Raw genomic sequence first — 1153433 nt, 5'->3', positions numbered from 1 at the left:
TATGCAGTGAAGCCCTCGCAAAACCCACAAGAAGAGTTTGCTTGCTGCCTGCTCTGCTTTGCCTGCCCTGCTCGGCGGGTCATGCTTCTTGGTCGGAGACAGAACTTCCTTGCTTGGGGAGCCAGAATGCCTCCACGTGCCGCTGAGCCAGGCCCCAAGCTCCAGGAGGACAGAAGCTCGTTTATTTGGGGCCATGGCCTATGTCTCTCTTCATCTGACTGTTAACTTGTACCCTTGACTAACTGGTGAACCTAAGTGTTTTTCTGAGTCTGTGAGCCGCTGCAGCAAATTAACCAAACCTAAGGGGGAGGTCGTGGGAACCTGCAATCTGTAGCGTGTAGGTCAGAAGCACAGGGAACTGCCTGGGGCTTCCAACCTGCCTCTGAATGAGGGGTGGGGCGCAGTCTTGTAGCATGGAGCCCTTAACCTGAGAATCTGGTGCTGTCTCCAGGCAGATAGCGTCAGAATTGAGTTGAATTCTCCAACACCCTGCTAGTGTTCAAGAATTGTTTGGTGTATGTGTGGGAAGATCCCCTCCTACATACTTACACACATTGGAATCAGGACCGGATATCTGAATGAAGCTATACTACTATTGCTGTTGTGTATAATATTGTTACATATATGTTATAGATATGTTATATATGTACAATGTTATGCATATATGTAGGGGGAAAAGAGACCATTGCATTTGGTGTTGGAGGGGAGGGAATAACAAAACCCCACTGCATATGCAGGTAACATCTGGTTCTTACCGTGTCCTCCCTCGGGGACTGGGAATTGGAGAACTGGTGCTAAGATGCTGCTCTGGCCACTTTTGTATGAGTAATCAGCTGTTTTTCTGGTCCAGAAAACATCTCTCGCCAATTTGTGTGTGTGTATATGTGTATGTGTGTATAAACTGTGGCCGGCTTACTTGGTAGCTTACCAGTAGTGTAACATCTCAGATCCTTTGAAGTTTCCAACTTAACCCCAGGTAACAAATATGAGTCCCAGGGGCACCAGTTGAACCTATTCCTTATAAAAGCTGTCTTGGAACCTTTCTTGGCTTATCTTTGCCTTATATCTCATTGGCCAGAACTTGGTGACTAGGTCACCCCTAAAGGCAAAGAAGTTTGAGGGTACATGTGAGTTTTCTACAGTAGGCCTCGTCACGTCAGAGGAATAAGGTGAGAATGGACATTGGTCAAGCATCTAACGGTGGTCTGTCTCAGGATGTTTGTAATCCTGCTCTTACACTGACGTCTTTCCCAGATTTTCACAACCTCTTATCAATGGCAAAATATTTTCCAAGTTCCAACCAATTTACAGCTAAGGCTGGATGGAAAGAAAATTGGATATGGAATTGGGAGACCTGGGTTCAAATCCCAGCTGAACTGTTTTTGAATGGTGAGCCCTTGGGAAGGTCTCCATCTTGCTGACTCTCAGCTGAAAGCTAAAAATGCCATGGTGACTTAGAAGCATCAATGTGCTAATAAACATGGGGAGTCTTAGTAAATACAAGTCCTGGCTGAGAGAGTGGAAGAGTAAAGGGCAGGTCCAGCATTTGTCATGCAATGGGGCCAGGGCACCTTCCAGGACAAAGCAAAAGCCTGCTTCCATCACATGATGTCTCCAAGTCCACACAAGGTTGGCACAAGACCTCAGGTCCAGACACCCAGCAACACCCATGACTGCTGAACGACACCAGCAATCTAGTTATTACCATTCCTAGGGAAGATGCAGTACACACAGGGAAGATGCAGTACCACATTGTCAGTCTGGATAATGGTCTCTAGATAATGGAACATGAATCCAGACTTTCACTGATTCTGCCTCAGTGCAGATAACTGGGTAACTGGGTAGGCATGTTGTCCTATTTGGATGAATAAAAGTACCTTTGATTGGCATAGATGCTTTCATGCACACAGAGCCATGCTGAGAACAGACCAGAGGAAGGAAAAACATATGACTGAGAAATCAGCATTCGGTCCTTACAACAAACATCTCTTACAAATGTACACATCCAGTTAGATGGTAAAGGGCAGCACTCATTGCAATAACTACTAAGCTATCTGTGCCCTTCTAGATGTATTCAGCAGAAGTATTTCTCAGAAGTAAATAAAACCAGATTTCCGAGTGTTAGAAGGCATCTCTGATCTATATTAATCATGCACCATTCAGCAGTGGAAGAATTCATCTGGAACTGTAGGAGAGAGTGCGTAATTAATACATATAAGAAATTCCAGCAATGAAAGAAGCTTCATTGTTTTCTGGGTGATTTCTAAAGTTGCTTACTGATGAATTAGGGCATGTCTGAATCAAAACTATTTTCTGATTGTTTTGTACTCCCAGTGGGGGCAGCATGCCTCCTCCCAGGACTCAGTTTGTTCTTTTAGGCCTTCAAAACTTTCCTGTCTGGGCAGCTGCTTTGGATAATGTGCCCTGACTCCTAGCCAATCCGTTTTTACATTTTTAAATTTTTTATTATGACATAATTCACATACTATAAAACCCACCATTTAAATTGTACAAATATTTTTAGACTATTACCAATTTGGGCAAACATCATCACCATCTAATTCCAGAACACTTCAATTATCCCCAAAGAAATTCCGTTTTCATTAGCAGTCACTTCTTATTTCCCTCTTACCCAGTGCCTTGCAACCACTAATCTGCTTTCTGACGCTATAGATTTGCCTATTCTGGACCTTTCATTTAAATAGAATCATATAATATGTGAGCTTTTGTGTCTGGCTTCTTTCACTTAGCCTAATGTTTTCAAGGTTCACCCATGTCATAGCAGGTTCATCCATGCTATAACATTCCTTTTATGGCTGGATAATATTTCATGGTATGGATACAGCCACATTTGGTTTATCAGTTGATGGACATGTGGGTTGTTTCCATTGTTTGGCCATTATGAATAATGTTGCTATACACATTTGTGTTCAAGATTTTATACGAGGATGTGTTTTCAGTTCTCTTGTGCATGCCACTAGAAATGGAATTACTGAGTCATCTGGTAACTCTGTTTAGTATTTTGAGGAACTGCCAATTGTTTTTCAAAGTGGCTGCACCAGTTTACATTCCCATCAGTGACGGGTTCTGGTGCGTGTATGAGGATTCCAAATACCCTGCATCCTCACCAACACAATCTTTTTATTCTAGCCATCCTAGTAGGTGTGAAGTGGTATCTCATTATGGTTTTGATGTGCATTTCCCGAAGGACTCACGATGCTGGGCATCTTATGTGTCTGTCTGAGAATATCTATTTAAATACTCTGTCCATTTTTAAATTAGGTTGCCTTTTTATTATTGAGTTGTAAGAGCTCTCAGTATATTCTGGATACTTGGCTCTTACCGGATATATGATTTGCAAATCTTTTCTCCCATTCTGCAGGTTGTCTTTTCACTTTCTTAATAGTGTCCTCTGATGCACAAAGGTATTTAATTTTTATGAAGTCCATTTTTTCCTTTTGTTGTATGTAATTTTGGTGTCATATCTAAGAAATCATTGCCTAATACAAGGTCATGAAGATTTATACCAATGTTTTCTTCTGCGAGTTTATAGTTTTAGTTGTTACATTTAGATCTTTGATCCATTTTGAGCTAAATTTTGCATATGGTGTGAGGTAGGGGATCTAAATTCACTCATTTGCCTGTGGATGTCTGGTTGCCCCATTATTTGTTTAAGGACTATTCTTTCCTCATTGAAAGGTCTTGGCAACTTTGTTAAATATCAATTAACCATAGGTATACGAGTTTTTTCTGGACTCTCCTATTCCATTGATTTCTATATCTATCTTTATGCTGGTATAACACTGTCTTGACTACTTTTGTACTTGTCTTGATAAGTATTTGTATTTGTACTGTCCTGATAGATTTGTACTAGATTTTAAGATCAGGAAATGTAAATCCTCCAACTTTGTTCTTTTTTGAGATTGTTTCGATTATTCTGAGTCTCTTGCACTTCCATATACATTTTAGGATCGATTTGTCCATTTTTGTGAAAAAGGCAGTTGGAACTTTGCCAGTTAGTTTTTGCTTGATAATTTGAGACTATTTATTTGGACCTCTTAGTTACAAAGTTAGGAACTCAGAGTAATCTGAGGGTGATTCAGAGTCCTTGAGCTGAAATGTTACCCCTATCTCCTCAAACAATCTCCATGCACTTCAAGTATAATGATGGATCTTCAGTTTAGAAGGTCAAAAATGCTTAGAGAGACCAGGTATGTCCTGACTCTGAATGTCATCTTCTCTCCACTCTGCCTTGCTGTTCCTGCTCAGATTGGGCTCTAGAAAAAGCCTGAGTGTTCGCCTGTGCCCTGCACAATGGCTGGAGGGCTTCTGGCAGGTCACCTTCTCCTCCAGCAGTCCAGGCCGGATGTGCTCTCTAATCCTCAGAGAGGGCTCTGACTCCCAACTCCCACATCCCAGTGCATGGAGGCCACAGTGAATTCTCTTGAGTGTACAGTCTTATAGAAGCCTCCTGTAAGAGGGCTTTGCAGGGACACCCAGGCAAAAGCATTGCAAGGGTCCTCCTTTGAAGAACATCAGTTTTAAAGAAACAGACAGCTAAGTGTTCTAGTTTATAAGGTCAGAAAGCAAGATATATAAAAAAAGCAGTTTTTAATCTTATAAAAACTAAATGTTAATCCAGTGTAGAAGTCTCAGAGAACTCCACATTCCTGCTGTTTCTCCATGCATTCAGAATTCTTCCTCATAGGCCATGGATAAGTGTTCATTTTCTGTAGCTGCACTGTTCTGAATGTCCCAGGCAGCAATTACTAATGAATTAAACCTCTTGTTTCCTGAGCCTTTTGCTCCACTCCTTTCTGAGGGAGTCAGACTGTAATTCACAGAAGAGCATCTACCTTCCCCTCCTGTTACAGAATTGGGAAGAAGTCATGCAGGCCTCTGTGAGTCACACAAGGGGCCTGGCAGGGGAACTCTGTGGAAGGCACTCTCCTCCTCGTGATGGTTGTGAGACTTCATCCTGATTGGTTGTGAGACTCCATCCTGAATGGTTGTGAGCACTGTAACTACACTGCTGCATCTTACGGCATTTCTGCCACAAGTTGGTTTCCCTGGCCTTTGAGTGATTAAGTACACCTGATATAGGGGGTAGAAAGTCTTTGGGGCTCCCTTCCTGGCCTATATCCCTCTCTGGGAATGCCTCCCTTGGCCTCTGTGTGAACTCCATGCTGAGCGGTGACCAGTCAGACTGTCTCTGGAATGTGCGGCCCACCCAGGCTGGAGTCATTCAGTGGCAGATGCATGGACTAGTGTAGATGTCAAATGGGCACCTCATGTGGACCGAAGTTTGGAGAGCTGGTGCTTTGAGTAAGCAGAGACCAAAGGTTTGGGAGAACGTCATCAAGAGAAGGCAGAAAGAACAGGCAGCACCCGAGGGCAGCCACCCACATCCTCCAGCCCCACGAGGTCCCCAAGTCCAAAGGCCCAGACTGCACCTTAGCCAGCCCCTGGCACGTCCAGCTCCTCAAACTTTGCCACCTGAGTGGGTGGAGACCCAGGGCATGAATGTAAATCTTTGTTATGTCTGGAGGACAATTTTTCAAGTGTGTTGCTTTCTTTCTTTAAAATAAACTGAGGATGCATTTTATCCTAGAATAAATCTATGTTTGCTAAAAAGTGTTTTCCCACAAAGAACTCTGGAGCTAAAACAATGTCTGGTATCCCTGAGGATTCTGAAACCCACTTTGAGAAACCAGGAGTTTGTCCAGCTGTCTGATTTTGCCCGCGAAGAGGCGTGAAGCCCAAAGAAGATGAGGGCTTTTCTTCTTTCCGTCTTGTCCTGGGTTTTCTAACCGGAAAAATTAGGTTATGTGGTTCTCCCAGGGCTGCAGCGCAGGATAAGAGACTGCACGTGAGTAGACGGCTAAGCCAATGCCCTGAGCACAAGCCGAGGAACGCAGTCTCCTCTCTCACTGCATCCCTGCGCTCCCGCCTCCCGCTCTTCCCGCGCCCTTCCTTCCGCCCCGGGCCTCCCCCGGGCCCGCCTCGGCCTCCAACCGGAAGCCTGAGCGCCGAGGGCCTCGAGCAGCGCGCACCCCGGGCCGGCCGCCCGCCGCGCTCCCTCCGCCTCCCGACCGGGTAACTGCCCCCGGTCCGAGCGGCCCGTCCGACCCCGGGGCGGGGGCTGGCCTTCCGCGGCTCGCGGTCCCGGGCCCATCCCCGCGTGCCCCGCCGGCGATCGCGGCGTCCTCTCCGGGGAACCGTAGCGCCGCGTCTGGCTCTTGAGCTTCTCGCGCTTTCGTTCAAGCCCGACTTCAGGGAAGCTGCGTCCGCCTCCGCGCCGCGTTCTGTAGCCTCTAGTTGGGCGCCCAGACTTGGGGGAAGCTGGGAGGGATGAGGGTTTCCAATGCTCTCCAACTTGTGAGAGTTCCTGCAGTTCCAGGAGAGCCCCGAGAAGGATGTCTGCGGTGTTTTTAGAGGCGGGGGGTGGAACCTTATCCTGCAGACCTTACCAAAACCCGTCCTCAGCCCCAGGCTTGGCTAGCCGTACTGCTGCTGGGTGACTTTACAGAGGCAGGGGCCTGCGTGCAGCGTGCTGGCGCTTCAGCGCTGGGGGCCAGTCCGCGGTCACTGGCCAGGGACTTGGCCGCTGGGCTCCAAGTCTCCGCCCTGCCCCACCCCTTCTCAGAAGATTTCTTGACTTACTAGAGTGTTTCCCTGCGTTAGGCAGTCAGTCTCCTTCCTCTTGTTATTTATTCAGGTTAATGGTCAGTTTTTCTACGCTGTCTCCACTCTGGAGCAGGGTTCAGAGGAATCACAAGGGTCAATTATTGTCACATAACAACAATTGAACAGAGTAAAATTTAAAATAACATTTGGCTCTCTTTGAACAATTTGTGAATCCTGCAGCATCCCAACCAGTAAGTAGAGAGGAACTCCAGTGGGCCACCGAAAGATGTTTCTAAAGGCAGACAAGTCACAAAAAAAGGATTATTTCTGGCAAGGTCACCTTTGTCCCCCAAAGGGTATTTATTTAGGTGCTGCTCAGGAAATTCTCTTCTAGGATTACTCTCCTGAGGAAGGTTGAAACTGCAGTTCCATTGGGTGTTAAGCCCCAGTTTGGTGATGTGAGCCTGACACAAGAGAATCCGTTTTAGGCCTTTGGCTTTCTTTTTAACATAAAATCTTAAACCCCAGAAGTCACTTAGCCCAGGCTCCATCTGATGCCTGGAGCCCCTGCAGCAGTGCAACAAAAGTGCCTGATTTGCTTTTCAGTTTTATCACCTCCTGTGGCAGCTGCTGCTACTTCTGGGCCTTTCTTTTCGTTTACCTCACGCTGAACCCAGTGGTGTGTGTGCTCTGTAGCTTCGCCCTGTTGTCTTGAGAAGGCTGCTCCCTGGGATTGTTGGACAGAGCAGGGACAGTCCTTCCCTGGTGAAGATTGCCTGTGCACTGCTCAGTCTGGTTCCCTGCACTGACATGTGCAGAGCCAGGTGTCAGGCCCTCTCCTTTGTCCTGGGTCAGTTTGTCCATGTCCCCCTTAAAGCGGGGAGCTCAGAACAACCCAGTGCTGCAGGTGTGATGCAGTCCAGCTCATCCAGGGAAGGGTGTGCTGCAGATGACTTTCTTCACTGCTGCCTGCAGCGCCTGCCCTTGCCCTCAGGCCTGCGGCTGCTGCTTTGGCAGCTCAGTTATCTCCTCCCCTTTGGTCCAGTCCAGTGATGTGGCCAGGCAGGATCTCCCTCTTGTCAGTTCAGGGTCTTGGGCAGTTTGTGTTGGCTCTAACCCTTGCACAGAGTTACAGAAACTCTTCCCTTTATTGAAGGCACTGTTAGACTCTGGCCTCCCTAACCCGGTTCTGTTTTGTGAAACTCTGAGCCATTTGCTTACCCACTCCAGGTAGCTTTTGGAGTTACTCTGATTTCATTTCTTTTGAGATGTCCTTTACAAGGGTGACCATATGACCCAATTTGCTTGAGACAGTTCTAGCTCACACTCATTGTCCCAGCATAATTATTAATAGTATCCACTTTCACTTTCAAAAGATTCATGATTTAGATGATTAAACTTGGCTCTAAGTTGGATGCCCTTGTGTGTGTAGGCACGAGAATGGCACACAGGGCTCAGAGGTGTCAGAGCTACACTTGAGAACTAGCATTCCTCCAGATCAATGCTTGCTCATGTCTGGGTCCACTTCCGCTCAAAAAAATGACCACCTCAATGGTCATTTAACACTGTTGCCTGTAACCTAGTGGTCCACCACTCTGGTAGTTTGTGGGAGGTGGGGAGCTTCAGGTGTCTGTGCCCCAGAGCGCAGGGGTTCCCTCTGACCCTGGCACAGGTGAATCCAAGCTGATACTGAGAACTGTGTCTAGTTAAATTCATCCCCTGAGGTGCTGTGGGCGTTAAAACCAGAGCCCTGAATTCACTGACCCTTCCAGAGAAAGGCATTCAGAGCTCAGGCCTGGCTCAGCCCAGCCCCTTGACATGTCCCCTGACTCCTGGGAACCTGCCTGTTGTGGAGATGTATCGAAGTTAGGCCTGGGTGCCCCTGGACACTCCCTCTCCCCGACCCCAATCAGAGTACTGAGTCCACAGAGGGCCAACTAGCTGTGGCTGGGCAGTATTAAGGGTATTGTGTTGGTACTTCTAATTGTTCTTCTAGGATTAGGCCCTAATTTTCAACAGAATGACCCACTGCCCTAATTTCCTAGGACTGAGGGGTTTTCTGGGACATGGGACTTTCAGTTTTAAAACTAGGAAAGTCCTGGACAGACTGGAATGAGTTGGTTCCCTGTGATTAACCCTAGGTGCACATTAGAATAATGCAAAGAGCCTCTCATGTACAACTTGTAGTTTAATTGATCCAGGGAGGGTCCCAGGTAGGAGTATTTTTTTTAAAGCTCCCATGTTGATTTTGACAAATTACCAGAGTGGTGAAATGCTATGTTATAGGCAACATTGCTAGCTAACCATTTAAGTGGTTATTTTTTCAGCAGATGTGGACCCAGACATCTCTCAAAAGGGTGTATAACCAAGCGTGGCAGTCTTCTCAAGTAATATATCAAAATGACAATTGCTTTATTATTAGTGTTACCTTTACCCCAAGGCCTTCTTCTCACCTTCCCGGCATGCTCCTGTGCCCCCCTGACAAGGCAGTAGGATTGCCACTGATGTGGGATTGCCTCATTTTGATTGGAGAGATCACATTTGCACAGTCCCAAGTGGGGCTGGCATGAGACTGTAGGGCTCTAGTCTCCCGGTCCCGGGCTGGGACACCTACCGCAGTAAGTGGTGGTCTGGGGCAAGCTGGGGGCTGGCAGTGTTTCACTTTCACCCTGTGGGGTACTGAGCTTGATCAGGTACCTCTGGGACTGTTCCCTCTGCAGGCCTCCAGGATCATGTGGTACGTCAGCACTAGGGGGATGGCCCCCCGGGTCGACTTTGAGGGGGCCCTCTTCTCTGGCTATGCTCCTGATGGGGGCCTCTTCATGCCTGAGGAGCTCCCACAGCTGAGCAGAGAGACCCTGCATGAGTGGAGCACGCTGTCCTACCCCAGCCTGGTGAAGGAGTTGTGCGTCCTCTTCATTGGCTCTGAGCTCATTCCCAGGGATGACTTAAATTGTAAGCACCCCCACCTCCCTGCTCTCCCACTCACTCCCCTGCCAGCCCAGTCCCCCGCAGAGTTGCAAATCCATCACTTAACCCTTGGGAGGTCTCTGGTCACATTTTTCAAACTTGGGAGTTCTTTCCAGACTCTGGACTCCCAGGATTGGAAATATCCCTAAAGAGTTCATCCGTTCCAGCTCCCACTTATTGTGAGATGAATGCTGACATGATCTACAGAGAATTTTTTCCCTTTAGTTTCTTTAAAAAAAAAAAAAAAGCTTTTCAAGAGGGGGATTTTGCCATCATCCTAAGATGCTTGAATGTTGGGATATTTCCTCCCTGCATATAAAGCACCCAGGCCTTCAGATTGCTGTTTTATTTCCTTGAATGGTAGTTCTAGAAGGGACTTTGAGAGTCCTAGGACCAGCTCAAAGTGTAATGTGTAATGTGCCCATCGATTCTTCTTGGGGATCTCGTTAACATTCAGTAGGTCTGGTGTGGGCCTGAGTTTCTACATTCCTATTAAATGTCCAGATGATGCCAGTGCTACTGGTTCACAGGCCAAATATATGATCTAATCCATAAGGTAATGGTGGAGTTTGAAGGTGGAAAGAGGAAGACTATTCAAAATGTGGTCCCATGACCAGCACAGACGCCATTGCCCAGGGACTTATTAGATCCCTCAGGCCCGATGAACCAGAATCTGTATTTTAAGATCTCAAGTGCTAATTTAAGTTTGAGGAACACAGCTTTAGAGGACCTGACTTAGGTAGGATTATGTATAAGCCATCTCAAGGTTCTGGCATCAGGGCTGTGAGATTTAGTAGTGCACAAACAGCTTTCTGCCCTTAGGAAGGAATATTAGAAGAGGTGAGACATCAATTTGTTCATTGCCTAATTGTTTAATTGAACCTGTATTGAAATACGTACTCAGGAGAGATTCAAACAATGAAGCTTATAAAGTAAAAAATTAAAGTCTTACAGCACCTGCTGCTCTAGGGGAATTGCTACGAGGTATCTATGAACGGTTTGGTTCATGTCTTTTCAGACTCTATTTAGAATTATACAATTATAGTCATACACAGTGTCATTTAGGATAAAAATTTGTGGTCTTTTTATCCAGTAGCAGGAGATAGAAACTTCAAATGCAAAAGCCCATCTACAGAGGCTGAGAGAACTTGTTAGACAAGGTAACATCCTTATTCACTGTGCAACCCCCTCTCTCCTGGCAGGTCTGATAGACCAAGCCTTCAGCAGATTCCGCCACAGAGAGGTGGTCCATCTGTCCAGGTTGAAGGATGGGCTGAACGTGTTGGAGCTGTGGCATGGGGTCACGTATGCATTTAAGGACCTGGCCCTGAGCTGCACAGCACAATTCCTGCAGTACTTCCTGCAGAGGAGGAAGCAGCATGTCACCGTGGTTGTAGGTGCGCATTGCGGGTGTGAGCACTGGAGTCCTTGGTGCCCCGACTTGCTGGTCTCCACCCACAGATGGCCTCCAGTGACATCTCTCAGGGAGTGGCTTACTGGGTCTTCTGGAGCAGGGTTCTTGACCTTGTGCCATGGACCCCTTTGACAGTCTGGTGGAGGCTATGGCACCTTTTCAGAATCGTATTTTTAAACACGTAAGATTACATGGTACCAAGTTCACAGATGCCCTGATTTCTATCCACAGATCTCTTGGAGGTTCATGGTCCCCCCAGGAAGCACTAGGTTCCCACCCTCCAAGCCTTTGAAAGTAGATATTGCCTTATTTGGCCACAGTGCTTTAGAGGCCATTTCTTTTCCTTTTCTGTCCCTTTGTCCTAAAGGGGAGGGTTTTTCTTCCCTTCCAGGAACTTCTGGGGACACAGGGAGTGCTGCCATTGAGAGTGTTCAAGGGACAGAGAATGTGGGCATCATTGTTCTGCTGCCCAAGGGTCTCTGCACTAAGATTCAGGAGCTGCAGATGACGACAGTGCTGAAGGAGAACGTCCGTGTGTTTGGAGGTATGTTTGGCTCAGAGGCCCCAGGGACAGCATGGCTCTACTTTGAGTGCGTCTGTTTTGGGAGATGGGCTGGAACAAATCTGATCAATTGACTAGCTGACCATCCTTCCTCCTCCTCCTTCTCCCTCCCTGCTTCCCTTCATCAGTCATATTTTGAGTTTGATATATGTCCTGGGCTTACCTCTGGGCAGGCTCTTGGCTACACAGTCTCATAAGTTATTGGAGGTCACAGGTGCAGAAATCAGTACTGATTGTATAGCCTAGGAGGTGCAGGTTTATAAAATCATACCCCAAAGAATGCTACCTCCATGCATGGTCCACCTGCTGGTGCCATATGTACAAGCAGCTGCCCAGAACCAATAGCCTGATCCAGGGGACTAGAGTTTTGTCCCATGGCACTGAAGTTTAGAAGGTACGAAATGTTAAGTACTTATTTTAGGAGAATGTGTCATTGCAACGTAGAAATGATTAAGCTGTGCTCTGCATAGTGGGTCCAAGGATATAAAATAAGAAGCCACTCCTGGTACCCATGACTAGTGACACACCTGCCTGAGCCACATCAAGAATTGTAGCATTTTATGCTTACAGAAAGGCCAAAATCCATCTCATTTAATGTCAGGCCATCTATTCCAAGTGGATTTAATCATGGTGAAGACCAAGAGTAGAGAAAGGGGGGTGAGTTTGAGTGGAGCCATACATTTTTATTTCCACCTCTCATACCCCACTAGACCCCAGGTAGCCCCAAAGTAGGGGTAGGAATATGAGAGTAGATGTCCTAGAGGTTTTGTACATGATTGCCTTGGACAAGCTGTCCAGGTGGCCTGGCTTGGTTTGGTCACTCAGCCGGTGAGTGTAATCCTGGTATAATCCCTTAGAGGACTTTTTTATATATCACCCGTTTTGTCAAGGAGCAAAAGCACGGAGAAAACAAACCTGACCCATGGGAGTAGCATGCATGTCCTTTCTCCTTTGTTCAAGAGCAAGTAAGAAGCCCCTTCTGCTCTTTTCTTTAGCAAGCACATATATATTCCAGTGATGGGTTCATGGTTTAGCTAATGCAGGTGTTGGCAAAATCTTACACATTAGCCTTGGTAATTGTCCATATTTGTGTTTTTTTGCAGTTACTGCATGATTTTAATGCATGAGATTTCAGGCTCCTGAGGTCCTTACTATACACTAAGCACCAGAATTGCTAGTTATGGATCTAGCATTGCCTGTGCCTAGAATCAAAGGAGAGAATAGCTTTCTATGCCTCTGTGCTACCGTCTACTCTCTTCTTGCCTTTACACAGATATTGGAAGGCATCTATTTAAGGGCATATATGGAAGCTCCATTCTTGACCATGCTCCTTGACAAAATGGTAAAACTATGGTTGTAAAACCATAGCAGAGATGTAGATGACAAATGTGGTATGTCATAAATGTGTTATTGCTGGAGCTGAAGGGGCATTTCTGTATTGCACATGTTCTGAGCTTCAAGAAAACAAGGCAGCAAACTTTAAGGAAGTTAGTTTTTGTTTCTAAACAGCACTGTTCAAGTTCTTCGTTTCCTTTCTGGAACCTTCTGATTTGGTTTCCAGGAGGATATATGTTAGTTCAGGAGCTGACCGTGGAAGTATATTTTCCCGAAACTGGTAAGCTCAGGAAATGGGATGATGGGCCACCTGGATGGCTGTGTGTTGGACACTGATGTTTTATAAAGTCATTGATTTCCATATACATTGTATACTTGGTTCTTTTTAAGCACAGAATTATCAGCAGGTGCTAGTTATATGTTATTTGGGATGTTTTGGACTGGAAGTAACAGAACATCTAACTCAGATAAGCTTGAACAGGAGTTATTTTCCAGCTAGTATAACTGGAAGTCTAGAGGTAGGATGGGCTCCTGATTGGTTCATTCAGTGGCTCAGCAGTGTCTTTGGGGACCAAGGTTCTTTGGATTGTCTTTTCACCTTCTCCAATGCCAAGGCTCATTCCTCTTGGGGCAGATGATGGTTACTTAAGGTAACGAGGTCTCTCTTCCTGTGGCTCTGTCTTACAAGCAATGAATATTTTCCTAGCACCCCAGCACACATCCCCCTTGTGTGTGGCTCTAGAGTCAGCACCCTGGCCTCATTGCTGCTACACCGTGGTGGAGGGTGGAAGGAATTACCACCTCAGTGCCTACTTGACATTTCTCCCAATAAATCTCAACCTTCTCTCCTCCAAGTTTGGAGGCAATGGAGAAATAGACCCAGGTTTCAGATAAGAGATCAATATTGGCTTGATTGCTGGTTGGGCTGGATTGAGGAATGCAACTTGGATTTATAACCACTTCACCCACAAATTTACACAATAATTCATCCATAACTAAACTGTGTAGACACCTGGTTCAGGGAGGAGAAGCCCTCCCCATGCCAGCAGAGAGCAGAGCACCCACCCTTGTGATCTCAATAATGGAAGGAGCGTAGACATGAAACGGCCACTGTTTCTCCCCAGCCCTGGACAGAGGACCGCAGAGTAAAGGATCAGCCCCTTGCCATCTCACAACCGGATAAACCATTCCTCCTTGTCCCCAGGGAGTGGCGGTGGCAAGGAATACAAAGAGGAATTCTTTTCCCAATATCCCAGAAGGTTGACATTTTATATCTAATATTATATAATGGTAGAAACATTGGAAATATGACCATGAAAATATGTGACATGGTTTCTACCCTTGAGGAACTTAATTCTAAGTCTAGAAAACCAGACCGAGACCTGTGAGAGTTAAAGAAACCAAGGCTGAGGGAAGGTCCTGGCAGGATGGGCCCAGCCTGGGGGGTCCTGGTTGTAGGTGAGTGCTGACTGCCTGGGGGTCCTTTGTGCTTCTGACAGCCCCCCTCCCCTCTCTCCCTGGCAGTGGAGGGCAACAGCGATGAGCTTGACAAACCCATCAAGGCTGTGTTTGCCGACGTGGCTTTTGTCAAGAAGTACAATCTGATGAGTCTGAATTCAATCAACTGGGCCCGGATCCTTGTGCAAATGGCCCACCACTTCTTCGCTTATTTCCAGTGTGCGCCATCCTTAGAGATGCATTCCCTGCCCCCTGTGGAGGTAGTTGTGCCAACTGGGGCTGCGGGTAACCTTGCAGGTAAGGGGACCTCTGAACGGACGTGGGCTTTCCAGAAAAATGCTTGTGGCGCTTATTCCTCCCCGCTGCCCTTTGGCTGCAGCTTTAAGGAGAAAAATTGAGAAATAGCTCTGAAAATAACAAGAACTACAGAGAACAAGCTCCTAGAAAACTTTCCCCTAACTACCAGGGGGGACCTCCAGGCCTCTTGCTGCAGGTGGTGCATGGTGGGTTGACTCCACTCAGCAGAGTGTGGAGAGATGGAGTCAAAGTTCAGCTGCATGTCTGACTGGCAGTGCCCTCTTGCTGAAATACAGACTTTACTCCCCATCTCTGCCAGCTGCTGCTGGGAGGGCAGGCAGCTCAAATGGCACATATTCCCCCTCCTAGACACACTATCCAGAGGCCACGTGTGGTGGCAAGGGTTTTGGACTTAGTGTTCTGGCCCCAGTTCTGTCCTTTACTAGCTGAACAGCTGTGGGGAAGTCCCTTAGACTCAGCTGATAAGCTATAAAAAGGAGATTGGATCACATCGCTTATCATCTCAGGACTGCTGTGAGGTGCAAATGAGATTATGTGTGTAAATGAACTTTGTGAGAGTACAGTGCTGTATGGCTGCGTGGCATTAAAATCATTTTCTATAATAATAACATTTAAAAAGCACTTACTATGCAGCAGTTATTGCTTATGTGCTTTCCAATTATTAAGTCATTTAATCCTCACATGCACCTGTGATGGGGACCATTTGTATATCTTCTTTGAGGAATATTTACTCAAGTCCTCTGCCCACTTTTTAGTTGAGTTATTTGTATTTTATTGTTGAGTTGTAAGAGTTCTTGATATGTTCTGGATACAGGTCCCTTATCAGATACATGATTTGCAACTCTGTCTTATTGTGTTGGCTACCTTCTCATTTTACTGATACTGTCCTTGGAAGCATACAAGCTTGAAAAACCACAAAAGTTTCTTAATTTTGATGAAATCCAGTTTATCAGTTTTCCCTCTTTGTTGCTTGTGCTTTTGATGTCATGTCTCAAAAACCATTGTGCTTCTCCTCTCTTGTCTTGAGCTGGGTGCATTGCTCAGAGGATGGGCCTGCCCGTCTACCTGGTCATGGCAGTGAACAGCAATGACATCCTCCACAGGACCATCCAATGGGGAGACTTCTCTCTGTCCGAGGCTGTCAAAACAACCTGGGCCTCAGCTATGGACATTCAGGTGGGATCTGGGGGTGGGGGGTGCAAGTCTGGCCCCAGGTGTTGGTTGGGGGTGGGGTGGTATATGAGGGCTGAGATCAGTGCACCCCCGGGATGCTGCCTGCCTGCCCAGGTGCCCTACAACATGGAGAGGATCTTCTGGCTGCTCTCCGGCTCCAATAGCCAGGTGACGAGAGCCCTCATGGAGCAGTTTGAAAGGACTCAAAGCCTGAGCCTACCCACGGAGCTGCACAGGAAGGTCGGTCACGATGCACACACCATGGAGAAAGGAAAGGGCATAGCCACGGAGCTGGACTTCCAGTTTTAAAATCTGTTCGAGGGGAGAGAATACCAGTTTCTTGAGTCCCTGCTGTGAGCCTTGCACCTTTGCAGCCCCTCTTTGGATCAGTTTATTGAGGGAGGAGGGGCAGCGGGAGCACTGATTTAGTCAGACGGGGCTCAACTCCAAGCCAGCTTTAAAACCTTGGGCCAGGTGCTTAAGCTCTGTGCCTCGATTTTCTCCTCTGTTCAGTGGGGGTAATGCGAATGCCTACCTCACAGTGTTGTGGAAGACTGAAGTCAAATAATGCCCATGAAACTCTTTGTACACTACCTGGCAATGGTGTGCTTGATACACTATTATTTTTATGTATTGTTGACTTCCAGTAATAGCTACTTTGCTTATCCAGAATTTGCAGAGACCAGTGTGAAAAGGAGAAATTTTATGTCTTCAGAGTGGAGGGAATCTAGTTGGGAAGGATTGCTTTTATTTTAATGCAATCTGTTGGTGGTCACTTAATATAAAAACAAATGGATTTCATATGCTGAAGTTGTCTTTCACTTTCTCCACTAATTCTCACTAAGTGGTCATCCAGACTGTGGCTGTCTCCAGTGATCAGGACCGCGCTGCGTCACACCAACTCTAATCATTAGAAGGTTCTTTCTGTTGAGCTAGATTCTTTCTCCTGCTTGTAGTTCATGCACTGCTGAGCCATCTGACTCCCATATTTGAAGAGAATCTTCCGTTACCCACTGAGTCTTCCTGGTTTCTTCAGCTGTCCTTTACATGTCCTAACACTGCCTGGTCGGGGCCCATCTTAAAGGGGTCTTCCCAGAACTGGTTACAGTTCCCTGGGCTCAGCCACCCATACAGACTGGAGTAGAATTTCTGTCCTTTAGAACCCATGCATTTGATGCAACCAGTCTTAGTCGGTTAGGGCTGCTGTAACAAAGTGCCACAGACCAGGTAGCTTAGAAACAAGAGAAATTCATTGCTTGCAGTTTTGGACACTGGAAGTCTGAGATCAAGGTGCCAGCACGGTTGGGTTCTGGTGAAGGCAACTTCCAGAGAAGTTTCAGACTGCCGCCTTCTCATTGTGTCCTTACATGGTGGAAAGAGATTTGGCTAGCTCTCTGGCCTCTTCTTATAAAGGTTGTACATACAGAAGACTCCATCTTCATTTATTCATTCATTTTACATATCTGCTATGAGCCAGGACCTGTGCATAGATAAAATACACTTGCTGTCTTCTGTGAACCCTAATGGGACAGTAGCTATGTAAATGATTTATAATACCCCGTGCTCTCTGTTGCAGTCACGTTTGCGCAGGGTGTTTGGCACATGAGAAGCATGCAATACATTTTCAGGATGAAGAGATAAGAGGTCCGCCCTGAGGGGCACTGTTCCCCTGAGGTAGGGGGTTTCCTGGAGGAGGTGTAGAAAGTTGCATGGGAACTGACAGGAAGGTGTTCTCCAGCCCACAGGAAGGGGCACACCAACAAGAGGCACCAGGAAGGTGTGCATGCCTGAACCCTCATTTGTCAGGTCATTGAACAAGACTATATACTCATGTGCTGATTCATGAGCCAAATCCTAAGTTTATTCTTTATTGACCTGAAACTCAAATGTATCCTTTCCTTGAGTGAATCAGCCAAAAACCGGGGAATGTGGGAGTCCAGATTTTCTCTTGAGCTGAGTGCCATCTATTCCAAACGTTTCGTGTGTCCCTGCTGTTTCTCGCTGTGTTACACAGTGGCATTTTGGTCATCTTTTTCCTGTTTCCCCCCAACCTCGATTCTCACCCCCTGATCCTGGGACCTGTCAGCTTTCAGGGGCAGTGGCGTCTGTGTCCGTCTCGGATGAGACCATCACCCAGACCATGGCCCGCTGCTGGGCAGAGAATCGGTACTTGCTGTGCCCTCACTCGGCCGTGGCTGTGAGTTACCATTACCAGCAGACAGACAGACAGCAGCCCAGGTATGGCCACCAGCACCTGGGCCACTGGGAGGCCCTTTGGCTTTGAGGGGCCCCCCTCTTCCCCAAGCAGGGGAGACAGGAGAGTGTGAACTCACAGCTCTGATGAGCGTGATGGTTGCTGTGTGGAGCTGTGCCCTGAGAACTGTGGTCCCTAAAGAGCATGTGTGATAGATATCCAGGGCCAGCCACTGGGAGAGATGGTGGTCGAGCTAGGCCTCCAAGGAGGAGGCAGTTGCCCGCAGATCATTGCAGAAATAAGTTCAGGGCACTAAACGTTTGCCTCTCTCTCCCCTTTGTGCCCACCGCCTCCCACCCCGAACCCTGCCCTGTTCCTTCTTGTCCCTCCCACCTTCTCCTTTCTGTACCTGTCTGTCTGTGCTCTTGTTCCCACCTGCTCCACCCCCACAGCCCTCCCCGATGCTGTCTGGCCCCTGCTTCTGCAGCCAAGTTCCCAGAAGCTGTCCTGGCTGCCGGGCTGACCCCAGAGACTCCTGCAGAGATCCTGGCTCTGGAGCACAAAGAGACCCGCTGTACCCCGATGCGGAAGGGTGACGACTGGACATGGATGCTTCGGGACGCGATCCAAGACCTAAGCCAGCAGTGGAGGGGTCACTTCCCTAAAGCCCTGGCATAGCCAGGTTGGAAGGGCTTCCTTTAGGCTGCGGGCCCCAGGGAGCTGCCCTGTGCACCTTCTCCCTGCTTTGAGTTGGTGCAGGAGGTTCTCAGGAGGCTGTGCAGTGGGGTCCAGAGCCAGCTGGCTTTACTCTGTCCCATGGCTGCTCTGTGTTCTCACCATGGTGGTGGTGTGCCTGGTCCTCAGGGAGGCTGGGGTGAACCCCCACTGCCGGTACAGGAGCACCACTGCTACAGTGGAAGTGTCAGGGTCTGCAGATGAAGAGGCTGGGCACAGAGTTGACCTCAGTTCCGCAGGTTAGGACCCCCGAACCCTGTGCAGTGGGGGCTGCTTACTCCATCAGCACATGTCTGGGACTCATGATCTCCAAGCATTAGTTTGTCTGATCCCCAAACCAGATCCAGAGATCTTGGCCTTCACTGTGAGAGGCTTCCACCCTGTTGAAAGGTTTGGAATTCCTGGAATAAAAGTGCATGTTCAGTGTGATGACTCTGTGTGGTTTGTGGGCACAGAGTAGTGGCTGCCAACTAGTGATGGTGGTGCCTAGGTATGTGCCACATCTACCTGCCTCCAGGTCATGGCTTACAAAATTAACTGATTTAATCCTGACAGCAACCTGTGGCACATGTGTTACTATTACCTGCACTTTATGGATGGGGAAACGGAGATGCTGAGAGGTGAGTAACTTTCCACTGTGGTATTACTACGGAGCAGAGGATGGGATGTGAACCCAGGCATTGTGGCTTCAAGTTCCATGTGTAGTTTCCATCACACTCTGTCCCATGTAGCTGGTCACATTCAGCTGTGGTCTCCCACTCTCCATCCTTCCCAAGGCCAGGGCTCCGCTTCTGGGCCCTGCTCCTCCCTCCCTCTCACGGGTGAGTTCGGGAGCATCGCTGTGCTTCTCCTGAAGGCCCCCTAGGGGCTGCTGCAGCCTGCTCTCCAGGTCTCTGTAACCCTCACTGGCCCTGGCACTCCAGCCCTGCTGCCTGCTTTCCTGCACAGACGGGTCCCTCTCCAGGCTGCCGTGTTTCTCATGGCCTCAGGGCAGAGTTGGGGTCACCTGGGTCACAAAAATCCCCATCCTCTGGATGGTTTGGACACCTCTCCAGCTCTGAGAGGCCAGCAGATCTATGAGAAAGGACCCAGAACAGTCAGCGGACACAGCACAGATAGATGTGAAACGTGAACTACAGGCTATTCTGGCCCCAATGGAATCATGGGGATGAAGGGAGGAGGCTAAGAGATGAAGTCTGAAGAAGCACCCACCTTGTAAACACACACATACACACACAGATACACAGACACATATACATGCACACATCACACCTACTGGACAAAGCAAGGATCCTGGTCCCAAATGACATTAGAATCAGGTTGAAAGTGTCCTTTGAGTCACCCACCCACAGGTGAGCCATTTCATCTTCATGAACCTCAGTTACCTCATGTAGTAATTACAATAGTCATGTGGCTGGTTTGTGTTGAGGATTATGTGAATTATGTGAGGTAATGTATTTCCAAGTGCTAGGTAAATGCTAAAATGCAGTACAAATGGTTCTTAGGTTGACCCAATTATAGTCTGCACGAAACAATTTGGTACTTTTAAGCTATCCTGTATTTTTTAACTAATTGCTTCATTTGTTTGTCTTACCTTTTCTGTGAGACTGCCTCTTCCTGGAGGACAAAGTTCTTTGGTGTCCATTGTGCTGGCACGGCTCTGGGCAAGGGGCTGGAGTCACCCTCGTTCCCAGGGACAGGCTCTGTGGGGGGTGTTTGGGGCTGAATGTCACAGATTAGTCAGGTGAGGCTCTGCTGGCCGGTTAACAAGCCTTGTTCATTTACATTGAAGATGGTGGTCGATTCCTTCTCTTGGGCACTGGTGATAGGCTAAGCCCTCGTAAAGCTCTTTTCAGACACTGACTTCTTTAATCCTCACCAGGGCTGTATGAGAAAGTGCTGCTAGGCCCTCCATTTTAGAGATGAGGCAGTGACGCTCTGCGGGGTTAGGTAACTTGCCTTAGGCGACCCAGCCAGTGTGTGGTGGAGGTGGGATGTGAGGCTGGGTGTTAGGGTCTGTGAATTCACGGTCATGTTAGACTGGGAGAGGCGCTTTGGGCCAGATGGCTGGCAAGTTCTGTTCAAATCAGAGTCAGCACTCATCTGAAGATGAGACAGGGAGTGAGGATGTCAGGGTGGAGGAGAAGAGGAGAGGGTCTATCATTAGGAGAAGGGCCAGATGCCGTGGGCAGGGAGCCGAGAGCCAGGGCTGCTGTGGGGAGCTCTTCTCTGGCTCAGGCCCCCTCTTGGAGCTGGGACCCTTCCCAGGATGGCTGGGGGCAGCTGTCTGCTGAATGGGGTGGGCAATATCATGGGAGGAGTACAAAGTGAGTATGTGTGAGACAGTTGGCTCCTGGCAGGGAGGCCCAACCTGGTAGGCCCCACTGGAAAGACTCAAATGGACGAAGTCAGGGAGGCTTTACTGAGTTTTCTGTGTCCCAGCTAAACAAAGGGTGAGCCCCAAGGGAGGGCTGGGCCGCTAGCCTCTGTCCTGTTCACTGCGTTTGCCCAAGAAAGCCTCTTTCCAGACCCACCTTTTCAGGCCTCCACCCATCAAGTCATCCATTCATCCATTCCACACCCTGGGTGTCTCCAGGGGCTAATCTAACGCTGAGGGCCAGTGTGGTGACTTCTAGCCAAGTGTAGGGCACTGTGTTGGGCACCGAAGCAGAGAGAACAGGTAGGGAAAGATGAGGCTGGGGTTGACTTGTGCAGAAGGATGAAAGCCTGTGACAACATCCAGGGACTGCCCCAAGACGCAGGGACTACCCCAAGACTGAGCAACTGGCCCTGGAACTCAGGGCCCAGGCAGCCTTCCTGCGGCCCCCTTTGTCCACCCCACTGTGGCACTGACCCATAGTGTTATGGTAGTCGGCTTAGGGGTTGCTCCCACATTACCTAAACACTCCTTAAATACCCCATAAGCCAGGACCTAATCTGCAAGCCTAGCTTTTGCTGAGGATGGCCTGAGTGAGTGGTTGATTGGAACAGAACTGGTGGGAGTTGCTGCAGGGCCCATGAGAGGAAAGGTGACTGGGCAGGAGAGGGTGGGGGTGGGGGTGAAGAAAGCAGGGTCCCCAAGGGTCTGCCCAATAAGGGGATCCTGCTAGGTTCAGGGCTGTTTCCTCCTCCTGGATGTTTGGTCATCACACGATCTTTCAGAAGAAGGCCGAGGGACGGCCTATGGTAGCAGGAAAAAAGGTGTGTGCATGGGGGAGGGGCCGCCTCCCTCAGAATGAATGCTCAGGAGCTAAGGTACCTGTAACAGGTCCAAAGCCAAGTACTGAGGCAGGGCTCTGGGACCTTCGGCCAGAGGAAAGCCCTGGAGCCCCCTCGGTTTGGCCGCTAGAGGGAGCCACAGAGCGCCCCCTTCACCTCCCAAGGGGCTTGTAGCATTGTCTTCCCCTCTCCCTTACCTGGCTTCATGCCTAAGCAGGGACAGCGCCTGCTTGTGAAACACTCAGTCTAGGTCTTGAGGTTTCAGAAGGGTCTGGGCGAGCTCTGTGCAGCGTTCCTGCAAATAAAGGTCATTTCAAGCTGCATTAGCCCCCTGCCCCCAATCTCTGGGCAAAAGCATCCTCCACATTAATCCTGGGCCCGGGATGAGCCAGCCCATGTTTCCCACGGCCAGCAGAGGGCAGCAGAACACACCCCTAAATCCCCCTCCCTCCAAAGGTGCCCAACCCCTAACCCCACCCTCACGCCCCCGTAGGCCCGCAGGTCTGAATTTGTTTTTGAGGAATTACAGCCTCATAGGGATTTTTTTAGTTAATTGTTTCTCGAATTTAATATTGGATGCTCCCTCCTTTAAAGGTAAAAAAAAAGTCCCACAGATGCTTCCAATGTCATCTTAAATTAAGTTTCTGCTTTGTAAGAACGCTAATCAAACGTGCAAACGTAAAAATACCTATGAGCTCCTTAGAATGGTGGCTCTCAAAGATAAGCAGAAATAAAATTTTAAATTAAATGATAACAAATCTACAAAATCAATAAAATCCAAAGTAAGCTCATAAATATGTGTGACACGTCACACGCTGCGCTCAAATCCCAGGTACCAGGTGACTGTGGCACTGCCCTCTAAGACGTGGTTTGGACTGTCGCTTGTTTACCGTGTTTATCTTCCATTTGTGGAGGAATACCTTTGTTCTTTCATCACTTTTTGTATTCTGACTACAGGGGGGCATCCAGGACCAGCCCAGTGTGACATCATAGAGCCTGCACTTGGCACCAGCTCCTCCTGTTTGTCACATCATCTGCCTCTCCTTGTTTTGTGACAGTTGAGAGTACTGTTACTTGCAATGGTAAATACAAATGCAAATGCAGACACTGAAATTATGCAAATAAGGCTTAACTTTGTGACCCGATGGATGATCCAGAAAATGTCTTTAAAACATATATATATATATATATTTTTTTTTTATTGAATAATACCCAATCAGTGGTGTTTTGTGTCAAACACACCCCATCTCCCCCAGCCCTTGCTTTTTACAGATGGACAAATAGGCTCTGGGAGCCTATCGGTGGGCTTAGCCCAAGTCACACAGCTCATCAGGAGCAACAGCTTCTGAACTCCAGGACTCTCTGCACAGCAACACCTCCCATCAACACAGTGTATCTCCCATCAACATGTGTGGACAGCCTGTTACAGGCGTGGCCCTAGGGAAGGAGTTCTGGGGAGTCCCTTAAGGATTAGCCACTGCAGTTTAGGTAGTTCCCTGCAGATTTCAAAAACTTGGAACATTAAAAGAAATTGGATATACACAGCCACTGCTGCAGATGGAAGAATTTGTCTAAAGTCCTTCCAGACTCCAGGCTCTGAAAAGAAGTCCCAGTCTGCACCTTTGTATATGTTCTCATTTTCTGGTGTTTATACATAAGCTTTTTAAAACCTCTAGGTATTGGGGCCTTATTGGATATTTGTTTTAGGGCTTGAGGGAGATGGGTCAATACACCATATCTGTCCTTGCTTCAGGAGAAGGCTTTAAATTTGAGACCTATTAAATCCCAAGGGTCCATAGATAGAATTTGGGGGTGGGGGATTTGACAACCTGAATGGGAAAAAAAATGCATCTTTATTTTTCCTAGCCTGTTACCAAAACTCAGCACTTCCTTAAAATATAAATGTTGTAAACAAACCAATTTAACACTAGCAGCCCTGGGACTCCGTTGGAGAGAGAAATCACATTTTCCTGTGACATTATAGCAGTTGTAGGTATCTTAAAGTATCATTAACACTCATCACTATTTAGAAATATTAGATCTGATACTATGTTTTAATTATCAATAAAGAACATACATGGCATTTCTACATTATAAACACTTTTTAAAATTTGGTAACTGTCTTTCGATATAATTGGTTGCCTTTCTTATCCCATGATGGGATGTTTTATTTTGTGCATTTGAAAATATTATTTGAGGCTGTCAAAGGAGTTCACCCACATAAATAATATGCTTCATCTGGGGGGAACAAATCTGTAAAGAGCTACCATTTTTTTGTGCATCCACTGTCAACTGGGCATACCCTAGGTTCTGTATGTATGTTGTCACTACATCTTGCAACATTGAAGTGAATGTTGTTATCTGCCTTTTATACACAAGCAAACTGAGGTTTAGAGAGCCTAATATCACCTACTCTATAAATTATAATAAGTATGTTCAGTATTAAGAAACAGGGACAAAAGGAGAGTAGCACAGTGTCTGTTTTTGTTCACTGTTGTATCCCCCCTGTCTGGCACCTCTTGGATGCTCAGTAGATGTTCCTTGAATGATTAGATGAGGAGAAATCAAGTACACCTGCCAGGCGTGGGATAGGAAATACTTCAAGGGGAAAGCGAGGGTTGAGATGAGCCCTAGGATTTGGGGAAATGCTGACTGGTGTAATCCAATGGTGGTACTCCATGCCAATTTCAGAAAGGGCACGTCACCGGGTTTTGGCCCAAAAGATGCAAAGGAAAGTGAGAGGCAGGGAGCCACTGCAGCCACCTTGTCTCCACAAAGATGGCAGAGCTGAGAGGGGACAGGACCCTTGGTGCTGAGTGATACTGTGAACCTCTGAGCAGAGCAGCCCTGCAGTTTCTCATCTCTGGAACTTCTAGTTAGAGAAGATAACAAGGCTAGTTATATTTGAGTCCATTTTAGGTGACTTTTCTGTACATTGCAGCTAAAGCCATCCTAGTGATAGAGTGTATATGAAGAGGAAAGCAGGGCCCATATCAGCAAAGACTTCCATACTATTCTAAGGAGCTTGTGGTTTATCCCTGGAGGTGATGGTGTGGGTGGGGGATTAGATGATTTGAAGGTGGGACTGAAATGGTGTGATTTATGCTTTAGGAAAAATATTTTGCACATAGTATAGAGCATGAGATAGTACAAAATGGTTAATAAATAAAATGGTAAAAGAGCGCAAATAAGGAAATAAACAAGCTGGGGTGGGGCCTTATTTTGTCCTGAGCTTTATGAGAAGAGACATGGAACAAGAAAACATGTTAAAATTGGAAGTTTATCAACTTGCAGGGGACACCTTTAAGTGGGTCCCATCTCACAGACCTCATAGGGGACAGGCTGCTGGGGATGGTGCTCAGTATGGTCAAGGCCCTGCCAGCACCAGCAGGGCCCTCAGTATTATCAAAGAAAGAATCAATCTGCATGGTGCCAATTCAGCTCTGGGAATCACCCTTCCAGTGCATACAACCCTTTGAAAATTGAGGATCTTTCTGATTTGAGTGGTTACTCTCAATGAACCAGAATACTCCCCCTTTTTTTTCCTACAGAAAAGAAAGCTTGTTCTTGGGTGTGGAGGTCTGTGCTATTATCAGCTTGAGGGTTTGGGCAGAATGGCTTTAGGCATGGAGGTCGGTCCTGAGCACAGAGTGGGTGCTTGAGGTAGACAGAGGAGTGGCCTGGGACTCAGGAGACCCCTTTCTGCTCCTGCTTCTGCCCACATCTGGCTGGGTACCCTCAGACATACCTCAGCCCTCTCAGCACTGCAACACCTCCTCAGGGAGCTGTGGGGTTGGCCCCACATTCTCTTGTGTTCCTTCCTGGTCCCTACAGTCCTGGACTCTGGCAGCCTTCCACTGGGCCACGCCTTTTACTTACATGGATTCTTCAGAGAGAGGGGATGGGATTTCCCAGAATAAAACATGTTCTCAGTCTCAGGTTTGTTGTTGGTGGTCAGTTGAACATTCTGTATTTATAAAGCCCTACTATGTACTCAGCACTATGTTCGGCTCAAGGAGGCTTCCAGAAGAGCAAGGTACCCCCCACTCTCCAGTAGTTGCCAGAAGACCAGTGTACACACACACACAGAGGTGGTGGGAGCACTGGGTAATATCCTGTGGGGTGGCTCTGAGAAGTGGAGAAGGAGTCCCTGGTAGAGTGTTGGCAGTTAGGAAAAGCTTCCTAGAGGAAGTGTGTAAGTCTAGGGAGAGGAAATCCCCGGGTAAAGTAACTCTAAAAACTGAAATCAGTCAAAGGGGGAAATAAAGTTTCAGACCCATTTATTGCTTACAAACTGCAGTCCAGCACCGTCTCTCTCCCCTGCTCTGGAAGAAATAAGCAAGCAAGCAAGCAAGCAAGCCCCTCCCCTCAACCTCTCAGGTTCAGACAAGCCCTCAGTTGCCCAGGTAATTACCCATTGACATGGAGATGAACTTCTCTCCACCCCTGAGGATATGCAAATGCACCAAAGCCAGGTGAGGTATTCTGGAAATATTACAATTTTACCCACAGAGTGAGTCAAGTATATTGCCAAAAGGTGGTAGGTTTTGGCTAAGGGAGTATTTATCAGCTGTTATGGACTGAATTGTATTCCCTCAAATATTGGTATGTTGAACTCCAAACCCCAGTGCCTGAAAACATAACTGTATTTGGAGATAGGATCTTTAAAGATGCACTTAAATTATAATGAAGTTGTAAGTAATGATCCTATAGCATCTTACTATGCTGATGGTCAGTGACTGTAATGGAGTATGTAAGGGTGACTTGATAATATGGGGAGTCTAGTAACCATAATGTTCAAGTAATTGTACATTAACTATATCAAAATAAAAATTTAAAAAAAATTACAATGAGGTCTTTAGGGTGGGCCCTCATCCAACATGATTAGTGTCTTCCTAAGGGGAGATTAGGACACAGACACACCCAGAGGGAAGAGCATGTGAGGACAGAGGGAGAAGGTGATGGTGTGCATGTGGTCTTGTAGGCCAGCTAGGCTTTCCATGCAGGGATGTTGTGGTAAAATTGTAACAGTTCCAGAATATCTCACCTGGATTTAGTACATTTGCATATCCTCAGGGGTGGAGAGAAGTTCATCTCCATGTCAATGAGTACTTACCTGGGCAACAGAGGGTGTGTCTGAACCTGAGAGGTTAAGGGAGGGGCTTGCTTGCTTGCTTGTTTCTTCCGGGGCAGGGGAGAGAGACGGTGCTGGACTGCAGTTTGTAAGTAATAAACGGGTTTTAAACTTTATTGCTCCTTTTGACTGATTTCAGTTTTTAGAGGTATTTTGCCCCAGGATTTCCTCTCCTTGGACTTACAGATGTAACAGAAAGTCCCTGTTCCCTTGGAGCTTTCATTCTGGGGAAGGCAGTGAGCATGAAATAGAGAAATAAATACTTTATGCAGACTGTGATAAGGCTGTGAAGGAAAACAGAGGCAAAGACGTGATGGAGACAGGAGGGCAGGGCCAGCTTTGGGTGGATGATCAGAGAGGGTCTCTGAGGAGCTGCCATCCCAAGGATGAGGACCAGATGACTAGCCTCAAGAGCATTCCAGGGGGTAGTCACAAGCTCGAGCAGGGGCTCAGGGGTGCAGCATATTTGGGTGTTTGAAGATCCCCATGGAGGTAAGTGCAGTTGCGGCAGGGTGTGCAAGGGGACAGTGGGATGGGATGAGTTCCCTGAGCCTGCCAGGGACCCCATCATGCAGACACCTGTGTAGGGCCCAAGAGAGCCTTGGAACAAAGTGGTTTAATTTGGATGTTTAAAAGATTGTTCTGTACCAGTAAGCCCAGTGCTGGGTATATACCCTCAAAGAATTGACAGCAGACATTTGAACAGATACATGTATACCCACATTCATGGTAACATGATTTACAACAGGCAAAAGGTAGAAGTGACCCAACTGTCCATCAGCAGAAGAATGGATAAACAAAATGCAGTATTACCTACACAATGGAATATTATCCTCCCTCAAAAAGGAAGGAAATGTTGACACGTGCAAAGATATGGACGAACCTTGAAGACATGCTGAGTGAAAGGACAAATCATGATTCTACTTCCATAAAGCACCTAGAATAGGCAAATTCATAGAAACAGAGAATGGTGGCTGCCAGGGACTTGGGGGAAGGGAGAATGGGAGGTCAGCATTTAATGGGTACAGGGTTTCAGTTTGGGTGGATGGAAACATTCTGGATTGTGATGGTTGCTCAACAGGGTGAATGCAATTAATGCCACTGAACTGAATGATTAGAAATGGTTAAAATGGTAAATTTTATATTGAGACAGGCACCATAGGCTTAGACAGAGTAGGGTGAGGCCTCCAGAAAAAACAAAGCAAGATAATCCATTGTGAGATTTGTTTTGCTTTGGCTGTTTGGGGGCCCAGCTTATTTTTCTGACTTTACCCAGGTGCCGCTTTTCTTCCTCCAGCCCTAAACAAATGATTTGCAACCTGGGCAATGTAGCAAGCAAGCCTAAAACAATGTAGAAACAGGAAGGATTCCATCTTGAAGATTGCATCTTAAAACCCAATTAGTTAAAAAGTAAGTTTCTTAACAAACAGAGGATAACTCAGCCCACCCTGGGAGCAAAGCAGGAAGCCTTGAGTGATATGCTCCCAGACCAGGAAGCTGCTATCCTGGGAGGAAATCAGAGCCATACAATTCTTGTAAATAACCAGGAAGACTAATAAGAAACTTAATGTTCCTTCAAAGGTAAACATTGTGGGACCACTTAGCAGTTGTACATCCCTAGCCCTTTGTCTCTCTCAACCGTCTATAAACCCCTAAACAACACACCACCCAGGGCTCCCTTGTCCCCTCCTGGCTGAGCCAGGAGCTCAGTCCTCTTGCTTTCTCTGTAAAAAGCCTCACACTTGCTCTCCTGCCTTGAGTGTTTGCGAAGTTCATTCTTTGACTCTGTGAACAAGTACCAGGGCATCAATATTATGTGTATTTTACAATTAAACAAAAATAAAGATCAGTCTGGTGGCAGCTCAGGTGGGGAGACAGGAACAGATTCCAGACTGGGAAAAAGCGGGCAGGGCAGGCTCCATGCCTTATCAGGCTGGCTCCAGGATTTCCATCCAAGAGCTTTCCTGAGTCCCAGAGCCATGGACGCTGAGCCTGCAGCCGAAGCCAGGACTTCTGACCCTTGGCCTAAGGTGCGGTCGCACCTCCCCTGCTGGAGCACCCGCATCACAGCAGACTGCTCCTGCCACTCCTTCCTGCGCGGTCCCTGGCGCTGCCTGAGCAGGCCCGCGGGGGAATCACCCTGCCCTGAAAAAAAAGGCCAGGGAGGGAGAAAAGCAGCACAATTAAAATCTTAGTATATGAATAATTACATTTAAAAAATCCCCACATTTTTTTTACATCAAAAGGAATTCTGTAATCAGAGGTTTAATTTGCAGATTTAGTGGCATTTGGCAGGTTAAAAGTAGGTGCTGTAAAGTGAGTAGGCGTGGGATTTGGGGCTGGAAGCAAAGAATGGGGGAATCTGCTCAGAAAGAAACCCGGCTTTGAGCTGCCCCTGAGCTCTGCGGCCTCACTTCCTCTGCCCCCAGCCACCCAGACTGGAGAGAAGAGAGAGCTGGAGAGCCAAACTTTCCCGCCCTGCGCGCTCACTTCCCCCTCCTTTGTCTTTAAAATGGTTTTATTTGTTCATTTGTTTTTTTCCGATTATTCACTCATTAAAAAAAAGAATCCTTAGAATACAGAAAAGCGAAAAAAAAACCACCTAAAATCACCTGCAGTTTCCCTGCCTGCGGGTGGGAGGCACCTTCCCTCTGCTCTGACAATGTGATGCAATCCCTTTGCCAGCTGGCTAGGGTCTTACAAATGTGCAGGGTTACTGTTCTCGCCCCTCAATTTTGCCTCTCCTCTCTCTCTTTCCTTTCCCGAGGAAACCGAATCAAACAGGGGCTTTGACACAGGAAGGTCCCGGAGGGGAGATTTTGGCCCAAGGACCAAAGATGCTGCAGAGCAGCCTCCAGGGAGGGGCTCAGGGCAGGGCCGTCCGGGCTGCGGCTGGGAGGCGGGGGTGACCGGCGGGTAATTCCAGGAGGACCTTTTAAGTGGAAGGGAAAGCAGAGGGACTGGGCCGAGTTTATCTTGCATCCCAACCAGCCACTGGATGCGGGCTAGCCCCAGGACCATAGATGTAGTCAGAATAAAGTGAAGGCCACCGGAGGAGGCAGGGCAGGATATTTGCAGTCAGAGCAATGTAACTACATGCAAGGAAACCCCCCTACTAAAACTCTGTGTTAAACATTGAGCTCTAGAATCATTCCTCAGTGAGATCAGTTAATGTTCCCCAGATAAAGAAGAGTAGCACATGTTTTATTATGCTGATCATTTGTAACCATGTGTAAGACTCACTTTAGCATACTAAAAGGCCCAGGCCTATGTGCTGTCTTTCCTCCTTCAGATCTGACACGGTGATTCTGCAAACTGAGCAACTCACTTAGCATGCAGACCCAGCTGCAGATGGCATGGTGAAAGGCAGGAAGAACTCCATCTTAAAGATAAGATTGCATTTTAACACCCAGGAAGTTCAAGAGGCAAGATTCTTTAGCAAGTAGACAATACCTCAGCCCACCTTGGGGTCTGGGCAGGCAGCCTTTTGATATGCTCCCAGACCAAGGCTCCAGTGTCCCAGAGAGAAATCAAGGCAGGAAATTCCTTACAGTTAAGTTAATTTTTAATATTCAGGGACCACTTAACAAGTCCCCACCCCTAAGTATTTTCATGTTCTTGAAAAATCCTCAACTGCCTATAAAACCCCCTAGACAACGCACCAATGATGGACTCTCTTGTCCCCTCCTGGCGAGAGCCGGGAGCTCTGTCCTTTCACTATATCTCTAAATAAAAGCCTGTACCTTGCTCTCCTACCTTGACTGTTTGTGAAGCTCATTCTTCGGCTCCGCAAACAAGAACCCGGGCATCACCAGGACAGGGCCGCCTCAGGGAGGTGACTCCCCAGCTGTGGCAGTTTCCACATTGGGCTGGGGCTCAGCGCTGTCTGCGGGGCAACTCCCAACAGCTGGGGGTGCAGTGTATGCCCTTCAGTGCTGAAGTGTGTGTGTGCATGTGAAAGAGAGATCAGCAGAGATGAAGAGACAGAGAGCTTCCTGGAGCTCCCCGAGGCACAAACGTAACACCAGCACAAGGCAGCAGCTCCTGGAGAAACTTTGCCAGCCGCGCGGAAGCAATGACTTTGTGAAGACGAGTGTAGGAGGAGACAATAGCTGGGCTGGTGTGCAGCTCACTAAGACAGGACAGAGCCATGGGACAATCTGGCTGTTTACGGAAACAGGACAGACACTTTCAGAGACATGAAGGCAAAATCCAAGAGTGACTGAAGCAGGACTTTCCCAGGAAGCCCGTGAAGGAACCCCACCCATAAGATGGCGAACTCCCCCCCTAATCCCAGCACCTAGCCAATAGCCACCAGCCCCGTAGAAGTGACACCTCAGTCAGCTCATACCCCTTCCTATATAACCCAGTACCTTTCCCTAATAAAGCGGAATTCTCCGGTGAATTGCTGCTGTGTGTCGCTCCTTTCCTTTCATTGGTGCCAAAACCCGGGAGACGGGACACCCCAACTGGGCCCCGTCTTCCCCCGACACCAGCAGCAGCTTGCCCTCGTCCTCTTTTTCCGGCACTGGCTCCTCACACTCACCACTCCTCTTTGGCCGTTGGGTAAGTTTTTCCCCAGAGCGGGTTGCTCTTCCCCGAGCTATTGCAGTGCCATTGACCGTGATCGTCTGGCAAGGCCCTGATGCTCGGGGACGAGGAGAGAACTCTCCCCGCCTTAGGCCTTCACGGCTGCGGCGGACCCTCAGGCCCCTCCTCCAACAGCCATAAACGAGGTGACTCCTTTGCGGATGAGAACACTCCCTTTCTTCCCCCTTCCTCCTTCCGTTCCATCCGCTGAAAATTCCTAGTACTAGGTACCTCGTGACTCCGGCACTCTGCCTTCTTAGAGAAGTCTGGGTGATGACCCACACTTCCGAAGAAATTCTGACTTGTATACGAGTTTCCGCAGACCACCAAGAATCATCGGGGACACCCTTTGTTTCCTTGCGGTCTGCTCCCAGTCTGAGGATCTCCGTTCGTCTTCCCCTGTTTGTCTCCTTCTCTGTCCTTTAGCCATGGGAGCCTCCTCATCCCTCTCTGAAAGTTCACCTCCTGAATGCCTGCTCAAGTATCTAGCCACCCTTTCCCTGACACCTGAGATAAAACCAAAACTTCTCCGTAAATACTGCTACCAAGATTGGCCGACATACCCCCTAGACAATAACAACCAATGGCCCACAGGGGGAAACTCTTGATCCTAACATCACTCACGATCTCTTTAACTACTGCCAGCGCCTGAAAAAATGGAAGGAGATTCCCTATATCGAAGCTTTCCGCCTCCTCCTCCCACCTCCCTCGCCGCTGCCTCCCCCCTTCCCCCCCCTCTCCCCAAGTTCTCCTAGCCTGCAAGCTGTCTCCCCCGTAAAAGCCTCCCGCTCACCTCCTTCCCCCTCCTCTCCTACAACAGCCCCTCTCCCTTCCTCCACCACCACCACCGCCGCCGTGGCCGCTGCCTCCACCCCCGCAGAAGCCTCCCGTTCACTCCCTTCCCCTTCTTCTCCTACAACAGCCCTTCTCCCTTCCTCCCCCACCATCTCCTCCCCCATCTCACCTCCTCCGCCTTTGTCCCCCTCACCTGCCTCTCCCCCACAGATTGAGCCTGAGCCTTTCAGCCTTCCTTTAACTAAGTCCCGGGGGCCTCCTCCATCTTTGCCCTCATCACCTGTTTCTCCCCCACAGACTGAGCCGGAACCCTTCAGTCCCCCTCAGACTCAGTCCCGAGAGCATCCCAAAATTATCGCCCCCCTCCAGGAGGTAGCAGAATCCAAATGCATCATGCGTGTTCACATCCCTTTCTCCTTAGGAGATTTAGCCCAATTTGAGAAACGCATACGTTCCTTTTCCACTGATCCCACGACATATATCAGGGAGTTTCAATTGACCCTCCAGTCATACAGCCTCACACATCATGACATTTTCATGCTCCTGGCCAATACCCTCCTTCCTGAAGAGCGTAGACCAGTTTGGGACTTCGCCCAAACGCATGCTACTGAAACCCACAGGACTGACCTCACCTACGCCCCTGGCCCCACCGCTGTCCCCAAACAAGACCCACGCTGGGATTATAACACCGCCGTGCATCTCCACTCTCGACATATTTTCGCCTCCTGCCTAATAGCAGGTCTCAAAAAGGCAGCTCGTAAAGTAGTCAATTTTCAAAAGCTCCAAGACATAATTCAAAGGAGGGAGGAAACTCCCTCCGAGTTCTTAGACAGACTCACTCAAGCCCTATTACAGTATACCAGCCTGGACACAGAAACCCTGAAGGAAGACATGTCCTTATGACATACTTCCTAGCTCAAAGCTACCCCGACATTAAAGCTAAACTCAAAAAGTTAGAACAGGGCTCCACTACCTCACAGACTGAGATCCTAACAGTGGCCTTTAAAGTCTTCCATAACTGGGAGGAGGAGAAAGAACGCCATAAACAAAAGGCTGATCAGGCCAATTTCCAAATGTTGGCCCAACTGACAAAACCACAACCTGGGCACCCTTCTACAAACAAGCCCCCCTCCCCCCAGGAGCTTGTTTCAAGTGCAGACAAGAATGACATTGGTCAAGGGTGTGCGCTTCCCCCAGATCTCCTACCACCCCATACCCCAGATGCCACAAAAAGGGCCACTGGGGGTCTGATTGCCCAGCCACCCGAAGGGGAGGCTGGACAAACAACCCCCATCTTAAGCCCGCCGTAGTGGGGCTGGCAGAAGAAGATTGACGGGGCCCGGGGGCTTCTTGCCTGACCATTTCCATCACCAAACAGGAGCCCAGGGTTACTTTAATAGTAGACGGTCGCCCCATCTCCTTCTTCCTAGATACAGGAGCCACCTTCTCAGTCTTGCGAGAATACCAGGGCCCTACCACGCCTGCCATTACTCCTATAGTCGGGGTAGGAGGAAAACAGATCTTCCCATTGAAAACCCCTCCCCTTTTATGCATAATCCAGGACAATCCCATACCTTTCTCCCACTCCTTCCTGGTTATGCCCCAGTGTCCCATCTGTTTACTAGGATGGGACATCCTTTCTCTCCTCCACGTTTCCGTAACTATATCCACTCCCACGGCCCCCAGTACTCACTCCCTTTCTGATGGCCCTCATAGCTGACGAACCCCCTCTACCCAATGAAAGCTCCGGTTCTGCCCTCATACACCCTGTAAATCCAAAAGTTTGGGACATTACCAGCCCCTCCTTGGCCCTATGTCCTCCTGCCTCTATCAAATTACGTGACCCCTCTCAGTATATCTGTCAGGCCCAATACCCCCTAACCACTTCAGCCCTCATAGGCCTCCAACCCATCATTCAAGATCTCTTAAACAAAAATTACCTCAGACCCACTCACTCCCCGTTTAATACCCCCATATTAGCTGTTAAAAAAAACCAACGGATCTTTCCACCTTGTCCAAGACCTTCGCCTCATCAACGTGGCCGTTGTCCCTATCCATCCCTTAGTTCCAAATCCATACAACCTTTAATCGCAGATCCCTGCCTCAGCATCCCACTTCTCAGTCCTAGATCTCAAAGACCATTTTTTCTATACCTCTGGACCCCTCCTCCCAAGATTTTTTCGCCTTCACCTGGACAGACCCATACACAAGACATTCTGAACAACTCACTTGGACAGTTTTGCCACAAGGCTTCCGAGATAGTCCCCATATTTTTAGACAGGTCCTAGCTCAGGACCTCAAACAGTTTCATCATGATCACTCCGAGTCCACCTTATTACAATATGTGGATGATCTTCTACTCTGCAGTCCTTTGTGGGAACAGTCTCAACTTGACACTGCCTCCCTACTTAACCTTCTAGCTTCCAGAGGTTACCGGGTATCCCCCGTCAAAGCTCAAATCTCTTCCCCTTCTGTCACTTACCTCAGATTCCTTCTATCTCAACAAAGAAAGTCCATTACCTTAGACAGAAAACAGCTCCTCTCTGACCTGCCCGTTCCCAAAACCAAGACAGAAATCCTTTCCTTTCTAGGCCTGGCTGGGTATTTTAGAGTGTGGATCCCTAAATTCTCCCTGTTGGCAAGACCCCTATACGACCTCAGCAAGGGCCCCCCTGAAGAACCATTATCCTCCTCACCCCGACACTCCTTCATTAAGCTCCGTCGAGCCCTTGTGGAAGTGCCAGCTCTCCATCTTCCTGATTTGTCGAAGCCCTTCTCATTATACATTCATGAGAGGTCCAGTCAAGCTCTAGGAGTCCTAGGCCAATATTATGGCCCAGCCTTTGCCCCAGTAGCTCATCTCTCCAAGCAATTAGACCCACAATTTGGGGATGGGCCCCCTGCCTACGGGCATTAGCCGCTGGACAGCTCTTGCAGAAGGAAGCTCATAAACTGACATTCGGGGCACCCCTTACCATTCTGTCCCCACATCACCTAAAAGATCTCTTAACCTACAAAAGTTTACAGACTCTCCCTCCCTCCAGACTCCTGACCTTACTGTCCTCTTTCCTCCAAAATCCCATTCACCCCCTTTGCCATCCATACCCAAATCATGACTTTTTCCTCCTTTACTGCTCTCTCGCTCTTTTTCCTCATTCCTATTGTCTTCCCTGCCACCCCAGCCTCCTTTGTAGGGCGATTCAAAGTCAGACAGACTAACACACAGCATCAAACAAAAGTTACTGCCCTCATTGCCACACCAGACTGCCCTCCGAAAGGCTGCTCTGAGCCTTTATACCTCCACTTTCCTCCCTCCACCGAAGTGTTCACTAGCAGCTACCTTTATTCTCCCTACCTCTGCTTCCTCTATGACCAAAAACAAGCCTATTGCAGGCAATGGCCAGACACCTATGGGGGATGTCCCTACTGGTCTTGCACCATTCACTACATGGGTAACTCCCGGTACCCACAGTATTACTCCTCCAACCGTTTCATAAAATATCCCAACAGCTCATTCTCCTTATCGATCCCAGATCCCTGGGACTCTCGATGGGCCGCTGGGGTCACAGCCTCAGTTTACTATGGGGGATCCTTGACCCCCCACGGTACCCTTCATATCTCTCGAGAGTATGTTCCCTCTCACTCCCAGATCTCTCAAGTTGCACCCGATATGGGACATTCCGAAAAAGTCATTATCCAAACTCTTGACGGCGCCTCTTCATCTTCTTATTCCTCCTACTCTTGGTTACAGCTCATTCAAGACACCACCATCTTTCTCAACCACACCCTCAACACTACCAATTGTTTCTTGTGCGCATCATTACAGCGCCCACTGCTGGCCGCCGTGCCCCTTAATATATCCAACTACTCCTTCCATGCAGAAGGACAACCCCTCCACCCCCTGGCAGACATACCCCTATGGGAACCAGAATACGCAAATAATCTCACCATCCACCACTGTGTAGGTCCAACTCCACCCACCTCCAGCGCACTTCACTGCCTCTCTATCTACACCCCTACCTCCGGCTCTAAGACTTTTACGCAACCGGGACACTTCTTTTAGTGTAATGGCAGTCTTTTCAACTCACTGCCTCCCAACTCCAATATACCCTGCATTCTCATCACCCTAATCCCACAGTTTACACTTTACAGCATGGCAGAATTTCTTGAGCTCCAACCTCCCTTGCCCTCGCGCACAAAAAGGGCTGCTTTCCTTCCCATCATGGTTGGTATCTCTTTGACCACCTCAGCCATTGGGGCAGGGTTTTTGGGAGGGGCCTTGGGTCACTCTCTATGGGCAGTTAGAGATCTCAACGCCAAACTTGAGGGAGCCCTAACATCCACTGCCGATTCCCTAGCCTCTCTCCAAAGACAGGTCACTTCGCTAGCTAAGGTCACCCTTCAAAACCGGCGGGCCTTAGATCTGCTTACAGCCGAGAAGGGCGGCACCTGCGTCTTCCTTTGGGAAGAGTGCTGCTATTACATCAACGAATCCGGCATTGTAGAAACTGACATTACCAAACTCACCAACCTTACCTCCAGCCTCCACTCTGCTTCCAATTCCAACCCATTCTCTTCAATACTAACAAACCCCCTCCTTACCTGGCTCTGGCCCATTGCAGGCCCCATAATAATCATTCTTCTCGCCTGTCTCTTCTTACCCTGTATAGTAAAGTTCGTCAAAATCCCAAGTCGGAAAAATCTCTAATCAAACTTTCAACCAGCTTTTACTCAGGAACTACCAGCTTTTAACCACAGAAGATCCCTCACCCTCACGTGACCTCCTCACCACATGCTGAGATGGACCCCTCTCTCCACTGGAAACTGTTCCTGGAAACAATGGCCGCAGATGCCTGGCTTCTGGCACCCATATCCTCTTGGCACCATTAGAATCAACAAGTCCTCGACCTATGGTTACAGGGAACCTTCATTGATCTCCAACCTGAAGAAGTCCACATCTACTCATCCTTACTGTGGGGAATCCTATCAACTCTTTCCTCCCAGTCCTCAAACCCTCACTCCCTTCTACGCCCCTGTTCAGCAGGAAGCAGTCAGAGAGAATGCAATGTCCACAACCCCATAGAGGAGAAAGGGGGGAATGAAGGAACCCCACCCATAAGATGGCAAACTCACCCCTCACCCCCCCTAATCCCAGCACCTAGCCAATAGCCACCAGCCCCGTAGAAGTGACACCTCAATCAGCTCATGCCCCTTCCTATATAACCCAGCACCTTTCCCTAATAAAGTGGAATTCTCCGGTGAATTGCTGGTCTGTGTCGCTCCTTTCCTTTCAGCCCGACCCCACGGCACTTGCTTCGGCGCTCCTGGATGGGGTCTTTATTCTCCCAAACTCTGCAGATATCTGGTAAATAGCACCGGCTGCTATTAATTTAGCGTGACTGTCTCATCCCCCAAGAAACTGCAGCTCTGCCCTTGAATTAAAGCTAGAAAATGTAGACTAAGAGAGGTGGAGGAACTTGCCTCAGCCTCATAGGCAGGAAGTGGCAGAAAAGGGGTTCATCCCTAAGTATCTGACTCCAAATCCCTGCACATATCCACCAGTTCTTGTGACTGTATTTCTCTAACTTAGGTTATCATGGGGTGAAGGGATAGCAAGATGATTAAAAGGTGCTTGGACCAGACAGAAGAATATAGTCTCACAGATTAACAAATTGTAGCAAGAAATTATTAAAAGGAGATTTATGTTTTTAATTTAGAATAGTTGCCAAATTCTATACATAAACCAACTAAATTTTGTTAAGTTGGTCAAGATTTTAAATATATATATATATATATATATATATATAAAACTCTCCCCCCAATTTTTTGATTGAAACAAATCTTTCTGGATTATTTTAAAATGACCTTTTCACTTAATATTAGGTAGAGGGGTGAAACAGAAATCTTTCATAAATTGAAAGTCATATATTGGGAATTGGGCTTAAGCAGGTGTGGGGGGCACTAGTAAGCCACACAAATGGATGCCCAGACAACCTGATGACTCAGCACTATTGCCCTAACACCCCTCCCTCAGCCCACACCTATGGTCATATGCAGGGGGCAGGGTGCTCCCTAGGACCAGCTGACAGAGCAGGAAAAGACTGTATGGTTCTCAGAAGGGTCAACTCAGTAGCATGAGTGAGCCCATAGTGGACTTCTGGTACACTACAGCCTCCCTTGGGGGTGACCCTGAAAGGTCGCAGTAAGGAGACCTACATCAACGGACACTTGGTCATCTTTGTGTAGACAGAGAAGTTGTCTGAGAAGAGAGTCAATAGACTCCCAGGCTGTGGTGAAAGGCTTGGCTCATTTGTGAGGGGCCTGGAAGGAGCAAAATTGGAAGATCAAGGACAAGAAAGTTTGGACAAGAGGCACTAAGTGTGAGGATATTTGTATTGACTGATTAATGCCCATCAGAGAGCATCCACTGCAGAACAGAATAAACCACTGCGTGGCTAAGACTGTGCAGCCAGTAGCTGTCAGCCCATTTCTGTCCTCAGCCCCGCAGGGTTTACACTCTGGCTCATGAGCAGAGTAACCCTGGAGCAGAGATGGAGGTTGTGAATGGACCAAGGAGCATGGACTCCATCATGCCAGGGCTGTTACCTACTTTCTATAAGTAGGTATGACCTTTAGGTGTGACCTAAATCCAAATACTAGTTGACAGGGAATGTAGAGAAGGGAGGAAAGAAGAACACATTAAATGACCAGAGAGATGCAATCAGTGAAACCCAAACTATGGGGAACTCCATGGGACAAATGCTTGAAGTTCTTCCACAAATAAATTGCAAGATAAGCAAGCATAGATTAAAAGATGATTTTAAAATTTAACAGATTGAGAAGTGTAATCCTTACTTGGATTGTGATTTGTTGTTTATTTATTTATTTATTTATTATAGAAATACAGTGGTATTCAATATTATATTCAAGTATACAACACACTGATTACACAGTTACACACATTAAATCCTTACCCCATCTAGTGCAGTTACTATCTGTCAGCATAGAAAGATGTTACAGAACCACTGACTATATTCTCCATGCTGTACTTGCATTCCCATGCCCAATTTACATCATGATTGAGATTTCTGTGCCCATTTATCCCCCTCACCCTCCCCACTCACCCGCTCCAACCCCTCCTACACAGTAACCACTAGTCACTTCTCAGTATCTGTGAGTCTGCTGCTGTTTTGTTCACTTTGTTTTGTTTTTGGATTCTACATGTAAATGAAATCATATGACATTTGTCTTTCTCCACCTGGCTTATTTCACTTAACATGAGGAGCCTCTAAGTCCATCCATGTTGCTGTTAATGGCAGGATTTCTTTATTTTTATGGTGAAATGTGTGTATGTACCACCTCTTCTTTATCCATTCATCTACTGATGGACACTTTAGGTTGCTTCCATATCTTGGCTATTGCAAACAGTGCAGCGATAAACATAGGGGAGCATATGTCTTTTTGAATCAGAGATTTTGTTTTCTTTGGGTAAATACCTAGAAGTGGAGTTACTGGCTCTGTGATTTTTTTTTTAATGGAAATAATTCTGACATTTAGCAAACAATAGGAAATGTGAATGATTTAATACAGATATTTGATGATATTGAAGAATTATGATTAACTTTTTGATGTGATAATAGCATTGTAGTATATTTTAACAAGAGAGAGAAAAATCCAACCTTTTAAAGATGTATACTGAAATATCTATGGATGAAATGATATGATGGCTGGAATTTATTTCAAATAAAACCAGAAGGAGGACATGGACGAGGTATAGATAAGGTGGGACTGGCCGGGGATCGATGGTCACTGGGTCTGGATAATGGATACTTGTGGTTCATCATATACCCTTTTGTCCTCTTTTTATATATTAAAAATTCCCCACATGTGATATAGACCTGTTTCCCTACCTATAAAATAAGAATAAGAAAGACACCCTTCAACCTCCTTCAGGGAATGTTGGGAGAGTAAACTAAGATAATAGATATGGTATATAATAGATAGATATAATATATAATTGGTAGATATAATAAGTAGATAATAGATACTTTCAAAAAATTGAAAAGTTAAAGTTAGCAAGCAAATTTAAATTAAATAATGTCACAGAAGACACTCTGCATAGGGCTTAGCTTGAGCCAGTGTGTGAGGATGGGAAGAATTTCTAACCCCAGGACGAAAAGGCATCCCTAGGATTTTCAGACTGGGCTCTGGGACCCCCTAGCGGCCCTCAGAGTCCCTGCAGAGCCCTCAGCGGGAGGCTTGTGGCAGGGAGACTCCTGTCTCTCTGCGTTGATCTGTTATAATGGGCTCAAGACCAGATTAAGGTATTAAAGGCCCCCAATACTGAGAAGACTGTCATGCTCCCATCCCTACAGGCAACTTGTTTTTAATTACTGACATTAAAATGGCTCATTTCTAGTTTTGCTGATGGAAAAATTCCAGCTGTGTTTATTCAAATAGAACTTTTCTCTCCCTCTTCCTACTTTACTGGGGTTCTAAGCATATGCTTAGTATGCCTTTTGGGTCATGGCTGCATTGACTGGGGTTTCCTAGAGCATTTCATGTAAAAAGGAGGTTTCATTGTTAAAACTTTTGATCGATCTAATGTCTATTTATATCCTCTCTCCAATAGCTCATCAAGCACTTCGCCAACTCTGGTTTAGGCACCTCCCATACAAGGGATTTATTACCCACTGAATGATGCTGGCAGATTATTACTAGAAAGTCTTATATTGAGGCCAAGCATGTCACCATCTAGTTTCCACCCCTGTCCCTCCTCTGCCCCCAGGGCTGCGCTGAACAAGTTTCATCGCCTCCGCTGTCTGCCTGGGCTCGGCCAGGCGCTTGGGCGGAGTTCGAGGAGTCAGCCTGTCTCCTCTCTTTCCGATCCTGACTCCTCAAATAGTCTCCCCAGATAGTAATAATAAGGATAGCCACAATTAACTGAACTCACCATGTGCCAGGTGCCCAAGTCACACAGCTGGAGGATTTTATAGCCAAACATCTATGTTTTTAGTCTCTACATTATGATTTTTACCTCCCATTGAGCATGAAATAATCTCAAAGTGCTATCTCCTCACAACATTCAAGAACAATTGGATAGGAAAAATTTTCAAGTAGCCTCCAGCCTTTGACAGTGGACGGTTTTCTGGAGCCTGAAATATTGAATCATGGATTCTTCACTTGTCAGTCAAAGGCCCTGCCCCTGAGTTGGATCACCAGGGTGCATCTTCTCCTGCAGGGAGGCGTCTCTTAGGTGTGGGGCAGGGCTGTAGTTCGTTACGACCTTTTGGCAACAGGGAAGAGTCTTGGGTTTGCTGAATGCTGTCTGGATCACCACTATACCCGCAGCCGTCTCCTGTCCAGCTGGGTGATACTGGCCCTGGGGCAGTGTCAGGGCTGAGGTGTGGCATGTTATCGGTGGCACCTCGTTAAAGCCAAGGGAGTTAGGGGCATCTGGTTGGTTAGCTTTGGCCCCATGACAGTGCTCTGGCTGTAAGGGAACCTGAGTAAGCAATTTCATAGGTTTCTGCTTCCTTATGTGAGGTGGCTTCTCTTCTCACCAAGATTTATAAGGTGGGGAATTCTTTCAACATAGGAAGAGAGATCAAATACAACGAGCCTAAAAGTGCCCCCATCTGCATAGTTATGAAATTCCCCAGGTCCTTTCATTTAATGAATCAAAACGTATTTATCAAGTCCAAAGTCCCTGGAAGGCACAGTGAATGTGAAGGTCACTATCACAATTAGTGGAGACCTTAGATCTCCAAAGAACTCAGGGTCCATCAATTACTGTATGCACCAAGGCTTAACTGGGCTCTTGATTTATAAGACTAGAGGCCACACTGGGGGGTAAGGGAGAATTAAAGTGACTTGCCCTATCCTCCCAGATTTAGAACAACCAGCTAAAATTCCCAAACTCTCATCCTACTGCCAGGGCTTACACAGGGCTGTCAAAGTAATATTCCTAAAACATTAATAAAATTGTGTCACCTCTACAACTCAGAAATCATTGATTAGTCTTCATCACTCAGAGACTACCCCATTCATTCATTCACTCACTCAAAGCGTTTCAGTGCCTACTATATACAAGATATAGTGCTAGATGCTTGGGATATAAAGATGAAAGCCATGGGCTCAGCCTCCAAGGAGCTCAGGGGATAGCCAAGGAGGTGGACCTGAACATGGTTACATCCGGAGAGATGGGAGCAATGCCCCAGTGTGTCTTTGGTGCTCTCTGCCAAATACCCTCTGCAGCATGGCAACCTCCACCCCAGTCCTCAGTCCCATACCTGTGTCCTAAAAAATCTGTGTTCCTTCAGATTGAATGTAGCCTCCTTCCTGCGAGATCTGTTTCTCTGTGTGCTCTGAATGCTGGAATCTCCTGGAGAGCTATATGTGCAGGGGGAGGAGGGGCTCAGGGCATTTTTACTTCGTTCTTCTTGCAGAACACGCTCTTAGCATCTAACAGGCTAACCCTCTGATTGCTCTTTCCAAATACTCAGGAAGAGTTTCGGCAATGCCTTTCAGGAAGATGAAAGCCACACTTTCATTTTTCAGTGCCTGAAAGTGGTGGCGTTGCTCTGCAAAGGCATTCACATGTGCCCTGCCACTGGTAGGCACTCAGTGACCATCTGCCCGGTTTGTTCAGAGGCTCAGATATCTCCCATTCCAGTCAGGCATGCTCAGGGCAGGGCTCCCCAGGCGGGGGGCTTCCTAAGGCAGCTTGGGGCTTAGGAAGAGCTTTTCTGCCTGGGGGATGCTCCTCCTCCCTCAACTCGAACTGAGGAATCTGGGCCCAGACGATAAAATGGTTTTCTGCCTGATGGAACTTGCCACTTCTCAGATTGGCCAGCAAGGTTTGGTTTCCGGCCAAGTCCACAGTGGGCTTCCCTGCTTTGATGTGGTCTTGCAAGGAAAACATCCTCAAATAGGCAACAGCCAACCATCTCTTTTCTCTTAGTCCACCTAGTGTTTGCTAAAAGCAGTGCTAATTATCCCCTTGGAATTGGTTGGGTTTGGGAGGCCACGTCCCTCTAGAGGAGAGAATGGGTATTCTGATTCTGAATATTAGCCTAAATTTAGATTTCCAAAGGATGTAAAATTTCCAAACAGCTACTCAAACATTTGTTACTGGTGAAAAAGAAGAGAAGAAATTTGGAATTTGGAGATCTGAGTCCTGAATCAATCATGGTTTACCTTTTTGTAAAAGTGTGTAAATTTTATATCTGAGCCTTGGTTTTCTCATCCATAAAGTCAGATACTAATGAAAGCACCCCCTCAATTCTAAGTCTCTAATGAAATGATGCTTGTGAAAGCCCTGTGCAATCTATGAAGCACTACCCATGCCAGGTATTAATCAGGGAGAAATACCAAGCCCAAATATAAGACAAAAGAATTCTTCACTGATATCAGAGGCAAAGCATACTGATCAATTATTTTTTTAAAAAGCTGAATTAGATGTATTTTATATCTCAATGGCAATAACAATAGAGCCTATAGAAATAGATTTTGACTTTTTTTTGGGTGGGCAGAACATTTTCTTAATTTGTCATTTTGAAACAATTGTAGATTTATAGGAGGTCACAAAAGTGTGTCAAGGACGTGCATGCAGCCTCCCCCAATGTGCATGTCTTGCCTAACTGTAGTATGATATCAAACCCAGGAAATTGACATTAGCCTAACTCACAGCTCAGATTTCACCAGTTTTACAAGCACTCATTTGTGGGTGCGTTTATGTTGTTTTATGAAATCTTATCACACATGTAGCTTTGTGTAACCACCTTTTCGGTCAAGACCCAGAACTGCTCTATCATTAGGAGGGCTCTCTTACGCGACGCCTTACAGACTCACGCCCTCTCCCCCACTGAGATCCCCAACCTCTGGCAAACACTGATCTGTTCTCCATCACTACAGTTCTGCTATTTCAAGAATGTCATATAAGTGGAATCAGGCAGTATGTAACTTTTTGAAATTGGCCTTTTTCACTTAGCCTAATTCCCTTTAGGCCCCATGCCAGTTGTTGCATGTATCAATAGTTTGTACCTTTTCTTTGCTGAGTAGGATTGATGGTGTGGATATACTATAGTTTAATCACTCATCCATGGAAGGACATTTGGGTTGCAATTGTTTTTTTTTAAACAAAAGAGAAGTATTTATTAGTTTGTTCAATAAATATTTATAGAGTTGCCCGTGTGCCAGATTCTCAGTCAATATTGGTGATGTAGCAGTAGATGAGAGGAAGACGATAAATCACATACAGAGAGAACAATTGCAGGGGGTGGTACAAGATAGAAGGAACAAACAGACTGACAGAGTGACTCCTTCAGTGTTCAGAGATGGGTGGAGGCCTTTCCAGGGAGGCAACATTTAAATGAAGACCTGAATGAGGTAGAATCCACCCTTAAAAAGCCCTGGAAACAGCATCCTGGGCAGAGGGAAGAGTAGGGGTAAACACCCTGAGTTGGGCATGTACCTGGTGGTTAGAGGGACAAAGAGGAAGCCAGGGAGGTTGCAGTATGTGAAAGGCAGGGGTGGGAAAGGTGGGAGAAGCGGGTGGGGCCTGTAAACTGCAGGGAGGAGTTTGGATTTTATTCTAAGGATTTCAAGCAGGGGGAGGCATGATGCCATGAATGTTTTAAAAGATTACTCTAGAGACAAACTCTATTTTAAACCTCAGGGTGTAATTTATTGAGTAACTGCTCATTTATTATTCACAAACCCTAGAACAAGAATTGAATGCTAACATCCTCCATGACTACTAGCCATGTGGGACTGACCCTCTCAGTCAAAGAGGAGACCTTGGAGGAGAGACAGGGACAAACATTTTCTGCAACTCCAAAGCCAGCAGTTCAGCAAATACAGATTTGCATGGAAGAGTCTGCAAATACTTTCTTTATAGGTACCCATTGGACTTCACTTGGACTCCATGAGAACTTGCCCCCTACCCCATCCCACTGTGCACCGGGTCCCTACTCCCACTCCCCAGTCAGTGGCAGAGAGAGCAGGAGGAGGAAATGAGCAGATGGCAGAGCGGGAGACACTCTGCTAGGTCTCAGGGAGCTCTGGTTCTGCTTAAGAGAGAGAGAGTGAGGACAAGAAACCAGCAGTGTGGGCTAACATGGGAGACAGGAGGGCGATGGACTGGGAGGCGGGACACTGAGCACCCAATCCCAGCCTAGGATGTGGGTGCAGGCACTTTGCCCCTCTGGACATGGGTGCCCTCATCAGTGGCCTGTACATTCTGGTCAGAGGGTGCTTTCCTGCTGCAGGACAAGCCAGTTTAGGACATACATGCATTTCTCCATGGCTGCCCTGCCAGAGTGAAAATGAGCAGGCAACGGAGGTCCAGCAAACACAGAATATCTCCCTTCATCAACATCGAGTTCAGGATAGAGTCTTAAAACTGGACAATCTTTAAAATGCAACATCAGAACCTGAACACATGCAGAGAGGCTGCCCCTGACTCTGGAGTAACTCACTCAAGAAGCTTGATGGGGAAAATTTAATTTTTCTACCTCCTAAATTAGGGCCAGGGTTGGCAAGCCATGGTCCACAGGCCAAATCTGGCCAGCTGCCTTCTATTGTATGGTCCACAAGCTAAAAGTGGGCTTTACATTTTGAAATAGTTGGGGGAAAAGATGGGAAGATGAATTGTATTTGTGACCTGTAAAAATTACATGAAACTTAAATTTCAGTGTCCATAAATAAAATTCTATCAGAACACGCTCATTTGTTTATGTACTTTGTATGGCTGATTTTGCACTACACGGGCAGAGATGAGAAGTTGTGACAGAAACTGACTGGCAAGCCTAAAATGTGTCCTCTTTAGCCTTTTACAGTTTGCTGACCCCTGTGGTGGACAGACTCCAAACAGCCCCATGATTCCTGCTTCCTGGTATTCATGCCGTTGTGGAATCCCTCCCCTTGGGTGTGGGTGGGACATGTGACTTCTAACCAGTAGAATATGGCAAAGGATGCCATGCCCATGATTTTTTATACAGGATAGTAGCTTCCATCTTGCTAGCAGGTGTCTCTGCAGCTTTAGTGAAGTCAGCCGCTGGGTTATGAGCTGCCCTATGGAGAGACCCACGTGACCAGAAACTGCAGGTGGGGTCTGGACAACAGCTGGCAAGAAACTGAAGCCCTCAGTCTGACAAGCTGCAAGGAGTGAAATCCAGCCAATGGCCACATGAGCTTGGAAATGAACTCTGCTCTGGTGGAAAGCAAAGCCTGGACTTTGCTTACAGCCTTGTGAGAGACCCTGAAGCAGAAGGCCCGCTGAGCCATCTGTGCCCAAACTCCTGACCAACAGAAACTGTCAGATAATAAATGTGTGCTGTTTTAAGTTGCTAAGTTTGTGGTTACGGTTCACAACAATAGATAACTAGGCAACTGGAATTCAGATTTCCTCAAATACGGAGAGTTCAGTGGCCTTCCCTTCACATATACAGGAGTCTGCATAGCTGCTCAGGAGCAGAGCAGATTGGTGAAGTGACGTTAGGGTGGCATCGGGTGTTGCTGGAGGACCAGGTAGATGAGGATTCTTCCGAAGACCACATTCATCAGACCCTACGATAGCCAGAGATTCCCAAAGACGTCCCCATTTAAAAGAATCATGGAAAAGCAGTTATTAAGGGTTTTACCAAGTGGGCAGGACTGGAACAGTATGAATCCCCTAGATGTGCTTAGGGTCTGGGGTTCTGTGGCCCAGATTCAAATGGTGCTTGGCTCTGAACTGCTACAAGGTCATGGCCCTGGTGGGCTGGGCAGGCTGCTAAGATCTGTGGACCTGCTGCAGCCCATTACTCCACACCTTAGCCTGGAGTCAGGGTTTTGTAGTCTACACCCTGGCTCCTCTCATCTGTTCCCCAGGGGCCATCACCATGATCCCCCCTCCGCACCTCCTCCCCAAACAGACAGTTCTTCCTCTTCAGAATCATCTATGGCAAGTAACTGGGGCCCAGAGAAACTGCAGAGGGCAAGAAGTGAGGAGCTCTGGCTTCTACTTAGGAGCTAAAGAATGTCACTCGAAATTCTGGATACAAAGAATGATTTGATTGTGAAATTTAGGACAATGAAATTAAAGAGGCAGTAGATATTTTTAAAGGTAAAGTTAAAAACCTTCATTGATCCCCCAGTTTAGTAAACATCACAGTGGGATTTCAGAAGAGAGTCGTCATGGGCCCAGTCTGTGCAGGGTGTCAGGTGGGTGGCTAGGCTCACCATTCAGCAGTGACTGCAAATGGGCTCCCCCTTCCAGACTGGCTTCCAGGCCCTGCCATCCATCTTCCTGCCTTGGCAGAGAGGGGGACCCTGTCCTTTGGGAGCAGAATCAGAAGCACTGACTTGCCAGAGTTTGGCAACCAGAAGAAATCGTGTACTTTAATTTTTGGAAAACTAATTGTCATTTTGTTTTAAAACTCCTGAGGCAGCCATCTTTATGGTAAATGTAAGTTGGAATCTAAGTAGAGTTTTGATTCATTCTTTCAACAGATATTTACCAAAATGTTCACTGAGCATAAACTGTACTCCAGGTACTGTCTTAAATGCTGGAAATACAAAAGTAGACAAGATGGGCTTGCTTCCTGCACTAACAGGGAAAGCTTGAAGGAGTTTCAAATTACACATTGGCAGTAATAATAGCTTTTGATATTATTCCTGTCACTGTTATATCTAATAGCATAGGTCCTCAATAACTGTCTTTTCTGTCCTCACTGTTAAAATTCAAATACCTGTTAGAAAGAGTCCACCATGAGCCCCATTAACTATTGAGCTCCACGATCTCCCACCTGTCATGTCACAAGATTGTCCATTAGTATAAGAGAGTCTCCTCTGCCACCTGTAAAGTATTGTCCCTGAGGATGAGACAGCGATAGATACTTCAGTGAAGACCAAATTAGCATACAGTTGACTGGAACTCTGACATTTCATACTTTGACATCAAATAAAACCATTGTCTGGCAATGCTTTGGGGTATATATGTGTTTTCAAATAAAATCGTATCTTTATTATAAAAATCTATAATGTAAAGAGTGAAAGACCCCTGTAATCTTTTTAAAACTTTCTGCATCATTGTTTAAAAAAATGAAAAAGTAGAGAAGTGTAGAGAGTAAACCTAGCCTTTACTCAATTGACTCCCTCATCTCCCCCGCTCCCCGCCACACAAATAAAAGATAACCACTGTTGATAGCTGGTGTGGGGCCATCCGAACTTTAATGCACATCTAAACAGATTTCTGAAATAAAAATGAGATATTAAACCCGCTTAAAAAATGCATTTCTCCCCACTAGCCAAACAGCGTACACCTGCAAACATACACACAGTCACCTGCTCTGTTTTGAAGGCCGTGTGGAATCCCATTATTGCTGTTCCACAATTTTTAACCAGTCCTCCACAGATGGACACCCAGACTGCAAATAAGCATTTGCCAGTAATGTGGTGATCACCCTGTACACAGATGGGTGCGTTTTTTAATGGATGCTCCTGTCAGATAAATTCGGAGTAGTAGACATACATATTTTTTTTTGTCATAGTATTTTTTTTTTTATACTGCAGGAATTAGAAGGGTTTTTTTTCTTTCTTTTTTTTTTTTATTGAAGGGTAGTTGACACACAGTATTACATTAGTTTCAGGTGTACAACACAGTGATTCAACATTTATATACATGATAATTCTAGCTACCAGCTATCACCATACAAAGTTGTTACAATATTTTGACTATATTCCTTATGCTATACATTACATCCCGGTTACTTATTTATTTTACAATTGGGAGTCTGTACTTTTTTTTTTTGAGAGGGCATCTCTCATATTTATTGATCAAATGGTTGTTAACAACAATAAAATTCTGTATAGGGGAGTCAGTGCTCAATGCACAATCATTAATCCACCCCAAGCCTAATTTTCGTCAGTCTCCAATCTTCTGAAGCATAACAAACAAGTTCTTAGATGGAGAACAAATTCTTGCATAATGAATAAGTTACATGGTGAACAGTACAAGGGCAGTCATCACAGAAACTTTCGGTTTTGATCATGTCATAGTATTTTAAGACAAAATAAAAACTAATATACATTAGGAAAATTTTTAAGAAAACATTTCAAGTTAACCAGAAAATTTAATATACTGGAACACTATTATGAAGGAAAGGGTTTTTATTATGTCAAATAGAGTATGCATTATGAATTCAATGCTTTCTAAAAGTTTTCTACTTATGTTCACATGAGTAGCCATACCATAATACTTTTGAAACAAAAATTTTTTATTAAGGTATCATTGATGTACACTCTTATGAAGGTTTCACATTAAAAAACAATGTGGTCACTACATTTACCCATATTATCAAGTCCCCACCCCACCCCAATGCAGTCACTGTCCATCAGTGCAGCAAGATGCCACAGATCCACTATGTCCCTTCTCTGTGCTACACTGTTCTCCCTGTGATCCCCCACACCATGTGTGCTAAACATAATACCCCTCAGTCCCCTTCTCCCTTCCTCCTCCCCCACCTTCCCCCACCCCTCCTCTTTGGTAACCACTAGTCCCTTCTTGAAATTTGTGAGTCTGCTGCTGTTTTGTTCCTTCAGTTTTGTTTCATTGTTATACTCCTCAAATCAGGGAAATTGTTTGGTATTAGACATACATCTTTTTAACCTGGTGTTAGTGCTGACGAGCTATAGTAGAAAGCAGCACCATGGATTCTGGGCCCCCCGGAGTGACAAGTCCCAGCACTCGCTCGGACAAGTCACTCGATGTCTCTGAACCTATTTCCTCAACTGCGAAGTGAGGACACTAATTCCCCATTGGCCTAGTTTGTGGGGTGCTACAGACAACTGAAATAACAAACGCAGTGTGCTTCAAAGGAAATAAAGCTCTAGCAGATGGGGGATGGGTGGTGGTGGTGTTACTAATATCTCTTAGGTGTGTAAGCATGGGAGGAGTCAGAAGTTCCCTCCCTGCATTTAATTAACTTTAATTTTTAAAGTATGCCAGAATATTCTGGGAGGAAGGCAGGGGTAGTTACAGCAGTCAGGGTTGTGGACTCAAAACAGACATGGGACTTTGTGGGGAGACTCCGGAGCTTGTCTGTGAATATGTGGAGGGCTCTTGCCCTGTCCTTACTCTAGGGCTTCAGAGGCTGGAGTCTGACCAGAGCCTGGAGGCTGGGAAGGCTGGCTCTGACGCGCTGTACAGAAGAGTTTAACAACAATCAGAGCCATCCAACCTGCAAGTTTACCCTGAGAAGGGAGCTCCTGTCACTGGGAGCATTCAAGGAGGGAGAGGGAGATCAACCCCTGTAGGGAACTCACCTAGAGGTTCCCTGCAGGAAAACTTGCCACCCAGAGTGCTTGGATAGACCCTCCTCTTCTCTGAGACACCATCCATCTCCATCTCAAGGCTGAGGGGTCTGCTGGGCTCCTGGGCACCAGCACGGTCCCCAGCCGGCCCACCTGCCTGTCATTTGGAGTCATTTTGTTATTTATCCCCCACTCTGTGGGCTCCATTTCTCAAAGATTTTTTCCTACCACCAAATAAACTACTTTTATTATGAAACAATGAAGCCCCATTCATTTTTATTTATCAAATCAGGGCCATCAGAGCTTCTCCCTATAAAATAACCAAGGTTGCCACTCTTGACTTCTATGGTTATGCCCTGGAACAACCACACTTAATTCGGAGGTGACAGACTTGTCAAAGGACATGTAGTGGGCAAGTTTTGGAGCCAAGGCTGAACCCTGAGTGCTCCGAGCTTGCATCTGCCTCCTGAAGCAGAGAGTGGACCCCTCTTGGAGGCCTCTTGTGATAGCCCCACAACTCCAGCTTCATAGGTCCTCCCCCCTTAGGAGCTCCAGTTCTAAAGTAAAGTCCACTGCACTTGTAGTTAGAAGATGGGGTTCAAATCCCAACCCTGCTGATTTCTAGCTGTGCAAGCTTCTGGAAAATGGGAGTAATGGCACTGTGCTCAGAGCAGCTTTAGGAAGCACGCAAGGCTGCAACCACTCTGTAACTACATAAAGGGGAGGTTTTTATTCTCTGACTGACTCTGAAGGGAGATGGCATGTGAGGGGGTAGAAACCTGCAAAACATTCAGCATTAGCATGACTGCCTTTTCCTGGAAGCTGGGAACCATTCGCTGTGAGGAGCGGCTTTTGGAGGCAGAAGACCAGCTTCCCTGCCTGGAGCAGGATCTGTCCGGAGGAAGTGCTTAGCAGCTGGTTACTTCCTGCTGCCTCTTCAGGGAGCCTCAGGAGCAAAACTGGCTGTGTTGGGAGAGCCAGGTGGTCTGGGCCAAGGACACTGTGCTTCCTCAATGGGGAACTCACATTTTAATGTCTGTGAAATGTTTCACTTGATGAGGTATTTGGTGTAGCCTCTCTCAGTGTTGTACTGTCCACAGAATGATCTGATTCCAGCAAGGTTTGGACAGCTCTCCCACCTGTCTCCATACAGAGCCCAGGGAGTCTTCAAATCAAGTGGATGAACTCTGAGCATGTCTCACCCCTTGTCTTTACAGGAAACTAAGGCCCAGAGAAGGTCAATGGCAAGTTGCCTGGTGCTAGAGTGGGCACGGGCAGGCCTCAGAGTCCTGTGCTCTCTGAAGTTCCTGGGGTGCTGCACCCTACTCGCTGTGAGCAGAGAGAGGGCTGCAGGACACCACTGAGGAGGCCTGCTTGGCCTTTGGAGCCTCTGCATTCAGCCTGACCAAGCACAGCGGTAACACCTCCCAGCTGGCTCGGGTGCCTGCTAGGTGCCTGGCGGGGCACTGAGCTCATGGCCTTCAGACCTTGGAGGTGAAGGCACAGGCCTCTCATTGTATAGCTAAGGAGCGTGAGGCTCAGACCATGATGTCACTTGGCCAAGGTCACACAGGAAGTGGTGGGGTAAGGATTTGAATCTCCTGCTTGTCAAAAAATGTCACCAGAAGAAAGAGTGCAACAATATGCATCATCTTTGTGGTTGGTCTGAGGGTGAAATCGCTGAGGTGTGGAGAGGTGCTCTGTGTGTTAGAGGCCATACCTCCCAGGTGAGTGTCCTGCTCTTGGGCCTATGCTGTGCCCTTCCAACCTGGGAGGCCCCACAGGCTCAGCTAGGGCACCCGCAGACCAGGCCTAGAGAGCCACAGCCCTTTAGACCCGTGGTTCTCCAACCTGAGCCAGCCTCAGAACCACCTGCAGGACTCATTAACACAGGAATGTCTGGGTCCCTCTCCCAGAGCTTCTGATTCGGGAAGTCTGCAGCAGGTCTGAGAACCTGCACTTCTAACAGGGTCCCATGGGCTGCTGAAGCTGCCCGCTGGACCACACTTTGAGAACCAGGGCACTATGTCATGCTTCACCCCAAACCCACCCCATCTGGGCTAAGAGGGGGAGATTTAAACAAGCCGCAGTCAGAAGCAGTGAGATGAGAAAGGATTTCGATATCAGACAAACTGAGTTCTGATTTTTCTGTTGGCTTTTTAGTTTTGTGGGACCTTCACTAAGTCACCTAACTCTCTGAGCCTCAGAGAATGCTCTAGAAAATGGAGATGCTACACCTACTTCACTGAGTTGCTGAGATGATAACTATAAACCCACCTGGTACATACCAGGAGCTCAATTAATAACAGCTATCCTGTGTCTGGCACACAGTAAGTAGTTTCTCTTTGATTTCTGCTTCTACACGATGTTCAAAACCCCAGGGACTAACGTGTTCTTTAAGAATTAATCCTAAATGCAGCATCAGCCTGATTAAGGGGCCTGCACTGCAGGGACTGACCAAGTCCCAGAGCCATCAGTAGACAGCACAGCCTGGAGGGCAGGGAGACAGAAGAGAAAAAGCAAGAGAAGATGGGCTCTGGTTTAGGGAGAGGGAAAGAGCCTGTAGTTTAACCCTTAGTGACCCAGCACAGAGCACCTAATCCCTGACAGCTGCAAGCTTCCAGCTTTGTCTTGTGGGAGGAAGCAGTTGGCTCCGGGACCCTACCTGCGGCATCAGGGCCAGGCCTCCTGGCACTCAGGTGCTGGGGCTGTGGGGTTTGATATTGGACAGGGTCTGGCAGCTTGCAGGTGGGGCCACCAGCATCTGCTCTGCGGATTGGGTGCATGCCTGGCCCTGTCTGCTCCTCTCACCTCTGCCTATGTTCGCTCTCTCCTGGGGGTTGCTGGAGGGTCCTCAGGGTAGCAGGCCAGCTCTCTCCTGCCCCAGCTCAGAGAGAGACGCATGGGCATGTTGCCAACATGATCACATCCTTGGCCAGTGCATGTCCTTTAACGCAGCTCAGGGTTGCAGACCTACAAGGGCTGCCCCATAGATTTGTGCCAGAACCTGACCTCCTCTGTCCATCAGGCTTCAGTCAGAGAAGCAGTGCCCTGAGGATTTGTTACAAGGCTTGACCATATGCAATTATGGGAGCTGGCTCAGAGGTCTTTGGGGAGACTCATCTTCTCTGGTGCTGGAATTTGAGGTCTGCAGGGCAGAGAGTTGGAAGGAAGATGGATGTGAAGTGGGGAATATCAAGGGCAGTCTGCATGCCACATGCAGGAGCTGGAACCCATTTCAGGCGCTACATAGTTTGCTATTGCTGCCCTAACAAAACACCACAGGCTGAGTGGTGTAAACAACAGAAATTTCTTTTCTCACAGCTCTGGAGGCTGGCAGTCTGAGGTCAAGGTGTTGGAGGTTTCTTTTCCTCTGAGGCCTTGCTCCTGGGTTTGCAGGTGGCACTGCTTTCTGGTTATGTCCTCACATGGCCTTTCCCCTGCCACATCCCTGGCACCTCTTCCTCCTCTTTTAAGCGCACCAGTCATTTGGGATTAGGGCCCACCCCTGTGACTTTATTTAACCTAACTACCTCTTTAAAGGCCTTACCTCTAAACACAGTCACACTGGAAAGCAGGGCTTCAACATATGAATACAGCTTAGTCCCTAACGGGCCCTCACCGCCTCCCACCTCCATGATGGGGATGACCTGCAGGAGAAGCTGCTGTCCTTTACCGTGAAGCTGAACATGAGCCACTCCGGAGCTGGAGAAGTCAAAGGAGGATGGAGGGCATGTGGAACAGCTGCTGGCCTGGCTGTGGGCTCACGCCAACAACGGGAGCCAGCGGATAAGTGACAACATGTGAGTCGCAACAATTCCTGGCATCCGCACAGCTCCTGCACATCGTGGCTGCTGCTCCACGCTGGCCCTCCAAGCCTCATGCACAGCCTTTCCTGCAGCACCCCCAGTGAGAAATACAGGAAAGGGCGTTGTGGGAAACATAGTTCATCGTTGCCAAGCTGGCACATTACGAAGCCTCTGTAGTCCACCTCTTGTCAACTCAGCACTCATACATACCTTTTGAAACCACACTTAGCAAATAAACAATATAACAAAGCCAGACTTCCATCTGTCATGATACAACTATTCCATACACAACTTATAACATGCTGAGGTCTTTCTCCAAAGGAGGATACAGAGCCCCTTTCCTTTCCCCATCTTAGGGTGAAGTTCATTCTTCCAGCTCATTTCCACTTCCCCTTTGATATCCTATAACTTAAATGCTGAGATATGAGGTTGAAGATGTTAATATATCTCATGTTAGATGGTAGGGGAATGGGAGGGCGTAAAAAACTAGTTAATATACCCACAAACACATTTATATCAAAAAAGAGGAAGAAATACAAATATTACAGTCCTTGTTTCTGCAATTAGCTTTGTGGTAACTGGTCTTCATAATTTTCTTCTTCCACTGTCCATATTCCATCTGCCCTCAGCCTGCTCCTTGGCTGGTCCGGGTTCCTTGCCTGGTGGGGTGACCCAAACCTTTCTCCCTGAAGGGCCTGGCCTCAGCAGACCGGCCTGAGTTGGGCTGTTGTGGTTTCCCACTGAGTTTTGTCCTATGGGAGTCCTAAGAGGCACCCCGGGAAACCCTGCATTCCTGACATGTCCCCCTTGACCTCCATTGTGTGGTTGCAGCTTGGTTTTCTCTTGAGAGTCAGGATGAGTCACCCCAAACAGTACAGTGACCCCTTGGCCTGCTGATTCTCTGGAGTGAGGGGCCAACGTGGCCAGATGGCAGCCCCACCTTCCACTTCCTGCTGTGTCCTGTGGAAGCGTCCCCCTTGGGGACTAAGACCCCTCGATCAGCAGGGCCCAACATTGTGGAGGCAGGAAGCAAAATGCTGGCTCTGGGTGACCAGGGGTAACAGTAAGAGGAGCTGCTGCCATTTCTGCTCCCCAATACCTGGCCTGTGATCTGTGGCAGTGCAGGGGACTCAGGAAAATGCACACACCCCAGGACGTTGCCATAGATACAGGGTTTGAGACCCAGCCCTTTCATCTCAGGGCTGTCTGGAAGAGGGATCTCTGGCTGCCTGTCTCTCTCTGTCTCTGAATGGATATCTTAGTCAGATATGGGCTAGCCTCCAGGCGCCCAGTGGCATCCTCATGCCTGGACACCACCACTGGCCTCAGTGCCCCTGCACAGATTCCTACAAGGGAGGAAGGGAAGGAAACTCATCCCCTTTGGCTTGTTTTTGTTTAATTTGTTTTGTAAACACAAGAGTAATCAACAGCAAGTTCACTGGTGCACCTGAGCTCACCTAGTCAGCTGGGGGCAATCTCGCCCCCAGGCTTCTGAACCCTAACTGGGTAGTGATTTTCAGTGGGTTCCAGAACCTTCACTGCCAATAACAACAATAATATTCTCTGAGGACCATCTGTGTGCTGGACCCTGTCACATGGCTTTGTACTAATAGACATTTTCTTGAGCTGCCCTCAGCCCAGTGAATCTACGGCTTGGATATTCTTCTGGGCCCAGACCTCAGTGTGGTGGGAAAAGTGTGGGGTTGGGAGCAGGAGCCCCCTACCCTGAACCCCAGGCTGACCCTAGCATACCATGGCAGACCATTTGGGAAACGCTTTGACTCTGAGACTAGATTTTTGTCTATAAAAAATGGTGGAGTTAGTGCTTTCTTCATTAAAGGGATCTGGGAAAAATGAAGGGATATTTTGTATGTGAAAGGGTTTTGTAAAATTCTAACTTGGTTGTTATCAATATGACTATTTATCAGCAGCAGTAAATACTTGTGTTGCAGGGACTGAACCCTCTGCCCCAGGCTGCCCATGTGGGTTGCAGATGGGAGTCACCCTGCTTGGCAGCCTCCCAGAGGGGAGCCTCGTTGGTGGGGCAACGGGCAAATTGCTTGGGGCCAGTGGGCTCTGAGTTCACCTGAGCTGCTAGCAGTGAGAGGAAAGGGGCAGGAGAAGCATTTATGGGACACCTACAGTGTACCAGGCCCTTCCCGAACTTTCTAATAGTTTTCTCCTAACATCCCCCCATTCAGATGTGTCTTCAACAATACATGGTTTTGTTGGGTACCTGCTCCAGGCGGGGGTCAGTGCCAGTGCAAATCACAGATTCTGGGAACAAAATGACAAGCACCAGAGACACCACAGTAAATCCCAGGTAGTATATCCTTTAATGAGGAAGACAAACATCACAAACCAAAGCATGGCTGAGTCGGTCTTTTATCTGGGTCTCAGACTTTCTTGCTGCCTTCCTGAGGCCTTTGAAGGCCTCCCATTGTAGGGGTACCTCAAGCCCGTGCCTCTCCCCTCCATTCTCTAGGCCCAGTCCTTCTGTTGCCCACTCCTTCCTCCATAGACTTGTCATTATCTGAAATGACTGTGTTTATTTGTTTAATGTGTTCAGAGGTTCTTGGCTGTCTACCCTGCCCCACTGGAATGCAAGCGCTCTGAGGGCAGGGTTATTGTCTGTCTTGGTTAGTGACATATCCTTTGGACCTAGAACAATGCTTGGTAAGTAACAGGTGTTTAAAAACTAGTTTTGGAATGAAATGAATGAATGAATGAATGAATGAATGGAAGAAGAAAGGAAGAGATGTTTCCTGCTGTCATGGAACCTCCACTGTGTCCCTTTGGGAGACCCCCCTGACTCGTGGAGGAGACAGGCGAGTGAGTGCTGAGCAGGCATGCCCAGCTGCTGTGGGGACCTGAGGAGCAGCGCAGAGCAGGCAAGGGCACCTGGGGGAGTTGCGTGCCCTGCTGTGAAGGAAGAGGTGGATTTATGTCCTAGGGCTGCTGTAACCAAGTACCACAAACTGGGTGGTTTGAGGGCCGTGGTCCCTCAGACACTCTGGGTACAGGCCTTCCTCTGCCTAGCTCCTGGCAGCAAGAATCTTTGATTGTGACAAGTAGCTACAATCTTGGCTTGTAACACCTCACTACAACCTCTGCTTCTGTTGTTACATGGCTTTCTCCCTGTATGTCTGTCTTTATGGCATTTTCCTCTTTCTATGAAGGTACCATTGATAAAGGATTAGGGCCCATAGTGATGAGCTCAGCTTGATCTCCTCTGCCAAGACTCTATTTCCAAATAAGGTCACATTCACAGATACTGGGGGTTACGAGTTCAACATATCTTTTTGGGGGGACACTAACCCATAATAGGATGTGAGCTTAGCTAGTAGAGGTTGCAGAAGTGCAGTCCAAGGCTAGCCAAGAGCCAGGGAGACCTGTTAGAAAGCCATTGCAGAAACCAGATAGGAAGCAAAGATTTTGCCTTAAATTAAGCCCTGAGGGTGGGGAGAGGGAGGCAGGTGTGTGGTTCTGTTGAATTACAGGTGAGGAAACCGAATCACAGTGAAGTTCTGTTACTTTGTCTGAGGTCCCATTGTGCATAGATGTGAGCCTGGATTTGTGATTCTCTGCTCGCTCGTATCACATGGTCACTTCACCAAAGCTAGCCTGAGCACCTCTGTCCCTGTGGATGCTGAATGCCCACTTGACTGGTCTCACCAGTTGAAAGGAGGTGGAGGCAGACCTAAAAGTGCCTCTTGGTCTAGTGCCCTGCAACTCCTGGGGAGTCTCATGTCTGCCCAAAGTGGGATTAGGGGCCCCCTCCCTTTCCACCACCCATGCTTCTAACTTAATGCAGGCCAGTTCTCCAGGCCTAGCCCAGCTCTTACTTGGGCCAGCCCATGTGCTTGGCTTATGGTGGTCCCTGGCCAGCTGAGGAATGTGACGAGGCCTTGCTGCCCCAAACCCCTCCATCAAGGCCTGCCCTGGGCTCACTCTCACAGCCGATGCACTGAGCCTGGTGGGTGGCCGATTCGAGAAACCTTTCTGGATGTTGACTGCCTGGAAGTCAGGGGGTTCATTCTTGCTGGAGCAGGGCCACAGCAACAGCTTATCCCTTGCCTCGCCCAAGCCTGAGAATGCAGCTGAAAGCGGCGGAGCAAACTAGGTTGGAGGACGACACCCTCAGCATCTACCTGGGCTGTGGTCCTGAGCTTTCCAGAACTTGAGGATCTTTATGTGAACATGTGGGTCCCATTGCCTGCTTCCCGTGGTCACAGATTAGACAGTTAGGAGCCTGAGCTAGTGGAAAGTAACTCAGTAAATTCCAGATGCCTCCTCTTATACCCCTCTTACCCACTCAAGCCTGTGCTTCAGGGTCAGATCTGTGTTTTCACTTGTGCTCTGCAGGCGGTGAGCAGTGTGTGACTATGGGCCAACGACTTGACTCTTGGGCCTCAGTTGTGTTCTTCCAGGAAGCAATGGTAGAAAGGTGGCTAGAAACAAATGATTGAGAGCCAGAGGGCCTGGGTTCGGATCCTGATTCCTCTGCCCACTGTCTGTGTGACTGGGAACAGTCCATAGATTTCTGTGCCTTGGCTTCCCTATCTGTAATGTGGGGATAATAATAGTCCCTACTTCATAGGATATTTTGAAGTTAAAGGAGGTAAAGAATGTGAAACACTTAGCACAGTGCCTGACGTGATAAGCATTCAAAAAATGTTAGTGATTTGCAAGCTATATAACACTAGTCTACTACGGAAACTATCACAGCCTACCATTAAAAAAAAAACTATACATGTATATATTTTTTTTAATTGTTGCTGTAGGTACTCATATACATATGTAACATCACAGTCTACTAGTGTTAACATTCTATCACTTTGTGTGAAATGTACAAATCTTATTTCCATTTAGGTCTCCCACATTTGTGATTGTCTCAAGTATTTACCATACATACTCTGAGAAACACATCATATGATGTTATAATTTTGCTCAACCATTAAACATAATTTAGAAAACTCAAGAGGAAAAAGGAAGTCTATTGTATTTACTCACATTTTACTTTTTCCATATTCTTTCTTCTTTCTTGATGTTCTAAGAGTCATTTAATAATTTCCTTTCTGTTTACAGAACTTCCTTTAGTCATGCTCATAGGGCAGGTCAGCTGGGAACAAATTCTCTCACTTTTCCTTCATCTGAGAATGTCTTCCTTTCATCCCTGCAGGATACTTTTGTGGACATAGAATTCTGGGTTGACAGTTTCTTTCAGCACTTGAAAAATGTGCCACTCCTTCTGGATTCCATGGTTTTGGATGAGAATTCTGCTGTCTTTCCATTTCCTTCCTTATAGGTAAGGGATCCTTTCTCTCCTTACTTTCAAGATTTTTCTTTGTCTTTAGATTTCAGCAGTTTGACTATGATGTGTCTTGGCATAGATTTCTTTGAGTTGATCCTGTTTGGGTTCAATCAGTTTTAATCAGTTCAATCAGTTGAATCTGTTTGTTTATGTCTTTTGCCAAATCTGGGGCAATTTCACCCATTACTTCAAGAATATTTTTCAGCCCCATACTTTTCCTTCTCTTTGTGGGAGTCTAGTGACATAAATGTTGGATCTATTCTTATTGTCCCACAGACTCCCGAGATTCTCTTCTATTTTAGGTGATTTTCTATCTGTTGTTTGGGTTGGATATTTTATTTTGATTTATCTTCAAGTGTACTGATTCTTTCCTCTGTAACCACCATTACGCTATTGAGTCTCTCTGATGAGTTTCTTTTTTTCAATTACTCTATTTTCAGTTCTAAAATTTCCATTTGATTCTTTGATTCTACCTTCGATCTTCTAATTCTTTGCTGAGACTTTCTACTTTTTCATTTGCTTCAAGTGTGCTTAGAATTGTTTGTTTAGAGCACTTTTAAGAGAGCTGCTTTAAAATCCTTGTCAGATTATTCCAACATCTGTGTCACATCTATGTTGGTGACTTTTGATTTTTTTTTTCATTCAAGCTGAGATATAACTGATTCTGCTAAGATGTGTTTTTCTAATGTATCCTAGACATGTTGGGCATTATGTTATGATACTCTGGATATTATTTAAATATTCTATTAGAGTAGGCCTCTACTGACCCTGAATTAATGGGGGGGTGCCACCTCATTACTGCTAAGTAGTGCAGAAGCCTAGGCTTCCCACTCAGTCTCTGCTGACACTGCAGGTGGAGATGGGGGAGAGACAGAAGAAGAACATTATTATGACCGGGTGTGGATGAAGTCTTGGTTCCTACTTGACTTCAGCTGGTGACGGATGCCTTATTTCCCCCATGAGGTTCGGCTCAAGCACAGTGGGTATTTTCAAAAAGTTTTGTGAGTTGCTAGGCCACCCCTTTTCTGATCCTTTGGCTAGAGATTTTTCTTGGAGGTTTTTCCCCCATACCTTTTGGTATTTCCAGACTGAGGAAAGCCATAATAAATATAAGAAGAAGGAATAAATAAATCTGGGAACTTATCACCATGTCAGTCTTCAAATCCAAAGAGTCCTATCCAGTTCTTTTCTCCATCTGTCAGAGTCTTCTTAAATTTGTCTTATGTATTATGTCCAGGGTTTTTGGTTGTGCTTGGAGAAAGAGGGAGAAATGTGCCTATGCCATCTTGTCTGGAACCAAGAATCTCTATTGGATAATATTAAAGAATTATAGTCTTCCCCCAAGTTTTATTGAGATATAATTGACATGTGTTATTTTTTTCTTAAGTACAGTAATGAGACTATGTTTTTTAAAATAATCCCTTTAGAGGTACTCACTGAAATATTTACATATGAAATAATATGACATATGGAATTTATTGCAAAATAATTCAGTGGGGGTGGAGGTTGGTAGGGGTAGAGATGAAAGAAGAATGCTCAGAAGTTGGTAACTGTTGAAGCTGAGTGATTCATCCAAAGTGGGGATTCAGTATTTCATATCAGCTTGATTCAATAAAAATTTAATGTGAGCCATTTACAGATTTAAAATTTTCTAGCCACATTAAAAAAGGAATGAAAGGTGCTATTAATTGTAATTATATAGTTTGTTTACCCCACCATACCCAAACTAATTAATGTAAAATCACTAATGAGATATTTTACATCCTTTTTTATACTAAGTCTTTGAAATTGGTGGGTCTTTTACACTTAAAGTACATCTCCATTTGGACTAGTCATATTTCAAGTGCTCAATAACCATGTGTGGCTGATGGCTACTGAATTAGACAACACAGTTTTATATTCTCTTCTTTTGCTAATATTTGGAAATTTTCATAATAAAAAGTATTTTAAAAAATTAGGTCTGAACTTAAACCCCATGCTCTTAACTCTTGCCTTCTCCCATTCTGGCAGCCTTGCCCTGTGATCTGGGACTGTCTTAGACACTACCCAGGAAAGGATGACCCACGTCTCTCTCAGAAGAGGCATCAGCCTCACCATTCTCTAGTTTGTCTGCTCTGGCCCCTTGCCTGTCCGTCATCCAGCTCTATCTTCTCTTGTGTTTCTGAAGGTAAGAGAGGGCAGAGTCCAGGTGCTGGTTCTTCCTGAACACTGAATACAGTACTCAGTAAGTGGCTCATGTTTCATATATTGCCAAGTAAATGAATGTTAAAAAGGAGATAAGAGCTACCTATTGTCAAGTAGATGGCAGAAGGAAATTGAACCCTTGGAATGGGTTAGGCATTTCCACATGTGATGCCTCATTGAACCTTTGTTAAAAATATGTGCTTTACATATTATCCTCACTACCCTACAGATGAGGACACAACTCAGAGTGTCTAAGTCACCAGTCTTTAATGTTAAAGCCAAGCTTCTGATCGAGATCTGCCTGACACCAAAGCTACAGCATACCATCTCTCAGAAATCTTCCCAACAGCTAGAATGAAATGTAGGGACTGACCAATTTTCCATAATGACTGGCCTTCACATGCCATCCTCTCTTTTGTCCAAGTTGGCTTCTGTGGACAGAATAATAATGGGCTCCAAAGGTGTCTATGTGCTGTGAATATGTTAGGTTAGACAGCAAAGCAGAATTAAGGTTGCAGATGGAATTAGGGTTGCTCATTAGTTGACCTTAAAATAGAGAGGTACCCCTGGATTATCCTAGCAGGCCCAATATAATTATAAGCGTCCTTAAAAAAGGAACAGGGAATTAGAAGAGAGAACCAGAACAATGGCAGTGAGGGAAGGACTCCGCCTGGCATTGCTGAAGGCGTCCACAGAATGTGGGCAGCTTCTAGAAGCAGGAAAAGGCAAGGAATGGATCTCCCTTAAGCCTCCAAAAGGAACACAGCCCTGTTGACACTTGATTTTGGTTTACTGAGACTCCTTTTGGATTTCTGATCTCCAGAACTGTAAGATAATATATTTTTATTGTTTAAGCCACTAAATTTGTGATAACTTGTTATAGCAGCAGTAGGGAAATGATACATACATAGTCCTTGCTCTGGCCCCACCTCAATGTTCAGAATCAGTAAATGTTCCCATTTACTGCCCTGCTACTCTTGAACCCTGGTAGACCAACTGGGCATTGGGTCAGGAGCCATGGAGCTCTTAGTATCTCTGAGGTCTCAGCTCCAGCCTTTTCTTGGCCTCTACTACCCAAAGCTCTTGGGGTTTCTGGGGTGTCATTGGCCTCCTTTAGGTCAGTGATATCCTGGTGTGGTGAAATTTTACCTAGTGCCTCAACTTCCTGGGGTCTGCTTGGCATTTTGTTCTCATTTGCCCTATGCTTCCTAATGGATGGGTCCCATTCTGGCCTGCACTTGGCAGCATTCAGGTGGAATTCTGGCAGTGACCTGGCATGTAATTCCTGCAATCACACTTGGCATGGCACAGAGCCGAGCTGACTATCTCCTCCTGGCACAGACTCATTTTTCCCCTTGCAGAAAGGATCTTGCAGAAAGGATTTTTCCCCTTGCAGAGAGTTAAGCCCTTGGAGAAAGGATCTGACACCTGGTGTCAGAAGGCCTGGGCCTATGTGCTGGATTAACATGGCCACCTATCCACTCTGCTTTCTCATGGGTCAAATGGGGATCTCATTTCACAAGATTCAAAGTTCAATTTAACTCACAAATATTTAGAAATAATATAATAATGACTAATCATTACTGAGTGCTTTAGGCTCCAGATACCATGCTAAGAATTTGATGTATTGTTTAATTTAATCCTCAGAACAAGTATGTTTTACAGTTAAGGAAACCGGATAGTTGGAATTTTTTAGCCTCCCATATTGAAGATAAAGTGTTCTAAGCTTACTGTGCACATGTATCCTCTGCCTTTGCCGTCTGATGCTCCTTGCTTCAGTTAAAAAATGCAAAGAATCAATCTTTGTACAATTAATTTACAGTGACAATTACTGGTAGAATTTACCTGCAGAATAATAATGAAGAAAGAAATCTGATATCAACTGAAATAGTGCACAGTGAAACCTGACAGTTGAAAAATCACATTGAAAGGATAAATGCTTCTGTTTTTCTCTACTTACAACACTCTACTCACAGAATACTCCACTTCTGGTCACCAAAAGTGTGGGTTTTCCACACCAAGCAATTCTGCAACTTCAGCTGGGTATCCTACAACTCTCTTCTGATACTATGTGGAATTAGTGCAGACCCCACAGGTTAAGGGCTCAGTCTTCCAAGACTGCCCCCACCCTCCAAACTTGCAATTGCAAGTGGTGGGTCCCCATCGTACCTACAACTTATCCAACTTGGCTATAAATTGGAGGTTTCCAGGACCCCTTCCCTGGGTTTGATCCTTTGCTAGAATGGCTCACAGAACTCAGGAAAGCAGTTTTCTTAACTAGAGTACCAGTTTATCACAAAGGATATTAAAGTATAAGAATGAACAGCCAGATGAAGAGACACACGGGATGAGATCCGGAAGGATCCTGAGCCGAGGAGCATCTGTCCCTGTGGAGTCCAGGGCCACCACGCTCCTGGCATGTAGATGTGTTCTTGTTCACCAGCCCAGAAGCTTTCCAAACTCAATCCTTTCAGATTTTTATGGAGGCCCCATTAGATAGGCATGTTTAATTAAATCATTGGCCATTGGTGACTAGTTCAACTTCTAGTTTTTTTCCCTCCCTGAAGATGTGGGGAGGAGGCTGAAGGTTCCAACCCTGATCAGGTGCCTGGTTCCCCTGGCAACAGCCCCCATGCTGTGGTTATCTAGGGGTTTTCTAAAAATCACTTCATTAACAAACTCAGGTGTGGTTGAAAGGAGTTTGTTATGAAAAGTAAAAGACATACGTTTACCTTTATCTCTCTGAAGCTATTTCAGAATAAAAGGGATAAAGGATCACAAAAACTTCAATCATGATATGAGTTGGTCATGGGGTTGGAAGTGCAGCATGGAGAATATAACCAGTGGTTCTGTAACATCTTTCTATATGGACAGATAGTAACTGCCCTAGAGGGGGTGAGGATTTAATAATGTGGGTAACTGTGGAACCACTGTATTGTATACTTGAAACCAATGTAAGATTGTATATCAATGATACTTCAATTAAATAAATACATATATTTTTAATCACAATGTCACACACATCTTGTGGGTAACATCAACACTGGAACATTTGATCCAAGAAACATAGGCCTGTGTAAAAATATCCAATATATAATTAAACTGTTAAAAGCTAAAGTTACATCTGGTAAAATTTGTTATGGATTAAAAATAATAGAAGAATTAAAGTTTCTAGGTAAAATTGAAAATTTTAGACTTTCATTAGGAATTTTAGATTTGGCAGTAATAAAATCACAAAACAAAATCACAATGTTAGAAGATATGGTTGTTATTTTTTATTTTGACAAAAATAAAGCCTTGATTGAAAGCGAATCACCTTTCATTATTAAGTTTTACAGCAAAAAGAGAAAACACATGACCCTGATTAAAATTTTTCAGTAAAATAGAATGGAAATAAGAGGGAAAACTGTAAAACTGTAAAACAGTAAACTGAGTCATTGGTGCTTGCCAGACTATTCCTGATTGACTGAGACTGCATTTCTGGGGGATGTCAAAACTGCAATTAGGATAGGAATTAAGCCCTGGTTTGGTGACCTGGCCCAGCACCTGCTCTTGGGCCTGAAGCTTTCCTTTTTAACAATGAAGAACAGGCTTATTGTGGGGAAAGAGGTGACTAGAGGTAAGGAGTAAAATCAGGGACCATCACTAGATTTTGGTCAGGCTGCTTCTGCAAACTGTGATCCAGAGGTCAGAGAACTGCAGAAACTGGCTTCTGCTAGCACAGAAGATAGGGAGAGGATGGGGAATCAAGCAGCTGCTGCTGGATTCACATCCACGGGAACTGATGCTCCAGTCCCCAGGGCCTCCTGACTTGCTTCCAAATCTCTTGTCAGTTGGTCCATTGGCAGAACTTCAACTATATCCTTGCTAGCAAGGAAGTCTGGAAAATGTAGCTACTGGCTTTCTAGCCTCTGTAATACAGTGGGGAGGATAGAAAAGGAAGGGAATGAGAACTGATTGCCTTTAAACAATATCCAGCACAGAGGGGTTCTGATAATTTTATATCAGCTTGTCTGAGCACCTGGTACCCAGATAATCAATCAAACATTATTCTGGGTGTTTTTGTGAGGGCGTTTTTGCATGAGCTTAACATTTGGATGGGTAGACAGAGTAAAGCAAGTTGCCCTTTCTAATGTGGGTGGGTCTCATCTAGTCAGATGAAGGACTGACTAGAACAAAAAGCTGACTACCAAGTAAGAGGAAATTTTCCTGCCCGACAGTCTTCCAAATGAGACATTGGAAATCCTGATCCTTCAGCAGCTTCCAGCCTTCAGACTTGAACAGGGACGTCAGCTCTTCCGGTGAGTCTGCAGCCTCCATTTTCATGTGAGCCAGTCTGTATAATAAATCTTTATATGTATATATTTATGTGTATATATAGACAAACTATTAAATATTTTATATTTTATGTATTATTTAATATATCTGAACTATAAAATTTGTTTAATGTAAAAATCTATATATAATATTTCACGTATTTAATGTATAACATAAAATCTCTTTGTATATATATATATATATATTGTATTGTTAACCTGACCAAGGTCACTGTGTGTCGCTGGAGATACAGAGCTGGGAGGGGTCATCAGCGCCTACACTCTTAGTGCCTACAGTGGTTGGAGGGAGACAGGTACAGACACAGTCTCTCATAAAAGCATGGCCACATTTGCAGAGAGTTAAGCTCACAGTGAAGGACAGGGGAAGGAGAAATTCACACTGCCTGGAAACAGGTGGAGTCAGGAAAAGGTTTGAAAAGTCAGCAGTCTTTATTTAGATGTTGAAGGGTGGCTGTATTCATGTGGTGGGGAGAACTAGGGCTTACCAAGAAGAGCTAACAGCCTGCATACGGCCTGGCAGTACCCCTGCATGCGGATGTGCCACCTGGCTCTGAGTCGTTAAGGCCTCAGGCACCCAGTTGGTGAGTGGCTGGAAAAGGAGCCAGTATGGTCAGTAGGCCTGGTTGTGATGGATGTGTGTCCCTGTCGGCCACAGCAGGGGATGGGAGCAGGGGAGTAGCACCTGGCAACTTCTTTGAACTAACCGACATGGGTGCGTGGTGCTGGGCTGAGTAACCAGGCTGGAGAGAACATTCTGGGCCAGTTTCTCCAGGGGCACAACTTTGCAGGGCTGACTCCAATCCCTTCCTCCCCAGCACAAATTAGGTCTTTTATTGTTGTCAGTCTACCTCTCAATAGTGCTTTCTGCTTTTTGGCTCTAATTTCCTAAACTTCCAGCAAGTAAAGGCTTTTTATAATCTAGATTTTCCAAATCTATCAGCCAAATTAGCAGCTCCTGGGGGAGCTGGTCCAGCTGGTGCAGCTCTGAGAAATGGGTTGGAGTTTTTCAGGCATAATTAGATTTTTATAGCTATCTGAATGGACCCCAGGGGTGATGAGCTCTGTCCCTGGCCTAAGGCCCCCACTGATTCCATATGACCAGACGTTTTACATTCTTGGAAAAACTAGCTGAATTGTAACTGAAAAATAAAGGTAAAACAGATCATAAAAGGTGGGGCTGCAGGGAACAGAGCCTCGTAAGGCCATTTACCCAAGGCAACCCTGTGAAGTGAATAATTATGCCCATTTTACAAATGAGATAACTGAGTCCTATCTAGGCAGAAGTAGTACAGGTGAGACTTCAACTAAGTTCTCTGCTTGGAGGTTGAATGCTCTTCCCACTAAGCCACAGGGTTAAACCCTTATTTGGTGGCCCTTGTCTCCTGCCTTCTTTGACGCTCATCCTTGGAAGAATATTTAATGTCCAAATGGGGACACTTTTGATGGTGACAAATGGTAAACTGGATGGGGTGTCAGGACAACAGATATAAATCCTGCTTTCCTAGGCAAACTAGACTGGGTAAAATAGGGTGAATAGAGTCACCCTGTTTACAGTGGGCAGTTTTTGATCCGCAAGGGGAAAAAAGATACATATATATCATTACATAAGGCGGGCAGATTTGTCCTAGGAACAACCTAGGGACAGAGTACAGGATATGCACGGTTCTAGGCATCCCAGGGAAGGGCCTGCTGCATCCCATCCTGCTTCTACTCAAGTGCTTCCAGTTTATCTGTGGAAGGCCCTGACCTGGGTGCTAAGCTTGCAGGTCAGGCAGCTCCTTCCCTTACCCACATTTATTTGTCTCCTTGCTGCCATCTCCATTACAGTTCTGGTCTAAACTGCACCCTGTCCAGAGGCAGCAGGAAGCTCTGCCAGGATTAGCCAGGCAGTGTGATTCTCAGGGGACAGAAGGCATCCAAGTATTGCAGGTGTGGGCTACGTCCTCAGTCAGGAGGTTTCCAGAGATACATACATTCTCTTTCTCTCACACACACTCAAATGTAAAATATTCTCTTTAAGTTTGAAAAGTCAGTTGCACAAGAACATGATGCAGAATATCAAATGTCTCTGAAAAATGCTTGGAGTTTCCTGCCTCATTTCGTGTATAACCTGAGCTGGCTGGGTGACATGCTTGCTAAAAACACTGTGGAAGGAGCCGTCCTAAGTCCTGGCACCCTAAGAGCTGGTGAGGTGCTGCCTTTGATGCTTTGAGCTGTGGGGAGCCTGAGGAAGTCAGCTCATTCCTCTGAGATTCAGTTTCACATCATCTGTAAAATAAGAATATTTAGTTCATTGGATTGTTGATAGATCCACAGGCCATGTACAAGACAATGTGATAAATCCTAGGATTAATTCAAACATATGATGTGATGGTGATGATGGCAGAGACAACATGAAAACAGATGATGTTGAGAAAGACCATGTTGGTGAGGCCGCTGCTGCTAATGATGGCAGAGGAGGTACACTCAGAGCTGTGGGACCATTTGGGAGTTGCCTTCAGGTAGTGGAAGAGCTGACAGAGGTACAAAGAGTAGGTATCATCTTTTTAGCCCCAGATTAACTCAAGGGAGGGCCAACCCACATTTCTTGAGCACCTACCCACCTGCCATGTTGCAGGACTGCCAAGGGCTTTTACAGCCTTACCTGGCTTCACCCTCGCAGTGACTCTGCAGCCTCCACGTGAGCCTCAACAGCACAGAGCGAACTGCCCAAAGCTGTATGGGCTGAAAAATGGTGGCAGGGGCCAAACTGAGGCATTTCTGTTTTTATAAGTACCACCTTTGTATTTGTCATTTCCTCATATAAGGAAGACTGTTTCCATGCCAACAGAATAAGCATCCTCAATGGGAGTGAGGAAAACACTGGACTGTCCAACAGCTATGCAAACATCTGCTTATGAGGGTCATCCTCTGGCAGGTTGAACCCGGTGACCTCCTGACATCGTCAGTGCTATGATTTCAGGATGTACATATATACATATGTGCCCTACTGACACTGTTCTCCCTGGAATAACTACTTGGTTTCATCTCCTTCAGCAGTGGAAAATGGTGCTTAAAATCAGAGATTGAGGAGCCACCCAGACTGGTTGCAAGTCCCAGCTCCACATTTTATAGGCATGGGAAGCTCAGAGAGGGTAAGGGGACATGCCCAGGAATGCACAGTGAGTCAGGCCACAGCACCAGGTGCAGAGCCCATGTGTCATGATTCATCTTGTCCCCAAGCCCTCATTCCTGAATGCCAGTATGTGCTGCCTGCACGGCCTCTCAAGTGGCACATGTATCCACGATGTACCCAACTCCTCCCTATGTATCCAATCAGTGGGCTGGCTGTCCCATGGTGCCTGGAGGCTGTTACTGATTTCATCTGTGTCAGATAGCTCAGTGTGGCCTGGCTCCTTCTTCCAAACCAACCAGAATCTGACAAGGGTGCTCTTCGGAAGGCAGACAGTGGTGTGTGTTGCCATGACTGTGATGGCAACTGGCCTGCCAGGCGATCTTACTGACACCACAGCCACAGCCTGGTGATGCAGGTGGGGCGGGTAATTATCCCTTGTTGACAGATGAAGTAACTGAGGTTCACTGGGGTTACCAGCCAGTCACTCCTCTCTGTGGGCCTCAGTCCCTTCAGCTGGCACAAGGTATTTTTCAGTTCTAATAGTCAACACCTTAATTTGTACAGGTTCAAAGCCTAGTCAAAATGAGGATAAGAGTCTCGGGGGCTCTTACAGCAATGATCTTTTGAATGTTAGTTGGACTTGTTTCCTGGGCCGCTGTGACAAAGTCACAAACTGGACTGCTTGAAACCAGAGAAATCTGTTGTCTCACAGCTCTGGAGACTGGAAGTTTGAAATCAAGGGGTCAGCAGGGCCACACTCCCTCTGCCGCCTTTAGGGGAAGCTCTCTTCTTCAATCCAGTCTCAGTCTCCATCCCTACACAGCCGGCCTCCCTCTGTGTCTTTGCAGGCTCTTCTCCTCTCTGTACATCTGTGTCCCGATTTCCCCCCTCTTAAAAGGATGCCATTCATAAGGGTCAGGGCCTACCTTCCGGCAGTGTCTCAGCTTGATTCCATCTGCAAAGACCCTGTGTCCCCAAAAGGCCCCATTCACGGGTACTGGGGGGTAGGGCTTCTGCATGCCTTTTAGGGGGCATGAATTCAACCCCTAACAGGAAGAATAATACCTAACCTTCAAAAAAAGGCTCTCCTTTTTGGTAGCCGGTTTTACATGGGTTATCTTATTTAACACATGAAAGAAATGTTATTCTCTCTCCTTTACATGTGAGGAGACCTTGCAGAGAAGCCGAAGGACTTGCTCATCGTCAAACAGGTCCAAAGGGGCTGAGCTGGGGCCCACCCTGCCTTAGCCAGTTAGGGGGGGCTGCACTCTCAGCCACTGGGCAGCACTGCCGCTTGTTGCTCAGGGCCCTGTGGTCTCTGGGTTTGTGGTTCCTCACGGGGGTGGCTGGGAAGTAGGCTGTGTCTGTGTGGTAAGGAGGACCAAATGCGGCCAGTAATTTTGTTTTCTCAGCTGGAACTCCAACACATAGTGAGTCGATATTGAGTCTGGCGTCTTCCCCATGATTCCCTGAGTGGCTGCGGTTTCCCAGAGCAGCCATGGCCCAGAGTGAAGTCACCCACAGTGAGTGGGCACAGTGTGAGTCCTGGGAAGCCAGGATCACTGGGAACCTCACCTCGATGTGGGCCGGGTGCTAGAGGCAGTGCAAAATGTGTGCACAGCTGAGCAGCCCAAGGGAAGCCCAGCACAGGCTGTCTGGGGCATAAGGTATATCCGGGCCTTGGCCCAGAGCCCAGCACGTGGAAAGTGCAGGAAATGCCCACATGTGGTGGCTGGTATGGTGGATTTGGGGTATGCCAGGAAGACAGAAAGAAAATGGAATATTGACCCCTTCAAGGAATACACAGGCAAGAGTCACACAATAAAGTAGCCTAAGTGTATTTAAAGCAAATTCAGATTAAATTAAACCTAAGACTTGGAGGTCACAAGAGCAAATGGAGAGATTCCACAGAGAAATGGAATTCTGAGGAGGGTTTTCTTTTTTTAAGGTAGGCAGAAGGGAAGACTGGAACAGGTGAGGCATACAGGGCCCTACAGTCTTGAGGGCAATGGTGATTCTCCTCTGGGGACCTTGTCCCAGACATCTCCCGAGATAGCCACTCTCCTCCTTTCCTTTCTTCCTTCACACAAGTCACAAAGTGCACCACCTCCAACACACACACACACACATACACACACACACACACACACACACACACACACACACCACTTTTCCACGTTGCTTTTTGTCTGAAGAACCACCGAGCTTGGGTTTTCCCTGGGAAGGGCCTGTCAGTCAAGAAGTGTGTTACCCAGAGCTAATGAGTAACTCAAGAGATCAAAAGATAGAAGTGATGTTTTTTATTAAGCTTGCAGATTTATTATAAGTGAGTCGGCAGGACCACACAGGTCTCCAGTCCCAGTGCAGGAAAACCGAGTGTGTGTGTGGTCTGCAGCAGTCGCAAGGCAGCGAGGTGGGGTGCAGGAGCCTAAGAAAGGCTATAATTGGTACCTGTTTTCCTGCAAAACCAAGCTACCACCTTCTGCCGTTGCCAGGCTCTGTCCTCGTGGTGTAAATGGGGAGCTCAGCCCAGGGGAGGAGCCCGGGGGTGGGCAGGGGAGGCTTCTGCTGGAGGGCTGTGGCAGTGAGGGGTGAGCACTTTTTCTCAAGACCATCCAGTGGGCCCATCAGGAGGTGTGGTTTCAAGGACCCCCAGGCTGCACGCCTCTCTCTCAAGACAGAGGACAGGGAAGATGAGACATTTCCATAAACTGGTGTCTGGTTCATTATTAGTATTAATATTTGTTATAATAAATATGGCCAATAATTGTTGCAGTAGCAACACAATTAAAAAAAAACTCTTAACAGTTGGCTTCAACTCCCTCAACTCCCAAATTTCAAAAGAAAGACAACATGTAAGTCTGTGTATGGGGGACCCTCTCTGCCCTGTGGTGATGGGCAGGCAGCCAGCATTGCCTTAGGATTTTTATGAGATGAGCTTATTACTTTCTGGATATCTATTTCTACTTTGGCCAAAATGGGACACTGGACTTCCCTTCCCTGCAGGACCACTAGAGAGCCGGCCACAGAAAAATGAGGCTCTTCCTTCACAAAATGTGCATGTCCCTGGGCTAGTCCAGACATAGCTTGGTCTTAGTTTTGTCATCTCTACAATGAGAGGGTATAGCCACCTGGCTGAGGCCTTTTCTAGTTCTGACATTCTGACTTTGGGCCTGGCAGCAAGGCCCACCAGTAACTCAAGCACATTTCCCATCTGCAGTGGCCCTTTACTCCCCAGCACAAGTCCAGCCCATATTTGCCACTGTCGTTCCAGCCCTTCCCTGTAGCCCTGACTCCCTCCCAGGCTCCTGCCTTGCTTCCAGCCATTTCCCCATCTGAATGGCACCCCCACACATGAGACCCTGGCTAATTCTGCTTTTGCAAACCCACAAACCTGACAATTCCCCCTGACATTCCTTGGCAGACTCCTCTTCTCCTCAGCAGAGACTCCAGAGCCAAGAGCAGCCATGAGCTCATATTCTGCTCTGGCTTTATTACTTGTAGAAAGTTGGCTTTATTTACTGATGGGTGATTCACTATTGCTGCAAGTGATTGAGTCTAAGTTGAATGTTCTGTGACAGCTGAAAAGAAATACCTTCAGTTTAGGGGTTTTACTTTGAATGCTTTTATTACTTGTCTGCCTTAAGATTTTACTCTTATAGTTAGATAGTTGTTGCTGATATTAAACAATGGTGCTCAAAAATACATTTTGTTAGATTGAGCGGGGATTGGGAAAGACTCCAGGGAGGGAAGGGACAAAGAACAGTAATGTAAACTAGGCTCTTTGTATTTGTTAGCTCACTGAAGCTGGATATCTATTTCTACTTTGGCCAAAATGGGACACTGGACTTCCCTTCCCTGCAGGACCCCTAGAGAGCCAGCCACAGAAAAATGAGGTTCTTCCTTCACAAAATGTGCATATCCCTGGGCAAGTCCAGACATAGCTTGGTCTCAGTTTTGTCATCTCTACAATGAGAGGGTATAGCCCTTTATTATGCCCAGCAATTGCCCTTTATTATGTCCAGCTTACAATTGAAGGCACTGAAACTTCAAGAAGGTAAGTCCTACTAATAGCAGCAGAACTGGATTTGAAGCCAGGCTGGTCTCACTCCAAACACCATGCTCTCCTGTCATGTCCATGACCTTCATTCACTCAAGCTAAAGATTCCACAAGTATAATTTCAAGGATACCAGCCCACAAAAAGTGCATGTAGTTAAGTCCTTTGCCTTAATGCAAGTTATAGTACCTGATCATTTGTTTTATCCAAAAGTAGGGACTACTGAATATTTTTAGACCTCAGAGAAAAATCACGCAACATTTTGAATAGGTAAGAAGGATTTAACATAAAATACAAGCATTATAGTCAATGAGAAATGACTTTTTCTTCATAATATAGCAATAGAGAAAAAAGATTGGGTGGGTCTATACTTTGTAGAGCTGAATTTTAAAAGTCACTTTCTTCCCTAAAGGGAAAGAGGTAGGGGTCTTTCCATTTTCACCTACCCTCTTTCTTAAGAACATAACTTAGGTTACCTTAAGAAGTAACAAAATGCATTGTCTTACATAAGCAGCCTAACCATAAGGCTAAGCATAAGCAGCCTTGAGAACTGACTTAATTCAGTGACTGTGTTAGTTAACAATTGCTACATAACAAATCACCCCAAACTCAGTAGCTGAAAACAACATTTATTACACCTCAGTTTCCCTGGGTCAAGAAACTAAGAACATCTTAGTTGGGTACCTCTGGCTCAAGATCTCTCATGGGGGTGCTGCCAAGCCGCACCCAGGGCTCTGGCCCCCACAAAGACTTGCCTGTAGCTGAGGGCTCTGCTTCCAGGATCAGTCGAGTACTCATTAGCAGGTTCAATTCCCTGTGCGGTTAGACTGAGAATTTCAGTTCCTCACCATGTGGGCCTCTCCACAGGGCTGCACACAGTGGGGAATCTTCCTTCCCCCAGTGCAAGTGAGCTGAGAGAGAGACAGATAGACGCACACAGAAAGAAAAAGAATGAGCATGCCAGCCCAAGGTGGAAACTGCAGTTCTTTCATAATCTAATCTCAGAAATGATATGTCATCACATCTGCCCTATTTGTGCATCATTAGAAGAGAGCCCCTAGGTCCTGCCCACACCCAGTGGAAGGAGACTGCACAATGGCATGACTGCCAGGAGGCAGGGGCCATATGGGGGTCACTCCAGAGACTGCCAACCACAGGCTCCATATATGCTACTCAGATTTCTCTTGGCTCTGCCCCTCCTCTGTGCATCGCTATATACAAAGCTGGAAACAAGATAGCTACAGGATTTAACAGCTTTACTCCATGCAAGATGATATCCTAAGGAGGAGAACAAGATCACTTCTAGGTTCTCTCCTAGGAAAATAACAGAAGAACTTTACCAGAAGTCTCCCCAAAGATCATTCCATGTCCCATTGGCCTACTTGATGAATCATGATTGGTGGTTTAAGTCAATCAGGGTAATACTTTTACCCTTTGCCATATTTTCACTTTCCCAGGCTCTTCTGTAATTAGAAGGGGCCATGTGACACAGCACTGCCTATGAGATATGAAAGGAAGTCAGCTGGGAGGCTTCTGGGAAATATTCCTTTTGTTTATAAAGGGGACTACTTGAGGCACTTGAGACAATGCCCCTTAACCACTTACCAGTTTCCCCAGGATTCCTGCTTTTAAATGTAGTTGTGATACCTGGCACTGCAGCAGCTGTTCTGTGCTCATGAGGTGGCAGACATGAGGCCAACAGTCAACATGCTAAAATGTTGGAGTGGAAGTACATGGGCCTTTGACAACATTGTGGAGCAGCCATGCTAAACATGTAACATATATGAAATGATTAAGGTCTTTATTGCTTAAGCCACTGTGAGTTAGGTAACCTGTTGCTTGTATTGCAAGACAAACTAGCTGACAACATTTCTCATAGGAGACAGGAAGAAGATAATGACTGCTGCTAAGCAATGGAGACTATCCTTTAGAGGCCATATTAAGAATTTGGGTCTTTATTCTAAGAACAGTCAAATTTGTAGTTTTAAAAGATTTCTCTGGCTTCAGTATGGAGAACAGATTGCAGAAGGGCAAAAGTATACATACAGAAAAAGGGTAGGTGGTGATTCCAGCATCCAGGAGACAGATAATGTACAGTGACTTATCTAGGGCTGGGGTGGTAGAAGCCAAGAACTGAGAGGTAGAAAAGCCAAGGGAGGTAAACAACTGGGGTTCAGAGCCGTGGGAGAGGTGAAGCGATGACAGCAGTGGACAATGACATGGGAACTATTCCGGAAAGTGTCCTTAACCTTGTTACAATGATTCAAGGTCCATTTCTCTTTCCAGAAAATGTTTGATGTGGATGGAACCACATATGTTCTATAACCTTCCGCTTTTGAGAAGTTCTGCTTAGAGGCCTCAACTACTTTGTCTCGTTTAGTTTCTGGCAAACTATGTCAGTGTCTTCAAGTGGTTTCCCCATGGATGTCTGAGTGAATGAATTGAAAAGATGAATTCTTTCTTGTCATTTGATTTGTACCAATGTTGTCATATGTATGTAAATTATCACTTAAAATATAAAATGTTTAAAGAGATACTTTTGACTTTAAAAGTCCTTGTATGGTATTAGGTCCTTCTAAATGGGATCATTTATATCTCAATCTTTGAATTATCTCCAGAAGCTCGAACTCTTGCAGAATTGCTTGGACTTAGAGAAAAGCAGTTAAACTGTAGAGGACTCAGACTGTCAGATTTGCCTTCTATAAAACAGCACTGAAAGTACTGAGTCTGCTTGCCTGGTTAATTAGGGAAGGATAAGAAGAAGCAGGATGGGTCAGTGATCCAGGTGGGGTTTTGGTGTTCGCCAGTCCTGTTTCCTATCCTTACTCTAGTTACTAGTTGTATGACTTTGAATATATCACTTAATGTTGCTGAATCTCAGAAACTTCCTCACTAATATTAGTGGTAGCAGTGTGTATGTCTCAGGGTGGGCGGTCCTTACAGATATTTTGGGGAGAAGAGTGCATGGCAAGGTGCCTGGAGCCCAGTGCTGATATGATACCAGGCGTTCAATAAATGGTGTCTGATTACTATTAAAGTTTCTACTAAAATCACCATGGGAACACACCCTTATTAAATCTCATTTGCTCTAGGCTAGATGTGTTAAACATTTCATGTGGATAATTCAAAGAACCCATCGTGTTTATACTAGGTTTTCTTTGACTTCAGAGCAGAAATGAGTTTGGCAGTTCTCTCCTCTCCTGGGGAGACTCCTTGCCCTTGGGCACACAGGTAGGGGTCTGTGGGCACAGGGCTGGTAGGGCTCCCCTGGCTTAGAGGAGAAGACCAGGGTGTATCTGGGGTTTTACCATCAGCCTCAATGCCTGGCTCAGCCCCCAATGCTGCCCAGGGGTCCAGCAGCCCTTGGCCGGGCCTCCGACAAGCCTAGAGCTAGGGAAAGCTGGTCAGAAGCTGGGGCTCAGGGCTTCTGATGGCAGAGACCCACGCAGAAGCCCTCTATCCCACCCCCAACATCTTTCTTTACTCCTGTAACCCCCTCGCCAGCCAGTTCCAAACCTCACCCCGTCCTTCCCTTCCCTTTCTGCCACCTTTGCTTCTGATAGGTTTTCTCTCCCCATGTTTTTCTGCAGAACAGACGGCACAGCCTCTACATTCTCTACGGTCCTTAAAGGACCGTCCATGCACAATGCCCCAAAGCAAAATCCCAGGCCTTTGAGAGTTTCTAAGGCTTGTTGTAGCCACTTACAAAGACGATGCTTAGAGGGTGAAAAACCTCAGCTCTATATATTCTCTCCCTCCCTCCCTCCCTCCCTCTCAGCTTCTCTCTCTCCACCTCACCTCTGCAAGGAAAGGCAGATATGAATCTTGGCTGTGATGATAAAGTAAAGATCCTCTCGAGGGAGAACCAATATGATGCATCTCCCAAGATCCTTAGGCCAGGAGATGGGAAGGGACCTTACAAGTGAGAACAAGGACAAGTCTCCCCAAAGGTGGGAAATGAGAAGGGGTGTGGATGCTATCAGTGAGGCCCCCTCAGCAGTGAAGTGAACATGGAAGAAGGTGGGAGAATGACCCCAAAGACTCCCTTCCCTCCTCTCTCCCTTCCAGTCACCTGGAGACCATGGGGGACCAGCCCAGCAGTGACAGCCTGAGAGAAGAGGGAAGAGGTTGTCTCCACTGCTGTGGGGTCTGCAGTTATGAGCTGGAAGGGAGGGAAATGCCCACACTCCGGAGGCAGCAGGAGAGGAGGGTAGAGTTGCCAGCCAGCTGGGTGGACAGTCCCGTGGTGCAGGGCACACCCATACTGTGGATGTCAGGGGCCGATCCTTCCCAAGCAGCCTTCTGTGGATATGCATGCACACATGTGGAGATGTGTACACTGTCTATACACAAAATGGATGGGTGCGTTTAGATGTGGGCAACTGCAGGCTACAGCCAGCAACAAATAACATCAATCCCACAATAACCTTATTAAACATCATCTTTTCAAAGAGTTCTTCCCCGACAAACGTCCTTAAAATGGCACCTCCCCACTCTCTGCTCCCTGTCCGCCTTCCCTCTTTGTTCTCCCATGGCCCTTAGCAGTATATACATTGCTTCATTTTCTCTCTCTCTCCCAGCTGGAACTCAAGCTCCTGAGGTGAGGGACCTTGTTTTATTCACAGCTACATGCCCAGCTCTAAAAATATGACAGAGGGAGGGAAAGAGGGAGAGAAGAGGAAGGTGGGCAGAGAAGGTAGGAGGGAGGGAGGGAAATAAAGAATCTGGGCCAAACCTAGTAGTTGTCTGACTAGCCCCTGACTATCCTTTCTGAACCCCAGTCCAGAATCCTCTGTTGAGGACAGCTCAGATCAGCCCCCAAAGAGAGGCATGAAGGAGCCTTGGGAACCAGGCTTAGAATTACAAGGCTCCCTAAAGGTGCCCTTGGAAGTGGGCTCTTTTCTAATGCTGCCTAATGAAGCCTCCTCGGCGGCCTGAGAGGAGAACTCACCAGCCCCTTCTGTGGGCTAGTTGTTAGCACTGAAGGTGTCCTTTGTGAAAGGTGGCGTGTGCATTATTTAATTTAAGCCTCAGAGCATTGCTATGAGAAGTGTACTATTAATATTCCTGTGTTACAGAAAATTAAGGTAAATAGAGGTCAGGTGACTTATTTGCCCAAAGCCACAGAGATTGTCTGTATGACTGTGAGCCTTGACTCAGATTTGACAGAGCCCAGGGCTTCCCTCTTCCTGCTCCGCACAGCCCTGCTCCGCGGGTCCCCTAACCTGGCCTCCTGCAAATTAGCCCATCCTGTGAACTGTGCCCCTTTCAAATTTAAAATGCCCTGTCCTCTCATTCCTGATAAGTTGACTCACATGATGGTGCCAGTTGCTGATAATGGCTGAGTTGCTAACTGCAGAGAACTGAATGATACAGTCTTGTGACCCTATAGCTGACCTGCTCGCAGTGTAAAGTAGACAGGAGCCAGTGGTCACAGTACTGCACCTCACATGTAGAAGGACCAGTAACTTCTTTTGTACTGTTTCTGAGATATGCAGGAAACCAGGACTCTATTTTCTTCACCTCTTCTCTTTTCCCAGTGTTCTCATTGCAACCTGACTTGGAACAGTTTGTCACAGCTGAGTAAATTCTCACACACAACATGTCTGTTGGGTTTTGGGACAACATGGCTCAAACGTCCCATTTTTCAGGTGAACAGATGGACTCTGAGGCCAATGCTGTTTCTACCATTCATCCCAGCCCCTCTTTGTCTCTCTTCTCCTTAGTCCTCCATCCAACAAGAGTCACCAAACACCTGATGGGCTCCAGAGAGGAGAAACGGTGATGTCTGTCCCTGTCCTTGCTGTTTTCCTCTGTGATTATGGGGTGCTGGGTGTGGTGTCCAGGTCAAGCACGGCAAGAACTGCATTGTTTGTGCAAAAGAACTGCATTGTTTGTGCAAAACAGGAGAATCTCAGCCAAGCCAGCCTGGCAAACTTCTAGCTTGCACTCTGAAGTCACTGGAAGAGGTGATGGTTCACCAGCACTGTGTTCGAGGGCTTGGCTTGAGGTCCCATTTCTTCCAGGTGAGGGGTTAGCAAGGGAGCCAGGGCCAGAGGCATGTGTTAGCATGACTTGGGGCCTTACTACTGATTTCTGTATTGTTTGAGCTTTGACATACTTTTAATTTTGTGACATGATTGGTCAAGGATTGCATTGCACATCTGTTATCATAGAGTGGTTCATGGACTGACGAGTAGATGCTTTATGCAATTATTCAGTTACTATGCATGGTAACTGAAAGGTGAACGGGGTGTGGGGGACTGGTCGTGGTAACCACATGACAACTGAAATCCGTGTGCATGGAGCCACTCAAAGCAGTTGGCCTGTATTCCATTGACTGCTAGCAACTCTACTGAGAAGCCCAGTAAGGACTTAAAACTTGTCATCTCTCCCTTGAAAGCTTCTCTCCTTTCTGATTCCCCATGTATGTACGTGTAGGCACCCAGGGAAGGAACCTGGAAATCCTTTCCACCTCCTGACACTGCTCACTCTACCTCCCAGCAGTCACCAACCCTTGTAATTCTACCTCCTGAGTATTTCACAAAGCCATCCTAATGTCTCTCTATCACCCTTTGGTCCCCATCTTACTTGTGGGCACACAATGATCTTCTGGTCTCACACCTCGGCGGGACTGTCATCCATCAGTCCTTCACACACCTGCCATTAACTCAGACACAGAGTTGATGCTATGATGTCCTTGTTCAGAGTTGTCCAGGGCCACCCCCTTGCCTAGAGAATAAACTCCAACCCATATCCATGGTAAACAAAGCCTTCCATACCCTGGCCCCTGTAGACATCTGTTCTATTCCCTGTCAATATCGATGCTTTAGAGCCACCGAACTGAGCTGTAGTGGGTCTCCATTCTCCTGTTCCAGTACCTTTTACCAGAAATGCCTCCCTCCCCACCACTGTCTTCACCCAGCTACCTCCAACACATCATTTAAAACTCAGCTCCAGTGTCTCCTCCTCCTCCCCACCCCTGGACAGGGTTAGGTCCCCCTGCCTCACTCCTCCCGTGGTTCACTTATCTGGCTCTGTCGTGGCTTTCACCCCACAGCTTTATAATCACCTGCTTCTGTGTGTCTCTCCTCTATCAGATGGCAGGAGATCTTACTTGCTTTGTATTTTAAATGTGTGGCACATAGTAGGTGCTCAATAAATATTCCATAAGTAACTGAATAAAAAGTTTGGAGTTGTCCAAGCACTCTGTACTGGACCAGTTTGCATGGAATGTTACAGCATACAAAATGCTTTCATGAATTACCTCCATTTTATCATTGCAAGGACAGCAGACGAGCAGGCCAGACCACATGCCCAGTTTACAGATGAGAAAAGTGAGGTTTGGGAAACCTAAGTGGCTTACCCAGTGTCACGTGTCTTTTACATGGCAGACCTGGCTCACAAACCTGGCCTCTCTCCCTGACAGACATCAGCACTGGCTCTTGTCTGTTGGCTCAGTTTTGGGGGTAAGTGTTGGCTAAATGTCATGGAGAGCAAGCAGGCTGTGCATTTTGTCCACTGTTCTTCCCAGTGCCTGGAACTCAGGGTGGGTAGTCCAGGCATAGTTGTTGAATTAACTCATGAGTTAGCGAATGTTGGTATGAAGTCAAATTTTGTTGGTTGGGGTGGAGAAACCAGGCATTTGGGAATTCCATAAGGGTGGCATAAAAAAGGTATCAAAATATCCCCCAGTTTGAGGGGCAGCAGGAGAAACAGCATCACCTTCTCTCCTAAACCCAGATTAGGATGTCTGCAGGGTCTTCAGGGCCAAAGCCATCGACACCAGTCTCTCTGAACAGGGGACAGGAAGCATCAGCGAGCAGGAGGCTCCTACCACCCTGGGAGTGGGGCTCTCGGAAAGGTATCACCACCCCCAGCTGTCAGGCCGGGACTGGAGCACATCGCCTTCCAAGAATGTGACAGATGGCAAATTTGAGTTCAAAAGAAGATTGGGTTTCAAGGCAACTGGAAGCGATTCAGTCAAAGCCGAGTTTTACAGGGAGTGTTTCCTCCTGCCCCCTCTCCTCAGGGCCTGTTGTGACTTGAAAGAGAACTGACAGTGGAGAACTGTTTCCTTCACTTAGAAAAGGAGAGATGGAAAACCAGGCTCTGTTCATGAGCCCAGGGAGGATCCAAGAAATGCACGTCCTTGGACATCCTGGTGAGATGGCTGCTCGGGGTGAGCCCCATGCAGTGGCCAGGGGCTGCCTGGGCTGGGCCTGAGCACCGAGGTCCTGTGCTCAGCATCCTCCCTCAGGAATGGAGGCCTTTCCCATGCTCACTGTTGACTGTAATGAAAAAAGAAGGAGCCACTAATAACAAACTGAAATCTTATGTTTGTACTGAGCTTTCCAGTTACTATCCCAGCAACACGGTGGGGCAGCGAGCTGTCCAGGTGCCACCAGCTCTGCAGTAAAGAAACCTGGGGCCAAGAGATGTTAAAGCATTCAATCCTGGTCACACAGCCAGCAGATGGTGATGCAGCCTTAGGACCAGGCCCTTGATGCATGACAGGCACCGATGACTGAGTGCTTCCCCTGGGCCTGGCACACCTCTAAGCACTATCATGTATTAAGCATCTAATCCTAACAGCAACCCTATGAAGTAGATGCTATTTTTATTCCCAATTTATAAGTGAGGAAACAGAAGCTTAAAACATTAAGTAAATTGCTTAAGACCATATAGCCATTAACAGTGGAGTCAGAATTTGTGTTCTGAGCACAGGAAATCTGCCTCCCGTGTCAGTTATGTAACCACTACTTGGTTATAAATTTCTAAGCTCAGAAGATCTCATCCACTGTCTTTGAAGGGTCCCACTTTTGAACGCTGAAGATGTGGTAACAGCCACCACCTTTTTGATCCTCATCAAATCCTCACCGAGACAGCCGTCACACTCGGCCACGGCAGGTGGAGGGTCCTGGGGGAGGACCCCAACCAGAAGGGAGTGAGCACACAAACGGAAGAGCCAGCCCACCAATGGTCAGAAGGCAGGCTGACAAATGGAAATCAAAGAAACAGCATGACAGGCAGGTAAGGATGGATGTACAAAGCCCATGTGGCTGGTCAACTACCAGGATGTCTGAATGAGGAAGAAAGGACAAAAGAAAGGAGCTGTCTAAGGGAAGCAATACTCCAGCACCCTGCTGATTTCAGACGAACTTTATTGAGTATTTATTTTGTGCAGTAGACTGTCATGCAATCTTATTTAAACCTTACACCAACACTATGAAGAAACTGGGTTCTGAGAGGCTGAGTTATCACCCACTAGTCCTATGATATCAAAGTCTTCCTAGATATCAACATAAAATAATCTCAGTTATAAACCATCATAACTTCCCAAGGTTCCCATCATTCACAGCTCTCATGGATCCAGTCAATGAAGAATCAAGACTCTTTGGAAACATAGCATATGCACTGTCCTTGTCTGCCAGGTGCTGGCAAATTCATTAGCGAAATACACCTCTCAAGTTCATCTTTACATCTAGCTATCAACAGTGGGTGAACGGGCATTTTGTTTGAAAAGCAAAATAGAATGTTCGGCATGGAAAACTCTTTATATAAAGCACTCAAAACAAAACAAAACACAACAAACAAGTGGAAACAACTTTTCACTCCCTCATTAGTACTAACTTTAAAACATCTATTAATAGTAATAAAACAAGTTTATTTAAAATATACTCCTCATTATGAAATAAGGGAAAACCTATGCTGTTCAAAAGCCTAGTGCCGAGGAGCGGTGACAGGCCTTTGCATACAAGTGATATAATCCTCTAACCACTTAGTTAATTAAACTTAATTTTATTTTTGGATTCTCCTGGCCTTTCCCTTGTTTGGGTTCTCTTCCTGTCTATTCATCCAGTTCTATACAACCCACGTGCTGGTCAGTTTTTCTCCTTTCTTGCATCTCCTTTGGGTCTTCTGGAGAAAACTTCCCTTTTTCTCAAGTCCAGCACAAGGGGAAACTAAATAATCAAGCAAACAAAACCCATCTTGCTTTGCAAATACACACTTGAGGAGATGGAACAAGAATTCAGTAGTAAATGCTATTTGTCAAATATATGTTCTAGACTTGAGGCTCCAGAACTTTCTCTAATGCGGAACCCTTAGTGTTTCAGGAATTTTTTCATGGTGCCCCTAGGCCAGCAGAAATAGCCAACAGTTCCATTTATTAAGTAATTAAGTAATTAGGTCTGAACAACTTGAAAAGTATGTATGGTTTAACAACTTAGTGGCCACTTGAAAAATTAATACTCAAAAGATTGAAAGATTATTTGTATTTCATTATTAAATAATTATAATGACTTATTTATGGGCACTGTACAACTTTTCCAACCTTGGAATCAGGTCAGACATGACACCAGCAACCTCATTTCCTGCTCTACATTGGTTTTCACTGGGAAATTTTCTTTTAAATCACAGCAACTGCAAAAATATATCATCAAAAGGCAAGTGGCACAATCTGCTGTGAAAACTGTGTGCTACCTGGGGGCAGTGGTTTGCCTGGCGTCTGACAGATGTTTCTTTGAGAAAATCTGTAGTATTCCACAGCACACTGTGAACTCACAGCAGTGGCCTGGGCACCTCAGCACACAGTTTGGGAACCGTAGCTCCAAACAATAAATGCGATGGGAGTTTCCAGAAGGATCCAATGAAACCCTTCCCAGAAATGGTTCACAGAATAATGGAGGGGGAGAAATTGGAGCTGGGTTTGCTGGCTGGGCTAGGTGAAGAGGAAGGGATGGGAGCAGGCTGGAAATAGAAAGGGGTGTCTGTAGAAGAAGGTCGCATGCATAGTACAAGGGAAGCTAGCAGATGTCTGCGTAAGTGGCTTCCCTGCAAGATCTCCTGGATTTGCTGGAAGGAACTGACAGGCGGCATATAATTGAGCGTCCCAGCTGACAGCCTGAGGGCTGAGCCTGGCTCTACCACCCTGTGAGCCACCTTTCATCCCCTTCCACTTGCTGAATTTTTATCAGTTTATGTCCTCAATTAGACTGTTGGCTTTGAAGACAGGGACTGTCTCGACATCTTTGTATCTTGGGTATACAGTAGCACAGAGCTTTATGCTGGGCGCTCTTTCAATAAGTGGTGACCATATGGACACACCCCTGTGCTGGAATACTGCTGTATTATGCCTTTGCAGCCTAAGGTACAACTGAAGCTGTAAAGAGAATGGCAAGGATTTCAGCATGGGGTCAGGTTGCAGGGCAAGGTCTGATTCCGGCTACACATACCCACGTGGCTATCCTAGGGGAAATAACAGGCGAGGAAGCTCACCCCAGGTTGTTTTCAAGAACAGTCTCTGGAAAGCACCAAGGATGCTCACTTCCAGATGTCTTATTTGCTGCATCTCTGAAGTCTAACCAGGAAGGCATATCTCAGGGAAACACTCTTGCTGCCCGCCAAGCCTCCCTAACATGCCTCTGTTCCCACAAGGCAGCCCAGATGGGACAGCAGCTCCGCGGACACCTGTTTGTGTCTTTCTTATTTACAGTGTAAACAGCATTTAGGCTGCAGCTTTGGAAGACCTTGTCTATTTGTTGGGGTAAATCCATGGCCCTGGATGTGGTTTCCATGCATGATCTCCGGCCATTAAAGCACAGGTTTTGTGCAGTGGCTTCTGGATTGTTCCTCTTTGCCGGCCACTGACGAAAGGAGACACCCTCTGGTTTTCATTGCTTTTGCATCTATTCTGTTTATTTACATTGTTCTTAGTAGGAAAAGATGGGGCTTGCTCTTTTGTACCACTGTCCCTTCTTTCTCACACACAGCATTGCATTGAATAACAAATCTTTTGGCAATATACCCTAATACAAAGTTCACTGGATGCAAAGCAAAGTCAAGAATAACAGATGCAATCATGAGCAAGGCCTGTAGAGTGGCCTGCACCTGCAGCTATGCAGCCCCAACAGCTCGGTTATTGATAAATAGATGTGTTTCCAGGATTTACTGGCTTCAGTAGAAATATCAGTACATTTGCAACTGGTGGTATCTTTTACTTTGGGGAAAAGGGAAGAGCTGAATTGTAGCAAATCTAACGCAAACTGGCCCCTGTTTCAAGAGAAGCCTATTATTTCCCTGTTCATTCCCTTCATAATTGCTGGTTTACGAACCAGCAATCAAGAGCCATTTCAATTCCTCCTGGGTATTTTGTCCTCAATTAGAGTAAATTACCACCAGTTGGACATAATGCTTTATGATTCAACCACCCAAGCTTCTCAAGGGGTCTTTGCTCTAGAGAAAAATTCACATACTTTTCCTTTTAAATGTATCTTTAAAAGTAAGAATTATGTCATTGGTCATGACCACTAAGCAACAGTGGATAACAAGAAGATAACTAAGAAGATAACAAGACAAGTAAGGCTAGACAAAATTCAGAACTTTTCTCCAAAATCTTGTTGTTATTAACCAATGCTTAAGAGAATTTTAAGTTTAGTCTTCCTCCAGGGTGGAATAAGGGTCACCCTTGATGTTAACACTTCTCAAGTCAAAGCCTTTCCTGGGGCTGCTGGTGGTGATTTAAATCTTCATCTGAGCTGGGTATTAAAAGCAAAAACAAACAAACCGAACTCTGGCTTTTGTTCTGCTCTCTAATTACCTGCTCTCAATGAACTGCGGCCCCATAGAAGGAAAGAACGAACAGAACTCCGGAGAAGGCAGAGATTTTGCTGGGGTTACTCTCTGTGGATTTCGGTACCTTAGAGGGGGGTGTGGCACACAGTCTGAGCTCAGTAAATATTTTCTGGGGAGAGGAATGGATGAAATAACCAATGAGAGCAGGACTCAAATCAATGTTGTTTTCTTTCCCTCTCTTCTCTGGCAGCCTCTTAAATGTCTAAAGATCAATTCTATTTCCCTGTTCTGCTCACCCCACCACTGCTTAACTATGACAGTGACTGAATTAGTGTCCTTGGTCCTGCTGTAGCTGTTGCCCAGGGGAGTCAGATGTAACCTCATAAATGCTCAGATTTTCATATGTTTCAGTTGCCAAGAACATCACTGGTGCAAATTAACTTGGTTGTCTGGTGAACCCTGATTTTACATGAACGCTGCTAAGCTGGATCTCCCCAACTGCATTAATGTCCTTGTTCATTAGGTAAAACAGAGGTTATCTTATTCCCAACTCATCTAATGTAGAGAACATTTGGGGCCTCGACCTCATCATCTGTCATGTTATCTAAGATATCAGTCAGTATATTGAACACAAGGGAGCTGAGGACAGAGGGGAAGGTAAGTAGAATTCTATTACTTTGGAGCATTCACTTAACGAATATTTATGGTGCTTTCACACTAAGTCACATGTTACAGTGGGCATTTTGAGGGACTCCAGCTTTATAGTTGAGAGTACATGACATTATAGAAAGCTCCAGAGCTACCAATGAATGTTTTTTAGATATACTTGGAGCACTCATCTAAAAGCACATGTATTTATATTAATCATAAAGTCTCAAAAAAAAACCTTGCCTAATGCCTCACTTGACATTCATGTCAAGATACATTAACACCTACCAATTTGCCAACTCAATAGCCAAACTTATCAGAAAGAGGCTTTTACCTGGTAGGGCATATTTTCAGTGAACTTGTATCCGTTCCTGGTGATCACCATTGAAAGACTGGTTTAAAATGTTGGTGTTGACAGAGAGCAAGTTTATCAGTCTGTAGTTAATAGACTAAAACTTTAAAAAATGAAAAGATGTTTACTTACATCCTGTCAACTAGTAATTCTTTAACTTTCCAGGAATTCTCGAAGATTATGGACAGTGGCTCTTCCTATAAGGAATTAACTCATTTTGTGAGAAATAGAAGTTTTGTGTTCAGTGAATCCTCATGAGGGGATGTGTGTGTGTGTGAACTTGCTTTTCTCTAATTAATTCTCACATCGGCCCTGTCAGGTAAGAACTGCTCTTCAGTGCACTTTGCAGATGAGGAAAACAGTTGAAGCAAAGCTGGGTGACAAGAAATACCCTTTCATGAAAACTGGACATTTTCAAGGAAGCTCTCTTTTTATGATGATGAGGTTTCTGGTACCAGAGAAAGTCCCTTCATCTGGATAAGGCCACCCACACCCACAGGTTTCAGCAGTGCTGCCTTTGTGATGTGTGTAGATGGTTGCATCTCGATGGGGATGAGACACAGATGCAGGAAAATCTCACTGTCGAAGATCATAAATGTTTACATCAGGACACCATGCCAGCTACATTCCTATCAGCCCATGTCTCAATCTTGAAACGATTCCTGGTTAGCCCTCTGAAATAGGAACTAAAAATGCTCCTAAACTAATCCAGGTCAATGGTTCATATTAAAATTATCAGAGAGAACTTTAAACAACTCTCAGAGGGTATCTAAGCCCTCCTCCAGACCAATTAAAAAAGAGTCACCAGAGAATCCACATTTTTAAAAAGCTTCCCAGGTGATTCTAATGTGTAGCCAGGGTTTTGAACCATTGATCAGAGAATCCCATTAAAGTGGTGGGATCAGTCTCTGAAACTTAACTGTGCATAAAAATTACCCAGGAGCTTGTTAAAAATGCGCAGTCGGTGCCACTAGAGATAGGATTCCGACTCAGTAGTCTAGAGTGGGTCCAAGAATCTACGTTGTAACAGCATTTCAGGTGCTTTTAATGCATATAGCACTTGACAACATTTTAAGAAATAATAGGCAATATGCTTGCTTTTGGCCCAACTTGGACTAAAATTATTTCTCTGTGTCTTCTGTGTTTTCCTTGTAATGTGAAGATCATCCTTATTTCTAAAAATATTTAAGTAGAGTTGGAGTTATATTAGGTTAGGTTCTGCTGCATTAACAAACAAATTCCCCACGTCTCAAGGGTTTTATACAAAGCTTATTTCCAGTTACACCACTTTGGGGCTTTCACATTGGGAGTTCTGCTCCTATGGTACTTGGAGACCCAAGCTGATAGAGACGTCACTGTCTCATAACACTGCCATTCTCAACAGTGGCAGAGGATAGAGAAGAATGTGGAAAACTCACCATGGATGGGAAGTGATGCTGGCACTTCTACTCACAGTCTGTTGGCCATTGCTGGTCACGTGAACCCAAGAGGGAGGTGAGAGAATAAAGTAGAGCTTGGACAACACTTGGTAAGTACAACAGTCTCTTCTTTGGGATTGGAAAAGTTGTGCCTTACCTCGGGCTTCTTTTATCTATTGATATTGTATTATCTTTCTCAATCAACTTTGTGATCAGTACTGTGCCAGAAAATAATGTAAGACAGGTTCCAAAAGAAATAAAAGATAGGCCTTGTAGTTGTTGAGATTCTTCAGGGAGATTGCTCTCACAGATAAGAAGGAGTTAGTGAACAATAGACAGTATTGCACAATCGCTGGCCAAATTATGTGGGTGGCTCTGCCTGCAACTGATTGTCAGAAAGAGTGTGGTCAAGAGGACTGAGATGGTCCAGAAAGATTTGATCAGGGACTTGGAAGCTGGACTAGGACTTGAAGGAGGTCTAGGTAACAGCTTAGAGAGAAGATGTAGGAAGAACTAAGTATATATCTTCAGAGAAGGTAAAGGTGTTAAATGTTCAGGGAACCCTGAGTGGTACATTTGTTACTTCCAAGTTTAGTTTGGTTTCTATTAAAGTAACTGAATTAATTAACTGAATTAATTAACCCATAATTAACTGTCAGGCTGTCAGTGAAGGTCAATTGTTGGCAAAGTACAAACTCCAAACAGTGGCTTGTATGTGGACTAACTTTTACCTTTACCCTACTTAAGGTTTGTCCCTAAGGCCACAGGTAGCGTGTTCTCCAAGGGGGAACTGAGTGCTTCGAGTTCATGCTGTCGCAGGTGACATGGGGTCATCTCTTAAGGCTCAAAGCCCTCCTGTTCTGCCCGGCTGCGGTGGCTGTCCCTACCGCCCTCTTTCCAGTTCCAAGAACAGCGCTATCAGTGAGCTCCCAAGCCTTACTCACCAAAGGCAGGGCTCTGCCAGCCTAATAAATCAGCAGGAAAATAATAAATAGATGCTCTCACTGCCCCTCCAGAGGAGGCTTGTGCAATTCTCCCCCCACCCCATGCTACTGTCACCACTTCTGCCTGGGACCAGAGAAATTTGGGAGGGTGTGGGGTGCCTCTGTCCCTGCAGACAATGAGCCAAGTCTCTGAGAGGAGTAAGCATGGTGCTGGGGGCAGCGCCTGCAGATGGGGCGCGCCGGGAAGATTGGGATCTGCTCAGCTGTGTTGAAACTGAGTCTCGTGCTGCGCCCGGAGGAACAAAGCCGTCTGCAGATAAGCAGGCTGGAAGTCTGGGTCAGGATGGGACTCACCCTGAGAACAGCCTGCTTGGCACTGCTGTGAGAACCAAGGTTTGGACATGCCTACTTGCTTGTGGCTTTGGCCCCCACAGCAAGGCGGGGGGTTGGCAGTGGGAGTGGGTGATGGGGCGGGGGAAGTGTTGAAATGTCAACAGGGAGGCAGAGGCAGTTCTCATGGGTGGTGTGTCAGGGTGGCAGCCAGGGTGGGAAGGGAGGGCTTGGACTTGGGGTGTGGGAGGGGCTGCTTCTTAGGGCCTGCTAAGGAGGTGGTCCTTGTATCACCACTGGAGATCCTAAATCCTAGGTTAGAGCACCTCCTCCAAATCCTATGCCTTTTAAGGTGGCACAATGAGGCCCAGAGAGAGAAGCTGACTGATGCAAGGTCACACAGCTAAGGGGGCAGAGTCAGAACTGCTCAGTTCTCCTAGCTCATAGTCCAAACCACTTTCTGCCTTGCTGCCTGTCAGGGCAAAGTATGTACCTACATCCACGTCTGTGCATACAGACATGGAAAACCAGAGAGCCAAGCACAGACTGGACTTGGGGTGAGAAAGCTTTCCATGGTAGGAAGAGGGCCGCAAGGAATCCCCCACACAACTTCCTCAGCACCTACCGTTCCCCCTGAGGTTGCACAACCAACAGATGGATGAGAACCTTCCTCCGGCAATAGGGCCTTCATCTCATATCACAGATGAACTGCTGGTTTCTGTTAAGGTTCTATTTGGTTAATCAAGATGTAACCCATTGGCATAGCTTTGAAGTGACCCCAAAAATCTCTGACATTTAAACTACCTGTGGGACCCCTTGGCTCTGGAGCAGAGTCTTCCCGGAATTATTTTTGGGGAGTGGATGGAAGATCCTGCTCACTGAGTAGGCCTCATCCCAAACCTTGTCATTTTATGACTCGAAATAAATTGTATGTAGAGCATCGCTCCCTACAAGGAATTGAGAAGCTGCTGGAGGGCCGCCTGAGGTGGGGAGGAGAGGCTCAGTGCCCACACCAGTCAGCGCACAGAGATGGGCACCCACATGGCATCAGAGGGGCCTCCCCTGTGCAGGCTGCTCCCAGAAAACTCCATGTGCTCCCTGACCCTACACTGGGCCTTCACCAGTCCCCTGCTTGCCTCGCTGCACAGTTGTCCTACCTGCTCTTCAGGTACTGAATGGCGGGCATGTGCCTCGTGGCTGGAAGCCCCAACTCCAGAACCAACTGCTCAGTGGGATTCTCAGCTCCACTGTGCAGCTGTGCGATCTTGAGCAAGTTCCTTGACCTTTATGCCTCAGTCTCCTCCCACGTAAAATGAGAATAATAGTACCTACATTGCAGAGTAGTTACTGGGGATTACAGCAATTATGTAAAGTACTTAAAATAATAAAGCATGAAGTGTTAATTATAATCAGTGGCCCTTCTTCTAGACATAAAACTAATTTTCTCTGTTTTGTGAAATGGGGTCAGCATGACAAAGCATATGTGTTAAATTTTTTAAATGTGTTAAAATTAAAAATTGAAATAAAAGCTTCCCAGCCCCATTCATTTGTTCATTCATTCATTCATTCATTTCTCTCATCATTCATTCAGCAGGTATACTGGCTATGCTTTTTCTTTTCTTTTGAAGTAAAAAAGTCAGAGATAAGACACGATTATTCAAATATAGCTTCAGGCACAGCTTAACTTCCACTTGTTCCTCCTAGATCTCCAGTTGTTCTCCACAAACCTGTAATTGTCCCAGCTGCTCTCTGAAAACATCGGCCCAGCGCCTCTCCCAGGTGAGTGAATGGCAGCAGCCTGGCACGCCTGGGTCCCACCTGGGCACCCAACAGGAATATTTGCATATTTCCTAGGCTCTTCTTTTGAAATTCCACACCAATAATTAAGGATTTCTAGTTCTCTAGTAATTGAGTACCATTTGGGACTGATTAAGCAGATGCTATCTAAATAATTATCTATTACAGCACAGCTTTCCTTTGTGTGGGCTATGAATGGCTTGTCAAAAGTGAACATAAAATATTCCTCCCACCTGGCTCTCTCCTTATGTCTGACACATTCTCTCTCCCCTTTCCCTTATGACTTCTCCCTCTTCCTACCCTTTCTCTGCTCTTGTTTCTCTTTCTCTCCCCTTCTTTTGCTGTTCTTTGCCACACTGCCATACGACCCAATCATTTTGGTAATTTGGTGTTAAAATCAACCTCTAGTGTTTGCTCTACGGAATTTCAAACCAAATAACTAGTAGGACTGATTTTAATTTTAAATGGCAGAATCGACTGGGTGGCTAGGTGACCCTCTTTATATCATGTCTAGGAGTTAGGGGCTTTGCTAACTAAGGCAGTTTAATATGTTATATCTAATTTAATTAGTCCATCGCAATAATCCAGCAGAGTAGGTATAACTATATTTTCCCACTAAGAAATAGAAACATAAAGGTTAATAACTTGCCCATGTCTAATACATGTGTATCGCATTAACATGTATGAGAATGTACAGAAAAATGGACCTCTTTTAATTCCAAGTCACTCCTGGAGTGCGGTGGGCCACAGCGACACCTCCCCTCCCCCAGGCCTGAAGGTCACATACATTAAGGTGCTTAAAAGTGCTGGAGATACCAGTAGAAACTAACAGATGGCAGTGCTAGTGCAGGTTTTTAAAGAAAAATAAAGGACACCCAGCTTCTCCATCCCACTGTCCACCTATCTACCCAGTCAGTACAGATTGTTGCTAGTGGTGTCAGAGTTTCTGCAAACTACACATTGTTAATTAAATGCTTGCCACACATTTAGAGACTTCAAGAATTCCTAGGCTGTGGCCAGCTTGATTTGGGCTGACTACTCATCAGTTGAATTCTAGTTGTTAAACCCATCCCTGGAGCAGGGTGCTTAATGTTGAATTCCAGTTGTTAAACCCATCCCTGGAGCAGGCTGGAAATGTACCAAATATCTTTCGAGATCAGATCTAGCATGGAATTGTATCCTTTGTCCCTATAAATACAAGACATCTTATGTGCATATTCCGGAGGCCAGATTTCCTTCAAGGTCTCTCTGCATCTTGGTGGGGTTACTTCATCTCTTGGAGCTTTTTTCTTTTTTCCACCTAGAAAATGAGGGTTTTTCTCTGAGGTATTACCCACAAACCTAACTGACTAAGATTCTATGGCAGTGAGGTTTACAAGAATGAGTTGAGAGAACATTGATATTGTGATGAGCCAGAGATTTGATGATGTAGGAGCCAGAACAATGCTAGCAGGGAGAGCTGTGGGGATCCAGTTCTGAGCTGGGAAGAATAAGCAAGATATGAGTGGAATACATAGACCAGGGTGGAAGTGACTAGAAGAAATTCAGAATAACAAGGTAGGTGGTCAGCACTGGGGGCTGGGTGTGTGCAGTGAGAAGGTGGTTAAGCCCTTAAGAGGAAGGAACTATTTCTGAGAGCGGGCAGGGGCTCCAGGTAGCACCTGTGGTCCTCAATCCTGAATGCCCATAAGAACAACCTGGGGAGCATATTAAAAATATAGATACCCCTGGCCCCACCCTGGAGATTCAAGTCTAGCAGATGTGGAGTTGACTCATAAAATTGTTCTTAAATATAGGCCCCACATGTTCTTGTGCAGCAGCCTGACTTTTATGTCTGGTATGAAAGCTAAAGGGCTGAGAAGGCTTCCATGGGTCTGGGGGTGAGAGGAGTGGGGAATGGTGGTGGTGGTGGTGGTGGTGGTGGGGTCCAGGTATTCTGGGAATAATGGAATCTACTTGTCTAGGAGCAAAGCACAGCTTATGCTTTGGACCGAAAAGCTGGATCCTGTTACTGGCATCTGTAATTTGTCAGTTTGTATAAAATATGTCCTCCCAGGCTCGTCGGGCTCTAGTTGACATTCATGCATTTGAGCACAAGGACTTGGGAGTGGCACTGAGGAGCCACATCATTCCAAGGAGGGGCTTCCTTGTAGCAGAGAACAGAGCATACCAAATCACCTTCCTCTTTGAAGAGGCAGCAATAGAGGCATGTAGAATAGAGAGTCTGGAGCCAGAAAGCCTAAACTTCTATCTCAGCTAGGGTTGCTGATTTAGCCAATAAAAATAATAAAAAAAAAAAATGATAGCACATGCTATCAAAACTGAACTTCAGTGCTGTATTTTATCTGGCAACCCTACATCGAGCTCCAGCACTTCCTAGCCACGTGCCAGTGTGGGCACTGCTGACTTCTCTGTGCCTCAGATTCTTTCTCTGTAAAACAGGCTAATGGCAGTATCCACCTTCAGCATTGCTGTAAGGGTTAAATAGGTTAAAACCTAAGCATTTACTCAGGACAATGCCTTCAGATGCTGGCTGCCAGATAAATGTTAGCTTTTACTGTTCTTTGATGGTGCCCCTCTAATGTTTTCATCCCAACACCAGGCCAGGGGCAGATTGTTAGACATCTTGCAACAATGTAACCCAATGTTCTCTTCCTTTATGGCCAAAAGGATTCACAGAACAGGAATGTTGATGACCAAAAGCTGCAGCTCTAATTCTAACTGGATGGCTCTCTAGCAGCTGCTCTTGGCCACAAGGTAAATTTATTACCAAGAGCGGACTGCACACCCCACCTCACTGGCAGAGATTAGCCATCCCCAGGGAATGGCTCACAGATAGGAGTAGTGACTGCTCATGTATCAGAAACTAACAAGACAGCATTCAAGTGCTCAAAGGGCTCCAGCATTATCTAAGGCAGCCACAAGCAGTACTGCATGATAGAACTGCCTGCAGTAATAGTGATGTTCTACATCTGTACCACCCAATATGACAGCCACTAGCCAAATGTGGCTATTGAGCATAGGAAATGCAGCTAGTGTGGGTGAGAAGCTGAATTTTTAATTTAGCTTAATGTGGTGAGCAGCTACTCTATTGAACAGCACAGGAGAGGAAGCAGATGGAACCCAGAAAGGTAAAATTAATTTCCTCAGGCCCCTCAGTCAATTATTGATAAGGCTAGGGTTAGCACCCAGGTCTCCTCACTCCTCCAGGGCCCTTAAGGACAAGTGCTGTGTGGTAGGGAGATAGTTCCTCTGCCTAGAAAGCCTTGTAACATTAAACTAGATTAAGAGGCATTCTTACCTCTAATGCTCTGAGAACACTCTGTCAGGAGCAAGGAGCATAAGACGCAGAAATGCAGCCTGCAGAGGTACAGACACTTCTTAAGACTCTAAATTCTCAAATAAACAGCTCTGCTCTTTCATCTTCTCTGGATGACACCTCCTTTGTTAAAGCTGTCAAACTCCATGACACCTTAAGCCTGACTGGCTACATTAGCAGTCATGTTGCAGAGGGGCTGAGCTGGTTGGGTCACAGCTCCACGTGTGCTGAGCCTGCTGGCTCCTTCAGCACAGGCCCTTTGTGTCCTGCTGAGTGGCCATATTCCTAGGGACCCCATTCCAGTGGGACAGGATGAGGCCTATCACTGAGAGCAGGAGAGGCACTAAAGTGTGGTAGGCTTTGGAGGCAGTCGGGCTGTCTGGGTTCAAATCCCAGCTCTGCCACTTACTGCATGCAAGCTGGGTGACTGTGGGCAAGTCACTTAACTTCTTTGACCCTCTGTTTCCTCATCTGTAAAATGGGAGACAGTAACCATATGCATTTCACAGAGCTGATGTAGGATTAGGAGAGTCAGTACACTTAATGCACTTCCAGTGTCTGGCATGTAGGAAAAACACTCCATAAACACTAGGTATTTTTGAGAGCAGGCCTGGGCAAGGAACTTGCATTTGGGCCGATGGCACTATGCAGGCTGGAGCTGGAAGATGACCTTGAGCACCTTGCTTAATGTTTCTGTGGCTCAGCATTTTTTAGGTCTAAATTATAATGTGAACAATGTGGCTCCCTGATTAAGCAGGATGGGAGTTAGGGAACAACAATGTTTTTGTGTGACCACGAGGTGTTCAAAAACTTCCCAAATAACATTTTCTTAGAAGTTCAGAGAGCCCTACTTTTCTATTCCAGGGCAGCAGCCACATTTTATATCAGTCTCACAGATAATTTCAGAATAAAGTGAGATCCTGGAGTGTAAAGAATATAAACGGGGCCACCCAGGGCAACTCCAGGCTGTAGATATGTTTTGCGTAGCAGTGAAGACCTGCAGTGAAGACCCAAACAATGGTTTTAAAATGTTTAATTAGTTGCCAACAATTGAAAAACTGGAGATTTCACATCCAGCTTCCTTTGCAAAACCAGATGGCAACACGGGTCCCACATTCACGCCAGGCAACAACTGGCTGGCAGAGGGAGTAGGCTGTTTGGGGTGTGACATTATCTATTTGGCCCACTTCACTGTGTGACCTGCCTGGCTCCACCCACCAGCAGCCCCCTCACACCCCACACATCTAGTCCAACCCTCCCTTTTACTGACAGGACAACCCGGGGACCTAGTTTCCCAGCTCCAGGGCCAGTGCCCTTCATTTGGACCAGTTGTTCTAGAACTTAAGCCCGCGTCTTGGAGGACCCATGGAAACACTGATTGCTGGGTGGGGGTTTCTGACCCAGCAGGTTTGCATTTCTAACAAGTTCCCAGGTGACGCTAATGCTGCTGGTCCCGGGACGCACTTTGAGAACCACTGTTTTACCAGCTAACCACTTTCTACTTGAGAACTTACCATCCTGGCACTGCCCTAGCCCTGGGCTCTTCCCCGTAAATTCAGTCCCACTTTACTATCGTCCTTCTTTTCCCTTTGTGTTTTCTCATCTTTTTTCTTCTTAGCTATTCTTTTACTCCTCTGCTGCCACCGCCACCCACTCCGGTCTTCACTTTTCTCAGTTAACCCATTTTCTGGGGGCCGGCTGCGGAAGCGTAAGAGTCCCCTCGCCTTATCTGCCTCAGCGCTCCGGAACTCCCCCTGGTCCGAGCTCAGCCTCCCCAGACCCCGCAGGGTGAAGGGCGAACCCCGCGAGCGCACAGCCCTGCCGGGGAGCCCAGCTGCGCCCCCGTCCGCCGAGGTCTGTCCGGCCTCGGAACTTGGGTCTGGGGGTTGACAGCCTCAACCCTCCTCCTCGGAGCCCCAAGACTCCTGCTGCCATCGCGGTTTGCACCGCTGCGATCCCAGCCACCACGCCGCCGCCGTCGTTGTTTCCCTCGTTCAGCTCTCTGTCGTTGGGGGAGCTTTGCGCAACTCGTGGGGTGGCGCAGCGCCTGCCGGGCGTCCGGCAGCCTCCTCTAGGCAGCAGAGAACGCGAGGGCCGCAGCTCTCCAGGGGCGGGGAAGCCATCACGGTCCCAGCAGAGGAATTTTCTCATCTCCAGAGGGAACCAGGAATTTGCGGGCCAGCCTGACTTTGGCCCCTCCGTCCCTGCCTGGTGAGCTCTGCTCTCCTGCCGCCCGGGCCTTTGATGTCGACCCCCAGCCGCGTGCTGCCAGCAGCCATCGCCAAGTTTCCACGGGTTTGGCTGCTCGTGGCCCTGCTTGCCAATCAGCAGCACAGCCTGCCCCCGGCTGCCCACCTGCAGTAGGCCCCAGGAGGCTTTGGTGGGCCTTTCTGCCCCAGGCAGTTCAAGAGTGGTTGAGGCATCTGCGTTAGTGGGAAGCCCAGGTAAATTCTAATAGGGAACCAGGCAGGTGAGAACTTTCTCCGGTGGAGGGAACAGGGGTAGGGTATGGGATGAGTGTTGTTCCCGGGACATGACACCTTCTCACATGGCTCTGGGGACCACGATCCATAGAAGCAAATCCATCATGAGTCTCACCATGTACCAAGTCCATTGAACGCTGTACATTCATTCCCCCCTTACCGCAGAAGGGAGGCTCCCATTGCATCTGGTGTTTTCATTTTGCCACCTGCCCACCAGCCAAGTATGAAAAGGGAGGCTGTCTGGGTCAGAAGGTCCAGGGCCCCTGGTTACTACTGGTCTTTTCAGGTTGCCCAAGCAGCTCTTCCTCTCTGCCTGCTGTTCAGTACACAAGACCAAAGGCACACTTACCTGCAGGGTACCAAGGAATGGTGAAGCTTTTGAAAAGGGAGAAGAGGTGGCAGACAGGAGTGGCCTCCTGCCATAGGATTTCTCTTATCCATGGGGATTCAGTAAACTAACAATTGCTGGTGTCTGCTGAGCACTCACTATTCCCTAGACACTACCCCCTAGTCGGGTAGGGGCATGAGTTGCTTTCTCTCATTTAACTCTAACAGCCCTATAAAAGAGGTACCCACTGTACTGAGGAGGAAACTAAGGCTTAGAAAGGGTTAAGTATTTGCCCATAGCTGCACAGGGAAGTAGTGGGAGGAAATTTAAAGTCAAGTTGGCTGACTCTGAAGTTTGGACTTGAACTCCTTATCTGGCTCTCCAAAGAGTGACAGCCTCTGTGGGCAGGTGGGATCTGGACGGCAAGGTTTCTGGGAAGTGGGAGGCCACATGAGCTTCATTGGCCTTGAATAAAATAACACGGTTTCTCTTCTTTTTTCTTTTCTAAGGAATAGAATAAGGGCATACTTAATAGCTGTATATTTCAAAATATTGAGGCCCATCCTCATTTCCAAAAGTTTGTCCTGGTATGTTCATTAATCATGAAAATGTCTTGAACAAATGATCTGGGACCCAAATTGCCCCTCAGACTTCTTACATCTGGAAGGAACATGAAACTCACCATTTGATCTGTGAGTCCCACCTTCCAACATAGGACAGTTTCCTGAAGCCTAAGAGCTCTCCCTCTGCCACCAGAAGGAGCTGGAGGAAGGATGGCTCCCATTTTCATGTCACTCAGACAAAACTTTTTTTATGAGGATATATTGAGGTTTCCTAAAAGCCAGCAACTTTTATTTGCTTGTTCTTGGTGGTCCCTATGTCCCTAAAAAGATTTGTAGAAACACCTTGTGAATGAAAAGACACTTTACAGATTATATCATCCAACTTTTCATTTTACAGGTCAATTCAATGAGGTCAAGGGAATTACGGACCCAAGGCAGCACAGTTAGGCACTGGTCAAGGTGGGGCTAGAGCAGGAGTTGGAGCATCTCAGTTTGGGGTATTTGCACTCCACTGAAAGGCCCTTGTGCTTGTTTCATGTGGCGAGGGTGTGATGGGGTGGGAGTGTCAATCTAAGGAATCCTACCAAGTAGGATTTCTGGGCTGTGGCCAGAAATAGGAAATCCTAGGAGAAGGGAGCAAAGGGGTTGGGGCCCAGCAGACACCAGAAGCCCTGTGCATCCCAGGCAGGCGGAGGCGATCACTGAGGGTTCTCAGAAGAACAGTCTCTCCTTGTTCAGGTAGCTTAGCTCAGGTATAAAACATAGAGCAAACCCTTCCAGTCACTCCCTGTCATCCCTCCCCTTTAGTCTGAAGATCCCTCCCTTCTCAAAACTCTCCCCCTGAGGTTATGTCCTGGTTTGTCAGTCCTTTCATCCCCCTGTTTCAATGATGGAGCTGCCTGCAGCCTCCCCTCTGGACTCTGGATAAGAGAAATACATTTTTATTGGAGCCCTGGACAGAACCCTTCTGGCTTCTACCATCAAGTTTTTCCTGTCTGTAGTGATGCTATGGGTCCCATAGAGCCATGATCCTTCACAGGGGCTGGAGGGTGGGTATGAGAATCTGGGGCAAAGGAAGGCACTGATACAAAGAAGAGAATAAGGTGATATTAAAAGTAACTCACTGTGTTCTGTTCTTCACCTAAAAGAAAACAGCTTGCCCTGATACATCACAAAACAACAACAATAAAATGCCTCTTTCAAGATCAAAATAAAACTTTCTTCAGAATTGACCATGGTTTCAATTTGCTCTTAGTAAAGAACAGACAATTTACATTTTAAACATTATGAATGATGTGAGTTTTTAAAAATACATGAAAAAGGAACATAGTAGGTTTCAAAAGGCTAAGAAAAGCTGATTTAGCTACTCTGATCTTCTAGGGTTACTGAATCTGGCTTTGCTGTGGCCTTCTTTTCCCTCCAGCCAGTTCCTGACACTCATTTGGATCTTAGAATGTATATCAGTTAGGATTGCCAGGATTATTAGGATTCCCAATTAGGGATTCCCAAATTGCAGGAGCTTAAAAGAGGTACTGCAAACTTTTCTAAAAGGGCTAAATACTAAATATTTTAGGCTTAGAGGCCACAATGTCTCTGTAACAACTATTCAGTTCTGCCTTTGTAGTGTGCAAACAGCCATTACATGAATAAATGGATATGGCTGTGTTTCAATAAAACTTTTATTTATACTGCCAGCCCTCAGGCATAGTTTACCAATCCCTAGTATAACATAGCAAAGGCTTATTTCATGCTTGTGTTTCATGTCTATCATGGGTAGGTGGGGGCTATATTACCATCATTCTTCATCCAGGACTCAGCTTGATGGAGGAGCCTATAAATGGAACATTGCCAAACACGTCAGCAGAGGGAAAGAAATTGGAAAAGTGTGCCTTGGTTCTGAAAGCTTCTGCCCACATGTGCCACATCTATTCTCTCACATTTTATTGTCCAAAGTCGGTCCCACCTGAATTCAGTGGGCAGAGAGCATAATCCTATTATGTGCTCAAAGAAGAGAGAACCAAACCTTTGTGAATAGCTCTAGTGGTTACCAGAGAACCATAGTTGTAGGTTAAAGAAAATGTCCATCTTGCCTCAGAGTTTAGTACATTCTGCACACATTCATTGAATGCTTATAGTTTGTCAAGGACTAAAGATTCTGAGATATTTTACAGTATCTGTGAAACCCTACTATAAGAGATAAACAGTTTTAAGAACAGATAGAAAAAAAGAAGCCCATGAAGAAAAATGGCTAGAAGAAACAGGAAGAAAATAAGAAATGCCAGTGGTGATACAAAATAAGGGAGATGGTATGACTGCTAGATTGATAGATAGGTAGATATAGATATAAAGACTGGAAGGATGTTCACCAAAATGTTTCCAGTGGCTAGCTCCAGAGAGATGGGATTACTTCATTTTGTACTTTATGTTTTTCAGTATCCTCCAACATTTCTTCAATGGTTACTTTTTAATTTTATAATCAGATTCTCTTTTATAAAATGAAGATAAGGAGTAGCTCCAGCTCCCATTTTGATAGAATATCTTATGTATCAGCCTATCTCTCCCAGGGACTATAATTATAAACTCTGGGCAAATTACATATATAATTTGAAGGCATGAGAAAATGGCCAAAAGCAAGCAGAAACTGGAAGAGATTTGACTAATGAAAAAAGAGAAGCATATTGTGCAAGATTGATACTATGTAAGTTTTCCCTAAGAGAAACCCCTCTGTGGCTCAGGGTAGCTATAATTTAATAGAAAGCCTTGTATCTTACTGGCTTGAAGAATTAGGGGTTAGTGTTCAAAGATGCCAGAGTATCTGGAAACTGAAAAAGAAAACTGCATAAGAAAGGGAACCAACAACAGATAGGAGTCCCCACATCTGCGTATAAATCCCTTCAAATCCTTGCCTGACCTGCACGAGAAGTATTTAAGGGAGACTCCAACAAATCTAGTGCAGAGGAAAGGCTGAAAGACTGAAAGAACTGAGCAGAGATTTGAATTGGTACCCACCATGGAGGAGAGTTTGGAGTCTGAATCCATCAAATAAGAGAGGCTTTGTAAACATATTGGGCTTCCCACTGACACTAAATAAGTGTAAAAATCAAGACTCCACAATTTAAGTTGATTATCTAGTAACTTAACAGCCTGTTAGAGCAAATATCAACATACTTCAGAGGAAGACAGCAGAATCCAGAGTCTCTACAATGTCTCAGCCACAATGTCTAGCATACAATGGCTACTAGACATGTAAAGAAACAGGAATATGTGATCAACAGGAATATGTAATTAAAAAACCCACTCATCCAATAGAAACAGACCATGAGATGATAGAGGTATTAGAATTACCAGACAAGGACTTTAAAACAAGTATTTTTTTTAAAAAGTGTTCAAAGACTTAAAGGAAAAGTTGATCATAGTGAGTGAACAGATAAAGAAGCTCAGAAGAGAAGTGGAAATCATAACTAAGAACCCAGGTAGACACTGTAGAACTGAAAATTGCAATATCTGAAATTTAAGAATTTTTTTGATTGGTTGGTTACATTCAACAGCAGATTAATACTGAAGGAAGAAAAGTAAAGTGAAAGATGAATCAGCAGAAATCCTATCTGAAGAAAAGAGGCAAGATTTTTTAAAAATTGACCTTGGGATAATATCAAGTGACCCTGGGACAATATCAAGCAGCCAACACATGTGTGATTAGAATCCCAGAAGAAGAAACAACAGGGGATGCGACAGAAGAAAGATCTGAATGAATGATGGCCAAAAATCTCCCAAACTTGGTCAAGTAAATGAATAAACTTACAGACACAGGAAGATCATCAAACTCCATGCAAGATTTAAAAATGAACAAATATAAGGCACATTATAGTAAAATTTCTGAAAGTCAAAAATTGGGAGGACATCTTTAAACCAGCTACACAGGGAAGCACATTGAGCAATGACATAATTGATGACTGACATCTCATTAAAAAAAAAAAGACAGAAAGAAAGAGAGGCTAGATAGAAATAGAATGATATCCTTAAAGTGCAAGGGGAAAAAATAAGACTGTAAATCCCAGATTCTGTATCAATGAAAAGACTCTTAAAATGAAGATGAAGTAATGACATTTTCAAATAAATGAAGAAAAAGCAAAAGAATTTGTCACCATTAGAACTGAATTAAGAAAAATACTAAAGGAAGTTGTTTTAACTGAAAGGAAATGACACCAGATTAATTTCAGATATACAGGTAGGAAAGAAGAACATAGAAATGCTAAATATGTGGGTAGACACAAAGACTCTCTTTTCCATCTCTTGGTTATTTAAAATGAATGTTTCATGTAAACATTATATCATTATATCATGAAAGTTAAAACATGGAAATGTAAACTATATGGTAGTAATTGAATAAAGGATAAGGGGAGATAGAGAAAATTTTATCTTTACAAATTTTAACATTTTTTGTGACAGTACAGTATGTAATATGATATTAAGCATCAGTAGACTGTGTTAAGGATGCAATTATAATCCCTAGATCAACTACTAAAAACAATCCCAGAAGGTAACTAAAAAACCAACAGAATTCAAATGAAATGCAAAAAAAAAAAATGTTATTAACCAAAAAGAAGATAGGAAAGGAGGAAAAACAAAAAACTGAAGAAATTAATAGAAAACAATTAGCAAAATGATAGGCTTAAACCTAACAATATTCATAACTATATTAAATGTAAATAAACTAAACATACCAGAGATCATCAAAATGGATAAAAAGGCAGAGCCAACTATATATGGTCCATAAGTGATACACTTAAAATGTAAAACACAGATAGGTTGAGAGTAAAAGAATGAAGTTATATCATATCATCAATAAGCATATAAAAACTGGTATGGTTACATTAATATCAGAAAAATAGGCTTCAAGATAAGACTTTAATATTAGCATAAATGAAGGACATTTAATATTGATGAAAGTGTTAATTTGTTAGGAAGACATAACAATCTAAATGTGTGTGCCTCTAATAACTCAGCTAATAATGAAGTAAAAATGGATAGAACAAAGGGGAGAAATACACAAATCCATAATTGTAGTTCAAGATTTAACACCCCCTCTCAGCAATTAATATAGGTAGTAAATTAGTAAAGTTTTAGAAGATGTGAGCAGCAGTATCAACTAACTTTCCCTGACTCACAGAACACTCTCTCCGCCGACAGCAGAATACACATTCCTTTCAGGCGCTCACAGAACATTCACCAACGTAGAACATACACGAGGCCGTAAAATAAGTTTCCTAAAATATGTACCGAATGAACAGAGAGCTTAGGAAAAGGGAACACCAACTAAATAGAAGTACCTAGTGTGAATAATCAATAAGAGAATATAGTTTACAACTTTTAAGTGCTCCATTGTGAAATAATGGAGCCAGTAGGTGGTCATATTTAATAAATACTTCACAACTACTATTAGTTATTAATTATACTATTGGTAGTTTTAGTGAAGGTATTTTTTTGTGTGCGTATGTTACAAAAATTGTTAAGTGCTATGCTCTTCTCTAGTATGTAGAAGTGAAGGTCTTACTGTTTAATGTTTAATGAAGAATTTCCATTTTGTGTATTACTCCATAACAGTTAGCCTTCTGCCTTAAGCAACTAGAAATCTGGACAAAATTAAAGAAACAACTGCTTTCAGACACTGGACACACATAGCATAGGACTGTGATCCCAGAGAGAAGAGAAACAAATGACTTATGCTATGATCAAGTCTGATTTCTGCTAGGGGAAATGTTCTGGACCAGACAGCAGACACAGCCCCTAAGCAGAGCATTGCAGCTTGGCTGAGTTGGAAGAACAGAGATCAGAGAACAGGGTGGCTGACGTGGCTGTAAACAGTGAGGCAGAGCTCCAGAACAGAGAGAGTTACACATAAGAAGAGCTCTGGAAATCCGCTAAGGGGCCGCTTTGAAAGGTTAAGAACTACAAAGCACTGAGTCTGTAAGGCTGTGAATATCCTCAGTGACTACAAAGACATGTGAAACCGCATTAGTTTGGATGAAGAATGACAGGACAGCTGTGAGCTGGAGAGTTCCCAGAGCTCACCGGGGGCTGAGAGTGGCTTATATTCCATTCAGCTGTTTTAAGAGTCCCCACTGGTCACCCGGAACACTCAGTAGAGACAGAAAGGCTTTATTACTGCAGCTAAACTATCCATAAAGAAAGGGAAGCTAAGACGGTGTGGTATGAACATGAGGATGACATGTACATCAAGGGAATAGAACTAGAGAGCCCAGCAATAGATCCACACATACATGGTCAACTGATTTTTGATAAAGAAGCTGAAGTAATTCAATGTGGAAAGTATAGTCTTCAATAAATACTATTAAAACTGGAAATAAACATTGTGAAAAATAAACACTGATTCTATTTCACACCCGTTTCACATGGATGAATCAGAAAACATTACTCTTGAGGAAAGTTATCAGATACAAAAAGGTACGTACTATTTGTACCAAAATAAAATTAAAAAAAAAAGTACATACTATTTGGTTCTATTTATAGGAAACCCAAGAAAAGAGAAATCTCCTCTTTAGAGATGGCAAGCAAGGTAAGTGGTGAGTGGGGACTGACTAGGTGTGGGGAAAATCTGTGGTGTAGTTGAATTATTTATTCTGTATCTTGGTTATGTTGTCAAAAGTTATAGAAGTGAATGCTGAAAATGGGTGTATATTATTGTATATAAAATATACTTCAATAAAAGTTGGTTTTCAAGAATCATAAGTGACTAGAAAATGTCTAAAGTTCTTTTCAGTTAGCCAAGTCTAATGGGAGCCTGACTGGATGATCCTTAAGAGCTGTGCTGTGGTCCAGTGACTAGCCCTTATCACCTCTCCTAATGTCATATGAAAGGTCTGGAATCCAACTGTAAACTTCCCACCCTCCCCTCCATGTCTTGAGATGCTCTAATGCCTCCCAACACTGGCTTATGTGTTTTATACTCTTAGAATCAGCAATTTCACTTTTAGGAATTTGTCCTATGGAAATGACCAGGAGTGTGAGCACAGCTTTCTGCAAAGATGCTTACTGCCCACTGTTTTTAGTAGCACAAAATAAAACTGGAAATATTAATATGGGATCAAATAATAATTCATGGTTCATCCATAGGATGGAATACCATGCGGCCATGAAAAAAAGTGGGGTTGATAGATACTTAATGGTACTGAGAAATGGTCACCCTCTGTTTTTAAGTGTGAATCAATGGATTATAAAGCAGTATGTGATTCTTGATCACAATCATGGAAAAAGACACACATACATTTACAAAAGATTAGAAGCACATAGACTGTTGTTAACAATGATATACTTTGCATGGTGAGTTTATGTGATTTTTAGTTTGGGGAAGATTGTATATATTTTCTAGATTTTTACAATTAACCTGTATTACGTATTGTTAAAAACACAATAATGTATTGTTAAAAACAAGTTTTGATATTAAGCTGCTAGTGCACGATGCTTAGAATAACATGTATATTCCCCCAAATTTGTGTACATTTTTTGTAAGTCAAATTTTATTTTCGTTGCCACACAATATACTACTATCTAAAGTCTCACTCTAAGGCACGTTTGTGATATGAGTAATATTTTATCACCTATCCATGGTTTGTCTAATTTGAAATTTAAGATATTTATAACCATTTCCTAAAATGGAGCCCTTCGATAGTCTGTGTGTTCTTTCTGGTTCTATTGTGCCTTCAATCCAATTGTCTGAGCCAGGATTTTGGTGTCTGTGTCAGTGAATGGTCTTCTGGTCAGAGACGGAATCAAAGAACCGGGAATCCTGTGGGCAGAAGCTCATTCAAACCAGCCGGGAAGTCAGGCACGCCAACTCTTTAGCCATGTGACTTGTATTTCTTATTACCAAGGCTTTAAAGTCCTGGAGACCCAGCCTTCTCCTGAACACCTTACACTGGGACATTATAATTTCATTGGGGTAAGGGGGCAACTTGGGAAAACATGTCTACAAAAGGGTCTTTAGCAGGGTGATAATGGATAACAAAAAAACATTAAACAATCAAAAGGTTGAGATGCATTGCTTTAAGGGTTGATGAAGAAATTTAGAAAACTATTGGCTGAAGAGATTAGGGATGTCTTGATGGAAGAGGTAAATTTTGAAGAGAAGCCTGACCCTGAAGAAGATTTTGACTGTTGGAGATTAGGGGAGGAGAGCTTTTGAGATAGAGGAATGGGTAGATGGATTATGGAGGCAGGAAGGGAGCTATCCTCCAGCTAAAGCGGCAAATAGTGGAAGAGAGGCTGGAAGCAGGTAATCCTGGGATCTTCCATGGAAAGTACAAACCGTTTCACATGCACATAGAAGTATCTTCCTAATTACATAGTGACCTCTTCTAGATCTCTGCCTTCTTGATAGCCTCAACACCTCAGAATGTAGCCAACATGTGACTGATTGGATTAGGAAAGTTTTGTCTTTGGGCTCACCTTTTTAATCAGCACTTCGTCCCCTTCTGACCTTAGTTGTACTCACCTCCGCCTGACTGCTCAAGGTCTGTGAAGGAACAGCCCATCCTGACCATCGTATTGTTTCTATCGGACGTGTGTCATTGTTACTTGTACGTGGGACTGTTGCTACATATGCTTCTCCACAGGAAAGGAAGACAGGAAGCGTAACATTGTCACTCATAAGTGAGACTTTTGCTAGCCACACTTCTCCAGAGAAAAGGGAGACACCACCTGGAGAGGAGATGGGAGCCGGGCTGAGGCAGGTTTGAGCATTCATCAGGATCTGGCTGTTCTCAATAATCTCTGCTATGCAAATGAGCCAAAAAACGAACTGTCTTGTCTAGACCAGAAACCAGAACGCAGTGGGAGGTCGCTAAAGGGTGTGGTGCAGCTGGAAACAGAAAAGTTCGTTTCATCTGGCCTTAAACAGAACAGGATATTCATCAGACTAGCCCCCGGGACGCAGGTAACCAACCACACATAGCCCAGAGGCCCCATGGATGAAAAACCAAAAAGGTGCCAAGAGAGCATCCCAGACCGAGTGGTCCTGGCCTCTGGCAGGCGTCGTGGGCTGGGAATCAGATGGCTAGCAGCAGGAAACATGCACTTTGCAAATTTACTTTTATTATGATTTCTACTTCATTTATTTCCCTTTGGAAATAATTGAAACTTAGGGGTTTTGAATGCTACCTGGTAATCAGGCTGCTTTCCTAGTGCATCCAGTTTCTGGCTCTCCAGGAGGGCAATTCTCCATCTTCTCTCTCTGCAAAGCCCCTAGCCCTGCCCCCATCTCTCCCTCACCTGGGAAACACGAACACATAGACCCCACCACCACCACAGCCACCAGCTGCCAGCAACCGCCCCCATGTACTCTGCAATCCCGCCAGGTGCCATTCTCCTTCCAGAAAAGCTGGTTCTAAGTGTGCACAAAACCCTGCCCCACAGCTCAAGGACAGACCCCCCCATCCAGTCTCCCCACCTTCTTCATTTCTGATTTTCTCCGTATCACTCCCATCAGCTTACACATATACTGTTATTTCTCCCATTTTAAACAATGAGGATAACAAACATCTCTTACCTGTTATCCCATTTCTTTGTTCCCTTTTGCAGAAAACTCCACAGAATTATCCATGGCATTCCCAAGTCCACGGTGGGAATCTCTGTCCTCATCCTATTTGACCTGTCAGCAGCATGTGGCCCAGTCTCCTGCTTTCTTGCTGGATGCCACATTCTCTTGCTTTCCTCTTGTCCCGCTGGCTGCTTCTCGGTCCCCTCAGCTGCTCCCTCCTCCCCTCCACCTCTTCTCATGCTCCTATAACAGATCGCTGCAAACTTGATGACTTCAATAATACAAATTTGTTTTCTTAGAAGTACAAAATCCAAAATGGGTCTCAGTGGGCCCAAATCAAGGCATTAGCAGAGCTGTTGTCCTTCCTGGAGGCCCATTTCCTCGGACTTTCCAGCTCCCAGAGGACGCCCTCATTGCTTGGCTGTCAGCAATGGCACATTGATTTCCATCATCACAGAGTCTGCTGATCATACCCAAGAAAGATTATCCATTTTTAAGGATCTGTGTGAGTAGACTGGGCCCATCTGGCTAATCTAGGACAATCCACATAGAGGCCCTTAACTTTAATCACATTAGTAAAGTCCCTTTTGCCACGGAAGCTAACACATCCATAGGCTCTGAGGTTTGGACATCTTTGGGGGCCACCCCTCTGCCCACCACACAGGACTACAGGTACAGTCTTCTTTTTTCCCTCTACACTCACTTCCTGATGATATTATCCAGGCCTGTGGATAAGATGTCAGTAACTCCCCAATTTACTTCTCCAGGCTTACTTTTTCCCAAACTCTGTATACATTTACTTTAATGACCCCTTGATATCTCCCCTCAGCTTCCTACTAAGTCACTAACTCACCCTGTCCAAAATCTCACACTCAATAGTGGTCACTCTCCTTTCCCCCTCTCTCCAGTCCCTGCCAGTCACTAACCTGTTTTCTGCCCCTATGGGCTTTGTCTATTCCAGACATTTCATATAATTGGAATTACACAATATGCAGCCTTTAATAAATGGCCTCTTTCACTTAGCATAATGTTTTCAAGGGTCATCCATGTCATAGCATGGGTCAGAACTTCATTCCTTTTCATGGCCAAATAATATTCCCTTGCATGAATATACCACTTTTGTGTTTATCCATTCGTGAACTGAGGAACATTTCAGTTGCTTCCTCTTTGGACTATTTGAGTAATACTGCTACAAACATTTGTGTGCAAGAGTTTGTGTGGACATGTATTTTTGATAGTTGGCAATTATTTAGGAGTGGAATTGCTAAGTCATAAGGTTTAGCATTTTGAGGAAACACCAGATATTTTCCAAAGAAGCTGCACTATTTTACAATTCACCAGCAATGTATGAGGATTCCAATTTCTTCACATTCTTGTCAACATTGATTCTCATTCATTTGTTGGATTATAGCCATCCTAGGGGGTTATCTTACTGTGATTTGCATTCCCCTAGTGACTAATGATGTCCAGCATCTTTTCATGTGTGCATTGGCCATTTGATGATCATCTTTGGATAAATATCTGTTCAAATCCTTTGTCCACTTAAATAATTGGGTTATTTGTCTCTTCACTTCATTTTGGAGGCCCATTTTAGTCTCCTTCTCTATATCACTGACTCTTCATTGTCACTTAGCTCTTGACTATGAAATCTCTCTCAATACTAGTGTCACCAGAAATTTAAAGATTAGACTGATTATTCCCTCTACCAGCTTTAGCATCCAAAATTCCCACTGGTAGGACTTTTTCTTCTCCCCCCTTCCTCTGTCAACCAGGGAAGGGAACTAGAATACCTATGCAGCTTTCTGGAAACACTACAAGGAGGGGCACTGATTCACCATAAAGGGTAACATTTTCCCAGCTGTGTTCCCACAGAATCCTGGCATCCTCATACCAGACCAGGTCTTCTGAAGCTCAAGTAGTATAAGGGCAGTCACTTTGTAGTCTTCAGGAGGAAAAACATTAATGAATGAAGTTTCTAATTTTAGTTTTTTCTCCTGGAATTTTTACTCCAGTCCAAAGTACCTATTATAATTTGCTTATGCTAGAAATTAATATAAAACAGAGCTTGATACATTGCAAACTATATATTTCACTTTCACAGTACAAATATTAAAATTTCATTGTGTTCTGCAGGAAACACAAGGCCCTCTAGATGCTGAACAACTGTGAGTATCATGGATGCAAGAAAGAGAAAGGACACACAAGATGTTCTCTCACAAAGACGGGCCTCACTGAACCCCCGGCACTCTGGCTAAAGACGTTAGTTTAACCCTTCTAACTCATCCAACCCATCATCACCTCCTAAATCATTCTTAATGCCATCTCATTCTTTTCATCTTGCTTACCACTGCCCAGGTCCAGGCCCTCTAAATCCTACCCCACCTCCCCAGGCTTTTATAACAAGCCCTAATCAGTGTGCTTGCTTCCAGCCTCTACACTGTACTGGAGTATGTATCACATTTGCAATTGATTAATTTGATAATCCATAGCTTCAGTGTCTACTGTTCCTAGAATAATTTCATCAAGGAAAGGACTGCACCCATGTTTTTCAACACAGTGTCTGTAGTTCACGGGACAATGACTGGCACGACATTTGACAGATAGTTGGTCAATGAAAGAATGAATAAAGAACAAATAAAAGAATGATTTTAAAGTACAAAATCACATATCTTACAACTCTCTGGTGGCTACCCTCTCTCATGCCCACTGTAGGCAAGATGAAGTCATACATCCTAGTCAGGCAAACAAGGCCCTGCTTGACCTGATTCTGTCTAGACTGCTAGCTTATTTCAGCTACCATCTTCCTTGAACTTTATGAATCCACCATATCTTGGAAAACTCCATATTACTTATGTCCTTCATGTTTATGCTCATTTTTTTTGTGCCTGGAATGTCCTTATCAGATACTTCCATTCTCAATCTCCTTTTCACCAGAAAAACTCTTCTGTCCCTTTAAAAATTATAGAGAATAATGCCCACCATATTCTACCATATAGATTTTACTGAAGTTAAACATTTTGCCATATTTCATCAAATTTTCTTTAAGAAATAAAGCATTACAAGTAACAATTGAACCTCCTTGTGTATCTTCTTTGATCTCACTTCTCTCCAGAAGTATCTGCTATCTTGATTTTGGTACTTACCATTCACATATATATTTCACAATTTTTATTGGTACTTTAAAAGCTTTCCTTCCTCTTAGAGGATCTAATGCTTTAATCTAGAGAAGACTCCAAAGTCCTGAGAGGTCAGGACTTGACCAAGATCACACAGCAAGATGGGGTCAAAATAGGAAAAGAGTCCATGATTCCTGTCTTTTAGTTCAGTGTCTTCCCAATATACCATCATGTATCTTCCAAAAATGTCTATAAATGAAATATATGCCATCTACTATATATCCCAGAGACAGTGTTAGACTTTTAAAAAAAATACATTCATCTAAACTTCACTCTACAGATGAGGAAACTGAGACTCAGAGAAATGAGGTCACTTCTCCATTGTTACCCAGCTAGTAGGCAGCAGAGGTAAAATTGGCCCCCAGGGTTGCCTGCCTTCTAGTGGGGACAGTATAGGAAAGACACAGGTTTTGAAAGTAGAAATCCCTATACAGTATTGTGTTCTGGTTTACCTGCTGACCAAGTGAACCTGGATAGGATATATCAGTTTAAACTACCACTTTGGGTTACTGAATGAAATTGTATAGATCACCTTAGTTAACAACCCTCAAAATTAGATATTATTCAATCTCCATTTTCCAGAGAGAAAAACTGAGAGTACAGAAGGTCATACCATTAACAAGGAGCAAAGCCAGAAGCAGAGTTCAGGATTATCAGCTCCAGAAGCTATGCCTTCTCCTCTCAACGTTTTTTCCCTTCCTTTCATGGCTTAGATTTTTTTAAATTTTATGTTTTAAATTATCACATAGTTTGTTTATTACATATCAGACAAAAGACTCGTATCTTGTAACTTTTAAAACATAATAAGAAAATGAACACCCCAATTAAAATGAGCAAGAGATCTGAATAGACATTGCATTAAAGAAGATATGCAGATAGAAAAAAAAGCTATCACTTTTTTTGGATAAGATATAAGAAAATATATCAACATCATGTGTCATTAGGGAAATGCAAGTTGAAGCAACAATGAGATACCACTACACACCTATTTGAATATCTAAAATTCATAAATTTGATAATATCAATTTCTGGCAAGGATGCAGAGACACAGAACTCTCATTCTTTCCTGGTGGGATTTCAAAATGCTGTAACTACTTTGAAAAACATTTTGGCAGTTCCTCAAAATGTTAAACATAGAGTTTCTATTACCATATGACCAGCAATTTCACTCCTAGGTAGAATATCCAAAAGAATTGAAAATATATGTCCACACAAAAGCCTGTACACAAATGTTCACAGCAGCATTATTCATAACAGCCAAAAAATGGAAAAAACTCAAATGTTCATCAACTGATGAATGGATAGATACAATGTGGCATATCTATACAATGGAATATTATTCAGTCATAAAAAGAAGTGAAGTGCTGATATGCTACAACATTGATGAACTTTGAAAATATTATGCTAAGTGAAAGAAGCCAGACACAAAGGCCACATCCTGTTTGCTTCCATTTATATGAAATGTATAGAACAGACAAAACCACAGGGGCACAGAAAAAAACCTGTGGCTGCCAGGGGCTAGAGGGAGGGGAGAGCAGAGTGACTGCTAGTGGGTGTGGGGTTCTTTTTGGAGGTGATTAATATGTTATGGAATGAAATAGTGGTGTTGTACAACCTTGAAAATATACTAAAATCCATTGAATTGTACTCCAAAGGGATGAATTTTATCTTACATTAATTATGTCAATTAATATAAAGTTATTGAAAAGATAAAGCTGTAAAAAATGAAATGAGAGGAGACAGGATGGCAGCGTGAGTAGAGCAGTGGAAATCTCCTCCCAAAAACACATAGAGCTATGAAAATATAACAAAGAAAACTCTTCCTAAAATAGAGACCAGAGGACACAGGACAACATCCAGACCACATCCACACCTGCAAGAACCCAGTGCCTTGCGAAAGGGGTAAGATACAAGCCCCAGCCCGGAGGGGCCCGAGTGCCCCTCCCCCTGGCTCCCGGCGGGTGGAAAGAAACCGGAGCGGTTTTTTTTCTGGCAAGTGCTTTTTGGAAGCCTTAAAGAGACAGGGATCCCGTTGCTAGGGAGGCAGGGCGGCGGGACTGGTGAGCTGATGCCTGGAACCGGCAACTGAGGACAAAGATTATCGGGCGTTTTTCCCTACAGAACTGGTGGGCGGGTGCCTGAGACTGGCGCCTGAGGACGGAGGAAATCCCGCGTTTTTCCCCTTTTTTTTTCTCTTTTTGGCGAATGCTTTTTGGAAGCCTTAAAGGGACAGGGACCCTGTTGCTAGGGAGGCAGGGCGGCGGGACCAGTGAGTGGGTGCCTGGGACTGGCGCCTGAGGACAAAGATTATCGCGCATTTTTCCCTGTGGGACCTGTGGGCGGGTGCCTGAGACTGGCGCCTGAGGACGGAGGAAATCGTGCGTTTTTCCCCTTTTTTTTTTCTCTTTTGGCGAGTGCTTTTTGGAAGCCTTAAAGGGACAGGGACCCCAGTGCTAGCGAGGCAGAGCAGCAGGACCAGTGAGCAGGTGCCTGGGACCGGCGCCTGAAGACAAGGAATATCGTGCGTTTTTACCGGCAGGACCGGTGGGCGGGTGCTTTTTGGAAGCCTTGAAGGGACAGGGACCCCAGTGCTAGGGAGGCAGGGCAGCAGGACCAGTGAGCGGGTGCCTGGGACCGGAGCCTGAGGAAAAAAAAAAAATCACGTGTTTTTTCCTTTTTTTTTTCTTTTTTTTTTCTGTTCCCTCTCTCATTGTTGCTGTTGTTGTTTTGGTTTGGAGAGTGCTTTTTGGAAGTCTTAAAGGGGCAGGACAGGACACTTAGACCAGAGGCAGGGAATCTGGGGATCTCTGGGCACTCTAACCCCCTGGGCAACAGGGAGCACAGAAGCCCCTTACGGAGATAAATAGCCTCCCGGCCGCTCCCCCTCCAACAGGGCTCCACCACTTTGGAGGAGCAGGCCCAGCCAGGCCACGCCCACAGCAACAGCAGAGATAAACTCCATAGCAAACGGGCAGGTAGCAGAAGCCCTGCCTGCGCACAGCTGACAAGCATAAGCCACTAGAGGTCGCTATTCTCCCAGGAGAGGAAGGCCACAAACCAACAAGAAGGGAAGCTCTGCAAACTATCTCTATCACCATGAAAAGGCAAAACTACAGGCAGACAAAGATCACAGAGACAACACCTGAGAAGGAGACAGACCTAACCTCCTGAAAAAGAATTCAAAATAAAAATCATGAACATGCTGACAGAGATGCAGAGAAAAATGCAAGAGCAATGGGATGAGATGCAGAGAAAAATGCAAGAGCAATGGGATGAAGTCGGGAGGGAGATCACAGATGTCAGGAAGGAGATCACAGAAGTGAAACAATCCCTGGAAGGATTTATAAGCAGAATGGATAAGATGCAAGAGGCCATTGAAGGAATAGAAGCCAGAGAACAGGAACGTCTAGAAGCTGACATAGAGAGAGATAAAAGGATCTCCAGGAATGAAACAACACTAAGAGAACGATGTGACCAAGCCAAAAGGAATAATATTCATATTATAAGGGTACCAGAAGAAGAAGAAAGAGGAAAAGGGATAGAAAGTCTCTTTGAAGAAATAATTGCTGAAAACTTCCCCAAACTGGGGGAGGAAATAATCGAACAGACCATGGAATTACACAGAACCCCCAACAGAAAGGATCCAAGGAGGACAACACCAAGACACATAATAATTAAAATGGCAAGGATCAAGGACAAGGAAAGAGTTTTAAAGGCAGCTAGAGAGAAAAAGGTCACCTATAAAGGAAAACCCATCAGGCTAACATCAGACTTCTTGACAGAAACCCTACAGGCCAGAAGAGAATGGCATGATATACTTAAAGCAATGAAACAGAAGGGCCTTGAAACAAGGATACTGTATCCAGCACAACTATCATTTAAATATGATAGCGGGATTAAACAATTCCCAGACAAGCAAAAGCTGAGGGATTTTGCTTCCCACAAACCACCTCTACAGGGCATCCTACAGGGACTGCTCCTAGATGGGAGCACTCCTAAAAAGAACACAGAACAAAACACACAACATATGAAGAAGGGAGGAGGAGGAATAAGAAGGGAGAGAAGAAAAGAATCTCCAGACAGTGTATATAACAGCTCAATAAGCAAGCTAAGTTAGGCAGTAAGATACTAAAGAAGCTAACCTTGAACCTTTGGTAACCACGAATCTAAAGCCTGCAATGGCAATAAGTACATATCTCTCAATAGTCACCCTAAATGTAAATGGACTTTATGCACCAATCAAAAGACACAGAGTAATAGAATGGATAAAAAAGCAAGACCCATCTATATGCTGCTTACAAGAAACTCACCTCAAACCCAAAGACATGCACAGACTAAAAGTCAAGGGATGGAGAAATATACTTCAGGCAAACAAGAGAGAGAAGAAAGCAGGGGTTGCAGTACTAGTATCAGACAAAATATTTAAAACAAAGAAAGTAACAAGAGATAAAGAAGGACATTACATAATGATTAAGGGCTCAGTCCAACAAGAGGATATAACCATTCTAAATATATATGCAGCCAACACAGGAGCACCAGCATATGTGAAACAAATACTAACAGAACTAAAGGGGGAAATAGAACGCAATGCATTCATTTTAGGAGACTTCAACACGCCACTCACCACAAAGGATAGATCCACCGGGCAGAAAATAAGTAAGGACACGGAGGCACTGAACAACACACTAGAACAGATGGACCTAATAGACATGGATAGAATTCTACATCGAAAAGCAACAGGATATACATTCTTCTCAGGTGCACATGGAACATTCTCCAGAATAGACCACATACTAGGCCACAAAAAGAGCCTCAGTAAATTCCAAAATATTGAAATCCTACCAACAAACTTTTCAGATCACAAAGGTAAAAAACTAGAAATAAATTCTACAAAGAAAACAAAAAGGCTCACAAACACATGGGGGCTTAACAACATGCTCCTAAATAATCAATGGATCAACAAACAAATTAAAATAGAGAGCAAGGAATATATGGAAACAAATGACAACAACAACACAAAGCCCCAACTTTTGTGGGACGCAGCGAAAGCAGTCTTAAGAGGAAAGTATATAGCGATCCAGGCACACTTGAAGAAGGAAGAACAATCCCAAATGAATAGTCTAACATCACAATTATCGAAACTGGAAAAAGAAGAACAAATGAGGCCTAAAGTCAGCAGAAGGAGGGACATAATAAAGATCAGAGAAGAAATAAACAAAATTGAGAAGAATAAAACAATAGAAAAAATCAACGAAACCAAGAGCTGGTTCTTTGAGAAAATAAACAAAATAGATAAGCCTTTAGCCAAACTTATTAAGAGAAAAAGAGAATCAACACAAATCAACATAATCAGAAATGAGAATGGAAAAATCACGACAGACTCCACAGAAATACAAAGAATTATTAAAGACTACTATGAAAACCTATATGCCAACAAGCTGGAAAACCTAGGAGAAATGGACAACTTCCTAGAAAAATACAACCTCCCAAGACTGACCAAGGAAGAAACACAGTTAAACAAACCAATTACGAGCAAAGAAATTGAAATGGTAATCAAAAAACTACCCAAGAACAAAACCCCGGGGCCGGACGGATTTACCTCGGAATTTTATCAGACACACAGAGAAGACATAATACCGATTCTCCTTAAAGTGTTCCAAAAAATAGAAGAAGAGGGAATACTCCCAAACTCATTCTATGAAGCCAACATCACCCTAATACCAAAACCAGGCAAAGACCCCACCAAAAAAGAAAATTACAGACCAATATCCCTGATGAATGTAGATGCAAAAATACTCAATAAACTATTAGCAAACAGAATTCAACAGTATATCAAAAGGATCATACACCATGACCAAGTGGGGTTCATCCCAGGGATGCAAGGATGGTACAACATTTGAAAATCCATCAACATCATCCACCACATCAACAAAAAGAAAGACAAAAACCACATGATCATCTCCATAGATGCTGAAAAAGCATTTGACAAAATTCAACATCCATTCATGATAAAAACTCTCAGCAAAATGGGAATAGAGGGCACATACCTCAACATAATAAAGGCCATATATGATAAACCCACAGCCAGCATTATACTGAACAGCGAGAAGCTGAAAGCATTTCCTCTGAGATCGGGAACAAGACAGGGATGCCCACTCTCCCCACTGTTATTCAACGTAGTACTGGAGGTCCTAGCCACGGCAATCAGACAAAACAAAGAAATACAATGAATCCAGATTGGTAAAGAAGAAGTTAAACTGTCACTATTTGCAGATGATATGATACTGTACATAAAAAACCCTAAAGACTCCACTCCAAAACTACTAGAACTGATATCGGAATACAGCAAAGTTGCAGGATACAAAATTAACACACAGAAATCTGTAGCTTTCCTATACACTAACAATGAATCAATAGAAAGAGAAATCAGGAAAACAATTCCATTCACCATTGCATCAAAAAGAATAAAATACCTAGGAATAAACCTAACCAAAGAAGTGAAAGACTTTTACTCTGAAAACTACAAGTCACTCTTAAGAGAAATTAAAGGGGACACTAATAAATGGAAACTCATCCCATGCTCATGGCTAGGAAGAATTAATATCGTCAAAATGGCCATCCTGCCCAAAGCAATATACAGATTTGATGCAATCCCTCTCAAATTACCAGCAACATTCTTCAATGAATTGGAACAAATAATTCAAAAATTCATATAGAAACACCAAAGACCCTGGATAGCCAAAGCAATCCTGAAAAAGAAGAATAAAGTAGGGGGGAATCTCACTCCCCAACTTCAAGCTCTACTACAAAGCCATAGTAATCAAGACAATTTGGTACTGGCACAAGAACAGAGCCACAGACCAGTGGAACAGATTAGAGAGTCCAGAAATTAACCCAAACAAATATGGTCAATTAATATTTGATAAAGGAGCCATGGACATACAATGGGGAAATGACAGTCTCTTCAACAGACGGTGTTGGTAAAACTGGACAGCTACGTGTAGGAAATGAAACTGGACCATTGTCTAACACCATACACAAACGTAAACTCAAAATGGATCAAAGACCTGAATGTAAGTCATGAAACCATTAAACTCTTGGAAAAAAAAACATAGGGAAAAACCTCTTAGACATAAACATGAGTGACCTCTTCTTGAACATCTCTCTCCCCGGGCAAGGAAAACAACAGCAAAAATGAGCAAGTGGGACTACATTAAGCTGAAAAGCTCTGTACAGCGAAAGACACCATCAATAGAACAAAAAGGAACCCTGCAGTATGGGAGAATATATTTGAAAATGACAGATCTGATAAAGGCTTGACGTCCAGAATATATAAAGAGCTCACATGCCTCAACAAACAAAAAACAAATAACACAATTAAAAAATGGGCAGAGGAACTGAACAGACAGTTCTCTAAAAAAGAAATACAGATGGCCAACAGACACATGAAAAGATGCTCCACATCGCTAATTATCAGAGAGATGCAAATTAAAACTACAATGAGGTATCACCTCACACCAGTAAGGATAGCTGCCATCCAAAAGACAAACAACAACAAATGTTGGCGAGGCTGTGGAGAAAGGGGAACCCTCCTACACTGCTGGTGGGAATGTAAATTAGTTCAACCATTGTGGAAAGCAGTTTGGAGGTTCATCAAAATGCTCAAAACAGACCTACCATTTGACCCAGGAATTCCACTCCTAGGAATTTACCCTAAGAACGCAGCAATCAAGTTTGAGAAAGACAGATGCACCCCTATGTTTATCGCAGCACTATTTATGATAGCCAAGAATTGGAAGCAACCTAAATGTCCATCGGTAGATGAATGGATAAAGAAGATGTGGTACATATACACAATGGAATATATTCAGCCATAGGAAGTGGAAAAATCCAACCATTTGCAGCAACATGGATGGAGCTGGAGAGTATTATGCTCAATGAAATAAGCCAAGCGGAGAAAGAGAAATACCAAATGATTTCACTCATCTGAGGAGTATAAGAACAAAGGAAAAACTGAAGGAACAAAACAGCAGCGGAATTACAGAACCCAAAAATGGACTAACAGGTACCAAAGGGAAAGGAACTGGGGAGGATGCGTGGGCAGGAAGGGATAAGGGGGGGGAAGAAGAAGGGGGTATTAAGATTAGCATGCATGGTGGGGAGGGAGAAAGGGGAGGGTGGGCTGCACAACACAGAGAGGACAAGTAGGGATTCTACAACATTTTGCTAAGCTGATGGACAGTAACCGTAATGTGGTTGTTAGGGGGGACCTGATACAGGGGAGAGCATAGTAAACATAGTACTCTTCATGTAAGTGTAGATCAAAGATTAAAAAAAAAAAGGGAAGAAAGAAAGAAAAGGGGGATTACTCCTTGATAGGATAAAACTATTGGTAAATCAAAGATCAATGCATGCTTTAAATATCCTTAATGTTGATCACTTAAAGGGTGTCAGATGATCAGCTATGGAGGTACACTTTTCTGATAATATTCCTTTCTCTTAATAAAAAGAAAAAAAAAAAGGCAGTCCCTGTGTGCTGACCTCCAGTGAGTTCTGCACAGTGGTATAGAGGGCATGTCAAAGTGTGGGCAAAGGGTCTGTTTGTTTCTATGCAGAAGATCAAGGCCTAGCTTGGATACCCAGAAAATGAACTAAGATACGAGATGAGGAGGAGCTTCCGGCATCAGCACTCTCTGGAGGACTCGTGCCGGGGGATGATCATCAAAAAGCCTCCACAGGGATCCGGGCGATGCTGCGGTTGTGGCTGCATCCACCCCACCGTTTCCTGGACTTGCCATTGGAATGAGGAGGGAGATGTCTAGGCTGGCCTGTGCATACAGTGAGACAACGAATTTGACCGGATCTGTACTGTTGGAACTCAACCAGGAGTTGGGAGGGGTGCAAGTTGTAGCACTCCAAAATCTTATGACTATATCTCTGGTTAAAAGAACATATGGGATGTGAACAGATCCCAGAAATGGGCTGCTTTAATTTGTCTGATTTTTCTCAGACTGTTCAAGTACAGTAGGACAATATCCATCATATCATAGACAAATTTTCACAAATGCCTAGGGTGCCTAAATGGTTTTCTTGGCTTCACTGGAGATGGATGGTAATTATAGATTTGCTTTGTTTGTGTCACCGTATTCCTGTTATGTTAATATGTGTGTGCAAATTAGTTAGTAGTTTAAAACCTATACATACTTAAGGTACTCTACAACAAGATATGTCAAAGAAATAATCAATCCTCCCATGTTTTCTTCCATATGCTACCTCTATAGCTTTTCTTCTTCCTTCCTAATTACAACCCTTAAATAGAATTCGTGCCTCATATCGAATTTACCGAGTATCGTAATTCCTCCAGGTGGTAAAGATACCTCGAGACAAGTGCTGGGCATAGAAGCCACAGGGCATAAATCTGCAAAGAAGTAAAAAGCTAACCTTTTCAAACAATATGGCTTCTCTCTCACTTACCAACTTTACATTTCCCTGTATGGCTCCGGAAGATGACTGGTTAGCCAGAGACAGGTAAGATTCCTCAAGGGAGGAACAACCTAAGACAGGCACAGTTGCAGGGGGGCCATCAGGTGAGAAATTGGGGATCAACAGAGGTGAGGCTCAGAACCTCATCCCCCCTGCTTTGAGAGAAATCTTCTGCATCCATGGATGTTTTGCTGCCCTTGTCTAGCTTGGATTAATACTTAGTCCATAGGTACACACCTGATCATCTACATTTGCCCTCTTACAGCACTTAACTATGTTTTCTACCTTTATCTTGCATCTACCTACCACTTCAGCATTTTATTAAAAATAAGAATAATAATAATAATAATAAAGGGAGAACTGTGGGATCAACATATAAATCAAGTATAAAAATCAAACGAATATTCATATTTGACCTGATTGTTTATAGTTCATAATGCGTGATCAAAACCGAATGTTTCTGTGATGAATGCCCTTGTACTCTTCACCATGTAAGAATTTATTCACTATGTAAGAATTCGTTCACCATGTAAGAACTTGTTCGTTATGCTTCAGAAGATTGGAGACTGACGAGAATTAGGCTTGAGATGGATTAATGATTGTGCATTGAGCATTGACCCCCCTATACTGAATTTTGTTGTTAACAACCATTTGATCAATAAATATGAGAGATGCCCTCTCAAAAAAAAAATATGAAATGAGTGCAAGAAATATACTGAGTGTGAGTATGCAGAGCTATGGCCATTGGTCAGGCAGAGGTGCATTTTTGGAACAAGAAGCAAGGCCATCCTGATGGAATGCCTGGTAGAAGTGTTATGCTGCAGATTGTTTCAGTGGCTTAGTTAAGTTTTAATGACCTAGTTAGCTTGTGGAGAGACTGGCTGTGTTTAAAGGACCAGGTGAGGGGCTGAGAATAGATGTGAAGCACATAAATCATTCCTCTGTTCATTTAACAACAGAATTTAACTAACAACAACTCTGTTCATTTAACAAAAACCCTATCGACATTATGGTGAAATATGGGAATATTAAAACAAAAATTAAATGCTCAAAGTTTTCAAGAGGAAGGTGATCATAAAAAGTAAAACAAAATAAGCAACCAAGAGTCACACTGACATCTAACTTCCAAACAGCAACATCAGAGGCAAAAGAAAATGAAGCAATGTTTTTTAAATGCTTAAGAAAAAGAAGTTTAAACCTCAAATTTTATAACCAAACATATTATCATTTAAATGTGAAAAAAAAAATACTTAAGGAAGATACGGCACCCAAATACTGACTTGAAAGCACTCTTGAAGGAAGAATTCAAATGAGACAAAAAATAAATTAAGGATGATACTTTAAGAGACCTAGTAGTTCAGCTCCTAGGTATTTACCAAGGATAAATTTGAAATGGATGTCCACACAAAATCCCGCACATGAATATTTCTGGCAGCTCTATTCAGAATCATCAAAAACTGGAAGCAGCTAAGATGTCCTTCAGTAGGTGAATGGATAAAGAAACTGTTGTACACACATACAATGGAATATTATTTAGCCACTAAAAGGAATGAACTGTCAAGCCATGCAAAAATGTGTTCAAAGTAAAAGCATATTATTAAGAAAAAGAAGCCTATTTGAAAAGGCTCCATTTATATGCCATCTGGAAAAGGCAAAACTATAGAGTCAGCAAACAGATTGCTATTGCCTGGAGATTGGGAAAAGGGGGAAGTTGGACAGGTAGAGCACATGGCATTTTTTAGGGTAGTGAAACTTCATAATACTGTAGTGGTGGATAAAAGACATTATTTATTCATCAGAGCCTACAGAGCTGTACAGCACACAGTGAACTTAAGTGTATGCAAATTAAATAAAAATCATTTAGGAGGTCAGGGTATCCTAAGATGGAATGTATAACATGACAAAAGCACCTATGTATGAAATATTTGAATGTATGAAATAACCTCACTGACCGGGGTGAGTAAAAAGTGCTGATGTAAGTGACTATGAAAAGGAATGGAGGCTGTAAGACTAAAGGCATGAGGAACTGAACATAAGTACTGTCTTCTACTTGGTAAATTTGTTTCCCTTGGGGGTTTAATAATTCTGAAACCACCATATACATATACTGGGATTGAGCAATGAAGTAAATGAATAGCAGATGTTGGCAGCCAAGTTTCTCACTGGTGGGAGGTTACAGACAAGAAAGGGGGAAGGCTAGAATGATCCATGTGGTACTGAATTAGAGTTGAAGACATCAATATGAATTCAGGTTTAGCTTAATACAGATACAGATGGGTACCTATAGAAATATTTATAGATAGGTGTATACATACAGATTTGTATGCATACATATATATCCTTGCTCTGTTAGCTGAGAGGGCCTAGATGTAATGACACCCCAGCAGCAGTAAGCACACCCAGTGCCCAGATCTTGCTTTCTAAAACCATTACTCACTAAAAGGGACTAGGGCTCCTTGGAGAAATGGCTAATTCTAGGGCTGGGCAGGAAATAGATAAGATGAGACTAAAGTACCTTGTAGAGCCAGAAAGTAAAGTGCTAAACATGCTCACACACAACAGTAGGGGACATGGGAGCCAATGAAAGAGCTCCCAATGGCCAAAGATGAAATAATTAGAGCAAAATAATAATAATAATAATAATGTAATATTGAATTATAATCACAGGATAAATACCTAGTAGTCCAAACTAATATAAATAAATGATTAAATAAGTGGGGGAGAACATAAATTTCCTGTGCAGAAGAATTCCAAATAATTTATGTAGATGTTTATCCCTCAAGGATGTGGAATAAAACTGCACACTCTTTAAGTGTGGGCTTCACATAAGTCCTTATTTCTCAGCATACAGTATGGAAAAAGGAGAGAAAGAGTAACGTCACAATGGTGAGAATCATGTGGATAGTACCCTTGCAATGATGCAATGAGAAGAGCACTTTCTCTGTGGTCTTCTTCTCCCAAACCCTAAATCCCAATCTAATTATGAGAAAAAACAGTGAACCCCAATTGAGTAACATTCTACGAAATAGCTGACCAGTACTTCTCAAACCAAGGTCATCAAAAACCAGGGAAGTGTGAGACACCGTCACAGGTGAGAGGAGCCTAAGAAGGCATGACAACAAAATATAATGTGACAACCGGATGGGATCCTGGAATAGAAAAGGGCATAAGTAAAAACTAAAGGGATAAAACATGGACTTCCATTAATAACAATATATCAGTTTTGCTTCATTAGTTGTGACAAATGTACACTATTAATGTAAGATGTTAACAATAGGGAAAATAGGTGTGGGGTATATACAAACTCTCTGTACTATCATTGCAACTTTTCCATAAATTTAAAGCCACCTAAAATAAAAAGATTACTTTTAAAATGTTAAATTATTTTTAAGTATAAAAATTTACTTTTTCCTTTTTGTGTGAAGTTCTATGTATTTTAGCCCATGTATAGATTGACCAGAATATAAAATATAGACTAGTTCCATCGCTTCCAAAAACTCTCTCCTGCTGTCCCTTTGTAGTCACACATTCCTGCCATCCCATCCCCAGGCAATCACTGATTTGTTCTTCATCACTATAATATTATCTTTTCAAAAATATCATGTAAATGGAATAATACAGTATGTGACATTTTGAGACTGGCTTCCTTCATTCAGCATTGTGTTTTGAGATTCACACAGGCTGTTACATGTGTTAACAATCTGCTCCTTTTTATTGCTGTGTAATATTCCATCGTATGGCCACAGCCCAGTTTCTTTCTTAATTCACCTGATGAAAAAGTTTTCGGTAGTTTCCAGTTTGGAGTGATTATGAATAATGCTGCTACAAACATTTGTGTACTGGTCTTTGTGTGAACACCAGCACTTTCATTTCTCCTGAATATATACCCAAGAGTGGAGTGGCAGGATCATATGACAGGTATACATTTAAGTATATGAGAGACTTACGGACTGTTTTCCAGAGTGGCTGGACCATTTTGCAATCCTTCCAGCATTGTATGAGCATTCTAATTGCTCCACAGCCTCACTGGCACTTGTATTATTCTACTTTAGTATCATTCTAAACTATTCTAACTTGTATTATTCTATATTAGTATTATTTAGTATTATTCTCACAGTATTACTCTATTTTAGCCATTTATACTTTATGATTTAATTATGTCTGTAAGTACCCCAAACAACAGATTAAATGGCTTTGTGTGTCTTTGTATCTTATATAAATGGAATAATGCTAAATATATTCTTTTAATACTAGATTTTTATTCCTTCAACATTATTTTGAGATTTTTAGAGTTGATTCACATACATCTGGTTCATTCATTTTAACTGTTGTATGGTGTACAATTTTATAAATACATCAAAAAATATTTTTGCAAGTCCCATACAGATGGCCATTCAGGTTATTTCTTGCCATCAAAAACAATGCTGAAATGAATACCCTCAAATGTGCACAGTTGTGGAAAACTTCCTAGGACAGTGATTCCAAACTGTTTGGTCTCAGGACCCCTTTACACTTTTAAAAATCATTCCCCAAAAAGCTTTTGTTTATGTATATTATATATGCCAATGTTTACCGTATTAGAAACTGAAATGGAGAGATTTTAAAATATTTAAGAATTTTATAATTGTGTTACTTTAATTTCAAAAAATGACATATATAAGAGAAGCAACGTTTTCTTTTCCAAAATCAAAAAAGGAAATTAGAGAAAAGAATGAAATTGTTTATGCTTTTGCAAATCTCTAATGTCGGGCTTAATGAAAGAAGCTGGTTTCTTTCTGTCTGTTTCTGCATTCAATGTGTTGTGGCATCACATATCATTTAGCATTTAGAAAAATCTGTACTCAGGAGATAATGAGAGTGAAAAACTACAATCACATTTTTATGTTGTTGTGTAGCCTCATGGACCCCTGGAACACTGTCAGAGAGAAGGGCAACTTGGAGGATTGCTGTCTAGGGAAACATACCTAGCTGAGGAGTTGCTGGGCTGTATGGTTGATACTGTCTCATTGAGTATTAGGAGAATATTGCCTAATTTCTTGTTCCTCAGCAATTCTTAGTGTTGCCAGGCTTTTTAATATTTGCCCAGTTTGGTGGGTGTGAAATAGTGTCTTTCTTATTTGAATTTGCATTTCTTTTTTACTAGCAGACTAATTCTTGTACCATCTTTGTACACTTAGCCTGCTCATTGTCTCAGATGTTAAGGCCTTCCCTCATCTGGACCAGACTGGCTGCATTCGTAGGCCTTCTTTCACTGGGAGAGAAATAGGTCTGTGCCTACCTAGTTCACAAAAGCATCCCCAGAGGCTGGCATGGGCCTAGCATACAATAGGTGCTTGATAAATATAAAAAACAAAAACAGAAAACCACATTACTTATTGGATCATACAGGCATAGTAACACTTCACTGTGTAGATTACAACATTGATCCCACTGGTTGTAATTTCCTGTTATACGTCTATCCGCCTTACAAGGTTCTATTTCAAGGCAAGGTTTATTTCTTACTCATTTTCTTTTTATTCTTGCAGGTTAGCCTTTCAGAAAACTTTTCTGGATATATGAATATATATTTATATGCAAATGTACATAGTCTTTTCCCTTAAGGTCTGGACAGCCCAAGAAGGAGCAACGCTTGAGTCCCACTCCAGGCAGACATTCCTTCCCTCCTTGGTCTGTCCTTGCTGCCAGCCTGCTGCAGGGGGCGTGTGCCATGTTGGCTTCCCCATCTTACCCACACGTGCCAGCGTCCAGTCAAAGGCCAATAGCAGCACTGCATTGCCTACTAAGAGACGGACAGCCACCTCAGCCTCTCATCTTGGATGCATTTCTCTTTCCGGGTAGGCAGAATAATGGCCCCCATGGATGTCTGTGTAAGAGGCGGAGAAGTAGATGTGATGGCCACAGCAGAGGTGCAGAGGTCAGAGTGAAGAGGGCCATGAGGCTGGGAACATGGCAGCCTCTGGAAGCTGCACAAGCCAGGGAAATGGATTCTCTCCTAGAATCTCCAGAGAGTGACACACCGCGACCAACCTATTTTGGGCCTTGGATCTCCAGAACAAATAATACACTTGTGTTGTAAGCCACTAAGTTTTACAGTAATTTGTTATAGCAGTGATGAGACACTAGTACACTCATACACCCAAAGAGTATTTGCCTCTTTGTCTTGCATGATTATGTATTGTTATACAACAGGCATGTAGTAATAGTATGTTTATATAGATCAATAGACTAAAATTATTACAACTTCTAAGCCATGTCTTTCAATTAATTCATGTATACGAACGCATGCCAGATGTTGATGCAGTGCTCTTTGCTCTTGCCCGCAGCTCAGGGGAGGAAGCTGGAAATGCTGTAAGGATCTTGGGGATGCTGACCTCTGGCTCCTACAAATCAGGACAGGCTGTGTGTGCTACACCCAAACATCCAATTGCAAGTCAAAAATCACCAGCTGTAGCACTTGGCCTGGATGCATCAGGCTAGCTGACTTCTGGAAGTCCCAATTCTAGCCTCTTCCTGATGCCAAGGATGAGGTCAGAAGGGCCACAGATGGGCTGCAGCAGCTGCTCACGACCCAGGCAGATCAGGGTTGGGGAAGACCCAGTTCATCCTGCGGGTCTGTCCTGGAAGGCGGATGGTCGGCAGCAGCAGCCCAACATTCTGCATGGATTCTCCCTGGGGAAGAGCAAGGCAGTCAGGTCTCTGCTGCCCCACTCAAGTCTGCCTGATGCATGCACCCAGTGGGGAGGGGATTTGCCTAGCAGGCTGGACGGAAGTTGCCATGCCAGATAACCTCAGCTCCAATTAAAGCCATTAACGAGGAGTGAAGCCAAGGACCTTCTTAGACCCCTTCCACCAAAAGTCTGGGCTTTAAGACACATGGGTCAGCCTAGGAGCAAACACTCCACAAGGCCTTTTACTTGTAATCATTCTCTAATTAAAATCCCTTAGTCCTCTAGAGTGACCAAGCATCCACATTTGCCTGGGATCAAGCAGTTTCCCAGGATGTGAGACCTGTAGTATTAAAACTGGGAAAATCCAGAGCAAATTAGGACGAGCTGGTTACCCTACCTTTCTACCTTGATGCTGCTATTGTGTGCAGCCTTCCAGCTGCGAAGCCAAAGCACAGCTCAGCTGGACCATTTTCCTGAGCTGTTTTAACTCCTTATGAATCACTAACTTATACCTAATTCTCTTAGATGTGAGGGTTTCCCCCAAAATTTCCCTGTAATAACAACTACCATTTATTGAGTACCTACCACCAGGAATTGTGGAAAGCACTCATTATTTCTGTTAATCCTCTTACTAATCTTGTAGGAGAGACAATCAATTTTATTCTTTATAGATGCTGGAATTCAGACTACGAGAGCTCACTTGCTGAAGGTCACACATAAGTAGGTGGAGAACCAGAAGGGCCTCAGGTCTCTGCTTGCAGAATGGGTATTTGCAATCACCATGCCATTCTGCCTCTAAAAGACTGACCCACAGGGGAGGGAGCTCTGGTCTTGAAGTAATTACAGGAACATGTATATGAGCGGATGCTCTTTTTATGTCATTTGTGACCCTCTGCTCTCTGGCCTAATTTTTGGAGAGTGGTCTTCCCCAGCCAAAAGCAGTTTTTAGGGACTGTGACAATCAGAGCTAGCCACGGGGCCAAAGTGGCCCTTCTCAGCCCCCGAGGTGCTTTGCATCTGTGATGCACAACAGTCTCTCCGGCATTGCTTCCGACACGATCCTACACTGTGTGGTTTGAGGTTTGAAGCTATCTGCATCAGGCAATTGTAGGCTCACAGCTGTGGCAGCCCTCCTCCCTGCGATCCCCTGCTGGCAGCCCCCATGGCAGCTCCTGGCACCTCTGCTTGCAGTAAACATGACCCTTGCCTTGCGCCACCAACATGACATTGGCATGTTGCTGCTGATCTGTAAACACAATTGTGTTTTCAATCTTCTGACTGAATTTTGTTCCTGGGATCCTAACAGGCAGCAGGTCTCTGTTTATCTGTAAACAGCAGCCCCATTCTCTGGCAGAGAGGTTAGGATGCTGTTTGTTTTTATTACTTTACAGTAAGAGGACCAGGTGGTTTGTGACAGGCAGCCACACTGCCCCTCCCTCTCCCAAGTGTCTGAGGAGATCATTTCTCTCCCTCTCCCTCTATGCCCACACAGAGCCATGAGCTCTATGGAACAGATTTCTTTCTACCTTTTGGAATCTCTTGAAATGACACTGAAGAACCTAGTGGAAATAATTCAGATAATAAATGTCAACTGATGTGTGGAACAGCCAGCATGGTTCCCTGTGTGGAAGAAGGAACTCACATGAGCTGCTTTCCAGGAAATGCAGCCTAAGGGTCCATCATCACCAGAATCACCATGGTCCTGCTTTCCAAGGTCGCTCACTGCTGGCTGGGCCGGATGGAAGCGCTGTCCCTTGAGAGACTTGTATATATCTGCCTGTCTGCCTTGAAACCACTTGAGGTCTCTTTCTGCAAAACTCAAGTTTTCTGTTAAAATGGGTGAATATTTTTTTTCCTTAAAGTTTATTTTCTAAAAGAATATGACCTTTTGACAGAATGTAGAAACAATACAGTGAGTTGAAGTGTCTAAGAAAATTTCCAAAGTATTGATTAACCTATAGAATTTATAGCTATTAGATATGAATTTTCAGCTTTCATTAACTAGCAGTGGAAGGCAAAAGCCAAATTGGTTTCTCTTCTTCTACAAAGCTAAGTTATGAGGGATATTGTGATTTAGGAAAATCTGTAAGGTCTCATAAGGGTCATAGTAAAGAAAGTGATGGTAATGTCCCTCATTTTCTGTATCTTTGGAGAAATGGAAAAGGAAATTGAAGTATTGATTTTGATTAGATGAGAAGAGAAAAAAAGAATGCTTACAGTTCAAAAAGTGAAATGCTGGGAGATGAAGAAGGATAATGAATAACTGAATTGCAATGAAATATTCAAAGATCAAGACTGTTATTAGGATTCATTATTCTAGTTAGTTAAAAAGGGAGCTTGGATGCTTTTCCTTCTACTGTTTGTTCTACAGGAAACATCTTCTTGACATGGGGTTATTAAAATAATTTTAAAGGTCATCAAAACAGTTTATAGAATACGGAATTATATTTTGCTGAGGAGAAATAGAATGGACATCACGGTGTTTCTCCTGCCAAGTAAGACTTTCCTTTCTTTGGCAATTGTGAGGTTCCTGCTAGCCTGCTGTTCCCCATACACATGTTCCATAGGTACTACCTACTTAATCTCTGCATTCAAGGGTGAGGTCCAGTAGGGAAACAGACTTAACCAATGGAAGAGGAACTTTTCATTGCTAAAAATACTTATCAAGAGCCCTTCATTTAGAAATACGGACAACCAGGGATCACCAGACCCTTGATAACAGCCAACAGTATGAAATAGAAGGATCAAAATGTACAAACAGCATGACCAATCTTGAAAAGAATGTAACACTAAAAATGAAAGGAATGAGAAACATTCTTGGAAATTATAAACAAGGGCAAACTTCAAAAATAGCAAAAGATCAGTATAATTTACAGATCAATGATATGATGCAAACCTCAGAAAAAAAGCTGAAAGTAAAAGGAATTAAGATGATATACAAAATACTAACCTAAAAAGAGCAAGTGTGGCTACATTAATATCACAATATGACTTAAGACAAAAGCATCGTTAAGAGTAGAGATGATCATCTCTATGTAATGATAAAAGATTCAATTCATCAACAGTATAAAACAATACACTTATAAACATTTAATGCTCTAAAATATATAGTAAAAACTGATAGAACTATAGGGAGAAACAGGCAAATCCGCTATTATATTGGGAGGTTTCAATACATATCTCGCAGTAAATTGTAGGTCAGATAGACAAAAAAAAAAATTCAGCAAAAATACAAAAGCTTTGAACAACACAAATAAACAAGCTTGGATAAAAGGACAAGCTTGGATATATGGAAATCTATACCCAGCTATTGGAGAATATCCATCTTTTTCAAGTGAAATGAAATATTTATAAAAATGTGTCATATGGTCATAAAGCAAGTCTCAGGAAATTTGAAAGAATGAGTATCCTATAGACCAGTGCTTTTCAAACTAATGGGTATACAAATCACCCAAATATCTTCTTAAAATGGAGATTATAATTCAGGAGGGTTGTGATGGTGCCTAAGATTCTGTTTTTTTATAAAGTCCTCAGGTAATGTTTGATGCTACTGTTCTGCTGATGACACTTTGTGTAGCAAGGATTATAGACAGTGTTCAACATGTGTTTTCCATAAAAACCCTCACCAAACTGAGAACTGAGAATAAAAGGAATCTTCCTTTTAGATTAGGGCATTAGTGAAAACCTACACCTAACACCATACCCAATGATGAAATCTCAATGCTTTCTACCTTGTACTAAAAACAAGGAAAGGATACCTACTCTAACTACTTCTATTTACCATTATATTGGAGGGCCTAGCCTCTGCAATCAGACAAGAAAAGAAATAAAAGTTACAAAAGCCTGAAAGAAAGAAACAAAAACTTTGTGAAAACATGATAGCAGACCTAAAAATTCCTATGGAATCTACATACAGGCTAGAAAAACTAATAACTTAGCAAAACTGTACAATACAATGTGAATGTACAAAAGTGTCTTGCATTTTTGTTTTGCGGCAATGAACACATAGGAAATGAAATTAATGAATGACAAGTTAATTAACAAATTAACTGTGTAAACTATGATCAAAAAATAAAATACTGAGGCGGAGTCAATATGGCGGCATGAGTAGAGCAGGGAGGAAATCTCCTCCCAAAACCACATATATTTTTAAAAATACAACAAAGACAACACTTCCTAAAAGAGAGACCAGAAGACACAGGACAACATCCAGACCACATCCACACCTGCGAGAACCCAGTGCCTTGCGAAGGGGGTAAGATATAAGCCCCGGCCCGGCGGGACCCGAGCGCCCCACACCCTAGCTCTGGGCGGGAGGAGAGGAGTCAGAGCCAGGAGGGAGAGGGAGCCCAGGACTGCTAAATAGCCAGCCCTAGCCATCTGCACCAGAGCGCAGACACAGTGCATGTGTGGGGTCCTGGATAATAGGGAAACAGGACAGTAAGACCTGTGAGCAGGTCCCCGCAGCCGGCGCCCTGGGGACAAAGAAAAGCGAGTACTTTTTGGAAGTCTTAAAGGGACAGGGAACTCACAGTTGGATGGAAGGGTCCTGGGACACTTAGTCTAGCAGCAGGGAATCTGGGGAACTCTGGGCACTCTAACCCCTTGGGCAGCAGGGAGCATGGAGGCCCCTCACAGAGATAAATAGCCTCCCAGCCATTCCCCCTCCAAAGCGGCTTCACCATATCGGAGCAGCAGCCTGAGGCAGGCCACGCCCACAGCAACAGCAGAGATAAACTCCATAGCGGCTGAGCAAGAATCAGAAGCCCCGTCTGCGCACAGCTGCCCAGCACAAGCCACTAGAGGTAGCTGTTCTCCCAGGAGAGGAAGGCCACAAACCAACAAGAAGGGAAGTTCTTCCAGCTGTCATTCGTGCCAGCTCTGCAAACTATCTCTATCACCATGAAAAGGCAAAATTTCAGGCAGACAAAGATAACAGAGACAACATCTGAGAAGGAGACAGACCTGACCAGTCTTCCTGAAAAAGAATTCAAAATAAAAATCATAAACATGCTGATGGAGATACAGAGAAATATACAAGAGCTAAGGGACGAAGTCCGGAGGGAGATTACAGACGTCTGGAGGGAGATTACAGATGTCCAGAAGGAGATTACAGAAGTGAAACAAACTCTGGAAGGATTTATAAACAGAATGTGTAAGATGCAAGAGGCCATTGATGGAATAGAAACCAGAGAAATGGAACACATAGAAGCTGACACAGAGAGAGATAAAAGGATCTCCAGGAATGAAACAATATTAAGAGAACTGTGTGACCAATCCAAAAGGAACAATATCCATATTATAGGGGTAGCAGAAGAAGAAGAGAGAGAAAAAGGGAAAGTGTCTTTGAAGAAATAATTGTTGAAAACTTCCCCAAACTGGGGGAGGAAATAATCGAACAGACCATGGAATTACACAGAACCCCCAACAGAAAGGATCCAAGGAGGACAACACCAAGACACATAGTAATTAAAATGGCAAGGATCAAGGACAAGGAAAGAGTTTTAAAGGCAGCTAGAGAGAAAAAGGTCACCTATAAAGGAAAACCCATCAGGCTATCATCAGACTTCTCAACAGAAATCTTACAGGCCAGAAGAGAAGAGCATGATATATTTAATGCAATGAAACAGAAGGGCCTTGAACCAAGGATACTGTATCCAGCATGATTATCATTTAAATATGAAGGAGGGATTAAACAATTCCCAACAAGCAAAAGTTGAGGGAATTTGCCTCCCACAAACCACCTCTACAGGGTATTTTAGAGGGACTGTTCTAGACGGGAGCACTCCTAAGACTAAACAGATGTCACCAGAGAAAATAAAATCACAGCAAAGAAAGCAGACCAACCAAATACTAACTAAAGGCAAAAAATAAAATCAACTACCCACTAAAAGAAGTTAAAGGAAACACGAAAGAGCACAGAATAAAGCAACAAACATATAAAGAATGGAGGAGGAGGAATAAGGAGGGAGAGAAGAAAAGAATCTCCAGACAGTGTTTAGAACAGCTCAATAAGCGAGCTAAGTTAGGCAGTAAGACACTAAAGAAGCTAACCTTGAACCTTTGGTAACCACGAATCTAAAGCCTGCAATGGCTATCAGTACATATTTTTCAATAGCCACCCTAAATGTAAATGGACTTTATGCACCAATCAAAAGACACAGAGTAATAGAATGGATAAAAAAGCAAGACCCATCTATATGCTGCTTACAAGAAACTCACCTCAAACCCAAAGACATGCACAGACTAAAAGTCAAGGGATGGAGAAATATACTTCAGGCAAACAAGAGAGAGAAGAAAGCAGGGGTTGCAGTACTAGTATCAGACAAAATATTTAAAACAAAGAAAGTAACAAGAGATAAAGAAGGACATTACAAAATGATTAAGGGCTCAGTCCAACAAGAGGATATAACCATTCTAAATATATATGCAGCCAACACAGGAGCACCAGCATATGTGAAACAAATACTAACAGAACTAAAGGGGGAAATAGAACGCAATGCATTCATTTTAGGAGACTTCAACACGCCACTCACCACAAAGGATAGATCCACCGGGCAGAAAATAAGTAAGGACACGGAGGCACTGAACAACACACTAGAACAGATGGACCTAATAGACATGGATAGAATTCTACATCGAAAAGCAACAGGATATACATTCTTCTCAGGTGCACATGGAACATTCTCCAGAATAGACCACATACTAGGCCACAAAAAGAGCCTCAGTAAATTCCAAAATATTGAAATCCTACCAACAAACTTTTCAGATCACAAAGGTAAAAAACTAGAAATAAATTCTACAAAGAAAACAAAAAGGCTCACAAACACATGGGGGCTTAACAACATGCTCCTAAATAATCAATGGATCAACAAACAAATTAAAATAGAGAGCAAGGAATATATGGAAACAAATGACAACAACAACACAAAGCCCCAACTTTTGTGGGACGCAGCGAAAGCAGTCTTAAGAGGAAAGTATATAGCGATCCAGGCACACTTGAAGAAGGAAGAACAATCCCAAATGAATAGTCTAACATCACAATTATCGAAACTGGAAAAAGAAGAACAAATGAGGCCTAAAGTCAGCAGAAGGAGGGACATAATAAAGATCAGAGAAGAAATAAACAAAATTGAGAAGAATAAAACAATAGAAAAAATCAATGAAACCAAGAGCTAGTTCTTTGAGAAAATAAACAAAATAGATAAGCCTCTAGCCAGACTTATTAAGAGAAAAAGAGAATCAACACACATCAACAAAATCAGAAATGAGAATGGAAAAATCACAACAGACTCCACAGAAATATAAAGAATTATTAAAGACTACTATGAAAACCTATATGCTAACAAGCTGGAAGTTGTATTTGTCTAAATCACTGCACACTAGCAGGTGCCCTTCCCCAGGCCCCCATGGACTGCATGCTTTCTATTCCTTCACCTGACCAAAGTTTGTCCTCTTCAGCTATAGTCCAAAGCCTTACTTACTTTCTTCATTAAAACCTTTGTTTCTTAACTGATTTCTATCAAGCACCTCTGTGCTGAGAAACCAAATTAAAGTTAACAGTTCAATGAGTAATGCTGTATTTCCACATGAGAATGGTATATGCATCCCAGGAAGTAAGATGGCAGATGCTGACCTCATTACAGGTGTAGGTGTTTGGGGCCATAGGAGTGGACAGAAGAGATCTGGTCACTTGGGGATAAGCAGTCCTGCAGTACCAAAGATCACACTTGACGCCCCTGGGAGTAATTGATGTTGCAAAGTCCCAGGCCCACAAGCTACCCCTCCTTCTCTTCTCCACCAGGAAGCTCAGTCCCACAGCCAGGCAGCTCTGTTACCCAACACCCAGCCTAGGAGCAGCCAGCCGCCCAGTTGATGCTGTCGGTGATCTCATTAGACTGAGATGAGTCAACACTCACACAAAGACCTTCTGGCCTGCAATCTGAGAACAGGTTTAGGAAGAACAAAGCAAAAGGGAGAAATGTAACCAAGAACTATGTCTTTATTGCTTTTGAGTTGTCTAAGGGGGTTTTAAAGGATTAAGGCTAAAGAAATGTTGACTGTAGGGAGAGAAGCAGGATATCAGTTGAACAGAATAGAGGCCTTTGTGCTGACTAAGAGGGGAGGCACATTAAAAGAAAATCTCATCAGCCGGCTGCTCACAAGGGGATGGGCCTAGAAGTCAGAGGTAAGTGGGAATGACAGGTTTCTAGCCCAGGGGGAGAAGTCAAGGTATAGGGTGGTCTTTGGGGTCTCCATTGGTTATGAGTAGTTAATTAAGGATTACCAGAAGTCCTGGTCCCTCTTTCCAATCCCTTCCCAAATTCTCAAGCCAAACCCTTGGAGGAACCTCATCAGAAGCACTGGACACCAAGAGGGGCTAAGCCCCAGGAGACAGGAGAGCAATGTGCCAGAGGGTCTAGAAAACAGAAGGTCACAGAAAATTCAGGGAGTCATAGCAGGCGGACTTGGAGTAAGATAGGCCCCATCCCATTCCTTTCTTTTTTCTTATATCCTCCCTCCCTCTATTATTGTATCAGCTCATAGCTCTGTCTTTATCCTTGTCCTGGGTCTCACTCATGTCTGTTTCTCTGTTATTTTTGGTAGATGTTTTCTCCTTAAAAATACTATAGATACAACCCCAATATCCCTGAAATGGTTGCACGACCAAGAGGGGATTTCCACTGAGGAGAAATTTCCTCACCGCCCTCTTCTCTATCTCCACCTGCTACACACCCACAGTCATAGGCCTAAAGAACAGATAAGGGCTCTGGGCAAAGGGATGATTTATGCTCTTCTTTCAAGTGAGCAGCCTCAAAAGCCCCAATAATACTTTCTATTTTTATCCCTTACCAGATGTTACCCTCCCATTCTTCCAGCAAGCCTGCCAGGTAGAGTTTACTTTCATTGGGAAAATCCATCATAGCTGTAGAGGAGGGGCTGGAGGAGGCTAAGGGGTGAGAACCCGGGCTGGGCTTGCTCCTTTCCCCAATACTGACCTTCCTGGCTTGTCCTGCGTTCAACTATCCAGATTCATTTCCTCCTTAAAAATCCTCTTTGGAACTGTCTTTGTAGCTGGAAGTTCAGTCTCTGCTTCTGTCTCCAAATAGGGAATAATTGTGCTGAGACAAATTCTGCCTTTCCTATGCACCATGCATCCAGAGACCTGGGTTGGGGTTCTGGCTCTGGGTTGAGGCCATTAAGAAGCTGTGTGAGCTGGGGTTGATGGTTGCTTACCCCTCTTGGCCTCTTTTCCTTAACCTTCAAATGGAAAGATGCGATGGGAGGTCTTAAGTTCATGATTCCATTTAGAGTTTTCATGTGATGTCTTTGAGGACAAAGACATTTAAATCACTCCTAGGAAGCATCTGATCTTATCCAATATATGCATTAGAATCACCCATGAAGCTCTTAAGCCTTATTTTACATAAAAAGCTCTCCAGCCCAAGAAATTCCAATGCCGTGGTTTTAAAGCTCAGCTTGAAGATGAGATTTTTCTTCCTTCCTGCCTTTTTTAACTCCTTAATGATTCCTGATTGATTGACAGACCAGTTGACATAGATCTCCTTCTTGTATCTCTAATACAAAGTGAAACGGATGTATCTAGTTATTATCTCATGAATAAGTTTACCCGAACAACCACAACTACCAAAGAGGATAATTCCTGAGAGAAAAAAGAAACCCACAGGCTCTCTTCTGCACCCTGATCTTTGGCTGAAACCTTGGATAGGGTTTCAAATTGCAACAGCCTGAGCCAAAACAACCTATACTCAAACTCAGAGTTTAGTTTATCCATTCTGACAAAAGCTTTAACGGCAGAAGTCAGAGGAGCCGGAGCATGACACAGGGCACAGACAAGCAGCTTCTCTGTTTCCGCTGTGTGGTAATCCCCTGGGAATTGGCAGAGAGAGCCTCGTCACGTATGGGGAGTCTGTAAAGAGGTGCTCCGTGGTGAATGGAGGTGGGTTGGAGGAGAGTTGATCCCCAGGAGCCATAGGCATCTTAAAGACCACTGCAGGTCGGGGTGGGAATGGGCAGCGCATGCTCAGTTCATTGTGGCTGACACTAACAGTTACCAGCCCATGAAATGTTGAGCCTTAGAGTTTCTCGTCCATGCATCTCCCCCTATTTAGGCTCATACTTCTTACTATGCAGCTCTAAGGCTTTAATAAAAGTATCAGACTCAAGAGGAAAGTCAGGGAGAGAATGGCATGAGATGTTCAAAGAGATGATCAGGGACCTGATTTCATAAGGCCTTAAAGACTAGGATAAAGTATGTTCACTTTCTATGTGTTGGGAAAGGAATTTAGAGCTGATTTATGTTTCTAAATGATCATTCTGGCTACTGTATAGAGGATGGACTGTAGGGGATTCGCAAAAGTGGGAGAAGGCACGGAATACCTTTAGAAAGCTACTGCAGATGTTCAGGTTAGAGGGTATGGTGGCTTGGCCCAGAGTGGTAGTGAAGGACATGGTAAGAATTAGGAATATTTTAGAGATCAAAGTGTATTTTGGAGACAACTTTAGTAGATGTCTTACTGATGGATTGGATGTGGAGAATAAGGGGAAGAAAGAAACCAAAGTTAATTTCTATGTTTCTTACTTGAGGAACTGGCTGGATGGTTGTGTAATTTACTACAATGGAAAAAACTTGTTCATGAGGCTTTGTTTATTGAATGAGTACTGGGATAGGAATACCTCCCTACTCGGCACTCACAAAACATGTCATTTTGTCCTCTTGGTTACAGAAAGCCTCCTCTTCAGTGGATACCCTGTGGTGTGTATTCACACAGGGCTCAAATATTGATGCACGCCATGCCCGTTCTGAGAAGTCATCCACATACCTCTATTCCAGGACTCCTCATCACCCATCCTTCAATCCTTTCCTTTCCAAGACCCTGACCACCTTGCCAAACCATTAGTAACTTTTCATGCATCAATGCAGATCTATGTTTCCAGCCATCTCTAAGTCAAGACAAACCTGACAACCAAATGTATCATTCAAAATTCTGCCCACTGAGAGGATTGCCCTTAGACACCTCTCTTCAGAGTCATGCCTGGGTGTGATGTAATGCTGTAGCTGTCCATTTTCATTTGGTACATTGTGTTGTAAAATCTATCATTCAGATTTAGTAGTCTGGGTTTTTGGTAAATAGGTCTAAACAGCACATTTAATTGTGGTAGATTTTATCTCTAAATCTCAAAAAGGCCTACAAAGCACTGAACCTTTTATTGTAGGTGTACACAGTACAGCAGCGTGCTTTTCACCTGGGGGATCACTTGACATGGTCCAGGCCATTGGTAACCAGAAACTCCATTGGGATGGCAAGTGCCAAATTTTCGTGGAGTCTATTTCCTCTTTGATTTGCATAAGTCATAATAAGGCATCTAAAGTACTCACATAATTCTTATTAAGGCACTTAAATTACTTGCTACTCCCAGTTCATTAGATCAGATCAGCATAATGGTATCAACACAGTAGACCAATGTGATAATGTGCCAAATGTCAAGATGATCATGGTCTCTCTAGCCTACATTAAGGCAGAGAACAGGAAAGCTGATGGAGCCTTGAGGCCAGATTGTGAAGGTATGGTGCTGGCCCTGCCAGATAAAAGCAAACTGTTTCTGATGGTCTTTACAAATTGGTATGGAAATGACAGCATTTGCCAGATCAGTAGCTACCAGTTACCAGGAGCTGTGATAATTTTTTTTTCTGATAAAGTTACAATATCTGGAATAGCAGATGTACAATTGGAATCACTACCTGATAACATTTTCAATAATTCACACTGATTGTCCAACATCCATCTGCCTTCTGCATGGACAAACAGGTAAGTACAGTGGGGTTTATCATCCCTGCTTCTTTTAGGTCTTTGAGGGTGGCATTAATATCTGCTCTTTCCTTAGGGATATGGTATTGTTTTGATGTTTACTATCTAGGTAGGGAGGAGAAGTTCCAGTGGCTCCCATTTCATCCTTCCTACCATATTGCTCTTTGTTCCATGGGTCAGACAGCCAAGATTGGTATTCTTCCAGTTACTAAGTATGTCTATCCAATTTACATTCATGAAATGGGGGAATAACTATACCACTGGTCTATAGGCCTATTGGGCCCACTGTGACTTGAAAATGACCCAAGACTCCATATATCACCAGGACACCATTAGCCTCCATTCTATTGGTGACATGGTAAACTTTTAAGTATCTAGTAATTAACATAAATTCAGAGCCAGTACTTAGTAATCCTTGAAAGTTCTGGGTATTCCTTTTTCTCAGGGCTAAAATCACTCCAATAAATGGCAGCAAGTTCTCTTTGGGGGAAGGCTTCAGCAGGTGCTTCATCACAATCAAATACAATGCTAATGAACTGATTAATCATGCTGCCACTGCATGCTTGGATAGTAGTATTCCATTTCTCATTGGTAAGAAACCCAAGAATACGACCAAATCAGTCTCCAAATACCATTTCTGAGGGAACTGCAGAGATTAATGGTGCCCTAGAAGACTTTAAAGAGGCAAGGGTGATAGAAACCCCATTGTACTTACCTGTTTGCCCATGCAGAAGGCAGATGGAGAATCACAGTGCACTGTCAGAAATGTGATCAGGTAGTGACTCCCAATTGTGTATCTGCTAGTCCAGATATAGTAATTTTCCAAAAAATAAATCAAGACAGCTCCTGGTAGCTGGTATGTAGCTACTAATCTGGCAAATACTTTTTTCTCCCTATCATCCTGAGACTACTTTTGATAACAATTTCTGTATTAGGAACCAACCAGACGACAGAAACTGCACTATTACTTATAGAGGGAGTGTAATATTAAAAAATGTTACCCAGATAGACATTTGTTAACTAGGTCACTGAAAGGGTCCTAACCCTTAAGGCATCATGAAGGGAAGAATTACAGGAAGCTTCTATCATTCCCAGGGCTGAGGGGACACAGGAAAGAGGTTGAAAATATTAATGCTTAGAAATTTAGAGGTGGGGCACCAAAGAGCTGAAACTCAAAGCTGAGTGGCACTGCTCAACTTGGTACTGGTGTCCTGAGCTCAGAGGGGGTCCCTGTGAGCCTGGGAACTGGACCTTTTGGAGGAGGCACCACCTAGGTGACACTGGTGTTTCTGAAGTGAGGCACTATAAAGCAGGTTCTGCAGGTGTTGGAAAAACTGCAAATTGGATTCAACTGCTGCTGTTACAATAATTCCAACATGTTCCATTTGCTATTCCAGACCTGAAGTTGTTCCTGTTACATAAATTAAATAACATTTTAGTAGATTGTTCATCTATTTCCTTCCTAAGGATACTGTGATGGTTAATTTTATCTGTGAACTTGACTGGGCCACAGGGTTCCCAAATATTAGGTTAAACATTATTCCAAGTCTGTAATGATGTTTCTGATGGGATTAACATTAGAACTGGTAGACTGAGCAAAGCAGATTGCCCTCCCCAGTGTGTGTGGGTCTAATCAAGTCTGCGGAAGGCCTAAGTGGAACAAAAAGTCTGAATAAGGGAGAATTCACTCTCTCTGCCTAAGTTGCTTTAAGCTGGGACATTCATCTTCTACCTTTGGATTCAGCCTTGGACTAGAATTTATACCATCATCAACTATCCTGGTTCTCAGACCTCTGGACCTGTACTGGAACACACCATCAATTCTCCTGAGTCTCCAACTTGTCAACGTCAGATCTTGGGACTTCTCAGCCTCCATAATCACATGAGTCAATTCCTTATAATAAATATATGTCTATCTCTCCATCTCTCTATCAATCAACCAGCTATTGATCTATCATCATTCATATTGTTTATCTGGAGAAACCAGACTAATACAGATACTGTGATCAAATTAGCCACTACCAGAGAACACCAGGGGTCAAAATACTCTGATTATTACCCCTGATTTCCCATTGCTATGGATGTGACTACCTTATTTTTGTCTTACATGCAGCCACTTGGCATCTGCTAGGCCCATATCCCATAACCTGATTGAAATCTCAATGGTAGCAAGTTCCATCATCACACCTACCACAGAGTTTTAAAGAAAACTGGTACTCTTCTCATGAATATATTTCTCAATTTCATAGAGAAGGTATGTCCTATGGGCCTTCTAGGTGGATATAGTTTGGGGTGGGGAAATAGGCAGTTCACCCACGACAAACCACTCCAACATTCTCATCCTCTTTGTATTCTTTCCTCTGCATTATGCCATGGACACTGTGGCATTTCAAACTCAATGAAAAAGCTCTTGCTGAATCCAAAATTCGGTGCCTTAACTAAACAAACTGTTAGTCACGTCCAGCTACACAATCTCTAGTAAGTGTCCTCATCAAATTTGGCCTGATCTATATTTGAAATCCATTCTTTATATGCCCCATGTTTTTGTTGATTTAAATTAGAAAAATCTTGTAAATTTTAGAGTTATAAATTCATGAGTCAAACTTTGTTTTGTTTTCCCTGGATCATGCAAAGATCTGACTCTAATTATGGGTGCAGAAAACAAAGGAGATTAGGTGGATCTTGAGATTGTTATAGGATCTTTAGGGGAGGAGAAGCAATTCTCCTCAGCCATGAGAGGACAAATTGCTTTGACTGCCAGGGGAGATTCAGAAGGATTCAGAAGTTCAAGTTATTTTCCTTCCAAATCTCCGGATCCTACTCCTTCCCAGTCAATGCCCCAATGTTCACACAAGAGACTTAGTAAGTCTGTGAATTATACTGACAGTGATTCTGCAAACCACATAAATCAATTTTTGCACTAGTTTTCAGGGAAGTCCGTCCTGTGACTAGAAGAAATGATTTTCTTTGAAGGCTGTCATAGAAACTTTGTATTTCTCTGACTGTAACTTGAACTGGGAGTTTATAGACCTAAACTTATTTCCTCTTTATAAGAATTCCAGTGTACTCAGAAACAACCCCACAGTCCCTGTAGCCATTAGTACTAGCATAAATGTCAGTTGTGATAAATGTCAGTGGGAACTTCACAATAGCGCCCACAGGTGATGGTTGGATTATTTGCATTACTACCTGCCATGAATTACTATCATCTCCTTTCTCATTGGCAAGGACCTCAGCACTGCATTCAAGTTCAAGGATCAAAACAGTATCACACCTTTGAAAATGCTTCCTTGGACTATTTCTAGTATCCATTTATGTATCAATCAGGGTCCAGTGAGGAACCAGAAACCATACCAGTTATTTCAACAGGGAGAATTTAATATAAAGAATTACTAACCAAGTATTGGAGAACTGCAAGGCAAAAAGGTATCATGAGAGGAGTACCTCCAGGAAGCACTAACCACGCAGAACTGGAATAACAAGGGAAGGGCTGAGATTACTAAAACTTGCAAAGTTGAAGAGAACATACTGCAAAGTTGGGATCCAGATATCTGAGACGCCTGGTGCTGGTGCCTCAATATCTTGGATGAGAGACCCCAAGGTGCTGGGGCTCAGACTGCGAGCAGCACCTGGCGGCTGCTGGTGTCTCTGAATGGGCACAATGAGACTGATCCTGAGAATGTGGGAGAAAAGCATAACCTGAAACCAACTATTTGCTACTGGAACCACTTGTGGCTGCCAGGTATGAGGAAATGCTGCTGTGATGAGGCTGACAGAAACAGGAAGCAGCAGATCCTTTCTCCCTCCCTCAGTCTTCCAGCCTCCCTCCCGCGCCCGGGTGGGTAAAGCTGAAAAGAGAGCCAGCTGGCAAAGCAGAAACAGGGTTTGTGGAATCTCATGCTCTGCTCACAGAATGGAGTGTGAGAGGCTGCACTGGAATTGAGCAACAATAGCTTAATAAATGGCTCACAGGAGAGCCAGCCAAACGCGAGAGCCGGGAAGCGCATTTCTGAGGGAGGGAAGGTCCACGGCAACACTGCGGTCTCTCCCTGTTCTTCCCATTCTGACCCACGGAAGTTTGAGAATGTGGGCTGCAAAGGTCAAATTGATCTCAAATAGCAAGGAGGGGGAAAAGAAGTGGGCAAAGGTAAAGGTTGACTCAGTCAGTGGAGCGAGAGAAGAAGAGCAGGAATGCTAATTAGGAAGCACTTTTGTCTGAGCACACATGCAAAGCCCTTCTCATAGTGCAGGGCCTGTAGCAAAACCTCACTCGATACCAGCTTATTGCTCTAAGTAATAAGTAGTAGTAGCTATAGGTAGGCAGCTGGGCATGACGGGCTCCCAATACATTTTTATTTTTCGGGTGTGTATCTCTGAGCAAGCACAAAACTTCAGACAAAAGAGCCCATCAAGCAGATTCATTAAATAGAATACCTGGATGTGCCAGCCTGAGAAACCCCAGGCCCACCCACTTTCATCCTTCTTTTAGCCTTAACTGACATTGTAGTAGACAGAACAATATCTGGAAAGATGTGCCCATCTCAGTGTTTGGAACCTGAGAGTATATTACATGGCAAAAGGGAGTTTGCAGATGTGGTTAAATGATGGAGAGATTATTCTGGATTATCCAGGTGGGCTGGTATGGATTAAATGTCTGTGTCCCTCCAAAATTCTTATGTTGAGACCTTCACTCTTCCCTTCCCAGTAATAACCTTTGAGCATTTAATCCCCTTGCTCAGCACCACTACTATGAAAATTCTACCTGTATTAAAATCAAACTTCTTGTTGCAGCCTATAAGGTCTGCAAATTCTGGCTATCTCATCAGCTTTCCTTCATGCTTCTCCTCACCTCATCACTATAATCTTAGCAACTCCCTCCCTAGGTATTTCTTGAATGGGCCTAGCTAATTCCCACCCCAGGGCCTTTGCACCTGCACTTCCCTCTGCCTGGAACACTTACTTGCCACTCTTCACTAGGCAGCTACTTCTCATTCTTTACATTCCAGCTTAAATGTCACCTCTACAGATACCCAGCCCCAAGACATTCTCTATCAGATCAGCTGTTCATTTCCTTCCCAGCATTTATCACAATTAGAAGCTAATTTGCTTGTTTTTGTGTTTACTCATTTGCTTTCTATTCCCTGAACAACATAATTTCCATGTAATCAGGGACCTTGTCTGGCTTGTTTGCCATTCTATTCCAAGGGCATAGTGCCTGGCAGATTCAAAATTCTTTGAAAGAAAGGGAGGAAGGGAAAGGAAAAAAACAAGGGACACAATCCTGGTTTTGTCCCCATTTCCTGATGTAGTACAAGTGTTCCTAAAATCATTCAGTGTCTGCCCCCAGGCCTCTCCTAGCCTAGGTCATAACTGAGTACCTCCTGTTGGAACTGCTTCTGGCCCTTGACCTGGCTTGGTCCAGTATTTGAGCTCTACCAGTAGATCAGGCAAATCCTGAATTAAAAGGCACCCTGCTTGGGCTCTGGCCGATTCTTGGAACATGACCCTGACTTGGGAGTCTAGACCAAGGAACGTTATTATTCATGAATAGCCTTGTTTCAGCACTGGGGCATGTGAAGTGAGCGCTGTGGATTTCAGAGTAGAGAATTTCAGTATGAATCACATCCGTGCCACATATCTTGTGTATTAGTCTGCTTGGGCTGCCCTAACACAATACCACAAACTGAGTGGCTTAAACAACAGAAACTTATTTTCTACCATTTCTGGAGACCAAAAGTCCAAGATCAAGGTGCCATCATGGTTGGGTTCTGGTGAGACCTCTCTTCTAGGCCTGTGGATGGTCACCTCCTTGCGTGCCCTCACATGGCCTCTTGTCCGGGTGCACATGGGGTGGGAGGTGGGGGCGAAAGAGTTCTGTGGTATCCCTTCTTAAAAGGACACCAGTCCTTTCAGATTGGAGCCCACCCTAATGATCGCATTTAACCTTAATTATCTTCCTAAAGGCCCCGTCTCCAAATACAGTTATAGTGGGGGTTAGAGACTTCAACATATGAATTTTCGGAGGACACAGTTCAGCCCATAATACCTGTGACTAACTTACTCTGAGCCTTGATTTTCCTGCCTGTAAATTAGGGATGGTGATTCTTGCCTTTTATGGTTATTGACAGTACTAAATAGGGTGAAAGTATTAAACAATTATCTGATGCTGTACAAGTTATTAGTTATTCCAAAATGTAGTGGCTTCAAATAACATTTTTGCTCATGAGTCTGCAGTCTAAGCAGGCTTGACAGAGTCGGCTCACCTGCTCCGCTCAGTGTGGCCTGGATGGGCTGAGGGGTGGGGCTGGAATCACCTGAAGGCCACTCTCTCCCATGTCTGGCACCTGGGCAGGGAAGATTCAAACATCCAGGGAGTGGAACATGGGGGCCTCTGTGAGCATCTCTGTAGACAGATCAATAGATCTAGAAACAGTCTTCTAGATGGCTTCAGGATAACTGGACGTCTCAAATATCAGCTCAGGCCTCCCAGGCCCCAAGAGAGAAAGCCAGGAGGAAGCAGAAGGGCCTTTCATGACCAAGCCTTGGAAGCCAGGGCTCATTGCTTCAGCTTATCAGTTGAGGCAGCCACAAAGACCTGCCCTGGTTCAGGAAAGGAGAAACAGTCCTCCACTCTTGACTGGGGAGAGAGTAGAAAGGTATGTGACACTGAAAACACTGCTGTTGTCATTTTTGGAAAATACAATCTGTCCCTGTACTCAGCTAAACGACTTGCTCTGGACAATCTCCAGATCATACTTTTGGGCCCCTGTGAGCCCTTTGCTCTCATGAGAGCAGGGAAGCCTCATAGCTGCCCTGATGCAGTACTTACCTGGGCCCAGAAGACACGGGGAAAGGTCTCTGATTCTGGAACCAAAGTGATTGCTTTGCTCCTGGCTGTTCGCGTCCTTGGGGTTCTCATGGGCTGTCGCATTGCTATTCACTCAGAGGCCTTTCAGGGGTGAGAAACGTCTAGGATAATTTCCCAGCTGAAATCTCTCATCCAGGCTATCCTCCCCCTGGTCTAGCTGTGGAATGTGGACATCCCAGTTGGAAGACACAGGCCTGGCTGTGCTGGTCTGAGGGCTGGAACTGTGGCTGGGCTCTGTATACTCCCTGAGGGGAGCCTATGCTCAGCCATGAGCAAGTCCCTCTCTCCCCTACTGTAGCTCAGGGACCCCTCCTGCCACTGCCCACAATCAGCTCAGTCATCACCAGCCTGCTCACTGTGTCTTTCACGAGTTCCCTGACTCAAAGATAATGCTTCTCTAATGAGAGGTCTGGTGAGGGTCCATGGCCATCCTGTCTCTTTGACCTCTTCTTCCCTCTCTTTTTGCTGCTCCTCCTTACCTGCTCTCTCATTCTGCTCCAACCCTCATTCAAGAATACAGCCTTGGCTCTTTCTGTTGTAGCTGCAGTGAGACCCGATGGATGTGAGGTACATCGTTCCCACCTGCAGGATGGGTGGCCTAGGGCCTAAGGGGCCTGCGGACCTCCCTGATTCTTTCCCTTTCTTTAACTGTGACAGGCTCTGGCCAGGACTCTTGGTCTCTGACTGTTAGCTCTCACCTCTGCTTGCGTTGACGCAGGAGAAGAAAACTGCCTTTCACAGAGATAAGGATGAACTTGTCAGATGCATCTTCTGTGTAGATCTAAAGGAAAGCAACTGGTAGAACTTACAGCCTGTACAGTACACCTGTACATAATAATCTATAATAATATATAACATATATTACATGTATGTATAATACATATAATAAAATATAATATATAATAATATATCTCCCTCGCCCCTACTTTGGCTTCCTTCTGGCTGAAGGTCACCCTCCATCCCTCACTCCCTCCCTCTCTGGAGCAGCAGCTGGTCCAGGCATGAGGCTAGGAAATTCTCTGCTTCGCTATCCAGGTGCGGCTAGGGCAGCAGTCTTGAAGACTAGGCCAGGCTCAGTCAGAGAATGTCATACTATTTGTCTGTGGCCACATTAAAGGGCCTTTCCTGTGAAGTTTCCTAACTACTGATTCATGAGCAGTACTAATTTGGTTTAAGTTCAAGCGGGGCTCTACAAAATTACAAAATAACTCTGTCAGAACAGGTTATAAAAAGTAAATAAATACTAGTGCTGCTCTGTCACCAATCAGCCAGAGAACCAGAAACATCATTCAGTTCCCTGTTCACTCATCTGCCAGACTGAAGAACTTGGAAGTGGGAGAAACAATGCGACTCAGGCTGACAGGATAAAGGGCCTGGCTGCACGCACTCTGTGGTCCATCCCAGGTCTGAAGGCCCCTGAGGAGGTCTATTCTTTGCTTTCCTGAAAGCTTTGTCTCCAGCGGGTCTGGGAGTGGGGCTGTGTGGGAACTGCAGGTGGGGAGAGAGGCCGGAGACATGAGGAAGGCTCTGGGGGGAACTTTACAAACAGGTTGGCGCGCCATCTCTCCCCCGGTGGCCGCCCGACGTGGAGGTCTGGGTGGAGTGCTCCTCCCCAGGGCACAAGCTGCCAAACTCCCACCCAGCGCCAGCGGCGTAGCCCCGGGAGGCCGCGAAGCGGCAGGAATTCAAAGGAGCCTTCCGAGGTACAGGTGTGCGCATTCCTGGCTCGACAGCAGCCTCCCCCGCCCCTTCGGAGGCCGTTTGTCCGAAGGCATTATGCAAAATAAAGCTGCCTTGTTTCCTCCACCTGGCACTCCCGGGCTGCGCCGGGCTTTCTCGGTGAGGGGGCGGACATCGGAGCATCGGGCTGGCTGCGTCCCCGCCGCTGAGCGTTTCGGCACGCTGCCCTGGCCCGGCTGGGAACGCGCAGTGGGCAACAGACGAAGTACCTCTCACCCAGCCGCTGCCTCAGCCGGTGTGCCCCGCACCTCTCCGGGCAGCCCCACCCAGAAGGCTCCACCTCAAACTCGGGCACCGCCTGCAGGACCGCACTACCTGCTGAAGCCGCGGGCAGCAGAGCGGCGGACGATTTTGTAGGAAGATGAGTTCCGCCGTCAGTGTATTCTCAGTGAAGGCCTCTAGGTGGCGGGATTCCTCCCAAGGACCCATCCGCGAAACCCTGGCTAGGCGCGCAGTGGTAACCGGTCTGGAAAGGGCGCAGGGCGCAGAACAGCATCCCTCTTTCAAGCCCCTACTTAAGCTGCCACCAGACTGACCTTGGGACAAGGAGCCCCTCAACTGGTGTTTAGCGTCTGGGGGTCATAAGTCTGAGTTCTGGTTCCACCTCTTCCCCTAGCAGGGGCTCCCTTTTCTCTTCCCTTATGTTGTAGTTTGCTCGCTCACTCACTGGTTCTTCTGTCTCGGATATTAACAGCAGAAGAAGGAATGCACAGATGAACGGGAGCATCGTTCCTCTCTCCTCCAAGTAGAACTTCCCCAACCTGACTCAGCCTAGAGAAGAAATGGGTGCTTTTTCAAGTGTCATGCGGGAAAGCAGTTTTAGAAGCAGATAATTATAATGCAGTATTTTTGGGGCACATATGAAGTTCTATGGAAGCTCCGGGAGAGGGAAATTAACTTTTCCAAGGCTTTTGAAAGAGGTTTCACAAGAGAAATTGAGTCTTGATGAAGAGTAGGGTTTTGGGAGGTGGGAATATGGGAAATTCAGATAATAACAGCAGAATCAAAGACCTGGGAAGTACACACATAATTGGAGAATAGATCACTATTTTTAGACGATCTGAATGTCTACACTGAAAACAAAAGAATCATCTGAAAAAATATTAGAGCTAATCAGGCTTCGAGAAAATGACTTATTAACAAAATATATGTGAGAAAAATAAGTAGTTTTTTTTTTCTTATTCTAGGAGTAAGTGATTAGTAAATATAATGGAGAGAAGTCTCTTTTCAGGAACAATAGCAACAAGAAACAAAAAACCAAGACATAAAATAATAAACATGCAGGAGGGTAATAAACAAAACTTCAGCCCTTTCTGGTGGACCCTTGAAGGAGCAGAGATGCACATTACAATTCTGGATGGAGAGACGCAAATATGCATAAAGCTTTAGTGTGTAATGAGAGGAGGCACTTCAAACCACCACACCATGCCTGTATTCTCAGTGAAGAGCAGAAGGATAACTGGATAGCCATTGGAATAAGTAGAGAATAAGATCTCTCATATCGTACTCCAGAACAAGTTCCAAGAGCATTCCATTTTTTCTCCTCCTTCCCTCTAAGTGTCTAATCTCCTTGCCAGAGTCCTCAGTGAGCCAGTCCTAGTGTGAGGTGAAGTCCTCAGCTGGGACAGAACGCCTGGGGACCCTAATGCTAGCAAACCTGGACTCTGCATAAGCCCATTAGTGAGGAAAACTTGGAAAATTTCTTTTGCCTTTTTGAAGAGTAGGACCATTATGTCCTCAGACATGGAGGCCTTGAATACTATTGAAGTTGAAAACAGCAGGTGATGTTTAGCCAGCTTGCGGAGCAATGAGCTTTTTGGCAGATACAGATCTTTTACCTATAATTTCTCACTCTTGTCAAGGATTTAAGTGTATCCCCTAAAAGGATATGTTGAAGCCCAATCCCCAGTATTTCAGAATGTGACTTAATTTGGAGCCAGTATCATTGCAGATATAATTAGTTAAGCCAAAATGAGATCATACTGGATTAGGGTAGGCTCCTAATTCAATATGACTGGTCTTATAAGAAGGTGGCCATGGGAAGACAGAGACACAAGGAAGGACACGTCTTGTGGAGCAGAGGCAGAGGTTGGAGTGATGCATCTCTAAGTCAAGGGATGCCAAGGATTGCAGGCAACAATCCTCGAAGGATCCAGAACCTAGCAGAGAAGCACAGGACATGTCTCCCTGAGAGCCTCAGAGGTAACCAAGCCTGCCAACATCTTGATTTTAGACTTCTAACCACCAGAATTGTGTGAGAAGGCATCCTCTTGTTCTAAGTCAGCTGGCTTGTGATTCTCTGTATGGCAGCTGTAGGAAACTAAATATACTCTCAAAGGGGAGAAATATTATTCAGGCATTATTTAAATAAGTTCTTTCAAAGTCTACTAACCAGTAAGTATGATTTGTAATAGAGTTGTTCAACTCGTATTTTTAATTCTAAAGCGATGACTGACTAGTGGCAGAGGTGTGTAAGGCTTTTGGCAGGCACACAAGGAGGGCCAGGACTTCCCTCTCCTCAGCCCGTCGCCCCAACCTGTACCCTGGCTTCTCCTCATGAGACCAAAAGGCAACTCAGCTGGCTTCCTGGGCAGCTGCCTCCCAAAGGGAAGCCACTCAAGGTCTCTTAGTTACTTTGGGGCTGGATTTACCTGATAAGGAAAATGCCTCCCAAACAGTACAAGGAAAGGAAGGTGGAACAATCAAGTAAAGGAATCTGAGGGTATGACATTTACCCCCAGACTAGTCCACTTGCTCTAAATTTATAGGATAATCCCATCCTTCAAGCATGAATCCAAATGTCCAGAAGCTTTAGACAATTGAGGTTTTCTAGCCACAACTTCCTGACTGTAGTGAGAATAGCCATCAGCTGTTGAAGAGAGTGGAGAAAATTATTTGTAAAAATAAGAGAGGCTAGGTGTTGCACTCACATGGAAGACATAATTTGCAGTGGCAGTCTCATTGCTCCAACCCAGCCTCATAGGTTAGGCAGATTGGAGGGGGTCTTTCCCTCTGGTTCATCCTGGTGTCTTTCCTTTCTGCCACAAAGACAGCTTCCTCAGTTTGGAAAACGATTCCCCATTTCCAAACCATTGCTTCCTCCCCGCTCCTTACCAGGCCCCTTCTTACTCACGTGTCAGGTGTCAGGTTTAACATCATTTTCTGGAGGAAATCTCCATCAAACACCCCATTCCTTCTGCTGAAAATTCCAGATAGGGAATAGTTAATAGGTAATTATAAAACTTCATTTTACATATGAGTTCAGGGTTTCCAGATAAGGTAAATATCTAACCCTTAAAATGCAGGGGTAAGTTTGCAAAAAGGAATAAACAAAAAAAGGGTGGAGGAGAGATGGGAATCCTCCGGAGAAGAGACAATGTAGGATAATCACCAGTTGAAGCTGCCAGCTGCCTGGATGGCACCTAGAGTTTAGACCTCCTGCAGGGAACTGGGCAAAAACTCTCCAGAACAAGAAGATCAGAGACCCCTTTTTAAAGCTGGACCTCTGCAAAAGGCTCCACCTTAGGGAAACTATGAATTAGAAAAAAGTCAAGCCCCAGGAGAAGACAGCATGAAAAAAAAGTTTGGCTCTTGGTGGAAGCAAGAAGAATCTCCTTAGAAAACTAGTAGTGAAAGTCCTGAGTGCCTATAAATATGGGCCTGTCTTCACATTATTTACAAGGTCAAAAAAAACTTTTTTTTAAGATAAGCATTTTAATTTAAAATGAGATAGCAAAAAATAAAAATAAAAAACCAAATCAGAATCCAATCAAACTCCTAAAACTCATGTCAAATACACCAGAGGGATGCATTCCACACACCCTAACTGTGAGAAACTCCACAGGACAAGTAATCCAGTTTTTTCAATGAAAGAATTATAAGGGGAAAAAATCGTTTGAACTTATAAGTTAAGGAACTTAATATGCATACCAAACAATTGCAATGTGTGGACCTTATTAGACCATGGGTCAAATAAATGTATGGTAAAAAATATGACTTTCATAAGAAAATTGGAAATTGAACACTGCCTAAATTTGGGCACTATTAAGGAATTACTGTTCATTTTTTAAGGGGTGATAATAGTACTTTGATTTTGATTTTTAAAAGTGTTTATCTATTAGAGATACACAGTGAAATATTTATGGAGACAATTATGTAATGTTGGAATTTACTCATCATGCTGTGTGAGGAGGATGTGGATGAAGGTTTATCAATGAAACTAGATTGGCCATCAGTTGACAATTGTCAAACTGGGGGAATGGATACTGGGGTTCTATACTATTCTTTTTACTTTTGCATATTTGAAATTGTATATCATGAGTTAAAAAAATAAAATGGACTAAACCTGGCAATGTCTCAAGAAAAAAAATACAAGTCCTTTCTGAAAACATGTACCTTCTTCAGAGTCCTCAAGGTTCCCATTGGTAGCATTCCAACAAATTGAGTTCACAGTTGAAATACATATGCCAAAATAAGATTTCAAGACCAAGAGTCACCAGAAAATGTAGAGCCAATATGAACATATTTAAGATGTTTAAAGAAATTATAGAGATCATTGAAAACATGAAAAAGGATTCAGAAACAGTCAAAGAACAACAGGAGAGAATTACAGGATTAAAGATGGCAGTGTGAGAGGTGAGACAGAGACCACCTCCTAAAACCACAAATAATATGAAAATATAATTTAATACAACTAATCCTGAAAGAGCAGCAGGAAAGAAGGCTGCACCGGACTGCATACACCTGGAGAAAAGAGCAGACCTCATGGAACAGGGTAACGTACCAAAGCTGTGACCTGGCAGGGCCCAAGCCCTTCCCCCACCCCAGCTCACCGGTAGAAAGAAAATCAGAGTGGGGAGGGAGTGGAGGCCTAGGACGGCTGAATACCTAGCCCTGGAAATCTGCTCTGGGAGAATGAACCTACATTGCCTACTACTCTGGTGATTTAGTGTGGTTGGAAAGCTAAGACAGGTGGAATACCTGGAGAGACGGAGATTCCAGCTGCTTATGGAAAACAGGAATTCATATCCAGCTTATCTGGGTGGGTAGCCTGAGAGACTTCCTAAAAGTGAGAGGGCTGCTAAAGGGGCAAGGATTACACAGAGCTTACTGCTCAGGAGAAAGGACAGGTAGACAAAATTGTCCAGGTGCACTCTGCCCAGCAGGTTGGGAGTTTAAATGATCTTCAGGTGGTTCATTCCCCTGGCAGGCTGCACAGCTCAAAGGCCCCCACCGTGATATGCAGCCTGCTGTGTCTTCCTCCCAGCCAACCTGCACCTGGCTTAGGCTCGAAAACTGACAACCCCTGCACTGGTGACAGGCTACAGCAGCTACAAACACAAAGCATAGAGGCTTACACCTGTATGTTCAGCCCACTGACTCTGGCAGTGGAGACAGCACAGCAGCCAGGAAGCAGGAAACAGCTCTTTCCTCCCCCCAAGCACCAACACCACTCCCCTGCGAACCCGACATTACTCCAGGGACTGAGCAGCTCTAGAGAGTACAGCTTTTGGGCACTAGAGGGCACCACAGACAAATTATGAAACGTCAAAGGAACCTGGTTCACAGCAAAATTATGAATACACCCAAGAAAGATTCAAATGAAATCGACCTCATGAATCTTCCTGAATGATATTTCAAAATAAAAATCATTAACATGCTCATGAGAAAATTATTCAAGAACTCAAGAATGAATTCCAGTCAGAGATCCAATCATTGAAGAGCACAATGGAGGGTGTTAAAAGCAGATTAGATAAAGTAGAGGAGATGATAAGTGAAATAGAAATTAGGGAAGAGGAACACAAAGAAGCTGAGGCACAGAGAGAAAAAAGGATCTCTAAGAATGAAAGAATGCTGAGAGAAATGTGTGACCCATCCAAACGGAAAAATATTCCTATTATAGGGGTACCAGAACAAGAAAAGAGAGAAAAAGAGATAAAAAGTGTCTTTGAGGAGGCAGTTACTGAAAACTTTCCCATTGTGGGGAAGAAGATAGTCTCTCAGGCTATGGAGGTGCACAGATCTAACACAAGGGACCCAAGGAGGACAACACCAAGACATATAATAATTAAAATGGCAAAGATCAAGGATAAGGACAGACTATTAAAAGCAGCCAGAGGGAGACAAAGATCACATACAAAGGAAAGCCCATCAGGCTAACATCGACTTCTCAGCAGAAACCTTACAGGCCAGAAGGGAGTGACATGATATATTTAATGCAATGAAGCAGAAGGGCCTCAAACCAAGAATACTTTATCTGGAAAGATTATCATTTAAATTTGAAGGAGGGATTAAACAATTTCCAGATAAGCAAAAGCTGAGTGAATTTAGCTCCCACCACCCATCTCTACAGTGTATTTTGGAGGGACTGCTATAGATGGAAGTGTTCCTAAGGTTAAATAGCTGTCACCAGAGGTAATATAAAGGGACAGACAAAGAGTACAGAATATGATGCCTAATATATAAAGAATGGAGGAGGAAGAAAAGGAGGGGAAAAAAATCTTTAGATTGTGTTTGTAATAGCATACTGAGTCAAATTAGAATATTAGATAGTAAGGAAGTTACCCTTGAACCTTTGGCAACCACGAATCTAAAGCCTGCAATGGCAATAAGTACATACCATTCGATAATCACCCTAAATATAAATGGTGTGAATGCACCTATCAAAAGACATAGAGTCACTGAATGGATAAAAAAACAAGACCCATCTATATGTTGCCTACAAGAGACTCACTTCAAACCCAAAGACATACACAGACTAAAAGTGAAGGGATGGAAAAAGATATTTCATGCAGCTAATAGGGAGAAAAAAGCAGGAGTTGAAGTACTTGTATCAGACAAAATAGACTTTAAAATAAAGTCACAAGAGACAAAGAAGGACATTACATAATGATAAAGGGGTCAGTCCAACAAGAGGATATAACCATTATAAATATTTATGCACCCAACACAGAAGCACCTACATATGTGAAACAAATACTAACAGAATTAAAAGGGGGAAATAGAATATAATGCATTCATTCTAGGAAACTTCAGCACTCCACTCACTCCGAAGGACAGATCAACCAGACCAGACAGAAAACAAATAAGGACACAGAGGAACTGAACAATACAATAGAACAGATGGACCTAACAGACATCTACAGAACTGCCCACCCAAAAGAAGCAGGATACACATTCTTTTCAAGTACACATGGAACATTTTCCAGAATAGACCACATACTAGGCCACAAAAAGAGCCTCAGTAAATTAAAAAAGATTGAAACTGTACCAACCAACTACTCAGATCACAAGGGTATAAAACCAGAAATAAATTCTACAAAGAAAACAAAAAGGCTCACAAACACATGGAGGCTTAACAACATGCTCCTAAATAATCAATGGATCTATGACCAAATTAAAACAGAGATCAAGCAATGTATGGAAACAAATGACAACAACAGCACAACACCCCAACTTCTGGGGGACGCAATGAAGGCAGTTCTAAGAAGTAAGTATATAGCAACCCAGGCCTATTTAGAGAAGGAAGAACAATCCCAAATGAATAGTCTAAATTCACAATTATAGAAACTGGAAAAAGAAGAATAAATGAGGCCCAAAGTCAGCAAAAGGAGGGACATAATAAAGTTCAGAGAGGAAATAAATAAAATTGAGATTAAAACAATAGAAAAAATTAATGGAACCAAGAGCTGGTTCTTTGAGAAAATAAACAAAATAGATAAAACCCTTGCCAGTCTTATTAAAATAAAAAGAGAGTCTACACACATAAACAGAATCAGAAATGAGAAAGGAAAATGCACAACAGACACAAGGAATTATTAGAGAATACTATGAAAATCTATATGCTAACAAACTGGATAACCTAGAAGAAATGGACAACTTTCTAGAGAAATACACCCTTCCAAGACTGACCCAGGAAGAAACAGAAAATCAAAACAGACAAATTACCGGCAATGAAACTGAATCGGTAATCAAAAACTACCCGAGAACAAAATCTCTGGAACAGATGGATTCACCACTGAATTTTATCAGATATTTAGAGAAGATGTAGTACCCATTCTCCTTAAAGTTTTCCAAAAAATAGAAGAGAAGGGAATGTTGCTAAACTCATTCTATGAGGCCAGCATCACTCTAATACCAAAACCAGGCAAACACACCACACACAAAAAAAAACTACAGACCAATATCCCTGATGAACATAGATGCAACAATACTCAACAAAATATTAGCAAACAGAATTCAAAAATACATCAAGAGGATCATACACCATGACCAAGTGGGATTCATCTCAGGGATGCAAAGATGGTACAACATTCGAAAATCCATCACTGTCATCCACCACATCAACAAAAAGGACTAAAACCACATAATCATCTCCATAGATGCTGAAAAAGCATTTGACAAAATTCAACATCAATTCATGATAAAAACTCTCAACAGAATGGGTATAGAGGGCAAGTACCTCAACATAATAAAGGCCATATATGACAAACCCACAGCCAACATCAGACTTAACAATGAGAGGCTGAAAGCATTTCCTCTAAGATCAGGTAAAACACAAGGATGCCCACTTGCTCCACTTTTATTCAACATAGCACTGGAGGTCCTAGCCATGGCAATCAAACAACACAAAGAAATAAAAGGCATCAAGATTGAAAGGAAGAAGTCAAACTGTCACTGTTCGCAGATGACATGATATTGTACATAAAAAACCCTTAAGAATCCACTCCAAAACTACTAGCTCTAATATCTGAATTCAGCAAAGTTGCAGGATACAGAATTAATACACAGAAATCTATTGCATTTCTATGTGCTAACAATGAACTAGCAGAAAGAGAAATCAGGAAAACAATCCCCTTCACAGTTGCATTAAAAAGAATAAAATACCAAGGAATAAACCTAACCAAGGAATTGAAAGACCTATACTCTGAAAACTATGTGACACTCCTAAGAGAAATTAAAGAGGATACTAATAAATGGAAATTCATCCCAGGCTCTTGGGTAGGAAGAATTAATATTGTTAAAATGGCCATCCTGCCTAAAGCAATCTACATATTCAATGCAATACCTATCAAAATACCTACAGCATTCTTCAACAAACTGGAACAAATAGTTCTAAAATTCATATGGAACCACAAAAGACCCCTAATAGCCAAAGCAATCCTGAGAAGGAAGAATAAAACGGGGGATCTCGCTTCCCAACTTCAAGCTCTACTACAAAGCCACAGTAATGAAGACAATTTGGTACTGGCACAAGAACAGACCCACAGACCAGTGGAACAGAATAGACTCCAGATATTAATCCAAACATATATAGTCAATTAATATATTATAAAGGAGCCATGGATATTCAATGGGGAAATGACAGCCTCTTCAACAGCTGGTGTTGGCAAAACTGGACAGTTACATGTAAGAGAATGAAACTGGATCATTGTCTATCCCCATACACAAAAATAAACTCAAAATGGATCAAAGAACTGAATGTAAGTCATTAAACCATAAAAATGTTAGAAAAAAACATAGGCAAAAATCTCTTGGACATAAACATGAGTAACTTCTTCATGAACATAGCTCCCTGGGAAGGGAAACAAAAGTAACAATGAACAAGTGGGACTATATCAAACTGAGAAGCTTCTTTCAGCAAAGAACACCATCAATAGAACAAAAAGGCATCCTACAGTATGGGAGAATATATTCAAAAGTGACATATCTGATAAAGGGTTGACAGCCAAAATATATAAAGAGCTCATGTGCCTCAACAAACAAAAAGCAAATAATCCAATTAAAAAATGAGCAGAGGATATGAACAGACACTTCTCCAAAGAAGAAATTCAGATGGCCAACAGGCACATGAAAAGATGCTCCACATCCCTAATTATCAGAGAAATGCAAATTAAAACCACAATGAGATATCACTTCATACCAGTTAGGATGGCCACCACCAAAAAGACAGACAACAACAAATGTTGGTGAGGCTGGGGAGAAAGGGGAACCTTCCTACACTGCTGGTGGGAATGTAAATTAGTTCAACCATTGTGGAAAACAGTATGGAGGTTCCTCAAAAAACTAAAACTAGAAATACCATTTGACCCAGGAATTCCACTCCTAGGAATTTACCCTAAGAATGCGGGAGTCCTGTTTGAAAAAGACAGATGCACCCCAATTTTATCACACCACTTTTCACAATAGCCAAGATACAGAAGCAACGTAAGTGTTCATCAGTAGATGAATGGATAAAGAAGATGTGGTACATATACACAATGGAATACTATTTGGCAGTAAGAAAGAAACAGATTCTACCATTTGCAACCACATGGATGGAGCTGGAGGACATTATGCTCAGTGAAATAAGCCAGGCAGAGAAAGACAAATGCCAAATGATTTCCCTCATTTGTGGAGTATAACAATGAAGCAAAACTAAAGTAACAAAATAGCAACAGACTCGGAGACTCCAAGAATGAACTAGTGGTTACCAAAGAGGAGGGGTGTGGGAGGGCAGGTGGGGAGGGAGGGAGAAGCAGATTGAGGGGTATTATGTTTAGTACACATGGTGTGGGGGATCACGCAGAGAACAGTGTAGCACAGAGAAGGCACATAGTGGATCTGTGGCATCTTACTACACTGATGGACAGTGACTGCATTGGGGTATAGGTGGGAACTTGATAATATGGGTAAATGTAGTAACCACATTGTTTTTCATGTGAAACCTTCATAAGAGTGTATATCAATCATACCTTAATAAAAATAAGTAAAAAAAAAAAAAGAAGAAGAAAACAAATCCTACCATTTGCAACAACTGGATGGAGCTAGAGGGCATTATGCTCTGTGAAATAAGCCAGGTGGAGAAAGACAAGTATCATATGATTTCACTCATCTGTGGAGTATAAGAACAAAGCAAAAAGTGAAGAACAAAACAGCAGAGGACTCACAGAACCCAAGAAGGGACTAACAGTTACCAAAGGGAAAGGAACTTGGGAGGATGGGTGGGAAGGGAGGGATAAGTGGAAAACAACAAGCATTACTATTAGTAGACATAATGTAGGGGGCGGGGGACACAGGGAGGGCTGTACAACACAGAGAAGACAAGTAATGATTCTATAGCATCTTACTACGCTGATGGACAGTGACTGTAATGGGGTATGTGTTGGGGACTTGATAATGGGGGGAATCTAGTAACCATAGTGTTGCTCATGTAATTGTACATTAATGATACCAAAAAAAAAAAAGAGCATGAGAATTCTGTCATTAGCAGCTTACGTTATTTCAAACCAATCTTCACCCTAAAAAACTATTAGGAAATGTGTCTGAATGCACTAGGGATCTGCCAAGTCAATACAGACTTACAGGGCAAAGATCTGGACAGGTGAGAGAGGTCCAGAGAGGTGAGCCCAGCCTGTGAGGTTGCTTGGCCCCTTAAGGTAACTACCAAATCCAAAAACAATGGATAAGAAGTGCATTAGTTTTTGAGTTTGATAATTTCCAGGAATAGGGACCATAAGAAGAGGTATTTATTCTAGCCTTTCACATGGAATATGGAAGGCCTACTCCACAGGACATCAGTTCTCAGACTATTTAGTCTTGGGATCCCTTTACAATCTTAAAAATTATATAGGACCCCAAAGGATTTTTGTTCTATGCATTATATCTATCAATATTTACCTACCAAAAATTGAAATTTTTGCTTTTGAGATATTTATTGTTAAAAATGTCAATAATAAGCCCATTACACATCAACATAAATAATATATTTTATGAAAAGTAGCTGTATTTTCCAAAACAAAAAAATTAGTAAGAAGAATGGTCTTGTTTTACATGTTTGCAAGTCTCTTTAATATCTAGTTTAATAAAAGACAGCTAGATTCTCATATGCTTCTATGTTCAATCTGCCATGGTATGTTGTTTTGCTTGAAATATATAATGAAAATCTGATCATACACAAATATGTAGATAAAAAAGGGTGGAGTTTTTAATCTCTTTTACAAACAATGGAGGGTATTTTTCTTTGATAGTACACCAAAGCTCAGTAAGTGTTTTTTTCAAGATTTATTGCAATGTGAAATCTGAAATTATATCAAACTTTTCATACCCTAATACTTTAAAATGCATTGGCTTATCTTACACTTTGAACAACCTTTAATCTGTGCATAATTTTTAACATATATTGGTCATTTGAAAAATCACTGGCTCACCAAGTTTTGCAGATCTTTCAAATATTAAAATGTTTCTTTATATAGTATCCCAAAACCGCATTCATTAATATCACCATCCATTTCCTCAAAAAGTCTTTGACCATAGTTATCTACTAAACATTCTTTCAAGCAAAAATAATGTTCCATTTTTAAAAAGCAACTAGTTCAGTATACAACTCAATCTCACATATTTTTTCCTCTAAATATCACACTTCTGTATACAACAGAAATGTATTATATGCATTTCCAATTTTATATGCATTTCACAGAATATTAAGCATCAAAACTTAATAAAATTAATACTTTTTACTTCTCATCAAAGGCATTCTTTAATGAAACTGGCTTTGATTTTCTTTTTACTGTAAGTGAATAGCTTGGTGCCATTAACTTGATATGAGCTAACGCATCAATGTTAAAGCATCAATGACATATTACAATCAGTGCACATTTCCATTCAGTGAAAATCAAAAACTAAATGACTTAGTGTTATTATCAAAACAGTTTTGACTTGTGGATTTTCTGAGCATATCTCATGGAATCACAGAGGTCCACAGATTACATTTGGAAATCACTGCCCTACAAATAAGAGTAAATCAGAAATAAACTAGCCTTCTTAAGTAATGAGAAGTAAAGATAAATCCTCTCTATAAAAAGATGAAATCTTCCTGTACTTCAAACTTATCTTTATAATAGTTTATGTACAATATCTGGCAGTCAACCAAAAATAACCAATACATGAGAAAATAAGATAAAAGAAAAAAAGCTGAAAACCAAGATAAAAGAGCAGACAATAAATAGACTCATAGAGGTTTCAAATGATGGGCTTAACAGATAAGGGCTGACAATAACTATACTTATTATAATCAATGAAATAAAAGATAAGAGGTAGATACTCAGCTGACAACTGGAAGCTGTTCTTAAGAAAGCAAATGGTAACTCTAGAACTGAAAATAACGTAACTGAAATTAAGTATTCAGAGGATGAATATAATAACAAATTAGACAAGCTAGAGAGAGAATCAATAAACTAAAAAATAGGTTAAAAAATCCATTGTATAGCAAAGAGTTGTATAAAGATGGAAAAATACAGGAAAGAGATAAAGGAGACACATGGGATCTAATATACTTATACATGGAGTTCCAGAAGAAGAGGAGAGCAAGAATGTGGTAAAAATCATATTTTAAAACTAGATGGCTGAGAATTTTTTCAAAACTAATGTAAAACATTAGTTTACAGATATGGGAAGCACTTCAAACTCCAGAAACAGAAGGAAATTTATAAAGAGAACCACACCTAATAAAATTGCCATATACCTCAAAAACAGCCAGAGGAGAAAAAAAGACACATTATCTTCAAAGAGCAATTAAATATCAGAAAACTCATTTTCTCTGGAAATAATGGAAGCTGAAGACTGGAATTATATATGGAAATTGCTAAGGGCAAAGAATTCCCTGCACAGAATCTTGTAAAAAGCAAAAACATTATTCAAAACAGAGATAAAACAAAGACATTTTCTGAAGAAAAAAGAAAAACTTAAAAAAGTCATTACCGGTAGACTTAGATGGTTGGGGGCATTAAAGATGTTCTTTGGACAGAAGGAAAATGATCCCAAATGGAAAATTTTAAATGCAAAGGCGAATGAAAAATAATGGAACAGATGTGTGTTTGGTAAGCAGCATACAGTTGGACTTAAATATAGGATAAAAAGGGATTAAAAGCAAAAGAATGGAAAAAGAAATATGAGCATATTAATAAAAAAGTAGACAAAGGCAGGAAGCATCAGAAATAAAGAAGTTTAAGAAAGATAAAAGATTCAATATACTGAGAAAATACTAAATTTTTATTAAAAAAATAACAGCCTAAAAAACATAGAAAGCAAAAATGACAACTGAAATGAGAAGTATGCAAATCTGTAGTCACTGTGGGGGATTTTATAACATTTCTCACAGCTAATTTTAAAAAATTAATATGGCTATAATGAGCAACAAATACAAAATGTGATCCAACTTTTGATTAAAGGGCCCAATAATGGCAGAATATGCATTCTTCTTATATGCATATAAAATTTATCAAAACTGGCCATATTCTAAAATATAGAACAAGATTTAACATATTCTTATATTAGACATAATAGAAATGAATGTGAAAAAGGTAATATATAATTTTTATAATAATATGAAAATCTCCATATGTTTTAGAAAATAAGAATTATACTTCCAATTAATCCATGTGTCAAAAGGAAGTCACAATGGAAATAAAACACTTTTTGAACAGAATGAAAATGAAAATATGACATATCAAGACTTGTTGGATGCAGGCAGAGCCATGATTATAGAAAAATCTATATCCTTAAGCTTATTTTAAGAAGTAAAATAAGAAGAGCTAAAAATGAATTTTCCAGACACCCATCTGAAGAAGTTAGAAAAGAAGAACAATTTAAATTCAAAGAAAGTAGGAAAGGAAATAGTAAAGACCAAAGCATAATTTATCAAAATAAAAATACAAAATAATGTAGTACAATATTAACATTAATGAAGCCAAGGTTGATTATTTTTAAAATAATAATACAATTTATAAACTTTTAGTGAGACTGATGAAACAAAAAGAGAGAAGGCACAAATAAACAACACCAGAAATGGGAAGAAGACCGAACTATGGATCCAAAGAAACTGAAAGGATAATAGAATTAATAAGCATGATATAAACACAACCAGGGTTTTTTTCTCTTTTTTCTAACTTTTTTACTTGGAAAAATTGCAAATATACCTGGAATTATAAAGAATCATATGATGAAACCCCATGTACACCTCATCCAGCTTCAGAAAATTTCAACTCATTGATAATCTCTTTTGCTTAGAAAACAAGAATTATATTTCCGACTGATTCATGGGTCAAAAAGGAAATCACAATGGAAATAATTCATTTACCCACTTCCTCATCCCCATTATTTTGAAGCAAAACCCAGACATTTTATAAGTTTATGTGTAAATATTTCATTATTAAACATAACGTATTCAACCATGAAGTGAAATTACTAAACTACAAGATATTCCAAAATTATCTTCAAACAAAAATTTGGCATGTGTATTTGGAATTTTTTTACAGTGTCAGGGAAAAAGTATAAAATGTATCATTACCAATTTATCAAAATAGTTTTTAACATGGTTTCATTAACAAGTCACCTGTAAGGGAAACAGTTACAAATACAGAGGTAGACGATGATGATGAAGATGATAGATAGATTAGATAGATAGATAGATAGATAGATAGACAGATAGATGATAGATAAAGACAGAGAGAGAGATTTACTGTTTGAGAATTGACTTACTCAGTTGTGTTGACTGCTCTGTCTGAAATCTATAGGACTGACTGGCAGGCTGGAGACTCAGGTAAGAACTGATGTTGAAGAAATTAAGTCCAAATTCTGAGGGCAGCAGGCCAGAAGCTCAAACAGGGTTTCCATGTCTTAGTCTTGAGGAAAATGCCAACTTCTTCAAGAAAGCTTTCTTTGCTCTTAAAGCCAGGTGATTGGATGAGGGTGACCCGCATTATGGAGGGAGGGTAATCTTCTCAATGTCTACTGATTCAAGTGTTAACTGCATCTAAAAATATCTTCAACTCAACATTCATAGTGGTGCTTGACCAAACAAGTGGGCCCCATAGCCTAGACACATTGGCACATATATTAACCATCACATCCATAGAAACATAAAGTAGTTGGGAGAGAAAAAATATTGTGTTTTCAATAAATGTTTATTTGTTATATTTAATAATTATCATATTTTGGACCATTTTATGATATTTGATCAATTAGGTTTTAGTAATAACTGGAAATAACCACATATTTAACATAAAGCTTTATTGTTACAGAACATTTTAAAAAGTAATTTGTAAAATGTTTCTTGCAGAGGTATATGAGAGTGAAGGATCAATAAAAATTTCAAGCAAAAATTATATTAAGATAAAGTTCTGGGAGGAAAAATGAGATGTAAAATTTTCAACTCTGAAAAAGTTGTTTAGGTATTTTTTTAACAGCTGTTAAGTATAACTGGATAAATTTGAAGACCGATGAAACAATTATATTTTTAAATTGCACATATGTATATATGTCAACTTTAAAAATATACGAAGGAGTACATAGTTTTTCAAAAAGTCTTTTATAGGGTACATGAGCAAAGAAGTTTAAAGCCACTCCCCTAGACTACAATGAACTACATGATCAACTCAATCAACTTTAAGTTCTCTTCCCTTCAGTGGTACAGAGGAATCCTCTCCCTTCCCCAAGCTTCCTTCAAACCTTCCTAAAGTTCAAGGCCCTCTCAGCCTGTTTAGAACTCTGAGCTGCCATGAAACCTCAAAGGATTAGTGGCCCCTTGACTTTTACAGTTTGGACTGTCCTTTAACTGCCATCTTCTGAGTCACTTAATTGAAAAGTATTGGGACCTTGGATCATTCAACTTATGTCCAGAACACTCCGTGCAGTCCCTTGTATCTTTTTTTGTGTGTCTTTGTGTCTATAAATGATCTAAACAGGAAAACTGGCTTAGACCTCAAGGTGAATACCTGCAGGCACCTCCTTCCATAGAGCCACTCTTATTTAATACTCCTCAATGGCTCCAAATAACACTTATAATAAAATACAGTTCCCCTATTACCTGCTACCTCACTAACCTAAGCTAAGGCTATTCTGCTCGTCTCCTTCCTCACTATATCCAATTGTTCCCTCTTCCTTCAGTTCCTGGAACAGATAGAGCCATCTTCTGCCACAGGGCCTTTGCCTTCAAGGTCACTTATCCTGGTGTATTCTTTTCTGTACTGCTTCAAGTGGGTAGCTGTCTCTTTCTTTTCAAGGTTTCCCAAATTTGACAATGCTTATCAAAATGCAAGATATGTGCCCATGGGCCCACCAAAAGCAATTCTAGAAATCCATTTGAAGGAATATTCATATAGTATCCAGCCATATACATAAAGGGGTGTTTCTTGCAACATTTTTAGGAGTAAGAAGTTGTTAAGAATTTAAATGTCCTTTAGCAGAGGAATGGTGGTATGCAGGCAGCCAGTAAGAATGATCTATCAGTAGGCCCTGGCATGGATAGAGGTCCATGGTATAGTATATATGAAAAAAGAAAGTCCCAGAACATTATGGAGCATGTAATCCCATTTATGTAAATAAAACAAAGCTACAACACCCAGGTGAGTATAGAAAAAGTCACAGAAGGTCTCACACCAACCAGGAATGGGAGAATAAGGAAAGAAGGGCATTACTCTTTTCCACTTCTTATTCTTATTTTGTGCGGCAATTTTATAGCAACTGTATGCTTGTGTAATAACTTAACATTTTATTAAATCTCTTAAATGTTGAAGTAAATTTGAGGAGGAGGAGCTATCTACAAATCGGTGTCATACTTGGGAAACAATCTTTCAAAGAAATACCAAAAATGTGAGGCAATTTCCCCAGCACCTTCTTTGAGCTGAACAGTTAAGAGCCGAGTTATTGCCTTGATGCTGGAATTGGCAGTTAGGGGCTTATCGTCCAGGCTGGGGTCACCCCTTTGGATGGGGAGCTGTATGAGTGAGCAGGCTGGTTCACCTGCCACGCAGGTCCTCATGGTTAGAAACCCTTCATTTCTTCTTGTGGAGGAGTCCCAGCCAAGGGGAAGCTTGTTTTGCCAGTACCTTGGGAGAAGGGATGGACAAGGAAATGAAGTGAGAGGAAGGAGAAGATGGAAGTTGAAGAATCAGTGAACTAGAAGAGAGAAGAAAGGAGAGTAAGGAAGGCATGTAGGAGAAGAGAGAAGGGCAGGAGATGGGAGAGGGAAGGAAAGAAAAGAGGGAAAGAGAGGAGAGAATGGGAGAGAAATGTTGGATGGTGAGGGCATGCCAGCCATTACTCTAAGCACTGAGTGTGTTTTTATTTCATCCTCTCTAGTGGGGGTGGTTGTATTATTATCTCTGTTTTACTGCTGAGGAAAATGGAAGAGATTTAAATATTTTCCCAAGGTCACTTAGCTTCTAAGTTCTGAAGCAAGAATTCAAACCCAGGTTGTCTGATGCCTGGGCACATGCTTTCTTTGGAATTTTAAGGAAAAGAAGAGCACTTGTGACAGAAGGTGGAAGAATAGAAAGAAGGAAAAAGAAAAAGAAAGGAAGATGGAGAAATAATAAAAACTCAGCCTGATGGTGACTACTGTTTTACTTTCTAAGCTGTGTTGGAGGGGAGGATAAACATATACATTGGGTTCCTTCTGAACAGCTGATACTTAGGAATGCTTTGTTTTCCTTCCTCAGCCAGTCTAGATAAACCAAGATGTCTATTATTGCATAACAAATTATCCCAAAACTTAGTTGCTTAAAATAACAACTATTTACTATCTCACAAAGTTTCTGAGAGTTAGGAATCCAGGGCCTGCTAAGATGGGTGAGTCTGGCTTAGGGTTTCTCATGAGGTTACAGTCACGATGACAGCCAGGGCTATCCTCATCTGAAGGTCTGACTGGGGCTGGAGGATCTATTTCATTTACATTGACCGGAAATCTCAGCTCCTTGTCACCTGGGCCTCTCCATAGGGCTGCATGGGAATCTTATAACATGGCAGCTGGCTTCCAACAGACGGAGTGATCCAAGAGCACAAGGTAGAAGCCACAATGTCTTTTTTTACCTCACTTTGGAAATCACAAGTCATCACTTCTGCCATATTCTGTTGTCTACAAAGACTATCCTGCTACAGTATGAGAGGTGAACACAGAAAAGCATATCAGAAGGCAGGAGTCCCTCAGGGCCACTTGGAGGCTGGTTACCACGGAAGACAACACATGAGTTTCTGATCATCAGTCTCTTCTCTGACATCTACAGTGACTCAAATCTTTCTGGGAGGCTTGTCACCCAGCAGTTTCTCTCCAGCTATACATTATGGAGATAAGTATGCCTATGAGCAGGACTGGTCCTAGAAGCACTGTTTGGAATAGCCAAAAATTATGATACTCCAGTGCAGTTCAACAATTGAGCACATATATTGTGCTATATTTAGATGACTAAATATTCCAAGTCAATGAATAAACCAACTACAGTCACATGTAACAACCTAGATGAATCTTGTTGAGCAGAAGAAGCCAGGCCAGTATGTATTGTATTTGTCCCCATTTACGTAAAACTAGAAAGCAGGCAAAACTAAACTACAGTGTTTGGGGTTGCCTACTTAGGTGGTGAAACTTTAAAGAAAGAAAGGAAATCATTAGCAGAGAAGTCAGTGTGAGGGCCGGGCCCCTGGCCAGAGCTCGGTCCCGGGGCTGATCCACCGCAGCTCCCTTGCCCAGTGGTAGTTCTAAGACCTGGTATTTAAGCCTCGTCACCAGCTGGAGAAGATGGCGCCTATTTCCTGCTCACCACCCTTTCCCCTCTTCCCTGTTGGGGATTGGCCCAGCAGACTTCCGTACCCGTGCACAGCTCGTGCTGCCTGCTTAGAGTGGCGCGTGACACCTATCCGCTTAAAGGTCACGCATGATACTGTCCCGGATTGGTTGGGTGACTGAATATAAGGGAGCCCGCCAGGAGGGAGGGGAGCTTCCCGACAACTGCTGTAACCACCGTGAGAGATTAGACAATAAAGCCTAGAGAAGAATCAAGACCTTGGGCGTGTTGCTTCGGTCCTTGAAGGGTCGCGACAGTCAGGGATGTAGTTACCTTTAGAGGCAAAGGAAGGGGACACGACCAGGAAGGGGCAGGAAGGGTAGGGCTTCCAGCAAAGTTCTATTTCGTTACCTGAGTGCTGATTGCAAGGGTTCCCTTTTTCTTAATACCTTGTGCTGTATGTATGTTTTGTGCAGTTTTCTATTTGCCACATTTCAGATAAAAAAGCTTTTAAGAATATTTTGGAATGATTTCAGCTATAGATTCTATGTTTAATGCTTTAAGATCCTGTCTCAGAAAACAAATAAATAATTGATGATAATAATAATAATTAGTTTAAATATGCACAGCGGGCCCTGTTCCTGTATCAGTGTGGGTGATGGGGATTTACAGCCAGCATACAAGGTGTGGGAAGTGTGTTCCCTCAGATCAGTGACACACGGTGAACCCTGTTCTGTGGTACCCATGGCTGCAGAGCCTCCCACTGGGACACTGGGGACTCAGTGGAAGCCTCTGAGCTTCTCTTTCTACAAACGTTGGCCCTGGAGGATTTCAGTGTGGTTCTACCTCTCACCCTTCTTATTCTAGCTTTACTGAATTTCTTTTGTTAAGCTGACAGAAACCATAATTGAACCCACTGACAAGAGCTGGACTTTATTTCCCCCTCTCACTTTTCTTTTTTTTCAATCTGCGATGAGCCTTCCAAGTTCATTATCACAAAGTGGTCTTGGTCAGGACCCAGGGCTGGTGGAAGAAGCTTATTATCCAGCATCAGGGACAGTGAGAGCTGGCTGGCAGCCATAGTCATTCTGAAGCAGTCATGTCCAATTAGAAGAAATATTGGGCACTTTTCTTCTGGAGCCCCATTAGCAAATTAGTCCTACCACAAACTGAGAGGGACTGGGTGGGACCAAATACCTTTTGACCACTGGATAACTTGATAATTTGAAGAAGAAACAGTGAAGAACACTCCTGTGTGTGTGTGTGTGTGTGTGTGTGTGTGTGTGTGTGTGTGTGCGTGTGCGTGTGTTGGAAGCAGCAGGTGGCAGGCATTCAGGGAGGAGGATTGGATCCTGGATTCCTCTCCTACCCAGGAATGAACCTTTCTAATACTGAGCAACACATTTTATTGGGTTAAAATTGTCAGGGAATTTGGTAAGAAAGGCAGTCTTTTCTGAGGTTAGTATTTCACACCTTTTTGACTCACTGGGTTAGAGGAGCTGTTACACACACCCTCAGCCAGGGCATGGTGTCCTTATACATTTTTGTAAGTTTTAGTTCCAGGAAGTTCATGCAGAGAGCTGGGGAAACCTGTGTCTCATGTACCTGCTGTGTTAAAATTACCTTAACTCACTATTTGAAGGTTACATTTTCAAAATGTTGGTTATAAATAGCTTGCTCAGAGAAAAATACTAATTAGACCTCTGATATCTTTACAAGTTTAAATCACAAATAAGTTTTTGTTGCTAAAGAAACAACTACATTCAAATTACCATTGCAAATTCCAATTGCCATTCTAGGTTCATTTGTAATAGAGCAAAAGATTGGAGCAAGTCCTCTCAAAAGGAGAGAAGGAAAGGAAAATGAAGTAAAGAGATATAGATGTTCTAGGAGAGAAAACTATTCCTGTTTTTGATCTAGAGCTGAAGAACTGAGAAATCTAGAAGCAGGGGACCACAGAAAAGACTCATATTGTCTCTTTTCAAGACAGTTCATTAATCCTGAAATTTCCCATTAGAAACATTTTAGAGATTTTCTGCCAACCCCTTTTCAAAGCACAGGGTTCTTTTTATTCATGATAGCTCCTGTAAATATAAACAAATAATATGAGGATCTTATGAACAACTTCATGCCAATGTAATAAAACATCTAAAAAGAGTAAATTCCTTCAAAAATATAACATCAAAATTGACACAAGGAGACAAAGAAAATCTAAATAGGTCCAATCTCTTAAATACGTTGAATTTAGAATTAAAACCCATAAAGCTATCTCCAGGCCCAGAAGGCTTCATTAGTAGTCTATCAAACATTAAAGAAATAATACCAGCCATGTACAGGCTGTTTCTGAAAAATAAAGAAGAAAGGAACACTTCTTAACTTGTTCTATGAGTCTAACATAACCCTGATACTAAAACCTCAATAGATGCAGAAAAATCATTTGACAAAATTCAATACCCTTTCATAATCAAAGCTCTCAGCAAACTAAGAGAAGGGACCTTCCTCAACCTGATTAAAGGAACTACAAAACCTTACAGCTAATCTCATAGTTAATACTACACCATTTGTCACTAAGTCTGAGGATAAGGCAAGGATGTATGCTCTTACCAGTTTTATTCAAAATTGAGCCACAAAACAAAAAAAGAAAGAAAAGGCATAGTGGCTGGAAAGAATGAAATGAAATTCAACATTTGCAGACAACTTGATTGTGTAGGTAGAAAACCTTATGGGAATCTATAGAATGACTACTAGATCTACTGAATGAATTTAGCAAGAAACAAGATAACAACACCAATATACAAAAATTAATTTTATTTCTAGATATTAGCAACAAACAATTAAAAACCAAAGATTTTAATTGTACCATTTACAAGAACCTCAAAAAACATCAACTCTCTGGGATGAAATTTAGCAGAAGATGGGTAAGACTTCTACAAATTGAAAACAACAAAACATTGCTGAAATTAAACACCTAAAAAAATGGAGAAGTATGCTATGCTCAGGATTAAAGTCTCTAATGTTGTTAGTATTTCCATTCTCCCCCAAAAGCTGGACAGAGTCCAGAAGTGAACCCACCTGTACATGATCAATTGATTTTCAACCAAAATGCCAAGTCAATTCAACGGAGAAAGAGACAATTCTTTTTAACAGATGATGCTGAAATGACTATTAATTTTAAGAAAAAAAGGAACACAACCCCTATCTCACTCCACACATAAAATTAATTTGAGATGGATCATAGACCAAACATAAAAGCCTAAACTTTAGTTTCCAGGGGAAAAAGGAAAAAAGAAGAATCCAAACCTTGGGATTAGCAATGCATTCTCAGAAAGGACACAAAAAAATATTAACCACTTAAAGAGGAAAGAAATAAACTTGATTTTATCAATTATCAAATAAGTCATGGGATGACAAGTAAAGCATAGTGAATACAGCTCATAATATTACAATAACTTTGTATGGTGATAGATGGTAACTTAAATTTATCATGGCGAGCATTTTGTAATGTCTATGATTGTTGAATCACTATGTTGTGTACCTGAAACTAATATAATAGTCTGTCACTATTCTTCAATTAAAAAAAGTAACAAAACTACCCAAAGCTGATGAAAGAAATCAAAGATTTAAATAAATAGGCACACCATGTTCATAGATCAAAGACCACCCCTCACCACCCCCACCCCCCAAAAAATAGGTAATAGGACTGGGAGAAAATATTCACAATGCATATATGTGACAAATGTCTTGAGTCTCAGTATAAAAAGAATCTGTACAAACAACGAAGCAAAACTGAAGGAACAAAATAGCAGCATACTCAGAGACTCCAAGAAGGAACTACTGTTTACCAAAGGGGAGGGGTGTGGGATGGCAGGTGGGAAGGGAGGGAGAAGGGGATTGAGGGGTATTATGTTTAGTACACATGGTGTGGGGGATCATGGGGAGAACAGTGTAGCACAGAGAAGGTAAATAGTGACTCTGGCATCTTGCTGCACTGATGGACAGTGACTGCACTGGGATGTGGGTGGGGACTTGATAATATGGGTAAATGTAGTAACCACACTGTTTTTTCATATGAAACCTTCATAAGAGTGTATATCAACCTTAATAAAAAATTTAAAAAAAAGAATTCTTACAACTCAGTAATAAGGAAAACAATCCACTTTTTACAATGGTCAAAGTCTTGACCAGAAACTTTATGAAGGAAGATATACAGGTGGCCAATAAGTACATGAAATTATATGCAGCATCATGAGTTATCAAGGAAATGCATATGAAAAATGCAGTAATAGAATTTTTTAAAGTTGATAATTAGGAGAGTTGAAAAGGATGTTGGAACTATCAGAACCTCATGCAAAGATTTTAGGAGGGTAAAGTAGTACAAACACCTTTGAAAACCAGACTGTGACGTTCCTACAAAGATTACAAACTCATTCCTCCTAGATCCAGCAATTTCCACATCTAGGTAGAAACATAGCCACAAAATGACTTTCATAAAATGTCCATAGTGAGCTTTATTCATAACAGCTAAAAACTGGAAGCAGTCAAATGTCCATCAATAGGTGAATAAACAAATATAGGTGTATCTACACAATGAAATACTATGCAGCAATCAAAACAATGAGCTGTGGATACATGCAATAATATGGACAAAACTCACAATTGTTATGCTGAGTGAAAGAAGCCAGAGAAAAGGAGTATATATTACATATTCCTTTTACATGAAGTACTAAAATAGGTCAAACTGATCTATGGTGATAAAAATCAGACTTTGGTTAGCTGGGGTGGGCAGTGACTACAGGGCACTTGGGCTTCCATGGGGGATTCTTGGCTCTGAGTAGAATGGTCCTGAGGGGGAGACTTTCAGGTGGTGTGACAGGCTAGGGAAGGTATCTGGGGGAGTCAATAGGAAAGCGAAGGCTGTCAAACACCCTGCATGTTGATTATTTCCATTTTCAAGAACTTGCCGATCCTTTCTTTCCTTCCTCCCTTCTTTCCTTTCTTCATCTCTTTTTCCATTTTCATCCAACTGAAACCTGTGTGAAATGCTAGTATCCTGAGCTGAGACCTTTAAAAAATGTTTTAATCTGATTTCAGAGAGACATTTGTTGATCCCTCCATTGTCTGTGATGTAGCAAAATCTCAGGCACATAATTATCTCTTCTCCTGGGAGGCCTTAAGATGAAACAGACAGGAAGACCTGACCAGATTCTTCTCAGATGCCACCTCTTAGCACTGGGCTTTGTGAGCCTATTATATGAGGCACTGCGAAAGTCAGAACCCTATTCTGTTGAGAATCAATGGGAAAATAAGCAGTTGCTCGTTCATAGACTGCAGTCTCCTGCAGTTCTCAGGCCTCCTTGGTAATCGCTATTTATCCCCATTTAATTGCTACCTGCATCCCCCTGAATTTTGTGCTGGCTGGCACTTCCCACCACTGACACCCTGGCAAACTCAGGGCAGTGTGCAGAGGTGCAGCGCACCTGCCTGGCACCCTTCAGAGAGGCCGAGGAATGCCCGTGGAGAGCGCCGCCTGGCTGGTAGTGGTGTCACCAACACAGGTTCTCCTGATGTCCAGTACCTGGGGACAGCTATGCTGGCTCAGCCATGGGATCTGCTCACTCACCAAGCGAAGTGTCCAAGTGGTTGGAGGGGAGGCCTACAGGGCAGGCTATTCTCTTTAATGACAGACAGAAGCTGAAAAAAAGAAGCCTGGGTTTTCAGAGAGTAGAAGAGCCCAGAGAACCCTAGATAAAGGGAACTTCAAGCCCATCATATCTGAACTTCTTGTTAGGTGGTAGGATAAATGGATACCTCTGTCCCCCAAAAAGGGGAAAAAAAGAAACATTAGCACATGAGCAAAAATCCTACCCAAAATACTATAACCCAAGCCAAATGTTATATAATAAGCACATTTTTACCATGAACAAATTTGACAGATGTAAACTAGCATAAACTGGGAAAATCCAATGTAATTCATAATCTAACCAGTTTGCATAAAAGCTTAAGATTTTTAAGAAATCTTTGTTTACCTGTTGCTCTACCTCTCAGAAGGCTACATGATCACGTGACTTGCCTCACGGCCTTTGGGAATCATTTTGATTCAGCAGGTTAGGCAAACAAGTTTTGTCTTTGTTCCCATTTAGATTGAGTGCCTGGTCCACCTGAGTCCAGTGTTGGGGCAGATGGCAAGCTCTTCTGTGGGCTCCAAAGGAAAGGGGCCAGGATCAGTGAGGTGGGCCGGGGTACTAGGTGGCAGGTGATGGCACTTGGGCCCTGTGTCAGCTCACCCGGGTAGATTGCTGGCACGAGAGAGTATAAAACCCTTTCCCAAAGACTTCTTGGAAAAGAATCACCTTGTTTGCCCATTTCTGCACAGTGGAAAGTGGAAACCAACACAGTTCACAAAGAATAAAAATTGAAAAGTCCAAAGTATAGTGTCGAGACTTTTGAGGGAAAAAAATAGTCTCCTTAACTAAAGCTGCTGGGTCAACTGGATATCCACATGCACATGAATGAAGTTGGACTTCTCTTTTCATCATATAAAAATATTTATTCAAAATGGATTAAAGACCTAAATGTAAGAGCTAAACTATAGAGTTCTTAGAAGAAAGCATATAAATCTTCATGACTTTGAATTAGGCAATGATTTATTTGATATAATGCCAAAAGCACAAGCAACAAAAGAAAAAAACAGATAAATTAGATTTCTTCAAAATCAAAACCTTTTGTGCTTTACAGGACACCACCAAGAAAAGACAACTCACAGAATGGGAGAAAATACTTGCACATTACATATCTAATAATGGGTAAGTCTCCAGAATATATAAAGAACAATTGCAGCTCAACAATAAAAAGACAATTCCACTTTAAAAGATTTGAATAGACATTTGTCTAAAACATGCAAATTTGTTTATATATAAATATGCAAAAAAGCACATGAAAATATGCTCAATATCATTAGTGGTTAGGGAAATGCAAATCAAAACCACAATGAGATATCACTTCACACCTACCGAGATGGCTATAATCGAACAGATGAGCAAAAACAAGTGTTGACGAAGATGTAAAAAAAACTGGAACCCTCATACATTTTTGGTGGGAGTGTAAAATGGTGCTGTCACTTTGAAAATTTCTGGCAGTTTCTCAAAAAGTTAAACATAGAATTACTACAGTTCCACTCACAGGTACATAACCAAGAGAAATGGTATGTCCACACAAAAATATTGGACTTGAATATTCACCACTGCATTATTTATAGTAGCCTCAAAGTAGAAACCTAAATGCCTATCAGCTAATAAATGGATCAATAAAATGTCAAATTCCCAAACAATGGAGTAGTATGTAACCATAAAAAGGAACTGGGTATACTGATATTCATTACAACATGAATGAACCTTAAAAACCATACTAAGTGAAAGAAACCAGACACAAAGGCCACATACTGTGCGACTCCATTTACATGAAGAGTCCAAAATCAGTCTAGAAGATACATTGCATTAATTATTCCAATTTTAACTAGTAAGAACGGAGCATTTTACAACAAAGTTTTTTTTCTAAGCAATAAGGAAAATAACAGTCCTATCAGTGAACATGGAGACACAACTATGTGATGGTGTTGGAAGTGACTAAGATGCAAGTGTAACAAGAAAGACTCTCGTATTTTAATTTTTTCCTTCACTCCTCAAAACTCTATTGATTATTATAAGTATCATTATTTATTATTATCATCATCATCTCCCTTGGGCCCTGGGGAAAGACTGTGAGTTCCCTCAAGGAGTTTCCTCAAAGAGGTAAGAGGAAAACTTATGAGCAAATCCCTGTAGGACTTTGGGTACCGCACTGGGAGGCCCTTCACAGAGCACTGTCCAGGCCCAGCTCTGGGCCATCCCATGAGACAACGTTATGGCACACAGATATATTTAAGGGGCCCAGAGTCAGCTCAGCATTTGCATTTCCTTTCCTACCACCAGAATTTTTCTCCAAGTCTTGACCTCTACAAGGTATTAATATTTTTAACTAACTTCCAACATATCAGAATCAAAGTGTCTAGCTTCTTTTAAATATTTGGCAGTCCTGGTCCCATGTTCTGGCATATAACTCTCAGGTCCGGAGAAGAGTGCCTGCTCCTTCTCTCCAGGTACCAAAACAGGCCAGCACCTCCCAAACTGGCTAGGGTTGACGAGCTGGATGATGCACTCAAGGGCTTTATTACTATTTTGTAAGTTTAAAATGTCCATAATAAACAGTTACAAGCAAACAAAAAATGGGGGGAGTTCATTCTCCAATTAGTCTCCATTGTCATGAAGCAGAATGTTGGTTACCATTCCCTGGCCTTGAGCTGCTCTTTTTCTTAGCAGTATGAAAAGGCACCTGCTCTGTTTCTCACACCTCCCCGGTGTGCCTTGGCTTCCTCATCTGTGCGAGGGCCCTGCTGGCATTTGAGAAGTCTCTAAGAGAAGCCTTAAGCAAAGGGCACAGCCTGGTGGCCACTGTCCAAATGTGACCCACAAATATGTTTTTAGTTCAGCTCAAAAAATGTTTTCCTTAATAGGAGTTCAATGCTGCAGAGGGCATCACTTGCCAGCTCTCCTCAGTCCTCATCTCCCATGACATTATAATTATTTGGCCCAATACACAATTATGCTCCTTACTTTGCCACCTTAGGCATCTGAATTTTAAAATCTAAGACAGGAGGGACAGTAGTTGTTTTTAGTATTTACACTGGCGTGCACATTGGCACTGCTAATCTTCAAGAGTCTTGAGATCCTGTTTGCCCATCATGTTGTAAAGATGACCATACCTTCCATTCAGTGGTTTTTGTAAAAGTCTTCTGTCTGGGGAGTTTAAAACAGCCCTTTATATTTCTGAACTTCTTATTAAGTGATTAATTTCATTTTATGCCTAATTTTGGCATTAACATCATCTCTATGTCTCTGTTATTAAGTGAATAACATATCATCTCTATGCTATTCAACGTTCAACAGAATCAGGTAACTCCTGCTGTGACTACAATAGTTGATACTCAAGGAAATGCAGATCGTACACAATCACTTTGGAATATTCACAAACTTGCTAGTAGAGAAAAAACACAACCCAAAATAGGTTTAAGGCATTGTTATTTCCCTATTAAGTTGATTACAAAAATTAAAAGGGCAACATTCTGTAATTATGAGGAAACAGGTACACTTAAATGTCACTCAGTAGCTGTAAATGGATTGGATAAGTAACTTGCAAATGTTACAATAGCTGTGATCCGATAAATCTTTATATGGGAAATATACTTCTAAGGGAATAACCAAGAATGAAAGGTACAAAGATATTCCTACTAGTGCCATTTGTCAAAGAGAGAATAATGTAAACCTACCCCAATGACAAAAATAAACAAGAAACTAAAATAACTCATTCATTAACAAGATAGCAAATGATAAATGCTCCAATAACAACTGTGTAGATTACAGTTGAGATACAGTCAGCCCGTGGGAGATGAGGATAAGTGGAAAAACAAAATGAAACAGAACAGCAACACACTGGTTTCATAGGAATAAAAAACACTGTAATCACTGAGAAAGATCAGAAGAGACTATACAAAGGTGCAAAGAGTTTTGGTTTGAAGTCCATGCGTGGTTCAAATGAACAATTTTAAAGGGAAAGATGGGATTGGGTTAGTGAGGTAGAGGAAGAGGATGCTACCAGGTTGATAGTATTTTCGTGGCACCCACACTAAATGAGGGGCAATAAGATGGAATGTGCATGGTGGAAAGTTGCCCATAAGCATGGAGGTATGCAGAAGAGTCTGAGGGCACACGGCTATGACTGAAACACCTAGTAGCTGACACTGTTATTCATACAACAAGGCACAGGCTTTGCCTATGGACTGGATTCTTAAGGTGCAGCTGGAGAACAATCCAAAGCTGGAAGGCAGTCTCATACTGCATCTCACCCGAGGAGCGGGCAGTGCATTAATCCAGGCTCGGCTTTGTAATGCTGCCCCTGGTCAGCAGGGAGAAAGGCTTGATCTTGGCTGTGATATTTCAGAAGGTGAATTGCTCAGCCTTTGTCAAGCATGGGATTGCTGCTCCAGTGTGTCCCTGGGAGTGCCAGCTCTACAAAGGCCAGGTCTCCTTTTCTGGTCAAAACAACCCAACCCATACCAAATCCTGGATATTAATATCTTTATGGCACAGTTACCATGCCATCTGGGGGTGAGAATTAGTAGGTTCCAGGATTCTCCAACAACTGATAGCAGAAACATGGCATTCATGCTTACTCTTGCCTTCTCAGAACAATTAGCATTACCTGAGCATTAGCATCTCAACTGATGCATTGGACAAGGGTAGCTAATTATGAACAAGGAAGAGGAAAGGGTTAGGAGACAGAAGAAAGAAAAAGATGCATTTTATAATTTAACCTTCAATTAATCTTTTTAAACAAATAAGTACTACTTGTAAAGATTTGATCATTTTCCCAGGATAAAACACAATCACAGAGATCTGCTCTCAAGAATGTTCTCATTGAAGAATGATAATCAGTTAAATTTCTCTTTTGAAGAAATGCAAGGCAGACATATGCACGTCAGCATGATTGCACAAAGGAGGAAGCTATTCTATCCCCATTAAAGGAGAGAAAACCGAGGCTTAGAAAATGTTAGTAACTTACCCAATGTCACAGTTACATTAGGAGATCCAGAGTTTGACTTAAAGCATGTAACCATGTCCTTCACCTGCTTTTCGTAAATGCAGCAGTAGTCTCAGTAAAAAGTGCTAATGACATAGACATGGAGAAACAGTGAATTCTGCCACTGGCTGGCGAATGCCAAAGAGAAGTCTCAGAAAACCACAGAGAAGAGATAGCATTTGAACTGGGCCCTGCAGCATATATCGCACTGTGTCAGGAAGACCAGAGGAAAGGGTGACTAAGTAGGGTGGCAGCCTGGTCAAAGGCATGGGAGTCTAGTGTTTGACTGAGAACTGGTAATATGCAGAGTGAGAAGGTTTGGAACAACAAGGTTTTATTACAAAAAGATCTGCTGAATACCCACAATCTACTCTGTTATCCACTACTACTTGTGCCCCATAAGGCCAACCAAGGATAAAAACAAAACAAAAACATCAAAGCTTGAACCACAGCACCCCGCTGGCATGTAAAACAACCATAAACTCTGCTTGTTGTGTGATGATTCTTACATGCATATCTTGTCGGCAAAACCAATTGTAAACACATCTTTTGAAGTGATGAGTGGTGCCCCAATAGTTTGTGCAGTGCATAACCTACACCACTGTTCCTGCCCATTCTGATTATGGCTAGGATTGTATGTGGAAGTTAAGAAAGTCTTCCTGGCTCTGTGATGCTCTTGTTTGAGTTCTCTGATCTCTCTGCTCCTGAGAACTACAAGGAAGCATCACCCTTCTCAGAATGACCTGAAGCTATCCCTCTGCCTTTTAAATAGACTACTATTGATTATTTAATTTATTAAGTAATTCATTTAACAAGCATTATCTGAGTAACAACTGTGTGCCAGGCTCTGTGCCCAAGCAAGGGAAAGAGTCAAACAAACAAGAAAATAAAAGACATGACATGTGTAAACTCAGGAAATTAAAGTGAAAAGGATTAAATATCTCTCTCCTTTATTTCCTGTTTGAAGTAATGCACACCCCTCCCATGGCTTTTTAAAACTTCTCACTGCAGTCGGTATCTATTGTCTCCACTCTTATTTACACAATGAAGGTAGATATGTGACTCTATCTGTGGATTCAAGCATCTGGTCACTCCATTATTATCGCGTCCCGCCACCTAGGGCGACGGCAGGAGAACGATCACCGAAGGCCTGGTTCATTAGGAATCTTTATTATGGGCGTCCGAGCATCCATCTAGTGAAAGGCAAAAGCAAAAAACAACAACCACACCACTTCCTCCAGGGCAGCAGCTTATATAGCATATCCCAACCAATCAGCTGACTGATCACGCGCCAGGTTCAGTCTTATTGGAAACATGTGAAAAGCATGCTATGAGCACAAACACGGAAATAGGGATAAGCCAATCATGGAGACTTCCTTATGCGCTGAGCTGTAGGGCCAGGAAGGGTGGTGTCTAGGAAGCAAGTGCCATCTTTAGGGCGTTGTCCAGCTAGAGTGGGGCTCAGCCTCAGCCGTAGGCCGGGCCCCCACATCTCCTCCTTTATTGTTTTATAACCAAAGGGCTGTCGGGATCATGCCTGTCTTAGGTCATCCGGAGTCTGCGGCATTCTTACCTGTCCTCAGGCAACAGATAACTTAGGTCTGCGCCCTGTCTTAGGTTGATATGCGCAGCTCCCGATCTTACCCGTCCTTGACTACTTACTGATCCAGCATATTAAGCCATACTCTAGGGGAGATGCCTTCCTCTAGCGCTGCCATGGCCTGCAACAGGACCTTCCGTTCTCCCCGTTGCTGTTTTTGTATGGAACAGACTTTCCTTCCAAGCAGGAGGAGGCCCACAATTAGCAATATTCCTATGACACCTACACCTGACCAGGCTTTGGTGGCGTTTAACACAGCTTCAGCTATTTGAGCTACGGAGAGCATCTCTACCTTCTTGGAGCTAACATTCAAAATTTCTAACCGTAGCTGAGTGGTGAGCTCGTCAAGCTCACTGGACCAATTTGTGGTTAACATCTTGCCTAAGTGTCTGGACAAGTTGGCAGCTTTAGAATAATTATGAAAAGGAATACCAGTAATACACCCCCGTATAAGAATGGACGCAGCCCACAGACAAAACCTCCCCCAAGAGGTCCAATTGTTCTTGAAGAAGGTTCATGCGTTGGTTGACCAAGGCCATCCCATTCTTAAAATGGCCGTTGCTGATTGCCGAGGCAGTGGCCTGGGACAGACCATTCAGCGTCTCTGCCGTAGGAATGGTGATAGTCAGTGCGGCAGTGGCTGCAGCTGCAGCTCGACTCCGCCATCGCCTGCTGTAGGATCCACAGCAGGAGCAGAAGCAGTGCGATCATCTTGTACCTCTGCTCCGTGGTTTTCCACTCTGCCTATCAGACATTCAGGCACCCAAATGGGGTTCTGCTGGTCCTGTGGAAAAACACAAACCGAGCCTCGGGTCCAGATTATCACTGGGTCCGGGCCTTTCCATGTTCCTTCCAACACATCCTTCCACAAAACTTTAGGCATGTGTTTTGGATTGGATTGTTGGCCGTGCCGCTCTGCTGCACTGCGGCCATTTTTGTCCAGTGTTAAAAAGTTTAAAATGTATAATATGATGTTTAATTTGTCTCTGGGGGATCTAAAGTCTTCTCCTATTCCCCCTTTTTGTTTATATAAGGCATTCTTGAGGGTGAGGTGGGTGCGTTCCACCATACCCTGACCCTGAGGGTTGTAGGGAATGCCGGTAGTATGTTTGATGTCTAGAGTTTTGACAAAGGTAAGGAATGGTTTGGATGAATACGCTGGCCCATTGTCCATTTTCAGATGCTTGGGCTTTCCCCAGGCCGAAAATGCTTGCAAACAATGGGAAATGACATCCCGAGATTTCTCCCCCGTGTGGCAGGATGCAAAGATAATACCTGAGCAGGTGTCCACAGACACATGAACATATTTCATCCTGCCAAATTCAGGGATGTGAGTGACATCCATTTGCCAAATGTGGTTGGGAAGCAATCCTTTTGGGTTAACCCCTATGGGGGTAGGGGGAAGAAGCGATACACACACCACTTGCAGCTGACCACTATGGCTCCCGCCTGTTCTCTAGTGATCTGGAACTTCAGGCGGAGGGTGGTGGCATTAGCGTGAAATTTCTTGTGAAATAGATTGGCCTGTTCCGCAGGGTCTGTTACCACAAACATAGTAGATTCCCTAGTCAGGGAATCTGCATGATGGTTTCCCTCAGTGAGGGGTCCCGGAAGGGAGGTATGAGCTCTTATATGTCCAATGAAAAAGGGGTCTGAACGGTCCCAAATTATCTGCTGTAGGGATCTAAGAATATTTAAGACGGATGAGGAGGGGTTAATGTGACCTGCGTACTCTATTGCAGAGACGGCATTCACTACATACTGGCTGTCTGATAGAAGGTTAAAGGGTTCCTTTGGAAAGAGCTCAAATGCTCGCATCACTGCCAATAGTTCTGTCTGTTGGGCCGAGGTAGTCGTGAACTTGAAGGTCCACGAGCCATCATCAGTGACTATGGCCCCAATGCCAGTTTTAGAACCATCAGTGAACAGTACTCTTACTTTAGGTATGGCTTTATGTCTGGTGTTTCTCGGGAAAACAACTGGGTTAGACAAGCAAAACTGTAGCCACGGATGCTTTGGGTAATGATTGTCAAAGGAGGCTTGAGAGACGGTGTGTACAATGGCCCATGTGTCACAACAAGAGGCAAGGCACTCTAACTGTGTCACTGAGTATGGAGTTATGATAATAGAGGGCGCTATTCCAAAGGTTTTGACTGCCACCTTGATTCCCTTGAGGATTAAGTCCGCTGTAGACTGTGGGTACCAAATCAACATCTTTCCTGGTGAATGAGCTAAATACACCCACAGAAGGGGTCCCTCTTGCCAGAGCACGCCTGTGGGGCTATGATTGCTGGGAAGCGTAATAAAGGAAAGAGGTTTCTGATAATTTATTCTATCCACTTGAGCAAGTTCTAAACGGGGTTGGATTAGTTCCAATGCCCTTCTTGCCTGATCAGTGAGTGAGCAGGGTGATGTTAGATCTGGGTCACCTCTCAGTATAGCATAGAGAGGTCGGAGCTCTTCATCAGTAAGCTTTAGGTAGGGTTGCACCCAATTTATATCACCAAGCAGTTTCTGGAAATCATTAAGATTTTTTAGGTGATCTGTCCTTATAACTATTTTCAAGGGTCTGGCCAGGGTGCTTTCTAATCTCATTCCTAAATAACTTTCGGCACTAGTCTTCTGGATTTTTTTCTGGGGCTATAGCCAGGCCCCATTTTTGGAAGTGCGACTGCAAGAAACAGAGACCTTGCTCTAGCTCCCTGCTGCTCTCATGACACAAAAGGATGTCATCCATATAATGATAGATGATCATGTTGGGAAACTTTCCTCTGACAACTGACAAAGCCTTACTCACATATAGTTGACACATAGTGGGGCTATTGGCCATTCCCTGCGGTAATACTCTCCATTCATAGCGCTCATCTGGGCGGTCATGGTTAATGGCAGGCATGGTAAAGGCAAATTTGGCACAATCTTCAGGATGAAGGGGGATAGAAAAGAAACAGTCTTTGATATCCACAACTATCATTTCCCAATCCTTAGGCAGGGCCATGGGCAGTGGCAAACCCAGTTGTATTGAGCCCAAAAGCACCATCTGCTTATTTACAGCTCTAAGGTCATGTAAAAGCCTCCACTTCCCTGTTTTCTTTCTTATCACAAAAATAGGTGTGTTCCAGGGGGAGGTAGAGGCCTGAATATGCTTGGCAGCAAGCTGCTCCTGTACTAAAGTGTGGGCTGCTTCCTTCTTCTCTTTAGTAAGGGGCCACTGAGGAACCCACACAGGATTCTCAGATCACCACTGAATCTTTATTTGCTGTTCTCCTTCAGTGGCCCTGAGGAAAAACCCAGCCCGGGCCCTCCAAATCGACTGGGCATAATGTTAGACAAAGGAATGGGCTTTTCTCAACCCGACAAGTTCTTCCCAAGTCCACCTGTCCCGGGGTAGCCCTGTCTTTTCAGAATGCGGTTAGACTGTTCGCTGTAGAAAGTTTCCGTGGTCATTTTGAGATTCATTTGGGTTAGTACATCTCTTCCCCAGAGGGACACGGGTATGTTTAGCACGAAGGGTTAAATTATCCCCTCGTGCCATTCTTGATCCATCCAAGACAGTGAAGCAGCACTACATAGGGGCACTTGGGCTATCCCGAGTCCTCTTAAGGTTTGTGCAGCTCTATTTAAAGGCCATTCCTTCGGCCATTCATCTTCCTTTATGATACTATGGTCTGCTCCTGTGTCCAGCAATCCTGAGAAATGCCTACCTCTGATCTCTAAGGTGTGCATGGGCCTGGTTCCCAAATCCAATGTAAGACAAGCCAGTGGAGCCCCAGAAGACCCAAACCCTTGCTGTCCTCGAACAGCATTTTTATGAGCATACAAATCATGTTTGCTAGGAAGCATAAGAATTTGAGCAATGCGATCTCCTGGGCTAATAGCCATGATTCCTCGTGGGGAGGAGACCATAATTTTAACTATTCCTTCATAGTCTGGATCTATAACTCCTGGGTGTACTATTAACCCTGCTTTAGTAGTGGAGCTCCGGCCCAATAAGAGACCCACTACTCCTTTTGCCAAAGGTCCCTTAAAATCTGACTCTACAACTTGAACTCCCATCTCAGGGGTCAATACTAGTCTGGTGGCGGCACAGATGTCCACTCCTGCGCTTCCTGCGGTTGCTCTCCGTGATCCCTCGGTGCTGGGTGAACTCCCTGATCTGTCAAAGGGTGGTGAGTTCTGGGTATCTGTTGAACCACCCTATACATTTGCGGGCCCTGAGGTGGACGGCCCCTCCTCCCGTTTTTTGGCTCTTGAGGGGGCAGCGGTCGGCCTTCCACATCCACCACTGACCTACACTCACTGGCCCAGTGATTTCCTTTTCTACATCTCGGACATAATCTTGGTTTGGGCCTGCTAGCAGGTTCGTTGGCTTCCTTCAACTTGGGACAATCTCTTTTCAAATGACCCATTTGTTTAGAGTAGAAACAGGCCCCAGGAGGGGTTGACCTGCCACGAGCATCTCTCAATCCCTGAGTTATGGCTGCGGCCATAACTTGTCCTTGCACCACGCTGTCATTAATGTCCCTACAAACCTTAATATAAGTACTCAGATCTTTGTTCTTCCAGGGTCTTATGACCTCCCTACACCATTTGTTGGCCTGCTCATAGGCCAGCTGGTTCACAAGGGGCATGGCAGTATCAACATCACCAAATATGCGACCGGCTGTTTGCATCAGTCTGGCTAGAAAGTCCGCATATGGCTCATTAGATCCTTGCAACACCTTTGACAGCTGACCCTGTAGGTCACCTGTGCCTTGCAGCGTCTTCCAGGCCCTCACTGCTGCCGTGGCTATTTGCATATATACCGCTGGGGGGAATCCTACCTGATTCTGTTGACCCAAATATGGACCCGTGCCCATCAACATGTCTAAGTTCCATTGATGATTACCTGCTGCGGCATTACACCAAGCTGTGTCCTGTGAAAATTCTTGCCAGGCTGTCTTAAATGTCAGGTACTGACCTCCAGAGAGGGCTGCTATTGCTACATTGGCCCAATCATCTGGCGTCAGATTAAGAGAAGCTACTGACTCCACTAAAGAAACAGTGAAAGCTGCCTGGAGGCCATACGTTGTGGATGCTTCCTTCAGACTTTTAATGACCTTGAAATCTAGGGCTTGATGATAACTCTGTTGTGTATTAGGGTCTTCAAATACAGGGAAAGCGGCACTTCCTTGTTCTCAGCCACTCCCTCCACCCCTCTCTTTCTAGTCCTTGATTGCAATCACACGTACTATGACAGGGCTGTACGTGATACTGGGATGGTTCTGCAAATGAAGCCGGAGGAAGAGGGGGTGCTGACGGCACCATTTTCAAGGACAGTTTCAGGGTTGTTGAGAGGGGGGTGTCCTCCGACTCCTCTTCCTCTTTCTGTTGCCTCAGCTGCGTTAGGGAGGGATAACTGCGGGGGATAGGACGTTCCTTCCTCTGGGCAATTCTAAGTCTCCTTATATGCTTTTCTAATTCCTCCCCCGATAGCTCCCCTTCCTCATCTGTAGATCCTCCTCGCTCGGACCCCCTCTCTGAGGTCCTAGTGGAGGATCTTTCCTCCCGGACATCTTCCAGGACTTCCTCCCCCTCTCCATTAGCCTTAGGAGTGCCCGGAGTGGTTCCTCCACCCGCATCCTAGACACCTCTGAACCCATAGTGCGGAGGAAAGGAGGTTGACCCTTCTAAGTTGAGGTTACGTGCGCCCGCGCTCGTACCCCTGAATTGAGTCTCCTTACAGCCTGAGAGTCCTCGCTAACTGGTTTTCGTCGCTTCCCACGAACTTTAGTCTACTTCGCTTTACCTGCGAACTTTCCACAGCGCTCTTATTCTTTCGTGAGGAAACGCAGAAACATATACAGACTAAGACAGAACAAGACAAGGAACACAAAGGCTAAACACACACACCACAATTGCTTGCATTCGCAAGATCTGATGTTGCTTTCACTTTGTCCCTGACCATACTCACCACTCTCCAAAATGTCAGTCACTCGTGTAACTCTTCCAAAGGGTGTCCACTCAGATCACCGCAGGGTGAGAAGTTCCACTCCATCCTCGGACGCCATGTTTTCGTCCCAGGTTTCGGCACCAGCTATCGCGTCCCGCCACCTAGGGCGGCGGCAGGAGAACGATCGCCGAAGGCCTGGTTCATTAGGAATCTTTATTATGGGCATCCGAGCATCCATCTAGCGAAAGGCAAAAGCAAAAAACAACAACCACAACCACACCCACTTCCTCCAGGGCAGCAGCTTATATAGCATATCCCAACCAATCAGCTGACTGATCACGCGCCAGGTTCAGTCTTATTGGAAACATGTGAGAAGCATGCTATGAGCACGAGCACGGAAATAGGGACAAGCCAATCATGGAGACTTCCTTATGCGCTGAGCTGTAGGGCCAGGAAGGGTGGTGTCTAGGAAGCAGGCGCCATCTTTAGGGCGTTGTCCAGCTAGAGTGGGGCTCAGCCTCGGCTGTAGGCCGGGCCCCCACACATTATGTCATCTAGAACAATGCTATTTGAAATGCCAGGGTGCTATGAGATAAAGAACTTGCCCCAGAATATATGTCAAGGGCTTGCTTTCTCCATCAAGAAAGTCTTGCTATGAAAAAAGATCAACTTAACTAAGTAGTGTGCTTGGTGATAGAGTTGATTTTCATTCTAATACAAGCTCTTTATATCTTTGCAGATCAGTAACAGTTTATGTTTATGGCATATAAACTTTTCATAGACAAGCACATAATAGGCTTCATTATCAATGTGCTTCATTTCAAGAAAGGAAAGAGGATATAACAAATACTAATTATTAAAAAAAGGAGAATTGGGTCCAGCACATTTGATTATCATCAGGTCAAATGGCTGCCAAGGGCAGCACTGGGTGATGGGCTCTATTTTGCCCATAGCATCATCAGCTGTCTCACTCACTTCTCTGCTAAGACATTCAAAGATTTCTCAATCTTGCATAAAGTGAGTGTTGGTCAACTGCCATTTGGGGACACCCCTTTCAGCCAGAATACAGTCCCTCAGCCCCACCTATGTAGAAAGTCTGGAGCGCCCTACTAATGATCTCTGAGGTCTTGATCAAACCTTTTTTTCCAGCTTATTTCTGTATCTTTTAAGCTTTGTAGGTCTGTGCCTTGACCTGTGTGTATTATGGCTGGCCAAGTCACAGAAGAACTAGTGCTGCTCTACCGAAGAAGCAATTCATGCCTCTCTCTGGGAAAACGAGGACCATTACCCTCTTTGTTGCTCTGTCCCTTTAATGTGTGCTAGATAGTCGATGAGAGCCAAGCTCCACACCGTCAAGGCAATTCAGTCCAGCAGGGGTTAAAGCTGACTTCCTGTCTCTGCTGGGGAGCCAGGCTGGTCGGGACTCCTCCTGAAGTGGGTGCAGATGCCGCCACGCTTTGTTGATCACGATCTCCCACACCAAGGAAGCCCTGACTGGGTTTGACAGAATCAGCTCACAGCCTCTGCCGGTGCTCTTTCACAAACAGGCCATTTTCACATCTTTTTCATGGAATCTGACAAGCGGAAAAATAATTAATGTTACCTCAGCCCAACAATGACCCTGGCCCTGATTCAAAGAGGAGGCATGTTGCATAAACTGCCCTTTAATTGAGGGCGGGGGCAGACCCCACATACTCGTGTATCGGTTCTGCCTCCCTGGCCAAGGCTGATGAAGGCTTTCCTAAGACTGAGGATCCATGGTCACTGAGGACTACTCAGTTTCAGGTTCAAAGAGCTTCCGCAAAAGGAATCTGGTATTTAGCTCTTGGTATTTAGCAAGCACAGACCTGTTGGGCCTTGCAGAGAATTCCAGACGGTCCTGTTGGTGGTTCCCATTTTAATGGATAAAGTCAAGTTACTTGCTTTTTTGCAGAAGATACAAAATTAAAACCCACAACTACTTTTCAGTGTTAATCTTCTCTTTCTTTCGGAAAAAGCAAATACAAATGTATCTTATTATAGAAGTCTCCGTGATTATTTACACAGTTTCTGTGAATGGGGCAGCCATTCAGGGGGCAAAATGGCACAGCCACTTTGGAAAATAATCTGGCAGGCTCTCAAATAGTTCAGTATAGAATTACCTTCTGACCCCCAATTCCGCTCCTAGGAATTCTCCCAAGAGAGCTGAAAATGTGTCCACACAAAAACTTGTACACAAATGTTCATAGAAGCAGTGTTGATAATAGCCAGAAAGTGAAAACAACCCAAAATGTCTCTCATCTGAAGTTTGGAAAATTAGAAGTGGTATAGGCGTATTATTTGGTCATTAAAAGGAATGAATTATATGCTATAACTTGGATGAATCTTGAAAACATTATGCTAAGAAGCCAGTCAGTCACACACATAAAACTACTTATTATATGATTGGATTTATATGAAATGTCCTTAATGGGCCAATATAAAGAGACAGAAAATAGATTAGTGATTGGTTGGGACTGGGAAGGATGGGGGACAAGAGGGATGGATAACTAAGGGGTGCAGAGTTTCTTCTGAGGTGATGAAAATATTCTAATATTGATGGGATGTGGTTTGCACAAATCTATACATATACTAAAAACCATTGAATTGTCCACTTTTTATGAAAGTGTTTTGTACACCAATCTTACTCCAGAAAAATGAATGTCAAATTGTGGGCCAAGGACTCTGATGATTCCTAAAAGCTTTTGGGGGTGTCTGAATCCTTACTTTTCCAACTATGTATTCACTTGAGGCTGGATTTTTCTTTATACAATTTAGTGATACAGTGTAGTGCAACAGCTTGAGTGCAGAAGCCAGTGTGAGAACTGAGCTATTTTTTATCAACCCATAAAAAAGTTCTCAAAAATGTAAAGGGAAAAAAAAATCCACATGGTCACTAGAAAATTTGGAAAATACGTCAAAGTAGAAGAAAGACAGTAAATACCTTCCATGCCCTGACCAACTGCAGATAATCACTGCTAGCATTTCAGCACAATTTCCAGCTATCTTTTTTCTGAGTCCTTGAGTGTTGAATTTTGTGAAGTGGTGAAACTCTGGAAAGAGGTCCATGCTGTTGAGCAAGCCCCTTCGCTCCATTGTAGTTCCTTGGATCTCTTGACAGTAAAGCAGTCAATACACACCTTGCTGGGGCAGGGTGGGGTTGGGGGTAGAATCCTGATCATGCCTGCCTCAAGGCCATGTTTATTTACTGATTACAAAAGCAGCACATGGTCATTATAAAAAAATTTGTGTGTGTGTATGCATGTGCAAGCATGTCTGTGTATCATGAAATATTACAGAAAACAGAATGATCTGGGATATTGAACAAGGTGGCAGATGAGACACACACCTTCAACTCTCCAACCTCAAATCCCTTAAAGAATGGAGCAAATGGCTCTCTCAGACATCGCTAGTGGAAATGCGAAATGAATCGTTCAGCCACTGTGAAACAGAGCTCAGTTGTTTCTGACAAAGGTGAACCATACACCGACCTTTCCCAGCAACGGCAGCCCTGGGTAAGGCCAGAGAAATGAAAATTTACATTCATACACACAAAAGGAATAAACTATTGATATATGCAAAAACTAGGGTGGACTTCAAGGGCATTTTGTGTAAGTGAAAAAAAAAAGCCAATCTCAAAGAGTCTATGATTCCATTTATGCAGCATTGTTGAAATGACAGAATTACAGTGATGGAGAATAGATCAGTGGTTGTTAGAATTGTATGATTCAACAGTTTCCCATGCTGGTTGTGTTGATAGCTACTGTAATCTACACATGATACAATTTCATGTAACTATTTACACACACATGTAACACAATGGGTAAGTGACTATTTGTATTCTTACAATGCTTTATATAGACATAGATGGGCATGTAGATATTGATAGAGAAGAGATCTCACCTATAATCTTCTCTTCACATCAAAACAATATTTTGAGTTGAAGAAAAAGAATTTTAATAGAAAGTTCTAAAATAGTGTGTATAATAGGAGCCATTCAGAATTAAGGAGGGAAAAGCTCTGCTTATATATTCACATACATGTGTGTAAATGCACAACAAAAAGCAGTGCCAATTTTAAGTCAAAAACTCTCATGAAAGAACTGAGGTTGTCTGTAGACAAGGGAAAGGGAAAGGGAAGGGAAGGGAGTAAAGTGAGATTTCCCCCTTTTACTCCCTGGATTTTGTATTTAAAAAATGTTTCCAAGATAATGTATTTGTATAAATTAGGCTTTATTGCCATCATAATGTTCTTTCTGAAATAGACACTTACTCTGCATATGGATGTGCCTTCTTGCCCACAGTGCTTCTGCTAGAACCATCATCTGTGGAGTTAGGGACCTTTATTCACATAGCACTGCTTCTGGCCAAGAACTTAGTTCACAGCGCATGAGGACAGTGATTGCAGCCATCCCAGAATTCACTTGTAGGGCGTGCTCCCTATCATCCTAAAGCAAAGGCTTCATGGAACAGTTGATGGCCTTTTGAGGACTCAGTTGTGTCATCAACTAGGTGACAAGACCAGGCCGGGCGAGAGCTCTGCATGTGCTCCACAGAGTCCCCTGTGCAGCCACAGTTCACGGGCCGGGGATCCGGGAGTGGAAATAGCAGCAGCTCCTCTCACTGTTACCCCTGGTCACCCAGAGCCAGCATTTTGCTTCCTGCCTCCACAATGCTGGGCCCTGCTGATCGAGAGGTCTTAGTCCCAAGGGGGACGCTTCCACAGGACACAGCAGGGAAGTGGAAGGTGGGGCTGCCACCTGGCCCCGTTGGCCCCTCACTCCAGAGAATCAGCAGGCTAAGGGGTCACTGTACTGTTTGGGGTGACTGATCCTGACTCTCAAGAGAAAATCAAGCTGCAACCACACAATGGAGGTCAGGGGGGACATGTCAGGAATGCAGGGCTTCCCGGGTGCCTCTTAGGACTCCCATAGGACAAAACTCAGTGGGAAACCACAACAGCCCAACTCAGGCCGGTCTGCTGAGGCCAGGCCCTTCAGGGAGAAAGGTTTGGGTCACCCCACCAGGCAAGGAACCCGGACCAGCCAAGGAGCAGGCTGAGCGTAGATGGAATAGGGAACAGTGGATAAACTGGTGTACCACCTGGCAAAGGGTTAAGAGACTGGATTAGATCTAGAGGTCACTGAACCAGCGGCTACTAACTTCTTCCGGACAAACAAAACAGTGCAATTCGCCAGCTCAGTGGGTCTCAAGTTCTGATGTGTGCCCGAACCACTGGAGGAAGCTCTTTAAAAAAGCTGGGTCTATAGGCCTGCCTCAGGCCTCCTGCTCACCTTCCAGCTAAGGTCAGGACATCTCGGGGTATTTAGTGTTCCAACAGTTTCAACACACAGCTACCGCTGTCACTGTCTAGTGCTCCGAGCAGCTCAAAAATCTTTGGTTTGACCCATTTCTGTTTCAGGACCCTGAAGTTTCCCAAAGCACCTGATGTTTTTCAAAGTTGTTTTCAGTTAAGGTATAGGAAGAGATGCAATCGCTAACTGCTCTAAACCAGTTTAGACTACACCACAGGAGCGGTGAGGGTGCAGACCAACCAAGAAATGTCCGAGAAAGGTACACTTTGCCTCACTGTGATAATAAATCCCTGGGGATAGGGAGTGTAACACGAATCTCGGTACAAGGACAACGTGTATAGGCATAATTAGTTTAGGGGCCTATGCTGACATCCCCACCCCTCCACCCCTGTAACTTATTTGCTGCAAATAAAATTTTCTCTGTGTGACAGCTACTTCTGGTGACATCTTTTGATTTCAGCTCACCAAGAAGTGACCTGTCAGTTCAGTAACACAGCCACAGCCATCGTGTCAGAAGGTGAGTACTTAGGGACCATCACGCATGGTCCCCTTGCTCCCCAGCTACTCCATATAATCATTTATTGTATTTTCTAAACGAGTGGTGCCCCCTAAAACATGTCTCCATAGATGATAAGATATATGATGCCCCAAAGCTTTGGAACATGAGTTTATCCAATTCAGTCCTCACACATTTTGCTTCAATTAGTAAAATAGAAAAATTGTAAAAAAACAAAACAAAACAGAAATAGTTCCCACTACTAAAGGTACTCTTTTATCTCGCTTATGATACTAAAACTTGAAATGGACATTAAACTGTCTCCTGACTTGGGCTGGCTTGCTTATCTCCAGAGACTGAGAGGATTGAGACCTGATTAAGAAGGACATGTGAGGAAATCTCTTCTGCTTGTGCTCAGTTGCAAGTTCCAAGAACCTTGACATTACGATGCTGTATTCCAACAAGGCCCATAAGGATGAGACCTCATCCCTGGGGGCAAGAGGCTGGGTCTCTCCAGAAAGGGAGAATCATTTCTGGCACCAGTAGGCTAGTGAAAAGGTCTATCCTTTTATGCAAAGCTATCATTATTCCCAAAGTCAGTGGGCTTGTTTTGTTCAAGTCTTATAATAGTGGTAATGTATTTGTTATTATTTATCATCAATTCCTCTTCTGTTGGGTTTTTTAAGAGGCAACCACTGTTGGCCTTTTAAAGAGGCAAGTCTTGTTAGGGTTGCTTTCACCTGCTGGAGACTCTTCACTACATGTTCCCATCCCTGTAATGCCTCCTCCATTGAATCAGTATTGACTGTACTATTGAAATACTCCAAGGCCTGACTGCCCACCATCCAAGGTGACTGGCCACTTGGCTGACCATTCAACCCTGTTTATATGGTAGTAAGATGGTGAAGTAATAACAACAATAGTATTGCACAAAGTACAAGGCTTCCTATGACATTTATGCTAATCCTGTGGACTAGGTTGAATTGTTTCCATCTTGAAAAGAAAACTGAAACCAAGTGACCACAAAATTCAAAAGCAGAAAAGATAGGTTGAGAACCAAGGACTGTCTGCCCCCAAATCCACCCCTATCTGAATGTCCAGAGTGAGATGTTTATCCCTTGCTGCAAACTTCCCCATCACCACCACCATGTGCTTTATATTAGGTATCCCTGGAAAATACAGACCTAAGTCATTGTTTCCCAAATTGGCTAATAAGAATTCATCTATAGAATTTATCACACTTCAAATTATAAAACACTCACAGGCATGGAAGTACAGCATAGGGAATATAGCCAATAATACTGCAATTTATTTGCATGGTAACTGCATCTATCATTGTGAGCACTTTGTAATGCATGTAATCATCAAACCACTGTGTTATATATCTGAAACCAATATAATATTGTATATCAACTATATTTAAATGTTGGAAATTTTAAATAAAAATAAAACTTCCCATTTAATTTGAAAGAGAAAAAGAGAGAGGGAGGGATGGAGGGAGGAAGGAAGGAAGGAAGGGAGGGAGGGAGGGAGGGAGAGAAGGAAGGAAGGAAGGAAGGAGGGAGGGAAGAGGAAAAGAAAGAAAGGAATGTAGAGCTTATAAAAAATACAGGCTCTGGAATCCCAGCCTAGACTTTGAGTCTTTAGCCAGAAGCCAAGGAAGCCAATTTGTGAAAAATCGGAGTTGCTCAACCTCATCTGTGAGCCTGAGGGCCAAGTGAGGGCAACTGCAGGGGAGGGTTGGGGGAAGTCCTTAAGTAGTTCAAAATTCCCACCCAACACAAGCCTCCAGGGAACATTCTGAAGTAAAGAGGGGAAATGAGAGCACCAGGTGTGGGTTTCCCACCCTAAGGCTGCATCTTAGCTGAAGCTCCAGGAGTGACTAAATAGTAATTTTTTTTCTTTGAATGAGAACTTTAGAGTCAGACTGCTTGAGTTTACATTCTGGCTCCTCAACTTCTAAGCTTTGTGGGCTTGGACAAATTACCTAACCTTTCTGTGCCCCAGCTTTCGTCTATAAAATTGGGACAATAATCATAAACCACCTGATGTTGTCAGAACTAAATAACATAATACTTAAAATAGAGTCCAGTACATAGTAAGTATTTGACAGATATTATTCATTATTATGGTGTTAGAATACAATTATAAATAGCAGTATAATATTATTATTAAAGCTCAAGTTTATATAGTGCTTATCACACAAAAGAATTTTCACCTATTCATTTATTTACTTTTTAACCTACCATATATAAGCTTCTAAAATATGTTAGGCATTGTGTCAAGTGCTTTAATTATCATATTTTAAAATTGTATTTTGGAGTAATTTAGACTCAGAAATTTGCAAAAGTAATACAAAGAGCCCCACGTATACTTCCCCCAGCTTCCCTCAATGATAACATTTTATACACCCATACGTGAAATTTTTTTTAGATGAAATTTTCCAGATGAAGGAACTGAGGCTAAGTCAAGCAACTTGCCTAAGAACAAACCCAAGGTCCCCAACTAAAGAAAAAAACTGCCCTTAATTTTGGGGATGGGGTCATAAGAGACAGAGAAGGGACTGTCAGAAAATAGGGACTTCTTTTGAAGAGAACTGTGCACTCTCCCTTAAAATATGCTCACCTTCTCAGAGATGACTACATATTTTATCCCCTTTAATTCCTGGAAACAGCCCCATGAGATAGAGCAGATAATGTATTATTCCAACTTCACATGAGAGGGAAGTGATGTTTATACAATTTGTCTAAAGTCACACAGAAGACTTAGATACAGTTGCCTAAAAAAATGTCCAGGTAAATGGCTATGTAAACAGATATGAGTCTTATCTTTCGGTCTGTGCCTTCAATGCCCCTGGGAAATAAATTAACAACCAACCTGTGAGTTGCGATCTATGAATAGAGCTGTTTGTGAAAGAGCAGAACTTCCGATATGCGGAATATGTGGGAACCCTTCCGCATTTCCTTCTGAACACCTGAGAAATGATAGAAACCTTGTCATGAGACAATGGACATGTGAATCACGCTTTCAGCCTGGAAGCCACAGCACAGGGCCCACAGGAAAGAGACGCGCACCGGCCCTTCCCACGCACTTCCAAAAGTCTTTATGCTGCAAAGCATACAAGTGAATCTGGCTCCCCCTTTAAAACCTAAGGAACAATTTAGATTTACTGTTTGAGTGCAGGAAACATTACCATGATTATGGAAACAGAAAAGAATTTGAGATTAACACATACTGTACATTTCAGTACATGTGGAAGACAATTAGAAATAGAGTTACACATGGAGGACAATTAGAAATCTAGTTAAGCTGTAGAAAATCTCCATAAATCCGGGAAGGATTTAAGTCTTGGTGTGCTTTGGTATAACCTATCATCAGATACATGTTGCACTCAATCTCCGAGCATCCAGACTCCCCAGATGAGGGGGAAATGATGTCAAGGGAAAGAATAAAGAAGTGATTCTTCTCAGATCCACCTTTTGTGCAGAGCAAACAATTAGGTGGCACTGTGCCTGCAAGAGGGACTGAGTGAGTGCTGAATGCTGCCTCATGTCACTGTTTTATACAAGTTTCACACTTTCCTTTTAAAAGTAGCTAAGAACAGTCCCACAAAATTTTAATTAAGAAAAAAAAACCAGCTAAGAGAAAAGAAAAAAATTGCTCAAAGGCAAAGACTATCCTTAACATACTGCTCTGACCACCTCATTGGCATATTCTCCAAATAAAATAATAATAATAACAATAATAATGTTTTTAACTGACCAAGAATTGAGCAAAGATCTACCTACCTGTAAAACCTATTCTACTTCAACTATGCCGAATCAAGGGCTTTATTTTGCCTATGATGTCAACCCATAGCTTCCTTTTACTGTAAAGTGCCAGAGATTAAATAGTTTAGTCTTGGAAAGTCACATGGTCTGTGTCCCCAGTCAGCTCTGCAAGGGGGGCCCCAGAAAAACCTTGGAGAATATGCAAATGAATGGGAGAGGCTGTGTTCCAATAAAACTTTATTTGTGCTAAAATTTGAATTTCATGTAATTTTCATGTGTCATGAAAGAGTATTCTTCTAATTCTTTCCAGCATTTGAAATGTAAAAACCATTCTTAGTTCTTAGGCTGTGTACAAAAACAGGCCTCATGTGGAATTGGTCTGAGGGCAGTTGTTTGCTGACGTGGGATCCAGACTTACTCTGTTTCTTTGATCTCTTGCCTGTGAGGCTAAGGAAGGTGGGGGCTCCCCAGGCCTGTGGGAGGGAGTCTATTTCCCAACTTATGCCAGATATTCTGACCTCCTGTGCCACCCATCAGGCTCTGATAATCAGATGCCTCTTTTCAGTGTCACTTGAACTCTTCTGATAGGTTTTCCCTTCCACTCAAAGATTACTGTTCCCTGCATGGATAAAACATAATAGAACGCACACTTCAGAGGAACTTATAAACCAGCTTTAAAATCTGGATGTTGAAATGACTTTCCACCACTGGGTCTCTCAACAGGTCGTTAGATCCGCTCTCATGGGAATTGCCGGCTGCCTTTTACACAGGGGAGGATGTCCACCCAGACAGCGGGCTCAGCGAGGCTGGGTCAGACTGAGAGAAGTCCTTCTCCTGACCAAAAGATTTGAGGAGAGAAAGCCCCCTACCCTCTTTATAAGGGATTCCATGTGGGTGGAATGAAAAACTGCTCTAAGGTACACTGGGAATAGATTTTTATCTGCTTGGCAGTCTCAGAGATGAGAAGCCAGAAAACACACCATGACGCCAGAGAATGGCGCATCCTGCAGAGAGAGCTTCGCGAATCTCTTGAAATTCCAACCAAGCCCTGGAGATTCAGACCTGTGCCTTAGAGCAGAAATATTCCCAGCCCAGGCTAGTAGCAGTCTTTCCCTTATACCCCATGGTCAAACCCAGGAAGGGTAGAGAGGGGTTTGGCCTGTCTGGGGGTGGGGTCTCTGCTGAAAGGGAGGCGTTGGATCAGAGCCAATGAAAGGGACTTCCAAGAGGCTGCCGGCTGGCGAGGGTCAGGTATAAAAGACGGTCCCATAAAGCACTAATCTTAGGGCCTCTCGCGACCAATAAGAGCACAGGATTTACTGCCGAGTGCCTGCAGAGTAAGAGGTCCAAATTACTGTGCCTTCGGGTGGAGCTCAAGGCCACATTGCCTCTCTATCTGCAGGCTAGGATCCAGTGTCACTGGTCTAGACAGAAAGAGGGAGGGAGAGGGAGCTGGGGGTAAAGGAGGGTCAAGGTAGGCTCTACACACACATTAGAGTGAACTGCAGTACAGCCCGGGGAGGGAGCCTTACAAAGAGGCAGTTACATCCAGGCTCTGGTATTGGTCTGACCATCCCTGAGCCCCTCTCTGCATGGTTTTGCCAGGAGTTAGGGAATTTGGTCTGTCTGGCTGATTGGCAGTTGTCTGGTTGTTCTGGTAGCAGAAAAAGTTTAAAACCTCAAAAGCAACTCAAACTGTGCAATCCTTTTCCCAGGCAATCAGGGGTAGGAGTTCATTGTTATGACAGGAACCATTACGAACAGTTAGCAGAGGACAGGCAGAAACCCAGAGGGAAAAGGGTCCCCTCCCCTTGAAGACTAAAGAAATTAAATTCAGGAATTGCAGAATTCAGACTTTAGGATGGATTCCTAAAGAGTTGCCAGGTAGCAAAGGTGAGGCCCCAGGAGATGGTAAATAAATATTACGATTTTCATTTTGCAGAAGATGAAATTGAGACCCAGAGGTCAAGCAGCAGGATTGAACTAGGATCAATAAGCAGAGGGGCAGAAAAAAAGAAATTACCGTCCTTTAGTAAAATGTAAAAATGAAGCAGTGAAATCGCAAAGAGAAAAATAACTTAAGAAGATGACAGAAGTTAGAGTAAAGCTGTGTGACAATAAATATGGCTGTGATAAGCTCATTCATAAAAGAGCAAGATTTTCAGGATGCCTCAAACATAAAATCCCACAATATGCTACATGAAAGAAACACAACTCAAACTGACTTTAAAGGTTACATTCTGGAAGGCAGCTAGACACCATGAAAAGGCTGCTGAGAAAAGAACAAGGTTATATATATGTGTATCAAATGATATTTGTGCACGTATTACAGTGGTTCTTCAAATAATTTGCTGGAAGTGGAATTTCTGAGTTAAAAAAATTAGTGCTTTAAATTTTGATATCAGTATTGCCATCAGAACTGCTAAATAAAAGCAACTCATATTGGCACCAGTAATGTGTAAGACTACACCATTGCCAAATTCAGAAATGATCTATCTTTTTCAATTTGTTAATAGAATGAGTAAAAACAAAATAATAATTTGTTTTCATTTGCATTTCCCTGACTACAAATAAGGCTGAGCATCTTTATGTATATATTGGCATCTTCTATTTTTTTTGTGTGTGAATAGTCTGTTCCAGATTTGTTTTTTTAATGCATTGGTAGCTGAAATAATATGGAAAGTAATTATTTACCTTTCAAATGCAGATATTTCCAAGATTATTAAAATATCCACCTGTATCTTCTTTCATACTTTTGGGTTTGTTTTTCAGACTTACCTCTTTAACTCATCTGGAATTTATTTTTCTATATGGTATATATAAGAGTTTAAATTTATGTTTTCTTTATGGATTCCAGTTACCCTAACTCTTTGTTTTGAGTGTTTTTCCCTTTTTCCACTGATTTGAAATGCCACCTTGATATTTTAGATTCCCATATGTAGATGGGTCCCTTGTGAAATCTCCAAACTGCCTCCTTGATCCATTTTGTATTTTCCTGCACTGAAACATACTGTTTTAGAGTTTGTAAAAGTTATATCTTAACACCTAGTAAGCAGGGCAGGGGTGGTGATGATATATATATATATATATATATATTCTATTTTCTAAAACTGTCTCATGTATTTCCTACTTCAGATAAGCATTGAAATTCACTGGTTACATTAAAAAATTATTTTGGGACTTCAATTGACATTACATTAAATTTATTAATTGTTTTGGAGGACAGTGACATCTTTATATACCTAATTTTCCTATCCAAAAGCATTTTTATGACAGTAAGATTTTTATAAAAATATATACAAGGTGGAGCTTGCTTTTTCTTTGTTAAACTTATTCCGAGGACTTTTGTAGATTTTATTGCTATTGAGAATGTGATTTTTTTCATTGATATTTTCCAATTGATTGTCCATTCTATATAGGAAAGCAATGATTTTTTATGTGTAAATCTCACATTATTCTTACTGATGAGTTAACTTCAGTTCAGTGCTGAATACTACAGGTAATAGTGCAAAACTTTGCTTTGCTCCTCTCTTTAATGGAAGTGCATTTAAAGCATTCTTATTGATTCCTGGTAAGATTTCCCTAAATTAAGAAATGTTTCTTTTATTCCTAGCTCAACAAGAGTTTTGTTGATGTTTGCTGTTTTATTTAGTTTTAATGAGAAATAAATGATAGATTTTAATAAATGATTTTTCAGGGTATGCTTCATTTTCTTGCTTTTTTAATATAATCAATTACATTAATAGATTTTCTGATGATGAATCTTTGAATAACTAGAATAAACCATATTTTTGCCATGATATATGATCTTTTAACTCATTGCTGAATTCAACCTGATAATAATTTAAGACTTTCATGAGAACTGTAAAAGGCCTGAGATGTTTTCCTTGGCTGCCAGTTTACAAGTTAGCCTGCATAGTGTCACATGAGTTGACCAAATACATGAGACTCTTGGGTCAGAGACAATGGATGTTATTACTCACAGCAAGCAGCATAACATCATGTTCCCATGGTTTCCCTCGTCCCACAAATCTCAAAGGGATAGCACCAGTGGATGCTATACATACAGTAGGCTTGGATCACAGCTGAAGAATTCCAAGCATAGGGAACCTGAATCTTTTATGAAAAGAAGTAAGCAAAGCAGCTGGAGGGAGACATTATTTTCATTATGCTTGACAGTAAGCAAGCCTGTTCTTTATTCCAGGTAGAGTTTCTAGCATTATTTTCCAAGGTGTTCACGCTACAAACATCCTTGAAAATATAGTCTAGAACAAAAGGGCAGGTAGTAACTCTGTTTGCAAGACATGCAGAAACAAGAATCCCAAAAAGTCTGTTTCCCAACACAGTTTTTCATATATAGTGGAATATATATTTTTAAGTGAAATTTGTCTACAGATTTCTTTTGGAGAGCTATCCAGCTTATAAAGTATCAGGGTTTTGCTGGTTTCATAGAACAAATTAGTAAGTTTTCATATTTGTACATGTTTAAAAGTAACACTGGGATAATATGGTCTTTGAAATGTTAGTAGAGCTTACTCATAAATCTGTCTAGCACATCATGCTAGCACTGTCTTTGTTAGTGACAGAATAATAACAGAAGATAAGAAGTAGCTATCTATACTTATTTTTATAAAATATACATATTGGAGAAAGCAGAAAATAAATCTTCAAAAACATATAGGGCTGCTACCTAGTGAAGTTTCCATAGGTTACATAATCTAAAAGACAACAAAATATTCAGTCCAAAGTGACAAATTCCAGTAATCTTCATCCCCTATAACTAAGAAAGAAGTACAATGCTTTATTTATCAACATATAATATATGTACTTGTCCTACCCCAAGGATGAACCTACAACCTACAATCTGACATCTTGGAGAAGAGCCCAGAGAAGGAGAAAGCTCTCTAGTGCATCATGAGTACCTCTTACCATCCTGTCTCAATATATACATGGTGTTTGATGTGCCCACAGCAGATTAGAATGCTTTATGGAGCTTACAGCAAGCTCTAGCAAGAGAATGACTGTAGAAGTTACTAAAATTTTAGAATGAAAGTGTGTTCTGATTGGTACATAACTCTTCTCCTTTTAAGATGCAGCTCCTGTCTTGAGGATGAACTTGGTAGACTCTAAATACCCAACTGTGGAGTATCAATTGACCAGAGACCTGAGATGCCCATCATGGATTGGGTACTATCAGATCTACCTAACCTAAGCATTAGCCTTGCTCAGAAGCAACATTTCATCAAGTTGCAATGAAAAAGAGGGCCGGGGGGATGGGACTTGTGAAGTGGGCTTCTCATGAAGACATAAGAAGTTACATAGTTGGGAGTTTTTGTATATTCTGTAAGTATAAGCAACATGGCCCTACGGGAAGCTGACTTGGGACAAAAAAATTAAATTAAATTAAGTTAAGTTAAATTAAATTAAATTAATCATAGTCTTGATTTATAGATGATGCTGCACAATACTGCAGTATCAACCAGCAGTATCTGATTTCAGCCTTACATCTCCACACAGAAGTGGCCCCAAAAGATAGTAGAGAAAGGAAATTCTCCCAGAAGACAAAATTTCACGAAATATATCTCATTGTTGACTTTGTCTCAAGAAGAAAAGGTCTAAGGTGAGAATCTTATTGATTCCTGAGCAGCAGCTAGTGATCAATCATTTACTCATTCTGTATTGCTTATTAAACACTCAATATGTCTCAGACACAGATCTATCACTAAGTATACTGGATAAACAAGACAGACGACACCTTTACTCATGGATTATATTCTCATGAGAAGACTGCCAACACAAGTTGGTCTGACTCCAGTCACCATGCACCAAATTTGTTATTAGCATTAATATCCCTGAATCTTCAATGATACCATGATATCTAGCTTCTAATTGGTTCCACAGTATCTCTTTCATGATGGAGGAAGGATAAATTAACCTGTGCTTAAATAGACTTTCTAGAAATGGATATATGTTCCTGCCTATCATACCTCTACCAATAACACCATCTAAGGACTCTACTGACTATCATGCTCTGTGATGGTAAACCATACAACATTACCCCCTACAAAGAAACTCGCTTCATAATAAAGTAAATAAATAAGATGACACCCAAAGGAGTCCTGGGTTGCTAGGTATACCATCATCCACAAAGGCCTGCTCTTGAAATATATCGATTCAAAAGTCAACCTAAGAAACTAACCTTCAATCAACATCTTGAGGAGTAGGGTACTGTCCTATAGGATGCAGCAAATGCTGTGAACCAGCAAAGTAATGGTGCTCTTCCTGCCAGAACAAAAGCATAACAGCTTGAGAACAAAGGGATGGAGTATGGGGGTCATACCTCCCATACTATACCAAACAAGAGATTCAACAATTTTTGCTTCCTACTCCAAAAGATCTGGCCTCTGCTGATTTAGAAGAAGGAAGGATTGCTCATGTCAAAGAGCCACAGTAACGATTCTAATGAATTGAGAGCTGAGACAGTCACTTTTGAGATCTCAGGGAAGGGAGGGAAGGAGGGAGAAAGGGAGAGAAGGAAAGAAAGAGGGAGAAGGAGAGGAAGGGAGGCAATCAAGAGGCAGTTGTGTTGTTGCTGGTAGCTAAAATTTGATGTGGAACAAGATACTTAGTCTGATGGTAGCTCCCTACAAAATAATTATCAATTACTTACTAATGATTAAGTAAAATTACTTACAAATTAACTTTCTAGTGAAGAAACCTGAAAGATACCATCTATATTCATCAGTTAGGGCTGCCATAATAAAATACCACAGACTAGGTGGCTTAAACAATAAAAATTAATTTTCACCCAGTTCTGGAGGCTGGAAGTCCAAGATCAGGGTGTCAGCCTGGTTGGTCTCTGGTGAGAGCTCTCTTCCCGACTAGCAGACAGCCACCTCCTTGCTGTGTCCACACATGGCAGAGAGAGCAAGTTCCCTGGGTGTCTCCTCTTATAAAGGCACTAATCCTAATCCTCATCCAAACCTCAATACCTTCCAAAGGCCCCATCTCCAAATAGCATCACACTGGGGATTAGGGCTTCAACATGTAGACTTCGGGAGGACACAACTCAGGTCACAGCACCATCTTAACCAAGTGGGAAAAGTGAACATCATCAATAATAGGACAAACTGCTGCCATGGGACACCTGACATGATGCACTAAGGAGAATGGTGTCACCTCTGTAGTATCCCAGCTAAAAATACATAACCTGAATACAGTAGTGAGCAAAGCATAGAACAAGTCCAAATGGACAGACACTCGAAAAAACAACTGGCCTCTCCTCCTCAAAAATGTCCAAGTCATGAACAACATGGGAAAGCTTGAAGAACTGTCCCAAATCGATGAGGACTTAGGAGACACAAACTAAATATCATGTGCGATCCTCATTTTGATCCTGGACCAGAAAGGAGACAGCATTTATTCAGGATATTAGTGAGATGATTAGCAACATTTGAAAAGGGTCTGTGGATTACCGGTCATATTTTATCAATATTAATTTCCTGGGTTTGGTGGTAGTGCTGTGATGACGTAACAGAGTAGCTTTGTTTTTTGGAAAATACACCTACTTACAGTATTTATGAGGAACGGGGTATCTGGGTGAAGAGTATTTTTGTACTATTTGTGCAGCTCTTCTGCACATATGAAATTATTTCAAAATAAAAAAGTTAAGAACAAACGAAAAGATGAGCTACAAAACCGGATTAGGGAGTAGTAGAGCACATAAGTAGTAAAAGCCAGCAAGTGCAAAACAGGAATTTGACCAGAGGGCAAGTGCTGAGGCTGGAACTGCATGTTCTGAAGGCCCTCAAACACAGTGGGCAGCAGGGTAGGGATGCTGAATGCAGGGAGTCCTGAAACAAACTGGGACCCTCAAAAAGGCTAACATGCTCCCACCTAGCTAGCACCTCACCTACTAGCAGCAGAAGCTCACATAGACCCTCTTTGGAGGATGGTCAGAAACCCCACAGATTAAGATGAACCAAATATGAATTCACAATAAAGGCAACTGACACACAGAGATGCAAGTCATAAGGAGGGAGAGTAAGCTGACACGATCAATAGAGGTAGTCTTCTAAAGACTTCAGACATTGGAATTATCAGACATAGGATATAAAATATGTACAACATGTAACAAATAAAAGACAGATTGTAAATCTAAATAAGCCATAAGAGACTCTGAAATCCAAGGCAGATTTGAAAAAGAAAAATATATAACTTTAAAAATGAAAAGTGTTATTGTTCAGATTTAAAAATCAATAGTTGAAAATCAAAGCAAAGACCATGGAGAATTCTTGACCTGGAAGATAGAGTTAATAACATGGAGGATGCAACTCAGAAAGAGAAGGTGATGACACGTACAATAGAGAGGTTACATAGGTGGAATGAGGAATATGATGTACATGTAACACTTGTTCGAGAAACAGAAAATGTAGCGAATAGGGGAGAGGCAAGATTTAAGGAGCTAATGGCCATAAATTTCCCAGAACAGGTAAAAGGCAAGAATTTGTTACACAAGGAAGATGACATATAACAATCAGGATATGCAAAAACAAAGCCACACCTATACATATTTCAGTGAAACTGTACAACACCAAAGGCAAAGAGCACATCTTTCAGGCATCCAGAGAGAGAAAACAGATCCTTTCTAGAGGAATGACAATTATTCAGACAATGGATAACACAAGCCAGAAGATATAGAATAATATCTTTAAAGGGTTGTGAGAAATGCAACCTAGATTTCTGTGTCCTGAAAACACACTATCATTCAAATACAAGGATAAAATGAGCATTTCTGTATAAATAAAAATTGAATATATGGATAACAGAACTTTGTTAAAAGAACATCTATATATATGAATTCTGATGTGGTGTTAAAAGTCACCTTATTTCTTCATAGTTGCTTATCCCAATTGTCTCCTCCTGCTAGAGAAGGAAGACAGGCCTTTCATCATTTCCTTTCTGAATTATGCATTTAAAGTGGGCACAGAAGGTGCTTTGCAGTGGCAGATCTAACAGCCCAATCTTGTGTCAAGTGAGGCAAAAAGAGAAGGAGAGACTGGCATTCTGCTGAGCTGGGGAACTGCCAGTCCAGTTTCTGCTATACACTAAGAAAGGGCTTTTCAGAAGGAGTGCCCTTTCCTAACTTATATTCTGAGACTTTCTGTCTTTATGTCTGCCTGCCTGCCTTCTTGCCTTCTCTTTAGCATTAACTGCCAAAAGATTATTGTGTGCTTTTTAAAATAAAATGAATGATGTAAAGGTACTTGGTACTTCATAAATTGTGTCTCATTTGCCTTCCTAGAAATCTATACTTTCTTTGTTCACATTGAAAGGTGACTTTGTTCAGCTCAAATCAGTTTATAGGAATAGTTTCCATTGCTCTTTGAGTGAAAGATACCACCACTTAAAAAAAAAAAAAAGAACATCTATATAATGTAATTCAGCAAAAAGGAAAATGTCTTTGAAGAAATGCAAGAAAAGATGGTGAGCAAAGGAAGTGATTGACATTTAGGTCAATCTAAACAAATATTGTCCTTATAAATAATAAACTACAGTTTAAGGACAAGGATACTCATTTTTCCCCCTCCCTACCCCTGGCACACATGGCCTTACTACCAAAATCTGTCCTGAAGCCACTAGGACTGTTCTTATTATGCCCTCTGTTCACTGACTCAGTTATAAGGAGCCTGAGACTTGTGCAGCATCCTGATTCAGCTCTCACGCTTGTCAGGCTCTGTACACCCTCTGATTTGGTCTGATCCCCTTTTACCCTTAAACCTCCAACACTTCCTCTGCCATTTTTAGGGGCAGCACAGAGTTCTATGGACACATCAAAGAACAAAATTTTATTTCCTGCTTTCAATTAATATCCCAGTGAGTCCCATCTTTGTCTCAGATCTCATTTTCAATCTGTCAGCAAATTATATCACTTCTTCCTTCAAAATATATCTGGAATCTGCTGGATACATGCTGCTTCTTCTTCCACTGCTACTACCCTGATCCAAACTACCACCATCTCCCAACAGCCTCCTAATTCTCCTACCTCTGCTCTCACTCCCACCATCCATTCTCAACACAGACCTACTGAGTCTGATTTGTTCTTTGATGTGCCCATAGAACTCTGCCCCTTCACAGCACTCAGGCCACTTGGTAATTACATACTCATTAGTGAGATTACCCTTGAAGTCTTTCTCCCCAACTAGAATATAAATCCCAAGAGAGAAGGGAACGCGTCTGCCCAGCTCACCATTGTATCTCCAGCCCATGGCACTGGGCCTAGCACAAACTTGCTGTTCAGAAATATTATCAAGTGGCTAAATTAAATCTCATCCACATTCTGACACCCCCCAGATCTACACAGCCTGCCTGCTCCTCCCTCCTACACTCAATCTACAGACTCCAGCTCCTGCTGGAAAGTACCTGGTGGGTGACCCACAGATAGTCCCTTCTCTTCTGGAGTGTCCTAACCCCATGACTTCAGGCAAAACCCCAACAGTTACCCTGGAGTCTTCCTTCTCCCTCAACCACCACTTTTCAGGAAATCACAGTCAGTGCCTTCCTACCTCCTGAATGTTTCTCAGTTCACCCATGGTTTTCTTCCCCATTATCCCTCCTACTTCGGACTCCTGTCACCTCTTGCTTAAAATCTTAGTTGCTTCCAGAGAGGGCTGTCTTAGAAGATCTTGTCCATTCAAAGGATTCTCCACAAAGAACTCTATTTGAACACACACATTTCATTCTTAAAATCAAGTTTGATTCATTTCTATTCTGTTTGATTCTGCCCAATTCTATCCTATTGATGGGCTTTATCAGACTACAGATTTACCTTCCACCTTCCCTGCCTGAAGCTCTGTTGTATGTGACCTGCCTCCAAGGGCAGCCTCGCAGGACGCCAGAGGAGCCACGGCCCTCATATCCAGTCCTCCTCTCAGCTTCCACCACTCCGCAACACACACACACACACACACACACACACACACACACATACACACCTGTTCCCTCCTGCCTTGCCCTCTCACCAAATCCTCCTCAGGTCCAGGTGGGGCCCCTCCCAGAGATTCCCAGTGCACCCCACCCAGTCCAATCAAAGCACTTGTCACCCTGCTGGTATTCTCTCTTTGCTTCTCTTCCTCCCCAAGAATGTAAGTGCCATCCTTACTGAGGGACTTAATTTTAGCTGTGTCTTCTAGTAAGTATAAGAAGTGGTTAGTAAAAGTTGCTGAACAAAAGAAAGGATTGTAAATCTGGAGGCATCAGAATGAATTGTGATGCTGCCCTTTGGGAGGAATCTTAGTAAGTAAGTCACCAGAAAGGAGGGTTATCACAGCCCAGGAGTCAGTCCCACTCCTGCTTTGCAATGGCAATGGTCCTAAAATGGTAGGACACCTATGCTCTCGGGAGTTCCTGGGTCCAGACAACAGATGTAACAGGACATCAGTGCCCACCCTGAGCAGTGAGGAGGCTGTGGTTCTGTGGCTGATGGTGCTCTACTCTGGGGCACCCTTCCTGGGCTGCACAGCAGTTACTCCCATCGAAGGAAGGTTTCTAAAAGTCTGTGCTGAAATAGAAAATTCTTTGGCTCTTAACCACCAGTATGCAAGGAAAGGTGCGGTAGGGTGACAGCAGCTATGGGCATTCTCCTGCCCCAAACCTAGCAAAGGGGGAGAACTTGAAAGTCTTGTAGCTGAAGCAAGTGCTGGGGGGCAGCTGATGGATTGATGATCAAAGATGCCAGGCTGAGACTCTCTCTCCTGGAGACTGAGGGGGAGGCAGAACCAGGGAAAGGGGGAAGGGATGTGTAGGGAAACGGGGACAGCTGAGCTCTAAATCCAAGCTAAACATGGCACACATTCCTGGGGGTTTGCCATTTAAAACTGAAGGAGGAAGATGGCTTTTTCTATTTTATGTACTGTCACATAGTTGGACAAGTGAAGTATATCATAAATAAAAGTGTTGGGAAAGAGGAGGCTCAGTGCCTCAGTTACCTCAAACTTTTTGTTAAGATCGATAGGACAATTATTGCACTTGGACATGGACTCTCTTTTTGAAAAAAGGAGGAGACAGACATGAATGGGACCACCAGAGCTCATAGCTGAGTTAGCCACATCACGCTCCCCACTCTGGTCCCTGTTTCCCTGCTCCCTCCTCATCCCAGAAATTATCCTATTAAAATACCGTTTTTGCTTTATTTTTAAACCAAAGATCTAACTAAGGTGGGAGGAGCATTTTATAAAAGGCAGCCTAAAGGGAGGTGGTGGGAGAGGGGAGACAGTTGCTCCCAGATTGGCCTTTCAGCAGGAGCCTGAGAAGATCTGGGGAATTGGATTCTCCTGACAGAAGAAGTAACTGCAAATGCCCTCAATGTAAGAGTTTGAATGTTTGAGGGGCTTCAAAGCAGTGCGTGGCTGGAGCCAAGTAAAGAAGGGCTGTGTGGAGAGTGGCAGGAGCTAGTTCATACAGGGCCTCAGAACTGGGGAGTTCACTAGTAATTGAAGTTTCCAGAAGGTTCTAAGCAGGAAAGCAATATAATCCTACCTGTTGTTTGAAAGATAATTCTGGCTCCCAAGTAGAGAACCAGCTTGGAACACAGGAGTGAGTGCAAAGTGAACAGCAGGGAGCCAGTAGGTGTGGCTGGGAGGGCAGCTAGGAGGGCAGCGAGGAGGCCACCCAGGCCCTCCAGCGAGGAATGTGGTGACCCTGTGAACTGATGAGGAGTCAGGGGCTGGACACCAGTTTTGGACACTTGAGCCAACAGTTTTTGTTTCAGGTTTGGATGTGGGGTGTGAGGGAAACAGCAGGCAAAGTAAGAGTTAGTACATGTTTGGTACATTTATTGCCTGACTCACCTGCTAACTGGAATCAAAAAGCAGGTGAACTTCCCTTTCCTGTGAGAATTCCACAGCCCCCAGAGGCCGGCTGTTCGCCAAGCTTCTTACTCTGTTTTTGCACTTCTGTATGTGAGGCTAATAATACCCCCGCGAGGCGGTCGAAATACTACTGACATCTGGCTTTCTGAGAGGATGAGTGGAGGCCCTGGCAGTGGATGCCAAGGCTCTTCTTGAAGCTATTGTTGGGCAAACTCACAGATTCAATATAAAATAGAGTCACCCTCTCAACAGCTCTAGGATGTACACAATGCTATCATCCATTTCTACTGAGAAGACTGAGGCCGGGAATGTGTATGAGCTGGGCAACAGGTGTGGAGAGCTGGGACTGAGCGGTTCTGGCATGGGGCCAGCTGGCATCACCCTGGGGAGGAGAGGGAAAAGAGGTCCTCATGCTTGTGAATGCCCTGCTTTCTGATCCCCATGCAGTGCAGAAGGATCCCTGGATTGTGATTTGCTTAATGCTTTTCAAGAAGGTGAACTGGGGAGGAGAAAACTCCAGCACGCATGTAGCCCCGACCGTCCCCTGAGGCATGGGGCAAAGAAGTCAATCTCTCCCCGGGCCTGGCATGGGGGCTGAAAGCTGGCAGCCAGGTGTGGGATGTCCACACGTGCCCAGGGCTGGAACGCAGTGAGGGAGTTGAATGCAGTCACACACCAAGGCCTTGATGAGATCTCCTCCTGAACGAGGTTGCTACGATTACTCTGTGAGCCCAGGAGCACCACAACTTTGAATAGTGTCATGGTCCTTGTCTCCTACTAGCACGAGCCACAGAGCAGACAGGAGTGAAGGAGTGAGCGGTGGAGCGGGGACAGGGAACTGCCAGCTGCTTCTCCAGATCAGACCATTCTCCCTGACGGGAGGCCGGCCACCAGGACTGACCCTGTGCACACCTGTTCCAGGCCTCTGCCGTGCTTGCTAAGGGGATACCTTAGTATCCTCATTCCCAGAACAGGGCCTGATGCCCAAAGGGATTTGCGTGAATTTCGAATGAGTTCGATTCTAAACCTATGTGTTCCAGGTTCTAAACCAGAGTCTCCAATGTTTGGCTTCTTTTGGCATCTGCAGAGCCTAAGGGCTGGGCCTCTGACCTGTCTGCTGGCTGATCCTGCCTAAGAGGATATATCAAGGAAAAGTGACTTCCTTCCCCACTGCTTACCTTCCTGTAACCATGGAAAGGAGCCTGATGCAAAAACCAGCCTCAAGGAGCATACAAAGGAAGTGCCTGAAGGGGGGAGGGCAAGGTGCGGCCCTGGGCTCTCAGCTCAAATCTGAAACCGATAAGCTGTGTGTCCTTTAACAAGTCACTTAACCTCTCCGTGCAGCTCCTTTCTCATCTTCAAAATGGAGAGCAGTATAGTAAGTTGAGGACAGGTGGGCTGTGACATTAGATGGCCTAATTTTGAATTTCCCTTCTACCACTTACCTGCAGAACCACTTAGAATTTTGCCTATGGCCTAGCTTTAGTCTGTGGGTCTCAGTATTCTCACAGGGAAAACGAGTAGGAGTATCTACTTCATAGTGTTGTTGGGAGGGTTAACATAGCTATTTTATATTTAATACATGTATTTTTAGGATAGTGCCTTGCACCCAGTAAGTTATTATTATTGTAATGTTTACCTTTTTTAAAATGATAAAGGACAACTCTCCAGGCTCCCAGGACTTTGGTGATGATCCCCAGTCATCATGAATAAAAAAGCAGGGGGGAATTCAGTAGGTATTTGGTCTATTCCGACCTTTTTTGTTTTCCAATCGGACAGGAAATTGCTTCTTTCTTCAGTGGTGCCAGCCGCCCAGCCACGCTCCCCAGTCAGCTGCTTTCCATGACAAAAGGTAAGGCCACGTAGGCAGCCAGGTCTCTACCCAAGAAACCAGCCAATCTGTGCCTCAGGAAACCACCAGGGGTTTCTTTCTCATTAAAAATCTCCAGGTTTTAGCTACTAGAGCAGCTAAAGAAAACAAAAACCATTTAGATCCTTAAGATCTAGGCTCTTTCCAAGTTCTGAGAAGTCTCTAGGAGGAAGGCAAATGCCGTTTGGGAGTTTCCTCTGCAGCTCAGCGATGGTGCCTGTGGTCACAGCTTGGCCCTTTGCCCTAGGAGGGACTGTGAGCACCTTGAGAGGAAGGTGGGGGTGGAGCTGGGGCTCAGACACACAGTTCCTGAGGCCTCTGGGCTCCCCTGCTGCATCTTTCCAGTAAATTAAAGAATGGGATGAAGATTCTGAAAGTGTCAGGACAGAAACCTGAAACCTGCTTATTCATGTTTCAAATTCTCCTCTGCCTGTCTTATTCTGAAAGGTACACTAGGTGCTAGCAAGCCAGAAGGCAGCTGCTTTCAGTTACACACATGCCTAACTGCCTTCAGCCTGTTTTGCAGTTTGACACCAGCCTCTGGTCCCCAAGAAACCCTGGAGACATAAGGGTGCTTAACTCTCTGCCACAAGTCCACATCTTTTCCTCTGCACTGTCCCCAACAGTGGAAAGTGAAATCTAGCTCAGATCCAGAATTTCTAACTTGGTTCCCAGGCAAATAGGTTGCAGATGCAGGAAATTGGTGCCAACTGGAGAGCTGGTGCAGACTTTGCTAGCCAGGAAACATCACTGGCACAGGCAGCTTGGTCCCTTTAATCCCATGCCCAGCAGGAGATGGTTCCGTGATGGAGCCAGAGGCTTGCCCTTGCATAGATTCTCCCGCCCCTGGGAGTACAGACTAGCCACCTGCTGCCCTTTCCAGTTGTTCCAGAGCTCAGGAGTCTTTTCTTTGCCTTTGTTCTGATAAATGCCATCATTCTGGTATTTAATATCAACCACTCAGATGTAGATACTTCCAAATACAGGTTAATCATATTCTTTTTACATGTTTTGCTTTCCAAGATATCCACATGCCTGTCTCCCTTCTTCCCCACCCAAAAAATAAAAAATCACCCAGTTCACTATTGTTTCATCAAAATTATTCCCAGCCTAGGTTACTATTAATAGCAATAATTGGACGCTAAGGAGGAAGCTAATGTAAGAATCTATAATCAACAACTAGAATGTTCAAGGAAGTCTGCCTCCAAAGTGTCAGGGCAAACTGGTGGATCTCTGTTCTGAGAAATGCCTCAATTATTGGCTTACTCTTGCTCAAAACTAATTTTCTTCAGGAGAAAAGGCATCTCACTGGAGAAAACTGGCCCATGCCAGAAATCCAAAGGCCTGATTTACCCAGGCCCAACTGCTAGCCCTGGGACTAGAAGTGAGGGGCCTCCATTAACTCTCTGGCAATTGTGGGTGTTAGCCAAGGTCAGTGGTTCTCAGCCAGGGTTAATTTTGTTCCCCAGGGGACATTTGACAATGTCAATACTTTTGGCCATCACAGATGACCAGGGCCAGAAGGGGTGTTCTGGCACCAAACAGGTAGAGACCAGGGGTGCTTAATGCCTGTGATGTACAGGGCACCCTCTACACCAAATCACCCAGTCCCAATATTAACAGAGCCCATGCTGACAAACCCATCTATAACCTCATCTTGCAGGTTTCCTCTAGTTGGGGCCAAGTTCAGCAGTCACTTAGCTATTTCCCTGAAATTGTGCTCATGTGCCTACACAGACCCTCCTCGGAGAAACTGTTCCATTCCATCCCTTTCAAATGTGTGTAGGTGGGACAAGTGCAATGGTAAATCCATCAGTCACTCAACACAAACAACATCCTGGTGGTGGCTTCTGTATCTCTATTCCTTTAGGAGAAAGAAGCTCAAGACAGAAAAATAGTAATGCCTTGAAAGCACCCAGCAGTCATCTCACTTAAAGTTTATTTCTTGTGATTTCCAGCATGCAATGCACTTTCTTGGGAGAAAACAATTTTTTGTCTCAGTTCACATTATAAATTAATTTACAAATATAGAACTGTGGTAGAAACAATATTTATAAAAGCTTTTATGATTTTTCACATAGAAAAATACCCATAGAAACTGTTTTTTTGGTACATACTATATGGGGCAGGTGGTTTCTTTGGTTGTCTTCCTGAATAATATTTAAAAAGTAATGGTAATGTTATTTATATCTCAAATGCTTTTTTCTGTATGTATATTTCAAAATAAAAATGTAAGGGTGGTGCTGTGAAAGTCTTAAGAGAATACACAGCAGGTTAAAAATGCCTTACAATGTACTTTTTGTTCCTGTCTCTAAAAAATTAAAACCCCAAACCAGCAACGCTATCAAAAACCCAGCAACATGGCGCATAGGCAACTCATGAGGCATTATCTTCATCTTAATGCAAAGCTGTTCCAGTAAAATCAACAACTATTTGGCATTTTTGGGGTGAGTTCAAACTGTGGCCTAGTATCTGACCGTCATGTACCAGGCCCTCTTCTGGGCACTGGGAGGGTGACCATAAAAATTATTCAAATGAAGATATTTCCTGAGAAGTAAAAGGGAGTGCTAAAAATAAATTCTATTAAAAAATTTTTCTGACCAAATGCTTTGTTTAAAAAACTATAAAAATTCCATTTAAAAACTATTTTAATAAAAATTCTAACACTGTTTAAAAATGAGAAATCCAGGACACAGGCTGAAAGGGAAAAGATGTCAACTTAACTGGGACAGTGGTCACCCCACACTTCAGGAATACGGCAGCAGAAGCGAGGCAGAGGTGGTGTCCATCCTTGCACGTCTAGGGACCATCTCAAGTGATATTTCAATCAGAATCTTTGGTCAAGTGAGATCTAGCCCATCCCTACCCACTATATGCTATGTCTGCTGATGGATGCCAGCACCTTTTGTTTTTCAGGAATTAGAACAATCTTACAAGCACCAACTTTGGAGCCAGACTGCCAGGCCTGATCCTGGCTCCATGACTTACTATCTGCACAGCCTTGGGCAAGTTACTTAACACCTCAGAGTTTCACTGCCCTCATATAGAAAATTAGGGGTAGTAATAATACTTACCTCCCAAGATTGATGTGAGGATTAAATGTGTGTCAAGTGTCTAGAAGAGCACCTGGTCCACAGGGCTTACCTGGGCAATTTTTTATTGCTATTATTATCTACCATGTAGGAGACACTGAACATAAGCAGAGGCGACTGGCCAGCTGGATACAGCTCAGGGACCTGTGGTGTTTCCTAGTACAGTATTTTGAAAACTTCAACCAGTGGCAAAGACCACAAATAAAGGCTTCCTATAAAAATCCAGAAATCTGACTTCTCAAGGAAATCAGACTGCTGCCAGACAGGAAATAACAAGCTGCCCACAGCAGCCTTCAGCTGGTCAGTCCCAACCACGCCCAACTGCTTCAGTTGCCAATTGCTCTTTTTCCTGCCTGATGACTTCATTCTCGTTTTCTGCCGATCCCTATACACACTGGACCTTGTAACCCTGATCTACAGTCCTGAACAGAACAGACATGGTCCCTGCCCTCATAGGGCTCACAGGTAGTCTCCCAGAATAGAGTGAGGTGGGTGTCTCTCCAGGCAGGCCCTTATCCAGAAAAACCTGTACAAGCCTGCTGGGTTGTAAAAGTTAGCTCCTAAACCCTTGCTACCCCAAGTGTGGTCAGTGGCCCACAGGGTCACCGGGCAGCTCCAGAGAAATGCAGAACCTCAGTTCCTGCCCCAGACCGACTGCCTTGGAATCTGCATTGTAACAAGACCTCAGGTGTGCACGCCAAAGTCAGAGAAGCAGCGCTCTATACTTCAGAGCCCTCCCGGGGGTAGATGAGGCTGTTGACCATGCTGAAGTTGTAGAAGGAGCTGCTGAACGGGCTGCTCTGACTCCCGGTGGTGCTGGCGGGAAAAGGGCTGTAATAGGAGGACCTCTGGCTGCTGCCATTGCTGGTGCTGTGACTCAGCTGCAAGGTGTCTGGCGAGGCCTCAGCAACGGAGCTAGGGGCGAATGTGCTGCCGGGGGGTAGCTGGGCCCCCTGGATGCCTGGGTGGCGGCTGCCAGGGAGAGCTCGCTGCGTGTTCCCACTGCTGCTGACGCTTAAGGTGCTGAGGCTGCTGAAGAAGGTGTTGAGGCAAGGGGTGGAGGTGAGCATGGATCCTCCTGGTGAGGAGGCAGCACTCCTGGTGCCCTCGGGACGCTCTGGGGACTGGGAAGGCCTCAGCAGAGTGGAGGGGTTGTCCCCTTCTGGCTTCCCACCCACTCCAGACCCCAATCCTGATGAGAGCCCCTCTTCCAATTTTGGTGTCCCTGTGGCCACTGTGGAGGTGCCGCTGGCCTCAGAGAGGCGCTTTCGCTTCCGCCGGAAGTTCCCGTTGTCAAACATTTTCTCACAGTTTGGATCCAGGGTCCAGTAATTGCCTTTCCCTGTGCAGATAAGAAAGGGGAGTCAGAGGAAGACCTGGTTTATACACATGCATTCTGCTTCAAGTTCTGGGAGGAGTAAGGCACACTCTCATTAAAGGCTGACAAAGATGCTCAGTCTACTTTATCATTAACATTTATCCTTTTAGGGGAGATTTTATTCTTTTGCTTCCCTTTTATTTATTTTAATTAAATTATAGTTTATATATATATATATATATATATATATATATATATATATATGCTATTGGTTTCAGGTGTTCAACAAACATGTACATTACAAAATGCTCCCTATCAGTATAATTACCAGCTGTCACCATACAAAGTTATAACAATATTATTGACTGTATTCCCCATGCTGTACTTTCATCCCTGTGATTAGTCTACTTATTCTTCTTTCAAGGAGAAATCTGAAATGAAAATGTTTTGGCTAGTTTTTCCTTCTATGGCATGTCTGCTATTTAAATCTTAAGACCTAATTCTATTCCCAGGACACTTCTAATTCCCCAACACCTTCCCCTCTAGGTCCATATTGTGTGCTCTTTATATGCTTAAACTTGAGCTTCCATTGCTTTCTTTACAAAAATAGGAGTAAGAATAGTACCCACCTCTAAGTTGGCTCTAAGTAAGAATAGTACCCACCTCTAAGTGCAAGTTAAGTGATATTTCTGCATAGTAGCTGGCACCCAGCAAGCAGTGAAAAAAGAGTATCTGTTACCTTTATTATTCACTGAAAGGGTATGATTCTTGCCCCTAAAGAAACACTCCACTGGAAAAAGTCAAATACCCAATCCTCTGCTTTGCTGAACAAACATGACAAAAGCTGTTACTGAGCAAACAGTTGTTTTAACGTCTTGGATGGCATATGATCAGAGGACAAGGAAGCTTCTGGGTCTACATTCCCTCCTCACCTTGGGCAGGAGGCACCCCTGCAGCTCTTCTAAGCCTTTCCTCCACTGGGTAAGTCAAATCAGGGCCCCATTTAATGCACGTGATGCGACTCTTCTGCTTTGAAAATCTCCCTCACCAACTGAGGTAGAAAAGATCTATCATGGAGAATTTTCTCTCCCAACAGTTTTTTTCACTTCTAGTAAAATGATCCTTTGGCATTCAAGGACTGCTAAGCACCCATTTGGTAGTAAGTGATTTGTAATGGATAACTTCAGTTACTCCTCACGGCTCTATAGAGACAGGCAATATTATGGCTCCATTTTTCAGATGGGAAAACAGAGATGCAGATTTGTTAGCAATCTGTTGCATTTCCCAGTTAGCAATGGTTTACACAGGCTGGCTCTAGACTCAGCATTCTTAACTAACCACTGTCTTCTTTGGCTTCCACAAACTAGAACGCACTCCCCACATTCATTACCTCTGCCAACGTTGCTCCCCAAATAACCGCAGCAGAGAATAATTTATTCATACAACTACTGTCTAAATAATAATAACTGCACCTATCAAGATATTTGTATTGTGACACCTTGGTACCAAGCGCTTCGACAAGACACTAGCTATAGATCCTTGAACTTTATAAAGTATCTCACCAATAACTATTATATTTGTTACCTGTATGATACTCTGGGTTACTTAAAATATTAAAAATAATTTTAATTTCAACCACAGCTTTGTACTTTTCGAATGTGGCTACTAGGAAATTTACAATCACATGTAGTTTCATTTTATTTCTACTGGAAAGCACCACTCTAGAATGACTTCAGGTAGAAGACTCCAGAGTATTTATGCAATTTGCACAAAATCCTAGATCTCTGTAGTATGCAACCCAAGCAGTTTTCTCTTCGCTTCCTTTCACAACTCTGCCCCCACCTCCCTTGTCCGGAGCGCCTTCTGAAAACCTCAAGTAGGATTCTGTTTCTCTCCTCCTCGAGCTTTCTCCACCGCTACTTCTCAGGCAAGAGGGAAGCTACTAACAATACTGCCCTGTAATCCAGCCTGCCTCATGGGGACGTTGTGGGGAAGCAGGGGAAGGGGGTTCAGAGCAGAATGCAGCCAATGTGCCTTCTCTTCTTTATATTTCTAAATAATTCAGGTACTCAAACCACAATCTGCAGGACCCAGCTAAAGTTCTCTGATCCCTCTGCCGCGTCTCATGATGCCTGCGCCACTCTCCTTAAATCTCTCAAGGTAGGCACAGGACTTGTCTTATGAAGGACGCAGTCTCTCAGGAACCTGATGCAGGAGGAAGTGCATCTGTGGACATCCTGAACGGCCGGCTGCTCCTTGGGTCTCTCACCACCTCCTTTGGGAGCTGTGATGGGATTTTCCGCGCATCTGAGTCCCTTCATAGTCATTGCTTATCTGAGCGCTCATCCGTTCTTATTCCTAATCTACCTCCAGTAATGTGACCCCCCCTCTTCCCTTCAAGCGGCCACATAGATGAACACCACCAGGGGTGGCTTCCTGCGGGAGATAGGGCTTTTTCATTTCTCTTTAACTGCCCAGCTCTTCGTGCGCGCGTGGGGATGTAGATGTGTGGATGTAGGGACGAGCTGCTCCCTCACCGGACCCTCCAAGGCTCCTCTGGTCCACCTCTTTGTCCTCTCGGTTCCCTCACCCAACCCTGAAGCCTCCGCCGGCTCCCATGCACACTTAGAATGAGAAGATCTCATTTGCGTGGGTCTTCAAGGCAGCCACACGCAGACCCCTCACCCGGACCGTGCGCCGCTTCCCCGCGCCCGCGGCCAGAAGGCCCCTGTCCCGCCGCCCTCACCTGGGTCGTCCTCGTCGCGGGGCACCTTCTTGAAGCAGTCGTTGAGGGAGAGGTTGTGGCGGATGGAGTTCTGCCACCCGGCCTTGCTGCGCTGGTAGAAGGGGAAACTGTCGGCCACGAACTGGTAGATGTGGCTGAGGGTGAGCTTGCGCTCGGGCGCGCTCTGGATGGCCATGGCGATGAGCGCCGAGTACGAGTACGGCGGCCGCACCATCTTTATCAGGTCCTCGCGGCTGGCCATGGACAGCCAGCCGAGCTCGCCGGGCGCGGTGGGTCCCACGGGCGAGGCGGGCGCGGCGGGCGCGGGCTGCGCAAAGGGCCGCTGCGCGCAGCCGAAGGTGCCTGCGGCGCGCGGCGGCTGCAGGAAGGGCCCGGCCGCGCCCCCGGGCGGCGGCGGCGGCGGCGGGGCGCCCAGGTACGCGGCGGCAGCGGCGGCGGCGGGCGACCCGCCCACGCCCGGCCCGTTGAGCCACAGGTAGGGGTTGGCGGCGGCGGCGGCGGCCGGCGGCGCGCCGTAGTCGCCCAGCCCGTAGGGCGCCCTGGCGGCCGGGGACGCGCCCGGGGCGGCGGCGGCCGGGGGCAGGCCGGGCTGCGAGTACACGCCGAAGTTGTCGCCGCAGTAGAGGGCCATGTCGGTGGCCGGCGACTGGTGCGGCGCGGCGGCGGCAAGGGGCGAGCGGGGCTGGTTTCGCCGCTCGGGCGAGAGCATCCCTCTAGGGGCCAATCCTGCGGCCCCGCCTCGGCCCTCGCTCGCCAACCTGTACTGAGGCCGAGGGGCAGCCGGATGCGCGCGGAGCGCCAGCGAGCCAGCTTCTTATAACCGTCCGCCGCGCGGCTCCTCCCGGCCGGGCCCGGGGCTGGGCGGCGGCCCGCGCGCCGAGCTCTCCACGCCCCCGCCACGCCCCACCTGCCCGCGCGCCCGAAGCCTCGCGCCGCCCGCCCCGCCCCTGCGGCCCCTGCGGCCCCTGCAGCCCCTCCTCGCCCGGCCCCCGGGGCCCGGGGGTCCCGGAGAGCCCGAGCCTGCACGCTAAGGGCGAAAGCACCCCGGTCTTGGCCCACGTATTCTGACCATGAAATAAAACAACAAATGTTGAACCAAGAGAAGATAGCCGAAACAGAACAACTGTTTTCGAACAAGTCTGTGAGTTAACTTTGGGTGGCCAGTCAAGCCACCTGCCTAGCCCCCTTTGGTTTTCCTCCTTCAGTCCTCGACACCTTTGGTGATCCAGTTGCAGGATTCATGTCCGGTCTCTGCTGATCGGCCCCCAGTCTAAAAGAATAGATGCGATTTACAACTCTTTGGGGAATACGGCGTATTATACTAATTAACCAGCATCCTTGGTGTGCCCCCTTCTCCTAGGGGATTCCGTGGTGGGGAAGCGGACTGAAAACGGCATTTAATTTAACCGTGTCTCCAAGCATATATTTTCGTTCACATTCGGGAGGTATTGCTCATTTTACGTTAGGTTTATGCAGTCTTTGGTGTGATTTGTTGTCTTCAAAAACAAGGGTGAACGTTTTCAAAGACATTTAAATAAGTGGGTTCGAAATTAGCATTGTAAAACCAACCGTAATTTAAACTGCAAGAAGTTCTGATTTACAAAAACGGTCTCAACGAATTATGGTATATGAATTGCCCTCCTCTTTTTAAGTTTTCAAATGCGGCTTCTGCATGGAAAAACAAAATCAGTAAAATACTGTGGCAACCTCATATGCCGCGTAATTATTATTTATTGACTCCGAACAGCAATAAGAAAAATTGTTTCTTTTATAATGAAGACTGTTTCTAAATATATTCTTAATCGGTGACAGCTCTGCGATTCTCATTAGGAAAAGAAGTGGGAAACTTTTTTTGTCTATCAATTACAGCTGACAGTTAAGAATATTTAATAATTCGGAAATCTCCAGCTTCTCCGCCCCGAATTTATTTTAATGATAAAGTTAGTTATGTATGTGAGGGGAGATTTTCGTCTTCTGTTATCTCACTACTTAAGGAAAAAAAAAAATCCAGAGAGACATTTAGCTAGCAAATTTAGGTACCTAAAATGCAAGTAACTCTTCAAATGTCGACTCTAAAGTGCTCTCTTTCTTTCATCTGGCAAAAGCTATAAAATGGAATCGTGTTTGCCTTAACTGTTGTTTAAGGATCTAAGTGTTTCTTCATTTAGATAATCATATTGGGTTTTTTTTACCTCCCCAAATGAAGTTGTTTTGTTATTTCTCTTGAGATGTTAATATTTTTTCTTATATTGAAAGGTCTAAACTAAAAAGAGAAGATCCATAAAAAAGGCTGGGAACCTAGAAGACAAAAAATTGGGAAGCATTTGAAATCAAAGCCATCTGTCTCCCCGTTAGTTATTAATGTCCTTAAGAGTATAATACCTTCTCTTATTTTTTAACAAACTGCTCTTCCATACAAACTTGGCAGTTTGCAGGGTTTGTTTATTTATTTATCTATCTATGTATTTATTTATTTATTATTAAGGTATCATTGATATACACTCTTATGAAGATTTCACAAGAAAAACAATGTGGTTATTATATTCGCCCTTATTATCGAGTCCCTGCCATACCCCATTGCAGTCACTGTCCATCAGTGTAGTAAGATGCCAAAGAGTCCCTATTTGTCTTCTCCAAGCTACACTGTCTCCCTCTCCCCACGACCCCCCTCACACCATGTGCACTGGGTTGGTTTATTTTTTATTCTGATTCTTAACTCAGTAGCTCCAAATTATCCTGAGTAAGAGGTCATGATTGCAGATTATTGTTTCTTACCTTGATTAAAGGTTCTGCCTACATAAAGATATTTTGTTCCTTAACTGTGCATTATCTTTCGTGAACTTCAGTTTCATTTAAAGATGGCAGAGCCACCTAGCGGCTCTTTGCCTCTGTTCCAGCATACATCGGGTAGGACATCTGTGAGGTGGACACCCCCTCTAGGGGTTTGGAAGTTACTACTTTCTATTTTCAAAAACATCTTAATTAGATGAGCTTAAAACTATTATTGGACATGGGCTGGGCTTGACGTTAAGAAATGTCAAAATTAAAATGTTTTTAATTCCTATTTTTTAAATATTTTTTTAAAAGTTTTAAAAGCACTTGGTGCTCTTAAAAAAAATAAACAGGTTAAAAACTGTTGTTTCTTTAAACACAAGTTCCCTGTAATAATGTCTGTCAAATTGCCTTTTCACAAAAAGATATAATCAAAGCAATTGGTTAAAGTATCTATGCCAGTGTAAAAAAAAAATAAAGATGGGCTACTACATGCTGCTTTCATCACTGAAAACTAAAACGTTTTGGGAAATTATTCAACCCAAAGAAAGTATCTTTTTTATTTTCCAGGGACATGTGGTTAACATTCTTGTTGCTTCTTTGAGATGGTTGAGCTACAATAGTAATTTATAATGGAATACAGTCATTTTGAACAAATACTGCAACCAAATGTAAAATTTATCACTCATTAATTTATAGAGACCTTGAAATATTGGCACATTAGTGTTTGCTAGTTTTTTTTACATATTTACAGAGGAAGGAGAAGGCAATATAAATTGGAAATAGCCTCAGTGTTCCTAACTTCTAATGGCTGCCAACCTAAAAAAACATGGAGCTCTGGGCCGAGCGTGGCCTTCCTAGCTCAGTGCCGTTTACCTTGTATCATCTATGAAAAAAAAAGTCACAGGTGGGAATCATGAAATCTACCCTTGTCTCCTACCTCACTGTCTACCTTGCACTATAGTTATTATACTATCTTACCTCTTATGAATCAGAGGCTCTTTAAAGAAGAAACCATCTGTGTAATTTAGTTTTTTAAACACTTCGCTAGGATAGGATAAGCAAATACCAGTTTTTGAAAATTACTGTCTTTTGAATTAATGACTTTTTTCATATGCCATGTTGGGATACAAATAAGCCCATTCAAGGGTGTATAAACACACACACACACACACAAACGCCCAAAATGGGACCTGGGAAAAATTTCCATAGCAGAAAAGAATAGAAGCCTTACTCAGATGGAGAAAAAGCCCAACTCTGGAAATAATTTATTAGAGTAATGGGAGGAATATTTTAGAAAATATCTGCTTGTTTTGAGTAAGATATAAGAAAGTTTGGAAAGTTTGGCCTTTATAAAACAATATGTTACAGTAAGATTAAAAGTAAACTGACTCTGGTGCAAGTGGAGATTAAAAAGGATGAGAGGAGGTGTGAAAAGAAAGCAGAAAACAGGAGTTGTCATCTGAGAATACAGTTTTTTGAATAATGAGGTTAGAATGGCTCTACCACATAGGCCAAAATGTGGAAGATTAATTCGTGCATTTATCGTTTCAGTGAAAAATGGCTGGATTATTTAGAAAACGTGTTGAGACAACAGAGCTGGACCACTACCTCATTCCTTACCTGCAGTCTTTTCTTTCTAGCTTCCAAATACTTAATTCGTCCTCATTTTAGAGGTGGTGGTGTCATTAGGGAGGGGGCAAACTGAAGAACCTCTGTGCCCTCCCAGTACATACCTCACAGACAGTGACCTGCAGATTGAAACAGAACTCAGAGGGCCATACCTATGCTCCTTGAACAAATATTTAGGACTCTACTTACTGAAAATCAGTGTTCGGGGGAAACTGAGGCAGCTCTTTCCCCTCCCCCAGAAAGCAAGCTTTCCACTAACTTGGGATTTGTCTTCAGTTCCAAGAATTCTTTTCCCCCATAGGCCCTTTATGCTAACATTGGCCATATTACCCCTGCCAGTCACCCCATTTAGCCACCTGGGAGTCAGGGAAGATGGGAATAAGCTACAATCACAGAGTGGGGCCAACTCAGTGGGGCCAAGGAGCAGAGGCATGGCCCAGGGACCACCCATCCACATGCCAGCTGACTGCCAGAGCTCAGGCCCCTCCTCCCAAGCAGCCATTAGGCACAGGAAGTGTAGCAAAAAGGAGGAATCCCAAGATTCTAGAAGCCTAAGCATCTGAGGCTATCGCAGAAGTCCTATGTACTTAATCCAGAAGAATAAGAAAAAATGATCAGAACAGTGGTGCTCCAACAATTTCTGTGAGCAAAGTTACTGATACGCGACTCCCCTGCTTGAGCTTTCCCTTTCTCCTCTTCCCACCTCTTGGGGCTGGTGCACCCCCCCACCCTCACCCCACCCCCCATTCTCTGGAATGCTTCCTAGCCTCTGGCTCCAGCTGATGAGCTCCATTCTTGAGCTTCCATAGTTAACTTCTCAGATTTTCCTTCTGCTACAGACTTGGTTCCTGGAGTGTCACGTCTTAGCTCTCCGGGGCCTTCTTGCCTTACAGAGTCTCCCCGTACTGAATGTGCCCCGGATCCCCCAGGATCCTCCTGTGGTGCCCTGAGGCCATCTCAGCTGAAGGCTGCATTCCCTTTGTGTCAAGAAGGCCCTCAAGCCCTGCTCTCAGGCTGGGTGGTGCCAGCGTCTGCCTACCCAGGTGGCTGGCTCATTCAACTCCCTGGCCCCTCGTTTCCCATAACCAGCCCTTCCCCTCCAGTTCAGCCACCCTGCTCACTACACTGGGTGTTTTGCAGGGTGGGGACCTGTTGCTCACTGTTTTGTTTTGTTTTTTTAGTGCTAACAATTAAGAAATATGTACTCAATATCTGGCACTGTGCTCAACACCTTCTGTGCATTATCTCATTTAATTCTCATAGCAATCCTGTGAGATAAAAACTATTAGTTTTTATTTTACATATGAAACGTCAGAGAGGGTAAGTAATTGAACTGTGGTCTCCCAGCTTCTAATTGTGCCGCGGGGATCCAAACCCAGGCAGTCTGGCTGTGGAACCCATGCTAGTATCCCTCAGCTTAATGGCCTCCTCCATTTCCCTGGGGCCTAGTCCAGGGCCTGACATCAATGCATATTCAATTATTGTTTGTGGCTTGATTAAATTACAAAGTTAAAAAGCATTAAATGGTATAAAATGGAACTTCAAAGTCTCAGCCCGCAACCTCCTAGCCTCCTCTTTACCTAGTTCCTCTCATCAAAGGCAACCACTTGACATCAGGTCCTTCTGCTTTTTTTCTAGAACAGTATTTCTCCCAAATACTAAATAAAAAGATAAAATGCAGAGCCATGTGAATAACGAGATTCCATTTGTGTACATGTTCTAACCTCTAGTACCTCAGAAAGTGACTACTTGGAGATAGGGTCTTTAAAGAGGTAATTAAGGTAAAATTAGTTCACTGGGGTGGGTCCTCATCCAATATGTCTGTGTCTTTGTAAGAGGTGATTAGAACCCAAACCACACAATACCCACAGAGGGAAGGCCACGTGAGGACTGGAAGAAGATGGCCATCCACCAGCCAAGGAGAGAGGCCCTCAGAGGAAACCAAGCTGCAACCTCTGAAACTAGGAGGAAATACGATGTTTCTGTTGTTTATGCCACTCAGTCTGTGGTACTTTGTTTTGGTGACTCCAACAAACTAATACAAGTGGGTTTATCCCTTTCAAAAGATAAAAGATAGAGCTGGGGACTCTAATCCAAATTTCTCATGTGAGCTCCTAGCTGTGATCAACTCCTACTGGACATGTCCTCATCATTTTCTTACAAGTCACCTCAAACACAACATGTATAAGCAGGTCACCATAATTCTTTTAGAACCCACTTCTCCTATCCCTCTGTGAAGGACCCCCCACCCCCCACTACTACCACCACCCACTGACCCAGTTATCTAAGCCTGAAACCAGAGGCTCTTCTACCCCAAGCCATGCCACGACAGCCATTTACTCCCTCTGTCCTTCTGGCCACACCAAGGCTCAGACCACCATCATCTCTTTCCTGGATGATTGCTGTTGGCTCCTAGTTGACCTCACTGGCTCCTTTTATCACTGTCCAATCTCCTCTCCATACCACCCTCAGAATGATTTCATAAAAGGGCAAGTCTAATTGTGACACTCCCCTACTTTCAGCTCTTTAGTGGCTCCCACTGCTTTTAGGATAAAGTCTTAAGTTCCGTAGCGTGGCATCCATGATCCTAGGAGAGGCAGCTCAATTTGTTCGTCAGATTGTCTCTTCTCCATGCTTGTTCTGCATTCTCTTTTTAAGATTGGTATTTCCCAAATCCAGTCATTCTGATATCCTCTTCATGATTCTCTATACCACTTATACTAATCATTACTTAATACTTTTCTCTTAATTGATTATCTTTTAAAATTAAGTTCTATTATTTGGAAAGGAAACTGTATAGTGCTAATATAAATTTTTTAAAAAGTATATATATATATATATACATGCAGAAATAATCTCATTTGGCATAAAAAGAAGGTAAACAATTTAAATGGGACATTACTATTGCTGATAAAATTGTTCCCTTAAATAACGTTAAATTTCAAAAAAATAAAGAATAAACACATTAATACAAATAGTAATCTTAATTTCATTAACAAAGATCCTAACCTGAAAATAAATTCTTCAATAAAAACAGCACTACTTATAATCAGTTTAGTAGCAAAGTGATGTTCAGTTTAATGATGCTTACCTTAGAATTAAGATTCAAAGTTCTACATTAGTAAAACAAATTCTGTTTTTTGAACTTTGTTTAACCAGCACGAAGAATTGCACCTTACATGTGTTTACATGGGAATGGAAAAAGGTATTTAATTGTCCCATTTGATAAGTTTGGCTACATTTTATTAAAGAATGTTTGATTTAAGAAGCCATATGAAGGAATCCTTAGGATCTGTTTTAAGCTTGTGCTGTACTCTTTGAACCTAGAGACTAGGCTACAGGGCTCTCTGCAAATCTTGTAGGAGCCCGTAGATATAACCCAAGATAATATCCATAAAGGAATAGATAAAAGGTTTCTTGTGCCCTGACTACTGTCACTGGATAATATTTATGAAATCCTTTGATTGACCTTGGCAAGTGATTTTTCTTGCCCTGAAAAATACTTTCAGCAAGTATTTCAAGTGAGTTTACAACCAGATTCATTTATGAATTCAAGAAATACTTCTTGAGCATAACAGACCCTGGCCCTAGATCCAGGCAAATACAGCAAACTAAGAATCCCTGTTTCCACCTAACTTCAGACAGGGAGAAAGTTCCTGCTCCTTTATGACCCAGAGGACCAAGGCACCCTGGATACCTAGGCTAGATGCTTACAATCCCCAAGGTCACTTTATCTCCCCTAGGAAGACTGAAATAAACTTGTCTTTTAAGGATAAATTAGGCTTTCAAATGAGCAAAACTTATCTACAAGATATGCTAATTTACAAATCCTCACCCAATCCTGCATGTGATGTCCATGAAGATAGATGTTTTCTCCTAGAAGGACTTAATTCTTATCCTATCTTGAAAAGACAGGTGTGGAACTTAAGTATGAAGCAGTAGTCACTGCCCAACACCTCACAAAGTTGCAAAGGTTGAGAGTTCAGTGACTATGCTTAACATAATTAACAATTTTACCTGCCTGTCTTCTGTGGCCAAGACTTCCTCAATGTATACAACAAAGGATAGTGTTAGCTATCCAGCCTGAATGCAGGGAGCCCATTGAACCAGCCTTGGCCCTCCCGTGCTCCATGCTATTCCTAACGCATTGCTCCCAAGCCTTGTCATGGTTTGCCATGAATGAATCAGTAAGTTTAAAAACCAGTTCTCTTTTCCGGATGTATGAGTTGACAGTCAAAGATGTAACCATGGTCTTAATTTCGCGTGTGTCTGACAAACACACAAAGAATAACTGATTTTTCAATATCAGGGGTTTCATCAGTTTGCTAGACCATCATACATAAAATCTTTGTATAAGTATCAGGTACATTTTACTGGTTTACTGCACCTCTTACTAACTAACCTCCAACTGGACCCCAGATTCATTCTTTTAATCCCAATTTCCACAGCCTTTCATTTTAGGGCCCTTTGTTTTGTTTCTTCTTTCTGAGGTTGGTAATTGCCTTACCTATAATAGGCACTCTATAGATGTTTTTTGATGGTAATGATAATGATGATGACAATGTCCATGACAACCTTGACCCTATGGCTGCTTCCTGACTCTAGAACTACTTGGGTCAACCCCACCCAGTCAGAGCTGAGATAGGAAAAGCTGAGCTGATCTAATTTTACAACCACCTGCCCAGTCCTGTGGCAGAGTCATTCGGGAGCTTGTTAAAATGCAGATTCTTTGGCTCTGCCCCATGGAGTTCAGATCTCTAGGGTGGGGTGCCTGCAGGATATATACTTTTTAACTTCCACCCACAATGATCCTGATGCTTGAGTTTGAGAGCATAACTGCCTACTCAAAACTTTAAAAATGGGGGAACACATTGCTTTATAGATACACATAAATGATAAAGCCATGATTCTGAAGTTGAGGAGGTCAGAGAGGGGTATCAAAATCAAAGTCTCTTTCAAATCACAGGAGTCCTGTCCTTGACTCCATCTGGAGATGACACGTAGAGCCGTGATGAACAAGCATGTGCCCGCAGCCTCCTTCAGAACTGGGGAGGCAGGGCAGACAGCTGAGAGTGGTGCTGAGGAGCAAAGAGTGTACAAGATGTGGAAATCATCAAGGAGCATTTCAAATGAACACATTAATGAATATATTTTTTTGTTTTTTCTTCCAGTTTATTTTTTAAATTAAGGTATCTTTTTTAAAAAAAAGGTGGCTTTGGGGGGAAAGGACATCTTACACCAAACAGAGAGTTGGAAGATGAAAATGGAGTGAATTTGAAAACAGAAAGCACAAGGCATTGTGGGATGCTAGTTAGACCCGCTTTTCTAAAGCAGAGACTCCTGTGACCCTCTGACAAAGAAAGGGCCTTGGAAGTATTTTTGGCAAAAGAGGATATGTTTCAGTACTTGGAGAAGCCTGGGTTCCGGTGTCAGCTCTGCTGCTTATTTACTTAGAGAACAGTACCACAAGCTGAAGAACTACTAGAATCTCCAAATGTTGACCTTCTTGTTTATAAAATACAGATGGCAATACCTAAATTGTTCTAAGGGCTAATATGTGATAATGCGTGTAAAGCACCAAGCATTCAGTAAATTATAATTTTTATCATTGCCTATTTTTTATTTTCTGAATTGATAAGCCTTGGAATGAAATGTACTGCCTCTGATCATAGATAAGGCACAGGTGCAACCACAAGGTAACCATAAATGGATGCTTCCCTGCTGGAAAATTAAAATATGAGGTTCCCTCTGTAAAGCCCTATTTGAACCAGCCTGTGTTAATTAGCAGACAGGCTAGCTTAAAGAGACCCCAAATATAAGATTGCAGTGGACCGCTGTCTCATGTGGGAGATGGGGGTTGGGGGATGTAGCTCTGCACCAAAGGCTTCCCAGGGACCCAAGCACTTTCTCTGTTAGAAGAGAACAAGGGAAGGGAAGGGAAATTGAGGGACATTAATTTCCAGTTTACCTGGTTGGAATGTAGGCAGACATACCTGCCTACCCAGGAAGCTGGGAGATGTCTCAAGCTGTGTGGCATATGCCCTGCTGAGCCTGAGGGGGTGGGGGGCAGGCATGGCTTTGTACTAAAGAGGGAGAGTATGGGGTGCAGCTGGCTGTCGGTACCACACTGCCCCAAACGCTATGTCCTCATGTGTCAGATTCCTCCCCTCCTGAACTTTCTTCTGGATAACTGTTGCTCAGCTTCAGGAATTTTGGTTCTTGTAGATGCCGTTTTTTGTTTTGTTTTGTTTTTTTCCAAGCTCTTTCATGGGAGCTAATCATAAGAGGTAACTCAGAGTTAAGAAGAGAAAAGAGAAGTTAATACTCCTTGCCTCCTGAGGGTCTTGGCACATTCTTCCTGAGCCTGGACCCCCTTTAACCCCAGTTAATTGCTACCTGTTTTTCGATGGCAGCTCAAGGCCCCATCCTCAGAGAAGCAGCCCAGTCCTCCCCTCCTGTCCCTTGTGAAGCATGTGTGGACTCCTTGGCCGACACCTCATGTTGCTTTTTACTCCTAGCACTTGTGCAGTTGGCACCTGTGACATGTCCGGGTGGCGGTCTGGTTAATGCAGCCACTTCAAAAAGCCCATGTCCCTCTTACCAAGTATGCAAAAATGCATCTCAGTGTCACTATGTATTTTCAAATCTTGTCCAGCCAAAGAGATCTGACAAAGAGGAATCATTTAAACTTTATGAAAAGCACTGGGGGCAAAGGCCAGAGGACCAAGGCGAGAAGCACCAGCCTCGGATGATTTACACATTGACAGCTTTATGTATTTCCAAAAGGAGTTCAGATCAGGGGCTTGGCTCGATCCGCAAGCGCCTTTAGAGTTGAAGGAAGCCCAGAGATGACGCTTCCCTTCTGCTCTCCACAAAGCGCAGAGGAACCCTGGCATGAGCTGAACACCTCTGTCAGATGCAGTCTCTCTATTGTTCCCCAAATGGTCAGAGATTGAGATGAGGGGCCTGGAGTGCCAATTTTCTATGACTCTCCAGTACAGACACTTTTCTTAGAGAGCTGTGGAAAGTAATTCAGACTGCTGAATGCTCTGGGAAGCTTGTTTCAAAACACTTGGAGTGGGTGTCTAATCCACATTTTAAAACAGCTGACTTCTGCTTCCTCCAAGCCACCTCCCCTGCCCCGCCTCACCTCTTCTCTCCCACTCTGCTCTTCCTCTGGCCTCCAAAGCCCTGCTCTTCTAATTTTAGGAATAAAAGGAGTTCCCACTTAAGTGGGAGGCGGGCTCCTTTATTTATGTGAACAGGGAGGCTCTGCCACCCCACTGAGGTTCCAGCTGAGGGGGAGAGCTTGATTTTCAAAATGATCTGCACCTCGCTGTTCAAACTGAGAAGATCTGCAATGAGGCTGTTTATGAAAATGTGCAAATGTGGGTCTTAAGCTTCTGGGAAGTTCGGAGACTTGTGATCTTGTTTGCTATTGTTCATCAGCACTTCTGAGCCCTCAGAGAAAGGTCCTATAGAAATATGGGGTGTGGAGAAAGTGGAAGTTCCTATGGCCAGTATCCTCATCTGATCCTAAACTACTTGATGTAACTGGCCTACTGCTAGGCGACTGCTTCCACACCCTAGGCAATAAACTATTATTGGCTGAATCACTATATAGAGAGCTCTGCCCAGTGCTCTGGGTGGAGGCAGACATGGAGGTGGATTACAGACCTGAAGACTTCTGGATACAGATGTGATTCCAGTGCTCAACCTACTGCTGGGAGAATAAAGCCAGGTATAAACCCTTTTACCCTGGGAGCGTTCCATTGTCATTTCTTGGGGATCCTGGCCATAGAAACTTCCATTTTCCCCACAGCACTCAAATAAATCTCATGTATGACTGACTTTTCTGTCAACTCTAAGAAATAATGACTTTCTACAACAGGGATGCCCAGAGATTTAACCCTGCATAAAAAAGTTTCAAACTCCCCCGAAACAAAACTGATTTCGTAAGTAGTATGTGAAGGATGAGAATCAGTTCTGCCTCACAGAGGAAATAAAAGAAACAGGAAGATATCAGACTGGTCATTTCCAGCCTGTCCACAAAGTTCAAAGAAACCCAATGCTTAGGGCCTTGTTTTCTGTGCCCCAAGAGTTGTGCGGTGCCCAGGCAGCAGTCCCAGGGATTACCTGTGGAAGCCCTTCTCTCTACGACCATCACACCAACCAGAGGACGAGGGCTGTGACCACTGTGTCCCCCACTCTGGCACTGAGCCTAACACATAGTCAGCCAACATGGACAGCATAAATGCTTGCTGGTATGTCTTGTTATTAACTAAACAGAAGGGCAGATGACACCATACCTCCTCAGATGTGTTCATTAGCTTCTTCAAAATCTGTTTATGTGAAAGGTAAGGGGTATTTACTTTTAATCTCAAGCTTGTCCTTATAGTAGCCTATAACTGATGAAGGCACAAGATTGCAGTTTGCTTTTATTGGACATTTTCACTTCCAAAATATGCATCATGGTTTATTTGATGATGGTCCCTTCTGCGGCAGGTTGTGGGCTTTCTGGAGGAAATAGGCATTTCAGATGTGTGAGAAAATGGTGTATTTTCGGCCATCTCTGCGCTCTTGATCCTTCCCCATAAATCCTGTGTCTTTTTGCTATGAAGATTTTATGTAAAGTGGAAAATATGGAAACCTGTTCAGATCATTCTAGGTTTAAATTTTAAAATAGATTCTCAATATTTTCTTCAAAATGAATAAGCAGTATTCAGTTAACTCAGGGTATTGCAAGAAATTCAAGTGCATAAATGAGAGTAGTCACAAACAATAAATTTTAAAATGCATAGAAAGAAACGATTTAAGTCTAAATAATGCAGCTTTTGGGTTTGCCATAGTTTAGGTTTGGAGCCCTGGAATCCTAGGAACTAGATGCAGGTGGGTTGCAGAATTCAAATCTAATTATTAATTGAATTGGAAAAATGACTACTCAAATCTCCTCTGGAGAGAAAGTGTCATTGCTAGAAAAAAAAAATAGAAACTATGAAAATGCAATTCACTGGTTCTTTCTTATCAGGCAGATAGATTGAGCTCAAGGGATCTGCATGTCCAGACTGCAGAGAAATTCAGAGAGGAATTATCATAGATAATCATCAGTTTGCTACCTGTCTGCAAAGCCTAAGCAATAGTGCTAACATGGTCCTGCTGCCTCTACCTGGGCAGCTCTGACTACACAAAGAGAAAGAGAAAGAGAGAGAGAGAAAAGCAAGCTGACTTTCTCTATGAAGGCAAGAACAATTCCTTAAAGGTATCTGAAGAAACAGCCAACTTAACGAATGAAGCACCATCTCTAAATCAGAAAAGAAAAAAAAGCAAACAGAAAACTATCAGTGTTTGACTGGCTAAGATGTGATGTTCTTTAAGAGACCACCTCAGCAGGAAAATGCAAAAGACAATTCAAAAGTAAGGCAGAAACAGTTGTAGGACACGTCATCCTTCAGTAGAGATGCTCATCTCTTAAGAATGCTGGTGGAGATGTCTCTCATCAGGGACACAGAAACATTTTCTCTCCTAGGGTCTGAGCATTATATATGGCAGCTATTTTAAGTTTAGTATCATCATGGGCTGTGTTAGTAGACTGAGAGCAGACATAGGCTTCATGGAGAGCATTTTTTTTATATCTTTTTATTATGAGAATGCATTAATATATTATACCTTTTATTAATAAAAATAATAATGACAAAAAGTAAATCAAGCTAGCAGTGCTAAAGGCAAATTTAGCACATGGAAACATCTAACTGGCAATTCTGGGCTCATCACATCTCCTGAGTGAGAAATGTAGCATACTAAAACATACGTTGCCTCTGTTTTTCCCTGTGGGAGTTTGTGGCAGAGGGCACCAAGGATTCCCTTCAAATGACAGTAGTGTCTGCACATCAGCGGTCAGATCCACTTCTGTAATGTGCAAGCTAAAACAGGGCAGCGTGGAGGGGACTCGCCCTGGTGAAGTGGGCATAATTTCATATCTGAGGAGCATAGATGCAGGATCTCCACAAAGATGGCTATGGAAACTCTGGGGATGAAACCTGTCCTCTGTCATCACAAAGCTCTGGGAAAGCTTGAGTCCACCAATTAGCATATTCAAAGTATCAACAACAGTAAAAAATCGACAGTACCAGTACTGTCCCTGTGGCTTCTGGGATCACCTATGGGTTTTTCAGAAGAGGAAAAGTTTGCTGCCATGTCAACCTCCAAACAATCCTAATGAAGTAAGTGGTTTGCCAAGATATGGAAGTTACCAAAGTGTCCATCAGTAGATGAATAGATAAAGAAGATGTGAAAGACAAATACCATATGATTTCACTTATATGTGGAATCCAAAAACAAAACAAAACAAAATGAACAGAACAGCATATAGACTCATAGACACTGAGAAGTGACTGGTGGTTACCATGGGGGAGGGGTTGGGGTGGTTGGGTGAAGTAGGTGAAGGGGTTAAAGAGGCACAAAACCTCAATCATAATATATATTAGTCACAGGGGTGAAAGTGCAGCATAGAGAATATAGTCAATGGTTCTGTAACATTTTTCTATGTTGACAGTAGCTAGTTGAGGTAAACATTTAATAACGTAGATAACTGTCGAATCATTGTGCTGTATACTTGAAACCAGTACAATATTGTATGTCAAATATATTTCAAAAACTATCAAGAAATAAATAAAACTTTAAAAAAAAGAGAGACACATTGCCTGCTTCTGTGAAATCAGGCACGTTCTGAAGGCATGCCATAGTACTATCCAGGGGCTACTTGCTGGGGCTGTTGGTGGGGGTTGGGGGCGTGGAGCAGGGACAACAGAAGCCTTTACTACATCAGCCTGCAGCCTTTGAGGGAGCAGCAGCTCGTTTGGGGCTCCTGGGGTCTGGGCCCATGACTGACCAATCTGGGCCGGGTCCCCAGTAGTCAGACTAATCATCAAACCCCGACCTGCGTGGCAATAGCAGTGCACCTCCACGTGTGTGAGAGAGAGAGGCTAAATTGCTAAGCATCACAGAAAAGATTTTCTGAACAATATATGGGATAAAATTAAAAACAACAACTAATTCCAATAGCGGAATGGAGTAAGTCCTCCCGAGCAGTGGTAATCAAAGATTGTTCTGCAGTAAAACAAAGAGCTTATGCTGGAATGCAAATCAACACACTGCTGTTTTGATTGAGAAAGTCTTGCTGTTAAAAATAATTTGTATGTATGTATCTTGACTGAACTAAGGGGAGTTAGTTGCCTGTTGATTAACTTCCATTCTGTCTTGAGCTCCCAGGCTATCTCCTTGCAGACAGGGAGGAAATGGGTCACAGACTGCACTGGCTGGTGCACCTCATCTTAGGTATCTCTGCTTGAGAGGTACAGCAATTTTTAGTATGAACACAGAGGGGAGGTTAATTCTAAAAAGCATGCCTTCACTCTCTACATGACATTTGTAATTGGGCCTCAGGGCAAGCCAGTATATCTCAGGGAATTGCCAAGATTAAAGCATTTTAAAATTGTATGTTCACTTTAAAATGAAAACAAACATTAAAATTATCTGCACTTCATGTTGTAAACAATAGGGAGTTAATTCTTTGACAAATGAAATAAGTGCATAATAAGCATAATAGTATTCTTTCTTTTCAGCCTTTGAAGACTAAATGACATTCTAACCAGCATGATTTATATCAATAAGACATTTTATCAACATTATCCTATCTACATGTGTGCGGTATTTACCAAGCACTGGAGTATCATCTCATATGACACAGAGGGATGTTTCCACCAACTTGTTGAGAGATCTGGGGAAGGCAAAATAGTGCTCCCCAAAAAGGCCCATGGATACTTGGAACCTGTGATGTTACCCTACTTGGTAAAAGGGACTTTTCAGAGGGGATTAAAGTAAGAAGCTTGAGATGGAGGATTATCCTGGATTATGGGTAGGCCCCCAAGTAATGACACGGGTCCTTGTAGGAGGGAGGTAAGAGGATCAGAGTCAGAGGAAGAGATGTGACCACAGAAGCAGAGGTTGGGGTGATGTGCTCTGAAGAGGTAAGAAGGAGCCACTAGCCAGGAAATACAGGTGACCTCTACGAGCTGGGCAAAGCAAGAACACAGACTGTATTCTCCCCAGAAACCTCCAACAGGAATATAGCCCTGCTGACACCTTGATTTTAGGACTTCTGACCCCAAGAACTGCAAGATAATAAATTTGTATTGTTGTAGGCCAGCAGGTTTGTGGACATTTTTATAGCAGCTATAGGAAACTGACAGCAGAGGATGGGGGTAGCAGCAGTGCTTATTGCTTGTCTGGCTAGGTCCTATGACAAGTACTTTCTGCAGGTTGACATGTCTAACTCTCATAACCACAGCACGAGTAGCTTCTATTACTAATTGCATTTTACAGGTGAGGAAACTGAGGCAGAAAAAGCTAAGTAAGGACCAAGGTCCCATGGCTTGTCAGATCAGGGTCAGTATTTGAAGTGAGTTCCTGTGCACCCACCCACCTCATTCTCTGCTTCCCTGATAAAGTGAAAGGCTTAAGGGACGGTCAGCGGCAGGGAAGGTGACAAGCCACATGTCACTCCTAAAGGATATTTTGCTCTACAGCTTTACCATCATCTTCAACAAAATACAGTATAAGGCAAGACAAAAATGAGGCCTACTCTCTCAGTGTCTTTCTGCTCTTGCTGAAGGTACTGACTTACCCAAGTGACAGTGACCAAGAGTAAAAGAATAAGCATATGGGGGTTGATTACGCACAAAATGCATTATGAGATATTACTCAGGAGAAGGTGCCTACAATTTAACCTGCAGTAGGAGATCCTTTACATGTGAGAATTAGTGTTTTGCTATCCTTTAAAATAGTATTTCATAACCCTATTAAAAAATGGGTGGAGGATGTGAACAGACATTTCTCCAAAGAAGAAATTCAGATGGCCAACAAGTACATGAAAAGATGCTCCACATCGTTAATTATCAGGGGAATGCAAATTAAAACCACAATGAGATATCACCTCACACCAGTTAGGATGGCCAGCATCGAAAAGACTATGAACAACAAATGCTGGTGAGGATGCAAAGGGGAACCCTCCTACACTGCTGGTGGGCATGTAAACTAGTTCAACCATTGTGGAAAGCAATATGGAGGTTCCTTAAAAAAATGAAAACTAGAAATACCATTTGACTGGGAATTCTACTCCTAGGAATTTACCCAAAGGAAACAACCTCTCAGATTCAAAAAGACATATGTACTCCTATCTTTACTGCAACACTATTTACAACAGCCAAGATATGGAAGCAACCTAAGTGTCCATCAGTAGATGAATGGATAAAGAAGATGTGGTACATATACACAGTGGAATACTATTCAGCCATAAGAAAGAAACAAATCCTACCATTTGCAACAACATGGATGGAACTAGATTGTTCAGTGAAATAAGTCAGGCAGAGAAAGAAAAATATCAAATGATTTCCCTCATTTGTGGAGTATAACAACGAAGCAAAACTGAAGTAGAAAAATAGCAACAGACTCCAAGAAGGGACTAGTGGTTACCAAAGGGGAGGGGTGTGGGACAGCGGGCGGGGAGGGAGGTAGAAGGGGATTGTGGGATATCATGATTGGTGCAAATGGTGTGTGTCGGGTCATGGGGAAGACAGTGTAGCTCAGAGAAGACAAATAGGGACTCTGTGTCATCTTACTACACTGATGGACAGTGACTGCAATTGGGTATGGGGGGAACTCCATAATAAGGTTGAATGTAATAACCACATTGTTTTTCTTGTGGAACCTTCATATGAGTGTATATCAATGATACCTTAATAAAAAATAAAAATAAAATAGTATTTCAAAGTTTGTTTAGTGAGGAATGATCACATTTTACTGTTACAAAATGTCACTAGAATATTGGTAACTGTTTTAATATAAAAACATGCACACACACACCAGTTTAATAGAAAGGTTATAAAATGAAGTTGAAAGAATTTCCCAGAAACTAGAACAAAAGCACAAAATGAAAAATAGAAAAGAATAAGAAAACTGAAGTATCAAGCCAGAAGGTCCAACATTCAATAATATGAATTCCAGAAAGTAGTCAAGAAAATGGAAGGAAGGAAAATATTAAGAAATAATACAAGAAAACTTCCCAGTCCTGAAGCCTCAGATACCTAAATTACAAGGGCTTCCTGAGAGCCCAGGACACTGAGTGATAAATGACCCACCAAGGCACACCATCACAAAATTTCAGCACTGCGAATGGAGAGAACACTCTGAAAGGTAAGAGGTAAAAGTTAAAAGTCACACAGAAAGGATTGCATCAGACTGCAATAATAACTGGTTAGGAAGGGGAGATACACAGATGTGTCTTTAAAATTCAGAGGGTTAGCCGGAAAGGGGAAAGTATCCATTAACTGATGAATGGAGAAACAGAAGTGGTATAGCAATACAAGGGACTGTTCTTAGGCAATAAAAAGGAATGAAATACTGTTGCACAGTACAACATGGATGAACCTTGAAAACATGGTGCTACAGATCCAGTTACAAAAGACCACACATTGTAGGATTCCATTTGTATGGGGGGAGTGGAGAGTAACTGCTCATGGGTATGGAGTTGTTTTTCAACTGGATTCTTGGGGCTATTTACCATTCCAAAATATCACTTCTACCATTTGACCATTAACACTTTGTTGTGTTGCATGCTAAAATCTCTTCAAGAATCATCTGACTAAATGAAACTGTCTCTTTGAATGACTACACTTTATTATCAACCAACACATCAGTTACAGTTACTATCTAGCTAGAACTTAGCTCTTGATAGTATGTGAGAATCGCTTGGATCCAAGCTTGCCAGACAAGAATGCTTGTACCAACTCCTCTGTCCTTCAAAAGCTGATGAGGAATGGTGGAAGCAAGTATTTTCAGCAGAGGAGTGTGCTGGTAGGAAATGCGCTCAGCTCTCCCTACCATGGAGATAACACATGATTTCTTTGATTGTTCTGCACTTGCAAAGGCATTTACAAAATCATTGGCTCATTTATCTACCCATCATTATGCTTATACCACCACCTGGATGCAGGTACTCTGCCAGATGCAGGAATGTACAAGTGAGTAAGTCATCACTTACCCTGGGGGGCTCTTGGTCTCTTGAGAAAAGTAGCAGGATATTTGAGACACAGTTCCTCAGATTTCTGCCAAACTTAGTCTATTCCAGTAAGAGCAGATCATCTCTGTTCAATTCTTTCTTCAACTGCCCTTTCTTTAGGGCCATTAACTGAAAATTAAGGCAACATCTCTATTCATAGTAAATTATGTTGGCTGGGGGAGGGTTACATGGCTGTGATATGTGCCCTTCTGAGATGACACAGCCCATCAAGCTGGCTAAGCTTGCATCATTCAATAAATATTTATAAAGTTGCTTCTATACATCAAGTTCATGGAACAAGACAGATGAGGTCCCTTTGTTTGGAGCTGGGGGGGTGAGGAGGGAGGTGAAGTGAGGGCTACTTTGGACAGAGTGGACAAGGACAGGCCTCTCTGAAGGTTGAGAATGAGACAGGCAATGAGTTGGAGAAAAAGTATTTCCAGCTGGAGGCCAGCATTATCAATCCCACTTCACAGGGGACCATACAGCTCTGAGAGGCTGAGGGGCTCATCTCAGGCCCTGCAGGATTCAGTTGGCAAGAAGACACACGCACCCCAGCTTCCACCCCTCTGCACCCTAGCCATCCTCTGTCCACCACTCGCTGTGTGGGCAGGAAGTGAAACAGCAGAGAACCATGAACTCAGACTGGGGATAGAGAGGACCCAGGCTGAATGTGAAAGGGCGAGGAGGATGCAGATGTGGCTCAGAGGGGCCACTGGGGCCTGAAGCAGGGGTGGCCTCCTGTGCTGCTGCTTTCTGGCCGTTCTCCCTAAGCTCTGCACCTCGGTCTCCAAAGAATGAGACTTACTCTTGAGCCAAAAGAAGGCTTGAATAAAGTATTTTAGTGAGCTCTGAGCATTTGAGAAGCGTGTGGCAATCTCCCCAAGCCAAGCTGACCTGCCAGTGATATTCATCTCTCCTTACTTGTCCTTCAAAGGCCAACGACGGGTAGTGGAAATAAGTCTTTTCAGGTGGCCAAGGAGGGAGAAGGGAAGGAGTACACACAGCTCTCTCTGCACAGGAGATAACACAGAGGATGAGCTCCCGTGTTGTGCCTGCAAACACTTTTGCACGTTCATAAAAAGCAGGCCTTTCACAAAGCTGGAAGCGCTCAGTCTGTCATCAGCTGGGTGGGAAACCGGGCTCCCACCAGGGCCATCCTTCTTTTTCAGGACGCTTCCCCAACCAGGCCTCTGAGAACCATAAATAAAGGCCACTGAGAATGGCTTTTCTGTCTGACCTTTAGCCTGAAATTAAAAAAAAGCTTGGAGAGTGTAATCCTGACTTCAGGCTCCTCCATGGGTTCCTTCCTCCCTTACCTGTTGACAGGTGCCTGCCAGACCTCACAGTTACCTTTGATTTACCTGTAATGGCATCTGACACTTAGCCAAGGTCTGCCTTGTAATCCTCTTCGAAGCTTAAGTCAATTTATATGGTAACCTGAGAGTCATTTCTTGTTTCCAGATGATGTCACTGTCTGTTAACACATACTGGGGTGATTACTAAGCTCATTCTTAGGGCAATGCAGCAGGGTATCACTCCCAGAGCCAGAGCTGGGTTAAAACAACTATTAAACACATTTTCCAACTAAAAATGTGTATCCCCATACACATTTTTGAAACTCCTAAGATATCTCAATACTTGTTTTCAGAGGACCAAGAGCTATTTTTCTGAATCAAAAATCTGTACCTGGTAAGTCCAAATGTATTTATGGAGATAAGGGTGGCCAATTTGAAATTGGAGCAGAAAATCACAGATGTAGTGATCAAAGTCTTCAGTGGAATTTTAAACCATGTCTTTTTCTCAACTCAAACCCTGAAATGAGTTTGTGTTAATATAAGTTACCCCTAGCCTTTGATGGTTTGAGCACAGTTCTCAGTGAAAAGGAATTCTAGGTTTCTTCTTTCCCAGTTTATTTGGGATTCTGGAATGAAACAGTATGACAATTTCTTTGTGTTGAAGAGTATCTGCTAAACACAGCAAAATTATAATCATTTTGTTATAGGACAGTTGACTCTATTGATTAAGCCATAGACAGAGATTTGTGTGTGTGTGTTCACATTTTGCTTTGTTTTAAATGTGAAGAAATGATTAAAGAATTCTTGACTTTAAAATATTTTTTTACTAAGGTATCATTGGTATACAATCTTATGAGGGTTTCACATGAGCGACATAGTGGTTACAACATTCACCCATATTATCAAGTCTCCCCCTCACACCGTATTTCAGTCACTGCCCATCAGAGTAGTAAGATGCTATAGAGTTACTGCCTGTCTTCTCTGAGAAGTACTGCTTTCCCCGTGACCCCCCTACATAGTGTGCTAATAGTAATACCCCTTAATCCCCTTCTCCCTCCCACTCACCCTCCCCAGTCCCTTCCCTTTGGTAATAGCTAGTCCTTTCTTGGAGTCTATGATTGACTTTAAATTTTGTGAATACATTTAATTCCAAAATATCCCATGTTCTGCTTTCCCACCATATGAGATTCCAATTGCTGCTATAAGGAATTTATCACAAATTTGGTGACTTAAAGCAACACAAATCTATTCTCTTACAGTGCTGGAGGCCAGGAGTGCTGCTATCAAGCTGTCACTAGGCTGCCTTCCTTCTGGGGGTTTCAGGGGAGAATCCATTTCCTTGCCTTTTGCATTTGCTAAAGGCCACCTGCATTCCTAGGTTGGTGGTCCCTTCCCTCCAGTTTCAAACCGCATCATGGACAACCTCTTTTTCCCTCCTCACACCTTTTTCTGACTCTGGCCCTCCAGCCTCCCTTTTACAGGACCATTGTGATTACATTGGGCCCATCCAGATAACCCAGGATAATCTCTCACCTCAGGATCCTTAACTTAATCACCCCCTTTACCTTTCCCGGTGCTGGGGATTCAAATATCAGCATCTTTGAAGGGACATTATTCAGTTTACACACCTTTTATTGCAAGTATTTACCAACCTGTGAACTGGAAGCAGGGCTTCCGTAAACAATCGTAAAATGCCTATGAACAGTTGGTTACTTACCTGGAGCATGCTCCTCCGGGAATGGGCTTTTCTGACCTGCAGCCTGAGGACTTCTCAGCGGGTCATCGCTGCTCTGCCCCTTGCTGTGGGATGGCCAAAAGAGCACTGGACTCAGACATTAAAACTGTTCAATATCTCTGAGGGCAGTTCTTCCTCATGTGTAAAAGGGGAATAACAATGTACATTCCACATGACCTTGAGGGTAAATAAGGTTGGTGCTAGAGGTGCTTTAAAAACTGCAAAGACTTAGTAAAACGTATACTCCAGTGGGATTCATTTTAGGGTATAAATTACATAACCAAGAGATTATAGAGTAGACCAAACAAAACAAAATGAACAAAACAGCAATAGACTCATGGACACTGAGAAGTGAGGGAGGGACTGCAGTGGGTGAGTGGAATAGGCAAAGGGGATACAGAGGCACAAAATCTCAATCATAATATAAATTAGTGATGGGGATAAGAGTGCAGCATAGAGAATACAGCTGATATTTCTGTAGCATATTTCTATGCTGACAGTAACTACACTAGTGAGGTGAGCACTTAATATAGGTAACTGTTGAATCACTGTGCTGTATACTTGAAACCAATATTGCATAACTATACTTGAATAAGTAGAGGTAGAAGAGACTTGAGACAGATAAGACATCTGGGGCTCATCTAGCTTCATAGATCATACAGCTTATTACTGTCTGGGCCATGCCTAGAACCCAGATATCTTAATTCCTGGTTCCATGTTCTTTCTGTTGCACCCCAACATGATGGTAACATGTTTGACTCAGCCCACAGTGATCCATCACTAGGCTCTTCTACCCAGGTTCATCCTGGCTCCGCCTCCACCGTTACCACCAACCAGACTTCTGTCTCCACCCTCCTGCGGTGCTGATTAAAGAGGAATTAAGACCTAGTTGTGGCAGTCCCCCAGTTAACTCACTCAAGTCTGTGCCTCTCTCTTCTCTGTTTCTCACACCTGGTGTTTGTTCAAGTATCTCTCCTCCAGCATCTACTCTGTTTTAAACCCATATTGAAGTTCTTGTTTTCCACTATTTTCAGCCTCTCCTTAGTGTCTCTGCCTCAAGACCCAGCCAATGCCACTCCCTTTGTCACCTAAGGGGATGATTAGTTCTTAACAAGCTTTGCATTAGCATAGCTCTGGAATCTATAGGTCAGGCTTTCTTTGTTTGCATTAAAAATTGTTTTAATAAGTTACAATTTATATACATTAAATTCACCACTTCTAGCATACAGTTCTATGACCTTTGACAAACACATACAGAGGCGTAGTAACCATGGCCACAGTCAAGAAATATGATTTCTTCATGGGTGGTGCTTTTGGTGTGGTAGTTAAGAATTTTTTGCCTATCTCAAGGTCACAAAAATTTTCTCCTATTTTTTTTCTAGCAGTTTTACAGTGTTATGTTTTACAGTTAGGCCTTTGATCCATCTGAGTTAGTTTTTGCATAGAGTACAAGGTATAGATTGAGTCTGGTTTTGTTTTGTTTTGCATTGAGATGTCCAGTTGTTGTAGCACCTTAGCTGTAAAATTTTTTCTTTTTCCATTGAATTGCCTTTGCAACTTTGTAGAAAACTGATGGAATATGTATGTGTGCATCCACTTCTGTATTCTCTCTTTTGTTCCATTGATCTATCTTGATTACTGTAGCTTTACAGTTGAGTCTTACATCAAGTAGTGTGAGTCCTCCAACTTTATTTTTAAAAACTGTTTTTGTTATTTTAGTTCCTTTGCCTTTCCACATAAATTTAGAATCAGCTTATAGATTTTTTCAAAAACACTTATTGCAATTTTATTGAAATTGAGATAAAGCTTTACATCAGAGAGAATTGACGTCTTAACAGTCGTGAGTCTTTAAATCCATGAGTACATATTTATCTCCATTTATTTAGGTTTTCTTTGATTTCTTTCAATGTTTGTAGTTTTAGATATTGCATGTATTTTATGAAATTTATACCTAAGTACTTGATGTTTTTTGATGCTGTTGTAAATGGTACTTTTAAACAATTTAATTTTGAATTGTTCATTGCTAATATATAAAATTATGATTAACTTTTGTATGTTGACCTTATATATTGTAACTTTGCAAAACATGCTTATTAGTTTTAGGAGCTCTTTTGTACATTCTTTGGGATTTTCTACATAGACAATTATGTCTGCAAAGAGTGACAGTTTTATTTCTTCTTTTCTAATATATATGTATTTTATTTCTTTTTCCTGCCTTATTGCTCTAGCTAGGACCTACAGTATGATATTCTGGTTACTTTAACTTTAATATGGTCTTCTTTTTCTAGTTTCTTAAAGTAGAAACTGAGATCATTGATTCAGATAGGTTGCTCAATGGAATGCAGGATTCTCAGTTAAATTTTAGTTTCAGATTAACAAATAATTTTTTAGTATACTGCAAATATTGCATGGAACATAATTACACTACATAAAATGTCATTGTTTGTCTGAAATTCATTTCAGCTAGGTATCCTGTATTGTTATTTAGTAAGTCTGGCAACCCTAACTTAAGATCTTCATTTCTAGTATAGGTGTTTAATGTTATAAATCTTTCTCTAAGCTCTATCTGTCCACAAATTTTATCACATTTTCATTTTCATTCCCTTTAAAACACTTTCTAGTCTCCCTTTTAATTTCTTCTTGAGTTATTCAGAAGTATGTTATTTAATTTTCAACTATTTGGAGGTTTTCCACATGTATTTATTTTATTTCTAATTTAATTTCTTTGTGGTCAGAGATTTTACTTTGTATGATTTGAATCCTTTTAAATTTATGAGACTTGTTTTATGGCCCAGAACATAGTTTACCTTGGAAAGGTTCTATGTGAATTTGAAAAGAATATATATTTTGCTGTTGCAGATAGGGTGTTCTATAAATGTCAATTTGGCTAAGTTGTTGGATCATATTAATCAAATCTTCTATGTCCTTACTGATTTTTAGTCTACTTGTTCTATCAAGTATTAATGGAGGGGTATTTAAATCTCCAACTTTAATAACTATAGAGTCATCCATTTCTCTTTGTAATTCTCATGGTATCTGCTTTCATTTTGAAGCTCTGGTATTAGACGCAAAGACATTTAGGATTCCTCCATCTTCTTGATGAATTGACTCTTTCATTATTATGAAATGACTCTTCCCTGGAATCTGAAATCTGTCTGATATTAATATAACCATACCAACTTTTTCTTTAGAGTGTTAGCATCGTATATTTTCCTCATACTTTTACTTTTAATTTTATCATATCTTTATACTTAAAGTGGGTTTCTTGTAGGCAACACTTGTTAGTCTGATAGTCTCTGACTTTTCATTGTGATGTTTAGGTGTTATTGCATGTTTACATGTCAGGCATTTAAAGTAGCTATTTTGCCTGAAAGAAGGAATGCAAAGAAACATATTAAACAGAAGGGCTGATCTTGAGTACCATAAAAAGTTAAATGTTTTTAAGAGTTGCATTTCATTCTTGGTGTATTTATTTATTTGTACTTGTACTCAAACTTGAATCAGTACAAGAATCACCAAGTTTTAAAATTCAGTGTCCTGGGCCTCGCTCCCAAAGGGTCTGATGGGGGTCTGGGTCTGGTCTGAGCCTGTACTTCATGATACACACTGCCCCGCCCTCTGCCATCACCTTGGTCATGCCACCAAAGCACAAGGTTCTCAGATCACAGCTGGATGAACCTGCATGGAAAGCAGCCAGGTCCACTGGATGTGCTGTCATCTGTTTTTCTCTTTTTGAGGTTATCAAAAATACCAAGCAAGTATACTGGGGTTTGACTTCCCATTCCCAGCTGTGTGACAGCAAGAACCAATTTCCACTGACCTAAGCTGAGCCATTTAAGGAGGCAAATTCACTCTTCAGAGCTAGATCTCTATCTTTAGCAGTATATCACCAAGATAGGAAGGAAAGAAGGCAGCTACCCAAAACAAATCTGAATTTAGTGAAGACAAAAGGTTTTGATGATTTATTTAACTGCAGCAATAATAGCATGTATAACTATGCAAAAGTATCCTGCATTTGCCAATCATTTATTTTTTTAATATTTTTCTTCTTTTTTTGTTAGAAATTTTTGTTGCTCATGTTGGCTCCTTCCTCTGGAATGTCCCTTCCCGCTTCTTCCCTATCATGGCTTCTCTGAATACTGCCCATTCTTCAAGAGCCAGCCTTAAAACGTGCCTTTTCCACAATTATACCTCTCAGACTAACATAAAGCCAGAGGTGATTCTGCAAATTGGTCATTTTGTAAACTGATTTCAGCCAATTGGTCTGCTGGGCCCATGATATTACAACAAATCAACCTTGGAAGGCAGATGTCAGATGAGGAAGAGAAATTACATCCCAGGCTCATAAAGGGAAAAAAAGGTCTACAGTCTTGGTTCCTTGGATGCTGGGGTGTGTGGGGAACCCCACCTGCCAGAGCAGGTGCTGAGAAGGCGCAACAGATATGTAGAGAGAACACCACCAAATGCAGAGGACTGAAGTTTAAGAAAAAAAAATTAATTACACTAGTAAACACACATGTAAGGAAAATCAATAAGCTCTTGTTTAACATTCTAACAGCAAGGGGTCGACTCACATCTCCCACACCAGAGGTCACTGATATCATCTTAGCTCATTTGGCACAGGCGTCAGTACATGAACAGACAATGCACTGAAAATCCAGGGCAGTCAAAGAAGGCTTCTGGGGAAGGTGGCATTTGAGCTTGGTGACCTCTAAAGAAGGAACGATGGGCATGTCCAACAGAACGAACAGCACAGCAGGGAGGAGAAAGAATCATTTTGTGGGGATGGATGCAAGTGGTAAATGAAGCTGGAAAGGGAGGAGGCTGAGTTTGGACCAGACCAAGAATGGGCCCCTAGATGTCAGAGGTCTAAAAATTGTTAAGAAACCATCATCTTTCTGGTTGCCAGTGGAACCTTATCAACTCAGCCAGGGTCTAAGGAGAGCTGATATCTTGCATTGTATAGCATTTAAATAGGCATTTGATTTTTTTTTTCCACCAAGATGGTCAGTGATCCATGCACAAACCAAGCAGTGCAAGAAGACAGATCACTAAAAGAGGGGGCTCTGTTTATCCACAAACACCTTGACAACTTGCAGTGATGGAAAAGGAGACACTGGTACAAGGTCAGGTAGCATAGGCAACAGTCAGATTGGCAATGCTCCTGTTAACTCTCTCAATTTTGTTCTTTTTCTTGCTGTGGTTCTGCAGCCTGTGACTGCTCAGTACTCTATGGGAATGACACTAACGCAGAGATCTTTTCGAAGTATTACTGTGCACAGATGTTCATGTGCTACTGAAGATAATCTAGGAAGTTTCAAAGCCAGGAACAAACCCAGGAAGAGTAATAGGGGTATTGGAATTTCCAAATTATATCTCTAAAATACGTACCTCTCTCCAGCATCTCTCCAGCTATCATCCAAAACTATGCCCAAGTCCCCTTTTGTCCTCATGTAACTCAGTACATCTCATACATGATATAGACTCAGTAGTCAATAACAAAGGACTTCTGGTGGTGGTTATTTGAATCTGTACTTGATATTATGAGACTTCTCATGGAAATACAAAATAAAAAAGACTGAAAGAGAGCTCTGGACAGAATTCAGGCTTGCATATTTTAAACACTTGACATTGGTTCAGATCATCAGTGGCAGCTGTAACTGAGGGGTTCAACAAAAGGCTGTGCCTGTTATTACTATTATCACGACAGTTATTTTCAGGAGCATGGAGATGGTGCATTTAGATTCTGGTAAAAAAAAGATTGAAACCTCACTACGTTAAAAACATAATGCTAAGTGAGGCCTCCAAAACAACCCACAGCATGTTTCAAAGCACATGGATTTCATGTTCCCAGAGCACTGACTTCATTTTGATCTTCTTAGCGTTTAGAGAAGGGCAGCAGAGGAATGCCAGGGCAGGTTCGTTAAGGAACATGGAAGGTAGGTTTTCACTGGAGAGGAAGTGAGACGGGATGTCTGGAGAAAAGCAAACACTTCCCACTTCAAGGTGGACTGAAATTTCTCTCTTGCCCTGGCCCTCTTCTCCCATGACCCCTAAGATCCTTGATGCACCTTAGCTGAAGTACAGATCAAAGGGAGAGGGGAACTCTTGACACAAACTGAAACCATCCAGTTGTTTAATCATCCCTTCACGCGAAAGGCCGGCTCTTGCTTTGCTTGTCTGTCAGGACAGGCAGGTGGCTATTTCGTACTGTAATGTTTATTTTCTTGGCCAGATTTATGTTACCTAACAGAGCAAAAATGGGCCAATGGCAGAAAATCTTGGACTCAGTTATCCATTTTGGAATGATTCTGTTAGGAAAGAGTATAAAACCTAAACGTGATTTATTCCCACTAGGATGTTAAAACATTTTAACAGTAAGGTATGAACAAAGGGCCATGTGGTGAGCTGCTCAGGCTGAGAGTGGGGGTGGGGGAATTGATAAGGGCCTGGCTATACCTGTTTGAGTTTTTTTTTTAACCTAACAATAAGAATAAGACAAATGTAAAGGAAAGATATAACAGGCTTAGGCGACGTCTGGGGAAGACTGTGACCCCTATAGTACTCAGCCAATGAGGAACCAGGAGAGGGACTCGCGCACTAGGAGATAAATTATTGGCGCCAAACTCCCCAGGTGTGCCTGCCCACCAGACACCCGATCTTTCAAGATTGTCATTGAAGCCTCGCTCCGCTGTTCTCTTTGTCTCCGTGTCCACTTATTGAATATGGACCAGTGAGTGTGTTTCTCACAATTCTTACAGAAGGAATTTTTTAGAAGTATAGAATGTAGACTTTATACTTTCAATTTAGAACTTTAGGCTAATTGCATGCTGAAGTTTAGAAGAAAAAAGAAAGTTCCACAATTAAATTGCCAAATTCTTGGCTTACTCTAACATCAAACTAGAATGTTCCCTGCTTGTTCTGATGCCTGAGCTCCCCGTTGTCAACTTTAAGTTTTAGGGACATGAGGGGTTTGTAAAGGCAGCCTTGTTCAAGGAGAAAATGAACATTTCTATCCCTCTATAACAGGAATCTGAGTCCAAACTGAGACCAAAGCCAGAGAGGCAATGCGGTTGCTGAACAAGAGCAGATGTTAAGCCAAACAAATCATGAGCCACTTTCGAGCTGGGTGATCTTGGGCAAGGCACTTAAGTTCCTGGGTCCTCAGTTTCCTCATCTGTAAAAGTGGTGTTCAGATACATTACAGGATTACATTACATTGTGAGGATTAGGGGTAATACACGTGGAGTAGGCAGCACATGATCATTTTTTAGATAACCTTGGGTAAAGATAACAGCAGCACATTCTCAAGAGTTACACCATGTTATAATGATTTGTAGTAACTGTTGCTTTAAATATTTGAACTTTCAAAAGCATTCAAATGAGTCTCCTTACCTATTCATTAGCAATATTGTTAAAACTGTTAATAGCCCTTGCATTGTGGTTTATCAATGAGCATCTTGATTTTATATGCAAAACCAGTAAATTTTGGGATCATAAGAGTTGTGCTTCCCCATCAAATTTGGACCCACCAATTAGATATTATGCCATAAGTGGAGTGTGAAGGAAGCACTTTTAAATCCAAAGTCCCCTGCACTTAGTAACCTGAAGAGATGACTCTGTTGCCAACAATTTGTATTTCTCTTAGAGGAAAAGTAGATTACTATTGTAGCAGGGGTGTAACCTATTCAAGGGCGCAAAACCTAAACGCTCCCTCAAGTAGATCTGGTTTTATAGCTCTTAAAGGATAGCAGTTCTGAACATACTGTTCAGGAAATCTACAAATCAGTTCAAAGGCAAATTCAAGTTGAAAATTAAAAGTCTGCGTAGCCACGTGATGTAGCTAAGATTTTGCTTACTTTATGTTTTGTCAAGTTGAAGGGGTTTATTATGGTAACATTTGTTTGATACACAAAGTATGAAAAAGGGAAAACTATGATAATTTTTTTAAAAAAGGTGATAGGTGACAGGTCACTACAGAATATATGGTGATATATACGTGTATAGAGGAAGAGACAGAGAGAGGGGAGAGATTGTTGTAAAATGCAAGTCAGATGAAGAACATCTGCTTCACAAAGGATTCCTCATTTGTAACTCCATAGAACAAAAACTTCTTATCGCTGGGTTCAATGGATGGGCCTCAGGGCCTCTGAGAACTCCTAGAAGATGCAGGCATGATTTTTTTGCATGTAAATATCCACATTTCTGGAGAAAATGTCCATGGCTTTCATTCAGTTATAGAAAAAAGGAAATTTTGGAGAGTAGGCAGTAACTGTTGGTTTAAATATTAAACTTCTAAAAAATTTCAAATGATTTTATGTTACCTATCAATGAGCAATCTTGTTAAAATTGCCCTCATATTATATTCATCAATGAGCACCTTGAGTTTAAATGCAAATCCAGGGAATTTGGGGATCATAAGAGTTGTGATTCCATTATCAGATTTGACCCACCAGTTGGCTGTGATGCTGTAAGTGAAAAAAGAGAAAAACAACACAATAGGGGTTTATATTGTTGCTGGTGATACGCTAGAAGTAGGATACACTTTTCTTGGGCAATGGTGCATCATCGTGCTCAACACCTAGAGGGCAGAGAGTAAATCCTGCCTCAGTTTCTGCAGTGTGTTTTTGGACAATGACCGGACCTCACTGGATAATAATAATAGCTGTTTCTCATGTGAGAATCCTGTGAGGATTAAATGGGCAGTACATGTGGATTCTGAGAACAGTTTCTGGCTCAGAAAATGCTCACAGGTGTCTGCTGTGGTCTCTGTAAAAAAAATAAGGAGACGAGAAAAAAAAGAAGTCAGGGCATTTTCCTCTTCGTATCTCCTGTGAGCCTCAGGGTCTATAAAGCTGGGCATCATCAGTTGTTTTAGATTGAACAAATACAATTCACTAAATGGTATGTAAAATATAAAGGTCCCTGCGAGAGGAGGAGCAGTCACCTGAGGTCTTGGAGCCCTGATTCCTTGCGATTGGCTTTTTTAGCAGCAGCTCACACTGGATTCTGACCAGCCCACAGAGCAGGCTGTTGACGCCAGCTGGCAGAACCCGTTACCTGAACTGAATTCAGTAGTCGTGTTGGAGGCCACAAGGCAGTGGTAAAGTCAGCCCAGGGCTGACACTCAGCGCAGCACTTCATTAGCTTTGCAGTTTAGGGCAAGTGACTTAACTCTCTGAGCCTCGAGGTCCGCATCTGTAGGCTGGGCTTGATGATGGAAGCGCCCTCTTGGTGCTGTCCTGAGGACAAACAGAGGGGAGCCTTTCAGTGTTTCGCAGTGTCTGGCACTTAGTATTAAATAGTAAATACTAAGCAGCATGGGCTAAAACGTTCTTACCACACACCTGGCCCCGTGCTGAATTTTTCCTTCTGAATTAGCACTTGTAAAGTACCTCTGAGGTCACTGCTAGGAACTTCCCTATTTTACAAATGAGGAGTCTGGGCACAAAGTCTCGAGTGCATGGCACACGCTGTACTCCAGGGCCAGGTTCTTGTTAGCACAAAAATCTTATGTGCCTGCCCTTGGCCCTGAGCTTCCCATGGTCTCTCTACCAAGGTGGTGAGGAAGGGGGCAATGGGGAGCAAATCTCCCGACATGCGAACCTGTCTCTAGATCCCTCAGATCTCACCAAATGTACCACACGGTACAAAACAGTAATTATCTTAGGTCTGTCTAGCGTCTTCTGTGGCACATAAGAGATGCGTGCCTAAGATACGTGCCTGTTGGAGGACCCTAGGGGGCGTGATGCTTTAAGCAGCTGTAGTGGGGAGAGGGTCACAGCCCTTTGAGGAAAAAGATACCCTGCAGCATTTCAGTAAGGGCTTTACATCAAGGCATGGTTTGCCTAAGGCGCTGTTTGAAGGAAGTTTTAAAGGAGTTGCCTCCTAATTGCAGAATGGATTCCCCACCCTGTCCTGCAACCAGATAGGCTCTGCTTTGCCCTCTGAGTTAACAGTAGGGGGTCTGGCGTTTGCAACACCTCCCAGCCCCACAATCCTATCTCCATGGTTATTAGAGGATGTATCAGCGCAAATGCCTCACCTAGCTGGAGCCCTTCATTTGACCGCATGGGTGGGCCTTGTCATTCCAATGAGGTCAACACTGTCTGAACCAGAGAGAGGGCCCCCATCCCAGGGCAGCTGGTGGAAAATTCCAAGTTAGCTGTTCACATCCCAGTCCTCAGAACTCAAAGAACATATACTTCTGCATCTATTGAATTATGTCCAAGTTATTTTTTGGAAACAAACTTGAGATCTTCTTTATGCTTTCCCCTTTCCAGTCTTCGGCCTCCTTGCCTAACCCCTGGCAACTGCTAATTGGTTCTCATCTTAATAATATGTTGAGAATTATCTCATCTCAGTAAATATGTTGAGAACGTGGGGTAAATGGAATCATGCAGTACATGGCCCTTTGAGATTGGCTTCTCTCTTTCACTCAACATATTGCCCTTGGGATCCCTCCACATTGTGTGAGCATCAACACTGTGCTCCTGTTTATTGCTACGAGTATTTCATGGTGCCAATGTAGAGGACCCTTTTGAAACAGAAGGGACAGCCCTTCCCAGCTCAAACTGCACTGAGGCCAGAGTCTATGCTCCTGGCCTTCAAGGCCCTGGCTGCTGCCTTTCCTGTCTTTTCTTGATACCCTGCCCCTCCCCCTCTCACCCTGGCCTTTTGTCCCTCCTAAAACCCACCCAGCTTGTTCCTCAGAGCTGCTCACTGGGGAAACCTGCCCTACCTCTCCATGTTTGCCAGGTCCCAGCTGGAGTGTCACCTCCTCACAGAGGCCTTCCCTCTGCCACCTTACATAAATGCTGCCATCCACCCATTTTCCGGCTTAGTTCCTCCCTTGCACTAATTATATCTGGTGACAATTTTCTTTGTCTTTTTTACTTGTTTAGTGTCTGCCACCTTCCCCTAGCAGAGTGACCATTGTGTAACAGACACTCACAAAGGAATGAGTTGAATAGAGTTCATTATTCTCTGAAAGAGAATGCTGATGATTATTAATATGGGTTTCTGTACCTGGGGTTATTCCAGAAAGGGACTGAGGGTGGCTTGTAAGCATAGAGACAATGCAAGATGAAAAATAATAAACAGGGAATGATGAAACCATAGTAAAGGGAGCCCACAATCTGTGGGTGAGATGCAGAGCTGACTAGACTCCTGGCAGCCAGTGCAAGAAGTGCAAGAGTTGCAGAAGGAGCAGTCTTCCCTCATCTTTGAACCAGGCATTGGGCACCATGGTGGTAAGCCCAATGGCCGCTGGATGGCAAGGAAAGAAATACCTAAGCAAGGCAATACTGGGTTGTGATGAGGGATATGAAGAAAATACAAGTTAAACATGGCCGCATGACTTGCAGGATCCATGAAACTAAAAACTAATCTCCTTTTTCTGAAGAAACAGTTATTCCTGATTCTAAAAACTAGGGGGAAAATTGCCAGTGGTCCTTATTCTTTTATTTTTATGTTAGTTGGGTTTTTTCACAGTTGAGGGAGAACTGATTATGCTTGACCCCAAGGATATAATGGAGAAAAAAATGACAAGACCTCTGGAGGTTTACGTGTGGGGGTAAACAGATCCCAAGTACTCACTGTCTCTCCCTTGCATCACGAGGTCCTGCTCTATCTACCTCTTTGTCGCCCTCTGAAAGATTAAATAAGGTGCCCAGAGTAACACAGCTGTTAGTGACAAGCTGGGCCAAGGAAAGCAGTCCACTGTTTTTCTACAACAAACACTCCTCTGGGGAATCAAGTGAATCTAAGCTGTTACAGGCTTGGCCTTGGCCAGCCCTAGGCCCCATGTAGACCCACAGCCTTTGCTTTACAGTTAAACTCAGTTCAAATGAGTACTGAAGTCAACCTCCAGCAAGGGGATGATTCAGCAAGGACTAGCACAGCTGCTGAGAGGTGAGTGTGTGAAGGAGGGCCTTGCTGCCCCTACACCCCACCTGGGGGTAGGCTCCTCCAGGAGGCAATTGCCTCCCTCACGGTGCCCACCACACACATTTATTCTGAGTTTGAGCCCTTCCTCTGGGTTCCCCTGGGGCCCTGAGTCAGCCTTAGTTCCCTGCACTGACTTGCCTCTTGAAGATGACTCCTCCGTGTCCCTGTTCTGCTAAATGCAGCTCAGGAAGCACCTGGGTGCCTGTTATACATGTAGGTCCCCTGTCTCTCTGTTCTCACCGAATCAGGTTCTCTGGGGTAGGACCCAGGCACCAGGATTTCTGAAAAGCTCGCTAGGCAATTCTCAGGGACCGTCTTGGTCTCTGTTTTATTCTCAGCTTTGGCTAAGCCCTGTGCATTCTCTTCATATACATATGCCAATTCACTGAATTTTTTGATTAGCAATAAATTAGTAAATGTGTCCAGGCGATTATACATGACAATGTGCCTTGGAGTGTCCCATCTTCTCTAAGCTCCAGGAAGAGTTTTGGTCCTGTCCTGATTTCCCTTTGTCAAGAAGCCTGTTTGAAAATGCAGATTTGGAATCGGGAAGTGTCCTGGGACAGCAGGGCAGACGTGGACGGGGAGAGATCCAGACTAGAGGTTTCTCCAGGGGAGAAGAGCTAATGATGAGACCCAAGGAACATTATGAGGATGGAGAGAGATGGGCAGGCTCTGGGGTGGGGAGCAGAAGGAATGAGGTAGAAGAATAGAACCAGCTCTGGGATGGGCCTTGCAGTACCCTGGCATCACCTGACTTGGACAGAGAGGGATCGATAGCACAACTTGTGTTCAAGTCTGATAGAAATCAGGAGATAGGCAGATATCTGGGACCCACTGGGGTATTGCCAGGTGCTCCTGGCCCCCATGAGCAGGGCCATCCACAAGGGCAGGTCAGGTGCTTCAGACGCAAAGTTCCAGAGCCGGGAGAAGTCACCCTGCCTGGAATGTTCTGGCAGGTGAGGCCTAGAAGAATGCAAAGACATCACTCAAGCAGTTGGGGCTGGGGTGTCACTGCATCGCCAAAGGTCCTGCCTGCTCTGCCCCTCTGTAATTTGAAGGTGGAGATGGAGAGGACATGGCAACATGTTTGCTGATATGTGGACATTGGAGGGTGCAGGTAGGAAGGAAACACAGGCAGTTGGAAGTGCCCCTGAGGTATGCGTTTGCAGCTCACTGTCACTGAGCAGCCAGGCTCAGAGCCACTCATGGGCTGCCAGGCTGGGTTTGATGGTGTTGTTCTGGCAGCTGGGATGTATGTTTTAGCAAACCCCCAATCTAAAGGGATGTGGCTGAATAGGTTCCCTCAAAATCCATGTCTACCTGGAACCTCAGAATGTGACCTTATTTGGAAATAAGACCTTTACAGATATAATTAGGAGATGAGATCATCCTGGTTTAAGGTGGGTGGCCAATCCAGTGACAGTGTCCTTATAAGAGATACACAGAGATGCACAGAAGACAGGCACGTGGAAACTGAGGCAGGCAGAGGTTGGGGTTGTGCTGCCATAAGCCAAGGAACATCAGGGGACACCAGAAACTGGAAGGGACAAGGGAGGATTCTCCTCTGGTGCCTTCAGAAGAGGGAGTGCAGCCCCGCCGACACCATGATTTCAGACCTCTAGCCTCTAGATCTGTGAGAGAGCATTTTCTGTTGTTTTAAGCCAGCCAGTTTGTGGTAATTTGTTCTGGCAGCCTTAGGACACTAATACAGGGACTTCCCACTGAAGGGAGTTTTAACTGCTGGGGCCAGTACCACCATGCATAGACAGCTGGTTATGGCAGAAAAGATGAATTTAATAGGCAGCTCTGAGAGAGTGAGTGTCCAGGTAGGGTGAGGGACAGAATGTTACATCATACACTCATCCATAAGTAAAGCAAGCAGCCTCAGTCTGCAAAGCTTACTAGAAGAAAGTAAAATGTTCTATGGAAATCAGATGATGCTTTGCTAAAAGTGGATTCAGTGTTGGCAAGGCCATAGCCTTGAGGGGTGGTGATCAGGGCCTGAAACAAGCCAGGCATGTTTCAGCTCAGAGGAGGTGGAGTGGGAACTCAGAAAAAGGAGAGAGGATGGAGACTTGGCAGAAGTGGACCCAGGCCAGCTCTGGGACTGCTCCCCAGCCACCTGGTTAAGTTTATTGCCAGGTGCTCACTAAAGAGAGCAGGTGTCCTCGCACAGACTGGCACATACTTAGTGAGCACCTGCTTTGTGCCTGGCCCGCGGCCAGCAGAGAACACTGGTGAACACATGCAATTCTCATCCTCAGAGCTGATAAAATCTCAGTTAAGAAGATTTGGTTGCAAGTAACAGAAAACTCAACATACATTGACTTAGGCAGTAAAAAGATGTTACTAAGTCCAGAATCTGGGAGTCCAGGGATCTGAGGCTTCCAGCACCATTCAGCCAGGACTCTACTTCATTTTTCTGATTCTCTGGGGCCTTCCCTCTTTTGTGTATCATTTCCAGCCTAGGGTTAACTTCTCTTTTGTTCCAAAGTGCAAACAATCTTGTGGGCTTGTGCAATGGCTGCCAGCAGTATCTATAGCTGTTTGCTTTACATTCATGGAGGAAGAGGGCTGCTCTCCTGTAGTCATTGGGCCATCATAATCTTGTGCCCATCTCCCACTCAATTCAAAGCAAAGGAAATAAGATACCCTAATCGGCCTAAGGACCAGTGCTACTCAAAGTGTGGTCTTTGGGCCTGTTGCATTGGCATCCCCTGGGAATTTGCCCAAAATGCAAACTCTGGGCATCAGAAACTGGATCAGAAACTCTGGGCATACAGTACAGCTATCTGTGCTTAACAAGCCTTCCAAGTGATCTCCATGCTTGCTGAAGTTTGAGGACTGCACTTGGATGAATCAGATCCCACCTGTGGAGCTGGTGATGGATGTTCTTCTACCCAAACTGCATAAATGCTGTGCAGTGGCAGAAGGCTGGAATGGAATTGGGGAGCAACTGCCACTACCCTCAGTGATTATGACAAAATAGCCATGATGTACTGAGTTCTTATTATATGCCAGGTCACGGTGCTGAACACTTTATATGATGATCTCATTTAGTCCTCACCACAAATCTATGAGGTAGGTACTATTACTATCCTAGTGACAGCTGAGGAAACTGAGGCCCAGGCAGCTGAGTAGTTCTTGAGGGCTTCACAGCTAAGTATCAAGGCTGGAGTTTGAACTCCAGCAAATGCCCCAGAGGCTGAGTGCTAATGAACTGCCAGCTGCCAGGATGTGTGATAAGCATCATTGACAGAGGACAGTCAGATGTGTCAGAAGCACCTTTGAGGCACCTCACATGCTCTAGTGGGGAGTCAAGGAGGGCTTCCAGAAGGAAGTGACAAGCTGGGGAGGAGTTTGCTAGCTGGGCAAAGATGGGGAGGAAGAGTGTGCAAAGGCCTGGAGCCCAGAGATGGCTTGGCATGTCTGAGGGACTGAGGGACTGGTGTTGGGCATGAGAGGAAGGGTGGGGTGACTGAGAGGTGGGCAGATGTTGGATCTAGAAGGGCCCTGTGGACTAGGTGAAGAGGCTCAGCTTTATCCTAAGGATGGTAAAGAATGCAGGGGATTCTAACCCTGGAGATGAGTACAGTAAACGGCATGTATCTACATATTTACAATATGTCCTGAAGTTTTTAAATTTCTTTTCCCAATGTTATGGGCTTGTTTTTGGGTATCTTAGATCTGTTGCTGCTGGAATATACACAGAGGGTCCCATTTAAATCAAACTTCATTTATTTCTTATTATTTTCTACACCAGGGTAATGGTGTAGATACAGGGTCAGTCGACTGCTTCAGAAATGCTTTACACAAAAATACAGTCAGTCATAACAGGATCCTTGAAGACTTGTTTATGGGCAAAATATTCCCAAGGTCTTCCTTAGTTGTCTCCAAACTTCTAAATAAATGGAATGAATTTCTGGGTATGAAAGATCCCCCTGAGAGCCTCCCCCCTCACATTCTGATTTGGAAGATAAGCAGTGGGGTCTTGAGACTGTATTCTTATCAGTCACTCTGGTGGTTGGGGAGCCAAGGACCACACTTTAAGATCCACCAACTTATCTTGAAATAAGTTTGTGATTAAAAAAAAGTCAGCTTTTTCCCAACCTCCCGCTGTCAGGTTTACATTATGAGGTATGAGGGGGCTGACCTCAGACTGACTGACCAATCTGTCAACGCAGTTCCTAGGAAAGATGCTCCTCTCGGCACTTCATTGCAACGCGATGGCATGAAGGGAGATCCTCACACAGATTACGCCGCCAGTGCCAGGTCAGACAGGGGGCCATGGGGGTGTGACTTGCTGATCACCTTGCCCTTTCAACATCTAAATGGCCCGACCCACCACTGACCCAAAAAGCATTTGAAAGAATTTAGGAAAGTTGACAGATACAAGGAGACAAAACAAGCACCACTAATATGTTGTTGCAGAACTGTTAGAGAAAGAGCTTTCAGGGACACTATTCTCCTTCTAGTTCTTTGGGGCATAGAATTTTCACCATTACTGTCTTCTCCATCATTATCATCAGTAATCACAATAATCAATAGTTACTGAGCATCATAGAATGTATCTTAGATTTGTTACGGGAAACAGACCTTGGGGTTATAATTTTCCATTCCATCTCCAGGCCTTTGGGGCAAAAGGATTTTATCCAGCCATCTCCAAGGGTATCAGATTATTCTTTAATATCTTCCTGGAAACAGTTTCTCCTTCTCATGTATATGGACATCCTTCCATTTCAGTTCATCTGAAGATTTATCTATTTGATGTTCTTTCAAGACACACTAGCATTTCGTAGTATGGATGCACCCATATTATTTAGCCAGTTTCTGCTGATGTAGAGGTTGTTTGTTGCAGGGTTTCGCTCTTTCAAACAATGCCATAAGGAACATGTCATGCCCATTTCGGTACATGGGTGTGATCACAGATGTAAGACCAACATCTAACAGTGTAATTGCTAGGTCAAAGGGTATAGCCATTTAAATTATTGTCAGGTACCTCCAATTGCCTTCAGAAAGCTTATGGCAGTTTATCCTCATGACAGCAGTAGTGTATGAGGACATGCCTGTTTCCTCACAGCAGGACGGGAAGTTATATTAAAAAATTTTTTTTGCATTCTGATAGGTAGAAAATTATATGTTTATTTATGTTCCTTTGATTTTCAATAATGTGTTTGTCATTTGCACATTTTCATTCTGAGAAATGCCTAAGGCTTTGCTGAATGTTTGAAAAATTTTTAAATTGTTGAACAGGTCAATTTTTTTTTAATACTCAACTTTTAAAGTAGTAATCTTCATTTAGTGGGAAAATGTATGCTGTGAGGGCACTGAATACCTCATTCCTCACTCATTAAGTTGAGCCTTACTGTAATGGAATGGAGAGAAGCTATAGTCTGGATGAAATTTTTTTAATGTTTTTGAGCTTTGCTGAAATAATAAATTAAACAAATGAAGAACTGCAATCTGAGCTCTCTGCCAGTCACCATGCTAGACATGACCATATGTTCTACTGTCAAACCTTCCTACCAATTTTTTGGTGTTGATGTGATTCTCATATTCACCTTAATAGAGCTTTTCTCCCTGTACTGAGGAGAGTAGAGAAATGCAAAAAGGAAGTGGCCAGAGACAGTTACAGTGACCCTTCTGGTGGCCCCAACCATGGCCCAGCCTGACAGAGGAGAGGCAGTTTGGGAAGCAGCTTGGATACTGAAATACTGGGATTTCCCAAGAGATGTCAATGGATTCCATCCAAAGACCGCCAGGAATCTGCCTGGAATTGATCAAGTTGGGGGAAGACACAATGGGGAGCTGTTAGAATTGGGTGTCAGAAAGTATTTCTTATAGGATTTGGGCTTGTGTTAGGAGACTGAAGGAAGGTCCACGGAAGCAGGACTTTGCTCTGGATTGGACCCTGTAGGGAATCAGGAAACTGTGTAATAGGGTATCTTAGAAATTCTTGTCTGTCAGGCAGGAGGAGTAAGTTAAGGCCACAGAAGCAGCAGTTGCTCATTAGCCGGGATGAGTGGTGTTAGGTCATTTTTTGGGTCATGGACAATGTTCTTACTTTGCCTGTGTTGAAACATAATTAATGAGGGGTTTCATTTTTGTCTTGATCCACCATGGCCACAGCGGTCTTGTCTGAAGTGGGTGTTGTGTGAAGTTGTTCATGTTCAGCAGGAGGACACCACGGCCTAAGTGTTGGTGCCAGTCTCCAGATCAGGGGCTGCTTTTCACTCTCTTGGAATTTCAGAACATTGTTTGAAACGAGCAGAGCATTTACAGCATTTACAGACTCTCCTCCCAGTTCCAGCACACAGGCTGCCCTCTTCTGAACGCCATCCTCTTTCCCTCCAGGTGTGCGGAGGCTGTACTGCTCAATGGCTGAGAATGGGGACTCTGGCTTCTGGTTTCCATCACTCATTAGCTGTAGGGGACCCTGGGCAAGTTCCTCATCTTGCACCTCATTTTCCTCACTTACAAAATGGAGAGAATAAAAAAGATCTAGGTTGTAGGGTATGGTGAACCTGTCGGGACAGTAGCCAGAACAGAGGATGGGCGTGATTGTACCATTATCACCAAATTCCAGTCAATACTCAAGTATTGGCTGATTGTAGGGGCCTCCAGCTGCTGTCCTTCCCTCTGTCCACTTCTCTTCCCAGTCTGCTGCATACTTCCCCAATACTGAGCTTCTTTAAAAAGTCCCTTTCATCGTGTTTTGCTGAGTGACATGTTCTATGCTCACTCTTGTTTATTGAGCATGTACTATGGGTCAGGCATTGGGCTGAGCAGAGCATTTACAGCATTGTAGTCCATTCTCCAGCAAGGCAGGCATTTGTAATCCCCATTTGACACTTGAAAAGGCAACTGAGAAGAGAACATAAGGAAGTCACCCATGGACACGTGATCTTTAGGTGGCAGAACTGGGTTCACATACAAAATCTTCCGACTCTCAGTCTTTCCTCTCTGCACTGGGCCTCCCCTTTGAAAGTGCACACTGAAGCCTGACACAGAAAGTCTTCAGTGCCCAGCTCCAGCCTGCCTTTCCAGCCTGATCTTTAACCGCGCCCCCCCAAAAAACAACCAAAGAGCATTACTGAGGGTCTAGCATTTGCAGGTCTAGCCTGGTAGGCTCAAAGGAAACACTACACTTAAGCAACCCAACCAGCTGGTATGAATCCAGAATGGAAAAGGCTGACAGCCCCACGTTAGAGGCTGGTGAAGACATCGTGAGGGCACAGACGTCTCTGAGGCACAAACACGCCTTCACTTTCAAGCCCTGCACTTGAAAGCTAAGCTCCGGGCTGCGTGCATCCCCCGGGAGAATCCACAGCGCGTGCCCTCCTGTTCTGAGAAACCCCGCCCATCAGCTTGCTTGTTTGTTCTTGACGTGAAGGGGTTCCCATTTCTGCGGCGGGTCCTCCCGACTAGGGCACCCCCTTTGGGAAAGGCGGCGTTGGCTAGGCCCTCAGAGGCTCCTGCCTCCAGGAGCGGGGTCAGTATCCCCGTGCAGGGGAGGAGGCCTTTGTAGTGTGGCGGGGCTGTTTGTGTTCAGGCTCTAAGGAAAAGTTTGCTCCTAATTAAAGGAGTAAATGCTTTAATCCCCGGCCTGAGGGCTTCCCGTAGCGCATTAGCCGTATTAGGAAGGAAATGGATTGTAATCCCTTTAATATAAACCTGGAGGAACTCGGAGGCTTCCGGTTTGCGAGAAGAATTTCCTCCTGTGATTTAACAATATTAACGTGCTAAATTTGCATAAACAGAAGCTTGGGGCCCAGCCGAGGGAAAGCCAAGCCCGCCTACTCTCAGATGAACACAGGTTACAGTAACTGAGCGCCTACAGCGCCCCAGGCCAGGGCCAAGGCATGGCACATGTTTTTCTCCTTTAGTTTTCGCAACCAACTCTGTGAATATGTATTTTATCAATAAGGAAATGAGGATTTACAGGTGGATATTCTCCCTGGAAGTGGGAGGGATTTTGCTGAGCATTTCGTCATGTGCCCTATGCTTTGTATACACTGTTCATTGACACCTCTCCACACAATTATCTTCTTTGAGTATGCTTTTTAATGTTTACTTCTCCCAACCATGCTTTTAGAAATAGATACTGGTTTCTATTAAGCAGTCTAGTTTTATTTTACCCTACACAATTGGGACCCAACACTTGTATATAATTTAGGCTTTAAAAAAAAAAAAAGATTTGCCTTCTGGCTTCTGTCTCCTCCCTTACAAATGTAGAAAAGGTTCTTGCAGACAGCAAGAACCATGAGAAACTTACCTGGGTTTTGTGAACTTCAGAAAAATAACACATACCACACTATAAAAACGTAAAACTTGGCACAACTTGATGTTTTGCAATGTTTCAGTGTGAGCTTACAAATGTTCATAACCAAACCGCACCATTTTACATCCCACCAGTAATGCACAAGCATTTCAGTTTCCCCATATCCTCACCAACATTTGTTATTTTTCATTTTTGTACTACAGCCAACCTAATGGGTGTGAACAATGGTGGAATTTTGACAGAGGGAGGAGGGATAAACCAGACTTTCAGACTAGAATATCTGATGTCCTAATTCATGTGGGGCTCTGTTGACCTCCCTCTCCTAAAAATAGACCAATTCTGTAGAATATTGGAAAGCCTTTGCCCTCTGGGTACCTCCTGATGCCGCTGGGTTCATGCTGGCTCAGAAGTGTTGGGATTTCAGGGGCTTGCTGTGAGAGGGGACCAGGGACAGGGAAATGTGCAGGAGGTTGGCCAGTCACCCCATCACAATGACAGGCAACTGTGACCCACACAGCCTGAGTCAGGGGAGGTCAGGGCTCATCTCAAGAAGGGTGTGGCAGTGGGTCCTCCACGCAGCAGGGCAACCAGGAGTTGGAAGGGCAGGAGTATTGTTGTCACCTTGGCAGAAGGAGGGTAGGTGCTGTTTGAGCTGAAGCTGGTCCCCAGCCCCAGGAAGGGAGCTGTCCATGCACAGAAAGGAGGGGGGACACAGGGACCATTTGAGGTGTGACAACCAACTCGCTGGGCCACAGGCTGCTGAATGGGAGGGTTCACGGGAATGAAATGGAGTTCTGCTCCAGCCCCTTTGTCCCAGGACCCCTGTCCACAAGCTCATTTATCCCTGCTACCACCGGCAACCCCTGGAGGACTGAGTAACATGAAGGGTGGGTCTGAGAGGAGGGTAGCAGTTGAGGGTGGCTGGCACAGCTTTGGGGACAGTGGCTGTTTTTCCTGCACTGCAGAGACAGGGCTAACTAACTTGTCTGTGTCTAGGTGGGCCACCATGGCAGGTGTGGTGTACCCCAGACAGGTGAGTGTGGTGGGTTTTTGGCCCCCTGTGGCCATTTTGAGTTTGGGCAGCTTTAGCAAACACCCAGGGGAGGGACAGGTTCTGGGGGCTCCCTCTCATCTTCATTCTGGAATGATTTCTTTTTTAAAAGGCAGACAAAGCTAAGGGTTTGTCACTTTCTAGGGTTCATGTATTTATTCACTATGCATTTATTAGGCACTCTTGATGTGTCAGGCACTGTGCTGGTCTTTAAGGCTACAGAGATGCTCAAGATTAGTCCTAATGAGTGCACTTCCTGGAATCAATTACAACACCATGAGAAGTGCTGTCGTGAGGAATGTAAACTGTGCTATTAAAGCAGAGAAAGTTTAATTCTTGGGAGGCAGAGAGATGTTTTGGGGGAGAACTTTAATCTGGGTCTTGGAGGATATGCAGGAGTTGGCCAGTTGGAGAAGAGAATGGACGTCTCCAGTAGGTAATGCGAGCATGTGCCAGGCACCGGGGGAGAGTGGGAAGTGGAGAGGCTGCAGTGCAGAGGGCGTGGCAGGAAGCCCACAAGACGGCTAGATGGGGAGAAGCCTGATCCCGAAGGGCTCTGAATGCCAGGCCCACAACAAGTGGCCTTTGTCCTGTAGACAATGAGAAGCTGTTGAGTGCCCAGTAAATGGGAGAAAGACAAGTTGGGCTCTCTTGTTTTATAAATTCCCTTGCCTTTTAGGCCCCTGTGGATTTAGACATATACCAAAGCTCGTACATGGTCGACTATAAACCCTACTGGAAGCATAAATACTCCGGAGTTACACCACAAGAGGTAAGAAGTCATTCAGTCTTGTCTTCTGATCAACTGTCCACTGAAATCATCTGTATTTCATTTGTATTATGAGTGTAGATAATGGGAATATTTATTTAGAACAATATCTGATACCAGAAGATCTAAAGAGGTTTTTTTCATGTGTATGTGTGTGTGTGTATGTTTTAAAATGTGCTTCACATATGAGTCATGCATATAAAAGGGTATAAATAATATACATTTACAGTTTATGATGATAAACATCAGTGGACCTATTATCAGCCAGCTTATAACTTAGCACATTAACAGGATCTTAAAGTTCTCATACCCCTTCTCCCAACTTCAGATGAAGCTGCTATTCTGAATTTTGGGTTACTCGTTCCCTCATGTATGTTTTTTAAAATAGTCTTATCTTATATGTATGTATCCTTCTAAAGTTAGGTTTGCTGCTTTTGAACTTTATTATATAAGGGATCATACTATTTACACTCTTCTGTGACTGTTGTTTTTGCTGAACATCATGGCGTATTACTCACTTTCTGCTAAATAGTATTACATTGCATGCATATGCCACCATATATTTGTCCCTTCTCCTGTTGGTGGACATTGAGCTTTTGACTTTTCTGTTACTCTTCCCACCCCCAAACGCTGCAGTGAAGACATGGTACAGCCTAATGGGCCAGAGCTCACCCATCCCAGGAGAAGGGTTGCTTGTCATAGGTAACATCACTGGTTTCCAAAGTGGTGGCATCATATACCTTCTCACCAGCACAGACATTGATTACTTTGTATTGTTAGACATTCTAATTTTTGCCAATTTGGTGTGTTTGAAATAACAATTTTTTTTGTGGTAATAATTTTCATTTCACTGGTTTTTAATGAGGCTTGGCATCTTTTCATTTGTTTGTGGATATTTATTGTTCTATGAAATGCCTATTACGGCTTGCCCATTTTCTCTGGAGCTGCTTGTCTTTTTCTTGAGGTCTCTCCACTAAAAATAATAGTAATAAGATCTATACAAAGAAAGGTGGAGCGATTTCTGAGACATGTTATTTAGTGGAACCAAAGTGTAGAGTCGAATTATAATATGGTTTGGTACAAACCAGGGGTGTGGATACATACATGCATATTTACACATACATGAAACATTTCTAGAAGGAAACAAAAAACACAGACTGTGGTTGCCTTTGGGGATGAGAACCGAGGGAGGGGGAGTCTGGGAAAGAAGCATACTTTTCACTAGAACCCTTTATTATTATTTCAGTATTTCCCTTTGTTCTATAGATATTACCATTCAAAAACTAATTAAAATTTTTAAAAATAAAGACAAGTGCCCTCTCTCTTAAATATTTCCAAGGCCACTCCATTGTCTCACCTCTCATCATCCCTTTATGTGTGATTTGTTTCTACAGCAAGCAAAGCTGGACGCCCAGCTCCGGGACAAAGAGTTTTATAGGTCTGTCCCCAGTCCCAACCCCAGGCTAGAGGATGGATACCCTGCCTTCAAAAGACCCCTCATGACTGCCAAAGACCTTGGATACCCTGGCTTCTTCCCGCCACAGGCCCAGGTGACCACCTCAGAGGATGAATGCAGGTCCACCAGCATCTGCCCTTCCGTGCACCCAGTGTCCCACACCCTGTACCTGGCCCAGGGTGACCCGAACCAGGTCCAGCAGAGCACTGACTTCCCATGCCTCCTGGAGCCTGAACGCCAACCTGCTGCAGACAAGGGCAAAGGCTACTTTCCATTGCCCAGCTGCTTCTGTCCTCATCACCATACAGTCAAGTTCCCCATCCTGAACAGGTGGGGGCCCTTGAGGCCATTTTACCAGTAGGAAGGGTGAGGACAGCTTCCCGGGGCATTGTGGAAATCCGTCCCTTTCACAAGGAAACCCCACTCTGCCCTTGGAGCACAGAGAGGACTGAAAATAAATCCCTGAAAAGACGTGCCAGCAGCACTGCGAGTATTTGCTCTACCTACTTCCCGGGACATAGCATCCCACCTGGAAGGAGGGAAGGCGCAGGGAGGGACTCAGGGAAGGAAGGAAAGCTGGTCTGTAGAGAGGGCGGGACTTTGTGTGATGCTTTATTATAATTAAGAGTCCTGCTGTCAAGATTTTCGCTGTTTTGGGCATTTACTTACAGAAGGAGAAAAATCTTGTTTCCCACAGTCCTCTGACTGTTGAGTGTGACTGTAAAACTTGAAATCCAGTTGGATAACTTTTCCCCTAATACACTTATTAGGTTTGTTCAGCAGGAACCATTTAGAGAGTGTTATCTCATACTTTCTTGCTCAATGGAGCCTTTGTAAACAGATATATGTATAAGTCAGTCAGGAAGTAAGCTAAGTTGCTGTAACAAAGGGAACCAAAATAATAGTGGCCTGACCGACATACCTGTTTCTCTCGCCTAAGAGGTCAGAGGTAGGCAGTCAAGGAGGGTGAGCCACTTTGCTGTGGCTTCCATTTCTGGGTCTAAGGTGACTGCTGTAGACTAAATTGTGCCCCTTTAACCCCTCCACAATTCATACATTGAAACTCTAGCCTCCAATGTGACTATATTTGGAGGTAGAATGTTCAGGAAGTAATTAAGGTTAAATGAGGTCATAAGAGTGGGGCCCTAATCTGATAGGATTGGTGACCTTCTTAAAAAGAAGAAAAAGAGAGCTCACTCACTCTGCATACACATACACACACACACACACTCACGCACGCACGCACCAAGGAGAGGCCATGTGAGGATACAGCAAGAAGGTGGCCATCTGTAAACCTCACCAGAAACTAAACTCTGCCAGACCTTGATCTTCGACTTGGAGTCTCAGAACTGTGAGAAAATAAGTATCTGTTGCTTAAGCCACCCAGCCAATGGTATTTTGTTATGACAGCATGGCCAGACTAATACAATGACAGATTCGGTTGCTGATATTTTTCAGTTAGCAGAAAGCAAGAAACAAGAGAGACTATAGGTGCATTCCCTTTAGGAGCACAATGCAGAAATTATAAACAATACATGAGAAGACTTTCCCATTGGAATCACACTATACACTAGTGCTTCCCTAGGGGTCTTGTCAAAACACAGATTCTGGCTCAGTAGGTCTCAGGTGGGGGCAAGGTTCTGCATTTCCACCAAGCTCCCAGGTGCCAACTACAGCAGACCGCACTTGAGTAGTGAGGCTGTTCACAATATTCTGCTTCTTCCTTTACTCTTTACAGGTTGCTACTTAGAGATTTAGCTTTTTTTACCGGCTGCCTGATAATCCTTTGAATTAATCAGCCTTGCCCCTTGGCCATGTTAGCCCATATCTAGCACATGTTCCAAATATGTTTTATCCTTGTTTTTGGGCACTTATGCTTCTCCAAGTTCCTCCCTACAAATCAAGCTGCAATAACCATTTGTGAACATTCATCTTTACAAATGATGCTTTTATTTCTGGAAGACAGAATACTGTGAGTTCTGGGTCCAATGGTGTGGGTGTTTGGAGTTAGTGGATGGCACTAGAGTGGCCATCCAGCAGTGGGCACTACACTGCCTCCTTTCCCTTCTTCTCCCAGTGCATGGATATTATCAATCTAATTTTTGCCAATTTAATAGACAGTTTTAATTTGCAATTACTTGGTGACTAGTGAGATATAGGTTCTTTTTATATCATTGGCTATTGGGTTTCTGAGTCACATTTTTTTCCCTTTAATTGTTTATTTTTTTTTCTCATTCAATTTAAAGTTTCGCACCTTGGCCATGTTAGCCCATATCTAGCGCATGTTCCAAATATGTTCTATCTTTAGTTTTAAATATAAAAATTTAAATATGTCCTCTGAGCATTTTTCTAATATTAAATTCATACTTCAGTGGAAAATGTTGCAAAGTGGAGAAAGGTGTGAAGAAGAAAAGGAAACCATGTCTAAGCCTCCTGTTAACTACTGTTAACATATTGATGCCCAGAGATGTTGGTTCAATTCTGGAGCTATAGAGCCAGACAAAACTGGGGATCCCCCCCATGCCCGCATTTACTACTCACCAGCTGAAGGGTATCCCAGAAAGTTATTTGCTATCTCTGAACAGCAATGTTCTCATCTGTAAGAAGCACTAACAGCGCTCCTGTCTTTGGAGTGAACAAGGTCTGCACAGCACCTGGGATGCGGTGAGTGCTCAGTGAGACATCTTATATGCATTTTGGCAAATCTCACACTGCATACATCATGTTAAATCCTGCTTGGTCTTAGCCGCACTAACTAAAAACATTGCCAATCAACCTCAAACTTTGTCAATATCCTTGCAAGAACATAATGCAGTTACTATTGTTAGAATTCAAGTTGTTTCCAATTGTATATTTTTCTTTTATAAATCTACAGAATAACTTTTTTTTTTGGCAATTGGGTAGAAATATAGAGGGGAAGTTACTGGGTCAAAGTGTATGAATATGCTCTTGGTGCATTTGACCAAACTGCTTTCTAAACAGGTGTGTTTTGAATATTAAGGAGTTTAAGTAGAAAATTAATGTTAGGTGTGGTGACAGCATTTTGGTTTTGCTAATGATCCTTCATTTTGAAATAGTTATAGGAGAGATGATATCTGACATTAACTTTAAAATGCATAGAATAGGTGTAACAATATCAATGATGAAGTAAAAGCTGGCCCTGGTGATGGGTGCACGGAGGTCATTTTCCTTTTCTCTCCACTTTTGTGTGTGTTTGAGATTTTCTATAAAAAAACACCAAGACTGGAAGGGAGGGAGGGAGAAGAGGAAGGAAGAAAGGAAGGGTGAGGATGGAAACAGAAAGATGTACCTCTTGGGACTCTCACTAGCCATTTACTAGTGCATCTAACTCCTAACATTCTTGTCATTCTTGCTACTTTCGGTGAGAAAGAAAAAGGGAGGAAAGGAGGAAGGATGGTAGGAAAGAAAATAATGGAGGGAGGGAGGAAGAGACAGAGAGAGGGAGAGAGGAAGTCTGTTAGTTGACAGTTTAGTTGCTGTATGCCTGGTGAGGTTGAATAATTTTGCAAACGATCATTACTTATCACACCTAACATTAATAATGATACCTTAACCTTCAAAATGCATCCTTACCAGTGTGTGCCCTTCTCCCTTACCTGTTACCATCTTTAGTGAATTTATTAATTCCGTAATGCCTTCTGCAGTGTCCATAAAAGTGTCTCTGACTAAAATTTTGCTATTTCTCAATGCTTGTTGATAACATTTTTGCAGTGTTGGGTCACGTGGATCAGCTGACAGTCCTAACACACCACTATTTCCATAAAACGATTTAGTTGAGGTGAAAACATTAATGACAATAGCTACTCTTTATCAATCACTTATGATATGCCAGGCTCTGTGTGGCACACATCACATGCATTACTTTGTCTTCACATGTTGAAGCAACAGGCTCAGGGTGGTTAAGTGCCTGGCCTAAGACCATACATGGCAAAGCCAGAATTTGAATCCCAGACTTAGCTGATTCCAGCTCCACAGTTTCAGTCATTTTTGGAATGTTGCATGTTATATTTATTCTAAGTCAATGATGGAAAGTCCTTGAACAGAATAGTTGTCTTGCTCCAAAATGCCCAAGTTTCCCAGACAACTGCCTGGACCAAGAAGATGGACCCATTCAAAGCCCCCCTCAGTTTGTAGTCTGACGCATTCAGGGAGTCATTGCCTTCATCATGGATTTACAAGGGGTGTACCTGGCCATGCTTAGTATACAAAATGAGTCACAGAGACGTGTTGGACAGCAACAGGGGAGTGGAAAGAGTGGACATGCTAGCTGTGACCTTGGTGCCTTGGAGCAGAGGAGCCCAGAGGAGGATGGGCTCAATAGAGGATGAGTTAAGACCCCAACACAATGCATTGAAGGGCTTGCTGCTCCTTCCCAGAGAGGCCTGGGGCTAACAGACTGAGCCATGTCTGGGAAGTTGCCATGGAAGTCCCCAGATCATCTCGGACTTGGCCCTCCATCCACACTGCAGTGGCCTTCTCAGCTGGTGTCCAGGAGCACCCATGCAGTTCATCCCCATATTACCTGCACAGGAATCAGAACACATGTCTCTTATTTCTCATCTACCTACATAACCTTCGCCTGGGGCCCCAGTCCTTCCAGCCGCACCTGCTGCCTTCCCTACCTGCATACTCACATTTCCCACTTCCGTGCCTTTGCACGTGCTCTGTCAGCTGGAAATCCCTTTCTTCTGCTCTCCCCCCGCTGCTTTATTGCCTCCTTGGAAAAGCCTATCTTGACTGTCTCTGTCCCTAACAGTCTGTTATTCCTGTGTGTTTCCAGTTCCCTCATTCCTACTCTCTTAGAGGTACTGGGAGGATTACAGGAGTGAGCCTGGCAAACAGTGAGGGCCCAGTAATTGTCAGATCTTTTTAATTTGAATTATCTTCATGATCTTTGTTATTTTATTTATCCCTGAGAGTGTTTTATCTTTGTTGCCCTTGGAAGCTGGCATACAGCAGATGCACAATAAATATTGACGAAATGAACAGGTGTGGGAGGGAGAAAGGGCTTTCCAAGCAGAGGCACAGGCAGGAGGTGGCCCCGGGCCTCGCCTCCAGGCATCTTCCGTAAGCAGCTTCAGGCTCCTGGCACAGTGCGTCCACCTTTGGCCAGGGAAGCTCTCGGTACCTGGCAACATGGGGTGAAGTTCCCCCGGGGAAGACATTCCCTGGGGGGCCCACAACTTTGTCCACTGAATTCTCCTTTCTGCCAGCTGGAATCGTCTTTGGGAAGACAGCAGGACTCCGGGAACTCCAAACTGGGTTGGGGCACCCTTTATGACTTCCCAGTCCCAGCTCCGGCCTGGTTCAACAACTGTGTTGAATCAATAGATCCAGGAGAAGCATGCTTTGGTCAACAGACACTTTTGTATTCTCAGAAGGCTCCTAGCTCCTTGGCCAGTTTAGCCCCGGGCCAGAACATGGCCGGGTCCCAGCAGCATCTCAGACGTCCTCATTGCTCCTGCACTGTCTGAGGCCCCCGAGCTGCCTCTGCACAGGTGAGAGCATGGAGTCCAAGCAGGTTCTGTGGAGGTGGGCCCATGGTGCCCCTGGCTGTGCCCGCCCCGGTGTCACATACAGCGCATGCCTTCTCCTACTGGATCCCCAGCGTAACCACTGAGCTTATAGAGCTGTCACCCCCATTTTTAGCTGAGGAAACCATAGGCTCAGAGGATGTGCCCAAATGTCACAGGATCTGAAGCTTAGCTTCTTCCTTCCATGAAATCTCATCTCTGAGAAAACCTTCAGTTTTCTTATCTATAAAATGAAGATAATTACACCTATCTCACAAGGTACAAATAAGAATGCCCATGAATGTACTTGCAAATGTTTAAAGGTTAATAAAGTGTCCCTTTCACTCAGGAACAATGAGCAGACCCTGTTTGGGGGCACTTGTTTGTAGATTTGCCACTGCCCGGCAGCGTACCCTCCCCCACTCCAAAGGGATGTCTTTGTCGTCCCTTAGCTGCTGAAACAGGACTGGGACAGTCCTAGATAATGCCAACACCCCATACGTGTGTATATTCCTCAGAGTTTACCAAACACAGCCCCAGATGGTATCTCGTGGAATTCTCATTTCATCTCTGTGACTGAGGAATCCTTATCCCCATTTCACAGAGAGGGTAAGTAACTAAGGCAGAGAGGGGATGCAGCCTCCAGGCTTGTACTGCACGGAGCTTCAACAGCAAGCAGCCACTCACTGTTGACACCAAGTCTGAAAGAGTGCCTGGCTGGTGACCACACCCCAGCACCTTGGTAAAATGCTGATTCCTCAGTGGCACCAGGTCTGGATGGAGTCACTAGGTCTGGAGCTAATGCCAAGAATCTGCATTTTTATCCAGTTCACTTGGAGACTGGGCTGCTGGTGTTCTGTGGATCACACTTGGAGAAGCAGCAGAAGATGATGCACAGTTCCTTTAAGTCTGCAGGCCGAGGACAGTAAATCTCTGCTGATGATAAACCTAACTGGGCAGAGTGGGGGTGCAGGAGCCACATGGAGGGCGGCAGGTCAGAGCTTGTGCACAGTGAAATACCTCAAGAAAGTCTTCAAGCAACATGCCAGAATGTGTCTGTTAATTTACAAAAATCAAAAAATGTATATACATATACATGCATATATATAATATATACATATTCCACTTATATGAAGTACCTAGAGTAGTCAAACCCATTTGACAGAAAGTAAAATGGGGGATGTCCAGGGCTTGGAGGAAAGGGAATGGGTATTGCGAAAGTTCTGGAGATGGACGGTTGAGGAGGTTGCACAATTAAGTGAATGTACCTAATGCCACTGAACATATACTTAAAAATGGTTCAAATAGCAAGTGTTATGTTGTGCATATTTTATCACACACACACACAATATATATATATATACACACACACATGCATACATACTGAAGAGAAGTTTCTCTAAGCATAACATAAAACCTGGTAACTATAAATTTAAAAAATGAATACATTACCTATGTAATAATCAAAATATCTCCATGGAAAAAGTACCATGCACAAACTCAAAAGACAAAGAACAAATTGGGAAAATATTTGCAACACAAATGACAGAAGCACCTGAGTCCCTTAATCACCAAGAAGGAAAAGACCAACAACTTAGAGGGGAAAAAAAAAAAAATCACTTTTTAATTCAATCATTTGCCCACTTAACAAATATCTGTTTAACCCTTGGGGACCAGGCACAATTCTAAATGCTGGAAATATAGCAAAAGTAAAAATAATAGTAAGATGAGGAGAGTCCATACCAGTTGGGGAATATGACAATAAACCAACTAAGGAAAGTAGATAATCTGTTAGCAAGTAAGGGATCTGGAGAAAAGTGGAGCGGGCAGGCGGGATAAGGGAGCAGTGACCTGGGCACAGGCTAAATGGATTAATTAGAGCAGCTCTTCCTGAGGAGGTGACATTTGAGCAAAGCCCCGAAGGAGAGAGAGACCTTCTCACGGGTGGGGCGGGGGGGTGGGGATGAGTGCCAAATGACCAGGCAAAGCCCCTGAAGGGGACCGGCGTGGGAGGCCCTGTTGGGGAAGCAGAGTGAGGTCAGAGACATCATGGGGTCCTGCAGGGCTGTCTACAGACAGGTGAGCTGGTGTGCAAGCTCTGCATCTTATTTCAGATGAGATGGGAGCCATTGGAAAGTAATGAGCAAAGGGCTGACATAACTAACCTGATTTCTATCTTCAAAGAAAGACTCTGATCACTGGGTTACAAAAAGATGAGTGGGAACAAAAGCAGAAGCACAGGTGGATTGGGATAATCCAGGCGAGAGCGGGACTTGGGACCAGAATGGAAATTGTAGCAATGGAGATGGTGAGAAGTGGTCGGTTTTGGGGTGTATCTGAAAGTACAGCCAATTACATTTCTTAACAGATTGGCTGAGGGGCATGTGAGAGAAATAGAGGTGTCTATGGTGGCTCTATGTTCTGACTTGGGCAAAGTGGAAAGACAGGCTGCTCTGAGCAGCAAGGTCAAGTTGGAGAGGACCATTGTGGAAATGGTTCTGGGGGAAGATCAGTTGGGTTTTGGAGATGTTAAATTAGAAATGCCTCTAGGACATCCAAGTGCAGATTTGAGCAGGCAGTTAACTACACAGGGGAGAGGTCTGGGCTGGCAGAGATGAAACTTAGCAGTTGACAGCCTATGGATAGTACTGAACACCAGGAGACCTGACCCTATCGCCAAGGTGTGGAAGTGGACCAAGGACTGAAGTGTAGGCAGATCAAGGTTAAGAAGTGGGATCAAGGTTAAGCTGTGAGGTGGGAGTCTCGTGTTCTGGAAACCAGACTAAGAGCAGGGCAGAGGGAGCCCTCATCACATCAGCGGGATCAGCTGCTGCTGCTGGGCCAGGAAGCACAAGGGCTGAGGATGCAGCAACAAGGTTATCAGTAACCTGGCATGGAGCCTGGGGTAAAGAGTGGAGGGTCGAGGGCAGCAAGAAAGGGTGAGACCAGAGAAAGGGAAGCACCAAGTATACATAATAACTGTTAAGAAGCTTTCCACTAAAGTGGGGGAGGGGGCAGAAAAATGGGCAAACACATGTAAAGTTCACAGAAAAAGGAATACAATGGCTTTTAAGCACATGGAAAGTTAATGGACTTCATAATTAAATAAACAACAAAGGTATCATTTTATACCCATTAGATTAGGAGAGATGAAAAAGCTGATATTTTACTGTAGGAAGGGTGGAGAAGCCATTTCTGATCCAAGGTTTTAGGACTTTGAATTAGTACAGGCTTTCTGGTTGGTAAATATGCAGTTACACTTCTATTCCTAGGAATTTGTTCCAATACATAAAGTCACACAGATTTTCAATGATGATGTACTGACATATTTACAGCATTACTATTTATAATAATGAAGCCCTGGAAGAAATCCAAATGTGCATCAACTGGTGCAGCAGTACATGGTTGAGAACTATTGATTTGACACTGTTCATTTGGGTTCATGTTATCCACACCTAAACTAATCCTAACATACTCAAGCACTGGTGGGTTTGGGTTCTTAAAAGGTGTGCCCTAGGGAAAGACAATGCTCTTTCTGGAAGGTCTTCAAATCTGAAGTCAGCTGACATGCCACCTTCTAATGACATCTGGTTCCGCCCTTCACTGGGATGAGGGCTGATGAGGAGAGTCACAGAGACTGCAGGCGTGAGGTTTAGTGTGGGAGGAGGCTGTAGAGAAGGGGTGACAAGCAGAGAAGCTAGGAGCACAGCAGTTGGGAAAAGGTGAGGTCCTGAGCAGAACAGGCACATGGCAGCTATCCAGAGTTGAAGCTGGGCTGGGTCAACTGGTAGACGGCCTTGTATGCCAAGCACATGAGTTTGACTTTTAACCTAAGTGTGACAAGGAGCTTTCGGAGGATGGTAAGCAGGGAATAAACAGTTCGGCCAGATCGGTGCTATAAAACATTCTTTATCGTGACAGCATGAGTCGATTCAAGATTGGAGGTAGGGAGATCAGTTCTGGGGTCTAGTGAGAGATGATGGAGACCAGTGAATGCAACCTACTTTAATCAGAAGTTTTACTATGTGCGTCACGTTGCTGAGTTACCTTAAGCTTTTAATCAACCTAGAGTTCTGCTTGTACTCATGTTGTCCCTCCAGGTCAGTTCTCCCTCATACTGAGTAGGTCCAGATTTTAGGGCTCTGGAGGAGGGCTATAGTTTCCTCTGGAAGATTCCCTTGCCCTTTGGAGTTGCTCAGGAGCTATCCCGGTTAACCACGGCCCTGCTGCCTTTCAGCCTGGTGGTGCCGGCCTGGAGTTCCAGCCTGTTATCCAAGCAGTCAGGCTTGGCTAGGCTACAGAGGATGTTTGAAATATATCTAAACCTCACATATAATCAATTGCAAACATCAATGCACATATGAATCACTTGGGGCTCTTGTTAAAACACGGATCTTGATGCAGTAGGTCTGGAGAGGAACCCGAGATTCTGCATTTTGGCCAATGCTCCTAGATCAGCAGTCACACTATGAGTGGTAAGGCCTGTGGTTCTCAGCCTTGAATGTGCCTGGGAATCACCTGGGAACTTTAAAAAATCCTGATGTCTGGGTCCCATACCCAGATTGTGATTTATGGAGCCTGAACACTAGCGTTTTTTAAAGGGTCCAGTATTCTAACCTGCTGTCACAATTGAGAAGAGGTTCTTTAGAATCATCTTAGTGAGCTTTTTAAAAATGTAAGTTCTAGGGAAAACACCCCTAAAACTTGTTATTCTTTAAATCTTCGAAAAGGCTCCCAAAGAAATGTGCATTTTAGGAAGCACCCCTAGAGATTTTGCTGTAGGTCAATAGTACTCATGCCTGGAACCTTCCCCTTCATGAAGATGCAGGCTGGAGAAAGGTCCCACATCCCAATGGACAGTAATTATAGAGAAAATGTCCCAGGGCTCTGATTATCCGAATCAGATAGAGCCAGTTTGGACCCAGAGGCCCAAAGAGCAGCAGGGTAACTGGGTAAATCACATTTAAAGAAACAAGCCATTTACTTGCCTTTCCCACTGAAGTTAATTCACCTGTGTGATTACTTCTGTCGACATGATTCCAAAAGATTCCAACAAAAGTGTAATTGCTGTTGAAGTGGAATTAACTTTGAAAATTTAGATTAGATGCTAACGGAAAACCTCACTGAAATGCATCGCATTTTGCATTCCTCACAATGTGCAGAAGAAGGTGCTTTTCTTCACGCTTTGGCCCCTCACAGGTAAACTCTTAAAATCTGTGCCATCCAATAGTGGAAAAATGGGATCCCGTTGTTGCTCTCATTTATATTTCTCTGATGGGTAGAAAGGTTGAGGTCTTTTCATTCATTCATGTATTTAAAAATGTTGACAATTCGCCTATGACGTGCCTGATTATACCTATTGGGGGTAAATCCGTAGACTTGGCCCATGTTTGCTCCTCTATAAGATGGGGGCAGTAACACCTCCCAAGGTTGTTATGAAGATTAGATGAGATTTCATAAAGGTACATAGTAGTGTCCCAGAAATGCGGGCCTTTGAAGCCCGCTTAGGAGCCCACCCTCCCGCAGCCAAGAGGGCCTGAGCCCAGGGCGGACCCATTCGACTCGCGGGAGGGGGTGGGGGGCGGTTAGCATTTCACGACGGCGGCGGACCGTCCCAGCCGCCCCGCCGCCCCGCTCCCGCACGGCACAGCTCGTCCCGACGTCACTGCTCTTGGTCGTTGCCCAGCCCGCCCTCCCGCATCTGCCCCACGAGGGGACCCGCCACTGGTGACCTCCCCAATTTCCCCAACCCCTTGGCCCTGCGGAGCCCCAGCCTTGCCTTGGTGTCTCGTCACCCCCACGTGGCCAGCCTGAGGTCTTCCTCCCCCGGGCCGCGTTCTCGCACCGGCTTTGGGCACCGATCCCGGCGGAGGGCAGCCAGAACCCCCGCCCCGCCTGGGGAATCCATATCGCATTCGCGTATCTTTGACCTCCAAAGCCCCGTGGAGCCAAGCGAGGGCAGACTCGCAGGCAACTCTGCTGACCGGCCACTTGCGGTCAAAATTGTGGAAGGAAGAAATTCTCAGCACTGTTCCCCTCACCTGCCACGCACACACGGCAACCCAACCCCTGGGTGTAACAAAGGCTGCGCCTGGGTTTTGCGTTAATAATGACCATACTTTCGTGTTACATAACACGTGATCCCCACGCAATCCGATGCCAGACTCTAGTCCTTCTCATATGCGTATTCAGTGTCTACGTTTTTACGGAACCATTACACAGTTTCATACCTACATACTTTACTGAGCAATTGTTTTTCTTGCCTCCTTCCTACACCTCCTATTTCCTTCCTTTCCACTCCTGAGTGCATCTACGGGAAGAAGGCAAGCAAAAATTAGCAATTCAATTATTAATTTAAATTAGTAATCTCCTTCATCTCCCCTTACCCACTCCACTTCTCCTAAGGTAACCAGTGTGGCATTTGGTGAGGATATGTCTAAATTTTCTTTATGCCATTTATACTTCGTATTGTTACCTGACAGTAACAGCTAGGGTTGTCCTAAACCTTCCCCTTGTCATATAATCATAGCTTTTCATATACGCACATATTTATGCCATTTAATCCGAGTACTAACTCTTGACCAATTATGTTCATTTTAAAGTTGAGGGAACTGAGGTTTCGATTTCACTGTAAACGTCTATTTATGGCATGCTTATTACTTACCTATTCTGTGCTCAACATTATGTATCTTATCACTGAATCTTCACATCCTGTAATTTGCAGTTGAGGAAACAGATTACAGGGCTCAAGGAAAATAACAAGTAAATAGTAATGTGGCTGCCGGTGATTCCACAGCCCAGTGTGGTCTTGTGACCTGACACTCCTCCAAAATACCCTCTGGATTGAAGGGAATTGGGAGAGGTGGAATTGTTATGCTAAGAGTGTTGTGGAACGATAAGGCGATAGTTGATAATTAAAAGGTTCCTCGTGCTACTGTAGTAATTTTAATAATTGCATTGTTTTCTCTCATGTAAAACAGTAAAATACCTGAGTGGTAAGAGGTCCTGGTAGAATTAAATGGAACCACTTTAAATCCTTCTAAACATGGGGCAGGATACAAAGATGAGATCAATTAAAATGTTGAAAATGCTTTATTGGCTTCCTTGTCCTTGTTTTATTATTTTAATATTTTTAATCCCAAAAGTAGTGCACCTACCAGAAGAAGCCAAACAAAAATTAACAACTCAATTACTAATTTAAGTTAATAATCCCCTTCCGCTCTCCTAAGGTAACCAGTGTGGCATTTGGTGAGGATATGTCTAAACTTTCTTTATGCCATTTATACTTTGTATTATTATTAATATATGTAAGTAGTATATATATTAATATATATATAATTAATATTGCATTTAAACAGATATAGGAGGTGTTGCATTATTCACATTCTGCAACTTGCTGATTTATCACTTATCTGCTTAATAGAATTTGAGTAATTCCTCTTGTGCTGTTGACTCATTTGCACAATATTCATAGTGTGAACGTACCTTCATTTACTCAGCTATTACCCTGAGTGTTTCTTTGAAAGATCCTTTTGAAGAGAGAACACCATTTCCCCCTCATTACTCCTCAGTAGCAAAGCCTTTCCCTGCCTCTGGGCAGGTTTGTGACCTCTCCAGGTAGTGACAGTTCGCCCAGGCTCCTCCTGGAGGCACCTGAGCTCTGGGCCAGCAAACTCTGCACTGTTCCCTGCCCTCCTTGCTCTCACATGCCTGCTGCTAGCAGAAGAGGAGCTGGTCCCAAGCTGTTGTGCTTCTGACAGTGCTCTCTGACTGCTCTCTAAAAGCTCCCGTGATTCCTGAAGGCAGCAGATAGGGAGCCATGTGCTGCAGGCCCCTGAAGAAATCCTTCAGGACTCAACACTGAAGAGCAGCGACAGAGGATCCTTCTGGGCTGCTGGGGCTCAGCATAACTTTAGTCGCTGGGCAGGGGAGGCTTTTAGCTCCCACAGACCTGGCTAGGCCCTGGGACTCTGGCTGGATAAAGGTCTCCAGTATGGTTCTGTCCCCACCTCCTTCTCCTTCCAGTCAACCCTCTTCCTCACTTGAACAAGTGATCTTAAAATCTTACATCCTTTCTCAGCTCAGAAGCTTTCAATGGCTTCTCATTTCCTGCAAAATAAAAAAACCTTTTTACCACAAAGTCCTTGGAAACTTGTCATTTTCAAAGGGGAACATCTGTCCCCCAAAACACGCCCACCTTCTTCCAGATCCCATCGAAGTTCCGGCACCAGAAATCCAGGAGCCATCTGCTCCCTCACCTATGTTCAGTTAAATCCAGTGTCCTGGCCTTTCTCCCTCAATTTTCATTTTCACATTGATCCATTTCTCCCCACTCCCACTGCTGAGAGATCTCTTTCTGATTCCACCTCTTCCTTCCCAAAGCCTTTCACGGGCTGTTTGTGCTGCCTTCCCACTTTTTTTCTTCGCGGGAGCATGCAGAGGACCCGGGAAGGAAGCTACTCCGCTGCTCTGTAGCGGTGGGCGCTGAGCGAGGGATTAGGGATGCCAGTGCTGGAAGTAACGGGCACATACTGCCCCTATGTTTATTAAGTCATTGTCCACTCGAATTTCAAAGTAGCCCATGGCAAAAGCTTATGGGACTTTGTATGGTTGAATTTTACCATATCTGATATGTTTATGTCACCTGTGGACACACCACGGCGTTCTCATGATGTTTGGATGAGGGGGATTTTTACAAGTGGAAGAATGTTTTTTCAGCCCTCAACGATCTACTTCTTGCGGGTAAAGGTGAAAATGAGCCCCTGGTGACAGCTACTGTAGTTGCAGCGCTAGAATCCAGAGCGGAAAAATCTTAAAACACTGCCTCGTCAATCTAGTGACAGGAAGACCATTGTGTCCCCAGAGGTGGGCCAGAAAACATCCAGAGCTCTTGCTTAGCCCTTCAATTCTTCTGGAGCAACAGTGAGTCATTCCATGACTAATGGATCTCAAGCTTGTTTTGTCTTCACTTTCTTGGAAAATATAATTACTTTGGTGTAAATTTACACAGAGAAAAGTATCAGAAACAATACGGAAAAAGAAAAGCACCCCAAGCATCATAAATGTCTGCTTTTCTGCTACTATTAAGTGGCAAAGGGCAGAGTAGTTCTCTCATTTTCAGAATTTCTCATGACTTTCCTGGCCTCTGGGCCAGCACTCACTTCAGTATTGCCGCCCTTCTGAAAGGGCACCCAGGAGCTGGGAGACGTGCGCATGCGTTGTCCTTGCACGGCGTCAGTCCGCGCGGCTCTCTTGTTGGAACCGCTCCCTCCCAGGGCAGGACCCGGCCGGAGGTGGGGGTTGCGATGCACTCCAGTGAAAGCTGACGACACAGAGGGAGTGAGACTGAAGGGGGCTAGCATCGGGCAGAGCCCTGTGGTGTTAAGAGTCTCAGCCCATTTCTCCTCTCATTTTAATTAAAGCAGGAGGTCCCTTCCTTTAGCACACTTGCAGGATTTGAGACTTTCATCTGTTTTTCCCATCAGGACCGTTCAACCACCTTTTCTCTTTTGCCAAATGTTTATTGCAGTGCCGGTACATTTCTAGATTTCTTTCCCTCCTCATTTGGATATTTCCTGAGGGATGAGGCTAGGTCAGAATTCCACCTTATGTTCTCCAAATTCAGTGCCACAGATAGGTCATCAAGTACCAGGCTTTATGCTACATGTTACTGGGATTACAAGGTGCACCCCTAACCCTCTGGGACCTTAGCAGTTAAGGAAGCTGATTTGCACCAGAGTTATTGGCTCATCAGCCAATAACTGATATGATAAGTGATGACAGTGATGTGTCATTAGGTACAAAGTGCTAAAGGGAGAGGCAAGTGTGGAGGGTGGGAGGGGGAAAGATGCTAGAAAGCAAGGATTTGAAGCTTGAAGGGGGGTGGGAGTAGTGTTTTGAGTCAGGAAAAAGGGTTTTGGCTGAGAAGGCAGAGGCTGTTCTGGTCACCCTTCAGGACTTGCTTCGTCCTGCTGGCTCAGCCCCTAAACTTCCCATGCCTGCCTTCCTGCTGGTGACTGGTGAAAGCAAACATTGAATTAAAATGAAAGAAGGCTGATTCTCATGGCAATCAGACAACACAAAGAAATAAAAGGCATCCAGATTGGTAAAGAAGAAGTTAAACTGTCACTGTTTGCAGATGACATGACATTGTACATAAAAAACCCTAAAGAATTTACTCCAAAACTACTAGACCTAATATCTGAATTCAGCAGTTCCAGGATACAAAATTAATACACAGAAATCTATTGCATTCCTATACACTAATGATGAACTAGCAGAAAGAGAAATCAGGAAAACAATTCCATTCACAATTGCATCAAAAAGAATAAAATACCTAGGAATAAACCTTACCAAGGAAGTGAAAGACCTACACTCTGAAAATACAAGACACTCATGAGAGAAATTAAAGAAGATACCAATAAATGGAAACACATCCCATGCTCATGGATAGGAAGAATTAATATTGTCAAAATGGCCATCCTGCCTAAAGCAATCTACAGATTCAATGCAATCCATATCAAAATACCAAAAACCTTCTTCAATCAACTAGAGCAAATAGTACTAAAATTCATATGGAACAACAAAAGACCTCAAATAGCCAAAGCAATCCTGAGAAGGAAGAATAAAGCTGGGTGGATTACACTCTCTGACTTCAAGCTCTACTACAAAGCCACAGTAATCAAGACAATTTTGTACTGGTACAAGAACAGACTCATAGACCAGTGGAACAGACTAGAGAGCCCAGATATAAACCCAAGCATACATGGTCAATTAATATATGATAAAGGAGCCATGGACATACAATGGGGAAATGATAGCCTCTTCAACAACTGGTGTTGGCAAAACTGGACAACTATATGCAAGAGAATGAAACTGGATTATTGTCTAATCCCATATACAAAAGTACACTCGAAATGGATCAAAGACCTGAATGTAAGTCATGAAACCATAAAACTCTTAGAAGACAACACAAGCAAAAATCTCCTGAATTATAAACATGAACAACTTTTTCCTGAATGCATCTCCTCCAGCAAGGGAAACAAAAGCAAAAATGAACAAGTGGGACTATATCAAGCTAAAAAACTTCTGTACAGCAAAGGACAGCATCAGTAGAACAAAAAGGCATCCTACAGTATGGGAGAATATATTTGTAAATGACATATCCAACAAGGGGTTAACATCCAAAATATATAAAGAACTCACACGCCTCAACAACCAAAAAGCAAATAACCTGATTAAAAAATGGGTCAAGGATATGAACAGACAGTTCTCCAAAGAAATTCAGATGGCCAACAGGCACATGAAAAGATGCCCCACATTGCTAATTATCAGGGAAATGCAAATTAAAACCACAATGAGATATCACCTCACATCAGTTAGGATGGTCAGCATTGAAAAAACTAAGAACAACAAATGCTGGCAAGGAGGTGGAGAAAGGGGAACCCTCCTACACTGCTGGTGGGAATGTAAATTAGTTCAACCATTGTGGAAAGCAATATGGAGGTTCCTCAAGAAACTAAAAATAGAAATACCATTTGACCCAGGAATTCCACTCCAGGGAATTTACCAAAAGAATACAAGTTCTCAGATTCAAAAAGACATATGCACCCTTATGTTTATTGCAACACTATTTACAATAGCCAAGATATGGAAGCAACCTAAGTGTCCATCAGTAGGTGAATGGATAAAGATGTGGTACATATACACAATGGAATACTATTTAGCCATAAGAAGAAAACAAATCCTACCACTTGCAACAACATGGATGGAGCTAGAGGATATTATGCTCAGTAAAATAAGCCAGGTGGAGAAAGACAAGTACCAAATGATTTCTCTCATTTGTAGAATATAATGAAGCAAAACATGAAGGGACAAAACAACAACAGACTCACAAACTCCAAGAAGGGACTAGTAGTTACCAAAGGGGAGGGGTGTCAGAGAGCAGGTGGGGAGAGAGAAGGGAATTAAGGGGTAGTATGATTAGTACACATGGTGTGGGGGGGATCATGGGGAAGGCAGTGTAGCAGAGAAGACAAGTAGTGACTCTGTGGCATCTTACTACACTGATGACATGAGTGCAGTAGGGTATGGGGGGGTCTTGATAATATGGGTTAATGTAGTAAACACAATGTTTTTCATGCGAAACCTTCGTAAGAGTGTATATCAATAATACCTTAATAAAAAAACAAAAAGGATAACAAAAAAACCAAAAATAGCAATATAAAAAGGATGACATAAAAATAAATCATAAATATTCTAGTAAAAAAAAAAAGGCTGATTCTATCATGTAAGATATTTGCAAATCCTTAGACAGCTTGATCCAAGGGAGCAGACAAACCTCATTAGGAAATGGAAGACGTGCATTCTGCTCTTGCTGGCTTTGTGATGTTGGACCCTTCATAGGCCCTTTCTGGACCTGAGTTTCAATACATATGTAGAGTGGCAATAAGGCCCACCACGGCTAGTTCTCAGGGCTGCCAGTGAGGGTCTAAGACTCTGCAGCTGTGACTAAGTGGGTGTGCTGGGAAGAAATAGTAGGATGCCTTGCTGGGGTGAAGAGGAAAGGTGTAAGAGGACCATGACTGAAACAGGCTGACTGGAAGCCAAGCAAAACCCCGTCTGTGACTAGAGTTGGAAAGTGTGTACAAATATCTATGACATGTGTTACCAGCTTACACATCGTGCCTTTGTGAGACAGACATTGTCTATACAATGGCAGTAAACATGCAGTGTGACCCTTGAAGATCATGTCTAGCTGGTCTGTGCCTAGTCAGCTCAGCCACATGCCTCCATATGGCACATATCAGACACCATGACACCAGCACGACCAGCCCTGTTTTCCGCCAGCTCTGCCTTCAGGGCAGGGTCTCCTTTCTGTCCCCAGTCCCTGGTACAGAGTAGGCACCCAGAAAATGTCTCTTGATTATGAATCCAATGAATTTTTAAAAGAACTTGGTCCTATCAAGTCTTTAGGAAACTACAGGGAAGACACACATTTGGAATAGGTTAGGAAAAAGTTTTCTTGAGAATAGGGCTGACTCTCCCTAAGCCTATGATCCTATTTTATACATTTGAAAAACTACCAGTTGGTGGCTAATCACCCCCAAATAAGTCATCCATACATAATTTTTAAAAGTTTTATTAAATCATTTAGACTTGAAAGAAGTCACAATAGTTAACACACTGAAGTGCGTTCTGTACACCGCCAACCCAAATGGATTGAGTTCAGAATTTTTATAAATAAAAAATAACATATTTACAGTAAAAAATAAAAACATGTTAGCAAGTCAGATGATGCAGCTGTTATCTAAAGTCAGTTTTGGGAAAGTACCGACATACAGGAGTTCCTATAAGACACTTAAGATTTCATTATGTTTAAAAAGTCCATAATTGAAGAAGTTAGTTGTAATATATGATTCCCCTCTTACTACAGCTTTTTTCCTGCCCAAACCAGAACTTTTGACCAATTTACATAAAAAGCTTCATTTTCCTGTTATTGGAGGTGAAAGTACAAAAATCTCTGAAACTCTCCCTAGAAGCATCTAAGGAATAAAGCTATTTAATGCTACAAAGGTCACTATAAAACTAGCTATGGACATAAACCATTATACAATTTGTGCTACTTGTCCTCCAAAATAGTACAGATTCCTAATTTACCCACCAGGGACAAAAATGGAATCGGCTTTTTTGGAAATCAATTTCAAAATCATCACCGTATCTCTAGAAAGTGTATTTCTAGAACAATATAATTACCACATGTAGAGACCTTCATTCTTCTGTGCTATAAAAATAGTTCCCTTTTAATTCTTTCTATATATTTGAGGGATTGTTTCTGCCTCTCTAGGCAATAGGCAAGGGTTATAAAGCTTGGCCAGCCATTTTCAAGAGACCAGCGAAGAAAATGGACCACACATAATTTAGAGCTAGCCCTCTCCTTGAGTACAACAAAAATTGAAACTCGACTTAGAAAAGTAGTCCAAAATAGAATTGAGGAAAAACCAAAATTTCAAGTCCACAATTTTGGGAAGCCACATTCCTAAGAGGCAGGCGATTCTGTCACCTGTTAGGGATGTGTGCTCAACCGGAGGCTAACTGCTTGGAGAAGGGCTATGGGAGTTGCTAGACTGTCTTGAGTGTTTTGTTCCTGAAGAACTCATGGAGCGAGACCTCTGTCTGAGCACTGTTTTTTCTGGAAATTCCAAGTCCTCAAATACAGCATTTTCAATGATGTTTGTAGCTTCAGGCCGTTCCGTAGGGGATGGAGAGAGCATGTCTCGAACCATCACATACTGAAATATATAAAAAAAAATTTATTTTGTAACAAAAGAGCCAGGTTTAGACCACAAAACGGCCCTTAGATCAGGAGTCATTTAAATTATTCTGTAAATACATTAAGTTTACAATCCAGTTTTTGATGCAACTTCTTAACTCTACTGTTGAAGTACAAATGCAGCCACAGACAATATGTAAACCAATGTGCATGGCTGTGTTCCAATAAAACTTTATTACAAAATTAGAGAACAGGAAGAATTTGGCTTGTGGGTCACAGTTTGCCAAGTCCTGCTTCAAATAAACATGGACCTTTTTTGGGTAATTGGTTGTTCTCTAACATATAATAAAGGGTCTTAAATTATATCTTTAAAAGATAGATATAATCTGAATTTAAAAATAAATCCATCTTGCAACTGCATGTGACTATACAATTATCTCAATAAAAATTTCAATTAAAAAAATAATTATGCTGAGATTAGCACCAGAACCCCTTTTCTTGATATTTTTTGAAACCCTTTTAATGTAACGTATATTCTTATGAGCCACCCTGGGAACTGACTCATTAACTTTGCAAAATACGTTACAAAATAATTTTTAGCAAAACATTTAGTAATACTCTATTTTAGATGAGGGTATCGCTATATTATTATAAAGTTCCCTTGTAATACAATCCTTCATATTATTTATAATATTGAAAGATAAATTTAGACTTTTTCCAATGGGATAATTAATACAGTCTGATTTACTTCAAGTTACTTAAGAAAATTCAAGATTATCAGTGTATAAATTTTTAAATGATGTGTTTGTGGACCAAACATATTACAAAATAAAAAGAAACAAAAGCTGCAAAAAGAAACCTTAAAGGTTCATTACACACAATTTTCATCATCAAGAACAGCTTAATTTTCTGTTCCCACTCTTCTGAACCATTTTCTGTGTCACTCAGAATGGCCTAACTCCAACACACAGAATTAGGGCCTTTTCTTGTTTAATGAAATAAGTCAGTTTTAAGATTGTCTCCAACTGCACTAAGATAAAGAGGCTGATGTGGTCATAATAGCAATTCTATTTCTGTGAGAGTGTGCTAGGAGTTCACCCTTACTGAAGCGAAAGTTGCTGCAATTTATACACAGGATATCGTACAGCTTGGAGCACAACAGCCCTGGGTGGCAGAGTGCTAGTCTTTCATTTGAACAAGTTGTATGTGAGGACCCTTTTCTCTCTAGACCTTTGGCTTCCTCATCTGTAAAACGGGACACTGATGAATTGACTGCCAACAACCCTATCACATTCTAAATATGATTCTAAAGAAAATAAAAGATGAGAATTATACAAACCTCATGAGGATATTTCTGAGTAAAGAGTGGTGGAAATTTGAGATTTCTTACATCAGTTAAGATCTAAAAGAAAGAAAATATTACTTAAAAGTTTGTTTTGATAGATGATTCTGTTTAAACATAGGAATATTTTTTGATACTGAGTAATTAAGAAGAAAGGCCAGATATTAAACAGATGGAAAACTTATCAGTGGCTTTTCCTGACTTGATAAGCTACACATAAATGCTCCCCAAGCACAGATGTACACACCATCAATTCATAAAAATCTAGAAAATAATTGATATAATTATGCTTGAATTATACATAAAATACATCTGGATTTTAACTAAAAATGGATTGATTTTTATTGAAAATAATTCAATTCTCATAAATGTACATCTGTGTCCTTAAGTGGACAACTTTTTCTATTAGTCTCTATGCTCTGTTATTTGACATGAAAGAGCATATTCTTTTTTTTTTGAGTGAAGAAAACCAATTCAACTGTGCTAAATACTGAGTATAAAACTATGTTTTTGAAAGTTCACTGGAAAATTTTCATACAAATTATCACTCTCTTTATGTTCCAGAGACAACACAGGGAGAAAAAAACTTAAAACATACACATACACATACTGGAGATTTTCAGACAGAAGTAAAGATATTGAATCCCTGTAAAAAGAGTGAAATGCCAGAAAAAAGCAACAATCTTGGACAATAAAAACTGGATTGTCACAATAAAATAGTTATTAGGAAAGCTGGAATCCCAAGTTAAGGAACTCTTGAAAAGATTAACATGAAAAGACAGAAAGATGGAAAATAGGAGGAAAAAAGTAGACATTTTTAGTATTAAGTCAGGGGTTCCAGAATAAGGAAACAAAAATTGGAGAAGAATTTATCCAAAAAATAATACAAGAAATTTACTAGAAGTGAAGGATTCACAGCTTCTAAGTGAAAGGACCTTTCAAGTGTTAAGTATTATTTTGTGAGGGAGGAAAGATCCATGAAAGGGCTCAATTTTGTAACACCACTGATGCAGGTAAAGCCTTACAAGCTTCCAGACAGGAAAATAAAACAGGCCAAACAGATCCTGTGTAAAAAAATATCAGCATCACAGTGGTTATCAGCTTTCCAACAGCAGCGCTGAAAGCTATCACACGGTAAGTGAATGTCCTCAAGGTTCTGAGGGTGATTATTTCCAGTCTAGAATTGGAACCTGGCCAATTTATCAATTATGTGTAAGGATGGAAAAAAACACATTTTCAGGTACCTGAGGACTCTACAAATATATCTCTTGTTAAGCTCTTTCTGAGGCATTTACTGCAGAATGTGTTCTATCAAAATAAGAGTAATGCAAAAAAAAAGGAAAATACAAAATCTAGGAAACAAGGGATCTGAGCCAGGGAAGTAGGAAAGTACATCCTTGGAAGACAACTTATAGAAGGTCCAGGGTAATCAGTCCAGACTGGAGGATAAAAGCTTGGAATGAGATTCCAGGGGGAAAAAAAAGACAGACAAGCTCTATTAATATGAAGCAGAGATAAAATACTCTTTGATATTTGACAGACTTTGAACATTTGTTAAAAATTACAACAAAGGTTCATAAAAACTAAGCAACTGAGAAAAAGCAATTCTGATTAAAAAGTACTGTATCAGAAAGAAAAGAAAGTACATTATCTAAAATACAGTATTTGCATGGTCAAGGTAAATGTGGACTTCATCTAACTCAAAAATTTTTTATGTTACTTTTTTTTACATTTTTTAACTGAAATAAATTCAGTTTTACCATTCTAAAGTATGTAATTCAGTGGTTTTTATTCTAGTCACAATGTTGTACAACCATCACCACTATCTAATTCCAGAACCTCTTTATCACCCAAAAAGAAACCTTGAACCCATTAAGCAGTTCCTCTCCACCCTCTTCTATCCCTATCCCCTGGCAACTACTAACCTACTTTGTCTCTATAGATTTGCCTTTCTGGACATTTCACATAAATGGAATCATATCATACATGGCCTTTTGTATCTGGCATCTTTCATTTAGTACAATGTCTTCAAGTCACCTGTGTTGTGCCATGTGTCATTCATTCCTTTTTATGGCCAAACAATATTCCGTAATATGGGCATACCACCTTCTGCTTTGCCATTCATCTGCTGATTCACATTTGGGCAGTTCTTACTCTGTAGTTATTATGAAAACAGGACCAGGAACATCTGTATACCTACCACGTTTTGTGTGGACCTGTGTTTTCCTTTCCATTGGTACGTAGTGAGGAGTAGAACTGCTGAGTCATATATAACTATGTTTAACTTTTTGAGGAACTATCAAACTTTTCTAGAGGGTGCACTATTTTACTTTCCCACCAGCAATGTACAAAGATTCCAACTGCTCCACATTCTTGCCTACATTTGCTATTTTGTTTTGTTTTGTTAAATTGTAGAGCCATCCTGGATGTTGTGAAATAGTACCTGGCTGAGGTTTTGCACTTCCCTAATGCATAATGATGTAGTGCTTCGGGCCATTTGTGTATCTTCTTTGGAGAAATATTAATTCAAGCCCTTCCCTCATTTTTTAATTGTATTGTTGGTCTTTTTGTTGTTGAATTATTAATAGTTCTTTATATATTCTGGATAGAAGAACTTTATCAGATATATGATTCACAAATATTGTCTCCCCTTTGGCAAGCTGTATTTTCACCTTCTAGATAGGGTCCTTTGATACATTTGTAACTTTATAAATTTTGATGTCATTTGATTCCTGATCCTTTGTATAGGCTGGACCTGTTTAATACCTCTTTCTGGAAGCTTTCAGGGTATTCTTAAATTTAGTCATTTTGGTTTTTAAATTTTCTTTTTTCCCATTATTGCACAGAATACTTGGTAAGTCTTTTTGATTAGAAGATGGGAGCCCTTTGTTTCTATGTCAGAACTACATCCTCTTCTACCAGGGCCAGGAGTTAACATATAAGGTCTAAAAACCGATAAATAAATAGTGATAAAGGCGTAAGCTCTGGAAATAAGGAGATAAATAAGTACCAAGCACAACAGCTGGGAAAGTTGAGGTAAGGACTATGAACAGTCAGGGAAAATAGGACAGAGACCTATTTTTAAAAGACTTTCAGTACTATCTTCCTTAAAAGCCACAGTCATGGTTTATTTTGGGAAGAAAATAACTAACTATGCTTAGTTTGTCAGCTGTTAAGTATATATATGAATGTGCGCCCTTTGGTCCTCTGGAAAATTCTCTGATCAACCAACCACCACAGTCACTCCCTCTCCACCCCAACATTATCCTGTGGTTCTCCTAGTTTTGCACTTACTACAAATTAACTGAGAGTAAGGTATTGCTAAGTTATGATAAACTGAAGCAACAAGAGACAAACAATTCAACTAAACAATTTTTGAAGGCTGAGATTCAAATGAAGGCAAACAGTTTACAAATTCTCCCTGTATAGCTCAGACGACCTCTCCTACTTGAGTTAACTTGTCTGCTGAATCTATTCTTCTTTTAAAATTCTTTCTTTTGTAAACTTAGGAGTATATTCTTCCACCTTTCTTTGAGAAAGGGGAAACTTACCCTGACTCTCTCCATCTGAGTGCCAAATGGGTACAGCAATTCAAACAGAATGAGGCCCAAAGAAAAGATGTCCACTTTATGGGAGTAGTTGTTTCCAAGAATCTGAAATCCCATATAAAAAAGAAACATTAAAAAAAATTAACAGAGAAGAAGAGAAAGTACAATTGATAAAACATCATCAGTGAATTCCAAAGCTGACTTAGCCACTTCTTGGTTTAAATGTAATTGTATGTGTAAAAATGTTAGCAAAGAGTTAATCACCTCTCAAGCTTCTTTTCTTCAACTCACTACAGTGAGAGTAATTAAAATACTCAGCATTACAGAAGAAAAGCCCAGGTACAGCTCTGAGATATGCATCAGTAAAATAGACCTAGCAGAAACCTGGAGCCTTGCAATGCTAAAAAAAGTTAGTGGGAGCCAGTAAAAGCTCAACAACCCCGAGGTGAAGTTTTTCAAAGCAAACACTATCTAAAGCAAATCTCTCATTTCTAATCATCTTAGTCCTCACCCATTTTTGAGAAAATCTTCATTACTCCAAACCACTAATCAACTGTGGTTAGCCCTCATTATGGCACTTAATTATGGACTACTTTGCATTGTTAGTTGTATTTTACATGTGCATATTTCTTATTCTTCACAACTAGATTATAAAGTCCTGGAGGGAAGGGAACTGCTTCTTTTGTGTTCCAACTGTCCGGCACTGGGCTAAGTATAGAGAAGGCGCTCAATAAAACCGTACTTGTTAGAATAACACGAATTACAACCCCCGGAGCTATTAAACAAAGCCTTATTCAAATTAAAAGTGACCTCCCGGGACTCAGAAGAACCCCTTTATTTGTGAAAATTACCTTAGGCCCTAACTTGACATTTGGCAAAGGCTGAAGAGGAGCATTACTCTGGGGATGCTCCACATGGGCATTTTCTTAGCTGGGGTTGTTGCAAGGTAGAGGCCTGGGATTCCAAGCCCTTCACAGCCTCCTCTCTAAACTGCACTTGGTATTAGTCCACATGCTTCCTTCCGTGAGCCAGCCTGCCTCTATGCTTCCAGAATACCCGACAGAAGGGCTCCATGATGGCGTCAGCTGCACTGCCTCCTGTTCTTCCCTTTTCTCCCTGGGGTCTGGGAGGTCCTCAAAGAAAATATGCTCATAAACACAGTGAAAAGGACACCCTGTACATGATCTGGAGAATATAAACTAAACATACCTTTGAGAAAACAACTTGGCAATAAATGTTTGCTCCTACTTAATGGTCCTATTTAGTTTCATCCACCCTAGGGTAGATGGAAATACGGACAAAGATTTGTACACAGGGATAGTTGCCTAAGTGTTGGTCCAAAATTTACAAGTGACTATAATGTCGAAAACAAATGTTGAATAAATTGCTTAACAGAGAGAATACAATGCAGCCAAAAATATTTTCTAACATGTAATAATGTGAGAAACGTTTACATTTGTACATTGTATCCAAAATTTTAGGAAGAATCCCAATTTTGTATTCCAAAATAAGGTGTGTATAAATACGTAAGATGTGTATGTATGTATACAGAGAAGGAAATACTATTTAACATTTCAGAGATATTTTTAGTAAATGATTTTTATTTTTCTTTATACCTTCCTACATTTTCCATATTCCCTGCATAGTAGATTCACAATATATACAATCAGAGAAAAAAGCATTATTAAATATATTTAAAAAACAAACATGGACTCATGAACACAAAGTGATTTTCACAAAATATCTAAAAAGTAAGGATTTAAGTAGGAAACTTCAAAGGGGGTAGAATATAACACCTTTGAGAGGTTACGTTGATTGTTTTATCACTGTGTGGTACTAGAATGTGGCCCCTGTATTTCTTGGTTAATTGCAACCAAGAACAAAGTAACTGGTCTCTGCTCTTTTTCTCATAGAAGGATAAGAAAATAAAGATCTCTGATAAAAAACATTTTTAAAACAATGTGTTAGTACAGCTTCCCAAGTCTGGATAAGACAATTCATAAGCCAAAGTATTTTGAGAGACTTATTAAAGGGATTTTATAAAGGGTCAGTTTCTGTACTTAAGAATATAGAAGAAGAAGATCTAAGAAGAGAAAAAGCCTGTCCATTTTTAACTACTGTACAGTCATGACAAAATTTCTACAACTATCCTTGGTTTTCCAGTATCTTCAACAGTAACACAGCAACACTATATATAGTCACCAATTTCATCCTTTCTTAGATGGCAGCCTCTGCTGATAGCTTACATCTTAGAGAAGAAAAAACAATTTCCGAGAGTTAAAAATGCTATGATAAGAATAAACAGTGTAATAGGCTAGATCCTGACAAGGAGAAGACAGTCACCTATTTCAAAGAGGGCTGGGTGGGGGTCTCCACCTAGTGAGCCCTTCATGCACATGCATCCAGGTAGAATTCCTTTCATTTAGTCATTCCTGTTTTGTTTTCACAATACTTAGAGTGAAGGTCTATTTCTGGCCTCTTGAATAATGATGAACATAAAAAAAAAATGCCATCAAAAATATTTTAGCGTCAATTCTGATACATACCACGTAGAAAAAAAATTAGAAAACACGGAAAAGTTCAAAATGGCTTTCAAAGTTCCCTATATTGAAGTTCTGACTTATTTTAGGGCTATTCCAGTCTTTCTTTCTGTGGACGTAAATATGTCTTTGATATTTCACACAATTTTAATTTCTCCTTTCAGCAGGGCCTGGCCACATCATTTGACCAAGATGATTCAATTACTAGGGCTAATACATTTTTTTCTACTTAAGCCAGTTTGGGTACTTTTAGTTGCAAATACTCAACTATGTGTAATAGTCTTTTGTACATTAAAATCGCTGCTACATGTATCCTTGCTAATTTCTAAATTTAGTTGTTTTTCCCCTTTAAGTTATATTTGCTAGAGAGGATTACCTTATTTAAAAACTCTCTAAATATACCATAATGTTGGTTTACTCTACTGTTGCACTAGTATCAGTTTATTCATGTTTTTCAACTTCATGCAGCCTCTTCTGCCACCTACTGTGCAGATGCTAAACCACTGAAGGTGCTTCTACAATGAAGGCCTTTGAGAACTTTGAGAACTTCCTGTGAGTTTCAGTCCTTTTCATTGTTTTCTTAATAACTGGCATAAGTATTTTTTAATTTTATTAAAAACCTACAGTTATTCAGAAGGCATTTTAAATTTCCGGCTAGTCAAAACAGAAGCAAAAGCAGATAAAAACCCCAAATCAAATTAAACCACTCTCATCTTTTGTTATTGCACTATTATCATTAAAAGACATTTACACTTTCTCTTTTCAAATACACTGCTGTTCCTTTGTGGTCTAGTAGTGCAAAATGAAAGTATATCTTACTTTGATTTGTTCATCAATAAACGTCCAAATGCCAACTATGTATAAAGCTTAGTATATTTTTCATTTACCTTCTGTTTTTAAACTTTGTTTTTTGAAGAAACTTTAATTCAATCTGAAGTTTTCCCTTCCCTTTCATGGGGAAATTTAAACATTTGTTTATCATAACTAATATTCAGCTTTATCATCACTTCAAGTGCTGTTTTGTGTTTTTTATTCCCATACCTTTTCCTTTTGTTGTAATTTGTTTTCGTCTTCCATAACGATACAGAATGTAGAAGTATTTTTAATTGTTTGCTGAATTTAGGTATATATGAATTCCTACTCTGTCTTTACTTTCTTTGTTCTTACCATTTTCCATTTCCTAATCTTTATTAATTTAATATGGGAATCATAGGCCTAGCTTACTTTGATGACTGTCTTTAAAATTATAAAGCTTTTACTAAGAACATTTTTGGATTTTTAAATTCAATTTTGCTTTGGTATTCATAGTCACAAGCCATGGGCACATGTAATAAATTGGTTTTGATGTTCACTGCCAATATTTTTATGTTTCCTTTCCTAAATTTACTTTCAACAGGTAACACAATCACATAGTTCATAATAAAGAAGCGTGTAAGGAAGTTTTTCTCCCACCAGTCCCTCACCTGTGGAGCCCCCACCAGCCACTTTCCCCTGCCAACTGCCTCCATAGCCATTCATTAACTATACATCATTCCAGAGTTTCTTTAGACATAAGCAAATACATATCTATCTTTCCTTCCTTAAACGAAAGGAACATGTCTGCATCTGCTTTTTTCACTTAAGAGATTCTTTGTTAACTCTTGGTTTAACCTAAAAATGCCTGATTTCTTTGTACATGAATAACTTCATGGCTGGACACAAGATTCACGTGTCACAGATCATTTTTCAGAATGGTACATATTGCTTTATTAGGTTATGTGCTCTTCTCGGGTTCTGTGCTACAGAAAATGAGTTATTTAGCTATAACCCTTTTTCTTCCTACCTAAATACTAATAACATTTTTCCTTCATCTTTGAAATTCACAATGTCTAGTATAGGGTCTTTAAAAAATGTTTTTAATTATATAAAAAAGGAAAATTTCAAACAAGTAAAAGGAACACTTGGATAATACAAAAACTCCGAAAGTATGAAAGGGCTTTGTATAACAGTAAAATAAAGTCCTCTTCAAAGGCAATCCCACAACTGGTCTCCGATATAATATTCTAAAGATAATCTAATCAAACTGTGGCCTATGTATCCCTGGGGAACCCAACATCCTTTCAGTCTGCAAGGTCAAGACTATTTTCATAATAAAACGAAGACATGATTTGTCTTTTCACTGTGTTGCCATTTGCACCGCTGGAAATTTAGCATGAATCAAGGCAGCTGCACCAAACTGTACGGTAATCGTATCCTCCAGGGCCACATGCTCACACTTAAAAAACACAGAAGAACAAAAAAGACAGTTTCACTTAAAATGTCCCTGCTGAAGCAATAAAAATTATTGATTTTATCACATCTCAACCCTTAGGTGCACATGTTTATGATATCCTGTGTGACAAAATGAGAGGTGCTCACAAAGCGTTTCTGCTCTGAACCACAGTACAGTGGCTGCCTCAGGAGCAGGCACCTGCGCACCTGCTGGGCTGCCAGAGGACCCAGCTGCTCTTGCACTGAACACCATTCTGACTCGGGAGGACAATCAGTAGACAGGCTCTGGTTATTCGGACTTGGATAACTGACATTTTCTTAAAGCTGGACAAAGTGAGAATGTCACTTTAAGGAAAGTTGACAGTATTCGTTTCCAATGCTAAAAGTTGAGCTTTGAAGTGAAAATCAGAATTTTAGAAAATTCTTATTTAGCACAGGGAACTGACAGCTTCCTAATACTTAAAGCCTTTTCTGGTGAGATTGGTGGGGATATTAATCAAAGCAACTTTTAAAAATGTTGCACAGTAAATTGTGACAACTTTTGAAAAAGTTTGCATAACTAAGGGAACCAACAGTTTTAAATTCCCAATGTGCAATGTTATAAAACCATGCCTGGGTAAAAGAGCCATTCTAAGTGCTCATGGACCAAGGATGTTAAAGGAACAGAAGTACAAAATGTTTAATGATATGGTTTTAGATACCACAGAGCAAATGAGTTCTGATAGATGAAGAATACCCACAGGTATTTCAAAATGCTGTTAAAATACCCCTCCCTTTCCAACTTTCAGAGCTGTGTGAGGTTAGATTTTCTTCATTTATTTCACCCAAAATAATATATTGCAATGGATTGAATGCAAAGGCAGATAAGAGAACCTAGGTCATTTAAATCAGTTATTAAAGAGATTTGTAAAAATGCAAACAAATGCCACTCCTAATTTTTGTTTTAGAAAATATTTTTAATATCTTTATGATGTGATGGCTTAATATTGCTATTTTTTAACTGAATTAATAAAATTTTATAAATTCCTCAGTTTCCATCTCTAACATGTAAACACTGACAGAAAAAACACCATAAGAAAAAATCTGGGGTTCTCAATTGTGTTTACAAGTAAAAATAGGTACTGAGACTAGAAAGTTTGAGAACTGCTTCTTTGAGCATACACAAGCTAGTGAGTATTATTAGTCAGGGTGGAGGACGGCCAGGCTGCCCTAACCCCACCACTCTCCAGTCTCTGCTTTCCCTTTTGGACCAAGTGTTCCACACGGCAACATTCCCAGCCTACCGACGACCCTCGACTTCCTGCCATGGTACATCCTGGCCGTTGCCTGTGAATGACTGCAGGGGGCAGCTCAGTACAGTACCTCTGAAGATGGCACCAGCTGGCTCTGGAAAACAGTTCCTACACAGTTTACATGCAGCAAGGTCCAGTTAAGTTTCAGAGGTGGGCATTCAAGGTCTCTGGTTTTCTGATTGCTGTCAGGTTCTGGTTCAGAAGGTGAGCATGTTTTATGCACTGTGAGTATTTTCTTAATTCATCCTCAATTCAGGTTGTAGAAATTGCATCCTGGTTATGCTGCCTGCGGAACTCTACTAACAGTTTTCATAATTTTCAGTTTTTATGTCATTGGGTATTTTAAGTAGAAGGTGGCAGGATTTTATGGGGCACATCTAGCTTGCTACTATGCTAACTGAAAATCTATCTTTAATTCAGAAGGACAACAAAAAACTCACCTGCTCTGGGCTCATATACAGTTTGGTCCCCACTTGTCCTGTGTGTCTGGCATATGCTGGCATCGGGGTCAGAACCATGGGCTCTTCTTCATCCTGGTCCATTGCAGTCACTAATCCAAAGTCTCCTACCTTCACCACATCATCCATTGTAAAGAATATGTTGGAAGGCTGGAAAAGAAAACAGACAAAAGCACGCTGGGTGTATGGAGAGAGAAAGTGAAGAGAATTACTTGAATGACAATATACATACAAGAATCTAGATATTCTCAAGCATGTTTCTCTTTAAAATGGACTAATATGAAAATAAAAACCCTCCTTCAATGCTAGGTAAGTGTAGTGAGTAAAGAAGAGGGAAGGGCAGCAGAGGAAGCCAGCATTTACTGAACAAATATTTAAATCCTCAGAGATTTACATTCCCTAGGTCCAGGTACTTAATCTTCAATCTCATTATTCTATATACTCTCCCTCAGCAAGCTGTTCCACATTTATGATGTAAGCCATGATTATAATAGTGGTAATAATAGCAAATGCATATATAGGACTTGCAATGGGACAGGAGCTATTTTAAGCAGCCTGCTACTCTTTACTTTTTATTACAGTATTATTGATATACACTCTTATGAAGGTTTCACATGAAAAAACAACGTGGTTACTACATTCACCCATATTATTGAGTCCCCCCTATACCCCATTGCAGTCCCTGTCCGTCAGTGCAGTAAGATGCCACGGAGTCACTATTTGCCTTCTCTGTGCTACACTGTCTTCTCCATGATTCCCCCCACACCATGTATGCCAATCATAACACCCCTCCCTCCCCACTCACCATCCCCCACCCCTCCCCTTTGGTAACTGCTAGTCCCCTCTTGGAGTCTGTGAGTCTAGCAGCCTACTCTTAATTCATGTAATATTCATGGATCTATTTGTCCTATTAGTCTCTCATTTCACAGATGTTAAAACTGAGGCCCAGAGAAGTTAAGTAAATTCCTCAAGGTTACCCAGCTAAAAAGTGGTGGAGCAGAGATTCAATCCTGTCATTCTGGCTCTGTGAGAAGAGAGCTTCTGCTTCACTGCCACATATCCATCCAGCAGCCAGAACGGTTCTTGCCCTGTGGTAACTAATCATTCCTGTTTGATGAAGGAGTCAAACAAACTGATCTTCAAGTTTTGTTTAAGAGGGGGAAGTAGGCTATCAAGGAGAAAAGAGCTCTTAGCTACAAGCCTGTATGGCTTCTTCTAACACCCATATGCTCCCATACACTCCAAGACCTCTGTCCTGAGTTCTAAACTCTCATACGCAACTGTTTATAGGATACATCTAACCAGATTCAAACTCCCCTACATGAAATACAGCATCTTTCCCTCAGAGCCTACTCTAATCCCAGCTAATGTGACTACCATTCATAGCCCTTTATATAAGGAGAAAGGAAGCTCATGAAATTGAATTTCATCAGGTCGAAAACTGCCAGACAATTAACAATTTATTCCCAAACTCCAAAATGCCATTATGCAATACTGACTTTGAAGCAATGAAGTTACTGCATAAAACCAAAGTCTCTGTGTTTACTGGTAATAACCTCCTGCTCTCCCACAAATAACCTTCCAGGAGAGACAATGATAGACTATGCTGCCTTAAATTTCATCTTTCCTCCCCTCTCCCATCCTCTGGCGTCAGTTATTTACTGAACACTACAATAGACATTTTTTTTGGTTTTCCAGCATCTAACCCTCTGTGCTTCCATTAGAAATATCCTGACTTGCCTTTGGGAATTCCCCGCTACCCAACTGTGCAGCAACCCCAGGGGTCGTGTGGCAGTCATCCTGAGGCTGCCCCCAGGGGAAGCACAAGCCAATCAGCACAGTCCCATCGCCTGGTTGGGAGACTGGTTTAGGGACCGGTGTGTGTCCTTGGTTCCTCAGTTAAAGAGAACCCAGGACTTCCAATCGATAGTGGGGGAAGGAGACCCTTTCTCCAAAGACTTAAAACACTAGTCTTTCTGAGACTGTGAAGGGACAGCCTGCCTGAAATGGAAACAAGAAACTGGGGGCAGAGGGAGGCAGCTCTGGCCACATCACTTATCACAGATAAAGCTCCTCCTGAATCTTGGATGGTTCACTTACATGGACCAATAAATGCCCTTAAATTTGATTAAATTAGCATAAATGCCTTTGGTCACAAACAAAAGCATGTTCAAAATGAAATGATATGAGCATACAGAGTGTGTCTGGCATTGTGCTAAGGGTGTAACAGGTGAACAAAAGAGACATGGCTCCTGCCCCTGTGGAAACTGGAGGATGAGGAATATGAATGTGATGAGAATTAGAAAGGAGAAATACCAGGTTCTATGAGGACACTGGATTTGACAACTGAGAAAAAGCCCAAAGTAGCTAGAGTGAAAAGAAGAAAAGACTAGAAGTATGGAGAATCAGGAGCTACAGTGCTAATGACAAAAACTGACTAAAATGCAAAACGCAGAGGGGGCCTGGAAGGTTCAACACTGCACTCAAAGATGGGTCACAATGAAGACACTGCATAGCCTTTTTAACTGGAATAAAAATCTTGGGGGTAATTTCTCTGGCACATTAGGAATCTTTAAAAGGAATTTATCTTTACAAAGGAATAAACTTTTTGATTTCCAGAAAAACTAAAGGGCAAATTTTTTTCTTGCAATCTTACTGGTACATAGACAAATACAGAAAAAAATATTTAGACATATTGTAGCATTACACAAATATTCACCAATATCTTATTAACATTATAAAATCAGAATATTCATTATTAGTAGAAACATAATTATATTGCCTTTCACCTTGACCTTTTGTGTATAGTGTTATGTATAAGAAGAATATGTGTATCAGCTAATTGTTTCCCAGCAAATGATAAATGTTTACTATATTCAAACAGCCAGCACTCTCTTAAGTTAGGCATTATCTGGCCTCCTGGAAGTTGTTGTCTTCTCTCTTCTAACCAAAAAAAATCATCTCTGAACTTTTTATTCAGTGCAGAATTCCTGGTCATCAGTTTGGGACCACATCAAAAATCACTGAAGCATGGTGATTTTATATTAACTCAGTAACTTTGGAAAATTGGAACTATGTTTAAATCTTGTCCCTATTATTCCAAAGTCTTAAAGTATATTCAAGGATTAACAAATCTACTGATTTTAGAAGAAAATAACTTGTGCAATTAGCTCCTAGTTTGGTGTCTGAAACAAACATCTGTGGTTATACAAGACTGAAAATACTTAAAATGGGTCTAAATCTGTTAAGCACTTAAGTTACTTCCATCAGAAAAGTATTTATATGTTCACTACATAGCTACTGATGATCACTATCAGCATACAGAATATGCAGAAACTATGTAAGTATAAGTTCCATATACTTATTGCAGAAACACAGAAATATTGAGGAAATATTACATTGTAGTGAGAGGTTTATGCAATTTAGCAAAACCTATTGATACAGTAGCCAATACTCTATATATTGAAAATACGCTTGAAGGTTTTGGTGGCAAACAATCATTAGCTAACCATTTGCTATCTTTCTCCAACCAGTTTCTCAAGCCCTTCCCCCAGGTCTAAATAGGGGCAAAAAGCTTTGAGCTCTGCCCCAATTCAGAGATGACTAGTGGAGGAACACTCGTCTCTCCTTCCACTTGAGTCCCTTTCACTATGCTGCTCTGGGGCCCTACAGAAACAGTGTCAGGGTCCCTCAAATACATGGGAAAAACAGGGCATATATGCTCATGGTGGATTTTTTTTCCCATCAGAGGGTTTGACAGTACTTTTTACTGTAAAATGAACATAAACACATTACAGAGGAGAATGCATGATCTGCCTGAAGGTTTCAAAGCCTGAGACTTCTTGTGTTTGCAGCAGGCACCTTCAGGTTACCTTCCCAGACCTCTGCTCCCTTCTCTGATGCCTTTACTCTCCTTTGCTTTTAAGGGCATTGAGTCATAAGACTCACATGCACAGCAAGTGCTGTTTTCAATTACAAAGCATCAGACTGGAAGCCTTGGGTGAGGTCCCACAAATACAGACCTTCAGGTCCCTGTGCATGAGCCCTTTATTGTGCAGAAACTCCACTGCCTCTGCGATCTGCAGGAAGATGTGCAGACACACGCCCCTCTCCCTCTCCTCTATGGTGCACCGGCTGTTCATCCAGTCTTTGAGGTTCTCCTTCCTGCACAGCTGCATCTGAATGTAAAGATACACCTTGGGTGAACTGGGCTGCAGTTTGTCCACAGGGTTTTTAGTGAGATCTAAACTTAGAGTGGTAGGTCTTGGAGGAGAAACAGACAAAGTAGGTTCAGAAGAAGATTTGCTACTGGAGTGCTCCAAAGAAGTTAGTTTATTAGCATAATGGTTGCCAATATGCAGCCCGTTTGTTTTGAGCTCTTCTTTACTGGATGCATTATCGCAGCCAGAATCTTCAAACACTATAGAAGAGGATGTTCTCTCCCTTGACCTTACAGAAGAAGATGCTTCAGAAGGACAAAGTTCAAAGGAGTGCCCCTCATCATTGTGATCCATAGTACCATCTTCCACATCACAGTCTGTCAGGCAACTGTCTTGGAGGTTGTACACAGCATCCACTGACTCGCTGTCTCCGTGGTCCATTCCTGAAAATTCCAGTGGGGAGAACTGGCTCTCGGATGAACTTGTCTGGCCACAGGAAATCCCTACTGAAAAAGACCTGCCCCTTTTTGGCGAAGGAGCTATGATTTCTATATGCTCCTTTGTGGAGAAAGGATCCATTCTGCGTATTTTAACTGATGGTGCATCCATTGGACTAGGAGAGCTGAGTGGCCAGTCTGTGCTAAAAGTGGGAGAAAGACAAAGGAATGAGGAAATACGGGCTCATTACATTATCTGAACTACACTCTTTAACAGCTTCAACTTTAATAAAGCCAGTTACCAAATGACAAACAACATCCAGATTAAATGACAACGTGCATCATGGGACATCGCATTTCATCCATTCCTTCTGAAAGACTGCGTTTGAAAGCTTAATTTATACTTGAAACAGTTATCTGGGACTGTCGGCTGAGGCCTTTGAGTAAAACACAAAGCACTGAAGGGACACCAAGGCTAGGACTCCTCGGTAGCCACAATTTTGAAGCCCTGTCCAAATTCAGGCAGCAGTTTACGGGGCCTTTGAGACAGGGGCCCCTTCACTTTGTCCTTCCATGGCTTGGCTATAGGCTACAAGGGTCACTGTAACAAATTACTTCAGGCGGTTCTAGGGCTGTGTTTAGTACTTTTAGGCAGGAATTTTACTCCAGCTGTTTGGTAAATAAGCCTATTTGCAGCTGCTTCCTCTTTGTTTTCATTTAGTGATTTTTAAAATGGCCTTCCTTCCTATAGCACAGCATACTTCACATGGGAATTATCTTCAGGTTGCCCAAGTTTATGTATTTTTAATTGCAAATAGTTTTAAACGGTTTTAAAAGGGAGGTGTAAAGTGTTAACTACTGATAAACCAAATAAAAATCTAAAATAAAAAAATGGCAACAAAAGCAGGCAATATTTTCTTATTGAGAAAAGCCACTGTAAATCCCTCGGTGAATTATAATTCATAAAGCCTATCTACTAATAATTTAAATAATTAATACTCTCAAAACAAAATCAACTTTTCATCTAATAGAGAATACTCTAAAACATGACAGAGAACGCTAATTTGCTGTTATTTTTCTTAAAAAACGAATTCTAAAGCCATAGAAATGTTATTTTGTTCACAAAAGCAAAAAACTAATCTGAAGGAGAATATTAGTTTCTAAGTCTGTGTCTATGAAGTTACCTTTCATCTTTCAGCCAAATTTCATCCATTTTTTCTTGCCACTTCTCTGGTGGTGTTTCCAACCAAGCATTGAAGTATCTGACAATTCCTGGGTGTTCAAGCTTGGCTAAGGCTTTAACTTCTCGCATTACCTTTTCCCGGGCCAATTCCCTGAAATAGAGAAAAAAGACCACCCTGAAGGTTGCTCTGATCTGAACAAGCAATCACATCCAGTAGTAAAAAATAGTAAGACAACATTCTCCTTTGAATCCGAAATTAGAAACAGATGAGTTCTCTTACTGGCATGATTCTGAAAAGCTATACAGGAAGTTTGGAATTTTAAAAAAATACGTGTGTTATAGGGTTTTTCTCTTCTAGAAATAAGTGCTAAAGCACTTCTATTGCCTTATTCAAATGAGGCTTTCTTAGCTGACTAAAAGTGAATGAATTCATACCCTTTAAAATTATTACCTAGCGTGAATCAATGGAGGACAAATAGGTGTAAATGGAGTATCAGAAAAGAGAGCTCAGCATTGCAGCTCAGGAGGACAGAGAATAGTCACATTGGTACACATGTAATTGGTACATATAATCCCCAAAACCTGTAATAGCATGTTTTGCCTTGTAAAGCAAGCTTCCACTACTGAATATCACAGGCAATGAAGTAAAGATTTAATCAAGAATCAATAGGAGCTTTCTACAATAGATGGAAAGGAAGGTATTACTGGAAGCCTACTATCTTTAGCACCAAATTGTTCTGAGCCAGAAATTCCACTTCTGGGAATCTATCCTAAGTACACAGATGTGGTCAAAAATTTATATAAAAAGTGAACACTGCAAAGTCATATTTAACTGTAACAAACTGAAAACCTAAATTAACAATAAGAAACAGTTGAACAAAATATGGCACATGTATTAACTGGATTATTATCCAGCCATAAGATACTTTTAATGTCTTTTAGCATTTTAATGAAATACTCTTAATAACATGGAAAATGCTGAGGATACAGTGAAGCAAGCAATAGATAAAACTGTACTGTATGGGTAACTATACTACCAACTAGGTAAATTTACAACCAGGAAAGAAATCAAAAGGAAATACCCTAAAATATTAAGAGAGATTATTACTGGGTAGAGAAGACACAGATAGTTTTTGTTTAATACTTTCCCTTATTTCCACAGTAAATACAGATGGTGCTATGTATTAAAGTCTGTAGTTATAATTCACTATGGGAAAGACCAGAGTTGTTAAGAATCAAAAACAAGGGCAGATTTTTTTTAAGTAGATGCAAAGCAATCTAAATAGATCACACCTTTTAGGCACCTGGCTACCTGGTAGCAGCTATAGAAGCTAAGTTTCAGAAGGTCAGAAACTTTGTTTCCTACCTTATCTATGGAGTATAGCAAGAAGGACATATTGCCTATGAGATTAGTAATATAGTGCTGACTCCAGGTTTACTAAAAGTATCATCCCGTACCTGTTAGGGAGGCGGATTCTCTTGATGGCATAATTGCAGTCATCTACCTTGTTCCTGGCTTCAAAGACAACTCCAAACCCACCACGACCCATGCACTGAACTGGTTCAAAGTCTGTTAGGTATCTTAAAAAAAAAAAAGAAATTTTTAAAGCTTGCAAATAGTTTTCAATTTTGAAGTAAGGTAATGAATCAGCTCAATTTATTTTATGATATATAAAAAGTATATAAACTCAGTAAACCTCATAGAATTTATTTTAATAAAGAGTATAGTTTAAATTCCACTAATAGCATTCTTTGTTCTGCTTTCTGTTGAAGTAAAGCAAACATACTCAAAGTTGATAAAAAATAAATAAGCTTCTGTTTATTGACTGGGAATCACTTGTTAATCATTTGTTCTTATAGCAACTGTGCCACTGATCAGTCCTAATCAATACTTTCCATCATCTATCAAAATATTCTATTCTTAATTCTCTAACATTTTACACCTCATGTGGCATTCTGAACTCAGAAAATGTATTTTCATCTTATGTGAGTGCCTGTAAATTTTATGGAAAAAAATTAATCAATTCTACTATATATAAGTACTTTCTTAGAAATCTCTCTAGGAACCAAAGCCATCTCAAATTTGCTGGGTTGCCTCATGAGTCAGAATGGGCATCACCGGGGTATTCAGACAGATGCTAACTCACTATCTGTCACTCAGAGATGGGCATCCACATTGTGGCTACTTCTCCTTTAGTGCCTGATCTCCCTGATCTGCACTCTGTATTCCAGCCAACTTGTACCTGGCTGTCTCACAACTGTGGAGCTTTTGCTTCTGCTATTTTCTCTACTAGGACTTGGAGCTTAATGAAATTCTATTCTTCTTTCACTCTACTCATCCAGCCATGTCTGTAAGGCTTTCCTACAGCCCAGTCTTAATGTTCTCACAGCACTTTGCACAGAGTACTTTGAACTGTCTAAATTTAATCTCAGTATTTTGCAGTTATTCATACACAGTTCACTGTCCCCACTGCCACTGGATTGTGGGGGCCTTGAATGCAGGAAAGCACTCTTGTTCCTCTTTGTGTTTCTAAAGCCTGGGCTCATACGGAAAATAGAAGGTTTAATTGTCAAATAATGCATGAATTAATAAATGAATGAAGGCATGTACGCATGCATGGTATGGTTATTCTAGTCATATGGAGGACAGATGAATAAGATTATCTCTGGTGTCCCTTGTAAGGCTGAGTTTATTACTTTATGATTTGCACATTCATATTAATTTAGTAGTTGGCTCAGCTGGTTAGAGCATGGAGTTAAGGAGGAGAGGCAACAGATCCCAACCCTCTATAGGCCAATTACCTTCACAGAGAATGAAGAGCAATAATCTGTATCCCTAAAAATAGCTAGTCAAGGCACTTCAGTATAAATCCATCTCCCCAACTGCAAAACCCTATGAAATTCATATCTTATTCCTGGAGGGCCAAATTGAGTGATCTTCCTATATTAAAGAAAACAGTCATACAAAGATGGATATATCTTCTGAAAGGAGAAACGTCTTCTATATGATTACAGACTCTATAAATACAAGTATCATTTTGCCTACAGTCCCAACTGATAAATGGCAAAGTCGGGACTTGAACTCATGACTGAATCCAGAGCTTTGGCTCTTAATAATGCCTAGAACATTGTAGGCACTTAACAAACATTAGTATTATTGTAGAGCACCTATATTTTAAAAACTTTAAATTAGACTCTTCATATTGAATAAAGTTAAAGGAAAATTAAGTCTAATTCAACTTTAGAGTACATTATTCTAATTCTCTTTACAAGTCTTTCAAATATTTATTTATTCACTGTATCTTACTCCTCCTCCATTGCTATCTCTTACTCATGATAATTAAAAATCATCACAAGCAGACCGGTTCATGGCTTAAAATCTTCCACTAAGACAGGCCCCATCTTTTTATTTTTCCCAAAGGCTGAAATATCGTCCTGCACACAGTTGTTCTGAGTAAATGGAGAGTGAATAATGATGGCTTCAGCAGTGGGTCACCCATTGGGAGTTACTGGTTCTGTGTTCTCTCCGTCTCGTTCACTGCATGCTGGGTGCTGCTGGCCACTGACATATCAGTCAGCATGCTTATTAGCCAGGGTATTAAAGTCACCTAGTAAATTCTGCTTTGGAAACTAGCAGCTAAAACATGTTGATTACAGGCAGTTCTCAAATTTTTGGTAACACACTGTGAGTGCAGCTTAGATAAGCCCACAGATAACCAAAATATCATACATGTTAGCTACAATTTTAATATCTTGTCATAAAGCCATTACCCTAGATATTAAGCAGTAAGGTTCTATTACCTCTTCCTTACCCCCATCACCAAAGTGCTAATTAAGACTGATATCAAAATTAAGGGGAAAAGTAGCAATAATCTACGTTATATGAACCATAGCACCATATCTCATACCACAAAGCACCAGAATCTATACACCTGATAGACTGCAAACAGGTTTTTTATTTTACTTTCAAATTATTTGAATTATCTACTTCTTAAGTAACTTGCCTCTCCTTTCTACTTTTAAAAGTGATCTATTCTGTTGGTATATTTCTTCCCATTTTTCTACTTCTTCTCCAGACAAAATAAATTGGAATAAGTAATTGAAGACTGAGTAAATATGGAGATTTATATCATATTCTAATAACACAATAACTATTACTTGGTACTATTAATGCCAAGCCAGGTACATGGCAGGCCCTCAATAACTAAGCTATCTGAATAAGAATTAATTTGGTGTCTGAAATTCTAAACTTCTGGAACACTTTATTTTTATCCTTAGCTGAGTGAGTTTAAGTTACTTGAGGATTATGTCTATGTTTTATTTACGTATCTATTCACACATTAAAAAAAAAAGTTAAACAAGACCTTAATTCAGAGGCCATTTCCTCTTTGATTCAGTTGCCACCAGAAGCCACAACACATGTATCTCTTTTACAACAAGACTCTTACCGTGATACATAACCAGAATTTTTGATGTCATTCCAACTATTGTCTTTAGATTCTCCACTTACAGAATCATATTTATTTTCAGTTTGACACTGAGTTTCAGATTCCTTCCTCTGCTGGTAAGGTGGGAAAAAAATCACTGTCAGTATAAAGCTGAACACAAGTTAACTAAAAATCTTAGGATGTAAAATAACACTGAAAAATAAAAACTAAACAAAATACTAATATTAACAAAAATAAAAAGCATAAAAGAACACAAAATACAACACTTTCCTTGTCAAAGGGAAGTGGAATGGTAGGGGTGGAGGCCAGACTGTAATGGGTTGAGGCGTGAAGGGGAGGGAAGAGAGGGAAATGAGAGTATGGGCAACAATGATTTTACAGTGAAACTTACATAAACGTACATCTCACCCCTTACCATTTAATACTTCCAACACTTTGAAATAAATTAGATTCTAAAAAATGCCTTACTCTGTGAGGATGAGGATGGAAGAGTCTGTGTACAATTAAAGTTGTTGCTATGATACAAAACAGAAGAGTTCCAACTATCTCTTTCCACCAATGTAAGAGGAGAACAGGATCCTTTTTGCGGATATTCTTGTTGTAATTGGGGTTGTCAAGGAATCTGACTGTGATCTGTGTGCTCCGTTTGCTCCGCTCCCTCTTGTAGTATGGTAGGTAATAACCATTATCTTCGAGGACAAACATTGAAAGTTTTTTTTTTAGAAAAAGATAAAGCAAAATAGAGTCACCTTTAATTGTTCAAAATTATCTACTCTGCTGTGACTTACAACACTAATTCCTTTTTTAAAAGTTTCATCTTTTCTTTAACACATTTCAACAGTTTCATTTACCCTTTTGTTTTTACTACACAAATAAATTTTCTTTTATTTCATAAGCATCATAAATATTCCTTACATTAAATAAGACAAGAAAAAAACCTTAAGGGTCACCCATTCACTAACTCCTTAATAGTTCGATCTTTAAAACACAAGAATGTATTAGTACTCAAATTGCCTTCAAGGAATTAAACTGCATTTTCATTTACCATTAATAAAATACCAAATTTTACCATTAAACATTCTTCACAAGCTAGAAGGGAAACATCTCCATCATGCTCATTGGTTCATTTCAGGCTTTGAAAATGAACTGGTCCTAGAAAACAGCCCGTCTTTTTTTGTCTTCTACAGCTGACCCTTGAACAATTCGCGGGTTAGGGGCACCAACCTCCACAGAGTCAAAAATCCACTTGTAACTTTCGACTCCCCAAAAACTTTATTAACAGCCTACTGTTGACTGGAAGTCTTACTGATGACATAAAATAGTTAATGCATATTTTCTGTTATATTATATACTGTATTAAAATAAAGCTAGAGAAAAGAAAATTTTTTCAAATTGTTACAAATTTCTGAACATTTTTCCAATATATTTATTGAAAAATTCATATCTAAGTGAACCCACATAGTTCAATTCCATAGTGCTCAAGAGTCACCTGTAATTTGTGCCATGTGGGCAGATTACACAGTTCTCTTTTACCTTATATTTTATCAGTATCAGATGAAGACTGCTGTTTCTATTTCACAGCCCTCTTTTTTTAAAAAAATAAATTTAAATTCCACAATAATTTCCCAGTTCTAGCATTTACGGTAGCTGATGAGGAGTCTATGTTTTTGTCTACTGCAGATTTAAGGATTTTGTATATATAACTGTTCAAAAGACTTTCGTATCTGAATATATCCTCACCTTAAATACACAGAAATGTATTTCATACTAAATTCCACCTATTTCTGACCTTTGCACTAATCTCTCTCATCTGAGGACAAAATTAAAGTAACTTTATTTTACAGTATTTCCATGTAATTCTACCGGGAACACCTATTTTCTTCATTATACATGCTGCTGGTATACAGACTATATTAGGTACTTAAATGAGAGCTAATAACAAGAACCAATGCTTTCTGAATGAACACTTAACTATGCCAGGTACAATGATAATTAAGACTGTGAGCACATGATCTCACTGAGACTTCACAACAATCCAATAAACAGATATTAGGATTCCTATCCTCACTTTACAGATGAAGGAACTGAGACACAGGCAAGCTAGGTGTGCCCAACCACGTATGTGGCAAAACTGGCACCAGCACCCTGGTAATCTTGCTTTGGAGCTTGCACCCTTGGCCACAATTCACAATACTGACTCTATTTTGCACAATAAAAGATATTTTATTGTCCACCTTCCTGTTGACTATCTTGCATTTGAATTCTATTAATTAAAGTCAAGTTAATAAATACATTATAAAATAAAACTTGGCATTTCCAATGTAAGCATAATCATACTTACCATACGGATACTGCAAGACTGAAAGTGCACCATTACTGTACTCTTCATGAGAAAACTTATCATTACTAAGACATTTGTCGAACTCATCAGACCCTACCAAGACAGGCGTTCTGGAAGGAGAATCTAAAAGAAAATGGTAAAATCTTAACTGTTATGACTTCAGTGACTCATTAAAAAAAAAAAAAACCGTAGCTATCCAATCACAGTTCAGTTCAAATATAAGTCAAACAAATGGCTTTTCCTTTAACTAGCATGCTCTGGAAGAGAATATGAATCACTGAAACAAGTGATTAAAGTATGATGTGATATATGTGATAATAAAATACTCAGGGTTCAGAAAGAAAACTGAAGGAGGCAGGTGGTCTAGTATTTGAACTCAACTAATTGAAGTGTCTCAAAGAATATGATGGGATAACCATATAATTTTTCATGAATATTAATATAAATATGTTAATAGCTAAATGACACTTAGGCATGGTCAATAAATAGATGAGTTTTTCTAAGTTGTCTAGAAAAATATTTTAATAATACTGATTTCTACAGAAGCAAGTGCTGCTTCAATGAAACTGTATTCTAAATGATAAAATTCATTACCATCTGAAAAACCTTCCTAGTTTATCAGAAGATATAAAATGTATATTAGTTGTGATCTCTGTGATATTCAAAGCTAGACTAAAGACAGTCATGATTAGGTCTTTGAACACCTTAATGATATTTATAGAAGTTAATAATTCACTTACGAATTAAAGGTTTCCATTTGATTGTTGGCAAAGGAATAATTGCATTTTCATTATTGACAGATTCCAAGGCCTTGGGACTTGTAGGAAACTTTTCTGAAATTCTGACTGATGATTGCAGATATAGCTGGCCTCTGTACATTCCTGAATCAACCAGAACACTGGCAATTATGTTTAAAATCAAGCACCAATGATTTTTTTCCAACAGTTTCATTTTGATTTAATAAAACCAGATTAATTCCATATATTTCTTCATGTCCTTACATAGCTCTTTTCAAAGAATCATGCCTGAAGGACTCAAATTTGACCCAAAGTTTATGAAATAAAATGATGGGAGGAAAGCTACATGTATCACAATGTTTATCACTGAATAATAATTTTCAGTAACACTGGACAACTCTTCCTGTAGGAAGATTCAAAGAAAAGAAATCACTGTCCTCTTGTGAAACTAATAGCTTAGATGAAAGTAACTTCCTCAAGTAAACCTAAACACCCATGACTGCAGAGATATCGCTAACAATTTGGTTAAATATTGTCATAACACAGGTATGGCATGTTACTCTTTCAACTTCTTGCATTTCATTGAGATTGAGAGGTGGGTAGAACACTGATAGAGCTTAGGGAATTTTATGAGAATTTGAAACAAAACTAGTTGAAATAATTTGACTTGAGGGCTTTCAAAATTTATTAAAAGGGCTTCAATTGCCCAGAAGCACATCAGAATTTTGTTTTTATTTTTCAAATACATTGTATAGATGCACAGAAAAAAGTAAACATCATCTTTAAGGGGAGCAGACTGATACAGATGCAATACAGATGCAAGTACAAATGTAGAAAGTTTTCAGCTTTGTGGATTCATGTAAGCAATTTGAAATCATGCTATGTAATGTCAAAAACACTCCTAAGCTTTTCTAAAATAGTCTCAGAGAAAAAGAGCTACATAGTAATTAAAAGTTTCAGAACTAGATAAATGGGGAAAAACAGCAGGAATGGGAGTCAAATATAAATCTTAAGGGCAAACTAAGCCAGAGAATGTATTTAGGAATTAAAACATAGACACACCTTAAGTAGGAAGGAACATTGCAGGAAAAAAATCTATATGTCAATATGCTCTATCACTAGATAAAAGCCATGTACTCACCCAAGTAAACACTGTTTTCTGTGGCTCCTCGGGCAGCTTCTACAATGTCTTCTTCATCTTCTAAAACTTCATCATTAGATTTATAACTTGTATCATCAAAAAGACTGATGGGAATGACTTTGCCATCCTTAACCAACCAGGCAGATGCAATGGGAGTACAAAACTAACAAAAATGGAAAAGAAATTTTATATAATTTCAAGTAATATTTACATATTTCAACTTCTAAAGTACCATTTAAAAACACAAATTTCTTTTTAAGATTTTATTTTTCCAGCTTTATTGAAGTATAATTGACAAAACATATATAATCATAGTATACATTTAAGATCTACTTTTTTCATTTGACAGTGTATACGTGTATCAGAACATCACATCATATACCTAAAATACAGTTTTTGTCAATTAAACTTCAACAAAGCTCGAAAAAACTTTTTAAAAAACATCTACTCTCTTAGTAAATTTCAAGTATACACTATAATATTATCAACTATAGTCATCATGCTGTACATTACAGCTCCAAAACTTATTGATCTCACATCACTGAAACTTTATACCCTTTGACCAACAGATTCCCATTTCTCCTACCCTCTAGCCTCTGGCAAACACCATTCCAACTCTCTGCTTCTATGAGCTCTATACTTTTTAAGACTCCACATGTAAGTGAGCTCATGCAGTATTTATCTTTTTATGTCCGGCTTATGCCACTTGGCATAATGTTCTCCAGGTTCATCCATGTTATTGCAAATGATAACATTTCCTTTTTTTTTTTTTGAGAGGGCATCTCTCATATTTATTGATCAAATGGTTGTTAACAACAATAAAATTCTGTATAGGGGAGTCAATGCTCAATGCACAATCATTAATCCATCTCAAGCCTAATTCTCGTCAGTCTCCAATCTCTGAAGCATAACGAACAAGTTCTTACATGGTGAACAGATTCTTACATAGTGAATAAGTTCTTACATGGTGAACAGTACAAGGGCAGTCATCACAGAAACTTTCGGTTTTGATCACGCATTATAAACTATAAACAATCAGGTCAAATATGAATATTCATTTGATTTTTATACTTGATTTATATGTGGATCCCACATTTCTCCCTTTATTATTATTATTATTATTATTTTTAATAAAATGCTGAAGTGGTAGGTAGATGCAAGATAAAGGTAGAAAACATAGTTTAGTGTTGAAAGAGAGCAGTTGTAGATGATCAGGTGTGTGCCTGTAGACTATGTGTTAATCCAAGCTAGACAAGGGCATTAAAACATCCACAGATGCAGAAGATTTCTCTCAAAACAGGGGGGGTGAGGTTCTAAGCTTCACCACTGTTGATCCCCAATTTCTCACCTGATGGCCCCCCTGCAACTGTGCCTGTCTTAGGTTGTTCCTCCCTTGAGGAATCTTACCCGTCTCTGGCTAACCAGTCATCTTCCGGTACATTTCCTTTCTTTTAAGGCTGAATAATATTCCTGTGTGTGTGTGTGTGCGCGCGCGCGTGTGTGTGTGTGTGTGTGTGTGCACACTCCATATTTCCTTATCCGTTCCTGCACTGCTGGACATGAAGACTGATTCTGTATCTCACCTATTGTGAATAATGCTGCACTGAATATGGCAGTGCAAACAACTCTTCAAGATACTGATTTCACCTCCTTTGAACAGACACCCAGAAAGTAGGATCACTGGGTTACACAGTTCTACTTTTAATTTCTTGAGGCACTTTCATACAATTTTCCATAACGGCTGCCCCAATTTACATTCTCACCAATGGCATACAAAAATACACTGTTGTACACTGTTTGCAAATATCCTCAACTACTCTTATCTTGTCTTTTTCATAATAAGTCACTCTAAGAGATATAAAACCGCAAATTGCTTAAAGCACAGAAAACAAGTTGAGAATCCAAAATTTCCCTCTACCAGTAAGTTTGGTCAAACAGGGAAAGGAAGAAACACTTATAAACATTCAGTAGCTTTTGGTACCTGGTATTCCCATTCCAGGTTTCCTCCCTTCTTACTAAATGCCATAACCTTCCAGTCAGCAACGGAGACCTTTATCACCGTGTCCATCATGGCAGCTTCCTGTTCTTCCACATCTGAGATGATTTTAGACTCTTCTCTGTTCCCACTGGGTTTTAAGGTGCTTTCAATAAATCCAGCTCTAGTTTCCATGTCTGGAATATATCGAAGTTCAAAGTGGCCAACACTGAAATTCCACCTTAAATTTACAAAAGTGTGTTTTAGAAATTTACATTTAAGTAAAGGGACTCAATAATAAAGAAGTCTTCTAGATTGAAGAAGCAAATACTAAAACACTGTGAGGAGGAAACAACCAGTCTTCTGGAAGGGAGCGCTCTGCTGTTTTATGCCACAAGAGGGCATAGCTTTGCCCTGACCCTTTAGAAATTATGGTTCTGAGAACTGAACTGACAACAGTTGAGTTCAGTTGAGGGACAGATTCCTCTCAGAAATTAACAGATGTTCACATTTCCAAATCAGAGCAATTTTCTCAAGACACAATAAAGTGACCTTAATAGGAGGTAACAACCAGCCTGCCCTCCTTCTTAATTAAGACTGGGCACCTTTCATTCAATAGAGAGAAATTAGCATATCACAATAAACCAAAGTAAAAGGCCACATGAATGTATCAATTTTAGATTTATATGACAACACAGTCCTGAAGGGCAATGTGACCCAGTATGCCAAACCTGCAGTCAGACCACTCAGTTCCCCTCTCAGATCTCTACTGACTGAGAACTGGCAAGTCATTACCTTTGCTGAGTTTCAGTGTCTTTATCCATAAAGTGGTGATATTAATGTTTCCTCAATAATCAATATATAGAAACATCATTTAACTATTAACAGTATGCTGTCTTGTCACTTAGGTATAAAATGGCGTAAGAATTCTAACATCTGTTAAAAAATATATACTTAAGGAATATGGGTCTTAGATCCCAGACTCTTTCTATTAAGTTCATTCAATATTCTGTTAAGTTGAACATCTGTTCCTCTGGTGGCTAGGCAGCCAGCAAGCACTTAAATACTTAAGAAAACAAAATCCCATCAGGATAAAGAACATCAAGCTGCCAACAGATGCAGCACCCACAGTCACAGTCCAGCGAAAGTACAAAAATACATTCTTAACTGAGTTTGAGAAAACAGTTTTCAGGAAAGGAAACTGAATTATATTGGATCAGATTAGCAAAAATCTGGTTCAATTTCAAAAGATAAAGAAGGGACCTAAAATTACATTTACTACACAGGCAATTTAAAATTTCAATGTTAGGTTTAGGAAAATCAAGCATGCAATTTATTTTAGGAGCAACATATCTAATCCAATCATCTCATCTGTAAATCACACATTTAAATGTAAAAATTACATAAGGAATAAGTTATTCGAAAATGGAAGCAAAAGGGCTTTTGACCAAATAAATCATACCACAATACTTTAAGAAAATAGACTAAAGTATTGTTTTACAAGTGGGGTAGTCAAACAAACTCTGAAACTACCATTAGAACTACAGACTCAAATAGATTCAAGCTGAAATGAAGTACATTAACTTTGTCTTGAGAGCTTTCTGCAGGCAAAGAACTTGATCCGTGAGGTTGCTATGAAAAACACTGTTGACCTAAGAGTACATTAATACACAGTCATTGTATGGGACTCCTCCTGGTTACCTTAGCTAGAAGCATAGTTAGAATTTCAGTTCAGGATTTGTTAATAATCGCAAGTCCATTTTTAATTTAGGGCCTACATTTCTCTTAAAAGAGCTGTCTGCTTCTTACTACGCTGATGGACGGTGACAGCAATGGGGCATGGGGTGGGAACTTGATAATATGGGTGAATGTAGTAACCACAATGTTGCTCATGTGAAACCTGAGCATAAGATTGTATATCAATGACACCTTAAAAAAAAAAAAGAGCTGTATGCTTTTAGGGCAAGAAAATAGTTTAGAAAATCTCAACAAAGAAAAGAAAAATCCCATAAATTTTGGTCTTGTTGAACCTCTAATTATCAATAGCCACTTTATCTGAATACACACTTCTCATTGCCACTACGAGGTCCCACGGCTCTAACGGTTTTCTGTGTGCGTTGCAAGAGCAGGATGTCTTCCTGTTCCATTTCATCATTATCCCACTGGCGACAGCCCAAAGCTGAACAGATGTACTTCACCTGAAAAGACAGGTGCAGAATTACCAAGGAACCTTTGAACCTTTTCTCATAGCTGTAATATTTAAAAGTACCTCCTTCAAGTTATAGGAGACCAGAGACTTAGGAGAATCTCTACAATTTATAAAAAACTGATGAAATGTGTTGGAAGTACCCAAGTATTAAGAAGCTTTAGTTAATACCAACAACTCCTAAAATTACTTATTTAGAACCACAAATTAATAATGAGTATTTATTTCAGGGAACGATTTTAAGGATTTAGATAATTATAGTCTTACTTTGAGGATTTCCATGTAATATATGGGAGGAAATGGACAATCAGCAGTGGAATCTTAGCAGTAGTATCATTAATAAAATTTCAGGTGAATTAAAAAAAAATCAACCTCAGGGTTTCTACATAATGAAGTGTTATGAAAACCAAGTATTTGGTTTTTAAAAATTTGAACCTTTTCTCATAGCTGTAATATTTAAAAGTACCTCCTTCAAGTTTTCATTCAAAGAAAAAGACAGTATGGTCTGAACTAACATCCTCACAGAAAGAAGCATGCCTGCTAGAAGAGCAGAATTTGCAAATGGCATGACAAACCAGAGAACAAACAGTAGGGTTCAAATCCATGGTTTCACAGATGAGAATACTAAGGCAAAAGATAGCATCCCAAGGCCCCCTCAGTACAACGCAGATGCAGGCAGCGGATACGGCAGAGAAGCACCCCCAAAAGCAGACAGGTGCCGGGGGCCTAACGCTCAGAGGAGGAATCATTCAAGTCTGAAACACTCCAGGGCCAGAATATAGGTTTTCTCCTTCCTTGTTGTAGTCTTAAGTCTATACATAAAATATTCACACATCAAGGTGTTAAGGGGTTAAAAGAAAGATTTTTACCTTTCTAAAAGGGATGCTTTCAGTTAGTTATTCCTAATAATGGATTTATATTACAAGACCAATCTTATAAGCAGATTATGATTAGATCTTAAGAATTAATACTAGAGAAAGTCTAGGTCTTAACAACATGACCTTATTATCAGAAGATGTAAGTCACACCTAACCTTGGAAGTTTCTGGACTTTCTAAAGCCTCACTTTTCTCATCTTTAAAATGAGCACAAACTTTCCTTAGATCCTCTTATTATAGGATCAAAGCAGGTAAGCAAATGAGTAGTAGCCACTATTCTATTCTTATCAGGATTATTATTCATCTTTAGAGGGTTCCTTATCTGTCCACAGGAAACAAAAATATGTAATCCTGAGGAATATTGTGAAAATTTCAAAATAATGTATGTAAAACATACCTGACACACAGTAGACCACATTTATTAATTCTCTTCCTCCTGCTATTCTGCTTTTTATTCTGTTATATGTTGGATAGATTTAGTTTCTCTTAATATTATTTCCCCTCTTCTATTTCACAGTTCTTTTACTAAAACAAATAATATCCTTGTAAACTTTAACCAGTAATAGTATAGTTTAAGAAATTATTTCTTCTATCCCTATTTATTCTGATTTGTCCCCCAAATAAGTTCAACCTTTTCACTCACCTTTCCACTATATGCACTGAGTCCATATGTAGTGAGAGACTTTCCTCCAACCAAAACAACATCATCTCCAAATTTATAAGAAGATTCAAGAAGTGATTCAACTGTAAACGGAACTGTTTCCATGCTCTCGCGGTCTCGGTCCCACTGGAAGAGGTCTCCATCCAGGGAAGGAATGATCATCTTATTCCCAAATACCTAAAACAAGAGCTAACTTTTATAAGGACCATAACTATAAAAGGAGTAGTAAGAGCTGGAGTCTTGAGCCTGATGTTCTCTAGCCTCCTGAGCAGCGTAAGAAGTGACACAGTTCACCAACTAAAAGCAGTTTAAAAGAACTGCCAGTCTCTCCTGGGCCTACACGTAATGCTCTAGTATGGTTTTTCTCAAACTCAAGTTTGCCATGGGTGTCCCTTAACAATGAGTAAGTTACCAAGAATTTTGTGATCAAGTGAGTTCAAGAAGAGGTTATTACAGGAGTTCTCATGGTGATTAAGATGCTAATATGCAATATGATTTTCCAATAAAGGGAAGTAAATGCAGTGTTTTTCAGACCTATTTTACCCAGCGCAACTACTTCATAGCCTCAGATCCATGGAGCACAGGTTGATATAAGCAGCGTCCCATCCTTTATTTTATTCACTTTCTCAAATCTGCTATAAGCTGGAAGCCTGGTAACCAATCTTACTGAGTTTATGCTCTCAGTTGTTGTCCTTTTTTTAACAATGTTTATTGAGGGCCAGGTATGATTAGGTTGCTTAGGACAGACCAGTGAGCAAAACAGAACAAAACAAAAAATCAGTGCCCTTGTGCAGCTCAATCTCTGGTGGCAGAAGACAAACAACATGATGAATAATTAAAGAGTATGTTAGGTGATAAAGGCCATAGATAAATGATGACTAGAAAATGTGTACATGGGAGGGGAAGGGACTGTCAAAACGAGCTCAGTGTAGGCCCCACTGAGAAAGCAACACCTGAGCAAAACCTGTACATGGGACAGTTAACCATGCTGATCACTGAGGAACAGTCTTTGCAAAGGCCTTGAAGGTGGAAGTATGCCCTCTGAGGAAGCACAGGGAAAGAAGCAGGCTGCAGAGGCATGCAGAGCAAGAAGAGAGAGAGGACAATGGCTCCAATGGGGTGGTTAGCACTGGAGGTGTTGAAGGTGGTCAGATTTGGGATATAACTGGGAAGTAAAGCCAATAGGATTTCATGGTGGATTCCCTGTACAGAAAGAGCAAAATAAAAGAGTTAATTCTGAAGTTTTTGGCCAAAATCATCTTGTTTCTTGGGAAAAGGTGTTTGTGGCGTTGTGACACTGACATTTTGGTATTTAGAAAAATATACAACTTGACTTACTCCAGCTAATGGCACAACTATTTCCTTAATCATCCAGGCTCACAATTTTGGAAAAAGGGAACGTGAAAGTATACTCAAAAAACAAAACTCCAAACGAATGTTGGTTTTAACTTTTTTTAAAAAAAGAATTTCTCTACATGCCTCTTTGTTCCTTAAGCAGCAGATTGCTATCTTTAAAGGGATACTTCTTGAAAACTCCCCAGCATGCCTGGCTCACACATTCTCCCCTTCCCCCAGCGCTGCCCCTTAGCTCTGGAGTTCTAGGGGGCAGGTTGAAACCACTACCCTAATACCATACACTTCTTTCTTTCTATTCTAGTTCAAATCCTTCTATCTCCTGCCTGAACTATTATAATAGCCTCTTACAGTTCTTAACTGGAAATTTCCTCAAGCTAACCTCTATGTATCTTCTAGATTAATCTCTGAGCTGGAGTTTAGCTTGTTATGACACTATTCAAAAATCTCCAACAGCTTTTCTATTATCTTCTTATTAAAGACCCTGAATCCTAAGCTTGACATTCAAAGTCCTCTAAACATAACCTCAAACAACTTTTTCCTCGCTGTCTTTCACTTTGCCCTACATAGGTGGAAATCGGGCATCAATACTTTAGTGTGATATTCAGTACTGCCCTTGTTCAGTTATGTCACTGTCAATGCCATAAGCCTGGAACACACTCGTATATCAACACTGTCCACTGAAAACCCATCTGGTCTTCAAGCTAGCATCATTTACATTTTTGCTTTGAAATCCAAGAAAATTTTAACAGTGTAAGCTTACTGATAAAAATCTTCCCTTTCCTTAATACTGTAATTTACTTTTTGCTGTAACTATAAATTATAAAATGGGGCACCAATAGTTTCTCAAAAATTGCTTATTGTACCTCTAAGAAGTATTTACCAGGTACATGAATGTGTATTCATCTGTGTCTATATGGTGTTTACACCACAGCTGTAAAAGTAATGCACTCAAATCTAGTGACCAGATCTTGTTACCTAATTCCACTTCCCACAAAGGCTCTAAGGCTCCTGGCTGATTCCAGGGTCGGGGCAGGGTAGGTACAAGGTGAGCCTTTAACATACCATTATTCTAGAAAGTAAGCCTGTGCTCAGAAAAGATGGAAGCATGCCACTGACCAAATCTAGAACAATTTAAACACCAACATAATTAAGTACTGAATTATAAAGCATTGAAAAAAAAAAGGAAATCATGAGTCATACTGATAACAAGTAGATAAAACCAGTAAGATATAGGAGAGAAGGGAGGGCTCTTGCTGCAATAAAATGCCAAGTGTCTGCTGGAAATATGAAGGGAGGGCTGGAGTTGGAGAAGTTAGCATTTTACAACCATCATAGTAAAGACAGCATCAGGCAAAAATGAACAATGGCGTTAAATCTAGGTGGTAAGCTTGATGAGGAGCAGGACATCTGCATTGTCTTTAAGTGTCCCCAGAGACTTATTAGTTGCAAGCAATCAAAAAAACTAGTCACTATATAGTGGAAAAGTCAGACAGTATCTTGACTAAAATGACCAAAATTTACAGCATCAATGAGTGACAGCTGTGAGACCCTAAGAGGACACTATCACCTATACATTTTTCTAAGCCAATACACAGTCTGAAAAAAACAGATTTTTCAAAAAATTAAGGAATACAGGCACAAAATGAGGAAATTCTTCTTTCTGTTAAAGGGCAGAGAGACTGTATTTTTACAAAATATCAATGCCATAAAAGATGACGCCTGCAAAAATCCAGATTAAAGGAGGTCAACATGACAAGTAAATGTACTATCTGACCCTAGACTAGATGCTGTACTAGGGGGTGGAAGACACTGTAAAAGACATTATTATTTATTAGGTCAACTGATGAATTGGAATACGGACGGTCGATTAAAGTATCAATATTGATAGCAGTACTGTGATTGATAATGACTATGTAAGAGAATACCTCCAGTAGGAAAAACACACTGAACAATTTAGGAGAAACAGTTTAAGAGGAAGGGCCAGGATGGGTATTTAATTTATCCTCAAATATTTCAAGAAAAAAAAGCACGTATGGAGGTGCGGGAGAGGAGAAAAAGCAAGAGAAAGAGAGAGCTCAAATGTAAAGCAAACAAGGTTTGGAGTAGGTAAACCTGCATATATAAGGGTTAGTTTTTGTTTTGTTTTGCTTTGTTTTGGTTTTGGTGCTACTTTTATTTGTGCAACTTTCTATAGTTTGAAATTCTTTACAAGTAAGAGGTCAAATAGAAGAGAGGTATCCAGGAGCCTTGCAGGAGCTCTGTAATGAAACTCAGAAGGCCATATCATTAAATCAAAGGTTCATCACAATTCTGGGTAAAGATTCCAACCATTACTCTGTATTGAAAAAACACTTAATTTTTAATAAACTCAAATGACAGCAGTATGTAATACCACCTCATATTACCTTAGAGTTTTAATGTACTATTTTATTGTTTGCTTTTGTATATTTCTTGATATCAGAAAACAGATTTTTCAAAAAATTAAGTTTATCTTTTGTAGAATGTCCAACTTGAAGTTATTAAGAGCAGATTTAGGGCATGGCATAACATACTCTAGTTTAACAGTAGGTAGTATGTAGCCAATATGATTTCCCATTTTTAGTTAATGTAAGTTAGAAAATCAAGTATTTTCTGTTCTCTATCGTCTATGTTATGTTTGGTATTCTCTAGTCTAGGTACTAAAACAGCAAATTCAAATTATGATAAAGTTTAAAATTTGGTGTCAGTTATCTGGTCATGCCTGCAGTAGTTCTAGTCAAGTGCAAGCAGGGAAAGCAGGTAGACATCACTAAAAGAAAGAACAAGCGGAATTAGAGGGTCTGTAGTAAAAAAACAGATAACATTTACTTTGTTTCCTCTTCCATTAACAATCTTTTCCTCTAAAGCACTAGCAGGTCCATAGGGAACACAATGGCTCCTAAGTACAAAAAATGAAAATAAAGACTGTCAAACTAATACATACTTAAATTCATCTTTTCTTTAAGGATGATCTATTTGCTTCCAAGTAGAAAAGAAAACAAACTTACCTGCAATTACAAATACGGTTTAAATAAGAAAATTTGATACAACTGACCATATGGAAAAAAACTGCCTTGTTTGAAAACTTTCATCTTCAACAGCATTAAGTCAATGAGAAGAATGTAAAACCCAAAACAACAACAAAAAAGCCTATGATTCAATACTCAATCATCATGTCATATTTTTGGATCATGATTTTAAAATTTGAATATCTGCTCTTCACTGATTGGCTGCTTATGAGTCATCCACAGGCTGCGGCCCTTTGCGCCAATCTTTGTAAAGGCTCTCAGGCTGCATATGTGAAAGCAGATGGTGCTTTTCCTTGAGAGCCTGCAAGAAGTGATATATGCATGCAGTTCAGGTAGAGAAATGACATCAGCCCTCACAAGAGCATTACCTCACCCTCCCAGCATAGGAATGAGTCACCCGGATAGTCAGCTGCAAATCTCTCGGTAGAAAAAAATGTAGGTTACGATGATGCATTTTCACATTCCACTGAATGGTTTCTGTAAGCAGCTATTTGTTCTGATTTGCTGCTCTGCCTCTCAAACTAATTATTTGACACGCTTCCTCTATCAGTCATTTTCTTAAAAAAATCTCAATTCTGGTTATTTTGTGCTTTTTCCTGTTCATAATTTTAAAATAAAAGGTTTGTCTCATTGGCTAGCAAACTCAGTACCAACAATCCAATCAAGGTCTTTATCCATGCAATCACAAAGCAGTTTAGTCAGGTAATTTAATTTCAATTTCTGAATAAAATCTAATGGCATAACAAATACCAGTGGCGCATGTAATCAGGGACTGCTATCTGAAATTAGAATATGAAAATAATTTTGAAGTGGTAGAAGGGAACTTCAACTGAGAAAATTAAGGAAGGACTACTACCAAACCGAATATAACCAGCAGTAAAAACAAAAATTCACCTATTTGAAAAATAATTTTTACACTTGGTCCTTTCTTCTTTTTCTATGCAACCAACATCCCTACCCACCTCCCACCACTGATATATACTTTGGGGGTATGTTCAAATTTATTTTAACTTGCTACAAAACTTTTGAAATGTAAAATGTAAAGGGACTAATAGAATAATCCCCCATGTACCCATCCCCAGCTTCAACAATTATCAACACTTTGCCAACTGTTTCATCTATTCCCTACCCACCCACTACACATATTGGTTTACTATAATATTCTAAAGCAAATTGCAGACATCATGCCATTTCACCTATAAGCATGTCAGTCTTCATTGCTGAGGAGTAACTAGTTTGCCAATATTACATGCAACAGAATTAACAGTATCCTTATAATCATCTAATATTCAAATTTCCCTGATTGTCTCAACAATATACTATATAACTGGTTTGTTCCTATAAGGAGCTCAAACTCCACACATTACACTTGATTTTTTTCCCCCACAGGAGCCCCTTTCACTCCCTTTCTCATGCATTGATTTACTTGAGGAACCAGATGATTCATCCTATAAAATGTCCCATAGTCTGTATTTTGCATATCATTAAACTTATTCCTTTATTCCCTGTATTTCCTGAAAAGTGTGTTTAGACCTGGAGCTCTGATCTGATGCAGGTTCAGTTTCTTGGCTAAGATGATTTCATAGGTGGTGCTGTATGCTTCCTATTATATTAGAGGTCAGCAAGTTACAGCACAGAGGCTGAATCCCATCCACCTTCTGTTTCTGTACATAAAGTATTAGAACACAACCATGCACTTCACTTATGTATTGTCTATGACTGTTTTCCCACTACAAATGCAGAGGCCATATGGTCCACAAAGCCCAAAACATTCACTAACCCTTAACAGAGAGGTATGCCAACCCCTGTGTTATGTCTTATTTGCTCCCATTTATCAGTGGATTTGGGAGAGTCAGCCTGGTCTCTCCATTTTAAAGTGTTCCACCAACTTTTTTACCATTTTAGTATACAGTGATGATCTATTCCAATAAAGGGAATAAAATAATGATTTTTAATTCTATCATTCTTCTTGCATTTATTAGCTAGAATTTTTCCATAAAGAACAACTCCTCATTCAACTTTGGAAACTGTGTTTGCATACACTAGCATTTTCTCAAGTAGTCACTAGATGTTACACACTTTCAAATCCAAAAAACTGTGTCCAGAGTGTCCCCTAACCAAGAAAGAGGGACAGGGAACACACTGGCCCTGATAGTTACAAAAGCCAAGTCCCAGGTAAAAGATAAGAAGCAGTAAGAGTCAAAATGGAGAAGGGGAAGAAACAGAGAAAAAAGCATGTGGTAAAGCCAACTCATGGAGAGCAGAGATACAGAATAATGAGAGACTCAGGGAAGTGGACAGACAAAACAACTATCCCAGGATATTCACAAGGGGCACACATCTCTGTCCCACCTCAAGGACTCCAAGCATCTCTAAGGTAATACAATAACTAATGCTTCCAATGATGATCTCAAAGAGTTAACAGAAAGATAAAATCCACTCAGACTGGGAAAATGTAAAATGTGTGAAAACATTCCACTGAAAGGGTTAAATTGTTGACTTTTTATTATCTGGAAATTCCCTTTTCCAGATTAAGTACTTCCTTGCCATGCTAGTTGTTTAGCAAACCAAGCTGGTGAGGCAACAGCAGGCGTCCAACATATGAAATGGAGACGTGTCCACAGGGAGATAATTGTCCCTCATCCAGACCCATTGCTGGGTCCCTGACTCCACTAGCCACTCACTACATGACCCTGGACAAAAACAAACACTTTACCACTTTACAAAATTCCTCATATTAACATATTGCACTTAATTCTCAAAATCATTCTCCACAGCTATTTGAAAATAGCTTTGGTCCCCAAACTACTGATTAATGTTTCTACTACTTTGGGGGGCTGCAGGCACCTGCTTTTTCCCACTCTTTTTCCTGTTCTCTCAATTCCTCCATAGTCAAAACGGAAAGAGGTTTTGACACTCTCTTTTGCTGTGAGATTTTCAACAAGACTCTGATGAACCAAAGGGTTGTCTCAGTGAGGCATCTGTATTACAAGTCAGTTATCTCTAACTGTGGAAGTATTTATATTTATAAACATTCTTAAAAGTATTCACACCACCTAGCAGTTGGGGAAATATGGAAGAAAGCAAGAAAATCCCTAAGATTCTGCTAAACCCTACCCCCCTCATACTGTACTGACCAGCCCAAGTGTGTATGAACTGTAGGGAATGGACTGGACGAGGAACAGGAGGCATAAGTAGTACAGCTGGGATGATGGTTTGGACTGGGGTGGTGACGGAGGAAATGAGTGAAGTGATGGATTCAAAGAAGTTCAGAAGAAGTCTTCATGGAATTATGAGACCAAAAGAGGATTTAGTAGCAGATTAAGAACAGGTATAGAAAAGAAGAACATGAGTTTGTTCACATATGGTGAGTTTGTAGTGACTGGGAACTACGAACAGAGATGGTAAGGAAGCGTTTGCCTATATGCGTCTGTCTGGGGCTCACAGTGAAAGGTCTGGGCAGAGGAGAAAAACCAGAATTGTTAGTCATGGGAAGTGAGAGGAGCAATCACCTTGGAAGAGACTGTAGGGTAGGAAGATGACCTACAAACTTCTAGATTTTTTAACATTTTAAAATTTAGGTAGAGTGGCAAGTCAGAGAAAAGTAAGAGGAAAAAAGTGCTCCAGGATTTTAGGGGTTTTCCTGCTTTCTTCCACATTTCCCCAAGTGCTAGTTGGTGTGAATACTTCAAGAATGTTTATAAATATAAATGCTAACACAGTTAAAGGTAACTGCCTTATAGTGCAAATGCCTCACTGAGTCAACCCTCTGATACACCAGAGTCTCATTGAAAATCTCACAGCAAAAGAGAATGCCAAAAACCCTTTCTGTTTTGATCATGGAGGAATCTCTCTCACTTAAAATCCTTTGATGGTTTCCCATGGTTCAGGACAAAATCCAAAATGCTTGAAGTACCTTACTAGGCCCTGTATGACCTGGCCCTGGCCTCCCTCATTGGGCTCGTCTCTACTGCTCTCCCCGAACCCTCATCTTGTTGCCATCCTCACCCTCTTCTGGCCCTCTGACTACGCATCATGATACTTCCCGCCTTAGGGCTTGATACAGGCTATTTCTTCTCCCAGGGCAGTCTTTCCCCGCCTCTCTGCTCATCAGCCTAGGCAGCTAGCTCCTGCTCTCATGATCTTGGTTGTAAACATCATTCCTTCTGAAAAGCCTTCTCTGGCCTCCCAGCTCAGTAGTAGGTCAGGTATCCTTGTTAAGTGGCTCTTAATTCTGCCCTTCCTCCAGGCAGTCACCACAACTCAATTACAGCATTTACACAATAATTATTTCATATCTGTCTCCCCAACTGGCTCCACACAGTGCCATGTAAGTTCACGAGGGCAAGGATCTCCTGTGTCCTGGGCATTGCTACATCCCAGCGCACAACCCTGCAAGATCCCCCCACCCCTTAAAGGTGAGTTCAGTTGTGGATATGTTGGGTTCGGGTCCTCTGACACTCCCATTAGGTCTGTTTAACAGGCAGTTAAATAACTCACAATGCGCTGAGCTGCAGTTGGCTATATATATGATGTCTTTGAGTAATTATTCTTTATAAGCACAGGAAGAATTACAATTATTAATATGGAAAATGCATATACTTTAGAAAGTATTGAAGTATTTCAGAAAGCATGAAATACTGGAAAGAAAGCAAAGAGTAAGTCTGAGGTCCTAGGATTGAGTTTCAGCTTTACTACATCAGGCAAATCTGTGAACCATTTTGAGACCCAGTTTTCTCACCTGGAAGTAGGGATTATAAGAACATTTTACAAGGCCATGGTAAGGATTAAATAAGAAGGGGTTGATATCAATTTGCAAACTATAAAATGCCATTCAAACAATAGTTGTAGTGCAGATGTAATGATCTAGGAGAGCTATATTGAACCTCTAATGTAACTGTGTGTGTGTGTGTGTGTATGCATGTATATTTATTAAAGAAAAAAGTTAAAAACAAAAATATAAACTCTTAATCTGACTACCTATAAATTCATCATTAGCCTTCTTTTGTTCTCTATAAGGAAACGTCAGAAAATATCTATGGTTCATTAACACCAAATTTCAAAAATTTCAGAAAAGCTTTTAGAATTCAAATAGCTGTTCCAAAAGTAAACTCAATAACAGAACAGAAAGCTTAATTATGCCATCTCAAGTATTCTTCCCCAAGCCTGGGCTTACAGCACACATTTAAAAACAAAGCCTCAAAACTAAATAAAGATGAATTCAATGTAAAAGTTAAATATATCAAAATGTTACGACTCTCTGATTTAGCAGAAATCTCTACCAGCCCTAAAAGTCCCCTTTGATTATAATATAGAAGTTCTCAAGGATCATGCAACAATATTCAAGGAACATACAAATGCTAACAATATTAAAGACATATTTTTTACATTTTAATTCTTCAGAAGAGATACATTATGTACAGAACACAAAATGGTAACTCTTAAGCCAAAATGAGCAACTGACCAGACTACTAAATGCCAGAATTGACTATTTGTGATTTTAAAGGAAAAAAAAACATGTTCTAACATTGTTGTGTTAAGGAAATACTTTTTAAAATTTTCTTTAAAACAATGAAATTGCTGGATAGAGGAAAGGCTTATCTGCCAAAATCAAAATGTTTCTGGAATCATACCTGAAAAGACTAAGAAAGGGAACAAACATGATGGTTAACAACTAGTTAGATGATCTAAAGTGAGGGATTATGAGATCTTTCAGTAGATGTGGCTGTAAATTGGAGAAGGTATCCTATGTAACATTCTTAAAAGGAAATGTAGATTTTTTTTTTAAAAAAGGTAATGAAGGAGAGGGAGCCAAGATGGCTGTGTGAGTAGGGCAACGGAAATCTCCTCCCAAAACCATATATATATTTTTTGAAAATACAACAAATACAACTATTCTTAAAAGAGAGACCAGAAGATTCAGGGCAACAGCCAGGCTACATCTACATCTGCGAGAACCCAGCGCTTCAAGAAGGGGGTAAGATACAAGCCATGGCCCGGTGGGACCTGAGCATGTCCCCCACCCCAGCTCCCCAGTGGGAGGAGAGGAGTCAGAGCGGGGAGGGAGAGGAAGTCCAGGACTGCTAAACACCCAGCCCTAGTCATCCGCACAGGGAGCACAGACACACAGTACGTGGTGTGCTAGATACAAGGGAATCGGAACAGTAAAATCTGCGAGCGGGTCCCCACAGCTGGAGCCCCTGGGACAAAAGAAAAGCAAGGTTTTTGAAAGTTTTAAAGGGACAGGGGCCTCACAGCTGGACAGAAGCGTCCCGGCACACTCAGCCCAGCGGCTGGGAATCCTGGGGAACTCCAGGCCCTCTAGCCCCTTGGGCGGCAGTGCAGCTCTGAGGCCCCTCACGGGATAAACAGCCTCCTGCCTGTTCCCCCTCTGGCATGGCCCCGCCATAGCGGAGCAGCAGCCTGAGACAGGTCACACCCATAGCAGCCATGCAGAGCTTCCTCCACAGTGGCCTGGGCAAGAATCAGAGACCCCCGTCTGCACGCAGCTGCCCAGCACAAGCTGCTTGGGGTCGCTGTTCTCCCAGGAGAGGAAGACGACGAGCAAGCAGGAAGGGACTTTGTTCTCCCAGCTGACACACACGCCAACTGCCCACGACTACCTCTATCGCCGTGAAAAGGCAGAAGAATTTGATCCAGACAAGAATCACACAGACATCCTCCCCTGAGAGGGAACCTGGGGAGATAGACCTAACCAATCTTCCTGAAAAAGAATTCAAAATAAAGGTCATAACCATACTGATGAACTTGCAGAGAAATATGCAAAAGCTAAGGAGGAGAATACAGAAATAAAACAATCTCTGGAAGGGCTTAAAAGCAGAATGGAAGAGGGGCAAGAGGACGTTAATGGAATAGAAATCAGAGAACAGGAAAGCAGAGAGAGATAAAAGGATCTCCAGGAATGAAACAATATTAAGAGAACTGTGTGACCAATCCAAATGGAACAATATTCGCATTATAGGGGTACCAGAAGAAGAGAGAAAAAGGGATAGAAAGTGTATTTGAAGAAATAATTGCTGACAACTTCCCCAAACTGGGGGAGGAAATAGTTGCTCAAAAAACAGAAGCACACAGAACTCCCAACACAAGGGACCCCAGGAGGGCAACACCAAGACACATAACAATTAAAATGGCAAAGATCAAGGACAAGGACAGAGTATTAAAAGCAGCCAGAGAGAGAAAAGAGGTCACCTACAAAGGAAAACCCACCAGGTTATCATCAGACTTTTCAACAGAAACCTTACAGGCTAGAACAGAATAGCATGATATATTTAATGCAATGAAACAGAAGGGCCTTGAACCAAAGATACTGTATCCAGCATGATTATCATTTAAATGTGAAGGAGGGATTAAACAATTCCCAGACAAGCAAAAGTTGAGGGAATTTGCCTCCCACAAACCACCTCTACAGGGTATTTTAGAGGGACTGTTCTAGACGGGAGCACTCCTAAGACTAAACAGATGTCACCAGAGAAAATAAAATCACAGCAAAGAAAGCAGACCAACCAAATACTAACTAAAGGCAAAAAATAAAATCAACTACCCAGTAAAAGAAGTTAAAGGAAACACGAAAGAGCACAGAATAAAACAACCAACATATAAAGAATGGAGGAGGAGGAATAAGAAGGGAGAGAAGAAAAGAATCTCCAGACAGTGTATATAACAGCTCAATAAGTGAGCTAAGTTAGGCAGTAAGATACTAAAGAAGCTAACCTTGAACCTTTGGTAACCACGAATCTAAAGCCTGCAATGGCTATCAGTACATATCTTTCAATAGTCACCCTAAATGTAAATCGACTGAATGCACCAATCAAAAGACACAGAGTAATAGAATGGATAAAAAAGCAAGACCCATCCATATGCTGCTTACAAGACACTCACCTCAAACCCAAAGACATGCACAGACTAAAAGTCAAGGGATTGAAAAATATATTTCAGGCAAACAACAGAGAGAAGAAAGCAGGGGTTGCAGTACTAGTATCAGACAAAATATTCAAAACAAAGAAAGTAACAAGAGATAAAGAAGGACACTACATAATGATAAAGGGCTCAGTCCAACAAGAGGATATAACCATTCTAAACATATATGCACCCAATACAGGAGTAACAACATATGTGAAACATATACTAACAGAATTAAAGGAGGAAATAGAATGCAATGCATTCATTTTAGGAGACTTCAATACACCACTCACTCCGAAGGGCAGATCCACCAGACAGAAAATAAGTAAGGACATAGAGGCACTGAACAACACACTAGAACAGATGGACCTAACAGACCTCTATAGAACTCTACATCCAAAAGCAGCAGGATACACATTCTTCTCAAGTGCAAATGGAACATTCTCCAGAATAGAGCACATACTAGGCCACAAAAAAGAGCCTCAGTAAATTCAAAAAGATTGAAATTCAACCAACCAACTTTTCAGACCACAAAGGTATAATACTAGAAATAAATTGTACAAAGAAAGCAAAAAGTCTCACAAACACATGGAGGCTTAACAACATGCTCCTAAATAATCAATGGATCAACAACCAAATCAAAACAGAGATCAAGCAATATATAGAAACAAATGACAATAACACAAAACCCCAACTTCTGTGGGATGCAGCAAAAACAGCCTTAAGAGGGAAGTATACAGCAATCCAGGCATATTTAAAGAAGGAAGAACAATCCCAAATGAATAGTCTAAAGACACAATTATCGAAATTGGAAAAAGAAGAACAAATGAGGCCTGAAGTCAGCAGAAGGAGGGATATAATAAAGATCAGAGAATAAAAAAATAAAATTGAGAAGAATAAAACAATAGAAAAAATCAATGAAACCAAGAGCTGGTTCTTTGAGAAGATAAACAAAATAGATAAGCCCCTAGCCAGACTTATTAAGAGAAAAAGAGGATCTACACACACCAACAGAATCAGAAACAAGAAAGTAAAAATCACAACTGACCCTCAGAAATACAAAGAATTATTAGAGAATACTATGAAAACCTACATGCTAACAAGCTGGAAAACCTAGGAGAAATGGACAACTTCCTAGAAAAATACAACCTTCCAAGACTGACCAAGGAAGAAACAGAAAATCTAAACAGACCAATTACCAACAACGAAATTGAAGCGGTAATCAAAAAACTACCCAAGAGCAAAACCCCCGGGCCAGATGGATTTACTGTGGACTTTTATCAGACATACAGAGAAGACATAATACCCATTCTCCTTAAAGTTTTCCAAAAAATAGAAGAGGAGGGAATACTTCCAGACTCATTCTATGAAGCCAGCATCACCCTAATACCAAAACCAGGCAAAGACCCCACCAAAAAAGAAAATTACAGACCAATATCCCTGATGAACACAAATGCAAAAATACTCAACAAAATATGAGCAAACTGAATTCAGAAATACATCAAGTGGACCATACACCATGATCAAGTGGGATTCATCTCAGGGATGCAAAGATGGTACAACATTTGAACATCCATCAACATCATCCACCACATCAACAAAAAGAAGGACAAAAATCACATGATCATCTCCATAGACACTGAAATGCATTCAACAAAATTCAAAATCCATTCATGATAAAAACTCTCAACAAAATGGGTATAGAAGGCAAGTACCTCAACATAATAAAGGCCATATATGAAAAACCCACAGCCAACAATCATACTGAACAGCGAGAAGCTGAAAGCTTTTCCTCTGAGATCAGAAACAAGACAGGGATGCCCACTCTCCCCACTGTTATTCAACATAGTAATGGAGGTCCTAGCCATGGCAATTAGACAAAACAAAGAAATACAAGGAATCCAGATCGATAAAGAAGAAGTCAAACTGTCACTATTTGCAGATGACATGATATTGTACATAAAAAACCCTAAAGACTCCACTCCAAAACTACTAAAACTAGTATCTGAATTCAGCGAAGTTGCAGGATACAAAATTAAATTAACACACAGAAATCTGAGGCTTTCCTATACACTAACAATGAACTAATAGAAAGAGAAATCAGGAAAACAATTCCATTCACAATTGCATCAAAAAGAATAAAATACCTAGGAATAAACCTAACCAAGGAAGTGAAAGACCTATACCCTGAAAACTACAAGATACTCTTAAGAGAAATTAAGGAGGACACCTACAAATGGAAACTCATCCCATGCTCTTGGCTAGGAAGAATTAATATTGTCAAAATGGCCATCCTGCCCAAAGTAATCTACAGATTCAATGCAATCCCTATCAAATTACCAACAGCATTCTTCAATGAACTGGAACAAATAGTTCAAAAATTCATATGGAACCACCAAAGGCCCCCAATAGCCAAAGCAATCCTGAGAAGGAAGAATAAAGTGGGGGGGATCTCACTTCCCAACTTCAAGTTCTACTACAAAGCCACAGTCATCAAGACAGTTTGGTACTGGCACAAGAACAGAGCCACAGACCAGTGGAATAGAATAGAGACTCCAGACATTAACCCATACATTTATGGTCAATTAATATACGATAAAGGAGCCACGGACATACAATGGGGAAATGACAGCCTCTTCAACAGCCGGTGTTGGCAAAACTCGACAGCTACATGTAAGAGAATGAAACTAGATCATTGTCTAACCCATACACAAAAGTAAATTCGAAATGGATCAAAGACCTGAATGTAAGTCATGAAACTATAAAACTCTTAGAAAAAACATAGGAAAAAATCTCTTGGACATAAACATGAGCGACTTCTTCATGAACACACCTCTCCGGGCAAGGGAAACAAAAGCAAAAATGAACAAGTGGGGCTATATCATCTGAAAAGCTTCTGTACAGCAAAGGACACCATCAACAGAACAAAAAGGCATCCTACAGTATGGGAGAACATATTCATAAATGGCAGATCCGATAAAGGCTTGACATCCAAAATATATAAAGAGCTCACACACCTCAACAAACAAAAAGCAAAGAATCCAATTAAAAAATGGGCAGAGGTGCTGAACAGACAGTTCTCCAAAGAAGAAATTCAGATGACCAACAGACATATGAAAAGATGCTCCACATCGCTAGTCATCAGAGAAATGCAAATTAAAACCACAATGAGATGTCACCTCACACCAGTAAGGGTCGCTACCATCCAAAAGACAAACAACAAATGTTGGTGAGTTGTGGAGAAAGGGGAACTCTCCTACACTGCTGGTGGGAATGTAAATCAGTTCAACCATTGTGGAAAGCAGTATGGAGGTTCCTCAAAGAGTTCAAAACAGAAATACCATTTGACCCAGGAATCCCTCTTCTAGGAATTAACCCTAAGAATGCAGCAGCCCAATTTGAAAAAGACAGATGCACCCCTATGTTTGTCGCAGCACTATTTACAATAGCTAAGAAATGGAAGCAACCTAAGTGTCCATCAGTAGATGAATGGATAAAGAAGATGTGGTACATACACACAATGGAATATTATTCAGTCATGAGAAGAAAACAAATCCTACCATTTGCAACAACATGGTTGGAGCTAGAGGGTATTATGCTCAGTGAAATATGCCAGGCAGAGAAAGACAAGTATCAGATGACTTCACTCATGTGGAATATAAGAACAAAGGAAAAACTGAAGGAAGAAAACAGCAGCAGAATCACAGAACCCAAGAATGGACTAACAGTTACCAAAGGGAAAGGGACTGGGGAGGATGGGTGGGAAGGGAGGGAGAAGGGTGGGTGGAGAAGAAAGGGAGCCTTATGATTAGCATGTATAATGTGGGGAGGGGGCATGCGGAGGGCTGTGACACACAGAGAAGACAAGCAGTGATTTTACAGCATCTTACTACACTGATGGATAGTGATGTGGGGGGGACTTGGTGAGGGGGAGAGTCTAGTAAACATAATGTTCCTCATGTAATTGTAGATTAATGATACCAAAAAATAAATAAATAAACAAACAAATAAAAGGTAATGAAGAAGAAGAAAAATTCTGAAGTCATTTGGTATTTATTATCAAAGATTATGAATTAATGCCCCAGAACAGTGACCAAGTAGATAATATTGTTTCACTCTTGCTTTCTTTAACCTATAGTCAACCTATAGAACAGAATACCTCAAGGAAAACTGATAATACACTTTAAGAATACTTTTTGCATTCATGATGAAAAACACAGATTTCAGTAACTGCCTTCACATAGATTAATATGCATGCATAAAGTTGATAAACAATGTGCATGAGAAGTCAGTTTCCTAAAAAATAGGGTCAAATCAATTTCTCACTTGGCAATATGCATGCTGGAGTAAATTGGTTTATTTTACATCATGGCTTTCAGCCATGCTAAGAGATTAATAAAAGAAAATTAAATCAATCAAAGCATTGTTTCATTTCTACAATTAAAAGAGAAGCAATTAACCTAAGCAGTTATTTAAGTCTTGGCTTGCTACATGATTGACAGTGACTCTTCCTATAAGCCGCCATCTTAGATGGCAGAGCCAGGCTCAAAAGTCTATGTACAAATAAAAAACCACAAAATGATCAGACATCTTTCAGTGTAAGTTGCAGAAATCTTTAAAAGAGATTTACAGATCCTCTTTTAATAAAGTAATATTCAAAAGGGTCTTTTAATGGACTCTCGTGAACAAGAGTGAACAAATGTCTGATGCGTGGTGGGGAGGAGGCTGGGAAGCTTCCAGCATTATAGCTGTTTCTGCACCTGTCTGAAACAGAAAGGCAGTCCCTTGGGGAGAAACAGGACTAAAATAAAACAAAACCCCAAACTCTAACTATAGACTTACAATAGAGTTGTTTTTTCTTTTTAAGAGGTGAGAAAAAAAAAACAGACAACTGAAACAAAAAACAAATATGATATCTCTGAATAAAGATAAAGGTATTATCTAAGGACAGACTAGTTATGTATACACAATTAAAATACGCATTTTAAATAAAAAAAAAGGAAGGTCTTATATTTATGAATGTGTTCTAAAACAAAGAGAAGTAGAGGTTCAAGGATATTATATCAGCTTTGATTGGATGAAGTGTGATCCAAAATGCTGTCTGGAGACCCCCAAGAAAAACTATACTCATATGTTTCAAAACAAAAATTTGAGACAGTCAATGAGCAATCATAGCCAAACCTTAGTGCTTTCTCAAGGCTGGCTCAGCATATAAATTGCTAGAGGAAAGAAAATCAGTTTTCACCTCAGGTGGTCCTGAAAATTAAAAGCGAAATTCTTAGCTACTAAAAAAAGTATTAGGCTTAAAACCTAGGGCATATCTGTTAAAACTAACAGAAGGCACCTTAGGTTCATCGTTTATTCTAACACACACACACACACACACATACACAGCACACACACAGTTTCAGCTTGGTTTATATCAGTGTTCTTTTGAGGAAGTCTGCAAATATCTAGTTAAGAGGAAAGAGGAGCAAATTAGATCTTCTTGAGCTACAATTCATTCTCAAAATAATGTAAAACACTTGCTATTAACGGAACCATGAATCTCTCTTATCCTCTGGGAATTTATTTGTTCATTGATGTAATTAAAACACCACTAAAGCAACACAGTATACTATTTGATACGCCTTTTGGATTGGAAAAGTTTAAGGACAACAGCAGAGCAGGCCAGCAGACAATGAGCTATGCACCTAATGATTTCAGTAATTTGTGTTTTAAGAAGAATTTTACGTGTGTTAAAAAAATGTGTGGGGGGAGAAGTTCAAAAATCCCTCTATATGGTGTTTCACGTCTGATTTCTGAAGTTAGATTCAGTCCAATCCCATCACTATACAGAGAAGGAATTAAAGCTCTATTAAATTAAATAATTTAACTAGGTCATAGAGCCACTTAATGGAAGAATCATAACTAGAACTCAAGCTCCTGAATCTGAGTCCCTCCTCCACAATGCCTCACAGCCTAACAAGCTCCTGCAAGGCTTCTACTCTATTATTCCCATGAGAGTACATGTGATCCATAACCATCTCTCTATCACTAATAACTTAAAAATTGTTATACAGTCTACCAAATTCTTTATCTTTCTGTTTCTCTTTAGATTAATAAGTAATTTTAATAATTGCTACACAGAGAATATATCTTCTCTGGCCTTAATCTGTCTTATCTTCATACTAATCTTGATGACAGCTTAGAGAAACTGATAGTCTAATACAGGAGTTCCCAAATGAAGCCATGGGTCTATTTATTGTCACTTGGGTGGCTTCTGCTGTTATCACCACACCACTCAGTGCTTTCTGCCTGCTGTACTTGCCCCTCCTCCCAACACTACTAGGGATCTTCATGAAATACTGTATCCGATGCATTCAGAAAGGTATCATTACTCTATTCATCCTATTCAGGGCATTTCAAATAGCATTTTCTTGATCCTCTTTTTGTGGTATTTTTCTCAGCTTCTGAGCATAATTTCTACATGCTGAACAACACATTCCTTGCTGAATAACAGATGACCCAAAGCTCACAATACGTTCTTCTTGTTAATGTTCATAATCTTACAAATATTCTTATAATACTTTTATTACATATATACCAGACTAGCAATTCTTGAAGTGTAGTCTTTAGACTCTTTCAGAGGAGCAGAGGGTCAGTTTCATAATAAGGTGTTATTTGCCTTTTTGCTGTGGTGATATTTGCACTGATGGTATAAAAGCACGGTGACTAAAACTGCTAGAGCCTTAGCACAAACCAACCACCAAACTAGTTTCACCGTCACACACTTGTAGCAAAAAAAAAAAGAAGAAAAAGGTCTCACTCAAGAATGTTCTATCAAGCAATAAAAAGTATTGATCTCATTAGGTTGGGAGCATCTTACTACTCTGCATGACTAGTGAAGAAGTAAGCATCAAGCCCTCCTGCCACATAGTGAAGCAGCTCTTGAAAAGCACTTGTGGGACTGAGTTTTGAGCTGAACTAGTGGCTTGGTTCACAAAGTTCCAGTTTTTCTTGAAAAAATGAGAAAAAAGCTATGGTTATAAGACTTGGGTATTTGGCAGACATTTTCTCAAAAATGAACAAAGTGAACCTCTCACTTCAGAGAAAACAAACCTTATTTGTGTAAAATTCCAGTTTTCTAGTGAAAATGAGGATCTTGGAAAATCTCTATCTACCAATGTGAGCTTGAGAGCTTCCTAGCCCTTAAAGACTCTTCTGATGAGATCAGTGGTAAGAGGAACAAGTTTGATTTTTAAAATATTCTATAAGGAAATCCGTCAACGTTTGGCAGATCTGTGCAATTCAATCAGTATTTTCCAAATGATGTTAGGAAATCATGCACAAGCAAAAGATAAACAAATGTATGTTAATGGAACAGAGTACAATATGTTCACTGATACAGTTTCAGATTCCACAGTACAACTAAACTTTAAGAAACTTCCACTTGTTTTGGTATACTATCAAAAAATAATGACCCAGTCATCTGGAAAGGCTACTAAAATACTCTTCCTTTTTCTAACTACATATATGTATGTGCCTGGATTTTCTTTGCATATAGTTCAGCCAAAACAATAATGCAACATACTGAATGAAGAAGCGGGTATGAAAATCCAATGGTCTTCTATTACACTAGAAATTAAGGAGATATGCAAAAAATGTAGAACAATGCCATTTTTCTCATTAAAAGTTTTTTGAATTAGAAAATACTTATCCTTCATAAAAATGTGTTATTTCTGCTATCATGCAATAGGTTCACTTTTAAAGATGATTTAATAATAAATCTTTCTAAAATTTATTGTTTTTATTTTTAATATGGTTTAAGTATAGATACAATAAACCATAGGAAAAAAAGCTCTTTGGAGCACTCCATAATTTTTAAGAATGTAAAGGGTCCTGAGACCATAAAGTTTGAGACCCACTGCACTTGATGAACAGCCTGTGTTTGTAAAGGGGAATGCACAGAAGACAGGGAAAGGGCTCCAGAGTAGACACAAGGAGGACAGGCAAGCAAGCGTGGGTTCAAGCTCAGCTTTATCATCTAGTTGGTCTGACACTTCCAACAAAAATCTTCTTTGAGCTTCAGTTTCCTCTTCTACAAAATGATACCAACATATCAACCCTCAGGAGGATCACTGTGAGGATTACACTGTGAGTGAAGTATATCCCGTATATATGTAATTCAGTCTATAACATAATATTGGGAACAATGTTGTCATTAGCATATCGACAAAGTAAATCCAGTCTCAAGAAATGATCCCAAGGAATTCGGGCAGCAGTAAAATCTAGTAAACTAATTTTACCACAGATGGTTCAGTACCTTTAGATCACTCTGTTTTTTTTTATAAAATGGAAAATTAAAATCTAGATAATGCAAAGAGGTCTTAGTGCAGGAGCTTATTGTGTAAAGGTGATACAGTGAAACTTTTTGAATGTGCTTGCAATTCAACTCTTCAAAACATTCTATCCAAAGGATCTGGGGGCGGAGGTGGGTGGCAAGCAGGACACTTGAAACAAGAGAGCTCTAATAAGTCACAGAAAGTCGTATGGACTAGGGACAATGAGAAAGATGAACTGTAGTTTAAAAAAATAGTTAATAAATTTAATTGCTATTTGCAGGAAAACCTTCACATATGACTAGCTGCTCATAATTTAAACACACTCAATAGCACGCAGGTTATTACAAGTATCTGCATTTTACTTTGTCATGCCATGCAATTTATCTTTTGTGTGTATGTATATTTTAGTTTGCAAACACAGACATGCTTTGCACCACTACAACACACTGTAATATTACCTCATATGTAAATAGCTTACCATCTTCTGATTTTGCTGATCATCTTTTATGTCTAGTTTAAAAATAAAGCAAAACATGCATACACAAGTATAACCCAGCAGGACATAAATACATGAATGTCTAGCTTGAGTAGTGGCTCATTTGAATATTGTACCTGACTCAAGTTCATGTAATTTACAATTAAATTGCTATTTGTATTAAAAATTCAAAATACAAAGAAGTTCATCATTTTTGATAGGTATTTCCAGTATACCATCTGATAAATAGCAGGTACTCAGAAAGTCTCAGCAGGGCTTCTCATACACAGCCCACATGGAGGCTGGGCAGTGCCATTTCCCTAAGCACCTGGCTGGGTGCGCCAGACAAGAGTCCAGACTGGGTTCACTGGAGAGCAGATGGGGCACTGGTAGCAGTTTTCCCATCCAAAAATTCCATCACCAATGATCAGATCATTCTCAAGCCTCTCAGTTAGGTTTTGTCTTTTCCAAACTTGATCCCAACTAGGAAGCTTTTTGAAAGGGAATGACTGATGATGAAAGGAAAAATGAATCCCCTAGGGCGCATCCCAAAGGAACAACCCGACAAGGCAGAAGGCTGAGGGTATTCTGGAAAGCAAAGGGGAGTTGCCTCCACGTCAGCACTCACAGCTCAGAAGAGGGACTTACTTGAAATGACTTAACAATAGAACAAGGCTCCAGAAAAGGAAAGAAAGAGAGACTTAATCTAGCAGAGTCCAGACTACAGGTGAGGAAAACAAACTTCTCTCATTTAATGGCCCCCACCCCCCACCACTCATCAAGGCAGGCATGTCCTCACTTCAGATGACAACACTGAAGGACTGAGGGTCTAAGTCTCTTTGAAAGCTAGGTCTCTTTTTTTGCAAATAATCAAATTTGTCTAAAATTGTATCTCAAGAACATTTCAGATGATTAATGCTTATAATTAAGATGGACACTTGAGGGAAAATGTTGGAAATAACTTAGGGGATTTTGCAGCATGTATTTCTAACTATCAAAACACAGTTAAATTACTGACATGTGTTTTACCATTCTTAGAGACCCTGTGAGGACAATAATAACAAGGGGAAGAAATGATGCTCATGTTACAGCTCAGATACTGAGCTGTACTGATACAGCAGGTAGTGTCCCAGTTACTCATTTATATGTTTAACTCACTTAATGCCCAAGACAATCCTAACTCACATCATTTTACAGGAGGGGAACTGAGGAACAGCAAAGTTAAGTACTTGCCCCAGGGAGACACTGCTTGTAGGAGGCAGAGAACCCTCATGCCTAGGCCATTGGGCCCTGAGCTGCAGCGTTTCAGCAAATACATACTATTAATATCAGCAGCTGCTCATTATAACTGAGTTTTTCTGTCAACATTTAACAGAAAAGTCTTACCTCTGGTTTGCTGAGGCTGGATGAAACCAAGGAACCGGATCCCACGTCCAAATCCCACTGCTTTTTCCCATGATTCTCAGGATCCAAGGCAGCAATTCGCCCATCTAAAGTGCTGATGATCACCAATGACCTGTGAATTTAGAAATTAATAAGACAAAGTTGAACAGGTATCTAAAAAATATTGGGCACTTACTCCATATACCTGACAGAAAACCAGGCCCTCCCCAGGCCTCTATCTGTAGTACAGAAGGGGCGGTAATGCATGGAACAATCTGATCCTGAGGATTTTTAGAGAGAAAAACCCCCCTTTTCACAACACTTACAGTCTTGCCAACACTCTCTGTCTTATGCCTACCAATTGAAAGATACCTCTGTTTATATCACTTATGAAAAGCCCCAGACTCCCCTCTCCCCGTTCTCACCCCCATACGGAACTCAGCCTTCCCTGCTCTGTCCTCTTCTGCCTTTCCCCAACTCCTGAAAGCCTGCCCTCTGAAACACCATTTTCCCTGAATTCACTTATCTTCCTGCTCTAATAGAAACCCGGCTTTTCCTGAGGACACTGCTTTATAAGCAAAGAGAACTTTTTTCTCTATAACTGTTGACTACTGGGCCCGGGGATGGTGTGGGTGTACTCCATGCACCTCCTTGCCATTTTCTTTCTCCCCTCTCTCTAAAAAGCCTCAGGATCAGATTGTTCCATGCATTACCCCTCCTAGTAACTGTGTACCAGTCCTTGGGTCACGAGTCCCATTTCTTGAGGGTTTTAGCTCTTGGTTTACTATCACTATTATTATACTCTTTGGGTTTTCATTATCTGCCTGCCTTGCGTCAACCACACCCATGGCGGGACCCTAGCCTTGTCATTACCAATCACCATGACTTTCCTGCTCCTTGGAAACTTCAAGCATCCCACGCCCAGCCACCAAGCCCTCTTTTCAGCTCATTTTCTCCACTTCCTTGACTCCAATAAATTTCTGACCTCACCAGAATGTGCAGGCTATTGATCCTATCCCTTTTACTATACCTTCACTGCCATGATGCCCTCACTTCTTTCTTATCCAGTTTAAACTCCACAATCCTTCACTTGAAGCACCTCTTTGCTTGTAACATAACTTCCCATCCCCTCTCACATGTCACAGTACTGGCAGAACTCCAGCCCTGGTTAAATCCAATTTTCTGCCTTTTCTCATTTTTTATCTTTGCAGATGCAATGTGGCTGAAAAAAAAATAACCAGGCTGACTGGTTTCACTTCATCATAAATACCAACCTCAAAAGAACTATTAATGATGCTTGACAAGCATAACACATTTCCTAGTCCATCTACTCTCCCACCGTCCTAGGTTAACTACCTCATAGCTCCTTTCTCCTCAGACTTCTGACACTAGCTCTTTCAAACTCATGCATCTCAAGCACTGTGCTGCCTAAATAGGCATTTACTGAGGAAAACAAATTTTATCCCATTACCTCTTTCCACTTATCAACATCTTCCCATGAATTCTATCTTCCCTCCTATTACTGCAGGTGAATCTCCATGCTCCCATCCATCACCACACTTCTGTGCAAACTACAGATTTCCATGTGTGAGTCCAGCTTTTGTCAATCTCTCCTGCTCTTGTGTCAATATTCCCTCTCTACCAGAGCATTCCCCTTAGCATTCAAATGCTCTCGTATTTCCCTCAACTTAATAACCAAACCAGAAAAAAACAGAATGAACCACTCTCCTCACTCGAGCTTTTACTTCATTCCTGGTCCCCTTTGGAACTAAACTCCTCAAAAGGGTTGTTATATACTCTGTCTCCAAATCCTCTTACCCTCTTCTGTCTTGAACTATTTCTAACCAAGTTACTGCCTCCACCACTCCACTGAAGAGGTTCTTGCTGGAGTCACCAATGACCTTCACGTTGAAAAATTCTGTGATCCGGCTCTGGTTTGTTTTACCATCGCAGGCATCCGACCAGTTTTCCTCCCTCCAAGAAATACTCTTCATGTGGTCTCCAGAATACTCTCCTACACCATCCTCTCTGGATTTTTTTCCTCTTAGTTTTTTGCTACTCTTTCTCAGCTTCACTTTCTGGTTCCTCTTAATCTCTTGTATCTCTTAAATATTCTCTACCTACATGTTCTTCTTTTGATGGTCTCATCTAGTCTCATATTTTAAAATACCATAATACTATCTATATGCTTACAACTCCCAAATTTTACCTCTGGTTCCAGGCCTCTCCCCTGAACATATGCACAAAATAAGTATATGTGTGTCTTATGGGTATATAAGAACAGATTTAATAAGTCATTTGTAGTTTAATACCTTAGCTATTAGTTTCCACTGGAAATGTATCATGTATCTGCTCTTTCTGCATTTAACTGGGTCAGAGATTCCACTTTCTTTTTTAAGAAAGGTAGTTTTAGATTATGAACTACTATATTTACAGACTATAAATTTGAGCAATAATTAAGAAGAAATACAAACCTGTAGGCAGGAACAAGGAAGTACACCACTCTCTTAACTGTTTTTAATACTTACTGTAATCTGGTTCTTAGATTTGAGTGGGGTACCCTTAAGTATTTTAACCCTCTTAATGAGGATAACAGTAAATCCCCTAGTAAACCCTGTCAGGTATCAAAAAAAAAAATTCCTAAGTCTTCTCATCTGCTACAAGCTGGCAGTAATATTCACTGTGGGCTCCTTCCCAAGCATGTCTCTGGCAGGGAGGTACCCCTTCTTCTGTGGCTGAAACTGAGCAGCACCACCAGGGCAAAAATGATATGCTGTGTTTTAGACTATCATATCTAACCACATTCCAAAAGACATGATCATCAACATACTATCGATTTAAGAAAAGCATCAAGTAGACAAATATTGCTGTAAAACAAAGTCCTCAGGCTGAATGCACAGATAATCAGAGGGCAGCAATAAGAAATGGCATTTAGAACAACCATCAATTAGAGATGAAAAATAAAGACTCCCCCATCCCCAAATAGGAACAATATAAGGCCATTTATCTCCCTATGATCTACTGGCTCTATTTTGAGGTTTCTACTATTAACAAGATGCAAAACCCTAAGCTTACTCAAGAAGTGAAGGAACTGCAGAGGCCACATTTCCAGTGGGAAGAAGCGGAGCTGTGAAGTCAGACCTGTGTGCACAGCTCCCTGGCTCTGCTCTTTCTTCTGCTCATGGCTTTGTTTCACTTGCTTTTTTTTATAGGTAAAATCAGCTATTTCACCTCATTCAGCATAATTCACATTCGCCTGATCATAAAAATAATCTGGAGTCTTTGTTGGAAATCAGTAAAGGTTCACAGGTCCCATCCCCAGAGGGGGCCCGGGAGAACATAACTCAGCAAGTACTCCAGAGGAGTCTGGTGATAAGACCAGTTTGCAAACACTGACTTACCTCAAAGGGCTATTTACAAAGAGCAAAAACAAAAATAACCTATAACCTAGATGAAGAAGGCCTATTGATTAACTGTCCTGTCAGTAAACTCTTGAAATTCTCTCTCTCACTTAGACCTGGCTTTCCTCTAAAAGGCATTGTTTGGATGATTCAACAGCATCATCTTACCTATAACCCGATTCTTTGAAGCCACTCTTGAGAAAGGTTTTCAGTGACCTTCTCCTAGTTGCCAGGCCCACTCTCCTCATCCAGTTTGCCCTCACAGCAGCTGCAGCTGAGACAGCAGCTGGCCCCTCACTCTAGACATTTTCCTTCCACTGGTTTCTAGGGCCCATCCCCACCGCCGTCTCATCCTTCCTGCTCTCAGTCTCCAGCAGGCCGGCCATGGCGTTCCAGCTTTAGCCAGTGCCCACAGCTTCACCTGCAATGTGACAGCTCCCGAACCCGTGCAGTACTCACACATCTCTGTCTCTCCCCCAACTCTAGTTGTGCATTTTCAGCAGGGCATACTTGTATCACCATAGAGCATTCAAAAAGATCTCTCTCCCTCATCCTTCCCCATTCGCACATCTTGTAACACTTAAATCAGACATCAACTCTACCTTCTCCTTCGTGCTCTAGACAACAGTCATGCACTCTTGATCCTATTTATGAAACTTCTTTTAAGTTTTTCCTTCTTCCACATTACCAGTGCCCTTGTCCTAGAACAGATTCTCATTTCTCAAAAGAACACCTGTAACGGCCTGACATATTTTCCTGCCTCAGATCTCTTTCCCACAGTTTTGTTTCTGTAATAGAGATCGGATGCACTCCTAAAGCTCCCTGAGCCCCATGAATAATGGCTACACTGCATGGTATGGCCCATAAAGCCTTTCCTCTAATCTAGCATAATCCTCCCACCAAGTTCCTAACCTTTTAAACAAGGTTCCCGTTTGTTTATTATTTGTCTCACATCTTAAATGATTTCATTTGCTCAATAAACATCACTTCTAATGAATTCCCCCATCTCTAGAGGAAATATTAAGTACCAATCAAAATATTCAGGATTCCTGGAAAGAAGTAGCTAAGATTAGCATTTTTAAGCTTGATATTCTAGTTTAAAGCCAAGAAACTTGCCTTTTTAATTAGCCCTCTCCTCACTGAATCCGACTTCCATTGATACTGACAATCTCATGATACCCATTTGTACTTCTGCAGACCCATAGGTGTCTGGGTGGCCTCGCTTGGGAACCACTGCTCTGTGACCTGCTGCCCTGACTGACCTAGACATGTCACACTCAAGGACTCGCTCACTTGATACCTCCATTCTCTTCCCAGTGACACTACTCTTATGTACTTATCATCCATTCTAGTGCAGTTAATTCTTTAACACAATGATCTCCCTGTCAGACTTGGGACTCCAGGACAAGCCCAGCAGTCCATTTATCTGCCCTTAGCATCCATGAGTGCCAAGTGCCTAGTGAAATGCAATTGGTGTTTGTTGTATGAACAAATGTTGGTAGGGCAGACACTACTATTCATATCTTTAAAAAAAGAGGTTGAGAAAGATATGAAAAGATGTGACTTACCTAAGGTCATGCACCAAAGAAGTGGTTTTTGACAGAAGCATGAATTAAGGCTTCTAACTCTAATTTCAGCATTCTGTTAACTGTACGAAACAACTAATATATTGCTATCATGTGCAACCTTCATTCACTCCAGAAATTTCATCAAGATGCCATTTATCCTGTTATTGTTCTGATTATACCCTCAACTGAGCAGAAATGACCTTTTGCCACCATGAATACCCAATTTAAAAAAACTATTTGCTCTACTATTTACAACAGCCAAAATATGGAGGCAACCTAAGTGTGCATCAGTAGATGAATGGATAAAGAAGATGTGGTATATATACACAATGGAATATTATTCAGACATAAGAAGAAAACAAATCCTACCATTTGCAACAACATGGATGGAGGTAGAGGGTATTATGCTCAGTGAAATAAGCCAGGTGAAGAAAGACAAGTACCAAATGATTTCCCTCATTTGTGGAGTATAACAACGAAGCAAAACTGAAGGAACAAAACAGCAGCAGACTCAGACTCCAAGAAGGGACTAGTGGTTACCAAAGGAAAGGGGCCAGGGAGGTGGGTGGAGAGGGAGAAGGGGTTTAAGGGGCACTATAATTCGCAATCACAATATAGGTAGGTCAAGGGAAGGCAGTACAGTACGTAGAAGACAAGTAATGACTCTATAGCATCATATAGAAGACATAGTAATGACTACACTGATGGCCAGTGACTGCAACAGGGGAGTGAAGACTTGATAATATGGGTGAATGTTGAAACCACAATGTTGTTCATGTGAAACCTTCATAAGATTCTATATCAATGATATTTTTTTTTTTGAGAGGGCATCTCTCATATTTATTGATCAAATGGTTGTTAACAACAATAAAATTCTTATAGGGGACATCAAATGCACAGTCGTTAATCAACCCCAAGCCTAATTCTCAACAGTCTCCAATCTTCTGAAGCATAACGAACAAGTTCTTACATAGTGAATAAGTTCTTACATGGTGAACAGTGCAAGGGCAGTCATATCACAGAAACTTTCGGTTTTGATCACGCATCATGAATTATAAACAATCAAGTCAGATATGATTATTTGTTTAATTTTTATACTTGATTTATATGTGAATCCCACATTTCTCCCTTATTATTATTATTATTATTATTTTAATAATTTGCTGAAGTGGTAGGTAGATGCAAGATAAAGGTAGAAAACATAATTTTGTGCTGTAAGAGGGCAAATGTAGATGATCAGGCCTGTGCCTATAGACTAAGTATTAATCCAAGCTAGACAAGGGCAACAAAACATCCACGGATGCAGAAGATTTCTCTCAAAACAGGGGGGGTGAGGTTCTAAGCCTCCCCTCTGTTGATCCCCAATTTCTCTCTTGATGGCCCCCCTGCGATTGTGCCTGTCTTAGGTTGTTCCTCCCTTGAGGAATCTTACCCGTCTCTGGCTATCCAGTCATCTTCCGGGGCCATACAGGGAAATGTAAAGTTGGTAAGTGAGAGAGAAGCAATATTGTTTGAAAAGGTTAGCTTTTTACTTCTTTGCAGATTTATGCCCTGTGGCTTCTATGCCCAGCATTTGTCTTGAGGTACCTTTACCACTTGGAAGAACTATGATACTCGGTAATTTTCGATATGAGGCACGAATTCTACTAAAGGGTTGTAATTAGGAAGGAAGAAGAAAAGCTATAGAAGTAGCAGATGGAAGAAAACATGGGAAGATTGATTATTTCTTTGACATATCTTCTTCTAGAGTAACATAAGCATGTATAGGTTTTAAACTACTAATTAAATTGTGCACACACATTAACATAACAGGAATACAGCTACATAACAAAAGCAGACCTACAATTAACAGCCATATCCAGTGAAACCAAGAAAACCAGTTAGGTACCCTAAGCATTTGTGAAAAGTTATCCATGTATATCAATGATATTTTAATAAAAAAATTTGCTTTGACTTAAGTCACTCAGAATACCTGACTATTTACAATTAAAGTTATCAGTTTCATAAATATATGCTGAATTCTTTAATACAATAATTTTAAAGGAGGCTTGCTGCATATAGAAATTTACCATGTGAAAGAAGCACATGACAGCTTATATCAATTAAACATTACACACTTAATCTATTAAGTTTCTGTATTAACAACTGCTTATATTAAAATTGCACCTGTCCTTTCTTGGGGGAAAAAAAGGGCCACAAAGTTAAAATACAATTTGGTTAAATGTGTTTTTTTGATGTAACCAAAAAAACACTCCATCAAGGAGGCATATATTCTTGTTCAAAAACAAACTTACTAACTGGACTCTGCTTCTTAATACTTACTTACTAAGTGAATCTTCAAATCAAACCTCCTTTATTTAAACATGTCACAAGACTAGCCATGTCCTAAACCAAAACAAATATAATGTCAAAAATTACCAACTACACTTTATAACGCTATCATATCAGCTAGACCTTAAAGAAATACAATCTACATTTTCAGTGTTGCACACAACATGAGAGTGTTGGGTATCCTTTTCCTATTAGATGAAAATATTTCTGGTAGCACTTTTTATACTTGATTCTAGTAAACACTTTTAATCACAATGGTTATTCACAAATAGAATAGGGTGAAAAAAATAAAATTAACTGCCACTTCATAATTATTTCTGTAGCCTACAAGTTCTCCTTTTTGTGTTTTAAAGTATTTTGTGATAAAAATGTACAAGCAGCTCCTCTCTTAAAAAAAAAGGCAAAGAGCGAATGGAGTTCCCAGGCAGCATTTAGGGAATGAAGAACCCTGTCAAAGCTAAGGCTCACAGCAGCTGATAAAGCCAGTTTTTGCAACATGCCTGTGAGTGTACAGGCTGCTGAGCTCCAACAGAGAACAGTCTCCTTAATCCTGTCACAGACTGTATCCAGAGTGCAGGTGTCAGTTACGACAGTTGCAGAGAGGAAGGATAGTCCATTACTCACTTGATGTATTGATTTTGGCTTACAACTCGCCTTGAACATAATGCATAAATTCTTCTTTAAAGGTTATTGTTAGTTAGCTTTAAAAGTCTGGGGTCAGTTAAGTGAGCAATGTTGCAACCATATGACTGAGTTCCCTTTCAACACTGTTCTGACATTCTATTATTCAATGGTCATATTAGTGAAAAAAAAAAAAAAGAAAAAAAGCTTGATTATGCATCTGGAAATCTGAGGAAGACCAGATTTTTGTACCATTGATTCACATCATATCAGTTTGTGAAAAGAGAGTGAGGAGAGAGAAATAAAAAAGCATTAAATTCTCTTACATTTGCAAAGTATTTCCATATTATCTCATAAATCCACAAAAATTCAGTTCACAGATGGACAAATTAAAGAAGTACCACAGATTAACGTCAAATTTAGTAATGCTTTTGTTAGAGGGGTATTAGAGGCAGAGGAGAAGGAATAAATAATCTACGATGTAGCGTGGCAGTTAAGATGAAACTAGGTCTCTCCAACTTGTGAGGCTGTCAGTTGTTCTCAATACCAAGATGCCCAGCCCACTGCAAGAACCCCATGTAACACTTTGCAATTTGCTGTCTGGGTGGGACTCAGAAAACTGGTAACTTGTAACTTTTGCCAACTGCACAAACTTAAAAGTGAGGTGAGATTGTGACTTTCTTCCTAGCTTTCTGCAGTTGCCATTCCATTTAAATTCTAACTAAATGTAATGGTTAATAGAAGCAGAACTAACAAGACTGCTAATTCACATGCTTGAAATACAGCGAAAGGAAATCAATGAAACCTCCATCAAGAGGAAAAAAAAACGAACCAGCAAGTTTCCTATTCTTGAGCATTAAAACAAAACTCACAAAAATAGAGACCTTAATTCCCCACCTCCCTCTTTCTAAAACAATTTACAAGTACCATACTTCCTCACAGCTGTTTGTGATAAACGCTTAGTTAATTTAAATCTGTTTGCCTAATCCTCCTCCTTAAAACAAACAGGATATTGGTTATTATTATGGAACTGATATTATCTGGGTTTTACTTTTTTTTAAAGAACACTTAAGTTTTATGAACTTTTTCTTTATCTTTTGTTGACTCTTTCAATTTACTTACCCACAGATTCTCAGACTTTCCACACTATCCTAAGCTACTCGGCGGATCCCCCTAAACCCGGGCCTCTCTCCCCCCAACCAATTCTGTTTGCTGAAGTTCACTTAGTCTCTGCCAGGCAAAACTCCTGTATTTTCACTCTCCTTGTTTCTGTGAAAGAAGTGGTCCTCCGGCTTGCCAAGTAGATCCTCTTCAACTACTTTCTCCCCCTCCTCTACTTACGTCTTTTTCAACCTGATCTACAGGCTCCCTCCTCTGAATGTGTAAGATCAGAAGTCTCTGTTGCTAAAACTTGCCTTCCGTCAAGTTTAACAGTAAGGGAAGGAGGAAGTGAGGCTGAAAAGGATGAATCCTTAACCTCTTGCAATCTCAGTACCCTCTACTGCTTTATGTAAATTCTTCAAGTACGCTCATCACCAAATCCCTCATTCTTCTCAGTCCTCACCTACACCTCCAATCTAGCCAGTTGGCATTCTGACTCCTTTGCTGGCTCATCTTCGCTGAAATACAAGGTATTTCCTGAAGTTTTGTCGTAAGCCTCCTCTTTCTCACAGTTTCAGCTGGTGACCCTGACTTCTCTCCAACTTTGGTCACTCACTTCGACTCGCTTATCAAATCTCTCCTGCTGGATGTCCTGCCTGAACCTTTAAGTCACCATGCCCAACAATCTTACCTCTTCTCCCCTGCTCCCCTGAATCTTTCAATTTTCTTGTGTGTGCCCTCACTGTCTGGCCACCCCCTCTCCATCTGGACAGGGGTACCAAGGGAGAAGGAATCAATTCATTTGCCAGGAACCAACATTCGATCTCATATCTCTCAAATCTATCATTGCTGTTCTACATCCAGCCACTTGGTAGTAAACCTCTAATCTGCACTGCTGTAACACTCTCCTTTTGGTACCCTTATTGCATGTTTTCAGAATACAGTATTACTGGAGAAATATTCCTTAAGTAAAATCTTTAACCAGGCCAGGCACTCATGATACTCTACTCAGTGCTTCTCAAACTGTAACATGTATGTGAATCACATGGTGATCTTGTTAAAATGCAGATAACTCAATCAGTGGGTCTGGGTGGTGCTTGATTCTGGATTTCTAACATGCTCCCAAGCTGTTCACATGCTATTAGTTTAAGACTAATATATACAATTTGGTCCCGATGTACTTTTCCAGTCTCATTATCTACTCCTCCCTGCCCAGCACACATGTACGTCTGCATCTCTCATACACAGAAGACACAAACACACACAAATCTTCCCTAAGCATACTTTCCAGCTTCTATACTTCTTGCTGTTTCCTCAAGTCCAGTGTCTGCCATCAGCAATCCCACTCACTTCTCAGAAACCAACCCATTCTGCCACAGACTCTTCTCACCCACCTTACCCACATCACTTCTTCCCCCACCCCTGCTACTGAACACCACAACCACCTTGGGACAGTGACAGCAAATTCACCTTTGCTCTGCACCTGTCATTGTGGATCTCCTCAGCTAATCCTCACTGCTACACTTCATACTCTGCCAGGAGGGCAGAGACTATCTGCCTGATCTCTGTAGTCCCATGGCATCTGGGGCCATTTTAAGTGCCAAAAAGTGCCTGCTGCAGTGGATCTGCATTTTAAGAAAAGTGAAAAGTCTTACTCTACTTCATGTAATTTGAGCAGGTCCTTCAGAAGTTTAAGATAAACAAAAACACTCTTTCAGGAAAGTTCATTCATTAGCAAAACCTATGAAATGTTGTCAATTATTTGCAGCTTAAAAGTGAAAGAATCCACATATATGCATTCAAATAGTGCCTAGAGAACTATGCTAAGGTTCCCAGGTATACACATCAAGGTTCTGGTATTTAACTAAAAATTAAATCTAATTTTTATGATCTAGTATTGCTATATTATAACCTTACAATACTTCCCAATCCAGATTCTAGCCTTCCCTGGTTTATTTACCTACTACTCCTTTTATCACTCCATTTGTACATGGGACATCACTTTTCTTCCCAGGTGTGCTAAGATTAGCTGTCTGCAAAATACTTTACCATTAAAATGCCTTACATGTGTGTTCAGAATTTGAAAGGTGTTTTAAAACGTGTTTCTTGGAGTTACATTTTTAAGGAGGCTAAGCAAACCAAGTAAGACAACTTTGTTAAATGTTTATATGGTAAACCCTCTAAACATCAAAGAAATGCCAAAATTCAAGAACCTACCTATTGCTCTTAAACTTAAGTGTGGTCAAGAATTGTCTGGAGTACTTGATTAACTTGCTGTTTCCAGATTCTTACCCAGAGAAAGTCTGATTCAGTACAGTTGGGTGGGGCCTAGAAAATTGTACAGTTTGTACACTAACCAGCATCCACAGGTGATTCTGGTGCAGATGTTCTGCAGATATCAATTAGAGAAATACTGACTTTCAACCTTGGTCCAGGATCACTACAAGGCTGTGTTTAAAGGGAAATGTAGAAATCGCTTTGTAAAGTCCTTTTCCCAAACAGCTGTCATCCTAGCAGAGACAAGGGGTGATTCACGAAAGAAAAGGAGCGACGTAAAGTTCTTGAGGCCATGAATAAAGCCCGAAAACAATGAAAGAGGTAAAGTGACGTCTTTGCTACCCCTGCGCTCCATTCTCCAGGCATGCCCCAGATACCCTGGAGGACGGTGCTCTTGCCCAGTGAGGACAGGGCGCCCGGGAGCGCAGCGAGACCAGTCACTGGCTCGGGAGCTGGGAAGGCGGCCCCGCGCTCGCCCCCGGTCCCCGGCTCTCCTCCGCCAGCGAGAAGCCTCAGCCGAGGGGTATACCTCTGCCCCGAAGGTCCCTGGCGCGGGTAAAAAAGGAGCCTCCGGTCAGTGGCTTCGGGGCTCAGCCCGCTCCGCTCACCTGCCGCGCGGCCGCAGCTCGGCCTCTTCGTCGGATTCCGGCTCCCTCGGCTCTGGCTCGCCAGCGGCCGCCGGCAGCGCCTCGGCGTCCTCCACCGTCACCTCAGCCACAGCCACGGACCCCGCCGCTGGCACCCGCGCGGCCGACATGGGAGCGGCCGCGGCCCCCAGGCCGAACGCCGTCTCCGCCGTGGGGCGGGGGGCGCGCCTCGTGGTCACCGTCCCCACCGCGAGCCCCAGCAGCAGCAGCAGCAGCAGCAGCGCCCGCGCGAGCCGCCCCGAGCGGGTGGCACGCTCCATCAGCGGCCCGCCCCACGCGCGGGCATGGAGGTGCAGCTGCCGCGGCCCGCCTCTCCCGCCGCTCGGAGCCCCCAACCAAGACGAGGACGCGCTAAGAGCTCCACCGCCACCCGGCCAGCCTGAACAGCCAGCCGCGTTTCCCCAGCCACGTCTTAGCCCGGCCTCTGCCACCGCCACCTGAGTGACAACATCCCTGAGCCATCGCCCATTGAGCAAACTTTCCGCGCATCTCCTCTCGGATTGGTTGCAGCCACCGCCACTCCAGGGACTCAGGCAGGTCCTTGTTGGAGAAGGTGGGCTTTCCCGGATGTCAACATCACGTTTGCCAATCAGATCGTATTGTCGTCTCCTGAGGCCCGGCCTTCTTCCGGACGCAGTTACCAATGAGAAGTGCCCCTCCCTGCAGCCTTCTTGCCTGATTGGTGAGTTAAGTTACGCAGTTCCCGCAATATCTTTCGTGGAGCAGATTGGTCATAGCGGTGGTTTGCCTCGCCTCTCAAAGAGAGGCGCTAGAGGGAACTTGAAGATCATTGGTGAAAGTGGATGCTCCTCAAAGGCTGCTGTAATTTCTTTTTGATTGGTTGGAAGCGGTACTTAATACGTGGCTGATTCTGGATGAGGAGGTTATGGTCCCAAGTGAAAGAAGAGTGGGAGGAGAAGAGTTCCTGGTGGCGAGGAGGTGGCGGACCATAAAGGAGCTGCCTCTGTGGCTCTTCTAAAAGCCTGATCTGTTTGGAAAGGCAAAAGCGAAACAGGCAAAATAAGTGACTACATAAGGCACGTGATTCCTAGCGCTGGAAGGGGTAGAGTGGATTCAGGAAAGGATCCTGCATGCGGCCACCACGACGCTGAGAATTACAGCCTGTGACCTGCAGATGATCCAGGCTATCCCCCCGGCCCCGTCCGTCGTTAAAGCGGAAGAAGCCCAGGCCCGCTGCACTTAACGTAGTTCATCTAAAGTGACATAGCTATTTACAGAATCGTGACTTGGTAACAAGCCTTCTGACCCTGGCTGCCATGCTTTGCACCTCACTATAGGGCTTCAGTAAAGAAAGATAAAACTGTAAAAGGCCAAACTGGAGAAGATTTTAATGTTTTCTTAAGGCATTCAAAATTTTCTCATAGCAGTTAAGGTCACCATGACGACTTTTGACCAGATGACCAAAACAGTGAGTTGTGGGTTTGGAAGATGCACCCATCAGCAGTGAATTCAAAGCAATAGCGTCAACGCTGAGACTAGTTGAGAGGCTGAAGCTGAGACACATGCTCCCATCAAAACTCGGTTAAGATTTTTTAAGATACTAGCATGTGAACATGCTCATTTTTCTGTCCCAAAGCAAAACAGGAAAAGCCTGGCTTCCCCTCCACTCCTACCAGGTTTTCTAGCTCCTCAGTTCAGTCAAACTCTACAATGTTCTAAGCTCCCTATCTTTAGTTCCTCTTATCTCCTTGTCAAACACCCTGCAGCCAGGCTTTCATGCCCACAACTGCTCTTGCTGAGGCCACCACTGGCTGCATTCAAAGGACAATTCTGTCTTATCAGGCTACATTTAACCCAGTAACTCAGTCTTACCTCTGTAAGACATTTTTCACTCATCTTCTGCTTCCCCATTAGCCAAGTCATAACCCTCATTAGGCTTCATTGTAACTTAATTATTCTTTAAAGGCCTTATTTCCAAGCGTGGTTACAATCTGAGGCACTGGGATTAACAACTTCATATATATTTGGAAGAAGGAGGACACAATTCAGCCCATAAGGCCCAGATACTCACAAGACTTGTTCCCTCACTTCCTTTGAGGCTTTGTTACCTTTCCAGTGAATCCTCTCCTAACCAGGCTTTTTAAAATTGAAAACTCCCCCTGGCTTTAGTTATTTCCTTAGACCTTAAATACTATAATTTATATATTTGTTTTGTTTATTGTCTGTCTCCCTCCACTTCTATATATGCTCTATGAGGATTTGCTCACTGATCTATTCCAAAAGGCTAAAATAGTGTTAGGTATTTAGTAAGCATTTAATAAATAGTTGTTGAATGAATGAATGAATGAATAAATTAAACAGGACAGAGAGAGAGACAAATGGAAAGAAAGAGATTGTAGTTGCTGTAGCTAGAACGTGGTGATGAAGGAAACAAGATCCCAGAATATCTTGAGGAAACAGGGGAATGCCTTCCACATTGAAAGAAGAGATTAGAAAGTGGAGATTAAGTTATTGTGAAATGAAGAGAAAAATAGATGAGAGAGCTCAAACTAGTTGATCATTAATTAGTCAACAAAACAGAAAATAACATCTCCCACCTAACTGAAAAATATAATAGGTAATATGAAGACAGTATCAGAAAACTAACATCAGATGAAAAACAATTGTTGGCTACTTGTAATGGTCTGCTTGAAATAAGCTAGTGTATATATTTTAGCGAACCCAGTCTTCATGGTTTGGTAACTTTTCCAAAAAATGATCATGGCATGAACAATAATTTGAACTAATGAACTAGGAGTCTGCTTGCCACCTGTAAATGATATGAAAGTTTCATTTATTTCTCTATTCATTAGTATTAAGAGAGTACTATAGGAATAAAGATATGAACAAAGCAGACATAGTCCCTGCCCTTCTGAAGCTCAACATCTATCTAGTTATTGAGACCACTTTAATAATCACACGTATATTTATGTTGTGAAAATAAAGATAAGTGCTATGATGTAAAAGGCACTGACAGCAGAGCAAAGTGGTAGAAAACCCCAGTAAGGAGAGTCAAGCTTTATTTTATACTCAGGGAAATAACATGCAAATATTTCCATTTTGGAAAAGGAAGAAAAGTCCTGAGTCATAGTCAGCTTTCTGGGAAAAAAATTGAAGGAGGGAAGAGAGAATCTGTCAGGTTTAAGACAGTGTGGAGGGTCATGGTGACTGCACTGGGATCTGAGTCTGAGAACCTCAGGGAGGTGTAAGTAAAGTTGGGACCAGGCATGAGAGCTGATTGATGTGTCTGAGCCAGGAAAAGAAACTGCTGCTTGGGTGTCTGGCCAAGTCTTCCAGGTTTAGAATTAAGGTTCTAAAACTGAGCTTGGTCCAGAAAGTTAGGAAAACAGGTCAGAGATTTGGAATCCTAGGCTCAATCCATTAACAGAGAAAGTCTGTATCTGCTGAGATTATATTGATTGTACATAACAAAAACCTGCTATATAGTGTTTGAAACATGTAAGGGACTTATTTTTCTTACTGAGGCAACAGTTTCAATTATGTTATATTTAGTTATGCTCCTTCTATTTTTCCATTCTTCATCTATGACTTTTGTTCTTCAGGAATATCATTTCATGATGTCAGAACAGCACTCCAGCATCATTTCTTTATTACAGGTAGGGAAAAGGGGAATAACAAAAGACATGTACCACCTGAATTTGACCAGTGTCAGAACTTTCCTAGAAGCCTCATGAGGGGACTTCTACTTATATTTCACAGGCCAACACTGTGTCACCCTGAGCTGCAAGGGAGGCATGCTGCCACTCCAGACAAAACTGGGGTTCTGCTAATGAGGATGAAGGAGAAAATTTTAACCTGTGTTTTTGAAGTATGATCCCTGAATAAATTGTACCTATAGAAAGTGCATGCTTGGATAAGTTTCAACAGGTGTAAACACCATAGAAAGGTTAACAGAACATTCCTATCACCTCCAAGAGATTCCTTATGTCCCTTCAGAGGGGACCCTTCTTTTCACCCAGTTGCCAGCTAATCATTGATCTCTTCCATCACAGTAGACTTTTCTAGGATTTTAATAAGTGTAGTCATACAGTATATACTCTTTTGTGTCTGGCTTCTTTTATTCAGTGTAACATTTTTAAATCCGTGCATGTTGCATGTAGCAGTACTTAATTTATTTTTATTCCTGAGTAGTATTTTACTACATAAGTACCACATTTGTTTATCCATTCACCTGTGGTGTGCACTGGGATATTCCCAATTTTTGGCTATTACTAATAAAGCTGCTATGAACATCCAAGCACAAGTCTTTGTGTAGGCAGAGGCTTTTATTTCTCTTGCATAAATACCTAGAAGTTGAATAACTGGCTTATGTGGTTGATGTCTGTTTAACTTTATAAGAATCTGCCAAACAATATTCATGCTCCAGTTAGATTAGACAACTCCCAGGTGAAGGGTGTGAGAGTATAAATTTTTGTTGTTTTAACCACTGCATTTCGGATGGTTTCTTACACAGCATTATTATGGTTATAACGACTGCTACAGCACTGCATATTTCACTGTGTGCCCAACTTTCTTGGGTGCTTACCTGAATAAACTCTTCCATTTATAAATGTTTTGAACAGAAATTTCACAAAAGAAGGTATGTAAATGTCCAATAGGCCAGTGTTTCAAAGTGGTTCCACTTTATACCCCCACCAGTGATGTATGAGAATTCCAATTGTTCTAGACCCTCACCAACACTTGGTTTTGTCTTTTTGCTACTCTAGTGGGTATGCAGTGGTATTTCATTGTAGTTTTGGTTTGTATTTCCCTGATGATGATTTTGAGCACCTTTTAATGTGCTAGGGAAAGGAGGTAATTTTATTCTTGCAGGTATATGCAATTTTTCCAATTTGGAGGAGAGACATTGATTAGCCATGGAATTTGCTCTGTGCTCTGGGACAACCCGCTTCTCCCTAAATCTCATGGTGTGTTCCATGTCACTTGCACCAGGTGTTTTTTGTCATTTGTGCCAGGTGTACTCTGAGGTCATTTTCCCCTGGGGTTCTCGGTGGTCACTTACACCAGGTATTTTCTTTGCTCACTTTAGTTCCATTTTTCTATAACATCATGTTTATGTTCTCTTTTGAGAATATTTATACATTTTTACATTTAAAAAAATCTAAACAGTGAGGTAGAATAAATAAACACAAGTGCAAAGTATCATTTTATATCACCAACCAGAGATGAAATTATTTCTCATGTGGGACCACTAGTATATTCTTAATGGCCAGCAAGTACAGAATAAGATTATTTATTTTTTATTTTGTGTTTTTATTTGGATGATTTTTTAAATTAAATATAATCATAGGATCACCTGGCTAAACCTTTTGGGCATTTCAGGCCCAAGCCTGCCTATGTGTCTACCAAATAACACCAAGTAATACTATTTTAATGTCACAGGCAACACAGAAAAAAAATAGCTGCATATTTGCACATAAAAGATTTGTTACTGTCAAATAAAACCCAAAGGATGTGGTGTCCTCTGACAGTAAGTGTTTCACGTGGTTCAAATAAAGAAAAGTGGTGGGAAAATCAAATCATCACATAGCATGTAATTTTCTAAGTGGGCCAGACTGAAAACTGTATCTTAGCTGGGAGTATTTGGACAAGTGCTTCCAGCTCTGACGTAAGAGCTGGTTTTACAGCAAACATCTCACTAAGAATGACTGTAAAGTTCAATTTTTATAAAAACCAAAACCAAATCTTTCAAAGTATCAGAAAGCAGCCAAGGCATCTAGGACTTGAGGAAGAATGGAGAAAAAAAAGAAAGTGCAATGACATCAGAATAACAATCTCCATCATTTCCCACCTTGAGACATTTTGCTGAATTGTAAGTTACAGAGGCCAAGCAAAAGGTGCAGCTTAGAGAGCTTTTAGGAGTCTGACAGGGCTACCAAAACAAGACACGGAGCTCAGGGCCAGCAAGAAAGCCAGGATTGGAAAGGCTTAGATCCCAGGGAAAAGACAGTTATTAAAAAGTGAGCTGATACTCCACTCCCACTTTTCCCATCAAGACATTTGCTGATTCCTGAGCCTTGTAGGTAAGAGATCAAAAGTCCAAGCAGAAAGAGGCAGATAAGAAGCTAAAAAGTGAAACAGACTCATTTTTCTGAGAAGCAAAAATTGGAAGTCAGGACCCAGCAAGAAGTCAGAGCTCTGAAAAATACCTCCAGGCTTTCAGCTGAGATTCCAAATGGACTGTGCATAGAACTAAGAACAAAGTGGAAATAAATTAGCCTCAGAAAACCTCAAGCCGGTCTCCAAGTACCACATTGTCTAATGGGATTAGGGTGATCTGCCCCTACTCTTTCTGCCAGAAGAAAATTAAATTATTTCTGGAGAAGGAAAACATCATGTATAACTTTGCAATTATTCATACACATTGTCTAGCATTTAAGGAAAAATCTGCAAGTCATGTCAGTAAATAGAACCATGTGAGAGAAAATCAGAAGAAAAAAATAGAAATAGATCAGATCCATTGGAGATTGAGATCTTGGTGATATCAACATGGGCTATAAAATAATTCTGATTAGTATCCTAAACACATTTGTTTCCTCCATGTCATTTCATGATTTGATACATAGCTCATTTCTTTTTAGCACTGAATAAAATTCCATTGTCTTCAAGTAGCACAGTTTATTTTTCCATTCATCTACTGAAAGACATATTGGTTGCTTCCAGGTTCTGAAAATTATTAATAAAGCTGCTATAATTGTTCTTGTGCAGGGTTTTGTGTGGACATGAGTTTTCAACTCCTTTGGTTAAATACCAAGGAGTACAGTTGCTGGATCGAAAGTTAAGAGCATGCTTAATTTTCTAAGAAACCACCAAATCGTCTCCCAAAGTGGCTATATTATTTTGCATTTTCCACCATCAATTGTTGAGAGTCTCTGTTGTTCCATATCTTTCCCATCATTTAGTGTTGCCAGCATTTTGGATTTTAGTGTTCTAACAGGTACGTGGTGGTATCTCACTGTTGCTTTAATTTGATTTTCCCTAACAACATAAAATTTGTTAATGTTTTCATGTGCTTATTGTCCATCTGTATTTCTTCTTTGGTGGGGTGTCTGTTCAGGTTCTTTACCCATTTTCTGATTGAGTTGTTCATTTTCTTACTGTTGAGTTTTAAGTGTTCTTTGTATATTTTGGATAACAGTCCTTTATCAGAAATGTCTTTTGCAAATATTTTCTCCCAGTCTGTGGTAAAGTTGATTTCAAGGCAAGAAATATTACTAGACATAGACTGTCATTGCCTAATCATAAATGGGTTGACCACTCTCTCTTTCCCAACATGGCAGCCTCAGCAAAAAAGAGTAAGTAGGGGAAGAGTAACTCCTCAATACACCTTTTTGGCCGAGGATGGGGTACTCTTGGAGGAAGCAAATGTCCCCAAACCAGTCAGCTGGGTTGATGAAACAGAAGCCCTAGGAGATGTTTCAACCACTTGGCACACTAATGACCATGTGTACAGGGCTCATCCAATTGACCATTCCACCCTGCCCACTGCTCTGCTAGCTATTCAGAAACCCTGTATTGAACAGATTACCTTCCAAATAGCTACCCTACCCTACTTTTCTAGGGAACCTATATATGATGTGACAGAAGGCTCCATTAAGAAATTTTTGTTTTTTAATTGAAGTATAATTGATATACACGCTTATATTAGTTTCAAGTATACAACACAGTGACTCACCAGTTACCCACATTATTAAATCCTCGCCCCAACTGGTACAGTTACTATCAACAAAGAAAGATGTTACAGAACCATTGGCTATATTCTCCATGCTATACATACTACCATCCCCGTGACTAACTTGTATTACGATTGAGGATTTTTGTGCCCTTCTATCCTCTCACCCTCTGCACCCTCCTATCCCAACCTCTCCCCCTTGGTAACCACCAGTCACTTCTCAGTGTCTGTAAGTCTACTTCTATTTTGTTACTTTTTTTGTTTTTCATTTTTAGATTCAACAAATAAGTGAGATCATAGGGTAGTAGTTGTCTTTCTCCAACTGGCTTATTTCACTTAGCATAATACCCTCTAGGTCCAACCGTGTTGTCACAAATGGTGGGACTTTTCCTTTTTTATGGCTGAATAATATTCCATTGTCTACACACACTACCTTTTCTTTATCCATTCATCTATAGATGGACATTTTGGTTGCTTCCGTATCTTAGTTATTGTAAATAATGTGGCAGTAAACATAGGGGTGCATATATCTTTTTGAATTAGGGATTTTGTTTTCTTTGGGCAAATTCCTAGAAGTGGGATTACTGGGTCTTATGGTATTTCTATTTTTAGGTTTTTGAGGAAACTGCATACTGCTTTCCACAGTGGTTGTAACCAATTTACATTCCCACCAGTAGTGTAGGAGGGTTCCCATTTCTCCACATCCTCACCAACACTTGTTATTTCTTGTTTTTGGATAGTAGCCATTTTAACTGATTTGTGATAACTCATTGTGGTTTTGATTTGCATTTCTCTGGTGATTAGCAATGTGGAGCATATTTTCATGTGCCTGTTGTTCATCTGTATTTCTTCTTTGGAAAAATGTCTGTTCAGGTCCTCTGCCCATTTTTTAACCAGGTTACTTGTTTTTTTGCTGTTGAGTTGTATGAATTCTTTATATATTTTGTATGTTACCCCTTATCAGATAAATCATTTGTGAATATATTCTCCCATACTATAGGTTGCTTTTTGTTCTGTTGATGGTGTCCTTTGCTGTACAGAAGATTTTTTAGTTTGATGTAGTCCTACTTGTTCATTTTTGGTTTTGTTTCCTTTGCCTGGGAAATGTGTCCAGAAAAATATTACTCATGCTTGTGTTCAGGAGACTTTTGCCTATGTTTTCTTTCAAGAGTTTCATGGTTTCATGTCTTATATTTAGGTCTTCAATTCATTTGAGTTTACTTTTGTATATGGATTTAGATAGTGATACTGTTTCATTCTCTCACATGCATTTGTCCAGTTTTCCCAGCACCTGATATTGAAGAAACCATCTTTCCCATTGTATATTCATGGCTTCTTTATCATATATTAATTGACCATATATGTATGGGTTTATATCTGTACTTTCTATGCTGTTCCATTGATCTATGGGTCTGTTCTTGTGCCAGTACCAAATTGTTTTGATTACTGTAGCTTCATGGCATAGCTTGAAGTCACAGAGCATAATGCCTCCCAGTTTCCTTCTTTCTCAGAGCGGCATGGGCTATTTGGGATCTTCTGTGGTTCCCAATGAATTGTATAATGAGTTGCTCTAGTTCATTGAAAAATGCCATTGGTATTTTGGTAGGGATTGCATTGAATCTGTAAATTACTTGGGGCAGGATGTCCATTTTGATAATATTAATTCTTCCTATCCATGAGCATGGGATAGATTTCCATTTATTAGTGTCTTTAATTTCTCTCAGTTTTTTATTGTTTTCAGAATACAGGTATTTTCACATTTTTGGTTAGGTTTATTCCTAAGTATTTTATTCTTTTTGACGCAATTGTAAATGGAATTATTTTCTGGATTTCTCTTTCTGCTAGTTTGTTGTTAATATGTAGGAATACAGCAGATTTCTGTGTATTAATTTTGTATCCTGCAACTTTTCTGAATCCAGTTATTAGTTCTAATAGTTTTTTAGTGGAGTCTTTAGGGTTTCCTCTATATTGTGTCATGTCATCTGCAAATACTGACAGTTTTACTACTTCCTTACCATTTTGGATGCTGTTTATCTCTATCTTGTCTGATTGCCATGGCTGAGACCGCCAATACTATGTTGAATAAAAGTGGTGAGTATGGACATCCTTGTCCTGTTCCTGATCTTAGAGGAAATGCTTTCAGCTTTTTGCCATTGAGTATGGTGTTAGCTGTGAGTTTGTCATATATGGCCTTTATTACATTGAGAAAAAAATACCAATTTTATTGAGTTTTTATCACAAATGGATGTTAAATATTCTCAAGTGCTTTTTCAGCATTTATTGAAATGATCATAGTTTTTTAATCGCCTTTTTGTTAATGTGGTGTATCACGTTGCTTGATTTATTAATTTTGTACCGTCCTTGCATCCTTGGAATAAATCCCACTTGGCCATGATGGATGATCCTTTTGATGTATTTTTTAAATTGGTTTCCTAAAGTTTTGTTGAGGATTTTTGCATCTATGTTCACCAGGAATATTGGTCTGTAATTTTACTTCTGTAGTGTCTTTGTCTGGTTTTGGTATTAGAGTGATGTTGGCCTCAGAGAATGAGTTTGGAAATATTCCCTCCTACTTTTTAGAATACTTTAAGAAGGATGTGTACCAGCTCTTTAAATGTTTGGTAGAATTCAGCTGTGAAGCCATCTGGTAAAGGATTTTGTTTTTTGGAATTTTTTGACTACCAATTAAATTTCATTACTGGTAATTGTTCTGTTCAGATTTTGTTTCTTCCTAGGTCAGTCTTTGAAAGTTGTATTTTTCTAGGAATTTGTCCATTTCTTCTAGGTTGTCCAATTTATTGGCATATAATTTTTCATGGAATTCTCTAATATTTCTTTGTATTTCTGGGCTGTCAGTTGTGACTATTCCTTTTTTGTTTCTGATTTTTGTTTATTTGTGTTCTCTTTTTTCTTGATATGTCTGGCTAGGGGGTTGTTTATTTTGTTTGTTTTCTCAAAGGGTGAGCTCTTGATTTCATTGTTTTTTCTATTGTTTTATTCTTCTCTATTTTATTTATTTCTGCGCTGATCTTTATTATGTCACTCCTCCTACTAACTCTGGTTTTCATTTGTTCTTCTTTTTATAGTTTCTTTAATTGTGAGTTTAGACTGTTTATTTGGGATTGTCCTTGTTTTTTGAGGTAGGCTTTTATTGCTATGTACTTTCCTCTTAGAACCACTTTTGCCACATCCCACATATTTTGAACTGTTGTATTTTTGTTTTCATTTGTCTCCATGTATTGCTTGGTTTCTTCTTTGATTTGTTCATTGATCCATTGATTATTTAGAAGAATGTTGTTTAGCTTCCATGTGTTTGTGGGGATTTTTTGTTTTCATTGTGTAATTTGTTTCTAGTTTCATGACATTGTAATGTGCAAAGATGCTTGATACAATTTCAATGTTTTTAATCGAGGTACTTTTTGTGTCCTAATATGTGATCTATTCTGGGGAACATTCCATGTGCACTTGAGAAAAATGTGTATCCTACTGCTTTTGGGTAGAATGTTCTGTACATTCATATCTGTTAAATCCCTCTGATCTAGTGTGTTGTTCAGTGTCTCTATTTCCTTACTTATTTTCTGTCTAGTTGTTCTGTCCATTGATGTAAGTGGCATGTCAAAGTCCCCTAATGTGATTGAATTGCTGTCTATTTCTCCCTTTAGTTCTGTTAGTACTTGTTTTACATATTTAAGTGCTCCTATGTTGGGTGCATAGATATTTATAATTATTATATCCTCTTGTTGGACTGATTCCTTTAGCATTATGTAATGTCTTTCTTTGTCTCATTAGTTTCCTTGTTTCAAAATCTAATTTTGTCTGATAAAAGTTCTGTTATTCCTGCTTTTTCTCCCTATTTTTTGCATGAAATATCCTCTTTGATCCCTTTACTTTCAGTCTATGTGTGTCTTTAGGTCTGAAATGAGTCTTTTATAGGCAGCGTCTAGATGGGTCTTGTTTCTTTATCCATTCTGCCACCCTTTGTCTTTTTACTGGTGCATTCAGGCCATTTCATTTAAGGCAGTTATTGATAGGTATGTAGTTATTGCCTTTTTATTAATTGTTTTCTGGTTGTTTTTGTAGTTCCTTTCTGTTCATTTCTTCCTCTCTTATACTCTTCTCTTGTAATTTGATGGTTTTCTGTAGTGCTATAATTGTATTTCTTAAAAATTTTTTTTTTCATATCTATTATAGGCTTTAGGCTTGTGGTTACCATAATAAGGCTCATAAACAGTTTCCTAAATATATAACAGTCTCTATTTGGTCACTGTATTTCAAACACATTCTCCTTTTTATTCTTCTTTCTCCTCCACACTGTATGTATTAGATGCTGTAATCTGCATTTTTTGTGTATCCCTTGGCTGATTTTGTGTATATTTGATTTTACTACTTTTTTAAAAATTGATGCTTGCTTAGTAAGTAACTTGTCTACTACCTTTACTGTAGGTTTATTTTCACTGATGAAAAATACTTAGGCTTAAGAACAGAAATCTCTTTAACATATCCTGTAAGACTGGTTTAGTGGTGGTGAATTCTTTTAACTATTGTTTATCTGGGAAACTTTTAATCTCTACTTCAACTCTAAGTGATAACATTGCTGGGTAAAGGATTCTTAAAAGTTTTTCTGTTTCCACACGTTAAATATTTCATGCCACCCCCTTGTAGTCTATAAAGCTTCTGCTGAGAAATCTTCTGATAGCCTTAGGTGGTTGCCCTTATATTTTCTGCCTCTCCTGGCTGGTTTCAATACCCTCTCTTTGTCATTTTAATTATTATATATTTTAATGTTGTATTTTTGGGGTTCCTTTTGTTAGGGGCTCTCTGTACCTCCATGACCTGAATGTCTATTTCCTTCCCCAGATTGAAGAAGTTTTCAACAATTATTTCCTCAAAGAGACTTCTATCCCTTTGTCTTTCTCTTCTCCTTCTGGTACCCCTATTATGCAAATACTGTTTTGTTTGGATTGGTCACACAGCTCTCTTATCATTCCTTCATTCCTAGAAATTATTTTTCTCTCTGTTTCTCAGCTTTTGTGTGGTCCTGTTCTCTAATTTCCATCTCAATGATTGTCTCCTTTACTTGCAGCAATCTATTATTCATTCTCTCCATTGTATATTTCATTTCAGTTTCTGTACTCTTTAGCTCTGAGTGTCTCTTTTTCAAATCTTCTCTTTGTGGAAGTCCTCCCTCAGATTGCCAGTAGTTTCCCACAAATCAGTGAGCACATTTGTGACTATTATTTGGAAATCTTTATCAAGAAGATTGATTATTTCCATTTCATTTAGCTCTCTTTCTGGTGTCTTATCCTGTTCTTTTGTTTGGAACATATTCTTTTGCCCTTCATTTCGTCTGGGTTTCTGGGTTCTTCTTTTGTATTAGATAGATTTGCTACAACTCCTGGTCTAGAATGTAATGGCTTTATGAAGAAGGCATCCTGTGGTGCCCAGAAGCTCAAGACTCTTTGCTCACCTGTGCCTGGTTTTCCTTTTGCAGTGGAGCTGCAGTTGCCATTGGTGGGCTGTGGGTGGGGCCACCTCTCTGCCTGTCTGCCAGCAGTAGCTGTTCTCAGTCTTCCATGGCTGGCAGCTCTCTTCAGCCAGACTTTTGTGAGCTTGGAAGCAGTGCTCTTGTTGGGATCATTGTGGGTGGGCTGTCCTCTACCTGCCTGGATGGTGGAGGGGAAGAAGGGGATATGCAGGTGAGTGTGGCACAGGGGCTGGGATGCCCTCAAGGAGGAAGGAGCACTTAAAACTGGCTCTCACAGGCACCTCCCCAGATGGGCTAAGAGAGGAGCAGGAAAGCCTCTCTCCACCTACCAGGCAGCAAAGTCTGGTGCAACTGGGCTGAGGTAGCATTGTCTCCTTGCCCTTTCTCCTACAGAGAGAGCTCCATCTAATCTCTGCCCTTTTGTACCCTTCTTGCTGCTGGTAAATCTTTCAAACTGCCACCTCTGTGTTGAGTCTCAGTGGGACTGACAGAGCATGCCTATTCTCCACAAGCAGCAGAAGTCTCAGCCTCCCAGAGTACCCCAACTCTCTATGGTGTCAAGCCCCATTAATTACCAAAGCCCAGTGCAATGTGGGTTTACGTTACCACAGAAGATCTCCAGGACAGGTGTGCAGAGTTCCTGAGTGCTTATGCTCTCCCTTTCTGTTCCTCTCCCTCCCACTTGTGGGCTGAGATGGGCAAAGGTCTTGGGTCATGCTTGATCACAACTCTGTGACTTTACTCTTCTCAATGTGGTCTTCTCTTCTTCACCAGGTGTAGATCATCTGTTCTGCACTCTTCAGGTTGTTTTCACTGTTAGTTGTTTTTGGTGTAGTTGCTTCATTGGTGTGTATATGGGGAGAGGTTTCTCCTTGCCTTCCTACTCCACCATCTTTTTACTGGCAGTCTAAGAAATTATTTAGAGGATTAAATATCAGTGCAGTGTGTTTACCATGTGAACCTAGCAATCCAGAGAGGTTGAAAGATTTGGTTATTCTGAGTTTGAGGACCTGAGCTTAGATTCCTTGCTCAGAGCCATGAGCCTCAAATGAGGAGTCTCCAGGCCATAGGGAAATTCCAGTGGGTGGTGTTGATGAAACACAGGATAATGACAGGAAGGATTGTTCTTTCAGTGGAGATAGAAATTGGGATTCTGACAAAACGGATACAAACTGGAGGGCCCATCTTGCAACAGACAGCTTTGATGACTACCCGCCTAGAAGAGGTGATGATAGTTCTGGGGACAAGCATCAAGATCATTATGACTGCGGTCAATATTGTAATGGGTGTCAGGATGCAGTATCTTGATGGCTTACAACAGGATATGGATTGATATGGGGTGGGGATGGCTGTGATGACTGAGGCAGCAGAGACTGTGACAAAGGTAGGCAGTGGCACAAGTGTATTTGGTAGTGCGTACTGTAGAGATAATGACTAGAGGAGAAGGGGGCCATGAAGACATATGACAGACAGATGATCCAGTCATGGAGCTCCAGCAATTATTACTCTTGGGATGACAATAGGCATGATGAAAAGGGTCCTCCCCAAAGACCCAGACTGAATCTAAAGCCTTAGAATACTCCTAAGGAAGACAATTTCTTGGCTAGCTCCTTGTATTTCATTCCAGCAACCTTTATTTGTGGAGGGGCAAAGCCTGTTGACAAAGCTGATAGAAAAGGAGAAGCACAGCTACAGAAGGAATAGGAGAAATTACAGCATCCACTGGATGAGCTAAACTTAGAATGTCAGCCTCAGCAGAGATACCCACAATAGCAAAGGGAAGAAACTCAGGAAACAGAACCATCGAGGACAGGAAGTAAGTCATCACAGGACTGGGACCTCAGCCACATCTTGCAGAAGTGCATGAAGGAGAGAGAGTGTGAAGTCCCTAGAAAATGAAATGCTCAATTAGAAGAAAGTCTGTCAGTTTCCACCCTCTAAGCTTCCCAAACCCAAATAGCCTCTAAAGGTAATGTTAGCCTCTCTACTGAAGAACACCTTGGTAAGCAAATCTCTAACCCTCCTGCTCTATCTCAAAGCTTAGGCACAGACACTCAGACACAGGTGGAGTAATTGTGGCTCAGCCACCGGCAGAAGGACCACAAGGAAAGATGAAAATTAAGAAGATGGGGTGAATGTGCCAAAAGGTCAAAGTAGAAACTCCAGCCATAGTCCAGGAGATGCAGGGAACAAAAATCACTGGAGGGAGTCAGGTAAGAAAGAGGGCAAAAAGAATCAAGAGCCCTGATCTGCACCTGAGCCAAAGAAACCTGAAGAAAATCCAGCCTCCAAGTTCAGTTCTGCAAGTAAGTATGCTGGTATCTCTATTGATGGTGAGAGGAAAAGGAGAGAGATTACACCCCAAACACCTCTACATCCTGTGCTTATTCTTAGTCTCTCTCCACCCTGAAACATTTGAGAAAAAAAATCAGACCTCTATTCAGAAAATACAAAATACAACTCACCATCTTCTTGGGAGAAAAAAGGATCAAGCTTCCAGGATGATTTAACAGCTCTGGGACTACAGCATTTTCTGGGATTTGAAATTTTCTGCTTTAAAACAGGGAAAGTTCTGTGCAAACTGGGATATGTTGGTCATCTTTTATAGTGGCAGTAGGCCAGGAATCCTGTGTGTCAAAGTAAGCCCTGAGCTTTCTTGTAGTCTCTGATCTGCGCATTTCTGTCCTTCTTCCAACACACTGCCAATAATCTAATATAAGGCTCTGGTGCCTGCCTGGGCCTTGTCTTTGCAACCACACAGGCTATTCATCTACTGTCCTGGCAGTCAGACTCAATCTGTCTCTTATGCTATGACTTCTAATTCTTTTTCTTTTTTAAAGGTATTATTGATATACACTCTTATGAAGTTTTCACATGAAAAACAATGTGGTTATTACATTCACCCATATTATTGAGTCCCCTCACCCCATACCCCATTGCAGTCACTGTCCATCAGTGTAGTAAGATGTATGGCTTCTAATTCTTTCAGGACTATGACTTAGTACTTTGGAAAAAGGAAAGAGAATGAAGGAAAACATGCATACATATTTTTCTTTCTATCTCTATCTCTGTACCTACATATCTCTTGAAGAAGAAAACTGGTCATGGGGTTGCCTCTGGGAAAGCACACAGGGTGTCCAAGTCACAAAGGTGGGAGGATAGAAGGGAGACTTCATCCTGTTTTAGCAGGTTGAGCTCAATAATTCACACACCGTATGATTAACCTATTTAAAGTATACAATTTGATGGTTTTAATATATTGATAGAATTGTGCAACCAGGAGGGAGACTTTTAAATATATATTCTTCTGTATCTTTTGAACTAGGAACATTGATAGTATATCAGTGACTACACTTTAAATTAATCAACTAGTTAACAGCAACAAAAAGTTGCTATTGCCCTTTTGGCCCATGATACAATTGGTCAAGAGTCTATAAACTGACTTGGTGTTTTCTGCTTGTTTCATATGTTCATTCAATTCTTCAAGAAATATTTTATTTTACTGAAGTACATACAATAAACTGCATAAACATTAGAGTTCAGCTCAATGAATTTTGACATATGTACATTCATGTAATAACTGTCACCCAGATCAAGATATCAAACATTCTAATTTTTTCCCCTTCACCTATTTCACCCATCTGCCTATACACCCCCTCCATCATGGCCACCACTAGTCTATTCTTTGCATTTATGAGTCTGTTTTTGTTTCTTCAACAAATATCTTAAGTTCCTAGGCTGCAGATGACCTGCAAGGCACTTGAGATTTCATACTCAGAAAATACTCTTGTCCTCAGAAGCATACAGGGTTTATCTGATCTGTTCCTAGAAAAACTGGTAGCTCCTTGGAGGAACACTTGATCTAAAATCCCTTTGGCCTTCTCTACTACCCCTCAGATAGTCGGGGACACACATTTGGTGCTTATATAATAGATGCAGTGGAAAATGAAAGGAACACCCCAAACAGAAAGACTGACCCTTCAAGGTTTGGGTAACCTTTATTGTCAACAGTCAGAGAATGAAAGGGAGCTCCTCTGAAGGCCATGCCCTGGGATCAGGCCTTCCTCCTCTTCGCTGCCCAGGGGCCCTACCTCTTTGCAGAGCATTGATTTCAGCATCGCACTTGGTCAGTATTTTCAAGCACTCGTCACTAAGCACGGCATCCCAAGTTAATACCATATACAAGGGAGTGATCTCACATTTGGTTTCATAGCTCCCTCCAACTTGGAACAAGTCAGAACATTTTTTAAAAGGTGTTTATGTTTATCTTCAGTGTTCTTTCTTAGTTCCACAGTGAACCTATGTTAGTTGCATATTTTTCAAGTTGGAAATAACTTACAACTTAAGGTTTTCTGCAAGAAGCCTTCCTTGACTCCTACCCCACCTCCCTGTGGTAGCTTAGGTTCTCCTCTCTTAGTTTCCATAAAACCATGCTTACCTCTAGCATAGCACTTACCATAAGGTATTTTAATCACCCATTTAATTACCTGCCTCCCCCTTAGACTGATTTCCTTAGGGCAGGTGCTATGCCTTTCATAAGTGAGTCCTTAGGGCCTTGCATGGGGACTGGTGCACAGAGCAGATTTCATCCTTCCACCTCCCCTAAGTGTCTTGCCTTTAACATCCCAAATGAGCCAACAACTAATTCCACATATATACTCAGAGAACCCAAAGAAGACCTATCTTCAATCAACCAACATGTCTTACTAAGCCCTAAGTACCCAATGCTATGCAATGAATATGAGAAAATAAAAATGCCAGAGGGACATGATAGATACATCATGTCAGGAATGGTGGGGGTCAAGGCAGGTGCACAGGCATATTATTTAGCTGAGAGCTATATGCCTCTAGAATGAAAGGTAAAAGGCAGGCTGGAGTGGGAAGGGAGTTGCAACTGGAGCTAGATCTTGAGACAAGATACAAATTGGGAGATGGGAAGGCAAGTGAATCACTGATTTGGAGGCCAAATTGGTGGAGGAGGGACAGAGCACATACAAACAAAAGCTTATACAAATTGATTAGGTATACTTGGCAGAAGGGAACGGAGGAAGAGGGCAAGAAGCAAAAGTGGGAAGGGGTCAAAAAAGAAGGTATAAGAGAAATAACCATTTAAATAATACCGGTTTTTATATTTTATTAATGGATAGGTGGTCCTTTCCAGCATTCCATGCAGTGTAGTTCTGAAGGGCTTGAGAAGGGAGAAATGACATCTACTTTCCCTTTAGTGTGCTGGGATTCAGCTTTGACTGCACTTGGATCACTAGGAGAGCTTTAAAAAATACAGACGCCTGGATCCCAACTTCTGAGTGTCTGATGTAATTAATTGGGCATCAGACTGGTTAAAATCTCCCAAGTGATTTTTTTCCAGTGTTTTTTTTTATTGTGGTAAAACACACAACAAAAGAAGTACCATCTTCTCCATTTTTAAGGATATAGTTCAATGGTATTGAATACATTCATAATGCTGTGTGATCATCACCACTAGCCATCACCAGAATTCTTTTCATCTGGTGAAACCAAAACTGTGTACCAATTAAATAATAAAACCCATCCCACTCTCCCAGCCCCAGGAAATATCATTCTACTTTCTGTCTCTATGATTTTAGACTACCCTAAGTACTCATATGAATAGAATCATATATACTTTAATTTTTGTGTCTGGCTTACATCAATTAGCATAATATCCTCAAGGTTCATCCATGTTATAGTGTGTGTTAGCAGTCCCTTTTTAAGGCTGAATAACATTTCATTGTATGTATATACCACATTTGTCTTATCTTTCATCTATTGATGGACACTTGGGTTGCTTCTGCATTTTAGCTGTCATGAATCATGCTGCTATGAACATGGGTGGACAAATACCATTTTGAGATTTGTTTTCAGTTCTTTTGTATATTTACCCAAAATGGAATCACTGGATCATATTTAGTTCTATTTTTAATTTTTTGAGGATTCTCCATGCTGTCTTCCACAGTGGCTGCACAAATTTACATTCCCACCAACAGTGCACAGGGTTCTAATTTCTCCCCATTCTTACCAAAACTTGTTTTTTTCTGTTTTGTTTGTAGCCATCCTAATGGGTGTGAAGTGGTATCTCACTGTAGTCATTTTTATTTTGGTATCATTAATATACAGTTACATGAACAACATTGTGGTTAATAGATTCCCCCCATTATCAAGTCCCCACCACATACCCCATTACAGTCACTGTCCATCAGCATAGTAAGATGCTGTAGAATCACTACTTGTCTTCTCTGTGCTATACTGCCTTCCCCATGCCTTCCCGCTACACTATGTGTGCTAATCGTAATGTCCCTTATTCCCCTTCTCCTTCCCTTCCACCCAGCCGCCCAGTACCTTACTCTTTGGCAACTGTTTGTCCATTCTTGGGTTCTGTGAGTCTGCTGCTGTTTTGTTCCTTCAGTTTTTGCTTTGTTCTTATGCTCCACAGATGAGTGAAATCATTTGATATTTGTCTTTCTCTGCCTGGCTTATTTCACTGAGCATAATACCCTCTAGCTCCATCCATGTTGTTGCAAATGGTAGGATTTGTTTTCTTCTTATGACTGAATAAAATTCCATTATATATATGTACCGTATCTTTTTTATCCATTCATCTACTGATGGACACTTAGGTTGCTTCCATTTTTTGGCTATTGTAAATAGTGCTGTGATAAACATAGGGGTGCATATGTCTTTTTCAAACTGGGCTGCTGCATTCTTAGGGTAAATTTCAAGGAGTGGAATTCCTGGGTCAAGTGGTATTTCAATTTTGAGTTTTTTGAGGAACCTCCATAGTGCTTTCCACAAAGGTTGAAATAATTTACATTCCCACCAGCAGTGTAGTAGGGTTCCACTTTCTCCACATTCTTGCCAACAATTGTTGTTGTTTGTCTTTTGGATGTTGGCCATCCTAACTGGTGTGAGCTGATATCTCATTGTGATTTTAATTTGCATTTCTCTGATGATTAGCAATGTGGAGCATCTTTTTATGTGCCTGTTGGCCATCTGAACTTCTTCTTTGGAGAAGTGTCTGTTCAGTTCCTCTGCCCATTTTTTAATTGGGTTATTTGCTTTTCGTTTGTTGAGGTGCATGCTCTTTATGTATTTTGGATGTCAACCCCTTATCAGATATGTCATTTATGAATATATTCTCCCATACTGTAGGATGCCTTTTTGTTCTATTGAAGGCGTCCTTTGCTGTACAGAAGCTTTTTAGTTTGATAGAGTCCCACTTGTTCATTTTTGCTTTTGTTTCCTGCACCTGTGGAGATATGTTCCTGAAGAAGTTCATGTTTATATACAAGAGAGTTTTGCCTATATTTTCTTCTAGAGTTTTATGGTTTCATGACTTACATTCAGGTCTTTGCTGCATTTCGAGTTTACTTTTGTGTACGGAGGTAGACAGTAATTCAGTTTCATTCTCTTACATGTAGCTGTCCATTTTTGCAAATACCAGCTGTTGAAGAGGCTGTCATTTCCTCATTGTATATCCATGGTTCCTTTATTGTATATTAATTAACCATATATGCTTATGTTAATATCTGGACTCTCTTTGCTGTTCCTCTGGTCTATGGGTCTGTTCTTGTGCCAGTACCAAATTGTCTTCATTACTGTGGCTTTGTAGTAGAGCTTGAAGTTGGGAAGTGAGACACCCCTGTTTTATTCTACCTTCTCAGGATTGCTTTGGCTATTGGGGGTCTTTTGTGGCTCCATATGAATTTTAGAACTATTTGTTCCAGTTCATTGAAGAATGCTGTTGGTATTTTGATAGGGATTGCATTGACTCTGTAGATTGCTTTAGGGAGGATGGCTATTTTAACAATATTAATTCTTCCTGCCCAAGAGCATGGGATGAATTTCCATTCATTAGTAGCCTCTTTAATTTCTCTTAGGAGTGTCTTGTAGTTTTCAGGGTATAGGTCTTTCACTTTCTTGGTTAGGTTTATTTCTAGGTATTTTATTCTTTTTGATGCAATTGTGAATGAAATTGTTTTCCTGATTTCTCTTTGTGGTAGTTCATTGTTAGTGTATAGGAATGCAACAGAATTCTGTGTGTTAATTTTGTATCCTGCAACTTTGCTGAATTCAAATATTAGTTCTAGTAGTTTTGGAGTGGATTCTTTAAGGTTTTTTATGTACAATATCATGTCATCTGCAAACAGTGACAGTTTGACTTCTTACTTACGAGTCTGGATGCCTTTTATTTCTTTGTGTTGTCTGCCATGGCTAGGACCTCCAGCACTATGTTGAATAAAAGTGGGGAGAGTGGGCTTTCTTGTCTTGTTCCCGATTTTAGAGGAAAAGCTTTCAGCTTCTCACTGTTAAGTATGATGTTGGCTGTGGGTTTGTCTTATATGGTCTTTATTATGTTGAGGTACTTGCCCTCTATACCAACTTTGTTGAGAGTTTTTATCATGAATGGATGTTGAAGTTTGTCAAATGCTTTTTCAGCATCTATGGAAATGATCCTGTGGTTTTTGTCCTTCTTTTTGTTGATGTGGTGGACGATGTTGCTGGATTTTCGAATGTTGTACCATCCTTGTATCCCTGAGATGAATCGCACTTGATCATGGTGTATTATCCTCTTGATGTATTTTTGAATTCGGTTTGCTAATATTTTGTTCAGTATTTTTGCATCTATGTTCATCAGGGATATTGGTCTGTAATTTTCTTTTTTGGTGGGGTCTTTGCCTGGTTATTAGAGTGATTCTGGCTTCATAGAATGAGTTTGTAAGTACTCCCTCTTCTTCATTTTTTGGAAAACTTTAAGGAGAATGAATATTATGTCTTCTCCAAATTTCTGATAAAATTCAGCGGAAAATCCATCTGGTCTGGGGTTTTTTTTCATGGGTAGTTTTTTGATTACCGATTCAATTTCATTGCTGGTAATTGGTCTGTTTAGATTTTCTGTTTCTTCCTGGGTCTGTCTTGGAAGGTTGTATTTTTCTAGAAAGTTGTCCATTTCTTCTAGGTTATCCAGTTTGTTAGCATCTAGATTTTCATAGTATTCTCTAAGAAATCTTTGTATGTCTACGGTGTGTGTCATGATTTTTCCTTTTTCATTTCTGATTCTGTTTACATGTATAGATTCTCTTTTTTTCTTAATAAGTCTGGCTAGAGGCTTATCTATTTTGTTTATTTTCTCAAAGAACCAGCTCTTGGTTTCATTAATTTTATCTATTGTTTGTTCTTCTCAATTTTACTTATTTCTTCTCTGATCTTTATTATGTCCCTCCTTCTGCTGACTTTTGGCTTCATTTGTTCTTGTTTTTCCAGTTTTAATAATTGTGTATGTAGACTATTCATTAGGGATTGTTTTTCCTTCTTTAAATAGGCCTGGATTGATATATACTTACCTCTTAGAACTGCCTTTGCTGCATCCCACAGAAGTTGGGGCTTTGTGCTGTTGTTTTCATTTGTCTCCATATATTGCTTGATTTCTGTATTAATTTGGTCATTGATCCATTGATTATTTAGGAGCATGTTGTTAAGCCTCCATGTGTTTGTGAGCCTTTTTGTTTTCTTTGTACAATTTATTTCTAGTTTTATACCCTTGTGATTTGAGAATTTGGTTGGTACAATTTCAATCTTTACACTTGAAAAGAATGTGTATCCTGCTGCTTTTGGGTGTAGAGTCCTGTACATATCTGTTATATCCATCTGTTCTAGTGTGTTGTTCAATGCCTCTGTGTCATGTCCTTACTTATTTTCTGTCTGGTTGATCTGTCCTTTGGAGTGGAGTGTTGAAGTCTCCTAGAATGAATGCATTATATTCTATTTCCCCTTTTAATTATGATAGTATTTATTTCACATATGTAGGTGCTCCTGTGTTGGGTGCATAGATATTTTAATGGGTATATCCTCTTGTTGGATTGATCCCTTTATCATTATGTGATGTTCTTGTCTCTTGTGACTTTCTTTGTTTTGAACTCTATTTTGTCTGATACAAGTACTGCAACACCTGTTTTTTTCTCCCTATTAGCTGCATGATATATGTTTTTCCATTCCTTCCCTTTCAGTCTGTATATGTCTTTGGGTTTGAAGTGAGTCTCTTGTAGGCAGCATATAGTTGCGTCTTGTTTTTTTAATCCATTCAGTGACTCTATGTCTTTTGATTTGTGCATTCAGACCATTTACATTTAGGTTGATTATCGATAGGTATGTATTTATTGCCATTGCAGGCTTTAGATTTGTGGCTACCAAAACTTCCAGGGTAACTTCGTTACTATGTAAGATTCTAACTTAACTCACTTAATATGGTATTACAAACACAATCTAAAGGTTCTTTTTTCCCTCCTTTTCTTCCTCCTCCATTCTTTATATATTATGTATCATATTCTGTACTCTTTGTCTGGTAACAGCTATTTAACCTTAGGAATACTTCCATCTATATACTTCCCTCCAAAATACATACACTGTAGAGAAGGTTTGTGGGAGGTAAATTCTCTCAGCTTTTGCTTATCTGGAATTGTTTAATCCCTCCTTCAAATTTAAATGATAATCTTGCCAGAGAAAGTATTCTTGGTTTGAGGCCCTTCTGCTTCATTGCATTAAATATATCATGCCACTCCCTTCTGGCCTGTAAGGTTTCTGCTGAGAAGTCTGATGTTAGGCTGATGGGTTTTCCTTTGTATGTGATCTTTTTTCTCTCTGTGGCTGCTTTTAATAGTCTGTCTTTATACTTAATATTTGCCATTTTAATTATTATATGTCTTGGTGTTGTCCTCCTTGGGTCCCTTGTGTTGGAAGATCTGTGCACCTCCATGGCCTGAGAGACTGTCTCCTTCCCCAGACTGGGGAAGTATTCAGTAATTACCTCCTCAAAGACACTTCCTATCTCTTTTTCTCTCTCTCTTCTCCTGGTATCCATATAATACAAATATTGTTCCGTTTGGATTGGTCACACAATTCTCTCAGTATTCTTTCATTATTAGAGATCCTTTTTTCTCTCTGTGCCTCAGCTTCTTTGTTTTCCTCTTCCCTAATTTCCATTTCATTTGTTGTCTCCTCCATCATATCTAATCTGCCTTTAATACCCTCTATTGTGCTCTTCAGCAATTGGATCTCTGTCCTAAATTTGTTCCTGAGTTCTTAAATCTTTTTCTGTACCTCCATGAGCATGTTAATGATTTTTATTTTGAAATCTCTTTCAGGAAGATTCATGAGGTTGATTTCACTTGAATCTTTCTCAGGTGTATTCATAATTTTGCTTCAAACCATGTTCCTTTGACGTTTCATAATTTGTCTGTGGCGCCCTCTAGTGCCCAGAAGCTCTACTATCTGGAGCTGCTCAGTCCCTGGAGCAATGTCGGGGGTCGCAGGGGAGCTGTGTTGGTGGCTGGGCAGTGGAAAGAGCTGTTTCCTGCTTCACAACAGCTATGCCTGTCTCCACTGCCAGAACTAGTGGGCGGAACACACAGGTGTAAACCTCTATGGTTTGTGTTTGTAGCTGCTGTAGGTGGGGCTTCCCTCTGGCTGGCCTGACACCAGGGCAGGGGTTGCTGGTGTGTGAGCATGAGCCAGGTGCAGGCTAACTGAGAGGAAGACACAGCAGTATAAGGTTCATGCTCCCAGAGCAGACTTCCAGTGCTAGGTGTTCAGCAGTCCCAGGCCTCCACTTCCTTCATGCTCTCTTTCTCTCTGCCAGTGAGCTGGGTTTCGGGAAGAGCTTGGGCCCTGCCAGGTCACAGCTTTGGTACATTATGTGTACCATGAGGCCTGCTCTTTTCTCCAGGTGTATGCAGTCTGGTGTAGGTTTCTTTCCTGTTGCTCTTTCAGGATTAGTTGTATTAATTATATTTTCATTTTATATGTGATTTTAGGAAGAGGTCTCTGTCTCAACTCTCATGCTGCCATCTTTAATCCAATCCTCTTTTTGATGTATTTTTGAATTTGGTTTGCTAATATTCTGTTGAGTATTTTTGCATCTATGTTCATCAGGGATAGTGGTCTGTAATTTTCTTTTTTTGTCTTGTCTTTGCCTGGTTTTGGTATTAGAGTGATGTTGGCCTCATAGAATGAGTTTGGGAATATTCCCTCCTCTTCTACTTTTTGGAAAACTTTAAGGAGGATGGGTATTAGGTCTTCACTAAATGTTTGATAAAATTCAGTGGTGAAACCATCTGGCTCAGGGGTTTTCTTCTTAGGTAGTTTTTTGATTACCAATTCAATTTCCTTGCTGGTAATTGGTCTATTCAGATTTTCTGTTTCTTCCTGGGTCAGCCTTGGAAGGTTGTATTTTTACAGAAAGTTGTCCATTTCTTCTAGGTTATCAGTTTATTAGCATATAATTTTTCATAGTATTCTCTAATAATTCTTTGTATTTCTGTGGTGTCCATAGTGATTTTTCCTTTCTTATTTCTGATTCTGTTTATGTGTGTAGACTCTCTTTTTCTTGATATGTCTGGCAAGGGGTTTATCTATTTTGTTTATTTTCTCAAAGAATGAGCTCTTGCTTTCATTGATTCTTTCTATTGTTTTGTTCTTCTCGTATTTTATTTATTTATGCTCTAATCTTTATTATGTCCCTCCTTCTACTGACTGTGGGCCTCATTTGTTCTTCTTTTTCTAGTTCCGTTAATTGTGAGTGTAGACTGTTCATATAGGATTGTTCTTCTTTCCTGAGGTAGGCCTGTATTGCAATATACTTCCCTCTTAGCATGGCCTTCATTGCATCCCACATATTTTGCAGTTCTCTTTCAAGTTATGATTTTAATTTTCCTAATTTTTAATGATTTTCAGCATCTTTTCATTTGCTTATTAGCCATTTGTGTATCTTCTCTGAGAAATGTCTGTTTAAATCCTTTGCTTATTTTTGAATTGGATTGTTTGTTTTTTGATTGTCGAGTTTTAGAAGTTCTCTATATATTCTGGATATTAATCCCTTATCAGATATGTGATTTACATATTTTCTTCCATTCTGTGGGTTGCCTTTTTATTTTATTGATAGTATTTTTTGATGTATACATTTAAAAAATTTTCTTGAAGTCTAATTTGTCTTTTTTTTTTTGTTGCTAGTACCTTTGGTGTCATATCCAAGAGATCATTGCTAAATCTAATATCATGATGCCTTTGCCCTCTGTTTTCATTTAAGAACTTTATAGTTTTAGGTCTTACCGCTAGGTCATTCACCTGTTTTGAGTTGATTTTTGTATATTGTGTTAGGCAAGGGTCCCACTTCATTCTTTCCCTGTGGATATCCAGTTTCCCCAGCACCATTTGTTGAAAGGACTGCTCTTTCCTAATGAATGGTCTTGGCACTCTTGTCAGAAATCATTTGACCATACATGGGAGAGTTAACTCCTGGGCTGTCTCTTTATTTCTATTGGTCTATAGTAGGTCTGCCTTTATTCTAATACCACATTATTTTCATTACTGTAGCTTTGTACTAAGTTTTGAAATCAAGACATGAGAGTCATCCAGTTTTGTACTTCTTTTTCAAGATTGTTTTAGCTATTTAGGTTTGCTTGAGATTTCATATGAATTTTAGGATGGGCTTTTCTTTTTCTGTAAAAAGTGTCATGGGAAATTTGATGGAATTAACCTGACTTTGTAGATCACTTTAGGAAGTATTAATATCTTAACATATTAAGTCTTCCAACCTGTAAATAAGGATGTGCTTCCATTGATTTATGTCTTCTTTACTTTCTTTCAGTAATGTTTTATAGTTTTCATTGTACAAGTTTTTCACCTCCTTAGTGAATTCCTAAATATTTTATTCTTTTTAATGCTATTGTAAATGGAATTTTCTTAATTTCCTTTTTGGATTGTTTATTGTTAGCATATAGAAATGCAACTGATTTTTGTGTGTTGACTTTGTATCCTTCTACTTTGATAAATTCATTTATTGGTTCTAACATGGGTTTTTTGGGTATGTGTGTGTGGAATCTTTAGGGTTTTCTGTGTATATGGTCATGTCATCTGCAAACAGATAATTTTACTTCTTCAAGTGTTTTTGTTGTGCAGGCAGTGTTGAGAACCTCTGCAGGTTGGTCTTGACTCCCGATCACTCCTCCTAATGTGGCTTTCCCATGTGCTGAGTGTGATCTTAGTGTTTAAAGACGTGTATTTGTCATTCAAATGACCCTGAAACTCAAGCCTATAATTTTATCGGGTGTTCATGACAGAAAAAAGCAATCTGTTCCAATGTTGGCTCTATTTGACTTAAAGAATTTATGCATGTGTATACTCTTCTTTGTGGTTTTTAAAACATTTCAAAGAGGATTTTTGAAATCCACCCATTACCTACTCCTCCTATCCCCAAACAGATACCACTTTTATTAGCTTACGAGCTCATCCAGAGCTTCTTTATGCAAATTTAGCTTAAGCAAATATTTATTATTTTCCTGTTTTTTTCACATGTTATATTCTGCATCTTTTTTTAAAATTTGAGAATATTTTGGCATTCTACCCCAAATACCCAAGTTTTTGAGAAACTAGAGGGGTGGATGTGAATTGTATGGCCAAAGGACAGCAGGTCTGTCTTTCTAAGGTTACCAGATTCTGTGGCTTCTTGTACTTCTGCCATCTTGGGATAACTGATCATAAAGCTTTGGGAGAATATATCACTTAGAATTCTTCTGTGGCAAGCCACATAAACCAACTCTACCATTTTAAAAAGAGAGTTTTAAAAGCTGTATTGCTGTTGGAACAATATTGAGTAGTTCACAGAATTAAAGGAAAATTTGAACAATCAGATCTCTGAAAGTATAGTAACCAAGTCAATTTTGAGAGAATCTAGGAAGCAGGACCTAATGGACAGTCTCTTAGAGAGAAATCATCAGGAGAGAACCACCTCAACCATTGTCTTTCCTGGAGTCATACCATCAAAGTTCAGCTTCCTTAGACAGATGAATCTTTGACCTCACTTGGATTATGAGTCCATCCTCAGCTAGAGGAGGGCAGGGCACCCTGGTCAACAGTATCCTCAAGATTGCATTCAGCACGGGAGAGGGGAATGTTCTTACAGGGAAATCAGGGTTTCTCTATCAGCTGCTGGGGTGGATGGATGCTAGGCTGACACAGTAACAAATGTCTAATCTCAGGAGAGGAAGAACTCTGGGATGGGATCTTTGCCTGGCCAATAGTGGAGCTGGAACTCCAGGAAGACTGTGTGGACCTTAACAGGTCAAATCTCCTGAGCTGTAACCTGGGCCCTTGATTTTCTCTTTCACTGGTGTAACCTGAGGAACAAGGGCTATACTAAGGAAATATATGACTGTCCTGCCCTTTCCTGTTCAACAGAGGTTTAAAAACATTAAAAAAATTACAAACTAACAAAAGGGAAGAAACAACATGAAAGATTCCTGGAGAGGAGGGCATGCAGTGGTTCACCATAGTTCAAGGCAAGAGCTCTGTTTCCTGCTCTTGACAAAAAAGTTTCCACCCACTGGCCCAGTTAGGCAAGGTTGTGTTGTCAGTTCCTTAATTCACCTGCACCACCAACTCACATAAGTCTCACTATCTGAGAGACTCCTATTGCTCAGTGAGCAGTTGCACTGTGTTGCTGAATTGTGAGAACACAGAAATAGTTACACTTCTGATCATAAAACAAAAGCATATTAAATGAACTCAGGAGAGTGGATTTATGGAAAATTAAAGAAGTTATTAAACACTGGAATGAGTTATCCAGGAAACTGGGATCTCCTTCGTTGGATATCTCAAAGTACACAATAAAATAAAATTAGAACTAACCAGCAACTTAAAGATGGCTTTTCTGGGTGCCTCCAGGTCAAAGGCATTTTATTCTCTCAAGAGCCATGACATAAAAATAGAAAACATAATGTGTCTTTCGATGACAGTTTTGATGTTTTTTTGGGCACATTGAATAATTCCTGGCTTTCACATTCTGAAGCTTGGTTGCTGAGATTTAGAGAATGGGTGGCTATTATCTTTACTCATTGGTTTCCAGAAAGATCTATAATCTTTGGCACAGTAGTTATGAGAGGCCCAGGAGATAGCATTATTAAGTTCTAATCTTGCCTTATGCACAATCTTACTGGGGCATTGTGCCAAGCTCCTGACTTCTTCCTCAGAATTCATTCTTCAAAATCCATTTGTTTCTCCTTTTTCTCCCTACCTCTTCTCTTCCTATCACTTGTACATTTATTTTAATAAGGCCAATATATTAATGGTATCAGGAAATTAGTTTAATTCTGAGTTATCTATGCACAGTAGGAAAAATAAACACTTACCCATCCCCCCCATTCTATGGTTGCAGGATAATTCTCATTTATTTTCTTAAAAATGAATGCAGTTGGTCATCGAGAAGGCTTATGAAAAGAATTTGAATCAGTGATCCAGAATTAGAAAATGATTCAGTGTTTATGCTATTGCTCATGAGTCAGTCAGTGTTGTTTTTCTGGGAATAACAGAAACAATGAAATGAAAAAATGAAGAAGTTAAGAGATAACCTTGACAGTACCTCTGACCTCAAGGCCATTTGACTCCTCATTCTCATCTGTTTGCACTTCTAATCCTTGCACGCTGATTCTTCCTTGGCAGCATGTGACCAGGTAATACTGTCCATTCTCCTGAAGCACAGTGGGTCTGGGCTGCCCTAGCGGGGGACTGGCCCCTTTGGTTAACTGCCATCTCCTCAGCATCTGTGCACCACCAGGCATAGGCTCTCAACAAATATTGGTGAAATACAAATGAATAAATGAATGACTTGAACCAGCAGTGTTTGCCCAGATTTGCTCTGGAATTGAGACTACAGGGGCCTCCAGTCCTCCCTTAATGCTGAGTTTAGAGTCTCCAAGAAAAGGTGTTTAGTACAGGCCAGTACCATCCGACCCATGAACACCTTCCTCCAACCACTGCATTCTGAGCACGATGATCAAAATAGAGCCCAGCTGACGTGGATGGTCGTCTGCCTGCTAAGTTTGGCCCTCTGCTCTGTCTTTTGGAACACAGCCTTCCCCTCTCGCAGCTGTACTTTGAGGTAAGAAAATGTTTCCCAGCAGTCTGTGGCTTCCTGCAATCCTCCTTTCACTTCGAGAGCAGGTTCCTTGCAGGGCCTGAATTCCAGAAGCAGGTGATGTGTGCTTCTAATACACTCTTCCTGTTGGCATGGTAATTGTGTTTTCAGTAGGGTGACAATCACCTGACCCTGGAGCCCAGCCCCAGTTTCACTCAGAGAGGCCAATAGTGACTCTGATGTGTATCTGTTTTCCTGAAACTGGAAGGTAGCTGTGGCTATGGCCTGGCTGCTGGTGGGTGGGGCCCAGAGGATGGGGCCTCTATTTGCCAGTTTATTCTCTGAGAACTGACAGAAGCTGGCAAAGCAAGGCTGTGAGGTGGAGGCGTGCCCTCCACTTCTCCCTTTGGCCACTTCCTCATGATCATCTACCCCTTTGCTAAATTGGGGAGAGGGGGGGAACTGCCATTAAATTATGAAAATTAATCAAGAAAAACCTTGACCTTAGCTCTGAAAAGGAGGCAGAAAGGAGGGCACTTTTCATACACAGCTGTGGCCTCCCACGTTCCTCAGAATTGTTTTTTTAAGTTAAAAGGCTGAGCACAACATGAACTTCAACATGCAACAGGTAGCTATCGGCAGCCCAGCTAAGTGAGCCCTCAGCTTATTTGGGGGTTGAGCCAATCCTCACCTAAGGATTCTTGGAGGAGGGGAGAGCATCTTCTCTATGAAAGGAAACTTTTGAAGCATAGAAACTTAATAGGCCAGAGATAGAAGGACATCGGGTACCCCAGGCTCTCGTTGAACTCTGTATGGTGGCTAAAAGGGAAACTGTAATTGTTCTCTGCTTAATCAAAGCATATAAACTACCAAAACCATAAAGTAGGAAGCTTTCAGAAAAATCCTTCTGTATCTGAAGATATAAACCCAGCTCTTACAACTGGTTCTCAGTTCTGGTTAAGTTTCACAGACTATAAGCTCACAGAACCTGTGGCTCTTCTTATTTTTTATTTAAATCCAGAAGGCCCTTTCTGCATGCACCCTAGGACACAGGTCTTTATTGAAATAACAAACCCAATAAAGGATTCTTTAGTGAATGGAAGATGGGCATGGATTTGATGGGATTCTGGGAAAGGTAAATTTGGCTGCAGAAGCCATTGCTGAGCAGAAATTGTGACAAAAGTTATGGAGCAGGGTAGATGGTCATAGATCGTAAAGGGCCTCTTATGTCAGACTGAAGATTTGTTCTGCAAGCCAAAGGACAGAGAGGTGGGGCAAATAAACTGAGTAAACCCAACCCAGTCTAGTCCTAGAATCTTCTGGAAAGTCATAAAACACATTTGTTTTAAAGGTTCTGAGTAGTCCCAAGAACTGACGTTACTCTGCTTAAACCAGGGGTGAAAAAAGGGAGAGTATGTTGCCGAGAATCTGATTCCATTTTTCTAGTCAATCTCGTAACAATGAATTTATAGGCAGTTTCTTTACTGTACCAAAGAGTGTCAAACAATTTAGTATTCTGAGGAAGTGACCTCAAAATAAAGTTCCATTGATGGTAATGTTACAAAACCCAATGCCCAATGCTTCTAACAGAAAGTCTGTGTTTCTAGAGATCCTCCTCTGCAAACAGTCCTAGGACGCTCACAGGAATAGTCCCAAAACCCTCCCCGCTTGGCCAATGTGTGGTCCTAGCTACGTGCCTTGTGCTCCCTGGTTTGGAGAACAAAAGGGCTGTAGAAAGAAAACCAGTAACACTGAATGTACCAACATAACATCTGGAATATAAAAAAATTGGAAAATACAAAAAGCTGGGGTCAAAACAGATGTTGGTTAGAAGGAAATAACTGGTAGAGCCAGAGAATTCTTGGGGACATGCTTGATGCCTCCAGAATTCTTTTAAGGACATGAAACTCTCCTATGTGTGAAAGTCCCCCACCTTTGGTTTTGTCTTGCTTTTTGATAGTCAAAATTAGAGACCTTTGAACTAGCATCTAGCCCCTAAGAACTACTGGAGCTATTAAAGGTTTATTTGGGGGATCCTGAAGGAACACCTTTCTACAAGAGTGGGGAGACTAAGAGCCAATATTAAAGAAGGAAGAGTGGGGAGATTAAGAAGGGGAAGCTCCCTTATTTTCTTAGGATCCTATATGAATGGGAGTCTCCCGTATTTGGGTCAAACTATATCTTGTAGTCAAACTACCTTCTCTTTCTTAGCATGTTGTGTCCTAACCTGAGGGACCAAGGAATTATTGCAAGTCTTCTACAAACCTGTGGCTGTAGGCTGAATAAGCAATGTGTCACACACATATGTAGGCTAATCTAATATATACAAATATATTTAACATCATTGAAGAATTTACAGTAGATTTTTAATTATGAGTTTTGTTAGGTCAACAAATACTAGAAAAATAACTAACTACTAACTAGTAGAGACCTGCAAGCTTTATTTTACATAAGTAAAAAAAAGGACCTTCCTACTCCAAGTATTGGGTATCATTGCCCAGTCCTTCTTGAAGTAGAGATTGCTTGTTCCTGCTGATTCCTCTATGATAATGGATCTCATAGGAGGAGTTTGTTTTAAATGAAGTGTCTAAACAAAGGGTCTAAACAAAGGTGGGACCTCATGGCCCAGGGGCCCACACCTCAGGTGGAGATTCTTGGTCTCCGGTCTTATTTGCAGGCCTTGGGTTTTGTTTTTATTAAGACTCCATTCTGTCTTTGATTTGGGTTTATGATAGGGAAGAAGTCCCACTTTGAAGCAGTCTGTGGTAGCAGGATACAAGTAAAAAAAAAAAAAAAGAGAAAAACCCAGAAAATTCTGGACCAGAATACAGGTATTCACCCATTCAACAATCCTATCAATTACATGCCAGGTCGAGTACTAAGCTCTGTGGGGCCTTCAGGAAGCTCACAGTTGAGTGAGGGAGACATGCAAATATATTGGGAACCAAATATAATGATAAAAGTATCACTATGGGTTGTTACCAATTGTCATCACATTGATGGTAGCCTGTAAGTAAAGAAAGGATTCAGTCACGTATCCTTCATTTCTTATACAAACTTCACCTCGGACTAACCAGAGCAGGCAAAGGAAGGCTTATCTTTATAGTCATTGATCTGTTCTCTCAGAGCTTAAGTGTTGCACATGGTATGACTGTACCCCACTGACGTTGGAGGGGAACAACTTTGGTTGACCATGCCTTGTGATGAGCCCAGAATGGACTGAGGTTCACCCAAGGGTGGTTGGGTGGCTCACCCACCTTCCCAGCTGCTGCTGTTCTCAGGCGTTGTCGATAGCACTGCTGTGAGTCATCATCACGGGATGCCTATCTCTGCTGCTGCCCTGGTCCCGCCAGATCAAACATACTGGCAGTTGGCCATGGAGCCCTTGTTGACCGTGAAAACTTGGCACACTCACCGCAGCACATCCATTATTGATTTACAGGCTGTGTGTGAAGTAACTCGCTGGGCTCCGGGCCAGGACCCAGTTTCCTACTCATCTGCCCCACTGTCCTTTTTTCTTTCTAGCATTGCTCATCTAGGTGACAGCTTTCTTGGCCCAGGTGACCCACCTTTGTGTACTCCCCCTAACTTATTTTTAGAATTTATTGGTGGCTTCTCCTTAACCATGGTTACCCAAATGCTCTTTGCTGCGGAATGCAGACCTGTGTAATTCCCACACTTTTTATCCTTAGAGGGGTGTGGATGAGGATTTTGCTGAAGACCAACCATGCCTGGTTAAGTGTTCTCATTAGACGAGCTATCCAGTTCATCACGTCTGTTTGCCCCAAGTTTCATTCCTGAATCACTGTCTGAATGCCAATGCCCAGTCTAAAATGGGGTTCCTAGAAAAGCAGCAGCAGGACCATTTAGGGGACCTGCTAATATTCACTCTCTGAGATTTTGCCTTTGCCACCAAAATTCTCCCCAGCACTGTGCAGCTGGGGATAACCGCAGGCTCTAGTCCTAAGTAAAACCTGATCTTCCCAATGGCCTGGCACTTAGGTGATGTGCGCGTGCCTGCTGGGGGCAGGTGGTGTAAGAGGGTACGCTGTCTGGTCCTGCATACATGCTCCCATTCATTTATTTAAAAAAATTTTTTTTATTAAGGTATTATTGATATACATCTTATGAAGGTTTCACATGAAAAAACAATGTGGTTATTGACTACATTTACCCATATTATTAAGTCCCCACCCATACCCCATTGCAGTCACTGTCCTTCAGTGTAGATAAGATGCCACAGATTCACTATTTGCCTTCTCTGTGCTACACTGTTCTCCCCATGATTCCCCACACCATGTGTACTAAACATAATACCCCTCAATCCCCTTCTCCCTCCCTCCCCACCCACCCTCCCACACCCCTCCCCTTTGGTAACCACTGGTTCTTTCTTGGAGTCTGTGAGTCTGCTGCTGTTTTGTTCCTTCAGTTTTTCTTCAGTGTTATACTCCACAAATGAACGAAATCATCTGGGACTTGTCTTTCTCCACCTGGCTTATTCCACGGAGCATAATATCCTCCAGCTCCAACCATGTTGTTGCAAATGGTAGGATTTATTTTCTTCTTATGGCTGAATAATATTCCATTGTGTTTATGTACCACATCTTCTTTATCCATTCATCTACTGATGGACACTTAAGTTGCTTCCATATCTTGGTTATTGTAAATAGTGCTGCGATAAACATAGGGGTGCATCTGTCTTTTTGAATCTGGAGAACTTGTATTCTTTGGGTAAATTCCAAGGAGTGGGATTCCCGGGTCAAATGGTATTTATATTTTTTGTTTTTTGAGGAACCTCCATATCACTTTCCACAATGGTTGAACTAGCTTACACTCCCACCAGCAGTGTAGGAGGGTTCCCCTTTCTCCACATCCTCGCCAGCATTTGTTGTTCTTAGTTTTTTCAATGCTGGCCATCCTAACTGGTGTGAGGTGATATCTCATTGTGGTTTTAATTTGCATTTTTCTAATGATTAGTGATGTGGAGCATCTTTTCATGTGTCTGTTGGCCATCTGAATTTCTTCTTTGGAGAATTGTCTGTTCATATCCTCCACCCATATTTTAATAGGGTTCTTTGCTTTTTGGGTGTTGAGGTGTGTGAGTTCTTTATATATTTTGGATGTTAACCCCTTGTCAGATATGTCACTTACAAATATACTATCCAATACTGTAGGATGCCTTTTTGTTCTGTTGATGGTGTTCTTTGCTGAACAGAAGCTTTTTAGTTTGATGTAGTCCCATGTGTTCATTTTTACTTTTGTTTCCGTTGCTTGAGGAGATGTGTTCAGGAAGAAGTTGCTCATGCTTATATTCAAGAGGTTTTTGGTTTCATGACTTACATTCAGGACTTTGATCCATTTCGAGTTTACTTTTGTGTATGGGGTTAAACGATAACCCAGTTTCATTGTCTTGCATGTAGCTGTCCAATTTTGCCAACACCAGCTGTTGAGGGGGCTTTCATTTCCCCATTGTATGTCCATGGCTCCGTTATCGTATATTAATTGACCATGTATGGTCGGGTTTATATCTGGGCTCTCTAGTCTGTTCCATTGTTCTATTGCTCTGTTCCCATTCATTTCAAGGACTATAGCAGTTGAATCCTGAGATTCTGCAAGAACTCCCAATAATTTTCAGCTCAGCAACAGCATCAGACTGGACAGAAAGGGGAAGCTAGGGGCTGGGCAGTGAGTGTGCATTCCAGCATGAAGAGCACTGCAGGTGTTTCTCTTCCTTTCCTACCCCTCTTCTCACTCTCATCGCTCCTGATTCTGCCTGCTTTTGGCATAATGTGTGTGGACAGTAGTGTTCTAAGTGCTCAGCATCTACTTTGGGAGAGTCATCCTGGGTCCATGCCACAGTCTCTCCATGAGGTCTCAGGCTGAGGGGCTGTGCTGCTTCTTAGCTGTAAAGTGGGGCATGGGAGCCTGGGGTGAGAGGCTAGTTGAGGAGCTGCCTCTGGTGGCTGCCCTTTCTTTGTACCATGCCCTGTACCCTCAGATGGTGGCTTGGGAGTTCACACCAATCTATTCAAACAGTGGTTTCTCTGCTTCTACTCCAGCTCCCTCAGTCCATTCTCCCCAAAGCAGCCAGGGTTATCTTTCTATAACACAAACCAGATTGTGTCCTGGCCCCTCTTAAGACTCTTAGTGATTTCTCTTTATTAAGACTGAAATCCAAACACCTTACTCCAAGACCATACCTGAGTGCCCTGCCACCCTGGCACACTCACCTCCTACCCTTCTTCCCCTTTCACTCTGCACCAGTTACACTGAGTGTGCTTGGGTTCCACCAACACTTTAAATTTCTCCCCATCTCAGGGCATTGGCACTTGCTGCTCCTCCGTCCACAATGGTTTACCCCGAACTTTGGACAGCTGCCTCTTAATTTAGGGCCCATATCAAATGCTCCTTGCTCAGAGTGGCTCTCTTCTGGCCTTACTGCATTTTCCCAGGTTTTGCTTCTCAGAGCTGCTTATGGACACTATCCCAGGATTCAAAGGGTAGCTCCAGGTCTACCTAAGAGCTGGCAGTGGTGCCCTGGCTGGTAGGCCCCATGACAAGACAAGCAAAGTGACAACCCAGGAGAAGATCAGCCTGGCAGTAGAGGAAGGTGCACCCTAGGTAGGCGGACCAACCATCCTGGCTTGTCTGGGACTAAGGGTTTTCATGCAATGTGGGATTTTCAGATCTAACACTTGGAAAGTCCCAGGAAAACTGGGACATATTGGTTACTCTATGACCCCAGATGTCTTGAGAAGGTACAACAGTTGGTTTGAAATCTAACTGAATCATTTTTGTCCACTTGGACTTGGTGTTTTCAGCTTTGCCCAGGTCATAGAAGTAGGGTTCCCAAGAAGAACAAATACTATTTGGAATACCTTGTATGCTTTATGTAGGAGGGTTTGATAGGAAAACACCTTGCCATCAATACATACACACAACCTAAAAGCAAACGTGCTATAAAACCTGAATGCTGAATATGGGTCTCTGGTCCCCAGCCCTTTGTACAGTATCTGTCATATGAGCTTGATAAATATTTGATACATTATTGAACCAAGTTTAACTGAGAACCTTATTGGATCATATTAAAATCTCAGGGCCAGAACATCTGGAGAAACCGGGCTGTTCTAGCAATTCTTCAGGGAGGAAATAGAAAGACTTCATAATCTAAATGTAGCTGGTTACCATTACCTCTGGGGAACAAATCCAACTTTCAATTGAGAGGATGGTCTGCCACCTGGTGGTAACTCTTAGCATTGCTCCCCGGTAAACCGCAATTAATTCCTGGGTTGAGTGAATTTATAGGGCGTAGAATCACAAAAGGTAGGGTTGGGAGAATCCCTATGCTATGACTGTATTTGTCACCAATAAAATAGAGAAACCTGATGATTTTTTATTTATTTGTGAATTATTTTATATCAGAAATCTCACAATCATGTAAAGAAAAAACATTAAAATGAGTAATACATGAACTAGACATTCTTCAGAGATTATTTCTACAGAGGCTTACTTCAAATTTACTCAGTTGAATTTTGCTTTTTAACACACCTTTTAAAAAATCTAAATTAAAATTGGGTGACAATACCGTTAAAAAACAAAATTTAATTTTTGAAGGTCTAATTGGCTTCATCAAGCTATTCATGAATCAGGAAGCATCCTCTCTATCACCTAGAGAGATGATCCCAGGAATTGTCCAAAAAGGGAGATTTTTATAGATAGATGAGAGGGGCAAAAGTTATTAGCAGAAGCAAAGAAAGGATTGGTTCCGGCCAGGTCATCCTCCCTTAGGAGGAAGAGCAGGGGAATTCTATCATGCAGGTGACATCATCTTCTTTTAGAGGGGTGGAAAGGGCTCACGTGATAGGTTATTTCTTTGGTGCTGGCCAGAAAGTTCCTCACTGACTGTTAAGACTGCATTTCTGGGGGCGGTTGAAACTGCAATAAGGTGAGGTATTATTAAGCCCTGGTTTGGTGTCGGCCCAGGAGAAGTGACTCCATCTGGGGCCTGCTGGTTTTCTTTTTAACAATTGTATATTTAACATTTAAATCTATGAATCATATTGAATTAATTTTTGTATAAACTGTGAAGTTTAGGTTGATGATTTTGTTTTTGCTTTTTTGTTGTTGTTGTTACTGTTTATGGTTATTTGTGGCAGGCTGAATAATAGCCTTCAAAGATGCCTGCATCCTAGAATCTGTGACTTGTGAATGTTACTTATAGAGCAAAAGGGATTTTGCAAATGTGCTTAAGTTAAAGTATTTGAGAAGGGGCAGTTACCCTGGAGTATCCACATGGGCCAGGTGTAATCACAGGGCATCCTAATGAAGGGGAACCAGGAGATCAGAGTGAATAGTGGGAAATGTGACCATGGAACCAAGATGTTGGAGTCATGAAGGAAGGTGCCATAAACCAAGAAATGCAGGCAGCCTCTACCAGTCCATGTTTAGTCCTGACAAAGATAGGACTAAAAATTGCTTCTTCTAACTCAACTCTTTATTCTTTCAATTACATAGAACTTCTGTATCATGTTATTTGTCAAATCAGATTTTCAGAAACTGCAAGCAATGGTACAATTTCTGGGTTGCACAGAAATTGTAGCATGCTGATCGTGTGCGTTCATCATCCATCCATCCCTTCATCCATCCAATAACCACTTACTGAGTGCCTACCTTGAGCCAGCATAAAGCCCTGAGGATGCAGGCATGAAAAAACCTTTGCATCAAGGAGCTGCCCTCTAGTGGGCAAAATCAACATAGGTCGATGCTGTGTTATCAGTGTAGTACTGTGGTAAGTGTACTCAGTGCAGCCTGAGCTGGGTGGTAGAGGTAAGTAGGAGTTGCCGGAGAAGATGAAGCCTGGGGGGATGGAGGGTTTGTAGAGAGGACTTCAAGGCTGAGGCACCAGCACTTGCAAAGGTGTAAAGATGTGACAGAACACAGTGCACGAGGGACACTTTGTTGGCTGGCTGTGATTGGTATTTGGGCAGTGAGGGTGCTAGTGAGGGAGGGAGATGCTGAAGGAAATGGCAAGGGTCAGTTCTTGAAAAGCCCCCGCATGCCTTGTTAAAAAGTTTGGAATTTATCGTAAAAACAACAGAGCACTACTGTAAGATGTATAAACAGGGGTAACATGATCAGATTTTTTTTAAATTGCTCTAATGGCTGTGGAAGGGAGTTGAAACTGAGGAAAGGGAGAGAAGTTATGAAAGCATTGTTAGTGATCTAGAACTGATAAATGCCTAAACTGGGAGGGACTGCTGGACATAAAGAAAGGGGGTGGGTGTGAGTTATAAAAGAGGTCGAATGTATAGGGAGACAGTGACTAGATATGGTGAAAAAGAGGACTGTTTCTAAAACCCTAGCTTAGAATTTGTTCATTCATTCACTGCAAAGGTTCCTGCTTTTGGTTGATTAAATCTATCATCTGCAGGGAAATATAGACATTTCCAGCAATCTGGTGTTGGTTCTGATGGCATTGAACTAGAATAGCATTGTCAATCAACTTTCCTTTGCTTTGTATAAAATACCCTGGATGAAAGTTGCCTACAAAAAAATATATTAGTTCCAGCTATTTTTTTCCCTTTGCCACAATGCTCATTCACAGACCATGTCTCTGACATTAGCAGATGGTGACTGTACACAGCAGAGGCCAACCCATCTTAATATTTTATTGATTGTTTAATGTATTTATAACTTCATCTGTTTCCAAGAAGAATTTGGAACAGCCTACTTTGAAAACACAAATATAATAAGGCTGAACACAATGATACAAAGCAAACAAATTTATAGTCTTGGTACTCCCATGCACAAGTTGCCATGTGCTACAGTCAACTTCCCAGCATCCATTTCTTTCTTCCATCCAGTAACAGTACCCTAATCTTCACCCCACCCTTCTTCTCCTTAGTGTAAAGGAGTGGCTAAGGTAACTCTAACTCCTAAAGTATGTGAGGCTCAAACTAAAATCCACATCTACCCGTGTCCCTCTTGGTTCTGAGTGGGCATATTCCCTAAATTGAATGAATTAAAGTAAAACTAAGGGCTTTTGCTCAGAGGGTTGGAGACACATACCTGAAGCTGCTGATCATCACCTTGGGACCATAAACAGAAAGTCCATCTGAGGCTGGAGCCAACATAGAGGAGGCAGAGGCGAGACATGGAGAGTAATCACATCCTAGAAATCTAAATCCTTTGAAAGCTGAGCTGTGGACTACGTGGTGTTGGGAACCAATCAATTCCTTTGTGGCCAGGTTCTCCTTGCCACCCTCCACCCCCTTAACCCGGTTTGAGTTGGGATTTCTGGTCACCCAGAAGCGAACATTTCCTAAGTTGAAGACCTCCCTGGGAGGGGCTTATTGTCCTGGGAAAGTTAAAGCCAGGAAGAACCAACATGGAGTCCAGGGGAAAAGAGATCTGAAATCAGCCCTCGACCCCTGCTTGTTCTGTGCAAAAGGTATCCTTTTCAAAGAGCACATTCATCTGTTACTTCATTAGGTTGGGGTGAGAGGTGTGGGAGGCCAAGTCCTTGGGGGTAATAAGGAAAGGTGTGTTTGCCTTAGGGAAGGAAAGATGCATAGAAGCAGCTTTGGATTTCTCCACAAAATGATGTTGACCCATTCCCTAGAGCCCTCTGCCATAAATATGACTCAGTGCCAATAATGAGAGGTCTTGGAAAGATGCTGGGTGTTTGTAAATTACTGGAGTGAGGCAGCCTCTTAAAGGAACTTCAACCAGACTTGCAAGGCTTTTCTTCCCCCACCTCCACTGTCTGTTTTTTAATATGTAATGAGCTTCCCTAAACACAGTCTCTGTTCAGGGAACTCTGCCTTCTCTGGTCCTACATTACAGAGGGCCCAAAATTGTGTATTTCAAACTGCTGTTGTCCACTACTAGGGGGTGTGAAATGAATTCCTCCTTTTCTACCCACATGGATCTGAAGCCTCTTTCAGCTCCATCCAGAGAAATGAAACCAATGGAACGGACAACCTTGGCCAAAGAGAAAAGGTGAGCTCCTGAGGCTGCTGTGCGGAGTAGGGAACAACCAGCAGGGGTGATGGTAGTGGGTGGCAGGGAGTTCTTTGGTGACAGAACGGGACTGGAAAAGCCGATCACCCAGGAGTGCTGAGTGTGGACACAGCAGGTGAACCAACCTGCCCAGGGTGGGGAAGCCACCCATGAATCCCCACTGAGGATTCTCTAAGGCAGGGTTTCCCCATCTCAGCATTACTGACACTTTGGGTGAGCAAATTCTTTGTGTGTGTGTGACTGGCTGTACAAAAAAAGATGTTTAGAAGCATCCTTGGTCTTGCCTCACTAGATGCCGGTAGCACCCCCAAGTCATGACCATTAAAAATGTCTCCCAGCATTGCCACATATTGCCTGAGGGCAAAATCACACTCCAAGTTGACAACCACTAAAGATTTCAAAGGCAGTTTGATCCTTAAGCAAGGAGTGGTTTCACACAGCAGTAAAGAATTGTTCTTGACACATTTTTTTCAGAATCATGTGGTCTTGGTCAACCAGGAAGACTTAGTTTTGGTAGATGGACTGTGCTATGCTCCCTTTCAGTGTTAAATCTATGGCAAGGTAGTAACACTGATATATTTACCCATGGCTCATTTTGATCACTAGACCATCAGGAATAATGAAGTCTCATCCTCTTCCAAGGACTTAACTATCAGAATTATAAATAGACAATAAACCTGCCACCATAGAAAGGGGATGTGGTGACATAGGCCACAAGTTCAGACTCCCAAGGGCCACCCTAAGGGTGTGAGAGCTGGATGTTGAAGGGATACAGGCTAAGGGGTTGTTAGCTTGAGTACCTATTTATAAATTAGTCTGGCTGCTGACTCAGATTCAGGTAGTCCAAACTCTAGCCTGAGGTGTGGTTGAGCCAGCACTGCTCCAGTTTCTGACAGGACCCTCAAATCCAATGTAGCACCTGCTTTGTGGTCTGTACGGTCTTTCCTGGGAGGCCCCTTTCAAATGAACACGCTGAAGAAAAAGGGAGAGAGCAGGGAAGTGGGGAAAGTAGGGAAGTATTTTCTTGCCTCACTGAAGCCCAGGCTGGCACACAATGGTGCCTAGGTATCTCCCTGGGGAGCCTCTATCTCGGGTTGAGGGACATGCCATGGAGCCCCATTGCCTTTATATCCTCAGGCTGGACCACACTGGGGCCACCAAGGGGATGTAGTGCCTAAGGCCCTCTCTCTCACCTCCAGTGATAATACTGGATGGTGGGCTCTGCCCCTGTGATCCCTCATTCTGGCCCTGAAAACTCTTTCCCAGGGATATTAAGTTCCATGAAAGAGGGAAAATGAGCCCCGTGTGGTTCTTTCCTGAAAGTGAGTAATGTAGAAAGAAAATCAGAATTTTTAGCAGGTTATTATGATTATAAAGTAGGTTGATCTGACCTTTGTGAGATCCCAAAAGTGGTCCAGCACCCCAAAACTGTACTTCCTTCATTTAGTCTTCCCTTATTATAGTTTTTTTCCTTCTTTTTTCCCCTTATTAACCATTTGCCTTAAGGTTCATTGCTACTACTTGTGACTCTGAAGAGAAAAAGCATTATGTGTGTAGTTTATACAAAGTTGAGGGCTATATTGATGGGGGGAGGCAATTAATAAAACTCCATTGAGGTGATTCTATGTCAAACTTTGGTCTCAGAATCACTGAGGATTTGCATCCCAGCTTCACTATGAGCAGTGTGACCTTGAGTAAGGCAGGAATTCTGTGCCTTGTCTGTACAATGGAGATAATAGTACCCTCTTCTTGGCATTAAGATGAAATGTGACTATGCCTGCAAAGCACTTAGCATGATATGTGCCATTATTATCAATTGATATGCAAATGAAGAGTGTCATAAGAACACAATGCTTACACATTCCAAGTGAGACAGGGAAGTGACAGGGGGCAGCCCCTGTCCACTTAAGAGTAGGATACAGGCCCATGGAAAAGGACAAAACCTTGCTGAGGCTTCAGGAATGTAAAGGAAAATAGGATGCTTGTGGTTGAAACAATGTATAGGGAAATTCCACCCAAAACCCAGTGATATGAAACAGTTTGCTGACCATAGTCAGGCAGACATATGAGTTTAAAATAAAAGTGACCTTTTAATGTGATAGTGAAAACAGAGCTAGCACTCTGGAGTAAATCTATACACAACAGATAGCTCATCTCCCTCACTGATGCAACAGGCACAAACCCTTAGCCCTGGGCCCATAAGCAGCAACCTTGCTCCTCCTGACGTGTGCTGTGACTTCTGTACTTTCTTTTCTCTGAATTAAAACCTTTTCTCCTGCTTGCCTACCTTGAGCATTTGCTAAGTTCATTCTTCGACTCCACGAACAAGAAGCTTGGTATCACAGGGATAAGCAGTCTTCAGGCTCAAGAGCCACCAACTGGATTTCAAAATGCCCATGAGAGTCACTGAATGTCATTGGCAGAACTAAGGAGAAGAGGTAAGTGGAGCAGGAATGAGAAATGATCACAGATGGAGAAAAAAAGAGACAAGAAGGGAAGGGATAGTCACAGACAGATAGAATTTTGTAGAACACCACTGACTCCCAAAATATTGAGCCAGATGCTGTGCATTCTATAAGGAATAGACTGTCTCTGCTATCAAGGGACTTGTAGTGTTTTTTGAGTGAGACATTCAAGTGGAAAGAGCAAGATGGACTAGAGAGGACACAGGTGACTGGGAGCACACAGCAGCTAACCCAGCCAGGTGTGCATTCAGAGTAACAAGTAAGGGAGTGGAGTCCTGAACATCTAAGAGTTAGGGTACAGTGTGGGCAAAGACAAGGAGGTAAGATGTGTACAGCAGAGATGGAAATTCAGTATGGCTGCAGTTGGAGAGTGGGATAGAGGTGTGAAATCTGTTACTCAGTCATGCTGGAAGTAGTTGTTGTAGACCGTCTACATGTTAGATCCATGGAGGATGCTGTATGGAGAAAAACAAAGTCCTTTTCCCGGAAATTTTTCTAGAGAGGATAGATGACAAACAAGTACAAAACTAAGCAAACAAATAAATGATCAAGGGAAGTTCTATGTTGGAAGTAAACATAGAGTTTTTTGTAACTGTGTTGGAAGTAAACACTGGGGTAAAGTGATAGAGGATGGGTGGTTGGAAACCCAATTTAGAGTGGTCAGGAAGACTGAGGTGGCATTTCAACTGAGTAAAGGATAAAATGGAACTGGCAATGAGAACGGGGCAGATGGACAGGCAGAGCATGTAAGGTGGTGGGGAAGGCCCAGTTGGAAGGTAAAGCAGAGACTGGCTATTAACATTTGCTCCATCAGCCTTTGGGAAGTGAGTGCCAAGGGGCCTGGAGTTGGAGGAAGGATTGTCACAAAGGAGTTACAGCAAAGGTCACAAGTTTGCCTAAGTCAACAGCAGCGTGGGTCCCAGATATTTTGTCCTGTATATCTTAGCCAGAACATGGTGCTAATTTCCAAATTCTGCCTAAAACCTAGGACTCAGTATCACCTCAACTGACTTTTCCTACTGTAGACTCAGGTGGAGGTCCAGGGGCTGAAAACCTCAGGGACACAGCAAAGAGAATCCATGTGATAAGAGTGATAAAAGTGGCCCATACTGGTGCCTTGCACACGGAAGAGGAAGAAGGCTCAGAGTTTGAAGATGAGTTTGTGGGCAGTTTGAAAGGATTTCACCAAGATGAGTGAGAAGCACAAGAATTAAATGTTTTTAAAGACCCTTCAAGTAATAGGTGTGGCTAGGGTCAGGAAGACATTTTACAGGTAGAAGAGAAAGCTGTTAAGGTCAGTGCAGTCCTTGTTACATTGAGGAAAAATTTTCCTCTGCCCTTCACAGGTTTTTCCAGCTGGTCTAAGAATTAAATTTACATGGGACAGATTAATAGAAAACCATACTTAATTTCATGTATGGAAACAGCCCACATACATGAGTTCAAAGAAAGAAAAGAAAAATGAGGCATATATGCCGTCAAATGATTTAAGAAATAAGGTTAAGAGCCTGGCTTGTCAAAGGGGTTGAGGGCAATTCCCAGGGCAGTAAAAGCAGATGTTTGGTAATCATTTGCTTGCCCTGTCATACAGATGAGTCACTCCGATAACATTTATCCGTGGTAATAACTGACATTCTGGGAAAGAGAACCAATTTAGATTTTTCTATGTAATTAAGGGAGGGACAGAAATTTCTCCACGGCCCACTGGAGCTCAATTGCTTTCAGCTTGAAAGAGTCCACTTGCCAAAGTGGCACATTTGGGGAGTCCTGTTCTGAACCTCTTCATTAAGTCAACAAGGATTGCAGGGTCTCTGCAGGGCACATTCGTACCTGTGGGATGAGGCTCCATCCCCACAAAGCACGCCATACAAAACCGCAAAGTGCAAGGCACCTAAGGCTGGGGATTCTAAACCTGTAGAATGGGACTTCGGGGTTCTAATGATGGTCTTCAGCAGGCGCCAGGCTGCGCATGCGCTTCCTTGGGAAATGAGTCTGGAGAAGTCACTCCCCAAAGGGCCGAGGCGTCTCCAGTAACAGTGACTGCCCTAAGGCCTCTTCCAAGGCCACGTTCTTACTGCTGGGAAAAACAACAGGGTCAGGTCTAACACTCCTTTCTCTCATGCGTGAGCAGACAGAAGGAAAAAAAAAAATCCCTGGGAACTACCCAAGCTTCACATAAACACAGCTCCCTTCAACAGGTGACCGCCGCGGCTGGCCCTAATTGTCCGTCGCCCGGAAGCTCGTCGCCGATTATTTGTGCAGGCAGTCACGGAACATTGTGGGGTTGGTAGTCCAGGCTGGAGCGCGTCTTCGGGCTGTGGAGGCCACAAAACTACATTTCCCAGTAAGTCCCGCGCCGAAGCGGGCTCGGGCTGTGTGCGAAATCCACCAGACTTCCGGACGAGCCAGGGGCGGGACCGTGGCGGAGGCTGGAGCTAGGCGTAGGCATGCAGCGCCCCGGGCCCTTCAGCACCCTCTACGGGCGGGTCCTGGCCCCGCTGCCCGGGCGGGCCGGGGGCGCGGCCTCTGGCGGAGGCGGGAGCTGTTGGGGCCTCCCGGGTTCCCACGTGCAACCTCCCGGGCGCCCGCAGTCCGGAACCCTCGGCCGCACTACTGCCAGCGGCGGGGACGCCAATTGCGTCTGCCCATTCCCCTCCACGATGTCCAAGGCCGAGGAGGCCAAGAAACTGGCGGGCCGTGCGGCCGTGGAGAACCACGTGAAGGTAAGCAGCTTGGCTGGGAGCTCGTGTGCTCGGCGTGATGGTCCCGCGTAGCGTGCTCTGGGCACTGCTTGGTACGCCTAGTTGCTTGCGGGCTGGGACGGCGTGAGAGCGGAAAGGGTGCCCACTTTATCCAGGTTTAGACTGTTCTTCCCTACTCCTTAAAGGCCTTTTAAATGTGGGATCTGTTGGGGCGAGTACCCTAACAGTTAAGCTTTCCAAAGACTCCTTGTCCGGCCGGATAACAGTTTGCAAAGTGGAGTCGTTTGGTATCTGGTGTTTGGAGTGGGGCTGGAATGGACTTATCTTGTGGCTTCCTTATCAACAAAACAGTGAAACAGTGAATTCTGGGGCTGCCGACAGTACTCCACTTATCTTCAGTGTCCTGGGAAGCGGGTGGAGAGCTGTTTTGAAAATTGCTTTGAAACTTCACTCCAGCGAGTTTCTTAATTTGGCGGGCGCCCGCTCCTGAATGTACTCTCTAGAGAAGGCGAGATAGCCAAGGGGGAAGACAAGGGCTTTAAACCTCTTCCTTTTGACTGGGCTGTGTGGATTCTTGAAGTCTGGAGGATGCTGTCTTTAAACAGCGCAGGGATGTTTAGCAATTACTTGGTGAGGTCGTGGCCCCATTTATTAAGGGATGGGTGTGGTGCTGTTAGTGGAGTCTCTTAACCTGAATGGATTTGCTGTCATCAATCAAGTTAATTATCTTAATTATAGTACTTGCGCCCGAGCCACGTGGAGTATCTGCCCTTCGGTGGAGTTTGTTTGGCTTGGTTGGCTTTTTGTCTCTTTTCTGTTTCTTAGAAAGTGGAATCAGATTCCCGTTTCTCCTTCCACCACAGTTCTTTACATTTGTTAATGCTTTAGTGTACAAAGTTAATTTGCACAGAGAAATCTAGCAGCCTGGCTAAGTGGGAGGGGCCGCTGTGGAGGAATGGCAGAGGACCCTGCAGAAGCCGAACCAGTGACTCCTGTTCCAGTGCCCTTCCAGCAGTTCCACGGCTGCTGTGGTCTGGCATAGCTTGTTCCACGTCTGGTTGGCAATGGAGTTTTCTGTGGGAGTTCACAGACATAATGTGAAATGTGTAGTCTGTGTCTGCCTTTGGGATTCACTGCCTCAGCTGCAAAATTGGAACAGTAAGCTGAAACTTCAAAACGCCTAAATAAAGTGAATAATAGAGGAGTAAATGAAATCTGTACAATTAGAAAAACTGCATTTCTTAATTTTCCATCACAATAACATATGATGGCACCTGTTTCCCAAACCTTTGATTGATAATTAAGTATTTGGTTAAAGATATGCAAGTCCCTACCTCAGGTTAGAGCTCCAGCCACATTTTTCCATGAAGTTACCAACCAGATGATCCTGGGGAGATCTCCTATTGGCCTTTTGGGGGTATCTCATCCCAATTGTGTGCACTTTCCCTACCACATTTCTTTCCTGAGATACCAACAACTACTTGAATTTTGTATTTTCTGCTCTTTAACAGAAAATTTAATTTTATTTGAATTACTTCATTCATTTGCCAGGTATTTGTTTAGTACCTAGTCTTTGTCAGGCAGGTGGTGGTTGGACACATTTAGAAGTCTGTCTGAAGGGAGGAGGAGAATCAGGTCCTGGATACTTTACAAACAGGATGACCTATGCAAAGCCACACATTTATGAGCATTGTCAGGGCTTGGCTGCCCTCTGCAGGGGGCATTCTTTGCTCCATCTAAGGCCATGTTTTCCTTGAGCACTTTGTGTCTTGAAATTGTTACTTGGGTAAGTTTATAGAGGTAGGTTATGTGCCAAGCCCTGTTTGTTCCACCTTTGGAATGTCTTAGAGCTGACCTTCCCATTGACCTCCTGGCTTTCCCAGTTTAGGCTGTCCCCGTGGCCAGAGAATAGCAGTTGCCCTTATCTTGTCCCCTCTGCCAACTTCCCAAGTAATGCATTATTGTCTTCTGAAGCTCTCATCTGGTCTTGTCACAGTGGCCCTCAGGTGGCCTCATCCTAACCTCCGTGTAACACATCTGGGGTATCTGTTGTGATCCAGGTACTGAGCCAGGTGGAAGGGGTACGCAGAGAAAAGGCTCTTGTTCTTGTCGTTAAAGTCATGGTTCCTTCATGCTCCTCCCATTCCATTAACTAGAACATTTGAAAAGTCAGACTATTGGCATATGTGTTTATTTTACCATCACTGCCCTCAACCTAGAGTGTTCTTTCTTGTCCTCTCTCCATGCCTGTTAAAATATATGTCCTTCAGGGTTTGGTTCAAAGATTATTTCCTGCTTTCATTTGCATTTCAGCCTCCTTTGGAGGGTAGGGAGGCAGAGGAGATTTCTCCTATTTGATTCTGTAGCACTTTATACCTGTTAGGTGCCTAATGCTGGTGTCTTAGATTCTAGTCATATGTGTGTGTATCTCTTTATTCCCTTGAAGAGTAAGCTCCTAGAGGGTAGTTAACCTTATCTTCATTCCATTTTGGTCACTGTGGGGACTGCCTGGTAAGTGTTCATTGTGTGGAGTATGGACACAAGGAGGTTGTGGGGTTATCAGTGGTCCTTTGCTTAGAATCTCTGGGGTGTAGAGTTTTCAGTTCCCAACATGGCGACTGCTTCTACATGTGGGTGAATGGAGACGTGGAGAATTCTCAGCTGAATATCCTTTGAGTAGCCACCCTTGACTCAGATCTGCCTGATTCTGGGAGTGTAGTTGCCCAGGATTGGTTATCATGAAGGGCCATGTTTTCCTTAATTTCTGTGGCCCCATTTATTCTCTTTGGAGCCTGGACTTTGTTTTTGACTGGCTTAGCTTGAAGACGTTGGTGAGCTGTGGTTCCAGTTGGTCAGCAGAAGAAGCATTTCCAATAAGCCCACTTGGCAAGGTGAGTGAAGTTCCGCTGTTGCATGTATGACATGAGGTTTAGTATTGCCCATTAGAAGGGGCCTGCTTGTCCAGCAGAGCCTGCTTGGCAGCCTTCTGCTCTTGGGCCACCTCGGTTTGGCTTTGGCTAGGACACTGATGCCTGGGCCGGTCATTGGATTCCAGGGTTGCAAGACCACATGACTGAAGAACTTTGAGTCTGGCAGGCCCCTGTGATTCCTGACCTCTTCCAAAAGCCAAGGGAGGAACCTTGCACAGGGCTTGTCTGACTCACCTAAGTTCATCTGTGTGCCTCCTGCCTGCAGGAAGCCTGTGGGAGACAGGAGTGTATGGTAGAGTGTGCTAGTGAGGAATCTGGCTGCTGAACTACTATGTAGCTAGAGCTCTCAGTTCAGGTCAGGTGTGAGGGTCAGGTTGAGCCTGTCTACACACTAGGAAGTTAAGATGTTTTCTCAATACTTAAAGAGTCTTACATGTTCAGATAATCCGCTATTTTGAATGTTTTGTGTTGTGATGTTCCACTTACTTGTCTTGAAGTCCTCACCACGGAGGTTGCCAATAGCCGAGTGACTGTTGGATGCATTACCTTCTTGAGGGCCTCACTGAACGTGGAATTCGCCTAGAACAAGCTCTGTTCTGAGGGCCCTTGGTGTATTTGATGACTTGGGAATTAAGAGCTAGTAAACATGATTTCCATGAGCTGGTACACACAGAGGCTGAGGGGTGAAGCCCTCCACAGGCTTCATCTAGCAGCACTTTTAGTTGTGGGGACCTTAGCATTTGTTTTTTGTAGTTTCCTCTACCTGTTGGTCATTCTTTACTCTTTTCTAGTTTGAGATGTAATCTCATGTTGTAAAGGTCCGTATTATATGTGGGACATAGGGGCTGGCCTTGGGTATTCCTGTGGCCTTTGTCCTGTGGGGAATGAGGAGTGTTGGCACTGTTTGTCCTGAAGGGCCTCCAGAACTTTCCTTCCTCCTGCAAAGTATTAGAAAACAAAATTCAACTGAATACAGTTTGAAGGTTTTATTGGTTTTACTCAACAATTATTGAATCATGCAGTATCCAATCAAACAGATAGAAAGGAACTCTGAGAAGCTGTATGAAATGAAAAGCTTTTATAGGCAGAAGGGAGCAGGAACAAAAAAGTTACACTAGGCAGAAAAACAGATGGCGTATTACAAAGGTTACTTTCCTTTTAGGGGGTGGCAGGGGTCTTAGGCAGATTACCTAACTAGTGCTAGTCAGGCAATTCCTGATTGACTGGCTTAAGATTCCATTTCTGGGAGTGGGAGAGGTGAAACTGTAAGTCAAGACTTGGTTTGGTGACATGGGGCTTAGCATAATAAGCAACTGCAATTTAGTCTCTGTTGTCTTGTTTTTTAATACCCCCTACATCCTATCAGACAAAAAGTTGTGGCTTATTCACACAGAAATGGGCTGCAGATGAACATGGAAAGATTCCTGGCTGATCCCAGGGGGCCATCAGGAAAGGAAAGGCCCTGTGTAAAAACAACAGAGCCTGCGCACAACCTCAGGGCAAAAAGCAGAGGTTTCTGGCTTCAGTGACTTTTCAGACAAACTTAACATCTGCAAGGCAGAGGATTGACCAGAGGTGCCTTCAAGTTGACAGTATCACAGGGAACCTTGGGTATATCAAGCCCACCATTAGAGCTCCCCCAAAGTCAGCAGAAAAAGGGAGAGTCTGAAGTCATCTCCAAATAATAAATCAGGAGATGTCAAGGGATGTCCATTTTGCACAAGCCTGCCTCAATAAAGGAAGAGAGTGAAGGCTTAGTTGTGAAAATGAGAGTCTTCATCTGCAGTAGGAAGCACTTCCTGAGTACAAAGGACAAGAAAGAGGCGTCACACTCCTGAGCTTGCTAGCTCAAGAAAGGGGAAATCGCTGTAAGCAGACGGGCGGCAGAATCGGGGCCCAGCAGAGGTCAGTTAGACCACAAACAGCAAAACAAAGTCAGAACTACAGTCAGGAACCACAGCGGAGCTCAGTTCCTAAGCAACCTCTGGGAGCAGTCTCCCGCCCCGCTAAGGCAATGCAGCGGCAAACCAAAGCCACAGCTGTCATTTATTAGGCAACCTACCAAGATTTATAAATGTTAAGTCAGATCTCACAACAGCCCCTTGGGACATCAACACCAATTATCCCCATTTTAGAGATGAATTCAACACTGTAAAGAAAAACTGAAGGCTTAGAAATGAGCAAAGGAGATGATTGGCTATCCTTTCCTGATTGACTGGCTTAAGATTCCATTTCTGGGAGAGGTGAGTCTTGGTTTGGTGACATGGGAGGACTTAGCATAATTGACTCAATTTCCGGCCTGTTGTCTTGTTTTTAACAAGAGCATTTTCACTATGGGCTTCCTGTTGCCAAATGAGTTCCTTGTTTATCAGCTTCTGGAACACTTAAGAAATTTGACATAAATTGATGTTGCAGCACACTGAACTTCCTGAAATTGCTTGGAATGAGGTAGCCTTCAGGTATGTGATCATCCTAGGGCATGCCTTGACCTCCCACTGGGCCATTTTACAGCTCTGTGGAGAGAGACTTTTAACTTGTACAAAGCTGTTAATGCAAATAATTCTTGACCAGAGAAATGCAGATTAATTGTGTTTTGTGAGGTCCAACTGATAACCTAAAGATAGATCTTATAAATTCATTTTAACATTCCTTGACTACATATAAATTTATGGTTCTTAGGTATTTCCTGTGAACAGGTTGTAACATCTTTTCTAGTTCCCATATTAAAGAAGTTAAAATCTTTTGACATATGTTCATTTTATATCAGTATAAATATCATGATTTAGCCTTTTACAAAAAACCATCCTTTCACAATCTCAGTTACCCCCCTACACAGCCTCACTCTGAATAAGCAACTTCAGGAAGTTCAGTGTGCTACAACATCAATTCATGTCAAATTTCTTAGAGTTCCAGAAGCTGATAAACAATGAACTCATTTGGCAACGGGAAGCCCATAGTGAAACTGCTCTTATGTGAAAAACAAGACAACAGGCCCCAAATGGAGTCAGTTGTGCTAAGTACTCCCATGTCACCAAACCAAGACTCACATCTCCCAGAAATGGAATCTTAAACCAGTCAATCAGGAATTGCCCAATTCACACTAGTGAGATAATCTACCTGAGAGACCCTGCCACCTCCTAAAGGGAAGTAACCTGGCAATAACCAGTCGCTTTTTTGTCTAGCATGACTTCCTTGTTCTGGTTCCCTTCTGCCATGAAAGCCTTTCCTTTTGTATAGTTCCTCAGAGCTCCTTTCTGTAGGTACACTGGATGTTTCCTGATTTGAATTCAGTTTTGCTCAAATAAACTCTTAGAATTTTTAATATGCCTCAGTTTATCTTTTGTTATTTTTTTAATATTTTATTTTGGTATCATTAATCTACAATTGCATGAGGAACATTATGTTTACTAGACTCCCACCTTCACCAAGTCCCCTGCCACATACCCCATTAGTCACTGTCCATCAGTGTAGTGAGATGCTATAAAATCACTACTTGTCTTCTCTGTGTTACACAGCCCTCCCCATGCCCCCCCACCACATAAGGCCCCCTTTCTTCTTCCCCCTGCTTCTCCCTCCCCACCCATCCTCCCCAGTCCCTTTCCCTTTGATAACTGTTAGTCCTTTCTTGGGTTCTGTGATTGTGCTGCTGTTTTGTTCCTTCAGTTTTCCTTTGTTCTTATACTCCACAGATGAGTGAAATCATTTGGTACTTGTCTTTCTCTGCCTGGCTTATTTCACTGAGCATAATACCCTCTAGCTCCATCCATGTTGTTGCAAATGGTAGGATTTGTTTTCTTCTTATAGCTGAATAATATTCCATTGTGTATATGTACCACATCTTCTTTATCCATTCGTCTACTGATGGACACTTAGGTTGCTTCCATTTCTTGGCTATTGTAAATGTGCTGTGATAAACATAGGGGTGCATCTATCTTTTTCAAATTGGGTTGCTGCATTCTTAGGGTAAATTCCTAGAAGTGGGATTCCTGGGTCAAATGGTATTTATATTTTGAGCTTTTTGAGGAACCTCCATGCTGCTTTCCGCAATGGTTGAACTAATTTACATTCCCACCAGCAGTGTAGGAGGGTTCCCCTTTCTCCACAACCTCGCCAACATTTGTTGTTGTTTGTCTTTTGGATGGTGGTGATCCTAACTGGTGTGAGGTGATATCTCATTGTGGTTTAAATTTGCATTTCTTTGATGACTAGCAATGTGGAGCATCTTTTCATGTGTCTGTTGGCTGTCTGAATTTCTTCTTTGGAGAACTGTCTGTTCAGCTCCTCTGCCTATTTTTTAATTGGATTGTTTGCTTTTTGTTTGTTGAGGTACATGAGCTCTTTATATATTTTGGATGTCAACCCTTTATCGGATCTGTCATTTATGAATATATTCTCCCATACTGTAGGGTACCTTTTGGTTTTATTGATGGTGTCCTTTGCTATACAGAAGCTTTTCAGCTTAATATAGTCCCACTTGTTCATTTTTGCTTTTGTTTCCCTTGCATGTGTTCATGAAGAAGTTGCTCATGTTTATGTCCAAGAGATTTTTGCCTATGTTTTTTTCTAAGAATTTTATGGTTTCATGGCTCACATTTAGGTATTTGATCCATTTCGAATTTACTTTTGTTTATGGGGTTAGACAGTGATCCAGTTTTGTTCTCTTACATGTAGCTGTCGAGTTTTGCCAACACTGGCTGTTGAAGAGGCTGTCATTTCCCCATTGTATGTCCATGGCTCCTTTATCATATATTAATTGACCATATATGAATGGGTTAATGTCTGGAGTCTCTATTCTGTTCCACTGGTCTGTGGCTCTGTTCTTGTGCCGGTACCAAATTGTCTTGATTACTGTGGCTTTGTAGTGGAGCTTGAAGTTGCGGAGTGAGATCCCCCTCCACTTTATTCTTCCTTCTCAGGATTGCTTTGGCTACTCGGGATCTTTGGTGGTTCCATATGAATTTTTGAATTATTTGTTCCAGTTCATTGAAGAATGCTGTTGGTAATTTGATAGGGATTGCATTGAATCTGTATATTGCTTTGGGCAGGATGGCCATTTTGACGATATTTTTAATTCTTCCTAGCCAAGAGCCTGGGATGAGTTTCTATTTGTTAGTGTCCTCTTTAATTTCTCTTAAGAATGTCTTGTAGTTTTCAGGGTATAGATCTTTCACTTACTTGGTTAGGTTTATTTCTAGGTATTTTATTCTTTTTGATGCAATTGTGAATGGAATTGTTTTCCTGGTTTCTCTTTCTATTAGTTCATTGTTAGTGTATAGGAAAGCCTCAGATTTCTGTGTATTAATTTTGTATCCTGCAACTTTGCTGTATTCGATATCAGTTCTAGTAGTTTTCGAGTGGAGTCTTTAGGGTTTTTTATGTACAATATCATGTCATCTGCAAATAGTGAGTTTAACTTCTTCTTTACCGATCTGGATTCCTTGTATTTCTTTGTTTTGTCTAATTGCCGTGGCTAGGACCTCTAGTACTATGTTAAATAACAGTGGGGGGAGTGGGCATCCCTGTCTTGTTCCCGATCTTAGAGGAAATGCTTTCAGCTTCTCGCTGTTCAGTATGATGTTGGCTGTGGGTTTTTCATATATGGCCTTTATTATGTTGAGGTCTTGCCCTATATACCCATTTTGCTGAGAGTTTTTATCATGAATAGATGTTGAATGCTTTTTCAGTGTCTATGGAGATGATCATGTGATTTTTGTCCTTTTTGTTTATGTGGTGGATAATGTTGATGGATTTTCGAATGTTGTACCATCCTTGCATCCCTGAGATGAATCCCACTTGATCATGGTGTATGATCCACTTGATGTATTTTTGAATTCGGTTTGCTCATATTTTGTTGAGTATTTTTGCATCTATGTTCATTAGGGATATTGGTCTGTAATTTTCTTTTTTGGTGGGGTCTTGCCTGGTTTTGGTATTAGGGTGATACTGACTTCATTGAATGAGTCTGGAAGTATTCCCTCTTCTTCTATTTTTTGGAACACTTTAAGGAGAATGGGTATTATGTCTTCTCTGTATGTCTGATAAAACTCTGTGGTAAATCCATCTGGCCCGGGGGTTTTGCTCTTGGGTAGTTTTTTGATTACTGATTCAATTTCTTTGCTGGTAATTGGTCTGTTTAGATTTTCTGTTTCTTCCTTGGTCAGTCTTGGAAGGTTGTATTTTTCTAGGAAGTTGTTCATTTCTTCTAGGTTTTCCAGCTTGTTAGCATATAGTTTTTGTAGTATTCTCTAATAATTGTTTGTATTCCTGTGGGGTCCGTCGTGATTTTTCCTTTCTCATTTCTGATTCTGCTGATGTGTGTAGATTCTCTTTTTCTTTTATAAGTCTGGCTAGGGGTCTATCTATTTTGTTCATTTTCTCAAAGAACCAGCTTTTGGTTTCATTGATTTTTTTCTATTGTTTTATTCTTCTCAATTTATTTCTTCTCTGATCTTTAGTATGTCCCCTCTGCTGACTTTAGGCCTCATTTGTTCTTCTTTTTCCAATTTCGCTAATTGTGTCTTTAGACTATTCATTTGGGATTGTTCTTCCTTCTTTAAATATGCCTGGATAGTTTATCTTTTAACAGGAGGAAATGGTGATGTCAGCATCAGGGATGAAAGGAGGAGGGCTCTGCTGTAAATTGCTGCTAGGCACTAGGATAAAGTACAGGTTTGAGGTTCTGGGGTTCTGTTTCTATAAAATGGGCACAGTACTGACTTTGTAGCTATGTTGGTGAATTGCTGTTCATAGTAATTTTATATCTGTAGGAAGTGAACTGAAAAGGGAGTTAAATTGGATATTAATAAGTTTTGCTTTTTCCACCCCATTTTTGGCAGAATAATCAAGTCCTGGGAATTGGAAGTGGTTCTACAATTGTCCATGCTGTGCAGCGAATAGGTATGTTCCTAGGCTGTGTCCTGGATGTTTTGTGTGGGATGATGGAGGTGGGGAGGTGGAGGAGGGAGAGGAAGCAGGGGCACAGGTTTGGCACCTGCCCAGCTGAGCTCCAGCAGTGCACCTGCCTGAGGTTATTTGAGTTTCTGCTTCTGCTCTTCTCTGAGAGGTGTTCTTAGTCCTCTTCAGCCAACTTTGGAGTTTGTTTACAGCCAACCCTGGCTTTGTTTACTCTGCTTGGTTGGTGGGGAGGAGCTGTTTAGGGTGAGGTCTCAATGGAATGTTAATCATCATGAGGGGTCCTGAGTGTGGCTGCATGGACCTGGAGGCCAGCCCTAAGAAGCCTGTGGGTTCCTCAGGCAAGCCCAGGCACACAGGTGGAGGTCAGAGCAGGTGCCCTGTCCATGACCTTGGAGTGGATGTGAGGCGCCTGCTATTGGTGGCTGGTTCCTGCAGCTGCTGACTTCATTCTGATTAGGGTGTTTTTGTGCTTAGGAAAGACTCAGGATCCTATTATCAGCACGGGAGGGCTGTTCAACAGGTTTAACTGCCCAGTTCTTCTTTGTGAGAACAAAGCTCAGAGGCTTGCCTGAAGGCTGATAGCTTCTAGGTGCCAGGGGCAGTGCTCAAGAGACTAAGCCCAGGAACGCTTTGTCTTAAGGACTGGTTTGGTGATGGCGTGATGACTTCTGGAAGCCTTCTCATTGGCCTAATAAGGGCTTTAGTGTTGCACACCTGTCTGCCTTAGCAATGAGTGCGTAGAGGATTTGAGGGTCTAGGAATTGCTTGGGACTCCTAGTGGTATCTAAACCTCCCATGGTCCAGACCCAGTGATTAAAAAGACTTGAAATTTTAAAAAGACTGTTCATGTCCTTACAACTTTTTAATTTTTTAATCAAGTTATCTGAAAAGGTATAATTCCAGAATGATTCAACTTTCTTTAATCACCCTCTGGGGCCTACAAGTGATTATATTTTTTACTAAATATAAAAAGTGAAGTTCCAGCTTTTCCCTGTAAAAGGCATCATAGGAAAGTAGTTTAGACTGTGGGACCATACCACACATGAGCTGTGTAACAACCAGTTACTTTACGTCTGTGTGCCTCAGTTACCATATCTGCCAAAGGAGGATGATAATAGTAACTTACCTTTGGGTTACAATTGCTCCTTTGCTTTGGGTAACTTGCTCCTTCTGTAGTTAGTACTTACCCCCTCAGGCTTTCCAGTGTCCCTGTCTTGTGATGTGTGACTTACATTCAGCAAGCTTTCACCGAGGGGGGGGGACACAGAATGAAGGGCAGCTGTCAGTGGGGGGCAGACCTTTCTTTTTCTGTTGGATCTGGGCAAGTGTATACACTACAAGAAAAATAAAGTGAGGAGAGTGAAAAACCACCAACACAGCTTTTGTCTCCACAGCTGAAAGAGTGAAACAAGAGAAGCTGAACCTCGTCTGTATTCCCACTTCCTTCCAGGTATGTCCTGCTTTCCATTCTGCGCCTGGGCAGTTGCTGCTGAGTCTTGCAGGGCCCCCCCGAGGACAAGGCTTTGGGTTGTGCCCTGGGGTTGATCTAGGTGAGGGAGCCAGGAGCAGGAGAGGAGTTCATTCACTGAGGGTCGCACCTCAGAAGTGTGGTTTTAGGCCTCATGGACTCACTAAGTGACCCTTTCAGTGTATCTTGTATTAGGCACAATGGAGTATGTGCAAGTGACCACATGGTCTCTCTCCTCCAGGAATATTACCTCCCTTTACAGATGAAAAACTGAGGCTAACGCGCATTAAGTGAAATGTTAGTAATGCAAGTATATTATCTGAGTCCGCTGAGGCTAATGCTCTTTTACTGTAAAATAGTAGGGGCTGGTGGAGGAAGGCAGTAGAGCCAGTTAAATATGAGGAAGGACCAGGGGAGAGTAGTCTTTGGGGAGGGAACAGAGGAGAGGTGCTCGGAGCCATCCCGTCTCCCATCTGGCCTTGTGGGACGGGGATGCATATGATCTCTCACTGGATTCTTCACGGTGATGCTGGGCACTGGGGTGAAGCTTGGAGCTGCAGGTGGATGGTGCTCCTGTGGCTCTGTGGGTTTAGACAGCAGGGTTTTAGGAAACGTTCCCAATCCTGGAGGCTCAGCCGGCAGCCTGAAGGTAGCTCTGGTGAAGGGGGAGAGCACTGACGGGCCGAGCGATTCCCCCAGAGCCAGGCGTGTGCCTCAGCCTGTCAGAGTAGGGTGTGGCGGGAGGGGTTCCAGGCAGACAGGATAGTCCGCGCTGTCGTATCTTCCAGGGACCTCTTGGGGACCCCGAACAGGGAGGGTAGGCAACCAGGGAACTGAAGACAAAACCTGAGCTCCTGCTCCAGGCTAGGAACTGATTAATTTCCCATTGCTTCTTTAGCCTTTGAAATCCAGCTTCCCTGAGTTGGTGCTTTAAAGTCAGGGTGGTTGTGGTGGGCTTTCTTGGTCTTTTGAAAAGCTAAGCTTATAATTTTTCCAAGTGGTTTGCTCATCTGTATGTTTCTTATTTAATAAATTATTTTATGTTGCTGTTTATTTTTAATTGAAGTTATACACACATGGATTGAAGAATCAAATAATCCAAGTCTTTTTATTTAAAAAAAAAAGCCCCAACACCTTCTTATCCTTTTCCCCTGACCACCAGCGTTTCTTGCTATTTAGATGGACATACTTTTAAAAACTCTTAGCTGATTGGATATTTGCTCCCGTATTTCAAAACTACATGCTTTTTTGCTATTTAAAAAAAATTTTTTTAACTTGAGTTGAATGGATGAATGGAAGATGAGCATCTGGTCATCTTTACTTCACCTCCTTCTCTACACACACCTTTCTCTCCCAGGCTCCCAGTACAGTAACGTCTTGGTGAGGCCTTATTCGGTGTTTATAGAACTGTGATGTCCAAACTGTGGCTGAGCTGTGACGTGACCTATGATTACTCCTCCTTATCTATCCATTGTTTTGTTTTCCTGAAAGTTCAGTAAATGTTGCCTTGGTTTTTTTCATTTGCTTGGTTGTCTGTGCACTTTATCTGATTCAGCCCCAAACCCATACCCAGGTGGGGCAGTCTCACTTCTTTCCAACCCATCGGTTTCCTGTTCTTGGCCAAGTCTCTGTGGGTCCTCAGGGTGCTAGTGCTATAGCAGCTGCACTTGGCTGATGTCTTTGGGTCCCCCTTCGTAGTCAGGAGGTTTCCTACTCTGCTGTCCCATTTCCCTCCTCACTCTTCCCCACACCGTTTTGCTCTGTTTCCTTTGGTTTTGGTGAAGCACACCCCTTAGGTTAGCTACCCGAGTGTATAGGATGCAAGTTTCCTGACACGTCAGGCATCTGAAAATGTCTGTATTACAGCCTCTCTGAAGTCAGTTATTTTATGAGATAATTCTATGTCAAGTCATTTCTTAGAGGAATTTTGAAGTTACTTCTCTGTTTTCTGGTTTTCAGCTTGCTGTTGAGGAACATGATGTTCTCATTCTTGATCCTTTCTAGGAAGCCTATTTTGTCTCTAGTGTTCTGAAATTGCCCTGTGCTGTGCCTTGGTGTGGGCTTTTTGTCCACTATGCTGCATATTTGCTGGAACATTTCATTCTGCAAATTCACACTCTTCAATTTTGGGTTTCTTCCCTATTATCCCTTTGATTTTATTTCCTTTCTTTTTTCTGGACATTCTTTCTAGGACCCTTATTTATTTATTTATTATTAAGGTATCATTGATATACAATCACATGAGCAACATTGTGTTTACTAGAGTCCCCCCATTATCAAGACCCACCACATACCCCATTACAGTCACTGTCCATCAACATAGTAAGATGCTGTAGAGTCACTACTTGTCTTCTCTGTGCTATACTTCCTTTCCTGTGCCCTCACTATATTATGTGTACAAATCATAATGCGCCTTAATCCTCTTCTCCCTCCCTCCCTCCCCACCCTCCCCACCCTCTTCCCTTTGGTAACCGACACTCCATTCTTGGGTTCTGTGAGTCTGCTGCTGTTTTGTTCCTTCAGTTTTTGCTTTGTTGTTATACTCCACAAATGAGTAAAATCATTTGGTACTTGTCTTTCTCCACCTGGCTTATTTCACTGAGCATGATACCCTCTAGCTCCATCCATGTTGTTGCAAATGGTAGGATTTATTTTCTTCTTATGGCTGAATAATATTTCATTATGTATATGTACCACATCTTCTTTATCCATTCATGTACTGATGGACACTTAGGTTGCTTCCAAATCTTGGCTATTGTAAATAGTACTATGATAAACATAGGGGTGCATATGTCTTTTTGAATCTGGGATCCTCTATTCTTAGGGTAAATTCCTAGGAGTGGAATTCCTGGGTCAAGTGGTATTTCTATCTTGAGTTTTTTGAGGAACCTCATACTGCTTTCTACAATGGTTAAACTAATTTACATTCACACCAGTAGTGTAGGAGGATTTCTTTTTCTCCACATCCTCCCAGCATTTGTTGTTGTTTGTCTTTTCCATGCTGGCCATCCTAACTGGTGTGAAGTGATCTCATTGTGATTTTAATTTGCATTTCTCTGATGATTAGCAATGTGGAGCATCTTTTCATGGGCCTGTTGGCCATATGAATTTCTTCTTTGGAGAAGTGTCTGTTCAGATCCTCTGCCCATTTTTTAATTGTATTATTTGCTTTTTGGTTGTTGAGGCACATGAGCTCTTTATATGTTTTGGATGTTAACCCCTTATTGAATATGTCATTTATGAATATATTCTCCCATATTGTAGGATGCCTTTTTGTTCTATTGAAGGTGTCCTTTGCTGTACAGAAGCTTTTTAGTTTGATATAGTCCCACTTGTTCATTTTTGCTTTTGTTTCCCTTGCCTGGGGAGATATGTTCATGAAAAAGTTACTCATTTTATATTCAAGAGATTTTTGCCTATGTTTTCCTCTAAGAGTTTTATGGTTTCATGACTTATATTCAGGTCTTTGATCCATTCTGAGGTTACCTTTGTGTATGGAGTTAGACAGTAATCCAATTTCATTCTCTTACATGTAGCTGTCTAGTTTTGCCAACATCGTGAAGAGGCTGTCATTTCCCCGTTGTATATCCATGGCTCCTTTATTGTATATTAATTGACCATATATGCTTGGGTTCATATCTGGACTCTCTAGTCTGTTCCATTGGTCTTTGGGTCTGTTCTTGTGCTAGTACCAAATTGTCTTGATTACTGTGGCTTTGTAGTAGAGCTTGAAGTTGGGGAGCATAATCCCCCCTGCTTTATTCTTCTTTCTCAGGATTGCCTTGGCTATTCAGGGTCTTTTGTGGTTCCATATGAATTTTAGAACTATTTGTTCCGGTTTGTTGAAGAATGCTGTTGGTGTTTTGATAGGGATTGCATTGAATCTGTAGATTGCTTTAGGCAGGATGGCCATTTTGACAATATTAATTCTTCTTACCCAAAGCATGGGATGAATTTCCATTTACTAATGTCCTCTTTTAATTACTCTCATGAGTGTTTTATAGTTGTCAAGATATAGGTCTTTCACTTTCTTGGTTAAGTTTATTCCTAGGTACTTGATTCTTTTTGATGCAATTGTGAATGGAATTGTTTTCCTGATTTCTCTTTCTGTTAATTCATCATTAGTGTATAGGAAAGCAACAGATTTCTGTGTATTAATTTTGTATCCTGCAACTTTGCTGAATTCAGATATTAGTTCTAGTAGTTTTGGAGTGGATTCTTTAGGTTTTTTTATGTACAATGTCATGTCATTTCTCTAGAACCTTTACTGTGTCCTTGCACTTGTGGCCTGTTTTACTCTCTGTCTTTTCACCTTTTTCTCTTCCTAGTCCTTCCACTGAGCTTATTTTGCTCTCACATGTTTAATTTCAAGTAGTAATTCTTTTTTTGTTCTTTGAAAGTTTTTTTTTGTATTCTTGTTTTATGGGTTCAATTTTTAAAATTTCTTATCTCCCTGAGGAAGTTAATGATAATTGTTTTAAGATCTTTTTTCTCCTTATATATCTGTGTTATTCCCACTTGTCCAACACCAAATGCAATGGTGTATTTTTTTCCTACATATATGTATATATGTATATATGTATATATATATGTATATATGTATATATATATATATATATATATATATATATATCTATATATATATATATATAAAATAATATTATACACAATAGTAATAGTAGTATAACGCACACCATTTGGGTTCCCGGACCCAATTCCAATGTGTGTAAGTATGTGGGAGGGGGTCTTCCCACACATACTAAACCAAACAATTCTCTAACACTAGGAGGGTGTCTAAAAACTGCACTCTATTCAGATACTATTTGCTCAGAGACAGCACCAGATTCCCCAGGTTTAAGGGCCCATACTACAAGACTGCCCTCTACCCACAATGCCAGACAGCGGTCGCAAGCCCTGGGCTTCTGACCTACTGGCTACAGATTGAAGGATCCCACAACCTCCCCCGGGTATGATTAATTTGCTAGAGCGTCTCACAGAACTCAGGAAAATACTTAGTTTACCCATTTAATAAAGGATACCGTAAAGGATTCAAATTAACAGCCAGATGAAGAGAGACACAGGGCAAGTCCCAAGTAAAGGAGCTTCTATCCTTGTGGAACTTGGGGCCTGGCTTGGTGGCATGTGGAGGCATTCTAGTAGCCCAAGCTTAAAAGCTCTCTGACAGAAACAGGACACAACCAAGCAAAGTAGAGAGAGAGTGATAAGCTCTTCTCAGGGGTTTTTGTGAGGCCTGCATTACGGTCATGATTGAGTAAATCATTGGCCGTTGGCTGATTCAACCTCCAGCCCCTGCCCTTGGTGGGGGTCCAAAAGTCTCTCATTAACTTGACAAAACACCTAGTTCACCTTTAAGACTCTGCAGTGTGTATTCAGCAACTTTCGATGAAGACCACATATACCTGGGAAATACATATTTGGTCCTCTGAATGACCAAGTATGTATTTCTTTTGATTCATTTTATCACAATCTGTTTCCTCAAAGTTATTCTTTATTCTTTGTTGGAGATATAATTTACATACAGTAAAATTTACCCAATTTTGATACACTCATGTAACAACCAACACAGCCAAAATATTGTTAACTTGCTTTGTTTTTTTAAAAAATTATACTCCTGCATTTCTTATATGGCATTCCTTAGCTGTCTGCTTACTTGGAAGACAAGTGGCCTAAGAAGCTGATTGGAAACTAGCCCTCAGGATGAGGGTGTCCTTCACTCTAGGCTTGTATGCCAAGCTCTTATCTTGGGAAACTCCTGATACCAGGTCTTCTGTCCTTGCTCTGAGGGGTCAGATTTCCCTGAGAAGACTACTCAGTGGCCCTTTTCGGAGGAGTGTGCATGCCTCCCTGTGTCCTGGGAGCTGAGGAGGTGAAGAGGGCTAGGAAGGAGACATGTCATCATTCTGGATGTGAACTTGCTCTCAGTTCCCCCATTTTTGCTATACCTGTTGCAGGTGGGAAAGTGTCTACAACATTTTGTAGTAGTTCTTTGGACTCTGGGCTTGATCTTATGACTTGTTTTGGCAATGGCATGGGACTAAGTAGCACACCAGCAGAGGCTTGAAACGTACTGGGGCTTCATCCCTCTAGCTGCTGAAACCATTCTGCCACCAAGTGAACAAGCCCAGGCTGCTCTCCTGAGGATGAGAAGCTAAGCAGCTCCAAGCTTATGACTGAAACCATTCTATACCAGCCAGCCCAGCCTAGAGGCATCCCAGTCAGTCTGCAGAATCATGATAATCAACAAATTCTAGGCCTCTGAGTTTTGGGGTAGTTGCTACACAGCAAAGGTGCACTGGTAGAGTACCCCTGTCTTCTGTGCCTGCAGTCCTGTCCCAGTTCCTGCAGTTTGACCTACTCCAGAAGATAAACACACTGCTTTGGCAGTAGTGGAGAAAGATAATGAGGTTTAACAGATTCTTAAATACTCTTTCATCCCGTCTTCCTTTTTTTACTGCCACCATCATGTCTGCTTCCTGAAGTTCACAATGCCACCGAACTCTGAACCTTTTGGGAGGTTCTGTGCTGTTAATGTGGTTGCTTCTTGACTCTCTCCAGTACTGACTTAAGATTTCTCTTTCTCATTTCTGCCATTTACCAATGTCCATTGTTGTCCATCAGCTTTTAGAAGTTCATTGCTCTTTTCTCCTCTTTTTGGTTTGTTCCTTTATTGTAGTTTCAGGGAGGTTTTGTGGAAGAAGTGAGCTAAATATAGGTGTTGAAATTGCTATCTGCGTTCGGAAGCTTGATCCTGTGTTTTTAAGATAGCATGCTCCTAACCCACAGGTGTTCGTGGTGGCAACTAAGCACAATGGACTGGTCTAGAAAATGCTGGCCGATTCCAGTTGATTAGGTATGGGAGTGATTCACATTTCACAGGACTCTTAAAAATTCACTCCTTCAGAGGTACTGTTTTGTTTTTTGTCCCCTCAAACTCAAACTGCATGTTATAAGCAATGACATGCGCACAGATCCCTCCACTTGGACTTACTTGGGTGATCAAACTCAAAGGTTCATGGTGTACTTATTATGGAATAACCAGCAAGGAATCCTGTGCAGGGCCATGAGGTGGTGGTAACCACTGCTCTCTCCTTTTGTCAGCTGGTTTGAATAGTTAACTATGAGGCATGCCTCTAAAGTAAATGATGCTACCTTTTCCCACAGACATCCTGAATCTTTCCTGGTCTGGTGCTCTCAATTTGCTAAGCTCCTCACTTGTCCATTCTGGAAGTACTGCCATCATATACTCTTTTGAGAGTAGAGGGTTTTTTTTGGCTTATTTTTATTCAATAATATATAGCCTGGAAATCACTGTGTATCAATTCAGACTGATCTTCCTCAATCTTTCTTCATACTGTTAGATTGTTTTTAAAACTTTTCTAATACTTGGTTCTTGTTTACAGAAGTTTTAAAAAAATATTCTATATTACTAGACGTTTTAGGGGTCTAGGTCACTGAGGAACTGTTTGCCTAACGCTGGAACAGTCTTCACTATGTGCTGTTTGCCTCCTTTCAGCCCCCAGTTTGAATTAACTTAGTTTTGCCATTCATGGTACCGGTTGGTGCACCAGATTGGATTTGGGAGTAGGGTTGCTTGATCAGCCCTTGGTGTCTGACACTTAAAATCAAAAGGATTCTGAGAATCCTTGCCACGTGCTCAGAGTTATGCCTGCCTTTTCCTGTCCTCCATAGGCCCGCCAGCTCATCCTGCAGTATGGCTTAACTCTCAGTGACCTGGACCGACACCCAGAGGTAAGAGAGTCAAGCTGCTCTGTGTGTCTCCTTTTTTACGCTGTCCCTTGTTGTGGGCTCTGGATATCTTGTCAAGTCTAGGAGAAAGGTCAGTTAGTCATACTAGCTTTTCTCCTGAGACTTTTTAATATTAAACTTGGCTGAGGTCATGAGGGGAGAGGTTGTTAGTTTCCAGTATATTCCCTGTAGTTTAACCCTGAGTGCTCAGAGTGACTGTCGTGAAGGGGGATTGGACTGTCTCAGGGCTGGACCAAGGCTTCCTTGTACAGAAGTGTAAGATTCAGCTGGCCCGTGATGCTTACCACCAAGTGGAGATAAGAAGCAATAATGTGAGGCAGCCATGGATATTTGAAAACAGATTAACATGAAGTTTTATGGTAAAGAGGGTTAAACACACAGGCAATCCGGAGGGACTGAAGTTGACGAACGTGAGCAGCGCTCATGGCTGGCATTTACTAGCCCTTACAGTATACCAGGTATTCTGCTAAATGGTGTGCCTGTGTTTAACTGTTTAATCTCCAGTCACCTTGAGCCTGGGTGCCATTATGTGTGAAAAAGGCACAGAGAGGGCAAACCATTTGCCTAAGGCCATGCTTTTTGAAGTAGCAGAGCCTGCATATGAATTTGGGTGCTTCTGGCACTAGAGCTGTGTCACTTAGAAGGATTTTGTGGGAAGAGGTAATGTTTGAGCATAGCTGTGAGGGCCACGTGGCAAGGGCAGGAGAGAGCATTCCAGAGGGGTGTAGATGGGAACCATGGGAGCAGTTCCAGGTGAGCATGTGGGCACATGTGAACAGTGCCCTGACTGGCTGGGCTGATGAGGACTGAGAGAATGGGATGCATTGGTGCACAGTGGGAAAGGGGGAGGGGGCAGGGCTGGACTGGAAGAGTGGAGAGGGGCTGCCGCAGCTCAGAAACCAGAGTGGGGAGTGGTACTTGATGGTGTTCCACTGACTTAGATCATCGTGGTACACATGGGCCTCCGAGGGGTTAGTAAAACCATGGGAAGGGCTTGTTGGGAGACTTCTGTGGGCAGAGCCAGGGCAGAGGTTGAATCAGCTATTCAGTGCTGTGAGAAGAGCATTTTGGGCTGAAGGTGGGCGTGGAACCCACACAGAAGAGGTTGTAGCTGTCCAGGCCCCACAGAGCTGTGTGGCACAGCCTGGCCCTGGGGTCAGTACGGGGGAGCAGTGCTGGCCGCAGCTCAGACAAAGGGCAGAACCTGAGAAAGTGGAAGTGACAGTGCTTCTCTGCAGCTCTGCAGCTTTCCACCGCTGCTGTGCCAAGCACCTGCTAAGTGCAGCTTGGACCGAATTTGCACCCTGAAGTTAGCTGTGCTGCTATTTCAAGAAGCTGTATTGAGGCTACCTCATAATTAAGAGTGCCAGGAGTGATGAGAAGTAATATTTTGAAAGATGACAGATTTACCCCTTGGCTGCTCTTCCTACTGGTGGGGCAGCTTCCTCACAGAGGGAGTGGGCAGGCCTAGGCAGGTGCTTTGCTGGGGCCAGAGTGGGGGTGGGGGAGGCTCAGGTAATTTCCACTTCTGGATCATATAGAAGGTGTGCCAACTTTATAATTTCCTTGTGTCTTCTCTGTTCCTCAAAATTGCTTGTGTTTTTGCCACATGAGTACAGATACTTCTAAATCAGTGTTTCTCAGCCCGTTTTCTATTATTTCCCCACCCTCACCACACCCCGGTGAAATTTTCATACATGATATATTGTACATCTATTTCTGTACTTGGGGGTGATGTCACCCACGCTGAGATTGTGTGGTCTCAGTAATTGCATCCTGTTCACAGAGAAGCCCAACACTAAGAACAGGGAGTGGGTAAAAGCTGGACCCAGGTGTGGTTCCTGGGCCCCATATTTGTTTCCTGGTGACCCTAGTAGAACAGCTTAACCTCTCAGAGGCTCCATGTCTTGGTTGGTTTCGTGGGAAGAACTGTATCTAACTAACAGGGCTGCTGGGGTCCTGCTGAACAGTTGCATGTTCAAGCTTTGCCGTGAGCTCTTGGTGGGTTTGTTACCTTCTTTCCCCGCACAGATCGACCTTGCCATTGATGGTGCTGACGAAGTAGATGCTGATCTCAATCTCATCAAGGGCGGTGGGTGAGTTCTGTGGGGACTACATTGCTAGAGTGTCTGCCAGTTCATCCTTAGCAACGCAAAGTGGAATACAGAATAAACAAATTGCCACTGGGACATACGGGAATTTGTCTCTGCATTGTTGATAGCTTATGGCCACAGAGCCAGCTTGGTATTTCTGATTGTGAGTAGCAATCTGGTGACTAGAACCTGGCTAGGTTATTTGGTCTGGGGGCCCCAGTGTGTGATCTTTGCTTTAAAGCTGCTCTTACCTCTGTGAGCAGTTAGTGGTATATTTATTCATTCTTCTGTTAAACATTTAGTGGGTGTTTCTGAAGTGTGATCTGGTGGACAGGGAACAGTGAGTTGAAGAGTAAAGTCCTATTCTGCTGGTTCTGTAATCAAAGTGCCTTTGGAATGACACAAAATTAGTTTAAAATCTGACTCTGCTCTCTTCACTTTATCTGCTTGATAGCAAATAGGGCAGGTTGTGCAAAGCTTGTCCTTCTCAAGTTATATGTTGCCATACTCAGGTGACAGGGCTTCCTGTCACATGCACCTGAGATGGGATTGTGGCCTAATTGGGAACCATTTCTCCCAGACATGGGCTCTTGTTCCCATAATCCATTTACTAGAAGCAGCATGTCTGAGTTGGCTCAGGCTGCTGTAACAAAATACCACAGACTAGGTGGCTTCACAACAGCAGTGTATTTTGCAGAGTTTTGGAGGCTCTTGCCATACAGATGGCTGCCTTCTCTGCATCCTCATGGGGGAGAGAAGTGAGCTCTCTGGTGTCTCTTCCTGTAAGGACATTCAGCTTAGACCAGGGCCTCCCCTCATGGCTTCATTTAATCATAATTACCTCGTGCGAGGCCTCCTCTTTGCACTGTATTCACACTGGGGGTTAGGGCTTCACCATGAATTTTGTGGGGTACACAGTTCAGTCCATTGCACAGCATGAGGGAGTTGGCGATGTTTCTTTAAGAGTTAAAAACATATTTCTCTTTAAGTGCCAGAATTAAGTGGATTTGGGTTTTCTGAATCTGGCCTTAGGTACCAAACTGAGTTTGTGTCTTGCCACTCTGTTCTTCCCATTCGCAGAGGCTGCCTGACCCAGGAGAAAATTGTAGCTGGCTATGCCAGTCGCTTCATTGTGATCGCTGATTTCAGGTACAGTGTTCAGTGTTCTGGGCTGTTCACTGAGGAGGTAGATTAGACCCAAGGCCTCACCCCTTTTTATAGAGGAGGAAGTAGAGAAATGGAAGGACTCTGACTCTGAGCCTGAGGGCTAGGACTTGGCCAGTGTTGGGGACGACTGTGTCTTGCTTTCGTGCTGAAGGCAGGAGTTGCTGTTGCCCATGTCCATTGAAAGAAGGAGGGAACAGCCTGCGCCCTTGCTAACAGGGCACGTCTTCATTTATCAGCCACTCCGTCGGTCCCCGCAGGAGCCTCAGAGGAAGCAGGCCACACCAGGCCCACAGCCGTGACTCAGCACACCTGCTTCCCCAGGGCCACGTGGGACCTGTGTTGTGCTCAGCCTTTGATCAGGCCCTGGGTTCTCCTTCAAGGAGTCTGCTGGAAAGCAGCTGCCCTGAGCATACTGATTTTTAAAAAAATGTATTTACTTATGAAATACAGCTGTAGGATAACATAAATAATAAAGACCTGTATAACCACAAGCCAGTCATATCCAGTTTTAACATTTTTGTCATCTTTACTTCAGATATCTCTTTTCTTAGCTAGTAAAGCAGCCAGTATGTCTGAAGCCCCGTGTGACTGTCCCTGCTCCCTTCCCCTGCCCTCGTACCATATACTCAGCCCTGTCCCTGAATTTGGTGTTTGGCTACTGTACCATTGAGCTAACTTACATGAGGGAGTTGGGGGTGTTTCTTTAAGAGTTAAAAACTGTATTGTACTTTTTTGGCTCTTTCTTTCCAGGAAAGATTCGAAGAACCTCGGGGATCAGTGGCACAAGGGAATCCCGATTGAGGTCATCCCGATGGCCTATGTCCCAGTGAGCCGAGCTGTGACCCAGAGGTTTGGGGGCGATATTGAGCTCCGAATGGCCATCAACAAGGCCGTGAGTGGCCAGGGAGGCTTCGAGGGCAGCTAGGCTCCTGGTGTGGTGTCCCCCTTCCTGCTCCAGTTGTGGTCTCTGCACCTAGACTGGGCAATTGTCTTTTATTTGCTTATTTTTATTCAGTTTGTTGGTTGTTTTTTGGGCGCTGGCTTTCTTAGTTACTCTACTAAGACTCATATTGAATGCAGTGCACATCCTCTGGCAAATGGAGGAGTCATTCTTTTTCTCTGTCCCTTGGGATCTGATGCTCTTCAGGTGGTTTGACCTTTGTACCAGAGGCCAGAGGCCTAGACCACCCAGATTAACAGCTGCTAAAAATGGGCTTTGGGAAGTCCCCCTGGAGCAGAAAGATTTTCAGGTTTCATGATGTAATTTTCTTCTTTCTTCCTTTCTCATTCTGTGGTGAAATGTGACAAGAAATGTGACAGTTTTTGGGAGATGTGAACTCCTCCCCAGTAATACACCTCAGATACTTAGTCCAAATGTTTATCTTCAGCTTGTGAAGTGGGTTGCACAGTACTTTTTTCCTCTTACACTTAAACAAGCAAAACTAGTAAAGCGAAAACTAAATGTAGTTATAGACATAACTACTATTTAAAAAATTTGGAAGATATAGAAAAGAAAGCAAATTATCTGTAATTCTACCTGATGAATTATTTTGATGTGTTATCTTCCTGGCGTTTTTGTGACTTTTAAAAAATCATAGTCCTAATCGTAGTGGTTTTACAGAGCTCTGACTTTGGCTACCTTTGTAACTCCAGGGGGAAGGTGCTGGGGGCTCTCTCTCATAGCTGGAGTTCTTCCAGACAAGAGCCCAGCTTCCTCTTCCTCCCTTTGTGGAGCTCTGTGCTGAACTCCCACTCCTTCTCTGGTCTGCAGGGGAGCCTGAGGTCCCTTGGCTTTTTGACTGTAGCATTCTGCCAACATTTGTGGCATCCTAAATGCTTTTGTCCAGAGCTGTTGAGGAATTCTGGATTAATTAGCTAAAACTACCCCCTGCCTGTTTGCGCTGAGAACCCATCTCTGCTCCCTAATTTTTTCATGGGAGGTGGTGGTGAAATAATGTCATATTTTGTATTACTGGGTACCTACCATGCATCCATGAGAGGGTTGTTCCACATTGGTAGTCAGGTCTGTTGCTGTAGTTTTGGACCCTAGCTAAGAATTGTTGAGCCCTCCCTGTGCTAAATGCTTACCTATATTTTATACCTAAGCTGCCTTGGAAGTATGTATCATTCATCATCCCCTTTTTGCTGAGGAAGCTGAGGCTCACGGGGTTAATGGCTCTCCTGAGATCTGTATCTATATGGCTTCAGGACTCAGATTCTAACTCCAGAGCTTCACATTCCTGCTTCATAGCACTGCCTTCTAGAAAGCACAAGACGAGGCGGGAGATCTGGTTGGATCAGGTTAATTAAGATATTTGTCTTTAGTTACTACCTGCCTCTTTCCCTCTTCCTTTTCCTGCCTTTTTATGCCTACCTCTGCCTACGTCCTCTGTAAATATGGAAAATTATCTTCTAGGGTCCTGTCGTGACGGATAATGGGAATTTTATCTTAGACTGGAAGTTTGACCGGGTGCACAAATGGAGTGAAGTGAACACAGCTATCAAAATGATCCCAGGTAATGTGAGTGGTGGTCACGGAGCATAGAGCCTTCCCCTCCAGGGGCTTGACTGCGGCCTTTTTGATTCTGTGGGTTCTTGTCTTAAGCAGGGGAAAATTGACTTCCTTCTCGTGCTCATTAGATAAATATCACAGGCAGGCTGTGCCAGGTGTTGCAGGGAATCTGTGGAACAGGGAATCTGTCTCAAGGAGAGTTGAAAACCTGGGGGAGCTGTTCCTGCAAGTCAGATGAAATGTGTTAAATTCCACTAAAGGAATACCAAGAGTCCAGAGAGCACATAGGCTGCTGCTTTTGGTGAGTGTGGGGAAGTCCGTGGAGGAAAGGTGGCTTTTGGTCTATGCCTTACCATAGGGTAATGTAGGTACTGCGCTAAGTGTTTAAAAATGTCTCATTTGATTTCCCAATTTTATGAGATACAGAGGAGGACACACATCAAGAGAAATTAAATGATTTTCCTGAGGACTGCAGTGCCAAGATGGGAGCCCTGGGTTGTCTGCCTCTAGATCCTGAGCTTTTAGTCCCACCTTGCTTTGGTGCTGGGTCAAGGACCGGTTGTGTGACGTGAACGCTGGGAGTGGTAGAGAGCCTCTAATGAAGCTTGGACCAGGGCTCTGGGGCCCTGGGTGAAGGCTGGGTGGGCAGTGTAGAGGTGAGTCACGAGTCCAGGCCAGAGGTGGTATCAAGGGCTTATATGAAGGAATTAAAAGGAGGAGGCAGTTGTGAGAGGTGTCAGTCTTAACAATATTGAGAGACTGAAATTCTAATTGGGGATACTCCATGACATGGAATATTCTTGGGCCAGAACTGGCTAATGGGGCAGATAAGGTCAATTTAGTAGATTGTAGTGGCTGAGAGTGGATTCTGGAGCAGTCTGCCTGGGTGGGAATCCTAACCCAGCCTTGCCCTATCAGTGTGACCTTCATACACTTCACAATTCTAGTATCCACCTCATAGGGTTGTTGGGAGGATTAAATTGGTTTAAATGGAGCCCATCACACAAGGGAGTGTTTGTTGGATGAATAAATCCCTAGGAAGAAAGGATACTATCTTCACCATTAATTAAACATACTAGCTTCTAAGTTTTCCATGCTATTGGGAATGAAAGTGGTGTGAATATACGCCTTGCAATAAAGAGGTAGGTCTTCCAACCTTACTATGATCTGTTGACCATCTTTTATTAAGTAAAAAAGGTGAGTTAAATTTTGCTTATTCCCTCACTTAGGGATCTCATTTTAGTGAAAGAACTAAAGAGCCAAGAGGGCAGCAAGAAGAGAGGATGTAGAGGTCACTGTTAGTAAAAAAAAAAAACTTGCCCCTGATGATGCAGACAAACCCAAGGGACCACCCAGGGAGCAGCTCACCCTTGTCAGCCGTTCCTCTGTAGGTGGGTTTCTCGCAGTGCCCACTAGGTGGCTCTGTAGCCCCTGCTCAGATCTTGGCTTATGGAGATACTGAGATGTCTGTCCTTTGTGAGGAAATTTCTCCCGTACTTTGCTCCCCACCTCAGTAAATAGAAGCTGCATCCCAGAGAAGTTCAGTTTTATTAGGAAGTTAAAGTGAAGAAAATTAAAAAAGAGAGGCTAGTATTAAATCATTTAGCATAGTGCCAACAAGGATCATTATGTGGTTTGTTCTTTTCTTGTTCTCTGTTGTCTCTTCCCCATTTGATCCATGATAATACTTGGTGCTGGACCAAAGTCAAGGGAGGAGAAGTAGGGCAAGTTTCATTTGTCCCTGTCGTCCTGCCCTTGTCCCATGTATATTCTTATATGTGAGGACACTTAGAGGGCAGCTGAACAGGTGTGTGGCTGGTCAATCCCTTGGATGTCCACTGGGCTACATCCAGAGCAGAGAGGCTCTGTAGATGGGTCAGAGCCAGTGGGGCTCTGTCCCCCATGTTCTCATTAGCCTCTTTCCCCTTTCCATGTTTGGTGGGCAGGGTGGGTCAGTCACTTGCTGGATCTCAGTGACCTGAGGAGAGGTTGCTCTAAGACCAGACCTTAGACTGCTGCCATTCATCTCTGCTTTTTCTCTGAAGCCTTTTCTGAACCTGGTTTGACTCTCTTGGATCAGCTGGAAGCTGGCACCTCGTATTTCAGAATTTGTGAAAACGATGGGTCTTGAGTGGCCTCTGTGATTGTCTTGGGGTGGCTCCGGTTGTGCAGTGTGCTGGGACCTTTCTGTGCTTGACGGGTAGAGGAAAAGCAGATCTTTTCCTCTACCAAAGGCTGTTCATTGCTGAGAGATGATTTTATTTGTTTATGCGTTGGGGGCTGCCTTTGAAAGTTTTAATTTTATTTATCTTTAATTTATGCTCACAATTACACAAGTAAACAATGAAAAGTCTCTTCCCTCCACTCCACTACCTTTTTCCCTGTCTGTAGGCAGCCAGTGTTACCAAAATTGTATGTCCTTCTTGACTTGGTCTTCATAAATGCAGGTCACCCTCTTTCCCTTTCCACACAAGTGACAGCACACTAGATACTGGATGTTTTGCTCTGTACTTTTTCTCACTATATAATGGTTCCCAGAAAAGCTTCCTCATTCTAACTTTTAAAACAACTGCGTGGCTTTCCATTTTATGGCTACTGCTTATTTTGTTTAACTATTTCTCTGCTAGTGGAAACTTGTTTCCAGTAGTTTGTTAAAAGGGAATTACTAGATCAGCGATGCATGTATCTGACTTTGCTAGATGGTGCTAAATTGCTTCCCATGGATTGTGTCAGTTCACCCTCTACTAGCAATGTGTGCACGTGCATTTTCCCTGCACACTGGGGCCATCAGACTTGTTTCTGATAGTTGAAGAGGATTCTCTCATTGTGGTATGTGTATGTACAGTTGACCCTTGAACGACATGGGACTTAGGGTTGCTGATTCCCGTGTAGTTAGAATCCACGTATAACTTTTGTTTCCCCAGAAATTAACGATTAATAGCCCACTATTGCCTGGAGTCCTTAACAATAACATAGACAGTTGATGAACATGTATTTTGTATTCTCACAATAAAGCAAGCTAGAAAAAAATGTTTTTTTCAGATTGTCACAAATGTCCACAAATTTTCCAATGTATTTGTTGCAAAATGTCTGTATGTAAGTGGACCCACAAAGTTCAGACCCATATTGTTCAAGGTCAACTGTATATGTAAATATTTTTGGTAAAGGTTGCTTACAGTTATAGTTAATTTTCAGTGTTGAACAGTATTCCATAGTATATATGTGTGTGAAAAAAAATGTATGTATAATCTATGCTTGACGGGCATTTGGGTGTTTCCAGTTCTTGGCTGTTGCCTATGTGTTTTGATGACCATATGTGTGCCTAATTGCTGGATCAGTAGGTCTGAATATGTTCAGCTCTAGGAGATGTACTAACAAATGTTTTCTAAAGTAGTTTTGCCCATTTACTCCCATCATCAACATGTGGGAGTATCTGCATCCTAGTCAAATTTCATTACATTCATTCTGGTGAATGAGGAATGGTATCTTATAGTCTTAATTGGCATTCCCTTTTGATTAGTTTGTACATCATTTTTTGTGTTTATAGCCATTTTATATAGCCTCTTTTGCAAAGTACCTCTTTAAATCTTTTGTCTGTTATTTTACTGAGTTGTCTGGTTGATTTGGGGAGTTGTTTATGTATTTTGATGTGGGTTTTTTGTTCGGTGTATGTACTGCAAATATCTTGAACTCTATGGATGAAACTTCTCAGTCTGATAGTGTGATTGAATGTAACTGGAGTGGGGGTTGGAGGAGTCATGGAAAGCCTCTCTGAAATGACACCTTGTCATCTGATATCTGAAGGACAGAGAAGAACCAGCCCCTTGAGGCACTCAAAGATGACTAGCCCCGCAAAGGGAAGAGCATGAGCAAAGACCCTGAGGCAGGGAAAAGCTTGGCACATTGGGGTATAGCAAGATAGCCAAGATGGCAGGGGAGAAAGGGGTTGCAAGAAGAAATAAAATCAGCAGAATTTCTTTTGTTATGTGAGGGAAAGTCTTTGGATCTGTCATTTGTCCAGTGCTGCTAATGGTAGTTGCTCCTACTGACCCTGCTGTCCTTGACTCTCTCCTTGGCCTTGGGAAGCTGACAGTTAATGCTTCTTTCTGCCCTTTGTCCTGCAGGTGTGGTGGACACAGGTCTCTTCATCAACATGGCTGAAAGAGTCTACTTTGGGATGCAGGACGGCTCAGTGAACATGAGGGAGAAGGCTCCCTGTTGAACCTGTGGAGGGGCCTGTGGGGACGCCGAGTCCCCAGCCCTCGGCCGGGTGGATGTGCCTCTCCACGAGCCTTTGCCTTAACGTACCTGTGCCAGATGGGAAGCTGGCAGGATGAGGGGCTGGCAGGAAGCTCCAGTCTTTTGAAGTATTGTTTCTAAGTATCTTTTTAAAAAGAGAAATATGAACATATATATTTTTACTATTATAAATACTCAGTTTTTTTATAAGTAGAACTTGATTTCATGTTTTATATGAAAATTATTTACCAAAAAAAAGGAGGGGACTGTCTCTTAAACTTTTAACTTGAGCCTGCTGGTTAAGCTTCTGAATATTGGGTTTGCCAAGAAATGTAAATAAAAACTTTTCTTTTAACTGGTGAAATATGAAGGGTCCAGCCAGCAGCGATTCCCTGATGCCTTACTGGGAGCATTCGAGTTTACTCTTCCACCGCTGTTCTGTTTTTAGTTTTTGTTGCCATCACGCACAATACCTAGTTACATATTTTACGATGAGGTTTACAAAAGGCTGGCGAGTGTAATAGTTGTGCTGTTAGTGCCTCAGAGTGCAAACCATCAGGGAGAAGATGCAGTGGTGGTTCTGCTGAGATCAGAAGGGCTTCATCGGGATTGCTGCTGCTGGAGGCAATTGGCCAGAAACACTTGCCAGTACTGCCAGAGCACTGCTGTGAAATGTGAACTACCCTGAAGTGACTGTTGTGTTGTTGTTAATGTTTTCCTTTGTTATTACTTGCATGGTTTGGTGGCAGAAGTTGTCATCTTATATTGTTTGAGGATTGAAATAAAAGAGTATGGTGCCACTTTGCTTCTTTGTCTTTAGAATTTACAGTGGTTTTGCAGTAGAAGAGGAATTGATTCTGTTCACGCAGTTTAAATCAGATCTGTAATAGGGGGTAGAATTCACTCAAGAAATCGAGTCCAAGAATAAGTAAATATTTCCTTTATTTCTAAGAGAACTTGACAACAGTTGTATTCTGTAGACTTTTGTCAAACAAGACATTAATTTTCTTTGTAAATGGAGGATAACACAGCTGAACAAAGTCATGAGTTAGCCCCAAGTTTTATATTGGCCAAACGTTTGGTCATGGAAGCTGACCATGAATCCTATGCATAACCGGAATTCCCTCTTTATTCTCTGCACTCTGTAATCTTCAGACAGTGTGCCTGTGGGTAAAATTGCAATATTTCCAGACTCTCTCACCTGGTCTTAGTGCATCTTCGTATCAGTAGGTGTTTCCAAGGGGTGGAAAGGTCCATCTCCATATCAATAGGTGATTACCTGGGGAGTGTGGGCATATTTGGACTGGAGAGGTTGGTTGGGGTCCCTTTTTTGCAGCTGGGTTGTAAGAGATATGGGTGAGCAGAACTGGACGACTGCTTGTAAGCAGTAAATGGGTTTCTCCAACTTTATTTCTCTCTGATTTCGGTTTCAAAGGTAATTTGTCCTGGGCTGGGAACATAGTCCCGCCCCACTCTCCCTCCCCCCACCAGAGTTACAGTGCCTAAGGAGCAGCAGGCTGTCCAGAAGAGCTGGGTTGGGTAAGGGAAGGCCACGATCAGCTCAGTGCTAATTCTAGGTGAGACTCAGGAATCCATCCTGTTGGGCGTTTATACTGAGAGCCCTACTCTCCCCTGGGCTGACTGCACAATACTTGGAACAGTCATTTCCCTAGGCTTGTCCTCTTTTTCGAAGGTTGGGTTATAACTACCATACTTGTTGGCATCTAAATTCCTGCTAAAGCAAGTTGCAGAAAAACAAGTAGTCAAGACTGGTATTACGGAGGCCTGCTTTTCCTTGCTGAATTCCTTATTTCCCTCAAGGTGCTCTTTAAGAACAGTTGCCTCATACTTTGTTAGGAAACCTATTGTTAGGGGTGCTTTATTTTTCTTCAAGACTATTTTGGTCTGGATGATAGGTAATTTTTGCCTAAAATGGACACTAGATCTTAGCTGAAAAAACCCAATAGAACTAATTTTTGAAACAGTCCTTGAAAGCTCTTGTGGCATGGACTAAATTCTGGAATAAAGATAAACAACAGGATTAAACTGGGTTTCTCAAATACACCTGTATGCTCCATATCACATGTAAGTGTTCGGTGGGTTTCCTAGGCATCCACACTTGGGGTCAGACTGCAGTCCCTTTGAGTGTGAACCTGAGGGTTTTTCTTCTCTTGGCGAAAATACCTGCTAAGCTTTAGGCACACGCATGGCAGTTTGTTCTAGAGGTAAATTTTGATTAAAAACTTCAATAAAGTCATTGCTAGATGTGATCTTGGGGGCAATAAGTTGGATGGAAAAAGTCTGCAGGCATGTGGTATATCTGAGAGGCACAGGGCAAGTTTGGTGTTTGGGAAAGGTTTAGAGCCAAGTTAGCTGCCACACTTCTGGGAGACATCAAAGGGGGAAAAATCACTTGTATTTGAATAAAATCTCTGCATTTCTGGTTTCAGCTACAACTCATAAAATTATGATACTCTTCAACAAACTTTTTCTGAGATCCCATCTTGTACCAGTTTCTCGTGGGGTGAGGCCAGACAAGTCCAGTATCCCCTGTGCTCCAAATGCTCCCAGCCTGGAGGAAGAGGCAGGTGGGTTAACAGGAATGCCCTGATGGGGCAACAGTGAAGGAACTGTCGGCATAGTGGGGAGGAGAGGGGCCACGAGGTGGGCAAAGTGGTCATCAGGTGACTGGTGACAGTCTTCCAGCTGCCATCACTTACTATGTGCCAGTTGCTATTCTGGGCCTTTGCCCTGTTAGCTCAGAGCAGCTTTACAGTGTTCTCTTAATTTGCAGAGAGAAACTGAGGCTCAGTTTAAGTAACTTGCTCAGGTCATACACTTGAAGCAGGCCGGACTTCCCTGGCTTCAGGCCTTGTTCCAAATTCAAGGAGGTTGCCGGATTTTGAGACGTTTGTGTTCCTTGATTGTTGTGTCCATTTGTAATGAGTCATAGGTAATTTGTTAAAAGGACTGAAGTTAATGAAATGGTTTAGTGTGTGTGTGGTGGGTGTGTGTGGGGGGAAGTTGGGGTTCCTATGGCCAGGATCCTCACTGAACTTAAACCACCTGATGATGTAACTGTCCTGTTGCTAGGCTACCCCTTCCACACCTTTAGTCAATAAGTTATTATTGCACTATATAGAGAGCTTGGCCCAGTTCTCTGTGCGCAGGCAAAGATGCTAGTGTTCGACCTACCACAGGATAACAAGCTGGGTAATAAACGCTTTCACCCCAAGAACGTTCTACTGTCATTTCTTTGCTCACACTGAATCCAAAGCGAATTTGCCCGGGGCTGAAACTCATTGGCAAGACAGGGGGCTCATGAGTAACCCTGTAATAGTCATTTCTCTTTCTGATGAGCTGTGTTTAGTAGGAGACAGGAGTGGAACTCTGCACAGTGTGGGGCTGGCCATGGCAAATGCCATGTAGAAGGACCCTCAGCTGCCGCCACTGAGTTTCCTCCCCCCACCGCCGCGTGCTGGTTTTCTTTTGCCCTTCTGGCCTGAGGATGTAGGCACAGAGGTAGCTACAGGCATAAGGAATTAGTGTTTATAGCTAAGGACTGTTAATTCCCTTTAGCCAAAGACCCTGCAGGACCACGTAGTTGAACAGAGTTGGTTTTATTGACCCTGAGGGAAGTCGCAGGCCATGAGGAGCCACCAGGTGTTTGAGTCAGAGGGTGATAGGACTCAACGGGTCTGGGCTTCTGTTTGGTGCTCTGGTGGAGGGGCTAGGGCTCATGGATTGTAGATCATCAGGAAGCAGAATTCTGTGATTGGGCATCTTCATTTTTACTAGGAAGGTAAGAAGAATGGAGTGAAGCTAAAGCTGGGATTGGTGAAGTAGCAGCAGCCACTGTTAGGCTAGCAGGTGTCCAGCCCTTTTTGTGGTTTGGGCAGTGTTCATGTTTGGTCTGTGTTGAGACGTGATTATGGAGTCATGTGGTGTTTGGTTTTATCCATCACATTCACTGAGTGGCCTCATCTGGTGGTGTTCTGTGACATTGTTCATGTTGCATGCGAGAGCACAGCACCTGCCTGAGTGCCAGGCCAGCTCAGCAGCACTGAGGCTGTAGAGCCAGGCTGGGTACCAGCTGTTGGGGTCTGGATTTCTCTTTCTCAGGATGTGTTGATCCCAGGGTCCAGAGTGCTGAGCATTCTCTAATCATCTCTTCCCTCCCTTTGATTAGCAGGTATTGAGTACTTGCTGGGTACTGGGCATGGGGATGGAGGAATCAGGCCACAGTTACCCTGTGACATGCCCCCAGCCTTCAAAGACTTCACTGGTGCCATGACAACTGCTGTCCATGCCTGCCTACTCGAACGCCTGAGTGTGCACACTTCCTGCTAACACCTAGTGGCTGATGCAGCTGGATTAAGGATTGCATCAGCCTTCACTCTCCAATGACCTGGTAATCAGGTGAGGTTTTTGACAGAGATTCTGTACCTTTGCTTTTTTAGTAACACAGTTGTATTGCAGGACAGCAAAAACACTCCAGTATAGTCCAGCATTCAAATGTGCCCAGTTGACTGCCACAGATAAACACCTGTAATGGTGTTTTGAGAGGGATGGAGGGATGACGGTTAATTAACATGGGCAGTGGGGTGGGGTGAAATCTAGAGAGGGAGGGAAAGGTCTTTCTGGATAGGCAACCCCAGTGTTGTGTGGACAATGCATTAGGCAGATGGTGAAATGAAATAAATCCAGTGTTGAAACTCATTGTCTCTGTCACATCGTTGAGAACCATCTCTGCTCAGCAGCAGTGTGAGAGAGGAAGCAGCGCCATCTCTTGGAGTGGAAGTCCTGGCTGGCTGCAGCTCTGTCAGCCTTGGCCCTGTGGCCGTAAGCCCCCAAATGTCTCTGGTGACTGAACTTTTTGGAATTTCCAGGTTCAGGAGTATCCCAGCCTGAGTTTCAAACAGACAGTTTGTGGTCATCTTTATTTCAGAAGCTGCTGTTAGTGGAGGGTTTGACCAGTCTCTAGTCACTGATGAGTTCTGAAGGTTCCAGAGCTCTGGTCTGAGTTTAGCTGCACTTGGCCCACATTCCTCTGTGCCAATTGCTGCCCCATTTCTTTGTGAACCTGTGAGAAGCCGTCACAAGGTGAGGCCCACAGGGAGCTGATGTTAGGGCGGCATTCTGCTCCCCTCACAGTGGAAATGTGAGCCCTGAACATAATTGTACAGGTTCTAGTAGCCACGCTCAAAAGGTTCAAAGAAACAGGTGAGATAAATTTTGATAAAATATCTCATTTAATCCAGTATATCTAAAATATTAGTGTTTTAACATGCAATCAGTATTGTACATTTTGTACTAAGTCTACAAAATACAGTATATATTTTACTTCAGTGCAACTTATTTTGGACTAGTCATATTTCAAGTGCTCAACGGCCTCATGTGGTAAGTGGCTACAGTATTGGATAGCACCATTCTAGAATTCAAGGGGACTCTGGTGTTGTCTGGCTTTATAAATGCTCTTTTGACTTGTTGAAGCAAGCCTGGGGTCCTCCCTGTGGCCTTAGACATTTGTAAGAGCCATAAAATTGAGTCAGATGGAGGGATTCAGGGGAAGGGGATGGGTACCTAGTAGCCCTAGTTTGAAGTGAAATCATTTATACTTCATCTGTGCTGTTGACCTTGTAAAATGTCTATAACTCCAGGAAAGAGAACACCATTCTTTCAGCTTCTACGTTGGATGATTATATATATTTTTTTCTGAGAGAGGTATGTATGCTTAAGATAGTAACCTTGATTTGGAACTCTAGTTTTTCCATTTACTGGCTTTCGGAGAAGTTATTTGGCCTCTAAACCTTGATGTCCTTCCTCAGTGTAAAATGGGCATAACAACGTCACCTTTGAGGGTTATTTTGAGGCTTAAGTGAGTTCACACATACCAAGTGTTTAGAACAGTTATTAACCCATAAAGCACTGAATAAATGTTAGCTATCAGACTGCTATGGACCTATATTTTCTAGGTTCCTTGGGCCTCAGGTTTAAGAGCATTGGAATGGACAAAATGGCTTGCTGAAAATAATTGGATGGGAAAACCATGACTTGAGACATAGGTATGTGGAGGCTCACTCTAATTTATATGTGTGATATTTTCCATAATAAAGTTTTTCTTAAAACAACATGCTCACTTTTCTGGAATTTTCTGAAATAAAAAGTTGTTGCAATAATTGTATGTGCCCCTCTGAAGTACCATACAGGTTTACTTGAGAAAAGCATGTGTGTACATTCTGCTTGGGGAAGTCAGGGAAAGCCTCAGAGTAGGTGGTGGTTCAGCTGAAGTTTTAAAAATGTTTTTTAATTAATTTTTTTTCAGGTTTACCAAGATGTAATTCACATACCATCAATTTACCATTTAAAGTGTACAATTCAGTGGTTTTTAGTGTATTCATAGAACTATGCAAATATCGCCAGAGTCAATCCTAGAACATATTTGTCCAATCAAAGAAAAACCCTGTGGCCATTAGCAGCTACTTCCTGTTTCCCCCCTATACCTCCCACTCTCACCCCCGACCCCAGTCCTACACACAAATTCACTTTCTGTCTCTATATAGGCTACTTTTGTGGGCATTTCATATATATGGAATCATACCACATATTATCTCTTGTATCTTGCTTTTATTTAGCATAATGCTCTGCAGTTTCATCCATGTTGTAGGATATATTAGTACTTCATTTTCTTTTATTGCCAAAGAACATCCCATTGTATGGATAGACCACATTTTTTTTACCCATTCATCAGCTGATAGACATTTGAATTGTTTCCACTTTTTATGACTAATGCTGCTATGGGCAGTCATGTACAAGTTTTCTGTGGACATATGTTCTCATTGTCTCCTTTCTGTTCCTCCTTTATTATCTTCTTTTGATTTAAATACATATGTTTTAGCACACCATTTTAATTCCTCTGTTTTTTTTTTTTAACTATATATTTCAGTGACTTTCTCAGTGGTTGCTCTGTAGAGCTGCTGAATCTTGAAGGAAGAGTAAAAGACCACCAGGCAGGAAGTTGGGTTGGGGGAACAGCAAGATGGGAAGAAGCAGTCCACGAGTGGGAACAGAATGTGCGAAGACAAGGGTCAGTGAGGACCTGGTGGGTGCAGATAACTTTGAGGGGCTGTGCATGGCTGACAAGTCATGCTGGCTCTGGGGAGGAGTTGAGGGAAGAGAAGGGAAGGCAATAGCCAAATGCTAAAGGGCCGTGTTCACCATAGCTAAGGACTCTGGCTTTGATCCTGACACTGGGGGTTTCAGGCAGTGGGATGGCATGATCAGAATCATTTCTGGCTGCAGGGAGGAGAGTTCAGTGAATGAGGCAGAGTCTGGGCCAGGGAAATAGTTAAGAGTCTATGGAAATGGTTCAGGGGGTCTTCCCAGCTTATTTGGAGACTTAAAGTTGATGGACAGTTTTCTTTCCAGTTTCATGGCATAGCAAGTCTTAGGTTTGAGAGATGTTTCCCTGCCAGGGAAGATTCTCCCTCATGGGTATTTTTTCTGAGGCAGTATGTGTAGTACCGAATGGCAGGAATGTTGACATTTCCTAAGTCCATTTTATTTACATTAAAATGATCTGTTGTTTAAGAATCCCACAAACACAAAGATATATAAAATGGAAATAATATACTTTTGGGGATGGAGACATAATTTTCAATATCCTTAGAAAAAAGTCAGTATATAAAAGGCAGATACACAGAGACAGGAAAAAGGCAGGTACTGAGTTTAACAGATTACTTAGAGGGTCTTCCCAGTATCTATCTAAATGGGGAATTTCTTACCATGGAAACTTGCTATGGGACGTATCTTTCCCTAGCTACTGAAGCTTCAATGTCTGTTCTGTCTGTTCCGTGGCAGCCAGAACATGGACATAGACTTGGCTAAGTGGCTGTTCCTGTCCAGAGTTTGAGGCTTAAGACAGTGTCTCAATTATGTATTGTTGCCTAACAAACCACTTCAAAACTTAGCAGCTTGAAACAACCAGTGCCAGTCACTTGCACACAGTCCTGCCAGCTGGGCAGAACTTGGTGGGGATGGCTCGTCTCTGTAGCATGTGGCTCCAGCTGGGGCAACTGGGCTGAGGCTGGAACATCAGAGGGGGGGTGTGGGCCTCTCGCTTTCCAGGGGCCATCTTGGGCTTCCTCAGAGCATGGCGGCTGGATTCTCAGAAGGGGCGTTCCTGTGGGAGCTCCAAGTCTTCCCCAGAAACTGTAGTGTCGCTCTCACTTCAGTTGCTCAAAACAAGTCAGCCCTGATTCAGAGGTCAGGAAACAGGCTCCACTTCTTGATGAAGGAAGGAATTAATGCAGAGTTTGCAAGTTGTCACAGAGAATGACAGAGACACAAGAAGAGTTTAATGTTCATTCTTCTGGTGGCATCTAGATTTCAGCGGTGAGTGGCAGTAATGCCAGGGGCCACATTTAGGGTGGCAGCATCAATAGTGGCATCGCATTCAGATCATTTTAGGGTGGGGTTCTTGGCCATATGTCCACCTTACCAGGTTCCCTTGGGTCCATCTATTTTCTGAACCTAATTTTCCAGCCTTCCTACCCATTTTGGAGCTACATGATATCCTTTCAATAAATCTCATTTCTGCTTAATTTAGCCTGAGCCAACTCATGTCTGTGTCTAAGAACCATGACTGCTAACCCCAGTCAAGAGAAGAATCACTAAGGACTGTCAGCAAAATAGATAATTTACTAAGGAGGAAATGCACATGATTAATAAACCCCTGAAAAATGCTCCACTTCACTAACAATAAAAACAAAACACATCTGAATTAAAACAGTAACAACCAGATGCCTATTTTTGGCCTATAAAATTATCAAATAAATCAATGTTGTGATCAGAGTGACAGAAGGCATGGTGAGACAAACTCTCTTTGGCCTTGATAGGACTATAAACCTTTCTTCCTGGGGAATTTTTGGTAACATTTACCGAGAAACTTTAAATGGATCCTTCCTTTTCAGTCCTTTCCAGGAATCTGTTCCAGGCAAATACTTAGAAATGTGATAGAAAATTACACACAGAGGTGTTCATATCAAGGATATATTTTAGCAAATATTGGAAAATTGCATAACAGCAAGTCAGTTAAGGTGTGATGTAATAAGGTATTAAGAAAGGTTTGTAAAGAACTAAAGATACAGGAAAACCTTTAGAAAAATAGAATATTATTGAATATTCCAAGTATTAGAATATTGCTAAGTAATAAATTAACCAAAAATTCTTAATTTGACATCATGACCTAGTCAGGAAATCAAACCACTCTAGATGTTTTAGAAGGGAATTTATTATGAGATACACATTGCAGGTGATAGAAGGTCAGAGAAGCCAGTTATTATGTTGAAGCAACCCAGAGGTGAACACCACCAGGAAACCCCTCCACTCCTAAAGCTGGAGAAGGTCATGTAACCAGAACCCAGATGCTTGTCGGGAAGCTAGAACCACAGAGGAGATACGCCACTGCTGGAAAATCCCCCCCAAAGCCAGGAGAGGGACAGATACCTCAGAAACCTTAGTCCTTCATCACGCTAGCCAACCCGTCAGTGCCTCCTGTTAGTCAGATCTGGTCAGAAGCCAGTTAGTAGTGGAGCCAAGGACAGATTTATGATCTAAGAGTAGATAGACAATGGCCACCACAACCACCATCTCAACTAGATAAAAATTGTATGTATTAAATGATAAAAGTGATTACTTATGCTCATGGGGTTTACATATGACTTTTATTTTCATATGGTTTTCTGTGTTATCGAAAAAACCTGAAAATTATTCAAATTAAAAATGGCGAGTGTGTGAGGGGGAGATGCCACATAATATTTTTACATATGTAAGAATGGATGTGATGCAAACAATGGAGTCTTACACACTAGGTCTCATTAAGCTCCAGGCTTTAGTTGGTGGCTCTCCAAGGGCTGGGTGCTCGCCCTACATGGGGCCAGCAGGGGGCACTCCAGCCCAGCACACGAGCCCACTCCTTCTGAGGCAGCCCCTCTGGGATTTCTGGAGGCCATTGCAGAGCAGGGACGTAGGGGAGATGTTGCCCTGTGGGCTAGCCTGGGCTCCCAGAGGTTTGCCTCTGTCAGCCTCCATCTCAGAGCTGCCCTTCCGTTGTAGGCAAGCTATTGCAAGGACTCACGAGAAAGCCCAGCATCACCAGAACTTGAGGCCCCTTCCTTGTCCTTTTTGCGATATTTGGTATGTGTGACTGTTGCACCTCCAGCCTCACTGTATTAATAATGCTCAGCCTGAAGCGACTTGCATGGAGGTGCCAGTGGTCATTGGTTAGAGTTCTCAGCCCCAGGTGTCCTATGAGAATACAAATGCTCTATAAAACCATCTTGGCTATTCCCCAAATAAGAACCTCAAGTTGATGAGTGCAAGCTTCCATCTTTTGCAGTTTCTGCCATTTCTCAAAACATCACACCCAAAGTGATTGTCTCTGAGAGACTAGCACCAGCTAGTTAACTAGCACAGTGTCAGAGGTGGTTAGAGCTGCGTTAGTAAGTGGCCATAGGACATTTCTTTGCAGTTAAGCTGTGTATTATAACTGGCTTCCCTGCTCTCTTACCTTTGCTCTCCTGGGTATACAAGCTTTCCTGCTGCTGAAAGCACAGGCTGGGCTGGGCTGGAATTCCTGCCTGCCCAAAGCTCCTCCATGACCTCTTCAGACAGCTGTTCCCTAGAAATCTACATGTATGTCCTCAGGGGTCACAGGAGATTGTTTTAGGGAGTGGGGGAAGCTTGTCTGGGGGAGAATGGGTCAAACTCTGAATAGCGGACATTGTAAAAATACAATGGGCTCTGATATTGAAGGCAACTGGAGCCACCTTGGCTGCCACTAGGGCTCCCACAGTGAGAATTGCTGACCTGCCTCCTGTACAGAAACTGGGGTAAGAGCTGGGCCCTGGAGTCCCACCCAGGCTGTGTGCCCATCAGTGTGTGTGTGTGTGTGTGTGTGTGTGTGTGTGTTGCTGGCAAATCTAAGCCCTGGGTGTGTGTGTGTGTGTGTGTGTGTGTGTGTGTGTTGCTGGCAAATCCAAGCCCTGGGTGTGTGTGTGTGTGTGTTGCTGGCAAATCCAAGCCCTGGAGTCCCACCCAGGCTGTGTGCCCATCAGTGTGTGTGTGTGTGTGTGTCTGGCAAATCCAAGCCCTGGAGTCCCACCCAGGCTGTGTGCCCATCAGTGTGTGTGTGTGTGTGTGTGTGTGTGTGCCCATCAGTGTGTGTGTGTGTGTGTGTGTCTGGCAAATCCAAGCCCTGGAGTCCCACCCAGGCTGTGTGCCCATCAGTGTGTGTGTGTGTGTGTGTGTGTGTGTGTGTGTGTGTGTCTGGCAAATCCAAGCCCTGGAGTCCCACCCAGGCTGTGTGCCCATCAGTGTGTGTGTGTGTGTCTGTGTGTGGCAAATCCAAGCCCTGGAGTCCCACCCAGGCTGTGTGCCCATCAGTGTGTGTGTGTGTGTGTGTGTGTGTGTCTGGCAAATCCAAGCCCTGGAGTCCCACCCAGGCTGTGTGCCCATCAGTGTGTGTGTGTGTGTGTGTGTGTGTGTGTGTCTGGCAAATCCAAGCCCTGGAGTCCCACCCAGGCTGTGTGCCCATCAGTGTGTGTGTGTGTGTGTGTGTGTGTGTGTGTGTGTGTGTGTGTGTGTCTGGCAAATCCAAGCCCTGGAGTCCCACCCAGGCTGTGTGCCCATCAGTTTGTGTGTGTGTGTGTGTGTGTGTGTGTGTGTGTGTCTGGCAAATCCAAGCCCTGGAGTCCCACCCAGGTGTGTGTGTGTGTGTGTGTGTGTGTGTGTGTGTGTGTTGCTGGCAAATCCAAGCCCTGGAGTCCCACCCAGGTTGTGTGTGTGTGTGTGTGTGTTGCTGGCAAATCCAAGCCCTGGAGTCCCACCCAGGTGTGTGTGTGTGTGTGTGTGTGTGTGTGTGTGTGTGTGTGTGTGTGTGTGTGTTGCTGGCAAATCCAAGCCCTGGAGTCCCACCCAGGTGTGTGTGTGTGTGTGTGTGTGTGTGTGTTGCTGGCAAATCCAAGCCCTGGAGTCCCACCCAGGTGTGTGTGTGTGTGTGTGTGTGTGTGTGTGTGTGTGTGTGTGTGTGTGTGTGTGTGTGTGTGTGTGTGTGTTGCTGGCAAATCCAAGCCCTGGAGTCCCACCCAGGTGTGTGTGTGTGTGTGTGTGTGTGTGTTGCTGGCAAATCCAAGACAGGGTAAAAGAATAATTTCATATAATTTCAGATAGTCTGTCCTTTTGAATCCCTTACCTCCCTCGTTCCCCAACTGAGGAGGTATGCTTTTATTTGAGTGGGTCTTTTTTCCTATAAAAAAGATATAGAATGCTTTACAACTTGATACTTTTCTGTTTTGGGAAATGATTTAAAAATTTAAAGTAAAAGATTGCTTTGGTGAAATATAAATACAGAGATTATATAAGCAACATAATTATTAAGGGTAAAGAGGGTGATGGATGCATTTTTAACTGTGAAAAATAAACAAGGTTTCATCAGTAAACTATTTCAGGCATGAAAAGTTGAGTCTCTGAATAAGCCTTAACTCAGGCTGATAATGCTTGCAAATGTTGATCCTGAAAATTCTTGAGGTACTTTGAGAGCTGACAATTGTGTTCTCTAGGCTGATGCCTCAGATCAGCTCGTTTCCCTTAAGTACAATTTTCTTGGGTTTTATTTAATGCATTCTTATATTTTGTTGAGATGTAATTCACATACAATAAAAATCACAATACATTCTTATTCCTAAAATAGGTCACATTTTATAAGATGTGTGCATATGGAGTTTTACAGTTATGTTTAAAAGTTTTGGGGAGGAAAGATGAATCCTTTTTCTAACTAACCTTGTGGATTTTGTTATCAATTGCACACATGTGGCAAGTAATCATTAATTACAAAGGTCTTTCATTGAGAAAAATAGTTTCTGTGTTCTCTTTTCTAAAGGAACCCCACTGAGTCATTTCTAATTCTGAGTATATATCGGAGTATAAATAATGGCAATGAGTAAATGATCCAAAATAGTTACCACATAAAAGACTGCCTTCTGGAACTTATTTTTCTGAATCACTTTCTGTAATTAAAATAACACTTTTATAATCTGAATTTTATAATAAGGATAATTCTAAATGAAGTTCAATAATTATTTTTCTCTGCAAGGAAAGCTTATGCAACTTGTACCTCTAAGTCAGGCTTCTTGTTATGTCTTTCCTAACATACCAGTGTTTCGTTTCAGTCCACTTCTTACTTAAAAAGATCTACTTTAGAGCTAAAATATGTTAAGAGTTCTTAACCTGGGGGATATGGAGTCGCAGAGGGAAAATTATCTCCCACAAATATTCTTTGTAGTGTTTCGATGTGTTTCCAAGTACATGTGTTACTTGTCCAAAAATTAAATGGAGCAATTTTCAGTAATCAAATCAGCAAAATATTCAGGGCACGGTATATCTTATTAATATGTCTTTGCCCTTTTAAATACTTTCAAGAATGGCACTAGAGAAATGGATGTGAGAAATTAGAGAGGAATGACTTAATTAACTGAAGCATAAATCTGTCCCCAAACATACCCTTGTTAATTTCCTTTAGACAAGGAAATTAACTTCTAACTAACCTTTGGATTTTGTTATCAATTGCACACATGTGGCAAGTAATCATTAATTACAAAGGTGGCTGAGGAGTGATCAGCCCAGAGCCTGGCACCAAACTGGTGCACTGGATGGAGTGGTTCTGGCTGAGTCTAAAAACAAAACAGAGGTTTATTTCTGACTTCACCGTGTGATGTTCCCCCTTTTCCTGTCCTTGAGTATTACTTATTGGAAAAATTATATTTTAACTATGAAAATTTCAAAGGAAGGAAATTTATAATCTTGCAATTTAATACCGTGGTCTTAGTATTTCTGTCAATGTTTCCTGATATTTGTTCGTAAGCATGTAATTTTCACATAGAGTTTATTTTGTCAGGCATATGGAATTCTGCACCTTACTTTAACAAAAGCCTTGCTGAGTTTTCCATGTCACCACAAAGGCTCAGAAACCTCTCAAATGACTATTAGTCCATTAAGTTGACTTTCCGTTATTTCCTTGGCCATTTCTCTTAATGTTGGACGTGTCAGATTTTTCTAATGTTTGGTTTTTAAACTTCTTGAAATACTTAGTTAAAGGGAATAGAATTTTAGTGGCTCTGATCTGTGTTGTAAATTCCTCTTGAAGAAGTTATACTGATTAACAATGCCAATTAAATGTTTCACAAGTGTTATTTTTCAACCATAGGAGGATTATTTTACAGACTTTTCCACACATCTATATCCTCTCTAGCCAGCAAAAAAATAAAAAAATAAAAAAAAATGTTCTCAGGGTGAAATAGGACATATATGTAAGTACACGTATGTTTACTGTGAATGTCTAAACTGCAGTTACTAGATTCTACAGTGATTATCTCACTGAGAAATAACCCACTTGGCTCCAGGCCTCAAATCTGACATTGGTTTCTTTTTGATAGCCTGATTCTGTCAGTTTTGTCACAAATTCTGAAGTGGAAACTTTGACTTTCTGTTTCGTGATTGCAGGTGTCTCTCTGAAAGTGGGACTTGAGGGAAACTGTTCCTACCAGTCTAATTACACAGGACTAAGTAAATACTCAATGTGGAGTCAGCCTGTGAGACCATCACACATGGAGAAAAGTTTAGTTTCATGTTGCGGGCAGAGCTGGAAGGTGCCCCATGTTGCTTTCTTGGCATGAATTCTGCACCATCCCTGGGAGCTGTCGTTCAGAAGGTTGCATACAGTAAGCTTGTCAGGTTTTAAACATTCTGTGTCTGACCGTTACTCATTGTAGTGTAGAATATAAGCAGGAGTTTTTATCCCTCGTTTTATACTATGGCTTATTTCAGACGGGATAAATCACTCAGTCAGCATCACAGAAGGGCAGAATCAGAACCAAGCCCAAGTCTGTTTTCAAATCCAGTGTTGTTTTATTAAGCTTTACTTCCATTTTAGGACGCTTGACTGTTTTAAAACATGCCATGTGAGGGTAGAAATCTCTCAGTCAGTATCCACAGCACAGATGAAGGGAAAACCAGATCAGTCGCCTTGGCAATTTTGTCCATTGTTGACACTCAAAACAGGGTACCCAGAGATTTCTAGATTTCATTTATGTCTCCCTTCTGACTACATTGTTATATAACCTGGGTAATCTCCTACTCTTGCTTTTGAACTCTGTCAGTATGTTCTCAACATCCATGTGGGTGAGCACATGTTTTAGGTAGTAAGTTCCTAACGGTCTGTGGAGGCCTGGCATGAGGCCCACACAGCAGGGGAGTCATACTGCGAGACCCCTTCTCATATTAAAATGCCATTTCCACAGTATAGAGAGCAGATCAGGTTCAGAGAAAGGACCTTAAAAATTGTTCGTGTGGGACCCAGGGCCAAGCCACGCCAAGGTGTGCCACTGTGACATGCAGATTATTTCAGAGTTGAGAGCAATCAAGGCCCAAAAGACTCAGACAGAAATTTTGATTTCCCAGCCTGCAATTGAATAAAAATAATTGAGATAGAGGACATGCTCTAGGAAGAGAGCTGTTGATAGCTTCATTAAACTAGGGGTGGTAGACAGGGAGGGCTGTGGCTGAGTTTGTTAAAATTACTCTCTGTGCCCCCTCATGGTTACTGTGTGACCTAGTGAATATTTAATTATAAAACATTTACTCTTTTCATATTCCTGTGAGTTGCTTCCCTTTTCCTTTTAAGTCTCAGACCCCTTACCCCCTTCTCCTTGGTTCAGGATGACAAACATACCTCATTCTCCCCAACTGTCTTTGGAACCCGTGTCTGTGGCTTCCCTGTACTTATGTAATGAAACCTTGGTTTTTTAATGCTGTTAATCTTGCTCATGTCAGTTTGGTTTCTAGACCAGCTAGAAGGACGTTGAAGGGTAGAGGAGGCTTCTTCCTCCCCAACACAATCATAGCAATTTAGATGTGAAAGGTACCTTCACAGTCATCCTGTCCAAACCCCTCATCTTGCAGACTGGGAAACAGGCCTAGGGATGTGCTCAAGATTGTTAGCAAGGTGGTAGCAAAGAAGGGACCAGCCACCCACCCACCTCTACCCCCTCCTTTTTTTTTAGGAGGAAAAAAACAATTTAATTTTGTGCCCAGGGGAAAACCATAGACATGGGTTCCAAAGACAGTCAGGGAGAATGAGGCATATATGCCATCCTGAACCGAGGCGGAGGAGGTAGGGGGTCTGAGACTTCAAAGGAAAAGGGAAGCAATTCACAGGAATATGACCAGAGTAAATGTTTGATGAAATACTTGATGGGCCCCACAGAAACAATGAGGGGGCACAAAGTGAAAATTTAATAGACTTAGCTATGTCCCTCCCTGTCTCTTACCCCTAGTTTATATTATATTATAGCTATCTATGGTGACAGCTCTCTTTCTAGAGCATGTCCTCTGTCTAAATTCTTTTCATGCACTTGTGGGATGGGAGGTCAATGTTTCTTTCTGAGTCTTTTGAGACTTGATCATAATCTGCCTGCCACAATTCCAGCCCATTGTATTTTAAAGACTGCACAGTAAGCAAAAGGTGTTTGCTCTTCACCAAAAGGGGAGCAGACAAAAGCAAAAATGCCCTAATTCAGAAATCAGAGGCAAATGATAATTGTAATTACAAGAGCAACAAATTACAATGGTTGTGTCCTTTATAGATTATAATGCTCTTGCACACACAGAAGTATGAATACATAAAATGAAATTCATTTGGTATTTTATGAAATGGATCCTTAATTTACCAGCATTTTGCCCTTTTATCTGGTACTGCAGTAATTTGTTGTGAGATTGTGAGACTTCTGAATTATCAAAGAACGTAGGAAAGAAAGGAAACCAGATCTACTGTTTTTATTTCACTACAGCCGTGATCTTTTAAAATGTATTCCATTTATTTTAACTAGGCAACACATTCTTTAAGGAAGGAACCTAGTGGAATTTTCTGAGGTAACTTAATAAATTGTTACAATCTTCCTAGCCCTGCGTTGGATATTTCTATTTCATCTTTTGCCAAAAACACAGAGTTTGAGGATTTTGATAACTGCACACAGCAGAATTTCAATCAGGTTGTGGTAGAGCAAAGAGATCTAATCATATGGTTCGAACTAAACAGAATCCTTTGAATTTGTGGGGCAGGTTCTTGGCAATTGGAGGTGATGGACAGTGACCTCTGTAGCATTAGAAGGCCTGGGGGTAGGATTGATTACTTACTGTTGGAAATGAGGAAACAACCGTAAACATTTTGTCCAAGCTTTGAAAATTACAAAGAAATGCTCACATGTGGGCTGATAAATATAACAAGAGTAGTTACTTGTACCAAGGCTGTGCACTGTGCTTTTATGATATCTCTGTCCTTGCAATAACCTTCAAAGAGGTGCTCTGCCGTTACTCTTACAGTTACAGACAAGAAAACTTACGCTTCAAGAGTGTTAGTAAGTTGTTCATAGTCAATGAACCAAGTTAGCGGCAGAGCGGGATTCAAGGTTAGGTCTGCCTATAACCTTTCCATTGTCTATAATCAATGGGAAGTCTATAATATTTCCATTCACTTTTATTATTATACCGAAGAAGCTCTAGTCAACATATTTTTTTCTGCTTTTCTTGGCAGTTTATTCCAAAATTAAGCAAATTCCTTTTCCTGGACATGCTGAGTTCTTGACTCCGCTGCCTCTAACCTGTGGCTGGGCCAGACCTCCTCTTGCTTCCCGCTCCCTCTGCTTAATTAACACACAGAGGGTGTGGAGGCTCCACACACGCCAGGGTATTAAACAGTCCCCTCTCTGTGTCTTTGCCTTGCTTTTTCTACTTTTCCCCTTGGTGTTATTGGAACAAGCTCTCTGCTAACTGACTTGGGAATCCTTGGAGGAAAGGCCCCCACCCCCACGGGGGTACGTGTCAGCAACATTTGGCTCCTCCATGTGGCTTAAGCAACCTTGACCTGGACCCTCATGCCAGCCCCGTAGTGGAAACAACCTGTTTTCATTTCTTTTTTTGTCTAGCCCATCGAGCAGGTGCAGGGCTGGGCTCTTAAAATAGAAGACTCTGTTCCGTGTGAGATGGCGCTATGGAAACCCCCGTGCTGCTTCACCTGTTTTTCTGATGAATGAAATGACAAAGCTCTGTCCCCTCATGAGAGCTGACCATCCTAAGAAAGGGTCAGGACTGCAGGTTATGGGTCCCAACAATGGGAAAAAGGCTAAATAAAACTATGCACTATCAATAAGAAAGAGTGATGCATATCATTCAAACATTTAATGCATACATTTAAGTAGAAAAGAGAAGTGCTGTGAAATCACAGCAAGCAAAAGAAGTTGAACATGGAATTGCAGGGACAGTGAGTTACCCCGTCGCTGTCATGAAGGTACACAGAGAAATGTTAGAAAAGAATATGATGTGAGAAATTAACACAACAGATGTGTTAGGATTCTGGATTTATGGATGAATTTCAAAAACATTCTTTTTTGTAGGCTTCTACTTTTAACAATTGACATATATGACATATTTTGAGTAATTTCATACTGAATAATGACTTGGATTGAACATGAAAACAGTGTCAGGGTAAAGCCGCCATTCTTCTCTGGGGCAGGATTTCCTCTCTGGTAATCATTGAGATCTCTGTCTTGAATGACTTGATTTTTTAAAAGAGAAACAAGTACAACAACTCCAGTAGGTTATGGAGTCTTCTATTTACATTTCTATGGCTCTTCTATTTCAAATTCTCTCCAAACTGATGCTGAAGTCAAAGGAAGAGAGAGGCTTTGGGAGCTCTGACTGGAGCTTCAGGTATTTTCCCTGTCCCTTCTTTAGAAAATGCCTGGTTTGCCCAAGAATCAATCAGCCCCAATAGAGGCACATGTCCCTTCAAGAAAAAGCAATATACCAACAGTCAACTTGGCAAATGGACAATTCAGGAGGCGATTTATGTTATATTTTGGCAGGTGGACCCTTCATTGCAAAATAATTCCCTATGAATGTCCCTTAAAAATGTGTTGACTTTTCAGGAACCCATTGCTTCCACACAGTGCCCTACCCTGTAGGTAGTGATATGCACTCAGGGTTGGCTTTTCCAGAGCTTGAGTGGGTGAGTTCTTGTTAAGGGGAAGACTCTGAGGAGGTGCAGCACACCTGGGACCCTCTGTGGTCGACCAGCTTTCACTTTGATTTAAGTCAAATTGCTTCAACCCCTTGCAAGACACTGCAGCCCAAACCAGTTCTATCTGGTCAGTCAAAAAACATGTGATGTTTGTGCCAGGGAATCGGTGGATCAATCATTCCACCAAAATAAAAGTTAACAAAGCAGCACAGCTCAAGTTGCCCTCTAGACTCTCTTGCTGTGTCACGGAAACCTGGGGTTCCTTTCACTCACCAGGTGACGACTTCTCCAGGCCTCCTGCACTAAGTTTGCTTGAGAAGGTAGGGCAGAGGGAGAACTGGGCAGAGACCCTCAAGACCAGGCTTCTAATCTTGGCTCAACTTCAACTACTCACAGTGTTTAGGAAGTCAGGCAACCTCTGGAGGCCTTAGTTTCCTTATTTATTAAAATAAAGAGGGTGGTCTGGCTTTTCTGGTCATTTCTGTCCAGGCCTAGTCATCTATGAATTCACTTTTCAGCAACTTTATTCAGACTTCTTGATTAATTCAAACTAAATCCTGGTGTTCCTGATACTTCCAGTTGGCTGTTCTTAGAGCATTCATGCCCAGGTTGGCTCTCTTCTAATTTTTCTTTGTTTGCACACATTTTTTTCCCCAAAGATTATATTTTGTTTTGTTTCTCTACAAAGACTTACTGAGGGTAGGGCTTGTAACATCCAGGTTCTTACACCTCCTCACAGTGACCTGACCTCTTAGGACCATTGTCAAAACATCATTCTTCTTGGTGACACTGCCCTTCCTTTTAGTGTCTTTGTCATGTGTCTAAAACTTTACTAACTTAAGAGTAAAAAGTTAGCAAAGTCTTAAATAAACCCTGGAAGCTTTATAGATCCTATATTTCTTTTTAGAGTAAATGTTAGAAATAACGATACATTCATTTTTTTTAAAAGGTATATTCTTATAACTACATGAGACTAATAAGTTTTGTCTGGAGAGAAACACACACACACATGTTCTTTCCAGTTGTGAAAGACCAATAACTCCAAGTCATTCAGTACAAGTAAGCTGTCCTTTCCTGTCAACTCAGTGGCTTTTTGCCTCTGGCCAAACATTTGTCCCCAAAAGTGGACTTAGCCTCTCCACTTGAAGTGGAAGCACCCACCATGGATGCACAGCACTGGTGAGAACAGCAGTGGGTGCTGGGTAGGGAATGCTGATGGTGGAACTGGACTGGATTATCTGGGATCCTGAGAAGTGAAGCTTCATTGAAGCTGGCTGGCCCCAGAAGGGACAACCTCCTATAGTTTTCTCCTATAATGCAGTGTTATTTGGAAGTAAAGGCAGCATAGAGCAGGTGTGCTGTACAAGGACAGTAAAATAAGAAGACCCATCCATCCCTGAAGGTCACAGCTGGCAAGTGGACCCCAAGGGCAGCAGGACTCCCCAGGAAGACCCAGACCATCAATCAGATCCAACGGGGCTGCTCTGGGAAGGTGATTATGTGGAGCAGAAGGAGCCATAGGCTTGACATCAGAGGGCAGGTATCTGAGGGTGGGCTTTTCCACTTGGGCAGGTCTCTCTGTCTTTCTGGTCCTGTTTCTTCTTCTGTAAACTGGGGTAATACCACACTCTCTGAGTTGGTGTATTTAAATAATAAACATGACCACACACACAGAAAAACAACCCCTAAAATAGATCTACAAACATTTCAAAGAGCAACAATTCATATTCATTCACTTGTTTATTTATTCAACAAGCACTTACACGACCAGGGTCCTGTGCTTTGTGGAAAACACCACAACTAGCATAACATCGAGCAAATATTGAAGTGCAAAGCTGCTAGTTTAGGTCCTCAAAAAATGGTAGATGAATCATAAACAGACTGTGGAAATAAAGAGTGACTTTCTATGGGTCCTTCAGCTCCTATTGTGATTCTCGAATGTTTAGTGCACAGTTTTCATGATTCTTTATAAGGGACAAAAGTCCCTGGTTTTAGAAGTTTCTTTATTGATGGGAGAGATACATGGGGCTTTCACAAATCAAATACTTACATGATGGATGGTACGCAGTAATGACAGGGAGGTGGGGAATCAAGGGTAGATTCTGGATGATATCACTAGAGTTTCTCTATCACAGGTGATCTTTTGGGGGAGGTGGGATTTTTTTAGGTCAGTTGGAAACAGAATCAATGTCACTGATTTTCATGCATACCTGCAGGTAAATTGCTAGTCATAGTTATGAAGTTAACACGTTTGCCAGTGTTACATTTAACAAGCTATTTGTGTGTTGTTATCCTGGGGGGTGTCATGACAACATGGGTGAAAAGGCTGTTTGCAACCGTCCACTCTCAGATACCTGCCCTCTGATGTCAAGCCTGTGGCTCCTTCTGCCCCACACCATCCCCTGCCTGGAGCAGCCCCGCTGAATCTGATTGATGGTCCGGGTCTTCCTGGACCTGCTGCCCTTGGAGTCCACTTGCCAGCAGTGACCTGCAGGGACGGGTCGTCTTACTCTTCGACTGTCCTTGTATAACAAATTAGAACAAGTGAAAAGGAACTCGTTAAACCTTACTTATAAACACTACAGAATATACTAATTGGAAGAAGTATTGTTTTCTTACATAATAGTTATGGGTTACTGTACTTCTGAGCAATAGTGTATACTAAAAACCGAGGTGGAGGGTGGGGAGAGGCAGCAGGGCTGAGAAACAGTCTAGGCAGAAGCACGTGTCTTTTTTTTTCTTCCCAGTATGAAATATTGGTCTTTTGGGAAATACACCCTCAACCTTAATCCTGCAGCATTTTTATGTTCCATTGTGGTATCAGGTAGGATGGGCTGGAGGGAAATACGCTGAATGGAACTCAGTTCTTAGGCCTGTGGGTGAGGTATTGCATCAACAAATAGTACCTTCACTTTGTGCCTCAGTTTCTCCATCTTTAATATTAAGAGATTTTTCTTGCCTTTACATATCAGACAGATAAAGAGGAGCAGAAGGATCATGATATATAATTGCAAATTGGAGAAAGTGAAGGTTTCAGACCAAATTTAAGAAGGCTTCCTTGTGGAATCACTGCAGGAAGAAAATCCATTGAATGTAGTCATGGAATCCAAGAGCCCCTTAATAATTAAGAATAAGAAAAGATCATGGATTGAGCACATCCTCTATGATATACCCTATACTAAGTGGATATATACAATATTGTATTTAATGTTCACAGGGACACTAAGACAGGTTTTATCAATATACTATTGTCTTACTGTAGACAAAGAACTTAATATGAAGAGGGAGTCAGTTTATAAGAGGTGAGTCCCCATGTCAGAGCTCATCAACCTATGGCTTCCCAGTTAGAAGGCTGGAGCACTGGCATAATTTATGAGGACACCCTTGGTGTCAGGTGAGCCCAGGCTGGCTAGTATTTATACTGAGGACAGTGAATGAATGTATGCATCCTCCCTGACATGCAGTGTGTCTTATGTGCCTCTTCTTTGTGGTTTCATAGGGCTCTCTAGATACCCTGGCCTCCATCTCATTATTCTGTGTTGCAATTTCTGCTAACTTGCTTCCACACTAGGCTGGGACCTCCTTGAGACTGAGAGCTCTATCTTGTTCACTGTGTTATCTGCAGAACATAATACAGAGCCAGGTACATGAAGATGCTAATCAAGGTCTGTGGGATGAATGACAGTGGATATCCATACATTCCATCATACAACAAACTTTTGGCTATAATAGTTAAGGTTGCTTGGTATAGAAGAGCAAACAACTCACCCTGTGACTTGTGTAAGGACCAATGGATGGGTGAATGGATGTGTGGGTGGCTACGTTCATGGATGGAAGGGGGAATAGAGGAGAAGAGAATGCTTATGTCAAGGCTGCTAGGAAGTCCACTGAACTGGGTTCTGACATGTTACTGGGACTCGTCGCTCTCCTTCCCAGCCTCCTATTCATGAAATTGCCAAACTTCTCAGCAAGAATTGTTTCTTCCTGCTCTCAAATATTTCCAGGACCTCCATGGGCCTCATGAAGAACATGCTGGCTCACAGCTTTGTCTCATGCAGTCTGCATGGGTGCTGTTACCACATCAGACCTCTTAGAGGGCTGTGACATGCTGGGCTGAGGCTTTCCACTGGGAGAGCTGTAGGATTGGCGAGGGGGGCAGTGGGACTTGGAGGAATGCTGTCAAACAAGGGCAGGGGCACTGTTACTTCCACCTCAGGGCTGGACACTGACGTGGCCAGGTGCTGTGAGGGCTGCAGGTGCCAGGGCCTTGGGAACCACTGAAAGGGTGTTGGGTGTGCCACCCAGGCCTGGAGTAGGATGTGACTGAAACCAGCAGATGTGCTCAGGGTTCTGTTTTCAGTTCCCCAAAAAGGCCTCCTTGGCCAAAGCAGTGTGACTGTTGCTATGACAGTTGCTATCTTGGTCCCTGGGACTCACCCTCAAAAGGTGGCGTTACTTTTTAACCTTTGGGCCAGTCACCATGAAATTTGGAAATAACTAGACAGGGGTGGGGATGACCTGGGGATGGCCTGGGCCTGGTTCGGCCTGCACACCATGTTGGTGGAAGAGGTTGGGGTCAGCATGAAGAACTCCTGGCTGTCTTAGGCTTAGCTGACTCTCTATTTTTGCTGTAGGTCAAGAATCCTCCTCAGAGATGTCTGCAATTAGCTCATGGCTGCATCTAGTAAAAATGTAACAGGTAGAAGGAACTCTGGCCTCGAATCTCTGTCTCTAAGTGACCAGGCCATGGTGTCCATCTCTGCTCTTTAGTCTCCTTATCTGTTAATGAGAGATTGGAGTCAATGAGAGCTGAGATTCAATGACTCTTTGCCCCTGAAATTGGCAACCATGAATACTAGGTCTTAAGGGACAGCATTCTGTTGTAGAGTGAGGGCCCTTGATCAAGCTGCTTAAGCTTGAAACCTGATTTTTGTAGCTATTGATCGTATGACCTAGGACACAGTATTTACTCTTAGTTTCCTTAAAATACAGTTTACCCATGGGGTTGGAAGATTCAGTGACATGAGCTCTGTCAGTGTAGTGATATCACATCCATTACTAATACTGTATAGAATAAAAATCCTATACAACTTGGTGTATGTTGAGCCACCAGCATTATTACCGAAGGTCTTCTCTGTGTATTTTTTGTTCCCAACATTGACCATCAAAATTTTATTACCATATCATAGATTGGAGGCTGCTCCTCATTTGCTCCTTGAGCTCACTGTGAAATAAAATCTTGTAAATTTTCTTGGAAAAGCAACACATAGAGAAGGAAGACACTTATTCACCATCCAGTCCAACCTTTTTGTTTATTTTAGATGATGTGATTGAGGCCTAACCATTAGAATTATAAACCCATATTACTGAAAATCTTCATAGAATCTGCCATGTGCAAAATGGTGAGAAAGGCATGGTGGTTTGGGCTTAATAACCCTGGTTCAAGTCAAGCTTCTGCCTCTTGTGAGCTCTGTAATCCTAAGCATGTTACATAACCTTTCTTAGCTTCAGTTTCTTCATCCACAAGGCAAGAACGGCTGCTGTGTGTGGTGTGAGAACAAAGGTGGCTGTACAGGGACAGTACTATCAAGTGTCAGCCCCTGTCTTCTGCCTCCCCACTGCATGTCCCTGTCCTCACCATTGTCCCTTTAGTTATTCTATGCAGAGAACCTTGCTGGCTTCAGGATACAATAGGTTTCAGCCAGAGTGAGGAGATAAAACCTTCTCATGAGAGATAAGTAACTACATGGTAGGGGTTATAAGGGTTATTCAAGTCCTGAGAAGAGATTGGAAGGGTAGAAAGGTGGAGAGGGACTAAAGGGGGAGATAAGAGAGAGGAAGAAGACAGGGAGGAGGAAGGCAGGGCCTTATGAATCTGAGAATGGGAAGGGAACACCGTGACGGAATGGGAAGGAGGGGAGGGATAGTGACAGGCAGGGTGTGGGGAGGAATAAGAAAACCTGGGTTTTCTGAGCAGCAGGGGATGTCTGTTTGGGGGCTGTGGGGGTCTTTTCCATGCCAGTGGCCTCTAAGGAGAATTCAGGAGAGGATTTGGTAGGCTGAGCCAAGGGGAGAGGAATGAGCTGTTGGTAAGGGGGGGACTCCCTTGTGAATTTCCTTCTTGTTCTGCCTCCTTTCCTTAGCTTCCCCCTGCCGACAGCCCTTACTTGCTTACTTCAATCTACAAAGTCTTCTTGAACTTCTAAACCTGCACAATCTAAGTGGTGTGCACTTAATGGAGAAGTCACGAACGATTCTCAGCACATCCATGGGGCTCTGCGTGGTGCCAGTGGACACACCCTTGTCTTCTGTTGCCGGGTGAGCCATGCATGTTCCTAGCGGGGGTCCCACCTCCACCTGTGCTCCACCCACCATGTCTCACCTACCCCAGGACATCCCTCCAGCATCTTTCTCTTCTCTCTCCTGCAGCCCTGACTTTTCCTCTTTACTGGGCCGTTCTCATTAGCATTCAGAAATGCTGTCATTTCTCCTTCCAGATACATCTCTCCTTCCTTTTTCCAACTCTTACCTTCAAAGAATTTCCCATACACACTCTCTCCAGTTTCTTTCCTCCCATTTTCTTTTGAACCCTTTTTGATGAGACTTCTGCCCCTGCCATTCTATAGCGACCGCTCTCGTGTCATTCGCTGAAGACCCCCAATCACTAAGTCCAATGGTTTATTTTCATTCCAGTTGACACGGTTGACACCTGATCAGTTTCTTTCTGGTAGCACTTCTCTCTTGTAATGTTTTTTCTCTTGGATTCCAGGACAACAAGACACTTCCTGATTTTCATTCTTCTTTGGTCCTTTTCAGTCTTCTTTTCTGGTTCCTCCTCATCTCACCAGCTTCTTAATGTTGGGGTGCCTCCTGCTCAGCGCTTGGATTTCTCTATCCATGAGCACTTGGTAGGTAGTCTCGCAGTCTGATGGCTTTTAACCATCTGTATGGTGATGACATTACATTTATATTTCTTGAACTGACCTCAGTCTTCCAAATTCCAGGCTCTATATTCAGCTGTCCACCTACCATTTCTGCTTCATTGTTTAATAGACATCTCCATATTAACAGGTCCCAAGGAAGACTGTTAAAACTTCATTAATCAAGGTAGTGTCTATTGGTATAAGGATGGAAAATAGATCATGGAATGGCATAAAGAGCCCAGAAATAGACCCAACCTTATAACTGATTTTCAACAAATGTTCCAAAGCAAGCTAAGTGGGGAAAGGAAAGTCTTTAAAAATAAATAATGTGGGAACAACTGGCTATCCATATAGAAAAGAAAAAATGTTGACCCCTACATGACTTCCTATATATATAGAAATTAGTTCTAGATGGATCAAGATTGAGCTCCTAGTCTTTTCTCCCAAACCTGCACCTTCTGTAAGCTTCCTTATTTCATTCAAGTAACACTGTCCTTATAATTCCTCAGGCCAGAAATCCTGGATCCACCCTTGTCTTCCCTCTCTTTTCCACATCCATATGTCAGCATGTCCTGTTAGTCCTACTCACAAAGGAGCATCTCCTCTAGCTTGGATGATCCTGATGAGCTCCTACCCAGGGCTCCTAGTGCCGCACCTGCTTCCGTCTCATCCCTGACATTTCGTTCTCATCAGGGCACCTAGGGAAATCCGGTTATACATAAATTAGGTGGAATTATTCTTCTGCTCAAATCTGCCAACCTTTATCTCACTTGTAGTAAAAGAAATTCTCCCTGTGACCCATGAGACCCCACACGACCTGCCCCCTCCTCCCTGTCACCCTGTGTTGTGAACACCCCAGGAACACACCCACCTCAGGCCTTTGCATTTACTGTTCCTAATGCCTCACATGTTCTTATCCACTTATCCACAGGACTTGCTTCCTCTCTGCACTGACATCTTCACCTTAATGTCTTCTCCTCAGTGACGCCTTTCCTGATGACCTATCTAAACTTAACAACAGTTCTCTAACAATTTCCTCCCTCTTTCTCTGCTCTAATTTTCTCTTTAGCTCATATCATCCTCTAAGGTGATATATTTTATGTATTAATCTTGTTTATTATTTTTCTGCCAGCTAGACTATAACTTCAGGAATACAGAGAGTTTTATCTGTGCTGTATCTCCAGCATATAAAACAGTGCCTGGCATATTTTAGGCATTCAGTACTTACTGAATGAAGCAGTAAATTGAGGTTCAGGTCCACGGAATATCAGTCGGTACACATTTTGCACTTCCCCAAACCATTCTCCCATCTGATGCTGTTGTTTTATGGGGCTGTCTCAGTCTGTGTATCACCTGACTGTCCTATTAGATTGTAAGAGCACTAATGGCAAAACTGTGGCTTACCTCATAACCTTTATATTCTTCACTATTACTAGCATTGCAGTGGCCATGCGGCAGTAGCTTTCCTACTTCCAAATCCCTACATCATAGGTCATATCAAGTAACTGTGAGTGTTATAACTATATGAGGTCTATCTCTACAAAGTATTTCATATCTTATAGGTTTGAGTCCTAGTATATTTATTCCTGGACAGTTATATAATTATGACTTACAGAGTCCTAACTTCTATGCCCACACATAAAAGAACAAGTGTTGAGAATACTTTCCAGAGGGTAATAGACTAGAAGGAAATAGAATGGTAAAAAGGAATTAATAGCAAACTCTCAGGATATACAGGCTCAGCCTCTTAGCAGCTGGAAAATCTGAAACAAGCGGTTTTCTCATCTGTATAAGGAGGGAGCTGGGCTAGAAAAAACTCTTCTCTTATTGTTTATTTTAAACTTTCTGAAGGTGCTGGGTATGAGTCCAGGGAAACTCCTTCTTACTTTTCTCCATGGGGCAATTTAATGTCAAGTTTCAAAAACCTTTGTGTAAAGCTTGGGACCATTTTCCAGCATTCATTTTGTAGTTTAGGATCTAGATAGCCTTGCCTGATAGAAATATGTGAGCCACATATATAATTTAAAATTTTCTGATTGCCATATTATAAAAGTAAGAAATAAACTGGTAGAATTAAGTTTGATAATATATTGAACCCAATGTTTGAAGTATTACCCTCTCAAGTTGTAATCAACATAGAAATTATTAATGAGGTATGTTATTCATATTTGTTGTACTATATCTTCAAAATTGGATGTGTTTTTGCACTTATTGCCCCTCTCAGTATGAACGAGCCTCATCCCAAGAACTCAAGAGCCGTGTGTGGCCAGTGGCTGCTATATCGGACAGATGGGTCTGGAACAGTGAGTTCTCGCAAGGTTCAAGCATCTTGGCACCGAAAGAATTCTGACTGAAGAATAAGTTCGGAAGCTCCTTGGAAGAAATCAAATAATAGCCAAATCGAGCTACTCCTTCTATTATAATGATGGCTAGCATTGGCACCTCCCCTACTGTATTCTAGGCTGTGTGCTTAGTGCTTAACGTGAATCATTTCATTTAATCCCTATAACGACCTTACAATAAGACCTCCCCACCCCCGCTCTACTTTTTGGTGACAAAAGTCAGGCAATTTGCTATTATGACCTGTGAGCATATTTTCCCAGGCGATTATATACAAACACTGACATGAGGGAAACAGCCTAATAATTTGTCCACTGCATCTCTCCAAGCTCACATTCATGGCTGCCTTGGCCGCTGGTGCCAACTCACTTGGGCTAACCCAGTGGGGAGGGTGCAGGGCCCCTGGCCTGTGTCTTTGAGACCCTGCTTTGGGTCCTCCAGTGGCCACTCTGGCCTCCAACTGAGTTTAGTTAAGTGTTAGGTCTCACCTTACTAACTTTATAACACCCCTCCGCCCCTCCCCCAGCACAGGTCCCCAGCCCAAGAATCACCTTCTATAGGAAGATGAAAGGCTGGACCTGCATATGAGTTCCTGGGGCCTGCGGTTTCTGGAAAAAACAGAGTTGTGAGGTTAGGGGCCACAATTGAAGTGTTAGGTCTTGGAACTGTCAATGCCTGATGCAGGCGCAGTGTAAAACACCAACATCTATGTCCCCTTTCTCTTTCATTCTGTCCTTTGTCCGTCTGCTGTGCTGCTTCCTCCTCCCCCTCCGCCTCCTCATCCCTTCCCGGTTTCTTTCTCTCATCTTCCATTTCCCAAGAAAGGAAAAATTTCTTTACTAATCCTCTCTTCTCTCCGTTTCCCTTTTCTCCAAACTAATATGTTCAATTCGTGGACTTGCTTAGGTACTTGTGGGAATGTGTTAGCACCAACTCTAAGAAACACGGTTAAATCTGAAATATTCTTTTTATAGAAAAAAGTTAGTAGAAAGCTACAGACCATTTTTGAAGCCACAGAGGATCCCACTCTGCTGTATAGATGTTAGCGCTGGGAAAGGACTCTAGGTCCCCAGTCCAGCCCTTTGTCTGACAGATGCGATGAAGGGGCGCCACATGGGCGTGATGAGCCGAGGGCACGTGGGATGGTGCGGGCGGCCCGCAGGAGTGGCCGGCAGACTGCTTGATTCTTGGGACACCAAACATCCATAACTCTTATAAAACCCACTGCCAGCTACCAGGGAGTTTTACTTTCTGTTACTGTGTCTTAGTCTCTCTGTATAATCCATACAGTCCTTCCAAAATGTCCAGGCCATTTCCTGCCACACAGTTGATGTCCAGGACTGCACCGTGGCTGTGGGCACGCTCCCCCGGGAATGACTGCCGTTCAACTGCGCACACCTTGATGTGTTCTGAGGTGCTCTCTCTGCCCTGGAGGGAGGGGTCTGTTAGTGCCAGGCTCTCCAGGTTTTCCTTGACAGATCTTTTCTCATTCTTTCTGTTTCCTCTTCTCTCTCTTCTTGCTTTAATTTCTTCTCTTTTTCCCTTCTTTCTCCTTTTCATCTCCTTCTGCATTTCTGCCTTAGATCTGCCGCGGGGCCTGCGGAGCTTTGGAGCCAGTAACCCGCTGACGCTGAAGATCAAGGGAAGCGTGCCTGTGCTCCTGCAGCAGGCAGTCCTCTTGCAGTGCTGGGTGCGGTCCGGACCGGGCGCTGAGCTCTTTGCATATGCCATCTCTTGTCATCTTCACAATTTTTTACTTATCCTGTGGTTACCACCATTACCTGCATCTTAGAGGTGAAAGGTGAGGTCCATGGAAGTTAAGAAACTTGCTCAGAGTCGTGTAGCCAGTGAACGTAGAGGGGAGGCTTTCCCGCCTGCACAGTTAATTTTCAGAGCCTGAAAGTGCCTGGAGTTCCGCAGGAAGCAGCCGGGATCTCTTGTCTGTCTGGCCTTTAACACACGTTGACCTGAGTGTTCTGGATTCAAGAATATCTCAGACCCATAGCACCCCATTTCTGTGAGTGGATTGACCACCATCTGTGTGGAGCCTGAACACATGCTGGCAGTTGACTTGTCAGTATAGACAGAAGCTGGTTGAGAATCGATTCTCATCTCGGTCATCCCCGTCCTATTAGTTTCCAAGAGCTTCTGCAAGAAAGTATCACAATCTGGGTGGCTTGAAACAACAGAAGTGTATTCCCTCACTGTTCTGGAGGCCAGAGTCGGAAATCAAGGTGGTTCCTGCTTGCGACCCGGAGGGAGAAACCGTCCTGTGCCTCTTCTATGGTGTTTGGTGGCTCCTGGCAATCCTTGACATTCCCTGGCTGCCAGCTGCAGTCTCTGCCTCTACCGCCGCATGGCATTCCACGTGTGTCTGCATCTCCCATCTCCTTCCCAGGTAGGAAAGCAGTCATTGGATTTAGGGCCCACCTTAATCCAATATAACCTCATCCTTTTTATTAATTTTTTTAACGTTTAATTTGAAATAATCACCGCTTCACAGGAAGTTGCAAAGACAGAGCAGAAGGTCTGGTGTGCCCTTCACCCAGTTTCCCCTGATGGTTACTTCTTCTGTAATTATCATCCAATATAGAAACCAGCAATTTGACATTAGTGTCAACTGCATGTGTACTTTTATGCCATCTTAGCACATGCCTAGATACACGGCACCGCCCCTGTCCTCAGGAAGCAGGATTACTCCCTCACCACCAGCTCTCCCTGAGCTGACTCCTTCTTTTGCATGTCTGGGGATTGTTTAATCCCTTCTTCATATTTAAATGATAATCGTGCTGGATACAGTATCCTTGGCTCAAGGCCCTTCTGTTTCACTGCATTAAATATATCATGCCATTCTTGACTCCTTCTGTAGTGACATTTGCTCTCCTTTCCTGCACCATCCCTATAATTTTGTCTTTTCAAGGAGGGCACATAAAAAGGACCATTAGGAATGTTATCTGTTGAGATGGGCTTTTTTCACTCAGTAAATGCACTTCAGAATCATCCAAGTTGTCACAAGCATCATTGCATCATTCTTTTTATTGCTACATTGGAGTCTGTGGTACACATGTATAGCAATTTATTTAGCCACTCACCTATTGAGGAACATGTTGGTTGTTCCTAGTTTTGGCTGTTACATATAATGCTGCTAGGAACAATTATGTACATGTTTTTGTGTGGACATAACTGTTAACTTCTTGGGGATAAATGCCCGCCCAGGTGTGCAATTGCTCCTGGGTCATACGGTAGGTATCTATTTAGTTAGTTTTTTTTCAAGAAGCTGACAGAACTTTTTTCTGGAGTGGCCATACCCTTTTATATTCCCACCAGCAATGTATGAATGAACCAGTTTCACTGCATCTCCACCAGCATTTTGGTATGATCTCATCTTAACTTGATTACATCTGCAAAAATCCCTGCTCCCAGATAAGGTTGCATTTATGGGTACAGGGAGTTGGGACTTGCGCATATCTTTTTGAGGGACAATTCACCCCAGAACACCTATCTTCACTTCCTTGGGTCATGGTGGGTCTGCAGAGGTTTGCTTTATGGGAAGGGGCTTGCTTTAGATTCATAGCCAATCAGAGGATGGGTGAGCATATTTCTATCATTTGAAAGGACATTATTGAGGTTTTCTGAGCTCTACTCAGACCTCCAAAGTTTCAAAGACTTGCTAATGAATAGTCTCAGGAGGTAGGAGGTCAGCATTGCCTTGGTATCCATATTTTCCTGACTACCCTTTCCTGCTGCTCCAGTATTGTCAAGGGAAAGGAGAAAGAAGAGTTGGAAAACTCGAGTATGACTTTACTGAGGGAAAGGGCACAGTCTTAGTTACATCTGTACCTTCAGAGGGCAGGCTGAGGAAGGTGCCAGTCATTGTTTGTTGGATGGGTGAGTAGATGGAAGCAGAGGGCTGAGGGCCAGGTGCCCACACAGAAGTGGTGAGGAAGTCAAAGTTGGTTTTATATGTGTTCCCACCCTCCACACCCCCCGCCCCATTTCCCAAACATAACCTTTCATACATGTCTCCCAACACTGGATCAGTTAATTCTGTCCTGTGAACCCTTGCTAAAGGTCTGTTGCATTCCATTTCTATATATGCTCTACTTAGCAAGATACAAAGGGAAATCCCAGGGGATGGCCTGTGTGACCCTTTGTTCTGGAAGGCAGAGTTGTATATTTCAACGAGGCAGAGTTGAGCAGGTACAGGTTTGATCCTGGGCCCACCACTTACTGGCTGGGTGGCCTTGACCATGCAAATTGGGTGTAAGAAAATTCTCGATGTGACTGTATCTTTAAGTATAATATATATGCAGAAAAGTGCATGGATCATAATTATAAAGCTCAATACATTTTGCAAAGTCTAAACCCAGAAGCCCCTTCAGGTCTTCCCCAGGTACCACCTCACCCTACCCTCTCCCAGAAGAAATCCCCATCCCAATTTCTGATTTTATTTTTTACACAGATTTGAGCTTTATGTAAATGAACACATATAAATGTATCTTTTGTGTTTGGTTTCTTTTGCTGATAGTCATGTGTATGCGATTCGTCTGTGTTGTTGGGTTTAATTGCAGTTTATTAATTCTCTATCTGGAATAGTATTCCAGTGTGTGAACATACCATAAGTTGTTGGTGGACATTTGGATTATTTCCAGTTTTTGGCTTTTATCAGTGAAGCTTCTCTGAAAATTCTTGCATAGGATTTTTGATGGATGACATGTTAATGAACATTTTTAACCTTGAAGGGTAGTGAGAATTAAAGTAGCTTGTGGAAAGCACTCAGTATGGTCTTTGGCAGTTAGGAGGCCCTCAGTACATGTTTAAAAATGTAATGAAGGCGTCATGTTCCATTCAGTTGAAATGGCATAGTGGACTTAAACATTTCCCTATTGCTTATTCATTTAGATTGTTTCCATCGTTTTGGTGTTTTATATAATGTTGCAATGAATGATTCTATAGCTGTGTCTTTCCTCTAAAAAATTGGCTTTGGGTGACTTCTCAGGGCAGGTTCAACTGGATCAAAGGACATGTGACTTTCAGGATTGTCACCCTGGAAAGGACAGTGAGAGCCTGCTGAGGAGGGGAGAACAGGAAGCAAGCCTCTCATGCCATGGCCCCGGGGTGGCAGCCTGCGGGCTTCTTGGAGGAGGGTCTTGCACACAGTCTGGCGGGGTCAAATGGAGGATGAGAGTGTGTTTATAGCAATGCAGTATTTAGTTCCTTAAAAGATAGACTGGGTAATTTGTTCCAATGTGTAACAACCTCTAAATCAGGAAGGAGACAGAAATCACAGGTGCAAAGATTCACTTTATTTATTCGTTTCCCCCAAATACTAGCATGATTAAAGCCAAAGGGGAGGGACACGGGGAGGAGGGCCAGAGGAGGCAGGAGATCGGTCTCTTGTGGGGACAGGGCCAGAGGCCCGAGGCTGGAGGAGGAGCCGGCGGTGGGGCCTGGGGGGCCTCTCTCTCTAACACTCATTCCTGTTGAAGCTCTTGACGAGTGGGGAGCTCAGGGTCTTGTGGATGACCTCACAGGAGTACAGGTTGTGACTCTGATAGTCTGTGCTGGACAGCGTCAGGATGCTGCTCAGGCTGTATGTGTTGTCCTTGCTGTCCTGCTCCGTCTCACTGTTCTGGATGCCGCTGTTCTGGACAACATTGTCCACCTTCCACTTGACACTGACATCCTTGGGGTAGAAGGTATTCAGCGAGCACAAGAGAGAGGCAGTCCCAGTTTGTAACTCATCAGGGGATGGTTGGAAGAGGAAGACGGATGGCTTAGCATCATTCCCTGAGGAAGGAAGCAAGGAAGATGGTGTCTGAGTCCCGCGAATGGGATCATTGTGGCCATGCCCGGAGCTCATAAGGACAGACATGCAATGAGCAGCACGCTTCTGTGTTGGGAGGCCATGAAGCATATTTACAACCCCATGATTTTGAGTTTTTCCCTCAGTCGTTTAGTTGGGACTCCTTGCAGCCATTCTAAGGCCTTTCTGCATGCTTTTCTGACCTTACCTTTCTTCCAGTCAGTGTTCCTTGCTCCCAGCTGTAAACACAGTGCCTGAGGTGAAGGAACAAAGGCCACTTCTCTGACCCCTCAGTTTAGAGGTGAGAACAGGCCCTGGCCCCTCAACCTGAAGATCATTTTCATGTGCCTTTCCTAGGACTGTGCAGTGATATCAGGCTGCCTTCCCCTCCCTGGGCTTCCTCTGGGCATGTTGGGGCCAGATCCATCCTGCAGGAGGGCCCGAAGCTCTGAGTCTGTGCCCGGGTGGGGGTCGGCCTCTTTGCCCTCTGTGACCAGGCCGGCAGCGCTCCCACCCTCACTAAGCCTCAAAGGGAGACCCAGGCCCTGGCCCGGTGGATGTCACCGTATGAGGCAATCAATGTTCAGGCAGACCTGGAGCGGTCAACTGTGATTCTGGCCACCTGCCTGGGAGGAACTGTCTCGCTTCACTTCTGACTTTGAGCAGCTGCCAGGTGTTGTCTTGGAAATCCCCTTCTGTGGGCATTTCAGCCCTTGGGTCAGAGAGCAAGAGTTAAAATAACAAGCCAAGAATCCTTTGCTGGGAGAAGGCAGCAGATAAGTGAACAGGTTTTTATAAAACTGACCCCAATGTTAATGGAGCAGTTCAACCTGAGATACTAACTTTTCAAGTTTTGATATTCTCTTCTCTTTTAACCTTCATCACTAATTTTTCAGAGAATTTTATAAAGTAGCCTTGGCAGCAAAATAATGTGAATTCCAGAAAAAAAGGAGGGGAACTATTCTATGAAGATACTCCTATCTGGGTGAATCTTTGATACCTTTAAAACTTCTATCCTGCATTAAAATATTAAACAATTAGCATATTGGATGTACAAATTCTTACAAGACTTTAAGTGGAGTTTAAAATTCTCTTAAAGGCTCTAAGATAGTTTTAAAATACTTTAAAATACTTAGTTTTAAATAGTTCTAAACAAGTTTTAAAAGAGTTTTAAAACAGTCCTAAGATAGTTCTGCCAATTTTTGCAGAGAAAATTAATTTTTCTTAAGTGTCACTTTTGAGATAGGTAAAGAAAACAAATTACTAAAGTATTTTAGAGGGTATGGGATTAAAATACCAGATTAAAAATTTTGTATCAGAGAATGAAGGTATTAGGAAATACATTTGTATCATTTTTTTAAATGGCATTTATATATAATTAGATATTTTGTACAACTGAAATCCTAGGCAAGCTATTAAATTTTTGAAAACTAAAAACATGTCACAAATTTTTCTTATTTTTCATCAGGTAATATACCTTACTGGTATTTAATGTAAACTCAGTAAAAGTTAACTGAGCAAAACTGCAGTCGCTGGACTGCCTTAAATTAGATTTTTACTGATGAGGATTTTACCTTGGAAGAGTTGCACATGTTGTCTTTGGATGGAGCTTTTATCATTTAAATACATTTGATGAGAGGATATTGAAGTAGTTACATATCATTAAAAAAGAATGGGTTTAAGTTCTCTATAGTCCCCTAATGGAGATTTTCATTAGCGGGATGTAATAAGGAATGTGAATTTTATTTCTGAATTCTCTTAATTAAACAGGCTTCTCCCTGTTTCCCCATGTTAGCTCAGTACCCACCACATTTCTCTGCTCTTCCATTACTGCATTATTTGTATCACTGTGTTAGGAAAGCAGGCTGCAGCGGTTAAGCGGGCTAACGGGAGTTGCCGTGGCCTTTAGCGGCCAGGCGCACTGCCACAAAAGCGCTGTGATCTGGCCACAGAAGTCATTCAATCACGACAAAAGACCACCATGAGGTCCACAGACCACATTAGGTGTGCCATGCCCTCCGTGGCAGTATAAAAACATGGCCAAGTAATGACAAAGAAGTAAAAGAACGTACTCATTAAAATATTTACTATTTTTCTACTAGTCCATGGGTATTTTAAAAACGCAATTATTTTATCTTCCTTCATTTAAACAAATTTCTTCAAAACTTAGCTTTTGAGGACAGCTTTCTACCATTATGATGAAAGAGGAAGTTTAGTTTAATACAGAAATTCAATTTAAAAAATGAAGGTATCTGTTAAGATTTAGAATCTCTTTGAATTTCTCAATATTGACAGTTCTCACTTATTTTAGACTAAAAATGACATTGCTGCTGATTCTCAAGCTACATCTTTTACACGACAGATACATTTTTCTAACTTCTTACTGAGTTTTGGTGCATTCTATTAATGTTTAGTGTTATATAAAATAATTTATCAGACAAAAGGAAGATAGATTGAGAAACACTGAAATAGAAATAGAGAAATAGAAAAAGAGAAATCGTCTGAGAAACACATTTTTCTACTTTTCTGGATCACAGGTAAGCAAAATATCAATTCAATATTTGGCAAAACTCAAAGAAAATCAATTCACTTTTGCTCTTTAGAGTTGCAAGGATTCCTTTTTCATCTACACTATTTTTTTCCCACTTCGTGTTATCTGATTTAGATCAATCTTTTTGTCCATAAATCTATTTCTGGAGCTGAGTTTAACTTTTGAAAGCAGATAAATCTGAAATGCTCTCATGTGCCCATCTCACAAGACTCATACTTAAGCCTTTGAAAGTCAATATCGGCATTTAGACCCACATTCCAGAAGGCAATAGAGAAAAATTACTTACGTTTCATCTCCAGACACGTCCCTTGCCCAAAGGTGTTCCACAGTATGAACTAAATTATTTTCCCCTCAACAAAACCTCTTTTTCCGCTAACCTCATTAGATTGGCAGATGCAGAAAAAAATCTGGCAATTTTGATGCCACGATGACTAACTAGCTCTTTGCTCTTCCTTGTGACAAACTGATTTTTCAGTCCCTTACTCATCTGATTTTCAGAAAAATCCCATTCTCTTCAGAACTGACCTCAATTCATTCCCAAACATGAAAATGTCCCAATTTCACAATTCTGTAAGAAGAAGGCTTAGGAAAGTGCACTGACGTTTGATCTCCAGCTTGGTCCCATGGCCAAAGCTGAGCCATAGTGAGGGGTCTATCGCTGTCCCCTCAACAAAAACCTCCTTCTGAGGCCAATCGTGAGAAAGGCTAATTCAGAGAAAAATCCAACTACTTCTTTCCCATTCTCCCCACAAACCCTTGCTCTCCTCACAAATGCAACAATTTCTGTTTTCTCAGCTTGAATGTTGGCTGTTTTCTGGTTTTCTACTATTTACTTTTGAAGCACCAGGAACAGCTCATTTAGCCACAGTGTCACAAACTTGGTCAAATGACACAAGAGGACAAAAAGCTCACAAATAATTCACAAAAATGTACTTACGTCTGATCTCCACTTTGGTCCCTTGGCTGAAAGTCATCCACAGTGATTCCCCTTCACTTCCCCCTTGCCAAAAACCTGCCCTGTGAAGGTAGCAGGTCCCTGTCCCCAGTTGATATTTTGATTTGAAAATTTTAAAAATTAGTGGCCAGCTAGCCTCCCCAGAACCATTTTCCCTCCCATGTACCTAGACTAGGAAATGACAGGTTTTATCTCCGACATGGAACTAATGAAAACACACAAAAAGGAAAAAAAAAAAGCAAACCAATAAGACCAGAACAGTGAAGAACAAGTTGAAAGAAAATACTCACGTTTGAGCTCCACCTTGGTTCCCTGGCCGAAAGTATACACACAGTTGTTCCTCTTGGCCTCCCCCCAATACAAAAATTGAGTTTCCTTTTCTGAGAACTGAGCAAGGCTCAGTTCAGAACACATAATTATGCTCCCCATGAAATTTCTGAAACTGTCACTTAGACAAGTGATTCTCATGCAGTGACTGAATCTTGCTCCTCATAGAAGATGTATAACTGATTCTCAAGTTTGTTTACAGACTTTCTCTTTGGCCTGGAAGATGTCAGATCCCGGTTCCAAAGAGTCTGCTTATAGAGCACTTCATGGACACAGGGAGCACAAGACACAGACAGGAGGAGAAAGACAGTTTGGATTTTACTCACGTTTGATTTCCAACTTGGTTCCTGCGCCGAACGTAAACCACAGTGGCAGCTCCCCATTGTGTTGCTGTACAAAAACCCAGTTCCCCAAGGAGAAGAACAGCGTCCTGGGTCAGCTGCTGAAGCTTTGCTCTCTCTGCCAGCAGGTGTGGAAGCTGACAGAGAATGTTTTCATAGGTGAGATCTAGAATCCCAGGAAGGGATATATTTATAGCTGGGGCCTGACAGTCCCTTTCTTTAACAATCTTCCATATCTGGACTACTTCTTGTCTATTTATTTATTTGGAAAGTGGACTGAATGTAAACTACAAAGAAAACAAACCAGTTCAAAAAAATTGTACTTCTTTATACCTCCTGGGGTGGGGGCCATTTGTAAATGATAAACCTCTTTCAGTGTAACTATGGAGCTCTTTAGGTTCCCTCAGTTAAGAATTATTGAGGATTGTCTTCCTCTTTGACCCTTTCCTTTGCCACCGTGTTGTTTCAAAAAAGGTGGACTAAATGTATATCAGATCAAGGCCCATGTCTTACTTTGATATTTATTTTGGAATTAAGCTACATATGAAACAAAAACAAAGATCTGTAGAGTAGAAACGTGGAATTTACTTGATCTCCTGTTGTCACAGGACAGATGAGGTCAGAAGGGTCCCACCATGTCTCACTGAGCTGAACCAGGTACAACAGTAAGTTTTACAAGAGAAATTGTAATGGTAATTTTGAAGATTAGGGGTAGGTTTTCTTGATTTTGTCCTAGGGAGCTTTGCTAGTTGCCTTGAGTAGCAAAATCAGCAGCTGATCTCACCAGATGAGGAAAGAGAGGAAAGAGAGAGACCAAACTGCAAGTTTGAAACTGGCAAGTGGAAGTTAAGTGTGCAAATAGTTGACTGGGGACAGTCAACACGGATCCTAAAAAGGATAGAAAGTGATTTTCTGTGCAGAGATATAAGCAATGCCAATCATAATAGCTGACATTTATTGACACTGAGTACCAGACATTGTACATGGATCACCACATTTGATTATCCCCCCAAATCCAGGAACTAGAAATGAATATTATCCCCTATGTTGTAGAAGAGGAAACTTGAGCACAGAGGGGATATCTAACATGATCATAACAGTGAGTGGCAGAGCTGGGATATGAACTTGGAGCATGTGCACTTAATTGATCCAGAGAGTAAAAGTCACCCAGTGAAAGCAGGACATGTGGTAGAAAATGCGGGGGGCAGGAAGGAAAAGGACTTTCCTTAGACTGTATGAGGGTGGGAAATGAGTAGATGAGTGTGCTCAAAGTTTATACTAGACCACTCATTGACATGTGGTTTGAAACATGTGAAAAAATGGAAAAGAACTGAAATCTTCATCAACAGGAGTTTGGTTAAACTAATTATGATAGAGCTTTGCAAAGGAGCACAAAGCAGCCAGTAAGAGGATGAAGTAGGTTTCTCTATAGTCCCATGGAAGGTGTTCGTGAAAATGTGGGCTGCTGAATGGTATGTTTGTATGACCCCATCATCCCATCTTAATGGATATACAGGGATATAAATACAGGCTAATTCCTGAAGGAAATACAATAAGCTGTGCTCGGTAGTTTCTCCTGGGATTACAGAGGTGTGTTGTTGGAGGGGGGAGGAGCAGTGACACTTTCCCTTTCTATCGCTCTGTACATCAGATACATTAGCTGAAGTTTTTAAAATTATGTGAATACATTAACTTTGTGGTTTTCAAAAACAATAAAGCTGTACCAATTTTGATAAAAAGTAACTCTAACATTGTCTAGTAGAATCCTCAATATTCATGTACAATGCATAAATATAATTTTTAAATGATACATGTATGTATGTGTGTGTGTGTGTATATATATATACACACACACGTGCATTGATTTTCTTGGTCAATTAAACACTTTTCTAAAATCTTTAAACTGAGAGTGCATAAAAGACAGGTGTTTTCCTGGTTCTGTGTGGGAGATATTCTTACAAATGTAGGAGATGTGGGGTTGGAAAACAGGAATAAAAAAGCTGTACAAGGGATGTGTGTTCCTGAGTGAGTAGTGGAGATCTAGTGTGAAGAGTACAACTGAATGACTATGATAAGCAGCATTTGCTACTAAGAAAAGATGATTATCATAAGAACCAGTGGGTCAACAACTATTTGATTCATTACACATGGCAGTGATCAATGGGAATGGTTGTCGTGATGTTTGTTCTGACATCACATGGCTCACTCTGAAGTGGCTGAGATCCTGAGATTAATGTGTGTGTGGTTCATGATTCGGAGGCAAAGGATGTCTCAGAAGCATCTGTGAGGCTCTGCTGGGACCTAACCCTTCTACAAAGTGTCCGTGATGGACCTTGATGTGACTGATTTACTGAGAAAGGACAAAGTATCAATAAACTAGTCTGAGAGGTTCTTGGATTTATGAATAAGAGTGATGGAAATAGAAATTTGTTGGGTGGGGAGGATGGACATTCTACTAAACTCATCACAGAAGCTGATTCCTGTGTGGCCCCCAGCAAAGTTAGATTCTTAGAATAAAATTCTAAACTGCTCAGGGAGGAGAGGGAAGGAGGGAGGTGGGAGAAGAGAGACAGACAGACAGACAGACTAATACACACTTATAAGTCTTCCTGAAAACTATTGATAAACAAACTAATCAATGTTTCTCAGGTCTAACATTTTAAGAAACACCACTTTTGCTTTTTATCTGGCACAATTAACCAGCCTATTTGAAGAGGTCTGCCTCACACATAACATGCAGCAAATCGCCCAGGATGTCAGGGACACAATGGCACAATTTGGCTGTTTGCAAGGTTTGAGGGATGGTAGCTTCCCTACCTGGTCTGGAATGCTTGTGTCTGATAATCCATCTTGAAGGCTGTGGTTCAGTATTTTTCCCAGCTCATCAGTCACTGCAGAGTCTGAGGTAGGTGACTTTTTTCACTTAGGTTGACTCCTCCTTAGGATGGTAGTGCCTGTCATTTGTACTGGACTTAAGCTTATATCCCACAGGGTGAGGACAAAATTCTGGAGTCCACGTTCAGGGGTGCCTAGAACCCGAGTGATGGCCGGTCTTCTGGCTAGAGTGCCACAAAGTGATATGTCCTGAATCCCAAGGGGCATGGCTGGCCCCATTAGCTGGGAAGGAGGGAGACGGAGGAAGTCATTTGGGGAGTCGCTGCTTCCTTCCTGCTCTGGAGATGTGTCTGTTTCAACTCATCTCTGAAGAAGGATGTGCTGGGAGAAGCAAAGTCCTGTGCCCAAGCATGTGGTATAAACATGCATAAACTTGCATCAGCGTGACCCAAGATTCTGGACCCATGCTGGAAAATGTAGATCTTAACTTGTTTCCAAGAGGACATTAAGGCTGCAGGTAGATTTTGACATGCTGTTGTAGAACAGGAGCAGCCCTCTTTGGGTTTATTAGCCCTGGGAAGCCCAGCCACCCAGATTTACATAGCGACTGTTGCGGTTTCTGGTTGGTTCTGCACAAGTGATGAGCCCCCGCCCCCTCTGTCTGCCTCCTTGGCCCCCAGCCCTGTGTCCTCTGACCCAGCTGCAGAGAAACCCACCATGGGCAGCTAGTGTGACTGGGCAGCTCTGGATGCAGATGCAACATCGATGAATGCAGGCTTGTTTTTCTACACTTTTTGCCCTCTCTGTTGTCAGAATCCTCAGGTCGCTCATGGACACTCTGCTCCCTCCTGGCTCAGGGCCCAGCGCCTCCCACCCGCTCCTTCATATCTATCCCCGAGTCCCTTGTCTTAGGTAAGGACGGGGCTCTGGACTTCTCCTGCCCACACCCACTGCCTCAGGGCTTCCATATGTATGTCCTGCTCATGTCAGAGGGATGCTCTTCTCTTTCTCTTCCCACTAGCTCTTCTGTTCAGCTCAGGTGGGTCATGTAAACTGGTTACCACTCAACCTAATATTTTGCTGTGGTTGCTTCCTGCCCTGCTCTTCCTGTCTTTGTGGGTTGATTTCTTTACAATAATATCCTTAAAAATCTTTTTTGTATTTGAGTTTTTTTTGTTCTTGTATTTAAACAAGGAAGTACTGTGATTGAACGTGTGTATCTGACCCATTGTCTTCACTTGGACCCTCCTTTCATTGGTCGGTGTTCTAAACGGGGTTGAATTAGGCTGGCTCCTGTCTCTGTCTCCTGTCCAAATCAGCACACATATGAAAAAATTTGTTTAACTAAAAATAGGTTTAATTGAAGTATAGTTGACATATCATATTAGTTTCAGGTGCAGGGCACAGTGATTCAGCAATTACATACCTTATGTTGTGAAATGCTCACCACACTAAGTGTAGTTACAGTCTGTCACCACACAGAGGTATTACAATGTTGCTGACTGTGTTCTGCATGCTCTACTTTGAAGGGCTATTCCTCTGGAGCTGGGGAAAGAAGCAGCAAGCTCCGTCCCTGTTCCTTAACTCCCCCTCCTCAAAGTATCCTGACTGGGGGCTGAGACCTGGAGTTCAAACCTAAGGGGAAGCTAGGAAGAGGCAGGTCAACAGGAAAACAGGCAGGCAAACAAAGGCAAAACAAAACATTGCTTTCAAGCAGTTCCTTTATCAGCTTTTTTTTTTTGAAACCAGTAATTCCTATGCGAAAAAGTCACAGATATGGAATACTTCTCAATTGGTTTAAATTGGCATGACTGTAACCGTGCGCCTGGACAGGAGTGGTCCTCAAAAGAAACCTAGGACCACAACAGATCAGACAGGCTCACCTCTAATCCTTGAACCCTAAGTCTAGAACTTTCACAGTCTTTTAAAGTGAAGAGGAAGGGTACATATTCAGTCAACCCAATAACTGGCTGGGAGTACTACTCACAAGGCGCAGGTGCCAAAATTAGTAACAGTAACAGAGGAGTCCACCAAATGTCAGGCATGTATACCAGGACGTATCAACCAGGGGCCAAAGTGGGCTTACAGAAGTAACCACACACAACTTGTCACTGGCTTGTCTGCCAGGATGTCCTATGTTCCAGTTCCCTGAAATAATATTTTTCACATTCATCATTGTTTCATTTTCCAGGGCATCTCATGAGGGCTCGTGCTCACCATGTGCCTTCAGTGGCTAACAAGTGTCTGGCATAGAGTTGGTGTTCAAAACGTACTGTGGATAAAATGAGAGTTCCTGTGGCCAGGATTCTCACCTGGCTGTGGTTGACCAACTCACTGCACACCTGTGGGGAATACATGGCTGTTGACTCTATAAAAAGAGCTCCCCCAGTGCTCTGGGCATGACACGGTGGCAGGGCTGCAAGGCTGCAGGAGAGCAGAGCAGAGGCTGAAGTGGTGGCAGCACCGAGGACAGAGGCCCAGAGGATGGCTGTGCGGGGCGACTGTGTGGACAGAGGGGCCCAGAGGCAGAGATTGGTTTGCTGCATACAGACTCGCTCTGAGTGAATGGGATTCTAGTGACTATAACCCTTTCGCCCCAAAGAACGTTTTGCTGTCAATTTCTTTGGTCACACTAAATCCATAGCGAACTTGCCCGAGGCTGAAACCCATTGGCAAAACACGTACTTACTGAATAAATGAAGGAAATGAGCAAGGATTGCTCCACAGTTACATGGTACTTGCCGCTTTCGCTTGCCTTGCTCTGGCGCCCTCTGGTGACCATCGTAGGTAGTTTCGGAAGCCAAGAAAACGTTCTGGTGGCAGTGCCTTAAACTGGGGTTGTCTGGGCTGCAGCCTGGACTGAGTAGAAAATAGCGCTAGCGCGTTCTTGGAGGGATTGTGGAGGTTTGCGGATTGTTTGAACGTGAAGAGACAAGTCATGTCTAGCTCCATTCTTTCCAAACAGGAGAAAACAGGGTCCCTAAGAGAGGAAGGGATTTGCTCAAGGCTACAGAGGTGGGGAAGGACTGGGCAGGAAGAGGAACCAGGTGTCCTGTCTTCCAATTAAAGTACTTTCATTACATTTCCTGAAACACTTAGCAAAATCCTTGCAGACCAGGAAAATTATTTGCACAGTTGTCCTCTGGTCCCGTCAAGTCAGAGGGGACATTTTAATGCATTTTCTGAAATGCAGTGAAAGAATGAAAAATGACCCTGTGAAGCCTGAAAATGTTTTTCTTCAGCATGATAACTGCTCTGGGACTTGGGACACCAACCGTCATTTTTAAAGCTGAAATGAGCCTTAACTGTTTGATTTTTTTTTTAGATAAATATTTTTTTATTGAAGGGTAGTTGACACACAGTATTACATTAGTTTCAGGTGTACAACACAGTGATTTAACATTTATATACATGATAATTCTAGGTACCAGCTATCACCATACCAAGTTGTTACAATATTTTGACTATATTCCTTATGCTATACATTACATCCCAGTTACTTATTTATTTTACAGTTGGAAGTGTGTACTTTTTTTTTTTTTTGTGAGGGCATCTCTCATATTTATTGATCAAATGGTTGTTAACTACAATAAAATTCTGTATAGGGGGGTCAATGCTCAATCATTAATCCACCCCAAGCCTAATTTTCGTCAGTCTCTAATCTTCTGAAGCATAACGAACAAGTTCTTACATGGAGAACAAATTCTTACATAGTGAATAAGTTACATGGTGAACATTACAAGGGCAGTCATCACAGAGGCTTTTGGTTTTGATCATGCATTATGAACTATAAACAGTTCAAATATCAATATTCATTTGATTTTTATACTTGATTTATATGTGGATACCACATTTCTCTCTTTATTATTATTATTTTTAATAAAATGCTGAAGTGGTAGGTAGATACAAGATAGAGGTAGAAAACATAGTTTAGTGTTGTAAGAGAGCAAATGTAGATGATCAGGTGTGTGCCTGTAGACTATGTGTTAACCCAAGCTAGACAAGGGCAATAAAACATCCACGTATGCAGAAGATTTCTCTCAGAACAGGGTGGGGGAGGTTCTAAGCCTCACCTCTGTTGATCCCCATTTTCTCACCTGATGGCCCCCCTGCGCTGTGCCTGTCTTAGGTTGTTCCTCCCTTGAGGAATCTTACCCGTCTCTGGCTAACCAGTCATCTTCCGGGGCCATACAGGGAAATGTTAAGTTGGTAAGTGAGAGATGAGCCTTATTGTTTGAAAAGGTTAGCTTTTTACTTCTTTGCATATTTTATGCCCTGTGGCTTCTATGCCCAGCATTTGTCTTGAGGTGTCTTTACCACTTGGAAGAATTATGATACTCGGTAAATTCGATATGAGGCACGAATTCTACTTAAGGGTTATAATTAGGAAGGAAGAAGAAAAGCTATAGAAGTAGCAGACAGAAGAAAACCTGGGAAGATTGATTATTTCTTTGACATACCTTCTTGTAGAGTAACTTCAGCATGTATAGGTTTTAAACTACTAATTAAATTGCACACACACATTAACATAATAGGAGTACAGTTACGTAACCAAAGCATACCTGTAATTACCAGCCATCTCCAGTGAAACCAAGAAAACCAGTTAGGCACCTTAGGCATTTGTGAAAACTTATCTATAATATGGTGAATATTGTCCAACTGAACTTGAACAGTCTGAGAGAAATCAAACAAATTAAAACAACCCATTCCTGGGGACTCTTCACATCCCATATGTTCTTTTAACAGTAAATAGTCTGTAGTTGTAAGATTTTGGAGCGCTACAATTTGCACTTCTCCTAATTCTTGGTTGAATTCCAACAGTTTAGATCCAGTCAAATTTGTTGTTTTGCTGTATGCACAGGCCAGCTTAGATATCTCCTTCTTCATTCCCATGGCAAGTCCTGGAACTGGTGGGATGAGTGCATCCCACCACTCTTGGAGTAGCAGTGCATGGATCTTTGTTGGGGTTTTTTAATGGTCATCTTCTGGCATGAGTCTTCCCGAGAGTGCTGATGTTGGAAGTTCTTTTTCATATCGTGTCTTAGTTCATTTTCAGGGTAGCCGAATTAGGCTTTGATCCTCTGTATAAACACAAACAGACCCTTTGCCTACACTTTTATATGCCCTTTATATCATTGTGTAGAACTCATTGGAGGTCACCACACAGGAACTGCTTTTTTTTTTTATCATTAATCTACACTTACATGACGAATATTTTGTTTACTAGGCTCTCCCCTATACCAGGTCCCCCCTATATACCCCTTTACAGTCACTGTCCATCAGAGTAGCAAAATGTTGTAGAATCACTACTTGTCTTCTCTGTGTGGTACAGCCCTCCCCTTTCTCCCACCCCCCCATGCATGCTAATCTTAATACCCCCCTTTTTCTCCCCTCCCTTATCCCTCCCTACCCACCCATCCTCCCCAGTCCCTTTCCCTTTGGTACCTGTTAGTCCATTCTTGAGTTCTGTGATTCTGCTGCTATTTTGTTCCTTCAGTTTTTCCTTTGTTCTTATACTCCACAGATGAGTGAAATCATTTGCTATTTCTCTTTCTCCGCTTGGCTTGTTTCACTGAGCATAATACCCTCCAGCTCCATCCATGTTGCTGCAAATGGTAGGATTTGCCCTTTTCTTATGGCTGAGTAGCATTCCATTGTGTATATGTACCACATCTTCTTTATCCATTCATCTACCGATGGACATTTAGGTTGCTTCCAATTCTTGGCTATTGTAAATAGTGCTGCTATAAACATAGGGGTGCATTGGTCTTTCTCATACTTGATTGCTGCATTCTTAGGGTAAATTCCTAGGAGTGCAATTCCTGGGTCAAATGGTAAGTCTATTTTGAGCATTTTGATGTACCTCCATACTGCTTTCCACAATGGTTGAACTAATTTACATTCCCACCAGCAGTGTAGGAGGGTTCCCCTTTCTCCACAGCCTCGCCAACATTTGTTGTTGTTTGTCTTTTGGATGGCAGCCATCCTTACTGGTGTGAGGTGATACCTCATTGTAGTTTTAATTTGCATTTCTCTGATAATTGGCGATGTGGAGCATCTTTTCATGTGTCTGTTGGCCATCTGTATTTCTTTTTTGGAGAACCGTCTGTTCAGTTCCTCTGCCCATTTTTTAATTGGGTTATTTGTTTTTTGTTTGTTGAAGTGTGTGAGCTCTTTATATATTCTGGACGTCAAGCCTTTATCGGATGTGTCATTTTCAAATATATTCTCCCATACTGTAGGGTTCCTTTTTGTTCTATTGATGTTGTCTTTCGCTGTACAGAAGCTTTTCAGCTTAATATAGTCCCACTTGTTCATTTTTGCTGTTGTTTTCCTTGCCCGGGGAGATATGTTCAAGAAGAGGTCACTCATGTTTATGTCTATGAGGTTTTTGCCTATGTTTTTTTCCAAGAGTTTAATGGTTTCATGACTTACATTCAGGTCTTTGATCCATTTTGAGTTTATTTTGTATATGGGGTTAGACAATGGTCCAGTTTCATTCTCCTACATGTAGCTGTCCAGTTTTGCCAGCACCATCTGTTGAAGAGACTGTCATTTCGCCATTGTATGTCCATGGCTCCTTTATCAAATATTAATTGACCATATATGTCTGGGTTAATGTCTGGATTCTCTAGTCTGTTCCATTGGTCTGTGGCTCTGTTCTTGTGCCAGTACCAAATTGTCTTGATTACTATGGCTTTATAATAGAGCTTGAAGTTGGGGAGTGAGATCCCCCCTACTTTATTCTTCTTTCCCAGGATTGCTTTGGCTATTCGGGGTCTTTGGTGGTTCCATATGAGTTTTTTAATTATTTGTTCCAGTTCATTGAAAAATGTTGCTGGTGGTTTCATAGGGATTGCATCAAATCTGTATATTGCTTTGGGCAGGATGGCCATTTTGACGATATTAATTCTTCCTAGCCATGAGCATGGGATGTGTTTCCATCTGTTAGTGTCCCCTTTAATTTCTCTTAAGAGTGACTTGTAGTTTTCAAAGTATAAGTCTTTCACTTCTTTGGTTAGGTTTATTCCTAGGTATTTTATTTTTTTTGATGCAATTGTGAATGGAGTTGTTTTCCTGATTTCCCTTTCTGTTGGTTCATTGTTAGTGTATAGGAAAGCCACAGGTTTCTGTGTGTTGATTTTGTATCCTGCAACTTTGCTGTATTCCGATATCAGTTCTAGTAGTTTTGGGGTGGAGTCTTTAGGGTTTTTTATGTACAGTATCATGTCATCTGCAAATAGTGACAGTTTAACTTCTTCTTTACCAGTGTGGATTCCTTGTATTTCTTTGTTTTGTCTGATTGCTGTGGCTAGGACCTCCAGTACTATGTTAAATAACAGTGGGGAGAGTGGCCATCCCTGTCCAGTTCCCGATCTCAGAGGAAAAGCTTTCAGCTTCTCGCTGTTCAATATAATGTTGGCTGTGGGTTTTTCATAGATGGCCTTTATTATGTTGAGGTACTTGCCCTCTATCCCCATTTTGCTGAGAGTTTTTATCATGAATGGATGTTGAACTTTGTCAAATGCTTTTTCAGCATCTATGGAGATGATTATGTGGTTTTTGTCTTTCTTTTTGTTGATGTGGTGGATGATGTTGATGGACTTTCGAATGTTGTGCCATCCTTGCATCCCTGGGATGAATCCCACTTGGTCATGATGTACAATCGTTTTGATGTATTTTTGAATTCGGTTTGCTAATATTTTGTTGAGTATTTTTGCATCTACGTTTATCAGGGATATTGGTCTGTAGTTTTCTTTTTTGGTGGGGTCTTTGCCTGGTTTTGGTTTTATGGTGATGTTGGCTTCATAGAATGAGTTTGGGAGTATCCCCTCCTCTTCTATTTTTTGGAAAACTTTTAGGAGAATGGGTATTATGTCTTCCCTGTATGTCTGATGAAATTCTGAGGTAAATCCATCTCGCCCGGGGGTTTTGTTCTTTGGTAGTTTTTTGATTACCGCTTCAATTTCGTTGCTGATAATTGGTCTGTTTAGATTTTCTGTTTCTTTCTGGGTCAGTCTTGAAAGGTTGTATTTTTCTAGGAAGTTGTCCATTTCTCCTAGGTTTCCCAGCTTGTTGGCATATAGGTTTTCATAGTATTCTCTAATAATTCTTTGTATTTCTGTGGGGTCCGTCGTGATTTTTCCTTTCTCGTTTCTGATTCTGTTCATTTGTGTTGACTCTCTTTTCCTCTTAATAAGTCTGGCTAGAGGCTTGTCTATTTTGATTATTTTCTTGAAGAACCAGCTCTTGGTTTCATTGATTTTTTCTATTGTTTTATTCTTCTCAATTTTATTTATTTCTTCTCTGATCTTTATTATGTCCCTCCTTCTGCTGACCTTAGGCCTCATTTGTTCTTCTTTTTCCAATTTCGATAATTGTGACATTAGACCTTTCGTTTGGGATTGTTCTTCCTTTTTTAAATATGCTTGGATTGCTATATACTTTCCTCTTAAGACTGCTTTTGCTGTGTCCCACAGAAGTTGGGGCTTAGTGTTGTTTTTGTCATTTGTTTCCATATATTGCTGGATCTCCATTTTGATTTGGTCATTGATCCATTGATTATTTAAGAGCGTGTTCTTAAGCCTCCATGTGTTGGTGAGCCTTTTTGCTTTCTTTGTACAGTTTATTTCTTCTTTTATGCCTTTGTTGTCTGAAAAGTTGTTTGGCAGGGTTTCAATCTTTTGGAATTTACTGAGGCTCTTTTTGTGGCCTAGTATGTGGTCTATTCTGGAGAATGTTCCATGTGCACTTGAGAAGAATGTTTATCCTGTTGCTTTTGGATGTAGAGTTCTGTAGATGACTATTAGGTCCATCTGTTCTAGTGTGTTGTTCAGTGCCTCTATGTCCTTACTTATTTTCTGTCTGGTGGATCTGTCCTTTGGAGTGAGTGGTGTGTTGAAGTCTCCTAGAATGAATGCATTGCATTCTATTTCCTCCTTTAGTTCTGTTAATATTTGTTTCAGGTATGTTGGTGCTCCTGTATTGGGTGCATATATATTTATAATGGTTATATCCTCTTGTTGGACTGAGCCCTTTATCATTATTTAATGTCCTTCTTTGTCTTTTGTTACTTTCTTTATTTTGAAGTCTGTTTTGTCTGATACCAGAATTGCAACACCTGCTTTCTTCTCTTTGTTGTTTGCCTGAAATATCTTTTTCCATCCCTTGACTTTAAGTCTGTGCATGTCTTTGGGTTTGAGGTGAGTCTCTTGTAAGCAGCATATGGATGGATCTTGCTTTTTTATCCATTCTATTACTCTGTGTCTTTTTATTGGTGCATTCAGTCCATTTACATTTAGGGTGATTATTGAAAGGTATGAACTTATTGCCATTGCAGGCTTTAAGTTTGTGGTTACCAAAGGTTCAGGGTTCGCTTCTTTACTATCTTACTGTCTAACTTAACTCGCTTGTTGAGCTATTATAAACACAGTCTGATGATTCTTTATTTCTCTCCCTTCTTATTCCTCCTCCTCCCTTCTTCATATGTTGGGTGTTTTGTTCTGTGCTCTTTTTAGGAGTGCTCCCATCTAGAGCAGTCCCTGTAAGATGCCCTGCAGAGGTGGTTTGTGGGAGGCAAATTCCCTCAACTTTTGCTTGTCTGGGAATTGTTAAATCCCTCCTTCATATTTAAATGATATTCATGCTGGATACAGTAGTCTTGGTTCGAGGCCCTTCTGTTTCATTGCATTAAGTATATCATGCCATTCTCTTCTGGCTTGTAGGGTTTCTGTTGAGAAGTCTGATGATAGCCTGATGGGTTTTCCTTTGTAGGTAACCTTTTTTTTTCTCTCTGGCTGCCTTTAATACTTTGTCCTTGTCTTTGATCTTTGCCATTTTAATTATTATGTGTCTTGGTGTTGCCCTCCTTGGATCCCTTGTCATGGGAGTTCTGTGTACCTCTGTGGTCTGAGAGGCCATTTCTTCCCCTAATTTGGGGAAGTTTTCGGCAATTATTTCTTCAAAGACTTTGTATCCCTTTTTCTCTCTCTTCTTCTTCTGGTATTCCTATAATGTGTATATTGTTCCTTTTTGATTGGTCACTCAGCTCTCTTAGAATTCTTTCATTCCTGAAGATCTTTTTATCTCTCTCTGCATCAGCTTCTCTGCATTCCTGTTCTCTGTTTTCTAGACCATTAATGGTCTCTTGCATTTCGTCCATTCTGTTTTGAAGTCCTTCCAGAGCTCGTTTTATTTCTGTATTCTCCTTCCTTAGTTCTTACATATTTCTCTGCAAGTCCATCAGCATGGTTATGACTTTTGTTTTGAATTCTTTTTCAGGAAGACTGGCTAAATCTATCTCCTCAGGTTCCTTCTCAGGGGAAGATGTAGCAGATGCCAAAGCTGTCTGGGTTAGTCTTGTCTGGATCATATTTTTTTGCCTTTTCATGTTGACAGGTGTTATTGACTGTCAGCTGGGAGGGCCAAACTTTTCACTTGCTACTGGCCTTTCTTTATTGGGACAACTGCGACCCCTAGTGGCTTGTGTTGGGTAATTGCGTGTAGGCTGGGTCTTTGTGTCTTGCCTGGCGGAAGTGTAGGAATTTTCCTTTCTGCCTTTCTGTGGGCGTGTTTTGCCTTAGGCTGTTTCTCTGCTTTCGCAGTGCTGGGAGGGGTAATGGACTTGGAGGGGGCTGTTTGGCTGTTTACCTCAGTGAGGGGTCTCAGAGCTGTTGCCCAGGGGGTTAGTGCACCCAGTTTTCCCTGTAATTTCCAGCCACTGGGCTGTGACCTGTGTTGTTTCCGTCTAGCTGTTAAATCCCTGTCCCTTCAAGACTTTCAAAGAGCACTGGCTTTTCTTTGTCACAGGGGCATCAGCTTCGGCACCCGCTCAGAGGTCTTGCTGCCCTATTTCCCTCGTTTCCAGCCCTCCACGCGTGCACTGTGTCTGTGCTCTGGTGCGGGTGGCTGTGGCTGGTTGTTTAGCAGTCCTTGGCTCCCTCTCCCTCCCTCCGGGAGCTGGGGGGAGGTGTGCTGGGGTCCCGCTGGCCGGCCGGGGCTTGTATCTTACCCCTTTCACCAGGCGCTGGGCTCTTGCACGTGTCGATGTAGTCAAGCTGTTGTCCTGTGTCTTCTGGTCTCTCTTTTAGGATTAGTTGTATTTGTTGTATTTTCAAAAATATATATGTTTTTGGGAGGAGATTCCCACTGTCCTACTCACAGCACCATGTTGGCTCCGCCTCCTGTTTGATTTTGTGATTAAGGAAACCAAAGCTCCCTTAATGACTCTGAGGTGGTAGGCACATGGTCAGAGTCTAATTTAGTGATTTCCATTAAATGGCACTGTTTCAGCCAGCCTGCAAATTGCTTCCAATTGGTACAGGTGCAGTTTTTAGCCTGTTGAGTTTATTAATTAAGGGCAATGATAGCTACTCTATAACTATGATCCGAAGCTTGAATGATTTAATGCATTAGAAATTCATTTCACTTGTGTAAAGCTCTAATTAGTGGTGGGTGGGTTTCTGTTCCATGTTGTCCCTTGGGGACACAGGCTGACAAAGGCCATCTTCAGCATCAGGCTTGCCTAGTGAGTTACAAGACTACTGATTATGAAATAAAAATTGATCTCAGAGTCTCTGCCACTGTACTGGGCTGGAATTCCAGACTAGAACGGAGGCTTTGGGATGGGGAGTTTCATACATGATAATTATTTATGCAAAATAAAATATTTATGTAATATGGTTGCCAAAAGATTTTGACTGTTAAGGAGAGCATGAAAGAGAGTGAACACAAACTCTCTAGGTAGGCCATGCAATCACTTTGGTAATGTGGCACCGTGGCATGCTTCCCACATTCTGCCTCTCATCGTGGGATTTGTGATCACATTCTGATCTCCCTGCTGCAGACTGAACAGCTTCAGGTGAGTGGCCTCATCCAGGTACTTCTGTCTCTCCACTGTGCCTTGATACTGAGTACTCTTTACACTGAATTTAGTAAATATGTGTTTTTGGGAAGAGATTGCATCAAAGCTGCCTGGATATATACTTTAATTAGGAAAAAAATCATAATTTTTATGGATTAATCAACAAGTAATATTTTCCTCTTCTTTTTTTCTTTCCTCTGTTTTTTCTTCCTTCTTTTCTACAACTTCATGATGGTATAGCTGGGGTTCAGCGCTGTGCAGATGGTAGTAACATAACATGACGTGTGAGACACCTGAAGGTGGAGAGCCAGGTATCTTACAAAATATTTTCTAGGTGGGTACAGGGCCTCTCCTGCCCAGCGCCTCCACATGGGCTTCATTCCAAGGGGTGCCACAGTCTGTTGACATCTCCCAGAGCAGCAGGGCAGTGACTGAGGTGGGAGACAGAGCATAGCACTGAGACTTACTTGGAATAAGCAAACAGAAAGGAGCTGACAAGTCTAGAGAACCCTTTCTTCTGGACAGGTCTTTTCCATTCCAGGCTTAGCAAAATCACTGTTGATCATTATATCTCGTGGAACTTGACCTCTCATAGTCTGCAGCAGGACAAGATTGGAGTTAAGGGTGGTGGTGAGCCAGCAGGTCTGGAGGAGCTCCAATGTGATCCTGTGTGAGCCACTGTCTTGCTAATGGGTTTCAGCCCCGGACAAATTCACTATGGATTCAATGTGACCAAAGAAATGACAGAACATTCTTGGGGTGAAAGGGTTATATGCAACTTTATTTCCATGGTGGCAGGTCAATCACTAGAATCCCATCCACTCATAGCGAGTCTGCATGCGGCAAACCAGTCTCTGCCTCTGGGCCTCTCTGCCCCTGCAGCCGTCTCAGTCTCTGTCCTTGGCGCTGCCACCACTCTAGCCTCTGCTCTGCTCTGCTGAAGCCTTGCAGCAGTGCCACCATGTCGCCCAGAGCACTAGGCAGAGCTCTTTCTATAAAGTCAATAGCAACATATTGCCCACGCGTGTGTAGTGAGCTAGCTGACCAGGGTCAGGTGAGAATCCTGGCTACAGGAACCTTCACTTTATCACAGCCACATGCTCTGGTCAGCTTTTCCCTGCTCAGGCAGAGGGAAAAAAATACTGGAGGTAAAGTACAAAGGGATAATGTCTAGGGAAGTAGCAACAGACAATACCCATTCTTCTCAGACTCTTTCAAAATACAGAATATGAAAAACAGAGAAAATAGACTGAAAAAAATGAACAGGGCTTCAGGGAACTGTGAGAGCTTAACAGGATTAAACATTTGTGTTCTGGAGTCTTGGGAGGAGAGGAGAAAGGTGGTGGGGGGGAGGGGCGCTGATAATTTGCCAACATTGACAGAAGACATAAACCTAGAGATTTAATAAACTGAGGGAATCTTGTCTAGGATAAAAGCAAAGAAATCCAAGACATATCATTATCAAACTGACAACTAAACTCAAAGGAAAAATCTTCACAACAGTGAGAGAGAACTGACATGTTATCCACAGGGGCAAAACAATTCACGTGACAGTGGATTTCTCCTCAGAAACCATGGAAGCCTTAAGGAAATGCCACATTTTTCAATTGTTGAAAGAGAGGAATTGTAGACCTCATATTCTAGATCAGCTGAACATATCCTTCAGGAGTGAAGGGGAAATCATGACATATTCAGATGAAGGGACAATCATGACATATTCAGATGAAGGGACACTGAGAGAAGTTGTTGCTAGTAGGTCTCTCCTAGAAGAATTGATGTAGGGGGCTTTTGAAACATCAGTGAAATGATAAAAGAGGGAATCTTGGTGTGGATAAAATGAGAGTTCCTGTTGCCAGGATTCTCACCTAGCCTTGGTTGACTAGCTCACTGCACACCTGTGGGCAATACATGGCTGTTGACTCTGTAAAAAGAGCTCCACCCAGTGCTCTAGGCACAACTCAGTGGGGGGTTGCAAGGCTGTAGGATAGCAGAGCAGAGGCTGGAGTGGTGGCAGCACTGAGGACAGAGGCCCAGAGGACGGCTGTGCAGGACAGCTGTGCAGACAGAGGGGCCCAGAGGACGGCTGTGCAGACAGGGGCCCAGAGGCAGAGACCGGCTTGCTGCATGTAGACTCGCTCTGAGTGAATGGGATTTTAGTGACCTGCCACCTGGAAATAAAGTTGGGTATAACCCTTTTACCCCAAGAACATTTTGCTGACATTTTCTTTGGTCACACTGAATCCATAGCAAACTTGCCCGGGGCTGAAACCCATTGGCAAGACCCTTGGAATCAGGAAGGAAGAAAGAACATAGGAAGCAAAAATATGGGTAAAGACAATAGGCTTCCCTTCTGCTTTTGAGTTTTCTAAATTATATTTTATGATGGAAGCAAAATGGTAGCACTGTTTCAAGTGGTTCAAACTGTTGGGAAGTTACCACTGCGCAGTAATGAAGATGCAGGTCACAAAGTGGGTGGCGAGGAACCTGGCTCCAGGGACAGCAGCTCCTTCCCTCAACTCCCTGCCCCCAGACTCCAGGTTCTGTGAGAAGCCTCAGGCCACCAGGCTTCTCCAGTTAGATTCCAGCCACGTGCCACCAAATGAAGTTCTAACAGACAGAACTTTCTCATAGTTCTCTTGGTGTTTTGTGTTGAGGATAATAAATGAATTTGGTCTCTACCTTTCTTCATGTTCAGTCTTTGATTTGGATTTCAAGATTATCTTTCCCCATGACATGATTTCTATTTCTTAGTAAAGCATTTAGTAAAACTGGATGGTGGCTTCCTCTGGCCGATACACTTTTTATCACCTGGGGGATACATGGTGTAGTCGTTTCAACATCAACTTGGGGACTGAATTAGAACCCTGGGTTTGCATTTCGTGAGCTGTGTATGCCTATGTAAATTACTAAGCTTTCCCTAAGCTTTTCCTAAACCTCAAGATTCTCATCTGAAATGTGAGAAAAATCACATCTGTCTTATAAAGATACTGTGAGGAGTACATAAAATAGTATAAGTGAATTCCTTTCCACAGTGCTTGGGCATGTAGTAAATTCTTAGTGTGTACTAATTTTTATTGGTTAGGCCCAGTTACACAGGAAGCAAATTTACAGATGTGGTTGATGAGCAATAGTTTTTTTGGATTATTCTCCTTCACACAGTAACCAGAGTGATCTTAAAACAAACAAACAAAAAAGGAAACCAGATTAAATGATTTCCCTGCTTAAAACTTCATGGATTTCTCCTTGTACTGAGAAATTCCTTGTCACGTTCTCCTAGGTCTGCATCAGGGGTTCCCATCCTTGGCAGCTGTGGATGGAATCTCCCTGGGAACTTTAAATCAACTAGTGATGCCTGGATTCCACCACCAAAGATTTCATGAAACTGGGTGGTGAATGGGCACCAAGATTTGCATGAACTCTCCACGTCATTCTATCGTGATCTGACCCCTCCTTACTGTGTAACTGAATTTCTCACTATTTTCCTCTCCCTTCCTGCTCCAACTACTGGGCCAGGTGCTATCAGCCTCTGACCTATCAGCTTAACAGATTCCACCTCTTATGACTCTGGCCCCTGCTTGGAACCTGGACCCTCTTTCATACCAGGAATCTGGAACTTTGGAGGGTGGGGACTTTAACAATCAGAATCTTCCCTCACTGGCTGTAGTTGGAAACTCATACATCTTCCGGTACTGGTTACAATATCCACAGGGCTAGTTCCATCTTCAGAGTGAAGATGCGTAAGTCCCAGGTATTCAAAAGTCATTCAGATTCTTTGGAGGCCTCATGCAGGGTTAGGCCTAGGGTGAAGCAGGTGAGGCACTTGCCTCAGGTGCAAAATTTAAGGAAGTACCAAAGAAATCCTCTGTATTCCGATTAAAAAAATACTATAATGCAATATTTAAAAATCAAAGTTAATTTTAAAAAATCCATGATGAAAAAAATACCAGAATTTTAAGTAAAGAAAGACCTAGCTTGTGAATAAAGAATTATCAATAGGGACTGTTTTATCTTGTGGTTACAGTGCATGCGAGAGAATTTGATTCTGTGTGCTTTCTTGGGTTGTGTTTCCCAAACTAGAGTGGCAGGGATTTCCAGAAGTATAAAATTTGTGATGAAAATATTTTATATCAGAACAAAAACGGGCCTGTTGTGGAAAGGAATGCAAAATGTTTATGGAGGTTTAAAAGAAATCAAACCCAAGACTGAAGAGCTATTTCCTCAGAAAGCTTTCGGGTAGATCCTAAGAATCTTGAAAGATCTGCCTTTTCTTTATTCTGCCACTAGGTGAGTATGAGAAGCACTGTCATACAGCTTGAAATTAAAGAACATCAGGGTTCAAGACAGTAGAGTTGGTATAACATGCAGATTAGCTTGTTATGTTGTACTTGGCTGCAATTAGGAAGGTGATTTGGAAGAACGGACGAGCACTCGGATTCAACTTGATGAACAAGACTGATGAACTTTGTAAATCACCTACACAAAACTTTTGGCTGAGCCTTTACTTTCTGTGTGAGATGAAAAACTCAGGACAAATGAGGTGTTCTTTCAAGCTTTAATATTCTGAGATATTTTGAAAGACCTGTAATTTGTAGTGCATGACTGTGACCAGCAGAGGGCAGCAAGCACCCATTCATTGTTAAAAGTAACCTTTCAAACTTCACACCCACCTAGTGGGAGTTGCGATCTTACAAATGAAACCATGTTCAAGCCATTTAATAACAACTGACCCTAAATGAGATTTTTCTTACATTACTTTTTGCTACACCTTTAAACTAAAAGTCATTCTTAAAACAATTGCTTGTCTCTGGAGCATCACCCTTCTTGGTTCAGCTCCTACCTCCCTGGCCACTCCCCTTTCTCTTTTGCTGAATCCTTGTCATCACTCTGCATATGACCTGACAGGGCCTAGACCATGTTCATCTATTATACTCATTGCCTACTGACCTCACCCTGTGCCCCAAATTCGCATCTGCATCTGAGTAAAGGAAATGCTAATTGGAGGTCGATCAGGACAAAGCATCCATAATGTCTAAATCAAAGTCCTGATTTCTGCCTCCTCCCCAAAGCTGCTTTCCATCAGATTCCCCATCTCAGTAAATGACATTACAAATTGTCTGGTTGTGGAAATCTAAACATTTTGAGTAGTCCTTGATTTTACTTTTCTCTCACACCTCATGTCCAATATGTCATCACATTTTAATGGTTTTACATTTAAGATATGAGCAGAACCTAAACAACTTTCACTCCTGCCACCAATGGGTCTTTTGAATATATTATCAAGAAAGTAGGCTTGTTCTGGACTAGATATAAATATAAAAGAATGTTACAATGGAATTTTTTTTTGTATTTGTTTTGTAAGATGGTCCCAAGGTCCAATAATAATATAAGTATCAAGTGTCTCTGTAATGAAACACTTTATTTTCTCTCCTCTTATATCATATTTGCGGATGATGGTGGTGCTGGCAGTCATAGAGAATAAGGACCATGCTTACACTACTGATGTTTCACGGATGTTGTAAGGGCAGGAGTGCCCTGTTTAATCCTGGAACTTTTTGAATGTAACCTTTTGGTTATATGCACAAGGCTCAGAAAAAAAGAGTCTGTTGAACATAAACTAATAGATCTTGATGTGCAATAATGGATAATAAAGGGCTCAATTTAGTCATAAATTCCTTGCCGATTGCCCCTAACTGCTGTGAGAAACTCCCTGAGAAGGATCCTACTGCTTTTCCATGGGAATTTATGTTTTCTGAGTTCTAAAGCATTCTAACCACCCAAGAATCCTGCCTCCAAGTAATGTGGTACATTAGTCAAGGTTCTTGTTGCAACACCATTAATAAATATTCACAAATATTAGACAGTAATTTATAATAAGTATATTGGCAAGAGGAACTTAGTTACACTGGGTAGTTCATAGAGACACTGGGAAGGCTGAAGGGAAGGCTTGGGGCTTTGTAGCTGGGAAATGTACCCTGGATGAATGCTGCTGAACTCATCCAGTGATGTGCCTGGAACACTGCTCATGAGCTCGAGACTGCAGTGTGTACTGACATAGCTACTGGTGACTCTGGATATGGCCCTGGGACCTTATCCTGGCTGCTGTTGTTTCCATCAGAAAAAGGAGTTTTCTTTGTTGCTTTCTCCGGTTACAGTGAGGTGAATCTGTAACTCTATAAGGTGGTATACAGAGTGCAATGTGAAGCCATATAATGTCATGGAGTATCTCTTTGGTGTGTCCATTTTACTTGAACGTTTCATGTGAAATGTTTTATATTAAAATGTACATACATAAAGAATAGAAGAGAAAATGCTGTAATTTGTGTTTAAAAATGCAATTCATTTTTGAGTATTTATTTTGTATCCTGCAACTTTGCTTTGTTCTTTAGTTCTAAAAGTTTTGTTTTTGGTTGAATCTTCAGAGTTTTCTACAAAAACAATCATGTCACATGTAAGCAGAGATCATTTTATTTCTTTCTTCTAATCTGAATGCTTTTTGTTTATTTTTCTTGCCTAACTGCTCTGGCTAGGGCTTCTAGTATTATTTTGAATAGAAGCAGTGAGAGTGGGTATCGTTGTTTTGTTCTTGATTTTAGAGGAAATGCTTTCAATTTTCACCACTGAGTATATTAGTTGTGGGTTTTTCATAATGGTCTTTATTATATTGATAATAAATAGTCTAAAAGGACAATAAGAAGACAATGCTGCTTAACATTGCACCACGAAAATTACTTAGGAATAAACTTAACTAAGGTGGTAGAAAACATATACACTGAAAACTATAAAATATTGCTGAAGGAAATTAAAGAAAACACAGATAAATGGAAAGATATCCTATGTTCATGTACTGGAAGACTTCATATTATGAAAAAGTCCATACTACCCAGAGCAAACTACAGATTCAATGCATGTCTGTCAAAATCCCAATGGCATTTTTTTTATAGAAATAGAAAAACAATCATAAAATTTCTATGGAACCACAAAGGACTCTGATATCCAAAATCTCGAGAAAGAACAAAGCTAAAGAATTCATACTTCCTGACTTTAAAACATTATAAAGCTAAAATAACCAAAACTGTATGGTATGGATATAAGGATAGAGATATGTACAAATGGATCAAAAAAAGAGCCTAGTAATAAACTCATGCATGTATGGTCAAATGATTGTTGATAAAATTGCCAGGAACACACAGTGGAGAAATATAGTCTCTTTAATAAATTGTGTCAAGAAAACTGGATATCCACATGCAATAGAGCAAAACAGGAATAACATAATTAGAATCCTTATTTAATACTGTATGTAAAACTCAATTCAAAAAATCAATATAACTGAACTGCAAGACTCTTTGAAGAAAACAGGGGGAGAGCTTCATAACATTGGTGTTAGCACTAGATTTTTGGATATGTCACCAAAAACACAGGCAACAAATGCAAAAATAAGCCACTGGGACTGCATCAAACTAGAAAGCCTGTACTCAGCAAGAGCAACAATCAACAGAGTATAAAGGCGACCTATGCAATGGGAGAAAATATTTGCACACCATATATCTGATAAGGATTAATATCCAAAATACATAAGAAAGTTCTATAACTCAATAACAAAACCAACAAATAACCTGATTAACAAATAGGCAAAGGACATGAATAGGCATTTCTCCACTGAAGACATACAAACAGCCAACAAGTATATGAGAAGATATAATTAATCATTAGGGAATCAACATAATTAATCATTAGGGAAATGCAAATCACAATCACCTTACACCTATTAGGTTGGCTAATAGAAAAAACAAAAAAGTTGATACGTGTTGGTGAGGTTGTAGAGAAATTGGAACCCTTGAACTCTGTTGGTAAGAATGTAAATTTGTGCAGCTGTTACGGACAATAGTATGGAGTTCCTAAAAAAGTTGGAAATAGTACTAAGATACAACCCAGCAATCTAACTTCTGGGTATATATCCAAATGAATTGAAATCAGGGTTTTGAAGAGATTTTTCCACTCTCTGTTCATTGTGGTATTATTAACAATAGTCAGAATATGGAAATGTATTAGGTATGGCACTAAGTCAGGCATCAGCTCGTGAAACGATACAGTATTTTCCAATTTGAACATCTTCGCGGTATCATCAAATAATCATGGTGACAATAATGATACTAGCTAAGTTTTTTGACTCTTGACATCAAAGCAGTCTTTGCAAAGTGCCTTACATATCTTGTATCAGTTAGTTCTTACAACACCCCCACAAGACAGGTATTTTTTTTTTAGTTGCAAGATACTTGACATATTAGTGTCTGGTATACAAAATAGTGCCAATTATGCCCATGTACAAAATGCTCACCACAAGAAGTGTAGTTACCATATAAAGATATTAACAGGATTATTGACCATATTCCCTATGCTGGACTTTTCATCTCATGAATTATTTTATAATTGAAAGTTTGTACCTCTTGATCCCTGTCACCTGTCTCACCCATCCCCCTCACTTCTCCCTTCTGGCCGCCACCCGTTTGTTCTCTGTCTTGATGACTTGGTTTCTCTGTGTGTTTTCTTTGTTTTGCTTTTTAGATTCCATATATCAGTGAAATCACATGGAATATGTCTTTCTCTAACTTATTTCACCTGGTATAATGCCCTCTATAGTCACCAGTAGGAAGATCTTAACCTAAATTTCAAGAGTGGAGACTGTTAGGCTCATATAAACCTTGCATACATGGAGTAAGGATCCTTGCAGGATTGGTTTTCAGCCATAACTTCCCCCACAAATCTTGTTTGTTTCTTTTCCTCTACTATCCTGCAGCGAACTTAGAGCCCTCTGTTCCATTCCCTATGGTTGTGGGATGCATAGGGTCTGGTTTCTCTTTGGTTCATTTACTTGGAGATCAGAGTCCTTGTTGCCCCCAGCTCAAATTAGGTCTGACATGTCTCCCCAAATGAGGAAATTCTGGGCCTATCCTTTATATGTGTGGCCCTGAAACCCAAGGTTAAGTGTTTGTGGTTTTACATTGTATTTAGGATAAAAGTGGCTTCAGTGCTCCAACATTTTCTGGTCACAGATTTAACAGTAATTTGGGCCCAAAGATCTCCATTTTCTTTTTGTCCCTCCTTTCCTTCCCCTCCCTTCTCCCTTCTTTTTTTTTCCCCACGTGTTTTATGATTTCACTAGGATTGTTCATAGGAAGAACGTAGCCTATCATTTCTGGAGACTGAACCCATTTAAAGACATTTTGGATTTGAATAGAAGCTCTTCATTAGATCTTCAAGCTGTTTGTAGTTTTAGAGCCTCTAAAGTTAATCTGAGAGCGTCTGTGTTGACCTCCGTGTCTCTCTCGTCACCCGACTTCACCTCAGTGACAGCGTGTTTGGCTGTGGTTTACAGTGGAGACTTTCACAACCTGTGGCTTATGAAACTCACTTCTCTGCTGACTGACTGCTTTGCATAGACCCCTCCAGGCCCAGAGCAGCTGCTCAGGGTTTATAAAAGGAGCCTTTGCCATGGGAGCTGAGCTGCAGCAGGCAGACAGGGGCAGCAAGATGGTGTCACAGACACAGGTCCTCACGTTCTTGTTGCTCTGGGTCACAGGTGAGGAATTGACAAGTGCCACAATCCTTTTGAAGCAATTAACATTTTCTTAGAGTCAAAACATTCTAAGATATAATGAGAAATACTATTTCCAAAAGAAGCCCAATTTTGTATTGACATGTAATGCCATTAGAAAGCCTATTTTTAAAATGGCATATTTCAAGGTGTGTAGCATAAAGTGGTGTGTATGTGTGTCATCCTTGTCCATTTGTGATTGCAGGTGCCTGCGGGGACATCGTGATGACCCAGTCTCCAGCCTCCTTGGCTATGTCTCCAGGACAGAGGGTCACCATAAACTGCAGGGCCAGTCAGAGTGTTAGCAGCTATGTAGCCTGGTACCAGCAGAAGCCTGGGCAGGCTCCAAAACTGCTCATCTACTCGGCTTCCACACGTGCATCTGGGGTCCCTGACCGGTTCAGTGGCAGTGGGTCTGGGACAGATTTCACTTTCACCATCAGCAGCGCCCAGGCTGAGGATCTGGCTACTTATTACTGCCAGCAGTATTATAGCTATTATCCCACAGTGCTTCAGCCTGGAACACAAACCCCAGGGCCGCAGGCCAGTGCATCTCTGCTGGGCCAGCTGCTTCCTCCCCCAACAGCTTTGAGCACACACATCCCTCTATCTTTCTGAAAGGTCACACCTACTGACTGATTCCTGGCAGTAGGTAGGGCCCAGGAGAAAATTAAGCCAGTTGGATTTTATTGGATCTCTTTTTGCGGGAGATTACTGAAGAACAACGCTCTCAAGATCTCTTAGAGATGCTGTCAGGAGTTGTATCATAGGGACCTGCATGTTGCGAATGGACAGGTCCCCTGAGTGAGCCAGGAAGGTTTGGACACCCTCTCTCAGCGCATGCTGTGAATTATACACCTGGTGGATCAAGTCTCTCTTCCCTGTTCCTACTTGACTAGCACATTTCTATTTTAATTCCTCATTCTCATAGTCCTTCTTTATCTGCAATCGCCCTCCAACTCTGGACCTTCCCAATAGCAAATCCTTGGCCTTTTGAATTCAAAACCTTCTATGTAGCATGAAGGTTTCCTCTCCTGAGTTTTGTTTCCATGGACCCTGTTTTCCAGCCAAGCCTTTCTGGCCACTGTCACTGCAGCTGCTCTCCCACTCTGCCCCTTTGTACCACCCTTTGCTGTTAAGTCCATTTCTTTCCATTGTGCTCATTCTTACAAAGGTGATTCCCTAATTCTTTCAGCTGTCATTCCAGAAGGATCTAGTAGTATTCCTCAGTACCTTTTCTTATCATTCATCAACTTTCTCTTTAAAGCCATCCCTTGGATTGGTGAGTGAAGGAAGTCGTGGCTCTAAGCTGCTATGATCATTCATTATAAAGTCTTTACATGGATGTGTTTCATTTATCTTGTGTTTATATCTAGAAGTAGAATTAACAAGTCACATGGTAACTCTACCTTTAACTTTTAGAGGCACCATCCAGCTGTTTTCCAGAGGGACTGTGCCATTTTCCTTTTGCACCAGCGATGCATGATGTGCAGTTTCTCCACAAGCTCACCACCTCTTATTATTGTTTGCCTCTTTGAGTGCAGCCATTCTAATGCGTGTGAAATGGTGTTGATTTGCCTTCCCTGATGACTAGTGATGTTGAGCACCCTTTCATGGGCTTATTGCATCTGTATATTTTCTGTAGAGAAATGTCTATTCAAATTCTTTGCCATTTGAAATTGGATTGTCTTTTTATTATCAACTTGTAATATGTTTACTATACTGTAAATACTAGAAACTTATCAGATATATGACGTGCAGACCTTTCTGCACTTCTTTGGCTTGTTCTTTCACTTTTTTGATGCATGAAAATTTCTAATTCTTTTTTTCCTTTTGTTACTTGTGCATTACATGTCAAGTGGAGAAATCATTTCTAAATTGAAGGTTAGGAGAATTTACCTCTGTGTTTTTTTGTAAGAGTTTTAGCACATAGATAAATCTTGTTCCAGTTTTTTTTTTGGAGTAATTTTATATTTCCCATGAAATTTGCATTAGAATTCTTTCTTTCTTTTTTTTTTTTTTTTTTTTTTTAAGTCAAAAAAATGAATTTTATTTTACCACTATATAGTCCATTTCCAATGATCTTCATATATTTCTCTAAATCCAAATTGCCAAACAACATCATGTTCTTTTTTCTTCAAGAACTTCTGTAAATACTTCTTGTTGAGTAGTTCTGCTAGCAGTGTATTATCTCAGGTTTATTTGTGAGAAAACATTTTTATTTTCTGTTCCTTAATTTTTTTAAATTACCATATAGCAAAACTGACCTTTTTTTGGGGGTGTGTATCTCAATGTATAGATTCATGTACCAACCAATACAATCAGGAAACAGAATAGTTTTGTCCCCAACAGCCCTCATCCCTTTGTGGCAATTCCTTGGGTTTAGATTACGGGCTAGTTTCCCAGAGGTTATTTCTCAAGCCTGCTTTCTTTTTGGCTCTGTGTCTTCCCTTTGCTCTGTGCTTCAGAAGGAGTCTGTCTCCTGCAGTCGTTCAGTTAGTGTTTCTTTGTTATTTTTTACCTTGTACTTACTAGCCTGTTGGAAGGCAGCAGCCGAGGGTAATATTTCCTGTGCCTTTACATGGCGCTCACCCGCTGTGTCTCTGTTTTCCCATTAGGACAGTCACTGGAACTAGGGCCACGATGACTTCATCTTCACTTACATCTACAAAGACCCTATTTCCAAATAAGTTTATGTTCACAGGTGGCCAGGGGTTAGAACTTCAACATAACTTGTGGAATGTGGAACTCCATTCTACTCACAGTAGCCTCAAAATATGTAAAGCAAATACTGATGGAACTAAAACAAACAAAAACAAAAGCAAAAAGATGAAGCCAAGATCAATATAGGTGATAGTAACATACCATTCTGCTACTGATAAGAATAAGAATACACAAAAAAATCACAAGTCTTGATTAAAATCATCATTAAAACCATGCACCCAACAATAAAATATGCAGTTATTTTTAAGACCACACAGTCTATTAGCCAAAACTGGACAATTGCTGAGATAAATAAAAATTCCAAATGATTAAAAATTTCAAAGCCTTTAATAGAAAGAAGGCTTAGATGTTAACATCTGTTGAAATGCCTTTGGAAACAATGATTTCAAAAGTGTAATAAAAAACAGAATACAGAGACAAGAAGAGAAAAGGAGAGAAAGAAAATAAAATATACTTTCTGATCAGATAGGACTTATGGTACATTTCAGTAGTAAAAAGACAATGGAAATTTCTTTTATGCTGAGGAATTAAGCAGTACACTTCTAAGTGATCACTGGATAAAAGAAGACATGAAAATGGAGATTGGAACAGAAACATAAAAAATAATGAACTGAATGATAATAAAATATGATACATTTAAATTTGTGATACATGTCTCGAGCTACGATTACAGGTAAATTTATAACCCTAAACATGTAGAATATAGGTTACACCTTTACTTCAAGTAGTTCAAGAGAAATTATCAAATGAAATACAGAGACGATAGAAGGAAGGTCCTAATGAGGACTACAACTAACACACTGGAATAAAAATAAATCCATGAAACAAAGAATAAACAAAGGCAAATTATTTTAAAAGACTAAAATTGTTAAACTTGTGGAGGCAATGAACAAGTAAAAAAAGGATGGATGGCAAAAATAACTCCATTGTTAAAAATGAAAACCATCCCAACAGAATCCACAGCCACTTTTTTTTTTTTTTTGAGAGGGCATCTCTCATATTTATTGATCAAATGGTTGTTAACAACAATAAAATTCAGTATAGGGGGGTCAATGCTCAATGTACAATCATTAATCCATCTCAAGCCTAATTCTCGTCAGTCTCCAATCTTCTGAAGCATAACGAACAAGTTCTTACATGGTGAACGAATTCTTACAAAGTGAATAAATTCTTACATGGTGAACAGTACAAGGGCATTCATCACAGAAACTTTCGGTTTTGATCATGCAATATGACCTATAAACCATCAGGTCAAATATGAATATTCATTTGATTTTTGTACTTGATTTATATGTTGATCCCACATTTCTCCTATTATTATTATTATTTTTATTTTTAATAAAATGCTGAAGTGGTAGGTAGATGCAAGATAAAGGTAGAAAACATAGTTTAGTGCTGTAAGAAGGCAAATATAGATGATCAGATGATCAGGTGTGTGCCTATGGACTAAGTATTAATCCAGGCTAGACAAGGGCAGCAAGACATCCACGGATGCAGAAGATTTCTCTCAAAGCAGGGGGGGTGAGGTTCTGAGCCTCACCTCTGTTGATCCCCAAATTCTCACCTGATGGCCCCCCTGCGACTGTGCCTGTCTTAGGTTGTTCCTCCCTTGAGGAATCTTACCCGTCTCTGGCTAACCAGTCATCTTCCGGGGCCATACAGGGAAATGTAAAGTTGGTAAGTGAGAGAGAAGCCATATTGTTTGCAAAGGTTAGCTTTTTACTTCTTTGCAGATTTATGCCCTGTGGCTTCTATGCCCAGCACTTGTCTCGAGGTATCTTTACCACCTGGAGGAATTATGATACTCGGTAAATTCGATATGAGGCACGAATTCTATTTAAGGTTTGTAATTAGGAAGGAAGAAGAAAAGCTATAGATGTAGCATATGAAGGAAACTTGGGAGGATTGATTATTTCTTTGACATATCTTCTTGTATAGTACCTTAAGTATGTATAGGTTTTAAACTACTAACTTTAATTTGCACACACATATTAACATAATAGGAATACGGTGACATAAACAAAGCAAATCTATAATTACCAGCCATCTCCAGTGAAGCCAAGAAAACCATTTAGGCACCCTAGGCATTTGTGAAAATTTATCTATGATATGATGGATATTGTCCAACTGTACTTGAACCATCAGACAAATTAAAGCAGCCCATTTCTGGGATCTGTTCACATCCCATATGTTCTTTTAACCATAGATAGTCTATAGTCATGAGATTTTGGGGTGCTACAACTTGCACCCCTCCCGAATTCTTTCTTTTACATGTGGATATTTAGTAGTCCTGGCACTCACTACCTGTTGAAAAGACTATTGTTTCCCACATTGAACAGTCATGCAAAGTAAATAAAACTTTATTGACACACAGCCATGTTCAGTAATTTACATATCATCTGTGATTGCTTTTGCATTACAATGGTAGAGTTGTGTAGGTGCAAGGACCATGCGGTCCACAAAATCTAACAAAGTTATTGTCTGGTCCTTTATAAAAAGTTTGACAGCCTCCACTATATAGAGGGACATTTTGTTAATCACAGGAGGAAGGGGCTTTCCTCTGAAGTTTTTAGCATCATTTCAGTTCTTATTTTTGCTTATTTGTCTGTATTACAATTAAGGGAACATGAAGACAAAATTTATTGAAGTCTAGTATTTGTTGATAAATTGGCCAGTGATATATTTTTGGAGCCAAATGTAATGAAGCTCTTTTCTTTCATGACTGCAATTTGATCCTTTTTTTCTGAGTGGGTTTATGAAGGCATAATTTATATGTCATAATATTCATCAATCTTAATTGTACTATTCTACAAATTTGAATAAATATATATCTAGTATCACAGTCCATCTTCAGAATACATCCATCATAAAAAATATTTCCTTGGTCTTATTTATAATTAGTCACTGCTTCTTTAGTCAGCCCCAGAAAACAATGAAATACTTTGTGGACATGTAATTTCTCCTTTTCTAGAAATGTTGCATGAATGGAATCATACACTATGTGGTCTTTTGTATCTGACTCCCCTCACTAGGTATATTGTTGGAAGTTTTTCTGTTTTTATTGCTGAGTGATATTACTCCAATTTTCTAACCTCTGCTACAACCTCTGTCTTTCTTCTGCCTGCTCCAAGACAAGGTATGTAGAGAGAGGCAGTTTTCTCAGGATATGTTTTCTGTAAGTGAATTAATGGGAAAATCATTTTGAGCCTTAAGCTTAAGGTCTCAAAAATTTTAATGCAAATCAGACAATTTAATTGTCAGTTGAATTGATACTTAGAATACATGAAATTAAAATGGATATAAATTAGAAATTAATACAATATATGTATGTACTTTGGATTAGATATCCTGGGAGATGTGTTCAGGGACCTGAAAAAAAAACTGTGCTGAGAGTTTAAATTTTAAAATCTTAAAAAGAGAAGTGAAATGATGTAGGACTGAGATTGAGGGAATCCTTGCAGGGAGAATGAGAGCAAAGACACACATCATATGGATGCGGACAGAAAAAGCTCTTTGCATTTTGTCCCCAGGTGATAGTCTTGAGAGTTTAGAGTATCTTTAAGGTTTGCTTTTAAAGACCTTAAAGCCACCCTGCTCTTGGCTGAGAGGCACGGTGCTGAGCTGCTCTTGTTCCATTTGCCCTGCATACCTGGTAAGAGTGAAAACAATGGAAGAGGGGAAGACAGCTGACAAACACACTTTGCTTCACTGAACTTGATTCAGGCTGTGGAACCTTCTCCTGGGTCTGCGTTTGCACTTCCTTGTAGAATCCAGATTTACCAAGAACTCTGCCAAGTCAGATTAGCAAGAGACCCCCACTCTGCATATCTGATCACCCTGAATAACTAATCGGGTTCCTCACCCTCCCCATCCTCCAGGTGATGTCTGATCAGCCTGGGATGTCTTCAGGATTAACCAGAAGCCCTTAATCTTGGTGTTTCCTCTTAATAATTGTGCATTCATTGACTCTAAAACTTCTCCTTGGCTATAAATTCCCACTTGCCTGTGCTGTTTTCAGAATTAATCCCACCTCTATCCAAAAGTCTATGTAATTTTATTGCAGTATTCCTAAATAAAATCTGCTTTTACTGTTTTGACTGCAGTGAAGCTCTGCTTTTTCTTGACATCATATTTCTTTATTTCTTGGTAGTTGAATTGGACTTGTGTGCGTGTGTGTGTATTTATTTGTATGATTTATTTGAGGGTGCGACCTCGTCTCCTGGAGGCTGCTGGGCACGTAAGAGTGAGGCCCCTTCCCAGGAGGCACTTTCCATGCTCCATGTGGCTTTTCCAAGCACACTAGTGTTGGCCCTTGATTGGTGTGCAGTTCTGACTTGAGCTTTAACAATGAGTTTCGTTCATCTTTCTTTTTACCATCTGCCCAGCAGGGGGAGCCACTAGCACACATCTGTGCAGTCACAGTCAATCTGAGCTTAGGTCCACACTCTGTATGAACGGCCAACTAAGAAACAAGTTCTAAACTCATAATTCATTTGGTACCTCAGGATGTCTCTGAATCTCCAGCTGGGGCACATTTCATCCTCACAGTGAGACCTGGGGAGGCAGATGATGCTCTGATTAATGGCCCTCAACAGAGCATGAAAGCCTCTCCCAGGGTGGGAGCCCCAAACTCCAAGTTTCCCTGTGGACAGTGTTGAGGGGAGTGGGCGACTTGGTGTCTGGAGCTCCTGAAGGATATTTTCAGCTGATCTTTCAGCGGGGCTCTGCCAGCAGGAAGTTCCTGGGACGTGACAGCTCAGCCTTCCCTGTAACAGTCCCACCACCTGCATAACGACTTGGGTGGCCCAGGAATGAGATGGAAACTAGTTCATCTTACTGGAATCCATTGCTTCCATCAACCCTTAGTCAAGAAATATATTGGAGAGGAATTTAGTTACACTGGGTAGTTTATAGAGACACTGGGAAGGCTGAAGAGAAGGCGTGGGGCTTTGTAGCTGGGAAATGTACCCTGGATGAATGCTGCTGAACTCTTCCAGTGATGTGCCTGGAACACTGCTCATGAGCTCGAGACTGCAGTGTGTACTGACATTGCTACTGGTGACTCTGGGTATCGCCCTGGGACCTTATCCTTGCTGCTGTTGTTTCCAGCAGATAAAGGAGTTTTCTTTATTGCTTTCTCTGGTTATGGTGAGGTGAATCTGTAACTCTATAAGGTGGTATACAGGGCAACGTGAAGCCATGTAATACCATGGAGTATCTCTTTGATGTGTCCATTTTACTGGAATGTTTCATGTGATATGTTTTATATAAAAATGTACATACATAAAGAATAGAAGAGAAAATGCTGTAATTTGTGTTTAAAAATGCAACTCTACTTAAAAAAATTTTTTTTCGATCAGTTTTTATTTAATCCTTCATAAAAGAATAAAATTAACCTTCCAAACCATTCTTTTCTGTGTCTTTAACGATTATCTGAAATAGAAGGACCAAAGGCAATGGCCAGAAATCCACTAAACTGTGGCCAAAAATAATGGCTCTCACAGGTATCTCATTTGGGTTGGGTTAGTCAGCCTTCTGCTAATTCTCACAGCCATTGTGCTAGTTTCTGGAACAATGCATCTGCCCCTGACCTTGGTGGGTATCATCTAATAACATGCTATTTTCTTCCTGACCCTTGGAGCTGGGCAAGTGACTTTTCCTGGCATTGTGGGTCATTAGAAGAAACAGGTGCCCAGGAGAACGCTTGTACAATACAAAGAATATTTAAACCCACAATGTCATTTTTCAATAGATATTCTTGTAATTTAGACAGTACCAGGATCACAATATTTATTTATGATGAATCTAAATGATTTGCTCAAGCCTAAGAGCTTAGGACGTGACTTCAATTTTAAAATCAAATAAAGTGTTTGTAGGCTGTACTCTAAAGACCTTAGAGGCAGAGTCAGCTGTCTTTGGGATGGGATAGTGACATTTTGTCCACTATTCTTCAAATTATTTATTGTGTAAATGAGAGAACGTTCCATGATTGAATGTCTTTTAGGTTCCCTGTGTGATGGCTGGATTTACGTGTCCCTTGGCTAGGCTGCAGAGCACAAATGATTGGTCAAACACCCACTTAGATGTTATGGTGAAGGTACTGATGTTACATTCAGATGGTTTTAAGTAAAGCAGACGCCTGTTATGTGGGTGCACCTCATGCAAACAGCTGAAGGCCTTAAGAGCAAAGCTGAAGTTTCTCCAGAAGATGCACTTCTGCCTCAAGACAGCAATCTAGAAACACCACCTGAGTTCCAAGCTGATTGGCCTGCTCTGCAGATATTGGACTCAAGACTGCAACATCAGCTCTTACCTGATTTTCTAGCCTCCCAACTCACCAGGCCTCTCAGTCAAGTCAACCAAAGTCCTTAAAATATCACCCCATGCTCAACCTCTCTCTCTTCTAATAATGACACCAGCTGTAGAGGTTAGGGTCCATCCATGTTGCCTCATTTAACTTTAATCACCTCCTTGAAGGCCCCTTCTCCAAACACAGTCACATTCTGATGTCCTGGGGTTTAGGACTTCAACATATAAATTTGGAGGGAGCATAGTTGAGTCTATAGTACCCCTTTTCCAGGTAACAGTACTGAGGAAGAGTTATTTAATAATGTGCCCCAAGCTACCCCAAGAATTATAAGAAATAGAGTAGAAATCTAGGGAAGCTGTTACCAGTATTTACACTCTTAATGTTTATGAATAAGATAACTGAAAACAATACTTTGTGATAATGGAATTTAAATTGTATTTGATGTTTGGACATTCATAGAAACTAATTTAAAGTAAGTGTTTTTTTCAGAATCTGAGATGTAGTAAGTTCTCAAAATAGTCAATTCTTTTTCTTAAAAATATATTTTGGTATCGTTAATGTACAATTACTTGAACATTATGGTTACTAGAGTCCCCCTACTATCAAGTCCCCACCACATACCCTATTACAGTTACTGTCCATCAGTGTAGTAAGATGCTATAGAATCATTACTTGTCTTCTCTGTGTTCCCCCCCTCTACTTTAGAATAATATTCCATTGTGTATATGTACCACATCTTCTTTATCCATTCATCTACTGACGGACACTTAGGTTGCTTCCATTTCTTGGCTATCTTAAATAGTGCTGCCATAAACATAGGGGTGCATATGTCTTTTTCAAGCTGGGCTGCTGCATTCTTAGGGTAAATTCCTAGGAGTGGAATTCCTGGGTCAAATGGTATTTCCATTTTTAGTTTTTTGAGGAACCTTTCCACATACTGCTTTCCACAATGGTTCAACTAACTTACATTCCCACCAGCAGTGTAGGAGGGTTCCCCTTTCTCCACATCCTTGACAACATTTGTTGCATTTGTTGTTGTTTGTCTTTTGGATAGTGGCCATCCTAACTGGTATGAGGTGATATCTCACTGTGGTTTTAATTTGCATTTCTCTGATGATTAGCGATGTGGAGCATCTTTTCATGTGCCTGATGGCCATCTGAATTTCTTCTTTGGAGAAGTGTCTGTTCAGCTCCTCTACCCATTTTTTTTTAATAGGGTTATTTGCTGTTTGTTTGTTGAGGTATGTGAGGTCTTTATATAACTTGGATGTCAAACCCTTATCGGATATGTCATTTATGAATATATTCTCCCATACTGTAGGATGTCTTTTTGTTCTACTGATGGTGTTCCTTGCTGTACAGAAGTTTCTTAGTTTCATATAGTCCCACTCATTCATTTTTGCTTTTGTTTCCCTTTCCCAGGGAGATATGTTCATGAAGAAGTTGCTCATGTTTATGTCCAAGAGATTCTTGCCTATGTTTTTTCTAAGAGTTTTATGGTTTCATGATTTACATTCAGGTCTTTGATCCATTTTGTGTTTACTTTTGTGTATAGGGTTAGACAGTGATCCAGTTTCATTGTCTTACATGTAGCTGTCCAGTTTTGCCAGCACCATCTGTTACAGAGACTGTCATTTCCCCATTGTATGTCCATGGCTCCTATATCAAATATTAATTGGCCATATATGTTTTGGTTAATGTCTGGAGTCTCTATTCTGTTCCACTGGTCTTTGGGTCTGTTCTTGTGCCAGTACCAAATTGTTTTGATTACTGTGGCTTTGTAGTAGAGCTTGAAGTCAGGGAGCATAATTCCATCCACTTCATTCTTCCTTCTCAGGAGTGCTTTGGCTATTTGGGGTCTTTTGTGGTTCCATATGAATTTTAGAACTATTTGCTCTAGTTCTTTGAAGAATGCTGTTGGTATTTTGATAGGGATTGCATTGAATCTGTTGATTGTTTTAGGCATGATGGCCATTTTGACAGTATTAATTCTTCCTATCCATGAGCATGGGATGTGTTTCCATTTATTGGTATCTTCTTTAATTTCTCTCATGAGTGTTTTGTAGTTTTCAGAGTATAAGTCTTTACTTGCTTGGTTAGGTTTATTCCTAGGTATTTTATTCTTTTTGATGCAATTGTGAATGGAATTGTTTTCCTCATTTCTCTTTCTGCTAGTTAATTGTTAGTGTATAAAGGCATGCAACAGATTTCTGTGTATTAATTTTCTGGGGAGTGTGGGCATCCTTGTCTTGTTCCTGATCTTAAAGGAAAAGTTTTCAGCTTCTTGCTGTGAAATATAATGATGGCTGTGGTTTTGTCATATATGGCCTTTATTATGTTGGGGTACTTGCCCTCTATACCCTACCCATTTTGTTGAGAGTTTTTATCATGAATGGATGTTGAATTTTTTTGAATGTTTTTTCAGCATCTATGCAGATAATCATGTGGTTTTTGTCTTTCTTTTTGTTGATGTAGTGGATGATGTTGATGGATTTTCAAATGTTGTAACATCCTTGCATCCCTGAGATGAATCCCACTTGATCATGATGGATGATCTTTTTGATGTATTTTTGAATTGGGCTTGCTAATATTTTGTTGAGGATTTTTGCAACTATGTTCATCAGGGATATTGATCTGTAATTTTTTTCTGTGGTGTCTTTGCCTGGTTTTGGTATTAGAGTGATGTTGGCCTTGTAGAATGAGTTTGGAAGTATTCCCTCCTCTTCTACTTTTAGGAAAATTTTAAGAAGGATGGGTATTAGGTCTTCACTAAATGTTTGATAAAATTTAGCAGTAAAACCATTTGGTATAGGTGTTTTGTTCTTAGGTAGCTTTTTGATTACCAATTCAATTTCTTTGTTGGTAATTGGTCTATTCAGATTTTCTGTTTCTTCCTGGGTCAGCCTTGTAAGGTTGTTTTTTTCTAGAAAGTTGTCCATTTCTTCTAGGTTATGCAGTTTGTTACCATACAACTTTTCACAGTAGTTTCTCATAATTCTTTGTATTTCTGCATTGTCTGTAGTGATTTTTCCTTTCTCATTTCTGATTCTGTTTATGTGTGTAGACTCTCTTTGTTTCTTGATAAGTCTGGCTGGGGTTTATCTATTTTGTTTATTTTCTCAAAGAACCAGCTTCTGCTTTCATTGATTCTTTCTATTGTTTTATTCTCAAATTTATTTATTTCTGCTTTAATCTTTATTATGTCCTTCCTTCTATTGACTTTGGGCCTCATTTGTTCTTCCTTTTCTATTTTCATTAATTGTGAGTTTAGACTGTTCATTTGGGATTGTTATTCTTTCCTAAGATAGGCCTGTATTGCAATATATTTCCCTCTTAGCACGGCCTTTGCTGCGTCCAACAGATTTTGTGGTGTTGAATTATTGCTCTCATTTGTCTCCATATATTGTTTGATCTCTGTTTTTATTTGGTCATTAATCCATTGATTATTTAGGAGCATGTTATTAAGCCTCCATATGTTTGTGGGTTTTTTTTTCTTTGTGCAATTTATTTCTAGTTTCATAATTTTGTGATCTGAGAAGCTAGTTGGTACAATTTGAATCTTTTTGAATTTACTGAGGTTCTTTTTGTGGCCTGGTATATGATCTGTTCTTGAAAATGTTCCATGTGCACTTAAGAAGAGCGTGTATCCTGTTGCTTTTGAATGGAGTGTTCTGTAGATGTCCATTAGGTCTATCTGTTTTAATACATTGTTCAGTGCTTCTGTCTCTTTACTTATTTTCTGTCTGGTTGATCTGTCCTTTGGAGTGAGTAGTGTTTTGAGGTCTCCTAAAATGAATGCATTGCATTGTATTTCCCCCTTTAATTCTGTTAGTATTTGTTTCACATATGTTGGTGATCCTGTGTTGGGTGCATAGAGATTTATAATGGTTATATCCTCTTGTTGGACTGGCCCCTTTATCATTATGTAATGTCCTTCTTTGTCTCTTGTTACTCTCTTTGTTTCGAAGTCTATTTTGTCTGATACAAGTACTGTGACTCCTGCCTTTTTCTCCCTATTAGTTGCATGAAGTATCTTTTTCCATCCCTTCACTTTTAGTCTGTGTATGTCTTTGGGTTTGAAGTGAGTCTCCTGTATGCAGCATATTGAGGGTATTGTTTTTTTATCCATTCAGTGACTCTATGTCTTTTAATTGGTGCATTTAGACCTTTTGCATTTAGGGTGATTATTTATGGGTATGTACTTATTGCCATTGCAGGCTTTAGATTTGTGGATTCCAAAGGTTCAAGGGTAATTCCCTTACTATCTAACAGTCTAATTTAACTCACTTTGTATGCTATTACAAACACAACCTAAAGTTTCCTTTTTTTCCCCCTCCTTTTTCTTCCTCCTCCAGTCTTTGTATGTTATGAATCGTATTCTGTACTCTTTGTCTATCCCTTGGGTGACATCTATTTAGCCTTAGGAATACTTCCATTTATAGGAGTCCCTCCAAAATGCACTGCAGAGGTGGTTTATGGGAAGTAAATTCTCTCAGATTTTGCTTATCTGGGAATTGTTTAATCCTTCCTTCAAATTTAAATGAAAACCTTGTGGGGTAGAGTATTCTTGGTTTGAGGCCCTTCTGCTTTATTGCATTAAATATATCATGCCACTCCCTTCTGGCCTATAAACTTTCTGTTGAGAAATCTGATGATAGCCTGATGGGTTTTCCTTTGTATGCAATCTTTTTTCTCTCTCTAGCTTCTCTTAAAAGTCTATCTTTATCCTTGATCTTTGCCATTTTAATTATTATATGTCTTGTTATTGTCTTCCTTAGGTCCCTTGTGTTGGGAGATCTGTGCACCTCCATGGCCTGAGAGACTGTGTCCTTCCCCAGATTGGGGGAACTTTTCAGCAATTACCTCCTCAATGACACTTTCCATCCATTTTTCTCTCTCTTCTTCTGGTACCCCTATAATGTGAATATTGTTCCATTTGGGTTGGTCACACAGTTCTCTCAATATTCTTTCATTCTTAGAGATTCTGTTTTCTCTCTGTGCCTCAGCTTCTTTGTATTCCTCTTCTCTAATTTCTAATCCATTTACCGTCTCTTCTACTACACCTAATCTGCTTTTAAATCCCTCCATTGTGTGTTTCATTTCAGATACAGAATTTCTTAATGATTGAATCTCCAACTTAAATTCATTCTTGAGTTCTTGAATATTTTTCTGTACCTCCATAGCATGTTTATAATTTTCATTTTGAACTCTGTTTCTGGCAGATTGTTGAGTTCAGTTTCCTTTGACCCTTTTTCCGGGATTTGTGAGATTTTGGTCTGAACCATGTTGTTTTGACATTTCATATTTCTCTGTGGTGCCCTCTAGTGCCCAGAAGCTCCAGTCTCTGGAGCTGCTCAGCCCCTAGAGTGAGGTTGAGGGTTGTAGGGGAGTGGAGCTGGTGCCTGTGGGGAAGAAGGAGCTTTTTCCTGCTTATTGGCTTCAGTGCCTGTCTCTAATGTCAGAGCCAGTGGGCTGAGCACACAGATGTAAGCCTCCATGCTTGGTGTCACCTGCTATTGTAGGCAGGGCCTCCCTCTGGCTGGCCTGACGACAGTGCAGTGATGACCAGTTTGCAAGCTGGTGCCTGTAGACCAGGAGGGATGTGCTGTAGGCTGTGTGTCACAGTGGGGAGCCTTGGAGATGAGCAACCAGCCAGGGGAATGGAGCACCTGAAGCTCCTCAGAGTTCTCAACCTGCTGGACAGAGTGTGCACAGACAACCTTGTACAGCTCTCCCTTGTCCCATGCCACAAGGTCCATGCAAACCCCTCCCCTTCAGCAGCTCTCTCACTGCTAGGAAACCTCTCAGCCAACCTGCTTTTCCCTTGAGCCAGAGAGGCGGGGTGTGGATCCCATCCTCCACAAATGGCTGGAATCTCAGTCTCTCAAGCACTCCACCTAACTGAGCTGCCCATCCTCCAGAGCACCACACAATATATGTTTCTGTTTGGAAAGCTGACCTCTAGGGCTGGGTGTTCAGCAGTTCTAGGCCTCCACCACTTCCCCGCTCTGTTTCTCTTCTTCCCACCAGTGAGCTGGGGTGTGGGAAGGACTTGGGTCCTGCCAATCAAGGCTTTAGTATGTTACCCTGTGTCATGAGGTCTGCTCTGTTCATGAGGTCTGTATGGTGTCTGATGCAACCTTTTTTCCTGTTTCTGTCTTAGGGCTAGTTGTGTTAACTATATTTTCATGTTCTATGTGGTTATGGGAGGAGTTCTCTGCTTCACCTGTCACGACACCATCTTGAATAAAAAATGCAACTCACTTTTGAGTATTTAGTTTGTATCTTGCAACTCTGCTTTGTTCTTTAGTTCTAAAAGTTTTGTTTTTGGTGGAATCTTTAGGGTTTTCTATGTAAAAGACCATGTCACATGTAAAGAGAAAGAATTTTACTTCTTTCTTATGATTTGAATGCTTTTGATTTATTTTTCTTGCCTAATTGTTCTGGTTAGGACTTCTAGTATTATTTTGAATTGGAGCAGTGAGAATGGGTATTCTTGCCTTGTTCTTGATTTTAGAGTAAATGCCTTCAGTTTTTCACCATTGAGTACATTAGTTGTGGGTTTTTCATATATGGTCTTTATTATATTTAGAATAAGTAATATAAAAGGAAAGAAAGAACACAATGCTATTTGCCATTGCACCACAATAATTACTTGGGAATAAATTTAACTAAGAAAGTGAAAAACTTGTACACCAAAAACTATAAAACATTGCTGAAGGAAATTAAGGAAAACACAGATAAATGGAAAGATATCCTATGTTTATGGACTGGAAGACTTCATACTGTGAAAAAGTCCATACTACCTTGAGCAAACTACAGATTCCATGCAATGTCTATCAAAGTCCCAAAGGCATATTTTAAAATAGAAATAGAAAAACAATCTTAAAATTCATATGAAACCACAAAGGACCCTGATATTCAAAATAATCTTGATGAGGAACAAAGCTCAAGAATTCATACTTGCTGACTTCAAAATAGTATAAGACTACCATAACCAAAAGTGTATGGTATGAGTATAAGGATAGACATATATATCAATGGAGCAAAATAAAGAGCCCAGAAGTAAACTCATGCATATATGGTCATATGATTGCTGACAAAGGTGCCAGGAATACACAATGGACAAAAGATAGTTTCTTTAAGAAACTGTGTCAAGAAACTGGATATCCACATGCAATAGAGTGAAACAGGAATAATATAAATGGAATCCTTATTTAATACTGTATGCAAAACTCAATTAAAAAAATCAATGTAAGAACTGAACTGCAAAACACTGAGAAGAAAACACAGGAGGAAAGCTTTATAACATTGGTCTTAGCATTGGATTCTTGGATATGACACCAAAAACACAGGTAACAAATGCAAAAATAATCCATTGGGACTGCATCAAACTAGATAGCCTGTACTCAGCAAGAGAAACAATCAACAGAGTAAAAAGGCGATCTATGCAATGAAAAAAATATTTAGAAACCATATATTTGATAAGGATTAATAACCAAAATTCATAAGAAAGTCCTATAACTCAATAACAAAACCAATGAACAATCTGATTAACAAACAGGCAAAGGACTTGAATAGGCATTTCTGCAATGAAAACATACAGACAGCCAAGATGTGTATGAGAAGATGCTCAACATCATTAATCATTAGGGAAATGCAAATCCAAAGACTTCATGCCTATTAGGCTGGCTAATAGCAAAAAACAAAACAAAAGTTTGTAAGTGTTGGTGAGGATGTAGAGAAATTGGAACCCTTGAACATTGTTGGCAGGAATGTAAATTTGTGAAGTTGTTATAGACAATAGTATGGAGTTCCTAAAAAAGTTAGAAATAATGCTAACATATGACCCAGCAATCTAACTTCTGGGTATATATCCAAATGAATTGAAATGAGGGTTTTGAAGAGATTTTTGCACTCTCTGTTCATTGTGTTATTGTTAACAATAGTCAGGATATGAAAACAACCCTAGTGTCCACTGACAGGTGAGTGCAGGAAGAGAATGGTGTATACACACAAGGGAATATTATTCAACCTTGAAAATGAAGGAAATCTTACTGTTTGCTACAAATGGATGGACCTGGGAGACACCATGCTACTTGAAATTACTCACCGAAGGGTGAACACTGCATAATTCCTTTTATTTGAGACGTCTAAAATAATGAAATGTACAGAAATAGACAATAAGATAGTGGTTATTAGGGGAGCAGGAGGAGGATATGGAATTGTTGCTAAATGGGTATAAAGCTACAGTTACGCAAGATAAGTAAATTGCAGAGATCTGTACAGCACAGTGTTTATAGCCAACAGTAAGGTCTTGTGCACTTACAGATTTGTTAAGAGGGTAGATCTCACGTTAAGTGTCCTTTCCATAAATAAGAACAACAAAGGGACATATGAAAAAAACTAATACGATATTATATACTTAAAAGTTCATGAAGAGGGTAGATCTCACATTGTCTTCTTATCACATGCAAAAATATTAATAATAAGTGAAGAGAGGTAAATAGTCAAGTTTTTTCAAGTTGGAGAAAGTAGGCAATTATGGTAACATTGAGGATTTAGTGGCATATATTCAAATAAATAAACACTTCTGAAAATTAGAAAAAGATAATTGGAACAGTGAATTTTCTTAGAACCAAACTATAAGTATGCGTTCTGTTACTGTGACATTTGGAGACTCCACAAATGAATAAACGAGTCACAGATGAAAGGAGAGAGAGAGAATGTGTTAGGTTTGGCACTAATGAAGTCAGCTATCAGCTCGGGAAACAATACGTATTTCTCAATTTGAGTATCTTTGCAGTATCATCAAATAATCATCATAACAATAATGATACTAGCTAAATTTTGTTGACTGTTTACTTAACGTCAAAGCAGTCTTTCCTAAGTGCCTTAATATCTTGTATCAGTTAGTTCTCACAACACCCCCAAAAGATGGGAATTTTTTTTTAGTTGCAAGATATTTGACATATTAGTGTCTGGAATAGAAAATAGTGGCAATTATGCCCATGTACAAAATGCTCACCACAAGAAGTGTAGTTACTGTAAAAAGATATTAAGGATTATTGACCATATTCCCAATGTAGACTTTTCATCTCATGAATTATTTTATAATTGGAAGTTTGTACCGCTCTATCCCTGTCACCTGTCTCACCCATCCCCCTCACTCCTTCATTCTGGCCACCACTTGTTTGTTCTCTGTACTGATGACTCTGTTTCTACGTGTGTTTCATTTGTTTTGCTTTTTAGATCCCACATGAAAGTGAAATCACATGGTATGTGTCTTTCTCTGTCTGACTTACTTCACTTAGCATAATGCCCTCTAGGTTCACCAGCAGAAAGATCTTAACCTAAATTTCAAGAGTGGAGAGTGGCAGGTGCACAGAAGCCTTGTGTACATGGAGTAAAGATCCTTGCAGGATTGGTTTTCAGCCATAACTTCCCCCCAAAATCTTGTTTTTCTTTTTTCCTCTCCTTCCCTGCACCAAACTTAGAACCCTCTGTTCCATTCCCTATGGTGGTGGAATGAATAGGGTCTGGTTTCTCTTTGGTTCATTTACTTGGAGATCAGAGTCCTTGTTGCCCCCAGCTCAAATTACGTCTGACATGTCTCCCCAAATGAGGAAATTCTGGGCCCATATTCTATTGTGCTGGCACAGAAATCCAAGGTTAAGTGTTGGCAGTTTCACATTGAATTTAGGATAAAAGTGGCTTTACTGCTTCCAACATTTTCTGGACATAGATTTAACAAAAAGTTGGACCCCAAATTCTCTATTTACTTTTTTTTTTTTTGAGAGGGCATCTTTCATTTATTGATCAAATGGTTGTTAACAACAATAAAATTCTGTATAGGGGGGTCAATGCTCAATGCACAATCATTAATCCATCTCAAGCCTAATTCTCGTCAGTCTCCAATCTTCTGAAGCATAACGAACAAGTTCTTACATGGTGAACGAATTCTTACATAGTGAATAAATTCTTACATGGTGAACAGTACAAGGGCATTCATCACAGAAACTTTCGGTTTTGATCACACATTATGAACTATAAACATTCAGGTCAAATATGAATATTCGTTTGATTTTTATACTTGATTTATATGTGGATCCCACATTTCTCCCTTTATTATTATTATTATTATTTTTATTTTTTATAAAATGTTGAAGTGGTAGGTAGATGCAAGATAAAGGTAGAAAACATAGTTTAGTGCTGTAAGAGGGCAAATGTAGATGATCAGGTGTGTGCCTATGGACTAAGTATTAATCCAAGCTAGACAAGGGCAGCAAAACATCCACGGATGTAGAAGATTTCTCTCAAAACAGGGGGGGTGAGGTTCTGAGCCTCACCTCTGTTGATCCCCAATTTCTCACCTGATGGCCCCCCTGCGACTGTGCCTGTCTTAGGTTGTTCCTCCCTTGAGGAATCTTACCCGTCTCTGGCTAACCAGTCATCTTCCGGGGCCATACAGGGAAATGTAAAGTTGGTAAGTGAGAGAGAAGCCATATTGTTTGAAAAGGTTAGTTTTTTATTTCTTTGCAGATTTATGCCCTGTGGCTTCTATGCCCAGTACTTGTCTCGAGGTATCTTTACCACCTGGAGGAATTATGATACTCGGTAAATTCGATATGAGGCACGAATTCTATTTAAGGGTTGTAATTAGGAAGGAAGAAGAAAAGCTATAGAGGTAGCATATGGAAGAAAACATGGGAGGATTGATTATTTCTTTGACATATCTTCTTGTAGAGTACCTTAAACATGTATAGGTTTTAAACTACTAACTAACTTGCGCTCACATATTAACATAATAGGAATACGGTGACATAAACAAAGCAAATCTATAATTACCATCCATCTCCAGTGAAGCCAAGAAAACCATTTAGGCACCCTAGGCATTTGTGAAAATTTATCTATGATATGATAGATATTGTCCAACTGTACTTGAACAATCTGAGAGAAATCAGACAAATTAAAGCAACCCATTTCTGGGATCTGTTCACATCCCATATGTTCTTTTAACCGTAGATAGTCTATAGTCATAAGATTTTGGAGCGCTACAACTTGCACCCCTCCCAACTCCTGGTTGAGTTCCAACAGTACAGATCCGGTCAAATTCGTTGTCTCACTGTATGCACATGCCAGCCTAGACATCTCCCTCCTCATTCCAATGGCAAGTCCAGGAAACGGTGGGGTGAACGCAGCCACAACCGCAGCATCGCCCGGATCCCTGTGGAGGCTTTTTGATGCTCATCCCCCGGCACGAGTCCTCCAGAGAGTGCTGATGCCGGAAGCTCCTCCTCATATCGTATCTTAGTTCATTTTCTGGGTAGCCAAGCTAGGCCTTGATCTTCTGCATAGAAACAAACAGGCCCTTTGCCCACACTTTGACATGCCCTCTATACCACTGTGTAGAACTCATGGGAGGTCAGCACACAGGAACTGCTTTTTTTTTTTTTATTAAGAGAAAGGAATATTATCAGAAAAGAGTACCTCCATAGCTGATCATCTGACACCCTTTAAGTGATCAACATTAAGGATATTTAAAGCATGCGTTGATCTTTGATTTACCAATAGTTTTATCCTATCAAGGAGTAATCCCCCTTTCCTTTCTTTCTTTCTTTCTTTTTTTTTTTCTATTTCCTTTTTGTCCCTTCCCTTCCCTTCTACCTCTGTGCCTCCCTCCCTCCTTCCATTTTCCTCAGCATGTTTTATGATTTCACTAGAATTGCTGATAGGAAGAACCTAGCCTGTCATTTCTGAAAACTGAGCCCATTTAACGGTATTTTGGATGTAAAATAGGAGCTCTTCATTAGATCTTCAAACTGTTTGTAGTTTTAGAGCCTCTAAAGTTAATCTGAGAGCTCCTGCGTCGACCTCTGTGTCTTTTCTAGTCACCCGACTACACCTCAGTGACGGCGTGTTTGGCTCGTGGTTTACAGTGGAGACTTTCACGATCTGCTGCTTATGTAACTCACTTCTTTGCTGACTGACTGCTTTGCATAGACCCCTCCAGGCCCAGAGCAGCTGCTCAGGGTTTATAAAAGGGGCCTTTGCCATGGGAGCTGAGCTGCAGCAGGCAGGCAGGCGCAGCAAGATGGTGTCACAGACGCAGGTCCTCATGTACTTGTTGCTCTGGGTCACAGGTGAGGAATTCACAAGTGCCACAATCCTTTTGGAGCAATTAATATTTTCTTTGAGTCAAAAAATTTTAAGATGCAATGAGAAACACTGGCTTTTTGTAAAACAGGCCCAATTTTGTATTGACATGTAATGCCATTAGAAAGCCTATTTTGAAAATGGTGTATTTCAAGGTATGTAGCATAAAGTGGTGTGTGTGTGTGTCATCCTTGTCCATTTGTGATTGCAGGTGCCTGTGGGGACGTCATGATGACCCAGTCTCCAGCCTCCTTGGCTGTGTCTCCAGGACAGAGGGTCACCATTAACTGCAGGGCCAGTCAGAGTGTTAGCAGCTACGTAGTCTAGTACCAGCAGAAGCCTGGGCAGGCTCCGAAACGGCTCATCTACTTGGCATCCACCCGGGAATCTGGGGTCCCCAACCGGTTCAGTGGCAGTGGGTCTGGGACAGATTTCACTTTCACCATCAGCAGTGCCCAGGCTGTGGATTTGGCATCTTATTACTGCCAGCAGTATAATAGCTATCCTCCCATAGTGCTTCAGCCTCGAACACAAACCCCAGGGTTATGGGCCAGAGCATCCCTGCTGTGCCAGGTGCCACAGCTTTGAACACACACATACCTCTATCCTTCTGAGAGGTCTCACCTCCTGACTTATTCCTGGCAGCAGGTAGAGCCCATGAGAAAATTCAGCGAGTTGGATTTTACAGGATCCCATTTTGTGGGAGATTACTGAAGACCAATGCTCTGAAGATCTCTTAGAGATGCTGCCAGGAGTTGTGTCATAGGGACCTGCATGTTCCCAATGGACACTTCCCCTGAGTGAGCCAGGAAGGTTGGTCACCTTCTCTCAGCACGTCCTGTGAATTGTACACCTGGTGGATCAATTGTCTCTTCCCCGTTCCTCCTTGACTGGCATATTTCTATTTCAATTCCTTATTCTCATGGCCTTTCTCCTTTATCTGTGATCGCCCTTGAACTCTGGACCTTCCCAATAGCAAACCCTTGGCTTTTCCTATTCAAAACCTTCCACATAACATGCAGCATCCCTCTCCTGCGTTTTCTTTCCATGGACCCTGTTTTCCAGCCAAGCCTTTCTGGCCACTGTCACTGCAGCTGCTCTCCCACTCTGTCCCCTTTTGTACCACCCTTTGCTCTTGAGTCCATTTCTCTCCACTGTACTCATTCTTACAAGGGTGATTCCCTAATTCTTTCAGCTCTTATTCTAGAAAGATCTAGTAGTGTTCCTCAGTAACTTTTGTCATCATTTGTCAACTTTCCCTTTAAAGCCATCCCTTGGATTTGTGAGTGAAGGAAGTCGTGGTTTTAAGTGTGCTATAAGTTAAATTCCTTGGCTAACAGGTAATTAACTTGCCCATTTCAGTGTAAAAGTGGAAGACTCTAGTCATTTCAGTATTGTTCCTTCACCTTCTTGTGAAATAATGTAATTCACATTTAGGAATGATTGCTGCAAATCTGACTGCAAACCTTGTTGGGTAGGAGGAGACATTTAAAATCAATGAGTTATTACTTAGCTATTGTCATGTAATAAACCACCCAGAAATGTGTAGTTGCTTAAGATGGCAGTGTTTTTATTGCTGTCATGCTTATTGTTAGCTCAGTAGTTCTGTTAATATGGGCCGGGCTTGATTGACCTTGGCTGGCTTGCTCATGTATTTGAAGTTGGCTGACAGGTCACCTCCATGCTAGCTGATGTACAAAGGATTGCATTTCTATCTTCTCCTTCCCATTTCTGTAGCTGGCTGACTATCAGCTGAGGCTGTTTAGGTGACTGGCTTCATGTCTCTCCTCATCTGGTAGATGGCGTTTAACTCCGATGGCAGTTGGCAGTGTCTCGAGAGAGAGAGAACACATACTGACTGCTTAAACCTAACCACGAAGTGACATAGTGTCCCACTGCCACATTCTAGGTCAGTGTAATGGATGCCACTGAAGAAGAATGTAAATAGCCCCTGCTTCTTGACACAGGAACTGCAGAGTGACATGGCCTAAAGCACGGTTATGGGGAGGGATAAAGATGGGGACCTGTTTCTGCAATCCTTCCATGCATGGTCATAGAAGGTTACCCAGAGAATATATGACTTAATCGGTGTTTTAATGTATAGATGAAATGAAACATAGGAATACTTCCAGGAAATAGAGTCTTAGTTTGAGGAAACAGCACATTTCTGAGGTAGATCTGTGATCACACATAGAAAAAGAAGGAAAGCAATGTTGCTAAAATGGAGCATGCAAGGGGACAGCAGGGGAAGTAAGATCAAAGGCTACATTGTGTAGGACGCTGTGGGCCTCTCTGTGGACTGGGGTTTTGTTTGAAGGATGTGGTCAGTGGCAGAGCTCTGAATAGGGAAGAGGGAGCTGGTAGTCCCACTCTGATAAAACTCTCCACGGAAACTTTCTCTTATCTGGACACAGGAACAGGGCCTCTACTTACTGCCTGTCACCCTCTGGAGGGCTCAGACCTGATCCCCAGAAGAGACCTGTTTGTCTGGGTCTGACCAGAGAGCTGCCCGGGGCCGACAATGGGGATGTTGGTGCAAATCCCCAGAAGGCTGAGGCGGGGCTGGTGGTGTCGGGTTGTGGTTGCACCTGGTGATGCTTTTGCAGGAGCCCCGGGTGCCTGCCCCACCCAGAGTTGCCCCTGAGGATGTGACCAGGGTCACAGATGTGGTGGGTGTGACCCCCAAACAGCATGTTGACAGACTCTGGTCCTGATTGGGGTGGCTCCTGTGCTTATTATAGTCCCCAGAAGGACCAGGCCCCTGTGAGGTGCAGGCAGCTCTCCTGTGAGGACCCAGAGCAGTTCTGGGAGCCTCAGGTCAGCCAAGGGTCCCTGCGCCTGCGCAAGCTGGAGCCCCTCATCCCAGATGCTCCTTTCCACAGGGATGAGTCTGGGGGTGTGGGGCTGTGACCCAGGAAAAAGAGAACACAGGACTTTCTTTCTCAACTTATCCTCAGTGCATTCAGTCATTGGTTGTTTCAGTGTTCATTAAACCAGCCTGAGAGAGAATCAGACAAAGGTTTGTCATTCTTCCCCATGGTGCCCATTTCCCCCTGAGGGGCCATTTCTCCCTTTAGGCAAATCCTTCATTCTTTTTAGGAATTCTTAAATATTAGTGTCACATGGACATTTCTTGTCGCAGTTGGTTTCCTAGGTGCCTGGCAATGCGGGCCCTCTGAGGGGGTGAGCACCTCACTGTCCTCCCTCCCCCTCCTTCGGTCCACAGAGAGCTGTTGCCTGAGGAGGGAGAAGAGTTGGGTGGTACCAGCTCTCTGTCCCTGGCTGCATCCCAGTATCTCTGGGCTTTTCCAGCTGTGAGGAGAGCTGCCACCCCTCCCTGTGCTGGGTCCCTCTCTCGTCCAGGCACCTGTCTCTGAGGGCTGCACCCTGACCTCCCAGAGCAGTGCGTCAGCCTACCCTCACCTTTGGTTTCCTCAGGCGGAAGCAGATGTGCAGCCCCCGAAAGCACCTCCTATCCTTCTGGAGAAACATGATTCTCTCCAAGACTTCCAGGAGGGGTAAGGTGGGACTCAGTAACAGATCCTTAAAGGGCTTTTCCTAATTTCTATTTGTTGATGGCCATAGTGGTGATGCTTTGTAGAAGAGTCAGTGTCAAAAAGTAGTTTTCAGAAAAATTGGGAGCATCTCTCATCTTGGAATCTCTTCCAGAAACAGGGCTGAGATGGTCCCAGTGTCCTGTCCCATGCCAGGTGCCAGGAGGAGTGCACTCAGTTTGGGGCCCGTGTGACAGCAGACCTTGAGTCGGTCTCACTCTCAGGCCCATGGAGAAGGGAGGTCTTGAGAACGGGAAGTTGGTTCCTGAAGTGAGGTGCCCTGGAGGTGAGGCTGTGTTGTCACCTCCTCTGCAGAGGAGACAGTGACCTCTGCCCCTCCTGAGCCCAGGGCTGACCCTCCCCCAGCTCTGTCCTCCCTCTTTCAGCTCCACTCACCAGCCCCTCCACATCTACCTCAAATGCACTGCATCTGCATCAGGTCCTCAGATACACTGGCATCTGCCTCCTGACTTTCCTCTGCGTTTCAGCTCCTGTTTCTACTAGAACCTGACAAATGGTCTTCTAGATTTGATGGTTGTTCTATGTGAGAAAAACCTGATTATTAGTTAATCTCCATTATTCCTGTTTGACATATGTTTATACTAGTCCATGTCCTAAGCCACTCCTAAGCCGTTAGGTGGGCTGGCTTTGGATCAGGTGACACTCTCTTCCAGTAGAACATTTCAGTTGTTCAGTGTTATTCTTAACTTGAGCTCTGTTTCTGGCCTGTGTTTGTGAAGATCCCACCTGAACCACAAGGGAAATCAACCCTCTGGACGTGTGATCTCAGTTTATCTAGTTCCTGTCTTTTTTAAGAACATTGAAAATATTTGACATATGACACCGTGGAAATTTAAAATGTACTATATTTTGACTTGATATATTTATATGTTGCAATATGATTAGCACCATAGCTGGATAACTCTTTTATCATGTTACAGAATTATCATTTCTTTTTTATGGTGAAAACGTTTTAATATCTAGACCCTCAGCAACTTTGAAGTTTACAACTTTAAAAAAATAATTTTTACTGTAATTGCTAATCTGTGCATTAGCTCCCCAGAGCTTATTTTTTACTAGTTTCAAGTTTTTACCCTCAAACAATTTATCCCCATCCATCAGTACCCTAGTCTCTGCTAACTACTATTCTAGTCTTTGTTTTTATAAGTTCAGCTTTTTAAGATTCCACACATAAGTGAGATCCTAGAGTATTTGTCTTTGTCTGTCTGACTTACCTCACTGAGCATAACACCCTCAAGGTCCATCCATGTTGCTGCAAATGGCAGGCTTTCTTTGTTTCTCATGGCTGAATGATATTCCATTGTGTATATATACACAGCTACTTTATTTGTCGATTGATGGACACTTGACTATTGTGAATAATGCTGCAATTAACACGTGAGTGCATATATCACTTTAAACTCTTGTTTGCATTTCCTTGGGAAATATGTGCAGGAGTGAAATTATTGAATTATATGGTAGTTCCATTTGTAGTTATTTATGGTGATTCTTGTCTTTTTCTGCCCCTTTATCTAATACGTAAGCCCCACCCAATCGCTCTCCATTGTCCATCCTGTTTTCCAATAGTCATAGAATTTATCTAAATCTGATTGTAAGCAGAGTTGATCAGAAGTGGAACTTATTTTTTTGGGGTATAGGAGGGTGAGTAGAAATAAATTAGCTTAAGTAGTAAAATTTGGTAAATACAATATGGTAAATGAAATTTGTGCTGATCCAGATAAGAAATGGAGAAGGAACCCATGTGACTAATAAATGGTTTATGTTGTTGTGGACTCCAACGTGAGGCACCAAAACGCAGGGACTGGCTCTGTGGGGTGTTGGGGGCTCAGGAGAGGCCTCAGGGACCTGCTGGCATTTGGGTTGCCATGGCTACTAGGTCTCTCCCTGAGGAAAGTCAGACAGAGGGAGACAAAGGACAAACAACTGGACTTCTGAGTTAGGTGAGAGATCACGTGCTGCCCAGTGAGCTCCTGTTTGGGGAAAGTTACTGAGAACCCCTTGGGAGGGGTTTGGAGAACACAAAGTATTTGCTCCAGAGAGTAAGCATTTGGGTGGCAGATAAAGGGTTAACTCTTGACCTGTGGGTTGGATTCACAGGGGCTTGTCCTTTCCCCCATGTGTTTGGTTTATGGTGCTGGTAAATAAGTGATCTGAGGCTCAATGCATTGTATTGACTCAGTTTCCTGAAAGAGACCTCAAGGGAAGTCAGCAGAGTTATTCCTGGACTTCTGAGTTCCTGACCCCATCAATATATCAAAGGCACAAAGGAAGGAGCAGAGCTGGTGGTGTGGGAACATGTCACTTACCCCCCTGTCCCTGCAACCCCAGGGGGAGCGTGACTGCCACTGTCGGTGTGCTCTGAGGAGAGTTTTGTCCTATCTATTTGAAATGAATGGCAAGCTTTCAGGAAATTGCAAAAAGAGTGAATACCCTTTTAATCCCTTCCCTTAGCTTCCTCAAATGTTAACATTTTGCCACATTTACTCTCTGATTCTTTCTTCATATACATATGATTTTTTCCTGCCCTGAATCTCTGGAGAGAAAGCTCTGGGCATGCTAACCCAAAATAATTTCCTAATAAAAAATGGCATTCTCTTACATTCACATAGGTCAATTCTCAAATTCAGAAATTACCAGAGACAACCGTGCTATCTAACCCATGGGCTGGCATGGGAATTGGTGTTCTAAATCTTTTTGTTTTTGCAGGATCTTAAACTTCCTTGCTCTCCTTTGTCCCATCACTGCCCAGACTCCAGAGCGTGCCTTTCCCTCCTGTTCATGCTCCACTTCCCTGAAAATGCCGCCTTTCCGTGCTGCCTCACTGCATCCTGGGCACTTAATCGAGCCCGTCCTGCTGCGCCCCTGCTCTGTGACGCCAGAGCTCCTCAGTATTTTCATGAAAAGTGGAATTTCTCTTACAGGTGATTTAAGATCAGTTTTCTGCTCTCCTCTGTATAGGTTTTCCTGTCCTCTCTGGTTTTCTGCACAGACCCGTGGCTCTAGTGATGAAATGGCTGTATTTTTCTACTTTCAGTTGGTTTAGCAGGTATTTTAATGTCTAGTTATGCTAACAAGACAGGTTTAATGTCATCAGTATCTTATTTTCTGGTGATCCGTACAGCTTCTGAAATATGTATGGAGAGATCCCGGTTTGGGCAGCTGTCATTACTGCTTAAATAACCTCTCCGGGTAACTCCTGAAGCACATCCCTCCCGTGGTCATGTGGGACCCTCTCTCCCTGCAGCCCCGTGGATCAGGAGTCCTCGGGCCCCAGAGGTTGTCCCCAGCTCAGGACCAAGATGACGGGGGGCCCCGAGGATGGGGGAGTGATGGATGTCAGGCAGGTGTGTGTCCTCAGGTTTCTTCCAATATTTATGTCACTGCGGAAAATGGCAATTGCTCCTGAACAACCACTGTTATCTTGTCCTCCTGAGGCAGGTGTGGACTTCTGGGTGAGCAGCAAGGGAAAGATGCAGGACTTCCCAGGTGTGTCGGGTCCAGGCTCTCATGAGGACATTTTCTCCGACACGTGCACTAGAAAGCAGACCTTCCCGGAGGCTCAGGATGACCAAGAGGAGGCCCCGTTACTACCCAGAGGACCAAGAAGCGTTCAGCCACTTCTGGATTTGCCCTGAGGTGGTTCAGAGACCTTCAAACTGCAGGTGAGAGGACAGGTGCCGTGGGCATCATCTAACCCCTCCTCGGGCTCTTCAGGTGACACTGGGGTGGCTCTAAGGTGGAAGATGGCTGACAACAGGCTGTGGTGAACTGAACATTGTCCCTAGTACCCTTGGTACTACTGTGTGTTGAGGGTGGGGTGTTCATCTGAAGTAATTATTGATAGGGGGTAAAAGAAGCTCATAATTCAGTTTCCTGTTATCAAGTTCGTCCAGGGCATGTCAGGGTGATCAGCCCTGCCCACGGATGCATTGATTTATTCCTACCAGTCAAAGTCTTAGACAATAGTGAGCAGACAAGATGCTACTGTCTTCATGCCCACATTCTCCTGGGGGAGTCACCAACGGTGATATATAAGCTGCGCAAAAAGATCACAGTCAGCGATATGTGCTGTGAGGGAGATCCGACCAGGCAATGCCCTCACCGGATGGGTGTGAACAAGGGCTTCATGGAGGAGGCGGTCAGAGAGGACCTCTCCACAGAGCCGTCAGCAGGCCACTGGCTGAAACGTGGGCCGGAAGTGGCATGTGTAAGTGTCCAGCAGAGGGAGGGTGCAGGACAAAGGCGCAGAGGCAGGGCCGGGCTTGGCACATCCAGGCAGTGGGAACGCAGGAGACTCAAGGTGGATGCACAAGTCGGAGGAGGATGTGATTCACAGTCCACTGCCCACCCCTGCCGTCTATTAGAGGTGCCACCATGGGACTCCTGAGTAAATCATGAAGGGCAGACTGGACTTCACATTCCTCAGGTCTTTACTTCCAGGGACAGCTAGTATCCAAGATGAGTCTCCTGGGAGACAGGAGATCAGGTCATTAAGTGTCAAATCAGCTAGTAGGAGTCAAATTCTTGCCCCACAACTGAAATTCAATAAATATCTGTCCATGGAATGAGTAACAGCTGTTACTGATATTAAAGCTCATTATCCTCCTTGAATAAAAGGAGCTGCTTCCTCTTTCATGAACCACAGGAGCTCTGGAGAGCTTTGGCTTCCACCCTCACCCCTGAACCTCCCCAGGAGCAGGGAGCCCTGCTACCCCATGCTCACTCCTCCCAGACGCGCTGCTCCAAGGCCTCCCTGGGGGTCCCTTGCTTCTTGGTCACTAGCTGTGTGTTCCTAGATAAAGTGTCTGCATCAGGAGAGGGAGGAGGGACGGACGGGAGCAGGCGGAGGGAGGATGTCCCCCTGGGCTGGAGAGGCCCTGAGCAGACCTGCTCCCAACGGCAGATGGGGGAAGGACTCACTGCCGTGCCTGCTCTGCCTACTGGCGTCTCCTCCCTGGCCTCCTGTCAGCTCAGCCCCACCTGCCAAAGGGCCGTGAGACCCTCAGCATGTCCCTCCCAGAGCTGTTTTCTCACCATAGCCTCGGGAGTGGGGAAAGCCCGGTGGCCCACTCAGAACCCTGTCCCTTTGTTCACACATCACCACCCGTCACTCCCCAACTTCCAGCCCACCCATCCTCCTTCTCTGCTCACTTCCCTCTCTCCACAGCAGTGGGTCCTTAGACCCACTAAAATCTTAGAAAGACAAGTGAAAAGATGTAGGACAGATTGAGTGCACCCTTCCTGGAGAATGAGAGCAAAGACACACACAGAGGTGTGGACAGCAAAGGATCTTCGCATTTTGTCCCCAAGTCATAGTCTTCAGAGCTAAAAGTATCTTTAAGGGATGCTTTTAAAGTTCTTAAAGCCACCCTGCTCTTGGCTGAGAGGCAAGGTGCTGAGGTGCTCGTGCTCCCTGTACTCTACATACCTGGTAAGAGTGAACACAATGCAAGAGTGGGAAGGCAGCTAACAAACACACTTTGCTTCACTGAACTTGATTCCAGCTGCAGAACCTTCTCCTGGGCCCGCGTATACACTTGAGAGTGTGACTAGGTTTCCCCAGCGCTGCTGGGCACTTAAGAGTGAGGCCCCTTCCCAGGGGGCACTTTCCATGTTCCATGCGGCTTTTCCAACGCACTAGTACTGGCCCTTGACTGGTGTGCAGTCTGACTTGAGCTCTAACATGCACAATGAGCTTCCTTCGTCTTCCTTCTCACTACCTGCCCAGGAGGGGGAGCCAGTAGCACACGTCTGTGCGGTCAAGCTCACCACCAGTAGGGTCCATACTCTCTCTACAAACTGGCAACTAAGAAACAAGTTCTAAACTCATGAGTCATTTGGCATCTGAGAATGTCTCTGGGTCTCCAGTCACTGCTGTGAGCATAGGTCTGGGCACATTTCATCCTCACAGTGAGACCTGTGGTGGCAGATGATGCTCAAATTCGTGGTCCTCAGCAGGGCATGAAAGCCCCTCCCAGGACAGAGCCCCAAACACAAAATTTCCCTGTGGACAGTGGGTAGGGGCATGGGCAGCTCAGGGCCTTGTTGCTTTCGGTGGGGCTCTGCCAGCCGGAAGCTCCTGGGACATGACAGCTCTGCCTTCCCCGTAACAGTCCCACTACCCGTATAATGACTTGGGTGACCAAGGAATGAGATGGAAAGTATTCATCTTACTGGAACCCATTGCTTCCACCAACCCTTAGCCAAGAAATACACTGGAAAAAGGAACTTGGTTACGCTGGGTAGTTCATAGAGAAACTGGAAGGCTGAAGGGAAGGCCTGGGGCTTTGCAGTTGAGAAATGTACCCTTGATGAATGCTGCTCATAAGTTCGAGACTGCAGTGTGTTCTTACATTGCTACTGGTGACTCTGGGTATTGTCCCAGGACCTTATCCTTGCTGCTATTGTTTCCATCAGGAAGAGGAGTTTTCTTTATTGCTTTCTCAGCTTAGAGTGAGGTGAATCTGTGACTCTATGAGGTGGTATACAGGGCAACAGGAAGCCATGTTATACCATGGAGAATCTCTTTGAAGTGTCCGGTTTACTGGTATGTTTCATGCGAAGTGTTTTATATTAAAATCTACATACGTAAAGAATGGAGGAGAACACTGGTGTAAGTTGTGTATAAAAATGCAACTCATTTTTGAGTATATATTTTGTATCCTGCGACTTTGCTTTGTTCTTTAGTTCTAACAGTCTTGTTTTTGGTGGAACCTTAGGTTTTTCTCCATAAAAGATCATATTACATGTAAAAAGAGATAATTTTACTTCTTTCTTCTGATGTGAGTGCTTTTTATTTATTTTTCTTGCCTAATTGTTCTCGGTAGGACTTCTGGTATTATTTTGAATTGAAGCAGTGAGAGTGGGTATCTTTGTGTTGTTCTTGATTTTTGAGGAAATACTTTTAGTTTTTCACCACTGAGTATATTCGTTTTTCATATATGGAGTAGTTTTTCTTTATTATTTTGAGAATAATCTAAAAGGAAAATAAGAACACAATACTACTTACCATTGCACCACAAAAATTACTTAGGAATAAACTTAACTAAGGAGGTGAAAAACATATACACTGAAAACTACAAATGTTGCTGAAGGAAATGAAAGAAGACAAGATAAATGGGAAGTTCTTGGAGTGGAATACTTAATATTGTTAAAATGTACATTCTGCCCAGAGCAAACTAAAGATTCCATTCAATGTCTATCAAAATCCCAATGGAATTATTATTATTATTATTATTTTTGAGAGAGCATCTCTCATATTTATTGATCAAATGGTTGTTAACAACAATAAAATTCTGTATAGGGGACTCAATGCACAATCATTAATCAACCCCAAGCCTAATTCTCAACAGTCTCCAATCTTCTGAAGCATAACGAACAAGTTCTTACATGGTAAACAAGTTCTTACATAGTGAATAAGTTCTTGCATGGTGAACAGTGCAAGGGCAGTCATCACAGAAACTTTCGGTTTTGATCACGCATCATGAACTAAAAACAATCAGGTCAAATATGATTATTCGTTTGATTTTTATACTTGATTTATATGTGAATCCCACATTTCTCTATTATTATTATTATTATTATTATTATTATTATTATTTTTAATATAATGCTGAAGTGGTAGGTAGATGCAAGATAAAGGTGGAAAACATAGTTTAGTGCTGTAAGAGGGCAAATGTAGATGATCAGGTGTGTGCCTATAGACTAGGTTTTAATCCAAGCTAGACAAGGGCAACAAAACATCCAAGGATGCAGAAGATTTCTCTCAAAACAGGGGGGGTGAGGTTCTAAGTCTCACCTCTGTTGATTCCCAATTTCTCACCTGATGGCCCCCCTGCGACTGCCTGTCTTCGGTTGTTCCTCCCTTGAGGAATCTTACCCGTCTCTGGCTAATCAGTCATCTTCCGGGGCCATTCAGGGAAATGTAAAGTTGGTAAGTGAGAGAGAAGCAATATTGTTTGAAAAGGTTAGCTTTTTACTTCTTTGCAGATTTATGCCCTGTGGCTTCTATGCCCAGCATTTGTCTTGAGGTATCTTTACCACTTGGAAGAATTATGATACTCGGTAATTTCGATATGAGGCACGAATTCTGCTTAAGGGTTGTAATTAGGAAGGAAGAAGAAAAGCTATAGAAGTAGCAGACGGAAGGAAACATGGGAAGATTATTTCTTTGACATATCTTCTTGTAGAGTAACATAAGCATGTATAGGTTTTAAACTACTAATTAAATTGTGTACACACATTAACATAATAGGAATACAGCTACATAACCAAAGCAGACCTACAATTACCAGCCATATCCAGTGAAACCAAGAAAACCAGTTAGGCACCGTAGGCAGTTGTAAAAACTTATCAGTGATATGATGGATATTGTCTAACTGAATTTGAATAGTTTGAGAAAAATCAGACAAATTAAAACAACACATTCCTGGGAACTGTTCACATCCCATATGTTCTTTTAACAGTAGATAGTCTATAGTCGCAAGATTTTGGAGCGCTGCAACTTGCACTTCTCCTAATTCTTGGTTGAGTTCCAACAGTATAGATCCAGTCAAATTTGTTGTTTTACTGTATGCACAGGCCAGCTTAGATATCTCCTTCTTCATTCCAATGGCAAGTCCAGGAACCGGTGGGATGAATGCAGCTACAACTGCAACAGCGCCAGGATCTTTGTTGAAGTTTTTTGATGATCATCTTCTGGAATGACTCTTCCAGAGGATGTTGATGTTGGAAGTTCTTCTTCATATCGTATCTTAATTTGTTTTCTGGGTAGCCAAATTAGGCTTTGATCCGCTGTATAAACACAAACAAACCCTATGCCCACACTTTGATATGCCCTTTATACCATTGTGAAGAACTTATTGGAGATCACCCCACAGGAACTGCTTTTTTTTTTTTGAGAGGGCATCTCTCATATTTATTGATCAAATGGTTGTTAACAACAATAAAATTCAGTATAGGGGGGTCAACGCTCAATGTACAATCATTAATCCATCTCAAGCCTAATTCTCGTCAGTCTCCAATCTTCTGAAGCATAACGAACAAGTTCTTACATGGTGAATGAATTCTTACATAGTGAATAAATTCTTACATGGTGAACAGTACAAGGGCAGTCATCACAGAAACTTTCGGTTTTGATCATGGAATATGACCTATAAACCATCAGGTCAAATATGAATATTCGTTTGATTTTTGTACTTGATTTATATGTTGATCCCACATTTCTCCTATTATTATTATTATTTTTATTTTTAATAAAATGCTGAAGTGGTAGGTAGATGCAAGATAAAGGTAGAAAACATAGTTTAGTGCTGTAAGAAGGCAAATATAGATGATCAGATGATCAGGTGTGTGCCTATGGACTAAGTATTAATCCAGGCTAGACAAGGGCAGCAAGACATCCACGGATGCAGAAGATTTCTCTCAAGGCAGGGGGGGTGAGGTTCTGAGCCTCACCTCTGTTGATCCCCAAATTCTCACCTGATGGCCCCCCTGCGACTGTGCCTGTCTTAGGTTGTTCCTCCCTTGAGGAATCTTACCCGTCTCTGGCTAACCAGTCATCTTCCAGGGTCATACAGGGAAATGTAAAGTTGGTAAGTGAGAGAGAAGCCATATTGTTCGCAAAGGTTAGCTTTTTACTTCTTTGCAGATTTATGCCCTGTGGCTTCTATGCCCAGCACTTGTCTCGAGGTATCTTTACCACCTGGAGGAATTATGATACTCGGTAAATTCGATATGAGGCACGAATTCTATTTAAGGTTTGTAATTAGGAAGGAAGAAGAAAAGCTATAGATGTAGCATATGAAGGAAACTTGGGAGGATTGATTATTTCTTTGACATATCTTCTTGTATAGTACCTTAAGTATGTATAGGTTTTAAACTACTAACTAATTTGCACACACATATTAACATAATAGGAATACGGTGACATAAACAAAGCAAATCTATAATTACCAGCCATCTCCAGTGAAGCCAAGAAAACCATTTAGGCACCCTAGGCATTTGTGAAAATTTATCTATGATATGATGGATATTGTCCAACTGTACTTGAACCATCAGACAAATTAAAGCAGCCCATTTCTGGGATCTGTTCACATCCCATATGTTCTTTTAACCATAGGTAGTCTATAGTCATGAGATTTTGGGGTGCTACAACTTGCACCCCTCCCAACTCCTGGTTGAGTTCCAACAGTACAGATCCGGTCAAATTCGTTGTCTCACTGTATGCACATGCCAGCCTAGACATCTCCCTCCTCCTTCTTATGGCAGGTCCAGGAGACGGTGGGCTGGATGCAGCCACAACCGCAGCATCGTCCGGATCCCTGTGGAGGCTTTTTGATGATCATCCCCCGGCACAAGTCCTCCAGAGAGTGCTGATGCCGGAAGCTCCTCCTCATATCGTATCTTAGTTCATTTTCTGGGTATCCAAGCTAGGCCTTGATCTTCTGCGTAGAAACAAACAGACCCTTTGCCCACACTTTGACATGCCCTCTATACCACTGTGCAGAACTCATTGGAGGTCAGCACACAGTAACTGCTTTTTTTTTTTTTAATTAAGAGAAAGGAATATTATCAGAAAAGAGTACCTCCATAGCTGATCATCTGACACCCTTTAAGTGATCAACATTAAGGATATTTAAAGCATGCGTTTTGATTTACCAATAGTTTTATCCTGTTAAGGAGTAATCCCCCTTTTCTTTCTTTCTTTCTTTTTTTTAAAAAATTTTTAATCTACACTTACCTGAAGAATACTATGTTTACTATGCTCTCCCCTATATCAGGTCCCCCCTAACAACCACATTACGGTTACTGTCCATCAGCTTAGCAAAATGTGGTAGTGTCACTACTTGTCCTCTCTGTGTTGTGCAGCCCACCCTCCCCTTTCTCCCTCCCCCCCATGCATGCTAATCTTAATACCCCCCTTCTTCTTCCCCCCCCTTATCCCTCCCTGCCCACCCATCCTCCCCAGTTCCTTTCCCTTTGGTACCTGTTAGTCCATTTTTGGGTTCTGTAATTCTGCTGCTGTTTTAGGAACTGCTTTTTTTTTTAAGAGAAATAAATATTATCAGAAAAATGTACTACCATAGCTGATCATCTGACATCTTTTAAATGATCAAAATTAAGGATATTTAAAGCATGCATTAATCATTGATTTGCAGTTAGTTTTATTCTATGAGGGAGTAATCCTCCTGCTCTTTTTTTTTTGTTATCATTAATCTACAATTACATGAAGAATATTATGTTTACTAGGGTCTCCCCTATGCCAGGTCCCCCCCCCCACAAACCCCTTTACAGTCACTGTCCATCAGCATAGCAAAATGCTGTAGATTCACTACTTGTCTTTTCTGTGTTGTACTGCCCTCCCTTTCTCCCACCCCCCCATCATGCATGCTAATCATAATACCCCCTTTCTTCTTCCCCCTTATCCCTTCCTACCCACCCATCCTCCCCAGTCCCTTTCCATTTGGTACCTGTTAGTCCATTCTTGGTTCTGTGATTCTGCTGCTGTTTTGTTCCTTCAGTTTTTCCTTTGTTCTTATACTCCACAGATGAGTGAAATCATTTGGTATTTGTCTTTCTCTGCTTGGCTTATTTCCCTGAGCATAATACCCTCCAGTTCCATCCATGTTGTTGCAAATGGTAGGATTTGTTTTCTTCTTATGGCTGAATAATATTCCATTGTACATATGTACCACATCTTCTTTATCCATTCATCTACTGATGGACATTTAGGTTGCTTCCATTTCTTGGCTATTGTAAATAGGCTGTGATAAACATAGGGGTGCATATGTCTATTTGAAACTGGGATCCTACAATTTTAGGGTAAATTCCTAGGAGTGGAATTGCTGGGTCACATGGTATTTCTATTTTCAATTTTTTGAGGTACCTCAATACTGCTTTGCACAATAGTTTAACTAGTTTACATTCCCACCAGCAGTGTAGTAGGGTTCCTTTTTTCTGCATCCTAGCCAGCATTTGTTGCTCCTAGTCTTTTCTATGTTGGCCATCCTAATTGGTGTGAGGTGATATCTCATTGTAGTTTTAATTTTCATTTCCCTGATAATTAGTGATGTGGATGGAGCATCTTTTCATGTGCCTGTTGGCCATCTGAACTTCTTCTTTGGAGAGGTGTCTGTTCAGATCCTCCTCCCATTTTTTTAATAGGGTTATTTGCTTTTTGGGCATTGAGGCATGTGCGTTCTTTATATATTTTGGATGTTAACCCCTTTTCGGGTATGTCATTTACAAATATAGTCTCCCATACTGTAGGATGCCTTTTTGTTCTGCTGATGGTGTCCTTAGCTGTACAGAAACTTTTTAGCATGATGTAGTATCATTTATTCATTTGTTATTTTGTTTCCTTTGCCTGAGGAGATGTGTTCAGGAAAAAGTTGCTCATGTTTATACTCAAGAGATTTTTGCCTATGTTTTCTTCTAAGGGTTTTATGGTATTATGACTTACATTCAAATCTTTGATCCATTTCAAGTTTACCTTTGTGTATGGGGTTAGACAATAATCCAGTTTTGCCAATACCAGCTGTTGAAAAGGCTGTGATTTCCTCATTGTTTGTCCATGGCTCCTTTATCATATATTAATTGACCATATATGCTTGGATTTACATCTGGGCTCTCTAATCTGTTCCATTGGTTTATGGGTTTGTTCTTGTACCAGTATGAAATTGTTTTGATTACTGTGGCTTTGTAGTAGAGCTTGAAGTCAGGGAGTGTAATTCCTCCCACTTTATTCTTCCTTCTCAGGATTTCTTTGACTGTTTGGGGTCTTTTGTGATTCCATATGAATTTTAGAATGATTTGCTGTAGTTCGTTGAATCATGCTGTTGGTATTTTGATAGGATTGCATTGAATCTGTAGATTGCTTTTGGCAGGTTGGCCATTTTGACAGTATAAATTCTTCCTATCCATGAGCACAGGATGTAGTTCCATCTATTGGTATCTTCTTTAATTTTGGTCATGAGTGTCTTGTAGTTTTCAGAGTATAGGTCTTTCACTTCCTTGGTTACATTTATTCCTAGGTATTTTATTCTTTTTTGATGCAGTTGTGAATGGAATTGTCTTCCTGATTTCTCTATCTTCAAGTTCATTGTTAGTGTATAAGAATGCAAAAGATTTCTGTGTATTAATTTTTTATCCTGCAACTTTGCTGAATTCAGATATTAGTTCTAGTAGTTTTGGAGTGGATTCTTTTGTTTTTTTTTAATGTACAATATCATGTCATCTGCAAACAGGGACAGTTTAACTCTTCCTTCCCAATTTGGAAGTCTTTTATTTCTTTGTGTTGTCTGATTGCCATGGCTACGACCTCTAAAACTATGTTGAATAAACATGGGGAGAGTGGGAATCCTTGTCTTGCTCCTGATATTAAAGGAAAAGCTTAAAGCTTCTCACTGTTAAGTATAATGTTGGCTATGGGTTTGTCGTATATGGCCTTTATTATGTTGAGTTACTTGCCTTCTATATCCATTTTCTTGAGAGATTTATCATGAATGGTTATTTAATTTTGTCAAATGCTTTTTCAGCCTCTATGGAGATGATCATGTGTTTTTTGTCCTTTTTTTGTTGATGTAGTGGATGATGTTGATGGATTTTCGAATGTTGTGCCGTCCTTGCATCCTTGGGATGAATCCTACTTGATCATGATGGATGATCTTTTTGATGTACTTTTGAATTGGGTTTGCTAATATTTTGTTGAGTATTTTTGCATCTATGTTCATCAGTGATATTGGGCTGTAATTTTCTTTTTTGGGGGTGCCTTTGCTTGGTTTTGGTATTAGAGTGATGTTGGCCTCATAGAATGAACTTGAAAGTATTCCCTCCTCTTCTAACTTTAGGAAAACTTTAAGGAAGTTGGTTATTAGGTCTAGACTAAATGTTTGATAAAATTCAGCAGTGAAACCGTCTGGTCCATGAGTTTTGCTGTTAGGTAGGTTTTTGATTTCCAATTCAATTTCCTTGTTGTTAATTGGTCTATTCAGGTTTTCTGTTTCTTCCTGGGTCAGTCTTGGAAGGTTGTATTTTTCTAGAAGCTTGTCCATTTCTTCTTGGTTATCCAGTTTGTTAGCATATAATTTTTCATAGTATTCTATCATAATTCTTTGTATTTCTGTAGTGTTAATAGAGATTTTTCTTTTCTCATTTCTCATTCTGTTTATGTGTGTAGACTCTCTTTTTTTCTTGATAAGTATGGGTAGGGGTTTATCTATTTTGTTTATTTTCTCAAAGAACCAGCTCCTGCTTTCATTGATTCTTTCAATTGTTTTATTATTCTCAATTTTATTTACTTCTGCTCTGATCTTTGTTTTGTCCTTCCTTCTAATGACTTTGGGCCTCTTGTTCTTCTTGTTCTAGTTTTGTTTATTGTGAGTTTAGACTGTTTGTTCGGGATTGTTATTCTTTCCTGAGGTAGGTCTGTGTTGCCATATAGTTCCTTCTTAGCATGGCCTTTGCTGTGTCCCACAGATTTTATTGTGTTGAATTATTGTTGTCATTTGTCTGCATCGATTGCTTGATCTCTGTTTTTATTTGGCCATTGATCCATTGATTGTTTAGGAGCATGTTAGTAATCCTCCATGTGTTTGTTTGCTTTCTCCTTTTCTTCATGTAATTTATTTCTAGTTGAATACCTTTGTGATCTGAGAAGCTGGTTGGTAAAATTTCAATCTTTTAAAATTTTCTGAGGCTCTTTTTGTGGCCTAGTATGTGATCTTTTCTTTTTTTTTAAATTATTAAGGTATGATGGATATACACTCTTATGAAGGTTTCACATGAAAAAACAATGTGATAACATTACCCATATTATCAAGTCCCCACCCATATCCCAATGCAGTCACTCTCCATCAGTGTAGTAAGATGCCACAGGTACATTATGTGCCTTCTCTGTGCTACACTCTTCTCCCCATGATCCCCCCAACATGTGTACTAAACATAATACCCCTCAATCCCCTTGTCCCTCTGTCCCCACCCGCCCTCCCACACCCCTCCCCTTTAGTAACCACTAGTTCATTCTTGGAGTCTGTGAGTCTGCTGCTATTTTGTTCCTTCAGTTTTTCTTCATTGTTATACTCCACAAATGAGGGAAATCATTTTGCATTTATCTTTCTCCACCTGTCTTACTTCACTGACCATAATGTCTTCCAGCTCCATCCATGTTGTTGCAAATAGTAGAATTTGTTTCTTCCTGATGGCTGAATAGTATTCCTTTGTGTATATATACCACACCATCTTTATCCATTCATCTCCTGATGGACACTTAGGTTGTTTCCATATCTTGGCCTTTGTAAAAGGTGCTGTGATAAACATAGGGGTGCATATGTCTTTTTGAATCTGAGAAGTTGTATTCTTTGGGTAAATTCCAAGGAGTGGAATTCCCTGGTCAAATGGTATTTCTATTTTTATTTTTTTGAGGAACCTCCATATTGCTTTCCACAATGTTTGAACTAGCTTATATTCCCACCAGCAGTGTAGGAGGGTTCCCCTTTCTCTGCATCCTCGCCAGCATTTGTTGTTCTTAGTCTCTTTGATTCTGGCCATTCTTACTGGTGTGAGGTGATATCTCATTGTGGTTTTAATTTGCATTTCCCTGATGATTAGTGATGATGAGCATCTTTTCATGTGTCTATTGGCCATCCGTATTTCTTCTTTGGAGAACTGTCTTCATATTCTTGACACATTTTTTAATCAGGTTATTTGCTTGTTGGGTGTTGAGGCATATAAGTTCTTTATATATTTTGGATGTTAACCCCTTGTCAGATACGTAATTTACAAATGTATTCTCCCACACTGTAGGATGCCTTTTTGTTCTGTTGATGGTTTCCTTGCTTTTTAGTTTGATATAGTCCCATGTGTTCATTTTTGTTTTTGTTTCCCTTGCTTGAGGAGATGGGTTCAGGAAGAAGTTGCTCATGCTTATCTTCAGGAGATGTTTGCCTATGTTGTCTTCTAAGAGTTTTATGGTTTCATGACTTACATTCAAGTCTTTGATCCATTTCGAATTTACTTTTGTGTGTGGGGTTAAACAATAATCCAGTTTCATTCTCTTGCATGTAGCTGTATACGTGATCTATTCTTAAAAATGTTCCATGTGCCCTTGTGAAGAATGTATTCTGTTGCTTTTGTGTTGAGTGTTGTATAAATGTCCATGAGGTCCATCTGTTCTAATACATTGTTCAGTGCCTCTGTGTTCTTACTTATTTTCTGTCTTGTTGATCTGTCCTTTGGAGTGAGTGGTGTGTTGAAGTCTCCTAAAATGAATGCATTGCATTCTATTTCCCACTTCAATTCTGTTAGTATTTGTTTCACGTATGTAGGTGCTCCTGTGTTAGGTGCATAAGTATTTATAACAGTTATATCCTCTTGTGGGACTGACCCCTTTATCATTATGTAATGCCCTTCTTTGTCTCTTGTCTTTCTTTGTTTTGATGTCTATTTTGTCTGATACAAGTACTGCAACTCATACTTTTTTCTCCCTATTGGATGAAATGTCTTTTTCTATCCCTTCACTTTTAGTCTGTATATGTCTGTGGATTTGAGGTGAGCCTCTTGTGGGCAGCATATAGATGGGTATTGATTTTTTATCCATTCAGTGACTCTATGCCTTTTGATTGGTGTATTCAGACCATTTACATTTAGGGTGTTTATTGGTAGGTATGTACTTATTACCACTGCAGGCTTTAGATTCGTGGTTTCCAAAGGTTCAAGGGTAATTCCCTTACTATCTAACAGTCTAATTTAACTCACTTAGTATGCTATTATAAACATAATCTAAAGGTTTTTCTCTCTCCTTTTCTTTCCTTCTCCATTCTTTATATATTAGGTGTCATATTCTGTACTCTTTGTCTATTCTTTGGTTAACTTTGGGGATAGTTGATTTGATTTTATGTCTGCTTAGTGGTTAATTGTTCTACTTTGCTGTGGTTTTATTTCCCTTGGTGACAGCTATTTAGCCTTAGCAATACTTCCATCTATAGCAGTCCCTCCAAAATGCCCTGTAGTGGTGGTTTGTGGGAGGTAAATTCTCTCAGCTTTCATTTATTGAAAACTGTTTAATCGTTCCTTCAAATTTAAATGATAATCTTGGTAGGTAAAGTATTCTTGGTTTGAGGTCATTCTGTTTCATTGCATTACATATATCATGCCACTCCCTTCCCTTCTGGCCTTTAAGGTTTCTGTCGAGAAATATGAAGATAGCCTGATGGGTTTTCCTTTGTATGTTATCTTTTTTATCCCTGTAGCTGTTTTCAGAAGTCTGTCTTTATCTTTGACCTTTGCCATTTTAATTATTATATATCTTGTTGTTGTCTTCCTTGGGTCCCTTGTGTTGGGAGATCTGTGTACCTACATGATGTGAGAGACTATCTCCTTGCCCAGATTTGTGAACTTTTCAGCAATTATATCCTCAATGACACTTTCTTTCCCTTTTTTTCTCTCTTCTTTTTCTGGTACCTCTATAATGCGAATATTGTTTCATTTGGGTTAGTCACACAGTTCTCTCAATATTCTTTCATTCTTAGAGATCCCTTTTTCTCTCTGTGCCTCAGCTTCTTTGAATTACTCTTCTCTAATTCCTATTTCATTTACCATCTCTTCAACTACATCTAATTTGCTTTTAAATCTCTCCATTCTATGTTTCATTTCAGATATGGAATTTCTTAATGATTGTATCTCCATCCTAAATTTGGCCCTGAGTTCTTGAATATTTTTGTGTATGTCCATAAGCATATTTATGATTTTTATTTTGAACTCTCTTTCAGGAAGATTGGTGAGTTCAGTTTCATTTGACCTTTTTCTGGGCTTTGTGAGATTTTGGTCTGAACCAGGTTCCTTTGACAGTTCATATTTGTATGTCGCACCCTCTAGTGTTCAGAAGTTCTAGTCTCTGGAGGTGCTCAGCCACTGGAGTGAGGTCAGTGGTTGTGGTTGCAGGGGAGTGGCACTATTGCCTGGAGACTGGAAAGAGCTATTTCCTGCTTCCTTGCTGCAGTGCCTGTCTACACTTTTAGAGTCAGTGAGCCGAGCACACATGTGAAAGCCTTTGTGCTTTACCTGTGTAGCTGTCATAGGTGGGGCATCCCTCTGGCTGGCCTGACACCAGGGCAGTGATTGCCAGTTTGGGAACTGGGGCTGGTTGGCCAGGAGGAAGGCTCAGCAGGCTACGTATCACAGTAGGGGGCCTTGGAGCTGAGTAGGCAGCCAGGGGGATGGAGTGCCTGAAGCTCCTGGAAGTTCCCCACCTGCTGGGCTGAGTGTGCTCAGACAACCTTGTCCACCTATCCCTTCTCCCTTGGAGTGCCATGCAAACCCCGGCCATTCAGCAGCCCTCTCACTGCTGGGAAGCTCTCAGACCACCCACTTTTCCTTTGTCCCAGAGCAGCTGTATGTGGATCCCTGTCCTCCACAAATGGCTGGAATCACAGTTACCCAAGTATTACACCTGTTTTAGCTTTCCAACCTCACTAATCTCCAGATCACCATACAGTGTAGATTTGTGCTCACAAAGCAGATCTCCAGGATTGGGTTTTCAGCAGTCCTAGGCTTCCATTCACTCCCTGCTCTATTTATCTTCCTCCCACCAGTGAGCTGGGGTAGGGGAAGGGCTTGGGTCCTACCAGATCAAGGCTTTGGTACATTATCTTGTTTGGTGAGGTCTGCTCTGTTCCCCAGGTGTATGCAGTTTCGTGCAGCCTTCTTTCCTGTTGCTCTTTTAGGATCAATTGCATTCACTATATTTTCATATTATACATGATTTTGGGAGGAGTTCTCATTCTTATGTATCATGCCTCCATCTTGAATCTCCACAATAGTTAACTTTTCTTAAAGTTGGAGAAAGTAGAATATTATGGTACCATGAGTATTTAGTGACAGGGATTGAAATAAACACTACTGAAAATTAGAAAAAAACTGATTGGAAGAGTGAATTTTCTTGGATCAAAACTAGACGGATACATTCTGTTACCATGATATTTGGAGACTGCAAATGAATAAACAAGACACAGATGAAAGGAGAGAGCAAGAATGTGTTCAGTTTGGCACTAAGTAAGTCAGCCCTCTGCTTGTGAAAAAATACAGTATTTCCCTATTTGAACCTCTGCGGTATCATCATATAGTCGTTGGGAAAATAATGATATGAAATAAATTTTGTTGTCACTTTACTTGACATCGCAGCAGTCTTTGCTAAGCCTTACACATCTTGTATCAGTTAGTTCTCACAACAGCCCTATAAGGTAGGAATATTTTTTTAGTTCAACTCTAGTTGACATATTAGTGTCTGGTGTAAAAAATAGTGGCAATTATTCCTATGTACAAAATGCTCACCACAAGAAGAGGTGTTACCATGCAAAGACATTAAAGGATTTGTGACTATATTTCCTATGCTAGACTTTGCATCTCATGAATGATTTTATAATTGAAGTTTGTACCTTTTGAACCCTGTCACTTGTCTCACCCATCCCGCTCACTCCTCCCTTCTGGCCACCACCCATTTGTTTTCTGTTCTGATAACTCTGTTTCTACATGTGTTTTGTTTGTTTTGCTTTTTAGATCGCACATATAAGTGAACTCACCTGATATGTGTCTTCCACTGACTTTGTTCACTTAGTATAATGCCCTCTAGGTTCACCAGTAGGAAGATCTTAACCTAAATTTCAAGAGTGGAGAGTGGCAGGCTCATGTAAGCTTTGCATACATGGAGTAGAAATCCTAGCAAGGATTGGTTTTCACCCATAACTTCTCCCCAAAATATTATTTGTTTTTATCCTCTCCTTTCTTGCAGCAAACTAAGAGCCCTCTTTTCTGTTCCCTGTCATTGTGGGAAGAATAGGGTCTGGTTTCTTTTTGATTCATTTACTTGGAGATTAGAGTCCCTCAGGCCCCCAGCTCATTTTACATCCCACATGAGGAATTTCTGAGCCCATCTTCTTTTTCTATGGCTCTGAGACACAAGGTTCAGTTTTTGAAGTTTTGCATTATGTTTCGGATAAAAATGACTTCAGTGCTGCAACATTTTCTGGTTTTAACAAAAAATTGTGCCATAAGTTCTCCATTTTCTTTTTGCCCCTTCCCTTGCCTTCTCCTTCTGTGTCTCTCTCCCTCCTTCCTTCCCTCCCTCCCTCCTTCCTTTTTTTCCCCAGAATGTTTTATGATTTTGCTAGGATTGCTAATAGGAAGAACCTAGCCTATCATTTCTGAAAACTGAACCCATTTAAAGACTTTATGGGTTTAAACTAATGAAGCTCTTCATTAGTTCTTCAAGCTGTTGGTAGTTTTAGAGCCTCTAAAGTTAATCTGAGAGCTTCTACATTGACCTCTTTGTCTTTCTAGTCACACAACCATAGCTCTGTGGTGACATACTTGGCTTGTGATTTGCAGGGGAGATTTTCACAATCCACTGCCTGTGAAACACACTTCTTTGCTCACCGATTGCTTTGCATAGACCCCTTCAGGCCCAGAGCAGCTGCTCAGGGTTTATAAAAGGTGCCTTTGCCATGGGAGCTGAACTGCATCAGGCAGGCAGGGGCAGCAAGATGATGTCACAGATGCAGGTCCTCATGTTCTTGTTGCTCTGGGTCACAGGTGAGAAATTCACAAGTGCCACAATCCTTTTGGAGTGAGTAATATCTTTTTAGAGTTAAAAATTTTTAAGATTTAATGAGAAATACTGGCTATTTCCAAAACAGTTCCAATATTGTATTGATTTGTAATGCTGTTAGAAAGCCTATATTTAAAATGTCATATTTCAAGTTGTGTAGCACAAAATTGTGTGTGTGTGTCATCCTTATCCATCTGTGATTGCAGGTGCCTGTGGGGACATCGTGATGACCCAGTCTCCAGCCTCCTTGGCTGTGTCTCCAGGACAGAGGGTCACCATTAACTGCAGGGCCAGTCAGAGTGTTAGCAGCTACGTAGCCTGGTACCAGCAGAAGCCTGGGCAGGCTCCAAAACTGCTCATCTACTCGGCATCCACCCGTGCATCTGGGGTCCCCGACCGGTTCAGTGGCAGTGGGTCTGGGACAGATTTCACTTTCACTATCAGCAGTGCCCAGGCTGATGATGTGGCAACTTATTACTGTCAACAGCGTAATAGCTATCCTCCCACAGTGCTTCAGCCTCGAACACAAACCCCAGGGTTATGGGCCAGTGCATCCCTGCTGGGCCAGCTGCTTCCTCCCCACACAGCTTTGAAATCACACACATCCCCCTATCTGCCTGAGAGGTCACACATCCTGACTTATTCCTGGCAGTTGGTAGAGCCCATTAGAAAATTAAGCCTGTTGAATTTTACTGGATCTCTTTTTGTAGGAGATTATTGAAGAACAATGCTCTGAAGATTTCTTAGAGATGCTGTTACGAGTTGTGTCATAGGGACTTGCATGTTTCCAATGTAAAGGTCCCATGATTGATCCAGGAAGGTCTGACTGTCCTCTCTCAAAGTGACCAGTGAATTGTACACCCTTGTGGATCAATTATCTCTTCCCTGTTCCTCCTTGACTGGCACATTTCTATTTCATTTCTTTATTCTCATGGTCTTCCTTCTTTATGTGCAGTCACCCTCCAAATCTGGTCCCAATAGCAAACCCATGACCTTGCTTATTAAAAACCTTCCACATAGCATGCAGCATCCCTCCCCTGCGTTTCCTTTCCATGGACCATGTTTTCCAGCCAAGCCTTTCTGGCCACTGTCACTGCAGCTGCTCTCCCACTCTGTCCCCCTTTTTACCTCCCTTTGCTCTTGGGTCCATTTCTTTCCATTGTACTCATTCTTACAAAAGTGATTCCTGAATTCTTCAAGCCACCATTCTAGAAACATCTGGTAGTGTTCCTCAGTATGTTTTCTCACCATTCCTCAACTTTCCTTTTAAAGCCATCTGTTGTATTTGTGTGAGAAGGTAATCATGCCTCTAAGAGTGCTATAAGTTGAATTTCTTGAATTACATGTCATTAACGTGTGATAACATGCAATTGCATGTAAATAACATGTAAACCTCCATTTTGGTGTAAAAGTCATAGTCTCTAATCATTTTAGTGTTTCTTCACCTTCTGTGAAATAATGAAATTTAGCTACAGGAACGATTGCTGCAAACCTGACCAGTCTCCTCTGAACACTAGTCTACATAATTGCTTCTCCCAGTAATTAGACATATAATTAAAGTATTAATATTAAGGTATCTAAGGCATTCATTTCTTCTAGATATGATTTCTGAGTGCATGTTATGTGTCAAGAGCACAAATACCTGCTTTCACTCCATTTGGGATAGACGGACAATACATAGCTTTGTAACTGCTACAAAGAAAAAATAAAGCCAGGGGGTAAACTTTGTTGGCTAAGAGGAGACATTTAAAATTGAATGAGAAATTATTAGCTATTGTAATGTAATAAACCATCCACAAAAGTGTAGTTGCTTAAGATGGCACTTTTTTTTTATTGCTGTCATGTTTATTGTTAGCTGGGTGGTTCTGTTAATATGGGCCAGGCTTGATTGATCTTGGGTTGCTTGTTCATGGATTTGAAGTTGGCTGACAGGTCAACTAAGTGGTAGCTGTTGTAGAAGGCTCGCATCTCTTTCTTCTCCTTCCCATCTGTGTAGCTGGTTGACCATCAGCTGGGGCTGTTTAGGTGACTTGCTTCATGTCTCTCCTCATCTGGTAGATGGCATTTAACTCCGATGGCAGTTGGCACAGTCCCGGGAGAGAGAGTAAGCACATACCACCTGCTGCAACCTAGCCTCGCAATGACCCAGTGTTCTACTGCTACATTCTAGGTCAGTGCAATAGATGTCATTGAAAAAGAAGGTAAATAGCTCCTGTCACTTGATACAGCGACTGTAAAGTGACATGGCCTAAAGCACAGGAATGGGGAGGGATAAAGATGGGGGACCTGTTTCTGCAATCCATCCATGGTCATAGAAAATTACCCTGAGAATATATGACTTAATCGATGTTTTAATGTAGAGAAGAAATGAGCCATAGGAAGACTTCCAGGAAATACAGCCCTTGTTTGAGGAAACAGCACATTACTGGCAGATCTGTGATCACACATAGAAAAAGAAGGAAGGCAATGTTGCTAAAATGGAGCGTACAAGGGGGACAGTGGGGGAAGTAAGATCAAAGGCCACACTGTGTAGGACGCTGTGGGCCTCTCCGAGGACTGGGGTTAGTTTGAAGGATGTGGTCAGTGGGAGAGCTCTGAATAGGGAAGAGGGAGCAGGAGGTCTGGCCCTGAGGGGATTCTCCACCTGGGGACTTTGTCTCACCTGGACACAGGAGCAGGGGCTCAGGATCTGGGATGGTGGTACCACTTGCTCCCTCTCGCCTTCCCAGGGGCTCAGACCCTGTGTCTAGAAGAGACCCATTTGTCTGCCTCTGACTACAAGTCTGACCATGTGTGAAAAGTGGGGAAGGTTGCTGCAAATCCCCAGGAGAATGAAGCGGGGCCGGTGGAGTCGGGTTGTGGTCACACCTGGTGATGCTTTGGAGGAAGCCCGGGGCGCCTGCCTTGCCCAGAGTAGCCCCTGAAGATGTGCCTGGGGTCACAGATGTGGTGGCTGTGACTCCCCCCCCATGGCATGTAGACAGACGTGTGGTCCTGAGGGGCTCGCTCCTGTGCATATAATCCCCAGAGAGCCCGGGCCCCTGTGAGGTGCAGGCAGCTGTCCTGTGAGGACCCAGAGCAGTTCTGGGAGGCTCAGGCCGGCCGAGGGTCCCTGCGCCTGTGCAAGGTGGGGCCCTTCATCCCAGATCCTCCATTCCACAGGGATGTGTCAGAAGGTGTGTGGCTGTGACCCAGGAGCAGGAGAACACAGGATGTTTTCTTCTAAATTTATCCTCAGTGGATTTAGCCCTTGGTTGTTCAGGTGTTCTTTAAACCAGCCTGATCATGAGAATCAGACAAAGGAATTTCATTCTCCCCTATGGTGCCCATTTGGCCTGGAGTGGCCATTTTGGCTGCCTTTTGGATGAAATCTCAGGCAAATCCTTCATCCTTTCTAGTAATTCTTAAATAATAGTGCCATGTCTACATTTCCTGTCACAGTTGGTTTCCTAGGTGCCTGGCAATGCGGGCCCTCTGAGCGGGTGAGCACCTCACTGTCCTCTGTCCCCACCTGTGGTCCACAGAGAGCTGTTGCCTGAGGAGGGAGAAGAGTTGGGTGGCACCAGCTCTCCGTCCCTGTCTGCACCCCAGTATCTCTGGCTTTTCCAGGTGTGAGGAGAGCTGTCACCCCTCCCTGTGCTGAGGTTGCTCCATCGTCCAGGTTTGCACCTCTCAGGGCTGCACCCTCACCTCCCAGAGCAGCACCTCAGCCCAGCCTCACCTTCGGTTTCCTTGGGCAGGAAGCAGATGTGCAGCCCTGAATGTGCCCCCAACCTTATGGAGAGACATCATTCTCTCCGAAGCATCCAGGAGGGGGAGGGTAGGACTCAATAAAAGTTCCTCAAAGGGCTTTTTCCAATTTCTATTTGTTGACCACCTTAGTGGTGATTCTTTGTAAAAGAGTCAGTGTCAAAAAGTAGTTTTCAGAAAAAGTGGGAGCATCTCTCATCTTGGAAACTTTTCCAGAAACAGGGCTGAGATGGTCCCAGTGTCCTGTCCCATGCCAGGTGCCAGGAGGAGTGCACTCAGTTTGGGGCCTGTGTGACAGCAGACCTTGAGTCGGTCTCACTCTTAGGTCCATGGAGAAGGGATATCTTGGGAACTGGAATTTGGTTACTGATGGGAGGCAGCCGTGGAGGTGAGGCTGTGCTGTCATCTTCTCTGCAGAGGAGACAGTGACCTCTGCCCCTCCCAAGCCCGGGACTGACCCTCCCCCAGCTCCCCCTCCCTCTTTCAGCTCCACTCACCAGCCCCTCCACATCTACCTCAAACGCATTGCATCTGCATCATGTCCTCAGATACACTGGCATCTGCCTCCTGACTTTCCTCTGCCTTTCAGCTCCTGTTTCTACTAGAACCTGACAAATGGTCTTCTAGAATTGATGGTTTTATTTATGTGTGAGAGAAATCTGATTATTAGTTAATATCCATTATTCCTGTTTAACATATGTTTATACTAGTCCATGTCCTAAGCCACTCCTAAGCCCTTAGGTGGGCTGGTTTGGATTAGGTGACACTCTCTTCCAATGCAATATTTCCATTTGTTCAATGTTATTCTTACCCTGAGCCCTGTTTCTGGCCTGTGTTTGTGAAGATGCCACCTGAACCACAAGGGAAATCAACCCTTTGGATGTGTGATCTCAGTTTATCTAGATCTTGTCTTTTAATTTTTTTAATTTTTTAATTTTTTCTTTTGGTATCATTAATCTACAATTACATGAAGAACATTGTGTTTATTAGGCTCCCCCCTTCACCAAGTCCCCCCCATGTACCCTTTCACAGTCACTGTCCATCAGCGTAGTAAGATGCTGTAAAATCACTACTTGTCTTCTCTGTGTTGTACAGCCCTCCCTGTGCCCACCCCCACGCTATACATGCTAATAGTAAGGCCCCCTTTCTTTTTCCCCACCCGTGTCCCTCCCTTCTCACCCATCCTTCCCAGTCCCTTTCCCTTTGGTAACTGTTAGTGCATTTTTGGGTTCTGTGATTCTGCTGCTGTTTTGTTCCTTTGGTTTTCCTTTGTTCTTATACTCCGCATATGAGTGAAATCCTTTGGTACTTGTCTTTCTCCGTCTGGCCTTTTACACTGAGCATAATACTCTCTAGCTCCATCCATGTTGCTGCAAATGGTAGGATCTGTTTTTTTCTTATGGCTGAGTAATATTCCATTGTGTATATGTACCACATCTTCTTTATCCATTCATCTACTGATGGAAATTTAGGTTGCTTCCATATCTTGGCTATTGTAAATAGTGTAGTGATAAGCATAGGGGTGCATCTGTCTTTTTCAAACTGGAGTGCTGCATTCTTAGGGTAAATTCCTAGAAGTGGAATTCCTGGGTCAAATGGTATTTCTATTTTGAGCATTTTGAGGAACCTCCATAGTGCCTTCCACAATGGTTGAACTAATTTACATTCCCACCAGCAGTTTAGGAGGGTTCCCCTTTCTCCACAACCTCACCAACATTTGTTGTTTGTCTTTTCGATGATGGCAATCCTTACTATTGTGAGGTGATATCTCATTGTGGTTTTAATTTGCATTTCTTTGATGACAAGCGATGTGGAGCATCTTTTCATGTGTCTGTTGGCCATCTGAATTTCTTCTTTACAGAACTGTCTATTCAGCTCCTCTGCGAATTTTTTAATTGGATAATTTGCTTTTTGTTTGTTGAGGTGTGTGAGCTCTTTATATATTTTGGATGCCAACCCTTTATTGGATCTGTCATTTATGAATATGTTCTCCCATACTGTAGGATAGTTTCTTGTTCTTTTGATGGTGTCCTTTGCTGTACAGAAGCTTTTTAGCTTGATATAGTCCCACTTGTTAATTTTTGCTTTTGTTTCCCTTGCCCGGAGAGATATGTTCATGAAGAAGTCACTCATGTTTATGTCCATGAGATTTTTGCCTATGATTTTTTTTAAGAGTTTTATGGTTTCATGACTTACATTCAGGTCTTTGATCCATTTTGAATTTACTTTTGTGTATGGGGTTAGACATTGGTCCAGTTTCATTCTCTTACATGTAGCTGTCCAGTTCTGCCAGCACCATCTGTTGAAGAGACTGTCATTTCGCCATTGTATGTCCATGGCTCCTTTATCATATATTAATTGGCTATATATGTTTGGGTTAATGTCTAGAGTCTCTATTCTGTTCCACTGTTCTGTGGCTCTGTTCTTGTACCAGTACCAAATTGTCTTGATTACTGTGGCTTTGTAGTAGAACTTGAAGTTGGGGAGCAAGATCGCCCCCACTTTATTCTTCCTTCTCAGGATTGCTTTGGCTATTTGGGGTCTTTGGTGGTTCCATATGTATTTTTGAACTATTTGTTCCAGTTCATTGAAGAATGCTGTTGGTAATTTGATAGGGATTGCATCGAATGTATATATTGCTTTGGGCAGGATGGCCATTTTGACGATATTAATTCTTCCTAGCCAGGAGCATGGGATGAGTTTCCATTGTTAGTTAGTGTCCTCTTTAATTTCTCTTAAGAGTATTCACTTCCTTGGTTAGGTTTATTCCTAGGTGTTTTATTCTTTTTGATGCTATTGTGAATGGAATTATTTTCCTGATTACTCTTTCTATTAGTTCATTGTTAGTGTATAGGAAAGCCACATACACTTTGTGTTAATTTTGTGTCCAGCAACTTTGCTGGATTCTGATATTAGTTCTAGTAGTTTTGCAGTGGAATCTTTAGGGTTTTTTATGTACAATATCATGTCATCTGCAAATAGCGACAGTTTTACTTCTTCTTTACCAATCTGCAATCCTTGTATTTCTTTGTTTTGTCTAATTGTCATGGCTAGGACCTCCGGTACTATGTTGAATAACAGTGGGGTGAGTGGGCATCCCTGTCTTGTTCCCAATCTCAGAGGAAAAGCTTTCAGCCTCTCGCTGTTCAGTATGATGTTAGCTGTGGTTTTATCATATATATGGCCTTTACTATGTTGAGGTATTTGCTCTCTATGCCCATTTTGTTGAGAGTTTTAATCATGAATGGATGTTGAATTTTGTCAAATGCTTTTTCAGCATCTATGGAGATGATCATGTGGTTTTTTTCCTTCTTTTTGTTGATGTGGTGGATGATGTTGATGGATATTCAGATGTTGTACCATCCTTGCATCCCTGGGATGAATCCCACTTGGTCATGGTATATTTTTGTCTTGATGTATTTTTTATTTCAGTTTGCTAATATTTTGTTGAGTATTTTTGTATCTACTTTCATCAGGGATATTGGTCTGTAGTTTTCTTTTTTGGTTTGGTCTTCACCTGGTTTTGGTGTTAGGGTGATGTTGGCTTCATAGAATGAGTTTGGGAGTGTTCCCTCCTCTTCTATTTTTTGGAAAACTTTAAGGAGAATGGGTATTATGTCTTCTCTGTATGTCTGATAAAATTCTGAGGTAAATGCATCTGGCCTGGGGTTTTTGTTCTTGGGTAGTTTTTTGATAACCGCTTCAAGTTCATTGCTGGTAATTGTTCTGCTTCTTTCTGGGTCAGTCTTGGAAGGTTGTATTTTTCAAGGAAGTTGTCCATTTCTCCTAGGTTTTCCAGCTTGTTAGCATATAGGTTTTCATAGTATTCTCTAATAATTCTTTGTATTTCTGTGGGGTCCATCGTGATTTTTCCTTTCTCATTTCTGATTCTGTTGATGTGTGTTGACTCTCTTTTTCTCCTAATAAGTCTGGCTAGAGGGTTATCTATTTTGTTTATTTTCTTGAATTACCAGCTCTTGGTTTCATTGATTTTTTTCTATTGTTTTATTATTCTCAATTTTATTTATTTCTTCTCTGATCTTTATTATATCCCTCCATCTGCTGACCTTAGGTCTCATTTGTTCTTCTTTTTCCAATTTTGATAATTGTGACATTAGACTATTCATTTGGGATTGTTCTTCCTTCTTTAAATATGCCTGGATTGCTATATACTTTCCTCTTAAGGCTGCTTTTGCTGCGTCCCACAGAATTTGGGGTTTTGTGTTGTTGTTGTCATTTATTTCCATATATTGCTAGATCTCCATTTTAATTTGGTTGTTGATCCATTGACTATTTAGAAGCGTGTTGTTAAGCCTATGTGTGTTTGTGAGCCTTTTTGATTTCTTTGTACACTTTATTTCTAGTTTTATACCTTTGTGGTCTGAAAAGTTGGTTGGTAGAACTTCAATCTTTTTGAATTTACTGAGGCTCTTTTTGTGGCCTAGTATGTGGTCTATTCTGGAGAATGTTCTATGTGCACTTGAGAAGAATGTGTATCCTGTTGCTTTTGGGTGTAGAGTTCTATAGATGTCTATTAGGTCCATCTGTTCTAGTGTGTTTTTCAGTGCCTCTGTGCACTTACTTATTTTCTGTCTGGTGGATCTGTCCTTTGGAGTGAATGGTGTGTTGAAGTCTCCTAAAATGAATGCATTGCATTCTCTTTCCTACTTTAGTTCTGTTAGTATTTGTTTCAGGAATGTTGGTGCTCCTGTCTAGGGTGCATATATATTTATAACGGTTATATCCTCTTGTTGGACTGAGCCCATTATCATTACATAATGTCCTTCTTTATCTCTTGTTACTTTCTTTGCTTTGAAGTCTATTTTGTCTGATACTAGTACTGCAACTCCTGCTGTTTTCTCCCTATTGTTCACATGAAATATCTTTTTCCATCCCTTGACTTTAAGTCTGTGCATGTCTTTGGGTTTGAGGTGAGTCTCTTGTAAGCAGCATATGGATGGATATTGCTTTTTTATCCATTCTATTACTCTGTGTCTTTTGATTGGTGCATTCAGTCCATTTACATTTAGGGTGATTATTGAAAGATATGTACTTATTGCCATTGCAGGCTTTAGATATGTGGTTACCAAAGGTTCAAGGTTAGCTTCTTTACTACCTTACTGTCTGACCTCAGTCACTTATTGAGCTGTTATAAATAGAGTCTGATGATTATTTCTTTCCCTTCTTTTTCCTCCTCCTCCATTATTCATATGTAGCGTGTTTTGTTCTGTGCTCTTTTTAGGAGTGCTCCCATCTAGAGCAGTCCCTCTAAGATGTTGTTTGTGGGAGGCAAATTCCCTCAACTTTTGCTTGTCTGGAAATTGTTTAATCCCTCCTTCATATTTAAATGATAATCCTGCTGGATACAGTATCCTTGGTTCAAGGCCCTTCTGTTTCATTACATTAAATATATCATGCCATTCTGTTTTGGCCTGTAAGGTTTCTGTTGAGAAGTCTGATGATAACCTGATGGGTTTTCCTTTTGTAGGTGACATTTTTTCTCTCTCTGGCTGCCTTTAATACTCTGTCACTGTCCTTGATCTTTGCCATTTTAATTATTATGTGTCTTGGTGTTGTCCTCTTTGGGTCCCTTCTGTTAGGAGTTCTGTGTGCCTCCGTGGTCTGAGCAACTATTTCCACCCCCAGTTTGGGAAGTTCTCAGCAATTATTTTTTCAAAGACACTTTCTACCCTTTTTCTCTCTCTTCTTCTTCTGCTACCCCTATAATGTGGATATTGTTCCTTTTGGATTGGTCACACAGTTCTCTTAATATTGTTTCATTCCTGGAGACCTTTTATCTCTCTCTGCATCAGCTTCTATGCATTCCTGTTCTCTGGATTCTATTTCATCAATGGCCTTTTGAATCTTATCCATTCTGCTTATAAGTCCTTCTAGAGATTGTTTCACTTCTGTAATGTCCCTCCAGATGTCATCCCTTAGCTCTTGTATATTTCTCTGCAGCTCCATCAGCATGTTTATGACTTTTATTTTGAATTCTTTTTCAGGAAGACGGGTTAGGTCTATCTCCTTCTCAGGGGTTGTGATTTGGTCTGTATAAAATTCTTCTGCCTTTTCATGGCGATAGAGATAGTTTGTGGAGCTGGTGCAAGTGATAGCTGGGAGAACATCCCTTCTTGTTGGTTTGTGGCCTTCCTTTCCTGGGAGAACAGTGACCTCTAGCTGGTCGTGCTGGGAAGCTGCACGCAGTTGGGGCTTCTGATTCTTGCCTGGCTGCTATGGAGTTTAGCTCCACGGTTGCTGTGGGCATGAACTGCCTCGGGCTGCTGCTCTGATATGGCAGAGCCACATCAGAGGGGAAATGGCCGGGAGGCTGTTTATCTCTGTGAGGGGCCCCTAAGAGCTTCCCTGCTTTCCAGGGGGTTAGGGTGCCCAGAGTTCCCCGGGATTCCCAGCTGCTGGGCTAAGTGTCCTGGGATCCTTCTGTCCAACTGTCGGGTCCTTGTCCCTTTAAGACTTTCAAAAAGCACTTGCTTTTCTTTGTCCCAGGGGCGCTGGCTATGGGGGCCTGCTCACAGGTCTTACTGTCCTGTTTCCCTAGTTTCCAGCACCTCACACACTCACTGTGTCTGGGCTCTGGTGTGGCAGGCTATGACTGGGTATTTAGCAGTCCTGGGCTCCCTCTCCCTCCACACTCCGACTCCTTTCCTCCTGCTGGGAGCTGGGGTGAGGGGTGCTCGGTTCCCACCGGGCCGGGGCTTGTATCTTACCACCTTCACGAGGTGCTGTGTTCTCGCAGGTCTGGATGTAGTCTGGCTGTTGTCCTGTGTCTTCTGGTCCCTCTTTTAGGAGGAGTTGTATTTGCTGTATTTTCAAAAATATATGTGGTTTTGGGAGGAGATTTCTATTGCTCTACTCATGCCCCATCTTGGCTCCCTTCTCCTAGTTCTTGTCTTTTTTAAGAACATTGAAACATATTTGACATATAACACTGTGGAAGTTTAAAGTGTACAATATGTTGACTTGATACATTTATATGTTGCAGTATGATTAGCACCTGCAAGCTCAGACCAGTAACATGTTACAAAATTATCATTTCTTTTCTGTGGTGAAAACAATTTAAGATCTAGTCTCTTAGCATCTTTGAAGACAGTAGTAGTTTTTATTATAATCTCTTAGGTGTGCATTAGCTCCCCAGGGATTATTTATCTAGTAGTTTCAAGGTTTTACCCTTAAAGTATTTATCCCCAATTCCCCACCCCCATAGCCTCTTGTAACTACCATTCTAGTCTTTGTTTTTATGAGTTCAGCTTTTTAAGATTCCACACATAAGTGAGATCCTAGAGTATTTGTCTTTGTCTGTCTGACTAACCTCACTGAGCATAGTGCCCTCAACATCCATCCATGTTGTTGCAAATGGCAGGATTTCTTTCTTTCTCTCAGCTGAATAATATTCCATTTGGTATATATACCACAGTAGCTTTATTCGTCCATTGATATACACTTGGCTATTGTGAATAATGTTGCAATTAACACGGAAGTGCATATATCACTTTAAACTCTTGTTTGCATTTCTTTTGGAAATATGTGCTATAGTGAAATTACTGGATCATATGGTTGTTCTATTTGTAATTGCTTATGCTGATTCCTGCCTTTTTCTGCTACTTTATTGAATACCCAACCCCCAGCCAATGCTCTCTAGCATTCATTCTATTTTCCTTCTGTCATCAAATTTATCTTTATCTGAATTGTAAGCAGAATTGATCAGAGTGAAATTTCCTTTTCGTAGGATAGAAGGCTTAGGATAAGGGTTAGGCATTAGAAATAAATTAGCTGTAGTAGTAAAATTTGGAAATTGCAATAAGGTAAATGAAATTTGTGTTGATCAAGATAAGAAAGGGGGAAGGAACCCATGTGACTAATAATTGGCTTATGTTGTGGATTCAACCATGAGGCATCAAAATGTAGGGCGTGGCCTTGCAGTGTGTTGGGGTCTCAGGAGGGGCCTCAGGGACCTCCTGGCTTCTGGGTTGCCATGGCTACTGGCCAATTCCTATTTGTGTTCATTTTTCTGTACTGCAATTAAGCAACAAGAACACAAGACTTATGAAGTCTAGTATTTGTTGATAAATTGGCTGATGAGTTTTCTACTATTCCCAGTTGCTGTTGTCTGTGGGTGGACAGAATGCCTTCTCTGATATAAGGCTGATTATTTGTGTGGTTTAATACACTTGTCATCTATATTTTCAGAGCCTAATGTAATGAAGCTCTTTTCTTTCAGGGCTGTGGTTTGATCCATTTTTTAAGTGGTTTTATGAAGACATAATTTATGTCATAATATTCACCAGTCTTAAGTGCACTATTCCATACATTTGAGTAAATATGTACAGTTTTAACATCTACCATCACAATCCATCTTCAGAGTACTTTCATCATGAAAAATATTTCTTTGGTCTTATTTATAATTAGTTACTGGTCCCACAATCAGCCCCAGGAAACCCTGATCCACTTTCTGGACATGTAACTTCTCCTTTTCTAGAGATTTCATGTGAATGGGATCATATAGGATGTGGTCTTTTGTATCTGACTCCCCTCAATAGGCTATTTTTGAAAGTTTGTCCATGTTTATTGCTGAGTAGTATTCCTCCAGTTTTCTAACCTGGCCCCAACCTCTGTCTTTCTACTGCTTCTCCAAGAGAAGGTATGTAGAGAGAGGCAAACTTTTCAGGATATGATTTCTGTAAATGATTCTATGGGAAAATCATTTCCAGGCTTAAGATTTGAGATCTGAAAACTTTTAAGGCAACTCAGACAATTTAATAATCAATTGAATTAATGCTTAGACTACATGAAATTGAAATTGATAGAAATTAGAAAGTAATAGATATGTATATGTCCTTTGGATTGGATATCCTGGGTGATGTATTCAGGGACCTGAAAAAAAACTGTGGTGAGAGTTGAAATTTTAAAATCTTAGAAAGACATGCAAAGTGATGTAGGACTGAGATTGAGGGGACTCTTCAAGGGAGAATGAGAACAAAGACACATATACAGTTGCAGACAGTAAAGGACTTTTGCATTTTGTCCCCCAGGTCATAGTCTTGAGGGCTAAGACTATATTTAAGGGATGATTTTAAAGTTCTTAAAGCCTCCCTGCTCTTGGCTGAGAGGCAAGGTGCTGAGTGCTCTTCCTCTCTCTGCCCTGCATACATGGTCAGGGTGAAGCACAGTGCAAGAGTGGGAAGAGAGCTGGCAAACACTCTTTGCTTCACTGAACTTGATTCAGGCTGTGGAACCTTCTCTTGGGCCCGCGTATGCACTTCCTTGTAGAATCCAGATTTACCAAGAACTCTGCTAAGTCAGTTTAGCAAGAGACCCCCACTCTGCATATCTGATCACCCTGAATAAGTAATCGGGTTCCTCACCCTCCCCATCCTCCAGGTGGTGTCTGATAAGGCTGGGATGTCTTCAGGATTAGCCAGAACCCCTTACTCCTAGTGTTTCCTCTTAATAATTGTCCATTCATTGACTCCTAAACCTCTTCTTGGCTGTAAATTCCCACTTGTTCAGGCTGTTTTCAGAATTAATCCCAACTCTATCCAAAAGCCTATTTACTCTTATTGCAATACTCCTTAATAAAATCTGCCTCTACCATTTTGCCTACTGTGAAGTTCTGGTTTTCCTTTGATGTATGTGACATTTCCTCATTTCTTGGTAGTTGAATTGGATGTGGCTGTATATGTGTTTGTGTATTTGTATGAATTTGCTTGACAGTGTCACCACATCTCCCTGAGGCTGCTGGGCACATAAGAGTGAGGCCCCTTCCCATGGTGCACTTTACATGCTCCATGCAGCTTTTTCCAAGCACACTAGGATGGGCCCTTGACTGGTGTGCAGTTCTGACTTGAGCTCTAACGTGGACAATGAGCTTCCTTCATCTTACTTCTGGTATACAGAGGGCAATGTGAAGCTGTACAATATCATGGAGAATCTCTTTGGTGTGTCCATTTACTTGGATATCTCATGTGAAATGTTTTATATTAAAACCTACATACAAAAAGAATAGAGGGGAAAAGTGGTGTAATTTATGTATAAAAACGCAACTCATTTTTGAGTATTTATTTTGTGTCCTGCAGCTTTGCTTTGTTCTTTAGTTCTAACAGTCTTGTTTTTTGGGGAATTGTCAGGGGTTTCTACATAAAAGATCGTGTCACCTGTAGTTAGTGAACATTCTTGCTTTGTTGTTGATTTTGTATGAAATGCTTTCAGGTTATACCACAGAGTATGTTTGTTTTGGGTTTTTAATATATGGTTTTTATTATATTGAGAATAGGGAAAACAAGAAAACAATACTACTTACCATTGCACCACAAAAGTTACATAGGAATCAACTTAACTAAGGAGGTCAAAAACATATACACTGAAAACTATAAAACATTGCTGAAGGAAATTAAAGAGACACAGATAAAACGGAAAGATATTCTAAGTTCATAGACTGGAAGATTTAATATTGTTAAAAAGTCCATACTACTCAGAGCAAACTACAGATTCCATGAAATGTCTATCAAAATCCCAAAGGCAATGTTTTTACAGAAATAGAAAAAATCCTAAAATTCATATGGAACCACAAAGGATCCTGATATCAAAAAAATCTTGAGAAAGAATAAAGGTCAATAATTCATACTTACTGACTTCAAAACAGTATAAAGCTACCATAACTAAAACTGTATGGTATGAGTATAAGGATAGACATATATACCAATGAAGCAAAATAAAGAGCCCAGAAATAAAGCTCATGTACATATGGTGAAATGATTGTTGACAAAGGTGCCCGGAATGCACAATGGAGAAAGACAGTCACTTTAAGAAATTGTGTCAAGAATACTGGATACCCACATGCAATAAAGAATAGAGCAAAACAGGAATAATATAATGGAATCCTTATTTAATACCATATGCAAAACTCAATTCAAAAAATCAACATAAGAACTGAACTGCAAAACTCTTAGAAGAAAATACAGGAGGAAAGCTTCATAACATTGGTTTTAGCATTGGATTCTTGGATATGACACCAAAAACATGGACAACAAAAGCAGAAATAAGCCACTGGAACTGCATCAAACTAGAAAGTCAATACTCGGCAAGAGAAACAATCAACAGAGTAAAAACGCAACCTATGCAATGGGAGAAAATATTTGCAAACTATATATCTGATAAGGATTAATATGCAAAATACATAAGAAACTCCTACAACTCAATAACAAAACCAACAAATAAACTGATTAACAAATAGGCAAAGGACTTGAATAGGCCTTTCTCCAATGAACACATGCAACAGCCAACAAGTGCATGAGAAGATGCTCAACATCGTTAATTATTAGGGAAATGCAAATCGCAAAGACTTCACGCCTATTAGGCTGGCTAACAGCAAAAAACAAAACAAAAGTCGATATGTGTTGCTGAGGTTCTAGAGAAAATGGAACCCTTGAACACTGTTGGCAGGAATGTTAATTTTTGCAGCTGTTACAGACAATAGAATGGAGTTCCAAAAAAAGTTGGAAATAGTACTAACATATGATCCAGCAATCTTACTTCTGAGTGTATATTCAAATGATTTGATATTAGGGTTCTGAAGAGTTTTTCACTCTCTGTTCATTGTGGCATTGTTAATGAGAGTCAGGATATGGAAACAACCCTGTCAACTCCACTGACAGGTGAGTGCATGAAAAGAATGTGGTGTGTGTATATACAAGGGAATATTATTCAACCTTACATTGAAGGAAATCTTACCATTTGCTACAAATGGATGGATCTAGAAGACACCATGCTAATTGAAATTAGTCATCGAAGGACAAACACTGCTTAATTCCCTTTATTTGAGGCATCTAAAATGATGAAATGTACAGAAATAGACAATAAGATAGTGATTATTAAGGAGCAGCAGGGGAATATGTGGAATTGTTGCTCAATGGGTATAAAGTTACAGTTACACAAAATAAGTAAATTGCAGAGATCTGTACAGCACAGTGCTTATAGCTAACAGTAAGGTCTTGTGCACTTAGAGGTTTGTTAAGAGCGTAGATCTCATGTTAGTGTCCTTACCAGAAAGAAGAACAACAAAGGGACATGTGAAAAAACACAACCAATATGATATTATAAACTTAAAAGTTCATGAAGAGAGTAGATCTTATAATAAGTGAGAGAGTGGTAGAAAAAATAGGTAGTCAACTTTTTTTCAAATTGGAGAAAATAGAAAATTATGGTAACATGTGTTTAGTGGCAGGGATTCAAATAAATAAACACTAATGAAAATAGGAAAGAAAATAATTGGAAGAGTGAATTTTCTTGGAACAAAACTATAAGGATGCATGCTGTTACCATGACATTAGGAGACCATACAAATAAATAAACAAGACACAGATGAAAGGAGAGAGAGAGAATGTATTAGGTTTGGCACTAATTAAGTCAGCCCTCAGCTCATTAAACAGTACAGGATTTGCCAATTTGAACTTCTTCACGGTATCATCAAATAATCATCGTGACAATAATGATACGAGCTAAATTTTGTTGACTCTTTACTTGACATCAAAGCAGTGTCTGCTGAGGGCCTTACATATCTTGTATCAGTTCTCACAACACCCCTATAACATAAGAATTTTTTTAATTGCAAGATAGTTGACATATCAGTGTCTGGTGTAGAAAATAGTGCCAATTATGCCCATGTACAAAATGCTCACCACAAGAAGTGTAGTTACCATACAGAGATATTACAGGGTTATTGACCATACTCCCTATGCTGGACTTTTCGTCTCATGAATGATTGTATAACTGGAAGTTTGTTCCTCTTGATCCCTTCCTCCTGTCTCACCCAGACCCCTCACTCCTCCCTTCTGGCCGCCACCCATTCGTTGAAATCACATGGTGTGTGTCGTCCTCTGTCTGACTTATTTCACTTGGCATAATGCCCTCTAGCTTCAGCAGTAGGAAGAGCTTCACCTAAATTTTAAGAGTGGAGAGCGGCAGGTTCACATAAACCTTCCATACATGGAGTAAAAATCCTTTCAAGATTTGGTTTTGGCCATAATTTCCCCCCAAATATTGTCTGTTTTTTGTCCTCTCCTTTCCTGGGGCAAACTTGGAGCACTCTTTTCTGTTCCCTGTGGTTGTGGGAAGGGTAGGGTCTGGTATCTCTTTCATTTATTTACTTGGAGATTAGAGTCCCTCTGTCCCCCAGCTCAAATTAGGTCCCACATGAGGACATCTTGGGCCCATCTTCTATTGTTCTGGTCCTGAAACCCAAGCTTAAGTGTTTGAAGATTAACACTGTATTTAGAATAAAAGTGGCTTCAGTGATCCAACATTTTCTGGTCGTAGATTTAACAGTAAGTTGGGCCCAACTATCTGCGTTTTCTTTTTGTCCCTTCCTTTCCCTTCTGCTTCCCTCCCTCCCACCCTCCTTCCTTTTATCCCCAAATGTTTTATGATTTCACCAGGATTGCTGATAGGAAGAATATAGTCTAACATTTCTGGAAACTGAGCCCATTTAAAGACATTTTGGATTTGAATAGAAGCTCTTTATTAGATCTTCAAGCGGCAGGTAGTTTTAGAGCTTCTAACATTAATTTGAGAGCTTCTGCAGTGACCTCTGTGTCTTTTCTAGTCACCCGACTACATCTCAGTGATGGCGTGTTTGGCTTGTGGTTTACAGTGGAGACTTTCACAATATGCAGCTTATGAAACTCACTTCTTTGCTCAGTGATTGCTTTGCATAGACCCCTCCAGGCCCAGAGCAGCTGCTCAGGGTTTATAAAAGGGGTTTTTGCCATGGGAGCTGAGCTGCAGCAGGGGGGCAGGCGCAGCAAGATGGTGTCACAGACGCAGGTCCTCACGTTCTTGTTGCTCTGGGTCACAGGTGAGAAATTCACAAGTGCCACAATCCTTTTGGAGTGAGTAATATCTTTTAAGAGTTAAAAAATTTTTAGATGTAATTAGAAATACTGGCTATTTCCAATAGAGGCTCAATTTGTATTGGCATGCAATGCCATTAGACTGTTTTTAAAAGGACATATTTCAAGGTGTGTAGGATAAAGTGGTGTGTGTGTGTCATCCTTACCCATTTGTGATTGCAGGTGCCTGCGGGGACATCGTGATGACCCAGTCTCCAGCCTCCTTGGCTGTGTCTCCAGGACAGAGGGTCACCATAAACTGCAGGGCCAGTCAGAGTGTTAGCAGCTACGTAGCCTGGTACCAGCAGAAGCCTGGGCAGGCTCCAAAACTGCTCATCTACTCGGCTTCCACACGTGCATCTGGGGTCCCTGACCGCTTCAGTGGCAGTGGGTCTGGGACAGATTTCACTTTCACCATCAGCAGCACCCAGGCTGAGGATTTGGCAACTTATTACTGCTACCAGCATTATAACTATCCTCCCACAGTGCTTCAGCCTCGAACACAAACCCCAGGGCCGCGGGCCAGTGCATCCCTGCTGGGCCCGCTGCTTCCTTCTAGCAGAGCTTTGAACTCACACATCCCTCTATGAGCCTGAGAGGTCCCACCTCCTGACTGATTCCTGGCAGTAGGTAGGGCCCAAGAAGAAATTACATCAGGTGGATTTTTTGTATCCATTTTCATGGGAGATTTTTTTTGAAGAACAACCCTCTGAAGATCTCTTAGAGATGCTCCCAGGAGTTGTGTCATAGGGACGTGCATGTTCCCAATGGACAGGTCCCCTGAGTGAGCCAGGAAGGTCGGGCACCCTCTCTCAGCACGTCCCGTGAATTGTACACGCTGGTGGATCAATTCTCTCTTACCGGTTCCTCCTTGACTGGCTCATTTCTATTTTAATTCCTTATTCTCAGGGCCTTCCTTCTTTATCTGCAATCGCCCTACAACTCTGGACCTTCCCTATAGAAAACCCTTGGCCTCTCCTATTCAAAACCTTCCATGTAACATGTAGCATCCCTCTCCTGTGATTCCTTTCCATGGACCCTGTTCTCCAGCCAATACTTTCTGGCCACTGTCATTGCAGCTGCTCTCCCACTGGTTCCCTTTTGTACCACCCTTTGCTCTTGGGTGAGTCTCTAATTCTTTCAGCTGTCATTCTAGAAAGATCTGGTAGTGTCCCTCAGTGCCTTTTGTCATCATATATCAACTTTCCTTGTAAAGCCCTCCCTTGGATTTGTGAGTGAAGGAAGTCATGGCTCTAAGCATGCTATAAGTTGAATTTCTTGGATTACATGTAATTAATTTTAGTGCTGTTCCCTCACCTTCTTCTGAAATAAGGAAATTTAGCTTCAGGAACAATTGCTGCAAACCTGACCAGTCTCCTCTGAACACTAGTATACATAACAGCTTCTCCCAGTAATTAGAAATATAATTGATGTATTGATATTAAGGAATCCATATCATTCATTTCTTCAAGATATGATTTTTGAGTGCATGTTATGTGTCAAGAGCACAAATATCTGCTTTCACTCCATTTGGGAGAGACAGACAATACACAGCTTTTTAAGTGCTACAAAGAAAAATAAAGAAAGCCAGGGGGTAAACCTAGTTGGCTAGAAGGAGACATCTAAAATTGAATGTGGTATTAGTTAGCTATTGTCATGTATTAAAACACCCACAAAAGGGTAGTTGCTCAAGATGGCAGTGTTTTTATTGCTGTCATGCTTATGGTTAGCTGAGCAGTTCTGTTAATATGGGCCACGCTTGATTGACCGTGGCTGGGTGGCTCATGTATTTGAAGTTGGCTAACAGGTCACCTCTGTGCTAGCTGACAGAGGAAGGCTCATGTCACTTCTCCTTCCCATTTGTGTAGCTGGCTAACCATCAGCTGGGGCTGCTTAGGTGACTGGCTTCATGTCTCTCCTCATCTGGTAGATGGCACTCAACTTCCAAGGCAGTTGGCAGGGTCCTGAGAGAGAGAGAAAGAGAGAGAGAGAGAGAGAGAGAGAGAGCACATACCACCTGCTGAAGCCTAGCCTCGCAGTGACACAGTGTCCCACTGCCACATTCTAGACCAGTGCAATTGATGCTATTGAAGAAGGTAAATGGCCCCTGCTTCTTGACACAGCAACCACAGAGTGAGATGGAATAAAGCACGGGTATGGGGAGGCATAAAGATGGGGACCAGTTTCTGCATGCATGCATGGGTGGTCATAGAACGTTACTTTGAGAATATATGACTTAATCGATGTTTTAATGTAGAGAAGAAATGAGCAGTAGGAATACTTCCAGGAAATAGAGTCCCAGTTTGAGGAAACAGCACATTTCTGAGGAGATCTGTGATCACACATAGAAAAAGAAGGAAGGCAATGTTGCTAAAATGGAGTGTGCAAGGGGGACAGCAGGGGAAGTAAGATCAAAGGCCACGCTGTGTAGGACGCTGTGGGCCTCTCTGAGGACTGGGGTTTGTTTGAAGGATGTGGTCAGTGGGAGAGCTCTGAATAGGGAAGAGGGAGCAGGAGGTCTGGCCCTGAGGGGACTCTCCACCTGGGGACTTTGTCTCACCTGGACGCAGGAGCAGGGGCTCAGGATCTGGGATGGTGGTACCACTTGCTGCCTGCCACCCTCCCAGGGGCCTAGACCATGTCTGTAGAAGAAACCTGTTTGCCTGCCTCTGACCACAGGGCTGGCTGTGGGGGGCAGTGAGGAGGTTGCTGCAAATCCCCAGGAGGATGAGGCGGGGCTTGTGGAGTCGGGTTTTGGTTGCACCTGGTGATGCTTTGGCAGGAGCCCAGAGCTGCTCCTGAGGAGGAGGTGGTGGTGACTGTGACCCCCTCATGGCATATAGACACAGGTCCAGTCCTGAGGGGGGTGCCTTCTGTGCTCATAATCCCTGGAGGGCCCGGGTCCCTGTGAGGTGCAGGCAGCTCTCCTGTGAGGACCCAGAGCAGTTCTGGGAGGTTCAGGCCGGCCGAGGGTCCCTGCGCCTGTGTAAGCTGGGGCCCTTCATTCCAGGTGCTCCTTTCCACAGGGATGAGTCGGGGTGTGGGGCTGTGGCCCAGGAACAGGAGAACATAGGACTTTTTCTCTCAAGCTATCCTCAGTGGATTTAGCCCTTGGTTGTTCAGGTGTTCATTAAACCAGCCTGAGATAGAATCAGACTAAGGTTTTTCACTCTCCCCAATGGTGCCCATTTGTCCTGGAGTGGCCATTTCTGCTGCCCTTTGGATGAAATCTCAGGCAAATCCTTCATCCTTTGTAGTAATTCTTAAATAATAGTGCCATGTCTACATTTCTTGTCGCAGTTGGTTTCCTTGGTGCCTGGCAATGCTGGCCTCTGAGGGGGTGAGTACCTCACTGTCCTCTGTCCCCACGTTCAGTCCACAGAGAGCTGTTGTCTGAGGAGGGAGAAGAGTTGGGAGGCACCAGCTCTCCGTCCGTGTCTGCACCCCAGTATCTCTGGATTTTCCATGTGTGAGGACAGTGCTTACTGCTCCCAGGGCGGGGGTTGCTGTAATTCATCAAGGCCCCCACCTCTCAGGGCTGCACCCTCACCTCTCAGAGCAGCGCCTCAGCCCCATCTCACCTTTGGTTTCCTCAGGCAGGAAGCAGATGTGCAGCCCCAAAAGTACCACCCATTCTTCTGGAAAAACATGATTCTCTCCAAGGCTTCCAGGAGGGGGAAGGTGGGACTCAATAACAGACCCTTAAAGGGCTTTTCCTAATTTCTATTTATTGATGGCCTTAGTGGTGATTCTTTGTAAAAGAGTCAGTGTCAAAAAGTAGTTTTCAGAAAAATTGGAAGCGTCTCTCATCTTGGAAGCTCTTCCAGAAACAGGGCTGAGATGGTCCCAGTGTCCTGTCCCATGCCAGGTGCCAGGAGGAGTGCACTCAGTTTGGGGCCCATGTGACAGCAGACCTTGAGTCGGTCTCTCTCTCAGGCCCATGGAGAAGGGAGGCCTTGGGAACGGGAAGTTGGTTCCCAAAGGGAGGCAGCCCTGGAGGTGAGGCTGTGTTGTCACCTTCTCTGCAGAGGAGACAGTGACCTCTGCCCCTCCCGAGCCCAGGGCTGACCCTCCCCCAGCTCTGTCCTCCCTCTTTTAGCTCCACTCACCAGCCCCTCCACATGTACCTCAAACGCACTGCATCTGCATCATGTCCTCAGGTACACTGGCATCTGCCTCCTGACTTTCCTCTGCGTTTCAGCTCCTGTTTCTACTAGAACCTGACAAATGGTCTTCTAGATTTGATGGTTGTTCTATGTGAGAAAAACCTGATTATTAGTTAATCTCCATTATTCCTGTTTGACATATGTTTATACTAGTCATGTCCTAAGCCACTTCTAAGCCGTTAGGTGGGCTGGCTTTGGATCAGGTGACACTCTCTTCCAGTAGAACATTTCCAGTTGTTCAGTGTTATTCTTAACTTGATCCCTGTTTCTGGCCTGTGTTTGTGAAGATCCCACCTGAACCACAAGGGAAATCAACCTTCTCTGGACTTGTGATCTCACTTTATCTAGTTCCTGTCTTTTTTAAGAACATTGAAACATATTTGACATATGACACCATGGAAGTTTAAAATGTACCATATTTTCACTTGATACATTTATATGTTGCAATATGATTAGCACCATAGCTGGATAACTCCTTTATCATGTTACAAAATTATCATTTCTTTTTTGTGGTGAAAACAATTTAAGATCTAGTCTCTCAGCAACTTTGAAGTTTACAACTTTAAAAATAATAATTTTTATTTTAATTGCTAATCTGTGCATTTGCTCCCCAGGGCTTATTTTTTGCTAGTTTCAAGTTTTTACCCTCAAACAATTTATCCCCAGTATATCAGTACACTAGTCTCTGGTAACTACTATTCTAGTCTTTGTCTTTATAAGTTCAGCTTTTTAAGATTCCACACATAAGTGAGATCCTAGAATATTTGTCTTTGTGTGTCTGACTAACCTCACTGAGCATAACGCCCTCAAGGTCCATCCATGTAGCTGCAAATGGCAGGATTTCTTTCTTTCTCACGGCTGAATGATATTCCATTGGGTATACATACACAGATGCTTTATTCGTCCATTGTTGGACACTCGGCTATTGTGAATAATGCTGCAATTAACACGTGAGTGCATATATCACTTTAAACTCTTGTTTGCATTTCCTTTGGAAATATGTGCTCTAGTGAAATTACTGAATCATCCATTTGTAGTTATTTATGGTGATTCTTGCCTTTTTCTGCTCTTTTTCAATTACTGAAGCCCCACCCAATCACTCTCCATTGTCCATCCGGTTTTCCTATTGTCATAGAACTTATCTACGTCTCATTGTAAGCACAATTGATCAGAGGTGGAGCTTTTTAATTTGGAGTATAGAAGGGTGAGGCAGTAGAAATAAACTAGCTTAAGTAGTAAAATTTGGTAAATACAATACGGTCAATGAAATTTGTGCTGATCCATATAAGAAAGGGAGAAGGTATCCTTGTGACTAATAAATTGTTTATGTAGTTGTGGACTCCAACAGGAGGCACCAAAATGCTGGGCCTGGCCCTGTGGGATGTGGGGGTCTCAGGAGAGGCTTTCTGGTTGCCATGGTTACTGGGCCTCTCTCTGAGGAAAGTCAGCCAGAGGGAGACAAAGGACAAACAACTGGACTTCTGAGTTAGATGAGAGATCACGTGCTGCCCAGTGAGCTCCTGTTTGGGGAAAGTTACTGGGAGCCCCTTGGGAGGGGTTTGGAGAACACAAAGTATTTGCTCCTGAGAGAGAAAGCATTTCGGTGACTGATAAAGGGTTAACTCTTGACATGTGTGCTTGGGTTCACAGGGGCTTGTCCTTTCCCCCAGGTGTTTGGTTTATGGTGCCTGGACATAAGCAAACTGAGGCTTGATGCAGCATATTGACTCAGTTTCCTGAAAGAGACCTCAAGGGAAGTCAGCAGAGTTCGTCCTGGACTTCTGAGTTCCTGACCCCATCAATATATCAAAGGCACAAAGGAAGGAGCAGGGCTGGTGGTGCGGGAACATGTCACTTACCCCCTTGTCCCTGCAGCCCCAGGGGGAGCATGGCTGCTACTGTCAGTGTACTCTGAGGAGAGTTTTGTCCCTTCTGTTTATTTGAAATGAATGGCAAGCTTTCAGGAAATTGCACAAAGATTGAAGACCCTCTTAATCCCTTCCCTCAGCTCCCTCAAATGTTAACATTTTGCCACATTTGCTCTCTTATCCTTTCTCCATGTAGATACAATTCTTTTCTCCCCTGAATGTCTGAAAGGTAAGCTCTGGGCATGAAAACACCAAGTAATTTCCTAATAAAAAATGGTGTTTTCTTACATTGCCATAGGTCAATTCTCAAATTTGAAAATTAACAGATACAACCGTGCTATCTAACCCATGGGCTGGCGTGGGAGTTGGTGTTCTGAATCTTTTTGTTTTTGCAGGATCTTAAACTTCCTTGCTCTCCTTTGTCCCATCACTGCCCAGACTCCAGAGCGTGCCTTTCCCTCCTGTTCATGCTCCACTTTCCCGAAAATGCCGCCTTTCCGTGCTGCCTCCCTGCGTCCTGGGCACTTGATCGAGCCCGTCCTGCTGCGCCCCTGCTCTGTGACACCAGGGCTCCTCAGTATTTTCATGAAAAGTGGAATTTCTCTCACAGGTAATTTAAGATCAATTTTCTGTTTTCCTCTGTATAGCTTTTCTGGTCCTCGCTGGTTTTCTGCACGGACCAGTGGCTCTTGTGATGGAATGGGTATATTTTTCTACTTTCATCTGGTTTAGCGGGTAGTTTATGGTGCAGTTATGCTAACAAGATAGGTTTTACGTCGTCAGTATCTTATTTTCTGGTGATCTGCACAGCTTCTGAAATACGTACGGAGAGATCCTGGTTTGGGCAGCTGTCATTACTGCTTAAATAACCTCTCCGGGTAACTCCTGAAGCACATCCCTCCCGTGGTCATGTGGGACCCCCTCTCCCTGCAGCCCCGTGGATCAGGAGTCCTCGGGCCCCAGAGGTTGCCCCCAGCACAGGACCAGGAGGAAGGGGGCCCTGAGGAGGGGTTAGTGATGGATGTCAGGCAGGTGTGTGTCCTCGGGCTTCTTCCAATTTTTTTGTCACTGCGGAAAATGGCAATTGCTGCCGAGTAACCATTGTCATCTTGTCCTCATGAGCAGGAGTGGACTTCCGGGGAGCAGCAAGGGAAATATTTACGGCTTCCCAGGTGGGCTGGGTCCAGGCTCTCATGAGGAATTTTTCTCTGACACACCTGCAGAAGAAAGCAGCCCTTCCCTGAGGCTCAGGATGACCAAGAGGAGGCCCCGTTACTACCCAGAGGACCAAGAAGCGTTCAGCCACTTCTGGATTTGCCCTGAGGTGGTTCAGAGACCTTTAAACTGCAGGTGAGAGGACAGGTTCATTGTGCATCATCGAACCCCTCCTCGGGCTCTTCAGGTGACATTGGGGTGGTTCTAAGGTGTAAGAAGGCTGACAACAGGCTGTGGTGAACTGAACATTGTCCCTAGTACCCTTGGTACTACTGTGTGTTGAGGGTGGGGTGTCCATCTGACGTAATTATTGACAGGGAGGAAAACAAGCTCATAATTCAGTTTCCTGTTACCAAGTTTATCCGGGGTATGTCAGGGTGTTCAGCCCTGCCCACGGACGCATTGATTTATTCCCACCAGTCAAAGTCTTAGACAATAGTGAGCAGACACGATATTGCTGTCTTCATGTCCATGTTCTCCTGGGGGAGTCACCAATGATGAAAGAAAGCAGGAGAAATTGATCACAGTCAGCGGTATGTGCTGTGAGGGAGATCCGACCAGGCAATGCCCTCACTGGGTGGGTGTGAACAAGGGCTTCATGGAGCAGGCGTTCGGAGAGGACCTCTCTGCAGAGCTGTCAGCAGGCCACTGGCTGGAACGTGGGCCGGAAGTGGCATGTGTAAGTGTCCAGCAGAGGGAGGGTGCAGGACAAAGGCCCAGAGGCAGGGCCGGGCTTGGCACATCCAGGCAGTGGGGACGCAGGAGACTCAAGGTGGATGCACAAGTCGGAGGAGGATGTGATTCACAGTCCACTGCCCACCCCTGCCATCTACTAGAGGTGCCACCGTGGAACTCCTGGGTAAATCATGAAGGGCAGACTGGACTTGACATTCCTCAGGTCTTTCCTTCCAGGGATGGCTAATATCCAAGGTTAGTCTCCTGGGAGATGGGAGGTCAGTGACAAATTAACTAATAAGACTCAAATTCTTGCCCCACAACTGAAATTCAATAACTATCTGTCCATGAATCAAATAGAAGTTGTTTTTGATATTAAAGCTCATTATCCTCCTGAAGGAAAAGGAGCTGCCTCCTCTCTCATGAACCACAGGAGCTCTGGAGAGCTTTGGTTTCCCCCCTTGCCCCTGAACCTCCCCAGGAGCAGGGAGCCCCGCTGCCCCATGCTCACTCCTCTCAGATGCGCTGCTCTAGGGCCTCCCTGGGTGTCCCTTCCTTCTTGGTCACTAGCTGTGTGTTCCTAGGCAAAGTGTCTGCACCAGGAGAGGGAGGAGGGACGGACGGGAGCAGGCAGAGGGAGCATGTCCCCCTGGGCTGGAGAGGCCCTGAGCAGACCTGCTCCCAGGGGCAGATGGGGGAAGGACTCACTGCCGTGCCTGCTCTGCCCACTGGCGTCTCCTCCCTGACCTCCCTGTCAGCTCAGCCCCACCTGCCAAAGGGCCGTGAGACCCTCAGCACGTCCCTCCCGGAGTTGTTTTCTCACCATAGCCTCGGGAGTGGGGAAAGCCTGGTGGCCCACTCAGAACCCTGTCCCTCTGTTCACACATCACCACCTGTCACTCCCCAACTTCCAGCCCACCCGCCCTCTTTCTCTGCTCACTTCCCTCTCTCCACAGCAGTGGGACCTCAGCTGCATATCCCTAGCTGCCCACCCCTGTGAACAACGGTCCCCACCCCCTGGCGCCCCCCGAGCTCATCAGCGGTTTTTTTTTTGTTGCTGTTATCATTAATCTACAATTACATGAAGAACTTCATGTTTACTAGGGTCCCCCTTCACCAAGGCCACCCCACAAACCCCATTATAGTCACTGTCCATCAGTGTAGTAAGATGTTGTAGAATCACTATTTGTCTTCTCTGTGTTGCACAGCCCTTCCCGTGCGCCTTCCCACATTATGCATGCTAAACGCATTACCTGCTTTCATCTTCTCCGCCCTTATCCCTCCCTTCCCTCCCATTCTCCCCAGTCCTTTTCCCTTTGGTAATTGTTAGTCCATTCTTGGGTTCTGTGATACTGCTGCTGTTTTGTTCCTTCAGTTTTTCTTTGCTCTTTTACTCCACATATGAGTGAAATCATTTGGTATTTGTCTTTCTCCACTTGGCTTATTTCACTGAGCATAATACCCTCTAGCTCCATCCATGTTGTTGCAAATGGTAGGATTTGTTTACTCCTTATGGCTGAATAATATTCCATTGTGTATATGTACCACATCTTCTTTATCCATTCATCTACTGATGGACACTTTGGTTGCTTCCATTTCTTGGCTATTGTAAATAGTACTGTGATAAACATAGTGGTACATCTGTCTTTTTCAAACTGGGCTGCTGCATTCTTATGGTAAATTCCTAGAAAGGGAATTCCTGGGTCAAATGGTAACTCTATTTTGACCATTTTGAGGAACCTCCATAATGCTTTTCCACAATGGTTGAACTAGTTTACATTCCCACCAGCAGTGTAGGAGGGTTCCCTTTTCTCCACAACCTCGCCAACATTTGTTGTTGTTTGTCTTTTGGATGGTGGTGATCCTTACTGGTGTGAGGTGATATCTCATCATGGTTTTAATTTGCATTTCTCTGATGACTAGTGATGTGGAGCATCTTTTCATGTGTCTGTTGGCCATCTGAATTTCTTCTTCGGAGAACTGTCTGCTCAGCTCCTCTGCCCATTTTTTAATTGGATTATTTGCTTTTTGTTTGTTGAGGTGCATGAACTCTTTATATATTTCGGATGTCAACCCTTTATTGGATCTGTCATTTATGAATATATTCTCTCATACTGTAGGGTACCTTTTTGTTCTATTGATGGTGTGCTTTGCTGTACAGAAGCTTTTCATCTTGAAGTAGTCCCACTTGTTCATTTTTGCTTTTGTTTTCCTTGCCCTGGGAGATATGTTCATGAAGAAGTTTCTTATGTTTATGTGCAAGATATTTTTTCCTATGTTTCTTTCTAAGACTTTTATGGTTTCATGACTTACATTCAGGTCTTTGATCCATTTTGAATTTACTTTTGTGTATGGGGTTAGACATTGGTCCAGTTTCATTCTCTTACATGTAGCTGTCCAGTTCTGCCAGCACCATCTGTTGAAGAGACTGTTATTTCCCCATTGTATGTCCATGGCTTCTTTATCATATATTAATTGACTATATATGTTAGAGTTAATGTCTGGAGTCTCTATTCTGTTTCACTGGTCTGTGGCTCTGTTCTTGTGCCAGTACCAAACTGTCTTGATTACTGTGGCTTAGTAGTAGATCTGTAAGTTGGGGAGTGAGATCCACCCCCCCACTTTATTCTTCCTTCTCAGGATTGCTTTGGCTATTCGGGGTTTTTGGTGTTTCCATATAAATTTTTGAACTATTTGTTCCAGTTCGTTGAAGAATGTTGTTGGTAATTTGATAGGGATTGCATCAAATCTGTATATTCCTTTGGGCAAGATGGCCATTTTGATTATATTAATTCTTCCTAACCAGGAGCATGGGATGAGTTTCCATTTGTTAGTGTCCTCTTTAATTTCTCTTAAGAGTGTCTTATAGTTTTCAGGGTATAGGTCTTTCACTTCTTTGGTTAGGTTTATTCCTAGGTATTTTATTCTTTTTGATGCAATTGTGAATGGAATTGTTTTCCTGATTTCTCTTTCTATTGGTTCATTGTTAGTGTATAGGAAAGCCCCAGATTTCTGTGTGTTAATTTTGTATCCTGCAACTTTGCTGTATTCCAATATCAGTTCTAGTAGTTTTAGAGTGGAGTCTTTAGGGTTTTTTTAATGTACAATATAATGTCATCTGCAAATAGTGACAGTTTAACTTCTTCTTTACCAATCTGGATTCCTTGTATTTCTTTGTTTTGTCTAATTGCCATGGCTAGGACCTCCAGTACTATATTAAATAACACTGGGGAGAGTGGGCATCCCTGTCTTGTTTCTGATCTCAGAGGAAAAGCTTTCAGCTTCTCACTGTTCAGCATGATGTTAGCTGTGGGTTTATCATATATGGCCTTTATTATGTTGAGGTACTTGCCCTCTATAACCATTTTGCTGAGAGTCATGAATGGATGTTGAATTTTGTCGAATGCTTTTTCAGCATCTATGGCGATGATCATGTGGTTTTTGTCCTTCTTTTTGTTCATGTGGTGGATGATGTTGATGGATATTCGAATGTTGTACCATCCTTTAATCCCTGGGATGAATCCCACTTGGTCGTGGTTTATCATCCTTGTGATATATTTTTGAATTCGTTTTGCTAATATTTTGTTGAGTATTTTTGCATCTATGTTTATCAGGGATATTGGTCTGTAATTTTCTTTTTTGGTGGAGTCTTTGCCTGGTTTTGGTATTAGGGTGATGTTGGCTTCATAGAATGAGTTTGGGAGTGTTCCCTCCTCTTCTATTTTTTGGAAAACTTTAAGGAGAATGGGTATTGTGTCTTCTCTGTATGTCTGATGAAATTCTGAGGTAAATCCATCTGGCCCGGGGGTTTTGTTCTTGGGTAGTGTTTTGAATACCTCTTCAATTTCTTTGCTCATAATTGGTTTGTTTAAGTTTTGTGTTTCTTCCTTGGTCAGTCATGGAAGGTTGTATTTTTCTAGGAAGTTGTCCATTTCTTCTACGTTTTCCAGCTTGTTAGCATATAGGTTTTCAAAGTATTGTTTAATAATTCTTTGTATTTCTGTGGAGTCTGTGGTGATTTTTCCTTTCTTGTTTCTGATTCTGTTGATATGTGTTGATTCTCCTTTACTCTTAATAAGTTTGACTAGAGGCTTATCTATTTTGTTTATTTTCTCAAAGAACCAGCTCTTGGTTTCATTGATTTTTTCTATTGTTTTATTCATCAGTGGTTTTCAGGAAAATTGTCTCAAGTGTTGTTCTTGCACAATGTATAGGAAACCGTAGTCCATGGGCCAAGTCTTGCCTGTGGCTGTGGATCATTTTTTAAAATTAAGGTATTATTGATATACACTCTTATGAAGGTTTCATTTGAAAAAGCAATGCGGTTACTATATTCACACATATTACCATGTTCCCCCTGATGCCCCATTGCAGTCACTGTCCATCAGTGTAGTGAGATGCCGCCTTGTACTCTAAACACCTTCATTGGGATATAATTCTCCTGCTGTACAGTTCACTTAGTTAAGGTATATATTTCAGTGCTTTTCATGTTCACATGTGTGTGCACCTTTCTCCACGGTAGTTGCAGAACATTTTCATCACCTTGAAAAGAAACCTGCACCTTCAGTTGGATCACACCCTGTGTCCCCATTACTCCCCCAGCTCCAGGCACCACATGTCTACTTTTGTCTCCACAGATTGACCTGTCCTGGACCTTTCATATAATGGAATCGTGGAATATGTAGCATTTTGTGACCGCTTCTTTTCCTTTGCATAATACTGTCAAAGTTCTTCAATGTTGTAACATGCATCAGTGCTTCATTTCTTGTTTTAGCTGAATGCTATTCCGCCATGTGGATATATTACATTTTGTTTATCTATTCGTCATTTGAGGGACATTTGGGTTGTTTCCACTTTTGATTTATTTTGAATAATGCTGCTCCCATCATTCATTTTAAAGTCTTTGCGTGGGTATGTTTCATTTCTCTTGTGTTTGTATGAGGATCCAGAATTAACAAGTCACGTGGTAACTCAATATTTAACTTTCAGAGGCACTGCCCAGTTTGTTTCCAGAGGGACTGTGCCATTTTCCTTTCATACCAGTGATGCATGATGTGCAGTCTCTCCACATGCTCACCATCTCTTATTATTGTTTGCCTTGAGTACAGCTATTCTAATGCATGTGAAATGGTGTCAGTTTACCCTTCCCTAATGACTAGTCATTCTGGGCACCCTTTCATGTGGTCATTGCATCTGTATATTTTCTGTAGAGAAATGTCTGTTCATATTCTTTTTCCATTTTAAATTGAATTGTCTTTGTTATCAACTTGTAATAGCTTTAATATATTCTGAATACTAAAACCTTATCAGATATACAATTTGCAGATGTTTCTCCACTTCTGTGAGTTGCACTTTCACTTTTTTGATTGTGTCCTTTGATGCACAAAATTTCTAATTTTCAGGAAGTCCAAATTTTCTTTTCTTCTTTTGTTACTCGTGCATCCCATCTCAAGTCTAGGAAACCATTTCTAAATTGAAGGTTAAGGGAATTTACCTCAATAATTTTTGTGTGAGTTTTAGCACTTACATTTAAATCTTGTTCCAGTATTTTTGCATAATTTTGTCTTTAGTGTAAAATATGTTTTTTTTGCATATGGATGTTTTCGTAGTCCCAGCACCACTCGTTGAAAAGACTATTCTCTCCCACATTGGACCGTCTTGGAATATATGTAAAGCTTTATTGGAACTCAGCCATGCTTAGTAATTTACATGTCATCTATGATTGATAGAGTTGTGTAAGTGCAACAAGGACCATGTGGCCTACAAAATCTAATAAACTTATTGTCTGGTCCTTTACAGTAAGTGTGTCAACCTCCACTATATATAAATTATGCAGTCTTAAACCCACTAAAAAAGGGACATTTTGTTAATCACAGTAGGAAGGGACTTCCCTCTGAAGTTTCTTGCATCATTTCAATTCTTATTTTTGTTTATTGTTCTGTATTACAATTAAGGGAACAGAAAGGCAAGATTTATTGAAGCCTACTATTTGTTGATAAATTGGCCAGTGAGTTCCCCACTATTCGCAATCATTGTCTGTGGGTGGATAGAATCCTCTTTGTGATATAAGGTTGATTATTGTGTTGGTGGATTAATACCTTCCTAATCTATATTTTCAGAGCTGAAGATAATGAAGGTCTTTCCTTTCAGGACTGCAATTTGATCCATCTTTTTTGAGTGGGTTTATGAATGGATAATATATATGTCATAATATTCACCAATCTTAAATGTACCATTCAAGAAATTTGAATAACTCATAGTTTTTACATCTTCCATCACAATCCATCTTCAGAGTACTTCCATCATCAAAAATATTTCCTTGGTCTTATTTATAATTAGTCACTGCTCCCACAATCAACCCCAGAAAACAGTGTTCATTTTCTGGATACATAACTTCTCTTTCTCCAGAAATGTCTTATGAATGGGATCATATAGAATGTGATCTTTTTTATTTGACTCTCCTCACTAGGCATATTTTTAAAGTTTATGCATTTTTATTGTTGGGTTATATTCCTCCAGTTTTTCAACATGTGTCTTTCTATTGCCTACTCCAAGAGAAGGTATGTAGAGAGAGGCAACATATTTTCCGTAAATGATTTTATGGGAGAATCATTTCTAGACTTAAGATTTAAGGTCTCAAAAATTTAAGGCATTTCAGACAGTTTAATTATCAATTTAATTGATACTTAGAATATGTGAATGATACTTGAAATATGGAAAAAAACGGTGCTGAGAGTTGAAATTCTAAAATCTTAGAAAGACAAGTGAAAAGATGTAGGACAGATTGAGGGCACCCTCAAAGGAGAATGAGAGCAAAGACACACACAGAGATGTGGACAGAAAAGGATCTTTGCATTTTTTGCCCAAGTCATAGTCTTGAGAGATAACAGTATTTTTAAGGGATGCTTTTAAAGTTCTTAAAGCCTCCCTGCTCTTGGCTGAGAGGCAAGGTGCTGAGCTGCTCTTGCTCCCTCTGCCCTGCATACCTGGTCAGAGTGAACACAATGCAAGAGTGGGAAGACAGCTGACAAACACACTTTGCTTGACTGAACTTGATTCCAGCCGCAGAACCTTCTCCTGGGCCCGTGTATGCACTTCCTTGTAGAATCCAGATTTACCAAGAACTCTGCTAAGTCAGTTTAGCAAGAGACCCCCACTCTGCATATCTGATCACCCTGAATAACTAATCGGGTTCCTCACCCTCCCCATCCTCCAGGTGATGTCTGATCAGCCTGGAATGTCTTCAGGATTAGCCAGAACCCCTTAATCCTGGTGTTTCCTCTTAATAATTGTTTCTTTATTGACTCCCAAACTTATCCTTGGCTATAAATTCCCACTTGCTTATGCTATTTTCAGAATTAATCCCAGCTCTATCCAAAAGAATATTTACACTTATTGCAATAGTCCTAAATAAAATCTGCTTTTTCCACTTTGACTGCTGTGAAGCTCATTTTTTCTTTGACATATATGACATTTCCTAATTTCATGGTAGTTGAACTGAATGTGTGTGTATATGTGTGTGTGTATTTGTATGAGTTTACTTGAGAGTGTGACTAGGTTTCCCCAGCACTGCTGGGCACTTAAGAGTGAGGCCCCTTCCCAGGGGGCACTTTCCATGTTCCATGCGGCTTTTCCAACACACTAGTACTGGTCCTTGACTGGTGTGCAGTTCTGACTTGAGCTCTAACATGCACAATGAGCTTCTTTCGTCTTCATTCTCACCATCTGCCCAGGAGGGGGAGCCAGTAGCACACGTCTGTGCAGTCAAGCTCACCACCAGTAGGTCCATACTCTCTCTACAAACTGGCAACTAAGAAACAAGTTCTAAACTCATGAGTCATTTGGCATCTGAGAATGTCTCTGGGTCTCCAGTCACTGCTGTGAGCATAGGTCAGGGGCACATTTCACCCTCACAGTGAGACCTGGGGTGGCAGATGATGCTCAAATTCATGGTCCTCAGCAGGGCATGAAAGCCCCCCTCCCAGGACAGAGCCCCAAACTCAAAATTTCCCTGTGGACAGTGGGTAGGGGCATGGGCAGTTCAGGGCCTTGTTGCTTTCGGTGGGGCTCTGCCAGCCAGAAGCTCCTGGGACATGACAGCTCCGCCTTCCCCATAACAGTCCCACTACCTGTATAATGACTTGGGTGACCAAGGAATGAGATGGAAAGTATTCATCCTACTGGAACCCATTGCTTCCACCAACCCTTAGCCAAGAAATACACTGGAAAAAGGAACTTGTTACACTGGGTAGTTCATAGAGAAACTGGAAGGCTGAAGGGAAGGCTTGGGGCTTTGCAGTTGGGAAATGTACCCTTGATGAATGCTGCTCATGAGCTCGAGACTGCAGTGTGTTCTTACATTGCTACTGGTGACTCTGGGTATTGTCCCAGGACCTTATCCTTGCTGCTGTTGTTTACATCAAGAAGAGGAGTTTTCTTTATTGCTTTCTCAGCTTAGGGTGAGGTGAATCTGTGACTCTATAAGGTGGTATACAGGGCAACGTGAAGCCATGTAATACCATGGAGAATCTCTTTGGAGTGTCCATTTTACTGGTATGTTTCATGTGAAATGTTTTATATTAAAATATACACTACATAAAGAATAGAGGAGAAAAGTGGTGTAAGTTGTGTGTAAAAATGCAACTAATTTTTGAGTGTATGTTTTGTATTCTGCAACTTTGTTCTTTAGTTCTAACAGTCTTGTTTTTGGTGGAATCTTTAGGGTTTTCTCCATAAAAGATCATATTACATGTAAAAACAAATAATTTTACTTCTTTCTTCTGATTTGAGTGATTTCTATTTATTTTTCTTGCCTAATTGTTCTGGATAGGATTTCTAGTATTATTTTGAATTGAAACAGTGAGAGTGGGTATCTTTGCCTTGTTCTTGATTTTTGAGGAAATACTTTCAGTCTTTCACCACTGAGTATATTAGTTTTTCATACATGGAGTAGTTTTTCTTTATTATTTTGAGAATAATCTAAAAGGAAAAAAGAACACAATACTACTTACCATTGCACCACAAAAATTACTTAGGAATAAACTTAGCTAAGGAGGTGAAAAACATATGCACTGAAAACTACAAAACGTTGTTGAAGGAAATTAAAAAAGACAGAGATAAATGGGAAGTTCATGGAGTGGAATACTTAATATTGTTAAAATGTCCATACTACCCAGAGCAAACTACAGATCCAATGCAATGTCTATCAAAATCCCAATGGAATTATTTTTATAGAAATACAAAAACAACCCTAAAGTTCATATGGAACCACAAAGACCCTGATATCCAAAAAATTCTTGAGAAAGAACAAAACTCAAGAATTCATACTTAACTGACTTCAAAACAGTATAAAGCTACCATAACCAAAACTGTATGGTATGAGTATAAGGACAGGCATATATAGCAATGGATCAAAATAAGAGCCCAGAAATAAACTCATGCATATATCATCAATGATTGTTGACAAAGGCGCCAGGAATATGCAATGGAGAAATATAGTCTCTTTAAGAAATTGTGTTGAGAAAACTGGATATGCACTTACAATAGAGCGAAACAGGAATAATATCAATGGAATCCTTATTTAATACTGTATGCAAAACCCAATTCAAAAAATCAACATAAGACCTGAACTGCAAAGCTCTTAGAAGAAAGCATAGGCAGAAAGCTTCATAACGTTGGTCTTCACATTTAATTCTTGGATATGACACCAAAAACACACACAACAAATGCAAAAATAAATCACTAGGACAGCATCAAACAAGAAAGTCAATACTCAGCAAGAGCAACAAACAGCAAAGTGAAAAGGTGACCTATGCAATGGGAGAAAATATTTGCAAACCATGTATCTGATAAGGATTAATATGCAAAATACATAAGAAACTCCTACAACTCAATAACAAAACCAACAGATAACCTGATTAACAAATAGGCAAAGGACTTGAATAGGCATTTATTCTATGAAGACATAGAAACAGCCAAGAAGTGTATGAGAAGATGTTCAACATCATTAATCATTAGGGAAATGCAAATCGCAACCACTTTACACCTATTAGGCTGGCTAATAGCAAAAAACAAAACAAAAGTTTATAAGTGCTGGTGATGTTGTAGAGATATTGGAACCCTTGAACAATGTTGGCAGAAATGTGCAGCCCTTACGGACAACAGAATGGAATTCCTAAAAAAGTTAGAAATAGTACTAACATATGCCCCAGCAATCTTACTTCTGGAAATATATCCAAATGAAATGAAATAAATGTTCTGAAGAGATTTTTCCACCCTCTGCTCATTGTGCTATTGTTAACAATAGTCAACATATGGAAACAACTCTGTGAACTCCATTGACAGGTTACTGCATGAAGAGAATGTGGTGTATATATACAAGGGAATGTCATTCTACCTTAAAAATGCAGGAAATCTTACCATTTGCTACAAATGGATGAACCTGTTGGAACTTGAAATTTGTCACCGAAGGGCAAACAATGTGTAATTCCTTTTATTTGCGCATCTAAAATAATGAATTGTACAGAAATAGACAATAAGATAGTGGTAATTAGGGGAGTGGGAGGGGGATATGGCAAATTTTTCTAAATGGGTGTAAAGTTACAGGCACACAAAATAAGTCAATTGCAGAGATCTGTACAGCGCAGTGTACAGCACAGCTAAGGTATTGTGCACTTAGTGATTTGTTAAGAAGGTAGATCTCTTGTTAACTGTCCTTTCCACAAACAAGAATGACAATGGGGCATATGAAAAAAACCCAGTATGATATTATATACTTATAAGTTCATGAAGAGTGTAGACCTTACATTGTCTTACATTATTGTGTCACACACAAAAATATTACTAATGAGTGAAGAGCGTGGGCAAAAAAATCGGTAAATAGTCAACATTTTAAAAAATTTTGGTATCATTAATATAAAACCACATGAGCAACTTTGTGGTTACTAAACTCCTCCCATTATCAAGTCCCCATCACATGCCCCATTACAGTCACTATTCATGAGTGTAGTAAGAAGCTATAGAATCACTACTTGCCTTCTCTGTGCTATACTGCCTTCCCCGTGTCCCCCCATATTAAGGGTGCTAATCGTAATGCCCCTTGTTCCCCTTCACCCTCCCTCCCATCCACCCTGACCAGTCCCTTTCCCTTTGTTAACTGTTAGTCCATTCTTGGGTTCTGTGAGTCTGTTGCTGTTTTGTTCCTTCAGTTTTTGCTTTGTTCTTATGCTCCACAGATGAGTGAAATAATTTGATACATGTCTTTCTCCACCTGGCTTATTTCACTGAGCATAATACCCTCCAGCTCCATCCATGTTGTTGCAAATGGTAGGATTTGTTTTCTTCTTATGGCTGAGTAATATTCCATTGTGTATATGTACCACATCTTCTTTATCCATTCATCTACTGATGGACACTTAGGTTGTTTCCATTTCTTGGCTATTGTAAATAGTGCTGCCATAAACATAGGGGTGCATATGTCTATTTGAAACTGGGATCCTACAATCTTAGGGTAAATTCCTAGGAGTGGAATTCCTGGGTCACATGGTATTTTTATTTTGAATTTTTTGAGGAACCTCCATACTGCTTTGCACAATAGTTGAACTAGTTTACATTCCCACCAGCAGTGTAGGAGAGTTCCCTTTTTCTGCACCCTAGCCAGCATTTGTTGCTCCTAGTCTTTTCTATGTTGGCCATCCTAATTGGTGTGAGGTGATATCTCATTGTGGTTTTAATTTTCATTTCCCTGATAATTAGTGATGTGAATGGAGCATCTTTTCATGTGTCTGTTGGCCATCTGAATTTCTTCTTTGGAGAGGTGTCTGTTCAGATCCTCCTCCCATTTTTTTAAATAGGGTTATTAGCTTTTTGGGCGTTGAGGCATGTGCGTTCTTTATATATTTTGGATGATAACCCCTTGTAGGATATGCCATTTACAAATATAGTCTCCTGTACTGTAGGATAACTTTCATTCTGCTGATGGTCTCCTTAGCTGTACAGAAACTTTTTAGCATGACGTAGTACCATTTGCTCATTTTTTATTTTGTTTCCTTTGCCTGAGGAGATGCATTCAGGAAAAAGTTGCTCATGTTTATATTCATGAGATATTTGCCTATGTTTCCTTCTAAGTGTTTTATGGTATCATGACTTACATTCAAGTCTTTGATCGATTTCAAATTTACCTTTGTGTATGGGGTTAGACAATAATCCAGTTTCATTCTTTTCTATGTAGCTGTCCAGTTTTGCCAACACCAGCTGTTGAAGAGGCTGTCATTTCCTCATTGTTTGTCCATGGTTCCTTTATCACATATTAATGGACCATATATGCTTGGGTTTACATCTGGGCTCTCTAATCTGTTCCATTGGTGTATGGGTCTGTTCTTGTGCCAGTATGAAATTGTTTTGATTACTGTGGCTTTGTAGTAGAGCTTGAAGTCAGGGAGTGTAATTCCCCCCACTTTATTCTTCCTCCTCAGGATTGCTTTGGCTGTTTGGGGTCTTTTGTAGTTCCATATGAATTTTAGAATGATTTTCTCTATTTTGTTGAATCATGCTGTCAGTATTTTGATAGGGATTGCATTGAATTTATAGATTGCTTTTGGCAGGATGGCCATTTTGACAATATTAATTCTTCCTATCCATGAGCATGGGATGTATTTGCATTTATTGGTATCTTCTTTAATTTCTCTCATGAGTGTCTTGTAGTTTTCAGAGTATAGGTCTCTTACTTCCTTGGTTAGATTTATTCCTAGGTATTTTATTTTTTTGATGCAGTTGTGAATGGAGTTGTCTTCCTGATTTCTCTTTCTACTAGTTCATTGTTAATGTATAGGAATGCAAAAGATTTCTTAATTTTTTATCCTGCAACTTTGCTGAATTCAGATATTAGATCTAGTAGTTTTGGAATGGATTCTTTTTTTTTTATGTACAATATCATGTCATCTGCAAACAGGGACTGTTTAACTCTTCCTTGACAATTTGGATGTCTTTTATTTCTTTTTGTTGTCTGATTGCTGTGGCTAGGACCTCTAAAACTATGTTGAATAAAAGTGGGGAGAGTGGGCATCCTTGTCTTGTTCCTGAACTTAAAAGAAAAACTTACAACTTCTCACTGTTAAGTATAATGTTGGCTATGGGTTTGTTGTATATGGCCTTTATTATGTTGAGTTACTTGCCTTCTATACCGATTTTCTTGAGAGTTTTTATCACGAATGGATGTTGAATTTTGTCAAATGCTTTTTCAGCCTCTATAGAGATAATCATGTGGATTTTTGTCCTTTTTGTTGATGTAGTGGATGATGTTGATGAATTTTCAAATGTTGTACCATCCTTGCACCCCTGGGATGAATCCTACTTGATCATGATGGATGATCTTCTTGATGTATTTTTGAATTGGGTTTGCTAATATTTTGTTGAGTATTTTTGCATCTATGTTCATCAGTGATATTGGGCTGTAATTTTCTTTTTTTGTGGTGATTTTGCCTGGTTTTGGTATTAGAGTGATGTTGGCCTTGTAGAATGTATTTGGAAGTATTCCCTCCTCTTCTATTTTTAGGAAAACTTTAAGGAAGTTGGTTATTAAGTCTTCACTGAATGTTTGATAAAATTCAGCAGTGAAACCATCTGGTCCAGGAGTTTTGCTCTTAGGTAGTTTTTTGATTACCAATTCAATTTCCTTGTTGTTAATTGGTCTATTCAGGTTTTCTGTTTCCTCCTGGGTCTGTATTGGAAGGTTGTATTTTTCTAGAAAGCTGTCCATTTCTTCTTGGTTATCCAGTTTATTAGCATATAATTTTTCAAAGTATTCTATCATAATTCTTTGTATTTCTGTGGTGTTCATAGTGATTTTTCCTTTCTCATTTCTCATTCTGTTTATGTGTGTAGACTCTCTTTTTTTCTTGATAAGTATGGGTAGGGGTTTATCTATTTTTTTTATTTTCTCAAAGAACCAGCTCTGCTTTCATTAATTCTTTCTATTGTTTTATTCTTCTCAATATTATTTATTTCTGCTCTAGTCTTTATTTTGTCCTTCCTTCTAATGATTTTAGGACACATTTGTTCTTCTTCTAGTTTTGTTTATTGTGAGTTTATACTGTTCATTTCAGATTGTTATTCTCTACTGAGGTAGGCCTGTGTTGCAATATACTTCCTTCTTAGCATAACCTTTGCTGTGTCCCACAGATTTTGTGGCATTGAATTATTGTTGTCATTTGTCTGCATCGATTGCTTGATCTCTGTTTTTATTTGGTTATTGATCCATTGATTGTTTAGGACCATGTTATTAAACCTCCATGTGTTTGTTTGCTTTCTCCTTTTCTTTGTGTAATTTATTTCTACTTGAATACCTTTGTGATCTGAGATGCTGATTGGTAAAATTTCAATCGTTCTAATTTGCTGAGGCTGTTTTTGTGGCCTAGTATGTGATGTATTTTTTAAAAATTTTTATGGTATGATTGATATACACTCTTATGAAGGTTTCATATGAAAAAATTATGTGATAAAATTACCCATATTATCAAGTCCCCACCCATACCCCAATGCAGTCACCGTCCGTCAGTGTAGTAAGATGCCACAGATCCATTATGTGCCTTCTCTGTGCTACACTCTTCTCCCTGTGATTCCAAGACCATGTGTACTAAACATAATACCTCTCAATCCCCTTCTTCCTCCCTCCCTGCCCACCCTCCCACACCTCTCCCCTTTGATAACCACTAGTTCATTCTTGGAGTCTATAAGTCTGCTGCTATTTTGTTCCTTCAGTTTTTCTTCATTGTTATACTCCACAAATGAGGGAAATCATTTTGCATTTATCTTTCTCCACCTGGCTTACTTCACTGACCATAATGTCTTCCAGCTCCATCCATGTTGTTGCAAATAGTAGAATTTGTTTCTTCCTGATGGCTGAATAGTATTCCTTTGTGTATATATACCACACCATCTTTATCCATTCATCTCCTGATGGACACTTAGGTTGTTTCCATATCTTGGCCTTTGTAAAAGGTGCTGTGATAAACATAGGGGTGCATATGTCTTTTTGAATCTGAGAAGTTGTATTCTTTGGGTAAATTCCAAGGAGTGGAATTCCCTGGTCAAATGGTATTTCTATTTTTATTTTTTTGAGGAACCTCCATATTGCTTTCCACAATGATTGAACTAGCTTATATTCCCACCAGCAGTGTAGGAGGGTTCCCCTTTCTCTGCATCCTCGCCAGCATTTGTTGTTCTTAGTCTCTTTGATGCTGGCCATCCTTACTGGTGTGAGGGGATGTCTCATTGTGGTTTTAATTGGCATTTCCCTGATGATTAGTGATGATGAGCATCTTTTCATGTGTTTATTGGCCATCCGTATTTCTTCTTTGGAGAACTGTCTCTTCATATCCTCGACCCATTTTTAATCAGGTTATTTGCTTTTTGGGTGTTGAGGCATATAAGTTCTTTATATATTTTGGATGTCAACCCCTTGTCAGTATGTAATTTACAAATGTATTCTCCCATACTGTAGTATACCTTTTTATTCTGTTGATGGTTTCCTTTGCTGTACAGAAGCTTTTTAGTTTGATGTAGTCCCATGTGTTCATTTTTGCTTTTGTTTTTCTTGTTTGAGGAGATGGGTTCAGGAAGAAGTTGCTCATGCTTATCTTCAGGAGATGTTTGCCTATGTTGTCTTCTAAGAGTTTTATGGTTTCATGACTTACATTCAAGTCTTTGATCCATTTCGAATTTACTTTTGTGTTTGGGGTAAACAATAATCCAGCTTCATTCTCTTGCATGTAGCTGTATGTGTGATCTATTCTTGAAAATGTTCCATGTGCACTTGTGAAAAATGTGTATTCTTTTGCTTTTTATCGAGTGTTGTATAAATGTCCGTGAGGTCCATCTGTTTCAATACATTGTTCAGTGCCTCTGTGTCCTTACTTATTTTCTGTCTGGTTGATCTGTCCTTTGGAGTGAGTGGTGTGTTGAAGTCTCCTAAAATGAATGCATTGCATTCTATTTCCCACTTTAATTCTGTTAGTATTTGTTTCACATACATAGGTGCTCCTGTGTTGGGTGCATAGGTATTATAATAGTTATATCCTCTTGTTGGACTGAGCCCTTTATCAGTATGTAATGTCCTTCTTTGCCTCTTGTCACTTTCTTTGTTTTGATGTCTATTTTGTCTGATACAAGTACTGCAACTCCTACTTTTTTCTCCCAATTGGATGAAATATCTTTTTCTATCCCTTCACTTTTTATCTGTGTATGTCTGTGGGTTTGAGGTGAGCCTCTTGTGGGCAGCATATAGGTGGGTCTTGATTTTTTATCCATTCAGTGACTCTATGCCTTTTGCTTTGTGTATTCAGACCATTTACATTTAGGGTGATTATTGATAGGTATGTACTTATTCCCATTGCAGGCTTTAGATTCGTGGTTTCCAAAGGTTCAAGGGTAATTCCCTTACTATCTAACAGCCTAATTTAACTCACTTAGTATGCTATTATGAATGCAAGCTAAAGGTTTTTTTCTCTCCTTTTCTTTCCTTCTCCATTCTTTATATATTAGGTGTCATATTCTGATACTCTTTGTCTATTCTTTGATTAACTTTGAGGATACTTGCTTTGAATTTGCGTCTGCTTAATGGTTTATTGTTCTACTTTGCTGTGGTTTTATTTCCCCTAGTGACAGCTATTTAGCCTTAGGAATACTTCCATCTATAGCAGTCCCTCCAAAATGCCACGTAGTGGTAGTTTGTGGGAGTTAAATTCTCTCAGCTTTTGCTTATCTGAAAATTGTTTAATCCTTCCTTCAAATTTAAATGATAACCTTGGCAGGTAAAGTATTCTTGGTTTGAGGTCATTCTGTTTCATTGCATTACATATATCATGCCACTTCCTTCTGGCCTGTAAGGTTACTGTCTGTTGAGAAATATGATGATAGCCTGATGGGTTTTCCTTTGTATGTGATCTTCTTTCTCTCTGTAGCTGCTTTCAGAAGTCTGTCCTTATCTTTGACCTTTGCCATTTTAATTATTATATATCTTGGTGTTGTCTTCCTTGGATCCCTTGTGTTGGGAGATCTGTGCACCTCCATGATGTGAGAGAGTATCTCCTTGCCCAGATGGGGGAACTTTTCAGCAATTACATCCTTAATAACACTTTCTCCCCCTCTTTTTCTCTCTTCTTCTTCTTGTACCCTATAATGTGAATATTATTCCATTTTGGTTAGTCACAAAGTTCTCTCAATATTCTTTCATTCTTAGAGATCCTTTTTTCTCTCTGTGCCTCAGCTTCTTTGAATTACTCTTCTCTAATTCCTATTCCATTTACAATCTCTTCTACTACATCTAATTTGCTTTTAAATCCCTCCATTCTATGTTTCATTTCAGATATGGAATTTCTTAATAATTGTATCTCTGTCCTAAATTTGTCCCTGAGTTCTTGAATATTTTTGTGTATGTCCATAAGCATGTTTATGATTTTTATTTTGAACCCTCAGGAAGATTGGTGAGTTCAGTTTCATTTGAACTTTTTCTGAGGTTTTGAGATTTTGGTCTGAACCAGGTTCCTTTGACAGTTCATATTTGTGTGTCGCACCCTCTAGTGTTCAGAAGATCTGGTCTCTGGGGATACTCAGCCGCTGGAGTGAGGTCAGTGGTTGTGGTTGCAGGGGAGTGCTGCTGTTGCCTGGAGGGTGGAAATAGCTATTTCCTGCTTTCTTGCTGCAGTGCCTGTCTACACTGTTAGAGTGAGTGGGCTGAGCATGCACTTGAAAGCCTTTGTGCTTTATCTGTGTAGCTTTTTTAGGCCAGGTGTCCCTCTGGCTGGCCTGACACCAGGGCAGTGACTGCCAGTTTGGGAACTGGGGCTGGTTGGCCACGAGGAAGGCTCAGCAGGCTACGTATCACAGTAGGGGGCCTTGGAGCTGAGTAGCCAGCCAGGGGGATGGAGTGCCTGAAGCTCCTGGAAGTTCCCAACCTGCTGGGCTGAGCGTGCCCAGACAACCTTGTCTACCTATCCCTTCTCCCTTGGAGTGCCATGCAAACCCTGCCCCTTCAGCAACCCTCTCACTGCTGGGAAGCTCTCAGACCACCCACCTTTCCTTTGTCCTGGAGCAGCTGTATGTGGAACCCTGTTCTCCACAAACAGCTGGAATCTCAGTTACTCAAGTATTATGCCTGTCTTAGCTTTCCAACCCCACTGATCTCCAGATCAACATGCAGTGCAGGTTTGTGCTCACAAAGCAGATCTCCAGGATTGGGTTTTCAGCAGTCCTAGGCTTCCATTCACTCCCTGCTCTATTTTTCTTCCTCCCACCAGTGAGCTGGGGTAGGGGAAGGGCTTGGGTCCTACCAGATCAAGGCTTTGGTACATTACCCTGTTTGGTGAGGTCTGCTCTGCTCTCCAGGTGTATGCAGTTTGGTGCAGCTTTCTTTCCTGTTGCTCTTTTAGGATCAGTTGCATTCACTATATTTTCATATTATACATGATTTTGGGAGGAGTTCTCATTCTCACCTCTCACACCGCCATCTTGAATCTCCACAATAGTTAACTTTTTTTAAAATTGGAGAAAGTAGAAAATTATGGTACCATGTGTATTTAGTGACAGGGCTTGAAATAAACACTACTGAAAATTAGAAAAAAACTGATTGGAAGAGTGAATTTTCTTGGATCAAAACTAGAAGGATACATTCTGTTACGATGATATTTGGAGACTGCAAATGAATAAACAAGACACAGATGAAAGGAGAGAGCAAGAATGTGTTCAGTTTGGCACTAAGTAAGTCAGCCCTCTGCTTGTGAAAAAATACAGTATTTCCCTATTTGAACCTCTTTGCGGTATCATCATATAGTCGTTGGGAAAATAATGATATGAAGTAAATTTTGTTGTCACTTTACTTGACATCGCAGCAGTCTTTGCTAAGCCTTACACATCTTGTATCAGTTAGTTCTCACAACAGCCCTATAAGATAGGAATATTTTTTTAGTTCAACTCTAGTTGACATATTAGTGTCTGGTGTAAAAAATAGTGACAATTATGCCCATGTACAAAATGCTCACCACAAGAAGAGGTGTTACCATGCAAAGACATTAGAGGATTAGTGACTATATTCCCTATGTTAGACTTTACATCTTATGAATGATTTTAGAATTGTAGTTTGTACCTTTTGATCCCTGTCACCTGTCTCACCCATCCCCCTCACTCCGACCTTCTGGCCACCACCCATTTGTTTTCTGTTCTGATGACTCTGTTTCTACATGTGTTTTGTTTGTTTTGCTTTTTAGATCCCCCATATAAGTGAACTCACCTGATATGTGTTTTACTCTGACTTTGTTCGCTTAGTATAATGCCCTCTAGGTTCACCAGTAGGAAGATCTTAACCTAAATTTCAAGAGTGGAGAGTGGCAGGCTCATGTAAGCCTTGCATACATGGAGTAGAAATCCTAGCAAGGATTGGTTTTCACCCATAACTTCTCCCCAAAATATTGTTTGTTTTTATCCTCTCCTTTCTTGCAGCAAACTAAGAGCCCTCTTTTCTGTTCCCTGTCCTTGTGGGAAGAATAGGGTCTGGTTTCTCTTTGATTCATTTACTTGGAGATTAGAGTCCCTCTGTCCCCCAGCTCATTTTACATCACACATGAGGAATTTCTGAGCCCATCTTCTTTTTCTCCTGGCTTTGAAACCCAAGGTTCAGTTTGTGAAGTTTTGCATTATATTTAGGATAAAAATGACTTCAGTGCTCCAATATTTTCTGGTCATAGATTTAACAAAAAACTATGCCCTAAGTTCCCCATTTTCTTTTTGCCCCTTCCCTTGCCTTCTCCTTCTGTGTCTCTCCCTCCTTACCTCCATCCCTCCTTCCTTTTTTCCCCAGCCTGTTTTATGATTTCACTAGGATTGCTGATAGGAAGAACCTAGCCTATCTTTTCTGGAAACTGAACACATTTAAAGACATTTTGGATTTGAATAGAAGCTCTTCATTAGATCTTCAAGCTGCAGGTAGTTTTAGAGCCTCTAAAGTTAATCTGAGTGCTTCTGCATTGACCTCTGTGTCTTTTATTCACACAACCATACCTCAGTGATGACATATTTGGCTTGTGATTTGCAGTGGAGATATTCAGAATTCACTGCCTGTGAAACTCACTTCTTTGCTCACTGATTGCTTTGCATAGACCCCTCCAGGCCCAGAGCAGCTGCTCACGTTTATAAAAGGGGCCTTTGCCATGGGAGCTGAGCTGCAGCAGGCGGGCAGGGGCAGCAAGATGATGTCACAGACGCAGGTCCTCACGTACTTGTTGCTCTGGGTCACAGGTGAGAACTTCACAAGTGCCATAATCCTTTTGGAGTGAGTAATATCTTTTTAGAGTTAAAAATTTTTAAGATACAATGAGAAACACTGGCTATTTCCAAAAGAGGCCCAATATTGTATTGATTTATAATGCTGTTAGAAAGCCTATTTTTAAAAGGACATATTTCAAGTTGTATAGCATAAAGTGGTGTGTGTGTGTCATCCTTATCCATCTGTGATAGCAGGTGCCTGTGGGGACATCGTGATGACCCAGTCTCCAGCCTCCTTGGCTGTGTCTCCAGGACAGAGGGTCACCATTAACTGCAGGGTCAGTCAGAGTGTTAGCAGCAATGTAGCCTGGTACCAGCAGAAGCTTGGACAGGCTCCAAAACTGCTCATCTACTCGGTGTCCACCTGTGCATTTGGGGTCCCCGACTGGTTCAGTGGCAGTGGGTCTGGGACAGATTTCACTTTCACCATCAGCAGCTCCCAGGCTGAGGATGTGGCAACTTATTACTGTCAACAACAGCATAATAGCTATTCTCCCACAGTGCTTCAGCCTTGAACACAAACCCCAGGGTTATGTCCCATGCATCCCTGCTGTGCCAGCTGCTTCCTCCCCACACAGCTTTGAACGCACACTCATCCCCATATCTGCCTGAGAGGTCACACCTCCTGACTTACTCCTGGTAGTTGTTAGAACCCAGCCTGTTGGATTTTACTGGATCTTTTTTTGTGGGAGATTATTGAGGAAAAATACTCTGATGATTTTTTAGAGGTGGTGTTATGAATTCTGTCATAGGGACCTTCATGTTTCCATTGGACAGTTCCCCTGATTGTGCCAGGAATGTTTGACCATCTTCTCTCAACACGTCCCGTGAGTTGTACACCCTTGTGGATCAATTATCTCTTCCCTGTTCCTCCTTCACTGGCACATTTCTATTTTATTCCCTTATTCTCATGGTCTTCCTTCTTTATGTGCAGTCACCCTCCAACTCTGGACCTTCCCAATAGCAAACCCATGACCTTGCTCATTAAAAACCTTCCACATAGCATGCAGCATCCCTCCCCTGTGTTTCCTTTCCATGGACCTTATTTTCCAGCCAAGTCTTTCTGGCCAGTGTCACTGCAGCTGCTCTGCCACTCTGTCCCCTTTTGTACCATCCTTTGCTCTTAGGTCCATTTCTCTCCATTGTATTCTTTCTTCCAAAGGTGATTCCCTAATTCTTTCAGCTGTCATTCTAGAACGATCTGGTAGTGTTCCTCAGTACCTTTTCTCATCATATGTCAACTTTCCCTTTAAAGCCATCTGTTGGATTTGTGCAAGAAGGCAACCATGGCTCTATGAGTGCTATAAGTTGAATTTCTTGAATTACATGTCATTAACATGTGATAACATGAAATTCCATGTAAATAACATGTAATCATCCATTTTGGGGTAAAAGTCATAGAATCTAATAATTTTAGACTTTCTTTTTCACCTTCAGGGAAATAATGAATTTTAGCTACAGGAACGATTGCTGAAAACCTCACCGGTCTCTTCTGAACACTAGTCTATGTAACAGCTTCTCCCAGTAATTAGACATATAATTAAAGCATTGATATTAAGGTATCCATGCCATTCATTTCTTCTAGATATGATTTCTGAGTGCATGTTATATGTCAAGAGCACAAATGCCTGCTTTCACTCCACTTGGGAGAGAGGGACGATACACAGCTTTGTAAGTACTACAAAGAAAAAAGAAAGCCAGGGGGTAAACTTTGCTGGCTAAGAGGAGACATTTAAAATCTAATGAGGTATTAGTTAGCTATCGTCATGTAATAAACCACCCAGAAATGTGTAGTTTCTTAAGATGGCAGTGTTTTTATTGCTGTTATGCTTATTGTCAGCTCAGTGGTTCTGTTAATATGGGCCAGGCTTGGTTGACCTTGGCTGGCTTGTTCATGTATTTGACATTCGCTGACAGGTCACCTCCGTGCTAGCTGATGTACAAAGGATTGCATCCCTTTCTACTCCTTCCCATTTCCGTAGCTGGCTGACCATCAGCTGGGGCTGTTTAGGTGACTGACTTCATGTCTCTCCTCATCTGGTAGATGTTCCCAACTTCGATGGCAGGTGGCAGGGTCCCAAGAGAGAGAGAGCACATACAGCCTGCTGCAACCTAGCCTCGTAGTGACACAGTGTCCCACTGCCATATTCTAGGTTAGTGCAATCGATGTCATTGAAGAAGAAGGTAAAAAGCCCCTGCCTCTTGACACAGCGACTGTAAAGTGACATGGCCAAAAGCACGGGTATGGGGAGGGATTAGGTTGGGGGACCTGTTCTGCAACCCATCCATGGTCATAGAAAGTTACACTGAGAATATATGACTTAATCGATGTTTTAATGTAGAGAAGAAATGAATCTTAGGAATACTTCCAGGAAATAGAGTCCTAGTTTGAGGAAACAGAACATTTCTGAGGCAGATCTGTGATCACATGTAGAAAAAGAAGGAAGGCAATGTTGCAAAAATGGAGTGTGCAAGGGGGACAGCAGGGGAAGTAAGATCAAAGGCTACACTGTGTAGGACGCTGTGGGCCTCTCCGAGGACTGGGGTTTTGTTTGAAGGATGTGGTCAGTGGGAGAGCTCTGAATAGGGAAGAGGGAGCAGGAGGTCTGGCCCTGAGGGGACTTTCCACCTGGGACTTTGTCTCACCTGGATGCAGGAGCAGGGGCCCAGGATCTGTGATGGTGGTACCACTTGCTGCCTCTCACCCTCCTGGGGGCCCAGACCCTGTGTCTAGAAGAGACCCATTTGTCTGCTTCTGACTACAAGTCTGACCATGTGGGAAAGTGGGGAGGTTGGTGCAAATCCCCAGGAGGATGAGGCGGAGCCGGTGGACTCAGGTTGTGGTCGAACCTGGTGATGCATTGGCAAGAGCCCCAGGCCCCTGCCGCACCCAGCGTTGCCTCTGAGGATGTGCCCAGGTCACAGATGTGGTGGGTGTGACCCCCACAGTGTTTAGACAGAGGTCTGGTCCTGAGTGTGGTGGCTCCTGTGCTTATAATCCTCAGAAGTCCCGGGTCCCTGTGAGGTGCAGGCAGCTCTCCTGTGAGGACCCAGAGAAGTTCTGGGAGGCTCAGGCCGGCCGAGGGTCCCTGCGCCTGCGCAAGGTGGAGCCCGTCATCCCAGATGCCCCTTTCCTCACGGATGTGTCAGAGAGTGTGTGGCGGTGACCCATGAACAGGAGAACACAGGACGTTTTCTTCTGAACTTATCCTCAGTGGATTTAGCCCTTGGTTGTTCAGGTGTTCATTAAACAAGGCTGTTCATGAGATAGATTCAGAAAAAGGTTTTCATTCTTCCCCATGGTGCCCATTTCCCCCTGAGGGGCCATTTCTTCTGCCCTTTGGATGAAATCTCAGGCAAATCCTTTATCCTTTCTAGTAATTCTTAAATAATAGTGTCACATGGACATTTCTTGTTGCAGTTGGTTTCCTTGGGTGCCTGGCAATGCGGGCCCTCTGAGGGGGTGAGCACCTCACTGTACTCCCTCCCCCACCTGCGGTCCACAGAGAGCTGTTGCCTGAGGAGGGAGAAGAGTTGGGTGGCACCAGCTCTCCGTCCCTGCCTGGATCCCAGTATCTCTGGCTTTTCCAGCTGTTAGGAGAGCTGTTACCCCTCCCTGTGCTGGGTTCAGTCTCTCATCCAGGTTCCCACCTCTCAGGGCTGCACCCTCACCTCCTAGAGCAGTGCCTCAGTGCAGCTTCACCCTCGGTTTCCTTGGGCAGGAAGCAGATGTGCAGCCCTGAATGCACCCCCTACCTTATGGAGAAACATCATTCCCACCAAGGCATCCAGGACGGGGAGGGTAGGACTCAATAAAAGTTCCTCAAAGGGCTTTTTCCTAATTCCTTTTTGTTGACCACCTTAGTGGTGATTCTTTGTAAAAGAGTCAGTGTCAAAAAGTAGTTTTCAGAAAAAGTGGGAGCATTTCTCATCTTGGATTCTTTTCCAGAAACAGGGCTGAGATGGCCCCAGTGCCCTGTCACATGCTAGTTGCCAAGAAGAATGCACTCAGTTTGGGGGCCATGTGACAGCAGACCTTGAGTCAGTCTCACTCTCTGGCACATGGAGAAAGGAGGTCTTGGGAACAGGAAGTTGGTTCCTGAAGGAAGGCAGCCCTGGAGATGAGGCTGTGTTGTCACCTTCTCTGCAGAGGAGACAGTGACCTCTGCCCCTCCCGAGACCGGAGCTGACCCTCTCCCAGCTCCCTCCTCCCTCTTTTAGCTCCACTCACCAGCCCCTCCACATCTACCTCAGACGCACTGCATCTGCATCATGTCCTCAGATACACTGGCATCTGCCTCCGGACTTTCTTCTGCCTTTAGCTCCTGTTTCTACTAGAACCTGACAAATGATCTTCTAGATTTGATGGTTGTATTTCTGTGTGAGAAAAACCTGATTATTAGTTAATCTCCATTATTCCTGTTTGTCATATGTTTATACTACTCCATGTCCTATGCCACTCTTAAAGTCTTTAGATGGGCTGGTTTGGATCAGGTGATACTGTCTTCCAGTGGAATATTTCCAGTTGTTCTATGTTATTCTTAACTTGAGCCCTGTTTCTAGCCTGTGTTTGTGAAGATCCCACCTAAACCACAAGGGAAATCAACCATCTGGATCTGTCAGTTTATCTAGTTCTTGTCTATTTTAAGAACATTGAAACATATTTGACATATAACACTGTGGAAGTTTAAAGTGTACAATAAGTTGACTTGATACATTTATATGTTGCAGTATGATTAGCACCTGCAAGCTAAGAGTAGTATTATGTTACAAAATTATCATTTCTTTTTTGTGGTGAAAACAATTTAAGATCTAGTCTCTTAACATCTTTGAAGACAACAGTATTTTTTATTATAATCTCTAAGGTGTGCATTAGCTCCCCAGGGCTTATTTATCTAGTAGTTTCAAGGTTTTACCCTTAAAGTATTTATCCCCAATTCCCCACCCCCACAGCCTCTTGTAACTACCATTCTAGTCTTTGTTTTTATGAGTTCACCTTTTTAAGATTCCACACATAAGTTAGATCCTGGAGTATTTGTCTTTGTCTGTCTGACTAACCTCACTGAGCATAACACCCTCAAGGTCCATCCATGTTGTTGCATATGGCAGGATTTCTTTCTTTCTCTCAGCTGAATACTATTCCATTTGGTATATATACCACAGTAGCTTTATTTGTCCATCAATGGACACTTGGCTATTGTGAATAATGCCATAATTAACATGGGAGTGCATATATCACTTTAAACTCTTGTTTGCATTTCCTTTGGAAGTATGTGCTATAGTGAAATTACTGGATCATATGGTTGTTCTATTTGTAATTACTTATGCTGATTTCTGCCTTTTTCTGCTACTTTATCGAATACCCAACCCCCAGCCAAATGCTCTCTAGCATTCATTCTGTTTCCCTACTGTCAGCAAATTTATCTTCTTCTCAATTGTAAGCAGAATTGATCAGGGTAAAATTTCCTTTCTGGAGGATAGAAGGCTTAGGATAAGGGTTAGGCATTAGAAATAAGTTAGCTGTAGTAGTAAAATTTGGAAATTGCTATAAGGTAAATGAAATTTGTGCTGATCCAGATAAGAAAGGGGGAAGGAACCCATGTGACTAATAAATGGCTTATGTTGTTGTGGACTCCAACGTGAGGCACCAAAATGCAGGGCCTGCCATTGTGGAGTGTTGGGGGCTCAGGAGAGGCTTCAGGGTATGCCTGGCTTCTGGGATGCCATGGCTACTGGCCAGTTCTTATTTGTGTTCATTTTTCTGTACTACAATTAAGCAACAAGAAGACAAGACTTTTTGAAGTCTAGTATTTGTTGACAATTGGCTTATGAATTCGCCACTATTCCCAGTTGCTGTTGTCTGTGGGTGGACAGAATGCCCTCTCTGATATAAGGCTGATTATTTGTGTGGTTTAATACACTTGTCATCTATATTCTCAGAGCCTAATGTAATGAAGCTCTTTTCTTTCAGGGCTGTGGTTTGATCCATTTTTTAGGTGGTTTTATGAAGACATAATTTATGTCATAATATTCACCAATCTTAAGTGCACTATTCCATACATTTGAATAAATATATACAGTTTTAACATCTACCATCACAATCCATCTTCAGAGTACTTCCATCATGAAGAATACTTCTTTGGTCCTATTTGTAATCAATCATTGGTCCCTCAATCAGCCCCAGAAAGCCCTGATCTACTTTCTGGACATGAAACTTCTCCTTTTCTAGAAATGTCATATGAATGGGATCACATAGAATGTGGTCTTTTGTATCTGACTCCCCTCAATAAGCATATTTTTGAAAGTTTGTCCATGTTTATTGCTGAGTAGTATTCCTCCAGTTTTCTAACCTGGCCCCAACCTCTGTCTTTCTACTGCTTCTCCAAGAGAAGGTATGTAGGGAGAGGCAAACTCTTCAGGATATGATTTCTGTAAATGATTCTATGGGAAAATCATTTCCAGGCTTAAGGTTTCAGATCTGAAAAATTTTAAGGGAACTCAGACAATTTAATAATCAATTGAATTAATGCTTAGACTACATGAAATTGAAATTGATAGAAATTAGAAAGTAATAGATATGTATATGTCCTTTGGATTGGATATCCTGGGTGATGGATTCAGGGACCTGGAAAAAAAACTGTGGTGAGAGTTGAAATTTTAAAATCTTAGAAAGACATGCAAAGTGATGTAGGACTGAGATTGAGGGAACCCTTCAAGGGAGAATGAGAGCAAAGATACATATACAGTTGCAGACAGTAAAGGACTTTTGCATTTTGTCCCCCAGGTCATAGTCTTGAGGGCTAAGACTATATTTAAGGGATGCTTTTAAAGGCCTTAAAGCCACCCTGCTCTTGGCGGAGAGGCAAGGTGCTGAGCTGCTCTTGCTCCCCCTGCCCAGCATACCTGGTCAGAGTGAACACAATGGAAGAGTGCAAAGGCAGCTGGCAAACACACTTTGCTTCTCTGAACTTTATTCAGGCTCCTGACCCCTCTCCTGGGCCCATGTATGCTCTTCCTTATAGAATCCAGATTTACCAAGAATTCTGCTAAGTCAGTTTAGCAAGAGACCCCCACTGTGCATATCTGATCACCCTGAATAACTAATCGGGTTCCTCACCCTCCTCATCCTCCAGGTGATGTCTGATCAGCCTGGGATGTCTTCAGGATTAGCCAGAACCCCTTAATCCTAATTTCCTCTTAATAATTGTCCATTTATTGACTCCTAAACTTCTTCTTGGCTATAAATTCCCACTTGCTCAGGCTGTTTTCAGAATTAATCCCAGCTCTTTCCAAAGCCTATTTACTCTTATTGCAATACTCCTAAATAAAATATGCTTCTACCATTTTGCCTACTGTGAAGTTCTGGTTTTCCTTTGATGTATATGACTTTTCCTAACTTCTTGGTAGTTGAACTGGATGTGGGTGTATATGTGTTTGTGTATTTGTATGCATTTACTTGAGAGTGTAACCACATTTCCCCAAGGCTGCTGGGCACATAAGAGTGAGGCACCTTCCCAGTGGGCACTTTCCATGCTCCATGTTGCTTTTTCCAAGCACACTAGTATGGGCCCTTGACTGGTGTGCAGTTCTGACTTGAGCTCTAAAGTGGACAATGAGCTTCCTTTTTCTTCCTGTTGACCATCTGCCCACAAGGGGATCCATTAGCACACGTCTGTGCAAACTCACCGCCAGTAGGTCCACAATATGTCTATACACTGGCAACTAAAATCAAGTTCTAACCTCATGATTCATTTGTCATCTGACAATGTTGCTGGGTCTCCAGTCACTGCTGTGAGCATAGGTCTGGGGCACATTTCACCCTCACAGTGAGACCTGGGGAGGCAGATGATGCTCAAATTCATGGTCCTCAGCAGAGCATGAAAGCCTCTCCCAGGGTGGGAGCCCCAAACACCAGGATTCCCTGTGGACAGTGGAGAGGGGTGTGGGTGGCTTCAGGCCTGGGGCTCCTTCACACTTGCTTCTGTGTTGCTTTCAGTGGGGCTCTGCCAGCAGGAAGCTCCTGGGACGTGACAGCTCAGCCTTCCCCGTAACAGTCCCACCACCTGCGTATCGACTCTGGTGGTCCCGGAATGAGATGGAAACTAGTTCATCTTACTGGAACCCATTACTTCCACCAACCCTAAGATGAGAGATACGATGGAAAAAGGAACATAGTTACACTGGGAAGGCTGAAGATAAGGCGTGGGGCTTTGTAGCTGGGAAATGTACCCTGGATGAAAGCGCTTGAACTCATCCAGTGATGTGCCTGGAACACTGCTCATGAGCTCGAGACTGCAGTGTGTACTGACATTGCTACTGGTGACTCTGGGTATTGCCCTGGGACCTTATCCTTGCTGCTGTTGTTTCCATCATATAAAGGAGTTTTCTTTATTGCTTTCTCTGGTTACAGTGAGGTGAATCTGTAACTCTATAAGGTGTTTACAGGGCAATGTGAAGCCATACAATATCATGGAGAATCTGGTGTGTCCATTTTACTTGAACATTTCATGTGAAATGTTTTATATTAAAATCTACATACAAAAAGAATAGAGGAGAAAAGTGGTGTAATTTGTGTATAAAAATGCAACTCATTTTTGAGTATTTTGTATCCTGCAACTTTGCTTTGTTCTTTTTTTCTAACAGTCTTGTTTTTTGGGGAATTGTCAGGGTTTTCTACATAAAAGTTCATGTCACCTGTAAACAGAGATAACTCTACTTCTTTCTTCTAATTTGAATGCTTTATAGTAATTTTTCTTGCCTAGTCGTTCTGGCTAGGACTCCTAGTATTATTTTGCATCGATGCAGTGATAGTGAGTATTCTTGCTTTGTTGTTGATTTTATATGAAATGTTTTTAGTTTATATCACAGAGTATGTTTGTTGTTGGTTTTTAATATATGGTCTTTATTATACTGAGAATAAATAATGTAAAGAGAAAACAAGAAAACAATACTACTTACCATTGCACCACAAAAGTTACTTAGGAATCAACTTAACTAAGGAGGTCAAAAACATACACTGAAAAGTATAAAACATTGCTGAAGGAAATTAAAGAAGGCACAGATAAACGGAAAGATATTTTAAGTTCATGGACTGGGAGACTTAATATTGTTAAAAAGTCCATACTACTGAGAGCAAACTACAGATTCCATGCAATGTCTACCAAAATCCCAAAGGCAAAGTTTTTATAGAAATAGAAAAAATCCTAAAATTCATATGGATCCACAAAGGACCCTGATATCAAAAAAAATATTGAGAAAGAATAAAGATCAATAATTCATACTTACTGACTTCAAAACAGTATAAAGCTACCATAACCAAAACTGTATGGTATGAGTATAAGAATAGACATAGATACCAATGAAGCAAAATAAAGAGCCCAGAAATAAAACTCATGTACATATGGTGAAATGATTGTAGACAAAGGTGCCCGGAATGCAGAATGGAGAAAGATAGTCACTATAAGAAACTGTGTCAAGAATACTGGATACCCACATGCAATAAAGAATAGAGCAAAACAGGAATAATATAAATGAAATCCTTATTTAATAACATATGCAAAACTCAATTAAAAAATCAACATAAGAACTGAACTGCAAAACTCTTAGAAAAAAATACAGGAGGAAAGCTTATAACATTGGTTTTAGCATTGGATTCTTGGATATGACACCAAAAACACGGAACAAAAGCAGAAATAAGCCACTGGAACTGCATCAAACTAGAAAGTCAATACTCACCAAGAGAAATAATCAACAGAGTAAAAAGGCAACCTATGCAATGGGAGAAAATATTTGCCAACCATATATCTGATAAGGATTAATATGCAAAATACGTAAGAAACTTCTACAACTCAATAACAAAACCAACAAATAACATGATTAACAAATAGGCAAAGGACTTGAATAAGCATTTCTCCAATGTACACATACAACAGCCAGCAACTGTATGAGAAGATGCTCAACATCGGTAATTATTAGGGAAATGCAAATCGCAAAGACTTCATGCCTATTAGGCTGGCTAATAGCAAAAAACAAAACAATAGTTGATATGTGTTGCTGAGGTTCTAGAGAAAATGGAAGCCTTGAACACTGTTGGCAGGAATGTTAATTTTTGCAGCTGTTGCAGAAAATAGAATGGGGTTCCAAAAAATGTTGGAAATAGTACTAACATATGATCCAGCAATCTTACCTCTGGGTATATATCCAAATAATTTGAAGTCAGGGTTCTGAAGAGTTTTTCACTCTCTGTTCATTGTGGCATTGTTAATGAGAGTCAGGATATGGAAACAACCCTGTCAACTCCACTGACAGGTGAGTGCATGAAGAGAATGTGGTGTGTATATATAGAAGGCCATATTATTCAACCTTAAATTGAAGGAAATCTTAACATTCGCTACAAATGGATGGATCTAGAAGACACCATGCTAATTGAAATTAGTCATGGAAGGGCAAACACTTCATAATTCCTTTTATTTGACGCATCTTAAATGATGAAATCTGCATAAATAGACAGTAAGACAGTGGTTAATAGGGGAGCAGGAGGGGGATATGTGAAATTGTTGCTAAATGGGTATAAAGTTACAGTTACACAAGATAAATAAATTGCAGAGATCTGTACAGCACAGTGCTTATAGCCAACAGTAAGGTCTTGTGCCCTTAGAGGTCTGTTAAGAGGGTAGATCTCATGTTATGTGTCCTTACCAGAAACACGCACAACAAAGCGACATATTAAAAAACAACCAATATGATATTATAAACTTAAAAGTTCATGAAGAGGGGAGATCTTACATTGTCTTCTTACCACACACAATAATAGTAATAATAAGTGAGAGAATGGTAGAAAAAGTAGGTAAATAGTCAACATTTTTTCAAGTTGGAGAAAACAGAATATTATGGTAACATGAGTGTTCAGTGGCAGGGATTCAAATAAATAAACACTAATGAAAATTGGAAAGAAAATAATTGGAAAAGTGAATTTTCTTGGAACAAAACTATAAGGATGCATGCTGTTACCATGACTTTAGGAGGCCGTCCAAATAAATAAACAAGACACAGATGAAAGGAGAGAGAGAGAGAATGTATTGGGTTTGGCACTAATTAAGTCAGTCCTCAGCTCATGAAACAATACAGTATTTCCCAATTTGTACTTCTTCATGGTATCATCAAATAATCATTATGACAATAATGATATGAGCTAAATTTTGTTATCTCTTTACTTGATGTCAAAGCAGTGCTTGCTGAATGCCTTACATATCTTGTATCAGTTTGTTCTCACAACAACCCTATAACAAAGGAATTTTTTTTTAGTTGCAAGAAAGTTGACATATTAGTGTCTGGTGTAGAAAATGGTGCCAATTATGCCCATGTAAAAAATGCTCACCAGAAGAAGTGTAGTTACCATACAAAGATATTACAGGGTTATTGACCATATTCCCTATGCTGGACTTTTCGTCTCATGAATGATTGTATAACTGGAAGTTTGTTCCTCTTGATCCCTTCCTCCTGTCTCACCCATCCCCCTCACTCCTCCCTTCTGGCCGCCACCCATTCGTTGAAATCACATGGTGTGTGTCGTCCTCTGTCTGACTTATTTCACTTGGCATAATGCCCTCTAGCTTCAGCAGTAGGAAGGGCTTCACCTAAATTTTAAGAGTGGAGAGCGGCAGGTTCACATAAGCCTTCCATACATGGAGTAAAAATCCTTTCAAGGTTTGGTTTTGGCTATAACTTCCCCCCAAAATAGTTTGTTTTTTGTCCTCTCCTTTCCTGGGACAAACTTGGAGCACTCTTTTCTGTTCCCTGTGGTTGTGGGAAGGGTAGGGTCTGGTGTCTCTTTGATTCATTTTCTTGGAGATTAGAGTCCGTCTGTCCCCCAGCTCAAATTAGGTCCCACATGGGACGTCCTGGGCCCATCTTCTATTATTCTGGTCCTGAAACCCAAGCTTAAGTGTTTGAAGTTTTACATTGTATTTAGGATAAAAGTGGCTTCAGTGAACCAACATTTTCTGGTGGTAGATTTAAGAGTAAGTTGGGCCCAAATATCTGCATTTTCTTTTTGTCCCTTCCTTTCCCTTCTGCTTCCCTCCCTCCCACCCTCTTTCCTTTTATCCCCAGTGTGTTTTATGATTTCCCTAGGATTGGTGATAGGAAGAACCTCGCCTATCATTTCTGGAAACTGAACCCATTTAAAGACATTTTGGATTTGAAATAGATACAAGCTGTTTGCAGTTTTAGAGCATCTAACATTAATGTGAGAGCTTCTGTGTTGAGCTCTGTGTCTTTTCTTGTCACCCGACTACACCTCAGTGATGGCGTGTTTGGCTTGTGGTTTACAGTGGAGACTTTCACAATATGCAGCTTATGAAACTCACTTCTTTGCTCAGTGATTGCTTTGCATAGACCCCTCCAGGCCCAGAGCAGCTGCTCAGGGTTTATAAAAGGGGCCTTTGCCATGGGAGCTGAGCTGCAGCAGGCGGGCAGGCGCAGCAAGATGGTATCACAAACGCAGGTCCTCACGTTCTTGTTGCTCTGGGTCACAGGTGAGGAATTCACAAGTGCAACAATCCTTTTGGAGTGAGTAGTATCTTCTTAGAGTTAAAAATTTTTTAGATGTAATAAGAAATACTGGCTATTTCTAATACAGGCTCGATTTTGTGCAGGCATGTAATGACATTAGGAAGCCTATTTTTAAAATACAGTATTTCAAGGTGTGTAGCACAAAGTAGTGTGTGTGTGTGTCATCCTTATCCTTTTGTGATTGCAGGTGCCTGCGGGGACATCGTGATAACCCAGTCTCCAGCCTCCTTGGCTGTGTCTCCAGGACAGAGGGTCACCATAAACTGCAGGGCCAGTCAGAGTGTTAGCAGCTACGTAGCCTGGTACCAGCAGAAGCCTGGGCAGGCTCCAAAACTGCTCATCTACTCGGCTTCCACACGTGCATCTGGGGTCCCCGACCGGTTCAGTGGCAGTGGGTCTGGGACAGATTTCACATGTAGAAAAAGAAGGAAGGCAATGTTGCTAAAATGGAGTGTGCAAGGGGGACAGCAGGGGAAGTAAGATCAAAGGCCACGCTGTGTAGGACGCTGTGGGCCTCTCTGAGGACTGGGGTTTGTTTGAAGGATGTGGTCAGTGGGAGAGCTCTGAATAGGGAAGAGGGAGCAGGAGGTCTGGCCCTGAGGGGACTCTCCACCTGGGGACTTTGTCTCACGTGGACGCAGGAGCAGGGGCCCAAGATCTGGGATGGTGGTACCACTTGCTGCCTCTTGCCCTCCCGGGGGCCCAGACCCTGTCTCTAGAAAAGACCTATTTGTCTGCCTTTGACCACAGGGCTGGCTGTTGGGGGCCCTGAGGAGGTTGGTGCAAATCCCCAGGAGGATGAGGCTGGTCTGGTGGAGTTGGGTTGTGGTCGCACTTGGTGATGCTTTGGCAGGAACCCCAAGTGCATGCGCTGCCCAGTGTTGCCCCTGATGATGTGCCCGGAGTCACAGATGTGGTGGCTGTGACCCCCCATGGCACATAGACTGACGTCTGGTCCTGAGGGGCTCGCTCCTGTGCTCATTATTCCCGGAGGGCCCAGGTCCCTGTGATGTGCAGGCAGCTCTCCTGTGAGGACCCAGAGCAGTTCTGGGAGGCTCAGGCTGGATCTCTGCGCCTGCACCAGGTGGAGCCCCTCATCCCAGATGCTCCTTTCCACAGGGATCAGTCAGGGGGTGTGGGGCTGTGACCCAGGAACAGGAGAACATAGGACTTTTTCTCTCAAGTTATCCTCAGTGGATTTAGCCCTTGGCTGTTCAGGTGTTCATTAAACCAGCCTGATCATGAGAATCAGACAAAGGAATTTCATTCTCCCCCATGGTGCCCATTTGGCCTGGAGTGGCCATTTCGGCTGCCCTTTGGATGAAATCTCAGGCAAATCCTTCATCCTTTGTAGTAATTCTTAAATAATAGTGCCATGTCTACATTTCCTGTCACAGTTGGTTTCCTAGGTGCCTGGCAATGCGGGCCCTCTGAGGGGGTGAGCACCTCACTGTCCTCCCTCCCCCACCTGCGGTCCACAGAGAGCTGTTGCCTGAGGAGGGAGAAGAGTTGGGTGGCAGCAGCTCTCCGTTTGTGTCTGCACCCCAGTATCTCTGGCTTTTACAGGTGTGTGGACAGTGCTCACTGCTCCCCGGGCTGGAGGTGCTGTAACTTCATGAAGGCCCCCACCTCTCAGGGCTGCACCCTCACCTCCCAGAGCAGCACCTCACCCCAGCCTCAGCTTTGGTTTCCTCAGGCCAGAAGCAGATGTACAGCCCCCGAAAGTGCCCCCATCCTTCTGGAAAAGCATGATTTTCTCTAAGGCATCTGGAAGGTGGAAGGTGGGACTCAGTAACAGATCCTTAAAGGGCTTTTCCAAATTTCTGTTTGTTGACCACCATGTGGTGATTCTTTATAAAAGTCAGTGTCAAAAAGTAGTTTTCAGAAGCATTGGGAGCGTGTCTCATCTTGGAATCTCTTCCAGAAACAGGGCTGAGATGGTCCCAGTGTCCTGTCCCATGCCAGGTGCCAGGAGGAGTGCACTCAGTTTGGGGCCCATGTGACAGCGGACCTTGAGTCAGTCTCTCTCTCTCAGGCCCATGGAGAAGGGAGGTCTTGGGAACAGGAAGTTGGTTCCTCATGGGAGGCAGCCCTGGAGGTGAGGCTGTGTTGTCACCTCCTCTGCAGAGTAGACAGTGGCCTCTGCCCCTCCTGAGCCCGGGGCTGACCCTCTCCCACTCCCTCTTTTAGCTCCACTCCCTCTTTTAGCTCCACTCACCAGCCCCTCCACACCTATCTCAAACGCACTGCATCTGCATCATGTCCTCAAATACACTGGCATCTGCCTCCTGACTTTCCTCTGCCTTTCAGCTCCTGTTTCTACTAGAACCTGATTTTAAATGGCCTACTGGATTTGGTGGTTGAATTTCTATGTGAGAAAGCCTGATTATTAGTTAATCTCCATTATTCCTGTTTGACATGTTTATACTAGTCCATGTCCTAAGCCACTTGTAAGCCCTTAGGTGGGCTGGTTTGGATCAGGTGACACTCTCTCCCAGTGGAATATTTCCAATTGTTCAATGTTATTCTTAACCTGAGCCCTGTTTCTGGCCTGTGTTTGTGAAGATCCCACATCAACCACGAGGGAAATCAACCCTCTGGACATGTGATCTCAGTTTATCCAGTTCCTGTCTTATTTGACATATAACACTGTGGAAGTTCAAGGTGTGCAGTATGTTGACTTGGTACTTTTTTATGTTGCAAAATGATTAGCACCATACCTAGCTAACATCTGTATCAGGTTCCCAAATTATCATTTCTTTTTTGTGGTGAAAATAATTTAAGATCTAGTTTCTTAGCAACTTTGAAGTTTACACCTTTGAAGTCAACAGTATTTTTTATTATAATCACTAAGCTGTGCATTAGCTCTCCAGGGCCTATTTATCTAGTAGTTTCAAGGTTTTAACCTTAATTATTAATCCCCAATCTCCCAACCCCCTAGCCTCTTGTAACTACCATTCTTGCCTTTGTTTTCGTGACTTCAGCTTTTTAAGATTCCACATATAAGTGAGATACTAGAGTACTTGTCTTTGTCTGTCTGACTTACCTCACTGGGCATAATGCCCTCAAGATCCATCCATGTTGTGCCAAATGGCAGGATTTCTTTCTTTCTCACAGCTGAATGGTATTCCACTGTGTATATGTACACAGCTACTTTATTCATTCATCGGTGGACTGGTGGCTATTGTGAATAATACTGCAATTAACATGGGAATGCATGTATCATTTTAAACTCTTGTATGCATTTCCTTAGAAAATAAATGCAGAAGTGAAATTAATGGATCATATGGTACTTCCATTTGTACTTATTTATAGTGATTTCTGCCTTTTTCTGCTCCTTTATCTAATACCAAAGCCTCACCCAATCACTGTCTAGCATACATCCTGTTTTCTTACTGTCATTGAATTTATCTTCTCTCAGTTGTTAACAAAATTGATCAGAAGTTGAATTTATTTTTTGGTGGATAGAAGGGCCAGGATGAGGGTTAGGCAGAGAAATAAATTAGTTATATTAGTATAATTTGGAAAATACAATACAGTAAATGATATTTGTGCTGATCCAGATAAGAAAGGAGGAAGGAACCCATGTGACTAATAAATGGTTTATGTTGTTGTGGACTCCAACATGAGGCATCAAAATGCAAGGCCTGGCCCTGTGGGATGTGGGGGCTCAGGAGAGGCCTGCTGGCTTCTGGGTTGCCATGGCTACTGGGCCTCTCCCTGAGGAAAGTCAGCCAGAGGGAGACAAAGGACAAACAACTGAGAGATCACGTGCTGCCCAGTGAGCTCCTGTTTGGGCAACGTTACCGGGAGCCCGTTGGGAGGGTTTTGGAGAACACAAAGTATTTGCTCCTGAGAGAGGAAGCATTTGAGTGACAGATAAAGGATTCACTCTTGACCTGTGTGCTTGGGTTCACAGGGGCTTGTCCTTTCCCCTAGGTGTTTGGTTTATGGTGCCAGGACATAAGCAAACTGAGGCTTGATGCATCGTATTGACTCAGTTTCCTGAAAGAGACCTCAAGGGAAGTCAGCAGAGTTCTTCCTGGACTTCTGAGTTCCTGACCCCATCAATATATCAAAGGCACAAGAAGGAGCAGGGCTGGTGGTGCGGGAACATGTCACTTACCCCCCTGTCCCTGCAGCCCCAGGGGGAGCGTGGCTGCTACAGTCAGTGGGCTCTGAGGAGAGTTTTGTTCTATCTATTTGAAATGAATGGCAAGCTTTCAGGAAATTGCACAAAGAATGAAGACCCTCTTAATCCCTTCCCTCAGCTCCCAGAAGTTTTAACATTTTGCACATTTGTTCTCTTATTCCTTCTCCATATAGATATGCATTTTCCTCCCCTGAATGTCTGGAAGGTAAGTTCTAGGCATGCAAGCCCCAAATAATTACCTAATAAAAAATAACGTTCTCTTACATTGCCATAGGGTCAATTCACAATTTAGAAAATGAACTGGTACAACCCATGGGCTGGCCTGGGAATTGGTGTTCTGAATCTTTTTGTTTTTGCAGGATCTTAAACTTCCTTGCTCTCCTTTGTCCCATCACTGCCCAGACTCCAGAGCGTGCCTTTCCCTCCTGTTCATGCTCCACTTCCCTGAAAATGCCGCCTTTCCCTGCTGCCTCCCTGCGTCCTGGGCACTTGATCGAGCCTGTCCTGCTGCGCCCCTGCTCTGTGATGCCAGGGCTCCTCAGTATTTTTCATGAAAAGTGGATTTTCTCTTACACGTGATTTAAGATTAGTTTTCTGTACTGCTCTGTACAGTTTTTGTGGTCATAGCTGGTTTTCTGCACCGACCTGTGGCTCTAGTGATGGAATGGGTGCTATTTTTCTACTTTTTGCTGGCTTAGTGGGGGTAGTTTATGGTGTACTCATGCTAACGAGATAGGTTTTATGTGGTAGTATTTTTTCTTTTTCTGGTGATCTGCACAGCTTCTGAAATATGTATGGAGAGATCCCGGTTTGGGCAGCTGTCATTACTGCTTAAATAACCTCTCCGGGTAACTCCTGAAGCACATCCCTCCCGTGGTCATGTGGGGCCCTCTTTCCCTGCAGCCCCGTGGATCAGGAGTCCTCGGACCCCAGAGGTTGCCCCCAGCACAGGACCAGGAGGAAGGGGGCCCCGAGGATGGGGGGAGTGATGGATGTCAGGCAGGTGTGTGTCCTCGGGCTTCTTCCAAATTTTTTTATCACTGCAGAAAATGGCAATTGCTGCTGAGTAAACAGTGTCGTCTTGTCCTCCTGAGGCAGGTGTGGACTTCCGGGTGAGCAGCAAGGGAAAGAGTCAGGGCTTCCCAGGTACGTCGGGCCCAGGCTGTCATGGGGACTCTTTCTCTGGCACCTGCACTAGAAAGCAGACCTTCCCGGAGGCTCAAGATGACCAAGAAGAGGCCCCGTTACTACCCAGAGGACCAAGAAGCGTTCAGCCACTTCTGGATTTGCCCTGAGGTGGTTCAGAGACCTTCAAACTGCAGGTGAGAGGACAGGTGCCGTGGGCATCATCTAACCCCTCCTCGGGCTCTTCAGGTGACATTGGGGTGGTTCTAAGGTGTAAGATGGCTGACAGCAGGCTGTGGTGACCTGCACACTGTCCGTAGTATCCTTGGTACTACTGTGTGTTGAGGGTGGGGTATTCATCTGAAGTAATTATTGATAGGGGGTAAAAGAAGCTCATAATTCAGTTTCCTGTTATCAAGTTTGTCTGGGGTATATCAGGGTGTTCAGCCCTCCCCATGGATGCATTGATTTATTCCCACCAGTCAAAGTCTTAGACAATAGTGAGCAGACACAATACTGCTGTCTTCACATCCACATTCTCCTGGGGAGTCACCAACAATGAAACAGAAGCAGGAGAAATTGATCACTGTCAGCGATATGTGCTATGAGGGAGATCCGACCAGGCAATGCCCTCACCGGGTGGGTGTGAACAAGGGCTTCATGGAGCAGGCGTTCGGAGAGGACCTCTCTGCAGAGCTGTCAGCAGGCCACTGGCTGGCATGTGTCAGTGTCCAGCAGAGGGAGGGTGCAGGACAAAGGCCCAGGGGCAGGGCCGAGCTTGGCAGGTCCAGGCAGTGGGGATGCAGGAGACTCAAGGTGGACACACAAGTCGGAGGAGAACGTGATTCACAGTCCACCACCCACCCCTGCCATCTACTAGGTGCCACTGTAGGACTCCTGGGTAAATCATGAAGGGCAGACTGAACTTGATATTCCTCAGGATGCTCCAAGGCCTCCCTGGGTGTCCCTTGCTTCTTGGTCACTAGCTGTGTGTTCCTAGACAAAGCGTCTGCACCAAGAGAGGGAGGAGGGACGGACGGGAGCAGGCAGAGGGAGAGTGTCCCCCTGGGCTGGAGAGGCCCTGAGCAGACCTGCTCCCAAGGGCAGATGGGGGAAGGACTCACTGCCGTGCCTGCTCTGCCCACTGGTGTCTCCTCCTTGGCCTCCTGTCAGCTCAGCCCCACCTGCCAAAGGGCCGTGAGACCCTCAGCACGTCCCTCCCAGAGCTGTTTTCTCACCATAGCCTCAGGAGTGAGGAAAGCCCTATGGTCCACTCAGAACCCTGTCCCTCTGTTCACACATCACCACCCGTCACTCCCCAGCCTCCAGCCCACCCGCCCTCTTTCTCTGCTCACTTCCCTCTCTCCACAGCAGTGGGTCCTCAGCTGCACAGCCCTGGCTGCCCACCCCTGCGAACTACGGTCCCCATCTTCTGAGCACACCCTGTGGTATCAGTGATTTTCAGGAAAATTCTTTGAAGTGTTGTTCTTGCACAAGGGAGAACAAATCACAGTCCATGGGCCAAATCTGGCCTGTGGCTGTGTATTATTCTAAACAGCTTCATTTGTATATATTTCTCCTGCCATACAATTCAAGGTATATATTTCAGTGGTTTTGTGTGTTCGCAGGTGTGTGCACCTTTCCCCACAGTAGTTGCAGAACATTTTCATCACCTTGAAAAGAAACCTTCACCTTTAGCTGGATCGCACTCTGTGTCCCCATTACTCCCCCAGCTCCAGGCACCACACATGTACTTTTGTCTCCACGGATTGACCTATCCTGGACCTTTCATATAATGGAATCATGGAATATGTAATATTTTATGACCCCTTCTTCTCCTTTACATAATACTGTCAAAGTTCTTCCATGTTGTGACCTGTGTCAGTGCTTCATTTCTTGTTCTGGCTGAATGCTGTTCTGCCGTGTGGATATATTACACTCTGTTTTTCCATTCATCATTTGAGGGACATTTGGGTTGTTTCTACTTCTGATCTATTTTGAATAATGCTGCTATGATCATTCATTATAAAGTCTTTATATGGATATGTTTCGTTCCTCTTGTGTATGGATCTAAAAGCAGAATTAACAAGTCACATGGTAACTCGATGTTTAACTTTCAGAGGCACCACCCAGCTGGTTTCCAGAGGGACTGTGCTATTTTCCTTTAGCACCAGCAATGCATGATGTGCAGTCCCTTCCCATGCTCACCAACTTTTATAATTGTTTGCCTCTTTGAGTTCAGCCATTCTAATGTGTGTGAAATGGTGTTGATTTGCCTTTCCCTGATGACTGATAATGTTGAGCACCCTTTCATGGGCTTATTGCATCTGTATATTTTCTTTTCAGAAATGTCTGTTCCAATTCTTTGCTCATTTTAAATTGGATTATTTGTCTTTTTATTGTCAACTTGTAAAGCTTTAATATGTTCTAAATATTAGAACCTTATCAGATATATGATTTGCAGACCTTTCTCCACTTGTGAGGATGTCCCAGCACCACTTGTTCAAAAAACTATTCTTTCCCACCTTGAACAGTCTTGGAATGTAAATAAAGCTTTATTGGAGGACAGCCATGCTCAGTAATTTACATATCATCTATGATTGCTTCTGCACTGTAATGGAAGGGTCATGTACGTGCAACAAGGACCATGTGGCCCACAAAATCTCATGAAGTTATTGTCTGGTCCTTTACAGAAAGCGTGCCAATGTCCACTATACAGAGGGACATTTTGTTAAACACAGTAGGAAGGGCCTTTCCTCTGAAGGTTTTAGCATCATTTCAATTTTTTTGTTTGTTTATTTGTCTGTATTACAATTAAGGGAACAGGAAGACAAGATTTACTGAAGTCTAGTATTTGTTGATAAATTGCCTGGTGAGATTCCCACTACTCCTAGTCACTGTTTTCTGTGGGTAGACGGAATCCCCTCTCTGATGTAAAGCTGATTATTGTTTGGGTGGATAATACATGCCTAACCCATATTTTCAGAGCCTAATGTAATGAAGCTCTTCTCTTTCAGTACTGCAATTTGATCCATTTTTTTTGAGTGGTTGAATCAAAAGCATAATTTGCATGTCATAATATTCACCAATCTTAAGTGTACTATTCAATAAATTTGAATAAATATATACAGTTTTTACATCTACCATCAAAATTCATCTTCAGAATACTTCCATCATCAAAAATATTTCCTTGGTCCTATTTATAATTAATTACTGCTCCCACAATCAGCCCCAGAAAAAAACTGATCTACTTTCTGGACATGTAATTTCTCATTTTCTAGAAATGTCTTATGAACAGGATCATGCACTATGTGGTGTTTTGTATCTGACTCCCCTCACTAGGTATATTTTTTAAGGTTTTTCCAATTTTATTGGTGAGTAATATTCCTCCAGTTTCCAACCTGTGCTCCAATCTCTGTCTTTCTACTGCCTGCTTCAAGAGAAGGTATGTAGAGAGAGGCAATCTTCTCAGGACATGTTTTCTGTAAATGATTTTATGGGAAAATCATTTCTAGAGTTAAGATTTAAGGTCTCAAAATTTTAGGCAATTCAGTCAATTTAATTATCAATTGAATTGATATTTAGAATACATGAAATTAAAATTGATAGAAATTAGAAATTAATAGAATATATGTATGTCCTTTGGATTGGATATTCTGGGAGATGCATTCAGGGAACTGGAAAGAAAACATGCTGGGAGTTGAAATTTTAAACCTTAAAGAGAAAAGTGAAATGATATAGGACTGCGATTGAGGGCACCCTTCAAAGGAGAATGAGAGCAAAGACACACACAGAGATATGCACAGAAAAGGATCTTTGCATTTTGTCCCCAGGTTGTAGTGTTGAGAGCTAAGAGTATCTTTAAAGGATGCTTTTAAAGGCCTTAAAGCCACCCTGCTCTTGGCTGAGAGGCAAGGTGCTGAGCTGCTCTTCCTCCCTCTGCCCTGCATTCCAGGTAAGAGTGAAGCACAATGGAAGAGTGGGAAGACAGTTGGCAAACACTCTTTGCTTCACTGAACTTGATTCAGACTTCTGAAACTTCTCCTAGGTCCACATATACACTTCCTTGTAGAATCCAGATTTACCAAGAATTCTGCTAAGTCAGTTGAGCAAGAGACCCAGACACTGCATATCTGATCACCCTAAATAACTAATCAGGTTCCTCACCCTCCCCATCCTCCGGGTGATGTCTGATCAGCCTGGGATGTCTTCAGGATGAGCCAGAACCCCTTCATCCTAGTGTTTCCTCTTAATAATTGTCCATTCACTGACCCCCAAACTTATCCTTGGCTATAAATTCCCACTTTCTCATGCTGTTTTCAGAATTAATTGCACCTATAACCAAAAACCTATTTGCTCTTATTGCAAATAAGAGCTCTTAAATAAAATTTGCTTTTACCACCTTGACTACTGTGAAGCTCTAGTTTTCCTTTGACATACCTCATATTTCCAGATTTCTTGGTAGTTGAATTGGATGTGTGTGTGTGTGTGTGTGTGTGTGTGTGTGTGTGTGTGTGTATGTTTATTTGTATGAGTTTATTTGAAGTGGGAGCATGCCCTTTCGAGGCTGCTGGGCACTTAAAAGTGAGACCCCTTCCCAGGAGACTCTTTCCATGCTACATGTGGCTTTTCTGAGCACACTAGTATTTTCACTTGACTGGTGTGCTGTTCTGACTTGAGCTCTAAGGTGGAGTATGAGCTTCGTTCATCTTCCCTTTGACTATCTGTCCAGGAGGGGGAGCCGCTAGCACATGTCTGTGCAGTCAAACCCACCAACAGGTCCACAATCTCTGTATGAACTGGCAACTAAGAAACAAATTCTAAACTCTTGATTCATTTAGCATCTCAGAATATCTCTGGGTCTCCAGTCACTGCTGTGAGCATTGGCCTGGGGCACATTTCATCCTCACTGTGAGTCCTGGGGTAGCAGATGATGCTCAAATTCATGGTCATCAGCAGAGCATGAAAGCCTCTCCCAGGGTGGGAGCCCCAAACACCAAGTTTCCCTGAGGACAGTGGGGAGGGGCGTGGGTGGCACCAGACCTGGGGCTTCTGAACACTTGCTGCTCTGTTGCTTTTGGTGGGGCTCTGCCAGCAGGAAGCTCCTGGGACGTGACAGCTCAGCCTTCCCCATAACAGCCCCACCACCTGCGTAACTACTCAGGTGGCCCAGGAATGAAATGGAAACTAGTTCATCTTACTGGAATCCATTGCTTCCACCAACTCTTAGTCAAGAAATATATTGCAGAGGAATTTTGTTACACCAGGTAATTTTTAGAGATACTGGAAAGGCTGAAGGGAAGGCGTGGGGCTTTGTAGCTGGGAAATGTACCCTGGATGAATGCTGCTGAACTCATCCAGTGATGTGCCTGGAACACTGCTCATGAGCTCAAGACTGCAGTGTATACTGACATTGCTCCTGCTGACTCTGGATATTGCCCTGGGACCTTTTCCTTGCTGTTGTTGTTTCCATCAGAAAAAGGAGTTTTCTTTATTGCTTTCTCCGGTTACAGTGAGGTGAATCTGTAACTCTATAAGATGTATAACAGAGAACAAATTGAAGCCATATAATACCATGGAGAATCTCTTTGGAGTGTCCATTTTACTGGAATGTTTCATGTCAAATGTTTTAAATTAAAAGCTACATACATAAAGAATAGAAGAGAAAAGTGGTGTAATTTCTGTATAAAAATGCAACTCACTTTTGAGTATTTATTTTGTATCCTGCAACTTTGCTTTGTTTAGTTCTAACAGTTTGGTTTTTGGTGGAATCTTTAGAATTTCTAGAACACTAGAAGTTACTAGTATAAGAACATATAAGTATGTATATGTATAAATGGAGTGAAATAAAAATCCCAGAAATAAACTGATGGATATATGGTGAAATGATTGCTGACAAAGGTGCCAAGAATACAGAATAGAGAAAGATAATCTCTTTAATAAATGGTGTCAATCCAATGGATATCCACATGTAATAGAGTGACACTGGAATACTGTAAATGAAACCCTTATTTTACACCATACACCAAATTCAATTCAAAAATCAATGTAAGAATTAAACTGCAAAACTCTTAGAAGAAAACACAGGGAGAAAGATTCATAACATTGGTCTTAGTATTGGATTCTTGGATATGACACCAAAAATACAGTCAACAAATGCAAAAATAGGCCACTGGGACTGCATCAAACTTAGAAAGCCTGTACTCAGCAAGAGAAACAATCAACAGAGTATAAAGGCGACCTATGCAATGGGAGAAAAAATTTGCAAACCATATGTCTGATAAGGATTAATATCCAAAATACATAAGAAAATCTCAATAACAAAAGCAACAGATAACCTGATTCACAAATAGGCAAAAGACTTGAATAGGCATTTCTCCAATGAAGACATACAAACAGCCAACAAATATATGGGAAAATGCTCAACATCTTTCATCATTAGGGAAATGCAAATCACAAAGACTTCACACCTATTAGGCTGGCTAATAGCAAAAAACAAAACAAAAGTTTATAAGTGTTGGTGAGGATGTAGAGAAATTGGAACCCTTGAAAACTGTTGGCAGGAATGTCTATTTGTGCAGCTCTTATGGACAATAGAATGGAGTTCCTAAAAAAACTAGAAATAGTACTAACACACGACCCAGCAATGTTACTTCTGGGTATATATCCAAATGATTTGAAATCAGGGTTCTGAAGAGATTTTTGCATTTTCTGCTCACTGTGGTATTATTAACAACAGTTAAGATATGGAAAGAACTATGGTGTCCACTGACAGGTGAATGCATGAAGAGAATGTGGTGTATACATACAAGGGAATAGTATTCAACCTTAAAAATGAAGGAAATCTTACCATTTGCTAAAAATGGATGGACCTGGAAGACACCATGCTACTTAAAATTAGTCACCAAAGGGCAAACAGTGCTTAATTCCTTTTATTTGAGGCATCTAAAATAATGAAATGTACAGAAATAGACAATAAGTTAGTGGTTATTAGGGGAGCAGGAGGGGGATATGTGGAATTGTTGCTAAATGGGTATAAAGTTACACTTATACAACATATGTAAATTGCAGAGATCTGTACAGCACAGTGCTTATAGCTAACAGTAAGGTCTTCTGCACTTAGAGGTTTGTTAAGAGGGTAGAGCTCATGTTAAGTGTCCACCAACAAGCACAACAAAGGGACATATTAAAAAAACCTGATATGTTATTGTATATTTTAAAGTTCATGAAGAAGGTAGATTTTACATTGTCTTCTTACCACACACAGTAATATTAATAATAAGTGAAGAGAGTTGGAGAAAAAATAGGTAAATATTCAACTTTTTTTCAAGTTGGAGAAAGTAGAAAATTATGGTAACATGAGTATTTAGTGGCAGGGATTCAAATAAATAAACACTATTGAAAATCAGAAAGAAAATAATTGAAGAGTGAATTTTCTTGGAGCAAAACTATGAGGATACATTCTGTTACCATGACATTTGGACTCTGTGCAAATGGATAAACAAGACACAGATGAAAGGAGAGAGAGAGAATGTATTAGGTTTGCCACTAATTAAGTCAGCCCTCAGCTCGTGAAACAGTACAGTATTTCCCAATACGAACCACTTTGCGGTACCATCAAATAATCACTGTGAAAACAATGATACTAGCTAAAGTTTGTTGATTCTTTACTTGAGGTCAAAGCAGTCTTTGCTAAGTGCCTTACATATCTTGGATCAGTTAGTTGTCACAACACTCCCATAAGACAGGAGTTTCTTTTCAGTTGAAATCTAGTTGATGTATTAGTATCTGGTGTATGAAATAGTGGCAATTATGCCCATGTACAAAGAACTTACCATAAGAAGTGTAGTTAAAGTACAAAGATATTATAGGATTATTGACTATATTCCTTATGCTAGACTTTCATCTCATGAATGATCTTATAACTGGAAGTTTGCACCTTTTTATCCCTGTCACCTGTCTCACTCATCCCCCTCACTCCTGTTTGTTCTCTCTCTGTCCTGATGACCCTGTTTGTGTGTGTGTTTTGTTGATTCTACTTGTTAGATCCCACATATAAGTGAAGTCACATGGTATGTATCTTTCTCTGACTTATTTCACTCAGCATAATGGCCTCTAGGTTCACCAGTAGGAAGTTCTTAACCTAAATTTCAAGAGTGGAGACTGTCAGGCTCGTAGTAACCTTGCATAAATGGAGTAGAAATCCTTGCAAGGATTGGTTTTCAGCCAAAACTTCCCCCCAGAATCTTGTTTGAATTTTTTCCTCAGCAAACTTACAGCCCTCTGTTCTGTACCCTGTGGTTGTGGGAAGGGTAGGGTCTGGGTTTCTCTTTGGTTCATTTACTTAGAGATTAGAGTCCCTCAGGCCCCCAGATCAAATTAGGCCCAAATGTCTCCTCAAAAGAGGAAATTCAGGGCCCATCTTCTATTGTTCTGGCCTTGAAACACAAGCTTAAGTGTTAGCAGTTTTACATTGAATTTAGGATAAAAGTGGCTTCAGTGTTCCAGCATTTTCTGGTCATAGATTTAACAAAGAACTGGCCCAAAGTTCCCCATTTTCTTTTTTGCCCCTTCCCTTCCCTTCTCCTTCCGTGTCTCTCTCCCTCCTTCCCTCCCTCCCTCCTTCCATTTAACCCCACATGTTTTATGATTTCACTAGGATTGCTCATAGGAAGAACCTAGCCTATCATTTCTGGAAACTGAACCCATTTAAAGACATTTTGGATTTGAATAGAAGCTCTTCATTAGATCTTCAAGCTGTTTGTAGTTTTAGAGCCTCTCACACTAATCTGAGAGCGTCTGTGTTGAGCTCTGTGTCTCTCTCGTCACCCGACTACACCTCAGTGACTGCGTGTTTGGCTCGTGGTTTACAGTGGAGACTTTCACAGCCCACGACTTATGAAACTCACTTCTCTGCTAACTGCTTTGCATAGACCCCTCCAGGCCCAGAGCAGCTGCTCAGGGTTTATAAAAGGAGCCTTTGCCATGGGAGCTGAGCTGCAGCAGGCAGGCAGGGGCAGCAAGATGGTGTCACAGACGCAGGTTCTCACATTCTTGTTGCTCTGGGTCACAGGTGAGAAATTCACAAGCGCCACAATCCTTTGGAGCAATTAATATTTTCTTAGAGTCAAAGTATTTGAAGATACAGTGAGAAATACTGGCTATTTCCAAAACAGGCCCAATTTTGTATTGACGTGTAATGCCATGAGAAAGCGTATTTTTAAAAGGGCATATTTCAAGGTGTGTAGCATAAAGTGGTGTGTGTGTGTGTCATCCTTATCCATCTGTGATTGCAGGTGCCTGTGGGGACATCGTGATGACCCAGTCTCCAGCTTCCTTGGCTGTGTCTCCAGGACAGAGGGTCACCATTAATTGCAGGGCCAGTCAGAGTGTTAGCAGCTACGTAGACTGGTACCAGCAGAAGCCTGGGCAGGCTCCAAAACTGCTCATCTACTATGCATCCACCCGGGAATCTGGGGTCCCCGACCGGTTCAGTGGCAGTGGGTCTGGGACAGATTTCACTTTCACCATCAGCAGTGCCCAGGCTGAGGATTTGGCATCTTATTACTGCATGCAGGGTAACAGCTATCCTCCCACAGTGCTTCAGCCTCGAACACAAACCCCAGGGCCGCGGGCCAGTGCATCCCTGCTGGGCCAGCTGCTTCCTCCCCGCACAGCTTTGAATGCACACATCCCTCTATGAGCCTGAGAGTTCACACCTCTTGACTTATTCCTGGCAGTTGGTAGAGCCCAGAAGAAAATTAAGCAACTTGGATTATTCTGGATTCCTTTTTGTGGAAGATCATTGAAGGACAATGGTTTAAAGATATCTTAGAGATGCTACCAGGAGTTGTGTTGTAGGGACCTGCATGTTCCCAATGGACAGGTCCCCTGAGTCAGCCAGGAAGTTCGGGCACCCTCTCTCAGCGTGTCCCATGAATTGTACACCTGGTGAAACAATTCTCTCTTCCCTGTTCCTCCTTGACTGGCACATTTCTGTTTTAATTCCTCATTTTCACTGACTTCCTTCTATATGTGCAATCACTCCCTAACTATGGACCTCCCCGATAGCAAACCCTTGGCCTCTCCTATTCAAAACCTTCCATGTAACATGCCGCTGCCCTCTCTTGAGTTTTCTTTCCATGGACCCTGTTTTCCAGCCAAGCCTTTCTGGCCACTGTCACTGCAGCTGTTCTCCCACTCTGTCCCCTTTTGTACCACCCTTTGCTCTTAGGTCCATTACTCTCCATTGTACTCATTCTTACAAGGTGATTATCTAATTCTTTCAGCTGTCATTCTAGAAAGATCTGGTATTGTTCCTCATTGCCTTTTCTCAAAATTTCTCAACTTTCCCTTAAAGACATCTGTTGAATTTGTGAGTGAAGGAAATCGTGGCTCTAAGCATGCTGTAAATTGAATTCCTTGGGTAACAGATACTTAACTTGCCCATTTCAGTTTAAAAGTGGAAGACACTAGTCATTCCAGTGTTGTTCCTTCATCTTCTTGTGAAATAATGAAATTGAGCTCCAGGAATGATTGCTGCAAACCTCACCAGTCTCCTCTGAACACTAGTCTATATGAGATCTTCTCCCAGTAATTAGAAATACAATCAAAGTACTGATATTAAGGAATCCATGCCATTCATTTTTTCACGATATGATTTTTGCGTGCATGTTATGTGCCAAGAGCACAAATATCTGCTTTCACTCCATTTGGGAGAGACAGACAATCCACAACTTTGTAAGTGCTACAAAGAAAAATAAAGAAAGCCAGGGCTAAACCTTGTTCACTAAGAGGAGACATTTAAAATCAAATGAGGTATTAGTTAGCTATTGTCATGTAATAAACCACCCACAAAAGTGTAGTTGCTTAAGATGGCAGTGTTTTTATTGCTGTCATTCCTATGGTTAACTGAGCGGTTCTGTTAATATGGGCCAGGCATGATTGACCATGGCTGGGTGGCTCATGTATTTGAAGTTAGCTGACAGGTCACCTCCCTGCTAGCTGATGTACAATGGCTCGCATCTCTTTCTTCTCCTTCCCATTTCTGTAGCTGGCTGACCATCAGCTGGGGCTGTTTAGGTGACTGGCTTCATGTGTCTCCTCATCTGGTAGATGTTCCCAAGTTCGATGGTAGGTGGCGGGGTTTGAGAAAGAGAAAGAGAGAGAGAGAGAGAGAGAGAGAGAGAGAGAGCACATACAGCCTGCTGAAGCCTAGCCTCGCAGTGACACAGTGTCCCACTGCCACATTCTAGACCAGTGCAATCAATGCTGTTGAAGAAGGTAAATGGCCCCTGCTTCTTGACAGGAACTGCAGAGTGACATAGCCTAAAGCATGGGTACGGTGAGGAATAAAGATGGGGACCTGTTTCTGCAATCCTTCCATGTATGGTCTTGCAAGATACTCTGAGAATATATGACTTAATCGATGTTCTAATGTAGAGAAGAAATAAGCCTTAGGAATATTTCCAGGAAATAGAGTCCTATTTGAGGAAACAGCACATTTCTGAGGCAGATCTCTGATCACATGTAGAGAAAGAAGGAAGGCAATGTTGCTAAAATGGAGCGTGCAAGGGGGACAGAAGGGGAAGTAAGATCAAAGGCCACGCTGTGTAGGACGCTGTGGGCCTCTCCGAGGACTGGGGTTTTGTTTGAAGGATGTGGTCAGTGGGAGAGCTCTGAATAGGGAAGAGGGAGCAGTTGGACGGACCCTGAGGAACTCTCCCCCTGGGAACTTTCTCTTATCTGGACGCAGTAGCAGGAGACTACTTGCTGCCTGCTACCCTCCCGAAGGGCTCAGACCCTGTCCCTAGAAGGGACTGGTTTGTCTGCCTATGAGCACTGTGGCGGACAGCCAGAAGGCTGGTGCAAATCCCTAGGAGGACGCGGCGGGGCAGGTGGAGTCGGGTTGTGGTCGCACCTGGTGATGCTTTGGTGGGAGCCCTGGGCACGTGCCCTGCCCAGAGTTGCCCCTGAGGATGTGCCCGGGGTCACAGATGTGGTGGGTGTGACCCTCCACAGCCTATACACAGACGTCTGGTACTGACGGGGGCGGCTCCTGTGCTTACAATCCCCGGGGGGCCCGGTCCCCACTAAGATGTAGACAGCTCTCCTGTGAGGACCCAAAGCAGTTCTGGGGGGCTCAGGCCGGTCGAGGGTCCCTGCACCTGCACAAGGTGGAGACCCTCATCCCAGGGGCTCCTTTCCACAGGGATGAGTCTGGGGCTGTGGGGCTGTGAATCAGGAACAGGAGAACCTAGGACTTTTTCTCTCAACTTGTCCTCACTGGGTTCAGCACCTGGTTGTTTCAGTGTTCATTAAACCAGCCTGATCATGAGAATCAGACAAAGGTTTTTCACTCTCCCCCATGGTGCCCATTAGGCCTGAAGCAGCCATTTATCCTGCCCTTTGGATGAAAGCTCACACAAGTCCTTTATCCTTTCTAGTGATTCTTAAATAATAGTGTCATGTCGACATTTCTTGTCGCAGTAGGTTTCCTTGGGTGCCTGGCAATGCGGGCCCTCTGAGGGGGTGTGCACCTCACTGTCCTCCCTCCCCCGCCTGTGGTCCACAGAGAGCTGTTGCCTGAGGAGGGAGAAGAGTTGGGTGGCACTAGCTCTCCGTCCCTGTCTGCACCCCAGTATCTCCGGCTTTTCCACATATGTGGACAGTGCTGACCGCTCCCTGGCCGGGGGTTCGCTGTAACTTCATCAAGGCCCCCACCTCTCAGGGCTGCACTCTCACCTCTCAGAGCAGCGCCTCAGCCCAGCCTCACCTTCGGTTTCCTCAGGCAGGAAGCAGATGTGCAGACCCCGAAAATGCCCGATCCTTCTGAAGAAACATGATTCTCTCCACTTCCAGGAGGGGGAAGGTGGGACTCAATAACAGCTCCTGAAAGGGCTTTTCCTAATTTCTATTTGTTGACGGCCTTAGTGGTGATTCTTTATAAAAAAGTCTGTGTGAAAAAGTCATTTTCAGAAAAATTGGGAGCGTCTCTCATCTTGGAAACTTTTTCAGAGACAGGGCTGAGATGGTCCCAGTGTCCTGTCCCATGCCAGGTGCCAGGAGGAGTGCACTCAGTTTGGGGCCCGTGTGACAGCAGACCTTGTGTCCGTCTCACTCTCAGGCCCGTGGAGAAGGGAGATCTTGGGAACGGGAATTTGGTTCCCGAAGGGAGGCAGCCCTGGAGGTGTGGCTGTGTTGTCATCTTCTCTGCAGAGGAGACAGTGACCTCTGCTCCTCCCGAGCCCGGGGCTGACCCTCCCCAAGCTCTGTCCTCCCTCTTTTCGCTCCACTCACCAGCCCCTCCACATGTACCTCAAATGCATTGCATCTGCATCAGGTCCTCAGATACACTGGCATCTGCCTCCTGACTTTCCTCTGCCTTTCAGCTCCTGTTTCTACTAGAACCTGACAAGTGGTCTTCTAGATTTGATGGCTGAATTTCTATGTGAGAAAAACCTGATTATTAGTTAATCTCCATTATTCCTGTTTGACATATGTTTATACTAGTCCATGTCCTAAGCCACTCCTAACCCTTAGGTGGGCTGGTTTGGATCAGGTGACACTCTCTTCCAGTGGAATATTTCCAATTGTTCAATGTTATTCTTAATTTGAGCCCTGTTTCTGGCCTGTGTTTGTGAAGACCCCACCTCAACCACAAGGGAAATGATCCCTCTGGACCTGTTGTCTCAGTTTATCTCTTTCTTGTCTTTTCTAAGAACATTAAAAAATATTTGACATACAACACTGTGGAAGTTTAAGGTGTGCAGTATGTTGACTTGGTACATTTATATGTTGCAATATGATTAACACCATAGCTAGCTAACACCTTTATTGTGTGACAAAATTATAATTTCTTTTTTTTTTTTGAGAGGGCATCTCTCATATTTATTGATCAAATGGTTGTTAACAACAATAAAATTCTGTATAGGGGAGTTAATACTCAATGCACAATCATTAATCCACCCAAGCCTAATTGTCATCAGTCTCCAATCTTCTGAAGCATAACGAACAAGTTCTTACATGGTGAACAAATTCTTACATAGTGAATAAGTTCTTACATGGTGAACAGTACAAGGGCAGTCATCGCAGAAACTTTCGGTTTTGATCACGCATTATGAACTATAAACCATCAGGTCAAATATGAATATTCGTTTGATTTTTATACTTGATTTATATGTGAATCCCACATTTCTCCCTTATTATTATTATTATTTTTAATAAAATGCTGAAGTGGTAGGTAGATGCAAGATAAAGGTAGAAAACATAGTTTAGTGTTGTAAGAGCCTAAATGTAGATGATCAGGTGTATGCCTGTAGACTAAGTGTTAATTCAAGCTAGACAAGGGCAACAAAACATCCACGGATGCAGAAAATTTCTCTCGAAACAGGGGGGGGTGAGGTTCTAAGCCTCACCTCTGTTGATCCCCAATTTCTCACCTGATGGCCCCCCTGCGACTGTGCCTGTCTTAGGTTGTTCCTCCCTTGAGGAATCTTACCCGTCTCTGGCTAACCAGTCATCTTCTGGGGCCATACAGGGAAATGTAAAGTTGGTAAGTGAGAGAGAAGCCATATTGTTTGAAAAGGTTAGCTTTGCAGATTTATGCCCTGTGGCTTCTATGCCCAGCATTTGTCTTGAGGTATCTTTTCCACTTGGAAGAATTATGATACTCAGTAAATTCGATATGAGGCACAAATTCTATTTAAGGGTTGTAATTAGGAAGGAAGAAGAAAAGCTATAGAGGTAGCAGACAGAAGAAAACCTGGGAAGATTGCTTATTTCTTTGACATATCTTCTTGTAGAGTAACATAAGCATGTATAGGTTTTAAACTACTAATTAAATTGTGCACACACATTAACATAATAGGAATACAGTTACATAACCAAAGCAGACTTATAATTACCAGCCATCTCCAGTGAAACCAAGAAAACCAGTTAGGCATCCTAGGCATTTGTGAAAATTTATCTATGACATGATGGATATTGTCCAACTGAACTTGCACAGTCTGAGAGAAATCAGACAAGTTAAAACAACCCATTCCTGGGAACTGTTCACATCCCATATGTTCTTTTAACAGTAGATAGTCTGTAGTTGTGAGATTTTGGAGCACTACAGCTTGCACTTCTCCTAATTCTTGGTTGAGTTCCAACAGTATAGATCCAGTCAAATTTGTTGTTTTACTGTATGCACAGGCCAGATTAGATGTCTCCTTCTTCATTCCAATGGCAAGTCCAGGAACCAGTGGGATGAATGCAGCTACAACTATAGCAGTGCCTGGACCTTTGTTGAGGTTTTTTGATGATCATCTTCTGGTATGACTCTTACAGAGAGTGCTGATGTTGGAAGTTCTTCTTCATACTGTATCTTAGTTCATTTTCTGGGTAGCCCAATTAGGCTTTGATCCTCTGTATAAACATAAACAGACCCTTTGCCCACACTTTGATATGCCCTTTATACCATAGTGTAGAACTCTTTGGAGGTCACCACACAGGAACTGTTTTTATTTTTTAAGAGAAAGGAATATTATCAGAAAAATGTACTTCCATAGCCGATCATCTGACAACCTTTAAGTGATCAAAATTGAGGATATTTCAAGCATACATTAATCATTGATTTACAGTTAGTTTTATCCTATCCAGGAGTAATCCCCCTTTTCTTTCTTTCTTTCTTTTTTTTGTTATCATTAATCTACACTTACATGAAGAGTATTATGTTTACTCGGCTCTCCCCTATACCAGGTTCCCCCTATAAACCCTTTTACAGTCACTGTCCATCAGCATAGCAAAATGTTGTAAAATCACTACTTGTCTTCTCTGTGTTGTACAGCCCTCCCCTTTCTCCCTCCCCCCCATGCATGCTAATCTTAATACCCCCTTTCTTCTTCCCCTGCTTATCCCTCCCTACCCACCCATCCTCCCCAGTCCCTTTCCCTTTGGTACCTGTTAGTCCATTCTTGGGTTCTGTGATTCTGCTGCTGTTTTGTTCCTTCAGTTTTTCCTTTGTTCTTATACTCCACAGATGAGTGAAATCATTTGGTATTTCTCTTTCTCCACTTGGTTTATTTCACTGAGCATAATACCCTCCAGCTCCATCCATGTTGCTGCAAATGGTAGGATTTGTTTTCTTCTCATGGCTGAGTAATACTCCATTGTGTATATGTACCACATCTTCTTTATCCGTTCATCTACCGATGGACATTTAGGTTGCTTCCAATTCTTGGCTATTGTAAATAGTGCTGCAATAAACATAGGGGTGCATCTGTCTTTTTCAAACTTGATTGCTGCATTCTTAGGGAAAATTCCTAGGAGTGGAATTCCTGGGTCAAATGGTAAGTCTGTTTTGAGCATTTTGAGGAACCTCCATACTGCTTTCCACAATGGTTGAACTAATTTACATTCCCACCAGGAGTGTAGGAGGGTTGCCCTTTCTCCACAGCCTTGCCGGCATTTGTTGTTGTTTGTCTTTTGGATGGTAGCCATCATTACTGGTGTGAGGTGATACCTCATTGTAGTTTTAATTTGCATTTCTCTGATAATTAGCGATGTGGAGCATCTTTTCATGTGTCTGTTGGCCATCTATATTTCTTTTTTGGAGAACTGTCTGTTCAGTTCCTCTGCCCATTTTTTAATTGGATTATTTGTTTTTTGTTTGTTGAGGTGTGTGAACTCTTTATATATTTTGGACATCAAGCCTTTATTGGATCTGTCATTTACAAATATATTCTCCCATACTGTAGGGTTCCTTTTTGTTCTATTGATGGTGTCTTTTGATGTACAGAAGGTTTTCAGCTTAATATAGTCCCACTTGTTCATTTTTACTATTGTTTTCCTTGCCCGGGGAGATATGTTCAAGAAAAGGTCACTCATGTTTATGTCTAAGAGGTTTTTGCCTATGTTTTTTTCCAAGAGTTTAATGGTTTCATGGCTTATGTTCAGGTCTTTGATCCATTTTGAATTTACTTTGTGTATGGGGTTAGACAATGGTCCAGTTTCATTCTCCTACATGTAGCTGTCCAGTTTTGCCAGCACCATCTGTTGAAGAGACTGTCATTTCGCCATTGTATGTCCATGGCTCCTTTATCAAATATTAATTGACCATATATGTTTGGGTTAATGTCTGGAGTCTCTAATCTGTTCCACTGGTCTGTGGCTCTGTTCTTGTGCCAGTACCAAATTGTCTTGATTACTATGGCTTTGTAGTAGAGCTTGAAGTTGGGGAGTGAGATCCCCACCACTTTTTTCTTCTTTCTCAGGATTGCTTTGGCTATTCGGGGTCTTTGGTGGTTACATATGAATTTTTCAATTATTTGTTCCAGTTCATTGAAGAATGTTGCTGGTAATTTGATAGGGATTGCATCAAATCTGTATATTACTTTGGGTAGGGTGGCCATTTTGATGATATTAATTCTTCCTAGCCACAAGCATGGGATGAGTTTCCATTTGTTAGTGTCCCCTTTAATGTCTCTTAAGAGTGACTTGTAGTTTTCAGAGTACAGGTCTTTCACTTCTTTGGTTAGGTTTATTCCTAGGTATTTTATTCTTTTTGATGCAATTGTGAATGGAATTGTTTTCCTGATTTCTCTTTCTATTGGTTCATTGTTAGTGTATAGGAAAGCTACAGATTTCTGTGTGTTAATTTTGTATCCTGCAACTTTGCTGTATTCCAATATCAGTTCTAGTAGTTTTGGGGTGGAGTCTTTAGGGTTTTTTATGTACAATATCATGTCATCTGCAAGTAGTGACAGTTTAACTTCTTCTTTACTAATCTGGATTCCTTGTATTTCTTTGTTTTGTCTGATTGCCATGGCTAGGACCTCCAGTACTATGTTGAATAACAGTGAGGAGAGTGGGCATCCCTGTCTTGTTCCTGGTCTTAGAGGAAAAGCTTTCAGCTTCTCGCTGTTCAGTATAATGTTGGCTGTGGGTTTATCATATATGGCCTTTATTATATTGAGGTACTTGCCCTCTATTCCCATTTTGCTGAGAGTTTTTATCATGAATGGATGTTGAATTTTGTCAAATGCTTTTTCAGCATCTATGGAGATGATCATGCGGTTTTTGTCTTTCTTTTTGTTGATGTGGTGGATGATGTTGATGGATTTTCAAATCTTGTACCATCCTTGCATCCCTGGGATGAATCCCACTTGGTCATGGTGTAGAATCCTTTTGATGTATTTTTGAATTCTGTTTGCTAATATTTTATTGAGTATTTTTGCATCTACGTTCATCAGTGATATTGGTCTGTAGTTTTCTTTTTTGATGTGGTCTTTGCCTGGATTTAGTATTAGGGTGATGTTGACTTCATAGAATGAGTTTGGGAGTATTCCCTCCTCTTCTATTTTTTGGAAAACTTTAAGGAGAATAGGTATTATGTCCTCCCTGTATGTCTGATAAAATTCCGAGGTAAATCCTTGTGGCCGAGGGTTTTGTTCTTTGGTAGTTTTTTGATTACTACTTCAATTTCGTTGCTGGTAATTGGTCTGTTTAGATTTTTCTGTTTTTTTCTGGGTCAGTCTTGGAAGATTGTATTTTTCTAGGAAGTTGTCCACTTCTCCTAGGTTTCCCAGCTTGTTAGCATATAGATTTTCATAGTACTCTCTAATAATTCTTTGTATTTCTGTGGGGTCCGTCGTGATTTTTCCTTTCTTGTTTCTGATTCTGTTGATTTGTGTTGACTCTCTTTTCCTCTTAATAAGTCTGGCTAGAGGCTTATCTATTTTGTTTATTTTCTCGAGGAACCAGCACTTGGTTTCATTGATTTTTGCTATTGTTTTATTCTTCTCAATTTTATTTATTTCTTCTCTGATCTTTATTATGTCCTTCCTTCTACTGACCTTAGGCCTCATTTGTTCTTCTTTTTCCAATTTCGATAATTGTGACATGAGACCATTCATTTGGGATTGTTCTTTCTTCTTTAAATATGCATGGGTTGCTATATACTTTCCTCTTAAGACTGCTTTTGCTGTATCCCACAGTAGTTGGGGCTTTGTGTTGCTGTTCTCGTTTGTTTCCATATATTGCTGGATCTCCGTTTTGATTTGGTCATTGATCCATTGATTATTTAAGAGTGTGTTGTTAAGCCTCCATGTGTTTGTGAGCCTTTTTGCTTTCTTTGTACAGTTTATTTCTAGTTTTATGCTTTTGTTGTCTGAAAAGTTGGTTGGTAGGATTTCAATCTTTTGGAATTTACTGAGGCTCTTTTTGTGGCCTAGTATGTGGTCTATTCTGGAGAATGTTCCATGTGCACTTGAGAAGAATGTGTATCCTGTTGCTTTTGGATGTAGAGTTCTATAGATGTCTATTAGGTCCATCTGTTCTAGTGTGTTTTTCAGTGCCTCTGTATCCTTACTTATTTTCTGGCTGCTGTATCTGTGCTTTGGAGTGAGTGGTGTGTTGAAGTCTCCTATAATGAATGCATTGCATTCTATTTCCTCCTCTAGTTCTGTTAGTATTTGTTTCAGATATGTTGGTGCTCCTGTATTGGGTGCATATATATTTATAATGGTTATATCCTCTTGTTGGACTGAGCCCTTTATCATTATGTAATGTCCTTCTTTATCTCTTGTTACTTTCTTTGCTTTGAAGTCTATTTTGTCTGATACTAGTACTGCAACTCCTGCTGTTTTCTCCCTATTGTTCACATGAAATATCTTTTTCCATCCCTTGACTTTAAGTCTGTGCATGTCTTTGGGTTTGAGGTGAGTCTCTTGTAAGCAGCATATGGATGGATATTGCTTTTTTATCCATTCTATTACTCTGTGTCTTTTGATTGGTGCATTCAGTCCATTTACATTTAGGGTGATTATTGAAAGGTATGAACTTATTGCCATTGCAGGCTTTAAGTTTGTGGTTACCAAAGGTTCAGTGTTAGCTTCTTTACTATCTTACTGTCTAACTTAACTCACTTTTTGAGCTATTATAAACATAGTCTGATGATTCTTTATTTCTCTCCCTTCTTATTCCTCCTCCTCCCTTCTTTTTTTGTTAGGTGTTTTGTTCTGTGCTCTTTTTAGGAGTGCTCCCATCTAGAGCATTCCCTGTAAGATGCCCTGTAGAGGTGGTTTCTGGGTGGCAAATTCCCTCAACTTTTGCTTGTCTGGGAATTGTTTAATCCCTCCTTCATATTTAAATGATAATCATGCTGGAAACAGTAGTCTTGGTTCGAGGCCCTTCTGTTTCATTGCATTAAGTATATCATGCCATTCTCTTCTGGCCTGTAGGGTTTCTGTTGAGAAATCTGATGATAGCCTGATGGATTTTCCTTTCTAGGTAACCTTTTTTTTCTCTCTGACTGCCTTTAATACTTTGTCCTTGTCTTTGATCTTTGCCATTTTAATTATTATGTGTCTTGGTGTTGCCCTCCTTCGATCCCTTGTCATGGGAGTTCTGTGTACCTCTGTGGTCTGACAGGCCATTTCCTCCCCTAGTTTGGGGAAGCTTTTGGCAATTATTTCTTCAAAGACACTTTCTATCCCTTTTTCTCTCTCTTCTCCTTCTGGTACCCCTATAATGCGGATATTGTTCCATTTCGATTGGTCACTCAGCTGTCTTAGAATTCTTTCATTCCTGGAGATCCTTTTATCTCTCTCTGCATCAGCTTCTCTGCGTTCCTGATCTCTGTTTTCTAGTCCATTAATGGTCTCTTGCATCTCGTCCATTCTTTTTTGAAGTCCTTCCAGAGCTTGTTTTATTTCTGTATTCTCCTTCCTTAGTTCTTGCATATTTCTCTGCAAGTCCATCAGCATGGTTATGACTTTTGTTTTGGATTCTTTTTCAGGAAGACTGGTTAAATCTATCTCCCCAGGTTCCTTCTCAGGGGAAGATGTAGAAGATGCCGAAGCTGTCTGGGTTAGTCTTGTCTGAATCATATTTTTTTGCCTTTTCATGTTGATAGGTGCTTTTGACTGTCAGCTGGGAAAGCCAAATTTCCACTTGCTACTGGCCTTTCTTTACTGGGACAACTGCGACCCCTAGTGGCTTGTGTTAGGCAATTTCGTGTAGACTGGGTCTTTGTTTCTTGCCTGCCCGGTATGGAGGAGGCTCTCTTGTTGAGGGCGTGGCCACACTGGCTGCTTCTCTGCTATGTCCGCACCCCGGAGGGGTAATGGACAGGGGGCTATTTGACTGTTTACCTCCGTGAGGGGTCTCAGAGCTGTTGCCCAGGGGGTTAATGTGCCCGGGTTTCCCAGGAATTTCCAGCTTCTGCACTGTGACCTGGGTTGTTTCTGTCCTGCTGTTGCATCTGTGTCACTTTAAGACTTTCAAAAAGCACTCACTTTTCTTTGTCACAGGGGCATCAGCTTCGGGACCCGCTCAGAGGTCTTGCTGCCCTGTTTCCCTAGTTTCCAGCCCTCCACGCATGCACTGTGTCTGCACTCTGGTGCAGATGGCTAGGGCTGGGTGTTTAGCAGTCCTGGGCTCCCTCTCCCTCCCTGCTCCTACTCCTCTCCTCCTCTGGGAGCTAGGGTCAGGGGCGCTCAGGTCCTGCCGGGCCGGGGCTTGTATCTCACCCCTTTCACCAGGTGCTGGGCTCTCACAGGTGTGGATGTAGTCTGGCTGTTGTCCTGTGTCTTCTGGTCTCTCTTTTAGGATTAGTTGTATTTGTTGTATTTTCAAAAATATATATGTTTTTGGGAGGAGATTCCCACTGTCCTACTCACACCACCATCTTGGCTTCAATTATCATTTCTTTTATGTGGTGAAAACAATTTAAAATCTTGTCTCTTAGCAACATTGAAGTTAACAACTTTGAAGTCAACAGTAGTTGTTATTATAATCACTAAGCTGTGCATTAGCTCTCCAGGGCCTATTTATCTAGTAGTTTCAAATTCTTACCCTTAATTTATTAATCTCCAATCCCCCAACCCCTAACCTCTTGTAACTACCATTCTAGTCTTTGTTTTTATGAGTTCATCTTTTTAAGATTCCACATATAAGTGAGATACTAGAGTATTTGTCTTTGTCTGTCTGACTAACTTCACTGAGCATTATGCCCTCAAGGTCCATCCATGTTGTGGTGAATGGCAGGATGTCTTTCTTCCTCATGGCTGAATGATATTCCACTGTGTGTATATACACAGCTGCTTTATTTGTCCATCAGGGAACTCTTGGCTGTTGTGAATAATGCTGCTATTAACACGGTGTGCATGTATCACTTTAAATTCTTGTTTGCATTGCCTTTGAAAATATATGCAGGAGTGAAATTACTGGATCATGTGGTAGTTCCATTTGTACTTATTTATGGTGATTTCTGCCTTTTTCTGCTCCTTATCTAATACCGAAGCCCCACCCAGTCACTGTCTAGCATACATCATGTTTTCCTACTGTCATTGAATTTATCTTCATCTGAATTGTAAGCAGAATTGATCAGAAGTTGAATTTATTTTTTTGAGGATAGAAGGGTCAGCATGAGGGTTAGGTAGTAGAAATAAATTAGTTATATTAGTATAATTTGGAAAATATAATACGGTAAATAAAATTTGTGCTGATCCAGATAAGAAAGGGGGAAGGAACCCATGTGACTAATAAATGGCTTATGTTGCTGTGGACTCCAACATGAGGCATCAAAATGCAAGGCCTGGCCCTGTGGGGTGTGGGGGCGCAGGAGAGGCCTCAGGGCCCTGCTGGCCTCCAGGTTGCCATGGTTACTGGGCCTCTCCCTGAGGAAAGTCAGCCAGAGGGAGACAAAGGACAAACAAATGGACTTCTGAGTTAGGTGAGAGATCACGTGCTGCCCAGTGAGCTCCTGTTTGGGGAAGGTTACTGGGAGCCCGTTGGGAGGGGTTTGGAGAACACAAAGTATTTGCTTCTGAGAGAGGAAGCATTTGGGTGACAGATAAAGGGTTAACTCTTGACCTGTGGGTTGGGTTCACAGGGGCTTGTCCTTTCCCCCAGGTGTTTGGTTTATGGTGCCAGGACATAAGCAAACTGAGGCTGGATGCATCGTACTGACTCAGTTTCCTGAACGAGACCTCAAGGCAAGTCAGCAGAGTTCTTCCTGGACTTCTGAGTTCCTGACCCCATCAATATATCAAAGGCACAAAGGAAGGAGCAGGGCTGGTGATGCGGGAAAATGTCACTTACCCCCCTATCCCTGCAGCCCGAGGGAGAGCGTGGCTGCTTCTGTCAGTGTGCTCTGAGGAGAGTTTTGTCCTGTTTATTTGAAATGAATAGCAAGCTTTCAGGAAATTGCTAAAAGAATCAAGACCCTCTTAATCCCTTCCCTCAGCTCCCTCAAATGTTAACGTTTTGCCATATTTGTTCTCTTATTCCTTCTCCATACAGATATGCTTTTTCTTTCCCTGAATGTCTGGAAAGTAAGTTTTAGGCATGCAAGCACCAAATAATTTCCTTATAAAAAATAGTGTTCTCTTACATTCACATAGGTCAATTTTCAAATTCAAAAATTAACTGATACCACCGTGCTATCTAACCCATGGGCTGGCGTGGGAGTTGGTGTTCTAGATCTTTTTGTTTTTGCAGGATCTTAAACTTCCTTGCTCTCCTTTGTCCCATCACTGCCCAGACTCCAGAGTGTGCCTTTCCCTCCTGTTCATGCTCCACTTCCCTGAAAATGCCGCCTTTCCGTGCTCCCTCCCTGCGTCCTGGGCACTTGATCGAGCCTGTCCTGCTGCGCCCCTGCTCTGTGATGACAGGACTCCTCAGTATTTTTCATAAAAAGTGGATTTTCTCTCTCACGTGATTTAAGATCAATTTTCTGTTCTCCTCCATACAGGTTTTCTGGTCATCACTGATTTTGTGCACGGACCCGTGGCTCTAGGGATGGAATGGGTGCTGTTTTTCTACTTTCCGCTGGCTTAGCAGGGTAGTTTATGGTGTACTCATGTTATCGAGATAGGTGTTATGTGGTAGTAATTTTTTTTGGTGATCTGCACAGCTTCTGAAATACGTACAGAGAGATCCCAGTTTGGGCAGAGGTCGTTACTGCTTAAATAACCTCTCCGGGTAATTCCTGAAGCACATCCCTCCCGTGGTCATGTGGGACCCCCTCTCCCTGCAGCCCCGTGGATCAGGAGTCCTCGGACCCCAGAGGTTGTCCCCAGCACAGGACCAGGAGGAAGGGGGCCCCGAGGATGGGGGGAGTGATGGATGTCAGGCAGGTGTGTGTCCTCAGGTTTCTTCCAATATTTATGTCACTGCGAAAAATGGCAATTGCTGCTGAGTAACCACTGTCGTCTTGTCCTCCTGAGGCAGGTGTGGACTTCCGGGTGAGCAGCAAGGGAAAGAGTCAGGGCTTCCCAGGTACGTCGGGCCCAGGCTGTCATGGGGTCTTTTTCTCTGGCACCTGCACTAGAAAGCAGACCTTCCCGGAGGCTCAGGATGACCAAGAGGAGGCCCCGTTACTACCTAGAGGACCAAGAAGTGTTCAGCCACTTCTGGATTTGCCCTGAGGTGGTTCAGAGACCTTTAAACTGCAGGTGAGAGGACAGGTTCATTGGGCATCATCGAACCCCTCCTCGGGCTCTTCAGGTGACATTGGGGTGGTTCTAAGGTGTAAGAAGGCTGACAACAGGCTGTGGTGACCTGCACACTGTCCGTAGTATCCTTGGTACTACTGTGTGTTGAGGGTGGGGTGTTCATCTGAAGTAATTATTGACAGGGAGGAAAAGAAGCTCATAATTCAGTTTCCTGTATCAAGTTCGTCCAGGGCATGTCAGGGTAATCAGCTCTGCCCACGGATGCATTGATTTATTCCCACCAGTCAAAGTCTTAGACAATAGTGAGCAGACAAGATCCTGCTGTCTTCATGCCCACATTCTCCTGGGGGAGTCACCAATGATGAAACAAAGCAGGAGAAATTGATCACAGTCAGCGATATGTGCTGTGAGGGAGATCCGACCAGGCAATGCCCTCACCGGGTGGGTGTGAACAAGGGCTTCATGGAGCAGGCGGTCGGAGAGGACCTCTCTGCAGAGCTGTCAGCAGACCACTGGCTGGAACGTGGGCAGGAAGTGGCATGTGTATGTGTCCAGCAGAGGGAGGGTGCAGGACAAAGGCCCAGAGGCAGTGCTGGGCTTGCAGGTCCAGGCAGTGGGGATGCAGGAGACTCAAGGTGGCTGCACAAGTCGGAGGAGGACGTGATTCACAGTCCACCGCCCACCCCTGCCATCTACTAGAGGTGCCACTGTGGGACTCCTGGGTAAATCATGAAGGGCAGACTGGACTTGACATTCCTCAGGTCTTTCCTTCCAGGGACATCTAGTATCCGAGACGAGTCTCCTGGGAGACTTAATTATTAAATTAAGTAATAAGTCAAACTGTTTCCCCACAGTTGAAATTCAATAAATTCTGTTCATGGATGAGTAGCAGCTGTTTTTGGTATTAAAACTCTTTATGCTCCGGGAGGAAAAGGAGCTGCTTCCTCTCTCATGAACCAGAGGAGCTCCGGAGGGCTTTGGCTGCTCCCCTCACCCCTGAACCTCCCCAGGAGCAGGGAGCCCCGCTGCCCCATGCTCACTCCTCCCAGACGTGCTGCTCCTAGGCCTCCCTGGGGGTCCCTTGCTTCTTGGTCACTAGCTGTGTGTTCCTAGACAAAGTGTCTGCACCAGGAGAGGGAGGAGGGACGGACGGGAGCAGGCGGACGGAGGATGTCCCCCTGGGCTGGAGAGGCCCTGAGCAGACCTGCTCCCAGGGGCAGATGGGGGAAGGACTCACTGCCGTGTCTTGCTGCCCACTATTGTCTCCTCTCTGGCCTCCTGTCAGCTCAGCCCCACCTGCCAAAGGGCCATGAGACCCTCAGCACGTGCCTCCCAGAGCTGTTTTCTCACCATAGCCTCGGGAGTGGGGAAAGCCTGGTGGCCCACCCAGAACCCTGTCCCTCTATTCATACATCACCACCTCCAGCCCACCCGCCCTCTTTCTCTGCTCACTTCCCTCTCTCCACAGCAGTGGGACCTCAGGCACACATCCCTGGCTGCCCACCCCTGTGAACAATGGTCCCCAGATCTTGGGTACACCCTGAGCTCATCAGCAGTTTTCAGGAAAATTGTCTCAAGTGTTGTTCTTGCACAAGCGAGAGCAAACCACAGTCCATGGGCCACATCTGGCCTGTGGCTGTGTATTATCTTAAATAGCTTTATTGGGATATAATTCTCCTACCATACAATTCACTCATTTAAGATGTATATTGCAGTGATTTTCATGTACTCAGAAATATGTGCAATCTTCATAATTTTTAATTGCAGAAAATTTTCATCACCTTGAAAAGAAACTGTGTATCTTTAGCTTGATGTATCCTATGTCCCTATTACTGTTCCAGTTGCAGGCACCACTAGTGTACTTTTATCTCTACAGATTCACCTCTTCTGGACCTTTCATGTAAGAGAATCATGTAATATGTACTATTTTGTGACTGCTTGTTATCCTTTGCATAGTACTGTCAAAGTTCTTCCATGTTGTAGAATATATCAGTACCCCATTTCTTGTTCGGTCTGAATGCTATTCCGTCATACAGAGATATCATACTTTGTTTACTCATTCTTCATTTGAGGAACATTTGTGTGTTTCTACTTTTAATCTATTTTGAATAATGCTGCTGTGATCATTCATTATTAAGTCTTTACATGGATGTGTTTCATTTCTCTTGTGTTTGTATCTAGAAGCAGGATTAACAAGTCACATGGTAACTCTACCTTTAACTCTTAGAGGCACCACCCAGCTGGTTTCCCGAGGGACTGTGCCATTTTCCTTTTGCACCAGCGATTCATGATGTGCAGTTTCTCCACATGCTCACCATCTCTTATTATTGTTTGCTTTTTAGAGTGCAGCCATTCTAATGCATGTGAAATGGTGTTGATTTACATTTTTCTGATGACTAGTGATGTTGAGCACCCTTTCATGGTGTTATTGCATCTGCATATTTTCTGTAGAGAAATGTCTATTCAAATTCTTTGCCATTTGAAATTGGATTGTCTTTTTATTATCAACTTGTAATTTCTTCACTATACTGTAAATACTAGAACCTTATCAGATATATGATGTGCAGACCTTTCTGTACTTCTGTGGGTTGTTCTTTCACTTTTTTGATATGCACAAAAATTTCTAATTCTTTTTCTCCTTTTGTTACTTGTGCATTACATGTCAGGTCTAGGAAATCATTTCTAAAGTGAAGGTCAAGAGAATTTACCTCTGTGTTTTGTAAGAGTTTTAGCATATAGTTAAGTCTTGTTCCAATATTTTTTGGAGTAATTTTATATTTTGCATGAAATTTGCATTAGAATTCATTCTTTTACATGTGGATATTTAGTAGTCCTGGCACTACCTGTTGGAAAGACTATTGTTTCCCACATTGAACAGTCTTGGAAAATAAATAAAACTTTATTGGTGCACAGTCATGCTCAGTAATTTACATATATTTATGATTGCTTTTGTATTACAATGGTAGAGTTGTGTAGTGCAACAAGGACCATGTGGCCCACAAAATCTAATGAAGTTATTGTGTGGTCCTTTATAAAAAGTTTGACAGCCTCCACTATATAGAGGGACATTTTGTTAATCAAAGGAGGAAGGGGCTTTCCTCTGAAGGTTTTAGCATCATTTCAGTTCTTATTTTTGCTTATTTGTCTGTATTACAATTAAGGGAACATGAAGACAAAATTTATTGAAGTCTAGTATTTGTTGATAAATTGGCCAGTGAGTTCCCCACTCTTCCCAATCGCTGTTATCTGTGGATGTATAGTATCCACTATCTGATACAAGGCTGATTATTGTATGGGTGGATTAATACATGCCTAATCTATATTTTTGGAGCCAAATGTAATGAAGCTCTTTTGTTTCACGACTGCAATTTGATCCTTTTTTTCTGAGTGGATTTATGAAGGCATAATTTATATGTCATAATATTCATCAATCTTAATTGTGCTATTCTACAAATTTGAATAAATATATATAGTTTTTACATCTACTATCACAGTCCATCTTAACAATACATTCGTCATAAAAAATATTTCCTTGGTCTTACTTATAATTAGTCACTGCTTCTGCAATCAGCCCCACAAAACAATGAAATACTTTGTGGACATGTAATTTCTCCTTTTCTAGGAATGTTGTATGAATGGAATCCTATACTATGTGGTCTTCTGTATCTGACTCCTCTCACTAGGTGTATTGTTGAAAGTTTTTCTATTTTTATTGCTGAGTAATATTTCTCCAGTTTTCTAACCTGTGCTACAACCTCTGTCTTTCTTCTACCTGCTCCAAGACAAGGTATGTAGAGAGAGGCAGTTTCCTCAGGATATGTTTTCTGTAAGTGAATTAATGGGAAAATCATTTTGAGCCTTAAGATTAAGGTCTCAAAAAATTTTAATGCAAACCAAACAATTTAATTATCAGTTGAATTGATACTTAGAATACCTGAAATTAAAGTTGATAGAAATTAGAAATTTATACAATACATGTATGTACTTTGGTTTAGATATCCCGGGAGATGTGTTCAGGGACTTGGGATAAAAATGGTGCTGAGAGATTAAATTTTAAAATCTTAAAAAGAGAAGTGAAATGATGTAGGACTGAGATCAAGGGAATCCTTGCAGGGAGAATGAGAGCAAAGACACACATCATACAGACACAGACAGAAAAAGCTCTTTGCATTTTGCCCCCAGGTCATAGTCTTGAGGGCTAAGAGTGTATTTAAAGGATGCTTTTAAGGCCTTAAAGCCACCCTGCTCTTGGCTGAGAGGCGAGGTGCTGAGCTGCTCTTGTTCCATTTGCCCTGCATACCTGGTAAGAGTGAAACACAACAGAAGAGAGGGAAGACAGCTGACAAACAAAACTCTTTGCTTGACTGAACTTGATTCAGGCTGTGGAACCTTCTCCTGGGCCCGGGTATGCACTTCCTTGTAGAATCCAGATTTACCAAGAACTCTGCTAAGCCAGTTTAGCAAGAGAACCCCACTCTGCATATCTGATCAGCCTGAATAACTAATTGGGTTCCTTACCCTCCCCATCCTCCAGGTGATGTCTGATCAGCCTGAGATGTCTTCAGGATTAGCCAGAACCCCTTAATCTTGGTTTTTCCTATTAGTAATTGTGCATTCATTGACTCTAAAACGTCTCCTTGGCTATAAATTGCCACTTGCCCATGCTGTTTTCAGAATTAATCCCACCTCTATCCAAAAGTCTAGGTAGTCTTATTGCAGTATTCCTAAATAAAATCTGCTTTTTACCATTTTGACTGCAGTGAAGCTCTGGTTTTTCTTTGACTTCATATTTCTTCATTTCTTGGTAGTTGAATTGAATTTGTGTGCATGTGTGTGTATTTATTTGTATGATTTATTTGAAGGTGCGACCTCATCTCCTGGAGGCTGCTGGGCACTTAAGAGTGAGGCCCCTTCCCAGGAGGCACTTTCCATGCTCCATGTGGCTTTTCCAAGCACACTAGTGTTGGTCCTTGACCGGTGTGCAGTTTTGATTTGAGCTTTAACAATGAGCTTCGTTCATTTGCCTTTTGACCATCTTCCCAGCAGGGGGAGCCACTAGCACACATCTGTGCAGTCACGCTCACAATCTCTGAGTGTAGGTCCACAATCTCTGTATGAACTGGGAACTAAGAAATAAGTTCTAAACTCATGATTCATTTGGCATCTGAGAATGTCTCTGAATCTCTAGTCGCTGCTGTGAGCATAGGTCTGGGCCACATTTCATCCTCAGAGTGAGACCTGGGGAGGCAGGTTATGCTCAAATTCATGGTCCTCAGCAGAGCATGAAAGCCTCTCCCAGGATGAGAGCCCCAAACTCCAAGTTTCCCTGTGGACAGTGGGGAGGGGCTTGGGCGACTTGGTGTCTGGAGCTCCTGAAGGATATTTTCAGCTGATCTTTTCGCGGGGCTCTACCAGCAGGAAGCTCCTGGGAAGTGACAGCTCAGCCTTCCCCGTAACAGTCCCACCACCTGCATAACGACTCGGGTGGCTCAGGAATGAGATGGAAACTAGTTCATCTTACCGGAAACCATTGCTTCCTCCAACTCTTAGCCAAGAAATATATTGGAAAAAGTAAGTTTCATAGAGACACTGGGAAGGCTGAAGGGAAGGCTTGGGGCTTTGTAGCTGGGAAATGTAGCCTGGATGAATGCTGCTGAACTCATCTAGTGATGTGCCTGGAACACTGCTCATGAGCTCGAGACTGCAGTGTGTACTTTGCTACTGGTGACTCTGAATATTGCCCTGGGACCTTATCCTTGCTGCTGTTGTTTCCAGCAGATAAAGGCGTTTTCTTTATTGCTTTCTCTGGTTATGGTGAGGTGAATCCGTAACTCTATAAGGTGATATACAGGGTAACGTGAAGCTGTATAACACCATGGAGTATCTCTTTGGAGTGTCTACTTTACTTGAATGTTTCATGTGATATGTTTTATATTAAAGTGTACATACATAAAGAAGAGAATATGCTGTAACTTGTGTTTAAAAATGCAACTCAGAAAATTTTTTTCGATCAGTTTTCATTTAATCCATCATAAAAGAATAAAATTAACCTTCCAAACCATTCTTTTCTGTGTCTTTAACAATGATCTCAAATAGAAGGATGAAAAGCAATGGCCAGAAATCACCTAAACTGTGGCCAAAAATAATGGCTCTCACAGGTCTCTCATTTGGGTTGGGTTAGTCAGCCTTCTGCTAATTTTCACAGCCATTGTGCTGGTTCCTGGAACAATGCATCTGCCCCTGATCTTGGTGGGTATCATCTAATAACATGCTGTTTTCTTCCTGACCCTTGGAGCTGGGCAAGTGACTTTTCCTGGCATTGTGGGTCATTAAAAGAGGAGAAACAGGTGTCCAGGAGAACACTTGTACAATACAGAGAATATTTAAACCCACAATGTCATTTTTCATCAGATAGTCTTGTAATTTAGACAGTGTCAGGATCACAATATTTATTTACAATGAATCTAAATGATTTGCTCAAGCCTAAGAGCTTGGGTGTGGCTTCAATTTTAAAATCAAATAAAGTGTTTGTAGGCTGTACTCTAAAGACCTTGGAGGCAGAGTCAGCTGTCTTTGGGATGGGATAGTGACATTCTGTCCACTATTCTTCAAATTATTTATTGTGTAAATGAGAGAATGCGCTGTGATAGAATGTTTTTTAGGTTCCCTGTGTGATGGCTGGCTTTACGTGTCCCTTGGCTAGGCTGCAGAGCACAAATGTTTGGTCACTTAGATGTTACGGTGAAGGTACGGATGTTACATTCAGATGGTTTTAAGTAAAGCAGACACCTTTTATGTGGGTGCACCTCATGCAAACAGCTGAAGGCCTTAAGAGCGAAGACTGAAGTTTCTCAAGAAGATGCACTGCTGCCTCAAGACAGCAATCTAGAAACACCATCCTATTCCCAGCTGACTGGCCTGCTCTGCAGATATTGGACTCAAGACTGCAACATCAGCTCTTACCTGATTTTCTAGCCTCCCAACTCACCAGGCCTCTCAGTCAAGTCAACCAAAGTCCTTAAAATATCACCCCATGTTCAATCTCTCTCTTTTCTTATACTGACAACAGCTGTAGAGGTTAGGGTCCATCCATGTTGCCTCATTTAACTTTAATCACCTCTTTGAAGGCCCCTTCTCCAAACACAGTCACATTCTGAGGTCCTGGGGGTTAGGACTTCAACATACAATTTGGTGGGAGCATAGTTGAGTCTATAGCACCCCTTTTCCAGGTAACAATAGTGAGGCAGAGTTATTTAATAATGTGCCCCAAGCTACCCCAAGAATTATAAGAAATAGAGTAGTAACCTAGGAAAGCTGTTACCAGTATTTACACTCTTAATGTTTATGAATAAGATGACTGAAAAGAATACTTTGTGATAATGGAATTTAAATTGTATTTGATGTTTGGACATTCATAGAAAGTAATTTCAAGTAAGTGTTTTTTTCAGAATCTGAGAAGTGCTATGTTCTCAAAGTAGGTCAATTCTTTTATTTATTTATCTATTTATTTTGGTATCGTTAATGTACAATTACTTGAACAACATTATGATTACTAGACTCCCCCTATTATCAAGTCCCCACCACATACCCCCATTGCAGTCACTGTCCATCAGTGAGGTAAGATGCTACAGAATCATTACTTGTCTTCTCTGTGTTCCCCCCCTTGCCCGCTAACTTAGAATAATATTCCATGTGTATATGTACCACATCTTCTTTATTTATTCATCTACTGATGGACACTTATGTTGCTTCCATTTCTTGGCTATTATAAATAGTGCTGCAATAAACATAGGGGTGCATATGTCTATTTCAGACTGGGCTGCTGCATCCTTCGGGTAAATTCCTAGGAGTGGAATTTCTGGGTCAAATGGTATTTCTATTTTGAGTTTTTTGAGGAACCTCCATACTGCTTTCAACAATGGTTAAACTAATTTACATTCCCACCAGCTGAGTAGGAGGGTTCCCCTTTCTCCACATCCTTGCCAACATTTGCTGTTGTTTGTCTTTTGGATGCTGGCCATCCTCACTGGTGTGAGGTGATATCTCGTTGTGGTTTGAATTTGCATTTCCCTGATGATAAGTGATGTGGAGCATCTTTTCATGTGTCTACTGGCCATCTGTATTTCTTCTTTGGAGAAATGTCTCTTTATATCCTCGACCCATTTTTTAATCAGGTTATTTGCTTGTTGGGTTTGAGGCATATAAGTTCTTTATATATTTTGGATGTTAACCCCTTGTCACATATGTAATTTACAAATATATTCTCCCATACTGTAGGATGCCTTTTTGTTCTGTTGATGGTGTCCTTTGTTGTACAAAACTTTTTAGTTTGATGTAGTCCCATGTGTTCATTTTTGGTTTTGTTTCCCTTGCTCGAGGAGATGGGTTCAGGAAGAAGTTGCTCATGGTTATATTCAGGAGATGTTTGCCTATGTTGTCTTCTAAGAGTTTTATGGTTTCATGACTTACATTCAAGTCTTTGATCCATTTCGAATTTACTTTTGTGTATGGGTTAAACAATAATCCAGTTTCATTCTCTTGCATGTAGCTGTATATGTGATCTATTCTTGAAAATGTTCCATGTGCACTTGTGAAAAATGTGTATTCTTTTGCTTTTTATCGAGTGTTGTATAAATGTCCGTGAGGTCCATCTGTTTCAATACATTGTTCAGCGCCTCTGTGTCCTTACTTATTTTCTGTCTGGTTGATCTGTTCTTTGGAGTGAGTGGTGTGTTGAAGTCTCCTAAAATGAATGCATTGCATTCTACTTCCCATTTTAATTCTGTTAGTATTTGTTTCACATACATAGGTGCTCCTGTGTTGGGTGCATAGATATTTATAATGGTTGTATCCTCTTGTTGGACTGGCCCCTTTATCATTATGTAATGTCCTTCTTTGTCTCTTGTTACTCTGTTTTGAAGTCTATTTTGTCTGATACAAGTACTGCAACTCCTGCCTTTTTCTCCCTATTAGTTGCATGATGTATCTTTTTCCATCCCTTCACTTTCAGTCTGTGTATGTTTTTGGGTTTGAAGTGAGTCTCTTATAGGCAGCATATTGATGGGTCTTGTTTTTTATCCATTCAGTGACTCTATGTCTTTTAATCAGTGCATTTAGACCATTTGCATTTAGGGTGATTATTGATAGGTATGTACTTATCACCATTGCAGGCTTTAGATTCATGGTTTCCAAAGGTTCAAGGGTAATTCCCTTACTATCTAACAGTGTAATTTAACTCACTTTGTATGCTATTACAAACACAACCTAAAGTTTCCTTTTTTCCCCCTCCTTTTTCTTCCCCTTCCAGTCTTTGTATGTTATGAATCATATTCTGTACTCTTTGTCTATCCTTTGGGTGACATCTATTTATCCTTAGGAATACTTCCATTTATAGGAGTCCCTCCAAAATGCACTGCAGAGGTGGGGGTTTGTGGGGAGTAAATTCTTTCAGCTTTTGCTTATCTGGGAATTGTTTAATCCTTTCTTCAAGTTTAAATGAAAAAAACCTTGTGGGGTTCAGTATTCTTGGTTTGAGGCCCTTCTGCTTCATTTGATTAAATATATCATGCCACTCCCTTCTGGCCTATAACATTTCTATTGAGAAATCTGATGATAGCCTGGTGGGTTTTCCTTGGTATGTGATCTTTCTTCTCTCTCTAACTTCTTTTAAAAGTCTGTCTTTATTCTTGCTCTTTGCCATTTTATTATTATATGTCTTGATGTGGTCTTCCTTAGGTCCCTTGTGTTGGGAGATCTGTGCACCTCCATGGCCTGAGAGACTATGTCCTTCCCCAGATTGGGGGAACTTTTTAGCAACTACCTCCTCAATGACACTTTCTATCCATTTTTCTCTCTCTTCTTCTGGTATCCCTATAATGCAAATATTGTTCTGTTTGGATTGGTCACACAGTTCTCTCAATATTCTTTCTTTCATAGAGATTCTTTTTTCTCTCTGTGCCTCAGCTTCTTTGTATTCATCTTCTCTAATTTCTAATCCATTTACCATCTCTTCTATTACATCTCAGCTGCTTTTAAATCCCTCCATTGTATGTTTCATTTCTGATATGGAATTTCTTAATGATTGAATCTCTGTGTTAAATTCATTCCTGAGTTCTTGAATATTTTTCTGTACCTCCAGAAGCTTGTTTATAATTTTTATTTTGAACTCTCTTTTGGGAAGATTGGTGAGTTCAGTTTCCTTTGGCCCTTTTTCTGGGGTTTGTGAGATTTTGGTCTGAACCATGTTCTTTTGACATTTCATATTTCTCTGTGGTGCCCTCTAGTGCCCAGAAGCTCCAGTCTCTGGAGCTGCTCAGCCCCTAGAGTGAGGCTGAGGGTTGTAGGGGAGTGGAGCTGGTGCCTGTGGGGAGGAAGGAGCTGTTTCCTGCTTTTTGGCTGCAGTGCCTGTCTCTAGTGTCAGAGCCAGTGGGCTGAGCACACAGATGTAAGCCTCTGTGCTTGGTGTCACCTGCTGTTGCAGGCAGCGCCTCCCTCTGGCTGGCCTGATGGCAGTGCAGTAATGAACAGTTTGCGAGCCAGTGCCAGTAGGCCAGGAGGGATGCGCTGTAGGCTGGGTGTCACAGTGGGGGGCCTCAGAGATGAGCAGCCAGCCAGGGGGATGGAGCACCTGAAGCTCCTCAACGTTCTCAAACTAGTGGACAGAGCATGCACAGACAACCTTGTACAGCTCTCCCTTGTCCCATGCAGTGAGGTCCATGTGAACCCTGCCCCTTCAGTAGCCCTCTCCCTACTAGGAAACCTCTCAGACCGCCGGCCTTTCCCTTGAGCTAGAGTGGCCGGGTGTGGATTCCATCTTCCACAAACGGCTGGAATCTCAGTCTCTCAGGCACTTTACCTGTCTGAGCTCCCCAACCTCCAGAGCACCACACAATATAGGTTTCTGCTTGGAAAGCTGGCCTCTAGGGCTGGGTGTTCAGCAATTCTCGGCCTGCACCCCTTCCCCGCTCTGTTTCTCTTCCTCCCACCAGTGAGCTGGGGTGGGGGAAGATCTTGGGTCCTGCCAATCAAGGCTTTTGTATGTTACCCTGTGTCATGAGATCGGTCTGCTTGTGAGGTCTGTATGGGGTCTGGTGCAGCCTTCTTTCCTGTTGCTGTTTTAGGGCTAGTTGTGTTAACTATATTTTCATACTCTATGTGCTTATGGGAGGAGTTCTCTGTTTCACCTGTCACGATGCCATCTTGAATCAAAAATGCAACTCAGTTTTGAGTATTTATTTTGTATCTTGCAACTTTGCTTTGTTCTTTAGTTCTAACAGTCTTGTTTTTGGTGGAGTCTTTAGGGTTTTCTACATAAAAGACCATGTCACATGTAAACAGAGATAATTTTACTTCTTTCTTATGATTTGGATGCCTTTATTTTTTTCGTTAATTGTTCTGGTTAGGACTTCTAGTATTATTTTGAATCAAAGCAGTGAGAATGGGTATTCTTGCCTTGTTCTTGATTTTAGAGTAAATGCTTTCAGGTTTTCACCATTGAGTACATTAGTTGTGGGTTTTTCATATATGATCTTTATTATATTGAGAATAAATAATCTAAAAGGAAAATCAGAACACAATGCTATTTACCATTGCACCACAATAATTACTTGAGAATAAACTTAACTAAGAAAGTGAAAAACTTGTATACTGAAAACTATAAAACATTGCCAAAAGAAATTAGGGAAAACACAGATAAATGGAAAGATATCCTATGTTTATGGACTGGAAGACTTAATACTGTGAAAAAATCCATACTACCCTGAGCAAACTACAGATTCCATGCAATGTCTATCAAAATACCAAAGGCATATTTTAAAATAGAAATAGAAAAACAATCCTAAAATTTATAAGAAACCACAAAGGGTCCTGATATTGAAAACAATCTTGATGAAGAACAAAGCTCAAGAATTCATACTTGCTGACTTCAAAACAGTATAAAAGTACCATAACCAAAACTGTATGGTATGAGTATAAGGATAGACATATATATTAATGGAGAAAAATAAAGAACCCAGAAGTAAACTCATGCATATATGGTCAAATGATTGTTGACAAAGGTGCCAGGAATACACAATGGAGAAAGATAGTCTCTTTAAGAAATGGGTGTCAAGAAACTGGATATCCACATGTAATAGAGTGAAACAGGAATAATATATATGGAATCCTTATTTAGGAAGAGTTGTCTTTGTTGTATTTTCAAAAATATATGTGGTTTTGGGAGGAGATTTCTGCTGCTCTGGAATCCTTATTTAATACCGTAAGCAAAACTCAATTAAGAAAATCAATGTAAGAACTGAAGTGCAAAACATTTAGAAGAAAACATAGGAGGAAAGCTTCATAACATTGGTCTTAGCATTGGATTCTTGGATATGACACCAAAAACACAGGTAACTAATGCAAAAATAAACCACTGGGACTGCATCAAACTAGATAGCCTGTACTCAGCAAGAGAAACAATCAACAGAGTAAAAAGGCGACCTATGCAATGGAAAAAAATATTTAGAAACCATATATTTGATAAGGATTAATAACCAAAATTTGTAAGAAAGTCCTATAACTCAATAACAAAACCAATGAAGAATCTGATTAACAAATAGGCAAAGGACTTGAATAGGCATTTCTCCAGTGAGAACATACAAACAGCAAAGAAGTGTATGAGAACATGCTCAACATCGTTAATCATTAGGGAAATGCGAATCCAAAGACTTCATGCCTATTAGGCTGGCTAATAGCATAAAACAAAACAAAAGTTTGTAAGTGTCGGTGAGGATGTAGAGAAATTGGAACCCTTGAACATTGTTGGCAGGAATGTAAATTTGTGCACAGTTGTTATAGACCATAGTATAGAGCTCCTAAAAAAGTTAGAAATAATGCTAACATATGACCCAGCAATCTAACTTCTGAGTATATATCCAAATGAATTGAAATCAGGGTTCTGAAGAGATTTTTGCACTCTCTGTTCATTGTGTTATTGTTAACAATAGTCAGGATATGAATGCAACCCTAGTGTCCACTGACAGGTGAGTGCAGGAAGAGAATGGTGTGTACATACAAGGGAATATTATTCAACCTTGAAAATGAAGGATACCTTACCGTTTGCTACAAATGGATGGACCTGGGAGACACCATGCTACTTGAAATTAGTCACCTAAGGGCGAACACTGCATAATTCCTTTTATTTAAGACGTCTAAAATAATGAAATGTACAGAAATAGACAAAAAGATAGTGGTTATTATACGGGGAGGAGGAGGGGGATATTTGGAATAGTTGCTAAATGGGTATAAAGTTACAGTTACACAGATAAATAAATTGCAGAGATCTGTACAGCACAGTGCTTGTAGCTAACAGTAAGGACTTGTGCACTTAGAAATTTGTTAAGAAGGTAAATCTCATGTTAAGTGTTCTTTCCATAAATAAGAACAACAAAGGGACATAAAAAAAACTAGTAATGATATATATACTTAAAAGTTCATGAAGAGGATAGATCTTACATTGTCTTCTTATCACATGGAAAAATATTAATCATAAGTGAAGAGAGTGGGAGAAAAAGTAGGTAAATAGTCAAGTTTTTTTCAAATTGGAGAAAGTAGACAATTATGGTAACATTGAGGATTTAGTGGCAGATATTCAAATAAATAAACACTATTGAAAATTAGAAAAAAATAATTGGAACAGTGAATTTTCTTAGAAGAAAACTCTAAGTATGCATTCTGTTACTGTGACATTTGGAGACTGTGGAAATGAATAAACGAGTCACAGATGAAAGGAGAGAGAGAGAATGTGTTAGGTTTGGCAGTAGTGAAGTCAGCTGGCGTTGAAATCCAAGGTTAAGTGTTTGCAGTTTCACATTGAATTTAGGATAAAAGTGGCTTTAGTGCTTCCAACATTTTCTGGACACAGATTTAACAAAAAGTTGGACCCAAAATTTTCCATTTTCTTTTTATCCCTTCCCTTCCCTTCGTGAAACAATTTGTATTTCTCAATTTGAGTATCTTTGCAGTATCATCAAATAATCATCATAACAATAATGATACTAGCTAAATTTTGTTGACTGTTTACGTAACGCCAAAGCAGCCTTTCCTAAGTGCCTTAATATCTTGTATCAGTTAGTTCTCACAACACCCCCAAAAGACGGGAATTTTTTTTAGTTGCAAGATAATTGACATATTAGTGTCTGGTATAGAAATAGTGGCAATTATGCCCATGTACAAAATGCTCACCACAAGAAGTGTAGTTACCATAAAAAAATATTACAGAATTATTGACCATATTCTCAATGTAGACTTTTCATCTCATGAATTATTTTATAATTGGAAGTTTGTACCTCTCTATCCCTGTCACCTGTCTCACCCATCCCACTCACTCCTCCCTTCTGGCCACCACCTGTTTGTTCTCTGAACTGATGACTCTGTTTCTACATGTGTTTCATTTGTTTTTGCTCTTCAGATCCCACATGAAAGTGAAATCACATGGTATGTGTCTTTCTCTGTCTGACTTATTTCACTTAGCATAGTGCCCTCTAGGTTCACCAGCAGAAAGATCTTAACCTAAATTTCAAGAGTGGAGAGTGGTAGGTGCACAGAAGCCTTGTGTACATGGAGTAAAGATCCTTGCAGGATTGGTTTTCAGCCATAAGATCCCCCCAAAATCTTGTTTTTCTTTTTTCCTCTCCTTTCCTGCAGCAAACTTAGAGCCCTCTGTTCCATTCCCTATGGTTGTGGGATGCATAGGGTCTGGGTTTCTCTTTGGTTCATTTACTTGGAGATCAGAGTCCTTGTTGCCCCCAGCTCAAATTAGGTCTGACATGTCTCCCCAAATGAGGAAATTCTGGGCCCATATTCTATTGTGCTGGCGTTGAAATCCAAGGTTAAGTGTTTGCAGTTTCACATTGAATTTAGGATAAAAGTGGCTTTAGTGCTTCCAACATTTTCTGGACACAGATTTAACAAAAAGTTGGACCCAAAATTTTCCATTTTCTTTTTATCCCTTCCCTTCCCTTCGACCTCTGTGCCTCCCTTCTTCTTTACCTCCCTCCCTACCTCCTTCGATTTTCCTCAGCATGTTTTATGATTTCATTAGGATTGCTGATAGGAAGAACCTAGCCATCATTTCTGGAAACTGAACCCATTTAAAGACATTTTGCATGTAAAATAGAAGCTCTTCGTTAGATCTTCAAGCTCTTTGTAGTTTTAGACCCTCTAACGTTAATGTGAGAGCTTCTGCCGTGACCTCTGTGTCTTCTCGTCACCTGACAACACCTCAGTGACGGCGTGTTTGGCTCGTGGTTTATAGAGGAGACTTTCACGATCCACTGCTTATGAAACTCACTTCTTTGCTGATTGATTGCTTTGCATAGACCCCTCCAGGCCCAGAGTAGCTGCTCAGGGTTTATAAAAGGGGCCTTTGCCATGGAAGCTGAGCTGCAGCAGGTGGGCAGGCGCAGCAAGATGGTGTCACAGACGCAGGTCCTCACGTTCCTGTTGCTCTGGGTCACAGGTGAGACATTCACAAGCGCCATAATCCTTTTGGAGCAATTAATATTTTCTTAGAGTCAAAAAATTTTAAGATGCAATGAGAAACACTGGCTTTTTGTAAAACAGGCCCAATTTTGTATTGACATGTAATACCATTAGAAAACCTATTTTTAAAATGGCATATTTCAAGGTATGTAGCATAAAGTGGTGTGTGTGTGTGTCATCCTTAACCATTTGTGATTGCAGGTGCCTGTGGGGACATCGTGATGACCCAGTCTCCAGCCTCCTTGACTGTGTCCCCAGGACAGAGGGTCACCATTAACTGCAGGGTCAGTCAGAGTGTTAGCAGCAACATAGCCTGGTACCAGAAGAAGCCTGGGTAGGCTCTGAAACTTCTCATCTCCTCGGCATCCACCCGGGCATCCAGAGTCCCTGACCGGTTCAGTGGCAGTAGGTCTGGGACAGATTTCACTTTCACCATCAGCAGTGCCCAGGCTGAGGATTTGGCAACTTATTACTGCCAGCAGGCTTACAGCTCTCCTCTCACAGTGCTTAAGCCTCAAACACAAACCCCAGGGCCGTGGGCCAGTGCATCCCTGCTGGGCCAGCTGCTTCCTCCCCCCACAGCTTTGAACACACACATCCCTCTATCTTTCTGAGAGGTCTCACCTCCTGACTGATTCCTGGTAGTAAGTAGTTCCCAGGAGAAAATTAAGCCAGTTGGATTATCTGGGTCTCATTTTGTGGGAGATTATTGAAGACCAATGCTCTGAAGATCTCTAAGAGATGCTGTCAGGAGTTGTGTCGTAGGGACCTACATGTTCCCAATGGACAGGTCCCCTGAGTGAGCCAGGAAGGTTGGTCACCCTCTCTCAGCACATCCCGTGAATTGTACACCTGGTGGATCAATTGTCTCTTCCCTGTTCCTGCTTGACTGGCACATTTCTATTTTAATTCCTTATTCTCATGGCCTTCCTTCTTTATCTGTGATCACCCTTGAACTCTGGACCTTCCCAATAGCAAACCCTTGGCATTTCCTATTCAAAACCTTCCACATAACATGCAGCATCCCTCTCCTGCGTTTTCTTTCCATGGACCCTGTTTTCCAGCCAAGCCTTTCTGGCCACTGTCACTGCAGCTGCTCTCCCACTCTGTCCCCTTTTGTACCCCTTTTTGCTGTTAAGTCCATTTCTTTCCATTGTACTCATTCTTACAAAGGCGGTTCCCTAATTCTTTCAGCTGTCATTCTAGAAAGATCTGATAGTGTCCCTCAATGCCTTTTGTCATCATTTCTTAACATTTCCTTCCCTTGGATTTGCGAGTGAAGGGAATCATGCCTCTAAGTGTGCTATCAGTTCAATTCCTTGGATAACAGGTAACTAACTTGCCCATTTCAGTGTAAAAGTGGAAGTCTCTAGTCATATCAGAATTGTTCCTTCACCATCTTTGTGAAATAATGAAATTCACGTTCAGGAATGATTGCTTCAAGCCAGATTGCAAACCTTGTTGGCTAGGAGACATTTAAAATCATATGAGTTATTTCTTAGCTATTGTCATGTAATAAACCACCCAGAAATGTATACTTTCTTAAGATGGCAGTGTTTTTATAGCTGTCATGCTTATTGTCAGCTGAACGGTTCTGTTAATATGGGCCAGGCATGACTGACCTTGGCTGGCTTGCTCATGTATTTGAAGTTGGCTGACAGGTCACCTCCGTGCTAGCTGATGTACAACAGCTCGCATCTTTTTCTTCTCCTTTCCATTTCTAGAGCTGGCTGAACATCAGCTGGGGCTGTTTAGGTGAGTGGCTTCGTGTCCCTCCTCATCTGGTAGATGGTGTTTAACTCGGATGGCAGTTGGCATGGTCCTGAGAGAGACAGAAAGAAAGCACATACCGCCTGTTGAAGCCTAGCCTCACAGTGACACAGTGTCCCTCTGTGACACAGTGACACACTGCCACATTCTTGATCAGTGTAGTGGATGCCATTGAAGAAGAAGGTAAATAGCCTCTGCTTCTTGACCCAGGAACTGCAGAGTGACATGGCATAAAGCATGGGTATGGGAGGAATAAAGATGGGAGACCTGTTTCTGCAATCCTTCCATGGATGGTCTTAGAAGGTTACCCTGAGAATATATGACTTAATCGATGTTTTGATATATAGATGGAATGAGCCTTAGGAATACTTCCAGGAAACAGAGTCCTGGTTTGAGGAAACAGCACATTTCTGAGGCAGATCTGTGATTATAGGTAGAAAAAGAAGGAAGGCAATGTTGCTAAAATGGAGCGTGCAAGGGGGACAGCAGGGGAAGTAGATCAAAGGCCATGCTGTGTAGGACGCTGTGGGCCTCTCTGAGGACTGGGGTTTGTTTGAAGGATGTGGTCAGTGGGAGAGCTCTGAATAGGGAAGAGGGAGCAGGAGGTCTGGCTCTGAGGGGACTCTCCACCTGGGACAGAATAAGACAAAGGTTTCCCCCATGAGGGGCCATTTCTTCAGCCCTTTGGATGAAATCTCAGACAAATTCTTAATTCTTTTTAGAAAGTCTTAAATATTAGTGTCATGTCGACATTTCTTGTCTCACTGGGACGCAGGAGCAGGGACTCAGAATCTGGGATGGTGGTACCACTTGCTGCCTGCCACCCTCCCAGGGGCCCAGACCCTGTCTGTAGAAGAGATCTGTTTGTCTGCCTCTGACCACAGGGCTGGCTGTGGTGGGCCGTGAGGATGTTGGTGCAAATCCCCAGGAGGATGATGCGGGGCAGGTGGAGTTGGGTTGTGGTCGCACCTGGTGATGCTTTGGCAGGAGCCCTGAGTGCATGCCCCACCCAGAGTTGCCCCTGAGGATGTGCTCGGGGTCACAGATGTGGTGGCTGTGACCCCCACAGTATGTAGACAGATGTCTGGTCCTGAGGGGGTCTGCTCCTGTGCTCATAATTACCAGAGGGCCTGGGTCCTGTGAGGTGCAGGCAGCTCTCCTGTGAGGACCCATAGCAGTTCTGGGAGGCTCAGGCTGGCCGGGGGTGCCTGCACCTGCACAAGGTGGAGCCCCTCATCCCAGATGCTCTTTTCCACAGGGATGAGTCTGGGGGTGTGGGGTTGTGACCCAGGAAAAAGAGAACACAGGACTTTCTTTCTCAACTTATCCTCAGTGGATTTAGCCCAAGTGTTCATTAAACCAGCCTGAGACAGAATAAGACAAAGGTTTCCCCCATGAGGGGCCATTTCTTCAGCCCTTTGGATGAAATCTCAGACAAATTCTTAATTCTTTTTAGAAAGTCTTAAATATTAGTGTCATGTCGACATTTCTTGTCGCAGTAGGTTTCCTTGGGTGCCTGGCAATGCGGGCCCTCTGAGGGTGTGAGCACCTCACTGTCCTCCCTCCCCCACCTGTGGTCCACAGAGAGCTGTTGCTTGAGGAGGGAGAAGAGTTGGGTGGCACCAACTTTCCGTCCCTGGCTGCATCCCAGTATCTCTGGATTTTCATGTGTGAGGAGAGCTGTCACCCCTCCCTGTGCTGTGGTCGCTCTCTTGTCCAGGCACCCACCTCTCAGGGCTGCACCCTCACCTCCCAGAGCAGTGCCTCAGTGCAGCCTCACCCTCGGTTTCCTTGGGCAGGAAGCAGATGTGCAGCCCTGAATGTACCCCCTACCTTATGGAGAAACATCATTCCCTCCAAGGCATCCAGGAGGGGGAGGGTAGGACTCAATAAATGTTCCTCAAAGGGCTTTTTCCTAATTTCTATTTGTTGACCACCTTAGTGGTGATTCTTTGTAAAAGAGTCAGTGTCAAAAAGTAGTTTTCAGAAAAAGTGGGAGCATTTCTCATCTTGGATTCTTTTCCAGAAACAGGGCTGAGATGGCCCCAGTGCCCTGTCGCATGCTAGTTGCCAAGAGGAATGCACTCAGTTTGGGGGCTATGTGACAGCAGACCTTAAGTCGGTCTCATTCTCTGGCACATGGAGAAAGGAGGTCTTGGGAACAGGAAGTTGGTTCCTGAAGGAAGGCAGCCCTGGAGATGAGGCTGTGTTGTCACCTTCTCTGCAGAGGAGACAGTGACCTCTGCCCCTCCCGAGCCTGGGGCTGACCCTCCCCCAGCTCCCTCCTCCCTCTTTTAGCTCCACTCACCAGCCCCTCCACATCTACCTCAAACGCATTGCATCTGCATCATGTCCTCAGATACACTGGCATCTGCCTCCTGACTTTCCTCTGCCTTTCAGCTCCTGTTTCTACTAGAACCTGACAAATGATCTTCTAGATTTGATGGTTGTATTTCTGTGTGAGAAAAACCTGATTATTAATTAATCTCCATTATTCCTGTTTGTCATATGTTTATACTGCTCCATGTCCTATGCCACTCTTAAAGTCTTTAGGTGGGCTGGTTTGGATCAGGTGATACTGTCTTCCAGTGGAATATTTCCAGTTGTTCGATGTTATTCTTAACTTGAACCCTGTTTCTGGCTTGTGTTTGTGCAGATCCCACCTGAACCACAAGGAAATCAACCATTGAATGTGTCATCTCAGTTTACCTAGTTCTTGTCTTTTTTAAGAGCATTGAAACATATTTGACATATAACACTGTGGAAGTTTAAAGTGTACAATATGTTGACTTGATACATTTATATGTTGCAATATGATTAGCACCTGCAAGCTAAGAGCAGTATCATGTTAGAAAATTATCATTTCTTTTTTGTGGTAAAAACAATTTAAGATCTAGTCTCTTAGCATATTTAAAGACAACAGTATTTTTTATTATAATCTCTAAGGTGTGCATTAGCTCCCCAGGGCTTATTTATCTAGTAGTATTTATCTGCAATTCCCCACCCCCACAGTCTCTTGTAACTACCATTCTAGTCTTTGTTTTTATGAGTTCAGCTTTTTAAGATTCCACACATAAGTGAGATCCTGGAGTACTTGTCTTTGTCTGTCTGACTAACCTCACTAAGCATAACTCCCTCAAGGTCCATCCATGTTGTTGCAAATGGCAGGATTTCTTTCTTTATCTCAGCTGAGTAATATTCCATTTGGTATATATACCACAGTAGCTTTATTCGTCCATGAATGGACACTTGGCTGTTGTAAATAATGCTGCAATTAACATGGGAGTACATATATCACTTTAAATTCTTGTTTGCATTTCCTTTTGAAATATGTGCTGTAGTGAAATTACTGGATTATATGGTTGTTCTATTTGTAATTATTAATGCTGATTCCTGCCTTTTTCTGCTACTTTATCGAATACCCAATCCCCAGCCAAATGCTCTCTATTATTCATTCTGTTTTCCTACTGTCATCAAATTTATCTTCATCTGATTTGTAAGCAGAATTTATCAGAGTGAAATTTCCTTTTTGGATGATAGAAGGCTTAAGATAAGGGTTAGGCATTAGAAATAAATTATGTAGTTGTAAAATTTGGAAATTACGATAAGGTAAATGAAATTTCTGCTGATCCAGATAAAAAAGGGGGAAGGAACCCTTGCAACTAAAAAATGGCTTATGTTGTTGTGGACTACAACGTGAGGCACCAAAACGCAGGGCCTGCCCCTCTGGGGTGTGGGGGGCTCAGGAGAGGCCTCAGGGTCCTCCTGGCTTCTGGGTTGCCATGGCTACTGGCCAATTCTTATTTGTGTTTATTTTTCTGTATTACAATTAAGCAGCAAGAAGACAAGATTTATTGAAGTCTTTTGTTTGTTGATAAATGGGCTGATGAGTTCCCCACTATTCCCAGTTGCTGTTGTCTGTGGGTGGACAGAATGCCCTCTCTGATATAAGGCTGATTATTTGTGTGGTTTAATACACTTGTAATCTATATTTTCAGAGCCAAATGTAATGAAGCTCTTTCTTTCAGGGCTGTGATTTGATCCATTTTTAAGTGGTTTAATGAAGGCATAATTTATGTCATAATATTCACCAATCTTAAAGAACTATTTAATAAATTTGAATAAATATATACAGTTTTAACATCTACCACCACAATCCATCTTCACAGTACTTCCATCATCAACAATACTTCTTTGGTCCTATTTATAATTAGTCACTGGTCCCTCAATCAGCCCCAGAAAACCCTGATCTACTTTCTGGACATGTAACTTCTCCTTTTCTAGAAATGTCATGTGAATGGGATCATACAGAATGTGGCTTTTGTATCTGACTCCCCTCAATAGGCATATTTTTGAAAGTTTGTCCATGTTTATTGCTGAATAGTATTCCTCCAGTTTTCTAACCAGGCCCCATCCTCTTTCTACTGCTTCTCCAAGAGAAGTTATGTAGGGAGAGGCAAACTTTTTCGGGATATGATTTCTGTAAATGATCCTATGGGAACATCATTTCTAGGCTTAGGATTTAAGATCTGAAAAATTTTAAGGCAACTCAGACAATTTAATAATCAATTGAATTAATGCTGAGACTGCATGAAGTTGAAATTGATAGAAAATAGAAAGTAATAGATATGTGTATGTCCTTTGGATTGAATATCCTGGGTGATGTGTCCAGGGACCTGATAAAACACTGTGGTGAGAGTTGAAATTTTTAAATCTTGGAAAGACATGCAAAATGATGTAGGACTGAGATCGAGGGAACCCTTTAAGGGAGAATGAGAGCAAAGACACATATACAGTTGAGGACAGAAAAGGATCTTTGCATTTTGTCCCCAGGTCATAATATTGATGGCTAAGAGTGTATTTAAGGGATGATTTTAAAGGTCTTAAAGCCACCCTGCTCTTGGCTGAGAGGCAAGGTGCTGAGCTGCTCTTGTTCCATCTGTCCTGCATACTAGGTAAGAGTGAAGCACAACAGAAGAGAGGGAAGACAGCTGACAAACACTCTCTGCTTCACTGAACTTGATTCTGGCTCCTGACCCTTCTCCTGGGCCCGTGTATGCACTTTCTTGTAGAATCCAGATTTACCCAGAACTCTGCTAAGTCAGTTTAGCAAGAGACCCCCACTCTGCATATCTGATCACCCTGAATAACTAATCGGGTTCCTCACCCTCTCCATCCTACAGGTGATGTCTGATCAGCCTGGGATGTCTTCAGGATTAGCCAGAACCCCTTAATCCTGGTGTTTCCTCTTAATAATTGTCCATTCATTGACTCCTAAACCTCTTCTTGGCTATAAATTCCCACTTGCTCAGGCTGTTTTCAGAATGAATCCCAGCTCTATCCAGTATCTTATTTACCCTTATTGCAATAGTCCTAAATAAAATGTGCTTCTACCATTTTGCCTACTGTGAAGCTCTGGTTTTCCCTTGACATATATGACATTTCCTAATTTCTTGGTAGTTGAATTGCATGTTGGTGTATATGTATTTGTGTATTTGTATGAGTTTACTTGAGAGTGTGACCATGTCTCCCGAGGCTGCTGGGCACGTAAGAGTGAGGCCCCTTCCCAGAGGGCACTTTCCATGCTCCATGCGGCTTTTGCAACACACTAGTACTGGCCCTTTACTGGTGTGCAGTTCTGACTTGAGCTCTAACGTGGACAATGAGCTTCTCTCGTCTTCATGTTGACCATCTGCCCACAAGGGGAACCACTAGCACAGGTCTGTGCAAACTCACCACCAGTAGGTCCACAATCTGTCTATACACTGGCAAATAAACACGAATTCTAACTTCATGATTCATTTGTCATCTGAGAATGTCTCTGGGTCTCTAGTCACTGCTGTGGGCATTGGTCTGGGCCACATTTCATCCTCACAGTGAGACCTGGGGAGGCACATGTTCAAATTCATGGTCCTCAGCAGAGCATGAAAGCCTCTCCCAGGGCGGGAGCCCCAAACACCAAGTTTCCCTGTGGACAGTGGGGAGGGGTGCGGGCGGCTCCAGGCCTGGGGCTCCTGAACACTTGCTTCTCTGTTGCTTTTGGCGGGGCTCTGCCAGTAGGAAGCTCCTGGGACGTGACAGCTCAGCCTTCCCCATAACAGTCCCACCACCTGCATAATGACTCAGGTGGCCCAGGAATGACATGGAAACTAGTTCATCTTACGGGAATCCATTGCTTCCATCAACCCTTAGTCACGAAATATATTGGAGAGGAACTTAGTTACACTGGGTAGTTTATAGAGACACTGGGAAGGCTGAAGGGAAGGCTTGGGGCTTTGTAGCTGGGAAATGTACCCTGGATGAATGCTGCTGAACTCATCTAGTGATGTGCCTGGAACACTGCTCATGAGCTCGAGACTGCAGTGTGTACTTTGCTACTGGTGACTCTGAATATTGCCCTGGGACCTTATCCTTGCCGCCGTTGTTTCCAGCAGATAAAGGCGTTTTCTTTATTGCTTTCTCAGCTTAGGGTGAGGTGAATCTGTAACTCTATAAGGTGTTTACAGGGCAATGTGAAGCCGTACAATATCATGGAGAATCTGGGGTGTCCATTTTACTTGAATATTTCATGTCAAATGTTTTATATTAAAATCTACATACATAAAGAATAGAGGAGAAAAGTGGTGTAATTTGCATATAAAAATGCAACTCATTTTTGAGTATTTATTTTGTATCCTGCAACTTTGCTTTGTTCTTTAGTTCTAACAGTCTTGTTTTTGGGGGAACTGTCAGGGATTTCTACATAAAAGGTCATGTCACCTGTAAGCAGAGATAACTTAACTTCTTTCTTCTAATTTGAATGCTTTATATTTTTCTTGCCTAATTGTTCTGGCTAGGACTTCTAGCATTATTTTGAATCGATGCAGTGATAGTGAGTATTCTTGCTTTGTTGTTGATTTTATATGAAATGCTTTCAGTTTACACCACAGAGTATGTTTGTTGTGGGTTTTTAATATATGGTCCTGATTATATTGAGAATAAATAATCTGAAAGGAAAACAAGAAAACAATACTACTTACCATTGCACCACAAAAATTACTTAGGAATCAACTTGACTAAGGAGGTCAAAAACATCTACACTGAAAGCTATAAAACATTGCTGAAGGAAATTAAAGAAGACACAGATAAATGGAAAGATATTCTATATTCATGGACTGGAAGACTTAATATTGTTAAAAAGTCCATACTACCCAGAGCAAACTACAGATTCCATGCAATGTCTACCAAAATCCCAGTGTCATCATTTTTATAGAAATAGAGAAAAATCCTAAAATTCATATGGAACCACAAAGGATCCTGATATCAAAAAACTCATGAGAAAGAATAAAAATCAGTAATTCATACTTAGTGACTTCAAAACAGTGTAAACCTACCATAACCAAAACTGTGTGGTATGAATATAAGGATAGACATATATACTGATGAAGCAAAATAAAGAGCCCAGAAATAAAACTCATGTACATATGGTCAAATGATTGTTGATGAAGGTGTCCAGAATACACAATGGAGAAAGATATTCACTTTAGGAAATTGTGTCAAGAAAACTGGATACCCACATGAATAAAGAATAGAGCAAAACAGGAATAATATAAATGGAATCCTTAATTAATACCACATGCAAAACTCAATTCAAAAAATCATCATAAGAACTGAACTGCAAAACTCTTAGAAAAAAACACAGGAGGAAAGCTTATAACATTGGTTTTAGCATTGGATTCTTAGATATGACATCAAAAACATGGGCAACAAATGTAGAAATAAACCACTGGAACTACATCAAACTAGAAAGTCAATACTCAGCAAAAGAAACAATCAACAGAGTAAAAAGCCAACCTATGCAATGGGAGAAAATATTTGCAAACCATATATCTGATAACGATTAATATGCAAAATACATAAGAAACTCCTACAACTCAATAACAAAACCAACAAACAACCTGATTAACAAATAGGCAAAGAACTTGAATAGGCATTTCTCCAATGAACACATACAACAGCCAACAAGTGTATGAGAAGATGCTCAACATCATTAATTATTAGGGAAATGCAAATTGCAAAGACTTCAAGCCTATTAGGCTGGCTAATAGCAAAAAACAAAACAAAAGTTGATACATGTTGCTGAGGTTCTAGAGAAAATGGAACCTTTGAACACAGTTGAAAGGAATGTTAATTTTTTCAGCTGTTACAGACAATAGAATGGAGTTCCGAAAAAAGTTGGAAATAGTACTAACATATGATCCAGCAATCTTCTGGGTATATATTCAAATGAATTGAAATCAGGGTTCTGAAGAGTTTTTCACTCTCTGTTCATTGTGGCATTGTTAATGAGAGTCAGGATATGGAAACAACCCTGTCAACTCCACTGACAGGTGAGTGCATGAAGAGAATGTGGTGTGTGTATATAGAAGGCCATATTATTCAACCTTAAATTGAAGGAAATCTTACCATTTGCTACAAATGGATGGATCTAGAAGACACCATGCTAATTGAAATTAGTCACGGAAGGGCAAACACTTCACGATTCCTTTTATTTGAGGCATCTTAAATGATGAAATGTGCAGAAATAGACAATAAGACAGTGGTTATTAGGGGAGCAGTAGGGGGTATGTGGAATTGTTGCTAAATGGGTATAAAGTTACAGTTACACAAGATAAATAAATTGCAGAGATCTGTACAGCACAGTGCTTATAGCCAACAGTAAAGTCTTGTGCCCTTAGAGGTCTGTTAAGAGGGTAGATCTCATGTTATGTGTCCTTACCAGAAACACGCACAACAAAGGGACATATTAAAAAACAGCCAATATAATACTATAAACTTAAAAGTTCATGAAGAGGGGAGATCTTACATTGTCTTCTTACCACACACAATAATAGTAATAATAAGTGAGAGAGTGGTAGAAAAAGTAGGTAAATAGTCAAGTTTTTTTCATATTGGAGAAAATAGAAAATAACGGTAACATGAGTGTTTAGTGGCAGGGATTCAAGTAAATAAACACTAATGAAAATTGGAAAGAAAATAATTGGAAGAGTGAATTTTCTTGGAACAAAACTATAAGGATGCATGCTGTTACCATGACATTAGGAGACCGTACAAATAAATAAACAAGACACAGATGAAAGGAGAGAGAGAGAATGTATTAGGTTTGGCACTAATTAAGTCAGCCCTCAGCTCATGAAACACTACAGGATTTCCCAATTTGAACTTCTTTGCGGTATCATCAAATAATCATCGTGACAATAATGATACGAGCTAAATTTTGTTATCTCTTTACCTTACATCAAAGCAGTGTCTGCTGAGGGCCTTACATATCTTGTATCAGTTCTCACAACACCCCTATAACATAGGAATTTTTTTAAATTGAAAGACAGTTGACATATTAGTGTCTGGTCTAAAAATGGTGCCAATTATGCCCAGGTACAAAATGCTCACCACGAGAAGTGCAGTTACTATACAGAGATATTACAGGGTTATTGACCATACTCCCTATGCTGGACTTTTCATCTCATGAATGATTTTATAACTGGAAGTTTGTTCCTCTTGATCCCTTCCTCCTGTCTCACCCAGACCCCTCACTCCTCCCTTCTGGCCGCCACCCATTCGTTGAAATCACATGGTATGTGTCGTCCTCTGTCTGACTTATTTCACTTGGCATAATGCCCTCTAGCTTCAGCAGTAGGAAGAGCTTCACCTAAATTTTAAGAGTGGAGAGTGGGAGGCTCACATAAGCCTTCCATACATGGAGTAAAAATCCTTTCAAGGTTTGGTTTTGGCCATAACTTCCCCCCAAAATATTGTTTGTTTTTTGTCCTCTCCTTTCCTGGGGCAAACTTGGAGCACTCTTTTCTGTTCCCTGTGGTTGTGGGAAGGGTAGGGTCTGGTGTCTCTTTCATTCATTTACTTGGAGATTAGAGTCCGTCTGTCCCCCAGCTCAAATGAGGTCCCACATGAGGACGTCCTGGGCCCATCTTCTATTGTTGTGGCCCTGAAACCCAAGCTTAAGTGTTTGAAGTTTTGCATTGTATTTAGGATAAAAGTGGCTTCAGTGATCCAACATTTTCTGGTGGTAGATTTAAGAGTAAGTTGGGCCCAAATATCTGCATTTTCTTTTTGTCCCTTCCTTTCCCTTCTGCTTCCCTCCCTCCCTCCCTCCTTCCTTTTATCCCCACATGTTTTATGATTTCACTAGGATTGCTGATAGGAAGAACCTAGCCTGTCATTTCTGGAAACTGAGCCCATTTAAAGACATATTGGATTTGAAATAGAAGCTCTTCATTAGATCTTCAAGCTGTTGCTAGTTTTAGAGCCTCTAATGTTAATCTGAGAGCTTCTGCGGTGATGTCTGTGTCTTTTCTAGTCACCCAAGTACACCTCAGTGACAGCGTGTTTGGCTCGTGGTTTACAGTGGAGACTTTCACGATCCACTGCTTATGAAACTCACTTCTTTGCTCAGTGATTGCTTTGCATAGACCCCTCCAGGCCCAGAGCTACTCAGGGTTTATAAATGGGCCTTTGCCATGGGAGCTGAGCTGCAGCAGGCGGGCAGGGGCAGCAAGATGGTGTCACAGACACAGGTCCTCACGTTCCTGTTGCTCTGGGTCACAGGTGAGAAATTCACAAGCGCCATAATCCTTTCAGAGTGAGTAATATCTTTTAAGAGTTGAAAAATTTTTAGGTGTAATGAGAAATACTGGCTATTTCCAGTACAGACACAATTTTGTATTGACATGTAATGCCATTAGAAAGTCTATTTTTAAAATGTATTTCAGGGTGTGTAGCATAAAGTGGTGTGTGTGTCATCCTTATCCATCTGTGATTGCAGGTGCTTGTGGGGATGTCGTGATGACCCAGTCTCCAGCCTCCTTGGCTGTGTCTCCAGGACAGAGGGTCACCATTAACTGCAGGGCCAGTCAGAGTGTTAGCAGCTATGTAGCCTGGTACCAGCAGAAGCCTGGGCAGGCTCCGAAACTGCTCATCTACTTGGCGTCCACCCGTGCATCTGGGGTCCCCGACCGGTTCAGTGGCAGTGGGTCTGGGACAGATTTCACTTTCACCATCAGCAGTGCCCAGGCTGAGGATCTGGCAACTTATTACTGCCAGCAGTATAATTACGATACTCCGCACAGTGCTTCAGCCTCGAACACAAACCCCAGGGCCACGGGCCAGTGCATCCCTGCTGGGCCAGCTGCTTCCTTCTCGCAGAGCTTTGAACTCACACATTCCTCTATGAGCCTGAGAGGTCCCACCTCCTGACTAATTCCTGGCAGTAGGAAGGGCCAAGGATGAAATTACATCAGTTTTATTTTCTGTATCCCTTTTTGTGGGGTATTATCGAAGAACAATCCTCTGAAGATCTGTTAGAGATGCTGTAGAAACCTGCATGTTCCCAATGGACAGGCCCCTGAGTGAGCCAGGAAGGTTTGTTCATTCTTTCTCAAAGTGTCCTGTGAATTGTACACCTGGTGAATCAATTCTGTCTTCCCTGTTCCTCCTTGACTACCTTATTTCTATTTTAATACCTTATTCTTACTGTCTTCCTTCTTTATCTGCAATCGCCCTCCAACTCTGGACCTTCCCAGTAGTAAACCCTTGGCTTCTCTCATTAAAAACCTTCCACATAGCATGTGGCATCCCTCCCTTGCGTTTCCTTTCCATGGACCCTGTTTTCCAGCCAAGCCTTTCTGGCCACTGTCACTGCAGCTGCTCTCCCACTCTGTCCCCTTTTGTACCACCCTTTGCTCTTAGGTCCATTTCTCTCCATTGTACTCATTCTTACAAAGGTGATTCCCTAATTCAGCTGTCATTCTAGAAAGATCGGATAGTGTTCCTCAGGATCTTTTGTCATCATATGTCAACTTTCCCTGTATAGGCACCCCTTGGATTTGTGAGTGAATGAAGTTGTGGCTCTAAACGTGCTGTAAGTTGAATTTCTTGGATTACATATAATTAATTTTAGTGCTGTTCCCTCACCTTCTTGTGAAATAAGGAAATTTAGCTTCAGGAACAATTGCTGCAAACCTGACCGGTCTCCTCTGAAAACTAGTACACGTAACAACTTCTCCCAGTAATTAGAAATGTAATTGAAGTACTGATATTAAGGAATCCATATCATTCCTTTCTTCAAGATATGATTTTTGAGGGCATGTTATGTGTCAAGAGCACAAATATCTGCTTTCACTCCATTTGGGAGAGACAAACAATACACAGCTTTGTAAGTGCTACAAAGAAAAATAAAGAAAGCCAGGGGGTAAACCTAGTTGGTTTAGAGGGGACATTTAAAATCAAATGAGGTATTAGTTAGCTATCGTCATGTAATAAAACACCCTCAAAAGTGTAGTTGCTCAAGATGGCAGTGTTTTTATTGCTGTCATGCTTATGGTTAGCTGAGCCGTTAAGTTACTATGGGCCAGGCATGACTGACCTTGGCTGGCTTGCTCAGGTATTTGAAGTTAGCTGACAGGTCACCTGCATGATAGCTGACAGAGGAAGGCTTGCGTCTCTTTTTTCTCCTCCCCATTTGTGTAGCTTGTTGACCCTCAGCTGGGGCTGTTTAGGTGAACGGCTTCATGTCTCTCCTCATTGGGTAGATGGCACTCAACTTCCATGGCAGGGGGTAGATTCCCTAGAGAGAGAGAGAGAGAGAGAGAGAGAGAGAGAGAGAGAGAGAGAGAGAGAGAGAGAGAGAGAGAGCGCACATACAGCCTGCTAAAGCCTTGCCTCGTAGTGACACAGTGTCCCACTGCCACATTCTAGGTCAGTGCAAGTGATGCTGTAGGAGAAGGTAAATAGCCCCTGCCTCTTGACACAGAACAGCAGAGTGACATGGCATAAAGCGTGGGTATGGTGAGGGATAAAGTTGGGGCACCTGTTTCTGCAATCCTTCCATGGATGGTCATAAAGATTACTCTGAGAATATATGACTTAATCGATGTTTTAATGTAGAGAAGAAATAAGCCGTAGGAATACTTCCAGGAAATAGGGTCCTAGTTTAAAGAAACAGCACAGTTCTGAGGCAGATCTGTGATCACATGTAGAAAAAGAAGGAAGGCAATGTTGCTAAAATGGAGCATGCAAGGGGGACAGCAGGGGAAGTAGATCAAAGGCCACGCTGTGTAGGACTCTGTGGGCCTTTCTGAGGACTGGGGTTAGTTTGAAGGATGTGGTCAGTGGGAGAGCTCTGAATAGGGAAGAGGGAGCAGGAGGTCTGGCCCTGAGGGAACTCTCCATCTGGGGACTTTCTCTCATGTGGACACAGGAGCAGGGGCTCAGGATCTGGGATGGTGGTGCCACTTGCTGCCTCTTGCCTTCCTGGGGGCCCAGACCCTGTCTCTAGAAGAGACCTGTTTGTCTGCCTCTGACCACAGGGCTGGCTGTGGGGGGCAGTGAGGAGGTTGGTGCAAATCCCCAGGAGGATGAGGCGGGGCTGGTGGAGTCGGGTTGTGGTCACACCTGGTGATGCTTTGGCGGGAGACCCGGATGCATGCCCCACCCAGAGTTGCCCCTGAGGACGTGACCAGGGTCACAGATGTGGTGAATGTGACCCCCCCAGGGCATATAGACAGAGATCCGGTCCTGAAGGGGGTGGCTCCTGTGCTTATAATCCCCAGAGGTTCCACGCCCCTGTGAGGTGCAGGCAGCCCTCCTTTGAGAACCCAGAGCAGTTCTGGGAGACTCAGGCCAGCCGAGGGTCCCTGCGCTTGTGTAAGCTGGAGCCCCTCATCCCAGATGCTCCTTTCCACAGGGATGAGTCAGGGGGTGTGGGGCTGTGACCAGGAGCAGGAGAACACAGGACGTTTTCTTCTGAACTTATCCTCAGTGGATTTAGTGCTTGGCAGTTCAAGTGTTCATTAAACCAGCGTGATCATGAGATAGAATCAGACAAACATTTTTCAATCTCCCTGATGGTGCCCATTTGGCCTGGAGTGGCCATTTCAGCTGCCTTTTTGGATGAACTCTCAGGCAAATCCTTCATCCTTTCTAGTAATTCTTAAATAATAGTGTCATGTCGACATTTCTTGTTGCAGTAGGTTTCCTTGGGTGCCTGGCAATGCGGGCCCTCTGAGGGGGTGAGCACCTCACTGTCCTCTGTCCCCACCTGCGGTCCACGTAGAGCTGTTGCCTAAGGAGGGAGAAGAGTTGGGTGAAACCAGCTCTCCGTCCCTGTCTGTACCCCAGTATCTCTGGCTTTTCCACATGTGTGGACAGCGCTCACCACTCACAGGCCTGGAGGTCGCTGTAACTTCATCAAGACACCCACCTCTCAGGGCAGCACCCTGACCTCCCAGAGCAGCGCCTCAGCCCAGCCTCACCTTCGGTTTCCTCAGGCAGGAAGCAGATGTGCAGACCCCGAAAATGCCCCGATCCTTCTGGAGAAACATGATTCTCTCCACTTCCAGGAGGGGGAAGGTGGGACTCAATAACAGCTCCTGAAAGGGCTTTTCCTAATTTCTATTTGTTGACGGCCTTAGTGGTGATTCTTTATAAAAGAGTCTGTGTGAAAAAGTCATTTTCAGAAAAATTGGGAGCATCTCTCATCTTGGAAACTTTTTCAGAGACAGGGCTGAGATGGTCCAGTGTCCTGTCCCATGCCAGGTGCCAGGAGGAGTGCACTCAGTTTGGGGCCCATGTGACAGCACACCTTGTGTTGGTGTCACTCTCAGGCCCATGGAGAAGGGAGGTCTTGGGAACGGGAATTTGTTCCCGAAGGGAGGCAGCCCTGGAGGTGAGGCTGTGCTGTCACCTTCTCTGCAGAGGAGACAGTGACCTCTGCCCCTCCCGAGCCCAGGGCTGGCCCTCCCCCAGCTCCCTCCTCCCTCTTTCAGCTCCACTCACCAGCCCCTCCACATGTACCTCAAATGCATTGCATCTGCGTCATGTCTTCAGATACACTGGCATCTGCCTCCTGACTTTCCTCTGCCTTTCAGCTCCTGTTTCAACTAGATCCTGACAAATGGTCTTCTAGATTTGACGGTTGAATTTCTATGTGAGAAAATTCTGATTATTAGTGAATCTCCATTATTCCTGTTTGACATATGTTTATATGAGTCCATGTGCTAAGCCACTCCTAAGTCCTTAGGTGGGCTGATTTTGGATCAGGTGACACTTTCTTCGAGTAGAATATTTCCAGTTCTTCTTTTTATTTTATTTTTTAAATTCATTTTATTATCATTAATCGACAATTACATGAAGAACATTATGGTTACTAGACGTCCCCCTTTCATCAAGTCCCTCCCCACAAACTCCATTACAGTCACTGTCCATCAGTGTATTAAGATGCTGTAGACTCACTACTTGTCTTCTGTCTGTTGCACATCCCTCCCCATGCCCCCCCCCAACATTATACATGCTAATCGTAAGGCCGCCTTTCTTTTTCCCTGCCCTTATCCCTCCCTTCCTACCCCTCCTCCCCAGTCCCTTTCCCTTTGGTAACCGTTAGTCCATTCTTGGGTTCTGTGATTCTGCTGCTGTTTTGTTCCTTCAGTTTTTCTTTGTTCTTGTACTCCACATATGAATGAAATCATTTAGTACTCGTCTTTCTCCACCTGGCTAATCTCACTGAGTATAATACCCTCTAGCTCCATCCATGTTGTTGCAAATGGTAGGGTTTGTTTTCTTCTTATGGATGAATAATTTTCCATTGTGTATATGTACCAAATCTTCTTTATCCATTCATCTACAGATGGACACTTAGGTTGCTTTCATTTCTTGGCTATTTTAAATAATGCTTGATAAACATAGGGGTGCATCTGTCTTTTTCAAACTGGGCTGCTGCATTCTTAGAGTAAATTCCTAGAAGTGGAATTCCTGGGTCAAATAGTATTTCTATTTTGAGTTTTTTGAGAAACCTCCATACTCTTTTCCACAATGGTTGAACTAATTTGCATTTCCACCAGCAGTGTAGGAGGGTTCCCCTTTCTCCACAACCTTGCCAACATTTGTTATTGTTTGTCTTTTGGATGGTGGTGATCCTTACTGGTGTGAGGTGATATCTCATTGTGGTTTTAATTTGCATTTCTCTAATGGAAAGCGATGTGGAGCATCTCTTCATGTGTCTGTTGGCCAGCTGAATTTCTTTGGAGAACTGCCTGTTCAGCTCCTCTGCCCATTTTTGAGTTGGATTGATCACTTTTTGTTTGTTGAGGTGCATGAGCTCTTTATGTATTTTGGATGTCAAGCCTTTATCGTATCTGTCATTTATGAATATATTCTCTCACACTGTAGGGTACCTTTTTGTTTTATTGATGGTGTCCTTTGCTTTACATAAGTTTTTCAGCTTGATGTAGTCCCACTTGTGAATTTTTGCTTTTGTTTCCCTTGCCCAGGGAGATATGTTCATGAAGAAGTTGCTCATGTTTAGGTCCAAGAGATTTTTGCCTATGCTTTTTTCTAAGAGTTTTATGGTTCCATGACTTACATTCAGGTCTTTGTTGCTTTTTGAATTTACTTTTGTGTATTGGGTTAGACAGTGATCCAGTTTCATTCTCTTACATGTAGCTGTCCAGTTTTGCCAGCACCATCTGTTGAAGAGACTGTCATTTCCCCATTGTATGTCCATGGCTCCTTTATCATATATTAATTGACTATACATGTTGGAGTTAATGTCTGGAATCTCTATTCTGTTCCACTGGTCTGTGGCTCTGTTCTTGTGCCAGTACCAAACTGTCTTGATTACTGTGGCTTAGTAGTAGATCTATAAGTTGGGGAGTGAGATCCCCCCTACTTTATTCTTCTTTCTCAGGGTTGCTTTGGCTATTCAGGGTCCTTGGTGGTTCCGTATGAATTTTGGAATTATTTGTTCCAGTTCATTGAAGAATGTTGCTGGTAATTTGATAGGGATTGCATCAAATCTGTATATTGCTTTGGGTAGGATGGGCATTTTGATGATATTAATTCTTCCTAGCCAAGAGCATGGGATGAGTTTCCATTTTTTAGTGTCCTCTTTAATTTCTCTTAAGAGTGTCTTATAGTTTTCAGGGTATTGGTCTTTTGCTTCCTTGGTAAGGTTTATTCCTAAGTATTTTATTCTTTTTGATGTAATTGTGAATGGAATTGTTTTCCTGATTTATCTTTCTATTGGTTCATTGTTAGTGTATAGGAAAGCCACAGATTTCTGCGTGTTAATTTTGTATCCTGCAACTTTGCTGTATTCTGATATCAGTTCTAGTAGTTTTGGGGTGGAGTCTTTAGGGCTTTTTATGCACAATATCATGTCATCTGCAAATAGTGACCGTTTAACTTCTTCTTTACCAATCTGGATTCCTTGTATTTCTTTGTTTTGTCTGATTGCTGTGGCTAGGACCTCCAGTACTATGTTGAATAACAGTGGGGAGAGTGGGCATCCCTGTCTTGTTCCCAATTTCAGAAGAAAAGCCTTCAGCTTTTCACTGTTCTGTATGATGTTGGCTGTGGTTTTATCATATATGGCCTTTATTATGTTGAGGTACCGGCCCTCTTATACCCATTTTGTTAACAGTTTTTACCATGAATGGATGTTGAATTTTATCAAATGTTTTTTCAGCATCTATGGAGATGATCATGTGGATTTTTGTCTATCTTTTTGTTTATGTGGTAGATGATGTTGATGGATTTCAGATGCTGTACCATCCTTGCATCCCTGGGATGAATCCCACCTGGTAATGGTGTATGATCCTTTTGATGTATTTTTGAATTTGGTTTGCTAATATTTTTTTTGAGTATTTTTGCATCTACATTCATCAGGGATATTGGTCTGTAATTTTCTTTTTTGGTGGAGTCTTTGCCTGGTTTTGGTATTAGGGTGATGTTGGCTTCATAGAATGAGTTTGGGAGTATTCCCTTCTCTTGTATTTTTTTGGAAAACTTTAAGGAGAGTGGGTATTATATCTTCTCTGTATGTCTGATAAAATTCTGAGTTAAATCCATCTGGCCCAGGTTTTTTTTTCTTGGGTAGTTTTTTGATTACTGCTTCAATTTCTTTGCTGGTAATTGGTTTGTTTAGATTTTGTGTTTCTTCCTTGGTCAGTCTTGGAAGGTTGTATTTTTCTAGGAAGTTGTCCATTTCTTCCACGTTTTCCAGCTTCTTAACATATAGGTTTTCATAGTAGTCTCTAATAATTCTTTGTATTTCTGTTGGGTCCGTTGTGATGTTTCCTTTCTCGTTCCTGATTCTGTTGATGTGTGTTGATTCTCTTTTGCTCTTAATAAGTCTGGCTAGAGGCTATCTATTTTGTTTATTTTTTCAAAGAACCAGCTCTTGGTTTCATTGATTTTTTCTATTGTTTTATTCTTCTCAATTTTGTTTATTTCTTCTCTGATCTTTATTATGTCCTTCCTTCTGCTGACCTTAGGCCTCATTTGTTCTTCTTTTTCCAATTTTGATAATTGTGACGTTAAACTGTTCATTTGGGTTTGTTCTTCCTTTTTTATATATGCCTGGATTACTATATACTTTCCTCTTAAGACTGCTTTTGCTGCGTCTCACAGAAGTTGAGGCTTTGTGTTGTTGTTGTCATTTATTTCCATATATTGCTGGATCTCCACTTTAATTTGGTCATTGATCCATTGACTATTTAGGAGCATGTTGTTAAGCCTCCATGTGTTTGTGAGCCTTTTTGCTTTCTTTGTACAGTTTATTTCTAGTTTTATTCCTTTGTGTTCTGAGAAGTTGGTTGGTAGAATTTCAATCTATTTGAATTTACTGAGGCTCTTTTTGTGGCCTAGTATGTGGTCTATTCTGGAGAATGTTCCATGTGCACTTGAGAAGAATGTGTATCCTGTTCTTTTGGATGTAGATTTCTATAGATGTCTATTAGGTCCATCTGTTCTAGTGTGTTGTTCAGTGCCTCTGTGTCCTTACTTAGTTTTTGTCTGGTGAATCTGTCCTTTGGAGTGAATGGTGTGTTGAAGTCTCCTAAAATGAATGCATTCTATTTCCTCCTTTAGTTCTGTCAGTATTTGTTTCATATATGCTGGTGCTCTTGTGTTGGGTGCATATATATTTATAATGGTTATATCCTCTTGTTGGACAGAGCCCTTTATCATTATGTAATCTCATTCTTTATCTCTCATTACTTTCTTTGTTTTGAAGTCTATTTTGTCTGAAACTAGTACTGCAACACCTGCTTTTTTCTCCCTATTGTTTGTATGAAATATCTTTTCCATCCCTTGACTTTTAGTATGTGCATGTCTTTTGGTTTGAGGTGAGTCTCTTGTAAGCAGCATATAAATGGGTCTTGTTTTTTATCCGTTCAGTGACTCTGTCTTTTGACTGGTGCATTCAGTCCATTTACATTTAGGGTGATTATTGATAGGTATGTACTTATTGCCATTGCAGGCTTTAGATTGGTGGTTACGAAAGGTTCCAGGTTACTTTCCTTAATATCTAAGAGTCTAATTTAACTCACTTAGTATGCTGTTACAAACACATCTAAAGGTTCTTTTCTATTTCTCCTCCTTTTCCTTCCTCCTTCATTCTTTATATATTAGGTATCAAATTCTGTACTTTTTGTCTATCCCTTGATTGAGTTTGGGAATAGTCTATTTAATTTTGCATTTGCCTCACAATTGACTGCTCCACCCTCCCTACCATGGTTTTACTACCTCTGGTGACAGACAGCTATCCAACCCTAGGAACACTTCCATCTATAGCAGTCCCTCCAAAATAGACTGCAGAGATGGTTTGTGGGAGGTAAACTCTCTCAGCTTTTGCTTATCTGGAAATTGTTTAATCCCTCCTTCAAATTTAAATGATAATCTTGCTGGGTAAAGTAATCTTGGTTCCAGGCCCTTCTGCTTCATGGCATTAAATACATCATGTCAGTCCCTTCTGGCCTTTAAGGTTTCTGCTGAGAAGTCTGATGTTAGCCTGATTGGCTTTCCTTTGTATGTGATCTTACTTCTGCCTCTGGTTGCTTTTAACAGTCTGTCCTTATCCTTGATCTTTCCCATTTTAATTACTATGTGTCTTGGTGTTGTCTTCCTTGGGTCCCTTGTTTTGGGAGATCTGTGGATTTCCATGACCTGAGAGACTATCTCCTTTCCCAGATTGGGGAAGTTTTCAGCAACTACCTCCTCATAGACACTTTCTATCCATTTTTCTCTCTCTTCTTCTTCTGGTTCCCCTATAATGTGAATATTGTTCCTCTTGGATTGGTCACACAGTTCTCTCAATATTCTTTCATTTTTAGAGATCCTTTTTTCTCTCTGTGCCTCAGCTTCTTTGTATTCCTCTTCTCTAGTTTATATTTCATTTATTGTCCCCTCCACCGTATCCAACCTGTTTTTAATACCCTCTATTGTGCTCTTCAACGATTGGATCTCTGACCTGAATTCATTCCTGAGTTCTTGGATGTCTTTCCGTACCTCCATTAGAATGTTGATGATTTTTATTTTGAACTCCCTTTCAGTAAGAGTCACGAGTTCCATATCAATATCATTTAAAGCTTTCTTGGGTGTTGTATTAATAATTTTACTCTGGACAAGGTTCCTTTGGTGTTTCATGTTTGTATATGGCGCCCTCTAGTGTCCAGAAGCTCTCTTCTGGAGCTGCTCAGCCCCTGAAGCAATGTTGGGGGTTGCAGGGGAGCAGTACTGGTACCTGGGGTGAGGAAAGAGCTGTTCCCCACCTCCCGGCTGCTGTGCCTGTCTCTACTGCCTGAGCCAGTGGGCTGGTCACACAGGTATGTTTTTGTCCCAGGGCAGCCAGATATGGATCCCTGCTTTCCACAAGCAGCCAGAATCCCAGTCTTCCCAGGAACTCTGCCTGTATTAACTTTCCAACCCAATAGTCATGCGAGTCTCATGAAAGCACCATGAAATGTAGGCTTGTACTCCTAGAGCAGATCTCCGGAGCTAGGTATTCAGCAGTCCCAAGCCTTTCACTCCCTCCCTGCTCCATTTCTCTCCTCCCACTGGTGAGCTAGGGTGGGGGAAGGGCTTGGGTCCGGCGGAGCCACAGCTCTGGTACCTTACCCCATTTGGAGAGGTCTGCTCTTTTCTCCAGGTATATGGTCCTCTTTCCTGTTGCTCTCTTAGGATTAGTTGCACCAATTAAATTTTCTAATTGTACCCAGTTTTAGGAGGAAGCCTCTCTCTCTTTCCTCTCACACCACCATCTTTAATCCTCCAGTTCTTTAATGTTATTATTAACCTGAACCCTGTTTCTGACCTGTGCTTGTGAAGATCCCACGTCAACCACAAGGGAAATCAACCATCTGGACCTGTCATCTCAGTTTATCCTTTTAAGATAAACTGTCCTTTTTAGTTCTGTCCTTTTAAGAACATTGGAAAATATTTGATATAAAACACTTTGGAAGTTTAAAGTATACAGTATATTGACTTGATATATTTATATGTTGCAATATGATTAGCACCCTAGCTAGCTAACACCTTTATTGTGTTACAAAATTATCATTTCTTTTTCATGGTGAAAACAATTTAAGATCTTGTCTTTCAGCAATTTGGAAGTTTACAACTGTGAAGTCAATAGTGTTTTTTATTATAATCACCAAGCTGTGCTTTAATTCCCCAGGGCTTATTTATATTCTAGTTTAAAATTTTTACCCTTAATTTAATTATCCTCAATTTCCCACATATCCATTCTCTGGTAACTACCATTCTTGCCTTTGTTTTCATGAGTTCAGCTTTTTAAGATTCCACAGGTAAGTGAGATCCTAGAGTATTTGTCTTTGTCTGTCTGACTTACCTCACTGAGCATAATGCCCTCAAGGTTCATCAATGTTGCTGCAAATGTCAGGATTTCTTTCTTTCTCATGGCTGAATGATATTCCACTGTGTATATATACACAGCTGCTTTAATCGTCCATTGATGGACACTTGGCTATTGTGAATAATGCTGCAATTAACACGGGAGTGCATGTATCAGTTTAAATTCTTGTTTACATTTCCTTCGGAAATATGTGCTACAGTGAAATTACCATATCATGTAGCAGTTCTATTTGTAGTTATTTATGGTGATTCCTGCCTTTTTCTGCTCCTTTATGTAATTTTGAAGCCCAACCCAATCGCTCTCCAGCATCCATCCTGTTTTCCTATTGTCATTGAATTTATCTTCATCTGAATTGTAAGCAGAATTGATCAGAAGTGGAATTAATTTTTTTGGAGGCTAGAAGGGACAGGATAAGGGTTTTGCAGTAGAAATAGATAAGCTAAAGTAGTAAAATTTGTAAAATACAATACGGTAAATGAAATTTGGGCTGATCCAGATAAGAAAGGGGAAAGGAACCCATGTGACTCATACATGGCTTATATTGTTCTGAACTCCAACATGAGGCACCAAAATTCAGGGCCTACCCCTGTGGGGTGTGGGGGGCTCAAAAGACGCCTCAGGGACCTGCTGCCTTCTGGGTTGCCATGGCATCTGGGCCTCTCCATGAGGAAAGGCTGACCTCTCCAGGTCAGCCAGAGGGAGAGAAAGGACAAACAACTGGACTTCTGAGTTAGATGAGAGATCATGTGCTGCCCAGTGAGCTCCTGTTTGGGGAAAGTTACTGAGAGCCCCTTCAGAGGGGTTTTGCAGACCACAAAGTATTTGCTCCTGAGAGAGGAAGCATTTGGGTGACAGATAAAGGGTTCACTCTTGACATGTGTGTTTGGGTTCACAGGGGGTTGTCCTTTCCCCCATGTGTTTGGTTTATGGTGCCTGGACATAAGCAAACTGAGGCTCGATGCATCGTATTGACTCAGTTTCCTGAAAGAGACCTCAAGGGAAGTCAGTAGAGTTCTTCCTGGACTTCTGAGTTCCTGACCCAATCAATATATCAAAGGCACAGAGGAAGGAGCAGGGCTGGTGGTGCAGGAACATGTCACTTACTCCCCTGTCCCTGCAGCCCCAGGGGGAGCGTGGCTGCTACTGTCAGTGTGCTCTGAGGAGAGTTTTGTCCTATCTGTTTCTTTGAAGTGAATTGCAAGCTTTCAGGTAATTGCAAAAAGAGTGAACACCCTTTTACTCCCTTCCCTCAGCTCCTAGAAATGTTAACATTTGCCAGATTTGCTCTCTTATCCCTTCTGCATAGAGATAAGACTTTTTTCTCTCCTGAATGTCTGGAAAGTAAGCTCTGGGCATGGAAATGCCAAATAATTTCCTAATAAAAAATGGCATTCTCTTGCATTCACATAGGTCAATTCTCAAACTCGAAAATTAACAGATACCACCGTGCTATCTAACCCATGGGCTGGCGTGGGAGTTGGTGTTCTAAATGTTTTTGTTTTTGCAGGATCTTAAACTTCCTTGCTCTCCTTTGTCCCATCACTGCCCAGACTCCAGAGCGTGCCTTTCCCTCCTGTTCATGCTCCACTTTCCCGAAAATGCCGCCTTTCCGTGCTGCCTCCCTGCGTCCTGGGCACTTGATCGAGCCCGTCCTGCTGCGCCCCTGCTCTGTGACGCCAGGGCTCCTCAGTATTTTTCATGAAAAGTGGATTTTCTCTTACACGTGATTTAAGATTAGTTTTCTGTTCTCCTCCATACTGGTTTTGTGGTCATCGCTGGTTTTCTGCACGGACCCGTGGCTCTAGTGATGGAATGGATGCTATTTTTATACTTACCGCTGGCTTAGCAGGGTAGTTTATGCTGTACTCATGCTATCGAGACAGGTTTTATGAGGTAGTATTTTTTTTTTTTTTGGTGATCTGCACAGCTTCTGAAATACGTACAGAGAGATCCCGGTTTGGGCAGCTGTCATTACTGCTTAAATAACCTCTCCGGGTAACTCCTGAAGCACATCCCTCCCGTGGTCATGTGGGACCCCCTCTCCCTGCAGCCCCGTGGATCAGGAGTCCTCAGGCCCCAGAGGTTGTCCCCAGCACAGGACCAGGAGGAAGGGGGCCCCGAGGGGGGGGGAGTGATGGATGTCAGGCAGGTGTGTGTCCTCGGGCTTCTTGCAATTTTTTTGTCACTGCGGAAAATGGCAATTGCTGCTGAGTAACCACTGTCGTCCTGTCCTCCTGAGGCAGGTGTGGACTTCCGGGTGAGCAGCAAGGGAAAGAGTCAGGGCTTCCCACGTGTGTCGGGTCCAGGCTCTCTTGAAGCCTTTTTCTCTGACACACCTGCAGAAGAAAGCAGACCTTCCCGGAGGCTCAGGATGACCAAGAGGAGGCCCCGTTACTACCCAGAGGACCAAGAAGCGTTCAGCCACTTCTGGATTTGCCCTGAGGTGGTTCTAGACCTTTAAACTGCAGGTGAGAGGACAGGTGCCGTGGGCATCATCTAACCCCTCCTCGGGGTCTTCAGGTGACATTGGGGTGGTTCTAAGGTGTAAGACGACTGACAACAGGCTGTGGTGACCCGAACATTGTCCCTAGTACCCTTGGTACTAGTGTGTGTTGAGGGTGGGGTGTCCATCTGAAGTAATTATTGACAGGGACGAAAAGAAGCTCATAATTAAGTTTCCTGTTATCAAGTTTATCCGGGGTATATCAGGGTGTTCAGCCCTCCCCATAGATGCATTGATTTATTCCCACCAGTCAAAGTCTTAGACAATAGTGAGCAGACAAGATGCTGCTGTCTTCATGTCCACGTTCTCCTGGGGAGTCACCAACAATGAAACAAAGCAGGAGAAATTGATCACAGTCAGCGATATGTGCTGTGAGGGAGATCCGACCAGGCAATGCCCTCACCAGGTGGGTGTGAACAAGGGCTTCATGGAGCAGGTGTTCGGAGAGGACCTCTCTGCAGAGCTGTCAGCAGGCCACTGGCTGGAACGTGGGCAGGAAGTGGCATGTGTATGTGTCCAGCAGAGGGAGGGTGCAGGACAAAGGCCCAGGGGCAGGACCGGGCTTGGCAGGTCCAGGCAGTGGGGACGCAGGAGACTCAAGGTGGATGCACAAGTCGGAGGGGGACGTGATTCACAGTCCACCGCCCACCCCTGCCATCCACTAGAGGTGCCACCATGGGACTACTGGGTAAATCATGAAGGGCAGACTGGACTTGACATTCCTCAAGTCTTTCCTTCCAGGGACAGCTAATATCCAAGATGAGTCTCCTAGGAGATGGAGGTCAGGTCATAAAGCGTCAAATTAACTAGTAAGAGTCAAATTCTTGCCCCACACTTGAAATTCAATAAATAACTGTCCATGGGTTGAATAGCAGCTGTTATTGATATTAAAGCTCATTATCCTTCTGGAGGAAAAGGAGCTGCCTCCTCTCTCATGAACCACAGGAGCTCTGGAGGGCTTTGGCTTCCCCCCTCGCCCCTGAACTTCCTCAGAGGCAGGGAGCCCCGCTGCCCCCACTCACTCCTCCCAGACGCGCTACTCCAAAGCCTCCCTGGGTGTCCCTTGCTTCTTGGTCACTAGCTGTGTGTTCCTAGACAAAGCGTCTGCACCAGGAGAGGGAGGAGGGACGGGCGGGAGCAGGCGGAGGGAGAGTGTCCCCCTGGGCTGGAGAGGCCCTGAGCAGACCTGCTCCCAGGGGCAGATGGGGGAAGGACTCACTGCCGTGCCTGCTCTGCCCACTGGCGTCTCCTCCCTGGCCTCCCTGTCAGCTCAGCCCCACCTGCCAAAGGGCCGTGAGACCCTCAGCACGTCCCTCCCTGAGCTGTTTTCTCACCATAGCCTCGGGAGTGGGGAAAGCCCGGTGGCCCACTCAGAACCCTGTCCCTCTGTTCACACATCACCAACCGTCACTCCCCAACCTCCAGCCCACCCGCCCTCTTTCTCTGCTCACTTCCCTCTCTCCACAGCAGTGGGACCTCAGCCACACAGCCCTGGCTGCCCACCCCTGCAATCCCAGCCTCCGGGCACACCCTGAGCTCATCAGTAGTTTTCAGGAAAATTCTTTCAAGTGTTCTTGCACAGGGAGAGCAAATCACAGTCCATGGGCCAAATCTGACCTGTGGCTTCCAAACAGCTTCATTGCCATATGTTTCTTCTGCCAAATTCACACATTCAAGGTGTATATTTCAGTGGTTTTGTGTGTTCACATGTGTGTGCACCTTTCCCCACCGTAGCTGCAGAACATTTTATCACCTTGAATAGAGATCTGCACCTTTAGTTGGATCACACCCTGTGTCCCCATTACTCCACCAGCTCCAGGCACCACACGTCTACTTTTGTCTCCATGGATTGACCTATCCTGGACCTTTTGTATAATGGAATTATGGAATATGTAGTATTTTGTGACCACTTCTTTTCCTTTGCATAATACTGTCAAAGTTCTTCCATATTGTAACCTGTATCAGTGCTTCATTTCTTGTTCTGACTGAATGCTGTTCCGCCATGTGGATATATTACATTTTGTTTATCCGTTCATCATTTGAGGGACATTTGTGTTGTCTCTACTTTTTATCTATTTTGAATAATGTTGCAGCGATTGTTCATTTTAAAGTCTTTATCTGGATATGTTTCATTTCTCTTGTGTTTGTATGAGGATCCAGAATTAACAAGTCACATGGTAACTCTATGTTTAACTTTTTGAGGCACCACCCAGCTGGTTTCTGGAGGGACTGTGCCATTTTCCTTTCACACCAGCGATGCATGATGTCCAGTCTCTCCACATGCTCACCATCTCTTATTATTGCTTGCCTTGAGTACAGCCATTCTAATGCATGTGAAATGGCGTCAGTTTACCTTTCCCTAATGACTAGTCATGCTGGGCACCCTTTCATGTGGTCATTGCATCTGCACATTTTCTGTAGAGAAATGTCTGTTCATATTCTTTGCCCATTTTAAATTGGATTGTCTTTATTATCAACTTGTAATGGTTTTAATATATTCTGAATACTAGAACCCTGTCAGACATACAATTTGCAGACGTTTCTCCACTTCTGTGAGTTGTTGCCCTTTCAGTTTTTTGATAGAGTCCTTTGATGCAGAAAATTTCTAATTTTTAGGAAGTCCAAATTTTCTTTTTTTCTTTTGTTACTTGTGCATTCCATGTCAGGTCTAGGGAACCATTTCTAAATTGAAGGTCAAGATAATAATGAATGATTGTAGCAGCATTAGTCAAAATAGATCAAACGTAGAGACAACCTAAATGTTCCTCAAATAATGAATGGATAAACAAAATGTAATGTACAATGTTTTTTGTTAGAGTTTTAGCATTTATATTTAAGTCTTGTTCCAGTTTTTTTGAGTTATTTTGTATTTAGGGTGAAATTTGCTTTAGAATTCTTTCTTTTGTATATGGATATTTAGTTGTCCCAGCACCATTTGTTGAAAAGACCATTCTTTCCCACACTGAACAGTCTTGGAATGTAAATAAAGCTTTATTGGAACTCAGCCATGCTCAGTAATTTACATGTCATCTATGATTGCTTTTGCACCACAATGGTACAGTTGTGTAAGTGCAACAAGCACCACGTGACCCACAAAATCTAATAAAGTTATTGTCTGGTCCTTTACAGAAAGTGTGCCAACCTCCACTATATATAAATTATGCATTCATAAACCCACCAATAAAGGGACATTTTGTTAATCACAGTAGGAAGGGGCTTCCCTCTGAAGTTTCTTGCATCATTTCAATTCTTATTTTTGTTTATTGGTCTATATTACAATGAAGGGAACAGAAAGGCAGGATTTACTGAAGTCTAGTATTTGTTAATAAATTGGCTGATGAGTTCCCCACTATTCCCAATCATTGTGGTCTGTGGGTGGACAGAATTCCCTTCTGTGATATAAGGCTGATTATTGTGTTGGTGGATTAATACCTTCCTAATCTATATTTTCAGAGCCTAAGATAATGAAGTTCTTTTCTGTCAGGACTGCAATTTGATCCATTTTTTTAGTAGGTTTATGAATGTATAATTTATGTCATAATATTCACCAATCTGAAGTGTACCATTTAATAAATTTGAATAACTATAGAGTTTTTACATCTACCACCACAATCCATCTTCAGAGTACTTCCATCATCAAAAATATTTCCTTGGTCCTATTTATAATTAGTCACTGCCCCCACAATCAGCCCCAGAAAACACTGATCTACTTTCTGGACATATAACTTCATCTTTTCTAGAAATGTCTTATGAATGGGATCATACAGATTTGGTCTTTTGTATCTGACTCCCCTCACTAGGCATATATTTAAAGTTTATCCATTTTTTTTTGCTGAGTAATATTCCTCCAGTTTTTCAACCTATGTCTTTCTACTGCCTGCTCCAAGAGAATGTATGTAGACAGAGGAAACATTCTCAGGACATGTTTTCAGAAAATGACTTAATGGGAAAATCATTTCTAGATTGAAGATTTAAGGTCTCAAAAATTTTAACGCAATTCAGACAATTTGATTATCAATTTAATTGATACTTAGAATATGTGGAATCAAAATGGATAGAAATGAGAAATTAATAGAATATATGTATGTCCTTTGGATTAGATATCCTGAGAGATGTGTTTAGGGATCTAGAAAAATACTGCTGAAACTTGAAATTTTAAAATCTTAAAAAGAGAAGTGAAATGAGGCAGGACTGAGATTGAGGGCACCCTTCAAGGGAGAATGAGAGCAAAGACACACATACAGATCTCACAACTGAAAGTTTGTACCTCTTTATCCCTGTCACCTGTCTCTCCCATCCCCCTCACTCCGCCCTTCTGGCCACCGCCGGTTTGTTCTCTGTCCTGATGATTGTTTCTGTGTGTGTTTAGTTTGTTTTGCTTATTAGATCCCATATATAAGTGAAATCACATAGTATGTGTCTTTCTCTGACTTATTTCACTTAGCATGATGCCCTCTATGTACACCAGTAAGAAGATCTTGACCTCAATTTCAAGAGTGGACACGGGCAGGCTCATATTAACCTTGCATACATGGAATAGAAATCCTTGCAAGGATTGGTTTTCAGCCATAACTTACCCTCAGAATCTTGTTTGTATTTTTTTCTCATTCCTTTTCTGCAGCAAACTTAGAGTCCTCTGTTCTGTTCCCTGTGGTTGTGGGAAGGGTAGGGTCTGGGTTTCTTTTTGGTTCATTTACTTGGAGATTAGAGTCCCTCAGGCCCCCAGATCAAATTAGGCCCAAATGTCTCTCCAAATAAGGAAATTTTGGGCCCATCTTCTATCTCTCTGGCCCTGAAACACAAGCTTAAGTGTTTGCAGGTTTACATTGAATTTAGGATAAGAGCGGCTCCAGTGATCCAACATTTTCTGGACACAGAATTAACAAAAAATTGGGCCCAAAGGTTTCTATTTTCTTTCTGTCCCTTCCTTTCCTTTCCCTTCCCTCCCTCCTTCTCTCCCACCTTCCTTCTTTCTTTCCCCAGTGTGATTTACGATTTCACTAGGATTGCTGATAGGAAGAACCTAGCCTATCTTTTCTGGAAACTGAACCCATTTAAAGACATTTTGGATTTGAATAGAAGCTCTTCATTAGATCTTCAAGCTGTTTGTAGTTTTAGAGCCTTTAACATTAATCTGAGAGCTTCTGCATTGACCTCTGTGTCTTTTCTCACCACACAACTACACCTCAGTGATAGCATGTTTGACTCGTGGTTTACAGTGGAGACTTACACAATCCACTGCTTATGAAACTCACTTCTTTGCTCAGTGATTGCTTTGCATAGACCCCTCCAGGCCCAGAGCAGCAGCTCAGGGTTTATAAAAGGGGCCTTTGCCATGGGAGCTGAGCTGCAGCAGGTGGGCAGGGGCAGCAAGATGGTGTCACAGACGCAGGTCCTCACCTTCTTGTTGCGCTGGGTCACAGGTGAGAAATTCACAAGCGCCACAATCCTTTTGGAGTGAGTAATATGTTTTAAGAGTTAAAATTCTTTTAGATATAATAAGAAATTCTGGCTATTTCCAATACAGACTCAATTTTTTATTGGCATGTAATGCCATTAGAAAGCTTATTTTTAAAAGGGCATATTTCAAGGTGTGTACCATAAAGTGGTCTGTGTGTCATCATTGTCCATTTGTGATTGCAGGTGCCTGTGGGGACATCGTGATGACCCAATCTCCAGCCTCCTTATCTCTGTCTCCAGGACAGAGGGTCACCATTAACTGCAGGGCCAGTCAAAGTGCTAGCAGTCACATAGCCTGGTACCAGAAGAAGCCTGGGCAGGCTCCAAAATTGCTCATCTATGATGCATCCAACTGGGCATCTGGGGTCCCTGACCGCTTCAGCAACAGTGGGTCTGGGACAGATTACACTTTCACAATCAGCCATCCCCAGGCTGAGGATGTGGCAGCTTATTACTGCATGCAAGAATACAGCTCTCCTCCCACAGTGCTTCAGCCTCGAACACAAACTCAGGGCCACAGGCCAGCGCATCCCTGCTGGGCCAGCTGCTTCTTCCCCACATAGCTTTGAACTCACACATTCCTCTACCCGCCTGAGACATCACACTTCCTAATTTATTCCTGGCAGTAGGGAAGGCACAGGAGAAAATTAAGCCGGTTGGATTATTCTTTATCCCTTTTCTGGGATATCATTGAAGAACAACAGTCTAAAGACCTCTTAGAGATGGTGCCTGGAGTTGTGTCATAGAGACCTGCATGTTTCCAATGGACGCATCCCATGAGTGAGCCAGGAAGGTTTGGTCACCCTTTCTCAAAGCATCCAGTGAATTGTACATCCTGGTGGAACAAGTCTCTCTTCCCTGTTCCTCCTTGACTGTGCTTTTCTATTTTAATTCCTTATTCTCATGGTCTTGCTTTAGCTGCAATCGCCCTCCAACTCTGGACCTTCCCAATAGCAAACCCCTGGCCTCTCCAATTCAAAACCTTCCATGTAACATGCAGCATCCCTCTCCTGCACTTTCTTTCCATGGACCCTGTTTTCCAGCCAAGCCTTTCTGGCCACTGTCACTGCAGCTGCTCTCCCACTCTGTCCCCTTTTGTACCACCCTTTGTTCTTGGGTCTCTTTCTCTCCATTGTACTTATTCTTACAAAGGTGTTTCCCTAATTCTTTCAGCTGTCATTCTAGAAAGATCTGGTAGTGTTCCTCGGTGACTTTTCTCATCATTTGTCAACTTTCCCTGTAAAGCCATCACTTGGATTTATAAGTGAAGGAAATTGTGGCTCTAAGCATGCTATAAGTTGAATTCCTTGGATAACAGGTAATTAACTTGCCCATTTCAGTGTAAACATGGAAGATTCTAGGCATTTCAGTGTTGTTCCTTCACCTTCTTGTGAAATAATGAAAGTTAGCTTCAGGAACAATTCTGCAAACCTCACCAGTCTCCTCTGAACACTAGTCTACATGAGATCTTCTCCCAGTAATTAGAAATATAATCAAAGTACTGATATTAAGGAATCCATGTCATTCACTTCTTCAAGATATGATTTTTGAGTGCATGTTCTGTGTCAAGAGCACAAATATCTGCTTTCACTCCATTTGAGAGAGACAGATATCACATATCTTTGTAAGTGCTACAAAGAAAAATAAAGAAAGCCAGGGGGTAAACCTTGTTGACTAAGAGGGGACATCTAAAATTGAATGAGGTATTAGTTAGCTATTGTCATGTAATAAAACACCCTCAAAAGTGTAGTTGCTTCGATAGCAGTGTTTTTATTGCTGTCATGCTTATGGTTAGCTGAGTGGTTCTGTCAATATGGGCCAGGCATAACTGACCTTGGCTGGCTTGCTCAGGTATTTGACAGTCGCTGACGTACAAAGGATCACATCTCTTCCTTCTCTTCCCATTTCTGGAGCTGGCTGACCATCAGCTTGGGCTGTTTAGGTGACCAGCTTCATTTCTCTCCTCATCTGGTAGATGTTCCCAATTTCCATGGCAGGTGGCAGGGTCCTGAGAAAGAGAGAGAGCGAGGGAGAAAGGGAGGGAGGGAGAGAGAGAGAGAGAGAAAGAGAGAGAGAGAGAGAGAGAGAGAGAGCGCATACCGCCTGCTGAAGCCTAGCCTCACAGTGACACAGTGTCCCACTGCCACATTCTAGGTCAGTGCAAGGGATGCTCTTGAAGAAGGTAAATAGCCCCTGCTTCTTGACACAGGAACTGCAGAGTGACACGGCCTAAAGCACGGGCATGGGGAGACATAAAGATGGGGACCTGTTTCTGCAATCCATCCATGGACGGTCATGCAAGATTACCCTGAGAATATATGACTTAATTGATGTTTTAAAGGAGAGAAGAAATGAGCCATAGGAATAATTCCAGGAAACAGGGTCCTAGTTTGAGGAAACAGCACATTTCTGAGGCAGATCTGTGATCACATGTAGAAAAAGAAGGAAGGCAAGGTTGCTAAAATGGAGCGTGCAAGGGGGACAGCAGGGGAAGTAAGATCAAAGGCCATGCTGTGTAGGACTCTGTGGGCCTCTCCTAGGACTGGGGTTTGTTTTGAAGGATGTGGTCAGTGGGAGAGCTCTGAATAGGGAAGAGGGAGCAGGAGGTCTGGCCCTGAGGGGACTCTCCACCTGGGGACTTTGTGTCATCTGGACACAGGAGCAGGAGACTACTTGCTGCCTGCCACCCTCCTGAAGGGCTCAGACCCTGTCCCTAGAAGGGACTAGTTTGTCTGCCTATGACCACAGGATGGCCTGTGGCAGACAGCGGGAAGGTTGGTGCGAATCCCCAGAAGCTTGAGGCAGGGCCGGTGGAGTCGGGTTGTGGTCGCACCTGGTGATGTTTTGGCGGGAGCTTGCCCCTGAGGATATGCCCGGGGTCACAGATGTGGTAGGTGTGACCCTCCACAGCCTGTAGACAGACGTCTGGTCTGAGGGGGGCAGCTCCTGTGCTTATAAGCCCAGGCCCCTGTGAGGTGCAGGCAGCTCTCCTGCAAGGACCCAAAGAAGTTCTGGGAGGCTTAGGTTGGCCGAGGGTCCCTGCACACGCGCAAGCTGGGGCCCTTCATCACAGATGCTCCTTTCCACAGGGACGAGTCAGGGGATGTGGGGCTGTGAATCAGGAACAGAACATAGGACTTTTTCTCTCAACTTATCCTCACTGGGTTCAGCTCTTGGTTGTTTAAGGGTTCATTAAACCTGCCTGATCATGAGAATCAGGCAAAGGTTTTTCACTCTCCCTGATGGTGCCCATTTGGCCCGAAGCGGCCGTTTCTCCTGCCCTTTGGATGAAAGCTCAGGCAAATCCTTCATCCTTTCTAGTAATTCTTAAATAATAGTGTCATGACATTTCTTGTCACAAAGGTTTCCTTGGGTGCCTGGCAATGCGGGCCCTCTGAGGAGGTGAGCACCTCACTGTCCTCTGTCCCCACCTGCGGTCCACGGAGAGCTGTTGCCTGAGGAGGGAGAAGAGTTGGGTGGCACCAGCTCTCCATCCCTGTCTGCACCCCAGTATCTCTGACTTTTCCAGGTCTATGGTCAGCGCTCCCTGCTCCCAGGCAGGGGTTGCTGTAACTTCATCAAGACACCCACCTCTCAGGGCTGCACCCTCACCTCTCATAGCAGTGCCTCAGCCCAGCCTCACCTTCAGTTTCCTCAGGCAGGAAGTAAATGTTCAGTCCCCAAAAGTGCCCCCCATCCTTCTGGAGAAACATGATTCTGTCCAAGGCTTCCAGGACGGGGAAGGTGGAACTCATTAACAGCTCCTGAAAGTGCTTTTCCTAAATACTATTTGTGGACCACCATGTGGTGATTCTTTGTAAAAGAGTCAGTGTCAAAAAGTAGTTTTTAAAAAAGTGGGAGCATCTCCCATCTTGGAATCTCTTCCAGAAACAGGGTTGAGATGGTCCCAGTGTCCTGTCCCATGCCAGGTGCCAGGACGAGTGTACTCAGTTTGGGGTCCATGTGGCAGCAGACCTTGAGTCGGTCTCACTCTCAGTCCCATGGAGAAGGGAAGCCTTGGGAAAAGGAAGTTGGTTCCCGAAGGGAGGCAGCCCTGGAGGTGAGGCTGTGTTGTCACCTCCTCTGCAGAAGAGACAGTGACCTCTGCCCCTCCCGAGCCCGGGGCTGACCCTCTCCCAGCTCTGTCCTCCCTCTTTTTGCTCCACTCACCAGCCCCTCCACATCTACCTCAAACGCATTGCATCTGCATCATGTCCTCAGATGCACTGGCATCTGCCTCCTGACTTCCTCTGCCTTTTAGTTCCTGTTTCTACTAGAATCTGACAAATGGTCTTCTAGATTTTATGGTTGTTCTATGTGAGGAAAGCCTGATTATTAGTTAATCTCCATTATTCCTGTTTGACATATGTTTATACTAGTCCATGTCCTAAGCCACTCCTAAATCCTTAGATGGGCTGGTTTGAATCAGGTGACACTCTCTTCCAGTGGAATATTTCCAATTGTTCAATGTTATTCCTAACTTGAGCCCTGTTTCTGGCCTGTGTTTGTGAATATCCCACCTCAACCACAAGGGAAATCAACCTCTGGACTTGTCATCTCAGTTTATCTAGTTCTTGTCTTTTTTAAGAACATTGAAACATATTTGACATATAACACTGCAGAAATTTAAAATGTACAATATGTTGACTTGATACATTTATATGTTGCAATATGATTAGCACCTGTAAGCTAAGACCAGTATCATGTTACAAAATGATCATTTCTTTTTTGTTGTGAAAACAATTTAAGATCTAGTCTCTTAGCATTTTTTAAGACAACACTATTTTTTATTATAATCTCGAAGGTATACAATAGCTCCCCAGGGCTTATTTATCTAGTAGTTTCAAGGTTTTACCCTTAAAGTATTTATCCCCAGTTCCCCATCCCCACATCCTCTTGTAACTACCACTCCAGTCTTTGTTTTTATGAGTTCAGCTTCTTAAGATTCCACACATAGGTTAGATGCTGGAGTATTTGTCTTTGACTGTCTGACTAACCTCACTGAGCATAATGCCCTCAAGGTTCATCCATGTTGTTGCAAATGGCAGGATTTCTTTCTTAATCTCAGCTGAATAGTATTACATTGGGTATATATACCACAGTAGCTTTATTCATCCATCAATGGACACTTGGCTATTGTGAATAATGCTGCAATTAACATGGGAGTGCATATATCACTTTAAACTCTTGTTTGCATTTCCTTTGGAAATATGTGCTATAGTGAAATTACTGGATCATATGGTTGTTCTATTTGTAATTACTTATGCTGATACCTGCCTTTTCTGCTCCTTTATCTAACACCTAAGCCCCAGCCAAATGCTCTCTAGCATTCATTCTGTTTTCCTACTGTCATCAAATTTATCTTCATCTGAATTGTAAGCAGAATTGAGAAGAGTTAAATTTCCTTTTTAGAGGACAGAAGGCTTAGGATAAGGGTCAGGCATTAGAAATAAATTAGCTGTAGTAGTAAAATTTGGAAATTATGATAAGGTAAATGAAACTTGCACTGATCCAGATAAGAAAGGGGGAAGGAACCCATGTGACTAATAAATGGCTTATGTGGTTGTGGACTCCAACGTGAAGCACCAAAATGCAGGGCCTGACCTTGTAGGGTGTGGGGGGCTCAGGAGAGGCCTCAGGGTATGCCTGGCTTCTGGGTTGCCATGGCTACTGACAATTCTTATTTGTGTTTATTTTTCTGTACTATAATTAAGCAACATGAAGACAAGATGTATTGAAGTCTAGTATTTGTTGATAAATGGGCTGATGATTTCCCCACTATTCCCAGTTGCTGTTATCTGTGGGTGGACAGAATGCCCTCTCTGATATAAGGCTGATTATTTGTGTGGTTTAATACGTTTGTCATCTATATTTTCAGAGCCTAATGTAATGAAGCTCTTTTCTTTCAGGGCTGTGATTTGATCTATTTTTTAAGTGGTTTTATGAAGATATAATTTATGTCGCAATATTCACCAATCTTAAGTGCACTATTCCATAAATTTGAGTAAATATGTACAGTTTTAACATCTACCATCACAGTCCATCTTCAGAGTACTTCCATCATCAACAATATTTCTTTGGTCCTATTTGTAGTTAGCCACTGGTCCCTCAATCAGCCCCAGAAAACCCTGATCTACTTTCTGGACATGTAACTTCTCCTTTTCTAGAAATGTCATGTGAATGGGATCACATAGAATGTGGTCTTTTGTATCTGACTCCCCTCAATAGGCATATTTTTGAAAGTTTGTCCATGTTTATTGCTGAGTAGTATTCCTCCAGTTTTCTAACCTGGCCCCAACCTCTGTCTTTCTACTGCTTCTCCAAGAGAAGGTATGTAGGGAGAGGCAAACTTTTTCAGGATATGATTTCTGTAAATGATTCTATGGGAAAATCATTTCCAGGCTTAAGATTTCAGATCTGAAAACTTTTAAGGCAACTCAGACAATTTAATAATCAATTGAATTAATGATTAGACTGCATGAAATTGAAATTGATAGAAATTAGAAAATAATAGATATGTATATGTCCTTTGGATTGGATATCCTGGGTGATGGATTCAGGGACCTGGAAAAAAACTGTGGTGAGAGTTGAAATTTTAAAATCTTAGAAAGACATGCAAAACGATTTAGGACTGAGATCGAGGAAACCCTTCAAGGGAGAATGAGAGCAAAGACACATGTGTTTGTGTATTTGTATGAATATACTTGAGAGTGTAACCACATCTCCCTGAGGCTGCTGTGTACATAAGAGTGAGGCCCCTTAACAGAGGGCACTTTCCATGCTCCATGCAACTTTTTCCAAGCACACTAGTATTGGCCCTTGACTGGTGTGCAGTTCTGACTTGAGCTCTAATGTGGACAATGAGCTTCCTTCATCTTTCTGTTGACCATCTGCCCACAAGGGGAACCACTAGCACACGTCTGTGAAAACTCACCGCCAGTAGGTCCACAATCTGTCTATACATTGGCAACTAAACGTGAGTTCTAACCTCATGATTCATTTGTCATCTGAGAATGTCTCTGGGAATTCAGTCACTGCTGTGAGCATAGGTCTGGGGCACATTTCATCTTCACAGTGAGACCTGGGGAGGCAGATGATGCTCAAATTCATGGTCCAGAGTAGAGCATGAAAGCCTCTCCCAGGGTGGGAGCCCCAAACACCAGGATTCCCTGTGGACAGTGGGGAGGGGTATGGGTGGCTCTGGGCCTGGGACTCCTGAACACTTGCTTCTGTGTTGCTTTTGGTGGGGCTCTGCCAGCAGGAAACTCCTGGGACGTGACAGCTCAGCCTTCCCCGTAACAGTCCCACCACCTGTGTATCGACTTTGGTGGCCCAGGAATGAGATGGAAACTAGTTCATCTTACTGGGACAGATTGCTTCCACCAGCCCTAAGATGAGAGATATGATGGAAAAAGGAACATAGTTACACTGGGAAGGCTGAAGATAAGGCTTGGGGCTTTGTAGCTGGGAAATGTACCCTGGATGAAAGCGCTTGAACTCATCCAGTGATGTGGTTGGAACACTGCTCATGAGCTCGAGACTGCAGTGTGTACTAACATTGCTACTGGTGACTCTGGATGTTGCCCTGGGACCTTATCCTTGCTGCTGTTGTTTCCATCAGAAAAAGGAGTTTACTTTATTGCTTTCTCTGGTTAAGATGAGGTGAATCTGTAACTCTATAAGGTGGTATACAGAGGGCAATGTGAAGCCGTACAATATCATGGAGAATCTCTTTGGTGTGTCCATTTTACTTGAATGTTTCATGTGAAATGTTTTATATTAAAATCTACATACAAAAAGAATAGAGGAGTATAAGAACAAAAGAAAACTGAGGGAACAAAACAGCATCAGAAGCACAGAACCGAAGAATGGACTAATAGTTACCAAAGGGAAAGGGACTGTGGAGGATGGGTAGGAAGGGAGGGATAAAGGTGGGAAAAAAGAAAGGGGGCATTATGATTAGCATGTATAGTGGGGGGGCACGGGGAGGGCTGTGCAACACAGAGAAGACAAGTAGTGATTTTACAGCGTCTTAGTAAGTTGATGGACAATGACTGTGAATGAAGATGTGGGGGGGACTTGGTGAAGGGGGGAGTCTAGTAAACATAATGTCCTTCATGTAATTGTAGATTAATGATACCAAAAAAAATTTTAGAAAATAATAATAATAGAGGAGAAAAGTGGTGTAATTTGTGTATAAAAATGCAACTCAGAGAGAGGGAGCCAAGATGGTGGCGTGAGTAGAGCAGTGGAAATCTCCTCCCAAAACCACGTATATTTATGAAAATATAACAAAGACAACTCTTCCTAGAATAGAGACCAGAGGACACAGGACAACATCCAGACCACATCCACACCTGCGAGAACCCAGCACCTCCCGAAGGGGGTAAGATACAAGCCCCGGCTGGCGGGACCCGAGCGCCCCTCCCCCCAGCTCCCAGCGGGAGGAGAGAAGACAGAGAGGGAGGGAGAGGGAGCCCAGGACTGCTGAACACACAGCCCCAGCCATCTGGACCAGAGTGCAGACACAGTGCATGCGCGGGGCCCTGGATACAAGGAAAACAGGACAGTAAGACCTGTGAGTGGGTCCCTGAGACCGGCGCCAGAGAACAAAGAAAAGCGAGCAGCATTTTTGTTTTTTTTGTGAGTGCTTTTTGGAAGTCTTAAAGGGACAGGGACCCCAATAATAGGGAAACAGGGCAGCAAGACCGGTGAGTGGGTCCCAGAGGCTGGCGCCTGAGGACAAAGAAAAGCAAGCAGCTTTAAAAAAAAATTAGTTATTTAATTTTTTTGTTTGTTTGTTTTGGTGAGTGCTTTTTGGAAGTTTTAAAGGGACAGAGTGGGACACTTAGTCCAGAGGCAGGGAATCTGAGGATCTCTGGGCACTCTAACCCCCTGGGCAGCAGGGAGCATGGAAACCCCTCTTCTTGGTGATAAATAGCCTCCTGGCCGCTCCCCCTCCAATGCAGCCCCACCATTTTGGAGCAGCAGCCTGAGCCAGATCACCCCCCACAGCAACAGTGGAGATAAACTCCATAGCAGCCGGGCAGGAATCAGAAACCCTGTCTGCGCGCAGCTGCACAGGACAAGCTACTAGAGGTCGCTGTTCTCCCAGGAGAGGAAGGCCACAAACCAACAAGAAGGGAAATTCTTCCAGCCGTCGCTTGTCCCAGCTCTGCAAACTATTTCTATCACCATGAAAAGGCAAAATTACAGACAAACCAAAATCACAGAGACAATACCAGAGAAGGAGACAGACCTAACCAGTCTTCCTGAAAAAGAATTCAAAATAAAAATCATAAACATGCTGACAGAGATACAGAGAAATATGCAAGAGCAATGGAATGAAGTCCGGAGGGAGATCACAGATGCCAGGAAGGAGATTACAGAAGTGAAACAAACTCTGGAAGGATTTATAAGCAGAATGGATAAGATGCAAGAGGCCATTGAAGTAATAGAAACCAGAGAACAGGAACTCATAGAAGATGACAAAGAGAGAGATAAAAGGATCTCCAGGAATGAAACAATATAAAGAGAACTGTGTGACCAATCCAAAAGGAACAATATCCGTATTATAGGGGTACCAGAAGAAGAAGAGAGAGAAAAAGGGATAGAAAGTGTCTTTGAAGAAATATTGCTGAAAACTTCCCCAAACTGGGGGAGGAAATAATCGAACAGACCATGGAAATACACAGAACTCCCAACAGAAAGGACCCAAGGAGGACAACACCAAGACACATAATAATTAAAATGGCAAAGATCAAGGACAAGGAAAGAGTTTTAAAGGCAGCTAGAGAGAAAAAGGTCACTTATAAAGGAAAACCCATCAGGCTATCATCAGACTTCTCGACAGAAACCTTACAGGCCAGAAGAGAATGGCATGATATATTTAATGCAATGAAACAGAAGGGCCTTGAACCAAGGATACTGTATCCAGCACAATTATCATTAAAATATGATGGAGGCATTAAACAATTCCCAGACAAGCAAAAGCTGAGGGAATTTGCCTCCCACAAACCACCTCTACAGGGCATCTTTCATGGACGGTCTAGATGGGAGCACTCCTAAAAAGAGCACAGAACAAAACACACAACATATGAAGAATGGAGGAGGAGGAATAAGAAGGGAGAGAAGAAAAGAATCTCGAGACAGTGTATATAACAGCTTAATAAGTGAGCTAAGTTAGGCAGTAAGATACTAAAGAGGCTAACCTTGACCCTTTGGTAATCATGAATTTAAAACCTGCAATGGCAATAAGTACATATCTCTCAATAGTCACCCTAAATGTAAATGAACTTAATGCACCAATCAAAAGACACAGAGTAATAGAATGGATAAAAAAGCAAGACCCATCTATATGCTGCTTACAAGAAACTCACCTCAAACCCAAAGACATGCACAGACTAAAAGCCAAGCGATGGAAAAACATATTTCAGGCAAACAACAGTGAGAAGAAAGCAGGGGTTGCAGTACTAATATCAGACAAAATAGACTTCAAAAAAAAGAAAGTAACAAGAGATAAAGAAGGACACTATATAATGATAAAGGGCTCAGTCCAACAAGAGGATATAACCATTCTAAATACATATGCATGCAACACAGGAGCACCAGCATATGTGAAACAAATACTAACAGAACTAAAGGGGGAAATAGACCACAATACATTCATTTTAGGAGACTTCAACACACCACTTACCTCAAAGGATAGATCCACCAGAGAGAAAATAAGTAAGGACACGGAGGCACTGAAGAACACAGTAGAACAGATGGACCTAATAGACATCTATAGAAATCTACATTCAAAAGCAACAGGATGTACATTCTTCTCAAGTGCACATGGAACATTCTCCAGAATAGACCACATACTAGCCCATAAAAAGAACCTCAGCAAATTCCAAAATATTGAAATTCTACCAACCAATTTTTTAGACCACAATGGTATAAAACTAGAAATAAATTCCACAATGAAAACAAAAAGGCTCACAAACACATGGAGGCTTAACAACATGCTCCTAAATAATCAATGGATCAACGAACAAATCAAAATAAAGATCAAGGAATATAGAGAAACAAATGAAAACAACAACACAAAGCCCAAATTCTGTGGGACACAGCAAAAGCAGTTTTTAGAGGAAAGTATATAGCAATCCAGGCACACATGAAGAAGGAAGAACAATCCCAAATGAACAGTCTAACATCACAATTATCGAAACTGGAAAAAGAAGAACAAATGAGGCCTAAAGTCAGCAGAAGGAGGGACATAATAAAGATCAGAGAAGAAACAAACAAAACTGAGAAGAATAAAACAATAGAATAAATCAATGCAACCAAGAGCTTGTTCTTTGAGAAAATAAACAAAATAGATAAGCCTCTAGCCAAACTTATTAAGAGAAAAAGATAATCAACACAAATCAACAGAATCAGAAGTAAGAACGGAAAAATCACGACAGACTCCACAGAAATACAAAGAATTATTAAAGATGACTATGAAAACCTATATGCCAACAAGCTGGAAAACCTAGAAGAAATTGACAACTTCCTAGAAAAATACAACCTCCCAAGACTGACCAAGGAAGAAACACAAAAGTTAAACAAACCAATTACGAGCAAAGAAATGGAAATGGTAATCAAAAAACTACCCAAGAACAAAACCCCTGGGCTGGACAGATTTACCTCGGAATTTTATCAGACACACAGAGAAGACATAATACCCATTCTCCTTAAAGTGTTCCAAAAAATAGAAGAGGAGGGAATACTCCCAAACTCATTCTATGAAGCCAACATCACCCTAATACCAAAACCAGGCAAAGACTCCACCAAAAAAGAAAATTACAGACCAATATCCCTGATGAATGTAGATGCAAAAATACTCAATAAAATATTAGCAAACCTAATTCAAAAATATATCAAAAGGATCATACCCCCTGACCAAGTCGGATTCATCCCAGGCGTGCAAGGATGGTATACAACATTCGAAAATCCATCAACATCATCCACCACATCAACAAAAAGAAAGACAAAAACCACATGATCATCTCCATAGATGCGGAAAAAGCATTTGACAAAATTCAACATCCATTCATGATAAAAACTCTCAGCAAAATGGGAATAGAGGGCAAGTACCTCAACATAATAAAGGCCATATATGATAAACCCACAGCCAACATCATGCTGAACAGCGAGAACCTGAAAGCTTTTCCTCTGTGATGGGGAACAAGAAAGGGATGCCCACTCTCCCCACTATTATTTAACATAGTACTAGAGGTCCTAGCCACGGCAATCAGACAAAAAAAAGAAATACAAGGAATCCAGATTGGTAAAGAAGAAGTTAAACTGTCACTATTTGCAGATGACATGATATTGCACATAAAAAACCCTAAAGACTCCACTCCAAAACTACTAGAACTGATATCGGAATACAGCAAAGTTGCAGGATACAAAATTAACACACAGAAATCTGTGGCTTTCCTGTATACTAACAATGAACCAATAGAAATAGAAATCAGGAAAACAATTTCATTCACAATTGCATTAACAAGAATAAAATACCTAGGAATAAACCTAACCAAAGAAGTGAAAGACCTATGCCCTGAAAACTACAAGTCACTCTTAAGAGAAATTAAAGGGGACACTAAAAAATGGAAACTCATCCCATGCTCATGGCTAGGAAGAATTAATATCATCAAAGTGGCCATCCTGCCTAAGGCAATATACAGATTTGATGCAATCCCTATCAAATTACCAGCAACATTCTTCAACGAACTGGAACAAATAATTCGAAAATTCATATGGAACCACCAAAGACCCCAAATAGCCAAAGCAATCCTGAGAAAGAAGAATAAAATAGGGGGGATCTCACTGCCCAACTTCAAGCTCTACTACAAAGCCATAGTAATCAAGACAATTTGGTACTGGCACAAGAACAGAGCCACAGACCAGTGGTACAGATTAGAGTCTCCAGACATTAACCCATACATATATGGTCAATTAATATTTGATAAAGGAGCCAGGGACATACAATGGGGAAATGACAGCCTCTTCAGCAGATGGTGCTGGCAAAACTGGACAGCTACATGTAGGGGAATGAAACTGGACCATTGTCTAACCCCATACACAAAAGTAAATTCAAAATGGATCAAAGACCTGAATGTAAGTCATGAAACCATAAAACTCTTAGAAAAAAGAACATAGGCAAAAACCTCTTAGACATAAACATGAGTGACCTCTTCTTGAACATATCTCCCAGGGCAAGGAAAACAACAGCAAAAATGAACAAGTGGGACTATATTAAGCTGAAAAGCTTCTGTACATCAAAAGACACCATCAATAGAACAAAAAGGTACCCTACAGTATGGGAGAATATATTTGAAAATGACAGATCTGATAAAGGCTTGACGTCCAAAATATATAAAGAGCTCACACACCTCAACAAACAAAAATCAAGTAATCCAATTAAAATTGGACAGAGGAACCGAACAGACAGTTCTCCAAAAAAGAAATACAGATGGCCAACAGACACATGAAAAGATGCTCCACATCGCTAATTATCAGAGAAATGCAAATTAAAACTACAATGAGGTATCACCTCACACCAGTAAGGATGGCTGTCATCCAAAAGACAAACAACAACAAATGTTGGCGACATTGTGTAGAATGGGGAACCCTCGTACACCGCTGGTGGGAATGTAAATTAGTTCGACCATTGTGAAAAGCAGTATGGAGGTTCCTCAAAATGCTCAAAATAGACTTACCATTTGACCCAGAAATACCACTCCTAGGAATTTACCTGAAGAACGCAGCACTCAAGTTTGAAAAAGACAGATGCACCCGTATGTTTATCGCAGCAGTATTTACAATAGCCAAGAATTGGAAGCAACCTAAGTGTCCATCAGTAGATGAATGGATAAAGAAGATGTGGTACATATATACAATGGAATATTACTCAGCCATGAGAAGAAAACAAATCCTACCATTTGCAACAACATGGATGGAGCTAGAGGGTATTATGCTCAGTGAAATAAGCCAGGGAGAGAAAGACAAGTATCAAATGATTTCACTCATCTGTGGAGTATATGAACAAAGGAAAAACTGAAGGAACAAAACAGCAGCGGAATTACAGAACCCAAGAATGGACTAACAGGTACCAAAGGGAAAGGGACTGGGGAGTATGGGTGGGTAGGGAGGGATAAGGGGGGGGAAGAATAAAGGAGGTAAGATGATTAGCATGCATAATGGGGGGGGGGTGGGAGAAAGGGGAGGGCTGTGCAACACAGAGAAGACAAGTAGTGATTCTACAACATTTAGCTATGCTTATGGACAGTGACTGTAAAGGAGTTTGTTGGGGGGGGACCTGGTATAGGGGAGAGCCTAGTAAACATAATGTTCTTCATGTAATTGTAGATTAATGATAACAAAAAAAGGGAATAAAAGGGGGATTACTCCCTGATAGGATAAAACTAACTGTAAATCAATGATTAAAGCATGCTTTAAATATCCTTAATTTTGATCATTTAAAGGGTATCAGATGGTCAGCTATGGAAGTACATTTTTCTGATAATATTCCTTTCTCTTAAAAAAAAAGCAGTTCCTGTCTGGTAATCTCCAATAAGTTCTTCACAATGATATAAAGGGCATATCAAAGTGTGGGCAAAGGGTTTGTTTGTGTTTATACAGTGGATCAAAGCCTAATTTGGCTACCCAGAAAACGAATTAACATACAATATGAAGAAGAACTTCCAACATCAACATTCTCTGGAAGATGAACAACAAAAAACGTCAACAAAGATCCTGGCACTGTTGCAGTTGTAGTTGCATTCATCCCACCGGTTCCTGGACTTGCAATGGGAATGAAGAAGGAGATATCTAAGCTGGCCTGTGCATACAGTGAAACAACAAATTTGACTGGATCTATACTGCTGGAACTCAACCAAGAATTAGGAGAAGTGCAAGTTGCAGTGCACCAAAATCTTGCAACTACAGACTATCTACTGTTAAAAGAACATATGGGATGTGAACAGTTCCCAGGAATGTGTTGTTTTAATTTGTCTGATTTTTCTCAAAATATTCAAATTCAGTTAGACAATATCTATCATATCATTGATAAGTTTTCACAAATGCCTAGGATGCCCAACTAGTTTTCTTGGTTTCACTGGAGATGGCTGGTAATTGTAGGTCTGCTTTGGTTATGTAACTGTATTCCTATTATGTTAATGTGTGTGCGCAATTTAATTAGTAGTTTAAAACCTATACATGCTTAAGTTACTCTACAGGAAGATATGTCAAAGAAATAATCAATCTTCCCATGTTTTCTTCTGTCTGCTACTTCTAAAGGTTCTCTTCTTCCTTCCTAATTACAACCCATAAGTAGAATTCATGCCTCATAACGAAATTACTGAGTATCATAATTCTTCCAAGTGGTAAAGATACCTCAAGACAAATGCTGGGCATAAAAGCCACAGTGCATAAATCCGCAAGGAAGTAAAAAGCTAACCCTTTCAAACAATATTGCTTCTCTCTCACTTACTAACTTAACATTTCCCTGTATGGCCCCGGAAGATGACTGGTTAGCCAGAGATGGGTAAGATTCCTCAAGGGAGGAACAACCTAAGACAGGCACAGTCACAGGGGGGCCAACAGGTGAGAAATTGGGTATCAACAGAGGTGAGGCTTAGAACCCCACCCCCCCTGTTTTGAGAGAAATCTTCTGCATCCGTGGATGTTTTGTTGCCCTTGTCTAGCTTGGATTAATACTTAGTCTATAGGCACACACCTGATCATCTACATTTGCCCTTTTAGAGCACTAAACTATGTTTTCTACCTTTATCTTGCATCTATCTACCACTTCAGCATTTTATTAAAAATAATAATAATAATGATAACAATAATTATAAGGGAGAAATGTGCGATTCACATATAAATCAAGTATAAAAATAAAAAAAATGCAACTCATTTTTGAGTATTTATTTTGTATCCTGCAACTTTGCTTTGTTCTTTAGTTCTAACAGTCTTGTTTTTGGGGGAATTGTCAGGGATTTCTACATAAAAGGTCATGTCACCTGTAAACAGAGATAATTTTACTTCTTTCTTCTGATTTGAATGCTTATATTTATTTTTCTTGCCTAATTGTTCTGGCTAGGACTTCTAGTATTATTTTGCATCGGTGCAGTGATAGTGAGTATTCTTGCTTTGTTGTTGATTTTATATGAAATGCTTTAAGTTTACACCACAGAGTATGTTTGTTGTCAGTTTTTAATATATGCTTTTTATTATTTCGAGAATAAATAATCTAAAAGGAAAACAAGTAAACAATACTACTTACCATTGCACCACAAAAGTTACTTAGGAATCAACTTAAATAAGGAGGTCAAAAATATATACACTGGAAACTATAAAACACTGCTGAAGGAAATTATAAAAGACTCAGATAAATTGAAAGATATTCTAAGTTCATGGACTGGAAGAGTTCATATTGTGAAAAAGTCCATGCTATCTGGAGCAAACTACAGATTCCATGCAATGTCTAACAAAATCCCAGTGTCTTCATTTTTATAGAAATAGAAAAATATCCTAAAATTCATATGGAACCACAAAGGATCCTGATATCAAAAAAAATCTTGAGAAAGAATAAAGATCAATAATTCATACTTACTGACTTCAAAACAGTATAAAGCTACCATATCCAAAAGTGTATGGTATGAGTATAAGGATAGACATATATACCAATGAAGCAAAATAAAGAGCCCAGAAATAAAACTCATGCACATATGGTCTAATGATTGTTGACAAAGGTGTCCAGAATACACAATGGAGAAATATAATCACTTTAAGAAATTGTGTCAAGAATACTGGATACCCACATGCAATAAAGAATAGAGAAAAACAAGAATAATACAAATGGAATCCTTATTTAATATCATATGCAAAACTCAATTCAAAAAATTAATGTAAGAACTGAACTGCAAAACTCTTAGAAGAAAATACAGGAGGAAAGATTCATAACATTGGTTTTAGCATTGGATTCTTGGATATGACACCATAAACATGGGCAACGAATGCAGAAATAAGCCACTGGAACTGCATCAAACTAGAAAGTCAATACTCGGCAAGAGAAACAATCAACAGAGTAAAAAGGCAACCTACGCAATGGAAGAATATATTTGCAAACCATATATCTGATAAGGATTAATATGCAAAATACATAAGAAACTCCTACAGCTCAATAACAAAGCCAACAAATAACCTGATTAACAAATAGGCAAAGGACTTGATAGGCATTTCTCCAATGAACACATACAACAGCCAACAAGTGTATGAGAAGATGCTCAACATCATTAATTATTAGGGAAATGCAAATTGCAAAGACTTCAAGCCTATTAGGCTGGCTAATAGCAAAAAACAAAACAAAAGTTGATACATGTTGCTGAGGTTCTAGAGAAAATGGAACCTTTGAACACAGTTGAAAGGAATGTTAATTTTTTCAGCTGTTACAGACAATAGAATGGAGTTCTGGAAAAAGTTGGAAATAGTACTAACATATGATCCAGCAATCTTCTGGGTATATATTCAAATGATTTGAAATCAGGGTTCTGAAGAGTTTTTCACTCTCTGTTCATTGTGGCATTGTTAATGAGAGTCAGAATATGGAAACAACCCTGTCAACTCCACTGACAGGTGAGTGCATGAAGAGAATGTGGTGCGTATATACAAGGGAATCTAACTCAACCTTAAATTGAAGGAAATATTAACATTTGCTACAAATGGATGGATCTAGAGGACACCATGCTGATTGAAATTAGTCACCGAAGGGCAAACATTGCATAATTCCCTTTATTTGAGGCATCTAAAATGATGAAATGTATAGAAATAGACAATAAGATAGTGGTTATAAGGGGAGCAGGAGGGGGATATGTGGAATTCTTGCTAAATGGCTATAAAGTTACTGTTACACAAGATAAGTAAATTGCAGAGATCTGTACAGCACAGTGCTTATAGCTAACAGTAAGGTATTGTGCACTTAGAGGTTTGTTAAGAGGGTATATCCCACGTTATGTGTCCTTACTAGAAACAAAAACAAAAAAGGGACATATTAAAAAACAACCAATATGATATTATAAAGTTAAAAGTTCAAGAAGAGAGTAGATCTAACATTGTCTTCTTACCACCCACAATAATACTAATAATAAGTGAGAGAGTGGTAGAAAAAATAGTTAAATAGTCAACTTTTTTTCATATTGGAGAAAATAGAAAATAATGGTAACATGAGTGTTTAGTGGCAGGGATTCAAGTAAATAAACACTAATGAAAATTGGAAAGAAAATAATTGGAAGAGTGAATTTTCTTGGAACAAATCTATAAGGATGCATACTGTTACCATGACATTAGGAGACGGTACAAATAAATAAACAAGACACAGATGAAAGGAGAGAGAGAGAATGTATTAGGTTTGGCACTAATTAAGTCAGCCCTCAGCTAGTGAAACAATACAGTATTTTCCAATTTGAACTTCTTTGCGGTATCATCAAATAATCATCGTGACAATCATGACACGAGCTAAATTTTTTTTATCTCTTTACTTGACGTCAAAGCAGTGTTTGCTGAGGGCCTTACATGTCTTGTATCAGTTAGTTCTCACAACACCCCTATAACATAGGAATGTTTTTTTGTTTGCAAGATAGTTGACATATCAGTGTCTGGTGTAAAAATGGTGCCAATTATGCCCAGGTACAAAATGCTCACCACGAGAAGTACAGTTACTATACAGAGATATTACAGGGTTATTGACCATACTCCCTATGCTGGACTTTTCATCTCATGAATGATTTTATAACTGGAAGTTTGTTCCTCTTGATCCCTTCCTCCTGTCTCACCCATCCCCCTCACTCTTCCCTTCTGGCCGCCAACCATTCGTTGAAATCACATGGTAGGTGTCGTCCTCTGCCTGACTTATTTCACTTGGCATAATGCCCTCTAGCTTCAGCAGTAGGAAGGGCTTCACCTAAATTTTAAGAGTGGAGAGCGGCAGGCTCACATAAACCTTCTATACATGGAGTAAAAATCCTTTCAAGGTTTGGTTTTGGCCATAACTTCCCCCCAAAATATTGTTTGTTTTTTGTCCTCTCCTTTCCTGGGGCAAACTTGGAGCACTCTTTTCTGTTCCCTGTGGTTATGGGAACGGTAGGGTCTGGTGTCTCTTTTATTCATTTTCTTGGAGATTAGAGTCCCTCTGTCCCCCAGCTCAAATTAGGTCCCACATGAGGATGTCCTGGGCCCATCTTCTATTGTTGTGGCCCTGAAACCCAAGCTTAAGTGTTTGAAGTTTTACATTGTATTTAGGATAAAAGTGGCTTCAGCGATCCAACATGTTCTGGTCATAGATTTAAGAGTAAGTTGGGCCCAAATATCTGCATTTTCTTTTTGTCCCTTCCATTCCCTTCTGCTTCCCTCCCTCCCACCCTTCTTCCTTTTATCCCCAGTGTGTTTCATGATTTCCCTAGGATTGCTGATAGGAAGAACATAGCCTATCATTTCTGGAAACTGAACCCATTTAAAGACATTTTGGATTTGAATAGAAGCTCTTCATTAGATCTTCAAGCTGTTTGTAGTTTTAGAGCCTCTAATGTTAATCTGAGAGCTTCTGTGTTGAGCTGTGTGTCTTTTCTAGTCACCCGACTACACCTCAGTGATGGCGTGTTTAGCTCGTGGTTTACAGTGGAGACTTTCACGATCCGCGGCTTATGAAACTCACTTCTCTGCTGACTGATTACTTTGCATAGACCCCTCCAGGCCCAGAGCAGCTGCTCAGGGTTTATAAAAGGGGCCTATGCCATGGGAGCTGAGCTGCAGCAGGCAGGCAGGGGCAGCAAGATGGTGTCACAGACGCAGGTCCTCATGTTCTTGTTGCTCTGGGTCACAGGTGAGAAATTCAGAAGTGACACAATCCTTTTGGAGTAATATCTCTTAAGAGTTAAAAATTTTTTAGATGTAATAAGAAATACTGGCTATTTCCAATACAGGCTCAATTTTGTATTGGCGTGCAGTGTCATCAGAAAGCCTATTTTTAAAATGGCGTATTTCAAAGTGCGTAGCATAAAGTGGTGTATGTGTGTGTGTCATCCTTACCCATTTGTGATTGCAGGTGCCTGCGGGGACATCGTGATGACCCAGTCTCCAGCCTCCTTGGCTGTGTCTCCAGGACAGAGGGTCACCATTAACTGCAGGGCCAGTCAAAGTGCTAGCAGCTACGTAGCCTGGTACCAGCAGAAGCCTGGGCAGGCTCCAAAACTGCTCATCTACTATGCATCCACCCGGGCATCCGGGGTCCCCGACCGGTTCAGTGGCAGTGGGTCTGGGACAGATTTCACTTTCACCATCAGTAGCACCCAGGCTGAGGATCTGGCAACTTATTACTGCCAGCAGGGTAACAGCTATCCTCCCACAGTGCTTCAGCCTCGAACACAAACCCCAGGGCCGCGGGCCAGTGCATCCCTGCTGGGCCAGCTGCTTCCTCCCAGCACAGCTTTGAACACACACATCCCTCTATCTTTCTAAGAGGGCGCACCTCCTGACTGATTCCTGGCAGTAGGTAGAGTCCAGGAGAAAATTAAGCCACTTGGTTTATTCTGGATCCCTTTTTGTGGGAGATCATTGAAGAACAACAGTCTAAAGATCTCTTAGAAATGCTGTCAGGAGTTGTGCCATAGGGACGTGCATGTTTCCAATGGACCGATCCCCTGAGTGAGCCAGGAAGGTTGGGCACCCGCTTTCAGCATGTCCTGTGAATTGTACACCTGGTGGAACAAGTCTCTCTTCCCTGTTCCTCCTTGACTGGCACATTTCTATTTTAATTCCTTATTTTCACTGAATTCCTTCTATAAGTGCAATCACCCTCCAACTCTCGATCTTCCCAATAGCAAACCCTTGGCCTCTCCTATTCAAAACCTTCCACATAACATGCAGCATCCCTCCCTTGCATTTCCTTTCCATGGACCCTGTTTTCCAGCCAAGCCTTTCTGGCCACTGTCACTGCAGCTGCTCTCCCACTCTGTTCCGTTTTGTACCACCCTTTGTTGTTAAGTCCATTTCTTTCCATTGTGCTTATTCTTACAAGGTGATTCTGTAATTATTTCAGCTGTCATTCTAGAAAGATCTGATAGTGTTCCTCATTGCCTTGTCTCAAAATTTCTCAGCTTTCCCTTAAAGATATCTGTTGAATTTGTGAGTGAAGGAATTAGTGGCTCTAAGCATGCTGTAAATTGAATTCCTTGGGTAACAGATAATTAACTTGCCCATTCCAGATTAAAAGTGGAAGACTCTGGTCATTTCAGTGTTGTTCCTTCCCCTTCTTGTTAAATAATGAAATTGAGCTTCAGGAACGATTGCTGCAAACCTCACCGGTCTCCTCTGAACACTAGTCTATATGAAATCTTCTCCCAGTAATTAGAAATATAATCAAAGTACTGATATAAAGAAATCCATGCCATTATTTTCTTCAAGATATGATTTTTGCATGCATGTTATGTGTCAAGAGCACAAATATCTGCTTTCAGTCCATTTGGGAGAGACAGACAATCCACAACTTCGTAAGTACTACAAAGAAAAATAAAGAAAGCCAGGGCTAAACCTTGTTGGCTGAGAGGAGACATTTAAAATCAAATGAGGTATTAGTTAGCTATTGTCATGTAATAAACCACCCACAAAAGTGTAGTTGCTCAAGATGGCAGTGTTTTTATTGCTGTCATGCTTATGGTTAGCTGAGAGGTTCTGTTAATATGGGCCAGGCTTGATTGTCCTTGGCTGGTTTGCTCAGGTATTGGAAGTTAGCTGACAGGTCACCTCTGTGCTAGCTGATGTACAAAGGATCGCATCTCTTTCGTCTCCTTCCCATTTCTGTAGCTGGCTGACCATCAGCTGGGGCTGTTTAGGTGACTGGCTTCATGTCTCTCCTGATCTGGTAGATGTTCTCAACTTTGATGGCAGGTAGCAGGGTCCTGAGAGAGAGAGAAAGAGAGAGCGAGCGAGCACATACAGCCTGCTGAAGCCTAGCTTCACAGCGCCACAGTGTCCCACTGCCACATTCTAGGTCAGTGCAAGTGATGCCATTGAAGAAGAAGGTAAATAGCTCCTGCCTCTTGACACAGGAACTGTAAAGTGATATGGCATAAAGCGTAGGTAGGGGGAGGGATAAAGATGGGGAACCTGTTTCTGCAATCCACCCATGGATGGTCATGCAATATTACCCTAAGAATATATGATTTAATCAATGTTTAAAGTAGAGAAGAAATGAGCCATAGGAATACCTCCAGGAAATACAGTCCTAGTTTGAGGAAACAGTACATTTCTGAGGCAGATCTGTGATCACACGTAGAAAAAGAAGGAAGGCTATGTTGCTAAAATGTAGTGTGCAAGGGGGACAGCGGGGGAAGTAGATCAAAGGCCATGCTGTGTAGGACGCCGTGGGCCTCTCCTAGGACTGGGGTTTTGTTTGAAGGATGTGGTCAGTGGGAGAGCTCTGAATAGGGAAGAGGGAGCAGGAGGTCTGGCCCTGAGGTGACTCTCCACCTGGGGACTTTCTCTTACCTGTACACAGGAGCAGTAGACTACTTGCTGCCTGCCATCCTCCCAAAGGGCTCAGACCCTGTCCCTAGAAGGGACTGGTTTGTCTGCCTATGACCACTGTGGTGGACAGCGGGAAGGTTGGTGCAAATCCCCAGGAAGATGAGGCGGGGCCGGTGGAGTCCGGTTGTGGTCGCACCTGGTGATGCCTTGGCGGGAGCCCCAGGTACCTGCCCCGCCCAAAATTGCCCCTGAGGATGTACCCGGGGTCCCAGATGTGGTGGGTGTGACCCTCCACAGCGTGTAGACACATGTCTGGTCCTGAGGGGGGCGGCTCCTGTGCTTATAATCCCCGGGGAGCCCGGGTCCCACTAAGATGTAGGCAGCTCTCCTGTGAGGACCCAGAGCAGTTCTGGGAGGTTCAGGCCGGCCAAGGGTCCTTGCGCCTGCGCAAGGTGGAGCCCCTCATCCCAGATGCTCCTTTCCACAGGGATGAGTAAGGGGGTGTGGGGCTGTGACCCAGGAACAGGAGAACATAGGACTTTTTTTCTCAACTTATCCTCATTGGGTTCAGCCCTTGGTTGTTTAAGTGTTCATTAAACCTGCCTGATCATGAGAATCAGACAAAGGTTTTTCACTCTCCCTGATGGTGCCCATTTGACCCGAAGCGGCCGTTTCTCCTGCCCTTTGGATGAAAGCTCAGGCAAATCCTTCATCCTTTCTAGTAATCCTTAAATAACAGTGTCATGTCGACATTTCTCATTGCAGTTGGTTTCCTTGGGTGCCTGGCAATGCGGGCCCTCTGAGGAGGTGAGCACCTCACTGTCCTCTGTCCCCCCTGTGGTCCACGGAGAGCTGTTGCCTGAGGAGGGAGAAGAGTTGGGTGGCACCAGCTCTCCATCCCTGTCTGCACCCCAGTATCTCTGACTTTTCCAGGTGTGTGGTCAGCACTCCCTGCTCCCAGGCAGGGTTTGCTGTAACTTCATCAAGACACCCACCTCTCAGGGCAGCACCCTGACCTCCCAGAGCACCTTAGCCCAGCCTCAGCTATGGTTTCCTCACGCAGGAAGCAGATGTGCAGCCCCAGAAAGTGCCCCCCATCCTTCTGGAGAAACATGATTCTCTCCAACGCTTCCAGGAGGGGGAAGGTGGGACTCAATAACAGCTCCTGAAAGGGCTTTTCCTAATTTCTATTTGTTGATCACCATGTGGTGATTCTTTGTAAAAGAGTCAGTGTCTAAAAGTAGTTCCCAGAAAAAGTGGGAACATCTCTCATTTTGGAACCTTTTCCAGAAACAGGGCTGAGATGGTCCCAGAGTCCTGTCCCATGTCAGGTGCCAGGAAGAGTGCACTCAGTTTGGGGCCCATGTGACAGCAGACCTTGAGTCGAATTCACTCTCAGGCCCATGGAGAAGGGAAGCCTTAGGAACAGGCAGTTGGTTCCCAAAGGGAGGCAGCCCTGGAGGTGAGGCTGTGCTGTCACCTTCTCTGCAGAAGAGACAGTGACCTCTGCTCCTCCATAGCCCGGGACTGACCCTCCCCCAGCTCAGTCCTCCCTCTTTTCGCTCCACTCACCAGCCCCTCCACATCTACCTCAAATGCACTGCATCTGCATCAGGTCCTCAGATACACTGGCATCTGCCTCCTGACTTTCCTCTGCCTTTCAGCTCCTGTTTCTACTAGAACCTGACAAGTGGTCTTCTAGATTTGATGGCTGAATTTCTATGTGAGAAAAACCTGATTATTAGTTAATCTCCATTATTACTGTTTGACATATGTTTATACTAGTCCATGTCCTAAGCCACTCCTAAGCCCTTAGGTGGGCTGGTTTGGATCAGGTGACACTCTCTTCCAGTGGAATATTTCCAGTTGTTCAGTGTTATTCTTAACCTGAGCCCTGTTTCTGGCCTGTGTTTGGTAAGATCCCACCTCAACCACAAGGGAAATCAACCCTCTGGACCTGTTGTCTCAGTTTATCTCTTTCTTGTCATTTTTAAGAGCATTAAAAAATATTTGACATACAACACTGTGGAAGTTTAAGGTGTGCAGTATGTTGACTTGGTACATTTATATGTTGCAATATGATTAGCACCATAGATAGCTAACACCTTTATTGTGTGACAAAATTATAATTTCTTTTATGTGGTGAAAACAATTTAAGATCTAGTTTCTTAGCAACTTTAAAGTTCACAACTTTGAAGTCAACAGTAGTTTTTATTATAATCACTAACCTGTGCATTAGCTCTCCAGGGCCTATTTATCTACTAGTTTCAAATTTTTACCCTTAATTTATTAATCCCCAATCCCTCAATCCCCTAGCCTCTTGTAACTATCATTCTAGCCTTTGTTTTCATGAGTTCAGTTTTTTAAGATTCCACATATAAGTGAGATCCTAGAGTATTTGTGTTTGTCTGTCTGACTAACCTCACTGAGCATGATGCTCTCAACGTCCATCCATGTTGCTGCAAATGGCAGGATGTCTTTCTTCCTCATGGCTGAATGATATTCCACTGTGTATATATACACAGCTGCTTTATTCGTCCATCAGTAGACTCTTGGCTGTTTGTGAATAATGCTGCTATTAACACGGTGTGCATGTATCACTTTAAATTCTTGTTTGCATTGCCTTTGGAAATATATGCAGTAGTGAAATTACTGGATCATGAGGTAGTTCCATTTGTACTTATTTGTAGTGATTTCTGCCCTTTTCTGCTCCTTATCTAATACTGAAGCCCCACCCAATCACTGTCTAGCATACATCCTATTTTCCTATTGTCATTGAATTTATCTTCATCTGAATTGTAAACAGAATTGATCAGAAGTTGAATTTATTTTTTTGAGGATACAAGGGTCAGCATAGGGTTAGGTAGTAGAAATAAATTAGTTATATTAGTATAGTTTGGAAAATACAATGTAGTAAATAAAACTTATGCTGATCCAGATAAGAAAGGCAGAAGGAACCCATGTGACTAATAAATGGCTTATGTGGTTGTGGACTCCAACGTGAAGCACCAAAATGCAGGGCCTGACCTTGTAGGGTGTGGGGGGCTCAGGAGAGGCCTCAGGGTATGCCTGGCTTCTGTGTTGCCATGGCTACTGACAATTCTTATTTGTGTTTATTTTTCTGTACTATAATTAAGCAACATGAAGACAAGATGTATTGAAGTCTAGTATTTGTTGATAAATGGGCTGATGATTTCCCCACTATTCCCAGTTGCTGTTATCTGTGGGTGGACAGAATGCCCTCTCTGATATAAGGCTGATTATTTGTGTGGTTTAATACGTTTGTCATCTATATTTTCAGAGCCTAATGTAATGAAGCTCTTTTCTTTCAGGGCTGTGATTTGATCTATTTTTTAAGTGGTTTTATGAAGATATAATTTATGTCGCAATATTCACCAATCTTAAGTGCACTATTCCATAAATTTGAGTAAATATGTACAGTTTTAACATCTACCATCACAGTCCATCTTCAGAGTACTTCCATCATCAACAATATTTCTTTGGTCCTATTTGTAGTTAGCCACTGGTCCCTCAATCAGCCCCAGAAAACCCTGATCTACTTTCTGGACATGTAACTTCTCCTTTTCTAGAAATGTCATGTGAATGGGATCACATAGAATGTGGTCTTTTGTATCTGACTCCCCTCAATAGGCATATTTTTGAAAGTTTGTCCATGTTTATTGCTGAGTAGTATTCCTCCAGTTTTCTAACCTGGCCCCAACCTCTGTCTTTCTACTGCTTCTCCAAGAGAAGGTATGTAGGGAGAGGCAAACTTTTTCAGGATATGATTTCTGTAAATGATTCTATGGGAAAATCATTTCCAGGCTTAAGATTTCAGATCTGAAAACTTTTAAGGCAACTCAGACAATTTAATAATCAATTGAATTAATGATTAGACTGCATGAAATTGAAATTGATAGAAATTAGAAAATAATAGATATGTATATGTCCTTTGGATTGGATATCCTGGGTGATGGATTCAGGGACCTGGAAAAAAACTGTGGTGAGAGTTGAAATTTTAAAATCTTAGAAAGACATGCAAAACGATTTAGGACTGAGATCGAGGAAACCCTTCAAGGGAGAATGAGAGCAAAGACACATGTGTTTGTGTATTTGTATGAATATACTTGAGAGTGTAACCACATCTCCCTGAGGCTGCTGTGTACATAAGAGTGAGGCCCCTTAACAGAGGGCACTTTCCATGCTCCATGCAACTTTTTCCAAGCACACTAGTATTGGCCCTTGACTGGTGTGCAGTTCTGACTTGAGCTCTAATGTGGACAATGAGCTTCCTTCATCTTTCTGTTGACCATCTGCCCACAAGGGGAACCACTAGCACACGTCTGTGAAAACTCACCGCCAGTAGGTCCACAATCTGTCTATACATTGGCAACTAAACGTGAGTTCTAACCTCATGATTCATTTGTCATCTGAGAATGTCTCTGGGAATTCAGTCACTGCTGTGAGCATAGGTCTGGGGCACATTTCATCTTCACAGTGAGACCTGGGGAGGCAGATGATGCTCAAATTCATGGTCCAGAGTAGAGCATGAAAGCCTCTCCCAGGGTGGGAGCCCCAAACACCAGGATTCCCTGTGGACAGTGGGGAGGGGTATGGGTGGCTCTGGGCCTGGGACTCCTGAACACTTGCTTCTGTGTTGCTTTTGGTGGGGCTCTGCCAGCAGGAAACTCCTGGGACGTGACAGCTCAGCCTTCCCCGTAACAGTCCCACCACCTGTGTATCGACTTTGGTGGCCCAGGAATGAGATGGAAACTAGTTCATCTTACTGGGACAGATTGCTTCCACCAGCCCTAAGATGAGAGATATGATGGAAAAAGGAACATAGTTACACTGGGAAGGCTGAAGATAAGGCTTGGGGCTTTGTAGCTGGGAAATGTACCCTGGATGAAAGCGCTTGAACTCATCCAGTGATGTGGTTGGAACACTGCTCATGAGCTCGAGACTGCAGTGTGTACTAACATTGCTACTGGTGACTCTGGATGTTGCCCTGGGACCTTATCCTTGCTGCTGTTGTTTCCATCAGAAAAAGGAGTTTACTTTATTGCTTTCTCTGGTTAAGATGAGGTGAATCTGTAACTCTATAAGGTGGTATACAGAGGGCAATGTGAAGCCGTACAATATCATGGAGAATCTCTTTGGTGTGTCCATTTTACTTGAATGTTTCATGTGAAATGTTTTATATTAAAATCTACATACAAAAAGAATAGAGGAGTATAAGAACAAAAGAAAACTGAGGGAACAAAACAGCATCAGAAGCACAGAACCGAAGAATGGACTAATAGTTACCAAAGGGAAAGGGACTGTGGAGGATGGGTAGGAAGGGAGGGATAAAGGTGGGAAAAAAGAAAGGGGGCATTATGATTAGCATGTATAGTGGGGGGGCACGGGGAGGGCTGTGCAACACAGAGAAGACAAGTAGTGATTTTACAGCGTCTTAGTAAGTTGATGGACAATGACTGTGAATGAAGATGTGGGGGGGACTTGGTGAAGGGGGGAGTCTAGTAAACATAATGTCCTTCATGTAATTGTAGATTAATGATACCAAAAAAAATTTTAGAAAATAATAATAATAGAGGAGAAAAGTGGTGTAATTTGTGTATAAAAATGCAACTCAGAGAGAGGGAGCCAAGATGGTGGCGTGAGTAGAGCAGTGGAAATCTCCTCCCAAAACCACGTATATTTATGAAAATATAACAAAGACAACTCTTCCTAGAATAGAGACCAGAGGACACAGGACAACATCCAGACCACATCCACACCTGCGAGAACCCAGCACCTCCCGAAGGGGGTAAGATACAAGCCCCGGCTGGCGGGACCCGAGCGCCCCTCCCCCCAGCTCCCAGCGGGAGGAGAGAAGACAGAGAGGGAGGGAGAGGGAGCCCAGGACTGCTGAACACACAGCCCCAGCCATCTGGACCAGAGTGCAGACACAGTGCATGCGCGGGGCCCTGGATACAAGGAAAACAGGACAGTAAGACCTGTGAGTGGGTCCCTGAGACCGGCGCCAGAGAACAAAGAAAAGCGAGCAGCATTTTTGTTTTTTTTGTGAGTGCTTTTTGGAAGTCTTAAAGGGACAGGGACCCCAATAATAGGGAAACAGGGCAGCAAGACCGGTGAGTGGGTCCCAGAGGCTGGCGCCTGAGGACAAAGAAAAGCAAGCAGCTTTAAAAAAAAATTAGTTATTTAATTTTTTTGTTTGTTTGTTTTGGTGAGTGCTTTTTGGAAGTTTTAAAGGGACAGAGTGGGACACTTAGTCCAGAGGCAGGGAATCTGAGGATCTCTGGGCACTCTAACCCCCTGGGCAGCAGGGAGCATGGAAACCCCTCTTCTTGGTGATAAATAGCCTCCTGGCCGCTCCCCCTCCAATGCAGCCCCACCATTTTGGAGCAGCAGCCTGAGCCAGATCACCCCCCACAGCAACAGTGGAGATAAACTCCATAGCAGCCGGGCAGGAATCAGAAACCCTGTCTGCGCGCAGCTGCACAGGACAAGCTACTAGAGGTCGCTGTTCTCCCAGGAGAGGAAGGCCACAAACCAACAAGAAGGGAAATTCTTCCAGCCGTCGCTTGTCCCAGCTCTGCAAACTATTTCTATCACCATGAAAAGGCAAAATTACAGACAAACCAAAATCACAGAGACAATACCAGAGAAGGAGACAGACCTAACCAGTCTTCCTGAAAAAGAATTCAAAATAAAAATCATAAACATGCTGACAGAGATACAGAGAAATATGCAAGAGCAATGGAATGAAGTCCGGAGGGAGATCACAGATGCCAGGAAGGAGATTACAGAAGTGAAACAAACTCTGGAAGGATTTATAAGCAGAATGGATAAGATGCAAGAGGCCATTGAAGTAATAGAAACCAGAGAACAGGAACTCATAGAAGATGACAAAGAGAGAGATAAAAGGATCTCCAGGAATGAAACAATATAAAGAGAACTGTGTGACCAATCCAAAAGGAACAATATCCGTATTATAGGGGTACCAGAAGAAGAAGAGAGAGAAAAAGGGATAGAAAGTGTCTTTGAAGAAATATTGCTGAAAACTTCCCCAAACTGGGGGAGGAAATAATCGAACAGACCATGGAAATACACAGAACTCCCAACAGAAAGGACCCAAGGAGGACAACACCAAGACACATAATAATTAAAATGGCAAAGATCAAGGACAAGGAAAGAGTTTTAAAGGCAGCTAGAGAGAAAAAGGTCACTTATAAAGGAAAACCCATCAGGCTATCATCAGACTTCTCGACAGAAACCTTACAGGCCAGAAGAGAATGGCATGATATATTTAATGCAATGAAACAGAAGGGCCTTGAACCAAGGATACTGTATCCAGCACAATTATCATTAAAATATGATGGAGGCATTAAACAATTCCCAGACAAGCAAAAGCTGAGGGAATTTGCCTCCCACAAACCACCTCTACAGGGCATCTTTCATGGACGGTCTAGATGGGAGCACTCCTAAAAAGAGCACAGAACAAAACACACAACATATGAAGAATGGAGGAGGAGGAATAAGAAGGGAGAGAAGAAAAGAATCTCGAGACAGTGTATATAACAGCTTAATAAGTGAGCTAAGTTAGGCAGTAAGATACTAAAGAGGCTAACCTTGACCCTTTGGTAATCATGAATTTAAAACCTGCAATGGCAATAAGTACATATCTCTCAATAGTCACCCTAAATGTAAATGAACTTAATGCACCAATCAAAAGACACAGAGTAATAGAATGGATAAAAAAGCAAGACCCATCTATATGCTGCTTACAAGAAACTCACCTCAAACCCAAAGACATGCACAGACTAAAAGCCAAGCGATGGAAAAACATATTTCAGGCAAACAACAGTGAGAAGAAAGCAGGGGTTGCAGTACTAATATCAGACAAAATAGACTTCAAAAAAAAGAAAGTAACAAGAGATAAAGAAGGACACTATATAATGATAAAGGGCTCAGTCCAACAAGAGGATATAACCATTCTAAATACATATGCATGCAACACAGGAGCACCAGCATATGTGAAACAAATACTAACAGAACTAAAGGGGGAAATAGACCACAATACATTCATTTTAGGAGACTTCAACACACCACTTACCTCAAAGGATAGATCCACCAGAGAGAAAATAAGTAAGGACACGGAGGCACTGAAGAACACAGTAGAACAGATGGACCTAATAGACATCTATAGAAATCTACATTCAAAAGCAACAGGATGTACATTCTTCTCAAGTGCACATGGAACATTCTCCAGAATAGACCACATACTAGCCCATAAAAAGAACCTCAGCAAATTCCAAAATATTGAAATTCTACCAACCAATTTTTTAGACCACAATGGTATAAAACTAGAAATAAATTCCACAATGAAAACAAAAAGGCTCACAAACACATGGAGGCTTAACAACATGCTCCTAAATAATCAATGGATCAACGAACAAATCAAAATAAAGATCAAGGAATATAGAGAAACAAATGAAAACAACAACACAAAGCCCAAATTCTGTGGGACACAGCAAAAGCAGTTTTTAGAGGAAAGTATATAGCAATCCAGGCACACATGAAGAAGGAAGAACAATCCCAAATGAACAGTCTAACATCACAATTATCGAAACTGGAAAAAGAAGAACAAATGAGGCCTAAAGTCAGCAGAAGGAGGGACATAATAAAGATCAGAGAAGAAACAAACAAAACTGAGAAGAATAAAACAATAGAATAAATCAATGCAACCAAGAGCTTGTTCTTTGAGAAAATAAACAAAATAGATAAGCCTCTAGCCAAACTTATTAAGAGAAAAAGATAATCAACACAAATCAACAGAATCAGAAGTAAGAACGGAAAAATCACGACAGACTCCACAGAAATACAAAGAATTATTAAAGATGACTATGAAAACCTATATGCCAACAAGCTGGAAAACCTAGAAGAAATTGACAACTTCCTAGAAAAATACAACCTCCCAAGACTGACCAAGGAAGAAACACAAAAGTTAAACAAACCAATTACGAGCAAAGAAATGGAAATGGTAATCAAAAAACTACCCAAGAACAAAACCCCTGGGCTGGACAGATTTACCTCGGAATTTTATCAGACACACAGAGAAGACATAATACCCATTCTCCTTAAAGTGTTCCAAAAAATAGAAGAGGAGGGAATACTCCCAAACTCATTCTATGAAGCCAACATCACCCTAATACCAAAACCAGGCAAAGACTCCACCAAAAAAGAAAATTACAGACCAATATCCCTGATGAATGTAGATGCAAAAATACTCAATAAAATATTAGCAAACCTAATTCAAAAATATATCAAAAGGATCATACCCCCTGACCAAGTCGGATTCATCCCAGGCGTGCAAGGATGGTATACAACATTCGAAAATCCATCAACATCATCCACCACATCAACAAAAAGAAAGACAAAAACCACATGATCATCTCCATAGATGCGGAAAAAGCATTTGACAAAATTCAACATCCATTCATGATAAAAACTCTCAGCAAAATGGGAATAGAGGGCAAGTACCTCAACATAATAAAGGCCATATATGATAAACCCACAGCCAACATCATGCTGAACAGCGAGAACCTGAAAGCTTTTCCTCTGTGATGGGGAACAAGAAAGGGATGCCCACTCTCCCCACTATTATTTAACATAGTACTAGAGGTCCTAGCCACGGCAATCAGACAAAAAAAAGAAATACAAGGAATCCAGATTGGTAAAGAAGAAGTTAAACTGTCACTATTTGCAGATGACATGATATTGCACATAAAAAACCCTAAAGACTCCACTCCAAAACTACTAGAACTGATATCGGAATACAGCAAAGTTGCAGGATACAAAATTAACACACAGAAATCTGTGGCTTTCCTGTATACTAACAATGAACCAATAGAAATAGAAATCAGGAAAACAATTTCATTCACAATTGCATTAACAAGAATAAAATACCTAGGAATAAACCTAACCAAAGAAGTGAAAGACCTATGCCCTGAAAACTACAAGTCACTCTTAAGAGAAATTAAAGGGGACACTAAAAAATGGAAACTCATCCCATGCTCATGGCTAGGAAGAATTAATATCATCAAAGTGGCCATCCTGCCTAAGGCAATATACAGATTTGATGCAATCCCTATCAAATTACCAGCAACATTCTTCAACGAACTGGAACAAATAATTCGAAAATTCATATGGAACCACCAAAGACCCCAAATAGCCAAAGCAATCCTGAGAAAGAAGAATAAAATAGGGGGGATCTCACTGCCCAACTTCAAGCTCTACTACAAAGCCATAGTAATCAAGACAATTTGGTACTGGCACAAGAACAGAGCCACAGACCAGTGGTACAGATTAGAGTCTCCAGACATTAACCCATACATATATGGTCAATTAATATTTGATAAAGGAGCCAGGGACATACAATGGGGAAATGACAGCCTCTTCAGCAGATGGTGCTGGCAAAACTGGACAGCTACATGTAGGGGAATGAAACTGGACCATTGTCTAACCCCATACACAAAAGTAAATTCAAAATGGATCAAAGACCTGAATGTAAGTCATGAAACCATAAAACTCTTAGAAAAAAGAACATAGGCAAAAACCTCTTAGACATAAACATGAGTGACCTCTTCTTGAACATATCTCCCAGGGCAAGGAAAACAACAGCAAAAATGAACAAGTGGGACTATATTAAGCTGAAAAGCTTCTGTACATCAAAAGACACCATCAATAGAACAAAAAGGTACCCTACAGTATGGGAGAATATATTTGAAAATGACAGATCTGATAAAGGCTTGACGTCCAAAATATATAAAGAGCTCACACACCTCAACAAACAAAAATCAAGTAATCCAATTAAAATTGGACAGAGGAACCGAACAGACAGTTCTCCAAAAAAGAAATACAGATGGCCAACAGACACATGAAAAGATGCTCCACATCGCTAATTATCAGAGAAATGCAAATTAAAACTACAATGAGGTATCACCTCACACCAGTAAGGATGGCTGTCATCCAAAAGACAAACAACAACAAATGTTGGCGACATTGTGTAGAATGGGGAACCCTCGTACACCGCTGGTGGGAATGTAAATTAGTTCGACCATTGTGAAAAGCAGTATGGAGGTTCCTCAAAATGCTCAAAATAGACTTACCATTTGACCCAGAAATACCACTCCTAGGAATTTACCTGAAGAACGCAGCACTCAAGTTTGAAAAAGACAGATGCACCCGTATGTTTATCGCAGCAGTATTTACAATAGCCAAGAATTGGAAGCAACCTAAGTGTCCATCAGTAGATGAATGGATAAAGAAGATGTGGTACATATATACAATGGAATATTACTCAGCCATGAGAAGAAAACAAATCCTACCATTTGCAACAACATGGATGGAGCTAGAGGGTATTATGCTCAGTGAAATAAGCCAGGGAGAGAAAGACAAGTATCAAATGATTTCACTCATCTGTGGAGTATATGAACAAAGGAAAAACTGAAGGAACAAAACAGCAGCGGAATTACAGAACCCAAGAATGGACTAACAGGTACCAAAGGGAAAGGGACTGGGGAGTATGGGTGGGTAGGGAGGGATAAGGGGGGGGAAGAATAAAGGAGGTAAGATGATTAGCATGCATAATGGGGGGGGTGGGAGAAAGGGGAGGGCTGTGCAACACAGAGAAGACAAGTAGTGATTCTACAACATTTAGCTATGCTTATGGACAGTGACTGTAAAGGAGTTTGTTGGGGGGGGACCTGGTATAGGGGAGAGCCTAGTAAACATAATGTTCTTCATGTAATTGTAGATTAATGATAACAAAAAAAGGGAATAAAAGGGGGATTACTCCCTGATAGGATAAAACTAACTGTAAATCAATGATTAAAGCATGCTTTAAATATCCTTAATTTTGATCATTTAAAGGGTATCAGATGGTCAGCTATGGAAGTACATTTTTCTGATAATATTCCTTTCTCTTAAAAAAAAAGCAGTTCCTGTCTGGTAATCTCCAATAAGTTCTTCACAATGATATAAAGGGCATATCAAAGTGTGGGCAAAGGGTTTGTTTGTGTTTATACAGTGGATCAAAGCCTAATTTGGCTACCCAGAAAACGAATTAACATACAATATGAAGAAGAACTTCCAACATCAACATTCTCTGGAAGATGAACAACAAAAAACGTCAACAAAGATCCTGGCACTGTTGCAGTTGTAGTTGCATTCATCCCACCGGTTCCTGGACTTGCAATGGGAATGAAGAAGGAGATATCTAAGCTGGCCTGTGCATACAGTGAAACAACAAATTTGACTGGATCTATACTGCTGGAACTCAACCAAGAATTAGGAGAAGTGCAAGTTGCAGTGCACCAAAATCTTGCAACTACAGACTATCTACTGTTAAAAGAACATATGGGATGTGAACAGTTCCCAGGAATGTGTTGTTTTAATTTGTCTGATTTTTCTCAAAATATTCAAATTCAGTTAGACAATATCTATCATATCATTGATAAGTTTTCACAAATGCCTAGGATGCCCAACTAGTTTTCTTGGTTTCACTGGAGATGGCTGGTAATTGTAGGTCTGCTTTGGTTATGTAACTGTATTCCTATTATGTTAATGTGTGTGCGCAATTTAATTAGTAGTTTAAAACCTATACATGCTTAAGTTACTCTACAGGAAGATATGTCAAAGAAATAATCAATCTTCCCATGTTTTCTTCTGTCTGCTACTTCTAAAGGTTCTCTTCTTCCTTCCTAATTACAACCCATAAGTAGAATTCATGCCTCATAACGAAATTACTGAGTATCATAATTCTTCCAAGTGGTAAAGATACCTCAAGACAAATGCTGGGCATAAAAGCCACAGTGCATAAATCCGCAAGGAAGTAAAAAGCTAACCCTTTCAAACAATATTGCTTCTCTCTCACTTACTAACTTAACATTTCCCTGTATGGCCCCGGAAGATGACTGGTTAGCCAGAGATGGGTAAGATTCCTCAAGGGAGGAACAACCTAAGACAGGCACAGTCACAGGGGGGCCAACAGGTGAGAAATTGGGTATCAACAGAGGTGAGGCTTAGAACCCCACCCCCCCTGTTTTGAGAGAAATCTTCTGCATCCGTGGATGTTTTGTTGCCCTTGTCTAGCTTGGATTAATACTTAGTCTATAGGCACACACCTGATCATCTACATTTGCCCTTTTAGAGCACTAAACTATGTTTTCTACCTTTATCTTGCATCTATCTACCACTTCAGCATTTTATTAAAAATAATAATAATAATGATAACAATAATTATAAGGGAGAAATGTGCGATTCACATATAAATCAAGTATAAAAATAAAAAAAATGCAACTCATTTTTGAGTATTTATTTTGTATCCTGCAACTTTGCTTTGTTCTTTAGTTCTAACAGTCTTGTTTTTGGGGGAATTGTCAGGGATTTCTACATAAAAGGTCATGTCACCTGTAAACAGAGATAATTTTACTTCTTTCTTCTGATTTGAATGCTTATATTTATTTTTCTTGCCTAATTGTTCTGGCTAGGACTTCTAGTATTATTTTGCATCGGTGCAGTGATAGTGAGTATTCTTGCTTTGTTGTTGATTTTATATGAAATGCTTTAAGTTTACACCACAGAGTATGTTTGTTGTCAGTTTTTAATATATGCTTTTTATTATTTCGAGAATAAATAATCTAAAAGGAAAACAAGTAAACAATACTACTTACCATTGCACCACAAAAGTTACTTAGGAATCAACTTAAATAAGGAGGTCAAAAATATATACACTGGAAACTATAAAACACTGCTGAAGGAAATTATAAAAGACTCAGATAAATTGAAAGATATTCTAAGTTCATGGACTGGAAGAGTTCATATTGTGAAAAAGTCCATGCTATCTGGAGCAAACTACAGATTCCATGCAATGTCTAACAAAATCCCAGTGTCTTCATTTTTATAGAAATAGAAAAATATCCTAAAATTCATATGGAACCACAAAGGATCCTGATATCAAAAAAAATCTTGAGAAAGAATAAAGATCAATAATTCATACTTACTGACTTCAAAACAGTATAAAGCTACCATATCCAAAAGTGTATGGTATGAGTATAAGGATAGACATATATACCAATGAAGCAAAATAAAGAGCCCAGAAATAAAACTCATGCACATATGGTCTAATGATTGTTGACAAAGGTGTCCAGAATACACAATGGAGAAATATAATCACTTTAAGAAATTGTGTCAAGAATACTGGATACCCACATGCAATAAAGAATAGAGAAAAACAAGAATAATACAAATGGAATCCTTATTTAATATCATATGCAAAACTCAATTCAAAAAATTAATGTAAGAACTGAACTGCAAAACTCTTAGAAGAAAATACAGGAGGAAAGATTCATAACATTGGTTTTAGCATTGGATTCTTGGATATGACACCATAAACATGGGCAACGAATGCAGAAATAAGCCACTGGAACTGCATCAAACTAGAAAGTCAATACTCGGCAAGAGAAACAATCAACAGAGTAAAAAGGCAACCTACGCAATGGAAGAATATATTTGCAAACCATATATCTGATAAGGATTAATATGCAAAATACATAAGAAACTCCTACAGCTCAATAACAAAGCCAACAAATAACCTGATTAACAAATAGGCAAAGGACTTGATAGGCATTTCTCCAATGAACACATACAACAGCCAACAAGTGTATGAGAAGATGCTCAACATCATTAATTATTAGGGAAATGCAAATTGCAAAGACTTCAAGCCTATTAGGCTGGCTAATAGCAAAAAACAAAACAAAAGTTGATACATGTTGCTGAGGTTCTAGAGAAAATGGAACCTTTGAACACAGTTGAAAGGAATGTTAATTTTTTCAGCTGTTACAGACAATAGAATGGAGTTCTGGAAAAAGTTGGAAATAGTACTAACATATGATCCAGCAATCTTCTGGGTATATATTCAAATGATTTGAAATCAGGGTTCTGAAGAGTTTTTCACTCTCTGTTCATTGTGGCATTGTTAATGAGAGTCAGAATATGGAAACAACCCTGTCAACTCCACTGACAGGTGAGTGCATGAAGAGAATGTGGTGCGTATATACAAGGGAATCTAACTCAACCTTAAATTGAAGGAAATATTAACATTTGCTACAAATGGATGGATCTAGAGGACACCATGCTGATTGAAATTAGTCACCGAAGGGCAAACATTGCATAATTCCCTTTATTTGAGGCATCTAAAATGATGAAATGTATAGAAATAGACAATAAGATAGTGGTTATAAGGGGAGCAGGAGGGGGATATGTGGAATTCTTGCTAAATGGCTATAAAGTTACTGTTACACAAGATAAGTAAATTGCAGAGATCTGTACAGCACAGTGCTTATAGCTAACAGTAAGGTATTGTGCACTTAGAGGTTTGTTAAGAGGGTATATCCCACGTTATGTGTCCTTACTAGAAACAAAAACAAAAAAGGGACATATTAAAAAACAACCAATATGATATTATAAAGTTAAAAGTTCAAGAAGAGAGTAGATCTAACATTGTCTTCTTACCACCCACAATAATACTAATAATAAGTGAGAGAGTGGTAGAAAAAATAGTTAAATAGTCAACTTTTTTTCATATTGGAGAAAATAGAAAATAATGGTAACATGAGTGTTTAGTGGCAGGGATTCAAGTAAATAAACACTAATGAAAATTGGAAAGAAAATAATTGGAAGAGTGAATTTTCTTGGAACAAATCTATAAGGATGCATACTGTTACCATGACATTAGGAGACGGTACAAATAAATAAACAAGACACAGATGAAAGGAGAGAGAGAGAATGTATTAGGTTTGGCACTAATTAAGTCAGCCCTCAGCTAGTGAAACAATACAGTATTTTCCAATTTGAACTTCTTTGCGGTATCATCAAATAATCATCGTGACAATCATGACACGAGCTAAATTTTTTTTATCTCTTTACTTGACGTCAAAGCAGTGTTTGCTGAGGGCCTTACATGTCTTGTATCAGTTAGTTCTCACAACACCCCTATAACATAGGAATGTTTTTTTGTTTGCAAGATAGTTGACATATCAGTGTCTGGTGTAAAAATGGTGCCAATTATGCCCAGGTACAAAATGCTCACCACGAGAAGTACAGTTACTATACAGAGATATTACAGGGTTATTGACCATACTCCCTATGCTGGACTTTTCATCTCATGAATGATTTTATAACTGGAAGTTTGTTCCTCTTGATCCCTTCCTCCTGTCTCACCCATCCCCCTCACTCTTCCCTTCTGGCCGCCAACCATTCGTTGAAATCACATGGTAGGTGTCGTCCTCTGCCTGACTTATTTCACTTGGCATAATGCCCTCTAGCTTCAGCAGTAGGAAGGGCTTCACCTAAATTTTAAGAGTGGAGAGCGGCAGGCTCACATAAACCTTCTATACATGGAGTAAAAATCCTTTCAAGGTTTGGTTTTGGCCATAACTTCCCCCCAAAATATTGTTTGTTTTTTGTCCTCTCCTTTCCTGGGGCAAACTTGGAGCACTCTTTTCTGTTCCCTGTGGTTATGGGAACGGTAGGGTCTGGTGTCTCTTTTATTCATTTTCTTGGAGATTAGAGTCCCTCTGTCCCCCAGCTCAAATTAGGTCCCACATGAGGATGTCCTGGGCCCATCTTCTATTGTTGTGGCCCTGAAACCCAAGCTTAAGTGTTTGAAGTTTTACATTGTATTTAGGATAAAAGTGGCTTCAGCGATCCAACATGTTCTGGTCATAGATTTAAGAGTAAGTTGGGCCCAAATATCTGCATTTTCTTTTTGTCCCTTCCATTCCCTTCTGCTTCCCTCCCTCCCACCCTTCTTCCTTTTATCCCCAGTGTGTTTCATGATTTCCCTAGGATTGCTGATAGGAAGAACATAGCCTATCATTTCTGGAAACTGAACCCATTTAAAGACATTTTGGATTTGAATAGAAGCTCTTCATTAGATCTTCAAGCTGTTTGTAGTTTTAGAGCCTCTAATGTTAATCTGAGAGCTTCTGTGTTGAGCTGTGTGTCTTTTCTAGTCACCCGACTACACCTCAGTGATGGCGTGTTTAGCTCGTGGTTTACAGTGGAGACTTTCACGATCCGCGGCTTATGAAACTCACTTCTCTGCTGACTGATTACTTTGCATAGACCCCTCCAGGCCCAGAGCAGCTGCTCAGGGTTTATAAAAGGGGCCTATGCCATGGGAGCTGAGCTGCAGCAGGCAGGCAGGGGCAGCAAGATGGTGTCACAGACGCAGGTCCTCATGTTCTTGTTGCTCTGGGTCACAGGTGAGAAATTCAGAAGTGACACAATCCTTTTGGAGTAATATCTCTTAAGAGTTAAAAATTTTTTAGATGTAATAAGAAATACTGGCTATTTCCAATACAGGCTCAATTTTGTATTGGCGTGCAGTGTCATCAGAAAGCCTATTTTTAAAATGGCGTATTTCAAAGTGCGTAGCATAAAGTGGTGTATGTGTGTGTGTCATCCTTACCCATTTGTGATTGCAGGTGCCTGCGGGGACATCGTGATGACCCAGTCTCCAGCCTCCTTGGCTGTGTCTCCAGGACAGAGGGTCACCATTAACTGCAGGGCCAGTCAAAGTGCTAGCAGCTACGTAGCCTGGTACCAGCAGAAGCCTGGGCAGGCTCCAAAACTGCTCATCTACTATGCATCCACCCGGGCATCCGGGGTCCCCGACCGGTTCAGTGGCAGTGGGTCTGGGACAGATTTCACTTTCACCATCAGTAGCACCCAGGCTGAGGATCTGGCAACTTATTACTGCCAGCAGGGTAACAGCTATCCTCCCACAGTGCTTCAGCCTCGAACACAAACCCCAGGGCCGCGGGCCAGTGCATCCCTGCTGGGCCAGCTGCTTCCTCCCAGCACAGCTTTGAACACACACATCCCTCTATCTTTCTAAGAGGGCGCACCTCCTGACTGATTCCTGGCAGTAGGTAGAGTCCAGGAGAAAATTAAGCCACTTGGTTTATTCTGGATCCCTTTTTGTGGGAGATCATTGAAGAACAACAGTCTAAAGATCTCTTAGAAATGCTGTCAGGAGTTGTGCCATAGGGACGTGCATGTTTCCAATGGACCGATCCCCTGAGTGAGCCAGGAAGGTTGGGCACCCGCTTTCAGCATGTCCTGTGAATTGTACACCTGGTGGAACAAGTCTCTCTTCCCTGTTCCTCCTTGACTGGCACATTTCTATTTTAATTCCTTATTTTCACTGAATTCCTTCTATAAGTGCAATCACCCTCCAACTCTCGATCTTCCCAATAGCAAACCCTTGGCCTCTCCTATTCAAAACCTTCCACATAACATGCAGCATCCCTCCCTTGCATTTCCTTTCCATGGACCCTGTTTTCCAGCCAAGCCTTTCTGGCCACTGTCACTGCAGCTGCTCTCCCACTCTGTTCCGTTTTGTACCACCCTTTGTTGTTAAGTCCATTTCTTTCCATTGTGCTTATTCTTACAAGGTGATTCTGTAATTATTTCAGCTGTCATTCTAGAAAGATCTGATAGTGTTCCTCATTGCCTTGTCTCAAAATTTCTCAGCTTTCCCTTAAAGATATCTGTTGAATTTGTGAGTGAAGGAATTAGTGGCTCTAAGCATGCTGTAAATTGAATTCCTTGGGTAACAGATAATTAACTTGCCCATTCCAGATTAAAAGTGGAAGACTCTGGTCATTTCAGTGTTGTTCCTTCCCCTTCTTGTTAAATAATGAAATTGAGCTTCAGGAACGATTGCTGCAAACCTCACCGGTCTCCTCTGAACACTAGTCTATATGAAATCTTCTCCCAGTAATTAGAAATATAATCAAAGTACTGATATAAAGAAATCCATGCCATTATTTTCTTCAAGATATGATTTTTGCATGCATGTTATGTGTCAAGAGCACAAATATCTGCTTTCAGTCCATTTGGGAGAGACAGACAATCCACAACTTCGTAAGTACTACAAAGAAAAATAAAGAAAGCCAGGGCTAAACCTTGTTGGCTGAGAGGAGACATTTAAAATCAAATGAGGTATTAGTTAGCTATTGTCATGTAATAAACCACCCACAAAAGTGTAGTTGCTCAAGATGGCAGTGTTTTTATTGCTGTCATGCTTATGGTTAGCTGAGAGGTTCTGTTAATATGGGCCAGGCTTGATTGTCCTTGGCTGGTTTGCTCAGGTATTGGAAGTTAGCTGACAGGTCACCTCTGTGCTAGCTGATGTACAAAGGATCGCATCTCTTTCGTCTCCTTCCCATTTCTGTAGCTGGCTGACCATCAGCTGGGGCTGTTTAGGTGACTGGCTTCATGTCTCTCCTGATCTGGTAGATGTTCTCAACTTTGATGGCAGGTAGCAGGGTCCTGAGAGAGAGAGAAAGAGAGAGCGAGCGAGCACATACAGCCTGCTGAAGCCTAGCTTCACAGCGCCACAGTGTCCCACTGCCACATTCTAGGTCAGTGCAAGTGATGCCATTGAAGAAGAAGGTAAATAGCTCCTGCCTCTTGACACAGGAACTGTAAAGTGATATGGCATAAAGCGTAGGTAGGGGGAGGGATAAAGATGGGGAACCTGTTTCTGCAATCCACCCATGGATGGTCATGCAATATTACCCTAAGAATATATGATTTAATCAATGTTTAAAGTAGAGAAGAAATGAGCCATAGGAATACCTCCAGGAAATACAGTCCTAGTTTGAGGAAACAGTACATTTCTGAGGCAGATCTGTGATCACACGTAGAAAAAGAAGGAAGGCTATGTTGCTAAAATGTAGTGTGCAAGGGGGACAGCGGGGGAAGTAGATCAAAGGCCATGCTGTGTAGGACGCCGTGGGCCTCTCCTAGGACTGGGGTTTTGTTTGAAGGATGTGGTCAGTGGGAGAGCTCTGAATAGGGAAGAGGGAGCAGGAGGTCTGGCCCTGAGGTGACTCTCCACCTGGGGACTTTCTCTTACCTGTACACAGGAGCAGTAGACTACTTGCTGCCTGCCATCCTCCCAAAGGGCTCAGACCCTGTCCCTAGAAGGGACTGGTTTGTCTGCCTATGACCACTGTGGTGGACAGCGGGAAGGTTGGTGCAAATCCCCAGGAAGATGAGGCGGGGCCGGTGGAGTCCGGTTGTGGTCGCACCTGGTGATGCCTTGGCGGGAGCCCCAGGTACCTGCCCCGCCCAAAATTGCCCCTGAGGATGTACCCGGGGTCCCAGATGTGGTGGGTGTGACCCTCCACAGCGTGTAGACACATGTCTGGTCCTGAGGGGGGCGGCTCCTGTGCTTATAATCCCCGGGGAGCCCGGGTCCCACTAAGATGTAGGCAGCTCTCCTGTGAGGACCCAGAGCAGTTCTGGGAGGTTCAGGCCGGCCAAGGGTCCTTGCGCCTGCGCAAGGTGGAGCCCCTCATCCCAGATGCTCCTTTCCACAGGGATGAGTAAGGGGGTGTGGGGCTGTGACCCAGGAACAGGAGAACATAGGACTTTTTTTCTCAACTTATCCTCATTGGGTTCAGCCCTTGGTTGTTTAAGTGTTCATTAAACCTGCCTGATCATGAGAATCAGACAAAGGTTTTTCACTCTCCCTGATGGTGCCCATTTGACCCGAAGCGGCCGTTTCTCCTGCCCTTTGGATGAAAGCTCAGGCAAATCCTTCATCCTTTCTAGTAATCCTTAAATAACAGTGTCATGTCGACATTTCTCATTGCAGTTGGTTTCCTTGGGTGCCTGGCAATGCGGGCCCTCTGAGGAGGTGAGCACCTCACTGTCCTCTGTCCCCCCTGTGGTCCACGGAGAGCTGTTGCCTGAGGAGGGAGAAGAGTTGGGTGGCACCAGCTCTCCATCCCTGTCTGCACCCCAGTATCTCTGACTTTTCCAGGTGTGTGGTCAGCACTCCCTGCTCCCAGGCAGGGTTTGCTGTAACTTCATCAAGACACCCACCTCTCAGGGCAGCACCCTGACCTCCCAGAGCACCTTAGCCCAGCCTCAGCTATGGTTTCCTCACGCAGGAAGCAGATGTGCAGCCCCAGAAAGTGCCCCCCATCCTTCTGGAGAAACATGATTCTCTCCAACGCTTCCAGGAGGGGGAAGGTGGGACTCAATAACAGCTCCTGAAAGGGCTTTTCCTAATTTCTATTTGTTGATCACCATGTGGTGATTCTTTGTAAAAGAGTCAGTGTCTAAAAGTAGTTCCCAGAAAAAGTGGGAACATCTCTCATTTTGGAACCTTTTCCAGAAACAGGGCTGAGATGGTCCCAGAGTCCTGTCCCATGTCAGGTGCCAGGAAGAGTGCACTCAGTTTGGGGCCCATGTGACAGCAGACCTTGAGTCGAATTCACTCTCAGGCCCATGGAGAAGGGAAGCCTTAGGAACAGGCAGTTGGTTCCCAAAGGGAGGCAGCCCTGGAGGTGAGGCTGTGCTGTCACCTTCTCTGCAGAAGAGACAGTGACCTCTGCTCCTCCATAGCCCGGGACTGACCCTCCCCCAGCTCAGTCCTCCCTCTTTTCGCTCCACTCACCAGCCCCTCCACATCTACCTCAAATGCACTGCATCTGCATCAGGTCCTCAGATACACTGGCATCTGCCTCCTGACTTTCCTCTGCCTTTCAGCTCCTGTTTCTACTAGAACCTGACAAGTGGTCTTCTAGATTTGATGGCTGAATTTCTATGTGAGAAAAACCTGATTATTAGTTAATCTCCATTATTACTGTTTGACATATGTTTATACTAGTCCATGTCCTAAGCCACTCCTAAGCCCTTAGGTGGGCTGGTTTGGATCAGGTGACACTCTCTTCCAGTGGAATATTTCCAGTTGTTCAGTGTTATTCTTAACCTGAGCCCTGTTTCTGGCCTGTGTTTGGTAAGATCCCACCTCAACCACAAGGGAAATCAACCCTCTGGACCTGTTGTCTCAGTTTATCTCTTTCTTGTCATTTTTAAGAGCATTAAAAAATATTTGACATACAACACTGTGGAAGTTTAAGGTGTGCAGTATGTTGACTTGGTACATTTATATGTTGCAATATGATTAGCACCATAGATAGCTAACACCTTTATTGTGTGACAAAATTATAATTTCTTTTATGTGGTGAAAACAATTTAAGATCTAGTTTCTTAGCAACTTTAAAGTTCACAACTTTGAAGTCAACAGTAGTTTTTATTATAATCACTAACCTGTGCATTAGCTCTCCAGGGCCTATTTATCTACTAGTTTCAAATTTTTACCCTTAATTTATTAATCCCCAATCCCTCAATCCCCTAGCCTCTTGTAACTATCATTCTAGCCTTTGTTTTCATGAGTTCAGTTTTTTAAGATTCCACATATAAGTGAGATCCTAGAGTATTTGTGTTTGTCTGTCTGACTAACCTCACTGAGCATGATGCTCTCAACGTCCATCCATGTTGCTGCAAATGGCAGGATGTCTTTCTTCCTCATGGCTGAATGATATTCCACTGTGTATATATACACAGCTGCTTTATTCGTCCATCAGTAGACTCTTGGCTGTTTGTGAATAATGCTGCTATTAACACGGTGTGCATGTATCACTTTAAATTCTTGTTTGCATTGCCTTTGGAAATATATGCAGTAGTGAAATTACTGGATCATGAGGTAGTTCCATTTGTACTTATTTGTAGTGATTTCTGCCCTTTTCTGCTCCTTATCTAATACTGAAGCCCCACCCAATCACTGTCTAGCATACATCCTATTTTCCTATTGTCATTGAATTTATCTTCATCTGAATTGTAAACAGAATTGATCAGAAGTTGAATTTATTTTTTTGAGGATACAAGGGTCAGCATAGGGTTAGGTAGTAGAAATAAATTAGTTATATTAGTATAGTTTGGAAAATACAATGTAGTAAATAAAACTTATGCTGATCCAGATAAGAAAGGCAGAAGGAACCCATGTGACTAATAAATGGCTTATGTGGTTGTGGACTCCAACGTGAAGCACCAAAATGCAGGGCCTGACCTTGTAGGGTGTGGGGGGCTCAGGAGAGGCCTCAGGGTATGCCTGGCTTCTGTGTTGCCATGGCTACTGACAATTCTTATTTGTGTTTATTTTTCTGTACTATAATTAAGCAACATGAAGACAAGATGTATTGAAGTCTAGTATTTGTTGATAAATGGGCTGATGATTTCCCCACTATTCCCAGTTGCTGTTATCTGTGGGTGGACAGAATGCCCTCTCTGATATAAGGCTGATTATTTGTGTGGTTTAATACGTTTGTCATCTATATTTTCAGAGCCTAATGTAATGAAGCTCTTTTCTTTCAGGGCTGTGATTTGATCTATTTTTTAAGTGGTTTTATGAAGATATAATTTATGTCGCAATATTCACCAATCTTAAGTGCACTATTCCATAAATTTGAGTAAATATGTACAGTTTTAACATCTACCATCACAGTCCATCTTCAGAGTACTTCCATCATCAACAATATTTCTTTGGTCCTATTTGTAGTTAGCCACTGGTCCCTCAATCAGCCCCAGAAAACCCTGATCTACTTTCTGGACATGTAACTTCTCCTTTTCTAGAAATGTCATGTGAATGGGATCACATAGAATGTGGTCTTTTGTATCTGACTCCCCTCAATAGGCATATTTTTGAAAGTTTGTCCATGTTTATTGCTGAGTAGTATTCCTCCAGTTTTCTAACCTGGCCCCAACCTCTGTCTTTCTACTGCTTCTCCAAGAGAAGGTATGTAGGGAGAGGCAAACTTTTTCAGGATATGATTTCTGTAAATGATTCTATGGGAAAATCATTTCCAGGCTTAAGATTTCAGATCTGAAAACTTTTAAGGCAACTCAGACAATTTAATAATCAATTGAATTAATGATTAGACTGCATGAAATTGAAATTGATAGAAATTAGAAAATAATAGATATGTATATGTCCTTTGGATTGGATATCCTGGGTGATGGATTCAGGGACCTGGAAAAAAACTGTGGTGAGAGTTGAAATTTTAAAATCTTAGAAAGACATGCAAAACGATTTAGGACTGAGATCGAGGAAACCCTTCAAGGGAGAATGAGAGCAAAGACACATGTGTTTGTGTATTTGTATGAATATACTTGAGAGTGTAACCACATCTCCCTGAGGCTGCTGTGTACATAAGAGTGAGGCCCCTTAACAGAGGGCACTTTCCATGCTCCATGCAACTTTTTCCAAGCACACTAGTATTGGCCCTTGACTGGTGTGCAGTTCTGACTTGAGCTCTAATGTGGACAATGAGCTTCCTTCATCTTTCTGTTGACCATCTGCCCACAAGGGGAACCACTAGCACACGTCTGTGAAAACTCACCGCCAGTAGGTCCACAATCTGTCTATACATTGGCAACTAAACGTGAGTTCTAACCTCATGATTCATTTGTCATCTGAGAATGTCTCTGGGAATTCAGTCACTGCTGTGAGCATAGGTCTGGGGCACATTTCATCTTCACAGTGAGACCTGGGGAGGCAGATGATGCTCAAATTCATGGTCCAGAGTAGAGCATGAAAGCCTCTCCCAGGGTGGGAGCCCCAAACACCAGGATTCCCTGTGGACAGTGGGGAGGGGTATGGGTGGCTCTGGGCCTGGGACTCCTGAACACTTGCTTCTGTGTTGCTTTTGGTGGGGCTCTGCCAGCAGGAAACTCCTGGGACGTGACAGCTCAGCCTTCCCCGTAACAGTCCCACCACCTGTGTATCGACTTTGGTGGCCCAGGAATGAGATGGAAACTAGTTCATCTTACTGGGACAGATTGCTTCCACCAGCCCTAAGATGAGAGATATGATGGAAAAAGGAACATAGTTACACTGGGAAGGCTGAAGATAAGGCTTGGGGCTTTGTAGCTGGGAAATGTACCCTGGATGAAAGCGCTTGAACTCATCCAGTGATGTGGTTGGAACACTGCTCATGAGCTCGAGACTGCAGTGTGTACTAACATTGCTACTGGTGACTCTGGATGTTGCCCTGGGACCTTATCCTTGCTGCTGTTGTTTCCATCAGAAAAAGGAGTTTACTTTATTGCTTTCTCTGGTTAAGATGAGGTGAATCTGTAACTCTATAAGGTGGTATACAGAGGGCAATGTGAAGCCGTACAATATCATGGAGAATCTCTTTGGTGTGTCCATTTTACTTGAATGTTTCATGTGAAATGTTTTATATTAAAATCTACATACAAAAAGAATAGAGGAGTATAAGAACAAAAGAAAACTGAGGGAACAAAACAGCATCAGAAGCACAGAACCGAAGAATGGACTAATAGTTACCAAAGGGAAAGGGACTGTGGAGGATGGGTAGGAAGGGAGGGATAAAGGTGGGAAAAAAGAAAGGGGGCATTATGATTAGCATGTATAGTGGGGGGGCACGGGGAGGGCTGTGCAACACAGAGAAGACAAGTAGTGATTTTACAGCGTCTTAGTAAGTTGATGGACAATGACTGTGAATGAAGATGTGGGGGGGACTTGGTGAAGGGGGGAGTCTAGTAAACATAATGTCCTTCATGTAATTGTAGATTAATGATACCAAAAAAAATTTTAGAAAATAATAATAATAGAGGAGAAAAGTGGTGTAATTTGTGTATAAAAATGCAACTCAGAGAGAGGGAGCCAAGATGGTGGCGTGAGTAGAGCAGTGGAAATCTCCTCCCAAAACCACGTATATTTATGAAAATATAACAAAGACAACTCTTCCTAGAATAGAGACCAGAGGACACAGGACAACATCCAGACCACATCCACACCTGCGAGAACCCAGCACCTCCCGAAGGGGGTAAGATACAAGCCCCGGCTGGCGGGACCCGAGCGCCCCTCCCCCCAGCTCCCAGCGGGAGGAGAGAAGACAGAGAGGGAGGGAGAGGGAGCCCAGGACTGCTGAACACACAGCCCCAGCCATCTGGACCAGAGTGCAGACACAGTGCATGCGCGGGGCCCTGGATACAAGGAAAACAGGACAGTAAGACCTGTGAGTGGGTCCCTGAGACCGGCGCCAGAGAACAAAGAAAAGCGAGCAGCATTTTTGTTTTTTTTGTGAGTGCTTTTTGGAAGTCTTAAAGGGACAGGGACCCCAATAATAGGGAAACAGGGCAGCAAGACCGGTGAGTGGGTCCCAGAGGCTGGCGCCTGAGGACAAAGAAAAGCAAGCAGCTTTAAAAAAAAATTAGTTATTTAATTTTTTTGTTTGTTTGTTTTGGTGAGTGCTTTTTGGAAGTTTTAAAGGGACAGAGTGGGACACTTAGTCCAGAGGCAGGGAATCTGAGGATCTCTGGGCACTCTAACCCCCTGGGCAGCAGGGAGCATGGAAACCCCTCTTCTTGGTGATAAATAGCCTCCTGGCCGCTCCCCCTCCAATGCAGCCCCACCATTTTGGAGCAGCAGCCTGAGCCAGATCACCCCCCACAGCAACAGTGGAGATAAACTCCATAGCAGCCGGGCAGGAATCAGAAACCCTGTCTGCGCGCAGCTGCACAGGACAAGCTACTAGAGGTCGCTGTTCTCCCAGGAGAGGAAGGCCACAAACCAACAAGAAGGGAAATTCTTCCAGCCGTCGCTTGTCCCAGCTCTGCAAACTATTTCTATCACCATGAAAAGGCAAAATTACAGACAAACCAAAATCACAGAGACAATACCAGAGAAGGAGACAGACCTAACCAGTCTTCCTGAAAAAGAATTCAAAATAAAAATCATAAACATGCTGACAGAGATACAGAGAAATATGCAAGAGCAATGGAATGAAGTCCGGAGGGAGATCACAGATGCCAGGAAGGAGATTACAGAAGTGAAACAAACTCTGGAAGGATTTATAAGCAGAATGGATAAGATGCAAGAGGCCATTGAAGTAATAGAAACCAGAGAACAGGAACTCATAGAAGATGACAAAGAGAGAGATAAAAGGATCTCCAGGAATGAAACAATATAAAGAGAACTGTGTGACCAATCCAAAAGGAACAATATCCGTATTATAGGGGTACCAGAAGAAGAAGAGAGAGAAAAAGGGATAGAAAGTGTCTTTGAAGAAATATTGCTGAAAACTTCCCCAAACTGGGGGAGGAAATAATCGAACAGACCATGGAAATACACAGAACTCCCAACAGAAAGGACCCAAGGAGGACAACACCAAGACACATAATAATTAAAATGGCAAAGATCAAGGACAAGGAAAGAGTTTTAAAGGCAGCTAGAGAGAAAAAGGTCACTTATAAAGGAAAACCCATCAGGCTATCATCAGACTTCTCGACAGAAACCTTACAGGCCAGAAGAGAATGGCATGATATATTTAATGCAATGAAACAGAAGGGCCTTGAACCAAGGATACTGTATCCAGCACAATTATCATTAAAATATGATGGAGGCATTAAACAATTCCCAGACAAGCAAAAGCTGAGGGAATTTGCCTCCCACAAACCACCTCTACAGGGCATCTTTCATGGACGGTCTAGATGGGAGCACTCCTAAAAAGAGCACAGAACAAAACACACAACATATGAAGAATGGAGGAGGAGGAATAAGAAGGGAGAGAAGAAAAGAATCTCGAGACAGTGTATATAACAGCTTAATAAGTGAGCTAAGTTAGGCAGTAAGATACTAAAGAGGCTAACCTTGACCCTTTGGTAATCATGAATTTAAAACCTGCAATGGCAATAAGTACATATCTCTCAATAGTCACCCTAAATGTAAATGAACTTAATGCACCAATCAAAAGACACAGAGTAATAGAATGGATAAAAAAGCAAGACCCATCTATATGCTGCTTACAAGAAACTCACCTCAAACCCAAAGACATGCACAGACTAAAAGCCAAGCGATGGAAAAACATATTTCAGGCAAACAACAGTGAGAAGAAAGCAGGGGTTGCAGTACTAATATCAGACAAAATAGACTTCAAAAAAAAGAAAGTAACAAGAGATAAAGAAGGACACTATATAATGATAAAGGGCTCAGTCCAACAAGAGGATATAACCATTCTAAATACATATGCATGCAACACAGGAGCACCAGCATATGTGAAACAAATACTAACAGAACTAAAGGGGGAAATAGACCACAATACATTCATTTTAGGAGACTTCAACACACCACTTACCTCAAAGGATAGATCCACCAGAGAGAAAATAAGTAAGGACACGGAGGCACTGAAGAACACAGTAGAACAGATGGACCTAATAGACATCTATAGAAATCTACATTCAAAAGCAACAGGATGTACATTCTTCTCAAGTGCACATGGAACATTCTCCAGAATAGACCACATACTAGCCCATAAAAAGAACCTCAGCAAATTCCAAAATATTGAAATTCTACCAACCAATTTTTTAGACCACAATGGTATAAAACTAGAAATAAATTCCACAATGAAAACAAAAAGGCTCACAAACACATGGAGGCTTAACAACATGCTCCTAAATAATCAATGGATCAACGAACAAATCAAAATAAAGATCAAGGAATATAGAGAAACAAATGAAAACAACAACACAAAGCCCAAATTCTGTGGGACACAGCAAAAGCAGTTTTTAGAGGAAAGTATATAGCAATCCAGGCACACATGAAGAAGGAAGAACAATCCCAAATGAACAGTCTAACATCACAATTATCGAAACTGGAAAAAGAAGAACAAATGAGGCCTAAAGTCAGCAGAAGGAGGGACATAATAAAGATCAGAGAAGAAACAAACAAAACTGAGAAGAATAAAACAATAGAATAAATCAATGCAACCAAGAGCTTGTTCTTTGAGAAAATAAACAAAATAGATAAGCCTCTAGCCAAACTTATTAAGAGAAAAAGATAATCAACACAAATCAACAGAATCAGAAGTAAGAACGGAAAAATCACGACAGACTCCACAGAAATACAAAGAATTATTAAAGATGACTATGAAAACCTATATGCCAACAAGCTGGAAAACCTAGAAGAAATTGACAACTTCCTAGAAAAATACAACCTCCCAAGACTGACCAAGGAAGAAACACAAAAGTTAAACAAACCAATTACGAGCAAAGAAATGGAAATGGTAATCAAAAAACTACCCAAGAACAAAACCCCTGGGCTGGACAGATTTACCTCGGAATTTTATCAGACACACAGAGAAGACATAATACCCATTCTCCTTAAAGTGTTCCAAAAAATAGAAGAGGAGGGAATACTCCCAAACTCATTCTATGAAGCCAACATCACCCTAATACCAAAACCAGGCAAAGACTCCACCAAAAAAGAAAATTACAGACCAATATCCCTGATGAATGTAGATGCAAAAATACTCAATAAAATATTAGCAAACCTAATTCAAAAATATATCAAAAGGATCATACCCCCTGACCAAGTCGGATTCATCCCAGGCGTGCAAGGATGGTATACAACATTCGAAAATCCATCAACATCATCCACCACATCAACAAAAAGAAAGACAAAAACCACATGATCATCTCCATAGATGCGGAAAAAGCATTTGACAAAATTCAACATCCATTCATGATAAAAACTCTCAGCAAAATGGGAATAGAGGGCAAGTACCTCAACATAATAAAGGCCATATATGATAAACCCACAGCCAACATCATGCTGAACAGCGAGAACCTGAAAGCTTTTCCTCTGTGATGGGGAACAAGAAAGGGATGCCCACTCTCCCCACTATTATTTAACATAGTACTAGAGGTCCTAGCCACGGCAATCAGACAAAAAAAAGAAATACAAGGAATCCAGATTGGTAAAGAAGAAGTTAAACTGTCACTATTTGCAGATGACATGATATTGCACATAAAAAACCCTAAAGACTCCACTCCAAAACTACTAGAACTGATATCGGAATACAGCAAAGTTGCAGGATACAAAATTAACACACAGAAATCTGTGGCTTTCCTGTATACTAACAATGAACCAATAGAAATAGAAATCAGGAAAACAATTTCATTCACAATTGCATTAACAAGAATAAAATACCTAGGAATAAACCTAACCAAAGAAGTGAAAGACCTATGCCCTGAAAACTACAAGTCACTCTTAAGAGAAATTAAAGGGGACACTAAAAAATGGAAACTCATCCCATGCTCATGGCTAGGAAGAATTAATATCATCAAAGTGGCCATCCTGCCTAAGGCAATATACAGATTTGATGCAATCCCTATCAAATTACCAGCAACATTCTTCAACGAACTGGAACAAATAATTCGAAAATTCATATGGAACCACCAAAGACCCCAAATAGCCAAAGCAATCCTGAGAAAGAAGAATAAAATAGGGGGGATCTCACTGCCCAACTTCAAGCTCTACTACAAAGCCATAGTAATCAAGACAATTTGGTACTGGCACAAGAACAGAGCCACAGACCAGTGGTACAGATTAGAGTCTCCAGACATTAACCCATACATATATGGTCAATTAATATTTGATAAAGGAGCCAGGGACATACAATGGGGAAATGACAGCCTCTTCAGCAGATGGTGCTGGCAAAACTGGACAGCTACATGTAGGGGAATGAAACTGGACCATTGTCTAACCCCATACACAAAAGTAAATTCAAAATGGATCAAAGACCTGAATGTAAGTCATGAAACCATAAAACTCTTAGAAAAAAGAACATAGGCAAAAACCTCTTAGACATAAACATGAGTGACCTCTTCTTGAACATATCTCCCAGGGCAAGGAAAACAACAGCAAAAATGAACAAGTGGGACTATATTAAGCTGAAAAGCTTCTGTACATCAAAAGACACCATCAATAGAACAAAAAGGTACCCTACAGTATGGGAGAATATATTTGAAAATGACAGATCTGATAAAGGCTTGACGTCCAAAATATATAAAGAGCTCACACACCTCAACAAACAAAAATCAAGTAATCCAATTAAAATTGGACAGAGGAACCGAACAGACAGTTCTCCAAAAAAGAAATACAGATGGCCAACAGACACATGAAAAGATGCTCCACATCGCTAATTATCAGAGAAATGCAAATTAAAACTACAATGAGGTATCACCTCACACCAGTAAGGATGGCTGTCATCCAAAAGACAAACAACAACAAATGTTGGCGACATTGTGTAGAATGGGGAACCCTCGTACACCGCTGGTGGGAATGTAAATTAGTTCGACCATTGTGAAAAGCAGTATGGAGGTTCCTCAAAATGCTCAAAATAGACTTACCATTTGACCCAGAAATACCACTCCTAGGAATTTACCTGAAGAACGCAGCACTCAAGTTTGAAAAAGACAGATGCACCCGTATGTTTATCGCAGCAGTATTTACAATAGCCAAGAATTGGAAGCAACCTAAGTGTCCATCAGTAGATGAATGGATAAAGAAGATGTGGTACATATATACAATGGAATATTACTCAGCCATGAGAAGAAAACAAATCCTACCATTTGCAACAACATGGATGGAGCTAGAGGGTATTATGCTCAGTGAAATAAGCCAGGGAGAGAAAGACAAGTATCAAATGATTTCACTCATCTGTGGAGTATATGAACAAAGGAAAAACTGAAGGAACAAAACAGCAGCGGAATTACAGAACCCAAGAATGGACTAACAGGTACCAAAGGGAAAGGGACTGGGGAGTATGGGTGGGTAGGGAGGGATAAGGGGGGGGAAGAATAAAGGAGGTAAGATGATTAGCATGCATAATGGGGGGGGGTGGGAGAAAGGGGAGGGCTGTGCAACACAGAGAAGACAAGTAGTGATTCTACAACATTTAGCTATGCTTATGGACAGTGACTGTAAAGGAGTTTGTTGGGGGGGGACCTGGTATAGGGGAGAGCCTAGTAAACATAATGTTCTTCATGTAATTGTAGATTAATGATAACAAAAAAAGGGAATAAAAGGGGGATTACTCCCTGATAGGATAAAACTAACTGTAAATCAATGATTAAAGCATGCTTTAAATATCCTTAATTTTGATCATTTAAAGGGTATCAGATGGTCAGCTATGGAAGTACATTTTTCTGATAATATTCCTTTCTCTTAAAAAAAAAGCAGTTCCTGTCTGGTAATCTCCAATAAGTTCTTCACAATGATATAAAGGGCATATCAAAGTGTGGGCAAAGGGTTTGTTTGTGTTTATACAGTGGATCAAAGCCTAATTTGGCTACCCAGAAAACGAATTAACATACAATATGAAGAAGAACTTCCAACATCAACATTCTCTGGAAGATGAACAACAAAAAACGTCAACAAAGATCCTGGCACTGTTGCAGTTGTAGTTGCATTCATCCCACCGGTTCCTGGACTTGCAATGGGAATGAAGAAGGAGATATCTAAGCTGGCCTGTGCATACAGTGAAACAACAAATTTGACTGGATCTATACTGCTGGAACTCAACCAAGAATTAGGAGAAGTGCAAGTTGCAGTGCACCAAAATCTTGCAACTACAGACTATCTACTGTTAAAAGAACATATGGGATGTGAACAGTTCCCAGGAATGTGTTGTTTTAATTTGTCTGATTTTTCTCAAAATATTCAAATTCAGTTAGACAATATCTATCATATCATTGATAAGTTTTCACAAATGCCTAGGATGCCCAACTAGTTTTCTTGGTTTCACTGGAGATGGCTGGTAATTGTAGGTCTGCTTTGGTTATGTAACTGTATTCCTATTATGTTAATGTGTGTGCGCAATTTAATTAGTAGTTTAAAACCTATACATGCTTAAGTTACTCTACAGGAAGATATGTCAAAGAAATAATCAATCTTCCCATGTTTTCTTCTGTCTGCTACTTCTAAAGGTTCTCTTCTTCCTTCCTAATTACAACCCATAAGTAGAATTCATGCCTCATAACGAAATTACTGAGTATCATAATTCTTCCAAGTGGTAAAGATACCTCAAGACAAATGCTGGGCATAAAAGCCACAGTGCATAAATCCGCAAGGAAGTAAAAAGCTAACCCTTTCAAACAATATTGCTTCTCTCTCACTTACTAACTTAACATTTCCCTGTATGGCCCCGGAAGATGACTGGTTAGCCAGAGATGGGTAAGATTCCTCAAGGGAGGAACAACCTAAGACAGGCACAGTCACAGGGGGGCCAACAGGTGAGAAATTGGGTATCAACAGAGGTGAGGCTTAGAACCCCACCCCCCCTGTTTTGAGAGAAATCTTCTGCATCCGTGGATGTTTTGTTGCCCTTGTCTAGCTTGGATTAATACTTAGTCTATAGGCACACACCTGATCATCTACATTTGCCCTTTTAGAGCACTAAACTATGTTTTCTACCTTTATCTTGCATCTATCTACCACTTCAGCATTTTATTAAAAATAATAATAATAATGATAACAATAATTATAAGGGAGAAATGTGCGATTCACATATAAATCAAGTATAAAAATAAAAAAAATGCAACTCATTTTTGAGTATTTATTTTGTATCCTGCAACTTTGCTTTGTTCTTTAGTTCTAACAGTCTTGTTTTTGGGGGAATTGTCAGGGATTTCTACATAAAAGGTCATGTCACCTGTAAACAGAGATAATTTTACTTCTTTCTTCTGATTTGAATGCTTATATTTATTTTTCTTGCCTAATTGTTCTGGCTAGGACTTCTAGTATTATTTTGCATCGGTGCAGTGATAGTGAGTATTCTTGCTTTGTTGTTGATTTTATATGAAATGCTTTAAGTTTACACCACAGAGTATGTTTGTTGTCAGTTTTTAATATATGCTTTTTATTATTTCGAGAATAAATAATCTAAAAGGAAAACAAGTAAACAATACTACTTACCATTGCACCACAAAAGTTACTTAGGAATCAACTTAAATAAGGAGGTCAAAAATATATACACTGGAAACTATAAAACACTGCTGAAGGAAATTATAAAAGACTCAGATAAATTGAAAGATATTCTAAGTTCATGGACTGGAAGAGTTCATATTGTGAAAAAGTCCATGCTATCTGGAGCAAACTACAGATTCCATGCAATGTCTAACAAAATCCCAGTGTCTTCATTTTTATAGAAATAGAAAAATATCCTAAAATTCATATGGAACCACAAAGGATCCTGATATCAAAAAAAATCTTGAGAAAGAATAAAGATCAATAATTCATACTTACTGACTTCAAAACAGTATAAAGCTACCATATCCAAAAGTGTATGGTATGAGTATAAGGATAGACATATATACCAATGAAGCAAAATAAAGAGCCCAGAAATAAAACTCATGCACATATGGTCTAATGATTGTTGACAAAGGTGTCCAGAATACACAATGGAGAAATATAATCACTTTAAGAAATTGTGTCAAGAATACTGGATACCCACATGCAATAAAGAATAGAGAAAAACAAGAATAATACAAATGGAATCCTTATTTAATATCATATGCAAAACTCAATTCAAAAAATTAATGTAAGAACTGAACTGCAAAACTCTTAGAAGAAAATACAGGAGGAAAGATTCATAACATTGGTTTTAGCATTGGATTCTTGGATATGACACCATAAACATGGGCAACGAATGCAGAAATAAGCCACTGGAACTGCATCAAACTAGAAAGTCAATACTCGGCAAGAGAAACAATCAACAGAGTAAAAAGGCAACCTACGCAATGGAAGAATATATTTGCAAACCATATATCTGATAAGGATTAATATGCAAAATACATAAGAAACTCCTACAGCTCAATAACAAAGCCAACAAATAACCTGATTAACAAATAGGCAAAGGACTTGATAGGCATTTCTCCAATGAACACATACAACAGCCAACAAGTGTATGAGAAGATGCTCAACATCATTAATTATTAGGGAAATGCAAATTGCAAAGACTTCAAGCCTATTAGGCTGGCTAATAGCAAAAAACAAAACAAAAGTTGATACATGTTGCTGAGGTTCTAGAGAAAATGGAACCTTTGAACACAGTTGAAAGGAATGTTAATTTTTTCAGCTGTTACAGACAATAGAATGGAGTTCTGGAAAAAGTTGGAAATAGTACTAACATATGATCCAGCAATCTTCTGGGTATATATTCAAATGATTTGAAATCAGGGTTCTGAAGAGTTTTTCACTCTCTGTTCATTGTGGCATTGTTAATGAGAGTCAGAATATGGAAACAACCCTGTCAACTCCACTGACAGGTGAGTGCATGAAGAGAATGTGGTGCGTATATACAAGGGAATCTAACTCAACCTTAAATTGAAGGAAATATTAACATTTGCTACAAATGGATGGATCTAGAGGACACCATGCTGATTGAAATTAGTCACCGAAGGGCAAACATTGCATAATTCCCTTTATTTGAGGCATCTAAAATGATGAAATGTATAGAAATAGACAATAAGATAGTGGTTATAAGGGGAGCAGGAGGGGGATATGTGGAATTCTTGCTAAATGGCTATAAAGTTACTGTTACACAAGATAAGTAAATTGCAGAGATCTGTACAGCACAGTGCTTATAGCTAACAGTAAGGTATTGTGCACTTAGAGGTTTGTTAAGAGGGTATATCCCACGTTATGTGTCCTTACTAGAAACAAAAACAAAAAAGGGACATATTAAAAAACAACCAATATGATATTATAAAGTTAAAAGTTCAAGAAGAGAGTAGATCTAACATTGTCTTCTTACCACCCACAATAATACTAATAATAAGTGAGAGAGTGGTAGAAAAAATAGTTAAATAGTCAACTTTTTTTCATATTGGAGAAAATAGAAAATAATGGTAACATGAGTGTTTAGTGGCAGGGATTCAAGTAAATAAACACTAATGAAAATTGGAAAGAAAATAATTGGAAGAGTGAATTTTCTTGGAACAAATCTATAAGGATGCATACTGTTACCATGACATTAGGAGACGGTACAAATAAATAAACAAGACACAGATGAAAGGAGAGAGAGAGAATGTATTAGGTTTGGCACTAATTAAGTCAGCCCTCAGCTAGTGAAACAATACAGTATTTTCCAATTTGAACTTCTTTGCGGTATCATCAAATAATCATCGTGACAATCATGACACGAGCTAAATTTTTTTTATCTCTTTACTTGACGTCAAAGCAGTGTTTGCTGAGGGCCTTACATGTCTTGTATCAGTTAGTTCTCACAACACCCCTATAACATAGGAATGTTTTTTTGTTTGCAAGATAGTTGACATATCAGTGTCTGGTGTAAAAATGGTGCCAATTATGCCCAGGTACAAAATGCTCACCACGAGAAGTACAGTTACTATACAGAGATATTACAGGGTTATTGACCATACTCCCTATGCTGGACTTTTCATCTCATGAATGATTTTATAACTGGAAGTTTGTTCCTCTTGATCCCTTCCTCCTGTCTCACCCATCCCCCTCACTCTTCCCTTCTGGCCGCCAACCATTCGTTGAAATCACATGGTAGGTGTCGTCCTCTGCCTGACTTATTTCACTTGGCATAATGCCCTCTAGCTTCAGCAGTAGGAAGGGCTTCACCTAAATTTTAAGAGTGGAGAGCGGCAGGCTCACATAAACCTTCTATACATGGAGTAAAAATCCTTTCAAGGTTTGGTTTTGGCCATAACTTCCCCCCAAAATATTGTTTGTTTTTTGTCCTCTCCTTTCCTGGGGCAAACTTGGAGCACTCTTTTCTGTTCCCTGTGGTTATGGGAACGGTAGGGTCTGGTGTCTCTTTTATTCATTTTCTTGGAGATTAGAGTCCCTCTGTCCCCCAGCTCAAATTAGGTCCCACATGAGGATGTCCTGGGCCCATCTTCTATTGTTGTGGCCCTGAAACCCAAGCTTAAGTGTTTGAAGTTTTACATTGTATTTAGGATAAAAGTGGCTTCAGCGATCCAACATGTTCTGGTCATAGATTTAAGAGTAAGTTGGGCCCAAATATCTGCATTTTCTTTTTGTCCCTTCCATTCCCTTCTGCTTCCCTCCCTCCCACCCTTCTTCCTTTTATCCCCAGTGTGTTTCATGATTTCCCTAGGATTGCTGATAGGAAGAACATAGCCTATCATTTCTGGAAACTGAACCCATTTAAAGACATTTTGGATTTGAATAGAAGCTCTTCATTAGATCTTCAAGCTGTTTGTAGTTTTAGAGCCTCTAATGTTAATCTGAGAGCTTCTGTGTTGAGCTGTGTGTCTTTTCTAGTCACCCGACTACACCTCAGTGATGGCGTGTTTAGCTCGTGGTTTACAGTGGAGACTTTCACGATCCGCGGCTTATGAAACTCACTTCTCTGCTGACTGATTACTTTGCATAGACCCCTCCAGGCCCAGAGCAGCTGCTCAGGGTTTATAAAAGGGGCCTATGCCATGGGAGCTGAGCTGCAGCAGGCAGGCAGGGGCAGCAAGATGGTGTCACAGACGCAGGTCCTCATGTTCTTGTTGCTCTGGGTCACAGGTGAGAAATTCAGAAGTGACACAATCCTTTTGGAGTAATATCTCTTAAGAGTTAAAAATTTTTTAGATGTAATAAGAAATACTGGCTATTTCCAATACAGGCTCAATTTTGTATTGGCGTGCAGTGTCATCAGAAAGCCTATTTTTAAAATGGCGTATTTCAAAGTGCGTAGCATAAAGTGGTGTATGTGTGTGTGTCATCCTTACCCATTTGTGATTGCAGGTGCCTGCGGGGACATCGTGATGACCCAGTCTCCAGCCTCCTTGGCTGTGTCTCCAGGACAGAGGGTCACCATTAACTGCAGGGCCAGTCAAAGTGCTAGCAGCTACGTAGCCTGGTACCAGCAGAAGCCTGGGCAGGCTCCAAAACTGCTCATCTACTATGCATCCACCCGGGCATCCGGGGTCCCCGACCGGTTCAGTGGCAGTGGGTCTGGGACAGATTTCACTTTCACCATCAGTAGCACCCAGGCTGAGGATCTGGCAACTTATTACTGCCAGCAGGGTAACAGCTATCCTCCCACAGTGCTTCAGCCTCGAACACAAACCCCAGGGCCGCGGGCCAGTGCATCCCTGCTGGGCCAGCTGCTTCCTCCCAGCACAGCTTTGAACACACACATCCCTCTATCTTTCTAAGAGGGCGCACCTCCTGACTGATTCCTGGCAGTAGGTAGAGTCCAGGAGAAAATTAAGCCACTTGGTTTATTCTGGATCCCTTTTTGTGGGAGATCATTGAAGAACAACAGTCTAAAGATCTCTTAGAAATGCTGTCAGGAGTTGTGCCATAGGGACGTGCATGTTTCCAATGGACCGATCCCCTGAGTGAGCCAGGAAGGTTGGGCACCCGCTTTCAGCATGTCCTGTGAATTGTACACCTGGTGGAACAAGTCTCTCTTCCCTGTTCCTCCTTGACTGGCACATTTCTATTTTAATTCCTTATTTTCACTGAATTCCTTCTATAAGTGCAATCACCCTCCAACTCTCGATCTTCCCAATAGCAAACCCTTGGCCTCTCCTATTCAAAACCTTCCACATAACATGCAGCATCCCTCCCTTGCATTTCCTTTCCATGGACCCTGTTTTCCAGCCAAGCCTTTCTGGCCACTGTCACTGCAGCTGCTCTCCCACTCTGTTCCGTTTTGTACCACCCTTTGTTGTTAAGTCCATTTCTTTCCATTGTGCTTATTCTTACAAGGTGATTCTGTAATTATTTCAGCTGTCATTCTAGAAAGATCTGATAGTGTTCCTCATTGCCTTGTCTCAAAATTTCTCAGCTTTCCCTTAAAGATATCTGTTGAATTTGTGAGTGAAGGAATTAGTGGCTCTAAGCATGCTGTAAATTGAATTCCTTGGGTAACAGATAATTAACTTGCCCATTCCAGATTAAAAGTGGAAGACTCTGGTCATTTCAGTGTTGTTCCTTCCCCTTCTTGTTAAATAATGAAATTGAGCTTCAGGAACGATTGCTGCAAACCTCACCGGTCTCCTCTGAACACTAGTCTATATGAAATCTTCTCCCAGTAATTAGAAATATAATCAAAGTACTGATATAAAGAAATCCATGCCATTATTTTCTTCAAGATATGATTTTTGCATGCATGTTATGTGTCAAGAGCACAAATATCTGCTTTCAGTCCATTTGGGAGAGACAGACAATCCACAACTTCGTAAGTACTACAAAGAAAAATAAAGAAAGCCAGGGCTAAACCTTGTTGGCTGAGAGGAGACATTTAAAATCAAATGAGGTATTAGTTAGCTATTGTCATGTAATAAACCACCCACAAAAGTGTAGTTGCTCAAGATGGCAGTGTTTTTATTGCTGTCATGCTTATGGTTAGCTGAGAGGTTCTGTTAATATGGGCCAGGCTTGATTGTCCTTGGCTGGTTTGCTCAGGTATTGGAAGTTAGCTGACAGGTCACCTCTGTGCTAGCTGATGTACAAAGGATCGCATCTCTTTCGTCTCCTTCCCATTTCTGTAGCTGGCTGACCATCAGCTGGGGCTGTTTAGGTGACTGGCTTCATGTCTCTCCTGATCTGGTAGATGTTCTCAACTTTGATGGCAGGTAGCAGGGTCCTGAGAGAGAGAGAAAGAGAGAGCGAGCGAGCACATACAGCCTGCTGAAGCCTAGCTTCACAGCGCCACAGTGTCCCACTGCCACATTCTAGGTCAGTGCAAGTGATGCCATTGAAGAAGAAGGTAAATAGCTCCTGCCTCTTGACACAGGAACTGTAAAGTGATATGGCATAAAGCGTAGGTAGGGGGAGGGATAAAGATGGGGAACCTGTTTCTGCAATCCACCCATGGATGGTCATGCAATATTACCCTAAGAATATATGATTTAATCAATGTTTAAAGTAGAGAAGAAATGAGCCATAGGAATACCTCCAGGAAATACAGTCCTAGTTTGAGGAAACAGTACATTTCTGAGGCAGATCTGTGATCACACGTAGAAAAAGAAGGAAGGCTATGTTGCTAAAATGTAGTGTGCAAGGGGGACAGCGGGGGAAGTAGATCAAAGGCCATGCTGTGTAGGACGCCGTGGGCCTCTCCTAGGACTGGGGTTTTGTTTGAAGGATGTGGTCAGTGGGAGAGCTCTGAATAGGGAAGAGGGAGCAGGAGGTCTGGCCCTGAGGTGACTCTCCACCTGGGGACTTTCTCTTACCTGTACACAGGAGCAGTAGACTACTTGCTGCCTGCCATCCTCCCAAAGGGCTCAGACCCTGTCCCTAGAAGGGACTGGTTTGTCTGCCTATGACCACTGTGGTGGACAGCGGGAAGGTTGGTGCAAATCCCCAGGAAGATGAGGCGGGGCCGGTGGAGTCCGGTTGTGGTCGCACCTGGTGATGCCTTGGCGGGAGCCCCAGGTACCTGCCCCGCCCAAAATTGCCCCTGAGGATGTACCCGGGGTCCCAGATGTGGTGGGTGTGACCCTCCACAGCGTGTAGACACATGTCTGGTCCTGAGGGGGGCGGCTCCTGTGCTTATAATCCCCGGGGAGCCCGGGTCCCACTAAGATGTAGGCAGCTCTCCTGTGAGGACCCAGAGCAGTTCTGGGAGGTTCAGGCCGGCCAAGGGTCCTTGCGCCTGCGCAAGGTGGAGCCCCTCATCCCAGATGCTCCTTTCCACAGGGATGAGTAAGGGGGTGTGGGGCTGTGACCCAGGAACAGGAGAACATAGGACTTTTTTTCTCAACTTATCCTCATTGGGTTCAGCCCTTGGTTGTTTAAGTGTTCATTAAACCTGCCTGATCATGAGAATCAGACAAAGGTTTTTCACTCTCCCTGATGGTGCCCATTTGACCCGAAGCGGCCGTTTCTCCTGCCCTTTGGATGAAAGCTCAGGCAAATCCTTCATCCTTTCTAGTAATCCTTAAATAACAGTGTCATGTCGACATTTCTCATTGCAGTTGGTTTCCTTGGGTGCCTGGCAATGCGGGCCCTCTGAGGAGGTGAGCACCTCACTGTCCTCTGTCCCCCCTGTGGTCCACGGAGAGCTGTTGCCTGAGGAGGGAGAAGAGTTGGGTGGCACCAGCTCTCCATCCCTGTCTGCACCCCAGTATCTCTGACTTTTCCAGGTGTGTGGTCAGCACTCCCTGCTCCCAGGCAGGGTTTGCTGTAACTTCATCAAGACACCCACCTCTCAGGGCAGCACCCTGACCTCCCAGAGCACCTTAGCCCAGCCTCAGCTATGGTTTCCTCACGCAGGAAGCAGATGTGCAGCCCCAGAAAGTGCCCCCCATCCTTCTGGAGAAACATGATTCTCTCCAACGCTTCCAGGAGGGGGAAGGTGGGACTCAATAACAGCTCCTGAAAGGGCTTTTCCTAATTTCTATTTGTTGATCACCATGTGGTGATTCTTTGTAAAAGAGTCAGTGTCTAAAAGTAGTTCCCAGAAAAAGTGGGAACATCTCTCATTTTGGAACCTTTTCCAGAAACAGGGCTGAGATGGTCCCAGAGTCCTGTCCCATGTCAGGTGCCAGGAAGAGTGCACTCAGTTTGGGGCCCATGTGACAGCAGACCTTGAGTCGAATTCACTCTCAGGCCCATGGAGAAGGGAAGCCTTAGGAACAGGCAGTTGGTTCCCAAAGGGAGGCAGCCCTGGAGGTGAGGCTGTGCTGTCACCTTCTCTGCAGAAGAGACAGTGACCTCTGCTCCTCCATAACCCGGGACTGACCCTCCCCCAGCTCAGTCCTCCCTCTTTTCGCTCCACTCACCAGCCCCTCCACATCTACCTCAAATGCACTGCATCTGCATCAGGTCCTCAGATACACTGGCATCTGCCTCCTGACTTTCCTCTGCCTTTCAGCTCCTGTTTCTACTAGAACCTGACAAGTGGTCTTCTAGATTTGATGGCTGAATTTCTATGTGAGAAAAACCTGATTATTAGTTAATCTCCATTATTACTGTTTGACATATGTTTATACTAGTCCATGTCCTAAGCCACTCCTAAGCCCTTAGGTGGGCTGGTTTGGATCAGGTGACACTCTCTTCCAGTGGAATATTTCCAGTTGTTCAGTGTTATTCTTAACCTGAGCCCTGTTTCTGGCCTGTGTTTGGTAAGATCCCACCTCAACCACAAGGGAAATCAACCCTCTGGACCTGTTGTCTCAGTTTATCTCTTTCTTGTCATTTTTAAGAGCATTAAAAAATATTTGACATACAACACTGTGGAAGTTTAAGGTGTGCAGTATGTTGACTTGGTACATTTATATGTTGCAATATGATTAGCACCATAGATAGCTAACACCTTTATTGTGTGACAAAATTATAATTTCTTTTATGTGGTGAAAACAATTTAAGATCTAGTTTCTTAGCAACTTTAAAGTTCACAACTTTGAAGTCAACAGTAGTTTTTATTATAATCACTAACCTGTGCATTAGCTCTCCAGGGCCTATTTATCTACTAGTTTCAAATTTTTACCCTTAATTTATTAATCCCCAATCCCTCAATCCCCTAGCCTCTTGTAACTATCATTCTAGCCTTTGTTTTCATGAGTTCAGTTTTTTAAGATTCCACATATAAGTGAGATCCTAGAGTATTTGTGTTTGTCTGTCTGACTAACCTCACTGAGCATGATGCTCTCAACGTCCATCCATGTTGCTGCAAATGGCAGGATGTCTTTCTTCCTCATGGCTGAATGATATTCCACTGTGTATATATACACAGCTGCTTTATTCGTCCATCAGTAGACTCTTGGCTGTTTGTGAATAATGCTGCTATTAACACGGTGTGCATGTATCACTTTAAATTCTTGTTTGCATTGCCTTTGGAAATATATGCAGTAGTGAAATTACTGGATCATGAGGTAGTTCCATTTGTACTTATTTGTAGTGATTTCTGCCCTTTTCTGCTCCTTATCTAATACTGAAGCCCCACCCAATCACTGTCTAGCATACATCCTATTTTCCTATTGTCATTGAATTTATCTTCATCTGAATTGTAAACAGAATTGATCAGAAGTTGAATTTATTTTTTTGAGGATACAAGGGTCAGCATAGGGTTAGGTAGTAGAAATAAATTAGTTATATTAGTATAGTTTGGAAAATACAATGTAGTAAATAAAACTTATGCTGATCCAGATAAGAAAGGCAGAAGGAACCCATGTGACTAATAAATGGCTTATGTTGCTGTGGACTCCAACGTGAGGCACCAAAATTCAGGAACTGCCCCTGTGGGGTGTGGGGGGCTCAGGAGAGGCCTCAGTGACCTGCTGGTTTCCAGGTTGCCATGGCATCTGGGCCTCTGCCTGAGGAAAGTCAGCCAGAGGGAGACAAAGGACAAATAACTGGACTTCTGAGTTAGATGAGAGATCACACGCTGCCCAGTGAGCTCCTGTTTGGGAAAAGTTACTGGGAGCCCCTTGGGAGGGGTTTTGCAGGACACAAAGCATTTGCTCCTGAGAGAGGAAGCATTTGGGTGACAGATAAAGGGTTCACTCTTGAGCTGTGTGTTTGGGTTCACAGCGTCTTGTCCTTTCCCCCATGTGTTTGGTTTATGGTGCCTGGACGTAAGCAAACTGAGGCTCGATGTTTCCTGAAAGAGACCTCAAGGGAAGCCAGCAGAGTTCTTCCTGGACTTCTGAGTTCCTGACCCAATCAATATATCAAAGGCACAAAGGAAGGCGCAGGGCTGGTGGTGTGGGAACATGTCACTTACCCCACTGTCCCTGCAGCCCCAGGGGGAGCGTGGCTGCCTCTGTCAGTGTGCTCTGAGGAGAGTTTTGTCCTGTTTATTTGAAATGAATAGCAAGCTTTCAGAAAATTGCTAAAAGAATCAAGACCTTCTCAATCCCTTCCCTCAGCTCCCTCAAATGTTAATGTTTTTCCATATTTGTTCTCTTATTCCTTCTCCATACAGATATGCTTTTTCTTTCCCTGAATGTCAGGAAAGTAAGTTCTAAGCATGCAAGTGCCAAATAATTTCCTTATAAAAAATTGCATTCTCTTACATTGCCATAGTTCAATTTACAATTTCGAAAATTAACTGATACCACCGTGCTATCTAACCCATGGGCTGGCGTGGGAGTTGGTGTTCTAAATCTTTTTGTTTTTGCAGGGTCTTAAACTTCCTTGCTCTCCTTTGTCCCATCACTGCCCAGACTCCAGAGCGTGCCTTTCCCTCCTGTTCATGCTCCACTTTCCTGAGAATGCTGCCTTTCCCTGCTGCCTCCCTGCGTCCTGGACACTTGATCGAGCCCATCCTGCTGCGCCCCTGCTCTGTGACGCCAGGGCTCCTCAGTATTTTTCATAAAACGTGTATTTTCTCTTTCACGTGATTTAAGATTAGTTTTCTGTTCTCCTCCATACACCTTTTCTGGTCATCGCTGGTTTTCTGCACGGACCCGTGACTCTAGTGATGGAATGGATACTATTTTTCTACTTTCCCTGGCTTAGCAGGGTAGTTTATGGTGTACTCATGCTATCGAGACAGGTTTTATGAGGTAGTATTTTTTTTTTTTTTGGGTGATCTGCACAGCTTCTGAAATACATACAGAGAGATTCCGGTTTGCGCAGCTGTCATTACTGCTTGAATAACCTCTCCGGGTAACTCCTGAAGCACATCCCTCCCGTGGTCATGTGGGACCCCCTCTCCCTGCAGCCCCGTGGATCAGGAGTCCTCGGACCCCAGAGGTTGTCCCCAGCACAGGACCAGGAGGAAGGGGGCCCCGAGGAGGGGGGAGTGATGGATGTCAGGCAGGTGTGTGTCCTCGGGCTTCTTGCAATTTTTATGTCACTGCGGAAAATGGCAATTGCTGCTGAGTAACCACTGTCGTCTTGTCCTCCTGAGGCAGGTGTGGACTTCCGGGTGAGCAGCAAGGGAAAGAGTCAGGGCTTCCCAGGTACGTCGGGCCCAGGCTGTCATGGGGACTCTTTCTCTGGCACCTGCAGAAGAAAGCAGACCTTCCCGGAGGCTCAGGATGACCAAGAGGAGGCCCCGTTACTACCCAGAGGACCAAGAAGCATTCAGCCACTTCTGGATTTGCCCTGAGGTGGTTCAGAGACCTTTAAACTGCAGGTGAGAGGACAGGTTCATTGGGCATCATCGAACCCCTCCTCGGGCTCTTCAGGTGACATTGGGGTGGTTCTAAGGTGTAAGAAGGCTGACAACAGGCTGTGGTGACCCCAACATTGTCCCTCGTATCCTTGGTACTACTGTGTGTTGAGGGTGGGTGTCCCTAGTATCCTTGGTACTAGTGTGTGTTGAGGGTGGGGTGTTCCTCTGAAATAATTATTGACAGGGGGGAAAAGAAGCTCACAATTAAGTTTCCTGTTATCAAGTTTATCCGGGGTATATCGGGGTGTTCAGCCCTCCCCATAGACGCATTGATTTATTCCCACCAGTCAAAGTCTTAGACAATAGTGAGCAGACAAGATCCTGCTGTCTTCATGTCCACGTTCTCCTGGGGAGTCACCAACGGTGAAACAAAGCAGGAGAAATTGATCGCAGTCAGCGATATGTGCTGTGAGGGAGATCCGACCAGGCAATGCCCTCACCGGCTGGGTGTGAACAAGGACTTCATGGTGGAGGTGGTCGGAGAGGACCTCTCTGCAGAGCTGTCGGCAGGCCACTGGCTGGAACATGGGCAGGAAGTGGATGTGTATGTGTCCAGCAGAGGGAGGGTGCAGGACAGAGGCCCAGAGGCAGGGCCGGGCTTGGCAGGTCTAGGCATTGGAGACGCAGGAGACTCAAGGTGGATGCACAAGTCGGAGGAGGATGTGATTCCCAGTCCACCGCCCACCCCTGCCATCCACTAGAGGTGCCACCATGGGACTACTGGGTAAATCATGAAGGGCAGACTGGACTTCACATTCCTCAGGTCTCTCCTTCCAGGGACAGCTAGTATCCAAGATGAGTCTCCTGGGAGACTTAATTATAAACTTAAGTAATAAATCAAACTGTTTCCCCACAGTTGTAATTCAATAAATTCTGTTCATGGATGAGTAGCAGCTGCTTTTTAAAAAAATTAATTAATTAATTTTATTTTTTTGAAGAACATTATGTTTACTAAGCTCTCCCCTACCCCAAGCCCCCCCACAAACCCCATTACATTCACTGTCCATCAGCATAGTAAGATGTTGTGGAATCACTACTTGTCTTCTCTGTGTTGCAAAGTCCTCCCCTTTCCCCCACTCCCCCTATTATGCATGCTAATCATAATACCCCCTTTCTTCTTCCTTACCCTTATCCCTCCCGACCCTCCCATTCTCCCCAGTCTCTTTCCCTTTGGTAACTGTTAGTCCATTCCTGGGTTCTGTGATTCTGCTGCTGTTTTGTTCCTTCAGTTTTTCTTTTGTTCTTTTTTTTTCTTTTTTTTTGAGAGGACATCTCTCATATTTAATGATCATATGGTTGTTAACAACAATAAAATTCTGTATAGGGGACTCAATGCACAATAATTAATCAACCCCATGCCTGATTCTCAACAGTCTCCAATCTTCTGATGCATAATGAACAAGTTCTTACATGGTGAACAAGTTCTTACATAGTGAATAAGTTCTTAGATGGTGAACAGTGCTAGAGTAGTCATCACAGAAACTTTCGGTTTTGATCATGCATTATGAACTATAAACAATCAGGTCAAATATGAATATTTGTTTGATTTTTATACTTGATTTATATATGGATCCCAGATTTCTCCCTTTATTATTATTATTATTATTTTTAATAAAATGCTGAAGTGGTAGGTAGATGCAAGATAAAGTTAGAAAACAAGAGTTTAGTGTTGTAAGAGAGCAAATGTAGATGATCAGGTGTGTGCCTGTAGACTATGTGTTAATCCAGGCTAGACAAGGGCAATAAAACATCCACGGATGCAGAAGATTTCTCTCAAAACAGGAGGGGTGAGGTTCTAAGCCTCACCTCTGTTGATCCCCAATTTCTCAGCTGATGGCCCCCCTGCGACTGTGCCTGTCTTAGGTTGTTACTCCCTTGAGGAATCTTACCCGTCTCTGCTAACCAGTCATCTTCCGGGGCCATACAGGGAAATGTGAAGTTGGTAAGTGAGAGAGAAGCCATATTGTTTGAAAAGGTTAGCTTTTTACTTCTTTGCAGATTTATGCCCTGTGGCTTCTATGTCCAGCATTTGTCTTGAGGTATCTTTACCACTTGGAGGAATTATGATACTTGGTAAATTCGATATGAGGCACAGATTCTATTTAAGGGTTGTAATTAGGAAGGAAGAAGAAAAGCTATAGAGGTAGCAGACGGAAGAAAACATGGGAAGATTGATTATTTCTTTGACATATCTTCTTGTAGAGTAACTTAAGCATGTATAGGTTTTAAACTACTAATTAAATTGCACACACACATTAACATAATAGGAATACAGTTACATAACCAAAGCAGATCTATAATTACCAGCCATCTCCAGTGAAACCAAGAAAACCATTTAGGCACCCTACACATTTGTGAAAACTTATCAATGATATGATGGATATTGTCTAACTGAATGTGAATATTTAAAGAAAAACCAGACAAATTAAAACAACACATTTCTGGGAACTGTTCACATTCCATATGTTATTTTTTTTTAGAGACGCGTCTCTCATATTTATTGATCAAATGGTTGTTAACAACAATAAAATTCTGTATAGGGGACTCAATGCACAATCATTAATCCACCCCAAGCCTAATTCTCATAAGTCTCCATTCTTCTGAAGCATAACGAACAAGTTCTTACATGGTGAACAAATTCTTACATAGTGAAAAAGTTCTTACATGGTGAACAGTACAAGGGCAGTCATCACAGAAACTTTCGGTTTTGATCACGCAGTATGAACTATAAACAATCAGGTCAAATATGAATATTTGTTTGATTTTTATACCTGATTTATATGTGGATCCCACATTTCTCCCTTTATTATTATTATTATTTTTAATAAAATGCTGAAGTGGTAGGTAGATGCAAGATAAAGTTAGAAAACAGAATTTAGTGTTGTAAGAGAGCAAATGTAGATGATCAGGTGTGTGCCTGTAGACTATGTGTTAATCCAGGCTAGACAAGGGCAATAAAACATCCACGGATGCAGAAGATTTCTCTCAAAACAGGGGGGGGTGAGGTTCTAAGCCTCACCTCTGTTGGTCCCCAATTTCTCAGCTGATGGCCCCCCTGCGACTGTGCCTGTCTTAGGTTGTTCCTCCCTTGAGGAATCTTACCTGTCTCTGGCTAACCAGTCATCTTCCCGGGCCATACAGGGAAATGTGAAGTTGGTAAGTGAGAGAGAAGCCATATTGTTTGAAAAGGTTAGTTTTTTTACTTCTTTGCAGATTTATGCCATGTGGCTTCTATGCCCAGCATTTGTCTTGAGGTATCTTTACCACTTGGAGGAATTATGATACTTGGCAATTTCGTTATGAGGCACGAATTCTACTTATGGGTTGTAATTAGGAAGGAAGAAGAGAAGCTATAGAAGTAGCAGACAGAAGAAAACATGGGAAGATTGATTATTTCTTTGACATATCTTCTTGTAGAGTAACTTAAGCATGTATAGGTTTTAAACTACTAATTAAATTGTGCACACACATTAACATAATAGGAATACAGTTACATAACCAAAGCAGACCTACAATTACCAGCCATCTCCAGTGAAACCAAGAAAACCAGTTGGGCACCCTAAGCATTTGTGAAAACTTATCAATGATATGATAGATATTGTCTAACTGAATTTGAATATTTTGAGAAAAATCAGACAAATTAAAACAACACATTCCTGGGAACTGTTCACATCCCATATGTTCTTTTAACAATAGATAGTCTGTAGTTGCAAGATTTTGCTGCGCTGCAACTTGTACTTCTCCTAATTCTTGGTTGAGTTCCAACAGTATAGATCCAGTCAAATTTGTTGTTTTACTGTATGCACAGGCCAGATTAGATGTCTCCTTCTTCATTCCAATGGCAAGTCCAGGAACCGGTGGGATGAATGCAGCTACAACTGCAACAGCGCCAGGATCTTTGTTGAAGTTTTTTGATGATCATCTTCTGGAATGACTCTTACAGAGAATGTTGATGTTGGAAGTTCTTCATATTGTATGTTAATTCGTTTTCTGGGTAGCCAAATTAGGCTTTGATCCGCTGTATAAACACAAACAAACCCTTTGCCCACACTTTGATATGCCCTTTATATCATTGTGAAGAACTTCTTGGAGATTACCAGACAGGAACTGCTTTTTTTTTTTAAGAGAAAGGAATATTATCAGAAAAATGTACTTCCATGACTGACCATCTGATACCCTTTAAATGATCAAAATTAAGGATATTTAAAGCATGCATTAATTGGTGATTTGCAGTATGTTTTATCCTATCAGGGAGTAATCCCCCTTTTATTTCTTTTTTCTTTTTTTTTGTCATTAATCTACAGTTACATGAAGAATATTATGTTTACTAGGCTCTCCCCTATACAAAGTCCCCCCCACCAACCCCCTTACAGTCACTGTCCATCAGCATAAAAAATGTTGTAGAATCACTACTTGTCTTCTGTGTGTTGTACAGCCCTCCCATTTCTCCCATCCCCCCCATTATGCATGCTAATCATAATACCCCCTTTCTTCTTCCTCACCCTTATCTCTCCATACCCTCCCATTCTCCCCAGTCTCTTTCCCTTTGGTAACTGTTAGTCCATTCTTGGGTTCTGTAATTCCGCTGCTGTTTTGTTCCTTCAGTTTTTCTTTTGTTCTTCTACTCCACAGATGATTGAAATCATTTGGTATTTCTCTTTCTCTGCTTGGCTTATTTCACTGAGCATAATACCCTCCAGCTCCATCCATGTTGTTGCAAATGGTAGTATCTGTTTTCTTCTTATGGCTGAAAAATATTCCATTGTATATATGTACCATATCTTCTTTATCCACCATCTACTGATGGACACTTAGGTTGCTTCCATTTCTTGGCTATTGTAAATAGTGCTGCGATAAACATAGGGGTGCATATGTCTTTTTCAAACTGGGCTGCTGCATTCTTAGGGTAAATTCTTAGAAGTGGAATTCCTGGGTCAAATGATAAGTCTATTTTGACCATTTTGAGGAAACTCCATATTGCTTTCCACAATGGTTGAACTAATTTAAATTCCCACCAGCAGTGTAGGAGGGTTCCCCTTTCTTTGCAACCTCGCCAACATTTGTTGTTGTTTGTCTTTTGGATGGTGGCGACCCTTACTGGTGTGAGGTGATATCTCATTGTGGTTTTAATTTGCATTTCTCTGATAACTAGTGATGTGGAGCATCTTTTCATGTGTCTGTTGGCCATCTGAATTTCTTCTTTGGAGAACTTTCTGTTCAGCTCCTCTGCCCATTTTTTAAGTGGATTATTTGCTTTTTGTTTGTTGAGGAGCGTGAGCTCTTTATATATTTTGGATGTCAAGCCTTTATCGGATATGTCATTGATGAAAATATTCTCCCGTACTGTAGGGTACCTTTTGTTCTATTGATGGTGTCCTTTGCTGTACAGAAGCTTTTCAGCTTGATATAGTCCCACTTGTTCATTTTTGCTTTTGTTTTCCTTGCCCAGGGAGATATGTTAAAGAAGAGGTCACTCATGTTTATGTCTAAGAGGTTTTTGCCTATGTTTTTTTCCAAGAGTTTAATGGTTTCATGGCTTACATTCAGGTCTTTGATCCATTTTGAATTTACTTTTGTATATGGGGTTAGACAATGGTCCTGTTTCATTCTCCTACATGTAGCTGTCCAGTTTTGCCAGCACCATCTGTTGAAGAGACTGTCATTTTCCCAATGTATGTCCATGGCTCTTTTATCAAATATTAATTGACCATATATATTTGGGTTAATGTCTGGAGTCTCTAATCTGTTCCACTGGTCTGTGGCTCTGTACCAAATTGCCAGTACCAAATTGTCTTGATTACTATGGCTTTGTAGTAGAGCTTGAAGTTGGGGAGTGAGATCCCCACCACTTTATTCTTCTTTCTCAGGATTGCTTTGGCTATTCTGGGTCTTTGGTGTTTCCATATGAGTTTTTGAACTATTTGTTCCTGTTCGTTGAAGAATGCTGTTGGTAATTTGATAGGGATTGCATCAAATCTGTATATTGCTTTGCGCAGGATGCCCATTTTGATTATATTAATTCTTCGCAGCCAAGAGCATGGGATGAGTTTCCATTTGTTAATGTTCTCTTTAACTTCTCTTAAGAGTGTCTTACAATTTTCATGGTATAGGTCTTTCACCTCTTTGGTTAGGTTTATTCCTAGGTATTTTATTCTTTTTGATGCAATTGTGAATGGAATTGTCTTCCTGATTTCTCTTTCTACAGTTTATTGTTAGTGTATAAGAAAGCCACAGATTTCTGTGTATTAATTTTGTATCCTGCAACTTTGCTGTATTCCAATATCAGTTCTAGTAGTTTTGGAGTGGAGTCTTTAGGGTTTTTTATGTACAATATCATGTCATCTGCAAATAGATTTAACTTCTTCTTTACCAATCTGGATTCCTTGTATTTCTTTGTTTTGTCTGATTGCCGTGGCTAGGACCTCCAGTACTATGTTGAATAACAGTGGGGATAGTGGGCATCCCTGTCTTGTTCCCGATCACAGAGGAAAAGCTTTCAACTTCTCGCTGTTCAGTATGATGTTGGCTGTGGGTTTATCATATATGTCCTTTATTATGTTGAGGTACTTGCCCTCTATACCCATTTTGTTGAGAGTTTTTATCATGAATGGATGTTGTATTTTGTCAAATGCTTTTTCAGCATCTATGGAGATGATCATGTGGATTTTTGTCCTTCTTTTTGTTTATGTGGTGGATTGTGTTGATGGATTTCGGATGCTGTACCATCCTTGCATCCCTGGGATAATCCCACTTGGTCATGGTGTATGATCTTTTTGGTTTATTTCTGAATTCAGTTTGCTTATATTTTATTGAGTATTTTTGCATCTATGTGCATCACGGATATTGGTCTGTAATTTTCTTTTTTGGTGGGGTCTTAGCCTGGTTTTGGTATTAGGGTGATGTTGGCTTCATAGAATGAGTTTGGAAGTATTCCCTCCTTGTGTATTTTTTGGAAAACTTTAAGGAGAATGGGTATTGTATCTTCTCTTTGATAAATTCTGTATACGATAAAATTCTGAGGTAAATCCATCTGGCCTGGGTTTTTTTTTTCTTGGGTAGTTTTTTGATTACTGCTTTAATTTCTTTGCTGGTAATTGGTTTGTTTAGATTTTGTGTTTCTTCCTTGGTCAGTCTTGAAAGGTTGTATTTTTCTAGGAAGTTGTCCATTTCTTCTACGTTTTCCAGCTTCTTAGCATATAGGTTTTCATAGTAGTCTCTAATAATTCTTTGTATTTCTGTTGGGTTCATCGTGATGTTTCCTTTCTCGTTTCTGATTTTGTTGATGTGTGTTGATTCTCTTTTTCTCTTAATAGGTTGGTTAGAGGCTTATCTATTTTGTTTATTTTTTCAGAGAACCAGCTCTTGGTTTCATTGATTTTTTTCTATTGTTATATTCTTCTCAATTTTGTTTATTTCTTCTCTGATCTTTATTATGTCCCTCCTTCTGCTGACTTTAGGCCTCATTTGTTCTTCATTTTCTAATTTTGAGAATTGTGACATTAGACTATTCATTTGGGTTTGTTCTTCATTTTTTAAATATACCTGGATTGCTATATACTTTCCTCTTAAAACTGCTTTTGCTGCATCCTACAGAATTTGGGGCTTTGTGTTGTTGTTGTCATTTATTTCCATATATTGCTAGATCTCCATTTTAATTTGGTTGTTGATCCATTGACTATTTAGAAGCGTGTTGTTAAGCCTACATGTGTTTGTGAGCCTTTTTGCTTTCTTTGTACAATTTATTCCTAGTTTTATACCTTTTTGGTCTGAAAAGTTGGTTGGTAGAACTTCAATCTTTTTTAATTCACTGAGGCTCTTTTTGTGGCCCAGTATGTGGTCTATTCTGGAGAATGTTCTATGTGCACTTGAGAAGAATGTGTATCCTGTTGCTTTTGGGTGTAGAGTTCTATAGATGTCTATTAAGTCCGTCTGTTCTACTGTGTTTTTCAGTGCCTCTGTAGACTTAGTTATTTTCTGTCTGGTGGATCTGTCCTTTGGAGTGAATGGTGTGTTGAAGTCTCCTAAAATGAATGCACTGCATTCTGTTTCCTCCTTTAGTTCTGTTAGTATTTGTTTCACATATGTAGGTGCTCCTGTGCTGCGTGCATATATATTTATAACGGTTATATCCTCTTCTTGGACTGAGCCCATTATCATTACATAATGTCCTTCTTTAACTCTTGTTACTTTTTTTGCTTTGAAGTCTATTTTGTCTGAAACTAGTACTGCAACACATGCTGTTCTCACCCTATTGTTTGCATGAAATATCTTTTTCCATTCCTTGACTTTTAGTCTGTGCATGTCTTTGGGTTTGAGGTGAGTCTCTTGTAAGCAGCATATAGATGGGTCTTGTTTTTATATCCATTCAGTGACTCTATGTCTTTTGATTGGTGCATTCAGTCCATTTACATTTAGGGTGATTATCGATAGGTATGTACTTATTGCCATTGCAGGCTTTAGGTTGGTGGTTACCAAAGGTTCCAGTTTACTTTCCTTAATATCTAAGAGTCTAACTTAACTCACTTAGTATGCTGTTACAAACACAATCTAAAGGTTCTTTTCTATTTCTTCTCCTTTTTCTTCCTCCTTCATTCTTTATATATTAGGTATCACATTCTGTACTTTTTGTCTATCCCTTGGTTGAGTTTGGGGATAGTCAATTTAATTTTGCATTTGCCTCACAATCAGCTGCTCCACTCTCCCTACCATGATTTTACTACCTCTGGTGACAGCTATCCAACCCTAGGAACACTTCCATCTATAGCAGTCCCTCCAAAATAGACTGCATAGATGGTTTGTGGGAGGTAGACTCTCTCAGCTTTTGCTTATCTGGAAATTGTTTAATCCCTCCTTCAAATTTAAATGATAATCTCGCTGGGTAATGTAATCTTGGTTCCAGGCCCTTCTGCTTCATGGCATTAAATACATCATGTCAGTCCTTTCTGGCCTTTAAGGTTTCTGCTGAGAAGTCTGTTGTTAGTCTCATGGGCTTTCCTTTGTATGTGATCTTATTTCTGCCTCTGGCTGCTTTTAAGAGTCTGTCCTTATCCTTGATCTTACCCATTTTAATTACTATGTGTCTTGGTGTTGTCTTCCTTGGGTCCCATGTATTGGGAGGTCTGTGGATCTCCATGGCCTGAGAGACTATGTCCTTCCCCAGATTGGGGAAGTTTTCAGCAACTACCCCCTCAAAGACACTTCCTATCCCTTTTTCTCTCTCTTCTTCTTCTGGTAACCCTATAATGCAAATATTGTTCCGCTTGGATTGGTCACACAGTTCTCTCAATATTCTTTCATTTTTAGAGATCCTTTTTTCTCTCTGTGCCTCAGCTTCTTTGTATTCCTCTTCTCTAGTTTCTATTTCATTTATTGTCTCCTCCATCATGTCCAAAGTGCTTTTGATACCCTCCATTATGTTCTTTAATGATTTAATCTCTGACCTGAATTCATTCCTGAGTTTTTGGATGTCTTTCTGTACCTCCATTAGGATGTTGATTATTTTTATTTTGAACTCCCTTTCAGGAAGAGTCAAAAGGTCTATATCATTTAAATCTTTCTTGGGAGTTGTATTAACAATTTTACTCTGGACAAGGTTCCTTTGGCATTTCATGTTTGTATATGGTGCCCTGTTGTGTCCGGAAGCTCTATTCTGGAGCTGCTGAGCCCCTGAAGCAATGTCAGGGTTCACAGTGGAGTGGTACTCATGCCTGGGGGGAGGAAAGAGCTGTTTCCTGCCTCTCGGCTGCTGTGTCTGTCTCCACTGCCTGAGCCAGTAGGCCGGTCACACAGGAATAAGTTTTTGTCCCAGAGTAGCCAGATATGGATCCCTGCTTTCCACAAGCAGCCGGAATCCCAGTCTCCCCAGTAACTCTTCCTGTATTAACTTTCCAACCCGGTAGTCATGCTAGTCACATGAAAGCACCGTGTAATGTAGGTTTGTGCTCCCAGCGCATATCTCCGGAGCTAGGTATTCAGCAGTCCCAAGCCTTCCACTCCCTCCCTGCTCTGTTTCTCTTCCTCCCACCCGGGAGCTGGGGTGGGGGAGGGGCTCGGGTACCGGAGAGCCACAGCTCTGGTACGTTACCCCGTTCACTGAGGTCTGCTCTTTTCTCCAGGTGTGTGCAGCCTGACACGTCCTCTTTCCTGTTGCTCTCTCAGTATTAGTTGCACCAATTAGATTTTCTAATTGTATCCAGTTTTAGGAGGAAGCCTCTGTCTCTGCTCTCACGCCGCCATCTTTTTTGAGTAGCAGCTATTTTTGATATTGAAACTCTTTATCCTCCTGGAGGAAAAGAAGCTGCTTCCTCTCTCAAGAATCACAGGAGCTCTGGAGGGCTTTGGCTTACCCCCTTGCCCCTGAACCTCCTCAGGAGCAGGGAGCCCCGCTGCCCCACACTCACTCCTCCCAGACGCGCTACTCCAAAGCCTCCCTGGGTGTCCCTTGCTTCTTGGTCACTATCTCTGTGTTCCTAGACAAAGTGTCTGCACCAGGAGAGGGAGGAGGGACGGACAGGGGCAGGCGGAGGGAGGATGTCCCCCTGGGCTGGAGAGGCCCTGAGCAGACCTGCTCCCAATGGCAGATGGGGGAAGGACTCACTGCCGTGCCTGCTCTGCCCACTGGCATCTCCTCCCTGGCCTCCCCTCAGCTCAGCCCCACCTGCCAAAGGGCCATGAGACCCTCAGCATGTCCCTCCCAGAGCTGTTTTCTCACCATAGTCTCACAAGTGAGAAAAACCCAGTGGCCCACCCAGAACCCTGTCCCTCTATTCGCACATCACCACCTGTCACTCCCCAACCTCCAGCCCACCCGCCCTCTTTCTCTGCTCACTTCCCTCTCTCCACAGCAGTGGGTCCTCTGGCACACATCCCTGGCTGCCCACCCCTGTGAACAATGGTCCCCAGCCCTCGGGTACACCCTGAGCTCATCAGCAGTTTTCAGGAAAATTGTCTCATGTGTTGTTCTTGCAGAAGTGAGAGTAAACCACAGTCCATGGACCAAATCTGGCCTGTGGCTGTGTATTATTTTAAACAGCTTTATAGGGATATAATTCTCCTATCATACAATTCACTCATTTAAGGTGTATATTTCAGTGGTTTTCATGTATTCAAAAATATGTGCAATCTTCATAATTTTCAATTGCAGAAAATTTTCATCACCTTGAAAAGAAACTGTGTATCTTTAGCTTGATGTATCCTATGTCCCTATTACTGTCCCAGCTGCAGGCACCACTAGTCTACTTTTATCTCTACAGTTTCTTCTCTTCTGGACCTTTCATGTAAGAGAATCATGTAATATGTACTATTTTGTGACTGCTTGTTATCTTTTGCATAATACTGTCAAAGTTCTTCCATGTTGTAGAATATATCAGTACCCCATTTCTTGTTCTGGCTGAATGCTATTCTGTCATATGGAGATATCATATTTTGTTTACTCATTCTTCATTTGAGGAACATTTCTGTGTTTCTACTTTTGATCTATTTTGAATAATGCTGCTATGATTATTCATTATAAAGTCTTTACATGGATGTGTTTCATTTCTCTTGTGTTTGTATCTAGAAGCAGAATTAACAAGTCACATGTTAACTCTACCATTAACTCTTAGAGGCACCACCCAGCTGGTTTCCTGAGGGACTGTGCCATTTTCCTTTTGCACCAGCGATTCATGATGTGCAGTTTCTCCACATGCTCACCATCTCTTATTATTGTTTGCTTTTTAGAGTGCAGCCATTCTAATGCATGTGAAATGGTGTTGATTTACATTTCCTAATGACTAGTGATTTCATGGGGTTATTGCATCTGCATATTTTCTGTAGAGAAATGTCTATTCAAATTCTTTGCCATTTGAAATGGGATTGTGTTTTTATTATCAACTTGTAATATCTTTACTATACTGTGAATACTAGAAACTTACCAGATATATGACGTGCAGACCTTTCCGTACTTCTGTGGGTTGTTGTTTCACTTTTTTGATGCACAAAAATTTCTAATTTTTTTCCTTTTGTTACTTGTGCATTACATGTCAGGTCTAGGAAATCATTTCTAAAGTGAAGGTCAAGAGAATTTACCTCTGTGTTTTGTAAGAGTTTTAGCACATAGTTGAGTCTTGCTCCAATTTTTTTTAGAGTAATTTTATATTTTGCATGAAATTTGCATTAGAATTCTTTCTTTTACATGTGGATATTTAGTAGTCCTGGCACTACCTGTTGGAAAGGCTATTGTTTTCCCACATTGAACAGTCTTGGAAAATAAATAAAACTTTATTGGTGCACAGCCATGCTCAGTAATTTACATATATTTGTGATTGCTTTTGTATTACAATGGTAGAGTTGTGTAGTGCAACAAAGACCATGCGGCCCACAAAATCTAATGAAGTTATTGTGTGGTCCTTTATAAAAAGTTTGACAGCCTCCACTATATAGAGGGACATTTTGTTAATCAAAGGAGAAAGAGGCTTTCCTCTGAAGGTTTTAGCATCATTTCAGTTCTTATTTTTGCTTATTTGTCTGTATTACAATTAAAGGAACATGAAGACAAAATTTATTGAAGTCTAGTATTTGTTGATAAATTGGCCGGTGAGTTCCCCACTCTTCCCAATTGCTGTTATCTGTGGATGTATAGTATCCACTATCTGATATAAGGCTGATTATTGTATGGGTGGATTAATACATTCCTAATCTATATTTCTGGAGCCAAATGTAATGAATCTCTTTTCTTTCATGACTGCAATTTGATCCTTTTTTGAGTGGGTTTATGAAGGCATAATTTATGTCATAATATTCATCAATCTTAATTGTACTATTCTACAAATTTGAATAAATATATATAGTTTTTACTTCTACTATCACAGTCCATCTTAAGAATACATTCTTCATAAAAAATATTTCCTTGGTCTTATTTATTATTAGTCACTGCTTCTGCAATCAGCCCCAGAAAACAATGAAATACTTTTTGGACATCTAATTTCTCCTTTTCTAGGAATGTTGTATGAATGGAATCCTACACTATGTGGTCTTTTGTATCTGACTCCTCTCACTAGGTGTATTGTTGAAAGTTTTTCTATTTTTATTGCTGAGTAATATTTCTCCAGTTTTCTAACCTGTGCTACAACCTCTGTCTTTCTTCTACCTGCTCCAAGACAAGGTATGTAGAGAGAGGCAGTTTCCTCAGGATATGTTTTCTGTAAGTGAATTAATGGGAAAATCATTTTGAGCCTTAAGATTAAGGTCTCAAAAAATTTTAATGCAAATCAGACAATTTAATTATCAGTTGAATTGATACTTAGAATACCTGAAATTAAAGTTAATAGAAATTAGAAATTAATACAATATATGTATGTACTTTGGATTAGATATCCTGGGAAATATGTTCAGGGACTTGGGAAAAAAACTGTGCTGAGAGTTTAAATTTTAAAAATCTTAAAAAGAGAAGTGAAATGATGTATGACTGAGATTGAGGGAATCCTTGAAGGGAGAATGAGAGCAAAGACACACATCATACAGACACAGACAGAAAAAGCTCTTTGCATTTTGTCCCAGCTCATAGTCTTGAAGGCTAAGAGTGTATTTAAGGGATGCTTTTAAAGGCCTTATAGCCACCCTGCTCTTGGCTGGGAGGCAAGGTGCTGAGCTGCTCTTGCTCCCCTGCCCAGCATACCTGGTAAGAGTGAAACACAATGGAAGAGTAGGAAGAAGCTGACAAACACTCTTGGCTTCACTGAACTTGATTTCAGATCCTGACCCTTTTCCTGGGCCTGTGTATGCACTTCCTTGTAGAATCCAGATTTAGTAAGAACTCTGCTAAGTCAGTTTAGCAAGAGACCCCCACTCTGCATATCTGATCACCCTGAATAAGTTATCGGGTTCCTCACCCTCCCCATCCTCCAGGTGGTGTCTGATCAGCCTGGGATGTCTTCAGGATTAGCCAGAAGCCCTTAATCTTGGTGTTTCCTCTTAATAATTGTGCATTCATTGACTCTAAAACTTCTCCTCGGCTATAAATTGCCACTTGCCTGTGCTGTTTTCAGAATTAATCCCACCTCTATCCAAAAGTCTATGTAGTCTTATTGCAGTATTCCTAAATAAAATCTGCTTTTATCATTTTGACTGCAGTGAAGCTCTGGTTTTTCTTTGACATCATATTTCTTCATTTCTTGGTAGTTGAATTGAACTTGTGTGCATGTGTGTGTATTTATTTGTATGATTTATTTGAGGGTGCGACCTCATCTCCTGGAGGCTTCTGGGCACTTAAGAGTGAGGCCCCTTCCCAGGAGGCACTTTCCATGCTCCATGTGGCTTTTCCAAGCACACTAGTGTTGGCCCTTTACTGGTGTGCAGTTTTGACTTGAGCTTTAGCAATGAGCTTCGTTCATTTGCCTTTTGACCATCTGCCCAGCAGGGGGAGCGACCAGCACACATCTGTGCAGTCACGCTCACAATCTCTGAGTGTAGGTCCACAATCTATGTATGAAGTGGCGACTAAGAAGCTCTAAACTCATGATTCATTTGGCATCTGAGAATGTCTCTGAATTTCCAGTCGCTGCTGTGAGCATAGGTCTGGGGCACATTTCATCCTCACAGTGAGACCTGGGGAGGCAGCTAATCCTTAAATTCATGGACCTCAGCAGAGCATGAAAGCCTCTCCCAGGGTGGGAACCCCAAACTCCAAGTTTCCCTGTGGACAGTGGGGAGGGGCGTGGGCGATTTGGTGTCTGGAGCTCCTGAAGGATATTTTCAGCTGATCTTTTCGCGGGGCTCCACCAGCAGGAAGCTCCTGGGAAGTGACAGCTCAGCCTTCCTCGTAACAGTCCCACCACCTGCATAATGACTTCGGTGGCTCAGGAATAAGACGGAAACTAGTTCATCTTACCGGAAATCATTGCTTCCTCCAACTCTTAGCCAAGAAATATATTGGTTAAAGTAAGTTTCATAGAGACACTGGAAAGGCTGAAGGGAAGGCGTGGGGCTTTGTAGCTGGGAAATGTACCCTGGATGAATGCTGCTGAACTCATCTAGTGATGTGCCTGTAACACTGCTCATGAGCTCGAGACTGCAATGTGTACTGACATTGCTACTGCTGACTCTGGGTATCGCCCTGGGACCTTATCCTTGCTGCTGTTGTTTCCAGCAGATAAAGGAGTTTTCTTTATTGCTTTCTCTGGTTATGGTGAGGTGAATCTGTGAATCTATAAGGTGATATACAGGGCAACGTGAAGCCATATAACACCATGGAGTATCTCTTTGGAGTGTCTAATTTACTTGAATGTTTCATGTGATTTGTTTTATATAAAAATATACATACATAAAGAATAGAAGAGAATATGCTGTAACTTGTGTTTAAAAATGCAACTCACTTAGAAAATGTTTTTTCGATCAGTTTTCATTTAATCCTTCATAAAAGAATAAAATCAACCTTCCAAACCATTCTTTTCTGTGTCTTTAACGATGTTCTCAAATAGAAGGATGAAAAGCAATGGCCAGAAATCGCCTAAACTGTGGCCAAAAATAATGGCTCTCACGGGTCTCTCATTTGGGTTTGGTTAATCAGCCTTCTGCTATTCTCAGAGCCATTGTGCTGGTTCCTGGAACAATGCATCTGCCCCTGACCTTGGTGGGTATCATCTAATAACATGCTGTTTTCTTCCTGACCCTTGGAGCTGGGCAAGTGACTTTTCCTGACATTGTGGGTCATTAGAAGAAACAGGTGCCCAGGAGAACGCTTGTACAATACAAAGAATACTTAAACCCACAGTGTCATTTTTCATTAGACAGTTTTGTAATTTAGACAGTGTCAGGATCACAATATTTACTTAAAATGAATCTAAATGATTTGCTCAAGCCTAAGAGCTTGGGGCGTTGGTTCAGTTTTAAAATCAAATAAAGTGTTTGTAGGCTGTACTCTAAAGACCTTGGAGGCAGAGTCAGCTGTCTTTGGGATGGGATAGTGACATTCTGTCCACTATTCTTCAAATTATTTATTGTGTAAATGAGAGAACGCTCCGTGATAGAATGTTTTTTAGGTTCCCTGTGTGATGGCTGGATTTATGTGTCCCTTGGCTAGGCTGCAGAGCACAAATGTTTGGTCACTTAGATGTTACGGTGAAGGTACTGATGTTACATTCAGATGGTTTTAAGTAAAGCAGACACCTTTTATGTGGGTGCGCCTCATGCAAACAGCTGAAGGCCTTAAGAGCAAAGCTGAAGTTTCTCAAGAAGATGCACTTCTGCCTCAAGACAGCAATCTAGAAACACCATCCTATTCCCAGCTGACTGGCCTGCTCTGCAGATATTGGACTCAAGACTGCAACATCAGCTCTTACCTGATTTTCTAGCCTCCCAGTTCACCAGGTCTCTCAGTCAAGTCAACCGAAGTCCTTAAAATAACACCCCATGTTCAGTCTCTCTCTCTTCTAATAATGACAACAGCTGTAGAGGTTAGGGTCCATCCATGTTGCCTCATTTAACTTTAATCACCTCTTTGAAGGCCCCTTCTCCAAACACAGTCACATTCTGAGGTCCTGGGGGTTATGACTTTAACATACAATTTGGAGGGAGCATAGTTGAGTCTATAGCACCCCTTTTCCAGGTAACAATAGTGAGGCAGAGTTATTTAATAATGTGCCCCAAGCTACCCCAAGAATTATAAGAAATAGAGTAGAAATCTAGGGAAGCTGTTACTAGTATTTACACTCTTAATGTATATGAGTAAGATGACTGAAAGCAATACTTTGTGATAATGGAATTTAAATTGTATTTGATGTTTGGACATTCATAGAAACTAATTTCAAGTAAGTGTTTTTTTCAGAATCTGAGATGTGCTATGTTCTCAAAGTAGGTCAATTCTTTTATTTATTTATCTATTTATTTTGGTATCATTAATGTACAATTACTTGAACAACATTATGATTACTAGACTCCCCCTATTATCAAGTCCCCACCACATACCCCATTGCAGTTACTGTCCATCAATGTAGTTAGATGCTATAGAATCATTACTTGTCTTCTCTGTGTTCCCTCCCTCACCCGCTACATTAGAATAATATTCCATATGTATATGTACCACATCTTCTTTATCCATTCATCTACTGATGGACACTTAGGTTGTTTCCATTTCTTGGCTATTGTAAATAGTGCTGCAATAAACATAGGGGTGCATATGTCTATTTCAGACTGGGCTGCTGCATCCTTCGGGTAAATTCCTAGGAGTGGAATTTCTGGGTCAAATGGTATTTCTATTTTGAGCTTTTTGAGGAACCTCCATACTGCTTTCCACAATGGTTAAACTAGCTTATATTCCCACCAGCAGTGTAAGAGGGTTCCCCTTTCTCCACATCCTTGCCAACATTTGCTGTTGTTTGTCTTTTGGATGCTGGCCATCCTTACTGGTGTGAGGTGATATCTCATTGTGGTTTTAATTGGCATTTCCCTGATGATTAGTGATGTGGAGCATCTTTTCATGTGTCTACTGGCCATCCGTATTTCTTCTTTGGAGAACTGTCTCTTCATATCCTCGACCCATTTTTTAATCAGGTTATTTGCTTGTTGGATGTTGAGGCATATAGGTTCTTTATATATTTTGGATGTTAACCCCTTGTCACATATGTAATTTACAAATATATTCTCCCATACTGTAGGATGCCTTTTTGTTCTGTTGATGGTTTCCTTTGTTGTACAAAACTTTTTAGTTTGATGTAGTCCCATGTGTTCATTTTTGGTTTTGTTTCCCTTGCTCGAGGAGATGGGTTCAGGAAGAAGTTGCTCATGGTTATATTCAGGAGATGTTTGCTTATGTTGTCTTCTAAGAGTTTTATGGTTTCATGACTTTCATTCAAGTCATTGATCCATTTCGAGTTTACCTTTGTGTATGGGGTTAAACAATAATACAGTTTCATTCTCTTGCATGTAGCTGTATATGTGATCTATTCCTGAAAATGTTCCATGTGCACTTGTGAAGAATGTGTATTCTGTTGCTTTTGTATCAAGTGCTGTATAAATGTCCGTGAAGTCCATCTGTTCTAATACATTGTTCAGTGTCTCTGTGTTCTTACTTATTTTCTGTCTGGTTGATTTGTCCTTTGGAGTGAGTGGTGCGTTGAAGTCTCCTAAAATGAATGTATTGCATTGTATTTCCCCCTTTAATTCTGTTAGTATTTGTTTCACATATGTTGGTGATCCTGTGTTGGGTGCATAGAGATTTATAATGGTTATATCCTCTTTTTGGACTGACCCCTTTATCACTATGTAATGTCCTTCTTTGTCTCTTGTTACTCTCTTTGTTTGGAAGTCTATTTTGTCTGATACAAGTACTGCAACTCCTGCCTTTTTCTCCCTATTAGTCGCATGAAGTATCTTTTTCCATCCCTTCACTTTCAGTCTGTGTATGTCTTTGGGTTTGAAGTGAGTCTCTTATAGGCAGCATATTGATGGGTCTTGTTTTTTTTATCCATTCAGTGACTCTATGTCTTTTAATCAGTGCATTTAGACCATTTGCTTTTAGGGTGATTATTGATAGGTATGTACTTATCACCATTGCATGCTTTAGATTCGTGGTTTCCAAAGTTCAAGGGTAATTTCCTTACTATCTAACAGTGTAATGTAACTCAATTTGTATGCTATTACAAACACAACCTAAAGTTTCCTTTTTTTCCCCTCCTTTTTCTTCCTCTTCCAGTCTTTGTATGTTATGAATCATATTCTGTACTCTTTTTCTATCCTTTGGGTGACATCTATTTATCCTTAGGAATACTTTCATTTATAGGAGTCCCTCCAAAATGCACTGCAGAGGTGGGGGTTTGTGGAAAGTAAATTCTTTCAGCTTTTGCTTATCTGGGAATTGTTTAATCCTTCCTTCAAATTTAAATGAAAAAAACCTTGTGGGGTTCAGTATTCTTGGTTTGAGGCCCTTCTGCTTCATTTGATTAAATATATCATGCCACTCCCTTCTGGCCTATAAGGTTTCTGTTGAGAAATCTGATGATAGCCTGATGGGTTTTCCTTGTTATGTGATCTTTCTTCTCTCTCTAACTTCTCTTAAAAGTCTGTCTTTATTCTTACTCTTTGCCATTTTAATTATTATATGTCTTGATGTGGTCTTCCTTAGGTCCCTTGTGTTGGGATATCTGTGCACCTCCATGGCCTGAGAGACTATGTCCTTCCCCAGATTGGGGGAACTTTTTAGCAATTACCTCAGCAATGACACTTTGTATCCATTTTACTCTTTCTTCTTCTGGTACCCCTATAATGCAAATATTGTTCTGTTTGGATTGGTCACAAAGTTCTCTCAATATTCTTTCATTCTTAGAGATTCTTTTTTCTCTCTGTGCCTCAGCTTCTTTGTATTCATCTTCTCTAATTTCTAATCCATTTACCATCTCTTCTACTACATCTCAGCTGCTTTTAAATCCCTCCATTGTATGTTTCATTTCTGATATGGAATTTCTTAATGATTGAATCTCTGTGTTAAATTCATTCCTGAGTTCTTGAATATTTTTCTGTACCTCCAGAAGCTTATTTATGATTTTTATTTTGAACTCCCTTTTGGGAAGATTGGTGAGTTCAGTTTCCTTTGACCCTTTTTCTGGGGTTTGTGAGATTTTGGTCTGAACCATATTCTTTTGACGTTTCATGTTTCTCTGTGGTGCCCTCTAGTGCCCAGAAGCTCCAGTCTCTGGAGCTGCTCAGCCCCTAGAGTGAGGCTGAGGGTTGTAGGGGAGTGGAGCTGGTGCCTGTGGGGAGGAAGGAGCTGTTTCCTGCTTTTTGGCTGCAGTGCCTGTCTCTAGTGTCAGAGCCAGTGGGCTGAGCACACAGATGTAAGCCTCTGTGCTTGGTGTCACCTGCTGTTGTAGGCAGGGCCTCCCTCTCACTGGCCTGACAGCAGTGCAGTGATGAACAGTTTGCGAGCCAGTGCCAGTAGGCCAGGAGGGATGCGCCGTAGGCTGTGTGTCACAGAGGGGGGCCTCAGAGATGAGCAGCCAGCCAGAGGGATGGAGCACCCGAAGCTCCTCAAAGTTCTCAACCTGCTGGACAGAACATGCACAGACAACCTTGTACAGCTCTCCCTTGTCCCATGCAGCAAGGTCCATGCAAACCCTGCCCCTTCAGTAGCCCTCTCACTGCTAGGAAACCTCTCAGACCGCTGGCCTTTCCCTTGAGCTAGAGTGGCTGGGTGTGGATTCCGTCCTCCACAAACAGCTGTAATCTCAGGTCTTTCAGGCACTTCATCTGTCTGAGCTCCCCAACCTCCAGAGCACCACACAATATAGGTTTCTGCTTGGAAAGCTGGCCTCTAGGGCTGGGTGTTCAGCAATTCTTGGCCTGCACCCCTTCCCCGCTCTGTTTCTCTTCCTCCCACCAGTGAGCTGGGGTACGGGAAGGTCTTGGGTCCTGCCAATCAAGGCTTTTGTATGTTACCCTGTTTCATGAGGTCTGCTCTGTTCATGAGGTCTGTCTGGTGTCTGGTGCAGCCTTCTTTCCTGTTGCTGTTGTAGGGCTAGTTGTATTAACTGTATTTTCATACTCTATGTGCTTATGGGAGGATTTCTCGTTTCACCTGCCACGATGCCATCTTGAATCAAAAATGCAACTCAGTTTTGAGTATTTATTTTGTATCTTGCAACTTTGCTTTGTTCTTTAGTTCTAACAGTCTTGTTTTTGGTGGAGTCTTTAGGGTTTTCTACATAAAAGACCATGTCACATGTAAACAGAGATAATTTTACTTCTTTCTTATGATTTGGATGATTGATTTATTTTTCTTGCTTAATTGTTCTGGTTAGGACTTCTAGAATTATTTTGAATCGAAGAAGTGAAAATGGGTATTCTTGCCTTGTTCTTGATTTTAGAGTAAATGCCTTTAGTTTTTCATTGAGTATATGGGTTTTTCATATATGGTCTTTATTATATTGAGAATAAATAATCTAAAAGGAAAATCAGAACACAATGCTATTTACCATTGCACCACAATAATTACTTGGGAATAAACTTAACTAAGAAAGTGGAAACCTTGTACACCAAAAACTATAAAACATTGCCAAAAGAAATTACGGAAAACACAGATAAATGGAAAGATATCCTATGTTTATGGACTGGAAGACTTCATACTGTGAAAAAATCCATACTACCCTGAGCAAACTACAGATTCCATGCAATGTCTATCAAAATCCCAAACGTGTATTTTACAATATAAAAGGAAAAACAATCCTAAAATTCATATGATACCACAAATGACCCTGATATTGAAAACAATCTTGATGAAGAACAAAGCTCAAGAATTCATATTTGCTGAATTCAAAACAGTATGAAGGTACCATAACCAAAACTGTATGGTATGAGTATAAGGATAGACATATATATCAATGGAGAAAAATAAAGAACCCAGAAGTAAACTCATGCATATATGGTCAAATGATTGTTGACAAAGGTGCCAGAAATAAACAATGGAGAAAGGTAGCCTCTTTAAGAAATTGGCGTCAAGAAACTGGATATCCACATGCAATAGAGTGAAACAGGAATAATATAACTGGAATCCTTATTTAGGAAGAGTCATCTTTGTTGTATTTTCAAAAATATATGTGGTTTTGGGAAGAGATTTCCGCTGCTCTGGAATCCTTATTTAATACCGTAAGCAAAACTCAATTAAGAAAATCAATGTAAGAACTGAAGTGCAAAACATTTAGAAGAAAACATAGGAGGAAAGCTTCATAACATTGGTCTTAGCATTGGATTCTTGGATATGACACCAAAAACACAGGTAACTAATGCAAAAATAAACCACTGGGACTGCATCAAACTAGATAGCCTGTACTCAGCAAGAGAAACAATCAACAGAGTAAAAAGGCGACCTATGCAATGGAAAAAAATATTTAGAAACCATATATTTGATAAGGATTAATAACCAAAATTCATAAGAAAGTCCTATAACTCAATAACAAAACCAATGAAGAATCTGATTAACAAATAGGCAAAGGACTTGAATAGGCATTTCTCCAATGAAAACATACAGACAGCCAAGGTGTGTATGAGAAGATGCTCAACATCATTAATCATTAGGGAAATGCAAATCCAAAGACTTCATGCCTATTAGGCTGGCTAATAGCAAAAAACAAAACAAAAGTTTTTAAGTGTCGGTGAGGATGTAGAGAAATTGGAACCCTTGAACATTGTTGGCAGGAATGTAAATTTGTGCACAGTTGTTATAGACCATAGTATGGAGTTCCTAAAAAAGTTAGAAATAATGCTAACATATGACCCAGCAATCTAACTTCTGGGTATATATCCAAATGAATTGAAATCAGGGTTCTGAAGAGATTTTTGCACTCTCTGTTCATTGTGTTATTGTTAACAATAGTCAGGATATGAATGCAACCCTAGTGTCCACTGACAGGTGAGTGCAGGAAGAGAATGGTGTATACACACAAGGGAATATTATTCAACCTTGAAAATGAAGGAAATCTTATCGTTTGCTACAAATGGATGGACCTGGGAGACACCATGCTACTTGAAATTAGTCACGTAAGGGCGAACACTGCATAATTCCTTTTATTTGAGACGTCTAAAATAATGAAATATACAGAAATAGACAATAAGATAGTGGTTATTAGAGGAGCAGGAGGCGGATATTTGGAATTGTTGCTAAATGGGTATAAAGTTACAGTTACACAGATAAATAAATTGCAGAGATCTGTACAGCACAGTGCTTATAGCTAAAAGTAAGGACTTGTGCACTTAGAAATTTGTTAAGAAGGTAAATCTCATGTTAAGTGTTCTTTCCATAAATTAGAACAACAAAGGGACATAAAAAAACTAATATGATATTATATACTTAAAAGTTCATGAAGAGGATAGATCTTACATTGTCTTCTTATCACATGGAAAAATATTAATAATAAGTGAAGAGTGGGAGAAAAAAATAGGTAGTCAAGTTTTTTTCAAATTGGAGAAAGTAGACAATTGTGGTAACATTCAGGATTTAGTGGCAGATATTCAAATAAATAAACACTATTGAAAATTAGAAAAAAATAATTGGAACAGTGAATTTTCTTAGAACAAAACTATAAGTATGCGTTCTGTTACTGTGACATTTGGAGACTGCACAAATGAATAAACGAGACACAGATGAAAGGAGAGAGAGAGAATGTGTTAGGTTTGGTAGTAATGAAGTCAGCTATCAGCTCGCGAAACAATTTGTATTTCTCAATTTGAGTATCTTTGCAGTATCATTAAATAATCATCATAACAATAATGATACTAGCTAAATTTTGTTGACTGTTTACTTAAAGTCAAAGCAGTCTGTCCTAAGTGCCTTAATATCTCGTATCAGTTAGTTCTCACAACACCCCCAAAAGACGGGAATTTTTTTTAGTTGCAAGATAGTTGACATATTAGTGTCTGGTATAGAAATAGTGGCAATTATGCCCATGTACAAAATGCTCACCACAAGAAGTGTAGTTATCATAAAAAGATATTACAGGATTATTGACCATATTCCCAAGGTAGACTTTTCATCTCATGAATTATTTTATAATTGGAAGTTTGTACCTCTCTATCCCTGTCACCTGTCTCACCCATCCCCCTCACTCCTCCCTTCTGGCCACCACCTGTTTGTTCTCTGTACTGATGACTCTGTTTCTACATGTGTTTCATTTCTTTTGCTTTTTAGATCGCACATGAAAGTGAAATCACATGGTGTCTTTCTCTGTCTGATTTATTTCACTTAGCATAATGCCCTCTGGGTTCAACAGCAGAAAGATCTTAACCTAAATTTCAGGAGTGGAGAGTGGCAGGTGCACAGAAGCCTTGTGTACATGGAGTAAAGATCCTTGCAGGATTGTTTTTCAGCCATAACTTCCCCCAAAAATCTTGTTTTTCTTTTTTCTTCTCCTTACTGCAGCAAACTTAGAACCCTCTGTTTCATTCCCTGAGGTTGTGTGATGCATAGAGTCTGGTTTCTCTTTGGTTCATTTACTTGGAGATCAGAGTCCTTGTTGCCCCCAGCTCAAATTAGGTCTGACATGTCTCCCCAAATGAGGAAATTCTGGGCCCATATTCTATTGTGCTGGCGTTGAAATCCAAGGTTAAGTGTTTGCAGTTTCACATTGAATTTAGGATAAAAGTGGCTTTAGTGCTTCCAACATTTCTGGACACAGATTTAACAAAAAGTTGGACCCAAAATTTTCCATTTTCTTTTTATCTCTTCCCTTCCCTTCAACCTCTGTGCCTCCCTCCTTCTTTACCTCCTTCCCTCCCTCCTTCGATTTTCCTCAGCATGTTTTATGATTTCACTAGGATTGCTGATAGGAAGAACCTAGCCTATCATTTCTGGAAACTGAACCCATTTAAAGACATTTTGCATGTAAAATAGAAGCTCTTCATTAGATCTTCAAGCTGTTTGTAGTTTTAGAGCCTCTAAAGTTAATCTGAGAGGTTCTGCCGTGACCTCTGTGTCTTTCTCGTCACCAGACTACACCTCAGTGATGACGTGTTTGGCTCATGGTTTACAGTGGAGACTTTCACGATCCACTGCTTATGAAACTCACTTCTTTGCTCAGTGATTGCTTTGCATAGACCCCTCCAGGCCCAGAGCAGCTGCTAAGGTTTATAAAAGGGGCCTTTGCCATGGGAGCTGAGCTGCAGCAGGCGGGCAGGCGCAGCAAGATGGTGTCACAGATGCAGTTCCTCACTTTCCTGTTGCTCTGGGTCACAGATGAGAAATTCACAAGCGCCATAATCCTTTTGGAGCAATTAATATTTTCTTAGAGTCAAAAAATTTTAAGATGCACTGAGAAACACTGGCTTTTTGTAAAACAGGCCCAATTTTGAATTGACATGTAATGCCATTAGAAAACCTATTTTTAAAATGGCATATTTCAAGGTATGTAGCATAAAGTGGTGTGTGTGTGTGTGTGTTATCCTTATGCATCTGTGATTGCAGGTGCCTGCGGGGACATCGTGATAACCCAGTCTCCAGCCTCCTTGGCTGTGTCTCCAGGACAGAGGGTCACCATTAACTGCAGGGCCAGTCAGAGTGTTAGCAGCTATGTAGCCTGGTACCAGCAGAAGGCTGGACAGGCTCTGAAACTGCTCATCTACTCAGCATCCACCCAGGCATCTGAGGTCCCCGACCAGTTCAGTGGCAGTGGGTCTGGACAGATTTCACTTTCATCATCAGCAGTGCCCAGGCTGAGGATGTGTCAACTTATTACTGCCAGCAGCATTATAACTATCCTCCCACAGTGCTTCAGCCGTGAACACAAACCCCAGTTTCATGGGCAACTGCATCCCTGCTGGGCCAGCTGCTTCCTCCTCCCAAAGCTTTGAACACACACATTCCTCTATCTTTCTGAGAGGTCTCACCTCCTGACTGATTCCTGGCAGTAGGTAGGGCCCAGGAGAAAATTAAGCCAGTTGGATTGTCTGGGTCCCATTTTGTGGGAGATTATTGAAGACCAATGCTCTGAAGATCTCTAAGAGATGCTGTCAGGAGTTGTGTCGTACGGACCTGCATGTTTCCAATGGACAGGTCCCCTGAGTGAGCCAGGAAGGTTGGTCACCCTCTCTCAGCACGTCCCGTGAATTGTACACTTGGTGGATCAATTGTCTCTTCCCTGTTCCTGCTTGACTGGCACATTTCTATTTTAATTCCTTATTCTCATGGCTTTCCTTCTTTATCTGTGATCACCCTTGAACTCTGGACCTTCCCAATAGCAAACCCTTCGCTTTTCCTATTCAAAACCTTCCACATAACATGCAGCATCCCTCCCTTGCATTTCCTTTCCATGGACCCTGTTTTCCAGCCATGCCTTTCTGGCCACTGTCACTGCAGCTGCTCTCCCACTCTGTCCCCTTTTGTACCCCCTTTTGCTGTTAAGTTCATTTCTTTCCATTGTACTCATTCTTATAAAGGTGATTCCCTAATTCTTTCAGCTGTCATTCTAGAAAGATCTGATAGTGTTCCTCAGTGCCTTTTGTCATCATTTCTCAACATTCCCTTCCCTTGGATTTGCGAGTGAAGGGAATCATGCCTCTAAGTGTGCTATAAGTTCAATTCCTTGGGTCACAGGTAATTAACTTGCCCATTTCAGTGTAAAAGTGGAAGTCTCTAGTCATATCAGAGTTAGTTGTTCCTTCACCGTCTTTGTGAAATAATGAAATTCACATTCAGGAATGATTGCTGCAAACCAGACTGCGAACCTTGTTAGCTAGGAGACATTTAAAATCAAATGAGTTATTACTTAACTACTGTCATGTAATAAACCACCCAGAAATGTATACTTTTTAAGATGGCAGTGTTTTTATTGCTGTCATGCTTATTGCTAGCTGAGCGGTTCTGTTAATATGGGCCAGGCATGACTGACCTTGGCTGGCTTGCTCATGTATTTGAAGTTGGCTGACAGGTCACCTCCCTGCTAGCTGATGTACAACAGCTCGCATCTCATTCTTCTCCTTCCCATTTCTGGAGTTGGCTGACCATCAGCTGAGGCTCTTTAGGTGAGTGGCTTCATGTCTCTCCTCATCTGGTAGATGATGTTTAACTCTGATGGCAGTTGGCAGGGTCCCGAGAGAGACAGAGAGAAAGCACATTACATTTGTAATTACTTATGCTGATTCCTGCCTTTTTCTGCTACTTTATTCAATACCCAAGCCCCAGCCAAATGCTCTCTAGCATTCATTCTGTTTTCCTACTGTCATCAAATTTATCTTCATCTGATTTGTAAGCAGAATTTATCAGAGTGAAATTTCCTTTTTGGATGATAGAAGGCTTAAGATAAGGGTTAAGCATTAGAAATAAATTATGTAGTAGTAAAATTTGGAAATTACAAAAAGGTAAATGAAATTTGTGCTGATCCAGATAAGAAAGGGGGAAGGAACCCTTGTGACTAATAAATGGCTTATGTTGTTGTGGACTCCAACGTGAGGCACCAAAATGCAGGGCCTGCCCCTGTGGGGTGTGGGGGCCTCAGGAGAGGCCTCAGGGAACTTGTTGGCTTCTGGGTTGCCATGGCTACTGGCCAATTCTTATTTGTGTTTATTTTTCTGTATTACAATAAGCAGCAAGAAGACAAGATTTATTGAAGTCTTGTGTTTGTTGATAAATGGGCTGATGAGTTCCCCACTATTCCCAGTTGCTGTTGTCTGTGGGTGGACAGAATGCCCTCTCTGATAAAAGTCTGATTATTTGTGTGGTTTAATACACTTGTCATCTATATTTTCAGAGCCTAATGTAATGAAGCTCTTTTCTTTCAGGGCTGTGATTTGATCCATTTTTTTAAGTGGTTTAATGAAGGCATAATTTATGTCACAATATTCACCAATCTTAAGTGCACTATTCCATAAATTTGAGTAAATATATACAGTTATAACATCTACCATCACAATCCATCTTCAGAGTACTTCCATCATTAACAATATTTCTTTGGTCCTATTTGTAATTAGTCACTGGTTCCTCAATCAGCCCCAGAAAACCCTGATCTACTTTCTGGACATGTAACTTCTCCTTTTCTAGAAATGTCATGTGAATGGGATCACATAGAATGTGGTCTTTTGTATCTGACTCCCCTCAATAGGCATATTTTTGAAAGTTTGTCCATGTTTATTGCTGAGTAGTATTCCTCCAGTTTTCTAACCTGGCCCCAACCTCTGTCTTTCTACTGCTTCTCCAAGAGAAGGTATGTAGGGAGAGGCAAACTTTTTTAGGATATGATTTCCGTAAATAATTCTATGGGAAAATCATTTCTAGGCTTAGGATTTAAGACCCGAAAAATTTTAAGGCAACACAGACAATTTAATAATCAATTGAATTAATGCTTAGACTACATGAAATTGAAATTGATATAAAATAGAAAGTAATAGATATGTGTATGTCCTTTGGATTGAATATCCTGGGTGATGTGTTCAGGGACCTGGTAAAACACTGTGGTGAGAGTTGAAATTTTTAAATCTTGGAAAGACATGCAAAGTGATGTAGGACTGAGATCGAGGGAACCCTTCAAGGGAGAATGAGAGCAAAGACACATATACAGTTGTGTACAGAAAGGATCTTTGCATTTTGTCCCCAGGTCATAATATTGATGGCTAAGAGTGTATTTAAGGGATGCTTTTAAAGGTCTTAAAGCCACCCTGCTCTTGGCTGAGAGGCAAGGTGCTGAGCTGCTCTTGCTCCCTCTGCCCTGCATTCCAGGTAAGAGTGAAGCACAACAGAAGAGAGGGAAGACAGCTGACAAACACTCTGCTTCACTGAACTTGATTCTGGCTCCTGACCCTTCTCCTGGACCCGTGTATGCACTTCCTTGTAGAATCCAGATTTACCCAGAACTCTGCTAAGTCAGTTTAGCAAGAGACCCCCACTCTGCATATCTGATCACCCTGAATAACTAATCGGGTTCCTCACCCTCTCCATCCTACTGGTGATGTCTGATCAGCCTGGGATGTCTTCAGGATTAGCCAGAACCCCTTAATCCTGGTGTTTCCTCTTAATAATTGTCCATTCATTGACTCCTAACCTCTTCTTGGCTATAAATTCCACTTGCTCAGGCTGTTTTCAGAATGAATCCCAGCTCTATCCAGTATCTTATTTACCCTTATTGCAATAGTCCTAAATAAAATGTGCTTCTACCATTTTGCCTACTGTGAAGCTCTGGTTTTCCCTTGACATATATGACATTTCCTAATTTCTTGGTAGTTGAATTGCATGTTGGTGTATATGTATTTGTGTATTTGTATGAGTTTACTTGAGAGTGTGACCATGTCACCCGAGGCTGCTGGGCACGTAAGAGTGAGGCCCCTTCCCAGAGGGCACTTTCCATGCTCCATGCGGCTTTTCCAACACACTAGTACTGTTCCAACACACTAGGCCTTTACTGGTGTGCAGTTCTGACTTGAGCTCTAACATGGACAATGAGCTTCTCTCATCTTCGTGTTGACCATCTGCCCACAAGGGGAACCACTAGCACACGTCTGTGCAAACTCGCCGCCAGTAGGTCCACAATCTGTCTATACATTTGCAAATAAACACGAATTCTTACTTTATGATTCATTTGTCATCTGAGAATGTCTCTGGGTCTCTAGTCACTGCTGTGGGCATTGGTCTGGGCCACATTTCATCCTCACAGTGAGACCTGGGGAGGCAGATGCTCAAATTCATGGTCCTCAGCAGAGCATGAAAGCCTCTCCCAGGGCGAGAGTCCCAAACACCAAGTTTCCCTGTGGACAGTGGGGAGGGGTGTGTGCGGCTCCAGACCTGGGGCTCCTGACTCTTACTTCTCTGTTGCTTTTGGCAGGGCTCTGCCAGCAGGAAGCTCCTGGGAAGTGACAGCTCAGCCTTCCCTGTAACACTCCCACCACTTGCATAATGACTCAGGTGGCCCAGGAATGAGATGGAAACTAGTTCATCTTGCTGGAATCCGTTGCTTCCATCAACCCTTAGTCAAGAAATATATTGGAGAGGAACTTAGTTACACTGGGTAGTTTATAGAGACACTGAGAAGGCTGAAGGGAAGGCTTGGGGCTTTGTAGCTGGGAAACGTACCCTGGATGAATGCTGCTGAACTCATCCAGTGATGTGCCTGGAAGGCTGCTCATGAACTCGAGACTGCAGTGTGTACTGACATTGCTACTGGTGACTCTGGGTATTGCCCTGGGACCTTATCCTTGCTGCTGTTGTTTCCATCAGATAAAGGAGTTTTCTTTATTGCTTTCTCTGGTTATGGTGAGGTGAATCTGTAACTCTATAAGGTGTTTACTGGGCAATGTGAAGCCGTACAATATAATGGAGAATCTGGTGTGTCCATTTTACTTGAATGTTTCATGTCAAATGTTTTATATTAAAATCTACATACATAAAGAATAGAGAAGAAAAGTGGTGTAATTTGTGTAGAAAAATGCAACTCATTTTTGAGAATTTATTTTGTTTCCTGCAGCTTTGCTTTGTTATTTCGTTCTAACAGTCTTTTTTGGGGGGAATTGTCAGGGGTTTCTACATAAAAGATCATGTCACCTGTAAGCAGAGGTAATTTTACTTCCTTCGTATAGTTTGAATGTTTTGTATTTATTTATCTTGCCTAGTCGTTCTGGCTATGACTTTTAGTATTATTTTGCATCGATGCAGTGATAGTGAGTATTCTTGCTTTGTTGTTGATTTTATATGAAATGCTTTCAGTTTACACCAGAGTATGTTTGTTGTGGGTTTTTAATATATGGTCTTTATTTTATTGAGGATAAATAATCTAAAAGGAAAACAAGAAAACAATACTACTTACCATTACACCACAAAAGTTACTTAGGAATCAACTTAACTAAGGAGGTCAAAAACATATACACTGAAAAGTAGAAAACATTGCTGAAGGAAATTAAAGAAGACACAGATAAATGGAAAGATATTCTATGTTCATGGACAGGAAGACTTAATATTGTTAAAAAGTCCATACTACCCAGAGCAAACTACAGATTCCATGCAATGTCTACCAAAATCCCAAAGGCACTATTTTTATAGAAACAGAAAAAAATCCTAAAATTCATATGGAACCACAAAGGATCCTGATATCAAAAAAAAATATTGAGAAAGAATGAAGATCAATAATTCATACTTACTGACTTCAAAACAGTGTAAACCTAGCATAACCAAAACTGTGTGGTATGAGTATAAGGATAGACATATATACCAATGAAGCAAAATAAAGAGCCCAGAAATAAAACTCATGTACATATGGTCAAATCATTGTTGACAAAGGTGCCCGAAATGCACAATGGAGAAAGATATTCACTTTAGGAACTTGTGTCAAGAAAACTGGATACCCACATGCAATAAAGAATAGAGCAAAACAGGAATAATATAAATGGAATCCTTATTTAATACCATATGCAAAACTCAATTAAAAATAAACATAAGAACTAAACTGCAAAACTCTTAGAAAAAAATATAGGAGGAAAGTTATAACATTGGTTAGCATTGGATTCTTGGATAAGACACCAAAAACACAGGCAAGAAATGTAGAAATAAGCCACTGGAACTGCATCAAACTAGAAAGTCAATACGCAGCAAGAGAAATAATCAACAGAGTAAAAAAGCAACGTATGCAATGGGAGAAAATGTTTGCCAACCATATATCTGATAAGGCTTAATATGCAAAATACATAAGAAACTCCTACAACTCAATAACAAAACCAACAGATAACCTGACTAACAAATAGGGAAAGGACTTGAATAGGCATGTATTCAGTGAAGACATAGAAACAGCCAACAAGTGTATGAGAAGATGCTCAACATCATTAATTATTAGGGAAATGCAAATCGCAAAGACTTCACGCCTATTAGGCTGGCTAATAGCAAAAGACAAAACAAAAGTTTATACGTGTTGCTGAGGTTCTAGAGAAAATGGAACCCTTGAACACTGTTGGCAGGAATGTCAATTTTTGCAGCTGTTACAGACAACAGAATGGGGTTACGAAAAGAGTTGGAAATAGTACTAACATATGATCCAGCAATCTTACCTCTGGGTATATATCCAAATAATTTGAAATCAGGGTTCTGAAGAGTTTTTCACTCTCTGTTCATTGTGGCATTGTTAATGAGAGTCAGGATACGGAAACAACCCTGTCAACTCCACTGACAGGTGAGTTCATGAAGAGAATGTGGTGTGTATATACAAGGGAATATTATTCAACCTTAAAAATGAAGGAAATCTTACCGTTTGCTACAAATGGATGGACCTGGGAGACACCATGCTACTTGAAATTAGTCACCTAAGGGCGAACACTGCATAATTCCTTTTATTTGGGACGTCTAAAATAATGAAATATACAGAAATAGACAATAAGATAGTGGTTATTAGGGGAGCAGGACGCAGATATTTGGAATTGTTGTTAATTGGGTATAAAGTTACAGTTACACAGATAAATAAATTGCAGAGATCTGTACAGCACAGTGCTTATAGCTAACAGTAAGGACTTGTGCACTTAGAAATTTGTTAAGAAGGTAAATCTCATGTTAAGTGTTCTTTCCATAAATAAGAACAACAAAGGGACATAAAAAAACTAATATGATATTATATACTTAAAAGTTCATAAAGAGAGTGGATCTTACATTGTCTTCTTACCACACACAACACTACTACTAATAAGGGAGAGAGTGGTAGAAAAAATAGGTTAATAGTCAACATTTTTTCAAGTTGGAGAAAATAAAATATTATGGTTACATGAGTGTTTAGTGGCAGGGATTCAAGTAAATAAACACTAATGAAAATAGGAAAGAAAATAATTGGAAAAGTGAATTTTCTTGGAACAAAACTATAAGGATGCATGCTGTTACCATGACTTTAGGAGACTGTACAAATAAATAAACAAAACACAGATGAAAGGAGAGAGAGAGAATGTATTAGGTTTGGCACTAATTAAATCAGCCCTCAGCTAATGAAACAATACAGTATTTCCCAATTTGTACTTCTTCATGGTATCATCAAATAATCATGACAATAATGATACGAGCTAAATTTTGTTATCTCTTTACTTGATGTCAAAGCAGTGTTTGCTGAGTGCCTTACATATCTTGTATCAGTTAGTTCTCACAACAACCCTATAACATAGGAATGTTTTTTTAGTTGCAAGATAGTTGACATATTAGTGTCTGGTGTAGAAAATGGTGCCAATTATGCCCATGTACAAAATGCTCACCACAAGAAGTGTAGTTACCATACAGAGATATTACAGGATTATTGCCCATATTCCCTATGCTGGACTTTTCATCTCATGAATGATTGTATAACTGGAAGTTTGTTCCTCTTGATCCCTTCCTCCTGTCTCACCCATCCCCCTCACTCCTCCCTTCTGGCCGCCACCCATTCGTTGAAATCACATGGTATGTGTCGTCCTCTGTCTGACTTATTTCACTGGCATAATGCCCTCTAGCTTCAGCAGTAGGAAGAGCTTCACCTAAATTTTAAGAGTGGAGAGCGGCAGGCTCACATAAACCTTCCATACATGGAGTAAAAATCCTTTCAAGGTTTGGTTTTGGCCATAACTTCCCCCCAAAATATTGTTTGTTTTTTGTCCTCTACTGGGGCAAACTTGGAGCACTCTTTTCTGTTCCCTGTGGTTGTGGGAAGGGTAGGGTCTGGTGTCTCTTTCATTCATTTACTTGGAGATTAGAGTCCCTCTGTCCCCCAGCTCAAATTAGGTCCCACATGAGGACGTCCTGGGCCCATCTTCTATTGTTGTGGCCCTGAAACCCAAGCTTAAGTGTTTGAAGTTTTGCATTGTATTTAGGATAAAAGTGGCTTCAGTTATCCAACATTTTCTGGTTGTAGATTTAACAGTAAGTTGGATACAAATATCTGCATTTTCTTTTTGTCCCTTCCTTTCCGTTCTGCTTCCCTTATCCCACCCTGCTTCTTTTTCTCCTCCGTATGTTTTATGATTTCACTAGGATTGCTGATAGGAAGAACCTAGCCTATAATTTCTAGAAACTGAACCCATTTAAAGACATTTTGGATTTGAAATAGAAGCTCTTCATTAGATCTTGATGCTGTTAGTAGTTTTAGAGCCTCTAACATTAATCTGAGAGCTTCTGCGGTGACCTCTGTGTCTTTCTCATCACCCAACTACACCTCAGTGACAGCGTGTTTGGCTCCTGGTTTACAGTGGAGACTTTCATGATCCACTGCTTATGAAACTCACTTCTTTGCTCAGTGATTGCTTTGCATAGACCCCTCCAGGCCCAGAGCAGCTGCTCAGGGTTTATAAAAGGGGCCTTTGCCATGGGAGCTGAGCTGCAGCAGGCAGGCAGGGGCAGCAAGATGATGTCACAGACGCAGGTCCTCACGTTCCTGTTGCTCTGGGTCACAGGTGAGAAATTCAGAAGTGACACAATCCTTTTGGAGTAATATCTCTTAAGAGTTAAAAATTTTTTAGATGTAATAAGAAATACTGGCTATTTCCAATACAGGCTCAATTTTGTATTGGCATGCAATGTCATCAGAAAGCCTATTTTTAAAATGGCATATTTCAAAGTGCGTAGCATAAAGTGGTGTATGTGTGTGTGTCATCCTTACCCATTTGTGATTGCAGGGGCCTGCGGGGACATCGTGATGACCCAGTCTCCAGCTTCCTTGGCTGTGTCTCCAGGACAGAGGGTCACCATTAACTGCAAGGCCAGTCAGAGTGTTAGCAACTACGTAGCCTGGTACCAGCAGAAGCCTGGGCAGGCTCCAAAACTGCTCATCTACTCGGCTTCCACACGTGCATCTGGGGTCCCCGACCGGTTCAGTGGCAGTGGGTCTGGGACAGATTTCACTTTCACCATCAGCAGTGCCCAGGCTGAGGATCTGGCAACTTATTACTGCCAGCAGTATAATTACTATACTCCCACAGTGCTTCAGCCTCGAACACAAACCCCAGGGCCGCGGGCCAGTGCATCCCTGCTGGGCCAGCTGCTTCCTCCCATCACAGCTTTGAACTCACACATCCCTCTATGAGCCTGAGAGGTCCCACCTCCTGACTGATTCCTGGCAGGTGGAGGGCCCAGTAAGAAATGACATCAGTTGGATTTTCTGTATCCCTTTTTGTTGGGGATTACTGAAGAACAATCCTCTGTAGATCTCTTAGAGATACTCCCAGGAGTTGTGTCATAGGGAACGGCATGTTCCCAACGGACAGGCCCCTGAGTGAGCCAGGAAGGTCGGGCACCCTCTCTCAGCGTGTCCCATGAATTGTACACCTGGTGAAACAATTCTGTCTTCCTGGTTCCTCCTTGACTGGCTCATTTCTATTTTAATTCCTTATTCTCACGGTCTTCCTTCTTTATGTGCAATCACCCTCCAACTCTGGACCTTCCCAGTAGTAAACCCTTGGCCTCTCTCATTAAAAACCTTCCACATAGCATGAAGCTTCCCTCCCTTGCGTTTCCTTTCCATGGACCCTGTTTTCCAGCCAAGCCTTTCTGGCCACTGTCACTGCAGCTGCTCTCCCACTCTGTTCCCTTTTGTACCACCCTTTGCTGTTAAGTTCATTTCTCTCCATTGTACTCATTCTTACAAGGTGATTCCCTAATTCTTTCAGCTGTAATTCTAGAAAGATCTGATAGTGTTACTCAGTACCTTTTCTCGTCACATGTCAACTTTCCCTGTAAAGCCATCCCTTGGATTTGTGAGGGAAGGAAGTCGTGGCTCTAAACGTGCTGTAAGTTGAATTTCTTGGATTACATGTAATTAATTTTAGTGTTGTTCCTTCACCTTCTTGTGAAATAAGGAAATTTAGTTACAGGAACAATTGCTGCAAACCTGACCAACCAGTCTCCTCTGAACACTAGTATACATAACAACTTCTCCCAGTAATTAGAAATATAATTGAAATATTGATATTAAGGAATGCATGTCATTCATTTCTTCAAGATATGATTTTTGAGTGTATGTTGTGTGTCAAGAGCACAAATATCTGCTTTCACACCATTTGGGAGACACAAACATACATAGCTTTGTAAGTGCTACAAGGAAAAATAAAGAAAGCCAGAGGGTAAGGTTGCTGGCTAAGAGGGGACATTTAAAATCAAATGAGGTATTAGTTAGCTATCGTCATGTAATAAAACACCCTCAAAAGTGTAGTTGCTCAAGATGGCAGTGTTTTTATTGCTGTCATGCTTATGGTTAGCTGAGCGGTTCTGTTAATATGGGCCAGGCTTGATTGACCATGGCTGGGTGGCTCATGTATTTGAAGTTGGCTGACAGGTCACCTCCGTGGTAGCTGACAGAGGAAGGCTCGTGTCTCTTTCTTCTCCTTCCCATCTGTGTAGCTGGCTGACCATCAGCTGGGGCTGTTCAGGTGACTGGCTTCATGTCTCTCCTGATCTGGTAGATGGCGCTCAACTTCCATGGCAGTTTGCATGGTTCAGAGAGAGAGAGAGAGAGAGAGAGAGAGAGAGAGAGAGAGAGAGAGAGAAAGCACATACAGTCTGCTGAAGTCTAGCCTCATAGTGACACAGTGTCCACTGCCACATTCTAGACCAGTGCAAGCGATGCCACTGAAGAAGGTAAATAGCCCCTGCCTCGACACAGGAACTGCAGAGTGACATGGCATAAAGCATGGGTATGGGGAGGGATAAAGATGGGGACCTGTTTCTGCATGTATCCATGGATGGTCATAGAAAATTAGCCTGAGAATATATGACTTAATTGATGTTTTAAAGTAGAGAAGAAATGAGCCGTAGGAATACTTTCAGGAAATACAGTCCTAGTTTGAGGAAACAGCACAATTCTGAGGCAGATCTGTGATCACACATAGAAAAAGATGGAAGGCAATGTTGCTAAAATGGAGCGTGCAAGGGGGACAGTGGGGGAAGTAAGATCAAAGGCCACACTGTGTAGGACGTTGTGGGCCTCTCCGAGGACTGGGGTTTGTTTGAAGGATGTGGTCAGTGGGAGAGCTCTGAATAGGGAAGAGGGAGCAGAAGGTCTGGCCCTGAGGGGACTCTCCACCTGGGGACTTCGTCGCACCTGGATGTAGGAGCAGGGGCCCAAGATCTGGGATGGTGGTACCACTTGCTGCCTCTTGCCCTCCCAAGGGTTCAGACCCTGTCTCTAGAAAAGACCTGTTTGCCTGCCTCTGACCACAGGGCTGGCTGTGGGGGGCAGTGATGAGGTTGGTGCAAATCCCCAGGAGGAAGAGGCAGGGTCGGTGGAGTCGGGTTGTGGTCACACCTGGTGATGCTTTGGCGGGAGCCCCGGGTGCATGCCCCTCCCAGAGTTGCCCCTGAGGATGTGCTCAGGGTCACAGATGTGGTGGCTGTGACCCCCCATGGCATGTAGACAGAAGTGTGGTCCTGAGGGGGGCGGCTCCTATGCTCATAATCTCCGGAGGGCCCAGGTCCCTGTGAGGTGCAGGCAGCTCTCCTGTGAGGACCCAGAGCAGTTCTGGGAGGCTCAGGCCGGCCGCGGGTCTCTGCGCCTGCACCAGGTGGAGCCCCTCATCCCAGATGTTCCTTTCCACAGGAATGAGTCTGGGGGTGTGGGGCTGTGACCCAGGAACAGGAGAACATAGCACTTTTTCTCTCAAGTTATCCTCAGTGGATTTAGCCCTTGGCTGTTCAAGTGTTCATTAAACCAGCCTGATCATGAGAATCAGACAAAGGAATTTCAATTTTCCCCATGGTGCCCATTTGGCCTGGAGTGGCCATTTCAGCTGCCTTTTTGGATGAACTCTCAGGCAAATCCTTCATCCTTTCTAGTAATTCTTAAATAATAGTGTCACGTGGACATTTCTCATCGCAGTTGGTTTCCTTGGGTGCCTGGCAATGCTGGCCTCTGAGGGGGTAAGTACCTCACTGTCCTCTGTCCCCACTTGTGGTCCACAGAGAGCTGTTGCCTGAGGAAGGAGAAGAGTTGGGTGGCACCAGCTCTCCATTCCCAGCTGGATCCCAGTATCTCCGGCTTTTCCAGGTGTGTGGACAGTGCTCACAGTTCCCAGGCTGGGGTTGCTGTAACTGCATCAAGGCACCCACCTCTCAGGGCTGCACCCTCACCTCCCAGAGCAGCGCCTCAGCCCAGCCTCACCTTCGGTTTCCTCAGGCAGGAAGCAGATGTGCAGCCCCCGGAAGTGCTCCCCATCTTCTGGAGAAACATGATTCTCTCCAACACTTCCAGGGAGGGGAAGGTGGGACTCAATAACAGCTCCTGAAAGGGCTTTTCTTAATTTCTATTTGTTGACCACCATGTGGTGATTTTTTGTAAAAGAGTCAGTGTCTAAAAGTAGTTTTCAGAAAAATTGGGAGCGTGTCTCATCTTGGAATCTCTTCCAGAAACAGGGCTGAGATGGTTGCAGTGTCCTGTCCCATGCCAGGTGCCAGGAGGAGTGCACTCAGTTTGGGGCCCGTGTGACAGCAGACCTTGAGTCGGTCTCACTCTCAGTCCCATGGAGAAGGGAGGTCTTGGGAACGGGAAGTTGGTTCCCAAAGGGAGGCAGCCCTGGAGGTGAGGCTGTGTTGTCACCTCCTCTGCAGAGGAGACAGTGACCTCTGCCCCTCCTGAGCCCGGGGCTGACCCTCCCCTAGGTCCCCCCTCCCTCTTTTAGCTCCACTCATCAGCCCCTCCACACCTACCTCAAACGCACTGCATCTGCATCATGTCCTCAGATACACTGGCATCTGCCTCCTGACTTTCCTCTGCCTTTCAGCTCCTGTTTCTAGAAACCTGACAAATGGTCTTCTAGATTTGATTTTTGAATTTCTATGTGAGAAAACCTGATTATTAGTTAATCTCCATTATTCCTGTTTGACATATGTTTATACGAGTCCATGTGCTAAGCCACTCCTAACCCTTAGGTGGGCTGGTTTGGATCAGGTGACACTCTCTCCCAGTGGAATATTTCCAGTTGTTCAATGTTATTCTTAATTTGAGCCCTGTTTCTGGCCTGTGTTTGTGAAGATCCCACATCACCCACAAGGAAAATCAACCCTCTGGACCTGTTGTCTCAGTTTATCTCTTTCTTGTCTTTTTTAAGAACATTAAAAAATATTTGACATAGAACACTGTGGAAGTTTAAGGTGTGCAGTATGTTGACTTGGTACATTTATATGTTGCAATATGATTAGCACCATAGATAGCTAACACCTTTATTGTGTGACAAAATTATAATTTCTTTTATGTGGTGAAAACAATTTAAGATCTAGTTTCTTAGCAACTTTAAAGTTCACAACTTTGAAGTCAACAGTAGTTTTTATTATAATCACTAACCTGTGCATTAGCTCTCCAGGGCCTATTTATCTACTAGTTTCAAATTTTTACCCTTAATTTATTAATCCCCAATCCCCCAATCCCCTAGCCTCTTGTAACTATCATTCTAGCCTTTGTTTTCATGAGTTCAGCTTTTTAAGATTCCACATGTAAGTGAGATCCTAGAGTATTTGTGTTTGTCTGTCTGACTAACCTCACTGAGCATGATGCCCTCAACGTCCATCCATGTTGCTGCAAATGGCAGGATGTCTTTCTTCCTCATGGCTGAATGATATTCCACTGTGTATATATACACAGCTGCTTTATTCGTCCATCAGTGAACTCTTGGCTATTGTGAATAATGCTGCTATTAACATGGGTGTGCATGTATCACTTTAAATTCTTGTTTGCATTGCCTTTGGAAATATATGCAGGAGTGAAATTACTGGATCATGTGGTAGTTTCACTTGTACTTATTTGTGGTGATTTATGCCTTTTTCTTCTCGTTATCTAATACTGAAGCCCCACCCAATCACTGTCTAGCATACATCCTGTTTTCCTATTGTCATTGAATTTATCTTCATCTGAATTGTAAGCAGAATTGATCAGAAGTTGAATTTATTTTTTTGAGGATAGAAGGGTCAGCATGAGGGTTAAGTAGTAGAAATAAATTAGTTATATTAGTAAAATTTGGAAAATACAATATGGTAAGTGAAATTTGTACTGATTCAGATAAGAAAGGGGGAAGGAACCCTTGTGACTAATAAATGGCTTATGTTGTTGTGGACTCCAACGTGAGGCACCAAAACGCAGGGCCTGCCCATGTGGGGTGTTTGGGCCTCAAGAGAGGCCTCAGGGACCTGCTGGCTTCCGGGTTGCCATGGCTACTGTTCCTCTGCCTGAGGACAGTCAGCCAGAGGGAGACAAAGGACAAACACCTGGACCTCTGAGTTAGATGAGAGATCACATGCTGCCCAGTGAGCTCCTGTTTTGGGAAAGTTTCTGGGTGCCCGTTGGGAGGGGTTTTGCAGAACACAAAGCATTTGCTCCTGAGAGAGGAAGCAGTTGGGTGACAAATAAAGGGTTAAATCTTGCCCTGTGTGCTTGGGTTCACAGCGTCTTGTCCTTTCCCCCATGTTATTGGTTTATGGTGCTGTACATGAGCAAACCGAGGCTCGATGCATCGTACTGACTCAGTTTCCTGAAAGAGACCTCAAGGGAAGTCAGCAGAGTTCGTCCTGGACTTCTGAGTTCCTGACCCCATCAATATATCAAAGGCACAAAGGAAGGAGCAGGGCCGGTGGTGTGGGAACATGTCACTTACTCCCCTGCCCCTGCAGCCCCAGGGTGAGCGTGGCTGCTTCTGTCAGTGTGCTCTGAGGAGAGTTTTGTCCTGTTTATTTGAAATGAATGGCAAGCTTTCAGGAAATTGCTAAAAGAATCAAGACCCTCTTAATCCCTTCCCTCAGCTCCCTCAAATGTTAACATTTTGCCACATTTGTTCTCTTATTCCTTCTCCATATAGATATGCTTTTTCTTTGCCTGAATGTCAGGAAAGTAAGTTCTAAGCATGCAAGTGCCAAATAATTTCCTTATAAAAAATTGCATTCTCTTACATTGCCATAGTTCAATTCACAATTTCGAAAATTAACTGATACCACCGTGCTATCTAACCCATGGGCTGGCGTGGGAGTTGGTGTTCTAAATCCTTTTGTTTTTGCAGGATCTTAAACTTCCTTGCTCTCCTTTGTCCCATCACTGCCCAGACTCCAGAGCGTGCCTTTCCCTCCTGTTCATGCTCCACTTCCCTGAAAATGCCGCCTTTCCCTGCTGCCTCCCTGCGTCCTGGGCACTTGATCGAGTCCATCCTGCTGCGCCCCTGCTCTGTGACGCCAGGGCTCCTCAGTATTTTTCATGAAAAGTGAATTTTCTCTTACACGTGATTTAAGATTAGTTTTCTGTTCTCCTCCATACAGGTTTTCTGGTCATTGCTGATTTTCTGCACGGACCCGTGGCTCTAGTGATGAAATGGATGCTATTTTTCTACTTTTCACTGGCTTAGCCGGGTAGTTTATGCTGTACTCATGCTAACGAGATAGGTTTTATGTGGTAGTATTTTTTTTTTTGGGTGATCTGCACAGCTTCTGAAATACGTACAGAGAGATCCCGGTTTGGGCAGCTGTCATTACTGCTTAAATAACCTCTCCGGGTAACTCCTGAAGCACATCCCTCCCGTGGTCATGTGGGACCCCCTCTCCCTGCAGCCCCGTGGATCAGGAGTCCTCGGGCCCCAGAGGTTGCCCCCAGCACAGGACCAGGAGGAAGGGGGCCCCGAGGAGGGGGGAGTGATGGATGTCAGGCAGGTGTGTGTCCTCGGGCTTCTTGCAATTTTTTTGTCACTGCGGAAAATGGCAATTGCTGCTGAGTAACCACTGTCGTCTTGTCCTCCTGAGGCAGGTGTGGACTTCCGGGTGAGCAGCAAGGGAAAGAGTCAGGGCTTCCCAGGTACGTCGGGCCCAGGCTGTCATGGGGACTCTTTCTCTGGCACCTGCACTAGAAAGCAGACCTTCCCGGAGGCTCAGGATGACCAAGAGGAGGCCCCGTTACTACCCAGAGGACCAAGAAGCGTTCAGCCACTTCTGGATTTGCCCTGAGGTGGTTCAGAGACCTTTAAACTGCAGGTGAGAGGACAGGTTCATTGGGCATCATCGAACCCCTCCTCGGGCTCTTCAGGTGACATTGGGGTGGTTCTAAGGTGTAAGATGGCTGACAACAGGCTGTGGTGACCTGCACACTGTCCCTAGTATCCTTGATACTACTGTGTGTTGAGGGTGGGGTGTTCATCTGACGTAATTATTGACAGGGAGGAAAAGAAGCTCATAATTCAGTTTCCTGTATCAAGTTCGTTCAGGGCATGTCAGGGTAATCAGCCCTGCCCACGGACGCATTGATTTATTCCCACCAGTCAAAGTCTTAGACAATAGTGAGCAGACAAGATGCTGCTGTCTTCATGTCCACGTTCTCCTGGGGGAGTCACCAACGATGAAACAAAGCAGAAGAAATTGATCACAGTCAGCGATATGTGCTGTGAGGGAGATCCGACCAGGCAATGCCCTCACCAGGTGGGTGTGAACAAGGGCTTCATGGAGCAGGCATTTGGAGAGGACTTCTCTGCAGAGCTGTCAGCAGGCCACTGGCTGGAACGTGGGCAGGAAGTGGATGTGTATGTGACCAGCAGAGGGAGGGTGCAGGACAAAGGCCCAGAGGCAGGGCCGGGCTTGGCAGGTTCAGTCAGTGGGGATGCAGGAGAGTCAAGGTGGATGCACAAATTGGAGGAAGATGTGATTCACAATCCACTGCCCACACCTGCCATCTACTAGGTGCCACTGTAGGACTCCTGGTTAAATCATGAAGGGCAGACTGAACTTGATATTCCTCAGGTCTTTCCTTCCAGGGACAGCTAGTATCCAAGATGAGTCTCCTGGAAGAAGGGAGGTCTGGTCATTAAGTGTCAAATTTACTAGTAAGCGTCAAATTCTTGCCCCACACTTGCAATTCAATAAATATCTGTCCATGGAATGAGTAGCATGGAATGAGTTATTGATATTAACGTTCATTATCCTCCTGGAGGAAAAGGAGCTGCCTCCTCTCTCATGAACCACAGGAGCTCTGGAGGGCTTTGGCTGCCCCCCCTCACCCTTGAACCTCCCCAGGAGCAGGGAGCCCCGCTGTCGCCACTCACTCCTCCCAGACGTGCTGCTCCAGGGCCTCCCTGGGGGTCCCTTGCTTCTTGGTCACTAGCTGTGTGTTCCTAGATAAAGTGTCTGCACCAGGAGAGGGAGGAGGGAAGGACGGGAGCAGGCAGAGGGAGGATGTCCCCCTGGGCTGGAGAGGCCCTGAGCAGACCTCCTCCCAGGGGCAGATGGGGGAAGGACTCACTGCCGTGCCTGCTCTGCCCACTGGCGTCTCCTCCTTGGCCTTCCCGTCAGCTCAGCCCCACCTGCCAAAGGGCTGTGAGACCCTCAGCATGTCCCTCCCAGGGCTGCTTTCTCACCATATAATTGGGAGTGGGGAAAGCCCTGTGGCCCTCTCAGAACCCTGTCCCTCTGTTCACACATCACCACCCGTCTCCACTACCCGTCTCTCCCCAGCGTCTAGCCCACCCGCCCTCTTTCTCTGCTCACTTCCCTCTCTCCACAGCAGTGGGACCTCAGCCGCACAGCCCTGGCTGCCCACCCCTGCGAACCACGGTCCCCATCCTCTGAGCACACCCTGAGCTCATCAGTGGTTTTCAGGAAAATTGTCTCAAGTGTTCTTACACACAGGAGAGCAAGCCACAGTCCATGGGCCACATTTTGCCTGTGGCTGTGCATCACTTTTTTAAAATTAAAGTATTATTGTTATATACTCTTATGAAGTTTCCACATGAAAAAGCAATGTGGTTACTACATTCACCCATATTACCAAGTTCCCCCCGAGGCCCCATTGCAGTCACTGTCCATCAGTGTAGTGAGATGCCACCTTGTATTCTAAACAGCTTCATTGGGATATAATTCTCCTGCTGTACAATTCACTCAGATAATGTGTATATTTCAGTGGTTTTGTGTGTTCACATGTGTGTGCATCTTTACCCATGGGAGTTGCAGAACATTTTCATCACCTTGAAAAGAAACCTGCACCTTTAGCTGGATCACACCCTGTGTCCCCCCATTACTCCCCTAGCTCCAGGCACCACATGTCTACTTTTGTCTCCACAGATTGACCTACCCTGGACCTTTCATATAATGGAATCATGGAATATGTAGTATTTTGTGTCCACTTCTTTTCCTTTGCATAATACTGTCAAAGTTCTTCCATGTTGTAAACTGTATCAGTGCTTCATTTCTTCTTTTGGCTGAATGCTATTCCGCCATGTGGATACATTGCATAGTGTTTATCCATTCATCATTTGAGGGACGTTTGGGTTGTTTCTACTTTTGATCTATTTTGAATAATGCTGCTCCCATCATTCATTTTAAAGTCTTTGCATGGGTATGTTTCATTTCTCTTGTGTTTGTATGAAGATCAGAATTAACAAGTCACATAGTAACCCAATATTTAACTTTCAGAGGCATCACCCACCTGGTTTCTGGAGGGACTGTGCCATTTTCCTTTCACACCAGCGATGCATGATGTGAGTCTCTCCACATGCTCACCATCTCTTATTATTGTTTGCCTTGAGTTCAACCATTCTAATGGGTGTGAAATGGCGTCAGTTTACATTTCCCTAATGATTAGTCATGCTGGGCACCCTTTCATGTGGTCATTGCATCTGTATATTTTCTGTAGAGAAATGTCTGTTCATATTCTTTGCCCATTTTAAATTGGATTGTCTTTGTTATCAGCTTGTAATAGCTTTAATATATTCTGAATACTAGAACCTTATCAGATATACGATTTGCAGACGTTTCTCCACTTCTGTGAGTTGCCCTTTCTCTTTTTTGATTGTGTCCTTTGATGCACAAAATTTCTAATTTTCAGGAAGTCCAAATTTTCTTTTTTTCTTTTGTCACTTGTGCATCCCATGTGAAGTCTAGGAAACCATTTCTAAATTGAAGGTCAAGGGAATTTACCTCAATATTTTTTGTAAGAGTTTTAGCACTTACATTTCAATCTTGTTCCAGTATTTTTGAGTAATTTTGTATTTAATGTGAAATATGTTTTAGAATCTATTCTTTTGCATATGGATGTTTTAGCAGCCCCAGCACCACTCGTTGAAAAGACTATTCTTTCCCACATTGAACAATCTTGGAATATAAGTAAAGCTCTATTGGAACTCAGCCATGCTCAGTAATTTACATGTCATCTATGATTGCTAGAGTTGTGTAAGTGCAACAAGGACCATGTGGCCTACAAAATCTAATAAACTTATTGTCTGGTCCTTTACAGAAAGTGTGTCAACCTCCACTATATATAAATTATGCAGTCTTAAGCCCACTAAAAAAGGGACATTTTGTTAATCACAGTAGGAAGGGGCTTCCCTCTGAAGTTTCTTGCATCATTTCAATTCTTATTTTTGTTTATTGTTCTGTATTACAATTAAGGGAACAGAAAGGCAAAATTTATTGAAGCCTAGTATTTGTTGATAAATTGGCCGGTGAGTTCCCCACTATTCCCAATCATTGTCTGTGGGTGGATAGAATCCCCTTTGTGATATAAGGCTGATTATTGTGTTGGTGGATTAATACCTTCCTAATCTATATTTTCAGAGCTGAAGATAATGAAGGTCTTTCCTTTCAGGACTGCAATTTGATCCATCTTTTTTGAGTGGGTTTATGAATGCATAATATATATGTCATAATATTCACCAATCTTAAATGTACCATTCAATAAATTTGAATAACTCATAGCTTTTACATCTACCATCACAATCCATCTTCAGAGTACTTCCATCATCAAAAATATTAACTTGGTCTTATTTATAATTAGTCACTGCTCCCACAATCAGCCCCAGAAAACACTGTTCTACTTTCTGGATATGTAACTTCTCCTTTTCCAGAAATGTCTTATGAATGGGATCATATAGAATGTGGTCTTTTGTATCTGACTCCCCTCACTAGGCATATTTTTGAAAGTTTATCCATTTTTATTGCTGAGTAATATTCCTCCAGTTTTTCAACATGTGTCTTTCTACTGCCTGCTCCAAGAGAAGGTATGTAGAGAGAGGCAATCTTCTCAGGACATATTTTCCATAAATGATTTTATGGGAGAATCATTTCTAGACTTAAGATTTAAGGTCTCAAAAATTTAAGGCATTTCAGACAATTTAATTATAAATTTAATTGATACTTAGAATATGTGAATGATACTTGGAATATGGAAAAAAACGGTGCTGAGAGTTGAAATTTTAAAATCTTAGAAAGACAAGTGAAAATATGTAGGACAGATTGAGGGCACCCTCAAAGGAGAATGAGAGCAAAGACACACACAGAGATGTGGACAGAAAAGGATCTTTGCATTTTGTCCCTAAGTCATAGTCTTGAGAGATAACAGTATCTTTAAAGGATGCTTTTAAAGTTCTTAAAGCCACCCTGCTCTTGGCTGAGAGGCAAGGTGCTGAGCTGCTCTTGCTCCCTCTGCCCTGCATACATGGTCAGAGTGAACACAATGCAAGAGTGGGAAGACAGCTGACAAACACACTTTGCTTGACTGAACTTGATTCCAGCCGCAGAACCTTCTCCTGCGCCTGCATATGCACTTCCTTGCAGAATCCAGATTTACCAAGAACTCTGCTAAGTCAGTTTAGCAAGAGACCCCCACTCTGCATATCTGATCAGCCTGAATAATTAACGGGCTTCTTCACCCTCCCCACCCTCCAGGTGATGTCTGATCAGCATGGGATGTCTTCAGGTTTAGCCAGAACCCCTTAATCCTGGTGTTTTCTCTTAATAATTGTTTCTTTATTGACTCCCAAACTTATCCTTGGCCATAAATTCCCAGTTGCTTATGCTGTTGAAGGGCCCCCACCAGTAAGATGGCGAACTTCCAGCTTCTCTTCCGGGTTCTCGGTTCTGACGGCGCCACCTGAAGAGCAATAACCTCTCTCCCTTCTCCCACTCCCAGCACCTAGCCAATAGCCACCAGCCCCGTAGAAGTGACACCTCAATCAGCTCATGCCCCTTCCTATATAACCCAGCACCTTTCCCTAATAAAGCGGAATTCTCCAGTGAATTACTGCTGGGTGTCGCTCCTTTCCTTTCAGCTATTTTCAGAATTAATCCCAGCTCCAACCAAAAGCCTATTTACTCTTATTGCAATAGTCCTAAATAAAATCTGCTTTTACCACTTTGACTACTGTGAAGCTCATTTTTTCTTTCACATATATGACATTTCCTAATTTCTTGGTAGTTGAATTGAATGTGTGTGTTTATCTGTATGAGTTTACTTGAGAGTGTGACTAGGTCTCCCCAGCGCTGCTGGGCACTTAAGTGTGAGGCCCCTTCCCAAGGGGCACTTTCCATGCTCCATGCGGCTTTTCCAGCACACTAATACTGGCCCTCGACTGGTGTGCAGTTCTGACTTGAATCTAACGTGGACAATGAGCTTCCTTCATCTTCCTTTTGACCATCTTCCCAGCAGGGGGAGCCATTAGCACACGTCTGTGCAGTTAAGCTCACCACCAGTAGGTCCACACTCTCTCTACAAACTGGCAACTAAGAAACAAATTCTACACTCGTGATTCGTTTGGCATCTGAGAATGTCTCTGGGTCTCCAGTCACTGCTGTGAGCACAGGTCTGGTGCACATTTCATCCCCACAGTGAGACCTGGGGAGGCAGATGATGCTCAAATTCATGGTCCTCAGCAGAGCATGAAAGCCTCTCCCAGGGTGGGAGCCCCAAACACCAGGATTCCCTGTGGACAGTGGGGAGGGGTATGGGCGGCTTGGTGTCTGGAGCTCCTGAAGGATATTTTCAGCTGATCTTTCGGCGGGGCTCTGCCAGCAGGAAGCTCCTGGGAAGTGACAGCTCAGCCTTCCCCGTAACAGTCCCATCACCTGTATAATGACTTGGGTAGCCCAGGAATGAGATGTAAAGTAGTTCATCTTACTGGAACCCATTGCTTCCACCAACCCTTAGCCAAGAAATACACTGGAAAAATGAACTTGGTTACGCTGAGTAGTTCATAGAGAAACTGGAAGGCTGAAGGGAAGGCCTGGGGCTTTGTAGCTGGGAAATGTACCCTGGATGAATGCTGCTGAACTCATCCAGTGATGTGCCTGGAACACTGCTCATGAGCACGAGACTGCAGTGTGTACTGACATTGCTACTGGTGACTCTGGGTATTGTCCCAGGACCTTATCCTTGCTGCTGTTGTTTCCATCAGGAGGAGGAGTTTTCTTTATTGCTTTCTCAGCTTAGGGTGAGGTGAATCTGTAACTCTATAAGGTGTTTACAGGGCAACATGAAGTCATATACTACCATGGAGTATCTCTTTATAGTGTCCGTTTTACTGGTATGTTTCATGTGAAATGTTTTATATTAAAATATACACTACATAAAGAATAGAGGAGAAAAGTGGTGTAAGTTGTGTATAAAAATGCAACTCATTTTTGAGTATGTATTTTGTGTCTTGCAACTTTGCTTGGTTCTCTAGTTCTAACAGTCTTGTTTTTCGTGGAATCTTTAGAATTTTCTCCACAAAAAATTGTGTCACATGTAAAAAGAGATAATTTTATTTCTTTCTTCTGATTTGAGTGCTTTTATTTAATTTTCTTGCCTAACTGTTCTGGGTAGCACTTCTAGTATTATTTTGAATTGAAGCAGTGAGAGTGGGTATCTTTGTGTTGTTCTTGATTTTTGAGGAAATAGTTTCAGTTTTTCACCACTGAGTATATTAGTTTTTCATATATGGAGTAGTTTTTCTTTATTATTTTGAGAATAATCTAAAAGGAAAAGAACACAATTCTACTTACCATTGCACCACAAAAATTTCTTAGGAATAAACTTAACTAAGGTGAAAAACATATACACTGAAAACTACAAAACGTTGCTGAAGGAAATTAAAGAAGACAGAGATAAATGGGAAGTTCATGAAGTGGAATACTTGATATTGTTAAAATGTCCATACTACCCAGAGCAAGCTACAGATCCAATGCAATGTCTATCAAAATCCCAATGGAATTATTTTTATAGAAATACAAAAACAATCCTAATATTCATATGGAACCACAAAGGACCCTGATATCCAAAAAATTCTTGAGAAAGAACAAAACTCAAGAATTCATACTTACTGACTTCAAAACAGTATAAAGCTACCATAACCAAAGCTGTATGGTATGAGTATAAGGACAGGCATATATAGCAATGGATCAAAATTAGAGCCCAGAAATAAACTCATGCGTATATGGCCAAATGATTGTTCACAAAGGTACCAGGAATACACAATGGAGAAATATAGTCTCTTTAAGAAATTGTGTCGAGAAAACTGGATATGCACTTGCAATAGAGCGAAAAAGGAATAATATCAATGGAATCCTTATTTAATACCATATGCAAAACTCAATTTAAAAAATCAACATAGGACCTGAACTGCAAAGCTCTTAGAAGAAAACATAGAGGGAAAGCTTCATAACATTGGTCTTAGCATTGGATTCTTGGATATGACACCAAAAACACAGGCAACAAATGCAAAAATAAATCACCTGGACTGCATCAAACAAGAAAGTCAATACTCAGCAAGAGCAACAAACAGCAAAGTGAAAAAGTGACCTATGCAATGGGAGAAAATATTTGCAAACCATGTATCTGATAAGGATTAATATGCAAAATACATAAGAAACTCCTACAACTCAATAACAAAACCAATAGATAACTTTATTAACAAATAGGCAAAGGACTTGAATAGGCATTTATTCAATGAAGACATGGAAACAGCCAAGAAGTGTATGAGAAGATACTCAGCATCATTAATCATTAGGGAAATGCAAATCGCAACCACTTTACACCTATTAGGCTGGCTAATAGCAAAAAACGAAACAAAAGTTTATAAGTGCTGGTGATGTTGTAGAGATATTGGAACCCTTGAACAATGTTGGCAAGAATGTGCAGCTCTTACGGACAACAGAATGGAATTCCTGAAAAAGTTAGAAATAGTACTAACATATACCCCAGCCATCTTACTTCTGGATATATATCCAAATGAATTGGAATCAATGTTCTGAAGAGATTTTTCCACTCTCTGTTCATTGTGGTATTGTTAACAATAGTCAATATATGGAAACAACCCTGTCAACTCCATTGACAGGTGAGTGCATGAAGAAAATGTGGTCTATATATGCAAGAGAATATCATTCAACCTTAAAAATTAAGGGAATCTTACCATTTGTTACAAAGGGATGGACCTGATGCAACTTGAAATTTGTCACCGAAGGGCAAACAGTGTGTAATTCCTTTTATTTGAGACATCTAAAATAATGAAATGTACAGAAATAGACAATAAGATAGTGGTAATTAGGAGAGCGGTAGGGGGATATGTGAAATTTTTCTAAATGGGTATAAAGTTACAGTTACACAAAATAAGTAAATTGCAGAGATCTGTACAGCACAGCTAAGGTATTGTACAATTAGTGATTTGTGTAGATCTCATGTTAAGTGTCCTTTCCACAAACAAGAATGACAATGGGACATATGAAAAAAAACCAATATGATATCATATACTTAAAAGTTCATAAAGAGTGTAGATCGTATATTGTCTTACATTATTGTGTCACACACAAAAATATTAATAATGAGTGAAGAGCGTAGGCAAAAAAATAGGTAAATAGTCAACATTTAAAAAAAATTTTGGTATCATTAATATAAAACCACATGAGCAACTTTGTGGTTACTAAATTCCCCCCATTATCAAGTCCCCATCACATGCCCCATTACAGTCACTATTCATGAGTGTAGTAAGAAGCTATAGAATCACTACTTGCCTTCTCTGTGCTATACTGCCTTCCCCGTGTACCCCCCATGTTAAGGGTGCTAATCGTAATACCCCTTGTTCCCCTTCACCCTCCCTTCCACCCACCCTCACCAGTCCCTTTCCGTTTGTTAACTGTCAGTCCATTCTTGGGTTCTGTGATTCTGCTGCTGTTTTGTTCCTTCAGTTTTTTCTTTGTTCTTATACTCCACAGATGAATGAAATCATTTTGTATTTGTCTTTCTCTGCTTGGCTTATTTCACTGAGCATAATACCCTCTAGTTCCAGCCATGTTGTTGTAAATGGTAGGATTTGTTTTCTTCTTATGGCTGAATAATATTCCATTGTGCATATGTATCACATCTTCTTTATCCATTCATCTATTGATGGACATTTAGGTTGCTTCCATTTCTTGGCTATTGTAAATAGTGCTGTGATAAACATAGGGGTGCATATGTCTATTTGAAACTGGGATCCTGCAATCTTAGGGTAAATTCCTAGGAGTGGAATTCCTGGGTCACATGTTATTTCTATTTTGAATTTTTTAAGGAACCCCCATACTGCTTTGCACAATAGTTGAACTAGTTTACATTCCCACCAGCAGTGTAGGAGGGTTCCCTTTTTCTGCATCCTAGCCAGCATTTGTTGCTCCTAGTCTTTTCTATGTTGACCATCCTAACTGGTGTGAGGTGATATCTCATCGTGGTTTTAATTTGCATTTCCTTGATAATTCGCGATGTGAATGGAGCATCTTTTCATGTGCCTGTTGGCCATCTGAATTTCTTCTTTGGAGAAGTTTCTGTGCAGATCCTCCTCCCATTTTTTAATAGGGTTATTAGCTTTTTGGGTGTTGAGGCACCTGTGGTCTTTATATATTGTGGATGTTAACCCCTTATCGGGTATGTCATTTACAAATATAGTCTCCCATACTTTAGGATGCCTTTTTGTTCTGCTCATGGTGCCCTTAGCTGTACAGAAACTTTTTAGCATGATGTAGTACCATTTGTTCATTTTTTATTTTGTTTATTTTGCCTAAGGACATGCATTCAGGAAAAAGTTGCTCATGTTTATATTCAAGAGATTTTTGCCTTTGATTTCTTCTAAGAGTTTTACGGTATCATGACTTACATTCCAGTCTCTGATCCATTTCAAGTTTATTTTTGTGTTTGGGGTTAGACAATAATCCAGTTTCATTCTTTTCCATGTAGTTGTCCAGTTTTGCCAACACCAGCTGTTGAAGAGGCTGTCATTTCCTCATTGTTTGTCCATGGCTCCTTTATCATATATTAATTGACCATATATGCTTGGGTTTACATCTGGGATCTCTAATCTATTCCATTGGTGTATGGGTCTGTTCTTGTGCCAGTATGAAATTGTTTTGATTACTGTGGCTTTGTAGTAGAGCTTGAAGTCAGGGAGTGTAATTCCCCCCACTTTATTCTTACTTCTCAGGATTGCTTTGGCTGTTTGGGGTCTTTTGTGGTTCCATATGAATTTTAGAATGATTTTCTCTAGTTCATTGAAGAATGCTGTTGGTATTTTGATAGGGATTGCATTGAATCTGTAGATGGCTTTTGGCAGGATGACCCTTTTGACAATATTAATTCTTCCTATCCATGAGCACGGGATGTATTTCTATTTATTGGTATCTTCTTTAATTTCTCTCATGAGTGTCTTGTAGTTTTCAGAGTACAGGTCTTTCAATTCCTTGGTTAGATTTATTCCTAGGTATTTTATTCTTTTTGATGCAGTTGTGAATGGAATTGTCTTCCTGATTTCTCCTTCTACTAGTTCATTGTTAGTTTATAGGAATGCAAAATATTTCTGTGTATTAATTTTGTATCCTGCAACTTTTCTGAATTCAGATATTAGACCTAGTAGTTTTGGAGTGGATTCTTTTTTTTTATGTACAATATCATGTCATCTGCAAACAGTGATAGTTTAACTCTTCCTTGCTAATTTGGATGTCTTTTATTTCTTTTTGTTGTCTGATTGCTGTGGCTAGGACCTCTAAAACTATGGTGAATAAAAGTGGGGAGAGTGGGCATCCTTGTCTTGTTCCTGATCTAAAAGGAAAAGCTTACAGCTTCTCACTGTTAAGTATAATGTTGGCTATGGGGTTGTCATATATGGCCATTATTATGTTGAGTTACTTGCCTTTTATATCCATTTTCTTGAGAGTTTTTATCATGAATGGGTTTTGAATTTTGTCGAATGCTTTCTCAGCCTCTATGGAGATGATCATGTGGTTTTTGTCCTTTTTGTTGATGTGGTGGATGATGTTGATGGATTTTCAAATGTTGTACCATCCTTGCATCCCTGGGATGAATCCTACTTGATCATGATGGATGATCTTTTTGATGTATTTTTGAATTGGGTTTGCTAATATTTTGTTGAGTATTTTTGCATCTATGTTCATCAGCAATATTGGGCTATAATTTTCTTTTCTGCATTGACTTTGCTTGGTTTTGGTATTAGAGTGATGTTGGCCTCATAGAATGAATTTGAAAGTATTCCCTCCTCTTCTACTTTTAGGAAAACTTTAAGGAAGTTGGTTATTATGTCTTCACTAAATGTTTGATAAAATTCAGCAGTGAAACCATCTCGTCCAGGAGTTTTGCTCTTAGGTTGTTTTTTGATTACCAATTCAATTTCCTTGTTGGTAATTGGTCTATTTAGGTTTTCTGTTTCTTCCTGGGTCATTCTTGGAAGGTTGTATTTTTCTAGGAAGTTGTCCATTTCTTCTTGGTTATCCAGTTTATTAGCATATAATTTTTCAGAGTATTCTTCTCATAATTCTTTGTATTTCTGTGGTGTTCATAGTGATTTTTCCTTTCTCATTTCTCATTCTGTTTATGTGTGTAGACTCTCTTTTTTTCTTGATAAGTATGGGTAGGGGTTTATCTATTTTGTTTATTTTCTCAAAGAACCAGCTCCTGCTTTCATTGATTCTTTCGATTATTTTATTATTCTCAATTTTATTTATTTCTGCTCTAATCTTTGTTTTGTCTTTCCTTTTAATGACTTTGGGCCTTATTTGTTCTTCTTTTTCTAGAGTTTTGTTTATTGTGAGTTTAGACTACTCATTTGGGATTGTTATTCTCTCCTGAGGTAAGCCTGTGTTGCAATATACTTCCTTCTTAGCATGGCCTTTGCTGTGTCCCACAGATTTTGTGGTGTTGAATTATTGTTGTCATTTGTCTGCATCGATTGCTTGATCTCTGTTTTTATTTGGTCATTGATCCATTGATTGTTTAGGAGCATGTTATTAAGCCTCCACATGTTGGCTTGCTTTCTCCTTTTTTTTGTGTAATTTATTTCTAGTTGAATACCTCTGTGATCTGAGAAGCTGGTTTAAAAATTTCCATCTTTTTAAATTTACTGAGGCTCTTTTTGTGGCCTAGTATGTGATCTTTTCTTTTTTTAATTATTAAAATATGATTGATATTCACTCTTATGAAGGTTTCACATGGAAAAACAATATGGTAGCATTACCCATATTATCAAGTCCCCACCCAACCCCAATGTAGTCACTCTTCATCAGTGTAGTAAGTTGCCACAGATCCACTATGTGCCTTCTCTCTGCTACACTCTTCTCCCTGTGATCCCCCACACCAAGTGTACTAAACATAATACCCCTCAATACCCTTCTCCCTCCCTCCCCACCTGCCTCCCACACCCCTCCCCTTTGATAACCACTAGTTCCTTCTTGGAGTCTGTGAGTCTGCTGCTATTTTGTTCCTTCAGTTTTGCTTCATTGTTATACTCCACAAATGAGGGAAATTATTTGGCATTGGTCTTTCTCCACCTGGCTTATTTCACTGAGCATGTCTTCCAGCTCTATCCATGTTGTTGCAAATGGTAGAATTTGTTTCTTCATTATGGCTGAATAGTATTCCCTTGTGTATATATACCACATCATCTTTACCCATTCATCTCCTGATGGACACCTAGGTTGTTTCCATATCTTGGAAAAAAGGTGCTGTGATAAACATAGGGGTGCATCTGTCTTTTTGAATCTGAGAAGTTGTATTCTTTAGGTAAATTCCAAGGAGTGAGATTCCCATGCCAAATGGTATTTCTATTTTTAGCTTTTTGAGAAACCTCCATATTGCTTTCCACAATGATTGAACTAGCTTATATTCCCACCAGCAGTGTAGGAGGTTCCCCTTTCTTTGCATCCTCACCAGCATTTGTTGTTCTTAGTCTCTTTGATGCTGGCCATCCTCACTGGTGTGAGGTGATATCTCATTGTGGTTTTAATTTGCATTTCCCTGATGATTAGTGATGATGAGCATCTTTTCCTGTATCCATTGGCCATCCGTATTTCTTCTTTGGAGAACTGTCTCTTCATATCCTCGACCCATTTTTTAATCAGGTTATTTGCTTGTTGGGTGTTGAGGCATATAAGTTCTTTATATATTTTGGATGTTAACCCCTTGTCAGATATGTAATTTACAAATGTATTCTCCCATACTGTAGGATGCCTTTTTGTTCTGTTGATGGTTTCCTTTGCTGTACAGAAGCTTTTTAGTTTGATGTAGTCCCATGTGTTCATTTTTGCTTTTGTTTCCCTTGCTTGAGGAGATGGGTTCAGGAAAAAGTTGCTCATGCTTATCTTCAGGAGATGTTTGCCTATATTGTCTTCTAAGAGTTTTATGGTTTGTTGACTTACATTCAAGTCTTTGATCCATTTCGAGTTTACTTTTGTGTATGGGGTTAAACAATAATCCAGTTTCATTCTCTTGCATGTAGCTGTATATGTGATCTATTCTTGAAAATGTTCCATGTGCACTTGTGAAAAATGTGTATTCTATTGCTTTTGTATTGAGTGTTGTATAAATGTTTGTGAGGTCCATCTGTTCTAATACATTGTTCAGTTCCTCTGTGTCCTTACTTATTTTCCATCTTGTTGATCTGTCCTTTGGAGTGAGTGATGTGTTTAAGTCTCCTAAAATGAATGCATTGCATTCTATTTCCCACTTTAATTCTGTTAGTATTTCTTTCACATACCTAGGTGCTCCTGTGTTGGATGCATACATATTTATAATAGTTATATCCTCCTGTGGGACTGACCCCTTTATCATTATATAATGCCCTTCTTTGTCTCTTGTCACTTTCTTTGTTTTGATGTCTATTTTGTCTGATACAAGTACTGCAACTCATACTTTTTTCTCCGTATTGGATGAAATATCTTTTTCTATCCCTTCACTTTTAGTCTGTGTATGTCTGTGGGTTTGAGTGAGCCTCTGGTGGGCAGCATATAGACGGGTCTTGATTTTTTATCCATTCAGTGACTTTATGCCTTTTGACTGGTGTATTCAGACCATTTACTTTTAGGGTGATTATTGATAGGTATGTACTTATTATCACTGCAGGCTTTAGATTCGTGGTTTCCAAAGGTTCAAGGGTAATTCCCTTACTATCTAACAGTCTAACTTAACTCACTTAGTATGATATTATAAACTCAATCTAAAGGGTTTTTTTCCTTCTTTTTCTTCCTTCTCCATTCTTTATGTATTATGTGTCATATTCTGTACTCTTTGTCTATTCTTTGATTAACTTTGGGGATAGTTGATTTGATTTTGCATCTGCTTAGTGGTTAATTGTTCTACTTTGCGGTGGTTTTATTTCCCCTGGTGACAGCTATTTAGCCTTAGGATTACTTCCATCTGTAGCAGTCCCTCCAAAATGCCCTGTAGTGGTGGTTTGTGGGAGGTAAATTCTCTCAGCTTTTGCTTATTGAAAATTGTTTAATCCTTCCTTCAAACTTAAATGATAACCTTGGCAGGTAAAGTATTCTTGGTTCAATGTCATTCTGATTCATTGCATTACATATATCATGCCACTCCCTTCTGGCCTATAAGGTTTCTGTCTGTTGAGAAATATGATGATAGCCTGATGGGTTTTCCTCTGTATGTGATCTTTTTTCTCTCTGTAGCTGCTTTCAGAAGTCTGTCTTTATCCTTGACCTTTGCCATTTTAATTAATATGTATCTTGGTGTTGTCTTCCTTGCGTCCCTTGTGTTGGGAGATCTGTGCACCTCCATGAGCCTGAGAGAATATCTCCTTGCCCAGATTGGGGAACTTTTCAGCAATTACATCCTAAATGACACTCTCTTTCCCTTTTTTTTCTCTTCTTCTTCTTGTACCCCTATAATGCAAATATTGTTTCATTTGGGTTAGTCACACAGTTCTCTCAATATTCTTTCATGCTTAGAGGTCCTTTTGTCTCTCTGTTCCTCAGCTTCTTTGAATTCCTCTTGTGTAATTCCTATTCCATTTACCATCTCTTCAACTAAAACTAATTGGATTTTAAATCCCTCCATTCTATGTTTCACTTCAGATATGGAATTTCTTAATGATTGTATCTCCATCCTAAATTTGTCTCTGAGTTCTGGAATATTTTTGTGTATCTCCATAAGCATGTTTATGATTTTTATTTTGAACTCTCTTTCAGAAAGATTGGTGAGTTCAGTTTTATTTGACCTTTTCCTGGGGTTTGTGAGATTTTGGTCTGAACCAGGATCCTTTGACAGTTCATATTTGTATGTGGTGGCCTCTAGCATTCAGAAAATCTAGTCTCTGGAGGTGCTCAGCCTCTGGAGTGAGGTCAGTGGTCACAGGGGAGTGGTGCTGTTGCCTGGAAGGTGGAAAGAGCTATTTCCTGCTTCCCCACCGCAGTGCCTGTCTACACTGTTAGAGTCAGTGGGCCAAGGCCACATGTGAAAGCCTTTGTGCTTTACCCATGTAGCTGTCATAGGTGGGTCCTCCCTCTGGCTCTCCTGACACTTGGGCAGTGACTGCCAGTTTGGAAGCCGGGGCTGGCTGGCCAGGAGGAAGGCTCAGCATGCTGCATATCACTTTAGAGGGCCTCAGAGCTGAGTAGGAAGCCAGGGGGATGGAGTGCCTGAAGCTCCTGGAAATTCCCAACCTGCTTGGCTGAGCATGCCCAGACAACCTTGTCCACCTATCCCTTCTCCTTTGGAGTGCCTTCCAAACCATGCCACTTCAGCAGCCCTCTCCCTGATGGGAAGCCTCTCTGACTACCCACCTTTCCTTTGTCCCAGAGCAGCTGTATGTGGATCCCTGTCCTCCACAAATGGCTGAAATCTCAGTTACTCAAGTATTATGCCTGTATTAGCTTTCCAACCCCCTAGTCTCCAGATCACCATGCAGTGTAGGTTTGTGCTCACAAAGCAGATCTCCAGGATTGGGTTTTCAACAGTCCTAGGCTTCCATTCACTCCCTGCTCCATTTCTCTTCCTCCCACCAGTGAGCTGGGGTGGGGGAAGGGCTTGGGTCCTGCCAGGTCAAGGCTTTGGTACATTACCCTCTTTTGTGAGGTCTGCTCTGTTCTCCTGGTGTATGCAGTCTGGTGCAGCCTTCTTTCCTGTTGCTCTTTTAGGATCAATTGCATTCACTATATTTTCATATTATACATGATTTTGGGTGGAGTTCTTATTCTTACCTATCATGCCTCCATCTTGAATCTCCACAATAGTTAACTTTTCTTAAAGTTGGAGAAAGTAGAATATTATGTTACCATGAGTATTTAGTGACAGGGATTTAAATAAACATTATCAAAAATTAGAGAAAAACTAATTGGAAGAGTGAATTTTCTTGGATCAAATCTAGATGGATACATTCTGTTACCATGATATTTGGAGACTGAAAATGAATAAACAAGACACAGATGAAAGGAGAGAGCAAGAATGTGTTCAATTTGGCATTAATTAAATCAGCCCTCAGATCATGAAAAAATACAGTATTTCCCTATTTGAACCTCTTTGTGGTATCATCATATAATCATCAGAAAGTAATGATATGAGCTAAATTTTGTTGACAATTTACTGGGCATCACAGCAGTCTTTGCTAAGCCTTACACATCTTGTATCATTTAGTTCTCACAACAGCCCTATAAGATAGGAATATTTTTTTATTTCAACTCTAGTTGACATATTCATGTCTGGTGTAAAAAATAGTGGCAATTATGCCCATGTACAAAATGCTAACCACAAGAAGAGGTGTTACCATGCAAAGAAATTACAGGATTAAGGACTATATTCCCTATGCTGGACTTTACATCTCATGAATGATTTTATAATTGAAGTTTGGACCTTTTGATCCCTATCATCTGTCTCACCCATCCCCCTCACTCCTCCCTTCTGGCCACCACCTGCTGTCCACCCAAGTATTATGCCTGTCTTAGCTTTCCAACTCCACTAATCTCCAGATGACCTTGCAGATCTTTTTCAGGAAGACTGGTTAGGTCTATCTCCTTCTCAGGGGTTGTGATTTTGGTCTGTATCAAATTCTTCTGCCCTTTCATGGCAATAGAGATAGTTTGAGGAGCTGGTGCAAGTGATGGCTGGGAGAACGTCCCTTGTTGTTGGTTTGTGGCCTTCCTCTCCTGGGAGAACAGCCACCTCTAGTGGATTATGCTGATTCTTGTCCGGCCACTATGGAGTTTAGCTCCACAGTTGCTATGGCCATGGCCTGCCTCAGGCTGCTGCTCTGATATGGTGGAGCTGTGTCAGAGGGGAAACCGCGGGGAGGCTTTTTATCTCCATGAGGGGCCCCTAAGAGCTGCCCTGCTTTCCAGGGGATTAGGGTGCCCAGAGTTCCCCAGGATGCACAGCTGCTGTGCTAAGTGTCCCAGGGTGCTTCCATCCAGTTGTGGGGTCCCTTTGCCTTTAAGACTTTCACTCACTTTTCTTTGTCCCTGGGCGCTGGCTGAGGGGTCCCACTCACAGGTCTCACTGTCCTTTTTCCCTAGTTTCCAGCACCCCATGCACTCACTGTGTCTGCGCTCTGGCCCGGATGGCTAGGGCTGGGTGTTTAGCAGTCCTGGGCTCCCTCTCCCCAACTCTGACTCCTCTCCTCCCACTGGGAGCTGGGGTGAGGGGTGCTTGGGTTCCCCAGGGACAGGGCTTGTATCTTACCCCCTTCTCAAGGTGCTGGTTCTTGCAAGTCTGGATGTAGTCTGGCTGTTGTCCTGCGTCTTCTGGTCTCTTGTTTAGGAAGAGTTGTATTTGTTGTATTTTTAAAAATATATGTGGTTTTGGGAGAAGATTTCCGCTGCTCTACTCATGCCGCAATCTTGGCTCCTTTCTCCTAGTTCTTGTCATTTTTAAGAACATTAAAACATATTTGACATATAACATTGTGGAACTTTAAAGTGTGCAATATGTTGACATGACACATTTATATGTTGCAATATGATTAGCACCTGCAAGCTAAGACCAGTAACATGTTATAAAATTATCATTTCTTTTTTGTAGTGAAAACAATTTAAGATATAGTCTCTTAGCATCTTTGAAGACAACAGTACTTTTTATTATAAGCTCTAAGGTGTGCATTAGCTCCCCAGGAATTATTTATCTAGTAGTTTTAAGGTTTTACCATTAAAGTATTTATCCCCAATTCCCCACCCCCACAGCCTCTTGTAACTACCATTCTAGTCTTTGTTTTTATGAGTTCAGCTTTTTAAGATTCCACACATAAGTGAGATCCTGGAGTATTTGTTTTTGTCTGTCTGACTAACCTCACTGAGCATAACGCCCTCAAGGTCCATCTATGTTGTTGCAAATGGCAGGATTTTTTTCTTTCTCTCAGCTGAATAATATTCCATTGAGTATATATACCACAGTAGCTTCATTCATCCATTGATGGACACTTGGCTATTGTGAACAACACTGCGATTAACACAGGAGTGCATGTATCACTTTAAACTCTTGTTTGCATTTCCTTTGGAAATATGTGCTGTTGTGAAATTACTTTATCATATGGTTGTTCTATTTGTAATTACTTATGCTGATTCCTGCCTTTTTCTGCTACTTTATCGAATACCCAAGCCCCAGCCAAATGCTCTCTAGCATTCATTCTGTTTTCCTACTGTCATCAAATTTATCTTCATCTGATTTGTAAGCAGAATTTATCAGAGTGAAATTTCCTTTTTGGACGATAGAAGGCTTAAGATAAGGGTTAAGCATTAGAAATAAATTATGTAGTAGTAAAATTTGGAAATTACAATAAGGTAAATGAAATTCGTGCTGATCCAGATAAGAAAGGGGGAAGGAACCCTTGTGACTAATAAATGGCTTATGTTGTTGTGGACTCCAACGTGAGGCACCAAAATGCAGGGAACTTGTTGGCTTCTGGGTTGCCATGGCTACTGGCCAATTCTTATTTGTGTTTATTTTTCTGTATTACAATTAAGCAGCAAGAAGAGAAGATTTATTGAGGTCTTGTGTTTGTTGATAAATGGGCTGATGAGTTCCCCACTATTCCCAGTTGCTGTTCTCTGTGGGTGGACAGAATGCCTTCTCTGATATAAGGCTGATTATTTGTGTGGTTTAATACGTTTGTCATCTATATTTTCAGAGCCTAATGTAATGAAGCTCTTTTCTTTCAGGGCTGTGATTTGATCCATTTTTTAAGTGGTTTAATGAAGGCATAATTTATGTCACAATATTCACCAATCTTAAGTGCACTATTCCATAAATTTGAGTAAATATGTACAGTTATAACATCTACCATCACAGTCCATCTTCAGAGTACTTCCATCATTAACAATATTTCTTTGGTCCTATTTGTAATTAGTCATTGATTCCTCAATCAGCCCCAGAAAACCCTGATCTACTTTCTGGACATGTAACTTCTCCTTTTCTAGAAATGTCATGTGAATGGGATCACATAGAATGTGGTCTTTTGTATCTGACTCCCCTCAGTAGGCATATTTTTGAAAGTTTGTCCATGTTTATTGCTGAGTAGTATTCCTCCAGTTTTCTAACCTGGCCCCAACCTCTGTCTTTCTACTGCTTCTCCAAGAGAAGGTATGTAGGGAGAGGCAAACTTTTTCAGGATATGATTTCTGTAAATGATTCTATGGGAAAATCATTTCCAGGCTTAAGATTTCAGATCTGAAAACTTTTAAGGCAACTCAGACAATTTAATAATCAATTGAATTAATGATTAGACTGCATGAAATTGAAATTGATAGAAATTAGAAAATAATAGATATGTATATGTCCTTTGGATTGGATATCCTGGGTGATGGATTCAGGGACCTGGAAAAAAACTGGTGAGAGTTGAAATTTTAAAATCTTAGAAAGACATGCAAAATGATGTAGGACTGAGATTGAGGGAACCTTTCAAGGGAGAATGAGAGCAAAGACACATATACAGTTGTGTACAGAAAGGATCTTTGCATTTTGTCCCCCAGGTCATAGTCTTGAGAGCTAAGACTTTATTTAAGGGATGCTTTTAAAGGCCTTAAAGCCACCCTGCTCTTGGCTGAGAGGCAAGGTGCTGAGCTGCTCTTCCTCCCTCTACCCTGCATTCCAGGTAAGAGTGAAGCACAATGGAAGAGTGGGAAGACAGTTGGCAAACACTCTTTGCTTCACTGAACTTGATTCCGGCTCCTGACCCTTCTCCTGGGTGCGCATATGCACTTCCTTGTAGAATCCAGATTTACCAAGAATTCTGCTAAGTCAATTTAGCAAGAGACCCCCACTCTGCATATCTGATCACCCTGAATAAGTTATCAGGTTCCTCACCCTCCCCATCCCCCAGGCGATGTCTGATCAGCCTGGGATGTCTTCAGGATTAGCCAGAACCCCTTAATCCTGCTGTTTCCTCTCAATAATTGTCCGTTCATTGACTCACAAACCTCTTCTTGGCTGTAAATTCCCACTTGCTCAGGCTGTTTTCAGAATTAATCCCAGCTCTATCCAAAAGCCTATTTACTCTTATTGCAGTATTCCTAAATAAAATCTCCTTCCACCATTTTGCCTACTGTGAAGCTCTGGTTTTCCTTTGATGTATATGACATTTCCTAATTTCTTGGTAGTTGAATTGGATGTGGGTGTATACGTGTTTGTGTATTTGTATGAGTTTATTTGAGAGTGTAACCACATCTCACCGAGGCTGCTGGGAACATAAGAGTGAGCCCCCTTCCCAGTGGGCACTTTCCATGCTCCATGTTGGTTTTTCCAAGCACACTAGCATTGGCCCTTGACTGGTGTGCAGATCTGACTTGAGCTCTAACGTAGAAAATGAACTTCCTTCTTCTTCCTGTTGACCATCTCCCCACAAGGGGAACCACTAGCATACGTCTGTGCAAACTCACTGCCAGTAGGTCCACAATCTGTCTATACACTGGCAACTAAACGTGAGTTCTAACCTCATGATTCGTTTGGCATCTGAGAATGTCTCTGGGCCTCCAGTCACTGCTGTGAGCATAGGTCTGGGGCACATTTCATCCTCACAGTGAGACCTGGGGAGGCAGATGATGCTCAAATTCATGGTCCTCAGCAGAGCATGAAAGCCTCTCCCAGGGTGGGAGCCCCAAACACCAGGATTCCCTGTGGACAGTGGAGAGGGGTGTGGGTGGCTCCAGACCTGGGGCTCCTTCACACTTGCTTCTGTGTTGCTTTCGGCGGGGCTCTGCCAGCAGGAAGCTCCTGGGACGTGACAGCTCAGCCTTCCCCGTAACAGTCCCACCACCTGCGTATTGACTCTGGTGGCCCAGGAATGAGATGGAAACTAGTTCATCTTACTGGACCCATTGCTTCCACCAACCCTAAGATAAGAGATATGATGGAAAAGGAACATAGTTACACTGGGAAGGCTGAAGATAAGGCTTGGGGCTTTGTAGCTGGGAAATGTACCCTGGATGAAAGCACTTGAACTCATCCAGTGATGTGCCTGGAACACTGCTCATGAGCTCGAGACTGCAGTGTGTACTGACATTGCTACTGGTGACTCTGGGTATTGCCCTGGGACCTTATCCTTGCTGCTGTTGTTTCCATCAGATAAAGGAGTTTTCTTTATTGCTTTCTCCGGTTATGGTGAGGTGAATCTGTAACTCTATAAGGTGTTTACAGGGCAATGTGAAGCCATACAATATCATGGAGAATCTGTTTGGTGTGTCCATTTTATTTGAATGTTTCATGTCAAATGTTTTATATTAAAATCTACATACATAAAGAATAGAGGAGAAAAGTGGTGTAATTTGCATATAAAAATGCAACTCATTTTTGAGAATTTATTTTGTTTCCTGCAACTTTGCTTTGTTCTTTAGTTCTAACAGTCTTGTTTTTCGGGGAATTGTCAGGGTTTTCTACATAAAAGGTCATGTCACCTGTAAGCAGAGATAACTTAACTCCTTTCTTCTAATTTGAATGCTTTATATTTTTCTTGCCTAATTGTTTTGGCTAGGACTTCTAGTATTATTTTGCATCTATGCAGTGATAGTGAGTATTCTTGCTTTGTTGTTCATTTTATATGAAATGCTTTCAGTTTACACCACAGAGTATGTTTGTTGTCAGTTTTTAGTATATGTTTTTTATTATTTTGAGAATAAATAATCTAAAAGGAAAACAAGTAAACAATACTACTTACCATTGCACCACAAAAGTTACTTAGCAATCAACTTAAATAAGGAGGTCAAAAATATATACACTGGAAACTATAAAACACTGCTGAAGGAAATTATAAAAGACTCAGATAAATTGAAAGATATTCTATACTCATGGTCTGGAAGAGTTCATATTGTGAAAAAGTCCATGCTATCCAGAGCAAACTACAGATTCCATGCAATGTCTAACAAAATCCCAGTGTCTTCATTTTTATAGAAATAGAAAAATATCCTAAAATTCATATGGAACCACAAAGGATCCTGATATCAAAAAATATCTTGAGAAAGAATAAAGATCAATAATTCATACTTACTGACTTCAAAACAGTGTAAAGCTACCATGACCAAAACTGTATGGTATGAGTATAAGAATAGACATATATTCCAATGAAGCAAAATAAAGAGCCCAGAAATAAAACTCATGTAAATATGGTCAAATGATTGTTGACAAAGGTGCCCGGAATGCACAATGGAGAAAGATAGTCACTTTTAGAAACTGTGTCAAGAATACTGGATACCCACATGCAATAAAGAATAGAGCAAAACAGGATAATATAAATGGAACCCTTATTTAATACCATATGCAAAACTCAATTAAAAAAATCAACATAAGAACTGAACTGCAAAACTCTTAGAAGAAAATACAGGAGGAAAGTTATAACATTGGTTTTAGCATTGGATTCTTGGGTATGACACCAAAAACACAGGCAACAAATGCAGAAATAAGCCACTGGAACTGCATCAAACTAGAAAGTCAATACTCAGCAAGAGAAATAATCAACAGAGTAAAAAGGCAACCTATGCAATGGGAGAAAATATTTGCAAACCATATATCTGATAAGAATTAATATGCAAAATACGTAAGAAACTCCTACAACTCAATAACAAAATACCAATAACAAAATACTCCAACAAATAACCTGATTAACAAATAGGCAAAGGACTTGAATAGGCATTTCTCCAATGAACACATGCAACAGCCAACAGTGTATGAGAAGATGCTCAACATCATTAATCATTAGGGAAATGCAAATCGCAAAGACTTCACGCCTATTAGGCTGGCTAATAGCAAAAGACAAAACAAAAGTTTATACGTGTTGCTGAGGTTCTAGAGAAAATGGAACCCTTGAACACTGTTGGCAGGAATGTTAATTTTTGCAGCTGTTACAGAAAATAGAATGGGGTTCTAAAAAATGTTGGAAATAGTACTAACATATGATCCAGCATCTTACTTCTGGGTATATATTCAAATGATTTGAAATCCGGGTACTGAAGAGTTTTTCACTCTCTGTTCATTGTGGCATTGTTAATGAGAGTCAGGATATGGAAACAACCCTGTCAACTACACTGACAGGTGAGTGCATGAAGAGAATGTGATGTATATATACAAGGGAATCTAACTCAACCTTAAATTGAAGGAAATCTTAACATTTGCTACAAATGGATGGATCTAGAAGACACTATGCTGATTGAAATTAGTCACTGAAGGGCAAACACTCCATAATTTACTTCATTTGAGGCATCTAAAATGATGAAATGTACAGAAATACACAATAAGATAGTGGTTATAAGGGGAGCAGGAGGGGGAAATGTGGAATTGTTGCTAAATGGGTATAAAGTTACAGTTACACAAGATAAGTAAATTGCCGAGATCTGTACAGCACAGTGCTTATAGCCAACAGTAAGGTCTTCTGCACTTAGAGGTTTGTTAAGAGGATAGATCTCGTGTTATGTGTCCTTACTAGAAACAAGAACAACAAAGGGACATATGAAAAAACAACAAATATGATATTATAAACTTAAAAGTTCATGAAGAGAGTAGAACTTCCATTGTCTTCTTACCACACACAATAATACTCATAATAAGTGAGGGAGTGGTAGAAAAAATAGGTAAGTAGTCAACTTTTTTTCAAATTGGAGAAAATAGAAAATTATGGTAACATGAATGTTTAGTGGCAGGGATTCAAATAAGTAAATACTAATGAAAACCGGAAAGAAAATAATTGGAAGAATGAATTTTCTTGGAATAAAAGTATAAGGATGCATGCTGTTACCATGACATTAGGAGACCGTACAAATAAATAAACAAGACACAGATGAAAGGAGAGGGAGAGAATGTATTAGGTTTGGCACTAATTAAGTCAGCCCTCAGCTTGTGAAACAAAACAGTATCTCCCAATTTGAACTTCTTCGCGGTATCATCAAATAATCATCGTGACAATCATGACATGAGCTAAATTTTGTTATCTTTTTTACTTGACATCAAAGCAGTGTTTGCTGAGTGCCTTACATATCTTGTATCAGTTAGTTCTCACAACACCCCTATAACATAGGAATTTTTTTTTAGTTGCAAGATAGTTGACATATTAGTGTCTGGTGTAGAAAATACTGCCAATCATGCCCCTGTACAAAATGCTCACCACAAGAAGTGTAGTTACCACACAAAGATATTACAGGTTATTGACTATATTCCCTATGCTGGACTTTTCATCTCATGAATGACTTTATAACTGGAAGTTTGTTCCTCTTGATCCCTTCCTCCTGTCTCACCCATCCCCCTCACTCCTCCCTTCTGGCCGCCACCCATTCGTTGAAATCACACGGTATGTGTCTTCCTCCGTCTGCCTTATTTCACTGGCATAATGCCCTCTAGCTTCACCAGTAGGAAGAGCTTCAGCTAAATTTTAGGAGTGGAGAGCGGCAGGCTCACATAAGCCTTCCATATATGGAGGAAAAACCCTTTCAAGGTTTGGTTTTGGCCATAACTTCCCCCCAAAATATTGTTTGTTTTTTGTCCTCTCCTGGGGCAAACTTAGAGCACTCTTTTCTGTTCCCTGTGGTTGTGGGAAGGGTAGGGTCTGGTGTCTCTTTCATTCATTTACTTGGAGATTAGAGTCCCTCTGTCCCCCAGCTCAAATTAGGTCCCACATGGGACATCCTGGGCCCGTCTTCTATTGTTCTGGTCCTGAAACCCAAGCTTAAGTGTTTGAAGTTTTACATTGTATTTAGGATAAAAGTGGCTTCAGTGAACCAACATTTTCTGTTTGTAGATTTAACAGTAAGTTGGGCCCAAATATCTGCACTTTCTTTTTGTCTCTTCCTTTCCCTTCTGCTTCCCTCCCTCCCACCCTCCTTCCTTTTATCCCCAAATATTTTATGATTTGACTAGGATTGCTGATAGGAAGAACCTAGCCTGTCATTTCTGGAAACTGAGCCCATTTAAAGACATTTTGGATTTGAATAGAAGCTCTTCATTAGATCTTCAAGCTGTTGGTAGTTTTAGAGCCTCTAACATTAATCTGAGAGCTTCTTCCATGACCTCTGTGTCTTTTCTAGTCACCCAACTACACCTCAGTGACAGCATATTTGGCTCGTAGTTTACAGTGGAGACTTTCACAACCTGCGGCTTATGAAACTCACTTCTCTGCTGACTGACTGTTTTGCATAGACCCCTCCAGGCCCAGAGCAGCTGCTCAGGGTTTATAAAAGGGGCCTTTGCCATGGGAGCTGAGCTGCAGCAGGCGGGCAGGGGCAGCAAGATGGTGTCAGAGACACAGGCCCTCACGTTCTTGTTGCTCTGGGTCACAGGTGAGAAATTCACAAGCGCCAGAATCCTTTTGGAGTGAGTAATATCTTTTAAGAGTTAAAAAATTTTTAGATGTAATAAGAAATACTAGCTATTTCCAATACAGGCTCAATTTTGTATTGACATGTAATGCTTATTAGAAAGCCTATTTTTAAAATATCATATTTCAAGTTGTGTAGCATAAAGGGGTGTGTGTGTGTCATCCTTATGCATCTGTGATTGCAGGTGCCTGCGGGGACATCGTGATGACCCAGTCTCCAGCCTCCTTGGCTGTGTCTCCAGGACAGAGGGTCACCATTAACTGCAGGGCCAGTCAGAGTGTTAGCAGCTACGTAGCCTGGTACCAGCAGAAGCCTGGGCAGGCTCCAAAACTGCTCATCTACTTGGCATCCACCCGTGCATCTGGGGTCCCCGACCGGTTCAGTGGCAGTGGGTCTGGGACAGATTTCACTTTCACCATCAGCAGCGCCCAGGCTGAGGATCTGGCTACTTATTACTGCCAGCAGCATTATAGCTCTCCTCACACAGTGCTTCAGCCTCGAACACAAACCCCAGGGCCGCGGGCCAGTGCATCCCTGCTGGGCCAGCTGCTTCCTCCCCGCAGAGCTTTGAACTTACACATCCCTCTATGAGCCTGAGAGGTCCCACCTCCTGACTGATTCCTGGCAGTAGGTAGGGCCGAGGAAGAAATTACATCAGTTGGATTTTCTGTATCACTTTTTGTGGGAGATTATTGAAGAACAACCCTCTGAAGATCTCTTAGGGATGCTGCCAGTAGTTGTGTCATAGGGACCTGCATGTTCCCAATGGACAGGTCCCCTGAGTGAGCCAGGAAGGTTTGGACACCCTTTCTCAAAGCGTCCAGTGAATTGTACACCTGGTGGCTCAATTCTCTCTTCCCGGTTCCTCCTTGACTGGCTCATTTCTATTTTAATTCCTTATTCTCAGGGACTTCCTTCTTTATCTGCAATCACCCTCCAACTCTGGACCTTCCCAGTAGTAAACCCTTGGCCTCTCTCATTAAAAACCTTCCACATAGCATGAAGCTTCCCTCCCTTGCGTTTCCTTTCCATGGACCCTGTTTTCCAGCCAAGCCTTTCTGGCCAGTGTCACTGCAGCTGCTCTCCCACTCTGTCCCCTTTTGTACCACCCTTTGCTCTTAGGTCCATTTCTCTCTATTGCACTAATTCTTACAAAGGTGATTCCCTAATTCTTTCAGCTGTCATTCTAGAAAGATCTAGTAGTGTTCCTCAGTAACTTTTCTCATCATATGCCAACTTTCCCTGTAAAGCCACCACTTGGATTTGTGAGGGAAGGAAATCATGGCTCTAAGTGTGCTATAAATTTAATTTCTTGGATTACATGTAATTAACTTTAGTATTATTCCTTTATCTTCTTGTGAAATAAGGAAATTTAACTTCAGGAACAATTGCTGCAAACCTGACCAGGCTCCTCTGAACATTAGTATACATAACTGCTTCTCCCAGTAATTAGAAATATAATTGATGTATTGACATTAGGGAATCTATGTCATTCATTTTTTCAATATATGATTTTTGAGTGCATGTTATGTGTCAAGAGCACTAATATCTGCTTTCACTCCATTTGGGAGAGACAGACAATACACAGCTTTGTAAGTGCTACAAATCAAAATAAATTAAGCCAGGGGGTAAACCTAGTTGGCTAGAAGGAGACATCTAAAATCCAATGCGGTATTGGTTAGCTGTTGTCATGTAATAAAACACCCTCAAAAGGGTAGTTGCTCAAGATGGCAGTGTTTTTACTGCTGTCATGCTTATGATTAGCTGAGTGGTTCTGTTAATATGGGTCAGGCATGACTGAACGTGGCTGGGTGGCTCATGTATTTGAAGTTGGCTGACAGGTCACCTCCGTGCTAGCTGACAGAGGAAGGCTTGTGTCTCTTTCTTCTCCTTCCCATTTGTGTAGCTGGCTGACCATCAGCTGGGGCTGCTTAGGTGACTGGCCTCATGTCTCTCCTCATCTGGTAGATGGCACTCAACTTCCATGGCAGTTGGCAGGGTCTTGAGAGAAGGAGAGAGAGACAGAGAAAGAGAGAGAGAGAGAGAGAGAGCGCACATACAACCTGCTGAAGCCTAGCCTCGCAGTGACACAGCGTCCCACTGCCACATTCTAGACCAGTGCAATCGATGCTATTGAAGAAGGTAAATGGCCCTGCTTCTTGACACAGCAACCGCAGAGTGAGATGGAATAAAGCACGGGTATGGGGAGTCATAAAGATGGGGACCTGTTTCTGCATGCATGCATGGATGGTCATAGAAGGTTACTCAGAATATATGACTTAATCAATGTTTTAAAGTAGAGAAGAAATGAGCGGTAGAAATACTTTCAGGAAATACAGTCACGGTAGAAATACTTTCAGGAAATACAGTCCTAGTTTGAGGAAACAGCACATTTCTGAGGCAAATCTGTGATCACATGTAGAAAAAGAAGGAAGGCAATGTTGCTAAAATGGAGCATGCAAGGGGGACAGCAGGGGAAGTAAGATCAAAGGCCACGCTGTGTAGGACGTTGTGGGCCTCTCCAAGGACTGGGGTTTGTTTTGAAGGATGTGCTCAGTGGGAGAGCTTTGAATAGGGAAGAGGGAACAGGAGGTCTGGCCCTGAGGGGACTCTCCACCTGGGGACTTTCTCTCATGTGGACACAGGAGCAAGGGCCTGGGATCTGGGATGGCGGTACCACTTGCTGCCTGCCACCCTCCCAGGGGACCAAACCCTGTCTGTAGAAGAGACCTGTTTGCCTACCTCTGACCTCAAGTCTGACCATGAGGGCAGTAAGGATGTTGGTGCAAATTCCCAGGAGGATGAGGCAGGGCTGGTGGAGTTGGGTTTTGGTCGCACCTGGTGATGCTTCAGCGGGAGCCCCAGGTGCATGCCCTGCCCAGAGTTGCTCCTGAGGATGTGGCCAGGGTCACAGGTGTGTTGACTGTGACCCCCCTCCCCCATGGCATATACACAGAAGTCTGGCCCTGAGGGGGTGCCTTCTGTGCTCATAATCCCCAGAGGGCCCAGGCCCCTGTGAGGTGCAGGCAGCTCTCCTGTGAGGACTCAGAGCAGTTCTGGGAGGCTCAGGCCGGCCGAGGGTCCCTGTGCCTGTGCAAGGTGGAGCCCCTCATCTCTGATGCTCCTTTCCACCGGGATGAGTCTGGGGGTGTGGGACTGTGACCCAGGAGCAGGAGAACATAGGACTTTTTCTCTCAAGCTGTCCTCAGTGGATTTAGCCCTTGGTTCTTCAGGTGTTCATTAAATCAGCCTGAGATAGAATCAGGCTAAGGTTTTTCACTCTTCCCGATGGTGCCCATTTGGCCCTGAGGGGCCATATCTCCTGCCCTTTGGATGAAATATCAGGCAAATCCTTCGCCCTTTGTAGTAATCCTTAAATAATAGTGTCATGTCTACATTTCTTGTCATAGTTGGTTTCCTTGGGTGCCTGGCAATGCGGGCCCTCTGAGGGGGTGAGCACCTCACTGTCCTCCCTCCCCCACCTTCGGTCCACAGAGACCTATTGTCTGAGGAGGGAGAAGGGATGGCACCAGCTCTCCATCCCTGGCTACACCCCAGTATCTCTGGCTTTTCCAGGTGTGTGGACAGTGCTCACAGTCCCAGGCCGGGGTGTCGCTGTAAGTTCATCAAGGCACCCACCTCTCAAGGCTGCACCCTCACCTCCCAGAGCAGCGCCTCAGCCCAGCCTCACCTTCAGTTTCCTAAGGTAGGAAGCAGAAGTGCAGCCCCCGAAAGTGCCCCCCATCCTTCTGGAGAAACATGATTCTCTCCAACGCTTCCAGGAGGGGGAAGGTGGGACTCAATAACAGCTCCTGAAAGGGCTTTTCCTAATTTTTATTTGTTGACCACCATGTGGTGATTCTTTGTAAAAGACTCAGTGTCAAAAAGTAGGAGTTTTCAGAAAAATTGTGAGCACCTCTCATCCTGGAATCTCTTCCAGAAACAGAGCTGAGATGGTCCCAGTGTCCTGTCCCATGCAGGTGCCAGGAGGAGTGCACTCGGTTTGGGGCCCGTGTGACAGCAGACCTTCAGTCGGTCTCACTCTCAGTCCCATGGAGAAGGGAGGCCTTGGGAACGGGAAGTTGGTTCCTGAAGGGAGGCAGCCCTGGAGGTGAGGCTGTGTTTTCACCTCCTCTGCAGAGGAGACAGTGACCTCTGCCCCTCCCGAGACCGGAGCTGACCCTCTCCCAGCTACCACTTCCCTCTTTTAGCTCCACTCACCAGCCCCTCCACATGTACCTCAAATGCCCTGCATCTGCATCAGGTCCTCAGATACACTGGCATCTGCCTCCTGACTTTCCTCTGCTTTTCAGCTCCTGTTTCTACTAGAACCTGACAAGTGGTCTTCTAGATTTGATGGCTGAATTTCTATGTGAGAAAAACCTGATTATTAGTAATCTCCATTATTCCTGTTTGTCATATGTTTATACTAGTCCATGTCCGAAGCCACTCCTAAGCCCTTAGGTGGGCTGGTTTGGATCAGGTGACACTCTCTCCCAGTTCTTCCAGCAGAACATTTCCAGTTGTTCAATGTTATTCTTAACCAGAGCCCTGTTTCTGGCCTGTGTTTGTGAAGATGCCACCTCAGCCACAAGGGATATCAACCCTCTGGATGTGTCATCTCAGTTTATCCAGTTCCTGTCTTTTTTAAGAATATTGAAACATATTGACATGTAACACTGTGGAAGTTTAAGGTGTGCAGTATGTTGACTTGGTACATTTTTTTTTGAGAGGGCATCTCTCATATTTATTGATCAAATGGTTGTTAACAGTTAACAACAATAAAATTCGGTACAGGGGACTCAATGCACAATTATTAATCCACCCCAAGCCTAATTCTCATCAGTCTCTGATCTTCTGAAGCACAATGAACAAGTTCTTACATGGTGAACAAATTCTTACATAGTGAATAAGTTCTTACATGTTGAATAGTACAAGGGCAGTCAGCACAGAAACTTTCGGTTTTGATCACGAATTATGAACTATAAACAATCAGGTCAGATATGAATATTAGTTTGATTTTTATACTTGATTTATATGTGAATCCCACATTTCTCCCTTTATTATTATTATTATTTTTATTTTTAATAAAATGCTGAAGTGGTAGGTAGATGCAAGATAAAAGTAGAAAACATACTTTAGTGCAGTAAGAAAGCAAATGTAGATGATGATCAGGTGTGTGCCTCTAGGCTAAGTATTAATCCAAGCTAGACAAGGGCAATAAAACATCCACGGATGCAGAAGATTTCTCTCAAAACAGGGGGTGGTGAGGTTCTAAACCTCATCTCTGTTGATCCCCAATTTCTCAGCTGATGGCCCCCCTGCGACTGTGCCTGTCTTAGGTTGTTCCTCCCTTGAGGAATCTTACCCGTCTCTGGCTAACCAGTCATCTTCCGGGGCCATACAGGGAAATGTAAAGTTGGTAAGTGAGAGAGAAGCCATATTGTTTGAAAAGGTTAGCTTTTTACTTCTTTGCAGATTTATGCCCTGTGGGTTTTATGCCCAGTATTTGTCTTGAGGTATCTTTACCACTTGGAAGAATTATGATACTCAGTAAATTCGATATGAGGCACGAATTCTATTTAAGGGTTGTAATTAGGAAGGTAGAAGAAAAGCTATAGAAGTAACAGACAGAAGAAAACATGGGAAGATTGGTTATTTCTTTGACATATCTTCTTGTAGAGTAACTTCAGCATGTATAGGTTTTAAACTACTAATTAAATTGTGCACACACATTAACATAATAGGAATACAGTTACATAACCAAAGCAGACCTACAATTACCAGCCATCTCCAGTGAAACCAAGAAAACCAGTTAGGCACCCTAAGCATTTGTGAAAATTTATTTATGATACGATGGATATTGTCTAACTGAATTTGAAAAGTTTGAGAAAAATCAGACATTTTAAAACAACACATTCCTGGAAACTGTTCACATCCCATATGTTCTTTTAACAGTAGATGGTCTGTAGTTGTAAGATTTTGGAGCGCTACAACTTGCACCTCTCCTAATTCTTGGTTGAGTTCCAACAGTATAGATCCAGTCAAATTTGTTATTTTACTGTATGCACAGGCGAGCTTCAATATCTTCTTCTTCATTCCAATGGCAATTCCAGGAACCAGTGGGATGAATGCAGCTACAACTGCAACAGCGCCAGGATCTTTGTTGACGTTCTTTGATGATCATGTTCTGGAATGATTCTTCTAGAGTATGTTGATGTTGGAACTTCTTCTTCATATTGTATCTTAGTTCATTTTCTGGGTACCCAAATTAGGCTTTGATCCTCTGTGTAAACACAAACAGACCCTTTGCCCACACTTTGATATGCCATTTATAAGATTGTGAAGAACTTATTGGAGGTCACCACACAGGTCTTTTTTTTTTTTTAAGAGAAAGGCATATTATCAGAACAATGTACTTCCATAGCTGATCATCTGACACCCTTTAAATGATCAAAATTAAGGATATTTAAAGCATGCATTAATCGTTGATTTATAGTTAGTTTTATCCTATCAGGGAGTAATCCCACTTTCTTTTTTTTTTGTTATCATTAATCTACAATTACATGAAGATTATTATGTTTACTAGGCTCTCCCCTATACCAGGTCCCCCCTATAAATCCCTTTACAGTCACTGTCCATCAGCATAGCAAAATGCTGTAGAATCACTACTTCTCTTCTCTGTGTTGTACAGCCCTCCCCTTTCTCCCACCCCCCCTTTATGCATGCTACTCTTAATACCCCCCTTTGTCTTCCCCACCCTTATCCCACCCTACCCACCCATCCTTCCCAGTCCCTTTTCCTTTAGTACCTGTTAGTCCATTCTTGGGTTCTGTGATTCTGCTGCTGTTTTGTTCCTTCAGTTTTTCTTTTGTTCCTTTACTCCACAGATGAGTGAAATCATTTGGTATTTCTCTTTCTCTGCTTGGCTTATTTCACTGAGCATAATACCCTCTAGCTCCATCCATTTGTTGCAAATGGTAGGATTTGTTTTCTTCTTATGGCTGAGTAATATTCCATTGTGTATATGTACCACGTCTTCTTTATCCAATCATCTACTGATGGACACTTAGGATGCTTCCAATTCTTGGCTATGGTAAGTAGTGCTGTGATGAACATAGGGGTGCATCTGTCTTTTTCAAACTTGAGTGCTGCATTCTTAGGGTAAATTCCTAGGAGTGGAATTCCTGGGTCAAATGGTAAGTTTATTTTGAGCATTTTGAGGAACCTCCATACTGGTTTCCACAATGGATGAACTGATTTGCATTCCCACCAGCAGTGTAGGAGGGTTCCCCTTTCTCCACAGCCTTTCCAACATTTGTTGTTGTTTGTCTTTTGGATGGTAGCCATCCTTACTGGTGTGAGGTGATATCTCATTGTAGTTTTAATTTGCATTTCTCTGATAATTAGCAATGTGGAACATCTTTTCATGTGTCTGTTAGCCATCTGTATTTCTTTTTTGGATAACTGTTCAGTTCATCTGCCCATTTTTTAAGTGGATCGTTTGTTTTTTGTTTGTTGAGGTGGGTAAGCTCTTTATATATTTTGGACGTCAAGCCTTTATCATATCTCTCATTTTCAAATATATTCTCCCATACTGTAGGGTACCTTTTTGTTCTATTGATGGTGTCTTTTGCTGAACAGAATCTTTTCAGCTTAATATAGTCCCAGTTGTTCATTTTTGCTGTTGTTTTCCTTGCCCAAGGAGATATGTTCAAGAAGAGGTCACTCATGTTTATGTTTAAAAGGTTGCCTATGTTTTTTTCTAAGAGTTTTTTCTAGGAGTTTTTTTCTAAGAGTTTTTTCTAAGACTTTTTAAGAGTCATAAACTTCATGACTTACATTCAGGTCTTTGATCCATTTTGAATTCACTTTTCTGTATATGGTTAGATAATGGTAAAGTTTCATTCTCCTACATGTAGCTGTCCAGTTTTACCAGCACCATCTGTTGAAAGGACTGTCATTTCGCCATTGTAGGTCCATGGCTCCTTTATCAAATATTAATTGACCATATATGTTTGGGTTAATGTCTGAAGTCTCTAATCTGTTCCACTGGTCTGTGGCTCTGTTCTTGTGCCAGTACCAAATTGTCTTGATTACTATGGCTTTGTAGTAGAGCTTGAACTTGGGGAGTGAGATCCCCCCTACATTATTCTTCTTTCTCAGGATTGCTTTGACTATTCGGGGTCTTTGGTGGTTCCATATGAATTGTTGAATTATTTGACCCAGTTTCTTGAAGAATGTTACTGCTAATTTGATAGGGATTGCATCAAATCTGTATATTGCTTTGGTCAGGATGGCCATTTGGACGATATTAATTCTTACTAGCCACGAGCATGGGATGAGTTTTCATTTGTTAGTGTCCCCTTTAATTTCTCTTAAGAGCGACTTGTAGTTTTCAGGGTATAGGTCTTTCACTTTTTGGTTAGGTTTATTCCTACGTATTTTATTCTTTTTGATGCAATTGTGAATGGAATTGTTTTCCTGATTTCTATTTCTATTGGTTCATTGTTAGTATACAGGAAAGCCACAGATTTCTGTGTGTTAATTTTGTATCCTGCAACTTTGCTGTATTCCGATATCAGTTCTAGTAGTTTTGGAGTGGAGTCTTTAGGGTTTTTTATGTACAGTATCATATCATCTGCAAATAGTGACAGTTTAACTTCTTCTTTATCAATCTGGATTCCTTGTATTTCTTTGTTTTGTCTGATTGCTGTGGCTAGGACCTCCAGTACTATGTTGAATAACAGCGGGGAGAGCGGGCATCCCTTTCTTGTTCCCGATCTCAGAGGAAAAGTTTTCAGCTTCTCGCTGTTCAGCATGATGTTAGCTGTAGGTTTATCATAAATGGCATTTATTATGTTGAGGTACTTGCCCTCTATTCCCATTTTGCTGAGAGTTTTTATCATGAATGGATGTTGAATTTTGTCAAATGCTTTTTCAGCATCTATGGAGATGATCATGTGGTTTTTGTCTTTCTTTTTGTTGATGTGGTGGATGATGTTGATGGATTTTCGAATGTTGTGCCATCCTTGCATGCCTGGGATGAATCCCACTTAGTCATGGGGTATGATCCTTTTGATATATTTTTGAATTCTGTTTGCTAATATTTTATTGAGTATTTTTGCATCTACATTCATCAGGGATATTGGTCTGTAATTTTCTTTTCTGGTCGTGTCTTTGCCTGGTTTTGGTATTAGGGTGATGTTGGCTTCATAGAATGAGTTTGGGAGTATTCCCTCCTCTTCTATTTTTTGGAACACTTTAAGGAGAATGGGTATTATGTCTTCTCTATGTGTCTGATAAAATTCCGAGGTAAATCCGTCCAGCCCGGGGGTTTTGTTCTTGGGTAGTTTTTTGATTACCGTTTCAATTTCTTTGCTCGTAATTGGTTTGTTTAACTTTTGTGTTTCTTCCTTGGTCAGTCTTGGAAGGTTGTATTTTTCTAGGAAGTTGTCCATTTCTTCTAGGTTTTCCAGCTTGTTGGCATATAGATTTTCATAGTAGTCTTTAATAATTCTTTGTATTTCTGTGGAGTCTGTCGTGATTTTTCTGTTCTCATTTCTGATTCTGTTGATTTGTGTTGATTCTCTTTTTCTCCTAATATGTTTGGCTAGAGGCTTATCTATTTTGTTTATTTCCTCAAAGAACAAGCTCTGGTTGTATTGATTTTTTCTATTGTTTTATTCTTCTCAATTTTGTTTGTTTCTTCTCTGATCTTTATTATGTCCCTCCTTCTGCTGACTTTAGGCCTCATTTGTTCTTCTTTTTCCAGTTTTGATAATTGTGATGTTAGACTGTTCATTTGTGATTGTTCTTCCTTCTTCATGTGTGCCTGGATCGCTGTATACTTTCCTCTTAAGACTGCTTTTGGTGCGTCCCACAGAAGTTGGGGCTTTGTGTTGTTGTTGTCATTTGTTTCTCTATATTCCTTGATCTTTATTTTGATTTGTTCGTTGATCCATTGATTATTTAGGAGCATGTTGTTAAGCCTCCATGTGTTTGTGAGCCTTTTTGTTTTCATTGTGGAATTTATTTCTAGTTTTATACCATTGTGGTCTAAAAAATTGGTTGGTAGAATTTCAATATTTTGGAATTTACTGAGGCTCTTTTTTTGGGCTAGTATGTGGTCTATTCTGGAGAATGTTCCATGTGCACTTGAGAAGAATGTACATCCTGTTGCTTTTGGATGTAGAGTTCTATAGATGTCTATTAGGTCCATCTGTTCTACTGTGTTGTGCAGTACCTCTGTGTCCTTACTTATTTTCTGCCTGGTGGATCTATCCTTTGAGGGGAGTGGTGTGTTGAAGTCTCCTAAAATGAATGCATTGCGGTCTATTTCCCCCTTTAGTTCTGTTAGCATTTGTTTCACATATGCTGGTGCTCCTGTGTTGGGTGCATATATATTTAGAATGGTTATATCCTCTTGTTGGACTCAGCCTTTTATGATTATGTAGTGTCCTTCTTTATCTCTTGTTACTTTATTTGTTTTGAAGTCTATTTTTTCTGATATTAGTACTGCAACCCCTGCTTTCTTCTCGCTGTTGTTTGCCTGAAATATGTTTTTCCATCCCTTGACTTTTAGTCTGTGCATGTCTTTGGGTTTGAGGTGACTTTCTTGTAAGCAGCATATAGATGGGTCTTGCTTTTTTATCCATTCTATTATTCTTTGTCTTTTGATTGGTGTGTTAAGTCCATTTACATTTAGGGTGACTATTGAGAGATATGTACTTATTGCCATTGCAGGTTTTAAATTCATGATTACCAAAGGGTCAAGGTTAGCCTCTTTAGTATCTTACTGCCTAACTTAGCTTACTTATTGAGCTGTTATATACACTGTCTGGAGATTCTTTTCTTCTCTCCCTTCTTATTCCTCCTCCTCCATTCTTCATATGTTGGGTGTTTTGTTCTGTGCTCTTTTTAGGAGTGCTCCCATCTAGACCGTCCATGAAAGATGCCCTGTAGAGGTGGTTTGTGGGAGGCAAATTCCCTCAGCTTTTGCTTGTCTGGGAATTGTTTAATCCCTCGATCATATTTAAATGATAATCGTGCTGGATACAGTATCCTTGGTTCAAGGCCCTTCTGTTTCATTGCATTAAATATATCATGCCATTCTCTTCTGGCCTGTAATGTTTCTGTCGAGAAGTGTGATCATAGCCTGATGGGTTTTCCTTTATAAGTGAACTTTTTCTCTCTAGCTGCCTTTAAAACTCTTTCCTTGTCCTTAATCTTTGCCATTTTAATTATTATGTGTCTTGGTGTTGCCCTACTTGGGTCCTTTCTGTTGGGAGTTCTGTGTATTTCCGTGGTCTGTTCGATTATTTCCTCCCCCAGTTTGGGGAAGTTCTCAGCAATTATTTCTTCAAAGACACTTTCTATCCCTTTTTCTCTCTCTTCTTCTTCTGGTACCCCTATAATACGGATATTGTTCCTTTTGGATTGGTCACACAGTTCTCTTTATATTGTTTCATTCCTGGAGATCCTTTTATCTCTCTCTATGTCAGCTTCTCTGCATTCCTGTTCTCTGGTTTCTATTACTTCAATGGCCTCTTGCATCTCATCCATTCTGCTTATAAATCCTTCCAGGGTTTGTTTCACCTCTGTAATCTCCTTCCTGGCATCTGTGATCTCCCTCCGGACTTCATCCCATTGCTCTTGCATTTTTCTCTGCATCTCCGTCAGCATGTTTATGATTTTTATTTTGAATTCTTTTTCAGGAAGACTGGTTAGGTCTGTCTCCTTCTCTGGTGTTGTCTTTGTGATCTTGGTTTGCCTGTAATTTTGCCTCTTCATGGTGATAGAAATAGGTTGCAGAGCTGGAACGAGTGACGGTTGGAAGAACTTCCCTTCTTGTTGGTTTGTGGCCTTCCTCTCCTGGGAGAATAGCGACCTCTAGTGGCTTTTTCTGGGCAGCTACATGCAGACAGGGCTTCTGCTTCCTGCCTGGCTGCTATGGAGTTTACCTCCGCTGTTTCTTTGGGCATTGTCTTGCTCGGGCTGCTGCTCCAAAATGGTGGATCCCCATTGGATAGGGAGTAGCTGGGAGGCTCTTTTTCTCCGTGAGGGGCCTCCAAGCTCCCTGCTGCCCAGGGGTTAGAGTGCCCAGAGATCCCCAGATTTCCTACCTCTGGACTAAGTGTCCCATCCTGCCCCTTTAAGACTTCCAAAAAGGACTCGCCAAAACAAAACAGCAACAAACAAACAAACAAAAAATTAAATAAATAAATAATTAAAAGAAAAAACAGAAAAAAAACCTGCTCACTTTTCTTTGTCCTCAGGCGCCAGCCTCAGGTACCCACTCACTGGTCTTGCTGCCCTGTTTCCCTAATATTGGGGTCCCTGTCCCTTTAAGACTTCCAAAAAGCACTCGCCAAAAAAAGAGAAAAAAAATGGCCGCTCGCATTTCTTTGCTCTCCAGCGCTGGCCTCAGGCACCCGCTCACCGGTCTTGCTGCCCTGTTTCCCTAGTATCCAGGACCCCCACGCATGCACTTTGTCTGTGCTCTTGTCTGGATGGCTGGGGCTGGGTGTTTAGCAGTCGTGGGCTCCCTCTCCTTCCCGGCTCCAACTCGTCCCCTCCTGCTGGGAGTTGGGGGGAGGGGCACTTGGGTCTTGTGGGGCTTGGGCTTGTATCTTTCCCCCTTCACGAGGCGCTGGGTTCTTGCGGGTGTGAATGTGGTCTGGATGTTGTCCTGTGTCCTCTGGTCTCTATTCTAGGAAGAGTTGTCTTTGTTATATTTTCATAGATATATGTGGTTTTGGGAGGAGATTTCCGCTGCTCTACTCACATCGCCATCTTGGCTCCACCCCCAACTTGGTACATTTTTATGTTGCAAAACTATTAGCACCATAGCTAGCTAACACCTTAATCGTGTTATCAAATAATCATTTTTTTTGTGATGAAAACAATTTAATATCTACTTTCTTAGCAATTTTGAAGTTTACAACTTTGAAGTCAACAGTATTTTTTATTATAATCACTAAGCTGTTCATTAGCTCTCCAGGGCCTATTTATCTACTCATTTCAAGGTTTTACCCTTAAATTATTAATCCCCAATCTCCCAACCCCCTGCCTCTTGTAACTACCATTCTTGCCTTTGTTTTCATGAGTTCAGCTTCTTAAGATTCCACATATAAGTGAGATACTAGAGTACTTGTGTTTGTCTGTCTGACTAACCTCGCTGAGCATAATGCCCTCAAGGTCCATCCATGTTGTTGCAAATGGCAGGATTTTTTCTTTGTCATGGCTGAATAATATTCCACTGTGTATATGTGCACAGCTGCTTTATTCATTCATCAGTGGACTGGTGGCTATTGTGAATAATGCTGCAATTAACATGGAAGTGCATGTATCATTTTAAACTCTTGTTTGCATTTCCTTTGGAAATAAATGCAGGAGTTAAATTACTGGATCATGAGGCAGTTCCATTTGTACTGATTTATGATGATTCTTGCCTTTTTCTGCTCCTTATCTAATACTGAAGCCCCACCCAATCACTGTCTGGCATACATCTTGTTTTCCTACTGTCGTTGAATGTATCTTCATCTGAATTGTAAGCAGAATTGGTCAGAAGTTGAATTTACTTTTTTTGCAGGATAGAAGGGTCAGGATAAGGGTTAGGCAGTAGAAATAAATTAGTTATATTAGTATAATTTGGAAAATACAACACAGTAGATCAAATTTGTACTGATTCAGATAAGAAAGGGGGAAGGAACTCATGTGACTAATAAATGGCTTATGGTGTTGTGAAATCCAACATGAGGCTCCAAAACTCAGGGGCTGCCCCTGTGGGGTATAGGGGCTCAGGAGAGGCCTCTGGGATCTGCTGGATTCCTATTTGCCATGGCACTGGGCCTCTGCCTGAGAAAAGTCAGCCAGAGTGAGACAAAGGACAAACAACTGGACTTCTGAGTTTGATGAGAGATCATGTGCTGCCCAGTGAGCTTCTGTTTGGGGAAAGTTATCAGAAGCCCCTTGGGAGGGATTTTGCAGAACACAAAGTATTTGCTCCCAAGAGAGGAAGCATTTGGGTGACAGATAAAGGGTTAATTCTTGACCTGTGTGCTTGGGTTCACAGGGGCTTGTCCTTTCCCCCATGTGTTTGGTTTATAGTGCCAGGACATAAGCAAACTAAGGGTTGATGCATCATATTGACTCAGTTTCCTGAAAGAGACCTCAAGGGAAGTCAGCAGAGTTCATCCTGGACTTCTGAGTTCCTGACCCAATCAATATATCAAAGGCACAAAGGAAGGAGCAGGGCTGGTGGTGCGAGAACACGTCACTTAATCCCCTGTCCCTGCAGCCCCAGGGGGAGTGTGGCTGCTACTGTCGGTGTGCTCTGTGGAGAGTTTTGTCCTTTCTGTTTATTTGAAATGAATTGCAAGCTTTCAGGAAATTGCAAAAAGAAGGAAGACTCTCTTAATCCCTTCCCTCAGCTCCCTGAAGTTTTAACATTTTGCACATTTGCTCTCTTATTCTTTCTCCATATAGATATGCTTTTTCCTCCTCTGAATGTCTGGAATGTAACTTCTAGGCATGCAAACCCCAAATAATTTCCTAATAAAAAATAGCATTCTCTTACATTGCCATAGGTCAATTCACAATTTCGAAAATTAACAGATACAACCATGCTATCTAACCCATGGGCGGGCGTTGGAGTTGGTGTTCTAAATGTTTTTGTTTTTGCAGGATCTTAAACTTCCTTGCTCTCCTTTGTCCCATCACTGCCCAGACTCCAGAGCGTGCCTTTTCCTCCTGTTCATGCTCCACTTCTCTGAAAATGCCGCCTTACCCTGCTGCCTCCCTGAGTCCTGGGCACTTGATCAAGCCCGTCCTGCTGCATCCCTGCTCTGTGACACCAGGGCTCCTCAGTATTTTTCATGGAAAGTGGATTTTCTCTTACACATGATTTAAGATTAGTTTTCTGTATTGCTCTGCACAGTTTTTGTGGTCATTGCTGGTTTTCTGCACCGACCTGTGGCTCTAGTGATGGAATGGGTGCTATTTTTCTACTTTCCGCTGGCTTAGCAGGGTAGTTTATGCTGTACTCATGCTAACGAGATAGGTTTTATGTGGTAGTATTTTTTCTTTTTCTGGTGATCTGCACAGCTTCTGAAATACGTACGAAGAGATTCTGGTTTGGCCAGCTGTTATTACTGCTTAAATAACCTCTCTGGGTAACTCCTGAAGCACATCCCTCCCGTGGTCATGTCGGACCCTCCCACCCTGCAGCCCCATGGATCAGGAGTCCTCGGACCCCAGAGGTTGTCCCCAGCACAGGACCAGGAGGAAGGGGGCCCCGAGGATGGGGGGAGTGATGGATGTCAGGCAGGTGTGTGTCCTCGGGCTTCTTGCAATTTTTTTGTCACTGCGGAAAATGGCAATTGCTGCTGAGTAACCACTGTTGTCTTGTCCTCCTGAGGCAGGTGTGAACTTCCGGGTGAGCAGCAAGGGAAAGAGTCAGGGCTTCCCAGGTACGTCGGGCCCAGGCTGTCATGGGGACTCTTTCTCTGGCACCTGCACTAGAAAGCAGACCTTCCCAGAGGTTCAGGATGACCAAGAGGAGGTCCCGTTACTACCCAGAGGACCAAGAAGCGTTCAGCCACTTCTGGATTTGCCCTGAGGTGGTTCAGAGACCTTTAAACTGCAGGTGAGAGGACAGGTGCCGTGGGCATCATCTAACCCCTCCTCGGGCTCTTCAGATGACATTGGGGTGGTTCTAAGGTGTAAGAAGGCTGACAACAGGCTGTGGTGACCTGAACATTGTCCCTAGTACCCTTGGTACTACTGTGTGTTGAGGGTGGGGTGTTCATCTGACGTAATTATTGACAGGAAGGAAAAGAAGCTCATAATTCAGTTTCCTGTTATCAAGTTCGTCCAGGGCATGTCAGGTTGATCAGCCCTGCCCACGGATGCATTGATTTATTCCCACCAGTCAAATTCTTAGACAATAGTGAGCAGACAAGATGCTGCTGTCTTCATGTCCACGTTCTCCTGGGGAGTCACCAACGATGAAACAAAGCAGAAGAAATTGATCACAGTCAGCGGTATGTGCTGTGAGGGAGATCCGACCAGGCAATGCCCTCACCAGGTGGGTGTGAACAAGGGCTTCATGGAGCAGGTGTTCGGAGAAGACCTCTCTGCAGAGCTGTCCGCAGGCCACTGGCTGGAACGTGGGCAGGAAGTGGCATGTGTATGTGACCAGCAGAGGGAGGGTGCAGGACAAAGGCCCAGAGGCAGGGCCGGGCTTGCAGGTCCAGGCAGTGGGGTTGCAGGAGACTCAAGGTGGATGCACAAGTTGGAGGAGGATGTGATTCCCAGTCCACCGCCCACCCCTGCCATCTACTAGAGGTGCCACCATGGGACTCCTGGGTAAATCATGAAGGGCAGACTGGACTTGACATTCCTCAGGTCTTTCCTTCCAAGGACAGCTAGTATCCAAGATGAGTCTCCTGGGAGATGGGAGGTCAGGTCATTAAGCATCAAATTAACTAGTAAGAGTCAAATTCTTGCCCCACACTTGAAATTCAATAAATATCTGTCCATGGAATGAGTAACAGCTGTTATTGATATTAAAGCTCATTATCCTCCTGGAGGAAAAGGAGCTGCTTCCTCTCTCATGAACCACAGGAGCTCTGGAGGGCTTTGGCTTCCCCCCTCACCCCTGAACTCCCCCAGGAGCAGTGAGCCCCGCTGTCGCCACTCACTTCTCCCAGACACGCTGCTCCAAGGCCTCCCTGGGGGTCCCTTGCTTCTTGGTCACTAACTCTGTGGCAAAGTGTCTGCACCAGAAGAGGGAGGAGGGACGGACGGGAGCAGACAGAGGGAGCATGTCCCCCTGGGCTGGAGAGGCCCTGAGCAGACCTGCTCCCAGGGGCAGATGGGGGAAGGACTCACTGCTGTGCCTGCTCTGCCGACTGGCGTCTCCTCCCTGGCTTCCCTGTCAGCTCAGCCCCACCTGCCAAAGGGCCGTGAGACCCTCAGCACATCTCTCCCAGAGCTGTTTTCTCACCATAGCCTCAGGAGTGGGGAAAGCCCTGTGGCCCACTCAGAACCCTGTCCCTCTGTTCACACATCACCACCCAACACTCCCCAACCTCCAACCCACCCGCCCTCTTTCTCTGCTCACTTCCCTCTCTCCACAGCAGTGGGACCTCAGCCGCACAGCCCTGGCTGCCCACCCCTGCGAACAACAGTACCTAGTCCCCAGGCACACCCTGAGCTCATCAGTGGTTTTCTGGTAATTGTCTCAAGTGTTGTTTTTGCACAAGGGAGAGCAAATCACAGTCCATGGGCCACATCTAGCCTGTGGCTGTGTATTATTCTAAAGAGCTTCAGTGGTATATATTTCTCCTGCCATACAATTCACTCATTCAAGGTGTATATTTCAGTGGTTTTGCATATTCACAGGTGTGTGCACCTTTCCCCACGGTCAGTTGCAGAACATTTTCATCACCTTGAAAAGAAACCTGCACTTTTAGATTGATCACATCCTGTGTCCCCATTACTCCCCCAGCTCCAGGCACCACACATCTACTTTTGCTCCATGGATTGACCTATTCTGGACCTTTCATATAATGGAATCATGGAATATGTAGTATTTTGTGACCACTTCTTTTCCTTTGCATAATACTGTCAAAGATCTTTCATGTTGTAACCTGTATAGTGCTTCATTCCTTGTTCTGGCTGAATGCTATTGCATCATAGGGATATAACATATTTTGTTTACCCATTCATCATTTGAGGAACATTTGGGTTGTTTCTACTTTTGATCTATTTTGAAAAATGCTGCTATAATCATTCATTATAAAGTCTTTACGTGCATATGTTTCATTTCTCTTGTGTATGTAACTAAAAGCAGAATTAACAAGTCACATGGTAACTCTATGTTTAACTTTTAGAGGAATCACCCAGCTGTTTTCCAGAGGGACTGTGCCATTTTCCTTTTGCAGCAGCAATGCATCATGTCCAATTTCTCCACATGCTCACCAACTCTTATTATTGTTTGACTTTTTGAGTACAACCATTCTAATGCATGTGAAATGGTGTTGATTTAAATTTCCCTAATGACTGATGATGTTGAGCACTCTTTCATGGGGTTATTGCATCTGTAAATTTTCTGTTGAGAAATGTCTGTTCAAATTCTTTGCTCATTCTAAATTGGATTATTTGTCTTTCTATTATCAACTTGTAATAGCTTTAATAAATTATAAATATTAGAACCTTATCAGATACATGATTTGCAGACCTTTCTCCACTTCTGAGGGTTGTCCTTTCACTTTTTTGATAGTGTACTTGATGCACAAAATTTCTAATTTTCTGGAACTCTGAATTTTCTTTCCTTTTTTTGTTACTTGTGCATTACAAGTCAAATCAAGGAAATCAGTTGTAAACTGAAGTTCAAGAGAATTTACCTCTCTGTTTTTGTAACAGATTTAGCACTTAGTTAAGTCTTGTTTCAGTTTTTTTGAGCAATTTTGTATTTAATGTGAAATTTGTTTTAGAATTCATTCCTTTGTATGTGGATATTTAGTAGGCCCCGCACCAATTGTTCAAAAAACGATTTTTTCCTACCTTGAACAGTCTTGGAATGTAAATAAAACTTTATTGGAGGACAGCTATGCTCAGTGATTTACATATCATCTGTGATTGCTTCTGCACTGTAAGGGAAGGGTCGTGTAGGTGCAACAAGGGCCATGTGGCCCATAAAATCTAATAAAGTTATTTTCTGGTCCTTTACAGAAAGTGTGCCAATTCCACTGTATAGAGAGACATTTTGTTAAACACAGTAGGAAGGGGCTTCGCTCTGAAGGTTTTAGCATCATTTCAATCTTTTTTTGTTTGTTCATTTATCTGTCTGTATTACAATTAAGGGAACAGAAAGACAAGATTTACTGAAGTCTAGTATTTGTTGATAAATTGCCTGGTGAGATTCCCACTACTCCTAGTCACTGTTTTCTGTGGGTAGACGGAATCCCCTCTCTGATGTAAGGCTGATTATTGTTTGGGTGGATAATACATGCCTAACTCATATTTTCAGAGCCTAATGTAATGAAGCTCTTTTCTTTCAGGACTGCAATTTGATCCATTTTTTTGAGTGGTTGAATAAAGGCATAATTTAGATGTCATAATATTCACCAATCTTAAGTGTACTATTCAATAAATTTGAATAAATATATACAGTTTTTACATCTACCATCAAAATTCATCTTCAGAATACTTCCATCATCAAAAATATTTCCTTGGTCCTATTTATAATTAATTACTGCTCCCACAATCAGCCCCAGAAAAAACTGATCTACTTTCTGGACATGTAATTTCTCATTTTCTAGAAATATCTTATGAACAGGATCATGCACTATGTGGTGTTTTGTATCTGACTCCCCTCACTAGGTATATTTTTAAGGTTTTTCCAATTTTATTGCTGAGTAATATTCCTCCAGTTTCCAACCTGTGCTCCAATCTCTGTCTTTCTACTGCCTGCTTAAAGGTAAGGTATGTAGAGAGAGGCAATCTTCTCAGGACATGTTTTCTGTAAATGATTTTATGGGAAAATCATTTCTAGACTTAAGATTTAAGGTCTCAAAAATTTTAAGGCAATTCAGTCAATTTAATTATCAATCAAATTGATATTTAGAATACATGAAATTAAAATGGATAGAAATTAGAAATTAATAGAATATGTGTATGTCCTTTGGATTGGATATCCCGGGAGATGTGTTCAGGGAACTGGAAAAAAAACATGCTGGGAGTTGAAATTTTAAACCTTGAAAAGACAAGTGAAATGATATAGAACTGAGATTGAGGGCACCCTTCAAAAGAGAATGAGAGCAAAGACACACGTATAGATGTGCACAGCAAAGGATCTTTGCATTTTGTCCCCAGGTTGTAGTGTTGAGAGCTAAGAGTATCTTTAAAGGATGCTTTTAAAGGCCTGAAAGCCACCCTGCTCTTGGCTGAGAGGCAAGTTGCTGAGCTGCTCTTGCTCCCCCTGCCCTGCATACCTGGTAAGAGTGAAGCTCAACAGAAGAGGGGGAAGACAGCTGACAAACACTCTTTGTTTGACTGAACTTGATTCCGGCTCCTGACCCTTCTCCTGGGCCCCTGTCTACACTTCCTTGTAGAATTCAGGTTTACCAAGAATTCTGCTAAGTCAGTTTATCAAGAGACCCTCACTCTGCATAACTGATCACCCTGAATAACTAACCGGGTTCCTTACCCTCCCCACCCTCCACGTGATGTCTGCTCAGTCTGGGATGTCTTCAGGATGAGCCAGAACCCGTTAATCCTAGTGTTTCCTCTTAATAATTTTCTATTCACTGACCCCCAAACTTATCCTTGGCTATAAATTCCCGCTTTCTCACGCTGTTTTCACAATTAATCTCACCTATTACCAAAAGCCTGCTTGCTCTTACTGCAATAGTCTTAAATAAAATTTGCTTTTACCACCTTGACTATTGTGAAGCTCTGGTTTTCCTTTGACATACCTCATATTTCCTGATTTCTTAGTAGTTGAATTGGATGTGTGTGTGTGTGTGTGTGTGTGTGTGTGTGTGTATGTTTATTTGTATGAGTTTATTTGAAGTGGGAGCATGTCACCTCGAGGCTGCTGGGCACTTAAGAGTAAGACCCCTTCCCAGAGGGCTCTTCCCATGCTCCATGTGGCTTTTGCAAGCACACTAGTATTTTCCCTTGACTGGTGTGCAGTTCTGACTTGAGCTCTAAGGTGGGCAATGAGCTTCGTTCGTCTTCCCTTTGACTATCTGTCCAGGAGGGGGAGCCACTAGCACATGTGTGTGCCGTCAACCTCACCAACAGGAGGTCCACAATCTCTGTACGAACTGGAAACTAAGAAATAAATTCCTAAGCTCATGATTCATTTGGCATCTGAGAATGTCTCTGGGTCTCCAGTCACTTCTCTGAACATGGGTCTGGTGCACATTTCATCCTCACAGTGAGACCTGGGGAGGCAGCTGATTCTCAAATTCATGGTCATCATCAGAGCATGAAAGCCTCTCCCAGGGTGGGAGCCCCAAACACCAAGTTTCCCTGTGGGCAGTGGGGAGGGGCGTGGGCGGCTCCAGACCTGGGGCTCCTGAACGCTTGCTGCTCTGTTGCTTTTGGCGGGGCTCTGCCAGCAGGAAGATCCTGGGATGTGACAGCTCAGCCTTCCCCGTAACAGTCCCACCACCTGCATAATGACTCAGAGGCCCAGGAATGAGATGGAAAACTAGTTCATCTTACTGGAAACCATTGCTTCCATCAACCCTTAGTCAAGAAATATATTGGAGAGGAACTCAGTTACACCAGGTAATTTATAGACACACTGGGAAGGCTGAAGGGAAGGCCTGGGGCTTTGTAGCTGGGAAACGTACCCTGGATGAATGCTGCTGAACTCATCCAGTGATGTGCCTGGAACACTGCTCATTAGCTCGAGACTGCAGTGTATACTGACATTGCTACTGGTGACTCTGGATATCACCCTGGGACCTTATCCTTGCTGCTGTTGTTTCCATCATATAAAGGAGTTTTCTTTATTGCTTTCTCTGGTTATGGTGAGGTGAATCCATAACTCTATAAGGTGATATACAGGGCAACGTGAAGCCATATAATGTCATGGAGTATCTCTTTGGAATGTCCATTTTACTGGAATGTTTCATGTCAAATGTTTTATATTAAAAGGTACATACATAAAGAATAGAAGAGAAAAGTGATGTAATTTTTGTATAAAAATGCAACTCACTTTTGAGTATTTATTTTGTATCCTGCAACTTTGCTTTGTTTAGTTCTAACAGTTTTGTTTTTGGTGGAATCTTTAGGATTTCTAGAATACTAGAAGTTACTATTGTTTAAGAACATATAATTATGTGTATATATATATAAATGGAGTGAAAATAAAATCCCAGAAATAAACTCATGGATATATAGTGAAATGATTGTTGGCAAAGGTGCCAAGAATATAGAGTAGAGAAAGATAATCTCTTTAATAAATGGTGTCAATTCAATGGATATCCACATGTAATAGAGTGAAACTGGAATAATATAAATGAAACCCTTATTTTATACTATATGCAAAACTCAATTCAAAAATCAACATAAGAACTAAAGTACAAAACTCTTAGAAGAAAACATAGGGAGAAAGCTTCATAATATTGGTCTTAGTATTGGATTCTTGGATATGACACCAAAAATACAGGCAACGAATGCAAAAATAAGCCACTGGGACTGCATCAAACTTAGAAAGCCTATACACAGCAAGAGAAACAATCAACAGACTATAAAGGCCACCTACGCAATGGGAGAAAATATTTGCAAATCATATGTCTGATAAGGATTAATATACAAAATACATAAGAAAGTCTTATAACTCAATAACAAAACCAACAGATAACCTGATTCACAAATAGGCAAAGGACTTGAATAGGCATTTCTTCAATGAAGACATACAAATAGCCAACAAGTATATGAGTAGATGCTCAACATCTTTCATCATTAGGGAAATGCAAATCACAAAGACTTCACACCTATTAGGCTGGCTAATAGCAAAAAACAAAACAAAAGTTTATAAGTGTTGGTGAGTATGTAGAGAAATTGGAACCCTTGAACACTGTTGACAGGAATGTCTATTTGTGCAGCTGTTATGGACAATAGAATAGAGTTCCCAAAAAAGTTAGAAATAGTACTAACACACGACCCAGCAATGTTACTTCTGGGTATATATCCAAATGATTTGAAATCAGGGTTTCAAAGAGATTTTTGCACTCTCTGCTCATTGTGGTATTATTAACAATAGTTAAGATATGGAAAGAACTGTGGTGTCCACTGACAGGTGAGTGCATGAAGAGAATGTGGTGTATACATACAAGGGAATAGTATTCAATTACAAATGAAGGAAATCTTACCATTTGCTAAAAATGGATGGACCTGGAAGACACCATGCTACTTAAAATTAGTCACCAAAGGGAAAACAGTGCTTAATTCCTTTTATTTGAGGCATCTAAAATAATGAAATGTACAGAAATAGACAATAAGATAGTGGTTATTAGGGGAGCAGGAGGGGGATATGTGGAATTGTTGCTAAATGGGTATAAAGTTACACTTACACAAGATATGTAAATTGCAGAGATCTGTACAGCACAGTGCTTATAGCCAACAGTAAGGTCTTCTGCACTTAGAGGTTTGTTAAGAGGGTAGAGATCATGTTAAGTGTCCACCAACAAGCACAACAAAGGGACATATGAAAAAAAAACTGATATGTTATTGTATGCTTAAAAGTTCACGAAGAAGGTAGATCTTACATTGTCTTCTTACCACACACAGTAATATTAATAATAAGCGAAGAGAGTGAGAGAAAAAATAGGTAAATATTCAACTTTTTTTCAAGTTGGAGAAAATAGAAAATTATGGTAACATGAGTATTTAGTAGCATGAATTCAAATAAATAAACACTACTGAAAATCAGAAAGAAAATAATTGGAGGAGTGAATTTTCTTGGAGCAAAACTATGAGGATACATTGTGTTACCATGACATTTGGAGACTGTGCAAAGGGATAAACAAGACACAGATGAAAGGAGAGAGAGAGAATGTATTCGGTTTGCCACTAATTAAGTCAGCCCTCAGCTCGTGAAACAACACAGTATTTCCCAATACGAACCACTTTGCGGTATCACCAAATAATCACCGTGAAAACAATGATACTAGCTAAATTATGTTGACTCTTTACTTGAGGTCAAAGCAGTCTTTGCTAAGTGCCTTACATATCTTGGATCAGTTAGTTGTCACAACACTCCCATAACACAGGAGTTTCTTTTCAGTTGAAATCTAGTTGACGTATTAGTATCTGGTGTACAAAATAGTGGCAATAATGCCCATATACAAAGTTCTTACCACAAGAAGTGTAGTTAAAGTACAAAGATATTACAGGATTACTGTCTATATTCCCTATGCTAGACTTTCATCTCATGAATGATCTTATAACTGGAAGTTTGCACCTCTCTATCCCTGTCACCTGTCTCACCCATCCCCCTTACTCCTCCCTTCCAGCGACCACCCGTTTGTTCTCTGTCCTGGTGACCCTGTTTCTGTGTGTGTTTTGTTGGTTTTGCTTGTTAGATACCACATATAAGTGAAATCACATGGTATGTGTCTTTCTCTGACTTATTTCACTCAGCATAATGGCCTCTAGGTTCACCAGTAGGAAGTTCTTAACCTAAATTTCAAGAGTAGAGACTGTCAGGCTCATAGTAACCTTGCATAAATGGAGTAGAAATCCTTGCAAGATTGGTTTTCAGCCAAAACTTCCCCCCAGAATCTTGTTTGAATTTTTTCCTCTCCTTTCCTGCAGCAAACTTACAGCCCTCTGTTCTGTACCCTGTGGTTGTGGGAAGGGTAGGGTCTGGGTTTCTCTTTGGTTCATTTACTTGGAGATTAGAGTCCCTCAGGCCCCCAGATCAAATTAGGCCCAAATGTCTCCCCAAATGAGGAAATTCAGGGCCCATCTTCTATTGTTCTGGCCCTGAAACACAAGCTTAAGTGTCTGCAGTTTTACATTGAATTTAGGATAAAAGTGGCTTCAGTGCTCCAGCATTTTCTGGTCATAGATTCAACAAATAACTGACCCAAAGTTCCCCATTTTCTTTTTGCCCCTTCCCTTCCCTTCTCCTTCCGTGTCTCTCTCCCTCCTTCCCTCCCTCCCTCCTTCAATTTATCCCCACATGTTTTATGATTTCACTAGGATTGTCCATACGAAGAACCTAGCCTATCATTTCTGGAAGCTGAACCCATTTAAAGACATTTTGGATTTGAATAGCTCTTCATTAGATCTTCAAGCTTTTTGTAGTTTTAGAGCCTCTCACATTAATCTGAAAGCATCTGCATTGAGCTCCGTGACTCTCTCGTCACCTGACCATATCTCAGTGACAGAGTATTTGGCCTGTAGTTTAAAGCGGAGACTTTCACAGTCTGCGACTTATAAAACTCACTTCTCTGCTGACTGACTGCTTTGCATAGACCCCTCCAGGCCCAGAGCAGCTGCTCAGGGTTTATAAAAGGGGCCTTTGCCATGGGAGCTGAGCTGCAGCAGGCAGGCAGGGGCAGCAAGATGGTGTCACAGATGCAGGTCCTCACGTTTTTGTTGCTCTGGGTCACAGGTGAGGAATTGACAAGTGCCACAATCCTTTTGGAGCAAGAAATATCTTTTTAGAGTTAAAAATTTTTAAGATATAATGAGAAATACTGTTTCCAAAACAGGCCAAATTTTGTATTGACATGTAATGCCATTAGAAAGCCTATTTTTAAAATGGCATATTTCAAGGTATGTAGCATAAAGTGGTGTGTGTGTGTGTCATCCTTAACCATTTGTGATTGCAGGTGCCTGCGGGGACATTGTGATGACCCAGTCTCCAGCCTCCTTGGCTGTGTCTCCAGGACAGAGGGTCACCATTAACTGCAGGGCCAGTCAGAGTGTTAACAACGTACTAGCCTGGTACCAGCAGAAGCCTGGGCAGGCTCCAAAACTGCTCATCTACTCGGCATACTCCTGGGCTTCTGGGGTCCCCGACCGGTTCCGTGGCAATGGGTATGGGACAGATTTCACTTTCACCATCAGCAGTGCCCAGGCTGAGGATTTGGCAGATTATTACTGCCAGCAGGATTACAGCTCTCCTCCCACAGTGCTTCAGCCTCGAACACAAACCCCAGGGCCGTGAGCCAGCTCATCCCTGCTGGGCCAGCTGCTTCCTTCCCACACAGCTTTGAACACACACATCCCTCTATGAGCCTGAGAGGTCCCACCTCCTTAGTGATTCCTGGCAGTAGGTAGAGTCCAGGAGAAAATTAAGCGAGTTGGATAATTTTGGATTCCTTTTTGTGGAAGATCATTGAAGATCAATGGTCTAAAGATCTCTTAGAGATGCTGTCAGGAGTTTGTGTTGTAGGGACCTGCATGTTTCCAGTGGACAGGTCCCCTGAGTGAGCCAGGAAAGTTGGTCACCCTTTCTCAATGCGTCCCGTGAATTGTACACCCTGGTCGATCAATCCTCTCTTCCCTGTTCCTCCTTGACTGGCACATTTCTATTTTAATTCCTTATTTTCACTGACTTCCTTCTGTATATGCAATCATCCTCCAACTCTGGACCTTCCCAATAGCAAACCCTTGGCCTCTCCTATTCATAAGTTTCCACATAACCTGCAGCATCCCTCCCTTGCATTTCCTTTCCATGGACCCTGTTTTCCAGCCAAGCCTTTCTGGCCACTGTCACTGCAGCTGTTCTCCCACTCTGTCCCCTTTTGTACCATCCTTTACTGTTAAGTCCATTTCTCTCCATTGTACTCATTCTTCAAAGGTGAGTCTCTAATTCTTTCAGCTGTCATTCTAGAAAGATCTGGTATTGTTCCTCATTGCCTTTTCTCAAAATTTCTCAACTTTCCCTTAAAGACATCTGTTGGATTTGTGAGTGAAGGAAATCCTGGCTCTAAGCACACTATAAGTTGAATTCCTTCAGTAGCACGTAATTAACTTGCCCATTTCAGTGTAAAAGTGGAAGACTTTAGTCATTTCAGTGTTGTTCCTTCACCTTCTTGTGAAATAATGAAATTTAGCTTCAGGAACGATAGCTGCAAACTTCACCGGTCTCCTCTGAACACTGGTCTACATGAGATCTTCTCCCAGTAATTAGAAATATAATCAAAGTACTGATATTAAGGAATCCATACCATTCAATTCTTCAAGATACAATTTTTGAGTGCATGTTATGTGTCAAGAGCACAAATATCTGCTTTCACTTCATTTGGGAGAGACAGACCATCCACAACTTTGTAAATGCTACAAAGAAAAATAAAGAAAGCCAGAGCTAAACCTTGTTGGCTTAGAGGAGATATTTAAAATCCAGTGAGGTATTAGTTAGCCTCTCTCATGTAATAAACCACCCACAAAAGTGTAGTTGCTCAAGATGGCAGTGTTTTTATTGCTGTCATGCTTATGGTTAGCTGAGCAGTTCTGTTAATATGGGCCAGGCATGACTGACCTTGGCTGAGTGGCTCATGTATTTGAAGTTGGCTGACAGGTCACCTCCGTGCTAGCTGATGAAGAAAGGCTCGCATCTCTTTCATCTCCTTCCCATTTCTGGAGCTGGCTGACCATAAGCTGGGGCTGTTTAGGTGGCTTCATGTCTCTCCTCATCTGGTAGATGTTCTCAACTCTGATGTCAGGTGGCAGGGTCCGAGAGAGACAGAGAGAGAGAGAAAGAGAGAGAAAGAGAGAGAGAGAGAGAGAGAGAGCACATACCGCCTGCTAAAACCTAGCTTCGCAGTGACGCAGTGTCCCACTGCCATATTCTAGGTCAGTGTAATGGATGCCACTGAAGAAGAAGGTAAATAGCCCCTGCCTCTTGACACAGGAACTGTAAAGTGACATGGCATAAAGGGTGGGTATAGGGAGGGATAAAGATGGGGGACCTGTTTTTGCAATCCATCCATAGATGGTCATGCAAGGTTACCCTGAGAATATGTCTTAATCGATGTTTTAATATATAGATGAAATGAGCCTTAGGAATACTTCCAGGAAACAGAGTCCTAGTTTGAGGAAACAGCACATTTCTGAGGCAGATCTGTGATCACATGTAGAAAAAGAAGGAAGGCAATGTTGCTAAAATGGAGCGTGCAAGGGGGACAGCAGGGGAAGTAAGATCAAAGGCCATGCTGTGTAGGCCTCTGTGGGCCTCTCCGAGGACTGGGGTTTGTTTGAAGGATGTGGTCAGTGGGAGAGCTCTGAATAGGGAAGAGGGAACAGGAGGTCTGGCCCTGAGGGGACTCTCCACCTGGGGACTTTGTCTCACCTGGATGCAGGAGCAGGGGCACTACTTGCTGCCTGTCACCCTCCCGAGGGCTCAGACCCTCTCCCTCAAAGAGACCTGTTTGTCTGGCTCTGACAACAGAACTGCCCATGGCAGACGGCCGGAAGGTTGGTGCAAATTCCCAGGAGGATGAGGTTGGGCTAGTGGAGTTGAGTTGGGGTCGCACTTGGTGATGCTTTGGTGGGAGCCCTGGGTGCCTGCCCCGCCCATAATTGCCCTTGAGGACATGCCCCGGGGTCACAGGTGTGGTGGGTGTGAACCCCCACTGTATGTAGACAGACATCTGGTCCTGAGGGGGGCTGCTCCTGTGCTTATAATCCCCGGAGGGCCCAGGCCCCTGTGAGGTGCAGGAAGCTCTCCTGTGAGGACCCAGAGCAGTTCTGGGAGGCTCAGGCCGGCCGAGGGTCCCTGCGCCTGCGCAAGCTGGAGCCCCTCATCCCAGATGCTCCTTTCCACAGGGATGTCAGGGTGTGTGGGGCTGTGACCCAGGAACAGGAAAACATAGAATCTTTTTTCTCAACTTATCCTCAGTGGATTTAGCCCTTGGCTGTTCAAGTATTCATTAAACCCTCCTGATAATGAGATAGACTCAGACAAAGGTTTTCATTCTCCCCCATGGTGCCTATTTCCCCCTGAGGGGCTATTTCCCCTGCCCTTTGGGTGAAATCTCAGGCAAATCCTTCATCCTTTCTAGTAATTCTTAAATAATAGTGTCACGTGGACATTTCTTGTCGCAGTTGGTTTCCTTGGGTGCCTGGCAATGCGGGCCCTCTGAGGGGGTGAGCACCTCACTGTCTTCCGTCCCCACCTGCGGTCCACAGAGAGCTGTTGCCCGAGGAGGGAGAAGAGTTGGGTGACACCAGCTCTCTGTTCCTGTCTGCACCCCAGAATCTCTGGCTTTTCCAGGTGTGTGGATAGCGCACACTGCTCCCAGGGCTGGAGGTGACGTTTCATCAAGGCCCCCACCTCTCAGGGCAGCACCCTCACCTCTCAGAGAGGGGAGTCAGCCCAGCCTCAGCTTTGTTTCCCTCAGGCAAGAAGTAGATGTGCAGCCCCCAAATGAGGCCCCCAAGGTCCTGGAGATGAGACAGGGACCGTGGGTCTAGTCAGAGTAGGGTGAGGGTAAAAACAAGGCAGGATATTTACAAAACAATGTAACAATGTAAAGAAGTCCCTATAGAAACTCTGTGTTAAGCATTATGCAAAGTCAAGATTACACCAACTCTCTAGGATAAAGATACCAGACTGGGAAAATTAGACATCTTCACTGAGATCAGTTAAAGGTTAAAAGGCCAGGAGCAACTTGGCCTGGAATGTTTGAGTGTTCCGCAAGTAAAGAAGGGTATCTCAGCATAATCCATGACTTCACTGTAAACAGCCCTAGCAAACAGACAACAACCCAGCCCACCTTAGGGGCAGGGAAGGCAGTACACATCCACACTCTAAGCCCTCGGTTCCCCAAAATCCTCAACTGCCTATAAATCCCCTAGACAGCACACCACCCCGGCTTCTCTTGTCCCCTCCTGGCATGAGCCAGGAGCTCTTTCCTCTCACCTTATGTCTAAATAAAAGCTTCTATCCTGGCTCTCCTACTTTGGCTGTTTGCTAAGTTCATTCTTCGACTCCACTAACAAGAACCCTGGCATCAGAGAGACATCATGCTCTCTGTGGCATCACTCAGGGTAAAGTTGGGATTCAATAACAGTTCCTTAAAGAGCTTTTCGTAATTTCTATTTGTTGACCACCTTAGTCGTGATTCTTTGTAAAAGAGTCATTGTCAAAAAGTAGATTTCAGAAAAAAGTGGGAGAATCTCTCATCTTGGAAACTTCTGCAGAAAAAGGCCTAAAATGGTCCCAGTGTCCTGTCCCATGCCAGGTGCCAGGAGGAGTGCACTCAGTTTGGAAGTCCGTGTGACAGCAGACCTTGAGTGGGTCTCTCTCTCAGGCCTGTGGAGAAGGGAGGTCTTGGTAACGGGAAGTTGGTACCTGATGGGAGGCAGCCCTGGAGGTGAGGCTGTGTTGTCACCTCCTCTGCAGAGGAGACAGTGACCTCTGCCCCTCCTGAGCCCAGGGCTGACCCTCCCCCAGCTCCCTCATCCCTCTTTTAGCTCCACTCACCAGCCCCTCCACATCTACCTCAAATGCACTGCATCTGCATCATGTCCTCAGATACACTGGCATCTGCCTCCTGACTTTCCTCTGCCTTTCAGCTCCTGTTTCTACTAGAACCTGACAAATGGTCTTCTAGATTTGATGGTTGCTCTATGTGAGAAAAATCTGATTATTAGTTAATCTCCATTATTCCTGTTTGACATATGTTTGTACTAGTCCATGTCCTATGCCACTCTTAAGTCCTGGTTTTGATCAGGTGATACTGTCTTCCAGTAGAATATTCCCAATTGTTCAATGTTACTCTTATCTTGAGCCCTGTTTCTGGCCTGTGTTTGTGAAGATCCCACCTCAACGACAAGGGAAGTCAACCCTCTGGACCTGTTATCTCAGTTTATCTCTTTATTGTCTTTTTTAAGAACAGTGAAAATTATTTGACATATAACACTGTGGAAGTTTAAGGTGTGCAGTATGTTGACTTGGTACATTTATATGTTGCAAAATGATTAGCACCAAAGCTAGCTAACACCTTTATCATGTTACAAAATTATTTCATTTTTGTGGTGAAAGCAATTTAAGATCTAGTTTCTTAGCAATATTGAAGTGTACAACTTTGAAGTCAACAGTATTTTTTACTATAATCGCTAAGCTATGAATTACCTCCCCAGGGTTTATTTTTTTACTAGTTTCAAGTTTTTACCCTTAAACAATTTATCCCCAATCCCATACTCCCCAGCCTCTGGTAATTACCATTCTAGTCTTTGTTTTTATGAATTCACCTTTTTAAGAAGTGAGATCCTAGAGTATTTGTCTTTGTCTGATTTACCTCACCGAGCATAACACCCTCAAGGTCCATCCATGTTGTTGCAAATGGCCGGATTTCTTTATTTCTCATGGCTGAGTAATATTTCATTGTGTATGTATATCACAGCTCCTTTATTCATCCATTGATGGATACTTGGCTATTGTCAATAATACTGCAATTAACACGGGAGTGCATATAGCACTTTAAACTCTTGTTTGCATTTCCTTTGGAAATACGTGCAGGAGTGAAATTACTGTATCATATGGTAGTTCTATTTGTAATTATTTATGGTAATTTCTGCCTTTTTCTGCTCCTTTTCTAATACCCAAACCCCACCCAATCGCTCTGCAGCATACATCCTGTTTTTCTACTGTCATCAAATTTATCTTCATCTGAATAGTAAGCAGAATTGATCAGAAGTGAAATTTATTTTTGGGGGGGTAGAAGGGTCAGTATAAGGGTTAGGCAGTAGAAGTAAATTAGCTATAGTAGTTCAATTTGGAAAATATGTTAAGGTAAATGAAATTTTTGCTGATACAGATGAGCAAGGGGGAAGGAACCCATGTGAAATAATAAATGGTTTATGTTGTTGTGGACAGCAATGTGAGGCACCAAAATGCAGGGCCTCCCTAGTCATGTGTGCAAGGCTCAGGGGAGGCCTCTGGGACCTGCTGGCTTGTGGGTTGCCACGGCAACTGGCCAATTCTTATTTGTGTTTGTCTGTATTACAATTAAGGAAACACGAAGACAAGATTTATTGGAGTCTAGTATTTATTTGTTGATAATTTGGCCAGTGAATTCCCCACTATTCCCAATCAGTTATCTGTGGGTGGACAGAATCCCCTTTCTGAATATAAGGCTGATTATTGTGTGTGTGTATTAATACAACCCTAATCCATATTTTCAGAGCCTAAGCTAATAAAACTCTTTTCTTCCAGGACTGCAATTTGATCCCATTTTTTTGGAGTGATTTTATAAAGACATAACTTTTACATGCCACAGCATTCACCAATCTTAAGTGTACTATTCAATAAATTTGATTAAGAATGTACAGTTTTACATCTACCATTACAATTCATTTTCAGAATATTTTCATCATCAAAAGTTTCCTTCAACTTATAATTAGTCACTGCCCCCACAGCCAGCCCCAGGGAAACACCGAACTGCTTTCCAGACATATAATTTCTTCTTTTCTAGAAATATCTTGTGAATAGGATCATACACTATGTGGTCTTCTGTATGTGAATCCCCTCACTAGGTATACTTTTGAAGGTTTTTCCAATTTTGTTCCTGAGTAATATTCCTCCAGTTTTCCAACCTGTGCTCCAACCTCTGTCTTCTACTGCCTGCTCCAAGAGAAGGTATAGAGAGAGAGGCAATCCTCTCAGGATATGTTTTCTGTAAATGATCTTATGGAAAAATCATTTCAAGCCTTAAGATTAAGGTCTCAAAATTTTTCAGGTGATCCAGACAATTTAATTAGCAATCTAATTGATATTTAGATTACATGAAATTAAAATTAATAGATATTTGAAACTAATGGGAATATGTATGTCCTGGGAGATGTGTTCAGGGACCTGGAAAAAAACCTGCACTAAGAGTTGAAATTATAAAGTCTTAGACAGACAAGTGAAAATGATGTAGGGATTGAGGGCACCCTTCAAGGGAGAATGAGAGTAAAGACACACATCATACAGACATGGACAGAAAAGTATCTTTGCATTTTGTCCACAGCTCATAGTCTTGAGGACTAAAAGCATGATTAAGGGATGCTTTTAATGTTCTTAAAGCTCCCCTGCTCTTGGCTGGGAGGCAAGGTGCTGAGCTGCTCTTGCTCCCCTGCCCAGCATACCTGGTAAGAGTGAAACACAATGGAAGAGTAGGAAGAAGCTGACAAACACTCTTGGCTTCACTGAACTTGATTTCAGATCCTGACCCTTTTCCTGGGCCCGTGTATGCACTTCCTTGTAGAATCCAGATTTAGTAAGAACTCTGCTAAGTCAGTGTAGCAAGAGACCCCCACTCTGCATATCTGATCAGCCTGAATAACTAACGGGCTTCTTCACCCTCCCCATCCTCCAGGTGGTGTCTGATCAGCCTGGGATGTCTTCAGGATTGGCCAGAATCCCTTAATCCTGGTATTTACACTTAGTAATTTTGCATTCATTGACTCCCAAACTTCTCCTTGGCTATGAATTCTCACTTGCTCAGGCTGTTTTCAGAATCAATCCCAGGTCTGTCCTGAAACCTCTTTTCTCTTTTGTAATAGTCCTAAATAAAATCTGCTTTTACCACCTTGACTACTGTGAAGCTCTGGTTTTCCTTTGATGTACCTCATATTTCCTGATTTCTTGGAAGTTGAATTGGATGTGTGTGTGTGTGTGTGTGTGTATGTTTATTTTTATGAGTTTATTTGAAGTGGGAGTACGTCCCCTCAAGGCTGCTGGGCACTTAAGAGTGAGGCCCCTTCCCAGGGGGCACTTTCCATGCTCTGTGTGGCTTTTCCAAGCACACCAGTATTGGCCCTTGATTGGTGTGCAGTTCTGACTTAAGCTCTATCTTGGACAATGAGACTCCTTCATCTTCACTTTGACCACCTACCAGGAGGGGGAATCACTGCACATGTCTGTGCAGTCAAGCTCACCAACAGTAGGTCCACAATCTCTGTATGAACTGGCAACTATGAAACAAATTCCTAAGCTCATGATTCATTTGGCATCTGAGAATGTCTCTGAATCTCCAGTCGCTGCTGTGAGCATAGGTCTGCTGTGAAATGTGCTGTGAGCACATTTCATCCTCACAGTGAGACCTGGGGAGGCAGGTGATGCTCAAATTCATGGTCCTCAGCAGAGCATGAAAGCCTCTCCCAGGGTGGGAGCCCCAAACACCGACTTTCCCTGTGGACAGTGGGGAAGGGCGTGGGCGGCTCCAGGCCTGGGGCTCCTTAACACTTGTTACTCTGTTGCTTTTGGAGGGGCTCTGCCAGCAGGAAGCTCCTGGGACATGACAGCTCATTCTTCCCCGTGACAGTCCCACCACCTGCGTAATGACTCATTCTCAAAAATGACAACTGAGATGTGTCTGTAAGACTGCCCTCCATGTGGCTTCTCTTCTGCCTTCTCACAAGAAGCATAAGGAAGTAAAAGTGTGACAGGGAAATATTGACCCCTGGTTCTGCAGGAGGCTTGCACAGATGCTTGAGGTCTCTTCACAGAAGCCAGGCAACCTGACTGGTACAGATGCTGGGTAGACCTCAGAGGTGGGGCTGGAGGGACCTCCTGGTTCTGGTTGTGAGCAGAGGAAAGAAGTTAGGTTCCAAGATGTCTAAGATGCCCGTGTGTTCTGTTTGTGTGGGTGTGGATGCTTGCATGTTCTTCTGGCTGTTTTGGGGGGATAGAGCTTGTCTTGTCCTCTTTGTGCAACCCTGAAGATTTACCCAGCCTTACCACACAGATCGCTCCCCACAGTGAGTATGGAATGTGGCTGGTGGGAGAGATGTGTCTTCCCTCTTGAGTGTCGCAGTATTTTATGCTCTCCACCTGCACCATCTTCTAGGGATTCAGGACAAGCTGACATCCTCCTGAGTGGCAGGGATGGGTGCTGACTAAGCAACAGGAGTACCGTGCACTTATTGTTCCTTCTGGTGCTGTGAGACGAGCAATAGGACTGAAGAAAGAACTTAGACACTGTGTCCCTTCCTTCAGGGAAAGGAAAGTGAGTTTCTCCTGCTGGCTGAGCAGAAAGTGCACATCACACCGGGTGCCGGGACCATTTTCCAATCATGCGGGTGGCTGTTATAGGTGTAGACTAGGACAACTCAGGAATGAGATGGAATTGCCTCCACCAACCCTTAGCCACCTTTCCTCTGACCTTCTGTTAGTCGTGCTGACAGTTTCCTTAGTATACTTCATGCTGGTTCTCAGCTATTAAGTAACCTGTGTGGAGCAGGAGCCTGCAGGAGAACTGGTATCCTTGCTCTTTTGGGGTTATTGTGGATCATCTCACTAACTGTGTGTCTTCAGGCATGAGTCCATCCTGGGAGTGGAGGGTTACAACTTCTCTCCCAGGCAATCAGTTGCAAGCTGAGACCTGGGTCCTTCCCTGACATCTTACACAACTTCCACAAAGCAAAATAAGCACACTGCCTCTGATGCAGGTGCCCAGGAAAAAGGGAGCACCTGACACAGAGGAGCTCTCTGCCCAGATGGCTGGGGTGTGCGTTCAGGGCTGTGACTCTGGGGAGTTGGGGGTGATTTTACACAGCAGCGAAGCACAACCTTGACAGCCTCTTTGTGGTTGGCAGTCAAGGTGTAGGCAGTGTCAGGACACCCAAACTCTGCCCACAAACTTGGGCTGGGAGCTGGTTGACAGTGTCCTGCACCCAGTCCTGGCTTCTGTTGGTCCCTGGAGGAGCAGCCACTAACTCCTTTGGTGGTGTTAGAGTCAATGATAGTTTTCAAAATCTCAAAACAGAGATAATGCCAAAGGTTTTGTTTGTGGAGTAAAGATAACATCACATAGAATTCTTTAAAAAGATAAAGTAAAGGCCTGCTATTAAGTCCATTACTTCCTCTTTGACGTCTTATGAAAAGTGAGTTTCCTGGGCTGCAATATTTAAATAATTTTACAAAGGTGTTAAAAGTATTTGCCTGTGAGTATGTTAAAGAGCATACACCTTACTATCTGATTCTCAGTCGCTTCCTTACATCTTTCTAACCTCCAAGACATTTTTAGATACAAATCTTTCTATGCCCCTCATACTCTAAAACAATTTTTACATGAGTTTCACAGCCATTCCTGTGTCCTGCTGCAGGAGAACACGGGGTTCCACAGCTCTAGCCTTGGTGACAAGAAAGATGGGTGAGTGGGGAGTCAGGCGCCGGTTGTTCTCCACTCTGAATGTGAGGGACGCCTCTGCCCACAGGGCTTCCGTGAGACATGGCGTCGGCCTTCAAGGCCGAGCAGATGGAGAGCCCCTGTCTCATCCACACTGGCTCAGGTTCACTGATTTGGGTTCCCAGCCTTCCACAGGTTCATGCACTCCTCCCTTATACGTTTCAGCTACTTATGACATTTCAGGACTTGGTTTACAGGCCATTTAGTCACTGGGAAAACTCCTCTCTATCTCCCCTCATCTGAACAGGCCACCCTGTCTCATTTTTTCATAAAATCACTGCTTGCTCCTTCTGACAATGATCACAACTTGAAAGGAATTATAATTTGTGATGAATGAAATTTGTTTTTAGGGATCAGAAGTTCAAAGTTCCTGAAGCAACTTATGTCCTAATGGTAAGACAGCCCCAGGACGCTCCCCATAGCATCTCAGACAGACTAGAAGGCGGAGATTCAACACACTGGTCACAGGATCCCCTGGATGTGCTTGAGCAGCACTCAGAAGCTTCTGGTGACTCCAGTCCGACTGGTGACCATGAGCAGGTGGGCCCTTTGAGCACCAGCCTAGGCGCTTGGGAGCTGATCTGCATGCAGTGTTGCTGGCCAGTGTCAGGGCTGCTCACAGCATCCTGAAGGGCAGCTGGTCAGGGCCCCTGAGCAGCAGCCTCTAGTTCAGCTCTCAGAGGTGGGGTCCGGGGCTCCCCTGCTGTGCATCCTCTGGTCTGGGTTCCAGGCAGGGGGAGGGTATGTACAGGGATGCAGGGCACACTCATCGCAGCCACGATGCTTTGTGTGTCTCTTGGTTCTTGGTCACTGGAGTTTAAGTTGTTGCCAGTTTCAAGTTACCCAGTTTTCTGGTTACTCAGAGTATTGCTGTGACTGTGATTCCAAGTGTCACCAAGCCCAGGGCCTAACTGAGATGTTCTCAGTCCATCTATTCAGTTTATCGTGTTTATAATTCCAGGCTCCACCGGGGACTTTGTACGGACCCAGTCTCCACTCTCCCTGACCGTGACTCCAGGGGAGCCAGCCACCACCTCCTGCAGGGCCAGTCAGAGTGTCGGTGATTTGTTTGGCATCTACAGCCTGATTAATGGGTATCAGCAGAGATCCAGGCAGCCTCCTAGACTCCTGACCCATAGCACATCCAGTCAGTGCCTGGGGTCCCAGCTGGGTTCAGTGGCAGTGAGTCGGGGACTCATTTCACCCACACGAGTCATCCCATGGAGGCCAATGATGCTGCAAACTATCACAGCCTGCAGAATGAGGTGCCTCCTCCCACAGTGCTCTGGGTCTGAACAAAAACCTCCCTGGGGTTGCTCACTGAGGCTCCGCTGCTCAGAAGCTCCTATCAGCCCAGGGTCTCTAGGCTATTTGGTTAAAGGTACCAAACTACAAAACAGAAAATTCTTAACTTGAGGTGTGTGTTCTGTGCCTGTTCTATGTAAACTGTGTGTTACAATTAAATCTTGAGAGAAATTAAAGAAGATACCAATTAATGGAAATACATCTCATGCTCATGGATAGGAAGAATTAATATTGTCAAAATGGCCATCCTGCCTAAAGCAATCTATAGATTCAATGCAATTCCTATCAAAATACCAACAGCAATCTTCAACGAACTAGAGAAAATCATCCTAAAATTCATATGGAACCACAAAAGACCTCGAATAGCCAAAGCAATCCTGAGAAGGAAGAATAAAGCAGGGGAAATTACACTCCCCAACTTCAAGCTCTACTACAAAACCACAGTAAATAAGACAATTTGGTACTGGCACAAGAACAGACCCATAGACCAATAGAACAGACTAGAGAGCCCTGATATAAACCCAACCATATATGGTCAATTAATATATGATAAAGGAGCCATGGACATACAATGGGGAAATGACAGCCTCTTCTACAGTTGGTGTTGGCAACTAATTTGATGAAAGTAATAAGAAATTTGTAATAAAGACCTTCCTAGAAGGAAAATGCCAAAATCATATTTGTTTGATTGGTGACTTGGTAACTTGTCAAAATTGCACAAACCTACCTGAGCATCAAAAAAAGAGGAAATACTCCAAAATTATTCTATGAGGTCATGATAACCTTTATTCCAAAGAGTAGTGAGGGCATTACATAGGAAAATTAAAGGCTAGTATCTTTCATGAACATAGACACAAAAATCTTGAAATAAAGAGAAAATTTATCTGTCATGACCAAATGGGATATATTCCAGGAATAGAAGGTTACCGTAGCATCAGAAAATTGATCCATATAATTCATCACATTGACAGAGTAAAGGAGAAATTCTGTAGTATTATTTCAACAGATGCTAGAGTATCGTTTGGATAAAAATAAGCAGCTCTTCATGAGAAAGCTCTCAGCAAGCCAGGAATAATGGGAAAATCCCTTAATGTGATAAAGTGCCTCTAAAAATGCTAGGCTAACATTATAATCAGTGATAAAATATAGCCTTCACATTGGAAAAATGACAGGGATATCCACTATGATGATTTATACTCTAAATTATCCTGGAGGTCCTAGCATATACAATAAGTCAAAACAGACAAATAAAAGACACGTATTTGGAAAGGAAAAGTAAAATATCTTTACTTACCAATAACAAAAGAATTTAATAATGAATTCTTAAAGAATCTAAAAATAAACCAGTATCAATAACAATTTTGTGAAATCTCTGGATTCAGTGTCAATTTTTAACATGTCAATTGTGGATTAAAGAAGATAAGACACATCTATTGCGGATTAAGTAAATAGATACTTTTTCTATGCCATAGAGGAGAAAAAGTGATATTATTCCTCCAAAAATTGATATATAGATTCAAAGCAATCTGACTAAAATCCCCAAAGGATTTTTTTGTTTTAAACTGATAAGCTGATTCTAGAATGCACATGGAAATTCAAAGGACTTTGGATATATAAAAAATCTTAAAGAAGGAAAATACAGTTAGAATACTAATAAGATCAGATTTTAAGACATAAATCTAAAGTGAGACAGTATAGTGTCCTGCAGGTACAGCAGTAGACAAACAGACAATTAGAACAGAGAAGAGTACAGAGAAAAACCCATATATATGCAATCACTTAACTAAAGGCAGACAGTAGATTATATGTTAATTTTCTTTTTCAATAAATGGTGAGAAGTTGGATATAGAAATGAAATTAAATGAATAGTGGAAATAAAAACTTTGACCCATTTGAGACCAAGGAAAAATATGAATTAGTGGCCGTGCATAGTTGCATAAGAAAGCTAAAATAATGAAGCTTCTAAAAAGAAAGCACAGAGGAAATCTTCAGGCTCTAAAGATGGGTGGTATATTTATCAGACAGGACACACACATACACACATAATCACAGAAGAGAAAAATGAAAATCTAGGCTCTATTAATATTAACAATTTTTTTTCAAATATATCATTAAGAAAGCAAATGGATATGCCACAAACTGGGAGATAATATTGTAATACAGTTTTTGACAAAAGATTCCTTTTAAGAATACAGTTGACCCTTGAACAACAGTGGTTTGAATTGTGTAGGTCTACTTATCTCAGATGTTTTTCAATAAATATATTGGAAACATTTTTGGAGATTCACAGTTTGAAAAATTAGTTTCTTTCCTCTAGCTTACGTAATGGTAAGAATACAGTACATATACGTATAATATACAAAATATGTGTTAACTGACTTATTCGTAAGGCTTTCAGTTGTAAACTTGATAATCAAGAGTTCAATAAGAGGCAAACAGGTGTTTATTTGGGCTCAAGTAATTGCAATTTAGGGATCGCAGGTTTAGGTGGTTACCCAAAGAACGTCCTGTTTGTAGGGTGAAAGCATGGAGTATTTTTGAGGAAAAGGCAGAGGGAGGCAATTACCTGAGTTGAAGAAAAGAAAAAAAATTGTCAGGTGGTACTAACAGGCTGAGCTGGTTTAGGTTATACAGTGATTGACTGCACTATTGGTGTTGACAAAGGAAACTATTCCTGGTATGCATTAGTTGACTATTCTGTCTTCAGAAGGTTCACAACCAACAGTCTTATGCTGATTATATATGCCCATTGTCCTGTTGACTTTTACGAACAAAAATTGCTTATAAAACAACTGTTGCTTTTGACCCAGTCCAAAGGTTTTGGCCCAGTTCAAACAAAGGTGAGTAAGACCAACTGGTCTGCAATGGCCATTCTGACTTCATTTAAAAATGGCTGCAGTCATGTCTGTTTTCAGCATGGTCACCAGCAGGGTGTTAGTAGTTAAGTTTGGGGGGAGTTAAAAGTTATATGCAGACTTCCGACTACTCAGAGGGTCAGCACACTTATGCCTGCATTGTTTAAGGGTAAGCTGTATATAAAAAAACTCTTCAAAAAAGAGAAACTATGATCTTAATAAGCATTTACCAAGGAAGACAATAATTCAAATAGGTATTGAAAAATAGACAGATGTGAAGTTACTCAGCATCATTACTCATGAGGGAAACGTAAATTTTAACCACAATACCACTTCAATATCTACCAGTACAAACAAAATGGAAAGTCTGACAATCCCAAGCAGTGCTAAGGATTTGCAGTAACTGGAATTTGTACCCTTGGTTGGTGGAGTGTAACGTCTTGATGGTGTCTGTTAAAGCTAAATCTATGCCACCCCTATGACTCAACACTTGCATTCCTAGGAATATGCTCAAGAGAAGTGAGAGCCTAAGTCCACAAGAGACATTGCAGGAATCTTTCTAAAATCTTTGTTAATAGCAGCCTCAAATTTAAAACAGCTCATTGATTGAAGAAGGAATAAGTTAATTGTGATATATGCATACAATAATGAAATATTCTGCAACAGAAAGGAACAATTTATGGTCACGACAACAACATAGATGAAGTTCAAAGAACAAACTGATCAAAACAAGCAGGACATCAAAAAGTGCAAACCGTATGATTCCATTTATATGAAGTTCAAGAACAGAGAAAAATCAGATCAATATGGATAGAAAATGGAACAGTGGTGGCCTCTGGTGGTGGATTGGGCACCGAATTGATAGGCAAGGAGCATGAGAGAGCATTTGGGATTCCAGAGACAGAGATCTAGGTAGTAGTTAGAGGGGTCATGTATGTTTCTACATTCATCCAAGTGTACACTTGAAATGCCCTTTATATATAGTAAATGCAGTTTACTGTGCTTACTCATACTATTTTTTAAATGAATGAATTAACTAATGAGTAATAATTACAGAGTCAAAAAACCAGACTATTTTTCCATCTTCTTCTTTTACAACTATTGGTACCTTGAGTAACTCAGGCTCCAAGTACCTCTGGTATCTCATTTTTCATAGAGTATTATGAGATTATTCAATAAGCGAATAAGCCCTTAGTACAGTAGTCAACATGCAGTAAGTCTTCAAGACCTCATCAAATGGTAATTGGCCATGTTGTTGGTCTTATTAGTGTAGCAGGAGCATTACTATTAGCAGTAGCATTAATTCTCATATTTCCATGTGACTCCTTTTATTTGCCTATTTCCTTGTCTTTGAAACCACTGTTCAGAGAAGAGTTTCTCAGAGAAGGGATTCGAAGATCATGCTATGGGTGAATTCTTTCGGAGGCCTGAACTCATTATTAGAATTAAAGGGGGTTTGGGAGTTTTTTGTTGTCAAGAAAGGGATATTCTGAAGGACTACAGTCCCTTGCACATCATTACCCATGAGCCTTCGCAAACCCTTCTCCAAAGCTGACCCTGAACCTCTGAACAGACCACAGGGCAGATGACAGCTGCCAGAACCACCCACCATGCCAGGCAGGGAGGAGGGTTTTTGTTCAGGGCTATAATGCTGTGGGAGGAACTGAATAATCTTGCTGGCAGTAATAAGTGGCAGCATCATCAGCCTCTACCCGGCTGATTTTGAAAATGAATTCTGTCTCAGACTGACTCGCAGTGAACCGGGCTGGGACACCAGAATATAGGTTATCAGCATCGTAGATGAGAATCCTCGGAGCCTGGCCTGGTTTTTGCTGATACCACGTTAATTAATCACTAACACTCTGATTGGCCCTGCAAATGATGGAGACAATCTCTCCTAGAGACACAGTGATGAAGGCCGGAGACTGGGTCAACACAGAGCTCCCGCTGGCAGCTGAGAAGGAAGCAAGCAGAGCCACCATTATTAACTAGATCCCGCTTCATTTTCCTCCAGAAGATTCTAGCTGCCCTGACCCCTAAGCTGAGAGCCCTTGTGTCCCTAAGGGCAATGGGAGTCATTGCTTCAGAGAGCCTGGGGAGACCCCACAGTTAGGAGGGAAGAACCCCTGTTATCTCGTGGATGGTCCCTGCATCTCCCTCCTCACCTGGGAACCAGAGCAGCAGAAGACAGAAGAGTTGAGTCAGGACACCCATGTTCAATCCAGGCTCTGCCCAAGGCTTTTTGCCTAGAATCACTCAGCAGCCTATTCAAGAAGATTCTGAAGAGTAGAAATGGGCTCTGGTGGAAACATGCAAATCACCGAGGAGGTGGGTACTTGGCAGAATTGCTCGCTTACAGCTGCACAGCCAGTGCCCCTGTGGGCTCAGTGCCTCCCGGGCACTACATAAGACGCAGGCTTCACATTCTGCTCCAGAGAGATTTGCTCCAGGGTTTATATAGAGAGAAAACCATCTCTTTATTTTGTGGTCCTTGTTTGTCCCCAGGGTCTAAGAATTCATACTCAGAATAGAAATCTTCTTTCTAAGAATGAGGAAATAAAAAGAAGTTAGATGATCCTCTCAAACTTAAACATTAATATGAATATATTAGAATCATATAACTGAAATACCATCTTCTACAGATGGGTGTAGAATACTGGTTCTATCTTGATTTGTTGTCTAGAGTCATGGAGAAAATAAAGAGAGGAAAGAGCTAATGTTTTTGCAACAAGTCCATGCATTGCCTCCTTTGGCAATGTGCATAGAGAAGGCTCACCGCTTAATGGAGTATATTTCAGTGGCCTGTATAATTCTTTAGTTTGGAGATTTATCTATTTTCTATATTAACTTTTCTAATTTTCTGTATTAACCTCATTTCTTTCTCTTTCTCTTATTATATCATCATATCTGAAGGTAATTAGGTCTTCTTTTTTTTTTTTTCTTTGCCTCATAATGATGGAAAAGGGGCTTACAGCAACCAGCACTTCAGTCTCGGAGAACTGCACTTCTGCTAGCTGTGGCCCCAAGCCAGAAACCCCAGCCAGTGGCTCAGCCCCTCTCAGAGCCAAGCCGGTAATCCAGTCTGGCCAGGGAGCTCAGTCTTCAGTCTGCCTGGTTTGAAATCCCAGCCAATGTGCTCTTTGGGCCTTGGAGCCCATTCCATGGCCCTGCCTGGGTAGGAAAGCAAATCCACAGCTCCATGTGATGGCTGAACGTTGTCCCCAGCCCCAAAACAAAGCTTAGAAGCAGATGCCAGGCAGCCAGGCAGCATATTCAATGGCTTGTTCGGGAAGAAAAGCAAGTTTGGTTGAGAATGAAAAGGTGTTCAACATTATTAATTATTAGGGAAATGCAAATCAAAACCACAATGAGATATCATCACCCATTTGTTAGCATGGCTATCATCAAAAAGACAAGAGACAGCAAGTGTTAGTGGAAATGTAGAGAAAAGGGAACCCTTTTGTGGGAACCTAAATGTTAGGCGCAGCCACCATGGAAAACAGTATGGAGGGTCTTCAAATAATTAAAGTAGAACTACCATATAATCCAGCAATTCCATTTATGGGTACATATATGAAAGAAATGAAATCACTATCATAAATAAATATCTGCATGACTGTGTTTACTGAAGCAATACTGATAATAGCCAATAATGAAATCAACTTAAAGGTCCAAGTATGGATGAATGGATAAAGAAAAAGAAAAAGCTATATACATATATAATTATATATAATAATATATGTATAATAAATATTATTCAGCCATAAAGATGTTGGAAATTCTACCACTTGCAATAACATGGATGGACCTTCCAGGCATTATGGTAAGTGAGGTAAGTCAGACAGAGAAAGACCAGTACTGTGTGATGTCACAAATGTGTGGAATCTAAAGTAGCCAAACTCATGAAAGCAGAGTATTAGCTCTTAGTAGTTGCCAGGGACTGGATTGTGGCATAAATGAAAAGATGCTGATCAAAGGATACAAACTTCTATATATAAAGTGAATGATTTCTGATGATCTGCTGTACTGCACAATATATGCAAACAATATTGTATTTATTGGACTTCAGAGTTGCTAAGAGACTTTAAATGTTCTCCACACACACAAGATAATTATGTGAGGTCATGGATATGTTAACCACCCTTATTGTGATAATCATTTCTCAGTATACACATAGATCAAATTACCACATTGTGAAAAACTTAAACTTACACAATGTTGCATGTCAATTATGTCCTCAACAAAGCTGTGAGAAAATGCTACATCATTGCGTCTGGCCTCTGTGTTTTCAGAATAGAAATCCTCTGTCATTCAAGTGGTTTTTTTCCCTGTGGGTAAAATGTGGTTTCTCTCCTGCTGCCTTTAAGATTTTCTTCTTTGTCTTTAGTTCTCAGAAATTTAGCTGTGATATGGTTTGGCGTAGATTTTTTCAAGTTTATCCTATCTGAGGTTTCCTAAGCTACTTAAATCTGTCAATTGAGGTCTTTGCCAAAGGTGGAAGATTTTCAGCCATTGTTTGTCCAAAATCTTCTTCATCGCCACCCTGTTTGTCCCCTCCTTCCAGGATTCTGGATTCCAGTGGTGTAATGTTATATCTTCTGCCTGGTCCCACATATCCCTGAGGCTCTGTGCTTTTGGTTTTCTTCTTTTGGTTTAGTTTGGGGTAATTTCTTACCTCTGCTTTTCCCTCCTCTGACCTGTTAACCTTCCCAACCAGCGATCCCCCAATCCTTACACACCCTCCCTTCAGGCCCCTTCTTCCAGCACGTTAAGCTGATGGCCATTTCTACTCCTGAGGACCACTAACCGAGCCTCGTACTTCACTTCCATGAAGCAGCTGTCCTGTGGGAGCTGTCGGCCTTCACTCGCTTCAACTTATACTGCAAACCTGCACAAGGCCTGCATGTTTTTCTCTGGTGTTAGCTGGTTGGGAAGGCCTATTTCTTTAATCTGAACTGGTAATGATCAAAGACAAGAAAATGGTTATGGTGAGGGAATACGTTTTTAGTATACTCATGGTCCCCTAGACACAGGACACAGCCTGCCCACAGGTCACACAGGGCAGCACCGAGGGCAGAGAAGCAGGTGGATGGAGAGGAGCTACATGTGGTCACCTTTCCTGTGTATCTCCTGAGAGGATGGGGAAGCCAAGTGAGCAAGCTCCTCAGGACCCAGATTGGATAGCAGGAAAGACTGTGGCAGGCTGTAGAGTGTAGGTGTGGCCCCTGTTGTCTAGTTCCTGAGTGAGGAGCACAGGGGGATAGAGTCACGAGGTATTTCCTTCAAGGCCAGAGCACCAAGAATACAGAAATGAGAAAATACACTTAATATAATAATACTGATTGGTCAATGATTTAGAAACAAATATATAGAAAGTTTCTCAGGGCACATTGGGTACTATATCTGGTCTTGGATACCGATTTTTGATAAAGAGTAACTGGAGTCACATTAACCCATTAATTCAAAAGATAATTATATATACACATCAAAAAAATATATCCACATGCAGCTATATTTATACGTTACGCATTAGTATGTGTACACTTATGTTCATATACATACAATTTTATTTATGAAATTTGGGCTTAATCATTTGGTGCATCTATATTATGTGTAAAAATTGTCATTGTTATTACTACTCTAAGTACTGCTATATATGGATAACTTCAGTTGTTTCATAAATGAAGGAAAATTTACCTTTTTAATTCAAGTATTTATTCGTAAAACATTTCTTATGTGTTTGAATCTTGCTATGAATGAATTCCTAACTATTCATTTTTATGCCATTGGTTTTAATAACACCTGTCTGTATGTGCAGATGTGTGAACATTATATTAGATTTTACACAATATTGGTCTTTAATGAGTCACTCAAAAACTCAGTGGCTTCTAACACTTAGCATTTATTTCTGTGCTCGTGGACACTGATATTAACGATGATTTGGTTGTTCCAGTCAGGGTTCAGCTGTGTGGCGCTTCTGCAGGCAAATGAGTTGGTCTCCAGCCTGTGTATGGATTGTGCTTGATCTGGGACCAAGACAAAAGGTGTGACAGTGACAACCCAAGGCACATCACGCTCATGGCAAGTTCCAGGAGGGAGCAGATTCCCCCCGAGCAAACTGCACAAGCAAGTGTAAGCCAGGTCTTCTCCCACACAATTGCATGTCATTTCAAATATTGTTAGGTCTTCATAATTCATCAGGTTTTTAATAACCACTAATTTATTTAATTTTTAAGGCATTTTATCTTGGCATTTAAAAATATTATATTTTTCAATGTTTACAATCTTAAAAGAAATTTTAGATTTATTTTGTGTTAATTAGAAAATATATTTGAACGTGTTTTCAACATGTGACTTCAGATAGGATTTCCTTAAATGGAAATGGGAAAAAAAGACTCTCTGGCTAAAGTAAATATGACCTAAAACAGATCATCTTAACCTTATAAAGATCTGATATCTTGTTAAAATGAAGACTTTGCAGTAGGTGTCAGGGGGAGCCTGTGGTTTTGCGTTTGTAACAAGCTTCCAGGGATGTCAATGATGCTCTGGCTTCTGGAAGGATTTTGACCAGCAAGAGATTTTTATATTAAGGAAAAACAATGCTCCATCCACGTTTTTTCTTTTTTTTTTTTATTGAAGAAAGGCTCCCATTTTTTGTCAGATTGTTCCTATATATCTACTACAATTCCCTCATTTTTCTGATCACTCAGCCACCTGATGAGGTTTTCTTGTTATGAATCCTGACTTGATAAGGCTGAGTGCTGTCCCCATCATCACCGTCCCTTGTGAAAGCACACCACCCAGAACCCGCGTCCTCCTGCTTTCCTCTAGGGCTGCTCGGTGAGGGACCCTCCCTGACGGGGAGTCAGAAGAGGCGGCTTCAACACCAGCCATCAGCACCTGCGGGCAGATGGGGGGACAGAGCGGGGGAGTGGATACTCCCCTAGGGAGGTGAGAGAACATCGGTACCTCCACCAGCAGGCCTCCCACACAGGCCTGAGCCCACACAACTGGGAGCCTCTATCTCCAATGGCATATGTTCTCTGGCTTCTGGGGAGCCCCAGGGAATTACCCATTTCTAGTATCTGCTTCTCTTATGATTGTATCCCCAGGCCTTTAAAGGATTGTATCCCCAGGCTCAGTCAATGCTGCTGGGGCTGAGGAGGAAGAAAGAGTTAGGGTGCTGGAGAGCCGCCTTGCCTTCCTACCAAACCCCCCAGTGCCCTTCATAGCCTAGCTGCTTCCGAGAAATGCTCTCAGCACATGGAAGAGCCAGGAGCACAGCTGGGGCAGCACAGCCTCCCACCCCTGCTGCCCTGGGGCTTTATGTGCTGGCCTGTGACACCGTGGGAGGCAAACTTACTTTGTTGACAGTAGTAAGTTGCAAAGTCTTCAGGCTCCAGACCATTGATGGTGAGGGTAAAATCTGTCCCAGACCCACTGCCACTGAACCTCACAGGGACCCCCAAGACGGTCTGGGAAGCATACTTTACAAGGCGCTTTGGAGCCTGGTCTGGTTTCTGCTGGTACCAGGGCAGGAAGCTGCTAATGCCCCAGCCGGCCCGGCATCTGATGGTGACTCTCTGCCCTGGAGTCCCAGGCAGGAAGGCTGGCGGCTCGGTCAGCACAGTCTCACCACTGGAGGTTGAAACACACACGAACCATAAGTGGAACATGACTAGTATATAAGGAAGTCACCATTAAGTCACCTCGTTACATGGGGGAAGGAATTGTATTTACTTTTTGTAATTTCACACAATCAGAGAGCTAAATTCATTTGGTGAAGTATTTGCAATGAAGAATGAAAATCACTGATTGAAGTAACAGCCCACTTTTGCCTCTGCCCCAACCTTCTACACTGGAACCCGGAGGATCAGGAGCCCTGGGGGCTGTGGGGGAGTCACCACCCTGAGGCTGTGACCCTGTCATTTGCTCATGGCATGTGCACAGGGAAAGGCTCCTCTCAGATTCTGAGACAGGACACTTCAGGGATAAGAGGAAGGACATATGCAAATTATGGGGCTTTTGCGTGGGTCTAAATGCACATAGATTATGTGAATGAGGACTGTGTTCCCCCTTAGCCCTTCTCTGTACCCTGAGTCTCCCTCTCCTGGCCATCTGCTGATGAGAGCTCAGGAGGTCTTGAAAGAACTCCATGCTTTCTCCAAGGTCTGTCCGCAGAGTGAGGACACACAGTGCAGGGCAGTCCTCTGTATGGCCGGCACTCACCTGCAGTGAAGAGCAGGTCACAGCCTCCATCTTCATCCAGGGAGAGCTTACGTCTCTTGCTCTCTGTCACATTTCATTCCAGGAAGCATCACACAGCACCACACTTTACTGATAACATCACATTAATTAGACATGATGAGCAAGATGTAGCAAGGACTTAGATGTCTTGGAAAAGCCCAACAGGAGTGGGCTGCAAATCCTACAAAAATCATGGGCCCACGTCATTGGTGAATGAGTCAGGGGTCCACATATCTAAAGGATGTAGACACAGCCCCTTCAAGCTAAAGGACAAATAATTGCAGCCTGTCCTCACACTGAGAAGGAAGCACAGTGTTTTTAGGCATCTCGGTGGTGTTGAGACTACACATCCCGCACCTGGATAAACCACACCATTCCATTTATCAGCTAACTTTGATGTCACAGGTTTGGAGTGGGCCCAGAGCCAGGGGAGATCTGATTCATGTTCAGGTGGTGATGCCATGGCTCTGTCACCTGGGCGATATGGCATCCCCTGGGCTAGATGCACTTGTGGCAGGTAAGGACAATGTGTGGACTCTCTGGCAAGCCAACACAGAGGCACAGCATAGACTTCTGGGGTCCTACAGCCAAATCCAGCCTCTCTCAAACACAACTTCTTTGCTGTTCAAAAAGAAGCTCCCAGAGTAGCACAGGGCTGTGGTAGACATGTCCATGGCACATTATGTAACTGTGTGACTGAGCTGCCCATCATTAAGTGAGAAATGTCAGACACAGCACCTCCTGAGATGGGGTGGGGCTCAGCAGCACTCAATTCTGGCAGGAGAGGGAGCTCTAGCATTGGACGCAGGCAGATTCACAGGCTCCCTTAATGTACTCGCACAGCAGTGTCAGCCCCATGACACTTTCCACTCCTGCCCAATGCCTCTGCCTCAGCTCACACTTTTGGCCTTAGGAAGGTTGATACTCATGTTTTCTCATTTCTGTATTCTTGGTGCTCTGGCCTTGCTGCTCCCAAGGTTAGTTGTTCCTGGAGATAGTAAATACTTGCCTGAGAGCAGCCCTTGATAGGCAAAACAGACAATCCTGGTCCAAATCCTCACCTGCATCCTTGTATTGGGACCTGCACTGTGACCCTAATACCCCTGCCCTCCTCACCCAGGAACGAAACAACAGGGCCACACCCACAAGCTGCAGCCTGCCGCAGCCTCTCCAGCTGTCCGATTTGAGGCCTGAGGAGTTTGCTCACTTGGCTTCCCCATCCTCTCAGGAGATACACAGGAAGGGTCACCACATGCAGCTCCTCTCTGTCCCCCTGCTCCTCTGCCCTTAGTGCCGCCCTGTGTGACCTGTGGGCAGGCTGTGTCCTGTGTCTAGGGGACCATGAGTGTACCAAAACCGTATTTCCTCACTGTAATAATTTTCTTGTCTTTTCTTCTCACCAGTCCTGATTAATGAAACAGGGCTTCCCAACCAGCTAATGCCAGAGAAAAATGTGCAGACCTTGTCCAGGTTTGCACTGTAAGCTGGGGTGAGTGAAGGCCGACAGCTCCCACAGGACAGTTGCCTCATGGAGGGCTGTGAAGTATGAGGCTCGGTTAGTGGTCCTCAGGAGTGGAAATGGCCATCAGCTTAATGTGCAGGGAGAAGGGGCCTGAAGGGAAGGTGTGTAAGGATTGGAGGATCGCTGGTTGGGAAGGTTAGCAGGTCCGAGGAGGGGAGAGCAGAGGTACAAAACTATCCCAAACTGAACCAAAAAGAGAAAATAAACTAGAAAAATAAAAAATAAAAAAGAACAGAGCCTCAGAGATATGTGGGACCAGAAGGAAGATGTAACATTTGTTGGTTGGAATCCTGGGAGGAGGGGACAAACAGGGTGGCAATGAAGATTTTGGACAAATAATGGCTGAAAATCTTCCACCTTTGGCAAAGACCTCAACTGACAGATTTAAGTAGCTTAGGAAACCCACCACAGGATAAACTTAAGAAATCTATGCCAAATCATGTCACAGCTAAAATTCTGAGAACTAAAGCCAAAGTGAAAACCACTTGAATAACAGAGGATTCCCATTCTGAAAACTTAGAGGCCAGAAGGCAATCATGCAACATTTTCCCACAGTTTTGTGAAGGATATAATTGACATATCACATCATGCAAATTTGTTTTACACAATGCAATAATTTGATGTATGTGTATACTGAGAAATGATGATTACAATAAGGATGGTTAATATATACATGATCTCACACAACATTATCTTGTGTATGTGTGTTATGAGAACATTTAAAATCTAGTCTCTTAGCAACTCTCAAGTCCAATAAATACAACATTGATCACTGTAGTCACCATTCTGTACAGTAGATCATCAGAAATTATTCCGCTTAAATACAGAAGTTTGTATCCTTTTTCAGCATCTTTCCATTTATCCCATCATCCAGCCACTGGCAACCAGAAACCTACTCATTGTTTCTTTGTGTGGTACTTTAGAGTCCACATTTTCTGAATCATACAATATTGTCTGAAATTGTGACATACATTTTATCTGCTATTGTACAATAATGATATCATATCATACATTATTGTATGACTTCACTAATACCAATATTAATGTTAGTACTAGCCTATAGTAATTGACTGAATGGTGTCCCATTGCATGTATATATAATGATTTCTTTCTTCATTCATCCATCAGTTGACACTTAGGTTGTTTCCATATCATGTCTATTTTAAGTAACACTGCATTGAACACTGTGGTGCATGCATCTTTTTAAATTAGTGTTTTAATTTTGTTTGGATAAATACCCAGAAGTGGAATAGCTGGATCATATGGGAGTTCTATTTTTAATTTTTTGAGGAAGCTCTACACTGCTTTCCACAGTGGCCTCAGCAGTGTCCATTCCCACCAACAAATACATGAGGATTTCTCTTTCTCCATATGCTCTCCAACTTCTTACTTTGTGTCTATTTGATAAAAGCCATTTTAATAGGTATGAGGTGATATCTCACTGAGGTTTGCTTTCCATTTCCCTGATAATTTATGATATTGAAATCTTTTCATGTGCCTGTTGGCCATCTATAGGTCTTCTTTGGAAAAATGTGTCCTTACATACTGTGCCCATTTCTTTAACTGGATAGTTTGTTTTTTTCCTACTGTGTTGATTGAGTTCTTTATATGTTTTGGATATCAGTCCCTTATCAGATACATGATTTGCATGTATTTTCACTCATTCAATAGGTTGCCTTTTTAGTTTGCTGATGTCTTCCTTTTCTGTGCAGAAGCTTTTTAGTTTGATGAAGTCCAACTTTTTAATTTTGCTTTTGCATCAGATTCAAAAAGTCATCACCAAGACCCATGTAAATGAGCTTATCATCTAAGCTTTTCTGTAGAAGTTTTATGGTTTCAGGTCCCACATTCAAGTCCAGAATCCAGTTTGAGTTATTTTTATGTATGGTCAAGATAGTGGCCTAGTTTCATTCTTTTGTGTATGGCAGTCCAGTTTCCCCAAAACAACTTATTGAGGAAATCATCCTTTCCCCATTATGTATTCTTACCTCCTTTGTCATAAAGTAATTGACCATATAAGCATGGATTTATTTCTGGGCTCTCCATTCTGTTCCATTGATCTGTGTATCTTTTTCATGCCGCTACCATACTGTTTTGACTACTGTAGCTTTGTAGTATAGTTTGAAGTCAGGAGTATGATGTCCCTGGTTCTTCTTTCTCAAGATTTGCTTTACTATTTGGGGCTCTTCTGTGTTCTATACACATTTTATGATTTTTGTTCTAGGTCAGTGAACAATGCCATTGGAATTTTGATGGGGATTGCACTGCATCTGTATATGGCTTTGGGTAGTATGGACATTTTAACAATATTAATTTTTCACATCAATAAGCTCAAGATATCTTCTCACTTATTTGTTTTTTCCTCAGTTTCTGTCAATACTGCCTTATAACTTTCAGTTTTTAGATTTTTATTTGGTTACATTTATACCTAGGAATTACTTTCTTTTTGATGCAATTTTACATGGAATTTTCTTAATTTCTCTTTCTGGTAGTTGATTTTTAGTGTATAGAAATACAAGTGGTTTTTGTATATTGATTTTTGCTCTATAATTTTTCTAAATTCATTTATTAGTTCTAATACTTTTTTCATATAGTTTTTAGGGTTTTATAAATATAAAATTCTTCATCTGCAAATAGTGGCAGTTTATTCATCCTCTCCAATTTCCATGGCTTTTATTTCTTTTTCTTGCATAATTACTATGGCTAGGATTTCCAATACTATATTGAATAAAAATGTCAAGAGTGGGCATCCTTGTCTTCTTGCTGATGTTCAAGGAAAATATTTTACCTTCCACCATTGGGCATGATGTTAGCTGTGGGCTTTCTATATATTTAATTCTTTGTATGTATTTTTGAATTTAGTTTGCTAATATTTTTTTGAGAATTTGTGTATGTGTGCTTTTTAGGATATCAGCCTACAATTTAATTTTCTTGTGGTAGCCTTGTCTGGTTTTGGTATCAGGGTAATGTTGGTCTCATAAAGTGAGTTTGAAAGCATTTCTCCTCTGAAGATTTTTGGAAGTTTGAGACGAATAGGTATTAAGTCTTCTTTGAGTGTTTGTTGGAATTCAGCAGTGAAGCTCTTTGGTGCTAGACTTTTGTTTGGGGATGTATGGGATTATTGATTTAAGGAGATGAAATTTATCATGAGAAATAGATTGTAGAACACATGTGAACATATAGTGCAAGTCCAAGTATATGGACCACAGCTGCTAACAATTTTGCTACTATTATTTTTATTCCAAAATGTGGTTGCATGTGTGTGTGTGTGTGTTTCTGATACTTTCCACCTTCTGAACGTATTCTTGATTTTGTGCTCTCTCAGAGTTGTAACTGTAAAGGTAAAAAATAAGTGAAATTATGCTTTAGATTTCTTCTACCTCCTCACTTTGACTTCCACTGTGCTAGTTCCATGCTAAGGGAAGCTTTAGCGAGGATGCGAACAGATCCTCTTGTTAAATGTTCTTTGCACTAGATGGGATTCATTCCTCACATTCTATCAAGAAGTCTGAGATTTTCTCTGTATGGTCAAGCTCCAGTAATAAGCATTCTTGGCAGGTCACTGCAGTCTGCTGTTGAAAGCAGTATCTGCTCTGGAAAGGCCCATCTACTGTTCTGCATTTCAGCTGTAGAAATGGCTTGGAATGAGCATCCTCAGTCCTGAGGAGTCTATCAAGAAGCAATTGAGAGCTTTGGAAGGATTACATATAGTCTATTATAAGCTAGGTTTTCATGTTTCCTTAAGCTGGTTTTAAAAAAATAGAGTGGATATTAAAAATATTTAACATTTAGGAATTTTTCTGGACTGTATTGAAAATCATAATGTTAAGTTGCTTTCAGGCCTTGTGTGGGCATACCAGCACATTTCCTGGGTGATGGTATTTTTGTGTCCTTCTTCCCACTGTTTGCCTTCTCAGCTCACTGAACAGGCACTGTGCACTCACACTCCCTGCTGCTTTGCATGTGCTCTTGGGGGCCCAGCTGGCTGCTCATCTCTATTAAACCAAGAGGTTTGCTGCAGGTGGGGCCTGAGGGTCAGACAGGTGCACAGCAGCAGGATGGTGCCCCAGCTCCAGCTCCTCATCTTCCTGGCCTTCTGGGCCTCAGGTGAGAGCTGTAGAGGAAAAATGACTCAATAAAATCAGAAAGAGATTATACCATGCAGAATGAATAGAACATTTTATCTAAAACAGTCTTATTGCTCATGATAAATACGAAAACCTACACTGTTTAGATGTCAAAATTTTTTATGTATTATTGATGCAATGTATGGTCACTTGTTTGCAGGCATCTCTGGGGACATCGTGATGACCCAGTCTCCAGGCTCCCTGGCTGTGTCTGTAGGAGAGAGGGTCACCATCAACTGCAAGTCCAGCCAGAGTCTTCTGTATAGCTCCAACCAGAAGAACTACTTAGCCTGGTACCAGCAGAAGCCTGGGCAGGCACCTAAACTGCTCATTTACTGGGCATCCACCCGTGCATCTGGGGTCCCCGACAGGTTCAGTGGCAGTGGGTCTGGGACAGATTTCACTCTCACCATCAGCAGTGCCCAGGCTGAGGATTTGGCATCTTATTACTGCCAGCAGCATTATAGCTCTCCTCCCACAGTGCTTCAGCCTCGAACACAAACCTCATCCCCAGGGCGTCCCCAGGGCCACAGGCCAGTGCATCTCTGCTACACCAGCTGCTCCCTTTCTGCACAGCCCTGTGTCCCCACAGCTGAATGAGAGGCTGGCATCCATCCTTGATCAGGGAAAAATGTTCTGATTAGCCAGTCCTGTGTGTCTTGCACAAGGAAGTCATTCTAGGAAGTCTCTGTAATGACATTTGTGTATCCTTTTCTCCATTGTTCTGCTGTTTTTCATTACTTGAAACTGTGCTTTCCCTACAGATGGATTTATATTACTGACCCAGCCATGGCTGCAGCTGCATCTTGTAGAGAAGGGCTTAGTCTACAACATGCTGTGATGGGTTAGCTGCTCTGCCCTGTGCCTGAATGACTCTGAACTTCTCATTTTACTCATTCCTGTGTCCCCAGCTCCCATTCTCACTCCCTGGCCTTGGGAGCTTCCCAGGGTGCAATGCTCAGTCCCTTATTTTCAGGCACTTCCCCATCAGTCCTTAGTCTGCTTCTGTAACTCATCTGCCCCCAGCATGCTGGGCATCTCCTATTCTGAGTCTTCGCATTTCCACCTCATGGTTTCTGTTTCTGAACTGGCTTCTTTACTCCATCCCATTCTTCTGGGTCCTTTTTTTTTTTTTTACAAATAACATTCTCATATTCCATTTCTTCCTTGTACTGATTTTAAATTATGAACCATGGTCCTCTATATCCCTGACAGGATGGTAGCCACCTCTGTGAACACTAAATGTGGGCCCCCCTCTCTGCAACTTTAGATGCATGAATTATTGATCACCTACTGACTTTGAATAATTAAATCTAAGGGATAGTTTTCAATCCTTATGTTGTTTGACCACTCTCTCTTATTTGGTACAATTATCAGTATACTCATGTGGAGACAGTATTTTAGGTGATTGACAAATGTTAGAACATATAGTGGGCTGCACTGATTTTTGTCTTTATGGGGACAGGATGAAAAGTGCCTCCAAATGCTTGTTTAATGACCAGTACTTCAGGCAACAGAAGAATACTTTGGCAGTGCTTTGGGATGCAGATTCCAATATCCGAAGTCTGGAAATGATGCTCTGAATTTCAATTAATATCTGGAGAAAACATATATTACACAATACTCTCAGGATTCCAATGTCTACTCAAGCTTGAGAAACAGTAGTTATGAAAAAATAATGTTGATTGAAAGCAGACAGGTGTACATTCAAACCAGATTCTAGATTTATTGTTGCTAAGAAAAACTCCTTCCTATCTTCTGTGCCTCAAACTACTGATGTCCAAAAGGGTATATAAGGCACCATTTACCAAATGATGAAACTCAATAAATGTGATTGTATATGAATATCGTTTTCAAAATGTTTGTGCCACTTAGTACATAGTTGCCAAAAGTGAATTTCTTTTCTGTGCTTATTAATGGTCTGCATTTGCAACTCTTTCCTTGGCTTATGACATAATTTATCCCAATAACTTCTTTTACCTTTCTGATACTCTTTTTTTCTTCATTAAACTATTGATATGAGGACATACATGACTTCAGAGAGAGAGGGGGTGATAGGTGCCATGGTTTAATGGCATGATACTCAGAGCTGAGCATCCTTAGGGGTGAAGGAGGAGAATGGTCTGGGAGGGGCAGCGGGCAGCAAGGAAGCACACTTATTGGCACATTGTAGTCAGTGGTCTTAGGATGCGGGAGAGGAAACGACCCCATGAGAGGGTGGCAGGTGAATGAGCTTCCTCAGGGAGAGTCAGGTTGTGGAGGTGATGAGAAATTTCAGAGAAAGGGTTGAGCTTTTTAGGTCTGAGGTAACCAATATACCTCAACTTCTCATCATGTGCGGCTATTCAAATTTAAGTTTAAAATGATTAAAATGTAAAAAAAAAAAGATTAAAATGTATAAGTAAAAAAATAAGTCCTCAGGTATGCTGGGCACATATCAAATGCTCAGTAACCACAGGGAGATAGTCTCTGGGCTCCAGATGCCGCTGCACTGCTCAGCACACACAGAGAGCTCGTCCATTGCTGCATGTGTTCTACTGGGCAGTGCTGTTCAAGAGATGTTGTTACAGCAAAGGAGAAATTTCATTGATGTTTCAAATATTGATAGTGGAGGTTCAGGGAGGGGAGAAAGATGGGGAAGAAGGAACTTTATTTTAATGACTGATTTGTAAGAATATACATTCTTTACGTCTCAAGGCACGAATGTCCCAATTCTTGATCAGCAACTTGTTTGATGAGCTTCCCTTATGCAAGTCACAATTCTTGATTTTTCTATAGTGCACAGTAACATTTTGCTCCAAACTTGTCTGTACTGAGAGTGCTTGCTATACAAACAGATAACTGGAAAAAGCAAGTTTCCTATCACCATGGTGACTAGGGAAGCCATTGACCTAGCACCTTCTTACTCCTGGGCCAAAGGCTGACATGTGGACCCAAATCTTTTGTACTTCTCTTCAGGGTTCCAAGCTATGCAGCTACAAATACTCAGTGCAGGTGACAGAGCACATCAGTGGGCCCAGAGACACGTGTATGTGTGAGCTGCAGTGAGGAGGGCAGTTGGGAGGGGATGTTGGTCTGCTTCGACTGGCCCATGCTTCATATGGCCGAGACCTACATCCTTGGAGTTCAGTGTGATTTTTCTTTAAAGCTGTGCCAAACATTTTTAATAGACACCTGGATTCCATCTCCACTGTTTGTTTAGGGTCTGCTGGGCCTCAGCTAACATGTCACTGCATTTTCCATCTCCACCAACAGAACCACTTCGCCTCTGCCAAACCACTTCTAAGGGCAGAATAAGTTTTCAGAAGCTCTCCTCTGCTGACTGCATAAATGCCCCAGATGACCATCGGTTTCCTTACACAAGACTGTTAATAAACCTTTATCACTGTAAACAAAAAAAAAAGGTTCTCACTGTTCTACTCTTCCATGAAACCTGCAGTGGGTCAGGGTTCAATGAAGGAAGCCAGGCAGGAGTCCCATCCACTCTGTGAGTTTCCCTGGGAAGCAGAGCTGGGCTTCTCCCTGCTTTCATATCATCAACCCATAATCTCATTACCACCTGCAGCTTTATCAGTTGTAAGCAAAAGAGCAGAAAAATTGTCCAGTACTTGTTGTCTCCTATATTCCTTTCATGTCCCCATTTCCTGACATCTGTCCATGGTATTAAAATTATTATATTCTGAAGAGGAAACAGAAATCTCATATTTCTTGTCCCTTGATGATATACAGTTAAATTCTGTGCCTTCTATTTTCCAGCTTATGTTTTTATTTTAAAACACAATTTTTGGAATTTTAAAACTCATTTAAACTCTCAGGAAAAAGTCATTGAGGAAAATTGAAAACTTTTTTTATTACCATCTTTTGCCTCCTGGGAAGGTACCAAAGTCTATGTGGAAATTCAGAAACCAAGGCTTTACTATTTGTTCTCAGCCACTCGCCCTGAGGTGAGCCTGTGTACAATATGTCCCTGGATCAGCATCATACACTGGGAGGATAAGTAATGAAAAAGATGAGTAGAAAGTGGGAAACCTAGGAAAATACCTGTTTCAGACCCTGACCAACAACTGCCCCTAAAGATGCCCTGGGACCTGCCTGAGCCCAGCAGCTGTGCAGCCTGGGGTCCCAGGAATCTCCCTGTTCTCTGGTGGGTAAGGAGACTGACAGACATGGTGAGTGTAGGCAAACCAGGAGGGTCAGGATGAGCTTCCACACAATGTGATGAACTCCCCCTCTCAGCAAGTGTCGTGCTGAGAGGGCAGGTGGACCCACGCCTCCTGGGGCTTCTGCCACACAAGGGCTGTGCAGCTGCTGGGCCATCACATGTGGTGGCAGACGTGTAGCCAAGGCCTTTATGGTCCAGAGCCCTCAGCTGCCACCTCTCCCCCTGATTCCCCAACATCCTCCTCTTAAGCAGACTCAGAGAATTGGCCATGCCTGCTCCCCAGATAAAACAATGTATTTGGGCAGCTGGGCCACCCAGGCAGGGAGGTTTGTGTTCAGGGCTGTATCACTGTAGGAGGATATTTTGTACCTTGGTGGCAGTAATAAACTCCAGCATCATCAGCCTGCACCCTGCTGATCTTGAGGGTGAAATCTGTCCCTGACCCACTGCCACTGAATCTGTCTGGGACCCCAGAGTCACGGTTGGAAACCCTATAGATGAGGAGCTGAGGAGCCTGGCCAGGCTTCTGGAGAAACCATTGCAAATAGGTGTTTCCATCACTGTGCAGGAGGCTCTCATTGGACCTGCAGGAGATGGAGGCCGGCTCTCCAGGGCTGACGGGCAGGGAGAGCAGGGTCTGCTTCAACACGATTTCCCCACTGAATCCTAAAGTGGCATGAAAAAAAGTCACAATGTCAGGTACAAATATTGCAAGCAATTTTTATAATGTTCTTTTTGCTATGTAATTTAGGTCAAATTACATTTTTGTGTGATTTTGAATCATATCTCAAAATTAGCTAATTTCCAATAAGTACCCAACATCTGCAAGGCCGAGTGATCTTTCACAGTGTACTACACCACTGCCCAAAGCACAGGCTCTTGTTCCTTCTGGAATCTTCCTCACCCTCTCAAATCTAAGCATCGCATACCCAAACTGGAGGACACGTCATATTACCTAACACATAGAAGGCAGTGGTGCCTTTAAGCTGAGCCTCTCCACCTGCCTGTCTTTCTCATCCACCCTCTGCCCTTACCAGGGATCCAGAGCACCAGCAGCCCCAGGAGCTGAGCAGGGAACCCCATGTTGAGAAGTCTGTCAGGTGGTTCCTGATAAGTGGGAGCAGGACTAGATCTGACCTTTTATCTCAGTCCTCCCTTAGGGAAATATGCAAATCTCCTGGTGGGTGCAGCAGGGTGGAAAGAGTCAAAAGGAGACCAGAGGTGGAGCACTTCATGTGAGCAAAATGAAATAAATTGTATTCTGTTTGAAGGAAAAGTAGTAAGGATACAAATATTGGTTTTTGTTTTCAACAAGGTCAGACTATGAAAAAATATGAATTCCAATGTGGCAGAGGTAGTGAGTCTCTCATTCTTAAGAAATTGTCTATTGATGATCTATCAGAGACCCTGAGGATGTAGAGGTGTGTGTCCAGAGTAAACCCTGGGCGGGCCAAGTGGCTCTCCCACCTGGCTCTACCCCACCTGCCCTGGAGAAGGAAGCAGCTCCTCCCTCTACTGCTGACCCAGGGAGGCTCCCAGGGCAGGAGGGACGTGAGGTGTTCTGGGTGTTTGTCTGTTGGCTGCTGCTCCCAGGCTACCGGCTGTTATGTTAGGCGTCAGAGGCAAGTATCTCTTTCCACCTGTGGACAGGATGAACGGTAAATAGATAAATAGTGTGTCTTTACTGTGTGCTGAGTGAATGAATTAATAATTTGGTCAGAACACTCAAACTAAGAGAGCTGAACAGGGAGGAAAACATGACTTTTGGAGAAATGCTGGTATACATGTATACCATGTTGTTTTTTTAACACAAAAATAGTCTTTTGCCCTTTGGTTGCTCCCAATGGCTCCTTTTTCTTCTTCTAAGAGTTCATCAAGAAAATCTCTAGGGAGAATGCATTCTATTAAAAATTTGATCCTCTTCCTAGGAGGTTTTCAGAGGAAATAATAAACACATTGTGACCTAAAAGAGAACTTCTATGACTACTCCTGTATTTATCAAATTAAGTCTCTGTAATGACTATATATAGACTATCGTTTGGAAGGAATACATTGCATTTGAAAATAACCCCAATTCTACAGATGGGAATTTACTTTGTTTAAAATTGTTGATTACTACCATAATACGGCAGTGCCATATTCTCCATTAAATGGTACTTCTATTATCATGGATCAATTCCCAGGTATGAAATTATCTATTTCAAAACACAAATATAAATAGATCCTGATGGAATGCTTTCCATAAGTGTTGCAACAATTTTCAATTTTCCTGTTGTAGCAATGAGTAGGTGTTTTCTTTTCTCAGTATAGGGGTGACTGAAGGAAGAGGGGGACTTCTGGAAATATGGAAATATTTTATGTTACATTTTAGGGCCGTGATTAGAGCAGCTCATTCCCTACCACAGCTTTCTCACCACGTAATGATTGATGGTAACCAGGGCCTGGAACTGCCCCGGGCCCCCTCGCTTTACCTGGAACCAGAGCGACAGGGGGCTGAGGGACTGAGCTAGTTGAGTTGAGAAAAGGGTGTGAGCTAGTTATTAAAGATTGCAGGAGTCAGGGGTTGGCTCTAAGGGACTGAGGCAGTTTTAGCTAATTAGGGCAGGCTGTGCTCCCATCTGAAAGCTGGGATTTCTTCAGTGATCAATCATCCTGTGTATAATTTTATGCATGATTGTTTCTTGTATCACCCAAGAGGACCTGAAAAAATAGATGGCTTTTGTTCCCTGGGCTCACATTGTCTTCTCCTTTCAGGATTAATGGTACAGAGCATATCAAGTTATGGGTAGGAAGCTTATATATATATATACTCATTCATAAAGAATTCTGGATTTGATTTTAGGTAATTCTGAAATTTATGAAGACAAATAGGTCAGCAAAATATATAACATAGTTTGTTCTAAGACTATGTTGACATTTTAAAATGAATATTCACACCATTGCATTAGAGATCATTGCATCCCCTTGTCTGTCTCAGACATGAAATAGGAAAAAAATCTACATTGCTCGCAGATTCTAAATACTTGGTTTTTAAGATATGATGACAGAACCTGATCATTGATATCTTGAGTATTCTGCATTTTCAGAAGTACGACAAACTCATAAAACACTGGTGAGCACTGGAATCCTCTGCTACATTTTCTTCAAGTACCTGTCTCTCTGAGGGTCCTAAATCCTGACCCCTGACTTGAGGCTGTATTAGTGGGGGAAGCTCCACGAGGGCTGGGTATTCGTGACACAGGGGACTTGAGCTGCTGTGTGTTTTTAGAGGGATACCCACATGTTCATGCCCCTGGGTTACAGCTGAATGTGTGTTTGCCCCCAGGAATTGCTTGTCTGTCATCCTGGTTGTTTTGCTGTCTCTCACATGTCCTGACAGAGATTATTGAGCCCAGGGGACACTATGGGGCCTTGAGTGGTCACTGGGCTCAAGAGTACATTGAGTGAACAGCCTAGAAAGGCAGATACTTTCACATTCCCATTTCCTGACATCTGTCCACAGTATTAAAATTCTTACATTCTGAAGAAGAAAAAGAAGTCGCATATAGTTCTGCCCCTCCATGGCATACAGCTAAATTTTGTGCCCTCTATCTTCCTGTTCATACCTTTTATTTGTAAAACCCAACTTTTGGAATTTTAAAACTCACTTTAACTCTCAGGAGAATGTCATTGAGGCAAGACAAAGACCTTTCCATTTGCATCTTTCATCTCCTGTGAAGGTACAAAAACCAAGGCTTTATTAATTGCTCTCTGCCACTTGCCCTGCGGTGAGCCTGTGTACAATACATACCTGGACCAGCATCATACAGTGGGGGGATAAGTACTGTAAAAGATGAGTAGAAAGTGGGAAACCTGGGAAAATACCAGTTTCTGACCCTGCCAAGAACCTACCCCATAGAGATGCCCTGGGAACTGCCTGAGCCCAGCAGCTGTGCAGCCTGGGGTCCCAGGAATCTCCCTGTTCTCTGGTGGGTAAGGAGACTGACAGACATGGTGAGTGTAGGCAAACCAGGAGGGTCAGGATGAGCTTCCACACGAGGTGACGAACTCCCCCTCTCAGCAAGTGTCGTGCTCAGAGGGCAGGTGGACCCACGCCTCCTGGGGCTTCTGCCACACAAGGGCTGTGCAGCTGCTGGGCCATCACATGTGGTGGCAGACGTGTAGCCAAGGCCTTTATGGTCCAGAGCCCTCAGCTGCCACCTCTCCCCCTGATTCCCCAACATCCTCCTCTTAAGCAAACTCAGAGAATTGGCCATGCCTGCTCCCCAGATAAAACAATGTATTTGTGTAGGTGGGCCACCCGGGCAGGGAGGTTTGTGTTCAGGGCTGTATCACTGTGGGAGGATATTTTGTACCTTGGTGGCAGTAATAAACTCCAGCATCATCAGCCTGCACCCTGCTGATCTTGAGGGTGAAATCTGTCCCTGACCCACTGCCACTGAACCTGTCTGGGATCCCAGAGTCACGGTTGGAAACCTTATAGATCAGGAGCCGAGGAGCCTGGCCTGGCTTCTGGAGAAACCAATTCAAATAGGTGTTTCCATTACTGTGTACGAGGCTCTCACTGGACCTACAGGAGATGGAGGCCGGCTCGCCAGGGCTGACAGGCAGGGAGAGCGGGGTCTGTGTCAACACGATTTCCCCACTGGAGCCTAAAGTGGCGAGAGAAAATCAGTGAGGTACAAATATTGCAAGGAATTTTTAAAATTTTCTTTGTGTTCTGTATTTCATGTTAAATCACTTCTTTGTGTGATTCAAAATCACATGCCAAAACGATCTAATTTTTAAAAAGAATCCAATGTTTGCGAGCTCTAGGGATCTTTCACAGTGTACTATACCACTGCCCAAAGCCCAGGCTCTTGTTCCTTCTAGAATCATCTTCACCCTCCCAGATCTAAGCAATGCATGCCCCAGCTAGAGGACAAGTTATGCCACTTATCATTCACACAGAATTCCCATGGAGGGTATTGGTGACCCCAAGCTCAGCCTCCCCACTCCCCTCTCCTTCTCATCCACCCTCTGCCCTTACCAGGGATCCAGAGCACCAGCAGCCCCAGGAGCTGAGCAGGGAACCCCATGTTGAGAAGTCTGTCTGGTGGTTCCTGATAAGTGGGAGCAGGACTAGATCTGACCTTTTATCTCAGTCCTCCCTTAGGGAAACATGCAAATCTCCTGGTGGGTGCAGCAGGGTGGAAAGAGTCAAAAGGAGACCAGAGGTGGAGCATTTCACGTGAGCAAAATAAAATAAAATGTATTCTGTGTTTGAAGGAAAACTAATAAGGATACAAATGATGACTTTTGTGTTGAAGTAGGGTCAGATTATGAAAATATGAATTCCACTGTGGCAGATATAGTTTGTGAGTTCCTCTTATTCTTAAGAAATTGTCTATTGATGATCTATCAGAGACCCTGAGGATGTAGAGGTGTGTGTCCAGAGTAAACCCTGGGCGGGCCAAGTGGCTCTCCCACCTGGCTCTACCCCACCTGCCCTGGAGAAGGAAGCAGCTCCTCCCTCTGCTGCTGACCCAGGGAGGCTCCCAGGGCAGGAGGGACGTGAGGTGTTCCAGGTGTTTGTTGGCTGCTGCTCCCAGGCTACCGGCTGTTATGTTAGGCATCAGAGGCATGTATCTCTTTATACCCATGGATGGGAAGAATGGTAAACAGATAAATAGCTTGTCTTCATTGTGTGCTGAGTGAATGAATTCGTAACTTGATTGGAACACTCAAATTAAGTGAGCTGGACAGGGTGGAAAACCTGATTCTAGGAGCTCAGCTAATATACAGACCATGGAGTTTTTAACACAAAGATAGGCTTTTGTCCTTTGGTTGTCCCCAATGGCACATTTCTCTTATTATAAGATTTAATCAAGAAAATCTCTGTGCATAATGCAGAATTCTAAAAACTTGATCCTTTTCCTAGGAGGTTTTAGAGAAAATAATACACAATATGTACAAAGTCTGTGACTCCTCCTGTATTTATCAAATTAAGTCTTTGTAATGACTATGGACTGTTGTTTGGAAGTAATATATTACACTTGAAAATAACCTAAATTCTAATGATGGGAATTACTTTGTTTAAAATTATTGATTGCCACCCATAATAGACCAGTGTGATGTATATTCTTCAGTAAATGATACTCCTGTTATAATTGATATATTTCCAGTATGGAATGATCAGTGAGGCAGGCGGTAGCTGGTGGGGTGGGTGGAACAGGACACGTTGCCTCCGTAGAGACTGGCCAGGTGGGCCACTGACACCAGGCATTGTGGTCAGCCAGCCAGGCAGGACTTCTCAGAAACCACCCCCTAGAACGGCCAGCCTGAGAAACAAGGGGGATTTCTGATCCCAGCCCAGCCCTAGCAACAGGTCCTTGGCAACAAGGTGGGCTTCCTCTTTTCCAGTGCTTATAATCCCTTAGACACTGCAGCCTAAATGGCCTTCTTGGGGCCCTGCCTGATTGGCAGGATATCTTCTCTTTTCACTCATTAAAAGCTTTGCTGGTTGCTCCATATTCTTGTCTTTTTGCTTCATTCTTCATCTCCTCCAAGACAGTGATCCCAGGAAAAACAGCATCTTAGCTGGTTACATTAGTTCAATAACATAAATAAGAATAGATCCCGACAGAATGCTTTCCATTGGTGCTGTAACAGTTTTCCTTTTATGGCAGGGAGTAAGAGTTTTCTGAGTATAGGGATGTCTGAAGGAAGAGGGACCTTAAGGGAAAATGGACCAAAATAGGTACTGAAAACATTTGGCGTTATTTTCCAAGGTGGTGTTTAGAGCAGCGTATTCCCTACCACATCTGTCTCACCATGTAGTGACTGTTGTTACCCAGGAACTGGAATTGCCCCAGGCCGCCTTTCCTTACCTGGAACCCAGAGCAGCAGGAAGCTGAGGGACTGAGCGAGCTGACTTGCAAAAAGGGTTATGAGGAAGATTCAAAGTGCCAAGGGTTGGCTCTCAGGGACTGAGTGAGGGCAGTTTCAGCTGACTGGGTGCAGTCTGGGTTCCCATCTCAGCTTTCTTCAGTGATCAGCCTGTGGATAATTATATGCATAATTGTTTCTTGCATCACCCAAGAGGATATTAAAATACAGATGACTTGTGTTCCCTGGGCTCATATTCTCTGCTCCTTTCAGGCCTAACTGTACAGAACATATCAAGATATGGGTAGGAAGCTTACATATATATTCATTCTTAGAGAATTCTGCGTTTGATTCTAGTTAATTCTGAAATTCATGAAGATAACATATTTCAGCAAAATATGTATTGTAGCTTGTTCTAAGACCACACTGACCTTTTAAAATGAATATTTAGAATCATTGTATTGGAGATCATTGTATCCCACTGTCTGTCTCAGACATGAAATAGGAAAAATATCTACATTGCTCTCAGTTTCTAAATACTTGGTTTTTAAGATATGACGACAGAACCTGAGCTCCATTGATACCTTGAGTATTCAGTGTTTCCAGAAATATGGTGAGCACTGGAATCCTCTACTACACTTTCTTCAAGTACCTGTCTCTCTGAAGGTCCTAAGTCCTGAGCCCTGACTTGAGGCCTATTAGTGGTGGAAGCTCCACCAGGGCATTGAGTTTTTGTTGCCAGGGGAACTGGGCTGCCACCATGTTTGTAGAGGGACACTCATACATTCCTGCTCATGGGTTACGGCTGATTGCATGTTTGCCTGCAGGTGTCACCCTGGCTGCTTTGCTGTCCCTCACAGATCCTGACAGAGGTTATTGGTCACAGGGAACCTTATGGGGCCAAGAAAGGTCACTGGTCTTGGAGTAAATGAACTGGGAGGAACTGGGAAGGCAGATGGCATCATGTGCCATTTCTATATTATCAGTTTGAAATAGCATTTTCATTACTACTAGGTATGTAATATTTAGTTCCCTGTTTACAAGCTATCTTTGTCAAATATTTTTTCATGGTCAGGATAAGAATTTTAAGAAGTTTGAAAGGTTAGAATTGTTATTATGTCCTGACAAATTAGTAAACCACTTTTTCCATTGATGTTTCCTCCTATGATTTCTTTTGATCATTTCCTCCCCCGCGCTCCCCGACCTTTCCATGTTTGTACTCACAGAGTGTGGAGTCTTCAGGGCTCACCACCAAGTCCATGGGCTTTTGTTTCCTTTATGTTTTAATTTCCAATTTGTATTTTATTTTATTCTGGACAGTCCACTGACTTAATGTTCCAGCTCACTAAATGCATCTCCATATCCCTCCATTATTAACCAAAACTTCTAAACTTGCATTTTCTTAATAGTCTGTGTATTTACATAGCTACACTTAATTGTTTCGGATAACATTCTAATTATTAAAGGTTTCCTTCTGTTTCCTCTGCCACTTTTTTAGTTTCCAATTTTCAACATATTTTATGTTTTATTAAGATTGCATTTCCATGAGTATAAAGGTGATTATTAATTCTTTGTTTATGTATCTTTGTATTTAATTTTGATATTATTTTATTTTAATTGAGATAAAACACACAGAGTATCTCAAATATTCCAGATACCTTCATCCTTCTCCATCCTGGTCAATGACTGTCCCCAACTTCAACTAATGTAACTGTTACTCTGAAATATATCACATAGTCTTGTTTCTCCTTGGTTTCAACTTCATTAGAATTGAAGTCATATTCTTTTGCTTCTACTTTTATCTCTCATCATCATGTCTTTGAGATGCATCTTTTGACGTTTAGCTGAGTGCTCTTATGTATTACTATAAATTTGTTCCATGAATATTTCCCAATTTAGCTATACATTCATAATTGATAGACATTTGGATTATATCCATTTTGGCTATAAAAATAAAAGCACTATGGATCAACATGTCACTTGGTACATGCAAAATCTGCTTAACTTTGATATGTATTCAATTTGTAGTGCCACAGATTTGCCTCAATTGTCTTACTATGCTTCCCACAAAGTAAGAATGATGAGGATGATCTATCAATTAGTTCTCCCTTCTTTCTGGACTAGTGGGTGGCAGCTCTCTGGGCCCTCTCCATTTTTGCTGACGACAAGGCTGTTGCACCATAACCAGGTAGCCTGGTGCTGATGGGACTGATGCACCTTCTGCAACCATTTCCCCTGACTTTTCCAATACTTCTTACACAGACTTGGAGAATATATTGTGATTCCTCCCCAAACAACACATGTGGGCAGCTGGGCCACCCCAGGAAGGAAGGTTTGTATTCAGGGCTGTATCATGTGGGAGGATGTTGTATATATTGCATTTAGTAATAACCCCCAGCATTGTTAGCCTCCACCCTGCCGATTTTAAGTGTGAAATCTATCCCTGAAGTGCTGCCACTGAACTTGTCTGGAATTCCAGAGTCCCTTTTGAAGCGCAATATAGATCAGGAGCTGTGGAACCTGCCCTGCCTTCTGCAAGTAGGTGTTTCCATCACTATGTAGGAGGCTCACACTAGACCATCAGGAGATGGAGGCCAGCTCTCCAGGGCTGACAGGCATGGAGAGTGGGGTCTGCATCAATGTTATGTTCCCACTGGATCCTAATATTGTGAGAAAAAATTAGAAAATCAGGTACAAATATTGCAAGCAATTTTTATTATTTTCTTATTGATATGTATTTCAGTTTAAATCACTTTTTGTGTGTGATTTTGAATCATACCCCAAAACTATGCAATTTCAAAAAAGAACACAGGACTTGTGAGGCCTAGAGATCTTTCACAGTGTACTACACCACTGCCCAAAGCACAGGCTCTTGTTCCTCTTGGAATCTTCCTCACCCTCCCAGATCTAAGCATTGCATGTCCCGACTGGAGGACAAGTCATACCATCTATCATGCAGACAGAACTCACATGCAGGGCAGTGGTGTCCCCCGAGCTCAGCCTCTCTACCCGCCTCCCCTCTCATCTGCCTCTGCCTTACCAGGGATCCAGAGCATCAGCAGCCCCAGGAACTGAACATTGAACCCCATTTTGAGATGTTTGTCTGATGAGAGTCCTGATAATTCAGAGCAAGACTAGACCTGACCTTCTATCTCAGCCTTGCACGGAAGGTCCTTTGTAAGGAACAGGATGCAAATCTGTTGATGTGGGTAGCAGTGTGGAGAGAGCCAAAGAGAGGGTGGGGGACTCCTAGGTGAGGAGAGTAACAGAAACTGTTTGCTTAGTTTATTATGAAACCAACAGAGATGAAATCTATGCTACCTAAGAAGGAGAAAAGGTACATTTAAATGTTTCCTTCTGTTTCCTCTACCAGATGTCCAGTTCTTTAGGTTTTTCACAGGCATATTTAAAGAAATTTGATTCATTGTTATTCATTTATTTATTTGTTTTTAATTAAACTATCATTGACATACAATCTTATGATGGTTTCACAAAAACAACACAATTGGTTTCAACATTCACCCATATTGTCAAGTCCTCACCCCTCTTTTGCAGTCACTATTAGCATAGTAAGATGTTACAGAGTCATTACTTTTGTTCTCCGTGCAGAACTGCCCTCCCCGTGACCTACCTACATTGTGATTGCAAATTATAGTCCCCCTGAATCTCCTTCTCTCTTCCTCCCCGCCCTCCCAATTACTCTCTTTTGGTAACCACTAGTCCCTTCTTGGAGTCTGTGAGTCCACTGCTATTTCATTTCTTTGGTTTTGCTTTTGTTGTTATGCCTTACAAATGAGTAAAATCATTTGGTATTGTGTTTCTCATGCTGGCTTACTTCACTGAGAATAATACCCTCTAGCTCAATCCATGTTGTTGCCAATGGTAGGACTTCTCTTCTTTTTATGGCTGAATAATATTCCATTGTGTATATGTACACTTCTTCTTTATCCATTCATCTATTGATGGACCCTTAGGTTGATTTTGTATCTTGGCTATTGTAAATAGTGAAGCAATAAAAACTGGGGTGCATATGTCCTTTTGAATCAGGGGTCTTCTTTTCTTTGGGTAAATTCCTAGGAGTGGAATTACTGGGTCAAATGGTATTTCTAGTTTTCGTTTTTTGAGGAACCTCCATATTGCTTTCCACAGCAGTTGTACCACTTTACATTCCCACCAACAGTGTAGGAAGGTTCCCCTTTCTCTACATCCTCGACAACATTTGTTGTTTCTTGATTTTTCGATATTGACCATACTAATCTGTGTGTGGTAGTATTGCATTGTGGTTTTAATTTGCATTTCCCTGGTGATTGCTATGTAGAGCATCTTTTCATGTGCCTATTGACCATCCAGATTTCTTATTTGGAGAAGTGTCCATTCAGATCCTTTGTCTATGTTTTTAATCGTGTTATATGTTTTTTGGGTGTTGAATCATGTGAGTTCTTTATATATTTTTGGATGTTAACCCCTTATCAGATAAGTCATTTATGAATATATTTTCCCATACAGTAAGATGCCATGTTGTTCTGCTGATGATGTTTGTTGCTGTACAGAAGCTTCTTAGTTTGACGTAGTCTGATTTACTCATTTTTTATTTTGTTTCCCTTGCCTAAGCAGATGTGTTCAGGAAAAAGTTGCTCATGTTTACATTCAAGAGATTTTTGCCTATGTTTTTTTCTAAGAGTTTTATTGTATCATGAGTTACACTCAGGTCTTTGATTTATTTTGAATTTACTTTTGTGCATGGATTTAGACAAAAATTCAGTTTCATTCTCTTACATGCAATTGTCCAGTTTTCTGATAACCAGTGGTTGAAGAGGATGTCTTTTCCCATTTGTATATTCATGGCTCCTTTATTGTACACTAATTTACCATGTATGTGTGGACTTATAGATGGGCTCTCTATTCTTTTCTACTGGTCTATGGGTCTGTTCTTGAGCCAGTACCAAATTGTTTCAATTACCATCTCACAGGCATAGTTTACACTTCTCTTTAATAATGTTTAGTTGTTTTTGTAAATACAGGGTGTTTCCCATTTTCTCATTCATGTTTGTTTGTTTGTTTGAGAGTCTGGCTTTGATCTGTTTTATTCTTTTTAATTGGGAGAGAACACACAAAGCATAAAGGAAAGAAATCCTAAATATGCAACTGAATCAAGCTTTATGTACTCTCCAGATGAAAGTAAAGAAGAATCATACTCTTCAGGTCCTCCCTCATGTATCTTCCCAGTCACTGTTCCCCTTGACACAACAAAGGTACTATCATCCTGACATCCATCACAGAAATGTGTTTTTTCCTGCATTTGGATGTCATGTCAATGGAAGTAAGCATTTTCTTTGTTTCTGTTCTGGTTTCTAACTTGTTTCTCTGTTATTTTTAAGGCCTTCATTCCTTCTTGTGTGTTTAAGTTCCAGCCCCCTGTTGTTTCCTGGGATTCTGAATGATTTCCTTGTTAATTTCTTACACAGCATATAGTGTAGTAATACCTTCTCTTCAGTTCTGGTTATCAAGGAATGATAAAGAACCAAGAGAGTTTAGCATATTAATTATGCATTTCTAAGTGTGATTTTGCTCTGTAATTTGACAAAAAGGTCAGAGGACAGATTCAAGAATATTTTAGAATCATGTCACCTGTTGATAAAAGAAATGCTACTATAATGTTTGTTGGATTGACTGAGAGAGACTAAAATACACTATGAAATGAATGTGATCAAAGTTCACAATTGTCCCTCCCTGAGATTTTGATATTATTCCTTGAACTAGACTGAGTGCTGTCCCTTAAGGCCCATTTGAAGACAAATGGTATTATCCCTGTTAAATTTTCAGCCATTCATTCTGTTTTATGCTTGTTTACTGGTAGTTATTTGTTTTCTCTGTAAATCATAAGGGCTCTGTCCTATGTGATGAGGGTGTCAAATTGATTTCACCATAAAATGAAAAAAAAACCTCAAAGTAATATCTCATTCCTAGAAGTCATACCATGAATGACGATTTAGAGATAAAAGGAATTGTATGGGATGCAATGCTTCAATTTTTTTACAGTCAGAAAACATATTGCCATCATACCATTTGGACCTCCACTTAGAAACCATAATTCCAGGTGAACACACCAATTGGTGTGTGAGTTAGAAATAAAGATTATAAAGAAAATTCCTCAAAACAGATGAGGTAGTATATCTCATCCTGGACACCAGTTTCTGTTGGGGAGTAACTGGAGTTATTTTAACCCATTTCATTCATAAGATAACTATATGCATGCATCAAAAATATATATGCCCATGGTATGTATTATACACATATTTACTTATGTACAAACATATTTATATATTCAACTTTATGAAATTTGGATGTGATCATTTATAATAAATCCGTACTATGCATAAAAACTGTCATTACTATTATACTGTAACATATGGATAACTTTTGTCAGATGATTGCACATATGTAGTAATTTTTACTCTTTTTATTTAAAGCATTTATTTTTTTAAAACAATTACTTATGTTTTTATATTTCCTTATGAATGGATTGCCAAGTGTAGGGAAAATAGAAGCTCCATGGCCAGGATCCTCACCTGATCCTCATCTGCTTGCCCACTGTCCATATGCAATGATGTAATATGTGGCCTTCATTGCGGGTGCATGCTCACACATGTGTTGGCAATAATCCTTTATTGCCTGTGTTGCTATACAAAGAGCTCTGCCATGTGCTCAGGGTAAATCCAGGAGTGGAGGAGGAGCCTGGGGGAACACAGAGTTAAAGATGACATTGCTACATAAAGAGCTCTGCCCAGTGCTGTGTGTCCTGCAGTAGAGAGGAATGGCTGGTGGAGACAGAGGCTGAGGGGAACTGAAGACCTGCTGGATGCAGGCATGACCCTAGTGTTCGACTTGCCATCACAAGAATAAAGCTTAGTATAAACCCTTTAACCTCAAAGCATTCCATTGTCACTTTTCAGTCTCACTGAATCTAGAGCGAACTTCTCCAGAACTGGGAACCCCTTCTGGACTGGAGATACACTAGGAACTCATTTTTATTCCACTGGTTTTAATAAAATCTACCCTCATCCTCAATGTGTGTATTTGTACATGTTGTATCTGTCAGATTTTATAAAATAACAGTTTGTAGTGTTGGGGAGTAAGAAATTTCCTCTACCCCTCAAGGTTCGTTCTTCTACGTGTTCTAAGAATTAAATTGACATGAGACAAATTAACAGGAGAAATAAACCAAAGTTTAATTATGTCAGAAGAGGTATTGCATAGACATATATTGCAAAGACAGTCCATAAAAATGAGGCATATATATCATTCTGAACAAAGAAGTAGGTGGTAGGGGTCTGACCCTACCACCTGGAATTCATACTCTTTGAAGGGTATGAATGTTTGGTAAACAAAATTCTTGATGGGACCCCAGAAATAATGGGGCACAGAGAAATCTGAAAAGGCCTTGTCACATTCCTTCCTGTCTATCACCCTTAGTTCATGAAATAATACAGCCTATCCACGGTGCTGTCAATCTCCTCCTGGAGCTGTTCCTCCATCTCAGTTCTTTGTCTGCAGTTGTGGGGTGGGGGAAGGTCGAAGGATCTTCCTTTTGGGCTTTGTTTTTTTCCTCAAAATAATCTGTATGACAAAGTGGCACATCTTGGGGTGGCCTGCACTGTCCCTACCGTAACAAACCATCCAATACTTGGTGGCATATAATACCAAGTGTTTATTTCTTAGAGTAAAGGATGTTCATGTTAACCATAATTTGGATGCTCCAGTCAGGACTCAGCTGGGTGGTTCCTTTGCAGGCAATGCGATGGTGTCCACCTATGCACTGTGGTTGATCTGGGGCCAAGACTGGAGGTATGGGTATGGTAACAACCCAAGGAATGTCACACTTATGGAAAGTTACAGACAGGCACAAATTCCCCCTGAACAAACGGCACAAGCAAATGTAAGCCAAATCATCTCCAACACAGTTGCATATAATTTCAAATATTCTTAGGTCTTCATAATTGTACAGGTTTTGATGACAATTAATTCATTTATTGTTTAAGGAATGTGACCTGGCACTTACAATCTAAAAGAAATTTTAAATTTATTTTGTGTATAATTAGAAAATATATTTGAATGTTTCAACATGTGACTTTACATAGATTTTTTTTTTAAGTTGAAGTGGGGAAAAAAGCCCCTCTAGCTGTAGTAAATATGTTCTAAAACAGATTCTGTTTTACTCAGGAGTTTTCATGTTATAAAACCTGACATGATGATGACAGTTGAGAGCACATCCAAATGAATTCTGGGGTCTTCCACCAGCTGGCAAACATCTGAGAGACGTGACACTAAGAACCCTGGGGTCTGTGTGCTGTCTGCCCCACCATCACAGTCACTGGTAAGAGCACACTGCCCAGAACCCTTGTTCCTCCCTGCTTTCCTCTAGAGCTACCAGTGAGGGACTCTCCCTGAGATTTGGGAGTCAGAAGAGGTCGCTTCAATGCCATCCAGCAGCACCTGCAGGAAGATGTGGGGACAGAGGCGGGGAGTGGAGACTCCCCTGTGGGGTGAGGGATCCTCAGCACCTCCTCCAGGAGGCCTCCCACACAGGCCTGAGCCCAGGTGTTTAGGAGCCTCTAACTCCAAGGTAACATGTTCTCTGGCTTCTGGGGACCACTAGGGGATTATCCATTTCTTGTATATGCTTCTCTTATTATTAAATCACCAGGTTTGAAAGAAATGCAGTGTAGACATGAATTCCCTATAGGAAGCAGTTCCTGCTTGGAATACATATCATTTGCTTCTCTTGCACTGGGACTTCCAATACTATGTAGAAGAAAATCATCAAGACTTTGGAAACATTTTGGAAACATACCTCCTCTTTAAGTTTTTTGGAAGTTGGAGTAAAATAGGTATTAAGTCTTCTTTGAAGTTTGGTAGAATTCAGTAGTGAAGCTCTTTGGTTCCAACCTTTTGTTTGTTGTGAAGTTTGTGATTACTGACTTGAAGAGATGTAATTTATGATGAGAAAGGGATTGTGAAATGCAATGAACATAGACAGCTAGTGCAAATATATGGGCCCCTGCTGCTATCAATTTTGCTACTATTATTTTTATTACACAATGTGGTTGTATGTGGTTTGTGTGTTTGTGATCCTTTTCATCTTCTGAACATATTCCTGGAGAAGATTTTGTCCCCTCTCAGAGTTGTAGCTAAAATAAAAAATAATTAAATTTATGTCTTAGATTGAGGATTTTTCATGTTTTAAAATAAGAAAAAAACATTTTGACAACTTCAGGAAACTAGGAACTTTTTCAACAGAAAATGCTGCTATTACTATATTGGCCTACATCTTCATGGTTCTCCAGTTTAAGAACACACTATTTTAAACAATATATTTCCTGTGTTCTTTTACATTTCCTGTGTGGATACATCAGAGGGTTAAAAATAAATGGTGAAGTTTCCAATTTCATTATCGACTTAGGTTGGTTAAGACTACAAAATCATTAGGCAAATTCTCAGTTGAAATTATCAGTAAACCTCAATTGGCACTACATTTGATAGTAAAGGAATCTGGGTATTTAAGCTACTGAGAAGCCCACAGCAGAACCCATAAGGAAAGGTCTGACCCAGGCACTTGCTTACATCACTAGAACCTAATTTCTTCTACCTCCTCATTTTGACTTCCACTGTTCTAGTTCCATGTTAAGGGAAGCTTTAGTGAGGATGTCAACAGCTTCTCTTGCTAAATGTTCTTTGTAGTAGATGGGATTCATTCCTCCTTTTCTATCAAGAACTCTGAGGTTTTCTCCGTATGGTCAAGCTCCAGTAATGAGCATTCTTGGCAGGTCACTGCGGTTTGCTATTGAAAGCCGTATCTACAGTGGAAAAGCCCATCTACTGTTCTGCATTTCAGCCATGGAATTGGCTTGGAATCAGCATCCTCAGTACTAAAAAGTCTACCAAGTAGCAATTGAGAGCTTTGGAAGGATAAAATACAGAGGTTCAGGAGGAGAGGACACACACGTCTTTCTGCGATCTGTAAGCACTGCCCTGAGTTAAGGATTACAGTGGATAAAGATAAACACTTAAGGAAGGAGTCACTATAAATGTGAGGCACATGAGGATAAATGTTTATCTTTTGTATCAAAATGAAAAATTAATTCATTTGTTTAAAAAATTGAAAAGGATAAATTGAAAGATGGTCCTTTCTTCTAATAATGAAAATTAAAATACAAACGTGCTCTGATAAAACTGTGTTCAGGTGATTTTCATGAATAGTGTCCAAGTACAGATCTGTCAATCACTTGTGTCGTGGGTGGTTTCGTGCTGCAGGAACGTTGTGAAATGAATGATCACTGTCTTTGATCAAGAGATAATTTGTACACCTGATAATTAATGAGCCTACAACTGACTTTATTCTTCCAAAAAACACAAATGTTAAATTGTACTCATAGTTGGCATTTCCTCTGACTCAGCTGATGCTGAATGCTAAGGATACACTAAATCATCTGCACACACCCCATCACCCCATTTTTCCTGAGCAATGACATTGCTCCAGGGTAGAGACTTTGTGAGAGTGGTGTAGGAGCAACTTCAGAAATGTTATTTGTTTCTCGTCTGCTCTTCCGAAAATGAAAGCTCTATGGGGTCAAAGGTTCTGATGGAATTCAAACGGCCTTTGCTTAGGACAGTTTATGGTAAAGCTATTTGTATAATTCTATAAATACTTTTGGTTTCGGAGCAAAAATAAACAAAAAAACTGTTCTAGTGGTGCTGGGGCTGAAGCTATTTCACTTTTACCCCTAGGGGGAGCTGTGCCACCTTAGGTTGGTGGGAGACAGAAAGGAGACGACTTCAAGTGGTTGGAGAAACTGGTTGACCCAGAGATTAGTGACCCGGGTGGTTCCTTGCTATGTGGGGTTCATTTTCTGATATAGTGTATGTGTTGAAGGAAACATGAAAGGTCTGGCTTGGACTTGTTGAGATGCTTATGAGTTGTCCAAGAGGAACTTCAAAGATGGATTTGAACTCAAAAAAGAATCTGAGATCGAGATAAAAATCTGTGCAGTATATCCTCATTCTGTCCTGGGACATGACTATGTTTCATGTACTGGCAGCATCTTTATAGGTTCCCGATGTGTTCCTCACAATTACATATATGCAACTATACACTAGGTTTTCAAGTTTCCTTCAGCTGGTTTGAAAAAAATACAGTCAATACTGAAAACATTATATATTTGAGAATTTTTCTGGACTGTATTGAGAATCACAGCTTTAAGGTGCCTTTGGGCCTTGTCTGGGCACTATCACATTTCCTGGCACTATCACATTTCCTGGGTGACGGCATTTTTGTTTCCTTCTTCCCACTATTTGCCTTCACAGCTCACTGAACAGGCACTGTGCAATCACACTGCCCACTGCTTTGCAGGGGCTCCTGGGGGCCCAGTCTGGCTGCTTGGAACTCTATCAAAGGGGCTTCCTGCAGGTGGGGCCTGAGGGTCAGACAGGTGAGCAGAAGCAGGATGGTGCCCCAACCCCAGCTCCTCATCTTCCTGGTGCTCTGGGCCTCAGGCGATAGTTTTAGTGGAGAAATGACTTTATAAAATTGGAAATAGATTTTCCCATGCAGAACAAATAGAATATTTAATCTAAAACAGTCCATTGTTTATTATAAATAAGATAGCTTACATTGTACACATACAAATTTGTGTGTATTAATGATGGCATGTATAGTCACTCTCCATTTGAGACTGCAGGCATCTCTGGGGACATCGTGATGACCCAGTCTCCAGCTTCCCTGGCTGTGTCCGTAGGAGAGAGGGTCACCATCAACTGCAAGTCGAGCCAGAGTCTTCTAATCAGCTCCCACCAGAACAACTACTTAGCCTGGTACCAGCAGACACCAGGACAGGCTCTGAAACTGCTCATTTCATGGGCATCCACCCGGATATCTAGCGTGCCTGGCTGGTTCAGAGGGTAGTGGGTGTGGGACAGATTTCACTCTCACCATCAGCAGCTCCCAGGTTGAAGATACAACTTACTACCATCAGCAGGATTACAGCTATCCTCCCATACTGCTTCAGCCTCAAACACAACCCTCATCCACAGCGTGTCCCCATGGCCTTAAGCCATTGCATCTCTGCTGCACCGGCTGCACCCTTCCTGCTCAGGCCTCTGTCCCCTTAGCTGGATGAGATGGTGGCCTCCTGGCACTATTATGGAACAATGGACAGATTAGCCTATCTCGTGTCTCTTGCACAAGGAAGTCATTATAAAAGTCCCTATAATGACCTGTTGTGGATACTTCTCTGTGCTGTCCAGGATATTTTACATCTGTTGAACCTGTGTTACTTCAAAAGATGAATTTGTATTCTTGACACAGCAATGTCTTCAACTGCATCTTGTGAAGGGTTTCGTGTCCATCACACCCTGATGGATCAACTATCCCTGCTCTGTGCCTGATGACTCTGAACTTCCCATTTTATTCATTTCTGTGTCCCCCGTTGTCATTCTCACTCCCTGGTCTTGGGAGCTTCCCAGGGTGCAATGCTCAGTCCCTTATTTTCAAGTGCTTCCCCATCAGACCTTAGCCTGCTTCTCTAACTCATCTGCCCCCAGTATGCTGGGCATCTCCTATTCTGAGTCTCTGCCTTTCCACCTAATGGTTTCTGTTTCTGATCTGGCTTCTTTACTCCATTCCATTACTCTGGGTCCTTCTTATTTTATAAATAAAATTCTCATACTCCATTTCCTCCTTGTACTGTTTTATAATTACAGATCATGGTGTTCTATATCCTTGACAGATGACAGCCACTAATGTGAACTCTAAATGTGTGCCACCATCTCTGTGACTCTGATGTATGAATCACTGATAACCTACTGACTTTGAAAAATTAAATCTAAGCCATAGTTTTTAAAATCTTATGTTGCCCGACCTCACTTTCCTGTTAGATACCATTATCAGTATGCTCATGTCATACCACCTGTAGGTAGTGTTCTAGATGATCAACAAGTGTTAGAACATTTAGCAGGCTGCACTGTGACTCTTGTGTCTGTGGGGACATGCTGAGAAAGTGTTCTCCAAATGCTGGCTTAATGACCAGTCTTTAGGCAAAAGAAGAATAATTTAGGGGTGCTGTTAAGATGCAGGATCCCATATGTAATGTCTGAGAACAATGCTCTTTAAGAACAATTTATACCTGGAGAAAACATTTTTTGCACAATACTCTCAGGATTGCAATGTTTACTCAAGCTTGAGTTACTAGTTACTAGTTACTAAAAAAATAATGTTGCTCGAAAAAAGACAGGTGTACACTCAAATAGGATTCTAGGCTTTACTGGTGCTAAGAAAAATCCCAATCTATTATCTGTGCCTCAGATTACATATGTCCAAAAGGGTACATAATGCTCCATTTAGCAAATGATGGAAATCATTTAATGTGATTTCATATGATTATAGTTTTCAAAATGTCTGTTCCACATAGTACATAGTTACCAAAGTGAATTTCTTTTCTGAGCTTATTAATGATTTACATTTGCATCTCTTTCCTTGGCTTATGACATAATTTATTCCACTATTTTCTTTTACCTTTCTGATACTCTTTTTCTTCTCATTATACTATGGTTATGAGGACATACATGACTTCAAAGAGAGAGGGGGTGATAGGTGCCATGGTTTAAATGGCATGATATTCAGAGCTGAGCATTCTTAGGGGTGAAGGAGGAGAATGGTCTGGGAGGGGCAGTGGGCAGCAAGGTAGCACACTTAATGGCACCATGTAGTCAGTGGTCCTGGGATGCAGGACAGGAAACGACCCCATGAGAGGGTGGCAGGCGAATGAGCTTCCTCAGGGAGAGCCAGGTTGTGGAGGTGAGGAGCAATTTCAGAGAAAGGGTTGAGCTCTTCAGGACTGAGGTAACCAATATACCTCAACTTCTCATCACTTGTGGCTATTCAAATTTAATTTTAAATGGATTAAAATGTATATTTAAAAACATGAGTCCTCAGGTATGCTGGGCACATGTCAAATGCTCAGTAGCTACAGGGGCTGGTCTCTGGCTCCAGCAGCCGCTGTGCTGCCCAGCACACACAGAGAGCACATCCATCGCTGCATACTTTCTACTGGGCAGTGCTGTTCAAGGAATGGTAGGAGAGCAAAGGAGAAATTTTGTAGATTTTTCAAATATTATTGAGGGTCAGGGAGGGGAGAAAGATGGACAAGTAGGAATTTTATTTCAACTACTAGTTTTTAAGAATATGATTATTTATCTCTCAAGGCATGAGTGTCCTAATTCTTGATAATCAACACATTTGATGAGCCTCTTTTATGCAAGTCCCAATTCTTGATTTTTCAACATTACACAGTAACCTCTTGCTCCATACCATTTCTGTGCTGAGAGTCCTTGTTGTGCAAAAAGATAACTGGAAAAAGCAAGTTTTCTATCACTGTGGTGACTAGAGTAGCCATTGACCTGGCATCTTCTTACTCCTGGGTCAAAGGCGGACATGTGGACTCAGGTCTTTTGTACTTCTCTTCAGAGTTCAAAGCTTTCGAGCTGCAAATGCTCAGTGCAGGTGACAGAGCACATCAGCGGAACCAGAGGTCCAGGTGTGTCTGGCAGTAGTGAGGAGGGCAGTTGGGAGGGAACGTTGGTCTGCTTGGACTGGCCCATGCCTGCACAAGGACTAGACCTGCATCCTGGAGTTCAGGGTGATTTTTCCTTAAAGCTGTGCCAAACATTTTAAATAGATACCTGCATCATGAGCATTGGACTCCATCTCCACTGTTTGTTTAGGGTGTGCTGGGCCTCCTGGCTAACACATCACTGCGTTTTACATCCCCCAACACAATCACTTTGCGTCTGCCAGGCCACTTCTTAGGAAAGAATAAGTTGTCGGAAGATCTCCTCTGCTAGGTTGCATAAATGCTTCAGATGGCCACAGATCTTCTTACACAGGAATGTTAATAAACTGTTAATCATTGCAAACAGAAAACCACTCTCACTGCTCTACTTTTCCATGAAGCCTGCAGTGGTCAGGGTTCAACGAAGGGAGCCAGGCAGGAGTCCCATCCACTCTGTGAGTTTCCCTGAAAAGCATAAATGAGCTTCTTTCTGCTTTCATATCGTCAACCCACAATCTCATTACCACCTGCAGCTTTGTCAGTCATAAGCAAAAGAGCAGAAAAATTGTCCAATAGTTGATGTCTCCTATTTTCTCTTTATATTCCCATTTCCTGACATCTGTCCATGGTATTAAAATTATTACATTCTGAAGAAGAAAAAGAAGTCTCATATAGTTCAGTGGCCCACCATGATACACAGCTAATTCTGTGCCCTCTGTCTCCCAGCTTATGCTTTTATTTTAAAACCCAACTTTTGGAATTTTAAAACTCACTTTAACTTGCAAGAAAATGTTATTGAGGAAAATTGAAGACTTTTCCCATTATCATCTTTTGTGTGTTGTGAAGGTTCAAAAGTTAATGTGGATGCTCAAAAATCAAGGCTTTATTATTTGTTCTCAGCCACTCACCCTGAAGTGAGCCTGTGTACAGTATGTACTCAAACCAGCTTCATAGGCTGGGGCAATAAGTACTGAAAAAGATGAGTAGTAAGTGGGAAACCTGGGAAAATACCTGTTTCAGACCCTGACCAACAACTACCCCTAAAGACGCCCGGGAACTGCCTGAGCCCAGCAGATATGCAGCCTGGGGTCCCAGGAATCTCTCTGTTCTCTGGTGGTTATGGAGACTGACAAACATGGTGAGTGTAGGCAAACCAGGAGGGTCAGGATGAGCTTCCACATGATGTGACGAACTCCCCCTCTCAGCAAGTATGGTGCTCAGAGTGCAGGTGGACCCACGCCTCCTGGGGCTTCTGCCACGCCAGGGCTGTGCAGCTGCTGGGCCATCACATGTGGCAGTGGATGTGTAGCCAAGTCCTTTATGGTCCAGAGCCCTCAGCTGCCACCTCTCCCCCTGATTTTCCAACATCCTCCTCTTAAGCAAACTCAGAGAATTGGCCATGCCTGCTCCCCAGAAAAAACAATGTATTTGTGCAGCTGGGCCACCCAGGCAGGGAGGTTTGTGTTCAGGGCTGTATCACTGTGGGAGGATATTTTGTACTTTGCTGGCAGTAATAAACTCCAGCATCGTCAGCCTGCACCCTGCTGATCTTGAGGGTGAAATCTGTCCCTGACCCACTGCCGCTGAACCTGTCTGGGACCCCAGAGTCACGGTTGGAAACCCTATAGATCAGTCGCTTAGGAGACTGGCCTGGCTTCTGGAGGTACCAATGCAAATATGTGTTTCCATCACTGTGCAGGAGGCTCTCACTGGACCTGCAGGAGATGGAGGCTGGCTCTCCAGGGCTGATGGGCAGGTAGAGCGGGGTCTGCGTCAACACAACATCCCCACTGGAGCCTAAAGTAGTGAGAAAAAATCACAAAGTCAGGTATAAATATTGCAAGCAAATTTATAATTTTCTTTTTGCTATGTATATCAGGTCAAATCATGTTTTTGTGTGATTTTAAATCATATCCCACAAGTTCAATTTTAAAAAGAACCCAAGGTTTGCAAGGCCTAGGGATCTTTCACAGTGTGCTACACCACTGCCCAAAGCACCGGCTCTTGCATCTTCTGGAATCCTCCTCACCCGCCCTGATTTAAGCACTGCATGCCCCACCTCAAGGACACATCATATTTTCAGTCATGCAGACAGAATTCACATGCAGGGCGGCAGTGTTCCCGAGCTCAGCGTCCCCATACCCGTCTCCTTCTCATCCGCCCTTGGCCCTTACCAGGGATCCAGAGCATCAGCAGCCCCAGGAGCTGAGCGGGGAACCCCATTTTGAGAAGTCTATCTGCTCAGTCCAGATAAGTCAGAGCAGGACTAGAGCTGACCTTTTATCTGAGTCCTCCCTTAGGGAAACATGCAAATCTCCTGGTGGGTGCAGCAGGGTGGAAAGAGTCAAAAAGAGAGTGGAGGCGGAGGGTCTCATGTGAGCCAAATGAAAAATCATGTATTCTGTGTTTGAAAGTAAACTAAGGGTACAGTGTTGATTTGTGTGAAGTTAGGTTCAGATTATGAAAAAATATGAATCCCCGTGTGGCAGAGACAGTGAGTGTGTCCAGGAGGTAGAGGTGTGTGTCCAGAGTAAACCCTGGGCGGGCCAAGTGGCTCTCCCGCCTGGCTCTACCCCACCTGCCCTGGAGAAGGAAGCAACTCCTCCTTTCGCTGCTGACCCAGGGAGGCTCCCAGGTATTTGTCTGTTGGCCGCTGCTCCCAGGCTACCGGCTGTTATGTTAGGTGTTAGATGGTAAGTATCTCTTTCCACTGATGGATGGGAAGAATAGTAAACAGATAAATAGCTTGTCTTTACTGTGCACTGATCGAATAAATTCATAATTTGTCAGAACACTCAAACTAAGTAAGCTGGACAGGAAGAAATACCTGATTTTTGGAGAAATGCTGGTATACAGACCCTATTGTTTTTTTTAACACAAAAATAGTCTCTTGTCCTTTGGTTGCACCCAACGACTCCTTTTTCTTCTTCAAAGAGATCATCAAGAAAATCTCTAGGGAGAATGCATTATATTAACAACTTGATCCTCTTCTTAACAAGTTTTCAGAGAAAATAATAAACACTATGTGCACCTAAAAGAAACCCTCTATGACTACTCCTGTATTTATCAAATTGTCTTTGTAATGTATATATAGACTATTATTTCAAAGGAATATATTACATTTGAAAATAACCCCAATTATACAGATGGGAATTTACTTTGTTTAAAATTGTTGATTACTACTGTTAATATAGCAGTGTGTTTTTATATTCTCCATGAAATGGTACTTCTATTATCGTGGATAAATTCCCAGGTATGGAATGATCTACTGCAAAAGGTAAATACAAATAGATTCTGACAGAATGCTTTCTGTAAGTCTTGCAACATTCCTGTTGTAGCAATGAAGAGGAGTTTTCTTTCTCAGTGCAGGGGTGTCTGAAGAAAGATGGGGATTTCCGGGAACATGGGGCCAAATAAGTATTGAAAACATTTTGTGTTATATTTCAGGGCAGTGATTAGAGCAGCTCATTCCCTACCACAGCTTGCTCACCACGTAATGATTGATGGTAACCAGGGCCTGGAACTCCCTGGACCCCCTTGCCTTACCTGGGACCCAGAGCAGCAGGAGGCTGAGGGACTGAGCTGGTTGACTCGAGAGAGAGGGGTGTGAGCTAGTTATTAAAGATTCCCAGTGTCAGGGGTTGGCTCTAAGGGACTGAGGCAGTTTCAGCTAATAAGGGCAGTCTGCACTTCCATCTGAAAGCTGGGATTTCTTCAGTGATCAATCATCCTCCATATAATTGTATGCATGATGGTTTCTTCCATTGCCCAAGAGGACCTGAAAAAAGAGATGGCTGTTGTTCCCTGGGCTCACATTGTCTTCTCCTTTCAGGATTAACAGTACAGAACATATCAAGTTATGGGTAGGAAGCTTATATGTATATATATATATATACTCACTCTTACAGAATTCTGGATTTGATTTTAGGTAATTCTGAAATTCATGAAGACAAATAGGTCAGCAAAATATATAATGTAGTTTGTTCTAAGACCACATTGACATTTTTAAATGAGTATCACACTGTTGTATTTGAGATCATTGCATTCCCTTGTCTGACTCAGACATGAACTCTGAAAAAAATTTACTTTGTTCTCAGATTGTCCACATTTGGTTTTTATGATATGATGATGGAACCTGATATCCATTGATATCTTGAGTATTCAGTGTTTCCAGAAACATGACAAGCTTATAAAACACTGATAAGCATGGGAATCCTCTACTACATTTTCTTCAAGAACCTGTTTCTCTGAAGGTCCTGAATCCTGAGCCCTGATTTGAGGCCGTATTAGTAGTGGAAGCTCCCCCAGGGCTGGGTATTTATGACCCTGGGCTGCTGTGATGTTTTAGAGGGACACCCACATGTCATGCCCATGGGTTACAGCTGATTGTGTGTTTGCCCCCAGGAATTGCTAGTCTGTCTCCCTGGCTGTTTTGTTGTCTCTCACATATCCTGACAGAAGTTAATGATTACAGGGGACCCTGTGGGCCCAAGAGAGGTCACTGGCTCAAGACTACATCAAGTGGACAACCTCGGAAGGCAGATAGTGTGATGTGCCATTTCTATATAATCAGTTTGTAATAGCATTTTCATTACTATTAAGTATGTGATCTCTAGTTCCTTGTTTACGAGCTATCTTTGTCAGATGTTCTTTTGTCATGGTTAAGATAAGAGTATTTAAGAAGTTTGGAAGGTTTTAATGATTTTTATGTCCTGCCAACAGCATCTTCAACAATTGGTGTTTTCAATACTGGACAGCTACATGTAAGTGAATGAAGCTGGATTACTGTCTAATTCCATACAGAGAAGTAAACTCGAAATGGATCATAGACCTGAATGTAAGTCATGAAACCATAAAACTCTTAAAAGTAAACATAGGCAAAAATCTTTTGAATATAAATATGAGCAACATTTTCCTGTACACATTTCCTTGCATAAGGGATACAAAATAAAAAATGAACAAGTGGAACTACATCAAACTAAAATGCTTCTGTACAGCAAAGGACACCATAAGCAGAACAAAAAGGTACCCTACAGTATGGGAGAATATAGTCATGAATGATTTATCCAACAAAGGGTTAACATCCAAAATATATAAAGAACTGACACAACTCAACACCAAAAAACAAATCACATAATTTAAAAATTTACAGAGGATCTGAACAGTCACTTCTCCAAAGAAGAAATTTATATGGCCAACAGGCACATGAAAAGATACTCCACATTGCTAATCATCATGGAAATGTAAATTGAAACAACGAGATATCACCTCACACCAGTTAGGATGGCCAGTATCCAAAAGACAAACAACAACAAATGCTGTCTAGGATGTGGAGAAAGGAGAACCCTCCCACATTGTTGGTGGAAGTGTAAACTGGTACAACTGTGGAAAGCAATATGGAGGTTCCTCAAAAAACTAAAAACAGACACACCATTTGACCCTGTATTTCTACTCCTATGAATTTACCTGAAGAAAACAAGATTCATGATTTAAATATACATACGCATCTGTATGTTTATCACTGCAGTATTTACAATCACCACAATATGGAAGCAACCCAAGTGTCCATCAATAGATGAATGGATAAAAGAGATATGGTATATATACACAATGGAATATTATTCAGCTATAAATAGAAAGGAAGAGGCGGAGCCAGGATGGTGGCATGAGTAGAGCAGTGGAAATCTCCTCCCAAAAACACATAGAGTTATGAAAATATAACAAAGAAAACTGTTCCTAAAATAGAGACCAGAGGACACAGGACAACATCCAGACCACATCCACACCTGCAAGAACCCAGCGCTTGAGAAGGGGGTAAGATACAAGCCCCGGCCTGGCGGGACCCAAGTGCCCCTCCCCCCGGCTCCTGGTGGGTGGAAAGAAACGGGAGCAGTTTTTTTTTTGTTTTTTTTTTTTTGGCGAGTGCTTTTTGGAAGCCTTAAAGGTACAGGGACCCCGTTGCTAGGGAAGCAGGATGGCGGGACCGGTGAGTGGTTGCCTGGGACCGGCGCCTGAGGACAAAGAATATCACACGTTTTTCCCTGCAGGACCAGTGGGCGGGTGCTTTTTGGAAGCCTTGAAGGGACAGGGCCCCCAGTGCTAGGGAGGCAGGGCAGCAGGACCAGTAAGCGGGTGCCTGGGACCAGCGCCTGAGGACAAAAAATATCGCATGTTTTTTCCTGTTTTTCTATCTTTTCTGTTCCCTCTCTCATTGTCGCTGTTGTTGTTTTGGTTAGGAGAGTGCTTTTTGGAAGTCTTAAGGGGCAGGACAGGACACTTAGACCAGAGGCACGGAATCTGGGGATCTCTGGGCACTCTAAGCCCATGGGCAACAGGGAGCACAGAGGCCCCTTACGGAGATAAATAGCCTCCCGGCCGCTCCCCCTCGAATGGGGCTCCACCACATTGGAGAAGCAACCCCAGCCAGGCCACGCCCACAGCAACAGCAGAGATAAACTCCATAGCAAATGGGCAGGTAGCAGAAGCCCTGTCTGCGCACAGCTGACAAGCATAAGCCACTAGAGGTCGCTATTCTCCCAGGAGAGGAAGGCCACAAACCAACAAGAAGGGAAGCTCTTCCAGCCGTCACTCGTACCAGCTCTGCACACTATCTCTATCACCATGAAAAGGCAAAACTACAGGCAGACAAAGATCACAGAGACAACACCTTAGGAGACAGACCTAACCAGTCCTCCTGAAAAAGAATTCAAAATAAAAATCATGAACATGCTCACAGAGATGCAAGAAAAATGCAAGAGCAATGGGATGAGATGCAGAGAAAAATGCAAGAGCAATGGGGTGAAGTCTGGAGGGAGATCACAGATGTCAGGAAGGAGATCACAGAAGTGAAACAATCCCTGGAAGGATTTATAAGCAGAATGGATAAGATGCAAGAGGCCATTGAAGGAATAGAAGCCAGAGAACAGGGGCGTATAGAAGCTGACATAGACAGAGATAAAAGGATCTCCAGGAATGAAACAATATAAAGAGAACTATATGACCAATCCAAAAGGAATAATATTCGTATTATAGGGGTACCAGAAGAAGAAGAAAGAGGAAAAGGGATACAAAGTGTCTTTGAAGAAATAATTGCTGAAAACTTCCCCAAACTGGGGGAGGAAATAATCGAACAGACCACGGAATTACACACAACCCCCAACAGAAAGGATCCAAGGAGGACAACACCAAGACACATAGTAATTAAAATGGCAAGGATCAAGGACAAGGAAAGAGTTTTAAAGGCAGCTAGAGAGAAAAAGGTCACCTATAAAGGAAAACCCATCAGGCTAACATCAGACTGCTCGACAGAAACCCAACAGGCCAGAAGAGAATGGTATGATATACTTAATGCAATGAAACAGAGGGCCTTGAACCAAGGATACTGTATCCAGCACGACTATCATTTAAATATGATGGTGGGATTAAACAATTCCCAGACAAGCAAAAGCTGAGGGAATTTGCTTCCCACAAACCACCTCTACAGGGCATCCTACAGGGACTGTTCTAGATGGGAGCACTCCTAAAAAGAGTACAGAACAAAACACACAACATATGAAGAATGGAGGAGGAGGAGGAATAAGAAGGGACAGAAGAAAAGAATCTGCAGACAGTGTATATAGCAGCTCAATAAGCAAGCTAAGTTAGGCAGTAATATACTAAAGAAGCTAACCTTGAACCTTTGGTAACCACGAATCTAAAGCCTGCAATGGCAATAAGTACATATCTCTCAATAGTCACCCTAAATGTAAATGGACTTAATGCACCAATCAAAAGACACAGAGTAATAGAATGGATAAAAAAGCAAGACCCATCTATATGCTGCTTACAAGAAACTCACCTTAAACCCAAAGACAAGCATAGACTAAAAGTCAAGGGATGGAAAAACATATTTCAGGCAAACCCCACTGAGAAGAAAGCAGGGATTGCAGTACTAATATCAGACAAAATAGACTTCAAAACAAAGAAAGTAACAAGAGATAAAGAAGGATACTACATAATGATAAAGGGCTCAGTCCAACAAGAGGATATGACCATTCTAAATATATATGCACCCAATACAGAAGCACCAGCATATGTGAAGCAAATACTAACAGAACTAAAGAGGGAAATAGACTGCAATGCATTCATTTTAGGAGACTTTAACACACCACTTACCCCAAAGCATAGATCCACTGGGCAGAAAATAAGTAAGGACACACAGGCACTGAACAACACACTAGAACAGATGAACCTAATAGACATCTATAGAACTCTACATCCAAAAGCAACAGGATATACATTCTTCTCAAGTGCACATGGAACATTCTCAAGAATAGACCACATACTAGCCCACAAAAAGAGCCTCAGTAAATTCCAAAATATTGAAATCCTACCAACCAATTTTTCAGACCACAAAGGTATAAAAGTAGAAATAAATTCTACAAAGAAAACAAAAAGGCTCACAAACACATGGAGGCTTAACAACATGCTACTAAATAATCAATGGATCAATGAACAAATCAAAATAGAGATCAAGGAATATATAGAAACAAATGACAACAACAACACTAAGCCCCAACTTTTGTGGGACGAAGCGAAAGCAGTCTTAAGAGGAAAGTATATAGCAATCCAGGCACACTTGAAAAAGCAAGAACAATCCCAAATGAATAGTCTAACATCACAATTATTGAAACAGGAAAAAGAAGAACAAATGAGGCCTAAAGTCAGAGAAGGAGGGACATAATAAAGATCAGAGAAGATATAAACAAAATTGAGAAGAATAAAACAATAGCAAAAATCAACGAAACCAAGAGCTGGTTCTTTGAGAAAATAAAGAAAATAGATAAGCCTCTACCCAAACTTATTAAGAGAAAAAGAGAATCAACACAAATCAACATAATCAGAAATGAGAATGGAAAAATCATGACAGACTCCACAGAAATACCAAGAATTATTAAAGACTACTATGAAAACCTATATGCCAACAAGCTGGAAATCTAGAAGAAATGGACAACTTACTAGAAAAATACAACCTCCCAAGACTGACCAAGGAAGAAACACAAAAGTTAAACAAACCAATTATGAGCAAAGAAATTGAAATGGTAATCAAAAAACTACCCAAGAACAAAACCCCGGGGCCAGATGGATTTACCTCGGAATTTTATCAGACACACAGACAAGACATAATACCCATGCTCCTTAAAGTGTTCCAAAAAATAGAAGAGGAGGGAATACTCCCAAACTCATTCTATGAAGACAACATCACCCTAATACCAAAACCAGGCAAAGACTCCACCAAAAAAGAAAATTACAGACCAATATCCCTGATGAATGTAGATGCAAAAATACTCAATAAAATATTAGCAAACAGAATTCAACAGTATATCAAAAGGATCATACACCACGACCAAGTGGGATTCATCCCAGGGATGCAAAGATGGTACAACATTCGAAAATCCATCAACATCATCCACCACATCAACAAAAAGAAAGACAAAAACCACATGATCACCTCCATAGATGCTGAAAAAGCATTTGACAAAGTTCAACATCCATTCATGATAAAAACTCTCAGCAAAATGGGAATAGAGGGCAAGTACCTCAACATAATAAAGGCCATATATTATAAACCCACAGACAGCATTATACTGAACAGTGAGAAGCTGAAAGCATTTCCTCTGAGATCGGGAACAAGACAGGGATGCCCACTCTCCCCATTGTTATTTAACATAGTACTGGAGGTCCTAGCCACGGCAATCAGACAAAACAAAGAAATACAAGGAATCCAGATTGGTAAAGAAGAAGTTAAACTGTCACTATTTGCAGATGATATGATACTGTACATAAAAAACCCTAAAGACTCCACCCCAAAACTACTAGAACTGGTATCGGAATACAGCAAAGTTGCAGGATACAAAATTAACACACAGAAATCTGTAGCTCTCCTATACACTAACAATGAACCAATAGAAAGAGAAATCAGGAAAACAATTCCATTCACCATTGCATCAAAAAGAATAAAATACCTAGGAATAAACCTAACCAAAGAAGTGAAAGACTTATACTCTGAAAACTACAAGTCACTCTTAAGAGAAATTAAAGGGGACACTAATAAATGGAAACTCTTCCCATGCTCATGCCTAGGAAGAATTAATATCATCAAAATGGCCATCCTGCCCAAAGCAATATACAGATTTGATGCAATCCCTATCAAATTACCAGCAACATTCTTCAATGAACTGAAACAAATAATTCAAAAATTCATATGGAAACAGCAAAGACCCCGAATAGCCAAAGCAATCCTGAAAAAGAAGAATAAAGTAGGGGGGATCTCACTCCCCAAGTTCAAGCTCTACTACAAAGCCATAGTAATCAAGACAATTTGGTACTGGCACAAGAACAGAGCCACAGACCAGTGGAACAGATTAGAGACTCCAGAAATTAACCCAAACATATATGGTCAATTAATATTTGATAAAGGAGCCATGGACATACAATGGCAAAATGACAGTCTCTTCAACAGATGGTGCTGGCAAAACTGGACAGCTACATGTAGGAGAATGAAACTGGACCATTGTCTAACCCCATATAAAAAGGTAAACTCAAAATGGATCAAAGACCTGAATGTAAGTCATGAAACCATTAAACTCTTGGAAAAAAACATAGGCAAAAACCTCTTAGACATAAACATGAGTGACCTCTTCTTGAACATATCTCCCCGGGCAAGGAAAACAACACCAAAGATGAGCAAGTGGGACTACATTAAGCTGAAAAGCTTCTGTACAGCGAAAGACACCATCAATAGAACAAAAAGGAACCCTACAGTATGGGAGAATATATTTGAAAATGACAGATCTGATAAAGGCTTGACGTCCAGAATATATAAAGAGTTCACACGCCTCAACAAACAAAAAACAAATAACCCAATTAAAAAATGGGAAGAGGAACTGAACAGACAGTTCTCTAAAAAAGAATTACAGATGGCCAAGAGACACATGAAAAGATGCTCCACATCGCTAATTGTCAGAGAAATGCAAATTAAAACTACAATGAGGTATCACCTCACACCAGTAAGGATAGCTGCCATCCAAAAGACAAACAACAACAAATGTTGGCGAGGCTGTGGAGAAAGGGGAACCCTCCTACACTGCTGGTGGGAATGTAAATTAGTTCAACCATTGTGGAAAGCAGTATGTAGGTTCATCAAAATGCTCAAAACAGACCTACCATTTGACCCAGGAATGCCACTCCTAGGAATTTACCCTAAGAACGCAGCAATCAAGTTTGAGAAAGACAGATGCACCCCTATGTTTATCACAGCACTATTTACAATAGCCAAGAATTGGAAGCAACCTAAATGTCCATCGGTAGATGAATGGATAAAGAAGATGTGGTACATATACACAATGGAATACTACTCAGCCATAAGAAGTGGAAAAATCCAACCATTTGCAGCAACATGGATGGAGCTGGAGAGTATTATGCTCAGTGAAATAAGCCAAGTGGAGAAAGAGAAATACCAAATGATTTCACTCATCTGAGGAGTATAGGAACAAAGGAAAAACTGAAGGAACAAAACAGCAGTGGAATTACAGAACCCAAAAATGGACTAACAGGTACCAAAGGGAAAGGAACTGGGGAGGATGGGTGGGCAGGGAGGGATAAGGGGTGTGGAAGAAGAAGGGGGGTATTAAGATTAGCATGCATGGGGGGTGAGGGAGAAAGGGGAGGGTGGGCTGCACAACACAGAGAGGACAAGTAGTGATTCTACAACATTTTGCTAAGCTGATGGACAGTAACTGTAATGTGGTTGTTAGGGGGAACCTGATATAGGGGAGAGCATAGTAAACATAGTATTCTTCATGTAAGTGTAGATTAAAGTTTAAAAAAAAAGAAAGAAAAGGGGGATTACTCCTTGATAAGATAAAACTATTGGTAAATCAAAGATCAACGCATGCTTTAAATATCCTTAATGTTGATCACTTAAAGGGTGTCAGATGATCAGCTATGGAGGTACTCTTTTCTGATAATATTCCTTTCTCTTAATAAAAAAAAAAAAAAGCAGTTCCTGTGTGCTGACCTCCAATGAGTTCTGCACAGTGGTATAAAGGACATGTCAAAGTGTGCGCAAAGGGTCTGTTTGTTTCTATGCAGAAGATAAAGGCCTAACTTGGATACCCAGAAAATGAACTAAGATACGATATGAGGAGGAGCTTCCGGCATCAGCACTCTCTGGAGGACTTCTGCCAGGGGGATGATCAACAAAAAGCCTCCACAGGGATCTGGGTGATGCTGCGGTTGTGGCTGCATCCACCCCACCGTTTCCTGGACTTGCCATTGGAATGAGGAGGGAGATGTCTAGGCTGGCATGTGCATACAGTGAGACAACGAATTTGACCGGATCTGTACTGTTGGAACTCAACCAGGAGTTGGGAGGGGTGCAAGTTGTAGCACTCCAAAATCTTATGACTATAGACTATCTATGGTTTAAAGAACATATGGGATGTGAACAGATCCCAGAAATGGGCTGCTTTAATTTGTCTGATTTCTCTCAGACTGTTCAAGTACAGTTGGACAATATCCATCATATCATAGACAAATTTTCACAAATGCCTAGGGTGCCTAAATGGTTTTCTTGGCTTCACTGGAGATGGATGGTAATTATAGATTTGCTTTGTTTATGTCACCATATTCCTATTATGTTAATATGTGTGTGCAAATTAGTTAGTAGTTTAAAACCTATACATACTTAAGGTACTCTACAAGAAGATATGTCAAAGAAATAATCAATCCTCCCATGTTTTCTTCCATCTGCTACCTCTATAGCTTTTCTTCTTCCTTTCTAATTACAACTCTTAAATAGAATTCGTGCCTCATGTCAAATTTGCCGAGTATCATAATTCCTCCAAGTGGTAAAGATACCTCAAGACAAATGCTGGGCATAGAAGCCACAGGGCATAAATCTGCAAAGAAGTAAAAAGCTTACCTTTTCAAACAATATGGCTTTTCCCTCACTTACCAACTTTACATCTCCTGGGATTGGCCCTGGAAGATGACTGGTTAGCCAGAGACGGGTAAGATTCCTCAAGGGAGGAACAACCTAAGACAGGCACAGTCGCAGGGGGGCCATCAGGTGAGAAATTGGGGATCAACAGTGGTGAGGCTTAGAACCTCACCCCCCCCCCCATTTTGAGAGAAATCTTCTGCATCTGTGGATGTTTTAATGCCCCTATCTAGCTTGGATTAACACATAGTCTATAGGCACACACCTGATCATCTACATTTGTTCTCTTACAACACTAAACTATGTTTTCTACCTTTATCTTGCATCTACCTACCACTTCAGCATTTTATTAAAAATAATAATAATAATAATAATAATAATAAAGGGAGAAATGTGGGATCCACATATAAATCAAGTATAAAAATCAAACAAATATTCATATCTGACCTGATTGTTTATAGTTCATAATGCATGATCAAAACCGAAAGTTTCTGTGATGACTGCCCTTGTACTGTTCACCATGTAAGAACTTATTCACTATGTAAGAATTTGTTCACCATGTAAGAACTTGTTCATTATGCTTCAGAAGATTGGAGACTGACGAGAATTAGGCTTGAGATGGATTAATGATTGTGCATTGAGCATTGACCCCCGTGTACAGAATTTTATTGTTGTTAACAACCATTTGATCAATAAATATGAGAGATGCCCTCTAAAAAAAAAAAATTAGTATCTGGCAAACAGAGCAAGTACTCAAAAAAAAAGAGAAAGGAAATCCTCCCATTTGCAACAATATAGATTGAGCTAGAGAGTACTATGTTCAGTGAAATATGCCAGGTGGAGAAACACAAGTACCAAATGATTTCACTTATTTGTGGAGTATAACAATAAAAGCAAAACTGAGGGAACAAAATCACTGTGGACTGACAAACACAGAGAAGGGACTAGTGGTTTCCAAAGTGGAGGGGTTGGGTAAGGTGGGTGGTGAGGCAGAAGGGGATTAAGGGGTACTATAATTAGCAGTCACAATATAGGTAAGTCACAGGGAAGGCAGTATAGCATGGTGAAGACAATTAATGACTCTATAACATCTTACTATGCTGATAGGCAATGATTGCAATAGAGGGGATGGAGACCTAACAATTTGGGTGAATGTTGAAACTAGTGTGTTGTTCAATTGAAACCATTATAAGATCATATATTAATGATAATTTAATAAATTATAAAAAAAGAATGTATAATTTCAGGAAAACACATCAACTGGTGTGTGACTTAGAAAGACTATTAAGAAAATTCTGCAAACCAGGTAAGGTAGCATATCTGGTCCTAGACACCAATTTTTCTTGGGGAGTAACTTGAGTCATTTTAACCCATTTTATTCACAAAATAATTGTATGCACATTAAAAATATTTATGCACATATATATATTATACACACATTTACTTATCTACATACATATTTATATATTCAATTTTATAAAATTTGGATGTGATCATTTTAATAAGTCTGTATTATGTATAAAAACTTATTCTTTACTGTTAAATATGGATAGCTTTAGTTAGATGATTCCACATATGTAGCAAATTTTACTCTTTTCATTCAAACATTTATTTTTCAAAGACATTTTTCTATGTTTTTCTATTTCTTTACAAATGGATTGCTAAGTGTTGGGAAAATGGAATTTTCAAGGCCAGGACCCACATCTGATCCTAATCTATTTCCCACTGTGTACATGCAATGAAGTCACATGAAGCCTACTGCACAAGCAGATGCTTCCACATGTGTCTGTAATAACCCATTGCAGTGCCAGAGGAAGCATGTTCCCAGGTGAGGTGAATAAACTATTCAAACTGGTGAAGCCAAAAGAAGTCAAGGGAAAAGTTATATGGGAGAAGCTCTTTACTGTTTACAAAATGCCTTGCTCTGTTCATCTCTCTCCTGCAGCTACTCCAGCTTGCCTGTTCCTCTCCCCACCCCTGTGTGCCCTGACCTCTCTCCCTGCTCCTCTTGGGAGAAACTGCACAGGAGGAGCCCCAGTGACTGACAGGTGCCAGACCAATTGCACAACAGAGGGGATGACAGAACAGCTTCTCTCCACCCCTTGTCTTCGGAGTATGTGAGAGGCTGTAGCAGTGAACACCTATTGTTATGTAACAGGACTGAGGCCAGGCCAGAGGTTCTGGACATATTGCAGTTTTTACCCACACCCATTATTGTCTGTGTTTCTATATAAAGAACTCTGCCCAGTGTGCTGCATCGTGGTGGAGAGGCCTGGCTGGCAGAGATGGAGGCTGAGGGGAATTACAGATTTGCCAGATACAGACATGATTCTATTGCTTGAACTGCCACCAGGATAACAAACCTTGGTGTAAAGCTTTTTACCCCCAAACATTCCATTATCAATTTTGGTCTCAGAGAATCCAGAATGAACTTGCCCAGACCTGGGACCCCTTTCTGGCCTGGACCAACACTAGGTATTCATTTTATGCCATTGGTTTTAATAAAAACTATGCATCTCAAAGTGTGGATGTGTACATGTTGTATCAGTCAGATTTTACATAATATTAGTTTGTAGTGCTGCAGACAAAGAAATTTCCTCTACCCTCAAGGTTCTTCTTTTTACCTAGTCTAAGAATTACATTGGCATGAGACAGACTGAAAGGAGAAAAACCCAAAGTTTAATTATGTCCATATGGGGAATCAACAGACATACATTCCAGAGATCTGGGAAAATAAGGTACGTACGTCAGCCTGTACCAAGGAGAAAAGGCTAGTTGTCTGAGACTTCAAAGGAAAGGGAACAAAATTCATAGGAATATTAGAAAAAACCATAAATGCTTGGCAAACATAATATTTGATGGATGCCTCCCCCATTTTTCTTATATTGGACCAGCCAGCCTAGCTCTGGCTGGGTCAAGGCCTGTGCCTGTCTTAGGTTGTACGGCTGAAGGAAATCCTTACCCGTCATGGGACTAGAGTCTTCTAGCGACTATACCCTGTCTTAGGTTGGTATTCCCTATACAACCATATCTTACCCGTCATTGGCTACCAGTCTTGACTTGATTTGTTGTAAGAACGAATGTTTTTGAGTGAGAATTCTGTAAAGCTGAGTACTCCAAGGGGGGGGGTACAGGGGTCTGATCCTCAGTGGGTACCTGGTATATGGGTACCTGGAGCGCGAGGAGAACTCCTTTAGTCTTACAGACTGTGCTGAAGAGAAGGGAGTTGCCTGATTATGCACGAAATGTCCTTATTTTTTGAGGAGAGGAAGATGCTGGACAGAAACCTCTATGCAATCAGACATGTCTCTCAAGGCAGGTTTTTCACTGCCGTTACCCTGGGTACTCAGCCAGCTTACTCAAGGACTCTTAGAAGAGTCATACTGACGTTCATATCTGCTGGAGGAGGGAGCTTCTTCATCATCGCTATCACGAGCAAGTCTGTGATAGTGGACTTGCATAACTTGAATATATATATATAGGTTTTAACAAACTACTAGTTAAATTGCTTACATACATTAACAGAATAGGAATACAGATACATAACAAAGGCAGACTTACAATTACTATTTATCTCTAATGAAACTAAAAAACTAGTTAAATAGCTTAGGCATTTGTAAAAACTTATTGACAATATGAGGGATATCATCTAATTGATTTTGAGTAGTTTGAGAAATTGAAACAGCACATTCTTGGAAACTGGTCACATCTTACATGCTCTTTTAACATCAGACAGCCCACAGCAGTGCGATTCTGAAGCACTGCAGCTCGCAATTCTCTCAGTTTTTGGTTGAGTTCAGATAATACAGAAGCAGTCAAGTTTGTTGTTTTGCTATATGCACAGACCAGCTTAGATATCTCTTTCTGCTTTCCAATGACAAGTCTAGGAACTGGCAGGAGGAATGCAGCTGCAACTGCAACAGTGACAGGACCTCAAAGTTTCAAGTTTTCATCACAGTCAGATGGCAGAACTCGGAGAAGTCTCTTGTGCTTATATCCAGGTGGTCTATTAGAGCAGGAAGAATGCGTCCCACACCACAAACACCTCGATAGTGTGGAGAAAGGGCTTGATATCTTTTGTCATTAAGCAAAAATACCCAACTATTTGGAAGTCTATATCCAGAAGACCATTTTACAATGATTGAAGGATTACAATAAGAGGGCACATGAGTACAATTAATACATACACAATCAGTAATTATAGTAGTATTAACAGGTAAATTTAATTAGGCATCAGGAGCAAGCACTTTAGGGGGAAGAGTGATGTTTATGCCTGAGATATTATTAAACACCATAGGAGAAAGTCTTGTGCCTATTAAATTCTTCTTCAACAGTTCACTGATAGAGGAATTTCTTGGCTCACGAGTTGTTGTAATATTATTTAGTGGGCTTCAGTTTTCTGTGTTTGACATGCAGACTTTTGCTGAGGTTTTTTGATGCTCACTTGGAATGACTCCTCCAGAGGATGATGATGTTGGAAGTTCTCCTTCATATCGTATCTGAATTCATTTTCTGGGCAGCCAGATCAAGCATTGATCCTCTGTAAAAACACAAGCAAACCGCTTGCCCCACACCTTGATATGATCTTTATGCCATAGTGAAGAACTCATTGGAGACTACTACACAGGAACTGTTGTTGTTTCAGAAAAGGAAATATTATCAGAAAAATGTACCTCTACCACTGACCATCTATCACCCTCCAGAAGATCAAAATTAAGGATATGTAAAGCATGCACCAATCGTCAACTTGCAACTAATTTTATCATATCGGGGAGTAATTCCCCCTCTTTGTATTAATAAATAATGTTTAAGAATAAGGTGACAATATTCAATGAGAGCTTGACTTGTAGACTTGTATGAATGCCTGTGTTATGAGTGATATTATATAGCTGAAAAAATGTATGTAACACAGAGGAGAGGTAAACTGGAGCACTGTCAGTCGGCTTAAGAGATAAAGCTTAAAACATTTTATCAGCAACACTTGAAACAAGAAGCTACAAAATCATTTTTCCTTAGTTTACTCAATCCTAAGTAACCAGTACTCAATTTGCTGAAATCTAGTCCTTCACTAGTTTAGTGTAGTAATTAAACAGTGATTATAAACAAGAAAAGATTTACAAATGACAATGGTTAAAGATTTGATGAGAACTTACTGTAAGATAGTTGATAAATGGAAGTTTGGATATTTATGTAACATAAAACACTCAGTAATAAAATCGAGCATTATTCCTTTTGACAGCACTTTTTAGGTAAGTATATATCAGGTAAATAAGCCAAATTAGTCAAATATTTTCTTCGATGAGGAGAAGAAATTCTACTGATATGTTCCAGGGGCCCTCTGGAAAATATCAGAGTTAATTGAGAGGTAAAAATACCTTTTTAAATTTTGGTTTTGGGAAGCCGTCAAAAGTTTTTAAGGCACTTGCCTAAATAGAATTATAGTTATTAAATAACACTTATTATTTAACTGGAATGATAATAAGAAAGTTTAAAAGCAAATGCAGGTTACATAGTTGTTAACACTTAGCTTAGTCTTTTTAATATTAAGATTTTATTTTCTTAAATACTCAGACAATTCATTAAGACTTTAAGCATAAGAAACTGTTTTAATAAAACAATTAGAGAACTCTTTGCAATCTTTCAATATTAAGAGCAGACTAACAGTTAAAGAATACTTTGTCTTTCCAACTGAAAACAAAAGTCCAACTTTGTTGTGTTCTCGATATTAATACTCACTTGCTTTAATTTCACACAGCATGATTATATCTGTAAGAATATAGTAATTTATTCTTTATTTGCCCATGGTCCCAAGCACACAAGCCAGTGAGAACTATGCCTGGGCTTGCCTGGGGCTTGACTGGGTTTATCCCGCCTTATCTCTAAACATCCCGACCCTCCCCCAAAGCAACAGGCTGAGCTGATCTGCCACAACAAAAGGCACCACACTGCTCTCTCGGTCTCTGTCTCTCTCTCTCCCTTTAAATAAATAGCTGTATTTTAGAACAATTAACCTTCTTTTACTCTCAACAAAATGAATTTCCTTTCTTTATACTTTCTCTTATTAAAACACACATCTTTAACATACCAAAATATTTTCCTTATTAAGTAGTTTTCATTAGAACTAAAACCATTTGGTACCTTAACCTTCAAGTGAACACTGAAAAACAGGCCACTGTAAACTGTTACACCAGCATTCTTCAGATTGATACATCTATGAACATATTTTATCATTTTTGGAAATGTGCCTTACAGCACAATTTCTCATTAAGTACAAAATATGTCTATATAACTTGGCAAACTTTAAGAATTTTGGTTACCACAAAAATTCTCAGGCTGTTTGCAGATATATACATTGTTATAGATTAATACAGTATTATTATTAAAAAGTTTATTTGCTACACTTTACTTATTTTTAGCAACCATGCTAAATTACTTATAAAACTTTCACCACACATCAAAGTCAATCCTTTCTTGTAGGATCTGAAAAATCAAAAGTTAGCATAAGTACAGCCATCTTAAAGGCTTAAATACCACCCCCTAACCTAGAAGGAGGAAAATTCTTAGAATCTTGAAAAACAAGTTAGTCAGCCAGTGTTAAATGTAGTGACCTTTTTAGTTAGCTGACCTCAAATCAGCTTATCTTGCTAGAACCACCCTAAACATTCCGAAGGTAATCTTATCTAACCAGACCCCAGGATGTGGCCCCAGCCAAAGATTTATGTGTCTATGAAAAAACACTGTATTGTGATTGTGGAAAATGTTGCCCCCTTTGAAAATGCTATAAAACCTTCTGGCTTTGTGTGCTCAGGGTCCTTGTTGAGACCCGCTGCGTCGGGCTAACTTGGACCCCAGCTAGCTGGTTCCTGAATAAATTCCTCTTGCTTGTTGCATCAAGAGACGCCTTTCGTGAGTGAATTGGGGTGGCGTCCTCCTCTGGGAGAATCCAACATTTGGGGGCTCATCCGGGATCGTGCGCTCACCCCGCTTCACTCCCGAAGCCGTTCTTGGAGGAAGAGGTAAGGTTAGTGGCGCCTTGGGTTGTCTGTGTTCTGTTTTCTGTTTTTCAGTGAGACCGGTCGGAATTCTGAAAGGGTACCCGTTGTCTGGCAGCTGTCCCGATCCTGTAAAGGGGTCGAGACTGTGGTCGGTAGACGTACTTGGAGCACCGCAGGCTGCAACCCTGGGGGACGCCTCGGGGAGGTTGGAGGGCCAGGGACGCCTGGTAGCCTCTCGTCTGTTTTTCCGGCAAAGTGAACCTGATGAGATAGGGTTGATTTTTGGGCGCCAGGAGTATCAACCCTCCGATTCCTTTCAGTTTCTGTTTGAAAATCTGAGAAAAACAAAAAGCGGCCGCTGTGTGTCTAATTTGTGTGTGTCTTTGTTTTCTGTGTCTTTTACATGCCTGATTATTGTTATACTGACAATGGGACAGACAGTGACGACCCCCTTTAGCCTGACGTTAGATCATTGGACGGAAGTCAGAGCGAGATCTCATAACTTGTCAGTAGAAGTAAAAAAGGAACCGTGGCAGACTTTCTGTACCTCCGAATGGCCCACCTTCAATGTTGGGTGGCCCTCGGAGGGGACTTTTGATCTCCCCACTTTATTAGCAGTAAAAGCCATTGTCTTCCAGGATTCGCCTCAAGGACACCCGAATCAGCAACCCTATATTGTAGTCTGGCAAGAGTTGGTGAAAAACCCACCACCCTGGGTAAAGCCCTGGGTGCAGAAGAAAACGGACCCTCGAGTTTTAGCTGCCCAGACCCAACCCCAGAGCAAGGAAAAAGAAACCACTAGAGTTCACCCTGACACTCAAGATGATTTGCTTATGGTTGATGATCCCCCTCCCTATTCTCCTGCCCCTACGGCACCCCCGGCCCCGGCACCCCTAGCCCCGGCACTGCCAGCCCCAGTACCCCCGGAACCGCCAGCCCCTGGTGCTGAGGTAGTGGAGCTGGCTCCAGGACCTGCCCAGGGAACTCGGCACCGCCGAGGGGCCACCTTGGACCCACCGGGTATTTTTCCTCTCCGGTCTTATGGAGTTCCCATCCTTGGGGAAGAGGGGGACCCGCCCTTCCAACCTCTGCAATATTGGACATTCTCCTCTGCTGATTTATACAATTGGAAAGCTAACCACCCTCCTTTTTCGGAGGAACCACAGAGACTAACGGGACTGATAGAGTCCCTGATGTTCTCTCACCAGCCCACTTGGGATGATTGTCAGCAGCTCTTACAGGTACTCTTCACCACGGAAGAAAGAGAAAGGATCCTCCTGGAGGCGCGAAAAAACGTGCCTGGGACTGACGGACGACCATCGCGACTCCTTCATGATATAGAAAGGGGGTTCCCGCTGACCAGACCCAATTGGGACTTTAATTCTCCAGAAGGTAGGGAGCGACTAACCATCTATCGCCAGGCTCTGGTGGCAGGTCTTCGCAGGGCCGCAAGGCGCCCCACCAATTTGGCCAAGGTAAGAGAGGTTAGTCAGGGAGCCGCTGAGGCACCCGCAGTGTTCTTAGAATGCCTGATGGAAGCCTTCAGGCGGTATACTCCTTTTGACCCTACTTCTGAGGAGCACAGTGCTTCAGTGGCTCTTGCCTTTATCGGGCAATCAGCACCTGATATTAGGAAAAAGCTTCAGAGACTAGAAGGCTTACAGGATTTGTTGCTGAGGGATTTAGTGAAAGAAGCTGAGAAAGTTTATCATAAGAGAGAGACTGAGGAAGAGAAGGAATTAAGGAAGGAAAAGGAAAGGGAAAGTAAAGAGGAAAAGAGGGACAGGAAGCATGAGAGAAATTCAACAAAGATCTTGGCCGCAGTAGTAGAAAGTAAGGGACGCCCGCCCTCTAGTGGTAGAACTAGTAAGGCAGGGTCCCTGGGCAACCGACCTCCTTTGGATAAAGATCAGTGTGCCTACTGCAAGGAAAAGGGGCATTGGGTGAAAGAATGCCCTAAGAAACCACCGTGGGGACCTCCGAAGAAGGTGTTGTCTCTGCTGGAAGATGAGGATTAGGGAAGACAGGGCTCGGAGCCCCTCCCTGAGCCTAGGGTAACCCTGAAGGTGGAGGGGCAACCCGTTGAGTTTCTGGTGGATACTGGTGCTCAACATTCTGTACTGACCCAAGCTAGAGGCCCTCTTTCTGGCAAAAAGTCTTGGGAGTTCGGGGCCACGGGCCAGAAACAATATGCATGGACTACCCAAAGAACAGTGGACTTAGGAGTGGGACAAGTAAACCACTCATTCCTTGTCATACCGGAATGCCCCACACCCTTGTTAGGAAGAGACATCTTGACCAAAGTCAGGGCCCAAATATCCTTTCAGGCTGAAGATACCCGAGTGACTGATCGAGAGAAAAAACCTTTGGGCCTACGTATTCTGTCCATAAGATTAGAAGACGAGTACCACCTTTTTAAGGAACCAGGACCCTCCCGAGTTAGTCAGGGGTGGCTTAACCAGTTTCTGGGGGCCTGGGCGGAGACGGCGGGTATGGGGCTCGCTGTAAACCAGCCCCCGGTGGTCATAGAATTGAAAGCCTCAGCCTTACCAGTAACTGTAAGACAATATCCAATGAGTAAAGAATCCAGAGATGGAATTAGGCCCCATATCCAGAGGCTCATAGAGCAGGGGATATAAGTAAAATGTAAACCCCCATGGAACACTCCCTTGCTGCCTGTAAAGAAAGCGGGAACAGGAGATTATCGACCAGTGCAAGATTTAAGAGAAGTTAATAAGAGGATACAGGACATTCATCCCACTGTGCCGAACCCTTATAACCTGTTAAGCTCTCTGGCCCCGGAAAACACCTGGTATACAGTCTTAGATTTAAAAGACGCCTTCTTTTGTTTGCGCCTGCACCAGAGTAGCCAACCGCTGTTTGCTTTTGAATGGAAAGACCCCTCCACAGGAACTACTGGACAATTGACCTGGACTCGCTTGCCACAAGGATTCAAGAATTCACCCACCCTCTTCGACGAGGCTTTACATCAGGACTTGGCCTTTTACCGAGCCTCCAACCCACAGGTAACTTTGTTACAATATGTTGATGACTTACTGATAGCAGCCCCTACTCAGGAAGCCTGCCAAGAGGCCACGGGAGCCCTTTTGACTGAACTTGCTAAATTGGGGTATAGGGCATCTGCCAAGAAGGCACAGATCTGCCAACAACAAGTGACTTATTTGGGATATTCCCTGAGAGAGGGGAAAAGGTGGCTTACTGAAGCCCGAAAGCAGACTGTGACGCAGATCCCAGTTCCTACTACTCCGCGCCAAGTTCGCGAGTTTCTAGGGACGGCAGGGTTTTGTAGATTATGGATACCCGGATATGCCACCTTGGCCGCCCCCCTGTAACCCCTAACCAAAGGAGCAGCCCCGTTTGTTTGGGGACCTGAACAACAGCAGGCCTTTGATGATATCAAGAAGGCCCTCCTGTCGGCACCCGCTCTGGCCTTGCCAGATGTGACTAAGCCGTTCGTCCTTTTTGTGGATGAACGGAGCGGAGTGGCTCGGGGAGTGTTGACCCAACAATGGGGACCTTGGAAGAGACCTGTCGCCTATTTGTCAAAAAAATTGGACCCAGTGAATAGCGGATGGCCTGCCTGTTTGAGAGTAGTGGCAGCCGTGGCCCTCTTGGTTAAAGATTCTGACAAACTGACACTGGGACAGAAACTCACTGTGGTTGCTCCACATGTGTTGGAGAGTGTAATTCGGCAGCCACCCAAGAGATGGATGTCGAATGCCAGAATGACTTACTACCAAACCTTACTCCTGAATCGTGATCGTGTGGAGTTTGCCCCCCCTGCCATCCTAAACCCAGCCACTCTGCTCCCCGATTCGGGGAAGGAAGTGCTCCATACCTGCCAGGAAATCCTGGCTGAGGAGACAGGGACCCGCCCGGATTTACAAGATCAGCCCTTAGGAGGACCGGGACTCCTGACTTGGTATACAGACAGGAGCAGTTACATCATGAATGGTAAGAGAATGGCTGGAGCTGCAGTAGTAGATGATGACCGGATCGTGTGGGCCAGTGGACTCCCAACGGACACTTCTGCACAGCGAGCAGAACTCATCGCCCTGACTCAGGCTCTAAGGATGGCAGAAGGTAAGAGACTTAACGTCTACACTGACAGCCGATACGCTTTTGCCACCGCTCATATACACGGGGCTATTTATAGACAGAGAGGGCTGTTAACTTCTGCCGGGAAAGATGTAAAAAACAAACAAGAAATTTTAGATTTGTTAGATGCCATCCATAGGCCTAAGGAAGTAGCGATAATACATTGCCCTGGACATCAGAAAGATGACTCTCCAATAGCTCGAGGAAACCGGAGGGCGGACCAAGCCGCAAAGCAAGCAGCTCAGGGAATGAGCATTTTACCCCTCCAAGTGTATCCGGAAGCCACCCACATTAAGAGCTTCCAGTATACACCTGAAGATCTTGCTTGTATAAACAAATTAGGGTTCAAAAATTCCTCGCCCCAAGAGATATACAAGTCTGAAAAAGGGAAAGTTGTCCTGCCCCAGAGAGAGGCAGAAGAATACTTAAGGCAATTACATCAATTGACACATTTGGGAGCAAAAAAACCTAAAGACCTTGGTTCGAGACTCCCCTTATCATGTTATTGGATTAGGAAAATTGGCTGACGAGGTTGTAAAAAATTGTGTTCCCTGTCAATTAGTAAACGTGAGCAAAAATCAAGCAATATCCAGGAAAAGACTTCGAGGAGATCGCCCAGGAGCTTATTGGGAAGTTGACTTCACTGAAATTAAGCCTGCTAAGTATGGATATAAGTACCTTCTAGTTTTCCTAGACACATTTTCAGGATGGACAGAGGCATTCCCCACCAAAACTGAGACAGCTCAGACGGTGTCTAAAAAGATCCTTGAAGAAATATTTCCCAGGTTTGGGATCCCAAAGGTAATCGGCTCCGACAACGGCCCTGCGTTTGTTGCCCAGGTAAGTCAGGGATTGGCCAAGATCCTGGGGACAGATTGGAAATTGCATTGTGGATACAGGCCCCAGAGCTCAGGACAGGTAGAAAGGATGAACAGAACTCTAAAAGAGACCTTGACTAAATTGTCCATAGAGACTGGCTTATGTGATTGGTTAGTCCTCCTTCCCTTCGCTCTGTTTAGAGTCAGGAACACTCCTGGCCACTTTGGACTAACGCCCTTTGAAATAATGTTTGGGGCCCCGGCCCCGCTCCAATCAGCACATCTTCATACATTCCCCGAGTGTGCAACTAATAAGTTTTTTGCTTGAAAGGTTACGAGCCTTGGAGGCTGTGCAGAAAGAGGTGTGGGCCTCCATTAAGGAAGCCTATCAGCCAGAGGACCTCTCAGTACCTCACCAGTTCCAGGTGGGAGACCCTGTCTACGTGAGAAGACACCAGACATGAAACCTCGAGCCGCGGTGGAAGGGACCTTTCATCGTCCTCCTGACTACTCCCACAGCCGTGAAAGTGGACGGCGTCTCCTCCTGGATACAAGCTTCACATCTAAAGAAGGCACCCCCACCGGACCCGGACTGGCGAGTAACTTGGACTGATAACCCCCTTAAGCTTCGCTTGTGTAGAAAGAACTATGTTATTAGTGATTCTGATGTTCCTGCTACCTCCAACCCACCAGAACCCTAACCCTCATGAACCCAGGTTACTGACATGGCAAATCATTACCCCAGCTTCCCGCCAAGTAGTAGTCCAGTTAACAGGACAACACCCTAAGGGAACCTGGTGGCCTACCCTCACTGTAGATATATGCACTCTTTTCAAACAAGACCCCTGGTACGAAGATAAAGTTGGGGTACCCGGATGTGGCACTCAGGATTATACAGTGCATTGGGGCCCTGGGACTATGAAAGAGATCCAAAGTACCTGCTTTTATGTATGCCTGGCCCCCTCAACCGATGCCGAGGTCTCACAGTGTGGTGGGCAGACAGATTTTTTTTGTAAAAATTGGGGTTGTGAGCAGACAGGGACATGCCATTGGCTGACAGGAAGTGCAGGGAGACCTCCTCCGGGCCTCATAAAAATCCAACGGGGTGCCACTCGTGCCCAATGCAGGACTAATCCCACCTGCAATCTTATTGACATCTCCTTCACAGATGCAGGAAAAAGGGCAACAAACTGGGAAAAAGGGCTTACATGGGGACTAAGACTCTACCAGAGTGGCTATGATAATGGAGTCTTGTTCATGCTCAGGCTTAAGGTAGAGACTCTCCCGGCTATCCCAGTGGGACCCAACGCTGTCCTGCGGGATTGGCCGTGTCTCCCAGCCGCAGCCCCCGAGCAGACCCTAGCCCCACCTGTGGACTCTACCACCACTCCCTCTGTCTCCACTCTTGGCCAAGTTACCCCTTTTCCTAGCACAGGACAATGCCTTCTCAACCTCCTTGAAGGGGCTTTTCAGGCCTTAAACACCACCAATCCTAAAACTACTGAATCCTGTTGGTTGTGTTTCTCTTCTGGGCCGCCTTATTATGAAGGATTAGGATTGTTGGGCAGTTTTAACAGGACGACCCGTCACGAGATCTGTAGCTGGGGGAGCCATAGGAAACTAACCCTGACCGAAGTAACTGGAAGAGGAAGATGTTTAGGTACAGTTCCCCCCACCCATAAAGCTTTGTGTAATGAAACCATAGCTGTAACCTCCTCAGGTGAAAATGAGTATCTAGTCCCTCCTCCCGAGGGATGGTGGGCTTGTAACACTGGAGTGACCCCATGTGTCTCTACTTCTGCCTTCAACTCCTCCCGTGATTTCTGTATCATGGTTCAGCTGGTGCCCAGGTTGATGTATCATGATGATCTCTCATTCATAGCTGAATTTGAACCTAGGCATAGATATAAGAGAGAGCCGGTCTCGCTGACCTTAGCCGTGTTGTTAGGGATAGGTGTCGCAGCTGGAGTGGGAACGGGGGCAGCCGCTATTGTCCAAGGGAACCAACATTATGAAGGACTAAGGACAGCTATTGATGAAGACTTAAAGACCATAGAGCAATCCATTACAAAACTTGAAGAATCTCTGACTTCCCTCTCTGAAGTAGTCTTGCAGAATAGACGAGGGCTGGATCTGCTGTTCCTAAAAGAAGGAGGACTGTGTGCAGCTTTAAAAGAAGAATGCTGCTTTTATGCAGACCATTCTGGAATAGTAAGAGATTCAATGTCAAAACTTAGGGAAAGGCTAGACCAGAGAAAGAAAGAACGAGAAGCTGGCCAAGGGCTATTTGAATCTTGGTTCACTAGATCCCCGTGGTTTACAACCCTGATATCCACTCTGGCTGGGCCCTTACTCATCCTTGTGTTGCTCCTCACTTTAGGACCCTGCATATTAAATCGGCTGATAACTTTTGTTAGAGAAAGAGTGAGTGCTGTTCATGTACTGATGTTGAGGCAACAATATCATTCACTCACCCCACAAGAAGATACAAACATTCCATGATTGGAATGCCCCTAAAGAGAAGTGGGGAAATGTAGGATCTGAAAAATCAAAAGTTAGCATAAGTACAGCCATCTTAAAGGCTTAAATACCACCCCCTAACCTAGAAGGAGGAAAATTCTTAGAATCTTGAAAAACAAGTTAGTCAGCCAGTGTTAAATGTAGTGACCTTTTTAGTTAGCTGACCTCAAATCAGCTTATCTTGCTAGAACCACCCTAAACATTCCGAAGGTAATCTTATCTAACCAGACCCCAGGATATGGCCCCAGCCAAAGATTTATGTGTCTATGAAAAAACACTGTATTGTGATTGTGGAAAATGTTGCCCCCTTTGAAAATGCTATAAAACCTTCTGGCTTTGTGTGCTCAGGGTCCTTGTTGAGACCCGCTGCGTCGGGCTAACTTGGACCCCAGCTAGCTGGTTCCTGAATAAATTCCTCTTGCTTGTTACATCAAGAGACGCCTTTCGTGAGTGAATTGGGGCGGCGTCCTCCTCTGGGAGAATCCAACACTTTAAGTATTTTCTTGGAATATTTAACAGGTAACATCAACTTAAATGACTTTAAGTAAACTTTGGCAGCTAATAACTATAAAGACATGTCCATTTCAGTTAAGCTTAAATTAGCATTAATGCATAATATTTTTAAATTAGATTTTCTGGAAGTTTTAGAATGCCCAATTTTCACAAGCGCATGTTTTTAAATCAATTTTATTAATACCCTCCGGAGGTAGAATATATATATATATGTATATATATATATATATGATTTTTTTTTTTACACACTTAGACACACAAACATACAGACCGAGACATAATGACTACAGTTAGTGACACTCTTCATACAAATACAGGTACACAGACAAACTGACATAAAGATTTGAGTTTCTAATACTCAATGGTCTTCTTTCTTCTTAGCTTATTTTATGAAAAGTACTTCAGTTTTCAAGAATACACTCTAAAAGCAAGCAGTTTACATAACTGGGTTAAGGTTTAGACAGCCCCAGACTAACAGGGCTGGTGAAGGCTCTGAACTGATAGGGACCATGTGTGTCTAGGGGGCTGGAAATGAAATGCAAGTACAATTCTAGCTCCAGTCATTTAAAGCCAGGCTGTACTGCAGAAGATAAATTTCTTCTATATCAGGGAGTTTAGTTTAAGACTTCTCAATTCTCAAAGACAATGATGAACTTAATAAATAGAATAGATGTTCACTAAAAGAATTCAGAAAACTAGCTCCACATTGTAGCAGTTCATGGAACTCTTGACTATCCTCTTCCCTTGTGGCAAAACATATTTAGCTGCATAACATTATATTGCATACTTCTTTCAGGGGCCAAGCCTCTCTAATCAGAGAGTTTGTACTGGGGCCAGGTTTGTGTGCAGAAGATAAGACACTTCTTTTTAGAGTTTAGGGATTGAATTGCTCTGTTAGTTTTCCTAGTTTTTTCTGCCTGAGCTATTGTCATTCCTCAAGAGGCCCCTGCCTGTCTGATAAATACAGGGACTGTGTGACTTTTCGCTACCAGAGCCCTGATCTGAGTCACAAGCTTGTTTGGCTTCCCTGGGGCTGCTGAGGAGGTTTTGGGATGTAAGTTATGTGAGTCAATTTGGAGAGCTCTTGATCTAAATCATGAATGGCTTGCAGGAGTTGAATCTGCTCTTTTCTGTTTTTGACCATGTGCCTGAGGACTGAGAGGCCATTTGTCATATGCAGACGCTTGCGGGAGAGAGTTGATGAGATAGGAAACACCTGGTCAAGAACAGGGAAATGATAAGGTGGTGGTGGGAGGAAGGGAGGCAGGCTTACAGGCGGGCTTATAGTTGGAGGGCGGGACATAGCGGCAGGGATGGGTGGGGCGGCATGAACAATAGCAGGGCCTTTTGATGGCCAGTCAGAATTATTATGGCGCACTGCCCCTTCCTCTAGCGTGGCCTCATCAGCAGGACTAAGGGGCTCATCAGGGTTTAGGTCGATGAGTAAATACTTGAGGGAGGAATAACAGGATCGGCAGAACTATCAAGGGGAGGGGATGGAGAAAGAGACTCAATTGTTGGCAAGGGCGGGAGCTTGCTTGGGTCCTGGGAGGGGTTTGTAACAGGATCTGAAGGGTGTATTTTAAAAGAAGGGGAAGCTGGCCGGGAGGCTTCAGAAGGGGGATGGGAGCGGGATTTCAAGGTTTTTTCTCCCTCAATAACAACTTTCTGCAAATCGGGCCATTCGCGATGAACGCGCAGGATATCATTAATGAGATTCCAATAGCTAAATGCTGACACAGGTACTTTTCCTGGACCAAAAACTCTGTAATAGTCTTGAAGGCAATCGCCCACGCGTTGCCATTTCTTTTCACTAATGGTCCCTCCTTGAGGGAGCCAAGGACAGACATCTTCTAGAAAGACAAAAAAACGTTTCAAATCTTTTTTCTTAACCCTTGTTCCTTGTGTCCTGAGGGACTCCTTGAGTCCGGCTATAAATAATTCTTCTCGGGAGGATTCTTACCCCATAATCGCGTTACTTACCATCCTACTTCGTCGCCGGGGAAATACACATGAGTCTGTCTCACACCGGGTTCAGAACGTGGCGACTCAGACGAGGGTCTCGCTACAGACACCTCCTTTCGTGGGTGGGGTGGGGTGGGGTGGGGTGGGGTGGGCCCACCGGGTGGGCCCACCCCACCCTCCTGGGGGCAATGTTCCCTCCTCTTCGGTCAATCGGGCCTTCTCACAGACCGTCTGGGGCCCCACGTTGGGCACCAATTGTCCCGACCTGCAGGACTATCAACGGGGGTCGACGACCTGGAGGAGAGAATTGAAAAATAAAAAAGAATGGGGCAAGGGACACAAAGAACGACCAGCAAGACAGGATGTCTGATCAAGCTGGCACAGTTTATTGTTTGCAGGCTCAATTTATAAAGGTTAACAAGTAAGGGGTGGGTAAGGAGATAATTCAACCTTAGGTGGCGCCGGCGGGGAGGTGTAGAGGGGTGATTGGGTCTTGGTTGGCGCCGGCGGGAATGGAGGACCCGGAAGAGAAGCGGAGAGTTTGCCATTTTGGGGGCGGGGCCCTAGAGAGGGAGGCTTCAAAGGAGGGGCACTCCCCTGGGGCAGAGGGTGTTTCTTGCTTAACAAAGGACAGAAAAGGCACATGCTGCGAGGTAGCCTAACCACTAACTCTAACTTAGAAATGCAAATGTTGCTAGGTAACTTAGCCCCTAGCTCTAACCTAGGAGTTCACTAAATGCGCTGACTTTACAGGGAAGATTTCTAGCTGATTTTACTCAAAACGTTGCTGTTGTCTTAAGGCTTTTGTGACCGAATCTGCTTAAAGGCCCACAGATTTGCTCCCAACAGGCACCCACAGAAATAATGGCACACAGAGAGAAATTTTAAAAGGCTTTGCACATTCCTTCTTGCCATTCACCCTTAGTTGACATTAAAATATAGCTCTCTGTGATGATACCTATCTCCTCCTGGGGCAGTTCCTCCACCTCAATTTTTTGTATGCAGCTGTGGGGGTGGGGGAGTTTCAAAGGATCTTCCTGAGTCTTTTTGGCTTTTGTTTTCAGCTCAGAATAATCTGCATGTCACAGTGGCACATCTTAGGGTGGCCTGCACTTGGTCCCTACAGTAACTAACTATTCAACAGTTCTTGGCTTATAATACTAAACGTTTATTTCTATAATCAAGGATGTTCATGTTAACCATTATGTGGATGTTCCAGTCAGGGCTCAGCTGTGTGTTTCTTCTGCAGGCAAATGAGTTTGTCTCCAGCCTATGGACTGTGGTTGATCTGGGGCCAAAATTGAAGGTGTGGTGATGGTGACTAACCAAGGTACTTCAACCTATGGCAAGGTAAAGGGGGCAACAGATTTTCCTGAATCTGACCAAGCAAAAGTAAGCCAAATCATCTCCACAGGATTGCATGTAATTTCAATTTATTCTTATGTCTTCATAATTCATCACGTTTTTGACGACCATTAATTCATTTAATTTTTAAGGTATTTCATCATGGCATTTACTATATTTTCCAATGTTTATAATCTCAAAAGAAATTTTAAACTTATTTTGTGTTGATTAGAAAATACATTAGGAAGTGTTTCAATATGTGACTTTAAATAGAATTTTCTTCAATGGAAATGGGGAAAAAAGCCCCTCTAGCTGACATAAATATGCTCTAAAACAGATGATCTTGAAACTTACACAGATATGATATCTCGTCAAAATGAAGACTTCATAGTCAGTGTCAGGAGGAGCCTGTGGCTTTGTGTTTCTAACAAGCTCCCAGGGACGTTGACTGTGGTCTGGCGTCTGGAAGGATTTTGACCAGCAAGATATTTTCATATTAAGAAAAAGAAATTTTCCATCCGCATGTATTTTGTCTTTTATTTTAACCAGAAAGGCTTCCAGTGTTTGTCAAATTATTCCTATATATTTTATACAATCCCTCCATTTCTATTTACTCATCCGCCTAATAGGGTTTTCATGTTATGAAACCCAAATTGATGATGACAGTTGGGAGCACATCCAAACATGCTCTGGTGCCTTCCACCAGCTGGCAAACTTCTGAGAGAAATGATGCTAGTGACCATGTAGGCTGCATGCTGTCCTTCCACCATCACCGTCACTTGCATGAGCACACTGCCCAGAATGCTTGTTCCTTTCTGGTTTCCCCTAGAGCTACTCAGTGAGGGACCCTGTCACAAGAGGTGCCTTCAATACCATCCATCAGTACCTGCAGGAAGTTACAGGGACGGAGGTGGGGAATGGAGACTCCCCTGTGGAGGCATTTGGCAGGAAAATAGATATGAGTGGGATGGAGAGAGAACTAAGGCCAGTAAAGCCCACTAGAAGAGACTCAAAATGTTAACCAGTTAAAACTAGAAACGCAGAAAAGACCCAGTGTTACTTAATTAATCAGTTAAAGCTCAAAAGGCCAGGAGTAACTTGGCCTGGAAACATTTGAATATTCCCTAGGTAAAGGAGGGTATCTCAGCATAGCCCATGTCTTTACTGTGTTAGTCATGCAGACTCAGCTTATTTTTTAACTTTACCTATATGCTGTTTTTCTCTTTTCAGCCCTAATCAAGTAATTTGCAACCTGGGCAACTAATTTAGCAAGCAGGCCCAAAGGTAAACAATATAGTAAAAAGCAGGAAGGATTCCATCTTAAAGATAAGATCGCATTTTAAAATTCAGGAAGTTAAGAAGTATGATTCTTAACTCACTCATTAACAAACAGACAATAACTCAGCCAACCTTGGGGGCCAGGCAGGCAATCTTGTTTGATATGCTCCCAGACCAAGAAGCCAGTATCTCAGGGAGAAATCAGAGCAGTAAATTTCTTGTATTAAGTTAATTTTAAATATTCGGGGACCACTTAAAAAGCCTGTGCCCCCAGCCCTTTGTCACATTCCTGAAAAATCCTTAAAAGGGGGAACCCGCAACCTTTCAGCATGCTCTTCTCTCTGAGGTCACCCACACTGTCTATGTGTGTAACCTTAAACTTTCTCTTTTCAACCCTTCTGGGTGCTTCTCTCTCTGAGGTTGCTGCACTTTTTAAGTGTGTAACTTTGACTTTCTCTCCAGTATTTTAGAGCATCTCTCTCTCTCTGAAGTAGCCCACACACTCCCCTTCCTCTGAGTATGCACTTTCTCTCTCCAGCCTTTCATGGCACCTCTCCTCCCTGAGGTCACCTGTACTTTTTCACTCTTTAAGTACCTGTAAATGAAACTTTTACTCTGCTTCACTACAGTGTCTCTGCCCTTCAATTCTTTGTTGTGGTGCGACAAGAACTGAGGAAAATACACAACAGCCCCCTAACAGAGGTGAGGGAGCCTCAGCACCTCCACCAGCAAGCCTCCACACAGGCCAGAGCACACATGGCCTGTGTTCTATCTCCAAGGTAACATGTTATTTGGCTTCTGGGGAACACTAGGGGATTGCCCATTCCTAGTATGTGCTTCTTTTATTAGATCACCAGGCTTTGAAGAAATGCAGTGTAGACATGAATTCCCTACAGGAAGCAGTTTATGCTTGGAATATATCATTTGCTTCTCTTCCACTGGACTTCCAACATTATGTTGAAGAAAAGTGTCTAGAGTGGGCATACTTGTCTTGTTCCTGATCTTTGAGGAAAAGCTGTGGGCTTCTCATATATTTAAGTCTTTAGATGTATTTTTGAATTTAGTTTGCTAATACTTTGTTGAGGATTTTTCCATGTATGCTCTTCAGGTTATTTGCCTATAATTTTATTTTCTTGTGCTAGCTTTGTCTGGTTTTGGTATCAGGATAATGTTGGTCTCAGAAAGTGAGTTTGAAAGCATCCCTTCTCTTAAGTTTTTTGGAAGTTGGACTAAAATAGGTATTAAGACTTCTTTGAATGCTTGGTAGAAGTGAGTAGTGAAGCTCATTGGTTCCAGACTTGTTTGTTGGGATCTTTGTGATTACTGACTAGAAGAGATGCAATTTATGATGAGAAAGAGCTTGTGAAACGCAATGAACATAGACAGCTACTTCAAACGTATGAGCCACCAGTGCTATCAATTTTGCTACTACTATTTTTATTACAAAATGTGGTTGTACATGGTTTGTGTTTCTGATCCTTTTTATCTTGTGAACACATTCCTGGAAAACATTTTGTCCCCTCTCAGAGTTGTAGCTAAGATGAAAAATAATTGCATTTATGCCTCAGATTGAGGAGTTTTAATATTTTAAAATAAAAAAGAACATTTTTGACAACCACAGGAAAATAGTGAACTTTCCCACAGAAAATTCTGCTATTACCATATTTGCATACATTTTCATGGTTCTCCAGGTTAAGAACACACTGTTTTTAAACAACATATTTCCGGTGTTGTTTTATATTTCCTGTGAAGAGATTTCAGAAGGTAAAAACAAATATATGGTGATGTTTCCAATTTCAATACTGAGTTAGGTTGGTTATAACTACAAAATCCTTAGGCAAATTCTGAGTTGAAAGTAGCAGAAACCTCAATTTGCTCTGCATTCGATAATAAAGGTAATACAGATATTCAAGCTAATGAGAAGCCCACAGCAGAACACATAGGAAAGGTTTGATCCAGGCACTTGTTTATATTACTAGAATCTAATTTCTTCCTCACTTTGACTTCCTCTGTGCTAGTTCCATGTTAAGGGAAGATTTAGTGAGGATGCCAACAGCTCCTGTTGCTAAATGTTCTTTGTACTAGGTGGGATTCATTCCTCAAATTCTATCAAAAAGTCTGAGATATTCTCCATACGGTCAAGCTCCAGTAATAAGCATTCTTGGCAGGGCACTGTGGTCTCCTGTTGAAAGCAGTATCTACAGTGGAAAAGCCCATCTACTGTTCCAACCATGGAAATGCTTTGGAACCAGCATCCTCAGTACTAAAGAGTCTACCAATAGTAATTCAGAGCTTTTGAAGGATAAAATAGCGATGTACTGGAGGAGGGAACACACATGTCCTTCTTCCATCAGTGAACATCACTCCTAGTTAAGGATTAGATAAAGATAGGGACTTAGATGAGGAGTCACTATAAGTATGAGGCATTTATAGTGGTAAATGCTTGTCCCTTTTACCAAAATGAATTCCACTTGTTAAGAAAAAAATGGAAAAGGATAAAATGCAAATGGTTTTCTTTTCTAGTAATGAAAATTAAAATACAAATGTGCTCTGAAAAAACTGTGACCGGATGATTTTTGTATACAGTGTCCAAGTACAGATCTGTCACTCACTTGTGCCTTGGAGGTTTCCTGCTGCAGGGATGTGATGAAAGGTACCAGCACTGTCTGGGAGCAGATGATGTGGACACCTGACAGTTAAGGGAGATTACCATTGACTTCATTTTCCTAGAAACTTGTGTTAAACCACACTCACTCATTCTCTCTTCCTCCAACTCTGCTCATGCTGTGTGCTAAGGATACACTAAATCATCTGCACACCCATGACCCCATTTTTCCTGAGCCATCGCATTGCTCTAGGAAGAGACTTCAGAGGGAGTGGATTAGGAGCAACCGCAGAAATGTTACTTGTTTGTTTCTTGTCTGCTCCTCCCCAAATGAAAGTTCCATGGGGTCAAGGGTTCCGATGGAGTTCACAATGCCCTATGCCTAGGAGAGTTTTCGATTTTGCTATTTGTGTAATTCTGTAGCTATATTTGATTTGGAGCAAGAAATAAAAAACTGTTCTAGAGGTGCTTGGGGCTGAAGCTATTTCACTTTTTACACCTAGGGGAGCTGTGCCACCTTAGGTTGGTTGGAGACAGAAGGTTTAGAGGACTTCAAATGATGTTGGAGAAACTGGTTGACCCAGAGATTAGTGACCAGGGTGGTTCCTTGCTATGCAGGGGTTCATTTTCTTATACAGTGTGTGTCTTGAAGGAAACATGAGAGGTCTGGTTGGACTTGTTGAGCTGCTCATGAGTTGTCCAAGAGGAACTTCAAAGATGGATTCAAATTCAAAAAAGAATCTGAGATCAAGACATAAACGTGTGCAGTATATCTTCATTCTGTCCAGGGACATGGCTGTGTTTCATGTACTGGCAGTAACTTTATAGGTTCCAAATGTGTCCTGCATACCTTCTCACAATTACATATATTCTGTTACAGATTGGGTTTTCAAATTTTCTCAGCTGGTTTGAAAAAAATAAATTTCATACTGAAAACATATTTAGGAATTTTTCTGGAATGTTTGAGAATCACAGCTTTAAGCTGCCTTTGGGCCTTGTGTAGGCATAACATCAGATTTCCTGGGCAATGATATTTCTGTCTCCTTCTTCCCACTATTCTCCTTCACAACTCACTGAACAGGCACTGTGCAATCACACCCCCAGCTGCTTTGCATGGGCCACTGGGGCCCAGCGGGCTGCTGCAGCCCTATTAAAGGGGCCTCCTGCCGGTGGGGCCTGAGGATCAGATGGGTGAGCAGCAGCAGGATGGTGCCCCAGCCCCAGCTCCCCATCTTCCTGGTGCTCTGGGCCTCAGGTGAGATCTTAGTGGGGAAAGATTTTATAATATCAGAGATTTTCCCATGCAGAACAAATAGAATATTTTATCTAAAATAGTCTCATTGCTTATGATAAATAAGAAAACCTATACACATTAATTTGTATGTATTAGTGATGACATGTATAGTCACTCTCCATTTTGACTGCAGGCATCTCTGGGGACATCATCATGACCAAGTCTCCAGGCTCCCTGGCTGTGTCTGTAGGAGGGAGGGTCACCATCAACTCCAAGTCCAGCCAGAGTCTTCTGCAGAGCTCCAACCAGAAGAACTACTTAGGCTGGTACCAGCAGAAACCAGGACAGGCTCCTAAACTGCTCATCTCCTGGGCATTCACCCGGGCATCTGGGGTCCCCGACAGGTTCGGTGGCAGTGGGTCTGGGACAGATTTCACTCTCACCATCAGCAGCGCACAGGCTGAGGATGTGGCAGCTTATTACTGCATGCAGCATTATAGCTATCCTCCCACAGTGCTTCAGCCTCCAACACAAACCTCATCTCCAGGGCGTCCCCAGGGCCACGGGCCAGTGCATCTCTGCTGCACCAGGTGCACCCTTCCTGCTCAGCCCTGTGTCCCCACAGCTGGATGAGAGGCTGGCCTGGTGGCTCTATCTTGCAACAATAAAGATTAGCCTGTCCTGTGTCTCTTGCACACAGGCAAGTCATTCTAGGAAGTCTCTATAATGACCTGTTGTGGATCCTTCTCTCCACTGTCCCAGATGTTTTGCATCACTTGAAATTGTGCTGTCTCTACAGATGAATTTATATTCTTGACACAGCAATGACTTCAACTGCATCTTGTGAAGAAGGGCTTAGTGTTCATCACTCTGATGGATCAGCTGTCCCTGCTCTGTGCCTGATGACTCTGAACTTCCCGTTTTATTCATTTCTGTGTCCCCGATTCTCATTCTCACTTCTTGGCCTTGGGAGCTTCCCAGGGTGCAATGCTCAGTCCCTTATTGTCAAGTGCTTCCCCATCAGACCTTAGTCTGCTTCTCTAACTCATCTGTCCTCAGCATGCTAAGCATTTCCTATTCTGAGTCTCCACATTTTCACCTGATGGTTTGTTTCTGAACTAGCTTCTTTACTCCATTCCATTCTTTTTGGTCCTTCTTATTTTAAAAATAACATTCTCATATTCCATTTCCTCCTTGTGCTGTTTTTACAATTATAGATCCCGGTGCTCTATATCCTTGACAGCACGGCAGCCATAGCTGTGAACTCTATATGTGTGCCACCATCTCTGGGACTTTGATGTATGAATCATTGATAACCTACTGACTTTGAAAAACTAAATTTAAGCCATAGTTTTCAAAATCTTATGTTGCCCGACCTCACTCTCCTGTTAGATACCATTATCAGTATGCTCATGTCATACCACCTGTAGGTAGTGTTCTATACGATCAACAAGTTAGAACATTTAGCGGGCTGCACTGTGATTCTTGTGTTTATGGGGACATGGTGAGTAAGTGGTCTCCAAATGCTGGCTTAATGACCAGTCTTCAGGCAATAGAAGAATAATTTAGGGGTGCTGTTAAGATGCAGGATCCCATATGTCATGTCTGAAAATGATGCTCTTTAGGAACAATTTACATCTGGAAAAAACATTTTTTGCACAATACTCTCAGGATTGCACTGTTTATTCAAGCTTGAGTAACAGTAGTTACTAAAAAATTAATGCTGTTTGGAAGAAGATAGGTGTACATTCAAATAAGATTCTAGATTTTACGGGTGCTAAGAAAAATTCCAAGCTATAATCTGTGCCTCAGATTACTTATATGTAAAAGAGTATATAAGACTCCATTTATGAAATGATGAAGATCATTAAATGTGATTTTGTATGACTATAGTTTTCAAAATGTCTGTGCCACATAGTGCATCATTACCAAAAGTGAATTTCTTTTCTGTGTTTAATAATACTCTATATTTGCAACTCTTTTCTTGGCTTGACATAACTTACCCCACTATCTTCTTTTACCTTTCTGATACTCTTTATCTTCATTAAATTATTGATATGAGGACATACATGACTTCAAAGAGAGAGGGGGTGATAGGTGCCATGGTTTAATGGCATGATACTCAGATCTGAGCATCCTTAGGGGTGAAGGAGAATGGTCTGGGAGGGGCAGCCGGCAGCAAGGAAGCACACTTACTGGCACTGTGTAGTCAGTGGTCTTAGGATGCGGGAGAGGAAATGACCCCATGAGAGGGCGGCAGGCGAATGAGCTTCCTCAGGGAGAGCCAGGTTGTGGAGGTGATGAGAAATTTCAGAGAAAGGGTTGAGCTCTTCAGGGCTGAGGTAACCAATATCCCTCAACTTCTCATCATATGCAGTTATTCAAATTTAAGTTTAAATTGATTAAACTTCATGTTTAAAAAACATGAGTCCTCAGGTATGCTGGGCACATGTCAAATGCTCCAAAGCCACAGGGAGCTGGTTGCTGGGCTCCAGCAGCTGCGATGTTGCTCAGCACACACCGAGAGTACGTCCACTCCTGCATACGTTCTATTGGGGAGTGCTGTTCGCGGGATGGTGTGACAGCAAAGGAGAGATTTCATAGATGTGTCAAATATAAGGGGTGGAGGTTCAGGGATGGGAGAAAGATGGGGACGTACGAACTTTATTTTACTAACTGATTTTTACGAATATACATTCTTTATCTCTCAAGGCACGAATGTCACAATTATTTCTTGATCGGCAACTTGTTTGATGAGCTTCTCCTATGCAAGTCACAATTCTTGGTTTTTCTATGGTGCACAGAAACTTCATGCTCCAAACCATGTCTGTGCTGAGAGTCCTGGCAGTGTAGAAAGATAAATCAAAAAAGCAAGTTTTCTTTCCCATTTTATTCCTGGGCCAAAGGCTGACATGTGGGCACAAAGCCTCTCATCACGGTTCAAAGCTACGGAGCTGCAAATGCTCAGTGCAGGTGACAGAGCACATCAGCGGAACCAGAGGTCCAGGTGTGTCTGAGCAGTAGTGAGGAGGGCAGCTGGGAGGGAACGTTGGTCTGCTTGGACTGGTTCATGCCTGCACACAGACTAGACCTGCATCCTGGAGTTCAGGGTGATTTTTCTTAAAAGCTGTGCCAAACATTTTTAATAGACACCTGCATCATGAGCATTGGACTCCATCTCCACTGTTTGTTTAAAGTGTGCTGGGCCTCCTGGCTAACAGGTCACTGCATTTTGCATCTCCCCCAACACAACCACTTGGTCTCTGCCAGATAACTTCTTAGGCAAGAATAAGTTTTCAGAAGCTCTCTTCTCCTCAGTGGCATGAATGCTTCAGATGACCACAGATCTCCATATACATGAATGTTATACACTTTTAATGACTGTAAACAAAAACCACTCTCACTGTTCTACTCTTCCATGAAACCTGCAGTGGTCAGGGTTCAATGAAGGAAGCCAGGCAGGAGTCCCATCCACTCTGTGAGTTTCCCTGGGAAGCAGAGCTGGGCTTCTTCCTGCTTTCATATCATCAACCCACAATCTCATTACCATCTGCAGATTGTCAGTCATAAGCAAAAGAGCAGAAAAATTGTCCAGTACATGATGTCTCCTATATTCCCTTCCCATTCCCATTTCCTGACATCTGTCCACAGTATTAAAATTATTACATTGTGAAGAAGAAAAAGAAGTCTCATATACTTCTGTGTCCCTCCATGTTATATAGCTAATTCTGTGCCTTCTATCTTCCAGCTTATACTTTTTATTTTTAAAACCCAACTTTTGGAATTTTTACACGCACTTTAACTCTCAGGAAAATGTTATTGAAGAAAGTCAAAGACCTTTTCCATTTGCATCTTTTCTGTCTTGTGAAGGTACAAAAACCAAGGCTTTACTAATGCTTCTGTGTCACTAGCCCTGAGGTGAGCCTGTGTACAATGAGTACCTGGACCAGCTTCATGGGGAGAGGGGATAAATACAGAAAAAGAAGAGTAGTAAGTAGGAAACCTGGGAAAATACCTGTTTCAGACCCTGACCAACAACTGCCCCTAAAGATGCCCTGGGACCTGCCTGAGCCCAGCAGCTGTGCAGCCTGGGGTCCCAGGAATCTCCCTGTTCTCTGGTGGGTAAGGAGACTGACAGACATGGTGAGTGTAGGCAAACCAGGAGGGTCAGGATGAGCTTCCACACGAGGTGACAAACTCCCCGTCTCAGCAAGTGTCGTGCTCAGAGTGCAGGTGGACCCACGCCTCCTGGGGCTTCTGCCACGCCAGGGCTGTGCAGCTGCTGGGCCATCACATGTGGCAGTGGATGTGTAGCCAAGTCCTTTATGGTCCAGAACCCTCAGCTGCCACCTCTCCCCCTGATTCCCCAACATCCTCCTCTTAAGCAAACTCAGAGAATTGGCCATGCCTGCTCCCCAGAAAAAACAATGTATTTGTGCAGCTGGGCCACCCAGGCAGGGAGGTTTGTGTTCAGGGCTGTATCACTGTGGGAGGATATTTTGTACTTTGCTGGCAGTAATAAACTCCAGCATCGTCAGCCTGCACCCTGCTGATCTTGAGGGTGAAATCTGTCCCTGACCCACTGCCACTGAACCTGTCTGGGACCCCAGAGTCACGGTTGGAAACCTTATAGATCAGTCGCTTAGGAGCCTGGCCGGGCTTCTGGAGGTACCATTGCAAATAGGTGTTTCCATTACTGTGCAGGAGGCTCTCACTGGACCTACAGGAGATGGAGGCCAGCTCTCCAGGGCTGACGGGCAGGGAGAGCGGGGTCTGCGTCAACACGATATCTCCACTGGATCCTAAAATGGCAAAAGAAAATCACAAAATGAGGTACAAATATTGCAAGGAATTTATATAATTTTCTTTTTGCTATATATTTCAGGTCAAATCACATTTTTGTGTGATTTTGAATCATACTCCAAAAGTATCAGATTTCAAGAGTACCAAAGATTTGCAAGGCCTCGGGATCTTTTGCAGTGTACTACACCACTGCCCAAAGCACAGGCTCTTGTTCCTTCTGGAATCTTCCTCACCCTTTCAGATCTAAGCATCGCATACCCAAACTGGAGGACACGTCATGTTATCCACCACATAGAAGGCAGTGGCGCCTTTAAGCTGAGCCTCTCCACCTGCCTGTCTTTCTCATCCACCCTCTGCCCTTACCAGGGATCCAGAGCACCAGCAGCCCCAGGAGCTGAGCAGGGAACCCCATGCTGAGAAGTCTGTCAGGTGGTTCCTGATAAGTGGGAGCAGGACTAGATCTGACCTTTTATCTCAGTCCTCCCTTAGGGAAATATGCAAATCTCCTGGTGGGTGCAGCAGGGTGGAAAGAGTCAAAAGGAGACCAGAGGTGGAGCACTTCATGTGAGCAAAATGAAATAAATTGTATTCTGTTTGAAGGAAAAGTAGTAAGGATACAAATATTGGTTTTTGTTTTCAACAAGGTCAGACTATGAAAAATATGAATTCCAATGTGGCAGAGGTAGTGAGTCTCTCATTCTTAAGAAATTGTCTATTGATGATCTATCAGAGACCCTGAGGATGTAGAGGTGTGTGTCCAGAGTAAACCCTGGGCGGGCCAAGTGGCTCTCCCACCTGGCTCTACCCCACCTGCCCTGGAGAAGGAAGCAGCTCCTCCCTCTGCTGCTGACCCAGGGAGGCTCCCAGGTATTTGTCTGTTGGCCGCTGCTCCCAGGCTACTAGCTGTTATGTTAGGCATCAGAGGCAAATATCTCTTTCCACCTGTGGATGGGATGGATGGTAAGTAGATAAATAGTGTGTCTTTACTGTGTGCTGAGTGAATGAATTCATAATTTGGTCAGAACACTCAAACTAAGTGCGCTGGACAGGGAGAAAAACCAGATTCTTGGAGAAATGCTGGTATAGAGACCCTGTGTTTTTTACACAAAAATAATCTTTTGTCCTTTGGTTGTATCCAGTGGCACCTCTGTCTTCTCGTAAGAGTTCATCAGGAAAATCTCTATAGTGAATATATTATATTGTCAACTTGATCCTTTCCCTTGAGGGTTTAAGAGGAAATAATAAACAATATGTGCACCAAAAAATCTCTATGACTAATCTTGTATTTATCAAAAAAGTCTTTGTAATGACTGTAGACTGTTGTTTTGAAGGAATATATTATATTTGAAAATAACCCCAATTCTACAGATGGGAATTTATTTATTTTTTAATTGTTGATTACTACCCATCATATAGCTGTGTGCTTTTATATTCTTAATTAAATAGTGCTTTTATTATAATGGATAAATTCTAAGGTATAGAATTATCTGTTCAAAAACAAAAATGAATAGCTCCTGACAGAATTCTTTTCATAAGTGTTGCAACAATTTACCTTCTGTAGCAATGAATGGGAGTTTTGTTTTCTCGATATAGGGGTATCTGAAAGAAGAGGAGACTTACAGGAACATGGGGCCAAAATAGACACTGAAAACAGCTTGTGTTATTTTTCAGGGCGGTGATTAGAGCAGCTCATTCTCTACCACAGCTTGCTCACCATGTAATGATTGATGTTAACTAGGAGGTGGAACTGCCCCAGGCACCTTTTAATTACTTGGGATCCAGAGCAGCAGGAGGCTGAGGCACTGAGCTAGTTGACTTGAGAGAGGGGTGTGAGTTAGTTATTAAAGATTCCGAGTGCCAATATTGTAGGGCTTAAAGATGGTGGTGGGAGAGGTGAGACAGACAACTCCTCCAAAAGCCATATATAATATGAAAATATAGTTAATACAACCAATGCTGAAGGAAAGAAGGTAGTGCCAGACTGCATACACCTGGAGAAAAGAACAGAACTCATGCAACAGGGTAATGTACCAAAGCTGTGATCTGGCAGGACCCAAGACCTTCCATCACCCCAGCTCACCTGTGGGAGGAAGAGAACCAGAGCGTGGAGGGGAGAGAGGACTAGGACTGCTGAACACCCAGCCCCAGAGATCTGTTCTGGGAGCATGAACCTACATTGCAAAGTGCTCTGGAGATTAGTGGGGTTGGAAAGCTAAGACAGGCAGAATACTTGGACAGACTGAGATTCCAGCCACTTGTGGAAAACAGGGATCCACATCCCGCTGCTCTGGGACAAAAGAAGAGCAGGAAATCTGAGAGACTGCCTAACAGGGGCAAGGATGGCACAGAGCTTGCTGCTCAGGAGAAAGGACAGCTGAACAAAATTGTCTGGGTGCTCTCTGCCCAGTAGTTTGGGAACTTTCAGGAGCTCAGGTGCTCCATCCCCCTGGCAGGCTATACAGCTCCAAGGACCACCCCCCAGGATATGCAGCCTGCCGAGCCTTCCTGCCTACCAGCCAGCAACAACTGGCAATCCAGTATCCCCTGCCCTGGTGTCAGGCCAGCCAGAGGGAAGCCCAGCCTATGGCAGCCAGAAACACAAAGCACAGAGGCTTACACCTGTGCACTCTGCTCACTGGTTCTGGCAGTGGAAACAGGCACAGCACCCAAGAGGCAGGAAACATTTCTTTCCTCCCCGCAAGGCACCAGCACCTCTCTCCTGTGACATCTGACATCACTCCAGGGGCTGAGAAGCTCCAAAGAGTAGAGCTTCAGGGCACTAGAGGGTGCCACATAAAATATGAAACATCCAAGGAACCTAGTTCAACCCAAAATCCCACACAAAAAAAGGGACAAGTGAAACTAAACTCATCAATCCTCCTGAAAGAGATTTCAAAATAAAAATCATAAACATTCTCATGGAGGTACAGAAAATATTCAAGAACTCAGAGATGAATTTAGAACGAAGATTCAATCATTAAGATATTCCATACCTGAAATGAGACATACAATGAAGGGATTTAAAAGCAGATTAGATACAGTGGAGGAGACTGTAAATGGAATAGGAATTAGAGAAGAGGAATTAAAAGAAGTTGAGTTACAGACAGAAAAAGGATCTCTAGGAATGAAAGAATATTGAGAAAACTGTGTGACCAATCCAAACAGAACAATATTTGCATTATAAAGGTACCAGAAAAAGAAGAGAGAGAAAAGGGATAGAAAGTGTCTTTGAGGAGGTAATTGCTGAAAACTTCCCCAATCTGGGGAAGGAGATAGTCTCTCAAGTCACGGAGGTACACAGATCTCCCAACATAAGGGACCCAAGAAAAACAACACCAAGACATAAAATAATTAAAATAGCAAAAATCAAGGATAAAGACAGAGTGGTAAAAGCAGCCAGAGAGAGAAAAAAAATCACATACAAAGGAAAAACCATCAGGCTTTCATTAGACTTCTCAATGGAAACCTTACAGGCCAGGAGGGAGGGGCATGATATAGCAAATATAATGAAGTAAAGGTCTCAAACCAAAAACACTTGACCGAGCAAGATTATCATTTAAATTTGAGAGACAGAGTAAACAATTTCCCAGAGAAGCAAAAAGTGAGAGAATTTACTTCCCACGAACTGTGTCTAGAGGGTATTTTAGAGGGACTGCTGTAGATGGAAGTGTTTTTTTTTTCTTTTTTTCAGAGGGCATTTCTCATATTTATTGATCAAATGGTTGTTAACAACAATAAAATTCTGTATGGGGGGTAAATACTCAATGCACAATCATTAATCCACCCCAAGCCTAATTGTCATCAGTCTCCAATCTTCTGAAGCATAACAAACAAGTTCTTACATGGTGAACGAATTCTTACATAGTGAGTAAGTTCTTACATGGTGAACAGTACAAGGGCAGTCATCACAGAAAGTTTCGGTTTTGATCATGCATTATGAACTATAAACAATCAGGTCAAATATGAATATTCATTTGATTTTTATACTTGATTTATATGTGGATCCCACATTTCTCCCTTTATTATTATTATTATTTTTATTTTTAATAAAATGCTGAAGTGGTAGGTAGATGCAAGATAAAGGTAGAAAACATAGTTTAGTGTTGTAAGAGAGCAAATGTAGATGATCAGGTGTGTGCCTGTAGACTATGTGTTAATCCAAGCTAGACAAGGGCATTAGAACATCCACAGATGCAGAAGATTTCTCTCAAAACAGAGGGGTGAGGTTCTAAGTCTCACCACTGTTGATCCCCAATTTCTCACCTGATGGCCCCGCTGCGATTGTGCCTGTCTTAGGTTATTCCTCCTGAGGAATCTTACCCGTCTCTGGCTAACCAGTCATCTTCCGGGGCCAATCCCAGGAGATGTAAAGTTGGTAAGTGAGGGAAAAGAGATATTGTTTGAAAAGGTTAGCTTTTTACTTCTTTGCATATTTATGCCCTGTGGCTTCTATGCTCAGCATTTGTCTTGAGGTATCTTTACCACTTGGAGGAATTATGATACTCAGCAAATTCGATATGAGGCACAAATTCTATTTAAGGGTTCTAATTAGAAAGGAAGAAGAACAGCTATAGAGGTAGCAGATGGAAGAAAACATGGGAGGATTGATTATTTCTTTGACATATCTTCTTGTAGAGTAACTTAAGCATGTATACGTTTTAAACTACTAATTAAATTGCACACACACATTAACATAATAGGAATACAGTTACATAACCAATGCAGATCTATAATTACCAGCCATCAACAGTGAAGCCAAGAAAACCAGTTAGGCACCTCAGGCATTTGTGAAAATTTGTCTATGATATGATGGATATTGTCCAACTGTACTTGCACAGTCTGAGAGAAATCAGACAAATTAAAACAACCCATTCCTGGGAACTGTTCACATCCCATATGTTCTTTTAACAGTAGATAGTCTGTAGTTGTAAAATTTTGGAGTGCTACAACTTGCACTTCTCCTAATTCTTGGTTGAGTCCCAACAGTATAGATCCAGTCAAATTTGTTGTTTTACTGAAAGCACAGGCCCGCTTAGATATCTCCTTCTTCATTCCAATGGCAAGTCCAGGAACTGGTGGGATGGATGCAGCTACAACTGCAGCATTGCCTGGATCTTTGTTGAGGTTTTTGATGATCATCTTCTGGTATGACTCTTCCAGAGAGTGCTGATGTTAGAAGTCCTTCTTCATATCGTATCTTAGTTCATTTTCTGGGTAGCCAAATTAGGCTTTGATCCTCTGTATAAACACAAACAGACCCTTTGCCAACACTTTGATATGCCCTTTATACCATTGTGTAGAACTCATTGGAAGTCACCACACAGGAACTGCTTTTTTTTTTAAGAGAAAGGAATATTATCAGAAAAGTGTACCTCCATAGCCAATCATCTGACACCCTTTAAGTGATCAAAATAAGGATATTTAAAGCATGCATTAATCGTTGATTTACAGTTAGTTTTATCCTATCAAGGAGTAATCTCCCTTTTCTTTCTTTCTTTCTTTCTTTTTTTTCCTTAATCTACACGTACATGAAGAATATTATGTTTACTAGGCTCTCCCCTACACCGGGTACCCCCTACAAACCCCTTTACAGTCACTGTCCATCAGAATAGCAAAATTTTGTAGAATCACTACTTGTCTTCTCTGTGTTGTACAGCCCTCCCCTTTCGCCCTCCCCCCCATGGATGCTAATCCTAATACCCCCTTTCTTCTTACCCCCTTATCCCTCCCAACCCACCCATACTCCCCAGTCCCTTACCCTTTGGTACCTGTTAGTCCATTCTTGAGTTCTGTGATTCTGCTGCTATTTTGTTCCTTCAGTTTTTCCTTTGTTCTTATACTCCACGGATGAGTGAAATCATTTGGTATTTCTTTTTCTCCACTTGGCTTATTTCACTGAGCATAATACCCTCCAGCTCCATCCATGTTGCTGCAAATGGTACAAGTTGCCCTCTTCTTATGGCTGAGTAGTATTCCATTGTGTATATGTACCACATCTTCTTTATCCATTCATCTACCGATGGACATTTAGGTTGCTTCCAGTTCTTGGCTATTGTAAATAGTGCTGCGATAAACATAGGGGTATATCTGTCTTTCTCAAACTTGATTGCTGCGTTCTTAGGGTAAATTCCTAGAAGTGGAATTCCTGGGTCAAATGGTAGGTCTGTTCTGAGCATTTTGATGAACTTCCGTACTGCTTTCCACAATGGTTGAACTAATTTACATTCCCACCAGCAGTGTAGGAGGGTTTCCCTTTCTCCACAGCCTCACCAACATTTGTTGTTGTTTGTCTTTTGGATGGCAGCCATCCTTACTGGTGTGAGGTGATACCTCATTGTAGTTGTTTTCCTTGCCCAAGGAGATATGTTCAAGAAGAGGTCACTCATATTTATGTTTAAAAGGTTGCCTATGTTTTTTTCTAACAGTTTTATGGTTTCATGACTTACATTCAGGTCTTTGATCCATTTTGAATTTACTTTTGTGTATGCGGTTAGACAATGGTCCAGTTTCATTCTCCTACATGTAGCTGTCCATTTTTGCCAGCATCATCTGTTGAAGAGACTGTCATTTTGCCATTGTATGTCCATGGCTCCTTTATTAAATATTATTTGACCATATATGTCTGGGTTATTGTATGGATTCTCTAGTCTGTTCTACTGGTCGGTGGCTCTGTTCTTGTGCCAGTACCAAATTGTCTTGATTACTATGGCTTTGTAGTAGAGCTTGAACTTGGGGAGTGAGATCCCCCCTACTTTATTCTTCTTTTTCAGGATTGCTTTGGCTATTCGGGGTCTTTGCTGTTTCCATATGAATTTTTGAATTATTTGTTTCAATTCATTGAAGAATGTTGCTGGTAATTTGATAGGGATTGCATCAAATCTGTATATTGCTTTGGGCAGGATGGCCATTTTGATGATATTAATTCTTCCCAGCCATGAGCACGGGATGAGTTTCCATTTGTTAGTGTCCCCTTTAATTTCTCTTAAGAGTGACTTGTAGTTTTCAGGGTATAGGTCTTTCACTTCTTGGTTAGGTTTATTCCTAGGTATTTTATTCTTTTTGATGCAATTGTGAATGGAATTGTTTTCCTGATTTCTCTTTCTATTGGTTCATTGTTAGTGTATAGGAAACCTAGATTTCTGTGTGTTAATTTTGTATCCTGCAACTTTGCTGTATTCCGATACCAGTTCTATTAGTTTTGGGGTGGAGTCTTTAGGGTTTTTTATGTACAGTATCATATCATCTGCAAATAGTGACAGTTTAACTTCTTCTTTACCAATCTGGATTCCTTGTATTTCTTTGTTTTGTCTGATTGCCGTGGCTAGGACCTCTAGCACTATGTTAAATAACAGTGGGGAGAGTGGGCATCCCTGTCTAGTTCCCGATCTCAGAGGAAAAGCTTTCAGCTTCGAGCTGTTCAGTGTAATGTTGGCTGTGGGTTTATAATAAATGGCCTTTATTATGTTGAGGTACTTGCCCTCTATTCCCATTTTGCTGAGAGTTTTTATCATGAATGGATGTTGAATTTTGTGAAATGCTTTTTCAGCGTCTATGGAGATGATCATGTGGTTTTTGTCTTTCTTTTTGTTGATGTGGTGGATGATGATGGATTTTTGAATGTTGTACCATCCTTGCATCCCTGGGATGAATCCCACTTGGTCATGGTGTATGATCCTTTTGATATACTGCTGAATTCTGTTTGCTAATATTTTATTGAGTATTTTTGCATCTACATTCATCAGGGATATTGTTCTGTAATTTTCTTTTTTGGTGGGGTCTTTGCCTGGTTTTGGTATTAGGGTGATGTTGGCCTCATAGAATGAGTTTGGGAGTATTCCCTCTTCTTCTATTTTTTGGAACACTTTAAGGAGAATGGGTATTATGTCTTCTCTGTGTGTCTGATAAAATTCTGAGGTAAATCCGTCCAGCCCCGGGGTTTTGTTCTTGGGTAGTTTTTTGAATACCGTTTCAATTTCTTTTCTCATAATTGGTTTGTTTAACTTTTGTGTTTCTTACTTGGTCAGTCTTGGGAGGTTGTATTTTTCTAGGAAGTTGTCTATTTCTTCTAGGTTTTCCAGCTTGTTGGCATATAGGTTTTCATAGTAGTCTTTAATAATTCTTTGTGTTTCTGTGGAGTCTGTCGTGATTTTTCCATTCTCATTTCTGATTATGTTGATTTGTGTTGATTCTCTTTTTCTCTTAATAAGTTTGGGTAGAGGCTTATCTATTTTGTTTATTTTCTCAAAGAACCAGCTCTTGGTTTCGTTGATTTTTGCTATTGTTTTATTCTTCTCAATTTTGTTTATTTCTTCTCTGATCTTTATTATGTCCCTCCTTCTGCTGACTTTAGGCCTCATTTGTTCTTCTTTTTCCAGTTTCGATAACTGTGATGTTAGACTATTCATTTGGGATTGTTCTTCCTTCTTCAAGTGTGCCTGGATCGCTATATACTTTCCTCTTAAGACTGCTTTCGCTGTGTCCCACAGAAGTTGGGGCTTTGTGTTGTTGCTGTCGTTTGTTTCTATATATCCCTTGATCTCTATTTTGATTTGTTCATTGATCCATTAATTATTTAGAAGCATGTTATTAAGCCTCCATGTGTTTGTGAGCCTTTTCATTTTCTTTGTAGAATTTATTTCTAGTTTTATACCTTTGTAGTCTGAAAAATTGGTTGGTAGAATTTCAATATTTTGGAATTTACTGAGGCTCTTTTTGTTGGCTAGTATGTGGTCTATTCTGGAGAATGTTCCATGTGCACTTGAGAAGAATATATATATCCTGTTGCTTTTGCATGTAGAGTTCGATAGATGTCTATTAGGTCCATCTGTTCTACTGTGTTGTTCAGTGCTTCTGTGTCCTTACTTATTTTCTTCCTGGTGGATCTATCCTTTGGTGTGAGTGGTGTATTGAAGTCTCCTAAAATGAATGCATTGCAGTCTATTTCCCTCTTTAGTTCTGTTAGTATTTTTTTCACACATGCTGGTGCTCCTGTGTTTGGTGCATATATATTTAGAATGGTTATATCCTCTTGTTGGATGGAGCCCTTTATCATTATGTAGTGTCCTTCTTTATCTCTTGTTACTTTATTTGTTTTGAAGTCTATTTTGTTTGATATTAGTACTGCAACCCCTGCTTTCTTCTCACTGTTGTTTGCCTGAAATGTGTTTTTCCATCCCTTGACTTTTAGTCTGTGCACGTCTTTGGGTTTGAGGTGAGTTTCTTGTCAGCAGCATATAGATGGGTCTTGCTTTTTTATCCATTCTATTACTCTGTCTCTTTTGATTGGTGCATTAAGTCCACTTATATTTAGGGTGACTATTGAGAGATATGTACTTATTACCATTGCAGGCTTTAAATTCGTGTTTACCAAAGGTTCAAGGTTAGCCTCTTTAGCATCTTACTGCCTAACTTAGCTCACTTATTGAACTGTTATACACACTGTCTGGAGATTCTTTTCTTCTCTCCCTTCTTATTCATCCTCCTCCATTCTTCATATGTTGTGTGTTTTGTTCTGCGCTCTTTTTAGGAGTGCTCCCATCTAGATCAGTCCCTGTAAGGTGCCCTGTAGGGGTGGTTTGTGGGAAGCAAATTCCCTCAGCTTTTGCTTGTCTGGGAATTGTTTAATCCCGCCATCATATTTAAATGATAGTCGTGCTGGATACAGTATCCTTGGTTCAAGGCCCTTCTGTTTCATTGCATTAAATATGTCATGCCATTTTCTTCTGGCCTGTAGGGTTTCTGTTGAGAAGTCTGATGTTAGCCTGATGGGTTTTCCTTTATAGGTGAGCTTTTTCTCTCTAGCTGCCTTTAAAACTCTTTCCTTGTCCTTGATCCTTGCCATTTTAATTATTATGTTTCTTGGTGTTGTCCTCCTTGGATCCTTTCTGTTTGGGGTTCTGTGTATTTCCGTGGTCTTTTCGATCATTTCCTCCCCCAGTTTGGGGAAGTTTACAGCAATTATTTCTTCAAAGACACTTTCTATCCCTTTTCCTCTCTCTTCTTCTTCAGGTACCCCTATAATACGGATATTGTTACTTTTGGATTGGTCACATAGTTCTCTTAGTATTGTATCGTTCCTGGAGGTCCTTTTATCTCTCTCTATGTCAGCTTCTATACGTTCCTGTTCTCCGGTTTCTATTCCTTCAATGGCCTCTTGCATCTTATCTATTCTGCTTATAAATCCTTCCAGGGTTTGTTTCACTTCTGTGATCTCCTTCCAAACATCTGTGATCTCCCTCTGGACTTCATCCCATTGCTCTTGCATTTTTCTCTGCATCTCTGTCAGCATGTTCATGATTTTTATTTTGAATTCTTTTTCAGGAAGACTGGTTAGGTCTCTCTCCTTCTCAGGTGTTGACTCTGTGATCTTTGTCTGCCTGTAGTTTTGCCTTTTCATGGTGATAGAGATAGTTTGCAGAGCTGGTACGAGTGACGGCTGGAAGAGCTTTCCTTCTTGTTGGTTTGTGGCCTTCCTCTCCTGGGAGAATAGCAACCTCTAGTGGCTTGTGCTGGGCAGCTGTGCACAGACAGGGCTTCTGCTTCCTGCCCGGCTGCTATGGAGTTTATCTCCGCTGTTGTGGTGGGTGTGGCCTGGCTCAGGCTGCTGCTCCAAAATGGTGGAGCCCCATTGGAGGGGGAGTGGCCGGGAGGCTATTTATCTCCGTAAGGGGCCTCCATGCTCCCTGCTGCCCAGGGTGTTAGAGTGCCCAGAGATCCCCAGATTCCCTGCCTCTGGACTAAGTGTCCTGCCCTGTCCCTTTAAGACTTCCAAAAAGCACTCTCCAAACCAAAACAACAACAGCAAGAAAAAAAGAAAAAATCAAATAAATAATTAAAAAAAAAGAAAAACGCACGATTTTCTTTGTCCTCAGGTGCCGGTCTCAGTCACCCGCTCACTGGTCTTGCTGCCCTGTTTCCCTAGTATTGGGGTCCCTGTCCCTTTAAGACTTCCAAAAAATACTCGCAAAAAAAAAAAAAATGGCCACTCCCGTTTCTTTGTTCTCTGGCGTCAGCCTCAGGCACCCGCTCACCGGTCCTGCCGCTCTGTTTCCCTAGTATCCAGGACCCCACGCATGCACTGTCTCTGTGCTCTTGTCCCGATGACTGGGGCTGGGTGTTCAGCCATCCTGGGCTCCTTCTCCCTCCCGCTCAGATCTCTCTCTTCCTGCTGGGAGCTTGGGGGATGGGTACTCAGGACCTGCCGGGCCGGGGTTTGTATTTTACCGCCTCTCCAAGGCACTGGGTTCTCACAGGTGTGGATGTGGTCTGGATGTTGTCCTGTGTCCTCTGGTCTCTATTTTAGGAAGAGTTGTCTTTGTTATATTTTCATAGATATATGTGGTTTTGGGAGGAGATTTCTGCTGCTCTACTCACGCCACCATCTTGGCTCCAGTCGATGGAAGTGTTTTTAAGGTTAAATAGCTGTCATCAGAGGAAATAAAACTACAGTAAAGAAAGTAGAACAATTAATTAGTAAGCAGATACAAAATCAAATCAACTACCCAAAATGTCAGTCAAGGGATAGACAAACAGTACAGAATATTATACCTAAAGTATAAATAATGGAGGAGGAGAGAAAAAAAGAACCTTTAGGTTGTGTTTATAATAGCATACTAAGTGAGTTAAATTAGACTGTTAGATAGTAAGGAAGTTACCCTTGAAATTTCATAACCACGAATCTAACTTATCAATAATCGCCCTAAATGTAAATGGTCTGAATGCACCAATCAAAAGACACTGAGTCTCTAAATGGATAAAAACACAAGACCTATCTATATGCTACCTACAAGAGACTCTCTTCAAACCCAAAGACATACATGAATGAAAAGTATAGGGATGGAAAAAGATATTTCATGTAACTGATAGAGAAAATCAGGGGTTGCAGTAGTTGTATCAGACAAAATAGACTTCAAAACAGAGAAATTCACAAGAGACAAAGAAGGACATTACATAATGATAAAGGGGTCAGTCCAACATGAGGATATAACCATTCTAAATATACATGCACCCAACACAGGAGAACCTACATATGTGAAACAAATACTATCATAATTGAAAGGGGAAATAGAATGCAATTCATTCAGTTTAGGAGACTTCAACACTCCACTCACTCCAAAGGACAGATCAACTAGACAGAAAATAAGTAAGGAGAAGGAGGCACTGAACAACATATTAGAACAGATGCACCTAACAGAAATCTACAGAACACTCCACACAAAGGCAGCAGGAAACCCCAAAACACATTCTTCTCAAGTGTACATGGAATGTTTTAAAGAATAGGCCAAAGAAGAGCCTCAGTAAATTCAAAAATATTGAAATTGCACCAAGTTTTTCAGACCACAAAGGTATGAAACTAGAAATAAATTATGCAAACAAAATGAAAAAGCCCAAAAACACAAGGAGGCTTAACAACATGCACCTAAACAATCAATGATCAATAACAAAATTAAAACAGAGATCAAACAATATATGGAGACAAATGACAACAATAATTTAACACCGCAAAAATCTGTGGGATGCAGCAAAGGCTGTGCTAAGAACAAAGTATATTGTACTACAGGCTCAGGAAAGAATAATCCCACATGAACAGTCTAAATTCACAATTAATGAAACTAGAAAAGAAGAACAAATGAGGTCCAAGTCCGTAAAAGGTGGGACATAATAAAGATCAGAGGAGAAATCAAGAATAAAACAATAGAGAGAATCAATGAAAGCAGGAGCTGATTCTTTGAGAACATAAACAAAATAGATAAACCCCTAGCCAGACTCATCAAGAAAACAAGAGAGTCTACACACATAAAGAGAATCAGAAATGAGAAATGAAAAATCACTACGAACCCACAGAAATACAAAGAATTATTAGAGAATACTATGAAAAGTTATATGCTAACAAACTGGATAACCTAGAAGAAATGAACAACTTTCTAGAAAAATACAACCTTCCAAGGCTGACCCAGGAAGAAACAGAAAATCTGAACACACCAATTACCAGCAATGAAATTGAATTGGTAATAAAAAAACTACCTAGGAATAAAACCACTGGACGAGATGGCTTCATTGCTGAATTTTATCGAACATTTAGAAATGATGTAATACCCTTACCCTTAGTTTTTCAAAAAGGTAAAAGAGGAGGGAATACTTCCAAACTCATTCTATGAAGCCAGCGTCACTCTAATACTAGAACCAAACAAGGACACCACAAGAAAAGAAAACTACAGACCAATATCCCTGATGAACATAGATGCAAAAATCCTCAACAAAACATTAGCAAACCAAATTCAAAAATACATCAAATAGACCATCCATCAAAATCAAGCAGGATTTATTCCAGGGATACAAGGATGTTCAATATTAGAAAATCCATCAACATCATCCACCACATCAACAAAAAGGACAAAAACCACATGATCATCTCCATGGATGGCTAAAAATCATTTGACAAAATTCAACATCCATTCATGATAAAAACTTTCAACAAAATGGGTATAGAGGGCAAGTACGCCAACATAATAAAGACCATATATAACAAACCCACAGCCAACATCATACTTAACAGCGAGAAGCTGAAAGCTTTTCCTTTAAGATCAGGAACAAGAAAAGGATGCTGATTCTCCCCACTTTTATTCAACATAGCTCAGGAGGTCCTACCCATGGCAATCAGTCAACACAAAGAAATAAAAGGCATCCAGATTGGTAAGGAAGAAGTTAAACTGTCAATGTTTGCAGATGACATGATATTGTACATAAAAGAACAAGGAATCTACTCCAAAACTACTAGATCTAATATCAGGATTCAGCAAAGTTGCAGGACACAAAATTAATACACAGAAATCTGTTGCATTCCTATACACTAGTGATGAACTAGCTTAAAAAGAAATTGGGAAAACAATTCCATTCACAATTTCACCAAGAAGAATAAAATACCTAGGAATAAACCTAAACAAGGAAGTGAAAGACCTATACCCTGAAAACAAAAAGACACTGATGTGAGACATTAAAGAAGATACCAATAAATGGAAACACATCGTGTGCTCATGGATAGGAAGAATTAATACTGTCAAAATGGCCATCCTGCCTAAAGCATTCTACATATTCAATGCAGTCCCTATCAAAATACCAACAGCATTCTTCAACGAACTGGAACAAATAGTTCAAAACTTCATATGGAATCACAAAAGACCCCGAATAGCCAAAGCAATCCTGAGAAGGAAGAATAAAGTGGGGGGAATTATGCTCCCTGACTTCAAGCTCTACTAGAAAGCCACAGTAATCAAGACAATTTGGTATTGGCACAAGAACAGACCCATAGACCAATGGAACAGACAAGAGAGCCCAGATATAAACCCAAGAACATACAGTCAATTAATATACGATAAAGGAGCCATGGATATGCAATGGGGAAATGACAGCCTCTTCAACAATTGGTGATGGCAAAACTGGACAGCTACATGCAAGAGAATGAAACTGGGTTATTGTCTAACTACATACACAAAACTAAACTCGAACTGGATCAAAGACCTGAATGTAAGTCATGAAACCATAAAACTCTTAGAAGACAACATATGCAACTTTTTCCTGAACGCATTCCCTCAGGAAAGGGGAACAAGCAAAAATAAACAAATGGGGCTACATCAAGCTAAAACATTTCTGTACAGCAAAGGACACCATCAGCAGAACAAAAATGCATCCTAGAGTATGGGAGAGTATATTTGTAAATTACATATCTGACAAGGGTTTAACATCCAAATTATACAAATAACTCAAATGCCTCAATAACCAAAAAGCAAATAACCCAATTAAAAAATGGGTGAGGATATGAACAGACAATTCTCCAAAGAAGAAATTCAGATGGCAAACAGGCACATGAAAAGATGCTCCACATCACTAATTATCAGGGAAATGCAAGTTAAAACCATAATGAAATATCACCTCACACCAGTTAGGATGGCCAGCATTGAAAAGACTAAGAACAACACATGCTTGTGAGGATGCAGAGAAACCCTCCTACACTGCTGGTGGGAATTTAAACTGGTTCAACCATTTTGGAAAGCAATACGGAGGTTCCACAAAAAAACTAAAAATAGAAATACAATCTGACCCAGGAATTCCACTCCTAGAAATTTACCCAAAGAATACGTGTTCTCAGATTCAAAAAGACATATGCAGCCCTATGTTTATTGCAGTACTATTTACAATAACCAAGAAATGGAAGCAACCTAAGTGTCCATCAGTAGATGAATGGATAAAGAAGATGTGGTACATATGCACAGTGGAATACTATTCAGCCATAAGAAAGAAACAAATCCTACCATTTGCAACAACATGGATGGAGCTAGAGGGTATTATGCTCAGTGAAATAAGTCAGGCAGAGAAATACAAATACTAAATGATTTTCCTCACTTGAGGAGTATAACAATTCAGCAAAACTGAAGGAACAAAACAGCAGCTGACTCACAAACTTGAAGAAGGGACTAGTGATTACCAAAGGGAGTGGACGGGAAGTGCGGGTGGGAAGGGAAGGAGAATGGGATTGAGGGGTATTATGATTGGTACACATGGTGTGTGGGGGGATCATGAGGAAGACAGTGTAGCACAGAGAGGACAAGTAGTGAGACTCTGCGGCATCTTACTATACTCATGGACAGTGACTGCAGTGGGGTATGGGGGGACTCAGTAATATGGGTGAATGTAGTAACCACATTCTTTTTCATGTGAAGCGTTTGTAAGAGTCTTTATCAATGATACCTTAACAACAACAATAATAATAAAAGATCCCAACTGGCTGGGGTTGGCTCCAAAGGACTAAGTTATGCAGTTTCAGCTAATTGATGTCATTCTGAGCTCCCATCTGAAAGCTGGGTTTTCCTCAGTGATTAGTCTATGTATAATTATATGCATAATTGCTTCTTCCATTGCCCAAGAGGACATTAAAAAATAGATGGCGTTTGTTCCCTGGCCTCACATTGTCTTTTCCTTTCAGGATTAACTGTACAGAACATACTAAGATATAGGTAGGAAGCTTATATATATACTCATTCTTAAAGAATTCTGGGTTTGATTCTAGTTAATTCTGAAATTCATGAAGATAAGTATTTCAGCAAAATATGTATTGCAGTTTGTTCTAAGACCATGTTGACATTTTAAAATGAATATCGCAATGTTGCACTGGAGATCATCACATCCCTTTGTCTCAGACATGAATTAGAAAAAAATCTACCTGGTTTTTAAGATATGATGATGGACCCTGATATCTATTGATACCTTGAGTATTCAGCATTTCCAGAAACATGACAAGCTTATAAAACATGGGTAAGCACTGAAATCCTCTGCTACATTTTCTTCAGGTACCTGTCCCTCTGAGGGTCCTAAATCCTGACCCATGACTTGAGTATGTACTAGTGGTGGAAACTCCATCAGGGCTGGGTATTTGTGACAGGGGACCTGGGCTGCTGCGATGTTTTAGAGGGACACTCATATGTTCATGCCCCTGGGTTACAGCTGATTGTGTGTTTGCCCCAGGAATTGCTAGTCTGTCACCCTGCCTGTTTGGCTGTCTCTCACATACCCTGACTGAGGTTATTGGTCACATTATCTTATGTGGCCAAGTGTGGTCACTGGTCTTGAGTACGTGAACTGAAGGGCCTAGGAAGGCAGGTAGCATCATGTGACATTTCTAGATAATCAGTATGAAATAGCATTTTCATTACTATTATGTATGTGATCTCTAGTTCAGTGTTTACAAGCTATCTTTGTCAGATATTCTTTTGTCAAGGTTAGGATAATAATATTTGCGAAGTTTGAAGGCAGGAGATGGGTCCCAATCTACAGGAAAGCAGGGTACCCATGGATGAAGTGAAGCTTCCTGACTGAAAGCCAACTCAGGACCTCATGGCTCTTTGATCACAGGTCCTGACCCCAGGCTCTGCAGGTCATGGCCACACTCTGAGGTCTGAGTTCTTACTCTCACGAGCACAGCCTCCCAGCACTTACTCTGGCCACTCTGTGCTGCTAATCCAGAACCACCACCCTGCTTCCGGTCCCAGGAATCCTACACTGCCGGCCTGGGGGCTTCTCTTAGACAATCCTCAGGATGCTCCCTCTGCTGGGTGACTGGCTGGCCGAGTCAGCAGCTGCCCTTCCCATACAAGTGAGAAGAGGGAACCTGCGAACACATATGGGTGTTGATGCATGCATAATCCCAACTGTATTTTCTAGCTTTTCTTTTGATTTTTGACCACAACTCTATTTTAATGACCCTTGGTAAGCAAAGGAATTAAGAACCAGAAAGTACTTCATGCTTAGGAGACATGATAAACAGAGAACAGACCAAAAAAAAAAGACAAATAAAAAGAGAAATACAAGCAGAGAGAATAGAATTCATGAACTACTCAGAAGTGCACCAGTTTTCCTTCGATTGGGGTAAGAAGTAGCTTTGAATGTGCCGCTGATGTGAAGTAGTCTTTCTTGCCATACCTCTCCCAGAAGAAGAGGAGGTTGCTCTCCTCTTTGATGGTTTTGGGTGTCTCAGGCATCTCCTATGATAAGGACAACAGAGATCTGTTAGAGAACAAGGAGATGCTAGAAAAGGAACTAAAGCTCAATCCCTTCACATTTGGCCTTTGTGAGAAACATAGCACTTTAGGACTATGGCTCTGTAATATGATGAGGTAAGCTCTTCATTCATTCGTTCACTCAGTGAGCATTTATTACATGCCAGTTAGATGACTGGCCCAGCCTATACATCATAGTTTATTCCCTTAGTTAACTGGAGAGAAATCCAAATTAGTCATGAAGGTTGCCAGTGGCACTAGTGTCTCACTGTACTTGGCAGGTGGGGTGAAGCATGGGTCTTGTCCTGCCTTCAGCGTAGCCATAAGGCCTTTTGAGCACTGGCAATTCTATGACCTCTAAAACGTTTTGACCTCTAAGTGTGCAAATCATACCCTTGGGAAAATAATTTATCATTTTAGAGATGTTTATCTGCATGTTTAAGCTGGCAAGTAAAGGTTAATTTAATTAACCTCCTCCCTCACCCCACCCCAAACACACACACAGACTTTGTAGGTAGACTGGCAGTGGAATCCTTTCAATAAAAGTTTAGATAATTGTGATCTCCTCAGACTGTACTTCCCCATATGTATGATAAAATCTAACAACAAACACTTTCATGCAGTAAGATTCAAATTCCATACTCTTTTTAATCTAACGCAACTAATATCCTTTTGAGGTTTCCTTGGGGTTTTCAATGTCAACATGGATTTCATTTCCCAAGCCTACTCCTCTCCTAGTCTCTCCCATCTCAGTAAATGGAGTTTCTCCCCTTCCTCCTGTTGGTCCTATCTCTGAAATACTTCTTTCCACCTGTCTCACCCTCCCCACTCTCCCCAATTGTTAGGACCTCCAAATTGGGTTCTTTGCTTTCTCTATTGTCTTCCTTCTGATCTCTTCTCCATTTCAGGAAATATACGTAAAGTCATGGCACTTCCCTGTTTAAACCCCTTAATTAAGTAAGGCTTTCAACTGTCCCTCAGATGGAATCCAAATAGAAGGCTCTGCAAACTAGCCTCTGCTGATCTGTCCTCCTCTTAGTGTTCCTTCTGGTCTTGAGGCTGGCCTTTCAACCCTGGAAGCTCAGGGCCTAGATGCGATCAGATCCCTTCGATTAGAATGCCCAGCCTGCCCCTTTGCCTGGTATGCTCCCTCCTATCAGCAGCTCTCACCTCTCAGGAGCACTGCTGTGACACGCTACCTAAAGAGCACTCTCCCCTTTTTCTCTATCTTAGCGCCTGTTCATTTGCTTTACAGCATCTGGCACTCTTTGCTGGTTGTTCGGCTTGTCTGTTGTCTGTGTTCCCCACAGGACTAAGTTCTATAAGGCTAGGGACTTTGGCTCGCCTCTGTCCACATGGCTGTTGGCACTCTGCCTGAAAGACAGAAGGCTCCTAATGAATAACGCTTGTTGAAGGAATTTATGAATGAAGCTACTGCCCTACTCTGTGGACGTCACTTTCACCTCTCTTGTTTCGAGGAGAGAAACACATGCATCCACATAAATCCTACTCAGGTGGGGTGGGTTTGGATTATTTACTGAATGACAGTCACCTGCTTATCGGTGGTGAAAGCACTGAAGGCTGTAGTGGGCATGTGTGTGTCTGTATGCTTGAGAGGTAGCGGAGATGGGCTGGGATGAGGGATCTTGCTGGCCCCATTGAAGGAGGGGCCTGGAGTCGGAAGGCCGGAGTTTGAGTCTTGGCACCCAGCTTTTGGCTTTGTGCCCCTTAGCAGGTGACTAATCCTCTTTGATCTCAGTTGGCTTATTTGAGTGTCAGCTCAGGCCCCATTGTCCTAATGCCAGTATTGTCAGTATTGATGCCAGTGTTGATCAAACATGGATGCCCTGGGATGGGAGGTGAATAAGATTAGGCAAGGAAAGGAAAAAGAAGGAAGAAGGTAGTTGACCTTTACCTCCTGCCACCTCCGTTTCCCTCTTGCACAGACCCTGCCTAGAATTGTCTCTGGAGATAGGTGAGAAGGATGGGGGTCATGTCGGCAGGTGAGGGCTGTGGTAAGAAGAGAACAGGACTGTACTACCCTGCTGGGGTGTCTGCCCTTTGGGATCACTGACAAATGTACGGGGTGTAACATGAAGGTCAGTTGGAGACTAAGAACAACTGACCTTTAGCAGTACAGACTCATATTTATTTTGAGCACTCAAAAATAGCCAGGTTTCTGAGATTCTTAGAGTCACAGGAAGTTTAGAATCATCTTCTGAATGTATAAGCACCCATGTCAAATCTCACTGGTGAAGAGAAAAGCCAAAAAAATGTAAATGCATTGTATTTGTCTAAAATCAAGTGTATTTATGTAGATATTTAGGGTGTGGATGCATGCGTGGGCACATGCAGTTAGGTCCTCAGCTATGGTGTAAGTACCAGGAATAGAATTTGATACATCTTTATATCCTTCACAATGTCCACTACATTGGCTAGGCAGCTAAATACTTGGTTCTTTAGAATTTTTGGCTCTAATTCTTCAGAACTTTCTGTTAAATGAATGCTCCAGGGCTGAGTATCTGTTCAATCCCTTATAATTACATCGGTGGGATAAGACCCTGCTTATTTGTGAGGCTGAGTTCATAATGGCCTAATATGCAGGACTTTCAGGAATCTGATATGCTTACACATTGCTAGTGGTAATGAAAAATAGCTCAAGAAGTTAGAGAACAATGCTTAATAAGAGCTGCAAAATTATTGATGTCTAAGAACCCAGGAGTTCCACTTCCGGGATATGCTCCAAAGAAATCATCTCCTAGCTGAAAAATTATATGTACAAAGATATTTGCAGTAGAGTTCTTTAAAGCAAACACAGGGACCAGCATAGCAATATGATGAAATATTCCAGTGCCCCAGAATATGGCAAATATGTATGCAATGTCAAAGTGTGGAAAACTGTATGAAGTAATATTAAGTAGGAAAATAGGGCACAAACCAATGCACAAGTGTCATAGAGTGGAAAGCATGTTAGTTGAACTATTTCCAGTGAGAAAGGGCCCAGTTTGTTCATTGCAAAGTAGTCTCTTTGGACCTCTGAAAATAATTTTGTATACTGATGACATGGCCTGAGGCTAAAATATCTTCACCACGGCAGCTGGATCTCTGTGACAAAATTTCTGGGAGACTAAGTTTATCCTTCAGAATATGTTGCAGCTGACTGGCTGTTTTGCTCCTAATTACATTAAAAAAGATAATGATTCCTTCTCATTGGGTATTATTTCTATGTTTGGTCCTCAGGGTTTCTCACGGACAGTGATTGCTCCTCATTAGCTTCTGGGTAAATTCGTATTTCTGAGACTCAATCTCCTCATCCTTAAAACCGAGGATAAGCACAAATGAGAGAACCGAAGGAGGTTCTGCCTCGGAAAGCTTTACACCCCACTCAGTGCTTTCCAAGGCCAGAAGCCTTTCTCGTGGAGCTTCCAGATTTGGCTGCAGCTTCTGTCCTTGCCTGGTTTTTCATTGTTTTTTATAACCAGGGGTGATGTGCTTCATCTTATTGTAGAAGAATTGTGAAAAGCCAGGAATGTAGAGAGGCTTATTCTTTGAAATCAGAAAGCTTGAAAGAAATACAGAAAAAAATAACAGAGACATCCACTCACCTGCATTTTCCATATTTTGTAATGCAGTCACTGAGAGGTATGGACCCCATGTGACTCGAACAATGCTTTGATTGAGGACATCATTCAGGATGAATTGGGACTTGATGACCCTCATAAAGTTGTATTTCACGTTGTTCTGGAAGGTGTAAGGTGCCGATCTTGGCTTGATGATTTCTAAAACCATTATCACAAACTCTGATTAATGTCTAGGTACAAACACAGATGACAGATCTGCCCCAATGCAAACAAAGAAAGTAGCTAGGAAGGGACATTAAGAATATTCTGATCCAGGTGAAAAAATTGAGAGAGAAGTGAAGCCACCCAGTCAGCAGCAGTGTTGGATCTAGGATTATCCCAGTAGTTATTTATTTCTTTTTAAACTTAAACTCCTTAGGTAGTATTTAAAAAAAAAACAAACAAAAAAAAAACAAGATTATTTGTGCAACTTTCTCAGTTTTGGTTTGGAGGTTTCTAAGAAATCAGGAAGACTCCTAGTATCCCCCACCTATATTTTCAAATGAATGCATGCACACTGGGAAAGAAAAAACCAAACACATTAAGAATTATACATCATGGAGAATGCAACTCTAAATGTCTCCCCTCCTTCTTCACAGTTGTATGTATTGGTAGTAGTTCTACTTTGAGGAATCTAATCTAAGGAAATAAATGGCGACAAGAATGAACATTTATTGATATGAATGATCAATGTTGCATTAGTTATGATGGCAAAAAAATAGCACTCTAAAATGCCTGATGACTCATGAACACAGCGAGCGATCTGGGGTTGCCACAGGAGAGGGGGTGGGTGGACGGGTGAAGTAGATAAAGGGGATAAAGAGGCACAGACTTCCAATTATAATATAAATTAGTCATGGGGATGGAAGTACAGCATAGGGAATAAAGTCAATAACATTGTAATAACTTTGTATGGTGACAGACTATAACTACCACGATGAGCATTTCATAATGAATATAATTGTCGAATCACCATGTTGTACATCTGAAACCAGTATTTCATATCAATTTTATTTTAATGAGAAAAGTGAAAGAAAAGCAGTGAAGGTGACAAATAAAATGCCCTTAATATATTGCTAAGTGAAAAGACTGGATATAAAATTTTATATAGTATGGTCTTAATAATGTCAAAGGAGTACAGTGTGTGCAGGCAAGACTCTAAGGGGCAAACCATTGTGCTGGCTGTGGGGAGCTCTTAGTGGCAGTAGGAGCAACTTGTGTTTTCTTTCTTATATTTTCTTGTGTTTTCCAATTTTCTATGTGAACATGTATTGGTGTTTAGCTATCATCTTAAAAAGCTGTTACATTAAAAATGTTGGGTTTGTGTTTCATGTAGAGGCTTGAGCAATAGAGGCATGGGAGAAAAATCATGATTTTTATAGTCAGACTGTATTTGTTTTCAGGTTTTCCCACTTAGACACTTTGGTGAGAGCGGTGTGACTTGGCCGGGTTACTTACTACCTCACTGAGCTCAGATTCCTCATATGGAAAACGAGAATGTAGGGCTGTTGTCAAGTTTAGAGATAATGGAGCCAAGAACAAACCAGCCGTGCTGGTAGTATGAAGAGAGGCAGTAGTGGTAGGAATGACAGAAATAACAACAATAGTGAACATTTGTTGGGTATTTACTATGTGCTGGGCATTATTCTAGTCCAGAAGCTTGTGAGTATTGACTCATTTCACCTCACTAGCAGGGGTTCTGATTATCTGTTTCACAGTAGAGGAACCTGAAGCAAGAAAGGTTAAGTGACTTGCCCAAGGAGCCATGAGGAGGAGGAGGAGGAACACAGCTTGTAAGCTGTCACCCACCAACACTATATGACCGCTTTCTGCCTAAAGGCTAAAAGTCATACAGCCTTTACGATATGGCCATGAAATGAGTCTGTGAGCAAGTATTCTAGGCCTGAAGAAGGATATAAATTAATTTACCTTCCTTATAGTTACCAGACTACTGCCTGGGTGCCCTCATTACTCTGATTCTAGGTTTCATTTCCCCCCGTACTCTGTTGTGCCCATTGCGTAAGAATGAAAAGACTATTATTTGTACTTGACCCCTTACCTTCTTCTGTGTCACTGGCAATGGCTTCCAGGTCATCATTGGTGATGAACTGATTTAAACTCAACCGTCTCTTCTTCAGAACCTTCCCACTGGCTGTCACCACCACCATACTCTCACTGAAGGTAATCTCGGATGAGGCAGAGGTTTCAGAGGTACTCAGAGACTTAAATTTATCCCTGCAGTCCTCATGAAGTGGGTCATAGTTTGCATCATAGAAGGATTTCTGTGAGGAAGGAAGATGGAATGAGGCCCTTTCAACAGGAGTTTTATTCAACAGACTTAGTGAGAAGGATTTCCATTTTGGTCTCATCAGTACAACCCCCCCTTCCCCTCCCTCCTTTCCTTCATCCCTCCCACCTTCCTTCTCTTCCTTCCTTCCTTCCTTTCTGGGAAATCCTTAAAGGACAGACTTTTGTCAACCATGTGCAGACTCAAAACTGAGATGTTGCAATGAAACAGGATTTCAAGTGATCTTAGTGTGTGGTAGCCTTCCAGTTCCCCCACCGAAAGGTAAATATCCATTTGACACATGCAGACATTTTAGACATACTCTGTTGGGAACAACTTTTAGAGCCAGTACCTATAATACTTGTTTATGGCCTCCTAGCACAAAACCCTGGCTTGATGTGACTGCAGACTTCTAGCTTTCCATTGCCTGCCTCCTCCACCTCGCTTCTGGGGCTGTTCCATTTGGAGGGCGACGCTAATCTCTGGAGCTGGTGTTAGAGAGGATGATCACAGCACATCACTGCAGGAGGCAGACCCCAGCGAACTGGCCTGAAGGGGCTGTCTCAGGAGAGCATAACCAAACTGTGATGAAGCTGCACCAGGAGATTTCAGGTCTGAGGACAGTTCTGCTCTGTTCTGGGAAAATCTGGTGAGCATGGAGAATGCCATTCTTGCAGAGCAGAGAGCCAGTGGGTCTCACTTAAAATGAAGAAAAGCATGTCTCTGGGCCTCTAGGGACCGTAACACAAAAGCCTCTAGGATTCAAACCATTGCTGTTCTCTTCATGTGGAGAAAATACTGTGTCAGAATAGCAATCCCATAAGAATTAGGATCATTTGCTTACCTGATTTAGAGAGAGATGGTCAATTTCGGAACTGTAGTCTTCATTTTCACTATCAAACAAGACAATGAGAATGTAATTCTGTTTGTTATGTCACTACAGTCACTGGGCATCATGATTTTTAATGGCCACCTTAGCTTTGGGTAACACACACTGTACACACACACACACACACACGGCCACTACTGTCATCTTGGAAAATAAGGACTTCTATGCACACACATACATACAGTCATTTGGGTCATTACTAACTTACTAGTTTGGAGTTAGTAATCATCAGGACACAGCTTGAACTTTACTTGTGCTTTATCTGTAATGATTGGGCCTGGCTAATAAGTTAAAGACTTGTAATTGAATTTCAGGAAAAAAGGTTGATCTCCTCAAGTGAGAAGTACTTCTGAAGCAATCACTTTAATTTTAACCAAACAGATCCTATGTTACCCATTGATTTCATGTATTCACTAAAAAAAGATTAATAATATATATTTGGCAAAATATCCAGGCGACGCTTTGATAGCCTAGTTTGTGTTAGTGTATATTAACAGGTGATGGGAACTCCATGTTTGTTTGGAGTATTGTATGATTTGAACTTCTTATTCATTTACTTTTCTCCTACATCTGAATGAGGTTTGACTGTGTTTGTAGATTCATATGCTCAAATTGCTGTAGAGCTGTTTTCTATCCCAGACTGAGAACAGGAGGTTTTCCTAAGAATGGTTTCTCTTAGTCTCTGACAGTCCATTAAAACCCATTACTGTATCAGAGCATGTGAGCCCACTAAAGCCATGTCTAAGTAACAGGCTCAAATTCACTAGGACTCAGCAGACATTACCAACCATTTTTCTACCATGGTTGTCTCCCTGTTCCTTCATCTCAGTGTAACATGCTGCATGCTTAGTTTCCCTGGGTGTCTGCTGCACCTGCCCTGACTCCAGATGTAGGACTCTTCTAAAGACCCTGCCAATCTGGGCCCATGCTGGTCACTGTAACTCCTAGCTGGGTTCTCATGCACCTTCATCCCCTCATGAAATCACAAGAGAAAGAACCTATTTCCTACCTGTAGCAGTGCTTCAGGTCTTCAAAGAGGTCAGGGACTTTGGCCATCTTGACTTCTGTAACAGAGAACATCAGCAGCTGTCAGCCCAGCCTGCCTCTGAGCAGATGCCCGCGAAGGGAACGCCGCTTCTCTGTGCTTCTGAGAATCTTAAGGAATGACTTAGCCCGCACGCAGCTATTCCCCATTCTTCTTGAATTAATTACAAATGTATCTGCCTCTTCGACTAGATTATGAACTTCTTTTAGAATCTTGGCATCCCTTATGTCCCCAACCCAACGCAGTACACATAGTAGGTATTCAATGAGTTATAAAAAACCCTCATGAGAATGACGTGTTTGCCATACATCAAAAAAACGGGAAGGCCTCCACCGAAGCCCCGGGTGGAATGTATAGCACTTCTTTGGCAATCTGGGAACACATCTTGGTTCTAACATTAGGGTGACACCCATCCTGCCCTATGTCACTTCTCCACAGGGGATTCCCCAGATGGGGATGCTGAATCACTCGAGGAAAGTTTGAGTCTTTTCTAGATAGCCAATTCAACTTTTTTCTTATCAAGACCTTCTTGGACACTGTTTTTTTTTTTTTTTTGAAACTGGTTTTTAAAGGAAGAACACTGTGGGCGAGGCTTAGAGAGCAAGAAGTCCTATTTTGCTTTGGGGAGCCTACTTTTCTGTGAGTATGAACCAGGGCTGGGTGAGCTTCATCCCCAGACCACCTGCTTCTAGGAGCAGAGAGAGGAACGTGCTAGGGGGGCTCTACTGGAACCTAGAGGCTGCTGGGGGGCTGTCCTGTGACAGGGGCTTTGAGTGGCTTCATGCACCTTCCTTCTGACTCTGAGGAGGCCTCAAAAGCCTTCTTTAGTCATTTTCATCTAAATCATCCAGAAAAACATTTATTGTACCCTTGCTGTGTGCCAGGACTTTCGCTAGGCATCAGTATCTTACTTTTATGATTCACAAAACTAGGCATGCAGGATGAGGTGTGATGTTTTGGTAGGTGAATAGATCAGCTTTATGAGCATGGAGGTCCTGAGTCCAGAGTCACAGATGCTTTTCATTTAGAAAGTGCTTTATGGTCACATTGGGCTCTGACCGCACTGTCTCACTGGCTCCTCACTTTACCTACAAGAGGTGGTAATTGCCACCCCCTTCCACAGCTGAGGACCCTTAGGGGTTAAGTGACCAACCTACAGTCACAAAATGGGCTGAGCCAGCACTTGAACTCAGGTTTCTGATTCTAAGTCCAATCTTCTTTTCCTGCTGCCTAGAGATGCTCAGGTCTCTCACCACTACTGCCAGGTGATAGGGCTGAAATAGGTCATCAGTAAAGGTCTGAATAGTCACCATCTCAAATACTCTACCCCCTCCGTCTCCTTTCCTCTTCCCGTGCAATCCCATTTCATTCTGGGGCATACAGGGAGAAGGTCGAGGGGTTGAGTCCATGGTCAGTGGTGGATTCTGGGTGTGGACTTTAGCCTGTTCTTTCCCTTGTGCCAAAAAGACAAGAAACATTTGGAAATGTCTTTGGAATCAACCTGAAAAATTACTGCACATAGTTAGATCTGACAGGATTGCTCGAAGGAAGAGAGAAACACTACTCTTGAGTTTTCAAGGGATATAACTATTTCTTTTTAGGTGGTGGAAAGTCTCTTCAGAGGAATAGAGCATGCATAAACCATCACAGACAGAGTTAATTGAGTTTTTTTTCTCAACTCATACCCTATTTGGTCATAAAGTGCTTTTAAATTCCATGAAAGTTAGTAGGAAGGTAGAAAAGACCTAACATGGAGCATAATCTTCCATGTTACAGGTGTCATAATACATTATCTCACTTAATCCTCGATGAAACCTTTGAGGGTTCTTATTGCATTTTATAGAAGAGGAAGTTCAGAGTCCAGGGAGACAAAGCAAACTGTCCAAGGCTGCAGGGCGACCAAGAAACTGAAATCAGATTTAGACACCAAAGCACAGCCTCAGTCAGCCCCGGGCGTCTTCTTTCCGTAGTGAGTACAAACTCTTCCCTTCCTCTTACCTTTTTAAGGGCTTAGTTTTTTTGCTTTCTCTTGTTAGCCTACTGAAGGACCTCGAATGATACGTTAGAGAAGGATGCACCCCAGACACTATCTAGATTAAACTCTTACCTAACAAAAGAGGAAATCAGCTCAAAGAGGGAAAGTGTCAAGGTCCTAAGGTTATATGGAGAGTTCATCTGAGAGTGGGAACAAAAATGAAAACTCCCTGTTTCTTGATTTCTAGTTCAAGACCTCCTACTCGCTAGTGATGCTGGCTCTTCAGTAAAGAGAGGTAAGGTGAAGGAGTCCTCTCCCCCATGGGGTCTCACCTGTGGTGAACAAGCAGTTAAAAAGAATGAGTCCCCATTCAGCAAGCAAAACCAGCTAGGTTCCTCTTCTCCTGGGAGCTGACAGTGAACACATCCGTCACTAATCCCCTAACTGAGTGGATGAGTATAAAGTGAGATAAGTGGGGCAAGAGCATCTAACAGAGGAGCTAGTCTTAGACAGGGAGTGGAAAGTACCACGGGGAATAAAGAGGGAACATTTCTGGCTGAGCAAAGGCTGCCAGGGGCAAGTAAGTGAAAGTAGGGCATTGATCCAGGCTGAGCCCAGAAAGGTGGGGGCGTGGGTGTACCGAGAGGAGGGTGGGGAGTGAGGTCAGAGACAGGCAGCCATGGCCTTGTGCAGACTGCACTAAGGTCTTTACCCAGGCCACTTTGGGGGCAAGTGTTACAGGAACTTGGAGAGCAGACGGATGGCTGTGGCTTGGAAAAATTCAAGCTGGCAGAAGCCTGCAGCTGGAAGCGACAGCTTCATGTTGAGCTAGCAAATTCCCTGTGAGCTCTGATTCTCCTCTCTGCCTCAGCTCATTTGTTCCCCAATGTATGTGCTTTTTATTTATAAATTCCCTTTCTTCTCTTGATATGGTGGTTAACAGCGCAGGGTCCCCTTTGCATTCTCCCTTGGCCCTGTGTATTTCTTTGTGTCTTTCACGGATGCCCTTTAAAAATCAGAGTTCAAGATCCCAGAAATGGGTTGCTTTAATTTGTCTGATTTCTCTCAGACTGTTCAAGTACAGTTGGACAATATCCATCATATCATAGACAAATTTTCACAAATGCCTAGGGTGCCTAAATGGTTTTCTTGGCTTCACTGGAGATGGATGGTAATTATAGATTTGCTTTGTTTATGTCACCATATTCCTATTATGTTAATATGTGAGCGCAAGTTAGTTGGTAGTTTAAAACCTATACATGCTTAAGATACTCTACAAGAAGATATGTCAAAGAAATAATCAATCCTCCCATGTTTTCTTCCATATGCTACCTCTATAGCTTTTCTTCTTCCTTCCTAATTACAACCCTTAAATAGAATTCGTGCCTCATATCGAATTTACCGAGTATCATAATTCCTCCAGGTGGTAAAGATACCTCGAGACAAGTGCTGGGCATAGAAGCCACAGGGCATAAATCTGCAAAGAAGTAAAAAGCTAACCTTTTCAAACAATATGGCTTCTCTCTCACTTACCAACTTTACATTTCCCTGTATGGCCCCGGAAGATGACTGGTTAGCCAGAGACGGGTAAGATTCCTCAAGGGAGGAACAACCTAAGACAGGCACAGTCGCAGGGGGGCCATCAGGTGAGAATTTGGGGATCAACAGAGGTGAGGCTCAGAACCTCAACACCCCCTGCTTTGAGAGAAATCTTCTGCATCCGTGGATGTTTTGCTGCCCTTGTCTAGCTTGGATTAATACTTAGTCCATAGGCACACACCTGATCATCTACATTTGCCCTCTTACAGCACTAAACTATGTTTTCTACCTTTATGTTGCATCTACCTACCACTTCAGCATTTTATTAAAAATAAAAATAATAATAATAATAAAGGGAGAAATGTGGGATCCACATATAAATCAAGTATAAAAATCAAACGAATATTCATATTTGACCTGATTGTTTATAGGTCATATTGCATGATCAAAACCGAAAGTTTCTGTGATGAATGCCCTTGTACTGTTCACCATGTAAGAATTTATTCACTATGTAAGAATTCGTTCACCATGTAAGAACTTGTTCGTTATGCTTCAGAAGATTGGAGACTGACGAGAATTAGGCTTGAGATGGATTAATGATTGTACATTGAGCGTTGACCCCCCTATACTGAATTTTATTGTTGTTAACAACCATTTGATCAATAAATATGAGAGATGCCCTCTCAAAAAAAAAAAAATCAAACGAATATTCATATTTGACCTGATTGTTTATAGTTCATAATGCGTGATCAAAACCGAAAGTTTCTGTGATGAATGCCCTTGTACTGTTCACTATGTAAGAACTTATTCACTATGTAAGAATTTGTTCACCATGTAAGAACTTGTTCGTTATGCTTCAGAAGATTGGAGACTGACGAGAATTAGGCTTGAGATGGATTAATGATTGTACATTGAGCATTGACTCCCCCTATACAGAATTTTATTGTTGTTAACAACCACTTGATCAATAAATATGAGAGATGCCCTCTCAAAAATAAAATAAAATAAAATAAAATAAAAAATTAGAGTTCATTGAGAGAGCTTCCTGTTTGGCAATAGTCATGTCGAGGCCTGTCTCTTGCTTTTCTTGATGGCTAACTGTGATTGTCTAATCACAAGTGCATTTTAAAGAAATTCCCTTTTCTTTTGAGTCATTTTCCTCATTGGAGTCATAGTTATCTCTGGTCTGAACTTGTTTCTCAGTTAAGAAAAATAACTTCTATTACTTTTCTGGGTTCAAAAACAGGTTATGAAATATTGCTAGGGAAATATAAGAAATATAAAGAAGAAAATAAAACCCAGAAACAACTGAATAACTGTTATATTTTGGCATATTTCCCTTTCATTCTTGCTTTTTTCAAGGAATATGTGGTTTTTTTAATGCAAACGGGATACTCAGGGCTTTTCAATGTTTGCATTCCTGAGACCGTGATCACCAAATGCCTATCTGCTTATTAGCGGGATTGCTTGATCAATGTCTGTCTTCATCTCTTGGTCTACATTGCCTACATGGTTTGTCTGGCCAATGCACTGTGAGCAGGATGTGTCCGCAAGGTGTTACACTTCCAGGCTGATGTAATCAAGAATCCATATGTGTGTGTGCCTCTGTCATCTCCCACTTCCTCTGATGCAGCAATTTTGGAAGTCACATATTCCAGATGGTGGAGCTTCAAATGCACGAGGTGTGGTTGCAAGTATATGAGACTAGAACAACGTGCATTAGACTGTGTGGATGAGAAACATATCTTTCACTGTGTTAGGTCACTGAGATTTCAGAGTTTGTTACTAAGGTATAATCCTTCCTTTCTCTACCACAAACTGCAAGGTGACACACACTTTATCTCAGAACTCCTCTTTCACATACCACTTCCTCTGTGGGCAGAGTGGTGTCTAGGGTAGTATTCCTCTTGTCATACTCTCCACTCTCTGGAGGTGAATTTTCTAGCAAGGTGAATCGAGGACCGCCTCAGATTGCTTTCATTCAGCATTTTGCCAAATTCCAATTCCAGATATAAAGATATATTAGCTGTGAAAATAAAATGGCCAGTAATAAGGCTGAGTGAACATCCCAGATATAAACTGTATGATAATTACACTAAAAAATTAAAGTATTAATACAGTGCTTTACAGCTTTTCAAACCATTTTTTATAAACGTCGATGCAAGCATCTGACATGATGTGAGGCTGCCTTATGCAGGCTCACAGTCACTAGCCAAGGTCTTATGCCCATAGCAAAGTTGTCTCCTCCTGCCTTTTGGTATGAATCCCCAGCTGCTGGGAGGATGGGCTCCTGAGTGGGGCAACTGTGGAACAGGGCGGGGCACACAGTGTGGTTGGAGAGGCAGGAGACTTGGATACGGCTCTGATCCCCATCAGTTGTGTGGCTTATGACAATTCCCACACATCTCAGACCTTTCCTTGTCGATAAAGGGAGGGATGGGACTGGATGACTCCTGGGGTTCTCCCAGGCCTGGCTGTCCACTGCGTATTTCGTGCTTATCCCGAACACCACCACGGTCTGCTTCGCGGTACCTCTGTCCTCTTGAAACACTGTGTCTGGTTACGTGGGGCCCAGCCTGGACTCATGCTTTACTACCCTTTTTGTAGAATCTTTTCTCGGTCACACGTACAGTTGAGTCACAAACAGATACATGCTTTTTCATTATTTCAATGGCAAATTTGATTTGTCATTCCGGGTATGAATACAAACAAGTTCCTTTTCTAGTACAGAAATATATACAGTTGTTAATAAATTAGAAGGAAGTGGCAATTTTACTCCATCTAAGTTGTGATGACTCAGGCTTGCTTTCTAGAAAGATTGACACACACGAAGGGCCATCTGGGCCCTTGTTTAGCCTCAAGAAAAGGAAGTTAATGTCTTTGAGTCTGAAAGGCTGGACATGTTTTGGAGCATTTTGATTAAAAAAATGAACATCTAAGGAAAAAACAGGATCTTAGTTTTCCCTTTTCTGCACTCGGCCCTCCATAGGGTTTTAGTGCTGTCCCTAGTAGGTCATTATCTCCCCTGCTGGGTTACTCAAAGGCACTGTGGCTCCTGGGAGAGAAAGAACAGACCAAAGAGGGGCTGGGCTCAGGAGCAGGATGGGGTGCTGAGGAGACCAGGTGTTCCTACAGAGCACAGTTCCATGAAACCTTCCTAAAGCCAGCTTGGCAGCCTGCTTCACTGTGAGGCATTGTACCAGAAGCCATCAGAACAGAGGTGGTAAAGGACTCCACTGCTCTTAATAAGCTGTGGGTAGACCTGGGCAGATGACTATAGTACAAGTAGAATAAAAAAAGTGTTGTAATAGAGACAGAAACCAACAGATGGGAATAGAGTGACTGAAACTAACACACACAGAATCAGGGAAGACTTCATGGAGGCTGCATTATACCTTGTCCTGAAGAGTTACATTGCAGAGTGGAGAACGGATATTCCAGGCTGAGGAAATAGGGTGGGTAAAGGCCTAGAGCATAATATTTCATGTCTATATCTCCTACTGTGTGGCCTTGGGTACATTCCTTACCTTTTAGAGCTTGGCTGCCCGTAAAACCAGGCTATTCTGACTTCACAGGGTTTTGGAAAGATTAAATGAGATTGTGTTTGAAGAGTGTTCAGTGTAGTGTTAGTTTCCTTCCCTTTCCAAAATGACCAACATTCTCCATCTCTGAGCTTCGCTCAGGCTGTTCCTTCTTTGGGACTTACTCCCCCTCCTCTATCCATGGAGTTTACCTTTCTTTACTCTGCTGCTCCAGGCTCCTCTTTGGCAGAGAATGGAAAGCACGGGTTTGCTGCAGGCAATTTCAAAGTGGTTAAACAAACATCAGGTTATAGTCAAAGGAATTATAAGTAGAACGCAAGCTTGTCTACAGTGGGTATAGTAGGCTGAAAGAACTATCAAGTGTTATCAGTTCACGCATTCATTCATAGAAGAGGAGGAACTTTGATCCAGGAACATGCTTCGGCTGAGTGGTGATTAAGACAAATAAGGTCTTAACCGCATGGAACGTCTTGCTAGCAGAGAAGCCATATCTTGCAGTCATGATGGTTGTCGAGAAACTATGGGATGTTATGGAGAAACATGCAGGGGAAAGGAGAGAACCTAATCTAGTCTGAAAGGTCACAGGAAGTCTCTCTGAGAAAGCAGCATAACGGATAGGCAGGGTAGGGTTTAGCCGGGTGAAGGTGCAGGCTGATGTTGGGAAAGACAGTCATGCCTCAGGTAGTGGGAGCAGCATGCGCATAGGCCCCAAAGCTAGAAGGGCCCCAGGTGGGAGAGAGACTGTGGGAGGGTCATGTAGCTGAAGCCCGGTTTTGGGGGCAAAGTGGCCTGAGATGAGGCTGCAGAGGTGGGCCTGGCTTGGTCATGAGCAACCTTGTCAATGCGTTAAGGACATTGAACTTATCCTGAAGGCAGCTTTGAGGTGTTTTAAACAGGGGAGTAGCAAAATTAGGTTTCTGTTTTTAGAAGATCTGTATGGATTCTAAAGGGGGGATAGCAAATGTGGGAAGAAGGCTATTGAATCATGCAGGTGACAGATGAGGCTGGCTTTGGACATGGGTGGTGGCAATGGAGATGGAGAAAAGGGAATGAATTTGAGTTTTTAGCAGGTTGAATCACCACAACTTGGGGTTTGGTTATATGTGGGTAGGAGGTAGATAGTGGCTCAGAGAAAAGTGCCCACTCGGATAACGAAGGAGCAGTGAGCAGTACCAAAGCACCCTGTCCTGAGAGAAATGTCAGCAGATTTGGAGAAAATGGCGGGGGCCAAGGAGGTCAAGGCAGTGAGCGAGAGGGCCAGGGGCTGCGAGGGGGAGGCCCGCACACCAGCCAGGAGGCGCTCAGGAATGGGCGGGCAAGGCGGCCGGGAGCAGGGGCAGAGTGTGGGAAGAAACATGGAGTGCGGTGGCCCGGGAGACCTGGGAGCTGGTGGCTCTGCTCCAACCGTGTGGAAGCAGGGTCGGGGTGCGGCACCTTTCCGTGTGGGTGAGATCACCGTGGACTCCCTTCCAGCATCCCTCACTGCTCCCCCCAGCCTTCTTTGCAGCCACCCAGTGTCCTATTCTGCTCCCAGCTCTTCTTGACTTAGAGGAAAGTGTTCTGGTAAGACCTTTGACACCAAATTTTCAGGTCCTAATGTGGTGCAACCCGTAGACATTTATATTTTTGAAAAGAAGAGCTTGGAAAAAACAAGGCCTTAAGGGATCCTGGGCTGGAGAATTTTGTGTTACAAGGGCTACTGAACTACTGAGTAAAGTAAATCCATGGTTACTAAGATGCAAAAAACCTAAAATTTTAAAAATTAAAATCGGGCATCATAAGACTTTTTGAATTCATAGCCCTAAAGCCAGTTCAGACTAGAAACAGAAGAGCAGAGAAATATTTAACAAAATATTTCAGAGGCAGACAGCTGTGTGAGAGTAAGGAGAAAATCCCGCAGCGGTAGGTGGGGTGGGACCACACTGCCATGGGTCTCTCTGAGTTTAATGTTTGGACTTTCTTTTATGAGCAATGAGGAACCCCTGGAGCATCTGAGCAGAGCAATGATGTGACACCAAAGATTCTGACAGCGATAAACTCAGCAGATTAGCACAAGAAGTGAGTGAAGCTGGGAGATTAGTCTGCTCATCAGGGTGGAAAGTAAGGCACCCTGGGCTGAGGGAAGCTCTGATGGCGCCGACATGGAGGCAACAGGTTTGAGAGCCCCACACGGGGTGGAAGAGGGGGTGCCGAGGGTTCAGCGTGTGCAGGGGGGTCAGAACGAGGGTTTTGGGATGACACCAGACCTTGAGTCTGGCAGTAGAAATAGAGAAGTCTTGAGGAGGAAATGGTTTGGGTAGGAAAAAGATGATTTCGATTCTAGACAGTTTGAGTCACCACATAGGGGAGGCTTTGGCAAATAGGTAAGTATTTCCCAGATTTCCCCATGTTCATTAGTTGTGCCCCCTGGGAATTTCTATAGAACTGAACCAGTGCCCTTGCACAGTTTGGAAAGGAGTTCATAGAAACTAAGTGAGAACAGTGACATCGTCATTGTCTCATAGGTTTAAGGGAGGAAACAGGAACTTCTCTCAGTTTAAGATTTCCTCAACTGTGGCTTGCAGGACAGTGGATTATATTTCAAAGTCAAACTTCCGAAATTGAAAATCAGACGTGCAATGTGTGCATTTAATTAATAAGCGATATTTGGGAACCAATAAACCACTTGGAGAAATAAAAAATGAAAAATTATTTTCCTCATAACAAATTAAATTCTAAATATGTTAAAGGCTTAAACATAAAAAAATGAAATCATAAAATTACCAGAAAATAAAGGCAGACACTTACATAATACTGGGGATAAATTTCCTTACGATGAATTTCTACAAGTGGATTTCAGGGCCCAAGGGTTTATGGTACTCAATTGCCAAATTGCCCCCCAGGAAGGCTGTGCCTCTTTTACTGCCACTAGCATTGTCTGAAAATGTCTACTTTCCCATACTTACAAGTGCTGGTTATTTTTGCTTAAATAAAAGAGTCATTCATTTCTTGTTAATGACCTTTACCCTTTTTTAATTGAACTTTTTATTGTTCAACTTTTATTGTTAGCTTTCAAGAACTCTTTTAAAAGTAATATAAACTCACTGACCCAGATGAAGTGGATATATGTTTTTCATTTCGGTCTGGTTTCAGTTACTGAGCTGCATATATATTATGATTCCATTTTATAAAAACACAAAGGACTGTCTGGATATGTATCAATATATCAACAACAGGAATATTTTGGGAATGGGAATCATAGATGTTTTAAATTTTTTTCTTCATGCTTTGTTTTATTTTTATTTAAAAAATTCCACAGCAAGTATAATTATTGTTGTTAAACCAAAACATATTTAAAACATGTTTCCAAACATTTTAAAAAGTGCCTCTCCCAGTTGTCTATGAAAACTTTACGAGATCTTCCTCTGACCTCCAGTTCTTGAGAACGTTTCCTCCTGGGCTCTTGAAGCGGGTGGGTCCTTCCCTTTTCACTGAACAACTTGGTGGCTTGTAAGGTAGCAGACCAGTTTACAAAAGTACTTCCGGTCTGTCCTTCTCCCCGAGCTGGCCTGATGCTCAGCATTACTTAATATCTGGGAACTGTTCCTACATAGCCATGACCTCATAAAGCCTCACCATTATAACTCAGCCATGCCTAGAACCCATTACTTTATTACTGTCTGTTTGCATTGTCTTAATGCAATCTCTAGTAGGTCTAGTTTGGCATTTCCTGTTTCAACTCATTTTCATTAAATCAAGACTTTAGAAAACTCCTAGTATGTGGCTATACCTTTTACCTCTAGAATTTTGGAGCTGTTTTCCTAGTCCAACCTCTTCCTCAGGGTTGGAGTGAGTACCTTCTGTCACATTCCTGCGAAGATGAGGGTGATCTGAGATGGGACACCTGTAACTTTGTAAAACAGCCCACTCTACGTCTGGGCAGCTCTTTTCTTAGAATGTTCTCCCTTCTGGTGAACCCAAATCTGTAAGCTCCTCTGTGAGTCCCAACTGTTTACCCAAGGCATGCCCCCAAAGATGCACAGGAGTTCTGACACGACAGGTGGCCCCTTGGGGATGTGCTGGCATCTCTTCTGTGCTCCCGACTCTTCTCTAACAAGAGAATGTCCCTCACCCCACTCCGTTGGGCTGGTTACTTTCCTCAGGGCAGGCTCCATGTGTGAAGGATGGCTGACTCCTGAACACTCTGGGTGTGAAAGACAGTGTGGGCTGGCCTTTCTACTCATGGACTGGGTTCTAGCTACTCTCCAAGGAAGCAGAGTTGAATCAGAGTTTTATTTTAAACCCTCAGCAACTTTGTCTCCAGAAATAACTTTGTCTCCATTGTGTAAAGATGATAGAGGAGACTTACTATGAGATGGCAACTCTGTTCAGTTTGGGTGACAGAGTTCACATGTTAGGGGCCTGGAGTGGTTAATGCATCCATAGGGAACTAATTGTTTCAAGTCTTACTTTAATAAGAAAAACCTGGGCTTTGGAGTCAGACAGATTGGGGTTTTCTACCCTTTTAAATAGGGGTAGCTACACTTTCCTCATAAAGTAGTTGTACAAATCAAAGAAAATGTGAATTTCCTGGTGAAAAATAAAGACTCATAAATATTCAAGTTCCCTTCCTTTGCATCAGATACAGTCCTTACAATATTTGGGAATTTGCATCTCTCACAGAAATGAAATTTCTGTAATGCATTATAGCAAGATCTTCTTCACTGACCTATGTAATTTTGATCATCCATAAACTTTGACAAATCATTTATTCCAATGCTCCATTTTACAGATAAGGTAACTGAGCCCCTGGAAGTTAAGTGAGTTGCCCACGCTTCTTACTATTTTACTAGGTGATAGGCCTGAACTAGAGCCAAGCACTTTCTTTCTGATCCCCTGCTCTGTTTTCTGTGTCTCACTGGCTCTGTGTTTGTGTATGTGCCCTTTGATTGGCACTGTTTAACCCAGTGGAACTACCAGTTGGTGACTAATTCCATTTACTGTAAGAGACTGATTGATCAAGCAGCAAGTAATTCCTCTTTGCTTGGCACATTGTTGGGTGCCAAAGAAGATACCAATGTCACTCCAGACTCTCTGGGACTCATTACAATCCTATAAGAATGTCCATAATGAAAAAGACTGACCATACCAATGATTGATGAGGATGTAGAAGAGCTGGAACGTCATATACTGCTGGTGGGAGTGCATAATGGTACAACCACACTGTGGGATGATTTGACAGTTTCTTAAAGGTTAAACATATATCTACCACATGACCAAGCCCTTCAACTCCTAGGTCTTTATTAACCCAAGAGAAATAAAAGCATAAGTTCATACAAATGCTTGTATAGGAATATTCATAGCAACTTTGTCATTACTAAAAATGGGGACAACTCAATGTCATCAACAGGTCATCAAACTCTGGTGTCTCCACACAATGGAATACTACTCAGCAATGAAAAGGAACGGGCTGATGATGCATATAGTGGTGTGGATGAATCTCAAAATAATTATGCTGAAAGAAGCCAGATGAAAGAGCACACACTATATGATTTCATTTACATAAATGATAGAAAATGCAAAACAATCTACGGGACAGAAAACAGCAGGAATTGTCTGGTGCTGAGGCTGGGCCAGAGGGGGTTTCCCAGGGGCATGAGGAAGGTTTTGGGAGTAATAGGTTCATTATCTTGAGTGTGGTGATAGTTTCTTTGGTGTATGACTATGTCAAAATGATCAAATTGTATAGTTTTAATTTGTGTGATTATTTTGTATGTAAGTTTACCTCAATAAAGCTGTTAAAAGACTCTTTGTAGAAAAACAAAACAGAGACTCTTTGGGCTTCACAGCTGTGTGGGAGGTAGGAATTGTAGTTGTCATGTTATTCCAATTTCCCTGCTTCCTGTTCCTTTTTGCCCAAAAACCCAACAATCTCACCCTGCAGTTCTCAACAAGGCTTATTTTAGAGTCATCTGAGGCCATCACATGCAAATCAGTCTGGCAGTTACAGTCCCCACCTAGGACCACCCTTGATGTTGCTGAGAGCTTCCTGGGATATTATGTGAGGGCACAGCACCGGCCCTGCTCCAGGGACCAGCAGAGAGGGCTGATGTCCATGCCAGAGGCCTGGCTTTCCCAAAGCACCTGTCCTCTGAGGACATGTGTGCCTGGGGACAGGGACCAGGCTGTTCTGTATCTGTGTGGAAGAACGAGTCCCTACCACCTCCCTCTGTGTCCTGGGTACCTTTACAACTGTGTCTCTCAGAGTCCTTGGTGAAAGAATTCCTCCAAGACCCTTTCTCTCTGATTTCCTGTGCTGAGCAGAGGTATCTACTGGGGAAGAATGCCTTAGTGTTTTCTCACAGTTTGTTCCTCTGCAGACCTTCCCACCCCATACCAACCAGCTCATGCAATGACCTCTTGCTGCTCATCCCACCCACTGGTCTGACCTGCTTGAACTAAGTATTGCCAAACACCAGTACCACCTAGGCCTCAGCTAAGCACTCCCAGCCCTGGGGGAGGCTGGTCTCACTGGCAAGCCCCAGGTGTGCAAGACTTTCCCTCTATCCCCCTGCCTCGTTCCATGATCCAAATCAGGGGACAAGGGAAAGGCAGAAAGGGAGGGGAAGGAGGAAAGAATGAAGGGCCAGACATGTTCCCCTTCTCAGAGCCATAGGTCAGGCTGGACAGAAGGCAAGACACTGAATTAGATGTGAGACTGGTGTTTTTCCTTCCGCTTCTTCCATTCATTCCTGAAAAATTTTAAACACACAGAAAAGTTTAAACACTGGCAGAGTGAGCACCTGCATACTCCTTTTCATAAACCAATAGTTCAGGATTTCTCTTCATATTTGCTTAACACACACACACACACACACACACGCACAGAGGCAGGCTAATGTTAAATTATTTTCTCTTTAATTACTCTTTTCAGAGTAAGGAATTGGTGTAATGGCCACATGTGAGACTGAAATTTTGATTTTGACTGAGTGGATCAACGTGGAAGTGAGTTTTAATACTGAAGTGAGATGGTTTAGAATGCTTTTGTTTTCCTTTTTAAACTTACTTTTTAAAAATCATGCAGTTTTATTACTGTGTGTTTTTTAAAAAAAATAAAAGATCTACGTGTAAGGAGTCAAATAGCTCTGCAAAATTTGTTACAGAAAGTATCTGATTCCAGGAGTCTTCTTGCTCCATCTCTCCCATTTGGAGAACAAACCCTTGTTTCATAATGACGTACTTGCTTTATTCTTAAATTTTAAGTCTTAGTCATGAACGATTACCTTCCCACTTCAGATAATAAAGATGTAGGTTCTTTGTCCTGCCCCAACCTATGCCACACACATCTGCCTTACCCACTTCCTGGTTCTACTGATACAGTTACATCCTGATTTTCTTAGATTGATGGTCAGTGTTGATATTATTATGAAAATGTAAATATTATTCAGAGCTGAGCCATTTAGTAAACTAGATACTCTTCCTTCCCAGTCTGACTTTTCATTTTCCCTTCAGATACTTATTATCTTTTCTCATTTGTTTAGTTTTAATAGACTTATCAGTAGGGCTGTCTATCAGCAGCCCTCTTTAAGAAAACAAATGTAAGATAAAAATACAAAATCAGGCACAGGGCCTTGGAAAGGAAGCATCCTGAAATTTCTGTCTGTTTCACAGTAAATCCACCCAATAATCATTAATTCAACTCTAGATTCTATTTAAGTATTAAGACCTTTAGATATATTAGGCAATTTCTGTTATCTTAGAGAAAGCATATTTCCTAAAGTTTTACAGCCTACTCCAGTATGGACTGGTGGCTCCCTTTACTGATGGGACCTCTGTTCACCACTGGGATTCCCTACTTCCTGCTCCTGCTCTGGACCTCCCTCTTGTTTCCCGTGTATTCTTCGGTCTTGGTTTGCTCTCTTTTGTGGCTTTTTGGGAAAAGATGCCTGAGAAGTAAAAATTTTTTTAGGAACTTGCATGTCTGAGAATGTTTTTATTCTACTGTGACATTTGGCTGGATATAAAATTCTACGTTGGAATTAATTCTCTCCCTGATTTTGAAGGCATTGCTCCATTTTATTCTAGCTTTCAATGCTGCTGTTGAGGAGTCTGACACCATTCAAATGCCTGACTATTTCCCTGGGGCTACTGTTTTCTGTCTGGAATATTGTGGGGTGATCACTTTATCCCTGGTGTTCTGAAATGTCGTGGTGTGGGTTATTTTTATTCACGCTGCTATGCTGTCAATGGGCCATTTCAGTCTGCAAACTCATGTCCTTCAAGTTCTGAAAACTTTACTAACTGATTACTTAAATGCCTTTCCTCACTGCTTTTTCCTCTTCTTTTTTTCCTCTAGAGCCTCTACATTCAACTTGTGAGTCTCTTGGATCTGTCCTCTCATAGTCTTATGAATTCGATCCTATTTTCCAAGTCTTTATCTTGTTGCTTTACTTTCTGGGTGACTTGCTTAACTTTTATTAAGTTTTCATTTCTCTTACTATATTTTTTTGTTCTTTGAATACTCCCCATACTCTCCCCTCCACATTATTTTGTTATCATTTCATGATTCCACTCCGTTACTACTCTGATGGTAATTCATAATCCTTATTTTGTTTTTTAAGTTTCCTTCTCTTTGCATAGTCTCTATTTCCTCTACTTTTTTCTGTTGGTTTATATCCATTTTGCTAGAAACTTTCTGCAGATGTTTGGTAATCCCAGCTTTTCTGCTTGCATGTAAGAGTGGGCAAATCCAAAACTGGTTGGGAGGTCTGAGGATGTGGGTGAGGCATGCTGGCTGAGAGCGTCATCACTGCATGACTTGCAGGGCCACTGAGCTGGAGAAGGCCTAACGTTGGCCTGATCGCCCAGAGAGGCTTCCTTGAGGCCCCTTCCTGAAGCGAAGTATCCTTCTGAAAATGGCATGGGGAGAAGGGCTGGGATCTGCAACAGCACATGGCATGTTTTCAGGGATCACCCTGTTTTCAATTACTTTTCTCCCAACCTTAAATGTGCCTGGTGTCCCCTAATACAAAGACCCTTTATTTCACACTTCTTATAGAATTAACTTGCTTTTTCTGCTAGTATGAGAAAAGTGATCTGTGGATATAACTATTTATTTTATCCCCATTAATGTCATTTTTATTATTATCAGGATGTTAAATGATTATCATATTGTTCTTCAACAAGACTGAATCAGTCAGCAACAAATGAGAATTCCTAACAGCTCTGCCAACACTTCTAAAAAATAGCTTTATTAAGAGAAACTGACATATAATACATTGCACATATTCAAATTGTACAATTGGTGTTTTCACATACCGTCATCCCAATCAAAATGCCGGACATATTCGTCACCTCCTATGGTTCCTCAGACCTCTTTGTAATTCCTTTTCCTTCCCTCCTTCATTCCCAAACACCAATCAGTTTTCTGTCATACAGATTAGTTAACATTTTCTGGAGTTTCGTAGAAGTGGAATTATACAATATGTACTTTTCCTTTATTATTTCTTTATCAGCTTCAAACAGTCTTCTGTATTTAACCCTCCCCTCCTATTCTCAAGGAAACGGATGTTGGTTGGTTCTCAGCTTTTCTTCTGTTCACCAAGAATCAGCTTCCATTTGTCCAAATGCTTCCCAGCTTTCAAAAAAATATTTTTCTTCTTAAAAATCTCCTGTGTGAGCTTCTGTCTCAAACTTCTATTGTGAATGTGAACTCAGTGAAGTGCATGCCAGGGAATTAATTGCCTGACTAAAAAAAAATTCATCTCCCCACCATCATTGTTGTCTGCTTTCCTGTTCTCTCCATCCTTGTGGTTTGTGACTTTAAGATCCCTTTCCTGTTATTTACTGGGGCTTTGGGGAAAGGAATAGAATTAGGTGGAGAAACTCATATCTGCCATCTCTTTCTGGAATCTGAAACTGTTCATACATGAAGGTTGTTCACCAGAAAGTTCTGGAGATGTCTGCAGATGTCAGAGAGGTCTGACAGGGCACAGATGAAGCAGTTGCTGGAGGAAAATCAAGTCATTTATTGTCTTCAGCTCCGTAAGTTCAGACTGCCCAGTATATTGGTTACACTTCGTATTCAGGAAGTTGTGTCCCCTCCTTCCCTCCCTTTGTCCCTCTGTCTTCCCTGCCACCATCTCTCCCTCCTTCCCTCTTGTCCTCTGTGTCCTTCAGCAGCCACTGTGGGGAAGCTTCTCAGGGAGTCTGTCTTGTCCAGAGAAGAATGTGCCAGCACACAGGTAAGGGAGATGTCTTGCAAGAATAAATGAGAGATGCTGCAGCTCAATTCTGGAGAATGTGAAGCTCAGTGGGGACACCCAGGAGTCAGTTAGGGATGGCCTTCCTGCCAGGGAGGGGGAGAGGGAGAGAGGGAGGGAGTGAAGGATGGGCCTCTGAGCACAGGGATTACAGGGCTTGGAGACCAGAAAGAGACCTGTAGGAGGCCTGAGCCTGCAGGGCCTCTGCTGATAAGGAGCAGCCTGAAGTCCAAGGAGGACCATTTTTTGTGACCAGGTAGAAAGTTCCTTCTTCACCCAGGGAAGGCTGAGTGGCTGATGAGGTATTTGGCATGGAGACACACCCTGGAACAGGTTTGGGAAATAGGCTCAGGTAGAGACCACAGAGTTCTTACTGATGAGTCTTTTTGATCCCTAACCTTAGAAGATGGAATCCAAGGCTTCCTGAGAGTGCAGGGCAGATGACAGGAGGGAGGGCAGGCGGGCTTAGGTCCCGGGCAACCATGGAGCTGCTGCCCGACTGTCTCTCAGGGACTATGCTGACGTCACACCAAAGATGAGAGATTCTTAGCTCTGCTGGGAGGTGTTCATTGAAGGAACCTTATGATGGCATTTTACTTCCTTCTCTTTTGATGAAAGTTTAAAGGTCACCATTTCTTCTTGCAAAGGAAGTTCTACGAACATTCAGCTTCCAGCCTTGGAAACAGCACGCCATCAGGATGACTGCAAACTCCCTGCTCTGTGGAATTCCCAGGGAAGCGGAGGCCGACCTCTGGTGGAGCAGAGGGGAAACTCACCAGGGCAGCAGTTTCCTCTGTCTCCTGGAGCCTTGCCCTCTCCCTCCAGCGGTCCCCAGCCTAACAGGGAGTAGCAGGTCCAAGAGAAGCAGGGTTTGAAAGCCCCAGCCCCGCATCAGAAAGCCCACTACAGAAGTGGGGTAGGAGCTGAAAGACAAGAGCTCAGACTGTCACCACCTCAAAACGTATAGGATGGTGAAGCATTTTCACAATTTTATGTTCTGTGGACTGTAAATCAAGAATGTCAGGTTGGATTTAGGGAGTTACGAGAAGGTGCTAGCATGATATCAAGATTTAAACAATCATCATATCCTTTAACTAAGCTGAGACACATTTTTCTGTATCAGAAATTTTTGGTTTAATAAAAATCCACACAGAGGAGACGGAGCCAACATGGCAGCGTGAGTAGGACAGTGGGAATCTCCTCCCAAAAACATTCATATTTTTGAAAATACAACAAATACAACTAATCCTAAAAGAGAGACCAGAAGACACAGGAAAAAAGCCAGACTACATCCAAAAGTGCGAGAGCCCAGCGCCTGGTGAAAGGGGTAAGATACAATCCCCTGCCCGAGCACACCTCCCCCCAGCTCCCAGCGGGAGGAAAGAATTCGGAGCAGGGAGGGAGAGGGAGCCCAGGACTCCTGAACACCCAGCCCCAGCCATCCGCACCAGAGCGCAGAGACACTGCATGCGTGGAGGGCTGGAAACTAGGGAAACAGGGCAGCAGGACCGGTGAGCAGGTCCCGAAGCTGATGCCCCTGTGACAAAGAAAAGCGAGTGCTTAGTGAAAGTCTTAAAGGGACAGGGACGCAACAGCTGGACGGAAACAACAAAGGTAACAGTCCAGTAGACGGAAATTACAGGGAAAACCGGGTGCACTAACCCCCTGGGCAACAGCTTTGAGAACCCTCACGGAGGTAAACAGCCAAACAGCTCCCCCCCGCCCACCCCGGTCCATTACCCCACCGGGGCGAGGCAAAAGCAGAGAAGCAGCCTAAGGCTGGCCACACCCTCAGAAAGGGAGCTTCCTCCACACTGGCCGGGCAAGACACAAAGACCCAGTCTACATGCAATTACCCAACATAAGCCACAAGGGGTCGCAGTTGTCCCAGTAAAGAAAGGCCAGTAGCAAGTGGAAAGTTTGCCCCCCCTCAGCTGACACTCAATAGCACCTGTCAACATGAAAAAGCAAAGAAATATGATCCAGACAAGACTAACCCAGACAGCTTCGGCATCTGCTACATCTTCCCCTGAGAAGGAACCTGGGGAGACAGATTTAACCAGTCTTCCTGAAAAAGAATTCAAAACAAAAGTCATAACGATCCTGATGGACTTGCAGAGAAATATGCAAGAACTAAGGAAGGAGAATACAGAAATAAAACAAGCTCTGGAAGGACTTCAAAACAGAATGGACAAGATGCAAGAGACCATTAATGGACTAGAAAACAGAGAACAGGAACGCAGAGAAGCTGATGCAGAGACAGATAAAGGGATCTCCAGGAATGAAAGAATTCTAAGAGCTGAATGACCAATCAAAATGGAACAATATCCACATTATAGGAGTACCAAAAGAAGAAGAGAGAGAAAAAGGGATAGAAAGTGTCTTTGAAGAAATAATTGCTGAAAACTTCCCCAAACTAGGGAATGGCCTCTCAGACCACAGAGGTACACAGAACTCCCATGACAAGGGATCCAAGGAGGGCAACACCAAGACACATAATAATTAAAATGGCAAAGATCAAAGACAAGGACAAAGTATTAAAGGCAGCCAGAGAGAAAAAAAAGGTTCCCTACAAAGGAAAACCCATCAGGCTATCATCAGACTTCTCAACAGAAACCCTACAGGCCAGAAGAGAATGGCATGATATACTTAATGCAATGAAACAGAAGGGCCTCGAACCAAGACTACTGTATCCAGCATGAATATCATTTAAATATGAAGGAGGGATTAAACAATTCCCAGACAAGCAAAAGTTGAGGGAATTTGCCTCCCACAAACCACCTCTGCAGGGCATCTTACAGGGACTGCTCTAGATGGGAGCACTCCTAAAAAAGAGCACAGAACAAAACACCCAACATATGAAGAAGGGAGGAGGAGGAATAAGAAGGGAGAGAAATAAAGAATCATCAGACCATGTTTATAATAGCTCAACAAGCGAGTTAAGTTAGACAGTAAGATAGTAAAGAAGCTAACCCTGAACCTTTGGTAACCACAAACTTAAAGCCTGCAATGGCAATAAGTACATACCTTTCAATAATCACCCTAAATGTAAATGGACTGAATGCACCAATCGAAAGACACAGAGTAATAGAATGGATAAAAAAGCAAGATCCATCCATATGCTGCTTACAAGAGACTCACCTTAAACCCAAAGACACGCACAGACTTAAAGTCAAGGGATGGAAAAAGATATTTCATGCAAACAACAGAGAGAAAAAAGCAGGTGTTGCAATTCTAGTATCAGACAAAACAGACTTCAAAATAAAGAAAGTAACAAAAGATAAAGAAGGACATTACATAATGATAAAGGGCTCAGTCCAACAAGAGGATATAACCATTATAAATATATATGCACCCAATACAGGAGCACCAACATATCTGAAGCAAATACTAACAGAAGTAAAGGAGGAAATAGAATGCAATGCATTCATTCTGGGAAACTTCAACACACCACTCACTCCAAAGGACAGATCCACCAGACAGAAAATAAGTAAGGACACAGAGGTACTGAACAACACACTAGAACAGATGGACCTAATAGACATCTACAGAACTCTACATCCAAAAGCAACAGGATACACATTCTTCTCAAGTGCATATTGAACATTCTCCAGAATAGACCACATACTAGGCCACAAAAAGAGCCTCAGTAAATTCCAAAAGATTGAAATCCTACCAACCAACTTTTCAGACCACAAAGGCATAAAACTAGAAATAAACTGTACAAAGAAAGCAAAAAGGCTCACAAACACATGGAGGCTTAACAACACGCTCCTAAATAATCAATAGATCAATGACCAAATCAAAATGGAGATCCAGCAATATATGGAAATAAATGACAACAACAACACAAAGCCCCAAATACTGTGGGATGCAGAGAAAGCAGTCTTAAGAGGAAAGTATATAGCAATACAGGCATATTTAAAGAAGGAAGAACAATCCTAAATGAGTGGTCTAATGTCACAATTATCAAAACTGGAAAAAGAAGAACAAATAAGGCCTAAGGTCAGCAGAAGGAGGGACATAATAAAGATGAGAAGAAATAAATAAAATTGAGAAGAATAAAACAATAGCAAAAATCAATGAAACCAAGAGCTAGTTCTGCGAGAAAATAAACAAAATAGATAAGCCTCTAGCCAGACTTATTAAGAGAAAAAGAGAGTCAACACAAATCAACAGAATCAGAAACGAGAAAGGAAAAATCACGATGGACCCCACAGAAATACAAAGAATTATTAGAGAGTACTATGAAAACCTATATGGTAACAAGCTGGGAAACCTAGGAGAAATGGACAACTTCCTAGAAAAATACAACCTTCCAAGACTGTCCCAGAAAGAAACAGAAAATCTAAGCAGACCAATTACCAGCAACGAAATTGAAGCGGTAATCAAAAAACTACCAAAGAACAAAACCCCCGGGCCAGATGGATTCACCTCAGAATTTTATCAGACATACAGGGAAGACATAATACCCATTCTCCTTAAAGTTATCCAAAAAATAGAAGAGGAGGGAATACTCCCAAACTCATTCTATGAAGCCAACATCACCCTAATACCAAAACCAGGCAAAGACCCCACCAAAAAAGAAAACTACAGACCAATATCCCTGATGAACGTAGATGCAAAAATACTCAATAAAATATTAGCAAACCGAATTCAAAACTACATCAAAAGGATCGTACACCATGACCAAGTGGGGTTCATCCCAGGGATGCAAGGATGGTACAACATTCAAAAATCCATCAACATCATCCACCACATCAACAAAAAGAAAGACAAAAACCACATGATCATCTCCATAGATGCTGAAAAAGCATTTGACAAAGTTCAACATCCATTCATGATAAAAACTCTCAGCAAAATGGGAATAGAGGGCAAGTACCTCAACATAATAAAGGCCATTTATGATAAACCCACAGCCAACATTATACTGAACAGCGAAAAGCTGAAAGCTTTTCCTCTGAGATCGGGAACCAGACAGGGATGCCCACTCTCCCCACTGTTATTTAACATAGTACTGGAGGTCGTGGCCACGGCAATTAGACAAAACAAAGAAATACAAGGAATCCAGATTGGTAAAGAAGAAGTTAAACTGTCACTATTTGCAGGTGACATGATATAGTACATAAAAAACCCTAAAGACTCCACCCCAAAACTACTAGAACTGGTATCGGAATACAGCAAAGTTGCAGGATACAAAATTAACACACAGAAGTCTGTGGCTTTCCTATACACTAACAATGAGCCAACAGAAAGAGAAATCAGGAAAACAACTCCATTCACAATTGCATCAAAAAGAATAAAATACCTAGGAATAAACCTAACCAAAGAAGTGAAAGACCTATACCCTGAAAACTATAAGACACTCTTAAGAGAAGTTAAAGAGGACACTAACAAATGGAAACTCATCCCATGCTCATGGCTAGGAAGAATTAATATCATCAAAATGGTCATCCTGCCCAAAGCAATGTACAGATTTGATGCAATCCCTATCAAATTACCAACAACATTCTTCAACAAACTGGAACAAATAGTTCAAAAATTCATATGGAAACACCAAAGACCCCGAATAGCCAAAGCAATCCTGAGAAAGAAGAATAAAGTGGTGGGGATCTCACTCCCCAAATTCAAGCTCTACTACAAAGCCACAGTAATGAAGACAATTTGGTACTGGCATAAGAACAGAGCCACAGACTAGTGAATCAGATAAGAGACTCCAGACATTAACCCAAACATATATGGTCAATTAATATTTGATAAAGGAGCCATGTACATACAATGGGGGAAATGACTGTCTCTTCAACAGATGGTGCTGGCAGAACTGGACAGCTACATGGAAGAGAATGAAACTGGATCATTGTCTAACCCCATACACAAAAGTAAATTCAAAATGGATCAAACACCTGAATGTAAGTCATGAAACCATAAGACTCTTAGAAAAACACATAGGCAAAAATCTCTTGGATGTGAACATTAGTGACTTCTTCATGAACATATCTCCCCAGGCAAGGAAAACAAAAGCAAAAATGAACAAGTGGGACTATATCAAGCTGAAAAGCTTCTGTACAGCAAAAGACACCATCAATAGAACAAAAAGGAACCCTACAGTATGGGAGAATATATTTGTAAATGACAGACCCGATAAAGGCTTGACGTCCAAAATATATAAAGAGCTCACCCACCTCAACAAACAAAAAACAAACAATCCACTTTAAAATGGGCAGAGGAACTGAACAGACAGTTCTCCAAAAAAGAAATACAGATGGCCAACAGACACATGAAAAGATGTTCCACATCACTAATTATCAGAGAAATGCAAATTAAAACTACAATGAGGTATCACCTCACACCAGTAAGGATGGCTGCCATCCAAAAGACAAACAACAACAAATGTTGGCGAGGCTGTGGAGAAAGGAGAACCCTCCTACACTGCTGGTAGGAATGTAAATTAGTTCAACCATTGTGGAAAGTAGTATGGAGGTTCATCAAAATGCTCAAAACAGACTTACCATTTGATCCAGGAATTCCACTCCTAGGAATTTACCCTAAGAACGCAGCAATCAAGTTTGAGAAAGACAGATGCACCCCTATGTTTATCACAGCACTATTTACAACAGCCAAGAATTGGAAGCAACCTAAATGTCCATCGATAGATGAATGGATAAAGAAGATGTGGTACATATACACAATAGAATACTACTCAGCCATAAGAAGAGGGCAAATCCTACCATTTGCAGCAACATGGATGGATCTGGAGGGTATTATGCTCAGTGAAATAAGTCATGTGGAGAAAGAGAAATACCAAATGATTTTACTCATCTGTGGAGTATAAGAACAAAGGAAAAACTAAAGGAACAAAACAGCAGCAGAATCACAGAACCCAAGAATGGACTAACAGGTACCAAAGGGAAAGGGACTGGGGAGTATGGATGAGTAGGGAGGGATAAGTGGGGGGAAGAAGAAGAAGGAGGGTATTAAGATTAGCATGCATGGGGGGGGCTGGGATAAAGGGGAGGGCTGTACAACACAGAGAAGACAAGTAGTGATTCTACAACATTTTGCTATGCTGATGGACAGTGACTGAAAAGGGGTTTATAGGGGGGACCCGGTATAGGGGAGAGCCTAGTAAACATAATATTCTTCATGTAAGTGTAGATTAATGATAACAAAAAAAAAAGAAAGAAAGTAAAAGGGGATTACTCCCTGATAGGATAAAACTAACTGTAAATCAACAATTAATGCATGCTTTAAATATCCTTAATTTTGATCACTTAAAGGGTGTCAGATGATTGGCTATGGAGGAACATTTTTCTGATAATATTCCTTTCTCTTAAAAAAAAGAAAAAAGCAGTTCCTGTGTGGTGACCTCCAATGAGTTCTACACAGTGGTATAAAGGGCATATCAAAGTGTTGGCAAAGGGTCTGTTTGTGTTTATACAGAGGATCAAAGCCTAATTTGGCTACCCAGAAAATGAACTAAGATACGATATGAAGAAGAACTTCCAACATCAGCACTCTCTGGAAGACTCATACCAGAAGATGATCATCAAAAAACCTCAACAAAGATCCAGGCACTGCTACAGCTGTAGCTGCATTCATCCCACTGGTTCCTGGACTTGCCAGGGAAATGAAGAAGGAGATATCTAAGCTGGCCTGTGCATACAGTAAAATAACAAATTTGACTGGATCTGTACTGTTGGAACTCAACCAAGAATTAGGAAAGTGCAAGTTGTAGCACTCCAAAATCTTACAACTACAGAATATCTACTGTTAAAAGAACATATGGGATGTGAACAGTTCCCAGGAATGGGCTGTTTTAATTTGTCTGATTTCTCTCAGACTGTTCAAGTACAGTTGGACAATATCCATCATATCATAGATAAATTTTCACAAATGCCTGGGATGCCTAACTGGTTTTCTTGGTTTCACTGGAGATGGCTGGTAATTATCTGCTTTGGTTATGTAACTGTATTCCTATTATGTTAATGTGTGCACAATTTAATTAGTAGCTTAAAACCTATACATGCTTAAGTTACTCTACAAGAAGATATGTCAAAGAAATAATCAATCTTCCCATATTTTCTTCCACCTGCTACTTCTATAGCTTTTCTTCTTCCTTCCTAATTACAACCCTTAAATAGAATTCGTGCCTCATATCGAATTTACCAAGGATGATAATTCCTCCAAGTGGTAAAGATACCTCAAGACAAATGCTGGGCATAGAAGCCACAGGGCATAAATATGCAAAGAAGTAAAAAGCTAACCTTTTCGAACAATATGGCCTCTCTCTCACCAGCTTTACATTTCCCTGTATGGCCCCGGAAGATGACTGGTTAGCCAGAGACAGGTAAGATTCCTCAAGGGAGGAACATCCTAAGACAGGCACAGTTGCAGGGGGGCCTCAGGTGAGAAATTGGAGATCAACAGAGGTGAGGCTTAGAACCTCACCCCCCCTGTTTTGAGAGAAATCTTCTGCATCTGTGGATGTTTTATTGCCCTTGTCTAGCTTGGATTAACACATAGTCCACAGGCACACACCTGATCATCTACATTTGCTCTCTTACAACACTAAACTATGTTTTCTACCTTTATCTTGCATCTACCTACCACCTCAGCATTTTATTAAAAATAATAATAATAATAATAATAATAATAATAATAATAATAATAATAATAAAGGGAGAAATGTGGGATCCACATATAAATCAAGTATAAAAATCAAACAAATATTCATATTTGACCTGATTGTTTATAGTTCATAATGCGTGATCAAAATCGAAAGTTTCTGTGATGACTGCCCTTGTACTGTTCACCATGTAAGAACTTATTCACTATGTAAGAACTTGTTCACCATGTAAGAACTTGTTCGTTATGCTTCAGAAGAATGGAGACTGACGAAAATTAGGCTTGGGGTGGATTAATGATTGTGCATTGAGCATTGACTCCCCTATAAAGAATTTTATTGTTGTTAACAACCATTTGATTAATAAATATGAGAGATGCCCTCTCCAAAAAAAAAAATCCACACAGAATCAACATTACCGCAATATTAATATTTTCAGCTTTTCCTATTAAAGCTATTTTTATAGACCATTATTCAGGTCTATTAACATTGATACATATTTGAGTTGTTTGCTCGAAGTCAATAACATTACACATCATGAATACAAAGATGTATCCTTTCATGATTCTAGAGTTCTTTCGTCTGGAATTCATAGAATTGCTAAAAATAATGTATGGGAAATTGTGGTTATTATTTTAAATTTTAAATAAGTTATATAGGTCCATAAAAAAGATTTCAATTGTAGGTATATTTAAAAGTAAAAAATCTCTGTATGTTTACACCTGTATTTACACAAAATGGATCATACTATACGATCTTTTCAACTTTTTTCACTTAATATCATAGCTCGCCATATTACAAACAGACTGATACTCTCCAACCTTTGTATTCTGCATTCAAATATATGAATCTACATAGTGTATTTTAGAATCCCCTTCTGATGGGAATTTAGGTTATCTCTAACTTCCTGTTATAACAGTAGATTAGATAGATGGATGGATGGATAATAGGACAACTATGGAACCATCTTTATATATACAGTGTGTGTGTGTATATGTAAAGTAATATATGTAATATAGTACATATGTACTATACTATATGTTATAATATAGTATATGTATACTGTATTATACATATTACTATATTACTATACTGTCTAATATAAAGCATTTTATATATACACATATATTTCTATATTTCTAATACATATACACACCTCTAAATATATATGCTTATATATATATGCATACACACTTTGTATATAAAATCATATAAGTGTATATTATATATCTGGACAAAATAGCGAGCTAAATACTAGCAACGCTAATTTTCTGTAAAATGTATTTAGAGTTGAATGAGCAGTGGATGACCGAAAGCAGCATAAGAGAGCAGCCTGCAGCCCTGTGACCGTGGGCTCCACATCCTTGCAAAACACCTAAACTCGTGTGTCTCTCTCCCGCGCAGCCCCCGCAAATCCTTGAAGCCCTTGAACGTGAAGCCCTTGCCCTACCACAGAGCTACGAGCAGCCGGTGATCGGGTACTGCCAGGCGCACCGGCCGCTCCGCGTCAGCCAGGGCTACGAGGCCGCGTCTCCGGAGCAGGACGGGGCCCCGGCCTGGAGCTCGGGCGTGACCGCAGCTTCATCGCCACCATCGCCAGGTCGGCGGCGCCCGCCATCTACCTGGAGAGACTCACAAACTGACACGCGGGAACAGCTCGCGGGAGCCGGGCCTGGAGCACCCTGCCCTGGAAGCAGGGTGCGTCTTCATCCACGCCGGCCCGTGTTCCTGCGTAAATGCTTCTAACTTGGAAGAAAGGAACCCAAAACTGCTTACAAGAGGGCAGCGGAATGCCTGCACCATAGCTGAGAGAACTACAGACTTTCTCTGCTCTCAACCGTAAAACACCCCAAAACGCTCCTGGATGTAAATAGTACAAGAGTCAAGTTCTTACAAAAGTAGATTTCACCCCAGCTACATAGAGGTTGGTTTGTATATTTACTTTTTCTACACTGCATGGTTCCTGGGCTGGAGAATCACAGGGCGGGGAAAAAACCTGGGGTGGGTGGGAAGTCGGGGAGACAATCCAGTTTTCCTTGTTAGGCGTGTGGAATTCTGGCACTTTATTTCAATCGCTTTATTTCACTTTTCCTTTTAAAAATGCTGTTTGTTCTTGTTTGCTTTGTTTTACTTTTATTTTTATTTTTTTTCCCGGTCGCGTGATTCTGTTCCAGTGCTGAACACGGGCATTAGCGCTTATGCTGTACGAAAACAAAATGTGCTTTAACACAGACGGCAGTGAAACAGCAGCTGACCACAAAGTTTGAGAAAACTACTGGAATGAAAATCCATTAAGATTCTGGGAGATGATCCTTCAAGATGCAGGGTGAGGAGTTGTGTTTTCCCCCTGGCATTCCTCTCTGTGAGCTCTCATTGTGTAGGAAGTCTGAAAAGAGACCTGTGAAGACCTCAACTGGAAAGACCTGCGGAAATATTCTCACATGGACGAGGCCTATATGAAGAACAATGGCAATGTGGTCAATGAATGAAACTTCCAAGCTGACAAATTTCTAAACACAAGATAATGTGTAACACTGCCTTTTAAATTAATTATCAATTCACTTTTGTGTAGTTTTTATCAATAAAAGAAAAATGTTGGAAAAATAAATATATTATTTTGTGGTTGGTATACCACAGCCCACATAATGTTGAGTGCTTTATCTCTACATTAGAAATCCTCCAAGCACAGATCAGGGCAATTCAGTAAGAACCCTTAGGTATCTACCAAGTGCCTTCTTTGTGTTCTACCATCTGGTAGAGAGGCCCTACCCACGGTGTATGAAAGACTTGGGAGATGAGGCTTATGTGCTAACTTGTTTCACAATTATTTTGAGACAGATGATATAACTCGAAATTATATAGCAATATGATAAAAAAGTAAGTATCCATTGAAAACTAAAGGTTGTACAGTCTTTTAGGAGAGACAGAACTGTGTGGAAATTCATTACTGCCTGAAGGAAGCAGAATGATCACCCATTTTTTTAACAAAGGAGATAACCATACACATATCAGCTCAACCACTCTCACTTGACTTCCTTAAGGCCGTGATGCTATAACTCATCTATTCTCTGATTCAGTATGGACATTACCTGATTTTATTTGCCTAGTTCTATTTTTAAAGCAAAATGCAATTATAAAAATGTATGTCATCCTTTACTAGTCAGGTTTTACATTCCAAAGGTGTAAAGGTTCTTGGTCAAGTTTTCCATTTTGAAAGGTGCTACTATATATTGATACTGGTTGGTTTTCTGGAGATCTGAATTGAAATCCATTCATTTAATTACAAATTCCACTAAAACAATAATAAAGAGCCTTATGACTACTTTCACATCAAAGTAAAGCAGCATAGAATACTCAGCTGTTTTTTTTTCGAAATCATTCTGTTTTACTATCACTTGAAATTATACTTGAAGTTAAATTCTATCTGAATTGATAAAAATGTCATTAAAGAAAATGCAATCAAAGAAAGTTTTTCTCATAATGGAACACAGGGTTATTGCTATCTGATTCAGGTAACTTTCCTGTTAACATTTATAACCTGGATTATGTTTTATCTGGATGTGTTTCATCACCAAGTGCAATGAATTGACTAAGAGTTCAAAAATTAAAGGTAATTTCTTGGCATTGTGACTTTTAAGAATTATTCAGTAGATTGTAGCAGAACATTTTATAGTGTGCGCCCGAATTATAAGGATTTTGTTCACCCTTCCCATTTGCTCAGTCTGTCCAACATCACCCATATATGCCATCCACCTTGCCAACCCTGCTCAAGATGATTTACTAGAGGCGGTACCTGTACCTGAAGAATCTTGACCAAAGTTGGCATCAGCTGCCTTCTGTCTATTTCTGTTTCTTATAAGCAAAAAAGAGCCCTGAATTGATAATTTTCTTCATTATTAAAACTGCCAAATTTGGCCACCAATTGCCTCAAGTATAACCATGAAATAGTTAAGTGAACTGCTAGCAAAGCAGGTAGTATTGAAGAAACGCCACACCCTCTGAATATGAAAACTTTCAAAGAACTTTTAAAAATACTATTACATATGTTAGAAGTTTACACCCAGCTTTGGAAATCTATTAAGCAAAAACAAACTAACAAAAAAAAAGTTTGTTTGAGGAGGCTTGGAAAAGTCCTTAATAGAAAAATTCAGGCTTGATGTTGTGTGAAGAATCAAGTAGGTTTTCAGAGAAAACAGCATCTTGAAAAAGAGACAGCGATATTTCAACAGAGGACTTGGGAATCAACTCTTGAATTATTGATCTTAGAAGCCCCCAAATCAGTCATGTCTGTGCTGAAAGCCTGGTCTATCTAAGGAGGACAAAAGGCTTCTGTTAGTCATCATTCAGGCTAAATTATTGTCTGGGCTTTGCAAACATACAGTGCAAACTTGTCTATGCAGGTCACTTTCACCACCATTTTTGGTTCATTCAAGGGTTTTGCAATGCAAACTGATTGCCCCAACAGTCCCCCTTCTCCCTCAATATAAAAAAGTTATAACTTTGAATTGTTGTCCTAAGAATAGCTGCCATCCAATGAATCGCATAGCACACATGGTGTTCTCCTAGTGTGCAAGGGAAAATATATCACACCTCCATGGACATTTTGAAATTTTGGTTATTCTGGAGCTAGCTAATATAAAGATTGTTCATTGTCTTCTAAAAGTCAGGAATTATTTTGACTCTACTTATTTTTCGTGTTGAAATGTTAAAGAGCCCTACCAATCTTGTACTTTATTCCAGGACTATCCTAATTCATAATTAGATTTTATACTATAATTTGTATTGAACTCTGAGAGATGTTGAGAAGTATCATGAGTATTTATAAAGCAAGGACATTAAAACTATGCCAAAGAGGGATTGTGAATGGGACACATACAGATTAAAGCAGTCCATTATTCAAACATTCTGATTAACTTTTTTTTTTTATAAATACTTGTAGTGATGCTATGGTTGCTTTGACTTACTGTACCATGTAGTAAGGAGAAACCTGAAATCAGAAGCTTGATTGGTATAAGTGTAACTGTGGTTAAATTTTCATTGCACTTCATGCCACATTTTTATCAATAACTTGAGTGCAGATATGACAGATCTGCACTACTAAGTGAACCATGTCATCACACTGAGAAAGGGGAGAAAACATAGCATCTCAATGCATAAAATTTGCATTTTATGAGCAATCAATACATTTGAATTAAATTTGGGAACTTTGGTTGATAGATAACTAATATTGCTCAGTAATGTAACAGGACCACTAAAGAGAAACAAATCATAGAAATGTCCAAAACAAGGAATGCTATTGTTTGAATCTAAGCTTTACTGGTCAAACCACACCTGGGATTTAGTTCTGATGTCACATCTCCAAAGTAACATGTTTAAGTATAGAAGCCAGAATATTAAAAGGACATATCTATGCCCTTGCTTAATGAAGAATTAAAAGCAGGATCCTTCATTCAATGAAGCTATTAAGCATTACAGATAATCAAATAGTGAGGAGAAGCAAAAAGAAACAGATTCACTGTGCTCTATAGGCCCATGATAGCCACACAGTGTTAGTAATTGGTTATTTAACTAAAGAAGCTAAGGTTTTGTGGCAATCTTGTCTAGGTCTTTGTCAAGGTCCCCATATCTGCATCTCTATACCTTCTGAAGCCATCTGGCCAAGCATGAAGGCCTGTTTGCCAAATCCCATATTACAGAACCTTTCACTGCCTTTAATTCAGAAGAGTGTAACAACTCTGAGTGCATTCAGGTCATCTATCACTGGAACTAAGTTTTAATTTCACTCAGTCCAAGCGCACTCCTGCAGTGACATGGCCTCAGCATTGTTCCTATAACAAAATCCTGTAACTGATTCCTGTTTTGTTCCCTGGAGTTCTGAGTTCCCCCTGCTTTGATACATCTCTAGGATCCTGTTTCCTCCAAGGCTGAGCACTGTCTTTCTCTTGCCCATATGACCAGGCACCTGATTTCAGCTTATGCATTCCAGTCATTTGTTACCAACCCTGCTGTGCTGATGCCTAATGACCCCTGTACTCAAACACCCAATGTGCCCAGCTAGGTCAACCTTTGCTTCCACTTGTGGCTCCTCTTGAACAGATGCTCTATCCCCCGGATATGTTACTCTCATAGCTCTCGCTACTCGGCTTCCCATCCTCCACTGTGGAGCTTGCACTACTCCAGGAGTACAATCTAGTTTCAAAAAGGTGCCTATGCTACTCAAATGAGATCTGAGTCTTCATTCTGATTCTAACAGGCAAGATCAGTGGTGCTCAAGTTCTCAAATGTTAGCATATATATGACAGTTAGCTGAAAGGCTTTTTAAAACAGAATGGTGGACTCCGCCCCAGCACGTCTGATGCAGTAGGCAGAAGGTGGGATCTGAGGATGTTCACTTCCAATAAATCCTCAGGAGATGCTGATACTGGTGTGGGGACCACATTTTGGGAACGGTTGCTCTAGAGCCGAGAGATTTACATCCCTGTAGACAGATGACTCTGAATGGGGTCTCAAACTTTGTGTTTGGTGTTTACTTAGGATTTAATGCTCAGTGAATCTTTAAAATAATTGATTAAAAACAAGAGGAGGCATTACATGAGAGGTCCATACCTTTATGTGAAGAGCATTTGAAAAATGTACTCTGTTACAATGACAGAAAATGCTTTCTGTGGAAGCAAAGAGGCAAAAAATAAACAGCAGCAACTGAAAGGGTATCTTGCTGCAACCCTCCTAGCTACCTAAAACATATGTAATATATATTGAACTGTCTGTTCTGTTAATATGAGGCTAAAAATGTGTCAACTTGATTCTCACAGAAACTGAAAAGTCCACACGAGTCTCTCTTCCTGTATCTGTTCACCTTGCCTGTTCCCTGTTCTCCAGGAATGGCCTCTTTCTCTGAATATTCTCCTCCTCAGCTTGTCTGCATTGCACCCAAGCATGGCAGGCAGAGAATCCTAGGGTTGCAAGACTCTACGTGTTTGCAAGGGGGGAGGAGGCTACTCTAACTGTCACACTATGTGAGAAGGAAAACGGAAAATATCAGCAATGCCTCTCATGTATAAAAGAGTGGGATGGCAGGATACCTGTGCAGCCTAACAAGCCAGAGATAACAAATTATGGTCAAAAGAACTGCAACCAAAGGCTGGAAGAGGAAAGGTTTGTAATCAGTGATGTCTTCTAGCTCTCTGGTGTTTGCATCTAATGAGCAGAGCTCAATTTGGGAAGGATCAGGCACTTAAAAACAGCACCCCTGCTGCTGGAAGCTGACAGAAAGTAACATCCATGAGCGTGAGACTGCCGGATCAAGGCTTGTCCCAGAAACAATGCCTATAATGAAGAAAAAAAGGAAAGCAGAATAGAGGTGCAAGTGCAACCTGGCTTACCGCAGCACAGCCCAAGGAAGATCAGATTCAAGGAGAAGAAACTAAAAGGAAAGATCCTTGGACCACATCTTTCCTCACAAGGTGCACTCAACAAATTCATCCAATTCTTGAACCAAGTTACAGAAAGAGCCCCTTAATCCCTTCCTGTGCTCCTAAAAAAGGGCAAGTGCATTAAACACATCAACTGATATGATTTCAGAACAAGTGTAACTGTTCAACCTAAATGTTGCTCCTTCCTAAGGATATTAATGAACAGTACATATAATTTAAAATGTGTCATATATGTTATAAAACATATTATAAATAATTAGTTTTTTATAGTAATGAACATGTATAAGAAATGTTGAGATGATTTCTCTTACATAAGATCCTGGGGGGAAGTGAGGCTATCACACCTGTCTTGTAGGATTCCACCTTCACACTCAGCCATTTAGGTGTTGTTTTAGCTCTGCTACTACTCCCTCCATCAAATCCTGCCTTCTAGTTGGGAATCTGACCTCCATATTGGCTACCTCATACTGTTAAACTGCCTTCTTTGTGACATCATTCTCCCACCAACCTACCACATCTGCTGGAATCATGGGGTTTCCATGGAGCTGCTTATAAATAAACCTGGATCATCTCAAGCGACCAGTGTCCAGTGATCTTCATCCTGGACACACCTGCTCTTTGGCTTCAGCCACTGAGACATTATCTAGTGTATTATCCTAATCTGTCCTATCTACAGTTGTTGTTTCCTCTTCTTCTCTGACCATGTCTGGTAAGGAAAGAAACTTTTTAAAGATTTTCATTAGATTTTTTTTGCCCCTAAATGTAGTACAGATTTAAATAGCATGAAATAATGGGGGAAAGTGTCGAACTAGAAATCTGGAGACCTAATTTCAGTTTTGACTTTGACATTTACTAGCTGTGTGACTTTGGACAAGTCATTGACTCTCCAAGAAAATCTGTTTTTTTGCTCATCTGTTACATTAGGATGGCAGATTACTTCTCTCCGGTCCCTCCCTTTTCCAGTATTGACTTTTAAAGGGCGCCCAAGTAGAAAATGAAATCAGAGGTATCTTGAAAGTGCTTCAACAGAAACAGAGAAAACAAGGTGATGTAGGAAACTGGCAGTATATGTTGAGATGTATCATCTGTAGTGGCCTCCCTCCACTAATGTTTCAACTTAACTATTTTTAATTTAATGATGTTCAAAAAGTACTATCCACACATTTTGGAGTGTTCTATCTAAACTAGGTGAAAAGAGAAAGTAAGGAGAGAGGATAGAGAGTACTGGGCTATTCAAAAGGAAGGAAGCTGAAGATTGTTTTCATCAGCACAGGCCAACAGGAACCAAGAGGGTAGAGAAAATATAAGAATGAAAGCAAGCATGGAGCGGCTCTAAAGAAAAAGGAGTAGTTTGAGTGGAATGTTGAAGGAATCAAAGATTTTGAATTAAAGCAGAAGCATAGAGTGAAATCTGCTCAGAGCAGGGCAGAACACAGCTGATTTAAGCAAATGCTTCCATGAGTGGACTAAGAAGGGAAGTAAGGCCAGATAGGGTATCACACATCAGAAACAAGGAGCTTGTCAGCAGGCATACCCAATTGTTTGTTTTTTCCCTATTGCCTCTGTGAACCACAGACGACACCTTACAGTTTTGAATATAAACATTTTAGAAGTATGTTTTAGAAATCATGTTTCCTATAAACAAGAAACTAAATGGTTATCTAGGAGAGTGAAGGAAACAGAATTTTCACTATTTTATGTCATTCTGGTTTTTAAACTATGTAGATGTTTTGCCTATTAAAAATAAAACTAAGTCTTTTAAAAAAATTTTATCTATTCACTTGAATCAGGACTGCTTTTGTGATAAGTTCCAAGTCAAAACTGCTTTTTATCTTTAGTTATTTTCATCCTAATACAGAGACCACACTAATAAACATCCATTATCTTTTAGATATCAGCTATTCTAAGGAAAAATCAAGCCCAACTTTAATTCCACATTTATCTAATAAAATTTTGTGGAGTCCTTTGGGTTTTCATAAATTATAAAAATTAAATTTAATTCTAGCCATGATGGTTTTTCTGGGATTTGGAGATGACATTTTCCTGGATGTTAAAGATTATGATGTAGGTTTTAAGATAAATATTAAAACCTTCATGGTACTTGTTAAGTGTTCTTTTCTCTTACGTGATTATATTAATTGAAATATATATATTTCTACTAGGCTTGATATATCTTACTTGCTGGCTAATATTCAGACAGCTATGAAAGAGCACAATAATGGAATTCCTTTATACTTAGTATATTGCTCTCTGTTTTGCCTCAGTTTTTACTGAAGTATTTTTCTATAAAAATTGTAGCTACCTATACTTGCATATTTATTGCATTTTGCTGCTGTTTATGCAACTTTTTACCTTTTATCTTCTCTGTCTGAATGTACTATCTAGGAATTCATTCAAAATCACCTACTGTGGGCTGTTGTTTGGTTAGTAGTGCTCACTAACATACAGTAGGCAATATTCACTTTCATAGTTTTGCACATATGATACAGAACTCTATATAATAGTAAACTTATGCTTAATGCTTGCTCCATACATATCCCAGTTTTCATTAGTATCTCCGTATTTCTTTTTTAGTTTTGTGATACGTTTTTCATAATTTTTCTCATTATCTTTCCAGAACGTATATTTTCCTCTATATAAATCATATGTAATATCACTTTTATCCATGTATGAATTATTACTGTCATTATTGTTACTATTATAACCACTTTATAGATGAATAACCTAAAGCTCACAGAGTTTAAGTAACTTTTTTCTCTCAAAAAGCACTTTTTGAGAAACTCACTCTCAGGTAGTCATTTTGAGGAAGGATCCAAAACCTGGCTTGAAGAGGGTAAGAATGACCCCTTAAATTTACCAACTGGACTAAGCTATACGTGAACTCTGGGTAAGAGCATGTGAACTGCACAAGCAAAACGAGACACTGAGGATTATAATGGGAGCAGCTGTGCTATTTTCTAATGGACCAAAAAAAAAGGGGGTGGGCATATGAAAAGTTCTATTTCTCCTGGTATTGGGCAGTGTATTGCTCAGAGCAGAGTCCTGGCAAGGAAGTCAGGATACTTAGGGTCCTGTAACCTGGTAATGACATTAACATAATGGAAGAACTCGAACAAGCCCATCTGACCTCTCTAAGCCCCAGTTTCCTCACTTGTAAAACAAGAGTATTAGAAGTTATTGAGGGACCTCCCAGTTCTAAAATGCTTCAATTCTAGGAAATAGCACAGGAGAAGATACTAATGCAGGCTCATAGGGAAGAAGGGCAGGGAGAAGGTTGCTTCTAGCCTAGAGAACCATTAGGAACCCCTCTCCTGGGTCTTCTGCACATCTGCCCAAGCTGGGAGCATGGCCAGTGAGTACTGAAGGATACCAAACTGCTCCAGCACTGAGAACCATCAGAAACGGACTGATTCTTGCTATCGCCAGTGAGTTGGTATTACAGTCTTTCGATAGCAGCAACTTTAAGGTAATGCTGCTACTCTGACACAGAATTTTCAACCTCACTGATTTTTTTTCCCTACAGAAAATTTCCAAAATCCATCTTTACTTGGAACTTCACAATCTCTGCAGTTCTCTGTTCCTGTGGTGAGCCATGCAGCTTCTTCCTTAACAGGAAGAGTCTGCGATTTCTCCAGAGTCTCTGCTCCCACTGCCAGTTCGACATGGCTGCCGCCATCAGCCTCTGGCACCTCTTTCCAGCCTCTCATGGGGACTGCCTACCTTTACCAACATTCCAGCACAACTATGTTGTCTGCAGTTACCAGCCAGCGCCAGATCTCCACTTCAGTTGGAGACTTCGCTGTGACTGTCACTAACCAGAACAGAGCCATGCGCATGGCAACTCAGTATGCTCAGACTTCGTATGCCAACTACATGGTCCCTGTGTATCCATCACTTTCTGGCAGGCTTGTTCAGGGAACACCAACCCAGATTCTAAATCAGGGACATAGTCTGTCACATCCTTACCAGCCAGGGAGCCAGATATATTATTACAATCAAGGCACAATGGGGACTCTGCAATCTGGAGAACTTGTCCCCTGCTGGCAATCCTATGGCTCTGTGACAAATACAGGAAGTAGGGCCTCTGCCCCTCAACCAGAAATGATGGTACTGCAGGAGATTCAGCCTGCAGGTACCCAACCACCAGTCTCCACATCCGGAATCTACTACTACGTGTCTGCTCAAACCATCACAGAAACACGTTTTCAAGGTGAGTGCAAACAGCAACTATAGAGAGGAATAAGGTCAGCATTCAAAAGAAAGGTCAGATAGGTAGAGTTTAAGTCCTGAGACGTTAATAACCACCACTCTCTCTCAGTGCTCTTCATTTCCAGACCTAATGGAGGTGGGAAGGCAGGACACTGTGACGGCCATCTGTGCCACAGGCACACAGAGCGCGCCAAGGGAGACCATGCTTTTCACGGCCCTGGCTCATCGGTCCCCCTGCACACTCCCACACTGCAAGGAACTCCCGTTTCCTGATCTAGTCCTGATTTATGGAAGGCATCTCACTTATTGTGCTGGTACCAGTTTAACTTTCCCTCACTTTCTTAATTGACAGCAGGATTTAAGACCTTTTGTTCTGGGATCTTGTCCAAAACAATCAGGCTATGAATCTGTCCTTGCTTATATATTTCATCAGGAAGAACTCCATTCTCTCTCTTAGTCTATGGGGTGAGGTGTGCTTAACTTCTCAGGAAAGCAGACAGGATTATTGAAGACTACATAGAAGACTGCTAGGCCTTGTAAAACATTTCATATTTTAAAAATCACTTTTACCTTTTATTTGACTTATAAAAGTCCTATGAAGTACAAAGGAAACCAAGCAAAGTGACATCAAATGATCAACAGTAAGAACTAGAACAGCTGCCTCCTCTACCTCCTAGCACAGGGTGCTGCCCATGACTCTTAAGAACTAGTAGAAAAGTCTTGTCCATGTTGAGCAGTGCATGGTTTCTGTGTTGCATCTAGAAGCATCTCACTTACCAAAGACTGACTTCTTCCTTGTTCCTTTGTAGGGATGCAGACTTCCTGGGGTTTGCAGCCTCCAAACCAGACATTTTGTCTGCCACAACATCCACACAGCCAGACACTTGAGAGAAACCCACCACCTGAGGTTGGGGGCATTTCAGTGACAGCTTCAGTGCAGAGTTCTGGTAATCTCTTGGCACTTCCTCCAGCTACAAATAAGGAACAAACACAGAAAAACAATTTGGAGGATAGCAAAAACAAGCTTTCCAAGCCTCTGGATGCCTCCCAGATCACAGTAGAAAACCAAGGTGATGTACTACTGCCTATACACATCCCTGATATTCACCATCTCCTGGCCTGCACTGATCCCCTCAACCGAGAGAAGCAGCCTTGTTCTGAAAACATTGATCTGGGGAAGAACAGCCTGAGCCTTGAGGACCAAAGCACACTTGTAAATGAGAACGAATCAAGCAGCAGTTTTGCAAACATTGCTGACCAGGCAGGAGACAGTCACCTTCAGCAGCTCTTCAGTTCCTTGAAAAACTTTATTCAGTCCAAAGGTCCCAAGGTGAGCAAAACCCAAGATACCACAGCCACCAAATTAAACCAGGTGCAGAAAAGGTCATGTGCAAAAAAGAGGTCTTCTGGTCAAGCAAGGAAGAACAGTCATGAAGCCTCTGAGCCTCTCAGTGGTGCTCCGGAGGCACCAGAGGGAGACTTGAGTATCTGCAATGTTGCAGATGCTGATGAGGCTCCTGTGAACAAGGCCAAGCGTTCTAGACGCATATCTCCAATAACTGCATCAAGCAGGACCAGAAAAACCAGAAGCTGTGCACAGAAGAAGACCACAAGAACCAGAAAAAGGAACTCCAAGAAAGCTGCAGACGGTGAGCAGTCTGGAAACAAAGTCAAAGCACAAAAAAAGCCAACCATTCCCAGGATGAAGCGGAAGAAAGATGAACCTGAGCTCAGCCAAGAGAACTTTGAAACACCTCTAAGCAGGCTAGGTATGCATATGCTGGAGTCTGTGCAGGTTTTTCATGCACTGGGGAAGAAGATTGATAAGAAACCTCGATTCTCTTCTTCCCCGGACTTGGGAAATTCAAGGAACCCCAAAGACCCCCAGGCACCCCTGGCCACCAAACCACGGCTGAATACTCTACGTGAGGGGAAAAGATTTCAGATAACTCATGTCAAACCCCAGAAACCAGATGGTAGTGTCAAAAAAGAGTGTCCATCTCCATCTCAGAGTGAACTGCCACCTCCTGGGGAGCTCAAATTCATGCCTTTGCCTTTTCTGATGGAGGAAACGTCTCCAGTTTGCCAAGTTCCTCGTAGGCGACGGTCTCCGGCCTCAGACCAGCCAGCTTTGGCGTCCTCTACCCAGCCTGGCTCTACAAATGCAGCTCAGTCTACTGCAGTCAATTCATCCCAGCAAGCTCCTGCATCTTCAACAGATCTTGCCTGCTCATCTCTGGGTCCAGTCTCGACCAACTCAACCCAACCAGACCTGACCAAGTCTACCCAGCCTAGTGTCACCCAGTCTGCTGCTTCTAGACCTGTACCCTACAGAACATCACCTTGCACTTCTCTCCAGCAGGAGCCCATTCCCACTGCTGTGCCCCAGAACCAGCCTCCACCCAAGCCTAAAAGCCCGTATGTAAACCGAGAGGTCTACTTCTTCATACCACGTCCATGGAGGATATCTGAAATTCTTGGGCCAGAAGTGTCAGAGCCCATCACAGAAGAGCAGAGGCCAGAGCGGGAGGCTATGAAGAGGCAGGCTCAACAAGAGCGTGAGAATGCTGCCAAATACACCTCCTTGGGGAAAATACAGTTTTTCATTGAAAGGGAAAAGGAAATGGAAATTGCTGACTCCTATGGCTATATAATAATGTAAGAGCTGATAGGATTGTTGGTGCCACTTTGGTTACCAGTACAGATAGATAGATAGATAGATATAAGTTTCCACATGTAGATAGACACATACAGATAGATAAAAGTTTCCACACATAGACAGATATGTTTCCACATGTAGATAGATAGATATAGATAGATAAAAGTTTCTACACATAGATATGTTTCCACATGTAGATAGATATAGATAGATATAAGTTTACACACATAGATAGATATATTTCCACACATAGACAGATAGATATGTTTCCACAAGTAGATAGATATAGATAGATATGTTTCCACACATAGATAAAAGTTTTCACATGTAGATATACCTGTCCACCCTTGTTCGGGTTGTAATTCTACAGGCAACTATGTGATTCTAGAGTATCTAGTCCCTCCCTAGACTGGTAGGATTCAAAGAAAGCTGGTCAAGTCTCTCTGCCCACAAAGTCTCACAAGTCTTTTTGCCAGCACCCAGCACAGTGCTTACACAAAGAAGATGCCTAATACATATTTTCTGAATGAACATAAATTGGCACAGTGCAGCAACATCCACAAAAACACAAGGGTTGCTCTGATTCAGAAATTCCATTCTGAGTGAAATAGTCTCTGAGAAGATAGTATATATGTATTCAAAGATGTTCATACAGGAATATTCATTACTTCAATATTTTATAATATCAACAACTTATGACTTTCTTATGGTCATCAGTAAGCGAAGGAGCAATGCAACCTTAAAAAAGAATGAGGTCTCCAAAGACTTTTATACGAAGACATCTGCCATACACTAAATTATAAAACAGGATGTCTAAATATTATACCATTAACCTGAAATTAGTATGTCAACTATACTTCAATTAAAAATTTTTAAATAAAATCCCTTCTCAAAATAAATAAGTAAATAAATATCATACCATTAAAGTACATGTATATGCTTATGTCTGCATTTTTAAAGTGTGAGAAAACAGGTTAAACGATGGCCGGTGGTATCTCTGGGTGGGGGTAGGACTGCTTTCTCCTTTATAAGCTTCTATGCTGATTTTCTGCAACCAGCCTCCATTACTTTTGTAAGCCAAACAACTGGAACAGGGTCTGCCTCTCGAGGTTGGCAACTCACCTGCAGATGAGGTAGCCAGGCCTGTTTACACCATGGGCAGAGTGGACGCCAATAAGTTTGTAAAACAGGGAATAGAGTTAAAGTCATGTTGACACACTACCAACAAGGGATGCACCTTTCTGGAGAGTGACATTTCTTAGTCACACAACACTACCACTGCCCTGAAAAGGAGTAACTCTGAAGAGGAATGTGATTTTGTGTTTAGGAACATACTATAAAGAATTATCTAATACCAAGTCAAAATTCACTGTCTCTGGGAAACTGTGAAGAGCCCCCAGTTAGATGCAAGGGTATAGACGGGAGAAAGCCTGGTCAGGTCTGAACAGCTAAACCATATTGAGATAAACCCATCTGTCTTCCTAGAGAGTGCCCCTCAGTCATTGATTTAAGTACAGGAAAAGGGAGTGGAAAGAAAATCAAAACAGGCTAGAAGAAGAATGAAATTTGGTTTGGAGTGACACAAATGGGAGGTTCACTTTTGATGCCGAGTTATTAAAAAAAACAGCGCTCGTGGCACTCCCTTCAAGGCCCCAAGGTGCTTCTGCTCCTCCTCTCACTGTCAGCTCCCCACACGCCACAGGCCCCTGCACCCAGTCAAGTATCCAGATGAAAAGCTCTGTCCCTATTTTATGATGAAAAAGCAAGACTTGGAAATATGTAAGTCTAAGCTACACAGCAGGCAAACAGAACAAAGTCTAGAATCAAATCTAAGATTTCTCCAAGTATGCCACGGTATTTCTTAGTCCATCATTTAAAAACATTATACAGAAATTAAATTTTAAAACTGTAGTTTTTTATTTACGCCTGCAAAGCGTAGGTCTGTGACTACCTGGTGTCTCATAAGAAAGGACTTGTTTTTTCCTGTCTGGATTACTACCTCCCTACTTTTAATTGCTACTATTTCAATTGTTCCTCCATATGGAAGATGTTATCTTTCCTAAATGTAAACTTGGTTGGGTTACTCCGTTGCCTAAAAATCTTCATTTACCATACAGTAATGCCCACACTCTGATCACAGCATTTAGAACTCTTATAAACAGATATCAATCTGTGTCTCCAACTGACCTGTAATTCCACAATGATCCAAACTATGACTTACAACGTCCCACATGACCCACCTCCCTCCTGCCAGCCTCTCTGATCCCATTTTCTACTGCTCTAAACTCAGTGCTCCCTCCCTACTCCAGCCACACAGACTTCCTTACTAGTCCTCAAACATGCTGAGCATAGTTGTGCTTCAGAGGCTTTCTACCACTATTCCTTGTACTTTAGGACACTTTTCCACCACCCCTCTAATACCCCGTGGCTGGGTTCCTCATTTCCTTTTAGGCTGGGCTCAAACAACATCTTCATACGCCTTCCCTGACCACCCAGAACACTCCCTCCCTACTCCATCCTGTTTGGTACTCTCCAAAGCACTTATCGTCATGACATTCCATGTACTCTCTTCATTCTCTCTCCCCGGCTAGAATGCAGAGGATGGAGGAGCAGGAACTGTCCTCTGCTCCTACTTCCCAGAACAGTGCCTTCAACTTAGCAGGTATCACATAAATATTTGTTGGAAGTGAACATACGAATTCCTCACCCTTTCACACTACCCCCTCACCCAGCAGAGGCTGCCTCTCCATGGCACATGTCCAAGCTCTGCCTTTTGTACATTTCCTGATACCTGGGCTGTCCTTTCCTCATTTTAGTGAAATCCTCTCACCACCTAGCCCAGATGCTGTCTCCTCGTGAGGCCTTCCTCAGTCTCTCCTCTATATTCCCGTTGCACTTAATTCTTTTATTGTAATTAACCCACTGTCTTACAGTTGCTACATGTTTAATGTTCTAGATAACTACACATTTCTATTGAACAAAATCTTATTCACACTGTATCCCATATCATAACATTAAAACTAAGAGACTCTCAGCATTTACTGAATCGATTTATTTTCTGAGTCTCTACCAGTTCTAGGAGGTGGAGAATGTCTTGTCCTGTTCCTCTGGGAGCTGGTGTCTGTGGAGAGGCCTATCACAGAGGTGGCCAAAATGGACAATAAGCAAGGCGTCGAGACTGCTATGGCAGAGCCCAGTCAAGGTAGCACCACGGGGCCAGACGACCACCACGGGGCCAGCCTTTGCAGTGGACTACACCCGTGAGTGACAGAGGTTTACCAGTGTGTTCTCGTGCACTCCTAAGGCACTTAAATCAAAGTATCAAATGATCATTTGTCTCATACTGAAAAACATATTACCAGTGGGAACAAAAGACAGTGCAACAGTTATGCATCGATTACCTGCAAGTAGAATTTTATATCAACCCGTGATTTGTTTACTGGCTTTGTCTGATGAATTAATGCCTTAGCCACTCTCTTTCCACGTTACCTTTACTAAATTTGTCTCTGGTCCTTAGAGTCAGAGGTTTTATTAGACAGTAAAGTTTCTAAACACCAGTCAGCGTGTGCATTGTATGAGAGCTGAATGTGCTCTAATCTCTTCTGCAGTTGAAAGATGCATGAGTGTAATGCAGCCCGGGACGCAGATGATCAAATTGAAATGTGGTACCAAAGGGCTTGTGCGGCTCTTTTACCTGGATGAGCACCAGAACCGCCTGTGATGGAGACCCTCTAGGAAGAGTGAGAAGGCAAAAAGTAAGACTAACCTTTGAATTCTTCGCTTGGCTTGACATAGTAACACATGGGTTATATTGAGTTGGCTCTGTGGGAGCTTCAGATCTGTGGAACTTTCATAATTTTGCAAGTTTTGGAATCAGTTGTTAAAAAATGTACACAGACTGAATAAATGATGACCATTTTGCTTTTTAATTTCTTTGGGAAATTTAAATCCATAAAAGTTTTCTTGTCCATTAATTCTATAATTAATTCTGTAATTTCCCCTGTGTTGGAGACACAACTTTTTGATGTTGTTGAAATAGAGGCTTTATAGCCTGACTCCCTTTATTTTCATATAAAAGGCAGCAAAGGATATCATACATTCAGTGGACTTTCAGATGTACTGCCATATTCTGAACACAGTTAATTTATTAGTGAGTTGACCAAATTTGCTTTAATATCAAGGTTTGATGGAAGTCCTCCTTAGAGCCTCTCTCCCACAACGTTTATACTCAGTACCGGGTCCATGTGGTCCATGTTGGGTCTTCTATCTTCTTCCTTCCTGTTTTCACAGGAACCTCCTTGGTCCAGGGTCTCTTCACCTTTCTGATGGCCCATTGGGAAGTCCCCTAACCAATCTTCATTTTGATAGTCTCTCTGCTTTTATCAGTTAAGATGCTTCCTCTTCAAGTAACAGAAGGCCCCACTAAATGAGGCTTACATGATAAACAAATTTCTACTTCACTACCAAGAAACTCAGAGATGGTAGCCCGAGGCTGGGTACGCTGCCTCTGCAGTCCTGTCTGGCTGGGTGATCCTGGCTCTGTCCCTGTGTGTTGGTGATGTAGTGAAGGCAGCTCAGAGGCTTTAGCTGTTCTCAGCCTCACAGCTGATGGGACAGTGAGGACACATACAGGGGCCTGCACTTCTGGCGCTTCCTTTTTAGGAGAGGGCCCCTTTGCAGATCCTTCCCTCAAAGTGGACTGCCCCATGTCTCCCTGGATTGACCTGGGTTACATTCCTACATCTAACTCAATTTGAAAAATAGGAATGGAGCCACGATAATGGCTTAGACCTGCCAGACCTTGCCCCAGAGCTGGGCAGAGGCTCATCTTCCTGTGAGACATGTAGGAATGAGGATACGGGAAGAAAATCAGACCCTGCCAGTAACTCAGAGTGGATGGTGTATACAGGCAGTCGGTCAGGTTGCAGCACTTCTAATTCATGCTTAAAAACAGACAAGCAGACAGACAACACATACCATTTTAGTGTAAAGTAGCCATCCCTGCCAGGGCTTGTCTGATCCAAACTTGCACCATCGCTCCACCACCTGAGGGGCACCCCCCTGTGGTCTGTCACCCCAGGCTCTCCTCAGCCTCTGCCTAGCGCTCTGGCTCTGGGTCCCTTTGCCCGCGCTTGAGCTTTCCAGCCGGCGTAAACGGTCTGCTCAGTGCCCCTGGGGTGGGCCTTAGATCTCCGCATCTGTGTGCCTCTTCCCCCCAGCTGCCCCTTGTTCCTCTCCGCCTCACTGAGTGCTGCCTTACCTTCATCATGGCAACATTCTCTCTGTAAACACCAGCTACATTTAATTTAACTATGCTATTCGGTTTCCACCAAATGCTTTTTCCTTTCAATTTTCAGCTGTCATCTTACGCACGTTATAAAACACCAAAGTTGGCTCTAGGCCTTTGTTTTCCCTGTGTAACTATGTAAAGTACATATTTAATGTATTCATAGCCCTCTTTTCCTACCGTCCTTCATGCCCTAATGGGCATATCTATATTCCTATCATAGATTTTAACCTATCCTGACTCAGTGCCTGGGAGGATACTGCCCAGGCCGTCCAGGAACATAAAGTGGTACGTGGAGAAGGCTCCTTGCAGGAAATGATAGGGCTTGTCTCTCACATTTAGACTTACTACCACAACTCACAGAATTTGTTCACTGCTGGAGTCCAGGTCCAGTGGTGGGGTGTGAGCCCGAAAGGATGACACGGAGTTGGTGCACGGAGAGAAGGGACACAGAGTCAGATGAAGGTGGTCTCTTGACAAAGTGCCGATGACAGCTTTATTTATACCATTTTGCACAAGGATATGATTATTTTTTATTTGTTCTTTTGATTAACAAACATAGGCAAGCTTTTTTCTTTCTGTTTCCTTCTAATCTATACATGGTTAGTCAAGTATTAGACAGGTGATTTTTTTCTGTTCCTTGACCAAAACTTTTTCCTAGCAACATGTACTCAATTGTGTTTTACATTTCTATGCAACGCAGTTTCTAAGTAGTGCATGTGACCATAGGAGCATGCAGTACGTAGCAATGACTATGAAGTCTATCAGCTCAGGGTGAAATACAAGTCACTCAGTACTTCAGTTAGCTAGGCAGGTATCATCATCTATATTTTTAATGCAATGGGTACATTTTACCTCCTCATAATATTTATTCTATCGTAGGTAGATACAAGATAAAGATAGAAAGCATGATTTAGTGCTGTAAGAGGGCAAGCGTAGATGATCAGGTCTGTGCCTATAGACTAGGTATTAATCCAAGTTAGACAAGGGCAACAAAACATCCACGGGTGTAGACAATTTCTCTCAACACTGGGGGGGGCGGGGCGCGGGTGAGGTTCTAAGCCTCACCTCTGTTGGCCCCCATTTTCTCATCTGATGGCCCCCTGCAACTGTGCCTGTCTTAGGTTGTTCCTCCCTTGAGGAATCTTACCCGTCTCTGGCTAACCAGCCATCTTCTGGGGCCATACAGGGAAATGTAAAGCTGGTGAGAGAGAAGTAATATTCTTTGAAAAGGTTAGTTTTTCACTTCTTTGCAGATTTATGCTCCGCGGCTTCTATGGCCAGCACTTGTCTTGAGGTATCTTTACCACTTGGTACTTGGTAATTTCACATATGAGGCACAAATTCTAGTAAAGGGCTGTAATTAGGAAGGAAGAAGAAAAACTATAGAAGTAGCAGAGGGAAGAAAACATGAGAAGATGGATTAAGTATCAGACAGGGTTATTCCATTCAGTAATCTCTCATAACTATTTCTATAAAACTCTCCATCACTAGTTTCACTAGCATTGCAAACAAGGGGGGGCATTCCTACTTAGGTGGAGATGGGGTAATCAGTGTTTGACTAACTGACTGCAGGTTTCGGTATTCTGTGCCAAGATCGCCATCTGGCCCCTGAAGGTTCTGTTTTTCAGGAGCACTGTCCTGGAAAGCTTTGGGGAAGTTTATGTTCTCCTCCTTTCCGTGCTCCTTAGCAAAGGTTAGCTTAGTCTTTGGCAAAAATGCAAGCAAAAGCAAAGCCAATAGTATAATGGAGAAAAACAAAATCAAGGTGGGTAATAGGGGGAGCCAGCTGCAAAGGCCCCTGCTTTGTGGGGGTCTTCCTCCAGCCTGAGCTTTGCCACACAGCTTGAGTAGCATGGCTCCCGGCAGTTCACACTTCTTTTTAAGATGCTTCTGCTTTTCTTTTTTCTTAATCCATACACATACCTTCACCTGCCATGTAACTGTGTGGTTCACTTCCCTCACAGTACTTACTGACTCCATTTACAAAGTCACCGAGGGCCAGCAGTCTGAAATATTCCACATACAAGCCGAGGGGAACTCTGATCCCAGCTGCTGCTTCACCATCTACCATGGCAACCACATGGAGTCCCTGGACCTCATCACCTTCAACCCTGAGGAGGCCCGCACCTGGATCACAGGCCTCAGGTACCTGATGGCCGGCATCAGTGACGAGGACTCCCTGGCCAAATGGTAGAGGACCCATGAGCAATATCCTCTCTGGGGCTTTAATTTTTAGCTCAGTGTGTGTGTGCATGTGTGCGTGTGTGTGTGTGTGTGTGTTAGACTATGCTTACATTTTTCCCATGATTTTGAGGCTTAAAGCCACATCGCTTTCAGTCTCTTCCTTTACTCCTAGCACCCCTCTGTCCCCTCCACACTCTCACCCCAAGTAAATGAATGCATAGAAACGTAAGCTTGCATGAACCCAGGAGCAGACATCCTGTGAGGAGACTGCGTTTGGCTCCACAGACTATGACATCTCCAAGTGCAGCCTAAAGTCTCCTAAGAGAGATGAGGTAACTGGGAAAGTGTGTGTTTGGATTAGAAAAAAATCCTACTTCGTTATAAAGTCTGTTTACTTTTAACAAGTACTTTTCAAGCTCTAGTTAATGTACCAGGTATTAAGCTCTTTGAAGCTTTTCCTCTCTTTTTAATTTACAGTTTGGATATTGAACTGATTAATATTCAGGGAGAAGTTATTATTTACTTAATAAAATTTACCCTCCCTAAATTGACAGTCAAGAAACCGGAGTTGGAGTCTCATTTTTGATGAAACCCATTCTGTGGTCCCTCAGTGCTGATGAATGATTGAACATGCTTGGTGTAAAGACACCTCTTCTGCTGGGCTGAGCTGGGCATGTGACATGACCTTTCTGTCCTCAATTTCCTTATCTGTAAAGTGAGATAGTGAATTTGTCAACCATTTTGGTTTCCTTCCTCACATTTTGAATGGACTTAAAACACAAGTGCCCCCATCCACACAGGGATAGTACTGCGCCCTTATTGTCGGGATATGTGCCCTACATTTTTTCTCGGAATGGTGACAAATTTGTGCTGCTCCAGTTCATGCCTCACCGAGGGTGCTGTTGGAGCAGAGTGGACATATGTAGCCCACGGAAAGGTTTTGACAGAGCTGATCAGCCATGGTGTTATTGCAATATTCACAGCATGGAGATAGTGAAACTGGGATTCATAAATAAATAAAACACAAATATAGGAAGTAACTTTTTCTGCTTATTCTGTTAGTTTGGTTCTTTACTCCTTTATATTTGGTAAAAAAGCAAACAAATACTGAATCCATTAAGAATGCTTATACCAGAACATATAAGCCACAAAACCATACTAACAGTGTCTCAAATAATAAAGATTATTCATTTCTGATGAACAAGGGGTATGAGATGGGGCAGTCCCAGGATTGGTTAAGCAGTGGTTCACTGATGTCCTCAGAGACCTGGATTCTACCATTCTCGGCATGTTGCTTGGTCTGTCCACTGGCTGCCCTTGCTCTGAGAGAGCTGCAGCAGCTCCAGACAGCCCTGCTCAGGGGGAGCAAAGTTTCTTCTCATAATTTTTTTTTTGAGCAAAGAAAAACTTTCCAGGGGCCCTGCAAAAGGCTCTTGCCATTAGCTGGAAATACTGTTGCAGGCCTATTCTTAAACTAGTCTCTGACAAGAGAAATGAACATAATTGAACTTTGATCTCAGGACCTTTGCATTCTTAAAGACTAAAGACTCCAAGGAGTTTTTGTTTATGTGAGTTTCATCTATTGATACTTTGTCATATTAGAAATATGAGAATTAAAATAATTTGTTAATTCATTTAAAATTACAAACTATTACATGTTAACATATTTTTATGTGAAAGGTAACTATTTTTCGAAAGCAAAACAAATTAGTGAAAAGAGCAGCATTGCTTTACTCTTTTGCAAGTCTCTAATGTCTGTTAATAGAAAGAATGGATTCTCCTATCTGCTTTGGCATTCATTCTGTTGTGATGTGTCATTTTGGTTGAAATTCATGAGGAAAATCTACCCTCACACATATGAATAGTTGGAAAAGGGGGGTACTTCATCGTTATTGGGTCCCCTTAGACTATACTTTAAGGATGGCTGAACTAAGGAAAATCTACCCTCACACATATGAATAGTTGGAAAAGGGGGGTACTTCATCGTTATTGGGTCCCCTTAGACTATACTTTAAGGATGGCTGAACTAAGGCCAATCACCTCCCACTCTATTAAGGCTCATGGTTCTTGGCTATATCTCTCCATAGGGGAGACAGTTAATTCCAGAAGCCACTATCTTCACCCAGTTAACTAGGACAAATTCACAATATTCTAGAGCCCTTAGCTACTTGTATAGATGTCTATCATAATCCTTGAAGTGGACAGAGAAATGGAATCCTCACACATATGAATAGTTGGAAAAGGGGGGTACTTCATAGTTATTGGGTCCCCTTAGACTATACTTTAAGGATGGCTGAACTAAGGCCAATCACCTCCCACTCTATTAAGGCTCATGGTTCTTGGCTATATCTCTCCATAGGGGAGACAGTTAATTCCAGAAGCCACTATCTTCACCCAGTTAACTAGGACAAATTCACAATATTCTAGAGCCCTTAGCCACTTGTATAGACGTCTATCATAATCCTTGAAGTGGACAGAGAAATGGAATCCTTCTTGGCTTTGGTCATTATTTTTGTTTATTTTTTTTTAATGGTGGCAAAAATTCCCCCTTTATTAGATAGTACTAGTTATATGAGAAGTACATACTTCTTGCAGTAAAGCCAAAGCATACCGAGCTGCGTAAAGAAAAAGTCATTATTTTTTTCCCCTGTCCATCAATGTTGTACTTTCTTTTCCAGGTTTACTTCTGGGAAAGTTTGATGCACACTATCATATACTTTTCTCCTGCCCATTTGTGAATAAAGTTGTTTTTCACTGTTGACTTTTGAAGCTGTATGTATCCTGGTTATTGATCCCTCATCAGATAAATGATTTGCAAATATTTTCTTCCATTCTGGTAGTATAGCCACCCCCACTCACTCCTGGTTACTGTTTGCATGGACTATCTTTTTCCATCCTTTCTCTTTCAACCCAATTGTGTTGACTCTCAAGTGAGTCTTTTTTTTTTTTCTTTTGTAGGCAGCATATAGTTGGGTCATGTTTTTATCCTGCCTTTTTTTTAAAAATATGTTTTAATCTGTCTTTTGATTGGAGAGTTTAGTCCATTTATATTTAAAGTAATGATAAAGAGGTTCTTGCTTTTGTCATTTTGCTTTGTTTTCTATATATGCCTCATGTTTTAGTCACCCCATTCCCTATATTACTGTCTTCTTGTGTGTGTTTAGGTGACTTTTTATAGTGAAATGTTCCTTGTGTGTATATTTTATAGCTCTTTTCTTTGTGGTTAAATCCTTGGGGATTACATTTAACATCCTGAAATTATAATACTCTTAATTTGAATTTATACCAGCTTAGCTCAATAGTGTTTTGAACCTGATTTGTTTGTTCATCTATTTGATTTGTTTGTTCACTGGCAGTAGAAAGCTTTCATATACAAATTAATCAAGTTGACAACTGAAGGATTTCATATTCTGAACATATGCTATCTAGAAAAACAAGTGTACCCCAGAACTGCACAGAGGAGTAATTTTACAAGAAATGTAGAAGTAAGTGAAATTTCTGTCAGGAGTGAGAGTGAAAAAAACGAAAGTAATGAATAATAAAGAAAAAGCTGATGTCAAAAATAGGGACAGTTATGTTGAGTCAGGGAACTATTCTCATATGGAATTGTGAGAATTTAATAGGGTTTTAGATCATATCTTAATAACAGAATGACATTCTTGATTGGACATACATTTAATTATATTGTGTAGAACAGCCTGAGGATGTTCATTATTATTTACATTTCAGTTATGCCTGAACACTTCACCTGTGAATGAGTAATGAGAAGAATCTTAAGTGGCTGTATGAAAAAACCCATCCAGTAAGAAGTGTAGTCCAAGTTATTTCTGCAGTACTCACATACCGCTGGAAGTGATACACAGTTGTGTTAAAGGTGTTGCACTGCCTGGGGTTCAGCCCCAGCTCTGCCATCTAATGTGTAACTTTAGGTGAATTACTTAAACTCTTTTGCCTCAGAGTCCTCATCTGTGACATGGCAGTGATGTTAATCATAGTGCCTACCCTATGTAATTGTGTGAAAATCAAGCGAGTTGATGTACACAAAGTGCTTAGAACACTGCCTAGCACATATTAAATACTTCATAAATAATTGCTACTGTTACTGCTAAAAGGAGGTAAGGATTGGTAAACATTTGCTTTCCTGTTCAGGTACATTAAAGTCAGAAATCTCAGTGGCCTCAGTGTACAAAGGTGATGGTGCTAGAGTCTAGTCTCAGCTTTTCTCCATCAAATCATTCTCCTCCATGGTCCCCCCACCTTATCTCTGTACCCTATGAGAGAAATTATTACACTAAGAAGATTTGAGGCAGTCCTTTACTGGATTTTGTAAACTGAAGCCTTATGCTTTCCCTTATACCTGAGGCCCTGCAAATTATAGCTTGTTGGGCACATATGGTCTACTACCTACCTATTTTTGTATGGGCTCCTGAGCTAAGAATGGATTTTCAGTGGTTGAAAAAAACCAAAAGAGGAACATTTTGTGACATGTAAAAATTATGTGAGATTCAAATTTTAATATCCATGAAGTTTTGTTGGAACACAACCATGCTGGTTCACTTATATGTCATCTATAGCTGCTTTGCGTAGCAATAGCAGAGGTGAGCAGTTGCAGCTGAGACCAAATGGCCTGCAAAACCTAAAATACTTACTATCAGGCTCTTTACAGAAAATGCTTGCCCACCCCTGCACCAGACACTACCATTCAGTACTTTACATTTTCCTAGAGCTTCTTGACAGAAAATATGAGGCCATAACTTTAATTTAGGTTTTACTCTCCCAGTTTTTCTTTGCAGAATGATTATTTCTGTTCTTAAGTTTATCACATTAAGGCTATGAATCATTAATTCAGCTCATTCTTGGGCACTCCTGTCTTAATTATGAAGAACAACTTTACACTATCAGAATACTTTTACCTGCAATTGTATCTTTTGCCATGTGTACGGTTACTGGGAGGGGATGGCTTTTCCTTTCATGGAATCTTGGAGTTAGAGGGGATATCAGGATCATCTAGTTGTGCTCGCTGGCACAGGGGGAGAAATGGAAGCCCCAAGATGTGACATATGTGACCCACTGCCAAGGGGCCATGTCAACATAGAATCAGAGCTGAGACATGTTTCTTGGCCTGATTCTACTTCTGTTTCCACCTTACCACGCCCACATCCCCTAGACCAGCTGTCAAGGCCAGCTCGTGTGTTGACATGAAGGGCTTGCAGCCACAGGCCCACCCTGAAGGGCTTGCGTCTGTAGAGTCCTCCTCCGTACGATTGGCTTGTCTTTGCCTCTTCTCTGGAGAAGTCCTTGAGAGGCTTTGCTAAATAATTCTCAAATCAAAGGATGAAAATATTGCTGCAGTTGGAGTCATTGGCCTACTGTTAGGCTAATGCTTCCACACCAGTAGGCAATAATCTATTATTGACTGAGTGTAACTCAGGGGCAGGCAGGATGGGAGGTGGGTGGGAAGCATGTTCCCAGCCCAGGGCAAATAAACCCATGAAATCAGTCAAGGGAAAAACTAGATGGGGAGAAAGCCTTAATTGCTCACTAGAAGCTTGGCTCCATTTCTCTCTCTCTCTCTCTCTCTCTCTCTCTCTGGTAGCCACTCGCCTCTTGCCCATTTCTCTCCCATTTCGCTGGTGAGACCAAAAACCCCTTCTGTCCTAGTGTATGTTTGTCTCTCCACCCACCCCTTGTAAACACCTGTTGATAATGGAGATGGACTAAGGTCCAGAGTGAGATTCTGGAAATATTGTTGTTTTACCCCTACTGAGTCACTATATAGAGCTCTGCCCAGTGCTCTGGGCAGAGGAGGAGACAGAGGTGGATTACAGACCTGCAGTCTGCTGGATGCAGATGTGATTCTAGTGCTTGACCTACTGCCAGGAGAATAAAGATGGGTCTAAACCCTTTTACCCCAAGAACGTTCCATTGTCATTTTTTGGTCTCTCTGAATCCATAGTGAACTTGCCTGGGGCTGAAACTCTCAGGCAAGACCAGTAGACATTTCAAAAGAAATGATATACACCAGAAGACAATGGAAAGAAATCTTTAAAGTGCTGAAAGAAAATAATTGCCAATCTAAAAATTCTATACCAAACAAAAATATCTTTCAACAATGAGGGTGAAATAAAGGTGTTTTCAAACAAAGGAAAGTTAAAGCAATTGGTTTATAAAAGGCTGTAATAATATGCCCTAAAAGAGTTCTTCAAATCAAAGGAAAATGTTCCCAAATGTAAATATGGAAATGTAGGAAATGAGTGCTGGAAAATATAAATATGTGAGTAAATACAAAAAATGTCTCTTGGAGTTTAAAATATAGGGTGAAATAAAATGCATGACAACAATGCAAAAGGTCAGAGCATGGTAAGTGGGAGTTATATGTTCTGGGTTTCTACATAATTTAAAAATTATTAAAAGTAATAATACATATTATATTTCAGTAATTCAAACATACATTTCATAGGGGAATAAAGCTGGGTATAAACCCTTTTACCCCAAGAACATTGGTATCCACAAGTAGAAGTGTCAAAGATGTGCAATTAACAAGTTAATTCAAGGAGAATATGAACAATAAAATACAATGAAAAAACTTAGAAGATATAACTGCACATGAAAGATGAAATATTCAGGGGAGGAAAGGAAGAAGAAACAAAGCTAGACTTATGTAGTGAATTTATGAGTGGATAACTCTACAGCCTTAGAACTAGGGCAGACTGATATAAACACTGATTGCATGGCTTTGAGTTTTTAACATCCACTCAGACTGAGGAACATGATTTGGGTCCAGGTAGGGCTCTGAGGTAGAACAGAGATGTCTGCATGGAACTCAGACTCTGTATATGCTGGGCTCTCACAGAAAGAAGGATTATAAATACCCTACTTTCCAGCTCAGGAAAGTAACACCAAAACTTGCCTTTTCCTCAGGTTCAAGGTAGGATAAGATCAGATGGCTTTCTTTAAGAAACCCAACTCTAGGCTTTCACTATATGGAACTGTGGAATTTGATTTTATATGGACAAAAGGTAAAACTCTGTCTTGGACTGGTGAAACCTGGAAGTCATCTAGGAAAAGTAATTGTAGTCAATTTTCAACAACTCAGGGGCATTAATCTCCTAGGAAATAATGGCCCTCTTTAAATATAGGCTAAAATTCCAAAATTAAAAAGCACAAAAGGAAATGATTCACCATGAAACAGAATCAACAGACACAATAAACTAGATTTGCCTCCAAGGACTTAAGGTAATAATAATTAAGTCACAAAATAACTATGCTTTAAATGACTGAAAATATGTAAGAAGAAATAGCAAAGTGAAAGAAAAAAAATAGAACCAAAGATAAAAGAAGTTGCTTAAAAAAACCAGATAGAACTTACGTAAATGTGAGGGAAAATAATTGTCAACACAATTGAATATCCATTTTACTATCATTTTAAACAAAAATCCTATTCAAAATATTTTAAAATAAAGACTAAGATAGTTGGTGATACAAAGACTCTTGATAAAAAACTAAGTGCTTCATATAAGAAAAAAAAATTAAACCCGAAGGAAGAAACAGGATGCAAGAAGCAATAGGGTAAGAAACTGCGAAGTATCTGTGTAAATATATATAAGCATTAACTTTTAGATTTAAATAAATACACCAACAATATTAATGACCAAATTTACTCTTAGTTGGAAGTTTTCAGCTTCCTTCTCTATATTATGGCCACAGAAAATATTCTAAAGCATTTTTTTAATGAATTTATACTTTAAGGAGGTCTCTAAGTTCTTTAAAATTCAACTTTTGATTTTAAAAACGGTTTTTTTCTTACTTCCCCCAAGAAGAAAGTTCAAGCGACTGATTCCTTTTCTCTTATATAACACAAAGTGATTTTTATTTTAATTTTTGGCTTAGATACATAATTTTTAATTTGTCACAATTAACAAATTGTATTTTCAACAGAAATATAAGATGTAGGTAGATACAGATACAGACATGTGTACACAGAGGCATATGTGAACCATATATGCCAGGTATAGTTTTAATCTTAAAAAAGATTATTTTTCCTGCACACACACATTTTGATATGTTTAATAACTCGATTTCAATAGAGGGCTAGTCCTCTGTTGTATAGGGTGCAACTTTATATTTCTAAAAATTTATATTCTTAACTCCTGTTTTTCAGAGCCTAATAATCCTATGCTTTAGTTAATGCTATCCTTAATCATTCATTTTCCTAATGCTCCTAAGCAAATGAAAGGAAAATATTACAAAAGCACATACATGTACATTGGTTTAGTTCACTTTTGTTGATTCCACGTCATGTATAGTGTAATATAAAATTAACATGCATTACAAATCAGTACCTTAGTCCTTAGGCTATACTATCTCCTAACCTGAACTGTCTAGGGATGTTAGAAAGTAATATAATAGAGCAGCACAAATTTCCTACTTTTTAAAATTTATCTTCCAACTGGATGTGCTAAGAAGCTGAGTCATAAACAAAAGCTTAGTAACCAAAAGAAACAGCAGGAGATACGACTAAGCCTCAAATTCAAAAGTTGGCATTAATTAAAAACTGATGCTTTTTAAAATAGATTTTGAAGCATGCTGAAATGGAGCATGTCTTAAGTTGTAAGATGCTTTGAGAAAACTAATCTTGAAAGTAGGTTTTTGGGTGTCATATATTCTACTGCCACATGTTGAAAAAACCCTTACAGCTTGTCAAATTCCCAACACCCATGTGACTCACCAATATGCAATAATTTGTTCAAAAAAGTTAAGTCAGGCTTTTAAAAAGGTTACCTAAATTTTATTCTGTACTAGTTACTGCAAACATTCCAACAACTGATAAAATTTAGGCTGGCAAAATATTCCTTTGATTTCTGTAGTTTTCACAAAAGTAATGACAACTCAGTTTCAGATATCCTTTACTTAGGGAAATATTGGAGTATTGAAATTCAAAAGAAAAATTTAGAAATGACCAGAGATACTCACATCTTTTCAAAAATTAAAAATTGAGAATAGATAAATGGTTGAATCACATCATATCAATACCTTCTGTACTACAACTCTAAAATGAAGAAGGTGAAGGACATCAGCACAGAGTGAGTTAACTCTAATTGAAGTCCTATGATCCCAGGGCTGAGTTTTTAGCAAAAGGTGACACGTTTACTCAACCAATTCTAGAAATGAAAAGGAAAAAGAGAGGCCATTATTATAATTTAACATCCTTGGTTCTGCTAAGTACTGCATTTAGGACAATAAGAATAATGAAACCTAGCATAATCATTTTTTGTCCCCTGTGCTCCATGATCACATTAAGGAATGTTGTATAGCAAAGATACACATTATCATATTAGACCTATCTGTCCATTTTATGAATGAAATAGGGTCACCCTGTCAAGATCTTCTTGTTCACTAGGCAAGTTCTTTTGCTTAAATACTTTTTTCTCTTGAATTTCAATTTCTATTATACTTCTTATAAACAGTTCACATTTCCATGTTTATTTTTTCCTATTTCAGAAAATAATAAGATTTCTTGTCATCACATTGATATGTCCTTGACTTCATTTAGGAGTGATTAGGTTATATTCTGGCCTTTCTTTTGTGTAATACTACATGGGCAGTACTGACCAGAGAGAAATTCAAATGGGGACTCTTAAAGAAGAGCAAAAATTATCAAGTTTAGTTAGTAACCAAGAAGAGTTATAAGATAATCTGAGAATATGACTTAAACTGAAATTAGATAAAAAATGGGCAAAAGACATAAAGAGACATTTTGCCAAAAAACATACATAGATGCAAATAAGCATATTAAAAGATGTTCAACATCACTTGTCATCAAGGAAATGCAAATTAAGGCCATGATGAAAGATCGTTACACATCTATTAGAACACCTGCAATAAACAATAATGACACCACTAATACTGGAGAAGATGTAGAGAAACTGGATCTTTCATACATTGCAGGTAAGAATGTAAATGGGAAAGTTGGCCACTCTGGAAAATAGTTTGCCCATTTCTTCAAAAACTGAACAAGAAGACTTTGACTTCCAGGAAGATGAAGTAGACATACTTTTCCTTATTCCTCTCACTAAGTGCAAGTAAAATCCCTGGGCATAACATAAAACATTCAAGGTCTCTGAGAGATAAAGAGAAGGTATCACATATACCAGATGTTTTTTTGCTGAAGAAGTAGGCAATACCAGAAAAACCAATGGGCACAAACAGAAAAAGAACCAACGAAGCCTAACTACCTCTAGTCAAAGGCCCAGGAAAGGAGTCACCTCATAAGAATGAAAACTTTTAGAAAATAACTTCTCTGCTGTAGCCAAACACCACAGAGGAAACTGTAGCCACACCCTCACCTGTATTAGCAAAGGCTGAGCAGGGAGCCTAGATTGCAAATCTACCCAGGCTGTAATGAGGTATCTGATGCTCCCCACTGGGAGAGTGTGGGAGAAATCCAAGTAGGATGTCAGCACTTCCATCCTTGTGAGGTACTAATGAGCCACCACTCTTCCTCAGTGTCAGTAGCGAGCAGGTGGTGGGGAGGCTGGACTTTTACCTCCTACCACCACAGTGAGATGTTCCCCCCTCCCATCTCCAGCCCTGCTGGGATAATGTCAGAGGAGGCCTAACAGAGAATGGGGACTTTCACCACTGCCCAGTGCTAATGAGGCCACCCATTTTATGTTATCAGTGAAGGTCATCTTGGGAACAAAAGAAGGTATGCCTACTTCTCCAAGTCAGAGAAGGGGTATTGTGGGGAGTCAGAATTCTCACCCTCACCCAGTAATGAAGAGCCCCATTTCAGGTGACAATAGAAACCAAGGAAGAACCCTGGACTTCTATCCCCACCTGAAAGTAACAAAACAATGCTCCTCCTTTCTCTGCCTGAGTGGTCAGAAGATGCCACTTAAAAGAAAGATTAAATAAGATTCAGGGTCTCAACATAATATCTAAAATGTCAAGGTTTCAATTGAAAACCATTTGTTATACCAAAAACCAGGAAGATTTCAAACTGAGTGAAAAACTACAGATTATGACAATTACAGATGATAACAGAGATGTTAGTATTATCCAACAAAGATTTTAAAGCAATCATCATAAAAGTATTTCAATAAACAATTATGAGCACACTTGAAACAAATGAGAAAATCGTTTCACCAAAGAAATAGAAAATACAGAGAGGAAGCAAACAAATTTTAGAAATGAAAAATACAATAACTGAACTAAAAAAACAATCACTGGTTAGATTCAATAGCAGAATGGAAGAGACACAGGAATCAATTTTAAGATAGAATAATAAAAATTATCAAATCTGAGCAAAAAGAGAATATAGACTGAAAAATAAAAGAACAAATCCTCAGGGAACTCTCCCAGCAAGAGATCTAATATCTATGTAATCAGTGTCTTGGGAGTAATGGGGAGAGAAGGCAAGGCTGAAAAAGTGCTCAAAAATTAATAGCTATAATTCACCAAATTTAGCAGAAGGCATCAATCTATATAATCAAGAACCTCAATGAATTCAAAACAGGATATACCCATGGAAATCCACATCAAGAGTCATGATAAACTTGTGAAAACTAAAGAAAAAGAAAATATCTTGAAGCAATGACAGGGAAAAGACAGATTACCTTTGAGGGGAAAATAAGAGAATTAGAGTGAACTTGTCATCAGAAACTATAAATGCCAGAAAAAAGTAGCACATGTTTCAAGTGCTAAAAAAAAAAAAATGTTGTCAACACAGGATCCTTTACCAGCAAGAATATCCCTCAGGAATGACAGGGAAATCAAGATATTTTCTGGCTAAGGAAAACTAAGAGAATTTTTTGACAAATTCTACCTAAAAGAATGGCTAAGAAGTTCTCTAAAAGGAACAATAAAGGAAGGGATCTTGGACTATCAGGAAGAATAAACATAATAAGCAAAAATATGGGTAAATACTATACACTTTCCTTCTCTTGAGACATCTAAATTATGTTGGACAGTTGAAGCAAGTCATAACAATGTCTGATGTAGTTCTAATTTGGGTAGATGAAATATTAAAGGCTATTATTATATAAATGGTGGAAAATAAAGGGGGGAAGGCTTCTACATTTAATTTTAACTGGTAAAATGATACCAGTAAACTGAGATGATTGGTCAATCGATTGGTCTGTATATCCATATCTATATCTACATCTACATGTAATGTACTACCCAAAGCAACTATTAAAAAACCTATAGATACAGCCAAACACTCTAAGAGTTGAAAATATAATTATACAATATATTGAAATAATTTATAGGAAAGCAGTTAAAATAAAAAGTAGCAATAGAAAATACAGAGAGCAAACAACAAAAACCAGAATGCCAGGTTTACTCTATAATAATAAAAGGGTTAATCTACTAAGAAGAGAGAGCAATCCTAAAAGCATGTATGCTAAACAATATAGCTGAAAAATATATGAAGCAAGAATGGAAAGAACTAAAAGAAATAAAGAAACCCGAAAATATGGCTTGAGACATAAATACTCTCGAAATTGATAGAACTACTAGGTAGAAAACCAGCAATGATATACAACAGTGCCATCAACCAACAGTCTCTATAATCAACTTTTATAGAACACTCCACCTCAAAACAGCAGCATACATACTCAACTGTCCACAGAATAACATACCAAGATGATGATATCCTGGTCCATAATTAAACCTAAAAAATATAAATAACTGAAATAATATAGGGTGTGTTCTCTGACCACAGTGAAATCAAACTGGAAAGTAATAACAGAAAGATAGCAATAAAATTTTCAAACAGTTGTAAACTCAACAATACATTTCTAAATAATCTATGGGCCAAAGAGGATGTTTCAAGGAAATAAAAAATACACTGAATAGAATGAGGTTAAAATAAACATATCAAAGCTTGTGGGACAAGATAAAGCAATATTGAGATAAGAAATTTATACCATTAAGTGCATATATTAAAAAAGAGAGGGAAAGTCTCAATAATCTTAGTTTCCACCTCAAGAACTAGAATAATAAACGAAATCCAAGGCAGGCAGAAGGAAGAAAATAGTAAGGACAAGAACATAAATCAATGAAATTGTATGTAGAAAAACAATAGAGAAAAATCAGTGAAATAATAATCTGTTTTTTTGAAAATATCTATGAAATTAACAGAACTCTAACAACACTGACAAAGCAAAATGGGAAAATACTAATCACTAATATCATAAATGAAACAGGATATCACTACAGACCCTGCAGACACTGAAAGATAATAAGTGAATACTATGAACTACTCTACACACATATGTTTGGCACTTAGATAAATGGACCAATTTCTGGAAAAACCCAAACTACCACAAATTACTCACTATAAAATCCATAACTTCAATAGCCGTATAGCTATTAAGGAAATATAATTTGTAATTTAAAAAAAGGAAATATTTAGGCCCAGATTGTTTTACTGGAGAGATCTACCAAACACTTAAAGGTTAACATTTCTACACTGTGTTTTCCAGAAAAACAGAAGAGGGATTAATCCCCAATTAATTTACCCTGAGATAAAACTAGGCAAAGACAGTACAAAAGAAGAAAATTACAGACTAATATTCCTCATGAATATTAACACAGCACCCTTAACAAATATTAGCAAATAAAAGTAGAATGGAATTCCATAATTTGATAAAGCACATTTACATATAACCTATAACTAACATTATATTTAATGGTGAAAAAGTGAATACTTTCTCCTTAAAAATCAGAAAGAAGGCAAAAATATTTACTTTCACCACTCTTACTCAACAGAGAAGTTCTGGCTAGTGCAACAATGTAAGAAAAGTAAAAGGCATACAAATCACAAAGGAAGAAATAAAACTCTCCCCACTTCATATGACATGTTTTTATACAGAAACTATAAGGAATCTAACATATAAAAACCAAAAACAGATGGGCGGAGCCAGGATGGCGGCGTGAGTAGAGCAGTGGAAATCTCCTCCCAAAAACACATAGAGATATGAAAATATACCAAAGAAAAACTTTCCTAAAATAGAGACCACAGGACACAGGACAACATCCAGACCACATCCACACCTGCAAGAACCCAGCACCTTGCGAAGGGGGTAAGATACAAGCCCCGGCCCGGCGGGACCCGAGCGCCCCTCCCCCTGGCTCCCGGCGGGTGGAAAAAAACCGGTGCGCTTTTTTTTTGGCGAGTGCTTTTTGGAAGCCTTAAAGGGACGGGCCCCCGTTGCTAGGGAGGCAGGTGGCAGGACCGGTGAGCAGGTGCCTGGGACCGGCGCCTGAGGACAAAGAATATCCCGCGTTTCTCCCTGCGGGACCGGCGGGCAGGTGCCTGAGACCGGCACCTGAGGACGGAGGAAATCGTGCGTTTTTCCCCCTTTTTTTTTTTCTCTTTTTGGCAAGCGCTTTTTGGAAGCCTTAAAGGGACAGGGACCCCGGTGCTAGGGAGGCAGGGTGGCGGGACTGGTGAGCGGGTGCCTGGGACCGGCGCCTGAGGACAAAGAATATCGTGCATTTTTCCCTGTGGGACCGGTGGGCAGGTGCCTGAAACCGGCACCTGAGGACGGAGGAAATCGCGCGTTTTTCCCCTTTTTTTCTCTCTTTTTTGGCGAGTGCTTTTTGGAAGCCTTAAAGGGACAGGGACCCCGGTGCTAGGGAGGCAGGGCGGCGGGACTGGTGAGTGGGTGCCTGGGACCAGCACCTGAGGACAAAGAATATCGAGCGTTCCTTCCCTGCGGGACCGGTGGGTGGGTGCTTTTTGGAAGCCTTGAAAGGACAGGGACCCTGGTGCTAGGGAGACAGGGCAGCAGGACCAGTGAGCGGGTGCCTGGGACCAGCACCTGAGGACCAAAAAAAAAAAAAAAAAAAAAATCGCGTGTTTTTTCCTTTTTTTTTTCCTTTCTGTTCCCTCTCTCATTGTTGCTGCTGTTGTTTTGGTTTGGAGAGTGCTTTTTGGAAGTCTTAAAGGGGCAGGACAGGTCACTTAGACCAGAGGCAGGGAATCTGGGGATCTCTGGGCACTCTAACCCCATGGGCAGCAGGGAGCACAGAGGCCCCTTACAGAGATAAATAGCCTCCCGGCCGCTCCCCCTCCAACGGGGCTCCACCATTTTGGAGGAACAGCCCCAGCCAGGCCAAGCCCACAGCAACAGTGGAGATAAACCCCAAAGCAACTGGGCAGGAAGCAGAAGCCCTGTCTGTGCACAGCTGCCCAGCACAAGCCACTAGAGATCGCTATTCTCCCAGGAAAAGGCCACAAACCAACAAGAAGGGAAGCTCTTCCAGCGGTCACTTGTACCAGCTCTGCAAACTATCTCTATCACCATGAAAAGGCAAAACTACAGGCAGACAAAGATCACAGAGACAACACCTGAGAGGGAGACAGACCTAACTAGTCCTCCTGAAAAAGAATTCAAAATAAAAATCATGAACATGCTGACAGAGATGCAGAGAAAAATGCAAGAGCAATGGGATGAGATGCAGAGAAAAATGCAAGAGCAGTGGGATGAGATGCAGAGAAAAATGCAAGAGCAGTGGGATGAAGTCCAGAAGGAGATCACAGATGTCAGGAAGGAGATAACAGAAGTGAAACAATCCCTGGAAGGATTTATAAGCAGAATGGATAAGATGCAAGAGGCCATTGAAGGAATAGAAGCCAGAGAACAGGAACGTATAGAAGCTGACATAGAGAGAGATAAAAGGATCTCCAGGAATGAAACAACACTAAGAGAAATATGTGACCAATACAAAAGGAATAATATTCGTATTATAGGGATACCAGAAGAGGAAGAAAGAGGAAAAGGGATAGAAAGTCTCTTTGAAGAAATAAATGCTGAAAACTTCCCCAAACTGGGGGAGGAAATAATCGAACAGACCATGGAATTACACAGAACTCCCAACAGAAAGGATCCAAGGAGGACAACACCAAGACACATAGTAATTAAAATGGCAAGGATCAAGGACAAGGAAAGAGTTTTAAAGGCAGCGAGAGAGAAAAAGGTCACCTATAAAGGAAAACCCATCAGGCTAACATCAGACTTCTTGACAGAAACCCTACAGACCAGAAGAGAATGGCATGATATACTTAATGCAATGAAACAGAAGGGCCTTGAACCAAGGATACTGTATCCAGCATGATTATCATTTAAATATGATGGCGGGATTAAACAATTCCCAGACAAGCAAAAGCTGAGGGAATTTGCTTCCCACAAACCACCTCTACAGGGCATCCTACAGGGACTGCTCTAGATGGGAGCACCCCTAAAAAGAGCACAGAACAAAACACACAACATATGAAGAATGGAGGAGGAGGAATAAGAAGGGAGAGAAGAAAAGAATCTCCAGACAGTGAATATAACAGCACAATAAGCGAGCTAAGTTAGGCAGTAAGATACTAAAGAGGCTAACCTTGAACCTTTGGTAACCACGAATCTAAAGCCTGCAATGGCAATAAGTACATATCTCTCAATAGTCACCCTAAATGTAAATGGACTTAATGCACAAATCAAAGGACATAGAGTAATAGAATGGATAAAAAAGCAAGACCCATCTATATGCTGCTTACAAGAAACTCACCTTAAACCCAAAGATAAGCATAGACTGAAAGTCAAGGGATGGAAAAACATATTTCAGGCAAACAACAGTGAGAAGAAAGCAGGGGTTGCAGTACTAATATCAGACAAAATAGAATTCAAAACAAAGAAAGTAACAAGAGATAAAGAAGGATACTACATAATGATAAAGGGCTCAGTCCAACAAGAGGATATAACCATTCTAATTACATATGCACCCAATACAGGAGCACCAGCATATGTGAAGCAAATACTAACAGAACTAAAGACGGAAATAGACTGCAATGCATTCATTATAGACTTCAACACACCACTCACCCCAAAGGATAGATCCACCGGGCAGAAAATAAGTAAAGACACACAGGCTGAACAACACACTAGAACAGATGGACCTAATAGACATCTATAGAACTCTACATCCAAAAGTAACAGGATATACATTCTTCTCAAGTGCACATGGAACATTCTCCAGAATAGACCACATACTAGCTCACAAAAAGAGCCTCAGTAAATTCCAAAATATTGAAATTCTACCAACCAATTTTTCAGACCACAAAGGTATGAAAGTAGAAATAAATTCTACAAAGAAAACAAAAAGGCTCACAAACACATGGAGGCTTAACAACATGCTACTAAATAATCAATGGATCAATGAACAAATCAAAATAGAGATCAAGGAATATATAGAAACAAATGACAACAACAACACTAAGCCCCAACTTCTGTGGGATGCAGCGAAAGCAGTCTTAAGAGGAAAGTATATAGCAATACAGGCACACTTGAAGAAGGAAGAACAATCCCAAATGAATAGTCTAACATCACAATTATTAAAACTGGAAAAAGAAGAACAAAAGAGGCCTAAAGTCAGCAGAAGGAGGGACATAATAAAGATCAGAGAAGAAATAAACAAAATTGAGAAGAATAAAACAATAGCAAAAATCAACAAAACCAAGAGCTGGTTCTTTGAGAAAATAAACAAAATAGATAAGCCTCTAGCCCAACTTATTAAGAGAAAAAGAGAGTCAACACAAATCAACATAATCAGAAATGAGAATGGAAAAATCACAACAGACTCCACAGAAATACAAAGAATTATTAAAGACTACTATGAAAACCTATATGCCAACAAGCTGGAAAAACTAGAAGAAATGGACAACTTCCGAGAAAAATACAACCTCCCAAGACTGACCAAGGAAGAAACACAAAAGTTAAACAAACCAATTACAAGCAAAGAAATTGAAACGGTAATCAAAAAACTACCCAAGAACAAAACCCCGGGGCTGGACGGATTTACCTCGGAATTTTATCAGACACACAGAGAAGACATAATACCCATTCTCCTTAAAGTGTTCCAAAAAATAGAAGAAGAGGGAATACTCCCAAACTCATTCTATGAGGCCAACATCACCCTAATACCAAAACCAGGCAAAGACCCCACCAAAAAAGAAAATTACAGACCAATATCCCTGATGAATGTAGATGCAAAAATACTCAATAAAATATTAGCAAACAGAATTCAACAGTATATCAAAAGGATCATACACCATGACCAAGTGGGGTTCATCCCAGGGATGCAAGGATGGTACAACATTCGAAAATTCATCAACATCATCCACCACATCAACATAAAGAAAGACAAAAACCACATGATCATCTCCATAGATGCTGAAAAAGCATTTGACAAAATTCAACATCCATTCATGATAAAAACTCTCAGCAAAATGGGAATAGAGGGCAAGTACCTCAACATAATAAAGGCCATATATGATAAACCCACAGCCAGCATTATACTGAACAGCGAGAAGCTGAAAGCATTTCCTCTGAGATCGGGAACCAGACAGGGATGCCCACTCTCCCCACTGTTATTTAAAATAGTACTGGAGGTCCTAGCCACGGCAATCAGACAAAACAAAGAAATACAAGGAATCCAGATTGGTAAAGAAGAAGTTAAACTGTCACTATTTGCAGATGATATGATACTGTACATAAAAAACCCTAAAGACTCCACTCCAAAACTACTAGAACTGATATCGGAATACAGCAAAGTTGCAGGATACAAAATGAACACACAGATATCTGTAGCTTTCCTATACACTAACAACGAATCAATAGAAAGAGAAATCAGGAAAACAATTCCATTCACCATTGCATCAAAAAGAATAAAATACCTAGGAATAAACCTAACCAAAGAAGTGAAAGACTTATACTCTGAAAACTACAAGTCACTCTTAAGAGAAATTAAAGGGGACACTAATAAATGGAAACTCATCCCATGCTCATGCCTAGGAAGAATTAATATCGTCAAAATGGCCATCCTACCCAAAGCAATATACAGATTTGATGCAATCCCTCTCAAATTACCAGCAACATTCTTCAATGAATTGGAACAAATAATTCAAAAATTCATATGGAAACACCAAAGACCCCGAATAGCCAAAGCAATCCTGAAAAAGAAGAATAAAGTAGGGGGGATCTCACTCCCCAACTTCAAGCTCTACTACAAAGCCATAGTAATCAAGACAATTTGGTACTGGTACAAGAACAGAGCCACAGACCAGTGGAACAGATTAGATACCCCAGAAATTAACCCAAACATATATGGTCAATTAATATTTGATAAAGGAGCCATGGACATACAATGGCAAAATGACAGTCTCTTCAACAGATGGTGCTGGCAAAACTGGATAGCTGCATGTAAGAGAATGAAACTGGACCATTGTCTAACCCCGTATACAAAGGTAAACTCAAAATGGATCAAAGACCTGAATGTAAGTCATGAAACCATTAAACTCTTGGAAAAAAACATAGGCAAAAACCTCTTAGACATAAACATGAGTGATCTCTTCTTGAACATATCTCCCCGGGCAAGGAAAACAACAGCAAAAATGAGCAAGTGGGACTACACTAAGCTGAAAAGCTTCTGTACAGCGAAAGACACCATCAATAGAACAAAAAGGAACCCTACAGTATGGGAGAATATATTTGAAAATGACAGATCCGATAAAGGCTTGACGTTCAGAATATATAAAGAGCTCACACGCCTCAACAAACAAAAAAAAATAACCCAATTAAAAAATGGGCAGAGGAACTGAACAGACAGTTCTCTAAAAAAGAAATACAGATGGCCAAGAGACACATGAAAAGATGCTCCACATCACTAATTATCAGAGAAATGCAAATTAAAACTACAATGAGGTATCACCTCATACCAGTAAGGATAGCTGCCATCCAAAAGACAAACAACAACAAATGTTGGCAAGGCTGTGGAGAAAGGGGAACCCTCCGACACTGCTGGTGGGAATGTAAATTAGTTCAACCATTGTGGAAAGCAGTATGGAGGTGCATCAAAATGCTCAAAACAGACCTACTATTTGACCCAGGAATTCCACTCCTAGGAATTTACCCTAAGAACGCAGCAATCAAGTTTGAGAAAGACAGATGCACTCCTATGTTTATCGCAGCACTATTTACAATAGCCAAGAATTGGAAGCAACCTAAATGTCCATCGGTAGATGAATGGATAAAGAAGATGTGGTACATATACACAATGGAACACTACTCAGCCATAAGAAGTGGAAAAATCCAACCATTTGCAGCAACATGGATGGAGCTGGAGAGTATTATGCTCAGTGAAATAAGCCAAGCGGAGAAAGAGAAATACCAAATGATTTCACTCATCTGAGGAGTATAGGAACAAAGGAAAAACTGAAGGAACAAAACAGCAGTGGAATTACAGAACCCAAAAATGGACTAACAGGTACCAAAGGGAAAGGAACTGGGGAGGATGGGTGGGCAGGGAGGGATAAGGGGGGGGAAGAAGAAGGGGAGTATTAAGATTAGCATGCATGGGGGGGACGGAGAAAGGGGAGGGTGGGCTGCACAACACAGAGAGGACAAGTAGTAACTCTACAACATTTTGCTAAACTGATGGACAGTAACCGTAATGTGGTTGTTAGGGGGGACCTGATATAGGGGAGAGCATAGTAAACATAGTATTCTTCATGTAAGTGTAGATTAAAAATTAAAAAAAAAAAAAAAAGAAAGAAAGAAAGAAAAGGGGGATTACTCCTTAACAGGATAAAACTATTGGTAAATCAAAGATCAACGCATGCTTTAAATATCCTTAATGTTGATCACTTAAAGGGTGTCAGATGATCAGCTATGGAGGTACTCTTTTCTGATAATATTCCTTTCTCTTAATTAAAAAAAAAAAAAAAAAAAGCAGTTACTGTGTGCTGACTTCCAATGAGTTCTGCACAGTGGTATAAAGGGCATGTCAAAGTGTGGGCAAAGGGTCTGTTTGTTTCTATGCAGAAGATCAAGGCCTAGCTTGGATACCCAGAAAATGAACTAAGATACGATATGAGGAGGAGCTTCCGGTATCAGCACTCTCTGGAGGACTTGTGCCGGGGGATGATCACCAAAAAGCCTCCACAGGGATCCGGACGATGCTGGGGTTGTGGCTGCATCCAGCCCACCGTCTCCTGGACTTGCCATAGGAATGAGGAGGGAGATGTCTAGGCTGGCATGTGCATACAGTGAGACAACGAATTTGACCGGATCTGTACTGTTGGAACTCAACCAGGAGCTGGGAGGGGTGCAAGTTGTAGCACTCCAAAATCTCATGACTATAGACTATATGGTTAAAAGAACATATGGGATGTGAACAGATCCCAGAAATGGGCTGCTTTAATTTGTCTGATGGTTCAAGTACAGTTGGACAATATCCATCATATCATAGATAAATTTTCACAAATGCCTAGGGTGCCTAAATGGTTTTCTTGGCTTCACTGGAGATGGATGGTAATTATAGATTTGCTTTGTTTATGTCACCGTATTCCTATTATGTTAATATGTGTGTGCAAATTAGTTAGTAGTTTAAAACCTATACATACTTAAGGTACTATACAAGAAGATATGTCAAAGAAATAATCAATCCTCCCATGTTTTCTTCCATATGCTACATCTGTAGCTTTTCTTATTCCTTCCTAATTACAACCCTTAAATAGAATTCGTGCCTCATATCGAATTTACCGAGTATCATAATTCCTCCAGGTGGTAAAGATACCTCGAGACAAGTGCTGGGCATAGAAGCCACAGGGCATAAATCTGCAAAGAAGTAAAAAGCTAACCTTTTCAAACAATATGGCTTCTCTCTCACTTACCAACTTTACATTTCCCTGTATGGCCCCGGAAGATGACTGGTTAGCCAGAGACGGGTAAGATTCCTCAAGGGAGGAACAACCTAAGACAGGCACAGTCGCAGGGGGGCCATCAGGCGAGAATTTGGGGATCAACAGAGGTGAGGCTCAGAACCTCACCCCCCCTGCTTTGAGAGAAATCTTCTGCATCCGTGGATGTCTTGCTGCCCTTGTCTAGCCTGGATCAATACTTAGTCCACAGGCACACACCTGATCATCTGATCATCTACATTTGCCTTCTTACAGCACTAAACTATGTTTTCTACCTTTATCTTGCATCTACGTACCACTTCAGCATTTTATTAAAAATAAAAATAATAATAATAATAGGAGAAATGTGGGATCAACATATAAATCAAGTACAAAAATCAAACAAATATTCATATTTGACCTGATTGTTTATAGGTCATAATGCATGATCAAAACCGAAAGTTTCTGTGATGAATGCCCTTGTACTGTCCACCATGTAAGAATTTATTCACTATGTAAGAATTCGTTCACCATGTAAGAACTTGTTTGTTATGCTTCAGAAGATTGGAGACTGATGAGAATTAGGCTTGAGATGGATTAATGATTGTACATTGAGCGTTGACCCCCCTATACTGAATTTTATTGTTGTTAACAACCATTTGATCAATAAATATGAGATATGCCCTCTCAAAAAAAAAAAAAAAAAAAAAACCAAAAACACCTAGAATTAATAAGTCAGTTCAGCAAGGTTGCAGGATATAAGATAAATACATGAAATGTCAGCAGTATTTTTATATACTAACAATGAATGCATGGACACTGAAATTACTAAGACAATACTATTTACAATCACTCAAAGAAAAATCCTGTTTTTGTGTGAAAATGTGCAGAAAGACTGCCTGTTATGTGTGGGATATAAGACAGATTTTTTTTAATACAGCATGGCAATCAGAAGCATTCATTTTGTTTAGTCTGCGTGGCATTTGGGGGACATTCCCATCAGGGAGACACTTTAAATGTGGACTCTCATGTAGTATATTCCCTTGAATTAGGAGCAAATGTTCATCCTGTAAAACCATAGGGCAAAAAGCTCTGGATACTTACTCTCAAGGATTTTATTTAAGACACACAAACCAGTAAAAATACTACGTAAATAACCAGAGTGTAATTACAATTATTTTATTAATAATATGCCATAAGACATTTTTCTAGGCAAATATTTCCTTAAAAGTTAAAGCAGTATTTGGGAATTCTGACAACTTTTAAAGCCCTCATGTAATTAGGATGTTGAATTTTCTACACTTTTATTCAAATGCCAGATTTTTCTTTTCTTTTTTTCCTTTTAAGAAATCCTAGTTATTGCTAAGTAAAAGATGCAAGGGCACTTAATGACAAGTATTTTAACTTCAAAGCCAAAAGGAGAACAAAATAGAAAATAGATTGGGTTTCAATGAATCATTTCACCCACTAATATAGGCTCAGCAGAGGATGCATCAGGCCCTGGCTTGATAAAGGGAAATAATCAATGTGACTGACACTCAAGGGAAGAACCCTTCATTTTTTATATAATTGAGAGTCTTTGATTGTCAAAAGAACACACTTCATGCATTTCTAAAAATAATGTGCAATACCTTATGTAATATCCAAGAAGCTTATTTCATTTTTATATGCTGTATGTGTTATTAATTATAGTATTATTAATATTAAAAATGCAATAAAACACTACTCAAGGCTCTATTTCCAACAAGTCATAATTAAATAAATGCCACATTCCTGATTGTGCTAAGGCCAATTAAATCTAATTTCTCTTGTTTCCAAACATAGGCTGCAGCTGTATGTGCTATCCAGGGGTAATTAATTGCCACCAACTGCCTTCCTCTAAAAGGGGATATTTGAAATTGGTAGCATAACATGTGCCCCTGAGAACAAACATAGCCTAATGTTGTTTAAGATGTTCATGGTTCTTTAATGATCCAGAGTAAGTTTTTTCTCTCCATGAACCACCATCCATTTTGTCTGTCTCTTGGGCTGAGGTCTATTCAGGTTCTTAGCATCATAAACAAATTCAGACTGCATAGAAAGCCACAGGCAATATAGGAAAGGTTACCTCCACACCCCACACCTCAAGAACTAACCACTGCCAGTGGATACCAGTCCCGGGAATGGCAACCTCATTCTATGCCTGGACACAAAATTCCAAAGGGGTCAAGTGCAAATGAATAATTTTTCAACTTTATTAGAACATATCCTACCATTCAGAGAAGGTATTAGGACATGGAGAGTTATAGTTTTTATTTAGAATTAAACTTTGTGGATAAAATGAGAGCTCCTGTGGCCAGAATTCTCTCCTGGCCCTGGTTGACCAGCTCACTGCACACCTGTGGGCAATACATGGCTGTTGACTCTACATAAAGAGCTCCGCCCAGTCCTCTGGGTGACACGGTGGCAGGGCTACAAGGCTGCAGGAGAGCGGAGCAGAGGCTGGAGTGGTTGCAGCGCTGAGGACAGAGGCCCAGAGGATGGCTATGTGGGACAACTGTGCAGAGAGGCCTGGAGAACAGCTGTGTGGGACAGCTGCACAGGCAGAGAGGCCCAGAGAACAGCTGTGCAGACAGAGGGGCCCAGAGGATGGCTGTGCAGACAGAGGGGCCCAGAAGCAGAGACCGGCTTGCTGCATGCAGACTCACTCTGAGTGAATGGGATTTTAGTGACTGACCTGCCACCTGGAAATAAAGTTGGGTATAACCCTTTCACCCCAAAAAAGTTTTGCTGTCATTTTATTTGGTCCCACTGAATCCATAGTGAACTTGCCCGGGGCTGAAACCCATTGGCAAGACAAACTTCAAAAGAAGCCTCAAATTGGCCCAATAATTGTTAATATAAACTCTCAGTGGAAATATCAGAAACTATGATGGGAGATAGAGAGTTGTCCATGCATAGATGCATAGATTTTAAAACTATAAGGAGCCACAAGAGGTTAAACAACCAATCTCCTTCTCTTAGTGACAGGTTGCTTCTATCCTATTCCTAACAAATGGAGATGAAATCTATTTTTTAAATCTCAGCAATCTACCTCTCTTGTTATCTAATCCGACATTTAATGATTCCATTATAAAAAAATAATGCATTTAATCTCAATTCATCCTGCTGGATGAGTTTACTGGGGAAGAAGAAAAACAGTTTATTTCCCATCTCTAGATAAGAACTCTTTAGAGGTAAAGATTATCATTCAACATCACTAGTCTCTTTTGCAAGCTATCTCAATCCCTAAACCTTTCCTGTCCAAACTCTCCACACCAATCTTCATTTGTAGAAACTAGATTGAACACACCTCAGAAGCTGAGCAGTACCAAACACAATGTTTTGTATCCCCTAAGCTAGACAGTTTTAATAATTGCAGTATCTTGCTTGATTTTTAGATCCTCATTCTGTTTTGCTATCAATTGGCTCATTATCCATAGTGAAAGCTTTTTGCCACACCTGCAAAGCTTTAGCCATGCCTACCTCATGTGTGCAAGCTTAGCTTTCTTACCCAGAGGGCCTTCCTCTTCTGCATCTCCTTCTCTTTATCTCTGACTACACCTCCCAATTTATAAAAGTGACCTTGAACTTGGATACTAGCTTTCAGGGTCATCCTTAAGTCTGGTGTCAGTTGTTCCATTTCATCATTTTTATATGTTTGTTAGCACTGGACAATAAAGGTCCACGGGTGGCCTCTAAAGAACTTCCTAGCTTGAAGCTGATTCACTGATAACCACTCTTTACAAAAAGACCCTGCATTTAACCTTTTCATGCTGATATTTTTCATTTCATCTTAACTTTCACATTACATGTACCTATACCCTCGGAGAAATCCCATGAGGATGTATTCATTACAAAATGCCTGTGTGTATGTTTCTCTGTGGGAATATATAGTAAATTAAGATGTCCTTCTGAGATCAGTAAAGCTGTGGCCTGGAATGCTATAGCATTTAACCACAGGTTTGATGCAACTTCCTTTGTAAATCACCTTGGGCATGTGCTTTCTGAAATATGTACGTGAGTTATTGCTTTATTTTCACACTGTGGGTATTGTTTGTTATGAAAGGGCCATTAACCCTGTAAGATGCAGATAATCTTCCACTTGCTTGTCTAGAGTAGAAGATCATTTACTGTCACACTGATTAAATATATTATGACAGCAAAACTAGTAATGCACAAGGTATGGGCACAGGAAGAACATGCTTCATGCACTTTCTCTGCCGGCTCTTTGCAGAACAGTTTCTGTATCTAAATAGATACTTTTCAAATAAAGAACATCACACTAGCAGGAGCCATTTTACCCTCATATGCTCACATACATTGGTCTCCAGAGAAAACCCAGATAACGGATTTCTATAAAAAATTGTACTTACAAAGTAACACTCCTGATTAAGTTTATTGTTAGTGCCCTGATTGTGTGTGCTTTTGATCCTCAAACACTGAACTCAAGGTTTCTGCTTTAGTACAGGCAATCAAACAAACCTCAGGCTGACCTTCCCCAAGACAAGCACTAAAATAATGGTATTCCCCAACTTACTTTTAAACCTAAACCCACAGTGAAAGCTCGAACACGATACACAAGGATACACAAGGACGCATCTCATGCACACATGCACATAAAGATACCTTATAAATTACATTTTCTACATCCTGTCTCTATATGCACACATAAGCTGCTATAATTCAGTTATTTACCATGTACCACTTGTGGTGTAAAATGTCATTTTCTAAGAATACACCCAAGGCTTAAGTCAGCATTTTTATGATATCATCTGCACTGGGAAAACATTAAAGGCTCAATATTTAATAAACATAATAAACATCCCCATGAAACAAATTGTTCATAAACTACCTGTTTAATTTTTCAGGGTTCCTGAACCACATATTTTCTTACTAGTTGTGAGCCTGCTGGGTTGGAGGATAGATAGGGCCTGTCAGGGATAGAATATAATGTAGCAGTTTTATGAATTATTTCTGTGAGGAAAAGCCTATTACAGCTGACAAGAGGGTGATGATATTAGCCCATCATCATTCAGATGGCACCACCCAGCCCCCTTTCATCCGTCAGGCCCCATGTAAGGGGGCCGTAAGCCACACCGGTTTCACACAGCCAACACAAAGACAAATTCTACTCTTTTTCTGAGTCCATGAAACATTTAGTATTTCATTTTGAATTATGGCAGATGACCGAAACAAATGGCCTAATGAATCTCGCTTACTGTCCCTTGCAAATCTGAAGATGAGCTAAAAGTAAAACCACGGTTGCTTTTCTTTTGTTTTTTCTTTCTTTATTCAGGTTTTTTCTTTTTTGATGCATTTCTTCTCTCTGGAAAGATCTCTATTGCATTCTAAATAGATGCTGAGGTTATAGGATTATTGTCATAAACAGGCCATTTGATTTGAGAATCAACTTCATAGCCCCTCAGTGGTATCTCTCTCCACCATCTCTGTATATAACCTTTGGGATAATACACATTTTCATCTATTTTGTTGTTTTATAAAATATAAACACCACAGGAGGCAGAGCAAAAGGAAAATAACAAGTAAATATTTCATATATTTGGGTAAAATCACAACTAGTCAGCAAATGGCAGTAAGAATTATATACCTTTAGGTTTAATAAAGGGGAATTAATTAATAATTAAGTCTGCCCAAATCCTCTGCACAGCGCCTATTTACAAGTTGTTTGGCTGAACTTATATAGCTTTCCTGGGGTATTTACTTTAAACATGGCATTGAGGTTTGTTAGGGATTTGAAGGGTGGAGCTGTTCTGGAACATAATAGAGAAGACTGAGAACTGAGTGCACTCACCAATGGCATCATTCCCTGATGTGCTTTTTGAAAGGGTCTCGGAAGAACTGAACACAAGGCAGTGCTGCTCTGATGGCCTGATGAATACCACCTATTAGGTGGTTTCCTTCATGCTCTTTGCTGCTCTGTTTAAAGGAAAGTCTTGCGCCTGGTGTTTGCTGGCTCCTTCAACAGCATCAGACTGTGTTGACTGCCATGTGCTCCCAGTGGCCCACAGCTCCAAGGCCATGAGCCTGTATCATACAAGCATGTTGTCAACAAAATACAAAAGAATAGGCACTGAGAAACATGCATTTAACTGTAAAAAGGGGCAAGGAAAAAAAATGCAGAGTTGAGGCTAAAAATAGGGAGAATAATAGGAGTTAGTCTGAGAAATAGAAAAATTCCCCTCTGGTTCTTTGGCATGCTTTGGTCTTTTTTTCTCCCTTTACTCTGTGACTCTGTAATGGTTTTACAGCCATTAGACTTATCAAGTAAATTTTTCTTAGTTCAGGTATGTACAATTGATCCTGATAGATGTTAATAGCTCCCAAACTAAGGCAGAGTGCAGTCCACATACAGGAATAACAATTCTGTTAAAAAGAAGAAAGTTTGAAAATGGATGCCATAATATAGGCCAGAAGCACTCCTGGTCAAATTTCCTTAATTTGGGGGGTAAAATTTCAGCAGTGATGCCCCTAAGTCATTCAATATTAATTATACTGTGTCTTAATTTGTTAAGACTTAGGTTTAGGTAATTTTATAATTTTTTGCCAATATAAAATTTGGCAAGCCACTTTTGAAAAAATGAAATCTAAGTATCTTGAATTTCTTTGATCTTATAATTTTCTTTCCAAAAGAAAGCAATGCTTGAAAGTCTGATGTTAACATTAGTGTTGCAAATTTTTCTAGTTGCATTTTTGCTAGTTGCCAAGATTGGTATATTAGGAAATACTGTCCTATCACTATTATTATGCTCTTGAGTTTCAAAAACAGCATTTGCTTTTCCCAAAGTAAAGTATTTTTATAACTAACAGTCATTTGTTCCATAAATACCTGAACTGTAAGGAATTTTTACAATAGACCAGAAATTGAAATCCAGTTAAGAAAGTAAGTTGTACAAAAAGAACATCTGGAACCGTATGGGTCTAATGGGTAGCACAGCCGCCCCTTACCTAAGGCCTGTTGTGACTGCTCCTTGTCAGGATCAGTGCCCAGCCTATGTACCAGGTAGAATTAAAAATTTTATAATTGAAGGAATAGATGAATATCTTATACTTCTTTCTACCTCCTACATATTATCAAGCTAAGAGAAAAAAACGGTTGATTAAAGAAAATGCATATTAATTTACTCTCAAATATATAAACAAACCAAGCAGAATAAGAGAACTAAAAACAAGTAAAAGAAATAGATGTGCCCCCACAGACCTACTTAAAAGACAGAACAATAAAGCAATGTTCAATGAGTGACAACATGGTGAAAGAAATCTCCCAGGAACTAAGGCAGTATTTTATTTTCTCATTTCCATCATCTTACCAACAAGGTTAGCATGTTTGCTTCTAACTTTGAAGCACTTTCTAGTTAATTAGTTCAGATCAATTTTCTAATATTAGTAAAGGGCATCCCTTTAAACTTCATAGGAACACTTACATGTTCAGGAAAATGCTAGAATAGTTTTGCTGAAAACACATGTAATACTGCAAAATTATCAAGCAAGTGTAGTTAGGCAGAGGAAAATGAGAAGTTAGGTATGGTATTTGTGCATACTTATTAAAGGGGACAGAAACACTGGAAACATAGGGACCTGCTGTTTTTGTAGGTCAGAAATGATTGAACATCAGTGATTTCGTATGGTTCAACCTAATTAGGTACAACATTTGTAATAAGCTTAAGTTGCACATTTCTTTAAGAAAAAGAAGTGCATAAAATTGCTCAATGATATCTTGGACCCTGATGAGGGGTACTTATTACATCCAAGGTCAACATAAACTTTTATAAGAATTAAATACCAAGAGTTTGAGGGAAACCTCTAGCAGTTTGCCATTTTCCTGGCAGCATTATTTCATGTCCTCTGTCCTTAGAGGAGAAGCCCTCCTTTCTCTATCTTGTACTTCCTGCCCTATCACCTCTCCCCATCAAAGTAGACAGGGCTCCTTTTTTCCTGTATCACATTCTTGGATCCACAGAAATTGTCAAGAAAATCTTGAAAATAACTGTATAATTACATAAACCCACAATGGGGCCTCACTTTTTTTGTGGCTATTTTATGATAATTTCTTTTACTGAAATATAGTTCATACACAGTATTACATATATTGGCTTCAGAAGTACACCTTAGTGATTCATCAATTATACACATTATTTAAAGTTCACCATGATAAGTGTAGTTGTCATCTGTCACCAACCAAACATATTAAAATATTGTGAGCTATACTCCCTATGCTATTTTTCCCTCCCTGTGACTAAATTATTTTATAACTTAAAGTTTGCCTTTTAATTCCCTTCATGTATTTCACCCTCACCCCCATATTAACCAACTGTCCATTCCGTGTTTATGAATCTATTTGTTTCATTTGTGTGTTCATTTTGTTTTTCAAACTCCACATATAAGTGAATAAAATACCCATGAAAGACCTATACTCTGAACACTACAAGACTCTCATAAGAGAAATTAAAGAAGATACCAAGAAATGGAAACACATCCCATGCTCATGGATAGGAAGCATTAATTTTGTCAAAGTGGCCATCCTAAAGCAATCTACAGATTCAGTACAATCCCTATCAAAATACCAACAGCATTCTTCAACAAACTGAAGCAAATAATTCTAAAATTAATATGGAACCAGAGAAGATCCCGAATAGCCAAAGCAATCCTGAGAAAGAAGAATAAAGCTGGGGGGACTATGCTCTCCAACTTCAAACTCCACTACAAAGCCACAGTAATCAAGACAATTTGGTACTGGCACAAGAACAGACCCACAGACCAATGGAACAAACTAGGGAGCCCAGATATAAACCCAAATGAATATAGTCAATTAATATATGATAAAGGAGCCATGGATATACAATGGGGGAAATGACAGCCTCTTCAACAGCTGGTGTTGGCAAAACTGGACAGCCACATGCAAGAGAATGAAACTGGATTATTGTCTAAACCCATACACAAAAGTAAACTCAAAATGGATCAAAAACCTGAATGTAAGTCATGAAACCATAAAACTCTTAGAAGACAACATAGGCAAAAACCTCTTAAATATAAACATGAGCAACTTTTCCCTGAACACATCTCCTTGGACAAGGCAAACAAAATAAAAAATGAGCAAATGGGACTACATCAAACTAAAAAGCTTCTGTACAGCAAAGGATACCATCAGCAGAACAAAAAGGCATCCTACAGTATGGGAGAATATATTTGTAAATGACATATCCAACAAGGGGTTAACATCCAAAATATATAAAGAACTCATACACTTCGACACCTAAAAAAGCAAATAACCCTATTAAAAAATGGGTGGAGGATATGAACAGACATTTCTCCAAAGAAGAAATTCAGATGGCCAACAGGCACATGAAAAGATGCTCCACATTGCTAATTATCAGGGAAATGCAAAGTCAAACCACAATGAGATATCACCTCACACCAGTTAGGATGGCCAACATCGAAAAGAATAGAAACAACAAATGCTGGCAAGGATGCAGAGAAAAGGGAACCCTCCTACACTGCTGGTGGGAATGTAAACTAGTTCAACCTTTGTGGAAAGCAGTATGGATGTTCCTCAAAAAACTTAAAATAGAAATACCATTTGACCCAGGAATTCCATTTCTAGGAATTTACCCTAAGAATGCAGGATCCCAGTTTCAAAAAGACATATGCACCCCTTTGTTTATCACAGCACTATTTACAATAACCAAGATATGGAAGCAACCTAAGTGTCCATCAGTAGATGAATGGATAAAGAATATGTGGTACATATACACAATGGAATATTATTCAGCCCTAAAAAGAAAACAAATCCCACCATTTGCAACAACACGGATGGAGCTAGAGGGTATTATGCTCAGTGAAATAAGCCAGGCAGAGAAAGACAAGTACCAACTGATTTCACTCATCTGTGGAGTATAAGAACAAAGCAAAAACTGAAGGAACAAAACAGCAGCAGATTCACAGAACCCAAGAATGGAATAACAGTTGCCAAAGGGAAAGGGACTGGGTGCGTGTGGGTGGTGGTGGGAAGGGAGGGAGAAGGGGAATAAGGGGCATTACAATTAGCACACATAATGTAGAGGGGGTTACAGGAAAGGCAGTATAGCACAGAGAAGACAAGTAGTGACTCTATAGCATCTTACTACGTTGATGGACAGTGACTGTAAAGGGGTATGTGGTAGGGACTTGATAATGGGGGGAATCTAGTAACTACAATGTTGCCCATGTAATTGTGCATGAATGATACAAAAAAAATTATTATTCCCTGAATAATTAACTGCTTGTTCTGTAGGAAACTAAGAATGTACCTAAATTCTGTAACTGAAACAAAGTGAGCAATAGATGTCAAGTGTCCAGAAAAACAACTGAAAATTCTTTAGAGCTAGACTAATATGCAGAATTATAAGACCAGCTTGTTAGAACTAAGACAAGCAGTATCCTCTTCCTCATTTGGATAGTCTGTAGAAAATCCAAAATTTTGAAACAGTTAATACTTTGCCACACATTGCTTTAACATATCTAGAATGCCTAACAGTGCTGCTCCTAGTTCATGACCCCATTCATTAGTTCCTTTTACTATGCATTTTATGCCATGGGGAAAATGGAAGTTTTCAACCAGAATTCCACGTGGCCTTGATAGTATCCACTGTGTGTGTGTGTGTGTGTGTGTGTGTGTGTGTGTGTGTGTGTGTGTGTGTGTAAGAGCCTGTTTGCATATCACTGTGATGTTTAGTCTATCCTGGGTAAGGGGTGGAGAGGAAGCCGCCACTCTCTCCTCCCCTCCATTCCTGGTAAATAATTGGTCAGTTGCCCGCCAGTCACCAGGAACCCACTCACGGAGTTCCTCCCAGAAGGGGTGGGGAGAGGTAAAGCCCACCATGGCCAGACAGGGAGCGCTGGGGGGTAGGGTGGCCCAGCAAGAGGGGGCAGAGCACACTGGGAGAAAGAGACTGGAGCAGATGAGATTTGGAGCCAGGGGAGAGAGACTGAGCAGTGAGAAATAAAGCTTTAACTCCCAACCTACCCTTTCTCTTGTCTTCCTTTGACATTACCAGATTCATAAGGAACTTGACCCAGGTGGGGAACCCTCTTTCTCCCAGAGTCACACACACTACAATTATTCACATGCTGGTCTTCTTCATTAAATTGCTAGATCCCCCAAAGCAGGGTTACTGTCTCTATTTTGTCTCTATAACACCTCACATAGAGTAAATGGTCAATACATGGTTATTGGGCAGCTAAATATTTTTTAAAGATTTAAAATAAAGATCAGGATTATTAGATAATTTTTATGCTTTGAATTATATCTGAGATGGGCTAATATAAATTAGAAATTGAAGAAAATTCAAGCTAAATAATACATATTCTAATCAATGGGAAATTTCTGACATAAAAAAGAACCAAATATGTATTCTAAGTATATCGGATATCCAAAAAGGCATAACAAATATTATAATATACACTAAAGTAACAAGCTTAAGAAATGAAACACTGTATATATTTACATGTATGGTGGAATATCTCCATGTGTCCCATTCTTCTCTCCCTCAGCCTGCTGAGTAATCATTATGCTAAATTTGGTTGCTATTTGCATGCATGTCTTTATACATTTGCAACATGTTTCTATTTTTAATGATTACCTATGGGTGGCAAAATTTTAAAAATATTTCCAAGCTTTATTGATATAAATTAACATATATCATTACATAAGGTTAAGGTACACAATGTCATTATTTGATACACATATACATATTGTAAAATGATTACCACAATGAGGCTAGTTAACATATCCTTCCCCTCATATAATTATCTCTTTTGTGTGTGGTGAGAACATTTTAGATCTACTCACTTAGCAATTTTCAAGTGAATAATATAGTATTGTTAGTGACAGTCACCATCATGTAAATTAGATCCCTAGAACTAATTCATCTTCTAACTGTTAAGTCTGTACCCTTTGACCAATATTTCCCCATTCTCTACAGCCCCCAGCTCCTGCAACCACCATTCCACTGTTTCAATGAGTTCAGCTTTAGATTCCACATATGACTGAGACCATACAGTATTTGTCTTTCTTTTCTGACTTATTTCACTTAGCACAATGCCCTCAAGGTCTGTCCACGTTAGTGCAAATGACAAGATTTTCTTCTTTTTTATGGCTGAACAACATTCCATTCCATACATATCTCACATTCTCTTTATCGGTTCATTTGCTGATGTACACTTAGGTTGTTTCATGTCTTAGTTATTGTAAATAATGCTGCAATGAAAATGGGGTGCAAATATCTTTTTAATATTGTGATCAGAGATATCAACCTATAGTTTTCTTTCTTTTTATTGGAATATAGTCGATATAAAATATTATATCAGTTTCAGATGTATAACATAGTGACTTGATAATTACATATATTACTAAATGCTCACCATAGTAAGTGTAATCACCCCCATTACCATACCAAGATATTATGGTATGACTGGTTATATTCTCCATGTTGTATTTGCAATCCTATGACTAATTTATTTTATAATTTGAAGTTTGTACCTCTTTATTCCCTTCAATATTTCACCCATCCTCCTGTTTCCCTCCTTATGGTTATCAACAGTCTATTGTCAATATTTATGGATCTAATTCTTTTTCGTTTGCTTGCTTCTTTTGTATTTTTCTAGATTCCACATGTAAGCGAAATTATATGGCATTTGTCTTTCTCTAGAGGATCCAGTTCCATGACGTTGATGAAGTTAGAAGAGAGTTAGGGATGCCCCCTGCCTCACTCAAAGGCCAGGGCGGCCTGAAGAAGCAGGCTGGAAGTCAAAGAGAGACAGAAAGAGAGACACTCCTCATGGATACCCAGTCGGGCTGTCAGCGTCTGACACGCGGGCCTTTGAGAAGCCGCTGAAGTGTAGCCTCAGCCTAGGCTCTCGCAGTTGCCCATGGACTTCCTCAGGCCCTCACATCCAGGGAGATGCCTCTGAAGGGGAATCCTGGCCTCCACTCAGGTGACTTTCCCGGCTCCCAAGGGAGAAGGGGGATCCACTGAGACATAGGGGAACCTGTCACTCGAGATGTTGAGATTGGCAGCCAGCTAGTCCCATTTAAGTGGCTGACAAGAACCTGATGTTGTGTGCCACAGATGGCTTCCTTCTATAAGGACAGTGAAAGAAAAGGCAGGCTTGGATACTAATACTCACCTCCTAAGTTACCCTGGACGAGCCCCCAAAAATGATGCAGTTTCTCACACCACAAGGGTATGAAACTAGAAATAAATTACACAAATAAAACGAAAAAGCCTACCATCACATGGAAGCTTAACAATATGCTCCTAAATAACCAACGGATCAATGACCAAATAAAAACAGAGATCAAGCAATATATGGACACAAATGACAACAATAATTCAACAACACAAAATCTGTGGGACACAGACAAGACAGTGCTAAGAGGGAAGTATATTGCAATATAGGCTTACCTCAGGAAAGAAAAACAATCCTATATTAAAAAATCTAAACTCACACTTACCACAACTAGAAAAAGAAGAACAAATGAGGCCCAAAGTCAGCAAAAGGAGGAACGTAATACAGATTAGAGCAGAAATAAATAAAATCAAGAATAAAACAATACAAAGAATCAATGAAAGCAGATGATTCTTTGAGAAAATAAACAAACTAGATAAACCCCTAGACAGACTAATCAAGAAAAAAAGAGTGCCTGCACACATAAACAGAATCAGAAATGAGAAAGGAAAAATCACTATGGAAACCACAGAAACACAAAGATTTATTAGAGAATATGATGAAAAATTATATGCTAACCAACTGGATAACCTAGAAGAAATGGACAACTTTCTAGAAAAATGCAACCTTCCGAGGCTGACCCAGAAAGAACAGAAATCTGAACAGACCAATTACTAGCAACAAAATTGAATTGGTAATCAAAAACCTACCAGTGGTGAAGAGATGACTTCACCACTGACTTTAATCAAACATTTAGTGAAGATTTAATACTCATCCTCCTTAAACTTTTCCAAAAAGTAGAAGAGGAAGGAATACTTCCAAACTCATTCTACGAGGCCAGCATCACCTTAATACCAAAACCAGGCAAAGACACCACAAAAAAAGAAAATTACAGACCAATATCACTGACATAGATGCAAAAATACTCAACAAAATATTAGCACACCAAATTCAAAAGTACATCAAAAAGATGATCCATCATGATCAAGTAGGATTTATTCCAGGGATGCTAGGATGGTACAGTATTATAATATCCATCAACATCATCCACCACATCAGCAAAAAGGAGGACAAAAACCACACGACCATCTCCATAGGTGCCAAAAGAGGCATTCGACAAAATTCAACATCCTTTCATGATAAAAACTCTCAACAAAATGGGTATAGAGGCCTCAACATAATAAAGGCCATATATGACAAACCCACAGCTAACATCGTACTTAACAGTGAGAGGCTGAAAGCTTTTCCTCCAAGATGGGGAACAAGACAGGGATGCCGACTCTCCCCACTGTTATTCAACATAGTACTGGAGGTCATAGCCATGGCAATCAGAAAAAACAAAGAAATACAAAGAATCCAGATTGGTAAAGAACAAGTCAAACTGTCACTATTTGCAGATGACATGATACTGTACATAAAAATCCCTAAAGACTCCACTCCAAAACTACTAGAACTAATATCTGAATTCAGCAGAGTTGCAGGATACAAAATTAATACACAGAAATCTGTTGCTTTCCTATACATTAACGATGAACTAGCAGAAAGAGAAATCAGGAAAACAATTTCATTCACAATTGCATCAGAAAGAATAAAATACCTAGGAATAAACCTAACCAAGGAAATGAAAGACCTACCATACCCTGAAAACAATAAGATACTCTTAACAGAAATTAAAGGGGATACTAACAAATGGAAACTCATCCCATGCTCTTGGCTAGGAATAATTAATATTGTCAAAATGGCCATCCTGCCCAAAGCAATATACAGATTTGATGCAATCCCTATCAAATTACCAACAGCATTCTTCAACAAACTGGAACAAATAGTCCTAAAATTCATAGTCCTAAAATAGTCCTAAAATAGCCAAAGCAATCCTGAGAAGGAAGAATAAAGTGGGGGGGATCTCGCTCCCCAACTTCAAGCTCTACTACAAAGCCACAGTAATCAAGACAATTTGGTACTGGCACAAGAACAGAGCAACAGACCAGTGGAACAGAATAGAGACTCCAAACATTAACCCAAACATATATGGTCAATTAATATTCAATAAAGGAGCCATGCACATACAGTGGGGAAATGACAGTCTCTTCAACAGATGGTGTTGGCAGAACTCGACAGCTATATGTAAGAGAATGAAACTGGATCACTGTCTAACCCGATACACAAAAGTAAATTCAAAATGGATCAAAGATCTGAATGTAAGTCATGAAACCATAAAACTCTTAGAAAAAAAATAGGAAAAAATCTCTTGGACATAAATATGAGGAACTTCTTCATGAACAAATATCCCTGGGCAAGGGAAACAAAAGCAAAAATGAGCAAGTGGGACTATATCAAGCTGAAAAGCTTCTGTACAGCAAAGACCACCATCAATAGAACAAAAAGGCAACCTACAGTATGGGAGAATATATTCATAAATGACACAGCAATAAAGGGTTGACATCCAGAATATATAAAGAAATCATGCACCACAACAAACAAAAAGCATATAATCCAATTAAAAAAATGGGCACAGGATCTGAACAGACACTTCTCCAAAAAATTCAGATGGCCAACAGGTACATGAAAAGATGCTCCACATCGCTAATCATCAGAGAAATGCAAATTAAAACCACAATGAGATCACCTCACACCAGTAAAGATGGCCACCATCCAAAAGACAAACAACAACAAATGTTGGCGAGGATGTGGAGAAAGGGGAACCCTCCTACACTGCCAGTGGGAATGTAAATTAGTTCAACCACTGTGGAAAGCAGTATGGAGCTTCCTCAAAAATCTCAAAATAGAAATACCATTTGACCCAGGAATTCCACTCCTAGAAATTTATCCTAAGAATGCAGGATCCCAGTTTCAAAAAGACAGATGCACCCCTGTGTTTATCACAGCACTATTTACAACAGCCAAGAAATGGAAGCAACCTAAATATACATCAATAGATGAATGGATAAAGAAGATGTGGTACATATACACAATGGAATATTATTCAGCCATAAGAAGAAAACAAATCCTACCATTTGCAACCACATGGATGGACCTAGAGGGTATTATGCTCAGTGAAATAAGCCAAGTGGAAAAAGACAAGTATCATATGATTTCACTCATCTGTGGAGTATCAGAACAAAGAAAAAAAAAATGAATGAATAAAACAGCAGCAGACTCACAGAACCCAAGAATGGACTAACAGTTACCAAAGGGAAAGGGACTGGGGAAGATGGGTGTGGGAAGGGAGGGATAAGCGGAAAAAAAGGGGCATTACTATTAGCAGACATAATTTAGGGGTGGGGGGCACGGGGAGGTCTGTACAACACAGAGAAGACAAGTAGTGATTCTATAGCATCTTCTACGCTGATGGACACTGACTGTAAAGGGGTCTGTGGGGGGAACTTGATGATGGGAGGAGTCTTGTAAACAATGTTGCTCATGTAATTGTAGATTAATCATACAAAAAAATATATAACAAATTAACAAAAAATAAAAATAAAAAATATATTATCATTTAAATTTGAAGGAGGGATTAAACAATTTCCAGATAAGCAAAAGCTGAGAGAATTTAGCTCCCACCACCCATCTCTACAGTGTATTTTGGAGGGACTGCTATAGATGGAAGTGTTCCTAAGGTTAAATAGCTATCACCAGAGGTAATAAAAATGGATAGACAAAGAGTACAGAATATCATAACTAATATATAAAGGATGAGGAGGGGAAGAAAAACAACCTTTAGATTGTGTTTGTAATAGCATACTTAAGTGAGTTAAGTTAGATTCTTAGATAGTAAGGAAGGTACCCTTTAACCTTTGGTAACCATAAATCTAAAGCCTGCAATGGCAATAAGTACATACACAGAGATAATCACCCTAAATGCAAATGGTCTGAATGCACCAATCAAAAGACATAGAGTCACTGACTGGATAAAAAAACAAGACCCATTTATATGCTGCCTACAAGAGACTCACTTCAAACCCAAAGACATACACAGACTAAAAGTCAAGGGATGGAAAAATATTTCATGCAACTAATAGGGAGAAAAAAGCAGGTGTTGCAGTACTTGTATAGGACAAAATTGACTTTAAAACAAAGAAAGTCACAAGAGACAAAGACGGACATTACATAATGATAAAGGGGTCAATCCAACAAGAGGATATAACCATTACAAATATCTATGCTCCCAACACAGGAGCACCTACATATGTGAAACAAATACTAACAGAATTAAAAGGGGAAATAGAATGCAATGCATTCATTTTAGGAGACTTCAACACTCCACTCACTCCAAAGAACAGATCAACCAGACAGAAAATAAGGAGACAGAGGCATTGAACAACACATTAGAACAGATGGACCTTACAGACATCTACAGAACTCTCCACTCAAAAGCAGCAGGATACACATTCTTCTCAAGGGCACACGGAACATTTTCAAGAATAGATCCTATACTAGGTCACAAAAAGAGCCTCAGTAAATTCAAAAAGATTGAAATTGTACCAACCAGCTTCTCAGACCACAAGGGTATGAAACTAGAAATAAATTACACAAAGACGACGAAATGACTTACAATCACATGGAGGCTTAACAACATGCTCCTAAATAACCAGTGGATCAATGACCAAATAAAAACAGAGATCAAGCAATACACGGAAACAAATGACAACAATAATTCAACAACTCAAAATCTGTGGGAACGCAGCAAAGGCGGTGCTATGAGGGAAGTATATTGCAATAGAGGCCTACCTCAGGAAAGAACAATCCCATATGAACAGTCTAAAGTCACAATTAACTAAACTAGAAAAAGAAGAACAAATGAGGCCCAAAGTCAGTAGAAGGAGGGACATAATAAAGATTAGAGCTGAAATAAATAAAATCGAGAAGAATAAAATAATAGAATCAATGAAAGCAGGAGCTGGTTCTTCGAGAAAATAAACAAAATAGATAAACCCCTAGCCAGACTTATCAAGAAAAAAAGAGTCTACGCACATGAACAGAATCAGAAATGAGAAAGGAAAAATCACTATGAAAACCACAGAAATACAAAGAATTATTAGAGAATATGATGAAAAATTATATGCTAACCAACTGGATAACCTAGAAGAAATGGTCAACTTTGTAGGAAAATGCAACCTCCCAAGGCTGACCCAGGAAGAAACAAAATCTGAACAGACCAATGACCAGCAAGGAAATTGAATCGGTAATCCCAAATGACAAGTACGACAGGTACCGCATGAAAAAAACTTTTAATCCTGAAGGCGCTGCCTCCGGCGGCCTCTCCCCCACCGCCCCACCGCGGATCCTCAGCTCGCCCGGCCCGCGCCGTTGAGGCCGCCGCCGAAAAACACACACGGCAAGACGCCCGCCGGCCTCCCCGTCTGCGCGGCCCCCGGCCCCTCCGCCTGCAGCCCCGTCCCGGGCGGCGGCGGCAGGTCGGCGGCGCGGCCCCCAGGCGGGCCCAGCGAGGCCCCACCTGCGTCAGCCACTCCCGGCCCCGCGGGCCACGCAGTGCCCGCCGAGCCCTCGCACTGCGGCACCCTCCACGGCTCCACCGCGCCCGCAGGCGGAGGCAGGGGTCCCTGCTCCCCGTCCGGGCCCCGCCGCGCCTCGCGGCGCGGCCACGTACCTTCCAACCAGCAGAGCCGTCGCTGTCGCCTTCACCCCTGAAGCGGGACCCACTCCTGACGCTCTCCGCCGCAGGTCCGCGGTGGCGGAAGCCGCTTTCCGGTCGGGCTCTCGGAGGCCTTGGCGATGCGGTCGGCGGAGGACAGGCTGCCCCACCCGCTGCGGTGGACGAGCTGCTCCTCCGCGGCTACCCCGCGGCGGCGACGGTGGTGGTCAAGGTCGCGCCGCCGGGACGGCGCCAGGCTGGAGGAGGCCGAGCTGGACGGGCGCAGGTCCGGCCGGGGCGACGGCTCCAAGTCCGGGCCGATTGCCGTCCTCCGCCCGCCGCGGGAGAGGCGCGAAGCGGTGAGTGCGGCGCCGGGAGCCCAGCGGGCGCGAGGAGGAGATACGAGGCCGGGGGACGAGGTCGGTGCCGCCGGCGCCTGCGCGCCGGGAGGAAGGCGCAGGCGAGCACAGCGCGGGGCCACCATCTGGGCTCCGCCGGGCTCGCTGCGCGGACCGGGCGGTAGGCCGGAGGCGCCGGGACTGCGTCGACGGACCGCAGCACGGAGGGAGCTGCGGGAGATTCCTCTACGGATGGTGCTCACGAAGCTACTGACTTGAATACGGCAGCGGCGGCACCTAGAGCTACTACGCAGCCTCCGGACTTGCGCGCGCGCCCAATGGCTGCCTGCCCCATGGCGCCGCTCGCTCATTAGCCGCGAGGGACACTCATGGCCTTGGCTCAGTTCTGGGAGCCTCCCAGAACAAAGAAGGTGGCTTAGACAAGAACCAAGTTTTGAGAGACAAGCAGAAGCTCAGGCCCGGCTGATTAGCAGTGTTTGTCTTCCACATGAGACGGTGGTGTCGAGACTGGGCAAGGTGGCTGTTTCATCTCATGCATGAAAACCAACATGGAAAGTCAAGGAAAATGAAGAAACAGAAGAATATGTTCCAGGCACAAGAATAAGGTACAGCTCCAGAAAGAGATTTTAATAAAATGAAAATAAATGACTTACCTGATAGAGTTCAAAACAATGGTCATAAGATGCTCACCAAGGTCAGGAGATCAATGCATGACCCAGTGAAAAGTTCAACACCTCCTCCTGGATGCTTTCTGACACCCGACCAGGCTTCCCCATCTGGACACACCAAGAAGGGACAGGGACTTATACCCCAGTGGACATCAACCAGGGGGAGAAAGAAGTTGCTTGAGAAATATTCCTGTAGTGAATAACTCTAAGGTGAACTATAAATGGTTCTTCAGATAGTCCCAAGTGGACTGAGCCCCAGCTGCCTATAGTGATGAAAAGCTTGATTAACAAACCCTTGGGTTGTTTTTCCTTCCTTCCTTGTCCTTTACTTCTATCCCAGGAACTGTTTCCCCAAAATAAACTATCTACAGGTGAGATATCTTCGACTTGACATACTGGGGAAATCTAGACTAAGACCATTTCTACTTAGAGACTGTACCCATTTTTAAAGCAGTTTCAGACATTAGTTTAGCTGCTTATTCTATCCTATAAGCCAATCCTACTATAGAGTCAGTGTTTACATTTATTAGTGAGAACTCAGCATGGACCTTGTTCTTAGTTATGTTCCATTGTAGGATCTGAATGATATCATTGTAACTGTGAGCAATGAAGCACTTTTTCTTGGCAGAATCTGAAAGCGCATGATGCAGTCTCCCTTAGAAATATTTGTAGCATAGGGAGATAAGTTAGCAGAAGAGCCAAGAAATAAAGCTGATGCGAGACTGAAAAGAAACTCATCTCATTGGGGAGTCACATACTCCCTGAATTTTTAAAAGCCAAAAATCTATTTGTTTGTCTTAAAAATCTTGTATCACAAACCCTGAGTAATTTATGCAATTATAATATTCTCCATCCTAAATGAGATTTCACAGCCCCTCATCCAAGAGAAATAAGCCTTGGAATAATTTTACTCTGAAGTCCCTAAATAACATAAAATTCAATTCACAGAATCACATTATTACTGGGAGAATCGATAATTTTTTCAACAAATGAGTTTAACAAAAAGATTTAATTTAATCTCCAAGTTTATGAGGGTAATTCTTGCTTGCTTCCTGCAACTATTACCATACTTGTTTCAGGTTAACTGCATGAATAATATCATCTAAGCTGTTTCTAATGATTGATCTGTGTAATAAAAAAAAATTCCTGTATATGCTATTCCTCAGAAGAAATTAAAGAACTTTGCTAGCATTAGTCAAAGTCCCACCATTTATACAGTGAAACAAACAGAGCTGTCAGCTCTGGATTCCTATGAGAACACACAGTTTTGTGCAAAACCCTGACTCTCTGCAGTAGGCAAAGGTACGGAGGAGACATGGTTCTCATTAGTACCTTCTCCTCTCTCCTTTCCCTTCTGCAGATCCTCCCATCAGCCAACACTCTCAGGCTCACCCTGCCAGTTCCAGTCTATTTCACCTCTTCCCTGACTCTCCTCCTCTACCTTCTTCTCTCCTGCCCACCCCACCCTCCAACAAGGATGTGTGCTGCACACTGACCCTTATCAAGGGCTGTTGTTTAAGCACTTGGAAGAGTATTTCTGCAAAGGCACCAATTTCCTTCTTCCCTCAGAGAATTGCTAAGGAGAAGGTCCATGACCCCAAGATCAGCATCTTTTGATGCTCTTTGGCAAAAAATAAGAGGATCAGAATTTTCTGGGAAGGCTTCTGTTTAACAATACTCTGTGTGAGACTGTGGTGTAACCAGTGCAAAATGCTCTTTAAATTCACAGCTTGTTTCAGAAGGTGTAAGAGGGCAAGGGGGCTCAGGGAAATTGCAAAGCATGAGGTTGCAGATAGCAGAGCTGACATCTTCTATCATTTACTTTTTGACATCACAGCCTGTGGCTGTGGAAGAAAAGTGGCTGCAATTTGCAATCTCTCTCCTTCTCCCCTTCCCTATTGTTGAACATTAACCAAATCAAGCACTTTCAAAGCAGAAATAAGAAAACAACATCCAGGTCCCAAATACTGGGAAGACAAAACTATTGAAATTATAATATGTCGGTAACTGTCCAACATTACCACAAGCGAAAGTCATTTTTTCTCCTGACAGGTACAGAGTCTTGACATTTTGGGACTGAATTCAGTTTCTGTTTCCTTTAGGAGATATTTCCCACTCATGGGGTGCATTGCCAGAGACGTGGCGGTCTCCAACTCCCTATTATTACCATAAAAAATATGTCATCTGATCTTTTATTTTAAAATACAGCTTTGAGAAATGGATTTGCTTGTTTTTCAATTCATCTTGGCATCAAAAGATGTGATATGAAAACAGACTCTCAAAAAGATCTAATCATTCTCATATTCTACAGCCAGGAAGACAGAAATCCAGAAAATCCATTGACCCAGCTTCCTTGAGCTCATGTAACTAGATGTGGACTCCCATGAGAACACATAGTTTGTACAGATCTCTGTGAATTCAATGACATCTCCATGAAAACAGGCTGCCCCTCTTCTTGGTAAGAAATCTTAGTAGAAGCACTGAGTACCTTTTAATAGCTATCCACCCATCAGTGGAAGTCCTTGACACCTGCATGCTCTTCTCCTTTACCGGTATCTTTAGGTCATCTCTGTGCCCCCACAAAATCTCTTATTTAGACTTTTTAATGGGAGATTGGAATGGTAAGAATTGGTTTTTAGATTGCTAGGTGCTCTCTATGGCCTGGTTCATTTTTTTCATATAATAGAAATTTATAGAGAACTATATGTGCTGGGAGCTCTATCATAATGTGGGGATGGAGGCCTGATGGAGAAGCTGTCACTGCACAGTGCTGCGGGCGAGTGGGGATTATCCACTGTAAATAAATAAGTTTAATTCAATGGGGTAAGCGTTGTAATAAACATACTGACTGGTGCCATGGGAATCCCAACATTTTCCCTGATTCTTCTAAAGGGACTTCTCTGCCATTCCCATCCTAAGGGGTTGTCATTGCTGTGACTTAGAACTCTCTTCAAATTACTGAGAAAAAAAGCCAGCCAGATTAACTTCTAAGAGCATAAGGTTATTTAAGGGCTAGAGAACCATGTTTTCAACTAGATAATCTTGAAATCCCCTTTCGGTTGAGGAGAGGGGAGCATAGAGACTTTATTTATAAAGGGAAAAAACAAGGTCCTTTAAAGACATATTAGAATGCTTGGGTTTTGTGAGCTAGGGTCAAAGTTCTATTCCTGCCCTAATGTAGAAGGTGAGAACTGCCTAGTATCTCTCCCTCCCTTTGGTTTAAATTGCACCACACTTTCAAAAACCATCTTATGTTAACAATTGCGGAACACAGAAAAGTATTTTAAAATCATCAAAAATATTTTTAAAATATATAAAAAATTAAAATGGAAAAACAGTAGACCCAAAATAATACTCCAATCTCACTTTCAATAAAACACTGAATAAAGTAGCAGCAATTTAAATTCAAGTAAATTTAAATGATTTTCCACATTCTTCTAGTATATCTTATTTCAGTGTGCAAGGTATTTTGCTATTAGAATATCTTGAAAGATAAAATATAATGCAAATGGGTCTAATATGAAAATGAAATATGAATATGAAATATGAAAATCTCAAGAGATGTTAAAAAACATCTAATACCACCAAAGACCATGAATAGCCAAAGCAATCCTGAAAAAGAAGAATAAAGTAGGGGGGATCTCACTCCCTAACTTCAAGCTCTACTACAAAGCCACAGTAATCAAGACAATTTGGTACTGGCACAAGAACAGAGCCACAGAACAGTGGAACAGAATAGAGACTCCAAACATTAACCCAAACATATATCATCAATTAATATTCAATAAAGGAGCCACACACATACAATGGGGAAATGACAGTCTCTTCAACAGATGGTGCTGGCAAAACTGGACAGCTACATGTAAGAGAATGAAACTGGATCACTGCCTAACCCCACACACAAAAGTAAATTCAAAATGGATCAAAGACCTGAATGTAAGTCATGAAACCATAAAACTCTTAGAAAAAAACATAGGCAAAAATCTCTTAGACATAAACATGAGCAACTTCTTCATGAACACATCTCCCCAGGCAAGGGAAACAAAAGCAAAAATGAACAAGTGGGACTATATCAAGCTGAAAAGCTTCTGTACAGCAAAGGACACCACCAATAGAACAAAAAGGTATCCTACAGTATGGGAGAAGACAGTTCTCTAAAGTAGAAATTCAGATGGCCAACAGACACATGAAAAGATGCTCCACATTGCTTGTCATCAGAGAAATGCAAATTAAAACCACAATGAGATATCACCTCACACCAGTAAGGATCGCTACCATCCAAAAGACAAACAACAACAAATGTTGGCGAGGTTGTGGAGAAAGGGGAACCCTCCTACACTGTTGGTGGGAATGTAAATTAGTTAAACCATTGTGGAAAGCAGTATGAAGGTTCCTCAAAATGCTTAAAATAGAAATACCATTTGACCCAGGAATTTCACTTCTAGGAATTTACCCTAAGAATGCAGCAGCCCAGTTTGAAAAAGACAGATGCACCCGTATGTTTATCGCAGCACTATTTACGATAGCCAAGAAATGGAAGCAACCTAAATGTCCATCAGTAGTTGAATGGATAAAGATGTGGTACATATACACAATGGAATATTATTCAGCCATAAGAAGAAAACAAATCCTACCATTTGCAACAACATGGATGGAGCTAGAGGGTATTATGCTCAGTGAAATAAGCCAGGCATAGAAAGACAAGTACCAAATGATTTCACTCATATGTGGAGTATAAGAACAAAGAAAAACTGAAGGAACAAAACAGCAGCAGAATCACAGAACCCAAGAATGGACTAATAGTTACCAAAGGGAAAAGGACTGGGGAGGATGGGTGGGAAGGGAGGGATAAGGGCGGGGAGAAAGAAAGGGGGCATTACAATTAGCATGTATAATGTGGGTGGGGGGTACAGGGAGGGCTGTACAACACAGAGAAGACAAATAGTGATTTTACAGCATTTTACTATGCTGATGGACAGTGACTGTGAAGGGGTATGTGGGGGGGACTTGGTGAAGGGAGGAGCCTAGTAAACATAAGATTCTTCATGTAATTGTAGATTAATGATACCAAAAAAAATTAATATATAAGTAAATAAAAAAAAGGAACATGGTTGCAGGCAGTCTATGTGGCAGGCAAATGCAGAGACAATGAGTGAAAGATGGGGAAGGACTGGAAAGGTAAAGTGGGGGAATCATATAAAGATGAATGTGTGTGATTCTCATACAGATTCTGCAGGGGCATCTTGAGAAGCAGATAACCTGCCAGAATGGTCCACCTAATGGACAAAAGGCTAGAGCATTTATCCACCAGCTTTCTCTCCTGTTTGTGGAGGATTGCCTTCAGAGGCACAACTCCCTCCTCACTTATGGGCTGTCCTGGCATGCATGCCAACCAGATTTCTTGGCTTTGACCAAGGTCCTGGAGCAAAAGCAGAAAAATAGATGTGTGCACTTGAAGTGGGATGCAGTCAGTATGAGTAGAGCATGAGCTTGCTAAGAATTATCCCCCAGAACTGTGGTTGAAATAAAAACTGAGGCAGTGTTTTTACAGAACCTTCCACCACAACTCAGGTTAAGACCAGAGATGGACAGTAGGGATATGACAAGGATCCCAAAGGGCTACATCCTGAATGTAAGAGGGCACCGGAAATAAACCCACCTTCCCAGGGCACTGCAAGTAAAACTGCCTGCGTGGAGCACAGAAGGGCTCTTTTGAGAATACAGAATCACAAGCATTGCCCTGATGAAGGTCTGAAGCCTGAATTCATGCAAACTTGGTGGTCTGAAACACCTCAAGTCAAAATGTTAATGTAAAATATCCCTGGACGGTGGATCCACAAGGCTCTCTGAAGAAGCACCTGCAAATTTCTGTGATGAAATGCAACTTTAATCCAGGTCTTGAAAAAAATCACAGATAAAATTCCAAGGACTGTAAGCTCCCAATAAAAATAAAACAAAACAGCAAGGAAAGAAAGTACCATGAGTAAAAGCTGATAGAAAAACATGCAACAGAAATATACCTGCAAAAACATCAGACATTGTAATTATGAGATGTGCTAGATACCTTCCATTTGCTCTCCAGATTCAATCTGTTTTCTGCATCACACTCAGTACCCCAGGGACTGATCTGTGTGAACTGCATCAGCATTTTCTTTTGCTCATTGCCTGCCTGTTCTGCAAATATAGGCACCTGCAAGAGATTGGCAGAATGGAGGAAAGTGAAGTCCAAATGTTTATTCCCATCACTCTTTGTAATTTTCAGTGTGCACTTCTTTTCACCCACTTGATTACATTTATTCCTAAATAGTTTATTTTCTCAATTATTATCATAAGTAAAATTGTTTTCTTAATTTTCTTTTTGTTTATTTCATTGTTGGTGTATAGAAACTGATTTTTTAGTTGATCTTGTACCTTGTAACTGCTGAATTCATTTATTAGCCCATGAAAAAAATTTTTTATGGACTCTGAGTTTTCTATGTACAAAATTATGTCATCTGTGAACAAAGATAGTTTTACTTCTCCTTAAAAAAAAAACATCTAATACATTTCAACATACATTTTTGAGGGACTCACATGTTAGAAAACCTGGAAAAAATATGTAATTCTTCAACATGATTTCTAAAAAACATCTGTTTTAATGGACACACATTAGATGAATGTCCGTCAAAATCAAGAACAAGAAAATTATGCACATCATCACCATTACTAGGGAAAACTTTTCTAGAATTTACGACTATTCAATAAGGCATGATACAAGAACAGAAGCGTAAACACCTTTGCTTTGTGCCATTCACTACATCTGTACTTAAATAATGACTTACATTGTCACTTGTTATTTCCCCTGCTAAATAGAAGCTCCATAAAACCAGGAACTAGATCTGTGTTAGTTATGGGGACATCCCCAGTGCCCAGAAAAATACCTTTCACAAGAAGATATTTAATAGGTATATTTTGGATGAATAAAGGAGGATTTCAGAGTGTAGCTGGGGAAGGAAGTCAGCAAATCTCCTCCTCAAAGAGCAAGTGTGAAGTTCAACAAAAATGACAAAAACAACTATTCCCATACTCTGGAAATCTACCAAAGGCATACCATCATTTGAGAAGAATTTCTGTTTGAAAAGCTGCAGAATTGTTAAGGCTAGAAGCCTATAGTGTTCTTTACTGGCACTGCTCCCAAGCTTGGCTGATGTGAATATTATGACAGAGCATGACAGGCTGAGACAACTAGCAGTTTTGCTGCTGTGGTCACACTGGCACACGTGAATTGGAAAGATGGGCCATGCCCAAGCAGGAGAGCCAGTGGGTGTGACAGTCTCTGCCAATGACTCCACTAGCCTGAGGTTGTGCTGGGGTCAAGTATAGTATTTGAGATTGCACACATCCACGGCAAGACCAGAGAAGGCGCAAGCCCTCCACACGCTCCTGGCCAGCATTGAGGCTGCACATGTGCAGAATACATGCAAAAGCGCCCAGGGGAAAGAAAAATTAGGAGAATTTGAAGTGGCTTGAGCTTTGAATGTGGTCTCTTCCCCACACAGAGATCCATCAGCAGACAAGAGCAACCTCATAGACTGAACACATCAGAGTCCAATCATTGTTTTGTCCAATTGCTGCTGACCACTAAGCTACATAGAAAGACAGGTGAGCCCTAGTAGGTCAAGTGCAAAAGTAAGGAAGAACAACACAACAATAATAAAGGAGTGGAGACATTCCCAGCCTCCAGGGAGACTAATTCTACAGTTAGCCTAGGCAATTACTAAACAAAGCAACAAAAGCAAATGTCGGGAGAGAAAATCATAACCCAGAGTTATAATTTATTATATAGTATCAGTGTTAAAATGCAACGTATTATAGAATACATAGTTTTCTGTGAAAAATTATGAGATATACAAAGAAATAAGGAAGTGTAACCCATATTAGGAGGAAGGGGGGCAGCTAATAGAAACTGTCTCTGAGAGTCTAAGTTACACTCTATGCCCTCTTAACTTTCCTCAGGCTGACCTGTGCAAACCCAGGCTTTCTTGCTAACTGGCTGCAGTCAGGTTCAGCCAGGGGTAGACATCTGTAGGGGTGGGAGGTAGGGGGGCTGACGGAGAAGAGAGGTTTCCCATTGTCCTCTGCTATGGCTGCATCTCTGGCTACATCTCCTACAAGTTCTAGTCCCAGCTAATACCATCTTTTTTCTTTGTCCCTTTAGCCCTGGAGATGGTAGTACTTGCCTGCTTATCTCTGGGTGTCCCTACTGTCCCATTAACCCTTTAGCTCTTTTAATACTTTGTAGCAATTTTCCCATGTTGAATTCCCTCTCAATATGTCCACCAGTCACCTATGGATGGACATTGTGTTGTTTTCAGTCTTTTGATACTTAAAAAAAAATGCTGTAAAAAATAGCCTTGTGCATTTATTTATTTTGCAAGGGTATATTTGGGATAGATTCTTAGAATTGGAATTATTGATTTAAAGGGTAAATGCCTAGGTCTAAACAGCCAGAAGAAATGTTTTAAGCTAAAGTGTCTTTTCCAAACCTTAACTTCTTTTTTGAAAAATCAGTTAAAGGAGTTTCAAAACATTCAGGACTTAACTTTCTCTTTGGGGTAAAATATCTTCTGTTGAGGTGAAGTGAGAGAAGAGAGCAGCCTTTTCTTGAATCTTTTTTAGTAAGGGGAGTGAGGAGAGGACCTGAGGCCATTTTTGAGAGAAGCAGCCCATGTAGGACATTTCAGAGTTCTGGCACTAGGTAAGGACGGCCATAGTGACACTTAGAATATGTTGTATTACCTGGTCTGTAGCTTTAGCTGGTCAAGGTCACTGACCTTCACTCCAGATAGAAAAAGGAATACTGAGTGAATTCTTTTCTAATGTCAGGAGTTGGGTGAAGAGAGTCAGAACCTCAGGGACTACAGTCTTCCCCACACAGTATTTGGGATTAAGCAGAGAAAGAACAAAAACCAGGGAGAATGTTGGTCTCTGTGGGAAAGATGAGGAAGAGATATTCAAGGTCTCTCCTGCCCATCCTCCTCTCTACTCCACCCTGAGGATGGGTCCTGAATAAAGGTTTAATCCAGAGACCATTGGGATCATAATATTAGTGAAGGAGTTTTCAAAGGGATTAAAAGATCTCAGGCATGCTAGTCAACTCTATGGAAGTATCTGCTTATTTCAGATCTCATACTTTACACTGTTACTATTTTCTCACAGGATAGAATTCTGGTTATTATCTTTCAGCACTTAAGATACCATTCTAGAAGCTTCTTTGCCTTGGCAGCTTGCCAGTGTCTTCAAATGGATTTTTTTGTGTTTTACCTGGCATTTCTTGTTTTCTGGGCAAGAGCACTGGTCTACAGCAATGTATTCCATCATAGCTGCAAGCCGCAACTTCCACTCTTAATTATTGGAAATTTATATACTTTGATATCTAGTACTATGGATTCTCTGTACCAGGATTAGTTTTGTTAATTTATAAGCTCTTACTGTTTAATTACCCACATGAACTTTAGAATATCAGTATCAGGTACCACCAGCCATATTACCAATTTCACCAAATGTATCCTTTTATTTGTAATCAACTTTTATGACATTGAGTATCTAGGAACATGATCTCTTCCTTAAATTATATTTTTTTTCTTTTTTGCTTTATTTTAGTAGGTTCTAAATATTTCTGATTAAGTTTAATCCTGGTTTCTAATTGTTATTGTCAATGGGCTCTTTTTACAAAACTATGTTATATATATATTTTGTAGATAATTATTTTTTATTGAAGGGTAGTTGACACACAGTATTACATTAGTTTCAGGTGTATAACACAGTGATTCAACATTTATATACATGATAATTCTAGGTACCAGCTATTACCATACCAAGTTGTTACAATATTTGACTATATTCCTTATGCTATACATTACATCCTGGTTACTTATTTATTTTACAATTGGAAGTGTGTACTTTTTTTTTTGTTTGTTTTGTTTTGGTTTTTTTTTTCTGTGAGGGCATCTCTCCTATTTATTGATCAAATGGTTGTTAACAACAATAAAATTCTGTATAGGGGAGTCAGTGCTCAATGCACAATCATTAATCAACCCCAAGCCTAATTTTCGTCACACACCCACATATACCACATTTTCTCTAGCTCTTCATCTGCTGATGGACACTTAGTTTTCCATACCCTGGCTGCTATAAATAATGCTGTCATGAACATGGAAGTGAAAACATCTCTTCAAGATCCTGATTTCCTTTGTGTATGTATCTAGAAGTGAGATTATTGAATCATGTCATAGACATATTTTTAATTTTCTTAAGGAATCTTCATACTGTTGTCCATACTGGCTGTACCAATTTACACTCCCACCAATAGTGCATAAGGGTTTCCTTCTCTCCACATCCTTATCCACACCTGTTCTCTCTCATCTTTTTGATGATAGCTATTCTTATATGCCTGAGGTGATATCTCATTGTGGTTTTTATGTGCATTTTCCCTGATGATTAATGATGTTGATCATCTTTTCATGTGTCTGCTGGGCATTTATATGTCTTCTTTGGAAAAATGTGTGTTCAGTTCCTCTGCTCATGTTATAATAGATTTTTTTTTTTTTTTGCTATGAGCTGTATGAGTTCCTTATATATTTTGGATAATAATCCCTTTTCAGATACATGGTTTATAAATATTTTCTCCTATTCCATAGATTACCTTTTCATTTTGTTAATTGTTCTTTCACTGTGCAGAAACTTTTTAATTTGAGATAGTCTAACCTACTGATTTTTGCTTTTGTTGCTTATGCTTTTGGTGTCATATCCAAAAATTCTTCACCAAGATTAATGCCAAGGGGCTTTTTCCCTGTGCATTCTTCTAGAAGTTTTAAGGCTTCAGGTCTTATGTTTAAGTCTTTAATCCATTTTGAGTCAAATTTGTGAATGGTGTAAGACAGAGTTTCATTCTCTTATGTGTGAATATTGAGAGAGAGAGAAAGAAATCTTTCTACAAAATGATCAAATGTCAAGCCCCAAAGAGTACCTCAGTAAATCCCAAAAGGGCCAAATTCTCAGACCATATTGGAACAATTAACAACAAAACAAATGTGCATTTATACAGATGTGTATGGTATATTATATTTACTGTCAGAAAAAGAAAACAAAATATTCCTCCAAAATTTTTTAAAAACCTTTCAAAGAAATTCCTATATAAAAGAGCAAATCAAAATTGGAATTACAAACTATTTAGAAGCAAGTAACAATGATGTGAGACTATTACAAGAAAATTTATGGGTGAGGCCAAAGTATATACATAGGAAAAGTTATAGCTATAAATGCATTGTATCCAAGAATAAGAAAGATTAAAAATAAAGCATTCAGTTCAGGAAGTTATGTAAGGAACCACAAAATAAAGTAAAATGAAGGAATCAATGAAGGTAAAATCAAATATTAATTCAATGAAAAGAGCAAAAACAGAAAAGTTGATCAAGAAAAAGAAAGTTCATTCTTTAAAACAACCAATAATATATTCAAACTTTTGGCAAATATGATAAACATGAAGGAAAAGAGAACAAAACTAACAATATTAGCAATAAGAGCACAGATATGATTTAATATTTTAAAAATATTAGCAAAAAGAACAAGTAACACTGTATACCAATTAACTCAATAAATATGGATGAAAAGGATGCATTTGCAGAATAATGATTCTCAAACCTGACTGTGCATCTGAATTTCCAGGAGGGCTTGTAAACACAATTACTGGGTACTACTTCCCGAGTTGCTGATCCAGTGGTCTGGGGGTGAGACATTGCATTTCTTTGGCTCTCCCACTCCCCCATAATGTGCAACCCCGTTTAATGCTCACAGCCCACAGGTAAGGAGGCTGGGAAATGGTTTGAGGCTGCAATTTTCCTGGCATGCTCTGAGAGGCCCACAGAGAGGGGCCCACCAGAGGCATTGCATTTCTAACAAGTTCTTGGAGGTGCTGATGCTGCTGGTTTGGGAAAAATACTTTCAGAACCACTTTCTAGGAAAATATAAATCCCAAATTTGACAAGAATAAATTAAAAGCCAAAACTCTAAATATAAAAGCTAAAACTATAGAACTCTTAGAAGGAAACACAAGGGTAAATGATTGTGACATGCAAAATATCAAATAAAAGATTGAATTTTAAAAACTCTTAAGGATCAGATGAGAAAAAAAAAACACATAATCATCTCATTAGATGCCAAAAAAATCATTTGAAATTTTCAAGAGAAAATAATAGGTGAGAATTTGGAGATAGCAAGTGGAAACTGTTCTGTCAACCAATTTAGTTGTTTAAGGAAAGACAGATGGTCTAATCGTCAAAAAGGATACAGATCAAGGATGAAGAGAAAGAGAAAGAGTGTGTGTGTTAAAGATTCGATGCCTTTGAACATGTTTATAGTTTGATTTGGAAGGAGGCAGTAGATAAAGGAATGCTGAGTATAGGAAAGACAAACTATTGATAGAGTAAGATAGTAGAAGAAATCGAAGGGAAAAGTATCAAGAACAGATCTTTGAACAAAAGATGGGTTCATATCCTCATAAGGGAGGATAAGAATGGGTAATTTCAGGATATTGAACTGAGATAGTTCAACCTGGTTCACATATATTTTCCTTATGAAGGAAGACATGAAATCAGGTGTTACAGAGATCAGGTGAGCCAAGGCCTGGGAGGTGTGGAGGTTGAATTTGGCCCTGAGGAGTCAGCGGTGACCTTTGAAATGAGCTGCTATGGAGTGATTGGTGGCCCAGGACCCAGTGAGAGAGGGAGTGGGGGTGGGGATATGGCAGCAGATGCAGATTTTTCTTTCAAAGTTAGAGACTGAACAGGGAATAGAGAAAGAAAGTGGCAGCTAGATTTCAAAAGAGAGCCCTTCAGATTTTAAAACAATTTCTCAGTATTCAAGCATTGCCATGCACTACGGGAGAGAATATGTCATTAGTAGACATGTGATGCAATCTGTTGTTTGTTCATGAGAAACCACACACTGCATTGTAAATGCACAATCAACCGCAAATTGCCTCCCTCTCATCCAAAGCAGATAAAAATTGGCACCAGAACTCCAGCAAACATGTAAATGTAGAAGCTAAAGGCTTCTGGGCTTTCCATTCAAATCAAATTTCTTTTCTGAACAACAACAAAAAAGAAGTACTGAATGAAACTCCTCATTCTCCATAACTACTCCCATTTACCTCTGTTCCATAATCCATAAAATGGGCTTGTCTGAATAGACACACATTGAGGGAAGAACCAGAGAGGACAAAACAAACTTTTCAAAGTTACATCTAGGAGCTTCAGTTCAGCAAGCAATATAGCTGGCAGGTCCAAATGCAACCTGTTTCAACTTCCACTTAAATGCCTGTGAGGAAAAAATGGGGAAAAAAGAAAAAATTTCATTATCTAGGATTAGAAATCAATCTATCACAAAGATCTCAGAGGAATAGAATTTGATGATTCAGCGCATGAAAGCTTTGTTATCAGAAATAGAGCAAACTTACTGGAGACATTAAAAAGGCGGCCAGGGAAATGTGACCTCTCTCCCTCACTATCGATATCTTGATTGGAAACTTCTGGCTGAATATCAGAAAATCTAAGCTGCCTTATGTCTGCAGTGAGGGGGTGACTTTTGTGGCACCTGTGATGCTGTGTTCCCCTTATCTCCACTGATCTCTCAACAGAGTCTTTCCACTTAGATTCCTTAATACCCTGAAAACAAGCTAAAAGTATGCCAAGGGCTAATTATGGTGAAGAAATCCTGAAAGACAGGTCCTCAGAAGCCAATTGGAAGGCTGCTGAAACATCAAATAGTATCGAGTTTACAAGACCGTCGCCTACTCCCTTTGAGACACACTAGATGGATTAATAATGCTAGGAGTGGCATATGAAAATGACCTCCAGTTGTAGCTGTTGGAAGTGGCTCCCAGCATGCAAACTGAACAGAGGAGCAATGGCCGCAGAATGTCAGGATTCTGACATTTCCCTGCCTGTCCCAGGCCGCACTGAAGGAAGGGATGCTATGGAAGACCTGAGGCTTGCACTGTTGCATGGTGATACACCATACTCAAGGGTCCCGTAAAGAGGAACTGTTGGGGGCACGGTGAGCCCAGAGCCTAAGGTGGTGCTTCTGCCTGTGGAAGCAGAAGCTGTCTAGAATATAATGAATGGACACCAGATCTGAAAGTGGAAATGTCTCCCTTCTTCAAAACAAGCCATTCTGGCAAAATGCAGGGAACTGATCCCAGGGCATGGTATGTATCCTCCCTAGGTATGTATGATCCATACCATACCTAAAGACCCTGGCAAATTGTTGCAGGGGCCTCAACAATATTAGGAGGTCACTCTGCTGGCATTGTTGTTCTTGGAAAATAGAGCAGCTCAGCAAACTTGGCAGTGAGCCCAGCCAGGACTCTGACTGAGTGGTGCCCAGTAGCCCAGGAGCAGCCAATTTGGGCGGGCAGGTGGAGGGAGGGGCTCCCTGGCTGTCTGAATCAGTGTAGATGTGGGTGGTGCCAGGTGGAGCAATTCTCTCTGTCCTACTGTGGACAGCCACTCTATTGAGCCAGCTGATACTACAGGTAAAACTGAAACAGGTTGATTGCAGTCCCAACTAATCTTTTAAGTTAACGTAGTATTTTAACCAAGTGCTAAATCCTAAAACTTAGGAAACACAGAAAGGAAAAAAAACAGCTCTGTCTCTGGGAGGCCACACCACTGGCCACTTTTCCTTGCTGGCCTTTACTCCTGCCATTGTATTGGCTTCCTGGGGCTGTAGCTCTATGACACTGAGGGACTCTGTGCCAAGGACTCCCCATATGTTCCACAACATGCTTGTTGTTCCACAACAACACCTTCAGCTGGTTCTTCTAGGGTATGTTAATGGGATTCCTATATGCTCTACTTTTAGTAGGAAACTTAAGGAATGATCCTGGTGTCTTTCATCAACCTCAGTTTATCCATACTCTGGGTAGAAGAAATTCTCTTACTAGTTACAAATACTGAGAAATACTAATACTCCCTCTATCTCTTCTGGGAGCTTGACAGAGAGGAGGAAGGGATTTTAGGCAAAAGGAATGACACAAAGACATGGAGGTGTGAAAACCCTGACGTCCTGGGGAATGATGAGGAATTTGGTGAGGAGAGCTTATAGGGTGGACAGAGAATGGAGCAAAGAGGGAAACAAGAAATAAGGGGAGAGCTGAATTCAGGTACTGACCCAATTTGAATGCTATGTGCATTATTTTCCTATTGCTGCTGTAACAAATCACCACAAACTTAGTGGCTTAAAATAATACTGAATTATTCACTTACATTCTGGAGGTCAGAAATTCAACATGGGTCTTACAGGCTAAAATCAAGGTGTCAGCAGAGCTGTATTTCTTCTGGATTCTGGAGGAGACTCTGTTTCCTTGCTTTCCCAGCTTTTAGAGGCTACCTGCATTACTTGATTCATTGCCTCTTGCTTCATCTACAATGTGCATCACTTCAGCCTCTGCTTCCATCCACATCTTTTCTCTGACTCTGATCTTTCTGCTTCATCTCAAAAGGACCCCTGTGATTACATTGGACCCAGCTACATACTACAGGAAAATCCTCTCATCACAAGATTCTTAACCTAATCACATCTCCAAAATCCCTTTTGCCTTGTAAGGTAACATATTTGTAAGTTCCAGAAACTAAGCCATGGGCATCTTTGGGTGGACTGTTATTCAGTCCATACCATGCAAAAAAATTTGGACTGTGTCATGTCAGCCAGGGATCAAAACCTCAATGCCTAGCAGGGCCAGGCAGCAAAAGTAGTTAAGTGAAGCAGCCTGGGTATTAGACAATAGGCAAGAGTGGAGAAAGTGGCAAATTGGAGACTTAATGCTCTGTCTAAAGGGAATACCAGTTGCTCTGTCACTAAAATAAATGCAAGCTAGTGTTGCCCTATCACAGATTCTTATGGATGTATCATGGTTTACTGAACCAACTCTATTGGAAATTAAGGTTTTTCCCAATTTTACACATTATAAATAATGCCATGATGAACATTCTTGTGCATAAATCATTTTCTATAACTTTGAATGTTTCTCTAGGCTAGATATCTCAAAACAAAATTAACAAACTGAACAGTACTGACATGTTTTTCAAATTCATGAGCCGAATGTCCTGGTGAACCACCAGGCTACGAACACAGGGTCCACAGCCTGAATTACTGCCTCTCAAAACATGCTCCTGAAGACAAATGACATTCCTTGAGCTAAAATTTAAAAAAAGAATCAGACTTTGCCTAATTAACCAAATATTAAATGGAGAGAATTTCTCTATTAAAATTTTTTTAATCCAATAAATATTTCTTAATCTTAGGAACTGGCCTCTGCTTTCTAATTCTGAGCCCTAGCAAGTATCAAATGAACATTGGGGAACCTAGTATTCATGCAGGACATAAGAAATGTGTTTTCATTACATAAGTAAATGCTTATTTTGTGGATTATGACCTTAAATGTACTAAATCTAAGGTATTCGAATAAGAGTCCTGGCTTCCAGGTGCTCCTGACATTAAAACAATTTGGAAAGTACCCATATAAATCTTTTGATTTGGCATTCATTTCCTTGAGGTCATAGTATATACTAATCAAAGTAGGACTACATCCCACAGGAAAGAAGCCAATATAAGAAACAAACCATTGGGGAGATCAATAAAAGGCAAGAAGCCTCCCGCACTGGCTGATGAGGAGCCAATCAAATGTCCATGCTACTGTCATGTGAGCATCAGCAAGTGCCGCCTGTGGGTGAAACGAAATGGCCTGTCTAGTATGTTTGGTCTTGAATGCACTTTAGTAGGTTATAACCAGGAATTATTTCTATAAAAAATGAGATAGAAAAGAATCATGCATTGCATATTTTTGAAATATTTTCCATATATATGATACATATTCATATAGACAGATAGATGATAGATGATGATAGATACATACATACATACATACATACACACATACTGTGACAAGATGAAACATTCTTTTCTTACTATGGGTCTCAGCCAAAAATATCTCAAATCTACTAACATAATAGAGAGATGTGGTGTGTCATTCCAGGTTCTCCAAGAAGTAGACATTAAGATAGAATTAGAGATGCAGGAGATTTATTAGTGGAAACAATTGTGAAAGAGAAAGAAGAGGGGAGCAGGAGAAGGCAGAGATTGTTCTGATGGTGATGCTGGTCTGAGAGTAGGAATGGGGATTGGGCAGAAAGAGCTAAACTATAGTGGAGGTCTGACACAGTCTTAGCTGGGCGAATGTGGACGCCAGAGCAGATTTTGTCCTTTAGAGCAGTACTATGTTGGGCAGGAATGGTCCAGCAAAAGTTACCCACCAGCCCTGGAAGTACATAGCCTTCGCATGAAAGCGATGGCAGGTTCTAAAACTGGCTTTGGAAGATCTCCACCAACTACATTTCTTGCAGCAGGTTCTCCTGAAGGGAGATCTTGGCTGTCACATAGAGGTGAGAGAGGAAAGTTATGTATGTTAGATTTTTCTCTGCAGCATTTGCGTGTTTTATGATTAAGAGTTTGTGCTCTGAAGAGAGGCTTCTGGGATTCAAACTCAGCTCAGAGGCCAGGACTCAAGCAACGCAAATGAGGCCCTGGGGCACAAAATTTAAGGAGGCCCTTATTCCCTGAGAGGTGTTTGAATAATCCTGAGTGAGTTTCCTTAAATATTGTACCAGGACCTCACCTGAGTCCCAGCCTCACCCAGCTGGGTCATCATCTAGTTGTGTGATCCTGAGCCAGTTAGTTACCTTCTGTTCCTCATCCACAGATGGGAATGAGGACTGTTGTAAATATTAAATCAGTTAATGAACTTAAGCACTCTGGAAGTGCTCGCCACATGGTAATGACTATTAAGAGATGACTGCTCATATCATCTTCAGCATTACATTTATATTTAAAATTCAAATTTTCAGGCACCATCCCCCTACCCCAGACAACTTAGATTCAGCAAGTCTGGGCTGGGGTAGAAGAGTGTATCTTTATAATATGATCTCTTAGCTATTCTCATGTGTCCACAGGCTTGAGAACCACTGCCCAGGCCCTCCTCGTTGAATGCCCCTTACTGCTCTGCCACTCAGCTACTCATTGATCTCACTGCGGTCCATGTAGCATAACTTGGGCAGTGAAGCCAAACCATGCCAGGTGAGCTTTTAGCCCAAAGAAAACTATGGGGGATGAACCCAAGGGATGCTGGGTATGTCTCACCACACTATGACCTTGCCCAGTTAAAAAAAACTCCATCTTGAGCCATCAGAAATAGGTGACCTAAGGTCCTTTCTAACAGGCACACCTAAGTTCTGCCTTACTGTAGTCCCATGTAAATCGAACTCTTCTGCCTTCTCCTTGTAGGTTTTTCACCCTCCCTGAATGACTCTCTGAAATCACCTTGCTAGAACCTCCTCAAGAATGCAATCACTGGGTTATTCCTAGAGCTTCAGATCCCAACAACGAGTGGTTTGGGGAGCAGTACCTTCCTTGTACCCATAGAGATGTTTCAGGTATGGGGCTGTGAATGCTTCCAAGCCGACCCCCAACGGTGCCTTCGCCACAGCTTTGAAACCTGTCATGCTCAAGGCACAGCCTGTGAGAAGTGCACAGGTGCAATTTCAACTGGAGTTGGTGAGGGACAGTAGCTTCTGATTGGGATACAGTCCCACCTATGTCAGAAATCGGCTGCAGTGTAATCAACTTTGTGTTGAATGACTGCACCACTCCACAGTTACCTTATGTACTGAAGGGATCTGTTAAACATGGAAAACACAAGCTTTTTGGCTTGAGAAACTGAAATGCTCTGCCTGACTCTCAAAGAGGGGTTAAAGTCAGAATAAAAGCCATAATTCTGAACATACACTGAGAAGGAAGTTGCTGGGGCATCTCAACCTGGCCATCAATTCAAGCTGTCAGCCCGCACTCATTACATGTCATGGCATATGCCCAGCACGTATAGCCTCACCAGTCAACCAGTCACCCAACTCAGCGGGCTGGTGCTGTTTCAGGCAGATAGTGTGGGTACCACAAGTATTTTTTGCTATTATCCATTGACTACTGACTTACAAACACATTATCTCATTTAACCAGTGTCTGAAACAGGTTAAACACTTCATAAGGGCTTGTTTATAAGGGTCAAAGCAATAAGATAGATACAAACGGGAATGAGACATATACTCTACTGCTAAGGAACTTTACAATAGTACAATGTGTGATGAAGCAGAAAGTCGATACTGCCCAAGAGATACAATTAAATGATATGAAGATTTGACAGTTATTTATGGTTCTAGTAGCTAATATTCTCACAGTACTTTTGAGCTATTCTGATAAGAAGATCTTTATTTCATAAAGAGATAAAGAGATCTCTTGAGAGTTACCAATATTCTCAAGCTAGTTTTTTTTGTCTCATTTTATTAGAGCAATAGAGTCTGTGCTATTGGTCATGAAACTTAGCTGCTTTTGAGCAGAGAAGAGACCAAAGAACTATTGAAAGCTCTCAGTTTAACTAATTCTCTGAAGTGTGCCAAGACAGAACTTTCTGAATTCTTTTCAAACTAGATAAGCAGCACTAAGCCATCTTGTCCTCTGGTGATCAATTTAATACTTGATAGGACTCTACATCCTGGTTGTCAACAGCAAAGGATGAAAGGAAGCTGATGTACACATACATGACTGAGATGATTCCCCTAACCAGTTTATACAACCTGTAATCAAAGCCAGGGCATGAGCCTCTAGTAAGTTTAGGGGGTGGAGAGACTTTCTGCTTTATGTAGGGTTCTTATTTATGGGTCATGTAGACAATCATTAGGAACACTGCTTTGCCCCCAAATCTCTCCTGAACAATTGATGCAAATTCCACAATTAGCAACTTTTTTTCTTTATATCCTGCCCTTTCCTCTGTTAAAATCAAGAGTTTGAAAGCTGCATGCAGGAAGTTATAATCAATTTAGTGTAGGTCAATAAACATGTATTGAGTGCCTCCTATGCTAAGCTTAAGATACAGAGCCGAGTAAAATGCTTGTCTTGATTTAAGAACCACATAGTCTAAGCAATGATTTCCTAAAACCAGCCCAAAGGATTGTGCAAGATTACAACTGAGGTCCTGTTAAATAAAAATCCAGATCCCCAAGCTCCATCGCACAGATTCTGATTCATCAGGAGTTCCTCAGGTGATTTTGCTATGCAGTCTGAGTTAGGATTCACTTGTCTAGGAAAGGGACAAAAACATCAATCAAATAAGTTATTTTAATTCCATGTTATAAATTCTTTAATAGAAGCATCTACAAAGTGCAACAGGGGCAAGCAACTAAGACTGACTGGATGGATGAAGTGGGAAATCTGTAGAACAGACATGATATTTAGACTTGGCAGTGATGGATGAGTGGAGTTTATTTGGTGGCCAAGGGTGTGAGAGAGAAGGGCATTCCGGACAGAGAGAAAAGCTTGTGTGCAGATGGTAAGAAGGAAAGTACTTGGCATGTTCACTGGGCAACTCATAGCCTGCTGTGATTTCAGCATAGACAATGAGCTGTGGAGGGGAGGCAGACTAGTTTTCCATATTAAACACATCCCTTTGTCTAAAGGGCACAAAACTATGAGAGAATTAACTGAGAAGACACAGACAAGCTGATAAAACACATTAAGCTATTAATTTAAATGCAGATTTTCACTCAACTTATTCTTGAATTATTATTCTTGAGTCTTATTCTTGAGATTTATTCACTCAACAAACATTTATTGAGCAACCTCTGTGCTCACACTGAGCATTTTTGTTTCTGCTGAAAGCTCTATCTTCAGATAAAGACCACAGGGCAATATAGAAGAGATTGAGCCCTGGAGCATAGGAAGGGAAGGTGGAATGCTCAAAAGTGACCCATTCAGCATTTAAATGAAAATTCCTGAAGACATTGGGAATAGTGACCCAATACTGGAGATTCCCAAGTAGAATGCATGGCTATATGAGTGGCTAATCTGCACTGGAATGTAAGAACTGGAATTAGATAGATAATGTATTTGAAAATCGTGTGTAACTATATATCACTACACAAATGTTTAAATTGTTATGTAGTCTTACAAAAATAGAGTAGCATGTGAAGTGTGAGGGAAGATTTGTCCCAAGACAGGTCATTTACTAAAGGGTTCATTTATTCCTGTCAGGTGGTTCAGAATCATGTACTTGGAGAAGCAGGAGTTGCCAGTGCACATCAGAAAAGAAAGAAGCTTCAGGTCTGACTCTTGGTTCCTGAATTCTCTATCACAGAAGTCTTCCACTGGAGTCCCCAAGGCAAGGACATTGATTCTGCTCAGAAAATCTCATTGGCCCCCATGGAAGAAATTTCAATCTGGGAATTTATGGTTCTATTTACTTTTCTTTCTTCCTCCTTCTTTCTCTTGTTGTGTTCGGTTGTCTGATTTGACTGCTTAGGGGCATTCTGTGTCCTTCTTGTTGATGTTTTGCTTTGCTTTTGTTTTGATTTCATTTGTTTCTCCTGACTTGTTATCCTTTGTGGGGAGGTCCAGCATAGACTTTACTGATGAGACTGATGATCTCCATAAGGCCCTCCTCCTCTTCAGGAAAGCTGGCCTGGAAATGGGTTGAGGATGAGCTTCTCAGGGACAAAGGAATAGAGTGGGCCAGTGTCTTAGTCATCTCAGGCTACCATAACAAAATATCAGAGACTGGGTGGCTTCAGCAACAGAAATTTATTTTCTTACAGTTCTGGAAGATGGAAGTCTAAAGTCAAGGTGCCAGCGTGGTTGGTCTCTGCTGAAAGCTCTATCTTTCTGGCTTCTAAACAGCTGCCTTCTCTCTGGTGGGTCTTCCAATAAGGACACCAAGCCCATCATGGGGTCCCCACCCTCATGACCTCATCTAAACCTAATACCTCTTAAAGGCCCCATCTCCAAATACCATCACATTAGACAGGCTTCAACATATGAATATGAGGGGGACATAATTCAATTCATAGCAGCCAGTGCCACCCCCTGCCAAGGCCAACTCTTCTCATGCTGCTCCTGGGGCTGATGATCCAGAGTACTTATTAATTAGAGGCCACGTAGGCTATGGAGTCCACCACACAGATGCAGTCGCTGAATTCATCTTTATACTAGAAAATGAGCTTGACAAAGTGGTTGTTAAGAGCCATGGCTGATCCAACACCAGAGGTGGAGGTCTCACTGAAACCTCTTTTTCACCTGGGATACCCTTGAGGGGTCCCTCTAACACCTGCCTCACCTTTTGTAATGTAACCTTTTGTAACTATTTTCCAGCTTTCTCTAGAGATCAGGTCAGATCCATGACAGGTATGTTAGGGGTAGGAATTTGGAAGACTAAGCCAGTGAGATTCCTATTCAACTCAGGAGGTCCTTCCCTCAGCTCTGGCAGTTCCCTGGACGTAGAGATGGTGCTCTGGGCAGCACCCCAGCCACCATGCCAGTCTCCCGGAAGAGCTATGTGAAGCTCTTTGTGTGGCAGCATTAGCCTTGACATAGTTACCAACCTCTCCACAGTACCATCATTGTCATGATCACCTGGGAAACTGAGAGTTGATGAAGGAGGTGTTTCTGACAAGTTTGAGGTCAATGCCACCACAAACACGATGGCATACACAGGAGGGGCAGAGATGACGCAAGCCCAGCCTTCCATAGGTAGTCAAGACACCAGTGGTCTCATACTCATCCACACAACCTGGTCAGCACCAGCGCCACCCCCGTTTGATGTTATAAGGTGGAGATGTACTTCCCATTGATCCCAAGCCTCCCAGTCTCAGCTTAGTGCCAGGGAACTTGCCATGGACAATAGAACCACAGAGCATGTAGTTGTGATTGAGGGGGACAATGATGGTAACAGTATTGCTTTGCCAGTACTGAAAGCAGAGCCCTCCCTGGTGATCAGGCATGCTGTATGGACAAATCTGTTTATTCTGACATTGTCATAGGGATGCAGCTGGCACTTCATAAAAGGGCACAGCTGACTGTTAAGTAGGAATGAGCTCTTTCTTAAGGAGGCAGGATGGCAACATGATTATCTCCTTTCTTACATTCTCAGGGAAATAACCAGAGAGGAAGTCATCTGTATTAGCACAGGAACCCAGGGGTGGGTGCCAACACATGCCAGACACCTGAAGGAATTCCTTAGGCACATGGTGCAGGAGGAGCCACTGGGAGCTGACACGAGGCCTGCAGAGTGAACTTGGTGGTGTTTGTTCACTAGAAAAAGAAGTCCAGAGCCAGAGAGTGCAGCCCCTTGGGCTTTACTTGTCCATTGAAGCTGCTAAAATGTTTTAACCCAAAGAATAATATATTGGGTTCCTATTTTTAACAGATTAAGAGACTTGGACTAGGATGGTGGCAGTGGAAACTGAATAAAGTGGATAGGTTTCCCGAATATACTGTAAGTACAAGGATAGAATTTTGTGTTGGATTGGGTGTTAAAAGTAGCTGTCTTTGGGTCATGGAATTGGAGGATAATTTTTAGTCACCTCTTTTTCTTTTATACATTTTCTAACTTTCTACAATGAACACTGATTTTTCAATGCTTTTTAAAACCTAAATTTTTTTTTAAAGTTCTTCTTGAATACATCAAAAAGAAATAACCAGATTATGTGCATGGTAGATCCTGGAGAAATCAACTTCCAAATAAGAAAAGTCTTCAAAAGAAAAGCAAGAGAGATGGAAGAGGAGCCCGGCCAGCGGCCGGCATGTGGAAATGGCAGGACTGTCAGGGTCCCTGTGCTTGGCTAGGGCAGTGGGTGCCAGAATTGCTTTCAGCACTGGAATTGTTTCTTCAAATAAAATCTACATGGAGGCCCTGCCTATAAAGAGATGGCAGGAGCACTGCTCTGGCTGAAGGTAGAGGAGGCCCTGAGCCCCTGTGGCTTCACCTCCCCTCCCTTTTCTCTCCTTCCCCAGCAACAAAGGCCCGGGCACCTCTGAGGGTGAGATCAACAATGGTTGGCTTTTCCTTTTCTGTTTCCTTGGCTTTAGAGATTTAAGCAGAGGCAGTTCTGTTTGAGGCATGTAATATGTAAGTGAAAGACAAAACTGAGTGGAAGCCTGGTTTCACTGTTAGTCAATCATAGACATTATTGTGCATTGGCAAGAATGAATGTATTTTGAAGGTAGTACAGCTCTGATTAGCAAGATGCCTTATATGATAAACACCTTAGATGGGAAAACAAAGGAAAGAAGATGTTTATCTTTCAAGGAAAGAAAAGACAAATGAGAGATGAGAACATGACTTGCAAGACAAACACCTACCCCAGGTTGGGCTTAAATTATATGTTTTCTTAATCTTTTGTTTGAATCAGGGCCACTGCTAAGGACACCTAATCAAATCACAGTGCTAAGAGAGCCAGCTAGTCCAGGGTAGGTGAGCAGGCTGGGCCCCTGCCCTGTGGGCAATCACTACCCCTTTTCTGTCACCACTCAGACAATGAAGGGATGTCAGTGTCCCGTCAAACTGAGTTTTCAGCACAGCTCTAAGAGCTTATGAATTAATGTTGGGAAACCATACTTTTATTTTTGAAGTCATGCCTTTTTAGATCAATTCATCTTAAAAGAGGTTTGATGGAGAACAAGGGCATGGGGGGTAGGTTAAGAATGCATTCTTTTTCCATCCCTGACTCCTCTCCCTGTCCTGCCTCATGGTTGCTATGGCAGCTGCCCTGTTCTCCATGACTGTACTCCTGGCCAGAGGTGAGGCACAGGGATGAGCATGGATTCAAGCTGGACCAGTCCTAACACTTCATCCCCAATTCTAGCTGATTTCTTCAAGGGTGGCAATCGAATCCATGCCAAGCCTATGAAACAGAAACAGAAGAAAGGAATTTTGGATTTGAACCCAAGAACCTCAGTTCATCTTTTTGGGCAGCTGAATAAGTAAGCATTAAAACTTTATTTCATCCTTCAGTAGGTGGATGGATAGTCAAATTCTGATACATCCACATAATGTAATACAATACAGCTGTTAAAAGGGAGAAGCTATGGATACATACACCAACTTCAGTTGAGATTTCAAAGACACTATGCTGATTGAGGGGAGCCAGTTCCCAAAAGTTACATACCTTATATTTCTATTTGTATGACATTCTCAAAAAGACAAACTATAGTGATGGATATATATCAGAGGTTGCCAGGTGTTCAAGGTAGGGGGAAAGTATGACTGTACAGCAATAGCAAGAGCAGTTTGAGGGCTATGCTATTGTTCTGTACTCTGTGGTGGTAGTTACACAATTGTGTACACATATTAAAATTCACAGAATTCACAAATCTTTTTCAAAAGAAAAAAGTAAATTTTACTGTATGATATTTTTTAAAACAACAATTTCAAACTGTTGAAAAGAAAGGCTTTCTCATCTACAAGGAGAGATGGCTGATCTGCAAAAGATAGAAAGTAGAGAAGAGGCGAGAAAGTACAAGAAAGGAACCCGAGTCCTTTGAGGCCAGTTGTTCCAGAAGCTGCATTCTCATTCCTGGGCCCCATGAAACAATCTCATACTCTAGTGTAGGCCTTGTTGCTCCTGTAATGAGCCAAAGACAAGAGCCACAGTTCTGATAGATGGAGAGAGAAATGTTTTATTTTATTATTAAAAATTTTTTCATTGAAGTATAGTTGATATACAATATTATATTGGTTTCAAGTATGTATGTTTTATTTTATAGGTTGATTTTGCAAAATGAAATCAGGATTTAAAAACAAGTATCAGCATCTTCATGTTCATAAGATTCATATTATAGCAGAAGCTCTCTTAACAGTCTGAACTAATGAGGAGATAAACCAATATTCCTCATTGTCTTTGTAATACACTCTGACCCATATACTCAATCTGCCTTCTTACTGTAAGATGCCTCACCCACTGAGCTGTATACTTACCAAGAGTATTTGTTTTCCTCTAGCTCTACTCATTCTTTTATATGCATTATAATGAAATATTCTGTAATCCGATGAAATGGGATTGCAAAGAGAAAGAGTTGAATACTCAAGAAATATTCAATAAAGACAAATTGCTGATAATAAAGAACTAGGCTGACAGAGACAGCTATCAATAACCAAGAGGAAAAGGGAATACCTATGGGGAATATATATAAAGATTTTTTTTTTTTGCTCATATCATTTGGTTCTCATTCTACTTTACAGAAACTGGAACTGGAAACTGCAGATGTTACATTCTAAGTGTGAACTAAGCAAGCAAGACCATGTAGAACTCTTATCCCTGGGCCTGTTTTCTAAGAGCCATAACTTTATATCAAAGATTGCCATATAAATATATTCATGTTTTAAGTTGACATAAAATGGTTTATCTTTTACCCACAAATGTACCCTTTGTCCTTTATTTTTATCAACATTTTGATTTCTTGTCCACCTGCTGGTCCTCAAGGCTACCGGTTGAGAGGACATGGGCTCAAATACTTTGCCCGTCTGTTCCTCTAGCTTCAGTTACATCAAAACATTGATGTCTCCCAAATATCCTAATTTAAGGCCTGTTTGTCAGATTACTTAATAGATACTTCCATTTGGATGTGCAAAAAATAAACTCAATATCCCAAACCACATTCACTCCCTGCCCCCACCTCAAGTCTGCTCCCCTCCTGCGTCTCCCATCCCAGTGGGCCCAGCACAGCAGAGACTTTGCCCCTGGTTTCTTCTTAGCCCACCATCTCTGACTGTTTCCTGAGGCCTGTGTGTGTATGAGAGAGAGGACTCTTCTCTCTTAAGAACTCTTCATATCTGTGTAGCTCTCTCTAAACCTACTGCCGTTCTTCTGCTCCAGCCTGCTGTCACTCTCCGGGATCACGGAACAAGCCCTTATCGATCCCCTGCTTCAAGCCTGTTCCATTCCCACCATCATTCTCCTTCACACAAAGTGGCCTTTCTAAGATGTAGGTGTGATCATGTGAATCCCTTGATGAGTTTCTTGATTAAAATTCTACAGTTTCCCTTTGTTCTTATAATAAAGTCCAAACTCCTTGACGTGGTTACCAGGCCCCGCAGGACCTATATTCTAATTACGTCTCCAGCCTCAGATATTACCGTTTCCCTTTCACACTCTAAATCCAGCTGGAATAAACTGTTCCTTTCTAGGGACAAAGTAGGCTTGCTCTCACCTCCTGGCCTCCTGGCATTAAGTAAACTCTTCCTTCTTCTTGGCATACACCCCTGCCCCCTCTACCGAAGTATCGTCTGGATTATATCCACCCACCCTGTAATTCTCAATATAGGCTTTGCTTACACGAAACACCCTGGGGCGCTTCTCCCACTCTCCTACGTGTTCCCCAAACACCCTGCATCTTCCCTTCCTCTCACTTGACACTCTGTGCTGTGATGTGCTCCTCAGGGCCAGGGTGATGTCTGTTCACTGCTGTACTCCCAGCACCTGATAGAAAGTAACTTTCTTAATAGAGGCATGTGCAATGTGTGATTGAAGACAAGTGTCCCCATAGGTAGCCCTGCTCTAACAGTGGAACCTCCTTTTCCAGACAATAATCTCCCTCACCATTCTTGAAAGCTTGACTTTCTTACCTTTATTGCTCTTAGTACTAAGTACTCTAGTACTGAGATTCTATTCCCAAAGGCTTGCAAAGGCAACATATCCTGAAATTTCTCCTCACCATCTACCTTTCTCTCACATAAAAAGTATAGGTTTTAGCACCCCCTTCTGGCATATAATTGAGTCAGCTGGGAAATGGAAGCAACAAATGTTTATTTTATAGCCCCATAATAAAGTTATCTGTCATCAGTATTGGAGGACACAGGATGTCATCTAATCCAAGGGATCATATTTTTCTGCAAAAGGAAGTGAAACACTCTTGTGCCAATTATTTATTCAGCGTGAATGAAGCACTTACTGTGTGCAGGGTTACTGGTCCACAGGTAGACAAAAAATTGGTCCAATCATAAACATGACTACTTCTATCAGTTAGACAAGGCATACTGAGGAGAAGTGGAATTGCTTTTTTTACTGGGCTAGGAACTAGCCCTCATCATTCTGACAATTTGCCTTAAAGTGAGCTAACCATGTAGTAATGACTCCAGAGACAAAACAGCACAGATGGATTAGTTGTCGTTGACCAAACCCTAGTCTAAGCCCTCAGCACTTGTCTGTTTCATTTGTTTACTAATTTGTCACAAGGTGGCTTAAACTGATGAGTTTTTTAGTTAATTGTCAAAATTTTAATTGGAAAAAAATCATTAGCGCATGGCAATCATCAGCTGGTAAAATCATGGTTGTCCCCTTTGAACAGGTCAACTTCTTTCCTGTCCCCACTCAGCAGTTGCCCTCACCTTCTGATCTACCTGTTCCCTGTTGGCTTCTCAGACTGTGACCCTTCGTCTGGACAAAATCTAAAGTCAGCACAAAAGACCTATTCAGCCCGTACCCAGCTCACCTCTTCTGCATCATTTCTTCTATTCTAGGCACTCTGGGTTATAGGAAAAGAGTTACAATGTACCCTGCTCGTCTTAATCTCAACCCAAGAATATGCTGTTCCACCTGCCTAGCCACCACCAGATATAAAGAACGAAAAGAGCTTGGGGGGTAGAGAGAAATCATGAGAACAGGGTGTAGAAAAACTACAGAATTTCTCCCCAGGCAAGGCATTGGAAACACTGCCCTGCATTAGGAAGCCACAGAATAGCACCTCTGTGCTGACCTGGTGTGGAGCCTGAACCTACAGTCGAACTGGCTTTAGAATAAACTTCTCCTCTGCACGACAGGTTAAGGGCCCTTCCTGATGGCTCCACATTAGTTTTTCACATCACTGTGGTAGAAAAACTGACACCAGCTTTGGTCGTTTGTTCTGGTTGATACTAGGATGGGTCATGGCAACTCTCATTCAGCTGCTTTGGGCAAAAGCAGAGAAGAGGCAGAGACCTGGTGACAACTCATTCTAGGTCAAGGTCACATGTATTACATAGTCTTTTTTTGTTTTTTATTTTATTTTTTCAATCAAAGACATAAATTGCTTTCTTTTTCAACATGTAACATGAAAATCAGCATTCCTCATTCCAAGTGCAGGCCGCAGTTATGGGCATGCCCAGTAGAGGGAGGTCTCTCAGCTGCTTACAAAGAATATTCACTACGCAGTAACAGATTTATTTACAGGGAGAAAAATGAGAATTAGAACTTAAAAAATGGTTTGATATAAAATCAGGCCAATTTAGATTATTGGTGCTTGAATTTTACCTAAATATAAAGGACAGAAAAGGCAAGACATGGCAACACAGCATTTAAGCTCCTGGAGTCCTTGCAACAGGCTCTTCCGTACTGTATTTCAGACAGACATTAACACCTAGTCCAGTCTGCGGATAGAATGGCTGGCAAAGAATTCAGGGTATCCCTCCTAAGAAGTTCAAGCTAGTGGGATGTAGAAGATTTCTACATTCAGGCATGGTGGTGATCAGTTGCATTATTTTACATAGAACATATCCTGTGAATAACTGTTTCACGTAATAACGTCTCCACTAGCACCCAGGATTCTGAATTGCACAACCCCCACACCACGTCCACTATGAAGAAGGGGTCCCCCACTGTTTCCTGCTGAATTCAGCTTATTTCATGGACTCCCAAACCAATGTTTAGAACAAAAATGAACGTAGTGGCTTTCTAAGCCCCCCTTTCTCCAGGGTCTAACCCCAATTTCAAGCCTTTCTGATGGTTGCTTCTCTGATGGTGAATAAAAGTATGTCAGACAAGAGAGCAGCCACAGGGGAAAGCCTACCAGCAGAGCAGGGAGCTTGCTGCTCCCTAAAGATGGGCAGAGTTTGTTGAAACCACTAAGAGCTATAGAGCTATAGACCCGGTGCTTGAGGCCCAATAGACTTCTCAAGCTGTAAGTTCTGAAAAGGACTTATTTATTAAAAAGTGCTTAAGAACCAACTTAAAACCTGTACAGGCTCTGAAATAGGAAAACAAAATGTATCATTGGTAAACACCTCTCTAGTACTTGCCGTGCCCCAGGCTGGCTTCTGAGTACCTCTCTCATGCTAACGCATCCGTGCCTCAGTAACCCCCTGGTACTCTTACTTCCGTCTCCATGCCGTGACTGGGGAAACCAAGACATGTAGCGATTAGTCACTCTGCCAGCAAGTGGTAGGGTCAGGATTTGAACCCAGGGGTCTGGTTCCTGAACCCTTGCTTCTGGATCCCTAAACCAGGACACCTCTCTAAATGGTTCATCTTTAATTTAAATACCTACGACTGTCTATCAACTAGAAAATTGTATTCCAACTCCATTTTTATAGTCGCATATGCCCTAGAGGATCTCGCATACACATTCCAAAAAAACAATCGTCATAGCTGTGTTGTTGGTGACAGCTGAAACTTGGATAAACAGAAATGTACATGAATAGGAAGATAGATAACCAAACTGTGGCCTATCAAAATGAACTTTTACACAGTGTTTAAAAAGAATGAATTAGGGTGACATGGATCAATCAGTATGGAGAAATCTCTAAAAGCATAATGTTAGTGAAAAAAGGCAAATGCAGAATAACACACACAGCTTTAAAACAGGGAGAACAAAGCCAGACATTATTGTGGGTTCGTGCATATGTGGTGAAGTGTGAGGCATGCAGAGATATGATAAATTCAGGAATGTGAGTTCAAGATGGTGATTCCCTGGTGAAGGAAGGAGGAAGGGCAAGGGCAAGTGAATATGAGGAGTAATATCTGTGATTCTATATATTTTTGCATATGAGGGAAGTATAGTGTAATAGAAAGGATTTAAAAGAATAGAATTAGACATAAGACTGCAAACGTTCAATCAAATACCAGAATACCCAAAGCTTTTATAGTGGATGAAGGAGGAAGAAGTTTCAGACAGATTTTGTCACTATTCAACAGATTCGAGGAACAGGGCAGGGGTGTGTGGGGTGGGCACTGCCCTGTGGTGGTAGGGGTTTAGTGAGAAACCCTAGGATAAACATATATCAGGGTTTGCTCAGCTTGATTATGAATAGTGCCACCTTTCACTTTCAAAAGTGCCCCAATTTGGAAGGTTAGTGATTTGCTCACAGTAACAATAAAGCCCCTTTAGCTATGCCTGAGGAGCCAGACATGGGTAGCAGGTACAGGGCTTGCCTGGCAAGACCAGAGGGGCTCATCAGATGAATGAAGAGCTGGGCACAGGAGAAATTCAAAAGACCAATAATAGTAGTCAGTCTTCAATAGATCTTTTATCTAAAAATGAAGGTCTCAGGATTCTCACCTCCTAAGAATCATGTCAGATTAGAACAAAGGTCTGAGGTCTTTGAATCGTCTCAAAGACACGGCTGATGCAGTAAAATGGCCTACCGAGCAAACTCACAGACCTGGTTTGTGCAAAAATACACCTGAGTAGTTGATTTAAGACCTGGGGAGTTGTGGCCACAGAATCCATATTTTTTCCACTTTTCAGGTAACTCTGGCACATGGATCCACAGAAATTTGAAATGAACACCAGAACTCTACAGCTATGCTATTTTACATAGGAACTTATTACTAATAGCTAGTCTTATATAGTGAACTTAAATCCTCGGGTATCTGTCCTAACCTATCCTCACCTTTTGACTTAAAGATTTTTCCAGTCTCATTACATACAGCTTACAATCAGTCTCTTCTCTTGGCTAAATTGAAGTGGATGGGTCTCTACTATTAAGACTGAGAAAGGGCCGGAACCCAGGATCTATAACATGCTCCCTCCTAGCCTTGCTGACACAGTATCCAGGGTGCCCTGAACACGTCAGGTCAAAGGACACTTCATTACTGACCTAAGGCCAAACCCTCATGGGAAACTCTAGCCATGGGTAGAGGTGTTTTGGCCCTTGATGCAGGTACCTAGCCTGGCTCAGGCCCTATCCTACCCCTCTGTGAGGTAAGAGGCACTGAAAGGCCCATTTGTGTTCATGTCTCCTTTTCAATTAATGATCTGGAGCATACTGAACAAAAAGATGGGGTCCTTTTCAGAAAACCCTGATAAATTCAACTATGAGCTCAGGCACATTATCCAGAGGGCAGATGAAAACCCAGCCCTCATTTATAAATGGCCTTTCAGAGGTGCACAAACACCAGCCCTAACTACCCTGAGGGCCTTATTCTCCTACCCTCTATTCCATTTGCCAGTCTGACCCAGATATTCCTAAAAAGCTCCAAAAATTAAAAATTGAACCCCAAACACCTCAGAAAGAACTTGTAGACCTTGCCTTTAAAGTTTTCAACAATTGGAATTAGCAACAAAAACTCAGAAAAACAGGCTAAAGCCAAGTATCAGATTCTGGCCTCCTAGTTCGACATCCTGCTGACAGGCCTGCAAAAGGATCCACCCCACACCCGCCTGGCAACTGTTTCCGCTGTGGCAGTCAGGGCCCCGGGGCGAGAGCTTGCCCCATCCCAGGCCTCCTACAAAGCTGTGGCCGCACTGCACACAGTGGGGTCACTGGAGAGTGGATTGCCCTCTTGGGAAGTCAGCTCCTCCCTTGAGTTCTCTCCCCTCCAGGATACCAGACACATCTAGAGAGGACCTGGCACTCATGGCCTTGTCCTTAGTGACCAATTGACACGGCCTGGATCCCAAGGCCCCCTTCACAACAACACCAGCGGATCCCCGGGTAACGGTGGTGACAGAAGTCAGGTTTCTTTCCTGGTCGACACGGGAGCCAGCCTCTCTGTGCTTACTGAATATTCGGGGCCTTTGCTCCCTTCCTCTATGCTGGTTGGTGGAATGAAAGGCTTAATAGAAACACCAGCCCAGACCCCTCCTTTATATTGTTCCTTGGTCAGTATTACTTTCCCTCAGTCCTTTCTAGTAATCCCCCACTGCCCACCCCACTTCTGGGAAGGGGAATCCTCCACCGCAAGGGGGCAGGGCCTGCGGCCTTGATTGATATGCTCCCAGAGGGAAGCTGCTATCCTGGGAGGGGACCAGACTACTAAAATTCTTAAGTTAATTTTGCAGACTTACCCACAGGACTGGTAAGATACTTTCTACCTCTGGATGGTTGCGGGGAAGCTGGGATTCCTATGGCCAGGATCCTCACTGAACTTGAACCACCTGATGATGTAGTAAATGGCCTGTTGCTCGGCTACTGCTTCCGCACCTTTAGGCAATTAGCTATCATTGCACTACAGGAGCTCGGACCAGTGTTCCAGGCGGAGGCAGAGAGGCTAGTGCTCGACCTACCTCCAGGAGAACAAGCCGGGTAATAAATCCTTTCACCCCAAAGAACGTTTTACTGTCAATTTCTTTGGTCACATTGAATCCTAGCAAATTTGCCCAGGGCTGAAACCCACTGGCAAGACAATTGGCCAAGTAGGCAGGGTTCATTGTTGACCAAGGAAAAAGACAGGCTGCCCTTAAGGGAGAGGTGCCTCAGCGGGCTGCCCCTGTGAATGGGGAGACAGTGGATTGTCCCCCAATGGGTATGTGGTCTGAGGTGGCTTGCCTCCTAGAGAACTGGGCCCCACCCCAGGACTGGAGGCCTGTGGAGGTGACACCTGAGGCAGTAGGGATGGCCCTTGGTATAGTAAGTAAGTCTTTGGAGAGACAGAGTGCTCGTGAAGCAGCCGGGACTGTGGGTTGGCTGCTTCTCACAGTATTAAAAAGGTCTACAGAGGAGAAAGACATGCTCCTGAAAAAGAAAGACCCAAGAAATGGTGGCACGAGAATGCAAACTGCAAACTTCTGTGGATTCCCTGAAGAAGGAAATGGCACTGATGCGAGAGGAGGCAGCACAAGAATGCTGGCAGCAAGGTGCCATTGAAGAGGTAAAAGAGTCCTTACAGAACAAGATTGCAGCGCTGCCAGGGGCTCTGAAGGAGGAAAGGACAAACTCCCGAGGGGAGCACAGGTGGAGGTGGCATGAGAACACCAGCTGCGAAGCACTGAGGTGAAGGTAAGAGAGCTGCTGAAGACTGAGCTGGCATTACTGCAAGGCAGAGTAGAAAAGGTAAAGGTTGTAGCAAAGGAGGCACTCAGAGGAGGGGAGAGAAAGGTGCCATCAGACCCAGAAATGGAGGAGCTGGGAAAGGATGAAGGGGTGGTGCTGGAGGCACTGGCCCCTCCTATACTGAAAGCATGCCCAGTGCTTGTAAAGAATATAAAGACCCAGCAGCTAAAAGTTCCCCAAGGAGAGGAGCAGCCCCCTCCCCAGGTCGTGGAGCACTCTAGGCTCCACCCTTATACTCAGGCTGAGCCAGTGAGTTTGGGACTGAGGGGTGGATGGAATTGTTCTGTTGGGATCAGAGATGGGCAAGCTGTCTTCCCTGACAGTGCAGCCTGCCTTGAGGCAGCGATTACAAAATGTGAGGTGACACATACAGTAGCTGAAGCAACGAGAACCTGAAAAGAAATAAGACCTGGTAGTCACAGGAGGAATTTGAGGGGCCTCATGAGGGTTACAAAGACCTAGATGTGGGTTGATTTGATACTGGGCAGGAGTAGATGGAAGGAAATTAGACAGGAAGCCAAATAGGATCTTACTGGAGCTATAGCAACAAATGAAACCAGAGCAGCAGTTCCAGCCATTAAGACCAAAGAGGCAGAGGTCGGAGACAGAGCCACAAGTCTGGCCTGTGTGTCTGCAAGACTTTTTGCTGGAGAGGCTGGAGAACAATGTTCAAGCTTCCTTTCACAGGGACCATTGTGGAGGACTAAGGGCACATAGATTGAGAGGAGAGAATCCTGGAGGGGTGGAATGTGGATAAAATGAGAGTTCCTTTGGCCAGGATTCTCACCTGGCTCTGGTTGACTAGCTCAGTGCACACCTGTGGGCAATACATGGCTGCTGACTCTATATAAAGAGCTCTGCCCAGTGGTTTGGGTGTGACACGGTGGCAGGGCTGCAGGAGAACAGAGCAGAGGCTGGAGTGGTGGCAGCACCGAGGACAGAGGCCCAGAAGACGGCTGTGCAGGACAACTATGGAGAGAGGCCCAGAGGATGGCTGTGTGGACAGAGGGGCCCAGAGGACTGCTGTGCAGGCAGAAACAGCTATGCAGAGGGGCCCAGAGGCAGAGACCAGCTTGCTGCATTCAGCCTTGCTCTGAGTGAACAGGATTCTAGTGACTGGCCTGCCACCTGGAAATAAAGTTAGCTATAACCCTTTCACCCCAAGAACGTTTTGCTGTCAGTTTCTTTGGTCACAATGAATCCATAGCAAACCTGCCAGGGGCTGAAACCAATTGGCAAGACAGTCTCATGTCAATTTCATTCTTGGACCATCTAGAAGAACCTTGAAGGATAGAGGAAAGCTTTTCCTCCCCAGTACTAGGAATTCAAAAACCATGAATATAGGTAGATTTTTTCAGCTACTCCATTGAGGACTATAATGTACAATTTTATGCCTGCTGCATAAGGACAGAGTGGCTAAGAGTACAGTGGAAAGATGGATGAGAAGAAAATAGTATCTTAAAGCACAAAATATTATCCTGCTGTATGTATACCAGCAGCTGATGAACCAAACGAAACCAGAGATGCATTCGTTTTGTGCTGCCCCTGTGACTACAGGAAAATGAACCACCAACTTCCTCAGGCCTGAGTAAGATGGTTTCATTAACTGGGAGTCTCAAAGTGGCCCCTTGTAAGGACTTAAACTTTCTAACTCTACAGTACAAATTAAAATCAAGCTAAAAACTAAACCAAGTGTGTATCCCATCTGCTCTCCTGTGGCATCTGGATTCCTGCTCAAGGACATAAGATAAGAAAGAATGTTTGCCTTCTCATAATACCCTTCGGTGACCTGACCTTTTTTCAAGCATCATGTATCTTATGTAGATGGTGTACCCTTCTGGAGTTCTGTTTTTTTGCCTTCCTCCTCAAAGATAAAACACCTTCTATAAGACTGTAGCTCCTGGCAACGCTTGTATTTGTAGAATTTGTGTCTCTCAGGCTAATTCTCAATTTGGCTCACATAAAACTCCCTCTTTATTTTAAGGTGACTTTAAGGGTCTTTTTTGTCAATGCCATGCATTAGTCTCATTATGTGGCTGAAAGAAATTAATTAATAAATGTGTGCAAAGCAGGGAGGATTAACATGGGCTTTTATTCAATTCTCCCTTCTGACATCTCTGGTTGCCCAGAGGCGGCATGGACCCGTTTTTCTGTTAGGTTTTATGTCAAAGCTGTTGCAGCTGTTGGGGCTTCAATACGTGGAGCCCTGAGAGGAGGCACTCAAGGTCCAGAGCCCGCAGCTGCCACCTACTTCTCTGATTCTGCAACCTCTTCCTCTCATTCAGACTCAGAGAATCTATTTTGCTTGCTCAGCAGACAAGCAACGTATTTGGGCAGCTGGGCCACCCCAAAGAGGGAGGTTTGTGTTCAGGGCTGTATCATTGTGGGAGGAAGTTGTGTAGCTTGTACACAGAAATAAACTCCAGCATCATTCGCCTCTACCCTGCTGATCCTGAGAGTGAAATCTGTCCCTGACCCACTGCCACTGAACCTGTCTGGGACCCCGGACTCCCTGTTGGAAACCCAGTAAATCAGGCGCTTTGGAGACTGGCCTGGCTTCTGGAGGAACCAATCAAAATAGGTTTTTCCATCACTGTGTGGGAGGCTCTGACTAGACCTGCAGGAGATGGAGGCCGGCTCTCCAGGGCTGACAGGCAGGGAGAGTGGGGTCTGCGTCAACACAATGTCCCCACCGGATCCTAAAATAATGAGAGAAATACAAGGTTATGTATGAGTAATATGAACAATTTTCATCATTTAACTTTGGTAATTATTTTAGGCTGAATCACTTTTTGTGTGATTTTGATTCATATACACCAAACACCCAATTACAAAAACTCACAGAGATTTGTAAGGTACAAATGGCTCTCTAGAATCTCCTACACCTGCCCCTTCTTTCTGTAACAGAGTCTTGTTAATTTTAGGTCCGTCTAATTCTCACAGATTTAAACATGTCATGCCACTTCCCCAAGACCAAGACATATGTATTTAAAAGTGTACAGAATAGACATGGAGAGCAGTGGTAGCCCTGAGCTCAGCCTCCCCACTCCCCTCTCCTCATCTGCCCTCTTTCCTTACCAGGGATCCAGAGCATCAGCAGCCCCAGGAGCTGAGCAGGGAACCCCATTCTGAGAAATGTGTCTGATGAGGCCTGGTAAGTCAGAGCAAACCTAGAGCTGACCTTTTATCTCAGCCTTGCAGGGAAGGTCCTCCTTGGGGCACAGCATGCAAATCCCCAGGTGGGGGCAGCAGTTTGGAAACAGCCAGGGTGAGTGTGGGGGAACCTCTCAGTGAGCCAAGTGAAAAACAGTATCTTCCGTTTTGTAGGTAATCCAGTAGAGATAAAGTCCATGCTGCCTGCAGTAGTAGAAAGAAGGATGCAACTGTGGAAGTCAGGATGTGTGGCATGGACGCTGCACATGGTTCTGCCCTCTCAAAAAGCATCAGAAACAATGACTGCAGAGATATCCTCATGTCAATCTCCGGGAGATCAATGGCCATTGCCCTCGGCTCCCTCCAAGCTAATCTTGAGGAGACAGCTCTCACCTCCACTGGAGAGTAAGGGCCTGACAGTTGACTTGTTCATTATTGTGATGCAAGTGCCAGACATGAAGCTTTCATTGTCTAGGCAGCCACCTCTTAAGACAGCTATCTCAAGGAAACACAGTGCCAGCTACAGGACTAGAGAAAGAGCCAGACCACCCAGCCCTGGGTTTCCTTTGTTTCAGTGATCTCCTGTGGCCTGAGATTCCTGGCTTTTGGCCTCTTGTTTTTCTCTTTCAGCACTTTAATTGCTTTACAGTCCCACTCTGTTTTATATTCACTAATAAAGAGTGAACCCTCAAAACCCTTGGCTCCCCCACCTTTGACCCTGAAATGAGCAGAGTCCCAAGAACCTTAGGTATTGCCCCAGGCATCATCTTCCAGGAACTCTGGGTAATAAATCTTGTCTTTCCAAGTTCTCTGACGGATGTTGAGGGGTGTTTTACAATCGTAATAAGGACCACAAGGGCTGGCCCAGCTTGAACGAGGTTTTGAAAGGGGAAATGTCTGTGGGGGATTACCTCTAGCCCACATGAGTGCCCCTAGACATTTCTAGCTGATAGCACACTATTCATAGGCTCAGACTAGCACAAAACACCCACTAGTGTTGATTTAGGTGGCTTCTCCCAATAATAGCATGGCCTGGATAGGTGAAGCGTTGTCTGGTGTCTGATGTTACCAGGCTGAACTGTTTTAGAATGATAGACGTGAGTGCCAGACACTGACTTTCCTTGGGACCTAGTGGATTAAACTCCATAAAACACTCAGGTCAGAAGAAACTGATCAGGAGGGAAAAAAAACTCTCACAGCTAGAAATGTAAGAGGAAAAGGGAAAGAATTTTATGTCTCAGGCAGTGACTATGAAATTCCTGTTGACTGGTTGTTATATACTGGTGAGGTGATTTCCTATCATGCTTACTGGGGATAAAATTGCAGTATTTCCAGAATCTCTCACCTGGCCTTTGTGCAGCTCCACATCAGCAGGTGTTTCCAAGGTTGTGATTACAAGGGTTGGGGGAGCGAGGGTATATCTGGACTGGAGAGGGTTGGTGGGGTCCCTCTTTTTACAGCCATATTGCAAGAGACACAGGAGAGCAGAAGTGGATGACTGCTTGTAATAAATAAATAGATTTCTCCCACTTTATTTCTTCCTTTGACTTATTTTGGCTTCAAAGGTTATTTGCCCAGGGCCAGGAACATATTTCCCCCCGTGGAGTTATACTTACCTCTCTCTTTCTCCACACACACATACATACACACATCAGATAATTAGAAGAATTTCTGAGTGGGAAAATTCCTTTGAGATGATGGAACAGATTGAACGAAAAGTAACTGTGTGGTATTATACTATTTTTTTGAATGGTTATAGAAAAATGATTCCTGCATTCACAGCCATAAGTCCACCACTTAAGAGTAGACCCCATATGTTAGAATAATAAGAACTAGATCCACTTTGTTAATGTCTCAGTATAACCTGGAGCTATGACTGATGTTTTCCTGGGCCTTCATCAGAGATGGTCAGTGGAAAAGGGTGCTGGGCCAGAGCTGCTCAGGGGCATTAATTTCAGACTTCCTGCCTCCAGAGCTGAGACTAAATCTATGTTGCTTCCAGCCATCAATGTGTGGTACTTTATTAAGGCAGCCCTGTGAAATAAATGCACCCACTATCTAACATGGAAACCTAAACTGTGAGAAAATGAACAGTAATGAAAACTCTGTCATGTTTTCTTTTATTATAGATCAGTTCTTGAAAAGGCTACTTTTATACAGTGTTGTAATTACAAATTAAGATATTTGAATTCCAGAGAATGGTTATTTTCTGTGAAATTAACAAAAAACATTTAAAAGTCCCCATTTCTGATTGTTGGTTTATCCCACAATCTGTGTCCCTGAAATACACAGAAAATGTCATATAAATATATTTCCTGGCCAGAAAAAGGCTTTGACATTTTCCTTTATTACCTGAAGATTGAAAGTGTATTTCTAATTCTAGAAAAGAATCTGTCTCCTATAAACCATGCTGTGGCCTGAACAAGAAAACTGATTAGCAGTCAAAGCTGGTCCCTCTACACTGGGCACCAATAAGAAGGGTTGGTCAAGAGGTGTAAGTGGGTCAGGTGGGAGCAGGCCTCCGCATTTCTCTAATTTTGACCATAGTCAACAGAATGAGAAAGGACTTGTGTAGGTGGGTTTTATTGTAGTTTTGTCTCTGTTGCCAGATGCTGTTAGTTTGGGTTCCAAATATGAGCCAGTTTGTAGTCTGCATGACTTAAAAGACAGTCTAGTTGGTATAACAGCTTGTATCTGTTATCCTGGAGTCAGAGTTTGTTGAGAGGAGAGGGTGAAATTGTTACACATTCTGTGAACTTTGATCTATAAACTTTGTCACCACAAATAGTCAAAACTCACATTCTTCAGGACAAGACTGGAGATACACAAAAGACTGCCCCCCTGACTGGGTGCAAATGCAGTTTCTTCCCAAATAAAAGTGCGACTTTCTTAGAAATTGAAGAAGACACAAACAAATGGAGGGATATCCTTTGTTCAGGGATCAGAAGAATTAATATTATTAAAATGCCCATACTACCCAACGCTATCTAGAGTCTATGCGACCCTTATTAAAATTCCAATGGCATTTTCCACAGAAATAATAAAAACAATGCTAAAACTTATACAGATCCACAGACCCCTCAAATGGCCAAATCAATCCTGGGGAAGAAGTATCAAGCCAGATGCATCATACTACCTCATTTCAAACCATACTGCATAGCTGTAATAGTTAAAACAGTCTGGCATTGGCATCAAAATAGACACATAGACCCACAGAACAGAATACAAAGCCCAGAAACAAACTCCCACTTACATGGTCCATTAATATCTGACAAGAAAGCCAAGAACACTCAAAGGGGAAAGAATAGTCTCCTCAATAAATGGTGTTGGAAAACTGGATAACCACATGCAGCAAACCAAAATCAGATCCCTACTTACACCACTCACAAAATCAACCTGAAAGGGATTAAAGACTTAATCATGTAAGATATGATTTGCATAAAACTGCAAAACTTCTAAAGAAACCATGAGGAAAAAGCCCTTTGATTCTGGCCTAGGCAATGATATTTTTGGATATGGCAACAACAGTACAAGCAACAGAAGCAAAAATCAGGAAGTGGGACTACCTCAGTCTAAAAAGCTTCTGCACAGCCAAAGAAACCATCAGCAAAATGAAAAGACAGTGTACAGAAAGGGAGAAAATATTGGCCAAGTGTATATTTGATAAAAGATTATCCAAAATATATCAACCAATTATTCAACTCAATAACAGAAAAAACAATTTGATTTAAAAAATGGGCAGAGATCTTACTACACAGATGGACAGTGACTGTGAAGGGGTATGTAGGGGGGACTTGGTGAAGGGGGGAGCCTAGTAAACATAATGTTCTTCATGTAATTGTAGATTAATGATACAAAAAAAAATCTGGTGCATTTGAAAAAAAATGGGCAGAGGAAATGAACAGACATTTTTTCAAAGAAGATGTACAAATGGTCAACACGTATCTGAAAAGATACTCAATGTCACTAGTCATCAGGAGAATGTCAATCAAAACCACAGCAGGGTTTCACCTCACCCATTGAGAATGACTATCATCAAGAAGACAAGGAATACATTGGCAAGGATGTGCAGTAAAGGGAACCCTTGTACACTGTTGGCAGGAATGTAAATTGGTGCAGCCACTATGGAAAAGAATACGGAGCTTACTAAAAAAATTGAAATGGAGCTACCATATGATCCAGCAATTCCATTTCTGAGTGTATTTCCAAGGAAATGAAAACAGGTCATCAGGGAGCCACACTTTCAGGTTTATTGCATTATTCACAACAGCTAAGATATGGAAGCAATCTCAGTTTTCACCAATGGATGAACAGATAAAGAAGTGGTGGTACATATATACAATGGAATATTATGTAGAGAACAAAGGACATTCTGACATTTGTGACAACATGGATGGACTTTGAGGTCATTATGCCCAGTGGGATAAGTCGGACAGGGAAAGACACATATTGTGTGCTATATGTGGAATCTAAAAGAGCTGAACCCATAAAAACAGACAGTAGTATGGTGGTTATCAGGGGCCAGGGGTGAGGAAACTGGGGAGATGTTGTTTAGGGGTATGTCAACCTTAAAAATAAAATATATAGTTATTTTACCAGCAAAATGAGCTTATTTGGGAACAGCAGAGAAATTGCAATTCAAGACAAGCAAAGTACGGCAAACCATAGGAAAGTCCAAGGAGATAAGGAGAAGGTCAGCTTTTCTCAGCTTTTAGGAGGAAATGGACAGCGTGGTTTTGAACAAACGTTCATTGCGGAAGAACAAGAGTTTGTGATTGTGTTTGAGATTGTGGCAGTTTCTCACTGGCTGCAAGCAGCTGGGGCAGGAAGGGCTTCTTTTTCTTAAAAGCAGGAGATAAAATTCCTATGTGAAAAGTGTTCTCTCTTGTCAAGGTAAGAATTACCTTCTTTCCTCCTGCGGTTATGCAGGCTGCAAGGAGAGCAGTTTGTGCGTAACAGCGCCCCCTTCAGGGCTTCTGGACTCCATTTTATTTATTCATTGATCTGAATGAAGTTGATGTACAATATTATATTGGTTTCAGATGCACAACATAGTTTCTAAATAATTATATACATTACTAGATACTTGCTACTGTAAGTGTAGTTACCCTGTTACCATACCAAGATAGTACAGTGCTATTGGTTCTATTGTCTATGTGGTACTTCCATTCCTATGACTAATTTACGATTTGCATTTAGTGCCTTTTAATCTGCTTCACCTCTTACCCACTCCTCCCCCACTTCCCTTTGGTAACCAACAGTCTCTTGTCAATACTTATAGGTCTATTCCTTTTCTGATTGTTTTGTTTTCTAGGTTCCCCATATAAGTGAAATTATATGGTATTTGTCTTTCTCTGCCTGCCATATTTCACTTAGCATGATACCCTCTAGGTCCAATGAGGTTTTCTTTACTCATGGTCACAGGTACAAACTTGCAACTAGTCAAAAAATAAGTCCTGGAGCTAATGCACAGCATAGTGATTATAGTCAATGATAATGTACAATAATCTTCAAAGTTGCTAAGATACTAGATATCTTAACTGCTTTCACCACGAAAAGGAAATAATAATTGTACAAAAAGATAAAATTGTTGGCTCACCCTGTGGTGGCCAACATATTGCTATATATAAATATATCAAGTCAACACAATGAACACCTTAAACTTACACAATGTTGTATGTCAAGTATATAGACATAGAGAATAGTGTTAATTCAATGGAATGAATGTGACAAAGAGGTTGAAGGTGATAATGATGGCTGTAAAAGCGCTACATGCATGCTGCTTAAGAGAACAGTGTTATTTCAGGGAATGCGTGGGAAAGCCATTCTGCAGTGTATACAGGGAGGTGTTCAAAACACATGTGAGAAAGATGATTAGAAGAGTGAAAAAGAAAAAAAGAAGAGAAAGAAAAGTGAGACTTTCTCCTTGCATGAGAATTGAGATGGAGCCACATAGCAGAGAGTTCCCCCAATTGTACCTGGACCACAATGGATTCCTGAGCTTCTGGGACCTGCGATTGAGCTGGTTATCTTTTCTAAATAACTGTAAGATGTCATCCACTAGTGGATAAATTTATGATAAATGTTCTGCTTTACTATGAGCTCAGGAAATCCCTGTAGATGGGTGTATCTTCTGAGTTTCTATGTTCTCTCTAAGCTGAGGGGAAAGCATGTATGTTTAGCTGGTTGACTTCCTTTTTTTTTTATAAGGTAGCACTGATATACACTCTTATGAAGGTTTCACATGAAAAACATTGTAGTTACTACATTCACCCATATTATCAAGATCCCCCCATACCCCACTGAAGTCACTGTCCATCACTGTAGTAAGATGCCACAGAGTCACTACTTGTTTTTTCTGAGCTACACTGTCTTCCCTGTAACCCCACACACACCATGTGCACCAATCATATTACCCCTCAATCCCCTTCTCCCTCCCTCCTCACCCACCCTCCCCCACCCCTCCCCTTTGGTAACCACTAGTCCCTTCTTGGAGTCTGTGAGTCTGCTGCTCTTTTGTTCCTTCATTTTTGCTTCGTTGTTATACTCCACAAATGAGGGAAATCATCTGGTATTGTCTTTCTCCGCCTGGCTTATTTCACTGAGCATAATACCCTCTAGCTCCATCCACATTGTTGCAAATGGTAGGATTTGTTTTCTTCTTATGGCTGAATAATATTCCATTGTGTATATGTACCACATCTTCTTTATCCATTCATCTACTGATGGACACTTAGGTTGTTTCCATATCTTGGCTATTGTAGATAGTGCTGCAATAAACATAGGAGTGCATATGTCTTTTTGAATCTGAGATCTTATTTTCTTGGGGTAAATTTCTAGGAGTGGAATTCCCAGGTCAAATGGTATTTCTACTTTTAGTTTTTTGAGGAACCTCCATACTGATTTCCACAATAGTTGAACTAGTTTATATTCCCACCAGCAGTGTAGGAGGGTTCCCCTTTGTCCACATACTCACCAGCATTTGTTGTTACAAGTCTTTTTGATGCTGGCCATCCTAACTGGTGTGAGGTGATACCTCATTGTGGTTTTAATTTGCGTTTCCCTGATAACTAGCAATGTGGAGCATCTTTTCATGAGCCTGTTGGCCATCTGAATTTCTTCTTTGGAGAAGTGTCTCCACCCATTTTTAAATAGGATTATTTATTTTTTGGGTGTTGAGGCATGTGAGTTCTTTATATATGTTGGATGTTAACCCCTTGTCAGATATGTCATTTATGAATATATTCTCCCATACTGTAGGATACCTTTCTGTTCTATTGATGTAGTCCTTGGCTGTATGGAAGCTTTTTAGTTTGATGTAGTCCCATTTGTTCATTTTTGCTTTTGTTTCCCTTGCCCAAGGAGATGCATTCAAGAAAAAGTTGTTCATATTTATATTCAAGAGATTTTTGGCTATGTTTTCTTCTAAGAGTTTTATGGTTTCATGACTTGCATTTAAGTCTTTGATACATTTCGAGTTTACTTTTGTGTATGGGGTTAAACAATAATCCAGTTTCATTTTCTTACATGTGGCTGTCCAGTTTTGCCAATACCAGTTGTTGAAGAGGCTGTCACTTCCCCATTGTATATCCATGGCTCCTTTATCATCTATTAATTGACCATACATGCTTAGGTTGATATCTGAGCTCCCTATTCTGTTCCATTGATCTATGGGTCTGTTCTTATGCCAGTACCAAATTGTCTTGATTACTGTGGGTTTGCAGTAGAGCTTGAAATTGGGGAGCGTGATCCCCCCTGCTTCATTCTTTCTTCTCAGGATTGCTTTGGCTATTCGGGGTCTTTTGTGGTTCCATAGCTGCTTGACTTTCTGTTTTCTCAACCCTATTCTCCATCTGCCTCATCTGAATTATCCATAGTAAGTGAAATCAAATCAAATTAATCTGAGTTCATTGGAACAGTCACAGGCATTATTATAATCAAGTTCAACAAAGAACTGGAGGCTATGATTACTTGTTAGAAACTTACATTGGCAGATCTTATGTATCTCTCCTATCCTTGTCCTTAGAAATAGGAATCTCTCATCCCAGGGACTATTTGGTTCAGTCATATTCTGGTATCTTAGCAGCCCCAGGTGGTATTCAAAACAAACTATAATAATTTATTTTACTACTATATACCAGGCAAAAAGATTGCACCAAAATTATCTATATAAAGGGGAAAATTTGTCATTTATAATTAACCATGTGTTTGGTGGTCAACAATGTGTGTGGCTTAATGCTAAAGTTTTAAAGTTCAGTAAAAAAATTTGCCTTCAGAAATCATAGAGCAAAACAAAAAGACAGGAAGGTTAACAAAACTTATCCCCAGTTAACATTTGCAGACAGAGAGGGATGCAGTGGGCATAATTCAATTAAACATGCCTGCAGTAATAGCAACTTTACTGAGTTAAGCACATACATGAATACTTTGGGCCAGAACTTGGAGGATAAAAATGAGTATTGAGAATCTGACATAGTTCCCACTTGTGTGTTGTTGACAGAAGGACCTCTGGGTAGCAGGTAAAATAGAGGTATGAGAACTAGTCTGTCACATTTTAGACATCTTAGACGCTCTTCCATAGAGTGCCAGTACAGAGATTGTGTCAAAACTAGCCAAAACATCCGAAAATGAGCCGGGAACTCTCTGGGTTGTTGGTTACATTGGGGCTGAGGTCTGGTGGCTGATGTTTCCTACATGGATTTGCCATGCAGCTCATATTTTTGGGCTCTCCCTGTACAGCTGAAACCAAATCTTATGAAATATTTTTCCTCACTGATCAGAAAGCGCTCATGAATGCTCTATCAACAGAGTGGGCAAGTGCATTCCACATCTGGGTGTGCATGTCTGGCCCTTGGACCAGGTGACATGGAAGTCAGCCAGTTGTGAGTGGGGCCCAGGGCAGCAAGGGCTTTGGAGCAGGTCTACTTGCAGGACACAGAAGACTCGAACAATGACACCAGCCATCTTGACATCTTTGACATTTAAGATACATTCTACCGAACAATAAGAGAATGAATATTTTCTTCAAAACATTTGCTAAGAGGGACTATAGTTTGGGCCACAAGCTATCTTAATAAAATTAGTGAATTCAAATCACAATGAAAGTATATTCTCTGAAAAAGCGATTTGTATTAGAAAACAATAACAGAAAGTTCCAGAAAAATCCTCAAACACATGGAAATTAAATGACTTCCTTTTAAGTAAAACTTGGGTTGAAGACAGAATGAAAATGGCAATTAGAAACTGTTTTGAACTGAAAGTAAGCATGATAGTTCAAAATTGGTGGCATGCAAGAGCAGTGAATTTGTCATACTGAATTTATAGCACTAAATACATATATTATCTGTAACACTTATGCATCGATAACCTCTGTTTCTACCTTGACACCAATGAAATGAGTAAATTAAAACAACACAAATGATTTGCTCTAGGAAATTTATATTTACAGATATAGTGAAATTAATGTACAGAGGTCTAGATTTGCAGCATTAGAATAAAAAACTCTGGAAGTAAAAACACCCATGACCAGTTTCACAAGAAGAAGTCTGCAAGTGGATGGGAAGTTGGGTAACCACTCAGAGAGAATGAGTGACAAGGGGCGTGGGATCCGTCTCTGTGGTGACAGTGCGACAGTTTGTGCATGTGGGAGAGTCCTGTGTGCTCTGACTTGCTCAAACCAAACCCCATTACAGGGCAGGCAGTTCCCTTCTCCTGATGGTTAGTGGGAGTGACAACCACTGGGCAGAGGAGCGATGGGCCCTGAAGGGACAAAGTAGCAGCGGGTGACGTCAAGCCTGTACTAGGGTCTCCTGCCAGCCACAGGATTGAGCTCCGTGCAGCCGCGAGGCCAGAGGGAAGCCGAGTGATGCTCCAGGAAGCACATGGCAGCCATTCCGGGAGGGTCTAGGTGTGAGCACCCTTGGGGAAGGAAGGAAGTCAGAGGTTGGGGAGGCTGCCCTGGCCCTGGGGTGCACAGGAGAGATGCCCAGTGGCTGTGACTGAGGCTCCCCTCTGCAAGGCTCCCAAACCAATCCAGCTGAGGCCAGCCTGGTGTCACTTGTTCTCCAGACTCCACAGCTGCTCCTGCGGCCCCGAGAGGCTGAGCCTCCTGGGGGGGTTTGTGTTTAGGGCTGGCAGCCTGCAGGTCCAGGGAACGTCCTGTCACAGAACATGTGCAGTGGCTCCACATCACTGAACATGGGTGAGAAATTCATACAATGTGACACATACAATGCGTGTCCCACAGTGAATATGCATAGAAATACACTCTGAGGACTTGTCGTTCTTTGTATGTGTTACAAACTCCTTAATGTAAACCTTTTTATTTCCATTTGGACTTCCTTGTTAAGAAACTCTTTTTAATTCCTTTTGGGAAAGAAAACAAAAGATATTACATATCAATCTGTATTCCAGCGTACTATGTAGTAAATTCTATGTCTTTTGGTTTATGATCTTATTTTAAAAGCTCAACTTTTGGAATTTCAAGAACTCACATTTTCTTTCTGCAAAAGGTAATTGAAAGAAATCAGAATTTTTAGCATTAAGATATTTTGTCTACTGTGAATTTACCACAGATAGTTTGGACACCAAACTTTCCCTAATTGTTCTCAACTCACTACCTGCGCACAGCTTGTGTAGAAGCTATCCTGCACATGCTAGTGAAGGTAAGTAATAAAAAGGAGAAGGAGAAGGCTGGGGAAACGAGAAAACACCAATTACCAAATACTTTCATCCTAAATATAAACCACAGTCACTAAACGCCAACATATATTTACCCTGTGTTGAAACAAGTTGGCCTCAGTTGTCTCCCTCTTATGCTGACTCAGTTTACTGATGACAGTTCACAAGGATGGGAAAATTAAGATGAGCATCGCACCCGTCTCCCTTCCTTAGGCCTGCTTGCTCAGAGGGTATGTGGACCCCTCCATCTCCTGCTGGTGTTGTCACACCAGCATCTTGCAGTTGAAGGGGCCTTAACACGTGGTGTCCGAAGTGTAGACAAGGCACTCATTGTTCAGAGTCCTCAGCTGCCACCTGTTTCCTAATTCTCCAATATCTTCTCAGACCATCTGTCAGCCTGCTCCCCAGACATCTACACTTGGGCACCTGGGCCAGACTGACAGGGAGGTTTGTGTTCAGGGCTGTATCACTGTGGGAGGATTTTGTATATCTTGTTGGCAGTAATAAACTCCAGTATCATCAGCCTCCACCCTGCTGATCTTGAGGGTGAAATCTGTCCCTGACCCACTGCCACTGATTCTGTCTGGGACCCCAGATGCCCGGTTGGAAACCCCATAAATCAGGAGCTGTGGAGACTGGCCTGGTTTCTGCATGTACCAATTCAGATAGGTGTATCCATTACTATGTAGGAGGCTCTGACTAGACCTGCAGGAGATGGAGGCTGACTCTCCAGGGCTGACAGGCACAGAGTGTGGGCTCTGTGTCATCACAATATCCCCACTGGATCCTAAAGCAGCAAGACAGAAATGCAAAGTTACATATCAACATTAACAGCCACTTTCATTGTGTCCATTCTCTTATTTATTGTAGCTAAAAAAGCACTTTGTTTCACCTCATTATTTGTGAGTTTGGTTCATGCACAAAAATGCACAATCACAATGAAGAACCTCAGAAATGTGAAGTGGAAAGAGGCCACCACATCGCCTCTGCTTTCCCACTGTCTCTGTCCTAGTCCTCACCAGAGCTGAGGCCCCTGTTCCTGCAGGAGGCTTCCTCACCCCCCAGATCTAAGCATCACATGCCCAACTTAAGCACAAGTCATACCATCTAACATGCAGGCAGAAGTCACACAGAGGGCAGTAGAGCCCCTGAACTCAGGCTTCCCAATCCCCCTCTGATCTACCCTCTGCCCTTACCAGGGATCCAGAGCATCAGCAGCCCCAGGAGTTGAGCAGGGAACCCCATTTTGAGAAGTCTGTCTGATCAGTCCAGATAACTCAGAGCAAGCCTAGAGCGGACCTTTTATCTCAGGCTTGCAGGGAAGGTCCTCCCTGGGGCACAGCATGCAAATCCCCAGGTGGGGGCAGTGGTGTGGAGAGAGCCAGGGAGTGGGAGGGGCTCTCCTGCAAACAAAGTGAAATAAAAGCTCTTCCATGTTTGGAAAAAATGGATAAAGCTAAAGTCCATGCCTCCTGCTGGTTGGGAATAGGAATCCCACTGTGAGTGTCAGGATGGGTTGGGAGGACAGAGTGCACATGGCCCTGTCACTCTGAGAAGGCATCAGACACCCTGAAGTGTGGACATGTTGATCCTATGCAATCTCCCCGAGATGAGTGGCCTTCTTTTCCCCCTTCATCCATGTAATCTAGATAGGGAAACAGGCCCCACTGGCACTAGCAGGATCATCAGAATTTTCTCCCAGTAACAGCACTGAGTTGAGCTACTTCAAGAGTTTGACTCTTAGCTGCCGTTCCCAGGTTGAGTGCTAAGAATATAAGAAACCAGTGTTAGAAATGGTGTTTCCCTGGCAGCTAGGGAATTAAATCTCATAAGAGCACTCAAGTAAAAAAGACTTCACTGGAAAAAATGACTGTGTGTGATGTAGAAAGAGCCATAACCTGGTAAGACAATAGGAAATGGTCAAAAAATTATGATTCAGATGGTAATTATGATTCTTGAAAACCAGTTATTACTATCTGGAGATATTCATATATGTATGTAAATGCATACTTATAAATACAAACATGTACGTACACTAAACATTGATCAAAATGGGAGATTACATGTTGTTGAGAAAAGCAGTGTGTGTATTCACTGCAGCACTGCTCAGGGTGACGTGCACCCACCACTGACAGATGCCCGGGCTTTCATATGGTCACTGTGGAGTAGGGTGCTGGGTCCCAGTTGCTCCTAAGTGCCAGTCTGTCAGGGCACCCTTCATCAAAAGGGAAACCACCTGATTTTTTTTCACCTGCCAACCTAATGCTGGTCATGTGAAACAAACAGCTCCTGAAAAAGAGAGGAAAGGCAAAATTGATTTTATCCTGCAGGTGAACTTCTGGAACATTGAAAATATATTTTGCTGTGTTATTAAAGTATGGTAACTTAAATCCAGAGTCATACTGAAATGACCAGGAAAAGAAATTAACAAATACAAATGTAGGTAAGATTTCAGAAAAATATCATTTGTATTAATGCCGTGAAAGAAATGTAATCTAAAATGGAGCTAGAGGATATGAAACAGAGACTCACCCATGTCGTCTCAGAACAATGGGATCTAAGAGCCCAGGGAGTGATTTCCATTGCTGTGAACAAGTGCCTGTTTTATAGAAGGCTCATCTCCTGACCAATAAACATCTGCCAGAATCTACCTGCATCCCCAGGGCAATGCACTCACTCCTGGACTCCGGCTGGCACCCCCATCATAGCACTCTTCTCCATAAACGGAGCCCACCCACATCCTCCATGGATTCTCTGGGAGCTTGCTACAGCGTGCATTTCCAGAACTAGAATTTCCCCACTGTTCTCAAATCTGTTTCTGGTCATTCGAGCTTGCCTCACCTTATCTCTTTATTTAGGTTGTCAGTATGTTCTGGGAAATCCATGAGAATACCATTTTAAAGCAATGCTGAAAAGACACTTGAATAATTATGTTGACCTTTAAAATGTGAACTCCATGGTAGTAATCTCATTTGCTGAGATACATGATGGTGAATAATTTATTTTACTCCATTTTTCAAACATTTTTTGTTTCTTTGGCCTAATCATTTCTTATGAGGCAAACAAGGCAATTCAGGGTCTTACTCTTGGCTTCTGAAGGTTCCAGTGCACACAGGTGTCTCTCACTGGGTAACAAAAGCTGGTGTTCTGAAAATTCCAGGTTTTCTATATAACCATGCCCAGGAGAGGGGTCTGGAGGATGAGGACCTGCGAGGGAAAGGACCCAAAGAAACAAAGACAGGTCTCCACTCGAACTCCTGAAGCCAGTTGTGTAAGACTATTTTCAAATGTATTAAGAACTGTTTTTCGCCAAACGGTCTTTGCCTCTCGCCTGATATTCCGGCTGAGCTAGAGGCTGAGCCCCTCTGGGAACAACATGGAAGGGAATGTGAGCACAGTGCAAAACATCTCTCAAAGCATGTCGTGATGTACAAGTGTTGTAATTACCTTTGTTGTTGATGTAGCAACCATTTGTGAAACATTCCAATGAATGAAAAAAAAGAATTGTTTTCATAGACTGTTATGGGTTATATTGCGTCCTCCTAAAAATGATACTGAAATTTAGCTCCTAGTACCTCATGTAACATTTTTTGAAAACACAGTCATTGCAGATGTAATTAGTTAATTTAGATGCGACAGGATGGTGGGCCCTTCATGGTTGCACTGGGAGCCTTCGAAGACCAGGCAAAAGGACACAATCAAGACACAGAAAAGAGACCGTGTGATAGGGGTGGAGACTGGGGTTATGTGGCCACGAGCCAAGGGGCCTGGGCCCACGAGCAGCGGGAAAGAGGAAGGAAGGATCCTCTTCTACAGGCTTCAGAGAGGCCATGGCCTGGTGGACACCTCGATACCACACTTCAAGGCTCCAGAGCTGTGAGAGAATAAATCTCTGTTGTTGTAAGCCACCCACCTTGTGCTATTTAATTATGGCAGCCCTGGGAAATGGATAGTGCCCCTATCTAACACAGAAACATAAATAAAAAATGAGAATTTTATTGTTTCCTTTTATTAAATATCAATTCTTCAGAAGCTTCTTTTTTTTTTTCGAGAGGGCATCTCTCGTATTTATTGATCAAATGATTGTTAACAACAATAAAATTCTGTCTAGGGGACTCAATGCACAATCATTAATCAATCCCAAGCCTAATTCTCAACAGTCTCCAATCTTCTGAAGCATAACGAACAAGTTCTTACATGGTGAACAAGTTCTTACATAGTGAATAAGTTCTTACATGGTGAACAGTGCAAGGGCAGTCATCACAGAAACTTTTGGTTTTGATCACGCATCATTAACTATAAACAATCAAGTCAGATATGATTATTTGTTTGATTTTTATACTTGATTTATATGTGAATCCCACATTTCTCCCTTATTATTATTATTTTTTTTAAAATAAAATGCTGAAGTGGTAGGTAGATGCAAGATAAAGGTAGAAAACATAATTCAGTGCTGTAAGAGGGCAAATGTAGATGATCAAGTCTGTGCCTATAGACTAAGTATTAATCCAAGCTAGACAAGGGCAACAAAACATCCATGGATGCAGAAGATTTCTCTCAAAACAGGGGGGATGAGGTTCTAAGCCTCACCTCTGTTGATCCCCAATTTCTCACCTGATGCCCCCCCTGCAACTGTGCCTGTCTTAGGTTGTTCCTCCCTTGAGGAATCTTACCCATCTCTGGCTAACCAGTCATCTTCCGGGGCCATACAGGGAAATGTAAAGTTGGTAAGTGAGAGAGAAGCAATATTCTTTGAAAAGGTTAGCTTTTTACTTCTTTGCAGATTTATGCCCTGTGGTTTCTATGCCCAGCATTTGTCTTGAGGTATCTTTGCCACTTTGAGAATTATGATACTTGGTAATTTTCGATATGAGGCACAAATTCTACTAAAGGGTTGTAATTAGGAAGGAAGAAGAAAAGCTATAGAAATAGCAGACAGAAGAAAACATGGGAAGATTGATTATTTCTTTGACATATCTTCTTATAGAGTAACATAAGCATGTATAGATTTTAAACTACTAATTAAATTACATACACACATTAACATAATAGGAATACAGCTACATAACAAAAGCAGACCTACAATTACCAGCCATATCCAGTGAAACCAAGAAAACCTGTTAGGTACCCTAGGCATTTGTGAAAAGTTATCAATGATATGATGGATACTGTCTAACTGAATTTGAATAGTTTGAGAAAAATCAGACAAATTAAAACAACACATTCCTGGGAACTGTTCACATCCCATATGTTCTTTTAACAGGAGATAGTCTATAGTCACACGATTTTGGAGCACTGCAACTTGCACTTCTCCTAATTCTTGGTTGAGTTCCAACAGTATAGATCCAGTCAAATTTGTTGTTTTACTGTATGCACAGGCCAGCTTAGATATCTCCTTCTTCATTCCAATGGCAATTCCAGGAACCAGTGGGATGAAAGCAGCTACAATTGCAACAGCGCCAGGATCTTTGTTGAAGTTTTTTGATGATCATCTTCTGGAATGACTCTTCCAGAGGATGTTGATGTTGGAAGTTCTTCTTCATATCATATCTTAGTTCGTTTTCTGGGTAGGCAAATTAGGCTTTGATCCTCTGTATAAACACAAACAAACCTTTGCCCACACTTTGATACGACCTTTATACCATTGTGAAGAACCTATTGGAGATCACCACACAGGAACTGCTTTTTTTTTTTAAGAGAAAGAATATTATCATAAAAGTGTACTTCCATAGCTGGTCATCTGACACCCTTTAAAAGATCAAAATTAAGGATATGTAAAGCATGCATTAATTGTTGATTTGCAGTTAGTTTTATCCTATCAGGGAGTAACCCCTCTTTTCTTTCTCTTTTTTTTGTTATCATTCATCTACAATTACATGAAGAATATTATGTTTAATAGGCTCTCCCCTATACCAGGTCCCCCCTATAAACACCTTTACAGTCACTGTCCATCAGCATAGCAAAATGTTGTAGAATCACTACTTGTCTTCTCTGTGTTGCACAGCCCTCCCCTTTCTCCCACCCCCCCCATTATGCATGTTAATCATAATACCCCCTTTCTTCTTCCCCCCCCTTATCCCTCCCTACCCACCCATCCTCCCCAGTCCCTTTCCCTTTGGTACCTGTTAGTCCATTCTTGGGTTCTGTGATTCTAATGCTGTTTTGTTCCTTCAATTTTTCCTTTGTTCTTATACTCCACAGATGAGTGAAATCATTTGGTATTTCTCTTTCTCAGCTTGGCTTATTTCACTGAGCATAATACCCTCTAGCTCCATCCATGTTGTTGCAAATGGTAGGATTTGTTTTCTTCTTATGGCTGAATAATATTCCATTGTGTATATGTACCACATCTTCTTTATTCATTCATCTACTGATGTACATTTAGGTTGCTTCCAATTCTTGGCTGTTGTAAATAGTGCTGCGATAAACATAGGGGTGCATCTGTCTTTTTCAAACTGGGCTGCTGCATTCTTAGGGTAAATTCCTAGGAGTAGAATTCCTGGGTCAAATGGTAAGTCTATTTTGAGCATTTTGAGGAACCTCTATACTGCTTTCCACAATGGTTGAACTAATTTACATTCCCACCAGCATTGTAGGAGGGTTACCCTTTCTCCACAACCTCACCAACATTTGTTGTTGTTTGTCTCTTGGATGGTAGCCATCCTTACTGGTGTGAGGTGATATCTCATTGTGCTTTTAATTTGCATTTCTCTGATAACCTGCGATGTGGAGCATCTTTTCATGTGTCTGTTGGCCATCGGAAATTCTTTTTTGGACAACTGTCTGTTCAGTTCCTCTGCCCATTTTTTAATTAAATTATTTGTTTTTTGTTTGTTGAGGTGGGTGAAGTCTTTATATATATTGGATGTCAAGCCTTTATTGGATCTGTCATTTACAAATATATTCTCCCATAATGTAGGGTTCCTTTTTGTTCTATTGATGGTGTCTTTTGCTGTACAGAAGCTTTTCAGCTTGATATAGTCCCACTTGTTCATTTTTGCTTTTGTATTCCTTGCCCGGGGAGATATGTTCAAGAAGAGGTCACTCATGTTTATGTCTAAGAGATTTTTGCCTATGTGTTTTTCTAAGAGTCTTATGGTTTCATGACTTACATTCAGGTCTTTGATCCATTTCAAATTTACTTTTGTGTAGGGGTTTAGACAGTGATCTAGTTTCATTCTCTTACATGTAGCTGTCCAGTTTTACCAGCACCATCTGTTGAAGAGACTGTCATTTCCCCATTGTATGTGCGAGGCTCCTTTATCGAACATTAATTGACCATGTATGTTTGGGTTAATGTCTGGCGTCTCTAATCTGTTCCACTGGTCTGTGGCTCTGTTCTTGTGCCACTACCAAATTGTCTTGATTACTATGGCTTTGTAGTAGAGCTTGAAGTTGGGGAGTGAGATCCCCCCTAACTTTATTCTTCTTCCTCAGGAATGCTTTGGCTATTCGGGGTCTTTGGTGTTTCCATGTGAATTTGGAACTATTTGTTCAAGTTCATTGAAGAATGTTGCTGGTAAATTGATAGGGATTGCATCAAATCTGTATATTGCTTTAAGCAGGATGGCCATTTTGATGATATTAACTCTTCCTAGCCAAGAGCATGGGAGGAGTTTCCATTTGTTAGTGTCCCCTTTAATTTCTCTTAAGAGTGTCTTGTAGTTTTCAGGGTATAGGTCTTTCACTTTTTTGTTTAGGTTTATTCCTAGGTATTTTATTCTTTTTGATGCAATTGTGAATGGAGTTGTTTTCCTGATTTCTCTTTCTATTGGTTCATTGTTAGTGTATAGGAAAGCCACAGACTTCTGTGTGTTAATTTTCTATCCGGCAACGTTGCTGTATTCTGATATCAGTTGTAGTAGTTTTGGAGTGGAGTTTTTAGGGTTTTTTATGTACAATATCATGTCATCTGCAAATAGTGACAGTTTAACTTCTTCTTTACCAATCTGGATTCCTTGTATTTCTTTGTTTTGTCTAATTGCCATGGCCAAAACCTCCAGTACTATGTTAAATAACAGTGGGGAGAGTGGGCATCCCTGTCTAGTTCCCGATCTCAGAGGAAAAGCTTTCAGCTTCTCACTGTTAAGTATGATGTTGGCTGTGGGTTTATCATATATGGCCTTTATTATGTTGAGGTACTTGCCCTCTATACCCATTTTGCTGAGAGTTTTTATCATGAATGGATGTTGAATTTTGTCAAATGCTTTTTCAGCATCTATGGAGATAATCATGTGGTTTTTGTTCTGCTTTTTGTTGATGTGGTGGATGATGTTGATGGATTTTCGAATGTTGTACCATCCTTGCATCCCTGGGATGAATCCCACTTGGTCATGGTGTATGATCCTTTTGATATATTTTTGAATTCAGTTTCCTAATATTTTATTGAGTATTTTTGCATCTACAGTCATCATGAATATTGGTGTGTAATTTTCCTTTTTGTTTGGGTCTTTGCCTGGTTTTAGTATTAGGGTGATGTTGGCTTCATAGAATGAGTTTGGGAGTATTCTCTCCTCTTCTATTTTTTGGAAAACTTTAAGGAGAATGGGTACTATGTCTTCTCTGTATGTCTGATTAAATTCCGAGGTAAATCCATCTGGCCTGGGGGTTTTGTTCTTGGGTAGTTTTTTGATTACTGTTTCAATTTCTTTGCTTGTAATTGGTTTGTTTAACTTTTGTGTTTCTTCCTTGGTCAGTCTTGGGAGGTTGTATTTTTCTAGGAAGTTGTCTATTTCTTCTAGGTTTTCCAGCTTGTTGTCATATAGGTTTTCATAGTAGTCTTTAATAATTCTTTGTATTTCTGTGGAGTCTGTCATGATTTTTCCATTCTCATTTCTGATTCTGTTGATGTGTGTTGATTCTCTTTTTCTCTTAATAAGTTTGGCTAGAGGCTTATCTATTTTGTTTATTTTCTCAAAGAACCAGCTCTTGGTTTCATTGATTTTTGCTATTGTTTTATTCTTCTCAATTTTGTTTATTTCTTTTCTGATCTTTATTATGTCCCTCCTTCTACTGACTTTAGGCCTCATTTTTTCTTCTTTTTCCAGTTTCGATAATTGTGATGTTAGACTATCATTTGGGATTGTTCTTGCTTCTTCAAGTGTGCCTGGATCGCTATATACTTTCCTCTTAAGACTACTTTTGCTGCATCCCACAGAAGTTGGGGCTTTGTGTTGTTGTTGTCATTTGTTTCCATATATTCCTTGATCTCTATTTTAATTTGTTCGTTGATCCATTGATTATTTAGGAGCAAGTTATTAATCCTCCATGTGTTTGTGAGCCTTTTTGTTTTCTTTGTAGAATTTATTTCTAGTTTTATACCTTTGTGATCTGAAAAGTTTGTTGGTAGAATTTCAATCTCTTGGAATTTACTGAGGCTCTTTTTGTGAGCTAGTATGTGGTCTATTCTGGAGAATGTTCCATGTGCACTTGAGAAGAATGTATATCCTGTTGCTTTGGGATGTAGAGTTCTATAGATGTCTATTAGGTCCATCTGTTCTAGTGTGTTGTTCAGTGCCTGTGTGTCCTTACTTATTTTCTGTCCAGTGGATCTATCCTTTGAAGTGAGTGATGTGTTGAAGTCTCCTAAAATGAATGCATTGCAGTCTATTTCCCCCTTTAGTTCTGTTAGTATTAGTATTTGTTTCACATATGCTGGTGCTCCAGTGTTGGGTGCATATATATTTATAATGGTTATATCCTCTTGTTGGACTGAGCCCTTTATCATTATGTAATATCCTTCTTCATCTCTTGTTACTTTCTTTGTTTTGAAGTCTATTTTGTCTGATACTAGTACTGCAACCCCTGCTTTCTTCTATCTGTTGTTTGCCTGAAATATGTTTTTCCATCCCTTGACTTTTAGTCTATGCATGTCTTTGGGTTTGAGGTGAGTTTCTTGTAAGCAGCATATAGATGGGTCTTGCTTTTTTATCCATTCTATTACTCTGTGTCTTTTGAGTGGTGCATTCAGTGCATTTACATTTAGGGTGATTATTGAAAGATATGTACATATTGCCATTGCAGGCTTTAGATTCGTGGTTACCAAAGGTTGAAGGTTAGCTTCTTTAGTATCTTACTGCCTAACTTAGCTTGCTTATTGAGTGGTTATATACACTGTCTGGAGATTCTTTTCTTCTCTCCCTTCTTATTCCTCCTCCTCCATTCTTTATATGTTGGTTGTTTTATTCTGTGCTCTTTCGTGTTATCTTTAACTGCTTTTAGTGGATAGTTGATTTTATTTTTTGCCTTTACTTAGTATTTGATTGGTCTGCTGTCTTTGCTGTGATTTTATTTTCTCTGGTGACATCTGTTTAGTCTTAGGAGTGCTCCCATCTAGAACAGTCCCTCTAAAATACCCTGTAGAGGTGGTTTGTGGGAGGCAAATTCCCTCAACTTTTGCTTGTCTGGGAATTGTTTAATCCCTCCTTCATATTTAAATGATACTCATGCTGGATACAGTATCCTTGCTTCAAGGCCCTTCTGTTTCATTGCATTAAATATATCATTCCATTCTCTTCTAGCCTGTAGGGTTTCTGTTGAGAAGTCTGATGATAGCCTGATGGGTTTTCCTTTATAGGTGACCTTTTTCTCTCTAGCTGCCTTTAAAACTCTTTCCTTGTCCTTGATCTTTGCCATTTTAATTATTATGTGTCTTCGTGTTGTCCTCCTTGGGTCCTTTCTGTTGGGAGTTCTGTGTATTTCCGTGGTCTGTTCGATTATTTCCTCCCCCAGTTTGGGGAAGTTTTCAGCAATTATTTCTTCAAAGACACTTTCTATCCCTTTTACTCTCTCTTCTTCTTCTGGTACCCCTATAATGCGGATATTGTTACTTTTGGATTGGTCACACAGTTCTGTTAATATTGTTTCATTCCTGGAGATCCTTTTGTCTCTCTCTGTGTCAGCTTCTATGGGTTCCTGTTCTCTGGTTTCTATTCCATCAATGGCGTCTTGCATCTTATCCATTCTGCTTATAAATCCTTCCAGAGTTTGTTTCACTTCTGTAATCGCCTTCCGGACATCTGTAATCTCCCTCCGGACTTCATCCCTTAGCTCTTGTATATTTCTGTGCATCTCCATCAGCATGTTTATGATATTTATTTTGAATTCTTTCTTAGGAAGACTGGGTATGTCTGTCTCCTTCTCAGGTGTTGTCTCTGTTATCTTGGTCTGCCTGAAATTTTGCCTTTTCATGGCGATAGAGATACTTTGCAGAGCTGGCACGAGTGACAGCTGGAAGAACTTCCCTTCTTGTTGGTTTGTGGCCTTCCTCTCCTGGGAGAACAGCGACCTCTAGTGGCTTGTGCGGGGCAGCTGCACGCAGACAGGTCTTCTGATTCTTGCCTGGCCGCTATGGAGTTCATCTCTGCTGTTGCTGTAGGCTTGGCCTGCCTCGGGCTGCTGCTCCAATATGGTGGAGCCGCGTTGTAGAGGGAATGGCCGGGAGGCTATTTATCTCCGTGAGGGGCCTCTGTGCTTCCTGCTGCCCAGAGGGTTAGGGGTGCCTAGAGTTCCCCGGATTCCCTGCTGCTGGACAAAGTGTCCCAGGATGCTTCCATCCGGCGGTGGGGGTCCCTGTCCCTTTAAGACTTTCAAAAAGCACTCGCTTTTCTTTGTCGCCAGGGTGCTGGCTGTGGGGACCCACTCACAGGTCTTACTGTCCTGTTTCCCTAGTTTCCAGCACCCCACGCATGCACTGTCTGCACTCTGGTGCGGATGGCTAGGGCTGGCTATTTAGCAGTCCTGGGCTCCCTCTCCCTCCCCACTCCAACTCCTCTCCTCCTGCCTGGAGCTTGGGTGTGAGGTGCTCGGGTCCCGCCAGGCCGGGGCTTGTATCTTACCCCCTTCACAAGGCGCTGGGTTCTCGCAGTTGTGAATGTGGTCTGAATGTTGTCCTGTGTCTTCTGGTCTTCCTTTTAGGAAGAGTTGTCTTTGTTGTATTTTCAAAAATATATGTGGTTTTGGGAGGAGATTTCTGCTGCTCTACTCATGCCGCCATCTTGGCTCCTCCACCAGAAGCTTCTTTTACAAAATATTCAATCAGATGCAAAAGTTTCAGAGAGTACAGCTGTGTAATGTGAAATTAACAAAAATCCTCTATAGGCCTCCAATTATGTTTTCTTTCAATTTTATTGACATACAAGTGACATATAGTACATATAGGTTAAAGCTGTACAGCATAATGACTTGACTTATGTAAGTAAAATGATTACCGCCATTACTTTTGTGAATATCCATCATCTCATATAGACAAACACAAAAAAGAACATTTTTTTATGATGAGAGTTTTTAAAATCTACTGCCTTAGAAACTTCTAAATATACATCACTGCCGTATTAACTGTAGTCCTCATGTTGTACTGTTCCAAAGTCTGGTTTGGCTTCTCATCACTCAAAAGGCCAAAACTCAAGAGACAAGTGTTGGTGAAAAGGAATGTTTGCTTTACTCAAGAAGCAGGCAACCAGGGAATAAGGTGCATCCAAGACCATCTCAGAGTGAGGGGGTTTTCACGGGGAACTTCATGGACATAGGTGGGGGCACCTGCAGACTCAACACGTGTGCCTTACCCCGGGGTTCAGTGGCAGGCAGATTTCCTGGCCTCAGGAAGGCTATTCTCCTTATTTTCAGTAAAATCTCCCTTATTTTCAGCTGTGGAAATGGAGTGTCTTTATCTTGGGTTCAAGGGGGCCCCGGACAACACTCTTAAAACTGAGAAGTTCTGGGTAGTGTTTTGTAACACAACAGGAAGCCATAAGTAAGGAGAGGGCCTTTGAGAATTAGCTTATTCCAAAGTGGAATGAGGCGGGCCTTGTGAGGATCTCTCATGGTACATTACATCTCCAGTACTTTTTACTGGAAGATTGGAATGTTTGAAAGACTTACATGTAAGACATGAAACTATGAAACTCCTAGAAGAAAGTCGAGGGGGAGAGCACCCTGACAGGTGTCTTCGGATGGTTTTTTTTGGATATGACATCCAAAACACAAGCAACAACATAGAAAATAAGCAAGTGGGACTGCATCTAACTAAAAAACTTCTGCACAGCACAAGAAAAGTTCTAGTAAAATGAAAAGCCAATAGACAGATGGGAGAAGATATTTGTAGATCATATATGTGATAAGGGAATAATCTGAAATATATAAAAACTCATATTCCTCAATAGCAAGAAAAAAAATCCAATTTGAAATGATTAAAGAAAAGTTTTTAAGGCACTTACCTACATAGGATCATAGGTCACCATGAAACAATACTTATCACTTAACCAATGTGACAATAAAAGATTTTAAAGATAGATACAGAAGGTTACATAGTTGTTCGCAAAACTTAGCTCCTAGCTCTTCTAATATTCAGATTGTTTCCTTAAGTATTCAAACACATGATTAAGACATTAAGCATGAGAAATCACTCTGATAAAACAATTAGAAAAACCCTTCACAGTCTTTCAATTTAAGAACAGACCAGTACTTCAAGAAAACTTTGTCCTTTTAACAAACAAAACAAAATTCTCATCTCATGGTGTACTTGATATTAAACCTCATTTATGTCCTTCCACAAACTTTGTACAGCTTTCTTTTTACATTCAGAGGTTTTCCTCTTTAAATCACCAGCTGAACATTAGGACAAAATGACCTTCTTTTCCCTCAATAAAAATATATCTCCATTCCTCATGCCTTCTCTTATCAAAACACACATCTTTTTTTCTAGCATGCAGAGATATTTCCCTTACTATTTCAAGTAGTCTTAGCCTCATCAAACATCAAAGTCAAGCCTCTCTCTTTTTTTTTTGAAAGATTTAACAGATAACATCAACTTAAATGACTTGAAGTAAACCTAGGCAGCTGGTAACCATAAAGACATATCTATTTCACTTAGACTTAAACTAGCATCAATGCTAATATTTTCTATCAGAATTTCTGACCTTTTACAAGTGCTTGTCTTTAAACCAATTAATTTTTAACTGTACCATCCAGAGGTAGAAAAATAACTTCCATTTACACATATATAAACATACAAACACATAGACTGAGATGTAATGAGCGCAGTTATTCTAGGCTGTGATTCTTATGAGGGCTGGCAATAGTTTGGTAGGACCTAGCTTCCAAATGGAGCTTCAACCCACATTTTCTCTTCAGCCATATCTGGCCACAAGTGGGGTATAACCCACATTTCTGTGATCATAGGGTCTCCAACCTGATGATTATTAAGCCAACTTCACAGAACACGAAACAAGCTGAGCAATACTATCCATAAGAGCACATACACAGATAAACTGATACAAAGATTTTCTAATTACTAATATCCAATTACAAAATGGTGCTGTAATTAAGGGTCGCATTTTGGGGCCATTTTCTCTCCCTTGCAATTTGAATGAGGCCAAGTGGCGTTACAGGAAGAAATCAGCTTCTTTCTTTTTAGCTCATCTGATTAGAAGTATCTCAGCTTTTATATCCCCTAAGGGTGAGTAGTTTAGAGTACCATTTAGGGGCCAGGGTGTATTACAGAGGATTAATTTCTTCTGTCACAGGGAGTCTAGTTTAAAAACCTCCCAGTTTTGAGGAAGCACCCTAGAAGGGTAGTAACGGAAGTGATCTTAGATTCTGAGTTGCCCATCTGAAAGACTCCAGGGAAGAGAAGGGTGTCCCCTTTTCTGTTTCCGGCATCTGGAAGCCAAGGCATCTCTTGATCCTTCCCTTTCCTCTTATAGGGAAGTCTGTGCCCCCTCCCACACTCATGACAGCATTGGGAGAATGGATCCATTCCCAGACATGCCGACATAGTCCTGCTGTGGTGCCGGTGAGCTGCCTGGGGACGGACTCTGGGCCCTGGCAGTCTGAGCTGCAACCATTCAATTCTCAGTCTAAAGTACAGATCTTGATATATCTCCCATGCCAAATGGAATCATTGCCAGAAGATATCTCAAGGTATTTTCCACTAGGGAAGGGCACCTGACCCACTGGGTACTGTGGAGGTCCTTCCTGACCCTGGAAGTTAGATTGAGAAAATCCTCTGGCTCAAACAGGAGGAGGTGGGAACAACAGCCTCTCTGCATGTAACTCAGAAGCCACACCCAGGAGGTCAGGACTGTTAGATTATACTCAGACATGACCCAGTCTTCCAATGCTGCACCCCACTGACACCTTAAGAGGTGGTAACATAAGAAAGTCATTCCTCTGCCATAATCTAGAGGTCGGAATCCCCTGCCCAGTCAGTGCCTCATGGCTGGGGATGGGATCCAAGGGACAATCTGCCTTTTGTGGAGGGAGACTAACCAGGGAAAATTCACATCTGCTTTCCCATCTCCTGTAGGACACCAGGGACAAGTAGTAAGTGTAGCTGTGCCCAGTATCTGACCAAATTGGTGTGTGCCTAATTCTCCCAAATCCCGAGTAAGGAGGGCATGGAAGAGGAGGGGCTAGAGGGGCCCCAGCGAGGGGACATCTATTTGGTGTTGGAGAGTAAAGAAAGAACCAAAGAAACACTCAATCCACATATGGGGCTTTTGCGGAGAGCAGAGGAGATCACCCACGTCACTTTCACAAGAGAGGACGCTCAGAGGAGCCTCCCCCCAGCTTCCCCGGCACCTCCTTGGAAAGTGAGACAGAAAAGGAGAAGCAGCTCCTTATGGAGACCCATTTGGGCAGTCAGGGTCTGAGTTCTGACAGGAGACCTTAGAGGCCCACCGAAGTGTAGCCTCAACCTGGACCTCACAGTTGTCTGCCCGTCTTCCTCAGTCCCTGGCATCCAAGGATAGGTTTGAAAGAGAATTCTGGCCCTTACTCAGCTGAAAATTCCCAGGTCGTGGGGGATCAAACCGAGGAGGACTCAGAGGAGCCTAACAGCAGATTCTTAAGGTTTGCAGCCTCACTAGTTGCTTTTAAAAGGCTGACGGCGGGGGGTCGGGTATTATGCGCAGCAGTTGGCAGGACTCTAAAAGGAAAGTAAAAGAAAAACGCTGGTTGCAACCGGTATTCACCCTTCAAAGGAGATCCCAGAGAAGACCCAAAAAGATGTTACTGGTGGAGATGCTGTTTTTCCCAGTATCGTGTCTTGGAGGTGACGAAGAATGAAGCGAGCAGACAAGATTATAGAGCAACCAGCAAAGCTTTTAATGAGGAGTGAAAATAAAAGGGCTCCTGCTAATCAGGAGGGGCTCCAAGGGCGGATGCCATCAGGGCTGCAGGGTCCAGGGTTCATAAGCATGGAAAAATTTATATGGTTGGTGGGGGACTTGTTGCTAGGGCCTAGCTGGGTTCAAAAGAAAAAATTCCCTTGTTTTTCAGGCTGAATTTTCCAGATGTCCAGGTTGTGGCTTCTTGTTTAATGTGAAGTCTTGACCCTAGATCCCTCCTGACTGCAACTTATAGGGACCTTGAACTCTTAGCTGCCTGCATCCCACTAACACCTGCCTCAGAAGGATTTTCATTCCACCCTAGGGAGCACATGTATTTTTACAAGTCATCTAGAGTCCTTGCAATGATTTGTTCTCAGGTTTAATTACATGATATCCAGGCAATCAGTTTATTTAGCTTATATTTGTTACAGAGCACAAGAGAGTCAATACTGTCCTGGCCAAGACTGAGGATCTGAGTTTTTACTTTAGATGAATGCAAACTCTACCTGATGACTGGCTTAGATTGTGAGTCTATAACCTGTGGCCCTGCTGTGTATTTCACTGAGTATGGACTAAACTCTTTAAAAATAATGGGTATAAACATTCAATTATGCAAGATGAATAAGCTTCAGAGTTGTGCTCTATACATAGTGCCTATAGTTAATAAGACTATACGGTGCAAAGAAAATTATTTTCTTTGTCCTTTGGAATATGAATATAAATTTTCATATCAAAGGCAGCTTCAAATAAAATTTAGATGGCTACAATCCATGAGATCCTTCCCAGAATCGTTCTTTGTTCTCCACTCTGATTCATTAGTGAACCAGGCTTTCTTACAAGATCAAACAAACTTCACTTGGAGACAATGGGAAAAAAGTATTAAACTTTCAGACAAGCTGCAGCTTTTAAGGAGAATCTCTTTTGAGTACAGACACCCCTTTCTTCCAGGGCAAGGTCCTTAGAGGAAATGAAGAATTTATCAAGCAGAAAATGCTCAGGTGGGCAAGGAATTATTGTCTTATATTTCTCACTAATCCTGTGGGTTAGCTGAACTCAACAGAAAATCCAACATTTATAGACAAAAAGCCTTCATCTCCAGCACAAGATTCCCCAATAAGTGCTTATGGATCAGTGGTGTCTTTCTACAGGATTTTTATATTTATTCCGAAAAACTAAAGAAACAAAATTAAGTCAAATATTTAAGTATAGTTTCTGAGGTAGATAAGGGAAATGGGACAAGGGTCATGACATTATAAAATCTATTTAGCCTGGAAACAAAGGTTTACTTATTCCTAATTTAAACCTTTGTGCTGTTCTCCCTCTAGTTTACCTTGATCAATTAAGAAACATTGTAACCAGGACAGGAAACACCCTCTGGTGTGTAAGCAAACCTACCTGGATAAAGAATGCTAATCCGACCAACACAGTTACCAAAATAACCCTATTCTTAAGATAAAATTTCAAAGAAATATTGACCACCTATATACATCATGCCTCATACCAAACCCTACCCAAGAAGTCCTATAAAAACCGAAACCCTAAACCCTTAAGCGTGCCTCCTGGAGTTGCCTGCACTCCTGAGTGTGTACTGTCCCTTTAAATAAAACTTGCTGTTTAAGCCGATTGTACTTGTCTCTGAAAATTTGCAACAAAGACAAGAACATCCACTCCTGACATTCTTTTCTCCCTCTGTTATTCCTTGCTCTCCACCTCCTGCAAGGCTGAACAAATAAAAGAGCCACTTTTCCTGGCATTATGCAACACTGATACTCACTACTAATTTTGCTTTAATGAATCCCTTCCATACCTGCACTCCTTAGACCTGTTGGGGAATTCTTTCCCAGTCAGAATCAAGAGCACTCCCTCCCCCATCCAGGTTGAGGTTTCATACAGTGCAGAGAGAGAAAGCCCTCCCTATACCAGACTACCCAGCAACAATTCCTGTTAAGCAGACTGAGAAGAGGGTCTTTAGAATCCTGAAAAGTCGGGCACATAAACCTACCTATTTCTGTAAGTGTTTTGCGAGAACGTGCACTCAGAGGATGAACACATTCACAGAGGCTTCCCTGGGCGCCCTGCATGCCAGAATGCTTTTCTGTGGATTTTCTCCTCTTGTGGGTGACAACTTGCAGTTATTTGTAAAAGGTAGCCTCATTACAGGAGCCTCAGGGCTCAGGACTCCACCAGCCCGTGTGCAGCTGGGGAGCTCCCTCTGCTGGATGGAAAAATCTCAATTCTCACTCGGGACAAATTCTCCCCTTCAATCAAAAAGAACCTCCACTTGGAACCAGGAGGTGGACAAGTCTCTGTATCTCTAATCTCATCCAAAGCAGTGTGTGTTTGCCTGCGTGGGTTGACAAAGTTTACAGAACACAGTGCACGGAGTGGTCATGGTTGGTCTAATGTGACTGGTGTTTGCTGCTGGTCAGTTTTGTCATCCAGACACAGTATAGTTGGTATGGGGGCCAAGAGCAGGCAGCCCAAGACGTGCCATTGTGACATGCAAGCTGAAAACAATCAAGGCCCCAAAGACTCAGGAACTTTCTTTGACTCCCTCCACTCCAACTGCATAAAAGGAATTTGGATGAAGGAACTGCTACAGGAAGAGAATTATCACCATATAATTATAATATGAACTAGGTATGGCAGATAGGAATTTAGCAAGGTTGGTTTGTTAAAATCCTTCTCTAGGTTCCATTTTTTCTTAGTGGCCTGGCAAACATTTGTTTACCAAACATTTACTCTTTCATATTCTGTGAATTGCTTCCCTTTGAAGTCTCAGTACACTACCCTCTTCTTCCTAGGTCAGGACGGTGTATATATGCCTCATTTTCTCTGACTGTTTTTGGATTCTCACATCTATGGATTACCCAGTACTGTGAAAGTTCAGAGGAGAAATCTCTGAAGTGGAGTCAAGAGGCCTGCAGAGGGAGCTCTCATGCCTGCCACACCTCATCTCAAGACCCACTGGTGGTGAGGGCCATCCTGTTTTTGAGCTACTTTATGACCCTGCAGCCCAGCCAGTGAGATTCAAAATTCAGTGAAAAGCCATGACATGTGGGACTCCCAGTTTACTGCAATGGACTTTTTGTTTAGAATAGCCCTCCCAACTCTGGCCTTTCCTCTATAAGAGCCTCCTTCTCCTTTGCTCCATGAACTTGCCTATAGTTTTGCCATAGCTTGCTTGTCCTGGATTGCACTTCTTTTTTCATTCCCATATAAACCCATCTTTGCTAGTAAATTAACCATTTTATTTTTAAGGCTAACAGTAATTAAACTTTGATTTTTTTTTTCCTGTTTGTCTCATGTCAATTTGATTCTTAGATTCTAGAAGAACCTTGGGTAGAGAAAATTTCTTCCACCCTGATATTTGCTAATATCCATGAGACAGAAATTATTATTATTATTTTTTAGAATTAGGAATCTTTGCTTTCTGCCCATAGGCTTTTTCTGACCAAGATAGAATTTAAGATAGTTTGCATTTTCTGTATATTTCAGAATAATACATTACAAGATGGAGCAACCAATAGGAATTAAAGACCCTTATTACTAGAAATTTGGACCTTTTTCACCTTCATCCAATTTCCCTACATCTGAATCCCTGCCTCTGGTAACCAGCAATCTGACATGTTTTTCTATGAGTTTGTGGGTTGTTTTGCTGTGTGTGTTTGTTTCAGATTCTACCTGTAAGTAACATCACACACAATTTGTTTATCTCTGTCTCACTTATTTTACTTACTATAATGCCCTCAAGTTGCATCCATGTTGCTACAAATAACAGGATTTATCTTTTTTATGCCTAAGTAACAGTCCATTGTGCATGTATATATTTGTGTGTATACACCACATTTTCCTTATCCATTCAGGCTTGGATGGGCATTTAGGTTGCTTAGGTTGTATCCGTGTGTTAGCTATTTTATAAATATACTGCAAGGAATATGGGACTGCAGATATCTCTTTGACATAGTCATTTCTTTTGATACGTACACAGAGGTGGAATTGTTGGATCAAATAGTAGTTCAACTTTTATATTTTTGAGCATCGTCCATGCTGTTTTCCAGAGTCGCTGCCCCAGTGTAAAGATCCATCAACAGTGCACCAGTGTCCCCTTTTCTCCACATCCTTGCCAACATTTGTTATCTCCAGTCTTGAGGGGAGTCATTCAGGTCAGAAGTGATAGCTCACTCTTGTTTTGATTTGCATCTCCATCATGATGGTGGTGTTGAGGACCTTTTCATTTACCTCAGCTCATGTTCTTTGACCATTTTTTTCAATTAGATGGGTTTTTTTGCTATTGAGGAATATGAGTTTTTATATATTTCAGGTTATTCCCTTATCACATATATGATCTACAAATATCTTCTCCCATCTGTCTATTGGCTTTTCATTTTGAGGATCTTTTCTTCTGCTGTGCAGAAGTTTCTTAGTTAGATGCAGTCCCACTTGCTTATTGTCTATGTTGTTGCTTGTGTTTTGGATATCATATCCAAATAATCATCCTGTCAGGGAGTTCTCCCCTTGACTTTCTCCTCGGAGTTTCATAGTTTCATGTCTTACATGTAAGTCTTTCAAACATTCCAATCTTCCAGTAAAAAGTACTGGAGATGTAATGTACAGTGAGAGATCCTCACAAGGCTTCCACCTCATTCCATTTTGGAATAAGCTAATTCTCAAAGGCCCCCTCCTTACTTATGGCTTCCTGTTGTGTTGCAAAACACTACCCAGAACTTCTCAGTTTTAAGAATGTTGTCCGGGGCCCCCTTGAACCCAAGATAAAGACACTCCATTTCCACAGCTGAAAATAAGGGAGATTTTACTGAAAATAAGGAGAATAGCCTTCCTGAGGCCAGGAAATCTGCCTGCCACTGAACCCTGGGGTAAGGCACACGTGTTGAGTCTGCAGGTGCCCCCACCTGTGTCCATGAAGTTCCCCATGAAAACCCCCTCACTCTGAGATGGTCTTGGATGCACCTTCCCTGGTTGCCCGCTTCTTGAGTAAAGCAAACATTCCTTTTCACCAACACTTGTCTCTTGAGTTTTGGCCTTTTGAGTGATGAGAAGCCAAACCAAAGTTTGGAACTGGGTTCTGCCCGGGTTACAGTACAACATGAGGACTACAGTTAATATGACAGTGATGTATATTTAAAATTTTCTAAGGCAGTAGATTCTAAAAACTCTCATCATAAAAAAAAATGTTCTTTTTTGTGTTTGTCTATATGAGATGATGGATATTCACAAAACTATTGGTGGTAATCATTTTACTTACATAAGTCAAGTCATTATGCTGTACAGCTTTAACCTATATGTACTATATGTCACTTGTATGTCAATAAAATTGAAAGAAAACATAATTGGAGACCTATAGAGGATTTTTGTTAATTTCACATTACACAGCTGTACTCTCTGAAACTTTTGCATCTGATAGAATATTTTGTAAAAGAAGCTTCTGAAAAATTGATATATAATAAAAGGAAACAATAAAATTCTCATTTTTAATTTATGTTTCTGTGTTAGATAGGGGCACTGTCTATTTCCCAGGGCTGCCATAATTAGCACAAGGTGGATGGCTTACAACAACAGAGATTTATTCTCTCACAGCTCTGGAGCCTTGAAGTGTGGTATCGAGGTGTCCACCAGGCCATGGCCTCTCTGAAGCCTGTAGAAGAGGATCCTTCCTTCCTCTTTCCCGCTGCTCGTGGGCCCAGGCCCCTTGGCTCATGGCCACATAACCCCAGTCTCCACCCCTATCACACGGTCTCTTTTCTGTGTCTTGATTGTGTCCTTTTGCCTGGTCTTCAAAGGCTCCCAGTGCAACCATGAAGGGCCCACCATCCTGTCGCATCTAAATTAACTAATTACATCTGCAATGACTGTGTTTTCAAAAAATGTTACATGAGGTACTAGGAGCTAAATTTCAGTATCATTTTTAGGAGGACGCAATATAACCCATAACAGTCTATGAAAACAATTCTTTTTTTTCATTCATTGGAATGTTTCACAAATGGTTGCTACATCAACAACAAAGGTAATTACAACACTTGTACATCACGACATGCTTTGAGAGATGTTTTGCACTGTGCTCACATTCCCTTCCATGTTGTTCCCAGAGGGGCTCAGCCTCTAGCTCAGCCGGAATATCAGGCGAGAGGCAAAGACCGTTTGGCGAAAAACAGTTCTTAATGCATTTGAAAATAGTCTTACACAACTGGCTTCAGGAGTTCGAGTGGAGACCTGTCTTTGTTTCTTTGGGTCCTTTCCCTCGCAGGTCCTCATCCTCCAGACCCCTCTCCTGGGCATGGTTATATAGAAAACCTGGAATTTTCAGAACACCAGCTTTTGTTACCCAGTGAGAGACACCTGTGTGCACTGGAACCTTCAGAAGCCAAGAGTAAGACCCCGAATTGCCTTGTTTGCCTCATAAGAAATGATCAGGCCAAAGAAATAAAAAATGTTTGAAAAATGGAGTAAAATAAATTATTCACCATCATGTATCTCAGCAAATGAGATTACTACCATGGAGTTCACATTTTAAAGGTCAACATAATTATTCAAGTGTCTTTTCAGCATTGCTTTAAAATGGTATTCTCATGGATTTCCCAGAACATACTGTCAACCTAAATAAATAGGTAAGGTGAGGCAAGCTCGAATGACCAGAAACGGATTTGAGAACAGTGGGGAAATTGTAGTTCTGGAAATGCACGCTGTAGCAAGCTCCCAGAGAATCCGTGGAGGATGTGGGTGGGCTCCGTTTATGGGGAAGAGTGCTACGATGGGGGTGCCAGGACATGAATCTACTTGATGAGAAAGAGTCAAACTGGAAGTTTTTCTAAGCACCCCCAGAAAAAAATACTACAGAATCAATTTTTCATTATTGCCCATCATTCCAAGGGAATTACTTCCTGAAGAAATTTTTTATTAGTCTTTAGTGTACATACATGTATGTATTTATAAGTATGCATTTACATACATTACGAATACCTCCAAATAGTAACAACTGGCTTCCAAGAATCACAATTACCATCTGAATCATAATTTTTTTACCATTTCCTATTGTCTTACCAGGTTATGGCTCTTTCTATATCACACACAGTCATTTTTCCCAGTGAAGTCTTTTTCACTTGAGTGCTCTTACGAGATTTAATTCCCTAGCTGCCAGGGAAACACCATTTCTAACACTGGTTTCTTATATTCTTAACACTCAACCTGGGAACAGCAGCTAACGGCCAAACTCTTGAAGTAGCTCAACTCAGTGCTGTTACTGGGAGAAAATTCTGATGATCCTGCTAGTGCCAGTGGGGCCTGTTTCCCTATCTAGATTACATGGATGAAGGGGGAAAAGAAGGCCACTCATCTCGGGGAGATTGCATAGGATCAACATGTCCACACTTCAGGGTGTCTGATGCCTTCTCAGAGTGACAGGGCCATGTGCACTCTGTCCTCCCAACCCATCCTGACACTCACAGTGGGATTCCTATTCCCAACCAGCAGGAGGCATGGACTTTAGCTTTATTCATTTTTTCCAAACATGGAAGAGCTTTTATTTCACTTTGCTTGCAGGAGAGCAGCTCCCACTCTCTGGTTCTCTCCACACCACTGCCCCCACCTGGGGATTTGCATGCTGTGCCCCAGGGAGGACCTTCCGTGCAAGGCTGAGATAAAAGGTCAGCTCTAGACTTGCTCTGACTTACCAGGCCTCATTAGACACTCTTCTCAGAATGGGGTTCCCTGCTCAGCTCCTGGGGCTGCTGATGCTCTGGATTCCTGGTAAGGGCAGAGGGTAGATGAGAAGGAGAGGGGAGTGGGGAGGCTGAGCTCAGGGGCACCACTGTCCTCCATGTGACTTCTGCCTGCATGTTAGATGGTATGACTTGTGCTCAAGTTGGGCATGTGATGCTTAGATCTGGGGGGTGAGGAAGCCTCCTGCAGGAACAGGGGCCTCAGCTCTGGTGAGGACTAGGACAGAGACAGTGGGAAAGCAGAGGCGATGTGTGGCGGCCTCTTTCCACTTCACGTTTCTGAGGTTCTTTGTTGTGATTGTGCATTTTTGTGCATGAACCAAACTCACAAATAATGAGGTGAAACAAAGTGCTTTTTTAGCTACAATAAATAAGAGAATGGACACAATGAAAGTGGCTGTTAATGTTGATATGTAACTTTGCATTTCTGTCTTGCCGCTTTAGGATCCAGTGGGGATATTGTGATGACACAGAGCCCACACTCTGCGCCTGTCAGCCCTGGAGAGTCAGCCTCCATCTCCTGCAAGTCTAGTCAGAGCCTCCTACATAGTAATGGAAACACCTATCTGAATTGGTACCTGCAGAAACCAGGCCAGTCTCCACAGTTCCTGATCTATGGAGCTTCCAACCGGGTATCTGGAGTCTCAGACAGGATCAGTGGCAGTGGGTCAGGGACAGACTTTACCCTCCGGATCAGCAGGGTGGAGGCTGACGATGCTGGAGTTTATTACTGCCAACAAGCTATGCAAAATCCTCCCACAGTGATACAGCCCTGAACACAAACCTCCCTGTCAGGCTGGCCCAGGTGCCTAAGTGTAGATGTCTGGGGAGCAAGCTGACAGATGATCTGAGAAGATGTTGGAGAATTAGGGGAACAGGTGGCAGCTGAGGGCTCTGGACTACGAGTGCCTTGTCTACACCACAGACACCACGTGTTGAGGCCCCATCAGCTGTACGATGCTGGCGTGACAGCACCAGCAGGAGATGGAGGGGTCCACATACCCTCTGAGCAAGCAGGCCTGAGGAAGAGGGAGGGGTGCGAAGCTAATCCTCATTCTCCCAGGCTTGTGTACAGTCATCGGTAAACTGAGTCAGCATAAGAGGGAGACAACTGAGGGGAAATTGTAACAACACAGGGTAAATATATGTAGGTGTTTAGTTACTGTGGTATATATTTAGAATGAAAATATTTGGTAATTGGTATTTTCCCGTGTCCCCAGCCTTCTCCTTCTCCTTTTTATTACTTATCTTCACTAGCATGTGCAGGATAGCCTCTATACAAGCTGTGGAGTGAGCTGAGAACAATTAGGGAAAGTTCTGTGCTCAAACTATCTGTGGTAAGTTCACAGTAGATAAAGTATCCTAATGCTAAAAAATCTGATTTCTTTCAATTACTTTTTGCAGGATGAAAATATGAGTTCTTGAAATTCCAAAAGTTGGGCTTTTAAAATGAGAACACAAACCAAAAGACATAAAATTTACCGCATAGTATTCTGGAATACAGATTGATATGAAATATCTTTCGTTTTCTCTCCCAAAAGGTAAGAATTTTAAAGTTGTGGGCAGCCTGCAGGAATGGGAACATGAATGGGATATGGTAGATCCACAACTGGACTGAATCTGTCCTTTGGCTTACATTTGGAGGGGATCGGAAATGATGGTAGGTGTTGTAGGATGATAGTACGAGCCCAGATAAAAAGTCCAGGTACATTTCTTATGAAGAATCACAGACGTGATTCACCCCTGAGCTGCTGCAAATGTGACAGGAAATTGGTGTACGGAGCAGCACTTCAAACATCATCAGAGGCTTTGTGACGTCTGTGCAAGGAGACCTGAGGTCATGGATCCTGTCCCAGTCAAACCAGCAGCCAAGGAGGATTTCTAAAAGTGCGGTTAGTCCTGAATGTGCTCCAGCGGAGGCCTAAGTGGATGCCTCAGACATGTTCGGGATGATCTGTGCAGGCATGGAGACACATAGCCCCTGAATGTGCAGGGCATTCTGCCTTTCAGGCCCAGGCACCACAGCCTGGCTGCTGTCTCAGACCTCACCAGGGCCCCCTTTTGAAAGCCAGTCACATGTCAGCAGTTGCCCAAGTGACCACCCAACCCCAGCTGGAATCTCTGGAATCAGATGTGTTCCTGTACTTGGGCCAAGTCAGAATTCTGTCCTTTTTTATATGTGCAATTTTGCAATATAATAGAGAAGAACAAAAAGTCAGGTACACATTGGCTCCATTGGGAAGGGATGTTTTTACTTTCCCCCTTTAGGTGAGCTAATCATCATTTTCCCACTAATCTGTGATGTCAGAAAGCGTGGATGCTGTATTTTATGCCGTTATTTTTTTAATATCATTTGCAGGAGTTGCTGTTCCAAACACTCCAACATTCCACCAGAAATGGAAGTTTCGTTTCATTTTTTTCAGCTCAAAGATGTTTCACAGATGACAACCTTGAGCTGTATTGTCCTAAAAAGGAAAAGTTCAAACAATAGATAAGTGTTTTGTTTTCACATGACATGTACATTTCCTGAAAATAAATCTGACTCATAGCTGCTAGTTTCTTTGTATAGAAAATAAATATTTTGAAAACAACATACTTTTTTAAATGCTCTAAGAATTGTCTGATATGCAAATTGCATGTCATTACATGGTATGATCTGGGTAACACATACTCAAGATCACCCAGAGAATAAAATTCTGTATCTGCTTAAAGAAATAAAACATACTAGTGATGATTTCCTTTGCAAGATAATGGATTCCATACTGACTGCATTTAAAAAGAGTTTCTTGGGGGCGGAGCCAGGATGGCAGCGTGAGTAGAGCAGCAGAAATCTCCTCCCAAAACCACATATATCTATGAAAATATAACAAAGACAACCCTTCCTAAAATAGAGACCAGTGGACATAGGACAACATCCAGACCACATCCACACCTGCGAGAACCCAGCACCTCTTGAAGGGGGAGAGGAACGCCACAAACCAACAAGAAGGAAAGCTCTCCCAGCTGTCACTCGTACCAGCTCTGCAAACTATCTCTATCACCATGAAAAGGCAAAACTATAGGCAGACAAAGATCACAGAGACAACACCTGAGAAGAAGACAGACCTAACCAGTCTTCCTGAAAAAGAATTCAAAATAAAAATCATGAACATGCTGACAGCGATGCAGAGAAAAATGCAAGAGCAATGGGATGAGATGCAGAGAAAAATGCCAGAGCAATGGGATGAAGTCCGGAGGGAGATCACAGATGTCAGGAAGGAGATAACAGAAGTGAAACAAACCCTGGAAGGATTTATAAGCAGAATGGATAAGATGTAACAAGCCATTGAAGGAATAGAAACCAGAGAACAGGAAAGTATAGAAGCTGACATAGAGAGAGATAAAAGGATCTCCAGGAACAAAACAACACTAAGAGAATTATGTGACTGATCCAAAAGGAATAATATTCATATTATAGGGGTACCAGAAGAAGAAGAAAGAGGAAAAGGGATAGAAAGTCTCTTTGAAGAAATAATTGCTGAAAACTTCCCCAAACTGGGGGAGGAAATAATCGAACAGACCACGGAAATACACAGAACCCCCAACAGAAAGGATCCAAGGAGGACAACACCAAGACACATAATACTTAAAATGGCAAGGATCAAGGACAAGGAAAGAGTTTTAAAGGCAGGTAGAGAGAAAAAGGTCACCTATAAAGGAAAATCCATCAGGCTAACATCAGACTTCTCGACAGAAACCCTACAGGCCAGAAGAGAATGGCATGATATATTTAATACAATGAAACAGAAGGGCCTTGAACCAAGGATACTGTATCCAGCACGATTATCATTTAAATATGATGGCGGGATTAAACAATTCCCAGACAAGCAAAAGCTGAGGGAATTTGCCTACCACAAACCACCTCTACAGGGCATCTTACAGGGACTGCTCTAGATGGGAGCACTCCTAAAAAGAGCACAGAAAAAAACACACAACATATGAAGAATGGAGGAGGAGGAATAAGAAGGGAGAAAAGAAAAGAATCTCCGGACAGTGTATATAACAGCTCAATAAGCGAGATAAGTTAGGCAGTAAGATAGTAAAGAAGCTAACCTTGAACCTTTGGTAACCACGAATCTAAAGCCTGCAATGGCAATAAGTACATATCTCTCAATAGTCACCCAAAACGTAAATGGACTTAATGCACCAATCAAAAGACACAGAGTAATAGAATGGATAAAAAAGCAAGACCCATCTATATGCTGCTTACAAGAAACTCACCTCAAGCCCAAAGACAGGCACAGACTAAAAGTCAAGGGATGGAAAAACATATTTCAAGCCAACAACAGGGAAAAGAAAGCAGGGGTTGCAGTACTAATATCAGACAAAATAGACTTCAAAACAAAGAAAGTAACAAGAGATAAAGAAGGACACTACATAATGATAAAGGGTTCAGTCCAACAAGAGGATGTAACCATCTAAATATATACGCACCCAACACAGTAGCACCAGCATTTGTGAAACAAATACTAACAGAACTAAAGGGGGAAATAGACTGCAATGCATTCATTTTAGGAGACTTCAACACACCACTCACCCCAAAGGATAGATCCACTGGGCACAAAATAAGTAAGGACACACAGGCACTGAACAGCACACTAGAACAGATGGACCTAATAGACATCTATAGAACTCTACATCCAAAAGCAACAGGATATACATTCTTCTCAAGTGCACATGGAACATTCTCCAGAATAGACCACATACTAGCTCACAAAAAGAGCCTCAGTAAATTCCAAAAGATTGAAATTCTACCAACCAACTTTTCAGATCACAAAGGTATAAAACTAGAAATAAATTCTACAAAGAAAACAAAAAGGCTCACAAACATATGGAGGCTTAACAACATGCTTCTAAATAATCAATGGATCAATGAACAAATCAAAATAGAGATCAAGGAATATATAGAAACAAATGACAACAACAACACAAAGCCCCAACTTCTGTGGGATGCAGCAAAAGCAGTCTTAAGAGGAAAGTATACAGCGATCCAGGCACACTTGAAGAAGGAAGAACAATCCCAAATGAATAGTCTAACATCACAATTATTGAAACTGGAAAAAGAAGAACAAATGAGGCCTAAAGTCAGCAGAAGAAGGGACATAATAAAGATCAGAGAAGAAATAAACAAAATTGAGAAGAATAAAACAATAGCAAAAATCAACGAAACCAAGAGCTGGTTCTTTGAGAAAATAAACAAAATAGATAAGCCTCTAGCCAAACTTATTAAGAGAAAAAGAGAATCAACACAAATCAACAGCATCAGAAATGAGAACGGAATAATCATGACAGACTCCACAGAAATACAAAGAATTATTAAAGACTACTATGAAAACGTATATGCCAACAAGCTGGAAAATCTAGAAGAAATGGACAACTTCCTAGAAAAATACAACCTCCCAAGACTGACCAAGGAAGAAACACAAAAGTTAAACAAACCAATTACGAGCAAAGAAATTGAAACGGTAATCAAAAAACTACCCAAGAACAAAACCCCGGGGCCGGATGGATTTACCTCGGAATTTTATCAGACACACAGAGAAGACATAATACCCATTCTCCTTAAAGTGTTCCAAAAAATAGAAGAGGAGGGAATACTCCCAAACTCATTCTATGAAGCCAACATCACCCTAATACCAAAACCAGGCAAAGACCCCACCAAAAAAGAAAATTACAGACCAATATCTCTGATGAATGTAGATGCAAAAATATTCAATAAAATATTAGCAGACAGAATTCAACAGTATATCAAAAGGATCATACACCATGACCAAGTGGGATTCATCCCAGGGATGCAAGGATGGTACAACATTCGAAAATCCATCAACATTATCCACCACATCAACAAAAAGAAAGACAAAAACCACATGATCATCTCCATAGATGCTGAAAAAGCATTTGACAAAATTCAACATCCATTCATGATAAAAACTCTCAGCAAAATGGGAATAGAGGGCAAGTACCTCAACATAATAAAGGCCATATATGATAAACCCACAGCCAACATTATACTGAACAGCGAGAAGCTGAAAGCATTTCCTCTGAGATCGGGAAACAGACAGGGATGCCCACTCTCCCCACTGTTATTTAACATAGTACTGGAGGTCCTAGCCATGGCAATCAGACAAAACAAAGAAATACAAGGAATCCAGATTGGTAGAGAAGAAGTTAAAACTGTCACTATTTGCAGATGATATGATACTGTACATAAAAAACCCTAAAGACTCCATTCCAAAACTACTAGAACTGATATCAGAATACAGCAAAGTTGCAGGATACAAAATTAACACACAGAAATCTGTATCCTTCCTATACACTAACAATGAACCAATAGAAAGAGAAATTACGAAAATAATTCCATTCACAATTGCATCAAAAAGAATAAAATACCTAGGAATAAACCTAACCAAAGAAGTGAAAGACCTATACCCTGAAAACTACAAGTCACTCTTAAGAGAAATTAAAGGGGACACTAACAAATGGAAACTCATCCCATGCTCATGGCTAGGAAGAATTAATATCATCAAAATGGCTATCCTGCCCAAAGCAATATACAGATTTGATGCAATCCCTATCAAATTACCAGCAACATTCTTCAATGAACTGGAACAAATAATTCAAAAATTCATATGGAAACACGAAAGACCCAAATAGCCAAAGCAATCCTGAGAAAGAAAAATAAAGTAGGGGGGATCTCACTCCCCAACTTCAGGCTCTACTACAAAGCCATAGTAATCAAGACAATTTGGTACTGGCACAAAAACAGAGCCACAGACCAGTGGAACAGATTAGAGACTCCAGACATTAACCCAAACATATATGGTCAATTAATATTTGATAAAGGAGCCATGGACATACAATGGCAAAATGACAGTCTCTTCAACAGATGGTGCTGGCAAAACTGGACAGCTACATGTAGGAGAATGAAACTGGACCATTGTCTAACCCCATATAGAAAGGTAAACTCAAAATGGATCAAAGACCTGAATGTAAGTCATGAAACCATTAAACTCTTGGAAAAAAAATATAGGCAAAAACCTCTTAGACATAAACATGAGTGACCTCTTCTTGAACATATCTCCCCGGGCAAGGAAAACAACAGCAAAAATGTGCAAGTGGGACTACATTAAGCTGAAAAGCTTCTGTACAGTGAAAGACACCATCAATAGAACAAAAAGGAACCCTACAGTATGGGAGAATATATTTGAACATGACAGATATGATAAAAGCTTGACGTCCAGAATATATAAAGAGCTCACATGCCTCAACAAACAAAAAACAAATAACCCAATTAAAAAATGGGCAGAGGAACTGAACAGACAGTTCTCTAAAAAAGAAATACAGATGGCCAACAGACACATGAAAAGATGCTCCACATCGATAATTATCAGAGAAATGCAAATTAAAACTACAATGAGGTATCACCTCACACCAGTAAGGATGGCTGCCATCCAAAAGACAAACAACAACAAATGTTGGCAAGGCTGTGGAGAAAGGGGAACCCTCCTACACTGCTGGTGGGAATGTAAATTAGTCCAACCATGTGGAAAGCAGTATGGAGGTTCATCAAAATGCTCAAAACAGACCTACCATTTGACCCAGTAATTCCACTCCTAGTAATTTACCCTAAGAACGCAGCAATCAAGTTTGAGAAAGACAGATGCACCCCTATGTTTGTCGCAGCACTATTTACAATAGCCAAAAATTGGAAGCAACCTAAATGTCCATCGGTAGATGAATGGATAAAGAAGAGGTGGTACATATACACAATGGAATACTACTCAGCCATAAGAAGAGGGAAAATCCTATAATTTGCAGCAACATGGATGGAGCTGGAGAGTATTATGCTCAGTGAAATAAGCCAAGCGGAGAAAGAGAAATACCAAATGATTTCACTCATCTGAGGAGTATAAGAAAAAAGGAAAAACTGAAGGAACAAAATAGCAGCGGAATTACAGAATCCAAAAATGGACTAACAGGTACCAAAGGGAAAGGAACTGGGGTGGATGGGTGGGCAGGGAGGGATAAGGTGGGGGAGAAGAAAGGGGATATTAAGATTAGCATGCATAGGGGGTGGAGTGAGAAAGGGGAGGGAAGGCTGTACAACACAGAGAGGACAAGTAGTGATTCTGCAACATTTTGCTATGCTGATAGACAGTGACTGTAATGTGGTTTTTAGTGGGGACTTGGTATAGGGGAGAGCATAGTAAACATAGTATTCTTTATGTAAGTGTAGATTAAAGATTTTAAAAAAAGGAAAAAAAAGAAAGAAAGAAAGAAAAGGGGGATTACTCCTTGAAGGGATAAAACTATTGGTAAATCAAAGATTAACGCATGCTTTAAATATCCTTAATTTTGATCACTTAAAGGGTGTCAGATGATCGGCTATGGAGGTACTCTTTTCTGATAATATTTCTTTCTCTTAATAAAAATTAAAAAAAAAGCAGTTCCTGTGTGCTGACCTCCAATGAGTTCTACACAGCGGTAGAGAGGGCATGTCAAAGTGTGGGCAAAGGGTCTGTTTGTTCTTATGCAGAAGATCAAGGCCTAGCTTGGCTACCCAGAAAATGAACTAAGATACGATATGAGGAGGAGCTTCCGGCATCAGCACTCTCTGGAGGACTCGTGCAGGAGGATGATCATCAAAATGCCTCCACAGGGATCTGGGCGATGCTGCGGTTGTGGCTGCGTCCACCCCACCGTTTCCTGGACTTGCCATTGGAATGAGGAGGGAGATGTCTAGGCTGGCATGTGCATACAGTGAGACAACGAATTTGACCGGATCTGTACTGTTGGAACTCAACCAGGAGTTGGGAGGGGTGCAAGTTGTAGCGCTCCAAAATCTTACAACTACTGACTATCTACGGTTAAAAGAACATATGGGATGTGAACAGATCCCAGAAATGGGTTGCTTTAATTTGTCTGATTTCTCTCAGACTGTTCAAGTACAGTTGGACAATATCCATCATATCATAGACAAATTCTCACAAATGCGTAGGGTGCCTAACTGGTTTTCTAGGCTTCACTGGAGATGGCTGATAATTATAGATTTGCTTAGTTTATGTCACCGTATTCCTATTATGTTAATATGTGTGCGCAAGGTAGTTAGTAGTTTAAAACCTATACATGCTTAAGGTACTCTACAAGAAGATATGGCAAAGAAATAATTAATCCTCCCATGTTTTCTTCCATATGCTACCTCTATAGCTTTTCTTCTTCCTTCCTAATTACAACCCTTAAATAGAATTTGTGCCTCATATCGAATTTACCGAGCATCATAATTCCTCTAGGCGGTAAAGATACCTCGAGACAAGTGCTGGGCATAGAAGCCACAGGGCATAAATCTGCAAAAAAGTAAAAAGCTAACCTTCTCAAACAATATGGCTTCTCTCTCACTTACCAACTTTACATCTCCCTGTATGGCCCCGGAAGATGACTGGTTAGCCAGAGACGGGTAAGATTCCTCAAGGGAGGAACAACCTAAGACAGGCACAGTCGCAGGGGGGTCATCAGGTGAGAAATTGGGGATCAACAGAGGTGAGGCTTAGAACCTCACCCCCCCTGTTTTGAGAGAAATCTGCATCCGTGGATGTTTTAAGACCCTTGTCTAGCTTGGATTAACACATAGTCTACAGGCACACACCTGATCATCTACAATTGCTCTCTTACAAAACTAAACTATGTTTTCTACCTTTATCTTGCATCTACCTACCACTTCAGCATTTTATTAAAAATAAAAAATAAACTAAAAAAATAAAAAAAAAGAGTTTCTTACCAGAAAGTCCAAAATGAAAAAAAAAAAAGGTTAACATTAAGGAGTTTGTAACACATACAAAGCATGACAAGTCCTCAGAGTGTATTTCTATGCATATTCACTGTGGGACACACATTGTATGTGTCACATTGTATGAATTTCTCACCCATGTTCAGTGATGTGGAGCCACTGCACATGTTCTGTGACAGGATGTTCCCTGGACCTGCAGGCTCCCAGCCCTAAACACAAACCCCCTCAGGAGGCTCAGCCTCTCGGGGCCACAGGAGCAGCTGTGGAGTCTGGAGAACAAGTGACACCAGGCTGGCCTCAGCTGGATTGGTTTGGGAGCCTTGTGGAGGGGACCCCAGAGGTCTCAGTCACAGCCACTGGGCATCTCTCCTGTGCACCCCAGGGCCAGGGCAGCCTCCTCAACCTCTTCCTTCCTTCCTTCTCCAAGAGCCCTCACACCTACACCCTCCCAGAATGGCTGCCATGTGCTTCCTGGCACGGCTTCCCTCTGGCCTTGCGGCTGCACGGAGCTCAGTCCTGTGGCTGGCAGGAGACCCTAGTGCAGGCTTGACATCACCCGCTGCCACTTTGTCTCTTTGGGGCCCATCGCTCCTCTGCCCAGTGGTTGTCACTCCCACTAACCATCAGTAGAAGGGAACTGCCTGCCCTGTAATGGGGTTTGGTTTGAGCAAGTCAGAGCACACAGGACTCTCCCACATGCACAAACTGTCGCACTGTCACCATGGAGACAGATCCCACGCCCCTTGTCACTGATTCTCTCTGAGCAGTTTCCCCACTGCCCATCCACTCGCAGACTTCTCCTTGTACAGCTGCTCCTGGGCGTTTTCCCCACACGGATACGACCAGTGCTGCTTCAGCCTAAACAAGCGCTCAGTGCATGGTTGCATTTCTCTGGACCAGAGATCCTTTTGTTTAGTATAATTTGCTCTTCTTACTTCTGTGTCAAGGCGACACCACAGGTGAGAGAGCTGAAGTCTCTTTTGCTAACACGTGTTTTTTGCCATCAGTTCAGAGCTGTGAATTCACTGCCTTCTTGCCTTCCAACATTCTGCCAACCCATCCTTTCCTTCAATTGAAAAAACTTTCTGTTTTTCCTTTTGTTTCTGTTTGACCCAGTTTTATTTAGTAGTTTCTTATTTTTTCCAGATATTTGGGGATTTTTCTGATAAGTTAGGTTACTGGTTTTGAATATAATTCCTTGTTTTTATAGAATATACTTTGTATGAATCCACTGAATTTTAGTGACATATCCTGTGGCCCACAGTATTTTTGTTCTAGCTTAGCAAATCTTTGGAGGGAATATGCATATTGCTGTTGTTCACCAGAGTGTTCTCCAGTGTCAATGATGTCTTCATGGCTGGCATCATTGCTCGAGTCTTCTGTGTCCCTGCGGGCCGAGGGGCAGCGCTGCTTGCCCTGCAGGTAGACCTGCTCCAGAACCCTTGCTGCCCGGGGCCCCACTCACAGCTGGCCGACTTCCATGTCACCTGGTCCAAGTGCCAGACAGGTATGCCCAGGTGTGGAATGTGCTGTCACCACAGGTCACTGAGGCCTGTGAGCTGATTCCTTCCTTTATAGGAAAATCCCCACATCAAACTCACTGGAAGGGAATGCACGGCCTCCTCCTGTACAAGGGGCCCAGGTTAGAGTTCTCTTACCATTAGGGGAAACTGCTTCATGCAAGTAGAGCCAGCTATACAGCAGCACACCCAGAAATATAACGCGGAGATCATCACCAAAGGGGAGATCAGCCAGCAGAATGTCACTCACTAGCAGCCCAGAAAAAGTTTGCAGGTCATTTTCAGATGATTTTATTTTCTTTACACATTTTCTGGACTGGTGCTCTAGTGAGGAGGGTTTAAAATGGGTAATTTTTATTTGTACGTGTACCTATTTCATCTGGTCCTTATGTCAACAGCACACTAGTGGGCAGTCATGTGACATTCCTCGTGCACGGTTACCTGTTAGGATGAGCTTGTCTGTGGCTTTGAAGATTTAACGCCACGGGATGGCTATCCAAATTACGCCTCATCGCTTTCTCTCATTTTCTCTCACTCTCTTTCTGTCTCTGCTCATATTAACATGGAGAGAAATTTGCTAGCAGGATTTTCATTATCTGTTCTTTTTTTCTTTCTGTTCTGAGCATAGTTGAACTACTGTTGTGACCAATATGACAAGTATAGTTAGAAAGCGAGGCAAATACGTTTACTGAAACCTTGAAACCTTAGCATTGAGACATTGTTGCTCTCGTCTGCTTAGGGCCATACTCAGCATTATTAGTGACTAGTAAATATTGCCTTTACATTTTCCACGCAATTACAAGGCTTCTCTTTATTTTGCATTAAATAACTTTTGTTGTAATCAGGAAAGTTTTCTCAGGAAAAATGTATGATATACATTCTCATCACAGGTTTGAAGTTTTTTTTTTACCTAGGGCTGCTAGAAATACAGAATGTGAGAGTCTCTCTCCATGTGGGAGATGTTCCCAGTTTATTAGAGTAAGGATACGAAATATGAGGAAGATGTGCCCAATTAAGTTTCTAAGAAGTTATTGTACCCTATAGTTTATTGTTAAATTTTATAATTTCATCTTCTGTCTGCTCCAGGAACTCAGAATTTCATTTTATATTAACACTTTATTCTATTTTTTCACTTTATTTCATTCCATATTATTTTATATCATTTCATTTCATTTAATATTTTATTGTATTACTTATCCTTAATCTCTGCTTGGCCTATAGGTGTTTTGAAAGAGTAAACATACAAACTTCTGGAAGCCCTGAAAGGTGAAAGCAGTTGAAGTTTCCAAGAGCATTTCAACTCTGGGTTAGCCTTGGCTTCTGGCAAAAGAGATGTGAGATTAACTACTATGAATCTGCTGCACCCCTAAAGCAGAAAATTTTCACTTACTGATACAGAGATTATATTTTTATTATACAGCAAAGAAGGACCACTAAATACTTCGTCTTGCCCTTGTCTCTCTCCTGTTCTGAACATTCAACTGGTGTTAAGAGGAGATGAAGAGTAGAAAGAGAACTTCAGCTGAACTTAGAAATACTATCCCAAACAAGTAAATGTAACTATGTAAATACAACGGACTATTGAGAATATGCAGGCTCAGAGAAAGACAAGTGCCAAAGGAGTTCCCTCGTTTGTAGAGTATAACAATGGAGCAAAACTGAAGAAACAAAACAGCAGCAGACTCAGAGACGCCAAGAAGGGACTAGCAGTTACCAGAGGGAAGGGGTGGGGGAGGATGGGTGGGGAGGGAGGGAGAAAGGGATTGAGGGGCATTATGATCAGCACACATGTGCAGGGGGGACACGGGGAAGGCAGCATAGCAGAGAGAAGACCAGCAGTGACTATAGCATCTTATTACGCTGATGGACAGTGACTGCAATGGGGTGTGTAGGGGGGTCTTGATAACACGGGTGAATGTAGTAACCACAGTATTTTTCATGCGAAACCTTCGTAAGAGTGTATATCAATGATACCTTAATAAAACAAAAAATAATAGATATACATACAGGTGTAGATATAGATTCATATGAGAGAATATGTATCAGATTGCAGCACCTGGGAAACAGGAATTTCATATTTTCATTTTCATATCCTGAGACATAAAATTCTTTCACTTTTTCCTATTGTCTCATACATTCCTATTAGCTCTCTCTACACCATACAATTTAATTCTTCCTATAAGTCCTTTTGACTTGAGTGCCCTTATTGAATTTAATTTACTACATCTCAGTAAAAGACCATTTCTACCACCTGATTCTGACATTTTAAAAAAGTTAAAGTACAAATAGCAGTTACCAGATAATTCCTGAACTAGGTCAACTCCATGCTGTTTCTGGGGGGAAATTCTGATGGTCTGTAGAGAATGGTAGTTGTTTCCTATTGTATGTTATCTGGGCAGAATCTGAACGCATGGCCATTCACCAGCTAGCTATTCACCCTGGACAGACCTGTCTACCTCTCAGGGTCTCTGATGCTTTCTTAGAAAGCAGGGTCATGTGCCCTGTGTCCTTGCAACACATCCTGCCTTTCACAGTGGGATTCCTATTCCCAACCAAACATGGAAGAGCTTTTATTTCACTTTGCTGGCAGGAGAGCCCCTCCCACTCCCTGGCTCTCTCCACGCCGCTGCCCCCACCTGGGGATTTGCATGCTGTGCCCCAGGGAGGATCTTCCCCGCAAGCCTGAGATAAAAGGTCAGCTCTAGTCCTGCTCTGACTTACCAGGACTCATCAAACTTCTCAAAATGGGGTTGCCTGCTCAGCTCCTGTGGCTGCTGATGCTCTGGATGGCTGGTAAGGGCAGAGGGCAGATGAGGAGAGGGGAGTGGGGAGGCTGAGCTCAGGGGCACCACTGTCCTCCATGTGAATTCTGTCTACATGTTAGATAACATGACTTGTTCTCTAGTTGGGGCAAGCAATGTTTAGATCTAGGAGGGTGAGGACAATTCCAGAGGACAAAGGACCTGGTCTTGGGAGGAATGTTAAAAGGAAAGTAGGGATGGTTTAGGTGATGTGTAAAGGTCTCTTTCCACTTCACAAATCTCAGGTTCTTTATTGTGAATTGTGCATTTTTGTGTATGAATCAAACTCACAAATAATGAGAATAAAACAAAGTAGTATTTTAGTCTCAATAAATAAGAGAATGGACACAATGTAAATGGCTGCTAACATTTGTATGTAACTTCGCACTTTTCTTTCATCATTTTAGGATCCAGTGGGGATATCGTGTTGACACAGACCCCATCTTCCCCACCCATCAGCCCTGGAGAGCCGGCCTCCATCTCCTGCAGGTCTAGTGAGAGCCTTGTACATAACGATGGAAACAGCTATTTGAGTTGGTACCTGCAGAAGCCAGGCCAGTCTCCACAGCTCCTGATCTATAGGGCTTCTAACCGGGTATCTGGGGTCTCAGACAGGTTCAGTGGCAGTGGGTCAGGGACAGATTTCACACTTAGGATCAGCAGGGTGGAGGCTGATGATGCTGGAGTTTATTACTGCCAACAAGCTAGAAAAACTCCTCACACAGTGATACAGTGCTGAACACAAACCTCCCTACAGGGGTGGCACAGCTGCTCAAAAGTGTAGCTGCTCTGGGGACCTTACAACAGATTCTTAGTCTGTGTTAGAGGAAAACTTTGCAGAGCCAGGGGAACAGGTGACAGCTGAGGGCTCTGGACCACAAGTGCCTCGGCCCCACCTCAGCCAGCACATGTTCCAGCCCCATCAGCTGCATAGCCATGGTGTGGCACAGGCAGCCAGGGAATTGAGGTGGTCCTGTGTCCTGAAGCCACTTGTTCTGGTGAAAAGAGGGCTGAATGAGAGAGTCCACCTAATGCCCCTGCCCTGCCTGTCTGCCAGTTAAACATCACCAGTCTAGCAAACAGACAAACAATGTAATTATATGGCTCTAAAGTTTAATACACATTGTAGATGAACAGTTTGAGGTATATTTCTCACAGAATCATATGTGGTAATATTGGTGAACTGGTATTTTCCCATCTTCTCAATGCCTGCCTTCTTTACTATTTACAGTATACCCACCATTAATATGTAGGGTTGAGTATTCAACACCAGAAATCCTCACAGATAGTATAGACAATAATTAGTAAAAATAATTTATTTTTTATCTTCACAAAGACTGTTGTAAATTCATAGCAAATACAAGGTTTCAATGCCCAAAGATGTTTATTTGCCTCCAATACATTTTTGTGTGTGTGACAAGGTGTCCCTGCAATTTCAAAAGTGAGCTTTGAAAATAAACTGCCTAAACTGAACAATGGAAAAGATAAAGTTTACTCCAGGCACCACAGGAAAAGTCTAGCATGACGTGAGATTTTTCTTTCTCTTCCAAGTTCAGATAATTTAACCGCAGCATCGCCCAGATCCCTGTGGAGGCATTTTGATGATCATCCTCCTGCATGGGATGATCTGTTCACATCCCATATGTTCTTTTAACCGTAGATAGTCAGTAGTTGTAAGATTTGTAAAGGTAAGGGTGTAAAGAATATTTACCCTTAATACTGTTTTATGTGACAAATTTGCTACTCTATTTCTGTAAGAGAAGGTTTTGAACAATAAATAAATGTACTTTTTTTCACATGACAGGTCAATCAGTGAAAGTGAATCATAATAATGTATTTTAGTTAGAAATGTATAGAAAATGTATGCATTGAATAGGTCCAATTAACATAGTGCTCCACGGTGACATAGCCTATTAATCTGTCATGACATTTACATGGCAGACCACAGTGAGATGGAAGGGAAAAAAAAGACTGAATCAACCAAATACCTGACCCTGTGTCTGGTTAAGAGAATAAAGTATATTAGGGATTGCCTATTGCAAGATAATGGATTCCATGCCACTGAAATTAAAATAATAGTGCATCAGTTCCATTAGCTTTGGGGCATATGCAAACTGGAACCCTCAAATTATGGAACATCAGACTATAAGTTGTTTTAATAAATGCATCATAGATGTAAGAGGTTACAGCAGGAAGACTAGGAGTTAAGTGGTGACATAGCCATCTACACCTACATGTGACTAAGCACCTAGTAATCTGGAGTTTCTGTTCTGAGTAAGACAAGAGTTAAAGCCAAGCCTGCTCAAGGGAAGCTCATGGATTGGGCTACAGTGTGGGCACCATACCCTTACTTGAACCAATATATGATACCAGTGCATCTGTGGACAAAGCCTGGAATTTTTCTTTGGCATTAGCAGGTTGGGAAATCCCAGGAGGGCAACATATAAGGTGAGGAAGAGGTATTCAGGCAAGTATGGTTAAGTAATGTGGGGAACGGGAGCAGAATGTCCATTGAAATTAAGTGTGCCTATTAAACTCGCTTAGACCCAGTTGTAAAGAATCATCTCCAGTATAAATCTGGGAGATGTACCCAACGTGATCATTTGGTAGGGCTGAAATCACAGGGTTATAACGGGGAGCTCAACCAAATGGCTACTTAATATTTCATAGGCAAGTCTGCCAGAGGTCCATAACATTATGGGAGCTGATTTTGTACAGTGTATAGTGGCTTTTAGTGTGTTTTTTTGTTCGTTATTTTATAGGCTTTTTATAAATCAATAATAACTAGAATGATAACTAATAAATAAAGAAGTATGGAAACAGAAAATCATTTATTGATGCTAAACTAATCTAGGTAAATGTATACAGGAGTCCTTATACTATTTTTCTCTAAGTTTGGCATTTGCCAAAATAAAAGTTATAAATAATATGTTCAAGAAAACTAGGAAGAAATGAATAAAATGTTATTGAAAGAAAATTTTTTAAAAAACTATACATGGAAGCTTAAATAAACCATGTTCATAAATTGTGAGAATTACTAAATATGATAATTCTCCCCAAATTAGTTTAATGCATTCACAATCAAAATCCTTTTTACCATCACTGATTAGCTTTGTCAGCTTGAGGATTTTTAAAAAGTGGAATGGTAGATAATGATATGTGTTGTTACTAACTTCCTCTGCATATCAATAGGTTTGTGAGAGTCTCCCAGGCTCTCCAATGTGATAGCTTACCTATTTCATTCATAAATAGAATTTCACTGTACGCACATATATTATTCATTCATTCGACTGTTGTTTTTACTCCACCTGTTCCCAGTTTGGGAAATCACAAGCAATGCTACGAGTGTTGTCATGCTTTTGTTTGACAGCATCTGTGTGCTTCTGTGTGGAAGGGCTGCATCACAGGCGATGAGCACAGCAGTCAGTTCTCCGACTTGTAGCACCATTTATATTTCCTAAACACCATGCTTAAGTATTCTAGCTGCTCCATTCCCTTCACTGTACTTGGTATTCTTAGTTGTTTCAGTGTTAGTCATCCTATTGAATATGCAACGGTAGTTTTGATGATTTTCATTTATAGTTCTGTGATGATTATTGATGCTGAACACACTTTTCTATCTTTGTTCACCACTTGTCTATAATTCACTAGTCCTGCTTCTTGGAAAGAGATCCCTTCCAGCCTCCTCTACAGTATAACTATTCTCATTAAAAAATATCAATATATGTCTTGGTCTGTCTCTAAATTGGCCAAGTTGCCTGAACTCATACCAGTCCTATACTCCTGGTATCCAGAAATGGACATCCTCAACCTAGTTCTTCTTCAGATTTGCTGGGGTTGTTGTAAGTCCTTAATATTCCTTTATGAAATTTAGAATCAGGTTATAAGTGCCCATTTTTTTAAAAGTTAAGATTTTATTTGGATTATATTTAATAATTACATATCAATTTGTGAATAATTGACACCTTTACAATACTAGTACTTTCAATCCTTGAATATAATATGGGCTTTCCATTTACTTAGATTTTCCTCAATTTCTTTTAATAATATTTTGGAGCCTTCAGTGTATTTTATCATATTTTCCTCAATATTTGATATTTGGTGCAATTGTAAATGGTGTGTTTTATCATTTTAATTTTTCAGCATTTCTTGCTATTATATAGAAATCAAATTCATTTTTATATATTGAACTTGAATATAATGATTTACCAATTCTCTTACTCATTTCATTGGTTTCTCCATAGGTTATTTTCGATTTCCTCTGCACACAGCACATTTGTATGTGAATGATGGTGGCCTTAATTCCTCACACCCAATTTTCATTCTTTGTTGAGGTTTTGTTTCCATCTTGTGCTGGTCATACCCAGAACCACTGCCACTGAACTGGGCTGGGATGTCAGTGGCCCAGGTGAATATACCATAAATGAGGACCCTGGGCACCTGCCCAGGCTTCTGCTGGTACCAGGCTAAAGAGCTGCTAACACTGCCTGGCCCTGCAGGTGAGGGGGGCCCTTTCTTCTGGAGACAAAGACAGGTAGGCTGGAGACTGAGTCATCGCGACTTCTCCGCTGGTATCTGAGATTGGAAATAAAACACAAAAATCACCTATGTAATTTAAATCATACCTATTGTCTTCCAGCAGAACAAGGATTGTTGGTCTACCCTGAGCTTTGTTATTGAACCGGCTAAGCAAAGGTACCAGGTTGCAGGACCCAACAGTCTCCATGGAGAAGGTTTTCACTAATACGCGGAACCATCCATGTTCCCCTCACCTGGGACCCACAGTAACGGAGGCAGGGAAGCTGAGCTGGGGCTTCCAGAACCATCCATGTTCCCCTCACCTGGGAGCCACAGTAACGGAGGCAGGGAAGCTGAGCTGGGGCTTCCAGGGTCCACTCTGTCCCTGACTGAGCAGATCTTCCCCAGAACCCTGAGCCAGGCACTGATATGGGCTCTGGACAGCAGGGCGGCTGGGGGGACCAGGCAAAGTAACTAGGGCAGGGCAGGGTGGGGCACCTGGGCTTCCAGCTGCAGAGACCACTCGCCTCCTCTTCTCTACACTCGAGCAGCCCACCCCGAGGTGGGCATGTCAGAGGAGGGCATGGGCTCTGCCTGAGGGATGAGTCTGTTTCCTGGGTCACAAAATTTAATCCCCATGTCATTCTGCCTTAGCAATTACAGAAACTCAGCCAGATGGCATTGGCCCAAGCCTGTTAGGAACAAAACCGAAGCCTGTGGTCTCTCTTTCTTTCTTTCTTCCTTCCTTCTTCCCTCCCTCCCTCCCTTCCTTCCTTCCTTCCTTCCTTCCTTCCTTCCTTCCTTCCTTCCTTCCTTCCTTCCTTCCTTCCTTCCTTCCTTCTTTCCTTCCTTCCTTCCTTTCTTCCTTCCTTCCTTCCTTCCTTCCTTCCTTCCTTCCTTCCTTCCTTCCTTCCCTCCTTCCTTCCTCTTTCTTTCTTTCTTTCTCTCTCTCTCTTTCTTTCTTTCTCCCTTCTCTCTCTCTCTCTCTCTCTCTCTCTCTCTCTCTCTCTCTCCCTTCCTTCCTTCCTTTCTTTCTCTTTCTTTCTTTCTTCCCCCAATGTTCTTAGATGTCACCCTTGTGTATAATTGGATGGAGCTGAAATGAGAAGTTGAACATAACTTTATCTTCTAGATTCACCTTTCACTTCCTGCTTAGCCATCGTTCCCGTGGGCCCGGAAGCTGACTCATCTTTGTTAGACTCGGTGATGGATAAGTAGGCCAGGAGGCTGGGTGGAAGGGCGACCCCCTCCACAGACGCGCAGGACCTGGGCACTGATCCCCAGCATGCAGATCCCATCTCCCCGACACAGACCATGGCGCCATCTGTGCTCTGTGACAGTGGGAGTATCTACTGGGACTGTGTACGAGAGTATCTACCTAATGGTCCTGTCTGCAGCATGAATAAGACAGAGCATTTAGAAGAGCACCCAGCACATAATGTATGCTGTTATTAACTGGATCATCAGCACAAGCATTCTGAGTGATTTAGGAGGGAACCACGGCGATGCCTTACTTGAGTTTATCCTAGTATATTTCATTCCCAGCCACAGTAGATTCTAGAGCTAGAATTGTTTTATAATCACCCCACAACTCTTGAAAACCTAATTATTTTGTCTTGATCTACACTAATTGCTCAGGCCTTCACTCAAACCCATCCAGACCTATTGATTGTATTTATTCTCATGATCCATATAAAAACTTTACCATATAATGGCTAAAATGTAACATTGCTCTCCTTCCTTCTTAATCCTCATTTTGCCTTCTCAATCTTTCCCTACCTCTAAAATACTTGCCTCATGACTCACAATGAGGAAAAGTCCCACTGTCACTCTGGGGCTACTCCAGCATAGTCTCTTCAGGCTTGTCACCTAGAGTCTTGGGAAGATGTCACATTAAGGAGCATAATCTCTTATATTGTATAAAGGGAATTTCATTTTTTTTAAAAAGCAGTATTTTATGAAATGGAGGATTTTATCTGTTCCTGGGCCAAGACATTAATTCAGAGTGTTATGACCTGATATTTTAGTGACAAAACAAAGAACAATAGAATAAAATAGAGTAAACTGAAACAGAACAAGAAAATACAGGGTAGGCAATATGGATTCATGGAAAGCATTGCTGCATGGATTTTTAGAATATATTAGACCTGTGTTATGTATAGACGTGCAATAATGGTCCCAAAATGCAAGGGTCACTGCTTTAAGGAATGCCTGCCACCCTTGGGGGCTTGCCTGCTTTTCCTATGATGGCCACAAGGCTTCAGTATTATTCCTGTGACCCTCACAATTTCTAGCCATTGGAGATAAAAGCAGGGAGAGTGACTGAGATAAGGCACTGGAAGCCGTGGAGGCCTGTCCAGTCCTGTCATAGTGTTAGGAGCTCAGTGGGAGGACAAGCAGCTGGAAGATTTACATGCGGTGCCCTGCCCCTCTCCCCCTCCCCGTGCCCACAGCTCCCTCTGGAGACATTTGGGGGATGGCCCAGGGATGTCCACTCTTCTAGAGAAGCCTTGTTCACTCTATTCAAAATGCCTTTTGTGACAAAGTGCTGTTTCAAGTCACATACCAGGTGGGATGAGATGTCGAGGGAAGGACTAGAGCTACAGGAAGAAGTGTTCAACCTCCAGGTAGTAGTTGACACAAACCTGGTGGATTAATAGATTTAATTAGGTACCGTGTATTTATCATGGAGAGAAATGCAATCTACCAGGCTTGCTCCTGGAAGGAAGACAAGGTTATATCACAGTGAGAGGACTATTCATTTTTTGTCAAATAGATTCTTTTAATGCAAGGCCAGATCACCTCCATTAATAGCATTTATTTTCTTTGCACTCACACTGCTGAGGAGGGTGCACCCTGAACTGGAACCCAGAACTTGCACGGCTTACGTGATTGTGTCAGTGAGGAGGAGAAGAACTGTGTGCTGGTTGGGAGGGGCTGCTTGAACACTGAACGTGGTTTTGTGAAGATGAGGCTTACGTCACAACACTGTCCACAGCATTCAACATAAAAATGACAAATGGTTTCATACCCAGAAGGAAGTGACTCCTATAGCGACCCAGTAAAGGGGCAGGGGGAGGAGGAGGGTGAGGAAGAAAAGACACAAACTATAAAATCAGGAATGAAAAGGGGGAAATCATTACAGAGATTATAATAGCAGAAGAAGACAAAAAAGATCAAAGGAGGATATTATGAAGAATTTTATGGCAATCTATTTGACAAAAGTAATAAATCTGTGATGAAAATTTTTTTCATTACAGAAAAAAATTAGAGCATATTCTCTTATATTGTATAAAGGGAATTTCAGTTTTTTAAAAAAGCAGCATTAGAAAAAAACTAATTTCATATTTGTTTGACTGAGAACTTGGTACATTACATCAAAATTATACAAACTTGCAAAGAATCAAAAAGAGGACATACTCACAGATTTATTATATAAAGCTAAGGTAACCTCATATCAAAAACTAATAATGACACTTGCAAAGAGGAAAATTAAAGTCCAGTATCTGTCCAAAACACTGACACAAAGATACTTTAAAAACTAAGAAAGAAAAAAGTGTAAGTAAAAGAAACAAGAAAGACAAAAAAGAAAATTAAATCCACCTATATATCTGTACCTAGGTAGAAATATCCATCATGACCAATCAGAATAAATTCTAGGAATGCAAGGCTAGTTTAACATTAAAAAGTTGATTTACATAATTCACTATATAGACAGAATATCCTGATATTCCCAGAGGCAAGTGGGCCCAGGGAAGTTTCCTTCTATGATTTGCTGGTTCCCAGTGGCAATGATCTTTGTTAAGAGTAAGATCGCAGAGGTGGGGTTCTGGTCCTATGTGAGGCTATCTCAGCGGAAGTTGCATGAATATTTCAGAGTGTAAAGGTATGAGCCATGAATGCACACCTTATTTTGGGAGACTTTGACCCTTAGGAGCCCCTCTACAGCCCAAGTACCAGTGAGGGACCATATCCTGCTGAGGTGCCCTCCTGCTGGCCGGTGCGGGGGAGGGCTGGTGCTAGGGTCACTCTCCACAGGAAGGCCTGTGCAACTGTGTGGACGCTAGTTTTCAGATTGTGGGTGTAACAGTCCCAGTAAAATGTCAGGAAAAGAAACAGGAGCCTTTTGGGCGAGGGGTAGCAAGGAAAACTGCATGATGCACATTTGCAGATAGTTGTTTCTATCATGCTTGGTGGTTATCAAAGAAGGACTCCTAATGTCCACCCTCCTTGCTCAGCACACGCACGCACACACACACACACACACACACACACACACACACACGCACGCGCGCGCGCGCCAGGTCCACGAAGGGCGGTGAGGGGGAGCCAGTCATGGTCACAGGCCCTGGAGTGAGGCTGGGCCAACAGGAAGCACCAATCAAGCCACCAAGAAACCAGACTTCCACCCTAAGTTCAGTGCTCAACGTCTTTTCGGCTTTGGTCAAGTCCCTTCTCTCCTACGAACGGCGGTTTGCTCCTTCATAAATGAGGAAATTGAACTATGCTGTAAGATTCCTCTAGTTCTTCATTTCACGAGTCTGTAATCAGGTAGTAGTAGCTCTTGAGATTGGAAAAGCTGCGTTTATCGATTTTGACCACAAGAGGGGGATACGAGATCGTTCCGAAGGCTGGTGTTTTCATTTATTTTGTCATTCTGTACTGGGGCTCTTGGGGCTTTAATTTATTTGGTTATTCTCGATTTGGTCACTAGAGTGCGCTCTTGCCCTTGCTTAAAACTGACAAAGGTAAGGGACAAGAATTCTTGGATTTCTCCATTTTCCTCATCATCTGTGATTATCAGGGAAAGCTACCTTTTCCCCTTTAATAATATATCAACAAAACCTCTTACAAAACTCTTTTAAGAGGGAACATTGCAAATAATAATCTCTCGTATTATGTAGTTGTAACTGTGACATTCAGTGCTACTGATATGATATTCATTTAAAAATGATTAGAATTCTACATTTCTGTTCATCTCAGCATTAGTTATATTAGGGAAAAATTAGATACTAGCCAAGAATCCAAAAATAGAATGGTGGAGGAAAGCATAGGGTTCTTTTAAATAAAAGGTCACTAAAAAATGATAGTAATAACTAAAAGTAATGACATTAGAGAGGCTTACATATTGTTGAGTGAAAAAAAATGAAGATAAAATTATTGTATTTCAATCTTGACTATACATACACATATAAGGAAAGATAGGAAGGAAATAACCCAAAATTTTAGAGAGTCTATGTTGAGTGATTATCAGTTGTAATTTTTCTTTTTAATGTTACAAAGCTTCTCAGTTTTCTCATCTGGACTGATCATTACTTCTGTATTTTAAAAGAAAAATTTTTAAAGAAACAGTGCCATTTACCTTCCGATAGATTTTGTTGACCCCTCGTATGTGTATTTCTGGCATCAGCAAACATTGAACACCTCCTTGGCCTCATCCACTCCTTGGCTCTACCTTTAAAACACCTGTGATAAAGATGTCTTCCTCCCTCATCTAACCTAGTATGTGTTTGGTTTGTTCTGCTTATGATAACGTTTCTGATAGGAAGCCAACGTCTGCCTCCTCTAAGCTCCGCCTGTCAGTTCAGTTCCACTTCTGACACAAAGCCGGTGGCAGAAATCCCCCAGCTGGAGGATGGCTCTCATGAACCCTCCCTGTCCTTCATAGGTTCTCTTCTCCAGGCTAAATAGTCACCATCGATTCATTCATTCTGTTAATATTTAGGGGCCAGACATTGTGCTAGACCCTGAGATTTAGCAACAAGCTGAGCTCAGATCTACTGAAGGGTCAGACATGCTAACCAGTGATTTTACAGTGGGTGTCACAGCTTCCATAGCAGTAAGCAGGGGGCCCAGCAGCACATGAAGAGGCATCTCTCGGGACTAGAAAGGTAGACAGGCTGCTCCAGAGACAGTTTCTCAGCTGAGAGCTGGAAAGAATAAGAAGGGAGAACCGTAAGAGTGGGGTGTGGCAGGGAAAACTCTGGGGAGGCAGGAGGAGGATGCACAGAGGCCCAGAGCGGAAGAGCAGCCACTTTGGGGAAATGCACTTAGGTCTTCATGAAGCTCTGCTTTGTCAGGGTAGTTCTACACTGAGAGCTAGTTAAGGGCAAAGACTCTTTTATTAATTTTTATTTCCTTCCTTTGTCTATCCTAAACACTTTGCCCAGTGCATGGAACATAGTAAACCACAACAAATTCTTGTTGGACGCATGAATAAACACAGTAACCCTTGTGCAATCGGATGAGGGCTACACAGTGTAGCAATGCCATCTGCCTCTGTTTGAATACGGTTCTTCAGTTTTCTTTCTGTTTTAATGTAGATGTCAGCACTCAGTGATCCCTTAGCCTCCCCAGATACCAGAGAAGGTACAATCATCGTCATGTACTTGGACTCTGTTTTCATCCATTATATCATTATTGATCTCGATTGTCTCACAATGTAATGCTCCATCTTTCTTCTCTTCAGTTTCAGTTAATTCAGTCATGTACCAGGGAATGGAGCCCATGACATAAATTCATAAGTAAGACTCCCCAGATCTGTAGCTTCTCTCCTGTGAGTCAGCCACTCTTTGTGGGCGGAGTCTATGCCATGAGGATGTGTGTGTGTGTGTGTGTGTGTGTGTGTGTGTGTGTGTGTGTGTGTATTTTCTTTCCACTGACAGCCGCAGGGTAGGCCTGTGTGCCAGGCAAGAGTTCAAAGCAGTTGGAAAAAGATGAGTAGTGAGTTCCCAGTATACAGGGCAGCTACCACCCCAGGGCCCAGCAAAGGTTGGGGTGCACAACGCAGTTCACAGCAAATGAGCATTTGGTCTCACGTGCCTCATGACCCTGGGACAAAGGGCTCACCCGCCTGCCTGCGCAAAGCATTATGGTTCTCTGTTCAGCAGCAGTGAAGGACAATTTCACCCTGTGCCAATCTGTACAGCTACCCAGGTGTTTTTCACAAATTAGAAGCAGAGGCTGAGACATAACAGCACAGTGATTTCTTTTTTGAATCATTTTTAATGTGACCTCAAGTGATAGTGTGAATCAAATAGTGCAGACCCTCAGAGAACTTACAAACATTAGTTTGTAACTAACAGATAAATGGAAATATGCTATATTGAAATTCAAAAACTTCATGTGCTAATATAGGTAAGGGGAGACCAGATAAACATTTTAAGCAACCACAAACTTGCCACAAACCAACAGTGTGGTGTGGCTGTAGGCTGACCTCTTAAGCATCTCTTTTTTAAGAGACACTGCCTAATTACTGTAACTTAAAATGCACTTTAAACCAGGGATTTCCAAATAAAATGTGTTTGGAGAGTAAAAAAGTTTGCTTTCCATATTATATGAAAGTCAGCATTAGGAGCTACAGATATTTAACCAAAAGAAGACTAAGCTTAAAAGTGGACATATTCAGCTAGTTGACCAGTCATTTGAGAGACTGTATGGATATATTTGACATCATTCCAGGGCATAGAAGGAGTTCAGGGGGTGAAACTTATTGGGAAACCAATTTTCATTCAGCACACAGACAAAACCCCTTTGAAATGGAGCTGCCCACGGTGGGTGAGCTGTCCCTAAAGAGGGGTCCTCATGAGACTCTGACCATCAAAATGTGATGAACGATCACACATTCCTACTGGAATAACACAAAACTTACACAACTAGATACTAGATAAGAAGGATTTTCTTTTATTATGAATCTCTCTTGTATTTTTCCTTTCCCTTCCCTCCATTTAGTCAGGGATCTGACTCTCTTTTATTATCTTAAGGAGGCAGTGTGTGTTCTGGCAGAAAGAAGGACTGACTTTTGTTTCCAAAGCCTAAACTGATAGAACTTGCAAGGTCCAAGGAACAGGGAGAGACAAAAGAGCAACATAGTGTTTTTGGCTTTTTTATGTAATTGGGGAAGTAGGCAGGGGTGGCCAGAGGAGACACATTCAGTATTAGACACCACACTATAGAATTTCTCTCGCCTAGTGCTAACAAAATTATAAAGGCCAATAAAAAATGACAAATGGCAATCAAAGAAGGAAGGGGGCATTGGCTAATACTAAATCAAGGAAGCTGGTGACTCAAGAGGAGAAAAAAGAAGATTTGCGGGAGAAACAGAGAGGGAAAACTCTGCTCAGCTCCTAACCCCTCCACAGCACCTCCAAATCCTGAGGATTTTCACTAATGCACAGAGACACAAACAACACTGAGGGGCACCCTCCTACGTCCCTCTCCTTGCTGATAACCCACGCAAATGGCTTTACAGCCGAGACTCAAGGATGAGCGAATGCTGGGGCGCACTTTCTCTAGCAGAAACCAAGGCTACACACTGAGTTAGGAAAGTGCTCCAAAGCCCCGGTGTCCTCCCAGGCTCACACCTTTTCCTGGCGTATGACACGGGAAGAAATCTTAGGACAAGTGCATTACAGCATTCTAACTGGTACTCAGACCCCCTCAGAGGGGCTTTCGCCAACCCTCTCTCCATTTCCAGAGCCGCCAGAAGCAAACTGGTGGTGTTAATGCCCTCCAATCAAAGCACGTGTAGCTGCACAAGCGGGGTTTATTGCCTGTTGAGTGAGGACGAATGCACAAGGCTGGGAAGCAGCAAACTGAACTGGAGAGCGAGTGGCTCACTGAGATGGGGTTAGGATGGGCTTACAGGGTCTGGGGTGTGTTAGGTGATTTGGGAGAGGGTTTAAGGAAAGGAGGCTTTGTTATGAGTTAGATATTGTTCCAAAGCAGGGCAATTCTAGGATTAAATATCTTCATTCATCTTACCTGAAGGATGGAGAATGATATTAAAGTTAAAGCTTTAATTATTGAAAGCTGTAATCGGTAAAGGAAGTCAAAGTTGTGGATGGTGAAGAACCAACAGGCGGCGATTCCTCCTGCCAGCATCCTCCCCAGAGCTCCCGAGGGACTGGCGGTCTGACTGATACATGTGAGTTCCCTGTGTGCAGTAGCTGTTTCCTTAACGTGGTTTACATTCCATTCAAGACTGTGAACTGCCAGAGAGCAGGGACCAGATGCTCTATAACCAGTTCCCACTATGCACAGGACAGTGGACTTAACATAATGTCTCCTTTTTGTTCTTACATCTGATCAAAGAAGAAAATGGAGTCATCCTGTCTTTTGGGAGGATGAATTAATATCCATCAAAGGATCAATAAACAAAGGGTCAGTGAACGAGTCACTTGTGTTTTCCAAGTCTGAGGCAATTGACTCTGTGCAGCAGGGTCAGAGAAGCTAAATGCCAGATGGATGTGCACCCCTTGAAGACGAAGGAGACACCCTTAAGGGAGGGCCTGGAAAACCGCAGGGCTGTGGGGAGTTGCATAAGTGAGGAAAAGGAAAGTAGCTCCTAATGGTTGGGATGTCTGAGAGTAAAACAAGGACAATGGCCTAAATAGTAGACTGGTGGGGAGATGGGAGGCAGCGTGAGTCTGCCATGACTGGGAGAGGCTGGGTGAATGTCAGGGAGGACTGAGTGTAAGGAGCTGTGGCCCCAGGGCACCAGGGCCAGCACAGGTGCAAACAGCGCTGCTGAACTGACACAGGCCCCTGGGTTGGGCCAGTAGCCATCAGACAGGGCAGGATGATGACCAGCAGGCAGAGGGGGTGATGGCAATGGCAGGGGTGACCCCCAGGGCACCAGCCCCCCACCTGTTCTCAGGACCCCCATGTTTGGGCTGAGTAAGTCTTCCTTATGACCCAGGGGCCAGACTTTCCAATGGCTTGAATTCTCAAGCAGCTCAATTTAATCTGCACAGTAGTTCCTTCAGTTACAGTTACATGAACTGATATAGAACGTTGGAGACAAATACGATTTTTCCAGGGTGGTAATTGCCTTTTTAAGTAATGATAATTGCCTTTTTAAAACAAGTTAATATTCTCATAATACTCTTTCTCTCTTTTGGTGGTTGGTCAAGCCAGACTATTTTAGTCACACTTTTAAATAAAGAATCAAATCTTGGTTTCCTTTCTTGGGTTAATATTACTTCCAGTTGCTATTTTTTTTTCTTGCTTTTCTCACCATTACAATTAGTTTTGTGCAAGGGCTGACTGATTTGCTGATTTTCTAACTACTTTAATTACTTGGTTAGGTGTTCCATGGAGGATTTTATTTTTCTTTTTAAAGTCTGGATTAATGCAACATATTTTACACTTGCAACTATTTTCTCCACATCCTGTATGGTCGCTGGTTTTATCTCTGGCATATCTATCATCTCCAGACAGTTATTTAGCGTCTCTCATTCATTTTATTTATGACTATGGAGTTACTGGGTATGCATTTTCCTTGTTTGGGTATTTTTTTGTGCTGGACTTTGATGGTGCACTATGTCCACATCTGAAATAAATAAGCAAACCAACCTCGACAGTGGCCCCAGGCTTGGCCTGCTGTAACGCGCAGTAGGGACCCTCCACAGGAGGTAAAAGATGGCTCCTCGGACCCTCAGGATGAGACCCCTTTGAGATATGATCCGAGAGAGTGCCCTGTCACCCATCTTCTTCAGACAAACCCTCAGAAAACTCCACCAAAATTCCTGAACCTCAATAACTGTGAATTTAAAAGACTCAGTCTCCTCCAGGGGCCAGGAAACTTCTCAACCCTCAATGCACATTAAAATAGCATTGTAGGCTCCTTTGAAAAGATCAGCGCCTGGGTCCTACCGAAGACCACAGAATTAGATCCCTGGGGGCGGGCCAACTCCCAGGTCTACCGTCACCTGCAACCAGAGAGGCCTGAGAGCCACCAAACCAGGCTACCTAAGGTCGCCTTAGGAGCTGCAGCTGCTGAGGAGCAATTCCTGACACCTGAGACCTGGGGCAGCAATGCTGGCTGCAAGGGCAGAACAGACAGTAGGGAAGGATGGCGACAACAGAGGGCCCACTGGATGATTGGCAGGAGTGGGGTCGGGTGGGCTTGAAGCCAAGTGTTAACATCCATCCGTCCCGCTGTGGCTCTGCCCTATCCAGCTTCTCTTACTATGTGTGACAATGGGCCAAATCGGTTTTACAAACCTGATTATTTTGAAACAGGCATTGGGTTTTTCTTTCAAAAACAGAATTATTTTGTTTGTCCTTTCCATTTTATTTCCTTTAGGCATTCTTACCACTTGGGGGTTATTTCTCCTTGACAAACTTTCAAGGCTGCCAATAGAGTTGTTAAAATTGCAGTACTGTCTAAATTATGGAAATTAAGTTATCTGCTTTCTGCTTGGCCTATTTCCCTAATTCTGGAAGCCTGTTCCCTGTTCCCTTTACTCAGCTGTTAATGACTTCCATTTGTGTCTGAGGTTCTAATTGTATCACGTCCTTCATGTACTAAGAAATGAAGTCTTTTGAGCTCTTCAATAGAAGAGTGCATCCAAATGCCCTGAGCTAACCCTGAGATATTGGGCACCCCTCTCCCTAGACCTCTTCCCTAGCAAGTGGGTGGGTGGGAGAATGACCCCAAGCCCAGTTTGGGGTGGTGAGGATGTGGGGAGGAGGGTCCTCCAGCTGCCCTTCTATGCTCTCCCAGCTTCCTCAAGTTTAAATCACACCGCTTCTGCATCTGGAAAACCTACTCTGAAAACCTTTCTTCCTCTCTTGCTTTCTAGCATATCTGATTGCTCCCCCCATCATCCTTCCCTCCCTCCCTCCCTCCCTTCCTTCCTTCCTTCTCCCCCCCTATCTTTTGCTTTCTCTACCTATTATATTTAGCATGAAAACCTGGGCTGAGGAATCCAGCAGCTTATTTGGGTCATCACAAAGTCCAAGTTGAAATCTCTCCATTTCATTGTTTTCTTGATCTCTGATCACAGTTCTGGATTCACAGCTATCAGCAGGAAAAATTTCAGGGTTCTCCTCCTGATTTGGCCAGGACCAGAGACATTTCAGAGAGATTCCAGGGATAAGGTATTTGTCAGTAACAGTGGCTCGAGCCCTAACTGCAGATAATCCCAAGGGTGGTGTCCTTCCTGTCTGCAAGGGGACCCTGCTCTGCTGGGGTCCTACTGCTTCCACCTCCACCAACTGCCCTTGCTCATGACCTTGAACATGCTCTTCCAGTCAGATGATTCTAGTTGCAGAAACTGAGCTGAGCCTGCTTCCTCTTCTCACAACTCTGCATAACACCTGCTGTCCCGCAGTCCATCCCTGATGCCCAGTCTGATTTAACACTGTTCCTACAGCAGCTGACCCCCGTCACCACACACAACCAGGTACAAGTGCTTATAAATCACTGGTTGTGAGGGCTGAGGGAGTCCTTCTTTCTCTGTCTCCTTGGAATTGCTCTCTTTGTGGGTGGGGGTGGGATGGGGAGATGCAGATGGCCCGTCATTCTCCAGCTGCATCTGGTCCATTGCTGAGAGCAGCTAACTCATTGTTCCATCCAACATCAAGTATCATTTACCATCCGTCAGCTCACGTGAGGTCACACCCTCAACACTTCTCATAATCTTCCAGCCCAGCCCACGGTTATTCAAATTGATAAGGGGACAGGCTGATTATAAACACATTCTTCCACCATCACAGGGGACAGCAGCAGGGGACGCTGGCTGGTTTGGGCCACAAGCATCCATTGCCCCTGATTTTGGCATAACTGCACTTGACGGCTGTCTTCGGGTGTGTTCCCTGCCGGCTCCCAGCCTTGTCTTCTGAGGGCGGTGCTGATTCCAGACGCTGCTCCCAGGGTGGGACTGTGACCCATGCCGGATCAACCCGAGCCTCACATTCCCTTGGCCACAGTGATTGGTTCTGGAGTCAAGCCACATTTGAAGTCACCCCTGAGCTCTGTCACACGAACCTGGTGTCTGGGAGGGTGCTCCTGTGTAAGGCCAGTTGCTGGGCCACGGGAGCCCCGCGCTGGCTGAGCAGCTGGAGACTCCTGGGGAGGAGGCGTTCATGAGGTGGGGCGAGGCAGGATGCATGAAGGCAGGGTACAGCCACAAGTGGTTACCAGAACGTGCCTCCAAACCTGCCCAGCCACCAATCCCGGGCCCAGGACTCTGACTCCCTTCTCATCTGGGCCCTTTGTGCTCCTATTTCCTTCATGGCAACCACACAATCACACAGTCCCAAGCGTGTCACTTTCTGAGTCCAGGCTTGCCTGGGGTGCTTCAGTCTGCTTTCTCCCTCCACAGCCCCTAAGCGGTGGCCAGCCCCCACCCATGTTCCCCGTCTTAGGGCTCCCACAGATCCTCTCGAGTGAGTTAAGGAGTTAACAGCCGAGACTGCGGTTCCCCACACAGCTGTCCTCAGCTCTAGTAGAGCACAGAGACACTGGGTGACAAGGATGGGACACCCAGTCTTGGGCCACCCATAGCACTCCTCACTTTGGCCGTGGGCTCTACCCCAGCCCCAGCATTTTATCAAATTCCCCAGATGATTCAGTGGGCAGCTATCCAGCATGCAATTTCTGGGAAGGCTCTGAGCATGGCTCTCTGTAACTGCTTGTTTAATTTAAGAGGAAGCCCAGACACAAACACACAGAGCTTCACGTGGCAGTGCAGACAATGTCCCGCCCTTTCTGACCGTCCCTCTAGTGGTTCCCATTGTGCAAGGAAAGCCTAGAAGGCTCTGCATGTGGCCCCGGCTTTCTCCTTGACCTTCATCTGGAAGCACACGGCACACGGAGCCAGCCCCCTGGCCGTCATTCCCCTCCGCCTGCTGGGGAGCCTCCCTTCACATGCCCAACTCCTGCGCACCATTTGGTTTGTGGCACACATGTCCCTTCCTCAAAGTGACCTTCCTTGGCCTCCCCAGCTGCAGCAGGCTTCCTTCCCAGTTTGTTTCACATCATAGCTCTAAACAATATCTAAAGTCATCTTGTTTTTCCATATGTGTGCATTTATTACCCATCTCCCCAGGAGGCACAAAACATATCCCAGAATGTCAGCCTGAAGAGGACAACAATCCTTTCCTTTCTTTCACCTCTATATCCTTGCACTTAGAGCTTGAGAGGCAACTGGCGCTCAGCAAGGACCACTGGGCGGAAGCATTTCCAGCCCCCACGAAAATGCCAAATTCTACCACCAGGTGGCAGCACACGCCAGATCAACTGCAGGCTCCCTTCACCCGCAGGAATATGCACTCTGGGAAATCGGGAGATTTCCACTTACTCCATCCTTCACATCTTCTAGAGAACCCAGAGGCAGTGAAGATCGGCTATCAAACCATCAAAAAGGAGTTTAGGACTTTAAACCCTCCCTGCTTAGCCATAATTGTCCTCTCTTAATAATGGGCATGTTAATAGTCTTCCCAAATATCTGGCATCATTTAAAGACTGGCTGCAAAATAATGTAAAAGGAAAGATTCCAAATGTTTCACAAATAAAGAGCATGGAAGACTTTTTAGACCTGAGGATGGAGATCAATGTTTTGCAAGGAATTGAGTTAAGGATGGGGCATAGGACCTTCTAGCTTACTGACGTTGATTGGTCAACTACCGTATATCTGATCAGGTTGCTGAGCATAATTGGGGATATAAATATAAAACAAGTTTGTACCTTCCTTGCCACAAATAGGCTTTACTACTACTACTACTAAACTGCAATTGTAAGGTCCTTTATTTTTTATGAATTTTTCCTCTTCCTTTGGGAAGACAAACTGAACACATGAAACCCTAAAGTTTGGTAATTCATATAGTTAAACATTAAGATAGTGGCATGGGAAGGTAACAGAAAAAATGGCTTGGAGAAAGAAGACCTGAGTTCAAATCCAGCTTGGGTATCTGCCAATCACTCAATCCCTAAGTACCTGGTTTCAGTGACCAGCTCTGGGCCCCACCCACAGCTGATGCTCTGTCCCTGTTTGTCGAACAAATGGGCACATTTGTAAAGTGAGAATGATAACATAATGCGGTCCCTGTGAGTGCAGGGATTAAATGATCATGAATTAAAACAGCCTTGGTACTTCATACAATACTATGATATATTTTGTGTATTATTATTAAAAGCTAATTGTAAGGCAAAACAATAAGAGCCTGAAGAAGGAATGGAGGGGTCATTGTGCACTGGGGGTCCCAGGGAAGGCTTCTGAGAGATGGGGAAGGGAGACGACACCCTAAGCCCCCTCCTCCATCGGTGCCCAGGAACTGCCCAGCCATCAGGAGCACACCTTGCCCTCGCTGAGGGGCGGAGGCCAGAAACACTTCCCTCACGGCCATGTCTTCCCCACATAGCCCAGAGCTTTCCACCAGGTTGGATCTAATCATATTCCTGGTAAGACTCCCTCCCCCACCACCTCACTCATATTAGTACCCTCAGAAGGGCCCTTGATCCACTCAGAATCTTATTATAGCCTCTATAATCATTACAGTTATGACTTTGACAATCATTATGAGGAAAATCATGCAAATGCAGCAAAGCAGAGGAAGGAGGGGACCCTGTGGCTGTGAACAAAGTTACTGGGCCAGCACTCAGAGGGGAGCAGCATTGGCTGCACCCCCCAGGCTCCCTCCCCGCACACAGGGAGTAGCAGAGGTGCAGAATAACTGTATCACCATTGGAGAAATCCCATTCCTCGCCTGCCCTGCCCAGCCTGAGCCATCCTCCTTTCCCAGTGTTGCCGGATCCTCTCGCTTCCTCTCCACCCCTCCGGGACTGCCCTCATTCCCCTAACACCTTGACACCTTGCACCTGGATCATTGTGAGAGCGTCACCACCCAGCTCCCAGCCCAGAGCGAAACCCTCTAGTGAAGCCCCCAAAGGGTCTTCCCCAAATAGTTGGCCTCATGTTCCTCCCCTGTTCAAGGCCAGCAGGAGCTTTTCATTGTTGAGGGAATATATGTTGAGTCTTCATCAAGCCTTGAAAACCTTCACAGACTGGCACTACTTTGTCCCATGCAGCCCCCAGAGAGCCAGGCAGACCCCTCTACCTGCACACACACCTGTCACACACGTGCTTCTGCCTGACTGTTGGGAAAGGCCGCAGAATCTTTCTGCCTGACTCTCAAAGCAGTTCAAGCCCTGGCTTAGACTACCTCCTCCAAATAGTTGTCAGTGTTGGGATTCTTCTCTCTTCCACCCTTCCAAGTATTTTGTTTGTCTTTAGGATACCCTGACTTGGCTTTGAGCTACTAAGCTCCCACTGTTACTTCCCTCTGATCTACAGTCCTCAGAGCTCAGGGTCTATGCCTGAGTCACCTCCCACTCTAGTTTTCAGCACCAGAACCTGAATAAACATCTGGTGAGCTGATAGTGTATTTCATCGCCTCCCTCTGATTTGCTCTTGCCTTCACCCTGTGAGATGAGTGCATCTGGGTTGACCAGGGGTGCTGCTCATGGGCAAACAGGGGCCAGACACTGCGGTCTGGGCCAGACACCAAGTGATGGAACCCTTCACAGAGCCAAGCTCCGCACAAAAGCAGCAAGGGTGAGCCTTTCCCGGGCAGCACACCGTGGTGGGGAAATGCCTTGGGTGGCACCCATGAGTCATAATAATGAAGCACAGTGCTTAAGTATCCAGACCCTGTGTCTGGACCCTGGTTGTATCGTGTATACCTAGACATCCTGGGACGTTTTTGGACCTCTGAATCTGCTTTCTCCTTTAATAGAAACTTCACAGAATTGCAGAGGGTACATTAGATAGCATCAGATATCTCACATTGAATCAGCACATTCTGGTACACGGTGCTTTGTTGTTAAATGAACACTAAGAGCATTGAAAAACAACAGGCTCAGATTTCTCTTTTGTGCCTGGGAATGGTGCTGAGGAGTCCAAAGTACCAGACCAGAAGGAGGGGCTGGAAAAACATGCCCTGGTCATCTGAGCACATTGCCAAGATACCAGGCCACCCATCCGCATTTCCCAGGCATCAAGCTGCTGTCATTTCCTCCCCCATGCCCTGGGAAAGTGCACAGATTGATGTCATTCCATGAGCCACTGTCTCCTGTTCTCAGGCCCAGTCATGACCCTCACTAGCTATTTTATGTTCAGAGAGCCAGGTATTGGCATGTTGCATGCGGGCTGCTGGGTGATGTAGGCACACAGATGAGAGCAGCTTGCTCAGAAATGGCTGCAGCCAGTGCATGGGAGAGAGGCCTCCTTCCTCCTCTGAATCCAGAAAACTATTAACTAAATGTAAATCCAGTCACACAGATAGGAGGCAGAAGAGAGGGGGAAAGGAAAGAGAAGGTTCCAGGTGACTGGGAATCAGCAGAGACCCACTTCCTAGGCAGTAGCTGCAGAGACTTAAGAGTTCACACTCTGAAGTTAGTCTGCCCTGGTTCATATTTCTGCCCCTTCATGTCCAACTGCACAGCTTTGGGTAAGTTATTTAAGCATTTTGCAACTCATTTTCTCACTTGTAAAGAAAAAGTACTGCTAGCATCTGTATCACAGTTGATAATATTGGATGAGGTTGTGCACATGAGGGTCAGCACCACACGGCATACATGGTAAATGCTCACTTGGCTGAGGGGCTGACAAGGATGGTGATTTGATCCTGACAGACTCAGTGAGTACTTTTGTTCCCATTTCACAGTTGAATAAACTCAGGCTTAAGAAGGTAAGTGTCCTGCCCAAGGTCACATGGTCAGTACATGGCAGATCTTCTAACTCAAGTGCCACTCTGTTTCTGCCCAGGACCTCGGACAGTGATCCAGACACTTCAAGGAGCTGGGGCCAGAATGGACAATCCTGGGAAATCAGAGGACAGGAAGGACCCAAACCAAGAACAGCTGAGCCTCACAGCCAGGGGAAACATTAAAATAGCCAAAGCATTGCACAGAACTCGGTAAGGCATGTCTGCCCAGGAAGTCTCTCCATGTGCTAGAAACCGCCAACTTCTACATATTTAACCACTCTCCCCTTGCCAGATTTGTACACCTGAGGTTGTTTAATTCATGAGAAGTCTTACTATAAGAGGCAGGTGTGAGGTTTCTTCTGGGAGGAGCCCAAAGTCTGTGGGTTTCAACAGCAAAAGCAGGGAGTTTCTAATCTTGCCCCAGGACTGTTTCAGGCAGGCCTGAGCTGCAGAAGAAGACCACCTCTCTAGGACCCCCACTGATGGGCAATTGTGCTACCCCAGGTGAATGTTCAGTGGAAAGATCAAGGCAGTATTTATTGGCCAGCTTATTCAAGGGCCTGTGGTCAGGACCTGCAGCTGGTGTGTATTGGGACAAAGAAGAAGGGGTGAACTGAGAATAAGAATGTGCTGAGCTGTGGCACTCATCACCCTTTGATTCTTGTTGTCGTGTCTCTGAGAGCTTGCCCTTGGCTTGTCCTTGCTCTGACCTTGGCCCCCAGTGATAGCATGCCTGTCAAATGAGCAGAGGGAAGGCACCATCCTTCCCCTGAGTCTGTCAGCACCCTCGGGCAGCTCCCCACCTGTGGTTCTTACGAGGACCCTGAGAGGCACTGCCAGCAAGTTAACCCCTGATACTCACAGGGCTCTTGTGGGGCATCCAGCTAATGCACAGAGCACTGTAGCTTCTGAGCACAAATGCTGTGAGTCCCTCACAGTGCCACATGTGGGGGTGAGGGGGGGCACTGGAGAATGAGGAGGGGTTCTGCCAGGTGCATCCTGGGACAAGGGTCAGCCCTTTGCTTCCTGCTTCTCGTCCTCCTGCAGGGGCTCCAAAGGGAACCAGAAGCTGGGCCCCGTGTGGCATCTGCTTGGATTTTTCTGGCTGTCACGCTCACTAGCTCCTCTGAGCAGAAGAACCAGTTACAACATTGTCAACAGAGCTGGGGCTTTCTCAAAGAAGACGTAGAATGTAGGACCAGCTCAGCTCCCTGCTAGCCATGGGTGTTGGCAAGTCATGAAATAACTGTCTCCTGGGAGTGGGGCAGTGGACTAAATGACAGGGGGAACATGAAAGGACCTGGGTGGTACCTGGCACGTTACAGGTGCCAAAAAATTGTGGTGATGGATAAATGAGAAAATACGTGCCAAGTGCCTGTCACAGGGCCTGGGTTCATGAATGTGGCTACTGCAGGTACTTCTGACCCACTTTAATCCCTGGGGCAGCGTCCGTCCAGCATCCTCACCCAGAAGCTGTCCTGTTTGTCCACTGTGACTTCCCCCTCCCTGTGCCCCGACACCCACCCACTGCCTCTGCTCCCTCACCAGGCTCCCCGAAAGCCCCAGGCTGCCTGCCACCCAGGGCTGAGCGTGGTCTCCTGGCATCCTTGCCCAGCTGGGCCCTGGCTTCTGAAGGATCTGCCAAGTCTGTCTGGACAAACCCTGAGTCCCACCAAAGGGCCCCATCTGCCATCTATGTCTTTCTCTTGAGTTGGGCACGGCTTGAATCATCTCTTGTCCGTTCTGAGCACATTCTCCAGCAGAGCTATCCAAAATCTCCAGCCCTGCAAAATTCAGCCTGGGCCTCCCTTTTTAGCCAGTGACTTCGCCTCCCTCGTTTCATGAGTCAGGGTGCTGGGATGAGCACCTTCCTTCCTCCCATGAGGGAGAACCCACAGACCACACTGCACGGAGCTGGGCAAGGCATCTGGAAATCAGGGGCCCAGGGCCAGGCCTGCTGCCTCCTGGCCCAGGAGCCCAGAGTGGGAGGCGAGGCCAGTGAAGCGGCACGCTGCTGCTACTCGGGGAACCCACGTGCTCATGCCCTAGGCTGACCTTTAATAACTATTTCTTATTGTTTTCAAGACCACCCCAAGAGTGCTCGTGCCCTGGATGAAGACTCCACTCTCTGCCATCTGGACTCCGTGTTTGGGAAGGAAGTGAGGAGAGGAGACTTGCCCGGCTCCTATAACCCGGGTAATATACCAGCGATAACCCAGGGCCCTGGGGAGGAGGTGAGGGCCTCTGGGCTGGTTCAACCCCACAGATTTGTCCTGAAGAAAAAAGACTAAAGGAGGCACAGGGCAGGTAGGAGGGTATAATCTGGTGGTCAGAAATCAGGTGTCTTCAGATGTCATAGCCTCCAAAGCCCTGTGCCTTCCAGGTTGATTGGGCTGCAGGCCACAGCTCGGCTAGAAGCACCGACGTCTGCAGTCCTCGGGGATGCCAGCGCCGGCCTGGCTCCCCTTGGCACACTCATATGAGGAATGGGAAGCAGACTGGCAGCTCTGCCCCTAGAGGAGACAACCAGAGGCCAGGGGCGAGGACCTGGGGGCAGGAGGCCTGCAGGACTGTGCGCTGGGGCTCCCCTGCACACTACATGTGAGTCAGGAGCAGGACCTACCAGGCTTCAGTTTGAAATTTGGAAGTGGGCCCAGATCAGTGGTCTCCAACTTGGGTGGGCATCAGAATCATCACTGAGAGGGCGGTTAGCACACAGATGGCTGGATGCCCCCCTGCATGTGCACACACATACATACAAGCCCCCACACACACACATGCACGTGTACAAGTTTCAGATTAAGCAGGTCAGGGTGGGGCCTGAAACTGCACTTCTCACCTAAATGAAAATTTCTTCCAGCTCTGAGATTTCAGGATTCAGTTTCCAAGAAGTACATCAATAGGAAGAGGAAATTAAAGCATAATGGAGCATTTTAGAAGAAAAGGAGAAATCTCCAAACCTTTAACCCAGCTTTGACCACGAGCGGGTGCCTGAATGCCTAGCAGGAGGGGGCAGTGGGCCTAATGGGGCTGCTTGCTCCTTCCTTTTGCATTCAGGGTTTCTTCCCATTTGGTTCTCACTGGATTCTACATCTGAGACCATATTTCATGATGCCAGCTGCTTGAGTCTGTAATGAAATACTTTATGTGAAAGCGTTTTGAAAATATGAAGTATAAGGCAGGAAGGTTACTTTTAACATATGTTTGTATTTTCTGCTTTATCTCCTTCAAAACAGCAAATTACAATTGCAGTAAAAGGCAGAGATTAGTTGATGAGGGTTGTATGGGATGGAACTGAATTGATCTGAATTAAGTAAGAGTTGCATTATCCCCACGCCTGGTAACCAAAGGCTGAGTGGATGAGTGTGGGGCAGGAAGCCCGGGGCTGTGAAGATGGGGGCACTGCTGTCCCTGAGGACTGGGAAGTGGATGCGCCACGGTGCGGAGCACGCATGCAGATGCATGAATGCCATGGAGACCATCCGAGGACCTGGAGCCATCTGGAGACGTGGCCTTCCAGACTTGGGACCCTGGACTCTGGGCCCAAAATGGAGACTGTACTCAGGACATTCAGCAGCCGGGTCCCAGAATGAGAGCTCAGGCTCCCGGACCCCCGGCCAATGTCTCCTCCACCGTCCCCTCAACTTTCCATGGTCTCAGAGTTTCTTCCCAAGAGTACAGCAGAGCACCTGGCATGTGGACTGAAGCCCTCTTTATTTAGGTTTTTCATCTTTGCATAGTCGGCTGCAGCTTCCAGGCATCTACCCCGGCGCATCCTCCACACCCAGAAGTGTGGAGCTCTGTAGGGACTGAAAGTCTGACTGAACGTGGTTTGCCCGTGAGCCATGTCACCTTTGACCTTGGGATGACCAAGTTCCCTGCCCTAGGCCTATAGCTCTGAGGGCCTTGCTCCGAGCATCTGAGCCATGACTCCTCCCAGGAGATGAGGAATTTAAGGGGCACAGGGACAAGCCCAGCTGGAGCCTCCTCTCCACCTGGACCATGCTGCAGTACCCGTGCCTAAGGCTGGGGGCGGCATTGCAGGAGGGCTGCAATGGAACCCAGGATGCCCATTCTCCTGCCCAAAGCCCCTCAGGATTCAGGCTGGAGCTGGGAATGGTGGGGAGGCAGGCCTCACACCTCCCTATAAAAGTGAATTAAGTGCCAACCTCACAAAGGGATTACACTGAGTTTGTATTGAGAAAGAGGCTAAAGTGAAACTACTCAAGCCAGAGTCCTGACAAGCCTCTGGGCCCACCTCTGGGTCTGGCTGGAGGAGCCCAGCCAGGTGGGTCCGTGGCCTGCAGAGCCCTGGTCACTAAGGAGTCCCTGCCTGCTGGTGGAACTGTCCCACGTCACTCAAGGGCCCTTCTCAGAGGGGTCAGCCACACTCCTCACCGGAGTTGTTTCAAGCCACAGTCCCAGGTACTGCTGACAACACTTGTAAGTGGACTGCCAGCCAGAAAGGCGCCAGGCAGCTCAGGCTCAACGACACCACAACCTTGTCCTGACCTCTGCACAGGGAGAGGTAGGGCAGCAGCCCCAGAGGAGCCCACTGGGCAGTGTGGGGTGGGAACCCACCTGAGGGCCTGTTCCATGGGCATCGCTGGAGTTTAAACAGGCAGAGGCACTGAACTGTTAGTACCAATCAAATGCAAGTGTTGGATTTGGGTGCAAAAAATCAGCTGAACAAGTATCAAATGGGAGTGACCCCAACTCACTAGATCATTGAGACCTCAGAGTATCAGCATGCCATAAGCTTATAAGAGCCAATAGGCTGTTAAGACAAAAACAAAACCAGAAAACTAATACAACCTTAGGCTGCATCAACAGAAGGATAGGATTCAACATAGAGGAGATGAGAATGGATCAGGCCAAAATCTGATGTATTGTGTTCTGGTTTTGGTAGTACCTTCTAAGGTCATAATTAGAAACCAGCAGGTTCTCAAATCAGTAGAATGGTATGGTGAGGGGCTTGGAAAGTAGCCTTTTTTAAAAGAATTTTTAAGGCAATGGCTTTTTACTCTAGAGCCAGAAATCTGGGAGATTTCAGAGCCACCTTCTAATATTTGAGGGGTTGTACTTGAAAGCTCTTGCTTCAACTTGGGTATTACAACAGTGTGCTGGCAAACACATCATATGGATAGAAATTGACACAGCCTTTTGGGAAAATAATCATGTTCCTCAAGGTCAAGGCCCTTAAAAATCCTTCCACCCTTTGGTCCAGGACTTCTTTTGCCAGGAATTTATCTAAAAGAAGTAATTGGAATGTGGCAGAGATTTTCCTGCAATGATTTTTACTGCCATGTTAATTAGAATATTGACAAGTTAGAAACAAGCTAAGTTTCTGATAGTAAAGAAATGGGTACACACATTTTGATTTGTATATCCATGCTACAGAAAATTTGGCAACTGTTAAAAATATGTCTTCAAGACTAATGAAATGAAAAATGTTGACAACGTAAGCAATAAAGAATGAACTGGATAAAAAACCTTTAGTAAATATGATGCTGATTGTGTAAAGCACATGCATGCCCACACCTACACAAATAGGAAGAAATATACCAAAGTGCTAATAGTACCGATTATTGCATGTTATATTTACTTGTGTTTTTTCATGTCCATTTTTCTGTTTTTCCAATTTTCTGCAATGCATACATATCATCTTTGTTATCATAAGAAAAAGTATTAAAAATATTTGGAGAGTGGGGGGGACTTGGTGAAGGGGGGAACCTAGTAAACATAATGTTCTTTCTGTAATTGTAAATTAATGATACCAAAATAAAAAATAAAAATAAATCATTGTCTAATCCAAAGTCATGAAAATTAAAAAAAAATATATATATATATATTTGGAGAGCAGTGATGTGTTTAATAGGTGATACATCCAGGGATGCACCAGTAGCAGGAACTGAGGCCCCTGTCGCTATGTCCAGGTTCGCATGGGGTGGCAGGTTGAACGAGAGGGCTGCTAAGTGTGAGAATCAATAGGATGAAAAGGGAAGACGACATTTATTGAAGACCTGTTAGGCCAGTCTCCAAATCTGAGATGAGTCAAAATAACTCCTGTAATGACTGAAAGCTGTTAAGAGTTGAAGCTAGGATCTGAGTCCAGGACTTTCTGCCTCTCAAGCCCATTTTTAAAAAGCCTTCCCCCTCCACAGGTGCCAGGCCTGCTTAGGCACCTGTCTGTATGTCCAGCCTGCATTGCTTCCTGGGATTAAGGAACAGGTAGGAATCCTTGCAACTTGTTCCAGAGACTTGTCTCCTAACAGATTTGTGAAGCTTTAGGGTGGAGACCTCTCCAGGGTGGGATGTCGTCTGGGAGTGGCTAGAATACAGCTGGCTTCCAAGACCCCAGTGTCCCCTCAGCGCCAAGCATCTTGGGCACCATTTATCACGTGGATCAACATTCCAGCTGGTGGGCTCCCTTTCGAAGTCTGTCAATCATCATCCCTTTCTATCTTTGAAGCAAGAAGCTACACTCAGAGGCAAATCAACCATCCAAGTGTAAAATATCCCATTTTCTCCCCTTCCCTTTGCCAGCTTGCTCACCTGCAGCCATGTCGCTAAGGTGTCACAGCACAGAGCCCAGATTCCTCTCACAGACCACAGTGTTCAGCATGCCAAGGAGGCTGAGAGGCTCGCAGTGAACTGGGGGACCGTCAGGAGACCCAGACATCAAACTTGGAGCAGCAGGACATCTGTCTCCCACCAGCTTTGGACATCTGGGGGTCACTGAGTGCACAAGTTCTTGTTTTCTGGAGGGATAGTCAATGGGTCCCAGAAAAAAAACAAGCATCAAATGTAACAGTTCCTAGAACCTTCTGAGCATTGATGCATTCCTGAGCTGTCAGCTGCTGCTCCTTTAACCTCCCTCCCCACACTGGCTGCTCACATGCACACACACACACACACACACACACACACACACACGCACATACACGCCTTCCCCATAAGAGCTCTGAGTGTCAACTAATTTGAACAGATCCTGCCTCTAGCCAGCAAAGCATGGAGAGCAGAGGTTGTTTCCAAGAAAGTCTTGCTGAATGTGGGAGGTGAACGTTCTCAGGCTCCACTAGGAGGACCCCTGTTGTCCTACAAGACATAGATGGACAGCCTCTATTTGCAGGCACAAGTCTATCAAGAGACACTGCACTAAGGGCCAATGTCATTTACATAGTCTGTCAAGAAATAAATGTTCTCTTATCTCAGAACTGGGTGGAGAGAGGGTAGAGGGAACAGTACATTTCTTGTTTTCTGATATCCAGGAATTTAAAAGTAGCCTTTAGTGAGACACTTCATTGCCAAACTCCATGACATCACCTCCCGAGGATCTAAATATTCCCCTTAGAACAACAAAACTAAGCTAATAACCTGCTATGTTTCTCCATCTGTATGACCGTGGGAAGTTCATTTGACATCTTGGGTTGTCAGTCTTCAACTTTATAAAATGAGGCTGTGATCTCTAAGACACCTCCCAGACTTACACTGTATGATTCATCTTGACTGTGAATTAATCTAGACCAAGGGTTGGCAAACTACAGTCTCCTGGTCAGACTCAGCTCTTGACTATCATTATAAATAAAGTTTTATTGAACACAGCCATGCCCATTTGCATTTTCTATGGCTGTTTTTGAGCTACGATGGCAAAGTTGAGTAATTACAATAGAGTTAACCACAAAAGCAAAAATATTTACTGTCTGCTTTTTCACAGAAAATGTTTTCCTACTCCTGGCCTAGACCATTAGAGACTGGGATGGGTTGGGTTAGACAATGAGAAACCAGATATTCTGTAGGGACCTCACAGCAATACATTCAAAGGCTGAGAATCTATTTGTATTTTCAGCCTGCTGCACCTCTTGGGATCATGCAGCAAGCAGCAAACTTATGGAACATGTTAAGTAGAACTTCCTTGTCATTGTCCTAAACTGCTGCTTCTAAGCTTCAGTGAATGCTCTCTTGGCAAACACACCTTGCTCCCCCAACTCTGTTCCCTCCACTACACAGTACACTTCCATCACATCCCTGCCCACACTTCCTTTTTCCAGATTTTACTGTTTTTTTTCTTTTTTGGTCTGTTCTCAAGCAGAAACCTCTCCCTTGCTTTGAGTATTTTGTTTGCTCTTCCATGTCTGGATTCATTATGTCTCCTGAGAGCCTCTAGCCAGAACCAGGCACTTTCAAGAGCAAACTGTGGTTTCAAGCAAGGAGGAAGTTTTGGCCGTGGGGCTCAGGGATTGAGGGCTACACTCTGTGGACAGATCTGGGTTAGAATCTTGACTCTTGAACCTTCTGGTTACATGGCCTTCATCGGTAAGAGCCAGGCCACCTCTGTAACTCTAGGTTGGCTGTGTGCAGTGGTGAGCTGGTGAGACCTGGGCTCAGTGCAGAACCTGAGTGAAAGCGCACTCAAGATGTGT

At 42.1% G+C, this 1153433-nt stretch overlaps 7 protein-coding genes, 3 long non-coding RNA genes, 1 other non-coding gene, 1 pseudogene and 9 gene segments (V, D, J or C); 14 read left to right on the top strand and 7 right to left on the bottom strand.

Annotated features, from left to right (window-relative positions):
• Positions 1-5943: 5943 nt before the first annotated feature.
• On the top strand, positions 5944-19215 carry THNSL2 (threonine synthase like 2). Of its 2 annotated transcripts, XM_037012072.2 has the most exons (9): positions 5944-6096; positions 9348-9582; positions 10800-10994; positions 11403-11555; positions 14433-14663; positions 15712-15860; positions 15972-16097; positions 17944-18095; positions 18504-19215. In XM_037012072.2, exons 2-9 carry the CDS (start codon positions 9360-9362, stop codon positions 18727-18729), a joined length of 1455 nt encoding a protein of 484 aa, XP_036867967.2. In that variant the 5' UTR covers positions 5944-6096; positions 9348-9359; the 3' UTR covers positions 18730-19215. The 2 variants fall into 2 exon arrangements, with proteins under 2 accessions (XP_036867967.2, XP_036867969.2); XM_037012074.2 differs by lacking the exon at positions 15972-16097.
• Positions 19216-19730: 515 nt separating this feature from the next.
• On the bottom strand, positions 19731-22937 carry LOC140849555 (uncharacterized). 2 transcript variants are annotated; one of them, XR_012131601.1, is made up of 4 exons: positions 22896-22937; positions 22203-22300; positions 20381-20508; positions 19731-19860 (listed from the first exon to the last, which is right to left on the bottom strand). It is a non-coding gene; the product is annotated as an uncharacterized lncRNA (long non-coding RNA). The 2 variants fall into 2 exon arrangements; XR_012131590.1 differs by lacking the exon at positions 22896-22937 and adding an exon at positions 22694-22851.
• A 188803-nt stretch (positions 22938-211740) lies between these two features.
• On the bottom strand, positions 211741-217710 carry FOXI3 (forkhead box I3). Its single transcript, XM_017681279.3, has 2 exons — positions 216947-217710; positions 211741-214224 (listed from the first exon to the last, which is right to left on the bottom strand). The coding sequence occupies exons 1-2, from the start codon at positions 217653-217655 to the stop codon at positions 213602-213604; spliced, it is 1332 nt and encodes a 443-aa protein (XP_017536768.3). The 5' UTR covers positions 217656-217710; the 3' UTR covers positions 211741-213601.
• Positions 217711-260263: 42553 nt separating this feature from the next.
• SPMIP9 (sperm microtubule inner protein 9) lies at positions 260264-263485 on the top strand. The gene is made up of 4 exons (XM_037012050.2): positions 260264-260367; positions 260728-260764; positions 261462-261554; positions 262946-263485. Exons 2-4 carry the CDS (start codon positions 260738-260740, stop codon positions 263366-263368), a joined length of 543 nt encoding a protein of 180 aa, XP_036867945.1. The 5' UTR covers positions 260264-260367; positions 260728-260737; the 3' UTR covers positions 263369-263485.
• Positions 263486-281666: 18181 nt separating this feature from the next.
• On the bottom strand, positions 281667-349384 carry EIF2AK3 (eukaryotic translation initiation factor 2 alpha kinase 3). 6 transcript variants are annotated; one of them, XM_037012068.2, is made up of 17 exons: positions 348825-349378; positions 336921-337050; positions 314392-314586; positions 312733-312863; positions 310672-310906; positions 308691-308853; positions 307553-307693; positions 306813-306935; positions 304940-305160; positions 304472-304581; positions 301482-301604; positions 300025-300174; positions 298266-299043; positions 294226-294393; positions 287707-287808; positions 284153-284215; positions 281667-282832 (listed from the first exon to the last, which is right to left on the bottom strand). In XM_037012068.2, exons 1-17 carry the CDS (start codon positions 349121-349123, stop codon positions 282632-282634), a joined length of 3333 nt encoding a protein of 1110 aa, XP_036867963.2. In that variant the 5' UTR covers positions 349124-349378; the 3' UTR covers positions 281667-282631. The 6 variants fall into 6 exon arrangements, with proteins under 6 accessions (XP_036867963.2, XP_017536773.3, XP_073097426.1 ...); XM_017681284.3 differs by having other exon boundaries at positions 304472-304584; positions 348825-349377; XM_073241325.1 differs by lacking the exon at positions 348825-349378 and adding an exon at positions 348157-348175 and having other exon boundaries at positions 304472-304584.
• A 12745-nt stretch (positions 349385-362129) lies between these two features.
• On the top strand, positions 362130-364451 carry LOC108410294 (eukaryotic translation initiation factor 4B pseudogene; annotated as a pseudogene).
• Positions 364452-394896: 30445 nt separating this feature from the next.
• RPIA (ribose 5-phosphate isomerase A) lies at positions 394897-425063 on the top strand. Its single transcript, XM_017681282.3, has 9 exons — positions 394897-395172; positions 404918-404978; positions 406391-406446; positions 414175-414234; positions 416284-416348; positions 417426-417494; positions 418263-418404; positions 419929-420028; positions 424149-425063. Exons 1-9 carry the CDS (start codon positions 394897-394899, stop codon positions 424244-424246), a joined length of 927 nt encoding a protein of 308 aa, XP_017536771.1. The 3' UTR covers positions 424247-425063.
• Positions 425064-457942: 32879 nt separating this feature from the next.
• LOC118971267 (immunoglobulin kappa variable 2-28-like) lies at positions 457943-1086338 on the bottom strand. The segment is given in 4 exon segments: positions 457943-458448; positions 461953-461990; positions 1085485-1085794; positions 1086204-1086338. Coding segments are annotated over 4 exon segments (720 nt in total).
• Positions 549695-550221, top strand: LOC140850461 (uncharacterized). The gene is made up of 2 exons (XR_012133327.1): positions 549695-549915; positions 550133-550221. It is a non-coding gene; the product is annotated as an uncharacterized lncRNA (long non-coding RNA).
• On the top strand, positions 590624-636498 carry LOC140850464 (uncharacterized). The gene is made up of 3 exons (XR_012133336.1): positions 590624-590722; positions 590947-591154; positions 636406-636498. It is a non-coding gene; the product is annotated as an uncharacterized lncRNA (long non-coding RNA).
• Positions 648221-649016, top strand: LOC140847908 (immunoglobulin kappa variable 3-15-like). The segment is given in 2 exon segments: positions 648221-648368; positions 648586-649016. Coding segments are annotated over 2 exon segments (519 nt in total).
• On the top strand, positions 687242-687979 carry LOC140847886 (immunoglobulin kappa variable 3-15-like). The segment is given in 2 exon segments: positions 687242-687344; positions 687567-687979. Coding segments are annotated over 2 exon segments (501 nt in total).
• Positions 707217-707954, top strand: LOC140847846 (immunoglobulin kappa variable 3-15-like). The segment is given in 2 exon segments: positions 707217-707319; positions 707542-707954. Coding segments are annotated over 2 exon segments (501 nt in total).
• LOC140847767 (immunoglobulin kappa variable 3-15-like) lies at positions 727193-727930 on the top strand. The segment is given in 2 exon segments: positions 727193-727295; positions 727518-727930. Coding segments are annotated over 2 exon segments (501 nt in total).
• Positions 768533-769319, top strand: LOC118971276 (immunoglobulin kappa variable 4-1-like). The segment is given in 2 exon segments: positions 768533-768675; positions 768898-769319. Coding segments are annotated over 2 exon segments (495 nt in total).
• Positions 801830-802630, top strand: LOC108410119 (immunoglobulin kappa variable 4-1-like). The segment is given in 2 exon segments: positions 801830-801985; positions 802209-802630. Coding segments are annotated over 2 exon segments (495 nt in total).
• Positions 855567-856343, top strand: LOC108408372 (immunoglobulin kappa variable 4-1-like). The segment is given in 2 exon segments: positions 855567-855723; positions 855904-856343. Coding segments are annotated over 2 exon segments (489 nt in total).
• On the bottom strand, positions 873126-1037087 carry LOC108389056 (interleukin-1 alpha). Of its 5 annotated transcripts, none has more exons than XR_012133318.1 (8): positions 1036223-1037087; positions 986281-986474; positions 947906-947960; positions 946852-946900; positions 945780-946002; positions 943706-943879; positions 939541-940085; positions 873126-875960 (listed from the first exon to the last, which is right to left on the bottom strand). XR_012133318.1 is itself a non-coding variant. In XM_073241280.1 (7 exons), exons 3-7 carry the CDS (start codon positions 947950-947952, stop codon positions 940075-940077), a joined length of 504 nt encoding a protein of 167 aa, XP_073097381.1. In that variant the 5' UTR covers positions 947953-947960; positions 953320-953481; positions 986281-986396; the 3' UTR covers positions 930916-940074. The 5 variants fall into 5 exon arrangements, 3 of the variants coding, with proteins under 3 accessions (XP_073097381.1, XP_073097376.1, XP_073097374.1); XR_012133317.1 differs by lacking the exon at positions 873126-875960 and having other exon boundaries at positions 930919-939712; positions 940024-940085; positions 1036223-1037030; XM_073241280.1 differs by lacking the exons at positions 873126-875960; positions 1036223-1037087 and adding an exon at positions 953320-953481 and having other exon boundaries at positions 930916-940085; positions 986281-986396.
• On the bottom strand, positions 922204-923048 carry LOC108384028 (immunoglobulin kappa variable 2-30-like). The segment is given in 2 exon segments: positions 922204-922550; positions 922915-923048. Coding segments are annotated over 2 exon segments (381 nt in total).
• Positions 984811-986264, top strand: LOC140847687 (uncharacterized protein C2orf78-like; the record flags this gene model as incomplete). Its single annotated transcript, XM_073228512.1, has 1 exon — positions 984811-986264. A coding segment is annotated over one exon (717 nt), but the record flags the coding sequence as incomplete, so codon positions are not given.
• LOC118967556 (small nucleolar RNA SNORA42/SNORA80 family) lies at positions 1049041-1049163 on the bottom strand. The gene has a single exon (XR_005054695.1). It is a non-coding gene; the product is annotated as a small nucleolar RNA SNORA42/SNORA80 family (small nucleolar RNA).
• Positions 1086339-1153433: the final 67095 nt, after the last annotated feature.

The sequence above is a fragment of the Manis javanica genome, chromosome 1 (genome assembly GCF_040802235.1).
Source record: "Manis javanica isolate MJ-LG chromosome 1, MJ_LKY, whole genome shotgun sequence".
In the NCBI taxonomy this organism is placed as follows: Eukaryota; Metazoa; Chordata; class Mammalia; order Pholidota; family Manidae; genus Manis; species Manis javanica.
Note: the sequence above shows the minus strand (reverse complement) of the source record. Positions and strands in the feature narration are given on the sequence as shown.

What these genes read in the sequence shown, in the direction of transcription:
- SPMIP9 (XM_037012050.2), top strand. Translation starts at nt 260,738, where the DNA reads ATGGCAGGTGTGGTGTACCCCAGACAG. An exon ending in GTGTGGTGTACCCCAGACAG is followed by an intron (nt 260,765 to 261,461) that starts GTGAGTGTGGTG and finishes CTTGCCTTTTAG; the next exon opens with GCCCCTGTGGATTTAGACAT. An exon ending in CCGGAGTTACACCACAAGAG is followed by an intron (nt 261,555 to 262,945) that starts GTAAGAAGTCAT and finishes TTGTTTCTACAG; the next exon opens with CAAGCAAAGCTGGACGCCCA.
- LOC108389056 (XM_073241273.1), bottom strand. Translation starts at nt 1,036,916, where the DNA reads ATGAGCGAGCGGCGCCATGGGGCAGGCAGCCATTGGGCGCGCGCGCAA.
- RPIA (XM_017681282.3), top strand. Translation starts at nt 394,897, where the DNA reads ATGCAGCGCCCCGGGCCCTTCAGCACCCTCTACGGGCGGGTCCTGGCC. An exon ending in CCATGCTGTGCAGCGAATAG is followed by an intron (nt 404,979 to 406,390) that starts GTATGTTCCTAG and finishes TTGTCTCCACAG; the next exon opens with CTGAAAGAGTGAAACAAGAG. An exon ending in ACCTGGACCGACACCCAGAG is followed by an intron (nt 414,235 to 416,283) that starts GTAAGAGAGTCA and finishes TTCCCCGCACAG; the next exon opens with ATCGACCTTGCCATTGATGG.
- EIF2AK3 (XM_017681284.3), bottom strand. Translation starts at nt 349,123, where the DNA reads ATGGAGCGTGCCACCCGCTCGGGGCGGCTCGCGCGGGCGCTGCTGCTG. An exon ending in TCAGTGCATATAGTGGAAAG is followed by an intron (nt 312,864 to 314,391) that starts GTGAGTGAAAAG and finishes CTGTCTTTTCAG; the next exon opens with GTGAAGTACATCTGTTCAGC. An exon ending in ATTTGGCTGAAAGATGAAAG is followed by an intron (nt 299,044 to 300,024) that starts GTAACTTCATAG and finishes TCCCACTTTTAG; the next exon opens with CACAGACTGGCCACTCAGCT.
- THNSL2 (XM_037012072.2), top strand. Translation starts at nt 9,360, where the DNA reads ATGTGGTACGTCAGCACTAGGGGGATGGCCCCCCGGGTCGACTTTGAG. An exon ending in GAACGTCCGTGTGTTTGGAG is followed by an intron (nt 11,556 to 14,432) that starts GTATGTTTGGCT and finishes TCTCCCTGGCAG; the next exon opens with TGGAGGGCAACAGCGATGAG. An exon ending in ACAGACAGACAGCAGCCCAG is followed by an intron (nt 18,096 to 18,503) that starts GTATGGCCACCA and finishes CCACCCCCACAG; the next exon opens with CCCTCCCCGATGCTGTCTGG.
- FOXI3 (XM_017681279.3), bottom strand. Translation starts at nt 217,655, where the DNA reads ATGCTCTCGCCCGAGCGGCGAAACCAGCCCCGCTCGCCCCTTGCCGCC. An exon ending in CCGCGACGAGGACGACCCAG is followed by an intron (nt 214,225 to 216,946) that starts GTGAGGGCGGCG and finishes TTATCTGCACAG; the next exon opens with GGAAAGGCAATTACTGGACC.